We start from the raw sequence: 1058485 nt of genomic DNA, 5'->3' as shown, positions 1-1058485 counted from the left end.
TATCAGATAAAAAATTTTAAACTAAAAAATAATACTATTAATAAATATCAGAATTTACGCTCCAATAAATAGTTTTTATATTTATCGAAATATCAAAAAATTAAATTTAGAAATTCTATTTTATCCAGGAAGTTCTCCACACTTGAAAAAATACGTTCTATTATTTGTCCCAATAAAACCGGGTGATTATTTGAACTAAAAACAAAAATACCCGAGGTTTGTCTCAATATTTTTCGAAGCGTAAACTAAACAGGCTAAAACTAGCGCAATTGAGTGTAAAACTTAATAATAATACATACCTCTAAGTTTAAAGTAAAAATTTAATTTAAATAAAAATAATAATAAACACAGAACCCGAAAGATTGTATATCAATTTCCAAGATTCCTCGTTACGAAACATTGAACACGTTGAATAGGATTTATCATGAATATTATAATATATTGTATAGGTTATGATACGAGAAAATGTACTGTGTAATGCAGAGAGACAGTATGTAATACATAATCTATATGTATATACATATAAAGTGGTGAGAATTCCATTACCACAAGAAAGCGATCGTACATTAAACATCAATGCAATCTGAGCGTTTGTTCTGCTCAGTGCCGTTCCCGTGTAAGTCTTAGAGCTTGCCGTCAATATAAGCTCCTCAGGATGTTTTATTTTTTGTTTTGAGGAAGACAACTGCTGGCTTGTGAGCAGACCGGATCCTCCAGAAAGAAATCCGCGGAAATTGCAAATCACAGCCCTCCAGAGAAGAAAACCAAATTCTGGTGCAGCCAACATCCAATGAATATTTTAAAGATGTCTCTGCTCGTAAATAAAGATGAGGACATCCCCAATAAAGGTCCTCCTAACCGACCGCTTAGATCATGCCCACGACACATAGATCAATAATTAACGATACCTAGTTCCAAGATTTATTTCTCCGGTATATACTTCATATTTGCGCTCAATTGATAATAATAAAGTTAGCCGACGTTTTTAATTTTTTTTCAATAATTTAATTAGAACGAAAAAATATTTTTTAAAAATTGCATTTTTAGTTTTTCAAATTTTTTACAAGTGAAATTTTTTTTTTTTTTTATAATAATTTTTTTAATAAAAAAAAATTCTAAAAATTTTTAGATGTCGGCTAGTGAAAATTAAGTTAGCCGAAATCTGAAAATTTTAAGAATTTTTTTTCATTGAAAAAATTATTACAAAAAAATTTAAAAAAAAAATTCATTTTTATAAAACTTGAAAAACTATAAGTGCAATTTTTAAAAAATATTTTTTCGTTCTAATTTAATTATTGAAAAAAAAATTAAAAATGTCGGCTAACTTTAGTGTCATTGTCGGCTAACTTAATTTTCATCTCAATTGTCTTTTTAGTAAATTTTATAAAAATCTAACTATTGTTTTTGTCCTCATGACGTAAATTTTCAAAAATTTTGCTATTTTTTCGACTAAACTCGACGAACTAAGTCAAAAAATACATATGGTTCAGAAATTTATACATTTATTTATTTATTTAAATTAATTTGATACCAAGGCATTGGCCAAATGGCAAACATATATATATATATATATATATATATATATATATATATATATATACATGGTAGTTTCATTACAAGTACATGTAAGAGATTGAGTATTTAATTTATACCGTAATTTTAAATTTAATAAGAAGAACAAGGAAAAAGTTATACGTTAAATAATAGTAGTAGACACCAACCCTTATTTAATACAAATAGATAATTTGACATTAGTACATAAATATTTTGAAGAAATAGATCAAAATATAAATCAGTATATTAATTATATAAATCGGCTGATGTTAAATTTCTATATATAGCAAAATATCAACAGTAGTTTGTATCTAATAAGTTAATTTGATGGTCTAGGCTCAGATTGTTTATTTGAAATTTGTAGTTAGCCTTCTAGAAGAACTCTTTCCCGATTTACGAAAAATTTATGAGCACTGGTTTTAAAAGTATCATAGCTAAGCGAGTTTATTATCTCATATATGAATGTACATTAACCTGTGCCAAAATTCACTTTCCGTGAGGAACCTTTTAAAATTGGAATTTTGAGTTCCGCTTTTAACAGAAGCTGTGTTTAAGCATTTCCTGAGATATTTTGGGGTGGAACGATTTGTTTGACTTTCATAGAATTTTTAATAGGAGCTTTGCTTAGGCACTTCCGACCAAATACGGAAATTTCAGCGGAAATGCCCAAACAAAGCTCTTGTTAAAAATTCTATAGTGATAAAATAAATCGTGTCACTCAAAAATATCTCAGGAAATACATAAACACAGCTCCTGTTGAAAGCGGAACTCAAAATTCCAATTTTAAAAGGTTCCTCACGGAAATTGAATTTTGGTAAACCCTAATGTACATATAGGCAATTATGCAGAAGTGGGGCTCTATTTTTTTAAATAAAATTTAAATAAAATAAAAAATCAAAAAGTTGATTTTTCTTCACGGCAGATTTATAATAATAATAATGATAAAAAGTATGAAAATTAAATATTTTGGTGATTTTTTTTAATTTGAAGTTCAAAAATTTTCAAATTATGATTTTCTGAATTTTTCTTTTTCAAATTTATTCCATTTTTATCGCTCTTAATATTTGGAGCCTCACTTTTGTATAATTACTACATATTTTATAGACGATTACGAAGGTCAATTTAAAATAATAAGCACAATTGATCAATAAGTTTAGAAATTACAGCATTTTTTTACTTAATTTTGAAAATTTCATACTCTTACTGTCTCTCCTTCAAATAACTTTTGAACGCGTTGAGATATTCAATTCTCGTAAAGTGCGCCTAAAATCTGAGAAATTGAGCTTGAATTTACATGCTTACATGTTTTTCTAAATCGAAAAATACCCATCTTAGGATCATTTTTAAAAAATTTTACTCTTACAGTCGTTTTGTCCATAAAAATAAAATAAAATAAAATCTACTTCCATTTCGGATTATTTTATTGGTAACCAGAGAACCGTTCCTCGTTTCATTCAGCTGTTGTTAAATTTCCTCGGCTAGGTTGCTCTTGTCAAAGAATCATCCTCGTAATTTATCCCAGAGCCAGGAGACGTGCGCGATAAAGTATCGTCCGCACATGACTGAAATTCATGTGGTGCCTAGAAAAAAAAAAACATAATAATAAAATTACACACCTGCGCTACACTATTATGTACAGTTAGTCTTTTATTTCACACGAACCGAGTTTGAGTTTATTATTAACTATCAACGTACCAACTCTTATTAGCCACTAAAAATAAATACCCTTCAAAGTTAGGTTGAGTTTTTTCCTCGGAGGATTATGCCCATCAAATTACTACATACTCCATGCTTCGGTTAGTATAAGTCACATTCTCACGTATCTTCTTCAACTATCGCATAGTCTTCGGTCCGGTGAACCTATAAAAGAAAAAGTATCGTATAGAACCTAAAGTCATACTGCTTTTTCAAACTTTTAAACAACTTACCTAAAGAAAAAATGGCTGCTCTTAGACTTAAGTGTGTTTTAGGATGTGACACTAAAATTACCAGACATTGCTTCATACTTGGATTTTATGTAACAAACTATTTTTTTTTAATTTCATTTATTGGAATTTATTTAGTGTTAAAATTTATTATGAAAATTAAATTAGCTGACATTTAAAAATCTTGATAATTTTTTTTTTTTAGAAAAAAATTAAAATAAAGAATTTTACATGTAGAAAATTTGAAAAATTATACATGCAATTTTTTTAAATTAATTTTTTACTTGTAATTCATAAAAAAAATATAAAATGTCTCTTACTTTCAACATCAATTTCAAATTATGACATTTTTTGATGAATTAAAACAAAAATAATTTATGTTATTAAGAAAATAAGATGTTATATCCAAAAAAAAAAAAAAGAAATAAAAAAAAAATTAAAAGAAAAAATAATATATATGTAGTTAATTTTTGTTTCTTAAGAAAACTTATTTTATTTTTATGACCTTGTACCCTTACGATACAAAGGGGCACTGTAAAAGGAAATGCGTTAAACGTTCTGTTTAGCTCTTGAAGGAGGCCTGGAAATTTTTAAATTTTATGGGCTCTTTTTTTTTATGTATATCTAGACTATAAGTAAACGTAACCTGAACCTAAGTAATCAAGATAAGTTTGGTATTTAACAGAAACGAAAAAAATTCTAAGAATTAATAAAAGAAAAATCCAAACCAAAAAAAGATAAGATGTAACCGTTTCAATTTTAAACGTTTTAACTGACTTTGCTATCTTGTCAACTATTGATATTTTTAAAGATATAAGCTCATCCCGATGTTACTCTCATTAAGACCTTTCATTTGAGTACCCACATCAATTTTTCATATATTTTATATATTTATATATATTATAAATATGTATATATGAAAAATATATCAAAAATACATGTGGGTACTCAAATTAAATCTCTTGATGAGTGTAACATCGGGATAAGCTTATATCTTTAAAAATATCAATAATTAAGAACTGACTTTGCTATCTTGTCAACTACTGATATTTTTAAAGATATAAGCTCATCCCGATGTTACTCTCATTGAGACCTTTCATTTGAGTACCCACATCAATTTTTCATATATTTTATATATTTATATATATTATAAATATGTATATATGAAAAATATATAAAAAATACATGTGGGTACTCAAATTAAATCTCTTGATGAGTGTAACATCGGGATAAGCTTATATCTTTAAAAATATCAATAATTAAGAACTGACTTTGCTATCTTGTCAACTACTGATATTTTTAAAGATATAAGCTCATCCCGATGTTACTCTCATTGAGACCTTTCATTTGAGTACCCACATCAATTTTTCATATATTTTATATATTTATATATATTATAAATATGTATATATGAAAAATATATCAAAAATACATGTGGGTACTCAAATTAAATCTCTTGATGAGTGTAACATAGGGATAAGCTTATATCTTTAAAAATATCAATAATTAAGAACTGACTTTGCTATCTTGTCAACTACTGATATTTTTAAAGATATAAGCTCATCCCGATGTTACTCTCATTGAGACCTTTCATTTGAGTACCCACATCAATTTTTCATATATTTTATATATTTATATATATTATAAATATGTATATATGAAAAATATATCAAAAATGCATGTGGGTACTCAAATGAAAGCTCTTGATGCGTGTAACATCGGGGTGAGCTTATATCTTTAAAATATATATTATATATATGTATATATGAAAAATATATCAAAAATGCATGTGGGTACTCAAATGAAAGCTCTGGATAAGTGTAACATCAGAATGAGCTTATATCTTCAAAAACGTCAATATTCAAGAAAGTACAGTGCAATTTAACAAAATTCATAGGAAAAAATTTTTTATTAATTATTGAATTAAAATTTTTCCCAAAAATTTGAAAAAAATTACCTGCAGAATATATTCTTCTTTCTAAATAAAAATCCTGCCTACACTGATAGAAGGATTTGTTTATAATTAAAAATATTTGTTAATATTTAACAAATCATCTATTAGAGACCGCTTTTTAGTCCTTAAAAAATATTTCTTGGTATTTAAAAAGATTTATTAATATTTAATAAATGAATATCAGATTTATTAAATACAAATAAATCATTTTAAATACTAAGAAATATTTGTTTAATACTAAAAAGTGGTCTCTAATAAATGATTTGTTAACTTTTAACAAATATTTTTTAATACAAATAAATTCTTCTATCAGTGTATGAGTTTGCGCGTTGAGTTTACGGACGTGTCAAACAATCTTTTAACAAAGATGAAGAAAATGTCGAAAAAAGGCCTAAAATTGAAACCCTAGTACGTCGTAAAGATATCTCAAGATGTGATACTGAAGCACGTAAAAGTTAAATGCTAATAAAAGGTTAGTAGATTAATTTTTTTTAAATGTTTACCACAAAATTGAATGATAGGGGAGCGAAAGAAGATACAATAATAATAAAATGATCCTGAGAGGCTAGGCTCTACGACAAATTGCGAGGTATCGGGAAAAATAAATAGTTGGTTAAGTATCTGCTCCCAAAAAAAGAAGATCTTAAAATACCGTTTCTAAGCCGTTTTTACAAAGCTCACTTATAAATTCCAGGAAACTTTATTCGTTAGATACGTCAGAGTGATTGTGTAAAAATAAATGGTGAATTGACCTCGTTTAGTTATTAAATTTCAATAAGCCGGGCTTATTATTGAACTGCCTCGGAGATTGCGATGGAAAATATAACATATTGCAAGATACGTACGAACAACCACTAGAAAATTATTATTGTAGCATTTTGTGGGTATGTATATGTATGAGGTACAGTCGAATGTTAAGATAAAGAGGTTAACATTTAATGTATGACCGTGGATACTTGAATTGCTGAGATATGTCAAAGGTGATATAAATTCGACTTGTCCCGGCTACCGACAATCTCAATTTTTACTTTTTTTATTCGTCAATCCACAATTCCACTAAATGCTCAGCTCAACTTTACTCTCTGAGCAAAACTTTTTCAATTACACCTGCTGAAATTTACTTTTCCTTTTTTTTTTATTAAATTCTTTTTATTTTTTATGTTCCAGACTAGAATCTAATGGAATAACTTTCCCGATGAATGACCGTCTTGCCATCGATACCAGATACCGTTTAATTATCATCAAGTTGCTATTTTCAATTCAGCATACAGCGCGCCTCCCTCAAAATTCTATATTCTGGCAAAACTCCTATCCGAAATTTAACTTTTATACTAACCGGGGGAAAGAAAACTTTTAGGAATTACATTTCGGTAAACTTACAAGTACGCCTATACTAACTAAGCCTTTCTATTTTATTATATTTTAAGTTTATTTTTCAACCGGCCCTTTTAAGAGTTGCGGCCACTTAGTTCCTAGTTCGAGTTAAGGAACTACATACTACATATACTATAACTTAACTTTCCGCAACTCAATAACCAACTAAGGCCGGGATACTGATGAGGATAAGATGAGGGTGTTGTGAAAAATATATTTCGAGGATCTAGGATCAAATGGAGCCACATCCTTTCTCATCATCATCATCACCATATGGAAGCTGAAGAATGAGAGGAGATAACACTTGGAACGATTTTGTCAAATAACTTGAGATAAAGCTTGCAAACTTTTAGTTTTTATTATTATTGTTTTTGGGAATCCAATATTATTTATATTTATTAAATATTTAAGTATGTTTTTTTTTTAATTTTAGTGCAGGTTAAATATTGAAGATATGATAAATTGGTAAGAGTAATTTTTTTTTAGAAAATTAAATTTTCTATAAAAACGGTTCTTATCAATTTTATTGTATCTTGCGTCTATAAGATACACTAGTAATTTTTAATTTATGATAAGTATTTAGGCTGCCTTCGAAAATTCTCTATCTTTAGATACATAATTAAGAAATGACCTTGTATCTTGTAAACTATTGACATTTTTAAAGATATAAACTTATCTTGATATTAGACTCATCGAGACCTTTCATTTGAGTACCCACATCAATTTTTCATATATTTTTATATATATATATATATATATATATATATATATATATATATATATATATATATATTATACATATATTATATATATGAAAAATATATCAAAAATGCATGTGAGTACTCAAATGAAAGCTCTAGATGAGTGTAACATCGAAATGAGCTTATATTTTTAAAAATATCAATAATTAAAAACTGACCTTGCTATCTCGTCAACTAATGATATTTTTAAAGAGATAAACTCATCTCGATACTAGACTCATCGAGACCTTTCATTTGAGTACCCACATCGATTTTTCATATATATATATATATATTAGGGTGTGCCAAAATGCAACTCCCGTGGAGAACCTTTTAAAATTGGAATTTCGAGTTTCGCTTTTAACAGGGGCTGCGTTTGGACATTTTCTGAGATATTTTGGTGTGAGACGATGTATTTGACTTTCATAGAATTTTTTAACCGAAGCTTAGTTTGGGCATTTCCGGTGAAAATTCAAAATTTGGCCGGAAGTGTCCAATTAAATCTCCTGTTAAAAATCCTATAAATAATCAAATAAATCCTCTCACCCCGAAGTATCTCAGGAAATGCCCAAATACAGCTGCTGTTAAAAATGGAACTCAAAATTTCAATTTTAAAAGGTTCTCCACGGAAGTTACATTTTGGCACACTCTAATATATATATATATATATATATATATATATATATATATATATATATATATATATATATATATATATATATCAAAAATACATGTGGGTACTCAAATGAAAGCTCTTGATGAGTGTAACATCGAAATGAGCTTATATTTTTAAAAATATCAATAATTAAGGAATGACCTTGCTATCTTGTTAACTAATGATATTTTTGAAGATATAAGCTCATTCCAATGTTACACTCATTGAGACCTTTCATTTGAGTACCCACATCAATTTTTCATATATTTATATATTTTATATATATTATAAATATGTATTTATGAAAAATATATCAAAAATACATGTTGGTACTCAAATGAAAGCTCTTGATGAATGTAACACCGGGATGAGCCTATATCTTTAAAAACGTCAATAGTTAAAAAAGTGCAGTGCAATTTAACAAAAGTCATTATTCAATCAAGCCAAATTTTATTTATTTATAGTTCGCAAATAACGGCAGTCACATAGTGACTGCAAAGTTGTTAGTATCAATTATTCGAGTTTTGTTGTTTTAAATTTCAATTACGGGTTTTAAACATTGAATTTGTGTTCTTAAGACACAATATTAATTTTTTTCATTAACATGTAGCTTATTCATTAATATCTACACTGCGCATTATTACTATCATTATTATTTTCATTATTATTTTAAAATTGATAAAATAGAACTTGAAGATGAAGCGTTATTGAAGAAATGATATAAAAATATTTAGACACTAGTCAGCTGATGAAAGATCAACTTTATTGATCACCAGAGTAAAAAGTATTCAACTGTTCTCCAGTAATGAGGTTGTAAATCGAAGGGACGGTTGATAAGAAAACTCGACGAGGTGAATAACAACAAGTTGAAAGATAGTACCTCATCTGAAAATATAATTGTGTATTTAAGCTTGCTGTTGAAGACTCTAAAAGAAGTAAACACTAAAGAACAAAATTAAAATTACGAGAAGTTGTTATTTTAAATTTATTATAATTTATAATTTATTATTTCGTTATACTTTATCAGGATGTACGATGAAAATAATTCGGAGGTTGCCAAGGCTACGGCACCAACGATCAAACAAAATTATACTTTATACTCGCTCACCATCATCATCTACAGTCTACAGAGCAGCTGAACTTCTTGTAGTAATATAAAACTTTTTTTTCGGGTAAAAAAAAAAATAAAAAAGATTAAAAGAGTTTTTAAATGGAGCCGGGTAACTACTGCCGATTATATTCTGCAGAAAAAATACCAGTTTCAAAGGCAATTGCGTCTTGCATTGATGCACTGGCTATTTATCAGAACACTCTGGTTAATTTTAATCATCATGTTGTTAATAATAATTACAACAATAATAGCAGGTAGAAAAAAATAAAAATTACTAAAGATAAAAATAATAATTGTTTTTATTTACAGAAAACAATTGGATCAATTGGAAATTTTGGATAAGCTAAAAGAAGACAGGCAAGTAAAAACAAGATATTAAAAAAGTAAACAGAGTAAAAGTAAAGTTTATTTATAATTTTTTTTTTTTAAAGTGTATCTTCTATTAGTTTTTTATTTATTTATTTATCTATCTATTTATTTTTTGTTTCTTCCAGTTTGTACGTGAGAGAATTGCTGGAGGAACTACTCGAAGAAGTAGAAGAGTCGGGGTCTTTTAGTACTCTGATTAAACTGATCGAAAATAATACCTCGAGGGAAAATAATGAAAGGGATATCCTCGTTGATTACGAGAAGGTGCAAGAGGCTGTCAAGAGCTTCCGAAAAACTCTTAGAGAGTTTACGATCGCGCGGAACCGTGAAATGGAAGCCTTGAAAGCCCAACTTATTACTTTGAGGGTATCCACATTTATATAACGTCGAGAATAAAATACTAAATAAAATACACATACAAATATTTACATTCAGAGTAATAAAATACTCAAATTTACAGTAAATTTTTACTGTTTTACACGGAAAAAATTAATTTGAGTCAAGAAATGAATTTTCCAACCAAGAAAATAATTTTGAAAAATTCTTGAATCAAGTAAAATTTACTTAAGCCAAAAAAAATTTCTTACTTTTAGAATTTTTCTAATCAAATCAAGAAAATTAAGTTCTTCAGAATTAGGGACGTAAATTTTTTTCTGATTCAAAGAAATTCAAATTTTTTATGACTTTTTTGGTACTTTTTTACCGGAAAATTAAATTTTTTTTTAAGAAAAAATAAAAGTTTTTTGTAGTATCATTTCTTCCTCAGAAAAAATATAAATCTACCCTGAAAAAAATTAACTTTAATCAACAAAAACTTCTTGAACTAAAAAAATAATTATTAAAAGTTTAATTGTCTTGAATCAAGACAAAAAATTCTTTAGTCGAGTAAAATTTACTTAAACCAAAAAAATTTCTTAGTTTGAAAAGTCTTTTACTCAAATCAAGGAAATTTATGACTTAATTCTTGTAATTTTTTTCTGATTCAAAGAAATTCGAAATTTTTATGGCTCTTTTAGTGTTTTTCTTTTTTTTCCAGAAAATTGAATTTTTTTTTAAGAAGAAATAAAAGTTTTGTAGTATCATTTCTTCCTGAGAAAAAAACTAAATTTAATATCCAAGCAAACATAAAAAATATAAATTTATACTGAAAAAAATTAGTTTTAATCAACAAAAAAATTTTTGAATCAAGAAAATAATTTTTAAAAGTTTCATAGCCTTAAATCAAGACGAAAAATTCGGTAATTTACAAGTCAACTCTATTTTTGGCCATATCTAGGTGAAAAATTAACATTTTGTAATTTTTTTTTTATTCTGCATATTTTTTAAAGATTATTTAAAATTATACAATATATTTTCTGTAGACTGGTTTTTATAATACTATAAATCTGAATTTTTTATTGGCTGTCCAGTTTATTGCACGAATTTTTTTTTTTTACTAATTATTTATCGAATTATTTTTTCAGTCAAATTTACTTTTAATGACAAATGTTTATACGAATTTTAAAATCGTTTATGCCTGTAGGGAATACAGGCGAACGATATTATAAATTATTAGATAAATAATTAGTAAAAAAAAAAATTCGTGCAATAGACTGGACAGCCAATAAAAAAATTCAGATTTATATTATTTAAAATTGTTTGTAAAAATAACAATTTTTTTAACTTTCAAAGTTGATTTTTTAATTTTTCAATATTTTTCGCTATAATCACCATAAATCTGCCGTAAAAACAAAGAATTAAAAAAAAAATATGATTCATCAATTCATCTATTTTTTACGGACAAAAATAGAGTTTACCCCCTTTGTAAATAATCACCTAATTCTTTAATCAAGTAAAATTTACTTAAATCAACAAAAATTCTTAGTTTAAGAATTTTTCTACTCAAATCAATAAAATTTTCTTCAAAATTAGTGACTTGATTCAAGAAAATTTATTTTTCTGTATAAAATGTTTTATTTGCTAGTTTTTTTGCAGAATATTGTTATAAATATTAGAAAAAAAATTTTTAAACTCTTTAATTTATTTTAATGTATTTTACAGAAAATTCGGCTTTGAAACTCGCGATAAATTTATTTCTAATAATTATTTAATTGTTTTTGTATTATCAAAGAAAATTGTTTTATTATTTTATAAAATTTCTTATTATTAAAATATTTTATTAATTTAAATAATCATCAATTTTCTTAAAATCAAATTAAGAAGATTATAATAATTTAAAATTATTTACTTGATTCAATTTTTTGTCTGTAAAGTTTTATAAAATTGTTTTGCACGCCTCATAGCGCGAAGCGCGTGAGGTTGTGCTTTATACTCGACTCGTCAAGATCAAGCAATTTTGTGATCTTTAAATGCCTCTATTACAACCATATTACACTTATACAACGATATAAGTAGATGTACACTGAAAAAACACTTAAATTAAACCATCTTTTACTTTCTAAAATCATTTCATGTTGCTATTTTGAAAAAAAAAAAAAAAACGTTTTGAAAAAAATTTTACGTGGACGTCCGGATGTCACCCCATTTTGGATGTACCAACGATTACTCCCGAACAAATTGATATTTCAAGACCGGACCTTTTTTATTAGTTTAAGAATTCGATGAACTAGTATACATATTTTTTTTTAAATTGAATTTTTATTAAAATTCACTACGATACAACCGTAAAAGCCAAACAAACTTTTCTTATTTTTCACGTGAAAACTATGGTGCCACTTGATCAAGCTAGATATTTTTAGACTAAGTGCGCATATGACAAAAAAAAAGGGCGCTGATATTTAAGGTAGTTGTAGCGTGATAGGCATTTCAACAGAAAATTATGAAATTTTTTTTATTGAAAGATAAATATATTAATAATTCACTACCAAAATTTCAGATCAATTGACCGCACCGTTTTTGAGTAATTAATTTTTGAAATTGCATCTTTTACACGTAGTGGTATAGAGAGATGGTAAAGTTAGTATGAAATCTTTGGCCCACTCGAGTGGTATGGAAGATTTCATACTAACTTTACCATCTCTCTATACCTCTACGTGTAAAAGATACAATTTCGAAAATTAATTACTCAAAAACGGTGCGGTCAATTGATCTGAAATTTTGGTAGTGAATTATTAATAAATTTATCTTTAAAAATATATTTATCTTTATAAAAAAAATTTCATAATTTTCTGTTGAAATGCCTATCACGTAACAACTACCTTAAAAAAAAGAAATTAAGAAATTACTTAATTATATATATTTTTTTTAATCAATTACAAAATTAATTTTTTTCTTAAAAAATGAATGAGAGTTATGAGGCGTGCACTTTTGGATTTTCCAAACTTTCTAAAATTTTTTCATTTAATATAACTTCTAATTATTAAAACATTTTATTAATTTCAATAATAATGAATTTTCTTAAAATCAAATGAAGAAGATAAAATTCTGCAAAATTATTAACTTGATTAAATTTTTTGTTTTATAAATAATTAAAATTACAAATTTTTTTTCTAAATATTTTTCATTGCTATATTTTATGACACAGATGGAAAAGGAGAAACTTGAGTTTAAAAATGAATTGGAGACGCAGTACGCGAGTGGCTGGGAAAAAGCGCAGTGTGAGCAAAGCTCTCTGCGATGTAGTATCATTCTCAAGGGTCTTAACACTTCTCTACAGGATTGGTTAATCCGGGGAAAAAACGAGCGTCGAGTTGCGAGGGAGATCGAGGCTTTTCTCAAACAAAACATTCTTGTAAGCTTTTACAACACTTATTAACACAAAAAACCCGACTAGTGTATAGTAATATAGTATATACACTCACTTTATTATTATTACGCTTTTTAAATTCCCCCGTTTAAATATAAATTGCCCTTAATACACGTTATCGCGGAGTAATTAAATAATTTAATGAAAAAAAATCAAGTTATTATTACATAAATTATTATTATTATCATTAGTTTAATTTTATTGTCCAGGCTAATGAAAATGCAGCGGAGCGCTGGCGTAATAGATACAATCAAGAGATAAAAGCGTACGAAACTAAAAATAACAAACTGAGAAGCGACATAAAAATGAAACTAAATAGATTGGAGATGCTGGAAGATAAGGTATGCATGTTTTTGACGTACAACTACTTCCTGATAGAGATTACTGGTGTAATACCAGAGCGCTGGTTTCTGCAAGGAAGGAAAGGATATGACCTGGCATCCCTTAGCTAGGTGATACCTTCCATTCGTTGTTCGCTGGTTTGGATTTGGATTTGGATTCCTCTTGACGAAGCTGGTTGGCTGGTTCTCTGGCTTTCGAGCAGCTACTGCTAGCTACTTCTGGCTGTTCTACACGTCCGGAAATCACACGTAGAAATCGATTAAATGCCCACTTCGGGGGATAAGCCAGAGCTTCGGTATTCTAATCGCTATCTGGCTCATGCAAAATTCATGATATCAAAATAATAATCAAAAAGGAAGAAATTTAACTCCTGGAAGATTGCATGTCATTAATTCCTTTCACTCATCTACTGCAATTTTTTTTTTTTTTTTTTTTTTTTTTTTCAAAGGATTGTTTTTAAATTACCCGTTTATAAAATTATAAAGTATGAAAATTATCTTAGCCGACAGCTGAAAATTTTTTACTTGTAATTTAGTTAATGAAAAAAATAATAAATTGTTCAATGTCCGCTAATTTTAGTGTCATTAATAAGGTTAACAAAAATTTGACAATTTTTTATTTTTTTTTAATCAATAAAAATTATAAGTAAAAAAACGCTTTTTAAAACTTTTCAAATTTTTTTAAATAATTTATTTTAGCAAAATAATTATAAAAATTTGGTAATTATTTACAAGTGGTAATTATTTATGATTAAAAATGTCGCGAAAGGAAAAAATGAAGATTTTGATAGATTTTTTGCCTTTAAAAGTTGGAAAAAATTATGGCTTTCATGTTTTTGGATAAAATTTCTATTTTATCTTTTTTCGATGTTTTTGATACATTTTTTTTGAAAATTCCAGAAAAAAATGAACAATTTAAAACAAAAAAAGTTTAATAGCACAATTTTCTAAAAAATTTATAAATTTTCTAATAAATTTGTTAAAATTATGATAATCAACTTTTTTTTTTTTTTTTAAATTGTTCATTTTTTTATGTATTTTTCAAAGAAAAAATTTATCAATGAAACCAATTAAAAATTTCATTGAAAAAAATGAAAATGAAAATGGTTGACTCCACTTGTTAATATTTACCATAAAAAAATAAAAATTTCGATAGATTTTTTGCCTTTAAAAATTGAATTTTTGGATAAAATTTCTACTTTAATTTTTTTTTTTTTATTTTTAATATATATTTTTTTTGAAAAGTACATAAAAAAACGAACATTAATCGCGTACATGAAAAAAAAAAAATTAACATAGGTTAGCATGGGTTTACCTCACTTGTAAATAATTACCAAAAATTTTTCAATGTCGGCTAAATTAATTTTCATTTTTTATTTTGTAATTTTATTATTTTTCTTAAACAAATCTAAAGTATAATTATTGAGAAAAAATATTGTTAATTTAATTAAATTGAATTTTTTTCATTAATTTATAATACTAAAATTAGCATTTAAAAATTTTTGAAATTTTTATAAAAAATCAATTATTGCAAAAAAAAATTTTTTTATGCATTTGATAGTTCTTTAAAATTTCTTCATGATTTACTGAATGTGTAAAATTTTTTTCATGATTTAATTATTATTATTATTATTATTATTATTATTATTATAGTCTCAAATAGCTTAAGGGAAGAGCAGTTGGCGCGATACCAAAAGATCCAGGTTCGATTCCTGGTCTGGGCCGTCCGAATTATTTTTTCAGTCAAATTTACCTTTAATGACAAATTTATATACGAATTTTAAAATCGTTTATGCCTATAGGGAATACAGGCGAACGATATTATAAATTATTAGATAAATAATAAGTTAAAAAAATTCGTGCAATAGACTGGACAGCCAATAAAAAAATTCAGATTTATAGTTTAGTTTAGTTTAGTTTATTAACAAAATTTTGTCAAGGCAGTTGCCGAATAACAAAGAGTAAGTATACATATAATTTTACATTATTGTGCAGTTTAACTTATAAATATTTAGAGTGTTTTACACAATAATATTTTTAGATAGGTGATAATATTATATACTACATTAAAAATTAATATAAAAATTTAATTTATAAAGAATTAACTAATAATTTTAAGAATCTTTGATGTTACTAAAGAGACAGGTAGGAAACTTTAAATTAAAAAGAAGCTATATAAAGAAGGTTAACGAAGTTTGAAGATTAATAAAATAATGATAGAAGCATTTACAACAGTTTATGATCAAACATCTAAATTAAATAAATAATCAAAAATTTTATTTTTGAAAACCTCCAAGCTTGATGAATTTATAATGTCCTCTGGTAGTTCTTTCCATAATCGTATAACTGTAATTACGAAAGAAGACTCATAATGAGTGGTACTGAAATTTGGGAATTTAAAGAGAATATTATTTTTCTTGACTGCTAGTCTCTCAGAGCGTCTTACAGTAAGGTCTTCTTGAAATAATTCGCGCAAATAGCTAGGTTTACCAATTTCTAATAATTTATAAAAGTAACAACAAGTAAAATAAATTCGACGACTCTTTATCGAGAGCCATCCCAGTTCACGTCTATAAGGCGAGACATGTTCATCTCGCTTTAAATTGAAGATGAAGCGAATTGCTGAATTTAAAGAACGCTGGAGTTTGCAATCATTTTCATCAGTTGCATTTAATAATACTATAGAGCAATAATCAATTAACGGTAGTTAAAATATATAGTATTATTATTATTATTATAAAAATTAATAAAAATTGTTAAATGTCTATTAAATTAAGAATCATAATTTATTTAAGTAAATATTAAACTTTTTTCAGTTTAAACTTAAGAGACTAATTTATTTAATAATGTTTTTGTCTGGTTTCAGTTTAAAAGTAGACAAGAGTTTATCGATGCATATCTTGCTGAAAAAGAAGCTAAGCGAGTGCAAAAAGAAAAGGAAGATTACAGAAGAAATTGTTCGATTAAGATCCAATCCTGGTGGCGCGGAGTTATGGTACGACGAAAGTTGGGGCCGTATCGGTTGGATGAAAAGAAGAAAAAACGAGCTACTAAAAATAAAAAATAAATACTAAAAGCGTTGTAAGTTTTTGAGAAAGTAATGACAAAGCTGCAAAACAACTTTTAAATATTTAGCAAGTATTTGCATGCGAGCTCGTAAAAAGTGAGCGAATGCGAATGCAGGCGAGGGCTAATTGTTTACGAGAGGATGTTTGAGTTATTAGAAACAGTTGATAGCTGTAAAAATATTCGATTAACGTTTGTTTGAGTTAAATGGTTTTTTATTTGAGTTTTTTATCGATAGTTGAGTAACGAAGAGCCGAGCCCTTCAGCCAGCTCGAGTCTGGCCGGCGATTCTGGGTCAAATGAAGAGGGAAAAACACACACGCCGGTATTATGTAGTACACTAGTGGGTGTAAATCACCACAAGGGTGATTCTGCTTTGAACAAGAGTAGTAGAAATACTAACACCGGGATATAAGGGAGAGGCATTGCAATTTCCTGTATGCAACAAACTACTGCAGACTGAATCGAACTATCTGGATTTCTATATCGATATAGATGTATACTTTTATCTATATATATACTCAACAGATTAAACGGCTTACAATACCTATAAATGAAAATATTTTTTTATTGTATTCAATTTAAATCTTTTTTTATGTTTTCATTCCGACGGTTCTTTTTGTTTTCTTTTTGAGTTTTAAATACTAATCGACTTTTTTGATCACTTATTTTTATAATTTTATAGGGTAGTATTTAAATGATTTAATAAGGAATTATTCAATTTTTTAAAAGTGGATTATTAAAAAATACTATGAAGGATAAAAAATTTGTTTTAATCTATATTATTAAGAGAATGAGTAAAATGTGTATTGCACGCCTCATAGCGCGAAGCGCGTGAGGTTGTGCTTTATACTCGACTCGTCAAGGTCAAGCAATTTTGTGATCTTTAAATGTCTCTATCACAACCATATTACACTTATACAATAATATAAGTAGATGTACACGGAGAAATCATTTAAATCAAACCATCTTTTACTTTCTAAAATCATTTCATGTAGCTATTTTGAAAAAAAAAAACGTTTTGAAAAAAATTTTACGTGGACGTCCGGATGTCACCCCATTTTGGATGTACCAATGATTACTCCCGAACAAATTGATATTTCAAGACCGGACCTTTTTTATTAGTTTACGAATGCGATTAACTGGGTCCGTATTTCATATCAGTAGCCTAGTTTACGTATTTTTTTTTTAAATTGAATTTTTATTAAAATTTATTACGATATAACCGTACAAAGACAAACGAATTTTTCTTATTTGTCACGTGAAAACTATGGCGCCACTTGATAAAGCTAGATTTTTAGACTGCGTACGCATATAACAAGAAAAAGGGCGCTGATATTTAAAAAAAAGTACTCTGTAAGAAATTACTTAATTATAATTTTCTTTTTTTTTATCAGTTACACAATTTATTTTTTCTTAAAAAATGAATGAGCGTTATGAGGCGTGCACTTTTGGATTTTCCAAACTTTTTATATAATAAAATGGGTTTTTATGGTTAAATTTAGTATTATTAGAAAGGTCTTGGAGTTGTGCATTTTCAAGGTTTCATATCATTCTCATCAATAGTAAATTTATTTTTATTTTTATTTATTTATTTAATTGGCCATGAAGTCGAAACTCTTTGCGGCCATCCAAAATTGATACAAAAAATCTTAATATAATATATAAAGTAGTGTGTTAAATAGTATATATAAAGTATATATATATATATATATATATATTAGGGGTGTGCGAATAGTGTTCGAATCGAATCGAATCGAATAGTACTATTCGATTCGAAATTCGAATCGAATATTCGAATAGTTTGAATAATTCGAATAGTTCGAATAATTCGAATAGTTTGAATGATTCGAATAGTTCGAATAATTCGAATAGTTCGAATATTTTAAATAATTGAAACAGTCGTTTTCTGTCGATAAACCAACTAATTTTTATGTAAAAATTAATTCGTTTGATTTTATTTGACTAAAGGAGTCTTCATAATTATTTGATAGTAAAGGCTGCTTATTATATTTGTAATAAATATTTCTTGGTGAATTCGGACCCCCTGTTTCGGGGCACCTCGTCATTTTGACATTTCTCCGGGAAAATTCGATTTTTATTTTTAAATAAGATCTACGACACGATGGTTCAGACATTGAAAGAGTGTAAAGGTAGCAATGAAAAGCGACAACAATGAATACGTCGCATAAGCTTTTAATAAAAGATTTTATAGATATGATATTTACACAGTAAAAATTTTGCGTCATTGCGTCAAAAATTTTGTGTTAAAAATTTTATGTTAAATATTTTACACTTTTGTGTTAATTTAACATTTTCTGTGTTAATTTAACACAATTAATGTTAAATTACACATAAAAGTGTTAAATATTTAACACAAAAATTTTAACACATAATTTTGACGCAATGACGCAAAATTCTTACTGTGTATCATATTGTGAAATATATAAAATATATAAAAATTCGTGTGGGTATTTAAATGATAGATCTCGATAAGTGTAACTCGAGGATGAGCTTGTATCGTTCGTTAAACATATCATCAGTAGACAAAATACAAAGTCATTCTTCAATTCTTGACATTTTTAAGACATAAGCTCATCCTGATGTTACGCTTATCGAGACCTTTCATTTGAGTACGCACACGATTTTTTCATATATTTTATAAACCTATATGATATTTCCCATATTTATTGAATATATAAAATTCATAAAAATTCATGTGGGCTATGTAAATATTACTATAATGTAATATAGCTATAGACGTAATTTATTTCAGTTAAGAGAAAAATAAATTAATTTAAATAATCTGAGCTAGAGATAAAGATATAGAATTTCGATAGTCTATATTTACATTTTTTCAATGTCTGATCTATCGTGCCTGTAGATCTCATTTATTAAAGAAATCGAATTTTTCGGAAAAATGTCAAAATAGCGAGGTGCCCTGAGGCGGGGAGTCCGAATACACCAAGAGATATTTATTACAAATAATAAGCAGACTTTACTATCGAATAATTATGAACACTTTATTTAGTCAAATAAAATAAAACAAATTAATTTTACACAAAATTAATCAGTTTATTAACAGAAAACGACTGTTTGAATTATTTGAGCTATTCGAACGATTCGAATTATTCGAACTATTCGAATATTCGAATTATTCGAATTATTCGAACTATTCGAATTATTCGAACGATTCGAATTATTCGAATATTCGATTCGAAATTCGAATCGAATAATTCGATTCGAATTCGAGGCGAATTATTCGTAAACTTGAATATTCGCACACCCCTAATATATATATATAAATATATATATATATATGCTATATATTGTTATATATATATTGTAGTGTGTTAAACACTCAGTCACTCAATCACTCAATCATCACTAAATTCTAATACAATGAATACATATTATGATCTATCAGATTGTAAAAAATATTCATAACAAGCAGTTCGAAACTCCATAAACGTTGGTAACGTCGTACAATCAGCTGGTAATTGATTCCAGATTTTAACCGCAGATATCAAGAATGATTTTTTATACTTCGCTGAATGATAAACCGGTAACTCAAGATAGTCTTGACGAATATCTCCTCGGCGTAGGCGAGGCTCAAGAATTTCTAAGTCTCGCCTAATAAGAGGCTTTTGATTAAGATACAATGCTTTATAAATAAGACACGATAAGAAAAATTTACGCCTAGAAATAAGTGTCAGCCAACGAAGCTTAGTATAATATAGAGTAACATGTTCATACTTTGATATTTTAAAAATGTATCGTACACAAGCATTTAATTTTCTATGAAGTCTAGTCTGTTGTTGACTATTTATGATTATTAAATACTTACGCTGCATTCGAAAATGCACTGTCTCTAGATACATGATTAAAAAATGACCCTGTATCTTGTGAACTATTGACATTTTTAAAGATATAAGCTCATCCTGATGTTACTCTCATCAAAACCTTTTATTTGAGTACCCACATCAATTTTTCATATATTTATATGTATTATATATATATATATATATATATATATATATATATATATATATATATATATATATATATATATATATATATATATATATGTATATGAAAAATATATCAAAATGCATGTGGGTACTCAAATGAAAGCTCTTAATGAATGTAACATCGGGATGAGCTTATATCTTAAAAAATGCCAATAATTAAGAAATTACCTGTATCTTGTGAACTATTGACATTTTTAAGGATATAAGCTCATCCCGATGTTACTCTCATCAAGACCTTTCATTTGAGTACCTATATCAATTTTTCATATATTTTATTACATATTTTTATATATTATAAATATGTATATATGAAAAGTATATAAAAATGCATGTGGGTACTCAAATGAAAGCTCTTGATGAATCTAACATCGGGATGAGCTTATATCTTAAAAAAACGTCAATAATTAAGAACTGACTTTGCTATCTTGTCAACTAATGATATTTTTGAAGATATAAGCTCATCTCGACATTACGCTCATCAAGACCTTTCATTTGAGTACCCACATCAATTTTTCATATATTTTATATATTTATATATATTATAAATATGTATATATGAAAAATATATCAAAAATGCATGTGGGTACTCAAATGAAAGCTCTTGATGAATCTAACTTCGGGATGAGCTTATATCTTAAAAAATGTCAATAACTAAGAACTGACCTTTTATCTTGTGAAATATTATGACACCGAAGTAAGCAGACGTCTAACAATTTTTGATTTTTTTTATTTATTAAATTACAACTAAAAAGATATTTCTAAAAAATTGCACTCATAGTTTTGGAATTTTTTTACATGTGAAATTTTTTTTTAAATTATTTAATTGAAATTTTTTCAATAAAAAATTTCCAAAAATTTTGAAATGTCGGCTAACTTCATTTTCATGAAATATTGACATTTTTAAAGATATAAGCTCATCCCGATATTAGACTCATCGAGAGCTTTCATTTAAGTACCTACATCACTTTTTTATATATATTATAAATATGTATATATGAAAAATATATCAAAAATACATGTGGGTACTCAAATGAAAGCTCTTGATGAGTGAAACATCAAGATGAGCTTATATTTCTAAAAACGTCAATAGTTAAGAAAGTACAGAGCAATTTAACAAATGCCATTTAATCTTTTCTTTTATCTGTTTAAAAAAGTCAAATAATTTTCTTCTGATCCAAAAAATCTAGTTTTTTTTTTATTTTTACTCTTAAATTAATTATAAAATTTAATTTAATAATTTTTTAAATCAGTTTTTAATCAAAATTTAATGATCTAATTTTAAGAGAAAGAAAAACTTATTTAAAGAAATAAAATAATTTTTTCAAAATATCAAATTTTCAAAATTAACCTTTTACTTTAAAAATAATTATAAAATTCATTTTTTATTAATAATAAAAAACTTAGAATTAAACTTGTAATAAAAATAAAAAATTATTGCTAATATGTGAATATTTTTGTGTGCAAAATAAAATAAATAAAAACAATACAATGTAAGTAAGTTATATTTAAGCGATAAAAAAAAAAAAAAAAAAAACTCGACAAGCTAATTGATAAATTATCAATACTAGATATTTTTATTAACTTCACTAGACCGGTCGTGAAATTTAAAATTGCCACAACTGCAGCAATTAAATTAATTCTCAAGACCGCCAGTAGGTTCGCGGCGGTCGAAAGTTCTACAACACATTCAGCAAATATTGGGGCAATGATGATTAAAAAAAAAGTGATCAAGAATCGAATATTCTTGCAAAATCAACCAATCAATAGTTATAAAAAAAATAATTAATTAAAAAATCAGGTTTGTATAAAAAAAAATTTTCAAATAAATCGGAAACTTGGCGTGTGTTGGCGCGAAGCGCCCGCCATTTTACATCTAACACTTGATCATGAACATAAAATCATTGCAGGTTGTGAACGCCAGCGAATTCAACTAACCAACAACTTTAGCACGCAATCCGCATCAACACCAGTTATTTATTGTAAAATAATGCACTCATGTAAGTACTTGTTTGCAATTACCTTGTTGGTAAATAGTGTGTCGTGTGTTTGACAAAAACGTCCGAGCCTATGGCAAGGGACTTCCGTTTATAATCGAACAGGAACAGGAAGTTCATCTCTCGTCAGTAGTCTCAGAGATGGCTAAATAAAAACATCCTGTGCAATTCACAATTTCGAATTATTATTTATAATAACAGCTGATATTATTGATTTTATAAAATGTCAAATTAATTAAAAAGTGCTGTGAAATATTTTTAATTATTATCATAAGAATTATTCTGTTCACAAGTTGCTTTACCATGACAGCTGATCAACAGTTATCAGAAACAGCTCGGTTCTATTTTTGTTTAACAATGACATTAAATTATTGCTGTTTAAATAAATTGTTCCACAAATTTAAGGACAAAAAATTTAATTTAATTTCTGGTAAATAAATTGGGGATTATTTTATTTATTTTACAGTTTTTTTACCTGGACATTGATGAAAAATCATGCAAGAGGCTATGTGTGATGATATTGAGCCATTCGATGGTGAAACTTTTATTCCGGTGAGTTTTTTTTATTTAATAATATTTATTAATTAAGAAGTTATTTAATTAATTTGTATTTTTTAGGTGGAGTTTCTTTACTGTGAAAATCCGCCGAAAATTGTAACGAGACAAACACAGTCTCAGGATTCATCTTCTATAGTTCAGCTGGGACAGCTACTGTTGACCCAGGCTGCTGATGGCAATACTGAGACAATTAGAAGTCTTATGAGACGTGGTGCGCCTTTTACTACAGATACGGTATAGATAAAATTCTATTTTATTTTTTTTTTTATTATTATTTATTAGTATTGGAACAACTTGATGATAATTGATGCTTTATTTAAATTGTTAAAATTGTTTAATATGGCAGAGAAGAAATTTATTTTTTTTTTTGTTAGTATGCTTATCAAGTAGAAAATAATTTTTATCTTATTAAATTGACAATCTAAAATTGATTTTTTTTTTTTATTATTATTCTAGTTGTAGAAATTATTTTTTATTGTAAAATATATTATTTTTTAAGTAATGTATATTGAAGTGACTAATTAATTTTATTTTTAGTTGGGAACAAGTGCATTACATTTTGCAGCTCAGAATAATCGTTTAGAGACGGCTGAAGTTTTGTTAAAGGCTGGAATTTCTCGAGATGCTAGGACGAAGGTTGACAGGACACCTTTGCACATGGCCGCTTACGAAGGTCATTTTACAATGGTTCAATTACTTATTAATTATGGTGCTGATGTCAACAGCCGTGATATGGTGATTAATTATTGTTTTTTTATAATAATAATTAACAACCTTGCAGTCACTACGTGACTGCCGAGACTTGTGAAGTATAAATAATGAAATTTGTTAAATTGCACTGTACTTTCGTAAATATTGATGTTTTTAAAAATATAAGCTCATCCCGATGATACACTCATCAACAGCTTTCATTTGAGTACCCACATGTATTTTTGATATATTTTTCATATATACATATATATAGTATATATTTAAAAAATATAAGCTCATCTCGATGATATACTCATCAAGAGATTTCATTTGAATACCTACATGCATTTTTGATATATTTTTAATAAATACATATTTATAATATATATATAAATATATAAAATATATGAAAAATTGATGTGGGTACTCAAATGAAAGGTCTTGATGAGTGTAACATCGGGATGAGCTTACATCGTTAAAAATGTCAATATTTCACAAAGTACAAGGTCATTTCTTAATTATTGACATTTTTAAAGATATAAGCTCATTTCGATGTTACACTCATCAAGAGCTTTCATTTCAGTACCCACATGCATTTTTGATATATTTTTCATATATACATATATATAGTATATATTTCAAAAATATAAGCTCATCCCGATGATATACTCATCAAGAGATTTCATTTGAATACCTACATGCATTTTTGATATATTTTTCATATATACATATTTATAATATATATATAAATATATAAAATATATGAAAAATTGATGTGGGTACTCAAATGAAAGGTCTTGATGAGTGTAACATCGGGATGAGCTTACATCGTTAAAAATGTCAATATTTCACAAAGTAAAAGGTCATTTCTTAATTATTGACATTTTTTAAGATATAAGCTCATTTCGATGTTACACTCATCAAGAGCTTTCATTTCAGTACCCACATGCATTTTTGATATATTTTTCATATATACATATATATGTATATAATATATAATATATATAAATATATGAAAAATTGATGTGGGTACTCAAATGAAAGGTCTCGATGAGTGTAACATCAGAATGAACTTATATCTTCAAAAATATCATTAGTTAACAAGATAGCAAAGTCAGTTCTTAATTATTGACATTTTTTAAGATATAAGCTTATCTCGATGTTACACTCATCAAGGGCTTTTATTTGAGTACCCACATGCATTTTTGATATATTTTTCATATATGCATATATATAATATATATAAATATACGAAAAATTGATGTGGGTACTCAAATGAAAGGTCTTGATGAGTATAACATCGGGATGAGCTTATATCTTAAAAAATGTCAATAGCTCATAAAATACAAGGCCATTTTTTAATTATGTGTCTAGAGATAGAGCATTTTCGAATGCAGCCTAAATACTTATCATGATAAATTGACTATTGATGAGAATGATATGAAAACACTAAAAGGCACAACTCCAGATTAAGACTTTTCCAACGATACCAAATTTAACTATAAAAATCCATTTTATTATATACAATACATTGGCTACAAAATTTTGCTTATTCTCTTAATAATATAAATAATATTAATAATTTTATTTAATAAAATGCATAATTATTATTGTTTAAAAAATTTTTATTTTAATTTAAACTTCAATAAATTAATTTATTTATTTTTATAATAGTTAAAAATGACACCACTGCATTGGGCAGTAGAACAAGAGCACCCAGATGTAATCGCATTGCTGCTAGAAAACGGAGCTGATCCGAATGCTCTTAGCAAATTTCAAAAAACCCCAGTGAGCCTTGCCTACGAGCGCGGTAGAACTGACTTCGTAAACTTACTCCAGCAGAACCGTGACTTTGTTAGTGTCCAGCCGCATCCGAGTCCTCATCATGAAGAAATGGAGCAAGGATCTCACAATATTGTCAAAATAGAGCAGACCGACCACGGAGATAATCATGAGCAGGAGATGCAACAACGATATGAAATTCATCAACCGCTTCACTCTCAGTCGCATAAAGTTCCTCCAGGTAAGCTAATTAATAGTATATTACTCACCTAGAGAAGTAAAATAAGAAATATCTTACTTTACTGGCCTAGGTACGTAATATACTATTAATATAGTACAAATTAATAATTGTGAATATGTTACAGTTCAAGCTCCGAAAAAACAGAAGATGGTCTTCCAACAAATCCACGTGACTCCTTCGAGCGAAGACGAAGAAGACAACGCAGCTGAAATAGAACAACGGATAAATAGCATTGAGAATAGTACATTTAAAAAACACCTGGATTTAAATTCATTTGGAAGTATTGAACAGCCTCTGCAGTGGCTTCAGACTCATCATGGTATTACGATGATACCCATGGATAATGAAGCGTCTATCGTTGAAAATGCTATAGAAAGTGGAAGGACTGTTAGACTGACAGGTAAATTTTTATTTAAAAATTTTAAATGAATTTTTTTTTAAATAAAAACTAGCAACCTTGCAGCCACTATGCAAGTGCCATGACTTGTCAACTATAAATAAATAAAATTTTGCTTCATTAAATAATAACTTTTGTTAAATTGCACTGTACTTTTTTAACTATTGACGTTTTTAAAAATATAAGCTCATCTTGATGTTACACTCATGAAGAGCTTTTATTTGAGTACTCACATGCATTTTTGATATATTTTTCATATATACATATATATAATATATATAAATATATGAAAAATTGATGTGGGTACTCAAATGAAAGGTCTTGATGAGTGTAACATCGTGATGAGCTTATATCTTGAAAAATGTCAATAATTCACAAGATACAAGGTCATTTCTTTATTAATAAGATTTTTTAAGATATAAGCTCATCCCGATGTTACACTCATCAAGAGCTTTCATTTGAGCACCCACATGCATTTTTGATATATTTTTCATATATATATATATATAATATAAATATATGAAAAATTGATGTGGGTACTTGAATGAAAGGTCTTGATGAGTGTAACATCGGGATGAGCTTATATCTTCAAAAATATCATTAGTTGACAAGATAACAAATTCAGTTCTTAATTATTGACATTTTTAAAGATATAAGCTCATTTCGATGTTATACTCATCAAGAGCTTTCATTTGAGTACCCACTTGCATTTTCATATATTTTTCATGTATAAATTTGTATAATATATAGCGTATATATATATATATATATATATATATATATATATATATATATATATATATATATAATATATAAATATATGAAAAATTGATGTGGGTACTTGAATGAAAGGTCTTGATGAGTGTAACATCGGGATGAGCTTATATCTTCAAAAATATCATTAGTTGACAAGATAACAAATTCAGTTCTTAATTATTGACATTTTTAAAGATATAAGCTCATTTCGATGTTATACTCATCAAGAGCTTTCATTTGAGTACCCACTTGCATTTTCATATATTTTTCATATATAAATTTGTATAATATATACATATATATATATATATATATATATATATATATATATATATATATATATATATATATATATATATATATATATATATATATATATATATATATATATGAAAAATTGATGTGGGTACTCAAATGAAAGGTCTCGATGAATGTAACATCGAAATGAGCTTATATCTTTAAAAATGTCCATAGTTGACGAGATACAAGGTCATTTTTTAATTATGTATCTAGAAATAGAGCATTTTTTAATGCAGCCTAAATACTTATTATCATAAATTGACTAGTAATAAGAATGATATGAAACCTTGAAAAGGCACAACTCCAAGAACTTTCTAATGATACCAAATTTAACCATAAAAACCCATTTTATCATGTAAATACACTTGCCACAAAATTTTTCTTATCCTCTTAAGGAGGTATAGGCGTTAAGTCGAAATAATGAGATCAATTTAAAATTTTTAGGATCGAAAGAAATGTATTTATTACGTGTTGTTTCAAAATTTCAGAGACCTAGGGTTCATAGTTTATTCATAAAAAAAGATTAAAAATAGGTCATTTAACATAGTAATGACATACCAGATCTCACACCTACTCTTGTTTTAATAAATTTCATAGTGAAAAAATAATGAGAAAGCTTTAAAAAACTTAATGTAAAAAAAAAAAAAATGCGAAAATTATTGAAAAAATAAAATTAAGTTGAGGGTACTTAGTTATAAAAATAATCGAGTTTGAAAAATCTAAATTTAAAAAAAATAGTCAGCCATAGCAAATGTGGGTTATGTTGACGGCAACGTCGCAAATGGTGGGTCACGCGGGAAATTTAAAGCTTCAATGAAATAGGTTAAAAGAAATATCAAATAGGCCAAGAAAAGTATTATAAAATTGTTATTATTTATTATAAAACATAACATAATTAAATAATAAATATTTTAATGCTTTAATATTTCAATATTTTTAGCATCATTACTTGTAAACATAATACACACGTACACATCACAAACACGAATAGAGCAGTCAACGCATGCGCAACCGCGATAAAATTTATTGCGTTGCCAAACTTTTTAAAAAATATTAAAAATTAAAAAACTTATTATTTTATTCAAATTTAAAATAAATCATCAATTATTTGATAATAATATAGTTATTTAATGCATAAAAGATTATTTCGGTAAGCTAAGTGTCATTAAATCACTAGTAAAAACTTGTTAAGTTTTCTGAAAGTACAGTCTCGAACAAAATTAATCCTATGTACGTCTTATACTTCCTTAATAATATAGATTCATAATAAAAATAATTTATTTTAAATTACAGAAGCTGGAAGACAAGCTTTGAAATCAACAAGAACCCAACCTTTAGGTATCGCGAGGATAAATGTTAATTCTAAAAAAAATACTCCTCGAAAAGTAATAGCAATAAGAGCTGATCAACTTACCTCTCCTATACCGACAAGAGGACCCAATATACTGAAAAGAAGCAATGACAATAAATCTGGAAAAATTTATCTCACGCCTGTTTCCAATAATCTCACGATAAAAACAAATAAAGTGGGACTTTCAAAAATTTATCAAAAGGTAATTTATCAGGAGAGTTTAATTTATTTATTTAATTGAAATTTAGTATTATTATTATTATTTTTTTTTTTTTAGAAAAATACAATACAGCTGGGAAAAATAAAAAATGTTGACCATTCGAACCCGGTTGTCTTGCACTTAGATGACGAAATTGAAGAAATAGCGGAAGCTGTTGATCCTAATGATAATAACGGGATCGAATTATTGACAGACGTCGCGTCGCTAAATAAAAGATTAATTGAAACGCAAAGACAAGCCGCTGAGTATCAAAAGCAATTTGAACTGAAAGCCGAAGAGGCGAAAATTTTGCGACAGCAGTTGCAAGATATGATGGCTGCAAATGCTGCCAAGTGATTCTTTTTTTTGTAAAGTGTTATAATTAATAATTAATAATTACGAGTAATAATTAGATATAAATAAATATTTTTAAACTTTTTAAATTTTCTATAAATTGGATTAAAAAAATTGTTGAATTTTTTTGTTCAGATCCAAATTTATATCTATTATATTATAACATGTAAATATTTTAACAAAATTTAAGTGATTGATCGTCATACGGTGCGTGAAATTTAGTTATTATAATTATATATTATTGAATTTGCTGTTGGAGTAATCCAATCGCCGGGTGATTTGTAACCACAGCTTCGCATGTACAGTGCTAATTTTTATTTATAAATTTAAGATCATTATTGCAAGCTCATCTGTCAATTGTAAAAAAATTTTTTTAAATGAAAATTAAATTAGCCGACATTTGAAAATTTTTATAATTTATTTTATTGAAAAATAATTTAAAAAAAATTTTCACATGTAAAAAATTTTGAAAATTATCCGTAGAATTTTTTAAAAATAGTTTTTTAGTTTTAATTTTTAATTAATAAAAAAAATAAAAATTTTTGAGTGTCAGCTAATTTAATTTTCATAATTTCATGAAAATTAAGTTAGCCGACATTTAAAAATTTTTGTAATTTTTTTTATTGAAATAATTATTACAGAAAAATACAAAAAAAATTTCATTTGTAAAAAACTTGAAAAAAAATTTTTTTTGTCTTAATAAATGAAAAAAATTATAAAAGGTCGGCTAACTACAGAATTATAAATTGTACGTAAAATAAAAAAAAATGGGTTTTTGTTCCAATTTTTAATTAATAAAAAATTTGAATTTTTGACTTGGATAATTTAATTTTTATTTTTAAATAAAAATTAAATTAGCTGACATTTGAAAATTTTTATAATTTATTTTATTAAAAAATAAAAAAAAAAATTTCACATGTAAAAAATTTTTAAAATTATTCGTAGAATTTTTAAAAAATAGTTTTTTAATTAATAAAAAAAATCAAAAATTTTTGAGCGTCGGTTAATTATATTTAATTTCTAAATAAAAATTAAATTATCCGAAATTTAAAAATTTTTATATTTTATTTTATTAAAAAATTTAATTAAAAATTTTCACATGTAGAAAATTTTAAAAATTCCACGTGGAATTTTTAAAGAATAATTTTTTATGAATAAAAAAAAAATCAAAAGTTTTTAAATGCCAGCTAACTTAATTTTAATTTCTAAATGAAAATTAAAAATTTTTATACTTTATTTTATTGAAAAATAATTTTTAAAAAATTAAAACAAAAATTTTCACATGTAAAAATTATCCGTGGAATTTAAAAAAAATAGTTGTTTAGTCCTAATTTTTAATTAAAAAAAAAAAATCAATAATTTTCGTGTCAGCAAATTTAATTTTCATAATTTCTAATTACGAATTACAAGACCGCTAAAATTGTTTCTAAGTCCTAATTTTGTATAAACCATTCTCAGTCTTGACCGCTTTGTACAAAAAAAACAAACAATTTAATCTTAATGAATTAATTATAAAACAATAACTAATAAATACTAACGATAAGAATTGTTAAATTAAAAAAAATTGCATTTATAAAATATTTTTTTACATCTAAATAATTTTACAACTTGTAAAAAAATTGCGCAAATAAAAAATAAAAAAAGCTACCTCGGTTCTCATTTCTTCCGTAAATTATAATTAAAATCCCGCGCAAATTACATTCATATTTATCCATTAATTTATTTTCTTAAATTCACTATTCGGAGTGTAAGTTGAGCACCGTGATCGTAGTTTCCTCGCTCGATAACTTACGGAAGCAGTTATATTACGAAAGCACATCAACTAGCTCGGTCTCGATCATTCTCAGTTAAAACACTGGCGCGCACTCTCTCTCTCTCTCTCTCTCTCTCTCTCTCTTTAGACCCACACTATAGCCAAAAAATATTATGTGCAGTGACTAGTGAGCGAGAGGCAGCGTCTCAGTGTACAGTTTCTGTATGGACTAAAATCCCTGGAGGGGAGAGAGATAATCTCTCGGCGTCGCGCCTTCTTTACAGTCTGTCTCTCTCTAATCCACTAGAAAGTGACGTTTGCTCTCGGGAGTGCTGGTTATAGTGTCCGTCACGTAGTACTTGCCAGTATAAGTACAAAAAATATTTAAATCAACAAAATTAAGTGTAATATGTGACATAAAAATATATTAAATAATAATAATAATTTGACAAGTAAAAATAACCTAAAAATTAATTGTTAATTTATTAAAAAATAATAATAGTGTTGTTGATGTTGATAAATATTTAAAGTTGAGAACCCCAAAGTGGCAGCCAGTTGCACCACAGAGACACCGACGACAACATCAGGCAACATAACGACTAAAGGCGAAGTGATCACGATCACTGTGAGCGGCAATGTCCAGTAAGCGGTTTGAGGGGGATCGTGCTCGTCGATTTTGCGCCTCTACATCATTCATATTTAGAATAGAATAGATAATAACCGCGGCGAAATTGAAATAACTTGCTCTTGCGCGTTCTTCACTCAATAATAATAATATTTATTTTAAAAAATAAATATTAATAATTTTTAAAAATAAGTGACAAGTAAATTCATTTAAAAATATAAAACGTGGTGTGCATTAAAAATTTACCCCCTCTTCAAGTGTAAGATTGAACAAAAAAATAATAAAATAAAAATAATAATGCTGGTGTGTATATATATATGAAAATGAAGTTAGCTGACATTTCAAAATTTTTTATCGAAAAAATTTCAATTAAAAAAAAAATTGCACTTGTAAAAAACTATAAGTGCAATTTTTTATAAATATATTTTTAGTTGTAATTTAATTTAATTTAAAAATAAATTTTTAGATGTCTGGTAATTTCAGCGTCATATTTATAAATTTTTTAGTGAAAAAATTAAATTAAAAAAATTTTCACTTGTAAAAAACTGTAAGTGTAATTATTTTTAGTTGTAATGTTAATTAATATAAAATTTTTAGACATTTGCTAACTTCAGTGTCATTATATATGTAATGTATATACAACATAATATATCACGAGTGAGGTTTTACTAGAGAACTGAGAACTAGACGACGCAGAAAGCGCCAAGAAGTGTGATGTGTGATCTTTTGGAGTTGTGTGCCGTGGTGCTCAAGAACCGCGGGAGTTGATTATAATAAAGTTAGCCAGCATTTTTTATTTTTTAATTTATTAAATTATAACTAAAAAATAGCAATTGAATTTTTCTACAATCGAAAAATATTTTTTTTAATAAAAAAAAGTAATTAAAATTTTTAGATGTCGTCTAACTTTATTTTCATCGGAGTTAAAAAGAGTAAACTAAACACATAACAACTGAGAAAGAGAGCTTAGAAGTGAGTGAGAAGGAGAGAGTTTAAAAGTGAGTGGTAGTACTTTTATGTGTGTGTATCAATTTATATATATTATATGTAATATGTGTGTGTATGTGTTTTAGGTGTCAGAGTCAGAGAAAGAGAGCAGAGGTTGATAAGTGACAAGGAGTAGAGGATAGAGGATACGTGCTCGTGGGGGTTGTCGAGTTGCTAAAGGGGTGTGGAGTAACGAGTACCAGATAAATAATCCTCGTGATTATTTATTGTTGTTTATGTACATTTATTATTATTATTATTATAATATATTAGATTATTGTAAAAATATTTTAGGCGGCCACCGTTTGTTCGCCGGTGACGGAACGGCGTCTAGTGTTTAGAGTTAGCGTCTCCTCCCGCGTGTGATGTTTGATTTTACATTTACATTATTCCTACCTCGGCTATTTATCTCGACGTACTGTACATACCAGTTCAGTATAATCAAGAAGTTAAGTGAAAATATCGACATACTGGGAGTATTATATTGTGTGTTATTATTAAAATTAAAATTAAAATTAAAATAATTAGTGGAGTTAATATTAATAATTGAAACAATAATATTAATATTTAATGTTTGATAGTTAATAATTAAACAGTAGTGATAGAGAAAATAGTGGAATGTAAAATTGGAGTGTTATGCAGTGCTGGGTGCTAGTTTAGAGCCACCATGAGTTGTCAGGCCGTCTAGCGTAGTAGCAACACTGAGAGGGAGAGAGACAGCCCGCTGGAGAGTCTCCTGGGTGAGAGAGAGAGACACATAGGCTACAGCAGCCTCGAAGGCGGTATAAAAATGGCGTCCGATAACGAAGCCTCCTGCGTGAGTGACCCAAATTTTGCAGTGATCTGCTCGTTTCTTGAATGTTTTGGCAAATCATGTGGGATAGAGTACCCGGATATTAAAACACTCCAGAAAATGATAGAGGATACTCATGAAGGTAAGTTTTCAAAAATCACTTTTTTATTTATTTACTTTTGGGTTTTCGTTTATTTTTCTACCTACTGCTAAGTCAATCACGTCAGTAGTTGCATCTACCTTTGCTCTGGTGTATATTATCATTGCTGATTCGATCTTCTTTGGTAAATTGTTATTTCGTAGTGTTTTGCCGCCCAAAGTGCAGTATGCAAACGCCGCTGCACTCTGGTGGTCACTCATATTTATTTATTGCTATATTTATTTTTTATTTGTCTTCTTTTTTTTTTTTTTTTGGTCATTTATTTGTTTATTTATTTATTTATTTATTTTGCTCGGTGTTTTCATTGTTGGAGCGCGGCATTACAGTTGAACTTTTTATGACTGATGACTATTTATTTATTTTTTTTTATTTATCTACTCCAAAATATTTAAAAAAATTAATTGCTTACTATTTAAACTTTTACTTGAAATTTTGTAAATTTTTTATGACATTGAATTTAACAAATAGTTTTTTTCCAAAAGATTATTGTTAAAAAATTGCATTTTTTATTTTTTAAAATTTTTTCCCATAATTTATTTGTTTAAAAAATTAATTGCAAACCATTTAAACTTTTACTTAAAGTTTTGTTAACTTTTTATGACATTAAATTTAACAATTTTTTTTAACAAATAGTTTTTTTCCAAAAGATTATTTTTAAAAAATTGCATTTTTTTAAATTTCTTTTTTTTTTTTGCCATAATTTATTTGTTAAAAAAAAATTAACTGCTTACTATTTAAACTTTTATTTTAAATTTTGTAAATTTTTTATGACTTTCAATTTAACAGAACAATTATTTAATTTTTTTTAAATAGATTTTTTCCAAAAAATTATTTAACAAAAATTGCATTTTTTGTTTCAAAAAATTTCTACATTTTTTTTTGCCATTTATTTGATAAAGAAATTAATTGCTTACTATTTAAACTTTTATTTTAAATTTTGTAAATTTTTTATGACTTTCAATTTAACAGAACAATTATTTAATTTTTTTTAAATAGATTTTTTCCAAAAAATTATTTAACAAAAATTGCATTTTTTGTTTCAAAAAATTTCTACATTTTTTTGCCATAATTTATTTGCTAAAAAAATTAACTGCTTACTATTTAAAATTTTGTAAATTTTTTATGACGTTAAATTTAACAATTTTTAAATTTTTTTTAACAAACAGATTTTTTCCAAAAAATTATTTTAAAAATTGTTTTTTTTTATTTTTTAAAATTTCTACATGTCAATTTTTTTTGCCATAATTTATTTATCAAAAATCTGCTAAATTAATTTTATAAATTTTTATTTACTTACCTTAAGCCCCCGCTTATTTTTACTCCAAATTTATTAAACTTATTTTTAAATGTTAATAAAAAAAAATATTTTTTAATTTCAGTGCCCCAAAAATTGATAGATCTTCACGTGAAACTACTCAGAAAAATGAAGAAGACTGTTCATCCAGAAAAGTGGGAACGAGCTTTAGTTAAATTTTGTCATACATACTCGAATCAGGACGGCTGGGAGCTTGAAAGATTTGGATATAAAAAAGCTCGTGTTAGTGTTAAATTACGCTTACTCAAGGTAATTATTTAAAAATTATTAATTATTAATACACTTTATTGAGAAAAATAAAAAAATTTTTAATTATATAGTACAAATATTATTTTAATTCTTCATTCATTTATTTCTATTATCCATTCATTTTATTTATTCAGTTGTAAAAAACATTTGTAACTAATTCTTAAATGTAAATCAGTCTACTTCTTTGTTATTATTATTATTATTATTTTTATTATTACGTTGTTTTATTTGCATAAATTTACAGTTTTATACAAGTTTTTTTTTTTATTTTTAAGATATAAATATTAGAAATTAAAATTTTTTAAAAAGGTAATAATTATTAAATAAATATTAAATATTTCAAAAATTTTTTAGCTAGTATAAACATTTAAAAATATTATTTGTTGATAGTACTTAAGTCAATTGCTTTATTATTTAAATTTTATATTTAAAAATAATTCACTTAAATACTCCAAAATTATTTTTTTACAATAAAATTTTTTATTCATTAAAATTTTAATATTAATAAAACAAAATTAATTTTAATTATAGGTGCTTTTAGAAACTCAATTTGACTCGAATCAAAGATTTAAAAATGACGTAAATAAACAAACAGCAAGTGAACTCCGACTTGAGCCATTAGGACGTGACAAAACGGGTCTAGCGTATTGGTTCCAGTTAGACGACGATTGTAATATAAGAGTATATCGTGAAGATATAGACGAAGAGAGCTGGGAATTGGTAGCGACGTAAGTTCCTAATAAATCACGATTCAAATGCCAAAAGGGCTAATTACAGCTGCTAGATAGGGTTTTATTCCAAAAGGGCGTATAAAAATTTTTTTTTTCGCCATTTAACTTAAAACTGTTCAAATCGTAAAGATTTGTCAAAAAAATTTTTCAATGTATTAATTTTTAATGCCATAAGGGCATATCTTAAAACATACGCCCTTTTAGATTTAGAAAAAGATTAGCTTAAAGCCAAAATGGTGTATAAAAAAACTATCAATTTTGCTCTGAAATATAAAATTTAACTCTAAAATAAAATTTAACGCCCTTTTGGCTTTGGAAACTTATTTTTTTATTTTTAGACTTAGAAAGTGCTAATAAAGCGATTAATAAAAAAAAAAAAAAAAAAAAAATTTATCCGACTTTTTCGGCTGCCCAATTTCAAAACACAGTAACTGACAATTTTAAAATAAAATTTTTTTTATTAAAAAAAAAGTTTGCGTGCCTACACGGAAAGAACAGGATGACACTGAATATCATCCCAGATTATACTCAGTGATATCTGTGGTGAAAAAAAATTTTAGATTGTAATTAAAATAATCCAGATTATACTGCGTGATATCTGGATTATACTCATTGTAATCTAGATTATACCAGCTACTATCTAAATTTTTTTTTCACACAATATAATCTGGGATGATATCCAGTGTCATCTTGTTCTTTCCGTGTAATTGATAAAAAATTTGATTTATGAATAGAAAATACTTGAATATAAATATTTTTAAGAAAAAATACTTGAAATTAAAGTCTAAAAGTTAAAAGAAATGCAGCAATACTAAAAAAAATTAGGCATAAAAATTTTGCAGTTACTGTATTTTAAAATTAGGCAGCCGTTTTGGCACCGCAAAGCCAAAAATAAATTAGCGTATAAATTAATATGCGCCCTTTTGGCATTTCGGTTGCGAAATAATTAAAAAAAAAAAAATGTTTAAAATACTTAAAATAACAAAATAAAATTTTTTTAGCGACCGCGAGGGTGTAGTGAAGCTTATTAACACCTTAACAGCCGGAGAAGCTGGATCTCTACTAACAAATGAAGACAGTAATAGCCTGGAGGTCTCTGAGAAGCCGGTAATTGACACCGGTCAAGCAGCAACGTCTTCACCAAGTGCTGAACAAGAACCACCAGTGGAAAATGGTAACGCGAGTGATTCTAATGCCAAAAGCCAGAGTGTTAAAATTCCCAGCACCCAAGAGGTTAAAATAACTAAACCCGCCGCGGTTGAGGTAAATAAAAAATCCAGCGAAGCGGTTGTCAATAATGGAGTCAATGTTAATGATAGTGAAAATGACAGCGAGGGTGAAGATGAAGAAGATGAGGAGGAGGATGATGATGAAGGTGAGGAAGAAGAAGAAGAAGAAGAAGAAGAAGAAGAAGATGAGGAAGAAGAAGAGGAGGAAGATGAGGAACTTAGTAATGACGCATCAACCCAAAACACTGAAGAGGACGGTTCCCAAGACGTTCCTCCGGTGAATTCAAATTCAAAGCCCGTGTCCAATAAAGTAACTCAGCCTGTAACTGATAATCTAAATGCCAAACGTAAACCTGCGACGGTTAGTGAAAAAGATAAACCCTCGGTTATTAAAAATCCTATCGAGGTAACACCACTTAAGTCAATAGAGACTCCGGTAATTACCTCGCCGTTGAAATTAGTACCTCCGCCGGAGCCTAAGCATTTTACAGCGGATTTAACGAGCTCTGTTACGATATCAGCTGTTAAACCACCTTCGAGTCATACAGATGACTCTAAAGCTCGAGAACTTGGTATTAAAACTCATGAAAAACTTGCGAGTAAAAGTTCTCTGCCTTACAGCAGTCTTGAAGTTACTTTAAATCACGGGAAATTTCCCTTGAAGCCAATCGATAAACTAGCCGCTAATTTGGTAAGAATGCAGTCAGAAAAATTAGAGAAGCCCAGTGCGTCAAAATTGCTGGAAAAAATAGCTGAAAATTTAGCAAGATCCAGCAGTTCTCATCCAACAAATGTAATGTCTAATGATGAGGATAAAAATAAATTTCCTTCTGACTTTACATCAAGATTAAACGTTCAAGAAAAACATCCGATTGTTGGTTCGTCTAGATCTTTAAGAGGTGGGATTGATTTGTCAACTTCTAGAGAGTGGGACAATTCTATAGACCATCAACAACATCAACAGCAACAGCAGAGACCGGTTGATTTTTCGGGAATGGACTTGTCCAGTCGGAAGCAATCCAAGCCTATAGTAGAGCCACTACCTTCGGGTTATCGCGCGCAGGAATTTCATCAGTACCGAGAGATGGATTTAAGCACCCGGAAATCTAAACCGGACTTAGCTGGTCCGGCTTATGATTCTTTACTAAGGAATCATTCTATGATTGCTGATTTAAGTAAAAGGCAGATGCCGTTTGTTGGCTATGACATGCCCGGTGTAGCTTATCACAATCCTCCGGTTGCAAGACTGCCTAGCAAAGAAGAGCACAGATTACCGAGTTATACAATCCTTCCGGACCCCAGTAGGCTGGCTTCAATGCGCAGCGGTGCTGTTAAACGCGCCTTGGAAATTGATGAAACTCAGCAAGATATGCTGAAGAGATTACGCGCTGATTTGTCGATGGGACATATTGGGACACGCGTTCCTATTGACAAAAAAGCTCCTCTGAGCATGGGATTGCGTCGGGAGGATATTGTTGGACCTGCTATTGAAGAACCTTTGATGATGGTCCATGGAGAGGGCTCTGGTAGTGATTGCGATGCTGGGAATCAAGAAGTTGGAGACGCTATTGAAGAACCCGTGGTGTTTTTTTATGGAGAAGGTGCTGGAAGGGATTGCGATACTGGAAATCCGGGGGATGAATCTTCTGATGGTGGGAGTAAGGATTCTAGTGGTAGTCAGTCAAAAAATGGGCAAGGTTGCAGTGAGGTTTCTGCTGGTATTTCACAGTCTAAATTAAATAATGATAATAATGAGAGAGATGTTGGTGTATCGAATTGTCCAGAGACTAGTACTAGTACTGGTACTAGTTGTAAGTCTGTGGAAATAAATAATGATTGTCAATTGGATCCTGTCACTAGTAATTGTCAATCTGAGACTTCTGAGTCGCCTAAAGGAAAATTCAAGCCTACTTTAGGGGTCCAGGTGATCGTTAAATCTCCTGGGTGTTCTGCTAAGAAGACTAGCAGGTGGGATGTTGGGAGACCTGATGATAAATTAGAGTGTGACAGTAGCATATCCAATGAAGATAACATATCAGAGGAGCCAGTTGTTAATGACACTGGTTATCAATCTAATGACGTTAAATCTTGTGGGTTTAAATTAGAAACAGAGACTATTAGCAGCACTACTAATCAAAGTGTTGAAAGTATGACTTGTTTATCTACTGATAATAATTCACCAGCAGTAACTTTACCTGGAAATAATTTACCAGCTTTTAATGAGACTAAGGAAGTTGTTGAAAAAATGGATATGGATGTGGAGAAAAATTGTGGAGAAGATGATCAATCTCCAAGGTTTTTTTTTGGTCCGAATTGTGTATCTTATACTTCGAGTTCTGGAAAACGAGATCAAGCTACGTCTTCCTCGGTTAAAAATGATGATAAATTTGTGGACAATAATAATGTTAAGAATATGGCAGACTCGGTAATTCAACCTGTTAGCAGCAGTGATAGTGATATGATGATACTAGCGCAGGAAAAAGTTTCTAAAAGTTCAGAGTCGGCTGATACTCGTAATGATTTAGCGACGTTTAACGACAATGATATTGAAGATACTTTAAAATCTATTAATGATTATCTTGATGAAGATAGTCAGGATGATAAACCTGGTGGTAATTCTAGCAATCAAGTGCTGCCTGAGTCTTCTAGTGTGGTCAGTTTTCCTGAAGACGAACGAGGTGCCAAAGTTGATGATGTTGAAGGAGAAAGTAGCCAGACAAACAAGCCAGAATCTTCAACTGAGGCTGAAGTTTGTTCTACTTCAGATAAGATTGAGAAGCCTGAAGAAGTTGACTCTAGTGTTGGAGGTACTCCTGGGGAAGGTACTGGTGAATCTATGGACGTGAGTTTGGAGGAAAATTCAAGATCTGAGGATAAAATTGTTGATTCTAATAGTGAGGAAGTGATGAATGTTGATCAAGTTGAGTCCAGTACTGATGAAAAGGTTCTTGATCCTGAGGACAAGGTTGAATCTTCAGTTGAAACAGAAAAAAAGGATCAGAATGATGTAGAGCCTGAAGAATCAAGCTGCACTGAAGTAGATGTAGATAAATTAGAGACCAAAGAAGCAACTGTGGAGTCTACGATTCCTGAATTAGTTGAAAAATCTGTTGAAGAATCTCCATCAGCTGCTGCGGCAGTTGAGTCAAGTGTTCCTGAGTCTTCTGAACCGGAACAATCAGTAGAGACAGTAGAGTCAACAGTTCCGGAAGTGTTGGTTAAAGATGATCAAGTTCCGGTTGAATCTTCTATTACTGAGTCTGAGTCATCTGTTCCGGAGTCTTCGAACGTTTCAATGCAAAGTGAAGAGCCGTCGATGGTTGAGTCGACGGTTTCCAGTGATAAAGACCTGGAGAATATCAGAGACATTGAAAAAACTAATGACTCTAATGATGCATTTAATTACAACGTTTCTGAAGATCAAAGTATGTATGGAGATCAGGATTCTAATGATCCGATGATTATTGATGAAAAGGATGATTTAATAGAGTCTAAAAATTCTGGAACGAGTTCTGAGTCGACGTTGACTTTTAATGAAGAGAATAAAGAGATAGAAGCTGTTGTGGATTCTAGTGAAGTGTTTGAACCTTCTACGTCAGCTTGTCCTGAAATTCAAGATGATGTAGACTTTGTTTCTGAAAAATCAGAAGCTCTAGAACCGGGGATTGAACTTTCGAAGGCTCAGTATGAAGATGTCTTGAAGGACTTGGGAGACGAACAGTCTGAAGGTAAAGATTGTGAAGCTGCTGACTCTACGACTAGTAAAGATGCTAGTGAGTTCAGTGAATCTGCTGAGACTAAGTCGCTTTTGATGAGTCAGACTTCTTTGGTTGCTAATTATGGAAGTGATGACTCCAATGATGCGGGTAGTGATGATGTTTTTGTGGAAAAGGATAAAGAGGCTGAGAAGGGTGAAGAATCAAAAGTTTTTGAAGAATCAAAAGTTACGGTACCTGTTGAAGATAAGAAGGATTTAGTTGAAACTGGGGTGGCCAGCTCTGAAGGTGTTGAGGAACTTGAGACTGAGGGTAAGGTTGAGGAAAGTTTAGTGGAAAGTATGGAATTGGTTGAAGCTGAAGAAGAAAGAGAAGGTGTTGAAGAAAAGTCCGAAGAGAGTCAAGCTGCTGAAGCAAAGTCAGATGAGAGTCAAGCTGCTGAAGTTACTCTTGAAGTTTTGGATGATAAAAAAGAAGTTGAGAGTTTGGAGCCGGAAGATTCTAAAGAAGTTGAAGATCTGGTTGATGAACAAATTGAAGGTGGAAATTCTGGAGTTGAAGAGGTTAAATTGGTTAAATCTGTGGACTTCAGTGTTCGAGAGAAAGATAGTAAAGTTGAAGAAAATTTAGCAGGTGAAGAAAAATCAGAATTGATAAAAGATTTAGGCGCTGAAATTGAAACTGTAGATTTGGAAGTTGAAGAAGTTAAGAGTCAAGCTGCTGAAGTTCAAGAAACTAAGAGTCAACCTGCTGAAGATAAAGAAGGTGGGAGTCAAGCTGCTGAAGTTCAAGAAATTGGGGGTCGAGCGACTGAAGATCAAGAAATTCAGAGTCAAGCTACTGAAGTTCAAGAAATTAAGAGTCAAGCTGCTGAAGAAGCGATTGTTGGAAGTAAATCAAGTGATTCTGGAGAAAATTTAGCGGCTCCAGAGATTAAATCAAGTGATTCAAGTGAATCTATAGAGGATTCGATTGTTCAAGAGACTAAAGTTGTTGAACCAGAAGAATCTGCAGTAGATAATAAAATAATTGAACCTGAAGACGGTTTGGTAAGCGAAAAAATTCAGCCAATTAAACCTGTTGAAGATTTAGCTGAAGAAATTAAACCTATTGAACCTGTTGAAGAATTAGCTAAAGAAATTAAACCAATTGAGCCTGTTGAAAATCTAGTAAGTGAAGAAATTAAACCAACTGAGCTTGTTGAAAATTTAGTAAGTGAAGAAATCAAACCCGTTAAGCCTGTTGAAAATCTAGTAAATGAAGAAATTAAACCAATTAAATCTGCTGAAAATCTAGTAAGTGAAGAAATTAAACCTGTTGAAGATTTAATAGCTGAAGAAATTGAAGCTAAAGATTCAACAGATCCAAAAATTTGTTTAATAGAGCCTGAAAAAGATCTGAAGGTAAAATTAAATGAAACTGTTGAATCTTGTTCATCTGAAGCTATTAAATTAAATGAACTCGTTAAAGAAAATTTGCCGGTTCAAGAGATTACAGTAAATCAAGTTACTAATTTATCAGTGAAAGAATCTAAACTAATTGATACTCAGGAGACTGGATTAACTGAACATAATTTGGAAAAAGAAATAAAGTTAGTGGAGGTTGAAAAAGATTCGACAGATTTAATCTCAGAAGCTAAATCAAGTTTGGAAACTCAGATTGAAGCAGAACCTCTGGAAATTATAGAAAAAGAATCAGTAAAATCAATTGACACAAAAGAGAGCCCGGCGGTTACCGAGTCGATAGTTGAACAAGTTACAAATGATCTCGAAAGCACTCAGGAGAGTTCAAGCAAAGAAATTACTCTTGAGTTGGAAGAAAAAGCGATCAATTCTCCCGCGTGTTTAACCGTTGGGGAAAAATCATTAGAGCCTGAAATAATAATAAATGAGCCTAAAGATCAACCCTTAGATACACTTAGTGTTCCAGAGAATAAAGCTGCTTGCAAGCCAATTGAAGAAATTACTGTAAAAGACACTTGCAATGTTGCTGAGGAGTCAATTAGCAGCGATTTTCCGCGAATCAATTCAAGTAAAGATCCCGAGGGTGAGAACAAAGAAGATGAAGAGCCAATTGTTCAAGTTTGCAAGCGAGCCAGAATAGAACCTGAATTAACCGAAATTGTTTCAACAAAATCACCAACAACTGAAAATGTTATCAATGAAAATAAAGTATCGAGTGATTCTTTATTAATTCAACAAGCCAGCGAGAGTGCTCCGGTTATAACAAACGCCGATAATGATTACAATAAAACTTTGGATGACAAAAAAGCAGCGAATGCTCTTGATAAAGTGTCGCCTGATTTGTATATAAAAGATAAAGCAAGCCCAGAAATAATAGACCTGGATAAAAATTTAAGCGCTGATTTGAAGGATTCTTTTGACGAGTCAGTTTGCAAGTCTAGCTTAGTTGCTCCAGAGGACGAGAAAACAGAAGCCAATAAAAGAGCGCACATTCCGGTAGTGAATGAAAATCCAGCTCCGCTTAAATTGAGACCCAGAGCGGATTTATTAAGAGAAGACTCGACGTTCTACAACGACATGAACGCTTCTCCGAATAGGAAAAAAGACAGAGTCTCAGAAATTCAACCTGTTTGCAATAATATCGAAGAAGATGATGAAATAATTGAAGTTCCGGTTGAAAATGCAGCATCTGTTAAATTGATAGACTTAACTGCGCCTGACGTCAAGCTTGGCTACGAAGATTCGGATGATTCAATGGGAATTGACAATGAGTGCGCGTTTGAGCCGACGGAAGTCGACCCGCTGGCTACTACTGAAGACGACGTTGCCAAGCAGATTGAATTGGATGATCTGGCTGTTAGAGTCGAGCCTGTTAATGAAGTTAACAAGTACGAAGGCTGGAAGCTGGATTCTACTGAGACAATTACTCTGACGCCGCTGAAGGCTTCGAGGAAGCGACGGAACAGCAATCATGAGTCCAATTCTGAAGATAAAGCTGGGAAGAATGTTGAGGAGGAAGAGACGGGGAGTAAGAGGATGAGGTTGAGAGGAAAAAGAACTCCTGATGTTGCGCTGAGGAAATCTGTTGAGAACAGCAGGATTGAAACTGTTAGTTCTGATGATGAAGCGGAGGAGAAGAATAAAGTTGAAGAGGAGAGTAATGAAGTGACTATTGTGGAGGTTGCTAAGCCTAAAACTTTGGCTAAGACTAAAGGCAGGAAGAGACGTGGGTTTAAAAATAAACGCAAGGTTATACCACCCAAGAAGAAGGTTGAGGTTGAAAAAGAAGTTGATCAGGATATTATTGAAGTCCCTGTTGAGAATAAAGTGGAGGAAAAGAAACAGGAGGAGAATAATAGTAAGAAGAAGAGGAAGAAAAAGAGGATGTTATTGGGGCTTGAAATTGGAATTGATATTAAACCTGATGTTCAACCTGCTGATGGAAGCGACGCTCCTGTGAGGCAGTCTAGGAGAATTGCTCAGATTAAGATTAAGGAGGAAGCTGATAGGAGGAGAATTGAGGAGGAAACTTTGGGTCCGATTAAGGTGAAGAAGATTGGGGGAGTTTTTGATAAGAAGAAGAGAAAGAAGAAGGCTGAGAGTGAGGAGGAAGTTGTTGTTGTTAAGGAAATTGAGAAGGAGTCGAAGAAAAAGAAGAAGAGGAAGAAGAAGAAGAAGGAGAGCAAGTTTAATGAAGCTAAACCTTGGCAGAGCTCTTCCGGGTCAAGTACTGAAGATGAGAATGAGAATGAGGAGGAGGATGATATTGAGGAAGATATAGAGAGTGAAGGGTCGCTTTTGTTTAAAAGCGATCATGAATTCTCGCCTGAGAGTGATTTGGAGAAGGATCAGGAGCTTGAACCTATGAGGAGAGCGAGGACTGCAAGGAAACCTGATAGTGATGTTGAGGAGGCTGATGATGAGTACGCTTGTCAGAAGTGTGGCAAGGCTGATCATCCTGAGTGGATTCTTCTTTGTGATACTTGTGATAAGGGGTGGCATTGCTCCTGTTTAAGGCCTGCGTTGATGCTGATTCCTGAAGGAGATTGGTTCTGTCCACCTTGTCAGCACAAGGTGCTTGTTAGTAAATTGAGGGAGAGTTTAAAGAATTATGATCAGTTGGCCAAGAGGCATCAGAATGAGATCTTGAGGAAGAAACGGCTGGCTTTTGTGGGGATTAGTTTGGACAATGTGCTGCAGAAGGACGGGCATAGGAGTCATAGGGTGCGTCAGCCTAGGGGGGAGGATGAGTCTGATGAAGAGGATGATGATAATGATGATAGGGATCATCGCAGAGGGTCTTCCAGTTCTTCGAGTTCTTCTTCTGGGTCTAGCAGCGAGTCGGAGTCTAGTAGTGAGGAGAGCGAGCCTGTTTATCAGCTTAGAGAGAGGAGGTGTGTTAATACAAGTTATAAGTTCAATGAGTATGACGATATGATTAATGCTGCGATTCAGGATGAAGTTGAAGCGGTACAAGGTGCTGGGAATCAAGGCAGGGGGAAAGATATTTCTACTATTGTCAATGCTGAGAAGGAGGAGGGGAAAGAGGCGTTTAATAAGAAGAATGATGATGATGATGATGATGATGAGGATGATAAGCAGTCGGATAAGGACAGTGATAAGGATTATACTGTTGATAAGGAGGAGGAGGAAGAAGATGCGGAGGAAAAGCGTAAAGCTGCTGCGAGGAAAGCTGCTGCTAAGAAGAAACACAGGAAGTTGAATAGTTTGGATATTAGTAGTGAGGATGATCCGGAGAGCGATGAGGATTTTAAGGGGAGTGATAGTGATGAGGAGGAGGACTATGAGGACCAGATGGAGTCTTCGGATGATAGTTCGTTTACTGCTTCTAGGAGGAGAGGTGGGAAGAAAAATCATAGGCCTGTTAGGAGGTCCACTAGGGCTGCTAGGAAGACTAGGTATGATGAGGACTTTATTAATGATGACAGTGATGATAGTGATAGACCGAAAAGGAAGAAGTCTAAGTCTACTTGGGAGGAAGAGTCGGAGAGTGAAGAGAGTGATAATTCTTGGAGGAGTAGGAAGAAGAAGAGTAAGGCTTCTTCTTTTGCTAAATTGAAAGCGCTGTCGAAGAGCAAGGCGAAGAAGAAGAAAAAGAGGAAAAGGATTATTGAACCGGAGAATAAGAGTGAGGAGGAGAATAATGAGAATGAGGAAGGGAATGGAGAGGAGAAAGGTAATGATGATAATGGGGATGGAAATGAAGAAGAAGGGAAAAATGAAGGGGAAGAGATGAAAGAAAGGGATGCAAGGGGAAGGGAGGAGAAGAAGGAAGTTGTAGTTGCTAATCAGGATGTTGGAAATGAACCTGAGAAGGAACAAGGGGAGGAAGAGGAGGAGGAGGAGGAAGAAGAAGAGGAGGAGGAAGAGGAAGAAGAGGATGATAATGGGAATCAGCATGATAATGATAATGAGGAGGAAGAAGAGGAGGAAGAAGGAGAGAAAGAAGGAGAAGAAATGGAACAGCCTGTTGTTCAGCCCCAAGTTGAACAGCCAGTTCCTCCTCATATTGTTGAGCCTCCTGTGGCTCTTCCTTCAGCAGTTTCTGCTGCTGTTGCGGATCCGGTTTATGAGGAGAGCAAGATGGTGATTGATGAAGACAGGGAGGAGGAAAATCATAACCAGACTGAAGTTGTCAAGCCTCAGGTTACTAGTGAGTATCCGGAACAAGAACAGGTTCAGCAGCCAGCGGTTATGGAGAATGAATTGGTGGAGAAAAAGGAGAAGAAGAGGCAGAAGAAAAGCGGGATCAGGAGGAAAATTATCTACGGTGGGCTCCCTGATGATAGGCCCCAGGAGGAGGAGGAACCTCTTGGGAGGCGCACTAGAGGACGGAAGATTAATTATCAAGTTGATATTATTATGTCTGATAGTGAAGAGGTGAGTTTTTTTGGTTTGGGTTTGAGGTTGAGGGTGGTAAGAGGGAGGATTTATTTTGTTTAATGGGGGCTTTTTGGGTTTTAGGAGCTGAAAAAAGCACTGAGGAAAACTGAGGAAAGTGAAGACGAGTTTATGGTTCATGATGGGGAAGATAATCATGATAATGATGATAAAGATTCTGATTCAGGTAATTATAGTTTTATTTTTGACAAGTTTTAATTTTTATGACAAACTTCTTAGAATTTTTTGGATTTTTATACAATAATTTAATAAGAAATTTTATGTGTAGAAATTTAGAAAAATTATAAGTAAAAATTTTTAGAAATAAATTTTCAAAAAAATATAAATTATTTTTAAAAATTTTCGGTAATTATTTACAAGAGGGGTTAAACTTATTTTTGGCTGTAAAAAATAGATGAATTGATGGATCATTATAATTTTTTTTTAACTTCTTTGTTTTTATGGCGAATTTATGGTGGTGATATCACAAATATTAAAAAATTAATATTTAAATTAAAAAATCATCTCTGAAAGTCGGAAAAAATTTTGACTCATGTTTTTGGATAAAACTTCAATTTTATCTTTTTTTGATATATTTTTTTTTTTTTTTTAAAGTACATAAAAAAATGAACAGTTTAAAAAAAAAAAAGTGGAATATCACAATTTGCTAAAAAAATTATAAATTTCTCTAAAAATTTGTTAAAATTGTGATAATAAAATTTTTTTTTTTAAATTGTTCATTTTTTTATATATTTAAAAAAAATATATCAATAAAATCAAATAGAAATTTCGTTCAAAAAAATTAAAATTAAAATTGTTGATCCCACTTGTAAATATTTACCTCATTTTTAAATTCCTACTGATTCATGAAAATTTAATTAGCCGACATTTAAAAACTTTTTTTATTGAAAAAATTATTTTAAAAAAATTCATTTTTAAAAAACTTCAAAAGTGTAATTTTAAAAAAAAATTTTTTTATTTCAATTTATTATTTATTATTATTATTATTATTATTATTTATCAATCAACTATGGGTAATATACATCAATAGAATTTATTTAAAATTAAATAACATTAATTAAAGAATATTAATTAGAATTTAAGAAATAAAAAATAAGAATTAAAATATGTGAGTAAATATTTATAAAAAAAATTGTAAATATTTTTTTCAGGAGACATTTATTCGCCAAAGAAGGACGGACCAAAAGGAAAGAATAAATCTCCGAGGAATCGTAGATCCAAAAAGAGTCCAGCCTCAAGAAAAGGATTGACTGATAATGGTGAGCCTAAACAGAGAAAGAAACCTGGTCCTAAACCAGGTAGCAAAAATAAACCTCGATCATTGACCGGAATGATGTCTTTAGAAGGTATTAATTTTTAATTCTTGGTACCTTAGCTTATTAAATTCACGCTTTTATTTTAACCGTTGGTAGACAAGAAAAGAGCCTCAATTACTCGGTATCGAGCTCACGCAGTCAAAAAAATTCTAAAAACTACAAACTATTTGTAGTCAAATATTAAACTAGAAAAATTTATTTACAAATAACTAGAGTTACAAAATTCCAAGAATCAATTTTATTTCAAAATGACACCTCAAATATAGTTTCAGGTGTGCTCTAATTTTTTTTAGATTTTCTTTCGAGGCTTTCGAGGCTGATAACACAGGAATTTCGGCAGCCTAATTATTGACTGAGACACCACGTGGTCCGATTATTATTTTTTAACAACTTAAACAAATCTCCTTAATTTAACTTTGATATCTCAGTGTTATCAAACAAAAAACACCTCAAGTGTCTTCTACTTAACTTGTTTTTACTCCTCTATAATTCAATTTTACGTTCGAGTGATTTCATTGGTCGGATTAAAGTCCCGTATCTTGGATACTGTTTTGTGTACTAGACGGTTAGTTTCAATTGTTTTTTACATAAAAAAAAAAAAGAAAAGACGCACAAATATATAAAAAGTTCATTTTTTTTGCGCTTTTGACGGAATAATTTAGTGACAATTAAAAAAAAACAAAAAAATTAAATATATTTTTTCAAAGTGTGACTTAATTTTTTTTGCGCTTTTGACGGAATAATTTAGTGACTTAATTAAAAAAAAAAAAAATTTTTAAATATATTTTTTCAGTGACTTAATTTTTTTTGTTAAAAAAATGCACAAATAAAAAGTTCATTTTTTGCGCTTTTGACGGAATAATTAAATGACTTAATTAAAAAAAAATTACTAATTATTTTTTTTTCAAAGTGTGACTTAATTTTTTTTTGTTAAAAAAAAAATAATAAAAATATAAATAATTAAAAATTCTTAAATGTCGGATTTCTTCGTTTGTTTTAACATCATTAAAAAAAATTAAAGTTTTTGATTTAGAGGTACAGGTTATTGCTTAAAACACCCAGGTCGCCTTTTTTTCTATCCACCAAAAAAACTAATTAAATTTTCTCCCTTAGGCGGAGTAATGGGCGACGTACCAGAAGGCTCCTTAACCGGACTAGGCTCGGCAGACCTAGCGGACTTAGACGAAGAGCAGCTTGAGCAGATGATGATGGAAGACGAGGAGTACGGAAGACGCCAGCTTGAGCTAGCAGCCATTGAAATCGCCAAGAACAAGAAGAAAGAAGAGCGTGAGGCAAAGAAGCTTGAAAAAGCTCGCCAAAAAGCTTTAGAGATTCTCGCAGCGGAGCAACAACGCGATCCTAACGCTCCTGAGGGTCCCGACGGAGAAGCTCCCAAGAAAAAGAAGCGCGGCCGGCGGAGTAAAGCTGAGATTCTAGCCGAGCAGATGCGCCGCGACAGTATGGGTGCTGGAACAGTTCCTATGCCCAGTCCAATGGACCCGAATATTCCTCTGACGGTAAATCCGGTCCTAGGAACCACAATGCCTCCTGAAGTGATGATTCAGGAGATGGAGCGACCTTCACCAGTAGAGGGCCATCTCCCATTAATTACTGGACCTGACGGGCAGCTGTTTAACCCGGACGGGTCTTTAGTCAAGCCCAAGCGCCGCGGAAGAGGCAAGGGCAAAAAAACCCTAGCTATGGAGGCTGCAAGAGCCGCAGAGGCGGCTGCTAAAGCCGCTGAAGCCGCGGGAATTGTCCTGGACCCGGAATTGAAGGATGATATTCCAAACGTGCTTCCCACTCCCGGGAGCAGTACATCAGGCTCCGCTCCGTCGACTCCGCCCGCGGGGGCAGTTTCTTCTCAAGGATTACCAGTGACTCAGTCGAACCCTCCCGGGCCTCAGTCGGTTTATTCTCAGCTGCCGCCGAGCCAACAGTCTTCCGTAATCACGCGAATGCTCCAGTCTCAACCGGTCTCCAACGCTCCGCAGTCTTTTACAGCAGCCGCAGCGGCTATGGGCCAGAAGTACTTCGGAGTTCCTAATACCACCGGCCCGATGATGCCCAATCCTCGGTCCAGCTACGATATGTCTCCTAGAGGAAGAATACCCTCGCCGTTTAACACAAGACAACCCGGACAGCCGCCAATGCCGCCGCACTTTGCGGCTGTAAGATCCGGAAATCCGCCGCCGATTATGAGGATGCGAGTTCCGGGGTCAGCTCAGCTCTACCACACGCCCCACCACCCCATGGACCCGTCACCGTCTGGAGGAGGACCAATTTCTATCAGCAGTCGGGACCGCGCTTCTCCTTTAGGCGGTGGGCCTATGATTCCAGCCGCTGGAAGTCCGCTGGCCAAAGGAGGGCCCACGCCTCCGCCTTACGTCAGAGGTCCGCCAATTTCTCGATTTTCCGACGCTCAACTAGCTCCGAGACACCAGTTACCGCCGTTTACAAGTGCCTCTCCCGGGAACCACGCGCTCCAGCAGCCTTCGCCGCCTCCCAATAGACCTCCGGGCAATTTTTCACCCTACCATCCGCAACCACCGCCGAATTACCACTACGGAGCTTATCCTCCACCCGCTCCTATGGTCACTACTGCTGATGACGCGGCCTATCAAGGGTCTCCGTACTCCGCGGAACACTTTTCTACGTCCAGTGAAAATCCTGCGCCGCCCCCGGCTATTCAACCGCCTCTTGCTGCTCAGACTTCACAGCCACCGGCGCCACCTACTTCGGAACCGCCTCATGCGCTGCCGCATCCGGTTCCTGTTGCTCATGGACCTCCTGGACCGCCTGGACATCCTCCGGGGCATCCCGGGCATCCTCCAGGTCACCCTGGACATCCTCCAGGACATCCAGGACATGGGAAGTACGATGAGGAGGGCTCTGGAGAATTCGGCGGCCTAGTTTCTTATTTCAGTAGCCAACGGGAGGATGATCTTGACTCGTAGCATGAGTGAGCTCTTGGCCAGCCGTAAAATCTTAGGTAAAGATTTTTTATTATTTCTTTTTTGGAACTCATTTTATTTATTTGAGTTTTTTTTTTGAAAAATTATTGATTATTATTACTGGGATTTTTTTTTTAAGTTTATATTTAATTAAAAATGAGTTCTAGGTTGGCCAAGTTTAAAAATTAATTATAAAATAATAATATTAAATTTAAATAAAAATTTATGACTTATAAATTTAATTACAATTGTGGGCAATCGCAATAATTTTTAACGAAATTATTTCTGGTTTATTGTGCTATTGGTCTGATAATAATCCTAATATTTATATATTATTATTATTATTATTAATATTATTACTTTATAATAATAATATAAATTTGGTTATACTGCCTTCACAGAAAGAACAAGATGATACTGGATATCATCCCAGATTATACTCAGTGATATCTGGATTATACTCATTATAATCTGGATTATACTCATTGTAATCTGGATTATACTAGCTACTATCTGAAATTTTTTTCACTCAGTATAATGTGGGATGATATCTAGTGTCATCTTGTTCTTCCAATTGGCATTTAAATTAAATAATAATATTAATAATAATAATAACAGTTTAAAAATCCTGACAATGACCTAAGCCGGTGTTTCATGTACATATTGTAAATATAAATATAAAAGAAGAAATAATAACAATTAGATTCTATATAATATAATATGTATTATATATTATATATTACAGTCACGTAAAAAAAAAAAAAAAAAAAAAAAAATAAAAAAAAAATAATTCAAGCTAGTGCAAGGGGCACAAATGTAATATTTAACGAATTAATGAAAAGCATGGAAATTTAAAAAATAATGATAATGATATAATCACGCAGGCATCTATCTTTACTATGTATTAAAAAGAGGGTGAAAAAACAAATAATACCGTTTATTTATAAACAAAAGATTATGAATTTATATATTAGAATTATATATTGTATTTTACAAATTTTACTTGGTAATTATTGATTGATTTATTAATTATTATTATTAAAATATAGTTATGAATATTATATATATTATTATTATTATCATATGGACCGTAATGTGTAAATGAGTCGAGAAATTATTTGAAAGTTCAAAGCATTGATTATATTCTGAAGAAACAAAAATATAATTATAAAGAAGAAATAAAATTTTATTAATAAAAAGTATAAATGATCTCCTAAGTAAGTAAAAAAAAAAAAATATATAAAAATGAGTAAAAATTAAGGAATACAATGGTTTGATCTTTCGGATTAATTGCACGAAGATGTGAAATTACGTGCCCTAAAATGTAATGAGACTCATTTAAATAGCACGAAAAAATATTATCTGTTTAGTTATTAATCGTCTATACTATAAATAAATATATATTAATGAATGAATATATAATTAATGATAAAATAAGAGTTAACTAATAAACGAAAGATATTAATTAATTAATGAAATAAATATTATTAATAATAATAATAAATACTTAGGATTAGCAGCTTGGGATAGTTTACTTTTATTAATTTACATCAAATCACGATTTAATATAATGAAAAATAAATAAATAAATCTATTGTCTAAAACACGATGTAATCATGATTTACGAGGTTATTATTTTATTACTTTTACACCTGTAAGATTGTACTCTTAATAAAGAAATAATAATAAATAAAAATAATATTATTACTAGATATATGTCTGAGGGGTGAGTTAAGCTTCAAAATTTTTTTTATTTTTTTAGAAGTGTTAAATTAATTTTTGTTTTGTATTTTAGTGTGTGATTGGTGAGTTTAATTGCGGTGTAATTGAAGCAGTACAGTGGTGATAATTTTATGAGAAGTGATAGAAGAAATTTTTTCTTCCTAAAAAAAACTGTTGAATTTGTAAGTAATTTATTTTTTTGGGTTTTATTTAATTTTAGTAAATAAAATTAATTAAAAAATTACCGGGTGTATATTTTTGAAGTCAAAATAATTGATATATTTTTTAGGGTAATTAAAAATTTTTTCTAAGAAAAAAAAATATTTTATATTTTTTTTATAAATGCTTAGTTATGATTTTTTTAAATTAAAATAAATTATAAATAAGCATAAAAATTAATAGAAATTTTTAGACTAGTTTTTGAAATAATTTTAATGATTTCTTAGATTTTTTAAATATTTATAATATTAGTTTTATTATTTATTAAATTAACAATTTTTGATTTATTTATAAAATTTATTATTTTAGATTTGTGAGTGTGAGATTGAATATAAATGAAGAATTTTTTGAATGTGAAGAAAGAGCTGAATTTTAATTAATTGTTATTTTATAAATAATGAAGAATTGAAATTTTTAAGAGTAAAATTTTTTAAGAAGATTTATAAAATATTTTGTACTAGTGAGAATATTTCAAGGCGTTTGGGTAAGTCAATTTTTATAATTTATTTATTTATTATTTATTATTTAATTTTAAGTAAAATATTATTTAAAAAAAAGAGCATTAATCATAATTAATTGCTCAAAATTACACCAAAAAGATAATAATCTAACAATTTTTAAACTTTTTTTTTAAATATAATTTTTTTTAATTTTACAAACAAAAAATCCGATAAAAAAAATTAAAAAACTTTTTAATTATGATGATTAATTAAAAAAAACTTCTAAAAACTGATTAATTAAAAAAAAACTTCTAAAAATTATAATTAATTTAAAAGAACTTGTAAAAATTATAATTAATTTAAAAAAACTTCTAAAAATTATAATTAATTTTAAAAAACTTCTAAAAATTATAATTAATTTTAAAAAACTTCTAAAAATTATGATTAGTTTTAAAAAACTAAAAGTCAGCTTAATCTACAAATTTTAATTTTAAATAATCAATAAAAATGCGAATTTCCTTACCAATTATCGATAAAAAAAATTACCGGTAGAAATTTTCTATTTTACCATCAGTCATATTACATATTTTATTTTACCGTCGATAGTATCGCGTCCGACAATTACACCTTATTAAAATTCTCAGAAGACGCTAAACCGCAATTTCAATTAACAATTTCAAAATAAATGTCGAAAAATTAAGAAGCACTCAGAAAAATTTTAAATTGAGTTGAAAATATATATTTCCACCTCTAGAAAAAATGAAGCAGCAATTTGAATTGTAAAAGCTCATAAATAAAAATTATTAAATATAAATATTGAAAATGAAACTTATGGGGCATTAAACTCATATATATTTCATATAAAAAATAGTATTCCTATCAGCTATTTTTTCCGAGTAATCGACAACGAGTTTGGTTTTATCTTAGGAATGTTAAAAGGCCACCTCTTGGTCAACATTAAATTTATTCGAATTAAAACGCTGCAGTGCGGCAAGTTGACTCTCTTAAGATAAGCCCGCGGAGTAGAGACCGAAGTAAACTCTGTTGGTGTTTGTATTGGCAATCATCCGTCTGGATGTGAAGGTAAATTCATATATGAATGTGTTGGGTCAGTATGTATGGGTGTTGTATTACTTCTCGGGTCTCGGGGCAAGGCCCAGCTTTTTCTGCTATTATACACGAGGCCCTTCCTTGCTCCTTACTCTTGTCGTATTATATTATTCTTGGTGCATCGAGCATCCGCCTAAGATGTCGGTTGTTGGTTTATGCAGCCACTTTGTGCCCCCGATTGCAAACGACACCAGAACGCTCTCAGGCTCTTCTCCTTGGATACGGCATACAGCCAACAACCATTTACCTCGCTCCCAATACAATCGTCCCAACAAAGAGAAGAACAACTTTTAAAAATCTTGTTTCATTTAAATTCAGATCACTCGCATATTTTAGCTTTATCCTTTATCAGGCCATAAACCGCCACCGCCGAAAAAAACTTTTCTCCTCTTCATCATTTAGCTACATTTACAATTACAATTGATATTTAAATACGATGATTACTTTTTTGATAACAAGACGGTTTTAAGGTTTTAAGTATTGTGTCAAAGTCTGATTATACTAACAAACTTCGGGATTAATTAACAAGTCTTTTCTTTTTTTTAATGAATTTTTTATTTATCAATTTTTTTTTTTTACAATAAATAATTAAAATCTTTTTTGGTTTTTTTTATTTATAAAAAAAAATTTTTTGTTGATGACTAAAGAATTTTTTATGTGAAAATAGCTTTCAAAAATTTTTATTTAGATTACAAATAAAATATAAGAGAAAAGAAGACATTTATAAGAAAATTTTTTGGAGAAAATTTATTTTTTTACAAAAAATAAATTCTCATAATTTATCCATATCTTCAAAATTTTTATTTCAAGATTTTACAATTTATTTCTTCTTTTTATTAATAAAACAATTTTTATTACAACTTTCTATAGCTTCAAAATTTTGATTTTAAATTTTTTTAATTTATTTCTTCTTTTAGTTAATAAAAAACAATTTTTATGATTTTTTTATAGCTTCAAAATTTTAATTTAAAGCTTTTACAAGTTATAACTTCTTTGAACTACATAAAAAAAAATCATCATGACTTTTTTATCTTAAAAATAGTTATTTAAAATTTTAATACCTAATTTCTTCTTTTAATTATTTGAAAATAAACGATACAATTTTTCCGTATGTTTAAAACTTTTTTTTTCAAATTTTCTTGTTATTTTTTTTTTTTTGTAATCAAACAATTTTCACTACAATTTATTGAAACTTCAAAATTTTGGAATTAATTTTTGCTTTTCGTTTATAAAAAACGATTCTTTTAATTTGTTCAAAACTTCAAAATTTTAATTTAAAGCTTTTACAAGTTATAACTTCTTTGGACTGCATAAAAAAAATTATTGACTTCTATCGTAAAAATAGTTATTTAAAATTTTAATACTTTATTTCTTCTTATAATTATTTGAAAAAAAAAACTAAATAATTTTTCCGTATCTTTAAAACTTTTTTTCAACTTATTTCTTCTTTTTATTAATAAAACATTTTTTATAACAATTTTTTGTATTTTCAAAATCTTGTAATTGATTTCTTCTTTCTGTTTATAAAAAACGATTTTTTAAATTTGTTCAAAACTTCAAAATTTTAATTTAAAGCTTTTAGAAGTTATAACTTCTTCAAACTCTATAAAAAAAATTGTTATAACCTTTTTATTTTAAAAATGTTTATTTAAAATTTTAACAACTTATTTCTTCTTTTAATTATTTGAAAAAAAAAAATGTCTACAATTTTCCCGTATGTTAAAAACTTTTTTTTCAAATTTTTTCCACTTATTTCTTCTTTTCTTAAATAAAATAAAATTCCTATCATTTATCTATCTTTAAAATTTCAGTTAAAAATTTTTACAACTTATTTCTTCTTTTGATAAATAAAAATGTAAATTTTCTGTTTCTAAAAAACTTTTCAATTTTTTCCGACTTATTTCTTCTTTAAATTATTAAAAAAAATTCTCCTAACTTCTGAATTAAATTTTTATTAAATATATAAATAAATAAATAAATTAAGAAACTCAATTATCAATCCAAATTTTAAATTTATACTCCAAAATTTTATTTGCTTTCATTACAAATCTTTTTCTTCACAAAAAAAACTGTCATCAGATTTGAATCCTTCATTATTTTTATACGCGTTACCATTTATTTAAATTATATCCCTGAAATGACTTTAATAGGGGATAAACGTTTGATAGATAATTTTGTAAATGCAGTTAAACGAATAAATTATAGCTTTAGTACAAGAGAAGAGATGTGTAGTTATTATGTCTGTTGTGTAGAAAGGGGTGGAAACAAAACAAAGTTTATTTTTTATTTTTTACGTATTATACTTTGTACTGAAGCCTCAAGTCTCGATTCGAATGCATTCAGCAAACATATATACAACATACACCAGACAGAGGTATATAAATATATAAATGTATCGGTTCTTCGACGTGGTTTAGTGTCTCAGTGAGGAAACAGATACAGAATTGGACAATGTATTTACGGTTTGATTGCAGTGAGTGAGGTCAAGAGTCATCACAAATTATTGTATCGATGCCGATGAGAATACTACTAAGGTGATTGCGGATAATAACTAATAATAGGTTTCTCGATCTTCTACACAGTTTATATATATATAGAGAGACAAACGATCAAACGACCGGTGAAATAAGCGAGGGCGCCGAGTCAATTTTAAGATTCAAATTATTTATCCGTTTTTGTTATTACATATCCCTCAATCTTCAGTAATAAAATCATACCAGTCACCGAGTATCAATACAACAAATAAATACGTCCCTTTTATATCCTACTTTATTTATATGCATTTAAATTTATACTTACCAAATTTTGATAAGTTACTTTCAAAAATTACTAAAATAAATTTAACTAATTTTTGAATTTAAAAAACAGTTTTGAATCTCTAAAATTTTTTTTAAATCTATCAAGTAAATTTTTAACTTCTGCGCATGCGCAAAATCAATTCCTTGAACTTAAAATTAAACTACTCATTAAATATTTTAACAAACATTATTAAAGTTAATTTTGGGATTAAAAATATCTAAACAATTTTTAAATTGTAATTTTGTAGCTGCAAAATTTTTTTTTTACTTGATTAGAGTAAAAAACGCTACTGATTAATGCGCATGCGCAAGATCGGTTCCTTATTGATGCGTTGACAACTTCAAATCATTAAACGATTCATTAAATGTTTTAAAAAAAATTATTAGAGTTAATTTTGGGATTAAAAGTATCTAAACAATTTTTAAATGATAGTTTTGTAGCTGCTAAATTTTTTTTTGACCTAATTAAAATGAAAAAAGCTATTTATTGCTGCGCATGCGCAAAATAAGTTTCTAATGTTCCTCAAAATTTTTTAATAATTTATTAAATGTCTAAAAATAATTTATTAGAACAAATTTTAGCGTTCAGCAGCTTGAAGAATTTTTAAATTTTAATTTCTCAGCAGCAAAATTTTTTTTTTAGTAATTTAGCGCTAAGTTTTTACTGCGCATGCGCGAAATCAGTTCCTGGCTCATGCGCTAACAATCTAAAACCTTCAAACTACTCATTTAATAATATAATTAGAGTTTATTTTAAAATTTGAAAAATAAAAATTAAAAATAAAAATGAACTTAATTAGGGTCAAAAAGTTACTGATAACTGCGCATGCGCTATATAAGTTCCTAATTATGGCGCAGGCGCAAGATAAGTTCCTAATGTTCCTTAAAATTTTTAAATAATTTATTAAATGTCTAAAAATAATTTATTAGAACAAATTTTAGCGTTTAGCAACTTAAACAATTTTTAAATTTAAATTTCTCAGCAGCTAAATTTTTTTTTAATGATGTAGCGCCAAGTTCCTATCTTCTGCGCAGGCGCAAGATCGGTTCCTAATAGATATGCCAGGAACTTCAATACCCAATCACACATTTCAATTTTCTTTTAAATAATCAATTAATTTTGCAATTTTTAGACATAATACCTTTAAATTTATATTATGAAAGTGAAAATAAATGGCAAGCGAATAAAATAATGTGATACAAGCTATAAGCTATAAGAGTTTAAATTTGAATTCTTCAAACGCTGCGTGGATCTATTATACTTAGCTAATGATGTATACGGTCCTTACGTGTGTAAGTGAATGTGTGTAAGGATGCTCATCTTATTTCTGTCTCAATCTTATATTCCAAGATGGCCGGCTGCACGCGGAGGCTGGCTCAAAAAAACGATGAGCGTAATAACGTAGTATCGCTAATGGTTGAGCAATTTTCAGCGGATACTAATGCGCTCTTTCAGCTCTATACGTTTCGTCCCTTTTCGCCTTTACTTCTTTCCCCTTTTGTTTTTGCCCTCCAACTCAGCCCGTCTCTCTCTCTCTCTCTCTCTCTATCTCTCTTTATCCCATAACTGGCAAACGTATATACGCTAACGCGTCTCGTTCTCGTCCGTCAACACCTAACCCGTTCTGTTTTCGGGCCATCAAAACGCAGCTCTATTTATCGTTAAATTAAAAATTTTATCTTTTTCCTAGTAAAGGGTCTCTCCTATCATCATCGACATTAACTTTTAATATCGTTCAGATCTACAAAACCACAATAGTCATTTTTATCAGTGATTAATTTAATGAGGTCCAAATTTGGTAAAAAATGACAAACTGAAACTTAAATTATCAATTTAAAAGAATTAAAACAAAAAAAACGGAACATTTTTTCAGTGAAAAAAATTTTAATGATTAAAATTTTCAAAAATTCGCGCCAGTTTTTCTTCAGGCTCCAGAGAATTAACGCTAGGTGGCGCGCGTCAATTCATGTAATGGCGGACCACCGGTTTTAAGACATTTTTGCTTATAATAATTAAACAAAAAGGATTTAAATCGCGATTTTTTGTAGGGTTATCTAAAAAACGACCATTTATCATATAAAAAAAAATTAAGCTGATTAATAATTTTGTTTAAGAGTTATCACGCTTATAAAGTTTTGCAGAAAATAAACTCCCGAGTTTTGGAACTTAAATAGCTGTTTTTTGATTCTTTTTTCATATAATTAATAAAAAATCAATGTAATATCTCACTATGGTCCAAAATTATAATTAATTTTGAGTATTTGCAAATAAGACAATAAAATTAATAATAATTACAATTTAATAGAATTAAAAGAAAAAAAAAACGGAATATATTTTCAGTGAAAAAAATTATATTTAATTTTCAATGATTCAAATTTTTAAAAATTCGCGCCAGTTTTTCGTCAGGCTTCAGAGAATCAACGCTAGGTGGCACGCGTCAATTCATGTGTTCGCATGTAATGGCGGACCACCGGTTTTAAGACATTTTTGCAAATAATAATTAAACAAAAAGGATTCAAATCGTGATTTTTTGTAGGGCTATTTAAAAAACGTCCTTAAATCTTATAAAAAAAGAATTGTTGATTAATAATGTTGTTTAAAAGTTATCGCGCTTATAAAGTTTCAAAGAAAGTTAACTCACGAGTTTTGGAACTTAAACAGCTGTTTTTAGAATCTTACTTTAATAATTAATAAAAAAATCAATGTAATATCTTAATATGGTCCAAAATTATAATGAATTTTGAGTATTTGGAAACAATGCAATTAAATAAATAAATTTTAAATTAGTCAGTGATTGAGATTGGAAAAAAATTGAATTCAAAAGCTATATTGCGCTCGTTAATTCAGAGTTGCATTAAAATTTATAACCTCAGAATTTGTCCATTAAACATTTTACAATTTGACAGAGTATCATTGAATAAATTCTTAAAATAAAAATGGAACGGATAATGATTGAGGGTAAAATTTATCGCCTGACAAATAAACTAGTAACCTCCGTTATAATTTGTAACAATGAGTAATATTTATAGCGATAAAGTTATCGCTTAATTGAAAATTAGTAAATGCCTTGAAATTAGATTAAAATAATTTTAAAATTAGATATATTTTCGTCGCTCGGTTTTATTGACTCTAAAAAAATAACCTAGAATTTAAAATTGTTAAATAATTTATATTATAATTATAATCTTGAATTTTTGGGGGACTTTTAATGAAAATAGGGCGAATTATCTTTGATTTGCGATTATATTCGGCAACTCACCATCCCCGACGAACAATAAAATAATAATTAGCCGATTATACTCTGGAACGAGTGGATAAAATAATAAAATAATCGTTGCCGGAATGATTATTTAAATTGCGAGGTAGGGAGAGGAAAAGGGTAATTGTTGTAAATCCAAATCAAGTTATATTGCCGGAGAGCTAATGGCCCGGTATATATCATAATTCATAATCACAATATAATAAGAATTATTTTTACTCAAGATCTATGTGGTTAAACTTTAATAGATGCTAAAAATTCAAAACAATTTTCAGCGACTTTGTATTTTATTTATAAAGCGATAAAGATTATTTGAATAAATAAAGTCCCTTAAATTTTCAAAATAACGGGTATCACTTTCCATAAATATATTAAACTCATATATATATATATATATATGGATATAATAAAGGGAAAAAATTCCCGAAATGATATATTGAGATATAGATCTAGATGTAGGAACTTCCGCGTAATTTTAAACTCATTTGTACCGGGTATTCAAGCCGACGATAACCACAATGACCAGGTGCAATAACCAGGTCCTTTGCCTTAGTCTTGAAATGAAACAAGGGGAGTTTAAGTTAATAATCCGGGAGATTAGATTGTAAGCCGTAAGAATGAAGACGTCGATAAGCTGACGGTGGATTTATGATTAATGATAGAACAAAAAGATTATGCGTGTAATGAAAAAAAATAATTCAGAACTATTTTTACATATATTTTTTTTTTCATATGATAAAATCGGTTTTTGGAGTGAAATTTAATGTCATTGCATTAAGTTCTCGATTTGAATTTGTGCATTTTCAAGGTTTTATATCATTCTCGCCGATAGTCAATTTATTATAACAAAAATTTAGGCTGCATTCGAAAATGCTCTGTCTCTAGATACATAATTTATAGAAATGAAGTCTTGTATCTTGAGAAATATTGACATTTTTAAAAGTATAAGCTTATCTTGATGTTACATTCATCAAGACCTTTCATTTGAGTACCCACATCAATTTTTCATATATTTATATATATTACATATATGTATATATGAAAAATATATCAAAATGCATGTGGGTACTCAAATGAAAGCTCTTGATGAGTGTAACATCGGGATGAACTTATATCTTAAAAAATGTCAATAATTAAGAACTGACTGCTATCTTGTCAACTAATGATATTTTTAAAGATATAAGCTCATCTTGATATTACACTCATCGAGACCTTTCATTTGAGTACCCACATCAATTTTTTATATATTTTATATATTTATATACATTATAAATATGTATATATGAAAAATATATCAAAATGCATGTGGGTACTCAAATGAAAGCTCTTGATGAGTGTAACATCGGGATGAACTTATATCTTAAAAAATGTCAATAATTAAGAACTGACTGCTATCTTGTCAACTAATGATATTTTTGAAGATATAAGCTCATCTCGATATTGCACTCATCGAGACCTCTCATTTGAGTACCCACATCAATTTTTTATATATTTTATATATTTATATATATTATAAATATGTATATATGAAAAATATATCAAAAATGCATGTGGGTACTCAAATGAAAACTCTTGATGAGTGTAACATCAGGATGAGCTTATATCTTTAAAAATGTCCATAGTTAAGGACTGACTTTGCTATTTGATCAACTAATGATATTTTTGAAGATATAAGCTCATTTCGATGTTACACTCATCGAGACCTTTCATTTGAGTATCCACATCAATTTTTCATATATTTTATATATTTATATATATTATAAATATGTATATATGAAAAATATATCAAAATGCATGTGAGTACTCAAATGAAAGCTCTTGATGAGTGTAACATCGGGGTGAGCTTTTATTTTTAGAAATGTCAATATTTAAGAAAGTACAGTGCAATTTAACAAAAGTAATTAATTTAATAAAGCAAAATTTTATTTTTTTATAGTTCACAAGTTACGGCAGTCATGGAGTGACTGCAAATTTACTAGTTTAATATTATTTTAATAACTATTAATAAAAATAGTTACCTTCACACATTATATTTAATAAATAATCCAAAAAACTGAGAATTTTAATTATTTATCAGAGAAGAAATTTAAAAATATTAAAAAATAAATTGAATTTTGTCATCTCCAATTTTTTTTTTTTTTAGTTTTTTTGATCAAAAATCCTTTTAAATTATTTTTTGGTTAGAAAAAAAATTAAAAAATATTAACATTATTAATTCTTTATGAGAGAAGCTATTAAAAATATCCAGAAGTTTTGAAAAAAAATAAAAATTTGGTTATTTCCAATTTTTAATAAGCTTTATCGATTATTTTTCAGTTAGTTTAAAAATTGAAGCTAAATAATATTTATTGTATGACATTGGTTTTACATTACGTCATTGCCTATCGGAAAAAATTGGTACTAAATATCTGATCCCTCGATAATTGAAGAATTTTCAAATGAAGGATTAAATCGTGCGAATAATTAAAGCATTAATAAAAATTCGATAGACACTTGTTTATGGAGGCAAATAAACGGGAGAATAAAAATTGGATTCAATTACACGGATGAATAATTGACAATCTTTCATAATTTGTTGGATTAACCTGTGTATTATGGACAAGCGTATGCGCAGATCAAAGAATGGATGTGTGGGTAATATATTATTATTTGCGAGTTGGAAGCATGTGATTGCGATTGCATTTTATGCTGGCTGGGATTAATATGAATAAGGATGCTTATTATGTGAAGTAATAAGCCACAATAAATGAAGCTATGCGCTATAGATGGAGATTAAATTGAAGATAATTGATTTGTTTTTATACGCCATTTTTAATGCGCATTTATTGAAGATCAAATTGTTTCATTATTTCTTCTTGACATATTTAGATTTTTTCCCATTGAGAAGAAATGTGAAATATTTAAACAAATGGATTTTATTTGTTGAAAGTCGTAAAGTAAATTGTAAGATGGCGCAATTAAAGCAATAGAATAATAATTCGCGGATAATAAACGAGTACAGTTTAACTACATAAGAACGGATTCCATTGTAGAGAGGCAGGTTCGTTTACTTATCTTCCCTGATCCGGAATTGCGCACTAACAAAATCACTCCCGAGGTACTCTTTAAGTGGCGCGAGTTCTATCGGGCGCAAGCGCTTCTTTCTTCTTCATTTTACTACTTACTTCGTAATAATAACAATCAACTCTAAGTGCAATTGTTACTCGGCATTTATTTCCGAGTTCGAGAGTACCAGCGCGTGAAGATCATCATTTTGATCAATTTATTTGGTACTGTACTGAAGAATGATCAATTATTTCTTCCAATACTGAAAATTTTATTAGATGATACTAAAGTAGTGTTTGATGTTATTTTAAATAATACATTGATGAAAAATGAATTTAATTCGAGAAAAATAAAATTTAAACTAAGTTTTATTTACTTAAACCAAAAAAAAATTTTTTTTAATATTTTAACGCTTGATTCAAGAAAAAAAATTATTTTGAAAGAATTTTTTGTCCTAAATTAAGAAGAAAAAATTTTGAACCAGGTAAAATTTATTTAAGCCAAACAAAATCATTTATTTAAAATGTTTTTACCTTTGGTTCAAAGAAATAAATTATTTTAAAGGAATTTTGAGTCTTAAATAAAGAAGAAAAAATTTTGAATCAAGTGAAATTTATTTGAACTAAAAAAAATCTTAGTTACAAATTTTTTCTGCTTGATTTAAGAATAAAAATTATTTTAAAGAATTTTTTGTCTTTACTTTAGAAGAAAAAATTTTAAATCAAGTAAACTTTATTAAAACCGAAAAAAATCTTAGTTACAAATTTTTTCTGCTTTATTTAAGAATAAAAATTATTTTGAAAAAATTTTTTGTCCTAAATTAAAAAGAAAAAATTTTAAATCAAGTAAAATTTACTCAAACCAAAAGAAATTTCTTATTTAAAATATTTTAACGTTTGATTCAAGAAAAAAAAATTATTTTTAAGAAATTTTTTGTCCTAAATTAAGAAGAAAAAATTTTGAATTAAGTAAAATTGATTTGAACTAAAAAAAATCTTAGTTAAAAATTTTTTCTGCTTGATTTAAGAACAAAAATAATTTTAAAGGAATTTTTGGCTTTACTTTAGAAGAAATAATTTTGAACCAAGTAAAATTTATTTAAACCAAGCCAAATCTTTTATTTAAAATATTTTTACCCTTGATTCGAGAAAATAAAATTATTTTTGAGAAATTTTTGTCCTAAATTATAAAGAAAAAATGTTGAATCAAGTAAAATTGATTTAAACCAAAAAAAACTTAGTTATAAATTTTTTCTGTTTGAGTTAAAAATAAAAATTATTTTGAAGAAATTTTGATGGTTTAAAATTTTTATTTTTGGAAAAAATCAATTATTTTATCTATATATGCATTAATTAGTATTCAAAAAATTTTATTTTCTATTTAAAATTCAAATTTCAAGGCTTAAAGCCTTCAACAATACAAAATTTCCATCTAATAATAATATAAACATACATTTTATAGAGTTTACAGTCCCGTTTTCCACAAACATTTGCTACCAGCAATCCCCATCTATTCCTCTAGAAAGCGATCAATCAATTGTAGCGTACTAAACTCTAAAAAAGCGATAAAATCAACGTTTCTATCTGAATTGTCCAGCGAAGCGAATCGGGAGTCTGCGAAAAGTGAACGGCTCTTGGGATCAAAGATGTTGGTGCTCAAATTCACGTATTTTGGGCTTAGGCAAAAGAAAGGCAAAGGCAAAGGGTCTGCAGAAACCGCGGTACCGAGATTAAACCATGGAGGTGCAATTTTAATCCAGGAGAACCTGATTGGTCAGCAGGGTCTCGAACGGCAGAGGCGGAGCGAGCGTAATGAGTTTCTAGCTGATGGTACCCCTCGTTCCGTTCAACATCGCTGCTCACTTATACTCATACTTAAGTTAAACTCATACTCACTCCTGCTCTAGCGAGTAAAAGTTCACGGGACTTTTTACCTTTATGTGTTTGTATTTGTATGAATAAAATGCAAATTTAAATACAAATACAATGCACACAAATAAAAATACATACTCTGAGTTTAAACGCAAGTCAAATTAAAGCTAACTCTTTGGCTCGTTCTTTCTCAGGACCGAAATTAATGAGCCATGGAAAATGTATCCTGATGAGATGAAAAGTCCTCCATCATCTTGTGTCATTACTCATTAAATTAGTAATTATCATTGAATTAAATTATTATACATGCCAGTGACTTATAATTGTAACTTGTAACGCTGTTTATTCAATTTGTTTTATAATTTCACCGAGCTGGTTTCGCCACTTGTTCAGGCCTTGAATTATTTAATGACTAGAACGAGAAAGATGCTCGAGAGAGTGTCGTCACTGTTTTGTCTTCGCAGGTTCTAAATACTTAAAAGGCACATGTGTTTCGAGGCACCGGTAATAGCGCCTTTTCACGCTTAACCGCTTACTTATGTGGTCATATTTTAAATATTGTGGTTTTACATGTGGTTTTTCTTTATATGATAGGCACAAAAAAATAGAATGATAGTGTTGCTTCAGTTAAAAGGTCTTTTTGAGGTTGTTTTAAGTAGTTCTTGGTTTTGCCGATAGGTGGCGATTTTACAGGATGCTTTCTCGCTTATAGAAAGTTTTTATGAGCTAAATATCTAGTGTTACTTTAATTAAAAGAGGTTTTTGAGGTTATTTTAAGTAGTTCTTGGTTGTGACGCTAGGTGGAGATTTTAGAGGAAGCTTTCTCGCTTATAGAAAGTTTTTATGAGCTAAATATCTAGTGTTACTTTAGTTAAAAGGGATTTTTGAGGTTATTTTAAGTAATTCTTGGTTTTGACGCTAGGTGGCAATTTTAGAGGAAGGTTTCTCGCTTTTGGAAAGTTTTTTACGGGCTAGATATTTAGTTACTTTAATTAATAGGTGTTTTGGAGGTTCTTTCAAGTAGTTCTTGGTTTTGCCGCTAGATGGCGATTTTACAGGAAGCTTTCTCGCTTTTAGAATTTTTTTGAGCTAAATATATAGTGTTACTTCAGTTAAAAGGTATTTTTAAGGTTATTGTAAGTAGTTCTTGGTTTTGCCGCTAGGTGGTGATTTTAGAAGAAGCTTTCTCGCTTCTAGAAAGTTTTTGTGAGCTAAATATAATGTTATTGATATTTATTGATAAAAATATTAAATTAGATTTTTTTATGGTAATTTTTTTCATGAATAAGCACAAAAAATTAAAATATTAAGTATTTTAAATAGATAAATGAAATAAGGTGTGAATTAATTGGGCCTAAGAAAGAAATTATAAAAAATTACTACATTTAATTAAATTTTGTACAATTTATAAATAATTTACAATTTTTAATTAGAGATAAAATAGTGAAATATGGTCATCTAATTAAATGGATTAGAAAAAAGCAAATTTTTATTAAAAATATTGTGCATAGAAGAGTAAAAAAACTCTGAGGGAAAATGAACTTTTATGAAAATATACGAAAGGTATTATTAATATTGATTGGCAAATAACTTAACATACTGAAATATCGAATGTAAGAGGTTTGTTATATTTTTCAAACAAATTACATATTATTATCAATAATTTCAAAGTGCAGACATACAAAGTTACATAGTTTCTCAAGTTCTTCGTATGCATTAAGAAAATTTGTTCCTTCAATAAAAATGGTTTGTTTGTAATACTTTCTAAGAACACATTGATTTTAGAAAAAAGCTTACTTGAACCGAGACTGTTTTCAAAAAAGATCTGATATGTTTTTTTTTATGTCAAATGAATTAAATTTTTTTTAAGTTCTTCCACAAAAAATTTTTAAATCAAGAACATTTATCTTGAATTGAGCATTTTTTTTAGTAAATTTTTCGATTTTCAATTATTTCTCTATTTTATTATTTTTATTTTAATTTATTTCTCTATTTTTAATTAAATTAATTAAAAAAAAATAATAATAATAATATTATAAGATAAATAGATTGAATGATAATCTCGTTGATCCAAAAAATGAGATTAGACACAAATGTGTATTGAGAAGAAATAATTTGTTAGTCTGCAGAAGTTGAGGCGTGTAACATAATAGGTGAAGAGTAATTTGTAATTGTAGGAATATACATTATCTCTAATCTGAAAGAGAGTGTGAGTACAGTAAATTGTGGAGTATAAGAGACTGAGTCGGAGGTTGGAGGTTGGAGAGGACAAGGGTAAGGGTGAAGTGGGTTTCAAGGGGGTTGACCCTAATCGCGTTAGTTTCCGCGCGTACGACTCTCATTCTCTGATGTTTGGCTGAGTGTGCAGTTTTCTCTGTTTAACTGGCGCCCAACCGAGTGCCGACCGTCTTCGTCCTATCCCGAATCCCTTTTTCGTTGTTTCTATTCTATTCCTCCTCCGGGCCTTCACGGGATCTTGCTCTCTGGTCACGTATCTCCGTAAAACAAAGGAACATAGGAGCAGAGTACCGAGGTATACGTCCCTCAATATTTAATCTCTCATTATTGGCAGGGGTTCTGTGGTCAAGCTTTTCAGACAATTGCCAGTTTTAGTGCCCACTCCAATACTCCCACTTTACAGCAACACAATCTCTCCCTTAAATTCCAGTCTTATTATTCTTCATTCATTTTTCATGGATGATAATTATTTTTTATCATTTTTCATTTTTTACATTTTTTTCTGTTTTAAAATAAACAAAAAGTTTGGAAAATCCAAAAGTGCACGACTCATAATGCTCATTTAATTATGAAATATAAAAAAAAAAAAAAAAACTTAAGTCGTTCAAAATTAATTGCCGAAAAAACAGCTGTAGTAGGAAGGTACTGCACAAGCGCCCCTGGAGGAATAAAATGTACATAATATCTATAGATATAGATATATCACCATCCATGTTAATTTTACATGGATATATATAGATATACAGTCTTGTAGTTTTCGTTTTTTATTAATTGCAATTAAACGACACTGAATTAATTAATCATTCGCATTCAGTGGCCTACAATCGTCGATTAGAATTTTTTTAAAAAAAATTTAACTCAAATAATGGATTTTTTCACAAGTTACAGTGTTTTCGGGTTTCACACATGACGGACAGGAAAATTTTTTGACCTATTTTGGTTTTTTTTTCCAATTCTATTGCAGTAAATCAATTTTTAAAAAGTATGAAATTAATCTCCATTAAATTATCTCGACAATAGTATGCAAAATATCTTGATTCCGTGAACTAACAAGGCTATAATAATAAAAGTAGCCGCCAAAATGAGGCGAAAAAAATTTTTCGATCGTAAAGCACTCTCTGATGCTTCGCATCATGAGTCGTGCAATAATATTAAATTTTATGAAACAAAACTTTTTTTATTAATAATTTTTCTTTTCAATTTTTTTAGTCCGGATTTTTATAAAAATTTCATAAAATAAAAAATTTTGATAATTTTTCTTAATAAATAAATTATCAAAAAAAAATTCTATAAATATAAAAATAAAAAAATGTATGTGCAATTTTTTTAAAATAATTTTTTTACGTACCTAAATTTTTTTTTAAACTAATAAAAATTTGATTTGAGTCAAGAAAAAAAAATTTTGATCTAAAAAATATAATTTTTAAAGAATTAATTTATTTTAAATTTTCTTAAAATAATTTTATTAATTAAAGATTTTTTTTTCTAATTCAAATTAATTTTTTTATCTTTAAAGATTAATATATTATTAAAATAATGTTTTAATAATTTACAATTTATTACTAATAAAAAAATGAATAAATTTCAATTAAACTAAAATTTCCGACAGAGTAAGACTAAAGTTTTGTTTTTTATGCCTTGTCTCGGTTAATTACCCAACAAGAATTCTAATCCGTGGTGATGTTTACCCGTAAATTTACACAACGGATTAATTTAGAGGTTACAAATCTTATTTATGCTTTGGGGGTAACGGCACCATTACCATTATTACCCGAAAGTTCCTCCAAGAGGCAAGAGTTAACAGAAATGAGTAATGAGTAACGAGTAACGAGCCAGCGAGAAGAAATAAAAAGCAATAAAAATTTGGATAGAAAATTATTTTAAAAAATAAAGATTAATTAAAGTTATTCGATGAAAAAAATTTTACCAGTCGGAGCTATGGGACAGAGGGAATAAAAATAAAAATTTCAATAAAGTTGAAACTGTTATACCCGGCAGAAGCAAAAGAGATGAACAACTGCCGGGGATAATGGTTACGAAGTAGTTGGGGTATAACTTAACTCCCTTCTGCCTTCTGCCCTTCATCCTCTATATCTACTTCAGAAACAAGACCTGCTCCCGCCTAAGAGAATTAAATATTCTTTTATCTTCTTCAAGTCGTTTTACGATGTTATATTGTAATATTCCGAGCTGAGAATTTCGCACTGTTAATCAATCAAAAAATCATGAACCGACAAATTAAAAAATATTCACTCTTTAATTTAACTGCTTTTTGTTGAAAGAGAAATTTATTTTTTTTTTAATTAATTGACTGAAAATTATTTTTAATAATAATAAATTGTAGAAATGTTAAATTTTAATTCAAAAATTTTTTTAATTTTTACATTGAAAATTTTCGACATAAAATTAGAAATATTTTTTTTAGCGCTAGATATTTGATTTATTATTTTTTTACAATTATTTTGTTAAAAATTTAATATTGCAAGTGAAAAATTGTCCGTGAAAAATTTTTAATACTTGAAAAAAATTAATTAAATGCAAAAAAACTAAATTTTTTATGTTTTTGTTTTAAAATTTTAATTTAAAAAAAATTTTCTATTAAAAGTTTGAAAAATTATTTTTTTTTTTAATTATTGCTTTTAATTAATTAATTGAAAATTATTTTTAATAATAATAATCTGTAGAAATATTTTTGAGAAATAATAAATTTTATTTTGAAATATTTATAATTTTTATACTTAAAATTTCCAACATAAAATTAGAAATATTTTTTTTTAGCGCTAGATATTTGATTTATTATTTTTTTACAATTATTTTGTTAAAAATTTAATGTTACAAGTGAAAAATTGTCCGTAAAAAATTTTTAATACTTGAAAAAAATTAATTAAATGCAAAAAAACAAAATTTTTTATGTCTTTGTTTTAAAATTTTAATTTAAAAAAAATTTTCTATTAAAAGTTTAAAAAATTATTTTTTTTTTTAATTATTGCTTTTAATTAATTAATTGAAAATTATTTTTAATAATAATAATCTATAGAAATATTTTTTAGAAATATTAAATTTTAATTTTGCAATATTTATAATTTTTATATTTAAAATTTCCGACATAAAATTATAAATATTTTTTTTTAGCGCTAAATATTTGATTAATTATTTTTTTACAGTTATTTTTTTAAAAATTTAATATTGCAAGTGAAAAATTGACCGTAAAAAATTCTTGATACTTGAAAAAAATTAATTAAATGCAAAAAAACGAAATTTTTTTTCGTTTTTTAAAAAAAATTTTTTTTTAGTTATAATTAAAAAAAAAAAATTTTAATTAAAATTTTGAAAAATTATTATAATTTTTTTATTAAATTTACAATTAATTATGAAAAAAAAAATGAAAATAAATGTCATTAATTAAAGACACAATAAAATTTTTTATTATATGTTACTCATAAATAATGCACTGCGCGAATAAAACAACAATGTAATTAGTTAGGAATAAAAATAAAATTTTAATAACACTTTCCGAGAAATAATGATGTAGACTCTACTCGATTTAATTTAATTTATCTACGGATGTAAAGTAATTAAAAAAAAATTTAATTTCAGTAAAATAATTACACATATGGGTAATGTGTACGTAACTATCGGAGTAAACAGTTAGTGCGCACACACTCGGGATCTGGAATATGAATTAAGTTGAATTTAATAATAGTCTGAGCATGTGTCGGCGCACTACTAGCTCAAGCTCGGTAGGGTCCGATATGGAGTCGAGAAAGGCACGAATCTGGTTAATGTCGAACGTAACCACTTAGAGTATTGGTGTTTGATTTATATTTCTCTTGTCAAAGTGTCGTCTGGGGACGTATCAACTACCCAACCCCGACATTATATTTCTATTGTATTTTATATATTTCTTTTATTAACTCGGGTGCTCTCATCTATTCAATTTTGCATTTTGCCCTTTTTGGGAGTGATGTTACAATTATTTGCAGGCATTTTTGTTCAATTGAGACGAAAAATGAAATTTGTAAAAATTATTTGCAACCATTTTTATCAAATTTAAGGTAAAAAAAAATTACGTAATTTGGGAACAATAAATAAAGAAAATTTTGCTTTATTAAATAATGACTTTTGTTAAATTGCACTGTACTTTCCTAAATATTGACGTTTTTAAAGATATAAGCTCATCCCGATGTTACACTTATCAAGAGCTTTCATTTGAGTACCCACATGCATTTTTGATATATTTTTCATACATACATATTTATAATATATATAAAATATATGAAAATTTGATGTGGGTACTCCAATGAAAGGTCCCGATGAGTGTAATGTTGAAATGAGCTTATATCTTCAAAAATATCATTAGTTGACAAAATAGCAAAGTCAATTCTTAATTATTGACATTGTTTAAGATATAAGCTCATTCCGATGTTACACTCATCAAGAGCTTTCATTTGAGTACCGACATGCATTTTTATATATTTTTCATATATACATATTTATAATATATATAAATATATAAAATATATGAAAAATTGATGTGGATATTCAAATGAAAGGTCTCGATGAGTCTAATATCGAAATGAGCTTATATCTTCAAAAATATCATTAGTTGACAAGATAGCAAAGTCAATTCTTAATTATTGACATTTTTTAAGATATAAGCTCATTCCGATGTTACACTCATCAAGAGCTTTCATTTGAGTACCCACATGCATTTTTGATATATTTTTCATATATACATATATATAATATATATAAATATATGAAAAATTGATATGGGTACTCAAATGAGAGGTCTCGATGAGTGTAACATCAGGATGAGCTTACATCTTTAAAAATGTCAATAGTTCACAAGATACAAAATAATTTCTTAATTATATATCTAGAGATTTCCGAATGCAGCCTAAATATTTATCATAATAAATTGAATATCGGTGAGAATGATATGAAACCTTTAAACGGTACAAATTCAAGTTAAGACCTTTGCAATGACACTAAATTTCACTAAAAAGACCGATTTTATCATATGACTAACCTGGAGACAAAATTTTTCTTATTCTCTTAATAATTTAGATTATTTACAAGCTTTTTTATTTAATTTGGATAAAAAATAAAAATTAATTGCAATTATTTTTGTCAAAATTTAGGTAAAAAAAATTTTTAATAATTATTTATAAACATTTTTTGATTAATTTAGATAAAAAGAAAAATTATTTGCAACCATTTTGGTTAAAATTCCGATAAAAAAAATTATTAAAATTATTTACAAGGATATTTATTCAATATAGATAAAAAATAAAAATTAATTACAATTATTTTTGTCAAAATTGAGATAAAAAAAATTATTTACAAGCATTTTTGTCAAATTTAAATAAATATTGATTTAAAACAAAAATAATTACAACGTAAATAATAAAGACGTTTACTTAAAAAAAATTAGACCATAAACCCGAGTTATATTTATCTGGATATAAAAACAATCCTTTATATTTTCTTCTACACTAAGCCGTTCTAAAATCCCAAGATACTAAATAAATGTTTTACCCATGGGTAACACCGCAAGTTGCCCCTATCCCAGTTCGTATGCAGCAAGTGCAGCGACTCCCAATCTTTTTATTTTTTCCCTTTTTTTCCCCAACCACCCTTGCCTCGAGATACAAATGTACTTGCTATACGTGGATCGGTTTTCCAGGACTTAAACTTGGTTGTCTCTGAATTTTGCAAAGCGGGTTGACCGTTCTTGCTTCTTGCTTGGCTTCTTGGGTTCTACCGAACCAAAGAAACTTTAAAGTTTGCTTTCACGAATGGAACGAAGAGATTCAGAGCCCGCGGGAATTAAACTTGTCTTTGTCTCCCTTTGTGACGTCTCTTGGTCAGTAATTGACGAGTTAGCCCTGCTAAAGGGATTAAATATTTACTCCTTTACTTATATTACAAATCTTTAGACTTTAGACTCTTAACTTTTAATCGTAAATAATAAACACTTTTGTTAAATTATTTTTTATTTATTCAAACATTTTTTTTTTAAATCTTACAATTTTAACTTTTTAACTTTAAAACACTATAACTCTTTACATAATTGTCCTAGTAACTTCAAACCAGTTACAAAATTTTCTTTAAACCTTTCTTAACATCTCCTAAAAAATTTCATTAATTAATTTTCAAAATTACTGTTCCAAATTTCTAAATATAAATTTCTTAATTTCCCTACAGTGTTAAAAATTTCAATGAAAATTTTAAATTAAGAAGTTTTAAGTTGGAATTTTGAAATAGTAATTTTAAAAATTAATTAGTGAAATTTCCTGGAGACCTTAAGGAAGGTTTAAAGAAAATTTTGCATCCGGTTTGAAGTAAATAGGAAAATTATGTCAAGAGTTATAGTGTTTTAAAGTCAAAAACTCAAAATTAGGGAATTTATGTTTGTAAATTCGGAGTAATAATTATGAAAAATTAATAGTGAAAATTTCAAGAAAAGTATCAAAACATTTTTTTTTAATTATCGAGGAAGGTTTAAAGAAAATTTTGCACCTAGTTTGAAGTCAATAGGACAATTACATTTATAGTTACAGTTTTTTAAAGTCAAAAACTCAAGAAATTTTTATTTGTGGATTTTAAGCAATAATTATGAAAAATTAATAGTGAAAATTATCTGAAATCTAAAAAAAAATATGAAAAAAAATGTATAAAATTGTCAAGGAAGGTTTAAAGAAAATTTTGTACCAAGTTTGAAGTCGCTAGGACAATTAAATTTATAGTTATGGTGTCTTAAAATTGAAATTAAAAAATTAGGGAATTAATGTTAAAAAATTTGAAGAAATAATATTGAAAATTTTCTAGAATTTTTAAGAAAAGTTTTAAAAAAAATTTTTAAATTATCAAGGAAGGTTTAAAGAAAATTTTACACCTAATTTGAAGTCGCTAGGACAGTTAAATTTATAATTACAGTGTCTTAAAGTCAAAAAGTTAAAATTAAGAAATTTATGTTTGTAAATTGGGAGCAACAATTATGAAAAATTAATAGTGAAAATTTCAAGAAAAGTATCAAAAACAATTTTTGGAACTATTAAGGATAAGTTAAAGAAAATTTTGCACCCATTGTGAAGTCGCTAGGACAGTTAAGTCAAGAGTTATAGTGTCTTAAAGTCAAAAACTCAAAATTGAGAAATTTATGTTTAAAAATTTGGAGCAATATAAAAAATTTCTGAAATTTTCAAGGAAGATTTAAAGAAAATTTTACACCTAGTTTAAAGTTGCTAGGACAATTAAATTTATAGTTTCAGTGATAGAAGGATTTGTTTATGTTTAATAAGCTTTATAAACTATTAATAAATAATTTTTTAACATCATAGGATTTAATAAATATTTATTACCAGTTAATGAATTATTTATTAAATGTTAATAAATATTTGTTAACAGTTAAAAAATATTTATTAACAGTTAATAAGTAATTATTAAGTACAGTTTTATTAACTGTTAATAAATATTTATTAATGGCTAATGAATATTTGTTAACTGTTAACAAATATTTATTTAAAATAAAAAGCAAAAATAGCAATTTTTGACACTTTTTATAACTCTAGAGTTGGAATACATGATAATAATTAAATTCACTAAATAAATTCACGTTTTTAATATTTAAAAGTATAAAAGATAATTATGAGCTGTGATAGAATTTAGTATTTTACAATAAACGTTATTATAATGTAATATAATTAATTCAAATAATTTATAAAGATGGATTTTGTTTATAAGCAGTCTTCATATCATATGATATTGCAAGCGAAACAAATTTTCTCAACAAAATATTTATTAACTGTTAATAAATATTTGTCAACTATTAATAAATACTTATTAACTATTAATAAATGTACTTTCCTCCCAAATAAATATTTCTTGAATGTTAAAAAATATTTAATAAATTAAATAATTGTCTTCAAATAAATTCAATTATTAATAGTTAATAAATCCTTCTACCAGTGTACAATATCTTAAATCTTGAAGTCAAAAATTAAAAATAAGTAGATTTTGTAAAAATATTTGATCCCAAATAAAAAAAATTGATGAAAAAACAAAAGTAAAAGACAGGAAGAAAATGAGGTATTAAATTATAGATTAAAGGGAACATATTAGTCCATCCCATTCGAAGCGAAGAATTTTTTAATTTCCCCAAGTGCCTTTTGAGCTGACGTACCAACATATTAGAGAGAATAACACATTACACATAATACCATACGCTGAGTGAACCAAGGTTAAAATGCATCGCTCGTAATAACCGCTTGGAAGCAAACTCACTATCTACCATGTTTAGACTCGTTATTATTGCTATTGCTCGTGCAGTCAGTTCTCAGTTTTAAATGAAAAAATAATTAATTCGCTTGTAAATCGGTACCGATCTGGACGATCACAACTCGAGGATCGTCACAATTGAGATAATATCGGAGTATATGTACGTGAAAAATTGAATAATGATGTTGATGTCCCTGGAGCAGGAAAGGACGGGGAGTGATAGAGGCAGAACGATATTATATTTAATCGGCAGGACAATCACCTGTAACTGAGACTCGTGGCATCCATCACTTGTTCCCACTCCCCTTGGCGCATGGTGGATGGTGGGTCTTGATCAGCGGGTGAAAAACGCCGGCCAATTGATCTGCGACCCCTCGATTAAATTTCACAACAACCCAATCGCCCGTTGTGTAGTTGTGTGTACAAACAGAAAAATACTGGGCGGTTTGGGAACAACAAAGCTGAAGTAAGTGCAGGGGAGCTTTGATGCACTGCTCACACGGTCTATCAACTCTCTGGGGCACATAATTGCTCTGGGGAATTATCTCGTTACAATATATCTACAATACTGTTCTGCACTTTGCTATATTTATATACATTGAACTTACGTTAAAGCAATGAGGTGTCGTGCAGTCAACTGCTATTCATGACAAATAATTCACGTCTGCTATTTCGAAATTATTAAGCCCAATGACAATATTCACTTTACTACCACGCGTAGATCTACACTTTTTAATTCCGCTTATTCATTTTTAATGAACCGATAGAAGATTTTGTAACGCCTGTCAAAAGGTTAAAAACGTTTTTATTCATGCTGGTTTTGGTTTTTTCTTTTATTTGCCAGCAAAAAGACTCTTGTATTATTAATTATTGGTTTAAAAAAATTTTTTAACCAAGAAAATTAACAAAAAAGATCAAAATTACAAAAAAAAATTTACTTTTTCCAAAAGAAAAATTTTTAAATCAATTTTATTTGATTCAAGAATTTTTTGTCTTGATTAAAAACAGTGAAAATCTTCAAAATTATTTTTTTGATTCAAAAATTTATCTATTACATCTAGTTAATTTTTTTTTCAGCGTAATTCTAAGTAAAACTTCGGCTGCCCCATTTTAAAACACACTAACTGACAATTTTAAGATTTTTAAAAATTTGCGCGTCAAATTGATAAAAAATTTGATTTATAAATAGAAAGTACTTAAATGTAAATATTTTTAAGAAAAAATACTTGATATTAAGGTCTAAAAGTTAGATGAAATGCAGTAATACTAGAAAAAAACAGGTATAAAAATTTTGCAGTTACTGCACTGAAAAAAAATTTTTTTCCATCTAGAATACTAAATTTTTTTACTCGAGTTTTCTTGATTTAAAAAAACTGGTTTTCTTAACCTTAAAATACCACGTTTTATTATAAGGCTAGTTTTTTGACAGTCAAAAAACTTTATTCTTATAGTTAAAAAAACTTTCGTATTCTAATCATAAGAGTATCAATTTTTTATCCATAAGAAAAAATTTCCTAGATAGAAAAAAACTTTTTTTTCAGTGTGTGTTTTAAAATTGTGTAGCCGACTTGTCTTAAAGCAAAAAAAAATTTCTTCGCTCAAGAAAATTTACTTTAGTCTTCATAATTATTTTATTTTAGATTTTTTCTCTTATAAGAATTATTAATTAATTCTTAACAACTCTCAAAAATTAGACAGATAAAAAATTATTGAAAATCTTCCAAACTAATTTTTTGTGCAAAAAAATTGGACAAAATGATTAAAATATTTTTTATTTATTTTAAGTGACGCTATTTGCTTTTTTGCTTCTAATAATAAACCCAAAACTTGATATTTTCTTTTAATAATCAATATTTAAAAAATAGTAAAAATAAAAATTTTCTTTTCTGTATATTACACCGAGTCTGTCTGCATTTCTCGGCTCTCCACCCCCGAGTCCCCTCAAAATCCCTCTTGACAAATATAGGTATTCGGAGAGTATTTGGCGGGTCTCCCCGACATGTGCGAACGTAACTAGAAGCAGAAGGAGAGCGAAGGGCGGATAACTCTTTCCGAGGTCGACTTTGGGATCGGGGTGGCTCGTGAATAATTCCTTGACTGGTGAAAACGCCTAAGTGACGCGGGGATTCCTGACACCTAAATTGATTCTCGATCGGGGTCGTAAACCAAATTCAACCATGCGGGGACAATTTCCTTGCATTATTCCTATCAAAGACTTTGAGAGTAAAGAGTGAAGACCCGAATCGGGTTATTTCTCCTTTAAAATTCTAGTCGACTACCTTCACCGAATTCGGCGTCGCCCGACAGCCTTATTGTTAGTAACAGACTTATAGACTTACAGACTTCCCGCCCCATTCTGCGTCCTTCAATCTCTTTCATAAATTATTCTCCCTCATAAGTCGCAGTCGTAAGTTTAAACTTTGTTTTATTTCCGTACTGTCACTCGATCACGTTCAGCCTACCTGCGGGCTGTTTTCATGCGCGGCGGCCATCTTCTCGTGCACCGCCGCGTCAACAAGATGGCGGTCGGTCGGAATTTTGGTGTTTTGAAGGTGGCAATCTATTCAGTGCCACAAATTCTTTAATTGGAGACACTTTATAGAATAAAAAATAAATAAATTTTCGTTAAAATTCAAGTCAAAGTTTTGGACACGAAAAATAATGTTTTTTTTCGTATAATAATACAATTTAAATATTCTTGGAAAGAATTGAAGGAAATAATACACAAAATGGTAATTATTTAAAAGTGAAAGGTGGATATAAAAATAATTGAGCTGACCAACGAGAAAAGTAAAGGGAATAGGGCGTGAAAAAAAAAATAAGAAGAAACATATAAAGTGAGCATATCACTGCCGGAGTAATTTGGTATGTTTAACACTCGACAAATAAATTTCCACTCACGCTCATGTAATTAAGTAACACAAACTTGTCCATCGGTTTAAGTTACTCTCCGTGATGTACAAGCGACAATAAGACTTAGATAATTCACCGAGAGTGAGTGGAAGACCAAAGCAAGAAGAAATAAGAGAGGAAGTAACAAAAAATCTTACCGAGGCAGCAAGAGGAAAGAAGACAAGCGAGAGGAAACTAGATGAAGATGAAAAATAAACCGAAAAAAGTGAGAAATAACAGAGCCAATAAATAATAAAAGGAAAACAGGCGATCGCCTGCAACATTCTCCTCAAATGTTAAATAGGTATCAATTTGATTTCACCCAATCGGCTACAACTGGGGCGTGTCTTCGTAATCTGCGATTGGTTTGGAAAACCGCGGGGGCGTGACTTTGGTCTCACGGGCCACTCGATTACGAGGAATGGAACCGGGTTAGAAGGGATAACCACCTGGTATCACGAGTTCTTCCGAAGCTGTCAGACTGTCGAGGGTCTTCACTCCACCACGACTTTCCGAGCATACCGGTTCACTAACGATTTCTCCGTGATTTGTTTTTTTATTGTTAGTATTCTTCTTCTTCCTCCTCTTTTCAATCTTCTTCTTGTGATTCTTCTTCTTCTTCCTCTTCTTGCTCGGAGCCGTTTACGCAACAAGTTTGTTCGGGTAGTGAGGTGATTAATTGCTAAACAATAAACATCTGATTATCTAAGTGTATTATCGTATCAAAGTGATTGTAATTAACAGCAATTCTTATCATTGTTAATTGAGCATTAACTTAATGTTAATTACACCAATTTTTTATGGACTGCAGTGACTGGTGTGGATATTTTAGTGGTCATTTACAAAACTTGAAGATTAATCTCAAAAATTGTAAATTTGGACTTTAAATTCAATATTAATTATTGAAGTATTAAAAAGTATCAATTTTTGATTTATTAAAGTGAATTTATGACATTTTTTCCCTAATTAATTTTTTAATTAAAGAATTAAAATTATTAAAAGTGTATTTCTTGTTTGCAAGTAAATTGATCAAAAATATTTTTTACTTTCTTGCTTTGAAAATAAATTAATTAATTAAAAGAAGAAACAAATTTTTGGGTAAAAATTTTATCCAATAAAGAAGAAATGGAAGAACATATACTTCTTAAAAGACGCTTTGTAAAAGTTTACAACCCATAAAATGTTAAGGCGAAAAACTAAAGAAGATAACCAGCGGTGTAAAAAACTAAAAATTGCCAATGATTGTGCTCCGTAATTTGAAAAAATAATTATGCAAGAAATATACTTGCTTTGAGATCTCCCGCAAAAGTAGAATAATAATTGATTTAAACGAACACTTTGGTGTAAATGTGCAATATGTTAACAATCTGTAAGAGTATTATGTAAAAGAGTAATAAAATATTAACTGTAAGTGAAACTAAAGAAAATGTCCGACCACGGGGACACGGACATCGACCCCTCGGAAGAAATAAACGTCGACGAGCTGGACTCTCGGAGTTGCAGCCCGAGGAACTACGAGAACAGCGACGACAGGAATATCAATGACGCCCCGTCGGAATGTTCGACGTCGCCGCCCTCGCCGGGGAACACCAAGACCCTGGTCGGGGAGTCGTCTTCGAGGAACCACCCGTTCAGTATAAGTCGTCTTCTGGGGGAGAGCAACGGAAGGGAGATCAATGGGAAGAGTCCTGGCTCGGACCCGGAGAGCGACAAGGAGAGGCGCTGGGTCTGGGACGACGGCAACAGGAACAACGGGACCCTCGAGGACGTCAAAAGGCTCTGGGGCGGAGACCTCGAGGAGAAGATGTCGGAGAAGGATGATGATGACACTGGAAGCACGCCGGAGATGCATCCGGGATCTTCGATTTATCCTGCTGATCTCTTGACGCCGTTGAGACTCTTTCCCGGGGGCTCGGGGCTTATCTACACTGGGGGAAGTGTGATAAGGGTCCCCGCTCATAGACCTCCTGGACCCTCAGGTCCGCACTCGTCTGTTCTTCCGTCCCAGTCGCTGATTCCGCCCTGGAGTCTTCAGGCTCTTCAGCACAGTCAGCAGCAAGCCGCCGCCGCGGGGTTGCATAGGGCTAATATTCTCGCGAATCTTGCTGCTCATCCTCTTCAAGCTCATTCTCATCTTAAGGACCGGCTTGCAGGTAATACTTCTTTTTTTTTTGGAAATTAGGAGATCTCTTTTTTGGTTTGCGTAAATTAAAAATGTTATTATTATCGTCCATAATTATCAATAATTATTTGTATATCAGGAATGTGGACAAGATAGGATCATAATAACAAATTACACTGAGAAAAAAAAATACTTCTATTAAGAAAATTTTCTTGATACAAGAATTTATGTTCTTGAAAATTTTCAAAAATATATAGGGTAGAAGTACCCTTTGTGGCCACTGTACCCTTTATGACCATTTATTGTTCAAATAAACGATATAAATGAATTTATATTAATAAACCATTACAAACTCAATTTGTTTTAAGATAAATTTTTTAAAACTTAACAAAAATATTGTTAGAATATTATAATTTTTTATAAATTAATGCAAATGTTAACTGGCCAAAAACGGTGCTAAGGTGGCCAAAAACGGTACTTCTACCCTATTCTTAGCTCAAGAAATTGTTAAATTGATTGAAATAATTTTTTCTTAATTTAAATAAAGCTATTCTTTTATTTATCTACTATCCAAAGATAAATATTGATGTTCTTCTCTTCAGAAGTTAATAATTAATAATAATAAAATATTTAATCGTCAGCGAGTTTCTTGAACCAAGAAATTGTTAATTGAGTAAAAGTATTTTTTTTTCTCAGTGTACATTATTATTTTTGCGACGTTTCGGTCATTTATTAGACCTTTCTTAGGCATCTGAAAATTACACATGTTAATAACCAATAAAATAATATAACAATTGCTACAATTACAATATTTACCATAATACGAATTCTAACAATCACTATCTTACATTGCACAGTTGCCTTTGTCATATAAATCATCACAAAATTAACAAAATTGATAGATTTATTAATTATTATTATTGATATTTCAAAAATAAAGTAAAACACGACACGTAAATTAAAAAATTGACGAGTTTTATTTTTTTTGAGAAAGAAACACCTTTGGTTTGAAGTTAATTTGAATTTTATTGAAATAATTGATAATTTAGTAAGTTTTTTTGAACATTTCACTTTCAAATGGATTCATTGTTTAAAAAATACATTATTAGAAATTTTATTTATTTATTTATTGATATTAAATGCCAAGAGAAGGTCGAATGGCAAGATATTAAATACAGAAAGATTTTGTGTACAAACTGTAGATATACACAATAATACAATAAAAAATATTTATAATTATTAAATATAAACCATAATAAAAAGAAGAGTAAAAATAATCAACAAATATTAATTATTTATGCATAATTAATTTTCTCACTTAGATATTTACAATGAATTAGATTCATAATAATAATAAATAATATATAAAGAGATTTAATTTTTTTTTGTAAAAAGTATGATAGATAGATAATTTTTGAAAAGCTTATTTATATCAAATTTGCACAGAAAAAAAAATTGCCTGCACCAAGAAAATTTTAAGGGAGACAAAAATTATTTTGGAGCAAGAAGAAGTTTTCTTGACTGAAGAAACTTTGACTTCATTCAAGAAATTTTCAATCTTTCTTAATATTTTCTTGAGCTAAGAAAATTTACCCTACAGTAAAGAATTTTTTTTTTCAGTATACATTTATTGTTCTAAATTTTATTAAAATTTTTAAAAAATTGAATAGTTTATCATAAGATATTAAATTACGTTTCTTTAATTCATTTTTGATCACTTTCTGTTTCTTTCATATGTCTAGAGTATTAGATTTTTTGTAAAACTTCCATTAATTAGCTTGTTACTATGAATATTGATCAAAAATTTGTTTTTATTAAAAAAGAAACGTTTGATATTTTTAAAAAACCTTTAAAAGGTTCAAATTAAGTATACGATCTAAAATATGATAAATAATACTCAAATATCAACACGAAATTCCAGTGTTTCATTCTAAAAGTCTTTAACTATATAATAATGCTACCTGTTTTTTTTCTTTGTGGTATTGTTGCATTTTTCAACGCTTTAAAGAAATAATCTGATGATTCTTCAAAAATTCTTTTCATCACTATATTTTCTGCCAAATTTTATGAAGAAAATAATTTGTCATCTGTAAAATTTTCCGAATTTTCGACAAGAATTCCTTTTAAATTAAAACTTTCTCAGAAGAAAAACAATTTTCTCAAAATTTCAAGGTGTCGTAACCCCAGAGTGCAATTACTCTTCCAAACGCAACATTGTGCGTTAGTATTTCATAAGAAATATTTAACGAAACAAAAAATAAATATTTCTTCGGCAGGTAATCTAAGATTTGAACATGCATATGTATACAAACAGGTCCGATAACAAATATACGAATAAGACTAAAAAAAAACAAAGCAAAACAAAAATAAAGGTTTAGTTCTGCACATATGTAGATGTATGTATGTGCTAACAAACTTACATATATATATATATATATATATATAATATATCTAGAAAAATATATTTGTGTGGCACGGCAGATGCCTCCGGCCGGGGATAACCGGGTACCGGGAAGCTAAGAAAAAGAAATAATAAAACAAAAAGGCATCGCGTGACCAAAACCTGAAACAGCAGAAAACAGTATAAGCAGAATCATCCGTACTGCAACTGCTCTCTACATAATGCCAATACCAAGATGAAAAGATGAAATGCCTGATGGATGCCGACTAAAAACTAAATGCAAAACCTCATTCTTATTTTTCTCATGAGTATTCTCATTCCCATTCGTAAATATTCCTGTTAAATTTAATTGTATGTGTCTTTTAGTTATTTCCTTTTCCTAGGGCTTCACACGAGACGAGAGTAGGCGAGAGTATCAAAAATCTCGTCTCGGTCTCGTCAATTCCGAAAAAATTAAGTCTCGGTCTCGTCTCGTTACCAGTTGTCTCGTCTCGTCTCGCTTAGTTCTAAATGTTAAGAATTTTCTATTAAGTTTTTCTATTATATATACTCCCACAGATGTCTACAATAATTGTTTATATATTTACTACAAAAAATACAGGAAAAAACAAAAAATTCCTCCATAGAATCTGCAGATGTCCAAATAGAGATTTCATTTTCAAAACATCGAGATTTAATGGCAATAAAAGTTGTCCGTTAAGTACTGAATTAATAATGAGATTAGTTTTTATATTTGTAAATTCTATTTTTTCTTGAAATATAACGTTAATTATCGCAAATTTGTAACAACTATAATAATTAATATTCTTTTGAAATATTATATCATATTATAAAATATCATATAATATTATAAAATAATAATATTACACTGATAGAAGGATTTGTTTATAGTTAAAAAGATTTTTTAATATTTAACAAATCATTTATTAGAAGCCATTTGTTAGTTCTTAACAAATATTTCTTAGTATTTAAAAAGATTTATTAATATTTAATAAATGAATATCAGATTTATTAAATGCAAACAAATCATTTTAAATACTAAGAAATATTTGTTTAATACTAAAAAGTGGTCTCTAATAAATGATTTGTTAAATATTAACAAATATTATTTAATACAAATAAATCCTTCTATCAGTGTATAAAATAATAAAGAGAACGAGTTGCAGTAAAAATATGAAAAAATCATACTCGGCTAAGGATGCCATGATGTTTTGTATTGACAAAGTACGATATAGAATATAAATATTAATACGTATACTTCAAAAATTAGAGTTTCAACTTTGAGTTTTTTTTTTTTTTTAAAGTTACAAAAAACTTTTTCACAGACGGTTTCCAGATTTTATAGTTTATAAAATTTATTGTTCTCTATGTGGATCTTTTCTAATTTTTCTAATAAAAACTTCACAAAAAAAATTTTACGAGACCAAGAACGAGACTCTCGGGTTGCGCTATATGTGGTCTCGGTATCGCCGATAATATTTTCAAAAACGTCTCGTGTGAAGCCCTACCTTTTCCCTTATATTAGTGTTTCTCTTTCTGTTTCTATTTCTGCCTTTGTTCATCCACAAAAATCGAACAACTTCAAATAAGCCCGATCCTAAAACAGAACCAAACACGTAAAAAAAGATAATCACAATAACAGTAGTTTGAATTAACAGCCCCGATTTGAGAAATAGTTTAATGCATACTCACAAGTGTCGATTTCTGCGTGCAATTCAACTTTTATATTGTTATTAGTTACTCCGAAGACCATATGAAGAAAATGAATAATTTAATGTGCGAAGGAAAACTGCGCGTGTGAAATTCACTGCGTAAACGCACTGCATATTTTCCATTTCATGTTATATTAATCATAATATATAAACATAAACGGAATGAGTCTTTAAATAAGACGCCTTTATTGTGCCTGTGCCGACTCTTGATGTTGAAAGTATTATATCCAGTTTGTGAGCTGTGTGCGTGTAGTGTGTTCGGTGTATTACGGTAGTCGCACACCCGAGAACTTTAATTATATAGTTGCTACTACAAACTAATCATTTATCTCATGTATAGTCCGTTGGATTTTATCGATCAAATCTCTCTTGGGTCTCAGTTTTTTTCTCTAATCAGTTTTGCTGTCTTTTTTTAACGTTTAATTAGCCGATACCGATAGAGGAAGAATTTTTAGATGGAAATACTTTTTATTCAAGCCTAATAAACCCATTTGGTTACGGCTCTTGATTAGATACTTTTGTGAGTAATTTATTTAAGTGCTGCATGAAAATTTTGGATGCAAAATTTTTTAAATTATTGGTAAACATTTTCAAGTGGAGTCAACCATTTTTATTTATTAAATTCTAATTAATTTTCTTAAACTAATGTTATTTAATTTTAAATAAATTCTATTGATGTATATTGCCGATAATAAATTGAAGCAAAAAAATATTTTTCAAAAATTGCACTTGAAGTTTTTTACAAGTGAAATTTTTTCGATAAAAAAATTACTAAATTTTGGACGAAATTTCTATTTGATTTTATTGATATATTTTTTATTTTGAAAAATACATAAAAAAAATTGGACAATTTAAAATAAAAAGTTGATTATCACAATTTAAACAAATTTTTTTTTTAATTTATAAATTTTTTAGAAAATTGTGATATTCATTTTTTTTATGTATTTTTCAAAAAAATATATCAAATAAAATTTAAAATAAAAATTTTATCCAAAAACATGAGCCAAAATTTTTTCCAACTTTTGAAAGCAAAAATCTATCAAAATCTTTATTTTTTCCTTTCACGTGAATTTTTTATTATAAATGCGTCGTAAAAACAAGCAGAATAAAAAAAAAATTTTGAAAGTATTAATTTTTCACTTGTAAATAATTACTAAATTATTTTAATTAATTCTTTTTTAAAATTGTACCTTTTTACAGTCAGAAACTGTAATTTTTACAATATTGTGATAAAAGTAAAACATTTGATTTGAAAAATATAAAAAAATTTTTTACACACCCCAAAAGGTTCAATTTTGAATAAAAACAAGTCCAATGTATAACAGAATGAAAATCCTAATAAATAAAGAAAATCATTACGTGATAAATAGTTTATTGAGCGCGTGTGAAACAGTGGCTGTAAATAAACTATTCAGAGGTTAGGTGTGTAATATATTGGCAGAGAGAGCGTAATTGCCGATGGTTAATCGGGTTATTTTGTCATCAGCATCAGCTAAATTCGCGAGTGCGACTGAAACTATATAATACCTATATCCTATATTATTCGGGTGGTTGCTGACGAGCGAAATTTCGATGGGATGAGGTGTAATCAATTTCAGTGTGATTATAATTCTGGGCAGCAATGAGGCGGGTGTTGACTGATGACATTAGCGTTCTCTGTTTTTGATTTCAGTTATATTATATTACGAGAAGTTGGCAACAGTGAAAGTGCGCGCGCATCTATCATCACTTTCGAAGAATTAGCTCTTCTCATATAAATTATATCATGCTTACATTTACGTAAAAGTACAGATCTACATCACATATAACTATCATTATGATTATCGTTATATACAAAGTATATAAAGAGCGAAAATAAACGCGAACTGCAAGAAAGATAGGTACATTATTAATCGAAGTGAGTTTAATTTTGGTGCAGTTCATCAGCCGAGTAAGAGTTCGTTGGCAGAATTATCCATTGCATAAATTCGGAAATATGTTAAAATATTGATACATATCCATAAATCGGTCGGCTCCGACCGAAAATCTAAATAAAATAAAAATAAATAAACTGAGAGGAGTTATTTCGGTTTTATGTTCATACCATCCAATAAAACGGGGAATGTACATGCAGATCGAACTTTTTTACTGTAAATATACGAGAAATCACTTGACGCCGAAAATGTCCCCAGGGAGGTAACCAATGACCCCGTAAAAGTATTGCCACTCGTTTTTTTCCGATTCGCCAGCATTAAATGAAACCAATTCGGTCTATACTTACCCCTACGGGATCTGCTCTGTCTACATATTATTTGCGATTTCCCCAATCCCTCGAGAAATCGCGGGATTTGCACCGGGATCTGCGGGCAAACGTCACTGCTAATTTAGCTCAAGTCTTTTTGCCGAGTTTCTTCTCCTACGGATATAGAACCGCGATCAATAGTCGATAAATGTGGCCTGGAAAATGCTATTGCGCTTCAGTGTCAATTTTCTGGTGTAAAAAGCTTCCGAAGATCACGTAGAATAATTTTGAAAAATTTCAACCGCAAAATGCAGCTAGAAATGCGAAAAAGCTTCTGCGCATGCGCGAAAACTGTTCCAAATGTTCCAGTGGCTGTTCTACGGTTTCTATTAGGAACTTCGACTCGGGGAAAAAAAATAATTACCTTCTAAACCATAAACTCTTTTAAAAATAAAACTCTTTTCCGAAGAAACATCAAACAATTCTAATAAATACTAATTAAGTGCCTTTGTTGTTTGTAATTGCAGTAATTATTAACCCGTCTCTTGACAATATCGTTTTTCCGCAAAAATACGAGTCAAGTGCCCGTAAAACATCGCAATATCCTGTTTGGTGATTAATACACAAGTATAAAGTTTATTTACTAAGTACGCAAAGTTCCCATCGGTTAGCATTTGCAATGTTCTGTTTTTTCAATACCTTCAGAACATGATAATCGCTTACCTGAGGCGTATTGGGTATGAATAACATGTTGATATAACTTGTTGAACGCAATGTTAACTCTATAGTTAACAGTTGAAATATATTGTGTGTATAATCTAGAATATAACATAAAGTAACACCGTGGTCTTGGTATGCAATTCGCATTCACCGAAGCGTGCGCATTGACTCACCTTTTTCTTCGTAACAAACTATGCGCTTAACAAGTAAAACACAAATGCAATTTAACAAAATACACAGTGTGTACTTGCCTCGTGCAAACGTCCATACATCTCCATGCTACAAAGTAAAGTAAATTAGACCTTTTTTATAATTTTTTTCGTAGAATCAATAAAGACAGGAAAATACCCAGTGAGCGTATTATGCATTGCATACAGCAATAGTAATTGTAGCTCATGCATATGTCTTACGATCCAGATAGGATAAAAATTCAATTTGTGCTTTATGGAGCCTTTAGAAATTACCTATTTGTTGGGTTAGTTGAAAAAAAAAAAAAAGGATTTAATAGTAATAATAGAGTACAATATAGAAATTGATAATTAAGCTGCATATCAACCATAAAAAATTAATCTATATTTTTAAGAGAGTAAGCAAAATTTTGTGGCGAATGTATTTATATGATAAAATGGGTTTTTATGGTTAAATTTAGTATCGTTGGAAAAGTCTTGACCTGGAATTGTGCCTTTTCAAGGTTTCATATCATTTTCACCGATAGTCAATTTATAATGATAAATATTTAGGCTGCAGTCGAAAATGCTTTATCTCTATATACATAATTAAGAAATGACCTTGTATCTTGAGAAATATTGACGTTTTTAAAAATATAAGCTCATCCCGATGTTACACTCATCAAGACCTTTCATTTGAGTACCCACATCAATTTTTCATATATTTATATATGTCGTAGTCTTTTCGCAAAATTCGTCATTCCATGAAAAACCTAGGCACTTCCAGAAACGCCGACATTTTGTGAAAAATTATAATTTTCATCAAATGACCACTCGACTCTGGCATATCGTGGTTAAATCAAGTTACACAATCGGGCGCAGTTTATAGTTTGATGTTTCGTGTAATGCCTGTAAAGCGTCAAATGTAATGTAAATAAAAAATACATCAATTAAAAGACAACTTTTGAACTTCCCGCTAAGAAAATGGAAAATTTTCAAAAGTTGGGAAGTTATTAGTTTCACCCCGTTTTTCGGAAATCGAGTTTTCAACGGATGTTGACGTTCTGGGGTCCTAGGAAGCTTCCTATTTTATTTTACTTATTAGCAAATGGTCCACAATATATCATATTTTAAATATGAGCTCAATCGGTTGATTAGTTTAGAAATTACAGCATTTAAAAATTTTTAAATTTCATACTCCCACTACTTCTTCAAATTACTTTCGAACGCGTCGAGATATTCACTTTTTGTATAATGCATCTGAAAGCTGAGAAATTAAACTTCAAATTACATGTTTTTCTAAATGAAAAAATTTTTATTTTAACGATCATTTTTAAGAAATTTTACTTTTGCAGTCATTTCCCCCACAGAAATGAAATAAAATGAAATCTACTTCCATTTCGGATGCCGAATGGCCTTTTTTATTTATTAATTTAACAAATACTTGATTACATTTGAATTATTGCACGAGCTAGTTTTTTCGTGAAAAATACACGTGTATAATCTGTCAGATAACGTATATTATGATTTATCATCAAGCGCCAACGTCGAGTGGTCATTTCACGAAATACCTAGGCGGGAAATGCAATTTAAAAATTTTTCACAAAACGTCGACGTTTCTAGAAGTGCTTAGGCTTTTCATGGAATGACGAATTTTGCGAAAAGACTACGACATATATATTATATATATAAATATATAAAAAATATATAAAAATGCATGTGGGTACTCAAATGGAAGCTCTTGATGAGTGTAACTTCAGGATGAGCTTATATCTTATAAAAGGTCAATAATTAAGAACTGACTTTGCTATCTTGTCAAATAATGATATTTTTGAAGATATAAGCTCATTCTAATGTTACACTCATCAAGACCTTTTATTTGAGTACCCACATCAATTTTTCATATATTTTATATATTTATATATATGAATATATGAAAAATATATAAAAACGCATGTGGGTACTCAAATAAAAGCTCTTGATGAGTGTGACATCAAAATGAGCTTATATCTTTAAAAATGTCAACACGGAAAAAAGTAAACTGTAATAAATAACAGTCGATTTATAATAAGTAATGATCAACTGCTAAAAATTACTATTTCAAACAGTAAAATCGTGATTTTAATAATCACTGTGTAATATTTATCATTTAAACGCTACAATTTATTCTTTAAATGGAAGAAAATACTATTTCAAACAGTAATATTCGCTATGTAAATGTCTAAAATGTTAAAGTAAATTTCTAATACAAGCAACGTCAATATTTACAAAGTAAAATGGTAAATTTTAAACGCAATGCTAAAAATCAAACTGTAATTATTAACTTGTTTGGACTGGTAAAATGTATATTTTAAAAGTATAATTTTTACTGTTTCAAATGCTAAATTCTCCCTGAGTGAGACCCCCTTCTCTTTCATCTGAGTTCCCCTTCTCCTCATAATATCTACTATATATTGAAATGACAATTTTTACTGTTTGAAACTGTAATTTTTTAAGATAAAAGAGTCGTTATTTACTATAGTGACTGCTACTAATCACTTATTTTGGATATTAAATTATAAATTGTGGGTTTTATACTTTCTACATCAAGTTCTGTAATATTTATAGTTTTGCCACCCCGATGTCCGCTTTACTGTTTGAAACTATAAAAATTAACTGGAATCCGAGTGAATATTACAGTTTACTTTTTTCCGTGAATAGTTAAAAAAGTAAAGTGCAATTTAACAAAAATCATATTCAATAAAGCAAAATTTTATTTATTTATAGTTCATATAGTGACTGCAAGGTTACTAGTGTTGTGTCTTAAAGACGCAAGACACAATAAAATTGATAAAAACATTTTTTGTAGAAAATTAAATTTTCCATCAAAAAGTACTCACCTTTTTTTCGTATCTTCAATAGTCAGCCTGAAATTTGAATTTCAAATAAGAAAGTAAAGAATTTATATTAAAATTGAATTTTCAAAAATATAGTAATAAAATAATAATAATAATGAATAGAATGGGACATAGCTGTAGTGATTTGTCAGTCTGGAACAGACCAGTAAAAGTGAATGAGAAATAAAGTGGCAATATTTTATCAAGTTATCATTACGGCTGTTATTGGATATGCGCAACCGAAGTTAATAAAGATAAATAATATAAAGAAATAAAAGTAGTGTGCCAGTGGTACGAAAGGAGAAAAATATAAGTTATGAAGTTTACGATATAATACTGTGCCAATGGATCCTCAAGTTAACTCTTAATATAAAAGAAAAGAAAACAATTTACTTTGAAGGCCACAATCTCCATTACCGTCAGCTGAACGTGAGCCAAGAAATAATGACTTTCGCTTGGGCCCTGTCGCAGCAGCTACTAGTCTACAGATTAACAGGGATTGCGTAATTCGAATCTGCCGACCTGACTCACTTTGTTCAATTGCAGGTAAGGATTCAGCTCACCGCCACCACCGACAAAGGTTATGTCTCAAGCTCACTGGGTCACGAGAATTCCGCGGATCTGGATCGCGGTTTAATCCGCGTTATTATCATACATGTAACATGTGATGCTGTTAAACCATTTTCAACCATAATAATGATCATAATTCATAATGGTTGATGGTTAATAAGTGCAGTACTTCATTTTTCTATTACTGAAAGTCATTTCGTTCAAGGATTCGAAATTTAATGTAATGTAAATGTTGTATGTTGTTATTTTATGAATTATGAATTATAACTGAGGAACAAATCTTGAAGAAAGAGAGAGTATTATGTATTTTGTAATATTATTCACAATCTTAATATAAATCCACTGTATGTATACAAATAATGGCACATACCGTGGGCCAGCCATTTTGCAGCGCCTGGCCATCTTGTTTTTCGACAGAATATTTCTTCATAGTTAAATATTTCTTCCATAGCTAAATTTACAAGATTGTAAATATATGCAGATTGCATTTGTTTAAAATTCAATTCCACCGGCAGAATTGCTCCATTTATCTGTCGGTCTAATCTAATATTATATAGTTTTTGTCGGGGAATATCTGAAGAGGAATATACTTACCTGAGTTTGAGTTTATGACAAGTTTGCCAGGATACGGGTGATGCAACACCAGTCGAGTCGAGTAACATTTACCGATAGAAATGTGATAAGAAGAATGAGAAGAAATTAGTTATTTATGCTATTGGATTAACGTTGGTGACATAGATTTTTCGATTTTCAGACTCCCGCATGAGAACTAGATGATTTCTCATTTCTTATTTAGTCCATCATTATGAAGTAACATTGTTGGAACTAAAATTACTCTGTTTAACCTCAGTTACATTAAGAAGTAATGTTTTGATGCGAAAGTAATGATCAGCATACCTGTATCAACACTTATAAGGCAGAAAAGTATGTTGACGCCATCTAGTGGGTTCTGTGAGAAGTAATTTAGATTCCGGAGGGTAACAGAAATTTCTTCTCTTCAAAATGATGTTTTTGAAAAAAAAAATGACTATTGGAAGACAATTCTTGCAGAAAAGTCACAGAAAAGGAAAGAAAATATGCAGATTTTTAAAGAAGAACTATTTTACTAAATCTAAAGGACTTAAGATTGAATTTAATTAAAACTTTTGAAGTAAGAAAAATATATTAATGCCATCTAGTGAGTTCTGTGAGAAGTAATCAAGACTCCGAGCGGTAACAAAGATTTATTTTCTTCAAAATGGTGTTTTTAACTTAAAAATGACTAATGAAAAACAATTTTTGCAGAAAAATCGCAGAAAATGAAAGAAAATATGCAGATTTTCAAAGAAAAACTATTTCGCTACAACTCAAGGGCTCAAAATTGACTTTAATTAAAATTTTTGAAGTTCGAAAAATCTATTAACGCCATCTAGTAGGTTTTATGAGAAGTAATTTAGACTCTGAGTGGTAACAGGGATTTTTTCTCTTCAAAATGATGTTTTTGACAAAAAAAAAATGACTATTGAAAGACAATTCTTGCTAAAAAGTCACAAAAAACGAAAGAAAATATGCAGATTTTTGAAGAAGAACTATTTTAATAAAACTCAAGGGCTCAAGGTTGAATTTAATTAAAATTTGTGAAGTCAGAAAAGTCTGTTAACGCCATCTAGTGGGTTATGTGAAAAGTTATTTAGACTCCGAGTGATAACAGAGATTTCTATTCTTCAAAATGATGTTTTTGACTCAAGAATATTTCTCTTGGATTATTTTATTTATTAGTGTGATTAAAATTATAAAAATTACCATTAAAAAACAATTCTTGCAGAAAAGTTACAGAAGATATGCAGATTTTTGAAGAAGAACTATTTTGCTGAGACTCAAGAGCTTAAAATTGAATTGAATTAAAAATCTTTGAAGAGTATAATCACAGAAAAATAAAAAATGGAGTATTACAGTGAATTATTATTATTCACTATTAACTTAGACGGACGCAAAAAAACGGTTAGTACTGAATTGTGCAAAGATCAACAATAAAAGATAGTCGGCAAAGTATCGTGTCTCGCATGACGCGGACATACTAATGCACGTAATGGTTCCTGTGTTGTGCGCATAAGGCCATTATATCACGAATTTAGATTGCTTAAATGTCAGTGGTCATGCTATAATCTCATAACAGACTGCGATTAATCAAAATACGTTTTGTTGGTGTATTTTATTGTATTTGTGTACAGTTTGATAAGTTCAAAATAAGCCCTTTAGAATTAACAAAAAGGGTAATTGTTAAAGAAGAAATTGTTTGTACTTTTGAACTGCAACAAAAGATCTTGTTTTTATGAAGTTGCACAATGGAAAAGTAAATGTTATAATGCAATAATGAAAGCAACGGGCAAGTACGCGATTATCGTTCTGTAATAATGAAGGATGATGGAGTGAAAAGTGACGGTTTTTACTCAAAAGAGTTAACCGCGGGTGAAAAAAAAGTTTGTTGGTGATGTTCAGTTATTTAGTTGGGCTTCAACTTCACTCTGCAAAGTAAAGGAACGGTTAAATGTAAAAGGGTTAATATAAGATGATAGTTAGCCTTAGCTTCAGTATATATATTGTATATTGTGTGCTGTATTGTAGGCCTCCACTGCGACTGGGCTTTGCGCGAACATTGATTCACCACCACTAACTCAACACGTTGGAAATTGTGATTTAAGCCGCAAATGAAAATGAGAGAAGAAAGAGCCATTGAAAATAAAGATAGATGAAGACAACTTGGAATAAATCTTCGAGGTTAAATAATAATACGCAAAACTCGTCAAACATCTTGCTGCTGCAATTTACACACTCGTCATTATTATTATCATTATAATATATAATATATATGAAGAATATAAATGTGTTTTCTTTAAAAATAATTATAAATGTGAACACCATCACCGTAAACGTACTTTATCAATAGTGGCTAATTTTCATAACTGCAATTTTTAGATTTTTTAAATAATAACACTGTTATTATTTGTGAGATGCGTTTTTAATACATCGATGCAATCAACTGTTTTATACCTATGTAATTTTATTTACTTCGGTGCAATTATTCTCGAGTCTTCACTCTTTAGTTTGTAAAATTGATTTTTGAGCGCTGAAGAAAATTTATTTATTATCTATATTATTAAGAGAATAAGGAAAATTTTGTAGCCAGTGTATTTATATTATAAAATGGGTTTTTATGGTTAAATTTGGTATCGTTGGAAAAGTCTTGATCTGGAGTTGTGCCTTTTCAAGGTTTCATATCATTCTTACCAATAGTTAATTTATAATGATAAGTAATTAGTTCATTTATAATGATATAATTATAATTTATAATGATAAGTTTGGCTGTATTCGAAAATGCTCTATCTCTAGATACATAATTAAGAAATGACTTTGTATCTTGTGAACTATTGACATTTTTAAAGATATAAGCTCATCCCGATGTTATACTCATCGAGACCTTTCGTTTGAGTACCCACATCAATTTTTCATATATTTATATATATTATATATTTGTATATATGAAAAATATATCAAAATGCATGTGGGTACTCAAATGAAAGCTCTTGATGAGTGTAACATCAGGATGAGCTTGTATCTTAAAAAAAGTCAATAATTAAGAAATGACTTTGATATCTTGTCAACTAATGATATTTTTGAAGATATAAGCTCATCTCGATGTTACACTCATCGAGACCTTTCATTTAAGTACCCACATCAATTTTTCATATATTTTATGTATTTATATATTATATATATATATATATATATATATATATATATATATATATATATATATATATATATATATATATATGTATAGATGAAAAATATATCAAAATGCATGTGGGTACTCGAATGAAAGCTCTTGATGAGTCTAACATCGGGATGAGCTTATATCTTTAAAAACGTCAATAGTTAAGAAAATACAGTGCAATTTAACTAAAGTCATTATTTAATAAAGCAAAAGTTTATTTATTTATAATTCATAAATCATGGCAGTCAAGTGACTGCAAGTTTGCTAGTTTTTATTAAGAAGCTTTTGATATTTTTCAGTCTTTTAATTTTTTTAGCAGTAAAAATTTCGATTATTAATTTTTTCTTGTTCTAATTATTCAAAAACGTATTTAAGATATGTTTTTATACACAAAAAAATGAAATTAAGTTTTTTTTTTTATTTTTTCTTCTATTGAAATTTTATCCAAAGAAGAAAAATTGATGAATTAATTTGATAAAGAATTTTTTATGACTTTTATAATTATTTAGAAAAAAAATTCAATTAATTTTTTATCTTGACACATTTTTCCGTAACTACATGAAATACAAACGAACAAATTAAACAACTCTGTTTATAATTTTGTTGTTTAGTCATAAATGAAAGATTAAATAAAAAAATTATTCTAAAGTAATTATTAGTGTTATCACGAGCGTGTAACTTGTTTCTATATTTACATAAACGGACATATTACATATAACAATGTAACAGTAAACAGTAGATTTTAAATTAACTATTTAAAGTTTAAAGATATTGTTTAAAGTAACGCTGCACATGTTTCTCATGAAAATTAAAATACCTCATCATAATTATCTTACTTTTATACAAATAATTTATTTTAAATTTCAGTGGCGGGAACTTTCCCGAGGCGAATTGGTCATCCTTATCAGAATCGAACGCCGCCGAAAAGAAAGAAACCGAGGACAAGTTTCACGAGGTTACAGATTGCCGAGCTGGAGAAACGTTTTCACAAGCAAAAGTATTTAGCTTCTGCAGAACGCGCGGCCCTCGCAAAGTCACTTAAAATGACGGACGCTCAGGTGAAGACGTGGTTTCAAAATAGAAGGACTAAGTGGAGGTAATAAGCTAATTACTCTTTTTATTTTATGTTTTATATTACAGAGTTGACAATTTGATGACATATTATTATTTTCTTAAAACAATAATAATAATAATAATAATAATACACTGATAGAAGGATTTGTTTATAGTTAAAAATTTTTGTTAATATTTAACAAATCATTTATTAGAGACCACTTTTTAGTCCCTAACAAATATTTCTTAGTATTTAAAAAGATTTATTAATATTTAATAAAAGAATATCAGATTTATTAAATACAAACAAATCATTTTAAATACTAAGAAATATTTGTTTAATACTAAAAAGTGGTCTCTAATAAATGATTTGTTAAATATTAACAAATATTTTTAACTATAAACAAATCCTTCTATCGGTGTAATAATAATAATAATAATAATAATAATAATAATAATAATAATAATTGTGCGAAATTTAGAAATTGATATTTAAGCTACATATCAATGATAAAAAATTAATATTGTATCTTAAAGACGCAAGGTACAATAAAATTAATAAGGATCTTTTTTTAAAGAAAATTTAATTTTCTATAAAAAAATATTCTTATTTTTTCATAACTTCAATATTTAACCCATAATTTAAATTTCAAATAAAAAACTCTTATTGATAATAAATTAAGATTGAATTTTTTAAATAAATTATAGTTCAAAATTAATCTTAAGGACGCAAGATACAATAAAATTGATGACTATTTTTATAGAAAATTAAATTTTCTATAAAAAAGTTTTATCATTTTTTCATATCTTCAATTTTTAACTTGCAATGTAAATTTAAAATAAAAAAAAATTGATAATAAATATAAATATCAATTTTTAGACAACTTAATGACTTATTATTTTTTTTAAACAGCAACAATAATAATGATAATTGTGCGAAATTTATAAACTGATATTTAAGCTACATATCAATGAGAAAAAAATAATATTGTGTCTAAAAGACGCAAAGTACAATAAAATTAATAAGGATCTTTTTTTAAAGAAAATTTAATTTCCTATAAAAAAATATTCTTATTTTTTCATAACTTCAATATTTAACCCATAATTTAAATTTCAAATAAAAAACTCTATTTGATAATAAATTAAGATTGAATTTTTCTAATAAATTATAATTAAAAATTAATATTGTGTCTTAAGGACGCAAGATACAATAAAATTGATGACTATTTATATAGAAAATGAAATTTTTTATAAAAAAGTTTTCATATCTTCAATATTAAACCTTCAATTTGAATTAAAAATAAAGAACCTAATTAAATAATTGATATTAATACAAATAAGATTAAATTTCAAAAAATATTATAAAAATAATAATGAAATTTTTTAAATATAAATTATCATCAATATGATGAAGAAAATAAATCGAATTTTGTCTTTAGGGTATTTATGTGATAAAATGGGTTTTTATTAAGTAAAATTAAGTATTATTGGAAAGGTCTTGACCTGAATTTGTCCCTTTTCAAGGTTTTATATCCTTTTCAGCGACAGTTAATCTATTACGAAAATTTTTCACCCATTTAAAATCATTTTTTTTGATAGTCAATTTTTGGGAATAATTTTCAATAGTTTTTTGGTTCTATTACATTTGTTCATTAAATAATTTTTTATTTATTCTGAAGTAGCAATATTATTTTCAAAATTTATTCCAAAATCTATATTGTCATTAAAAATATAAAAAAATCATTTAACTATACACAGTAAAAAATTTAGCGTCATTGCGTCAAAAAACTTGGTGTTAAATATTTAACATAAAATTTTATGACGCAAAATTTTTACTGTATATTTTTATTTTTATTCATATTATTCCGTAAATCTCAAAAGTCACTAGTTATCATCATTATCAATTGAAATAAATTGTTTTTCCATCAATTTAAGTAGTCACATTTTCAATTTGATCAACGCGACGGACAAGCAAATGTAAATATTATGAAAATTTGTTTGTTAATATATTTCGAAGGTAAAAAAAACCAGTTTTTAGAAGCAAGTGTCTTTAGTGTAGGTCGATTGGTCGTAGTTATTTTAATACACAAGTATAAGTATAAGTAGTTAAGAAAAAAAAAATATCGACGAGCTTCTTTTGAAGATAAGCCGGAGAAAAACACGTAATTTAGATAAAAATTAAAGTCTCTTGTATCATCTGTATACCCGGCGTATCAAGGGCGTGTCCACCTGACGAGACGGCCAAATTTAGCTTCCGATACTCGATATAATACTTCGCCGAAGATATATTAGTGGTACACTCTTAAATACTAAATTTAAAAGCGTTTTCAACAGACCACCAACAATCGCCTCTTTTACGGTACACATACTTAATTTTATCTAATACCAACACTGTCTCATATCTTTTTTATATGGTGGCGTCGACTCCGTGGTAACACATGTCTACTCCTAATAAATACACCTCGATAATTGTTCATTTCGTTTCATATTCACTAATTGCCTTTAAATGCTTTTTCAAATCTTAGATAAATTGCTGGATCAAATTTTAATAGTCTTGTTTTTATTTTATATTATTTTATTAGGAAAGAAAAATGATTCATTTTTACATTAAAAAAATACTATAAAATATGGAAATTCTAATGAATCACTCAGAACATTTTCTACATATACTTTTAAAGTATTTGTGATAAATTTTTTTTTATATCAAAAATAAATTCTTGTTCTTAATTTAATTACACTAAAATTGATGGAAAATTTTATTATGGTTGAATTATAATAAACATACCAATTTTTATTAATAATTGATGGATTAATAAAAAAAAAAATATATATTTTTCAATCTTATTAAATCTCATTTAAAAAATAATTAATCTGTATTATTAAGAGAATGAGAAAAATTTTGTATCCAGGATAATCATATGATAAAATCGGTTTTTTTAGTGAAAATTTTCGGTCTCTAGATACAGAATTAAAAAATGACCTTGTATCTTGTAAACTATTGACATTTTTAAAGATATAAGCTCATCCCGATGTTACACTCATCAAGTCCTTTCATTTAAGTACCCACATCAATTTTTCATATATTTTATATATTTATATATATTATATATATGTATATATGAAAAATATATCAAAAATGCATGTGGGTACTCAAATGAAAGCTCTTGATGAGTGTAACATCGAGATGAGCTTATATATATATATATATATATATATATATATATATATGAAAAATATATCAAAAATGCATGTGGGTACTCAAATGAAAGCTCTTGATGAGTGTAACATCAGGATGAGTTTATATCTTTAGAAACGTAGATAATTAAAAAAGTACAGTGCAATTTAACAAAAATCATTATTTAATAAAGCAAAATTTTATTTATTTATAGCTCAAAAAACACGGCAGTCACATAGTGATTGCAAGGTTGCTAGTCAATTATTAATGGACAAAAAAAATTATTTTAACTAATAAAATTACCAAAGAAGATCAAAATAATTTTTCTTTTCCCTTAAAATTTTTTTATAAAATCTATTGCCAGTAAAATTACAATAACAATCATCCCGACGATTATAAATTTAAAAAAAATTAATAAAAAAAAAATATATATATATTTTTCAATGTTATTAAATCTCATTTAAAAAATAATTAATCTATATTATTAAAAGAATAAGAAAAATTTTGTATCCATGATAATCATATGATAAAATCGGTTTTTTTAGTGAAAATTTTCGGTCTCTAGATATATGATTAAGAAATGACCTTGTATCTTGTAAACTATTGACATTTTTAAAGATATAAGCTCATCCCGATGTTACACTCATCAAGACCTTTCATTTAAGTACCCACATCAATTTTTCATATATTTTATATATTTATATATATTATATATATGTATATATGAAAAATATATCAAAAATTCATGTGGATACTCAAATGAAAGCTCTTGATGAGTGTAACATCGAGATGAGCTTATATCTTTGAAATATATATTATATATATGTATATATCAAAAATATATCAAAAATGCATGTGGGTACTCAAATGAAGGCTCTTGTTGAGTGTAACATCGGGATGAGTTTATATCTTTAAAAACGTCAATAGTTTAAAAAATACAGTACAATTTAACAAAATTAATTATTTAATAAAGCAAAAGTTTATTTATTCATATTTCACAAGTCACGGCAGTCACAAAGTGACTGCAAGGTTGCTAGTCAATTTTTCATAGACAAAAAAAATGATTTTAACTAAGAAAATTAACAAAGAAGATAATAATAATTTTTTTTCCCTCATTAAAATTTTTTATAAAATTAATTTTCAGTAAAATTACAATGAAAATTATTTCGATGATTATAAATTAAAAAAAAAAAATAGAGGACAAAAAAGAATAAAATAGAGTTCGAAGTGATTCAAATGTTGAGAAAGTTTGAACGGTGAATGTTTGACAGTTTAAAAGCTAAGAAGAGCTGGCGTAGGTTATTCGCGATAGACCCGCGGAGCTTGGGCTTACCCGCAAAGTCTCAACAGTGAATATAAGAGCGGGGGAGGCTGAGGGAGATGGAGATGCGAAGGGAGAGCCACGAGGGAGTGGAGCTGCGACAGGGGATCGGGGATATACCAGAGACTACATAATGTACGGGACAGGGCCAAGCTGTTAGGTATCTGAATTATTGAGACCAAGTTATCTCGTCCGTGCCTACGGTCATCTCGTTATTCTCCACTACGCTCCTATGCATACAGCTGCCGTCGCTCCTATCTTGCAACTAAACCCACTGAACGAACTTTCCTTTTTCTACTCTGCTATTATCTTTATCGATTATTATTAATATATACAAACATACCAATATATACAGTAATTTTTTTTTCAATTTTTTGTGAAAAATTTGATAATTAAAAAATTTTCTAGCTTTGAGAAAAATTTTATTTAGCAAGACTATAAATTTACTGGCTAAAAAATTTTAATTAAGTTAAAATTTTTACAGAAAATTTTTAGCGAAAGAAGAAATAAAAAATTTGCTATTTTTTATTTTTTCTTCGCATTTAATTAATTTTTTTTAATCAAATGATTATTAAAAATAATAAGAATTTTTCTTTTAAAATAATAAATTTTTAACAAAATAATTATAAAAAAAAAAATATTTTTATTTCTTCTTAAAATTTAATCTTAATAATTTAAAATAAAAAAAAAAACCCTCAATAATATTTCGAAATTAGTGAAATGACCTCGTCGAATAAATATAATGATGTGTTTAACTAAAAACTTCCTGTACCTACTCTACGAATCAATTGATGAATTACATATAAGTAATCATCAATAAAAGCGAAGCAAAAAATTTTTAACCAGCTAAAATGAAGACACAACAATCTTATATAAAAAAAAATTTAGAAAGTTATACATACAATGTATAATAATAATAATAAATGTATCGTGAGAAAAGCGGAGTTGAAGTGGATTTTTTTAATCTCCGAAACTAAACTCTGAAGTTAAATTTAAGAAGATCGTGCGAGTAAACTTCTACTTCGAATTAGTTTAAATTAATGTCTATAATCAGGGTGTGTTTTAACGTCGTACTTTTCTGGCTCAGGTCATGTTAGTTGCTCAAAGGACAGTTATAAAAACAACTAATCGGTAAATCGCTACGCAAAGAGTTCAGTGTGTGCGCCGGCGCTCGCTATACCTTACACCAACCTTACCAAGAGACATCTTCCTGTAATTTAACTTAGTTCTACACTCTCCGCTTGTTTTTTACGATCATCGCGTGTCCCGGCTGCTTTTTTATTTTCTAATTTCTGCGGTTTACAGAAACATATACATCTGTATTTATATACATCTATATATGTATACGGAGGGACGATTATCGCGTCGAAACAAAATTGAAAGCAATGTACGCGTTAACGCCAATTCCCGTCTTTCTCAGAAAATTTTAACTTCGTATCTCCGCAACTAAACCTTTAATATTATAGACTACATTTATTGCGCAAAAGAAGTATACAACTAAATAATTGTTTATTATTTTTGAGATCCTGCTTATTTTTGTTCCAGATTTTCTACTACCAATTTGTTCTATCTCTTTTATAGAAAATTGCTTATTCTTTACGATTATTATATTGGTGATAAAATTATTTTTATTTATTTATTTCTTTGCACACAATTCAACAGCCTAAGGGCGAATAACACACGCATAAAAATTATTTGTTAAGACAACAAAAACAGGGATAACAAAAAAATATGCTGTGATAACAATAGTATATTACATACCTACACGCAGAAAAAAATTTTGTTAAAATAACCTAAGACATGTTTTAGTAACAAATGCATTTGTTAACATGGGGATAACAAATTATATGTTAAAATAACAACATTTAGGTTATAGCAAGTTATTGATATGTTATAACAACAAAACAATTTGGTTACTATAGCAAAATCTTTAAGTAGATTCGACAAAATAATTTAGTTGGTATAACAAATTTTTTTGTTGAAACAGAAAAATTATTCTATTAAAATAACAAATAAATTTACATTAAATGTTACATCAAATTTTATAAGAATCCATAATTTAAAAATATGCTATAATCAGTGATATTTGATTTGGAAAATATTTTAGCAACAAATTAGTTTTGTTATTGCAATAAAATGATTTTGTTAGGACAACAAATTGATTTGGTGATTTAACAGACTGGTTTGTTAGTACAACTTGAAACATTTTGTTAATACGACTAATGGATTTGTTACTATAACTACACTCATTTGTTACCAGAACATATTTTTCAGTTATCCCGTCTTTTGTTATTTCAACAATATTATATTACATACCTAGACCAGTAAAATAAGAAAAGTCTCAGATCACATGTAATTGTTGGCCGAGGCGAAGCCGAGGTTGACAAACATGTGATCTGAGGCTTTCTTATTTACTGGCCAAGGTGTGTATACTATTTTTCTGCTCGACGTAGCCGGAATGTGGCAACTTTGTTTAGCGCAGCGGCCAGAAAGTTGCCACTTTCCGGCCGGAGGGCAGAAAATGAATTAACTTACAATAACAAATCAACTAGTTTATTTAACAAGATCAACTAAGTTGCAATAACAAATGAGTTTTTACTGCTCTGAAGTTAATTTTGTTGTCTTAACAAAATCGCTTTGTTATTATAATAAATTTTTTTGTTGCAATAACAGAATAGTTTTCTTATCAATGAAATTTGTTACTTGAACAAGCTATTCCGTTGCTTTAACAAATCGATTTGTTACTTCAACAAAACTATTTTTTTTTAAATTGAAAGATTCGGTTACAATAAAAAAATAATTTTGTTGAATGAACATATGAATTACTTAGTATAACCTATGTGTTTGCTAACACAACATATTATTTATTATCCCTATATCAACATAACAATTTGTTGTCACAACTTATTTTTTGTTGCTCTAACAAAAAATTTTTCTGCGTGCAGGGTTTCAAAAAGATACATAAGTTAATCTGAATAGCACATTGTGGGCATCATATTTATCAAAACATTAAATCATCTATATTATTAAGAGAATAAGCAAAATTTTGTGGCCAGTGTATTTATATGACAAAATGGATTTTTATGGTTAAATTTGGTATCGTTGGAAAAATTTTGACCTGGAGTTGTGCCTTTTCATGGTTTCATATCATTCTCACCAATAGTCAATTTATAATGATAAGTATTTAGGCTGCATTCGAAAATGTTCTATCTCTAAGTACATAATTAAAAAATGACCTTGTATCTCGTGAACTATTGACATTTTTGAAGATATAAGCTCATCCCGATGTTACACTCATCAAGACCTTTCATTTGAGTACCCAAATCAATTTTTCATATATTTATATATATATGTATATATAAAAAATATATCAAAAATGCATGCTGCTCTGTCATGAAAAAACGACGTATCTCGAGATACTCTGTTTTGTCGTAACAAAGCTAAAAAGGTTTTTTAGTGTCACTTAATGATAGGGTATCATCAAAATTTTACTAATTTAATGAATTATGCCAATAATATTGATTAAATGTGCGTATAAAAGAAATGAAAAAAAAAAAACGTATCTTTTTGCATTGGAAATTAATATAACATTTAATTCTTCGAGTTACAGCGTTCTGTCAAAACAATTTCATTTATTTATCAAAATGAGCATTAGTTTCTTAAGATAAAAAAACGTATCTCGAGATACGTCGTTTTGTCATGACAGGGCAGCATGTGGATACTCAAATGAAAGCTCTTGCTGAGTGCAACATCAGGATGAGCTTATATCTTAAAAAATGTCAATAATTAAGAACTGATTTTGCTATTTTGTCAACTAATGATATTTTTGAAAATATAAGCTCATCCCGATGTTACACTCATCGAGACCTTTCATTTGAGTACCCACATCAATTTTTCATGTATTTTATATACTTATATATATATAGCAGCAAAACATATAGCTGCTATATATATATATATATATGCTTATATATATATATATTAGGGGTGGCGCAAAAACCGACTATTTTTTTTTTTTAAGTCTCGAGTGAAAAAATGTTAGTTTTTAATTTTTTCAGAGCCCTCACCAAAGGACAGCTTAAAAAAAAAATTTTAAGAGGTCACTCCAAATTTTTTAAAATTTCAAAAATCGTCAAAAGTCGAATTTTTTTTTTTTTTTTAATTTTTTTTTTCATTACGGTATAATTTTATAGACCAAAAAAAAATAAGTTTCTGAAAGTTTCAGTTCAAAATTTAAATTTTGAAAGGTCGCTCATAATTTTTTTTTTTTCTTTAATTAGTCATATCGCCGACTTTAAGTGTTGGGAGTGGTACGTTGGGATCTTTTTGATTTGAAAAAATCTTAACCTACGCGGCAAGGTCAAATCTCAACCAAGCTGGTTTCTAAGACCAGCTTGGGATTCGAACCCACGCCTGGCAGTTGATTAAATAAAATTATTAAATTAAAAAAAAATTATATTTTCTATGTTGTGCTTGATTTTTAGTTCATCTCGTGATGTATTTTTATCGATTATTGTACTAAATAAAAAAAAAAAAAATGCATGGAATTTTGAACTGAAATTTGAACTGAATTTTGAACTGAAATTTTCAGAAACTTATTTTTTTTTAGTCTAAAAAATTATACCGTAACGAGAAAAAAAATTTAAAAAAAAAAAAAATTCGAGTTTTGACGATTTTTGAAATTAAAAAAAATTTGGAGCGACATCTTAAAAAATTTTTTTTTAAGCTGTCCTTTGGAGAGAGCTCTCAAAACATCAAAAACTAACATTTTTTCACTCGAGACTAAAAAAAAAAAAATAGTCGGTTTTTTTGCGCCACCCTAATATATATATATATATAGCTATATATATATATATATATATATATATATATATATATATATATTTATTATAAATATGTATATATATAAAATATATCAAAAATGCATGTGGATACTCAAATGAAAGCTCTTGATGAGTATAACATCGGGATGAGCTTATATCTTCTAAAACGTCAATATTTAAGAAAATACAGTGTAATTTAGCGAAATTCATTATTTAATAAAGCAAAATTTTATTTATCTATAATTCACAGGTCACGGCAGTCACATAGTGACTGCAAGGTTGCTAGTATAATTCAATAGTATAAAAAATAATAATAATTTAAATATTGAAGCCTAACTAAATTTTTAATTTGACATGTTTATTGATAATTTATTAATTAATAATAAATAAAAAATATCAATATTATTATCAAAAATTATTTTCTTGGTTTGAAAATTTTCCTCTTAAATCAATTCAATTTTTTTTTCAGTATAGTTATTATTGTTGTTATTATTATTATTATTATTATTATTATTATTATTATTATTATTACTGGTAAAAAATTGGAGCATTGATTTAACGTCAAAATTATTATTTTACAGCTACTGGAATAAAATTTTTTACAGTGCAACATTCCAACTTTTTGCTCCGGAAAATAAATTACGTTATTGATTCTAATAAATATTTATGACTCATTAGTGAGAATAAGCGTTAAATTATCGATATTATTAAAAGCATACAAAGACCGAGTGGTAACCCAAAAAGGAAAAACGTTACAAAGTATAAATGTAATTATAGCATTCGAGTTTCAAGTTCCGAATAGTATAAAAAAGATCCAATATAGGATAGTAATAAATAATATAACAGACAATATAATAATCCGATGATATTTATATTAATGACACGAAAAATAACCAGTTTTTATGATGATTAGTCTCGGAAAACGAGAAAATTAGTTTAAAGGATCGTAGATCGCCATAGATAGAATCTAATTACTCGAACGCCGGACAAAAAGCCCGAGAAAACTGGATATTTGTTCCTGTTAACTTTAATTTTTTTATCCAGCCCCTACTGTTATTTTCACTGACAACATTGTAGTAACGTATATTTACGTAATTATCTCCATATTAAATAATCCCACAAAAAATCTGTTTTTCCTTTTACAATAATGACACTTAGATACTATCTTGTAATTAACTTCATTGCCACCTGCATTAGACAGTTACATCTACATTATATTTTATTACTTCAATACTATGTTTTTTACACCCGTTTAATTACAACGTGAGAAGTAATCAAATTTTTATTACGTTATTGTTTGATAAAAACAATTATTATTATTATTTTTATTATGATTATAGCATTTTTAGGAATCCAATTTTATTTATAATAATTTTCAATCGTTTAATGAATTTTTTTGTTTTAAATTTAGATTGCAGGTTAAATATTGAAGAGATAAAAAAATTATATGAGTACTTTTTTTACAGAAAATTTAATTTTCTGTAAAAATAATCTTCATCAATTTTATTGTATCTTGCGTCCTTAAGAAAAATCAATTTTTAATTATAACTAACAACCTTGCAGTCACTAAGTAACTGCCGTGACTTATGAACTACAAATAAATAAAATTTTGTTTTATTAAATAATGACTTTTGTTAAATTGCACTGTAGGGGAGAAAGGGGTCAATTGAACCATGGGGCAATTGAACCACTCGACTTAAAAAATCGAAAAAATTGAAAAAACGTTTCATGCTCTCAGAGTTAGATTCAAATATGTTAAACTCGGTTATGATTAAAATTTGAAATCATTGCGATTAAAAAATTTTGAAAAATTGAGATTTTTTTATTTTTAGGCGTGTAAACTTTTTTTTTGGCTGGTGACAAATTGTTTAATAATATATCAATTTTTGAATTAATTGATAAAGTTTGAATTGTAGTAGTTGTATATACTTATACTTTATAATCCTCAACTTTGTTTATAGTGATATAATAGTTTATTTGTTTATTATTTATTATTAATTGTTTTAAAATTATATGGGGTCAATTGAACCAGCAGTCCCGGGGACGATTGAACCATACGGAGAAGCATGTGACATGCGCGCACACCTTGACTGTACGTGAAAAATACTTAGGAAAATAACCTAACAATTTGATGAACTAAATTTATAATGAAACTTATTTTTAAATTGATTTTTCATTTATTTAATACAACATCTGTGCATTAAAAATGTGCAACAGTAATATTAGCAGGTAACAATTAATATGTTATTTATTAAAAGTTCAGGTTTGAATTTTAAATAGTATTGGTTCAATTGACCCCGAGTAGTGGTTCAATTGCCCCCGAGTAGGGGTCAATTGAACCATTCGACGCGTTTGGATAAATTAATAATTTTTTAAAATTCACGTTGCTTATTGACTAATTTACGTATTGATAATGATAGTAGACTTAATAAACTACCATTTCAAGAGAAAAAAATTATTATTTAGTTTTAATTCGAATAGTAAAAAATTACTAAACTTTTTTTGGTTCAATTGACCCCTTTCTCCCCTACTTTTTTAACTTCCCGCTAAGAAAATTGAAAATTTTCAAAAATCGGGAAGTTATTGTTTTTACCCCGTTTTTCGAAAGTCGAGTTTTCATCAGATCTCGACGTTTTGAGGTCCTGTGTGCCTGTATGTCTGTATGCCTGTATGTGTGTGTGTGTGTGTATGTGTGTATGTGTGTGTGTGTGTGTGTGTGTGTGTGTGTGTGTGTGTGTGTGTGTGTGTGTGTGTGTGTGTGTGTGTGTGTGTGTGTGTGTGTGTGTGTGTGTGTGTGTGTATGTAAACCTCTCATAATTTTTGAACGGCTTGACTGATTTGATCGCGGTTGGTGCCATTCGAAAGGGTTCGACTAAACTTAGATTTTGAATACAAGTTGGACCGATTCTGACTGATAGATTTTGAGAAATCTTAAAAAAACTGCGAAAAAACATTTTTTCAAATGTGGTTTTTTTTTAATAACTTTTAAACGGCTCGACCGATCAATTCCAAAAACTAATCAGCTCTAAACATCAAAAAAACACGTCGATCGACACTAAGCCGGTCAAAATCAGTTTATTCATTCGTGAGTTATCGTTGACGAAAGAAATCGAAAAAACGGGTTTTTTTCGAATTACACCGAAATTTCCGTTCTGATCAATTTGTGTTTGAAAATAAATCATAAGATTTGAAAAACTGCGTCGAATGGCGCCAACCGTGTGAAAATCGGTACATTCATTCAAAAGTTATTGTGGTTTGAAAATTTTAAAAATAATGTTTTATTAAACTTCTATCAGACTTTTGAGCTCGGAGAGCTGAAAACTACACGAAAATTACATTTTTGAGCTCGAAGAGCTCAAAAACGTAATAAGTGCAATTTTGAGCGCTTAATTACGAAAGTAGTGGGAAGTTGCAGGGATAGCCCTCAGGGTCAACCGTTTTCCTAATTTTTAACTATTGACGTTTTTAAAGATATTAGCTCGTCCTGATGTAACACTCATCAAGAGCTTTCATTTGAGTACCCACATGCATTTTGATATATTTTACATATATACATATATAAATATATGAAAAATTGATGTGGGTACTCAAATGAAAGGTCTCGATGAGTATAATTTCGGGGTGAGCTTATATCTTTAAAAGTGTCAATAGTTCTCAAGATACAAGGTCGTTTCGTAATTATGTTAAATTGCACTGTAATTTCTTAATTATTGATATTTTGAAAGATGTAAGCTCATCCCGATGTTACACTCATCAAGAGCTTTAATTTGTGTACCCACACTGATAAAAAAATTGACTTGACTCAAGAGCCAAACTCTTGAACCAAGAATTCCATTTTGAAGAAAAATATTTTCTTGAGTCAAGAGAATAAATTCTTGACTCAAGAAAATTTTCTTAGACCAAGAATAATTTCTTAGCTCAAGAATTTATTCTCTTGACTTAAGAATATCATTTTCTTCAAAATGGTATTCTTGGTCCAAGAGTTTGGCTCTTGAGTCAAGTCAATTTTTTTATCAGTGCACATGCATTTTGATATATTTTTCATATATATATATATATATATATATACAGTAAAACCTCTAAAACTCGAACTTCAAGGGAGAGGCAAAAAAATTCGAGTTATAGAGGATTTCGAATTAGGCGGATTTTGATTCGACATAAAGAGGTTGAGATTCATTTTTATAAATTTTGAGGTAGAGAGGTAAAATAAATAAAAATTCAAGTTTTAAAATTTAAATTCTTATTAACGTGAGTCATAAATTTGGGTAATTCTATTCATTATCTACTCCTAAGAAACAATGGTGCAATGATAAAAAAATTAACTTGACTCAAGAGCCTAAATCTTGAACTAAGTTAAGAAATTAATCTTGATATAAGTAAATTTTTCTTATCATAAGAATTTATTCTCTTGACTCAAGAAAATCATTTTCGTCAAAATGGTATTCTTGGTTCAAGATTTTGGCTCTTGAGTCAAATTAATTTTTTTATCAGTGTATATTTACACTGTCGGCAAATTCTTAAAGGTATTAAAAGTCTCAAACAATTAAGTTGTAGATGTTATAAAATAAAACATTGCTATGTTCGAGATACAGAGGTAAAATTTTATTTTTCGAGTTATGGAGGGGAAATATGTACATAAATAACTTGTAGGGACTCACTAATCATTTCGACTTATAGAGGTTAAAAATTTCGAGCAACGGAGGTTTTGGGGCTTGGAGGGAAGGGGATGAAACATTTCTTCGAGTTAAGGAGGTTTTCGACTTATCGAGGTTCTACTGTACATGAAAAAATGATGTTGGTACTCAAATGAAAGGTCTCTATGAGTCTAACATCGGGATGAGCTTCTATCTTTAAAAAGTTCAATAGTTCATAAGATACAAGGTCATTTTTTAATTATGTATTTAGAGATAGAGAATTTTCAAATGCAGCCTAAATACTTATCATAATAAATTTACTATCGGTAAGAATAATATGTAACCTTGAAAAGGCACAAATTCAAATCAAGACCTTTGCAATGACACTAAATTTCACTAAAAAAAAATAATTTTATTATATGACTATCTTGGAAACATAATTTTTCTTATTCTCTTAATAATATAAATTTATTAAAAAATTAAATCTTAATTTATTATTAATTATATTTTTTTATTTGAAATTCAAATTACGGGTCAAATATTGAAGATGTGAAAAAATGATAAGAGTACTTTTTTAAATTTAATTTCCTACAAATAAAAATCCGTATCGATTTTATTGTATCTTGCATCTTTAAGACACAATATTAATTTTTAATCATAATTTATTTAAAAAATTCTATCTTTATTATTAATTATTAGAGTTTTTTATTGTAAATTTAAATCACAGGTTTAAGGACGTTCCCAAGTAGCAGTTGTGCTCAACTTTAAAAACGGTCTCCCCATATAAACCATACTATAAATGCAACAACAAAAAGTTGCGATCCACTGTACATTTTCAGTGGCGCGAACGTGCGCAGAAGTCCAAAAATATACCCATTGCGTCGTTTTTCCGATCTGGCAACATTGTAATCTCTTTCTGTATATTTTTATTTATATTTGAGCCGAGTGTAATAGAGTTTGAATATTTTAAGGTTACTTTTATTTTGAAGAGAAATTAATAAAAAACAATTTATTAATAATGACTTAATAATGATAAAGAAATTAAAATCACCAAAAAAAAATTTAAAAAAAACTTGTCTAAAAAATAATATATTTCTAAAATGTTTCATTTTATGTTAGTAAATGAAACAAGAGTCTTTATACAAATTATATTGTTAATTATATTTTTGAATCTATAATTATTAATAATGTTAACATATGGAGTATTAATGTTGAAAAATAATTCATAATAAATATTCCAGAGATTTACGAAATCACATTTTTTTTACAACATCCTACAGTTAACCTATTTGTGAGCAACTCGCATTTATTTACAACTGCTGCGCCTTTAGGGTATTTAAAACTTCCCGCCCAACGCAGCGTTGCCAAGCCACCATCTCTCTTTGATCGAGTAATGAAAAAAAAGTGAAAAGTAACTCACTTTCAACATTTTTTATAACTAAATGAATACCGCTCCTTTTTGTTATTTTTTGAGAAATATGTTTATTATATGTTCAATTAACAATTTTCAGTTTTTTATAAAAATTCTAAGAAAATTACTGTAGTTATTTAAAAAAAAAGTGCGCTACAATGAGGGTTAGGATAGGGATCACATGTTAAATATGTGATTTTAAACTTTCGATTATTCAAAATTTAGCACCGCAAGAAGGGTTTTAAAAAATTTCTACGTATAAAGGACACTTATAAGTATCTGGATTCAAAATTTGAACGATATTCCAAGAAAAGTGTTTTCCTTGGGAACGTCCTTAATATTAAAAATATGAAAAAATAATAAAAGTACTTTTTATCGAAAATTTAATTTCCCTGAAAAAAAGGTTCTTATAAATTTTATTATATCTTCCGTCATTAAGACACAATATTAATTTTTTATCTTTGATATTTGGCTTAATTATCAATTATTAAAATTTTGTACAATTATTGTTATTATTATTATTTTAAAAAATTAATATTATTAATGTATAAAAATTTGTTACAGAAGGCAAACAGCCGAGGAACGAGAAGCCGAAAGACAAGCTGCAAACAGATTGATGCTTTCCTTGCAAGCCGAAGCTTTGGGGAAAGTCGGGTACCCTACGGGTATGCCCAGCCACTCTTCAGGAGCTCAGGTGACTAACCTAGAGAGTCAAACCGGGACATCCTCCCTCGGACACTCCGTGACTCAGTGGGTGTCGCCTTACGGACCCTCTCAGCCCCTCACTGAGCCAATTTGTTAATTTATTCCTTAAAAAAATCATCTTAATAATTATTATTGAAAATATATATAGATATATAATAATATAAATATAAATATAAATAATTGATAAGGCCGCATATCTTTTTATAACCATAATTAAGAATTATTATTTTAAGTGTACTCTAGAGATATACATGTTATAAATAATTATAAATACTATTATTAATTAATGAAATATGTGATGTCTATTACTCTGTACGTGTATATATATACATACATATATTTAAAAACATAAATACTAAAAGACGCGGTAGCACCTGCGAAAAACAAAATAACAAGTACTACTGTGATTATTATTACTATTTTTTAATTTTATTTTATTATTATTTCTTTTTTTTATAACCAACTCAGAAATTTTACACGTTAAATTTGTGTAAATTTATATGATTAAATATTTTTAACTACCCTTCAATTGAAACCTTTGAATTTTTATTTTTTATTTTAATATTTTCTAAACCATCAGATATAGCAAAATTAATAAGAATTTTTTTATAAGAAAATTTTATTTCCTACAAAAAAAAGCTTTCCCACAAATTTTTTATATCTTCAATATTTAACCTATAAATTTAATTTTAAAGTTGAAAAAAAAATTGATAATCATTTTAATGTTCAAAAAAAAATTCTTTTTTGACTTTAAAATAATTATTTTGGCTAAAATATCAAGGATACGATAAAATTGATGAAGATTAAATTTACTCTAAATATTAATATTTAATATTTATTTTAATATTTTAATATTAAATTCTAATATTTACTTTAAAAAAGCTCTTCTACAAATTTTTGATATTTTCAATATTTAACCCATAAATTCAATTTTTAATTTCCAAAAAAAAATTGATAATCATTTTAATGTTCAAAAAAAATTCTTTTTTGATTTTAAAATAATTATTTTGGCTAAAATATCAAGGATACGATAAAATTGATGAAGATTAAATTTACTCTAAATATTTATTTTAATATTTTAATATTAAATTCTAATATTTACTTTAAAAAAGCTCTTCTACAAATTTTTGATATTTTCAATATTTAACCCATAAATTTAATTTTTAATTTCCAAAAAAAAATTGATAATCATTTTAATGTTCAAAAAAAATTCTTTTTTGATTTTAAAATAATTATTTTGGCTAAAATATCAAGGATACGATCAAATTTATAAAGATCTTTCTGATAAAAGATTAAATTTACTCTAAATTTTAATATTTAATATTTATTTCAATATTTCAATATTAAATTCTAATATTTACTATAAAAAAAACTCTTCTACAAATTTTTGATATTTTCAATATTCAACCCATAAATTAAATTTTAAATTTCCAAAAAAAAAATTGATAATCATTTTAATTTTAAAAAAAAATTATTTTATTAAAAATAATTATTTCAGCTAAAATATCAGATACGATAAAATTGAAAATGATATTCTTGAAAGAAATTTAAATTTCTTACAAAAAAGCTCTCTTACAAACTTTTCATATCTCCAATATATAACCCATAAATTCAATTTTAAATTTCCAAAAAAAAAATATTTTTATTCCAATATTTTTCCTATAAAAAAGATCTACAAATTTTTCATATAATATAATAATACATTTACTTAGCTAGCTATGTTTGTTTTACAATTAGTTCTATACACTGAAAAAAAAAACTAACTTGATTCAAGAGAAAAATTTTTGAACCAAGCATATAATTTTGAAGAGGGTAATTGTCTTGAATCAAGACGAAAAATTCTTGAATTAAATAAAATTTCCTTAAATCAAGAATTTTTTTACTAAAATCAAGAATATTAAATTCTTCAAAATTATATACTTGATTCAAAAACATTTTTTTTCGGTGTAGAATTAATTAAAACATATTTTGATTTTATCATTTGCACCTCACATACTATCTAAAATTTATTTCCACTTTATCATTTAATTTCTCAAAATATTCTACATTTTCTTTGATGAATATTTTCAATAACAATTCAAAAATTTTAGTTCTAGTTTCTTCTCTTATTTCAGCGGGAATTTTATTATACCAAATTAAACCCCTATAAGTTATAGTTTTTTCTGCTATAACTGTTTTTGTATTTTTTATTTTCACTTGAGTATTTCTAGTATTATAATAAAGTGTACTAAAATCGAATTTATCATATAAGTATTTCATATCTTCAATATTTAATCCATAAATTCAATTTTAAAGTCCCAAAAAAACATTTCAATGTTCAAAAAAATTATTTTTTTTTCAAATAATTATTTCAGCTAAAATATCAAAGACGAAAAATTAATACGGTTCTTTTTATAGAGGATTAAATTTCCTATAAAAAACCTTACAATTTTTTTGTATCTCCAATAAGGTAAAAGACCCAATACCGGAACGACGAAGGGTACATGACTGGTTTTTATTACTTAGAAAATATTCAAATGGTTCATTAGTAATAATAATTCATCCAATCATATAGAATAAACATGTAGTTACACGAAAATAATTAAATTTATCAATTTTGTCGAATTTAATATTAAAAAAAAACATGTTTTTTGAAAAAGTCTAAAAGACCCAGTATCGGAACACCTTAAATGCCTAGTCCCAATACCGGAATATGGTTGACCCAATACCGGAACGATAAATAAAACTAATTTTTTTAATCTAAAGAGTCCGCTTTTCGTAAGCTGAATTAATTAAATAATTAATTAACAAATCATAATACTTTATGTGAATTTTTCTGAATTTATAAAACTAATTTATAAAATGTTATCTTCGACTTAACTTTCGGCATCCTACTACTACCTAGAAAAAATTAAGCAGTTAATTCAGAACTCAAATGACATGTATGAACAGTGAGACTAACAATAATTATTTAATATTAAAAAATCAAATAAATTTTTACTAAAAATCCAAAAAAAAAAAAAATAAACGATTCGAGGTTATACTTGACGATACTTATGTAAAAAAGAAAATTTCAAAACAGAAATTTTCTTTTGTTCTTCAAGTTAAAATTTACGAATATTTGAAGCAATTTTTATAATAAAATTACTTTCTGTATTAAATGTTATTTCGCAAAAACTTTTGTTGTTGTGCTTGATGTAAACAATCAACACAGTATATCGTAAATGTCAATAAATAATATCAATATGACTGACTGTTCCGATACTGGGTATTAGCTTATTTCGGGTGTACCAATAGACGAACAGTAAATTTTAAATAACAATAGGGTCTTTTTTGTATTATCAATTAATTGCATCGAATTCTTGGTATTTGTATTAATACATAAAAAAAAATTTTAGTGAAAAGTATTTCCATTAGGTTTCTATGAGCTTAAGATCATCGAGCGATTTCTTAGCAAAACCATTAAGAGACCTTAATAAGTCAGAAATCTAAGACTATTGACATCATTAACATTTTTTTTCAATATTTCCAATATAATTTAAAGTTTCATTCATATTTTATTGTGTAAAAAAAAAGATTGAGGTTTCTAATAAAGAAAAGTTTGTTTAATTTAATTGAGTACGAGATAAAATATAAAATAATAATTGTCAAATCGTTCCGGTATTGGGTCTTTTACCTTATTAACCCCACAATTTTAAAAACTTTCTTTAAGACTCAAACTTTTTAAATAACTTATCACCAAATTAATTATTTAAAATTAATTAAGAATTCTTTTAAAAGCGCATTAAAACGTAAAAAAAAGTCCATTGGATCTAGTTGAAAAATAATCTAGCAAAAATTTTTTATCACTGTTCCTAAACTAAAAAATAATAACATCCGGCTTAGCGACGTTTTGTTTCACTAATAGTTTTTATTTGCTCGTAACAATTATTTTTATTATTATTATATACTTTCTTCCTACTCCCCGATAATCCTAGAACTCGGTCTCTCTTTAAGCGGCTCCACCGGATGTGGCCACCTTTACTGCCTCTAATTGCAGAGGAGCTACATCCTTCTTTGCCCAATTATTTGGAGACAAATGTTTAAAACAGTACTAATACCCTATCGAGTCGCTCGGAAATTAAATACATTACAGAAGATGCATTGCGCTGACAATTAAAGCCTACACGCATAAAAATGATTTTGTTGAAATAACAAAAGACGGGATACCTGAAAAATATGTTCTGGTAACAAATGAGTTTAGTTATAGTAACAAATCCATTAAGGAGGTCCTTTCGCTGCCAATGTAAAATAAAAAATATTAGATTATGAGTAAATTTAATTTTTTTCTAATAGTTAAGGTCCTTATTTATCTTATAGTGAGGTTTAAATTATACTTTACCGGACAAATTTTTGAAAAAATAACATTTTTAAATGTTAGTATTTGTTCAGTCTTACGAAAAAATCAGACGTTTGCAGTATTTCTCGAATTATACTATCAGTCATGGATTAGATGAAGTAAAAAAAAAACTAAAAATCAGATTTTCGAAATATTCAGGTTTCTTTTTTTGCAATAAAATATATCAGTTACCGAGATATTTATTGAGAAATTAATAGTTAAAAATCACAAAAAATTCTCAAGTTACCTACAATAAAATGGAGTCAAAAGATTTGGCAACGTTGCGTAGCGCGCGAGCTTCAGACCATTCAATAAATTCAAACTAAACTTTAACGCGCTTATGTTTTTCATGCATACTTATTAGCTAATTTATTGTTAACAAATTTTCATAATTCATAATTGAAAAATAAAGCAATAATTAAAAAATACTAGCATTCCTGCCATGAGACATTAGAATGTTATGGTTTTGTGTCTAAACATTTTTAATTAATTTATTTATTTACACTGACTGCAAAAAGTTAAACACGGTTAAGGTTATATTGTGCAAATAAAAATGTAAACAACCGAAATAAAGCGTTGCCAAATCACGGACAGGTTACTAACAGCTGATTTACAACAGTCAAATTAATTTTTGTATTTAACTATTTTTTTTTTAATTTTCAAAATTTCAACGATTAATGCCTCATATACTATTTATTTTTTAATTTTAGGAATTTTTATGGGTTTTGTATTTTAATTTATTGAAAATTTACTACTACAGTTGTTATGACTCAACTGGAGCGAAAGGACTTCCTTAATCGCATTAACAAAATGTTTCAAGTTGTACTAACAAACCAGTCTGTTAAATCACCAAATCAATTTGTTGTCCTAACGAAATCATTTTATTGCAATAACAAAACTAATTTGTTGCGAAAATATTTTCCAAATCAGATATCACTGATTATAGTATATTTTTAAATTATGGATTCTTATAAAATTTAATGTAACATTTAAAAGGAAGTTCTTTCGCTCCAGTTGAGTCATAACAACTGTAGTAGTAAATTTTCAATAAATTTAAATACAAAACCCATAAAAATTCCTAAAATTAAAAATTAAATAGTATATGAGGCATTAATCGTTGAAATTTTGAAAATTAAAAAAAAAAATAGTTAAATACAAAAATAAATTTGACTGTTGTAAATCAGCTGTTAGTAACCTGTCCGTGATTTGGTAACGCTTTATTTCGGTTGTTTACATTTTTATTTGCACAATATAACCTTAACCGTGTTTAACTTTTTGCAGTCAGTGTAAATAAATAAATTAATTAAAAATGTTTAGTCACAAAACCATAACATTCTAATGTCTCATGGCAGGAATGCTAGTATTTTTTAATTATTGCTTTATTTTTCAATTATGAATTATGAAAATTTGTTAACAATAAATTAACTAATAAGTATGCATGAAAAACATAAGCGCGTTAAAGTTTAGTTTGAATTTATTGAATGGTCTGAAGCTCGCGCGATACGCAACGTTGCCAAATCTTTTGACTCCATTTTATTGTAGGTAACTTGAGAATTTTTTGTGATTTTTAAATATTAATTTCTCAATAAGTATCTCGGTAACTGATGTATTTTATTGCAAAAAAAGAAACCTGAATATTTCGAAAATCTGATTCTTAGTGTTTTTCTTCTTCATCTCAACCATGACTGATCTTATAATTGTAGAAATACTGCAAACGTCTGATTTTCTCGTAAGACTCTGAACAAATACTAACATTTAAAAATTTTATTTTTTCAAAAATTTGTCCGGTAAAGTATAATTTAAACCTCACTATAAGATAAATAAGGACCTTGACTATTAGAAAAAAATTAAATTGACTCATAATCTAATATTTTTTATTTTACATTGGCGGCGAAAGGACCTCCTTAATGTAAATTTATTTGTTATTTTAATAGAATAATTTTGCTGTTTCAAAAAAAAAATTTGTTATACTAATTAAATTATTTTGTCGAATCTACTTAAAGATTTTGCTATAGTAACCAAATTGTTTTGTTGTTATAACATATCAATAACTTGCTACAACCTTAATTTTGTTATTTTAACATACAATTTGTTATCCCTATGTTAACAAATGCATTTGTTACTAGAACATATCTTAGGTTATTTTAACAAAATTTTTTTCTGTGTGTATAATTACAATCTTCAATATCGATTTTATTTTTTAATCAATTAAATAAATTTCAATAAAATAAATTCTTAATTTATCGCCCGGCGATTTTAATTTAATAGCTAAATATCGATCAGCGGAAATAGACTAATTTTTGTGTCAAGTTAAAATAGATGGTTTTAAAAGTGAAGATGCAGATGGCGGCTTAATTAACTCGTTTCCTCGAGGATTAATCGAAAAAAAAGAGCCTTAGTCGTTGAGAATGAGATTGTACGGTTTATTTTAATGGATAACTAAAACTCTTGGAAATTTCGGAAATAACTACCGTCGGTTTTCATCGGCAGACTGACGCTCAGTCTAACCCTGTAATCTTGCCGGAAATAGCTTCCAAAAAACAGAATCTACGGTACTGTTATACTTTGTGTCTCTTCTGTTATTATTGATGTTATTTACTTTTATTCTTTTCTTCCGACTTTACGCGGCTAGATATTGTGTCATTTGGAGCCTCGGCTAACTAGAGACACTGTGATGGAAGAAAAAAATTTACCCGACCGCAAAGTGTCCTTTACAGTGAAATTAGACAAGTATAGCTGGCTCGAGTCGTTGGATTTAACAGGACAAATATACAAACTGGGTGATACTTTTTTAATGGATAGAGCTATAATCGTTTTTTAGAGATTAAAAACATAAAGAAAAAATTTTTTTTCAGACAATTTTTTGGAATTATTTGGATTGGATATATATAAGTGTAAATTGAATTTTTATATTTTTTTTTATTGCACTGATAGAAGGATTTATTTGTATTAAATAATATTTGTTAATAGTTAACAAATCATTTATTAGAGACCACTTTTTAGTATTAAACAAATATTTCTTAGTATTTAAAATTATTTGTTTGTATTTAATAAATCTGATATTTATTTATTAAATATTAATAAATCTTTTTGAATACTAAAAAATATTTGTTAAGGACTAATAAATGATTTGTTAAATATTAACAAATCTTTTTAACTATAAACACAGCCCTTGGCGCGTAACCGAGAGATCTGGGTTCGATTCCCAGTCTGGGCTGTCTGATTATTTTTTCAATTACGGAAAAATTCCCACTGAGTAGGTCCCCCCTTTCCCCTATCCCTTCTTTCCCAACTCCCTTAAAAATTTGCTTTAATATGGCAAATTTCTTCTATCAGTGTGTAATTAATAATTTAAACGCAGTTATTTTTAAATAATCTTTTTTTTTTTAACTAACTAATTAATAATAATAATTAATAATTAGTAATTAATAATTTAAACGCAGTTATTTTTAAATAATCTTTTTTTTTTAACTAACATACTAACAGTTGACAAATTAATTAATAAACTATTTTTTTTTTAATAAATTAAAAACGGGTGTCTTGAATTATTCCAACATTTTTGGATGGCTCAAAGATTTTTTTAGTTTTTAAAAAATTATAATTTATTTATTCTGATTTTAAAATAAATTTTAACTTTTAAAAAAATTTTTTTAAATTTTTTAAAAAAAATTTTAACTTTAAAAAAATGAATAAAAAATTTTTAAAAATCTCAAAACAAAAAAAGAATTTTGAATAATTTATATTGCTTGATTTAAAAAAAAATTTTGAATTAATTAAATTTTATAATAATTTCTTAATTGAAGAATTTTTCTACTTAATTTAAAATAAAGAAATAATTTTATGAATAATTTTACAAATTTTCATTAAAAATTATAATTTTCAAATTTTACAAAAAAAATATATTTTGATTCTTTTTGATTTAAAATTCAAAATTCAAAATTAAAAATTAAAAATTCAATTTCAAAACATTTTTTGAGGTTCGTTTTAAAAAAAAAATTTTTTTTTCATTTTTTGAATAACTGGAAAGATTTTTTAGTAACTTATAAAGTTTTTTAAATTCAAAATTTAAAATTGTTCATAAAAAATCATAATTTTGAAATTTTACAAAAAAAAAAATTAGTTTTTATTTTTTTTTATTTAAAATCCGAAATTCAAAATTAAAATTTCAATTTCAAGACATTTTTTGAGATTTGTTTTAAGGAAAAAAAATTGTTTTTAATTTTTATTAAGAAATATCAAAAGATTCAAATAAAGTCATCTTATAAGCTCAAAAAATTTTTGATCTTTAAAACTAGAAAAACCTTCTCCAAATCTAAATCTCCAGTATCTAGGTGAAGAGATCAAAGTATCAATTATTAATTCCCGCTAATGTAACAAGCAAAATATATAACACAAACGATTAACTATCCAATTTTCGCGATTATTATTAAAAAACCTATTTAAAAAACTATTCCTAATAATATATAATGCATAATGCAAGTTAAGAGTAGTTGCATGATACAAAGTTGCAGGTGAAGTTACTATACGAGTTTAAACGTCAATCCATCCATATCCATTATCTTTATCTTCACCTATCCCTCCAGCTTTCATGATTCATGATAGTAACATATAATGTGCAATGTACGATGAGGATCTTCAATTTCTATTACAACTGACAATTTATATCCACTAACATTTACATGTATGTCGGTAATCATTATTATAATTATAATTATCATCACCAATTACAGGTCACAGGATATAAAAATAAATAATTTAATTAATTACACATTGATGAAACGGAAGAAAAACTTTTATCATAATAAATAAATGATAATAAAAATATTGCTGAATATAAACATTGATAATCATCGTAAAAAAATAATATTGTCTCTGAAGGACGCAAGATACAATATTATTGATAAAAAAAAAGTATTCTTACACAGAAAGAAAAATTTCTTGACTGGAGAACAAAATTCTTGGCTCAAGAAAATTTGTCGGGTGCCTGAAGGAAGACCGAAGTTGTGTTGGCCAAAGTAAAAATTTTTCTTTAAATTCTATTCTTGGTGGAAGTCATTTTTTCTTAATTCTATCATAAATACTTGATACAAAAAATTTTTATATTTGATCAAGATTTTTAGATACTTTAGGGAAACAGCACCACTTACTTCAGCTGAGAAAAAAATTTTCTCACCTTGAGAAAATGTTTCTCTTGAATATTTGATACCTATTTTATATTATTTTAGCGTGCAATTATACATATTGAATGAAAAAAAAATGATGAAATATTATTTGATCTTCCCATTTGACATGTTAATCAATAAAAATATTAATGAAAATTTACTTCTATCTTTATATTTAATTTTTTGGAGCAAGAGAGAAATTTTCTCAAGACAAGAAAATTAACTTCTATCAAGAACTAAATTTTTTGGAGCTTCGAGGCTGAATTTTCTCAAAACAACAAGATTTTCTTGACTTAAATAAATTTTCTTGGATCAAGATACGTATTTCTTAAAGCAAGAAAATTAATTTTGTTGGAATAAGTGAAATTTCTTGTCAAAAAAAATTTTTTTTTGCTCAAGAAAATAATTAGGAAGAAAAATATTTTCTTGGCTCAAGTGAACCTTTTTTTCTGCGTACCATTTTTTCATATCGTCAATATTTTGCTTTATTAAATAATGACTTTTGTTAAATTGCACTGTACTTTTTTAACTATTGACATTTTTTAAGATATAAGCTCATGCCGATGTTACACTCATCAAGAGCTTTCATTTGAGTACCCACATGCATTTTTATATATTTTCCATATATACATATATATAATATATACAAATATATGAAAAATTGATGTGGGTACTCAAATGAAAGATCTTGATGAGTGTAACATCGGGATGAGCTTATATCTTTAAAAGTGTCAATAGTTTTCAAAATACGTCGTTTCTTAATCATGTTAAATTGCACTGTACTTTCTCAATTATTGATATTTTTAAAAATATAAGCTCATCCCGATTTTATACTCATCAAGAGCTTTCATTTGAGTACCCACATGCATTTTTATATATTTTCCATATATACATATATATAATATATACAAATATATGAAAAATTGATGTGGGTACTCAAATGAAAGGTCTTGATGAGTGTAACATCGGGATGAGCTTATATCTTTAAAAGTGTCAATAGTTTTCAAAATACGTCGTTTCTTAATCATGTTAAATTGCACTGTACTTTCTCAATTATTGATATTTTTAAAAATATAAGCTCATCCCGATTTTATACTCATCAAGAGCTTTCATTTGAGTACCCACATGCATTTTCATATATTTTTCATATATACATATATATAATAAATATAAATATATGAAAAATTGATGTGGGTACTCAAATGAAAGATCTTGATGAGTGTAACATCAGGATGAGCTTATATCTTTAAAAATGTCAATAGTTAACAAGATACAAGGTCATTTATTAATTATGTATCTAGAATTAAACAATTTTCGAATGCAGCTTAAATACTTATCATCATAAATTGATTATTGATAAGAATGATATAAAACCTTGAAAAGGCACAAATTCAAGTCTAGACTTTTCCAAAGTTACCAAATTTAACCATAAAAACCCATTTTATCATATAAATCCACCGGCCAAAAAATTTTGCTTATTCTCTTAATAATATAGATAAGATATAAAATAAAAATACCTACAGTATGATCCTGATTGTTTTGATCCCCTTGTTACTAGTTGAGTTGTATCCTGTAAAGCGCAGTACATAGTACATCAAGTACAAAGTACAAGTATTACCATTATTAACGAACAAACGATCATGACACTCTCGTTAATTCATCACGGAGCTTGTGTTGGGTACTAAGCTTATAAGGGTGGAGGATATGTAGGATATAGATAATGTAAGTACTACAAGTAATATTCAAGCTTGAAGCAAGGGAGGAAAGAGTGTCCTGTTGCGCGGTGGATAAGCGCAGGACAGAGTAGAGCAAAGCGCCGTAGCTCCCTCAGGACCACGGACCGGTATAGCATACGCCCCTCGAATTAATCCTCGATCATACATCAGTGGGATCCCCTCTCTGGCATAATACGCGCAAACGCCCATTGTTATACACCCGCGAATGCGCACTAATATAACACCGCACTATATTCTACATTCTGTATACGGTATCAGTCTTTCCATTATATTACTGTACGCTATATATAATAGTGCTCCGACTCACACATAAGATCTATCTATTATTTCTTCTTTGTATTATTTCTTCCAGCGTCGGTGCTTGTAATTGTGTGGCATTGTAACTACAACTGCTGCAGGATCTTTCTTCTCCTTCTAGTATTGTATGGGGCATAACGAATTAAAAACTAATCCAATATTAGCTCCAGTCTGGTCTAGCAATTGGTCGCCTGACAATTATACTCTTCTCCCTCGCGGCTAACTCCAAACGTCGCTAATATAATTTTACCTAGTTTATACTATTATTTTATACACGTCTGTATTAACTGTTATTTATTTTCATCAGAAGAGATATTTAATGCTGCTTGCGCTTTTTTAATTTACAATTTTTTGGTGAAGTAATAATTATTTGTTATCGGGTCTTTAAGATGATAAAAAAATTTATTTGATACAAAAATAAAAATTTCATACTAAAAAAATTATCTATATTATTGAGAAAGTAAGAAAAATTTTGTGTCCAGGATAATCATATAATGAAATCGGTTTTTTTAGTGAAATTTTGTGTCATTAAAAAGGTCTTGAATTTGAATTTGTATACCTTTTTAAGGTTTCATATCATTCTCACCGATAGGCGATTTATTATGATAAGTATTTAGGCTGCATTCGAAAATGTTCCATCTCTAGATACATAATTAAGAAATGACCTTGTATCTTGTGAAATATTGACATTTTTAAAGATATAAGCTCATCCCGATGTTACACTCATCAAGACCTTTCATTTGAGTACCCACATTAATTTTTCGTATATTTATATATATTATATATATGTATATATGAAAAATATATCAAAATTCATGTAGGTATTCAAATGAAAGGTATCAATGAGTACGACGTCAAAATGAGCTTATATCGTTAAAAATATCATCAATGGACAAAATACGATGTAATTTCTTAGTTATTGACATTTTTAATGATATAAGCTCATTCCGATATTACACTCATCAAGAGCTTTCATTCGAGTACCCACATCCATTTTGATATATTTTTCATATATACATATATATATATATATATATATATATATATATATATATATATATATATATATATATATATAATACATATATATAATACATATATATACATACATATATATACTTTATATATAATACATATATATATATATATATATATATATATATATATATATATATATATAATACATATATATAATACATATATATAATATATACATTTATATATATATATATATATATAATATATATAAATATATGAAAAATTGATGTAGGTACTCAAATGAAAGGTCTTGATGAGTGTAACATCGGAATGAGCTAATATCTTAAAAAAAGTCAACAATTAAGAGCTGACTTTGCTATCTTGTCAACTAATGATATTTTTGAAGATATAAGCTCATCCCGACGTTACACTCATCGAGACCTTTCATTTGAGTACCCACATCAATTTTTCATATATTTTATATATTTGTATATATTATAAATATGTATATATGAAAAATATATCAAAAATGCATGTGGGTACTCAAATGAAAGCTCTTGATGAGTGTAACATCGGGATGAGCTTATATCTTTCAAAACGTCAATATTTAAGAAAGTACAGTGCAATTTAACAAAAGTCATTATTTAATAAAGCAAAATTTTATTCATTTATAGTTCACAAGTAACGGCAGTCACATATTCATTGTTAGTTTTTGAAAATCAAGTTAACTCTTAAATTAATAAAAAAATTAAATCAAGAATTTTTTTTTCATCAAAATAGCAAACAATAATTGTTATTGTAGTTATTATTTTATCTATTATTGATAAAATTTCAAGTTTGATAGATTTTTTCATTAATTATTTATCAAAATATTAAAATAATTCTAAAAATGACCTAATTTTATTTAAATCCAAAAATACGCGCATTAAATCATAATTATTTTTATCTTTTAAAATTATCCAAAAATTTTTTTTGTAAATTAATTTATTAAAAATTTGTCAATAAAAATTCCAAAATAAAAAATCAATCTTTATGTCAATATTATTAAAAATTCCAAAACTTAAGACTTTTTTCAATAACTTGCCAAAAATTTTGTTATTCAAATCTTTTTAATTAATCCAACTTAAACAAATTTTTTCTATTCTCTTTTAAATTATTATTAATAATTAAAAAAAAAAAGAGAAATTAGAAACTTCTTTAAACTATTTTTATTTCAACAGTTTCCTTTACAAAAATAACGATTTAGTCATTACAGTAAATTATCTTCACTAATTTTGAACTGAAGAAATACTCAACCTTTTACGATAAGTATCTTTCCGAAGTCCGTTTTTAACCAAGCCAGAAATTTTCTGCATAATTAATCCCCACGAAGTAACCCGCAAAATTATAAATAATAATCCCAAGTAGCGCATCAATAAATAAATTAATGACAGATAATGAAATCTAAATAATAAATGGGATCAATAATTCGATGGACTTTAACAGTGACAATACACCGGTGAAGATTAATTTTATCGGTGTACAGAGCCATCAGGCATCATTACTTATTAACCAGCTAGCCGTGGAAATAACAATTGACTCATAACCAGATAGTAACCATGATTGTGGAGCGGGTGGTGCCGTCCCCTGGGATTCATTGCTCGATACGTTTCAGTTATGCTCACGAGAGGGTTAATCCAATCTGCGGATCCTCTGCATCTCTCTCTTATATTCAATTCCACAAGCTGCGACTGGATGTTGTCCATTTGACACCCGAGCATCGACAACGATTAGATTGCATTATCGACTGTCGAAGTAATACGTCAGCGCTAAGTCGCCAGTAATTTATTATTCACCGAAACAATCAATCGCCGCAACACAATAACTAATATAAGCAATAAATAATTGTTCTATTTGTTAATTTCAATTATCGGCAATTAAAGTTTGTTAATTAGTCAATTTGCATTGACCTTTTTATACATTTGCTTTTTGTATGTACTCTTATTAGTCGGCATTATTTATTTTATACAAGTTAACTTTAATGTGTAATCACTTCAACAGCAAGATAATAAAAAAAAATTTTACTTAAAAAAACAATAGACATTTTTGAGATAAAAAAAAATTAATTTTTAATTTTTCTTAAAAAATAAACCAGGTCTTGAAAATTATTTATATTATGAAGAGAATAAGAAAAATTTTGTGACCAGGATAGTCATATAACAAAATCGGTTTTTTTAGTAAAATTTAGTGTCATTGCAAAGGTCTTGACTTGAATTTGTGCCTTTTCAAGGTTTCATTTCATTCTCACCGATAATCAATTTATTATGATAAGTATTTAGGCTGCATTTGATAATGCTCTATTTCTAGATACAGAATTAAAAAATGACCTTGTATCTTGTGAACTATTGACATTTTTAAAGATATAAGCTCATCTTGATGTTACACTCATCGAGACCTTTTATTTGAATACCCACATCAATTTTTCATATATTTATATATTATATATGTATATGTATATATGAAAAATATATCAAAATGCATATGGGTACTCAAATGAAAGGTCTCGATAAGTGTAACATCGGGATGAGCTTATATCTTTAAAAAGGTCAATAGTTAAGAAAGTACGGTGCAATTTAACATAATTAAGAAATGACCTTGTATTTTGTGGAATATTGAAATTTTCAAAGATATAAGCTCATTGCGATATTACACTCATCAAGACCTTTCATTTAAGTACCCACATCAATTTTTCATATATTTATATATTATATATGTATATGTATGTATGAAAAATATATCAAAATGCATATGGGTACTCAAATGAAAGGTCTCGATAAGTGTAACATCGGGATGAGCTTATATCTTTAAAAAGGTCAATAGTTAAGAAAGTACGGTGCAATTTAACATAATTAAGAAATGACCTTGTATCTTGTGGAATATTGAAATTTTCAAAGATATAAGCTCATTGCGATATTACACTCATCAAGACCTTTCATTTGAGTACCCACATCAATTTTTCATATATTTATATATATATTATATATATATATATATGAAAAATATATTAAAAATGCATGTGGGTACTTAAATGAAAGCTCTTGATGAGTGTAACATCGAGATGAGCTTATATCTTAAAAAATGTCAATAATTAAGAAATGACCTTGTATCCTGTGGAATATTGACATTTTTAACGATATAAGCTCATCCGGATGTTACACTCATCGAGACCTTTTATTTAAGTACCCACATCAATTTTTCATATATTTATATATATTATATATATGTATATATGAAAAATATATAAAAATGCATGTGGGTACTCAAATGAAAGGTCTCGATGAGTGTAACATCGGGATGAGCTTATATCTTTAAAAACGTTAATATTTAAGAAAGTACAATGCAATTTAGCAAAAGTCATTATTTAATAAAGCAAAATTTTATTTATTTATAGTTCAAAAATTCTTAAAATTATGAAATATTAGATAAATTAATTTTCATCCCAAATCATGAAAAATATGAAAATAACCGATCTTAATAATTGATATTATAATGATCAATAGTATTTAGAGAGTCAATATTCAATACAGTAAGTACCAATTGAAACGTAATGATAATTTAGTTAAAACTTGTCGCTAATCAGAAAGCAATTACCGAAGGTGAGTGGGGACGAGTTTAATTCGATAAAATATTAACAGGCGCCGCTCGTGATGAAACTTGCCTGGGCGTTTGTTCTTTTAGTATTAACTAAAGTTGTCCTCCAGCAGGATAGTCCCTCCTACAGTGTATATGTCTAGATCTTCTCAGACTACACTAGTTGTTAGCACACCCCACGCGTTTTTATACGCAGTCACACTCCTGGGAATACACCACTAGTGGCAATCTATAAGAGCTGAGATGTGAGCGAGCAAGCTGTTTTCCTAAACAAAACTGCTTTAAGCTTACTTTGTTCCTTGTTCCTGCTTGCATATCAGTTTATGAGCAATCGATGTTCATTATTGTGTCGCAGGAGGATTCTTGGGGCCTGCTTTTTTCATTAATTATGGTTATGGTACTTCGCTTCCCCTTCTCGTGCGTTTGTTGGCGTTACAAAATTTTGCTTATTCTTTTAATAATATAGATTCAAATGGTAAAAATTCAAAGATATAATTTTATCGACACGATAATTTATCAAAAATAATGTAAATCGACTCCGGTCTTTTTTTAGTTACACAGAAAAAAAAATTTCTTGACTGGAGAACAAAATTCTTGGCTCAAGAAAATTTGTCGGGTGCCTGAAGGAAGACCGAAGTTGTGTTGGCCAAAGTAAAAATTTTTCTTTAAATTCTGTTCTTGGAGGAAGTCATTTTTTCTTAATTCAAATTATCATAAATACTTGATACAATAAATTTTTATATTTGATCAAGATTTTTCGATACTTTAGGGAAGCAGCGCCACCTATTTCAGCTGAGAAAAAAATTTTCTCACCTTGAGAAAATTTTTCTCTTGAATATTTGATACCCTTTTTATATTATTTTAGCGTGCAATTATATATATTGAATGAAAAAAAAAATGATGAAATATTATTTGATCTTCCCATTTGACATGTTAATCAATAAAAATATTAATGAAAATTTACTTCTATCTTTATATTTAATTTTTTGGAGCAAGAGAGAAATTTTCTCAAGACAAGAAAATTAACTTCTATCAAGAACTAAATTTTTTGGAGCTTCGAGGCTGAATTTTCTCTTCACAACAAGATTTTCTTGACTTAAATAAATTTTCTTGGATCAAGATACGTATTTCTTAAAGCAAGAGAATTAATTTTGTTGGAATAAGTGAAATTTCTTGACAAAAAAAATATTTTTTTTACTCGAGAAAATAATTAGGAATAAAAATTTTTATATTAATTTCTTTCAAAATTGACCGATTGTCCCATTAATATATAAGACAAGAAAATTAACTTCTATCAAGAACTAAATTTTTTGGAGCTTCGAGGCTGAATTTTCTCTTCACAACAAGATTTTCTTGACTTAAATAAATTTTCTTGGATCAAGATACGTATTTCTTAAAGCAAGAAAATTAATTTTGTTAGAATAATTATTAGTTATTTTATCGCTTTTAATTGTATTATATATGTACTACTTCACCTCTTCTTTTTTTTGTATATAGGATTACATCCTTTAAATGCAATAAATAAATGTTATTATTATTATTATTATTATTATTATTAATTTTGTTGGAATAAGTGAAATTTCTTGTCAAAAAAAAATTTTTTTTGCTCAAGAAAATAATTAGGAAGAAAAATATTTTCTTGGCTCAAGTGAACCTTTTCTTCAGAGTAGTAAAAAGTGTAAATTTATTATCCTCTTCATATTCTTTAGCTTCTATTGTCGATTTTTGAGTTATCAAAGTCGTATAGAAATTTTTTTACACTTTTAACACGGTTCAATACTTATATTTTACATAAATTATCAATCATTTATAATTTATAGATATTTAAGTAGTAGAGCGTTAAATAATAATTTAAACAAGAATAATTCAATGTTCATTCTATTGGAAATTTTCTAAGGATAAAAACTTCAATAGGTAAAATTCACATCTGTCAAACTTTGGATAATTAAAACTGAAACGGAAGCTGATATTAATTTAATGTGATTTTTCTTAAAAAAAATCAAGAGTCAAATTTAAAAATTCTCTCGATTTATATTTAAATTACAAGAGTGTCAATTGAGATGAATTTGTCATTGGAGAAATGAGAAGTAAAATTAGAGCAAAAGTTCTGAAAACCCAAAATCAATAATAAAAATATAAATTTTAAGTATTATTATCAAAGCGAATTTATCTCTTGATGTAAGTGAACTTTGCGTCGAATCGATCGATTAAATAATATCAAGTTGATACCTATATAACGCGTTACTAGAACCATAAGGGCGTATAAAAAATTTTTTTTTGCTCCAATCAATGAAAAAATGTTGAAAATATTAACATCTATGGAAAAAACGAAAAAAAAAATTTTTTTTGTGATACGCCCTTATGGTTTTAAGAAAACATTTTTCTAAAACCATAAGGGTGTATCCTTTTTTTTCGGTTTATCATCAATTATGGGTTAGAGTAAGAAAAAAAATTGCAAAGGTAATAGAATATCACTCCACAACTTGTTTATGTTAACAAATATTTATTTAAGTGAGAAAACTAATAAAAAATTAAGGAAAAATAAATTCAGAGTATTACTCCAATGGCATCTCTATCGTCAGGATCATCTGTGTCTAACATTATAAAAGTAAAAAAAAATATTTCTTAATTTTTTTTTAACTAGATAATGACAAAAAAATTTATAAACTATGACCATGGTTATATGGTTATTTATAAACTATGACATGTTAATCTATGTTAATCAATGCTAACTAATAATAATAACTAATGGCAATTACTGACAATTTAAGCTAATCATTTTTGCATTTAGTCTTTTTGTTGTTTGCTTACCATTTTACTTATGTATTATTATTATTATTATTATTATTATTATTATTATTATTATTATTATTATTATTATTAATATTATTATTTTATTAATATTATTATTATTATTATTATTATTATTATTATTATTTTTATTAATATTATTATTATTATATAATGTACTCATTATAAATATATTTGATTGTATGGCCCTTAGGGAGCACTTGCTCTAGGGTCAAAATTATTAAATAAATAAATAAATAAATAAATGGCTGAAAATTAAACTCTGATAATACCGATGATATTTTGTGGGACAGTGCCTGATGTACAAAAATGATTTAGATCATCAAACTTGCTTCAAGATATTGGTATTGAAGAATCATAACAATTCTCAAGAACAAAGTTCTTTTTGAATGATTTTTTTAAAATTACAGTTCTAAATGGCTTACAAAACTCTTTTTTTAATTGTAAATAGATCTGAAGTAAAAAAAAATCAATTTTGAAAAACTTTGAGGCTAATTTTATTAAATTGAAGACATACCGATTGTTCTCAAGTTGTTATGAATTTATTTTTTCTTAATTGTTCATTCGTTTTTTCACTCAAATAAATATTTGTTGATATAAATTAAGTTGTGGAGTGATAATTTCTATCACCTTTGCAATTTTTTTTCTTACTCCGACTTATAATTGATAATAAACCGAAAAAACAGGATACGCCCTTATGGTTTTAGAAAAATGTTTTCTTAAAACCATAAGGGCGTATCACAAAAAAAAATTTTTTTTTCGTTTTTTCCATAAATGTTAATGTTAATATTTTCAATATTTTTACATTGATTGGAGCAAAAAAAATTAGGAAAACGGTTGACCCTGAAGGCCATCCCTGCAACTTCCCGCTAATTCCATACTTAGGCGCTTAAAATTGCACCAATGACGTTTTTGAGCTCTTCGAGCTCAAAGAGATTGCTTTCCTATCCTTTAAAGCTCTTCGAGCTCAAAAGTCTGATAGAGATTTGATAAGACACTATTTTTTGAATTTTTAAACCACAATAACTTTTGAATGAATAAACCGATTCTTCCGCGGTTCGAAGCATTCGACGCAGTTTTTTAAGCCTCACAAAGAATCTTAAATTTTGAATTGATCGCGCTAGGAATTTTGGAGTTATTCCAAAAAAACACTTTTTTCGGTTTTCTTTCGTTCACGATATCTCTCGAATGAATCAACCGATTTTGACCGGACTGGTGGCGATCAACGTGGTTTTTTAAGGTTAAGAGCTAATTAGTTTTTGGAATTGAACCTTTAAGCCGTTTAAAAGTTATTCCAAAAAAACCACATTTGAAAAAAAATTTTTTTTCAGTTTTTTTAAGATTTCTCAAAATCTATTGATCTGAATCGGTCCAAATAGTTTTCAAAATCTAAGTTTGGTCAAGCTCTTTCGAATGGCACCAACCGCGATGAAATCGGTCAAGCCGTTCAAAAGTTATAAGCGGTTCACATACTTTCACACACACACACACACACACACACACACATACATACAGACACCGTGACAACCTCGCGGGGATAGTCAGGGAAGCTTCCTGTGACCTTCAAACGTCGAGATCTGATGAAAACTCGATTTTTGCAAAACGGGGTGAAAACAATAACTTCCCGATTTTTGAAAATCTTCGATTTTCTTAGCGGGAAGTTAAAAATTTATTTATACGCCCTTATGGTTCTGCAGAACCATAAGGGCGTATATTTTGAGATACGCCCTTATGGTTCCAGTAACGCGATATATCTCTATATACACAGTAAAAAAATTTTCGTAAAATTTAACATAAAATTTTGTGTAGATGATTTTTTTACACAAAATTTATGTTAATTCTACACATACTGTTTGTATTGATGAAATCAACATAATTCTGTGTTAAAAGTAACACAAAAATATGTTAAAACTTTCATTGGCTGATTCTCGGATTTCTACACACTTAAATGTTATCCATAACACAAATAAAGTGTTGATTGTAACTTTTTCTTTGTGTTACTCAGATCAGCTGTCAAATATGTGAGTTTTACTAATAATTTAAATATATATATATTTTGTGATTAAAAAAATACATGAGCAATTGAAAATAATAAATTAAAGGAAAAATGCACATGTAGAAAATTAAAAAAACTGTAAGTTTATTTTCTAATAATTTATTAATTTCAATTATTTATTTTTTTGTCTAATTCAAAAAAATAAATGAAAATTAAGTTAGCCGACATCTGAAAATTTTTACAATTTTTTTTAATGAAAAAATTATTACAAAAAAATTAAAAAAAAAAAATTTCACTTGTAGAAAATTTGAAGAAATATTCGTGTAATTTTTTTTAAGTATTTTTTAACTTGTAAATAATTTGTCAAAAAAAATCAACATGTCTGCTAGATTCATAATCATAAAATTTATAATTTTTCTTATTTTATTTATTTCCTCATAATTTAAAATTTATTCTGTCTTCTAGATTCACACTAGAAAGGACATTAACCTTGTAATGAATTTTAAAGTTACAATTCTGTTATCGGATGTTTTAATATAAATTACCCTTTATTTACTTAGTTTTTAATTGCTATACACTACAATTGTATATTTATTAGCTGCATTTAAGTATTTTACGTAATGACACAAATCAAAATCCACCAAATTAAAATGACGTTGAGGCTATCACATTTACATGTCTATCTTGTGTGGCATACGTGACTATATATGAAGAATTCTTTAACATAAATTTTGTGTTGGTTGGCCAGTAACATTAAAAAAGTGTAGTTTTACTTTGAATTAACACTTGAGTGTGTTAAAAAATGGATGGATTGATCAATAAAAACCGTTTGTGTAGAATTAACATAAATTTTATGTAAAAAAAACATCTACACAAAATTTTATGTTAAATTTTACGAAAATTTTTTTACTGTGTATAAAAGGAATAAAAGATAATCGAGTTAGGAAAATATAATATAAATCGCACCTCAATCGCACTTGATAATCCATTGAGTCAGCGTATGTCTCTCTTCGGCAGAATTTCACTCCATCTTGCTGTTGACAGAGAAAATCCTCAGAGCGGTTGGCATCACCAGCACCAGCAGGATATAGGAGCATCGCACCGGCGGCCACCCCGATAGTAGATCTATATATCCCGTTTGGAGCAGAGCTCGCTTGCAGCCCGGCCGACGTCCAATTAGGCCGGCGAAAATTTAATTAACGGCCCGCGAGGAATCGATGAAAACTCCGTGTCAGCTCGAAGACAGATGACTCGTCAACTTGGCATTAGTCTGTCTACAAATTTATATCTCACGTAACTCCATCGTCATCTTTCGTTTTATATAATAATTCTCCGACTATTTCCATCTCTACCAGATAATTATTAATAATTATTGTCTTTGTCTGGGTTTGTTAGATATTTATTTCACAAGCTTACAACTCATTAATAATACTTTCGGTACATTATTAATTTAAAGCAATTTTTATAATAAATAGTTTTAATTATAATTATAATAAATATTCTTCTTGTTGTATAATTATACTTATATTTGCGTTATTATTAATTATTAATATCGTTGGCTTCAAAAATAGGATGTCGATAATGGATGGGTAATTTATCTTCTTTGTTTATTTTTGAGAGAATTTCCAGCAGTCTGCACAAGTAAATCTAAAAAAATAAATAATTATTAATAAGAGATATGTTTAATACAATTACTTATTTAGAAAAAAACAAGTTAAAAATAATACTAAAAAATTTTATGACCTTTTTATATTTAAAGAAAATTCAAAAATAAATTATTTTTTTTGCAAACTAAATTTCTGATTTTTTACACCGAAGAAAATTGACAAAATCACGAATTTTAATCAATAAAGTAAACTATTTTTTTTTTTTTTTTTTTCATCTTTGTGTGAAATTAATTAAAAAATATATTGTAATTTTTTTTCTTAAAAACAATTTAAATTATCAATTACATGACAGAAAAAAATAGTGGGTTTTTGAATTGACTGTCTATAATAATTATCTATTTAATTCGAGGACAAGTTTCTTCAAGAATTGAACCCACGCTTTGTCTTCACTAGTTAAGACCCAAAACATTCACCTTGATTATTTATTAAGCTTAATTATTTTATTTATACCTCCTTCAAGATACCTCTTTTTACTACGAGCTACTTTGAAAAATATTTTTTGGTAACCGTAATAAGACCTTGGGAAGAACTTTCATGTGAAATTGTAAATTTGAGCAGCTTGCAAGTCTTCAAAAAAGTAGTCTTCAATTATTTATTAAGTCTCACCAAATAGAATAACGTCAAATTAAGGGTCAATATTTAATAAAATCTCAAATATTGTATACTAAGTCAGAAATTTGATTCTTTAGTGACTGCAATAAGGACAAACTAAGTGCAATACATAAAAGTTTGGAAAATCCAAAAGTGCACGCCTCATAACGCTCAATCATTTTTTAAGAAAAAAATTAATTGTGTAATTGATTTAAAAAAAAAATTATAATTAAGTCATTTCTTACAGAGTATTTTTTATTTTTTTTTTAAATATCAGCGCTTTTTTTTCTTGTCGTATGCGCACGCAGTCTAAAAAAATCTAGCTTGATCAAGTGGCGCCATAGTTTTCACGTGACAAATAAGAAAAGTTCGTTTGGCTTTGTACGGTTGTATCCGTGAATTTTAACAGGCGAGACCAGTGATTGCAGTTTCAATCGGTTTAGCGAAATGAATGGAAATTTTGAAAAAACGTTTTTAGAGATAATAGATAATTTAATAAACTATTTCACCACAAAGTGTTTTTTTTTTTCAAAAATTTCATTCGTTTCGTGAAACCAATCGAAACTGCAATTGCTCTGCTGTTGGGAGTGCGACAGAGATAGTTTCGTTGAACTCCGTGAGAGCAAAGCGAGACAAAGATGGTCTCGCCTGTTAATAAAAATTCAATTTAAAAAAAAAATATGTATACCAGGCCACTGATATGAAATACGGACCCAGTTTATCGAATTCTTAAACTAATAAAAAAGGTCCGGTCTTGAAATATCAATTTGTTCGGGAGTAATCGTTGGTACATCAAAAATGGAGTGACATCCGGACGTCCACGTAAAATTTTTTTCAAAACGTTTTTTTTTTTTTTTCAAAATAGCAACATGAAATGATTTTAGAAAGTAAAAGATGGTTTAATTTAAGTGTTTTTCGGTGTACATCTACTTATATTATTGAATAAGTGTAATATGGTTGTGATAGAGGCATTTAAAGATCACAAAATTGCTTGATCTTGACGAGTCGAGTATAAAGCACAACCTCACGCGCTATAAGGCGTGCAAAATTACTAGCTGAACTAAGTAAAAGTTGAATTAAGACTTTATACCTTCACAGTAAAAAATTTTATGTTAAAAATTTTTATGTTAAGTATTTAACGCTTTTTTGTGTTGATTTAATAGAATAAGTGTTAAATTTACGCATAAAAATGTTCAATATTTAACACAAAAATTTTTAACACTGTTTTTTTACGCAATCACGCAAAATTTTTTACTGTGTTGAATTCTTGTTTCTTAATAATTATTTACCAAGTGAATATCGATGTAGTTGTAAACCAAATTTTATTTAAATTTATCTGAAATATTCCTACTTTATATAATTGTACTATGTACTCACAAATATATATTTCTTTATGTAATAAATGTGCTTTGATATTAATAAACAAAATACTAAATTCTAAATTCTATTTACACAAAAAATATCGCGCAAAATTTCTGTAAAAAATTTTACTTTACACAGCAAAAAATTTTTTCGTCATTGCGTCAAAAAATTTTGAGTTAAAAATTTTTGTGTTAAATATTTAACACTTTTGTGTGTAAATTTAACATTTATTCTGTTAAATCAACGGAAAAAAGTGTTAAATATTTAACATAAAAATTTTTAACACAAAATTTTTTGACGCATTGTCGCAAAATTTTTTACTGTGTAAATATTGACTGAAAAAAAAAAAAAATAAATTATAATTTACATTTGAAATAAAGTGAATATTAAAAAAAATTCAAAAGAATTAAATTCCAAGCAGCCTTTCTCAAATTAAGTGATAAAATTTCACCTGTTCCCGTCGATCTCCTTGTAAAATGACTTTTATTTTCCTCAAATTGCACTGAACTGTTCCGTCATTATTATGCAAATTATCATTACTAATAATACTGTTAGTCTCAAAATTATCAGGCTTAAAATCCTGAATATTGAAGCCAATCGGAGCGATATCGCGCTTGCCGTTAGTCCAGCCGCGGCTGTACTGAAAAGTCTGACAAGTTGCAGTAATGATTACAACCGATAAAATAACTGGTGTCCAAGATAGATAGAGCATCTGTAATGAGTAATAACATTAATTAGTGCATTAGCCGAGTGTTGTGGACTAAAACAATAATAAAAAGGAGCATAATATAAATTCAAATTAAATTAAACTATCTAAATGACTTTGCATTAATATAACTTACAAGTAAAAAAATTATAAGGACATGAATAAAATTTTATTAAGCATAAAAGTCCAAGCGAATAGTACCGTTTAAATGTAATGCATTGATGACATTGTGTAAATGTTTATGTATGTTGAAAATTTTCAAAGGGTGCCCCGAGACGCTAATTTTGAGAGGCCATTAACGCTACTCGCGTCCCTGGTCATTAAGATAAAAGTAAGTGCTACTAAGTGTCTTGCGGATAAGAGACAGGACCAGTGTTGTCTGCTTAGACAGCTAAACGTTTATGTCTCCTCTATAATACGCTCGTGTTCTTTCTTATTCTTGTATTTCAATATATAGCGGCCGCCTAAGCTCCGTATTTTATTTATACACATTTATACCCAAAGTTTTATATAAAACATTATAATATAATACTTGGTCTTCCGCTTATATTACATTTACATGCGTTCCTCGTGACTCACGTCAATGACTAAGATATTAACCCGGTATTTATTGTTATTTACTCCGCCGCTACATTAATGTTATTTACTGGAGTTTGTAAAAAATCCGATTTAAGTGTTTTTATCTAATAGACCTCAATGCAATTTTTTTAAACACTTTTACATTACATTTTTTTTAATTACGGTGTCAATAAATTTATTTGTCTTATTTTTGTAAAAATTTTAATTAATTAATTTTTTTTTCGATTAAATAAATTAAAAATAATTCAATTTAATTTTTTTTACAAAAAAATAGTTTCCTTTTTACTGTGTTAATTTTAATAATTAGATTCCTTGAGCAAAAAACTGAAAAATTCGATTAAATATAGAATTTTAATTGTAGTTTGTAAAAAATTCGATTTAAGTGTTTTTATCTAATAGACCTCAATGCAATTTTTTTAAACACTTTTACATTACATTTTTTTTAATTACGGTGTCAATAAATTTATTTGTCTTATTTTTGTAAAAATTTTAATTAATTAATTTTTTTTTCGATTAAATAAATTAAAAATAGTTCAATTTAATTTTTTTTACAAAAAAATAGTTTCCTTTTTACTGTGTTAATTTTAATAATTAGATTCCTTGAGCAAAAAACTGAAAAATTCGATTAAATATAGAATTTTAATTGTAGTTTGTAAAAAATCGGATTTAAGTGTTTTTGTCTAATAAATCTCATTTCAATTTTTTTTAACACTTACATTACATTTTTTTTAATTAATGGTGTCAATAAATTTATTTAAGTCTTATTTTTGTAAAAATTTTAATTAATTAATTAATTTTTTTTTCGATTAAATAAATTAAAAATAATTCAATTTAATTTTTTTTACAAAAAAATAGTTTCCTTTTTACTGTGTTAATTTTAATAATTAGATTCCTTGAGCAAAAAACTGAAAAATTCGATTAAATATAGAATTTTAATTGTAGTTTGTAAAAAATTCGATTTAAGTGTTTTTGTCTAATAAATCTCATTGCAATTTTTTTTAACACTTATACATTAAATTTTTTTTTAATTAATGGTGTTAATAATTTTATTTAAGTCTTATTTTTGTAAAAATTATTGAAAATATTTAATTAATTAATTTTTCTTCAATTAAATAAATTAACAGGCGAGACCATCTTTTTCTCGCTTTGCTCTCACGGAGTTCAACGGAACTATCTCTGTCGCACTCCTAACAGCAGAGCAATTGCAGTTTCGATTGGTTTAACGAAGCGAATGAAATTTTTGAAAAAACCGCTTTGTGGTGAAATAGTTTATTAAATTATCTATTATCTCTAAAAACGTTTTTTTCAAAATTTCCATTCGTTTCGCTAAGCCGATTGAAACTGCAATCACTGGTCTCGGCTGTTAAGAATAGTTAAATTTAATTTTTCTTACCAAAAAATAGTTTAATTTTAATGATTAGGTTCCTTGAGCAAAAAACTGGAAAAATTCTATTAAATATAAAATTTTAATTGTATTTTGTAAAAAATCAAATTTAAGTGTTTTTGTCTAATAAATCTCATTGCAATTTTTTTAAACACTTATACAATAAATTTTTTTTAATTAATGGTGTGAACAATTTTATTTAATTATATTAAAGTATCATTTTTGTAATAATTATTGAAAAAATTTAATCAATTAATTTTTCTTCGATTAAATAAATTAAAAATAGTCAAATTTAATTTTTTTGTATTAAATCAAATAATTAGATTTTTTTAGTAAAAAACTGGAGAAGTTCTATTAAATATAGAATTTTAATTCAGTAAAAAATATATTTTTTAAAACAACAATTTTTATGATTTTTAAATTTATTTTTCTTATTTTTGAATAATTATTTTTGGCACTAATTTTTTCAACTGTTGCAATGATTATCATTCAATTTTGTAAATATTTCATTTCCTACAGCTGTTAATATTTTTCCCCTTGATTCTATCAGCAGGTAACAAAAGGACGAAGGATAATTCGCTATTTGGCGGTCGGTAAGAAAGCAGGTGAACTTTTTAACGAAGACTATTCCCCTGATAGCCACGCTTTGATTAAAAGTAGTTGCATTTCAGCAGTTACAGTTAACTTGACATCAAGTTTGCCGTAAATTTTTATAGTACAATAGTTGTAAACAAATTGAATGCAATCTACAGCCCCAATTTGAATACAAGTTAACACCGAACTTTTAGTTAAATTGTACTACAATTTTACTACAACTTGAATAAAATACTTGTACTGCAAGTCTTGACGTCAAATTGCACTGTAACTTGTAGACAACTTAAGTAAAAACGTTTGGTTTGCAACTTTTTTCATCAAGTTGGCTACAAATTTCGGCAGTAGATTGAATAAAAGTTTAAGTTAAGATGGCTATCAGGGTCCCTGATAGCCAAGTTGGTCGCAACTTTCCGTCGATTTACTGCCGCAACTTGTCACCAAGTTGACGGCAAGTCTTGGAAATGAACTCGGTTGTTCACCAAGTTGTCGGCAAAAATTGCTTTCGAAACTCTTTCGCACCAAGTTGACGACAAGTTTCTCAAGAAATCTGGCGACATATTCCCTGATAGCCAAGTTGGCCGCAACTTTCTGTCAATCTACTGCCGCAACTTGTCACCAACTTGGCGGCAACTCTTGAAAAGTAACTCGGTTGGTGTCAACTTGTTCACCAAGTTGTCGGCAAAAGTTGCTCTGAAACTTTTTCACACCAAGTTGACGATAAGTTTCTCAAGAAATTTGGCGACATATTGCGGCAGTAGATTGGTCTCTTTTTTCTCAGAAACTTGTAGCCAACTTGGCGCCAACAGTTACAAATTCGGAAGTTGACCGCAAGTTGTCGCTAAGTTGGTGGCAACTATCTGACACCAACTTGGTTGGTCTGAAACTGTGGCTATCAGGGTTGCGGCAGTAGATTGCCCTGATAGCCACCTTACCTATAACTTACTGTCAATCTACGTCCGCAATTTCAAGCAAACTTGACGGAAAGAGTTGGCAAAGCGAGCGATTACCTATTAGTTACCTATAACTTACTCTGCAAATAGACGTCAAAACTTGCTGTACAAGTATTTCCGTCAAATTGTAGTCAAGTTGAAAGGAAATTCAACTACAAGTTTCATTGTTAACTTGTATTCAAGTTGCGGCCGTAGATTTCCGTCAATTAGCTTACAACTGTTGTTGAGTGAAGAATTACCACCAACTTGATGTATAAATTAACCGTAACTGCTGGAACACTTACTGAGAAAGCGCTGGCTATCAGGGTGGTCTTGTTTTTCTCAGAAACTTGTAGCCAACTTGGCGCCAACAGTTACAAATTCGGAAGTTGACCGCAAGTTGTCGCTAAGTTGGTGGCAACTATCTGACACCAACTTGGTTGGTCTGAAACTGTGGCTATCAGGGAAAGCTTGCAAGCTTCATAAAAGCGAACAGAAAATTAAATTAAATTTTTTGTCTAAAAAAGTGTTTTAAAATTTTTTCATAATGGAAAAAATAAAGTTTTATTAAAATAATTATTTCTAATTTTATTATAAACTCAAATAAAAATTTAATTTAATGTTTTTCTAAAATAAATTAATTAAAACTATTAATTTAAATTAAGTTTAAATTTTTTTTTATTGCACAATTTACTTTCGATGTCAAAATTATGTTTAACGCAATAAATATTAATCACAGAATAATTTATGTTCCTAAAAAAAAATATATGCATTGTATTTCTTAATTAATATCCCCGCATTACAATAATAATAATTATTATTATTACAATAATAATATAATATAACACTTACCTTTGTATAGTAAAATAATTATTTAAAATTAATAAATTATGAAAATACTGATTAATCAGCAATTAGAATAAAGATTAAAATACTTAGTGGTGATGTAACACCTTCAAGATCTGTATGAGCAATGTGCCAGGTGAAGAAGATTCGCGCTTTATAAAACAACCACCCCCACGCACATATCGCGTCGATATATCTACGGAAAACTTAATCTTCATGCTCAAAGAAGCCCACCGCCCGCTCCAAAAAGTAATTATTGTCATCCAACACATATCAAACGCCGATTATTAAGACGCAACAATAATTTTCCCTTGGATCTGTAATTAAAGTCTAATTACTATTAGGCAGCGATTGTCACATTTCAATACCTGACAACCCTTTGGATCTTCCCTTCGTATTTACAAACTTAAAATACGCGGCCCTAAATTTGTCATAATTGTTGTCAAGTTTATAAAAAATACATCAATAATAATTACAGTAATTGTTTCGATAATACTAAAATTTTTTCCATTAAGATTTTTTTATAGAGTAGAAATAAAAGTTAATTGTTTCACTAATTCATTGTTGGAACAAAACTCTCGTTTAATTATTCAGATTGAAGATCCTCGCTGAGTGTAAATATAAATTGTTATTACCTGCGATTGCTTGTGAATATTTAAATGAATCTGTTATTAAAGCACATTTATACTCAAAGTACAAATGCAATTTGTTAAAAGCTTTTTATTAATTGAGAATTATTTTTAATTAAGATTAAGATTAAGATTATTGCTAGAAAATATTTTTAGAAGATTTTTGATAAATAAGTATTGATAAATTCGTATTTATAAGTAGGTAATAATTTTTTGATAGGTATCAATAAATTGTCAAGTAATAAGTTCTAACTTTAGAAGTTACAGATTACTTTTGAGAATATTCCTTGACAAAACGATAACTTAAATGATTTTATTAATTCATTTCAAGCCGACAAAAATTTTTTAAAAATATTTTTTAAGTAGATTAATAAAATTTTGTAAAAGTAATAAAACTATTATTTCCTTTGAAGAAATATTTATCAAAATGTAGATCATCATTATTTTATAGCTAGCTAGAAAATATTTTTAGAAGATTTTTGATAAATAAGTATTGACAAATTCGTATTTATAAATAGGTAATAATTTTTTGATAGGTATCAATAAATTGTCAAGTAATAAGTTCTAACTTTAGAAGTTACAGATTACTTTTGAGAATATTCCTTGACAAAACGATAACTTAAATGATTTTATTAATTCATTTCAAGCCGAAAAAAATTTTTTAATAATATTTTTTAAGTAGATTAATAAAATTTTGTAAAAGTAATAAAACTATTATTTCTTTTGAAGAAATATTTATCAAAATGTAGATCATCATTATTTTATAGCTAGCTAGAAAATATTTTTAGAAGATTTTTGATAAATAAGTATTGACAAATTCGTATTTATAAATAGGTAATAATTTTTTGATAGGTATCAATAAATTGTCAAGTAATAAGTTCTAACTTTAGAAGTTACAGATTACTTTTGAGAATATTCCTTGACAAAACGATAACTTAAATGATTTTATTAATTCATTTCAAGCCGACAAAAATTTTTTTAAAATATTTTTTAAGTAGATTAATAAAATTTTGTAAAAGTAATAAAACTATTATTTCCTTTGAAGAAATATTTATCAAAATGTAGATCATCATTATTTTATAGCTAGCTAGAAAATATTTTTAGAAGATTTTTGATAAATAAGTATTGACAAATTCGTATTTATAAATAGGTAATAATTTTTTGATAGGTATCAATAAATTGTCAAGTAATAAGTTCTAACTTTAGAAGTTACAGATTACTTTTGAGAATATTCCTTGACAAAACGATAACTTAAATGATTTTATTAATTCATTTCAAGCCGACAAAAATTTTTTTAAAATATTTTTTAAGTAGATTAATAAAATTTTGTAAAAGTAATAAAACTATTATTTCCTTTGAAGAAATATTTATCAAAATGTAGATCATCATTATTTTATAGCTAGCTAGAAAATATTTTTAGAAGATTTTTGATAAATAAGTATTGACAAATTCGTATTTATAAATAGGTAATAATTTTTTGATAGGTATCAATAAATTGTCAAGTAATAAGTTCTAACTTTAGAAGTTACAGATTACTTTTGAGAATATTCCTTGACAAAACGATAACTTAAATGATTTTATTAATTCATTTCAAGCCGAAAAAAATTTTTTAATAATATTTTTTAAGTAGATTAATAAAATTTTGTAAAAGTAATAAAACTATTATTTCCTTTGAAGAAATATTTATCAAAATATAGATCATCATTATTTTATAGCTATTAATTTAGAAACATATCTACACACGGAAAAAACGAGATTTAACTGGTTTCCATGTTGGACGGAACCTAGTTTCATCTATAGTGAAAAAAATTTACAAATGGTTACTACTTCTATGTAGATTGTAGTAGGTACAGTTTTCGTTTATTTCAGTTCGATCCGAGATGGGGCTCAGAGCCATCTAAGATTTATTTGTCTCAGATGGTTGTCAGTACCACGCGCATGCTCGTCAGTCCCATCTTACATAGAAGTGGCGTCCATTTGGAATTTAACTAGAATCTATCTGCAGATAGTACCTATTTTTACATTATCATTTTCAAGTGCATTTTGCAATCAAATATATATAAATAATATGAATGAATAATAAGCATTATTCGCCTTCGGCTCGGGTGGCAATTACATACCCGGGACAGAAAGTAGTACTTTCGTCCCATGTTACACAATATACTATTTGAATATATTATATCGTTTTTACTTGTATACCTATTTTGGTTTTTACAAGACTGTAACCGTATTCTCCACATTTTTACTATTACCACAGTAATTCCACTCAAGTGCCTCTATTGTTATCATATAACTCTCTCAATTTGATACTTTTTTGGCTTTCGCCCTTTCAACTAACACTTGGTTTCTTTGCGTTCAACATATTATTTTCCACTTATAATCACACTGTGCTGCGACTGTGGCCGACTTACGCGTTATAATCAGTACCTGCATTTGCATTACGACCTTAAGTAGTATGGAGTACTTTTATAATGACATTTTTACTTCCATAACTACACGGGGAAACCACAGAAAACCCGGTCGGTACAGAGGCTGGCAAAGTAACGCACATATTCTCTTTATTTTATACTACTGAAAATAGTGGTGCGTGCTGGAATCGAACCCTGGCCCAATCTTTCGAAATGCAGGTACCGGGCCAATTAGGCTATTGCCAGCCTTTTTATATTTTGAATATATTAAAAATATATGTCATTTTATATTTTGAATATAAATAAAATATATTTAATATATACGTGAAATATATAAAAATATATTTCACGTATATTTCAAATATATTTTAATTACAGTACTTTTGGCCGTTTTTTGTATATAAAAAATATATTTCTGATATAAGAAAAATATACGCAAAATATATTTTTTTTGTATGATAAATATAAATGTCGAATATATAAAAAATATACTTAGAGTGTATTTTAAATGTAAGCAGCTCTATATAATGAAAATATTTTCCAGACTATTTTTTTTATATATTTTAAATATAATTAAAATATACAATGCCTTTCAATGATTCGTACCGGTCAAGAATTTTACGGAAAATGGAAACATCAAAATTTGGCCAACTCTAAATAAAGAAATCACTAAGTAAAAAATTTATATAAATATTATATTAGAAATAATAAAAAAATTATTTGTCTAAATAAGGATAATTCAAAATTTCGATAACAATAAAGGTAGTAATGTAAAAATTTAGTCACCAAAAAAATTGGAATTATTTTAAAAAAGATAAGCATAAAATTATAAAATTAAAAAATAAGATATCTATGAAATTAGACAAATCATAAAACAAACAAGTGAAATGACAGATATTTAAAAAAATGGAGAAGAATAAATTTAGACAAGTCAATAAAAAGACAATTGAAAATTTAGAAATATAAAAAATTGACAGTTTTAATTATTCGTAAACTTAAAAAATAGCCATCTCTAAATATAGACCGGTAAATTTAGATATCTTTAATTTTGGACATCTCTAAATATTTACAAATATAAATTTTTACAATTCATAACAAAGACGATTAAAAACATAGTAATCATACAAAATAAGTACTAAGAAATTTAACATACAAAAGACAGCTAAAAATTAATTAATATTCCTGTGACCGCTGCTCCAGGAAGTTATAAAGTTATTTGCGATCAATTGTCCTGTTATTTTTAAAACACACCAAGATTTTGCTTTTAATCTTAGTACAAAATATTTTCGAGGACCCGGAACTACCAACAGCTCCTGTGACCGCTGCTCCACGAAGTTGTAAAGTTATTTGCATTCGATTGTCCTGTAATCTAAAAAATACACCAAGATTTTGCTTTTAATCTTGGTAAAAAATATTTATGTAGAGCCGAAACTACCAACAGCTCCTGTGACCGCTGCCCCAGGAAGTTGTAAAGTTATTTGCGATCGATTGTCTTTGAATTTAAAAAACCTACAGAGATTTTGCTTTTAATCTTGGTGAAAAATATTTTCGAGGACCCGGAATTGCCAACAGCTCCTGTGACCGCTGTTCCAGGAAGTTGTAGGTTATTTTTGATCGATTATCTTTCAATTTTAAAAACACACCAAGATTTTGCTTTTAATCTTGGTAAAAAATATTTACGTAGACCCGAAACTGCCAACAGCTCCTATGACCGCTGCTCCAGGGAGTTGTAGGTTATTTTTGATCGACTGTCTTTTAATTTTAAAAACACAGCAAGATTTTGCTTTTAATCTTGGTGAAAAATACATATGTGGATCCGGAACTACCAACAGCTCCTGTGACCGCTGCCCTAGGAGGTTGTAAAGTTATTTGCGTTCGATTGTCCTGTCATTTTGAAAACACACCAAGATTTTGTTTTTAAGCTTGGTAAAAAATAGTTACGTAGACCCGAAACTGCCAACAGCTCCTGTGATCGCTGTTCCAGGAAGTTGTAGGTTATTTTCGGCTCTACGTAATTATTTTTTACCAAGATTAAAAGCAAAATCTTGGTGTGTTTTCAAAATGACAGGACAATCGAACGCAAATAACTTTACAACCTCCTAGGGCAGCGGTCACAGGAATTGTTGGTAGTTCCGGATCCACATATGTATTTTTCAACAAGATTAAAAGCGAAATCTCTGTGGGTTTTTTAAATTAAAAGACAATCGATCGCAAATAACTTTACAACTTCCTGGGGCAGCGGTCACAGGAGCTGTTGGTAGTTTCGGCTCTACATAAATATTTTTTACCAAGATTAAAAGCAAAATCTTGGTGTATTTTTTAGATTACAGGACAATCGAATGCAAATAACTTTACAACTTCGTGGAGCAGCGGTCACAGGAGCTGTTGGTAGTTCCGGGTCCTCGAAAATATTTTTTACTAAGATTAAAAGCATAATCTTAGTGTGCTTCAAAAATAACAGGACAATTGATCGCAAATAACTTTATAACTTCCTGGAGCAGCGGTCACAGGAATATTAATTAATTTTTAGCTGTCTTTTGTATGTTAAATTTCTTAGTACTTATTTTGTATGATTACTATGTTTTTAATCGTCTTTGTTATGAATTGTAAAAATTTATATTTGTAAATATTTAGAGATGTCCAAAATTAAAGATATCTAAATTTACTGGTCTATATTTAGAGATGGCTATTTTTTAAGTTTACGAATAATTAAAACTGTCAATTTTTATATTTCTAAATTTTCAATTGTCTTTTATTGACTTGTCTAAATTTATTCTTCTCCATTTTTTTAAATATCTGTCATTTCACTTGTTTGTTTTATGATTTGTCTAATTTCATAGATATCTTATTTTTTAATTTTATAATTTTATGCTTATCTTTTTTAAAATAATTCCAATTTTTTTGGTGACTAAATTTTTACATTACTACCTTTATTGTTATCGAAATTTTGAATTATCCTTATTTATACAAATAATTTTTTTATTATTTCTAATATAATATTTATATAAATTTTTTTTGCCCTCCGGGCGGAAAGTGGCAACTTTCGTCCCGCTGCGCTAAACTAAGTTGCCGCTTTCCGCCTTCGTCGGACAAAAAAATAGTATACACTCCTCGGGAAGTAAATAAGAAAGCCTCAGATCACATGTTTGTTGACCTCGGCTTCGCCTCGGCCAACAATTACATGTGATCTGAGACATTTCTTACTTTACTTCCCTAGGTGTGTAATATACTATTTACTTAGTGATTTCTTTATTTAGAGTTGGCCAAATTTTGATGTTTCCATTTTCCGTAAAATTCTTGACCGGTACGAATCATTGAAAGGCATTGTATATTTTAATTATATTTAAAATATATAAAAAAAATAGTCTGGAAAATATTTTCATTATATAGAGCTGCTTACATTTAAAATACACTCTAAGTATATTTTTTATATATTCGACATTTATATTTATCATACAAAAAAAATATATTTTGCGTATATTTTTCTTATATCAGAAATATATTTTTTATATACAAAAAACGGCCAAAAGTACTGTAATTAAAATATATTTGAAATATACGTGAAATATATTTTTATATATTTCACGTATATATTAAATATATTTTATTTATATTCAAAATATAAAATGACATATATTTTTAATATATCCAAAATATATATTATTTCCATGGGGGATACTAGTTGAATAAAAATTAAGATAAAAACCTGACAATATTTTAATTTTTTTTCTAAAGAAATTTAAGTCATAAAAATTATAAAAAATTATTTTCATAAATTTTTTTATCATAAATTTTTATAAAACTAAAATTAATAAATATTTCATAATTTTTATGACTTTGTTTACGAGTAGATTGTTATAGAGGATACCGAGGATATAATTTATTATCATCTGGAGTCGGGAAAAAGTTTTAAGTAGTAAAACTGTAAAATGAAAAATTTTAGAAAAACTTAACCATTGTCTAGGTTATAGGGACAATAAACTTAATCCAGAAAGGTTGAAACTACATACGGGTGCATTGTTGACAAGGATGTCAACGTGTCTGTCTTAAGTATATTTATTGCAGGGTTAGGTAAAATTTTGCACTTTTGAAGAGTTCAGCGACAGATGTTTTAAAATAGAAGAGAGATAAGAATTACTAGTAGGGGCGGAAAATAAACAATATTTGACTCAACGAAAACATACCCACAGTAAAGTTCACGTGAAAAAAAAAACCCACAAACAAAATTAACCGTAATTTTAGAAATATTTCAACATTCTTTTTTTTTTTAATGTAAGAAAATTCAAGGAATCCAATGGTGCAATTGCACGCAAATTTAAGTTGCTGATTTTTTTATTTTATTTATAAAAAATGTTGCAGCTGACTTTAATCAATATCTACAGAAATAATTTTTCCGTGGAGTTGTTTAAATGTTAATAATAAAAAATTAACTATTTTTTAACTTAATTAAAAATAGAATAATTTGAAGAAAAATTTTTCAAAAATGTCAATCATTTAATTTAAAAAATGACAAAAAATTTTTATTGCACATGGAATACAAAAAAATCAACTAGAAATCGCTAGAGGCTTGTATGAACAAATTATATTCACGATTTTTAATTGATCCAAAATTTTTGTTAACATGAAAAACTTGTAAAGCTAATTAAAAAATATATTTTTGACTATATTAGTTATTAATATTTATATTTAAATATTAAATTTAATATTTAATATTTATGTCATAAATAAAATAAGTTAAAGATAAAAAATAGTCGAAAATTCTTTTTTTCGATATTTTTATTCCCTAAAATAGGGTAGGTTCTTTTTTCAAACAATTATATTTATTTTTACAATCCGCATCAATTCCAAATAAAATAAAATCAAAAAAAATTCATTGAAGCAACCCGTGACACAAACCAAGACAATTTTAAGACTCTTTTAAGACGCCAAAAAAAAAATTCTGAGAGCAGATTTTTGAAATTTTGGTTCTCGAATTTTTTGTGAAAATTAATTTTTAGACATTTTTTAGACGATTTTATGACTTTCTAACCGCAATATTTTTGAGTAAGATGTTTTTAAATTATTAAAAAATTATCAACCGACAATTTTAAGACTTTTTAAGACGTTCCGTTTTAATGTTCCGGAGCTCTGCCGCTGTTAACTCATCTTAAAATAGTCGCTAAATTTTTTTTTAAAACTAATTCAAGATCATTTTAAGACAATTTAAAGACGCTTCTTAATAATTTTGCATCTTTGAAAAATCTTAAAATAGTCTCAAAAAAATCTTAAAATAGTCTTAAAAAAATCTTAAAATCGTCTTGAAAAAATCTTAAAATAGTTTTAAAACAATTATTAAAAAATTTCCAGGCTTTTTTAAGATGATATCACAATGACAGCTACGGAAAATTATTATGGAGCGTTTTTAAATTGTCTTAAAATGATCTTAAATTAGTCTTAAAATTTTTTAACAATTTTAAATTCAATTTAAAAACATCTTACTCAAAAATATTGCGGTTGAAAAGTCGTAAAATCGTCTAAAAAATGTATAAAAATTAATTTTCACAGCAAATTCGAGAACCAGAATTTCAAAAATTTGTTCTTGGATTTTATTTTTTTTGGCGTCTTAAAAGAGTCTTAAAATAATCTTGGTTTGTATCACGTTTAAGATCTTAAACGAAGGAAAATTTTAAGACGATTTTTTTTACACGGGAATTTGAAGAGAATTAGTCAGCAAAAATAAAATTCGTAATTTATAGTCGACGATAAATTTGTTCGAAATGGATTAACAAACATTTTCCCTAATTAGAAGCTGATATTCTAATACAAAATAAGATTTTCGAAAAATTTTATTTTTTTGCTCATTGTAATATGTTTGCTTATGTACTTTCCTCAGAAAAAAATTTAAAGGTAGACTAATGAATATGTCGAAAATCATTAAAAAAAAATTAGAATAAGTACATGATCGTCTTAAGATAAGAACGAATGAGTCATAGATATTCGGATTCTTTCTATAATATACAATATTTTTCATTCTCTATCGGCTAAACTTTTTCAAGGTTAGGTAGGGGTGGAAAGACTGTCCTACGTAGCAAGTAAAAGTTTGCTGACTATAGCTGTTGCTAACATTGAACGACGCTACTCATATTTACAAAATGTCTTCCTTGTTTATTTCTTGAGATCATGTTTTTTCATAGCCATTTATAATGAAAAATATTCAAATAATAATTTTAAAATTTTGTGTGTTTGCATTACTGATTTTAATTCTTGCATTCAATTTCATCTTTTTCTTGTATTTATGTTGTCATAATCACATTCAAAATTGAAAAAAAAAATTTTTTTTTTAATATCTAAAATTAAAAATTTTATATCTTCATAATTTATACGTGTACTTTATTATACTATTTTTTTCATATACTTTTGCCACGTAGCTATACTGCCTTGGCATTGAAATTAAATAATCTATATAATCTATCTATTAAATAATCTATTATTAAGAGAATAAGCAAAATTTTGTGGCCAGTGTATTTATATGATAAAATGGATTGTTATGATTAAATTTGGTAACTTTGGGAAAGTCTAGACTTGAATTTGTGTCTTTTCAAGGTTTTATATCATTCTCACCAATAGTCAATTTATGATGATGTATTTTTAGGCTGCATTCGAAAAAGCTCTATCTCTAGATACATAATTAAAAAATGACCTTGCATCTCGTGAACTATTGACATTTTTAAAAATATAAGCTCACCCCGATGTTACACTCATCAAAGGCTTTCATTTGAGTACCCACATCAATTTTTCATATATTTATATATATAATATATATGTATATATGAAAAATATATCAAAAATGCTTGTGGGTACTCAAATGAAAGCTCTTGATGAGTGCACGGAAAAAAGAAAACTCGAAAAATTACAGTATATAATACAACGGGGCGATTCGTGATAAAAACTGGAAAAATTACAGTTTCTAATGTAATTATTACAGATTTTATAAGAATTACATTGTAAAATTTAATATTTACATTGAAAGCTCTGAATATTAAATTAAAAAATCGAATTTAGAAAAATGTTATTTCAAACTGTAATTTTTCTAGTTTTGATTACGACGGGACCGATTTTATATTTTATACTGTAATTTTTCGAATTTTCTTTTTTCCGTGTGTAACATCGGAATGAGCTTATATCTTAAAAAATGTCAATAATTAAGAACTGAGCTTGCTATCTTGTCAACTATCGAAATTTTTGAAGATATAAGCTCATCTTGATGTTACACTCATCAAGAGCTTTCATTTGAGTACCAACATCAATTTTTCATATATTTATATATATTATATATATGTATATATGAAAAATATATCAAAAATGCACGTGGGTATTCAAATGAAAGCTCTCAATCAGAGTATCATCGGGATGAGTTTATATCTTTAAAAACATCAATATTTAAGATAATACAGATCAATTTAAGCAATTTAACAAAAATCATGATTTAATAAATCAAAATTTTATTTATTTATAGTTTACAAGTCACATAGTGACTGCAAGGTTCTAGTAAATAAATAATTAAATTATCTTATTATTTTTCTAAATAAAATTTTGATTTTTTAAGCCATGTTATTATTGTATTTTTTAATTAATCAATATTTTAGTTAATTTTAAATATAATTAGTTGTTTCAAGTAAAAAAAAAAATAAAATAAGAGTTACAGTCGACGCTCACTGTATTGGACCTCTCTGTATTTGACCACATTCTTCCTCTGTATTTGACGATTTTACATAGCTTTTATGGACAAGGACGAGTCATGTACAGAGAATGGCCCTGTACGGGCGAGTCAAATACAGAGAGCGTTGACTGTAATACGCTTGGGTTTAAGCTCCGAAATGTCGGTATGTTGTAAAAGGAAAAATAGGGGGTAAAATTAGCGTCGTGGCGGTAGGTACGTAGGTCCGAATTTTGAAGGGGGCGCTTTTGTTGTCACAGTAGACGCTTTGGGGAAGTGAGGAGCCGGGTTCCTGATTGGTCGAAAAATTCGGACAGTTGACCGAAAAGAGGGGTAGTAACTTACAAACATCGAGTGAGGTATAAGAACGAGCCATCAGACTTCAGACGTTGTAAGGGTATCCTGTGGGGTGGATCGGTGTTGGACTTCAACTTCGTCTCAACTTTAACGCGAATTTTATTAGTATTTTCATTTTTTGAGCAGTTTAATATTCCATCTGGTTAAAGCAAAAGTTTTACACCGATAAATTCATTTTATTCATTTATTTTGAGTATCAGAGCTTTTATCTGCCGAGGAGAGACTGTCTATTCATCACAGAATTGCGGCTAATGAAATAGAAAATGTAAGTTTATTTTATTTTTTATTTATTCAAATATTAATTCTATAATTTTGATTAAAACCGGAGACTTTAGTCGAGTGGTCAAGCCACGCGTGGCTTTCAAGCACTCAAACTTACTCACCGACCTAGCGTGGGTTCGAATCCCAAGCTGGTCTTAAAAATACACTGATAGAAGGATTTGTTTATAGTTAAAAAGATTTGTTAATATTTAACAAATCATTTATTTGAAGCCATTTGTTAGTCCTTAACAAATATTTCTTAGTATTTAAAAAGATTTATTAATATTTAATAAATGAATATCAGATTTATTAAATACAAACAAATCATTTTAAATACTAAGAAATATTTATTTAATATTAAAAAATGGTCTCTAATAAATGATTTGTTAGCTATTAACAAATATTATTTAATACAAATAAATCCTTCTATCAGTGTAAGCTTAGCATTTGACGCTTGTTGCGTAGGTTAAGATTCTCACAACCCAAAAAGACCACAACAGTAAAAACCGACTCTAAATAAAAATTAGTTAATTAATTATATTAATTTTGATCAAATTTAAGTAAACCTATGCAAGGAAAAATACAAAAATCGAAATTAAGTTGACAAAGTAAATTTTGTTCAAATGTATATTCTAACTTTGTTGTTGTATATGGGTGTTACACTGTAATTAGTGGCCCAACCGGTCTTACTGTGGTAGAGAATTCTTAGAATTATGGTGCAGGCTTATGGCTTTTCAAAAGTAAATCTTTAGTTGATCTATACTACTTTGAAATATATTGTTGCATTTTGACCTGAAGTAACAGATTTCTCCTTGAGGGTACAGACTAAAATATTATTTTTTTTTACTGTTTTATGAATTTTTATTCTAGAAGTTTTTAACATTATTAACATTATTATTGGAATTACTTTACATGTCATTAGTAACAAGTACAATAAATTTTTTAAAGCTCAAAAATTTTTTTCATATTTTTGGAGCAAAATAAAATTCAACGTGCAATTTAAAGAGAACTATGCGAAAAATAGTTGCTCATGATTTATTTTACGATTAAAAAAATTTTTAGGAAAATTGAAATTAGCATTTCGTTCTTTTTCTATAAGAATTTTTAATTTAAAAAAAATTACCGGTACAAATTACTTTATTGAGAGATGTTTTGAAGTAGGCTTAAATAATAATTTTTTTTTTGGTGATTGTTTATGGACTGCTCTATGTTTAGCCATGAAATCAACATGATTAAAATTATTTTTTTAAATAAGCAGATTTTTTCCTTCAATAAGATTAAAATCACTACAAACTTATTACGAAAAGTTTAATTAACAATTTTTTATTATTATTTGTTTATGTTAAGCGATGATAGTTTCATACATTGATTGAAAATTATTTTGACTAATTTCTTTGACTTGATTCAAGCAGCAAAGTTTTTGATCTATGTAAAATTTATTTAAACTAAGAATAATTTATTGGTCCAAAAACTTTTCTATTTGATTTAAAAAACTCAAATTGATCAAAATGATGTTAGTCCAAGAGTTTTTTTTTTTTTAACAAAGTTATTTTTTAATTAGTGAAGCTTTCTATGTGATTCACTCAATATTAATATAAATATTTACTAGCAACCTTGCAATCACTATGTGACTGCCGTGACTTGTAAACTATAAAAAATTAAAATTTTGCTTTATTAAATAATGCCTTTTGATAAATTGCACTATACTTTCTTAACTGAGTCAAAACACGTCAAGTGGACCCCCCTTTTACCACTTGGTGATAGAAAACTTATTAAAATATAATTATCGAAAGTAGTCATACCTAAAAATCAACCCTCAAAACAGTTTTTGAAAATTTTGAATTAAACAACAATTTTTTTGACAATAAAAATTTTCGGTATTTTTAATTAAAAAATTAATTGTGAAAAAGCTATTGAAGATAACTGAACGAAATTTTCAGCGATTATAGTAAAATATCTATGTTTTCACATAAAATTCTTTTGAAAATTTCATTTGTTTATTATCGTATTTTTATTAACTTTTAAATAAACAAATTGAAATTTTAATGACTTCTCAGTACGATAATCGAACTTTTTTTTTTTAGTAATACGCGTTATACATTTAAGTTCTTTATTTCGAAATAAAATTTCACTGCCCGGTATTAGTTTAAATAATATGAATTTTTATAAGACGCAGCGGCGAGCGGTACAAGTGCTCTGCGCGCTACTGAGCTTAGCCGTTAACGCTGTAGATAGCTACAAATTACACAATTATTTAATAAATGATTTTTACAACTCAATTTTTTTTATTTTTATTTATATTTTTAACAATATTTGCACATAGTAATCAAGATATATTTAAAAAAGTATTATTTAGATTTAACAGTAGAATAAAATAAACATTTTAATAAAATATAATGAAAAAATCAATTAATGCCTCAAATTAGTTCTTAATTTTTTTTTCTGTTGATTCTTAACAAGCACTACATTTGTAATACTTTTCTCATCTTCGGAAAAAACTTTGCATTTTAGGGAGTCTTCATTGACTCTTTCGAAAAAATGCAATTGACGCGTATTTTTTATTGTGATTGCTTGGTCATGTTGCGATTTATAAATATAAAAAAAAATTAAGAACTAATTTAAGGCATTAATTGATTTTTTCGTTATATTTTATTAAAATGTTTATTTTATTCTACTGTTAAATCTAAATAATACTTTTTTAAATATATCTTGATTACGCTGTGCAAATATTGTTAAAAATATAAATAAAAATAAAAAAAATTGAATTGTAAAAATCATTTATTAAATAATTGTGTAATTTGTAGCTATCTACAGCGTTAACGGCTAAGCTCAGTAGCGCGCAGAGCACTTGTACCGCTCGCCGCTGCGTCTTATAAAAATTCATATTATTTAAACTAATACCGGGCAGTGAAATTTTATTTCGAAATAAAGAACTTAAATGTATAACGCGTATTACTAAAAAAAAAATTCGATTATCGTACTGAGAAGTCATTAAAATTTCAATTTGTTTATTTAAAAGTTAATAAAAAATACGATAATAAACAAATGAAATTTTCAAAAGAAATTTATGTGAAAATATAGATATTTTACTATAATCGCTGAAAATTTCGTTATCTTCAATAGCTTTTTCACAATTAATTTTTTAATTAAAAGTACCGAAAATTTTTAATGTCAAAAAAATTGTTGTTTAATTCAAAATTTTCAAAAACTGTTTTGAGGGATGATTTTTAGGTATGACTACTTTCGATAATTATATTTTAATAAGTTTTCTATCACAAAGTGGTAAAAGGGAGGTCTACTTGACGTGTTTTGACTCAACTATTGACATTTTTAAAGATATAAACTCATCCCGATGTTACACTCATCAAGAGCTTTCATTTGAGTACCCACATGCATTTTGATATATTTTTCATATATACATATATATAATATATATAAATATATTAAAAATTGTTGTGGGTACTCAAATAGAAGCTCTTGTTGAATCTAACGTCGGAATGAGCTAATATCTTTAAAAATGTCAATAATTCTCAAGATACGAGGTCATTTCTTAATTATTGATATTTTTAAAGATGTAAGCTCATTCCGATGTTACACTCATTAAGAGCTTTCATTTGAGTACCCACATGCATTATAATATATTTTTCATATATACATAAATATAATATAAATAAATATATGAAAAATTGATGTGTGTACTCAAATGAAAGGTCTCGATGAGTGTAACATCGGGATGAGCTTATATCTTCAAAAATATCATTAGTTGACAAAATAGTAAAGTCAGTTCTTAATTATTGACATTTTTAAAGATGTAAGCTCATTCCGATGTTACACTCATCAAGAGCTTTCATTTGAGTACCCACATGTATTTTTATATATTTTTCATATATTGATATATGTAAATATATAAAATATATGAAAAATTTATGTGGGTACTCAAATGAAAGGTCTTGATGAGAGTAACATCGGGATAAGTTTATATCTTTAAAAATGTCAATATTTCACAAGATACAATGTCATTTCTCAATTATGTATCTAGAGATAGAACATTTTCAAATGCCGCCTAAATACTTATCATAATAAATTAACTATCAGTGAGAATGAAATGAAACCTTGAAAAGGCATAAATTAAAGTCAAGACCTTTGCAATGACACTAAAAAAACCGATTTTATCATATGACTATCTTGGAAACAAAATTTTTTTATTCTCCTAGTAATATAGATGATATTTAATGTTTGGAATTATATATTGACGATTGAATATTTTTATGTTATAGAAAATCGAATTTCTACATCTTTAGCAAAAACTCTTTTCGTTGAGTGGCTACAAAAGCTGTCATCATGAACGGGCAAAATAACCAGGATCCTCCTGAAAATTTCCCTTCAACTTCTAAAGCGGGAAATGATGATCTTGAAATTCAAATTCCAAATGTGGATATATCTCCGTTTGTGGGTGGAAGTTATCAAGTTACTGAACGTGTATGAATTAAATTAAAGCATTATTAACTTGATTTAATAAAAAATATCATTAGGTTTGTTAAATGTTAATATTTAATTTCACAGGGTACTACTTATTTATCACCCAGCTCTCAATCGACACAAAATTCGCCATCGCCTTCAAGTTCATCAGAAATGGCTTTTTTAAACATGGGTTCGTTAAATGTTCATGGCGCAAGAACTGGCCAGAATGCTCGAGCCAATTCATGTGTAGAGCATATAATTGAAGATATGTTTGATGATCGTCGTAGTCGATTATCATCTAGACCTTTACGACCTTCCGCGTATCTACCACCGATGGCATCTTCGTCAAATGCATTTTCCAATGCACCGTCGAATCTACTTTTTCGAAGATCAATAATGAATCGAAATCCATTTTTACTATCAATTTGTAATATACACCCAGATGAGGCCATAGTGTATTGTTATACTTGCCGAGCAACAGTATGTAACATATGTCAGATTAAAAATCATCGTATTCACCACTGGACATTGGAATTAATCCAAGCATCTGAAGCTGCTAAAAAGCAAAGCAAAATAATTTTAGATGAAATTGAAGGTTATACTTCAATTCTAGAATCAATGATACAAGATCTTCTGGTAAGAAATTTTCTTTAATAAAGAAAAAAAAATTTTTTTTTCATTATTTTATGCTGCAATATTAATGTTTAATTTTAAAATTAAATTTTAGAAATTCGTCAATGATAATGATTTCCAGGCATATAATACCGACGACTATACTCTTCCAAATCTTAAGCAAATTCTTAGTACTATGATGGAATACAAAAACAGTTTTAACTCGAACCCTAAGGAAGTGAGAGCTTTGAAGCAACTATTAAGTAGATATCAAGAACAAGTTTTGAGAAAGACTATGAATCAGTTATTGAAGGTATCTCAGGAAGTATTTGAAACTAAGAATAATCTTCACATCAGAGGAAATCCAGAAAATCTTATTGCTGTTAATGGAAACGCTTATGAAGAGGTAAAATTTTTTTGGAAATACTATTTCTTTTTAAATTATTATTTATATTTTTAACTCTTTTCAATATGGCTGAAAATTCTTTTAATCTTTTTCTAGTCTTTTAAAAATATTTCTCATAAAATTTTCAAATTTTTTTAATCATTTAAGAAGATCGACGCAATGATTTGTTTATAGTTAAAAATATTTGTTAATATTTAAGAAATCATTTATAATAAACCACTTTTTAACCCTTAATAAATATTTCTTAGTATTTAAAAAGATTTATTAATATTTAATAAATTAATATAAGATTTATTAAATACAAAAAAATTATTTTAAATACTGAGAAATATTTGTTTAATACTAAAAAGTGGTCTCTAATAAATGATTTGTTAACGATTAACAAATATTTTTTAATACAAATAAATTCTTCTATCAGTGCGCAAATTGGTAAAATTTTTAAAACTTCCTAAAAATTTGTAAATTTAATTTTCTTAGCCTAATAATTAATAAAAAAAATTAAAAAACAGTAGATTTCCGGGATATTTAATGAAATAGATAGATAGATATGATTTAAAGAATAATAAGCTTTCAATTAAAACAATAAAAAAGTAGCTTTCCGAACGTATTACGGAGATATTTTAGATTTTTTAATAATTATAATTATAATAAATTTAATAATTATTTAAGTTAATAATTATTAAATGAGTGAATTTTTCGGAAATTTCTTCAAAAATGTTATTAATTAATTTTAAGATGCATAATAACAGTATTTCTATGCATTATTTTTTATACACTAGCAGGGTACTTGGATCTCCTTAAAAAAACAGTTTTTTTAATTTTTCAATATCCATAACTTTTTCAAAAGTCAATTTATCAAAATATTTTCTTTCTTATTTTCATTATTTATAATGCACCTATTAGAAAAAAATCGATAAAAATTATTAAGAGCTACCTTTAATGCATACGCCATTCTTTAATTTTATTTTTAACTAGAAAGTTTTATTTATAGCGATTGATTTACAACTTTGTATTTTTTTTTGTTTTTAACAGATATCAAGAATCAAAGACGAGTATCTCCTGTATACACAATTTGAAGAAATTTGGTTAACAATTTTTCAAAAGATTGATACGGTTGATGGTTCATGTTATGGACCAATTCATCAAAATGGAGCAATTGGTTCAGAAAGAGCTCTGAGAATTCGTAGTAATTTACCTGATTTAGATCAAGTATCTCAACAGGAAAATAGATATAACTACTATCAACAAGAGCTACAACTATTCTTTCAGCAACAAAATCAACAACAACAACAGCAACAACAACAACAACAACAACAACAACAACAACAACAACAACAACAACAACAACAACAACAACAACAACAACAACAACAACAACAACAACAACAACAACAACAACAACAACAACAACAACAACAACAACAACAACAACAACAACAACAACAACAGCAACAGCAACAGCAACAACAACAACAACAACAACAACAACAACAACAACAACAACAACAACACTACCGCCAGCAACAGCAACAACAACTACAACTACAACTCTACCAGCGACCGCAGCAACATCAAGTACAACTCTACCAGCGACTGCAGCAACAACAAGCACAACTCCACCTGCAGCCGCCTCAGCAACAACTGCAAAATTATCAAGATCAAATTCAGTTACCACGACAAATTCCGCTTAGAATTACACTTCAATATTATACCGGGTCTCTGGCACCTCAAAGAATTGTTTTGTCTAGCAAGATTATAAAAATTAATCAATCACGGTCACCTGCGCCGGTATTAATTATTGGTAATAACGATGATGGAAACAGTTTTTGCCGTCCTTGGGGCGTTGCTTCTGACAAAGATGGAAATATTATTGTTGCTGATAGATCGAACAACGAAATTAAAATCTACGATAAAAACGGCAACTTTGTAAGGAACTTTGGAACACGTGGAAGTGGTCCAGGACAATTTGACCGGCCCGCAGGTATTGTTGTTGATAATCGCAACCGTGTTATTGTTGTAGACAAGGACAATCATCGGATTCAAGTAAGTAACACATTTATTATTGATAAGAAAATTGCGGTAATCGGAAAAAATAGACCCGGAAAAAAGTAGACCCGAAAAAAATTTTAAAATTATGAAAAATTCATATTATTTCATTAAAATTATTATAAAATAAAAATTATAATAATAATAGAAATTTAATAAATCTGAAATATTATGAATTTTTCATGACTTTAAAATTTTTTCCGGGATTCAAAAATTGCATGTACTGATAGAAGGATTTTTTTTATATTTAATAAGCTTCATTAACTATTAATAAATGATTTTTTAACATAGGATTTAATAAATGTTTATTAACAGCTAATAAATTATTTATTAAATACGATTTATTAAGTACAATTTTTTAACTGTTAATAAATATTTATTAATGTTTAATGAATATTTGTTAACTGTTAACAAATATTTATTTAAAATAAAAAGCAAAAATAAATTAACATTTTTAATATTTAAAAATATGAAAGATAATTTTGAGCTGTGATAAAATTTAGTATTTTACAATTAACGTTATTATAATGTAATATAATTAATGCAAATAATTTATAAAGATGATTTTTATTTATAAACAATCTTCATATGACATTGCAAGCGAAACAAATTCACTCAACAAAATATTTATTAACTGTTAATAAATATTTGTTAACTATTAATAAATACTTATTAACTATTAATAAATGTTCTTTCCTCCCAAATAAATATTTATTGAATGTTAAAAAATATTTATTATAATTTAATAAATTGAATAATTGTCTTTCAATAAATTAAATTATTAATAGTTAATAAATCCTACTATCAGTGCATTAAAAACGGATTATAAGTTGCATTTTTTTGGATTTTCTAAACATTTTTATCTTGTCTAATGAATGTAATTTTGATATTTTTTAATTTTTCTTTCTTTCAGATTGTAACAAAATATGGTGACTATTTATTGGCATTCGGTGAAAAAGGAATGATGAATGGTCAATTCAACTATCCATGGGACGTAGCAGTTAATTCACGTTGTGAAATACTTGTGTCCGATACACGGAACCATCGTGTTCAATTATTTAATGCAGAAGGTGAGTTTCTCCGTAAATTCGGTTATGAAACAGCCCAGCATATGTGGAGATTGTTGGATTTACCAAGAAGTGTTAGTTTTGCTCCTAATGGCGAGATTCTTGTATCAGATTTTAATAATCACCATATAATTGTTCTTGATGATAAACTTCGGAACGCTAGAATATTTGGTCCCGCAAGGAGACAGTTTCCATTTTTAAGAATACAAGGTATGAAGGTTGATGATGTTGGTAACGTAATTATTGCTGATTCGCGTAATAATAGAATACAGATGTTAGGTCCAGATGGTGATCTTAAATTTATATTTGGAAATCAGGAAAATAATGTAGGTCAAAATGGTGTAGCTCAAAATGGTGCAGGTCAAAATGGTGTAGGTCAAAATGGTGTAGGTCAAAATGGTATAGGTCAAAATGGTATAGGTCAAAATGGTGTATATCAAATCGGTGTATATCAAAATGGTGTACATCAAAATGATGTATATCAAAATGGTGTATATCAAAATGGTGTACATCAAAATGCTGTAGCTCAAAATGCTGTAGCTCAAAATGCTGTAGCTCAAAATGGTGTATATCAAATCGGTGTATATCAAAATGGTGTACGTCAAAATGGTATACGTCAAAATGGTGTACATCAAAATGGTGTATATCAAATCGGTGTGTATCAAAATGGTGTACATCAAAATGATGTACGTCAAAATGGTGTATATCAAATTGGTGTGTATCAAAATGGTGTACATCAAAATGGTATACATCAAAATGGTGTACATCAAAATGGTGTAGGTCAAAATGGTGTAGGTCAAAATGGTGTAGGTCAAAATGGTGTAGGTCAAAATGGTGTAGGTCAAAATGGTGTAGATCAAAATGGTGTAGGTCAAAATGGTGTAGGTCAAAATGATGTAAATCAAAATGGTGTAAATCAAAATGGTGTAAATCAAATGGATCGCCCGGCTGGTATCGCAATATCTCCCGATGGAAAAATTATAATTGTTGATTTTGGTAACAACCGGATCTTAGTATACTAAAAAGCAATCCTTTTTTAAAAAATTGATATGACGCTTTCATTATTGTGACTTTTCGTTGCTATGGTGATCACTTTAGTAACAGTTAAATATTAATGAGAAAAATTAATAAAAATAGTGATGAATTAAATTGTCGATAATAAACATTATGACAGAAGTGCGCGAAGCGTGTTTTCTACTTAAAAGAATTTTAAGTTTGAAAGAGAAAGAAAAAGCAAAGTTTAGAAAGCAGAACTGATAGGATAATTGAAAAACGCTTTTTTATTCATTTTACATTAGCCGAATTTATGTACGGAATTATAATTAATTTTAATTTGATTTTATAGCTAAATAAATTTTTAATTTCAAAGAGAGAAAAGATAAAAAAAGTTTAGAGAGTAGAAGTGATAGGGTAGAGGAAGTGAAAAGAAAGTTTAGAGAGTAGAATTGAATAATTGTAAATTTTTCTGATTAATTTTACATTAGCTAAATTTATGTAAGGAAAAATAATTAATTTTAATTTGATTTTCTAGTTAAATAAGTTTCAAGTCTCAAAAAGAAAATACAAAAAAGTTTTAAAAGTAGAAGCAATAGAATAATTGGAAAACGCTTTTTTTTTATTGATTTTGCAATAGTCGAATTTATGTGACAAAAAATTATTAATTTTTAAAATAACAGTGATCAAAATTTTCTTTTATTAATCAAACGTCTTGGCGTGAAACGCAAAAAATTGCTCAATATTTTTAAATATTTCGGACAAACATAGTTTTTCATCTCCATGTGAAAAAAGACTTACAAATTCTGATATAATACAGCAAACAGGGAATCAGAATTTATCAGTTAAAAAAATATCTGTAAAATTTTAAAAATTTAATATAGATTTTTATAAAAATCTATCAATTCAAATTGAGACTAATTTTTTATCAAGCATTAATGCTGATTTTTATGTAAGAACAATGAAATATTATTAAGTATATAATATTATATAAAATTTAATATTATTAATAATTATATAAGTATGCAATAATATTAATAAGATTTAGATTGAATAAATCCTAAAATTGTATGAAATATTACCCAGAAAACTAATAAAAGTTCCTATAAGAATATTTGTTTTCATAATTTAAAGCACATTAATTAATGATCCTCTTTTTTTCCTATAGATATATTAAAATTCATAATTTTAATATAGTTAATTCGTTGAATATTTTCTATTGGCGTTTGAACTTTAAATTAATAAATAAGTTAATAATTTATCATAATTTTTCATAAGAATTTTCACATGCTGAAGTATCTGATAAAATAGTGAAGATCAGTTATAATTTTTTATAAGAAATTTCTGAACATTCTTATTTTCAAACTCTATAAGATCAAACAAGGAATTCAGAGGACAAAGGCAGACCATTTTCTGGTAAAAATTTTATCAGATTTGATTAGCAAGTTATTGTTCGAATAAACTTGTCAAAACCACTATAGCTTTTATGAAATTCTTTGAATTTTATCTAATATTTTTGATAATTCAAAAAAAACTTCAAGTAATTGTTTCCCGACTAGTGACAAAATTAAAATTCATATTTGTAAACTTTAAATTGTTTTTGAACAATCATTATCAATAAACTTCTCTCAAATTCTTATTTTTTTCCATTAAATTTTAAAGACACTAAAGTTAACTGACATTATAATTTTTTATAAATTTTACAGCAATTAAATTAATGATACTGAAGTCAGCTAACAGCTGTCAATTTTTAAAATTCTTATAACAAATCACTTACAATACTAAAAATGCTTCTAAAAATTTTCACTGATAATTTTCTCTAATTTTTACATGTGGAATTTTTTTATTAAATTTTTTTCAGAACAATTTAATTGTTATAATATTCTAAAAAAATTTCTAATGTCTGTAAAGTTACGATACTAAAGTTAGCCGACATTTTTAATTTTTTGATTGTTTTTTAATAATTAAATTAAAACAAAAAAATATTTTTAAAAAATTGCACTTACGGGTTTTAAAGTTTTTTACAAGTGAAAATTTTTTCTTTATTTTTTTGTAATCATTTTTTCAACAAAAAAAAATTCTAAAAATTTTTAAATGTCGCCTAATTTAATTTTCATGTAAACTTCAGTGTTATTTAAATTATTATGAAAAAAATTTAATAAGAAAATTTCACTTGTGAAAATTTAATGATATTAAAGTTAACAGTCACTTGACCATTTTTTAATTTTAATTTTTTTTTATCCAGTAATTTATTTATTAGAAAAATTCTTAAAATTATTAAATATCTGCTAAATTAATTTTCATGAAAATTAAAAAAATTATTAATGAAAATTAATTCAGATTTAACAATTTTTAGAATTTTTCTAACAAATAAATTATGGAAAAAAAATTGACATGTAGAAATTTTAAAAAATTAAAAATGAAATTTTTTAAAAATAATTTTTTAGAAATAATTTAATTGTTAAATAAAATTAAAAATTGGTCAAGTGACAGATAACTTAAATGATAATAATAAAGTTAGCCGACGATTTTAACTTTTTTTTTTAATAATTAAATTAGAACAAAAAAATATTTTTTAAAAATTGTACTTACAGTTTTTAAAGTGTTTTACAAGTGAAAATTTTTTTTCAATCATTTTTTCAATAAAAAAAAATTCTAAAAATTTTTTAATGACGGCTAACTTAATTTTCATACTTAAATATTATAAATTATTAGTGAAAAGTTTTTAAAACATTTTTATTATTTTAATTTGTTATAAAAATTTGAAAAATTGACAGCTAACTTCAGTATAAATTTAATTACTAAAAAAATAATTAATGTTTGTAACTAGCACAATTTTTTATTTAAAAAAAAATAAAAATTGAGTTAGCCGACATTTAAAAATTTTTAGAATTTTTTTTATTGAAAAAATGATTACAAAAAAATAAAAAAAAAAATTCACCTGTTAAAAACTTAAAAAACTATAAGTGCAATTTTTAAAAAATATTTTTTTGTTTTAATTTAATTATTAAAAATAAATCCAAAAATTAAAATCGTCGGTTAACTTTATTATAAAAAAAAAAATTGAAAATTAAGTTAGCAGACGTCTAAAAATTTTTGATTTTTTTTTTTAATTAAATTACAATTAAAAAAATATTTCTAAAAAATTGCACTTGTAGTTTTTCAAGTTTTTTACATGTCAAATTTTTTTTTTTAATTGTTTGAAATTTCTTCAATAAAAAATTTATGATACTAAAGTTAGCCGACGTTTTTAATTATTTAATTTTTTTTTAATAATTAAAACAAAAAAATATTTTTAAAAAAATTCACTTACAGTTTTTAAAGTTTTTTACAAGTGACATTTTTTTTTTATTTGTTTTTAATAATTTTTTCAATAAAAAAAAAAATCTAAAAATTTTTAAATGGCTAATTTAATTTTCATAAAAATTTTTAAATGTCAGCTAACTTAATTTTCATAAAAAAAAAATTTCTTCTTTATCAAACATTTGTAAACAAGTAGTTTCTAACTTACCGAGATGATTATTCTTTACCGATTAAAATTGAAGTGAAGATGTCATTGAGCGATGTGAGCATTAAATAAAAACATGTCATAAAATGTAATTACTAATAAACCAAGCAATAATTTATATTGTCATAAAATAATTTTAAGCAAGCCTATAACCATTTTTCTTCATATAAATAAAATATCTAATCCGAACAACAAACAGTTGACAATAAAACATTTTCTTTGTTTGTAAAAATGAACCGCGCATGCGCGGATTCAAAGCGCAGGCGCAGTGGCGTAAATCTCGTAATCTCGGGCAGGAGCTAAACTAAACGGCGTTTAAGCTTAAAAGAACGACGGGCAGATGTGCGACGTCTGTCGGAAGTTTAATAAAGTACACACTAGACTTGCGACTGTAGTAGAACTAGCAGTCCACGGCGTAAAAAAATAAACCGTACACACATCATACGTACATACTAAATACATACTACATACTACAGTGGTTACTATACCTCGCAGGAGCTAAGTTATAACCAGTTGCCAGAGCCACAGACGGATTTTAAAAAACAATGGAGTAAGTACAAGTCACCAGCAGCTAACAATAAGTGCGCTTATTTATTCTAAATAAACAAACATTGTATTTTAGTGGAAATAGTGTTCATCTTTGTATGGATTGGGCGTCGCTATGACGCAAGTACAAGGTGCGCGAAAGTCGTAGTGATCTGCTGGCTCGAGATCTCAACTCTCAACATTATTATTATCATCATTATTATTGTACACATATATTTTATTTTATTTAAATTGTGTACTTGCACCTACGGCAATGGAGTCCATCAGAAAATGGTTCTACAGACCTAAGGTACCTGCTATTTATTATTTTCCTCATTCTTATTATTATTATTGTTAATTTATTTCCTAGATTATCTAGATCTAATTTTTTGTTCCTGAGTTTTTATCAGCGACTGCATCTCCCACTCTATCACTGTTTTTTACACTATTTTTTTTTGAGGTCTGCTTTCCTTTTTTTATTAAAAGATACTTGCTGGGAATATGATAAAAAATTTATTTAAATATCACGTTTCCGCAAAAATAAATAAATTGAATAATTAATTGACAATGTCATGACAGCCATATGTCTTTTAATAATGTCCGAGTTTTTTTATCTTGTAATTAATCGTGTACCTGTGTAATTTTGTTTTATACTCGCTATTACATTCTAAGATAGGAAAGTATGTGTGTTATATATATATTTTTTTTTGTGTGTATATGGATGAGTGAGTGTGTGAGAGAATGGATAATGACAATGACTGTCGTGAAAAAATTTTATTAATTTAGACAACGTAGTTTTGTTAATGACGTACTTTTCTGTAAATATAATAATGTATATAAACATATACATATATGGATGTATATTTATAAAATTTTTTATAAGGTGATATTTATTGTCAAGTGGATTAAGTAATGTGTCAATTTTGTTATCGGATTAAAAAATTTTTTTTTTAATTTAATTGTTAGAAGAATTAATGTTTATGATACTAAAGTTAGCCGACGTTTTTAATTATTTGATTTTTTTTTTTAATAATTAAATTGAAACAAAAAAATTCACTTAGTTTTTAAAGTTTTTTACAAGTGACATTTTTTTTTTTTTATTTGTTTTTAATAATTTTTTCAATAACAAAAAAAATCTAAAAATTTTTAAATGGCTAATTTAATTTTCAGTTAATATTTAGGGAATTTTATGACACTTGTTTATTTATTTAGTTATTTATTTATTTAGAAAAGATTAATCGACAATATATATCCATGAAATTATAATAAAAAGAAAATATATAATTTATAATTTCGAGAGAAACTGAAGAAATAACAAATTCACATTTTGAAGATTTGCAAAAATAATGAAAATCAAATTAGTCGAATCTAAAAATTTTTATAATTTTTTTTTTAATGAAAATAAAGTTAGCCGACATCTAAAAAATTTTATGATTTTTTATATTAAAGAATTATTAGAAAAAACATAAAAAACTATAAGTGCAATTTTTAAAAAATATTTTTTAGTTATAATTTAATAAATTAAGCAAAAGAAAAAAATCAAAAATGTTGGCTAACTTTATTATTTTTTTTTTTTTTTTATTAAATAAATAGTTACAAAAAAATTAAAAAAAATTTTTATTTGTGGAAAAATTGAATATCTATAAATGCAATTTTTTAAAATTATTTTTTAGTTCTAATTTAATAAATTAACCAAAAATGTCGGCTAACTTTATTATTATGCAAAGATAATGAAAATGAAGTTAGCTGACATTTCAAAATTTTTAGAAATTTTTTATGGAAAAAATTTCAACTAAACAATTAAAAAAAATTTCACATGTAAAAAACTTGAAAAATTATCAGTGCAATTTTTTAGTAATATCTTTTTAGTTGTAATTTAATTAAAAAAAAAAATTAAAAATTTTTAAACGTCTGATAACTTTAGTTTCATCAAAAATACTACAGTTTATCCGGTGAGATTTATCAGGGTACTAAAAAAAAAAAATAGAAAAAAGAGAGATAATTAATTTATTTAATTAAATTGACTAGTTTGATTAATGAAACCCCGAGTTGATAGGTATTATATATTTTTTTATAATTTTATAAAAAATTGGCTTATAGTAATGAAATTATTATAAAAAAATTCCATATGTGAAAATTAGGCAGAAAGAAAAATTTCTTAACTGAAGAACAAAATTCTTGGCTCAAGAAAATTTTTGAGTGCCCGAAGGAAGAAATTGTGTTGGCCGAAGTAAAAATTTTTTTTTTAATTCTATTCTTAGTGGAAGTAATTATTTCTTAATTCTATCATAAATACTTGATACAATAATTTTTTATATTTGATCAAAATTTTTAGATACTTTAAGGAAGCAGCGCCACTTCCCATGTGACATGTTAATCAATAAAAATATTAATGAAAATTTACTTCTATCTTTATATTTAATTTTTTGGAGCAAGAGAGAAATTTTCTCAAGACAAGAAAATTAACTTCTATCAAGAACTAAATTTTTTGGAGCTTCGAGGCTGAATTTTCTCAAAACATCAAGATTTTCTTGAGGGCGATTCCGTACTCGCGGGTGCAACATTTAGACTCACTCAAGGCTTCTTACTAAGAAAATAAAAACTCTTTTTAACGAAATGACTGGTCGCAGGATTACATTGTAATCTGTTTTACAAAAATTAATATAAAAAACATTTAATAAAATGTCTAAATAGACACAGGAGAGGTTCAAAGTGCTATCGCGGGTGCAACGAAATCGGCCTACCAATAAAGGTCATGAAGCTAGAATGAAAAAAGTCTGTTAATTATGGAATATTTATTAAATTATTTTTACATTCTTTAAAAGAATACAAAACAAACTAATTATTAATTTAAATAAAATTATTAAAAGAAATAAATATTATAAATTATTCACTTTTTGTCCAGTCGCGGGTGCAACGTAAAACTATCGCGGGTGCAACACGTCTCACTGTAGTGAATATAAACATTTCCATGTAACTTTAAATTAAAGATATTAAATCATAGATGCTGTATCACTAATTAGCACTTTCCTATGTAACTAAAATAAATTATTTGTTTGGAATAGTCGGCGATTTATCAGACTTAAGGTTCATCTTCAGAATCGTTGTAAACATCAGAAACGCGTAACTTTTGCGTAACTTTTTTTGCAACTTTTCTACGTTTTTTTTTAGTAGCAGTTATCAAAACTAATTTGCTTTTCAAATTAGACTTCGACGTTCGTGCAACACAAATGCTCTTACCCTCCTCAAATTGAAAAAATTGGTATAAAAATAAGTAACAAATACTGTGATTTAAAAATTTATGTCAAAAATCGTCTCCCGTGGAATCGCCCTTGGCTTAAATAAATTTTCTTGGATCAAGATACGTATTTCTTAGAGCAAGAGAATTAATTTTGTTGAAATAAGTGAAATTTCTTGTCAAAAAAAAATTTTTTTTGCTCAAGAAAATAATTAAGAAGAAAAATATTTTCTTGGCTCAAAACATTTTTTTCTGTATAAAAAAAATTATCGTAATTGATTTACTATAAAATTAAAAAAATATTTACAGCTAACTTCAGTATCATAAAATAGTTTACATTAATTGATGTTTAATATTTTATATTTTGTAATAAAAATAACAATGAGTGAGAAAAAAATTTAGTAAGTTATATATAAAGATAATAATAGAGAAAAATGTGTTTGTTATATTTTTATTGAAGTGTATTATGTATGGATGATGCATGATGCATGAAGTATTAACAACCATGTGGTGATTTAAGAATTCTCACACTCCAGCAGAGTATATACAATCAATATTATCAATTAAGCTCATCCGTTTTTATCGAGGTCAATAATATAAGTGCAACTAAAAACAAATGCGCTCAATAATGCTTGTTTTTATTTTTTTATAGATCAAAATGTCACGCTTCAATCTGCCGGTTGCTATTTTATTATTATTTATTATAAATCTGGCTCTATAAGATTGACGATGTTTTATAAATAAATCTTATCGAAAAAAAAAAAAATTTATATTTATTTAGGCATTGAAAAAAAAAATATTAAAAAAAAAACATGGAAATTTTATTTAAATTGGTTTACTAAATGCTCGAGTGAATGTCAATGTTGTCAGAGTGTTATTTGTGTGTTAATTACAGAGACAGGTAATTTAACAGAACTGGTACTTGTATGGTTAATAAATGACTCATTGAGCACAGTAATTCCTATCGAGATTAAATTAAACCGTTAACAAAAAATATCATCAGCAAAATAAAGCGAACAAAGAATTTTTCACGGTAGACTTATCACTTTCTAGCACTTAAAATTCTTCAAGTATATTTTCTCAAATTATGTAATAAAAAATTTATTTAAATATTTATTTCAAATCCAAGGTGAGGTAAATTAATCGGCCTTAATTTAAAAAAAAAAAAAAAAAAAAAAATAATGATAATTTTAGGTAATTATTTACAAGTGGGGTCAATCCCATTTTGGGCTATTAACATTTTAAAATTTTATTTTTTTCTGATTGTTTTTACGGCGCATTTATGATAAAAAATGTCGTGAAAGAAAAAAATTGAGATTTCGATAGCTTTTTAGCCTTCAAAAGTTGGAAAAAATTTTGGCTCATGTTTTTGGATAAAATTTCTATTTTATATTTTTTTTTTGAAAAGTACATAAAAAAAAGAATAATTTAAAAATTAAAAAGTTGAATATCACAATTTTCTAAAAAAATTATAAATTTTTTTGAAAATTTGTTAAAATTGTGATAATCAACTTTTTTTTTAATTTTTCATTTTTTAATGTATTTTTCAAAAAAAAAAAATGTCAATAAAATCGAATAGAAATTTCATTTTAAAAAATGAAAATTAAAATGGTTGACCACTTTTAAAATTTATCATAAATGGTAATTATTTACAAAATGTTTTTGATATATTTTTTTTTGAAAAATACATAAAAAAATGAATTTAAAAAAAATTGAATATCACAATTTTCTAAAAAAATTATAAATTTTTTTGAAAATTTGTTAAAATTGTGATAATCAACTTTTTTTTTAGTTGTTCATTTTTTTTATATATTTTCAAAAAAAAAATCAATAAAATCAAATAGAAATTTCATTCAAAAAAATGAAAATTAAAATAGTTTACCCGATTTGTAAATATTTACAAAATTTTATTAAAAAAATATTTACTATAATTGTTCATTTTTTTATATATTTTTAAAAAAAATATCAATAAAATCAAATAGAAATTTCATTCAAAAAAATAAAAATTAAAATAATGATCCAACTTGTAAATATTTAGTAAACTTTAATAATCAATTTTTTTTTTTAATTGTTCATTTTTTTATGTAAGGTAAAAGACCCCAGCGGCACTTTTTCTTTCAATGAAAAAATGTTATACTTGGAATAAAAATTAACAATTTTTTTGATCAAAAGGTCTTAAAAATTATAAATAATATATTTATTATTGAAATTAATGATTTAATTAATTAAATAAGTACCAAAATTGAAGAAAGTGTCAGTAATGGGGTCATTTACCCTATTTTTTTTTTTAAAAAAAAAAACATCAATAAAACCAAATAGAAATTTCATTCAAAAAAATAAAAATTAAAATAGTGACCCGACTTGTAAATATTTACCAAATTTTATAAAAAAAATATTTATTAATATTTTTTATTTTTTGTCAATCTAGAGAGACGATACGAGTTTACTGGCTCAATTTTTCTACGCTAACGAAGCTCTCACAGCAGTAGCTTGCGAGCTGGACTCATTCGACGGTCGACAGGAGCCAGAGCGTTGCACAACCCTGGTAAACCAGTTACGGCATTGTCAGGACAAAGTTTTAACGATCTGCAATCAAATAATGGACGAGCTGATACCGGACAGCCGAGCGAACCGGGATTTTCGCGTTAAATTCCCGGACGACGTGATGCAGGAGAATTTGGCGGGTCAGCTTTGGTTCGGCGCCGAGTGTCTGGCCGCGGGCTCATCAATAATGAACCGCGAGGTTGAAAGTTCAGCGATGAGACCTTTAGCCAAAGCACTCACTAAATCTCTCGAAATAGTGCGCAATCTTTTGCGAGAGCACGCGCTCAAAGGTCACATGAATTTAAAGGTATTTACTATTCATTTGTGCTAATGATCTTCCATGTATGCGTATGTCCTCTTATCTCTTTATTTAAATAATGATAATGATAATAACTATTTGCTCACTCAACAGGAGCTGTTTCAAGTACACAATCCTATGGAGACGGAAAAATTGATCGAGTCGCTGAAAATATTCGACAGATTGTTTGCCGATTTCGAGCTCTGCTACGTCGCGGCAATGGTGCCAGTTAAGTCGACAAAGGAGTACGAGCAGCAGGAATTAGTCTGTGTTTTGTTCTCGGAAACACTCCAGAGAGCTCTAGAGCGCGGGTTGCTAAATCAAGCTGATGTCGACAACTATGACCCTGCTCTAATGTTTACCATTCCGAGGCTTGCTATTGTTTCTGGGCTCTTGGCTCCTCCTGGTGGTCCTCTGTGCCTGAATTCTGCTGATACAATCAGTGAAATGTTTAGACCATTTAGAGTAAGGACTCAATCATCTATTTTAGTTTTTTTTTACCAAGGTTCAATTTTTTTTTATGTCCACTGAAATATATTTTATATTTTGTACTAAATTTTATTTGAATAATTTGATTAGATTTTATTTTAATAGAGATAAGAAAGGTTAGCTTGATTTAAAAGAAAAAAAAATTATAATAAGGAAAACAATAAATTTTTCGAGTTAAAATAAAATTCTTGGTTATCAAGAAATTTTTTTTTTTTTAGTCAAACTAATCTTTTTAACAGTGAAGGTAAACTTTCTTTTAATTTTTCTAATTAATTAATAGAAACTAGTAATCTTGCAGTAACTATGTGACCGCCGTGATTTGTGAACTATAAATAATTAATATTTTGTTGTATTAAATAATGAATTCTGTTAAATTGAACTGTACTTTCGTAAATCTTGACATTTTTAAAGATATAAGCTCATCCTGATGTTACACTTATCAAGAGCTTTCATTTAAGTACCCACATGGCATTTTTTATATATTTCACATATATGGTATTTGTGAAATATATATAATGTATAAAATATACGAAAAATTGATGTGGGTACTCAAATAAAAGGTCTCAATGAGTGTAACATTGAAATAAGCTTATATCTTTAAAAATGTCAATATTTCACAAGATAAAAGATCATTTCTTAATTATTGATATTTTTAAAGATATAAGCTCATCTCGATGTTCTACTCATCAAGAGCTTTCATTTGAGTACCCACATGAATTTTCATATATTTTTTATATATACATATTTATAATATATCGCGTGCCAAAAGGTAAAAGGGCGCATAATTTTTTTTTTTTATCACCAATCGACTGGTTGACATATTCTTCGCCTAAAAATGAAGCATCGATTTCTTAAAGCTAAAAGGGCGTATGTCTCTTATTGTGCGCCCTTTTAGCTTTGGGAATTTTAAAATTTTATGACCTAAAGATAAAAGAGCCTATAAATTTTTTTTCTAAATATTTCATAAAAATGCTTATTTTTAGCCTAAAAATTAAAAAAAAAAACGGTAGAGTCACACGAGAGAGGCATATTCTAACTAAACATACACTCTTTTAAAATTACAATTGAAAATATTTTCAAAAAATTTTTAAATATGCGTGATTGTAGTAATTTATTTTTTATTTCAATCTCATTAGTTTTCGATTAATTTATTTATCTATTGCTTGTATAAAAATAGTTTAAAATTATTATTTTTTCAATATTGTTTAAGTACTTAACAGCCGATCTCCTCTTTTTTTCGCGTCGCACTCACTGTAAGAAACGGTATTATCCTTGTTGCACTCATAATTATAAAACTATTGCAGTTTTATGTTTTTCTTTTAAACAAATGAGAATTTCGAAAAAAACGCTCTGCTATGAAATAGATAACTAAAAAATCTATTACGTAGCAGAGTGTTTTTTTTTCAAAATTCTTCTTTGTCTAAGAGAGAAATATAAAGTTACAATCGTATAGGGACCGGTAGTTAAGAAATTTTTTTTTATTTATTAAATTTTTTGATTTCATGTCTTGTGAAGCTATTTATCAAAATTTTATATAAAAACATAAATTTTTTTTATGCGCCCTTTTAGCTTTAGGCACTACTTTTCTAAAAGCTAAAAGGGCGCATGTCTTGAGTTACGCCCTTTTAGCTTTAGGATGCTCGAATTTTTTTTTTTTACATATCTTTGTGTTTCGAGTGATTTTAAGAAGAATGGCAAAAAAAATTTTTTTTATGCGCCCTTTTAGCATGGATCCCTACTAACCTGTAGCTATGCGACCTTTTTGCATTAGTCACGCGATATATAAATATATGAAAAATCGATGTGGGTACTCAAATAAAAGGTCTCAATGAGTGTAACTTCGGGATGAGCTTATATCTTTAAAAATGTCAATATTTCACAAAATACAAGGTCATTTCTTAAGATAGTTGTTGCGTGATAGGCATTTCAACAGAAAGTCATGACATTTTTTTTTATCGAAAGATAAATAAATTTATAATTCACTACCAAAATTTCAGATCAATTGACCGCACCATTTTTGAGTGATTAATTTTCGAAATTGCATTTTTTATACGTAGAGGTATAGAGAGATGGTAAAGTTAGTATGAAATCTTTGGCCCACTCGAGTGGTACAGAAGATTTCATACTAACTTTACCATCTCTCTATACCTCTACGTGTAAGAGATGTAATTTCGAAAATTAATTACTGAAAAACAGTGCGGTCAATTGATCTGAAATTTTGGTAGTGAATTATTAATATATTTATCTTTCAATAAAAAAAAATTCATAATTTTCCGTTGAAATGCCTTTCACGCAATAACTACCTTAAGTATTGATATTTTGAAAGATGTAAGCTCATCTTGATGTTACACTCATCAAGAGCTTTCATTTGAATACCCACATGCATTTTGATATATTTTTCATATATACATATGTATAAATATATAAAATATATAAAAAATTGATGTGGGTACTCAAATGAAAGGTCTCGATGAGTGTAACATCGGGATGAGCTTATATCTTTAAAAAGGTCAATATTTCACAAGATACAAGGTAATTTCTTAATTAAGTACCTAGAGATTCCTTATACTCTTAATAATATATTAAAAGAATGATTTATTTTTGCAGAATCTTTTGTTAAAAATCCGCGAACTCCTCTGGACCCTGAACAACCGCGAGCTGTACATGCTCGAAAAGCTCCTGTGCTCAAACGAAGAACCATCTGTCCCAATATCCCCCTCAACACGCAACGCCTGCCAGCACGAGCTCGAAAACTTCGTCCACAATTTCTACTCCGACTACCCAAACTGCAAAAACTTCGTCGTAGATTTTTACACCGTGACCAAAAACAATGGCACGAACATGGACGAAGTGGCTAATGATGTGGTCGAAATAATGACCCAGGAGAGCAAGGTGGGAGTTAATGTTAAAGGTGAAAGAAAATTACAGCAAGCTGTATCTGTATCAGGTAACAGCGAGGATGAGGATAATCACCGTAGTATTATCACCACAACAGTGGCCGCGTATCCACACGCCTATTCGTCATTGTTAAATGGAGGAGAATCAAGTTTGCGAGTGGTAATTGATGATGATGATAATGGCAATACTAACACTAACGCTAATACTAATGCCGATTCCGATAGCCGTCGTCGTCAAGATCACCTGTTAATTAATTCAGTAAATCGACGAGAAACAGCCTCAGTACTCCCGATAAACGAGGATCAAAGAGCCGATAGATTCCATCACAATCATAATTCCAATAGTAAACTTACAGCGCAATTAATTTCTACGACTACTAATCCAGCTAATAGTAACAGTACCGAACAGTCTGGTCTTGATTTTAATTCAACAGAGTCTCATTACACTGAAAGTAATGAATCATTACAATACCAAGATGACCAAATAGGAAATAAAAATAATGATAATACCCCAGATAATTTTTATAATAATAATAATGATAATATGTCGAGTCAAAATCAGAGTCTCAGTACAAATGTTAATGTTGACTTGCCACAAAATTATCTTATTACACATGATAATAATAATATTACAGATGATAATTCGCTTGTTGATAATAAAGCTAAGAAACTTATTTCAGAAGCTAATAAAACTCTTTCTAATTTATTATTAGAAGATTGCGGTAATGAAATATCAGAACAAACTGACTCGGGTATTTGCACAGTTATTTCTTCAGAAAATACCAGTTTGTATGATAAGAGCCCGGAAGAAAAAAAAACTTTTGCCAATGAAATACAAGATGATAAAAATTTAAGCTCGACTTCGGAGTCTTGTGTTTGTCCCTTAAGATGTAATAATTGTGTTTCCAATAGTAGTAATAGTAATTGTAATTGTAATAGTGAGTCGTCCAAAATATCCGATAGAATATCATCAAATTTTAACGGAACCAATGAAGAATTTGTGGGTGTGGCTTATGGAAACGGACAGGTGTCTGTCTGTGACTCTAACACTTCAATACAAATAAATTACTCGGACAATTGGGAGAATTTAAATCTAAATATAAACCCATCAACAGCAGCTACGACCAAAGAATTCTGGCAGGATATTAAATGCAAAAATTGTCCGTCTACGTCACACCAGGATATAAATAATAAAATAGGAAGTAATATCGAGCGATACGCCCAGCACAAAATGTCAGTGCGTAAGGCCAAAGAATTTAAATTAAAAAAACGACAGCGAAGATTTGAGCGGAAAATAGTTAAAAAAAATCACAATAGTGTCCAGGAAAAATTGGCATATAATTTGTCATTAAGTACTGAGAGCTCGAGGTCTAATTCTGTGGATCGGTGTGTTAATCCGAGGCTGACGAGCTATGGAGGATCTTTGCATCCCACGCAGAATAATATGAGGCAGATGCCTAATTTTAGCAATCATCATCACAGCCCTCGGAGGAGCAGCTCGCGTTTGAATTGCCAGTTTGAGTCCTCGCGCAATGATATGTCGCAGAAGAATCACAATCTGGGACAGAGAAATAATTCTAGCGGGTTGTCGCCGCCCAATCGCAAGCTGCTGGACCACAGGAGGTCCAGGGCTGAGCAGATAACTAAGATGAGGAAGAATTTTAGTGAGAAAAATAAGGAAGAGATGCCTAATGATGGGCTAGGTCGCAGGACGGATAAAACTGGGATTATTAGTCCTGCTGTTGATGCAATTGATGATGCGATTGATGATGCTAATGTTAGTGGTGGCAGGAGTGAATTGAGGGACAAGTCCCCGAAAAATAGGGGGGTTAAAAATCCTAAAATAAATATCTCCCTGATTCAGAGATCTAATCAGGATGTTGACTCGAGTTCTAGCTATGATTCGAGCTCTGAAACTAGTGAGTTCCAGAGCGACTGCCAGGATGATGAAGAGATAGCCCTGGCGATGCAGGCCGCGGAAATTGCGAATAGAAATCAGATTAGGGCGAAATTCAGGTCCTCTGAGGATCTGGTTCATAGGCTGTTTGTTTGCATTGCCGGGGTAGCTGATCAGCTGCAGACTAACTTCGCTTCTGATTTGAGGAATATTCTTAAGTGTGTCTTCCTTATGAACAGTACTAGTGTGCCTGGGGAGACTGACCAGGAGAATGTTGATGCGAAGAATAATAATAATAATAATAATAATAATAATATTGGTGGGACTGGTGATGTTCAGTCGCCTAATGATGATACTTTACATTCCAATGAGATATTGAGTAGTAGTCTTGAGAGACAAGACTTGAATCAGGAAGACGATGATGATGATGATGATCAGGAGGAGGATTCTATTACCAGCATTGGTAATGATAATGATACGAGTTAGTATTTTTATTTTAGTTTTTTAATTAAAATTGTCATTAATTAAGTTTGATATCTAAAAATTTTTAGTTTTTTTTTATTGAAAAAATTGAAACAAAAATTCAGTTGTAAAAAACTTGAAAAATTTTAAGTGCAATTTTTAAAAAGTATTGAAAAAAAATCAAAAAATTAAAAGCATCGGCTAACTTTAGTATCATTGATTAAGTTAGCCGATATCTAAAAATTTTTAGAATTTTTTTTTAGTGAAAAAATTATTTTAAAAAATAAAAAAAAATTTCAATTGTAAAAAAACTTGAAAAACTCTAAGTGTAATTTTTAAAAAATATTTTTTTGTTCTTATTTAATTATTGAAGAAAAATTAAAAGCGTCAGCTAACTTTAGTATTAAAAATTAAATTAGCCGACATCTGATAATTTTTATAAGTTTTTTTGTTATATAGATTATTAAAAAAATATTCAAAGAAAAAATTTCACATTTAGTAGATTTAAAAAATCATATGTGCAATTTTTTTTAAGTGTTAATTAAATTATAAATTAATTAATAAAAAAATAAAAAATTGTTGAATTAGTATTGTTTTTTCGAAGATGAAATTTAAATTATCAGACATTTTTTATCATTTTTTAAATTTTTATTATTGAAAAAAATTTGTAAAAAAAATTTTAAAAAGTACGAGTAAATTTTTTTTTTTAATTATAATTTTATGAATTAAAAAAATTCAGATGTCTTAGAATTTTTATGACAAATTTATTATTATAAAAAAAAATATTTTTTTTTAATTTCTACATGTGGAATTTTTTTTTTTATTATAATTTAATTATAAAAATTTAATTTAAAAAAATTAAAAATTAAATTATAAGAATTAACAAAAAAATTTTAATTATTACAATTTATTGTACAGACATTAAATATTTTGTCTTCTTTAGTGAAGAGAAAGAAATATATAAATTAGTCAGCAAGAAGTAATTTATAGATAAGAATAAAAATATAGATAAGAATACGATAAAGTTTAAAAATAATACTTCAATAGTCACTTTTTTATAAGTAAATCAATTTTTCTGATTAACGGTCAAGGTTGATTGATTAAGTACTTTAAATAATTTATTAAAAAAAAAAAAATGATTTCAATACACATTTGGAGATGCTAAAGAGCAAACAATTGATTTGACTTAAACTTAAAGTAAGACTTTAAACTTATTTACCAGCAGTGTGAAGCCAACTGTCTGATAGAGCAGATATTTAATTAACGAATAAATATTTAAGTAATTAAATCATTTTTTGTAATAGTATTTTTACTTAAAAAAATTCCACTTTTCAAAAAAAAAATAAAGAATTTTTTTTATTGTAATTAATTTGTTATAAAAATTAAAAAAATCAATAGTTGTCAGCGATCGAGCATATATTCAATTAATGAATGAATATTCAAGTAATTAAATAATTTTGTGTATCAGTATTTTTACTTAAAAAATTTTTAATGGAAAATTTAATTTAATATATTCCAAGTGAACAAAAATTTTTTTAAATAATATTTTTTATTGTGATTAATTGGTTATAAAAATTTTTAAAATTGACAGCTGTCAGTAATAGAGCAGGTATTTAATTAATGAATGAATATTCAAGTAATTAAATAATTTTGTTTAATTAATAGTATTTTTAGTTAGAGAATTTTTAATGAAAAATTTAATTTCAAAAATTCCAAGTCAAAAAAAAATTTTTTTTATTGTAACTAATTTGTTATAAAAATTAAAAAAATAGATAGTTGTCAGTGATACACGGTAAAAACAATATGACACTGGATATCATCCCAGATTATACTGAGTGATATCTGGATTATACTTATTGTAATCTGGATTATACTAGCTACTATCTGAAATTTTTTTTCACTGAAATTTTTTTTTCAAGAAGCTTTAAATGAAAAATTTAATAAAAAAATTATAATTAATTTAATAAAAAATTATAATTAATTTAATAAAAAATTATAATTAATTTAATAAAAAATTATAATTAATTTAATAAAAAATTATAATTAATTTAATAAAAAATTATAATTAATTTAATAAAAAATTATAATTAATTTAATAAAAAATTATAATTAATTTAATAAAAAATTACAATTAATTTAATAAAAAATTACAATTAATTTAATAAAAAATTATAATTAATTTATTATTAAAATTTTAAATGATTTTTTTTATTTGGAACTAATAAAAATGTTTGATAAATTTCAGTGTGTCCTATAACGACAGAACGCGGCGAGGAGTGTGTGGAAAGAGCGCCCGCATGGATTCCAGACAACGATGCTCCGCGATGCATGGCTTGTCAAGCGGGATTCACTGTCGTAAGACGGAGACACCATTGCAGAAACTGCGGCAAAGTATTTTGTGGGCGTTGCAGCAGCAACAATGTCCCATTACCTCGTTACGGACATACTAAACCAGTCAGAGTCTGCAACAGGTGTTTTCTCTATCAAGTCACGCCATTTACTGTTTCTCATGTCGCCTCTACTAGCTGAATAGCTCTTTCATGCGTCACTTTTCATACGCTACTTACATTCTACATGTTACGAAACATGACACAAGTGCTGTGTACTTTTTCGTAGACTTTACATCTAAATCTTAATTATCATTTTATCAACCATACATCTTCACTATCATAATTTACTGTTTCATCATTGTTGAATATTTTACGTTGCACAGATGTACAAAGATTTATTATTATTATGATTATTGACACTCAAATATTTAAAGACAATAACTCTTTATTTTATGATTAATCATTTTTTTTAACGCTATCGTACATGAGAAATAAAAACATTTACTGTTAATATAATTGTTCATTTTAAAAAAAAAAAAAAAAAAAAAAAAAAAATGTAAATAACCTTTTTTCATTAAGAAGACTGTTTAATTATTGTATATATAATATATATACATATATACATATATATATATATATATATATATATATATATATATATATATATATATATATATATATATATATATATATATATGGTTAAATATACCTATAAAAAAAAATCAGACTATTTCGAATATTCCAAATAATTAATTAAAATAAAAATAATTAATTAGAAAGTTGACAATGTCAAGTCTGAATACTTATTTAGTTTTAATCGTCATACGCTCAATTATCGGGTGGTTAATAATTTGTTATTTTAAAAAAATTTAAAAGTGTATTTAACTGCAATTCAGGAAAAAAAAAAATTAGTTGTAAAAAATAATAAAAAAAATTATTTTTGCATTAAACGGCTGAGCACTCTTGTAATGATTATTTTTGTTATAAAGACGTGCGTTATCAAAGTTTAAAAAAAAATAAATGTGATTAGAAAAGTACTAGCTAATTATCAATATAAATGTCAAAATTGATCCTTTGTGCCTGTTAAAGTTGGCCTAAATATTGGTGTGTATTTAAAAAAAATAAAAAAAAATAAAATTAATATTTAAACTTATCAGTAAAAATAAATAAAATAAAAATTAATGTCGGTATTTAAAAGACAATTAAAGTATGCTGAATTTTTTTATAAAAATGTATATGAATAATGGAGTGGGATTATTTAACTGGATGAAATTATTTTTCTATTATTTCTTTATGTTGATAAATTTGTGAAAACTTGCCTATTATAGTACTGTATAAATTAATTATCAATAAAAATCTAATTGATGATTTAAGATGAAATAGTTTGTTTTATTTAACATCAGATTAAAGTTAGCAGTCTTGACCATTTTTTAATTTTTTTTTAACAAAAAAAATTTTTATTAAAATTATTTTTAAAAAATTGCATTTTTAATTTATTAAAATTTCTATAGATCAATTTTTTTCTTAATTTTTTTTTTGCCATAATTTATTTACCAAAAAAAATTTTTCAAACTATTAAATATCTAAATGGTGATTTAAGGAGAAACAAAAGATTGTTCTATTTAACATCACATTAAAGTTAGCAGTCTTGATCATTTTTTAATTTTTTTTTAACAAAAAAATTGCATTTTTAATTTATTAAAATTTCTATAGGTCAATTTTTAAAAAAGTCTAAAAAATTTTTAAACTTAAATATCTAATTGATGGTTTAAAAAGAAACAAAAGTTTGTTTTTTTAAACATCACATTAAAGTTAGTAGTCTTGACCATTTTTTAATTTTTTTTTAACAAAAAAATTAAAAAAAAAAATGTATTTTTAATTCATTAAAATTACTACAGGTAAATTTTTTTCCTAACTTTTTTTTTGCCATAATTTAGTTGTTGAAAATTTCTTAAAATCAATTGATGATTTAAGAAGAAACAAAAGTTTGTTTTATTTAATATCACATTAAAGTTAGCAGTCTTGACCATTTTTTAATTTTTTTTTAACAAAAAAAATTTTTATGAAAAATTATTTTTAAAAAATTGCATTTTTAATTTATTAAAATTTCTATAGATCAATTTTTTTCTTAATTTTTTTTTGCCATAATTTATTTACCAAAAAAAATTTTTCAAACTATTAAATATCTAAATGGTGTTTTAAGAAGAAACAAAAGATTGTTTTATTTAACATCACATTAAAGTTAGCAGTCTTGATCATTTTTTAATTTTTTTTTTAACAAAAAAATTGCATTTTTAATTCATTAAAATTTTTATAGGTCAATTTTTCTTTGTCATAATTTATTTGTCGAAAAAAAATTTTTAAACTATTAAACATCTAATTGATGGTTTAAGAAGAAACAAAAGTTTGTTTTTTTAAACATCACATTAAAGTTAGCAGTCTTGACCATTTTTCAATTTTTTTTTAATAAAAAAATTTTTTATGAAAAATTGCATTTTTAATTTATTAAAATTTCTAAATGTCAATTTTTTTTCCTAATTTTTTTGCCATAATTTATTTGTTAAAAAAATTCTCAAAACTATTAAAAATCTAATTGATGATTTAAGAAGAAACAAAAGTTTGTTTTATCTAACATCACATTAAAGTTAGCAGTCTTGACCATTTTTAATGTTTTTTAACAAAAAAATTTTTTCTAAAAAATTATTAAAAAAAAATTGCATTTTTAAATTACTAAAATTCCTCCGTTATTTTTTTTTTGCCATAATTTATTTGTTAGAAAAATTTTTAAGACTATTAAAAATCTAATTGATGATTTAAGAAGAAACAAAAGTTTGTTTATTTTTAATATCACATTAAAGTTAGCAGTTTTGACTATTTTTTAATTTTCTTTAACAAAAAAATTATTAAAAAAAATTGCATTTTTAATTTATTAAAATTTCTACATGTCATTTTTTTGCCATAATTTGTTTGTTAAAAAAATTCTTAAATTTATTCAACATCTAATTGATGATTTAAGAAGAAACAAATGTTTTTTTTTTAACAAAAAAAATTTTTATAAAAAATAATTAATAAAAATTTCATATTTAATTTATTAAAATTTCTACATGTCAATTTTTTTTCCTAATTTTTTTTGCGATAATTTATTTGTTAAAAAAATTCTTAAAACTATTAAAAATCTAATTGATGATTTAAGAAGAAACAAAAGTTTGTTTATTTTTAATATCACATTAAAATTAGCAGTCTTAACTATTTTTTAATTTTCTTTAACAAAAAAATTTTTTATCAAAAATTATTAAAAAAAATTGCATTTTTAATTTATTAAAATTTCTACAGGTCATTTTTTTGCCATAATTTGTTTGTTAAAAAAATTCTTAAATTTATACAACATCTAATTGATGATTTAAGAAGAAACAAATGTTTTTTTTTGAAAAAAAAAATTTTTATAAAAAATAATTAATAAAAATTTCATATTTAATTTATTAAAATTTCTACATGTCAATTTTTTTTCCTAATTTTTTTTGCGATAATTTATTTGTTAAAAAAATTCTTAAAACTATTAAAAATCTAATTGATGATTTAAGAAGAAACAAAAATTTGTTTTATTTAACATCACATTAAAGTTAGCAGTCTTGATCATTTTTGAATTTTTTTTTAACAAAAAAATTATTAAAAAAAAAAAATTGCATTTTTAATGTATTAAAATTCCTACATGTCAATTTTTTTTTGCCATAATTTATTTGTTAAAAAAATTCTTAAACCTATTAAATATCTCCTAAATTAATTTTCATTTATTTAACATAAATTTTAAGCGCCGTTAGTTTTTATAGAGTAATTAAATGCCAATTGTTATTACTATGATCCAGGGTTCAGAATGAATTACCCGAAGTCCAAACTATATACATGTATATAACATATAATAATATTATTTCCATTACCATGGATACATGAAACAAAGTTTAACTAGCTACCAGTTTACAAAAATAATAAACTCGGTGAATTATCATCTGAATAATTAATTGGCCTTTTTTTAATCGGTATTTTAGTGTTATTATTTTCATTAATTAGCATTTTTATTAACGATACAATTTATATTGAAGTATATTGTGAAAAACTTACCGAGCGGAATCGATCATTCATCGCTGCAACAATGGAGATGGAAATGAACGCTGAAATGGAGAGAGTAAGTTTACTTTTAATTATTCATTGTTTTAATAAAAAAATAATAAATGTTACCCTTGATATGAATTTTTATAATTAATTCGCTGTAGTATAAATTATTTTACCGAATAATTTTTTAGTAGATCCTCGGGCTTTGGATAATTGAATAATGCCATGACGGTAATGTTCGGCTTCCTAAAGTTAATAACCTTTTATGTTTTGGGTATTCCCAAGTCTTTTTCATTGGTCCATTAGCCTCCTCTGATGGATTTGGATGAAAGATTAAATTCCGAGTGAATAGTTTTGCTATAAAGCAAGTTACGGGCCTTTATAACTTTAGTTTATAACTAAACTAGCCAGCTTGCCTGATGCCTTCTGTTTCTGCTGGACTGACAGTTAATATCCTTCAATTATCTGCAATAAAATTTGATTTTATAATTAATTTAGGAGATATTTTATAATCTGTTATCTTATAACAAATTATGGTGAAAACATTAGAATAAAAATTAACGCAGAAATTTTATAAAAATTAAATATGCAATTTGTAACAAATAAAATTAACAAGTAATTGTTAACTTTAATGTCATAAAAAAATAATAAATTTATTGTAAGTATTTAGGCTGCATTTAAAAATACTCTGTCTCTAGATATATAATTAAGAAATGACCTTGTATTTTGTGAAATATTGACATTTTTAAAGATATAAGCTCATTCTGATGGTACACTCATCGAGACCTTTCATTTGAGTACCCACATCAATTTTTCATATATTTATATATTATATATATATATATATATATATATATATATATTTATATATTTATATATATGTATATATGAAAAGTATATCAAAAATGCAAGTGAGTACTCAAATGAAAACTCTTGATGAGTGTAACATCAGGATGAGCTTATATCTTTAAAAATTTCAGTAATTAAGAACTAACGTTGCTATCTTGTCAATTAATGATATTTTTGACGATATATGCTTATTTCAATATTACACTCATCAAGACCTTTCATTTAAGTACCCACATCAATTTTTCATATATTTATATATATTATATATATGTATATATGAAAGGTATATCAAAAATGCAAGTGGGTACTCAAACGAAAGCACTTGATGAGTGTAACATCAAGATGAGCTTATATCTTAAAAATATATATTACATAATTAAAAAATAACCTTGTATTTTTTGAACTATTGATATTTTTAAAGATATAAGCTCATTCCGATGTTAAACTCATCGAGACCTTTCATTTGAGTACCCACATCAATTTTTCATATATTTATATATTTATATATATGTATATATGAAAAATATATCAAAAATGCAAGTGGGTACTCAAATAAAAACTCTTGATGAGTGTAACATCAGGATGAGCTTATATCTTTAAAAATTTCAGTAATTAAGAACTAACGTTGCTATCTTGTCAATTAATGATATTTTTGACGATATATGCTCATTTCAATATTACACTCATCAAGACCTTTCATTTAAGTACCCACATCAATTTTTCATATATTTATATATATTATATATATGTATATATAAAAAATATATCAAAAATGCAAGTGGGTACTCAAACGAAAGCTCTTGATGAGTGTAACATCAGGATGAGCTTATATCTTAAAAATATATATTACAAAATTAAAAAATAACCTTGTATCTTTTGAACTATTGACATTTTTAAAGATATAAGCTCATTCCGATGTTAAACTCATCGAGACCTTTCATTTGAGTACCCACATCAATTTTTCATATATTTATATATATTATATATATATGTATGTATGAAAAATATATCAAAAATACATGTGGGTACTTAAATAAAAGCTCTTGATGAGTATAATATCAAAATGAGCTTATATCTTCAAAAATGTCAATAATTAAGAACTGACTTTGCTATCTTATCAACTATTGACAGTTTTAAAGATATAAGCTCATCCCTATATTATACTAATTGAGACCTTTCATTTGAGTACCCACATCAATTTTTCATATATTTATATATTTATATCTATTATATGTATGTATATATGAAAAATATATGAAAATGCATGTGGGTACTCAAATGAAAGCTCTTGATGAGTGTAACATCGGAATGAGCTTATATCTTTAAAAACATCAATATTTAATAAATTACAGTTCAATTTAACAGAATTCATTATTTAATAAAGCAAATTTTTATTTACCTATAGTTCACAAGTCGTCGCAGTCACATAGTGACTGCAAGGTTGCTAGTTTTTTTTTTAATCCGCTAAATTAATATTAATATTTTTTTCATTAAAAACAAAACATTTATTTTTAACTCTGACATTTTAAAAAAATGTCTAAATAAAAATATCTCAAAAAAAAATCTATGATTAGTAAGCTAAAAAATATTCAAATGAATATAGACTACAACTAAAATTTTCTACTGATTACCAAAATTATATATTCAAATAAATAAAATAAAGGTAAATATATTACCATAAATATTTATTTACAGGAAGACGGAAGCGAAAGTGGTGAACCATCGGCTGCAGGAAGTTCTGCAGGAAGCATTTATTGTACTTTAGAACGCGACTACGCTCGAGTAAGAATAACCATGACAAATATTTCACCCAGAATAAATGATAAACACAAACGACACGAAAAGGAATTAATGTATTAAATATTATAATCTCGCCGATGATAAATGACCGTTCATTAATATAGATATCGCTGGGATAGGAGTTTGTAAAATCTTAAGTAATGTATAATACGTGAGGGGCAAGAAAAATGTTTGCTCCACTTCTCGACTTAAAAAGCTCCGTTTAGTCATTTTTTTTTCTCTATTTTTTTTTTTAATATTTTTATTTTTATTTTTAATAGCTTACCTTTTTCTCAAGTCTATATCCAATTTAATAGGTGTTCGATCAATACTATTCCCTTGAATAATTTCCTCTTTTCGTTCTGTTCCACGTATACATTCAGCTGGTGAACGAAATGAAGAACAATGAAACGCTAGCAGCCTATGAACCAGAGTACACACGGCTTTTTGAAACTCTCTACAAATGCCGTCGGGATGAAGAGGAATTACTGGATAATTTTCGACAACTTCAGGTAAATTACCATAATATAAGTATTTATTTAAAATCGAGTGTTAAAATGATATTTTAATGACCAAAGCTCGAGTGGCTGGATGTTGAGAGATGAATGAAAGCTTTTATACTGAAGGATAAATTTAAAAGGATAAAATAATTGATCTGTTCTGTTGAATAGGAGGATTTTGTGAATAAAACAAACAAAATCGATGAACTTGAGAAAACAGTAGAAGAGAACGAATCGACGATAGCTAAATTAAATGAGAAAATAGTTCAAGTTTCAAAGCTCGCTGATACGGCACATACCCGAGAACAAAACGCTCAAGAGACTATCGAAAATTTACGGATTGCAATCAATAAATTAAATCGGGAAATTGAACAGAAGAATAAAAAGTTTGATATTGACGATGAGTTAGTCATTTTTATTTTATTTACTTATTTTCCTTCTGGTAAACTTTTTATAGAGGTGACACCTGTGTATAAACACCACACGGAAAAAAGTAAACTGTAAAAAATAACAGTCGATTTATAATAAGTAATGATCAACTGCTAAAAATTACCATTTCAAATAGTAAAATCGTGATTTTACTATTCACTTTATAATATTTACCATTTAAACGTTACAATTTACTCTTTACATGGAAGAAAATACTATTTCAAACAGTAATTTTCGCTATGTAAATGTCTAAAATGTTAAAGTATAATAATTAAGAATTCAGACTTTAATATTTATCAATCTGAATTTTTTTATTGGCTGTCCAGTCTATTGCACGAATTTTTTTAACTAATATTAAAGCAAAAATTTTTAAGGGAGTTGGGAAAGTACGGATAGGGGAAAGGGGGGGGGGCTACTCAGTGGGAATTTTTCCGTAATTGAAAAAATAATCAGACAGCCCAGACTGGGAATCGAACCCAGATCTCTCGGTTACGCGCCAAGGGCTCTACCAGTTAAGCTATCCGAGACAAGTACTGACTACTTTATTCAGTCACGTATATAAGACCCACCGAGCAAACAACGCCACCGTTCATCTTACGGTAAAGAGCCATATTAAAAGCAAAAATTTTTAAGGGAGTTGGGAAAGTACGGATAGGGGAAAGGCGATTTATAATATCGTTCGCCTGTATTCCCTACAGGCATAAACGATTTTAAAATTCGTATATAAATTTGTCATTAAAGGTAAATTTGACTGAAAAAATAATTCGGACGGCCCAGACCAGGAATCGAACCTGGATCTTTTGGTATCGCGCCAACTGCTCTTCCCTTAAGCTTTAATCCGCGACACTGTCTAATAATATTTAATATTTAATATCTATCATTTCGTACCTAAAAAATGATCTTATGATATATAAAAAGTATAAAATAAAGTTATGTAAGCAACGCTATTCTTATTGCCGAGGCTGAAGGCTGTCGAGTATCGTGAGGCCCGAGATCTGTGACGTAAGGTCTTACCCCCAGCCCGTGACAAGACTCGCCCCCACTCAACGAGGGTTGAGAGAACCACGAGAGAGATTTTTAGGGGCATTCCGACGCCACCCTTCATGAGGACCTCACGCGATGGGTCCTAGTACAACGTCACCCAGTCATTGTCATCCCTTAATTATATTGGCTTTCATTAGCTGTCTCATTCCGTAGTCATTGTCGGGTTATTACTTGTAGATGTATAAATAAATATGAGTGGTATACAAAATATAAACCTCGAGTCTTACAGTTAGTAAATTTCTAATACAAGCAACGTCAATATTTACACAGTAAAATGGTAAATTTTAAACACAACGCCAAAAATTAAACTGTAATTATTGACTTGCTTGAGCTGGTAAAATTTATATTTTAAAAGTATAATTTTTACTGTTTCAAATGTTAAATTCTCCCAGAGTGAGACCCCCTTCTCTTTCATAATTTATAGCTAAATTTGTCATTAAAGACAAATTTGGGAACTGGGGAAATAAAGGATAAAGGGAAGAGGAGGGACCTTACTCAGTAGGAATTTTTTCGGTAACCGAAAAAATAATTCAGACAGCCCAGACCGGGACTCGAACCCGGATCGTTTGGTTACGCGCCAAAAGCTCTCCCAGTTAAGCTATCCGAGACATTGTCCGTAACTACCATTCAGTCACCTAATAAGACCTACCGAGTAATAAACACCACCGTCCATCTTACGGTCAAGAGCCATAATTTATAGCTAAATTTGTCATTAAAGACAAATTTGGGAACTGGGGAAATAAAGGATAAAGGGAAGAGGAGGGACCTTACTCAGTAGGAATTTTTTCGGTAACCGAAAAAATAATTCAGACAGCCCAGACCGGGACTCGAACCCGGATCGTTTGGTTACGCGCCAAATTTTCCCCTTCTCATAATATCGACTATATATTGAAATGGCAATTTTTACTGTTTGAAACTGTAATTTTTTAAGATGAGTCATTATTTACTATAGTGACAGCTGCTAATCACTTATTTTGGATATTAAATTATAAATTGTGGCTTTTATACTTTCTACATTAAGTTCTGTAATATTTATATTTTTGCCACCCCGATGTCCGCTTTACTGTTTGAAACTATAAAAATTAACCGGAATCCGGGTGTAATATTACAGTTTACTTTTTTCCGTGCAGAAAAATAGTGCAAAAAAAGTTAACTAATAAATAATAGTTGATTTATAATAAGTATAATGATCAACTGGAAAAAATTACCATTCCAAACAGTATAATCGTGATTTTAATAATCAATAATATTAATTATTTAAATGCTACAATTTATTATTTGCATGGAAGAAATAGTTATTTTCGATACGTACACGGAGATAAATTAATTATACTACCTACTATACAAAAATAGTAACTCCTACTATCTAAAATGGTAATAAAATTAATTAGTAACAAAATAATAGGTGGTATCATTGACAATTGTAATAGTTACTATTAATAATGGTAACGATTACTATCAAAAATAATAATTGCAATTATTATAAATTATAACTGTAACAATCGAAGATGGTAACTGTAATCATCTTCGATTGTAAAAATTCTGAAAGAAAAAATAATATAAATTTACTTAATTAAATCCTTTATTTAGATCCATATTTTAGCTAATGTACATTTTTTTCTTTGAAATATTAAAATATTTTAAATTCCCTTCAAAATTTTTTTTTTTGAAAATTTGATTTTTTTTTTTTTTTAATTTGAATTTTATTGAAAATTTTGATTTTTTTGGAAATTTCAAATTTTTTTTTCAAAAATAAATGCATCCACGGTAACACAGATTTTTAATTTTTTTAATATTTTTTACTAGTTTAGATAGTAGTTATTATTATTACTGATTTATTTATTTCTTTTTGAAAGACCCAACAGCCAATGGCCATTAACAGGGTCACATAAGTATACAAATGAAATACAAATACATAAATTTATACATTATTATTACAATAAGGAGAGACAGCGGCCAAGGGCATTATATTAATAATTTAAATAGTCAATCCAAATTGTGATCCATCCAGCATATTAAATAAATAATACCAACTTAGCTTTATGAAATAGATTAGATTAATATTAAATAAGATTAATAATAAGTAATATTAAAAATATAGTAAATGCACAAGTAAAAACGTTAGGTGGTTATTAATTCATAATTTGTTTTCTTAGATACTAAAATGGTTGCTAGTACGTTGACTGTCAAGGGCTGATTGAAGCACATTATGTCTAGTACTATTTTATCATAACTATCATAACGGTAACTACAACCATCAAGTTATATTAGGAATGGCGATTTTGATAATAGTAGTAGCTAATTAAAATAATAACAGTTATTATTACTGGTTACCATCATAATAGTACACAGTAAAAAATTTTGCGTCATTGCGTCAAAAAATTTTGTGTTAAAAATTTTTATGTTAAATATTTTACACTTTTTTGTGTTAATTTAACATTTTTCTGTGTTAATTTAACACAATTAATGTTAAATTTACACATAAAAGTGTTAAATATTTAACACAAAATTTTTTGACGCAGTGACGCAAAATTTTTTACTGTGTAGTAGTTACCATCAAGATGGTAAATACTACAATTCAGATGGTTTACTTAATTATTTAAATAATATTTACTACCATTGAATTCAGTTGATAGTTTTTAACATAACTAGATAATAAACTCTACACGGAAAACAAATCCTATGAAAAATTACTATAGTAACATCGTAATCCAGGACTAGACTTTCAGTATCTCGATTTTTACGATCTGCCGTCTACAGAATAAAAATTGAATTATTGAAAATTACGATGTTATTTAGTAAATTTTTTTCCGTAAAAGCAAGTGAATAAGGACGCATACTATATGTTTTAATAAAAGAGAGACAGAGTCTAGTAGTTTGCGACGCCACCACCGAAAGATGACCAACTACTGTATCGAGGGTCTTATTATGTGACTGAACAAAAATTTTAGATATCCCCTCCGATAGCGTGGGGGATAAACCTTGGACTTGAGGCGGAGAGGGCACCGGGTTCGATTCCTGGATGATACAGAATTATTTTTCGGTGACCTAAACTTCTTTTGCCCTCCGGGCGGAAAGTGGCAACTTTCGTCCCGCTGCGCTAAACTAAGTTGCCGCTTTCCGCCTTCGTCGGACAAAAATAGTATACACTCCTCGGGAAGTAAATAAGAAAGCCTCAGATCACATGTTTGTTGACCTCGGCTTCGCCTCGGCCAACAATTACATGTGATCTGGAGACATTCTTACTTTACTTCCCTAGGTGTGTAATACACTATTTAATTTGAGTGATAGAAATTTACGATGTTGCATCGTATAAATTACGATGTTTGAGTTCTTTTTTTTTTTTTTTTTAAAGAAGTTTATTTTCATTCCAATCTTACATCTAGTTACATTAATAGAAAATTAACTTAAAAAATATTATAAGTATTGGGTGTGGTTGAAGGTTGTCCCGGAGTTGGCCCTCTCTTCATGCTGATTCTTTATGCTCTAGGCATTTTTGTGTTAACGAAAGGAGTGCAGAGTTGGGTATTATGGTATTTATCTACTTTGTTGTATCTTTTAGTAAAAAAATTTTTAAGCCGTGGAAAATTACAGATGTTTGAGTTCTGGTCCGGCACTGCAATGTCCTATACTAAAAATTACGATGTTTTCATTGTAATTTTTCGTACAATTTTCTTTCCGTGTACTATAAAATTTTCTCCGTGTATGCGCAAAGGCAGGGATTTTGACGGCTTGAAGTGACGTCACGAGTTTAAGGCTATGGCGCATTCCTATCAAGACCGAGTTATTTATCCGGACGAGCGTAGCGAGTCCGGATATAGTACGAGGTCTTGATGAGAATGTATCATAGTCTCAAACGCGTGCCTTCACTTCAAGTTTGTCAGAATCCCTACCTTTGAGCATAAAGGATTGAACATAATTTTTTGTCATATCAATTGTGAAAGTTGGATTTGAAAGAACCGTGAAAAATGTCTTATCATTGTTTATTTTCTTTAAAGTAATTGCCATAGTAGTTAAATTAGGTGGAGTTGATGTTTTTGTTAATAGTTCACTCATTTTTATTAATAACTTTATAATTTAAACACAAAGCCTGTCACACGAGATTAAATAGCGACGGATTAAATCTACGTATATGTTGAAGTCGTTTACAAGATTCGACTATAGCGTATTTTAGCAGCCGTGCAGAAATGTAGAGACAGATAGAGAGAGAGAAGTTACTTTTCGATACTAGTACGAGGTAAATTAACTAAACTATAGTGTCAGAAATTGTATTCTTTGCGCCCTCTGTGTGTTGCTTTAAAATCCAACTTTCACCGTTGATATGTCAAAAATATTATTTTAAACAGGATTCGCTCTGTAAATGTCGAAAATGTTAAAGTATGATAATTAAGAGTTTGGACTGATATTTATCATTTCGTACACTGATAGAAGAATTTATTTGTATTGAAAAATATTTTTTAATAGTTAACAAATCATTTATTAGAGACCATTTTTTAATATTAAACAAATATTTCTTAGTATTTAAAATGATTTTTTTGCATTTAATAAATCTGATATTCATTTATTAAGTATTAATAAATCTTTTTAAAAACTAAGAAATATTTGTTAAGGACTAAAAAGTGGTCTCTAATAAATGTTTTGTTAAATATTAACGAATATTTTTAACTATAAACAAATCCTTCTATCAGTGTACTTGAAAAATGATCGCATGATATGTAAAAAATACCAATCGAATCGTTTTAGCATTCCTTACAAGGTTTTCAGTTTAAAAAGTAGATGAGTTTATGATTTTTTTAGAAACTTGAAATTTTCAATTTCACATCTTCGCATTTCCGTGAATTTGCATGAATTACGGCGAATCCGGATGAATTAGGCTCTAAAAGTCTCAATAAATTTATTTCTAATGATTATTATATACCAATCGAATCGTTTTTGCATTCCCTACAAGGTTTTTAGTTAAAAAAGTAGATGAGTATTATTTTTTTAGAAAAATGAAATTTTCAATTTCACATCTTCGCATTTCCGTGAATTTGCATGAATTACGGCGAATCAGGATGAATTAGGCTCTAAAAGTCTCGATAAATTTATTTTTAATCCCTACTAACTGGAACCCAAGTGAATTTTACGGTCTACTTTTTTCCGTGTACATACATCAAGTTAAGCAAACATTAGCTAATGCAATGTATATATATCATCTTAATTTGTAGTTCAATAGATCTAATCCACTTCCCGAAATTCTTGCTTAATAACCTCTTTTTAAAATCAAGAGCTTTTAGATTATTGGAAAATAGATTGAAATATTTTATGGCCACAAAAAACGCACACAGCACAGAACAGAATGATTAACACAGAAAAGTGTTAAACATTTAACATAAAAATTTTTAACACAAAATTTTTTGACACATTGACGCAAAATTTTTTACTGTGTACACATTAAAATGTTAAATTCTACACAAACATTTTTACACTTTACACAATGACGAAAAATTTTTTACTGTGTAGAATTTAACATTTTAGTATGCTGATTCAACACACTGATAGAAGGATTTGTTTATAGTTAAAAAGATTTGTTAATATTTAACAAATTATTTATTTGAAGCCATTTGTTAGTCCTTAACAAATATTTCTTAGTATTTAAAAAGATTTATTAATATTTAATAAATTAATATCAGATTTATTAAATACAAACAAATCATTTTAAATACTAAGAAATATTTATTTAATATTAAAAAATGGTCTCTAATAAATGATTTATTAGCTATTAACAAATATTATTTAATACAAATAAATCCTTCTATCAGTGCACAATAGAGTGCTGATTCAACACAGATTGTGTAAAAAAAATTAGGAAAACGGTTGACCCTAAAGGCCATCCCTGCAACTTCCCGCTGATTCCGTTAATACCTGGCCGCTTTTTTGAGCTCTTCGAGCTCAAAAGTACAATCTGTGTGTTGTTTTAAGCTCTCCGAGCTCAAAAAGATACCTTTTCTATGCTTTTGAGCTCTTTGAGCTCAAAAGTCTGATAGAAGTTTCATAGAACACTATTTTTTGAATGTTTATACCGCAATAACTTTTGAATGAATGAACCGATTTTTACACGGTTGGCGGCATTCTACGCAGTTTTTTAAGCCTCATAAAGAATTTCTAAGTTTCAATTGGTCAAACTAGAAATTTCGGAGTAACTCTGAAAAAACACTTTTTTCGGTTTTCTTTCGTTCACGATATCTCTCGAACGAATCAACCGATTTTGACCGGATTGGCGGCGATCGACGTGGTTTTTCAAGGTTGAGAGCTGATTAGTTTTTGGAATCGATCGGTTGAGCCGTTTAAAAGTTATCCCAAAAAAACCACTTCAGATTCTTGTTGATTCAACACAGATTGTGTAAAAAAAATTAGGAAAACGGTTGACCCTAAAGGCCATCCCTGCAACTTCCCGCTGATTCCGTTAATACCTGGCCGCTTTTTTGAGCTCTTCGAGCTCAAAAGTACAATCTGTGTGTTGTTTTAAGCTCTCCGAGCTCAAAAAGATACCTTTTCTATGCTTTTGAGCTCTTTGAGCTCAAAAGTCTGATAGAAGTTTCATAGAACACTATTTTTTGAATTTTCAAATCGCAATAACTTTTGAATGAATGAACCGATTTTTACACGGTTGGCGGCATTCGACGCAGTTTTTTAAGCTTCATGAAGAATCTTCAAGTTTAAATTGATAGAACGAATAATTTCGGAGTCATTCCGAAAAAACACTTTTTTCGGTTTTCTTTCGTCAACGATAACTCACGAACGAATCAATCGATTTTGAACAGACTGGCGGCGATCGACGTGGTTTTTTGATCTTAAGAGCTGATTAGTTTTTGGAATCGATCGGTTGAGCCGTTTAAAAGTTATCCCAAAAAAACCACTTCAGAAAAAATTTTTTTTCCTACTTTTTTTTAGATTTCTCCAAATTTCTCAAAATCTATCGGTCCAAATCGATTCAAATTAACAGGAAATCTAAGTTTGGCAAAGCCCTTTCGAATGGCACCAACCGCGATGAAATCGGTTCAATCGTTCAAAAGTTATAAGAGGTTTACATACTTACACGCACCCACACACACACACATACATACAGACATAGTGACACCCTCGCGGGAATAGTCAGGAAAGCTTTCTAGGACCTCAAAACGTCGAGATCTGATGAAAACTCGATTTTCGAAAAACGGGGTAAAACCAATAACTTCCCGATTTTTGAAAATTTTCAATTTTCTTAGCGGGAAGTTAAAAAGTCATCAACACAAATTTTTGTGTTAAATTTGACGAAAAATTTTTTACTGTGCATTTTTGGTACTTAAAGTTTTATTAATTTTTGGTAAAATTATCTGTTTATTTCGTGTATTTATAAACCTCTGAGTGCATTAATTTACAATCAGTAAAATAATAAATTAGCGCATTTAAAATATAATATTGGTTGATTTTTAAAGGTACTAATATATCAATTTTCATTTTACTTATCAATTTATTCTGTAAATTTACAATAGGTTTCATCATTCAATAGTTTAAAAATTTATTTAATTTTTTTTAATAAAAATATTCAATTAATTGTTTATTAAGAAGATAAGATACCTTTTTTATTTTGTTTAGATTTGCAAAGTAATAAGAATAAGCAAATGAAAAGTAAATGAAATTATTATTTTTACTATTATTATTATTACAGCGGTGAAGTTGCAAAACAAAATGAAAACTCGGCTATTGAAAAAGAACGACTGACAAACGAAATAGAAACTTTGAAACAAAGTATAAAAAGCAAGTCTATGTACACTGAAGAACTCGAGAAAAAGATGAGTGAGGTAGACAATCAAATAAGCAAGATGCAGGAAAACATGGAAGTTCAGATGAATGAAATATCGAAAGAACGGTTGGTGCGCGAAAGACTTGAGAGAGAAATAATAGAACTCGAGGAAGAGCTCAAGATAAAAGCCAACCTATTGCAGGTAGTACTATTCAGATTATTTTGAATTTTAACCATTGATTTAGCACTTTCTCAGAAAATAATTCTTTTAATTTTAATGAAATGTCTTAAAGCTAATTGAAGCTCGGTAGTAGCTTCCAGAGTGCTTATTAAAATGTAACAAATATTGCCTCTGACTTTACGAATATTGTTTTAACGATCTTCGTCAGAATGATGTAAGTTAAAAGGGATTTTATTTTCGAGGTCATATTTTGAATTTCATGAGATTCTATTTGAATTTTTTAAAAGATTATTTTTTGTATTTAATGTCATTTTTTTTTTGGGGGGAAATTCGAGTTATTTTTAAAGTGCAGATAATTGATTGATTTACATGAATTTATTTTTTTTTTTTTTTTTTTATTTTTATACTATTGGCTAGTTCGAGTATATGAAGATAGATACTTTCAGGCTGCAAACACTCTGGTGAAAAACTCGGCCAGCAATGCCAGTCGCATTGAAAATCTCCTGAGGGAGCAACGAGCGGCTAACGAAAAATTGCGCAAGGAAGTGAGCAAATTGATGACTGGGAGAATAAACCTGCAAACGGAATTGAATAATTCGAATAAGCGGGTCAAAGAAATTGAAAGAGTATTGGTTGAGAAGACAAATGAATACAAACTTTCAGTTCAGGAAATTAAAAGGTATGGTCGCTAAACTATTATTGTAAATTAGCTTTTGTTTTAGGTGGTTTATTTTGTTCGACGGTAAAGTGCAATTTCCGATTAATTCTATATTTTACGCACTGAAAAAATTATTATTATTATTATTTATTTAAATAATAATGCCAAAGCAGTTGCCGGATAATTATGGCAATAGTAGATACGATAATATAAAGATAACAATAAAGATATCTATGATTAATTATAATCTATATTATTAAGAGATTAAGCAAAGTTTTGTGACCTATTTATATGATAAAATGGGTTTTTATGGTTAAATTTGGTATCATTGGAAAAGTCTTGACCTGGAGTTGTGCCTGTTCATGGTTTTATATCATTCTCACTAATAGTCAATTTATAATAAGTACTTACGCTGCATTCGAAAATGTTCAATCTCTAGATACATAATTAAGAATTAACCTTGCATCTCGTAAACTAATGACATTTTTAAAGATATAAGCTCATCCCGATGTTACACTCATCAAGACTTTTTATTTGAGTACCCACATCAATTTTTCATATATTTTATATATTTATATATATTATAAATATGTATATATGAAAAATATATAAAAAATGCATGTGGGTACTCAAATAAAAGCTCTTGATGAGTGTAACATCAGGATAAGCTTATATTTCAAAAATGTCAATAATTAAGAACTGACCTTGCTATCTTCTCAACTACTGACATTTTTGAAGATGTAAGCTCATCTCGGCATTACACTCATCGAAACCTTTCATTTGACTACCCACATCAATTTTTCATATATTTTATATATTTATATATATTATAAATATGTATATATGAAAAATATATAAAAAATGCATGTGGGTACTCAAATAAAAGCTCTTGATGAGTGTAACATCAAGATGAGCTTATATCTTCAAAAATGTCAATAATTAAGAACTGACCTTGCCATCTTGTCAACTAAAGATATTTTTTAAGAAATAAACTCATCCCCATGTTACACGCATCGAGACCTTTTATTCGAATACCCACATCAATTTTTTATATATTTTATATATTTATATATATTATAAATATTTATATATGAAAAATACATCAAAAATGCATGTTGGTACTCAAATGAAAGCTCTTGATGAGTGTAACATCAGAATGAGCTTATATTTTAAAAAATGTCAATAATTAAGAACTGACCTTGCTATCTTGTCAACTACTGACATTTTTGAAGATGTAAGCTCATCTCGGCATTACACTCATCGAAACCTTTCATTTGAATACCCACATCAATTTTTCATATATTTTATATATTTATATATATTATAAATATGTATATATGAAAAATATATAAAAAATGCATGTGGGTACTCAAATAAAAGCTCTTGATGAGTGTAACATCAAGATGAGCTTATATCTTCAAAAATGTCAATAATTAAGAACTGACCTTGCCATCTTGTCAACTAAAGATATTTTTTAAGAAATAAACTCATCCCCATGTTACACGCATCGAGACCTTTTATTCGAATACCCACATCAATTTTTTATATATTTTATATATTTATATATATTATAAATATTTATATATGAAAAATACATCAAAAATGCATGTTGGTACTCAAATGAAAGCTCTTGATGAGTGTAACATCAGAATGAGCTTATATTTTAAAAAATGTCAATAATTAAGAACTGACCTTGCTATCTTGTCAACTACTGACATTTTTGAAGATGTAAGCTCATCTCGGCATTACACTCATCGAAACCTTTCATTTGAATACCCACATCAATTTTTCATATATTTTATATATTTATATATATTATAAATATGTATATATGAAAAATATATAAAAAATGCATGTGGGTACTCAAATAAAAGCTCTTGATGAGTGTAACATCAAGATGAGCTTATATCTTCAAAAATGTCAATAATTAAGAACTGACCTTGCCATCTTTTCAACTAAAGATATTTTTTAAGAAATAAACTCATCCCCATGTTACACTCATCGAGACCTTTTATTCGAATACCTACATCAATTTTTCATATATTTTATATATTTATATATATTATAAATATGTATATATGAAAAATATATAAAAAATTCATGTGGGTACTCAAATAAAAGCTCTTGATGAGTGTAACATCAAGATGAGCTTATATCTTCAAAAATGTCAATAGTTAACAAAGTACAGTGCAATTTAACAAAATTCATAATTTAAAAATGTAAAATTTTATTTATTCATAGTTCACAAGTCACTGCAGTCACATAGTGACTGCAAGGTTGCTAGTATGATTTAATTTTAACATTATTTAACTCGGGGAGATGAATTTAAATAATAACTATAGATATACAAGTCAATGATGATAACAATGTTATTTATATTAACACAGAAGATATTAATATGTAATAAGTAACTTAATTTAAGTCTCTATTAAAGGCTCCATTAAATAATCAAACAATTTGGTTTTAAAGAACTCAATACTGTATCTATAATATCGTAAAAAATAATAATTTGAATCAAGAGAAAAATTCTTGAATCAAAAGTTTTATTGTCTTAAATAAAGATGAAAAATCCTTTAATTAATTAAAATTTACTTAAGTCAAGAAAAATTTCTTAGTTTAAGAATTTTCCTACTTAAATCAGAATAAAATTCTCTGAAATTATTTACCCGATTCAAGGAAGAAAAATTATCACCTGTAAGACAATCTATAAAGTCGAATGATAATGATAATAATATAAATGTGTGTGTAAATAGATTGCAGGAAGAAGTGTCCAAGAGTAAAGCCGAGAATGATTGGAGCGTTAGCAAATACACCAAGATCGATAAGGAACGCGCTAAAATGGAAAAGGATCTCGAGCACGTAAAAGTTGCTTTGAAAAACTCTGAGATCCATTTGAGTTCATGCCAGCGTCAAATAACTGAGGAAAAAAAGTCTGTTGACTTGGCCGTACGGGAAAAGAACGTTGTGATTAAAAATCTTGAAAATCTAAAAGACACACTCGAAAAAACTCACGCTAAGATTAGTGTATTGGAATCGAGTAAACGAAAGCTCGAGGGCGAGCTCCAAGAGGCACTACATGTTAATTGTTCTTTGAATAAAAAAATTGAGGCTCTTGAAAAAGATAGGGACAAGTATTGTCAACAAGTTGCTCAAGTACAGCACCAGGTGATTTAGATTTTTCTTAATACTTTTTTTTTATATTATATTATGTTGTAAAATACTCGCGCTTTTTTCTCCGAGTAATTAATTGCCTGTTTATTTGTTTTTAAAAATCAGCTTGATGAATCGGCGAATCTGGTGAAGGAAAAAGAGACTGAGGTGGTGAATTATTCAAAGGAGCTAGGGGAAATTAAGAAAAAATTTCGACATCAGCAAAATTTATTTGAGAGCACTCGAGCCGAAAAAAATATGTGTAATAAAAATTTGACTGTTAAGAAAGAGGAAATCGACGAGCTGAGAGACAAATTGAAGCTCATGGTTCACCAAATAGAGCAGTTGAACGAGGAGCTCGCAATTAAGGAAAGTAATATAGCCAAGGGAGAGTTTTGTGAGTGATTAATTTTCGTCATACTAGGAATTTCGTGATAACTTTGCTGAGAAAATAGAGACGACTAGAGAATAGAATATTAATATAATTGAGAGGGATAAAAAAAATTCATTTTTATCATTCTAAATCTCAATTTATGTGTTTAAGAATAAAAGTTATATCGTTAGATTCGATAAAGTTTGCTAGCGACCTTGCAGTCACTATGTGACTTGTGAACTATAAATTAATAAAATTTTGCTTTATTAAATAATTAATTTTGTTAAATTGCAATGTACTTTTTTAACTATTGACGTTTTTAAAGATATAAGCTCATCCCGATGTTACACCCATTAAGAGCTTTCATTTGAGTAGCCACACACAGAAAGAAAGGTTCACTTCAGCCAAGAAAATATTTTTCTTCATAATTATTTACTTGGGCGAAGAAAAATTAGTTTTTGACACAAGAAATTTCACTTATTCCAACAAATCAATTCCCTTGCTTCAAGAAATACGTTTCTTGATCCAAGACAATTTATTTAAGTCAAGAAAATTTTCTTGTTTTGAGAAAATTTCTCTCTTGCTCCAAAAAATTTAGTTCTTGACAGAAGTAAATTTTCTTGTCTTGAGAAAATTTTTCTCTTGCTCCAAAAAATTAAATATCTTTATAGTAAATTTTCATTAATATTTCTATTGACTAACATGTCAAATGGGAAGATCAAATAATATTGAATCATTCTTTTTCATTCAATATATATAATTGCGCGCTAAAATAATCTAAAATAGGTATCAAATATTCAAGAGAAAAATTTTCTCAAGATGAGAAAATTTTTTTCTCAGCTGTAGTAGGTAGCGCTGCTTCCCTAAAGTATCTAAAAATCTTGATCAATTATAAAAATTTCTTGTATCAAGTATTTTGATAATTTGAATTAAGAAAAAATTACTTCCACCAAGAATAGAATTTTAAGAAAAATTTTTACTTCGGCCAAGACAACTTCGGTCTTCCTTCGGACGACCGAAAATTTACTTGAGCCGCAAGAATTTTGTTCTCCAGTCAAGAAATCTTTCTTTCTGTGCATGCATTTTTGATATATTTTTCATATATACATATATGTAAAATATATAAATATATGAAAAATTGATGTGGGTACTCAAATGAAAGGTCTCGATGAGTGTAACATCGGGGTGAGCTTATATCTTTAAAAATGCCATTAGTTGACAAGATAGCAGTCAGTTCTTTGACATTTTATATGTCATATATACATATGACATATATACATATGACATATATATATATATATATATATATATATATATATATATATATATATATATATATTAAATATAATACATATAAATATATGAAAAATTGATGTGGGTACTCAAACGAATGGTCTCGATGAGTGTAATGTCGAGATGATCTTATATCTTCAAAAATATCATTAGCTGACAAGTTAGCAAGGTCAGTTCTTAATTATTGACATTTTTTAAGATATAAGCTTATCTTGATGTTACACTCATCAAGAGCTTTCATTTGAGTACCCACATGCATTTTTGATATATTTTTCATGTAATCATATATATACTATATATAAAAATATGGAATATATGAAAAATTGATGTGGGTACTCAAATGAAAGGTCTTAATGAGTTTAACATCAGGATGAGCTTATATCTTCAAAAATATCATAAGTTGACAAGATAGCAGTCAGTTCTTAATTACTGACATTTTTTAAGATATAAGCTCATCCTGATGTTACACTCATTAAGAGCTTTCATTTGAGTAGCCACATGCATTTTTGATATATTTTTCATATATATATACATATATGTAAAATATATAAAAATATGAAAAATTGATGTGGGTACTTAAATGAAAGGTCTTGATGAGTATAACATCATGATGAGCTTATACCTTCAAAAAAATCATTAGTTGACAAGATAGCAAAGTTAGTTCTTAATTATTGACATTTTTTAAGATATAAGTTCATCCTAATATTACACTCATCAAGAGCTTTTATTTAAGTACTCACATCATTTTTTCATATATTTATATATCTATATATATTGTATATACGTATATATAAAAAATATATAAAAAATGCATGTGGGTACTCAAATGAAAGCTCTTGATGAGTGTAACATCGGGATGAGCTTATATCTTTAAAAATGTCAATAGTTCACGAGATACAAGGTCATTTTTTAATTATGTATCTAGAGATAGAGCATTTTCGAATGCAGCCTAAATACTTATCATAATAAATTGACTATTGATGAGAAGAATGATATAAAACCATGAAAAGACACAACCCCAGTTCAAGACCTATCCAACGATACTAAATTCAACCATAAAAACCCATTTTATCATATAAATACACTGACCACAATATTTCGCTTATTCTCTTAATAAAATAGATTATTGATTTTATTTTAGGTCTGAGGAAGGCTGAAAAAGAAAAAGAAGCTGCGAGAATTGAGTTGCAATCGGCGCAAAAAAATATATCGGATTTACGTAAAACACTGGAGGACAATAAAATAAATGAGAAACAGTTACGGGAGGCCGTTAAAACTGCTGATGCGGATGTCAGTCGTTTGAAAAAAGATATTGACAACATTATGAACGAACGAGATGTTTTGGGCACGCAGCTAGTCCGTCGGAATGACGAATTAAATTTACAATCCAGCAAAATAAAACTTTTGCACCAGACACTAAGCAAAGGCGAGGCCGAGTACTCACAAAGGCTCGAGGATATCAGATTACTAAAATTAGAAATAAATAAATTGCGAGGCGAAAAAGTGTTGTTAGTTAAGAGTCTGAACAACACGAGTGATTTGCGTCATGAAATTTTACACTTGAATCGCGATATGACACGAGAACGGCTCAAAGTCGTGGCACTTGAAGAAGAACTACAGAACCCGTTGAATATTCATCGCTGGAGAAAACTTGAAGTAAAAATAATCGTTTCGTGTCTGCTCATTTCATTATTTTATTATTAATTTATTTTTAATGTCTTCGTCTCTTGTTATTATCATCACTGTCAACGTTGACATTATTTTACTACTTTACTATTCATTTATTCCTTTTATCGTTTGTCAATTATATTATTATAATTACTGTTTAATAAGGTTTTAGTCAAACTCAATGCCAAACCGCAATTATTGAATCCTTAATTGATAATTGGTTTTATCATTCTAATTAGCTGTTTGCTTCTATTAGTGCGCTTATCCTGGATTACAGTAAATTCATTAATTTAGATTTTTATTTTTACAATTACAATCATTTACATTAAAAATTAAATTAATTTAATTTACTTTTGAATTTTTATTCAATCATGTAAAAAAAAATAACAGCTCTACAGTAATAAAAAGCTCGATAAATATTGAAAAATAAATAGAAAAATTGGTATTTATTTAAAAGTGGGGTCAATTATTTTCATTTTCATTTTTTTGGAAAATTTTGATATATTTTTTTTGAAAAATACAAAAAAAAAGTTGAATATTACAATTTTAAAAAATTTTAAAAAAAATTTATTATTTTTTTAGAAAATTGTAATATTCCATTTTTTTTTCTTAATTTTTTGTTTTTTTATGTACTTAAAAAAAAAAATATATCAAAAAAATAAAAAAAAATAAATTAGAAATTTTATCCAAAAACATGAGAGCCAAAATTTTTTCCAACTTTTGAAGGCAAAAAACCTATCGAAATCTTTATTTTTTTCTTTCACGATATTTTTTATCACAAATGCGCCAAAAAAACAAGCAGAATCAAAAAAAATTAAAAATTGTTCAACAGCCATAATTTATAGCTAAATTTGTCATTAAAGACAAATTTGGGAACTGGGGAAATAAAGGATAAAGGGGGGAGGAGGGACTTTACTCAGTAGGAATTTTTCGGTAACCGAAAAAATAATTCAGACAGCCCAGACCGGGACTCGAACCCGGATCTCTCGGTTACGCGCCAAGGGCTCAAAAATTTTTCACCTAGATATGGCCAAAAATAGGGTTGACCCCACTTGTAAATAATTACCAATATAGTAAATATTTACAAGTGAGGTCACCATTTTAATTTTCATTTTTTTGAACGAATTTCTATTTGATTTTATTGATATTTTTTTTTTTTGAAAAATACAATAAAAAAAATTAGGAAAACGGTTGACCCTAAAGGCCATCCCTGCAACTTCCCGCTAATTCCGTTAATACCTGGCCGCTTTTTTGAGCTCTTCGAGCTCAAAAGTACAATCTGTGTGTTGTTTTAAGCTCTCAGAGCTCAAAAAGATACCTTTTCTATGCTTTTGAGCTCTTTGAGCTCAAAAGTCTGATAGAAGTTTCATAGAACACTATTTTTTGAATGTTCATACCGCAATAACTTTTGAATGAATGAACCGATTTTTACGCAGTTGGCGGCATTCTACGCAGTTTTTTAAGCCTTATAAAGAATTTCTAAGTTTCAATTGGTCAAACTAGAAATTTCGGAGTAACTCTGAAAAAACACTTTTTTCGGTTTTCTTTCGTTCACGATATCTCTCGAACGAATCAACCGATTTTGACCGGATTGGCGGCGATCGACGTGGTTTTTCAAGGTTGAGAGCTGATTAGTTTTTGGAATCAATCGGTTGAGCCGTTTAAAAGTTATCCCAAAAAAACCACTTTAGAAAAAATTTTTTTTCCTACTTTTTTTTAGATTTCTCCAAATTTCTCAAAATCTATCGGTCCAAATCGGTTCAAATTAACAGGAAATCTAAGTTTGGCGAAGCTCTTTCAAATGGCACCAACCGCGATGAAATCGGTTCAACCGTTCAAAGGTTATAAGAGGTTTACATACTTACACACACACACACACATACATACATACAGACATAGTGACACCCTCGCGGGAATAGTCAGGAAAGCTTCCTAGGACCTCAAAACGTCGAGATCTGATGAAAACTCGATTTTCGAAAAACGGGGTAAAACCAATAACTTCCCGATTTTTGAAAATTTTCAATTTTCTTAGCGGGAAGTTAAAAAGATATTGATTATCACAATTTTAACAAATTTTCAAAAAAATTTATAAATTAAAAATAAAAATTGTGATATTGAATTTTTTTTTTAAATTGTTCGTTTTTTTATTTACTTTTCAACAAAAAATATATCAAAAAAAGATAAAATAGAAATTTTATCCAAAAACATGAGCCAAAATTTTTTCCAACTGTTTAATAATTAAAAAATGTTAATTTTTCACTTAGATATGGCCAAAAATAGGGTGGACCCGACTTGTAAATAATTACCCTAAATTTACTTTTTAATTTTTATTATTTATTATTATTAAATCATTAAAAAAAAAAAAAAAAAAAAAAAAATTCTACAGTAATAAAAAGCTCGATAAATATTGACAAATAAATAGAAAAATAAATATTGTAAAATAATATAAAGCTCTTTATTTATTAATTATTTAACTTATTTTCCAGGGATCGGATCCAACAACGATGGAGCTATTGAAAAAGATCCAAATCCTCCAGAAACGTTTACTTAAAATGAATCAACTCGTGATATCAAAAAGCAATAAGATAAAGGAAATTGAAAAATTGTACATGGAGCTAAGACAAATTCTTGCGAAGCAGCCAGCCCCGCAATCAATATCTAATCTCGTTAAGGCTAGAGAGGCTCTGCGAGAAAGAGGCAAGCAGATGAAGGTACTAACTCGTGTATTGATTTAAAAATATTTAATTTAAAAAAAAAGCTAGGTAGTATAAAAAAAAAATTAATTATCGCTCTAAGAATAAACAAAAGGTAATAAAATGAAAATGATTTTTTATACAGTGCCTAACTGCAGAGTTAAACATGTGGGAGTGCCGAACAAACGAGTATAAATACGAAGTAGAGAGGCTGAATAAAGAACTGCGAGAACTAAAGGCCAAGTACTTAGCATTGAAGCGGAAAAGCTCGTCGAAGTCATTGAAAAGCAGCTGCGGAACTATCATAAGCGATTCGCCGCGATCATCAGCTTCGCCAGCTAATCAAAAAAAATACTACGGTGGCGGATTTACTATGCTTGTCGCGCCCTCACAAAATTATTATAGCTTAGAATAATCAATTGTCGCTAAATAAATTATTTCACGCGATGTTTAAATTAAATTAATTAACAAGCCTCGTAATAGAATCAACGGGTACTCTGTAACATGATCAATAAGCGCATCCATGTATTAATTCAATGAAAGTATACTTGATATATATGTCCGGTTATACTATGTCCAGGTATATATTTATAATTAATAGGAGATAGCGAAAATTGTTTCATCACATACAAAATTGTTTGTGTCATATCGCTGTCATTGTCATTACAGAGTACTCTGTGTTGGCGTACTACTATGTACCAACGGTTGAACAATTATTATCGGGAACTTGGTTATTAATCGTTTAACCGCCAATTGGTCCGTGCATAGTCATGCATTATTGTCCTCATGTCTATCATAAATACTAAATAACGTATTTACTCTTTTGCTCTACTAATAATACACTAACTGATGATTTTCATTATTGTCTTGTTAATAATATGTTTGACGGATTAGGCCATCGTCAATAATTTAATCTTCCCAAATATTAGTTTCAAATTAGCAGATATAAAATACAAAGAACGCGGAAATTTAATTTCTTCTTTTGATAACACACTTTTTATTTATTTATTATATATTTATGGGACAATCGGGCAATTTTGAAAGAAATTAATATAAAAATTTTTCTTCCTAATTATTTTCTTGAGTAAAAATTTAGTATATTACACCCCTTGGGAAGGAAAATAAGAAAAGCCTCAGATCACATGTAATTGTTGGCCGAGGCGAAGCCGAGGTCAACAAACATGTGATCTGAGGTTTTCTTTTTTACTTCCCAAGGGCTGTATAATATTTTTTTGTCCGAGGAAGGAGGAAAGCGGCAACTTTGTTTAGCGCAGTGAGACCAAAGTTGCCACTTTCCGCCCAGAGGGCAAAAATTAGTATATTACACACCTAGGGAAGTAAAGTAAGAAATGTCTCAGATCACATGTAATTGTCGGCCGAGGCGAAGCCGAGGTTGACAAACATGTGATCTGAGGCTTTCTTATTTACTTCCCGTGGAGTGTATACTATTTTTTTGCTTGACGAAGGCAGAAAGCGGCACTTTCGTTTAGCGAAGCGGGCCGAAAGTTGACGCTTTCTGCCCGTCGAGCAAAAATTAGTATATTACATACCTAGGCCAGTAAAATAAGAAAAGTCTCAGATCACATGTAATTGTTGGCCGAGGCGAAGCCGAGGTTGACAAATATGTGATCAGAGGCTTTACTTTTTACTGGCCAAGGTGTGTATACTATTTTTCTGATCGACGTAGCCGGAATGTGGCAACTTTGTTTAGCGCAGCGGCCAGAAAGTTGCCACTTTCCGGCCGGAGGGCAGAAATAGTATATTACACACCTAGGGAAGTAAAGTAAGAAATGTCTCAGATCACATGCAATTGTTGGCCGAGGCGAAGCCGAGGTCAACAAACATGTGATCTGAGGCTTTCTTATTTACTTCCCGAGGAGTGTATACTATTTTTCTCATCTCCGGGCGGAAAGCGTCAATTTTCCTCCCGCTGCGCTAAACGAAAATGCCGCTTTCCGCCTCCGTCGAGGAGAAAAATAGTATACACACCACGGGCAGTAAATAAGAAAGCCTCAGATCACATGTTTATTGACCTCGGCTTCGCCTCGGCCAACAATTACATGTGATCTGAGACATTTCTTACTTTACTTCCCTAGGTGTGTAATATACTATTTGTCCGAGGAAGGAGGAAAGCAGCAACTTTGTTTAGCGCAGTGAGACCAAAGTTGCCACTTTCCGCCCGGAGGGCAAAAAATAGTATATTACACTACAAGGGCCGAAAGTTGAATTTTCGGCCCTGTGCGTCATTATACCCGAGACGAAGCCGAGGGCATAATGACGCGCAGGAACGAGATTTCAACTTTTGGGCCGTGTAGTGTATACGATTTTTCTTTATAGCCGGTCGAAAGTACGTTATTAATTTTATTTTTTTTTAACTTTAAATGTTGATAAGTATGTTTTGATGCCTGCCCCGGCATCTGCTGGTCGTGGGGGCAGGCATCAAATACATTCGAAGAGTCAAGTCTGGTCATATTTTTTAATACACCGAGGAAAAAAAATAGTTTTATTAAGAAAATTTTCTTGATACAAGAATTCATGTTCTTGAAAATTTTCAATAATACAAATTTTAGCTCAAGAACTAGTTAAATTGATTGAAATAATTTTCACTTAATCTAAATAAAGCTATTCTCTTGTTTATCTATTATTCAAAGATAAATATTGATGCTCTTCTCTTCAGAAATTAATAATTAATAATAATAGAATATTTGATCGTCATCGAATTTCTTGTACCAAGAAATTGTTAATTGAGTAAAAGTATTTTTTTTTTTTCAGTGTAATAAATTAATTTCATTTTATCAATGATGTATTATTTATTTTCATTAGTTTAACAAATTATTATTAATACTTCCATAAAAAACACAGTTTTCAAACTTGATATTAGAGCAATTAAAAATCGTATCTCCACTAAATATACAGTTTTGATAATTCATAATTTGATTATTCAAATTTAAATTTGTAGATAAGCATTTTGACGATGGTTTATTGGTAGGAGTATTGAATTGACTTTAATAGTACTTTGATATTAAATTAACAGACGATAAAACAACATTAATAATTATTTTTAAGGTTGAAGGTAGCAACAGAAATTACAGCGGTTAACAATTTGTTATAGCGACAGAATAAATAGTCCCTAGTTGCGAGTGTAATTACGCATGAGAAATTTTTTCCTCCCGCTGTTATAGAGAGCGCGCGTGTACTTCTCACAGGGAGTAAATGTTAAACTTTCATTCCTGCCATTAGGGAGGAAAGTACGTACTTTCGACCGAGGTATGAAGAAAAAATTTTTTTTTGACAAGAAATTTCACTTATTGCAACAAAATTAATTCTCTTGCTTTAAGAAATATATAAGAAAAATTCAGCCTCTTGATAGAAGTTAATTTTCTTGTCTTGAGAAAATTTCTCTCTTGCTCCAAAAAATTAAATGTAAAGTAAAGAGAGTTAGAAGTAAATTTGTAAATTCAATATGTATAATTGCACGCTAAAATAATATAAAATGGGTATCAAATATTCAAGAGAAAAATTTTCTCAAGGTGTGAAAATTTTTTTCTCAGCTGAAGTAGGTAGCGCTGCTTCCCTAAAGTATCTAAAAATCTTGATCTATTATAAAAATTTATTGTATCAAGTATTTATGATAATTTGAATTAAGAAAAAATGACTTCCATCAAGAATAGAATTTAAAGAAAAATTTTTACTTCGGTCTTTCTTCAAGCACTTGAAAATTTTCTTGATCCAAGAACATTTATTTAAGTCAAGAAAATCTTGTTGTTTTTTAAAAAAATTCAGCCTCTTGCTCCAAAAAATTTAGTTCTTGATAGAAGTTAATTTTCTTGTCTTGAGAAAATTTCTCTCTTACTCCAAAAAATTAAATATAAAGATAGAAGTTAATTTTCATTAATATTTTTATTGATTAACATGTCAAATGGGAAGATCAAATAATATTTCATCATTTTTTTTCATTCAATATGTATAATTGCACGCTAAAATAATATAAAATGGGTATTAAATATTCAAGGTGAGAAAATTTTTTTCTCAGCTAAAGTAGGTGGCGCTGCTTCCCTAAAGTATCGAAAAATCTTGATCAAATATAAAAATTTATTGTATCAAGTATTTATGATAGAATTAAGAAAAAATGACTTCCACCAAGAATAAAATTTAAAGAAAAATTTTTACTTCAGCCAACACAACTTCTTCCTTCAGGTACCCGACAAATTTTCTTGAGCCAAGAATTTTGTTCTCCAGTCAAGAAATTTTTCTTTCTGTGCAATATACAAAAGGAAAAGTATTAACGAAACTATGCTACAAGATTGATTTTAATTTAGCTAAGAATTTTTTATAGGAACACTGATAAAAAAATTAACTTGACTCAAGAGCCAAAATATTGAACCAAGAATACCATTTTGAAGAAAATGATTTTTTCGAGTCAAGAAATTATTATTGATTTAAGTAAATTTTTCTTGTCTCAAGAATTTATTCTCTCGACTCAAGAAAATCACTTTCTTCAAAATAGTATTCCAGATTATGAGTCAAGTTAATTTTTTTATCAGTGAACCTTTAAAAAAATTCATGTCTGTGTGATATCTATCACTAAGAGCTGATATTCTGTTTCTTGGGCTAATAATGACATATTTTTTATTAGATTTAGTTGTTTTCAATAATCGATTATGCCTCAGGTTAAGATTCTTTTCGATAAACTCGAAGCTATCTAGTAAATCGAATGCTTCAATTTTTTATTTTTAGTATTCCATGAAATATCAAGACTTAAAAAAATAAACGTGAAAAATTTTTAAAGGAAATTGAATTTTCTGTAAACAATTTTTTTTATTTTTAAGAGAAAATGTTTTAAAAATAAAAATTTAATTCTAATATAATTATAAATAAATCCGTCAAGTAAATTATTGAACGATGTCACAATAAATCAATCGTTAAACCCTTTTATTGTCACTTTTTATTTAGAAGATTTTTATTTTTAACTTTAACCCTTAAAATTTTTACAAGAAAAAATCTATTAAAATTTTTATAAATATCTTGGCGAGTAATTTTTTTTTTTATAAATTTAATATTTATTCTATAAAATTAATTGGTTTTTTTTCCATAGATTTAAATATTTTGTGAAATATTCAAAAAAAATGTTTTTAAAAAAATCTACAAAGCGCCTGTAGGAATTTAATTTTCAACTGCATTGTATGTATGAATTTATTAATTGAATTATTTTAAAATGCAACGCAAGTTACAAGCTCGATGTTGGTTATTATTCCATTCAATCTGAAATTTATGAAATATTAAAACATGAAAGAAGGTAAAGCGGAATAATACTTTTATAATATTCCTGTAAGATATTGTATAATAGGATTAATCTCTGATAAAATAACCGTAAGACGGTTAAAAAGATTAAAATAGTACGTGAACTTAATCTGAATATAAATCTCTGACAAATGGTTGTATATTTTCCAGGTGCAGTGAAACTCTTTGAAGTTTTTTTATCGAAACTTTCGGTAGAAACTCTGCGACACTACAAATTAGTATTAACGACGCTTCACTCGGATGCTGATGCTCCAGAGCCGGTGTTGTCGCAGGCAAAAGGGCGACAAATTGCATAATTCCGCGGTTAAGCTTTAAAATTAAACTTGGAACTTTTCACCTCGATTTTCACCAGCATTTCCGCGGCTTAAACACTAAATATTTCACTTCTTGTCTATCTACTACTTTCTTAACTATTACGACGGTAGACTCAGCTTGGGATACTCCAGGCGGTTCTTCAGCTTCGCTTCTATATTCCTTCGACAACTCGAGGCATGATTATTCTCAGTGATTCAATTCCGGTGATGGGAATAAATTTACTAACTTCAATGCACTACTTAGCAGTGATAACTCAAGACAGTTTAAGTTAATCTACTGTTTTTTTTTAAACTACCATTTAACATTGATAATTAATTAATTGAAAACTAGCAATCTTGCGGTCACCATGTGAACGCTGTGACTTGTGAATTATAAATAAATAAAATTTTGCTTTATTAAATAATGAATTTTGTTTAATTGCACTGTACTTTCTTAAATATTGACGTTTTTAAGGATATAAGCTCATCCTGATGTTATACTCATCAAGAGCTTTCATTTGAGTACCCACATGCATTTTTGATATATTTTTCATATATATATATATATAATATTTTAAAGATATAAGCTCATCTCAATGTTACACTCATCGAGAGCTTTCATTTGAGTACCCACATGCATTTTTGATATATTTTTCATATATACATATATATAAATATATATATATATATATATATATATATATATATATATATATATATATATAAATATATGAAAAATTGATGTGGGTACTCAAATGAAAGGTCTTGCTGAGTGTAACATCAGGATGAGCTTATATTTTCAAAATTATTAATTGACAAGATAACAAAGTCAGTTCTTAATTACTGACATTTTTTAAGATATAAGCTCATCCTGATATTACACTCATCAAGACCTTTCATTTGAGTACCCACATGCATTTTTGATATATTTTTCATATATACATATATATAAATATATAAAATATATGAAAAATTGGTGTGGGTACTCAAATGAAAGGTCTTGATGAGTGTAACATCAGAATGAGCTTATATTTTCAAAATTATTAATTGACAAGATAACAAAGTCAGTTCTTAATTACTGACATTTTTTAAGATATAAGCTCATCTTGATGTTATAATCATCAAAAGCTTTCATTTGAGTACCCACATGTATTTTTGATATATTTTTCATATATACATATATATATAAATATATAAAATATATGAAAAATTGGTGTGGGTACTCAAATAAAAGGTCTTGCTGAGTGTAACATCAGGATGAGCTTATATTTTCAAAATTATTAATTGACAAGATAACAAAGTCAGTTCTTAATTACTGACATTTTTTAAGATATAAGCTCATCCTGATGTTATAATCATCAAGACCTTTCATTTGAGTACCCACATGTATTTTTGATATATTTTTCATATATACATATATATAAATATATAAAATATATGAAAAATTGGTGTGGGTACTCAAATGAAAGGTCTTGATGAGTGTAACATCAGAATGAGCTTATATTTTCAAAATTATTAATTGACAAGATAACAAAGTCAGTTCTTAATTACTGACATTTTTTAAGATATAAGCTCATCTTGATGTTATAATCATCAAAAGCTTTCATTTGAGTACCGACATGCATTTTTATATATTTTTCATATATTTGTATATATAAGTATATGAAATATATGAAAAATTGATGTGGGTACTCAAATGAAAGGTCTCGATGAGTATAACATCGGGATGAGCTTATATCTTTAAAAATGTTAATATTTCACAAGATACAAGGTCATTTCTTAATTATGTATTTAGAAATAGAGCATTTTCGAATGCAGCCCAAATATTTATAATAATAAATTGTCTATCGGTCAGAATGATATGAAACCTTGAAAAGACATAAATTCAAGCCAAGACCTTTGCAATGACACTAAAAAAAACCGATTTTATCATATAATTACCCTGGAAACAAAATTTTTCTTATTCTCTTAATAATATAGATTATCAACACCATTTGACAGGAATTAAAAATTAAAAATTACAGCAATTACAATAACAAAATAGTGAAGACATGTCGAGCGTGTAATTAATCTATTAAACAATAATTTAACGTTGAGTACCTCGCGATAAAGTGAGTAAATAACAGCGAATATTATTAATAGAGTTAAGCACGCTTGTGACTTAATTAAATGCACTTTCATGATAGCCGATAATTTTTTACGCAGTATCGCTCGGTTGTCTTATATAATTTGTAAAAGCTGATCACCGACACGCGATACTCTCGTAAAAATTAAACTTTATAGTAGCGAAGCTGAGAGCCGGGAGTTGGGAGCCGATAGCCGATAGCCGATAGCCGGGTTGTATCCTACATCCTACGTCCTACAGGAGTAGACCAGCAACCTACTCGAGGTTCACGTAGTACAGCAAGTACCAACAGTAGTTCGGTATATCGATCCCAGGGGTAGAGGACGATCAATCGTGCATCAGGAGTCAGAAGTTACCTTACTTGTCTCGGTATAAGATCTATATTCCATTTTACCATACAAATTGTTCCAGCTTGTACCTCGGTACTGTTAACTGTTCTCTATCTATGCAGGTATCTCGAGATCTCCCCAGTTAACTGTTCTCTGTTCAAGAGTCTTACCACCCCAATCAATCATTCCTAAAGGTGAAATTCATTAAGAAAGTTAATTGCGTACATTACTATATCCGTGTGATATAACGCCGACAACAAATTGTTACAAACGATACGTATTACCCTCTGCCCTGGATACGCAGCCCCGGTCTTGTGTAATCATGTGGGCTCAGTCCCTAGGCCCTTTACGGGGAAACTAACTTGAAGAATATCAGGCTTAACGTTTACGCTCAAATTTTGTTATAAGTATCCATCAAAATTATGAAAATTAATTTAGCTGACATCTTAAAATTTTTATAATTTTTTTATTGAAAAAATTTTAGTTTTAATTTAATAAATTAAGCACAATCAAAAATGTCGCCTTTTTTCAGGTAAAAAGAAAATTTCATTTGTAAAAAATTTGAAAAACTATAGATGCAATTTAAAAAAAATATTTTTTAATTTCAATTTATGATACTAAAATTAGCAGTTACTAGATCATTTTTTTTTAACAAAAAAATTTGCTCCAAAAACTTGCATTTTTTATTTATTTGAATTTCTACACGTCAATTTTTTTCTTTCCATAATTTATTTCTAAAAATTATTAAACATCTGCTAAATATATTTCAATTTCGATTTCATAAATAAAGCAAAATTAAAAATGTCGATTTTTTACAAAAAAAAAAAAAAAAAAAAAAAAAATGCATTTGTAAAAAATTTGAAAAATTATAAGTGCAGTTCTAAAAAAAATGTTTTTTAATTTTAATTCATGACATTAAAGTTAGCAGTTACTAGATCATTTTTTTTTAACAAAAAAATTTGCTCCAAAAACTTGCATTTTTTATTTATTTGAATTTCTACACGTCAATTTTTTTCTTTCCATAATTTATTTGTAAAAATTATTAAATATCTGCTAAAAAAACTTCAATTTCGATTTCATAAATAAAGCAAAATCAAAAATGTCGATTTTTTACAAAAAAAAAAAAAAAAATGCATTTGTAAAAAATTTGAAAAACTATAAGTGCAATTAAAAAAAAAGGTTTTTTAATTTTAATTTGACATTAAAGTTAGTCACTTGATCATTTTTTTAACAAAAAAATTTGTTCCAAAAAATTGCATTTTTTATTTTTCAAAATTTTTAAATGTAATTTTTTTTGCCATAATTTATTTATAAAAATTACTAAAAATCCGCTAAATATATTTGAATATTAATTAAATAAATAAAACAAAATCAAAAAATCAAAAACGTCTTCTTACAAAAAAAAAAATTTCATTTGTAAAAAAATTTGAAAAATTATAAGTGCAATTTTAAAAAAATCTGCTAAATAAATTTTACTTTCAATCAAATAAATAAACCCAAATAGAATAAAGTTAGCCGACATTTTTCATTTTCTTATTTTGCTTAATTTATTAAATTATAACTAAAAAATTGCACTTATAGTTTTTTTAATTTAACGAATGAAAAATTTTTTTTGTAATAATTTATTAATAAAAAAAATCATAAAAATTTTCAGATGTCGGCTAAGTTTATTTTCATCAAAATCAAAAACGTCAGCTAACTTTAATAGAATCAAATCCCAATAACCAAAGAACCACCCCCGGTAATTATTTATTCAATCACTCACACAATCTAACAATGTCACGCTCGGAGCAATCTCAAAAGAACAAAGGTAACACCGATTATAACCGATTTTTATCATTAATCTTGAATTATAAATGTAAACAGTACTTACCCTCTGTTATTCTTTCAGCCTTCGCTGGATCCAGTCCTGGATGCCCTCCAGTCAATTATTATAAATATATTTTGAGTGGGTGAATTATTAATTCACTTCAAAAAAATACAGTACCTAAAACAGGAATAATTATTTTTATAATCCGGGTATTAATTTATACAGCACTTGTATATAATAATAAAGTTAATCGGCATTATTGATTTTTTTTTCTTAATTTATTCAATTATAACTAAAAAATATTTTTAAAAAATTGCACTCATAGTTCTTTAAATTTTTAACAAATGAAAAAATTTTTTTTCAATAATTTTTTAATAAAAAAAATCATAAAAATTTCTAGATGTCGGCTAACTTTATTTTCAACAATAATAAAGTTAGCCGACGTTTTTAATTTTTTGATTTTTTTTTTTAATTATTAAATTAGAACAAAAAAATATTTTTTTAAAACTGCACTTACAGTTTTTGAAGTTTTTTACAAATGAAAATTTTTTTTAATTATTTTGTAATAGTTTTTTTAATAAAAAAAAAATTATAAAAATTCTTATATGTCGGCTAACTTAATTTTCATTAAAAATTAAAAAAAATTTTTTTATTAAAAAAATTACCACAAAAAAAAAAGAAAAAAAATTTTATTTGTCAAAAACTTTAAAAACTGTAAGTGCAATTAAAAAAAAATATTTTTGTGTTATAGTTTAATTATTAAAAAAACATCAAAAAATTAAAAATTTCGGCTAACTTTAGTACCGTTAATTTTCATATGAAAATTAAATTAGCCATTTAAAAATTTTTAGAATTTTTTTTTATTGAAAAAATGATTACAAAAAGATAAAAAAAAAATTTTCACTTGTCAAAAACTTTAAAAACTGTGTGCAATTTTTAAAAAATATTTTTTTGTTTTAATTTAATTGTTAAAAAAAAATCAAAAAATTAAAAATGTCGGCTAACTTTAGTATCTTTAATTTATAATAGTAAAGTTAGCTTGTTAATTTTTTGTTATTTTTTTAATTATTAAATTGGAACTAAATAATATTTTAAAAAAATTGCACTTATAGTTTTTAAAGTTTTTCAAAATTGAATTTTTTTAAAAAGTTTTTTATAATAATTTTTTTAATAAAAAAAATTCTAAAGAATTTTAGATGTTGGCTAACTTAATGTTCATGTTAATTTTCATTTATTTTCATCACTTGTCCCGGGTCGAAAAATTTAAACTGATTTTAAGCTAAATGATCTGTATTTGAATTTTAAAAAACATTTTTATCGGTATTTGATCTACTATTCAAATTATTTTTGATCTGTTTTAAGTCTAAATAACCTTTTAGTAAAATAATTGAGCAGCTATCAATATTTTATTCTGTTTCTAGTCTAATAAGACTAAAAAGTTTTAAAAGTTTGATCGGTTTTTAGTCTAATTAATTTGTAGATGGATTTTATGTATTGTTTTCAAATTCAATCTGAAATCTTATACTGTTTTTGATCTACAATTTTCACTCTAAATGTTCGAAGGTCAAAAGTCGACTAAGATGGCGACTTATAATTTTTTTGACTCAAAAGTATCTCATTAAATAGTATATTACACACCTAGGGAAGTAAAGTAAGAAATGTCTCAGATCACATGTAATTGTTGGCCGAGGCGAAGCCGAGGTCAACAAACATGTGATCTGAGGCTTTCTTATTTACTTCCCGTGGAGTGTATACTATTTTTTTGTCCGACGAAGGCGGAAAGCGGCAACTTAGTTTAGCGCAGCGGGACGAAAGTTGCCACTTTCCGCCCGGAGGGCAAAAAAATTATAAGTCGCATTTATTTGAAAATAGTATATTACACACCTAGGGAAGTAAAGTAAGAAATGTCTCAGATCACATGTAATTGTTGGCCGAGGCGAAGCCGAGGTCAACAAACATGTGATCTGAGGCTTTCTTATTTACTTCCCGAGGAGTGTATACTATTTTTTTGTCCGACGAAGGCGGAAAGCGGCAACTTAGTTTAGCGCAGCGGGACGAAAGTTGCCACTTTCCGCCCGGAGGGCAAAAAAAATAAATTAATTTAAAATATATTCATGCGCTCTCTTGTTTTATGAACTGAACGTCGATTATAATAATTCTTCTAACCCGTTATCACCTATTCGGTAGCTTAACTGGTAAAGCATCCTGACATGTAATCGGGGAGATCCAGGTTCGATTCCTGGCTTGGTTAATTTTTCATGGATTTTTTCAAAGTTGCCCTTTATTCTCAGTAGCTTTCCATCGTTAATACTTAACATATAGTCGAACAGATACTAGCATTCACCAGCTAACTAGTGTTCAAGTTCGATGGTTGCCCATCTAATCGACCTAACTATCCGAAGACGAATTGTCTCAAATTGTTAGTGAAGATGGAAATTTCCATCCACTTGAAATTAGACTTAACTAGCATGAAAATGACCGAATAGGTGATAACGGGTTAGAAGAATTATAATAAAATGACGGTTGATAAAATTAATAAAAGTCGATTATAATCTTACATCTGTCATATTTATTTGTCATAGCTTAACATTTCATGGATTATAAAAGTTTTGTAACTGCGAATATTAGTTGCAATGATAACTAATAAATTTGTATTAACATACGTATTTAAGATAGTTCTCCTCGTTTGATTATGGATCTAAATCTAGAGTTTTCTAATTATCGATATTAAACATAATGTGAATACATCGACAAGATTAAAATGTTGGCAAGATGACAAGATTAATATTCAATTTTATACTTTGACGCATCATTTAATTTAATGAGCGGTATTCACTATTTGGTAGTGCAAAGAATACCGTTTGGTATATATTGCACTACGAAATAGTGAATGGTCACTATTTCAGTTTCAGAGAATGAAAAGCCGTGCTCTGTAGAGGATCTTCGAGGACATGAATAAAATAATAATAAATAAATATATTATTATTATTAATATTATTATTATCAAATTCGTAAAAGGTCGGTTTTTGATCTACAGGCGATGAAAAACCGACTAAAAATTATGCAACGTTTTGGTCTGTTTTTGACCTTGATGCGATCAAAACCAGCTAAATGATTGTGACATAAAAAGTCTGATTTCTGTCTTGAAACAATAGAAAACAATTTTATTAAGGTAAAAGACCCAATACCGGAACGATTTGACAATTATTATTTTATATTTTATCTCGTACTCAATCAAATTAAACAAACTTTTCTTTATTAGAAACCTCAATCTTTTTTTTACATAATAAAATATGAATGAAACTTTAAATTATATTGGAAATATTGAAAAAAAATGTTAATGATGTCAATAGTCTTAGATTTCTGACTTATCAAGGTCTCTTAATGGTTTTGCTAAGAAATCGCTCGATGATCTTAAGCTCATAGAAACCTAATGGAAATACTTTTCACTAAAATTTTTTTTTTATGTATTAATACAAATACCAAGAATTCGATGCAATTAATTGATAATACAAAAAAGACCCTATTGTTATTTAAAATTTAATGTTCGTCTATTGGTACACCCGAAATAAGCTAATACCCAGTATCGGAACAGTCAGTCATATTGATATTATTTATTGACATTTACGATATACTGTGTTGATTGTTTACATCAAGCACAACAACAAAAGTTTTTGCGAAATAACATTTAATACAGAAAGTAATTTTATTATAAAAATTGCTTCAAATATTCGTAAATTTTAACTTGAAGAACAAAAGCAAATTTCTGTTTTGAAATTTTCTTTTTTACATAAGTATCGTCAAGTATAACCTCGAATCGTTTATTTTTTTTTTTTTTTGATTTTTAGTAAAAATTTATTTGATTTTTTAATATTAAATAATTATTGTTAGTCTCACTATGCATACATGTCATTTGAGTTCTGAATTAACTGCTTAATTTTTTCTAGGTAGTAGTAGGATGCCGAAAGGTGAGTCGAAGATAACATTTTATAAATTAGTTTTATAAATTCAGAAAAATTCACATAAAGTATTATGATTTGTTAATTAATTATTTAATTAATTCAGCTTACGAAAAGCGGACTCTTTAGATTAAAAAAATTAGTTTTATTTATAGCTCCGGTATTGGGACTAGGCATTTAAGGTGTTCCGATACTGGGTCTTTTAGACTTTTTCAAAAAACATGTTTTTTTTAATATTAAATTCGACAAAATTGATAAATTTAATTATTTTCGTGTAACTACATGTTTATTCTATATGATTGGATGAATTATTATTACTAATGAACCATTTGAATATTTTCTAAGTAATAAAAACCAGTCATGTACCCTTCGTCGTTACGGTATTGGGTCTTTTACCTTATAGCATTAATTAAAAATGATCTGAAATTGGTCTGAATTGGGAATAGTACGGGCAAAAACTGATTAAATTCTTATATAAAATAGATACACATAATAAAATTAAATTGAATGAAAAATATTAAAAATTTTTATTAATCATAAAATAGACTAAATTTTATGACCCGGGGTATAAATAAAAAAATAATACCGAATAATAACTGATAATAAAATAATAGGAAAAAACGTGACATTTAAGTGGAGACCGGTTCCGTTGCATGTTTATCAATTCAAAGTCTCCTGACAATCTGAATTATTTCATGGAAAAGCAAAGAATTGCACACAATGAGAGCCATTAAAGTGGCATTGTATCGCGGAATTAAGCACCTTCACTGGAACCATTAAATAATGTTGTAAAACAAAGATCCCAACAGTTAAACATTAATGTTTTGTAGTTGTAGGGCGTTTGGATATATATATTTATATGAGTCAGTAGATATATATATATATATATATATATATATATATATATATATATATATATATATATACATATATATAATATATATATATATATATATATATATATATATATATATATATATATGCTATATATATATATATATATATATACATATATATATATATATATATGTTATATATATATATATATATATACATATATATATACATATATATATATATGTAGATAAATGTGTATATAAACGTATACAGTAAAATGGTTTTACGGATAGGGCAATAATTTGGCGGTGTGGCGCTTGCGCTGCAAGCCAAGTCCGGGTCAACGACAAGTAACGTCGTCCCAGTCTAGTCGGATGACGGACGTTAGAGGAAGACGTTTAGGCACCCGGGTCACACCTCACTCGATAGTCTAACTAACCACCGAATTTCAAACTTAATTTTAAACAGCTGATTTAATTGATTTTTTTTTATTTAAAAATTTCAGCTGTTAAATTTAAAAAAAATTTTAAACTTACTTTTTTTTTGTTTTTTATCGATGATAGTGAAGCACATGTATATTTAAATTGTCAGTGAGTGTTTGACGTGAGTTTGTATTTTTTAGTTACCAAAAAAAAATTTTATAATAATTGTTTGCTCACTTGAGCGCAATTGTGTTTAATAGACGTTAAATATTAAGCGGGAATTTTTCTTCAGCTTCCTCTTTGGGAGATTGAAAATTAAACGCGGTAATGGAGTGTTTTTTATTTTTTTATAAATAAATGAAGGACTGACGGGTAAAACAAATAGAATGACAGTTTAGTGAATTGTTTCCGGGTTGAAAAAATAAAAATTAAAAAAATAGAAGAGAAAAAAAAATGTTGAAAAAATATTTAATTGAATTGAAGTAAATGTCAAAAGTGTGAAGTAACAATCAGTAACCGCAAACAATCACAAACATTAAATGTATATCAAACGAATAACCGCAACGCAAATTTAATTTTAATTTAAATCAGCTGCGGAAACTTTATCTGAAATTTAGAGAACAAAAGTTGGGTAAGTATTTTATTTTAGATTTTTTATAATTACCTTTTTTACTTGATTTTAATTATAAGTTAATCTTGTTTACTGAGTTATAATTTATGTATAGAAAAATTAGTTTTTATTTATGATATTTAAGTTAGCAGTCTTGACAGTTTTTTAATTTTTTTTTTTTAACAAATTTATTTTAAAAAATTATTTTTAGTTTATTAAAATTTCTACATTAAAATTGAAATTAATAAATTCAATTAATATTAAAATTTATGACAGTAAAGTATGAGAATTAATTTAGCAGGTATTTAATAATTTTTAGAATTTTTTTGACAGATAAATTATGGCAAAGAAAAAAAAGAAGAAAAAATTGACATGGAGAAATTTAAAAAAAATAAAAAATCCAATTTTTAAAAAATAATTTTTTGTCAAAAATTTATCTGTCAAATAAAATTAAAAAATGATCAAATGATTGCTAACTTTAATATTTAGCAGTTACTCTAAAATTTTTTAATTTTATTTAATAAAACAATTTATTCCAAAAAATAATTTTTAAAAAATTATATTTCCAATTTTTTTAATTTCTAAATGTCAAATTTTTAAAAATTTGTTTTTTGCCATGATTTTTTTGTTTTAAAATTTTTTTAATTGTTAAATATACGCTAAATTAATTTTCATTTAAAATTTCTACATGTCAATTTTCTATGAAAATTAATGTAGCACATATTTAATAATTAAAAAAATTTTATAACGAATAAATTATGGCCAAAGAAATAAGAAAAAAAAATTGACATTAAGAAATTAAAGAAAATAAAAAATCCAATTTTTCGGACAAAAATCTTTTTGTTAAATAGAATTAAAAAATTGTCAAGTGATAGCTAACTTAAATGTCATCAATTTTTTTTGGCATAATTTATTTGTTAAAAAAATTCTTAAATATCTGCTAAAGTAATTTCAAATTTTTTATTGTAAAGTTAAAGCGGTTTTGGTGTTTTACTTTATCTTCCATTATTGAATAGCGACTTAAACCACACATTGATATTATATCCCGAAAAAGGAAAAGTGTGTAACCGTTAAATATGATATCAAAAAAGAACTATCAGTTATTTTTTTGGCAAGGATATGAGGAGTAGAATATGACCGTAATAAATTTTGTTTTATAAAGATGGATAGAGAAATACTTGAAAGTTTTTAAAAAAAAAAGGTGAAAAATAAGGAACAGAATACTTTACATCGATAGAGAGCCTCCGCGGCTTAAATTCACTCCAGTCATCTGGAAAGGAATGTTGCAAATGAAATAGAATCAATTCCATATCAAAAAGCAGCGCGAATCATAGTCATATAGACGTATTGATGGAAATGGTTGTATCAATAGTGCACGGCACTAACTTTATATTTGCACATATTGCTCGAGTGAATATTATTTGTGTACATCAAATACTGAAGCAAATGTCGACTGTTTTTTCCGATTGCTACTAAAAATAATTTAATACTTTAATAAAAAAAAATTACAGTATTAATTTCAAACGAGGGAGCTCACCCGAGAGACTTGGAACTTGGGACACTATTCTGGATTTATATAACTGGGTTAAATTACTCTGTTTTAATTAAAATTCGCAGCTAGTGGATCATCATGATTGGCAGTAAATTACCGAGCTGACCACCAAACCAGCAAGCTAGGCTTTTTTTTGGGTTGATTATTGTCAGCGTCAATCTTTAAAATTCTGCCGATTGGTTGGTTGATTGATCACTCATTAGCTAACCGGATTACTGGGAGCTTTAAAAGCTTTAAAATAATGTCAATTATGTTGTCAAAGGAGACTGAAATATTCTGAAAATTGCAGAGCAATGGACAGGGGAAACTAAACGTAAATCTTTTTTTTACGATGCTTTGAATTATTACTTTTTTATTGCCGACGAAAGAAGGGATGAAAGAAATTTTTTTTCATTTTTTTGATATATCGGAAATTTTTTAACTGCTAAATAATTCAAACAATGTTTTAGAGAGAAGGAATATAAATAAATTTTTTAAAAATGTCATTTTTGATTAAATTCGACAAGAGCTCTTTGTCCCCAGAGAACAATAAAAGTTGGTTTAATTCAAATTCAACATGTAAAATTTATCAATATTCTATTTTGAATTGAGAAGAATATAAATACACACGGTGTCATGATGGAAAATTATTTTATGGGTATTAATGCAGTGTATTATATTCGGTAATGAATTATTAGAGCATAATTAGCGGGGAAAATTGTTTAATGTAGTAATAAATAATAGACAGGACTATCATATATCTCGTCAAAGCTTTTATTACTTTCTTCATTAATTAAAATATTTAAGGTTCTTCCAGCGGTATAATTTAACAAACTCTGAAGTAAAACTAGTTGCATAAATACCAGCAGCATTCGTATCAAAATATTCTCATTAAAATCTATTTAGATAGGGGATAATTAAAATTTTCTGAAAGTTAAATATTTGTGAGATTTTAAACTTTTTAATTTATATTAAAAATATTTCTTCGCCGAAAAATAGTTATAAAAAATGTTTATTTAATAAAAAATACTAATAATAATTGTGCAAAATCTAGAAATCTAGTAATTGATAATTAAGCTATATATCAAAGATAAAAAATTAGGAAAACGGTTGACCCTAAAGGCCATCCCTGCAACTTCCCGCTAATTCCGTTAATACCTGGCCGCTTTTTTGAGCTCTTCGAGCTCAAAAGTACAATCTGTGTGTTGTTTTAAGCTCTCCGAGCTCAAAAAGATACCTTTTCTATGCTTTTGAGCTCTTTGAGCTCAAAAGTCTGATAGAAGTTTCATGGAACACTATTTTTTGAATGTTCATACCGCAATAACTTTTGAATGAATGAACCGATTTTTACGCGGTTGGCGGCATTCTACGTAGTTTTTAAGCTTTATAAATAATTTCTAAGTTTCAATTGGTCAAACTATAAATTTCGGAGTAACTCTGAAAAAACACTTTTTTCGGTTTTCTTTCGTTCACGATATCTCTCGAACGAATCAACCGATTTTGACCAGCTTGGTGGCAATCGACGTGGTTTTATGATGTTAAGAGCTGATTAGTTTTTGGAATCGATCGGTAGAGCTGTTTGAAAGTTATTCCAAAAAATGTCGAAGTTATGTTGAAAAAATCCTTATTTCCAAATATTTCGTCGAGGATATCTCTCGAACTAATCAACCGATTTCCACGTTTTTGGCGGCAATCGACGCGGTTTTTTAACTTCTGAAATTATTCTACATCATCAAAAACGATCCGAGAAGAAATGACGAAGTTATGTAAAAAAAACAGTTTTTTCGGTTTTTTTCGGTTTTATTTCGTTCACGCTATCTCTCGAACGAATCAACCGATTTTGACCGGATTAGCGCTGATCGGCGTGGTTTTTTGACGCTAAGAGCTGATTAGTTTTTGAAATTGATCGATTGAGCCGTTTAAAAGATATTCCAAAAAAACCACTTTCAAAAATGATTTTTTTCTAATTTTTTTTTAGATTTTTCAAAATTTCTCAAAATCTATCGGTCCGAATCGGTTCAAATTCTCAGGAAATCTAAGTTTGGCGAAGCCCTTTCGAATGGCACCAACCGCGATGAAATCGGTTCAACCGTTCAAAAGTTATAAGTGATTCACATACTTACACACACACACACACACACACATACAGACATAGTGACAACCTCGCGGGGATAGTCAGGGAAGCTTCCTGTGACCTTCAAACGTCGAGATCTGATGAAAACTCGATTTTTGCAAAACGGGGTGAAAACAATAACTTCCCGATATTTGAAAATCTGAGATTTTTAGCGGGAAGTTAAAAATTAATATTGTATCTAAAAAACGCAAGTACTAGGCCCATAACTTGAAGCAAATATTATTAATTATTTTTTTTTATTGATTAAATTGTTTGTACCTAAGTACATTAGCTTTTAGCTATTCACGTTCATAAGACTATCAAGAAAAAAAAATTTTATTTCTTTACAAAAAGATATAAAATAAAAAATTAAAAAATCCAAGTAACCGATATGGTTGTATATGATTTTCGGAAATTAAAAAAAATTTTGTTGTAAATTTAAAAATTAAAAGAAACAACTTTGGAACGTACTTGGTGTGCGTCATTGTGTATTCAATTTTTTTTAAAAGTCCTAGTAGATAGATTTTAAGAATTTCATAAAAAGTGAAATTTTTCGTAACCACGCACACTAAATACGTTCCAAAATTGTTTCTTTTAATTTTTAAATTTACAACAAAATTTTTTTTAATTTCCGAAAATCATATACAACCATATCGGTTACTTGGATTTTTTAATTTTTTATTTTATATCTTTTTGTAAAGAAAAAAACAAATTTTTTTTTCTTAATAGTCTTATGAACGTGGACTTGGCGTGATTTTTTTACAGTGAAACTGTTTTTGTTCGGATTAATTTTAACTCAAGTACAAACATAATATTATATAGAGAAGTAATGAGTCATTATAAATCCTATTACAATCATTAGTAAATCCAAGGTAGAAATTGTAAAATTATATAAAAAGAATTGGATTGTACTTTGGAATTCAACAAGATACAATAAAATTGATGAGGACCATTTTATAGAAAATTTAATTTTCTACAAAAAAAGTATTCTCATTATTTTTTCATATCTTCAAATATTGAAACTGCAATTTAAATTTCAAATCAGAAACTACATTAAATATTTAATATTAAATTGATAAAATTGAATTTCCAAGAATATGATTTAAAAAAAATAATAATCATAATAAGAAGCTCAAAAGTAAACAATCGATATCTTACTTAAATTTATTAAGGAAGTCTTTTCGCTCCAGTTGAGTCATAACAACTGTAGTAGTAAATTTTCAATAAATTAAAATACAAAACCCATAAAAATTCCTAAAATTAAAAAATAAATAGTATATGAGGCATTAATCGTTGAAATTTTGAAAATTAAAAAAAAAATAGTTAAATACAAACATTAATTTGACTGTTGTAAATCAGCTGTTAGTAACCTGTTCGTGATTTGGCAACGCTTTATTTCGGTTGTTTGCATTTTTATTTGCACAATATAACCTTAACCGTGTTTAACTTTTTGCAGTCAGTGTAAATAAATAAATTAATTAAAAATGTTTAGTCACAAAACCATAACATTCTAATGTCTCATGGCAGGAATGCTAGTATTTTTTAATTATTGTTTTATTTTTCAATTATGAATTATGAAAATTTGCTAACAATAAATTAACTAATAAGTATGCATGAAAAACATAAGCGCGTTAAAGTTTAGTTTGAATTTACTGAATGGTCTGAAGCTCGCGCGATACGCAACGTTGCCAAATCTTTTGACTCCATTTTATTGTAGGTAACTTGAGAATTTTTAGTGATTTTTAAATATTAATTTCTCAATAAATATCTCGGTAACTGATATATTTTATTGCAAAAAAAGAAACCTGAATATTTCGAAAATCTGATTTTTAGTTTTTTTTTACTTCATCTAATCCATGACTGATAGTATAATTCGAGAAATACTGCAAACGTCTGATTTTCTCGTAAGACTCTGAACAAATACACAGTAAAAAATATTGTGTAAAATCAACACAGTTTGTGTGTTAAAAACGGTTGACACGAAATTTGTGTTGAAATTTTGACACAAACTTTGTGTAACCCCTTTTTAACACAAAGATTATGTTAAAATATCGCCACAAGAGGGCGCAAAGAATCTTACACTTTTAAAGTGTCAATCTTAACACAAAATAAATGTTAAATAATTTTATTTATTCTAATCAACTGTTTTATACCTATAAAATAATTTTTTTTTATTTCCTTAACTGTAGTCAATAATATTTATTAAAAAAAAATTTTTTTTTTATTTACATTTTATTAAATCAACAGTTATTGAATGTAAATAATTGTAGGTAAAATTTTAAATAATTAAATCGAAAAACAATTTATAGATTTTAGAAATGAAGCAGCAAATTAAAAAATATAATTGTCTTTGTTATTTAATAATATTAATTATATTTTCATATTAGATTATAAGAATATTAGATTATAAGAAATAATTAGTTATAATGAAGATTAATCTTTTAAAACAAGGTTGTTAAACGTATCAGGCAAATTTAGTTTGGCTCAAACTTTAGTATTTTTCCACTCCAGAATAAACATGACAGTCACTTTTTGACTTTGATTTACATCAAATTTTTGAATGTTAGATGAATTCCCACTTATCTAAAAAAAAATAAAACTTACGTCAAAATAAATTTTAGTATTGTATACTTGGTATAAAAAAAAAAAAAAAATTAATAAAAACAAAATCACTAACTGGCAGTTAAAAATTCAGAAATTTTAATTTATAATAATCATAAATTTTACAGAGAATATTTTTTCAATATCTACTATTAAGAGTACTTAATTTTATAAAAACAAATTTTAAGGTTATCTTTGAAGAAAGAAAGGTTATCTACAGTATTCAGAAATTTCAATAATAAATAAATAATCACTCACCGTTGATTACATCAATTTTTTTGTTCGTATTATAAACTCACTTTATCTTTAATTTTTCGAATAAATAACTCTATTATTAACACTCAAAACACCAACAAAATAGATGCCAATGATGACGCTCACTTTGTGAAAACGGTTGCTGCGTAAAGTAAAGAACCGACGCGCTGTTAACACAAAGTTAATGTTATATTGATGGAGATTTTAACACAAACTTTGCGTTAATTCCACAGTAACATACAAAATGTGTTAATGAAGAGTGTATAACACATTTTTTATGTTACAAAATAAAGTAACACAAACTTTGTGTTATTTTAACACACTACAATTTTTAACACAAACCGTTTTCGACACAAATACACAATATTTTTTACTGTGTACTAACATTTAAAAATGTTATTTTTTCAAAAATTTGTCCGGTAAAGTATAATTTAAACCTCACTATAAGATAAATAAGGACCTTAACTATTAGAAAAAAATTAAATTTACTCATAATCTAATATTTTTTATTTTACATTGGCGGCGAAAGGACCTCCTTAACAAACTTACAAAGTATAATAAATTATTTTTGATGACAGATCTGGCTGCTATAACTTTCTAAGATAAAATTACAATAAATATATGGTATGATGAAGTATACAGTTAAATTTTTGTCGTTACGCTGCACTTTTCCAACCTCTCACGGCTAGTTACAGATATAATTAATTACAGATAAATTTTAACATTAACAACCCAACAAACAATTAATCACCACGATTTAACTGAAATTCAGCTCCGGTAATTTTTATTTTCATCCCTAGAGAAGATATAATTCAACATTACAAAGTATTTTCCAAAATTATTCACTCTATCCTATAAATAATACTCTACAATTAGGTTAATAATTTATAAAACCATATCTTCTCACAAGGGACGCCATTAAGTGTAACAAACTTCAGTCGAGACTTTTCGGCTGTTCAAATTTAAACTCCCGAAAAGTTCCGAAGTTACTTAACTATACCTTGTAATTTTTAGACACATATACTCTAAGGAGTGAAGTCAAGTTTGCTTCACTTTACGTACAAGTTCTGTTAAGAACTTTGTTATTGTTAGCAAACCTGAACACAACCTTTGTTAACTGTTTTGAGTATGAAGAAAAATAATTAAAACCAGAACACTGGGTAGTATAATCCGAACAAAAACAGTTTCACTGTAAAAAAAATCGCGCCAAGTCCACGTTCATAAGACTATTAAGAAAAAAAAATTTCTTATTTCTTTACAAAAAGATATAAAATAAAAAAATTAAAAAATCCAAGTAACCGATATGATTGTATTTGATTTTCGGAAATTAAAAAAAATTTTATTGTAAATTTGAAAATTAAAAAAAAATTTTGGAACGTATTTAGTGTGCGTGGTTGCAAAATATTTTACTTTTAATGAAATTCGTAAAATCTATTTGCTAGGACTTTAAAAAAATTGAAATACACAATGACGCACACCAAGTACGTTCCAAAATTTTTTTTTTAATTTTTAAATTTACAATAAAATTTTTTTTAATTTCCGAAAATCAAATACAATCATATCGGTTACTTGGATTTTTTAATTTTTTTATTTTATATCTTTTTGTAAAGAAATAAGAAATTTATTTTTCTTAATAGTCTTATGAACGTGGACTTGGCGCGATTTTTTTTACAGTGAAACTGTTTTTGTTCGGATTTTAGTATTTTTTGTAATTATAATAAAAATTTACAATTGGTACCAACTTAAGGTAGTACCCTCGCCAAAGTCGTTTTCTTAGGATTTTTTTTTAATTTTGGTAGATTAATTTTCATATAATTCTGCGTCGATTGGCGCAATTTGAGAATTTTTTACCATCTAGTTTCCGAGATATTTAATTTTAAAGTTTGAGTTTTGAACGCTCTTATACATTACAGTATACGGGATATCGAAAATTTACCTACAAACATTTTTATATCTTAGAAACTTTTCTTAGGATCTTTTTAAAAAACTAGAGTAACGTTAACTAACAACTAAACAATTAAAAAAAAAAAAAATTCATTGATAATTACCACACAGTTTCAGAGATATTTATTAATAAGTAATGAAAAATTTACCAGACTTTAACTGAGGAGGGGATACGTTAATAAAGCTGTGGCAACAGCGCAAGTTTTGTTAGCCGCGAAAGAAGTATGAGACGCGCATGCGCTGACAAATTTGAAAAGTTTAATTTACATTAGGTGTAATATTATAGTTATTAATTTTATTTATTTAAAAAAAAAACTATGATTATTTTATGAAAATAAGTATTTTTTTATGATACTAAAGTTAGCCAACATTTTTAATTTTTTGACTTTTTTTTAATAATTAAATTAGAAAAAAAAAAATATTTTTATATTGCATTTACAGTTTTTGAAGTTTTTTTCAAGTGAAATTTTTTTTTTATTTTTTTGTAATCATTTTTTCAATAAAAAAAAATTCTAAAAATTTTTAAATGTCGGCTGAATTAATTTTAATTTTTTTTATATTTATTAAAAATTCAAAAAGTTAACAATTTTAATATAATAATATATATTAATCTTTCAATGTATGTAAATAAATAAATAAACGCATGTATCAAAACAGAGATAAGTCTACAGCCAGTCCAAAACACTACAGTATAACCACTATAAAATATCTTAACGCTCACGCAGTGTTGCCAGACTTTTCAAACGATCAGTATCTCCTTCGTGATTGGCTGAAATAAGTACATAAACGACAAAAAGTTTTAGGCTTGTCAATAATGGCTATCTGGTATGTGTACCATACACTCTGGCATAAACTTTTGACGACGGAAGTCGCGAGGGTAATACCTTAAATCTCGCGTTGGCTGCATTTTTTATAGCAAACTATCCTCTTGAAGCTACAGTTTATGTAAAAACAATTCCAGCGCACCCTGGCGAATGTCGATGCAAGCTTTGAAATGTATTTTTTTAACTGTAGTTTCCCATCTATTGGAAGATTACCATGCATTCTCGAATTATTTAGTCTGTGGCATGTCACTTTTTACATAGAAAAAAAGTCAGGATCGAAATTTTTGAGCTTGCTATAGTTTGTGCTGATAAAATTTAGTAATTTCAAGTAGATTAATTATTATAATTAAATATAATTAATTAATATCAGTAAAATAAAGCATGAATTACTGTTATAATATAAAATTTAGGAACAAGAAGTACCGTAGAATTAAATAAAATTTTGCAACCTCAAAATACCGTTCTGCTTACAGTAAACATAGTCGGTAGTCTGGCGCTCCGTTTACAACGGATTTGAACGGAACTTGGCGCCAGATTCTACCGAGTCTGTGGATAAATTGGTAATATCTGACTTGATTTATTTTGATGAACTCAAAATTAATTCTTACCTCAAGAGAAAGTTTTATTTGTATTCTAAAAATTTTTTGGATAGGATGATAGTAAAGTTAGCTGACAATTTTTTATTTTTTTACAAATCAAGAACAATACAAAAATGCTTTAAAAAATTTTAATTAACAATTTTGATTTAATTTTTACATGTGGAGTTTTTTCATTAAATTTTTTTCATAATAATTTTATTGTTATAAAATTATAAAAAATTTATATGAAAATAAAGTTAGCTGATATTTAAAAAATTGTAAGTGTAACTTAAAAAAAAATTTATAGTTCTAATTTAATAAATTAAACAAAATAAAAAAATGTCATGAAAATTAATTCAGTAGATATTCGATAATTTTAAATGACATTAAAGTCAGTTTTAATTTTATTTAACAATTAAATTAATTCTAAAAAATTATTGTTAAAAAATTGCATTTTTAATTTTTTAAATTTTCTACATGTCAATTTTTATTTCCATAATTTATTTGTTAGAAAAATTCTAAATATTGTTAAATATCTGCTAAATTAATTTTAATAATATTTTTAACAAATAAATTAGGACAAAAAAAATTTACATTTAGAAATTTTAATAAATTAATATTCAATTTTTTGAAAATAATTTTTTTCAACACATTTATTTGTTGAAGAAAATTAAAAAATTATGAAGTAACAGCTAACTTTAATAACAATAAAGTTAGCCGACATTTTTGATTTTTTGATTTTGCCTATTTATTAAATTAGAACTAAAAAATTTTTTTTTTAATTGCACTTACAGTTTTTCAAGTTTTTTACGAGTCAATTTTTTTTTTTTAATTTTTTGTAATAATTTTCTTCAATAAAAAAAATTGTAAAAATTTTTAAATGTCGGCTAACTTAATTTTCATCTAAAAACGTCGGCTAGCTTTATTATTATAAAATTTATATCAGTTAACTTTAGTGTAATAAATTTTGTCCAAATAATTTTAAAAGAGAAGCTTGCAAGAAATTTGAAGAATATAAAAATATTCAATGGATTAAAAAAAAAGGCCATTCGGCAGCCGAAATGGAAGTAGATTTCATAACAATAAAAAAAACTACTAGGATATACAAAAAAAAAAAATCTGTCATTACACAGATTTTCGCATCATATTTTTAAATATGACGAAATTCCTGATTTATTAATTGAAAATTCATATATTTTTTAGTTCTTACATTAAAGGATAATCTGTAACATTCATACAACGAACGAAAAAACGAAACGATTGCAAGAGTAAAATTTCTTAAAAAAGATCCAAAGATGGATTTTTTTTTGCTTTAAAAAAAAATGTGAGCACATAAATTGAAGTTTAATTTCTCAGCTTTTAGATGCAATTTACAGGAATCGAATAACTCGACGCGTTCAAAAGTTATTTGAGGGAGAAGTAGTGAAAGTATCAAATTTTCAAAATTTTAAAATTTTTAAATGCTGTAATTTCTAAACTATCTAACCGATTAAGCTCATATTTGAACTTGACCTTCCTAATAGTCGATAGAATAAGTATGTTGAGTTTCATTGAGATCCCTTAAGAATTGTTGACGCTATCGTCGTGACAAGCAAGCATATCGTATATATATATATATGTATATATATATATATATATATATATATATACATACATATATAAACTTTCGAACCATATGTATTTTCTGACTCAGTTCGTCGAGTTAGGTCGAAATATAACAAAATTTATGGAAATTTACGTCATAAGGACAAATACAATAGTTAGATTTTTATGAAATCTACTAAAAATATTGAAAGAAGAAAATTTGGAATTTGAATGATTAAAAGCAGTAATTTATTTTAAAAATCGAAGGCAACAACCAAGAATAACATACGTTGTGTTCGTTTAACCGACAATTGTATTACGGTTCAGATAACGAATGTATTTGTATGTATAGAGACAAAACGAGAAGGACAACGAGTAAATATTGGATAGAATGCAAGTATTTGAATAGAATGTTTATTGTGTTGTAGATATAACGCAACACATGAAATAATGGAGAAGATATAAAAGAGCTGAGAGAAAAATATAAAGGGTGAGAAATTCAGTAGTTTTCAATCGACGTACAGGTGATACAAATATGGATTTGCTGACGCAGCTAACACTGAATCGATCGGTTGACATCTACAGATAGTATGGACGCTAAAGAGAGCCAGCTTGTTGCACACACGCCACTTGATTGACCGGTTCAATTGTCCTGCGGTCTATTTGTTTTATATTTTTTTATTTTTCATACCGAATACTGCTCATCCTTTAATATAAACCTCCTTCGGCTGGAAGTGCTTCACATTAAACCTGTCTACGGCTCTCCAGCAACGCTAAAATTTATTTGCGGTTATTATCAATAAATACTTGGGCATACATGCGGTAAATACCGAAAAATACTGACCATTAATCACTACGGTCCATAAAATCGGTTGACCGCGATATGATAGCTGGAAAAATGTCAAAATACGCTCTGAATTAAATACATCTCCGATCCGGTGTTTTTTTTTATCGGCACAATGAAAATTAATCTCTAGTGAAAGCGCCGAAGTTTGAATTCCAGTTTACAAAAGAAGTCACCGATTGATTTTATTTATTTTATTTACATACTCAAGTTAATAGTCCTTTTTTTATTTTCTATTGGCTATTGAATTTAAGTTCAGGCTTTTTTTTTAAGTAGAACAATGTAGCAGCTTTTGCTGAAAAAATTGTAGAATGTTGTTAAATTTAAATTTTTATCTGTGAACGCGATTTGAATAATAAAAATTAAGTTAGCCGACATTTAGAAATTTTTTTTTTTAATAAAAAAAAAATTTCATTCGTAAAAAACTTGAAAAACAATAAGTGCAATTTTTAAAAAATATTTTTTAGATTTAATTTAACTAGCAACCTTGCAGTCACTATGTGACTTGTGAACTACAGATAAATAAAATTTTGCCTTATTAAATAATGAATTTTGTTAAATTGCACTGTAATTTCTTAAATATTGACGTTTTTAAAGATATAAGCTCATCCCGATGTAACGCTTATCAAGAGCTTTCATTTGAGTACCCACATGCATTTTTATGTATTTTTCATATATACATATATATTTATTTCGATTTTTACTTGTATACCTGTGTTTTTATACTGTCCTTGTTTATTCAACAGTTTTTTGGACCCCAGCACATCCTCTTTTCACTCCTGTATTTTCACTACATAATCAACCTTATTTTTCACACATTTATATATTCAACTCTTTATTATTATCATCACTGCGGCTGTGGACCAACTTGTGCTTTCTGTACTGTATTTACCCTATTCCTCACCCCTTTCTATCGGTTGTTGGAATAGTGGCGATGGGGAAACCACAAAGAAAACCCATGCCAGTACAGTTCGGCTACCGGAGCGACCCCCGACGGTTGGTGTTGGAACTATTCGAGCAACCGTCGGGGCTCGAACCCTCGCCTCACGGCATGATGTGCGAGCGAACTAACGGGATAATGACTTAACCCGCTCGGCCATCATGCCGCTACTATATATATACATATATATAATATATATAAATATATGAAAAATTGATGTGGGTACTCAAATGAAAGGTCTCGATGAGTGTAATGTCGGAGTGAGCTTATATCTTTAAAAATATCAGTAGTTCACAAGATACAAGGTCATTTCTTAATTATGTTAAATTGCACTGTACTTTTTTAACTATTGACGTTTTTAAAAATACAAGCTCATCCTGATGTTACACTCATCAAGAGCTTTCATTTGAATACCCACATGCATTTTTGATATATTTTTCATATATTCATATATATAATATATATAAATATATGAAATATATGAAAAATTGATGTGGGTACTCAAATGAAAGGTCTCGATGAGTGTAATGTCGGAGTGAGCTTATATCTTTAAAAATGTCAGTAGTTCACGAGATACAAGGTCATTTTTTAATTATGTTAAATTGGACTGTACTTTCTTCACTATTGACGTTTTTAAAGATACAATCTCATCATTATGTTACACTCATTAAAAGCTTTCATTTGAGTACCCACATGCATTTTGATATATTTTTCATATATACATATATATATAAATATATGAAAAATTGATGTAGGTACTTAAATGAAAGGTCTTGATGAGTAAAATATCATGGTGAGCTTATATCTCTAAAAATGTCAGTAGTTCACAAGATACAAGGTCATTTCTTAATTATGTTAAATTGCACTGTACTTTTTTAACTATTGACGTTTTTAAAAATACAAGCTCATCCTGATGTTACACTCATCAAGAGCTTTCATTTGAATACCCACATGCATTTTTGATATATTTTTCATATATTCATATATATAATATATATAAATATATGAAATATATGAAAAATTGATGTGGGTACTCAAATGAAAGGTCTTGATGAGTATAACATCGGAATGAGCTTATATCTTTAAAAATGTCAATAGTTGACAAGATACAAGGTCATTTCCTAATTATGTATCTAGAGATAGAGCATTTTCGAATGCAGCCTAAATACTTATCATAATAAATTGACTATCGGTGAGAATTATATGAGAATTTTTCTTACTCTCTTAATAATATACATAACTGACAAAAATTAAAAACGTCGGCTAACTTTAATATTATTTGAATAATTAATTTAAATATAATTTTATAGATATGAAATTTTTTATAAATATTTTATCAAATAAATTATAAATTAATTTCAGAGTCATAAAAGTTTTACGATCAAGAAATTGATAATAAATTTTTTCAATTTATGATATTAATCACTATAAATATATAACGCTATAATATCACAAATAGGTCATAAAAATTTCATGTGTGTCAATACTAAACACAAAAAAAGTCAAACAAGTAAACTGTACCAAAAGTTATTAGTAAACAAATTAATTTTGACATTCATTCCAGTTATTAGCTCTGACTCATATTTGTATTGATTTTAATCCCCGATAAATTTTCAAGCTTCATTTCTTCCTGGCAATATTTGTCTCTTTTATCAGAACTAAATAGTAAATATTATTTGTTATTTATTTATGGTTTTAGTTTCGGCTGAAAACTCAAAACAAAATTTTTGATCAATTATTAAATCTTAACAAATAAATAAAAGTAAATTTAGATCGAAAAAATTTATTGGAATGTGGTTTTTTTAATGAAAAATAAAAAAAATAGATTATTTAAATGACGCAAAGTACATCGGGGAATCAACAGCAGCAATATAGCGCAATCGAAATTAATAAAAGATAAAAGAGTTTAAATAGAGTTGAGTTTCTTAGATTTGAAATATGAAGATAAAGAAAAAAGCGGAAGATGCACTGGTTTTTATTAAAATTTTATATTCTGAATATAATAAGAGTCGCTGAAACGGTGAAATGATACGTTTTTAGATGGAAAAATAGTGCAGAGAGAAGTAAAGAGAGCTGTAAAAGGATTCGATTAAATGTACAAGTCGCTGATGCATTTGTAAGAGGATTAGTTAAATAATACTGGTGACATTGGCAAAAGAAATTACACGTACCTGTTATTTTAATTAAATTTATCTCAAAAATTCTCCCGTAATATAATAACAATAACGATTAAAATTTAAATTTTCATCTTCATTCTGTCCTTTAAAGTGTTTGTGTCCGGATAAAAATAACAAATGGTACAATGCAGGATTATTTTCTCAAGCGTTTACTTGAGCCTGCTGTTTCTGATGCTACTGAAATATTTGAAACATTAAAATAATTATTATAATTATTATACCAACAATGCAATATAATCGGCATGTGTGCTTTCAGGTGAAAATTACATGACTCTGTTTTCTACAAAGATGTGTGAGCTTAAATAAATCCCTGGAGAGATGCTTTCACCGACGGCTGGAAAACAATCCACTATTTTATAAAATACATGAGCTTTTTTTAACTGAAAGCGAATTCTGGCGATTAACGGAGGTAAATACTGAAAAAAAATAAAAATAACATTGTAATTTAATAATGTATAAATAGAGGATATAAGGAAAAAAGTAAACTGTAAAATTCAATCGGATTCTCGGTAATTTTTATAGTTTTAAACAGTACAGCGGACGTCGGGGTGGCACAAATGTAAATATTACAAAATTTAATTTAGAAAATGTACAAGCCACAATTTAGGATTTGATATCGAAAATGTGGTTAGTAGCTGTCACTATAGTACACAGAAAAAAAGGTTCACTTGAGCTAAGAATATATTTTTCTTCCTAATTATTTTCTTGAGCAAAAAATTTTTTTTTGACAAGAAATTTCACTTATTCCGACAAAATTAACTCTCCTGCTTTAAGAAATACGTATCTTGATCCAAGAAAATTTATTTAAGTCAAGAAAATCTTGTTGTTTTGAGAAAATTCAGCCTCTTGCTCCAAAAAATTTAGTTCTTGATAGAAGTTAATTTTCTTATCTTGAGAAAATTTCTCTCTTGCTCCAAAAAATTAAATATAAAGATAGAAAGTAAATTTGAATTAATATTTTTATTGATTAACATGTCAAATGGGAAGATCAAATAATATTTCATCATTTTTTTTCATTCAATATGTATAATTGCACGCTAAAATAATATAAAATGGGTATCAAATATTCAAGAGAAAAATTTTCTCAAGGTGAGAAAATTTTTTTCTCAGCTAAAGTAGGTGGCGCTGCTTCCCTAAAGTATCTAAAAATCTTGATCAAATACAAAAATTTATTGTATCAAGTATTTATGATAATTTGAATTAAGAAAAAATGATTTCCATCAAGAGTAGAATTTAAAGAAAAATTTTTACTTCGGCCAACACAACTCCGGTCTTCCTTCAGGAACTCGAAAATTTTCTTGAGCCACGAATTTTGTTCTTCAGTCAAGAAATTTTTTTTTCTGTGTAAATAACGACTCTCTCATCTTAAAAAATTACAGTTTCAAACAGTAAAAATTGCCGTTTCAATATATAGTCTATACTATGAGAAGAAGGGGAAGGTCTCACACTCGGAGAATTTACCATTTGAAACAGTAAAAATTCTACTCTTAAAATATATATTGTACCAGTCCAAGCAAATCAATAATTATAGTTTGATTTTTAGCGTTGCGTTTAAAATTTACCATTTTACTTTGTAAATATTGACGTTGCTTGTATAGAAATTTAGTAATTGTAGTTTATATTTTTTACATATCATGCGGTCATTTTTTAGGTACGAAATGATAAATATCAAAGTCAAAATTCTTAATTGTTATACTTAAACATTTTGGACTTTGACATAGCGAATATTACTGTTTGAAATAGTATTTTCTTCCATGTAAATAATAAATTGTAGTATTTAAATGATAAATATTATAAAGTGATTATTAAAATGAAGATTTTATTGTTTGAAATGGTAATTTTTCCAGTTGACCATTAATTATTATAAATTGACTATCATTTATTACAGTTTACTTTTTTCCGTGTAAAATTCACTCAGTTTTCGGTTAATTTTTAGTTTCATACAGTACAGTGGACATCAGGGTGGTACAAATCTAAATGTTACAAAACTTAATGTAAAAGTGTACAAGCCACAATTTATAATTTGATATCGAAAATGTGATTAGTAACTCACACTATAGTAAATAACGACTCTCTCATCTTAAAAAATTACAGTTTCAAACAGTAAAGATTGCCGTTTCAATATTTAGCCTATACTATGAGGAGAAAAAGAAGGTCTCACACTCGAAGAATTCAACATTTGAAACAGTAAAAATTCTACTCTTAAAATATATATTGTACCAGTCCAAGCAAATCAATAATTATAGTTTGATTTTTAGCGTTGTGTTTAAAATTTACCATTTTACTTTGTAAATATTGAAGTTGCTTGTATAGAAATTTGTAACTGTAGTTTATATTTTTTTACATGTCATGCGATCATTTTTTAGGTACGAAATGATAAAATATCAAAGTCAAAATTCTTAATTATCATACTTTAACATAGCAAATATTAGCCCTTGGCTAATATTGAGCCCTTGGCGCGTAACCGGGAGATCTGGGTTCGATTCCCAGTCTGGGCTGTCTGATTATTTTTTCAATTACGGAAAAATTCCCACTGAGTAGGTCCCCCCCTTTCCCCTATCCGTTCTTTCCCAACTCCCTTAAAATTTGCTTTAATATGGCTCTTTACCGTAAGATGGACGGTGGCGTTGTTTGCTCGGTGGGTCTTATATACGTGACTGAATAAAGTAGTCAGAACTTGTCTCGGATAGCTTAACTGGTAGAGCCCTTGGCGCGTAACCGAGAGATCTGGGTTCGATTCCCAGTCTGGGCTGTCTGATTAATTTTTCAATTACGGAAAATTTCCCACTGAGTAGGTCTCCCCCTTTTCCCCTATCCGTTCTTTCCCAACTCCCTTAAAATTTGCTTTAATATGGCTGTTTGAAATAGTATTTTCTTCCTTGTAAATAATAAATTATAGCATTTAAGTGATAAATATTATAAAATGTTTGTTAAAATCACGATTTTACTGTTTGAAATGGTAATCGACTATTATTTTTTACAGTTTACTTTTTTCCGTGTAAAAGAAAAAACATTAAAAAAATAAATTGCTATTGAATTAAAGCAAGTGTTGAGTTGATTGAATTTATTTTTCAGCGAATTTGAAATGTCAGCATGTCGTGCTGTCGATTGCGGGCTGCTGGCAAAGGAAGGTGACGCTATCAAATTTTGTCTCTGTATAAATGGGAGTTTATTTTGAATGGAATTCGTTGATGAATAAAATAAAATACCGGGAATGAACTCGGCTGCTCCTGGATGTCCTAAAAATTGAACCGCTCAAAAAAACTGCCACCAGCAGGAGCTGTGAAAATGGAATAGAATTATTGATGAGATAAATAAAGTAGCCAGAGAGCAAAGGGGCGCTTGGGATGCTTCAATGCTCTGGCTAGCATCGTATGGAGGGCAAGGACTTTAATACGGAAACAACTTGGCTAAGAACGCCGAATTCAACCACAGATCCCGAGTATGTTTTTCAGGGATTCCCCGGACCGAATTCGCCGTACACTACCTATCAGGTAACGATAAAACAAATCAATACCTCCAATTTATCCTAGTATCACCTACATTCACAAAGGTGTACAACCTGGTGCTTTATTGAGTAGATTCTATTTCAGTTGTTCCTTGCTAATAATTACTGCGATCTTGAACGCTGGACCTTAAATCTTTTTCTGTCACCTACAAGTTGGCATTTTAAGCAATTATTGATTTTCATATATTTTAAAACTTACAAATTGGTTATAAATATAGAAAAGTTTTATGATGATAAAATATTTGATGAAATCTTATAAAATTTACGATTGAGTTTTCTGTTCAACTTTTACTACAATAAATCACAATCTTGTTATTTTTATAAGATTGAATCAGAACTCGTTGAATTGAAGGTTTTTTTAGAGAATATGTATTTTTAAAATATTTTTATCAATAGTTTACAATCTTGAAAAAATTATTTCTTCAATCCAATATGTCAACTTGAATGATAGAAAAGTTTAGCAGCGCTTTTTAGAAACAATAATTAACCAAGCAATTAGATAGATAAATAGATAATAAATTTTATTTGATTCTGAAATTTAAGCTCCCTCAGAGCTATCAGTATTTAAGATACATTGGTTTACATTTGTATATAATATAACTCAGTACAAAATTAATTAATTAATTAATTAAAGGCTTACAAATAAATTTAATTTTAAATTTTAATGAAATGCTGATAGATCATTTAATAACAATTAATTTAGTGTCATTGCTAAGGTCTTGATTTGAATTTGTGCCTTTTTAAGATTTCATATCATTCTTGCTATTAGTCACTTTATGATGACAAGCATTTAGGTTGCAATCGAAAATATTCTTTCTCAAGATACATAATTAAGAAATGACCTTATATCTTGTGAAATATTGACATTTTTAAAGATATAAGCTCATCCCGATGTTACACTCATCAAGACCTTTCATTTGAGCACCCACATCAATTTTTCATATATTTCATATATTTATATATATTATATATATGTATATATGAAAAATATATAAAAATGCATGTGGGTACTCAAATGAAAGCTCTTGATGAGTATAACATCGGGATGAGCTTATATCTTAAAAAATGTCAATAATTAAGAACTGACTTTGCTATCTTGTCAACTATTGATATTTTTGAAGATATCACCTCGATATTACACTCATCAAGACCTTTCATTTGAGTACCCACATCAATTTTTCATATATTTATATATATTACATATATGTATATATGAAAAATATATCAAAATGCATGTGGGTACTCAAATGAAAGCTCTTGATGAGTATAACATCGGGATGAGCTTATATCTTAAAAAATGTCAATAATTAAGAACTGACTTTGCTATCTTGTAAACTATTGATATTTTTGAAGATATAAGCTCACCTCGATATTACACTCATCAAGACCTTTCATTTGAGTACCCACATCAATTTTTCATATATTTATATATATTACATATATGTATATATGAAAAATATATCAAAATGCATGTGGGTACTCAAATGAAAGCTCTTGATGAGTATAACATCGGGATGAGCTTATATCTTAAAAAATGTCAATAATTAAGAACTGACTTTGCTATCTTGTAAACTATTGATATTTTTGAAGATATAAGCTCACCTCGATATTACACTCATCAAGACCTTTCATTTGAGTACCCACATCAATTTTTCATATATTTATATATATTACATATATGTATATATGAAAAATATATCAAAATGCATGTGGGTACTCAAATGAAAGCTCTTGATGAGTATAACATCGGGATGAGCTTATATCTTAAAAAATGTCAATAATTAAGAACTGACTTTGCTATCTTGTCATCTAACGATATTTTTGAAGATATAAGCTCACCTCGATATTACACTCATCAAGACCTTTCATTTGAGTACCCACATCAATTTTTCATATATTTATATATATTACATATATGTTTATATGAAAAATATATCAAAATGCATGTGGGTACTCAAATGAAAGCTCTTGATGAAAGTAACATCGGGATGAGCTTATATCCTTAAAAACGTCAATATTTAACCCTAGACTGGTCAACAAACGCGACCTAACGACTTTGGTCGAGTGATGAGGGATTTGCCGCAATGCTTTTAGAGCGTACAGTGTTGCCAGTTCATACACGTTTGACAGGCAGAGACTAGAGGTGTTTTCGGCAATGCCGCGGACAAAAAACTACTTACGACTCTGGTCAAGCGATGAGGAAAACCCCGCAAATTTTTTTTCAGCAATTTAACGTTTTCGAAGATGTTTGAAAAAATTATTAATATATTCTAAAATGTTCAAGGAACAAATTCAAATTTTTTTGAATAATTTTAGTAAATATTGAAGATGTAATAAACAAAATATAATTGAGCGCGGCGTCACGCTCATAGGGTGACCAGTCTAGGAAATACAGTGCAATGAAGTACAGTGCAATTTAACAAAAGCCATTATTTAATAAACCAAAATTTTATTTATAATTCACAAATCACGGCAGTCACATAGTGACTGCAAGGTTGCTAGTTACAATTATTAATTATCATATTAAAAAAAGTGATTGAAGCATTTTTAAATTCAACCAAATTATAAGTATATAGCTATAGACTTTATTCTTCCTCAGCAAAGTCTAATAGATTAAAAATAAAGTTAGCATTAATTAGAATAAAACTCTGGATTAACCTATTTAAAAGTTCTGACTTAATCCCATAAAAAGTCAAAATTTCTCGAGACCTCCATTGAATTTCAGGATTTTACTGTGTTCTGGAGGATTAATTCGAAACCTTGAAACAAAGTAGAATTTATTATCAAAAACAGAACTTACTATATGTAACTTAATATTCTCAACAGTATTAAGTTACTCATGCGTTAATAGTAATGGTTGGATTTTCTTGAATCCGCTAGCAATGTAGCAATGTACTCAGTAGATTTCCCTCAGTCGTTGAAATACCAGGTAATTCAAATCAGACGACTTAATAATATTCTGAAACTGTTCTCTCTCCAGGCAATAGCACTAACCCTGGTTCTGAGCTTGATCGTGATAGGCACGATAATAGGGAACATTTTGGTCTGTGTGGCGGTAATCCTTGTCAAGAAGCTGCGGCGGCCTTGCAACTATCTGCTTGTCAGCCTTGCGGTAAGCGACCTTTGTGTGGCGATTTTAGTAATGCCAATGGCCCTGCTCTACGAGATCTTGGGCAGCTGGTCGCTGGGACCAACAATGTGCAATATTTGGGTCAGCTTCGACGTCCTCAGCTGCACCGCCAGCATCTTGAACCTCTGCGTGATATCTGTCGACAGGTAAATAAAAACTTCACTGATCCTAATTATTCATGCACAGAAAAAAAGGTTCACTTGAGCCAAGAAAATATTTTTCTTCCTACTTATTTTCTTGAGCGAAAAAAAAATTTTTTTGACATAAGAAATTTCACTTATTCCAACAAAATTAGTTCTCTTGCTTTAAAAAATACGTATCTCGATCCAAGAAAATTTATTTAAGTCAAGAAAATCTTGTTGTGAAGAGAAAATTCAGCCTCTTGCTCCAAAAAATTTAGTTCTTGATAAAAGTTAATTTTCTTGTCTTGAGAAAATTTCTCTCTTGCTCCAAAAAATTAAATATAAAGATAGAAGTAAATTTTCATTAATATTTTTATTGATTAACATGTCAAATGGGAAGATCAAATAATATTTCATCATTTTTTTTCATTCAATATGTATAATTGCACGCTAAAATAATATAAAATGGGTATCAAATATTCAAGAGAAAAATTTTCTCAAGGTAAGAAAATTTTTTTCTCAGCTCAAGTAAGTGGCGCTGCTTCCCTAAAGTATCTAAAAATCTTGATCAAATACAAAAATTTATTGTATCAAGTATTTATGATAATTTGAATTAAGAAAAAATGACTTCCATCAAGAATAGAATTTAAAGAAAAATTTTTACTTCGGCCAACACAACTCCGGTCTTCCTTCAGGCACTCGAAAATTTTCTTGAGCCAAGAATTTTGTTCTCCAGTCGAGAAATTTTTCTTTCTGTGTGTCCCATATACATTGCACGGAAAAAAGTAAACTGTAAAATTCACTCAGATTCCGGTTGATTTTTATAGTTTTATAGTATTATAGTTTTAAACAGTACAGCGGACATTGAGGTAGCACAAGTCTAAATATTACAAAACTTAATGTAAAAAGTGTACAAGCCACAATTTATAATTTAATATCGAAAATGTGATTAGTAGCTGTCACTATAGTAAATAACGACTCTCTCATCTTAAAAAATTAAAGTTTCAAACAGTAAAAATTGCCGTTTCAATATTTAGTCTATACTATGAGGAGAAGGGGAAAGTCTCACACTCGGAGAATTTAACATTTGAAACAGTAAAAATTCTACTCTTAAAATATATATTTTACCAGTACAAGCAAATAAATAATTATGGTTTGATTTTTAGCGTTGCGTTTAAAATTTACCATTTTACTTTGTAAATATGAACGTTGCTTGTATAGAAATTTAGTAACTGTAGTTTATATTTTTTACATATCATGCGATCATTTTTTAGGTACGAAATGATAAATATCAAAGTCAAAATTCTTAATTATTATACTTTAACATTTTGGACTTTTACATAGTGAATATTACTGTTTGAAATAGTATTTTCTTCCATGTAAATAATAAATTGTAGTATTTAAATGATAAATATTATAAAGTAATTGTTAAAATCACGACTTTACTGTTTGAAATGGTAATCTTTTAGTTGATCATTACTTATTATAAATCGACCATTATTTATTACAGTTTACTTTTTCCGTGTTACTATAGTAAATAACGACTTTCTAATCTTAAATAATTACAATTTCAAACAGTAAAAATTGCCGTTTCAATACATAGTCTATACTATGAGAAGAAGGGGAAAGTCTCACACTCGGAGAATTTAACATTTGAAACAGTAAAAATTCTACTCTTAAAATATATATTTTACCAGTACAAGCAAATAAATAATTATAGTTTGATTTTTAGCGTTGCGTTTAAAATTTACCATTTTACTTTGTAAATATGAACGTTGCTTGTATAGAAATTTAGTAACTGTAGTTTATATTTTTTACATATCATGCGATCATTTTTTAGGTGCGAAATGATAAATATCAAAGTCAAAATTCTTAATTATTATACTTTAACATTTTGGACTTTCCTATAGCAGATATTACTGTTTGAAATAGTATTTTCTTCCATGTAAATAATAAATTGTAGTATTTAAATGATAAATATTATGAAGTGATTGTTAAAATCACGATTTTAATGTTTGAAATGGTAATTTTTTCCAGTTGATCATTACTTATTATACATCGACTATTATTTGTTACAATTTAATTTTTTCCGTGTTACTATAGTAAATAACGACTTTCTAATCTTAAATAATTACAATTTCAAACAGTAAAAATTGCCGTTTCAATACATAGTCTATACTATGAGAAGAAGGGGAAAGTCTCACACTCGGAGAATTTAACATTTGAAACAGTAAAAATTCTACTCTTAAAATATATATTTTACCAGTACAAGCAAATAAATAATTATAGTTTGATTTTTAGCGTTGCGTTTAAAATTTACCATTTTACTTTGTAAATATTGACGTTGCTTGTATAGAAATTTAGTAACTGTAGTTTATATTTTTTACATATCATGCGATCATTTTTTAGGTACGAAATGATAAATATCAAAGTCAAAATTCTTAATTATTATACTTTAACATTTTGGACTTTTACATAGTGAATATTACTGTTTGAAATAGTATTTTCTTCCATGTAAATAATAAATTGTAGTATTTAAATGATAAATATTATAAAGTAATTGTTAAAATCACGACTTTACTGTTTGAAATGGTAATCTTACCAGTTGATCATTACTTATTATAAATCGACCAGTATTTATTACAGTTTACTTTTTTCCGTGTACAACGAGAGTAGCCTCATCGCTTATTAATGTAAACACAACTATTGTTATTATTAATTAAAACTTACACCGTCGTCACATCCTCATCGAGCTTCCGTTTGATCTAGAACAAACTCAGGAATATACGCGACACATTTACCTAATTTAATCCTGAAAATTAACCTCCGGGTTAATTATTATTATTACTTTAATTATTCATTTGCTCTTCGTTCTATTAGCCATATGGAGCATACTTTAGCAGTCTAGTCTCTTCTGTTCTAGGATATAATAGCGCTGTTTGTATATTCATGTCTATGTCTCGGTATTATACTCACTATTATTTAATGTCTGTATGCAGGTACCGTGCTATATCAGAGCCTCTGGTCTATGTGCAGAAGAGGACAAAAGGACGCATGCTAACCTGGGTGTTCCTGGTCTGGCTGGTCGCCGCATGCATAAGTCTCCCGCCGGTCCTCATCCTAGGCAATGACCATAAATACGTCAACGGCGCTTGGCACTGCGATGTCTGTCAAAACTTCGGATACCAGATCTACGCAACTCTTTTCAGTTTTTACGGCCCTCTCACTGTTATGATCTTAGTACGTTATTTTACATTTCATTTCTTCCAATAATTCTGATTTACAGTGCTGAGATTATTTGCCGATTTTGCTCCAGGCGGGTCGCTGGAATTGAGTTAGATTGTGGAATATTTATGATTAGAAAATCTGAGATATAAATTATCAAATTGGATCATTTGAGATATGCTTTAATTTATTAAAAAATAATTTTTTTTTTTATAAATTACTTATCTAAAAAATTCAAATATTTCTTATTAAATTATGATCATATTTTTTCTTTAATTAATTATTTATTTAAAAAATAACAGATATTCCCTCTTATTAAAAGATGATCATATTTTTCTTTAATTAACAATTTATTTAAAAAATAACAAATATTTCTTCTTATTAATAGATGACAATATTTTTTTAAAATCTATATTATTAAAAAATTAAGAAAAATTTTGTGTCCAGGATAGTTATTTAATAAAATCGGTTTTTTTTTTGTGAAATTTAGTGAGTCTTGATTTGAATTTGTGCCCTCGTGGAATTACTATCAAATTACTATGAATTTATGGTGAAACTGTTGTAAGATAACTATGAAACGACTGTGATAAAATGATAAGACTACGGTGAACTTACTATCGAACCACTCTGAGATCACCATAAAACCACAGTCACCTAATGTCCCTATGTCATAGTGATTTCACCGTAAATTCATCATGATCTCACTGTCTTTTCACTACAATCTCACTAAAATTTTACTGTGATTTAACAGTGATTCCGAAACCGCGAGGGTGCCTTTTCAAGGTTTCATTTCATTCTTACTAGTCAATTTATTATGATAAGTATTCAGGCTGCATTTGAAAATGATCTATCTCTAGATATATAATTAAGAAATGACCTTGTATCTTGTGAAATATTGACATTTCTAAAGATATAAGCTCATCCCGATGTTATACTCATCAAGGCCTTTCATTTGAGTACCCACATCAATTTTTCATATATTTATATATATTAGGTATTTCATGAAATGACCACTTAGTGTCGGCATCTCGTGTTTAAAGCCAAGATACATAATCAGACGCATAGAACAGTTGGGCTTTTCATATAATGCCTATTATAGATCTTGGCACGTTGAATAAAGAAAAAAAAATTAATAACATTAAAAAAAAGGAAGTAATAAAAGTAAATACAGATTAATTTGTAAAAAAATATAACGAATATTATGAAAAACAAGATGACAAACGACCGTATACTTCAATTTAATTAAAAAAAGTAAATATTATGGGTAAAACCAATAACTTCCCGATTTTTAAAAATTTTCAATTTTCTTAGTGGGAAGTTAAAAATTAATAACATTAAAAAATGGAAGGAATAAAAGCGAATAAAGATTTATTTGTTGAAAAATATAACGAATGTTATGAAAAACAACCTAACAAACGACCGTATAATATTTACCTTTTTTTAGTAAACTGAAGTATTCGGTCGTTTGTTAGGTTGTTTTCCAAAATATTCGTTATATTTTTTTACAAATTAATCTGTATTTGCTTTTATTCCTTCCTTTTTTTTAATGTTATTAATTTTTTTTTTTCTTTATTCAACGTGCCAAGATGTATAATAGGTATTACATGAAAAGGCCAACTGTTCTATACGTCTGATTATGTATCTTGACTTTAAACACGAGATGCCGGCACAAAGTGGTCATTTCATGAAATACCTAGGCTGATAATGCAATTTTAATATTTTTCACTAAACGCCGACGCTTCTGGAAGTGCCTAAGTATTTCATGAAATGACGGATTTTGCGAAAAGACTACGACATATATATGAAAAATATATAAAAAATGCATGTGGGTATTCAAATGAAAACTCTTGATGAGTGTAATATCGGGATGAGCTTACATTTTTAAAAATATCAATAATTAAAAAGTGACCTCGTATTTTGTCTACTACTGACATTTTTAAAGATATAAGCTCACCCTGACATTACACTCATCAAAACCTTTTATTTGAGTACCCACATCAATTTTTCACATATTTTATATATTTATATATATGTATGTATGAAAAATATATAAAAATGCATGTGGGTACTCAAATGAAAGCTCTTGATGAGCATTACATCAAGATGAGCTTACATCTTAAAAAATATCAATAATTAAGAAATGACCTTGTATCTTATCTGCTATTGACATTTTTGAAGATATAAGCTCACCCTGACATTACAATCATCAAGACCTTTCATTTGAGTACCCACATCAATTTTTCATATATTTTATATATTTATATATATTACATATATGTATGTATGAAAAATATATGAAAAATTGATGTGGGTACTTAAATGAATGCTCTTGATGAGTATAACATCAAGATGAGCTTACATCTTAAAAAATATCAATAATTAAGAAATGACCTTGTATCTTATCTACTACTGACATTTTTGAAGATATAAGCTCACCCTGACATTACACTCATCAAAATCTTTCATTTGAGTACCCACATCAATTTTTCATATATTTTATATATTTATATATATTACATATATGTATATATGAAAAATTGATGTGGGTACTTAAATGAATGCTCTTGATGAGTATAACATCAAGATGAGCTTACATCTTAAAAAATATCAATAATTAAGAAATGACCTTGTATCTTATCTACTACTGACATTTTTGAAGATATAAGCTCACCCTGACATTACAATCATCAAGACCTTTCATTTGAGTACCCACATCAATTTTTCATATATTTTATATATTTATATATATTACATATATGTATATATGAAAAATTGATGTGGGTACTTAAATGAATGCTCTTGATGAGTATAACATCAAGATGAGCTTACATCTTAAAAAATATCAATAATTAAGAAATGACCTTGTATCTTATCTACTACTGACATTTTTGAAGATATAAGCTCACCCTGACATTACACTCATCAAGACCTTTCATTTGAGTACCCACATCAATTTTTCATATATTTTATATATTTATATATATTACATATATGTATATATGAAAAATATATGAAAAATTGATCTGGGTACTTAAATGAATGCTCTTGATGAGTATAACATCGTCATGAGCTTATATTTTTAAAAAGGTCAATAGTTAAAAAAGTACAGTGCAATTTAACAAAAGTCATTATTTAATAAAGCAAAATTTTATTTATCTATAATTCACAAGTCACGGCAGTCACATAGTGACTGCAAGGTTGCTAGTTAATTATTTACTCAAAAATAAAAATTATATTTCTTATAAAAAAATAGTCAGATGTCTTTCAATTCAAATATTATATATAAAAAATGTTCCCAATATAAAAGAAGAAATATCTCCCAAAGTAACACGTGTACAAAGTTTAAATTTTCTCGTCACGTAGTGACAGTAAGTTACTAGCATTAATGTTTGCAATAATAATAACAACAATTACGTTAGTAACAGTGATGTTTTGACATTTCTGACAGACATTATTCATAGCGACAGCATTACAGTGTGTATAATCCGGTCGCATATCCACGTGCACGTCAGCTTATGTATACGGACATAAATATTAAATAATATTCATGGTGGTGTATTGCAGGTGTACTACAAGATATTCCGAGCAGCACATAAAATCGTGAAGGATGAACAGCGTGCTCAGCGTCACCTCGGGGCGCATTGCACCTTGGAGATAGAACCGCCGGTGGACCACACAAGTATTATTAATCGAGCGTCTAATACAGACAGCCAAACTGCACACAACACTCCTACAATCAAGCAACACCGCAGCTCCAGCGCTTCAACAACGGTCAGTCTGACACCACAACTACTTATATTGTTATCCATTATACCCGAGATCTTATTAGCTATATAATAATAATATTAGACCCGTCCTTGGATTAATGGTATCAAAACTCACCAACAAACTAAATCCCGGGCTCATCTCCGCTGGGTATTTATCTTCAGTTTTAAATTCATATCCTCTAATTAAATATTTTTAAATATTTTAAAGAGGAATATTAAATAAAATAATACTCACTCGTTACTAATTACTCGTTATAAAATCTATTTTATTTTATTTTAATAATACGAGATTGAAATAAAATAAAATAATTATCGGTGCATTTCCGGGCTCGTAATTTAACTGTGCTGATAGCTAAGAAATGGTAATAGTATCAGCAACAGTAGTAATGATCGCAGTATATATAAACTGAATATGTCAATTATTCATTTTCTTCGCTAACAGGCAAGTAATGGAGGCGGGATAAATGCACCATTTCGTATTCAATAAACCCAGTGGTACAACAGTAGAACAGTCTTCATCTTAGTCTCCTATTTCAAGCCCGACATTTTATACTTTTTACTGTCCCTCCATTATTTTATACGGGCACGATTTTTTATGAGGCTCTTAGCATTCATTAATCATCCTCTTCTATTTCAAAGTCTCGGGAAAAATAAAAAAAATACTAATAAAATAGTCATACATCTTCAGAAGGAACAAGTCAGATAAAAAGGAGAAATAAAATTAATAATAAATGCAGAGTTAACTTAATAAAATACAATATTATTTTATAATAATAATAATCTATAATATTGAGAGAACATGAAAAATTTTTTCCGGGATAGTCATGTGATAAAATCGATTTATTGGTGTGATTGTAAAGATCTAGACTTGAATTTGTGCCTTTTCAAGGTTTCATTTCATTTTCACTAGTCAATTTATTATAGGTATTTAGGCTGCATTTGAGAATGATCGATCTCTATATACATAATTGAGAAATAACCTTATATCTTGTGAACTATTGACATTTTTAAAGATATAAACTCATCCCGATGTTACACTTATCGAGACCTTTTATTTTAATACTCACATCAATTTTTCATATATTTTATATAATTATTTATATGAATATATGAAAAATATATGAAAATACATAAGGGTACTCAAATAAAAGCTCTTGATGAGTGTACCCTCGCGGTTTTGAGAATGCCGTAAAAATACCGTAATTTTTCGGCATTTATGCTCATGCCGTACATTTACCGTTATAATTCAGTAATAATGCGGTTAAACTATAGTTGTTTTGGCCAGTATTTATCCTGTAGTTATCCAGTATATATACTGCACTTATGATGTACAGTTACCAAAAATATACTATACAATTACCGCATAAATGCCCAAATTTTACCCAAAAAATTCCAAATAATTTCCGTAATAATACAGTAATTTTGCCGAATATTGTCTGACATAATGGACAATTATTAAAGATTTAGTTTTATTTTTAGTTCATTTCTATGTTAGAAATGAATAAAATGAAAAATTTCAAATTTTGCTTTTTATTCTCCATCGCTACTTTGTAAAAACAAATACTATTTTTGAATACAAAATATGTAGAATATTATTTTTAGTTTGGTATTTAGCAGTAATTAATATAAAATAATACATATGTTAAGTAAATATATTCTAATTTTAATTTCAATTTTTAATTTCTCACTTAGAAAATCGCAAATTTTCTAAAATCGAAAAGTTATATTGTTTCACATATATAATTATATTATTTAATTTTAAATATGCTTATCGTAAGATGGACGGTGTGACTTAATGTATATAGAATAAGCAAAAAAACAGTATGGTATAATCCGGGTAGCTCAAATGGTAGAGTAGCCGACATATCCCCAGGAGGTTCTGGGTTCGAATCCCAGTCCGAGCGTTATTTAATTTGACACCATTTTTTAAATATGGTTTTAATACAATCATTTTACCGCCTTATCACCGTAAATATGCCGCATTTTCAGCGTAAATATTCTAAATTTTTAGCGTAAATGTATCGCATTTTTACGGTAAATGTTCCGTAATTTTTCGATAAAAAAACTGACCAAAACAACCGAAAAAATGCTGAAAAAATACCGCATTAATACTGTATAATTGCGACATTTTTTCGGCATTTTCAAAACCGCTAGGGTAATATCAGAATGAGCTGATAACTCAAAAAATGTCAATAATTAAGAACTAACTTTGCTATCTTGTGAAATATTGAACTTTTTAAAGATATAAGCTCATCCCGATGATATACTCATCAAGACCTTTTATTTAAGTACCCACATCAATTTTTTTTATATATTTATATATATTACATATATGTATACATGAAAAATATATAAAAATACATATGGGTACTCAAATGAAAGCTCTTGATGAATGTAACATCGGGATGAGCTTATATCTTTAAAAATAACAATAATTAAGAAATTACCTTGTATCTTGTGAACTATTGACATTTTTAAAGATATAAGCTCATCCTAATGTTACACTCATCGAGGCCTTTTATTTGCGTACCCACATCAATTTTTCATATATTTTATATATTTATATATATGAATATATGAAAAATATATGAAAATACATAAGGGTACTCAAATAAAAGCTCTTGATGAGTGTAATATCAAAATGAGCTGATATCTCAAAAAATGTCAATAATTAAGAACTAACTTTGCTATCTTGTGAAATATTGAACTTTTTAAAGATATAAGCTCATCCCGATGATATACTCATCAAGACCTTTTATTTAAGTACCCACATCAATTTTTTCATATATTTATATATATTACATATATGTATATATGAAAAATATATAAAAATACATATGGGTACTCAAATGAAAGCTCTTGATGAATGTAACATCGGGATGAGCTTATATCTTTAAAAATAACAATAATTAAGAAATTACCTTGTATCTTGTGAACTATTGACATTTTTAAAGATATAAACTCATCCCGATGTTACACTTATCGAGACCTTTTATTTTAATACTCACATCAATTTTTCATATATTTTATATATTTATATATATGAATATATGAAAAATATATGAAAATACATAAGGGTACTCAAATAAAAGCTCTTGATGAGTGTAATATCAGAATGAGCTGATATCTCAAAAAATGTCAATAATTAAGAACTAACTTTGCTATCTTATGAAATATTGAACTTTTTAAAGATATAAGCTCATCCCGATGATATACTCATCAAGACCTTTTATTTAAGTACCCACATCAATTTTTTTATATATTTATATATATTACATATATGTATATATGAAAAATATATAAAAATACATATGGGTACTCAAATGAAAGCTCTTGATGAGTGTAACATCAGAATAAGCTTATATCTTAAAAAATGTCAATAATTAAGAACTGACTTTGCTATCTTGTCAATTAATGATATTTTTGAAGATATAAGCTCATCCCGATGTTACATTTATCGAGACCTTGGATTTGAGTACCCACATCAATTTTTCATATATTTATATATATTTTATATATGTATATATGAAAAATATATTAAAAATGCATGTGGGTACTTAAATGAAAGCTCTTGTTGAATATAACATCGGGATGAGCTTATATTTTTAAAAAGGTCAATATTTTAAAAAGTACAATGAAATTTAACAAAATTCATTATTTAATAAATCAAAACTTTAATTATAGTTCACAAATCACGGCAGTCACATAGTGACTGCAATGTTACTAATAATAATAATAATCAATAAATAAAATTATAATAATAATGGTAACTTACAGACTAGCCTGAGTTATCGTTTAACCAAGATATTATTTTACCTCAGTGCACAAAACCGGACTTACTGTAGCTCTCTATAGGAACATAACTGAATTTTGAATTAATACCCAGGATCAAGGGATCTAAACATCCAATCTGGAGATACGGAAGTTGATGAGTATTTAATTGGCTGGACGGTTAGCTATTATCGGCGTAATCTATTGTTTTATCATCAACCAATCACAGGATAAAAACTGTAAATATAACAGACAATTAAATGAAATTAAATTAAATGAAGATATAAACGTGATAATTAAGTGGCAAAGGCATTAATAATTTATTAACCTGATGTTGTGTTGATGGTTTATAAATTGCAGTCAAGTCCGTCGGGCTGTCCGGCTGGACTGGACCTGCTTAATGGCCTGGATACGTCGATAGATAGACAAACATATACGATATTGGGTTGTAAGACACCCTATAGTTTGGATTAGGGTCTGTGAACGTTACGAGATTTATTGGAATTACTTGTTCACTTTTCATTTCTTCTTTGGACCCTCAACTCGGCGTATATTTTCCTCTTATTACCGAGTGATGAAAGCCAGCAAAGAAATAGGTCATCCATATAAAATAATAAATTGAAAAAAATAAATAACACGAAATACCTTCACCCTACTATTCTCTTTTATCCCTGCATTATCTCACTAGACATTTTATACCCGATACAATTTTTATAATGTATAATGTATGTAAATAAAATTCATCACACGGAAAAATGTAAACTGTAAAATTTACTCGGATTCCGGTTAATTTTTATAGTTTCAAACAGTACAGCGGACATCGGGGTGGCACTAATCTAAATATTATAAAACTTAATGTAGAAAGTGTAAAAGCCACAATTTATAATTTAATATCGAAAATGTGATTAGTAGCTGTCACTATAATAAATAACGACTCTCTCATCTTAAAAAATTACAGTTTCAAACAGTAAAAATTGCCGTTTCAATACATAGTCTACACTATGAGAAGAAGAGGAAGGTCTCACACTCGGAGAATTTAACATTTGAAACAGTAAAAATTCTACTCTTAAAATATATATTTTACCAGTCCAAGCGAATCAATAATTATAGTTTGATTTTTAGCGTTGCGTTTAAAATTTATCATTTTACTTTGTAAATATTTACGTTGCTTGTATAGAAATTTGGTAACTGTAGTTTAGATTTTTTACATATCATGCGATCATTTTTTAGGTACGAAATGATAAAATATCAAAGTAAAAATTCTTAATTATTATACTTTAACATAGCAAATATTACTGTTTGAAATAGTATTTTCTTCCATGTAAATAATAAATTGTATCATTTAAATGATAAATATTATGAAGTGATTGTTAAAATCACGATTTTAGTGTTTGAAATGGTAATTTTTTCCAGTTGATCATTACTTATTATACATCGACTATTATTTATTACAGTTTAATTTTTTCCTTGTTACTATAGTAAATAACGACTTTGTCATCTTGAAAAATTACAGTTTCAAACAGTAAAAATTGCCGTTTCAATACATAGTCTACACTATGAGAAGAAGAGGAAGGTCTCACACTCGGAGAATTTAACATTTGAAACAGTAAAAATTCTACTCTTAAAATATATATTTTACCAGTCCAAGCGAATCAATAATTATAGTTTGATTTTTAGCGTTGCGTTTAAAATTTACCATTTTACTTTGTAAATATTTACGTTGCTTGTATAGAAATTTGGTAACTGTAGTTTATATTTTTTACATATCATGCGATTATTTTTTAGGTACGAAATGATAAAATATCAAAGTCAAAATTCTTAATTATCATACTTTAATATTTTGAACTTTAACACAGCAAATATTACTGTTTGAAATAGTATTTTCTTCCATGTAAATAATAAATTGTAGTATTTAAATGATAAATATTATAAAGTGATTGTTAAAATCACGACTTTACTGTTTGAAATGGTAATCTTTCCAGTTGATCATTACTTATTATAAATCAACTACCATTTATCATAGAATATTTCTTTCTGTGTAAAATTCATTCGGTCTCTGGTTAATTTTTAGTTTTAAACAGTACAGCAGCCATCGGGGTGGCACAAATTTAAATATTACAAAACTTAATGTAAAAAGTGTACAAGCCACAATTTATAATTTAATATCAAAAATGTGATTAGTAGCTGTCACTGTAGTAAATGACGACTCTCTCATCTTAAAAAATTACAGTTTAGAACATTAAAAATTGCCGTTTCAATACATAGTCTACACTGTGAGAAGAAGAGGAAGGTCTCACACTCGGAGAATCTAACATTTGAAACAGTAAAAATTCTACTCTTAAAATATATATTTTACCAGTCCAAGCGAATCAATAATTATAGTTTGATTTTTGGCGTTGCGTTTAAAATTCACCATTTTACTTTGTAAATATTTACGTTGCTCGTATAGAAATTTGGTAACTGTAGTTTATATTTTTTACATATCATGCGATCATTTTTTAGGTACGAAATGATAAATATCAAAGTCAAAATTCTTAATTATTATACCTTAACATTTTCGACATTCACATAGCGAATATTACTGTTTGAAATAGTATTTTCTCCCATGTAAATAATAAATTGTATCATTTAAATGATAAATATTATAAAGTGATTGTTAAAATCACGATTTTGCTGTTTGAAATGGTAATTTTTTCCAGTTGATCATTAATTACTTATAATAAATCGACTATCATTTATTACAGTTTACTTTTTTCGTGCAGATTTATTTTTTAAAAATCGGAAAGTGTACACAGGAAAAACACTTGTTCCCCCGCTCGGTTCTTTGAGCGTAAAAAAACAGTGTCGAGTCAAATGGAACAGAACAGAATGGGAAATTTGATCAAAGCGGTCTTTGACCGGTGTCAGAATGCAAATAGCGACAGTTAGCAGCATCAGTACAGTCTGTCAGCCTATCCAAGTTTACCAAATTCCGAATAGAATCTCCGAGCATGTTGAGGTATTAGAACACCAGGACCACATATTTGCCTTAAGCTTGAGTGTCTCTGGACTTGTTCGGTTGGATTCATCTAGACATATATTATATATCCACACACATAATGCTACTGTAGCACCGCTCGGATCAATAAAAGAGTGACAGCCCCTTGAAAGACCAGACGATTTGTTTAGTCTCTAGGGCATACCTTATATTGCCCGGATGTTGTTCGGGATAAATCATTTGATTGAATAAAGAAAACAGTAACTCAAATCATCTTCGGCTACAACTTATTCATTTTATTTCTTCTCTTATCGTCTTCTTTTTCGGCCCATGGATTTACACTTTATTCGCCGAGAAATTCAACATTGACATTATCTTTTATGAGGTGAAACAAATCACTGGGTAAAGTTCACTAAAAATTATTCTCTTGCTCAGAGATAAATTACTCTTGTAAAATAAGTCAGTAGTTTTAATCAAACATTTTTTTTATGATAAAATTAGCAATTGACCATTTTTTTATTTTTTTTTTTAACAAACAAATTTGTCAAAAATTGTATTTTTAATTTTCTACTATTTTTACGTCAATTTTTCTTCTATAATTCAATTGTTAAAAAATTTTTTTAATTATCAAATATTTGCTAAATTAATTTTCCTAAATCAATTAACTAAAAATTAGCAATCATTTCATCATTTTTTAATTTTTTTAACAAAAAAATTTGTTAAAAAAAATCATTTTTAATTTTTACATGTCAATTTTTTTTTTTAAATTAAATTGTTAAAATGATCAAATATTTGCTAAATTAATTTTCCTAAATCAATTAACTAAAAATTAGCAATCATTTCATCATTTTTTAATTTTTTTAACAAAAAAATTTGTTAAAAAAAATCATTTTTAATTTTTACATGTCAATTTTTTTTTTTAAATTAAATTGTTAAAATGATCAAATATTTGCTAAATTAATTTTCCTAAATCAATTAACTAAAAATTAGCAATCATTTCATCATTTTTTAATTTTTTTAACAAAAAAATTTGTTAAAAAAAATCATTTTTAATTTTTACATGTCAATTTTTTTTTTTAAATTAAATTGTTAAAATATTATTAAAATGATCAAATATTTGCTAAATTAATTTTCTTAAATCAATGAATTAAAAATTAGTCATAATTTTATCATTTTTTAATTTTTTTCACAAAAAAATTTATTTAAAAAAATCATTCAAAAAAATTGAATTTTTAATTTTTTAAAAATTTTTACATGTTATTTTTTTACAAAATTCAATTCAAAAATTCTTAAAATTATCAAATATTTGCTAAATTAATTTCTATGAATCAATAACATTAAAATTAGCAGTCACTTCTCTTTTTTTTTTATTTTTTTAACAAACAAATTTCTTAAAAAAATTAATTTTAAAAAAATTGCATTTTTAATTTTTAAAATTTCTACATGTCAATTTTTTTCTTATTTTTTTGCCATAATTTACTTGTTAAAAAATCCTTAAATTTATTAAATAATTTGCTAAATTAATTTCTATGAATCAGACATTAAAATTAGCAATCACTTCTCTTTTTTAAAATTTTTTTTAACAAAATTGTATTTTTATTCTTTTTAAATTTCTACATATCAATTTTTTTTTCATAATTTAATAGTTAAAAAATTCTTAAAATTATTAAATACTTGCTAAATTAATTTTTATAAATTAAAATTAGCAGTCATTTCTCTTTTTTTTTTATTTTTTTAACAAACAAATTTATTAAAAAAAATTATTTTAAAAAAATTGCATTTTTAATTTTTTAAAATTTCTGTCAATTTTTTTGCCATAATTTATTTGTTAAAAAAATTATTAAATATCTGCTAAATTAATTTTCATTTTTTTTTTAATTTTAAAATAGTATTTTTAGATCTAAAAAAATTTCATATTAAATTTTTATAGAAAATTTCTATGAATAAAAATATTTTTTATTGATATTCATTTAAACAATTTATGAAAAAATCTATAAAAATAATTTAATAATTGATAATTAGTAAAAAAATATCAATAATTAAAATTCTTTATTAATACCTGACATATTTGACAGTAATTCCTGTAATAATCACGATTAAGCCATAAAACTTGTGTGAAACAATTTTTATTCTCTTATATCCTATGAGGAAATTGCGTGTTGAAACTACATGCACGAAACATTTATATTTAAATTTAATCTATTCGATCGTGCATCGTGCAACGGACTGAAAAAACTAAATAAACCCACTACGAGAAAATCAATCCCTGTTTTACTTGATCTATTCTGCTTATTTTCTTCTTCTGACTTCTTGAAGGTAACAGGAATTTTTTTTCCTTAAAAAAAAAAAAAATAAACCATATTTATTTTCAATTTAAAATCATAACAACTACATTCCTATTTGTTTTTTTATCTGTATTTTTTTTTTAATATTATTTCTTCCTAGTAATCACATTTGCGTTGTAAAAATATATTCAAAAAAATACGGAAAGAGTGAAAAGTTTAAACTTTTGTATTTTATTCATATTTATTAAAGGATGAATCTTATAATAAGAAACATAAATATGGATCACCGGAGTATTTTGATACGCATCGCTTATCAAAGCATCAAAGTCGTATAAACATCATCATCATTGTACCGTTGAGATTAAAAGTATGACTATAAAATTTATGTCAAAGGATGTTATTTTGCAATAAAATAGTGCTCATTAAAAATGACCCGATGACTTTTATTGCCTCTTAAGTATTTTATTATTTTTAATTTTTTGATTTATGAATTTGTATTTTTATTTTTACTCTCATATATTCCTTCATCTTTACGCTTCAGCGTATCCTGAAATAAATTAAAAAAATATAACATATGTAAAAGTGCAATATACAATGTAAATAATGTAAGCAGAGAAAAATAATAATAATAACTGTACAAAATTAAAAATTGATAATTAAGCGACAGTCAAAGATGAAAAATTAATATTGTGTCTTAGACGCATAATACAATAAAATTGATAAGGACTTTTGTAAGAAATTTAATTTTCTATAAAAAAGTATTCTTATTTTTTCTTTAATATTTAACCTGTAATTTAGACCTCAAATAAAAAACTCTATTATATTATTAAGAGAATAAGAAAAAATTTGTGTCCAGGATAGTCATATGATAAAATAGGTTTTTTTAGAGAACTTTAGTGTCATTGCAAAGGTCTTCTTGAATTTGTACCTTTTCAAGGTTTCATTTCATTCTCACCGATAGTCAATTTATGATGATATTTAGGCTGCATTCGAAAATTCTCTGTCTCTAGATACATAATTAAGAAATGACCTTGTATCTTGTAAACTATTGACATTTTTAAAGATATAAGCTCATTCTGATGTTACACTCGTTAAGACCTTTCATTTGAGTACCCACATCAATTTTTCATATATTTATATATATTATACATATGTATATATGAAAAATATATCAAAAATACATGTGGGGAGTCGAATGAAAGCTCTTGATTGGTGTAACATCGGAAGGAGCTTATATCTCTAAAAAGATCAATAGTTAAGAAAGTATGGTGCAATTTAACATAATTAAATTACCTTGTATTTTGTGAACTCTTAACATTTTTAAAGATATAAACTCACTCCGACATTACACTCATCGAGACCTTTCATTTGAGTACCTACATCAATTTTTCATATATTTATATATATTATATATATTTATATATGAAAAATATATCAAAATGCATGTGGGTACTCAAATGAAAGCTCTTGATTGGTGTAACATCGGGATGAGCTTATATCTTTAAAAAGATCAATAGTTAAGAAAGTATGGTGCAATTTAACATAATTAAATTACCTTGTATTTTGTGAACTCTTAACATTTTTAAAGATATAAACTCACTCCGACATTACACTCATCGAGACCTTTCATTTGAGTACCCACATCAATTTTTCATATATTTATATATATTATATATATTTATATATGAAAAATATATCAAAATGCATGTGGGTACTCAAATGAAAGCTCTTGATTGGTGTAACATCAAGATGAGTTTATATCTTCAATAACATCATTGGGTGACAAGATATAACACCGTTTTTTAATTATTGATATTTTTAAAGATATAAACTTATTGCAATGTTACACTCATCGAGACTTTTTGTTTGAGTACCCACATGAAATTTTTCATATATTTTATATATATGATATTTATGAAATATATAAAATATATAAAAAAATCTTGTGGGTACTCAAATGAAAGGTCTCGATGAGTGTAACATCAGGATGAGCTTATATCTTTAAAAACGTCAATAATTAAGAAATGATCTTGTATCTTGTCTACTAGTGACATTTTTAAGGATATCAGCTCTCCCTGACATTACACTCATCGAGACCTTTCATTTGAGTACCCACATCAATTTTTCATATATTTCATATATATTATATATATGTATATATGAAAAATATATGAAAATGCATGTTGGTACTCAAATGAAAGCTCTTGATGAATGTAACATCGAGATGAGCTTATATCTTTAAAAACGTCAATATTTAAGAAAGTACAGTGCAATTTAATAAAAGTCATTTTTTATTCAAGCAAAATTTTATTTATTTATAGTTCACATGGCAGTCACGTAGTGACTGCAAGGTTGCTAGTTGATAATAAATTAAGTTTCAATTTTTTAAATAAATTATAATTAAAAATTAATTATTGTGTCTTTAGGACGCCCGATATAATAAAATTTCAGGATCATTTTTATATAAAATTAAATTTTCTATAAAAAAGTACAATTTTTTTATATCTTCAATATTTAACCTGTAATTAAAATTTTCAATAATTTTATAAAATAATCACAATAACAACCTGACTCTTTAACATTACAGTGCAGCGGACACGCAGTGAAGTGCTTCGCAGGCGGTCCAAGAAAAAGTAACGAGTCGCAGTGTCCGATGTTAATAAAGACTGATAAAAGGGTAGGCTCCTCGACGACAACTTTGCGACCAATGGGTACCGGTAACAAGTTCACAATTGCAAGGAACCACCTAAACAGCACTTGCAGCGTAAGTTCCCCTCACAAGAAAAAACAGAAGATTAATTTGGTGAACGAGCGAAAAGCCACGAGAACCCTGGGAATAATAATGTCTGCCTTCACAATATGCTGGTTACCATTTTTTGTTCTTGCCCTTGTTAGACCCTTTCTATCGGATCCTAAGAGTATTCCAAAGATCCTGTCAAGCTTTTTTCTTTGGCTCGGCTATTGTAATAGTCTGCTCAACCCTATTATCTATGCCACCCTCAACAGAGACTTCCGCAAGCCCTTCCGTGAGATACTCTGTTTTCGGTGCAGCAATCTCAATCACATCATAAGGGAGGAATTTTACCAGAGTCAATACGGCGATCCTGTTAATAATTATGTCGTTAGACCTTGTGATGATAATAATGACGATAATGACGACGACAGCGACCAACGTTGTAACAACCACGTTGCTGAATCTGTCAGTTTTGCTGCTAACCCTGCTAACGAAAGTTTTCTATGATTAACGTCATTTTAGTAATTCACTGACTAGACTAGATGGGTGAAGGGCTAAAAGGACGATTTTAATATTTAATATAGTTTGAAAAAAAAATTTTTTAAATTTACTTTGCGAGTATAAGCTAAAATTAAATATTAATATTAAATAACTCTAACGTACCTCTCTTTACGTCTCTTCGTTACCTGATATATTAAAAAAAAAATTAAAGAAAACGAGTACATATCTCTGTACACATTTTCAATCAACTTTTAGTTTTATCAATCTCACTTTTTAATTTTTAATGGATAAAAGAAAAATATTTGTTTTGCACGGAAAGAACAAGATAACACTGGATATCATCCCAGATTATACTGAGTGAAAAAAAATTTCAGATAGTAACTAGTATAATCCAGATTACAATGAGTATAATCCAGATGAATCCCGGAAAAAATAGACCCGTAAAAAATTTTGAAGTAATGAAAAATTAATATTATTTTGTTAAAATTATTATAAAATAAAAATTATAATAATAATAATTTTTTTTTTGTAACAAAAAATAGTGATTATTCTGGGAGTGCTTGTTTTTCAGGAAAATTGTGGGTGTGATACAATTATTATTATAATTTTTATTTTATAATAATTTTAATGAAATAATATTAATTTTTCATAATTTTAAAATTTTTTCCAGGTCTATTTTTTTTGCGATTACCAACCCAAATATCACGCAGTATAATCTAGATTTTTCTAGCTACTATCTGAAATTTTTTTTCACTACAGATATCACTGAGTATAATCTGGGATGATATCCAGTGTCATCTTGTTTTTTCCGTGCACTTGGATTATATTACTTTTATTTTGATTTTTATTATCAGCATTTTTTTTACTTACTCTTTTTTATTTCGCGTGATAAATACTAAAAGGGCCGATAGAAAAAAAATTGTTTTTTTAATTACTTTGCAAACATATTTTATTTATTTATTTATTTATTCATTTGAACGCCAATCGGCATTATACAAAAATTAGTATATTCCCTAAATTATAAAATGAAATTGTAAATTTTTTTATCGAAAATTGCACAGAGATAAATTTATTTGGCGATGTTTAGGAAAAAATTACAAAATTAACAGTATTATTAATAATATATTGCAAAATATGGTTCTTGAGATTAGAGCAGAAAGCCATTTTGATCTAAAAAATAAAAAACTTAAGTTCAAAAAATTTATGTCTCAAATTACATATTTAAATGGCTTAGAGTGAAGATAAAAAATTCCAAAAATATTAATGATTTTTTTAGAATTAAACTACTAAAATAATTATCCAATATTCTATATATTTATATTGAAGGATATTAAGGCATAAAATTTCAAAAGTTTTAAATATATTTTAATCATTTTTTAAACCAGAGAATTTTTTCTTAATCTGAAAAACACAAAATAGCCTCAAAAACAGTAAAGAGAAAAAATTGGGTAATTTTCAAGAATTTCAAACATAAATAAAATTTTAAAAATTTACAATTTTATAAAATTTCAGAAAAAAAATTTTTTGTTCATTTTGCCTCTTTTTTTGAGATACACCTTTTAGAAGTAATTAAAAAAATTCCAAAAATATTAATAATATTTTAAGAATTAAACTACTAAAATAAATAACCAATTTTCAATAGATTTATATTGAAAGATACTAAGTCATAAAATTTCAAGTTTTAATCATTTTTTAAACCAGAGAATTTTTTCTTAATCTGAATCACACAAAATAGCCTCAAAAACAGTAAAGAAAAAAAATTGGGTAGTTTTCAAGAATTTCAAACATAAATAAAATTAAAAAAAATTTGCAATTTTATAAAATTTCAGAAAAAAAATTTCTTCGTTGCTCATTTTGCCCCTTTATTGGAGACACGCCTTTTAGAAGTAATTAAAAAAAATTATTTTCACTAATTTTGACGTTTTGAACAACTTTGAGCTAATTTCCAAAATAAAAAAATTTGTTTACACGCTTTTTTGGTAATTGCTACACGATTTATGTACCACGTCTCTACTTCTGAAATATTATTATGATTATACGTGTTTTTGGAATGTTTACAACAACATAGTACTCAGTCGTCTCAAAACACTTTAACGCGATAAAAGCATTAAAGAAATTGTTGTTTTGAAACTTAAATGGCTCGTAAACGATTCTTGAATTATTACTTTTATCTCAGAATTTATTTCTTCAATTTTATTAAAAATTTATTTTTAATTTAATTACAAATTTACAATTGTAATTTTTAATTTATTTTTAAAAAATAAGAAAACTATTTATAAAAAAAAAAAAAATTTTAAATTAATATTAATATCAATTTAAATTAATATTTGTACAAATTTTTTATTATTTAAATTATTGAAATATTGATTTATATTTTTTTTAAAACAAATAACCGGAAAAAAAACTATCGCAACATTGTAAACTTCTATAACTGGTTAATCGATACAAAACAATCACTTGACGGTTAATTAAATTTTTAAAGGCAAACAAATTTTTCCGAGTTATTTAAGTAAATAAAATAGATCTTAAATGAGATTATAGAGGCAATATATTTAATAAATAACTGTAAAGTTGATTGTTTTTATTTTTAAGATTGTTTTATTATCCCGGGTGAATTAAAAGTAAGAGAGAAGAAACCGAAGAACAAAAAAGAGATAATCAATCCGGGCTTGAAATAGCTTAAAAGTAATTTAATTAATTAGGAAAAAGTTTGTTACCGCCAAAGTAATTATCTTGAATTATTAACGCAGTGATTTTAAATTGCTTTGATAAAAAATAACTTGCTAAAAACTAATTGGATTAAATCACAGCGTAAACATTTATTAGTTCGGCGATTGTATCGGATTGTAATTGTTAATTATTAAACATACCTTTGGTGCTTGATAACGAGAGAGCACTCAAATAAATTAAATAATTAATTAAATGTTGATGTTCTTTAAGTATAGATCAGTGTCTCGAATTAAATTAAGTGTGTGTACATCTAATAAGAAAAAAAAAAAAAAAAAAAAAAAAAAAAGTCTAATCAAAAAATATCCGAGATTAATAATTATTAAAATATATAAGTCGATGAAACCGAGGTTTTTAATTTCATTTAAAGAGGATTAAGATTACACTACTCCCGAACTGCGGGTAATGTTTTATGAAAAAACCGAGCGTTGATTGCTAACTATTTTTTTTTAAATAAATTAATACTCGTCACTTGATATTGAATTAAGAGTTTAATTATTTTATTGGAACAAAAAATAGATAGATAGATAATAAATTTTATTTGATTCTGGAATTTAAGCTCACTTAAGTTTACATTTGTATATAATATAACTCAGTAAAACATTAAGTAATTAATTAAAAATTTACAAATAAATTTTAATGAAATACAGATAGATCATTTAAAAACAAAAAAATAATTTAAAGTCACAATTCAAGATTGCTAATAGAATACTAGCAACCTTACAATCACTATGTGACTGCCGTGATTTGTGAACTATAAATAAATAAAATTTTGCTTTATTCAATAATGAATTTGTAAAATTGCACTGTATTTTTTTAAATATTGACTTTTTTAAAGATATAAGCTCATCCCGATATTACACTTATCAAGAGCTTTCATTTGAGTACCCACATGCATTTTTGATATATTTTTCATATATACATATATATAATATATATAAATATATAAAATATATGAAAAATTGATGTGGCTACTCAAATGAAAGGTCTTGATGAGTCTAATATCGAGATGAGCTTATATCTTCAAAAATGTCAATTATTCTCAAAATACAAGGTCATTTCTTATGTTAAATCGCAATGTAATTTCTTAATTATTGACATTTTTTAAAATATAAGCTCGTCCCGATGTTACACTTATCAAGAGCTTTCATTTGAGTACCTACATGCATTTTTATATATTTTTCATATATACATATATATAATATATATAAATATATGAAAAATTGATGTGGGTACTCAAATGAAAGGTCTTGATGAATGTAACATCGGAATGAGCTTATTTCTTTAAAAACGTCAGTAGTTCTAAAGATACAAGGTCATTTCTTATGTTAAATTGCAATGTAATTTCTTAATTATTGACATTTCTTAAGATATATGCTCGTCTCGATGTTACACTCATCAAGAGTTTCCATTTGAGTACCCACATGCATTTTGATATATTTTTCATATATAAATATATATAATATATATAAATATATGAAAAATTGATGTGGGTACTCAAATGAAAGGTCTCGATGAGTGTAATGTCGGAGTGAGTTTATATCTTTGAAAATGTTAAGAGTTCACAAAATACAAGGTAATTTAATTATGTTAAATTGCACCATACTTTCTTAACTATTGATCTTTTTAAAGATATAAGCTCATCCCGATGTTACACCAATCAAGAGCTTTCATTTGAGTACCCACATGCATTTTGATATATTTTTCATATATAAATATATATAATATATATAAATATATGAAAAATTGATGTAGGTACTCAAATGAAAGGTCTCGATGAGTGTAATGTCGGAGTGAGTTTATATCTTTAAAAATGTTAAGAGTTCACAAAATACAAGGTAATTTAATTATGTTAAATTGCACCATACTTTCTTAATTATTGATCTTTTTAAAGATATAAGCTCATCCCGATGTTACACCAATCAAGAGCTTTCATTCGACTCCCCACATGTATTTTTTATATATTTTTCATATATACATATGTATAATATATATAAATATATGAAAAATTGATGTGGGTACTCAAATGAAAGGTCTTGATGAGTGTAACATCGGGAAGAGCTTATATCTTTAAAAATGTCAATAGTTCTTAGAATACAAGGTAATTTCTTAATTTTGTTAAATTGCACTGTACTTTCTTAATTATTGACATTTTTTAAGATATAAGCTCATCTTAATGTTACACTCATCAAGAGCTTTCATTTGAGTACCCTCATGCATTTTTATATATTTTTCATGTATACATATATGTAATATATAAAAAATTGATGTGGGTATTCAAATGAAAGGTTTTGATGAGTGTAACATCGGGATGAGCTTATATCTTTAAAAATGTCAATAGTTCACGAGATACAAAGTCATTTTTTAAATATATATCCTAGACCCCAAAATTTTTTTTATTTTTTAATAATATAAATGATAATTGCAATTATTATCATGTTGAAAAAAGTGATTGAAGTATTTTCAAATTCACCCAAATAATAAATAGATTGAAATTTATCGTTAAAAGTTTTACTGAAAATAAATGATTTATTTAGAAGATGATAAGAAGAAAAGTATCGACGCTTCTCAAGTCACTTTAATATTTCATTTTTGATATTTTATTTAAAAAGTTAACTTCAGCACCCGGCTTCCGTACTCACATCGCATCAATCTTTTGATATACGAGTATTAAAAACTCGGTACATCTTCCATGCTCATGTTACACTAGATCTATTGATTATATTCACGTTAGATAAATAATGTACTTAGAAAGTTATTTATAAATTATAAAAAATATAATATAACAATTAAGATTTAAAAAAAACCTTTAAATTTTGTTATTTTAAATTGTGTTGCTTTATTTAAAAATTTTAAAGAAGAATACTTGTTATTATTTATTTAATTAATTATTATTTAAAATAAATATTTATTGTGAAATATTTTAAGAGTTTAAATTTTAATAACGCATAAATAATATCAGTATTTATTTATTATATAAATTTATGTCAAACTAAAACGAAATAATAAATGAAAAATAAATATCACTAATTCTAAACGCTCGATCAATACACATCTAATGTAATAAAAGGTGATACATGCCACTTTGTGTCATATACATATACATACAATATATATATATATATATATAGACCTCTGAAAACCTCAAAGCATTACTTATTATTAAATATATATACCTAGAGTACATTAATCGTAATACATCATGTCTTCCTGTGCCTTTGTAAATATTTTCATGTTAACTAGAGTAACTACTGCGGAAGAAATATTCATGATAATCATAAACTAAAATTATTAAACAAATATATATATATAAATATATATGAAAAATAATTGTCATTAAAAAGGTTAAATAAAAAATTTAATTAAAACTGAGCTGATTAAATGTACCATTAAATTTTTTTAAGTTAACTGACAGAAGTTTTTTACTGCCTGCGCACTCGAGCTGATCCTCAGACAGTAGAACGGAAGCACGAAAAATAATGCATTAGCATTAGCATTGACATAAGTCCTTGTATTTGTAGCATTAATATTGTTATTATTTTAAAGAATTCTTGAAAATGTCATTTTAGAAATTTTATGTTAATTATTTAATGAAGTTTGTAATTTTAAATTTAAATTTCAGGTGAACAAATATTTTTTTATAGAAAATTAAATTTTCTATAAAAATAGTCTTTATCAATTTTATTGTATCTTGTGGATTTATAACATAATATTAATTTATAATTATAATTTATTTAAAAAATTCGATTTTAATTTATCAATAACAACCTTGCAGTTACTATGTGACTGCCGTGACTTGTGAACTATAAATGAATAAAATTTTGCTTTATTAAATAATGGATTTTGTTAAATTGCACTGTACTTTGTTAATTATTGACATTTTTTAAGAAATAAGCTCATTCTGATGTTACACTCATCAAGAGCTTTCATTTGAGTACCCACATGCATTTTTGATATATTTTTCATATATACATATATATAATATACATAAATATATAAAATATATGAAAAATTGATGTCGCTACTCAAATGAAAGGTCTTGATGAGTTTAATATCGAGATGAGCTTATATCTTCAAAAAGGTCATTAGTTGACAAGATAGCAAGGTCAGTTCTTAATTATTGACATTTTTTAAGATATAAGCTCATCTTGATGTTACACTCATCAAGAGCTTTTATTTGAGTACTCACATGCATTTTTGATATATTTATCATATATACATATATATAATATATGAAATATATGAAAAATTGATGTGGGTACTCAAATGAAAGATCTCAATGAGTGTAATGTCGGGATGAGCTTATTATATCTTGAAAAATATTATTAGCTGACAAAATAGCAAGGTCAGTTCTTAATTATTGACCATTTTAAAGATATAAACTCATCCCGATGTTATACTCATCAAGAGCTTTGATTTGAGTACCCACATGTATTTTTATATATTTTTCATATATACATATATGTAATATATATAAATATATGAAAAAATTGATGTGGGTACTTAAATAAAAGGTCTTGATGAGTATATCATCGGGATGAGCTTACATCTTTAAAAATGTCAATATTTCACAAGATACAAGGTAATTTCTTAATTATGTTAAATTGCACCGTACTTTTTAACTATTAATCTTTTTCCAGATTTAAGCTCATCCCGATGTTTTACTCATCAAGACCTTTCATTTGAGTACCCACATGCATTTTGATATATTTTTCATATATACATATATATAATATATAAATATATGAAAAATTGATGTGGGTACTCAAATGAACGGTCTTGATGAGTGTAACATCGCGATGAGCTTATATCTTCAAAAATATCATTAGTTCAATATAGCAAAGTTAGTTATTAATTATTGAAATTTTTAAAGATATAAGCTCATTCTGATGTTACACTAATTAAGAGCTTTCATTTGAGTACACACTTGCATTTTTGATATATTTTCATATATACATATTTATAATATATATAAATATATAAAATATATGAAAAATTGATGTGGGTACTCAAATGAAAGGTCTCGACGAGTATAACATCGAGATGAGCTTATATCTTCAAAAATATAAATATTTCAAAAGATAAACGTTCATTTCTTAATAGTTAATAATATAGATTACTTTTTAATTCAAATTAAAATCACGGGCTAATTATTGAAGATATGAAAAAATGACTATTTTTTCATAAAAAATTTAACTTCCTACAAAGAAAGTCCAATTATTATTATCGTTTACATAATTACCATAATATTTTATACAAGTGCTGTATAAATTAATCCTAATTACAAGTATTGACATAATTAAAACAGCATTATCTCTGCAGAACAAGCTGACACATGTGAACTGTGAAGATAAATGGAGTAATGTAAATAATAATAACAATAATACTCCTTGTAATACGAGTAGAATATAAACATATATATAAATCGATACTTCAGAAGTAATTCAAAGTACGCACGCGTTTCTCACTATCTTAAAAATAATTGCAACTAATTAACAATTTTTTTTTTTTTTTAAATCCTACCTTGTCATTCAAGTAGAAATATCTAATTTATAATAAGTGTTTACAAAATAGTTAAGAAGAAATAGATTAATTTTCTTTGAAGCCAGCCAACATTGCACTTCAACTTGAGCGACTTTCACCCAAGTCCCGATTCAGCAAAAACTTCGAGGATCATTAAATTTCTTCTTCAACAATCTGGATTATATCGTGTGCCTAGTGCCAAAAGGACATATTACAACAGTTAGATAGGGTTTTATGCCAAAAGGGCGTATAAAAAAATTTTTTTTTGCCATTCTTTCTAGAATCGCTCGAAATGTAAAGATCTGCAGAAAAAAAATTTTTGACGTACTAACGCCAAAAGGGCGTATATCTTAAGATGTACGCCCTTTTGGCTTTAGGACATTGTCGGTCTAAAGCCAAAAGGGCGTATAAAAAAAAATCAGGATTTTTCAAAATTTCGAAAAATAGTCTTCAAAATTGTTCGGAGAAAATTTGTATAAAAAAAAATTTTTCAAGTCAAAATTTTCGATGGTAGTAACTTCAAATTTTCATCATCTTGGACAGACCAATGATTAAAAAAGCATATCGCGTGACTAATGCAAAAAGGGCGCTTAGCTACAGGTTAGTAGGGATCCATGCTAAAAGGGCGCATAAAAAATTTTTTTTTTGCCATTCTTCTTAAAATCACTCGAAACACAAAGATATGTAAAAAAAAAAATTCGAGCATCCTAAAGCTAAAAGGGCGTAACTCAAGACATGCGCCCTTTTAGCTTTTAGAAAAGTAGTGTCTAAAGCTAAAAGGGCGCATAAAAAAAATTTATGTTTTTATATAAAATTTTGATAAATAGCTTTACAAGACATGAAATATAAAAATTTAATAAATAAAAAAAAATTTCTTAACTACCGGTCCCTATACGATTGTAACTTTATATTTCTCTCTTACACTAAGAAGAATTTTGAAAAAAAACACTCTGCTACGTAATAGATTTTTTAATTATCTATTTCATAGCAGAGCGTTTTTTTCGAAATTCTCATTTGTTTAAAAGAAAAACATAAAACTGCAATAGTTTTATAATTATGAGTGCAACAAGGATAATACCGTTTCTTACAGTGAGTGCGACGCGAAAAAAAGAGGAGATCGGCTGTTAAGTACTTAAACAATATTGAAAAAATAATAATTTTAAACTATTTTTATACAAGCAATAGATAAATAAATTAATCGAAAACTAATGAGATTGAAATAAAAAATAAATTACTACAATCACGCATATTTAGCAATTTTTTGAAAATATTTTTAATTGTAATTTTAAAAGAGTGTACTTATATTTAGTTAGAATATGCCTCTCTCATGTGACTCTACCGTTTTTTTTTAATTTTTAGGCTAAAAATAAGCATTTTTATGAAATATTTAGAAAAAAAATTTATAGACCCTTTTAGCTTTAGGTCACAAAATTTTCAAATTCCTAAAGCTAAAAGGGCGCATAATAAGAGACATACGCCCTTTTAGCTTTAGGAAATCGATGCTTCATTTTTAGGTGAAGAATATGTCAACCAGTCGATTGGTGATAAAAAAAAAAAATTATGCGCCCTTTTACCTTTTGGCACGTGATATGAATTAAAAATTTTTTCGCGTACTAAAATTTTCATATTTTTTTATAAATTTCTTTTTTTTTTTCAGACGAAAATGTAAAAAATGCACGTATAGAAGGTGCAGGAATTGTACCCCAATAAACTTTCCGTATTTTGATATTAGTTTTTTCTAGTATTTTTTAACTTCGAATTATTATAATAATTTCTTGCCCGCAATAGCTGCAATAAAAGATATATTTTTGTTTAATTGTATACTTTAAGCGCAAGCGTAGGTAAGCTCTACTCGCCTAAAAATTCAAACCACCGATTCCGTTGCGTAAAATTGGTGACATAGAATGAAAATAGAATGAAAAACACCTTAACGGGAAGTTAAAAATTATACGCCCTTTTGGTTTTAGATCACTAAATTTTCAGTGTACTAAAGCCAAAAGGGCGTATAACTTGAGACATACGCCCTTTTGGCTTTGGAAATTTTTTTTTCATTTTTAGGCTTAGAACATGTTTACAAAAGGATTGGCACCAAAAAAAAAAAAAATTATACGCCCTTTTGGTTTTGCAAAGCCAAAAGGGCGTACAACTTTTTATACGCCCTTTTGGCATTAGGCACGCGATATAACATAAGCTGCAAAATTGCAGCTATTATAATTGTAATGCAAGCAGTACAATTAGTTAAATTTTATTGAAAGCTGGTAATTGGATGTTACTTGCTCCCTTAATTATCCTACTTAACATTTAATTTATTCATAAGCTATAAAATTATTGACTCTAATTATTTTTTCACAAAGAAGAAATATAATGAAGGAAAAATAAAAATATAAACAAGTTTAATAATTAGGATTTAAATACGGTAATTACAATTTTTATTAAAAGAATTTAATTTTTATACCTTCAATAATCCTCACTTGTAACAAGCACTTAATTAAATCGCACATTATACAGTGATGTACTTTTTTATTATTATTATTATTATTATTATTATATATGGAGTTATCGAGAATATAATATTTATATATATATATTAAATGCTACTACGCACTTAAAGTTTTAAAATTTAGTCCGAATACTTACAAGTCGCAATACAATGGTCTACCTCTCGGCGGGATTTAAATTCCTATTGTTCTTACTAGAGCACTTTACAATGCATCCATGCAATTTTTTTTTTAACAAGTTATATTGTACAGATTAGTTTAGATTACGTAAAAAAAAAATTCTATTTAGTATCGTAAAATTTATTGTTATAGAGATGTGGCCAACGATTTTGTTTTTTTTTATTTTGTTTCCACTTAAACTGTTATTTTTTTATCATTATTATAATTGTATAACACAAGGTTTAAAGATTTGAATTGTTTGATACAATTACAAATTATCTTCACTTAAGCAATTAATGTTTGTTAACTCAGCCATTTATTTTACCGGTGAGTATCTGCAGATAAATAAATAATTATTAATTATTTTTATTTTTTTTGACAATAAGTAATTTATTAATTTACAAGTTTAAAAATTACCATTTTAAGCATCAGATTTAACTATTGCTTCTTTTTTCTCTTCTACTGGTGTAATGATTTCTTTTTTGTCAGCTGCATTTTTGTCAGTTTCTTCAACTTCTTTCTTTGTAACAACCTTTTTTAAGTAAATAAATTATTTTTATTACAATTAATTAATAAAAATTTAATTTTTTTTTAATATAAATTAACAAAATAAAAAATAAATAAAAATTAACAAAATAAAAAAATAAATAAAAATTAACAAAATAAAAAAATCAATAAAAATTAAAAAAATTAATAAAAATTAACACAATAAAAAAATCAATAAAAATTAACAAAATAAAAAACTAAAAAAAAAATAAGAAAATAAAAAAATCAAAAAAAATTAACAAAATAAAAAAATTAATAAAATAAATAAAAATTAACAAAGTAAATAAATTAATAAATTCAATAAAATTAATAAATGTTTGTTAAAAAATAAACAATAAAAATAAGGTAAGATTAAATTGACACGAGATTTATCATAAATATTTTTCTATAAATTAAAATGTAAACATAAAAGTGATAATTTTGGAGAATTTAATTTTATAAATTTTTTATTTATTAAAAATAAAATTTTTAAACGAAAATTTAACTAGTCATAAGAAAAAAAAAATTTTTTTTACTGAAAATAATAAATTTCTAATGTTTTAACGGGAAGATACCATTTCCAATAAAATTAACAAAATAAATAAAATATTAAAATTTAATTATTTTTTTTAGGCTTAAAAAATTATTTAGAGTAACAAAAAATTTTCTTTGACAATTTTCTAATTTATTAAATAGCAGATGTTTGACTTCTAAAAATAAACATATGCATATGTATATATAGATCTTTTTATTTTTAGAAACTAAAATTTTTCCAAAATAGGAAAATTTGATACTTATTTTAAATAATTTTTTTTTCTTAATCTCAACGGATAAACTATATATTTTTGTTAATCTTTAAAATATGAAATTATCATTTCCTTGAAATTATAAATTTATAAATGATCTATTTTCTTTTTTTATTGTAATACCATGAATGTATATTGCCGATTGGCGTTTTCTAAATAAATAAAAAATATATAAATTATTTAAAAATTTTCTTTCAGTACATTAATTAAAAAAAATTTTTTTAGTACACAAATTATTGAATGAATTTTTTTTAAATATATAATTTAATTAAAAAAATATTTTTCTAAATTAAACAAATGTCAAAAAAATAAAAAATAAATCTATTAATTAACTTGAAAAATGAAATAATAAAAACTAATTAATTAAAATAAAATTACCTCTTCCTTGCTTGCTTCATCAAAGTTTTCAACTAAGTCCGGCACTTCATCATCCTCCTCCATGGTGGCTTTGCCAACAGCACTGCCAGCCACCGTGCTTGCCAATCTTTTGAGCTGGGTCAAGCCCTCTGGGCCCAACTGGCTCAGTATGCCCGGAAGCATTTCTGTGATTTGTTTGTTCTCGCCGTGCCCGGTGATAGCGAAGGTGTTTGCGTTGAGGCTCGCCTGAGCTTTTGGGTTGTTAAAATGAATTACCGTACCGTCATCCTTGATCATGTTGACCTCCTCGATCCCGGGGATCGTGTTCACCGAGAGCTTCTTCAGACAGCTCTGCAGTTTCTTGTCATCTGTCGCGGCGGTCGCGTGGACAACCTGACACAATTATTAATTAATTAATTAATTAATTACATTACCTTAATAATTATTTTAAAACAATTAATAAAAATCAAACATAACAACAACAATAATATTAATAATAATAATAATAAAAATACTTGATATGAATCATCATTAAAATACAATTATTATCATGATAACAATTATAATTTAATTTTTGTCTAATCATTGAGACAAAAATTAAAATCTAACCAATAATTTTTACATTAATTAAATAAATAATTAAATTAACACATTTAAAAATTTTTTATCAAAAAAAATTTTTTAAATTTTAATTTAATTATTAAAAAAAAAATAATAAAATTAGCCGACATTTTTAATTTTTTTAATTTATTAAATAACTAAAAAATTACACTTATAATTTTTGAAGTTTTTAACAAAAAAATTTTTTTCTCAATAAAAAAATTTTTTAACGTCAAGTAATTTTAATTAATTAATTAAAATATAAGTAATTACCTTCTTTTTACGACGAGGTGTACCTTTACCTCCAATCCTAACTTGTGCTTGTAACTTTTTAAGCTTTTCAGGATTCATTATTTATTACAACTTAATTAGTTACAACAAATAAATAATCGGAGTAATTACGGAGCTCGAGGACGTCAACAAGGTTAGTTAATTGTTAACAAAAGTATATTGAAGGTTTAATTAAATGCGATGAGAATAAAGAGCGACCGGCAACAAACACGTGCTCTATGTTGGTCGAAAGCCTCGAGAAAATGGAAGACCGCTACCCGCTTCTAAGCACATATTGTACACTACATAGAAGAGTTGTACGTCATCAGTGACTTCCGCTCTCTTCTATATGCCGTACGCGCCCTTCTTCTAACTACTCTCACGCTGGTTGGTAAACTATTATCGCGCATTGCAAGCTCACCATTATGTTCACAAACCAACTTTTTCAATTACTTGTTTTTTATCCTGCTATTATTTATTATTTATTTATTAAAAGGTAATTATTTTTTTATTAACTCACTTTTTAGTTTTTTTATCACACGGTTTTATTATCAGTCTCCGGCTTGACTCTAGTAGCTTGGAAACATGACAAAGTATATATACTATTATGGATATATAAATATACCGAGTTATAGCGCTCCGAAAATATAAGTAGGATACGGAATAGGAATATCTGAAAAAGAAATAAAAATATGTTAAATAAATTAATAAAAATAGAAGAGCTGGAATACTTTGCTGAGTTTAATAATTTATCATAATTTAATCAGCTGATCATTGAAAAATAATTATAAGTTCAAATTTGACATGTAGAACATTTCTTTAATTTTAAGTGCAATTTTTTAATTATCATTTTTATTGATTAAAAAAACCTGACAATTTTTTTTATGGCATTAAAATTAGCACTTTATTATTTGTTAAAGAAAAATAATTTTTTAAAAATTGCATTTAATTTTTTTTAATTTTTACATCAATTTTTTTTTCTATAATTCAATTGTTAAAAAATTATCAAATATCTTTTAAATTAATTAAACATTAAACTGGTATTTAAATTAAACACTAAACATTAAAATTAGTAATTATTTCATTAATTTTTTTTTAACAAAAAAATTTGTTCCAAAAAATTATTTAAAAAAAAAATGAATTTTTTTAATTTCTATGTCAATTTTTTTTCTAATTTTTTTTTCCATAATTTACTTGTTACAAAAATTCTTAAAATGATCAATTATATTCTAATTTAATTTTTATAAATTAATAATATTAAAATTGGTAATAATTTTATAAATTTTTTATTTTTTTTTAACATAAAAATTTGTTCCAAAAAATTATTTTTTAAAAATTAAATTTTTAAAATTTCTACGTCAATTTTTTTTCTAATTTTTTTTTTTACCATAATTTACTTGTTACAAAAAATCTTAAAATGATCAATTATGTTCTAATTTAATTTTTATAAATTAATAATATTAAAATTAATAATTTTATTATTTTTTTTTTTTTTTAACAAAAAAATCTGTTCTAAAAAATTATTTTTTAAAAATTAAATTTTTAAAATTTCTACGTCAATTTTTTTTATAATTTTTTTTTTAACCATAATTTACTTGTTACAAAAATTCTTAAAATGATCAATTATATTCTAATTTAATTTTTATAAATTAATAACATTGAAATAAGTAGTAATTTTATAAATTTTTAATTTTTTTTTTAAATTTGTTTCAAAAATCATTTTTAAAAAAATTGAATTTTTTAATTTCTACGTCAACTTATTTTTCTAATTTTTTTTTACCATAATTACTTGTTACAAAAAATCTTAAAATGATCAATTATATTCTAATTTAGTTTTTATAAATTAATAACATTGAAATAAGTAGTAATTTTATAAATTTTTAATTTTTTTTTAACAAATAAATTTGTTCCAAAAAATTATTTAAAAAAAAATTACATTTTTTAATTAAAAGAATTTTTTTTGCCATAATTTACTTGTTAAAAACATTCTTATAATTATTAAATATCTGCTAAATTAATTTTCATTAGATTATTGGCTAATTTTAGTATAAATAATATTATAAATTATTTTTTGAACTTTTTACCATGTATAAATGTATTTATTTTATATAATAATAATAATAATAATAATAATAATAACAACAATCATAATAATAATTATAGATATATACATAATTCATTGAATTATTTCGAAATAAATTTAATGTCATGGAAATAAAATAGATTTTATATAAATAAATGACTAAATTCAAAGTACTGCAAGGTTGACTGGTAGTAAATATAATTAAATATATATATTAAATCATTGGTTTTAAATAAGATAATTGTACTTGGTTCATGAGATTATTTTTAATAATAAAAATAAATAATTGTATATATGTCTAGCGGGATTTTCTCAACTCGCGATCAGTCGGATCATTTTTTTTTATGATCAAATTCAAATTTTATCCTCAATTCTCCTATTTTGGATACAGGTAGTAGGTCTGGTATCCACTCGATTACAAACGGCGTCGGTTCTCGTTGATTCGGTGACGTATATCCTAAAAAAAAGAAAAAAATCAATTTTCAATAAAAATTTAAATTTATTTATTTATGCATTAAAAAATAATCAAAGCTCTTAAGTGCCATTAATTATTTATGAGATCAAAAATTAACAAAATAATTTGAATATTTAAATTTAAAAGAATTTTAATAATTAAATTATTATTTAAGAATCCCGGAAAAAATAGACCCGAAAAAAAATTTTTTTTTCTTTTGTAACAAAATATGGAGCAATTATCCTGAAGGGTTTCAATTATTATAATCAATTACCAAGTGAGATCAAAACAGAGAATAGAATAAATATATTCAAAAAGGTTGCTGAAAAATAAGGTAAAGCCCCAATAGATGATCACGTACCAGTATATGATCACTCCATGTATTTGTATATCTATATTCACAAATATAGGTATACAAATACATGAAGTGATCATATACTGGTACATGATCATCATTGGGGCTTTTACCTATATCAAAAATATGTACTAAAGATGTGAATTTGTCGTAAATTTTATAAGGTAAAAGACCCCATTAGTGGCACTTTTTCTTTCAATGAAAAAATGATCTACTTGGAATAAAAATTAAAAATTTTTTTGATCTAGAGGTCTTAAAGATAAGCAATAATATATTCATTATTGAAATTAATCATTTCATTGTATTTCCTTCCAGGAAATATTATAAATATTGTTATTAAATGTGAAAATTTATTTAATTGTTGTACAATAGAATAGTGATGGCTAAATGAATAATTATTATTATTATTATCATTATTATTATTATTATTATTATTATTATTATTATTTTTATTATATTATTATGTTATTAAATGTTATTAAATGCTCAGGGGGGTTGTCCCCGGAGTCCGATTCTCCGAGGGCCCAGCCTGAGCTCCATCCATTACTGCTGGACCACTCCGCACAACAAGGCGGTTAGTGATCACAGCAGGCCAAAGTCATTTTCCTAAGTAGACGGAGGGAACCTAGTATGACAGCCTTCTGCATCCTGACCGCCAAGAATTCAGCTTTTGATGAGCAAGCTGGAACTCTGGCAAGTGAGGATACAAAAGACTGTTTCATCCCTCCGAGGACGCCAACAATCAGGACGACGAGCTTGACACGGTAACCTGGGTAAAGTTTGCCAATTTCAAACAGGAGATCCTGATATATCTGTCTTTTGTGCTCTTCTTTGGCTGAGATGTTGTATTCAGCCGGGGCCGAGAACTCAATGACATAAATGTCACGAGTAGCCTTGTCGAAGAGCACAATATCAGGTTTGTTGTGATCTATCCGCCGAGTTGTTGCAAACGGCATGTTCCAATAAATTTTGCAACTGTCATTCTCAACAACCTGGGGAATATCTCCTGGCAGATAAGGCAGCACCGGTGTCACGTCAATTATTATTATTATTATTATTATTATTATTATTATTATTATTTAAAGAGTTCTATATTTCAAAGCCATTTTCCCCAATCCAAATTGATGTTAGACTAATTTAATTTTTCATTAAATTTTTATTTATTAAATTTATTTTCACCACATTATTGTCGGTATGAGAACTCAATACCATCCTCGGGTGAATATATCTAATAATTAAAAATTTTTTATTTTTAATTAAGATTCAGCAAAGAAGTTAATTTTTACTCAGTGAACTTTTTTTCGGTTACTGAAAAAATAATTCGGAACGCTCAGACCAGGAATTATTATTATTATTATTTTTATTATTATTATTATTATTATTATTATTATTATTATTATTATTATTATTATTATTATTATTATTATTATTATTACCAAATACACGTACCAACTTTTAAAAATGTTTTTAATTCCAAAGGTTTTATCAAAGCATTTCTATCAGTTTTTTTAAAGTGATCAATATCCGTCTCTTGTCGCTTATATAATTCATAAGAACCATCAGAATTTTGAATGAAGCTCCGAGTAATCTCCAGGGGGATAATCGGAGTCTCGAAAATACTCTTGACGTGAAATATATTAGTTATTAACCAGGTGTACTTGGTAAAAGTGCCCAGAGGCACTGCGTCCGTTCTAACAAAAGCGGTGATCGAATTAGGTAGCCGCTTTTTTTTGCCGCCACAGGAGATTCGCTCGCGCAAGCAATCAAAAAATACCTGAGGCACGTGGAAAACCAGCGGCTCGGGTTTGCCATTGAACTGGAAGTGCATCGTCTGATTTATCCTCTCAGTGACCGATGATAGCCATTTTATAAAAGACACATTAAGATTACTCTCATTAACATTCTCATGACAATTTTCATTTTTCTTGTACTGATTATTACGCCTCTTTATCACTAGGTGGTTTGTCCTAGCTCTCTTCACATTTAATTGACTAGCTTTGTTGCTTTGTACGATTTTTTCATCATGACTATCTCTAATTACAGAACTAATAGTACCGAAATCCGAGGATTCATTCACATTATCTAGCTTGCGTTTTATCGATGATATCATTTTACTGTTAGGTAACGTTCTGACATCAACAATATTTATGTTTTTACGTTTAGTTGTACTAAATTTGTTTGCATTAACTTTCGTTCCATCTATATTTTCTAATCCTATATTTTGGTCATCAATATATGTATGTACACTATAGTCGTTATTAAATAAATATCCATTCTCTTCATCATTAATAATGTATTTAGAAACAGTCAGGGATTGATCAACAATATTTGTTGTTTGTAAATCTGCGAAGGTCGACTCTCCTAAACTAGCATCAATCTGAAAATAATAATCTATATTATTAAGAGAATAAGCAAAATTTTGTGGTCGAAATTTTTTGGTCACTAGTTAATTTATGATGAAAAGTATTTATGCTGTATTCAAAAATGCTCTCATTTTAGATGCATAATTAAAAAATTACCTTGTATCTCGTGAACTAGTGATATATTTAAAGATATAAGCTCATCTCGATGTTACACTCATCGAGACCTTTCATTTGAGTACCCACATCAACTTTTCATATATTTATATATATGTATATATGAAAAATATATCGAAAACGCATGTGGGTACTCAAATGAAAGCTCTTGATGAGTGTAACATCAGGATGAGCTTACATCGTTAAAAATATCAATAATTAAGAAAGTACAAAGCAATTTAACATAATTAAGAAACGACCTTCTATCTTGAGAACTATTGACACTTTTAAAGATATAAGCTCATCCCGATATTACACTCATCAAGACCTTTCATTTGAGTACCCACATCAATTTTTCATATATTTATATATATTATATATATGTATATATGAAAAATATATGAAAATGCATGTAGGTATTCAAATAAAAGCTCTTGATGAGTGTAACATCGGGATAAGCTTACATCTTTAAAAATATCAATAATTAAGAAAGTACAGACAATTTAACATAATTAAGAAACGATCTTGTATCTTGAGAACTATTGACACTTTTAAAGATAAAAGCTCATCCCGATGTTAGACTCATCAAGACCTTTCATTTGAGTACCCACATCAATTTTTCATATATTTATATATATATATATATATATATATATATATATATATATATATATATATATATATATATATATATATGTATATATGAAAAATATATCAAAATTGCATGTGGGTACTCAAATGAAAGATCTTGATGAGTGTAATATCAAGATGAGCTTATATCTTTAAAAGTGTCAATATTTAAGAAAGTACAGTGCAATTTAACCCAATTCATTATTTAATAAAGCAAAATTTTATTTATTATTAGTTATAGTTCACAAGTCACGGCAGTCATATAATGACTACAAAGTTGCTAGTTAATATTAATCAAAAATAATTGTAAACTAAAGTTTTAAAATATTCACTTACCACATCATCGATACTGTTTGTCAATTCGTCTTGGTTAATATTCATCTCTCCAATACTACTCTGAAGTATATTTGGATCAATTGGTATACTGTCTATATCCAGTTTTTCATCAAACCCTTGAGACTCATTGAATGCGTCATCCAGAATAAGTAAATGGTGATCATCCAAAGATCCAAAATCTGTTAAAATATTGTTAATAAAATCTGGGAAAATTTTATTAACAACAATATTAAATTTATTTTTCCAAAAAAACAAATTGTCATTTAGTACGTACCTATTTCAATTAATTTATCAGCATCTTGTTGCAGACTTGTTTCATTTAGCTGCTGCTTCTTCTGCAATTCTAATTGCTTCCTCATTTCCTGCTCACGCTGTTTTTGTTCTTTGCGCTCATTCTCGTCCATATTTATGTAGTAGTCAAACTCTTCACATAATTTCGGGTCGCTTTTAAAGGCACAAATACTTGCGTAAAAATGTACGCATTTTTTATCCTTTGTCTTAGACTCTGACTAAAAAAAAACAACAATAATTAATACCATTAATTATTAATTTATAAATAAATAACTTACAGTCGATTTATCCGTATTTTTATCATTTGCTTTTGAGTCATTCTAAAAAAAAAAACAATTACAATTTTAATAATAAATATTTAAAAAAATAATGATATTTAAATTAAAAGACATCTGATAATTTTTAGATTTTTTTAACACATAAATTACAGCAAAAAAAATTTTTTTTAATAAATTTCATACTTAAAAATTCTAGAAAATTATTAATGCAATTTTTAAAAAATAATTCGTAATTTATTTGCAATTTGGGTCAACCCCAGTTTGGGCCATAACATAAAATTTTTTTTATTATGTCGCGAAAAAAAAATAAAGATTTCGATAGCTTTTTTGCCTTCAAAAGTTGGAAAAAATTTTGGCTCTCACATTTTTGGATACAATTTCTGTTTTATCTTTTTTTAATGTTTTTGAAATATTTTTTTTTTTTTTTAAAGTACATAAAAAAACTAACAATTAAAAAAAAAAAGTTGAGTATCACAATTTTTTTCTAAATTTATAAATTTTTTTGAAAATTTGTTAAAATTGTGATAATCAACTTTTTTTTTTCAAATTGTTCATTTTTTTATTTATTTTTTTTTTCTTATTATATATTTAAATTACAATCTGTTATTTTATAACAATAACACTAGTATTATTGAAAACGATTTTTTAAATCAATTGTTTTGAACCGTTTTAGTCTTCTGATTTTTTTTATTTATTTAAAAAAAAATTATATCAATAAAATCGAATAGAAATTTCGTTCAAAAAAATGAAAATTAAAATCGTTGACCCCACTTGTAAATATTTACCAATTTTTAAAATAAATTTCATCTTTAAAAATTCTAAAAAATTATAAATTCAATTTTTTTTAACTAATTTTCTAGACCTTTTTTTAAAAAAAAAAAAAAATAAAAATAAAAAAATTGTCAAATGTCATTTAATTACAGTGTCATAAAAATAAAATTAAAATCGTTGACCCCACTTGCAAATATTACCAATTTTTAAAATAAATTTCATCTTTAAAAATTCTAAAAAATTATAAATTCAATTTTTTTTAACTAATTTTCTAGACCTTTTTTTTCAAAAAAAAAATAAAAAAATAAAAAAATTGTCAAATGTCATTTAATTACAGTGTCATAAAAATAAAATTAATAGAGGATAACTTACAGGATTAGGACACTCGCAAGTATATTTAAACTCCGTTTTATCTTTAACTTTAATAGTAAAAAAAATAATGTGCAAATAACCGAGTGGATGTTTAGGCGAAGCCTTACACTTAACAGCCATTATATTTTTAGATATCCTCTGCACTAGTGGACCAATCGATTCAGTAGCCAGGCACCAAATTTTTTTCTTCATCTCGCAGCTAACATTCAGCGTCGACAATAAAGAATTTTTCAGAGGCAATGGCTGCGCTTCCGCGTAGCACTTGTAGGCAGCCTGGATATGCTGACAAGTTGAAGAAACTTCATCCTTATCAGCATCCTTGTCTTCCTCGTGACACTGGAGCACTCCGGTGTCAAAGCTCTTTTGACAGCTCTCAACGAAGCACAGTGACGAGGTCTTGGTGATGACTGTCGTCATGTCATTTTGTACTGTCGCATTGACAACCGGCAACTGAACGAATCCTCGGTAATGTGGACCCTTACCGCGGATTCTTATTGAAAATATTTGAGCCAGAGAATTTGTAATTAATTTACATGCCTTGGTTGATAATTTACACCTGTCTCCACTTTCTTTGAAGATAACATCACAGTATTTATTTTTACAAGACAATCCTCTTGATCCGGTTAATGTTCCGCATTTTGGGCACTTTTTTACTCCTCTTAGTGTTGCTTTGCCCAAATCTGACAATATAAATCTTATCCGATCTTCATTCGACATATCTAATTTAATATTAACTCATTAATATTTTTATTATAATTATTACACTATTTATTTTCACTTTATTTTAATTGAAAATTAAAAAAAAAAAATATGAAAATTATAAAATAAAAATATAAAATAAATAAATTATAAAATTAAAATATAAAAATTATGAAAATTAATTTAGCAGACATTTTATAATTTTAAGAATTTTTTTAATAAATAAATTATGTCAAAAAAAATGAGAAAAAAATTGACACTTAGAAAATTTAAAAAAAAAATCCAATTTTTTAGAAATAATTTTTTCGGAGCAAATTTATTTATTAAAAAAAATTTTCAAGCGGCTGCTAAATTTAATGTCATATAAACATGAAAATTAATTTAGCAGACATTTTATAATTTTAAGAATTTTTTTAATAAATAAATTGTCAAAAAAAATTGACATTTAGAAAATTAAAAAAAAAAATCCAATTTTTTAAAAATGATTTTTCGGAGCACAAATTTATTTATTAAAAAAAAATCAAAAAATTTTCAAGCGACTGCTAAATTTAATGTCATAAAAAAATAGATTAATTATCAATTAAAATTGTTTTTTATCTAAAAATACACTTTCTTTAAATAATTATTTTAGGTTAAGTTAATTATAAATAAAATAATAAAATAAATGTTACCTCTATGCTAAATAATCCGTGCGGTCTCCAAGCCACTGTTAAGTAATTTAAAACAAAAATTTAAAATTGTATAATATAACGTCCCTATGAACATCTGTGCCCAGTATATTGTTTATTTTTAGATGCCTCCACACATAACTTAGGAAAAAGTTTCATTTTCCATGTGTGTATAGAATGACAAGTCACACATATTTATTTCGAGATGCGCGCGCATCCAATTTTAATTTCTTCACCGTACGGTGCTGCCGCCACCGGAGATTCTGGAGTTTTAAATAATTGAGAGGGAAAGTTGTCGGTACAGCTGATACTTAACGGACAATAATTTAAACATACCACGTGTGGAACTATTTTTATCTCATTTATTAATCATCAATTAAAAATATCGTACAAGTTGAGTTTTTTTTTAAGTGAGAGGTCAAGTTATTTAGACAAATGTCAGCGAGGTGACAGCTGTCATTTTGGGGTTAGTCAGCTGTTGCCAAATTTAGAATGTTCTGGGGTGAGTCAATTTTTATTATTTATTTTTTTTAATGAAGTTTTTTTTTATTAAAAAAAATTGTCAATTATTAATGAATTAATTTATTATTATAATTATATAATTAAATTAATTTAGCAGATATTTAATAATTTTTTTAACAAATAAATTATGGCAAAAAAAATTAGGAAAAAAAATTGACCCTTAGAAATTTTAATAAATTAAAAATGCAATTTTTTTTTTATAATTTTTCATAAAAATTTTTTTTGTTAAAAAAAAATTAATGACATTAAAGTTTAGCAGTCACTAGAAAATTTTAAAAATTTTTTTTAACAAAAAAATTTATTCCACAAAATCATTTTTAAAAAATAGGATTTTTAATTTTCAAATGTCAATTTTTTTTTAATAATTTTTTTTTGCCATAATTTATTTGTTATAGAATTTTAAAAATTATTTAATGCTAAATTAATTTTCATAAAATTGTTCCAAAAAATTATTTTTAAAAAATTGCATTTTTAATTTTTTAAAATTTCTACATGTCATTTTTTTTTTGCCATAATTTATTTGTTAAAAAAAAATTCTAAAAATTATTAAATATCTGCTAAATTTAATGAAAATTAATTCAGCATATATTTAAAAATTTTTATGAATTATGGCAAAAAAAATTGACATTTGAAAATTTTAAAGTCTAAAAAATGTAATTTTTCAAAAATTATTTTTTGGAACAAATTTTTTTGTTAAATAAAATTAAAAAATTGTTAAGTGGCTGCTAACTTTAATGTCATCTAAATTTATCATGATGAAAAAATGAAAATTAATTTAGCAGACATTTTATAATTTAAAAAATTTTTTTAACAAATAAATTATGTCAAAGAAAATCAGAAAAAAAATTGACATTTAGAAAATTAAAAAAATAAAAAATCCAATTTTTTAGAAATAATTTTTCGGAGCAAATTTATTTATTATAAAAAATTAAAAAATGGTCAAGTGGCTGCTAACTTTAATGTCATGATAAAAAATAAAAAAATGGTTAAGACTGCTAACTTTAATGTGATATTAAATTAATAAGACCTTCAATAAATATTTTAGATAAAAAAAAATTAAGCGCATATTTTAAAAAAAAACATGATGAATAATATACTTGTACATTGACCGCGGACTTATTTATTTTCTTTGTGATAAATTGATAAAATGTTTTATTAACGCACCAACGAACACTTATCAAATTTCCTTACGCCCACAAGTTTTAGTTTTCTATATATACTCCATCATTATTACAGTGTTATTAAAATCGAGCGTGACTATTATTTTTAAATATTAAAGTGTTATTAAGAAGTAAAATTAAAAAAAATAGTGGAAAATAATTTAAGTGAAGGTATTTAAATAATTGCCTATCACAACAAAGTCATTTGAACACAAAGAGTTCAAATGTTGAGTTCATCACAAAGCAATGTACAAAGTCCGCAAAGTGAAAAGAGCTTTGCTTCTATTGACCTGTCAAATGAAGATGACGAGACAGTTGCTAAGAAGATTGATGAAATTAGACAGTGGGTTCGTTCTAATAATAAGCTGTACGCTCGTACAGGTAAGTACATTACATGTCAAGATTATGTCACTGAATTGAAATTGTAATTTTAATTTTAATTTTAATAGCGGCTTTTAACTTCCCGCTAAAAATCTCAGATTTTCAAAAATCGGGAAGTTATTGTTTTCACCCCGTTTTGCAAAAATTGAGTTTTCATCAGATCTCGACGTTTGAAGGTCACAGGAAGCTTCCCTGACTATCCCCGCGAGGTTGTCACTATGTCTGTATGTATGTGTGTGTGTGTGTAAGTATGTGAATCACTTATAACTTTTGAACGGTTGAACCGATTTCATCGCGGTTGGTGCCATTCGAAAGGGCTTCGCCAAACTTAGATTTCCTGAGAATTTGAACCGATTCGGACCGATAGATTTTGAGAAATTTTGAAAAATCTCAAAAAAAATTAGAAAAAAATCATTTTTGAAAGTGGTTTTTTTGGAATATCTTTTAAACGGCTCGATCGATCAATTTCAAAAACTAATCAGCTCTTAACGTCAAAAAACCACGCCGATCGGCGCTAATCCGGTCAAAATCGGTTGATTCGTTCGAGAGATAGCGTGAACGAAATAAAACCGAAAAAACTGTTTTTTTCACATAACTTCGTCATTTCTTCTCGGATCGTTTTTGATGATATAGAATAATTTCAGAGGTTAAAAAACTGCGTCGATTGCCGCCGAAAACGTGGAAATCGGTTGATTAGTTCGAGAGATATCCTCGACGAAATATTTGGAAATAAGGATTTTTTCAACATAACTTCGACATTTTTTGGAATAACTTTCAAACAGCTCTACCGATCGATTCCAAAAACTAATCAGCTCTTAACATCATAAAACCACGTCGATTGCCACCAAGCTGGTCAAAATCGGTTGATTCGTTCGAGAGATATCGTGAACGAAAGAAAACCGAAAAAAGTGTTTTTTCAGAGTTACTCCGAAATTTATAGTTTGACCAATTGAAACTTAGAAATTATTTATAAGGCTTAAAAAACTACGTAGAATGCCGCCAACCGCGTAAAAATCGGTTCATTCATTCAAAAGTTATTGCGGTATGAACATTCAAAAAATAGTGTTCCATGAAACTTCTATCAGACTTTTGAGCTCAAAGAGCTCAAAAGCATAGAAAAGGTATCTTTTTGAGCTCGGAGAGCTTAAAACAACACACAGATTGTACTTTTGAGCTCGAAGAGCTCAAAAAAGCGGCCAGGTATTAACGGAATTAGCGGGAAGTTGCAGGGATGGCCTTTAGGGTCAACCGTTTTCCTAATTTTTTTTTCTAGAAAATTATTTATTGCTACTTTTTTTGTTTAGATGAATTCACTTTATTACAATTTCTAAGGTGCTGTAATTATGATGTAACGAAGACGCAAGAAAAAATTTATAATTACTACGCTCAGAGATCCAAGTATCCCGAATGGTTTGATAATAGAGATCCATTTTTACCAGAGCTTGAAGAGTTGCTAGATTTAGGGTAAAATTTTTATGATAATTAATTTAGCGGATATTTTATAATTTTAAAAATTTTTTTTAACAAATAAATTATGGCAAAAAAAATTAGAATAAAATATTATGAAAATTAAGTTAGCCGACATCTAAACATTTTTAGAATTATTTTTTTTATTGAAAAAATCACTACAGAAAAATAAAAAAAAATTTTCATTTGTAAAAAACTTAAAAAACTATAAGTGCAATTTTTTTTAAATATTTTTTTGTTTTAATTTAATTAATAGAAAAAAATATAAAAATTTAAAACGTCGGCTAACTTTAGTGTTATTATTTATTAATTAAGTTAGCCATCTAAAAATTTTTAAAATTTTTTTTATTGAAAAAATTATTACAAAAAAAATAAAAAGTTTTCATTTGTAAAAAACTTGAAAAACTGTACGTGCAATTTTTAAAAAATATTTTTTTGTTCTAAATTAATTAATGAAAAAAAAATTAAAAACGACGGCTAACTTTAGTATTATATTTATTAATTATTTAATTTCGATGCCAAGGCAGTATCCAAATGGCAAAAGTATACAAAAAAAAAAATTATAATTAAGTACACGGATGAATAATGAAGATATAAAATTTAAATAATTTCAAATATTAAGAAAAAATCGTTTTTCTTAAATTTGGAATGTAGTTATGATAAATATAAGAAAAGTATAGATTTAGCAGATATTTAATAATTATAAAAATTTTTTTTAACAAATAAATTATTGCAACAAAAATGAGAACAAAATATTAACATGTAGGAATTAAAAAAAATTATGAATGCAATTTTTTAAAAATAATTTTTCAGAAAAAAATGTTTGTTAAATAAAATTAAAAAATTATCAAATAACTGCTAACTTTAATGTCAAAGTTTTTTTATAATTTAGAGAATTTAAATAAATTTTTATTTTGAGATTATTAATGTAAAAAATATTTTCAGTGTATTTATACCTTTGAAACAGCAAAACGATGGAGAAAAAATGATAATAATTATACGTGTCAGTATTCATGACCCTTACAAGCATAAAATAGCAAATGTTATCAAGGTAGAATAGATTAAACAGAGATTATATAAATTTATTTGATTGTAAATAAAATTATTTTTATTTTTACAATATTGAAGACAGGTAAAATGATATTAGACGTCGCTATAAAAGATAATATGACAGTTTCAACGATCGGAGTGATTGTAATCTTCGATATGAGCAATGTCACTTTAGGCCACGGTCTTCAAATGACACCGAGAGTGATACAACGACTCGTACACTCTTGGCAAGGATGCTATCCAGTTAAAATAAATTCCCTCAATTTCATTAACGCGCCCATTTACGTTAATGGAATTTTAAACATATTTAAAAGCTTTATGAGTCATAAAATGCGTACAAAAGTCAATGTCTACTCTAAGACCAGTGAAGATTTTTTTTCAAGTATTCCTAAGCAGCAACTGCCTGCCGAGTACGGTGGCCTTGCTGAAAATTTACAAAGTTATATAAGTAAGTACTTTTTTTGTTTAATTTTTTATTATTTTATTTATATTATTAAAAGAATAAGCAAAATTTTGTGGCGTGTATTTATATGATGAAATGGGTTTTTATGGTTAAATTTAGTATTGTTGGAAAATTCTTGATCTGGAGTTGTGCCTCTAGATATATAATTAAGAAATGACCTTGTATCTCGTGAACTATTGCCATTTTTGAAGATATAAGCTCATTCCGATGTTGCACTCATCAAGACCTTTCATTTGAGTACCCACATCAATTTTTCATGTATTTATTATATATATGTATATTTATGAATATTATATATATATGTATATATGAAAAATATATCAAAAATGCATGTGGGAACTCAAATGAAAGCTCTTGATGAGTGGACATCGAGATGAGCTTACACCTTTAAAAATATCAATAATTAAGAAATGACCGTGTATCTTGACTACTACTGACATTTTTAATGATATAAGCTCATCCCGACATTACATTCATCGAGACCTTTCATTTGAGTACCCACATCAATTTTTCATATATTTCATATATTTATAAATATTATATATATGTATATATGAAAAACATATTAAAAATGCATGTAGGTACTCAAATGAAAGCTCTTAATTACTGCAACATCGGGATGAGCTTATATCTTTAAAAATGTCAATAATTAAGAAATGACCGTGTATCTTGACTACTACTGACATTTTTAATGATATAAGCTCATCCCGACATTACATTCATCGAGACCTTTCATTTGAGTACCCACATCAATTTTTCATATATTTCATATATTTATAAATATTATATATATGTATATATGAAAAACATATTAAAAATGCATGTAGGTACTCAAATGAAAGCTCTTAATGACTGCAACATCGGGATGAGCTTATATCTTTAAAAATATCAATAATTAAGAACTGACTTTGCTATCTTGTCAACTAATGATATTTTAAAAAATATAAGCTCATCCCGATGTTACACTCATCAAGACCTTTCTTTTGAGTACCCACATCAATTTTTCATATATTTTAGATATTTATATATATTATATATATGTATACATGAAAAATATATCAAAAATGCATGTGGGTACTCAAATGAAAGCTCTTGATAAGTGTAACATCAGGATGAGCTCATATCTTTAAAATATATATTATATATATGAAAAATATATCAAAATGCAGTCACGTAGTGACTGCAAGGTTGCTAGTTTGATTATTATTATTATTATATGTTTGCAGAGTACTGGAAATATACTGTGCAACAAAGTAAGGAATGGTTTACGGAAGAAGAAAATTATCGAGTTGTTTTATAAGTTTTAAAATATGTAAATTTTTATTTGTTTAGTAAATAAATGTATATCAAAATATTTACAACGTTGGATTACAATTTATAATTTTTAATTGTTCACTCGAGTTAAAGGCAAGTATACATATTAAAATTATAATTAATTTTACTATTAACTACTGACAAAAAATATATTTATATAATAAAAATAATAATAATAATTAATGAGCAACACGCAATTGTTCACTATAACAATTAAAATTTTTTTGTAAATTATTATTTATACAAATTTCTGCAGAAAATACATTCATGCTAGCAATAGAATCATACACTGATTAAATAATTATCCACATCTGTATTTACAAATACCATAAATAATTCTTAGCTAAAAAATTTTCAGATGTTAAAATAATTTTCCATAATATCTTATATCTATTAAAATAAACGCTATTATACTAGATAAAAATATATATGGAATAAACAATAATATCAGCGCAAGATGTCGTGGATACTGCTTTGATACAACAATTTTAATTAAAAGATCCTAAACATTTTTAGAAATTTAATTATCTATTATAAAAATTACATTGACATCGTGTCGATGTAAAATTTAATTAATCTACAATATTATTCAAACTAAAAATTATTTTATGAGAAATTTTAAAAGCCTAACCACGTTTAAACTTTAGGACCAGCATACTGATAGTTAAAAATATGGCAATCCATATCACCGTCGAAATAAAGCCTTTGTAAACATCTGGCTCTACTATCGTCCATCCTCTTGTTAACATTGATCTTAGCGAGGTCGTTGCCATGGTCAATGGTAAGCCGTGGGATATATATCGTAATACTGTTGGCATTCCTTCGACTGGCCAAATAACACCTTAAGAAACAGAATGTTTGAATAAGCGATTAAGAAATTGGAAATTATTATTAACTAAACAGTTGATTTAAGTAATTGACCTGATAGTGTCCGATCAAGCATTCAGATACTGAATTCAGACATTTAACATTTTTTTTTTATATTTATTATAAATAAATTGTTAAAAAAAAATATTTTTTTTAATTTTTAGCTGTGGAATTTTGTTTATAAAAATCCAAAAATTTGACAAATGTCTATTAAATTCAGTATTATACATTGAGAGAAAAAAATTCTTTTGAAAAAATTAGATATTGTTTTCAAAGTAAATTAATTTGTTTAAAATTTTAAAAACAATTTTATTTCTTTTGTGAAGAAATATAAATTTTGTCACAGTAATCTATATTTTTAAGAAAATAAGCAAAATTTTTTGGCCAGTCTATTTACATAATTAAAAAATGACCTTGTATCTTGTAAACTATTGACATTTTTAAAGATATAAGCTCATCCCGATGTTACACTCATCAAGACCTTTCATTTGAGTACCCACATCAATTTTTCATATATTTTATATATTTATATATATTATATATATATGTATTTATGAAAAATATATCAAAATGCATGTGGGTAGTCAAATGAAAGCTCTTGATAAGTGTAACATCGGAATGAGCTTATATCTCAAAAAATGTCAATAATTAAAAAATGACCTTATATCTCGTGAACTATTGACATTTCTAAAGATATAAGCTCATTCCGATGTTGCACTCATCAAGACCTTTCTTTTGAATATCCACATCAATTTTTCATATATTTTATATATTTATATATTATATATATGTATTTATGAAAAATATATCAAAATTGCATGTGGGTACTCAAATGAAAGCTCTTGATGAGTGTAACATCAGGATGGGCTTATAGCTTAAAAAATGTCAATAATTAAGAACTGACTTTGCTATTTTATTAACTAATGATATTTTTGAAGATATAAGCTCATCCCGATGTTACACTCATCAAGACCTTTCATTTGAGTACCCACATCAATTTTTCATATATTTTACATATTTATATATATTATATATATGTATATATGAAAAATATATCAAAAATACATGTGAGTACTCAAATGAAAGCTCTTGATGAGCGTAACATCAGAATGAGCTTATATCTTTAAAATATATATTATATATATGTATATATGAAAAATATATGAAAATGCATGTTGGTACTCAAATGAAAGCTCTTGATGAGTGTAACATCAAGATGAGCTTATATCTTTAAAAACGTGAATATTTAAAAAATTACAGTGCAATTTAACAAAAGTCATTATTTAATGAAGCAAAATTTTAATTTTTTATCACGGCAGTCACGTAGTGAATGCAAAGTTGCTAGTTTTCTTTATTTAATTTGGAAAGAAAAAATAATTTTAGACAAACTTGTAAATTTTTTTTTCCAAAGAAGAAAACTTTTTTTCAAGAAGAAAATTACTATGAAAATAATTCTTATCTCTTCACTTAATAAATAAAACTTAAAAAGTTATTCCTGATTACAAAATTGTTAATTTTTTTTTAAATAAATTTTTTTCTCAATATATAATTGATAATGTCAGAGTAATAAAAATAAATAAATTAAAAATGATAATAAATCAACTTACCACTGAGCAAAAGTGTCGGATAAAAGCTACCTAACGCCAGTTGAATGGCATTCCTTTCAAGTTCACAAATAGCCGATATAACGAATCCTAAAAAGTAATTCATCAATCAATCTATTAATATAATAACATCATCATTATCATGGATATTAAAGATAACTTAATAGCAGCAAACAACGAGGATTTAATAAACTTCTAAGAATAGAATAAAAGATTTCTTTGACAGAGTTAATCTTACCGAAACACATGCCACAGAGACCTTGAAGAATAGTTAGTATGATTACCCAACCAATGTCGCCATTACACTCGACTCCGAAGACAAGAATCATAAATATGAGTACGAGCGCTGTCTGGCCACACATTACAACGAATTGTGTAACGACATGAGAAAAGAGAATTTCTCCAGGCGTCACTCCTGCCACCCAGCTTCTATCCAGCAAGCCTTCCAGCCGCTCGATTATCAGCGACGAGGATGTCAAAGCGACCGCCAAGAAAAATACAATTCTAAAAGAAACAGTGAAGATAAATTAAATTAAATAACACCGTCTCATTAATGTCTCTTGCTCAAGATCTCGGAGTAATAAATATTTATCAAAGTCTTACGTGAGAATTACACCAGGAGCGACGAAATCGGTGAAACTCGGGTCGTTACTTCCGTAGATCGGGTCAGAAAATTGTATCGGGACGTCAGCTAGCTTCTCGTTGTACTCACACTCTCTGAGCAGTGATTTGGCGAAGTCTCGGTAGGTGTATTGAAGATTCCGTGCCAGCATCAGCCCAATTTGTTGATCTAAGATTAAATATTAAATATTACATCTTATTTTAAATTATTCTCTAGATACTTAATTAAAAAATGACATAGTATCTTGTGAAATATTGACATTTTTAAAGATATAAGCTCATCCCGATGTTACACTCATCAAGACCTTTCATTTGAGTACCCACATCAATTTTTCATATATTTTATATATTTATATGTATTATATATGTGTATATATGAAAAATATATCAAAAATGCATGTGGGTACTCAAATGAAAGCTCTTGATGAGTGTAACATCAGGATGAGCTTATATCTTAAAAAATATCAATAATTACGAAATTACCTTTTATCTTGTGAAATATTGACATTTTTTAAGATATAAACTCATCTCGATGGTACACTCATCAAGACCTTTCATTCGAGTACCCACATCAATTTTTCATATATTTATATATATTATTTATATTATTATATATGAAAAATATGTCAAAAATGCAAGTGGGTACTCAAATGAAAGGTCTCGATGTGTGTAACATTGGGATGAGCTTATATCTTAAAGAATATCAATAATTAAGAAATGACCTTGTATCTTGTGAAATATTGACATTTTTAAAGATATAAACTCATCCCAATGTTACACTCATCGAGGCCTTTCATTTGAGTACCCACATTAGTTTTTCATATATTTCATATATTTATATATATTACATAAATGTATATATGAAAATATATCAAAATGCATGTGAGTACTCAAATGAAAGCTCTTAATGAGCGTTACATCAGGATGAGCTTATATCTAAAAAAATGTCAATAATTAAGAACTGACATTACTATCTTGTCAAATAATGATAGTTTTTAAGATATAAGCTCACTCTGACATTACACTCATCGAGACCTTTCATTTGAGTACCCACATGCATTTTGATATATTTTTCATATATACATATATATAATATATATATAAATATGTGAAAAATTTATGTGGGTACTTAAATGAAAGCTCTTGATGAGTGTAGCATCAGGATGAGCTTATATCTGCAAAATCGCGAATATTTAAGAAAGTACAGTGCAATTTAACAAAATTCATTATTTAATAAAGCAAAATTTTATTTATTTATAGTTTATAAGTTTATCTTACTTGACATATCAAGCCAAACGCGAATTTCACTTTGATCCAGTGTTTCGTTAAAAAATGTCAATAATTAAGAAATGACTTGCTATCTTGTCAACTAATGATATTTTTGAAGATATAAGCTCATCCCGATGTTACACTCATCAAGACCTTTCATTTGAGTACCCACATCAATTTTTCATATATTTATATATATTATATATATATGTATATATGAAAAATATATCAAAATGCATGTGGGTACTCAAATGAAAGCTCTTGATAAATGTAACATCGGGATGATCTTATATCTGCAAAATCGCGAATATTTAAGAAAGTACAGTGCAATTTAACAAAATTCATTATTTAATAAAGCAAAATTTTATTTATTTATAGTTTATAAGTTTATCTTACTTGACATATCAAGCCAAACACGAATTTCACTTTGATCCAGTGTTTCGTTATCCACTGTTTGCCCGAGACCCATTCGCGCTACAAGCGACTCCGTAAAGTTCTCTGTGAAGTATAAAGCTCCCCATGCGTTTCCTAATTTTACTGCTTCTATAGCATCTTCTGGATACTCGTAATACTCCTTTTGAAAATAATTCTCATTATTAATATTTGACAATAATAATTATTAATATTAACTAATTACAGACTGGAACGTACCTTTATGACGGTCCTATTAGACAGAAATTCTAAATACCGACAACTTAATTTACCCTCCATACATCCAGATTGTATGTCACAGGTTTGGTTCTCCCAATCCATCTCGTGGTTTACTATTGCTAATTTGAGATCAGTTGGATCTCGCCCGATGGCAAGACAAAATAATATTACCTGCATCACCGGCAATGCGAAGATAAACAGCATCACCCTTTAAAGATTCAAAATTAAATGATTAACTGTCAAGATTTCTGAAGGATTTTTTTTAAAACTTACCCGACATTTCTCCACATACGAAGAAAATTTTTTTGGAGCAGCGCTCTCATTTTTCCTCTAGTTGTAAAATTGCAACTTATTGGTCTACATCTTGAACGCTTTTTTGGATTGCTTTTGACTCCTGGCAATGGTTTTCCATTAAGCTAAAAATAATTAATTATTAAAATTTATTGCTTAGTAAAATAATTAGTTTGAACCAAAAATATCATCAGAAAAATTTTTAAATCAAGTCAAAAAAATCTTTAATAACACAAAAAAAAAAAATTCATGCTTAAATTGCTTAAAAATAATTTTTAGCTTTTAAAAAATTTTTTTTTGTGTAAGAATTTTTTTTTTGTAATAAATAAAATAAAAAAATTTTTTTTTTGTAATAAAAAAATTTTTTTTTTAATTTTTAATTTTTTCCTAATTAAATTTTAATTAATTTTATACATTCTTTTTCATGAATAAATTAATAAATTAATTAATTAATAAATAAATTAATTAATTAATTAATTAATTAATCAATTAATTAATTAATCAATGAATTTATTAATTAATTAATCAATTAATTTATTAATTAATTAATCAATTAGTTTATTAATTAATTAATCAATTAACTTATTAATTAATAAATTAATTAATTGATAAATCAATAAATCAATAAATGATTAAAATGATCAAACTTCTTTTTTTGTAATAAAAAAATTAAAAAATTTTTTTTTTAAATAATAAAACTTTTAAAAATGATAATTTTGATGAAAAAATTTTTCTTTTGACTCAAATTAATTTTTAAATAAATAAAAAAAAAATATATTTACATCATAATGACTGCCAACTCCATTAGTAGTATCATGAATAAGAACTTCTTTACTTTGATGAAAATTCAAGCCTACCACTCCAGACTCTTCAGTGACATAAACTGGTTCGTCCTTTTTACCCCAGTTTAAGGAAGCCTGAAATAAATTTCCATGAATTAAAACCTTTTTACAATCTTCTAGCTTAAATTGCTAAATAATTACCATGCTAATATTATTAGAGATGTTTAATTCCGTGGTAGGTTGAGTGCTTTGACCTTGTTTCCTTGATAATTTGAGAAAAACATCTTCCAGAGATGCACAATTATACATTGTCAACAAAGCTCTTGGTGATTCTTCGGCCAGTAGTCTTCCGCTTCGCATGAGACCAATCTGTTGATAAATTTTATTATTTCCAGTCCGACAAAAAGAGACTCGGCAATACGTAACACCTTTTCCATTAAAGTAAGCTAATAAAAAATGAAATTTATTTACCGTGTGGGCTTGCCGTGCTTCCTCAATATAGTGCGTTGTAATGATGACTGTTTTGTTTCCATCTTTAGTGATTTGCACCAAATGATTCCAAATACTGCAGACAATTCAATTTTCTTATAAGTTAAATAAGAAAAAAAAATCAGTAAGTATAAATAAATTGAATATGTTTGGTTTAAAAGTTTATATAAATAAAACGCGAAATCATGTTCCATTCATGAGACTTGTTATTTAAAATAAAACAGTGGCAATATTTTTCTTATAAATTCTTGTTTTTTTTCCAGACGACTCGCGAATAAAGACGATTTCCTTGCACTTTAACTTGTTCACAAGCCTTGTAACTCGGTGCAAAAAAATCCATCGATGTCTCTGCTAAGTATGACGCAAGCCGAGTCAACCTTTTTTCATTTATCGGTTTTTGTTGAGTGGAAACGTAAATAGAAGCGCAAATGTCACAAAAACTGCAAGCGATATTAAAATAATGTATTCTTCTAAGATACATACCTTTGTCTTAATAGTGGATCGACACCGACCGTCGGTTCATCTAGGATCAACAGTTCAGGATCATGCATAAGTGCCACGGCGAAGGAGACTCGTCTCTGCTGCCCGCCGCTATTAGCATAATTAATTCGGTTAAAAAAAGTTAGCAGTATTGATCATTTTTTTTTTAATAATTTTAATTTTTATAAAAATTGCATTTTTTAAATTTCTTCATATCAATTTTATTTTTTTACAATTTATTTTTTAAATTATTCAAATATCTTCTAAATTAATTTTTATAAAAATTGCATTTTTGATTTTTTCAAATTTCTTCATATCAAATTTATTTTTTAATATTTTTTTGCAATAATTTTCTTTTAAAAAAAATTTTTTAGTTAAATATCTGCTAAATTAATTGTTATAAAAATTGAATTTTTAATTTTTTTCAATTTCTTCATATCAATTTTATTTATCTAATATTTTTTTTGCAATAATTAAAAAAAAAAAATAATTTTTTTAATTATTAAATATCTGCTAAATTATTTTTTATAAAAATTGCATTTTTTCTTTCTTCAAATTTCTTTATATTAATTTTATTTTCTAATATTTTTTTTTTGTAATAATTTATATGAGAATTAATTTAGAAGATGTTTAATAATTTTTAGAATTTTTTTTACAAATAAATTATAATAAAAAAAAATTAACATGTAGAAATTTAAAAAAATTATAAATGCAATTTTTTAAAAATAATTTTTCAAAAAAGATTTATTTGTTAAATAAGATTAAAAAATTATCAAGTGACTGCAAACTTTAATGTTGTATAATTTATTAGTTAAAAAAATATTTTTTAATAATTAAAAATCCTCTAAATAATTTTTTATAAAAATTATTGATTTATTTTATTAAAAATACTAATTAAAATATTTTCAAAAAAAAAAAAAAAGAACTTTGAATCTACCTGAGATTTTTGACAAGCCGGTTTTGCGAAGGCAAGTCAAGAAACTGAAGAAGAAACCTCAATCTCTCTACAATTTCATTAGTGTCCATTCCGAAGATCCACCCGAAGTACATCATAGTTTCTCGAATAGAAAATTCCCCGTACAAAGCAATCTCCTGGGGCATGTATCCGACCTGTTTACCAGGAACTCCGGAGCCCCTGGTCCCGGGTTTCCCCCCGAGGACGAATATTTCTCCAGAATTGAGCCGTCTTCTTCCGACGATGCAGGACAGCAAGGTAGTCTTCCCACAGCCACTGGCTCCCAGAAGGCCGTAGCTAAATAATTCAAATTTTTTTGTTTTTTAGCGAGTCAACCTTGGATCTTATGAAACAGTTTTGCATACGGCAAAGTCCAATTCTTTTATCACAGCTATTAATTACTATAATTATCAGCTATAAATATTTTTATAATACACTGATAGGATTTAATAACTATTAATAATTTAATTTATTTGAAGAAAATTATTAAATTTTAATAAATATTTTTGAACATTCAATAAATATTTATTTGGAAGGACATTTATTAATTAACAGTTAATAAATATTTTGTTGAGTGAATTTGTTTCGCTTGCAATGTCATATGATTTGAAGATTGTTTATAAATAAAAATCATCTTTATAAATTATTTACATTAATTATATTGCATTATAATAACGTTTATGGTAAAATACCAAATTCTATCACAGCCCTCACGGTTTTGGAAATGCCGTAAAGATTCGGTATTTATACGATATAAATGCTGTATTTTTACCGTAATACTTCAGTTATTTTAGCCAGTTTTTTTGTCGAATTATTACGAAAAAATTACGAAATAAATTCAAAATATTTACGGCATTACAATAGAAAAATTACGGTATATTAACAGCATTTAAACCGTAAATGTACCGCATATTTACTGTATATCTGCGGCACTATTGCAGCAAAAAACCGGAAAAGAAGATCCCTACTTTCTATTACCGGCAAAATACCAAAAATATGCTGCTTTACTACTATTTTTCAATAGCTTAAAATTTTTTTTTATAATATTATAAATTATCATGAATAATTTTTAAGAGGCTGATAAATTAATTTCTCTGTTATTACTATTATTATCATTTTTTTTAGTCCAGACCGGGATTCGAACCCGGATCGTCTAGTTACGCGCTGAAGGCTCTACCCGTTGAGCTATCAGAGACACTATCCGCATCTATTTACTCAGTCACCTAATAAGACTCACCGAGTAATAAACACAACCGCCCATCTTACGGTAAAAAGCATTATATCTTTAATTATATCAGTATAAACGCGGTAAAATTGCTGTATATCTTTGGTATTTTTACCGTAGAAATACGATTTTCTTATTGTAAAATTATAGTAATATTATAGTTAATAGATAGATTTTTTACGGTAAAAGTTCTAGAGTTTTACGGTAATTTTATCGTATTATTTCTGAACTTTGCAGCAAAAGTACGGTAGAAATGCTGTATAACTACAGTAAAAAAACTGGCCAAAATAACCACAGAAATACCGTATTGTTTCAGAATTATTAAATTAAACGGTTAATTTATGGTAAACGCATTAATACCGAAAATTTACGGTATTTCAAAAACCGCGAGGGAGCTCATAATTATCTTTTATATTTTTAAATATTAAAAACGTTAATTTATCTAGTGAATTTAATTATTATCATGTGTTCCAGCTATAGAGTTATAAAAAGTGTCTTAAGAAAATTTCTATTTTTACTTTTTATTTTAAATAACAATTTGTTAACAGTTAACAAATATTCATTAACCATTAATAAATTGTACTTAATAAATTACTTATTAATTGTTAACATTTAATAAATCTTATTTAATAAATAATTTATTAATTGTTAAAAAATATTTATTAAATTCTATGATATTAAAAAATGATTTATTAACAGTTAATAAAGCTTATTAAATATAAAAAACTCACATTGATCCTTTGGCGACTGTCATGCTCAAGTTCTGAAGAACAGGATTTGGGTTTTTGCTGCTGCCGTAAGTTTTGAAGGCATGTCTTACGCTTACGGCCTGCTGGCGGTTCCAGGCAGGGTTGTTTAATCCTGGAGCTGAGAGCACCACCCCCGGTGCTACCACGTTGCTGTCCATGGTTGATTCAGAGTTTAGAATCGTTTCTATTGACGGGTTGGTGTAACCACCTCCTGGCGTACCCTCTCTATTATTAAAGAACAATATATAAAATTTATTTATTTATTTATAAATAATAAGAAAGAATTTTTTATCTATTATCTCAGCAGATAATTATAAAATAAAAATGAGAAAGCTTATTAATCAAAGGCACGACAATAGAAAGCAAATTGATATTGCTTTCATAAAATAGACTTCATAAATTCCGCAATTTACTCGGTAAATATTAATGGAGGGTTAAAAAAAACATTAAATGGTATTTATCCATGCAGGCTATTGAATAACAGTCTTCGGCAACACTTGGAAACATAAATTACTGGCGACGTAATCATTTCTTCTATCAAAGCTCGAGTAAACTATTATTCTCATTAATAGTACGATATTTTATTTATAATATTCAATATTTACATTTATAATTGATTAGATTAAAAATTTTTTTTTAAATCACTGGATAAGATTGTGTCATTTTTATCTTTGATTTAAATCTATGTCAGAGTATATTAGAGAGATTTTAATTAATTTTTATTAAGAAGAAATTTTTTGTTAAACTTTTTTTTATAATTCTATTTTATTAGAAAGTATTTAAATATTTTTAATTTAATTTTTTAAATATAAATTAATCAAATTTAAACTAATCTCGCTTAAAAAAATTTGTTTTTTTTTTATAAAAAGTATTTAAATATTTTTAAAATAATAAATGTAAAAATTAATTTAACAAATTTAAATTAATCCTTCTTTTAAAAATTTTTTTTTATAATTATATTTTAATAAAAAGTATTTAATTATTTTGAAATTAATTTTTAAAATGATAAATATAAAAATTAATTTTAACTAATTCTGCTTTTAAAAATATTTTTTTATAATCATATTTTAATAAAAAGTATTTAATTATTTTGAAATTAATTTTTAAAATGATAAATATAAAAATTAATTTTAACTAATTCTGCTTTTAAAAATATTTTTTTATAATTATATTTTAATAAAAAGTATTTAATTATTTTGAAATTAATTTTTAAAATGATAAATATAAAAATTAATTTTAACTAATTCTGCTTTTAAAAATATTTTTTTATAATTATATTTTAATAAAAAGTATTTAATTATTTTGAAATTAATTTTTAAAATGATAAATATAAAATTAATTTTAACTAATTCTGCTTTTAAAAATATTTTTTCATAATTATATTTTAATAAAAGTATTTAATTATTTTGAAATTAATTTTTAAAATGATAAATATAAAAATTAATTTTAACTAATTCTGCTTTTAAAAATATTTTTTTATAATTATATTTTAATAAAAAGTATTTAATTATTTTGAAATTAATTTTTAAAATGATAAATATAAAAATTAATTTTAACTAATTCTGCTTTTAAAAATATTTTTTTATAATTATATTTTAATAAAAAGTATTTAATTATTTTGAAATTAATTTTTAAAATGATAAATATAAAAATTAATTAAATTAATTCAAACTAAATCTGCTTTTATAATTATATTTTAATAAAAATATTTTATATTAAATATAAAATAAATAAAAATAAATTAAACAATTTATTTATCCACGGTGCATGACTTTAAGGTAATTTATTTTACAATTAATTTAAAAAAAAAATTAATTATAATTTAAAATTGCTCAAGCAAAATTTTCGGTACACTAAACACTTGGAAGCATATTTTATTTTATTGTAGGGTTTATTATATGTATTATATATGTTTTTTACTATTTGTAATTTTTATATGTGAGCGGTACAGAAATATAGTTGCCCAACGATGAAACTGGCAAGCGTCAGCAAAAAGAAAGTCGTATACTCTTACGTAATTGTGTAGTCGTCGAATAAGTCGCACCGCGTTGACTTTTTTCAATAACCGTGCAATCTAGGCTATGAGTATACGAATGGCTGCGTACTAAACAAATCCTTACGACTTGGAGCTAATAGACGACTACTGGATCGTACGCAGTGCAATAACCGGAAAAGTAATGTAATTACACGCGAAAATGTATTTCTTCTCTCTCCTCATTGTTTTAAGAGCTAATTACTAAGACCCGTAATCTTTTATGTTCTCATATCGCACCATTTCTTCTTACTTTTATTCTAGAGATTAATGCCCGGCAATCAACCGCTGCAATTAGCGGAACTGAATTTTACTTTTTGCAAAATTATATTTTAATTTATTTAAAAGTTTTACAAAGATGTAATTTAATAATTAAATAAAAATGAGAGTTTCTTCTTTACAATAATCAGCAAAACAAATTTCATAACTTTAAATCAATTTCATTTAAATACTTTTTATTAAATTATAATTGAGGAAAAATTTTTAAAAGCGAGATCAGTTTAAATTTATTTAATTAATTTTTATATTTATCATTTTTAAAATTTAATTTTAAACATTTAAATACTTTTTTATATTATTGCCGGTTTTTAATTAACGCCAAGTTTGCATACGCAATTATGATATTTTATCGGATCGCTCACAATTTAAAAAAATTATGATGAACACTGATAGAAATATTTATTAATTATTAATAATTTAATTTATTTAAAGACAATTATCTAATTTATTAAATTTTAATAAATATTTTTTAACATTCAATAAATATTTATTTAGAAGGAAATTACATTTATTAACAGTTAATAAATTGTAATTAATTGACTTCTTAACTTTTAATAAATATTTATTAAATTCTATGATGTTAAAAAATAATTTATTAACAGTTAACAAAGCTTATTAAATATAAACAAATTTAATTTTCTTGTAAACAATTATTTAATTTATTAAATTTTAATAAATATTTTTTAACATTGAATAAATATTTATTTTGAAGAAAAGTACATTTATTAACAGTTAATAAATTGTACTTAATAAATTACTTATTAACTGTTAATAAATATTTATTAAATTTTATGATATTAAAAAATAATTTATTAATAGTTAACAAAACTTATTAAATATAAACATATTTAATTTTAATAAATATTTATTAAATTCTATGATGTTAAAAAATTATTTATTAACAATTAAAAAATTTTATTTAATATAAACAAATCCTTCTAAATTGCTCTACACAGATGTGAGGCGATAAATAAAAAATTAACCAATTCAAGGTCACTCTAAAAAAACTCGAAAGAAAGTTCAAGAGATCGAGGCTGATCTTACGTGGAATTTATATAATTTTATTCGATATTTTATATTTCTTCACTCTATCCCGAGTATCGAGATTAGACATTAGCATGCTCATCACATTCCTGGTGATAAAAACCCATAAATTATAATAATAAACTTAAATTCCATTATCTGCTGTAGACTCATCTCGGCATGACTGCACCGAGGATATTATACTGAAGTACAGCAGGCAGCTCATGCAAATCCATTTAAATTATATGTACAGTTTAGTTGTATTGGATAGAGTGATCTTAATGCAGAAATTTTTTTATTACAACACAATATATCGCATAAAATAATAACGCTTGGCTGGGGATTTGCACAACGATAACATTCAACCAATATGCAGTGTATGTACTGCATACGTGTCAAACCTACCGAATAATACTTTGTATTCTATAATGGAATTCCTATTACTTACTACATATATATTTAAATGTCCACATGAGGATTGCGTAAGCTTTTAAACAAATTTGTCATCCTAAGATGATGATTTTAGAGGGAGAGACTTAGAATTTTCAGTTTTAACTTAAGAATATATTTTTCATGTTATTTAATTACTATTACGGCTAATTACACTCTTTGATAGCTAACTTAATTGTTTATATAAAAAATATAAGCCTTGAAAGTTTTTTTAAATGCGTGCGGGCATTTTTTGTCCGCAAAATTAAATTTTCTGACATGTTTTACCTTGAATTTAGTGACTTGTAGATTACAATTTAATTTAATAAGAAATAATTATTTATTATTGTAAGTGTCGTTAGTATTAATTGTAATTAATGATCATTATTTTAATATCCGTATACATTATCGATTAAATAAGACAAGACGGATAAAAATCTCAGTCTATTCATTTATATTTATCAATCTGGTAAAGTTGAGATAAACAAACGGAAATAGAATTAGAATTCCCGCGTGGGCATTTACATTTTGTGGTTTTAGAAAGTGACTGATTAGTAATTTCGATTAAAACGCAACTTTGTTTTATTCATCATCATTTTATCGATTGTTGGATAATAAATAATGACAACTCTGCAATTATCAAAGAAATAAATAAAAAAATAATATATCATTAATTGTAATTATTATAATGATTAAAATTATTATTTTTCTATTGTTATTCTCAATTTTGTTTTTCTTTTCTCTTGCTCTCTCCAAATTGACCGTGAATTAGCTTTACGTGGTTCAACTTTTTATTTTAAATTGAAGCGATAAGTAGAACACCAGCTTGAGACAATTTAAAAGTTAGCCAAACTTTTATGCGCTTACTTTTGTTTTGTTTGTTATAATTTTTGTATTTTTAACATTATTTCTTTATTAAAGTATTCTTCTTAAAGTACTTTAATAAAAAATTTATTTGTTAAATTTTAAATAAAATTTTTATAAAGTTTAATAATGGTAATAATAAAAAAAGTTAAATTATAAATTAATAATTGATTTAAAAATTTCATTTTTTATGATAGCGCTCCAAATCACAAAATAAACAAATTTTAAATACTTATATCATAATTTTTAATATTTCTTAACTTCAAAAATTATTTTTTACCATCAGAATATTATTTTTTTTCAAATATATCATTTTAAATATCAATTTTTTCAAATTAACATTATACTTCTTCTCTAAAAACCTATTTAAAATCCTAATATCATTATTTTTACTATTTCTTCACCTCAAAAATTCTTTTTTATCATTAGAATATTATTTCTTCTTAAATATATCATTTTAAACATTAATTTCTTCAAATTTCCCTTAAATTTCTTCTTCAAAATCCTATTTAAAATCTTAGTATATATATATATATATATATATATATATGGTGTTTTATTTGCATAACTTTACAAAGTTTTATACAAAGGTTTTTTTTTTTACTATATAAATATTAGATAGATATTAAAGATATTATTTTATTGGGATATTTAAAATATTAAAAGATATTTTAACTCGTACACTGATAGAAGGATTTATTTGTATTAAAAAAATATTTGTTAATAGTTAACAAATCATTTATTAGAGACCATTTTTTAGTATCAAACAAATATTTCTTAGTATTTAAAATGATTTGTTTGTATTTAATAAATCAGATATTCATTTATTAAATATTAATAAATCTTTTTAAATACTAAGAAATATTTGTTAAGGACTAAAAAGTGGTCTCTAATAAATGATTTGTTAAATATTAACAAATATTTTTAACTATAAACAAATCCTTCTATCAGTGTATATATTTAAATATATTATTTGTTTGTAACTAAAATCTTAGTATAATTTTTACTATTTTTTCATTTAAAAAGATACTTTATATTAAAAAATATTATTTCTTCTCAAATATATAATTTTAAATATCAATTTCTTCAAATTTAAATTACATTCCTTCTTTAAAAGCCTATTTAAAATCCTATTATCATAATTTGTACCATTTCTTCACTTTAAAAAATACTTTTTTCTCAAATATATCATTTTAAATATCAATTTCATCAAATTTCCATTAAATTTCTTCTTTAAAAACCTATTTAAAATCTTAATATCATAATTTTAACTATTTCTTCATCTCAAAAAATATTTTTCATTATAAAATATTATTTCTTCTCAAATATATCATTTTAAATATCAAATTCTTCAATTTTAAATTGCATTTCTTCTTTAAAACCCTATTTAAAATCCTAGTATAATAATTTTTACTATTTCTTCGCTTAAAAAATTATTTTTTACTATCAGAATATTATTTCTTCTAAAATATATTATTTTAAATATAAATTTCTTCAAATTTCCATTAAATTTCTTCTTTAAAAACATAATTCCAAATTTTACAATTTCGCAACGCCCTCTACTACTTATTACGAAGCTACAACATTAAAATTATCAGTCACAAGTCAATTTTTGAATTGTTTTTTCCACAATTTATTTGTAATAAAATTCTCAAACTTATTAAATAAATTTAAATTGCAAAATTTCAATAACTAAAATACTTTTCTTTGCAGACTCCAAAGCAAATTAATAAAAACAATTAAATATTTTTAGGAAAAGAAGAATATTCCAAGAACTTTGCTATACTTTTCAAAGACTCGAAAAAAAAAACCAATACCAAAAGTAAGATAATTACCGCTAGAGAAGCTAATAGTTAGCTCAATTTTCTTCCAAAGTATCCAAGCAAGGTATTAAATCTCCATTAACTGCTGACTAATGATTAGATACTCAATAAAAGTGTCTAGTGCGTGCAAGGTAATGTACATATAATTGACATATACATATTTAAACATAAAGTGTCTGCCTAGACATGAAAAAAATCTATATCCCAATTCTTACAATGTAAGATTTGGTATTTGTGATAGATTGATTGAAACACGTGACTGAAGGTCAACAAATCAACTTAATAAAATTTCATAGTTGATTTGTCTTAACTTTCTATAGCCTGTAACTCTTACAGACACAGACAAGATAAATAGACAAGAGGCTAGCTAAAAAATTACTTACTTTCAAAGTCCAACTTGTAATTTCACTTTTTAAAAATATTATCCCGTAATTTAATTAGAATAAACTCCAAATTTTTAAAAATATTCTTCAGTACTTGTAAAAGGCCTTCATTCGTCACCATCAATATCAACCACATAAAAATACTAAAACAACTTAAATTATATCAATACAATTATTAATTATTAATTATCGTTATTTGAGAGTCGGAACTTGGCTCGAGCGCTAATGAGTTTACACACGTGAGGATTCATATGCACTGGCAGGTTTTCGTGCATGAGGACACCCGATTAATTATCAAGTTGTTTTTATTGTAAATTATTTTATCTCAACACGACTTTCGAGTCCTGCCACAAGACTGATCAACCTGTAAATCGTTTACAAGAGTCGACCGCCTGACTGTACTGAGGCCCCTGTTCAAAGTCACCTCCTCCACTTTCCCATTATGATTCTTGTATTCCCCCACCTATTTTTTTACCTGGGATCCCTTATATTATATGCTTATATACGTATTCTTGTTCATTAACGAATATTACTCACGTCGAGTCCTCCAAAATAAATAAATTTCGTAATTTTTTTCTCACATCTTCTGAGCAAACTTTTACAATTCACAAATTCTTATTAATTTTCTTCTTTTCTTACGAGTTTCATTGATTACTTTTATGACCTACTAGTTATCCGTGTCATAAGTAAATCTATCTAGTCCTACAGTGATAGCTAAGTTACTGTCTTAAAGTCATTGTACTCAGCCCTGGTTTTAGTTTTAGTTTTGATTAGAACAATTTTATGAGAAGAAAATTATCAAAAGTTATTTTTAGTTTTTATGAAAATTAAGTTAGCTGACTTCTGAAAATTTTTACAATTTTTTTTTTATTCAAGAAATGATTTTAAAAAATTGGAAAAACTGTAAGTGCAATTTTTTTAATATTTTTTTTTTGTTCTAATTTTATTAATTTAAAAAAATCAAAAATTAAAAATCTCGGATAACTTTAGTATGATGTTTTTATGAAAATTAAGTTAACAGACTTTTTAGAATTTTTTTTTATTGAAAGAATTATTAAAAAAAATTTTTATTTGTAAAAAATTTGAAAAACTGTAAGTACAATTTTTAAAAAATTAATTTTTTTTTTGTTCTAATTTAATTAATTAAAAAATTTTAAATGTCGGCTAACTTTAGTATTGTTTTTATGAAAATTAAGTAAGCTGACATCTGAAAATTAAAAAAATTTTTTTTAATGAAGAAATCATTAAAAAAAAATTTTATTTGTAAAAAAAAATTGAAAAACTGTAAGTGCAATTTTTAAAAATTAATTTTCTTTTTGTTCTAATTTAATTAATTAAAAAATTTTAAATGTCGGCTAACTTTAGTATTGTTTTTATGAAAATTAAGTAAGCTGACATCTGAAAATTAAAAAAATTTTTTTTAATGAAGAAATCATTAAAAAAAAATTTTATTTGTAAAAAAAAATTGAAAAACTGTAAGTGCAATTTTTAAAATATGTTTTTTTGTTCTAATTTTATTAATTAAAAAAAAATTGAAAATGTCGGCTAACTTTAGTATTATTTTAGTTTTTATAATTTTAAATTTGACTCTAAATGTTGTCTCTCTAAATCTCTCATCTAAGCTTTTGCTAATAATATCTTCTATTTCTTAATTAAAATTTTCACAATATTTCTTCACAAAAATTTAGAATTTTTAAATATTGAAATTAACCAAAATATATCAATATTTTGGACTTTTATAACAAATAAATTATTAAAAAAATTTACATCTAGAAATTAAAAAAAATTCCAAGTTAAAATTTTTTTAATAATTTAAAAAAAAAAATCTAATTTCAGTATTATAAAATTTTAGCAATAAATAAAATAAAAATTGTGTATTTTAATAAAATTAAATTTTTATAAATTAAAAATTTAAAAAATTCTTGCAAACTAAAAATTTAATTACTTAAAAAAAAAGTCTGTTTTTTTTTTAAATAATTAAAAAATTACTGTTAAAAAAAAATTGGTCAGTCGAGCGGACATTTAACGAAAAACCACAGCTATAAAATATATATAAAGTATAACGGTGTTTCCTTGGTACCGAGTTTCCCAAATATTTGACCTTTTTAAATAAATCCAACTCAGGCATCCCCATCATCATCAATTGCAAAAAAAATCCTACAAATTATATATATTTTATTTATTATTATTAATTACCATTATTTAGAATTATAAATAATAAATTTTCCACTGGCTATTAGACGAGCTCGAGGTATAATTAAGTGTGTCAACGCAGTACCCTCCAGATCCATGAATAAAAGATAAAAAATTGATCGTACGTATTATATATTTATAGCAAGGTATTGAGGTTGTTATTATATTACTCGGAATAGCAAAGGAGATAATCAGAAGTTGGATTAAGAGTTATTAAGATAAAGTAGTATAGTATTTGAGTTACTATTATTTACTACTGTAACTAGTATGTTGACTTATGGCTGTCAGTAGTAAGTGTCTTCGCTGTAAACTTATAAAAATTACAGCTGAGCTGTCACTTTCACTATATTGTTGTATAATAGGTGTAAGGCTGTACCCGATTGTAAATGATGTAATATGAAGATCGATTAAATAACAGATTGGTTAACGCACCATACCACAGATTGTAAAAGAATCTATTATACATTCTTGCCTCAAAATTAACAGCCTTGAAGATATTCATTACGTCTATTACCATTACTTATTTTATAGTTCATCATATCACTCTATGTAAAAAGTACATACCAGGTATATCGCAATTAACATCGACTTATTGCATTCTCTATTTAATTATAATCAATCATACATTTTCCCAATCGATAGATAGATAGATAGTACCTGCTTGCTGCGGCTAAAGGTTTTTATCACCGACCTTTGAGTCGTTTATTTTATTTATTTATTTTCTTCTCGACGCATTTTATTGTTATTATTTTATTTTATGTTAACATAAACTGATACTTTAATTTAAGTGTTCAGTCAGCTTTAAAAAAAACGTTTTAATAAAATTGATTTTTGTTTGTTACTCTAAAAAAAACAATCTAGGAAGTCATTCGTTTTTTACTCTGATAATATAAAGTCCAGCTATGAAAAATTTAGAGTATTTTTATTGGACAAAAAAAGGCCGTGTTATTGAATTACAATTATTGATACTGTGAAAAAAAAATTATTGAACTAAGATAATAATTTTTTTGTCAAGAATTTAGATGGAAAATTGATTAGTTTTATAACCCGTGTGAAAAAAAATTGTCCCAAAAATGTCCCAAGCGTGGGACATCCAAACGTGACACAATTTGGGACATTTTTGGGACAATTTTGGGACATCTTAAAAAAAATTAAAAATTTTAAAATAGTGCGTTTAAGTAATTTTTCGTCGATTTTAGGTATTTTTTTGAAGATTTTCAGAAGACTTCACAATTTCATGACAATTTTACTACAATTTTAAACGGTTTTTAAATGATTTTGAAGAAGATAATTTATTTTTGCACAGCTGTAGATTTGTCTAGAAATTAATGGATGAAACATTTATTGAACATTTTTGGGACATTTTTGGAACATTTTGGGACAATTTTAGGACATTTTTGGAACATTTTTTTAATATTTTTAGGACAATTTTGAACGTTTTTCAAATAATTAAAAAAAAAAAAAAACAATTTATTTTTGCACGGTTGTAGATTTGTCCTAAAATTAATAGATGAAAAATTTTAGGACATTTTTGGGACAACTTGAGGACATTTTTGGGACAACTTTAGGACATTTTTGGGACAACTTTAGGACATTTTTGGAACAATTTAGGACATTTTTGGGACAATTCTGTAACGTTTCTACAAAAAACTTTGAAAATTTTTAGAACTATTTCACGACACTTTTAAAAAATGTTCCGAAAATTTTAAATTTGTCCTAAAATTGTTCAAAAATGTCCTAAAAGTCCTCCTAAAGTTGTCCCAAAATGTCCTAAAATTTTTCATCTATTAATTTTAGTACAAATCTGTGCAAAATAAATTATCTTTCTTGAAATCGGTCAAAAGTGTCGTGAAATAGTTCTAAAAATGTTCAAAGTTTGTTGTAGAAACATTACAGAATTGTCCCAAATTTGTCCTAAAGTTGTCCCAAAAATGTCCTAAAGTTGTCCCAAAAATGTCCTCAAGTTGTCCCAAAAATGTCCTAAAATTTTTCATCTATTAATTTTAGGACAAATCTACAACCGTGCAAAAATAAATTGTTTTTTTTTTTAATTATTTGAAAAACGTTCAAAATTGTCCTAAAAATGTTCCAAAAATGTCCTAAAATTGTCCCAAAATGTTCCAAAAATGTCCTAAAATTGTCCCAAAAATGTTAAATAAATGTTTCATCCATTAATTTCTAGACAAATCTACAGCTGTGCAAAAATAAATTATCTTCTTCAAAATCATTTAAAAACCATTTAAAATTGTAGTAAAATTGTCATGAAATTGTAAAGTCTTCTGAAAATCTTCAAAGAAATACCTAAAATCGACGAAAAATTACTTAAACGCACTATTTTTAAATTTTAAATTTTTTTTTGAGATGTCCCAAAATTGTCCCAAAAATGTCCCAAATTGTGTCACGTTTGGATGTCCCACGCTTAGGACATTTTTGGGACAATTTTTTTTTACACGGGAAATTTAGCAATTATTTATAGGGTAGAGATACCGTTTTTGGCCAGTTAACATTTGAATTAATTTATAAAAAATTATAATCTTATAACCATATTTTTGTTGAATTTTAAAAAATTTATATTAAAACAAACTGAATTTGTAATGGTTTATTAAAATAAATTCATTTCTATCGTTTACACTGATAAAAAATTTATGTTGACTCAAGAGATATTTTCTTGACCTAAGAATTTATTTTGGAAGACAAATGATTATTTTGCTTTAAGAATTTCTTGTCTTGATTTAGATTTTCTTGGCTTAAGAGCTATATTATCTTCAATCGATACATTTAAGTTTTTCAATCAAAATAACATTATCGTTTAAAAAACTTAAAATAATTCATCAAAGTATATTTCAAAAACTAAATAGTCTTTAATTGTTATACCAAATAAAAATTATTTCTTGGAAATAAGTAAATTAATAATTAATGACAAAAAAAAGCCATTCTTAACATAAGTCGGTAACATCTTGAATCAATGTTATCGCCTATCTTGAACCAAGAGACAAAAATTCTTGAAAGAAATATATATATACATATATCTAGTTTCAAGAGTTCAAGTTTTGAAGAAAAAAAGTTTCTTGAATCAAGATTGTTTTTCTATCAGTGTATTTGAACAATAAATGGCCATAAACGGTACTTCTACCCTAAGTGGGGTCAACATTATTGGCCATATTAGGAGAAAAATTAAAATTTTCAATTTTTTTTATTCTGCTTGTTTTTACGGAGCATTTATGACTTTTTTAATTCTCTTTTTCAAAAAAGTGAAAGAAAAAATAAAGATTTAGATGGGTTTTTTACTTTCAAAAGTTGGAAAAAATTTTGTTTCTCATGTTTTTGGATAATATTTCTATTTTATTTTTTTTTTATATATATATTTTTTTTAAACTACATAATAAAATGAACAATTAAAAAAAAAAGTTGAATATCACAATTTTCTAAAATATTTATAAATTTTTTTAGGTTGGCAATAGCCTAATCGGCTCGGTACCTGCATTTCGAAAGAGTGGGACCAGGGTTCGATTCCGGCGCGCACCAATATTTTTCAATGATTATAAACTAAGAATATGTGCGTTTCATTGCCAGCCTCTGTACCGGTCGGGTTTTCTGTGGTTTTCCCATATAGTTATGGCGGTAAAATGTCATTATAGAAGTACCTCCATACTATTTAAGACCGTAATGCAAATGCAGGTACTGATTATAACGCGTAAGTCGGCCACAGTCGCAGCACATGTGTGTCGGGCATGAAAGAAAAAATCCCGACATGCAGGGGGGTGGGGACGAAAAAGTGGTTGAGAGTTATAATGACGGGGTTGAGAGACTATATTGCGGAGAAAAAAGTGGAGAGACAATAATTCCCCACCTTCCCCTGTAAAACACTCTACAGTGATACAAGTAAAACCATCCTCAATTATAAATTTTTTTTTTAATTTATTGAAATTGTGATAATCAATTTTTTTTTTTCTTTTAAATTGTTCATTTTTTTATGTATTTTTCAAAAAATATGTATCAATGAAATCAAATAGAAATTTCGTTCAAAAAAATGAAAATTAAAATCGTAGACTCCACTTGTAAATATTTATCAATAAAGTAATTATTTACATGTGGGGTAAACTCCACTTTGGGCCATAATTAGGTGAGAAATTAACATTTTCAAATTTTTTTTTTGATTTTTCTTATTTTTACGGCGCATTTACGATAAATAATGTCATAAAAGATAAAAAATGAAGATTTAGATATCTTTTTTGCCTTCAAAAGTTGTAAAAAATTTTGGCTCTCATGTTTTTGGATAAAATTTCTATTTTATCTTTTTGTAAGGTTTTTTATATATATATTTTTTTTTTTTGAAAACTACCTAAAAAAACGAACATTTAAAAAAAATGAATATCACAATTTTCTAAAAAATTTATAAATTTTTTTGAAAATTTATTAAAATTCTGATAATCAATTTTTTTTTTAATTGTTCATTTTTTTCAAAAAAAAACATCAATAAAATCAAATAGAAATTTCGTTAAAAAAATGAAAATTCAAATGATTTACTAGTAAATATTTACCAAAATTATTTTAAAAAATCACATTTAAAAATTTTCAAATATTTCATTTATTTAAAAAATTTTTGCTGTAATTTATGTGTTAAAAATCCTAAAAATAATCAAATGTCTCTCAATTTAAATATAATGAATTCTTCAATATTTATTATTAAAAATTGCATTTATTTTTTTTTTAGAATGACTCAAAAGCAAATGAAAAAAAATACCAATAAATCCCAAATAAAAAATTCAATTCTTCAAAATTATTAACTTGATTCAAAAAATTTTTTTCTTCTGTGTGGAAAAAATAATGCCATTAAAGTTGGCACTCAAAAACAATTTTTGAATTTTATTTATCAAAAAAATTTGTTCCAAATAATTATTTTAAAAAAATTGTATTTTTTATTTTTTTAAATTTCTGCATGTCAATTTTTTTGCCATAATTTTTTTGCTATAAAATTTTTAAAGTTATTCAATGTATGGTAAATTAATTTTTATGGAAAAATAAATAAAATTAAAAAGGATATTAAAATATAACAATACGCAGTTAGCATCTGATCTCCAACAGGAGCAAAGATTAATTTGCTGCGACGTAAACGTGAAAGCGGTCAATCCAGCTGGTTGTGTTACGTAAATATCTGTGGAAAAACCATTACGTCTGATGAACTTTGTTCGACATAATGATATGTTTTCCTTTTTTTTATTTTATATTTTTTTCATTCCTTTTATTTATTCAAATTCAACATACTTATATTTTGAAATTATTCGCTTACAATAATATAAGTATATGCCTACACGGTGATTTGTCCTTAGATCGGTTTCGGCGACAGGTTTTCCTTCGACGGTCTTAATTTACTTCACATTTGATGATTGTATCATGTCATTGCATTGCTTTAGTAAGCATGAAAAAAGAAAACACAAGTGTTAATTGTTTTAAAAAGACGTGTGTTTATTGAAGACGTGCTAATATTTAATACTTTACGTAAATATTGTATTTTAAAAATCATGTTTAAATATTGAGGGTAAATACCAACCATCGAAGAAAAGATTTCGCCATTTTTATATACGGATATATTTATATATTATTATAAACAATTATTATCACGGTGTTTAAGACTGCCACGGCACCGAGTAAGAGTCACGAATTATTCGCATAGTTGTTTTATTATACGGACGCACAAATGTATATTATATGATTATTTTATTGTTGTTATTATAATTATTCTTATCCACTTTAGTATAATAATCTTATATAAATGTTGGACACGCAAAAATGTCACATTCTATATCCACTCGGTTAAACTTGAACTTTTTTCATTGCCAACTTAATTCAAGTTATTAAAACTGGAAGAAGAAATATAATATTTTTTGTAGATTTCTTCTTTTAAGTTATTTTAATAAATTTCTTCTTTTTTTTTTATAATAATTTTTCTAAACTGTTTTATTAATGTCAAAAATTAAAGTAGCAGATATTTGATAATTTTTTTTATTTTTTAAGAAATAAATTAATGAAAAAAATATTGGAAAAAAAATAAATTGACATTTAGAAATTATAGTACTAAAGTTAGCCGACATTTTTAATTTTTTTCATTTATTAAATAATAATTAAAAAATATTTTTTAAAAATTTCACTTAGGGCCAGTTTTTAAATCAGAGATAAAATTTCATATGAAAATTAAGTTAGCCGACATCTAAAAATTTTTATTGAAAAAATCATTACAGAAAAATAAAAAAAAAATTTAATTTGTAAAATACTTAAAAAAACTATAAGTGCAATTTTTAAAAAATACTTTTTCGTTTTAATTTAATAAATGAAAAATAATCAAAAAATTAAAAACGTCGGCTAACTAGTATTATAAATTTTATCCAGGATAAAATTATTATTGCAAGTATATCAATAAATGAATAAATATAGATATATTTTAACAGTGGATAAAATTTATCCTGGTTTGAAAAACTGGCCCTTAGTTTTTTACAAAACATACTGAAGTTAGCCGTCATCTGTCAATTTTAAAAATTTTTTTAATAAATCAATTACAATAAAAAAAAAAGCTTCTAAAAATTTTCATTTGCAATTTTTATTAATTTTCACATGTAGAACTTTTTATGACATTAAAATTATTTAACAAAAAATTTTCTTCCAAAAAATTATTTTTAAAAAATTGGATTTTTTAATTTTTTAAAATTTCTTCGTCAATTTTTTTTTGCACTACCTAATTTATGTTTTAAAAAATTATTAAATATCTGCTAATTTTAATTTTTAAAATTTTAAATTAATTTTTTTTAGTAATAATTTAATTGCTATAAAATTCTAAAAAAATTTTTAATTTCTGTCAACTTCAGTGTCATTTTTACAAATGAAAATTTTTTTTTATTATTTTTTAAGTTTGTCAATAAAAAAAACATTAGACATTTTTAAATGTCGGCTAACTTAATTTTCTTTAAAAGTTTTAATAAATTAAAAATACAATTTTGTAAAACAATTTTTCAGAACAAAGTTTTTTATTAAATAAAATTAAAAAATGGATGAAAATTAATTTAGCAGATATTTAATAATTTTTAAAGCTTTTATAAACAAATAAATAATGGCAAAAAAAAATTGACATGTAGAAATTTAAAAATAAAGTTTGGAAAATCCAAAAATGCACGCCTCATAACGCTCATTCATTTTTTAAGAAATAAATTAATTGTTTAATTGATTAAAGAAAAAAAATTATAATTAAGTCATTTCTTACAAAGTATTTTTTATTTTTTTTTTTAAATATCGGCGCCCTTTTTTCTTGTCATATGCGCACGCAGCCTAAAAAAATCTAGCTTGATCAAGTGGCGCCATAGTTTTCTCGTGACAAATAAGAAAAGTTCATTTGGCTTTGTACGGTTGTATCGTAGCTAATTTTAATAAAAATTCAATTTAAAAAAAAAATACGTAAACTAGGGCACTGATATTAAATACGGACCCAGTTCATCGAATTCTTAAACTAATAAAAAAGGTCCGGTCTTGAAATATCAATTTGTTCGGGAGTAATCGTTGGTACATCCAAAATGGGGTGACATCCGGACGTCCACGTAAAATTTTTTTCAAAACGTTTTTTTTCTTCAAAATAGCAACATGAAATGATTTTAGAAAGTAAAAGATGGTTTAATTTAAGTGTTTTTTTGGTGTACATCTACTTATATCATTGTATAAGTGTAATATGGTTGTGATAGAGGCATTTAAAGATCACAAAATTGCTTGAACTTGACGAGTCGAGTATAAAGCACAACTTCACGCGCTTCGCGCTATGAGGCGTGCAATATTAAAAATGCAATTTTTTAGAATTAATTTAGTTGTTAAATAAAATTAAAAATTTATCAAGTGACAGCTGATTTTAATATCAAATAATTAATGTCAAAGTAATTTTAAAAATTTCTTTCAGAAGTGATGAAGAAATATAAATTTTAATTACAAAATGACTAACACTGAAGAAATAAATATACTTTAATTTAAATATCAGATTTTATTTCATCTGAATCATCAGAAAATCCAAATACGAGATTAAATCAAAAAAAAAAAAAAAATTGCAGACGTCAAAAATATGCAACTTGTAATCGAATCACGTACTTACTTGCAGAATAGCTCTTGGAAAGGCTGGTAGTCATCTAGAATCATATTTCCCGCAAGAATAATACATACATTGCAGTAACTAACAATGCAATGTTTTTATTTATATTAATATTTAAAAATCGACCTTGAAGATTTAATACTCGCATAAAATTCGCCCACTTGACAGTATAATGGCAAGCTTATTAATTTTATAACCATGGTTGCAACCGGAAGCGAAATAAAGGTAACAGACATTTTATTCTAAATGTCATATTTTTTAAACTTTTCAGAAATAACAAGTTTTTGATTATGCTAATTAATGCCTAGATAAACATCGAAGTCTGTTTACTATTTATCAGCTGTGCTGCCATCTACCGCTTCCCTGTCATAAATCCGCGGAATTATTCCACAACCAATACAATGGCCGCAAGGATGTTAGCGAAGAAACAAAGGTGACTTATTGCAGATTAATTCTCACTTTTTTTACATAAATATACTTCCTATTTTTGTTTTTATTTTTGCTGAGCAATTTTACGGGAAAAAACCCTATTTCGTGGGGACATTGGTGACCCGATCATCAAGTCGTCCCGTTTACATTTGAAACTGGTTTCGCATTGGCTTAACGCCTTTCACACTGGTCTTGTGTGTAAATCCCGCACACACGTCAGTGACGCAGCCTCAACAAATAAAATAATCGTATGACTTGGACTTTCACAAATATATATGTGATATCAAAAACCTGCCAGTTAATAATAATACACAAAATTAAAACTATTTCTTCACAAACTCTACTTTGAAGCCGCCATTTTTATTTTACATTTTTGACAGTTAAAATTTTTGTCATTATCCGGCAGAAAGTTCAAAAAATCAACAATTAATATCTTAAATTACTTTAAAAAAATTAATTACTCACCTAAAAAAATTAGTTAGCCATTTTTTAATTTTTTTTAACAAATTTTTTCAAAAAAATTATTTTTTTAAAATTATGACAGACAAAAAATTTTTTTACAATTTTATGGCAATTAAATTATTATAAAAAAAATTTAATTAAAAAATTCCACATGTGAAAATTAATTAAAAATTATAAATAAAAATTTTTAGAAGCATTTTTTTATTGTAATTATGAAAATTGAGTTAGCCGAGATTTAATAATTTTTTCTTTTTTTTAAATTATTACAAAAAAATTAAGTGCAATTTTTTAAAAATATTTTTTTGTTCCAATTTAATTAACGAAAAAAAAATTAGATACTAACTTCAGTATCATTAAAAATTGCATTTTTTAATTTTTAAAATTACTTGTCAATTTTTTTTGCTATAATTTATTTATTACAAACATTCTTAAAATTAATGAGTGCTAAATTAATTTTAATTACTCACCTGGGTAATCCGCTGCTCCAGCTAAACATTTTTCTTATACTTTCCGGTTGTGTGTCATCCTTAACGTTAGCCATTTTAATTCCAGAATTTTTAACAACCAATTTCAAAATTTTCTTCAAATTTATTTACTCAATAAAAAGTAATTAATCCTTTTACTTAATATTGACCAATCGAACATAAAATGATTATCATTTATTAAAAATAACTTTCCCAATTTAAATTCAAAGTCCATTAAATAAAAATAAAAATAAAATTAACATAAATTAATATTCAAAAACTCAACATACTGGTGATCACTTTCCGGTTTTTTTTCCATCAAATGAAAACATCATTGATTACCTTACAAATTTACAGTTATTTATTTTTTTCAGATATCAAATAGTCAGTAGCCAAACAAAGTATTTGTTTTTTTGAGCAGAGCTCAAAAAAATGACTACAAAATAAAAATAAAAACTATGAGCACACACGAACAAAAATGAACATGAAGAAGGGTGTCAATAAAATTGCCCAAGATATACAAACTATATCTTGGTACTTGGTATTGTATATCACGTCGATGCTACCATACTGCAAGCAATTGCTGCTGTACACCCATCCGCGTTCGACTTGCACGCTTACTGTGTCTGATGTCTGTCGCTTTTTCATACGCTCACAATACTCACATAATTACACTTCACTCTCTCCTGTTCCACTCTCCAAAGTCTTGGAGAGGATGTACTTACCACTTATTAATATATTTGTATGTATATATAAAGATATAAGCCCAATACATGCATTTATTTATACATAAGTGCACATGTATTAAACGTTAATGTTAAATATTTCAATAAATTTTTACTCTTACGAGTATTTCTCCGAGATAGTATCTCGTAACTTATAATAAGCTTGGCTTGCCGATTCTCCAGCACCTGTACGCTGTGAAATGACAACTCATGCTTTCTATATTTAAATATTTTCAAAATTTCAAATTTTTATTGGTTTTAATTCATGTTTATATAAAAGGTCAGTCGAGATTGTCCACACGGAAAAAAAATTTTCTTCAATCAAGTATATCATTTTGAAGAACTTAATATTCTTGATTTGAGTATACTAGCAGAAGGATTTCTTAGTATTTAAAAAGATTTCTTTGTATTTAAGAAATTATTTCTTAGTATTTAAAAAATATTTTTTAATATTTAAGAAATATTTCTTAAGTATTAAAAAATATTTTTTTTAATTACTAAGAAATGATTTCTTAAACACAAAGAAATCTTCTTAAATGCTAAGAAATTCTTCTATCAGTGTAAGAAATCATTTCTTAGTATTTAAAAAATATTATTTAGTATTTAAGAAATATTTCTTAAACATTAAGAAATATTTTTTTAAATACTAAGAAATAATGTTTAAGAAATGATTTCTTAAATACAAAGAAATCTTCTTAAATGCTAAGAAATTCTTCTATCAGTGTAAAAAATCATTTCTTAAACATCATTTCTTAGTATTTAAAAAATATTATTTAGTATTTAAGAAATATTTCTTAAATACAAAAAAATATTATAAATACTAAAGAATATTTCTTAAATACTAAGAAATATTTTCTTAATACTAAGAAATGATGTTCAAGAAATGATTTCTTAAATACAAAGAAATCTTCTTAAATGCTAAGAAATCCTTCTATCAGTTTTCTATAGAAAAATTTTTGATTTAAGGAAATTTTATTTGAATCAAGTTAATTTTTTTTCAGTCCAATATTTTTTTTCGCTTAATTATCTTTAAAATTTTCATTTTCAGGATGCCCCCAGAATCTGAACCGCGAGATTCCGCCGTCTGGGCTGATGATTATCCGGATGTGGCTCACTGGCCCTGGCCATGTGATTGAGGTGTAAACGTGCAAGCGGTTGGGGCTCAGCTGAAAGAATATTTTCATTTTTTAAGAAGTTTCTTCGCCAGAGGTGAAATCTTATGTAAGATTTATTAAGAAGGTAAATTATGATAATACTTTTTGGGTTGGTAGAATGGTCTTCCAATTCAGACTCTTGCTGGTAACATCTGGAGCCAATGTTCCCTCGACTTTGACGCTGTCAGGAAAGTTGCCTCTGAAATGCGCCGTGTCAACCTCGATAGTGTCTACAGTTCCGACGTAACCGAGCCTGAATATCGCCCATTCACTTCCAGAAAACTGCAATTTATGTAAGGAATTCCATTTATAGTCGACGGATTTTTATTTCTATTAAGTCGGTTGTTATCTTGATTTTTGGATGGAATTTTTTTTAGATTTTTATCTTTATTTATAAATTATGAATTAATAAATTATAAAAAAAGTAATATTTTAATTTAATTTCTCGAAATTGGTGAAGAATATATATTAAATTTTTTTTTCAAAAAATATCTTCGATAATTCTGATTAAAAAAAAGAATTGAAATAAAAAATTTTGAATTCTTTTCAATACTTCTGAATATTTTTGACATTTAATTTCTTCTTTTGTAAAGAATAAAAATTGTCAATTTTTTTTTCTAACTAGAGAAAAAAAAATTACTTATTACTTGGATGGAAATATTCCATTTGTTAAAATCAAAAAATTGTATAAGAATTCATAAAATAAATAAAGGCAAAAATCTAAAAATTAACATTAAAATTCTTTAAACTGCAAACAAAAAATCAATGGCCTTATTTTAAAATATCGCAACGCACTAAAAATATAATCAAAACATAATAACGAAATTTAAATTACAAATATTTAATAATACCTCAAGATTCTTTCAAATTTTATAAACATTAAATAATTGTTAATTGAGCGTAAAGTTTAAATAAATATCTCGGATTGCGAAATTTAAAAATAAGGCCGTCGGTTTTTCTTTAAAATTAATATTAAAAAAAAAAACTTCTTATTAAACTTATATTTATCTATAAATATATATGTATATTAATAGATAAATTCGTACTTGGAGAATTCCGGAGTCGTCTATCTGAATAATTGGCGGTCTGTCGAGCCGCCTCGCAGTTTCCCATCCATCCTTCATACTCGAGGAATTTCCGGACTTTATCAAATTCCGCGGGTGACCGTAGTGCGCATTGCTGTACTCTTCGCAGACTCCTCCATTCTGTTGAGCCACCAGATCGATTCGTACCGCGAATTCTCTGGGCTTAAATTGCGGGATAATTAAACCGTAGGCGCGAAGTCTCGCGATTCCTCCATCGGGGAAAAGATTCAGACGCAGGTGAGTCCATTGCTCTGTCGAGGTTGAATTGAAATTTTGTCGCCGGGTCGCTTCGTACCCTGGTTGCAGTTCAGTTTGCGGGACTATTGTCGTCCAATTCTAATTAAATTATTTTTTATCAAAAATTAATTATAAATAAATAAATTATGACAAAAAAAATTGATAAGAAATTTAAAAAAAATAAAAAATACAATTTTTTTTTAATAATTTTTTATCAAAAATTAATTATGAATAAATAAATTATGACAAAAAAAATCAATATGAAAAAATTAAAAAAAATGAAAAATACAATTTTTTTTTAATAATTTTTTATCAAAAATTAATTATGAATAAATAAATTATGACAAAAAAAATTGATAAGAAATTTAAAAAAAATAAAAAATACAATTTTTTTTAAATAATTTTTTATCAAAAATTAATTATGAATAAATAAATTATGACCAAAAAAAATTGATATGAAGAAATTAAAAAAAAATACAATTTTTTTTAAATAATTTTTTTGAAAAAATTTATTTGTTAAAAAAATTAAAAAAAAATTGTGACTGCTAATTTTAGTGTCATAAATTATTTTTATTAACAAATATATTTATTTATTAATTTATTTTTCAAAAATTCACCTCAGATTTCAAGCGCGATATTTGCATCCTAGCTTCCATTGAAGCCGCAGTTCCCAGCTGACTGTTTCTTATCGGAAATGAAGAAATTTCTAATTTAAAATGGTAATTTTAATTAAATTAGTAATTTTTATTTTTAAATTAAATTAAATTATTTTGTTTACCATTTTCTGCCAATCGCGCAGCTTGGATAGAAAACCTCGGAGCGTGATTTCCTGTAAAGTATCCAGTGTCGACGTAAAAACCCTTGACAATAGACCGATGTCCTAATGCAATTATCGCCCAATCATGGCCAGCACTTCTTCTTCTTCGGGTTTCCCACCCGTCCATCCATTTTCCGAATTCCGTGTAAGCTTCTTCTTGCCACACTGGTTCTTCGTCCTTTTCGTAGAATTATTATTAGCATATTTTATTTTTAAACTCTCAGGTGTGAAATTACCTTCAAAAGATTTTCTGCTACAGCAAACCAATCGTCTGTTGCGAAAATAATTTTACCACCATTCTAAATATAAATATAAATTATTAAAAATATTATAAAAAAAAACATTTTTAATTTAAATTTGACTATTTTTTAATTTTTTTTAAATAATAAATTATTTTAAAAAAATGCATTTAGAATTTTTTAAACAATAAATTAGTTAAAAAAAATTATTTTAAAAGATTGTATTTATAATTTTTTAAATAAATTTTTCTTGATATAATTTATTAGTTAAAAAATTTCTAAAAATGATTAAATGTCTCTCAATTTTTATATCATATTTAATGCTTAAAAAATTTGAATTCTAAAGAATTTTATTAAATTTTTATAAAAATAATTCATACATGTTATATATTTTTTCAAATTTTTACTTGACAAATATTTAATTATTTAAAAAAAAAGAAACTTGTCATATGTCTGCAAAATTCAGTTCCACAAAAAAAAAAACCCAAATATTATTCCAAAAGTTATTTACTTAATTCGATTTCAATTTGTTTTCTTACCGATTCAGAAATTAGCTCAGTCAGCTCTGAAAATTTGAACTTGTTTGCACTCATCGCAGTGTTAATACTGACAAAAAAAATTATAATTATGATCATATTTATAAATATCCTTAATAATAATCGATGAATTAAAAAATTAAAACATGCAATTTCTATCCAATAAATTAATAAAATTTTACTTTGTTTCAGATTATTGGAATTTTCTTCTTTGAAAAAATAATTTCCAAGCTTAAAAAATTTTATTAAAAATTTCAAAAATCAATATTAATAAATTGTGAGAAAATAACAGATAGAAGCTTGAAGTAATACTAAGTCAATGAAGATAATTACCAGACGTTATAAGTAGCTTATCGCTAGACATATTTATACTTATCAAATCAAGCAAATAATTATAATCAACAATAAAACTATAATAATAATCAATATTGAATATTTACTCAAAACAAAGAGTCTAAAAATTGAGTTTAAACTGGATTCAGGTAATCTATATTATTAAGAGAATAAGAAAAATTTTATGGCCAGTGTATTTATATGATAAAATAGGCTTTTATAGTTAAATTTGGCAAAATGCTCTATCTCTAGATACATAATTTAGAAATGACTTTGTATCTCGTGAACTATTGACATTTTTAAAGATATAAGTTCATCCCGACATTATACTTATCGAGACCTTTCATTTGAGTACCCACATCAATTTTTCATTTATTTTATATATTTATATATATTGTATATATGTATATATGAAAAATATATCAAAAATGCATGTGGGTACTCAAATGAAAGCTCTTGATGAGTGTAACACCAGAATGAGCTTATATCTTTACAAATGTCAGTAATTAAGAAGTGGCCTTGTATCTTGAGAACTGTTGACATTTTTAAAGATATAAGCTCATCCCGATGTTACACTCATCAAGACCTTTCATTTGAGTACCCACATCAATTTTTCATATATTTTATATATTTATATATATTGTATATATGTATATATGAAAAATATATCAAAAATGCATGTGGGTACTCAAATGAAAGCTCTTGATGAGTGTAACACCAGAATGAGCTTATATCTTTACAAATGTCAGTAATTAAGAAGTGGCCTTGTATCTTGAGAACTGTTGACATTTTTAAAGATATGAGCTCATCCCGATGTTACACTCATCAAGACCTTTTATTTGAGTACCCACATCAATTTTTCATATATTTTATATATTTATATATTATATATATGTATATATGAAAAATATATTAAAAATGCATATGGGTACTCAAATGAAAGCTCTTGATGAGCGTAACATCAGAATGAGCTTATATCTTTAAAATATATATTATATAAGGTAAAAGCCCCAATAGATGATCACGTACCAGTATATGATCACTCCATGTATTTGTATATCTATATTCACAAATATATTTTACCTTATATGTATATATGAAAAATATATAAAAATGCATGTGGGTACTCAAATGAAAGCTCTTGATGAGTGTAACATCGGAATAAGCTTATATATTTAAAAACGTCAACAGTTAAAAAAGTACAGTTCAATTTAACAAAAGTAATTATTTAATAAAGCAAAATTTTATTTATTAATCTCAAAAGTCATACAAATTATTTAATAATATTAACCATTTGTTTAACTTTTTCTTCAGAAGTAATCATAATAAATGTAGCCGGTTTTTTTCCATCACGCGTGCTGTTCAATTTATCATCTAAGTCCACGCGAATTTTGGCTGATGCGTGAAACTCTCTAGCACGCGTAGCGTCTTTAATCAGCAGAATTTTATCAGGAGTGATCCCACTTCCTGGCATAACAACAATGCGGTCACCAGCCGCCTTAACAAGCTCAGTAATCATCTCCAAGCCTTCTGGAGCCGTGTTCTTCTGGCCGGAAGTCAGAACCCTGGAGAATTCCAAGCTAATCAACTTCTCCAAAGCTACCAGCGGATTTTTTACTTCATCAAAAGCCCGGTGAAAAGTCACCGGCTTGGACTTGGCAGCTTTGATGACTTCCCTGCAGATATCTTCATCAACTGTGAAGTCAGGATTGAGAGCTCCGAAGACAAACCCATCTGCTCCGACGCTGTCCAGGATTTGCAGGTCGTATAACATAGCTTCTTTTTCTTCCTCAGTGTAGACAAAATTTCCAGCCCTGATTCTTATCATTGCATGCACCGGGACTTTGGAAAAATTTTTTATAAACCTTATCAATCCCGGAGTCGGTGTTAAGCCGTCTTCGGATAACGCAGAGCATGCTTCCAATCTGCTGGCGCCACCTTTTATCGCGTTCTTTGCAGACGCTATTGAGTCGATGCAAATTTCCATTCCTAAAATTTACAATAAAATTATCTATATTATTAAGAGAATAAGAAAAATTTTGTGGCCAGTGTATTTATATGATAAAATGGGTTTTTAATTAAGAAATGACCTTGTATCTTGTGAACTATTGACATTTTTAAAGATATAAGATCATCGCGATGTTACACTCATCAAGACCTTTCATTTGAGTACCCACATCAATTTTTCATATATTTTATATATTTATATATATTATATATATGTATATATGAAAAATATATCAAAAATGCATGTGGGTACTCAAATGAAAGCTCTTGATGAGTGTAACACCAGAATGAGCTTATATCTTTACAAATGTCATTAGTTAACAAATTAAGGAATGATCTTGTACCTTGAGAACGATTGACATTTCTAAAGATATAAGCTTATCCCGATGTTACACTCATCGAGACCTTTTATTTGAGTACCCACATCAATTTTTCATATATTTTATATATTAATATATTATATATATGTATATATGAAAAATATATCAAAATACATGTGGGTACTCAAATGAAAGCTCTTTATGAATGTAAAATCGGGATGAGCTTATATCTCTAAAAATGTCATTAGTTAACAAGATAGCAAGGCCAGTTCTTAATTATTAGCATTTTTTAAGATATAAACTCATCCTGATGTTACATTCATCAAGACCTTTCATTTGAGTACCCACATGCATTTTTGATATATTTTTCATATATACATATATATAATATATATAAATATATGAAAAATTGATGTGGGTACTTAAATGAAAGCTCTTGATGAGTGTAACATCAGGATGAGCTTATATCTTAAAAAATGTCAATAATTAAGAACCGACTTTACTATCTTGTCAACGAATGATATTTTTGAAGATATAAGCTCATCCCGATGTTACACTTATCGAGACCTTTCATTTGAATACAAACATCAATTTTTCATATATTTATATATATATATATATATATATTATATATATGTATATATGAAAAATATATCAAAAATGCATGTGGGTACTCAAATGAAAGCTCTTGATGAGTGTAACATTGGGATGAGCTTATATCTTTAGAAAAGTCAATAGTTTAAAAAGTACAGTGCAATTTAACCAAAGTCATTATTTAATAAAGCAAAATTTGATTTACTTATAGCTCACAAGTCCCGGCAGTCACATAGTGACTGCAAGATTGTTAATTTTTATTATTTTCTCGGTAATTATTATTGATAATTTATAAAATAATATAAAAATAAAATAATTCTCTGAGAAAACACAACTTATCTCTGATTATTCTTGGGCAAATGACTTACCAAGATAATACTATAGTGTTTATCACAAAACATGCGCAGTAACTAAACCAATTGCTCGGCCTTTCACCCGAGTTAATACTTAAACACGGGACCGGGAAATTTCAACAGGTTTTTTTTTTTATAAACATAAATCTTGCTTTTTACATATCATTCTAAATAATTATAATTATACATAACAATGCCGATTCATCATAAAATTTTTATTATCTTACATTAGTCTCGTATTGTATATTATTATTTAAAAATAATTATATGATAAGTTGAATGTTTGATAAACAGCTTAAACAATAAAATTATACGGACATTTAATTGATATATAAGCATACTTTATTATTTATTATCTATAACTTTATAAGTGGCAGTAATTGATATTCATGATCTTATCACCTATAAACCCATAAATTATCATTTTAATATGACAATTATTTTCGAGACATTACTACAAATAGTAACTTACAATATTATTAATATTAATTACACTAAAATTGTATAAATCAGTATTTTAAATTAATTTAAAATTAACACATTGCTTATTCTTATTAGTATTAATTATGATCAATTAATATTAATTTATTATCAATTATGATTATGATTAAATACAATGAGTATTTCAATATTAAAATGATCAATTTTTGGAGCAGTATTAAAAATTTTTTTTTTTAATTAATTAATGATTTGATGAATTGAAGAAAATTAAATGATAAAATTTTTTTAATTTTTATAATTAAGTAATTATAAAAAAAAATATTACAAAAAGTTCGCACTTTTAATTTTTAAAAATTTCTACATGTGGATTTTTAAAAATATTTTTTATTATAAATTAATTTTTATAAAAATTAAAAAAATTTTTAATTCAGTATGAATGTAAACGCTAATGTGTATTATGGTTATGAGTCTATAATAATCGGAGATGATGTTGTGTTTTGAGGAGATATATCTAAGGCCCCGTTGCTAATCCATTTGTTTTTATGCTGATCTATACCGAAGCCTTCTTCGTAATTGCCTCGGACAATGAACAGTTGTTTAAAGTGAGGAATACAGTAGAGCTTGCCGTTATTGAGAGTAAATGAGTCCATTCTAAAATAATAAAATTTTATTATTAAAATTTTCTCTCACATAAAATAAAGGTGAATATTTACGCGTGGGGTCAAACATTTTAATTATCATTTTTTTCAACGAAATTTCTATTTGATTTTATTGATATATTTTTTTTTGAAAAATACATAAAAAATGAAGAATTAAAAAAAAAATTGATTATCACAATTTTAACAAATTTTCAAAAAAATTTATAAATTTTTTAGAAAATTGTAATATTCAATTTTTTTTAAATTGTTCATTTTTTTATTTACTTTTCAATAAAAGATAAAATAGAAATTTTATCAAAAACATGAGCCAAAATTTTTTCCAAGTTTTGAAGGCAAAAAAGCTATCGAAATTTTTATTTTTTTTTTCACATTTTTTATCATAAAAAAATTAAAAAATGTTAATTTTTTACCTAGTTATGGTCCAAAATGGAGTCAACCATTTTAATTTTAATTTTTTTGAACGAAATTTCTATTTGATTTCATTGATATATTTTTTTTTGAAAAATACATAAAAAAAATGAATAATTAAAAAAAAATAAAGTTGACTCACAATTTGAAAATAAATTATAATCATCAATAAAAAAATACCTGAGGATGCAATTGCACTGCAAACACCTGAAGCACTGCTTGTGAAAAATCTTGTTGTTAGTTTCTATTTTTTCCAAAGGGTAGACCTTCTTCTGGCAGCTCTCGCAAATATCTATGTCAACTGTCGTTGGTATTCCCTAATTTATCGTATAAAAAATTGTTAGTAGTTTATTTATAATTAATAAATAAATTAAGTAAATATATTTTTTTTTATTGTGAGCATTTGACCGTTTTATTTTTCGATATTCAGGATTCGCAGAATCAGTAGTTCAAATGTGTATATGATATAAATACATTGTTATAAATACATTGTTGTTGAAAAATACTTGTACAAATAGGTTTTATTAATTCGTTTAATATCGAGTATGTGTGCAGTCAAAAACTTTAATTCATCTGTTTATTTATGTCGTGATAAAAATTGAAAATAACTCTTGAATTTTTATATTAAAAAACAATCCGCTGAAAAAAAAATTTTTTCTGTTTAAAAAAAATTTATACAATTTTTTAGCGACAAATAAAAGCGCGATTATTTTTAATGTACACACACATACTAAAAAATTTTTTTTAGCGATTTTACATGTTATAAATCTATATATATTATAAAAGCATAATAATGAGCCGACGTTTTTAATTTTATTTTTTTTTATTAAAAAAATTAGAACAAAAAAATATTTTTCAAAATTTTTACAAATGAAATTTTTTTTTGATTTTTTTGTAATAATTTTTTCAATAAAAAAAAATTCTAAATATTTTTAGATGGCTAATTTAATTTTCATTATAAAAGCACAAGCAAAAAAAGGATTTTTTTTTTTTATTCAAAATATTAAGGGGAAATTACGAGTTAATCTAAAGACTGCATCACATTAAATGTTATATTGCTTATTTATTTTTTATTTTTTTTCTATTGAAATTTATATTAAGTAAAAAGTTTCTATGGTCGATTAGTATATCGTTGTTGTAACATATACAAAATATACTTGTATAAGTACTTCTACATTTAATAAGTCAATTTTAATCAATCAGTAAAAATTCAGTCATGTCAGTTGATTAAAAATAAGCAATGATTGCAAAGAATAATTAATCATACCAAGTTTATAATGCCGGCTGTATTATAGATAATATTTATTACAGACCGAACAAAGGAAGCGCTTCAAAATATCAGTATCTATGATAAATTAAAATTCACTATAAAATAATTAATATCTAACAAGATCTTTTACATAAAAATTGGTATAACATCAAGAAAGATCTCTCAAAAATACATGCAATATTTTTCCATTAATTTAAAATTTTTAAAAAATATGTCATGTATTTTTAAATATATTTATAAATTGATTAGCTCGTAAATTCGATGGTCAAAAAATGACACTATAAATAAATAATTAAAAACATACAGAGTTCCATTTTTAAACTCAAAAATATAATAATAATATTGCAACTTAACGCTTAAATATATTTAATATATTGAATAAAATCATATTTAAATTGTTTTAAACATCAATTATATAACAATAATAATAATTAATTAATAATGATATAAAATACACTTTTTGATACGACAATAATAACGAAGATAATTAAATGATGAATTCGAATAGAAGCTTTGATAACGTTTCTTGATAATGTTTATCCCAGTCCTGCTTGCTTAGACAGTTTGTTGCTCGACTACAGCGGGGCTGTGTCTTCCTTAGTCTTCAGTCTCTCCCGGTTTCACTGTTTACCCCAAAAATTCATTACATAATTTTATAAATTAACATACATCGTACAATCATAATCATTTAAAAATAATTAAACAAACATGACAAAACAAAACCATGACAATAGTATTAATAACTAAAATTTAATGCAATACATTAATAAAAAATTAATAATGCAAAATTACACACTACTCTTACACTCAAACATAAAAATTAATTTAGCAGATTTTGGACACTTTTTAGAATTTTTTTCACAAATAAATTATGACAAAAAAGAAATAATTGATAAGTAGAAATTTTAAAAATAAAAGAAATTTTTTGGAAAAAATTTATTTGTAAAAAAAAAATTTAAATGACTGCTAACTATGTCATTCATTAAACATGCTAATAAACTATTAAGCTGATACATACATAAATAATAGTATGGATTAATAAATTAATAAATTAAATAATTCGCTGCTTACAATTATATTTTTTATTCACTTCATTCCCATGCTGTGCCAATTTGCGTTACATATATTATGAGAATTTATTATTAAATTAAAAATAAATCACTGAGGTATAAGTATAGGAGTAAATAAAAATAATAATACAGTAAACATGTTAATAAAACGGTCAAATGCATAGTGCAATTTTTTTTTAAATTGAAAAAAAAAAAAAAAAAAAATTATGTTTATAAATTTAAACTTACCACGAATCTGTTGACCTTGACTTTAGGCGCACGTGGAGACTCGGTTACTTGCTGAGTACCCAAAGACTCAAATCTTGCTTTGAGACTTCTTGTTGATTCTATGCTAGTCTGCTCTCCATCGCCGTTAGTCGCTTTTATTAACTCCATTTCATCGACAATTGTGGTGCTATGATTGTTGATTTTTTTGTCATTAACTTCCCACTGCTCGAACTTGGCACGAAGTGTTTTAGCGTTGGCTGCATTTTGTGCATTTTTTAAAAATTCATCCTCCATCTGGAATTAAATATAAATAATTAATAACTAGCAATTTTAAATAAATAAAATTTTGCTTTATTAAATATTGACTTTTGTTAAATTGCACTGTACTTTTTTACTATTGACGTTTTTAAAGATATAAGCTCATCTCGATGTTACACTCATCAAGAGCTTTCATTTGAGTACCCACATGCGTTTTGATATATTTTTCATATATACATATATATAATATATAAAAATATATAAAATATATGAAAAATTGATGTGGGTACTCAAATGGAAGGTCCCGATGAGTGTAACATCAGGATAAGCTTATATCTTAAAAAATTTCATTAGTTGACAAGATAGCAAAGTAAGTTCTTGATTATTGACATTTTTTAAGATATAAGCTCATCTTGATGTTACACTCATCAAAAGCTTTCATTTGAGTACCCACATGCATTTTTGATATATTTTTCATATATACATATATCAATATATATAAATATATGAAAAATTGATGTGGGTACTTGAATGAAAGGTCTTGATGAGTGTAACATCGGGATGAGCTTATATCTTCAAAAATATCATTAGTTGACAAGATAACAAATTCAGTTCTTAATTATTGACATTTTTAAAGATATAAGCTCATCCCGATGTTACACTCATCAAGACCTTTCATTCAAGTACCCACATCATTTTTTCATATATTTATATATATTATATATATAAATATATGAAAAATATATCAAAATGCATGTGGGTACTCAAATGAAAGGTCTCAATGAGTGTAATATCAAGATGAGCTTATAACTTTAAAAATATCATTAGTAGACAAAATACAAGGTCATTTCTTAATTATTGATATTTTTAAAGATATAAACTCAATTCGATGTTACACTGATTGAGAGCTTTCATTTGAGTACCCACATGCAATTTTGATATATTTTTCATATATTCATATATATAATATATATAAATGTATGAAAAATTGATGTGGGTACTTAAATGAAAGGTCTTGATGAGTGTAATATCGGGATGAGCTTATATCTTTAAAAATGTCAACAGTTTACAAGATACAAGGTCACTTTTTTTAATTATGTATCTAGAGATAGAGCATTTTCAAATGCAGCCTAAATATTTATCAATACAAATTTAACTATAAAAACCCATTTTATCATTAAATCCACTAGTCACAACATTTTTCTTACTCTCTTAATAATATTAGATAATCATTACTGTCTTATCTTTATCTGAGGTGATTAATTCTTCGAATAACTATTTGAATATTTTAGATAACTAAGAATAATTGAATCACAACATAAGTCTAGCCAATTATCAGTAGGTGGATAAAATGATTCATTGAAAAAATGTTTATCTACTTATGCGTTGTAAAAATAAGTAATTAATGGCATTAGGATTACCTTATCGGAAGCCCGAACGTAGTTAGGATTTCTTCTTTCCTCCTCAGTGATATCCTCGTTTCCATCTTCCTCCTCCTCCTCGCCGTCCTCTTCCTCGTCGGTGTCAGAAGCAGTCAGCTTAGCATACTTATCCTCCGGCGGCGGTGTGAAACGCTTCAGCGGCTTTGGTCCATCAGGTACATCTTCTTTCGTGGCCTTCTCCTCCATCTGCCTGAATATGGAGAGCATTTTTTTTGTCGTGTCTGTATGAACTAGCTGGTCTACTTTGTCGTCCGCTCGTATTACATCCGGATCCCGATAAATTTCACGTTCCGGTGAATTCACCTAGTTTTATAATAAAATAAAAATAATTATTGAGTATTATCATAATTGTTTCTTTAAACTCATAGCAAAACATTATTATTAGATCCAAGATTTTTGTATTTTTTTTTTTAAATTAAAAATTTAATTTTTTACAAAAAAATTTTCTTGTAATTTTTTTTTTACGACCAATATTTTCACCGTAATTTATTAATTAAAGTTCATAATTAATTATTTAAATTTTTGCTAATTAAAAAAAAAAATAATTAAAAAATTGCGGCTTTTTTTTCTTAGTCTTAAAAAAAATCTAAGATACATTTTTTTTATAAAATTAAATTTTTAACTTTTATAAAAAAAAATATTTATACGACCAATATTTTCACCGTAATTTTTTAATTAAAATTCAAAATTCATGATTCAATTTATACTAATTATAAAAAAAAATTAATTTTAAAATTGCGGCTTTTTTATTGATCTTAAAAAAAAAGTCTAAGATACTTTGTTTTTTATAAAAGTAAATTTTAAAAATTAAAAAAAAAAATTCTTTCTTACGACCAATATTTTCGCCGTAATTTTTTAATTAAAATTCATAATTAGTGATTTAAATTAATGCCAATTAAAAAAAAAAATAATTAAAAAATTGCGGCTTTTTTATTGGTCTTAAAAAAAATTTTAAGATATTTTTTTTTTATAAAATTAAATTTTTAATTTTTATAAAAAAAATTTTTTTATACGTCCAATATTTTCGCCGTAATATCAGAAATTTAATTATTATTGTTATTATTAAATTAAAAATCCTAGCCATAATTATAACAAATAATAATAATGAAAAAAAAATATTAACTTGCAAATAAACTCAATCACACAAAGTCATTATGTAATAATAATATTATAAAGAAGATTGTAATTATGGGAAATAATAATAATCTTGATAGGGTTAATTGTGCTGTTAGATGAAACCGGCAAACGCGTAACACACAGCAATAACAGTAATTATTTGAATGTATATGCAGTATTATTTAATTGCGTAGTCACCATTAAAACGAAATCTTAATCATCCCATCACACATACGCACACAAACCTTAACTTGTCCATCACGTGGTGGCGTTATTCTGAACTGCTTTCTTTCTTTCTCCGGTTCTTTATACGTCTCAAAAAATTTAAATTTATTTGAGATGTCGGATGTCTCGACGTGAATTTCTTCGGTAGTATCTGTACTACGAACCACATCGTCTGCTCGTACCTGACGTCCCATAAATATCTTTTTTTTTATTACAACTCCCCAGTTTATCAATCATTCTTTTTTTAAATAATAATAAAAAAAAAGAAAAAAAAATAACAAATTCCAAGTATTTAAATAAAATAGAAACGAGTAATTTACGCGATGATACTGATAACAGTTATTACAAATATCTACATCTACAGTATATTTTTCATATATACATATATATAATATATATAAATATATGAAAAATTGATGTGGGTACTCAAATGAAAGGTTTCGATGAGTGTAATGTCGGAGTAAGCTTATATCTTTAAAAATGTCAATAGTTGACAAAATAGCAAAGTCAGTTCTTAATTATTGACATTTTTTAAGATATATGCTCATCCTGATGTTACACTCATCAAGAGCTTTCATTTGAGTACCCACATGCATTTTTGATATATTTTTCATATATACATATATATAAATATATAAAATATATGAAAAATTGATGTCAGTATTCAAATGAAAGGTCTCGATGAGTGTAAAATCGGGATGAGCTTATATCTCTAAAAATGTCATTAGTTAACAAGATAGCAAGGCCAGTTCTTAATTATTAGCATTTTTTAAGATATAAACTCATCCCGATGTTACATTCATCAAGAGCTTTCATTTGAGTACCCACATGCATTTTTGATATATTTTTTATATATACATATATATAATATATATAAATATATGAAAAATTGATGTGGGTACTCAAATGAAAGGTTTCGATGAGTATAATGTCGGAGTAAGCTTATATCTTTAGAAATGTCAATAGTTGACAAAATAGCAAAGTCAGTTCTTAATTATTGACATTTTTTAAGATATATGCTCATCCTGATGTTACACTCATCAAGAGCTTTCATTTGAGTACCCACATGCATTTTTGATATATTTTTCATATATACATATATATAAATATATAAAATATATGAAAAATTGATGTCAGTGTTCAAATGAAAGGTCTCGATGAGTGTAATGTCGGGATTAGCTTATATCTTTAAAAATGTCAATAGTTTACAAGATACAAGGTAATTTTTTAATTATTGATATTTTTAAATATATAAGCTCATCCTGATGTTACTCTCATCAAGAGCTTTCATTTGAGTACCCACATGCATTTTTGATATATTTTTTATATATACATATATATAATATATATAAATATATGAAAAATTGATGTGGGTACTCAAATGAAAGGTCTCGATGTATGTAACATCGGGATGAGCTTATATCTTTAAAAATGTCATTAGTTGACAAGATACAAGGTCATTTCTTAATTATGTATCTAGAGATAGAGCATTTTCGAATGCAGCCTAAATACTTATCATCAAAAAAATAATGATAAATTCAAAGTATTTAAATAAAATAGAAACGAGTAATTTACGCGATGATACTGATAACAGTTATTACAAATATCTACATCTACAGTACAGAGTATTTAAATTCCTGGGTTGTTATTATAACTTAGAAGAATTTCTTATAAATAAAACAAAACAGTAAATGAGCAATTAATAGCTGTAGCATTTGTGTCCAAGTAAATGGCCTACTTAATGTAGTATGATAGTACTAGCATAACTTACATCTCTAGCGCGTCTTGGAGCGTCAGTGAGAGACTTTGAATTGGCTGGTGCTGCTGCGGGTGTCATTGGTCTTCCGCTTTTGGCCGCAGATGCATCCAATTCCAAAAATAAACTCCGAGATTTTCTACTTATACCTGAAATTAAGACGTAAAACTTTAATTTAAACGCGCTCCTAATTTTTAGTTGCATACATAAATTACAATCATAAACATCCTCAAGATGTTATGCGAAATCTAAGTCCTATTTATAAACATTATATTATATTATGTGATATATTTTGTTTTTTTTTTTTTTTACCAGCTGCAATAACATCTTCGTCTGGTTTTTCCTGTTTTATTTTATTGCTTGTGCTGTTACTATCAGCTTCATCCTCATTCGAAGAAGTTATCGGCTCGCCACGTTCGAATTTTTCTTTTATTGAACGTGCGTGAGCTGGTGTGCACTGGAACTCTTCAGCAGGATTTATCTTTGTGACACGCTCGCTGGTAGCCACTGCTTGCTGGTAGAGTTCTTTCATTTTACCCTGCTTACCCTAAAAGCACAATAAATAACTTTAGTGTCAGTCTATAGTCGTTTACTAAAATAATGATAATAATGCGCAGTATAGACATTAATGAATAAGCCACATATTAATGACAAGAAATTAATATTGTGTCTTAAGGACGCAAAATTGATGAGGACCTTTTTAATAATAATAATTATAAATTTTGCAGTCACTACGTGACTGCCATGATTGTAAAATATAAATAAAAAAAATTTTGTATTATTAAATAATGACTTATGTTAAATTGCACTTTACTTTCTTAAATATTGACGTTTATAAAGATATAAGCTCATTCCGGTGTTACACTCGTCAAGAGCTTTCATTTGAGTACCCAAATGCATTTTTGATATATTTTTCATATATAAATTTATGTAATATATATAAATATATAAAATATATGAAAAATTAATGAGGGTACTCAAATAAAAGGTCTTGATGAGTGTAACATCGGGATGAGCTTATATCTTTAAAAATGTCAATAGTTTACAAGATACAAGGTCATTTTTTAATTATTGATATTTTTAAAGATATAAGCTCATCCCGATGTTACACTCGTTAAGAGCTTTCATTTGAGTACCCACATGCATTTTTGATATATTTCTTATATATTCATATATGTAATATATATAAATATATAAATATATGAAAAATTGATGTGGGTACTCAAATGAAAGGTTTCGATGAGTGTAATGTCGGAGTGAGCTTATATCTTTAAAAATGTTATTAGTTCACAAGATAGCAAAGTCAGTTCTTAATTATTGACATTTTTTAAGATATAAGCTCATCCTGATGTTACACTCATCAAGAGCTTTCATTTGAGTACCCACATCAATTTTTCATATATTTATGTATATTATATATATGTATATATGAAAAATATATCAAAAATGCATGTGGGTACTCAAATGAAAGGTCTTGATGAATGTAACATCGGGATGAGTTTATATCTTAAAAAATGCTAATAATTAAGAACTGGCCTTGCTATCTTGTTAACTAATGACATTTTTAGAGATATAAGCTCATCCTGATGTTACACTCATCAAGAGCTTTCATTTGAGTACCCACATGCATTTTTATATATTTTTCATATATACATACATATATAATATATATTTTAAAAATATAAGCTCATCCTGGTGTTACACTCATCAAGAGCTTTCATTTGAGTACCCACATGTATTTACATATATTGTTCATATATACATATATATATATAAATATATAAAATATATGAAAAATTGATGTGGGTACTCAAATGAAAGGTCTTGATGAGTGTAACATCGGGATGAGCTTATATCTTTAAAAATGTCAATTGTTCACAAGATACAAGGTCACTTCTTAATTATGTGCCATTTTTAACCATATAAATTTTAACCAATACCAAATTTAACCATAAAAAACAATTTTATCATATAAATACACTGGCCACAAAATTTTTCTTATTCTCTTAATAATATAGATAATTATTAAAAATAATAATAATAATAACAGCATAAAATCCTAATGAGATCTACAACATGGTTACTTAAAGTCGAAAGAAAACAAAAGAGCAATCAATAGAGATTTACGCTCGGAATTATTTAATACAAGATTTAAATGACTGTAAATAAATCTCAGTATAGGTCACAAAAATTAGCACGCTATTGCAAACTGATAATAGAACGGAATAATACAATAAAACTAGCAACAAATCTTTAATAACAAGCTAGAGCTAGATAGTTGAAAGTATTGTTTGAAAGTATAATTTAATACCATAAAGAGCCTTGAACGTATGCCGGCAATTTCTTCTTTGCGTGCTTCACGCTGTGATTCACGTCTGCCTTGTTGACTCGTCACTTCCCATCGATTTTTCATGTCGTCCATTTTAGTAAAACTTATCGGACGTTCGCGTATTGATTTTTTCGATTTAACTATGTCTGCATCACCCTCCTCGTCTTCTTCATTTTCTTCCTCTTCTTCACTTTCACTTGACTCTTCATACGGTATCCCGTTCAATGATTCATCAGCCACTCCAATATCCATTCCTTTAGCTTGAAATCTATTTTTAGACAAAATCGATTTTATATATAAAAAAAAAAATAAAATACTCTGGATTTAATAACTATAAATAATTAATAAACTTACTTAGCAAGTTTACTGAGAATACTCGGTGATCTCTTGACAGATATCTGTGAAGCGGACTTTTCAATGTCATTCATTTGCTCGTTCGTTGATGATTTCTCAAATACTTGAAAGCGTGATTTAACGTTAAGTGATGACAGCTCTTCTAGTCCAAGATCCGGTTTATCAGAAGCTTCATCACAACCACATTTTATACCATTAGTAAGTTATAAACAAACAATTCAAACCGGAGTAATTAATGACAAAAAAAATAGCAGACAAAATATTTTTTTATAATATTATAATAATAAACTAGTAACCTTGCAAAAATAAACAAAATTTTGCTTTCTTAAATTAATGAATTTTGTTGAATTGTACTGTACTTTTTTAACTATTGACGTTTTTAGAGATATAAGCTCATCCCGATTTTACACTCATCAAGAGTTTTCATTTGAGTACCCACATGCATTTTTGATATATTTTTCATATATACATATATATATAATATATATAAATATATAAAATATATGAAAAATTGATGTGGGTACTCAAATGAAAGGTCTCGATGAGTGTAACATCGGGATGAGCTTATATCTTCAAAAATACTATTAGTTCACAAGATAACGAAGTCAGTTCTTAATTATTGACATTTTTAAAGATATAAGCTCATCCCGATGTTACATTCATCAAGAGCTTTTATTTGAGTACCCACATCATTTTTTCATATATTTTATATATTTATGTATTTCACAAATACCATATATATATATATAAAATATATAAAAAATGTCATGTGGGTACTCAAATAAAAGCTCTCGATGAGTGTAACATGGAAATGAGTTTAGATCCTAAAATATGACAATAATTAAGAAATTACCTTGTATCTTGTCAACTACTGACATTTTTTAAAGATATAAGCTCACCCTGACATTACACTCACTGAGACCTTTCATTTGAGTACCCACATGCATTTTTGATATATTTTTTATATATACATATATATAATATATATATAAATATATAAAAAATTGATGTGGGTACTTAAATGAAAGGTCTCGATGAGTGTAACATCGGGATGAGCTTATATCTTTAAAAATCTCAATATTTCACAAGATACAAGGTCATTTGTTAATTATGTATCTAGAAATAGAGCATTTTCAACTGTAGCCTAAATACTTATCATCATAAATTGACTATTGGTGATAATAATACGAAACCATAAAAGGCACAACTCCAGGTCAAGACTATCCAACGATACTAAATTTAATCATAAAAACCGATTTTATCATATAAATACATTAGCCACAAAATTTTTCTTTTTTTCTTAATAATATAGATAAATAAAAAAAATAAATAAAAATATCTGATATTTTTAGAGTCATTTAATATTAGATAATAATTAAAAAAAAACTTACCTCTAACAACGTCAGGTGGTAATTCTTTAGGATGGTTCTCTCGAATAATCATCTCCGGTTTTTGCGGACATACTGCAAAAGAATAATAATATATAATCACTATTAATACTTTCACTGACTTTCAAATTAATCATGTATACCCATCATTACATAAACTAATGAATGAGTTTATTTAATTGTTAATAAACCACAAATAGGATGAATAATAAATATGAATTGTCGAGGATAATAGAGAAGCTTGGTAGTCGGGCAGCCAGTCGATGTCGATAGTCCTACTGTCTGGCGTACATGTATTACAGACAGACACACACCTGGTTTAGTTATATATACATACATCCTATACCCGTACACGCCTAAAGGTATGGGGGATAGGTACAGTGATGGTAGATGGTAGATGGTAGAATGTATAATGCAAAGCAAAGTGTATAACCAAACTTACGAGAGCGATTCGAGTCGTCGACAGGTTTCGGTTGAAATAACTCCTTAAAATGTGGTTTGCAGTAGAGCGTACACTCATGGCTTTCGTAATTGTCGACATTAAGTTGCTTGCTGCACTGAATGCATCGGAAGCAATTTTTATGCCATATTAAACCCTCGGCCTTTGTCTGCTCCATTTGAAACACAACCTTGCCACAGCTGCGGCAATTCGGGTTTGCATCACACCCACCATTTTGTCCCGCCTAAAGACAAATTTTTTTTTAGTCCTTGAGGATCAACTAAGATGTTCAACCATTTGAGAGATTTATTTTATTAATTGTTAACTAGCAACCTGCAGTCACTATGTGACTGCCGTGACTTGTCAACTATAAATAAATAAAATTTTGCTTTATTAAATAATGAATTTTGTTAAATTGCCCTGTACTTTCTTAAATATTGACGTTTTTAAAGATATAAGCTCATCCTGAAGTTACACTCATCAAGAGCTTTCATTTGAGTACCCACTTGCATTTTTGATATATTTTTCATATATACATATATATAATATATATAAATATATGAAAAATTGATGTGAGTACTCAAATGAAAGCTCTTAATGATTGTAACATCGGGAGAAGCTTATATCTTTAAAAATGTCAATAGTTCACAAGATACAAAGTCAGTTCTTAATTATTGACATTTTTAAAGATATAAGCTCATCCTGCATCCTGATGTTACACTCATCAAGAGCTTTCATTTGAGTACCCACATGCATTTTGATATATTTTTCATATATACATATATATAATATATATAAATATATGAAAAATTGATGGCATGCTCAAATGAAAGCTAACTGTAATGTAACATCGGGAGGAGCTTATATCTTTAAAAATGTCAATAGCTCACAAGATACAAAGTCAGTTCTTAATTATTGACATTTTTAAAGATATAAGCTCATCCTGATGTTACACTCATCAAGAGCTTTCATTTGAGTACCCACATGCATTTTGATATATTTTTCATATATACATATATATAATATATATAAATATATGAAAAATTGATGTGAGTACTCAAATGAAAGCTCTTAATGATTGTAACATCGGGAGGAGCTTATATCTTTAAAAATGTCAATAGTTCACAAGATACAAAGTCAGTTCTTAATTATTGACATTTTTAAAGATATAAGCTCATCCTGATGTTACACTCATCAAGAGCTTTCATTTGAGTACCCACTTGCATTTTTTATATATTTTTCATATGGGAGCGTCCATAAACCTCGTAGCCTTGTCGAGAGGGGGGAGGGATAAGTTTAAATATTTTTTTTAAATACTACGCCGAGCTACGTAACGGGGGGGGGGGGGTAAAAGCAAAGCTACGTAGTTTTTTTCAAATGAGAACTATTTTGTGAAATAAATTTATAACTGTTTAATAATTTTATTTGAAATACGGATGCTAATTTTTTCTAAGGAATTATGAATAAAATGTTTGCAAAAAGAATGAACTGTTAATAAATTCATTTTTTTGAGGTAAGTACATTTATTAACAGCTAAATGATCTCTAGAAATAGTTAACAACTATTCATTAAAAGTTAATAAATGATTTATTAAATGTTATTAAATCCTATGATAGTTTAAACAATCATTCATCAAAAAGGCTTAATAAAGTTGTATAAAATATTAATAAAAAAAGGCTATTCGGCAGCCGAAATGGAAGTAGATTTCATGGTGAATAATAAAAATACTACTAGGGTTGCATACGAAAAAAAAAAATAAATTTCTGTTTGATTAAACAACAAAGACGTCAAAACGAATGCAAAAGTAAAATTTCATTAAATCTGTCTGAGAAAGCAGGTGATTTTTGGCCTAGACTGACAATGAAGTACACAAATTAAAGCTTATTAAATAAGCTTTCAGATGCCATTTATAGAATTTTGATAAGATATCGCGTTCAATTGTAATTGCACGAAAATATGGTGAAAGTGAAAATTTTTGCGATTTTTGAAAATTTTTGGATTGCTATTATTCCTAAACTATTTAATTTGGAGAAATAAATAAGTACACAAATTGCAGCTTATTAAATAAGCTTTCAAATGCAATTTACAGAAATCTGATAGGATGTCGCGTTCCATTGTTATTGCACGGAAATAAGGTAAAAGTGAAAATGTTTTGCGATTTCTGAAAATTTTTGAATTGCTCTCATTTCTAAACTAATCGACAGATTTGGCTCATCTTAGAACTTAACCTCGGAAATCGTCCTAAGAATAAGCATGTTACGTTTTATTGAGATCCGTATAGAATTACGGAAGTTAGAGAAGAGACAATGCCGATTATATCGTATATATATATATATATATATATATATATACATACATATATAAACTTTTGAACCATATGCATTTTCTGAATCCGCTTGACGAGCTGAGTCGAAATATAGAAAAATTTTTCAAAAGTTCCGTCATGAGGACCAATGCAATAGTTAGATTTCTATGAAATCTACTAAAAATTATTTTATCAATGCATTTATTTATTTTTAATTTTCGGAAAATTTTATATATTAACGCAATTTTTTTATGATATTGCATTAACTTGGGTAACTTGGACGTGGCTGGATGGCCTAATATATTAAGCAAAAATTATTATTATTCCTTCAAAATAAACTTTTTTTTAATTAATGTGAAGTAAAAAGCACATGGAGAGAAAAATATCGTTAGAATCAGGATACGTATCGTTATTTTGACTATGCACCGTATAGTCATTTTTTTTAGAGATACGCTGTAAAGCCAATTCAGCTATACAGCGGATCATCAAATTGACGATCCGTATCATTATTTTATAGGCCTTACATTAAGTTGATTCAACTATACAGATCCTCACGTTGACAAAACAGTTGCCTGTTTTGACGAAACTACCTATATTTACAAGAGCTATTCTCTGTACGCTTAAGTGAAACAAATGAATCCTTAAATTAGAAAACCGGATCGTTATTTTAAGGATACGTTGGATAGTCATTTTAACAATATTTTTTTTTCCGTGCAGAAAATATTGTGTAAAAAAACCACGTTTCATCGGGGCGGGGTGGGGGGAGGGGGTCACGATAAAAGCTATGTTAGGCTACATGAGGGGTAGGAGGGATCTGAGAAGGGCTAAAATATGACCACGTAGTTTATGGACGCTCCCTATATACATATATATGATATATATAAATATATAAAATATATGAAAAATTGATGTGGGTACATAAAAGAAAGGTCTTGATGAGTCTAACATCGGGATGAGCTTATATCTTAAAAAATATTATTAGTAGACAAGATAGCAAAGTCAGTTCTTAATTATTGACATTTTTAAGATATAAGCTCATCCTGATGTTACACTCATCAAGAGCTTTCATTTGAGTACCCACATGTATTTACATATATTGTTCATATATACATATATATATAATACATAAATATATAAAATATATGAAAAATTGATGTAGGTACTTAAATGAAAAGTCTCGATGAGTGCAATGTCGGGGTGAGCTTATATCTTTAAAAATGTCAATAATTTACAAGATACGAGGTCATTTCTTAATTATTGATATTTTTAAAAATGTAAGCTCATCCTGATATAAGGCTCATCAAGAACTTTCATTTGAGTACCAACTTGCATTTTTGATATATTTTTCATATGTACATATATATAATACATATAAATATATAAAATATATGAAAAATTGATGTGGGTACTTAAATGAAAGGTCTTGATGAGTGTAACATCGAGATGCGTTTATATCTTTAAAAATGTCAGTAGTTGACAATACACAAGGTCATTTCTTAGTTATTGACATTTTTTAAGATATAAGCTCATTCCGATGTTAAACTCGTCAAGAGCTTTCATTTGAGTACCCACATGCATTTTTGATATATTTTTCATAGATACATATGTATAATATATACAAATATACAAAATATATGAAAAATTGATGTGGGTACTCAAATGAAAGGTCTCAAAGAGTGTAACATCGGGATGAGCTTATATCTTAAAAAATGTCAGTAGTAGACAAGATACAAGGTCATTTCTTAATTATTGATATTTTTAAAGATATAAACTCATTTCAATGTTACACTCATCGAGACCTTTTATTTAAGTACCCATATGGTATTTTTTATATATTTTATATATATGGTATTTGTGAAATATGTAAATATATAAAATATATGAAAATTTGATGTGGGTACTTAAATAAAAGGTCTTGATGAGTGTAACATCAGGATGAGTTTATATCTTAAAAAATGTCTATAGTTCACAAGATACCGAGTCATTCCATAATTATGTATCTAGAGATAGAGTATTTTCGAATGCTGCCTAAATATTCATCATCATAAATTGACTATTGGTGAAAATTTTATGAAACTTTGAAAAAGCACAATTCCAGGTCAAGACTTCCAAAAATATCAAATTTAAAATCCATTTTATCATATAAATACACTGGCTTCAAAATTACGCTTATTCTCTTAATAATATAAATTATTTTTTAGATTATTGAGAGATAATTAAATTTTTTACCGTGTCAGTTGAAGACCGGGTGTGCAGTACTGATTTTTTAGTTAGGGCGTCAAACTTGTTGAAACTCGACTTCTGTAACAAAAAATAATATATTTAATAATAAAAATAACAAGGTGACTTAACTATACTGAAGACTTTTTAATCCCAAGGATTTTGCAAGCTGAGTATACTTTTATATGAATGTTTGTGTGAATAAGCGATAAATTATTTAGATAAAAAAAAAAAAAAAAAATAAATAACAGGATGAAAGCGGGTGTAAAATGTGTTAAGTTTATAAATAAGTGTGACTTATTTTAAAAAGCTCAAAAAAATCTCGAGTTCATAATTTTAAGCCACCGCTTGTAAGATTTAAGAGAAGTATTGATAAAGCAATTACACAGGATATAATAAAATGTTAAATATATGATATGATATGACATAAAGGCATTATGCTTTTTGTTCTTGCATTAATCTGAGCACTTGGAAAGGTACAAAGAGTACAAAGATACCTTGTATAGTAATTTATGACCCCTAATGTCACACTCACCAACTGTTTAATGGATACTCCGGTCTCGATTGTTTCCTTATTGAATTTCGTCAGCTCTTTGCACTTAGTACTTTCCAATGTGTAACATTGTGTCTACATGCGATTGAAATAAATCAGTAGCTTTTATTATTATTTTTTAGTCATGCAGATATCGCTAACTCCGACACTTTGATTATCTAATTTTCACGTTTTTTTTTTAGTGCCAAAAATTTCACGTCTGCACAATTAGTACGCTGTTAAAAATCTAATTATTTATTCATTTTTTTTTTTTTAACTTAAAATTATAATTAATTCATAAATTATTTATTTAAAAAATTTCATTTAATTTTTTAGAAAAAGTATAATTATTTATTTTTTGTTACTTAAAATTAAAATTTATTCATAAATTAATTATTTAAAAAATTTCATTTAATTTTCCAGAAAAAATCTAATTATCGTTTTTTTTTAACTTAAAATTAATTTATAAATTATGAATTATTTATTTAAAAATTTCATTTAATTTTTCAGAAAAATAGTCAACTAGTTTTTGGAATTTTTTATAACACATAAATTAATATAAAAAAAATATTTTTAAAAATTTCTAAACAAGAAATTTTTTTATAAATTAATTATTGTAATAATTAAAAAATTTTTGGTAATTATTATTATTTATAAATGTGGTCCGCCCTATTTTTGGCCATATTTAGGTGAAAAATTAACATTTTTTATTGTTTTTTTTTACGGAAGAAAAATATAAAGATTTCGATAGCTTTTTTCGCCTTCAAAAGTTGGAAAAACTTTTGGCTCTCATGTTTTTGGATAAAATTTCTATTTTGTCTTTTTTTGATGTTTTGACATATTTTTTTTTTTTTTAAAGTACATAAAATATCGAACAATTAAAAAAAAAAATTTGAATATCAAAATTTTATAAAAAACAATTTTAGATACAAATTGTCTAAATTTTTTTTTTCACAAAAAAATTCTATTTCTTCAATTAAAAAATAAAATTTTAAACAAATAAATTTCTTTTAAAAAAAATGTCAATTTTCTATTTTCTAAATTTTTTTGAAAATTTTTCAAATTTTCAATCAAGTTTTTTTTAATTGTTCACTTTTTTTTGTATTTTTCAAAAAAAAAAAATATTTCAAAATTTTCAAAGAAAAATTTCATTCAAAAAAATGAAAGTTAAAATTGTTGACCCCACTTATAAATAATTACCAAATTTTTTAGGTATCTAAAATTTTATATAATTTTTTAAGAAATAAAAAATTAAAGATATTTTTTCTCTAGAAAAATTAACAGCGTACATAATAATAAAAATAAAAATAAAAATATTGTGCAAAAACGATTTTAATTTGTAGCAATACTCACTAGAGTTTTGACGTTAACGTTTGAAAAATCATCCTGGTCTAAAATACACTCCTCCGCGGACACGGAATTGCGGTAATTATGGTGGCTATTATTGTTGTGCATGCTTGAGTCTCCAGTATTAATATTCTGCACACAAAATACACTAAACATGCGTCAAACATATTAAAGAACTTGCCCATGCCTAAACGCTCATTAAACCTCTTATACAATTCCTAATTATTAATGCTAATTACTGATTGTATAAAAGTTGGGATGCTCGAAGCAATCATGCAGGCGAATTAAAAAAAAAAATAATTTTTTTTAACAAAAAAAAAATAAATATTTGAATTTTACTAACCACTGAAATGTTTTCCTTTTCGAGGTCGCTCTTTTTTTTGCTCTTTTTAGTTTTTTTAGTGCGCGTCGCGCTGATTGATGACTGAGGTGGAGACTGGGACGTAACGTCGCTATTACCAATGACACCCTCGATCTTTTTCTTTTTTATTTTAGCCGAACTTTTAGTTGTCGTGGAGGTTATTGTGCTGGTTGTTATCACCTCCTCTGAACTCTCGGTCTGCACCAAATAATCGTTAATCAAATAGACATTTATATACATTTTTACACATTGCAATTTGTACTTGGTACAGCCCATATTTACATCATGCACTAAATCTACCAGAGATAAATCATCTACTTGTAAATTACCGCAACAAAGTGTTGCTTCAACGTAATAGTACACAATATTTTATACATTTTATACAGTACAATGTTATTTAAGTTTTAATAGAGACACTGCAAAAAATTTCTGGTTTGCGGTGAGAAGAGTTTCAAGTTGAAGTTGCATTTTTAATGTTTAAATTAAAACCAAAAATTTTCTACACGCTGAGAAAAAATTTATTTTAACAAAATTAATTTAAACAATTTTAATTTTTTGACTGTAGAAATAACAATTTTTTTTACAATCAATTTTTAGTTAAAAAAAAGCGTTTTTTAAAATTGAGGAAAAACAATTTTAGATACAAATTATCTGTCTAAAATTTTTTTTTCAATAAAAAATTATTATAAAAAAAAGGTAATTATTTACAAGTGAGGTTCAACTTTTTTTTGGCCATATCTAGGTGAAATATTAACATTTTATAATTTTTTTTTTATTTTGCTTGTTTGCCTTCAAAGTTGAAAAAAATTTTGGCTCTCATTTTTTGGAATGAAAATTCTATATAGATGATAATAAATTAAATTAGACTAAAAATAGATTTTTTTTAAATTTCACTTAAAGTTCTTTACAAATAGAATTTTTTTTTGTAATAATTTTCTCAATAAAAAAAATTATCAAAATTCTTAAATGTCGGCTAACTTAATTTTCATGAATTGATGGATAATCACAATATTTTTTTTTAATTTTATTGTTTTTACGGCGGTGACATCGAAAATATCAAAAAATTAATATTTCAATTAAAAAATCATCTTTAAAAATTGAAAAAAATTTTGGCTTCATATTTTTGGCTAAAATTTCTATTTTATCTTTTTTTGAAAAGTACATAAAAAAACGAATAGTTAAAAAAAAATTTGAATATCACAATTTTCTAAAAAATTTATAAATTTTTTTTTCAAATTTATTAAAATTGTGATAATCAACTTTTTTATTTTTTTAAATTGTTCATTTTTTAATATATTTTTCAAAAAAAAAATATATAAATAAAATCAACTGAAAATTTAGTTAAAAAAAATTAAATTAAAATCGTTGACCCCACTTGTAAATATTCACCCAATTTTTTTCACAATAATTTTTTGTTCAAAAAAAGTGTTCTAAAATTAAAAAAAAAAAAAAAAAAAAAAAAACAATTTTAGATACAAATTGTCTGAATTTTTTTTTTTTAACAAGAAAATTATAAAAAAAAAATTTTATTTCTTCAATTAAAAAATAAAATTTTAAACAAATTAAATTCTTTTCACAAAAATGTCAATTTTTTTAAAAATAAATTTTTCCTCAGCAAAAAATAAGAAAAAGAAAAGATTATATCAAAACTTACACTGCATGCATTTGTTAAATTGTCATCAAATATATTTCGGCAAACTGGTGGTGGGTCTAATAGAGAAGAAATAGACATGCTCTCACAAACACCTAAATTATTAGTAAGTTCATCAGTATTAATATTGTCATTGTTAATAATAAGATCGTTAGTCTTCTTAGGCGAGTCGCTGACAATGATTAACTCGGAATGGTCAGATTGACAATTATCGCTGTCGGGAAGAACAATATCTTTGGATCCAGTTAAATTTATATCGGACATTATCTTAGAGTCTGGCTCGGTAGTAACCAGCTCCTCATCCTCGTCCTCGCCGGGTTCTGGTGAATCAATGGCATTAAAATGATTTAATTCAGTCAGCAGTAAAGAATTTTTTACTTGTTGCTTCTGTTGGCGGCTGCAGCCGGTCAATGATTCCTCATTACTATTTTCTCGATAAAGACTACTACCAGTCTCTCTGCTGTTGCAACTGCTACCAAACTCTATTAATAAATCTTCATAGCAATTATTTTTTATTATTGTACTCTCAATAGGATCTTGTCTAGATAAACAAGTTTCCGTGAGAATATCATCTTCAATATTTGAACAATTCTTAACTGAAGAATCACCATCGATATTTTTTTCTTCAGTTTTCTTCTTAATAATAATATCTTTGTTATCATTAGTCGCTGATAATTGCTCGTTAAAGATAAACCTGGCTGAATCTTGCCAGCCGCTAGAATAAAGATCTAGTGACGGAAAATCCACTGAAAATCCATTCTCGCTCTCATTAACGAGAAATTCACTGACGTTTTTTTTCATCTTAAAAGAAGAAATAATTTGAGAATAATTATCGTCCTGAAAATGATCATTATACTCTGATAGAAGGATTTAGTTCTATTTAATAAGATTTAGTAACAAACTTTTCATTACCAAATATTTAGTAATAGGTACTAAATCATTTATTAAAGCCCATTTAGTTCCACCAAATAAATATTTAGTAGTATTTAACAAATGATTTATTGGTATTCAATAAATCTTTTATTGATATTAAAGAAATCAATTTTTTAACTAATTTCAGCGTATAACTTAACTTTTTTACTTAAAATAATTAAAATAAATAATAATGAGGTTATAATTGAGGATGGTTTTACTTGTATCACTGTAGAGTGTTTTACAAGGGAGGGTGGGGAATTATTGTCTCTCCACTTTTTTCTCCGCAATATAGTCTCTCAACCCCGTCATTATAACTCTCAACCACTTTTTCGTCCCCACCCCCCTGCATGTCGGGATTTTTTCTTTCATGCCCGACACACATGTGCTGCGACTGTGGCCGACTTACGCGTTATAATCAGTACCTGCATTTGCATTACGGTCTTAAATAGTATGGAGGTACTTCTATAATGACATTTTACCTCCATAACTATATGGGAAAACCACAGAAAACCCGACCGGTACAGAGGCTGGCAATGAAACGCACATATTCTTAGTTTATAATCATTGAAAAATATTGGTGCGCGCCGGAATCGAACCCTGGTCCCACTCTTTCGAAATGCAGGTACCGAGCCGATTAGGCTATTGCCAACCTATAATTAAAATAAATAATTTTAAGTAAAAATATCAAGTATTATAAAGAAAAGAATCTCATTAAATTATATTATTTTAGTTGAAATATTTATAAAATTTAAAAATTTAAACTAAACCCCACTGAAAAATAACATATAAGCCATTTGGGTTTTCAAAGAGAAAATAAATTTCTCAAAATTGAGCTGAATAAAATAATCTGAGTCAATGAATAGATTATGTATCACATTGGAAATAAAGCATAGCTATCTACCGACAATACTTAACAATTAAATATTTAGTACCTACTACTAAATCCCTGATAGCCACACTGAGAAAAAAAATACTTTTACTCAATTAACAATTTCTTGGTTCAAGAAACTCACTGACGATTAAATATTCTATTATTATTAATTAATAATTTCTGAAGAGAATAACATCAATATTTATCTTTGAATCATAGATAAACAAAAGAATAGCTTTATTTAAATTAAGTAAAAATTATTTCAATCAATTTAGCAATTTCTTGAGCTAAGAATTTATATTCTTGAAAATTTTCAAGAACATAAATTCTTGTATCAAAAAAATTTTCTTAATAAAAGTATTTTTTTTCTCAGTGCACCTTAACTAAAACTTTTATTCAATCAACTGTCGAAATTCGTAGCCAACTTGATGGAAAAAGTTTGCAAACCAAGCGGTTTTAGTTAAGTTGTCTATAAGTTTGGAATTTGGCGTCAAGACTTGCAGTAGAAATATTTTAGTCAAGTTGTAGTAAAGTTGAAAGGAAATTTAACCAAAAGTTTGGTGTTAACTTGTATTCAAATTGTGGCCGTAGATTTTCGTCAATTTCTTTACAACTCTTGTACTGTAAAAAATTATAACTACTTTTAAACAAAGCGTAGTTATCAGGGATATTATTTGGTGGAAATAAATATTTATTTCCACGTAATGAAGCTTTGTTCATATAAAGAAATCATTTATTAAATTGTAACAAATAATATTGATGGGTAAGAAATATTTTTGCCCTCCGGGCGGAAAGTGGCAACTTTCGTCCCGCTGCGCTAAACTAAGTTGCCGCTTTCCGCTTTCGTCGGACAAAAAAATAGTATACACTCCTCGGGAAGTAAATAAGAAAGCCTCAGATCACATGTTTGTTGACCTCGGCTTCGCCTCGGCCAACAATTACATGTGATCTGAGACATTTCTTACTTTACTTCCCTAGGTGTGTAATATACTATTTCTCACCTCCGGGCGGAAAGCGTCAATTTTCCTCCCGCTGCGCTAAACGAAAATGCCGCTTTCCGCCTCCGTCGAGGAGAAAAATAGTATACACACCATGGGCAGTAAATAAGAAAGCCTCAGATCACATGTTTATTGACCTCGGCTTCGCCTCGGACAACAATTACATGTGATCTGAGACATTTCTTATTTTATTTATTTATTTATTTATTTATTGAAGAAATTTGGCCCTGGAACTGACGTTCCTTAAAGGCAGTAGAAATTTAATAATATTATATAGAGAGTAAATAGTTTGAATACAAAATTATAAAGTAATTTGAATACAAAATTAAAAAGTAATTTGAATACAAAATTAAATAGTAATTTGAATACAAAATTAGAAACCATTTTGAATAACATTTTAATCATATAAGTAAATGAACACTTATTATTATTATTGACTCTCTAGTTCAAATGTCTTTATCAAAAATTAATTTGTAACACAACGTCTGAAACTCAGCTGAAACTTTACTGCCCTAGATGTGTAATATACTATTTCTCCCAAATAAATGAGTAAAAATTTTGTTACTAAGTTTAGTACTCCGTCTGCCCTGTTATGACAAAACAACGTATCACGAGATACGCTGTTTTGTCGTAACAAAGCTAAAATAGTATATTACACATCTAGGGCAGTAAAATAAGAAATGTCTCAGATCACATGTAATTGTTGTCCGAGGCGAAGCCGAGGTCAATAAACATGTGATCTGAGGCTTTCTTATTTACTGCCCGTGGTGTGTATACTATTTTTCTCCTCGACGGAGGCGGAAAGCGGCATTTTCGTTTAGCGCAGCGGGAGGAAAATTGACGCTTTCCGCCCGGAGGTGAGAAAATGTTTTTTTAGTGTTAATTAATGATAGGGTATCATCAAAATTTTACTAATTTAAATAATTATGCCAATAATTTTGATTAAATGTGCGTATAAAAGAAATGAAAAAAAAAAAACGTATCTGTTTTGCATTGGAAATTAATATAACATTTAATTCTTCGAGTTACAGCGTTTTGTCATAACAATTTCGTTTATTTATCAAAATGAGCATTAGTTTCTTAAGATAAAAAAACGTATCTCGAGTTACAACGTTTTGTCATGACAGAAATGAATTTTTCTGTTAAATTATACTCAAATTCTATGAAAATTTTATGCGCTATTTTCTCGAAACTATAATTTTCGAGATACGTCGTTTTGTCATGACAGGGCAGCCGTACTAAATCCTTTCATCATTATATTTACTCTGAATTTGATTTTGATCTTCAAAAATACTTACGCAACTTTCCTTAAAAACAGAATGCTCTGGTAAAGATTCTTCCGCATTTTTCAAATCCTCTGCCAAAAGTTCACTTTTCTTCCCTCTATCCTCGAGAAAATCAATTAAAGTATTCAGGGCAGTCGGTTCTGGATCTAAATCTGTACCAGCAGCATCACAAGCAGCAGCAGTAGCAGCCGCGACATCATTATTGTTATCTTGATAACTCTGATGATCAACAAGCTTAATATTACTCCCCAGAGCACGCTCGTGGATTTCACCTGAATTATTTAGAAGATTTTGGCTGAAGTTACCGTTGGACTCCTCAATATCTGTTTCTATGATGAGTCGGCTGTTGTTTATGCCCGGCAGATCTTGGCATAGCTGGGAAGAAAGCTCCAATTGATGATGGTGATTCGTCAGTTGCTCCTGCTCCTCATCAATCAACATTTTCTTATTCTCTTGTTCAAGTTCATTTTTCAACCGGATCAATGCGAGTTCATTGTCAATTATACTTCTAAGACTACTCTCCTCTACATTATTTATAATTATACAACCATTTATCCCCTTTTCCTCAATATTATTATCATTGTCACCAAATTCTTCACTACTTGCTGTTATTTTGTCAATATTTATCAAAGCAATGTTAGAATTGGCACCGCACGCAATATCGTTTTGTTTTGTACTTACTAAACTTGTAGTTTTATTCTCCACTAGTTCCGCCATATTTTAACTGGGTTATCTGCAATTACAACAAATATTTTGTTATTTGGGTGAAGAAACAAATTTTTGGGGTATTTATTTCTTCTCTAGACTTGACGGATTAAAGATTTTAAATTTCAAAGCTTAATTTATTATGGTAACTAAAATAGCCGACATCTGACAATTTGTTTGTGTTCATTAATGAATTGGGTTGTAAGCATCTATAATTAGAGAAGAATATTCAAAAATGTCAAATGAATTATTTTAAAATGTTCTTTTCATACATTTTTTGACAGTTTTTAGTCAATTAATATTAAACTAGTTCACAAAATTGTCAGATTTTAATTATTATTAATACCAATTTTGTTTCATTTTAAAAATTCAAATTTTAATACATTTTTATCTAATAAAATTCAATTAATTCTTATTCAATAAAAATTAATTTAGTTTAAAAAATTTCTAAGTTTTAATTATTTTTAATATCAGGTTTGTTTCATTTTAAAAATTAAAATATTATTAAATTTTTATTCATTTTTATTAAATAAAAATGTATTAAAATTTAATTAATTCTTATATAATTAAAATTAAACTAGTTTAAAAATTATCAGATTTAAACTATTTTTAAAACCAATTCCAAAGTTTCAAATAAATTTTAATTTATTTATTTATCAAAAAAAATTTTTTGAAATTTAATTAATTTTTATACAATTAAAATTGACCTAGTTTAAAAAATTGTCAGATTTTAAATATTTTTAATATCAATTTCAAAGTTTCAAATAAATTTTTATTGAATAAAAATTTATTGAAATTTAATTAATTTTTATTCTATTAATATTGAACTAGTTTAAAAAATTGTCAGATTCAAACTATTTTTAATATAAATTATAAAGTATTAAATTTTAATAAATTTTTATTGATTTTTATCTTTTTATTTTAAATCTTAATCTATTAATATTCAACTAGTTTAAAAAATTGTCAAATATCAATTATTTTTAATATAAATTTTGTTTCAATTTAAAAATTCAAATTTTGACAAATTTTTAGTTATTTTTATTAAATAAAAATGTATTAAAATTTAATTAATTCTTATACAATTAAAATTGACCTAGTTTAAAAAATTGTCAGATTTTAAATATTTTTAATATCAATTTCAAAGTTTCAAATAAATTTTTATTGAATAAAAATTTATTGAAATTTAATTAATTTTTATTCTATTAATATTGAACTAGTTTAAAAAATTGTCAGATTCAAACTATTTTTAATATAAATTATAAAGTATTAAATTTTAATAAATTTTTATTGATTTTTATCTTTTTATTTTAAATCTTAATCTATTAATATTCAACTAGTTTAAAAAATTGTCAAATATCAATTATTTTTAATATAAATTTTGTTTCAATTTAAAAATTCAAATTTTGACAAATTTTTAGTTATTTTTATTAAATAAAAATGTATTAAAATTTAATTAATTCTTATACAATTAAAATTGACCTAGTTTAAAAAATTGTCAGATTTTAAATATTTTTAATATCAATTTCAAAGTTTCAAATAAATTTTTATTGAATAAAAATTTATTGAAATTTAATTAATTTTTATTCTATTAATATTGAACTAGTTTAAAAAATTGTCAGATTTAAACTATTTTTAATATAAATTATAAAGATTTAAATTTTAATAAATTTTTATTGATTTTCATTAAATAAAAATTTATTAAAATTAAATCAACAATTAAAAAATGAAAAAAGTAATTGTAATTCTAGCAAGTAAACAAAATTCTTTAGGTCAACCTGTTGAATGAAACTTAATCATTCTCTGAAAAAAAAAAAAAAAAAAAAAAAAAAAAAAAAACCCTGGGAACCCATTAAAATAAATTAAACAAGATTTCATTCATTCCTGTGCTCTAGGTCTTAAAATTTGCATTGTGATTGTCATTATTCACATAATAGTCGGTAAATAATTAGTAATAATTAATTAACGCTGACAAATACGTGGTTAGTACTCGGTGTAAATTAAGCGGGTATCGAGTAACCCGCGCACTATTCAGAAAAAGAAGAAAAGGTTGGGGTCTTGGAATCCCAAGCAGTGAGATTGTAAGAGTAACAACCAACAGAGTAAGAGACTATGTCAGTACAGGTCTATCCGTTAACGTTGGCCAGCTTTAAACAGTAGAGAGTAGAGAGGAGATCTGCTTCCAACGGAGCAACCACCAAACGCATGTATGTACCTATTATTAGCCGTTAATTCTCGTTCTTATTTATCCTATCCTCACCAGTGTAAGTGTAACCAGCTCCAAACAACAAAACCTATTTTGACAACGATGAAATCCGAGATATTGTCGTTATATCACGTATGTGTGTTTGTTGGTTACAGTAACGAGTTACAAGATTACTGTGGTTTATTATACCCACAGGATTTCCGACCGAGATTTTCCGTAATTCCAAGAAAATAAACCGCCGAGCTTCTTTCCCCTGTAATTCAATATATATTATTATAAATTATAAATTATTTTTATAATTTATAAATTAATGCTCTTAGCTGGATTTATAAAAATAAAAACAATAATATTAAAACTAACATTGAGGAAAAAAATTAAATTATTTCCTATGGGTCATTTAATATAATGATATATTATATATTAAATTTACTCATGTCATTCACGCACAAGTGCCTAATGAACCAAGTATTCATGCTTTAACAGCAAGACATTTGTAAAAAAGGGCTGCTGGACTATCTGGGATAAAAAAAGCCAGCAGATGAGCTGAGAGCGTTCTTTCTTCCTCGGTGAACGGTTTTTAAAATAGGATTTCTTCTCTTTAGATCGCCCGAAATAAATAACAAGTTGTTGTTGCTGGGAAAAGAAGAAATATTTGTGTGATTAGTAAAATAATAACAATTCACAGTTTGATGGAAAGATTTATTCGATGTTTATTTAAATTTTCACTAACGTTTCCTCGGTTTCCCGACTTCCTCAGGTGCTAGAACAATTAAATACAAAATACTTTACAATAATATTCTTACAATTACATTACAAAACATTATCATAACTTTGTATAACTTGGACAGTATAAACTCAACTTATGCTTAAGTCTAAGAATACATCAAAACACATACCTCAATTATTAAACATCAATTGTTAAAATCATATTAAATGAATCAAGGCAGGCTAACATCCTGAACTATTCATGTTTTAATTAATAAATATTCAATTAATAAATAATAAAACAAATACCAAATATCAATTAATTAAAACTTTTGTCAACACTACAATAGTGAAAATTTTAATAAATATCGAATAAATATTTACATCAAACTATGAATTGTTATTATTTTATAAATTAATTATGGATATGAACAACAAGACAATGAATTTATGTGATTAGTTCGATATTAGTGCACTGATAAAAAAATTATCTTGACTCAAGAGCCAAAATCTTGAACAGGGTGACGACTGAACACTAATTTCAAAATTCCCTGACGAAAAATAAAATTCCAGAGCCTACAAAAAAATAATTGTTATTCAAATATTCGTTATAATTGCAAATTATTTTAAAAATAATTTTTGTATGCTAGAATTCATATCTAATATCCAGAATTGAGTAAAAATTTGGAACTATAAATTATGTTATATTTTTTTGCAGATTTTCAACTAAGGTACCCGCGGGTAAAAAGGCCTAAGTGATAGAAATGATATTTCAAATAACCGCTTCCGCTAAAGGCTTCTCTAGTAAAAGCGTCTAGCATAGAAATGTCGCGAAAAGCTTATAGAGTTCCGATACAATGTTCCCTGTTTTCTACACGCATAAAATGCTTTTTTGCCCTCCGGGCGGAAAGTGACAACTTTCGTCCCGCTGCGCTAAACTAAGTTGCCGCTTTCCGCCTTCGTCGGACAAAAATAGTATACACTCCACGGGAAGTAAATAAGGAAGCCTCAGATCACATGTTTGTTGACTCGGCTTCGCCTCGGCCAACAATTACATGTGATCTGAGACATTTCTACTTACTTCCCTAGGTGTGTAATATACTATTGTTGAAATAACAAAAGACGGGATAACTGAAAAATATGTTCTGGTAACAAATGAGTGTAGTTATAGTAACAAATCCATTAGTCGCATTAACAAAATGTTTCAAGTTGTACTAACAAACCAGTCTGTTAAATCACCAAATCAATTTGTTGTCCTAACGAAATCATTTTATTGCAATAACAAAACTAATTTGTTGCTAAAATATTTTCCAAATCAGATATCACTGATTATAGCATATTTTTAAATTATGGACTCTTATAAAATTTAATGTAAATTTATTTGTTATTTTAATAGAATAATTTTACTGTTAACAAATGCATTTGTTACTAGAACATGTCTTAGGTTATTTTAACAAAATTTTTTTCTGCGTGTATATTTCATCATCCGTCATATGCTAAAATTGCGCAGAAGAATTCCTAAAAAACGGTTTGAGCAAATAGTAAACATTCTTTATACTTTTATATTTAATAATTTAAAATAATTGTTCTAATTTTTATCAATATCTTAAAAAGTATTGTTGCTAAATTTAACTGATGATTGATCTCTAATACCAATTTTATTGATTTTCATATAACTATTTCCAGTATGTTTAACCCGCAGGCCTTATTACCCTACCGTAGTAAAATAAGGCCTATTCTTAAGGTTTTTGAAAAAATTTAATTTTGTGTTTGTTTAGGGTGAAAATTACCATTACTCCATTATATTTTGTGGCTAATGTATTGATATAAAAATTAATGATACATTTCAATAATTAAATGCAATATTTTGGATTTTTTTCAAAATCTCCCTAAGCTAGGCCTTATTATACCCGCCGGTACCTTATTCAAAAAAGATCAGTTTCTTTTGATTAAATGTTTATAACTTTTGAAAATACAATAATTGATATTATTATTATTATTATCATTAATCATTGAGAAGTTATACTTCTTTTTTATTATTAATTATCCATACATTGTTTTTTTAATATTTTGAAGAAAATGATTTTCTTGAGTCAAGAGAATACATTTTTGAGACAAGAAAAATTTACTTAAATCAAGAATAATTTCTTGACTTAAGAATTTATTCTCTTGACTTTAGAAAATCATTTTCAAAATGGTATTCTTGGTTCAAAATTTTGGCTCTTCAGTCAAGTTAATTTTTTTATCAGTGTGGAGGAATAAAAGGGAAATTGGAAAATTTGTATGTTAATAGAGCAGAATATGTACCAGGTTATTGTGTTATTTGTGGGCCGAGAACAAATTGTTGTCTTCTTTTTCTCCTGTCTGATCGTTGTCGGTAAGGTATGCGTACTTGAACTCACTTTTAAACTGATATCTGATTCCATCCGTATGTTTAGCTAACAAAACTATGTTTTACTTATATACACCGCTCACACAAACGTTCTAGACATACGTGTACAACCGCTTGCTTTGAACCTTAGCCAAAAAACATTCCGGGATTCTTACGAGTCATGCAGCTTAAGAGAAAAACCATCAGCGCACGCGCTATAAAGACACTGACTCTCTGTTTTTACTAAGTGATTTAAATAAATTTTTGAAAATATAATAATAATTTTGCGAAATTTATAAGGACCATTTTTATAGAAAATTTAATTCTCTATAAAAACTTTTATCATTTTTTTGTACCTTCAATTTTTAACCCGCAATTTGAATCTCAAATTAAAAACTCAAAAAATTGATATTGAATAAAAAATGAATTTTTAAATAAATTAGAATTAAAAATTAATATTGTGTCTTAAGGATACAACAAGATACAATAAAATTAATAAGGATCATTTATAGAAAATTAAATTTTCTATAAAAAAGCATTATCATTTTTTTATACACTAATAATTATCCCGTAATTTCAATTTAAAATAAAAAACTCTATTTTATAATAAATTAAGATTAAATTTTTTAAATAAATTATAGTTAAAAATTAATATTGTGTCTTAAAGACGCAAGATACAAAAAAATGATGTGGATAATTCTTAGAAAATTAAATTATCTATAAGGGTGATTCTCTGTAAGGATGTTTTTTGCTGTCCCAGTCCCAAAATTAAAACTTTAAGATTAAATTTTAAGTTATTCGTCAATAATATATAATTTGGTCCATAATGTTTATAAACTTAATTAGTTAACTAACAATCTTCAATAAAAAGTACCGAAAGTTAATTTGTTTCATTAAATTCATTAAACCAAAGTTTGTCCCAGGCATTTTAAGATCAGTCCCCTGCCAGAAGTTCAAAGCCAAAAAAAAAAAATCCAGCGTGTTATTTTACCTTTTGTAAGGTTTATAAGGATCTAACTAGTTAGCACTTTATCGCCATTTTATTTAGTGTCAAAGCACCGTTTGTTCTGGAAATATGTGTCTGGGCCACTTCAAAACTCAGTCCCTTGGCAGCTATTTTTGTTTATAATTTATTTATAAAATTGGATCCATAAGTATTAATATTATTCTAATTAATGTAAACATTCATTGAGAACTTAAAAAGTTGAATGCATTGAAATAAATCTTGCTTGATTTTTCTCAATTTGATAAAAAAAATCAGTCCCCTGTCAAGTTATATGGCAAAAGATATACAAATATCGAAAAAGCAAAAATTAATTCGGCTGTTTATTTATTATAATTAAGCTGATATTTTTGTAGCCCTTGTTAATTTTTTTTCTAATAAAATTAAAAATAATTTGGTCGGACAATTTTGTACAGATTTAAGACGTCTTTACAGAGAATCACCCATCAAAAAGTACTCTTTTTTTTCATATCTTAAATATTTAACCCACAATTTAAATTTCAAATTAAAAACTCAAAAAATTGATATACTAAGATTGAATTTTTTAAATAAATTATAATTAAAAAGTAATATTATGGCTAAAAGACGTAAGATACAAAAAAAAATGATAATCATTTTTATAGAGAATTAAATTTTCTATAAAAAAGTACTCATCATTTTTTTGTATCTTCAATATTTAACTTATAATTTAAATTTCAAATAAAAAACTCCAATTGATAATAAATTAAGATTGAGGTTTTTAAATAAATTATAATTAAAAATTAATATTGTGTCTTAAAGACGCAAAATACAAAAAAAATGATGAGGGTCATTTTTAGAAAATTAAATTTTCTATAAAAAAATTTTTATCATTTTTTCATATCTTAAATATTTAACCCACAATTTAAATTTAAATTTGAATACTCAAAAAATTGACATTGTACTAAAATTGAATTTTTAAAATAAATTATAATTAAAAATTAATATTATGGCTAAAAAACGCAAGATACAAAAAAAATGATGACCATTTTTATAGAGGATTAAATTTTCTATAAAAAAGTACTCTTTTTTTTCATATCTTAAATATTTAACCCACAACTTAAACTTCAAATTAAAAACTCAAAAAATTGACATACTAAAATTGAATTTTTCAAATAAATTATAATTAAAAATTATTATAATGGCTAAAAGACGTAAGATACAAAAAAATGATGACCATTTTTATAGAGAATTAAATTTTTTATAAAAAAGTACTCATTATTTTTTTGTATCTTCAATATTTAACCCACAATTTAAATTTCAAGTTAAAAACTCAAAAAATTTACAAGATTTTACGGCTAAAAGCATCATAATAAAATAACAATAATAATAATAACATTCTAAAATAGTGTAAATGTGAATCTTGAAGTTCTGGTTCCTAAATGAAGATGAAAATGAAGATGAAGATGAAGATGAAGATGAGGAAGAAGATGAAGATATAAATACCCAAAAATGAAAGAATAAAAATCAAAGTTGGGAAGTGCGCAATGAATTAAAATGGCGAGTGAACTTAATTATAAAAGAAGAGATAAAAGATTCATGAGCTGAGCAAATAAATATTTTGCGTATAACTTTCATTATAAGTAATAATAATTGTTATGGTTGGCAGAAAGTTTAATAATTATGTGCGCAATGATTGCGCATGGAATGCATAAGATTAGATTGAGTTAATTAACGGAAGAAGTGTACATGTGATGTGATGATACCTTGGAATTTAAATACTAAATATATTACATATATTATATATAATATAGATGTATTTAAATAAAAAAGAGGATTACAGATCCTTGTTGTGTCCAGATAAGTGACTCAGTGAAACCGTACTTTAATAATATTTAATAGCATTAGTATTGGGCGTCCGAGCTAACTGGTATGCGCTTGTATTAAATAAAACTCAAGTTAGTATAGAGTACAGTGTATTATTAGGTTACGATGCTTAAGGTAAAATAGTGAATAGGATGTATAAATAGAAGTCATTTTTCAAAGAAATGAATGTTTTAAAAATAAAGAAACTCCATCCAGCATCTTCCGGATGTTTCTTCTTACTTCATATATTCATATTCATAATAAAGTTCATTCTTATTTATACTTCCTCCGTACTTTATAAATTAACTGAATTTTCTTCTTTATTCAGATTTATAAGGATTATTTTTGGGATTTATTCTGAATAAATACATTTTTTAAGCCAACTTCTGTTCTGTTAGTCGCTGCTACGCTGCCGGACTTGCAATATTATGTCACGCAGTTATGAGTCACTGTTTCTTTTAAGGGTGACACTATTTTTAACCACAATATTATCACTTTCATTCTTCCTCTAAATGCGGTTTTATGTACGAATATTTAAAACAAAAAGTATAATAGTGTTAAATATATTTTTTGTTTTTTTTTTTTAATATTTATTTATTTTTTTATGAAACTAAAATTAGCATTGACAATTTATTAATTCCTCTAGAATAATAAATTAAGTCTAGAAAATTATTTTGAAAAATTGCATTTGTAATTTTTTTAAATTAAGCTTCTAAAGATGGAATTTTTTGTAATACTAAAGTAAGCCGACGTTTTTAATTTTTTTTCAATATTTATTTATTTTTTTTTTTTTTTTGAAACTAAAATTAGCATTTATAATTTTTTAATTCTTCTAGAATAATAAATTAAGCCTAGAAAATTATTTTCAAAAATTGCAGTTGTAATTTTTTGAAATTAAACTTCTAAAGATGGAATTTTTTATAATACTAATGTTAGCCGACGTTTTTAATTTTTTCAATAATTAAATTAGAACAGAAAAATAATTTTTTTTTAATTGCAATTACAGTTTGTTACAAATGAAATTTTTTTGTAATAATTTTTTTAATAAAAAAAAATTATAAAAATTTTTAGATGTTAGCTAACTTAATTTTCATTAAATAGAAAGAAAAATTTCTTGACTGAAGAACAAAATTCTTGGCTCAAAAAAATTTTCGAATCCTGAAGGAAGACCGAAGTTGTGTTGGCCGAAGTAAAAATTTTTCTTTAAATTCTATTCTTGGTGGAAGTTATTTTTTCTTAATTCTATCATAAATACTTGATACAATAAATTTTTATATTTGATCAAGATTTTTAAATACTTTAGGGAAGCAGCGCCACCTACTTCAGCTGAAAAAAAAATTTTCTCACCTTACGAAAATTTTTCTCTTGAATATTTGATACCCATTTTATATTATTTTAGCGTCCAGTTATACATATTGAATGAAAAAAAATGATGAAATATTATTTGATCTTCCCATTTGACATGTTAATCAATAAAAATATTAATGAAAATTAACTTCTATCTTTATATTTAATTTTTTGGAGCAAGAGAGAAATTTTCTCAAGACAAGAAAATTAACTTTTATGAAGACCTAAATTTTTTGGAGCTTGGAGGCTGAATTTTCTCAAAACAACAAGATTTTTTTTACTTAAATAAATTTTCTTGGATCAAGATACGTATTTCTTAAAGCAAGAGAATTAATTTTGTTGGAATAAGTGAAATTTCTTGTCAAAAAAAAATTTTTTTTCACTCAAGAAAATAATTAGGAAGAAAAATATTTTCTTGGCTGTGTACGAATATCTAAAACAAAAAGTATAATAGTGTTAAATATATATTTAATAGTATAGTTAGCCCCCTTTTTATTTATTGGGAGTAAAAAGTACAACGACCGTAATATTTATGAGCAATTAAAAAATATACGCATTTAAATGAAGAAATATTCTTCATAACGGAAATGTCTGAATTGAAATGATTCAATTTAAAAATTTAAATAATAATAATAATAATGAAATTAAATTAAAAGTTTTTAATGTTTAAATATATTAAATAATAACACCAAGAAGAGTGAATATTTCCCATCGCAAAACAGATGTTGCATGTGTAATTTAAATGTGTGGATAAAATACACACATTCCTTTCTTTTAGTATTATAACTGATTCACTGTATAAAATTCCAAAAATAGAATTTCTTTCATTCGCGACTGTACCACTTAAAATTTAAGCTGTTATATGCATGACTGAGTAGGATATACTTAACATATTTTTCACTCAATATATTTACAATTATTTATACTTCGCTAATAAATTTAACAATAAATTTTTTGCTAAAATTTATCTTTTCCCGGCTTAAATAATAATAAATAAAAATGTATACCAATATATTTATATATATGTATATTTTATTCGGGTACATAACTGTTTTTTTCACGGTAAAGAGCATGTGTGAACAGTTGATACAATTACTTGGCTTTATTATCACAAAGAAAAGAAAGAACCGATAAAAATACGTACATATCAATAGTGTAAATATTTATACATACGTAGACATAAATTATAAACTGTCAAAATTACATACATATATATTATATATAAATTCACTGATATAATATTATATTTGTAATGATTTACAGATTATTATTATTATTATTATTATTATTATTATGAAGTTATAATTTTTAAAAATTAATAATAATAATAATAATAATAATAATAATAAATTTTAAAAAATACTTTAATTATTAATAATAATAAAGTTAGTTGAAATTTTTGATTTTTTTATTTTGCTTAATTTATTAAATTATAACTAAAAAAGATTTTTAAAAAATTGCATAGTTTTTGAAGTTTTTAACAAATGAAAAAAATTTTTTTGTAATAATTCTTTAATAAAAAAAAATCATAAAAATTTTTAAATGTCGGCAAACTTTATTTTCATTAATTATTATAATGTAATTTTATTTTATCAAAATATTATATCTCATAAAATTCAATTTATTCTTAAGGTCAATTAAAAATTTTAAATTAGCTAACTAAAAAAAACAATAATAATAAATGAAAATAAAGTTAGCCGACATCTAAAGATTTTTATAATTTTTTTTTATTAAAAAAATTCTTACAAAAAAATTTTTTTATTTGTAAAAACTGTAAGTGAAATTTTTTAAAAATATTTTTTAGTTCTAATTTAATAAATTAGGCAAAATCAAAAAATCAAAAATTTCAACTAACTTTATTGTTATTAATAATAATTATTAAATTTCATCAAAATATTATTATTATTTAAGGTGTTTAATTATTATTATTATTATTATTATCGTGAAGATGACTCCGAATTACAAAGGCCTACAATTCTCCGTTCTACTTTTCTATATCCATACCACCCAGAGCAGAGATCACACCATTAATAGCTCTTGCCTACTCATCTCGATCACCAATTTTATATCACAGTCCCACTGACGCTTATGAAAATTATCTCGTCACAAAAAATCAAATGTAAACTAGTACATCCGCGTGTATATTTAGTCCAAGAAAATATTTCTTCTCGAAGATAAACGAAGAAATTAAAACCTTTTCTTCAACGATATAATAATATTTGTGACAACGAAACTAGCGAATAATTTAAAAAATACTTAAAAATTTTTCTATAAATAACTAAAAAAATTTCATCAGCAAAAAAAGTTCAAACATATTTTTTTTGTCAGCTATTTTCAGCATCATAAATATTTGCAAAAACGAAAGTTTGATAATTTCTTAATAAAAATTAAATATGAAAATTTATTTTAAAAATTTTTGTAACAAATTATGGCAAAAAAAATTGGATATCCAATTTTTTAAAAATAATTTTTAGATCAAATTTATTTGTTAAAAAAAAAATTAAAAAATAACAGCAAAGAAGAAATAACTTTCCGTAAATTTATAAAATCTCAAACCTCGGTTGTTTTTTTTTAAATATAAAACTCAAACTATCAACACATAAACATTAACATTTAAACTTAAAACAAGTACAAGTATGAGCATGACTCCTTGTCGAGTTAAGTGTAAGTGTAATAATAAGTGAGAATAAAAAAGGGATTTTCGATATGCCAGACGTCTGGTGGTGGCGGCGGATGTTAAAATGTGCAAACGTAGTCCTGCGTTACGACGAACTACTTGTGTATGTTTACTATCGGACTCATAAACACAACACACATCATTTCATTTATATTAAATAAAATAAATCTGAAAATTAATTTAGCAGATATTTTATAATTTTAAGAATTGTTTTAACAAATAAATTATGTCAAAAAAAAAATTGACATTTAGAAAATTAAAAAATCCAACTTTTTAGAAATAATTTTTCGGAGCAAATTATTTATTAAAAAATTGTAAAGCAACTGCTAACTTTAATGTTATAAATTAAGTTAGCCGACATTTATAAATTAAAAAGAATTTTTTATTGAAAAAATGACTACAAAAAAAAAAATTTTTTTCATTTGTTAAAAACTTAAAAAACTGCAAGTGCAATTTTTTAAAAATATTTTTTAGTTATAATTTAATTAATTAAGTAAAATAAAAAAATAAAAAATGTCGTGTAAATTTATTATTATAAAATAAATGAAAATAAAGTTAGCCGACATCTAAAAATTTTTATGATTTTTTTTATTAAAGAATTATTACAAAAAAAAAATTTTCATTTGTTGAAAATTTAAAAAACTGCAAGTGCAATTTTTTAAAAATATTTTTTAGTTATAATTTAATAAATTGAGTAAAATAAAAAAATAAAAAATGTCGGCTAACTTTATTATTATAAAATAAATGCAATGAACACACACTTGCAATAAAAACGAATGAAAATAAAGTTAGCCGACATTTAAAAATTTATATAATTTTTTTTATTAAAAAATTATCACAAAAAAATAAAAAATTTTTTTCATTTGTTAAAAACTTAAAAAACTGCAAGTACAATTTTAAAAAAATATTTTTGAATTGTAATTTAATAAATTAAGTAAAATAAAAAAATAAAAAATGTCGGCTAACTTTATTATTATAAAATAAATGCAATGAACACACACTTGCAATAAAAACGAATGAAAATAAAGTTAGCCGACATTTAAAAATGTATATAATATTTTTTATTAAAAAATTATCACAAAAAAATAAAAAAAAATTTTTTTCATTTGTTAAAAACTTAAAAAACTGCAAGTGCAATTTTTTAAAAATATTTTTTAGTTATAATTTAATAAATTAAGTAAAATAAAAAAATAAAAAATGTCGGGTAAATTTATTATTATAAAATAAATGAAAATAAAGTTAGCCGACATCTAAAAATTTTTATGATTTTTTTTATTAAAGAATTATTACAAAAAAAAAATTTTCATTTGTTGAAAACTTAAAAAACTGCAAGTGCAATTTTTTAAAAATATTTTTTAGTTATAATTTAATAAATTAAGTAAAATAAAAAAATAAAAAATGTCGGCTAACTTTATTATTATAAAATAAATGGAATGAACACACACTTGCAATAAAAACGAATGAAAATAAAGTTAGCCGACATCTAAAAATTTTTATGATTGTTTTTTATTAAAGAATTATTACAAAAAAAAAATTTTCATTTGTTGAAAACTTAAAAAACTGCAAGTGCAATTTTTAAAAAATATTTTTTAGTTATAATTTAATAAATTAAGTAAAATAAAAAAATAAAAAATGTCGGCTAACTTTATTATTATAAAATAAATGGAATGAACACACACTTGCAATAAAAATGAGCAATTAGCTGAGTAAAAATGTGTGGAAAAAGGAACTTACCAATGAGAAACGTTGGTCCGGGTAGAGTTTACAGCTTAGAGCGGCTAGCAGAGTGTAGTAGGCCTTTAGGCGGGGGATCAGCGAAGCAAAGGTATCACAGAAACTCGAAAAAATATTTGTTAAAAAAAACCGTTAAGCTACCCGACGACAATCGCGATGACCACGACTCGACTGAAGAAGTAAGTAAAGAGGATGTGTGGGTGCGAGAGCCGGTAGTGTACAGATAAATAAAGCGTCCTCGAGTTTTGTTGGCTCGAGTGTTGTGTGTTGTACTTTTAGTTAAGTTTAAGTTGGTTTAGTTGTTGAGGTTGAGCGAGTGGAGCGAGCGAGTTGGAGAACGCGCGCGCGACACGCTCAGTAAAACCAACTGAGAGATACTGATGATGCGAGATACTACAAGATACCTTCCCGCACTCACTTACTCACTCTTTCCTCTTTCACGAGCTCACCCGTACCGGTTGCTTTTGCTTACAACTTACAATACCACAACCACGTATATAATATACACGCCAGTCTTCAGCTTTAATTTTATTTTTTTATCCAACTTTTATTCCCACTAAATATTTCTTCTATTTTTTTTTCAGGTTATTAACTCTTAATTTTTCGCACTACAATTAAAATTAAGTCAGCTGACATTTATAAAATCTGGAGATTTTTATTTATTTTAAAAATTAACTTAGGAGATATTTATTCAATTTTTATCATTTTTTTTACAAATAATTACAGCAAAAAAATGAAGAAAAAAATTTTAAAAATTTTAAATGCAATTTTTTTTAAATAATTTTTTTGGAACAAATTTTTATGAAAATTAATTCAGCAGATATTTATTAAATTTTAATAATTTTTTTAACAAATAAATTATGGCAAAAAAAATTGTAAAAATTAAAAATTCAATTTTTTAGAAATAATTTTTTTTGTTAAATAAAATTAAAAAATTTTTAAGCCTGTTAACTTTAATGTTATTTATTTATAAAAAATTAATTTAGCAGATATTTATTTAAATTTAATAATTTTTTTAACAAATCAATTATGGCAAAAAATTGTAAAAATTTTTAAAAATTAAAAATTCAATTTTTTAGAAATAATTTTTTGGAACAAATTTTTTTTTTTAAATAAAATTAAAAAATTGTTAAGTGACTGCTAATTTTAATGTTATTTATTTATTCAAATTAATTTAGCAGATATTTATTAAATTTTAATAAATAAATTATGGCAAAAAAAAATTGTAAAAATTAAAAATTCAATTTTTTAGAAATAATTTTTTGGGACAAATTTTTTTGCTAAATAAAATAAAAAAATTGTTAAGTAACTGCTAACTTTAATGTTATTTATTTATTAAAATTAATTTAGCAGATATTTATAAAATTTTAATAAATAAATTATGGCAAAAAAAAATGAAAAAAAAAAATTGATGTAAAAATTAAAGAAAATTCAAAAATGCAATTTTTTAGGACAAATTTTTTTGTTAAATAAAATTAAAGATTGTTAAGTGACTGCTAACTTTAATATTATTAATTTATTAAAAAAAAAATATTTTTTTGTTCCAATTTAATAATAAAAAAATTAAATAATTAAAATTGTCGGCTAACTTTAATATTATGTCACAACACTGGTTCACTGGATATTTATCATGAAGATGATAGCAAGCCGACTTTTATTTAACTTAACTGATCAATTAATTTTAATTAATAATTTCGCACTTGAGATTTGGATTTAATTTAAATATAAGTTAATATATTTATTTTTTTTTTTTAGCTCAGCGCATGTATTTGAAAACTCGAAAGTCGGATTGAGACTACGGCTTCTTGAGAGTTGCGCTTCAGTTCGCGATGGAGAACGGGCTTGGAAGAACCACTTGGAAGGAACGGCTGGACATTTAGCGTCGCCACCACCGTCCCGTCTTCGCGGTACTACCACCGCTTATTGTATTGTATTATATACGTACCTCTCATATATGTAATATAATATAATACAGACATTCATACACATGACGTGCCAAGTAAAAGTCTCTAAGTAAAACCACTACAGTAAATTTTTTTCGCTTCAGGTTTAGTTTAATTATTTATTTTCATCCAGGTGGTCGCGACAATTACGGGTTCATTTTACCCGACAATAACCGGCCATAAATTATCCTTATTGTGGATTTTATAAATTTATTGTTGGGAGTTAATGGTTAGATTTAAATACAGGAATTTAAAATAACATACTTTGTTGTTTTAAATTGCTGAGGTTTTTTTACGCTAATAATTTTTATTAAAAACGCCTCAAGTTTATTTAATGATTAATTAAACATATAATTACATATATTACTCATCAAATATTTTATTTAATAAAAATTGCGTAAAAGCGAATTTTTATTTTCCATTATTTATTTTTTTTTAACATACATTTTTAAATAAATATTTATTAACAACAGTAACAATAAATAATTTTAGCACACAAAGTATCAGTGGAATTTTTTCAATTTAAATTTTATTTCTTCTAAATTTAATAAATTGCAATTCTTGTGAGAGAATTTTTGAATTTTTTTTAACAAACTTGTTAAAAAAAATTACTTTTAAAAAATTGCAATTTTTAATTTTGTAAATTTCTACGTCAATTTTTTAAAAATTATTTTTGCCATAATTTATTTAAAAAAAAAAATTCTAAAAATTATTAAATATCTGCTAAATATATTTTCATATTTTTATGACATTAAATTTAGCAGTCACTTGAGAATTTTTTAATTTTTTTTAACAAACAATTTTGTTCAAAAAAATTACTTTTAAAAAATTGCATTTTTTAAAATTTCTACATGTCAATTTTGAAAAAATTTTTTTTTGCCATAATTTATTAAAAAAAAAATTATTAAATATCTGCTAAATTTATTTTCATGTTCTTATGACATTAAAGTTAGTAATTTTTTAATTTTTTTTAACAGACTTGTTAAAAAAAATGAGGAAAAAAATAGCATTTTTTATTTTTTAAAATTTCTACATGTCAATTTTAAAAAATTTTTTTTGCCATAATTTATTAAAAAACAAATTCTAAAAATTATTAAATATCTGTTAAATTTATTTTCATATTTTTATGACATTAAATTTAACAGCCAGAGAATTTTTTAATTCTTTTTAACAAACAAATTTGTTAAAAAAAATTACTTTTAAAAAATTGCAATTTTTATTTTTTAAAATTTCTGTCAATTTAAAAAAATTCTAAAAATTTTCACTTCAAATTTTTATAAATTTTTACAAGTGGAATTTTTTAATTAAATTTTTTATAATAATTTAATTGCTCTAAAATTCTAAAAAAATTTCTGTCAACTTTAGTGTCATAATTAATTATAAAAAAAAATGATTAAATATCTGCTGAATTTATTTCCATGCACTTTAAATATTTAACCTAGTATAAAATATCTGCAACTTAATGTGTCGTAATAATAATAAAAAAAAAAAACCAATAAAGATAAAACAAAGAATTAAAAACCCATTAATAACAAATGTTACCAAAAAAATTAGTAACTAAGTAAACAAGCACAATTATAGATAACAATAATTAAAAATAAATACATTAATAAAATAATTTATTTATTTATTCTTTGACACATTTTTCATCTGATTGCAGTTCTTCAACATTGAAACTCTCCGAAGGCATGAGCTTGACGCGTTCATTGGACTTCTGGCGCATCAAAATAAATGGCAATTCCGCGCAGAGTTCTCCCCCGAGAGCCCCCAAGTACAGCTTGACCTTGACAGCATAAGAAACGATGATCCCAAAAGAATCCCTGACATCAGGAGTGGTAATAAGAGTGCTGGAAGCCAGCTCATCTTCTTCTCGCTTGAGTCTCCCATCAAGCGCAATTCCCCTTCTGTGTTTATTATTCTCCAACTCTGGCTTCAAATAGATCACCTTCTGCAGAGTGGACCCAGGACTGATCGGGCAGCCGTCTTGCATCTCAATAGCATCAATCACAGTTCTAAACTGGCCATTTTGGAAGATGACCACATCAATGCCCTGCTGGACCAGAGCTTTGATCTTCTTAACAACCTTATTGCTGTTATTTCTGACGCAAATATTGACAGCGATGCTCTCACCGTGGTGGTAAATCTGCTTATCAAGAGTCACTTCTAGCTCAAGCTCTCCCGGGCTTAGTAAGAAGTCTTTTCTCACTACAGTGCAAGGCTGACGTCCTTGTTTAGTAGGTGCGAATTGAACTTTTCTTATACCCAAACAAATAGTACTTCTCTTATGATTTACATCAGTTTCATTTTCCCCAGCAAATATTTTGACGTAATAACTGACACCACAAGGCTCTCCGGACTCTCCAGCTCCCTGCTGGAGAGTCACGCTTGCTGGAGAACACTGTGGGAATGTAAAATTAAATGCTACTGCGTTAGGTCCCAATTTTTTAATCAACCTTTCTTGCAATTTTGTCAAATTAACATTAGATTTTTTTTCAGCAGCTGGGTAAAGTTCTTCTGAAGCCATGAATAAATTCTTCTGGAAATTCAGGCCCATTACTTCGTCTTCTTCGCGGCCGTACCGAAAACTACACACCAGCTGGCCCCATATCCGGCGACCGCTGTTCACGTAGTCCTGGTCGACCAACAAAACGCCGTCTATCGGCTCAGTTCCTGATAGGTAATCGATAAAGTCACGTTTGCCTAAATACAGCGCGAGTTTGCCGTTGGGTGAGCACTTTTTGAATACTTTAAAGTTAACAACCATTTTTATATTATAAATTCTAGCAACCAAACTTACTAACTGAACCCGGTGGTAGTAATCACGGTCTTTTATATTCTTCACAGCCCCCAGTCATGACCCTGTATTTATATGATAACTTTGCTGTTGTAGGGATTCTTAATCCACTCAACAGCGCGTATAAGATTATTTTTTACGTCGCTGATCTTCCTATTTGAATATAAATATCTATACTTTAAGTTACAGGGTACTTAACAGTGACGTGAAAAATAATCGGGTATATTAAATACACTTAGTATATGCATTTTATATTTTAAAAGGTTTATTATGAGTAAACAATTAGACACTAGAAATACACTGAGGAACTTCTCAGAGGAACGGAATAAAACTGTAGTAAAAGCTCTGATTATATTGCGATCAAGTACTGCAATGAACTACCTTATGACCGTAAAATTTGGATGTTAGCAAAAAGTCAATTAGAAATGGATAATACAGTTTAATATATAACTAGCAACCTTGTAACTATGTGACTTCCGGGACTTGTGAAATATAAATAAATAGAATTTTGATTTATTAAATAATGACTTTTGTTAAATTGCACTGTATTTTGTTAAATATTGACGTTTTTAAGGATATAAGCTCATCTTAATGTTACAAACATCAAGAGCTTTCATTTGAGTACCCACATGCATTTTTATATATTTTTCATATATACATATATGTAAATATATAAATATATGAAAAATTGATGTGGGTATTCAAATGAAAGGTCTCGATGAGTGTAACATCGGGACGAGCTTATATCTTTAAAAATGTCGATAGATCACGAAATACAAGGTCATTTCTTAATTATTGATATTTTTACAGATATAAGCTCATCCCGATGCTACACTCATCAAGAGCTTTCATTTGAATACCCACAAGCATTTTGATATATTTTTCATATATACATATATGGACACTGTTATGCATTAATATTGTTAAGATGCTATGGAAATCCCTATGCAACACACTATTGTGGAGTCCATATATAAGAATCCTATAAAATATATGAAAAATTGATGTGGGTACTCAAATGAAAGGTCTTAATAAGTGTAACATCGGGATGAGTTTATTTCTTTAAAAATGTTAATAGTTCACGAGATACAAGGTCATTTCTTAATTATTGATATTTTTAAAGATATAAGCTCATATTGATGTTACACTCATTAAGAGCTTTCATTTGAGTACCCACATGCATTTTGATATATTTATATATATAATATATATAAATATATGAAAAAATGATGTGGGTACTCAAATGAAAGGTCTTAATAAGTGTCACATCGGGATGAGTTTATTTCTTTAAAAATGTTTAGTTCACGAGATACAAGGTCATTTCTTAATTATTGATATTTTTAAAGATATAAGCTCATATTGGTGTTACACTCATTAAGAGCTTTCATTTGAGTACCCACATGCATTTTGATATATTTTTCATATATTTATATATATATAATATATATAAATATATGAAAAAATGATGTGGGTACTCAAATGAAAAGTCTTGATGAATGTAACATCGGGATGAGCTTATATCTTTAAAAATGTCAATATTTCACAAGATACAAGGTAATTTCTCAATTATGTATCTAGAGACTGAGTATTTTCAAATGCAGCCTAAATACTTATCATACTAAATTAACTATCAGTGAGAGTTATATGAAACCTTGAAAAGGCACAAATTCAAATCAAGACCTTTGCAATAACACTAAATTTCGCTAAAAAAACCAATTTTATCATATGACTATCCTGAACACAAAATTTTTCTTATTTTCTTAATAGTATAGATGTAAAACATCTCTATAGGACAGATATTAATGCGTATATTAATTCTTTTTTGTTATATATTCGGTATATCTATTTCTTTTTCTGGTAAATAAATTATAATGTTATGTTCTTAATTAAATTAAATTTAGTATTATGCTGAAAAAAATAATTTTTAATGACAAAATATACATACGAGTACAACTATGTATTGTCTATTATTTTTTTTTGTTTACTAGGTGGTGAGTCACTTTCAATTATTGGACTATCAATTGCCTGATTGTCTTCTTGCTCGTTCATTGATTTCTTCGAACGCTTGTTTTGGTTCTTTAATCTCTTGGCTGTTGTCTCATTTGAGTTGATCCTTAAAAAGATTATAAATAAATTAATAACAGTATTGAATAATTGAAAGAATGCAAAAGGAATATATAAAAAAAAAAAAAAAAAAAAAAAAAAAAATAGTAACTTACATGGTAGTGGATTTAGTGCCGGGTCCCCAGTAAGACGTGGGATTCAATTGAAACCTCGTCATGTGTTTCTGACGTGACATTGGATTCGCTGAAGGATGTAAATCAAATGAAACGTCAGCTGTTGTTGGTTCTGCGGATAGGATTGCCAAGGCTGCACTATTTTTGTCCAGTCTATCACGTTTTGCCGGATGGATCTGTCCATTTATATATTATAATTTATCAGTCATTATAAATTATGGTTACTTTTATAAAATATATAGTTTTTTATTATTAGATAAATTTAATTTTTGTAATTGTCAATAATAAATTAGACAAACCTTCTCCCAAGCGCGTACTATGTCCCATATCACTTCCATTGGCGCGTCAGTTTTTATCGATAATTTATGTGCATGTGATATCGATACTTTGTAACCAGCATTTAGTATCGCTGATCGAAATTTAATCATCGAGGGTGTGTCGCATCTTACTATAGACATCTGAAATGTCAATTAAGTAATTAATATTTATCATTTCAATTACCCGAGGTTTTTTTTTTTACTTATCAATTCAGTAGTTAATTTTACCAATTAATTATGATACTCAGCAAACATCTGACAATTTTTTTAATAAATTAATTATAAAAAAAATTTTTTTTTTAGTTTCTAGATTCAGAATTTTTTTATTAATATTTCTTTGTAATGTTATTAAAAAATTAAAAAAATTGACGGTGTCATTATTAATTATATTATTTAATTTTAATAACAAATTAATTATAAAAAAATTTTTTTTTTAATTCTAGATTCAAAATTATTTTATAATTTTATTGTTTTAAAAATTAAAAAAATTGAGAGTATTATTATTAATTATATAAATTAATTTTAAACTTACTAATCTATCCAGCACATAATAAAGCGGTGTTTCTAATTCTTCATCAACAACATTCAAAACTCCTTCAAGTCTCTTGACAGTTCCAAGTTCGGCATGATTTTCATCAATGGAATTTAAAAGCCTTGAAACAAAGAGCTTATCATGCAAGGGTCCAATCCAAATGGGACCACCCATCTAAAAATTTACAAAATAATTAGAAAACTAGCAACCTTGCAGTCACTACGTGACTGCCGTGACTTGTGATCTTAATATACTTTTTTAAATATTGGCTTTTTTAAAGATATAAGCTCATTCTGATGTTACACTCATCAAGAGCTTTAATTTGAGTACCCACATCAATTTTTCATATATATATATATATATATATATATATATATATATATATATTTATATTTATAAATATATGAAAAATTGATGTGGATACTCAAATTAAAGGTCTCGATGAGTGTAACATCGGAATGAGCTTATATCTTTAAAAATGTCAATAATTAAGAAATGACGCTGTATCTTGTCACCTAATGGATGTTATTGAAGATGTAAGTTCACCTTGATGTTACACTCATCGAGATCTTTTATTCGAGTACCCACATGATTTTTTTGATATATTTTATATATGATATATATTTTTCATATATGCATATATAAAATATATGAAAAATTGATGTGGGTACTCAAATTAAAGGTCTCGATGAATGTAACATCAGGATGAGCTTATATCTTCAAAAATGTCATTAGTTGGCAAGATAGCAAAGTCAATTCTTAATTATTGACATTTATAAAGATATAAGCTCATCCCGATGTAACACTCATCAAGAGCTTTCATTTGAATACCCACATGCATTTTGATATATTTTTCATATATACATATATATAATATATAAAATATATGAAAAATTGATGTGGGTACTCAAATGAAAGGTCTCGATGAGTGTAACATCAGGATGAGCTTATATCTTCAAAAATATCATTAGTTACCGAAATAACAATGTTAGTTCTTAATTATTGACATTTTTTTAGATATAAGCTCATTTCGATGTTACACTCATCGAGACCTTTCATTTGAGTACCCACAAAAATTTTCCTTATTCTCTTAATAATGTAGATTATAAACTGATAAGATAAAAAAAAAAAAGCGTACATGATGTTTATGATTGCAGTGCTTGCACAATTGACCAACGGGTGGAGACTGAGGTAGTTTATGAGCCTTATGAACTCTGATACCAAGTGGTCCTAGTGTCATAGTCTCACAGCCAGTGCACTGGTAAACCATTCCCAGCTTGGTGGTATTGTCTTTGCACTTTTTCTGGCTAGTAAAAACGCGGACGAATACTCTGATGTAAAAATCAACGCTGACAGAAAGCAGAGGCTCGATGTAACGACCGTAGCGGCCAGCATGAGCGGCGATGTGTTGCAATAATATTCTTAAGGCCTATAAATTCATCAATCATTGATCATTAATCATCAGCGAGTATTTAAATAAATGTAGGGTAAATATTCTTACTAATTCGTGACAAGCTTTGGACTTTAGCGAGGTAGCTCCATATTTAACGTAACAGGTCTCTGGAGAATTACCGGCAAGTACAGCCATATCTGTTGCTGTAATTAGTAACAGGCCACCATTGCTTACAGACTGGACCGCGCTGTCCAAGAATATCGATGGACATCCATAAGGATCTAGATCAATAGCGTCGAACCGTGTTTGTCTTGATTGGTACATCAGCATTCTACAGAACAATTATTTTTAAATTAGTAGAGGTATTTATTATAAAGATTGATTGAAGATGAGATTATTACGTAGCGTCTTGTTGGCTAGCTGTTACTAAATGCTCTACTTTATTGTGTATTATGTTTTTTTTAATACTTTCAGCGGCTTTGGCTGATATATCATTCGCTATTATTTGTTTCAAGTAGGGAACTTCTTTTGCGTAGCGAATGCTTCGTAATCCAGTCGCTGATAATGCTTCCAATACTGATATTCCATTCTACAATAATAATAATTGATATTAATCATTATACAAATTTATTTTTAATAAAAATTTCTAAATATTATTCTTTTAATTTTATACAATTAATTTATTTTAAAAATTTTTATATTTAATTTTTTTTTATAAATCCATTCTGAAATTTAAGAAAATTAATTTAGCAGATATTTAATAATTTTTAGAACTATTTTTAACAAATAAATTATGGCAAAAAAAATCAGAAAAAAAATTGACATGTAGAAATTTTAAAAAATAAAAAATGCAATTTTTTTGAAATAATTTAATTGTTAAATAAAATTAAAAATTTGTCAAGTGACAGCTAACTTTAATGAAAAATAAGTTAGCCGACATTTAAAAATTAAAAAAATTTTTTTATTGAAAAAATGACTACAAAAAAGAAGAAAAAAAAATTGTCATTTGTTAAAAACTTTAAAAACCGTAAGTGCAATTTTTTAAAAATATTTTTTTGTTTTAATTTAATTATTAAAAAAAATCGAAAAATCAAAAATGTCGGCTAACTTTAGTATCATCTAACTTTAATGTCATAAATTTTGTTATTTTTATTAAAAATCAATTGATGAACAAAAATATTTTTTTTTTAAAACTTACACTTGTAATTAAAAAAATTTTTAAATGTCAAATTTTATTATTAAAAATTTATTGACCGACATTAGAAATTTTTTTAGAATTTTATGGCTATTAAATTATTATAAAAAATTCCACATGTAAAAATTAATATGACATTAAAATTAGCTATCACGACAAATTTTTAATTTTATTTAACATTTAAATTAATTATAAAAAATTGAATTTTTAATATTTTTAAATTTCAATTTTTTTTTCTTATTTATTTTTGCAGTAATTTATCTGTTCACAAAAGTTCTAAAAATTATTATAATAAAAATTACAAGTGAAAATTTTTAGAAGCATTTTTTTATTGTAATTGTTTTGTTAAAAAAATTTTTTAAATTGACAGCTGGTGGCTAACTTCAGGATTATAAAAATTTTTCTCAATAATTGAGTTGTAATAAAAATTGACAGATGCTTGTTAATTTCAGTATGACAAATGGCAACTGAATAATTAAAATAACAAATTACCCCAACAATTAATTTTAACAATCTACAATAAAGAAAAATGATTCTTTTTTTTTTAAATTAAATAAATTAATAATTTAAAAAACTGATCAGCTGTTTTATTATTATCTAATAATTAATTATTAAACTTACCTCAGTTTTATCTCCAGGTTTCATGTCAACACTATCACCATCTCTTTTCTCCGCTCCATCTTTATTATCACCAGCTTTCTTGCAATTTTCCTCATACTTATCCTTAGCAAACAAACTCAGCACTGCAATGCTGTCAGAATATTACAAAATTAAAAATAATTTCTTAAAATAAAAAAACAATAATAAAAATCACAACACACCTGAGATCGCGGTTAAACTCCTGCACGGGATTGTAAAAAACATTAGTCTCCTCGACCAGAATCTCGGCTTTTCCTTCGTTGACTTTTCCTCCAGACACTTTAATAGAATTTTCCATTTTTTCTCAATTTTAAAAACTCATCTTCAAAAACTAGATTTAAAACTCACAACGTGGAGAATTTTAGGTTAAGAATACTCAACAGTGAAATCACCAGCTGTCACATGACATGACATGACCCGCCATCTCTCCGCCAATCGTGTCACGTGACAACCGCGCAATCTTATTGGTCAGCTTGTAATTTACGACCAATCATTTTTATTTAACTGTTACCGCTTTTGTGCCCCATATGACGTTTACTTAGCAAAAACTTTTTGCAGCAAATAATTGCATAAAAAATAAACAAATTAATTATTTCTTCTCAATTTAATTTTTTAATTTATGTTTTCTTAGGTAAAAAAAATAATTTTTAACATTTGTATTTTTTTATGTGAGTAATTTATTATTTATTTAAATATTCACTTATATATTATATATGTATCATACTGAAGTTAGCCGTCAGCTGTCAATTTTAAAAATTTTTTTAACGGATCGATTACAATAAAAAAATGCTTGTAATTTTTATTAATTTTCATGAAAATTAATTTAGCAGATATTTGATAATTTAACAAATAAATTATGGCAAAAAAATAAGAAAAAAAATTGACACGTAGAAATTTTAAAAAATTAAAAATGCAATTTTTTTAAAATAATTTTTTGGAACAAATTTATTTTTTAGAAAAAAACTAAAAAATAATCAAGTGACTGCTAACTTTAATATCATTCATTTTCACACTTGGATTTTTTTTAATAAAATTTTTTTATAATAATTAAATTATTATAAAATTCTAAAAAAATTTTTAATGTCTGTCAACTTCAGTGTCATAAATGATACTGAAGTTAGCCGTCAGCTGTCAATTTTAAAAATTGTTTTAACGGATCAATTACAATAAAAAAATGCTTGTAATTTTTATTAATTTTCATGAAAATTAATTTAGCAGATATTTGATAATTTAACAAATAAATTATGGCAAAAAAAATAAGAAAAAAAATTGACACGTAGAAATTTTAAAAAATTAAAAATGCAATTTTTTAAAAATAATTTTTTGGAACAAATTTATTTTTTAGAAAAAAACTAAAAAATAATCAAGTGACTGCTAACTTTAATATCATTCATTTTCACACTTGGATTTTTTTTAATAAAATTTTTTTTATAATAATTAAATTATTATAAAATTCTAAAAAAATTTTTAATGTCTGTCAACTTCAGTGTCATAAATGATACTGAAGTTAGCCGTCAGCTGTCAATTTTAAAAATTTTCTTAAATCAATTACAGTAAAAATATGCTCTTAAAATTTTCACTTATAATTTTTATGAATTTTCACATGTGAAATTTTTTAATAATTAAATTGCTATAGAATTCTAATAAAATTTTTAATCTCTGTCAACTTCAGTGTCATATATATAATATAGGTGTGTACTTTGAAGCATATTGAATTTGGGAGCTCTTCTATTTACCGCCGTTTTCGAAATTCTTCAAGTCTCTACGATATATTTTTAGAGAAGACATTCTGAGTGTAATAAAACAAAAACCCGAGACTGAGACAAGACACAGGAGGGCACGTAAAGAAAATAAAACAAAAAATATAATAACTTTGGTTTGTATGTATGTAATATAATAAGAAAGGGTGGTTGCGAACGCGAGACCCGAACCAGACAACATTCTTGCCAGAAATCAACATAAGCTTGCGCCATTTCAATATTATTCCCATAACTGCTCGCATATTCACCAAGTGTTCTTACTAAACTTCCAATATTATTTTTTATAGTCTTCTTTAATTATAATTAACAATAACAATAACAATTTATTTATTTTTGCCGTGAAGAAAAGTTAACAGAATGGTTTTAACATTTAAAATCTTTGACACCATAAATGTCGTGGTAATATTTATTATCACCACATATTTGCAACTTTTGTGTCACTCGGTGAGTAATTGTTACTTTTGTATTCATAAATTTATTCATAAGTTGTATTGTATATTTTAGATTGTAGATTATGTATGGAGACCATTCCATTGCACCCGTTTGCATTATTCCAAAAATAACTTCTATAAGCGGATACTTTGATTTAATATTTATTATTAAATAAAATATTTCAGGAGCTCAATCACTCGTTAAATTTGCAAGTGCAAAATACATCTGCTGATAATTCAACGGCGATTCATAGCTTCGTCAAACCTGGGGACCTGAAAAAAATCTACAGACATCAAAGGCAGAATGTTAAAGTCAGGAAAAGAATTACTGCCGGTAATTATAGAAATTGGAGTAAATGGTCGCCTTGTACTAAATCATGTACAACCCAGCGTCAGAGGTAATTATCATAAAATTTTCTTATTTTTGTTTTTTTATTTTTCTTTAAAAATAAATATTTATGTTTGTATTTATTATGCTAAACAGATGGTGTAGAGAGCCAGGCACTTGTGAACGTGATGTTATAAGAGAAATCGCTTACTGTTATGTAAAAGGAAGTTTTTGTCAAAAGTGGATTTACCGAAAAGTCCGGAAAGGATTTAAGAAGTATCCAGACGCTGGTATTTTGTTTTTTAAACTATAAAATTATTTATAAGGGGGTCAACTTCAATTGGGCCATAATTAGGTGAAAAATTAAAATTTTCAAATTTTTATTTATTCTGCTTGTTTTTACGGTGAATTTATGATAAAAATGTCGTGAAAAAAAAAAAAATAAAGATTTCGATAACTTTTTGCCTTAAAAAGTGGGAAAAAATTTTGGCTCATGTTTTTGGATAAAATTTATATTTTATCTTTTTTTGATATATTTTTTATGAAAAGTATATAAAAAAAAATGAACAATTTTAAAAAAAAGTTGATTATGACAATTTTTTTTTAAATTTATAAATTTTTTTTAAAATTTGTTAAAATTGAGATAATCAATTTTTTTTTCTAAATTGTTTATTTTTTTATGTATTTTTCAAAAAAAATTTATCAATAAAATCAAATAAAAATTTCGCTCAAAAAAATGAAAATCAAAATGGTTGACTCCATTTTTGACCGTAATTAGGTGAAAAATTAACATTTTCAAATTTTTTTTATTCTGCTTGTTTTTACGAAGCATTTATGATGAAAAATGTCGTGAAAAAAAAAAAAATAAAGATTTCGATAGCTTTTTTCTCGTTAAAAGTTGGAAAAAATTTTGGCGCTCATGTTTTTGGATAAAATTTCTATTTTGATGTTTTAGATATATTTTTTTGAAGTACATAAAAAAACAAAAAATTAAAAAAAAAAGTTGAATATCATAATTTTTTAAAAAAATTATAAATTTTTTAAAAAATTAAAAAATTTGTAGAATTTCATAAAATTGTGATCAATTTTTTTTAAAATTGGTCCTTTTTTTATTTATTTAAAAAAAAATTTATCAATAAAATCAAATAAAAATTTCGTTTAAAAAAATGAAAATTAAAATTGTTGACTCCACTTGTAAATGTTTACCTAAAAAAAAATTTACTCAATCAGTTTGGTGTAAATTAATAATTAAATTTTTTTATGAAATTTAAAGCAGTCACTTGACAATTTTTTAATTCTATTTAACAAATTTTTTCCGGAAAATTATATTAAAAAAATTGTATTTTTAATTTTTTTAAATTTCTAAATGTCAATTTATTTTTTTCATAATTTATTTGTTAAAAAAATTCTAAAATATCGTCTAAATAAATTTTAATAATTATTTAAAGTTTCATAATTTTAAGTATCTTCAATTCAAAAGTTTATAAATCATTTTAACTTTGAAATTTTTATTGAGATTACGTGGTGTAAATTTATAAAATAAATATTTTTTTTATGAGTGTAGAATCTTGCGTAAGAGTTACACCATGAGTATTTAAAATATTACAAATAATTTACACTATACTTAGTGTAATAAATTTTTTATTGCACAGTCTTCCGAGTAATGGATGAAACATAACACAATATAAACAGTTAATTTTCTAAATCCTTGCAGGAACAGTGACTAATGATCTATTAGATGAGTTGCAATCAAACGCTAACAAAATAAATAATTACAATTACAATTATAATAACTACGATGATAATAATTGGAAATGCGGGGTTACTGAACAAGAGAAGCAAAGCAAGTTATCATATTTATTGAGGATAATTGGTGGACATCCGGCAGTAGCTGGGAATTGGCCTTGGCAAGTCGCAATCCTTAATCGATATCGGGTACTAACAGAAACCAGTCATACAATAAAATTATTTATTATTATTGTTATTATTATTACCGTGAAACAAAATTACTTCAGGAGGCCTTCTGCGGTGGGACATTGGTGTCTCCAAAGTGGGTGCTTACCGCAGCGCACTGCATCCGCAAGCACATCTACGTGCGGCTTGGAGAGCACGATTTAACGGTGAAAGAAGGAACGGAGCTGGAGTTTATAATAGACTCGTCTTTATCTGTGAAAATCCATCCCGACTACGACACAGATACGGTTGACAATGATGTAGCGCTTATAAGTTTGCCTTACTCATTAAATCCATCATCTTCGCGCGGGATCGCTTGCCTGCCGTCGCCTAATCAGCCGCTTCCTGTTAATCAGCTCTGCACAATTATCGGCTGGGGAAAATCTAAGACAACAGACAACTTCGGGACCGAGGTTCTCCACGAAGCGCGTGTTAGTATTAAAATTAATTTATAATGTACTAACAACCTTGCAGTCACTATGTGATTGCCATCACGTGAACTATAATTAAATAAAATTTTTCTTTAATAAATAATGACTTTTGTTAAATTGCACTGTACTTCGTTAACTATTGACTTTTTTTAAGATATAAGCTCATCCTGATGTTACACTAATCAAGAGCTTTCGTTTGAGTACCCACATGCATTTTTGATATATTTTTTATATATACATATAAATATATGAAAAATTGATGTGGGTATTCAAATGAAAGGTCTTGATGAGTGGAACATCGGGTTGAGCTTATAGCTTTAAAAATATCAATAGTTTTAAGGTCAGTTTTTAATTGTTGATATTTTTTAAGATATAAGTTCATCCTGATGTTACACTCACCAAGAGCTTTTATTTGAGTACCCACATGCATTTTTAATATATTTTTCATATATACATATATATAATATCTATAAATATATGTAATATATATAAATATATGAAAAATTGATGTGGGTACTCAAATAAAAGGTCTCGATGAGTGTAACATCGGGATGAGCTTATATCTTTAAAATATATATTCTATCTCTAGATACATAATTAATAAATAACCTTGTATCTTGTGAAATATTGACATTTTTGAAGGTGTAAGCTCACCCCGATGTTACACTCATCAAGAGCCTTCATTTGAGTACCCACTTACATTTTTGATATATTTTTCAAATATACATGTATATAATATAATAAATATATAAAATATATGAAAAATTGGTGTGGGTATTCAAATGAAAGGTCTTGATGAATGTAATGTCGGATTGAGCTTATATCTTTAAAAATGTCAATAATTTACAAGATTCAAGGTCAGTATTTAATTATTGATATTTTTTAAGATATAAGCTCAATCCGACATTACACTCATCAAGAGCTTTCATTTGAGTACCCACATGCATTTTTGATAAATTTTTCATATATACTTGTATGAAATATATATAAATATATGAAAAATTGATGTGGGTACTCAAATGAAAGGTCTCAATGAGTGTAATATCAAGATGAGCTTATATCTTCAAAAATATATATTCTATCTCTAGATACACAATTAATAAATGACCTTGTATCTTGTGAAATATTGACATTTTTTAAGATATAAGCTCACCCCGATGTTATAGTCATCAAGAGCTTTCATTTAAGTACCCACATGTACTTTGATATATTTTTCATATATACATATATATATATATATATAATATATATAAATATATAAAATATATGAAAAATTGATGTGGGTATTCAAATAAAAGGTCTTGATGAGTGTAACATCAAGATGAGCTTATATCTGTAAAAATGTCAGTACTATATAAGATCCAAGGTAATTTCTTAATTATTGATATTTTTAAAGACTGGATATAATATGTCTAGATAAGACTATCCTGGATACAAACTTTTTCTTATTCTCTTAATAATATAGATAATTTACAATCTGCAATTTAAAGAAGAGAAAAATTCTCACATTAATTTGTAGGCTGTAATTATTTAACTAGTAGGAAAAAAAAGACATGGTTAAACAGGCAATTATTATTGTAATGTGTGTACTTAGAGCTGATTAAAATTTTAGATACCCATTGTCTCGTCGGAGGCGTGCAGAAACATGTATGAAGACTACAAAATTACCAATAATATGTTTTGCGCGGGGTACCACCGCGGCAGAATGGACTCTTGCGCCGGCGACAGCGGGGGACCGCTTTTGTGCCGAGATCCCAGTAGGCCTAATCATCCTTGGACCATTTTCGGCATCACGAGTTTCGGTGAAGGCTGCGGCAAACGCGGTAAATTTGGTATTTATGCCAAATTGACAAACTACATCAACTGGATTGCTACTGTCATGAAGGATTCTTCTTAACATAGTCAATAACAGAATCCAGTCTTTCTTAATCAATAGCTCCATCGTCCATGGTATTTATTATTCATTTTATTTTATTTTATTTTATTCAAAATTCACAGTGACAGCGTCGTTAAGTGTGACATATGTATTAGGTCAAAATTGTGACATACAAAAAGAATTTAAAGAAAATAAAAAAAAAATTAATAATTAATGACCTAGATGCTTACAATTAGCTGAACGGAATAAAAATATCTGCGACTTAATTCTATATATTATTTAAAAACCAAGATTAAACTTATGATAAATGAATTTTAAATTTGAAGGATAAAAAATTAATCAAAACGAAACGACGCACGGTATATTGAAATTAAAAAAAAAAAAAAAGTATTTAAAATAAATAACGTGCAGCTCAATTGAATTTACATTTTGAAAAGTCCATCTCTGGATGCTGTTGCATAAACCTAAAATAGAAAGTTCAAATTTTATTGGCATTAATAATTGTTTGTGTTGTGTTTGTGCCTCGTTTGTGTTTATGTATATTATTATCTAAGAGTACATACTTTTTAATGACATCTTGCTTCTTCTGTTCGTCAGATGTCGGCAATCCAAGCTCCTTTTGCCGCTGATCGTACATCATCTTCTCAACAAGACCGCGAGTCTCTCCATCAAGATCCGAGAGTTTGCTCGGCTCTGGATTTACCTTCTTGGTACTTATTTCCGGATCTGATGTGACAATATGTGACCACCACTGCATTTTATTGACCTTTAAACCAAAGATCCAAGTCAAATTTATTTTAATATACATATACTAGCAACCTTGCAGTCACTATGTGACTGCCGTGGCTTGTTAACTATAAATAAATAAAATTTTGCTTTATAAAATGACTTTTGTTAAATTGCACTGTACTTTTTTAACAATTGATGTTTTTAAAGATATAAGCTCATCCTGATGTTACACTCATCAAGACCTTTCATTTGAGTACCCACATGCATTTTTATATATTTTTCATATATACATACATATATAATATATAATTTAAAAATATAAGCTCATCCTGGTGTTACACTAATCAAGAGCTTTCATTTGAGTACCCACATGCATTTTTGATATATTTTTCATATATACATATATGGAATATATATAAATATATGTAATATATAAATATATGAAAAATTGATGTGGGTACTTAAATGAAAGGTCTCGATGAGTGTAACATTGGGATGAGCTTATATCTCTAAAATATATATTCTATCTCTAGATACATAATTAAGAAATTACTTTTTATCTTTTGAAATGTTGACATTTTTAAAGATATAAGCTCATTCCGATGTTACACTCATCAAGACCTTTCATTTGAGTACCCACATCAATTTTTCATATATTTGATATATTTATATATATTATATATATATGTATATATGAGAAATATATCAAAAATGCATGTGGGTACTCAAATGAAAGGTCTCGATGAGTGTAACATCGAAATGAGTTTATATCTTTAAAATATATATTATGTATATGTATATATGAAAAATATATCAAAAATGCAAGTGGGTACTCAAATGAAAGCTCTTGATGAGTGTAACATCGGGATGAGCTCATATCTTTAAAAATGTCAATAGTTCACAAGATTCAAGGTCATTTCTTAATTATGGCCACAAAATTTTACTTATTCTCTTAATAATACAATTTATTTAATTATTACACCATAAAAATCAATAATAATAGTAATATTTAATGCTTAACTATAAATTTTACTATCATTATAATAATTATTTTAATTTTAATTTATATAATTATTAATTATTTATACCTTTTCCAAGTTTATGAGCAAAGTTTTGCCATCCTCAATAACCCAAGTGGAATCCTCAAGCTTAACTTCATGCGGAAAATCGCCGTCTATAATTGGTGGATGACCTTTAATACCGCAGGTAAGATGTTTTTTAGTAATTACGACTTTGACATCTTTGGGCCTGGCGACAAAGCTGACCTTAAGTGGCACTCTTACCTAGATTTAAGTAACAACCACAGAAAAAATAAATTACCATTAATAACTGAGTGGTAATAAATTAAAGTATCGCTACAAAAAATACAATAATAAATATTATTAATCATAGTATAAATGACTTACAATATTTCGTTTAAAAATATCATGTCTTGTCAATTTTAATAATAAATAAATAAATATTAACTTTATTTCAGGGAATGGTGAAATGACCCTGAAAGACCGAGTGAAAAAAATCTGTTAAAAAAACATAATGATAATAACAATAATGATAATAGTATTAAATAAATTACATACGATATTATAGAAAATGCTGCACGTGTGAGTTTATGGTTTGATGCATTCTTAGGAGTTAACACACGGTATGTATTGTCTTAGACATTGATTTGTGTCCATGATGACGACATCTGCTGCTTCTGCAGCAGTACTTACGTTAACGCGCTGTCATTGAATCATAAAAAGGGCCAAGGGTAATATAAGAAACATGTGCGTATTAAGGATAACTTGAAAGCATTTAAACATACATTGCTTCTTTTTGCATACATTTATACCCCGTACTCGCAATTTACATACGTATGAATAAATAATTTATATGCATGTATCATAAAAAAATTGAGCGTAAGATAAAAAATAACTCGCTAGTAAAGAGAATAATTCTCTACGTGCTTTTCTTTGTCAGCGAATTATTTAAATACGTCAAAATCACGTCTCGCAACATGTCTCACGTCGACTTGTGAGTAAAGTACATTTAAATAATAAATAATCATGACTAAGTGTACAGTAGATTATTTTACAGTTACATTTTATATTATGTACCATTACTTAACAACCGAGAACACTCGGATCAGCTTTTAGTCTTTAAGTAACAGTCAATATAATGAAATAAAAAATATTCTTGATGATATCTTTATAAGAACTTATTACGACAAAAATATTTTATTTTATTACTGGCAACCTTGCAGTCACTATGTGACTGCTGTGATTTGTAAATTATAAATAAATAAAATTTTACTTTATTAAATAATTACTTTTGTTAAATTGCACTGTATTTGATATTTTTGAAGATATAAGCTCATCTTGATATTACATTCGTAGAGACCTTTCATTTGAGTAGCCACATCAATTTTTCATATATTTCATATATTTATTTATATTATATATATGTATATATGAAAAATATATCAAAAATTCATGTGGGTACTCAAATGAAAGCTCTTGATGAGTGTAACATCAAAATGAACTTATATCTTTAAAACCATCAATATTTAAGAAAATACAGTGCAATTTAACAAAAGTAATTATTTAATAAAGTAAAATTTTATTTATTTATAATTTACAAATCACAGCAGTCACATAGTGACGGCAAGGTTGCCAGTAATAAAATAAAATATTTTTGTCGTAATAAGCTCTTATAAAGATATCATCAAGAATATTTTTTATTTTATTATATTGACTGTTACTTAAAGACTAAAAGCTGATCCGAGTGTTCTCGGTTAAATATTGATGGTTTTAAAGATATAAGCTCATCTTGCTCATGTTATACTCGTCAAGAGCTTTCATTTGAGTACCCACATCAATTTTTGATATATTTTTCATATATACATATATATAATATGTATAAATATATAAAATATATGAAAAGTTGATGTGGGTACTTAAATGAAAGGTCTTGATGAGTGTAACATTGGAATCAGCTTATATCTTTAAAAATGTCAATACTTCTCAAAATACAAGGTCATTTCTTAATTATTGATATTTTTAAAGATATAAGCTCACCTTCATATAAAGCTCATCAACAGCTTTCATTTGAGTACCCACATCAATTTTTGATATATTTTTCATATATACATATATATAATATATATAAATATATAAAATATATGAAAAGTTGATGTGGGTACTTAAATGAAAGGTCTTGATGAGTGTAACATTGGAATCAGCTTATATCTTTAAAAATGTCAATACTTCTCAAAATACAAGGTCATTTCTTAATTATTGATATTTTTAAATATATAAGCTCATCTTCATATAAAGCTCATCAACAGCTTTCATTTGAGTACCCACATGCATTTCTATATATTTTTCATATATTCATATATATAATATATATAAATATATAAAATATATGAAAAATTGATGTGGGTACTTAAATGAAAGGTCTTGATGAGTGTAACATCAGGATGAGCTTATATCTTTAAAAATGTCAGGAGTAGAAAAAATACAAGGTCATTTCTTAATTATTGACATTTTTAAAGACATAAGCTCATCCTGATGTTACACTCATCAAGAGCTTTTATTTGAGTACCCACATGCATTTTCATATATTTTTCATATATACATATATATATAATATATATAAATATATGAAAAATTGATGTGGGTACTCAAATGAAAGGTCTTGATGAGTGTAACATCGGGATGAGCTTATATCTTTAAAAATGTCAATAATTTACAAGATACAAGGTTATTTCTTAATTATGTATCTAGAGACAAAGTATTTTTGAATGCAGCCTAAATACTTATCATAACAAATTAACTATCGGTGAGAATTATATGAAACCTTAAAAAGGCACAAATTTAAATCAAGACCTTTGCAATGACATTTAATTTCACTAAAAAAACCGATTTTATCATGACTATCTCGGATAAAAAATTTTTTTTACTCTCTTAATAATATAGATTATGATATAATTTATGTAATTTTATTTTTAGTGTAATGTAATCTTGAGTGACCAAGGCAGGACAATTATGACGCCGATCGCTACCAGTTACGCTGAAGATGACGCCGGTGATGATTAATTTATTTAAAAATAAAATATTCCTCACGAAGAGTCCGATGGAAATAGAATGTGTTTTTTTTTTATTCTTGTGAAGATAAACAGATCCGAAATTCCATGTGAATTACGTCGGAATTAACGTTCACGTTATATGAGAGATGGACCGGTTCATTATATTATAATGATTATTCTTTTGAAGCAAAGAAGTGGAAGTAAAATCAAAAATCGGCGCCAGTCTGCCATCACTATCACGGCAAAACCGTGTACAGGTCAAAGAACGACCTTGCTTTTCCCCTGTCTCTGGTTATACTGAGTCGCCAGAGAGATACACGACGGCCGCGGACAATTTTTAATGTCCTTGTCATCTGTTTCTTTCACGCACCAACGAGCCCGCATTATCCATCTCATCCTTTCTCATCCCTCAGGTATTTTTATTTTATAAAAATAAAAATCTGTTAAATTATTTAAATAATTTATTCCGAGTAGAGCGCTGGAGTAAAATTAATGCTAATAAAATCTAACAGGTATATATGTATAGTATAGTTGACTAGATTTAACGGTGGACAATCTAGACAATAGTGCCTGGAGTTTTTAAAAAATACCACTGTACGGCTATTATTTATACAAACGTTAAATTACCTCTATGTATATATATGTATTGAGGAATGCTACAAGCCAAGAGTTACACTACGAGTTTTATATGTTTTTTTTATATTTTTTACGCTCCTGCGGTGCGATTAACCTCCTTTTAGCTGTGACGTCAGATTTTGATAGTTATTTGTGAAACACCCACATAGCACTCCTAGTGTACCTTTGCTCTATTGAAATGAATGCACATTTTAAATTTATTGCACAGAAAAAAAAATTTCTTGACTGGAGAACAAAATTCTTGGCTCAAGACAATTTTCGGCTGCCTGAAGGAAGACCGAAGTTATGTTGGCCGAAGTAAAAATTTTTCTTTAAATTCTATTCTTGATAGAAGTAATTTTTTCTTAATCCAAATTATCATAAATACTTGATACAATAAATTTTTATATTTGATCAAGATTTTTAGATACATTAGGGAAGCAGCGCCACCTACTGCTGAGAAAAAAATTTTCTTACCTTGAGAAAATTTTTCTCTTGAATATTTGATACCCATTTTATATTATTTTACCGTGCAATTATGCATATTGAATGAAAAAAATGATGAAATATTATTTGATCTTCCTATTTGATATGTTAATCAATAAAAATATTAATGAAAATTTACTTCTATCTTTATATTTAATTTTTTGGAGCGAGAGAGAAATTTTCTCAAGATAAGAAAATTAATTTCTATCAAGAACTAAATTTTTTGGAGCAAGAGGCTGAATTTTCTCAAAACAACAAGATTTTCTTGACTTAAATAAATTTTCTTAGGTCAAGATATGTATTTTTAAAGCAAGAGAGTTAATTTTGTTGGAATAAGTGAAATTTCTTGTCAAAAAAAAAAATTTTTTTGCTCAAGAAAATAATTAGGAAGAAAAAATATTTTCTTGGCTCAAGAACATTGTCGGGTGCCTGAAAGGAGACCAAAGTTGCGTTGGCTAAAGAAAATTTTTCTTTAAATTCTATTCTTGATAGAAGTAATTTTTTCTTAATCCAAATTATCATAAATACTTGATACAATAAATTTTTATATTTGATCAAGATTTTTAGATACATTAGGGAAGCAGCGCCACCTACTGCTGAGAAAAAAATTTTCTTACCTTGAGAAAATTTTTCTCTTGAATATTTGATACCCATTTTATATTATTTTACCGTGCAATTATGCATATTGAATGAAAAAAATGATGAAATATTATTTGATCTTCCTATTTGATATGTTAATCAATAAAAATATTAATGAAAATTTACTTCTATCTTTATATTTAATTTTTTGGAGCGAGAGAGAAATTTTCTCAAGATAAGAAAATTAATTTCTATCAAGAACTAAATTTTTTGGAGCAAGAGGCTGAATTTTCTCAAAACAACAAGATTTTCTTGACTTAAATAAATTTTCTTAGGTCAAGATATGTATTTTTAAAGCAAGAGAGTTAATTTTGTTGGAATAAGTGAAATTTCTTGTCAAAAAAAAAAATTTTTTTGCTCAAGAAAATAATTAGGAAGAAAAATATTTTCTTGGCTCAAGAACATTGTCGGGTGCCTGAAAGGAGACCAAAGTTGCGTTGGCTAAAGAAAAATTTTCTTTAAATTCTATTCTTGATAGAAGTAATTTTTCTTAATCCAAATTATCATAAATACTTGATACAATAAATTTTTATATTTGATCAATATTTTTAGATACATTAGGGAAGCAGCGCCACCTACTGCTGAGAAAAAAATTTTCTTACCTTGAGAAAATTTTTCTCTTGAATATTTGATACCCATTTTATATTATTTTACCGTACAATTATGCATATTGAATGAAAAAATGATGAAATATTATTTGATCTTCCTATTTGATATGTTAATCAATAAAAATATTAATGAAAATTTACTTCTATCTTTATATTTAATTTTTTGGAGCGAGAGAGAAATTTTCTCAAGATAAGAAAATTAATTTCTATCAAGAACTAAATTTTTTGGAGCAAGAGGCTGAATTTTCTCAAAACAACAAGATTTTCTTGACTTAAATAAATTTTCTTAGGTCAAGATATGTATTTTTAAAGCAAGAGAGTTAATTTTGTTGGAATAAGTGAAATTTCTTGTCAAAAAAAAAAATTTTTTTGCTCAAGAAAATAATTAGGAAGAAAAATATTTTCTTGGCTCAAGAACATTGTCGGGTGCCTGAAAGGAGACCAAAGTTGCGTTGGCTAAAGAAAAATTTTCTTTAAATTCTATTCTGGATAGAAGTAATTTTTTCTTAATTCAAATTATCATAAATACTTGATACAATAAATTTTTATATTTGATCAAGATTTTTAGACACTTTAGGGAAGCAGCGCCACCTACTTCAGCTGAGAAAAAAATTTTCTCACCTTGAGAAAATTTTTCTCTTGAATATTTGATACCCAATTTATATTATTGTAGCGTGCAATTATACATATTGAATGAAAGAAAAATGATTCAATATTATTTAATCTTCCCATTTAAAATTTTAATCAACAAAAATATTAATGAAAATTTACTTCTATCTTTATATTTAATTTTTTGGAGCAAGAGGCTGAATTTTCTCAAAACAACAAGATTTTCTTGGATCAAGATACGTATTTCTTAAAGCAAGAGAATAATTTTGTTGAAATAAGTGAAATATCTTGTCAAAAAAATTTCTTTTTGCTCAAGAAAATAATTATGAAGAAAAATATTTTCTTGGCTCAAAACCTTTTTTTCTACAACAAAAATAACTTATTTAAAAAACAATAAATAATTTAAAAGCTACTTATGCTAATGGCAACTTAATATTCAACAAAACAGAAAATTAGGAACTAGATTGTAAGCAGAGTTAAGGACGCTCAATTAAATAGCCTCTCGCGTCAAGTACACATTTCTTATTGCCTTTTACTTTTAGTCTGTATATATAGTTAGCTTGTAGCTACACGAGATCGTTGTCTCGATTCGTTTGCTCAATGTTTCAATAAATAATTTAAGCTTAAAAAATAATAACAAAACAAAATATATATTTAACACAAGCTATTTAATTTTTTTCTGTTCTATTCTCTGTACGTTAAACTTTTTAGCCTTGAGTGAAAATAAAATAATAAAACATGTAATGTTACAAATTAGAACGTACCCGTATAAAGATAAACGTTTTATAGTCTCATTATCGGTTTAGTAAAAATTTCATCACTTTATAATTTATATTTGTCATATATTAATATGGTTTAACTCATCAGTGGAGTTGATGCGCAAGTTGCGCCATCCCCGCATCCACATCATTAGACATAACACCAAACGGCAGATGCTCAGTTGAGTTAGAGTTAGACAACGGAACAAATAAAAGTTAAGGACTCGGCTAATACTACCCGTTAGATATTATTTCTTATAAAAGTAGATCCTGATGCTTTCGTAATTTTTTCTCGGGCAGCATCAGGTCACCCCACCAGTTTCAGCTGGATAGATTTCTTTTATCGGTTCAGATCCTGGTTGAGTATGCTCTACAAGGTCGCCTCATTCGTCTTTGTATTATTATATATGCCACCTAACGACACAATAAGAGCTCGATCTATCAATACGGTTATTAAATCCGTGGATTAGTTTTAGGTAGATTTTGTTAGAAATCTAACTATTGCATTAGTCCTTATGGTGGAATTTTCACCTGATTTTGCTATCATATGTCATAATTAGTCAAATAAGCTCCAAAAACACCATTGGTTAAAAAATTTATAAATGCATGTATATACAGAGTGTCCCAAAAGTAACGGACGCCATTGTAGCATCTGATAAACAAAATAATTTTGAGACGAAAAGTCTTTAGCCATTTTTTAATCAGACTCATAGGTAATTAATTATTAATTAAAATAACGTCCTTTTATGCGTTAAAGAGAGAGCACTAGTGCGTTCCAACACTGATAGAAGGATTTGTTTATAGTTAAAATATTTGTTAATATTTAACAAATCATTTATTAGAGACCACTTTTTAGTCCTTAACAAATATTTCTTAGTATTTAAAAAGATTTATTAATATTTAATAAATGAATATCTGATTTATTAAATACAAACAAATCATTTTAAATACTAAGAAATATTTGTTTGATACTAAAAATGGTCTCTAATAAATGATTTGTTAACTATTAACAAATATTTTTAATACAAATAAATCCTTCTATCAGTGAACTGAAGACGCTTGCACGTGTGAATGTGTAAGTAAATATGTGTGACTACGTTAGCTATAGAAACTAGTTAGTCATACAGTTAGTTGTGTCTTTGTTTGGCTCATACTTTACTGGATACTGGCGCTCTCTCTCTCTCTCTAACAAATAAAGAGACGTTATTTTTAATTAATAATTAATTATCTATGCGGTTCAAGTAGTTAGGCCCAAAAAGCAAAAATTCAAGAAATCTCCCAAACTCCGTATAGAAGTAGTTAAATATATAATACACACGCTGTTAAAATTTAGAGACAATTTACCACGTCTAACCGAAGATAATTGCAATTGAAAATGACATTTTAACACAGGTGGTATGGGAAAAGAAAGAGAAAACCGCGAGTTTTATTATTTTTGTATTGAAGAAATTTTAAGGATTTCACGAAAAACTAACATTACTTAGATTAATACATGTATAGTTACCCTACAAAATTCTGGAATTCCCTACCACATAGTTTTTGAGAAATCATTGATAAACTAGTAAAGTAAACAAATAAAGTCATGCGTGGAAGTAAGTGAGCAATAGCCCGTAAGAGAGGCAACACTAGCGCGTGACGAAGACAACAGTAGCATAAACTATAGGTTGAGAAAGAACTACCGTAATTGAAAAATGGCTAAGGACTTTTCGTCTCAGAATTATTAACTTCCCGCTAAGAAAATCGACGATTTTCAAAAATTTTCAAAAATTTTCAAAAATTGGGAAGTTATTGTTTTCACCCCGTTTTACGAAAATCGAGTTTTCATCGAATCTCGACGTTTTGAGGTCCTAGGAAGCTTCCCTGACTATTCCCGCGATGGTGTCTGTATGTCTGTATGTATGTATGCGCGCGTGTGTGTGTGTGTGTGTGTGTGTGGATGTAAACCTCTCATAGTTTTTGAACGGCTTGACCGATTTCATCGCGGTTGGTGCCATTCAAAAGGGCTTGACTGAACTTAGATTTTGAATATACTTTGGAACTATTCAGACCGATAGATTTTGAGAAATCGCAAAAAAAGTACAAAAAAAAATTTTTGCAAATGGGGTTTTTTTGGAATAACTTTTAAACGGCTTTACCGATCGATTCCAAAAACTAATCAGCTCTTAAGATCAAAAAACCACGTCGATCGCCGCCAGTCCGTTCAAAATCGGTTGATTCGTTCGTGAGTTATCGTTGACGAAAGAAAATCGAAAAAAGTGTTTTTTCGGAATGATTCCGAAATTATTCGTTCTATCAATTTAAACTTGAAGATTCTTCATGAAGCTTAAAAAACTGCGTCGAATGCCACCAACCGCGTAAAAATCGGTTCATTCATTCAAAAGTTATTGCGATTTGAAAATTCAAAAAATAGTGTTTTATCAAACTTTTGAGCTCGAAAGCATAAAAAAGCTATTTTTTGGAGCTCGGAGAGCTCAAAATAACACAAATTGTATTTATAAGCTTGAAAAGCTCAAAAACGTCATAAGTCCAATTTCAAGCGTTTAGATACAAGATTGGCGGGAAGTTGCAGGGATGGCCTTCAGAGTCAACCGTTTTCCTAATTTTTTTTTTCATCAGATGCTACAATGGCGTCCGTGACTTTTGGGACACCCTGTATATATATATATCTGATATATATATGTAATATAACCAGCCTTGTCATGAGAATATCTCGAAAAGTTTTCAACCGATCTTGACGAAACTTGGTGCACATATTCTTTGGGTAATTACCGAGGTCGAGTTCGAAGATGAGCAAAATCGGTTAATTAGTTTAGAAATGGCGGCCATTTAAAATTTTCAAAATTTTGTAAATTTCAAGTTTTGTAACTTTAACCGTGAATAACATTTGACTGACAGAAAAGAGCTCATTTCTGGAAACTTTATGGTGAATCTGATTATATTACCTTCAATTTGACCTATAACACTTATACTTTATAAAGATTTTTATTAATTTTATAGGCCATTCAAAAATTTTAAAATAATAAAAACTTTTTTTCAAATGTCGTTTTTTTAAAATGACTTTTAAACAGCTTTACCGACCGATTTCAAAAACTAATCAGCTCTTAACATAAAAAAACTACGTCGATCGCCGCCGGACCGGTCAAAATCGCTTGGTTCGTTTGTGAGATATCGTTGACGAAAAAAATCGAAAAAAGCATTTTTTTCAAACAAATTCCGAAATTTTTTATCTGATCAATTCACGGTTTGAAATTCATCATAGAATTCAAAAAAACTGTTTAAAAGTTATTGCGGATTGAAAATTGAAAAATTACATAAACGTTTTTTATTCAACAAATTAAATAACATAAATAAAGAAAATCTCATATCACATGAAATCTACCTTCTATTTCGGGTGAGGCCGAATGACATTTTTATTTTTATTTTTATTTAAACACTTGCTTGACCGCTTAACTTATATTAGCTGGCCAACGTGACGAAATAAAATAAAAAAATCCCGCGTGGAAAATTTTATTTCCGTCTTCTTTTTATTTTCTCATGTTAGAGGTCCTACTCATTTGAACATCCGGTTTCTTTTTTGATCGATGAGTCAAAATATCAATTGGCGGAAATACCCGTTACTTTGACCTTCCCTCAAGCGGTGTTTAAACTTTTACTCTTGTTAATTTGTTTTTCTTTAAATTTTTTTTTAACTTGCCTTTCATAATTCTGAAATGATTTACGGGTAAAATTAACAATAAAAAAATTGGTAATTATTTATTAGAGTCAAACCTATTTTTAGCCAAAAAATAGAATGAAAATTAAGTTAGCTATCTAAAAATTTTTAGAATTTTTTTTATTGAAAAATAAAAATTTTCGGTCATTAAAAACTTGAAAAACTCTAAGTGCATTTTTTTAAAAATATTTTTTAGTTGTAATTTTATTAATAAAAAAAATTATAAATTAAAAACGTCGGGTAATTTATTTTTCATGATGAATTGATGATAATAATAAATTAAATTGGACCAAAAATACTTTTGAAATATGAAATTTTTCTTTTATTTTTTTTTTAATAATTTTTTCAATAAAAAAAATTATAAAAATTTTTAGATGTCGGCTAACTTAATTAATAATCATAATAAACTTAACCGACATTTTTAATTTTTTTTTAATAATTAAATTATAACAAAAAAATATTTTTTTTAAATTGCACTTTAAGTTTTTTACAAATGGAATTTTTTTTTATTTTTTTTTTGTAATAATTTTCTTAATAAAAAAAATTATAAAAATTTTTAAATGTCAGCTAACTTAATTTTCATGAATTGATGGATAATCATAATATTTTTTTTTTAATTTCATTGTTTTTACGGCGGTGATATCGAAAATATCAAAAAATTAATATTTCAATTAAAAAAATCATCTTTAAAAATTGAAAAAAATTTTGGCTTCAGATTTTTTTGATAAAATTTCTATTTTATCTTTGTGATATATTTTTTTTTTTATAGTACATAAAAAAACGAACAATTAAAAAAAATTGAACATCACAATTTTCTAAAAAATTTATAAATTTTTTTGAAAATTTGTTAAAATTGTAATAATAAACTTTTTTTTAAATTAATTTTTTTATGTATTTTTCAAAAAAAATATATCAATAAAATCAAATAGAAATTTCGTTAAAAAAAATGAAAATAATAATCGTTGACCCCGCTTGTACATATTTACCAAAAAAAAAAATACTTAGAAGAATAAAAATTGTTCAAATTGATTTAAAGAATGTGGGAAAAAAAGTAACTTGTTAAAAAAAACACTAATAGGAGTATTTAGCCGGTTTTTTCAAGGTTCTGGTATTTCTTTGTTGCCTCAGATTGCTGGGCACAATTATTGTCACCGCAGTCTAACTATTAAATTCTTAACTCTGAGCATCATTCCGCATAATTAGCTTCCGTAAAAAATATAATCCATGGGAAAGAGCTTAGATAATCATAATCTCAATTATAAATTCACGTTCACGCTGTTTTTCTAAATAAATAAATAAATAAATAAATAAATAAATGAATAAATGAAAATATAAATACAATAGTGCGAAGATAAATCATTGCACTGGTGGTAAGGCCGTTGAATGATATTGATTAAATATTACGCGAGTTATGTTAATAAGAATGCAAAATCTTGGGTAACAATACTCGAGATTAGCATTAACAATAATATAAATGACAGCAATATTCTGGACCGTTGAGTCACTTGACTCAAGGCCCGGCCTTGTCTCTCTTATGACAGTTTAAATTTCTTCCGTGTTATACATTCTTATCCACCTTAAATGTAAATACAAATAAAGGTGTAGAAGTAACTATAAAAATAAATATTAATATCCTTGTAAATCCATTGAAATTATGAAAATTAATTTACCAGATATTTGATAATTTTAAGAATTTTTTTAACAAATAAATTATGGCAAAAAAAATAAGAAAAAAAATTGACATGTAGAAATTTTAAAAAATTAAAAATGCTATTTTTTTTAAATAATTTTTTGAAACAAATTTATTTGTTAGAAAAAAACTAAAAAATAATCAAGTACGATTGCTAACTTTAAGGCGTTTTTTTGTTTTTTTCATATTTTGATAGGTCATACCTTTAAAAATAACATACTAAAATTTTTATATTAAATTTTTATTTAGTTTATTTAATTTATTTTATATTAATCGATATCTCAAATAGCTTTTGAGTTCCAGCCATTTAAAGAGTAGACGCTCGGCAGTTAGAATAGGATAATTTTATTTTTAAACGCGTTTTTCTCAAAACAGCGTTTTTCGAATTTGCTGCAGTGATTACTAGAAGACAAATGATCCAGTCACTACCAAATTTTTTTCTGCATGTGCTGTATATAGTTCTCCATACAATAACCCTACAGTTTTTTTGTCTAATAAAAAATCAAATTTTGGCAAGCCAAAAACGACCAAAATTTTGGGTAAAATTCAACCTTTTTCTTTAAAATTGTCGCCATTTTATCAATTTTTTATATTTTTTTTCGACCTAGGGTCATTGTACGGACAATATTTTCTAGTTGAACGAGAAATTTTTTTTTTTATGTTTCATCCATGGAGAAGGCCGGAATTACTGTAGCAGTGGAGGACCTTTTTTTTTTTAGCGCCGTCGGAGATCGCGTGTAACTCGGAAAATATTCAATTTTTTTCTTCAAAAATTTTACTGTATATTCTTAAAATATGTATTAATATACCCTTAAAATTTTAAAACAACTCACACAGTAGTTTTTTTTTATTTTAATTCCCAAAAATCGCCTTTTTTTAGGCTGTCACACTAAGTGTATCCCTTAAAAATGCAATTTTTAAAAAATAATTTTTTGGAACAAATTTATTTGTTAAAAAAAAAAACTAAAAGATAATCAAGTGACTGCTAACTTTAATGTCATATTGAAATTGCGCAATTTGGATTAAAATATTCCTCAAAAAAATCCTTAAGAGCCATTTGACCCGAATTAATTAAATCAATAAATCCAGTAGCCAGAAGACAGTCTAGTCAACTAGCCCCATGTTAATAACAATTGGTTAGACTAGGTCGGGATGCTTCGGGTCTCTCTGATTGTCTGCGGGCGTCGGCTGACTATACATGCGAGCCTTTCACTTTTCTTATCTCACGCGCAATAATGTTGTTGGAACTTGGAACTGCTGCCGCCTCCACGAGCACATAGACGTGCTGGTGCTCACGTACAATCACCAGCTAGCTATTATATACAACAACTACTTAAGCTCGAGGTATTATCAGAGTCTGGCTTTACTGTGCTTCTTGTCTACTTTAAATATATATATATATATATATATATATATATATATATATATATAGCAGCATATATATATATATATATATATATATATATATATAAGAATCCAGCGAGTGTTTCTTCAGCTTTAGCTTCAGCATCTCACAATAAACCGGCACACCAAAGCGGTTTGCCTTCGGCGCTCTTCATCGACACTCACGTACACACTCATTTAGTGTTCCTTGATATGAAACATTGTAGCGTTGCAAACCCAACGCATTTAATTAAATCCCTTGTATTTGCTTGGTCTATTGCTTGATGTTGATGTTCATGATGGAGATGACGGTCACACGAAAATGCTGTGTGAAACATGGAACATTTAAGAATTAATATTTTTATTTTTAATTTTATTTAATGATACGTAGTACCAGCAATCCTTGCAGAAATAAAATGTAATATTATGGAAATTGTATTCTTGATGCCCAATGCTACGACTGAAAAATAATTATTTAACCAGATGCTCAAGACTCGAGTGACCTAGCTCCGGGACACGGGAGACTGAGGATCCAGGAGCGAGGTATCCTAGCGTGATGCCGAGGACCTTGACCTGGGATCTAGATTAATCTTAAACATAAATAAATCCCGTTTATCATTCTGTTTTAATTAAATGCCTCTTAATGTATTCATTATTGAGCAACTATATTTCGTGTTTTATGCACCTTAAATTAACCATCTTGTTGTTTGTTTCTTTTATTAATTTTATTAATCACTCGGTTTTACCGAGTTGATAAAATGCATTGTCAGCGTACGATTGTATTCTGCCTTTTTTTGTCTAGTTCTTTCTAAATTTTATTTAGGAAAATACCCGGAATAAAAAATTTATTAATTGGAATAAAAAACTTGTTTTTTTTTACTGTTATAAAAAAAAATTTTTTTTTAATGAATTAAAAAATTATACTTTGATAAAATTTTAAAAGAAATAAAATTTTTATGATTATTTACAAGTGAGATTTTTAATTTTCATTTTTTTGGATGAAATTTTTATTTAATTTTATTGATATATTTTTTTTTTTAAATATAAATAAAAAAAATGAATTTAAAAAAAAAATTTTTTTAAACGAATTAAAAAATTAAACTTTTATAAAATTTTAATTTATAAATTTTAAAAGAAATAAAATTTTTATGATTATTTACAAGTGAGGTTTTTAATTTTCATTTTTTTTAAATGAAATTTCTATTTGATTTTATTGATATTTTTTTTTTAAATAGATAAAAAAAATGAATAATTAAAAAAAAAAAAGTTGATTATCACAATTTTAACAAATTTTCAAAAAAAATTTATAAATTTTTTAAAAAATTATATTTAATTTTTTTTTTAATTGTTCGCTTTTTTATGGACTTTTCAAAAAAAAAAAATATATCAATAAAAGATAAAATATAAATTTTATCCAAAAATATGAGCCGAAATTTTTTTCCAACTTTTGAAGGCAAAAAAGCTATCAAAATCTTATTTTTTTTTTTTTTTTTTCACGACATTTTTTATTATAAATGCGCCATAAAAACAAGTAGAATTAAAAAAAAATTTTTAAATGCTAATTTTTCACTTAGATATGGTCAAAAATAGGATGGACCCCACTTATAAATAATTATTTTAATTTTAATCTAAAAAAAAATAATACTTAATGTTTTTTTATTTCATTAAAAATGAAAAAATTTAAAGAAAAAATTTTTTTTTAAATATCTGACAATTTTTTTCTAACAAATTGTAAAAAAAAAAATATTTTTAAAAAATAGCACTTGTAATTTTTTTCAATCTTTAAACGTGGAATTTTTTATAATAATTTAGTAATAAAAAATTAAAAAAATAATTGTTAATTTCAATATCACGATTAATTATCAACAAAATTTTTTAAAAATAAATCTAAATTTCCTATTATAAAAAACAATATTCTATTAAATAATTACCATTTTTTTTTTTTAAATTAAAAAAAACTAACTAATTAAAAAAAAAATTGTAAAGTATCTTCAATATTAAATATCATCGATATTTAATAGAATTTGATGACTAGTAGATACTTCCGCGGTGAATTGAAGGATGTTGTATCACATATAAAAGACACAGGCTCTATATAAGTAACTTGGTTTGCAATATACATATACATTCTTGTTAGGACCGCTCGCAATTCCCATATATACTTGAACTGCCAATTGAGATAGATACATGTAGTTTGTTGTATCAAAGTCGACCTCGCCTGGATCTCCTCTCTCTTTCAAGTCTCGAAATCTTTTCCGGTTAATTAACTTACGCTTCCAGACATTAAACTTATTGCTCATCTACAATAAATAATTAAAAATATTATTGAAAAAACTTACCTTACAGAAACAATAATCAGCAAACTTAGATTACTGGATTATTATTAAATAATATTATTTAATTTAACAGTAATACACTCGGAATAAAAAATAAATTTCTCGTTGATTAGTTTGACATCGAGAGAATAAAAATGAATTTAATTGACTGGGTTATCGTGCCCGTCAGACTGATTGGGAAACCTGGATAAATTATAATAAATATACTCTTATATACTGTAGATAAAAAACGAAATAACAGCGTAGCGTTTTATTTCGTCAAGCAAGAAAGCAAGAGACCCTTGACTGAAAAATAGTAAATATATAATATAATAAGATTGTATTGTGGTATATCCGGTATGGTTCGCTGTAGCAAAACGGACGTTTCAGCAGCCTCGTACATGCCGCTGGTACTCAATAGTAAGGTGAGTTAGCGGTGGGAGATACGAAGGTATATAAAACCGGCTGAAGATCGGTTCGAGTCAGTCCAACGACCAGACGCTCTAGTCGCGTGCCCGTGTGTGCGAGAGAGTGAGGAGAGACTCCAGGATCTTAGATCGAGGATCTTACTTGACAAGCGAAAAACATCCGCGAGAAAAACTTCACACAGTAGTCGCGGGTGATTCTGTGCACGATTTTCCAATAGACGTTTTTGTTTCATAATCATAACTGGCACAAATGCTGATAGTTCATGTCCACATTACGCTTGCTGATTGCGCGAAAGTTTTTATGTAATATTCAAGTTTTAGCAAATTGCCAATTTTACTTTTCGTTTTTTTTTTTTTAACATTGCTTTGAAATAAAAAAAATAAAATTAATTTAAAAATAAATTAAAATTAATAAATTTAAATAAAAAATTTTTATAATAAATATAAATAAAAAATTTTTATAATAAATATAAATACAAAATTTTTATAATAAATATAAATAAAAAATTTTTATAATAAATATAAATAAAAAATTTTTTTGTTAATTAAAAAAAAAAAAAAAAAAATTGGTGGATAGTCAAAGCACAGAGCACGTTTACTGTGTGTGTTTTTAAATTGTCAAGACCGTAAAATAAAACCAAAGTTTAATTCTCGGGAGTGCTGTTATAAAGCCGCGAGATATAATTGGGATTGTTATTTAAATTTTTAAAAATTACTTTCTGTGGCTTAATTTAAATTTTTAAAAAAGGAAATCTAATTATTTGCCAAGTGGAAACAAGCTTTTTAAATAATATTATTATTATTGAAGATTCGAGTAAGTTCATTGTACTTTTCCAACAAAATGTCATAGATACGCTATAACTATAATTTAATATACTTACATTCATGTTCTGGCAAGTTGTTTTATTTATTTTTTTATACTATATTGTAATGTACAATATAAAGCAACAGATATTTCAACACTCGATTCAGATATACGTGTGCTGGTACATAACATGCACATGTAAATCTAATAATTACTATTTTTATTATGTGACAGTAATTAAGAAATTAAAAATAATTGTGCAATGGATTGCAATTTTTTGCTTTCATAGGACACGTAATCCTATTGAGACTCACCAACAATTTTATAAATTAATTGCTAGTTAATTTTTCGCTTATTACGATTTAAAACTCTGTTGATAATTTATAATTATCAAGATTGAGGTGTAAATTAACTGCTGAAGGATAATTAATAATTATTTATGGTTTATGGTTTGTTATTATCAGGATCGATCGGAATGTTGACGACGAGCGAGACGCAGCTGTCGACGCTGGTGGCAACAATGACCGATCCGAACTACAAAAATTGGCACATCCCAAGGCCTTCTTTGGTTATCGGTCGCGTTGGTGATAAAGAAAGTGGCGACGAGTACTCTGTCCATAATTGGGTCCAGCATCATCATTACAACAATCTTAATTCCAATTCTGATAGCAACGCACCTTCGGGTAAAAATTCATCATCTTCACAGAAATCAACAGTCAGTGCACATGTAAGTTTTCTTCGTTCTTCTTTTTTTAAATTTATCTATCTAAAATTAATAATTAGCAACCGTGCAGTCACTATGTGACTGCCGTGACTTGTGAACTAAAAATAAATACAATTTTGCGTTATTAAATAATGAATTTTGTTAAATTGCACTGTACTTTTTTAAATATTGACGTTTTTAAAGATATAAGCTCATCCTGATGTTACACTCATCAAGAGCTTTCATTTGAGTACCCACTTGCATTTTTGATATATTTTTCATATATACATATATGAAATACATATAAATATATGTAATATATATAAATATATGAAAAATTGATGTGGATACTCAAATGAAAGGTCTCGGTGAGTATAACATCAGGATGAGCTTATATCTCTAAAATATATATTCTATCTCTAGATACATAATTAAGAAATTACCTTGTATTTTGTGAAATATTGACATTTTTAAAGATATAAGCTCACCCCGACATGACACTGATCAAAACCTTTCATTTGAGTACCCACATCAATGTTTCACATATTTTATATATTTATACATATTCCATATACGTATATATAAAAAATATATCTAAAATGCATGTGGGTACTCAAATGAAAGCTCTTGACGAGTGTAACATTGGAATGAGCTTATATCTTGAAAATATATATTCTATCTCTAGATACATAATTAAGAAATGACTTTGAATCTTGTGAAATATTAACATTTTTAAAGATATGAACTCACCCCGACATTACACTCATCAAGTCCTTTTATTTAAGTACCCACATCAATTTTTCATATATCTATATATATTCCATATAACTATATATGTATATATATGAAAAATATATAAAAATGCATGTGGGTACTCAAATGAAAGCTCTCGATGAGTGTAACATCAAGATGAGCTTATATCTTGAAAAAATATCATTAGTTGACAAGATAGCAAAGTCAATTCTTAATTATTGACATTTCTAAAGATATAAGCTCATCCCGATGTTATACTCATCAAGAGCTTTCATTTGAGTACCCACATGCATTTTTATATATTTTTCATATATATACATATATAATACATACAAATATATAAAATATATGAAAAATTGATGTGGGTACTCAAATGAAAGCTCTCGATGAGTGTAACATCAGGATGAGTTTATATCTTTAAAAATGTCAATAGTTCACAAAATACAGGGTTATTTTTTAATTATGTACTTAGACATAAAACATTTTCAAATGCAGCCTAAATATTTATTTAAATTCAAATCAAGACCTTTGCAATGACACTAAATATCACTAAAAAAAAATCGATTTTGTCTTCTGACTATCCTGAAAACAAAATTTTTCTTATTCCCTTAAAAATATAGATAATTATTCAATCAATTAATTATAATTAAATTTTTAAAATAGAGCATAGCATCATCAGGAACTCTACTACTCACAGCAGCCAATTTAGCAGCCATACAACCGCCAACACTGGTGCCGCAAAAGCAAAAATCAGCAGACGCAGCATCAGTAGCAAGTAGCACACATTTTACAGTCGTCAATGGATTAGGCAGATCGGTAGTTATGTACAAAAAATCCTGGTGTGCAAGACATCAACTGACGGTTCTTGTTTGTACGATGAGTTTTCTTTTTATGGTTGGTCTATTAGCTGGAGTACTTTACATGGAGAGTAAGCATTTATTCAATTACACTTCCATATATTAACAATAATAATTATTCATTCATCTCACTGCTATTTATACCATCTTAAATCACTGTTTTATCTTCACAATCATCATCATTAAATCAATCAATCAATAAATTGATTGACGAGACTAATTAAACACGTTTATTTTTCAGTGCGAGTTCGCGATAAATACGACTAAATAAATAACTTATTAAAATACCACTGGGAGAGAGAGACAGACGTTGTTTAATTAAAATTAAAATTACGGCGACAGGGTACTCGTGGATATGCCAATAATTATGGGATAATTATTCATTTTCTTTAGTGCAGAAACTTTCTGGATAAATAATGAAGAAAAATTTAATTATCTTAGCAGAGGAGCGAGCTGTATGAAGCCAATAAATCAAGCGGCCATTCAACTTTGTTTGTGTTTAAATATACACGCACAGCTAATTAAAAAGTTAATTATTAAAATAATAATTTAACTTAATTATTTGAAATTATAAATTGTCGCCTACGAAGCTCTTTGTATCTGTGATACTTATTTATCTTGTAATGCGTTAAAATTTATTTTCTACTTCTAATTTCAAGTAAATTGATAAATAAATAATTTATAAATAACAAAATGTATTAATAAAATAACATTGTAGAGATTGTAGTACTTACTTCGACCTCCTGAAGCGTCTGTGTCCATCTGTAATTGGGCATGTCGGCTCCGTTTCCACTGTTGGGCTTCAGCTTGCCTTTCTCAACCTCGTCTTCTTCATCATCGTCTTCCTTTGTCTTCGCTTCCTCTGGTTTCTTCTTTTCAGCCGCTGCTTCGGTCTGGCCGTTTACCGGCGAGGAACTGGTACCAGGAACTGATGCACTGGACTGGATTTAAAATTAAAATTCAAGTGTTTTAATTTTTAAAAAAATTATTTTGTTGATGAAAATTAAGTTAGCCAACATATAAAAATTTTTATAATTTTTTGTATTGAAATAATTATATTAAAAAATCAATTTATAAAAAACTTGAAGAATTTTATGTGCAATTTTTAAAAAATATTTTTTTTTAATAATTTTTTTTATTGAAAAAATTATTTTAAAAAATAAATTTGTAAAAAATTTGGAGAATTTTAAGTGCAATTTTTAAAAAATATTTTTTTGCTTCAATTTAATAAATAAAAAAATTAGAAACGTCGGCCAAGACGTTATATTTAGTATTATATTTTGTTGAGAAATTTAATTTGATGGAATTATAAATACCTCAGACTTGTTAGTCCATTCTTCTTCCAACTTATCCGCCATTTCATCAGTTACCTCTTCAATTTTGCAAGGACTATCATCATCCAACATCATCTTCGCGGCTTCTTGTTCTTCTTTGCGCTTCTTTTCTACGTTTTCCTGGCGTTTTTGCTCCTGTTTAGCACGTTCTGCTTTTTCTTTGTTGTGCTTGGCGATAGCTGTAGCTTGATGCTTTTTGAATTTACTATTTACCAGCTGAAAAATTACAAAAATAAATTTGAATGTTTAATAAAAAAATAATCAAGAGTTTTAATATCATAAATTAATTTTGAGCATGAAATTATTTAAAAATAAATTAAACTAAAATTAGCAAAAACTTGATAATTTTTTTATTTTTCTAAAAAAATGAATTAAACCTAAAAAATTATTTTTAAAAAATTGCATTTGTAATTTTTTTAAACTTCTAAAAATGGAATTTTTTAAATAAATTTTTTTGCTATAAATTATTTGTTAAAAAACTTCTAAAAATATCAATAAAATTCATTCCAGTTCACAAAATAAAGAATTAAAGCTTTGTTTAATTAAAAATAAATAATAATTATTTTAAAAAAATTGCATTTATAATTTTTCAGAGCTTTTAAAAATGAAATTTTTTAAATAAATTTTGTCGCTATAAATTATTTGTTAAAAAATTTCTAAAAATATCAATCAAATTAATTCTAGTTTATAAAATAAAAAATTAAAGCTTTATTTAATTAAGAATAAATTATTATTTTTAAAAAATTGCATCTGTAATTTTTTTAAGCTTCTAAAAATGGAATTTTTTAAATAAATTTTTTTTCTATAAATTATTTGTTAAAAAACTTCTAAAAATATCAATAAAATTCATTCTAGTTCACAAAATAAAGAATTAAAGCTTTTTTTGATTAAAAATAAATAATAATTATTTTAAAAAAATTGCATTTATAATTTTTCAGAGCTTTTAAAAATGAAATTTTTTAAATAAATTTTGTTGCTATAAATTATTTGTTAAAAAATTTCTAAAAATATCAATCAAATTAATTCTAGTTTATAAAATAAAAAATTAAAGCTTTATTTAATTAAAAGTAAATTAATAGTAATTCATTTTGGTAGTCCTGAAAATTACCTTCTCAGCTGCTCCTTCGCCACCACCAGTGTAAAAGTCCGTTTTACGAGCAAGGAAATTGAAGATAGTGTCCAATAGCTAAAAAAAAAATCAAATTAAACATTATCAAAAGACAATTTTAAATGATTCATCGATTAACTTCTAGAATGATCTAACTTTTGAGGTTAATCAAGCGACAAAATATCATTTGTCACCGATGAAAAATTAAAAACTTACATCCTGGACTCCTCCTTCGTGCTGCTGGGCCATGGCCATCAGCATCCCATCGAATTTTTCCTCCCTTGACATTTTAATATCTATTTATTTACTTTGATTATTATTTATCTCCACGAGTATCAATAACACAAGTCACATTGACCGACGTCTTTGAAATAACCTGAAATAACCAGAAATAACAACAGCAAACAATGGTTTAGATTTTGATTCTTTTTTACCATGGCAACCAACTACGCCAGAAGCGCCACCATCTAAATAATTTTCAATAATAAATTATTAATTAACAATTAATTTGTTTTATTAATAAAAATATTATTGACAATTGTTTATTAATTTATCTCTTACTTTGATATGTAGTGTTGTTATTGTTGTTGTAAATATTTGTTATTGTTTTTTTAAGACACTGAAGTTAACTGACACTAGTATACGTTGCGCGCGCAAGCGCGCGTGTGAATTTAGTATGGAATTATCTATATTTTCATACTTATGATATATTTGACCAATCACGTTACGAATAGTTTGTCTAATTGTGTATATTTTCATATTTTTCATCTAACTAGAATTTAAATTTGCGCGCGCAAGCGCGCGCCTGACTATAGAGTTTGCATATATTTTCATGCTTATGATATATTCGACCAATCACGTTACGAATAGTTTGCTTACATGATATATTTTCATATTTTTCATCTAAATTATAAAAGTGGATAAGAAATTTTATTATTTTATAGCAATAAAAAAATGACACTGAAGTTGAAGACAAACATTAGAAATTTTTTTAGAATTTTATAGCAATTAAATTATTATAAAAAAAAAATTAATTAAAAAATTCCACATGTGAAAATTAAATGAAAATTAATTTAGCAGATATTTAATAATTTTTAGAATTTTTGTTAATAAATTAATTAAAAGGCAAAAAAAAATAAGAAAAAAAATTGACATGTAGAAATTAAAAAAAATTAAACATTCAATTATTTTATAATAATTTTTTAGAGTTAATTTAATTGTTAAATAAAATTAAAAATTTTTCAAGTGACAGCTAACTTTAATGTCATGAAAATTAATATAAATTACAAGTGAAAATTTTTAGAAGCATTTTTTTATTGTAATTGATCCGTTAAAAAATTTTTAAAATTGACAGCTGACGGCTAACTTCAGTATTATATAAAAAAAATAAAATTGTTTTGGAAAAAATTTAATTAAAAAATTCCACATGTAAAAATTAAAAGAAGTTTTTTATTGTAATCGATTTTTTATTAATATTTAAAAAAAATTGACAGCTGTCAGCTAACTTCAGTATCATTTTTTAAATTAATTCATTCGAAGATACCTTCAAACGGTATGACAGTTATCATGCGGTATATTTTTTTTTATAACCGAAATTCAGAATTGTAAACGTTGTATATATACATTTTTAGTACGTGTATATTTAGTTATAATTGTAAAAATACATATGTGAAAATTTTTAAATGTGTGCTCAAAATAAAAATACTATCCACAAATAAAATTCACTTTAGTTGTAATTCATAGTAATTAAAAAAACAATTAAAAAAAAAAATAAATGAATGAAAAACATGGAGAAATGGATCAATTAGTTATTCTAGTAGCGGCAGTTCATTTATTATACTGTCCATTTACCAAAGTTGAAGAAAGTTTTAATTTACAAGCTATCCACGATATTCTTTATCATGGGCATAACCTCGACGAGGTCTTAATAAATTTTTTTATTTCATAAATTACCTAAAAAAATTATTTTGTAATTTTATAGCAAGGAATAAAAATGATTTATTAAATTTTCAGTATGACCATCATGAATTTCCTGGAGTGGTACCAAGAACCTTTTTTGGATCCCTGGTGGTATCTGGACTGTCATACCCCATAGTCGCTATTATTAAATACTTTGGGTTGACTAAATTTTGTGCTCAGTATGCAGGTATCCACTTTCTCCAATTCCGGTTTATATTTACATTTAATTGTCACTATAAATAAGCACCTTTCATTTCATTTTTATTTTCAGTGAGAGCAATTTTAGGATTACTTGTAATCTATACGCTAAGATTGTACAGACAAACATTGCAGAAAATATTTGGGATTGAGTTGACTAATTGGTTTGTCGCTATTATGGTCACGCAGTATCATTTTATGTATTACCTCAGCAGACCTTTGCCAAATATTATGGCAATGCCTTTAGGTAAATTTTAAGATACTGAAATTAAAATCTTTCAGTTTTTATGATGACATTAAATTTAGCTGTCACATGACAATTTTTTAATTTTCTTTAACAAAAAAATTATTTTTAAAAAATTGCATTTTTATTTTTATTAAATTTCTACAAGTCCATTTTTTTAATCATTTTTTTTTGCCATAATTTATTTATTAAAAAATTTTGAAGTGACAGCTAAATTTAATGTCATACTTTTATGATAATAAAAATGTTAAAAAATTTTAATAAAAAAATTCCAAATTTATAACAAAAATAAAAAAAATTGCCAGATGTTAATTTCAGGATATGAATTAAAAAAAAAAAAATTAATTGATAGCTAAAATTTCTTACAGTTTTATTAGCATTGCGTGGTTGGCTAAATCAGAACCATATTTTATTTATATGGTCATCAGCTCTGGCAATAGTTGTATTCAGAGCAGAGTTAGCACTACTCTTGGGTTTATTTTTGTTATACGACATAGCTTATAAAAAGTTAACAATACCAAGGTAGGAAATAAATAAATAGAGCTAATAATTTAAATTGTATTGCAGATATTATGACTAGTCTATTTTCAGAGTACTTAAAATAGGTATCCCAGCTGGTGTATGTACTCTAGCACTAACTGTGGTAATAGACTCTTTTTTCTGGAAGCGAGTACTCTGGCCAGAAGGCGAAGTACTCTATTTCAATACAGTACTGAATAAAAGTAGCCAGTGGGGTGTATCCTTTGCAAATATTCATGACATTAAACTCAGTTGTCACAAGACAATTTTTTAATTTTTTTTAAGCAAATAAATTTATTCCAAAAAATTGTATTTTTAATTTTTTAAAATTTCTAAATCTCAATTTTTTTTGTCATAATTTATTTGTTACAAAAATTATCAAATATCTGCTCAATTAATTTTCATAATTATTTTTTAATCTGATAAAAATTTATCTTATTTGTTGGAAGAAAATTTTATTTATCCTTAATTTTAATACAAATATTAATTTTTAAATAGACGTCTCCATTCCTGTGGTACTTTTACTCAGCTCTGCCCCGAGGTATGGGACTGTCATACGTGCTGGTACCTTTAGGAATGCTGTGGGATGCACGAGTAAGAGCACTCACTGTTCCAGCAATTACATTTGTTATATTGTACTCCTTTTTGCCTCATAAAGAATTAAGGTTCATCATTTATGTTTTTCCGCTATTGAACGTCGCGACTGCTTCCGCGTGCCAAAGGATGTAAGTATTTTTAAAAATATTTCTCTACGTAAATTTTTAAATTTTCAGACATTCAAAAGTTTATAAATAAATCAGGTATAAAAAATTATTAAAAAAAAATTGCATTTATCTACATTATTAAGAGAATAAGCAAAATTTTGTGGCTATTGTATTTATATGATACATAATTAAGAAATTACCTTGTATGTTGTGAATTATTGACATTTTTAAAGATATAAGCTCATCTCGATGTTACATTCATCAAGAGCTTTCATTTGAGTACCCACATGCATTTTGATATATTTTTCATATATACATATATATAATATATATTTTAAAGATATAAGCTCATCCCGATGTTACACTCATCGAGACCTTTCATTTAAGTACCCACATCAATTTTTCATATATTTATATATATTACACATATATGTATATATGAAAAATATATGAAAATGCATGTGGGTACTCAAATGAAAGCTATTGATGAGTGTAACATCGGGATGAGCTTATATCTTTAAAAACGTCAATCGTTAAGAAAGTACAGTGCAATTTAACAAAATTCATTATTTAATAAAGCAAAATTTTATTTATTTATAGTTCACAAGTCACGGCAGTCACATAGTGACTGCAAGTTTGCTAGTTTATTTATTAAAAAAATTTTTTAAATAATCAGATGTCTCTCAATTTAATAATCATATTTAAAATTTTTAATTTATTTATTTTCAGCTGGAATAATCGAAAAAAGACGACGTGGAATTATTTATTAGCCCTAGCTGTTCTCAGTCATTTTATATTCAACGCAGCATTTACGATGTTTCTTTTATGTGTATCCAGTTCAAATTATCCTGGAGGCCGAGCTATTACCAGATTACACCAATTAGAAAAAGACAATCCGTATGTTTATGTTCATATAGATACTTTGACCGCGCAAACTGGAGTCTCAAGATTCTTACAAATGAATCCAGACTGGAGGTAATATTAATTTCAAATTTTATTATTATTATTATTATTATTATTATTATTATTATTATTAAACAAAAATCAAGATGGTGTAGACTAAATTGATGTTATGTTTTTTATTTCATTTATTTTAGCATGTTAAAATAAATGAAATAAAAAACATAACATCAATTTGGTTTACATCATCCTGATTTTTATTTAATCATAGAAGAATTTAGACCTGATTAGAGCAATATTATTATTATTATTATTATTATTATTATTATTATTATTATTATTATCATTATTAAATATCTGTAATTTTTATGTAATAATTATGATTTTAAAATTTGATAAAAGTTATAAGTAAGTATTTATTTTTTTTTATCAGGTATTCCAAGCAAGAAAATTTGACGTACGATGATCCCGATGTAGGTCAATTTACGCATTTATTTATAGAAGCTAAAAGTAAAAATTTATTTTTGAGCAAACAACCGAATTATAAAATAATCGACTCGATTGACGGGTTCTCCCGGATTACTTTAAATTATAAAATGATACCGCCCATACGAATCGAGATGAAGCCCATGATTTTCATAATGAAAAAACCCGGTATTGATAACTTGGTCAAACGATCTTCGAACAATCAGAATTTAGAGTCAGGAATTGAGAACGAAGATGATGAGGAAGAAGAAATCGATGATAAAATAAATGACAATTTTAATACAATAAATTTTGACGTCCAAGCAAGCGCTGAGAAAGATTTTAGTAATAATAATAATAATAATAATGATGATAATGACGACTTGGAAATTCCTAAAATAAATGGAGCAGAAATTAATATAGATAAAAGTAGCGAAAAAATAAAAACATATCAGTCTGTAAAAGAAGAAATAAAGCAGATAGTAGAAATTTTTAATGAAAGACGAAATAATGTAGATTTAATTATGGAAAAAAATAATTTTTATTCTCAAGTACCTGAAGAATCAATAGTAGAAGATAATATTGTTATTAATAATAATAATAATGATAATAATAATAATAATAATAGTGATGGAAAAGATAGAGAAGAAAAAAAGCCAATAGTGATAAATAAAAAAATGCCAAAAAGAAATTTTAAAGATGAATTAGAGACTGAAGTAATTAAAAATGATAAAAAAATAGTTATTAAAAATAAATCCAATGGAATTATAACTCCGAAAAAACAGATCTCGGCTATAAAAGCTGAAATGAGCGAACAAGAAAAAAATAAGGTGAAAAAAATAGCCGAGCCTAAAGTTGCTAATGTTAAGGAGAGTATACGTAATATTATCCAACAGTTCAAGGAATTCGAAAAAGACCTATCAGCTTCGGCAGCCGGCAATTTAAATAATAAAATAAATAATTGGTCGCGTAAAAAGAAAATGGGTAAGATTAATGAGGAGAAGGTTGAGAATACTCAGTCATCCTCAGGATTGCCGGATGAGTTTGAGGAGAATTATGATGAGGCAGCAGTCTTAGATAATGCCAAAGGATATCTTCGAGATGTTATTGACCAGTTTTACCAGCTGAAAGATGAGCTGTCTTTCAAAGAGAATTATCAGTTTAAAGATATCGCTGATAAATTTGACGAACGACCAATTACTGACACTCTGATATTGTTCAGCGAAGCACTGAAAGATTTAGTCCAGGAGAAGAAGGGTAATAAACTAAAAGATATTACGTCTGAAGATAACGATAGTATCAATCAAATTGATGATCTACCTAAAATTGATTATAACGTCCCCGAAGTTATCGAGACTGATAATAATTCAAATGAAAAAAAAAGCAAAAAGCCAGACCGCCGGAGTCGTGAAAAAAAATAATTTTTTATTTTATCTTTATTTGGTTGAATTTTTTTAAATAAAATTAAATTATTTATTAAAAAATTTTTAATCGACGTTCTAATTAGCAAATTTTTTAACTCTATTTTAGAGAATCTTTCTTTTGTACGAAAAAATAATTAGTGCAAAATTTATTATCACTTTAAAAAACTATTTAATAGTTTTTGATGATAAGTATTTAGGCTACATTTGAAAATGCTCTATCTCTAGATACATAATTAAGAAATGACCTTGTATCTTGTGAACTATTGACATTTTTAAAGATATAAGCTCAGTACGACATTACACTCATCGAGACCTTTCATTTGAGTACCCACATCAATTTTTCATATATTTATATTTATTATATATATGTATATATAAAAAATATATGAAAATGCATGTGGGTACTCAAATGAGAGCTCTTGATGAGTGTAACATCGGGATGAGCTTATATTTTAAAAAATGTCAATAATTAAGAAATGACCTTGTATCTAGTGAACTATTGACATTTTTTAAGATATAAGCTCATCCCGGTGTTACACTCATCGAGACCTTTCATTTGAGTACCTACATCAATTTTTCATATATTTATATATATTATATATATTTATATATCAAAATGCATGTGGGTACTCAAATGAGAGATCTTGATGAGTGTAACATCAGGATGAGCTTATGTCTTTAAAAATGTCAATAATTAAGAAATGACCTTGTATTTTTTCTACTCCTGACATTTTTAAAGATATAAGTTCATCCTGATGTTACACTCATTAAGACCTTTCATTTAAGTACCTACATCAATTTTTCATATATTTATATATATTATATATATTCCATATATGTATGTATCAAAAATATATCAAAAATGCATGTGGGTACTCAAATGAAAGCTTTTGATGAGTGTAACATCGGGATGAGTTCATATCTCTGAAAATGTCAGTAGTTAAAAAAGTGCAGTGCAATTTTCAAAAGTCATTTAGTAAAGCAAAATTTTATTTATTTATATTTAACTAGTCAGGGCAGTCACATAGTGACTGCAAGGTTGCTAGTTAATATCTAATAGAGGTATAATATTTTGGTTTGGATCATCCAAATAATTTATAATTGCATTATTGCTACATCAAAGTGTTAAAAAATCACCCTCAAAAAATAAGGAGTTAGACGAATTGCTAATTAGACCGTCGAAATTGTTTACACGCAGTTATTTATTAATTACGTATTTTCAATAAAAATATTTTGCTCGCAAGTGCCTTAATTACGACATACGATTGTTTTAAATGAAATTTGTTATTAATATATTATTTCGCCTGAATATATTTATAAAAAAAAAATGTTGAGTAATTTTTTATTGTTCATTATATTTAATAAATAAGTTAATTGAACTTGAATGGATTCTGTTATTTTTTTCAACATTTATCTTGCAAGATCGATTGTTGCACAGTTAAGTTATTATATTCAGATACTCGTTTTTTATAAAAGCAATAGCAATGAGATAAATGTTTAATGTTTAATGTCAGCGACCTGAAAGAAAGGAAAGGTCACTGGGGCTGGCTGAGATAACTACAAGCTATAAAAATTTATGCGAATAGGTAATAACTAATAATTATAATCATAATTTTTCCTATATTCACTCTCTCGCTTCCTAATTCTCTCACTTCCCGCTCCAACCGTTCACGTTTTTGGATAAGATTACATATTGTTATTTTCGTTGGTTTGCTGCCGTATGAATGACGAAACACATAAAAGCCTTTTGCAGTATTTACTTTATTTATGACAGAGGCAGTCCGTTATTTTGCTCGACAAATATAAGCGATAAATTTCATAATATTTACTTGTTTTTTTAACAACAAACTAACAATGAAAATCGGGTTTTTTGGTGGTGGAAAAATGGCCCACGCTTTGGCAAAAGGATTTATCAAAGCCGGTATTTAAAAATTTTTTTTTTATTACACTTTTGTATTTTCATATTCCTATTGATTTTTTTCCACGCCAGGCTTAAAGGGAGACTCTATGGTAGCCAGCTGCTTACCGAGCGATTTAAAAAGCAAACAAGCATTTGAGGTAATAAGATATTTTAAAATAAAAAAAATTATTTTTTATCTTAAGGGATTTTTTTCAGACTATCGGATCTAAAGTTGTTTTTTTAAACAAACTAGTTGCAGATCATGGAGATGTTTTAATTATTTCTGTTAAACCACAAGTTGTTAGTAAAATACTTCCAGAAATAAAAAATTCTGATAAATTAATTCTTTCTATTGCTGCTGGGGCTTCTATTGAAGATTTAGAAAAAGTAAAAAATACTGACGATATATATAATTAATTTCTGATCTTAATAATTAAGTTAGCCGGCATCTAAAAATTTTTATAATTTTTTTTCATTAAAAAAATTCTTACAGAAAAATAAAAAATTTTTTTCATTTGTAAAAAACTTCAAAAACTATAAGTCAATTTCTTTTAAATATTTTTTAGTTCTAATTTAATAAATTAGGCTAAATCAAAAAATCAAAAATGTCGGTTAACTTTATTGTAATTAATGACATTGAAATTTGCAGACGCTCGACAATTTTTTAATTTTGTTTTTTTTAATAATTAAATTATTTATAAAAAATTGCATTTATAATTTTTTAGAGCTTCTAAAGATGGAATTTTTTGGATAAATTTTTCTTTTTATAATTTATTAGTTAAAAAATTTATAAAAAGTATTAAATGTCTCTTAATTGAGTATCATATAATTTATTGAAAATTAAATTATCTGACATTTGAAAATTTTTATAATTTATTTTATTTAAAAAATGATTAAAAATAATTTTAAAAGTTGAAAATTTGAAAAATTATGTATGTAATTTTTTTAAAAGTATTTTTTTACTTGTAATTTAATTGATGAAAAAAAATCAAAAATTGTCGAACGTTAGCTAATTTTAGTATTATATTTTGATAAATTCATTTACTCTAAAAAAAAAATTCAGAATTTACCAAAAGGAACACCAGTAATAAGATTGATGCCCAATATTCCGGTATCAATTGGCTATGGCGCGACAGTATTCAAAAGAGGAACATTTGCTAATCAAGAACATGCAGCTTTAGTTAAAAAATTATTTACCTCCATGGGAATTTGCGAAGAAATTGAAGAAGATGAAAGTCTGCTGGACACAGTGACAGCTCTTGCAGGATCAGGACCGGCTTATGTAAATTTCAAACTTTAATCTAAAATATTTTATCAATCAGTCGATAATCACAAACTTAAATTAATTAATAATTAATTTAGCCGATTTCTGAAAATTTTAATAATTTTTTCAGTATAAAAAATTATTACAAAAAAATTTTTCATGTAGAAGATTTTAAAAATAACACGTGCAATTTTTTTTAATATAATTAAATTATTGAAAAAAATAAAAAATTTTAAGCTGTCACTTGACAATTTTTTAATTTTCTAGAACAAAAAAATTTGTTAAAAAAAATTATTTTTAAAAAATTGCATTTTTAATTTTATTAAATTTCTACAAGTCTATTTTTTAAATATTTTTTTTTGCCATAATTTATTTATTAAAGAAAATTTTAAAAATTGTAAAGTGACAGCTAAATTTAATGTCATAAAATTTTTGAACTTCGACTAATTTTAGTTTTACAATTAATAATTAAATAATTATAACATTAAAGTTAGCAGTCACCTAACAATTTTTTAATTTTATTTAACAAAAAAATTTGTCTGAAAAAATTATTTCTAAAAAATTGCATTTTTAATTTAAAAAAATTTTTACATGTCACTTTTTTAAAAATTTTTTTTGCCATAATTTGTTAGTTAAAAAAATGATTAAAATTTAATAAATATCTGCTAAATTAATTTTCATTTAATAATTAACATAGGTTTACATGATGATCGAATCACTGGCAGACGGTGCTGTCAAAATGGGAATGTCCCGTCAATTAGCTTACAAATTAGCAACTCAGACAGTCCTAGGAGCCGGAGCGATGGTAAATCACCACCAGAGTATCGGAGATGGCTGTCACCCAGCTCAGCTAAAAGACGACGTGGCTTCTCCAGCCGGTTCCACGATAATGGCGATTCATCACTTGGAAAAAAACGGTATGCGGTCAGCTGTCATCGGAGCTATCGAAGTTGCGACTTTAGCCTGCAGGACATTCTCAAAAAAACAATAATAATTATAATTTATTACAATAATTTCGAGCAATAAAAATTTTTCGCGGGATTTCGTCTGTTACGCAACGAAACAATTATTAGTACTGCCGCCTACCGGCCATTTTTGCTAGCTCACTGTTTTACACGTGATATTTTTGTATAAATAATAATTTGATAAATAAAAAACATTATTTATTTGTTTACTGGTGAGATATTATCTCAAAATAATAAAAGATTTTCACAATCATTTATTTCATTTATTTAGTATGTGATAATAATGTATTATTGTTGTTTATAAAAATTTTTTGAAGGTTATTTTTAGTTCTTTTGTAAATTTGTAATCGTAATTAGTAATAATGTCTTTTTTAAGTGCTCTTGCTAAACAATCTAGGTAATAATTAAAACATTTCTTTTTTTTTAATGAAATTATTTAAGTTTGATTTATTGAACTCATTTTTTATTTTCTATTTAGAGTTTTATTGAACCCCGGACTAAGGCAATGTCCTAAAAGGAATATTTTTACTAATATTTCTCCAGTTTATTTTAAAATAACAGACACTTTGTTGTAAGTATTGATTTTTAATTAGTATTATTAATTAATTCTAATGACATTTATAATTATCTCAATAATTCTTCTTTTTAATAAATTTTTTTAATTTAATGTCAGCTGTTTTTACTGTCATTAAAATTATGGATAAAAAAAATTCTTTTTAAATATGTAAATTAATAAATATTTTAAAATTTTACAGTGGTGAACCATTGAAGAGGAAGAAAAGATTAGATCCATCTGTCATAAGACACAGAGAGGAACGTAAACGGCGAAAATTAGAAAAACATATTCGGCGATTAGAAAAGCATTCTAAAAAGCTAAAACCGATTTCTGAATGTCAAGTACCATTTAAATTAATTGATGAACTGAAGTAAGTTTAATAATTATTAATTATGACACTAAATTTATAAGTTAGTTTGAGACAATTTTTTAATTTTATTCACCAACAAAATAAATGAAAATTAAATTAGCCATCTAAAAATTTTTATGATTTTTTTTTTTATTGAAAAAACGATTAAGAAAAAAATTTAATTTGTAAAAAACTTGAAAAACTGTAAGTGTAATTTTTAAAAAATATTTTTTAGTTCTAATTTAATAAATGAAAAAAAAATTAAAAACGTCGGCTAACTTTAGTATTATTGAAAATTAAATTAGCCGACATCTGAAAATTTTTATAATTTATTTTAATATAAATCTTTATTGAAAAAGAATTAAAAGAAAAAATTCTACATGCAGAAAATATTAAAAATTATCCGTACAATTTTTTAAAAATATTTTTTTTAGTTCTAATTTAATTAATAAAAAAAATCAAAAATTCAAAAAAAAAAAAAATTCTTTTTAAAAAATTGCATTTTTTATTTTTTAAAGCTTCTACATGTCATTTTTTTTGCTATAATTTATTTTTTATAAAATTCTAAAATATATACTAAATTAATTTTTATTTATTAATTATAAATTAATAAATTTATGACACTAAAGTCAACGTTAGAAATTTTTTTATTATTTTATAACAATTAAATTATAAAAAAAATTCTACAAGTAAAAATTATTTGTAGAAATTTTTTAAAGCACCTTTTTATTGTAATTAATTTGTTATAAAAATAAAAAAAATTGACACTAAATTATTTCAATTAATTGATATTAAATAAAAAAAAATTAACTACTTACTTTAGGCAAAGAACCCGTCCAAAGCCAGAACTGACACCCGAAGTAATCGAAGAACGAACTCTGTTACTAAAAGACTGGTCAAGATACAAACTCCGTCAACACGTGCAAGACGTGATGACAATAGAGTCCATGATCGCATCCCAGCACAGAGCTCTCGAAGAACTCAAAGCCGAATCAAAAGATCTTTATGATGCAGCAATAGAACTTGACATGTCTTTGTTGTCGTTAGAAGTCACAGGACCTACACGCACTCCACCGATTTCAAACTACGACGTGCCGGATGGAGATTACTTCGATGTATCCAAAAAATGGGAAAACGAATAAAATAATTATTTATAAATTTATGGATTAATAAAAATAATCAATTTGAAGGTCTTTGATGTCAAATTATGTATCATTTAGTGAAATAATGTCAAGGCTAATAAAAAATATGAATGAGTGCTATTTTAAGAATTAAAACTATGTTATTTTATTTTATAATAAATATTGATGAAAATTAATTTAGCAGATTTTTAAAATTTTTTTAACAAATAAATTATGGCAAAAAAAATTGGCATGAAGAAATTAAAAATCTAATTTTTTTGAAAAAATTTGTTTTAAAAAAAAATTGTCATGAAGAAATTAAAAAAAATTAAAAATCCAATTTTTTGGAACAAATTTGTTTGTTAAAAAAAAATTGGCATGAAGAAATTAAAAAAAATTAAAAATCCTATTTTTTTTTTAATAATTTTTTAGAACAAATTTTTTTGTTAAAAAAAAAATTAAAAAATGTTCAAGTGACTGCTAACTTTAATGTCATTAAATATTGTCTTGATCTTCATTATGTCATAAGTAAATATTTTCAAATTCCGAGCTATTGATAGTACTGATAAATTATTTGCTGATAAATCAAAGTGCTTAGCAATTATCAAGTAATTTTTTCACGCATAGTTTGATCTCATTATCGGGGATAATCCCATTATCTTTTCAGACGTTTAATTAAAAAATAATTTACTAAAATAGTGAGTGTGTTAAACAGCAGACTTACGTCTGGGACACTTACTCTCATTACCATAATAATGATTAAAGTAATTCATGTGTAAAAATTACATGAAGCTGTTTGAATTTTCTAACTAGACAGCAGACAAAAAAAAATCTTCTGGCAAGCGTCAAATTTTCTTGGACACTAAATAAATGTTGATGTGAGCTGAAGGTACTAAGAGTATAAAAACCCATGGGAGAAGAAATATTTTCATCACTTGCTAGCTCACCGTCCTCCGGTCCATATTACTTGTTACTTAAATTAAAAATTTTTCGTTCTATTTTTATAAAACGATGTTGAAGCGAACATTATGCTTTATCTCCTTTAAATTATTTATTATTTTATTATCTACGTAAGTATAATTTATTTGCCACCAATTATTTATCTGTACTCATTTAAAATGAAATTATTTATTTTATTACAGATTTCTTCTTTCGTCTGCTTCTATAATTCGTGTGCGCGAATCTGAAAGACGCATCGAGTGTCCACGTGGCTGTGCTGGGGAATGTGATAAGTGCGAGTACGGAGTGGTATTATCTCAGCAATGTGGAGTATTGGAGTGCAGAAAGGTATTTTTGATAATTATTTACAAGTGAGGTTTGACATTTTAATTTTCATTTTTTTGAACAAAAATTTTTTTTTGATTTTGATATATTTTTTTTTATACATAAAAAAATAAAAATTTAAAAAAAAAAAAATGAGTATCACAATTTTTTTAAAAATAAAAAAAATTTTTTTTTTTAATTTTTTAAAAAATGAACTATTAAAAAAAAATTAAATGTCACAATTTTTTAAAAAATGTTCAAAAAAAATTAAAAATTTTTTAAAAAATTGTTATTTTTAAAAATTTTTATTACTTTAAAAAAAAATAAAATAGAAATTTTATCCAAAAAAATGAGAGCCAAAATTTTTTCCAACTTTTGAAGTCAAAAAAACTATCAAAATATTAATTTTTTGAAAAAAAATTAAAAAATGTCAATTTTTCACCTAGATTTAGCAAAAAATACATTTTTTAAAATAATTTTCTGTAAATAAATAAATAAATTAAAATTAATAAAAAATAAATTACAGGGACCGGATGAGCGATGCGGTGGTCATACTAACGGAGTCTGCGGTGATGGAATGATTTGTTTGTGTGAAAGATGTATCGGATGCAGTACAGATACCCTAGATTGTTCAAAAACCCACTTCGACCACCCTTGCCTACCTCCCGGCATCACTGACACCAACAACGACCTGAAGTACCTAGACCTGAACAACAACCGCATGTTTTATGGTTAAATAAATTTATTGGACATCATTACACACCGCTCGCAGTATTTGACTAGCTCAGATCTTTTAATTCTACATAAATAGTTGTCGACATTTATCAATGTACATTGTACGTAAATATACTTGCTCTTTAAATTATTCTCTTTGATTCATTTTTCACCTTTTTAATTATTTCTAAAGTGTTAACTAAGTTTCTAAGTGTAAGAAATATAATTTATTTATTTGGTTAATATTTACAAGTGGAGTCAAACATTTTAATTTTCATTTTTTTTAATGATTTTATTGATATATTTTTTTTGAAAAATAACATTTAAGTTAGCAGTCACTTTATAATTTTTTAAATTTAATTAACAAATAAATCTTTTCTGATATTTATAATTTTTTTTAATTTCGGCATGTCAATTATTATTTCTCATTTATTTTTACCATAATTTATTTGTTAAAAAAATTCTGAAAATTAATAAATATCTGCTAAATTAATTCTCAATTAAAAAATGAACAATTAAAAAAAAAAAAGTTGATAGTCACAATTTTAACAAATTTTCAAAAAAATTTATAAATTTTTTATAAAATTGTGATATTTAATTTTTTCTTCCAAATTGTTTATTTTTTTATGGACTTTTCAAAAAAAATATATTAAAAAAAGATAAAATAGAAATTTTATCCAAAAACATGAGCCAAAATTTTTTCCAACTTTTGAATGCAAAAAAGCTATAAAAATCTTTATTTTCTTCTTTCACGACATTTTTTATCATAAATCCGACGTAAAAACAAGCAGAATCAAAAAAAAATTTTTAAATGTTAATTTTTCACCTAATTATGGCCCAAAATGGGATCAACCATTTTAATTTTCATTTTTTTAAACGAAATTTCTATTTGATTTTATTGATATATTTTTTTTTGAAAAATTCATAAAAAAATAAACAATTAAAAAAAAAAATTCATTATCACAATTTTAAGAAATTTTCAAAAAAATTGATAAATTTTTTATAAAATTGTGATATTTAATTTTTTTTTTTAAATTCTACATTTTTTTATGCACTTTTCAAAAAAAAATATCAAAAAAAGATAATATAGAAATTTTATCCAAAAACATGAGCCAAAATTTTTTCCAACTTTTGAAGGCAAAAAATCTATCAAAATCTTTTTTTTTCTTCCAGAAAAATTTTTTTTTCAAAAAAATTTGAGAATATTAATTTTTTACCTAATTATCACTCAAAACAAGTTTGACCCCACTTGTAAATAATTACCTTAATTTTAAAAAATTAAGACAATTTATTTTTAACTTCATCATCTTCATGGTGGTGATTGCCGTTAGTGTAAAGCAGAGACTCTTTCGTTGGAATATTCTGCATCAGTGTAATAGGAATAGAGTTTCCATTGCCAAAGACAACGTTCAATAAATTGTTTTCTAGAAGTTTGATGCTAATCGGCGAAGCCAAAGGCACGTTGGTAGGAATTGGACCAGGTAGATTGATAATAGATTGATCAAAAATAGATGACAAGTTTCCTAGACCGCATTTCAGAACTTGGTCATCTTTTTTACCATTTAATAACTTCAATGGTTTAATATTCTGATGTTCCTCCGGTTCTTCGCAAATTTTATTAACACCATTGCATTTTATTTCTTCTTTAATAATTTCAACTTGATTATCTTCTTCTGGCTCATTGATTTCTTCAGTAATAATTACTCCCTCATTAGTTAAAGAATCATTATCCAAACTCGTTGGCGATGAAGCAATATTATTATTATTATTATTATTATTATTAATATTAACGCCTAAATCATTGTCAACGTAATTGTAATTGTAAATTCCTGGCATGTGTGACTGAGTGAGTGGGTTTAATCCAAAATCAAAAAGTGGGAAGCCAATTGTTGGTGGAATGATTGGAGTGGTGTTACTTAAAATAATTACACTGCTGCTTGCGGTAAATTTACCAGTATCAGTACTACCATGATTAATATGATTATTAATTTGTTGATCATCATGGCGATCAGTAATTGTCTTGTGCCCATCTTGGGTCCAGTTTTTAAGAACCTGATTGTCGTCGGAAGAGTCGTCATTTTCATCCTGGTCATGATCTTCTTTTGGATCCTCGCTGGTATTCTTCCCAGCGTACCGAGGATGACGGCGGTAAAATGTGCTGCTGTTCATCAGCGAGTCGAAACCATCAGCGGGTAGAACGATACAGTCGTGGAATTCTCCGGTGTGCTGCAACCCATAGTCTTGCTCATTACTAGGAATATCCACGGGCGAAGTTTCTGTAGACATTGTCGTGGTTTTTTGCATTGCGTTTTCTCGGTGGAGTCGCTTTCGAAGATCACGCGACTGGAGAGAATTCTCCTGGGTTTCTTCTTCGATTTTATCCCGGGACTCTGATAGACTTTCTGCTGCGTCGATCTCGACAATTACTAAGGGTTGTCTGACGTCTTCATCATCAGTCTGAAAAATAATAGTAATTATTATTTATAACCATTTAAAAAAATTATTTTTATTAAATTAATAAAACTAGCAAACTTGCAGTCACTATGTGACTTCCGTGATTTGTGAAATATAAATAAATAAAATTTTGTTTTATTAAATAATGACTTTTGTTAAATTGCACTGTACTTTCTTAAATATTGACGTTCTTGAAGATATAAGCTCATTCCGATGTTACACTCATCAAGAGCTTTCATTTGAGTACCCACATGCATTTTTGATTTATTTTTCATATATTTATGTATATAAATATATAAATATATGAAAAATTGATGTGGGTACTCAAATGAAAGGTCTAGATGAGTGTAACATCAGGATGAGCTTATATCTTTAAAAATGTCAGTAGTAGACAAGATACAAGGTCATTTCTTAATTATTGACATTTTTTAAGATATAAGCTCATCCTGATGTTATACTCATTCAAAGCTTTCATTTGAGTACCCACATGCATTTTTGATATATTTTTCATACATACATATATATAATATATATAAATATATAAAATATATAAAAAATTGATGTGGGTACTCAAATGAAAGGTCTCGATGAGTGTAACATCAGGATGAGCTTATATCTTTAAAAATATCATTAGTTGACAAGATAGCAAAGTCAATTCTTAATTATTGACATTTCTAAAGATATAAGCTCATCCCGATGGTATACTCATCAAGAGCTTTCATTTGAGTACCCACATGCATTTTTATATATTTTTCATATATATACATATATAATACATACAAATATATAAAAAATTGATGTGGGCACTCAAATAAAAGGTCTCGATGAGTGTGACATCGAGATGAGCTTATATCTTTAAAAATGTCAATAGTTAACAAGATACGAGGTCATTTCTTAATTATTATATGACTATCCTGGAAACAAAATTTTTCTTCTTCTCTTAATAATATAGATTATAAAATAATAATAATAATAATAATAATAATAATAATAATAATAATAATAATAATAATAATAATAATAATAATAAAATTCTAAAAAATTATTGATTAATATACTTAACATTGTATTATCTTCAGCCAGCAAAATACTACTGATTAAATTATCTTCTTTAATTTTTTCCAACTGACGACGCCGGCGACGTGCAAGAAATCCTCGAATAGCTTAAAAAACATCCTCGATCAATATTCAACTCAACAAAATAAAAAAATTAGAATAATTACCAGCTTGGATAACAATCAGCGCCCTATTAAATCTCGCCATATCATTTTCCCCATCAGGCTCTTGTTTGTCTTCTTTATCAGAATATTCTTCAAGAACCTCATCAACCTTCTCATCATTAAACCCCCCAGACACTTTCTCCACCTCCAAAGAAATTTCCTCTCCATCTTTATCACTCTTATCAGATTCTACCTGCAGACAGCAAACATCTTCAATCTTCTCACTAGAATTATCAACAGTCGCAGTAGTAAACACATCTCCACTCTCAATCAGAGTATTAGAAATTTCATTATCTTCAGGTTGCTCGGACTCGTCATCAGTCGGAGTAAGCTTGAATGAAGACACCGTAATATCTTGAAGAGAATCAAGGTTCAATTCAGGCACAAATGGTCTCACCGGTTCGTCCAGCGACAGGCTTTGAATCAGAGGCTCCGTGGTGCAATTATCTGTAACAGTAGTCTCTTTAGCTTCATTAGAAGACGACTCAGCCAAGTCAGTAATCGATTCACCGACATCTCCTCCATCACCGCTACTCTGCTCGGTCTCTCCTCTCCCGCCCAAACTCTTCGGTGATCCTAGGTCAGTTTCAACACTCGTTTCTTTTACAGAAGAAGTCATTTCTTCTTTCTGATAATCAATAACTTTCAATTCATGATCGCTCTCAATCTCAACTTGATTTTTCTGATCACCAGTTTCAGTTCGACTGCTAGGAGAATCTTCACCTCCTTCCTCTTCATTTATACACTGCAAATCTTGTTTAATAACTCGAACCTTATTCTTCATCATCAAATCATCTGGATCCACCAAATCGTTGATAGAAATCGCAGATTCTATCGGCTGTGCGACAATAACTTCTCCAAAAGAATCTAAGAGTGGATCAGACTGAAGTTCTAGCTCATTATTTGATTTAATCCGGTCCGGAATTATAACTGTAGTTATATTACTTGGAATTGTTGACTTATCATTATCTTCAGTTAAAATATAATAAGTTTCTTCTTTAATTTCTTTTTCTTTAGCTTCAGCTTCATTTTTATCTTTAGATTCATCTTTAACTTCATTTCTAGCTTCAGTTTCATTTTTAGCTTCATCTTTAGCTTCATTTTTAGCTTCATCTTCATCTTTAGCTTCATTTTTAGCTTTAGTTTCATTTTTAGCTTCATCTTTAGCTTCATTTTTAGCTTCAGCTTCATTTTTAGCTTTAGCTTCATTTTTAGTTTGATCTTTAGCTTCAGCTTCATCATTAGCTTCATTTTTAGCTTCAGCTTCATCTTTAGCTTCAGCTTCATCTTTAACTTCATTTTTAGCTTCATTTTGATCTCTAGCTTCATTTTTAGCTTCAGCTTCATCTTTAGTTTGATCTTTAGCTTCAGCTTCATCTTTAGTTTGATCATTAGCTTCAATTTTAGCTTCAGCTTCATCTTTAGCTTGATTTTTAGTTTCATCTTTAGCTTCTTCTTCAATATCACAACTATTATCAACAACAGCAGGTATCAAAACAGGAAGCGTCAAATCTTGTCTAACCTTTTCAACTTTAAAAATCTGATCATCATTAGCAACAGAAGAACTGCTGCTACTAGTAGTAACAACTGGTGGAAGAGCAAAGCTACCAAACAAGCTCTTATTATCACAAACCTTGACAGCATCTTTAACCGCAGTAAATTGAACCGAAGGAAGATGATCTTGCTTGAATTTCCTCAGATTATTTTCTTGCAACAAACTGCTTGAAATACCTTGCAGAAGATTATGAGTCTCATGTAACATCGCCTCCAATTCATCAGTAGCTTCATTATACTTCCGACGACGACTAGCTGCACTAGTTACAAACTCAGCAGAATGCGGCCGATTTTTATTGCTCCTCATTGGAAAACACGATGAAATATCCTTTAGAATATTGTGCGTTTCATTCAACCTAGCCTCTAGAGCATTAGAATTATTCTCAAATTCTTGAGTCTGACTGTGAGTAGACTGTCGAGAAAGTGATTTAGTTTCTCTGAATATTTTTAACTTCTCATTAATAATTGGTTCAGTTGCATTGATAACATCCTGGACTTTGGAGACGTAATTAGGAGGATCATCAAAGCTTGAAGACTGTGAAAATTTATTGACTACATAATCTTTAACTTTGTTCATACTCAAGTTAGTCATTGAAGTAGTCACTGCTTTGTTGCTCCTCATAGATTCGCTTCTTTCGCGGCTGCTAATTCTGTTTTTCTTCAGCTTGGTCTTGATGTCCTTGGCGAGCATCTCGTCGTTGCTGATCACGCTTGGAGACTGGCTCTTTATATCCCGGGATTTTCTTCGCTGGTGGTGGTGGTGGTGGTGATGGTGCTCGGTTATCACTACGGGAAAGTCGCGGGTTCTTTCATACTGGGAATAATAATTAGGATTAGACCGCTTTGAAGTTTTTTGCTGATGATAATAATGGTACTGCTGCCACTCGCAGGGAGATTCACGGGTTACTTGGCAGCTTGATGAGACAGATGAAGACGAAGAGTCGTATAAAACAGGCTGTGAGTGGTGTCTATTGATCTTCGGGTAGTTCTGGTCACGCAGTTGAAGCAAGTTTGAAAAATGCTGGGCAGCAAACACGTAAATATCCGGAGGATGGTGCCGAATCACTTCTCGGGTTAAACTTTCAACAGCTGCGGCTAATCCGTCGGGAATTTTTGGAGTTATCACGTAATTTCCGCGAGTACTTCCACCGATTTTTGCGTTTATAAATATGTTTTCACTCAACGTAGCCATTTTCACTGTAATGAAATTAATAAGTAAGTTTTAGTTTTTTTTTTTAATATATTTTTTTTTTATTATGTAGAAGACAGGAGAGACTCCGATGTTTATAGCACGAAAGGTTTTAATGTTGTGTGACTAGGTGAAATTTATTTTCAACCGGGGGCAAAATCGATAAGAGTGCCACAACATTCGTGGATCGATTTGTTTCGCGTTCACGGACTCCATGGTCACCGTATTTTAAATATATTATTTTATTTTATTTATTTAACGCCAAGTGGCAATATATAAATAAAAATGTAAAATATAGAATATTAAATTTGTTTAATAAATTTAATCAAGTGATATAACATGATGGTAAATGGAACAGATGAAAATGAAAAATTCTAAAATTTTAATTAAGAAATGACCTTGTATCTTGTGAATTATTGACATTTTTAAAGATATAAGCTCATCTTGATGTTACACTCATTGGGACCTTTCATTTGAGTACCCACATCAATTTTTCATATATTTATATAAATTATATATATATGTATCTATGAAAAATATATGAAAATGCATGTGGGTACTCAAATGAAAGCTCTTGATGAGTGTAACATCAGGATGAGCTTATACCTTAAAAAATGTCAATAATTAAGAACTGACTTTGTATCTTGTGAACTATTGACATTTTTAAAGATATAAGCTCCTCCCGATGTTACACTCATCAAGACCTTTCATTTGAGTACCCACATCAATTTTTTATATATTTATATATATTATATATATGTATATATGAAAAATATATGAAAATGCATGTGGGTACTCAAATGAAAGCTCTTGATGAGTGTAACATCAGGATGAGCTTATACCTTAAAAAATGTCAATAATTAAGAACTGACTTTGTATCTTGTGAACTATTGACATTTTTAAAGATATAAGCTCCTCCCGATGTTACAATCATTAAGAGCTTTCATTTGAGTATTCACATCAATTTTTCATATATTTATATATATTATATATATGTATATATGAAAAATATATGAAAATGCATGTGGGTACTCAAATGAAAGCTCTTGATGAGTGTAACATCAGGATGAGCTTATACCTTTAAAAACTTCAATATTTAAGAAAGTACAGTACAATTTAACAAAAATCATTATTTAATGAAGCAAAATTGCTTCTTGGTGTTGTTGATGAAAGCGCTGTATGAACCTCAGTAGAAATCAATTTCACCTTGAAGGGAATTTACCAGAGAATATAATACATTGTAGAGCTATCTACAATTATATTTCGATAAAAATATCCATTGACGTTGCCTGTATTGGATTAAATATTTATATTAGAATCAATTATTCAAACAAATCGATTACCTGTGCTCTACATAATAATTAAAATATTTAAATCTCGTTATCGTTTCATTTTCATTAGAAATTTATTCAAGTATTTTTAGAAATTTTTCAATTTATTTTACTTATGATGTGTGCTGTTCAACTAATTTATCAAATTCATTTTTATTTAGCGCGAATTTTTTTAGACGATTAATTTCATTTGGATGAAGATGTTTCGCAGGGATGACCAGAGAATGAAGAGGCGGACCAAGATCTACAGAAGACATTTCTTTCAAAGAACAAGCAATTATTTTCCGGTCAGCGGATCCAACTCGTGCTAAGCCAACAGCTAAGCTGTCTTCTGTCAAAGCTAAAAATAAAAACAAGATACAAAATTTGAAATCATAAATAAAAAATAAAAATTATTTAAAATTTTAGATGAACATTAATTACCAAGCTCTTGATTAGAATTTCGACGCTTTTCTATGATAGAAATCAGCTGCGTGGCGGCTTCAGCGACGCTCATGAACCTTGGAGGCATATATTCGCGTTTCTTCTTCGTCAAACTTTCAAGAGTAGGCTCTTTTACTTTGATATCAAGAAGACAAAGAGTATGAGCGTCTATTCGTAAATTTTTAACTAATCTGTCGTAGAAACTTTCGGGCTGCCAAGAGTCTGTCCAGTAGGGAATAGACACTATTTTGCCGTAGTCGTACAATTCAAGTCCACAGCATGCAACTGCATTTATAATAGACGTATTATTAATCACTTCCACCTGGACATTTTGCTCTTCAGCTCGCTCAAGCAAGTCCAGGTGGGTAGTAGCTCCAAGAGGGTCTCCGACAACTAAAAAAGCAACATCTTTTGTTGCTGCGCTTGATAATATTTCTGACATACTGTCGTCGCCTTCAACAAGCTCGCGGTCTGCTATTTTTATAGACCGGCCGTAATGTTTTTCCTGAAAATAAAAAGTTTTTTTTTAATAAAATATTGAAATTAGTTTAGCAGATATTTTATAATTTTAAGAATTTTTGGATCAAATAAATTATGGAAAAAAAAATTGACATTTAGAAATTAAAAAAAATTTTAAATGCTATTTTTTAAAAACAATTTTTTTATTAACCTTTCAGCACTCTCGCTATGAGATTTTCTCTCACGCTCATCAATAACTCAAATTTTCTTTCAAATTTCAATTGGAATGACTATGTGATTTTTTTTCTATCTGCCAAAAAATTAATATTATTTCAGATTGCAATATTATTATTTTAATTGTTCTATACTATAAAAAAATAAAATAAATTTTATTAACTCTGTGAGATATTTTCTCATCGCAATAGTAAAGTAGGGGAGTCAGAATTTAAAAAATCGGGTCTGATCGGTACAGTTCGGAGGTTCCCATAAGAGTGCATTTGTGTTCGGATGTATTATTATTAAATATTATTTTTAAATAAATCAATTTTTTTTTGTTTTAAAAAATTTATCTTGTTTGAGATTTTTTAAATAAAAGGGGCTATAAGCATGCGTGCGCTTCCACAAAAGGCGTGAGAGTTTTTCTCATCGCGCGAGTAATGATAGTAAATCGTTTTGCGAGAGTGCTGAAGGGTTAAATGAAATTAAAAAAATAGTCAAGTAACTGCTAACTAATGTCATTAATAAAATTCATATCAATGGTAAAGGATTTTACATATTTACATACCAGAGCATCTTGGCCTGCAGATAAAACAGAAGTATAAGCTTCCAGATAAATATCCTCGCATTTGTTTATTGCATTACGACCTTTCTCGGTGATATCAGTTGGATCTCCAAGTCCTAGACCAATGAGGTACAGCATTTTCGTTTATTTTTGATTTTTGTATGCCAACAACTGCAACTGCAAGCACGTGTGACACGTGACACTTGAGCAACTTAAACATAACCTTTCTTTTAATTGTGACTTGCGGCAAACTTCATTGTTGACCTGTCAGATAATATAAATAGTGAGGTTACTTTTCTATTGTTGATAATTGTCAACCACAATAAATAATTATAATTATTGTGGTGACAAGAGTTATGAAAAAATTTAGACTTGTAACTCTTTTAAATTTCTTTAGAATTTTGCACGACTCATGATGCGAAGCATCAGAGAGTGCTTTATGATCGAAAAATTTTTTTCGCCTCATTTTAGCAACTATTTTTAGTAGATTTTATAAAAATCTGGGTTGCAGTCAACTAGTCAGACTAACAACATTCCGAATTAATAAATTACTAGAATTTAGAAAGTAAATATTAAATGTAATTTAAAATAATTAATTTTACAAATTTTAAAATTCCGAAAAATATAATCTTAAATAAAGAAAAATCTAAAGCTATATTAATAGAATCTTTCAAAGTTACAAAGTCTCAATAAATTAAAAAACATAACAACGAAAATTTATACGCCAAAATGAATGAACAGACGAACACTCATTTAGCCGAAAAATGTAAATAATTTTATAATTAGATTAGAAATTTTTTTTAATTAATTTTAAATTAATTAATTTTTGAAAATTCATTTTATTTTAATTTACAAGCATGTATGGAAAACACTCAAATTTCATGATTGTAAAGGTGGACCATCTAAGAAAAATTTCCAATTTTTTGGATGAGTAATTTTCGGCCGAATCATTATTCGGATAGATGAGTATTCGGATGAATATACGTCGGAACAACCCTTTTTCGAAATCAAATTAATTTTAACTCTTGAGGAATATAAGATTTATATTTACTTTTATTCGATAACCCGGTGTTTTATAATTTACAAAATTGTTTTTCGGCTGTTATTCTATTTAAGCTAATGTATTTTATAAACTTTGAATGTAGCGGAATTTTAAATTTTCTAGAGTTTTAATAATTTGGAATGTTGTCGATCTGACTAGTTGACCGCAACCCGAATTTTGCACGACTCATGATGCGAAGCATCAGAGAGTGCTTTATGATCGAAAAATTTTTTTCGCCTCATTTTAGCAACTATTTTTAGTAGATTTTATAAAAATCTAACTATTGCAGCCGTCCTCGTGGCGCAACTTTTAAAACATTTAGCCATTTTCTGACTTAGTTTGTCGAGCTGAGTCAGAAAATAAATTTATATATACAGTAGAACCTCGTTAAGTCGAACCTCGATAAGTCGAAAACCTCCGCAACTCGAAAAAATGTTTCATCCCCTTCCCTTCAAGCCGTAAAACCTCTGTTACTCGAAATTTTTACCCTCTATAAGTCGAAATAGTTAGTGAGTCCCTGCAAGCAATTTCTGTACATTTATACCCTCCTTAACTCGAATACATACACTTGGACCTCTTTATCTCGAATTTAAAATTATTACCGTATGTAAGTATCTTATTAGGATTACCAGTTCTACGAAATGGTAATAGAATTTATAGTTGACGTCAGGTTTTCTGTTGGCGATTGTAAAATACTTTTACTCAATTAACAATTTCTTGATTCAAGAAATTCGATGACGACTAAATATTCTATTATTATTAATTATTAATTTCTGAAGAGAAGAGTCTCAATATTGATTTTTGAATAATATATAAACAAGAGAATAGCTTTATTGAAATTAAGTAAAAATTATTTCAATCAATTTAACAAATTTACATTAACTCTTGTATCAAGAAAATTTTCTTAATAAAAGTACTGAACAGTAAAGCAGTGAACCAGTGAAGATTAGTAAAAAAAAACAAGGATGTTGCGGAACAGTTTGATGAAACCAGTTACTGCCTAACTCGAAACCCTCTATAACTCGAAAACTCTATAACTCGAATTTTTTCGCCTCTCCCTTGGAGTTCGAGTTATAGAAGTTCTACTGTAGTTCAAAAGTTTATATATATATATATATATATATATATATATATATATATATACTAGCCGTCCCCGCCCGCTTCGCTGGGCGAATTGTACATGATTGTAATTGTAATTAGTTTAATTTATAATTTTTTTTTAATTTTTGATTTTTTTTCTCTAATTTTTTTTACATTTATTTTATTTATTTTATTTATTTCAATTCTACAAAAAAATCAAATTAAATTAATTTAATTTATTATTATTTTTATTGATTTTTTTATTTTTATTAATTTTTTATTTTTCAATAATTCTTTATTTTTTATTGATTTTTTTTATTTTTTATTTATTTTTAATTTTTTATTAATTTTTTTTATTTTTTATTTATTTTTAATTTTTAATTTTTTATTGATTTTTTATTTGCACCTGTGCATAGAACGAGTACATATTAACAAAAATATATTTTATTATCAACAATCTCTTAATATATAAGATAGTAATATAGTAATACTTAATACAGTGCAAGCTAAAAGAAAAGCAACCTAGCAAGCTAGTTATTTATATAAGTTTTATAAGTAATATTGTTGCAACACTTAAATTTTGTTTTATTTTATTTTATTTAATTTAATGCCAAGCGGCAATATACATAAGAATATAAAATATAGAATATTAAATTTATCAAGTAAAAATATCCATTGACGTTTCCTGTATTGAATTAAACATTTATATTATTGTTAATTATTCAAAAAAAATCGATTACCTGGACTCTACATAATAATTAAAATAATTAAATCTCGTTATCGTTTTATTTTCATTAGAAATTTATTCATTTTTAGATTTCTTTTACTTATAATTTTTTTTGTTCAAATAATTTTTTAAATTCAATTTTATTCAACGCGAATTTTTCTAGATAATTTACTTCCATTGGATGGAGATGCTTCTGAGAGATAACCAGGCAATGAAGAGGCGGTCCAAGATCTACAGAAGACATTTCTTTCAAAGTACAGGCAATTATTTGCTGGTCATCGGATCCAATTCGTGCTAAACCAACAGCTAAGCTAACTGTCTCCTGTCAAAACTAAAAATAAAAAAAACGCCATTCGGCCACACCCGAAATGGAAGGTAGATTTTACTGAATGAAATTCTTGATAGAAACCTAGCGGTTTTGTAAATGCCGAAAAAATGTCGCAATTATACAGTATTAATGCGGTATTTTTTCAGCATTTTTTCGGTTGTTTTGGTCAGTTTTTTTATCGAAAAATTACGGAACAAAAATGCGATACATTTACGCTAAAAATTTAGAATATTTACGCTGAAAATGCGGCATATTTACGGTAATAAGGCGGTAAAATGATTGTATTAAAAACATATTTAAAAAATGGTGTCAAATTAAATAACGCTCAGACTGGGATTCGAACCCAGAACCTCCTGGGGACATGTCGGCTACTCTACCATTTGAGCTACCCGGATTATACCATACTGTTTTTGTGCTTATTCTATTTACATTAAGCCACACCGTCCATCTTACGATAAGCATATTTAAAATTAAATAATATAATTATATATGTGAAACAATATAACTTTTCGATTTTAGAAAATTTTCAATTTTCTAAGTGAGAAATTAAAAATTGAAATTAAAATTAGAATATATTTACTTAACATATGTATTATTCTATATTAATTACTGCTAAATACCTAATTAAAAAATAATATTCGACATATTTTTTATTCAAAAACAGTATTTGTTTTTGCAAAGTAGCGATGGAGAATAAAAAGCAAAATTTGAAATTTTTCATTTTATTCATTTCTAACATAGAAGTGAACTAAAATAAAACTAAATCTTTAATAATTGTCCATTATGTCAGAAAATATTCGGCAAAATTACTGTATTATTACGGTAATTATTTGGAATTTTTTGGGTAAAATTTGGGCATTAATGCGGTAATTGTATAGTATATTTTTGGTAACTGTACAGCATAAGTGCAGTATATATACTGGATAACTACAGTATAAAAACTGGCCAAAACAACTATAGTTTAACCGCATTATTGCTGAATTATAACGGTAAATGTACGGCATGAGCATAAATGCCGAAAAATTACGGTATTTTTACGGCATTCTCAAAACCGCGAGGGAATGACGTATATAAGTCGGTTGTACTACACACATTGCCTAAAAATGGTTCAATTGCACTCTTAAATTTGAAAAAATAACTAAAAATGGTCAAAATGTCAATGTTATAAATGTCAAATTGAAGGTGATTTCATGAGCTTTCACATGAATTTATCAAAAATTAACAATCTCTTTTCATACATCAATAAAGTCACCGAAAACATGATTTTTACTATTTTGATAATTTTAAGGAGCTACCATTTCTAAACTTATTGACGAATCTCGCTCATTTTAAGGCTCATGCAAGCTAATTGTCCAAGAAATCTATATACTAAATTTCGTTAGGATCTGTTAAGAATTCTCGATAGAATAACATTGATAAGTCGGTTGTACTACACATTGCCTGAAAATGGTTCAGTTGCACTCTTAACTTTGATAAAATAACTAAAAATGGTCAAAATGTCAATGTTATACACGTCAAATTAAAGGTAATTTCATGAGCTATCTCATGAATTTTTCAAAAATTAGCTATCTCTGTTCAATCAAAAGTTGTACATCAATGAAGTGACCAAAAACGTGATTTTCACTATTTTGAAAATTTTAAATGGCCGCCATTTCTAAACTAATTGATCGATTTTGCTCATCTTCGAACTCGTTCAAGGTCATTACCCAAAGAATATGTGTACCGAGTTTCATCTAAGTCCGTTGAGAATTGTAGACGCTATCGTGTTCACAAGCCGCGTTATATATACATAAATATATAAACTTTTGAACCAATGCTAATTTTGAGCTTTACTCGACTACTTAAGAGATAAAATGACAAAATTCCGTGTGAATTGCGACACAAGGACCAATGCAATAGATAGATTTCTACGAAATCTACCTAAAAAAACACTTGAAACAATGAATAAAAATTATTAAAAATTTTAGATGAACATGAATTACCAAGCTCTTGATTAAAGTTTTGACGCTTTTCTGTGATAGAAATCAGCTGCGTGGCGGCTTCGGCGACGCTCATGAACCTTGGAGGCATATATTCGCGTTTTTTCTTCGTCAAACTCTCCAGAGTAGGCTCTTTTACTTTGATATCAAGGAGACAAAGAGTATAAAGGTTTCTTTGTAAATTGTCAACTACTTGAGTACTTAATTAATCCTTTGTTAATTTTATGATACTAAAATCAGCTGACAACTTTCAATTTTTAAAATTTTTATAACAAATCGATTAATTAAAAATTTAGACTTATAATTCTTTTAAATTTCTAAATGAGAATTTATTTTTTACAACTTAATTGTTGTAAAAATAAAAAAAAATTGACAGCTGCCTGTTAATTACAGTTTCATGTTAATTTTTGCCATTTATTAAGCAAAGAATGAGCTTAAGGTTTATAATAAATGATAATAAAAACAAAACGATTTAAATTTTAATAGAATATCATGAATATTCATATAATTGCATAAAAATACATAAATTGTTACAAAAAAAGTATATTACAATATTTTTTACATAATTGACAAATAGTCTTCGTTAAGTAATTATAAAATTACCTTGGCATTTTTTTTATATTTTTCATTTTTTATACAAATTATCACGTGTAGTACAATTCATATATTGAGGAAAATATTAAAAAATAAATAATAAATAATTTGTTTTTCGTCCACGAATTATACATATTAATTATATTAATAATGATAATAATAATTATAATCGTAGTAATATTATTAATAATAATATAATAAAATATATATTATTGATTAATTCCACACATACAAACTTTCCTATACGAGTATAAAATAGTAACTCATATATTTTGTTGATTAAAAAATAATTGACAATTTGGATGCCTCGCACCCAGCAGGACAGTCGCCAAGTGCGAGACTAGTATAGCCGCTTCCACACAATTATATTGGTAACAACGAATTACACAACTCTCATTATTAAAATCTCTCGTCCATTCACGATTTCGTCCATTCATTTATAAAATAATAATCGCTTTATGTACAAATTTAAAAATAGTTATAAAATCTATGCACAATTATTGAATACATATTATTATTTTTAACTATAATAATAATTATCATAGTATAAATAATTATAATAATAAAATTAATAAAATAGCTTATTAATATGAATCAATTTAAAAGTACAAGCTATATAATACACATTTATCTATTATTTAATAATAAATTCTAGTCAGCCTTGTTTGTATTATCGCCGCCGCTACAACATAATATTAGAGCAATAATTTATCTCACGTTTATTATTTTATTAACATATCGCATTATAACTTGAGCTCAAGTAAAAAATTATTGCTCCATTATCAGCTACTATTTTATTATTAAAAATATTTATCGTTTTTTCTTAGAGTATTTATATATTACTATTATATTAATAATTGCTTGTTACAAGCAAAATTGGTAGTTTTAATTGTTACAATTATTACCAGTAAATACTTTTTCGCTGACATTAGTATTTGTACTATTACTACTACTACTACTACTATTACTACTATTGTTGCAACAGGACTTTTTTTGTGAACTTCCCGATGAGGATGAAGATGAATGACGATACTTGTCACTGCGATCCACCATTCCACCTGAACAATTAAAAATTTCAATTTAATTAAATGCCAATACTTCTTTAGATCATCTATATTATTAAGAGAATAAGAAAAATTTTGTGTCCAGAATAGTCATGTGATAAAATCGGTTTTTTTTAAGTAAATTTAGTGTCATTGCAAAGGTCTTGATACATAATTAAGAAATAACCTTGTATTTTGTGAACTATTGACATTTTTAAAGATATAAACTCATCCCGATGTTACATTCATCAAAACCTTTCATTTGAGTACCCACATCAATTTTTCATATATTTATATATATATTATATATATGTATATATGAAAAATATATCAAAAATGCATGTGGGTATTCAAATGAAAGCTCTTGATGAGTGTAACATCGGGATGAGCTTACATCTTTAGAAATATCGATAATTAAGAAATGACCTTGTATCTTGTGAACTATTGACATTTTTAAAGATATAAGCTCATTCCGATGTTACACTCATCGAGACCTTTCATTTGAATACCCACATCAATTTTTCATATATTTATATATATATTATATATATGTATATATGAAAAATATATCAAAAATGCATGTGGGTATTCAAATGAAAGCTCTTGATGAGAGTAAAATCAGGATGAGCTTACATCTTTAAAAATAACAATAATTAAGAAATGACCTTGTATCTTGAGAACTATTGACATTTTTAAAGATGTAAGCTCACTCCGACATTGTATCCATTGAGACCTTTCATTTGAGTACCCACATCAATTTTTCATATATTTTATATATTTCATAAATATCATATATATATAAAATATACGAAATATATAAAAAAAATCATGTGGGTACTCAAATAAAAGGTCTCGTTGAGTATAACATCAAGATGAGCTTATATCTACAATAACATCATTAGGTGCCAAGATACAACATCATTTCTTAATTATTGACATCTTTAAAGATATAAGCTCACCCCGAAATTACACTCATCAAGACCGTTCATTTGAGTACCCACATAAATTTTTTATATATTTATATATATTATATATATGTATATATGAAAAATATATCAAAATTTATGTGGGTACTCAAATGAAAGCTCTTGATGAGTGTAACATCGGGATGAGCTTATATCTCTTAAATCGTCAATATTTAAGAAAGTACGGTGCAATTTAACAAAAGTCATTATTTAACAATGCAAAATTTTATTTATTTATAGTTCACAAACTAGGCAGTCACATAGTGACTGCAAGGTTGCTAGTTAATAATTATTGTAAAAACTTACCGCTTATTGGAGTGTGAACTTGCACTTTAATATTAGCTGTAGCGGTGACTTTTGTTGTTGTTATAATGTGAGGAGTTGATGTAAGTACAGATGATGTTCCATTATTATCTGAAGCTCCGCCATTACCATTGCAATTCTAAAAAAATTTTATTAAATATTTTTAATAATATTAATTAATTAATAATTTTAAATTTTCACGAAAAAAAATTGATTAAAAAATATTTACCTGATTGCCACAAGTCGACGTTGTTTCAACTTTAACTTCCGGCTGAACAATAATACAAGATTCTTGAGTACTGTGCCAAGAATTGGGCTCCTCAGTAATAGTAGTCAACGAAGGCTCAGAGTGCAGTTGATGTAACTGCCTGGAAGTATTATTATCAATTTTATGAGGCCGCCTGGGAGGTCCTTCAGAATGATGCGAGCTTCTGTGGTGTCTTTTGCGCCGCGTAATTTCCGGCGAAGCCGGCGGCGTAGGCGTCGCAATTCTATCCGGATGAGCTGTTGGCGGAGTAATTTCCGAGTTTGGCCCCACCAAGGACAGCAGAATAGGAAAGAAAAACAACCCATTGAGCAGCCCGATTCCAATAAGACTAGACAGTACAGGGAAGAAATACCGTACAATAAACTCAAAGTCTGAAAACGCTAGCATGATGATCGGCAAAAAGGTGACAATTGCCCCATGAATTACCGGAGCGAACATGTGTTCCAAAGCCAGGCGTATTCTCCGGTCTCGGTTGCTCCCAACACAGGTCACGAAGCTCAAACAGATATCAGCAGTAAAGTGTACAGAGATTCCCACACTTATCACCAATAACACCGCAGAAATTGCGTTTAATTTCATCCCAAACAAGCTCATCAATCCAAACAGCTGGACAACTATTCCTCCCAGTGACAATCCAACGAGCATCGCTGCCCAAGCATTCAGCAACAGCACTCCAACAATTAGCATATTGGCTCCTATCGCAGAGAAAAACGCTATCAACAACCAGCGCTTTAAATTCATGTACTGCTCCCAAAAAATAAACGGAATTCCATATGGAAAATTAGGAAGACCCAGCTCTGCAAATTTCGTGCACAAATTCCGCGCATTTCTTATCAACTCCGTAATTTCAGCAGTTGAATTTAATCTATGAAGATAAAAAGGAATCTGCGCGTAAGCAATCGCCGAACTTTTGGGAATTTTGAGCTCTTCATCATTAACAAAAATCCACTGTCTCGGTACAGGTCTTAAATTAGCCTGGGAAGCTCCGTAAGCTAAAGCGTCATTCCAAACCCAAGCGCTTAAATAATTATAAAACGCCCGGGGATTAATTATCCCATCAGAATCAACCAGCCTTACAGAAGAAATCAATTGCTTCTCAATTGGATTATCAACGTGGCCTGTTTGCACTAGCAATTTATACGCAAGTATTCCTTCATCGCTTGCATTTTTGAACCACCTCTCTTGCGTTATGCATCCGTTTTTATAATCTCTGTCAAAAGCCGCCTGCAGGCCTTTCAGCCAGTCTCTAAAGAGACTCAGCCAGAACTGCGGTAAGGAACTTTCGTCCTTTTTAATGACATTCTTCACCCTCGTAAATGCGTCGTGGTAGTCATAGAGCATCTGTTGGTTATTAGGGTAGTCAAAATCGCGCTCAGTTACCGCAAACATGCTGTAGAACCCGTAGTACTTTGACTGAGCTTCAAGGAACGCGTGCTCTTTTGAATGTTGAGGCACCAAGTCGCCCAATTCTAGCCCCTCTTCTATGTTCATTCCTTTTAAGACGCTGCCTATTAGGATGATCGCGAACATTATCATGCCTATGACTTTTGTCAAAGGCTTTGTTAAGAAGGGGCCGTAGTGCATGTAAGCGAATTTCCGGAGGGAAAATTTCAGCGGGAGACAATCTTTGCTTCTGTCTCCGCAGCAAGTTATTGTGTCTTCATATTGATGGTGGTGACAGTAATGTTGATGTTGCAAATTTTTCTCCTCTTTCATGTCTACTTCGTCGTAATTATCTCCGTGTTTTTCGTAATTTTCTTTGTGATTTCTGTTAATATTGTTGTCTTCATTAGAATCAGTCCATTCGTTTTGGTCAACGCGTTTGCAATCTGCGTAATGTTTTTTGTTGTTTGCTGTCACGTGATTTCTCATGTTATTAGCTTTGTTTTCGGAGATTATGTGGGTTTTTTTATTTATCCGAGCTGCTGTTTTTGAAGATAGGAAACAGCAGCATAAAATATCCCACCGGCCGGTTTTTCGCCGACGAAGGTCCAGGCTTAGTAATGCTGGGAAGGCGATAAGCATTGATATGAGGATGAAGATTGAAAGAACTGCGGCTTTTAAGGAAAATACTCTCAGAGCTGGGATTGGAATTATTGCTGCGATTCCTAGACCTGAAGCAGTGCACAGACCTTTTAGTAAGATTGATAGTCCGACGCGCTTTAGGATTACTGTTGTGCGGTGAGACTCGCTCATTAGGACTGGAGAGTAAGCTGGGGATGAAAGAGGTCTTGTTTCTTCGCTGGATCCTACTGTTACGGCTGAACAAGAATCACTCGCGTCCGCGTGGGTTATTAAGAATGTGTCGTGGCAACCGAGACCTACGAGGAGGTAGGGCAGGATTTGGGTGGTGATTACGTTGAAGGGGAGTCCTAAAACAGCACAGAAGCCAAGGCCGGCTGTTATTGTTGCGCACACGAGGATCACTCCGCCCAGGCCGATGCCGGATTGCGAGAACATTGGGTTTTGCCAGTGGAACAGCACGATGCATGAGTAAAGTATCTGGAAATTAAATAAGTAATTAATTAGTCATTTTTTTACATCAAGTTTTTATTGGAAAAATTGATGAAAATTAAGTTAGACATCTGAAAATTTTAAGAATTTTTTTTTCATTGAAAAAAATACATTTCATTTGGAAAAAAACTTGAAAACTGTGAGTGCAATTTTTAAAAATTATTTTTTTGTTGTAATTTAATTATTGAAAAAAAATTAAAAAATTAAAAAGCTAACTTTAGTATCATTAAAAATTGTGATATTCAAATTAACAGACATCTGTAAATATTTTGGATTTTTATAACTAAGTTAATATAAAAAATTTTAATAAACAAAATTTGACAGCTAAAAATTAAAAAAAAATTGCAAGTACACATTTTTAAAAAATATTTTGATTTCTAATAAATATAAAAAAAATTTTTAGATGTCTTCTGATTTTAGTACCATTAAAAATATGATACTGAAATTAAAAGATATTTTTTAATATTTTGGATTCTACACTAACTAATTAATTTTCAAAAATTTTAGTTAGAAATGAAAAAAAAATTGCTAGTACAAATTATTAAAAAATGTTTTTTTTTTTTTTATATTTGATTTTCTAATAAATATAAAAAAAAAATTTCAGAAGTCTTCTGATTTTAGTATCATTAAAAAATTAGACTGAAATTAATAGACATTTTTCAATATTTTGGATTCTACACCAACTAATTAATTATAAAAAATTTTACAGCTAGAAATTAAAGAAAATTAGTAAAAAAATATTTTTTTTTTATAATTGATTTACAATAGAAAAAATTTAGATGTCTACTGATTTCAGTATTATTAAAAATATGATACTGAAATTAATAGAAATTTTTCAATGTTTTGGATTCTACACTAATTAATTAATTATAAAAAATTTCATTTAGAAATTAAAAAAAATTGCAATTAATAATTTTTAAAAAATTATTTTTTTGTTATGCTTGATTTTTAATAAATATAAAAAGAAAATTCAGATGTTTGCTGATTTCAGTATTATTAAAAATATGATTAGACATTTTTAAATACTTTGGATTCTACACCAACGAATTAATTATAAAAAATTTCATAATTAGAAATTGAAAAAAATTGCAAGTACTAATTTTAAATAAATATTTTTTTTTTTTTATTTGATTTTTAATAAATATAAAAAAAAAATGTTCAGATGTCTTCTGATTTTAGAATTAATAAAAAAATTATACTGAAATGAATATTAATTAATTTTAGATTTTTTTAACAAGTAAATAAAATTTCACAGCTAAAAATTAAAAAAAAAAAATTTTTTTTTTCTTATAATTATTTTATATAATAATAAAAATAAAAAAAATTCAGATGTCTGTTAATTTTAGTATTATTAAAAAAATGATATTAAAATTAATATTCATTAATTAAAAATTTTTTTAACAAGTAAATAATAAAAATAAAAAAATTTTTCAGATGCCTGCAGATTATAATATAGTTAAAAATAAAAAAAAATAAAATAAATACTAACCACAAGCCCACATGCAATGCCGACGTTTTTCAATGACATTTCACTGTGTTTACTGATGATATCATTCATAGTAATAGTACTGAATGCATACGAGTTGTACAAAGAAAGCGAACTGTTTTTGGGGTAATGAGTGTGCTGCTGTAATTTTTTAACAGTGTTAGCAAAAGCGCGCTGCCAGGATTCCAACACCTGGGAAGCTTTCTCCTGGGTCCAGCCGATGTTGTGTGTCTTGTAGTCCTCAGTTAATGAATCATATAGCTCGCGCTCGGACATCAACTGTATGACAGTTTGCAATGCAGCGGCGTGCATCAAGTGTCCAGTCCTGTTGCGTTTAGCACCACCGATCAAGAGCGCCTCGGGCCAGTGCATAAATTTAGTCGCGAACCCGTGACAGCCACCGGTTAGTTCTCCCGCGACGTCCAGTGGTTGCCGGGATTTTTTATTCGGAGCCGTCTCGGGGCAATGTGGATCCGTGGGGTCCAAGCAAGGCTTCGTTTGATACGCATTCGTTATTCCAGCCCTCTTCATGTACTCTTCAAGTATGTAAAACGGAAACCCCGCTATCATTGTCTCGTTGGTGTTTTTCATGTACTCTACTACCTTCAAAGGATCCAAATTTATCCACTTATATCTGTGCGCTGGAAGAAATCTATATATAAAATAAAATAAGTATGCATTTAAATATCCTCCATATTGCTTATCTATATTATTAAGAGAATAAGAAAAATTTTGTTTCCAGGATAGTCATATGATCGGTTTTTTTATTGCAATTCGGTGTCATTGCATAATTAAGAAATAACCTTTTATCTTATAAAATATTGACATTTTTTAAGATATAAGCTCATCCCGATGTTACACCCATCGAGACCTTTCATTTGAGTACCCACATCAATTTTTCATATATTTTATATATATATATATATATATATATATATATATATATATATATATATATATATATATATATATATATATATATATATGTATAAATGAAAAATATATCAAAATGCATGTGGGTACTCAAATGAAAGCTCTTGATGAATGTAACATCGGGATGAGCTTATATCTTAAAAAATATCAATAATTAAGAAATGACCCTGTAACTTGTCAACAAATGATATTTTTGAAGATATAAGCTCATTTTAATGTTACACTCATCGAGACCTTTCATTTGAATACCCACATGGATTTTTCATATATTTTATATATTTATATATATGAATATATGAAAAATATATCAAAATGCATGTGGGTACTCAAATGAAAGCTCTTGATGAATGTAACATCGGGATGAGCTTATATCTTAAAAAATATCAATAATTAAGAAATGACCCTGTATCTTGTCAACAAATGATATTTTTGAAGATATAAGCTCATTTTAATGTTACACTCATCGAGACCTTTCATTTGAATACCCACATGGATTTTTCATATATTTTATATATTTATATATATGAATATATGAAAAATATATCAAAATGCATGTGGGTACTCAAATGAAAGCTCTTGATGAGCGTTACATCAGAATGAGCTTATTTTTTTAAAAATATCAATAATTAAGAAATGACCTTGTATCTTGTCTACTACTGACATTTTTAAAGATATAAGCTCACCCCGACATTACACTCATCGAGACCTTTCATTTGATTACCCACATCAATTTTTCATATATTTATATATATGTATACATGAAAAATATATCAAAAATGCATGTGGGTACTTAAATGAAAGCTCTTGATGAGTCCAACATCATGATGAGCTTATATCTCAAAAAATGTCAATAATTAAGAAATGGCTTTGTTATCTGTCAACTAATGGTATTTTTGAAGATATAAGCTCATCTCGATATTACACTTATCGAGACCTTTCATTTGAGTACCCACATCAATTTTTCATATATTTATATATATTATATATATGTATATATGAAAAATATATCAAAAATGCATGTGGGTACTCAAATGAAAGCTCTTGATGAGCGTTACATCAGGATGAGCTTATATTTGTAAAAAATTCAATATTTAAGAAATTACAGTGCAATTTAACAAAATTCAATATTTAATAAAGAAAAATTTTAATTTTTTATCTCACAAGACTGAAAAATTGCTCGTCTTTATTATTTAATAAATGACTTTTATTACTAATTTATATACTTACGGAATATGAACAGGATATTCTGGTCCCATGAGTTTGCTTCCCTCCCAAAAGCAATCCAGCGGTGACATAATATTACACGGGATCATTTTTTCAAATATCTGCCGATTTAAATTCATTATTAAATAAAATTGATCATTAAATAAAATATTTTAATTACAATAAACGTAAATTTATTTTTATAGAGCATTAAATACCTGTTCAATATGATAATTATCGAAATCTGGTATCGTCATCCTAACACAAATATCTCTGAGACTCCACGTTCTGTAATAAAATGACATAAAAGATAAATAAAATAAATAAAAATGATATTAAAAATGAAAAAATAAAGAATATAAAAACATACACTTCAAACATCTCGACAGTGACTTGCATAGCTTGTGTAATAATATTGAGGTGTTCCTTGAGCGCTTGCGGATTCAAGACATTTGCACCGGAATGTTTTGGCATCTGAATTATCAGTTGGTGAGTCTGTGGGGCCGATTCTCCGAGCCAGTCCTCCGCATAGTTAAGCTCTCGCTCGAGAGTTCCGCCTTCTGTAAAACGCATTAATACCCCAAAATAATTATTTGTTACAGAATAGACATCTACGCAATATATAATATAAATTAAAAGTTGGAGTACCAAGAAATGATTTAACCAATTATCTTTCTATGAGCCTTCTTATAACTTAAAATAATAATAGCTAAACCTAGGGCACTAAAAAAATAGTTTTAGAGCAAGTTCTTGTCAAAAAAAAACTCTGACCGCCGGGGAAGAGAATTGATGAATGGTCTTTGGAATTATTACGTGAGTATCTATTTGACAAGTAATTTATATTATTAAGAGAATAAGAAAAATTTTGTGTCCAGGATAGTCATATGATAAAATCGGTTTTTTTAGTGTCATTGCAAAGGTCTTGATACATCTCTAGATATATAATTAAGAAATGATCTTGTATCTTGTGAACTATTGATATTTTTAAAGATATAAGCACATCCCGATGTTACACTCATCGAGACCTTTCATTTGAGTACCCACATCAATTTTTCATATATTTTATATATTTCATAAATATCATATATATATAAAATATACGAAATATATAAAAAAAATCATGTGGGTACTCAAATGAAAGGTCTCGATGAGAGTAACATTAAGATGAGCTTATATCTTCAATAACATCATTAGGTGACAAGATAATTTATTAATTATTAATATTTTTAAAGATATAAGCTCATACCGATGTTACACTCATCAAGACCTTTCATTTGAGTACCCACATCAATTTTTTATATATTTATATATATTATATATATGTATATGTGAAAAATATATCAAAAATGCATGTGGGTACTCAAATGAAAGCTCTTGATGAGTGTAATATCGGGGTGAGCTTATATTTTTAAAAATATCAATAATTAAGAAATGACGTTATATTCTGAGAATTATTCACATTCTTAAAGATATAAGCTCATCCCGATGTTACACTCATCAAGACCTTTCATTTGAGTACCCACATCAATTTTTCATATATTTTATATATTTATATATATATCGTACATATGTATATATGAAAAATATATCAAAAATGCAAGTGGGTACTCAAATGAAAGCTCTTGATGAGTGTAACATCGGTATGAGCTTATATCTTTAAAATATATGTCATATATATGTATATATGAAAAATATATCAAAAATGCATGTGGGTACTCAAATAAAAGCTCTTGATAAGTGTAACATCGGGATGAGCTTATATCTTTAAAACCGTCAATATTTAAGAAAGTACAGTGCAATTAAACAAAATTACTTAATAAACCAAGATTTTATTTATTTATATTTCACAAGTCACGGAAGCCCCATAATGACTGCAAGATTGCTAGCTTATATGTTTATGGCTACGTTTTAAATGTATCAATCTCTACCCAATTAAAAAAGGTATTTCACTAAAATCAATTAAGGATAATGAGCTTAAAAAAAAAAAAAAAAAAAAAAAAAAAAAAAAAAAATTCACAAATATGAATATGAATATGAAAATAGACTGAATTTTTATTGGCTAAATGAGACGTCAAGTAAGAAAATAATCATCGTAATGATACAACTAATTTTCAAGGATGAGAGACAAATACCGTTTGAGGCAAGTAGACACGCATAATGTCCACGAGAGAAACGAAGCTAAAAAGCATCGGAAGGAGCGAGGGAGAAGCAAATGCGGAGTCTCGACTGTGGTCGTCTTGGTCTTGCTCGTCGCCGGGGTTGAGTTTCAGTTGTATAGGCACTCGTAGCACGCAGTACCTATCGTAGCCCCGGCAGCATCATCAGCAGAGACTCACTCAACTGACTAGGTAACGTACACGCTCATACAGACATACATTTTATACATTTTATACGTTTATACATTTATACGTTTATACAGACTAAAATATATCCTATCCATGTCTGCAGACTCCACGAGGAAACTGAAGGAGCGAGAGGAGAGAAAAAGAGAAAGACTGAGGCGATGCGGGCCACCCATGGCGACCATTCACTGCGTGGAACGGCACACGGACCCCATCCCATCTTGTGGCGGCGGCGACGGTGCTCATCACCATCCCGTCCACACACAGCAAGCATCTCCAGCTCTAGCCTCGTCCAGACTCCATAACGCAGCTCTCATTACGCTGATTTAATCCTCTATTACAATTAACTCAATGTTTATGTCATTTATTGATCGGGTCCAGCGGTTCCAGCGGCTCCAGAGATTCTGGAGCTGGAAGCACGAATCCAAGACGTCCACGAGAGATGAGATCCCCTGTTTAATAAGACCTTCCACCATCACCGGTTTGGTGCAGTAACAACAACAACAACAACAATAACAACAACAGATTCCTGGTGGTAGGTCTCTCGCACTCTCTCTCTCTTTTCTTCTCTATCCATGTGTGTGTGCAGCTGGATGTATATATGTGTCCGTGGCTATATATATATAAGTATATAGATCGTCTTCTCTGCTATGCTCCCTTGATTTAGGCTTCTCTCTTACTCTTTTCCTGCTCGAGCCGGAAGGCATGCTATGAGAGACAGGGACAGGGGGAGGAGACAGGATCTAAATGAAAATGTCTATAAGCAGCAGCCGCCGCGGGTTCTTACAACCCATATACAGTTCTGGTGCCTTCTTGCCTTCTTTTTCTACCGCCTTCTACAAACTTCTTCCCTGGTTCTTCTTCTTCTTCTTCATGATGATCATCATCATCATCATCATCGTCTTCGTCTTCTTCTTCTTCTTCTATCTCCATTTAATGTTTTAACTCATTTAAAGTCAACATTATATATGTACACAGGTTGAGTTTTTTCCGGTTTTTTAAAAAATCTACCTAGGGATTTCCGTGCCGACAAAAGGGAAGCGGTAAAATATACTTAAAAGTACTCGGAGAAGTCGTAACGAGGATTTTGTTTTAAATCCTACAGGACTGCACTGATAGAAGGATTTAGTTATATTTAATAGAAATTGGTAATAGTTACTAAATAAATTATTAATTAAAGCTAATTTATTGACACTAAATAAATATTTAGTAGTATTTAATAAATTATTTATTGCTACTCAATAAATCGTTTATTGGTATTAAAGAAATTAATTTTTTAACTAATTTTAGCGTATAACTTAACTTTTTTACTCAAAATAATTCAAATAAATAATTTTAAGTAAAAATATAAGGTATCATAAAGAAAATAATACAGAAAAAAAAAATTACTTGAATCAAGTAAATAATTTTAAAGAATTTCATCTTTTTGATTTAAATAAAAAAATTCTCAAGCTAAGAAATTTTTCTTGGTTTAAGTAAATTTAGCTTGATATAAGAATTTTTCGTCTTGATTCAAGACAATGAAACTCTTCAAAATTATTTCCTTGGTTCAAGAATTTTTCTCTTGATTCAAGTTAATTTTTTTTTCAGTGTATCATTAAATTATAATTTTTTATTTGAGACATTTATAAAATTTAAAATAAAACAATGATACTAAACTTAGCCGACGTTCAACAATTTTTGACTTTTTTTTAATTAATTGAATTAGAACTAAAAAAATATTTTTAAAAAATTGCACATATAATTTTTAAAATTTTCTATATGTGAAATTTTTTCTTTTAATTGTTTTTTAATAATTTTTCAATAAAATAAATCACAAAAATTTTCAGATGTCGGCTAATTTAATTTTCATAATAAAACAAGTTTTTAGCATATCAATAATAGAAAAATTTTAAAAATTAAACTAAACTCCACTAAATAATGACATATAAGCCATTTGGGAGTATGTGTGTTTTCAAAGGGAAGATAAATCTCCCAAAATCGAGTTTAATAAAATAATCTGAGTCAGTGAATAGATTATGTATTATATTAGAATTAAATGAAAATTAAGTGAGCCGACATCTATAAATTTTGAGAATTTTTTTTTATTATAAAAAAAAAAAAAAAAAAAAAAAAAAAACAAATTTCATTTGTAAAAAACTTGAAAAACTGTAAGTGCAATTTTAAAAAAATATTTTTTTGCTCTAATTTTTCCAATAAAAAAATTAAAAACGTCGGCTCACTTTAGTATTATTAGAATTAAAGCATAGATCTACCTACAATACTTACCAAACATATATTAAATAATTACTACTAAATATTATTTGGTGGAAACAAATATTTATTTTGATATAATAACGCTTTGTTTAAATTAATATAATTTATTTAGAATAAAAAAATAATTTATTAAACTGTAAAAAATAATATTAATTGGTAAAAAATATTTTTTTCTCCCAAATAAATGACTAAAAATTTTTTTTTACCAAATCTTTCTATCAGTGTGAAGAAAAAAAAGGATCAGGTGAGTGATAAGTTTTATTTTAAGTGATATATTTACCTTGAATCCACAATTGTTCGACTTTGTTTCGGGAATGGGCGCATTTGACAGCAATGCTCAAGGTCGCAAGGATCAGGATGGTAACAAAGAGTACCTTGCCAGCGTTTCTCTGGAGAAAGTCCGCTATTCGACTGAGATGATCTTGAAACCTCGCTCGAATCCACAGCTTTGACCTCTGACCGCCTGCCTTGCCCTGTCGAATAATTTCAGAGTTAGCGAAAGTTTACAGTAAGTCATAGATTTTATTTTTACTTTAAATTGTACATACATTTATTTATACATTTTTTTTATTGCAGATAAGGACAGGACATGCATTAGTGTTTAAAAAGCAGAGATGAAATGAAATTATTTCTTCTACTGTGTGAGGAATAATTGAAATAAAAATGAAGAAATAAAAATTTAAGTTTAAATAAAATTTTCTTCAGATAAACGAGCATGAGGGAAGGACCGAGCGCAACATTGCGAGCGGCAACGTTGCACCACTACCTGCCGGCTGGTCACCGCCGGTGGTAGTTCTCTGATTCTGACAATGTGGCTCTTGGACCACCCGCAACAATACGCTTATCTTTTCTGTTTGAAAATAAGAAAAAAGCTTTTAAAGTACCAGAGAGAAGATGTACATAAAGAGAAATTATTCTTCTCCGTCATTCCATTAACTTAATAATCTCTGTAATTGATTAATGTTAATTAATCTAACAATTATTATTGCAATATGTCTCAAGATTAACATATAATACTAAAGACTGCTGACAGCTGATGAAGTAATTATTACTGAGATGTTAAATTAAGAGTATTGATGATCTTCAAAAAGAAAATTTAATGCTGGAGCATCAAATCACAAATTTTAATATTTTTTTTTAAGTAAAAAGGTAGGAAATATTTTTATTTGAATTTAAAGAGATATTTTGATTGAAAAAAAAAAATTATTTGATTTAAAAAATTATTTTTAATTAATAAAATTGTTTTGAAGAAATCAAAAAAATTTAAAAATTATTTTTTTGAATTGTTATTTTTTATAAAAATTTGAATTTTGAAAATTAAACGTGATTTCAAAAATAAAAAAATAAATTTATAACAAAAATAAAATGAAATCATTTTTATTTTTAAAAAATATAAATCTTTATTTTTTTGAAGATAATTTCACTGAACTAGTGAGCTATATTGATCAAAAAAATTTATTTTTAATTAATAAAATTATTATGGAGAAATCCAAAAAATTAAAAATTATTTTTTTGGATTGAAATTTTTTATAAAAACTTGAATTTTAAAAATTAAAAGTGCTTTCAAAAAGATAATTTAACACTGGAGTATTAAATTATGTTTTAAATAAAAAATTTTTATATTTTTTTTAAGTAAAAATGTAGGAAATATTTTTAAAATTGTTATTTTGAAAATAAAAATTAATTTGATTGAAGAAAAATAATTTTTAATTAATAAAATTATTTTGAAGAAATCAAAAAAATTAAAAATTATTTTTTTAGATTGTAATTTTTCATAAAAACTTGAATTTTGAAAATTAAAAGTGATTTCAAAAAGAAAATTTAACACTAGAGCATCAAATTATTTTTTAAATCACAAATTTTTATATTTTTTTTTTTTCAAGTAAAAATGTAGGAAATATTTTTAAAATTGTTATTTTAAAAATAAAAATTTATTTGATTTAAAAAATAATTTTTAATCAAGTAAATTATTTTAAAAAATAAAAAAAAATTTTTAATTGTAATTTTTAATAAAAAATTGAATTTTGAAAATTAAAACTGATTTCAAAGTAAATTTATAAGATAAAAAAAATGAAATCATTTTTATTTATCAAAAAATCAAAAGTTAACTTCTTAGAATATAATTCCACTGATTTTTTTTTTATAGTTTTACAGCAATTTGCTTGGAAGTTATCGTTTACTCATCATTACCTCAATCCACACTGAGACCGGGATTGCAAGATTGTTTTTAATGTCTACGAAAATAAATACAGGATGGAATTACAGATAATAAATAACTTAATAATAAAATGATCGAGGGCATGATGTATAATGCTAATGCAGAGTAATGTCGGGGTAGTGCGCTGGAGTGCTCCAATATTTTTCCAATAGACTTACGTGATTAGCTTATGTGTATAACATACGAGTACGAGTAATTTTATATCCATCAGTGGTGTCAGCCCCCGTAGCCTTCACCGCCCAGGAAACCCCCAGGCAGTTCCACCAGCATGTTGGTACAGAACCCACCGCCGTCCACATGCCTGCGAACCGTGTAATTTTCAAATGCAAATCAGCAAACCGCGGCTAAGAGTCGTTAATGTCAAGTAAAAAAAAATGGATATTTTTCCCGAAATCTTTGAATTTTATTTTATTTTATTTTGTTTAGTCAAGTCATCAACCATCATCAATACAACCATTGCATCTGTTATTGATAATTAATGATGATGTAAATGGTGAATGTCTGGAATTTATTCCCGGCTCCAGTAATAATGGAGGAAATAAATAATACATTGTTGGAGCTGAGTCTGGAGTCTATTCTAGTCTTCTCAGTCTGAGTTTTTGGTTTTAAAAAGTATGTATTTATTAATACATAAAATAAGTCAAAAATATCTTAGAAAATAACTTAAACAGAATTAATATAATATTTTGTTTATGCTTGGTTATAATGCAATATAAATCTCAGCATATTTTTATCTATACACAGAAAGAAAAATTTTTTGACTAGAGAACAAAATTCTTGGCTCAAGAAAATTTGTCGGGCGCCTGAAGGAAGACCGAAGTAAAAATTTTTCGAAAAATTCTATTCTTGGTAGAAGTAATTTTTTCTTAATTCAAATTATCATAAATACTTGATACAATAAATTTTTATATTTGATCAAGATTTTTAGACACTTTAAGGAAGCAGCGTCACCTACTTTAGCTGAGAAAAAAATTTTCTCACCTTGAGAAAATTTTTCTCTTGAATATTTGATGCTCATTTTATATTATTTTAGCTTGCAATTATAGATATTGAATGAAAAAAAACGATGAAATATTATTTGATCTTCCCATTTGACATGTTAATCAATAAAAATTTACTTTTATCTTCATATTTAATTTTTTGGAGCAAGAGAGAAATTTTCTCAAGACAAGAAAATTTACTTCTATCAAGAACTAAATTTTTTGGAGCTTCGAGGCTGAATTTTCTCAAAACAACAAGATTTTCTTGACAAATAAATTTTCTTTGATCAAGATACATATTTCTTGAAGCAAGAGAATTAATTTTGTTGGAATAAGTGAAATTTCTTGTAAAAAATAAATTTTTTTTCAAGAAAATAATTAGGAAGAAAAATATTTTCTTGGCTCAAAACCTTTTTTTCTTTTTTTTCTGTGTAAGTTAACTATTTAAACAAAGTTTTATCTTTTTGGTTGTCTTTTGACATTTTTAAACTTTTTTGGTATGGAAAAAATTAAAACCATAATGACATAAATTTCTCAGTCTGAGTCTGCTGCACTACACTGTTATGTTGAATTCGTTTTATTTGTTGGGAAGAAATAGAGATGTGAAATGAAACTTTAAGTTAAGTGGGCGGGGGTCGGCAGCTTTTCCGTTTCGCCTCCCAAGCGGAAATTTCTGAGAAAAGCCGTAAGTTCTGTTTAGTTCTCTGTATGTGGGTCTAGTCGAAAAGTAAAGGGACCATTGCCCGACCTGGGTAGAGCGACGTCCTTCGGTATGTGACGCGCGCGACTAACCAATCGTTCACACTGCTATACTATATACTGTATAATATATAATATATTATATATTATACAGTATACAGTTGTCTGTATATCTTCATGTATATGTGGGTAATATGGTGAGTAAGGTAGTGTAAGTAAATTTTTGTATTAAATTTTTAAAGAAGAAATATTTTTTTTGTGTTACAGGTCATGTTATTTTATTATGCTGATCGAAATATATAATTCGTCATGGAACATTTGGTTTTTTATATTTTTTGATTTGTTGCCATTTACGATTGCGATTTCGACAGATTTACGTATTATACCGATAGAAAAAGAGAAAGGACCGTGAATAATAAAATATAATAGTAAAAAACGTTACGAGATGTGGGAGAGAATTTTAAGACGATTAACTTTCAGACTATTACTCAAGTATCGGTTTGTATCCTCTAATTCAATACAACAGTCGTATAAATATATTCATTTCTTCTTTTATTCATTTAAACTTCTAGATTTTTATTATTTATTTTTACAGATAAATTTCAAGCTCTTAATCTCCAGACTGTATAATATCTCTACGGCAAATAAAAGTCGTTACAAGTATTGAGATCAAGTACTTTGAGAAGAAGATCAAGAATAAGAAGAAGAAAAGTCACTTGGGCAAAAAAAAAATATTCCGTGCTATGCTCAGTTTCAAATTAGCATTTTAAAAAGAGTATTGGCTTTTATTTTACTTTGGGATTTTATTTAATAGATTTTAGTATTGGTTTAGTGTGAAGAAAGTAATGATACTTCAAATAACAGATAATTATTTATTTATTTTTAAATATTTAAAAAGTTTCTTAACAAATAAAATCATTACAAAAAAAAATTACGCTTTTGATTTTTTTTTTAAATTCTAAAAAAAATTGTCTGTTAATTTGAGTATCATAAATCAGACATCTGATAATTTAAAATAGTAAATATATAAAAGAAGAAATATAAAAATGCATGCAAAACCTTTTTAAAAAAATTTTTTAATAATTCTAAAAAATTATCAGATGTCTTCTATTGTCAGTATTGAAGAAAGCTAAATGACTCGCTTTAAAATATAATATATTTAATGACATTGAAGTTAACAGTCACTAGAGAATTTTTTATTTTTTTTAACAAAAAAATTATTTTAAAAAAAATTGAATTTTTTTAAATTTCTACATGTTAATTTTTTTATTATTTTTTTTTGCCATAATTTATTTGTTAAAAAAAAATATTAAATATCTGCTAAATTTATTATCATTAATGTTTATTAAAATTAAGTTAGCCGACATCTAGAAATTATTAGAATTTTTTTGTTATTGAAAAAATGATTAAAAAAAAATTTTAATTTTTAAAAAACTTGAAAAACTATAAATTCAATTTAAAAAAAACATTTTTTAGTCTAAAATTAGTTAGAATTTTTTTTATTAATAAAATTATTAAAAAAAAATTTTAAAAACTATAAGTGCAATTTTTTAAAATAATATTTAATTCTAATTTAATAATTCAAAAATAACTCCAAAAATTAAAAATGTCGGCTAACTTATGAAAATTAAATTAGCCGACATTTAAAAATTTTTAAAATATTTTTTTATTGAAAAAATTATTGTAAAAAAATAAAAAAAAAATTTAATTTGTAAAAAACTTGAAAAACTGTAAGTGCAATTTTTAAAAAATATTTTTTTGTTCTAATTTAATTATTGAAAAAAAAAAAATCAAAAAATTAAAAACGTCGGTTAACTTTAGCATTATTTAATATTTAATAATATTGCAAAGTCAGAGTCCCAGAGTAGTATAATAATAATTGACACACACCTTTTCGACTTGATCCAGGGCAATGGCAGCATCTGTCCAGCTCGGCCTGACCAATAGATTGGACATATGCCTCTCGTCGACATCGTAAGTCTCAATGTTTTTATTGGCATTATTATCTTTAGTGTGATGTTGCGCCGGTTGTGAATTTCCCGGCGAATTATTAATACTACTATTATTATTATTAATATTATTATTACTGTGATTATTATTATTAATATTATTGCTATTATTACAGGTACTAGCACTAGAACTAGCACCAATAGGGCGTCCCGCTAGGATCCCTGTAGGCTCGGACTCAGAGACCATGATCTGTCATGCATCTGCTGCTTGCTCCCACGTATCACTTTAAAATTATTATCCACCAGATTTGCACCCTCTATATCACGTACCTTCGATAATAATACACCACGTGTCCGCACACACTCGTGTTCCTGATAATATCCAATTTTAATCGTGGTGATAGCTGGTGCTCAAACATTCAATCCAAGTTCTGGAGCTTGATAATAAATTTTACGTCACTTTTCACAACTTTGTTTACACTGAGCACACACTAGCACATTTAAAAATAAGTATTTGAATTTTCCCGCGGTTTGTTTTTAAATTAAATTAAAAACTTTATTTTACTTAAACAACCACAGGTCGGTTGATGGTGATGCTGGTGATACTGTTGATACTGTTGATGCTGCTGCTGCTGCTGCTGCTGCTGCAGCATTCACAAAAAGAATAAGAGGAAGCGGCGAGAAAAAGAGAAAAATCCAGATGAAGCTTGTGTGGTATTTTGTGAGTGTGTGTGTCTGTGTACGTGACGCACTGTGTTAATATTAAGTGTAAGGCTGTAGTCAGCCTTTCTCACTTTCTGTATTTAATCCACACTTAACTCCTATTTACTATCAGTTAAAATATTTTTAAATCAATATTTAATAAATGACAAATCCGAGGATTTAAATATCGAGTAATTAAAAACTCCGGTAAGTAAAAACACGTAACTTTAGCAGTAAATAATTTAAAAAATAGCGATCAGATGTGTTGAGCGCGTGGATAACCTCACACGACTCGCGCGCTTAGCCGTCAAAGTTGGTACTGAAGGAAGCTCTCGGGCACTCTCTGGAGCTGTTGCTCGCTGCTACATTTCTTTCGTAGTCGTGTAGGCTCACTCCAACAACTCCAACTCCAACACGGCTTTCAGCGCCAGCCATAGTTGATATTTCTTCCCCACTACTTACTTTCCTCTCCTTCATCTCGCTCAAGCACACGCTCCAGGAATCCAAGCTCTCCCTTGGATAAAACATGTCGTCAGTTGTGCGTCACAGCAGGATCGTATCCTTCAGGTTAGTCTCCTTCTCATTAACTCGCTCCAATTTACATTTTTTCCCAATGTTATTCTTGGTAAATTTCTTCAACAGGTACCCGAAACTCCAAATTTTCTCTTCAGAGGAATTTTTAACTTTAGGATCTGTAAAAAAATATATTTTCACGAGATAAAAGTAACAAGAGGCTCGGGTAAAAGCAGTGCTCTGCACTGTCTCTCCACACAACTTAAACTAAGATCGTGATGATAAGACAGGAGTACTAACACCAGCTTACAGGAGAGCTGATGAAGGAGAGAGAAAGTAATCGCACGCGAGGATTATCCAGATGACGATGCGGTTTATATATTATACATCCAAGTTGGAACTAATAACAATTTGAATCTATATAAACTATGTAGGGATATATAATTATTATTGTAAGTATGTGTAATATTAATATGAAGGTATCAAGTAGGTTTAGTTCTTCGGTATCTTTCTTCAGCTGCTACGGAAAGAACAAGATGACACTGGGTATCATCCCAAATTATACTCAGTTATATCTGTGATGAAAAAAAAATTTTAGATAGTAGCTAGAAAAATCATGACACTGAAGTTAGATGAAAATAAATTTAGCAGATAATTTATAATTTTTTTTAACAAATAAATTATGGTAAAAAAAAATTGACATGTAGAAATTTAAAAAAATTAAAAATGCAATTTTTTAGAAATTATTTTTTGGAATATATTTATTTGTTAAAAAAAATTGAAAAATTCTCTAATGACTGCTAATTTTAATGTCATTGAAGTTAGCAGACGTGTAAAAATTTTTGATTTTTTTTATTAATTAAATTACAACTAAAAAGATATTTCTAAAAAATTGCACTTATAGTTTTTCAAGTTTTTTACATGTGACAAATTTTTTTTAATTGTTTAATTGAAATTTTTTCAATAAAAAATTTCTGAAAATTTTGAAATGTCGGTTTTCATTTTCATGAAAAATCTAGATTATACTGCGTGATATCTAGATTATACTCATTGTAATCTGGATTATACTAGCTACTATCTGAAATTTTTTTCACTCATAATAATCGGCTGCCCAATTTCAAAACACAATAATTGATAATTTAAAAATTTTTCTTACTAAAAAAATTTTGAGCGCCAAATTGATAAAAAATTTGATTCATGAATAAAAAATACTTGAATATAAATATTTTCAAGAAAAAATGCTTGAAATTAAGGTATAATAAATGTAGCAATACTAAAAAAAATCAGTTATAAAAATTTTGCAGTTACTATGTTTTAAAATTGGGCTGTAATCTGGGATGATATCCAGTATCATCTTATTCTTTCAGTGTACTTACATCATGATGACCAGGAAGAAGGTAAAATATTGCGGTAATCAATTATGAATAGGTATAATAAATAATAATTGTTATTATTCATTTTTTTAGACTCTAGACTCTAGACAGTCTTTGTTCGGCATTAGACACGTCACTTGAATATAAATTTCCACCGGAAATTCTTCTTCTGATGAAGCTACGAAGAATGATAGTGATTAATTATGCATCGGAGTTGTCTGGATAAAAACCGAACAAATAAAATTAAAAATAATAAATAATTTAGTTAGCTCTGACACAATAATTTTGGAATGGAGCTTTGCAGAGCAGTGTAAAACTGAAACTCGGTATCAACACTATTTACCACGGATGTTAAATAAAAAAAGCGTGATGCCTACTCTCCGATTAATATCACACACAAAATGGTGTTAGTGAATATCTGAGACCGCCCACGGCGATGTTTAAGGACCACCCAAAGCGTCTAACTAACTATATACACCCATATATCTACATACATATGTATACACAGATATATGCGTTATACAAAGTACTAGATGGTATTTCAATACACCAGCATGTAAGTGTGATTTACTTTTCAATCACAATTCGTAATGTTACATTAGCTACAGAGAATAACATCGCAACGTCTGACGTTTTTATTTCATTCATTCATTCATTCATCCATTCATTCATTCAACAAACAACTTTTAACTTGCGTAATATATTAATTTATCCTGTTTGTTTATCCCATAAAAATATTATTTTGTCTATTTCTTCCCGCGATAACATCTTGCGTCCCCGTATTTGTAATTATTAAATACTAGCAACCTTGCAGTCACTATGTGACTGCCGTGACTTGTGAATTATAAATAAATAAAATTATGCTTTGATGTTTTTAAAGATATAAGCTCATCCCGATGTTACACTCATAAAGAGCTTTCATTTGAGTACCCACATGCGTTTTCATATATTTTTCATATAAACATATATATATATATATATATATATATATATATATATATATATATATATATATATATATAAATATATGAAAAATTGATGTGGGTACTCAAATAAAAGGTCTTGATGAGTGTAATGTAGGGATGTACTCAAATAAAATTACCTTGTATCTTGTGAAATATTGACATTTTTAAAGATATAAGCTCATCTCAACATTACACTCATCAAGACCTTTCATTTAAGTACCCACATCAATTTTTCATATATTATATATATTGTATATATGTATATATGAAAAATATATCAAAAATGCATGTGGGTACTCAAATGAAAGCTTTTGACGAGTGTAACATCGGAATGAGCTTATATCTTTAAAATATATATTATATATATTACATAATTAAGAAATGACCTTGTATCTTGTGAAATATTGACATTTTTAAAGGTATAAGCTCACCCCGATATTACACTCATTAAGACCTTTCATTTGAGTACCCACATCGATTTTTCATATATTTTATATATTTATATATATTATATATATGTATACATGAAAAATATATCAAAAATGCATGTGGGTACTCAAATGAAAGCTCTTGACGAGTGTAACATCGGAATGAGCTTATATCTTTAAAATATATATCATATACATGTATATATATATATATAAAAAATTGATGTGGGTACTCAAATGAAAGGTCTCGATGAGTGTAACATCGAGATGAGCTTATATCTTTAAAAATGTCAATAGCTCACAAGATACAAGGTCATTTCTTAATTACGTATCTAGAGATACATAATATAGATGATCCAATACCCATCAATTCTTAATAAAAAAAAATTCTTTACTTAATTAAGGTCAAACTGAGTACTGAAATAATAAACAAAGTTACTTGTCTATCTGGCATAAATAGCACGTCGTTTATCAGTAATTAAATTATCAATCGAAATTTCAAATACATTTGTCTTAGCTCAGTAAAATTATTTATTGCGTAATTAAATAGCAGATTAACAAGCTCACATAACTATCGACGTTGTTATTTTATTATCATGAATTTTAAATATTTAATAATATATTAACTGCTCCGATCAGAGTGCCTGCACATAAAGGTATCTATATATATATATATATATATATATATATATATATATATATATATATATATATATATATATATATATTTATATGTATATAGATATCTCAGGTAAACATTTTAGTGTGCGCCAAAATGAATGTCTGCGAAGCGCGTGGATATAGAGAGGGAATGGTTTAACTTCCGTGTGTGCAATCTTGGTGGCTTGGGTGGTCCAGGGCGCGAGCCTGGTGCTATAGACAATGTTTAAACCAACGACGGTTTTGACGTGTATACTAACCGGTATTCGCCGCCACTCTATTCCCCCACTGTTATACTTACAAATATCTGGATAAGCACAAGTGTGTGTAAGTATATAATACTTATACTCACATGTACACACAAAGATATAATATGTAATACATTAAATTGTAATCCTTATTGTTTTGGTTCTTAATGGATTCCGCTGGGAGTACATTAAACTCCAATTTAACCGGTACTTATTAAAAAGGATAGTCGATTAGATGAAGAGGATGATTTAACTGAAAAATAACGAAAAAAGGAAAGGATCGAGTGAATTTAATGATACATAAGAATCATTATCTCCAGTGCGTACATCAGGTAAATACACACCGTCTTTACTTCGAGATTCGGGGATGAAGCCTCAAGCTTAAAGAGTCTCTTCTCAACTCAGACCAGAGCATAAAGAAGAAAAAGAAGAAGAAGAAGAAGAAGAAGCTATCTTCCTTACTTATTATACTTATACTTATTCTGTTATGTGTATGTATATGTACTGGGCTTGCTCTTGCTCTTGGACTTGATTTTGGCCTTGTTCTTCTTTTGGAAACCAGCGGAATAATATAAGCGCACCGCGTTAGTGGGCGCAGTACAGTACTTGTGCTGATATATTTGAGTTACAGAGCCGAGTCCAAGTCCAAGCTAAGGATGAAGTTGAAGCTGAAGCTAAAGCTAAAGCTAAAGCTGAAGAGAAGTATAGAATAGAGAGTAGACCCAAGATAGCAAGCCGGGCTGGATCGGAATCGAGAGAGCAAGAACCACTGATCACTTAAACGACGACGGAGTACGACGAATACAAGGTGGGTGGTCCGCTGACGGAGATTTGCCTTTCGCTAAATATTGCCTCTGCGCCTTGTCCTCATCGTGGGTGGTCTTTTCACAATGTGGCGCACAAAAATCATGCCGTCCTTGCTGTATTTGTTCTTTCCGAGCAACTCTCGACAATAATATACATATACTTGCTGTACATACAATCATTGTTATGTTATTTGGGTATTGTGTATATATTATCGACTCTTGCTCCAGGTTTTGGTACCCAGAACTGTCCAGGACTCTTGAGATACTAAAGTAAGACCTCGGTGCAGATAACACAAGGCTTTTTTATTTCTTCTCAGCAGACCAGTACACAGAAAAAAAGGTTTTGAGCCAAGAAAATATTTTTCTTCCTAATTATTTTCTTGAGCAAAAAAAAATTTTTTCCAACAAAATTAATTCTCTTGCTTTAAGAAATACGTATCTTGATCCAAGAAAATTTATTTGTCAAAAAAACCTTGTTGTTTTGAAAAAATTCAGCCTCTTGCTCCAAAAAATTTAGTTCTTGATAAAAGTTAATTTTCTTGTCTTGAGAAAATTTCTCTCTTGCTCCAAAAAATTAAATATAAAGATAGAAGTAAATTTTCATTAATATTTTTATTGATTAACAAGTCAAATGGGAAGAACAAATAATATTTCATCATTTTTTTTCATTCAATATGTATAATTACACGTTAAAATAATATTAAATGGGTATCAAATATTCAAGAGAAAAATTTTCTCAAGGTAAGAAAATTTTTTTCTCAGCTAAAGTAGGTGGCGCTGCTTCCTTAAAGTATATAAAAATCTTGATCAAATATAAAAATTGATTTTATCACGTATTTATGATAATTTGAATTAAGAAAAAATTACTTCCACCAAGAATAGAATTTCAAGAAAAATTTTTACTTCGGTCTTCTTTCAGGTACTTGAAAATTTTCTTGATCCAAGAACATTTATTTAAGTCAAGAAAATCTTGTTGTTTTGAGAAAATTCAGCCTCTTGCTCCAAAAAATTAAGAATAAAGATAGAAGTAAATTTTCATTAATATTTTTATTGATTAAAATTTTAAATGGGAAGATTAAATAATATTGAATCATTTTTCTTTCATTCAATATGTATTATTGCACGCTACAATAATATAAACTGAGTATCAAATATTCAAGAGAAAAATTTTCTCAAGGTGAGAAAATTTTTATCCCAGCTGAAGTAAGTGGCGCTGCTTCCCTAAAGTATCTAAAAATCTTGATCAAATATAAAAATTTATTGTATCAAGTATTTATGATAATTTGAATGAAGAAAAAATTACTTCCACCAAGAATAGAATTTAAAGAAAAATTTTTACTTCGGCCAACATGACTTCGGTCTTTCTTCAGGCACTCGAAAATTTTCTTGAGCCAAGAATTTTGTTTTCCCAAGAAATATTTCTTTCTGTGTAGTTTTGTTATTTTTTATTGTTATTTCTACTAAAAATATTTTAATTCCAGGTGATATTACCGAGAATTGTGCTGCTCAACGTGTTCGCACGTATTACTAAGAGAAAATATATATAAGAAGTTAATAAAAAAAGGCTGAAAAAATATAAAAACACTACTGGCTTGATGCGCGCACTGATCGCCGTCCACGTGTGTGGTCCTCGTCGCAACTCTCCTGTATACCACACATTATAATAATAATTATAATAATATAAACAAGAGTATAAAGATGAAGGTAAAGGACAACTAGAATTTGAAAATTGCAGACGTCAAAAGAAGAACCTTCATAACTAGAATTAGATCGAGTAGAAAAATTGCACTGACAAGACATATGTTTTATTCAACATTTAAGCTTTATCAATTAATAAGTTATAATACACCACTAATTAATTATTTCTTCTTTGATTTTTAGACAGTGTGACATTTTAAAGCCTACGCTCATATTATCAAGACTATTGTTTTTTAAAAAAGTTTATTAAATTATACATCTGCATGAGCTCAATTATATGTAGATTATAGTTGATACCATCTAGCTAGCTGGAGGTTCATAGAAGAAAAAAAAAAACAGGTAATAAAAGTTATTTAATCGGACTTTTAATCTAAGGATTATAAACTAACATTAAATACTGAAATTTATATTATAAATTTTATTATATATTTTTCAGAATAATTGATAGGACTTGGGCTAACTTACGCAACATAAATGCGAATAGTTAATTATTACTTAGAATATAATTTGGTATGATACTAAAGTTAGCCGACGCTTTTAATTTTTTTTTAATAATTAAATTATCACAAAAAAATATTTTTTAAAAATTGCACATATAGTTTTTCAAGTTTTTATTTTTTGTAATAATTTTTTCAATAAAAATAAATTCTAAAAATTTTTAGATGTCGGCAAACTTAATTAATCAATAATAATACTAAAGTTAGCCGAAGTTTTTAATTTTTTGATTATTTTTAATTTATTAAATTAGAATTAAAAAATTGCACTTATAGTTTTTCAAGTTTTTTTTAAAAATGAAATTTTTTTTTATTTTTTTGTAATAATTTTTTCAATAAAAAAAAATGATAAAAATTTTGAGATGTCAGCTAACTTAATTAATGAATGAAAATAAAATTAGCCGACATTTAAAAATTTTTATGAACTATTTCATTGAAAAATAATTTTTAAAAATTAAAAAATCAATTTTCACATGTAGAAAGTTTTAAAACTTATACGTGCAATTTTTTGAAGATATTTTTTTAGTTCTAATTTAATTAATAAATAAAATAAAAAATTGTTGAGTGTCGTATTAAATTAGAATTAAAAAATTGCACTTATAGTTTTTCAAATTTTTTACAAATGAATTTTTTTTTTATTTTCTTGTAATAATTTTTTTAATAAAAAAAAATTTTTAATTTTTTAGATCCCGGCAAAGTTAATTTTCATTAATGAATATTCGGTCGACTATAATGCTCAATAAAAAAATTTTATTGACTGAAACCCGGGTAATTGGGACAGAGTCATTAATTAAGAGGCATTTGCTTTAGAATTAAAAATTTATTTACTCTACCAAGCGGAGGCTTTTACTCTGACTGTCAGGATAGGAGGATTGTATGTAAAATAGCTCGAACAGAATCCAAGTATGTAATAGCTAAAATAATTATTCTGGATGAAAGCTAAGTACGGGCGAATCCGCGCAAAGACAACATAACACGTTGATACGGGTAAGTCATTAACAACCAGTGAATTGAATGTATATTAGAGTGAGCGTGTAAGTATATATATATATATATATAATATATATTTTATATGTGTATGTTGTTCAGTTATAGCCGAGTTATATAGCAAGCCTCGGAGAGAGAAGTTATACCTGTATAGGCTGGGCGCGCGTAGACCACACACAGAGCGTCGCTCAAAGAACGAGCGCGGGCTCGGGTAATACATGGTACGAGTGGAGCTTGGGCTAGCGCAGATGCAGTGGCCCATAAACAGCGAGCGGCAGACCACCCAACGCGCGTTAAGAAGAGACTTTCTGAGTTGGTTCGTTCCTCGTCCCCGAATTCGTTCGCTGCGCTTGCCTGCCTGCTTTACTTTACTCTTTCCATTATATTGCTACACACTATACACTAACACAAAGACCTCTCAGGGGGACTGTGAAATTGTACTATTCTATTTGCGCGTCAAGAAAGATGGGGGCGAAGAATAAAAGTTGACATCCATTTTTAACGTCCCTTTTTTCCGACAACCTTTAGCTTTTTTTTTATTCTTCTCCTCACTTTTTTCTTCTTTTAATACTTCTAAGTAAAATCATTTATAAATACTTGCACAGCATAAGCACATACCTACAATAAGCACCAAACTCATAATGCCGAGACATGTCTGCTTGAATTTTGCCGGCGGGCTTTACTTCGAGAGATAAAATTTTTTAATGCTGGTAAATATTTTATTTTCATTTTTTAAATTACGCACTGATAGAAGGATTTTTTTTTAATATTTAATAAGCTTTATTAACTGTTAATAAATGAAAAGAAGGTTCACTTGAGCCAAGAAAATATTTTTCTTCCTAATTGTATTTTTGAGGAAAAAACTTTTTTTTGACAAGAAATTTTACTTATTCCAACAAAATTAATTTTCTTGCTTTAAGAAATACCTATCTTTATCCAAGAAAATTTATTTAAGTCAAAAGAATCTTGTTTTGAGAAAATTCAGCCTCGAAGCTCCAAAAAATTTAGTTCTTGATAGAAGTTAATTTTCTTGTTTTGAGAAAATTTCTCTCTTGCTCCAAAAAATTAAATATAAAGATAGAAGTAAATTGTCATTAATATTTTTATTGATTAACATGTCAAATGAGAAGATCAAATAATATTGAATCTTTTTTATCATTCAATATGTATAATTTCAAGCTAAAATAATAAAAAATGGGTATCAAATATTCAAGAGAAAAATTTTCTCAAGGTGAGAAAATTTTTTTCTCACCTATAGTAGGTGACGCTGCTTCCTTAAAGTGTCTAAAAATCTTGATCAAATATAAAAATTTATTGTATCAAGTATTTATGATAATTTGAATTAAGAAAAAATTACTTCTACCAAAAATAGAATTTCAAGAAAAATTTTTACTTCGGTCTTCCTTCAGGCACTTGAAAATTTTCTTGATCCAAGAAAATTTATTTAAGTCAAGAAAATATTGTTGTTTTGAAAAAATTCAGCCTCTTGCTCCAAAAAATTTAGTTCTTGATAGAAGTTAATTTTCTTGTCTTGAGAAAATTTCTCTCTTGCTCCAAAAAATTAAATATAAAGATAGAAGTAAATTTTCATTAATATTTTTATTGATTAACATGTCAAATGAGAAGATCAAATAATATTGAATCTTTTTTTTTCATTCAATATGTATAATTGCACGCTAAAATAATATAAAATGGGTATCAAATATTCAGAGAAAAATTTTCTCAAGGTGAGAAAATTTTTTTCTCAGCTTAAGTAGGTAGGCGCTGCTTTTTAAAGTATTTAAAAATCTTGATCAAAAATAAAAATTTATTGTATCAAGTATTTATGATAATTTGAATGAAGAAAAAATTACTTCCACCAAGAATAGAATTTAAAGAAAAATTTTTACTTCGGCCAACACAACTTCGCTTCCTTCAGGCACCAGAAAATTTTCTTGAGCCAAGAATTTTGTTCTCAGTCAAGAAATTTTTCTTTCTGTGTAAGATTTGATAAATATTTATTAACAGTTAATGAATTATTTATTAAATACGATTTATTAACAATTAATAAGTAATTTATTAAGTACAATTTATTAATTGTTAATAAATATTTATAAACTATTAATAAATGTACTTTCCTCCCAAACAAATATTTATTAAAATTTAATAAATTAAATAATTGTCTTTAAACAAATTAATTTATTAATTGTTAATAAATCCTTTTATCAGTGCGCTACATCCCACGTCTGGATATTTAAGCTTATATGCACGGATATATAAATATATTTATAAAGTTTACATCACCGGATTTACCCTTGCTTGAAACTCTAGAAAATAAGAAAAAAATAACATATTTTTTATTATTCTTTGTACTTGTAGAATCATCTCGCAACCAGTACAACACACAAAGAATACTATATGCTACATGGAATTCCGGGAAGACTGGCTGGGGAAGATATCTTGGGCCCACCCACGTTCCGTTACACGTTACGTTATGTACATACAGTACTTAGGTGAACCATCATTTTCGCATGTTACTTGTCACTAAATCGTCCTTCTTAGGAGCCTTTTTTAATTTTCGTATGGATTAAACGTACCAAGAACAAACAGGCACACTTTAAGAATACTAAATTACCTCCTATAGTTATGACGCATATTAATCATTGAATTATTTATTATTTATTGTCCATTCACCCGAAATATTATTTACAGACGGTCAAGTTAAATTTTCATTGTCGTTGACTGGGTTTCTTCATTATCATCATCATCATCATCATTATCTTCATCCTTGTCCAGGCTGAGATAACGTCTTCTGTAGCTGCCCGATGGATCGTACTTGACTTCCAGTTTGGACCATAAATCCGGTCGATTATCAATCAGATGATGGTACATTACTTCAGCGATATTTTTTTGCGCTGGACTACAACTTGCGCATTCTGTCGCCAAAGCATCTGGAATATTTTCTGCAATAAGGTAATTTTATTATATAAAAATATTTATTTTAATAAAATAAAATATACTAGCAACCTTGCAGTCACTATGTGACTTGTCAACTATAAATAAATAACATTTTTGATTTGTTAAATAATTACTTTCGTTAAATTACACTGTATACAGTATACTTTTTTAAATATTGACGTTTTTAAAGATATAAACTCATCCCGTTGTTACATTTATCGAGAGCTTTGATTTGAGTACCCACACGCATTTTTGATGTATATTTCATATATACATATAGATAGATAGATAGATAATAATTTTATTTGGCTCTGGAACCTATATATATATATATATAATATATGTGAAAAATTGATGTGGGTACTCAAATGAAAGGTCTCGGTGAGTGTAATGTCGGGGTGAGCTTATATCTTTAAAAATCTCAGTAGTAGACAAGATACAAGGTCATTTCTTAATTGTTGGTAATTTTTAAAATATAAGCTCATCCCGATGTTATATTTATCAAGAGCTTTCATTTGAGTACCCACATGCATTTTTGATATATTTTTCATACATACATATTTATAATATATATATATATATATATATATATATATATATATATATATATAGATATATAATATATGTGAAAAATTGATGTGGGTACTCAAATGAAAGGTCTCGGTGAGTGTAATGTCGGGGTGAGCTTATATCTTTAAAAATCTCAGTAGTAGACAAGATACAAGGTCATTTCTTAATTGTTGGTAATTTTTAAAATATAAGCTCATCCCGATGTTATATTTATCAAGAGCTTTCATTTGAGTACCCACATGCATTTTTGATATATTTTTCATACATACATATTTATAATATATATAGATATATAAAATATATGAAAAATTGATGTGGGTACTCAAATGAAAGGTCTCGATGAGTGTAACATCAAGATGAGCTTATATCTTTAAGAATGTCAGTAGTAGACAAGATACAAGGAAATTTCTTTATTGACATTTTTTAAGATATAAGCTCATTCCGATGTTACACTCATCAAGAGCTTTCATTTGAGTACCCACATCAATTTTTCATATATTTATATAAATTATATGTATGTATTTATGAAAAATATATCAAAATGCATGTGGGTACTCAAATAAAAGGTCTCGATGAGTGTAATATTAAGATGAGCTTATTTCTTTAAAAATGTCAATAGTTCACAAGATACAAGGTCATTTCTTAATTATGTATCTGAAGATAGAGTATTTTCGAATGCAGCGTAAATACTTATAATAAATTGACTATCCTCAATGCAAAATTTTTCTTATTCTCATAATAAAATATCTAAAACTTACTTTTTAGTTCTTCACCATCTGGAGTACAAGGTTTTTCATCCAGCATACAAGCGACGTAATTATTAACCAGCCGGTCGTTTTTGATAACCGCATTAATGTCAATATTATCATACTTTGTCGAGTACATGCTGGACTTATTAAGAGCCTCAGCTGAGACAAAACTACAGAGAGATGCAATTGTCGCAGAGACGATGAAAATGATAAAGATCTTCATTGTAATTCTGTTTAGCATGATGATAACTCGAAGCAGTAATGCAAGGTACGTAACTATGGACACAATGATGATGCACGATTCACCAGTCCTTTTATTTATTTTTTTCCATCCGCTCTACGCAAATAAATCACTGAGCTTATTAACTGCACGTGAATTTGCATGCTTCTAATTTATTAAATTAATTTTTATACAATTTATTCATGACCTCTACTTTGGAGCTATCAAGTCTTAGGTAACGGTAATCATAATTATTAACAAATCACGCAATGGTGCCAGAAGTAGGATTCTTCGGATCTAGCATTTATCCTCGCGTTTTCTTCATTGGAATCCAGGACGTCGGACTCGTCTTGACTGTCAAAGTTATCTGGTGTGCAAGCGTAGCAAATTTCTTCTATATCTTTCCAGCAATCTTTGCAATAGTAAAAAGGACAGCTTGGAGTTTCGCATTTGTGGAAATTAGATTTTTTTCGTGGCTCCGTTTCGTTGCAAAGAAGACATCTAGGTCTTGCAAACGCGAAAAAACGGAGCCAACCAAACCACCGTGGGTAGTCGTTTCTTAAGACGAACCAAACATCGACACTACGCTCTAACAATTGTTCTCGGACCAATACTCTTATCCGGCTACGTTTGAAACGATTGAAATGTGATCTGCGCCTCAGGGCATCGTTGTACAAGTAGACGATACGTTGCTCCTCACGTTTGGGATAAAAAAATGAACACATTTTAGATCTTAATCTTTTAATATAACCGTCGATAAATACTAAAATCCATATAAATATATAGGTAAGGTAGATTTTGTAGAAAATATAATTTGGAAGTTTATGAGGATGTGGAAGACATTCGATATTAGATACAGATACTTTTATATGTCTTTTTATATTGAATCGGTTGAAGATATTGCGCATTAATATGGCCATCAATCCTACACCACGTACGGTTATATGCAAATTATGCTCGCCAGACTGCAAATAAAAAATATTTATAATAATAATCGTCAAGATTAAGATAATAATGATAATTATGGCCAGGATTTTTGCAGTAATTGTAATAATTAATGGTGTTGAATTTTTTATATTGCGGGAAAAACATTGGTCATATTAAACAATTTTTAAATAAAAGTTGCTTAAAATTTAATTTTATAAAAAAAAATTTTTATTATGATTTTTTCTTAAAACGAATAAAAAAGCTAGAATTTTAAAATTAGGATTTTTATAATTAGCGAAAATTTGAATCCATTATCTATATTATTAAGAAAATAAGCAAAATTTTGTAGCCAGTGTATTTATATGATAAAATATTTAGGCTGCATTCGAAAATACTCTAGATACATAGTTAACAAATGACACTGTATCTTGTAAACTATTGACATTTTAAAAGATATAAGCTCATCCCGATGTTACGCTCATCGAGACCTTTCATTTGAGTACCAACATCAATTTTTCATATATTTTATATATTCTTATATATTAAATATATGTATATATGAAAAAAAATATCATAATGCATGTGGGTACTCCAATGAAAGCTCTTGATGAGCTTTAAATCAGGATGAGCTTATATCTTTAAAAATATCAATAATTAAGAAATGACCTTGTATCTTGTGAAATATTGACATTTTTAAAGATATAAGCTCATCTCGACATTACACTCATCAAGACCTTTTATTTGAGTACCCACATCAATTTTTCATATATTTATATATATTATATATTTGTATATATGAGAAATATATGAAAATGCATGTGGGTACTCAAATAAAAGGTCTCAATGAGTGTAACATCAGGATGAGCTTATATCTTTAAAAACGTCAATATTGAAGAAAATAGAGTGCAATTTAACAAAAATAATTATTTAATAAAGCAAAATTTTATTAATATATAGTTCACAATAGTGACTGCAAGGTTGCTAGTGAAACTTAATTTTGAAATTGGGGCTTTTTTTATTAATCTTAATAAAAAAAATATTTTCGGCAAAAATCTTGGATAAAATACTAAATAAAATTACCTGAGTAATTTCAATTTTACCGTGCTTATTAACAAGAAACAAAGTGTAATACAAAAGATAATCAAGCATAATAAAAATAGTGGTTGTAAAAACTTCAAAAACTAATCTTAGCGATCTAGCAATTAAATTCCGGCGTTCTCTCGTGGTTAATTTAATAGAGTAAGGATCAATGTATCTCGGTCGTTCAATTTTTTTCAATGGCAGAAGAGTAGAACTCCCTCTTAGCGCACGTCTTGCATCTATTTTCTTGAAGAACTTAGTAATGTAACGATTGTCGTGGTCAATAACATCAAGATACCGATCGTGATACTTCTGTGCGCTCCGAATAATATTGAAGACGATGAACGCCAAGAGACGCTTTATTATCACCATTACAGATACAAAAAAATCACTACGAACTGTAAACTCATGTAAGATCGCCTTAGCAGAATCCTTGACGTCGCGTACGCCCACGAGAGCTGAAGAATTAACCAGATTAACTTTGTACTGCAGCTGGCCGTCTTTGGCGTTATCTTCAAGGAATTTTTGAGCCTCTATAACAGCAAAACAAATATATAAATAATAGGGTTGCGCAAAAAAAACCAACTATTTTTTTTTTTTTTAAGTCGAGTGAAAAAATGTTGGTTTTTGATGTTTTAAGAGCTCTCTAAAGGACAGCTTAAAAAAAAAATTTTTAAGACGTCGCTCCAAATTTTTTTAAATTTCAAAAATCGTCGAAAATCGATTTTTTTTTTTTTATTTTTTTTCTCGTTACGACATAATCTTATAGAAAAAAAAAAGGTTTTCCTGAAAGTTTCAGTTCAAAATGTGAATTTTAAAAGGTTGCTCATAATTTTTTTTTAATTTATCAGTGACTATTTAATTGGATTAACATTTTTTGATTCTGAAATTTAAAAAACATTATGAGCGACCTTTCAAAATTTTAATTTTGAATTGAAACTTTCAGGAACTTATTTTTTTTTGGTCTATTAAATTATGACGTAACGAGAAAAAAAATTAAAAAAAAAAAAATTTCGATTTTTGAAATTTAAAAAAATTTGGAGTGACCTTTTAATAATTTTTTTTGAGCTGTCCTTTGGAGAGGGCTCTTAAAACATAAAAAACTGACATTTTTTCACTCGAGATTAAAAAAAAAAAAAAAAACAGTCGGTTTTTTTGCGCCACCCTCTAATAAATAAGAAATAAGACGTAAAGATAATTAATGCTGCCGATTAATACCTTTTAGCCCGGCATATCCTTGCCCGATGCCTGTTTCAACTTTGCCATCAGGATTACATATGTTAGCACCCCCCAGAGAAGTAACAGCGTCACAAATAAAGTCAAGTTTCATTGGCCAGCACAGAAGCCAAGCAGCTGCCCATGTAACGGCATCATAACACTGGTCATAAGACTTTGCGAACATATATCTTCAATAAAAACGAAAAGAGAGAGCCATTTATTCAAAAATTATCATCATTATTAATCTACATAATTTAAATACTGAGTATTTATTAATATCTAGCATTACCGGCATCTTTCAGAGCCCGCAGCGAGCTGATCTTCACATTTGCCTTTTATTTTTTCTCGATACTTTGTTTCGTAATCCGCCGCCGACAAAACAGTCTCCTCTGTTTCATTAGTCTCTTCCTTTTGATTTCTTTTAAAAATACGATTTGTATCAAGCACCAATTTATACCGTTTTTTTCTGTGCTTGGGCTTTAATTTTTCTTTTTTATTCGCTTCTGTTTCTTCGTCAATGTAATCATTTTCTTCGCTGAATTTTTTCATCGCTTCTTTACCCTCTACTTCTTCAACTATGGGCAGCATTAATTTTCTCACTGAATCAGCTACTACTTTCATGTCCGCTTTACTTTCTTCCATTCCTAGCATCACCTTTTTTAATACAACTATTGATTAATTTATTATCAATTAAATTTAATTAAATATAAAAATTAATTGGTACCTGCTTGAAGGGCTCAAACGTTAAATCAAATCGCTTTTTAGTTAAATTAGCGTGCATTTCTGCGGTACATGCAAATGAACGGACAACTTCTTTTGCATTGTAACTCAAATTAAGTATCGGTCCAGAAATAATGTAAGCGACTGTAAGAGTTTTTAGTACATTGCGGCCTGTACGGCCTAAAAATGACGGAAGTGTCAGAAAACAAACGCATCTTATCTGAAAATAATAATTAAATTACACTATTTATCTATATTTTTAATAGTCAATTTATTATAGTATTTAGGCTGCATTCAAAAATGCTCTATCTGTAGATACATAATTGAAGAATGACCTTCTCAAAGGTGACTTGTATGACCCTTGTATCTTGTGAACTTTTAACAAAAGTTTAAATTTTTACAAACGTTTGAATTTTTAAAAAAAGAAGCTCATCCTGATGATACACTCATCGAGACCTTTCATTTGAGTACCCACATCAATTTTTCATATATTTATATATATTATATATATGTATGTATGAAAAATATATAAAAATTCATGTAGGTACTCAAATGAAAGGTCTCAATGAGTATAATGTCAGAGTGAGCTTATATCTTTAAAAATATCAATATTTAAGGAAGTATAGTGCAATTTAACAAAAGTCATTATTTAATATTCAAAATTTCACATAATTAAGAAATGACCTTGTATCGTGTGAACTATTGACATTTTTAGAGATATAAGCATATCCCGATGTTACACTCATCGAGACCTTTCATTTGAGTACCCACATCAATTTTTCATATATTTTATATATTTATATATATAAATATATGAAAAATATATCAAAATGCATGTGGGTACTCAAACGAAAGCTCTTGATGAGTGTAACATCGGGATGAGCTTATATCTTTAAAAATATCAATATTTAAGGAAGTATAGTGCAATTTAACAAAAGTCATTATTTAATAAAGCAAAATTTTACATAATTAAGAAATGACCTTATATCTTGTGAACTATTGACATTTTTAAAGATATAAGCTCACTCTGACATTACACTTATCGAGACCTTTCATTTGAGTACCTACATCAATTTTTCATATATTTTATATATTATATATATATATATATATATGTATATATGAAAAATATATCAAAGTACATGTGGGTATTCAAATGAAAGTTCTTGATGAATGTAACATCAGGATGAGCTTATATCTTTAAATCCGTCAATATTTAAAAAAGTACAGTACAATTTAACAAGAGTCATTATTTAATAAACCAAAATTTTATTTATTTATAGTTCAAAAATCACGGCAGTCACACAGTGACTGCAAGGTTGCTAGTTTTAATTATTTTTTTTACATACTTGTATGGATACTGCACAGCCAATAGACATCAGCAACACGATAATTACACCCAGCGTGAAAGTAGTGTACGGTGCAAATCCCAAATCAATTACAACAGTGACATAATAAAAAATAGCTATTGCAAACCCGAAAAAAAATCCGACAATTGCTCGGGTGATTTTGTGAGTTTCAGGAGGATCATTGATCAAGTCATGAATAAATTTAAAATTCATATTATTTTATAAATAATATATATATATATATAGATATATGTATATATTTATGTATATTTTTGTTTATTTAACTTAACCATCCTACAAAGCCACTGCAGAAGTAACCTATTCTTCTCATTAATTAATTAATTAATTTATATCACTTGTGTGCGTGTGACTCATTAAACTTAAAAATATTAATTACATATCTAATAATTACAATATTTATAATTAATCTAATACTGCGCGATTAGGACGTCAATTTATTGAACGTATACATTCAATAAAATCAATACATTGTTCTTTGTTTGTTTTTTACACAACCAGATATGTTTTTATTTTTCGTCCTTAGATTTTATTTTATTTTTTAGCCACCGCGTATATTTAAAAATAAATAATTATACGAGTAGGCATGTAAATAAAATAAAAACAAGCGCAATAATGTCTGTCTAGTAGCAATGGTAGTACTAACTGCATCATAATTGATGACGGTACCCGATACCGTTTAAGCGGAAAAAATTACAAGACAGAAAAAATGAACAAAACTCATAAATGACTTGTAAAGTTGTAAACTTATACGACATTTCAACAATAAAACATTTTATTATTTAAACCATCCATACCCACACGCACACTTAGACTACATACACACAGCTCGGGTGATGATGATAATAATGATGATGATGATGAATATTAAGATTTTATCTATTCGCCATACGGTATGGCCAATAATTATATTTTTTTTACTACTACACTCGAATAAAACTTTAAATATTTTATAATGTGGAGCAATAAAATTATAACAAGCAAGGAAGAGATTTATTTTAACTATTATTATTATCGTTGGTGGTTTTCTTCTTTTTTTTTAAGTTCTTTAGTGAATGATGTAGTAATACGCCAGCCGGGATAGACTATTAAGTGGCCGCTGCAATCCACCCATTTGATACGAGATAATGGAGAATTTTATTTTCTGGTTCTGAGTGAGCCATAAAGTTTGATCGCCGACCGCTGCCACCGCTTAAGTATTCCTGAAGCAATGATTAAATTAAATTAAAATAATAATTATTTTATAAAATTATTAATTGAGGTAAGACCCAGTTATTGACACTGGCCTAGTTATTGACACTTGCAATTTTATTTTTATTAAAAAAACAAATTAACTCTACACTGAAAGAACAAGATGACACTGGATATCATCCCAGATTATACTAAGTGATATCTGTGCTAAAAAAAAATTTTAGATAGTAACTGTAAAAATCCAGATTATAATGTGTGATATCTGGATTATACTCATTGTAATCTGGGATGATATCCAGTGTCATCTGGGATGATATCCAGTGTCATCTTATTTTAATAAATTAATAAATACAATTAATAATAAATTAATAAATACAATTAATAATAAATTAATAAATACAATTTTTGAATTATAAATTTTAAGAAAATTTATTTTTTGAGAACATTCAATTTTTTTACTTAAAATAAAATTGCAAGTGCCCATAATTAGGTCTTTTACTTTATAAAAATTAAATAAAAAAAAAATTTCAGCTCACCTGAAGCAATAAAGTTTTCTGTGTCAAGTATTGCGTCGGTTTTAAACCCAATTGAAGGCAAAGTATTTTTTCTTGTTGCGTTAAAAGGTGAGCTGCTGCTTCCAAGTCTAAGCTGTTTGTTTGTAAATCTAAATTCTTAATTGACTTTGTACAGGTGGTTTGCTGATTTACACCGCCATTGTGAACGGAAGATTTTTGCTTAGCCAGTAAACTACTTCCGGACTGATGGTGGTGACCAGCTGGAGAAACTCCATCAAGTTCCCCCGCTCCCGCCCCCGACTGATTGACTGGAGTCGTCGTCCGATTTTGGTTGCTGTTGCTGTTGCTGTTGCTGTTGTTGCTGCTGTTGCTGTTGCTGTTGTTTGCAATCAAAAAACCGCTTGCGCCGCTGCTGTTGTTGTTTTGCCCGGATTCTCCGATGCTGTTGCTGGTACTGCTGGCTTTTGTAGTGAATTTTCGGGCGATGAAAGAGCAACTTTTTTCTTCGTCTCTAATTATCCAGAATTTTAAGGTCAGTATTTGCTCAAAAAATATTAATATCTTCAAAGTTGTTGAAAAAGAGGAAACATACCTTTTTTTTGAGGTGTGCCGGTGTATTGGCGTGGACGACGTGGGCCCACTGCTGCCCTAAGTGAAATGCAAACTGATACAATCTGTTCACAAACGCCTGTGGCAAACACACACGTATCACAAAAATATTAAAATTTAATTAATGTGATTCGTCAAATTATTTACGAAAAACAAACTATGACACATTTTTTACTAATATATAATCAAATATTAAAAATTTTTAATGCTACGAGATCAACTTAAATTTTATTAATGTGTATTATGTGTTTGCAAAATTTATCTTCATATTTTAATCGCTTATTAAATTTCTAACAATTTGCTTTTGCAAATTTAATCAAAGTCAAGAAAATAACTTACAGATTTTTTGTCCATCCAGTGATCGCTGTTGACAATTTCATTTGAATTTTGTACTGCCATTACTTGTTCAAAATGCGCGCATTCTTCGTGCCGGGTGATACCGTTTTCCCTATAGCGATATAATTCAGATAACCGGAGCCTTAAATCTCGTTCCTTTTCTAAATTTGTTAGGAATTGTTCATGTTCTTGCGCTGTGTAAAACTGCGCAAATATCCTCATCCTTTCTCTAAAGTCTCTGTTGATAAAATAAATAACAAAAATTAATTTCAATGACAAAAAAAAAGGTAAATATTTACAAGTGGGGTCAACAATTTTAATTTTCATTCTTTTTAACGAAATTTCTATTTGATCTTATTAATATATATATATTTTTTTTTAATTACACAAAAAATGAACAATTTAAAAAAAAAAGTTGATTATCACAATTTTAACAAATTTTCTAAAAAATTTATAAATTTTTTAGAAAATTGTGATATTCAATTTTTTTTTCAATTGCTCATTTTTTTATGTACTTTTCAAAAAAAACAAAATACATCAAAAACATCAAAAAAAGATAAAATAGAAATTTTATCCAAAAATATGAGTCAAAATTTTTTCAAACTTTTGAAAGAAAAAAAAAAGTTTTAAGATTAATAATTTTTAATTTTTAATAATTAATAAAGAATTTTTATTAATAATAACTATTAATCAAATTAATTAATAATAATTGTTAATTTTTCACCTAATTATCGCCCAAAATAAGTTTGACTCCACTTGTAAATAATAACCAAAAAAAATAGTTAAATAAAAATACAAGCTTACTTTTCTTCTTTAGTTTGTCGCTTTTTAATTCCTTTATTGCCACCAGAGACACTACTATTGACATTTGAATTCTCACCTTTCCGCGAAGATAAGAAAAAATTAGATACAAGCTGATAATCACGGACGACTCTTTTTCTCCTAGCCCGTTCTCTTAAATTATTAGTGTACATATCTACATGGGCTAACTTTAACGCTATATCTAAGTCATCGTCCTCCGCGGGATTGAGGAAGAGCGAGGAAACGAGCGACTCTGCCTCGTGGTTGTAGTCACGCTCAAAGTCGTCTCGCTGGGGCATGTATCCAAGCTGCTGGGCTTCTTCAGGAGTGATATCCAGCGGCGGCAGCTTGGACGTTAGATCAGGTGACAGCGGCCCGTGGTCCGGGCTCGTTGTTTGATCGGTTAAATTTGGAGTGTAACATTCTGAGGTAGATGATGAGGAAGATGAACGTCTCTGTCGTGGAGGCCAGGTATATTTTCCTATGTTTCCTTCGAGGTACCTGGCAATGTATTGTTCCTTTGCCTCTGTTCAGAACATTTTTAAGAATTATTAGCACAAAAATTAACAATTTAATAATTAAATTAAAAATGATAGAATTAATTGTTAAGAATAATAATAACCTTCAGGTGTTCGGGTCTCAATGTGTTTACTTATGTCTTCCCAATTACCAAAACCGAATTGTTCAATTGCGTCAAGTAATCTCAAGTGTTCTCGTGCTGTCCAATTACCTCTGCTACCATTAAAAATGCTAATTGTTCCCGAGTCCTATTTTTAAAATAAAATTGTTATTTTTATTTAAAATAAATAATTGCAAGGTGAATTTTTAATTTATAAATGATATTGAAATTAATTTAAGACATTTGATTATTTTCAAAAATTTTTTAACTAATAAATTAGAGCATAAAAAATTTCATTTTTAAAAACTCTAAAAAATTATTAATGCAATTTTTTATGACATTAAAGTTAGCAGTCAGTTAAAAATTTTTTAATTTTATTTAACAAACTAATTTGTTCTAGAAAATTGTTATTAAAAAATTGCATTTTTTATTTTTTTAAATTTTTACATGTCAATTTTTTTTTAAAGTAATTTATTTCTTTAAAATATTCTAAAAATTAATAACCCTTCAGCACTCTCGCAAAACGATTTACTATCATTACTCGCGCGATAAGAAAAACTCTCACGCCTTTTGTGGAAGCGCACGCATGCTTATAGCCCCTTTAATTTAAAAAATTTCAAACAAGATAAATTTTTCAAAACAAAAAAAATTGACTTATTTAAAAATAATATTTAATAATAATACATCCGAACACAAATGCACTCTTACGGGAACCTCCGAACTGTACCGATCAGACCCGATTTTTTAAATTCTGACCTCTCTACTTTACTATTGCGATGAGAAAATATCTCACAGAGTTAATAAAATTTATTTTATTTTTTTATAGTATAGAACAATTAAAATAATAATATTGCAATCTGAAATAATATTAATTTTTTGGCAGATAGAAAAAAAATTACATAGTCATTCCATTTGAAATTTGAAAGAAAATTTGAGTTATTGATGAGCGTGAGAGAAAATCTCATAGCGATAGTGCTGAAGGGTTAAATATCTGCTACTTTAATTTTCATCAATTTTTTTCTAAATAATTCTTTAGACCTAGTTTTTTGTTGAAAAAAAAAAAAAAAAATTGTCAAGTATCAATCATAGTACATTAAATAAATTTACCATAAATTGATAAGAGTGATCATTTTTATGCTGTCCTATTTCTGCTCCAGCAGAAAAACACTGAAATAAAAAAAAAAAGCAATTAAGTTTTTTGAATAAATTGGTTATAAAAAATAAAAAAAAAAAAATATTTACCTGCAAACACAAATCAAAATATTGACATTCAACACATTTCACCCGAAGCCCGGTAATGTCTTCTTGGCAGTAAGTACATGTGTACTTGGCATATAAGTCTGCAAAAACAATAAAATAAAAAAAATATATATTAATAATTTAAAACTTAAATTGCCTCATTAAAGAGTATTTAGCTAAATTAGTTGTAATTAAATATTTATCTTCTGATAAAGATTAGCTTATCGATTGGAAAGCAATTAGATAATGATAAACAAACAATAAATCATACATACCCGCCATAATAATTACGCGAAGGCCGTATTGGTGTTTATTAACCTCGACTACAGGGTACTCCCCACGGTGATGACAGTATGACGTCACAGATTACTGCAAAATACATTTACAAATAAAATAAGTATTACACATATACACACCCATACGGATTTGTAATACAGAAAATTAAATGGGATTTTGACAATTTTAACATGATTAAAAATTTTTAAATCGGTTAATTACCTCGTAATCATTGCAGGTGCGGGTTTTTGGGTACCAAATAATGTTTTGGAGCAACGCCTAACAAATTTCCCCCTTTTAGGTGGCGTCTCTTTTCTAAAACCCAGCCGAGAAATGCAAAATGTCTGTTCTGTTTTACACACTCGGTATATCTATATTTATGCGTGACTGACAAGTGCTCATGCGCAAGAAATGAAGAAGAAAGACTTTAATTTGTTAAAAGCGCCTCTTGCGGCAGATGTTTAAACTACTGAAACTTTTGACTTCAGCGCTCAGCGGACATTTTGTTTATTTTTAAATTATTACAATACTTGTCATCAATTTCTGATAAAAATATTAAATTAAAATGTTTTTTTTAGCAAAACAATTTTAATAATTTATTTATTATTAATTTTATATTTTATAACAGCTGTTGTGTTTAAAAAAATAAATTAAATAATGAAAATTTCTGACATTTGATAATAAATTAGTTTTTCAACTAAATGACATATTATTAATAAAATAGAATTTTATTTACTGAGTAAGTATTTGTAATTTATCAAAATAATTTAATAATTTATTTAATTACACTGATTAAATTTTTTTAAAGTTGACTTTTGAACACTTTTTATACTAATAAAGTTAGCCGACATTTTTGATTTTTTTATTTTGCTTAATTTATTAAATTATAACTAAAAAATATTTTTTAAAAATTGCACTTATAGTTTTTGAAGTTTTTAACAAATGAAAAAAATTTTTTTTTGTAATAAAAAAAATCATAAAAATTTTTAGATGTCGGCTAACTTTATTTTTATATTTTTTTTGACATTAAAAATTTTTTTAGAATTTTATAGCAATTAAATTAATATTAAAAAAAATTAATAAAAAAGTTCGACGTATGAAAATTAATAAAAATTACAAGTGAAAATTTTTAGAAGTTTTTTTTTATTGTTTATAATTGATTTGTTAAAAAAATTTTTAAAATTGACAGCTGACGGCTAACTTCAGAATGATTTAAAAAAATATAGTTTTATTTATAGAGTAAGTACTTTTAATTTATCAAAATAATTAAATAATTCATTTATTTACACTTGTTAAATCTTTTTAAAAATTAACTTTTGAATATTTTCTGACATTAGTTGCCGACACTGAAAAATCTACTGCTACATACCCCGTCAGATGGTGCAGCCTGTGCTGCATGGAAGGTAGTGGTAGTGCCCGTAATGTTATTCTCCAAAAAATAATAAAGTAAAAAAATAAAATTTTTCCGTACATATATTACATGTACATTTAATTTTATAGCAGATATGGCTGCTATAAATCGAGTTGCATTGAAAACAATATATTTATCACGTAAGACATGTCCACTATAATCTAAAACCTCTCAAATAAATTACAATTGCAAAAAGTGTGATATAATCTTTGTTATCCTTGACGTTGGGTATTTAATTAATCATAATTTCATTACAGCCACCGCGGTATGCTCAGCTGGACCAGTTCGGGTTCAACACCAGCCGTCATGTCAATATTCGGATGCTTCTGAGCTAAGGATTATTAAAAATCCAACCACTGTTTCACTTAAACGTGGTACAGGTGGACGTAGCTCCTTCAATGGAATCGTGTGTACTGTTTTTGGGAGCACAGGGTTCCTGGGAAGATATGTTTGCAATCGGTTGGGAAAAATCGGTACCCAGGTAGATACAAAAATTAATGATACTGAAGAGATATCTGACAATTTTTTTTAATTTTTTAATTAAGAAATTATAGCAAGAAAACTTTATTTAAAAAATTTCAGTGTTAGGAGCTGTAAAATATTATGAGTGCAATTTTTTTAAAATAATTTTTTGAGACTAATTTATTATTCAAGAAAAATTTCAAAAATTGTCAAGTGTCTGCCAATTTCAATGTCATAAAAATAATCTATATTATTAAGAGAATAAGCAAAAATACTCTATCTTTAGATACATAATTAAGAAATGATCCTGTATCTTGCGAGCTATTGACATTTTTTAAGATATAAGATATAAGCTCATCCCGATGTTACACTCATCAAGACCTTTCATTTGAGTACCCACATCAATTTTTCATATATTTATATATATATGTATATATGAAAAATATATAAAAATGCATGTGGGTACACAAACGAAAGCTCTTGATGAGTGTAACTTCGGGATGAGCTTATATCTTTAAAAATGTCAACAATTAAGAAATTACTTTGCTATCTTGTCAACTAATGACATTTTTAAAGATATAAGCTCATCCCGATGTTACACTCATCAAGACCTTTCATTTGAGTACCCACATCAATTTTTCATATATTTATGTATATTATATATATGTATATATGAAAAATATATCAAAAATGCATGTGGGTACTCAAATGAAAGCTCTTGATGAGTGTAACATCGGGATGAGCTTATATTTTTAAAAATATCAATAATTAAGAAATGACCTTGTATCTTGTGAACTATTGACATTTTTTAAGATATAAGCTCATTCCGATGTTACACTCATCAAGACCTTTCATTTGAGTACCCACATCAATTTTTCATATATTTATATATTTTATATATATGTATATATGAAAAATATATGAAAATGCATGTGGGTACTCAAATGAAAGCTGTTGATGAGTGTAACATCAGGATGAGCTTATATCTTTAAAACGTCAATAGTTAAAAAAGTACAGTGCAATTTAACAAAAGTCATTATTTAATAAAGCAAAATTTTATTTATTTATAGTTCACAAGTCACATAGTGACTGCAAGTTTGCTAGTTAAATTCTTAAATATTTACTTCAGTATTTAATTATATTTATTAAATATTTTAGATGATCCTGCCATACCGTGGGGATTGCTACGATGTGTTGCCTCTAAAATTAACCGGTGATCTTGGCCAAGTATTATTCCACCCTTTTCACTTACGCGATGAAGACTCAATAAGAAAATGCATGAAATACTCCAATGTCGTAGTTAATTTGATCGGTCGAGATTGGGAGACTAAAAACTTTACTTACGATGACGTTCATGTCGAAGGAGCGCAAAGAATAGCCAGAATAGCTCGTGAATGCGGTGTCGAGCGATTAATTCATGTTTCTGCTTTAGGCTGCTGTGAAAATCCAACGGTAAATCTTTTAAAAAATTTTCTTAAAGTTTATAAAAAATGTTTATTGATTAAAACCGTGTAATTGAAGCCAATACTGCTAGAAGAAGGATCAAGTATCTTGAAAACCAAGTGGAAAGGCGAGCAAGCAGTGAGACAGGAATTTCCATCGGCAACTATCGTAAGACCTGGTACTGTTTACGGACAGGAGGATCGATTTTTCAATGTTTTGGCCAGTAAATGGAGAAAATTTTTCCGGTAATAAAAATTTTGTATATAATATTTATTTATTTATTTATTATTGAACTATTTTATTTATTTTCATTGCAGAGGAACTCCAATTGTCGGAAAAGGTGAGACGATAATAAAACAACCACTGTGGGCTGGTGATTTCGGAGGCGGTATAGCTGCCATAGTTAAAGATCCATCAACTGCTGGCAAAATTTATCAATTTGTTGGGTAGGTTTAACTTTTACCGTATTTGTCTATAATATTAAGAAAATAAGAAAATTTTGTATTCAGGATAGTCATATTATAAAATCAGTTTTTTTAGTGAAATTTGCTATCAATGCAAAGGTCTTGATTTGAATTTGTGCCTTTTTAAGGTTTCATATTATTCTTATCGATAATCAATTTATTATGATAAGTATTTAGACTGCATTCAAAAATGCTTCATCTCTAAATACATAATTAAGAAATGACCTTGTATCTCGTGAACTATTGAAATTTTTAAAGATATAAGCTCATCCCGATGTTACACTCGTAAAGACCTTTCATTTGAATACCCACATCAATTTTTCATATATTTTATATATTTTTGTATATGAATATATGAAAAATATATAAAAATGCATGTGGGTACTCAAATGAAAGCTCTTTACGAGTGTAACATCGGGATGAGCTTATATCTTAAAAAATGTCAATAATTAAGAACTGACTTTGCTATCTTGTCAACTATTGATATTTTTAAAGATATAAGCTCACCCCGACATTACACTCATCGAGACCTTTCATTTGAGTACCCACATCAATTTTTCATATATTTTATATATATTATATATATGTATATATGAAAAATATATAAAAATGCATGTGGGTACTCAAATGAAAGCTTTTGATGAGTGTAACATTGGAATGAGCTTATATCTTAAAAAATGTCAATAATTAAGAACTGAATCTGCTATCTTGTAAACTAATGGCATTTTTAAAGATATAAGCTCATCCCGATGTTACACTCATCGAGACCTTTCATTTGAGTACCCAAATTAATTTTTCATATATTTATATACATATGAATATATGAAAAATATATCAAAATACATCGGGATGAGCTTATATCTTTAAGAACGTTAATATTTAAGAAAGTACAATGCAATTTAACAAAAGTCATTATTTAAAGAGAAAATTTTTATTTATTTATGGTTCACAATTACACGGCAGTCACATAGTGACTGCAAGATAGCTAGTTTATATTAATAAAATTAATTATTAAAATTAATTTTCAGACCAGAGCGCTTTAAATTGGGCGACATTGTTGACTGGATGCAAGCTTACATTCGTATTGATCCAGTTGAATACGGACACCAGAGATTTGATTTACAAAAATCTCATTTGTTTAAATTGAAAGTTTCTCTGGCTGAGATCTCTGTCAATCATCCTCTGGGTTACTTGCACTGGGAAGGTTTAGAAAAGGTTCATTTTTTTAAATTATTACTTTAGAGTTTATTTCAAAAATAATTGTTCAGTCTTCTTTTATTATTATTTTTTTTTTATGAAAATTAATTTAGGTATTTAATAATTTAAATAATTTTTGTAACAAAAAAAATTAGAAAAGAAAATTAACAAATAGAAATTTTAAAAAATGACAAATACAATTTTTTAAAAATAAATTTTGACAAAATAATTTTTATATTTCAATTTTTTATAATAATTCACAATTTTTAATCTCAAACAAAAATTGTAGGTGTAAAAAATAACAGTAAGGATAATTTCGAGCCAAAAATGGTGAAGTTTAATTTAAAAAAAAATTATCAAATTCCAAAAATTCCTGAAAAAAATTCTAGAAACTTTTTAGTTAAATAAAATTAAAGAATAATCAAGTGAAATTTTTTTTTTTTAACAGGAAAGTCATTCAGATGTTGTCGAAGCTCATCTTCCAACACTAGCGGACCTAGGAGTCCAGCCGATGAAAATGTCATCGCGTATGCACTGGGAGATGAAATTGTTCAGTGCATACGAGTATTACATGCAGCAAGTTAACGAGTTCGATAAACCAAAGCCTCCGACGCCCGTTGAGATGGTTGTTTAGAATTATTTATAGAAGAAAAAAATTATTTAAATAAAAAAAAATCCAAACAATATCGGATATAAATAATTTGTATCTAGTTGTAAAAATAAAGTTACATAAAATCATATATATCTAGTTGCGACAAAGCCGATAAAGTAGTTTGCAATTATATTTTAATTCTTTTTGAAGGAATATTACAAACTTGTAAATAGAAAGTCAGCGGGTAATTAATTTATTATTCGGACTTGGACCATTAATTTAATTTCCTCAGTTAATTAATTAATTTTGTAAATATTTAGCTGGAAAAATCAATAGAGTTACCAGGTGAGCGCATGCGCAGTTCATTTTGGAGCGATCAACGTGCATTGCTTTGCTTAGCTCTGGGTTTTTGTTTGAGTTTTCAGCATCCACTCGAGTGAGCTAATTGTTTATTACAACGTGGTTGCTTATTTGAAGATCAGAAGTTAGTTTTTTTGTTAAGAGTAACAATTATTGTGATCAAATGGCTTATAAATACAAATCAAGAGTACAATTGGGTTATGAAGATGAATATATAACTGAAAAACATCGATCGCTTATTAATTTTGCCACTAATAAGATTGGTGGTAAACCGGTGAGTTAATTTAATAAATTAATTTTTTTTTATCTAATAATAATTATTATTATTGTGACAATGAAGTTGATAGATATAAAAAAATTATTTTTTAATTAAATTATTATGAAAAAAAAATTAGTGGAAATTTTTTAAAATATTTTTATTAACAATATTGAAGTCAGCTGACTGCTGTCAATTTTAGAATTCTAAAAAATAAATTGCAATAATAAAAATTGTTTTTTATTTTCATGTTTGGAATTTTTTTTACGATAATTTAATTGCAATGAAACTTTAAATGTCTGACAACTTCAGTGTCTTATATTATTATTGTAATTTATTTATTATAAAATAAAAAATTAAAAAATTTGACAGTAAAAGTTATTAGTCACTTGAAAATTTTTTAATTTTATTCAATCAATAAATTTGATGATAATTCATTTAGAAGATATTTGATAATTTTATAAATTTTTGCAATCAATAAATTATGACAAAAAAAAAATTGACAGAAATTTTAAAAAATTAAAAATGCAATTTTTTTAAATAATTTTTTAGAACAAATTTATTTGTTAAAAAAAATTTAAAAAATTATGACATTAAAGTTAGCAGTCACTTGACCATTAAAATTTTTTTTTAACAAATAAATTTGTTCAGAAAAATTATTTTTAAAAAATTACATTTTTTGAAAATTTATTTATTTATTCATTGCAAAGGAACGCCCATCGACAGAATACATTAATAGTAACAATAAAATATTTTAAGTGAAATTTGAATTTATATAAATATAAATGGTGAGAATGAAGCCAAAAATAAAAATAAAATAAAATTGGTGATATTGTGAATGTATTAGTAATTTAGTATTGTATTTTTGATCTTAGGTATGAAAGCAGACATTGAATTTTAAATTATTTTTAAAAAATTGCATTTATTATTTTTAAAAATTCTTACATATCAATTTTTCTTCCTAATTTTTTTCAATAATCTATTATTCACTAAAATTATTAAAATTATTAAATATCTGCTAAATGAATTTTCATAAAAAATTGTCAAGTGACAGCTAAATTTAAAGTCATCCAAATTTGTTCCAAAAAATTATTTTTAAAAAATAGAATCATTTATTTTTTTGAGTTTCTACCGGTCAATTTTTTTTCTCATTTTTTCTTGCCATAATTTATGTCATAAAAATTATTAAATATCTTCTAAATTAATTTTTATACTTCAGTATCATTAATAATATAATAACTAATTTTTTTGTTATTTAAATAGGACACACATAAAACGGAAAGTACCTTACCGTCGCCAGTTTGTAAACTATGTGGACTAAATCAATTATTAGTAGTACAAATTTATGCACCATTAGAAAATTCAAAGTACCATAGGACATTGTATATATTTACATGTATAAATCCAAACTGCTTCAATCAAAATGAGAGCTGGACGTGTCTGAGAGTGGAGTCCTTGGAGGAGAAGACCATAAACGAGACATTGAAGCAGCCATCAGTGGTCCCGCCGACGACCAGTTGGCTCTCTCAAGCGGACGACTGGGGCGAAGACGGGAATGACAATGTGTCTGAGAAGAACGGCAACAACATGCTGAGCAATGACACCGACAAGTTGCATCTCTTTATGTCCACGTCAATCGGCGAGCTGAATGACGATCTGTCAAACCTGCGAGTTGACGACCCGAATGCCAACAGTCCAGCCAGTGTCGAGTCTCCCGTAGGTGGTGCAGTCGGCAGACTCGATTCTCCGCAAGCCTCTGCTGAAATCGAGGGAGAGGAGGGCGAAGTTGTCTCTATTGACACTCCAACTCGACCCCAGTCCAACCTGATGGAGCTGTTCAATGGCAGCACTCCTCATCCGTTCCAGCACTCTGATATTGATGCTCCTTTTGATCTTACCTTCGCTGAGATGTTTATCGGGGTTGAGGAAGAGGATTTGACGCTGGAAGTTAATCAGCATGTCAGGGATTTATATCTTCAGTATAAGAAAAATAATCCTAATGATTTGAATGAGGAGACTAATCAAGATGCCCAGACTAATGATAACACAGGAATGGAAGAAAAGTATGAAAAAAGTATTCCTAAACATGGCGATGAAATGTTTCATAATTTTGACTGTCGGGTTAAGAGGAATCCTGGACAATTATTACGGTTTGTTATTATTATTATTATTAATTAATTAATTGCGTCTTAAATATTGAAGATATGAAAAAATGAAAAGAGTATTTTTTGATTTTTTTTTGTATCTTGTGTTCTTAAAACACAATATTAGTTTTTAATTATAATTTATTTAAAAAATTCAATTTTAGTTTAATTTTATTATTTGAGTTTTTTTGTTTAAAATTCAATTTACGGTTTAAAAATTGAAGATACGAAAAAATAAGTAATAAATAATTAACATAATAAATAAATAAATAATAAAAAATAAAATTTAATTTTCTATAAAATAGTTGTCATTTTTTTGTATCTTGCGTCCTTAGAACACAATATTAATTTTTAATGGTAATTTATTTTAAAAATTCAATCTTTATTTAATATCAATTATTCAAGTTTTTTTATTTGAAATTTAAATTACGGATTAAATATTGAAGATATGAATAAATGATGAGTACTTTTTTTTATAGAAAATTTAATTATCTACAAAAATGGTCCTTATCATTTTTTTTATATCTTGTGTACTTAAGACACAATATTAATTTTTAATTTATAATTTATTTAAAAAATTGAATCCTAGTTTAATTTAAACTATTTAAGTTTTTTATTTGAAATTTAAATTAGGTCTTAAATATTGAAGATATGACAAAATGATAGGAGTACTTTTTTTATAAAAAATTAAATTTTCGATAAAAATAATCCTTATCAATTATTGTATCTTATGTCTCTTAGGAATAATAATAATTTATTTTAAAAATTCAATCTTAATTTAATATCAATTTATAAATTTCGCACATTTATTAACATTATCAATTTAATTATTAAAATTTTAGATATTGCCGTGATAACTCAGCAGCATTATTATTATCCCCGATAAGATGGAATATAGAACCATGCAAGAACTGCGGAGCCGAAAGAATTTTTGAGTTACAAATTTTGTCAACAATAATACCTAAATTAAAACTTGTGCCATGCAGAGATCGTGACTATGAGATAGAATTTGGCACAGTGTTAATTTTTACGTGTTCAGCCAGCTGCTGGTCTGCTAACGATACGTACAAAGAAGAATATGTGATCGTTCAAGCCGAACCTTAAGAGTGATTAAGCCAAAATATATATATTTAAATATTAAATATATACGATATAATATATATTTAATAATTAATTAATAATTAACAATTGATTAGTCAATATTCCAACTCGATAATTCCATAATAATAAATTAGCATTTATTTTTCGTCAACTGTCGCAGACTTCCGTCCGCTCAATTAGATATACAGCTCTCATCTTTATTTATTTTTATCAAATTTATTTCCACTAGATATATATATATTAAATAACATAATATTTAATATACCGAAAGTTCAAATTTATGCTAAAATTTATTTGATAAATCGCAACTGCTCTGTTAGCTTTGACGATTGATTTATCAATAATTTAAGATTTTAAATGTAAATAGCTAAATCAAGTCATCCATATTTGTATTTTAGAAATGCAATTTTAACTAGTGATGCTTTTTTGAGAACTCTATACAAATAAAATATAAAAATAATAATAATAAATTTAAATATTAAGTAGATTATTCGCATTTAAAAAGACGGTAATTATTTACAAGTGGGGTTAATCTCATTTTGGGCCATAACTCGGTGAAAAATTAACAATTATTATTAATTAATTTTATTAATAAAAATTCTTTATTAATTATTAATTTAAAAATTTTTTTTTTGCCTTCAAAAGTTGGAAAAAATTTTGGCTCATGTTTTTGGATAAAATTTCTATTTTTTTTTTAAAAATACATAAAAAAAACGAACAATTAAAAAAAATTATTATAATTTTCTAAAAAATTGATAAATTTTTTTGAAAATTTGTAAAATTGTAATCACTTTTTTTTTTTCTTTAAATTATTCATTTTTTTATGTATTAAAAAAAAAATAATAAAATCAAATAGAAATTTCGTTCAAAAACTAGAAAATTAAAATAATTGATCACAATTGTAAATATTTACCCAAATACTAATTTATCTTGGGCGAATATCAGATATTAATAGTCTTCTAGTCGGCTCTAGTGATACTCTATTGTTGTTGGCCGGCTACGAAAGACTATAAATTAATTAATCACTTAATTAATTAAAATAAATCTATATTATTATTATCAAATAAAATATAACCATTACTACCAATATACTTATTGTTACATTTATTCTTCCGTAATCTATTTACATATTATACTACAGAATGTACGAATCAAAAAAATGCATTATAATTTTAATTACATAAATTAATTAATTAATTAAAAAGCTCTAGCAAGAGGATGTTCAACAAAGAACTTGTTCTTCTCAAAAGCAGTATCAGCAATTTCCTTGATCAAGTAATCCCCATTAACCCAGTCCCCATGCTCCAGTTCATCAACCAACACCTGAGCTTTCTGGTACAGAATATACGCATGAATTTGCGCCATCTTGAGCTCCAGCTCGCTGTCTCTCAGCCCTAAACAATAAGACCTGGACGAGCGAGCAAGAATAGCAGCAATAACATACAAATAAGAAGCAACATCAGCAATCCTACAAAGATCCATCTGCTTGTCCATGACTTCAAAGCCATGGCGGATTAAAATAGTCGAGATGACCTTCTCAAACTTAAGAATCGTCTGCTCGAGCAGCGCCGCCGAGTGCATGAGCGTGGGATGCATATTATCAGCAATGTACAATCTCTTGTCCCTCTTGAACTTGAGCATCATCTCCAGAACCTTCTTAGGGAACATCGGAGGGTTCCTCTTGACTCTCACCGTCTCATGAGTCTGCCTGCCGTTGAACTGCAGCCCCTGAAGCGCAATCACAGCTTTAGTATTAAGCACGGACCCATCAAAGCTAGTGAGACACATCGCGTCCCTCAGCAGCCGCTCGATTCCCGAGCCTCTAATAAAAGACGAAGTCCCCAGCAGCGGTACGCCAGTTAGAAGACTCTGGATGCAAGTTTCATTGCAGAAATATTCTACAATGCACTTCTCCAGGTTGCAATCTTGATTCGCAAAAGTATCAACCATTCCTGTGGTCATATAAACGACACTCTCCATCGCGAAGATACTGCAGGATATTTTTCCAACGACTTCCTGGACAATTTCATTCTTAAACGTGGTCGCGTTGAAGTCCGGGTCGGACTTTAAGCTTTTTATCAGCAGCTGGAGGAAGTTTTTCGTTAAGCCAATCGCTTGGCTCCCGATAAATTCTTTACCCTCGCTAAAAATATTTGTAAAGAGCTCGGAAGCTGAGCCTAGTTCTCCAACAACGTTGTTAATAGGCACTGGAGTGTCTTTGAAGGTCACCTGGCTTAATGTGTAGCCTCTGAGGCCCATTGTGTCGACAGGATCATGCACGGTGATTCCTCCGAAGTCTTTTTCTACTAAAAAGGCAGTAACTCGATCCTCGGGTTTAAAATTTCTGCCCTGCTCGTAATAATCAGCAAAGACTAAAAATAAATTAGAATTTTCTGCATTTGCAACGAAGGTTTTAGACCCGTTTAAGATCCAAAATTTATCATCAGCTGATCGCTCAGCGTAGCACTGGATAGCAGCTGCATTGGACCCCTGGGTGTTCTCACATATGCAAACTGTGGGAGTTATTTCTCCGGTTGCTATTCTGGTCAGATAAATTTCTTTTTGGATCTCCGAGGCGTGGTTGGCTATCAGAGAAATAGCGTGAGCTTGCTTGGCTAGGTAAGCTCCTAATGGTGGAACATGAGAAAGTGTCTCAATTAATTTAGATATTTCGCTGAAATTTAAGCCCAGGCCTTTGTACTCGTCTGGAACAGCGGCTCGTAGGACGTCCAGGTCTTTTAGCTGGTCAATTACATCCTGGGGAATTTTTGCACTCTTGTCGATTGTATCAGGGTTGATGTTACTTGTTACTAAGTTCTCGATTGGTTTTAGCCACTCGAAGAACTCCTTTTGCCGGTCGTAGTTCTGCGGTTCCGGGAACGCTGCGAATTCTGTGTCGTATTTTCCTAAGAAGAGGTTCTTAGCGAAAGGTGGGCGGCGTTTTGCTAGAGGCTTGTGTGGGGATAACCTCACTTCTAGCGGTCCTATGTACTCTGTTTGCACTTCTCCGGAGGAATTGTGGCGAGTGAATTGTGTCACTCGGGCGATTCGAGGCACCTTTTGCCGGAGAATTAGTCGACGTGTCAGCATCATTGTTCTGGGGGTTAATTTAATTATTGGTACACTTTTTTTGGCACTACTTGCTTAGACATGCTGGATTGAAATTATAACACTTACCCAGTTATTCAATCATTGTTGAGAATTGATTTTATTAGAGAATTTCCGGAGCTGGAACTGGAAATTTTAGTGATTTAATTAATGTTATTTTTTTTAATTAATAATTGTTTTATAAATAAATTTTTTTAGATATGATTTATAAACAGCGGGTGCTAGATGTTGGTTATTTTATAACGTCGCTCCTGAAGTGAGCAAAATAAAAAATTACACTGAAATTTAAAAACGTCTGATTTTTTTAGTTTTTTAACATGAAACTTAATTTAGCGGATATTTAATCATTTTTAGAACTTTTGTTAACAAATAAGTTATGGCAAAAAAAATAAGAAAAAAAATTGACATGTAGACATTTAAAAGAAAATTAAAAATGCTGTTTTTTTTAAATAATTTTTTAGAGTTAATTTAATTGTTAAATAAAATTGAAAATTTGTCAAGTGACAGCTTACTTTAATCTCATTTTTTTAACAAATAAATTATAACAAGAAATTTATTTAAGAATTTTATTTTTAGATCTAAAAAATTGTGAAATTTTTTAAAAATTATTATGAAAATTAAGTTAGCCGACATTTAAAAACTTTTAGAATTTTTTTTTATTGAAAAAATGATTACAAAAGAATAAAAAAAAAATTTCACTTGTAAAAAACTTTAAAAACTGTAAGTGCAATTTTTAAAAAGTGTTTTTTTGTTCTAATTTAATTATTAAAAAAAAATTAAAAACGTCGGCTAACTTTAGTATTATAAAATTATTTTGTAAGTCTAGTTTATTTTTAAAGAAAAATAAAAAAATTGTCAAATGTTTGGTAATTTTAGTGGCATAATAATTTACAAGATTAAAAATTATCAAATTTTTGCAAAAATAAAATTATTTAAAATAAAAAAAAAAAAAAGGAAAATATTTGAGTAAAAAATTAATATTTAAGCTTTATTAAAAATTTGCAAAATTTAATTACCTGTACTTAAATAATAATAAAGTTAGCCGACATTTTTAATTGTTTAATTATTTTTAATTATTAAATTATAACTAAAAAACATTTTTTAAAAATTGCACTGAGAGTTTTTCAAGCTTTTTACAAATGAAAATTTTTTTTAATTATTTTGCAATAATTTTTTCAATGAAAAAAAGTTCTAAAAATTTTTAAATGTCGGCTAACTTAATTTTCATTGTACTTAAACTAATTTATTTTTTTTTATTGATAATACTAGCTGTTAATTGCAAAATATTTTTTATTAATTAAAAAATACCTGTCTTTAAATTAAAGTAAATTTTTTTTTTTACTCAAAAGAATTTTCCACGAAAGAAAATTTTCGATTTTTCAAAATGGACACCGACTAACTTCACACTACAGTTAAAAAAAAATTTTAGGTTGGCAGCAGTTGCACGTAACATCAGTCTGAAGACGCGATCCAACGCGCTCGTTGCGTATGTATTTTGCGATAGTGAAAATTATGTGAATAAATACCGGATATTGTAAAATTATTATTTATAAAATGTTTATTTATTGTGAAACTCGATTGCCTGAGTAAAAATAAACATTTAAACGGTTGATTTACGATGATAATACGTTTTTATTGGTATGTATTACTTGTAACCGCCAAAACTTGAGTATCGACGCCATCTTAAAAGTTTTTGTTGACAAATTTAGTCCAAATCAACCAACACCATATTGATATTTTTAAATATTCAATTGTTTTTCTCGTGATTACGTATAAGGCTTTCAAATGGGTTAGAACTTTTTCCCCACCGGTCTCCGTTTATCTGCTCTCTTTATTTTTTATTTTTCATTTAATACTGCGTAACTTTGTGAACATAAACATTGAAACACTAACCCCGACAGCGCCTTAAATAGTATGTTGATGTTAATTCCAAGTTATTGGTAATATATTTATACATCAGTACTTATTTTACTAATCTATTTTTTTTTTTTTTTTTTTTTTTTTTTTTTTTTCAGGAACTAGTTGGAATAAGATAAGCAATCATGTTTTATGCACATTTTGTATTGGCCAAAAAGGGCCCGTTGGCCAGGATTTGGTTGGCGGCTCATTGGGACAAAAAATTAACTAAAGCACATGTTTTTGAAACAAATATTGAAAAATCCGTCGATGGAATTTTGCAGCCAAAAGTAATAAAATTTTTTATTTTACTTTTTTTAATTAATTTAATAATTTTTATTAATTAATTGATAATTTAAAAAATTATTTTTTAGGTTAAAATGGCTTTGAGAACATCAGGACATCTTCTGCTGGGAGTAGTAAGAATCTACTCCCGCAAAGCCAAGTACTTGTTGGCAGATTGTAATGAGGCATTTGTTAAAATAAAAATGGCCTTTAGACCAGGTAATATATAAATTAACTTGGCAGATATTTAATAATTTTGATAAATATTTACAAGTGGAGTCAGCCATTTTAATTTTCATTCAAAAATACATTAAAAAATGAATAATTAAAGAAAAAAAGTTGATTATCACAATTTTATAAATTTTGAAAAAAATTTATACATTATTTTGAAAAAAGTGATATTCAATTTTATTAATTCGTTTTTTTTATGTACTTTTAAAAAAAAATATATATCAAAAAAGATAAAATAGAAATTTTATTCAAAAACAGGAGCCAGAATTTTTTTCCAACTTTTTCAAGGCAAAAAAGCTGTCGAAATCTTTATTTTTTTCTTTCATGACATTTTTTATCTTAAATGCGCCGTAAAAACAAGCATAATAAAAAAAATTTGAAAATGTTAATTTTTCGCTTAGTTATGGCCAAAAATGGGGTTGACTCCACTAGTAAATAATTACCAAACTATTTTGAGAATTATAAAAAAAAACTAGAAGGATTTAGATAACAATTTTTAATAAGAATCTTCTATTAGATAAGCTTTACTCAATATAAAAAAATTAGATTAATAAATAATGTTATTTTGAAGTTATCGTGTTTACAAATTTGAAAATTGACACACTAGCTTTTAAAATTAGCTTAATTTTGATTTTTTTTTTTTTTTTTTTTATCAATATATAATTATTTAATGTATTCAATTTAATTAATTTATTTATATAATTTTATGAATTATTTTTGATAAATTATCTAAAGAAGAATATATTGTAAATTTAAAAATAATAATAATAATAATAATATGATAACAGTAGCAAGAATGTAAGTTTGAGGCCAGTGTCACGGTTAAAAAAAATAACTTGTATCGCCCGGCTTCACACTTTGTGTTTTTGTGAAAAATAAATTATGGCAAAAAAAAATGAGAAAAAAAAATTAACATTTCAAAATTAAAAAATTAAAAAAATGCAATTTTTTTGAAATAATTTTTTTGTTAAACAAAATTAAAAAATAGTCAAGTTATTATTAATAACTTTTATGTCATACTAGGTATGGTCGATTTACCCGAGGAACATCGGGAGGCTGCAGTGACAGCAATTACATTGCCAGAAGTGTTCCACGACTTTGATACGGCGATGCCGGAGCTGAAGGACGTTGACATTGAGGCGCAGTTCAGCTTGAACCAGTCCCGCGTTGAAGAAATCACGATGCGAGAAGACTACGGGAACTTGTCCCTGGTAACGCATGATCAGGGCTTTGGAGACATGAGTTTCGACGCAGACCCCCCAGAACTGCTGAGACATGGCTCGACGATGGAAGCTCAGTTGGACCAGAGCCATATGTTGTTCAGCGACGGACCCAGTATCGAGGCAGCGCTCGAACCCAAAGAAAAAGAACCCATTGCCGGTACTTCCACGGCTCAGCCGATGGATATTGACACTCCTATTCGGGATGATGGGTTCGGAGGCCACTTGGGCCAGGATATCATTTCAGGAGGACTGTTTGAAGGCGGCTTGTTTGATGAAGCGCCCATGGGGGAAGTGCCAGTTCCTGAAGTTAGTAATATGACTGATCAGCAAGACTCCGTGGCTGCTGTACCGGGTGCTCCTTCGGTACACGATGACTCTGATGACATGGGTGATCATTTTGGTGGAGCTCCCTCGCCTATGGGTGGAATGAGTTCCGATGGATCGCGTCCTACGACTCCTGTTACTCAGGTAATTATTAATTTTTATTTAATTTTTTCAATGATATTATTTTTTAGTAATTTTTATTGAATAAAAAATCAAGGAATTTTATTAATAAATCAAAACGGATATTAAAAAGAAAAAAAAATAATAAAATTTTATTAAATTAAAACAAAATTTTGAAAAATTAAATAAAAAATCAAGGAATTTTATTATTAAATTGAAATGAAAATTGGAAAATTTTAATAAATTAAAACGCAATTTTATATAAAAAAATCAAAAATCAAAAAATTTTACTTATAAATTGAAAAAAAAATTTTTAAAAATAAAATCAAAGAAATGAAGAAATTTTATTAAATTAAAAGAAAATTTTTAAAAATAATATAAAAAATCAAGGAATTGTATTACTAGATTAAAACAAAAAATTAAGAAATTGAAAAATTTTAATAAATTAAAACACAATTTTAAATAATAAAATAAAAAATCAAGAAATTTTATTTTTAAATTAAATAAAAAAGATTTTTTTTAAATAAAATGAAAGAAATGAAGAAATTTTATTAGATTAAAACAAAATTTTTAAAAATAAAATAAAAAATCAAAGAATTTTAACATTAAATTATGACAGAACATCAAAAAAAATAAAGAAATTTTATTATCAATTTAAAAATATTAAAATTAAATAAGTGAAGAAATTTTATTCAATTAAAAGAAAATTTTTAAAAATAAAATAAAATATTAAGAAATTTGACGATCAAATTAAAAAAGAAAATTTCAAAAAACAAAATGAAAAAATTTAATTAAATTAAAACAATTTTTAGAAATAAAAAATCAAAAAATTCTACTATGAAATTAAAAAAGAAAATTTAAAAAAATAAAAAAATAAAAAAATGAAGAAATTTTATTAAATTAGAATAAAATTAAAACAAAAAAAAAATAAAATTTCAGGTTGATGGAATCGCAGGCAGGGCAAGTGTTGCTAGTCGACGATTTACACCTGTACCTCCAACGATTCCCGAAGAAGCAGCAGTTGATGCTATCGAACAAGCACCAAGACATCTCGAACAAACGACGTTGCTTCACGACGAAGAAGAAAGTTTTGCTTTAGCACCAGTTGACGCATCAGCTCTAAAAGGTTTCACCAAAGCTAAACGCAAGCGTAAACTTATTGTCGATGAAGTCAAAAATATATCCGGAGAAGAAATGAAAGCACAATTGTCAGATACCAGTGATATCGTGACAACTTTAGATCTCGCGCCGCCTACGAAAAGACTTATGCATTGGAAGGAAACTGGAGGCGTTGAAAAATTATTTGCTCTTCCTGCAAGACCGATCCCAGCCCGAGTCCTGTTCAAAAATTACCAGCGACACTTGACGAGCAAGTCGTACGACCACGAGGACTTTGGAAGAATGGCTGGCGATGACGACAGCCTTTCGCTGGAGCAAATGCGAGACGGTGATGTTGACCCAGCTTCTTTTGACCAGAGTTCCATTGGAAAGCGGATGAGCCGCAAGCGTAAAGCTCCCGCGGATGAGGAACCCCTTGTGCAGCCGATGAGGACGCCGGGACCACCTCCTCCAGTGCCGATGGAAGAAACGCCAATGGAGACCGTCGAGCCGACACGATTGTCCGCTCCACCACCGGTCATTCCACCTCCCGCTCAATCTCCAGCGCAGTCCGAGGTGTCTTTACCTGCAGAGCCTTCTATTCCTCTCATAGAACCCTCTATGGAGGCTACGGAGATGCCCCAGATTCCTCCCGCGGATGTTAGTTCGCTGCTAGGAGAAGAACCGCTTCAGCCCGCTGACTCCATGATGGAGAACATGGGCTATGACCAAGCGCAACCTCAGGTGTCTTACATGGGCTTTGATGAAAATCAACCCCCTGTAAATACACCTGGTGGTATTTCTGAAAGAGGTCCCGCTTCACCTTGGAACCATGAAGATTATGAATTTCCTCCCTCTGTTGGTCCAGTAAGTATTTGGAAATTTTTATTTTTATTAAAATATTTAAAAATGATCTATAATATTAAAAGTATAAATAAATTTTGTGCCCAGGATACTTATATGATAAAATCAGTTTTTTTAGTGAAATTTAGAGTCATTGTAAAGGTCTTGATTTTAATTTGTGCCTTTTTAAGGTTTCATATCAGTCTGACTGATAGTCAATTTATTATTATAAATATTTAGGCTGCATTCGAAAATTCTGTCTCTAGAAACATAATTAAAAAATGACTTTGTATCTTTTGAACTATTGACGTTTTTCAAGATATGAGCTCACCCCGATATTACACTCATCAAGACCTTTTATTTGAGTACCCACATCATTTTTTCATATATTTATGTGTATTATATATATATATATATATATATATATATATATATATATATATATATATATATATATATATATATATATATATATATATATATATATATATATATATATATATATATGAAAAATAAATCAAAATGCATGTGGGTACTCAAATGAAAAGTCTTGATGAGTGTAACATCAGGATGAGCTTATATCTTTAAAAATGTCAATAATTACGAACTGACTTTGCTATCTTGTCAACTAATGATATTTTTGAATATATAAGCTCATCCCGACATTACACTCATTGAGACCTTTCATTTGAGTACACACATAAATTTTTCATATATTTATATATATTATATATATGTATATATGAAAAATATATTATAATGCATGTGGGTACTCAAATGAAAGCTGTTGATGAGTGTAACATCGGGATGAGCTTATATTTTTAAAAATGTGAATAATTAAGAACCGACTGCTATCTTGTCAATTAATGATATTTTTGAAGATATAAACTTATCCCGACATTACACTCATCGAGACCTTTCATTTGAGTACCGACATCAATTTTTCATATATTTATATATATTATATATTTGTATATATAAAAAATATATCAAAATGCATGTGGGTACTCAAATAAAAGCTCTCAATGAGTGTAACATCAGGATGTGCTTACATCTTTAAAAATATCAATAATTAAGAAATGACCTCGTATCTTGTGAAATATTGATATTTTTTAAAATATAAACTCATCCCGATGTTACATTCATCAAGACCTTTCATTTGAGTACCCACATCAATTTTTCATATAATTTATATATTTATACATATATGAATACATGAAAAATACATGAAAATGCATGTGGGTACTCAAATGAAAGCTTTTGACGAGTGTAACACCGGGATGAGCTTATATCTTTAAAATCGTCATTATTTAAGAAAGTACAGTGCAATTTAACAAAATTCATTATTCACAAAATTACTTTTTCTAAAAAATTATGTTGATTAAATTATTAAATATTTATTTAAATTTACAGCAAGAAGAACAACAAGTTGATGAAACATATGAGCAATTTGAAGAACGTGTCCTTAATAAAAGAGCTGCTCATATGTACCAAGTTATTAAAAATAAATTAGATGGTAAAGATAGATTAACCTTAGGAGAGATGTCATATAAAAATTCACGTAAACAGGTATGTTTTATATTAATTGAATATTTTTTTTTTTTTTGTAATTTAATTTATAGATTTTGAAGATTGATAATATTAATATCAATTTTTTGTTGCAGGCTGCACAGAAATTTTATACTTTGTTAGTTTTGAAAAAATTCCAAGTATTAGAACTGAATCAAGAGTACTCTTACGCAGAAATCTTGGTTACCAAAGGCCCGAAATGGGAAAACCCATCGTTATAAGAGTAACCGGGACTTATTTAAAATAAAATAACTGCACCAATTCTATATTAAAGAGAGTAATAAATAATTGGATGCAATAATGTTGCCTTATTAACAGGCAATTGATGCTTGGATTTTTTTTTCTACTAAAAATCTTTAAAAATTCCACTGATACATTAAGAATGAAGAATATAGTACATCATCAGTTAATTAGGTTTATATTTCACATTAACTACATTGAGCACACCGTATAAATATAAATATATTTATTTCATTTAATCTTTTATTTTTATTATATATGATTTGAACTAAATAGTGTAATTAGTATTTAAGAAAGAGTATATTTTAATGAGTCGAAACTTTGAATCTAATAATCAGATCGAGTTTAGACTTATTGACTAAAACAAATTAATAAGTTTATTATGATTATAAATATGGGTATATTAAACATTTTATCATAGTTAATTAATCATTACTTCTTTAAAGATTAATTAAGTTATAACAAAATAATTAAGTTAAAAATATTAAAATTAAAAAATTGACAATTTCTATTTTCTATTTTAATAAAAAAAAAAAAAAATATTTAACGGTGGGAAATTTTTTTGGGTAAATATTTACAAGTGGGGTCAAACATTTTCATTTTCATTTTTTTAATGAAATTATTATTTGATTTTATTGATATATTTTTTTTTTAATACATAAAAAATGAACAGTTTAAAAAAAATTGATAATCACAATTTTAACAAATTTTCAAAAAAATTTATAAATTTTTCAAAAAATTGTGATATTCAATTTTTTTTTATTGTTCGTCATTTTCAAAAAAAAATATATTAAAAGAAGATAGAATATAAATTTTATCCAAAAACATGAACGCAAAATTTTTTTTCCAACTTGAAACGCAAAAAAAAAATTGAAAATATTAATTTTTTACCTAATTCTGGCCAAAAATGAGTTTCACCCCACTTGTAAATAATTACCATTTATGGTAAATATTTACAAGTGGGAAAAACCATTTTAATTTTCATTTTTTTGAACGAAATTTCCATTTGATTTTTTTGATATTTTTTTTTTTCAAATACATAAAAAAATGAACAATAAAAATAAAAATAATTATCAAAATTTTAACAAATTTTCAAAAAAATTTATAAATTTTTTTGAAAATTGTGATATTCAATTTTTTTTTTTAAATTGTTCGTTTTTTTATGTACTTTTCAAAAAAATGTATCAAAAAAAGATGAAATAGAAATTTTATCCAAGACATAGCCGAAATTTCTTCCAACTTTTGAAGGCAAAAAGAAAATTTTTAAATATTAATTTTTCACCTAATTATGGCCAAAAATGAGTTTGACCCCACTTGTAAATAATTACCATTTATGGTAAATATTTACAAGTGGGAAACCATTTTAATTTTCATTTTTTTGAACGAATATTCTATTTGATTTTTTTGATATATTTTTTTTTTAGAAAAATACATAAAAAATAAACAATTAAAAAAAAAAAAAAATTGATTTTCAAAATTTTAACAAATTTTCAAAAAAATTTATAAATTTTTTAGAAAATTCATATTCAATTTTTTTTCAATTGTTCGTTTTTTTTATGTATTTTTCGAAAAAAAAAATATATCAAAAAAAGATAAAATATAAATTTTATCCAAAAACATGAAAGCCAAAATTTTTTCCAATTTTTGAAAGCAAAAAAAAAATTTTTTTTTTATGTATTTTTCAAAAAAAAATTTATAAATAAAATCAAATGAAATTTCGTTCAAAAAAATGAAAATTAAAATGCTTGACCCCACTTGTTAATGATTGTCGATTTTTGTTGAAGAAGCCCCAGAAAAATTAAAAAAAAATGAATGAAAATGATAATAATGATATTAATGACTATTATTTAATTAATTGGGTGTTATTCAACAAAATACTGTTATGATTGTGATTGTAAAGTATAATGGCCTTGAGCATTTCATCATCATATGTAAAAAAGCAAATCCTATTGTGTTGTTTTCTGTATGCTGTAAGAAAGCAGTGTGATAATGTTGTATGGATGATAAAATGTCATGTACGCTAAAAATCTCATCATTATTAATTACCGAGTGTCAATCTCAATAGAAATAAACAAAAAAAAAATTTTAATTTTTTCATCTTAAAAATCATAATTTTTACTTTAAAATTGAAAAGTGACATATGTTTTGGTAATATGAGATAAAAAATTATTATGTTTTACAAATCATTTCATGTAACTACAGTCATTAAATTTGGATTAAACGGTTTATAAGGAGCAACTGATTAATGAATGGAAAAGTGTAAACTATTAAATAAATAGGACAGTTATCCTGTAGTATATACAGTTTAAAAAATATATATGTAATATATTATGGATAAAAAGATCAAAAAAATAACAAACTTATTGTTTTTCTTTTTCTATGATGGACAAAATGTGGAAGAGGTATATTAAAATAAAATATTAAAATAAAAAATCAAAATGGAATTAAGTTTCGTGAAAAAGCTTTATTAGTGAAATCTTGTTCCTATAAAATATTTTTAATAAACAATTATTTCATATTATTCATACTTCATAAAAAGTTTACGTATAAATTGATAAACTTAATTTGTTTGATTAAAAAAAATACGAATAAAATTTCTTAGAAGAAATTTTATGTGAAAAATGGAATTGCAAAAAAAAATGAATTGAGACTTATTTATTAAAACTCAAGATTTTATTATTAATATAAATAAATAGTATAAAATACATTTATTTATATCAATTTTTATAAATTATTGTGAGTAGGATATTTTATTTAAAATAATGAAATCTTGAAAATTAAGTGCTTAACCCTCCAACTCTCCAGCAGCCATAGCGTCACCGTATGACTTTCCTTGCTTCTGCTCTGGGTCCAATTTAATCATGTCGTCGATTCGGAGGATTGTGATAGCAGCTTCGGTGGCGAATTTCAAGGATTTTATTTTTGAAATAGCGGGCTCGAGTACTCCGGCTTTTTTGTTGTCTTTCACGGTTCCCTCAATTAAATCAAGACCCACCCTGTAAAAAATTTCATTATTAATTGATGATTACATACCAAATTTTTTTTTTTTTTTTATCAATTAAGAATACTAAATTTGTTTAATTACCATTTAAGATTAGCATGGTCAACAGTTGTCTGGCTGGAGTTGTGGTAAGCTCTCAATTTAGCAACAAGATCTGTCGAATCTTGAGCAGCGTTAACAGCAAGTGTTTTTGGAATCACCAATAATGACCGAGCGAATTCAGCAATGGCAAGTTGTTCCCGTGAGCTCTGTAAATTTAAAAATTTTATTTAATCTTTAAGTAAGTTAATACTAGCAAACTTGCAGTCACTATGTGACTGCCGTAGTGAACTATAAATAAATAGTATTTTGCTTTATTACATAATGAATTCTGTTAAATTGTACTGTACTTTCTTAAATATTGACGTTTTTAAAGATATAAGCTCATCCTGAGGTTACTCTCATCAAGAGCTTTCATTTGAGTACCCACATGCATTTTTGATATATTTTTCATATATACATATATATATAAATATATGAAAAATTGATGTGGGTACTCAAATGAAAGGTCTCGATAAGTGTAACATCGGGATGAGCTTATATCTTTAAAAATGTCAATAGTTCACAAGAAACAAGGTCATTTCTTAATTATGTTAAATTGCATTTTTTTAAATATTGACATTTTTAAAGTTATAAGATCATCCTGATGTTACACTCATCAAGAGCTTTCATTTGAGTACCCACATGCATTTTTGATATATTTTTCATATATACATATATATAATGTATATAAATATATGAAAAATTGATGTGGGTACTCAAATGAAAGGTCTTGATAAATGTAACATCGGGATGAGCTTATATCTTTGAAAATGTCAATATTTCACAAGACACAAGGTCATTTCTCAATTAAGTATCTAGAAATAGAGCAAAAAAAAAATTACCAATGAAGTTGCGAAATTTTCCAAATAAATAGAAAGAGCGGCTTCAACACATCCGCCACCAGCAACAACAGTCTTGCTCTCCAGAACTCTCTTGACAACACACAGAGCGTCATGAATTGAACGCTCCATTTCATCGCAGTAAAAGTCATTTGGCCCGCGAAGAATAATTGACGCTGCAGTTCTGGCTTTAGGTCTGCAAAAAAATGAATTTAGTCATCAAACCTTAAAAAAATAATAATAAAAAAGGCCATTTGGCAGCCGAAATGGAAATAGATTTCTCAAATAAAGAAAATTTATTTTTTATAAAATAATATTAATGATAATATATAGCTTAATTAATTAATTAAAAAAAAAATTCAATAATTAATTTCAAACTATCAAGAATTAATTTTGTTTAAAAAAAGCCGATAATTCAAAAATTGCTGCAACAGTAAAACTGTTTCTTTGAACGAACTCTAAAATGAGTAATATTGAGGCTATTACCACTTCTAAGGAGTGAAAATTGAAGATTAATAAAAGAACTTTAAGATGCAATTTACCGAATATCAATATCTTGTCTAGTTCAATAATTACACCAAGTTGAAGTGGTAAAAACATCAATTTTTACGATTTTTAAAATTTCAAAATCCTATCATTTTCAAACTACTAGCCCGGTGGCTGAATTTTTTTAAGATATAAGCTCATCCTGATGTTACACTCATCGAGACCTTTCATTTGAGTACCCACATCAATTTTTCATATATTTTATATATTTATATATTTCACAAATACCATAAATATGAAATATATAAAAATTGTCATGTGGGTACTTAAATGAAAGGTCACGATGAGTGTAACATCAGGATGAGCTTATATCTTTAAAAATGTCAATAATTCACCAGACACAAGGTAATTTCTTAACTATTGATATTTTTAAAGATGTAAGCTCATTCCGATGTTACACTCATCAAGAGCTTTCATTTGAGTACCCACATGCATTTTGATATATTTTTCATATATTCATATATATAAATATATAAAATATATGAAAAATTGATGTGGGTACTCAAATGAAAGCTATTGGTGAGTGTAACATCAGGATGAGCTTATATCTTAAAAAAATTCAGCCACCGGGCTGGTAGTTTGTAAATCACAGAAATTGCATCTTAACGCTCTTTTATTAATCTGCGCGATGAGGACGACTGCAGTAGTTAGATTTTTATGAAGTCTTCTAAAAATCAATAAAATTACCCTTTAATAAGAAGAAGTTCGTCATCGCAGATGACATCTTGAACAACCTCAGCAGCTTCTCCAAGGAAACTGGCCTCGAAAGTTTCATCTCCCTCCATGTTGGTCAAAGAAGTCAAGAAGTGAGCACCAGTAGCTTTAGCGACACGCTTCAGGTCAGTCTTCTTGCACCTCCTGACAGCCATAGCTCCAGCTTCAACAAAGTACTTCAGGCACAAGTCGTCAATGCCTCCCGAGAGCAAGATGACGTTGGCTCCAGCATTGAGGATCTTCTGGATGCGCTCTTTAGTAATGTCCATCTCGCGCTGTCTCACAGACTCGAGCTTCTCTGGGTCAGTGATCAGAACCTCAACACCCAGCTTCATCTTAGCTTTCTGGAGGGAGAAGTCCAAGCAAGCGATCTTGGCGTTGACAATTTTCTTGGGCATGGCTTGGGAAGCTACTGTGCAGTTGAGAGCGTATCCTTGGACCAGGATCGACTCCCGGGCGCTCTTTCCGTGAGCTTTCAGGACATTCACTGCCTTGATCGGGTACATGTGTCCTCCCTTGCCGTCGTTTATCTTCACAGCGTTCGCTGCGTCGACCACCATGTTGCCGAAGAAGTTTGCGTCGGCTCCGATGATCTTACTCGACATGGAAGTCTTCGCGACGTGTACTAGACAATCTCTGCCCAGCTCCTCGACGTTCACTGTCAGGTGCTCCTGGATGTACTTGCAAGCTTCTTTGCATGCTAATCTGTACCCGCTGATCACAGTAGTCGGGTGGATCTTTTGCTTCACAAGCTCGTCCGCGTTCTTCAGTAATTCTGCTGCGATTATCACCACTGAGGTGGTACCGTCGCCTACTTCTGTGTCTTGCAATTGGGCTAATTCGACCAGGATACGCGAAGCTGGGTGCTCTACTTCTAAAAGCCGGAGGATTGTCGCTCCGTCGTTGGTTACAGTCACGTCCTAATTATAAATTATTGTTTTTAAAAAAAATTTTAATTTATGGTATTGAAATTGAAGACACTTGACAATTTTTTTATTTTTCTTGAATAATAAGTTAATCGGCTGCCCAATTTCAAAACACAGTAACCAACATTTAGAAATTTAAAAAAATTTTTCTTATTAAGGTAGTTGTAGCGTGATAGGCATTTCAACAGAAAATTATGAAATTTTTTTTACACGCTTTATATTAGCTTCACTTGTATGTCAGTTTGTCAGTATGTCAGTATGTCAGTATGTAACTCTCCGTGGGTAATTTGCGCGCCTGAATATTTTTGATAATCAACAAATAATAGTTTAAAAAAACTAAAAAATCACGCTTTTATAAATAAACCAAACTAAAAAGTAAAAAATAAATAATAGTTTAAAAACTAAAAACACGCTTTTATAGAAAACCAAACTAAAAATAGAAAATAAATTTTAATAAATTTAAATTAAGAATAGTGTTAAAAATTTCAATAAATATAAATTAATAATAGTGTAAATAAAAAATGTATTTTATTTTAAAAAGCGTGGGGTGCATGGTGTCAATAGTTATAAATATTTTATTGACAGATATGAGTAGAGTGATTATCATTTTGATAATATCTTAAAAAGCACCCCACGCTTTTTAAAATAAAATACATTTTTTTATTTACACTATTATTAATTTATACTTATTGAAATTTTTAACACTATTCTTAATTTAAATTTATTAAAATTTATTTTCTATTTTTAGTTTGGTTTTCTATAAAAGCGTGTTTTTAGTTTTTAAACTATTATTTATTATTGAATAATTCACTACCAAAATTTCAGATCAATTGACCGCACCGTTTTTGAGTAATTAATTTTTGAAATTGCATCTTTTACACGTAGCGGTATAGAGAGATGATAAAGTTAATATGAAATCTTTGGCCCACTCGAGTGGTACGGAAGATTTCATACTAACTTTACCATCTCTCTATACCTCTACGTGTAAAAGATACAATTTCGAAAATTAATTACTCAAAAACGGTGCGGTCAATTGATCTGAAATTTTGGTAGTGAATTATTAATATATTTATCTTTCAATAAAAAATATTTCATAATTTTCTGTTGAAATGCCTATCACGCTACAATTACCTTAAAAAAAAGTTTCCCTGCCAAATTGATGAAAAATTTGATTTATGAATCGAAAATACTTAAATTCAAATATTAAAAAAAAAAAAATACGTAAAATTAAGGTCTAAAAGTTATAAAAAATGCAGCAATATTAAAAAAAATTAGGTACAAAAATTTTGCAGTTACTGTGTTTTAAAATTGGGCAGCTGTAATAATAAGGTTTAATTGAAACTAAGGTAAAAAACCCAGTTATTGACACTGGCCTATTTATTGACACTTGCAATTTTATTTTAATTAAAAAAAAAAAAAACAAATCAACTGTAATAAATTAATAAATAAATATTTTTTTTGAATTATAAATTTTAAGATAATTGATTTTTTAAGAACATTTTATTGTTTAATTAGAATAAAATTGCAAGTGTCAAACAACTAGGACAGTGTCAATAACTGGGTCCTTTACTATAGATAAAAAGAATTATTTTTAAAAAATTGCATTTATAATTTTTTAGAGCTTCTAAAGGTAGAATTTTTTATGAAACTGAAATTGATGATGCTAAAATAAGCCGACGTTTAATAATTTTTTTAAGAATTAAATTACAAGTAAAAAAATACTTAATTAAAATTTCATGCATAATTTTTTCAATAAAAAAAGTTATAAAAATATTTAGATATCAGTTAATTTAATTTTCAATTAAAATTGAGAGACATTTGATAATTTAAAAAAATTTTTTTAATTTATAAATTTTAGCAAGAAAAATTTATTTAAAAAATTCAATTTTTAGAAGCTATAAAAAATTATAATTACAATTTTCCAAACTTAGTTTATTATTCAAGAAAAATTACAAATTATTAAATCTCTGACAATTTCAAAAATGAAAATTAAGTTAGTTGACATTTAAAAATTTTTTATTGAAAAAATTATTAGAAAAAAAATTTAATTGCAATTTCCAAAAATTTCTTTTTGTTTCAATTTAATAAATGAAAAAAATTAAAAACCTCACCTAATTTTAGTATTATTTTTTAATGTTATAATTAAAAAAAAAAAATTTTTCTTGTTATAATTTATTAATTAAAAAATTTATAAAAATTATCACGTCTTTGAATTCCAGTATCATTATATTAATTATTTTGGGTGAAAACTTACTCCAATGTCATCAACGAGCATTTTGTCCAGACCAACTGGACCCAGGGAGCTTTTAACAATGTTAGCGATAGCACACACGGCCATAACTGAAATAAAAAAATTTGGATGAGTGAAAAAATGTACATAATAATTTTGGAGAAGATAATTAATAAAATAAAGGATTAATAATTTTTTGTAAATGAAAACGTGCCGGGTTTTAAGTTTTAGGTTATACGCTAATATAAATAAAATAATTACCATTCTGAGAACGAACTGGAGCTCCAGATTGTCTTTGACCAGCGACGGCCAACGCACTTGTTACTCCAGACATTTTTTAATGAGTTTTTTATATTATTTTGCGAAATAATAAAATATTTATTTTAGTTTCTATATAAGGTATCAAATAGCGTGAGATTGCTACTACTCTAATTTGTCTGACACACACAGGAATCAACTTTTGGATCTGACTGCGTATTGGTTGGTTGTTTGACTCTCAATTTTTATTGGCGGATTCTTTTGGAACTCTTACGCATGCGCACGAGGACTTATAAGTACATACAGCTGGGCGCAGCCGGACAAGCCTAGTTTTTTTAGTACCAGCGGTAATATTTAAATATCTAAGGTAATTAAATTTCTATTTTCTTTTTATTTGTAAATAATAATTTGTGACATTAAAGTTAGCTGTCGCTTGACAATTTTTAAATTTAATTTATAAAAATTAATTTTGATAATTTTAATCATTTTTGTATCAAATAAACTATTGAAAAAAAAATCTGACATGTAAAAATTTTAAATGCAATTTTTTAAAAATAATTTCTTGGAAAATTTTTTTGTTAAATAAAATAAAAAAATGGTCAAGTATCTGCTAACTTTAATGTTATATTTTATTTAATAAACAAATTTGTTCTTAAATTATTATTTTAAAAAAATTGCTTCTTTAGTTTTTTAAAATTTCTGTCAATTTTTTTTTTAATTTATTTATTAAAAAAATTATTAAATATTTTCTTAATTAATTTTAATAAATAAATGAAATTAAAGTTAACAGACCTGACAATTTATAAAATAATTTACAAGATACTAAAATTATCAGACTTCTGACAATTTTTTTACTTTATTTTTAAAGTAAATTAAATAATTTTTAAAATTACTTTTTTTATAATTTTTTTGTTGAAAAAAATTCTGACAATTATAAGATAAATTTATTTCTTTAAAAAATCTTAAAAATTTTCAAAAATTTCTCTTAACTTTCGTACTATAAAAACGCACCATCTACTGATAAACATTTTATCAATCTATTATTACTATTAATAAATATTTACAGTCATTTTAATAATTTTAATATCAAAGAAAACATTTTAAATAATCTAATGTTGGACTTGAATATTCATTGAATTATTTTTCTTCTATAAGTGGTTTTGCATCTCCTCTTGGTACGAACATCTTACTATCTTTCGGCTGGACTACTTGGAATACTCTGTAGTACTTAATAATATTCTCTATAACACAAAAATTCATGAAAATATCATTTCAATTTGGGTGTAAGTATAAAAATAAATAAATTTTATAATTATTTTTTAATTAAAAATGAAAAAATTAAATACTTACTGACATCAACCGGGTCTAGTTTGTATTTCATCGCTATACTTTCAATAGAATTTTTTTTCGAGTCTGCTTGATAGTCAGCCATAAATTGCAACGCTGTCTTCAATTGACACCTACCCTTTGGTATTTTTTCAGGTTCCCAAAAGCCGTATTCAAAATCTTGAGACCATTTTTTATTCTTCGGCTTTTTTGCTTCAGACTCTTGATCACTAATTTTCTAAAAAAATGCCAAAAATTTTATTAATAAATAAATAAATAAATAAAATTCTTACAAACCAACCCAGTGGTGATCTGTCATTAATAAGTAAATAAAAAAAAAAAATAATTAATTACATGTTCAACGTGTGAAGAAACAAACACTTGTTTCAATCTGCCATACAATTCTTCATCTTTTTTATAATGATTCTCCAAAAAATTAGGATCAACTGCAAACAAACAACAATTACTCATTAATTGTCATCATAATAATATGACAAGTGAATAAACAACCAGTAATTATAATACTAAAGTTAGCTGACGCTTTTAATTTTTTTTCAATAATTAAATTAGAACAAAAAATTACTTTTTAAAAATTACACTTACAGTTTTTCAACACATGAAATTGTTTTATTATTTTTTTGTAATAATTTTTTGAATAAAAAAAAATTCTAAAAATTTATGAAAATTAATTATAATTTTAAGAATTTTTTTAACAAATAAATTAAGTCAAAGAAAGTGAGAAAAAAAATTGACATTTATAAAATTAAAAAAATAAAATTTTTTGGAGGAAATTTATTTATTAAAAAAAATTAAAAAGAGGTCAAGTGACTGCTAACTTTAATGTCATTAAAAATTTTTACATGTCAGCTAACTTAATTTACGACTAGTAATTTAATTTACCTTCTCGAGAAATCTTTAATTGCTGAGCAGTAGATGGATGAGGTGGAGCAGGTATTGGTTTTTCTTTTTCCAAAATTTTCGCAGCTCTATTTTCAATATTAAAAGCTCTAGCTGGCTTTGATAGCCTCGACATAATAACACCCATTATTTTACTCATTTAATCTCCTTGTTATAAATTTAAAAAAAATCCCAAAGTCAGCTGATCAAGTCACTAATAATTCTAATAATATAAATTACCTTTATTACAAACAATAAATTAATTTAATAATTTTCTAATTAAAAAATACAACACTAAATATTAATTTTCATTACCACATATTATGTACATAAGTATCCACATGGTCCTAACTCTATTATCGGCCTGAAGATGTCTCTCAGTCGTCCGGCATATTTACTTCGTGAAACATCGACTAAGTTCGCTTTATAAAATTTATTTGCTACGTCCCCAATTTATATTTCAATTGACGTGTACCTAACCTATTGTTTAAGTAATTATTAAGCAGATTATCACAAATTATAATGGTCGAAATGGCTTCAAAAAAAGATCAGAAGGATGAGCCGGTAAGAATAATTAATAAATTTTTTATTTTTTTAAAAATATTTATAGAAAGAAGAAATAAATCAGCTGTTAAAAAAAATTACCACTGTCAATTTTAATTAAATTTTTAGATAAAAATAAACAAATGGGACGGAGCAGCTGTGAAAAACGCACTGGATGATGCTGTTAAAGAAGTTCTAACTAAAAAATACAATTACATTGAAAATTTCACCCTGCTTGACATCCGTCTAGCTATTTGTGGTATTGCTGTTGGAGTTGCTGGAGTTGCGCTCTTCTGGGACTGGTTCCATCCTTTCCCGGCGTCGAGACATGTCTTGGTGATGGGAGTTTCTGCTTACTTCGTTCTGATGACTATTCTTCATATTTACACAACTTACAAAGAAAAAGGAATATTTGTCGTTGCTGTTCAAAGGTAGTTTTATTTTTTTTTAATTATTTAAAATTAAATTGGCCAACATTTTATAGTTTTTTTTATTAAAAAAAAATTATAATACTGAAATTGAGACATCTGATAATTTTTTAGAATTTTTTTGACAAACAAATTATAGCAAGAAAATTATGATACTAAAGTTAGCCGACATTTTTGATTTTTCGATTTTTTTTTAATAATTAAATTAAAACAAAAAAATATTTTTTAAAAATTGCACTTACAGTTTTTCAAGTTTTTAACAAATGAAAATTTTTTTTTCTTCTTTTTTGTAGTCATTTTTTTAATAAAAAAATTTTTTTAATTTTTAAATGTCGGCTAACTTAATTTTCATAAGAAAATTTTATTTAAAAATTTCATCTTTAGAAGCTCTGAAAAATTAAAAATGAGATTTTTATAAATAATTTTCTATGCTTAGTTTATTTTTCAAAAAAAATAAAAAAATTGTCAAGTATCTGCTAACTTCAGTCTCATTAAAAAATTTTAAAAACTATACGTGCAATTTTTTTTACTAGTAATTTAATTGTTGAAAAAAAAAGTTGTTTAATGTCGGCTAATTTTAGTATTATTATTGTTATTATAAAAATTAATAACAATAAAGTTGGCCGACATTTTTGATTTTGCCTATTTATTAAATTAGAACTAAAAAATATTTTTTTTTTTAATTTCACTTACAGTTTTTCAAATTTTCTACAGGTCAATTTTTTTTTTAATTTTTTGTAATAATTTTCTTCAATAAAAAAAATTGTAAAAATTTTTTTTATTAAAAAAATGATTACAAAAAAATAAAAAAAAAATTTATATTTAAAAAACTTTAAAAATTATAAGTGCAAATTTTTTAAAAATATTATTGTTCTAATTTAATAATTAAAAAAAAAAATTAACAATGTCGGCTAACTTTAGTATTATATTATTATTATTAATTATATTTAATTATAAAAAAATACTTTTACTTACCAATTAATTATATTTTAAGAGATCCAGCTGGTTTTGACCCAGACTACGTCTGGGAAGCGAGCTCGTACCTGAAGAAGTACGATGACAAGTACAACTTAACCTTTTCTGTGAAAAATGAGGCTACTGGTGCAGTAAATGAGGCTACAGTGATCAAGTCCGTCGCAAATTTCATCGACGTCAACGGGGTGGTGTGTCTCGACCTCGTGGACAACTTCATAGCTAGTTTACACGACAGCCTGGTGGCTCAGCGCAAAGACAAGTAGCCACTCACTGATAATTGATTATTCATACGCATTTAATTTTAATTCTTAAAATAAAAAATTTATTATACATAATTCAATAATAATCAGTAATTTGTATAAAGATTTATTTTTTTTTGTTTACATTTATATCTGAAACCTACTACTATTTAAAAATACTTATAATTATAATAAAAATATCTAGCGGAAATGATACAAATCTTTTTAATAAGTAGTTTTTTTTGTATTTGTAAGAAGTTTGTTTTTAAATGTTAGTTATAGTAATAAATATAAGATTTATCCGTGGGTTGTGTCGTCTTCCACAAAGTCAGCTGCTTCTTCGCGGGTGACACATTCAACGTGCGAAACTTTGTTGCGGAATTTAACACCATAGAATTTGTTAGCATGTTGAAGTAATTCAGGTCTGAAAATTAAAATAAAAATTTATTTATTAAAATAATGATACTGAAGCTGCGAGACATCTGATAATTTTTACAATCTTTAGATACATAATTAAGAAATAATGGCTTGTATCTTGTGAACTATTGATATTTTTAAAGATATAAGCTCATCCCGATGTTACACTCATCAAGACCTTTCATTTGAATACCCACATCAATTTTTCATATATATATATATATATATATATATATATATATATATATATATATATATATATATATATATATATATATATATATATATATATATATATATGAAAAATATATCAAAAATGCATGTGGGTACTCAAATGCAAGCTCTTGATAAGTGTATCATCGGGATGAGCTTATATCTTAAAAAATATCAATAATTAAGAAACGACCTTTTATCTTATGAACTATTGACATTTTTGAAGATATAAGTTCATCCCGATGTTACACTCATTAAGACCTTTCATTTGAATACCCACATCAATTTCTCATATATTTATATATATTATATATATGTACATATGAAAAATATATCAAAAATGCGTGTGGGTACTCAAATGAAAGCTCTTGATGAGCGTTACATCAGGATGAGCTTACATCTTAGAAAATGTCAATAATTAAAAACTGATTCTGCTATCTTGTCAACTATTGATATTTTTGAAGATGTAAGCTTATCTTGATGTTACACTCATCAAGACCTTTCATTTGAGTACCCACATCAATTTTTCATATATTTTATATATTTACATATATTATATATATGTATATATGAAAAATATATAAAAAATGCATGTGGGTACTCAAATGAAAGCTCTTGATGAGTGTAACACCAAGATGAGCTTATATCTTTAAAATCGTCAATATTTAATCAAGTACATTTCAATTTAACAAAAGTCATTATTTAATAAAGCAAAATTATTTATTTATAGTTAAAAAAAAAACTCACCTGAAAGTAGTAGTAATAAACTGTGCATCAGAGCTCAATTCATGAATCATATCAGCGACAGCCTTTCTATGCTGCGCATCAAGAGCCTGATCAATTTCATCAAACAGATAAAACGGCGCCGGATCGCACTTCTGAATGGCAAAAATCAGCGCCAAGGCTACCAAAGACTTCTGCCCCCCAGACAGCTGATTCATCTCCCTCATCTCCGCCCTGAGCCCCGTAAAAGACACCCTAATCCCCACGCCAATAAACCTATCAGAATCCGCAGCAGCCGAGGCAACATCTTCACCTCCCTCCTCCCCATCAGCAGTCCTCATGACCAGCTGAGCATGACCAGAAGGCACTAATTTTTTGAAAACTTCACTGAAGTACTTGCTCACTTGCTTGAAAGTAAACTGAATAGCTTCACACTTGCGCTGCTCAAGTACATTCATCAGCTCCTTGATCTTCTCATCTCCCCTATCCAGCTCCTCTTTCCTCTTCACCAGTTTCTCTTTCTGATCACTAAAAGACATAAACTGATCCAAAGCCTTCTTATTAACATGGCTGTACTTCTTCAGCTGATTATTAGCCTTCTCCATCTCCTTAAACAACTGTTTCGTAGACATATTCTGCAACTTCTCATAAGCATCATGACTAGGCAGCGCGCCTAACTCAGTAATCTTTTGCGTACAGTCAGTAATCTTCTGCTCAAACATATTCTTCTTAATCGTCAGCTTCTCCAAGTCCTTAGAATCAGACTCTATTTTCTCCTGGATTTCCTTTTCTTTCGACTTCCACTCCTCTACTTTACTCGCCTCCGCTTTCTGTCTCTTCGAAGCAGCGCCCACTTTGTCATTCTGGGTCTTAAAATCACTGTTAACTTTAACGAGCCGCTTCTCAATCTCAGCCAACTGAGCCTTAGAAGACTCCAGCTGTCTCTGCCTATCCTCAACAGAAATCTCCTGAAGCGCCTGAACTAACTCATCTTTACGCCTGTGCAAATTATTCGTCAACAAATTCTCCAGTTTATTCTTCTCCGCTTCCAACCTCATCCTCTTAGCAAAAGTTTCTTTATTCTCCTTCGTCAGCGTTCTAATTTCATCATTCAAAGTATCAACCTGATGCTGATCCGCGACGGACAACTGAGCCATTAAATCTTGATGAAGCTCACTTTCAAGTCCCTCCTTAGTAGCTCTCATCGCTTCCAAATTAGAAGTGCACTGATTCAAGCTCCTCTCTTTAGGAGTCCTGTATCTCTCAATAGCACTGAGCTCCTCCTTCATCAGCCGAATCTCGGCCTTCATTTTATCATAAATATCCTTAGCTTTGCTATTCTTCGTCTCTGTCCTCTGCATTTCAGTCACATAAGTGCTGATATTAGTGTCAGCCTTCCTAATATCTTCCCTCAGAGTCGCCAAATCCGACTCCATAGTATTTATCTGCGCCATCAGCTCCGATCTATTCTTCTGAATCTCCAGCCTAGACCTCAATGTATTAAAGTACCCTCCAGTCAACGACCCCTTAGAAGAAACCTGATCTCCCTCCAAAGTAACACAATCCAGCCCAGACTCTCTCGCTAAATTGGTAGCGACTTCCAAATTACGGCAGATTAAAGTCTTCCCGAAAATATACCTCATCGCCAAGTCATACTTAGGATCATACCTCAATTTAGATATCATAGCAATTGCATCACTAGTCTGAGGGTAATTCTGAGTCCTGACATGCAAACGGTTCAACGGCATGAATGTAACTTCTCCAGGTAGGCGCTGGTTGTTCATTTCTTTGAGAATCTTCGTTCCGAATTTATCAGACTTGACAATGTGGTGAAAAAGCCGATTACCAGCAGTGACCTCTACAGCCATGTAGACTTCCTTATCACAATCAAAGTTCTCAATGACAGGACCATAATAGCTACTAACTTCATCAGCCATGTCAGGTCTTTCCCTGAAAGTCTCCAAGACTTTACGAACACTGTCTCTGCCATTCAAGATCGGTTTCCCGGCCATAGATCTCAAGCTCTGATCAGCCTTAGCCAAGTCTTCCTTCAGCCCAGACAAGTTCAACTGAAGAACACTCTCCTTGCGATACATTTCCTTGCGCATAGCCTGGCACTGATCCTTTAATTTAGTCAGTTCATAGAACTGTTTGTTATGATCATCAATAGAAACCCTCTGCTTCTCCATTTCTTTAGTATACTCCTCAATTTTCTTCTCCAAGTCCTTCTGCTTCTCAGCGTCTTTCTTCAAATCGTCACTAATTTTTCTCTGGTGTTCCTCCTTGTCCTTGATCTGCTTAGTAAGCTGCTTTAACTCATTCTGGATCCACTTGTCTCTGTCATCCTTGCTGGTAAACTGACTCCCTCGTCCTTGCTTAGCATACAGCTCTTTCCTCTTCTGCTCCTTCAGCGCCAGCATCCTTGTATACTCTTCCTCACGCCTCTTCATTTCTTCATACTCTGGTTTTATCTTCTCAAGATCCTGCTCTCTTAACGCAATCGTAGCTTTAAGCTTCTCCAGCTCCTGCTGAGCGCGCTTTTTACTGTCATTATCTCCCTTGACTTCCTCCAAAAGATCATTAATCGTCAAAGTCAGTTTAGTTTTTTCCTTGAGCAGCTGCTGCTGCTCAGCACTAAGCGTGTCTCTTTCTTCCTTGGCAGACTGAAGCTCCTTCTTGGCCTCCTTGAGCTGCTTGGTAGAAGACCGGACTTTCTCCTGAGAGTTCTTCAGCTCAGAAACAAGCCTAGCTTGCTCAGCGCCGCTGTTCGCTCTGGAAGCCTCCAAGTCTTCCAGCTTGCGCTTGTTCTCTTTGAGCTCTCGCTCGTGGATCGTGTACTCGAGACACCTGCGCTGCTTGTCCCACCTCTGGTACTCTTTAAGTTCCTCCTTTTCTTCCTTCAGCGTCTGCAGTCTCTCCTCGATCGTCCGAAGAAAGTCTTCGATCTTCTCCAGCTTGCCTTCGGTCTCCTTCAAGATTGCTTTGGACTCCTCACGTCTGTCGTCGTACACCCGAGTACCTGCGACTTCTCTCAGGAGCTTCAAGCGCTGGGAATCAGGTGCTGTGGCCATCTGGTTTATTTTTCCCTGCTTTACTATATAGTAGGGGTTTGATCGAGAAAATCCTGCAGACTCTAGCAAGTTCATTACGTCGCTCCGGGTCACATTTTTTTTGTTTAAAAAATATTGGTCCTTTTTAGCACCAATTACGCGGCGAAGGTACACTTCTTCTTTGTCTATTGGCAATCTTCCGTCTGTATTGTCGAAGATTATCTCCACGTGGGCGGAGATTACTCTGGGACCCGTTCCTTCGTGGAGTAAGCCTTGACGTTGGTCTGGACGCAAGTGAGAAAACTCATCGCTGAGCACAAACTGGATCGCGTAGAAAAAATTACTTTTTCCGGAGCCATTTCTTCCGACTAAAAATTATTTTATAATTAGTTTACATTTTTTTTTTAATCTTTAGTTTTTTTTAACACTTTTTAAAAATTACGTAGTGGTCATACTGGGTCTAGTTGACCCCATGCACGGAAAAATTTTTGCTAAAGTAAAAGACCCAGTTATTGACACTTGCAGTTTTATTTTAATTCAATAAAACAAATCGACTCTAACAAATTAATAAATCGCGTGCCTAAAGGTAAAAGGACATAACAATTTATGCGCCCTTTTACCTTTGCAAAGGTAAAAGGGCGCTGTTATTTTTATTGCCAATCGAGTAGTAGACACATTCTGCGCTTAAAATTGAAAAAAAAAAAATTACAAAGGTAAAAGGACGTATGGCTTTAATTATACGCCCTTTTACTTTTAAGAATTTGAAATTTTGGTGATCTAAAGGTGAAAGGGCGTATAATTTTTTTTCGGCCAATTTACAAAAGAACATATTCGTAGTTTAAAAATGTGAAAAAAAAAAAAACTTTCTATGGTAAGGTAAAAGCCCCAATATATGATCATGTACCAGTATATGATCACTCCATGTATTTGTATACCTATATTTGTGAATATAGATATACAAATACATGGAGTGATCATATACTGGTACGTGATCATCTATTGGGGCTTTTACCTTAGTAGCGGCGTAAAACCTCAACTATACTATTTTTTAAAGTTAAAAAAGAAAATATATAAAAAAAAAACAATAAATTACGCGTGATTATTTTCTTGCTTTTTATTTTAAGAAATAGTTATTATAAAATTTGGATCCTGGATTATTGATCATGATGAAACAACTGTTGTGTGAACGGCACCAGTAGTTGCCCAAGGGTCACAAAAAAAAATGTTGACTTTTTCATAGATTTCACTCAACCAGAAGTTGAAAAATTAATAATCGTCAACTTAAATTCCGAGAATCTCAAAAAAATCTTCAAACAATAATAGATGGTACCACAGATACCACTTTCAATGATATCTTCGAAGCAAAAGCAACTCAAAAATTGCCCCGGGTCTTCTAGACCCATAATGACCACTACGGGTTAATTGGAAATTATTTTTAAAATTACTTACCAACTACATTGTGACGAGGATCGAATGGTTCAACGACCGTTTGCTCACGATAGGATTTAAAACCTTGGATAATAACCTGTAAACATAACCAAAAAAATTAATAAATTAATTATTAAATTAATTGTTGTTAAATTGATTTTAGTAAAGATTAATTAATAAAACAAAAAATAGTATTGTTTGTTGATTTTAGTAACAAAATGGGTGTGAAATAAATTAATAAATATATAAAGCGTCATTTGTTGATCAACAGTTATGTTTGTTGATAAATAATAAGTAAAAAATAAACATACTTGCTTGATGTACATGATTAATGTCTAACGTAACATTATTTTTAAGTTAACTTATTATTTAAATAATTTTTCTAGTCAATTTGTAATAAAATAATTATCTATTTATTTAATAACAAATCTGTTGTCAGATATTAGCGGACATATTGAACGTTTAGCAGCGCAACCGGCGCCAAACCTGGAATTAAACTAAGAAATTCCCTAGATTAGGCGGGAGAAAAAAATTACAGAGGACCAACAGTCTGGTGAAAGTTACTAGATTTGTTCTTTCATACAAAAACAATTTTTTATTATATTTTTTAATTTTCCAGCAAAAAGATTATTTTGTTTTATTATATTAATGATGAATGCTGAGCGCGTCGTTTTGGACTTCGTGACTTAATTGAGTTTGCAAATTAGATAATTTATTCTTCAGAGCTGCTATTCCCATCATGACGATGTTTTCAGGCTTCAGGGCTCCGCTGCTTTCGACGTTGAAGAAATATTTATTCGGCTTGGCTTCCCAGTTGAATGGAGCTTCGACTGTAATTAATTTTATTAATTAAAAATAGTTTATTATTTAGATAAAAATTAAAAAATATAATGCTGAAATTAACAGACTATTTTTTGGTTTTATTTAAAAAATAAATTTAATAAAAAAATATTTTTTAAAAATTGCATTCATTAATTTATTAAGTTTATGCGTGTAAAATTTTTTTTCTAAGAAATTATTTGTTAAAAAAATAAACAAATTAATTACAATTAGAGAAATACTTTTAAAAATTTCCTCTAATTATTTTTTTTGTTATTTTTATGTATGGAATTTTTTAATTGAATTTTTTTCATAATAATGTAATTTCCATAATAAAAAATTATGGAAATTAATTTAGCAGATACTTAATAATTTTTTTAACAACTAAATTATGGCAAAAAAAATTTAGTAAAGAAAACTGACATGTAGAAAATCTAAAAAATAAAAAATGCAATTTTTTTAAAATAATTTTTGGAACAAATTTGTTTGTTAAATAACATTAAATAATTGTCAAGTAACAGCTAAATTTAATGACATTATTACACAATTTTTTTATTTTTTTTTAATAAATAAATTATGGCAAAAAAAATTATTAAAAAAATGCACTTGTAGAAATTCTAAAAAATTAAAAATGCAATTTTTTAGAACAAATTTTTTTTTTAAAGAAAATTAAAAAATTGTCGAGTGACAGCTAAATTTAATGTCATTAAAAAATTATAAACAAATTTCTAATGTCTGTTAACTTCAGTCTCAAAAAAAAAAAAAAAAAAAAAAAAATTACATTGATCTTCCTCGAGTTCACTGTACTCAGATTTAGGCCATTCGCTAGGAATCGGATACAAAGTATGACGCATTGAATTATCTGGATCGTATTCAAAACAAACTCCAGCAGTAGGGTTCCATTTAGCGTGTTCCTTACCAAATCCTTTTTTAGCGTAAGCTCTTAATTTCAACTCTTGTCCTTTTCTTAATTTTACTATCAAGATTTCTGTAGCAAAAATTTATAAATTAAAATCAATGTTAAGGTAGTATGGTAGTCTGGTAACTTATGCCTATTTTCATGACTTCTTTGGAGGGTGGTTTTTTTATAGGAAAATAAAAATGAATTATCTTGAATATTTAGAGTGTTTTTATTTACATATTGAAAATATAAAAAAAAATTTATTTGAAAAAATTTAATAGTTTATTACTATTATTATTGTCACTCGAAGTTGGAACCTCAAAAAAAAAAATGCACGTGTGTGGCCCGGGTCCTAACTTTTTTTCTACTGAACCGATTGCTTTCAAATTTTAACAGGCTGTTCTACACACTTATAGTTCTCGTCGGTACTAACGAGAATTTTTTTCACCCCTAACTTTTTATTTTACAACCCTTTCTTTGCTAAAATAAAAGGACTTTTTTTTTCAAAGTCCGCCATTTTGTTATTTACCCTTGAAATTTAACTTGAGTAGTTCCGACGAGAATGACATGTCTACAGATTAAGAATAATCAAGAATATTTGATTTCAGATAACATTAAGAGCCAAAATCACCCGGGCCACCCACGTGCATTTTTTTTGAGGTTCCAACTTCGAGTGACAATAATAATAGTAATAAACTATTAAATTTTTTCAAATAAATTTTTTTTTATATTTTCAATATGTAAATAAAAACACTCTAAATATTCAAGATAATTCATTTTTATTTTCCTATAAAAAACCACCCTCCAAAGAAGTCATGAATATAGGCATAAGTTACCAGACTACTACCTTAAGGTTAAATAAGTTTATATATATCAATTATAATTACCGTCTGTTTCTCCATACTCATTAGCGTCATCCTCACGGTGCTTAGAAGTAACCGGCATAACTCTGGGATCACTGGACTTCAAATCTGCTGTCGATACATGCCGGGTGGAATCCTCAGTACACTTGACGTCTAGAGTAAATTCCACGCTGCACTCTGGGCAGAAATCCTGACAGGAGCAATCTCGGGTGTACTGGAGTTTGTCGACTACCTCGTCGCTGATCAAAGGGATCATACCGATACGGTGGGCGAGGAACTCGTCACTCAGGACAGTTGAGTTTGCCTCCAGTTGGATCCAGTCAATGGCCAATGTTGGTGTTTCCGCGATAAATACTCGGCGCATGCTATTCGCAACACTGAAAAGTAATAATTACAATTAATAAAAATATTTGTTTATAAATAATTATAAATTATAATTAATAATAATATGGCGATAAAATTAGCAAACCTAGACGATTTTTTAATTTTTCTTTACAAATCAAATAATTTTTAGGAAATTATTTTAAAAAATCTATTTTTATACAATCAATTTGTTAAAAAAATTATAAAAATTGTCAGTTGTCTTAATTTTAGTATCAAAAAATAATTAAAATAAATTCTAACCTGAGTTCTGTATCCTCCACTTGAAATTTGACATTTTCTTCAGTCAAGTCCGAAATATGCACTGAAGGTTGATTAGCGTACGGCATTATAACTTTATTTTTATTACTTCAATTATTAAAGAAAATTTAACTATTATATTTATTTATTATCTTGACAATTGTCTACTTGTTTTGACTCCAAAATCCATCAATGTTTTTATCCAGATTCTGGTACCTCTGGCGGATTGAACTAGTACTAAAGTCTCGCGGTTTTATTTAAAATAAATTCAGTAATATTTACAAAATGGCTGTGAATGACACTTAAAAATTTTCTAGTGAATCAATCATATTTGTGAGTAGGTTTTTTTAATTTTTATAAAAATCTAGTGACTAATTTATGACGTTTGTAATTTTTCACCACTTTGTAAAAGATATTTTTCATTTTTCTTTAGATAAACTTATTAGTAAGATTTATTTTTATAAAAATCCAGCCGCTTAGATGAATGACATTTCTATGACGGACGGATTACACCATTTGTAAATATTAATTTATATTTATTTTTGACTTCTATGAAATCATACTTTGAAAGAATGAATCACTTCTATTGTTACGAAGCCATAGAACGAAAAAAAAATAGATGAAAAGAATTTAGTTCTTTTACACACACCTTGTAAGTATTTTAAAAAATATTCTAAATAATGACATTAAATTTAGCAGTCACTTAAAAATATTTTAATTTTTTTTAACTAAAAAATTTGATGAAAATTAAATTAGCCGAAATTAAAAAAATTTTTTTTAATGAAAAAATGAAAAAATTTTTTTAATTTTTTTTAGTGAAAAAATTATTTAAAAAAAATTGCAATTTTAATTTTTAAAAATTTCTACGTGTCAATTTTTTCTGCCATAATTTATTTGTTAAAAAAATTATTAAGATTATTAAATGTCTGCTAAATTAATTTCTATTCTAAGTAAGCTGAACTATAATTAAAAAATCGTTGCATTTAATTAAAATTAATAACTAGACTATAATAGAATCTAATTATAAATAAAAAATAAATTATTATTTAATTAAAAAGAACTAATAAAATACAGTTAGTAATTAATTATTAAAAATTTTATTCTACACAACTTAATTATTTTTGATTAGACAAACATCAGACAGTAACATATAAATCTAAATAAAATTACTCTGCTGATAATTAACAATAAACCAGAAAAGCTAATTAGAAGCAATTGAGGTATAATTATAAATAAATATTAGTCATATCATATATAATATATGGATACTTTATAAAAGTAAAGAAAAGAATAGTAATGTAATTAATAGTACGTGGTAGGTGAGGTGCATAATCTCAGTGGAAGACAACAATGTGCGTTGTTTCACATAAATAATAATTTTCTCTATAAAGTCACAAATGCACACTCCTTTTCTAGGGAAAATTTATGGCACAATAAATTACAAATAATTATTATTATGATACTGAAATTAACAGACATTTGTCAATTTTTTATGAATGAACATAAAGTTAGCCGACATCTAAAAATTTTTATGATTTTTTTTTATTAAAGAATTATTTCAAAAATTTTTTTAAAAATTTTTTCATTTGTTAAAAACTATAAGTGCAATTTTTTAAAAATATTTTTTAGTTATAATTCAATAAATTAAACAAAATAAAAAAATCAAAAATGTCGGCTAACTTTATTATTATTTTTTATGATACTAAAATTAGCTGACGCTTAACTTTTTTTTTATTTATTAATTAAATTACAAATAAAAAAATACTTTAAATAAATTGCACTTATAATTTTTTAAATTTTTTCTTTTAATTTTTTTTGTCATAATTATTTTAATAAAAATTTTTAGATGGCTAATTTAATTTTCATAATTTTTTGAATTTTTATTACAAAATTATTATGAAAATTAAATTAGCCATTTGAAAATTTTCATAATTTATTTTATTAAAAAATTAAAACAAAAATTTTATGAAAATTAAGTTAACCGACATTTAAAAATTAAAAAATTTTTTTTTATTGAAAAAATGACAAAAAAAAAAGAAAAAAAAATTGTCATTCGTTAAAAATTTGAAAAACTGTGTGCAATTTAAAAAAAAATATATTTTTGTTACAATTTAATTATTAAAAAAAAAAACAAAAAATTAAAAACGTCGGCTAACTTTAGTATCATAAAATTTTTACATGTAGAAAATTTAAAAAATTATACGTGGAATTTTTAAAAAATAGTTTTTTAGTTCTAATTTTTAATTAATAAAAAAATTAAAAAATTTTTAAGTGTCGGCTAACTTAATTTTCATAAATAATTATGAAAAAATTTTGATAAAAAAATTCTGAATCAAGAAATTAAAAAAAATTATAAGTGCAAATTTAAAAAAAAATATTTTTTTAAATAATTTATTTGTAATAAAAATAAAAAAAAAAGTTAAATATCTGCTAATTTAATTATCGTAAATAATTATGTAATTACTGGCAAATATACAAGAAAAGGATTAAATTGTATATTAATGATAAAAGACACCCGTCGAAAAATATAATAAATGCTTTGAGACATTTACGTTTTTGACCAATTTTTCGTCGAAATAATTTTTTTCTAACCCAATTAACGACTAAGTTTCAGAGCTCGTCGGTGAAACGTTCAATGTCATGGAGATAGTCACCGTAGTCAGTAGCCTCGCTGCCTACGAATACGTCATGGTGCTCGAGGATTTCTTCAAAAGACAATCTATTGTCATGATCATCGTCAGACGCTGCGAATAAATGGTCTACTTCATCAGTCGCCAGGTCTCTAAAAATTAATTAATTAATTAATTTATATCAATTACTGGAAGCAGTAATTAATTATTAATTAATATTAATACTCACTCATTACTAGGAACAAGCCAGGCCAATATCTCAGTAGAATCTAATTTACCATCGCCGTTTTTATCATGCTCATGATCAAACTTATCTTTTTCTACGAGCAACCACTCTTTATTCTCATTCTTGGCTTTGACTCCAATGAACTCTTGGAAACTAATAAATCCGTCTTTATCTGTATCTTTTTCATCGAGAGCTTGCTCCAGCAGGAAAGGAAACATTCTTGGAGTCTCCTCAGGATGCGTGTAAGCTTTAAATTCTTCAGTATTTAAAAATCCGTCTTTATCTTGATCAGCCACGTCAAAAGTCGCCTTGTCATCGCTCACTAGTTTTTCATCTATAGCCAAATCTTCGGGATCGGAGCCGTAGGTGTCGTGTAAAATTTCCTCCCAGGTTATTCGGCCGTCTTCGTTTGAGTCTGCATCCTCTAATCTATCTTTAGACTCTTCTTCAGTCAGCATGCTGATTGAAATTAAATTATGCTTTTTAGATAGACATTTTTTTTTTATTGAAAAAAATTATTAAAAGAAAAAATTCTAAGTGCAATTTTTAAATATTTTTTTCTTACTTACAATTTTTATTGATTAAAAAAATTAAAAATTGTCAAATGTCTGCTAATTTTAGTATCATATTTTTTTTTAATTAAAAATAATCTATATTATTAAGAGAATAAGAACAATTTTTAAAGATATAAGCTCATCCCGATGTTATACTCATTAAGACCTTTCATTTGAGTACCCACATCAATTTTTCATATATTTTATATATTTATATATATTATATATATATATGTATGTATATATGAAAAATATATCAAAAATACATGTGGGTACTCAAGTTAAAGCTCTTGATGAGTGTAACTTCGAAATGAGCTTATATCTTTAAAAATATCAATAATTAAGAAATGACCTTGTATCTTGTGAACTACTGACATTTTTAAAGATATAAGCTCATCCCGATGTTACACTCATCAAAACCTTTCATTTGAGTACCCACATCAATTTTTTATATACTTAATATATATATATATATATATATGTATGTATATATATATATGTATATATGAAAAATATATCAAAAATACATGTGGGTACTCAAATAAAAGCTCTTGATGAGTGTAACTTCAGGATGATCTTACATCTTGAAGAATATCAATATATTTAAGAAATGACCTTGTATCTTGTGAACTATTGACATTTTTAAAGATATAAGCTAATTTTTGTGTTACACTTATCAAGACCTTTCATTTGAGTACCCACATCAATTTTTCATATATTTATATATATATTATATTATATATATATGTATATATGAAAAATATATGAAAATGCATGTGGGTACTCAAATGAAAGCTCTTGATGGGTGTAACATCGGGATGAGCTTATATCTTTAAAAATGTCAATAGTTAAAAAATTACAGTGTAATTTAACAAAAGTTATTATTTAATAAAGCAAAATTTTATTTATTTTTTCACAAGTCACATGATTACTGCAAGGTTGCTAGTAATAATTAATAATTAAAAAAAAATGTCACCTGAATGATCTTAAAATCCAAGCTTTAAGCTCATGCCTTTCAATAAATTGATCTCCATTCAAATCCATTTTATCTAATAAAATCCTCAGCCGTTTTTTAGACTCAGCTGCTGGTAATTTGTCAAACTCCTCTGCTTCTTTGACACTTCCTAAAAAATGAATTTCATTTGTTAATTAATCAATAAGTAAAAAATTATAAAAATGAAATTAATTAAATTACCCAAAATAGCTTCATGATCAAATTCATTGTGATGCTCTCCATCAACATAGTGATCACTGTCCCGGGGACTAAATGCTCCGTCTTCCAATCTTTCATTTTCATTGGTCTTGTGTTGATGACTCCTGATATGTGCCGAGGCAGCCTCGCAACTCGGTAATAATTGAACAACACAAACAACGACAAGTACCGTAAATATCCTTAGCACCATTTCAATGATTTTAATTACTTTATTTCTATGTCGATAAATAACTCCGTTTGAAAATAAATATATAGAAGTTATTGACTTGACAGTTGTGAGTTTGCTTAACCTCCAAACGTTAAAATGACAGCTGGACCAACAATCGTAAGAGGGTGCTCGGGGTACTGCTTATTTTCATCAACCCTATATATATGACATGCGCATCTGAAAAATATAGTTTTTTTTTATTGTTTTAAGTTTATAATTAGTTTATTTTTTTATAAAAATAAAAAATTCGAAAATCTAAAATTAGTACACAGCTGTCATTTTTTTTTTTTAAATAAATCTTTAAATTTTAACAAAAAAAGAAAAGTTATAATTGAATAAAAAAAATGACAGCTGTGTGCTAACTTCACAATAATAATAAAAGTTAGCCGACAGTTTTTAAAATTGCACTTACAGTTTTTCAAATTTTCTACATGTCAATTTTTTTTTTTAATTGTTTATAATAATTTTTTTCAACGACATTAAAGTTAGCAGTCATTTAACAATTTTTTAATTTTATTTAAAAAAAAAATTTCTTCCAAAAAATTAATTTTAAAAAATTGCATTTTTAGTTTTTTAAAATTTCTACAGGTGAATTTTTTTTATAATTTTTTTTTGCATTAATTTATTTCATAAAAAAATTTTAAAATTTATTAAATATCTGCTTCTTTAATTTTCATTTTTTTTCAATAAAAAAAATTATAAAAATTTTTAGATGTCAGCTAATTTAATTTTCATAACTTGACTTGTAAAAATTTTGTAAGAAAATTAATTTAGCAGATATTTAATAATTTTTAAAACTTTTGTTAACAAATAAATTTATGGCAAAAAAAAAATTGTCATCTACAACTTTTAAAAAATTAAAAATGGAATTTTTTAAAAATAATTTCTTAGAATTAATTTAATTGTTAAATAAAAATTATAAATTGGTCAAGTGACAGCTAAGTTTTGTCATAAATTTTGTTCAAGCAAAATTTTCAACGTACTGAAGTTGACAGATATTATATAAAATTTTTTATCATAAAAATTAAAAAAATTGACATCTGTCAGCTGACTCCAGTATGATAAATTTTTAAATTACAATTTATTTGTTTATTTGTTTAAAGAAAAAGCAAAAAGTGATCATATGTGTAATTTGAAAATTATAAAAAAGAAGATGATCATTTATACACAGGATACTGGTAAGTATTGCATTAAAAGTAAGTAACAATAATAAGAAAATATTAATTATAATTATATATTATCGTATATAAAAAATGAAACTAAAAAAATTTTTTAGAGGAAACTATCTTGATGTAGTTGGCGGAATTAATTTTCACGTCTTATTAAACAATACGCACAAACCTGGAGCTGGAAGTTGCGGCATTAAGAACATAAACGCACTCAATGATAGTTATTAATGATAATGAGTAATTAGTAATTAAAAATCCAGGCTGAGCGGGTAGACTTGTTATAAATAAAGTGAGATTGCGTGATGAAGAACAACGAGGAATAGAAAATACACTCATGTAGACATGATGAGCATGAGCTTTATCGGGAGTTACTGGCGAGTTATTCCTCGGTACTCAGTACTCGGTTACTCACATGTTCCAAGGTCTGGATCTGTTACCTTAACTACACAGCGAAACTTTTATTTAACGAGCAGAGTCGCTTATCCTTAGAGAGTATGTAAGCCCACGAATTCTCAAGGCACCGGGTTCAAGAATAGAATTAATGCGACGTCTAACAGCATTTCGGATATATTTGGACTCATTCTAACTTGGGACATCTTGGTTTATTTTTACTGCAAATTCTTTCCATACTGCAATTTTTTAAATAATTTATTTAATTATTAAAAAATATTCTGGTAAATTTTTAAGTGTTAATATTAAAATTTATATTTTATATTTTAGATTAAAGAGAATATTTTGTAGCTTTGAAAGTTTAATTTAATAAATTTAATAACTTTTTAGATTGAATGACAAAATGAAATATTGGAAAATATTTTTAATTTATTATTAAAGTAAAATTGATTAAATGACGTACAAACGGCGATTATTTGTTGAGAAGAAATAAACTTTTTGACTGGTAGCGATAGAAAATAGAAAACTGTTGAAAGTGATCGATATTTTCCATCTCATTCAATTACTCGGGTCATTTTTATAATATTTTTCAAATACTCAGACAAATTCTAGGCACTGATTTTTCACCCGACGCCCAGAAAACCTCTGCATACCTACACGGAAAAAAGTAAACTGTAATAAATAACAGTCGATTTATAATAAGTAATGATCAACTGCTAAAAATTACCATTTCAAACAGTAAAATCGTAATTTTACTATTCACTTTATAATATTTACCGTTTAAACGTTACAATTTACTCTTTACATGGAAGAAATTACTATTTCAAACAGTAATATTTGCTATGTAAATGTCTAAAATGTTAAAGTATAATAATTAAGAATTCAGACTTTGATATTTATCATTTCGTACCTAAAAAATGATCGCAATGATATGTAAAAAGTATAAACTACAGTTAGTAAATTTCTAATATAAGCAACGTCAATATTTACAAAGTAAAATGGTAAATTTTAAACGCAACGCTAAAAATCAAACTGTAATTATTGACTTGCTTGGACTGGTAAAATGTATATTTTAAAAGTATAATTTTTACTGTTTCAAATGTTAAATTCTCCCAGAGTGAGACCCCCTTCTCTTTCATCTGAGTTCCCCTTCTCCTCATAATATGGACTATACATTAAAATGGCAATTTTTACTGTTTGAAACTGTAATTTTTCAAGTTGAAAGAGTCGTTATTTACTATAGTGACAGCTACTAATGGACTTATTTTGGATATTAAATTATAAATTGTGGCTTTTATACTTTCTACATTAAGTTCTGTAATATTTATATTTTTGGCACCCCGATGTCCGCTTTACTGTTCGAAACCATAAAAATTAACCGGAATCCGAGTGAATTTTACAGTTTATTTTTTTCCGTGTACAATTTACTCTTTACATGGAAGAAATTACTATTTCAAACAGTAATATTCGCTATGTAAATGACTAAAATGTTAAAGTATAATAATTAAGAATTCAGACTTTGATATTTATCATTTCGTACCTAAAAAATGATCGCAATGATATGTAAAAAGTATAAAATAAAGTTAGTAAATTTCTAATATAAGCAACGTCAATATTTACAAAGTAAAATGGTAAATTTTAAACGCAACGCTAAAAATCAAACTGTAATTATTGACTTGCTTGGACTGGTAAAATGTATATTTTAAAAGTATAATTTTTACTGTTTCAAATGTTAAATTCTCCCAGAGTGAGACCCCCTTCTCTTTCATCTGAGTTCCCCTTCTCCTCATAATATGGACTATACATTGAAATGGCAATTTTTACTGTTTGAAACTGTAATTTTTCAAGTTGAAAGAGTCGTTATTTACTATAGTGACAGCTACTAATCACTTATTTTGGATATTAAATTATAAATTGTGGCTTTTATACTTTCTACATTAAGTTCTGTAATATTTATATTTTTGGCACCCCGATGTCCGCTTTACTGTTTGAAACTATAAAAATTAACCGTAATCCGAGTGAATATTACAGTTTACTTTTTTCCGTGTAAAGCACTGAGAAAAAAAAATATTTTTAAGAAAATTTTCTTGATACAAGAATTTATGTTCTTTAAAATTTTCAAGAATATATATTCTTAGCTCAAGAAATTGTTAAATTGATTGAATAGTATATTACACCCTTTGGGAAGGAAAATAAGAAAAGCCTCAGATCACATATAATTGTTGGCCGGGGCGAAGCCGAGGTCAACATACATGTGATCTGAGGTTTTCTTTACTTCCTAAGGGCTGTACTATTTTCTGCCCTCAGGGCGGAAAGTGGCAGCTTTCGGCCTGCTGCGCTAAACGAAATTGCCGCTTTCCGCCTCTGTCGGACAGAAAAATAGTATACAAACCTATGGCAGGAAAATAATAAATATCTCAGATCACATATATGTCGACCTCGGCTTCGCCTCGGGCAACATATATGTGTTCTGAGACATTTCTCATTTTCTTGCCACAGGTGTGTAATATACTATTTTTGTCCGACGGCGGGAAGGCGGAAAGCGGCAACTTTGTTTAGCGCAACGGGACGAAAGTTGCCACTTTCCGCCCGGAGGGCAAAAAATAATTTTTACTTAATTTAAATAAAGCTATTCTTTTGTTTATCTACTATCCAAAGATAAATATTGCTGTTCTTCTCTTCAGAAATTAATAATTAATAATAATAGAATATTTGATCGTCAGCGAGTTTCTTGAGCCAAGAAATTGTTAATTGAGCAAAAGTATTTTTTTGCCCTCCGGGCGGAAAGTGGGAACTTTCGTCCCGCTGCGCTAAACTTAGTTGCCGCTTTCCGCCTTCGTCGGACAAAATAGTATACACTCCTCGGGAAGTAAATAAAGAAGCCTCAGATCACATGTTTGTTGACCTCGGCTTCGCCTCGGCCAACAATTACATGTGATCTGAGACATTTCTTACTTTACTTCCCTAGGTGTGTAATATACTATTTTCTCAGTGAAAATTGCTTCTCAATTTTATTGTACCTAGCATTTGCCTACGTGGACTAAAACTGTTGGAATTACCATTAATAAGGTCGCAATTTTCTACGCAATTTTCATTAACAAATATGCTATTGATATTAACATTTTTGGAGGACCAGCAGATAAAATAAAAAGTGAAGCAAAAAGATTCTAAAATAATAAAATTCTAGGTGTACAAATAGTGATTATAAACTATCAATTAGTGATTATCAATTATCAATTACTAAAATTTTTTTTTTTCAATTTCTTATATCTATTTTCTCTTTATAGATGCTATTTATTGTATATAAACATTACTAAACATTCCACACATGAAAATATAACATATTGTTGTAAATTGTTGAGGACATTTCTTTACAAATAAATAAATAAAAAAAGCTGGCGCTTTTTACCCGATTTAAATAACTAATTTAATTATTATTCTTCTAGTCTTGTACTGTAATTGTGTATTTTAATTATTTTAAATTCATTGTACTCTATGCTATTTAAAATAAGGATTGTATCCTTATTTAATAGTTTTATAAAAAATAATTATTTACATACTGAAGAATATAAAAAAAAAATAAAATTGTCTCGCCGCAATTTTTTGAAAGAACAAATAAAAAATTTGTGATAAAGAAGATCTCAAGTTATCCTCTGTAACTCTAAACCATGTAGCGGTGTATCAGATACTCGATATTTATAATAGAAATATTAAGAGTTCATCAGAGAAGACTATTTTTTAAAATGTAAATTATTATTTATAATTTTTTAAATTTATTACAGAATAAATAAAGAAGAAATTAACACTTAATTTTGATAAAAATTTCTTGAAAATAAAAACAAAATTAAAAAATAATTTTTGTAAGCAAAATATAATTAAAAAATTAATTTTATGAATGAAAATATAAGAGAAATATTATAAGTTCGTTAGAAAAGGCTACTTTTTAAAATATAAATTATTTAATATTTATAAAATTATGTTTAATTAATGCTAATAATTTTTAAAATTTCTTACAGGATAAATAAAGAAGAAATTAACACTCAATTTTGATAAAAATTTCTTGAAGATAAGAATAATATTAAATGAAAACAAATAATTAAAAAATTAATTTTATGAATGAAAATAATAAAAGAAGAGTATGCAATTAATTCAATCAGATTGAATTGTTAAGAAACTTTCCGAGACTGATAATTGGTATTATTATTTTGATGGAACAAATTACAACAATATTAAATAATTTATAACGATCTCCATTACATCCAGCTCAACAAATATATAATAATATTATTATTTAAAACCACAAATGAATTTATCTTGAGCACTAATCGGAGCGTTTTTAAACGAGCCAACGCCGTGGAAAGAAAGGAAGCTTCTGAAAGCATCGTACGGTGTTAAATCACCGGTGCGTGAACCAAGGGGGTTCATTCCTTCATATAAATAAATTTATAAAAAATATATAAATACATATAGGTATAGAAGCGACACAGGATGTTCCTGTCTTCCGTGTTTGTCGCACTCCTGAAGCGAGAAGCCACCTCCTCTAGATAATACCTCATCAAAAATGCCGCACCGCCGAACAATGACGAGATTTTGTGTCAACCATAAACCATTCATAACGCACAACGCCGTAATTTTTATTTCAAAACAAACATCTTTAATTCCAGCTCATCAGTAAATAATTCCCCATTTTATTTCGCTATTTCTTCTTGTCGTAAAACTTCCACGTATGCCACTAAATAATTAGCGCTAATTTTTTTCTTAATTAATTAGTGAATACAGATGCGTGTGACCAGCCTCCTCAACGTCCAGCTTTATATACACGTGGTTTTATTGAAAAAAAAAAAAAATAAATGTATTATATGTACGCATAATGGAAGCAATCTAAAATTTATGGTTCAACTAATTTAATTATTTCGACGTGGAATTAAAAGTGTGAAGCCGAGCGATACAAGTTATCTTTTTTTAACCGTGACACTGGCCTCACACTCATACCTGCTATTGTTATTATTATTATTATTATTTTTAAATTTACAATATATTCTTCTTTAGATAATTCATCAAAAATAATTCATAGAATAATTATATAATTATATATTGATAAAAAAATCAAAATAAAGCTATTAAAAGCCGGTGAGTCAATTCTCAAATTTGTAAACACGATTACTTCAAAATTACATTTTTAATTGATCTAATTTTTTTTTTTTATTGAGTGAAGTTTATCTAATAGAAGATTTTTATTAAAAATTGTTATCTAAATTATTCTAGTTTTTTTATAATCCTCAAAAAGTAAAATAATTTAGTAATTATTACATTTTTGGCCATATCTAGGTGAAAAATTAACATTTTCAAATTTTTATTTATTCTGCTTGTTTTTACGGCGCATTTATGATAAAAAAAAGTCGTGAAAGAAACAAATTAAGATTTTGATAACTTTTTTTTCCTTTAAAAATTGGAAAAAATTTTGGCCCTCATGTTTTTGGATAAAATTTCTATTTTATCTTTTTTTGATGTTTTTAATTCATTTTTTTTAAAGTACATAAAAAAATGAACAATTAAAAAAAATAAAGTTTAATATCAGAATTTTCTAAAAAATTGATAAATTTTTTTGAAAATTTGTTAAAATTGTGATAATCAACTTTTTTTTAAATTGTTCATTTTTTGATGTATTTTTCAAAAAATAATATATAAATAAAATCAAATAGAGATTTCGTTAAAAAAAAATGAAAATTAAAATGATTGTCACCATTTTTGGCCATAACTAGGTGAAAAATTAACATTTTCTAATTTTTTTTATTCTGCTTGTTTTTACGGCGCATTCATAGTTTTTTTGCCTTCAAAAGTTGGAAAAAATTTTGGCTCTTATGTTTTTAGATCAAATTTCTATTTTATCTTTTTTGATAAATTTTTTTTTTAAAATTACATAAAAAATGAACAATTAAAAAAAAATTAAATATCACAATTTTCTAAAAAATTTATAAATTTATTTTTTTAATTTTTTATAAGTGTGATAATCAACTTTTTTTTTAATTATTCATTTTTTGATGTATTTTTCAAAAAAACTTCAATAAAATCAAATAGAAATTTCGTTCAATAAAATGAAAATTAAAATTGTAAATATTTACCAACAATTTAAGCTTAAATTGTAAGAAATTGCAAAGATTAAAAACTTATTTTCTTTTTCTTATAGCTTGTTGAGTAATGTACGCGCTGGGTAACCCATTTAAAAACGCTGGACATACAATGTAGAGAAAAAATGTATTATCTAGAGAAAGGCTAAGACGCAGATGGAGTAGAGGTAAAAAATGAGTTTGGTGCGCTACAATACTAAAATAAATTCCAAGAAAGAGGTATTCACAACAATGAGTACGTCTCGGTAGCGGTTATTAGTCATAGTGCAATGGTTTAGCGGCACTCTGCAAGACTGCTTCTGCCCTTATTATTTTTATTTTATTTTTAATCATAATCACGTTCGCTTATTACCGAAGGGCTTGCTTTGGAGATCGAAACTATGCTAATTATCAATTATTTGCTTTATTCCAGGCTGTGTGTTTTAAAAACATTTTCTCCTGGAGATCCAACGCCAGGGCGAAGGGTAAGTGCACCCTACTTTGAATTACAATAATAATAATAATGATTTATTTAGTAGAAGCGGCAGAGCGAAGCGTGAAGCGGCGAGCCGTGTCTCCGGCCGACTTTACTCGGTCTTTTCCGATGTAGAGGCATTTTCACTTTATGGCTAACTTGTGTGCATATGTCTTGCTCGAGGAGGATGGACAGTGGACGTTACCCCTGAATGGGAGTCCAGACTCGTGCCTCGTAAGGACTCAGAGCACGAGCACCTGCAGTGGATTATCAAGAGGCTTTTCCTCGGCACCTGCGAACTCAAGAGCCCGTTCGGCACCTGTTACTTTACTCGCCATCCCCGGCTACTATTCCAGCAACGTCTGTCTTGCGTATCGCCGAGTTACTTTAATCGAGGTAACACCTAGACCAAGAGACAAGTCTTTTACTTGGTAATTATTTTTTGTACCACCGCTTGAAGCTTACTGTACATTCTCACGAATATTTTTATTGTCTACCTTTTAAAGGACTCTCAGACTTTTATTTTAATTCGAGTCATAGTCAAGTTACTTGTTCAAGAGATCAAAGAAAAGATATTAACTCGTTATTTTTTTGTGTGGAAGGTTAATTGCTTATTTTATATTTTTTAGAAATTTTATTAAAATATCCGGTTTAATTTTTTTATAATTCAGGACATTATTTATCTTCTTGTCAATCAAACATTAGCTGAAAATAGTTTTTAAGAATTATTTATTTTACTAATTTAAAACTAGTAATCTTGCAGTCACTATGTGAACTGTAAATAAATAAAATTTTGCTTTATTAAATTACTTTTGTAAAATTGCACTTTACTTTCTTAAATATTGACGATTTTAAAGATATAAGCTCATTTTGATGTTACACTTATCAAGAGCTTTCATTTGAGTACCCACATCAATTTTTCATATATTTTTTATATGTACATACATATATATATATATATATAAATATATTAAAAATTGATGTGGGTACTCATATGAAAGGTATTGATGAGTATAATAACGGGATGAGATTATATCTTTAAAAATGGCAATAGTTCACAAGATACAAGGTTATTTCTTAATTATTGATATTATTAAAGATATAAGCTCATCCTGATGTAACGCTCACCAAGAGCTTTCATTTGAGTACCCACATGTATTTTGATATACTTTTCATATATACATATATATATATATATATATATATATATATATATATATATATATATATATATATATATATATATAAATATATTAAAAATTGATGTGGGTACTCATATGAAAGGTATTGATGAGTATAATAACGGGATGAGCTTATATCTTTGAAAATGTCAATAGTTCACAAGATACAAGGTTATTTCTTAATTATTGATATTATTAAAGATATAAGCTCATCCTGATGTAACGCTCACCAAGAGCTTTCATTTGAGTACCCACATGTATTTTGATATATTTTTCATATATACATATATATATATATATATAATATATATATATAAATATATTAAAAATTGATGTGGGTACTCATATGAAAGGTATTGATGAGTGTAATAACGGGATGAGCTTATATCTTTGAAAATGTCAATAGTTCACAAGATACAAGGTAATTTCTTAATTTTTGATATTTTTATAGATATAAGCTCATCCCGATGTTACACTTATCAAGAAATGTTACACTTATGAAAAATTGATTTCAGTACTCAAATGAAAGGTCTCGATGAGTGTAGCATCGGGATGAGCTTATTTCTTAAAAAATGTCAATAGTTTACAAGATACAAGGTCATTTCTTAATCATGTATTGTTTTCCAACGATACCAAATTTAATCATAAAAACCCATTTTATCATATAATTTATATGATAAAATGGGTTTTTATGATTAATACACTCGCCACAAAATTTTACTTATTCTCATAATAAAGTGGATTAAAATTCATTTTTTTATAAAAAAAATGAAATATTAAAAAATACTTACAGATTTATATAAATTTTCATATTAATTTTTTTACTTAATAATTGTGATTATAAAAATCTGAAAAAAAAATTTTATTTCATTATAATAAACATAAATAACATTAAAAAATAAAAATAAAGTACACTCTTTATAAGAAAATTCAAAGTAAAACTGTAATGTATATCCCTGTAAAATTTTTTAGATCTTATAAAGAGTGACCCGATGACCTGGGAGTGAATATATGCGTGGATCCACGTCCGTGCGTCCTGGTGAGCCAAATGGATGATAACGGAAACCAGTTGCAGAGTAAAAAAGTCATTACAACAACAAACTACAGCGGAGAGACTCATCTTAACCAGTATAGCCATAAGCCATAATAATAAACCTCCGGTGAAGAAGCGAGAGTTAAATAAAATCCATGCTTGTAAACATTATCGAAGTTCGAGTAGTCTGTCTGTGACCAGAAAACTAGCGTCTATTCCAAAGCTCTCGATACTTTACACCAGAATATTGAATTGGCTGCGCTCCAATATTTCTTCCCAGACCTAGAGTTAATATCTTCTTAATTACATAAAAAGTATATTTAAATAAATATTTATACTTACAATAACAACACAGTTGCTGATGGCAAATAAACTTTTATTCGTGTAATTCAGGAGGAGTTTTATGAGGAGATTGTCGGAGTCGTGACTGGGAATTATTGGGGAGCCATGGCAACAGAAGCCATCTGGTATCCATCAAGGTGAGGAAGAAAAGCGTGTTGTCGTTGTCGTGTTCTCGGTGGCAGCCAGTGCTCTTGCTCTTGGACTTAACTTGATAACTAAACCCAACTGCAAGCAAGCAAGCAAGCAAGCAAGCAAGCAACAGTCATGCTGCTATACACAGCTATCTCTTCTCTACGAGTTAAGTGTAAGTACAAGCTTAAAGACGTTACGGTAAGAGGCTAGAGCCCGGTTAATGCACCTGCATACTCAGATGCCGTGAACACCGGTCGCTTTTCATCCACATCAGATCGTAATACGGATTCGGAAGAGCTTAAATACTAACTTTTATTTAATTCGTTCCATCTAAAGGGCAAATAGATTCCAATTCAGTGGGAAAATTTTGAATTATACGGGTCACTGAACAACTTTACGGAACCAAATCAAAAGCAATGAAGAATAAGATGCTAAATCGTAAAGTTGAGTGACTGGTATAAAAATAAAACCAGAGACCACCAGTGCTGGCGTAAACTCCTTCGTTTTCTTCAGTCTTTTTTAAAAACCTTTTTGTTGTTAATATTTTTTAAATTTAACGGAAGTAGTGCCATAGTCATCATCTTGGCTATTAGAGTGTACAGACTGATTCTTGGTGTTGCCGGTAGGCTGACTCCCAAGTCCACTGACCTCCAGGAATAGAACTTGAATCAACGACGTGCAACAGCACATTTATTCTTCCGACGGCATTATGTGTCATCAAAAAGTTAACAATCAAGGTCTGTTTATCTGCTGGTGATTATTGGAGCTCTTCTCTCCCTCGTTTCTGGAACACTGATCACTTGAGCCAAGAAAATAATTTTCTTGAGCAAAAAAAATTTTTTTTGACAAGAAATTTCACTTATTCCAACAAAATTAATTCTCTTGCTTTAAGAAATACGTATCTTGATCCAAGAAAATTTATTTGTCAGGAAAATCTTGTTTTGAGAAAATTCAGCCTCGAAGCTCCAAAAAATTTAGTTTTTGATAGAAGTTAATTTTCTTGTCTTGAGAAAATTTCTCACTTGCTCCAAAAAATTAAATATAAAGATAGAAGTAAATTTTCATCAATATTTTTATTGATTAACATGTCAAATGGGAAGATCAAATAATATTTCATCTTTTTTTTTATTCAATATGTATAATTGCACGGTAAAATAATATAAAATGGGTATCAAATATTCAAGAGAAAAATTTTCTCAAGGTGAGAAAATTTTTTTCTCAGCTGAAGTAGGTGGCGCTGCTTCCCTAAAATATCTAAAAATTTTGATCAAATATAAAAATTTATTGTTTCAAGTATTTATGATAATTTGAATTAAGAAAAAATGACTTCCACCAAGAATAGAATTTAAAGAAAAATTTTTACTTTGGTCTTCCTTCAGGCACTTGAAAATTTTCTTGAGCCAAGAATTTTGTTCTCTAGGAAAAAAGTTATTCTTTCTGCCCACAGAAAAAAAAAGTTCATTTGAGCCAAGAAAATATTTTTCTTCCTAATTATTTTCTTGAGCTAAAAAAATTTTTTTTTGACAATAAATTTCACTTATTCCAACAAAATTAATTCTCTTGCTTTAAGAAATACGTATCTTGATCCAAGAAAATTTATTTAAGTCAAGAAAATCTTGTTTTGAGAAAATTCAGCCTGTTGCTCCAAAAAATTTAGTTCTTGATAAAAGTTAATTTTCTTGTCTTGAGAAAATTTCTCTCTTGTTCCAAAAAATTAAATATAAAGATAGAAATAAATTTTAATTAAGATTTTTATTGATTAACATGTCAAATGGGAAGATCAAATAATATTTCATCATTTTTTTTCATTCAATATGTATAATTGCACGGTAAAATAATATAAAATGGGTATCAAATATTCAAGAGAAAAATTTTCTCAAGGTGAGAAAATTTTTTTCTCAACTAAAGTAGGTGGCGTTGCTTCCCTAAAGTATCTAAAAATCTTGATCAAGTATAAAAATTTATTGTATCAAGTATTTATGACAATTTGAATTAAGAAAAAATTACTTCCGCCAAGAATAGAATTTCAAAAAAAATTTTTACTTCGGCCAATACAACTTTGGTCTTCCTTCAGGAACTCGAAAATTTTCTTGAATCAAGAATTTTGTTCTCCAGTCAAGAAATTTTTCTTTCTGTGTAGTAATAACCAAGTTAGCTCTTGGAAAAGACACCGCGTCTATTCCGGCGTTCGTTCATTCGTTAATATGGCCCACAGGCTCACACAAAGCGGAGGTGAATGAACGCGAGTTGTACAGCGTAGCGAAACTGGAAAAATGCTAGTTTGTACAAGTAATATTGTGGTATACACGTAATGGATGGGAACCTGCAATGACGATCGTACTTTACAACGACTGATCCTTTTTATTTATTTATTTATTATTTATTTTTTTCTCCACTCTGATTCTTGTCATTTTTTTATCGATAGGTCCGACGTAAAAAAGCGGTCTTAAAAATAACCGTAGAACGGTACCCACCAAATTGATTACGAAATGACGGTAGCGTCAAATCTTCCAGCATGGATAATTGATTAGGAGTTCCATGACGCGATTAGAAAAGTTTCCACCAAGTCATCAACGTCGCCGACTGCCAGCAGTTCACTATTTTGTTTTACTCGAGGTGTAATAATCTTTGCTGGGCATAAAAAATTTATTTCTATACTCGAAATCGGCTTTTTCTTTTTTTCAGCCCTCTTATCTCTTTCTTCGGGCTACTTTTTTCCTAATAGTCTATGCGATAGTTTTGTGGATCGTCACAGTTGATTTACGATCTCGAAAAAACAATACACCTTTTTTTAGCTAATAGAAACGGTGAAATTACCGGAAAGGGACCTTTCTCGAACTCGGTAATCATGTCCTACGGGTTTTCGAGGTTCAAGGATATTATAACGTAAGTTTTTATATTACAAGATCTTCCGTAGACCAAACCAGCCGCTGGAGGTCATATTACTGGAATTTATTAGTCTCAGAGTAGGTTTTATTGGCAAGAAAGTCCTCGAGGATTTTTGGTTTTATGTAATCGTTATTTTAAAGACATTCTTGCTATATTATCATCAACGTAATTATTCTTCAAAGATTCTTTTTTATCCGAAAAAAATATAATTAAAATTAAAATTAGTTTATACTTATTAAAATAATTAATTTTAAAATTTACGGTAACAATATTCTCGCTACAAAAAATTATCAGCAACAATTTCTTGTTCAATATTTTCTTAAAGGCTTTACTTTTTACTGTAAAAATTTTTTCGGTATTATTTTCTTACACAAAAATTTATCTTATTACAATTCAGAGGATCATTATTGGAGCGGGTAAATAATGATCCTCTGAATTGTAATAAGATTTATAATTAAGGAGCTGATACACCAACATCATGTACAAAAATTTATTTAAATATCACTCTGTGTCTTTATTAATCCGTAATAATTTATCGCGACAAAAATTTCTTCTGCAAAAAATTAAAAAGGGCACAACACGGTAACAAGCTTAATGAAAATAAAGTTAGCTGACATCTAAAAATTTTTTAATTAAAATTTTTTCAATAAAAATTTTGAAATGTCGGCTCTTAATTTTTAATAATACTAAAATTAGCTGACATTTTTGATTTTTTTTTATTTTGCTTAATTTATTAAATTATAACGAAAAAATATTAAAAAAAAATTGCATTTATAGTTTTTAACAAATGAAAAAAATTTTTTTTTATTTTTTAGTTATAATTTTTTAATTAAAAAAAATCTTAAAAATTTTTAGATGTCGGCTAACTTTATTTTCATTTATTTTTATTATTATTCAAACATTTTAATTTATATTCAAAAGAAACTTATGAATTAATTTATAAAATTTTTAATTTTAAAAATTCTTGATTTAATCTTGTAAAATTTTAAATTTTAAATGATATATTGAAGCTATTATTTCCATGAAAATAAAGTTAGCCGACATTTAAAAATTTTTATGATTTTTTTTATTGAAAAATTATTACAAAAAAATTTTTTCACTTGTTAAAAACTCCAAAAAATATAAGTGCAATTTTTTAAAAATATTTTTTAGTTATAATTTAATAAATTAAGCAAAATAATAAAATCAAAAATCTCGGCTAACTTTATTATTATACAAGTTTATGTGTTGGTCTAATATCGAATAAATACATACCAAAAATTAATATTTATTTAATTTTTATTGTCGTTTGTGATAATAAAATCTTTGAATGATAATTTTTTGTTCTGTGAGAATTTTTTAAATCAAGAAATTTTTGACATGAAATAAATTTTTGTCTCAAAAAATTGTTACGGATTAATAAAAATACAGAGCCTTAATTTACCTTTTATTTTCTAATCTAAAAATTTTTCCAATATCGAAATTCTATAATTATAAAACTTAAATTTTCATTGAACCTTTTTAAAATTGATACGCTCAGGAATTTATTGCTTTCTTCCTGCCTAAACAACTACTAATTAAGATAATTATTCGAAAAAAGCCTCTATCCTGTTAAAAAACGAACAATCTAATCTCCCTAAGCATTTTTAAAAGTCAGACTTAGTAGCTACTTCCTTTAAACTAATCCCCCAAAAAATGTGTAGTACAAAATTGTAATTAAAAAATAGTGAATACTTTTTATCAGCAGTTACTAGACCCAGCAACAAAACACCAAGCCCGATCGACAATCACGTATTTTCTTTCTCTGAAAAACAACTTTTCTTTCATAGCGTTCCCACCGCGCCTCCTCTGATTCCACGTGAAAAGTCACGCTCCGTTGGCTATTACATACAAATATGTCGAGAATAAGTACAAGTACAAGTAAAGACACATTACATACACAGACCCAGGATCTTATAATGCTACGGGTGTTCACGTCATCTTCTCCTACCCAACAAACTACAATACATCGACACAAAGTACTCACACATAAAAATTCTCCACGTAATACAACAACATTAATATTCTCAGGTAAAATATAAATGTAATAAACGATTAATCTTAGTCCTGTCGTAATTTAAGAATAAATAAAATAATAAAAAGCTCCTCATCCAGAAATAATATCTTTTGATATATTTCGGCAGTAATTTAATTTTCTATCCGTACATAGATGTCCATAATACTTCTTTTGGTCAACAGATTAATATTAAGAGTCTCAGAAAGTATAAAGCATCTCGATATACCTTAACTTCTCCAGAGATAAAGCGTTTATCTCTAGAGTTAACTGTATTTCTTGTTACAAAGAGAAGCATACTCACGAATCACCATGTGGCCGGCTTACAGCAACTTGGCATTTGGCATCTATGCTATACTACGCTGTAGTATACAGACCCGTTGCTCTATTCGCCGAGGTGACTCACAACATCCAACATCCAACACACAAACTCAGCATCTTTCTCAGGTATCCTCTCCTTCTCTCCTTAAATCCTACACAGAAAGAAAAATTTCTTGACTGGAGAACAAAATTCTTGGCCCAAGAAAATTTTCGGGTGCCTGGAGGAAGACCGAAGTTGTGTTGGCCGAAGTAAAAATTTTTTTTTTAAATTCTATTCTTGGTGGAAGTCATTTTTCTTCATTCAAATTATCATAAATACTTGATACAATTAATTTTTATATTTGATAAAGATTTTTAGATACTTTAGGGAAGCAGCGTCACCTTGAGAAAATTTTTCTCTTGAATATTTGATACCCATTTTATATTATTTTAGCGTGCAATTATACATATTGAATGAAAAAAAATGATGAAATATTATTTGATCTTCCCATTTGACATGTTAATCAATGAAAATATTAATTAAAATTTATTTCTATCTTTACATTTAATTTTTTGGAGCAAGAGAGAAATTTTCTCAAAGCAACAAGATTTTCTTGACTTAAATAAATTTTCTTGAATCAAGATACGTATTTCTTAAAGCAAGAGAATTAATTTTGTTGGAATAAGTGAAATTTCTTGTCAAAAAAAAATTTTTTTAGCTCAAGAAAATAATTAGGAAGAAAAATATTTTCTTGACTCAAGTGAACCTTTTTTTCTGTGGACAGAAAGAAAAATTTCTTGCCTAGAGAACAAAATTCTTGGCTCAAGAAAATTTTCGGGTGCCTGAAGAAAGACCCAAATTGTGTTGGCTAAAGTTAAAATTTTTTTTTTAACTCTATGCTTGGTGGTAATTGTTTCTTAATTGAAATTATCACAAATATTTGATACAATAAATTTTTATATTTGATCAAGATTTTTAGATACTTTAGGGAAGCAGCGCCACCTACTTCACCTTGAGAAAATTTTTCTCTTGAATATTTGATACCCATTTTATATTATTTTAGCGTGCAATTATACATATTGAATAAAAAAAATTCAATATTATTTGATCTTCCCCTTTAACATGTTAATCAATAAAACTATTAATTAAAATTTACTTCTATCTTTATATTTAATTTTTTGGAGCAAGAGAGAAATTTTCTCAAGACAAGAAAATTAACTTATATCAAGAACTAAATTTTTTGGAGCTTCGAGGCTGAATTTTCTCAAAACAAGATTTTCTTGACAAATAAATTTTCTTAGATCAAGATACGTATTTCTTAAAGCAAGAGAAACTTGTTGGAATAAGTGAAATTTCTTGTCAAAAAAAATTTTTTGCTCAAGAAGAAAAATACTTTCTTGGCTCAAGCGAATCTTTTTTTGTGTATCCTGAAACTCAAACAGTACAAGTAAACCAGCAACTATTCTCGATTGGGTCCAAGTCCCTATCCTGAAGCCTACTATCCCTTCCCTAGAAGCCTTCAACCATCAACCATCATAATGATAGCAATAGCCAAGTCATAGAAATGGGTCTCAGTCTCTCCCTCAATTCTCCACTATCTCCATCCTGTTCCTTGATCCACGGATGGACGAGCAGCCGCTGGTTGGGTCTTGCTCTCTACTCCTCAACTCACCACGTTATTCGTTATACGGCATCGGCACAGTATCTCTCCACACTACACGGCCCGGTGGGCACCTTCTTCCTCGACTACTCCCCTCCTGCTTCAGCCGGCCGGCACGCAGGTTGCGAGCGTATAGTAGTTTACCTGGCATTACCTGCCAGCCCACGGCTTTAGTTTGCTCACGTCACTCCGAGCAACCGGTTGTTCGACTCGACCAAAGACGACAGTACTTGCTTGCTCTGACGAGAGACTCTAACAGTCTCTTTATACGAGTTTCAGAGAAGATCCTCTAGACTGCTCGTTCATCAGTCCGGTTCTTTCTCTCTCGTGGTCAAGGAGGCTAGTGACGTTCCTCCAGTCGTTACCTTGCATTACAATTACAATTAAAATTATTCTGTAATATAATTTAATGTACAATTTACAATCTACATTGTACATTATTTTATAAACGATAAAATATCTTATCTAAAAATATTTTATTTTTAAACAGTGAGATTACGCGTTACTCGAGAGTTTTGTTTATTATTACTATAATAATTCGCGTGGGCACCACGTTTTGGCCTCCTATCTATATATCCTCTCAGACTCATTGGGTCATCGTACTCGTGACGTAACCAGGCCCGATTAAATCCAACAAACTCCAAGCTGAGAGAGTTCCGGAGCCAGCGGACAGAGGGAAAGGCAACTTAACTTAAGATTCTAACTGAGAACGCGACAACTCTCCAGCTCCATTAAACACAAGGTATGTTTAAATACAACCAAAAATCATATTATTATTTTTAATCATTAATTACTCACTTGGTTAATTATTAACATCATGGTGACTCTCAAAGGCATTCTTCAAGGTGCCGAACAGGAAAGGAACCTCCATTATATTGTATAATATGGGGTATTCCATGCCAAATCGACCACTTTTGAACTCGACCCCTTAAGGAATTTAGATTTAGCTGAAACTCTATCATTCTATGCTTTGAAAAACATTTTTGAGAATTTTTTCAAATTTTTTTGTCCAAACCAAAAAAAGTTAAGAATTTTTTTTTAAAATGCCTTTTTTTTATATTGACCATTTGGGTACCTTTTTTTTTTTTAATTTTTATTTTTGAATGAACTTTTCAAAAAAATACACAAAAAAAATTAAATATGATCAATTCTATAAATTAATCGGTTTTTTTGAGCAAAATCGTTATTTTTTCGAAGTTGGTCACTTTTTTATTTTTTATTTTCAAAAAAAACTTCAATCAATTTGACAACTATTCCCGCTCATTTTTGAGAATTTTTTCAAATTTTTTTGTCCAACCCAAAAAAAGTTAAGAATTTAAAAAAAAAATGCCTTTTTTATTTTCAAATAGCCATAACTTTTTTTGGATACCTTTTTTTTTTTAATTTTTGTTTTTGAATGAACTTTTCGAAAAAAAATTAAATATGATCAATTCTATAAAATAATCGTTTTTTTTTTTTTTTTTTTTTTTGTGCAAAATCGTTATTTTTTCAAAGTTGGTCACTTTTGTTATTTTTTTTTCTCAAAAAAAACTTCAATCTGACAACTTTTGCCGTTCATCCCAGGCAGAGCTGATTATTTTTTATTTAATTGAAAAAAAAAAATAGTCAAATTTTCAAAATATTTTTTTTATACAAAAGAATGATAAAGTTTCAGCTAAATTTAAAGGGGTCGAGTTTGAACCGAACAAAAGTGGTCAATTTGGCATGGAATACCCCATATATTTCTGGTTTATTGCTCCGGGGCCTCAACTCATTGTAGTCCTTGCATCACCGAGTTAAATCACCGCTCTCTCCTTGGAGTGTACTCCCTCGCTAAAAGTATATTACAATATTACGGATAAGAGTTTAGCTATTATATTATATGGATTATATTATTTGGTATTGTAACACTTAACTTACATTGTAATGCCTGTGAGTGTAATTACATGGTGTATTGGAGCACTCAAAACGGAAGTGGAATAATATAACGTATTCCCACAATATATATTCACGGTTCAAGGGCGAGCTGTGATGTAAAAAGTGCTCAAGTAAGAACAGGCATAAAGAAGCTAAAGCTAAAGCTAAAGAATAATAAAACACAGTGAAGCTCTTCGAGGTGGATGATGAAAACGGAAAGAATAAGAAAAGAAGGAAGAGAAGTCGCGAGGTCGTCAGAAACCTGTTTCAGCAGTTAAAAACTCAGTATTTTTTTTCAATTACTCTTTCTCTATCGCAGTTGAGACTTACAAGCTAAAATAACCATCCAAGTGCGTACTACTAAATTCAGCTGCTGAAGAACCCGATTTTAATCGTTAAGCTCTACTCCCGGAGCGAGTTATTTCCAGAGGCTGATCAATTGATGGCAATGTTCAAGTCACGGCCCAAAGGACAAGTGAGAAATGTTATCCAGGAGCATTTCCGCCATCCCGGCCACACAAATTCACTCAATCTCTGTGAGAACTTTTGAAATTTTTAATCTGTCTTCTTTTTTTAATTATTTCAGCCTGTACGTCAGAGTGTAATTATCAGCCTTAGACACTGTCAATGGCACTGGAAGAATTCACGGGGTATTTTAACAACGAACCCGTGGAGCTCCCGTGTCATACACAGCGTCTGGCCATTCGACAATAACCACACTTGTAATCAGTAGCTGGTCACGATTTCCGTGACATTAATTGCTCATAAAAATGCTCCTGCGTTATCGATAACTTTTCATTTCACTGTAGCAACTAGCTAGCTGGCACCAGGTAACTACCCGCCAGGCATGTTCGCTGTTGTTCGTGAGAGGCATAAGACTCTGGGCTGGTTTAAAAGGTAATGTAATCAAAGGTCTACCTCATTTTTTTACACCTTTAGTTCTATTCCTAAGAATTATTCATTAAGTTACATTGAGAACACAGAAAAGAAAAATTAACGTAAACTAAAATATTTTTCTTGGTTTAAGAAAATTTCACTTGATTAAAGAATTTTTTGTCTTGATTGGTTTAAGAATTTGGTAATTATTTACAAGTGGGGTCAAGCCCATTTTTGGCAATAACTAAGTGAAAAAATTTTTTTTGATTTTGCTTATTTATGATTAAAAATGTTGTGAAAGAAAAAAATAAAGATTTTGATAGTTTTTTTGCCTTCAAAAGTTGGAAAAAATTTTGACTCATGTTTTTGGATAAAATTTCTATTTTATCTTTTTTTAAAAATACATAAAAATGAACAATTTAAAAAGGAAAAAGTTGAATATCACAATTTTATAAAAAATTTAGAAATTTTTTATAATTGTGATAATATATTTTTTTTAATTGTTCATCTTTTATGTATTAAAAAAAAAAAAAAATATATCAATAAAATTAAATAGAAATTTCGTTCAAAAAAATAAAAATTAAAATGTTTGACCTCATTTTGGGCCATAACTAAGTCAAAAATTAAAATTTTCAAATTTTTTTTTATTTTGCTTGTTTTTACAGCGCATTTATGATAAAAAAAATTAAGATTTTAATAGCTTTTTTGCCTCCAAAAATTGGATAAAATTTTGGCTCATATTTTTGGATAAAATTTCTATTTTATCTATTTTTGATATTGTTTTTTTGGAAAGTACAAAAAAAAATGAACAATAAAAAAAAAAATAAAATATCAAAATTTTCTGAAAAATTTATAAATATTTTTGAAAATTTGTTAAAATTGTGATAATTCTTTTTTTTTAATTGTTCATTTTTTTATATATTTTTCAAAAAAAAAAATATATAAATAAAATCAAATAGAAATTTCGTTAAAAAAAATGAGAATTAAAATGGTTGTAAATATTTACCAAGAATTTTTCTCTTGATTGAATTTAATTTATTTTTCTGGACAGATGGAAAATTTTCGACTCACCATTCCAGCCAAGTTCCAGTGGGACTGTAATGCATTAAAATGTCTGGCATTTTCTTCACAAGGAGCCACGGAATCAAGACAAGTTCAAGAGGTTACACCGTCACGAATGGGTTGGTATTATACATACTTTGTACGGATAACATGTATTTGTATTTGTAGTTTGTAGTTGTATTATATACCTGCTGTATAATAGAGAGAAAGGAACTTTGGCGTTTCATGAATCATGACGCATTTATTTGCGCCAAATCAAACTAAACTCACCTCGAGTCTCTTCGAACTGAACTAAACAACAGCAAAGTTCAACGTTCTGCTACTATACTAAACCCGCCGTACTTGTTTAGTTTTTATTCTCAGCATAGTTAACCATCTAACTTGTATATCATCATTATTATCATTATTATTATTCTGATTCCGATTCTGAATAAGAAGCCACCGGTAACTTTTAGCTCTTACACGCGATTACGTGAGAAAGAGGGCTACAAAGCAACGCCGGGAACGAATCATGTTTTATGATAAATTATATCATTATTATTATCATTGTATTTTTATATTATTTTATTAAGTTTCATTGTAGAGTTTATTACGCGTTAAAATATTAGTACCCAAGAAGAAAAGAAGAAAGAAATAAATTATTAGCGTTGGAATTTTTTTGTTTTGTTTTATATTAAAGAATAAATTGAAAGTAAACCTTTATGTGTGAGCAATGAGTTCGGCATTGCATTGAGGCAAATTGATGTTGCGAAATGACAGTCTTTTGATGAATTCGTCGCGGTTTTGTCAAGCATCTGTCGGGACAAACTGCAGGTGTAAGACTGCTGTAATCGCGTTCTTCCTTCAATATATCACCGTCTTACAAGGGCTATAAATAATAATAAAATTAGTATAAATAATAATAACTCGCGAGCGTGCAGTCACTATGTGACTGCTGTTACTTGTGAACTATAAAGAAATAAAATTTTGCTTTATTAAATAGTAACTTGCGTTAAATTGCATTGTACTTTCTTAAATATCGACGTTTTTAAAGATATAAGCTCATCCGGATGTTACACTCATCAAGAGCTTTCATTTGAATACCCACATGCATTTTTGATATATTATTCATATATACATATATATAATATATATAAATATATGAAAAATTGATGTGGGTACTCAAATGAAAGGTCTTGATGAGCATAATATCGAGATGAGCTTATATCTTCAAAAATATCATTAGTTAACAAGATAGCAAAGTCAGTTCTTAATTATTGACATTTTTTAAGATATAAGCTCATCCTGATGTTACACTCATCAAGAGCTTTCATTTGAGTACCCACATGCATTTTTGATATATTTTTCATATATACATATATATAAATATATGAAAAATTGATGTGGGTACTCAAATGAAAGGTCTTGATAAATATAACATCAGAATGAGCTTAGATCTTTAAAAATGTCAGTCGTAGACAAGATACAAGGTCATTTTTTAAGATATATTATACTTAAATATATTATACTTATCGAGACCTTTCATTTGAGTACTCACATGCATTTTTGATATATTTTTCATATATACATATATATAATATACATAAATATATGAAAAATTGATGTGGGTACTCAAATGAAAGGTCTCGACAAGTGTAACATCGGAATGAGCTTATATCTTTAAAAATGTCAATCGTTCACAAGATACAAGGTCATTTCTTAATTATGTATCTAGAGATAGAGCATTTTTTAATACAGCCTAAATATTTATCAACATAAATTGATTATCGGTGAGAATGACATGAAACCTTGAAAAGGCACAAATTCAAGTCAAGACCTTGGCAATGATACAAAATTTTTCTTATTCTCTTAATAATATATTGATGAGCAGTCATAATTGTCATCGTGAGTAATAAAAGTAATAATAACACAAGATCAATCGAATAAAGACAATAAACTTATTCGAGGAAGTATTTTTGAATTATTATTCATTTCTGTCATACACGCGGATTACCTGTTGCCATGCACCTGTTGCTGGTATTTTTGTCCGACCGGATATTTATGCATAATAATTATATAAATAAATAAATAAGTTAACGAGTAAAAACAAAACTCTTGCGTAAGAGGTTTAGAAAAATTCTTTTTGTTGAAAACGTAAGCGTTTTTTTTCTTCTTTTCTTTTTAACTTTGTCTTTTAAATATTCCGCGATAATGATACCGAGTAATTACTGAAAAAAATTATGCTGGCTGTAAAATTGGTTAATAAAATATAATATTTACGTTTTCCGCTTTCTCTTTTTTTATACACTGAAAAAAAAATTAACTTGAATCAAAAGAAAAATTTTTGATTAAAATTAATTTTGAAGATATTTTATAATTTTAAGAATTTTTCAACTTCCCGCTATGAAAATTCAAAATTTTTTTAGCAAATATATTATAGTAAAAAAAAATTGACAATTATAAATTTTAAATAGTAAAAAATGCAACTTTTTAAAAATAATTCTTTGGAACAAATTTGTTTGTTAAATAATATTAAAAAATTGTCAAGTGATTGCTATTTTTAATGTCGTAAATTCTTGAATCAAGTAAAATTTTCTTAACTTAAGAAAAATTTTTTAAGAATTTTTTTGCTTAAATCAAGATAAAATTCTTTGAAATTTATTTGATTCAAGTAATTTTTTTTATATGTATATATTTATACATAAGCGGAGTTATTTTATTGTCCAAGAAAATCATGAGCCAGCGGAATACATTATGGATTGATGTATTCGCGCAAAAGAGATAGAACGAGTACTTGTAGCTGGTGCCGTGAACTTGACGGTCTTATTGTTCGCGGGCAGCGATGCAGAAAGCCGGGCTTCCGGTTTCTAAGCCTCGCTCCCATGCTCCGATGTGAATCGTCATACCAACTCAGTAGTCACCTGCAATACAATTTTAAAATCCCCTATTAACTGTCATTACTTAATTATTTTATTTATTTTTATATATTATTATTCAAATATTTTAATTTATATTCAAAGGAGACTTACCAATTAATTTATTACAATTTAAAATTTTAAAAATTCTTGCAGATAAATTTTTAAAAAAATTTAATCTTGTAAAATTTTAAATTTAAAATGATATATTGAAGCTATTTTTTCCAGGTATTAATTGGAGCTTGCGGATTAAAATATGTAACAAGACCTGTAATAAAAATATTTATAATTTGGAGATGTCATATAAAACTATTTAGTAGAATTGAATGTCAGCGTAATTAATCACTTGACGCGTCCTGTGATTGAAATAAATTTACGGTTTTTAGCGTGTCGAGCAAAAAGACAGATTTCTCTTCTGTTGCGCTTAAAAAGTTTTGATTTCACCGCCTGGAGGAAGAGCGATAAAATAAAAAAAAGTAAACGGAGAGAGACCCCGATAGACTGGTCGTGGTCACGTATTGCAACAATCGGAAATCAGAGAGAAAGACGGCGGAAGTGGCTGTATAGGGGCCCTTGGGGTCCCTTTTACCGATACGCACGAACGCGGCGCCTCCATAGATACAGATACAGATATAGATATACAATATAATAAATATACATAAATAAAATATATATTTATTTATTTATTTACGTGTAGGAACGATGCTGTAGACACTCTCAGGAATATATTTGCCCTGGCAGATGGCTCAAAAAAAGCCGATCGGCGGAAACGCTCGGCCAGTTGGAACGGCGACCCGTGGGAGAAATAGGATTCAGCTCGGTTAGTTGGTGGATGAAACCAACGCCTGCCCAGGAATCACGACGACGGCCACGACGCCTGGGAACTGGAATTTCTTAACTTCTTCCGACAATACTCCTATCCTCTTGCTTTATACATACAACATACAACATATTCATATATATGCATCTACATCTACATCTACCCACCCAGACACCGTGTAAGAATGTGTTGTAAGAAAGACCTCAGAAGGGCTACAGCCCCGTTACAAGCTAGTTATACGCCAAAGAGTAAAGGTTTATGTTGCTTTATTTTTTACGACGCCATGCCACAATGTAGTCACTCCGACATAACTAAAGTTATGGCTTTTTATCTTCATTTTAGTTTGTCTAAGCGCTCAACGCAAACATCAAAATTCTTCTTGCTTTTCTTTGATTTTTTTATATAAATTTATCCTTAATTAAAATTTTTTTCAATCAAGAATGAATTTTCTCTTTGAAAAATTTTTTGCTCCAAAATAATAGGTCGTTTGATAAAAAATTTTGGTAAATATTTATAATTGGGGTCATTTTTTTGAATGAAATTTTTGTTTGATTTTATTGATATTTTTTTTTTTGAAAAATAAAAAAAAATGAACAATTTAAAAAAAAAAAGTTGATTATCACAATTTTAACAAATTTCATAAATTTTTTTAAAAAATTTATAAATTAAAAAAAAATTGTGATATTCAACGTTTTTTTATGTATTTTTCAAAAAAAAATATCAAAAAAAGATAAAATAGAAATTTTATCCAAAAACATGAGAACCAAAATTTTTTCCAACTTTTAAAGGCAAAAAAGCTATCGGAATCTTTATTTTTTTTTTTCACAACATTTTTTATCATAAATGCGCCGTTAAAATAAGCATAATCAAAAATAAAATTGAAAATGTTAATTTTTCATCTAGTTATGGCCCAAATGGGGTCAATTTTCATTTTCATTTTTTTTTAACGAAATTTATATTTAATTTTATTGATATATTTTTTTTTAATACATAAAAAAATTAACAATTAAAAAAAAAAAGTTGAGTATCACAATTTTTACAAATTTTCAAAAAAATTTATAAATTGTTTAGAAAATTGTGATATTCAACTTTTTCTTCTAAATTGCTCATTTTTATGTACTTTTAAAAAAAAAATACATTAAGAAAAGATAAAATATAAATTGTATCCAAAAACATGAGAGCCAAAATTTTTTCCAACTTTTGAAGGCAAACAAGCTATCGAAATTATTTTTTTCTTTCATTTCTTTTATCATAAATACTTCGTAAAAACAAGCAGAATAAAAAATTAAAAAATGTTAATTTTTCACCTAGATATGGGCAAAAATATGGTGGGACCCCACTAGTAAATAATTACCAAATTTTTTAACTACAATTTTTAAATTTAAATTTTTTCCATCCAGAAAAAAAAATTTGTTGCTCCAAAATAACAAGCCTTTTTGATAAAAAATTTCTTGGATAAATTCAATCTTTATTCTATATAAAAAAAATAAATTTAATAAAATAAATTAATTAATTTAATAGAGCATACAATTTCCGACAAAAAATGTATAATTTTTTTCTCCAGTACTTTACTTAGAATAAAAGTTCCAAAGTATACAAATAATAATCCCGCAACAAAATGAAAAACAATTATGTATGACGTTAAAATTTATTTATCTATATAATTTGTAAATAAACCACCGTGCAGAAATTTTTTACCGCCTGGCCTTATCATCACTAACGACAAAGTGTTTTATTTATAGATTTTATTGCGTGTCGCGGACTTGGGACCCGCATGCTATGCACTTAACCGGTGCGGGTGTCAACTTGGTGTCGTTCTAATCACCAGCCAATAGAAGTTTCTTGTTATGTCGGAAAGCACTACACCCAGAGGAATAATACTTCTATTTTTTACTCTTGCTCTAAAGAGCCCAGAGGTAATTACTTTAGCTAGGAGCTTAGAGCGCCGACGATCGTTAAGTTTATTCAAATAGGATCCTAGTTCGTAGAACTGCCAGCAAGGACTGCATAGCAATAAATAAGTATGCATTGTATAATTAAAATAAATAAAAAAAAAAATAGTGTTAATGAATACAGTGAATAGGACTATTTTTAAGCTGCTCGACATACGAGTTAATAAAAGTTGGGAACAAAAGAAAGAGAAAATCGGCATCAGCTGAAGGTTATTGTGCAACACAATCGCAAATCGCAATAGACTTCCCAGAACAGTGGACAATTAAAATTATTATAACTGAGCAAGACCGTGAGCAAATAAAATGCAAACGGTGCTATACATACAACATTGATATGAGCAGCTCTTGCTATTATTCACCACTCTACTCACTCGCAATGTTAATACATTATATCGTGCAGTGTCGTTATCCATTATTGCCAGCTATTGCTAGTCCAATGGTACTGCATTGGGACTGACTCTGACTAGGCTAGCTGCGCTCGAAGAAGGCCGTCGTTGATCGTTTCGTTGTAAGGTTTGCTTACAAGTCGCAATCACTCGGCCTGACCTCGCTTGAGATAGCCAGATAAAATAATTGATTATTAATGTAATATCTAATGTAATGTAATGTAATGTGTCTAGTTGCATGCATGAGAAACTGTTTTTATGGATATGTTTAATAATAATACTTATCCCGTGCATGATCCTGTCACCAAGTACAAGATACAATAAATCTAATATATTATAAATTTAAATGAATATTAAAGTAGCCGTATTTTTTTAGTGAAAAAAAATTTAAAAAAAATTTGACATGCAGAAAGTTTGAAAAATTCGAAGTGCAGTTTTTTTAAACTTATCAAATGTTTGCTAATTTAAGACAGCAACCTTGCAGTCACTATGTGAATGCCGTGATTTGAGGACTATAAATAAATAAAATTTCGCTTCATTAAATAATGACGTTTTTAAAGATATAAGCTCATCTTGATGTTACACTCATCAAGAGCTTTCATTTGAGTACCCACATGCATTTTTATATATTTTTCATATATACATATATATAAAATATATGAAAAATTGATGTGGGTACTCAAATGAAAGATCTTGATGAGCGTAATGTCGGGGTGAGCTTATATCTTTAAAAATGTCAATAGTTCACAAGATACAAGGTCATTTCTTAATAATTGACATTTTTTAAGATATAAGCTCATCCTGATGTTACATTCATTAAGAGCTTTCATTTGACTACCCACATGCATTTTGATATATTTCTCTTATAAACATATATACATAATAAATATAAATATGTGAAAAATTGATGTGGGTACTCAAATGAATGGTCTCGATGAGTGTAACATCGGGATGAGCTTATATCTTTAAAAATGTCAATAGTTTACAAGATACAAAGTCAGTTCTTAATTATTGACATTTTTTAAGATATAAGCTCATCCTGAAGTTACACTCATCAAGAGCTTTCATTTTAATACCCACATGCATTTTTGATATATTTTTCATATATTTATATATATAAATATATGAAATATATGAAAAATTGATATGGGTACTCAAATGAAAGATCTTGATGAGCGTAATGTCGGGGTGAGCTTATATCTTTAAAAATGTCAATAGTTCACAAGATACAAGGTCATTTCTTAATAATTGACATTTTTTAAGATATAAGCTCATCCTGATGTTACATTCATTAAGAGCTTTCATTTGACTACCCACATGCATTTTGATATATTTCTCTTATAAACATATATATATATATATATATATATATATATATATATATAAACATATATACATAATAAATATAAATATGTGAAAAATTGATGTGGGTACTCAAATGAATGGTCTCGATGAGTGTAACATCGGGATGAGCTTATATCTTTAAAAATGTCAATAGTTTACAAGATACAAAGTCAGTTCTTAATTATTGACATTTTTTAAGATATAAGCTCATCCTGAAGTTACACTCATCAAGAGCTTTCATTTTAATACCCACATGCATTTTTGATATATTTTTCATATATTTATATATATAAATATATGAAATATATGAAAAATTGATGTGGGTACTCAAATGAAAGCTCTTGATGAGTGTAATGTCGGGGTGAGCTTATATATTTAAAAATGTCAATAGTTCACAAGATACAAGGTCATTTCTTAAATATTGACATTTTTTAAGATATAAGCTCATCCTGATGTTACACTCATCAAGAGCTTTCATTTGAGTACCCACATGCATTTTTATATATTTTTCATATATTCATATACATAATATATATAAATATATGAAAAATTGATGTGGGTACTCAAATGAAAGGTTTCGATGAGTATAACATCGAGATGAGCTTATATCTTTAAAAATGTCAAGAGTTCACAAGATACAAGGTCATTTCTTAATTATGTATCTAGAGATACATTAGCCGACGTTTTTAATTTTTGTAATTTATTAAATTAGAATTAAAAAATCTTTTTTAAAAATTGCTCTTATAGTTTTTTTTTCAATAAAAAAAAATCTTAAAATTTTTTAAATGTCGGCTAACTTAATTTCATAATTTAAATATCATCTCGTTGTCGCTCTCTTGTGTTAGCAGCATTTAAAATTTATTTTATTGTCCTGCTTCATTTTAAAATTACCTTTTTTTATTCATAACTCGAGACCGTAAGTTGTGGGCGGCTATGACAGTCGTATTGCAATTTACCGCAACAGTCACCTCTGTTATTATTTACCTTTAAATCAACTCCTCTATATTTTTTTTGCACATTCATCATTACAGTGTTTTAGAGTTTTATTTTTTTTTCTTTATTCCAGTCTGAAATGCAAAACATTCAGAAGTAAATATATATATAAACACATATTTTAGTTAGATATTAAATGATACTCCAACCTGCTCGCTGTAATTACTCAAGTCTTGCGCATGTTTAATGCCGAGGTTTAATTCTTAACCAATTTTAAAAACTCGTTATTATTTTAACGACAATCTCACGCAACCACGTCATTATTTCCTGCCTTTCAATAACGTTTTTACTCGTTCTTTCCAAGAAATCGCTGCAAATTCCGCATTTTTTTTAAATACATAATTGCATAACACATTACCCGGCTCTTGATTTCTTCTGAAAAAAAAATTTATGGTTAGTTTTTTTTTTGTTTACAGTTTATACAGTTTTTAGTTTTAAAAAATTATCGATCGAGCAAATTAAATATGAGCGCTGCTTTATTATTTTACCAACAGGTGGCAAACAATCGATCCTTTCAAAGTAAGTCTCCTTGAATTTTATAAATCAGCTGTGAAAAAAATAAAAATAAAACAGATTTTTGTTACAACTAACAATTAATTAATTATCTATTATTAATAAAAAAAATAATTATAATAAAATTAATGACATTAAATTTAGCTGTCACTTCACAATTTTTTTTTTGATTTTCTTTAACAAATAAATTATGGCAAAAAAAAATTATTAAAAAAATGGACTTGTAGAAATTTAATAAAATTAAAAATGCAATTTTTTAAAAATATTTTTTTAGAACAAATTTTTTTGTTAAAGAAAATTAAAAAATTTTCAAGTGACAGCTAAATTAAATGTCATTAAAATTAGGTGACGTTCAAAAATTTTTGTTTTTTTTTTTTTTTTTTTTTTTTTTCAGTAATTAAAAATTTAAGTACAAGTAAAAAAATAATTGAAAAAAATTGCAAGTAAAATTTTTCAAACCTACCACTCAAATTTTTTCTTTTAATTTTTTTTAAATAAAAAAAAATTCCAAAAATTTAAAGATGGTTAATTTAATTTTTATAAAAAAAAGTATGAAGAAATTTTTTTAAAAAAATATAAAATTGTTAGCTGTCACTTGAGCATTTTTTAATTTTATTTAACAAAAAAATTTGTTCTAAAAAAATATTTTTAAAGAATTGCATTTTTAATTTATTAAAATTTTTAAATGTCCATTTTTTTTTCTCATTTTTTTATGATGAAAATTAATTTAGCAGAAATTTGATAATTTTTAGAATTTTTGTTAACAAATAAATTATGGCAAGAAAAATAAAAAAAAAAAAAGTTGACATCTAGGGATTTAAAAAAATAAATAATTCAATTTTTTAAAAATAATTTTTTATAATAATTTTAATTGTTAAATAAAATTAAAAATTGGTCAGGTGACAGCTAACTTTAATGTCATTTTTCTATGGAGTAATTTATTTATTATAAAAATTATTCAATATCTGCTAAATTAATTTTCATTAAAAAAATTACATCTATAATTTTATAAAAATTTTGATAGCTGGAATTATTTTTATTTTTCTTTTTTATTTGTTAAAAAAATCCAAAAAATACCGGGTATTTTTTTTTAATTGCTACTTTCACTTACATAAAAATAATAAAATAAAAAACGTGACAGTTAACAATATAATTATTTTTTACTGAATGAATTGAATGAATCTGGTGATTTTTTAAATTTGGAGTTTTTCCAGATAGCGTGGGCGATTGTGAATTGCCAGATATTATTGCCAACTTTTTCTTTTAATAACAACAACATTAATGTTGATTTATTAATATTATCATCATCATCTTCATGCGTGGACTAGTAAAATATAAATAAAAATAATGCACAAAATAGAAGTTGTATGATCTCAAAATTCATCAGATTATAATTAAAAATTACATTGACATTTTTTTCTCAACTAGTGATTGATATTCCAGGCGAAGTCAATCGTCACACCCAGTAGAGTGAATAAAAGCAGCCTCAGTGACGTCTCAGTTAGCTGGTAAAGTAAAAGCTCGTTAAACAATGGCCTGCAAGAGATAAAAGACATAATAAATAAGATCGAGACCAGTGCAGTAGATTATATCTGCAAGAAGCTCGCCGATAAATCTCAACCTGCCAGCCTGAGCAGCAGAGACGGTAAGTCGGGCATTACATGCGATTCCTGTGAGATAATAGAGCACCAGTGGCGTCGGTGGCGAGTACTGACTCTTACTCTTTACTTATATTACTCGGTTATGTATCTGGACATGGGCCAATACAAAAATAAGCCGACAAACGTCAGGGAAAATAAGGAGACCAGCTACGTCACTGGATAAGTTTTTATTTTTCTCCGAGGTTGCGTCACATCTAGCTGGAGCTGCTGATATACAAGAGAGCTCTTGTTCTACTCTCAAAAAAGTTCCCACGTGTCTTTGTTGGTCATCTTAATACATTATACTTACCAAGTTTTAGAAGTTTTGATGAAAAGTCTTGATTTAAAATTAAAAAATTTCATTATAAAAAAATTTTTTGATGAATTTTTTGTATCTTCAATAATTAATCTTGAATTTTTATTTCAGATTTTTTATATGATACTGAAGTTAGCTGTCAAAAAAAATCCTTTTAAAAATTTTCACTGGTAATTTTTAGTAATTTTTACACGTAAAATTTTTTAATTAAATTTTTTTTACAATTATTGAATTGCCATAAAATTCTAAAAAAATTTTTAATGTCTGTCAAGTTGAGTGTTATTTTTTTATACTGAGTTAATTTGGAAAATAAAAAAATTTTCGACGTAAATTTAATGAAGTTATGAAAATAAAGTTAGCCGATATTTAAAAATTTTTAGAATTTTTTTTATTAAAAAAATTAAAAAATAAAATTTAATTTGTTAAAAATTTAAGTGCAATTTAAAAATAAAATTTTTTTTAGTTTTAATTTAATATAAATTAAGTGAAAATTTCGGCTAACTTTATTGTTATGAAGTTGACGAACTTAAAAAATTATATTAAAGTTAGGTCATTTTTTAATTTTATTTAACAAACAAATTATTTTTAAAAAATTGCATTTTTAATTTATTAAAATTTCTAAAAGTTCATTTTTTTTAAATTTTTTTATGCAGTAATTTATTTATTAATATTATTAAATATCTGCTAAATTAATTTTCATACTTAAAAAAATTTTTAAATTATTTTATAGCTATTAAATTATTATGAAAAAAAATTTTAAAAATTCCTTGTGAAAATTTGATAAAATTATTAATGAAAATTTTTTATATAAAAAATTTAAATAGAAATTCCTAGCTTGCAGGGTAGGTCTGTATTTTGTATTATTGTCGATAATAATATACATAATATAATAGTTACAGATGAAAAAATCGTGGACCGGAGCGTGTAGCAGAGCAAGCTGGTACAAGATTGTTGGAGCAAGAGACAGAGAATAGAAGAAAGGGAAAAATAATGGTAAGTGAGATGAAAACTAAGAAGCAGCTGTGCCTGGATCTGATGGAGAAAGAGAGAAAGATCTCGGATTGGGGAAGAGCGAGTGGGGACCAGAGAGACAACAGATGATGGTTTAGGCAGTCGCCAGTAACAGTTGTACGATGCTGATGCTCGGCTGAGCTGAACTAAAACTAAACGCAGTTAAATATTTTTATTTAAACCGGCTAGAAAAAATAAATAGTAATTGTATTAACCAGTAAGTAGTACGCATACGGTACAAGCATGTCTTCCCGATAGTAATAGTACTAATAGAAATAATTCCGGTAATCCGGTGGAGAATAATAGCCGAGCAGGTAATTCCAAGGCTCGGTTTAGTTCTTTTCTGTTATGTTATGTCGTTGAGTTTGGCATTAAAAGTCACGTAGATAAAAGTTACAAGTATAGAAGTAACGAGCAAGCGAAAGGATAAGGTGGAGGACAAGTGGTGGAGTTCCTGGCAGAGAGGGGCATTAATGCAAATTGAGGATTGAGGGCACGGAAAAAACTTTCTCCGTTAGAACCACCAGCACGAGCTTGAATTATTCCACGTCTCAACTGGGCAAAGGCAGACGATCGATTTTATTTATGCCTTTTTTTGCTAAAGACTAATGGCTGATAAGTGACACGGTAAAGTCCCCAGGCTACCAACCTGAACGGCGATTCTTGATTATATTTTATATCACTTACTCATTTTTTATTATTAATACATCCAGACTGTCCAATACTACAGCAGGTTGCTTATACCTTTACTTGCTGCGGAGGTGGATTGGATGAATCGTTACTGCATCTATAACCCGTTGCTCTCTCGATCGAGCTGGTCAGTCGTTAACTGTCGCTAGATCCTACTTCGGCTGCTCGATTTTCTGAAAATTAATACAAGTGACTATTATTATTTTTGTGGATATTGTTCAGTGGGTTATTTCGCACCATGATCACTGGATTATTTTTTATGGTACAGTTTTTTTGTTTAAAACTTTGGAAATATTAATGTTTTTGGGGAAAATTATTTGAGATTTTAATTATAGCCAAAGTACTGGAGATATCAACAAATCACAGACCTTTTTTGGAGGAAATTTAATAAGATAATTTAATTAAAAAGATCCTTATTAATTTTATCATATCCCTAGTCTTTTTCGATATAATTAAAGTTGAAAGTTTTTTTTTAATATACATATTGATATATCTCTAGGCTTTTTTGATAAAATTAAATTTTAAAGTAATAAAAAAATTGTTTTTTAAATTCATATTGATGAAAAAAAATTTTCTAAAGTTTAAAATTAAATTTCGAGAATAAGGAGCAAAGATATAAAAAAAAATCCTTTTTTAATGAAATTTAATAAGCTATACAAAAGGTTATTAATTTTATATCTCTAGTATTTTTTAATAAAATTAGAGTTAAAAGTTTTAAGAAAATTTTTTTTGAAATAAATATTGATATAAAAGAATTTTCTAAAGTTTAAAATTAAATTTTGGAGTTAAAGATCAAAAATACGAAAAAAAGGACGTCTTTTTTGAAGAAAATTAAACTAAAAAATGTCCTTATCAATTTTATCATATCTCTAGTCTTTTTCGATAAAATTAGAGTTAAAAGTTTTAAGAAAATTCTTTTTGAAATATATATTGATGCAAAAGAATTTTCTAAAGTTTAAAATTGAATTTTGGAATTAAGGATCAAAGATTGGAAAAAGGACAAGACACCTTTTTTAAAGGAAATTAAATCTTCTATAAAAAAGATCCTTATCAATTTTATCATATGTCTAGTCTTTTTCGATAAAATTAAAGTTAAAAGTTTTTTTTTTTTAATATACATATTGATATAAAAGAATTTTCTAAAGTTTAAAATTAAATTTTGGAGTTAAGGATCAAAGATACAAAAAAAATAAGGTATATCTAGTCTTTTTCGATAAAATTAGAGTCAAATATTTTAAGAAAATTCTTTTTTAAATAAATATTGATATAAAAGAATTTTCTAAAGTTTAAAATTGAATTTTTAAGTTAAAGAGCAAAGATATAAAAAAAAAACTATAAGAAGCCTTTTTTAAAGGAAATTTAATAAGTTATAAAAAAGATCTTGGCTGATTTTATCATATCTGTAGGCTTTTTTGATAAAATTAGAGTTAAAAATAATAAAATAATTCTTTTTGAAATAAATATTGATATAAAAAAATTTTCTAGTTTAAAATTAAATTTTTAAGGATTAAAGATACAAAAAAAATTGATAAGAGACCTTTTTTAAAGAAAATAAAATTTTCTATAAAAAAGTTCCTTTTCAATTTTTCCGTATCTCCAAGCATTGCCTAAAAATAAGACTAATACCCTCCAGATTTTTGGAATAAAAATCCGGGAAACCATTTTGACACCTAAATTTTGTTACAGAGGGAACTAAATCTACGGACACACCGACGAATAAAGAGCCTGTAGCTGTGTGACGAGTGACTACACGGAAGTCGGTCATTTCGAGAGCCGCAGTCGGAATTGAGGGTGAAGAGAGTTGTTAGACTACGGCAGTGCGTTGAGTTCGCTTTTAAACACTTTGCTCACAAATATAATTTAGTATCGCACGTACTTTGGATATGTTTGATTTTAATCTACGTCTGAATCCTGAAAGTGTGCCCAATATAAATATAAATAAAGTATAAATCACATCGGATTTACTTTTAACCACGTGTGCATTTACAGTACATTGTATTGCGAATTAGAAGGAGTACTACGCTTCTATCGGCACTGCTCGATAGATAATTCAACAAAAGTGTACTGAGTTATAATTAAATTATACGGAGATATAAAACAATATCTTTATCTTTATCTTGGTGCTTTAAACTTAGCCACGTGTTTAGCCGCACCAGAGATTTGTTTGTTATTTTTTTATTGCTTTTAATTCCTCGATAAATCATCAGTGCATCAGTGCAGTGACACGTGTTCGTCATGTCAGGTGAAGGAACTTCCGATGAAGAAGGCTCCCAGGAGGATTCCGCGAGATACGACATCGACGACATGGAAATTATCAAGACTATTGGTAAGCTTTGCTTGTCTTGATGATGATGTCTTGATAATGATGATTTTTAAATAAATTAAAGATTCTTTTAGCTGTCTGTTTGTATGTTTGCTTTTTATTGTTAAATATTGAGCAGTAATTCGAGAGCCAGCGATCGAGTTACTCCGGCGAGGAAGAAAGTTCAGAGGATTGTAGATTGTATATAGGAACGTTGCCGAGCAAGTGGGCCACCACTGGAGAGTGAGAGGCTGAAGTATATTTAACTTTACACCTCACTCCCTACTACTACACACTAGCTCACGGCTAGTTGAATTGTCACCGATTTCTTAACTTAAGCTACCGATATTTCATAATTTTTTATTTTTATTAATTATTCGTATTTTTAGAGGCTTTTTTATTTTTAGTTTATAAATTTATTAATAAATAGGAAGGAAGATTATAGATTATAGATCATTGCCACTAACAAGGAAAATTTTTTTGACGTTTGAAAAATGTAACAAGGTTTAGAAAATTATTTTTAAAAAATTGCATTTTTTTTTAAGTTTTTAAATCATTTTTTTTTGTTATTTATCAATTAAAAAATTTCTAAAAATACTTGACAATTTTTTGATTTTTGAAAAATAAACTAGGTTTAAAAAATTATTTTTTTTAAATTGTATTTAGAATTTTTTAGTTTTTAAAAATGAAATTTTTTAAATCATTTTTGTTTGTTGTAATTTATTTGTTAAAAAAGTTCTAAAAATTATTAGATGTCTTTCAAATTCAGTGTCATTTTTTAATGACATTTAAATTAGCATACTTGACAATTTTTTGATTTTTTAAAAATAAACTAGGTCTAGAAAATTATTTTTAAAAAATTGTACTTAGAATTTTTTTAAGTTTTTAAAAATAAAAATTTAAAATAATTTTTTTTGTTAAAAAATTTCTAAAAATTATTAGATGTCTTTCAAATTCAGTGTCATTTTTTAATGACATTTAAGTTAGCATACTTGACAATTTTTTGATTTTTTTAAAATAAACTAGGTCTAAAAAATTATTTTTTAAAAAATGAAATTTTTTAATTAAATTATTTTTGTTATAATTTATAAGTTAAAAAATTATCAGGTGTCTTTTAATTTCAGTATCATTTTTTAATGACATTAAAATTAGCATACTTGACAATTTTTGGATTTTTTAAAAATAAACTAAGTCTAGAAAATTAGTTTTTAAAAATGAAATTTTTTTTTGTTATACTTTATAAGTTTAAAAATTTCTAAAAATCATCAGATGTCTTTCAAATTCGGCATCATTTTTTAATGAAATTGAAATTAGCATTCCTGACAATTTTTTGACTTTTTAATATAAATTAAGCCTCGAAAATTATTTAAAAAAAAATAGCATTTATTTTTTAGAGCTTTTAAAAATGGGAATTTTTAATTAAATTTTTCTTTTTATAATTTATTTGTTGAAAAAATCATAAAAATGATCACGTTTCTTAATTTCAGTATCATTTTTTAATGACATTGAAATTAGTATACTTAATTAGACAATTTTTCGACTTTTTAATAATAAATTAAGCATAGAAAATTATTAAAAAAAAATTGCATTTATTTTTTAGAGCTTTTAAAAATTGAATTTATCAAATAAATTTTTTTGTTATAATTTATTTGTTAGAAAACTTATAAAAATTATGACATGTCTCTAAATGTTTTTTTAAAGATAGATTTAATTGATGGTTGGAAAAATTTTTAAAATAAAGAAAATAATTGGGTGATTAAAATAAAAATGATAAAAAATGATAATTTAATTAAAAGATAATTGAGAATATACCGAGCAAGCTAATAAATGTAAAAAAGTAATGGGATACCATTAACTGAAAGTACCTGTAGTAAAATTGTGCGGTTAAGGAAAATAGTTAAAATATACAAACACTATAAAAATGTTTATGCCGTTAAATAAAATCTGGCATCTTTCTGTCACATTAAACAGCTGGGCTGATGATCTACCGTTTTAAAACGATTTTTGTTTGCTTTTTTATCTGTATAATAGATTTTTTGTTTATTAAATAGCCAGCAAATGCGATAAATTAGTCATGGGCAATCAACTAAACGGGAGAGTTGAGTCGAACAGCGAACTCTTGATGGCAGACCGGAAGTTCTTTTTCAGTTTTCAGTGACACCTGTCGCTGTCGTTAACGAGCAACTAGGATTGTGGATGCTAGCTGTCATAACCGAGACTACTAAACTTGCCAATTTGACTAGTATAATGCGATATTTATTACATCTGTGTCTAGGTCTTGAGACATTGGTGGTTAGCTGGAGGACATAATTCTGTTTTAAATAAATATTTAATGCTTGAGTGATGATTTAGAACGGCCATTATTTACATCAGATGCTTTTGTTTACAGGAACTGGCACATTTGGACGCGTGGTTTTATGCAGACATCAAGGAATACCCTTGGCGCTTAAAGTCCTCTCTATGGTTGACGTCATTAGACTTAAACAGGTGGAACATGTTAGAAATGAAATATCTGTCCTCAAGGAGGTCAAACATCCCTTCATTGTTAATATGTATGTTTTTTTATTTTTATTATTTATGAGTCTTAAATCAACAGACAGCTGGTAATTTTCAGGATTTTTTCTAAGCAAATTATTGTAAAAAAAATATTTAGGCTGCATTCAATAATACTCTATCTCTAGATACAAAATTAAGAAATTACCTTGTATCTCGTGAACTATTGACATTTTTAAAGATATAAGCTCATTCCGATGTTACACTCATCGAGACCTTTCATTTAAGTATCCACTTGCATTTTTGATATATTTTTCATATATACATATATATATATAATATATGAAAATATATGAAAAATTGATGTGGGTACTCAAATGAAAGCTCTTGATGAGTGTAACTTTAAGATGAGCTCATATCTTAAAAAATATAAATAATTAAGAAATGACCTTGTATTTTGTGAAACATTGAGATTTTTAAACATATAAGCTCATCCCGATGTTACACTCATCGAGACCTTTCATTTGAGTATCCATATCAATTTTTCATATATTTATATATATTATAAATATGTATATATGAAAAATATATGAAAATGCATGTGGGTACTCAAATGAAAGCTTTTGATGAGTGTAACTTCAGGATGAGCTTATATCTTTAAAAATGTCAATAATTAAGAAATGTGCTTGTATCTTGTCTACTACTGATATTTTTAAAGATATAAGCTCATCCCGATGTTACATTTATCAAGACCTTTCATTTGAGTACCCACATCAATTTTTCATATATTTATATAAATTATATATATGTATATATGAAAAATATATCAAAAATGCATGTGGGTACTCAAATGAAAGCTCTTGATGAGTGTAACACCGGGATGAGTTTATATTTTAAAAAACGTCAATATTTAAGAAAGTGCAAAGCAATTTAACAAAATTCATTATTTAATAAAGCAAAATATTATTTATTTATTGTTCACAAGTTACATAGTGACTGCGCTAGTTAATATTAATTTATTATATTTTTTATTTGGCAATTTTTCAAATTCTATTTGTAGAAATTTAAAGAAAAAATTAATTGAATATTTTCTTAATATTAATTTGTTTAAAAAAAAAAAAAAAAATTATCAGATGTCTGCTGATTTGTCTCAAAATAATTTTTTTTCTAAATAAAAACAAAAAAATTGTCTTTTGTTTCTAATTAAAAATTAAATCCCCAGGTTATGGAGCGGCCGTGACGAAGCGCGAGTATACATGCTCCTGGAGTTCGTAGCAGGTGGTGAGCTCTTTTCTTACCTTCGTGCAGCGGGAAGATTTTCTGGACCCACCAGTTGCTTTTACGCGGCAGAAATAGTCTGCGCGTTGGATTACCTCCACTTGAAGCACATAGTCTACCGGGACTTGAAGCCCGAAAACCTTTTGTTGGACAGCCAGGGCCACCTAAAAATCACAGACTTTGGGTTCTCAAAGAAACTCACTGACAGGTATTAATAATAATGTACTCACAGTACAATATACCTACTTTATTAAATGTTTATAATCGACGTAGCCAAAACAACGCCCGTTGATACGGCAATTAATTGGCGTAAAAAATTTCGGATGCAATTCTGGCAGATGTGCTCGATAAACAACTGCTTGGCCTTTATTGCATTTTATTTTCGGCTGGTGCAGGGAAGTCAAGTGACGAGACAGCGGGTCGTTTTAACAAGTTCCTGGAAAAAAATAAATTTACATTTTTAGAATGTTATTTATAAATTTACAAAGAAAACTGAGTGGTTTATTTACATCATCACTCTGTTATAAATATTTTTTCATTTAACATAATCATTGTCATTTTTGAATAACTATTTTAAGTTTCTATTTATCATTTTAAAGTCAACAGACATTTGATCATTTTAAAAATTTTTTTTTTACAAATAAAAGTTTTGACTTGAATTTGTGTTTCTTTAAGGTTTCATATAATTCTCACTGGTAGTCAATTTATTATGATAAATATTTAGGTTGCATTTAAAAATGCTCTATATCTAGATACATAATTAAGAAATTACCTTTTATCTTGTGAAATATTGACATTTTTAAAGATATAAGCTCATTCCGATATTACACTCATTGAGACCTTTCATTTGAGTACCCACATCAATTTTTCATATATTTTATATATTATATATATGTACACATGAAAAATATATCAAAAAATGCATGTGGGTACTCAAATGAAAGCTCTTGATGAGTGTAACATCAAGATGAGCTTATATCTTTAAAATATATATTATATATGTATGAATATAAGAAAAATATATCAAAATGCATGTATAAAAATCAATAATTAAGAAATGACCTTGTATCTTGTGAAATATTGACAATTTCAAAGATATAAGCTCATCCTGATGTTACATTTATTAAGACCTTTCATTTGAGTACCGACATCAATTTTTCATATATTTCATATATTTATATATATTATATATATGTAATATATGAAAAATATATCAAATTGCATGTGGGTACTCAAATGAAAGCTCTTGACGAGTGTAACATCAGGGTGAGCTTATATCATTAAAAACGTCAATACTTAAGAAAGTACAGTGCAATTTAACATAATTCATTATTTAATAAAGCAAAATTTTATTTATTTATAATTCACAAGTGCCGGCAGTCACATAGTGACTGCAAGGTTGCTAGTTATTATTAAAAAAAATAAATTGTCAAATTGAATATTTAATATATTGGAATTTTACATGTAAATAATCTAATAGAATTTTTTTTTTTCTAGAACATGGACCTTGTGTGGAACTCCAGAGTACCTAGCACCCGAAATAATTCAGAGCAAAGGCCACAATAAAGCGGTGGACTGGTGGGCATTGGGAGTCCTAATCTACGAAATGTTGGCGGGGTACCCTCCGTTCTTCGACGACAACCCCTTCGGAATCTACGAGAAGATCCTCAGCGGCAGAATAGAGTGGCCCAAGCACGTAGACCCGATCGCGAAGGACCTGATCAAGAAGCTGCTGATCGCCGACCGAACAAAGAGGCTGGGAAACATGCGTCAGGGAGCCGAGGACGTTAAGAGGCACCGGTGGTTCAAGCTCATCGACTGGCAGCTCGTAAGGACTATAATAATAAATATATTTGCGGCTGATTGTGCCCGAGGGTGAGGTCTTCCCTCTACTCACTGAATTATTTATCATTCCAGGTACCCCAGAGAGCCCTCACACCGCCAATAAGACCGAGAGTAAAGGCTCCAGAGGATGCAAGCTGCTTCGACGACTACCCGGAAACCGACTGGAGGTCCCAGCCTCCTTTGCCGCCCGACCAGTTGGCTCTTTTTCAAGACTTTTGACCACTCGCTTATGATATTATTTTTCGTCGATTAGAACACTCGATTAACCATCTGCTTGCTCTCTACGGTGCAAGTTATCATTTTCATTAATGTTACAATTGCTTCGAGTGATTTTTATTACTTTCGTTTCTTTTTTTAAGTATTTTTTTTGTAAATAGATCTGTTGCGTGGTGTTGAGAGATTATAACGATTGTTAAGCAGCCCTGGTTCTCCAGGTAACCTTCAGCCTTTGTAAATACAAACAAATAAATCATGCCGTTAATATATTTAAGTGTTGATTATTTTTTTTATTAACTGACTTTTAGAATAATTCAAAAATAAGCAAACTTTTAATTATTTTAGATATATTAATTAAAAACTAGTCTTGTGAACTATAAATAAATAAAATTTTGTTTTATAAAATAATGACTTTTGTAAAATTGCGCTGTACTTTTTTAAATATTGACATTTTTAATGTTATAAGCTCATCCTGATGTTACACTCATCAAGAGCTTTCATTTGAGTACCCACATGCATTTTTATATATTTTTCATGTATACATATATATAATATATATCAATATATGAAAAATTGATGTGGGTACTCAAATGAAAGGTCTTGATGAGTACAATGTCGGAGTGAGCTTATATCTTTAAAAATGTCAATGGTTCACGAGATACAAGGTCATTTCTTAATTATTGAGATTTTTAAAGATATAAGCTCATCTAGATGTTACACTCATCAAGAGCTTTCATTTGAGTACCCACATGCATTTTTGATATATATAATACATAAACATATGAAATATATGAAAAATTAATGTGGGTACTCAAATGAAAGGTCTCGATGAATGTAACATCAGGATGAGCTTATATCTTTAAAAATGTCAATGGTTCACGAAATACAAGGTCATTTCTTAATTATTTATCTAGAGATAGAGCATTTTCGAATACAGCCTAAATATTTATCATAATAGTTAAAAAATGATAAATTATTAATTTTAGTATCATGATAAATTGAATATCAAAATAAATGTAAATTTTCTATAATATAAAAAACAGTAAATAAAAATTACTTTGCAATTAAATTAAAAATAAAAAAAACTAAATACTTAAAAGACTTTAAGCATTAGTGTTTAAATAAACCCAAAAGCTTAAGTAAAATAAACTACATCCATAATAAAACACTTGATTCCATCTCCGTAAGCGTTCTACCAAAAACAGCAGCAGGTAATTCACCTAACTATTTAAAAAAACTCTCAATCTCCTAAACAGAATCATCGTGAAGTTAATCTAAAAAGTTTTTTAATTAAAAAATTGTTCAACTCGAGTTATCAGATGCGGAAAGCAAATAAGACGTCCAGGTATCCAACAAGAGATGGCGACGCCGTCCTGACTCGCCGCTCACTTACACAAATAAAAGGACCAACCCCAAGAATAAAAGTTGAAAGAAATCGATTATTGACTGAAGATATTTTTTAAATAAACAACGATGAGGAAATGCTATTATTTCATTCCGGGTCTTAATCAGCGTTACTTAATAATCGTTATCTTGTCTACCAAGGCCGTAAGATAACCCTGTTTGACCTTCCGGCTGTCCTCGGATCGCTTTATTAAATAACAATCTGTAAAATTTCCCAGCTTCTGATTTAAATAACCAGAAAAACAAAGAGCGAGGTCGCTAAAGATTCTATAAAAGCTCGGAAATGATCACCGTGGCCCATTTGCCCGGCGTTTTCCGAGTAAGTATCTTAACAAACTATAAAACAACACCCATTAATTTTTAACTTCCATTTCAGGCATAAAAAATATCTTTATATCCATCAATAATTAAGAAATTACCTTTTGTCTTGTTTAATATTGACATTTTCAAAGATATAAGCTCATCCCGATGTTACACACATCAAGACCTTTCATTTGAGTACCCACATCAATTTTTCATATATTTTATGTATTATATATATATATATGAAAAATATATCAAAATGCATGTAGGTACTCAAATGAAAACTCTTGATGAGTGTAATATCGGGATGAGATTATATCTTTAAAAATGTCAATAATTAAGAACTGACGATGCTATCTCGTGAACTATTGACATTTTTAAAGATATAAGCTCATCTCGATGTTGCACTCATCAAGACCTTTCATTTGAGTACCCACATCAATTTTCCATATATTTTATGTATTATATATATATGAAAAAATATCAAAATGCATGTAGGTACTCAAATGAAAACTCTTGATGAGTGTAATATTGGGATGAGATTATATCTTTAAAAATATCAATAATTAAGAAATTACCTTTTGTCTTGTTTAATATTGATATTTTCAAAGATATAAGCTCATCCCGATGTTACACATCAAGACCTTTCATTTGAGTACCCACATCAATTTTCCATATATATATATATATATATATATATATATATATATATATATATATATATATATATATATATATATATATATACATATCATATATATGTATATATGAAAAATATATTACAATGCATGTGGGTACTCAAATGAAAGCTCTTGACTAGTTTAATATCGGAATGAGCTTATATCTGTAAGAACGTCATTAGTTAAGAAAGTACAGGGCAATTTAACAAAAGTCATTATCTACCCACACTGAAAAAATATATATGCGCATATATGCTGATAAAAATACATATACGTCGCACATATAAAATATATACGCCACATACTTTTTTTTTTGCCCCCGTATATGCGGCGTATATTTTTTTTCAGTACTTACTATATACTACGGGTAATAAAGCAAAAATTTATTTATTTATAGTTCACTCGGGCGCGTTCCGAGTAAGTATTATAACAAACTATAAAACAAGACCCATTAACTTTAATCTCCATTCCAGGCATTAAAAATGGCTTCAAATCCATCAACCCTGGCAATTTTTCTCATCTACCACTTAACTGTCTCATCCAGCGGCTTCAGCAACAGCAGAGTATCATTTCCCCTGACCTACGTCGACTACTCAATCCCGATCCCAGAGTCCGGAAAAATTCTTCTGCCTACAGGAAAATGCGAAGACATAAAAGACCGCGATCTCTCCCTCTACTTACCAGGCTGCGCTCCCGTAACTCTTTACCCAGGATTCATCGACAGCTGCAGAGTGTCTTGCCTGTGCCTGTCTGACAGCTCGATCTCCAAAATATCCGTGGGGTCCTTCGACAAGCTGCCTAATCTGGAGTACCTCGACTTATCCCGGAACAGGATCCAGCTCTGCGACTTCTTAAGCTTCGGCGGTCACCAAAAATTAGTAACTTTAATCATCGACGAGAACGACTCAGGTCTAAGAGAGCAAGTGCTCTCCGAATCCGACTGCTTTCCCAAATTAGAGCACCTTTATCTCCGGAAGAACAACATCGCAGATATAACAATTCCTCTCCAACGAACCTTTCCTTCTCTGACTCACCTTTACTTATCGGACAATAAATTAAAAGGCAGGACGTTTGAGTACTTGGACTTGCCACTGACCTTGACCCACCTCCACCTTGAGCGGAACCAGATCAACCGTTTAGACACCCGAGGGTTGATAAATCTCTCCTCGCTGTTCCTTGATGGGAATCGCATTCAGTCTCTTTCTCACTTGCCTTGCTTAGACGAGTCTAATTTGAGCCTGAGGCACGCAACAAGGTTGAGATTTTTGTCGCTGTCTCAAAATATGATAACAAGTGTCCAAAGGGACAGCTTCGACGACTGCCGAGCTCTCAAAAGCTTGAACCTCGCTCACAACAGAATTTCTTCAATTCCTTTTGGGACTTTTGATGGATTATCAGAGCTCAGAGATTTATCATTAAGTTACAACCAGCTGACGAGTCTTCCAGACTTTAGGAACGTCAGAGTGCTAACTAGCTTGTCGCTGGATCACAATTTGATTGAATATATCCCTTCGGGAGCTTTCTGCGACTTGGGGGAACTAAAGTGGCTCTCGCTGGGCAACAATCGCATTAAAAATGTCTTTGTTGAGGCGTTTGTTAATCTTGATTCTTTGGAAGAAATAGACCTGTCGTATAATGAATTGACTTACTTACCCTACGGGTGGATAAGAGGTAGTACTAGGTTGAAGCATCTGGATGTCAGGGGCAACAGGTTCACCAGGATTGAAGATCTAGCTCTAGATTGCACTGTCAGCTTGAAGTATCTCTATCTTCAGGGAAATCCTCTGGACCGCTACACGCCCGGTTACTGGAAGATTAAGAATGAAGTTAGTGTTTACTTGGAGTACGAGTCCTCCGTGAGGAGAGAGCCTTGCAATGTCCGGTGTGGGGTCAAGTACAGAGAGTATGTTATTCCGAGGGTAAGTTATAGTGATGAGTGGACTTGGTAGAGCTGGTTTGGGTGGAGTAACTAAACTAACGCGCTACACTTGGTTAAGATTAGTTTTGTGCAAAGGGTGAAGTAATGGGGAAAGGGTGAGTTAGACAAATTGGTGGCGAATTGTGGGATGATGGAAACTAGACATCAACGGATCTGTTTAATGCTGGTGGAGCTGCATAGTTTAGTAGTTTTGAGGGTTTAACTGTTACTATTTTAATTTAAGCTTATTTAGTTAACATGTTCTTGTAATTTTATTTACTTTGTCTTTATATTGGCCTTTTAATAGTTTGTTAGTTTTGTTTTTAGATTAAAGAAGAAGTAATATTTTGTTTTAAACTTTTGATTTTTTTTTAAATTGACAATTGTTTAGAGAAGATTCGTCGGGGTTTTTATATAAAAATTCAAAAATTTAATAATCAATTTTTTTTTTTTCGATTTTATTCTTTATTATGGATTTTCGGAACATTTTTTAAAAATTTACGTAATTTTGTATTTATATTTTTTTTATATTTATATTTTATTTTATTATTTATATTTATATTTTTTTCTTTACAGTTTGAAAATCTAAAAAATTCATACTTATTTATTCTTGTTAATAACATTTTTCAAAAATCAATTTAAAGAGTATCATAAAATTTTTTGATAATTGGAAAAAATAGACCCGGAAAAAATAGACCCAAAAAATAATTTTTAAATTATAAAAAATTCATATTATTTCATTAAAATTATTATAAAATAAAAATTATAATAATAATAATACTAATTTAATAATTCTGAAATAATACGAATTTTTCATAACTTAAAAATTTTTTCCAGGTTTATTTTTTCTGGGATAAACTTTGATATTGATCTTTTTAAAAATTGTTCAGAGAGGATTTATCAAGTTTTTAATATAAAAATTTAAAAATTGAGTTATCAATTATCTTTTTCTATTTTATTTTTTATTATAATAAATCGTAATAAATAAACGATTTTTTAAAAAATTGTAAAATTTTGAATATATATTTTTTTTCACAGTTTGAAAATACAAAAAATTCATACTTGTTTATTTTTTTTACTAATATTTTTCAAAAATCAATTAAAACAATATCATAATTTTTTTTTTCTTAAAGAAAAAAATTTCTTTTAAGATTAAAAAATCTTTTATAAATTAAAAAAAAATTCCAAATTTTTAAATCTGAAAATTTTATATTTTTTTCACATTTTGCATAAAAAAATATATTAATTTAAAGAAATAATTTATCTAAACAATTACAATAAATTGAATGTATTTTAATAAATATAATTTATAAAATAAAAATTTTTTTTTATCTCAAACATTTTATTAACCATTTTTCTATATTTTATTATTTATTATAAAAAGTAAATAGCAATTTTCTTTATATCCTAATAAATGACGAACTTAGCCGGATTTTTTGTGAGATTACTCATAAAACTTCCCCACAATTTATCACAAGTATACAAATTAAAGATTAATCTGCCCTATCACCCAGATATGAAAAAAAAAATACCAGATCTCCGTCCTCGACATAATTTTGATAATTTCTATATTTTATAACTAGACATTTTAGTATAAGTACTCCTAGAACTATTTTAAATATTCAGTTTATCCCGCCGTATCTCTCAAAGCGAATCAAAAAATGTTTTTACAAACCAAAAGCCCATTTTTCTTTTTTATTATTATAATTTGGTTCAGTTCCGCACAAAGCAAAAGTATAATTTACGCAAACGACGGAAACAATCAACTAAAGTACCTCAGAGAAGAAAATGTGTTATCTCTTTCGAACCAAGGTGTTTTGAAGTTGGAAAAATCTTTTGCAAACAGTTCTTCAATCACGCATCTGTATTTAACAGACAACGATTTGTGTGTGATAAACGCCGGCGCTTTCGATGGATTGCCAAATTTGGTTTACTTGAACCTCACAAGAAACAACCACATTACCCTGCAATTACACGGCAACAATTTTCCGCGCATCGAAACACTTGTTTTGGACGATACTGCTGCAGTTAATAAGTATCATTGCATCATTAATCGCGGAGAATTTGGCGAGTTATCAAGAGGACCTTGCTACGGAACGCCTATCATGTTCAACTTCAAGAAATTGCCGAATTTGCGGCATTTGTACCTGCGCAACAATGGAATTAATTACCCGCGCAACGATGGACAGCCAATTGTCGGTCAAGTCGGCTCGCAAATTTACCGATCGAGTATCACGCATTTGTACCTGGATAGCAATGAGATTTCTTCGATGAACTTCGTGGATTCTTTGCCGGATTCCATCACTCATTTGTATCTCAGGAATAATTCGCTTACAGATTTGGAATATAGTTTCGTAAAATTGGCGATTCCTACAAACGATCCGCTCCCTCTTGATCGGTTGAAGAATCTTGTGTACCTGGATCTCTCTAAGAACCAAATTTATGCTCTCAGTGATGACTCCTTCAACAATTTGGGGAAATTAACCATCTTGGAACTCGATGAAAATTATTTGAGCCGCGTTCCGAGGATTTGTGAGCTGAAAAGTCTGGAAATTCTCTCGATTTCACAGAACAAGCTCACTGAAATCGCGCAGTTTGATTTCTGCGGTCTTTCGAGTCTTAAGCTGTTGAACTTGAGTTATAATGAGATCTCCAAGGTTTCAAGAGACGAAATTAGGAATTTGGGCGGCTTGGAAAATTTGGATCTTTCGGGGAACAAAATAGCCTATTTACCCGAGAATTGGATCGCTGAGATGAATCTCAAGGCTCTATTTTTGAACGATAACCGATTCAAGCATTTCTCACATTTATCTTTAAACGCTTTCGGAAGTCTTAAGTATGTAAATATCAGAGGCAATGATATTCAAGTAAACGGTTCGATGGGATTACCCAGAGATACGGTTATTGCTTTCTAAATAAACTCTAAGATTATTATACATGAGTTTACAAGATTTATTATATCGCGTTACAGATGCCATAAGGGCGTATAAAAATTATACGCTCTTATGGTTCCCGGGTGCCATAAGGGCGCATAAAATTTTTTTTGCATTTCTGCACATTTCGGACGAAAATACATCGATTCCCGAAAAAAATTTTTTTTATACGCCCTTATGGCTCCCGGGACCCACCTCGGATGCCATAAGGGCGTATAATAAAAATTCTGTTCTTTTTTTCTAAGTCCAAGAAGATTTTTAGTTAGGAGAAAAATTTTTTTTTTGCATTTCTGTACGTTTCATACAAAAATACGTCGATTCCCAAAAAAAATTTTTTTTGATACGCCCTTATGGCATCCGAGGTGCGTTCCGGGAGCCATAAGGGCGTATGAAATTTTTTTTTTGCATTTCTGCACATTTCAGATGAAACTACGTTGATTCCCGAAAAAAAATTTTTTATACGCCCTTATGGCTTTTCACCGGGACCTTTTGCCGGTATACGCCCTTATGGCATCTGGAACGCGATATTTGAGTTTATAATTCGGATTATTTGTGTTGATCAATAAAACAAAATTACTGTTTATATATTTTAATTAATTTTAAATTAAAATTCTTACTTACTATTTCATTTAAAAAAATTTATTTTATTACTATTAATAAATATCATAATATTTTTAATGTATTTTCTAATTAGATATTGTTATGTCGGACTCAACGTTCGACATTTTTATTTTATAACAAATAGAATTTAATTATTCATCCATAATTTTATGTTTTTACAACTAATTACATACATTTACTTTTATTATTAAATTTTTTTTTTCTGTAGAATTCTAGATACTATTTTTTTTTTTAAAGAAATTATTTTAAAAATATTTATCGGTTAATCTGGGTCGAACAGTAAATAATTATTTTATGACCCGAGCAAATAGAAAAATAGTTTCTTATCTAACTACAACTCGGAAAATTCCCACATTTAGTTGGGCTTGACTACATTAAGGGATTTGAGTCTGAGCAAATACCCTAATGGACTTTTGAGTATTTTTTATCTGGACCCGAAATAGAAATATATTTTTTTTGATAATAAAATAAAATGTATAGAAAAAAAAAATTAAATAACAATAAAATTAAGTAATAATTATTTTAGATGAAAATAAAATTAAGCAACAAAAATTTAAATAATGAAACAAATAAACAAATAGAACTTGATAATTGAACAATTTAAAATAAACAAATATTAAACCATAGAACTCTAAAATAATACAATAAAATAATTAATTTATAAAACAACAAAAACAGAAATTTCTTTAAAATTAAATATTTAAAAGTTAACTTCAAATACATAAGATGTACAAAATTGAAATACATATTAATTCGTACGTTTTAAAATAAATAATTTAATGTTAAACAGTACGCATGTATGTCTTTGTCTATGCGTAAATGCGCTTACGTATACACAAACACATAGATGAATATAAGAATATACGCGGAGAGAATGGAATAGAACGCATTCCTATGTTAGAATGGTAACCATTACCATGTTACATAGTAACGGAAATTTTGGTGAGAACTCTGTGTAAATTCGCTAATAAAAATCTTAGAAATTGCGATAAAAATATCAACAAATCACTCATTCGATGCGGAATTAAATTCTGAAAATAATGTTGTTGCTTTTTTATTTTTTTGATGAAAATTTTAATTTTTTATTAACAAAAAACATGACCAAAATAAAAAATCTTAGTTTTTCGTAAATAACTCAATAACTGTTGATGATATCAAAGATCGGAAAAAAGATCCTTAAAGAGGAGGAAATTTCTGAAAAAAAGTCTTGACTCCCGGAATTCTAGCTTGAAAAACAATAATTTTTATTTAATGTTAAAAATAGAGTTTCGCGCGACATTTGTCACACGGCCGCGCCGATGCTAAAATACGACGGCAATTGCGCGGAACCCTATTTTCAACATTAAATAAAAATTATTGTTTTTCAAGCTAGAGTTCCGGGAGTCGAGACTTTTTTTCAGAAATTTTCTCCTCTTAAGGATCTTTTTTCCGTTTTTTGATATCATCAATAGTTATTGAGTTATTTACGAAAAACTGAGATTTTTTATTTTGGTCATGTTTTTTGTTAATAAAAAATTAAAATTTTCATCAAAAAAATAAAAAAACAACATTATTTTCAGAATTTAATTCCGCATCGAATGAGTGATTTGTTGATATTTTTATCACAATTTCTAAGATTTTTATTAACAAATTTACACAGGGTTCTCACAAAAATTTCCGTTACTATGTAACATGGTAATGGTTACCATTTTACATAGGAATAAGTTCTATTCTTTTCTCTCCGTGTACCATAGTAAGAGGTAACACTCAAGGTAGTCGATGCACAGCTAGTTTTCCGGAATATTTGGAGAGAGGGTGGAAGTCTCAAAACGAGAGAGCTAATTGGGCACATTTTTCCTCTACTGTTTCAACTATCGGACCCACCAAAACTCTCAGACCCGGAAAACTGTCGTCGTATCGCTCTCGTTGTCCTGACGTCCTAGTGTTAACGTCGAAAAAGTTTTTGTAAGTTTCAATGAAACCACGCGTCAAATTCAAAAAGAAATTGTTAGTGAAGTAAATTTAAATTATGTAAAGAAACGGTAACAATGATATTTAAGTAAGTCTTTAATTAAGATTTTCATGTTTGTTTTAATAATTCAAATCTTTGTATTAAAATTTTATAATATATTTATTAAATTGAATTCATTTTTCTTATCCTATAACTTCATCCTCTTCCCATAAAGCTTCAGATCCTTATCTATTAGTCTAACGGCTAGGATAAAAATAATTAAATATTAGTTGCGTTTTCGACGTAATAATATTAAGTAATTATAATATTTGTAAATCGTTTTATTTTTTTTTTACTCTTAGCTTTAAGCTTTACATGTAGAGGAGGGGGGGGGGGGCAAAATGGGGTACTTAAGAAACCGTTATGATTTTAAGGACTTAAATATACTGATATTTCTCGTTTTCAGTCGTAATTGAAGGAAAATAATAAAATTTCAAGTTACCGTAGAAAAAATTTTTTTTTTTACCGGCAAAATGGGGTACCCCCTGAAAAAGTGAAAAAAAAAATTTCATTATCCGAAAATGAAATGTCGTTAAAAAAATAAAATTTTCTTATCGATAAGTCTACGAAAGAACCCAGAGAGATGAACAAATCACCCAAAAAAGAAACATTGTTATAGTTGACGCAATATACTCCTAACAAAAATTGAGGTAGCAAAAAAATTTTTAATTTTATAGTAATTTTGACGGGTTTCGCTTGAGTAAAATAATATCAAGATAAAAAATAATAGTTTAAAAAACTAAAAAACACGCTTTTATAGAAAACTAAACTAAAAAATGGAAAATAAATTTTAATAAATTTGAATTAAGACCAGTGTAAAAAATTTCAATAAATATAAATTAATAATAGTGTAAATAAAAAATGTATTTTATTTTAAAAAGCGTGGGGTGCTTTTAAGATATCAAAATGATAATCACTCTACTCATATCTGTCAATAAAATATTTATAACTATTGACACCATGCACCCCACGCTTTTTTAAAATAAAATACATTTTTATTTACACTATTATTAATTTATATTTATTGAAATTTTTAACACTATTCTTAATTTAAATTTATTAAAATTTATTTTCTATTTTTAGTTTGGTTTTCTATAAAAAGCGTGTTTTTAGTTTTTAAACTATTATTTATTTTTACTTTTAGTTTGGTTTATTTATAAAAGCGTGATTTTTAGTTTTTAAACTATTATTTGTTGATTATCAAAAATATTCAGGCGCGCAAATTACCCACGGAGAGTTACATACTGACAAACTGACATACAAGTGAAGCTAATATAAAGCGTGTAAAAAACCTACGGAGGAAAACACCTGGTTTCGAAATATAACTTCGGGATGGTCATCAGAGGATTCCGGGTTGATGTACGGGTTTATCTGTGCCATTCCCGATGAAAACCTACGGAGGAAAACACCTGGTTTCGAGATATAACTTCGGGATGGTCATCAGAGGATGACTAGGAAGGTCATCACCTGGGTTCTAGGTTGATAATAATCAAAATTTAAATAATATCATTATGGTAGTCTCTTTATGCGAAGGAGAGTTACATACTGACAAACTGACAAACTGACATACAAGTGAAGCTAATAAAAAGCGTGTAAAAAAGAGTTCCCTTGAGAAGATTCTAATTTTTGGATCTCCCGGTGAAAAATTTTTTAGACAGTTCTCACGCAATTCCAAGCAATAGCACGAAAAAAAACATTCGTAATTTTTTTGCACTCTCTTTCTTGGTTTAGGGATTCAGGAAAATTTTTTCAAGTTGAATGATCTTGTAGGCCTGAAGATCTTACTTTTTAAATTAAATATCTCACAAGCCCACCAAATGATTTTGAAGAAATTGGCGGCCTCTGACATAGTTTTCTGAGCATTGATAGTTAAATTATGACATCAAAAATTATCCGAGAATAAATTTCGAAGTTATTTGAAAAAGACATTCTTTTAGAATGGTTAGTTTACACAGAAAAAAAGGTTCACTTGAGCCAAGAAAATATTTTTCTTCCTAATTATTTCCTTGAGCGAAAAAAAAATTTTCTTTTTGACACAAGAAATTTCACTTATTCCAACAAAATTAACTCTCTTGTTTTAAGAAATATGTATCTTGATCCAAGAAAATTTATTTAAGTCAAGAAAATCTTCTTGTTTTGAGAAAATTCAGCCTCTTGCTCCAAAAAATTAAATATAAAGATAGAAGTAAATTTTCATTAATATTTTTATTGATTAACATATCAAATGGGAAGATCAAATAATGTTGAATCATTTTTTTTCATTCAATATGTATAATTTCACGCTAAAATAATATAAAATGGGTATCAAATATTCAAGAGAAAAATTTTCTCAAGGTGAGAAAATTTTTTTCTCAGCTAAAGTAGGTGGCACTGCTTCCCTAAAGTATCTAAAAATCTTGATCAAATGTAAAAATTTATTGCATCAAGTATTTATGATAATTTGAATTAAGAAAAAATTACTTCCACCAAGAATAGAATTTCAAGTAAAATTTTTATTTCGGGCAACACAACTTCAGTCTTCCTTCAGACACCTGAAAATTTCCTTGAGCCAAGAATTTTGTTTTCTAGTCAAGAAATTTTTTTTTCTGTGTAAGATTTTCCTTCGACACATTAGAGGTTTACACTTACACACCGACAGATATCCTCATAGGAATATTAAGAACTAGTTCCTAGGACCTTAAAAATGAGAAGATCAGATTAGAACTTGATTTTCGAAAACTGGCATGGAATCAATGACTCCCCGATTTTTTTTTTTTTTTTAATCATTCATTTGTAAAACGAGAACTTAAAAATTTAGAAAAAGTAATCGTAGATGTGAAAAAAAATTTATTACGATGCATAATGACGATAAAAATTACTGTAAGAAAAGTTAGAAAAAAAATTTTTTTTTGTTTTTTTAATTAAAAAATTTTTTTTTCTTTTAAATTGTAGGAAATGACATTAAAATATATTTTAGGAAGCTGAAAGAGCTTTTTGAAAAAAAAAAAAAATTTTCTTACGAAATTTTGGGGGTACCCCATTTTGCCCCCCCTACCCCATTTTGCCCCCCCCCCCCGTCCTCCCCTACACAGAAAAAAAAATGTTCTTGAATCAAGTATATATTTTTGAAGAGCTTAATATTCTTGGTTTGAGTAGAAAAATTTTTTATTTAAGAAAATTTTTCTTGATTTGAAGAAATTTTACTTAATGCAAGAATTTTTCGTCTTGATTCAAGACAATTACCCTCTTCAAAATTATATTCTTAGTTCAAGAATTTTTCTCTTGAATCAAGTTAATTTTTTTTTCTGTGTATTCTTCATTAAATAAAAAAATTCAACTTCTAATATCGTCATATTTTATTTATATCTTCTTTTTTCTTTTTTTTTGTATAAATAAAGATTAACAAGTAATTTTTCATTTCTTCTAAACTCAATAAAAAAAAATAATAATTTAAAAAAATATTGAGCAAAATCTTCTTGTAAAAACTCAAATCAATAAATAAAAATATTTTATGAGACTCTTGGTATTAAATCGGATGAAAGATCAACATCTGTTCTCTTTATCACCACCTTGAACTTGCTCTTCTCTAAACCGTTATTTTTTTTATTATGCGTTATTAATTCTTCCATACGTCTTTTAATATTTGTAGACTGTTAAGATTATAAGATGTTTAATAAATCATGTTTGATTTCAAAATTTAATTAATTTAATTTAGCTATTAAATCTTAAAAAAGTCTAATAAAAAAGTACAATCAAAATTTTCAAGATTTATTTCTTCTCAGTCACTAAATAATTATTTTAAATTTAAACAGCTGGCTAATTAACAGCTATTTATCCAATTAGTATTATGTAAATACATTTTTGATAACTTAGATCAATAAAAATCTCGAAATCCAGGAAGTTTACGGTTACACAAGGCCATATGATAACGTATTAGTTCACCAGATGTCTTTTAGTTGTAAACAAGTTAAATCACTACAATTTTTTATATTTATTCGTGTTCTGTTTCAAGGCCAAAGATTTGGAGTTTATCAAAGATTAAGACTATCAAATAATAAACTTATTTAGTGGAAAATATAAAAGATATTGGATTATTTTTTTGGTAGCCATTAAGTTTTCTTCAGCCGCCATACACACTTCTTTATTAATAAAAATCATAAAGTTTATTTTATAAACTAAAAATGATTTTAAAATAAGCGTTTCTTCTTTTAATTTTGTCGAGTACACAGTAAAAAATTTTTCGTCAAATTTAACATAAAAATTTGTGTTGATGACTTTTTTTACACAATTTGAGTTGAATCAACACTATTGTGTTGAATCAACATACAAAAATGTTAAATTCTATACACTAAAATGTTAAATTCTACACAAACATTTTTACACTTTACACAATGACGAAAAATTTTTTTACTGTGTATTTCGGGAATAGTATATTCACAAACGCTGCCTGAAGAATTCGAAATTATATTTAACGTTTCAAATACGAACTCAGTTTCGTTGGATAAAATTCTTTCCCCGAATAAGACAAAAACATTGTTGGATGTGTCGTACAACAACATTTCAAACGTTAACAGCAGCGCATTTATTGACACACCAAATTTAATTTATTTGGATTTATCTGGGAATTCCATTCATTCGTTAAATTTGAACTTGTCCAATCTTGAGACACTTGTCTTAGACAATGCGCTGCGTAATTTTAGTGGCTCTCCTGGAAAAACGTATCTATCTATCAGGACCAAACCAAGTCTCGGCGTACCAGCAGGATTGTATCTGCCAAAATTAAAAAAATTGTATCTTCGTAATAATACAATCATTGAGATCGTCGGATTGACTGAAGAGACTATGCCAAACCTCACTCATCTTTATCTGAGTGACAATTATATTGAATACCTGGATTTCATCGACAAGTTGCCGAAGTCAATCACTCATTTGTATCTTGATAACAACAAAATATCCAAATTTATGGACGAGAGAACACGGGTTGAATCATTAGGGCGGCCCGTACGTGTAAAAGGGGTCAGAAAAATATGATTTCAATCACTTGGAAAATCTTAAGTATCTGAATAAGTCCTATAATAAAATTGAAATAATTGAAGATGATACTTTTAAAAATTCATCAAAGTTGATATCTCTTTATTTGAACAACAATTCTTTATCCAGCGTGCCTGACTTTTCTGGTCTAACACAAATTGAGGAGTTGGATCTCTCGTACAACAATATTAGTGGTATTTCCCCTCCAGCGTTCAATTACTCATCTTCGTTGAAGAATTTGATGATTGTTGGAAATCCTGAATTTATGGATCTTAATGAATCAGATGAGGAATATTTAAGTTAAGACTATTAATATTAAAATTTGATCCATTTTTAACTTGTATTAAAAATTATATAAAATTTTTTAAATGATTTAATTTTATCAGATTCATAACTAAAAATTGTACTTTACTAGAATTATTTTATAAAATATAAAAAAATTATTTTTCTCTTCTTTTTTTTTTTTTTTTAAGAATTTGTAATATAAAATAATTGTCAATTTTCTTTTTGCATAAGGTAAGTGCAAAAATTATAATCAATTTTTTTAATACAAATAAAATTTATCTGCAATGATTTATCTGAATTGTTTATGAAATAAAATAAAATTTATTTTGTATCGTATATTATTTTATAAATCGGAAATCATACTCTTTATCACTGTAAATCACTTTATTGTTATCATTTGGTTACCCACAACGCTATTTATATATTTTTTTAGTAGTTAAAGAAATAAATAAGTCTTATCATACTCATAAAAATATCAATTCTCGACTTATTACAAAGTCTTATTCATTTTTTACTCAGTTTCTGAATAAACTAATAAATAATTATTTTTAAACTACCAATTAAATAATTATTTTTTATAAATTAAAAAAAATATTTTTTAACTAAACGAGAATGTTTTGCTACAGTGTGTTATTTTCAATATTTTTTTGCGCTACAGCATTTTGTGAAATAAAAAATTCAGAAGACGCAAAAATTGTCATGGATTTTTCAAACCTAGGAATATTCCGTGTAAATAATTTTTTTGTCAACAGTTCAATTGTAACTCATATTTATCTCTCTAAAAATAATATTTTGGAAATCGAAAAGAAAGCATTTGACGGCTTGCCGAATTTGGTTTATTTAAACTTGACCGGAAATTTATTTTCTTTTTCTTTATGGCAAGTGAAGCATAAAAATCTTGAAACACTTGTTTTAGACAAAACATTGCGGATTCTTGGTCCGCGCGATTTTTATTTCACTGACGACTGCCGGATGGCTAAATACTACAGGAAGTTTCCGCCTAATCATCAAAATTCTGTGCAGCTTTTGTTACTGATGCCCAGACTCAAAGAATTGTATCTTCGTGGGAATAATATAGTCAAAATATTCGGATTGGCCAAAGAAAGATTGCCGAGTCTCACTCATCTTTATCTCAGTGATAATAATATTTCAGAAGCGGATTTCATCCACTTGCTTCCGATGTCTTTGACTCACTTATATCTTAATAAAAATAATTTTTCTGAAATTTCTTACTCATCACAGCCTTTCAACATTTCAAAAGACGGCTCACATTTTTATACAGTTGAATTGAGTTTGTTTTTCAATTTGGTGAATTTGCAAGTTCTGGATTTGTCTTATAATAACATCAATCGAATTTTGGATCATACATTTGAAAATTTGACGAATTTAATCACACTTCATTTGGATTACAACAATTTATCAAATGTGTTTAATAGCAGTGGTTTGGAAAGTTTGGAATATTTGTCTATGAGTCATAATCAAATTCGTGATATTAATCAATCTTTTTTTGGACTGCCAAAACTTGAAAAATTAGTCCTGAACAATAATTTTATTAGTTCAATTTCTTCTGAAACGTTTGATGGGTTGATTTCTTTGCAAGAATTAAACCTTTCTGGAAATTCTTTCAAAGTTTTGCCCGAGAACTGGATTTCAAAAATAAATTTGAGAGTTTTGTACTTGCGTGATAATCTGTTTGAAAATTTTGATAATTTGTCAGTCATCGGTGTTACAAGTTTAGAATATTTGAATGTTGGAGGGAATTTATTGAAATTGCGAAATTTAAAAAGCTTGTCAACTTTTGCAGAAAATATTACTATTGATTTTGGAAAAGCAATAAATGAAGTCTAATTAATATTTTGATAAATTAATTAATTCATTCAAATTTAATAGAAATAAAAAGTAAATTTTAATTTGATAAGAAATTATTTGATTTTTATAAAATGATAATGTTAATAGATTTAAAAAATATTTCCAATTTCATCATTATAATTTCAAGAATAAAATAACTCGACTGTTTGACGTCAAGAAGTGCGGGTGTTTTCAATCAACTAAAACCTCTGATAGAAGAATTTGTTTATAGTTAAAAATATTTGTTAATATTTAACAAATTATTTATTAGAGACCACTTTGTAGTCCTTAACAAATATTTCTTAGCATTTAAGAAGATTTATTAATATCAGATTTATTAAATACAAAAAAATCATTTTAAATACTAAGAAATATTTGTTTAATACTAAAAAATGGTCTCTAATAAATGATTTGTTAACTATTAACAAATATTTTTTAATACAAATAAATTCTTCTATCAGTGAAGGCCATCGATTTGGAGTTTCTCAAAGATATACTTAAAGACTATCAAATAATAATCTTATTTCCGTGGGGAAAAATCCAGGATTTTGTTGGTAGTACATATAAAAGATGTTGAAATATTTCTTCGGCAGTCATTAAGTTTTTCTCAGCCGTCATACACACTTGTTGTTATTAAATTAAAGATTAAAAAATTTATTTTATAAATTAAAAATGATCTTACAAAGTGCATTTCTTCTTTTGATTTTGTCGAGTATTTCAACTGCGTTGGACATTCCCACAGGTATATTTTACTTATCAAATAGAAACATAACTTCGTTGGATGGTAAATTTTTCAAGACTTGGGCATTAACAGCAGTACACGCGTCAAATAACAAAATTTAACAGGTTGACAGCAGTGCATTTGCTGAAATACCAAATTTAAATTATTTAGATTTAACTGGGAATTCCATTCATTCGTTAAATTTGAATTTGTCCAATCTTGAGACACTTATCTTAGACAATGCGCTGCGTAATTTTAGTGGACCTCCTGGAAGAACGTATCTATCTATCGGGACCAAAATAGGTCTCGGCGTACGAGCAGGATTGTATCTGCCAAAATTAAAAAAATTGTATCTTCGTAATAATACAATCATTGAGATCGTCGGATTGACTGAAGAGACTGTGCCAAACCTCACTCATCTTTATCTGAGTGACAATTATATTGAATACCTGGATTTCATCGACAAGTTGCCGAAGTCAATCACTCATTTGTATCTTGATAACAACAAAATATCCAAATTTGTGCACGAGAGAACACGGGTTGAATCATTAGGGCGGCCCGTACGTGTAAAAGGGGTCACAGAAAAATATGATTTCAATCACTTGGAAAATCTTAAGCATCTGGATATGTCTTATAATAAAATTGAAATAATTGAAGATGATACCTTTCAAAATTCATCAAAGTTGATATCACTTCGTTTGAACAACAATTCTTTATCCAGCGTGCCTCACTTTTCTGGTCTAACACAAATTGAGGAGTTGGATCTCTCGTACAACAATATTAGAGGTATTTTCCCTCCAGCGTTCAATTATTTATCTTCGTTGAAGGAATTGAAGATTTTTGGAAATCCTGAATCTATGGATCTCGAGGAATCAGATATGGAATGTACAAGTTAAGGAAGATCAAGCGTAACTAATGAGTCAAAATAGTGTTAAAATTTTTTTTTAATTTTAGTTTTCCCATAATCTGTCAAAATTCTTTATTTTAAGAAGGGTTTACATTTTTCCTCTTTCTCGCCCTCTATTGGACAAACGAAAGTATCTCTGTCATACTTGTACAACAAATGGAATCTTAAAACGCATTTTATGCATAAATGAATGAAAATTTTCCAAAAAAGCGCTTCGCTCTTCGATAGATAATTTAATTATCTATCGAAGAGCCAAGCGTTTTTTTTTCGAAATTTTATCACATACATGAGAAAAACACGTTTGAAAATCAACTATAAACCGCTCTTAATTTAAAATAATTTAAACAATTTAATAATTGATAATTTTTACTTATTTAATAAAGTAAAGTAATAAAATGACTTTGGTATTTATTACTTACCGGAATAAATAAACAGATTTGGCAATAGTGCGCTTGATTATACCCATAACTGAGACGTGGATGAGTGTGTGAGTTAAACATTTCTCTCTCTGTAACTATATTTCTATCCTTTTCTTTTTTCTCAGCTGTTGACGCGATGTTGCCAAATCTTTATTCGAATAAATGGCTGACGATAAACCAGTTACAAACATAAAATTTGACTTTAAATATTTCAAAAATTATATCGGTAATGTATTATTATTAAATTGTTTTTATATTTTGCAATAATCCAAGTTTTTTGTGTATTGTTTTTTATCCGTTAAAGTTGGGAGGTTAATATTGAAAAAAATAATTAAAGTCTCGAGAAAACGTTTGTCCGCCATAAGAGCCCGTGTATAAGGAGATAAAATATGTGATTTTTAAAATTTAATATCTAAGTAACTAAACGGTGAATCTTTTTTAAATTTTGGGATTAGATAAATTACGTATTTATTTATACGTATATTTATAATTTCAAAGCTCAAAGTTGGAAATTATTTTTTACATTAGATTCGCTCGAACTTCCTTAAAACTATTAATATTTAAATTTGATCCATTTTTAACGTGTGCTAAAAATTGTATACAATTTTTTAAATGTTTTAATTTTTTCAGATTCGTAATTAAAAATTGTATTTCACTAGAATTATTTCATAAAATATTATAAAAAAATTATTTTTCTCTTCTTTTTATTTAATTTTAAGAATCTCGCTTATAATATAAAATGATTTTCAATTTTTACAGTTATTTTTTTTGCATGAAGAGGTAAGTGCAAAAATTATTATCAACTTTTTCTTCTATTTGCATGATAATCTCTTTGAAAATTTTGGTAACATGTCAGTAATCGGTGTTACAAGTTTAGAATATTTAAATATTCGAGGAAATTCATTGAAATTGAGAAATTTGAAAAGTTTGTCAACTTTTGCAGAAAACATTGTTATTGTTTATGGAACACCAATAAATAAAGTCTAATTTTTATTATGACAAATAAATTTCAATTTAATAGCAATAAAAAGTAAATTTTGATTTGATAAGAATTTGTTTGATTTTTATACAATGATAAAGTTAATAAATTTAAAAAATATTTCCAATCTTATCATTTTAGTTGCAAGAATAAAATAACACGACTGTTTGATATCAAGAAGTGTGAGTGTTTTAGATCAATAAAAAAAATTCGAGAAGTTTAGGGTCACACAAGGTCATATGATATCATAGTAGTTCACTAGATGTCTTCTATTTGTAAACAAGTTAAATCACTAAAATTATTTATATTTATTCGTGCTCTGTTTGAAGACCATCGATTTGGAGTTTCCTAAATATATATTTGAAGACTATCAACTAATAATCTTATTTATGTGGGAAAAAATCTAGGCTTCTGTTGGCGGTACATATAAAAGATGTTGAATAATTTTTCCGATAGTCACTAAGTTTTCTTCAGCCGTCATACACACTTCTTTATTATTAAAAATCATAAAGTTTATTTTATAAATTAAAAATGATTTTAAAAAGTGCATTTCTTCTTTTGATTCTGTCGAGTATTTCAACTGCGTCGGACGGTCACGCAATTGCATTTGACCTTTCAAATAAGAACATAACTTCGTTGGATGGTAGATTTTACGAGACTTCGGAATTAACATTTATACACGCGCCATATAACAAAATTTCAAAGGTTGACAGCAGCTTATTTGCTGGACTACCAAATTTATATTCTTTGGATTTAACAGCAAATTCTATTGATTCGTTAAATTTGAATTTGACCAATCTTGGGAGGCTTGTCTTAGACGGTGCGCTGCATAATTTTAGTGGACCTTCTGGAGAAATGCAGCTATCTATCGGAGCCAATCCAGGTGTCGGCGTATCAGCAGTATTGTATCTGCCAACATTACGAGAATTGTATCTTCGTTATAATCGAATCACTCGGATCGACGGATTGACCGAAGAGACTGTGCCGAATCTCGTTCATCTTTATCTGAGTTACAATGATATTGAATACCTGGATTTTCTTGACAAGTTGCCGAAGTCAATCACTCATTTGTATCTTAATAACAACGAAATATTGAAACTTGTGCACGAAAGAATGCCGGTTAAATCATTAGGGTTGTATGCAGTTACAGAAACGGTCATAGAAAAATATGATTTCAATCACTTGGAAAATCTTGAATATCTGGATATATCTCATAATAAAATTGAAAAAATTGAAGATGGTACTTTTAAAAATTTATCAAAGTTGATAACTCTTTATTTGAACAACAATTATTTATCCAGCCTGCCCGACTTTTCTGGTCTAACACAAATTAAGAATTTGGATCTCTCGCACAACTATTTTAGTCCTATTTCTGCCACAGCGTTCAATTATTTACCTTCGTTGGAGGAATTGAATACTTTTGGAAATTCTGATGAATACTAAAAATTATATCTAATTCCTAAATATTTTAATTTTTTCATATTCATAATTAAAAACTGTACTTTACTAGAATTATTTTATAAAATATTGTAAAAAACTTATTTTTCTCTTCTTTTTTTCTATTTTTAAGAATGTCATTTATAAAATAAAAAATATTTCTCAATTTTTTTGTATAAAAAGGTAAGTGCAAAAATTATAATCAACTTTTTGACTATAAATTAAATTTATCTGCAGTAATTTTATGAGAATCATTTACGATATGAAATAAAATTTATTCTGTATCGTATATTATTCTGTAATCGGTGTTACAAGTTTAGAAGATTTTAATATTGGAAGGAATTCATGGAAAATTGAAAAATTTGAAAAGGTTTCCTATTTTCGCAGAAATTATAACTATTGATAAATTAATTTAAATTTAATAGCAATAAAAAGTAAATTTTAATTTGATAAGAATTTGTTTCATTTTTATAAAATGATAAAGTTAATAATTATAAAAAATATTTCCAATCTTATCATTTTAACTGTAAGAATAAAATAAATCGTATGTTTGATTTCAAGAAGTGCAGGTATTTAAATGAAGCGAAATCATAAATTAAAAGTTATCGTTGCTCATGCGATAGTATACAATTAATTATAAAATTTCTTCCAGTAAGAAGGGTGACGATATTAGATGAAATTGATCTATATTTAAAGCTTATTAAACATCAGTCTGCTGGAAGTTTTTGCGGGATCCAGTCATAAGTTAAGAGCAATAATCTTGCGTTACATAACATAAAAATGGTTGGACATAATGTCTTATTTTTACTCATTTCATGGAGTGTTTCAATTCACTGCGGAATATTAAAACTCGATCAATCCTCTGTTAACAATAACTTGACAATTAAAGACGAATCGGTTTTAGATTTGTCAAATTCCGGGCTAATGCGTTTAAACAAGTCTTTTTTAAACAGTTCTGTAATAACCCACCTTTTTTTGACCGACAATGACATTTGGGAAATCGCTGAAGGTGCTTTTGATAGCTTGCCAAATTTGGTTTATCTTAATTTAACTGGTAATTTTTTAACTTTAAATAAACTGAATTTCGCAAACGAGTCAAATATCGAAGTGTTGGTTTTGGACAACGCGATTAAGGACCCTACTCTCCAGTCTAATATTCGTTCAGTACACCAATGCAGCAGAGTGATGGAATACCCAACAAAAAGTTCAGACCAGGGTAATACAATTATTTTTGAAAGTCAAATGAAGCTGCCGAATTTGAAAAAGTTATATTTAAGGAATAACAATATCAAATCGATTAATGAGTATAGTATTGCATTGTGGAAGGAATTAATGCCAAATATTTCTCATCTTTACCTGCAGCACAATCGAATTTCTTCATTAAGTTTCATCCGATTTCTGCCGTCAACTGTGACTGATTTGCTGCTGAACGACAATAAAATATTCGCATCCGGGAGTATGTCGTTGAACCATCTGAAGACTTTAGAAATTAGTGACAATAAGATCAAAAATTTGTGTGGTACTTATGCAAATTGCGACGGTATGACTCTGGAAAGTGCTACAAATTTGGAAGTGTTGTTGATGTCAAATGTTTACCTTCGACGCATCGAATCTAATTCGTTTAAAGACCTGGGAAATTTGCTATTGTTAGATTTATCACGAAATCAGATTGGAGACATTGTTAAACATACTTTTGACAATTTGACGAATCTAAAGACACTGCGGTTGGACCACAATAAATTGTACGAAATACCTGACGTTTGCGGTCTGAAAAATTTGGAATCTTTTTCTTTGGCTCACAACGAGATCGAAACAATAGACGAATCGATGTCTTGCTTGTCGAGAGTAAAAGAACTAAATTTCAGCAATAATCTCTTAGATAAGATAAAATTCGAGGCGTTTCGTAGTTTTGTTGAGTTAGAGAAATTAGATCTTTCGGGTAATAAACTTGTTATATTGCCTGACAACTGGATACCTTTGACGTCGACTTTGCAGTACTTGGATCTGCAAAATAATTTGTTTACAAGTCTCGAAAGTATGTCGTTGATCAAGGCTGAGAATTTGAAGTATCTTAGTATCGGAAAAAACCCTCTGAAAACGATTAATATTAAAATATTGAAGACTTTGCCGGAGAGTACGACGGTGGATGTTGAGAAGATTGGATGTGACCAATGTCAGATATGTGAGAAATGCCAGATATGTGAGAAATGCCAGGAGTGTGTTAAGCGAGAAGATCGCGGATCTTCGGATCACTGCCGATCTTGTGGATCATATTGTAGTAATTGCCAACAATTTTTCGACGATAATCCTACAGAGGGTTATGAACCAATGTATTAATCATAATGAACTACTCTATAATCAATTTTGTAATTTTTTCGCAAATAAAAATTCCTCAATACTTATCCTTCAATAAATCATTTTATATATCTTTATAACTTTTATTTGTGTTAAATTTTTTTCAAATTCTTAATTGTATTTAATTATGTTATTATTTCATATATTTATAATTAGCAATAATTTAAATTTATAGCCTGAAGATAAAATAATCATTTTAAGGAGAAGGTATGTATAAATATAACTAATTTGTGCTATACTCATTTAAATTTTCAAAAAAAAAAATTCTGTCACACATCTAATTAATAATAAAATAATTCTTTTTTTTATTGAAGAAATTTAATTTATTCATTATAAATAACTTCATTAACTTTTTTCCTCGACAGATGAATAAAAATTCCGTAGAAATGCGATAATGAAGATATTTAATCACATTCGAATACACACTACACAGTGGCGTCATAAGCCGGTCAGTATACACACTAATATACACTACACACTAGAGAATACAGACCTTATCTAGCCTTCGCATTTCGGATTAGTTATTACTCGACAAATAAATTAGTTTATAAAATAGTATACAAAAATTATTTTTCTCTTCTTTTTTTTTTATTTTTAATAATGTCGTTTATAATATTATAAAATTATTGTCAATTTTTACAGTTAATTTTTTTGCATAAAAAGGTAAGTGCAAAAATTATCATCAATTTTTTGACTATAAATTAAATTTATCTGCAGCAATTTTTTGCAAATCATTTACGATATGACATAAAATTTATTTTGTATTGTATATTATTCTGTAATCGGTGTTACAAGTTTAGAAGATTTTAATATTGAAAGGAATTCATGGAAAATTGAAAAATTTGAAAAGGTTTCCTATTTTCGCAGAAATTATAACTATTGATAAATTAATTTAAATTTAATAGCAATAAAAAGTAAATTTTAATTTGATAAGAATTTGTTTCATTTTTATAAAATGATAAAGTTAATAAATATAAAAAATATTTCCAATCTTATCATTTTAACTGTAAGAATAAAATAACTCGACTGTTTGATATCAAGAAGGGTGGGTGTTTATATGAAGAGAAGCCGTAAACAAAAAGTTATCACTGCTCATGCGATAGTATACAATTTATTATCAAATTTTTTTAAATATAAAAGAAGGATGACAATATTGCATGAAAATGATGACTCGATCCAACCAACCATATTTAAAGTTTTTTAAACGACAGTCTGCTGGAAGTCTTTGAGGGATCCAGTCATAAGTTAAGAGCAATAATCTTGCATTACAAAAAATAAAAATGTTTGGACATAGTGTCTCATTTTTACTCATTTCATTGTGTGTTTCAATTCACTGCAAACTTTACAGACTCAAAGATTGGCACCAAGTTTCGTTCGATCTTTCGTCGACATTAAGTCCCACTGAATTGTCTGTTAATGATAACTTGATAATTAACGACAGATCGACTTTAGATTTTTCAAATTCCGGACTAATTCGTTTAAAGAAGTCTTTTTTGAATAGTTCCGTAATAACCCATCTGTTTTTGACCGACAATGACATTTTGGAAATCGAAGAAGGTGCTTTTGATAGCTTACCGAATTTGGTTTATCTTAATTTAACTGGAAATTTGATACCGTTTGATGAACTGAATTTTGGAAACGAGTCAAAAATTGAAGTGTTGGTTTTGGACAATGCGATTATGAACCCTGTTCACAATCCTAATATTACTTTATCAAACCAGTGCAACAGAGTGCATTTTTTCCGAACAATAAGTTCAAACCAGGGCAATACAATTATTCTTAAAAGCCAAATGAAGCTGTCGAATTTGAAAAAATTGTATTTGAGGAACAACAATATTGAATCGATTGATGGAGTTAGTATTGTAATGTTAAAGGAATTAATGCCAAATATTTCTCATCTTATCCTGGAGCACAATCGCATTTCTTCAGTAAGTTTCATTAAATTTCTGCCGTCAACTGTGACCGATTTGTTGCTGAGTGACAATAAAATATCCAAATTCGAGAGTGTGTCGTTGAATCATCTGAAGACTTTAGAAATTAGTGACAATAAGATCAAAAATTTGTGTGGTACTTATGGAAATTGCGACGGTATGACTCTGAAAAGTGCTGCAAATTTGGAAGTATTGTTGATGTCAAATGTTCAGCTTCAAAATATCGAATCTAATTCTTTTGAAGACCTGGGAAATTTGCTATTGTTAGATTTATCACGAAACCAGATTGGAGACATTGCTAAACATACTTTTGACGATTTGACGAATCTAATGACACTGCGGTTGGACCACAATAAATTGGACAGTATACCTGACGTTTGCGGTCTGAAAAATTTGGAATCTTTTTCGTTGGCTCACAACAAGATCAAAATAATCGACGATTCGATGTCGTGTTTGTCGAAAGTAAAAGAACTAAATTTGAGCAATAATATCTTAGATGAGATTAATTCCGAAGCGTTTAGTAGTTTTGCTGAGTTAGAGAAATTAGATCTTTCGAGTAATAAACTTGTTATCTTGCCTGACAATTGGATACCTTTAACGTCGAATTTGCAGCACTTGGATCTGCATAGCAATTTGTTTACAAGTCTCGCTAGTATGTCGTTAACCAAGGCTGAGAATTTGAAGTATCTTAGTATCGGAAGCAATCCTCTGAAGGCGATTAATATTAAAATATTGAAGACTTTGCCGGAGAGTACGACGGTGGATGTTGAGAAGATTGGATGTGACCAATGTCAGATATGTGAGAAATGCCAGAAGTGTGTTGAGCCAGAAGATCTCGGATCTTCGGATCACTGCCGATCTTGTGGATCATATTGCAGTAATTGCAATTATTATCAAGAAGTTTCAAATGATTATGAATAATGTAGAAATCATAAGAACTACTTTTATTTTTACTATTTTATCAATTTTGTAATTGTTTTCTGCAATATTTTCGCAAATAAAAATTCCTTACATATTTTTCCTTCAATAAATCAATTTATATATTATTATAACTTTTATTTGTGTTGAATTTTTTTCAAAATTTTAATTGTATTTAATTATGTCATTATTTTATATTTTTTTTTGTAATAAGCAATAATTTAAATTTATAGCCTGAAGATAAAATAACTATTTTAAGAAGAAGGTATGTATAAATATATCTTATTTGTGCTATACTCATTGAAATTTTCAAAAAAAAAAAAATAATAATTCTGCCACACATCTTATTAATAATAAAATAATTCTTCTTTTCATTGAAGAAATTTAATTTATTCATTTTAAATAACTTCATTAACTTTTTTCGTCGACAAATGAATAAAAATTTCGTCGAAATGCGATAATGAAGATAATAATTCGCAATAGTTTAAATTTATTATATAGCCTGAAGATAAAATAACCATTTTAAGATCAAGATATGTATAAATATATCTTATTTGTGCTATACTCGTTAAAATAAAAAAAAAAATAATTCTGCCACACATCTTATTAATAACAAAATAATTCTTCTTTTCATTGAAGAAATTTACTTTATTCACTATAAATAATTTTACTAACTTTTTTCGTCGACAAATGAATAAAAGTTCCATACAAATGCGATAATGAAGATATCTATTTACATTCGAACCTACACTACACAGTGGCGTCATAAGCCGGTCAGTATACGCACTAACATACACACTACACACCAGAGCTCAGACCTTGAGTAACCTTCGCATGTCGGCTTAGTTATTACGTGACAAATAAATTAGTATTATGAAATAATCAAGTTCAAGTGTATTTATAATCTTTCAGTATTATTAATAATTATAATAATAAACAATAAGTTTCTTCTTATCGCTCAAAATAGCGTTAGAGTTTGTTCTATATTTATAATAAAATGAAAATAACAATAATGTTGCGACATAACCTATTGTGCGCGATTCTTGCCTTATCAATGTGCCGTCTAGGTTATCAAACAAACGTAACATCACCCAGTGTTACGACCGACGAAGATACAGAATTAAAATACACTTTAGATTTTTCTAAAATGGGAGTGACGCATTTAAAAAAATCTCCGACCAATTATTTGGTAACGCACATCTATTTGACGAACAATAACATTTGGAAAATCGACGATGGCGCTTTTGAAAGTTTTCCTAATTTGATTTACTTGAACTTGACCGGCAATTTGATTCCTTTAGAAGAATTAAATTTTTTTGAAGAATGCAAAATCGAGGTTTTGGTGCTAGATAAAGCGATAATGAGAGGAAATATTGAGGGATACACTTGTTGTGAAGAATCTCGGGAGAAAGAAGACATAAAACACTACTGGCGAAAAAGTTATGCGAAAGATGTTGTTTTCAAGCCAGCTGTTTCGATGAAGTTGAAGAAAATTCGGAGTTTGTACTTACGCAATAACAACATCAAAGATGTAGAGTTGGATCATCTTACGCTTCTAAAAGAAATCATGCCGAGTTTAGCGTATCTCTATCTGGATAACAATCGTATTTCATCAGCAAACTTCGTAGAATTTCTCCCTTCAACGCTCACGCATTTGTATTTGACGAACAACAACATATCGAAGTTCAAAAGCAGATTTTTGAAAAATTTGAAACTTTTGATGCTTGACAGAAACCCGATCAAACATTTGTGCGGTAGCAAGATAGCCATCTGCGATGGCTTGACCTTGAACAGTGCCGTAAATTTGCAAGTTCTTTCCCTGTCTCGAATAGAGCTTCAAGATATCCAGGTGGATTCTTTTAGAGATTTGGAAAATTTGCTCTTCTTAGACCTGTCGCACAATGAAATTTACCAAATTCAGGATCATACTTTTGACAATCTTCCAAATTTGAGGATTCTTCATCTAGATCACAACGAACTGGACACTGTTCCGGATACCTGCGGCTTGAAGAACCTCGAGTACTTATCAATAACCTTCAACAGAATAAAAGCTATCGATTCGTCGATGTTCTGCGGACTGCCAAAATTGGCGTATTTGAATATGAGCAGCAATATTTTGGACGAAATAAACCCAGAGGTATTTGGCGAGACTACAACCAAGATAATAAAACTTGTAGATCCTCAAAATGACTGGGAGCTTCCGGAAATGGATTATAGCTTTGCTGACAGCGGAAAAAATTCTATTGAATCTTTTAGTTGGCTTTTGCTATTTTTGGTTTTTATCAATGTTTAAATATTGGAGATAGTCGACGAATTGGCTGTGAATTTTTTATCGACAGTAAAATAAATAAATACTTTTTGCATTATCAGTTTTAGACTTCCAGAACATATTAAATTTATCAGTATTGTATTGGCGATTATGGTGTTTATTCTTATTCCTACGAATATATGATTATTTTTTTTTTATGACGCGATAGCAGTCTTTCATTCTTTGCACAAAATTGTTTTTATTTAAAGAAGATATCTTCACCAGACTAATATAAAAGGCTAGGAGGGTTCAGTTTCAGACTATAACGCATTTGCAGTGTGAGTACTTCATTACTAAATATTATTTAACGTAAGAAAATGTTATTTCAAAAAATGTTAAAGTTTTTAGTATTTTTCGTTGCATTGTGTGTTTCAATAAGCTGTGAAGAAGATTACTTTTCAACAGACCTTAATTTGAACACTAATATCAGCAGTGAAAATGTATTAAATCTTTCAAATGCGGGTATAAAGTACTTAAAAAAGTCTTTCGCCGAGAGTTCAGTTATTACTCATGTTTTTCTGAAAAATAATGACATTTTTAAAATCGAAAAAGGTGCGTTTGATGATTTACCGAATTTGGTGTATTTAGATCTGTCTGGAAATATTTTTCAGTTTGAAGAATTGGGAGAAAATTTGAGTATTGAAACATTGGTTCTTGACGCAGCTATTTACAAAACTCATGATGATTCTTATGGCTATTACAATGATTATGATAAAGTAAGGATATACAGAGAAAGAAAATCGAGTCAATTATATGTTCTATCTTTGAATCGAACTAATTATTTGCCAAATCTCAAAAAATTGTACCTTCGACGGAATAATATAATGTCTTTATATACAGAAAATTCATTAACATTAAAAGATATAATGCCAAATTTGACTCACTTGTACCTCAACGAAAACCGGCTCTCATCCGTAAGTTTCATGAAAACTCTTCCGGCGTCGTTGAGTTATTTGTATTTAAACAGCAACGGCATCTCACAATTCGAAAGCGGCTTTCTGGAAAATTTAATTGTGTTAACTCTCGATGGGAACCCAATAAAAAATCTTTGCGGAAATTTTGGTTACTGTCAAGGAATGACCTTGAAAAGTGCAGTGAATTTGATAATTCTGTCAATTTCTTCAATGATGCTAACGAAAATCGAAGCAGATTCATTTGCAGATCTGGGTAAACTTTTGTACTTAGACATGTCTCATAATAAAATTGAAACATTTTTTAACGAGACTTTTGACAACTTGTCAAGCTTGATGATCTTAAAACTAGACTTCAACCAACTTAAATCCGTTCCTAATATTAGCGCGATAAAAAATTTAGAGAATTTTTCAATTTCACATAATAACATCTCTTTATTAGAAGACTGGCCTTTTTTTGGATTGTCCAATCTTAGAAAATTGAATTTGAGCTACAATGAGATCACCGAAATTAAATCGGAATTCTTCGATAATTTATCTTCGTTGGAATCATTGGATCTCTCTGGAAACAAACTCACAATTTTACCCGAATATTGGATACTACCGCTATTTAGCTTGCAGTTTTTGTACTTGCAAAATAATTCCTTTTCGAATATTTCGAATTTGGAACTGACAGAGACTGGAAATTTGATGTTCTTGAATATTGGGAACAATCCATTTAAGTTGGTGAGTTTGAGCGGTTTGAGAGCTCTGTCGGAAGATGCTATCATAGACATGGAAGGAATGGGTCATCAGCAACTTGAAATGGGATCTTCTTCGCATTGCAACACTTGTCAACAGCATTGTTCAAACCGCTATCATTAAAATTTTCAATATTTTTTTAAAACTACAATTTTTAATTATTATAAACTCATACTGATCAGTTTTTTATAATCTCTCAAATAAATAAAACGTTATTCTGTAAATTCAGTGAAAAAAAATTTTTATTATCATTTATGTACTTTATGGTCTAATTCCTTTGATCATATTTTTCCATTATAATTTTTTAAAAATCTAAAAAGCTTTGCTAATAATTTTATGAGCATCAAGGAAAAATTTTAATGTAAAATTATTAAAATAAAAATGTTGGTTTTTGTAAAAAATGTTAATTTAATTAAGACCTTAATTTGAGAATAATTAAGTGATGAAATTATTTTTTTTGTTATCAATAGCTTATTTTTAATCTTAATAAACATTCAATAAATTGATATAAAATCTAAATTAAATGATTTATGATAATTTTTGCATACACCTGTCAGCACAACCTGTCATTTTTTATGAGATTGAGAAATCGAATCCATTGTTTTATTGAAGTACGTATTGAATTTCAGATTAATCAGGTGAAAACAATGGTACTTAAAGAGAAGTAATTTTTAAAAAATATCCGAAAGATCAATTTTGTAAAAATGTTCGGTTTAATTATTCTTTGTTGCGTACTTAGCGGAGCGTTTTCTCAAGAATTAATATCAAATTCTTGTCCTGACGCCACTGCAGTAGTTCCTGACTTAAGTAAGGTAAGACACGACTTATTATTTTAATTTGTGGTCCTAAAATTAAGGGGAAATTATTCTTAGATAACTGAAGAATAGATAAATGATATGAGTATATGCACAGTTCGAACATCGAACGGGGTAACGATAGATGCTTCGAAGCCTTGTGGGGTAAAAATGGCGAAGAGAGAATGTCAATTAAGAGTAAAACTTTTGTTCCAAGGTAATTTGATTTTAAAGATTTTTCCGACCGAAAGCGTTCACTTTGTATATTTTTGACTATTTAGGTTGGGATTAAGCTCAAAAATGCTCACCAGCTTCAATTACACCAATGGACTTGTACAATTCATTCAACATGAACCGGCTTTAGAGAAAATCATTCTAGATTCTTCGATACTTGTAATTGACTATCAAAATTATGCGATACACAGAAAGAATGGTTCACTTGAACCAAGAAAATATTTTTCTTGTTAATTATTTTCTTGGGCGAAAAAAAAATTTTTTTTTGACACAAGAAATTTCACTTATCCCAACAAAATTAATTCTCTTGATTCAAGAAATACGTATCTTGATCCAAGACAATTTATTTAAATCAAGAAAATTTTCTTGTTTTGAGAAAATTTTTCTCTTGCTCCAAAAAATTAAGTTCTTGACAGAAGGAAAATTTTCTTGTCTTGAGAAAATTTTTCTCTTACTCCAAAAAATTAAATATCGCGATCTCGATAATAAATTTTCATTAATATTTTTATTGACGAACATGTCAAATGGGAAGATCAAATAATATTGAACCATTTTCTTTCATTCAATATGTATAATTGCGTGCTAAAATAATCTAAAATGGGTTTCAAATATTCAAGAGAAAAATTTTCTCAAGGTGAGAAAATTTTTTTCTCAGCTGAAGTAGGTGGCGCTGCTTCCCTAAAATATCTAAAAATCTTGATCCAATATAAAAATTTATTTTGTCCGCTTATTCTAATTTTATTGCTTAAAATCTAATTTATAAATATAAATAATGCTGTGAAGCGGGAAAGAATAGGAGTTACGGTAATTATTACGTGAAGCGTTCCACATTCACGTAACAGGATATTGGTAGGAAAGGATTGAGAAAGGAATGTGGAGAGGATCATCTTAAAGTGAGTTTATAGAATATGCGAGAAAAAATTATTAGATAGCTCGGACTATACATAAGACAAGTATTTATGATAATTTGAATTAAGAAAAATTACTTCGACCAAGAATAGAATTTCAAGAAAAATTTTTACTTCGGCCAAGACAACTTCGGTCTTCCTTCGGGCACCCGAAAATTTTCTTGAGCCAAGAATTTTATTCTTCAGTCAAGAAATCTTTTTTTCTGTGTAGTGTAGTCCTGTCAAAGAAATAATCCAAATAAGTAAGTTTAATTTTAATTATTATTAAATTGTGAATAATGATCACCAATTAATTGATTAATGAAATTTCTCAGGATTCCTGTGTTCTTTGTTTACACTCGAGAACCTAATCCGCCGTACGACTTTAACATTGACAAGAAAATTCGATCTGTGTTCAAGAAAAACGGTCTTAAAACGCCAAATATGGTTAAATCTGATAATGAAAAGTGCTGCAGACATTTGTTTGATTATGATGTTTGTGAAGTAACGTCCAATTTTTGACTATAATTTAATTTGAATTAATCACATTTTTTTGTATTTCAAATGAAAAATAAATTAACCTCGACTAAAGTCAAATTTTATTGAGTTAATAACATTTTTTCTTGCTTTAAAACCAATTAGGATTTCCAAAAAATTTTTTTGGTTCAAGTAAACCTTTTTTCCTCTCTGCAATTCGTAAGTATTGAGTTTCATAAGATATAAATTTTATTTTTTCAATAATTCAACGACTGATTTTTTAAAAATAAAGCGACTTACGATTTCATAATCATATTTTTTTATGTTATCATGTAATTTATAAAGGAAAATTTCAAATATTGCTAATGTTGACGCTTAAATATTAACATTAATGTTTTATTAAAAATCGAAGTAGATCAATAAACCAAATATTGAAAATATTTAAACAGGTGTAGAACAGACGTCCAGTTAAAAATTACTGATATCATCATCATACAAAGTTCAGTTTTTCGATGAGTCTCACTGAATAATCTGAAGAAAAATGTTGTGTGTTTTCATACTGTTCTGTTTACTTGCTGGTGTTTTAGCTCAGGATAAAAAAACTGGACAGTTTCCTGTAGTAAAATCTACCAAATTTGACTTACACAATGTTAGTACACAGAAAAAAAAATTAACTTTATTAAAAAAAAAAAAATTCTTGAACCAAGAAAATAATCTTGAATAAAGATAAAAAATTCTTGAATCAAGAAAAAATTTATTTTGACCAAGAAGAATTTCTTAGTTTAAGAATTTTTCTATTCAAATCAAGAAGAAGAAGTTCTTCAAAATTATTCACTTGATTCAAATAAATTTTTTTTTCTGTGTATTTATCTTTAATTTAAAATCACTGGATAGAACTTAATAATTTTAATTATTGGCGTAAAATCTTTATAGTTTGTCGGAGATTGGTACGAGTACAAACGCAGCCGAAATATCGTCTAGAAGATTTGAAATGTGTTAGAATATCATTGACTGAGTCTCAATCAAATAAATTTGAGCTGAAATTTAAATTCCTCATAACAAGGTTACTTTTGGAACTTTTAAAATTCATTTTTCATTATCAAAATATGTTTTTTCTGACCAAAATTCAATTTTTCAATCCAGTACCGGTCAAGATTCTACACTGACAGCCGATGTCAATGTAAGTGATAAAAAAACGGGTTTCACAGTTGATCTTCCGATAGTCGGACAGACATACAAACCCGTTACTATTCTTACAGTAGACAGTAATTTTGTTGTAGTATACGCTTGTGAACATCGCGGCTCTAGCCGGTGAGCATTTTACTAAAGTTTACTATTTTTGCATTGCAAGAAACTGATTTTTTAACTTTCTTATAGCATTGAAAAGGCTATGTTAATAGTCCTCCCTTTCCAAACCTTCGCGAAGCCTCGATCAGAGGATTCAGCAAGCGTTTACCGATCATGGGCTTGAAATGTCGCAAATGAACACCACCGATCTTAAAGATTGCAGCAAGATTTATTCAAACGACGACGTCCAACTTCCAAAAACGTCCAACGTCCAACATCCAAACGACGTCGAACCACAAAAAGGTGTATACAAAATGGTCAATAAATTTTATGCGGATAGGTAAGTTTTTGCTTTTCTTTTTAGAGTTATTATTGATTATTTGCTAAATTTTTATTGTGTTTGGAATAATTAATTTTTGATGTAGCATGAACTCAACTTTGACGACGTTTGCCGACTTGTACGTAAATGATGACAACATATATTTTACTAACACCATTCCGCTTATCGGACGAATCAACACCCATTTTCGAGTTCGTTCTTTAGACAAGGAACATGCCGTAGTGTGGTCTTGCGAAGATCGCGGATCTCAACAGTAAGTGTTTCATTTATTAATTAAACACGTTTGGAAAATTTGAAAAATTAAGTGATTATTTGATACGCTTTTCAGTATCGAATCCGGTTGGGTGTTCACGGCGACTCCAAGAACTCCTTCAGCGGACTTTGAAGAAAAAATACGGAGATCTTTTACTAAATTTGGACTTCAAGTCCCGGAAATGCACACACACAATTTAGAGGAGTGTCGTAAGATTTTTGCAACCTACTAATTTCAAATTTTTATTTTATAAAGTTGTATAAACTGTAATAAAATATTTATTAAAGATTGTTAAAACACAGCTTTATGTTTTATTCAAAAATGAGAATTTGAAAAATTTTAAATAATGCAAATAGTCCTGTTTTAGTTTGTAAGTCATGTTTTAGTTTTGGAACAGAAATTTCCGTGTATTCAATTTCAGAAAAAAAAATAAATTTGCCAAATTCAAACAGAAAAAAATAATATAAATCTTTATAAACATTGGTTTAGTTAATCAAGAATATCTGCAATGAATCAGCAAATACTGATGTCATTCACTGCCATTAATTAATGATTCAATCAATTTATAAATACTTCAATAGATGATTTAAGAATATAAGTTATCCAAATTTAAGTAGGTGGTATTAAAGCATAAAGTTTAGTCTTTTGATAAATTTAAACAAAATGTTGTATTTCTACATTGGTTGAATGATTGAATGTGTGATAAAAGCGACGCGTAAAAATAAAAATTTTGTCATTGGCAACGAACTTGGTATAAAAGTATGTTATCAAGCGAATTTTAATGTTCCGCGAAATATTAACATTGACGTCTCGTCAGAATCCGTTAAATCAATAAAGCAATCAGTCCAAAGAAACTCAATCAGGTGTAGAAAATGAGGTATATATTTGTTAAGTCAATGCAACGAGATCAGTCTTGTGATAAGTTTTGAGAAAGGAACGCTATAAATATGTTCAGTGTTTCCATATTGTTTTGTTTAATCGCTAGTGTTTTAGCTCAGAGTGCAGATCAAGGATCTTTTGGATCTTCTCAATCTCATAAGCCTCATAAAACTCCTTCCAACCACCAGCCTCCTAAACTTTCTTCCTCCAGCCTTCAAACTTCTGAAATTCCTTCTTCTTCGAGCGTTAAACCTAAAACTTCTTCCTCCAACATTAAGTCTTCTAAACCTTTGTCATCCAATATTGAACCTTCTTTCTTCAATATTAAACCTCCTGATCCTTCTTCCTCCAACATTAAGCCTACTAAACCTTTATCATCCAACGTTAAGCCTTCTAAATCTATTTCCGCCAACATTAAGCCTTCTGAACCTTTATCATCTAACATTAAACCTTCTGTACCTACTTCTTCCAACATTAAGCCTTCTGAACCTTTATCATCTCACATTAAACCTCCTGATCCTTCTTCCTCCAGTATTAAACCTTCTGAACCTTCTTCCTCCAATATCAAACCTCCAAATCCTTCTTCCTCCAACATTAAACCTTCTCAACCTATTTCCTCCAACATTAAATCTTCTGAACCTTTATCATCCAACATTGAACCTTCTTCCTTTAATATTAAACCTCCTGATCTTTCTTCCTCCAACATTAAGCATACTAAACCTTTATCATCCAAAGTTAAACCTTCTGAACCTTCTTCCTCCAATATTAAACCTCCTGACCCTTTTTTCTCCAACGTTAAATCCTCTGTATCTAATTCCTCCAACATTAAGCCTTCTGAACCTTTATCATCTAACATTAAACCTTCTGTACCTACTTCTTCCAACATTAAGCCTTCTGAACCTTTATCATCTCACATTAAACCTCCTGATCCTTCTTCCTCCAGTATTAAACCTTCTGAACCTTCTCCCTTCAATATCAAACCTCCAAATCCTTCTTCCTCCAACATTAAACCTTCTCAACCTATTTCCTCCAACATTAAATCTTCTGAACCTTTATCATCCAACATTGAACCTTCTTCCTTTAATATTAAACCTCCTGATCTTTCTTCCTCCAACATTAAGCATACTAAACCTTTATCATCCAAAGTTAAACCTTTTAAACCTTCTTCCTCCAATATTAAACCTCCTGATCCTTTTTTCTCCAACGTTAAATCCTCTGTATCTAATTCCTCCAACATTAAGCCTTCTGAACCTTTATCATCCAACATTAAATCTCCTGATCCTTCTTCGTCCAGAATTAAACCTTCTGATCTTTCTTTTCCCAGCAGCAAACCTTCCCCACCTACTTTCTCCAGCATCCAACCTCCCAAAAATACTTCCTCCAGCCAGCACCATTCTAAATCTCCTTCCTCTGGCCATCAACCTTCTAAAACTTCTAAATGTCCTTTCGTACGTTCTTCACCGTACAATTTATCAGCGGTAAGTGATATTAAACATTTTTTTTCATCAAATTAAGCTTTTTGTGTTCAATTAATCCATTTAATCACTTAAATAGATGTGTGGAGAATGGTATCTGTACGAAAGTAGTCTCAATGTGCGAAGCAAAGACGAAAGATGCATAAAAGTAAAGTTAGAAGAATATCCCGTTGGTAAATTCAAACTCATCAGTAAATCTTATATATCTAGGTAATTTTGAGCTTTATTTTCATTATTTACTTCCAACTAATTCTCATTGTTAATCTAGCATCAGCACAACTTCTACAGTTGTCACTGACGTAATTGTTAAAAACAAGGATAATGGAGTTCTTGCAAGTCATGTTCCGCTTTTTGGTTCTATATACAAGCCTGTAACTTTACTCACAGTAGAAAGAGACCATGTTATATTATATTCTTGCCAAATACGCGGAAATAAACGGTTAGTATGTTTCTCAGTGATGCGACAAGTGTCGAGTTTGTTGAAAGAAAATGATCTCATTTTTGAACATGTTTTGCAGTGTCGAATCTGCGTGGGTGTTTATCAAGTACGCTTCAAGCCCTCCAATTTGGCTCGACGACAAAGTAGAAAACGCCTTTTTAGATCATAATCTTAAAATGCCTAATATGAATTCGAGCGATTACGAAGAATGTCTTGATGTGTTTTCAAGTTACCAATTTGATCCTGCTCCGACGCCGGAAACCATGACAATATCTTGTTTCTTAAATATTACATGTCTCGCCAAAAAGTGGAGGGAATTTGTGAATTTATTAATGCCTTATAGTTAGAATTTCAAAAATACAATCTTTGTCGAATTATTTATGTATAGTTGATAGAAATTAGCTAAAATAAATTAATGTAATGCTTTAATGTTCGTCAATAATAATTTTTTATATTTTAAATCCAACTTTTAAGTTTTGTTATTTTAAATTGATAATAATTTAATAATAGAATTTTTTGATAACGCTATTGCGATGTTAATCATTTCATATTGCATCATGTCACGCATTAAGTCGTCACTTGTTAAGTCAAGCAATTTTGAAATACTTGAACAGGTGAGAAGAAAGCGTTATCATGTGTATTACTGAAATCATCTGTCAGAGATAGATGATTCATTTAAAAAAACATTTTCAAGAAAGATGTTAGGTGGCTCAGTATTCTTCTGTTTAGTCGATCTCAATTCTTTGCAGTAAAATTTTGGTTCAACTATTTTGCAGATTATTGGAGAATGGTTTGAATAAAAATTCAGATATGGTGTCAGAAATATCAACAAAGTATGTCTTATACTACAGAGGAATGAAGATGTTGATAAAGTTCTCCAACTCCCCAGTTATAAAAAATGACGCAAAGTTTACGGCAACAGCTATACATAACTAGTTTACGTAAAATTAACGTCATCTTTTCATAAACTTCAAGTGAACCTTTCGATCAATTCCAGCAGTAGATTTGCGTCAACTTGATGAGTAAGTTAAAGTCAAGTTCTCTAAAACTGTTGCAAATGCAAAAGTTGACGCGAAGTTTACGTCAACCATTGAAAATTAACTAGTTGATTGTCTACTCGTGCTAACTGGATCATTATTAAAATTTATTGAGAGAAATATTTTTTAAGTACATTAATCATTTTCTTTATCGACACACTAAAAAATGTTGCGTTATTTTATCTACAAATTGTGTGAATTTTTTTTTAAAATCCATAAAATTTTTTTTGTCGTTCACTTTATAAGATATAAGATAGTATAATTGAAGTCTATCAAGCTAGCATGGACTCGTACATCATACATTGACTTATTATTCAAGTAACAAAATTTATTTGTGGTGCTAAATTTGTTGCTCCATTTAGAATATTGTTGCTTGTTTCTATTCCGAAAAATGAATAATTGTGGAATATTTAGTTATCAAAATTTATCTTTTTAAAGCAGCCTCATTATATTCACAATAATCCAAGTCACAGTATTTTCGATTCATGCTGTAATGCGACTCGCGATAAGTTTATGTTTATTAAAAGAAAAAATAAATGCTGAGCTGTTTAGTCATAATATATCGAGTTGAGTAGAGAGAAGTTGAAGGCTCGTCATAAAATTTCTTTACTTTATATATGAGCATTGCTTAGCGAAGTTGTATGGACATACAGTACTTTTGTAGTGTTTATGTGATTGCACACAAACTAACTACCACCATGAATCCTTAGTCATGTGTGATACATCAGCGAATCAGCATCAGTATATTAATCAGTTGACGAGAGTAAGTCGCTTGAATACACTCGAAATTTGTTATTTAAATTCTATTTTTTGTGTTACAAAAATCAAAAATAAAAATGTTACAGTTTAGTTTGTTTTTGAGAATTTTGTGTCTCAGTTTGGTGCAAGGTGAAATGTACCGGCTAGATCCGGAAATAGAAACGAGTTCTGTTTCAAATTGTCAAGAAATTGTTGCAAGCGATCACGATAACACAGCTCTGGATTTATCTCAAGCGGGAATAGTGCGTTTAAAAAAAAATTTTATTACCAGTTCTACTATAACTCACATCTATTTGAATGACAATAATATTTGGAAGGTAGAAGGCGGTGCTTTCGATGGATTACCAAATTTAGTGCACGTAGATTTGACTGGTAATTTAATTAATTTCAGTGAGTTGATTTTCGGCGATAAAATTGAAACGCTGATTTTGGACCAAGCAATCAGGAATGACGAGCATAGTTTTGCTATTTTCGATTCAAATCACGAAAGCTGTCAAGCTAGCACTTTCAGAGAACGAAATTCGAGCAGTTCTAATGTTATTGAGCTTACAAGTGACTCGAAATTTGAAAATTTGGAAGAGTTGCACCTGAGAAAAAACAACATCGAATCGATAGTGCTAAAAAATGCCGATTATTTGGGTAAAATAATGCCGAAAATAATCCGTCTCTATTTGAATGACAACAAACTTACGTCGCTAGATTTTGCAAAATCTTTTCCGCCATCTTTGACACAATTATACTTGAACAAGAACAAAATATCGGAGTTCAAAAGCAGTTCTTTGTTCAACTTACAATTTTTGACCGTAGATGGGAATAACATTAAAAATTTGTGCGGTGGTTATCAATACTGTGTAGGAATGTCATTGCAAGGTGCAGAGAATTTGCAAATTTTTTCGGTTTCAAACAACGGGCTTGAAGAAATTGAAGCGGATGCGTTCAAGGATTTGAATAGTTTACAGTTTTTGAATATATCTCACAACAACATTATCAAAATTATGAAGCACACTTTTGATGATTTGGAGGCTTTGATTCAACTAAATCTCAATCACAACAAACTGATGAATTTTCCCGATATCTGTGGGCTCAAAAATTTGAAAATTCTGTCTCTACAGTCCAACAAAATCAAGGCAATAGGAAAAATGAGCTTTTGCGGGGTTTCAAATATTATCAAACTCAATCTGAGTAATAATTTGATCAGTGAATTAGATGCGGAAGCATTCAACAGTTTAATTGCTCTCAAGGAATTGGATCTTTCAGGAAACAAGCTTGAAGCTCTACCCGATGATTGGATTTCTTCGAAATTAAATTTACAATACTTGTATTTGAACGATAATTTTTTCAAAAGTGTCGCGAGTTTGTCGATATCTCAAAACACAGTTCTTGAGTTTTTATTCATCGGCGGGAATCCCTTCAAGTCGATAAATCTCAAAGATTTTCCGGGAAATACTACAGTGGATATCGGACGTATAGGGGCGGGAAAATCGTCTTCATCTATTCCGAGGTCATTATTTCGTTTATCATTTTGCTTTTCATTTTCATTTATATATTTTAATTTTTATATTTATGCTGCTATTTCATTATAATGCCCTCTGTAACAATTACTATTATTTTGATAGCTTTTTATCTTCTTATTAATTATTGTACTTGCATTTATTTTTTTTTATATTCATTTTATTATTATAACTATTATTATATTATAGTCGTTTTTTGTAAACTTTGTATAATTAAGTGTTGAAATAAAAATTTATAATTTTTATGATAAAATAAATAAAGAAAATGATTCATTAATTAATTAATTTGGAAGATATTACATTGATAAAAAAATTGACTTATCTTAAAAAAATTTTTTAAATTAGATATTTTTCTTAATTTAATTTGAGTAAATTGTTTTATGATTTGAAAATCTTCTGTTTTATTCAAGACAATATAAGTTAATTTTTTTATCAATGAATTATTTAAAAATATATTTTATTATTTTTTTTGTCGCTATTTTTCTTTAAATTGTAATTTATATTTCTAGAAAATTATTTACCAACCAAATTATAATCAATAACTATTACTCAATTATTTTTTGACAAATGTGTAAAATAAATTAATTATTTTTTAATTTATTATTAAAATCACTACAATAAAGAATGGAATTACTTCACGAAAAAATAATGAAGCTTAAAAAACGGTAAGTATTATTCAACAATCTCAAAATCTTATAATCTTGATTAAAAGTGTTCTAAAAAAATATTTATTATATAAATTTTAATCAGCAAAAACTTCTCACAAATTTAGACTTCGATACGTTTAATATTACATAAGATCCAATATCGCTTGCTACATCGACAATCTAATTAACACAAAACAACACTATACTCTTCTCAAGATACTCTAAAATCTTATCGGTGCTATCTATCCAAGTTATATTGAAGAAAACAAATCGCATGTATTATATAAACCCAATCGTTCTTCACTAGCTTAATTTGTACAATAACTTCTCTACGATCAGTCGCAAATTATTCAAACCAAATATTGTAAATCTTTAAAAATGGCAACGCGTTGGGTAGTTTTGTTTCTGTGCTGTGTCATAGTTCGCAGCGAAGTACAATCGCAAAACCGTTTGGCCGATTGGACAATATTAGACCTATCACAATCCGGTCTGAAGCACTTGAAAAACTATTTCGTGAACAGTTCTTTTCTTGAGCATGTTAATTTAATGGGTAATGATCTCGTTGAAATTGAGAGTAAAGCATTCAAGGGACTGCCACATTTGGTCCATTTGAATTTGTCGCATAATAAAATTCCGTTTGGAAAATTCGATTTTGCTTATCAATCAGCTCTAGAAATTTTAGTCTTGGACCATGGATTCGCGTATTCCAACTGGGAGAACGACAACAAAATCCAGCTTAGCAGGTCGATAATATTCCCGAAATTGAAGAATTTATATTTGCGCGGAAATCATATTATTAACTTTATACTATTGAGTGACGTGGTGGCATTAAGTGAAGTTATGCCGAACATTGCGCATCTTTATCTCAGCGAAAATTCACTCAGCTCACTGAATTTCTTGGATAAAATTCCGCAGACTTTGACACATTTGTATTTAGACAATAACAGAATTTCACACTTTGGAAGTTCCAACAAAAACAACATTAAAGTTCTGTCGATTGACAAAAATGGTTTCACACTATTATCCGATACAAAGGCGATTAACGGAGGACTGTGTTTGAAAAATTTCGTTAAATTGGAAGAATTGTCTGTTTCCAATTCGGAAATTTCCAGGATTTCACTTCACGCTTTTGATGATTCGCAAAATCTGCGGTACCTTAATTTGAGTTACAATCAAATCTCAGATTTTTTGAACAATACGTTTATTAGTTTGAAGAACTTGACGACTTTGGACCTGGACCATAACCTGTTGAGAGTTGTACCTAACATTTGCGCTCTCAAAAAATTGCAAGTTCTGTCTCTTTCTTCTAACAAAATATCTTTCTTGAGCTCGAGTAGCTTCTGCGGATTACCTAATTTGAAGAAACTTATCCTCAGTAACAACGGCTTGAGAACAATTGGCTCTGACTCATTCAACAGTATGTTCGCTTTGGAGAAATTGGACCTTTCGAAGAACATGCTTACGGCTTTGCCTCAAAACTGGATCCCGGCTAAAATGAATTTACAGTATTTGTACGTCAATGATAACAAGTTTGTTGAGTTTTCGAATTTATCGTTAGATTCAGCGAAGAATTTGAAGTATGTTAATATTGAACATAATCAAATAAAATTAATTTACATTAAATCTTTAAAATCTTTGCCAGAAAATGCAACTTTAGAAATGGCTTAGTATTTTTTTTACAATTGTAATTATAATTATATTCATGTAAATTTATAACTGTAAATTTCGAAGATATAAAAATATTAAAGTGATATTATTATTTATTTATTTATTTATTATTTATTATTTAATTTCAATGCCAAGACAGTATAGCCAGATGGCAAAAGTATACAAAAAGAGTTACAATAAAAGTACACGTATGACTAATGAAAATATAAAATTTCAAAAATATTAGATATATTTAATAAATTTGATAAATTTTTTTTCCTAAAATTCTTATTCCTGAAAAAAATATGTATGAATAATTTTTTAGGCATACTTTCTATTTTTGGACACTAAGTAGAAATAAAAATTGATATATTTTTTCTTGTTTTTAAATACGTTAAACATATAAATTTTATATTTTTTGTGGGGGTGTAAAAAAATAAATAATCTAATTTGTGAGAGTAGAAATGATAAAGAATCAAATATAATAATTTAACTCTTTTACTATCAATTTAAATTCTGAGAAAAATGATATGATACGACATTATTATACGAAGGGCTAGACGATATCTTTATCGACACCGACGTGGGTTGATACCAACTCGATAAATATTTTTCTTCATTTATAAAAGGACTGCTGTCAAGATATCAATATCAAAATATATATATCTATTATCATAATTTTTTTATATTTTTCCCCATAACCGGGACGTTAATGTTATTCTAAGCGAAAAAATCTCCGACAGATTGCGGTATCTGGTTATAAAAAGCTTTCAAATCGCCGTTTTTTATTCAGTTTGCGAAAAAACTCGCGATCCGTGCACACACAGTACAGTACTTTACTTTCACACTATAAAATTCAAAAATGCTCTTGACATTTTTACTTCTTTGTATTTCGTGTTGTGTAACAGCGGAACTGCAATGGCCGGAAAACGAAAGCAGCAACGAATCGAAAACAGTATTGGACCTGTCGAACACCGGAGTAATGCGATTAAGAAAATCTTTTGTCAACAGCTCGCTAATAACACACCTCTATTTGACGGACAACAACATTTGGAAAATAGACGAGGGAGCCTTTGATTACCTGCCGAACTTGGTTTACCTCAATTTAACCGGGAATTTAATTCCTCTGGAAGAATTGAATTTCGGCGGGGAATCCTCTATCGAAACGTTGATTTTGGACCGCGCTATAAATCAGCACAATAATTTGGAGTACTACGGTTCGAATGATGATTGCAGCAGAGTCAGAAATTACAGAGACCAGAGTCCTAATGTCCAGAACCTTTTCACGCTGTCAATTTCAGTGAAGCTGCCCAAATTAAAAAAACTCTACCTCCGTCAAAATAATATCCAGTCGATCGATTTACAAATGGTCCCGCCGCTTACTGAAATCATGCCGAACGTTACTCACATGTACCTCTCCGAAAACAGCATTGATTCGATCCGTTTCGTCAACTATCTTCCGGCAACGCTTACCCATTTATTCTTGGACTACAATTCAGTAACAAATTTCGAGGTGGAATCTCTGAAAAATTTGAAAACTTTGACGCTAGATGGGAATCAAATCGAAAGATTGTGCAACAGCTACGAATACTGTCTAGGATTGACACTCAAAACTGCCGTGAATTTGGAAAATCTCTCAGTTTCAAGAAGTGGTCTTCAAGAAATCGAATCAGACGCTTTTGACAACTTGCAAAATTTGAAAAAACTTGATGTTTCTGGAAACCAGCTTCACAAAATAGTAAAACATACATTTGATAACTTGACAAATTTAACAACATTGAAGCTGGATGATAATGAGCTTGTAACTCTGCCAGACATTTGCAGCCTGAAAAATTTGGAACATCTCTCGGTGGCGAATAATAAAATCCGGGCAATAAGTAAATCGACTTTTTGTGGCCTGTCAAAGTTGAAGGTGCTAAATTTTAGTGGGAATGCTTTGCAGGAGATTTCGGTTGGAGCGTTTGATGAGTTGGTGGCTTTGGAAGAACTGGATCTTTCCAAAAATGCGTTTGTTTCTTTGCCAGATGAGTGGCTGTCCCCGGAGCTGAGTCTAAGGAGATTACATTTGAATAACAATATGTTTAAGAGTCTAGCAAGCTTGTCTTTGAGCAAAAGCAAGAATTTGCAGTACATCAACATTGGTGATAACCCGCTGACTTTGATAGATATCAAAATTTTGACGACTTTGCCGGAAAATTCGACCATAGATATTGGGAAAATTGCTAGTGTTCCGATTGGATCTCCTTCTTATTGTAAAACTTGTCAGATTAATTGTCCTAGTTTTTATGGCTAATATTTGGCTTAATAAGAATTTAAATCAGAAAACTCTTTATTGTTTATGAAACTTTTGTAATTTTATCAACGGATGTAATAATGTAACTCATTAATAAAATTTTACTGTCTTATAATATCTTTTTTTAATGCTGATGTTTTTGCCTGAAATTTTTATTTTTAATGAAATTTTTTAGGTCAATATGGTAACGGTGAAAGAAGCATAGATAATAAACGAGTATTTTTAATTTAGTAGCATATCATGTTTTTATTTTATTTTATTTTTGATGATTGAAGTAAAAAAATATGATTTATCATACTAGTTTTGATATGTTTATCTTCAACTCCTACGCAGAATTGTTTAAAGAATAATTCCACTAATTTTTTTTTTAAAAACATCGTTGAAAGTATCTGTGTTTTTTTTAATTTTTTGATTTAATACAATATTTATTTCTAGGAAAAGAATTATTCAGCTTGATAACATCATTTTCTGTGTATAAAACAGCTATGATGGTTCGAGAGCATTCAGTTGATTAAAAGAACTGACAAAAAAATAATTACTTAACAGAATTTTTGCAAAAATGTCTCGTAAAGTATCACTTTTAATTGTGTTGTATTGTGTATTATGTATAATTGTGTCAGTACATTGCAAATTAGAGTACTTGTCAAATGAAAATGAACCTTCGAGTGAGAATGGATGCGTAAAAAGGGTTGATTTATCAAACATGGGAATAACACGGTTGAAAAATAATTTTTTGAAGAGTTCTACAGTAACACGGCTTGATTTATCAAGAAATTATATTTTAAAAATCGAAGACGGCGCATTCGATAGTTTACCAAATTTGAATTTCGTTAATTTAACCAGAAATTTATTTCCATTTGGAAATTTGAATTTCACTGATTTTTCGGCTGTTGAAACATTAGTGTTAGATAGTTCAATTTCTTATATCGAGATTAAATCCGTTTATACTTCTTTTAATGACTTCCATGACGATTACGAAGTAATTTCAACAAGGACATATCATGACTATGAAAAAACAATTGTTCTCTTGGGTTCAATGAAATTTTTTAAACTAAAGAAACTATACCTACGCAAAAATAGAATTGCAGGAATTAACTTACAAGATATTGAAGCATTAAGCGATGTTATGTCAAGCATTACTCATCTCTATCTCAACGAAAATTCTCTTCGATCTGTGGATTTCTTAACGAAATTTCCTCCCACCTTGACTCATTTGCACTTGGAAAACAATCAAATTGGCTCCATTAAAACGGATAGATCAGTTAATAGTTTGAAAGTTTTGACTGTCGACCGAAATCAAATCGAATCATTGTGCGGAGCCTATCAAGACTGCTATGGAATATCAATGGACATGTTTGAACAACTGGAATATTTTTCGATTACATACGCGGGCCTAAAAAACATTTCACCAAGCTCTTTTAAATATTCTTTAGCTCTGAACTATTTAAATATGTCTTCTAATGCAATTGAAATAATTAAAGATAATACATTTCGTAATTTAATCAATTTGGAGACACTCGATCTTAACTTCAATAAACTGCAAACTATTCCTTATATTTCTGATGTTAAAAATTTAGAATATTTCTCAATTGTTGAAAATGGAATAAGTGCTTTGGACAAATTAAATTTTGACGGTCTAACTAATCTAAAAATATTAATTCTCAGTCATAATAGACTGACTGAAATCATCTCAGGAACATTCGATGAGCTTGTTTCGTTAGAAAAACTAGATCTTTCTGCAAATAAGCTCGAAATTCTGTCACCTGACTGGATTTCTCCTAAAGTAAGTCTGAAACACTTATTCTTGAACGATAACTCGTTTAGAAGTTGGTCAAGTTTGTCATTAATGGGAATCCAAAGTCTTCAATACGTCAATGTCACTGGAAATCCAGTCAAGTTAATAAATATAAGAGCATTAATGACTTTACCCGAAAACACAACTGTGGATATCGGGAACTTGAATACTATGAACTATTCGTGAATGACTTCTTAACTTTTGTGACCATTTTTATTAAAAAAAATGCTTATGGTTTCATATTTTTCTATCATTTTTCTACTTGATGTATCTTTACTAAAATTTTATTGAAATTTTTATCAACAAATATAATAATGTAACTCATTAATAAAATTTTATTGTCTTAAAATGTTTTTTTTTTAATGTTAATATTGGTACCGAAAATTTTTATTTCCAATAGTATTTTTTATTAGCTCAAAATTGTGAAAGCAAAGTGAATAAATGATGAATAAATGTATCATTTTTACCAACAATCTATAACTTTTGATTCTATAAATTTCAATTTTTTTTCTTATTCATTCAGAATATCTACGAATAATTCTATACGATTCTTTTGATTATACTTTCATAAAATAGTATGTATAATGATGTCATTCTTTAAAAGAAACTTTCGGTTGCTGATATAATTTAATATCTTTAAACAGTTCACACGCTTCGAATCCATTCAGTCTTCTAAATAATTCGTAAAAGATCAAACAAATCAGCCTTTGATAGCTTCCAAGAGTATCACATTCAGAAATAATACTTTTGCTTTGAATAAATTTATCAGTTATCATTTTTACAATGCTGCGGAACTTGGTTTCAGTACTTCTGTGGTGTGTGTTTGTGTATTGTGAAATAGATAACCTATCAGACGATATTATTTTAATCAGGGAAGACAAGTGCGGAGAAGCATTTGATTTTTCGAATATGGGAATAATGGTTTTGAAAACTAAATTTTTAAACAGCTTAACTGTAACAGAACTTGATTTATCAAAAAAACAATATTTGGAAAATAGAAAAGGGCGCATTCGACGGCTTGCCAAATTTAAAACACTTGAATTTTACGGATAACGTATTTTTGTTTCAACATTTACGTGATAATGATTTTCCGAGCGTTGAAACATTGATTTTGGACAAAGCAGTAGTTAATAACGTTTATGATAACGGTTTGGCGAACCAGTTCTACAACGGAGAGGATCACACTAATTATAACTATCAAGAATTCATGCATCAGTGCCATAAAATTGGAGATTACAAAAAAAGAAACCGAACAAGTCATATTTATTTATTTTGACGCTTCGATGAAGTTTCCCAAATTTAAAAGATTGTATCTGCGCCAAAATAGAATTGAGCTGCTAATATTCCATCATTTAGATTCTCTGAGTCAAATAATGCCGAAATTGACGCATCTTTATCTCGGCGAAAATAATCTTACCAGAATAAACTTGGACAGTTTATCTCCAACTTTGACTCATTTGTATCTGGACGATAATAAAATATCTCAGCTTACAATTGAGAGTTCTAACAACAGTTTTAAAGTTTTGAATATCAATGGAAATCAATTCAATAAATTGTGTGGACATTATCCCGGTGGCGGATGTGATGGAATTTTATTGGAAAAGTTTCCGCAATTGGAATATTTTTCAATTGAAAACGTAGGTCTAAGAGACGTTTCAGTAAACGCATTTTTGTATTCATCTGCTTTGGTTCATTTGATTATGTCTCAGAACAACCTTAGTCAAATTGACAACGGAACATTTCATGACTTAGTCAATTTGAAGAAACTAATTCTAGATGACAATCGACTAAGTGCTCTTCCTGACCTTTCCAAGTTGAAAAATTTGGAACTTTTCTCGATTGCCAGAAACGAGATAAGTTCTTTGAGGAAATTTGATTTTGACAAGCTGGAAAATTTGAAATCATTGAATCTCAGCTATAATAATTTGGGCGAAATCATTCCGGGAACATTCAATGGATTGGAGTCGTTGGAGATATTGGATCTATCTGGAAACAAGCTTCAGACACTGTCAACTTTTTGGATTTCTCCGAAAACAAAGTTGAAATGTTTATTTTTGCGTAATAATTTATTTTTAAGTTTTTCTAACTTGCCATTGACCGCAATTAAAAATCTTCGAAAAAGCATTGCAGAGAATTCACTACCGTCAATCATAAATGCGAAGTCATTGATGTCTTTGTCCGATAATGTGACTTTGGATATTAATGGTGATCAAGTTTTTGTGTCAAGAAAATTTTTTTCGTAGAAGTATTATTTTTTTTTTAGCATATAATGATATAATTCGAATAAAAAAACGATTTTGTAATTAATGTTATTATTTATCTCCAAACAGTCAATACAAGCTTCATATCTATTTAGTTTTTTTCCAAGTTTTGAAACGATAAGCAAATAAACCTAATTTGAAGCTATTTTGAAGAAATTAAATCTCATTTATCTAAGGAAGTTGAATAGGTCTTCAGTGATTAAAGTATCAACAATTTTTTTAAAAGGCAATTTCGTAATATCACTTTAAGATAATAATAATCTAGTTGATTGTGATACTACTTAAATTCTGTGAAAAATTCATATAATTTAAATCCATTCAGTGAGTAAAGATATTTGTAGGAAGATCAGTGACACATGAATTCGTGTAAGAGTATTCAAAATAATATATCGTTGTTTTAAAAAAATTCGTTCTCTTCAAAAATGCTACGTAAGGTGTTTCTTATAAATGTACTGTGGTGTGTATTTGTGATTTGTGAAATAGATCCTTTATCAAATGACAATGACTTCATCAGTGAAAAGGAAAGTGGAGAAACATTGAATTTATCAAATATGGGAATAATGCATCTAAAAAATACGTTTCTCAACAGTTCTACCATAACACATCTTGATTTATCAAAAAACAATATTTGGAAAATTGAAAAGGGTGTATTTGACAGTCTGCCAAATTTGAAGTATTTAAATTTAATGGAAAATGTATTTACGTTCACAGCTTTGCTTGCAAATAATTTGTCAAATGTTGAAACTTTAATTTTAGATAAAGCATTAATTTTAGATCAATCTACTCATCCGAGGTCTTTTAGTGAAAACTCTGCTTATTATTATGATAATGATTACTTACAATTTCGTGAATGATGTCGCGTAATTGAAGATTACAACCGTAGAAATGAAAAAATGAGCATTTCTTTTGAGTCGTCTATGGAATTTTCAAAATTAAAGAAATTGAGTTTATGTGAAAACAAAATTGAGGAAATAATTTTTGAAAATATCAGATCGTTAGGTGATATTATGCCAAGCATAACGCATCTCTATTTAGGCAAAAATGATCTCAAATCGGTGGATTTCTTGAAAAATTTTCCTCTAAGTTTAACTTATTTGGATCTGCACGCCAATGAAATAAAAAATTTTGATATTGGCAAGTCTGTTAATCGTTTAAAAGTTTTAAATTTAAATGAAAATCAAATTGAAAGTTTGTGTGGATTTCATGATTCCATTTATGACTATCGCCGTTGCTGGGGAATGACATTAGGAGTGCTTAGGCAATTACAATGTTTGTCGATTGTCAACGTAGGCCTGCAGTACATCGCACCAGATTCGTTTGAAAATTTGTCAGAGTTAATATATTTAGACATGTCTGAGAATAAAATTAGTGAAATTAACAACGCATTAAATAATTTAGTCCAACTGAAGACACTTATTTTGAAAAATAATCAATTGATTGATATTCCTAATATATCGAATCTTAAAAATTTAGAATATTTCTCAGTTTCAAATAATAATCTTACTTCTTTAAAGAGATACACTTTTGATCATTTATTGAATTTGAAAATATTAAAGCTCAGTCATAATGGGTTGACTGAAATCATCCCAGGAACATTCAATAAATTAGTTTCATTAGAAGTATTAGATCTTTCTTCAAACAAGCTTCAAATTCTACCGAATGATTGGATCGGTCCGAAAATAAAATTAAAATACTTGTTCTTGAATGATAATTCATTAACAAGTCTTCAGAGTTCGTCAATTATCAAAATTAAAACTCTTCAACACTTGAACATTGGTAATAATCCACTGAGATTTATGATAAATTTACAAACACTTTGGTCGCTATCCGAAAATCTGACGATGGATGTTGAAGTTGAACAATATTTTGAATTACCATCAATGCCATACATGATAAATGAAATTCGGAACGACGAAATACGAACCATCACCATGCGAGACTTCGATTAGTGTGATAAATTTTCAACTGTATATGGATATTTTAATGGTTGCTGAGAATTATTAATTTTTTTTAATACATGATTTTTGTTAATGATTTCATAAGAAATAATTGCTATGGATTTATATTCTTTTTTATATATTACTACTTATTGTAATTGTACTCAAATTTTAAATAAAAATTTCATCGCTTGTTCTTGAATCTCTAATAATTAAATTATTTTAAAATAAATATTCACATAATTTATTGTTCCATTTCCAATTCGAAGAAAAAAACAATTTTGTAGTTACTGATGTCATTTTTTATCTTCAAACAGTTAATACAAGCTTCAGAAACATCCAGTTTTCTTCCAAGTTTTGAAACAGTAAGTAACTAAACCTAATTTCGCATCAAATAAATTCTGCTACCACGAACAAATCATTATAAAAATGTAATTTCAATAGCAAGTAGCAGTGCAAAAAGAGTTCCGCTGACTTGCGAAATAACTTGTCTTTGAAGCATATTTTTCCACGACAAAATATTATTCTCCGTCTAACGTTGACATTATATTTATCTCAACCTCTTGCATAACAAGTCACCCGAGATTTTTATTCCGCAGATCGATAAACAGATAGTTTACATTATTATACTGCTCATAATCAGCATTCAGTATCTCAAAGCATCCGCTAAGAATAAGTTCTAATAATGCGCTCTTTGCTTATTTTCTCTTTATGGTGTCTCTTTGTGCAAGATATCATTGGAGGGAATTCATTAGACTTTTCCGGAATGGGAATAACAACTCTGAGGAAGCCCTTCATAAGCGACAAACATCTGACGGATTTGAATCTATCATACAACCACATTTGGAATGTCTCGAGTGATGTCTTCGAAGATTTGCCAAATTTGGTTTATTTAAATCTAAGCCACAATTTCTTTCCGTTTTCGCAGTTGAAGTTCAAAAACACTTCTGTGCTTGAAACGTTAGTTTTGGACAAAGCTGTAATTGAAGACTTGGATTTCGATGTTACATACTTCGAAGAAGAAACATTGAAAGAAGAGTATAAACGGTTGGGCGAAACCGAAGCTAAGCACAATTATGAGTTTGACATCACATTCACGCAAGATTGGACTCTGCCGAAATTAAAGCACTTGTACCTCCGAGGGCACAATATTGAACACATTGTATTCGACGGTGTGGATGCTCTGGATCTGCTGATGCCCGAAATCACTCATCTTTACTTGTCGAACAACAAGTTGATTACATTTGGTTTGGAAAAAACTCTGCCGATGAGTCTGCAGGAGTTGTACCTGGAAGATAACAAGCTGACCAATTTCGATGCTGATAACTTGAACAACGTTAAAGTTTTGGCTCTCGATGGGAACAAAATCGACAGTTTTTGTGACATCAATGAACCGTGTGAAGGAATTACTTTGAAGCATTCTTACTCGTTAGAAGTTTTGAGCGTGTCTAGAATGGGTCTTGAAAATATCGCGCCTGATGCGTTCAAATTTTTGGTAAATTTGACAAAGCTAAACCTGTCAGATAACTTAATCAGTTCTTTCCCTAATAACGCTTTGACTGGTTTGTTGAGTTTAAAAACATTGTTCATCGACAACAACTTACTCGATGCTGTTCCAGAAACCAAAGGTCTCAATCATTTGGAGAATCTTTCGTTGTCGAGCAACATTATCCCAAATTTGACCGAAAATTCCTTTTCTGATGACTTAAAAAAACTCAAAAGACTGAATTTGAGCAACAATATCATCACATCAATAAGTAGCGGAGCTTTTGATAAATTAGGGTCTTTGGAAGAGCTTGATCTATCTACAAACATGCTTTACACTTTGCCAAACGATTGGATTCCTAATAACGTCAATTTGCAATATTTGCACCTTAGGCAAAATTTATTCCAGAATTTTTCGAGTTTGGCTTTGGGACGGGCCGAAAACCTTAAGTATATTTTTATTGGAGGGAATAGATTTTTAGCGATGGATGTTGGCTCATTAGCTGAGTTACCGAAAACTGCGGTTATTGATTTTGAAGATACCTCAAGGTCTTAATCTTTCTTTGATTATTGCAAGCTTTTGAGTGGATAACTAATTTATTGACACGATTATAAGCGGTAACAATTTTTTATTTAAGGACTTGAAATTATTTTTTTTTAAATTGATTTTGATTTAATAATAAAAAAAATATGTGTCGAAATAAATAAAAAATATATTTTAAATATATTAAAAATCTATAATTATATATAAATTATGTATAGTAAATATATTTTTAATAACTAACTTTTGGCCGATTTTCATATATATTTTATATATTTCAAATATATTTTAGATATATTCAAAATATATTTATTTTATATTTTTAATGTATTTTAAGATATCTAAAATATATTTAAAATATATATGAAAATCGGCCAAAAGTTAGTTAAAAATATATTTACTATACATATTTTTTATAGATTTTTAATATATTTAAATATATATTTTTTTTTTATATTTCGACACATTTTTTTTAATATTTTTTTCATAGGGGTAAGCGTTTATATATTTAAAAAAAAATAGTTTAAAGTAGGTATAAAATAAATTGTTATTATGGTAAAACATATTTTCAAATTTTCCGAAAAAAATGTGTCATAAAACATAATAAATCATGTAAAATTTTTTTTATGATAAATAAATGATCTAAAAAAATTCTGTCTCATTTTTATTCTCCCCACCTAACTAAGAAAATCAAAATATACACTTTCTACAAAAATTCCCCGAAAAAATTCCTCAGCTCATCAATCATCAACGATCAACCTCGACGGACTTATAGGAAATTTTGTCTCCAATATACTCGTATTAATTCCAAAATAATATAGTTTGCGTCTAAAAATAAAATAATCCCAAAAGAACTTTAGCAATTTAAGACCAACATTCCTCAGAAAGTAATCCTATTAAACTTATACGATAATAAAATAAAAAAAGTATGTATAATCTGAAAATAATCTGATAATCTTTATGATGATTTTCTGACAAAAGTCTGGCTCTTATTTATAATCATATCCATATAAATAACCGAAGCTTACTTTAACATACAATACAATACTCAGCTCTTCTCTAGATTCGAAACTCTATAAGAAATCGACTCCGCTTTTCTTTTCGTCCCTCATATTATTATTATTATCATTATCCAGAACCCCACACACTCCCGGTACATCAGTTTACTCTTATACTCTTGTCCTTGCCGGCTGTAGACCATCCTGGCTAGGGTGTGGAGAACTTGAGCAGAAGGACGCAGGCGCAGCTTGATGATAAGCTCTAGGCGAGGGAAAAAGAACCGCCTGAGGGGTGCAAGCTTTTCCTGGTGTGTGTCTATGCTGAGACACACATTCACAGAATGGGTAGCTGTGGCGGTGCTTGACGATTAAGTGGTGGAAGTTGAGGGAGAAAGAGGGACTCTTCCGCGGGTGGTCTCGCCCGATGCACTTCTCTATCTTCATATCAGTGCTCAGTGTTCCCTCGACCGCGACTGAGCGTTCCAAACTCGGTTTGATTGTGAGTGCGTGTGTGCTCGAGGTCCGCGTGATGGGACCTCGTTATCTCGTTCGTCCAAAGTTTCAAGAGTTTCCTCGGTAGCTGTCGATTTGGTATTACGTATATGACATTATGAGTAGATTGGAATATTGGTTTTAGAAATGCAGGATTTATCACCCGGGGGGCCAGTATTTCAAGTGTGTTTTATTGTTTTGGAGTAAAAGTGTTTTGTTCAATCAACCTTTTTTTTTTTTTAAGATTTCGCTAAGAGGGAATTCGGATTGAGAGTTACAGTGAGTTGTGAACCCGATAGGGTTGCTTTGGAATTTTTTTTTTGATTCGTTGATTTTATGGAAGAATTATGGATGATTTTTTTTTCAAACTAAATTATTGGATTGAAAGAAAATTTTTTATTTAAAAAAATTTATTATTGATGATTTAATTTAATTATTAAGATAAAAATGAATAATTAAGGGTAGAGAGGAAAATAGAAAATTTTTTTTATTATTTAAATAAAATTTTTTTAGATTAGAAAAATATTGAAAATTACTTTAGATGGAAAAAAATTTGTAAATTTAAAATTTTCCGAAATAATTAATATTTAAATTTGCCTTTTTTTCCCCTCACTAAAAATTAAATTAAATTTCATCCTAATTTTTCCACCAAATTTCTAACAGCTAAAATTTTGAACAATCTAAAACAACTCGAAAAAAAAACCTAGTGAGTGAACGGAATAAGTAAATATCGAGAACACATTACTTCAAAAGATAATTATCTCCTTGTGAGATGTAACCATTCTAAATACCCAGACAAAGTCTTTCAAGCAAACTAGTTTAAGTGTCAATAAAAAACAATAAGAATTAAAAATGTCTCTGTACTCCCTAAACTGTACGGAGGGTCTGGTGATCCCGATGTGGTACCCTCAAGAGGACATAGGACTGAGCGACATAATAATCCGGGGAACGGTCTACTTCTTTCTGCTCCTCTACTTGTTCATCGGAGTCTCAATAATAAGCGACCGTTTTATGGCGGCGATTGAAGTGATAACTTCCCAGGAAAAGGAGCTGGTGGTCCGGAGGCCAGACCAGGAGCCGCAGATAGTCGTAGTGAGGGTGTGGAACGAAACGGTGGCGAATCTGACCTTAATGGCGCTCGGAAGCAGCGCTCCAGAGATTCTCCTCTCGATAATCGAAATCTGGGCGAAAGACTTCCAGGCCGGGGACTTGGGCCCGGGCACGATAGTCGGTTCCGCGGCCTACAATCTCTTTGTGATAATAGCGCTCTGCGTGTTTGTGATACCGAAAGGCGAGCACCGGAAGATCAAGCACTTGAGGGTCTTCTTCGTGACAGCGACCTGGAGTATTTTTGCTTACGTCTGGCTGTATTTGATCCTGGCAGTCTCCAGTCCGGGAGTGCTCGAGGTTTGGGAGGGTCTGCTGACTTTCCTGTTTTTCCCAGCCACGGTGCTGACGGCCTACGTCGCTGATCAGCGATTGCTCATCTACAAGTACTTGCACAAGGGATTCAGGATGAACCAGCGCGGAGTTATCGTCCAGGGAGAGGCCAGCGACTCTGAAGCCGGAGTCGAGCTGGAAATCAAGGACCATGATGGTCCTCATCTATTCGTAGACAGAGTTGGGGACAGCTGCGGCCAGGAGGCCAGAGAATTTGAGAGCACCCGGAAGGACTACATCAACACTTTGAGGGAACTGAGGAAGAAACACCCCGCTCTGCCCTTGGAGCAGCTCGAGGTGATGGCTCATGAAGAGGTCCTGGGAAAAGGCCCCAAAAGCAGAGCGTTTTATCGCGTTCTGGCCACCAGGAAGATGGTCGGTGCCGGAAATTTAAGCAGGAAGATCAGCGAACGGGCCCAGAGTGATCTTAGTGAAGTCAAGGCTGAACTTCAGAGGGCCGAAGCCGAGTGTGTTAATATTGATGATATTAATAAGATGAGGATCTTCTTTGAGCCTGCTCATTATACTGTGATGGAAAATGTTGGCACTTTTGATATCACTGTCACTAGGGTTGGTGGAGATCTTGATCAAGCTTGTACTGTTGATTATTTTACGGAAGATGGGTCCGCTGAGGCTGGTGCTGATTATGTTGAAGTTAAGGGGACTCTTAGGTTTGAGCCTGGAGAAATCAGGAAGACTATCCAGCTGTCGGTAATTGATGATGATGTCTTTGAAGAGGATGAGTGCTTCTATGTCAAGTAAGTTTTGGTTTTTTTTTTTTTGGAAAATTTTTTTCACGTTGAGAATTTTTTTGGGAATTATTTATGAAAAATATATTTTTTAATGATACTAAAATCACTAAACGTGAAGATTTTTTTCATAAATTAAATATAAATTTTTAAAACTTTGAAAATTGCATTTTGGGAATTTTTTTGTAATAAAATTTTCAATAAGTTAAAATATAATATATAGTTGAAATAATTAAAAAATATATACATTTTTTCCGTAGAACAAATTTGATAGTAAATTATTGGATTATTTTTATAGCCCAATAATTTTTATTCACAAGATTGAATTCGAGTTTTTAACTAGAACACTTTTATTGTATTAATACTATTCGAATGATTTAAAAAAGCAACAAAATCAATAAATTTTAAAAATATTGCACTCCTAGATTATATATCAAAATAATTCGTTTTTCAACCTATGATTCTCTTCGTAAATATAACAAGAATTAATAAATAAAAATCTCGACAGTTAATTTTCCTCCCTGTATTAACAGATAAAGTATTTGTACACATTTATCCTAATTATAATGGAAAACTAAACGAAGAAAAATATTTATTATCCAAATAAATAATTTATAGGGATTAGGGCTAATGCTGATGACGCTCCTCTATTGAACGAGGTTTCATTAATCTATTTGAACACAAGGGTCTATAAATGGTGTTAGGCATATGTCGAAACTATTAATTATAGTCTGTAGATTTTTCGCTGGGTATCTGATTACAACAGATCAATAGTGTAAATAAATCTGAACAGCAAAATCCGTTCTTAATGATGACAAGTGTAACTAAATCTATGTTTAAAAATTTTAGGCATGCATGACATCATTTTGCTGATAAAATTCCAGTCTTCATATGGACTCTGTTATGCAATAGTGTGTTAAGTACATAGGATTTCCATAGCACTTAACACATTAATGCATAACAGTGTCCATATATAATTAATTCGCTCAATTTTGACAAAGATAATTCCAACTTTCATCAAGGCTATTCTTGATTCTCTTCATTGAGGAATTTAGCAATTAATTTTGAAGTAATCTTTAATATCTTCAGCGGTTTCATCAATGATTTTATTGAGTTACATTGATAGAAGGATTTTTTTATATTTAATAAGCTTCATTAACTGTTAATAAATAATTTGTTAACGTCATAGAATTTAATAAATATTTATTGACACAGTTAATAAATATTTATTAATGGTTGATGAATATTTGTTAACTGTTAACAAATATTTATTTAAAATAAAAAGCAAAAATAGCAATTTTCTTTTGACACTTTTTATAATTCTATAGCTGAAATAATAATTAATGCAAATAATTTATACAGATGATTTTTATTTATAAGTAATCGTCATATCACATGATATTGCAAGCGAAACAAATTCCCTAAACAAAATATTTATTAACTGTTAATAAATATTTGTTAACTATTAATAAATACTTATTAACTAATAATAAATATACTTTCCTCCCAAATAAATATTTATTAAATGTTAAAAAATATTTATTAAAATTTATTAAATTAAATAATTGTCTTCAAATAAATTAAATTATTAATAGTTAATAAATCCTTCTATCAATGTAGTTTATTAACAATGATAATAACCAACTACATTGTATCTTCCGAGTATCTGACATCTGGTATCAGCCATCAAGCTTCTGCCCATCAGATTGCTGTCATTAGATGTAATGATTTGTCGGCTTAATGTGTGGGCCGTTGAATAAGTGGTCAGTTGAGAGCATGATAAGTATTTCGAAAGCCTGTTGATTGTCGAAGCTTAATTTCTAAACTATCTACCGATTATATATAGATGGATGTATATATCTGCTCGTCACATCGAGGAAACACGATTATCGCGTGACGCGTAACAATCTGTCGGGCATGCAGTTTTGATGGAGAGTTCCTGAAGAGTTTTATTAATTTTGTGCTGGTGCATTTAAGCTCACCTCACCGTTTATATCCCACGGAACAATACAACGTTGAGCCGAACAATGCAGCTCGTTAGTTTATAAACAGGAAAGGACAACGACAGTGTTATAGACATAAGATAGCCTTGATTCATAAATTGATCTCAATAGATATATCCAATGAACCCTTTTATGCGGTCTTACTTATTAAAATTCGTTTTGAGTTATGAGTTATACCTCGAGCGATATAATATACGTAAAGCGGGATATTGATTCTGCTCGGCTTTGTCTTTTTATATATTCAGACGTTCATGTTATACGTTCTTGGAGTAATCGCATGATACTGAGTTGAATCAGTGGAATTAACTATTTGGAATTATATTACTGTATTTTTCGACGTTAAGTGGAGTTTGTTTCAAACTTTTGAATTTTAATGATCACATCAAATAAACTTTAATCTCTATAAATTTTACAACTTGAAAAGATAAACAAGGATAATCCTTATTACCACGAAAATATTTTAAGCTTATGAAAATTATTTTTGTGTCTATTGTCGTAGAAATTAAACTTTAAAATTTCTACTGAAAGTTATTTATATTATATGCTTCAGAATTAAATTTATATTATTAAGAAAATAAGAAAAATTTTGTGTTCAGGATAGTCATATGATAAAGTCGTTTTTTTTTTTTTTAGTGAAATTTAGTGTCATTGCAAAGGTCTTGATTTAAATTTGTGCCTTTTCAAGGTTTCATATTATTCTCACCGATAGTCAATTTATTATAGTAAATATTTAAACTGCATTCGAAAATACTCTCTTGAAATACGTATCTTTTGATACATAATTAACCCTTCAGCACTCTCGCAAAATGATTTACTATCATTACTCGCGCGATAAGAAAAACTCTCACGCCTTTTGTGGGAGCGCACGCATGCTTATAGCCCCTTTAATTTAAAAAATCTCAAACAAGATAAATTTTTTAAAACAAAAAAAATTGAGTTATTTAAAAATAATATTTAATAATAATACATCCAAACATAAATGCACTCTTACGGGAACCTCCGAACTGTACCTATCAGACCCGATTTTTTAAATTCTGACCCCTCTACTTTACTATTGCAATGAGAAAATATCTCACAGAGTTAATAAAATTAATTTTATTTTTTTATAGCATAGAACAATTAAAATAATAATATTGCAGTCTGAAATAATATTAATTTTTTGGCAGATGAAAAAAATCACATAGTCATTCCATTTGAAATTTGAAAGAAAATTTGAGTTATTGATGAGCGTGAGAAAAAATCTCTTAGCGAGAGTGCTGAAGGGTTAAGAAATGACCTTGTATCTTGTGAAATATTGACATTTTTAAAGATATAAGCTCACCCCGACATTACACTCATTGAGACCTTTCATTTGAGTACCCACATCAATTTTTCATATATTTATATATATTATATATATGTATATATGAAAATGCATGTGGGTACTCAAATGAAAGCTCTCGATGAGCGTTACATCATAATGAGTTTATGTCTTTAAAAACGTCAATAGTTAAGAACTTAAGTGCAATCTAACAAAAGTCATTATTTAATAAAGCAAAATTTTATTTATTTATCGTTCACAAGTCACGGCAGTCACATAGTGACTGCAAGATTGCTAGTATGCATTAAAGTCGCTAAAAATCTTTTCAAAAATATAATCTATTCCTAAATTCCAAGTTGTAGCCCCAAATATCTAGCTATTACTTATTTCACTTCAATTATTACGATTCAAAATTTTTATGCATGTATAATTGCTTAAAATATTCATTTTATTATTTTCTCTGTGTTCTTGAAATATTATTTATAACTATCCAATATTGTTTGTAATCTTGAAATCGCTCATGACCAGACTATTTATGCAACTATTAAATAAACTAAAAATAAAAAAAAAAATAATAAATAATTAAAGTATTTTTTTTGATTCATATAAATAATTTTAGACTGTTTTTAGAGAGCAAATTAATTGAAATTTAAAATTGTAACTTCAAAAGAATTAAATAGTCATATCCAACGAGATAATAAATTCATGAAGTTACATTAAATTCATAAAAATTATAAAAGTTTTAATAATAAAATTAATTTCCCTTGAAATTGTTGTAGAAAATTCAGAAAGTAATTCCAAATGAAGTTTACTTTGCCGAGTAATTTTTTTGTACACAAAGCACGGGAAATTCATTCATGTACTTAAAACAAAAAGAATTTACGAACCAGCGAGTTGACAAAAAATCTCATTAACGTAAGAAAATTAAAATTTCTCGGGCTTTTATAAACTTCACATCAGAGATAATTTATTGAATCAAAGGATTTGAATCACGATGGCTTTACAATTAAACCTGGCAAAAATGAGATGGATCGAAAAAGTTGGACAAAAAAGAAACATGTAATTTAGAATAAACTTGCTGACTAGACTTCAAAGGATAAAACTCCAAGGGATCACAATCCAAAAAAATCTGTTCAGAATCTAATGCGATACAAGCTCTTAAAGTTTTAAAGTTTCGAGTTTTGGAATTGTGCAAAAACATCTGGAGCTTTTACTCTTTTTTCACTCAACTCTAGTTTCAAGCTCGCCATTAAGTCGGAGTAACTTCTAACCAGTACTAGCATAGAGTCCATTAAGTCTTTACAGAGATGTAAATCCATTATTTCACTCTGAGAAGCACATGCATCGTAAATTAAAGTGTCCTAATCCCAATACGAATATTCGGAATTACGTATTAGGTGCAGGCTGTAATTTTGCCATCGACTTTAACCGCAAATTCGGCAATAAATTCCCTCTGGTAACAGAGATCGGGTGGGTGTTAAACTTGATGGTTTTCTTTGTCGAACCCGAACATTCTCAGCGTTTTGTGGGCTGCTATCTACACAGTGAACAGAACAGTATAAGTTGAGTATCGCTGTTCGCAGTAATAAACTTGACTAGTTCTAGTGTAGGCTTCCGATAATCATTTGAGATCTCTCAAACGAAAATTCATTCTCGAGGACATGCTGCCGATTAGTCAACGAGGTTCACTGTTAAGTATTCGCAGTGTGTGTCGAGTAGTTTCTCCATTTCTCGGCATTATAATGCTCTGATTGTAGTTGTAGTTTGCTCCTCTTGCTGTCTATCGTTTCGTGACATGCCCCAGTGGCTTCCACACAAATCCCTGATGGGAGTCCTGTTATCACTAATTAATGGATGAAATCTCAACTACTTCTGCTCTGATACCCGCAAAGAGGACATGAGTTATTCATTTATTTTATTATTTATTGCTAATTACTAATTTACCAAAAATTCCAATAAAGTTATTATAATTATCAGTTATTAATTGGTTATTAAAAATACGGTAATTATTTACAAGTGGGGTCAACCTTTTTTTTGGCCATATCTAGGTGAAAAATTAACATTTTTTAATTTTAATTTTTATTCTACTTGTTTTTACGGCGCATTTATGATAAAAAATGTCGTAAAAGAAAAAAATAAAGATTTCGATAGCTTTTTTGCCTTCAAAAGTTGGAGAAAATTTTGGTCTTCTTATTTTTGGATAAAATTTCTATTTTATCTTCTTTTGATATTTTTAATATATTTTTTTTAAAAAAGTACAGAAAAAAAAAAGTTTAATATCATAAACTTAAAATTGTGGTAATAAACTTTTTTTTTTAATTGTTCATTTTTTTATGACACTGAAGTTGGCAGACATAAAAAATATTCTTAGAATTTTATGGCAATTAAATTATTATAAAAAAAAATTTAATTTAAAAATTTCACATGTGAAAATTAATAAAAATAACAAGTGAAAATTTTTAGAAGAATTTTTTTATTGTAACTAATTTGTTATAAGAGTTTTTAAAATTGACAGCTGACTGCGAACTTCAGTATTAAATTTGTTCATGTATTTTTCAAAAAAAAAATATATTAATAAAATCAAATAGAAATTCCGTTAAAAAAATGAAAATGAAAATTGGCCCCACTTGTAAATAATTACCAAAAATATTTACATGAAGCAGAAAATATACTTGGCTCTCAATAATTCCTCATAGTCACTCTTAAAATAACAACGGTGTATTTATAGATCACTTTCATGTGTTTCTAAATTTTAATAAATTATTCTGTAGTCTCTCGTGACGATGACTATGATAATAAACGCTCGTTACAGATAAAACATCCACCCAGAGGAGATATATAACGAAGCACGTGCCAGAGTGAATTAACTCGTTAAACACGAAACTCAGCCGTCGAGGGACGAGAGTAGAGCTTCGAGAGAGCGGTCTGCGTTCATCATTGATGATGCTTGTCCTTGCTCGTCATTGTCATTGTCATTGTTCTTGATCGCAAAGTGACACTTCCGCAATTTCCAGATTCAATATTTTATTTATTTAACTTTTCATTAAACTATCAATCTTGAGCTTTTTACGCAGACGTAGACATGATGATCCACTTAGATTAGATCTTTCACACTGTGATGGAGGATCCAATTGCATCAATCATCTATCTGAAAAATGTACCTGCTACTTGTTACTTACATCTATCAACTGTCGAGCTTTGAAGAATAAAACCAAACTAAGACACTTGAACCGGTTCTTGGTTGTCGTTCCATGTTTGCCTTCATACTCGACTTGTCAGCGTGTTTCAATTTTGGAACTTATATTGGTATAGTTCACTACTCGCTGCACGTTAAATTTACTGTACCTTCTTTCCAACGTGACGAGTTAAATTACAGTGAATTTTTTTAGTGATCATAAATAAATATTTTTAAAGATATTGGTTGTAAAAATACCAGCAGAGAGACGAAATAAGGATGAAAATTAAAGTAGCAGATCCTTAATTATTTTTAGAGTTTTTTTAAGAAATAAATTAGTGCAAAAAAAATTAACATGTAGAAATTTAAAAAAATTAAAAATGCAATTTTTTTAAAATTGCAAATTTTTTAAAAAATTAAAAATGCAATCTTTTTAAAAATTAGTGCAAAAAAATTAGAAAAAAAAATTGATACGTAGAAATTTAAAAATTAAAAATGCAATCTTTTTAAAATTGTAAATTTTTTAAAAAATTAAAAATGCAATTTTATAAAAATTAGTGCAAAAAAAATTAGAAAAAAAATTGATATGTAGAAATTTAAAAAAATTAAAAATGCAATTTTTTTAAAATAATTTTTTAAAACAAATTTGTTTATTAAATAAAATTAAAAAATGGTCAAGTGACTGCTAACTTCAATGTCATGAAATAAGGTCAGAATTGAATTTCGAGAGATTAAATTTTTTTTTTTTAAATAATTAAAAAAAGTTGGAGTTCATCCAAAAATTATTTGATGAAATAAAATTATTTTTGTACAATTTAAATACAAAATATTATTTTCCAATTTGTAAAGAATTAAATGGAAAAAAAATTCGATACTTTGTATTGTATGTAAATAAAAAGTTATAATTGTTAATTGATACTGGGTTAGCATACGAATTTCATTGAAATTTAAATTTATATAAAAATAATAAAAAACTTACAGATCTGCTGTTTTCACCTTAAATATGGATTATTTTACTCACTTAATTGGGCCAAACAATAGTCAATAAAACACTGGATTAATAAATAACAGTTTGTGATTTCATTTAAACTCGATGATCCTCTGAAAAAATTAACATATTATAAAATTCAACAATTAATTTAAGTTCACTAACTGGGTTAAAAAATAAAAATAAATTTGACATACAATTAATTTCAGGAGCTTATGGCTTCGTATTACTACATGTCACAAAATTTTATGAACACTTGATAATCTTCGTTCTATCACACAAAAAAACTCACACTCTACCAACATTTTATCCTTTTTTATCTAGTAATAAATTGACACCGCTTGTTTAAATTTCACCACTGAAAATATCAGACACTTGACAGTTCTCATTTTTATTTTTTTTTATACAAAATATTACTACAAAAATTATTATTATTTATAATTATTATTATTATTTATTTATTTATTTAATTGGCTCCAAAAATTTACTCCATTTTTTTTTTATTTAAATTTATTTGCATAATTATTGATATAAAAAACATTATTGGCTACAAATAAAAACAAAAATAAAGTCAACTGCCTGATATTTATTTTAACGCGAAACTTTTATATAATTATTAATTGATTTTTTTATTTTGGAGATAAAAAACAACACTGAATGTTTACTAACAAAAGTGTTTACATGACCTGTCAATAAATAAGCGCGGCCATTTGCATTCTAATTACGCGGAACTCGCTCTGTTGACTATTCGGAGCTTAGACAAAAAAAAAGCGCGTAAAAAAATGTTAATACATTTTTAAATCACAAATTAATTTTTTTTATAATTAACTGATATATTAAAAATATTTATTTTATTAGATTATAAATTTTAACAGCACATTTCACCGTTGAAAATTTTTAAAATAATAACGGTCTTCCCCCCACTCCACTGAGATTTAAAATAGCCGCGCAGTTTGGCCGCCAGGCGGCGTCATTTTTTTAAAACTGCGCAATAAAAAAATATAGTGCGTGAAATTGCTAACAATGACGTTGCGTTTTGTTTTTTTTCAAACCGTAAAGTATTATTATTATTAAAAGTATTACAATTAATAATAATAATAATAATAATAATATATTATTATTAATTTTGAATAACAATGAAGTTAAATATAAAAATTAAATTTCTTCCCCGGTGTTTCTTCACATAACAAGGCAGAGGGTATACAAACACTCACTGATAACCTCGTAACCTCTATATCGCACTGTCATTATGTAATGTGTAATTAGATTCACTTACGCTTGAGGAAGTAAATAAATATTAAAATACTTTAGATAAAAAATTAGAAAATAAAATCGGCTGACATTAAAAATTTTTTGTTTATAAAATTAAAAATTTATTTATTTTAAAAAATTGACTTTTGCTTTTATTAGTTTCATATAAAATAAACAATTATTTTGGAGTAAAATAATTGAAAAATCGATAGATGACTGTAAATGTACAATAGTAATTATTTTAATTAATCAAAGCTGTCAGAGCTTGTGAATATAATCAAATTTTGTGTGAATAACAATTATAGTTACAAATAATAATAGATAATAACGTACTGAAACATCAAACGAGTGACAACTGTTTTGATTTTTCAATTACAAACTGAGTTTCACGTTACAATTATCAAATTTGTTTGTTGAAGTTTAGAAATTTTTTATTTTTACATTTGTAATTTTCAATAATACTGAAGTCAGCTATAACACTAAAGTTAGCCGATGTTTTTAATTTTTTTTAACCCTTCAGTACCCACGTTCTTTTTAGTGTCTCACTTGCACTGCAGCGACATCCTATAAGTTGAATGTTGTTGCGTCAGAAAAATTCTCATAGCGAGGGTACTGAAGGGTTAATTATTAAATTAGAACTAAAAAATATTTGTTAAAAATTGCACTTACAGTTTTTCAGATTTTTTACAAATGAAAATTTTTTTTATTATTTTGCAATAATTTTTTTAATAAAAAAAAGTTCTAAAGATTCTTAAATTTCGGCTTAATTTTCATAAGTCAGCTGACATCTGATGATTTTTAGGACTTTTTTCGATAAATAAATTATTATAATAATAGTTTTCTAAAAAATTCCACTTGTAGATGTCAAAAAAATTTATTGATGTTTTTTTTAATTTTTTTTTTTTTAATAGTAATTTATTTGTTGTGAAAGTCCAAAAAATTGACAATTATCAGCTAACTTCAGCTATGAAAATTAAGTTAGCCGACATTTCAAAATTTTTAGAACTTTTTTTTATTAAAAAAATTGCAAAATAATAAAAAAAAAAATTTTAATTTGTAAAACTCCTGTGCAATTTTTAGAAAATATTTTTTAATTCCAATTTAATAATTTAAAAAAATCAAAAAATTAAAAACGTCGGCTAACTTTAGTGTTATACTCCGGCTTCATAATTCTCAACGTGAAAAAATGGTAAAAAAAATAATAATACTAAAGTTAGCTGACGTTTTTAATTTTTTTTCTTTTATTAAACTATAACTAAAAAATATTTTTTAAAAATTGCACTTATAATTTGTCAAGTTTTTTAAAAATGAAAATTTTGCTTTATTTTTTATAATAATTTTTCAATTAAAAAAAATTCTAAAATTTTTTAGATATCGGCTAACTTAATTTTCATAAAAAAATAAACAATAAATTTCTTATTTTATAAATTTATTATTGTTTAGGCTAGCCAACGTCTCAGCTCCAGCAGACCTGGCGTCACCGAGTCTCGCGACAGTGATGATCCTGGACGACGACCACAGTGGAATTTTCGGGTTCCCGGAGGGAGGTGTCATCGAGCTGGTGGAAAGTGTCGGGCAGTATCCTCTGAAAGTAGTGCGCTACAGTGGAGCCAGAGGACGAGTAGCAGTTCCTTACAAAACTACTGAAGGCACAGCCAAGCCCGGGAAGCAGTACGTCCACTGCGAGGGCTCTGTAATCTTCGAGGACAATCAAACCGAGTAAGTTTATTTATTTATTTATTAATCAACATACGCCTATCGGCAATATATATCAATAGAAAGTATTTAAAATTGAATAACATTAATTAAAAAAAAAATTAATTAGAATTTAATTAATGAAAAAATGAGAAAAAAAAATCTTTTTTTTTTCGCTCAAGAAAATAATTAGGAAAAAAAATATTTTCTTGGCTTAAGTGAACTCTTTTTTCTATGTAAAAAGTTGTAAAATTAATTTTTCTTAATCAATAATAATTAAAATTGAATAAATATTTACAAACCATCGCGAGGTAGATAGAGTTCGGGTAGTTTTTACGTAACCCGTGTCAGTTTCAACTCAACTGAGAATACTCGACAATTTATTCGTATTGTTATTATTCGATTCACGTGAACGATTTCAGGCTGTCGATACGTCAGACATATCAAGTGACAGCGCCTAGATAGACAGCCTGGTCTCGAATGGAATAGAAACGAAAGCTAAAAAATAGTCTGTTCACTAAAATCCAACATCAACATGAACAGAAGACTCGCTCGTGGGCGAAAAATGGTTTTACAGAATAAAACGAACGATCATGTAGAGAAATAACAAAACAGTTACTACTTTAGTATCGTTACTACCACTCTGATATAGCCGCGCTTTACGTATTACACACAGTAGTACACATCAGAGAAAACAAACTCACTGTAAGTGGGCCAATGGAGGGAGAAAGAGCACCGGGAAGCCCCAAGGGTGCATCTGAGTTACGTTTTATTTTTTATTTTTTTTATCATTCCTCCACCTCGTGCAAACTTAAGCTTTAAATGCTTCCCGTTCACTGACTGGCTCGAGAGCCCTCCGTTCTCTCTCAATGTTATGCTAGCTTTACTAAAAAAGTATTAATTCCTCTGTACTTTCTTTATTAGCTTTTCCCTTCATATCATAATACAGAAATTAATATTGAGCGTTTGGGTAAATATTTACAAGTGGGGTCAAACATTTTAATTTTTGTTTTTTTTTTACGGAATTTTTATTTGATTTTATTAATATACTTTGTTTTTGAAAAATACATAAAAAAATGAACAATTAAAAAAAAAAGAAGTTAATTATCATAATTTTAACAAATTTTGTGATATTGAACTTTTTTTTTTTTAATTGTTCGTTTTTTTGTGTATTTAAAAAAAAAAAAATATATCAAAAAAGGATAAAATATAAATTTTATCTAAAAATATGAGAGTAAAAATTTTTTCCAACTTTTAAAGGCAAAAAAGCTATCAAAATCTTTATTTTTTTTTCACGATATTTTTTATCAAAAATGCGTCGTAAAAACAAGCAGAATAAAAAATAAAATTAAAAAATATTAATTTTTCACTTAATTATGGCCCAAAATAGGGTCAACCATTTTAATTTTCATTTTTTTTAACGAAATTTCTATTTGATTTTGATTGATATATATATTTTTTTTTAAATACATAAAAAATGAACAATTTTAAAAAAAAAAAGTTGATTACCACAATTTTAACAAATTTTCAAAAAAATGTATAAATTTTTTAGAAAATTGTAATATACATCGTTTTTTTTTAAATTGTTCGTTTTTTATCTACTTTTAAAAAAAAAAAATATATCAAAAACATCAAAAAAGATAAAAAAGAAATTTGATCCAAAAACATAAGAGCCAAAATTTTTTCCAATTTTTGAAGGCAAAAAACCTATCGAAATCTTTATTTTTTCCTTTCACGACATTTTTTTATCATAAATGCGCCGTAAAAACAAGCAAAATCGAAAAAAAAATTTGAAAATGTTAATTTTTAAATTATTACCAGCGTTTGTTTTAAAAAGCTCCTAAGTCAAGATTTTCGTTAAATATTTTTAATCCTTTCTGTTGAGTTGTATAATTTTCTATCTTGTCATCAGATTTAATGTGATGTTATGACATTCAGTTATTTTTTTTTCTTTTTCTTGACAAAGTAACAATCTTTTAAAAGCAATAAAAATTCATTTGAAATTCTTATTTTTAATTTTCTTGAGTAGTTTCAGTATACAGAGCAGTTAATCCGTGCAATAAAAAGCAATATAAATAAGAATTGATGTCAGAGTAATAACTTTTCCATGAGTTCTTTTCATCTAGTTGAAAACTTACCACAGTCTATCGACTTTCGCTAAATAATTCACGATTACAAATGAAAAAGTTTTTCTTTATAAGAATCTATAAATACCCGTCGAATCGATATTTTTATAAATAGTTTTACAATATCTAATAATAGTTTCAACAGTGATTTTTAGTCTCTAAATTTCTAGATTTAGGAGCTCTCTAATAAAAGAATAATCTTTGGATTATAAATCAATATCCGCGACAATAAATATCAAATTTTATTGTATTATATTTGAAAAGTGGTGAAATTTTATCAGCTACAACGAAACACGTTAAATCCGCGGACTAAAATTTAATCTCCATTGAATTTGGCACGAGGGAAACGTTCGATCGCGAATGTAATCGGTTAAATCGGGGAAGATCGATTGGCTAGTAGCCGGGGGGTGGAAAAAAGGGGGTCGTGTATGCAAAGCAGACGGGCAATCGATGAGGCGCGTGGCCGCGGGCACCGTTAACAAACATAATCATTTCCACGTCTATACACCCACGTTTAGTTGTGTAGGCAGTACAAGCATGTATAGCTCTTGAAATTGTCGAAATTCTGGCCATGTCTGGTAGTCATAAACTGAAAGTGCAGTTGAGAATTCGGCAAAGATAATAAGCCAACTTTTCTCCACGTGCTTGTCATTTTCCGACGCTTTGTTCCCTTTTACTATGCACCGCTGCCATATCTTATCTTCTGAGATTTCCGACACGGATCCGCTGAATATTAAAACTCTCCTCAGTTCTTTTCTGTTCTGTTATGCTGCACTTATTTTCATTCTAAGAAATACGGAGAAATAAAGATGGAAAATTATCCAAGTGGTTGCTCGTGATTTATTTCTTTACCAAGCTGTTTGATCAACGGCTTGAATATTTTTGTAATAACTTATCAGTTATTTATTTGTTTAATAAATTCTCTAAATGCCTTGCTTTGCGAAAAATTGCAATACTGTATAACTATTCAAATAATAAATTACTGTAAATTATTGCTATAGTTCAGAAAAAAATTGGGTCACTTTTTTATCGTTTTTTGGCTATGAAAAATAGAAGAATTCTATTATTCAAACTTTTTATAATTTTATTGTAAAAATTCAAACTTTTAAAAATTCATACTGCATTTTTTTTATTCTAAGCTGTCTAAAAAAATATAAATATAGAATTTTGTAAATTTTAAATGAATAAATCATAAATCCACCGTAAAGAAAAATAAAATAAAAATGAAAGTTTTTTATCTCTTAATTTTTTAATTTTTAATGTTCAAAAAATGATAAAAATTACTTAAAAAAAAATTTAGAATTCAAAAAAATAATTGTCCATACTCTAGATAAATTATTGCTATAGTTAACAAAAAATTAGGTTATTTTTTAAATGGAAGATTTTATTGTTTTTTGGCTATGAAAAATAAAAATATTCAATTATTCAAACTTAAAATTTTTTTAAAAATTCATACTGCATTTTTTTTTATTCTAAGCCGTCTAAAAAAATATAAATACAGAATTTTGTAAATTTTAAATGAATAAATCATAAATCCACCCTAAAGAAGAATAAAATAAAAATAAATTTCAATTTTTAATGTTAAAAAAAAAAAAAATAAAAATTACATAAAAAAATTTAGAATTCAAAAAAATAATTTTGCATATCCTAGATCCATCTTTTGACTTAAAATTTTCTAAATCATCCACTAACCCAGCACTATCACTCTTTAAAATCTTTATCTCCATAACAGATAACTCGTTATCTCTCGACTGTATAAAATTACCGTTTAATTACCCGGAGGATCAAAGTAATATTATTTTTTTCTGGCTTGATCTCAGTTAGATTGGAAACGGTCTGCTGGGGGGAGTTTTATTCCAATACCACTACCAATAGAGAATAAATGTTATCTCACTTTAACCAATCGGCTCGTCACCACTCTGCTCGTCTCTCCAGTGATTACTCGAGAGACCACGTTCGGTCATGCTCGAGCTGGTCGGGTCTAGGAGGTGGGTGGTTCATTTGAAAGGCGAATTTGGTAGCTTTCAGCGGTTAAATTCAATAGCGGTTACTCAATGCAACTCTTAAAGTCTCCACATACATAAACCCCGACAGACAAAGTTATTCTCGTGTATAAGTATGATAATACTCGCCCGTAGAAATAGAAGTGCTCCATGCGCCAGAGGAAGACATAAAATATAAATTTGAATTTAAATTTAAGGTCACGAACCAATTCACTCGGTATATAATTAACATTTATATGTCCGCGTAATGATACTTGTTTAAGCTCGATAGTTTACACCCCGATTTAATGTCTGCCAAACATTTATTAAACCTCTCTCCTCACAGAATTATAAATTGCAAACTTTAACAATAACAATATTAATAATAATTATTATTATTATAATCTGACGGGATAACTTATCTATTGTTATCACGCACCGGTATTTCATATTTATAATCTATATTATTAAGAGAATAAGCAAAATTTTGTGGCCAATGTATTCATATAATAAAATGGGTTTTTATGGTTAAATTTGGTATAATTGGAAAAGTCTTAACTTGAATGTGTGCCTTTTCAAGGTTTCATATCATTCTCACCAATAGTCAATTTATGATGATAAGTATTTAGGATGCATTCGAAAATGCTCTCTAGAAACATAGTTAAGAAATGACCCTGTATCTTGTGAACAATTAACATTTTTAAAGATATAAGCTCATCCCGATGTTACACTCATCAAGACCTTTCATTTGAGTACCCACATCAATTTTTCATATATTTATATATATTATATATATGTTTATATCAAAAATATATCAAAATGCATGTGGGTACTCAAATGAAAGCTCTTGATGAGTGTAACATCAGGATGAGCTTATATCTTAAAAAATGTCAACATATAATTAAGAACTGACTTTGCTATCTTGTCAATTAATGATATTTTTGAGGATATAAGCTCATCCTGATGTTACACTCATCAAGAGCTTTCATTTGAGTACCCACATACATTTTGATATATTTTTCATCTATTGATATATATATATATATATATATATATATATATATATATATATATATATATATATATATATATATATATATAAATATATATATATATATATAAATATATGAATATATGAAAAATTGATATGGGTACTCAAATGAAAGCTCTTGATAAGTGTAACATCGGGATGAGCTTATATCTTAAAAAATGTCAATAATTAAGAACTGACTTTGTTATCTTGTCAACTAATGATATTTTTGAAGATATAAGCTCATCCCGATATTACACTCATCGAGACCTTTCATTTGAGTACCCACATGCATTTTGATATATTTTTCATATATATACATATATATAATATATATAAATATATCAAAAATGCATGTGGGTACTCAAATGGAAGCTCTTGATGAGTGTAACATCAGGATGAGCTTATATAATCTTTAAAAACGGCAATAGTTAAAAAAGTACAGTGCAATTTGACAAAATTCATTATTTAATAAAGCAACATTTTATTTATTTATAGTTTACAAATCACAGCAGTTACATAGTGACTGCAAGGTTGCTAGTAATTATTATTATTATCTGACGGTATAACTTATCTATTGTTATCACACACCGGTATTTCATATTTATAATACAATATTATCCAGCTTTTGAAAATTTATAATTTGCTCCGCGCGGAGCCCGACTATTTTATTATTCTGAATTTTTGGCGTATCCAATAGAGCTAAAAGTAAAAAATGATAAGGGATTAAATAACTTAATTCAAAGAAAGTTTGTCTGAAGTCTCGAGTCTGATCGGATTTTTGTCATCAGGATTATGCCGGGGTTCTTTCGTGGAAAATTCTTTTGGAGATGAGCCGAGTCTGAGCGGCGACTCGGCTTTATGCATTCTATATCTTGAGATTATACATATATAATACATATAATATAACATATAACACAGTGTTCATGATAGGAACTTCCGTTTACGGCACTCGAGCCAAACTTTGGAGCCCTGTCGTGCATCTCTTCTCCATCCATTGCCTCCTTGAGGTTAGTCACTGCAAAGGTGAACAATAGCTCCCACCAATTCCCCTTCCAGAGAGTTCTCCAAAATTAAACTTGTATCTTGGGATTATATTACGACTTTAACAGTTACTTGGGATCTGTTCTGACTTGTGACAAACGGGGTTACTTTCCTCCAACAGAAATAGCTCCAGTCTGGTCTAGTTTGCATCCTGGGGAATTGAGGCGTCTTGTTGATTGCCTGACAAATTGCAGGCAGGAATATGATAAAGAGAAATGCAAAGAGCTGGTATTGAAATCCAAACGCCGACAGTTTGCGGCACGTTTAAAACACTCTTGGCTGTTTCCAGTCACGTTCGTTTTGTTTCTAGTCACGCGCTTGAGCTATAATATCTCGAAGAAAGAAATTATAACTTTGCTCTGCTCCAGATCCAAGTTTTCCGCGATTCGGGGTGCCTTTTTTGCATACCAAGCTCCAGAGACCAGAAACTGTTAATATTTGAATATTTCACGGTTTTGGTTCGCTCGGGGTTTCATTTTATCAAATGAATAGGATGAGATACCGCGGCATCGGCTGGTCAATAATTCATCCTACGATACCGTATATCTCGCGTGTCACGTACTTCTGCATACGAGAATTTAAACTCGTAACTTTTCAGTTCGAGACGGCTCTGCTCATAATCCGATTACGTAGTCGTATTCCGGGATTTAAATACGGAATTTTGGAGCTCTATTGAAATTACAACTTGTTATTATGTTAACTTGGAAAATTTAGGCGTGAAGTGATTACATATTGTGGAATGAAGTAAAAAAATAGAAAAAAAAAGTTTGGAAAATTCAAAAGTGTACGCCTCATAACGCTCATTCATTTTTTAAGAAAAAAATAAATTGTGTAATTGATTAAAAAAGAAAAAAAAAATATAATTAAGTAATTTCTTACAAAGTATTTTTTATTTTTTTTTTTAAATATCGGCGCCCTTTTTTCTTGTCATATGCGCACGTAGTCTAAAAAAATCTAGCTTGATCAAGTGGCGCCATAGTTTTCACGTGACAAATAAGAAAAGTTCGTTTGTCTTTGTACGGTTGTATCGTAGTGAATTTTAATAAAAATTCAATTAAAAAAAAAATACGTAAACTAGGCCACTGATATGAAATACGGACCCAGTTCATCGAATTCTTAAACTAATAAAAAAAGTCCGGTCTTGAAATATCAATTTGTTCGGGAGTAATCGTTGGTACATCCAAAATGGGGTGAAATCCGGACGTCCACGTAAAATTTTTTTCAAAATAGCAACATGAAATGATTTTAGAAAGTAAAAGATGGTTTAATTTTAGTGTTCTTTCGGTGTATATCTACTTATATCATTGTATAAGTGTAATATGGTTGTGATAAAGGCATTTAAAGATCATAAAATTGCTTGACCTTGACTAGTCGAGTATAAAGCACAACCTCACGCGCTTCGCGCTATGAGGCGTGCAAAAAGATGTCTTGATTCAAATTAAATGTTTTTTTGATATTGAAAAATTTTATTTAATTATAAAATATTTCGGATTAAAAAATTGAATCTGTTCTGAATAAGAAAAATTCTAAATTAAATTTAACCTTTTTTTCTGTGCGGTTAACTTTATACCATAAAATCGATACTATCAAAAAAAAATTTCAAATTGAAATTCCTTCCAAAATAAATTAACAGTCACGTAAAATTCGTCCCCGACGAGTAAAAACCTAAAAGAGGTGAATTTTTTATCGTCTCCCCGACTCGTATCTAATAATTTCCATTGTAATTGCCAGAATAGAAGTTGAGCGATAAATTTAAAAGTCGATAAGTCCGTTTTTATTATTCTTCTCTATAAATCACGGCTCTTTATTCATATTTTAAATCCGTCCCTTTGTTTCTACTCAGCTCGGGTCCAACTAGAGTCATTACTAAAAAATATAGCATTAAAAAGAAAAATCGTTTTATATAAAGTTATCTTTATCCGGCAGGCTGAAACTCAGCTTTAATCGGCTTGATTAGATTGCTCACGGACGTGATATTAACATTGACGTGATTTAATCGTTGCGTGACAGCAAACGCACGCAACCAAAAGCCAGCTCGTTCTAATCCACTCCTCAGATAAATCCAAAAATGATAATCATTTCCTACTTTTACTTTCTTCCCTCTTTTCTTTAATTCGTTAATTACCGCTTGACATTCGACCAGAGGCGAAATTTTTTATTAATTTAAACTAAAAATTTTTAAACAAACCCAGCAAGTAGTTGCTTCGAATTTTTTTCGCTCTTCATCTTGTTAATTCAGAGCTCTTGTCGGCAGTTCAAGTTGAAAGTGCACAATAGGGTCGAGTAGAAATAAAACGATACTCAGTACTGAGAACTATGTACACTGTACGTCATGCCAATATCGACATTATGTTATATTGCCGTTTTATTTCTTCTTTCTTTTTGCTCTTACTCCCATCGCCGTTTCACCTTTTTTGTTGTACGTTAGCTTTTCATATCTCTTCATCGCTACCCTATTCTCACTCCTGTCCTCTTTCTCGCGATCGACGTACAATATACAATACACAATACTACTGACTATAGATAACAATTCACTTGGAGATATTGCATTTCAAGCTTTTCTATTGTCATCGCGATTATTAGCTAACTATTTTATAAACCCACTTCCTCTTCCTCTTCCTCTTCACTTTTCTTCCTTTTTCCGCTTTTTTTTTTCGTCTGATGGCTCGGTTAAAATAACATTGACCGTCAGACAAAAAGATCTGACATTTAGCCTTGACTTAACCGAGAGATTGCTTTTAATTCCCTTTAAATTATCACTTACTCAAGTAATTTCATTCACGAAAAATTTTTTTTTAACTCTTGAATTTCCAATTAACTTAACATTAGAATTTTTTAGTTTCAATTTTTGTCTCAAGCTATTAAATAAATTTTTTTTCATTACACTCTGATAGAAGGATTTGTTTATAGTTAAAAATATTTGTTAATATTTAACAAATCATTTATTAGAGACCGCTTTTTAGTCCTTAAAAAATATTTCTTAGTATTTAAAAAGATTTATTAATATTTAATAAATGAATATCAGATTTATTAAGTACAAAAAAAAATCATTTTAAATATTAAGAAATATTTCTTTAATACTAAAAAGTGGTCTCTAATAAATGATTTGTTATTAACAAATATTTTTTAATTCAAATAAATTCTTCTATCAGTGCACAGTTTTATAAATATTTAAAATTTTTTTAAAAATATTGCCTTTACTTAAAATAAACATTTTCTAAAAAATTACAAACTCAAAAACTATTACATAAAATAAAACATATAACTCAAGCAAACTTTCTTCTTCAAATTCCCATTTATCCCCAGAAATCACTCCCATCTATTCTACTCTCGAAACATCAATACTAAAAAAACTAACGAGCTCATTGCTCTGCTGTCCAGCATCAAGTGGATACATCTGGAATGCTTACATAGGAAATGTATTTGAATTAGACATGAACCTGAGCAACTTGACCGTCTCGAATTGATCCCTAGGAGCCGTACGTGCTCAAATATTAGCATCCATACTTTTTGGCATGATATCAGAGCATAAAATTGAAAACGATTTACTGCTGGTTTGACCTCAATAGTTTTTACCCAACAAAACTTTACATACACATAGACAAAATATTTGCGTAACGCCCGCGAAAATAAATATTGATTCAAAGTACATGCATCAGCTTTAAAGAAATATTGTCCCAGTATTGACATTTACAAACTCCATAAAAACTCACTTTAATAACTCGATTGTATATTTATTGAGTATTGTTTCGGAAATTTTACAGCACTAGTCAATAGTATATTTGCTTTTTCCATCGCAGTACTGTCTGAAATCCATTACCGAACCAATTAATCCAATATTTTATCATCTAATAACTTACTTCTGTTTTTCAATTAACAGCTATGTTCATCTCAGTCTGTCTTTATTCAAACATCGTACTTATTTGCTTAACAAATTCAAATCCAACTAATTAATACAATTCCCCACACACGCGCGCATTTTGCATTCTATTCAGATTATCGCTAATTGCTAGTAAAAATTTGACTCGCAAACTAAAACCCAAAGCTTCGAATGCATAATTAATAAGTTTATGTTTTACTTTAATTCCTCTGTATATATTTTGTTTTTATAGTCGAGTAATTAGTGCTTCGTTTTATCTGTTTATAGAATAATTATACAAAGATACCTTCCGTAAATTATAATATTTTAAAAGCATTGATTATGCAACCGCCGTAAAAAGTTTTATTAATTTTACCTCACAGAAATTACATTTTTTTTTTTTTTTATTCAAAAAAGTTTGTAAAAGTCAAACGAGATTCCGATTTTCTAATATTAGCTTTGAGAACTCAGAAAGTAGACTTCGTTACAAATCGAGTCTCATCAGCTACTGTCAAGAAAGATAAACCCTATTTTTAACACATAAGTAACTTGTATTTGAAAATACCATTACAATTTGATTTATAGAGATCAATAAGTTAAAGTTTCTTTTATTCTTATAAAAAATTCCAAATTTTTAAAAAATTCCAAATTTTTAAAAAATTTTTGCAAGAAATATAATCAATAAAAAATATCGACGGTCTAATTTTATTTTATTTTTTTTATTTTTATTTTATTTCAATAAACAAACCCAACAGCCTAGGCCATTAACAGGGTTAATAATACAATTGTTAGTACATAAGAAAATTAGCAATTTGTCTAACTCTTTATTTTTCAGAGGGTGATTTTTTAACATTTTGATGCAACAATAATCCAATTATAAATTATTTGAATTATTTAAGCCTAAATATTATATCTCTATTAGATATTAACAGTATTAAATGGTTTTTTAAAGTGATAATAAATTTTGAACTAGTTGTTTTTTTTCGTACAAATAGAAAATTCTCTAAAATGGAGTTCGACAATTTGCTAATTAGAACGTCGATATATAAAAATGAACATCAATTTTAGATATTTATAAAATGATAAATACGTTTTCTATTTCTCGCTGATTTTTTTGGTGAATAATTAAAATTTGACGAAAAAAAAAAAAAAATATTTTCTTTTTAATAAATCATTATGAACTATCTTTTGATCAGAAAGGAATAAAAATTTGATTTAAATTACTAGTTTTGAAGAATAAAATATGAAAATTTATAGAAGTGCTTCATCTAGGCTACATCAGGTGTTATAGTTCATAGTAAAAATTTAATACCTGAATTTTTAGCTTTGTATGTTGAGTCTAAATAAATTTGAAACAGCGTAATATCTCTTGAAAGTTTGTTCAGTTTCTCTTTAAAAGAACCTATTGAATCAGCCTTTTTCAATGGTCACTTACGGTTTATTTTTTTCCCTTTTCTCAACTTGGAGTTGTATAAAACAGAACTACCTGTAAATAATCCTTAATCCCCGGGTAAACAGTAAAATCGACCTTATAGAGTTGAAATCTTTCCAAATGGTTTTTAAATCCTGCATAAACAGTAAAATCGACATAAAGTTAAGCTTCCGTGAATAGAATACTAAAATTTCCATAAAAGTTATCCCTATCATAAATAAATCCATAAAAATATAATTATTTTTACCATAAATAAAAATCTCTCTGTATGTAGAACCAATTGATCAAATTCGGGAGCAATAATTCACCATTTTCTAAGGTGAACCTTTTTTTGTGAACAACGTTTTATTTTCCCCTATTTCCAATAGGTTTATAGGGTCTATTCTGCACGAATATAAACACACATTGCAAACAGATAGATCTGCATATGCATAAGTGCGATAAATGTATTTGCAGATAAATTCAGTTCTGTATTTTCTCTCTATGTACTCTGTTACTAATGTCCCATACAGAGTTAACGGCCCTTGTCCTCTTTCGTGTTATCGGCAGATAACGACCTCTCAGACGATCACCGTGACGTGGTTAGTTAAAGATAAAATACCGTAAATCACGTTTAAAATTTTAATAAGTAATGAGATTATACCTCGTTTGGCTTCAAAGGCTATTTAAACTTGTGTACATTCCATTTAAACGACGGAATAGAAAAAAACTCTACTCGTACTTGCGACACAAATTTATAAAATATTCATTCGAGTCTCACTTTTTAGATTTTTTATTTAAAGCAAAAGCACCAATTTTCACACTGAATATTTCACTCTAGGTATTTAATTTATTCAATATAATTGATTAAGAAAACCTCGAATTTCGGTATCAATTTTTTTAATTATTCAAAATGAGGTTTGTTTTGAAAAGAATCTTCCATTTTGCTTCAAGCTTTTTTTAAAACTCGTAGTCTTAATTTAAAAACTTTTAATTCTTCGATTAAGGGTAAGGTAAAAAACCCAGTTACTGACACTGGCCTAGTTATTTGACACTCGCAATTTTATTTTAATTAAAAAAAGAAAATTTTTTCAAAAAACCAATTATCTAAAAACCTATAATTCACAAATTGTACTTATTGATTTATTTTTTTTCAATTAAAATAAAATTGCAAGTGTCAACAACTAGGCCAGCGTCAATAACTGGGTTTTTTATTTCATATTACTTTCATAAAACAAAAAAAACTTCATATTTTCTCGACAGAAACAATTTTCTTTATCAGAATTCAAAAGAAAATTTTATAAATTAAATTTATTTTAAAAAGTATTCGATTTTTGATAATATATAAAACATCATAAGTTCGAAAATTGTTTGTAATCTTGAAACAAGTTGTTATTATCTTCAATGAATGTTACAAAAGAAATAGTTGAATAAAACATATTTGAAAATATCAAAGTGCTTCGCAGAATTCTTACAATTCTCAACTGAAGAACTTTTTCTCTTCAAGTTTTATTTTCTAGCTTCAATTGGTGAATTTTTTGAATAGACTCAAAAGAAGAGCGCAATTTTTAAGAGAATACTTTTTTCGAATTAATTATTTTTTTTCTTTTTTCCGTTTAACCAGCCGCTAGTGCTTTAGTATTAGTTACTATCTCACGTTCGTCGAAGCTTATTTTATTTGATTTCTGCAGTCTTCGTTGGCTGTACCTTTGCTTACTTTGTGTGCTCCAGAACTCATAGTATTAACTGAAGACCGAGTAGAGAACTGGCGCTGTATATCAACTCTATACGAGCATAGTTGTATAAAACGAGTTGCCTCTACTACCGTGAAGATCGATGACTGAGACAACCAGGATTTACAAGAGAAGACATACAAAATAAGACATGAGCAAATAAATTTAAATTATTCGTTATTTATTCTCCTTTCTCGTTTAGAATTATTATTATTCAGCTCTCGTAGCAGTTTCTAGATCTTTCTCTACCTGGTTCGGCTTATTTATTCCTCTTCTTGTTCATATTCGTCGTCTTCTGGATACTTGTACCTTGACGACACACCGAAATATATTATTTGGATTTGCGAAAGAGGACGTTTAAGGGTGCCGGTCTTATTTCCGATGATCGAGAAGCCCTCCATCACCCGGCTATCGGCGTGAAAGTAAATTCAATTTGTCTCCGCAGGTCTCCAAGGCGACGATACCACGGAATACTTTTCCACTGGTGATACTCACAAGGGAGAGAAAGAGATGGAGAAATAGATCACTGGTGCGATAGGGTGAAATGAATAAGGGGCCCGATGAGGGAAATCCCAATGAAACGGCACCCCAGCACACCAGTCAGAGACTTATCCACCACCGCAGAGGCTTTCCATTTCCGTTACACACTGCTAGGGGAGGCTTTTTCCGAGCTTCGTATCATGCACGAACGCTAAATCGCATCAATAGACATAACATCCACATCTGATACTCGATACTCCGCAGACTGCCGATGTTATGTTTTTAGATATCTTAATATTATTCCGAGGTTTTTGCGGAAATGAATAATGTTCTTTTAGTGAATAATTTATTCTTTTTTAACATAATTTTTACTATTTTAAGCAGCAATATCTAATTTTCAGCATTGAAAACTTCTTTTTAAATCAAATTTTCAGTGAAAAAAAAAATGTTTTACATGATTTTTGATGAAAAAACTTTTTTTTTTTTTTTTTTTTTTTTTTAACCCCGCTTTTCAGACTTCTGTCTCGATGGGGGTCCGGCCGAGACCAGAAGGGTCTCTCTTCGAAAAATCGAAATTTGAAGCTTCTAAAATCAAACGAGCTTTCAAAATCAAACTTCTATTAAATTTGAAAATTAAGCTCGAAGAGTTCGAAAGCATAGAAAAGCTATCTCTTTGAGCTCTGAGAGCTCAAAATAACACATAAATAATATTTTTGAGCTCGAAGAGCTCTAAAACGTCATAAGTGCAATTTTAAGCGCCTAGGTATGGAATTAGTGGAAAAATGCAGGGATGGCCTTCAGGGTCAACCGTTTTTCTAATTTTTTTCTTATTATTATATACCAATCAAATGTCTTTTGCATCCTCTAAAAGGTTCTAAGGTAAAACCATTGATAAGTTGATTATTTTTTTTTGTAATTTAGATTTTTCATAATTTCATCTCCGCGATTCCATATCGGAAAGCGGAATGTTTGGCCTAGAATCTTTGTAGAGGATGTGAATACGATTCGATTGGTACATAACAATCATTAGAAATAAATTTATCGAAAGATTTAAAGCCTAAACTAATTTATCATCGTTAAAAATGACTTACAATAGTTACGCGGAAATGTCAAAATTTGAAATTTTTTAATTTCTAAAAAATTAATCAACTAATCAACTGTTTGGCCTTTGATCCTTGTAGAAGATGTGAATACGATTCGATTGGTACATAACAATCATTAGAAATAAATTTATCGAAAGATTTAAAGCCTAAACTAATTTACCATCGTTAAAAATGACTTACAATAGTTACGCGGAAATGTCAAAATTTGAAATTTTTAAATTTCTAAAATATTAATAAACTAATCAACTGTTTGGCCTTTGTACCTTTTAGAGGATGTGAATACGATTCGATTGGTACATAACATCCATCATATCGAATTTCTTTTGCATGCTCTAAAAGGTTCTGAAGCCAAACCGTTGATTTTTTTCTTTTTTAACAGGCGAGACCATTTTTTTCTCTCTTTGCTCTCACAAAGTTCAACGGAACTATCTCTGTCGCACTCTCAACAGCAGAGCAATTGCAGTTTCGATTGGTTTCCTGAAACGAATGGAATTTTTGAAAAAACCGCTTTATGGTGAAATAGTTTATTAAATTATCTATTATCTCTAAAAACGTTTTTTCAAAATTTCCATTCGTTTCGCTAAGCCGATTGAAACTGCAATCACTGGTCTCGGCTGTTAATGTAGATTTTTCATAATTTCATCTCCGCGATCCCGTATCAGTTTCATCAACAAATAAGAGTTTTTCCCTTCTAAAAATTGTTATCTTTTAAATTAATTGAACTTTTATTCAATTATAATAAAAACGAACAAATTTTCTCCATGATTTTCACAATTGACAGTAAACTATTTGTTGTACAACCCTTGCAACCACAACAAATTACACCAGAAACTCTCGAACTTATCAATCGCCAATCAGTGTTTACTGACCAAGCGGAGCATTACAAAACCTCAAAATTAACGTAGCGCAGATCGGAAACTAGCCAAGTAAATGAGAAGTGTGTGATTGGAAGCTCTTTCCTCTTAAAACGTAGTTAATTAGCCTATTTAATTATCGATTTGCATTGGGTTTCGGTTTACAGTCAGTTACTCGCGAACTAATGCCGCGTGGTTAAATAGATCCGAGGTAATTACCGAAATAAACTTGAATGATAATGCGTCGACAGGATCATTATCGAGGATCGGCTTTTAGCATCCAGTGTGATAATTTCAGCTCCGACTAATGCAAAGTTTATCGAATAACCCGTGTAATATTGATGAAACAAATTAGCTAGAGTTCTGATGCATGTTTCAGGAAGACGATAATGCTCACGATAATCGAAGAGGACTCTTACGAGAAGGACGCCCTCTTCTACGTCGAACTAGGCGAGCCCCAACTTCAAGGAGGTGAGTATCGACCTTTTGTTCTAATAGACTTAACTATCTTATGGTACAAAAATAACATTTTCATTTTGTGAGGATCGAATAATCACCAGAGGTTATTTATTGGCGTTTATTGTTTTCGCAATAAACCAACCGACAATGGAATAAATAAATCATGCTTAGTTATTACCGGGTGAGAGAGAGCTTTCTTAACTCTCCTTCCAAACGGCAATTTAAGTTTTTAAGTGAAAAACGTGAATAGCCTCCTCCTATTCCGAGAGCTATTAAGAATTTTATCCACTGCCGAGTACGAGGCAATAGGGATGAATACTTTATAAAGACGGCCGGTTTTTACACTGAGAGACAATTTTATTTAATAGTAATAAAAAAAGTTTATTTGGATTTGAAAAGAAAACTTAGTTAATAGTAATAAAATTATATTCCATATGAATAAAATTGTATTCCATATGAATAAAATTTTATTAGTATTTAATAAAATTTTTTTAAATACTAATATGTATTTTTAATACACTGATAGAAGGATTTATTTGTATTAAATAATATTTGTTAATAGCTAACAAATCATTTATTAGAGACCATTTTTTAATATTAAATAAATATTTCTTAGTATTTAAAATGATTTGTTTGTATTTAATAAATCTGATATTCATTTATTAAATATTAATAAATCTTTTAAATACTAAGAAATATTTGTTAAGGACTAAAAGCGGTCTCTAATAAATGATTTGTTAAATATTAACAAATCTTTTAACTATAAACAAATCCTTCTATCAGTGTACGAATATTAAGTCATTAAAACAAATAATTTCAAAAAAAAAAATTAATATTCATCAGTTAATTATAATATATTCAAATATATTTTCACAGTAAAATCTTTTAATAAATAAATAGTACAAGGATGTTTCAACGAGACATTCTAACCTAACCTACTTGTTTATTTCTCCTTCCCCTTTATTAACCAAATAAACGTTTTATTAAATAGTAATAAATTTTTATTACTATTAAATAAAATTGTCTCTCAGTGTATTTATTTATTTAGTAACAATAGACCCAACAGCTGGAAGGCCAATCACAGGATCTCAATACAATTTATACATAGTTTAATGTATTTATACATAGTTTAGTGTATTGTATTTTTCATACGCAATTCCGGATGAAATAGACTAATACTGTCGAGAGACTATTCGATCCTCCAAATGACTTTATTTTTTTTTATTTATTCATTTTTTTATGTAGTAAGTAAGTTTAAATCTAAGAGAAAGAGCGACAAAACTAATCTCACAGTGTCAAAAATTATTAACACGCCTGCGACATCTTAACTGCTGGATTACTTTGGCGACTGGCCGTAAGTTTAAAGAGAACTATGAGGATAAACATAATTAATAAATAATAAAGTTTTGTTGCTGCTGCTTTTATTTAAAAGTTCGCCAACATGCCTAACGCACGCCTCACAGTACTGTTGATAAAATCAGTAATGTTTTATATATTTATATTGATATTAATTGATATTATATATAGAGATAGACTCATTTTGTACACAAATGGTTAGATTATTTGTACATCCGATACACTTGCTACATGATTGATCGCGTCTGTTAGAGACAATTCCTAATCGCTAGAATAGAATTTTGTTATTATAAATTATTATATCAAATTGCCATCAATTTAATTAATTATTATGGTAAAAGACCCAGTTATTGACACTGGCCTAGTTGTTTGACACTTGCAATTTTATTTTAGTTAAAAAAATAAAATGTTCTCAAAAAATTAATTGTCTTAAAACTTATTTTTCAAAAATTATGTTTATAAATTTATTATACACGGAGAAAAATTAATTGTACTATTTACTAAACAAAAATATTAACTCCTACTATCTGAAATGGTAATAAAATTAATTAGTCACAAATTAATAGGTGGTATAATTGACAATTGCAATAGTTACAATTAATAATGGTAACGATTACTATCAAAAATGATAATTGTAACTATTAAAAATTATAACTGCTACAATCGAAGATGGTAACTGTAACCATCTCAGATTGTAAAAATTCTGAAAGAAAAAATAATATAAATTTATTTAATTAAATTCTTTATTTGCATCTATATTTTAGTTAATGGCGTTATTGATTACTTTGAATGACATAATTTTTGAAAATTATGTTTTTTAAAAATTTTTTGTAAGATTAAAAATTTCTTTTTTTTTTTTTGAAATTTCAAATTTTTTTTGAAAAATTTGGCGTTGAAATTTATTTTAGACAAATATAAATTCAACCCAAATTTAATCCCGATTTTTTGTGCACTACACTGCGCTACAACTGCTTTTAGTTAATTCAGAAATGCATCCACGCTAACACAGATTTTTAATTTTTTAACCCTTTAATCTTTGGAAGCGCAATGAATCTCAGTGTGAGCTGTTAGGGGAGAGAGCCAATCATAGTCCGTTATGCGGTTGTGTGAGAGACGGTTTAGTTGTAATAGTGTGTCCATGCGACCCTTTCTACTACTTTTCTGGCCCCCTCTCTAGGAAAAAGACTATAGCTTTCTCACTTAAAGAAGAAGACATATGACTCGAATTAAGAGTGGGGATTCAAGGCCGAACAGTAAAGGGTTAAATATTTTTTACTAGCTTAGATAGTAACTATTATTATTACTGATGGAATCAGCAACCATCAGGTTATATTAGGAATTACGATTTTGATAATAGTAGTAACTAGTTGAAATAATAAAAGCTATTATTACTGATTACCATCATAATAGTAGTAGTTACTATCAGGATGGTAACTACTACAATTCAGATGGTTTACATAATTATTTAAATAATATTTACTACTATCGAATTCAGTTAATAGATTTTACCATAACTAGATAATAAACTCTACTATAAAATTTTCTCCACGTAGTTGATTTGTTTTTTTTAATTGAAATAAAATTGCAAGTGTCAATAACTAGGTCAGTGTCAATAATAGGATCTTTTTACCTTATTAGAATTATTTTGGTAATTTTAGTTCTTTTATTTAAATTTTTTAGGCAACAGGCTGTTTTTTAAATTGATTTTTTATGTAGAAATTTACTATAAATTTCAAATTAATTACTAACTATTCAATAAAATTATAAATATTTTTTTTTTTGTACACAGAAAAAAAAACTTCTTGCACCAAGAAAATTTTAAGGAAGATAAAAGTTATTTTAGAGCAAGAAGAAATTTTTTTGGCTCAAGAAATTGACTTCAAAAAAATTTCTAATCTTCCTTAATATTTTCTTGAGCCAAAAAAATTTACCCTCCAGTCTAGAATTTTTTTTCAGTGTAGAAAAGAGGTCAAAAAAATTATTTTTAATTTTTCTGCAATATTAAAACATTTTATAACGAACAAAAATTACGACGTAATTTTCAGTATCAGAACTTTAATTAAACCATAATTTAAAAATAAACTTTCCCTCAAGGACCCTCTGCTAAAATTTCCGGAAACAAAACACATAATGGAAAATACACACCCACTTGTAACGAGTGTATCAACTACCCTGTACAAAAAGAGCTCGAGCATAAATAAGTACATCCACACCACTTGCGCACTTTATCATACTAGTTTGATAATAATCTCCGAGCTAAAAATGTCCGTTCTCTAGCGCAATAATCGCAGAACGCAATAACGAAAGTCTCGGACAATACATAATAGAGTTATTATGTAGCAAAAAGACAACCTCCTCTTCGTTAGCTTCTTCTGCGGTCCTATTTGCATATTACTAGATTTCGGGGAGGTGTGACACGTGCGCACTGACACTGCAAGCGAATAACATCATTTCGTATCTTTTCTCCTACATCCGCTCTTCTCGACCTTCTCTATTTAGCCGTACATACATTTCATATATTTTATACGAATGTTCATGTATACGGCATCCGTTGCATCCATATGCAAAAATATTTAACCGCATACACCGGAGCATTTCTACACTTGCAGCTTAACGCTCTGAAATAATAATAATAGTGCCCCCTGCGACGTATTTATCATTTTTTAATGCGACTTCGTTGCGTATACTGTTGTCTGCTTTCACTTTTTTTTTGTTTTATTATTTTCCATGGGTTTATATTTTTAAACCGGACACATAAACGTTAGTTACTTTTTCATTTTCGTATCTCGTATTTTATATCTCTTGTCGCTCGCAAGAGATCAAAAATTTTATGCAAAATAATATTGAAGCTCTGGTATTTGATAAAAAGGTGGAATTTCGGTTGTCTAAGCTGTTTTTAAATCGCTATAAAATTGAAAAAAAAATAAAAGAATTTTAGAAGTCTTATCAAATAAATGTCTATTTTTTAGAAAAAATTACATTTAAACTTTGAAATTTGATAAAAAATTCAAATTTTCATCGACCAAGTCGTCATTATTTGTATAAAAAAATCTAAAGGATTATTTATTTGCACTTTTTTTACAAGAAAAATAATATTAAAGCTTAGAAATTTAATAAAAATAAAAATTTTGCAGTTTTTATTAAATTAATATTTTATTTCAAAAGAAAAATAATATTAAAATTCCCAAGAAAAATTGTTGCTTTGATTAAGACGAATGTTACTATCATTACATATTAATATTAAAACGCAAGGATAAATAGCCGATTGTTATAGCTGATAAGCCCGATATTCATGAGGCGAATGGTTAGTTAATGGCCAGAAATTACGGCGAGGGAAATGGGGTTAAGGGTCTCTGTTAATCTCAAGTAATCTACGAGAAATATTTATTGGCAAAACCGAACAAAGAGCCGGGCACTTTCCTCAAGGAGGGTTTCGGTTACGATATCCCCCGCAAATCTTGGATTTCCCTCCTACTACTTCCGAGACTCACTCAATAATATTTCAACCTCTAAAAATCGGACTAAGTTTATAAAATAGTCACACAAAATTAATGCAATTTTTTTCAATTCATAAAATTTTCCTTCAAATATTTGTTCCTGAAAAATTCAAAGCTTTGAGAGATAGTGAACTATTTTTATAAATTCTTCCTTTGAAAAGTGTTTGCTCAACAGTTTTTCCCTGGAAATAATTTCTAACCTTTTTCACGTCCAAGTAAAATTTAATGTAATGGTAAAATTGTTGTCCATTTGCTTTACGTAAGACCTTTTATCTACACTGAGAAAACAGTTTGTTTGGCTCAAATGCGCAGATTTATTTGAAATAAATTAAAAATATATATTTAATGTTAACAAATTTCTTTTATTCAAATATATATATATTACTTTGAATCAAATACTACCTCGTTTTGGTTTATTTAACTGAATCGACTCATTTATTTCATTTAAATAAAGATTTGTTAACTATTAACAAATCTCACTTTAAGTAAATTACGCTTGGTGTCGCTACGGTCGCCACTGTTATTTCTCGACGTGATTTGTAAAAAATAAATAATGAAAATTAACTCAGTTTACAAATGTATTTTCTTTAATTTTTGTAGAAATAAATAAAATAAAAAAAAATATATATATATATGCTTAGACAAATATGTATTGAAATAGTTAACTATAATAGACATTAATAATTATGATGCTGAAGTTAGCAGACAGCTGTTAATTTTTTTAATTTTTATTACAGATCAACGATAAAAAACATATTTTAATGCACTTGTAATTTTTGTTTCATTTTTAGACGCGGAACTTTTTAATTAAAATTTTTTCGTGATAATTTTATTATTATAAAAGTCCTAAAAATTGACAGATGTCTGTTAATTTATGAAAATTAAGTTAGCCGTCATCTAAAAATTTTTAGAATTTTTTTTATTGAAAAAATTGTTACAAAAGAAATTTTTTTAAAAAACTTCATTCGTAAAAAACTTGAAAAATTATAAGTGCAATTTTAAAAAAATATTTTCTAGATCTAATTTAATAAATAAAAAAAAAAAAATTAAAAATTAAAAACGTTGACTAACTTTATAGTATTATTGTTAATTTCAGTATAATTAATAATTCCAAAAGAATTGCCCATTTAACCCCAAACGTTCGATATGTCTACTTTTACTACTTTCCTCACCTAAAACTAAAAATCATTGCTTTGAGTATATTCAAACATACCATTTATTTATAGTTAACAAATTTGATTTGGTTGAGATATATTATTGTTAGCGCCAAAGTAATATTTGTTAACTATAAACAAATCTGGATTTCATTCAAATATACTGTAACTTTGTCTCAAATAAATCAATTTATTTGTATCAAATAAATATTTCTTGTGATATTTAAATAAGAGATTTATTTATAGTTAACGAGTCTCATTTCATTTAAATAAACTGTTTTCTCAGTGTAACGAAAATAAATTTCCGCGACAGTGCTCTGTAATTGGACAAAAATAACACACCTGTAAGATTTTAGCCAGAAGCTCTGAGCCTACGGGCAGTCAACTGCTTTATTTTCCTTATCATTAAAGGGGATGTTCTCTTCGACCCGTTAGGAGCTTTCAATTGATATTCGGGTCAGTTGTCCGCCTACTAAAAATGTCGGAATCAATTTTCTCGATATAAATTCGGGGGATTATTCAAAATAAACATTAACTTAGAAAATAGAAAAAATAAATTGCAATTTTTATTAAAAATTTCACAAAAAAAAAATTATTAAATTTTTTTTAATGACAATTGTTAAATTGCAGTGTACTTTTTAACTATTCACGTTTTTTAAGATATAAGCTCATCCCGATGTTATTCTCATCAAAAACTTTCATTTGAGTACCCACATGCATTTTTGACATATTTTTCATGTATACATATATGAAATATATATAATATTCATAAATATATGAAAAATTGATGTGGGTACTCAAATGAAAGGTCTCGATGAGTCTAACATCGGGATAAGCTTATATCTTTAAAAATATCAATAGTTCACGAGATACAAGGTAATTTCTTAATTATCTATCTAGAAATAGAGTATTTTCAAATGCAGCCTAAATGATTATCACCATAAATTGGAGGAGGAGGATGGTTTTACTTGTATCACTGTAGAGTGTTTTTACAAGGGAGGGTGGGGAATTATTGTCTCTCCACTTTTTTTTCTCCGCAATATAATCTCTCAACCCCGTCATTATAACTCTCAACCACTTTTTCGTCCCCACCCCCCTGCATGTCGGGATTTTTTTCTTTCATGCCCGACACACATGTGCTGCGACTGTGGCCAACTTACGCGTTATAATCAGTACCTGCATTTGCATTACGGTCTTAAATAGTATAGAGGTACTTCTATAATGACATTTTAACTCCATAACTATATGGGAAAACCACAGAAAACCCGACCGGTACAGAGGCTGGCAATGAAACGCACATATTCTTAGTTTATAATCATTGAAAAATATTGGTGCGCGCCGGAATCGAACCCTGGTCCCACTCTTTCGAAATGCAGGTACCGAGCCGATTAGGCTATTGCCAACCTCATAAATTGGCTATTAGTGAGAATGATATGAAACTATGAAAAGGCACAACTCCGGATCAAGATTTTTTTAACGATACCAAATTTATTCTTCTGATAATATAAATTAGTCATAACAATTTATCAAAGTCTAAAAAAATCAATATTGCTTTTAAAATTATAATTTTTTTTTAATTAAATAAAATTTATTCGATAATTAACTTTTAATCAATAAAAAAAAAAATTAATAAACTCAATAATAAACTTCTAAAATTACTTTTTAAAAAATTGGGAAATAATTAACAAAAATTTTTTTTGCCTTCCAAGTTTTCAAAATGAAATAAAAAAAATTTTATTTCAATAAAACTTGAAAAAAAAAAAAAAAACAAAATTTTACACTGAAACGTCTGGGTGAAAATAAATAAAATAAAAAGTCGAGTTTATACCCAAGATAAAAATAATTTAGACTGGATTGAAATAAAAGATTGCGGACTCAGCAGACTAAAAGAAAAATCTATGAATTATGACTCGCGATTTGCATCCCCCGTAATGAAAATGAAGATGAAAATGATACACCGTTTAATGTGAGACTCATGTCGTGAATGAAGTTGCAACGTGGCATCCGGAGCTCGGAAAAGTGGAGCGGAAGGAAGCGAAACGTCGGGACTAGGCGGAATCTAACCCAGTAGGATTTAATCACGCAGTATATCATGCCAGCACAAAGCAGACGGCGAATATCATGGAAATCTCGCTTAATTAATATTAATTTCACGCTAATCGTCCTCGGTGTATCTCCTCCCAGCATATTTACATTTATCTGGCTCTATGTATTCAGATAACTAAAATTTCGCGCATCCTCCACTCGGCCCACCCTCAACCTTTTTCATCTCGAATGTGCTGCCTGAAATTTAATTATCATTTGTTTTCATCAGAACGCGGCCCAGAACCAGAATGCTAAATCTCCAGAATAATTAATGAAAAATAATACCGAAACTCTGCTCTGCTGAGCTCACCGAGTTCTATCACGCAATAGATTAAACTTGTTAATCTCCGTATTGTCTTTTTAATGATTTTTAAAGAAAAATATAGAGCTCTGTTTATTCAAATCAATTTGTATGCACAAGTTGTGCGAAATAACTTGTTACATCAAGATAAAATCCAACAATTTGATCACCCACTTGTTTTCAATGAAAGTTACTCAAGTAAACTCTCCAGCAAAATCAATAGACTTCAATACAAGAACCATTGTCCCAGCACGCCCATTGAACCTAGTGTCATACAAACACCACTATACAGTAATTATAAAAGGTAATGCCGCTCTTAACCGTGTTTCCTTTATACTTGTCCCGCTATTATTTCCTCGGGAAATTATTTCCTACGTTAAGAAATATTAAACCTGCAATTTTTAGAACAAGAGATTTTATTTTAATTTAAATTTCTCATCAATTTTATCTTGTTAAAGTTAATTATTTATTTAAATTCAGATGAGAAATTTTTTTTGCACCAGTTACTTGAGCCATTTTTCATTGGGGAATAAATTTGGATTAATTTAATTATACTTTGATTTCTTAAGACTTGTTTTTTAACTCTAATTTTACCGGGAGAACTTTGCCGAAAAGTTTTGTGTAATTGATAGTCTTCAGCGAGTTGAAGAAAAGAATAAGGGTAAATAAAAATTAAGTTGATAGATGGATCCGTGATTTTATTCGGCTTTGATAGAGATTTTTTAAATATTTAATAAGCGTTGTTAGCTTTTAGTAAATTAATTAATCTATATTAAGAAAATATGAAAAATTTTGTGTCCAGGATAGTCATATGATAAAATCTGTACCGATAGTCAGTTTATTATGATAAGTATTTAGGCTACATTCTAAAATTCTCTATCTCTAGATACATAATTAAGAAATGACCTTGTATCTTGTGAACTACTGACATTTTTAAAAATATAAGCTCATCCGGATGATACATTCACCAAGACCTTTCATTTGAGTACCCACATCATATTTTCATATATTTATATATATTATATATATCTATATATGAAAAATATATCAAAATGCATGTGGGTACTCAAATGAAAGCTCTTGATGATTGTACCATCAGAATGAGCTTATATCTTAAGAAATGTCAATAATTAAGAACTGACTTTGCTATCTTGTCAACTGAGGATATTTTTGAAGATATAAGCTCATCTCGATATTAGACTCGTAGATACCTTTCATTTGCCTACCCACATCAATTTTTCATATATTTATATATATTTGGCACATATATTACATATATGTATATATGAAAAATATATCAAAATGCATGTGGGTACTCAAATGAAAGCTCTTGATAAGTGTAACATCAGGATGAGTTTATATCTTTATAAATGTCAATAGTTAAGAAAGTACAGTGCAACAAAAGTCATTATTTAAAATTCTACTTAACACTTTTAATTCCCCTATAACTTGAATAGATAAAAAAATTCCATTAGATCACGAAAATTAATACTTTTTTTTATAAAAATAATTGACAGATAAAAATAATTGACAATTGTAATGATGAATGTAATTTTCTTCCTAGAAAATATTCATTAAAAATAAAAAAATACTTTATAGTTAATCAATATTTTAATTTATTGGGACTTGAAAAATTCTTTATAGTTTTCCAAGTTAAGGAACATTATAAAAAACTCATCACTGTAATTATTTTTATAAAAAAAATTCTTTTTAAGAAAGAGCTTTTGCATTAAGAAATATTGGAGGTGTAGGTGAAAAATAGTTTACCTAAACTTTTAAAATATTTCTCTGAGACGGGCAAGGTGTTCGAGCAATGTCGGCTTAGCGAGACCGACACTTCCTGAATAGCCGGAGTATTTCATATAATCTCCATACATTCGCCTCTCGTATAGAGCGAGCCGAGCCAAGTAAAGTAGAGGGTTTTTATTTAATTTAACAAAAAAAAAATCCACGAGTTATTGTCATAACTCATCAAATTTTTTGTCCCCGATCTTTTGTTCCACGGTTTATTTTTCCCTCTTTATTTTTTAAGCTCCAAGAAAAATAAAATACAAGGCAAGATAGAGAGAAAAACCGAGTTCGAGGATTCTTACTCTGTCAACTCCCGGGGGTGTAATTCAAGATCGCTCGGTACTCTTCCTGCCGAGGAGTGAAGAGATATATCTATAGAGTAGCTGAGTTTTTCTTATTTCCGTCAGACTCCTGGGTGTTCACTCCCATTCACGAGTCTTCCATACAGGAATCCGTCTTCAGAATTCGTCTCTGATGCCATTGTAACACCCCCGACCGTGTAATCCCGGGAAGACAACTTGATAACTTTTACTTTACGAAAGAATGCATTTTTATCACTTTATAACGCGATAATAAATTCGTAACTATCAATAAAAAATTTTATCGTGAGAAACTTTTTAAAAAGTCCTTCCGAAGCAGAATTATTTTTTCCGACGACCGAAATAACTAGGACGGAGTGTTAATGACATTCATTTGTTTTAATTCTCCGCGGAAATTGTTGCGGCTCCTATTTAATAGTGTAATGAGTGGTAAGAACGACCGTTAAGTCAGTCCATTCAATTCACAACAGACTAAACTTAGTCTCTTAACTCGCTCGTTCATTTTCATAAAACTTAAGGCATTATATCCTCTAACGAAATTTATCTTGTCAAACTGCATCTTAATGTATATATTTAAACTTATTTTTAATTCATACTTTATACTTTATAAGCCGGAAAATCATTCTTTTTTAACAAGATATTTTCTTGACAATATTAAAATAAATTAACAACATTAAAATAAATTTTATATAAAATGGAAAATATGAATTTCAATGAACATATCGACGTTCTAATTAGCAAATTGTCTAATTCTATTTTAGAAAATCTTCCATTTGTACGAAAAAACAATTAGTTAAAAATTTTTTATCATTTTAAAAAAAAATTTAATATCTATTAGAGGTATAATATTTTCCAAATAATTTATATTTGGACTGTTGCTACATCGAAATGTTAAAAAATCACCTTCTACAAAATAAGAAGCTAGACCAATTGCACAGTAAAAAATTTTGCGTCAAAAAATTCTGTGTTAAATATTTAACACTTTTTTGTGTTAATTTAATGAAATAAGTGTTAAATTTACACGTAAAAGTCTTAAATATTTAATACAAAAATTTTTAACCTGTTTTTTGACGCAATGACGCAAAATTTTTTACTGTGTGCTTATTAGATCGTCGACATAGGTTGTCCCATTTTAAATATCCCTTATATTTTTTAAAATTGTCAATAAAAATTGGATTTTTAAAAAAAAAATTTTAATTACAACATTTCAAAAATTAAATTTATTTACAAACTCTTTAAGAAATACAATTCAAAACTTTAAAATGAACTTGGGATTGTATTTTATAAAAAAAAAAAATTACTTAAAACTTTAATTTATCCAGTTTTTGTTCGGAGCTCCTCTTATTACCTCAGAACCTGTAATTTTCCTCAGAAAAATTATAGAACCAAAGTTTCTTTCGAATAACAGCAAAAAATTTTTTCTTCATACAAAAAAGAAATAATTAGATCCACTTTGAGACAAAAAACTAATCTTTTCTCCAAATTAAAAGAAAAAAGAGCAATCACCTCAGATTTGGCAAAAAAACTAACACCAGAACCAGCTCAGCGATTTAATAAATTAGAGCAAAATGTCCCAGGATTTGAGAAAACGATATCAATCATACTAATGTGGTCGGACTGAGCAAAAAGCTTCGTACATGTATACCTTGAAGGGTAATACCAGCTCTTTGTTATCTTAGCACAAAATGACCAAGGGAATGTCTCCAGCTCGTAGTAGCGCAAGAAACTCCTTTCTCAGCGTGAACAAAGCGGCTTTTTTGGTGCACCGTGCTGCGAAAGTATCTTTTTCCCTTTCTTATTTCAACAATTGTTCCACTAATTATTGTTGCTCCATTTTTGTTTAATTCCTCTTTAAAATTCTCCATTTGAAACAATATCACCATTGTATAAAATAAATATAAAGGTAGTTTTCATCAAGAATAAAATGCTAAACTAATATATAAAGATCTGAATTTCATGGGCTTTATGAGTGCAAGCTCTACGCGGATAGTTGAATAATTAAAACGTCAAAATGGAAATATCCCTCGGCAATACTGTATAAAATGAAATTAGTTTTAATGAAATATGCATACATACACCTCCACATATATATAAATTGAATTGCAATTCTTGGAGCAACCCGCTCAGAACAATATTGGAATTTAAAGTGCAAGACTTTCCCTCTCGCGATTCAATTTCGCGTATTTTAGTTAAATATCGAATTTAATTCACGCAATCTGTTGCTCAAGAGCTTATAAAAAATTAACGTAAGCCCGTTAATTTTTCGCACCAAGCTTTAGCTAAAAACAATTCTTTTTTTTCCTCATTCCCACCAATCATTTTTTCCACTTTTTTTTTTTTTTTTTTCCCCTATTTTATTCATTGAAACGCAAACTGTGCAGCATATATTTAATAAAATGGAATATTAATGGTAATAAATAGCTTAGTTTATAAAATATGATAGATTGCATTCAAATAACCAGACACAATTAATATTAAATGAACCGTGGTTTTATTTAAATATTTCTTTATCATTATGTGACAGGATGATAAATCTCATTTAGTTTTTCCTGACATCGGAAAAAGGAGAGGGATTGATGAGTAAAAAATTAATGGAACGCCGTTTCAATTTTTTTTTTTTTTTTTTTTTTTTTTTTTATCTATTTATGAGTGAATGTTTGTGAATAAATAGGACAGGGACAACCTGGAGAGATGAAAAATAAATTTAAACAGATAAATACTCGGTAAAATAATCTCGCGTACTTGTAAGCTGATTTCTCGACAAATAACCAAAGTTGAGGAGAAATAAAAAAAAATTTCGCGAAGCCGAGGAAAATAAGCAAGCGCCTTACTTGAGCGAGTGGAAATGGAAATAAAGAAAAAAGGTAAATAATATTTCGAAATAGCTGGTATACACTCGGAGGAATTTCGATCGAAAGTAGAAAGTAAAAAGTGCAAAGTGCTACGGATAGAGATGTGGATAAATATATAAGAATAAGATCCCGATATATCTAGGACGTTGCAAATCCTAGTATAAGCATTAAAGATGTAGACGCATCAGATATAAATGTTAAATATATAAATATAAAGTCAGTGCATCTCCATTTTGGTTCTTTGGATTCTTCCAGGTCGTTTGAAATTAAATATTTATTCAGTCTTCGGTCTCATTTATCCGTCTTAACGGCACCCAACGTGATTCAAAGCGAAAAATATGGAGAGCATTTATTTACCGGGTCCTCATGATTATGTATCTGACCTCGTACTACAACTAGAGTTCCTTTTTGTTTGAAGAAGTACATTCAAGAAAATATCCCCTTTACGTGAGCTAAATATAGGACACTCGATCGACTAAAAAGACGTGACAAACAACCTACCGAGGAAAATTACACACTATTATCAGACTATCTCATATTTCATCTCGAAATATCTTCTCTTTTATGTTTATTCGATAATATTTTTTTTTACCTACACGGTGAGAAAGTTCCATTATTTTTTATTCTGCATGGATTTTAGATATTACAATGGTGCATATTACTAGTGAACCTTATTGACTCAGAATAAAATTTTACAATGGCCCATAGTAATTTCCGAAACAAATGAAATCAGACATAGTAAATGGTAGAAATTGAAATGTACCATAGTAAAATGAAATATGCAATAATTTAAATTTCCGAATGTACTATAGCAAAAAAAATAAGAAAACGTTTGTAAAAATAAAAATTTTAGAGTAAAATGTTTTTAGCAATCAAAAAATATCAAACCAAACAAGATTTTTTTTGTTTGCAATAATTTTTAAAAATATTTTTTTAAAATATAATTTTTTTTCATTTTTAACAATGAACGTAGGATTTATTTTGGCAGTTAATTTTATTATGAATAATTATAAACACAATATATAACTTTTAAATTATTTTTTATTATTATTAGAAGTGTCGGTTGCAGGTTAACCATCAAATGTTTGTTTTCATTTTAATTTTTCACGGTAAATTATTAGATATTTTATTATTTATGAATCTTACAAATATTCATTAACTATTCATGTGTTGATGGATTTATAAACTAATATTTATTTAAAACTTAATGTTTATTGCAATTTTCATAACACCGTTAACCACTACTGATAGCGTCTGTACACTTATGTTGACAAAACAAAGCAGCACGAAAAAATGAAAGAGACATTTGAAAATTTCATAGTCACAATTTTAAATTTAAACCGAGTACACGTGACTAAATGTGAAACTTTTTTATAAATTTTTATTGTCGACTGAGCAACAGAAATTTTACTATGGAACTATAATGAAAAGTTTTAAGCACACTAACAGTTTTTGTTCTGTCAGTTTACATGGTCAAATTTACTATGGTCCCTAGTAAATATTGATTGGTACAATATGATATTCTTAAATTTTAATGGTAATATTTTGAATTGAGTCATTAAGGTTCAGTCTTATTATGTATGCATAGTAAATTTCTACAGAAATTTCTCACCGTGTATTTTTCATCGCGGGTTAGGCAATCAATGATGAAATCTCGGAAAATTGACGATTTTTAATCTAATTATACAAAGCTAATTTAGTTTTCGAGTTTTTTTTTATAATAAAATAATCTTTAGTGATTTATTAAGAGAGAACTTAGTTTTTTTAGGTCCAAGTGCCATCAATATGGAGATTTACATAGATTTATGTAAATCTTCAATTTTTTTTCACAAAGTGCTTTGGAATTCTTATAAAAATGATTTATAATGGTCTATTTTCACACAAACAAAATAATTTTACACTGAAATATTTTTTTTAATAATAAAAATCACTTTAAAGCGATAAAATTTTTCAAATATTTAATTTTAAAATATTTTTTTAAAGAATTTAATCTTCAATTAAATTTTTATTTTTTTTTTTAATAAAAAATTGCCTATATTTTTGTGGTTCTAAAAAATCATTTTGGCTGCTAAATAATTTTTTTTTCTTTTTTTTAAATGAAATTGACTAAAATATAATAAAAAAATTTACTCTATACAATATGATGAAAATTTTCCAATACAATATTAATACCCACCTAAAAAATGAAAAATCAGAACCATAAATTAGACATTCTCTCCCACTGGAACTCGATATCCGTTTCTAAAAATAATTTATTAAATAAAAAATAAATGATAATAATAACAGTATCAATATTAATATAAATAATAAATAATGAAGGCAGGATCGATAAACATTGACATTAGAGCAGGTACAAGCTACAAGCTACAAGCTAGTAGCTGCCTCGATGCGACCGCAGATAGATTAATAGCTCGGTACAATGCTTTACTGTGGCCCATCATTATCGTTATGAGGGAAACTAAAGCGGGATATAGTTACATGATGTAAGGTCGCAATATCCCCGATTTCAAGGACTAATCGTGAGTGTCAGTAATTACTCAATATTATCTGCAAATCGATTCTCCCAATCATCGGTACCCACTGCATAATAGTAATAACAATTATACCCATTACAGTAGGTCAAAAAAATTAACGTTCATAACTCGTCAAAAAGCTCTACAAAATAAGTCTCATAAATTTTTTTCATAAATCTAACCGTATTTAGAAGATATTGAAGGCCAAAGCTTGAAAAATTAAAAAAAAAAAGAATTTTTTTTTTTTCTTTATATATTTTTAATTTGCTAATTAATGAGAGTTATGAAGTAAAAATTAATAATTTTTGTAGGAAATTAATTTATCTTCTAAAAAGGTCTCTTATGTTTAGTCGATTAATACAAGCGTTTAAATTAAAAGATATTCTTTAAATACAGTTTAATAATTTTCGAAGAAATTAATTTCAGAAATTTTCGAAATAATTCTAAATTTTTATCACAAAAACATAAGTTTTTACTGATATTACACGTACTATTGTTCCGAAACTCTGGATAATCTTCACCACAACATTAATTCATCCCAGATGTAACATTCGCCCCCATTGTCACCGAATAGTTTCTCCAAGATTGATGCGGTTAGTGTTTGCCGTACGTCGAGCCCCCTACTGTTCGCAATTTAGAGTTTAAAGTTCACAGTATTCTAATATAGGTCGCTTTACTTCGGAATTAGCAGCATGTTACATTCGGGGGCGAAATAATGTCAACAAAAGCGCGGTGAAAAAACAAAAAACAAACTAGCACAATGCTTTTTTATGATTATGCCCCCAAACTTTTAAATGTCAACTATCGATCTTCTTTTTACCATCACCTGTATTGTATTGGAGAGAAGTATATATTAGCGTACACAGCAAATAGAAAACCGGAGAATGTAATCAATGTTGCGGTCATATCGGCTCGTGCTGAGGTGAACCAATACGCGGATTGATGAGCAAATAAAACAACATTGTAAGCTCGGAGCCTGTCATCTTCATATATGAGCTAGAATTTATGAGGATCTGATCAGCAAAAAATGTATTTCTGTTGTGCTCTCAGGTCATCTTAACTGGATTATTTTTTCGGTTATCTGTGCTCTGTACTAAAAGATCCCTTTTCCGAGAAATTCCCTTCAATGAATAATGTATAGCTCCCCTTCTGTCTCCCTTCCTTTCAATTTTTCTTTAGTGGGTGGACATTAGGTGTTGATATAAAATTCTGATAAAAAATGAGCTGCTAACTAAAATGTTATTGTTTTTTTCAACTGATAAAATTTCCAAGTTTTGATAAATTGAAAATATTCATTTTTCATTTATATTTTTAAGTCCGCATTGAAAAAAAAAATTATCAAATCAAGAGAAAAATTCTTGAGCTAAGAAAATAATTTTGAAGTTTCATTGTTTTGAATGAAGACGAAAAATTTTTGAATTAAGTAAAATTTACTGAAACCAAGAAAAATTTTTTAGTCTAAAAAATTTTCTATTCGAATCAAGAAGATTAATAAATTCTTCAAAATTATTTACCTGATTCAAGTAAATTTTTTCTGGGCATGGAAAAATAAAACTACTTTGTTCAAGAACAATTTTATTTTTTTTTTTGAGTTACTTTCAGTTTTATAAATCCAGGAAATTTATTCTTAAACTAAGTACATGAAACTTATAGGTGAAAAAAAGTAGCTCTATCAATTTAAAATTTGTTTACTTTAAGAGTCGCTTTATTGTTTTCGAACAAAATAAACTATTTTATCGAAGAATGTTTTTCTATTAAATTAAGATGCGTGGTAACGTTGAATCAAAATATTACCGACTTGTCATTTTCTATATTGATTTATCGGCTACCCAATTTCAAAACACAGTAACTAACATTTAAAAATTTTTTTCAATTTTTTTGATGAAAAATTTGACTTGTCAATAGAAAATACTTGAATACAAACATTTTTAAGAAAAAATAGTTAAAATTAAGGCCTAAAAGTTATAAAAAATGCAGCAATACTAGAAAAAATCAGGTATAAAAATTTTGCAGTTACTGCATTTTAAAATTGGGCAGCCATTATTTATTTATTCATTTATCGCCTTTTTTTAAACTCAACTGCCCAAAGGGTCAATAACACGGTAACCCAATTTCTACAAAAATTTATAAATCATAAAAAAAAGTCTTAAAGACATTTCAAAATGAATTTTAGAAAAACACTTCTCTTTCTTTTTATTAGAACAATTTTCTCGATTCAAAAATTTTAGACAGTTGTTTTTTAATAAAGAATTTAATTGTATCATCCGATATGAAAATAAATATACCTTTGATCAAAAGTTTAGAATTTTTCAAGTCAAGATAATATTTTCAAACAAGAAATTCAAAAATATTTCAAGAAGTGTTTCTTGAAAAAAATTGAAAACTTCAATAACATGCATGTACAAAAATAGGCTATGCCTATGTAAACTTTATCAAATTGTAATCTAAACTTTCTTCTCATAGAACCTTATCTAAAATCCTACGACGTTCTTCAAACTACAAAAACTTTGCGTGTATACATTAGTAGTATACATTATTTATTAAAATGCAAAAAAATCAAGTTATCGAACAATTCTTCCTCCGCAAAAACGCTCCAAGACTGCAAGCCCGTAATAAAATATTTTTTTTCACCCTTCTGCATCGTAAGCATATAATGACGCAAATTGCACATCAACTTATGCTATTATTACGTTAGAAAATAGTAGAACAATTTAAACGGAAGCTTGAGTCATCTTTAATACCGTAATTCAAGTAATGCAAGTATTAGACTATCGATCTCCAACATAATTACGGTGAAAGTTAACAGTTGGTGTAGACAACAACGCGTAATCAGAAATAGAAAGCACGCTGGTCATAACACCACGTACTCGTATAAATTTTTAGCCCATTGGCTGAAGTGGGTTGAACAAACTTGTGAAGCAGTTCACAGCCTCGGGTATAAACTTTTCCGACGACATGAATATTATTGTTTTAAAATAAATAATAAAAAACAAGGTTGAGTAAAGTTTTGAATTGCTGAAGACATGAAACATGATTTTGAACTGGCGTAGGCTTATATCGGCAATCATAAGCGATGTAGTACTTGTAGGCATAATTCATACCATTTTGAAAATCGATAACTGCCTTCTGTTCTTATTGTGCAGTAGGAAGATATTGCGAAGTAAAGCTAGAACAATAGTGAACATAAATAGCTTTTGAGAATTTAACGGGGTTCTATTATTGTTTTTCGTTTTGTTCTGTATTCTGTATTGTGCTTTTTATTGACAATCGGGGATTCGAATTCGAGATCAAAATCCAAGTCAAGGGTGTTTTGTTATCTGGAACCCATTCGAGGAAGTTAATAAAATTTAAATTGTTTTCATTCCAGCCGAGGCAGGACTGGCTGTTGCTGCAGAACTCAAGCCCCCGGAGGAGAGGACCAAACAGGAGAGGATGGCGATAATGGGCAAGCCGAAATTGGGCGAAAACAAAGTTGCCCAAGTAAGGATCAAGGAGTCCAAGGAGTTCAAGAACACCGTTGACAAACTGGTACAGCGAGCCAATGCGTCTATTATTCTGGGTATGTGAACTTTTAAGATTATACGTAGAAAAAAAAATTAACTTGAATGAAGAAAAAAGTTATTTAATCAAGAAAATCTATATTGTTGAGAGAATAAGAAAAATTTTGTCTCCAGGATAGTTTTTTTAGGTATTTAGGATGCCTTCGAAAATGCTCTATAATTAAGAAATTACCCAGTATCTTGTGAACTATTGACATTTTTAAAGATATAAGCTCATCCCGATGATACACTCATCAAGACCTTTCATCTGAGTACCCACATCAATTTTTCATATATTTATATACATTATATATATGTATATATGAAAAATATATAATAATAATTTTTATTTCATTGCATGTCCTTACAGGATATTTTCTATTTGCAACAATACATAGAGTTACATTTTGTCTTATTCCCTAAGATCACAACAGAGCATACATTAAATATCAACGCACATCTTACATTTTTGACGTGACACTCATTTACAGTCTTTTAACTTATTTTCAATCACTCTTACAAACGTACAGAATTCCTCAATTATTTCTACAAGCAAACTACGCATCTCACTTTCTAGCCGATTACCTTTCCATATTTCCATAAAGCTTTTGGTTTCATCTGCTTGTAATCTCCAAGCTTCACTACAGATGCAGATGTGTGCTAAAGTTTTCTCCCCTCCCCCACTATATATGAAAAATATATGAAAATACATGTGGGTACTCAAATGAAAGCTCTTGATGAGTATAACATCAGGATGAGCTTATATTTTAAAAAATGTCAATAATTAAGAAATGACCTTGTATCTTGTGAACTATTGAGATTTTTAAATATATAAGCTCATCCCGATGTTACACTCATTAAGACCTTTCATTTGAGTACCCACATCAATTTTTCATATATTTATATATATTATATATATTTATATATGAAAAATATATAAAAATGTATGTGGGTACTCAAATTAAAGCCCTTGATGAGTGTAATATCGGGATGAGCTTATATCTTAAAAAATGTCAATAATTAAGAACTGACTTAGCTATCTTGTGAACTATTAACATTTTTAAAGATATAAGCTCATCCCGATGTTACACTCATCAAGACCTTTCATTTGAGTACCCACATCAATTTTTCATATGTTTATATATATTATATATATTTATATATGAAAAATATATGAAAATGCATGTGGGTACTCAAATGAAAGCTCTTGATGAGCATAACATCGGGATGAGCTTATATCTTAAAAAATGTCAATTGTTAAGAAAGTACAGTGCAATTTAACAAAAGTCATTATTTAATAAAACAAAATTTTATTTATTTATAGTTCACAATTCACGGCAGTCACATAGCGACTAGTAATTTCTTAAAAGTTTTAAATCAAGTAAAATTTACTTAAACCAAAAAAAAATTCTTAATTTAAGAATTTTTTTATTTAAATCAATAAAATGAAGTTCTTCAAAATTCTTCACGTTAATTTAAGTTAATTTTTTTTCTGTATATAAAGATATTGTTTTTATCTTAATATTTAGTTTTTAGTCTCCGCCTTTGTTAGATTGTCTGTCAGCTGGAAAGATACTTGGAAAAACTAAAAAAAACACCCCTTAATTTTTAGTACAATGGACTTTGCTATTGTTTCTTTATTGTTCCTGACGGCCCTTTGTTTGCAGTTTCTAGATACGCGGACATGCTGTGTCTAAGAACCGGGTTTAATGTTTTTATCTTTAATGGCATCGGTTTGTTCGTACTGCAATTTTGCTCGACCAATTTCGTCAGATCGTTGATTTTATGTCAAGTTTTAACCTTCACCTTCACAAGAGTCTGAAATAATATTGATATTGTTATTAAAGTCCTTGCGGATGTCGCTGAAAAGGTATTGGCAGGTACCGTTCGTGTTTGTCGACGTTTTTATAGAAATGCATCGTTTTACTCGAGATATTTATAGAATGACAATAAAACTCTTCATATTCACGGATCATAATCCTGCTATTGAGTCACTTTTTATTACTGTTTTAAAAAGTTATCTTTCCTACGTGTTCTTTGGAAATTGAAATTTTTAAATTTATTTTAAAAATTATCGGTTCTGCAGCTTCAAGGATTTTAACTTTATTTAAATTCAATAAACGGAATACCCAATTTTTCATACTGCGATATTTTTAGACTAGCAGAAAATGTTAGACTAAGGTAAAAGCCCCAATAGATGATCACGTACCAGTATATGATCACTCCATGTATTTGTATATCTATATTCACAAATATAGGTATACAAATACATGGAGTGATCATATACTGGTACATGATCATATATTGGGGCTTTTACCTTATATTAAATTTATCATTCAAGAAAGTACTGTCAGTCGTTAAATTACTGTTCCAAATTCAATAAAATTTAGTTTTAAAAAAAATTACCATAAGCACATATAGTATTATACAACCCAAGGCCAGAAAGTTGGATTTCCTGGCGTATGGGATATGACGGCCGAGGCGTAGCCGAGGCCATCATATCACATACGTCAGGGTATCCAACATTCTGGTCATGGGTATTATACTATTTTTCTTGCTCTCCAGCCGAAAGTACGCAACCCCGGGGAAGGTGTTTTGCAAAACCGAGGCGAAACCGAGGTTTTGCCGGGCATGAAGGGGGCGCCGCCCGACTTTTGCAAAGCCGAGGCTTTGCTGGTCGGGGCGGGTATAAAAAAAAAAATAAAAGTTAATAAATTGAAAAAAAATGTTATTTTAAACTTTACTAACAAATGCTCTGATTAAGAGTGATATCATGCACAGAATTTGTCACAAATATTTAAACTCATTCTAATTACAGAATTTATTTTTTTAAGTTGATTAAAAATTAGTTTCTAATTAGTAATCGACGGCTAAGAAAGATTGAAATTAAATTATTACAAGTTTGTAGAGTACATGGATCGTTTTATAAACATTGCTTTACTAACTATCAAAATATAAAAAAAAGCAAATAAAATTCACAAAACTATTATGTTTTATTTTTTAAACTTTTTATATAAATTATTTGTGCAGTATTATTATTAAATAGTTCATTAACAATGATCTAGTTAAAAATTATTTTTATTTTTTTGACATTTTTTGGTTAGTTTATGCGCTGACATGTTACATACAGACGATGTTGTGACTGTTATATATATACAGTTGAAACTCGCTGTATAGGCCGGTCGCGCCACGAAAATACGAAAGAAAGCGAGGTTCTGTGCTGCCGAGCCAGAAAATATGCGTAGCGCGCATGCGTTAGAGCAGGCCATAAAAGTTGCTCTTCCTGGAGTAAATTGCTGCCAGGAAGAGCGTACTTTCGGCTAGGAGAGCAAGAAAAAATTTTTTAAGAACATTAAGAAGAAATTATATCTTTAGAATTTTTACGTTTCACAAAACAGCTGCTTAATTTTAAAATACAGCAATTGCAAAATTTTTTTATCTGATTTTTTTTGTACTGTTATTTTTTTTATGACTTTAAATCAACAATTTCATAAAAAAAAAATAATTAAGAATCTAAAAAATTTTAAAATTGGCTAGTTGAATAAATCTAAAGAATAATCACAGTTTTTGTTTTATTTTATTTATTTATTTATTGGACTTATATGCCAAGACTTAGCCAAATGGCAAATTGTACAATGTCTAAGTATAATTAATGAGTAATAACTAAAAATGTAATTGAGTAATAAAGCAGAAACAGTATAATAAGATGCGATACAATAACTTATATGAGTAACTTATCAGTAACTTAAAACAAGCCAACTTGGAAAATTTAATAAAATTATAATTTAATTTATTACAATAAAATTACATTTTACAAAAAATATTAGATTAGATTATTTGTTTATTTATGCTAAAGCCTGCTGGCAAAATGGCAAGTAAAAATGAAAAATACAATTAATTACAAATTTAAAAATATTAATAACAACAATTTTACAGCTACACAGAAAGAAAGATTTCTTGACTGGAGAACAAAATTCTTGGCTCAAGTAAATTTTCGGTCGCCCGAAGGAAGACCAAAGTTGTCTTGGCCGAAGTAAAAATTTTTCTTGAAATTCTATTCTTGGTGGAAGTAATTTTTTCTTAATTCAAATTATCATTAATACTTGATACAAGAAATTTTTATATTTGATCAAGATTTTTAGATACTTTAGGGAAGCAGCGCCACCTACTTCAGCTGAGAAAAAAATTTTCTCATCTTGAGAAAATTTTTCTCTTGAATATTTGATACCCATTTTAGATTATTTTAGCGCGCAATTATGCATATTAAATGAAAAAAAATGATTCAATATTATTTGATCTTCCCATTTGACATGTTAGTCAATAGAAATATTAATGAAAATTTACTATCAAGATATTTAATTTTTTGGAGCAAGAGAAAAATTTTCTCAAGACAAGAAAATTTACTTCTGTCAAGAACTTAATTTTTTGGAGCAAGAGAGAAATTTTCTCAAAACAAGAAAATTTTCTTGACTTAAATAAATTTTCTTGGATCAAGAAACGTATTTCTTGAAGCAAGAGAATTGATTTGTTGGAATAAGTGAAATTTCTTGTGTCAAAAAAAATTTTTTTTTCGCCCAAGTAAATAATTATGAAGAAAAATATTTTCTTGGCTCAAGTGAACCTTTCTTTCTGTGTACTATAAGCACTCTAATTACAATTATATAAAATACTTGTGATTTTGATTTCTCTTTACAATCTTATAAAAATTTATAAACTCTATATATACATCTAGATCGAACAAATAGTCAAAAATTTTATTAAAAAATACAGTTTCTGATTTAAATAAAAATTCAAAAAATGAAGAAAACTAACATGCATTTAATATTTTGCATAATTAAAAAAATAAATTTAAAACATGTGATGGTAAAAAGAGTTAAAAATAGGAAAATCTTCAAAAATTAGTTTTTGCTTATTTTTGATAGTAACAATTCAATTTTTTTTTATGTGTTTACACTGATAAAAAAATTAACTTAACTCAAGAGTCAAAATCTTGAACCAAGAATACCATTTTGAAGAAAATGATTTTCTTGAGCCAAAAGAATAAATTCTTGAGACAAGAAAAATTTACTTAAACTAGGAATTTAAATTGCGCGCTTTAATTTTTTAATCAATAAGAATCGGGGACCATATTTTTGCGATAATTCGATACTCAGTTTACTTTACACTTATTTTCAATTCATCTGTTTTATTATAAAGGATCAAGAATAATTTCTTGACTCAAAAAAATCATTTTCTTCAAAATGGTATTCTTGGTTCAAGATTTTGGCCCTTAAGTCAAGTTAATTTTTTTATCAGTGTAGATATATCAAAAATATATGAAAAAAATAAAGATAAAAATGTAAAAAATAGTTCATATAAATTTTTCGGCAGAAATAGATATACACGGAAAAAATTAAACTGTAATATTCACTCGGATTCCGGTTAATTTTTATAGTTTCAAACAGTAAAGCGGACATCGGGGTGGCAAAAATATAAATATTACAGAACTTAATGTAGAAAGTATAAAAGCCAAAATTATATAATTCAATATCCAAAATAAGTGATTAGTAGCTGTCACTATAGTAAATAACGACTCTTTCATCTTAAAAAATTACAGTTTCAAACAGTAAAAATTGCCATTTCAATATATAGTCGATATTATGAGGAGAAGGGGAACTCAGATGAAAGAGAAGGGGGTCTCACTCTGGGAGAATTTAACATTTGAAACAGTAAAAATTATACTTTTAAAATATACATTTTACCAGTCCAAGCAAGTCAATAATTACAGTTTGATTTTTAGCGTTGCGTTTAAAATTTACCATTTTACTTTGTAATTATTGACGTTGTTTGTATTAGAAATTTACTAACTTTATTTTATACTTTTTACATATCATAAGATCATTTTTTAGGTACAAAATGATAAATATCAAAGTCAAAATTCTTAATTATTATACTTTAACATTTTAAACATTTACATAGCGAATATTACTGTTTGAAATAGTAATTTCTTCCATGTAAAGAATAAATTGTACACGGAAAAAAGTAAACTGTAAAATTCACTCGGATTTCGGTTAATTTTTATGGTTTCAAACAGTAAAGCGGGCATCGGGGTGGCAAAAATATAAATATTACAGAACTTAATGTAGAAAGTGTAAAAGCCACAATTTATAATTCAATATCCAAAATAAGTGATTAGTAGCTGTCACTATAGTAAATAACGACTCTTTCAACTTGAAAAATTACAGTTTCAAACAGTAAAAATTGCCATTTCAATGTATAGTCCATATTATGAGGAGAAGGGGAACTCAGATGAAAGAGAAGGGCGTCTCACTCTGGGAGAATTTAACATTTGAAACAGTAAAAATTATACTTTTAAAATATACATTTTACCAGTCCAAGCAAATCAATAATTACAGTTTGATTTTTAGCGTTGCGTTTAAAATTTACCATTTTACTTTGTAAATATTGACGTTGTTTGTATTAGAAATTTACTAATTTATTTTATACTTTTTACATATCATAAGATCATTTTTAGGTACAAAATGATAAATATCAAAGTCAAAATTCTTAATTATTACACTTTAACATTTTAAACATTTACATAATGAATATTACTGTTTGAAATAGTATTTTCTTCCATGTAAAGAGTAAATTGTAACGTTTAAATAGTAAATATTATAAAGTGAATAGTAAAATCACGATTTTACTGTTTGAAATGGTAATTTTTAGCAGTTGATCATTACTTATTATAAATCGACTATTATTTATTACAGTTTACTTTTTTCCGTGTAGATATTTTTCCGTGAATTACGTATTTAATATGCAGATACCATTATTGATAAACATTAACAAAACATAATCATAAAGCAGCAACGATCTGGTGCAGCTGCACCTCTAACTCTATTCGAGTTCTGAGCATTTCGCAAACTCGTAAAAACGTTTGACAGGATGGCCAATTCTTGCGTGACTAAAACACACACGTTGTTTATACACACCGATCGATACCATCACATTTCAAAGTTGGCTTTATAGACGTGGTGTTCTTAGGTTAACTTTTATGTCTTTTTTTTCTCTCTCTCTATTAGCGAAAGAAATAAAAAAGCCAAGCCACAGCGTAAATGTGCGATAAAAAATAAAAAAAAAAAAATAAATTAAAGGGACTGTACTTTTTTCTGCTTTCCATTCGTTATCGATTTTCCCTTTTTACTGAATTCTCTATCACGTGTTAGAAGTAATCAAGACCGGCGAAGCTCTAAGGGTTGGAGAAAAAAATTAAAAAAAATAAAACTCATTCGAATTCGAATCGGAGTGCATTCAAACTGAAATATACTTAAGGGAGTGTTTTATATCGATAAACTACAGCAATATATAAGGGAAATGTATATGTCGTGAATACTCTCTAATAAATGATTTTCCTTTTGTTAAAAAAAACAGGTACGAGCTCGTGGAAGGAACAATTTACGGAAGCACTTACAGTCAGCGGGGGAGACGACGACGACGACGCCGAAGCCGACGCCGAGGGTAGAGTTTCAACCCCATCTACTGCGGACTATCTCATGCACTCACTCACTATCTTCTGGAAGGTCTTGTTCGCGTTCGTTCCTCCCACCAGTGAGTACAACTTTCTATTTCACTTGTTCAATTATTGTTTTATTTTTTCTGCTTCAATTAAAAAAAAAAAATTTATCGAAGTAACAAGAATTTAAAATAAAATAAAAAATAAAAGGTTACCTTAAAATGATAGAGACACGAACCCCAAGTGTTATCGACGGGTGTTTATATTTCGCCCACTGTCACGCGACATTTTTCCCCATCAGATTGTTCAGCCTGAAAGTCACTGATTGTGAGATTAATTTCAGGTTAGCTGACTTTTCTCTGCTCTAAAACTACTAGGGGGTTAATAATCGATTTTATTCGAGTAATAACATCCACAACTTGAAGACTTTCTACTTCGGACTCATTTTGAGGAATTATTATGAAATTTATACATTTATTAGAAATTTAAATTGCGCGCTGTACACGCGCGCTCTAATACTCAACGTATAAAAATCAGGATCTATTTTTTTTATTGGTATCGAGAATTTCTTAAGAATTTTTTTCACAATCCCTATAAGGTTTACAGGAGTAAAAAAGTTGATTAGTTTATTTCTTCTTTAGAAATTTAGAATTTTCAAATTTGAATCCCCGCATTTAAAAAATAAGAGACAGTACAAGAGCTTTAAAACTCTCAATAAATTAGTTTCTTACTAGCAACCTTTCAGTCACTATGTGACTGCCGTAGTGAACTATAAATAAATAAAATTTTGCTTTATTAAATAATGACTTTTGTTAAATTGCACTGTACTTTTTTAACTATTGACGTTTTTTAAGATATAAGCTCTTCCTGATGTTACACTCATCAAGAGCTTTCATTTGAGTACCCACATCAATTTTTCATATATTTATATATATTATATATATGTATTTATGAAAAATATATAAAAATGCATGTGGGTACTTGAATGAAAGCTCTTGATGAGTGTAACATCGGAATGAGCTTATATCTTCAAAAATATCATTAGTTGACAAAATAGCGAAGTCAGTTCTTAATTATTGACATTTTTTAAGATATAAGCTCATTCTGATGTTACACTCATCAAGAGCTTTCATTTGAGTACCCACATCAATTTTTCATATATATATATATATATATATATATATATATATATATATATATATATATATATATATATATATGTATGTATTTATGAAAAATATATAAAAATGCATATGGGTACTCAAATAAAAGCTCTTGATGAGTGTAACATCGGGATGAGCTTATAAGATAACAAGTCAGGTCTTAATTATTGACATTTTTTAAGATATAAGCTCATCCCGATGTTATACTTATCAAATGCTTTCATTTGAGTACCCACATGCACTTTATATATATACATATATATATAATATATATAAATATATTAAAAATTGATGTGGGTACTCAAATGAAAGGTCTCGATGAGAGTAATGTCAAGATGAGCTTATATCTTTAAAAATGTCAATATTTCACAAGATACAAGGTAATTTCTTAATTCTGTATCTAGAGATAGAGCATTTTCAAATGCAGCTTAAATACTTATCATAATAAATTGACTATTAGTCAGAATGATATTGAACCTTGAAAAGACACTTTTACAGATCAAGACTTTTTCAATGATATCAAATTTAACCATAAAAACCCATTTTATCATATGAATACACTGGTCACAAAATTTTTCTTATTCTCTTAATAATATCGATGATGATTATACACTAATTCAATTTTTTCCATATCTCTTATAAGGCTTTTACGACAAGAAATTGATAAATTTATTATTTTAGAAGATACTTCTTTGATAAAAAATATAGTTAGCAGAAAAAACTGTTCATTAACATAGGAACAATTTAAAAAAATGTTTGCATGTTTTTCTACAAGTCTAATTAAATAAATGATTCACATTCTATAAAGTACTCACGCTTGAATATGGTGAGTAAGCTATAAGCTCACCAAAGTGTACTCAAGATTCAGCTTGGAGATCCATCGGGATATCCCTCTCGCAATCTAACAACCCGATGATTTACCAAGTCCTCTTGGAAGTTTATTTCCGATTAACTCCTGTTCCGGCAATTTGTCCTTCTCCGGGACGTGAATAGATTGCTTAAGGATTTACGTGAGTGTTTATGCCCGGAATGCTCCAAACAACCGTTTTCAGCGCTTCGATATTAATTTGGGTTGTTCCCAAAAAGATTTCATTACAGAGAAGCGAAAATTGGCGCCCAGTTATTGACTTCCAATCATAAAAATGTCCCGGATTAGTAAGTGTGATTTTTAACGCTCTAATTTATAATCGGGGAATAAATTGCAGAGTTTATCTTATGCGGCGAGCTGAACTCAGTCAATCCGAAAGATGCTAATGGCTGCGACATAAATCCAGTGGGAGAGAAAGAGGGTGGAATGTTGGGTGCTGTCACAGATGGTGACAGCCTTGTAGTGGTGGTATTATTATGTGTGGTAGTAGGTGAGCTGGAAGCTTTGAAATCTCCTGGGAATCGTGGTAGCTATTGTTTGCTGAATGATCCCCTCAGAGCCCCGCTCGCCACGGTTGTCTGGTTCAACATTCAGTCGGACTACCAGCCACGGAATCGCATGCACACTGAGGAGAGACTTTAGACTTCCTCTTCGCGAAAGCACCACCGATCCTTCCGTTATCATCCGTGAAGAAGTTTCACTCAGAACATCATTTTTGCGCTCTAATGATGCAAAACATCAGCTTGAGTGAAGATAGGTGCTTTATTGTTGTTTTTGTATTGTCATTTTAACGTCAGGAATTTACGCTCTACACGGAAAGAATTTATACGTGAAATTTATAAAAATAGATGTGTAAAAATTGCATTTCTTTAACAATGTTATTTTTAGAAATAAAAATTGTTAAATTTACAGAAATTGATCTGTATAAATAACATACCTGAGTGAAAGTTTAAATAAAATTGAACATGGGCACGAAAAAAAGAAAATCGAAATTTTACATTACAAATAGTACACGGAAAAAAGAAAAATTACATTATATAATGTAACGCGGCATTCCATGATGAAAACTCGAAAAATTACAATTTCAGATTGTAATCATTACAGATTTTATAAGAATTACATCGTAGAATGTAATATTTACATTGAAAGATGTGAAAATTAACATTCAAAGTTTAAATTTAGAAAAATTTTTCTAGTTTTGAATACGACGGGACACATTATTATTTATAATGCAACTTTTCGAATTTTATTTTTTCCATGTAATAAGCGTCACTTCGTATAAAAAATTAGAAAAATTACAGTTCAAAATAACATTTTTCTAAATTAAAACTTTGAATGTTAATTTTCAGAGCTTTTAATGTAATATTTACATTTTAGAATGTAATTCTTACAAAATTAAAACTTTGAATGTTAATTTTCAGAGCTTTCAATGTAATATTTACATTTTACAATATAATTCTTACAAAATCTGTAATAATTACAATCTAAAACTGTAATTTTTCCAGTTTTTTATACGGAGCGCTACGTTACATTACATAATGTAATTTTTTTATTCTTCTTTTTTCCGTGTACTGAGAGAAAAAATTTATTTTGAAAAAAATGGACGTTGTTGTGACAAGTAATCAAGATTATGAAAATTTACAACAATTTTATTTCTTATTGCAACATTTTTCATTTTTTTTAAAAGAAACTTTTTCTCTCAGTTTATATAACATATTTTTTCAATATAAAATTTACATTTTTTCTGCACAATTAATAATTTTTGTAAATTTAATACTATTAAAAAATTTTCGTAATATTACTACAAATTTGCACAATTTTAGTAGATAAAATAAAAATTTTAATTTAAACCAGATTTTGTAGTTTTGCATGACTAAATTTGTAAAAAAAATGACTTCCATTTATCATTTTTACCAATTATAGTTTTAAAAAAAGTGAAGAAATTTTTTTATTTAATTTATTAATGAACACGGTATTAAAAAGTAAAATATTTTAGCAAGTAACTTTTTTTTTCTAAAAGCGTAGTACAAAAATTACATTTCTAAAAATGATGTGTCGACAGGAGAAAAACAAAATTGAACGGATTTCTCTGTAATTTTGACAGGACTTTCTTTCCAAGATATATTTATATTTATATTCACGTTTTGTTTCTCTCGTACTACTGAAGAACATATTTTATTGATTGAAAGGCAAGGTATTACAGCTTGAAGCATCCTATAACTAGACGTAGGATGTAGGATGTATAATATAGGGGATGAGATATAAGATAGGACAGCCCGAAGGATCAAGATGGAACGTTATGTTAGAGGAAATCAGTATCTCGGGAATAAAATGAGATGGATCTTTCATCTGATAATAAATTAAACATAAAGAGATAATAACAATGTAACTATATTTCCATATAACTGTATGTAATAGGGGATTATGTTGCTCGATTCGGGATTTAATATTCATGGAAGCTTTTCAGAGAATTTTCTTTATAAATCTCGTGACGCTTTGCAGAATTTATTGGCTATTATAGTATGCTTCGTCAAATTTGCATTTCTGCATATTTTTGCAAAATTCATAAACAAGCTGTAATAGTCTAGTTTATAGAAGCGGAATTAGAAATACGCAATCAACTTGTAAAATAACATTTGAATAGGAAATTGTTCGCGTTATTGAAAATGAGGTTTTTCATCAGTTTACTTCAATTTTTAATACTTGACAAGCTTCATTAAATTTTAATAATTGTAATTTGAGAAAAATAAATAATCTATATTATTAAAAGAATAAGAAAAATTTTGTTTCCAGGATAGTCATACGGTAAAATCGTCATTTTATTGTGATAAGTATTTAGGCTGCATTCGAAAACGCTCTATCTCTTGATACATAATTAAGAAATGATCTTGTATCTTGTGAACTATTGAGATTTTTAAATATATAAGCTCATCCCGATGTTACACTCATTAAGACCTTTCATTTGAGTACCCACATCAATTTTTCATATATTTATATATATTATATATATGTGTATATGAAAAATATATAAAAATGTATGTGGGTACTCAAACGGAAGCCCTTGATGAGTGTAATATCGGGATGAGCTTATATCTTAAAAAATGTTAATAATTAAGAACTGACTTAGCTATCTTGTGAACTATTAACATTTTTAAAGATATAAGCTCATCCCGATGTTACACTCATCAAGACCTTTCATTTGAGTACCCACATCAATTTTTCATACATTTATATATAGTATATATATGTATATAAGAAAAATATATGAAAATGCATGTAGGTGCTCAAATGAAAGCTCTTGATGAATGTAACACCGGGAAGAGCTTATATCTTTAAAAATGTCAATAATTAAGAAAGTACAGTGCAATTTAACAAAAATCATTATTTAATAAAGCAAAATTTTATTTATTTATAGTTTACAAGTCACGGCAGTCACATACTGACTGCAAAGTTGCAAATATTTTTTATAAAGCTAAAAATTAATTTTAAATTTCTAAATTAAAAAATTATTTTATTAATGCAGAATTTAAAATATAATTAACTTTATAATAATATAAAGTACTCGAAAAAAATAATAAAATTTAGCAGCGTATCGTTGAGTTTGACCAGCTCCAGCAAAGTTTCGAAATTAACATCCTAGTTAAGAATTCAAGTCTATAAAACTGTCATGCATTAAATATTAACATCTCCCGTAACTAATGTACTAATTACAATCATCAATCATAATACGTTATCTAGAAAACTTAAACTTTTAATTAAAGTTTCCTCAAGAGTGACAAAAGCAAACTGTCCTTTAAACTTTTACACGCCTAAAACAGTGTACTTTATCTACTGCAAAGAAGACAGCGTCTTTTGATCCCTCAAAGTTAACAATTTCCTACTTTCATCGCTATTTTCAAAAAACTTCTTCAAAAAAAGAAAAAGTTTATCCAACTTTTATTCCCAATGTTTCCATTAGACAAAAATACTTCTTCTTTGCAGAAAATATTTTTATTGAAGTACATTCTCTTTTAAAAGCTCTTTATTGAAGTACATTCTCTTCAAAAAGCTCAAAAAAATGTTCTAATTAACAATCAAAAGTCAATACTCGAAAGTTAAAATTATTCCATCAAGAGTTTTTAGCAATCTCTTCTGTAAAGTTTCCATCGATTTCTTCTCAAGAAGAAAGTTAACTCTTATCGTTACCTACTAAAGACAGAATAAAAAGTACATGAACAGTCTTCCGTAGCATGGACGTGCTGAACTCTTCTCCGTGGCTCTTAGTGTATACTGTAATGAAATAAAAAATTCTTAACCACGATCCACGTCCCATTAAGCACGTTTTATTGATCAATTCCAATTTTTGCTTCTATTTTAAATCATTTATTTACCCAGCACTCAGAATCCCAGAAGATTTACACTTTTCGCTGGAATGAAATCCAGCTGACAGATTTGCATCTTGAGATTTACGAGTCAGGTGTCTTGTGTGCGAATGACAGTCTTACTGGGATCCGCTCGAGTTGATCGTAAACATCTCAAAGTAGAAACAGAACGAAACATAACATAACCTAATACAGCTAGAAAATACTACGTGCGCTATAACGTAGGCTTAGAGCCAAGTAATACACACCCAGACTCAGAGACAGCCAGCTCCATCTGCTGTGTGTGTACAGCTTCTGAAGACGAATGTACTCTGAATTCTGGAACACATACTTGGTACACATTTCCACAACCTCTATTGCTTCTCACCCTCTTAGTTTTATTCCGGCTTTTATCTGTTTCAAGGCTAGAACTTTACGGCGCTAACCAAGGAAGAGAATGTGTGCAAATATATTTACGTACACATATGTAGTTATGTCAGTCGTATGATTGTGAATTTTATCCTTGGTGTTTTTTATACGAATCCTTGAACGTTGAGAGTTGAGTAAAAGTTGGTTAGAGAATTTTTTTCATTGTTTCATTGTCCCGAGCTTTAAAATCCACATGAGACATGTCTCATCCCCATTCGGAATAAAAATTTAGATAAACGGAAAAAAACATTCGTGGAATAGTTCAAATGTTCATTTGACTCGTAAATAAAAGATTGCTTTCAGTTCTTCTTTCTTCTTTTGGCATGGCCACAGCTCGGGTAGAAATTCACAATAGGCGAATAAGAGCCCAGGGACAGGGTCGCACAATGGACCGACAGCTTTCCGAGATACGGGATAGGATGGAAATGCTTTTATCGTTAAACACTCATCATATGCTTGGAGGGAAGTTCGTGTCCTGGGAGAAATCGAATTTTAATAAGAGAATTGCTGGAAATTGGAGTTTTAGGCGTATTGTCGAATTTGCACGCCTCGTAATGCCAAGCGTTATGATAGTGCCATGCTTTCTTCTATAAGTTTTAAATAGATTGCTTTATCGAAATTTAAATGGCAGGTTGTTCGAAAAAAATTGATTTTTTTTCTGAGATATATTAAAAACTAGTAACCTTGCAGTCACTTTGTGACTGCCATGACATGTGAAATATAAATAAATAACATTTTGCTTTTTTAAAATAATGACTTTTGTTAAATTGCACTGTACTTTCGTAACTATTGATTTTTTTAAAGATATAAGCTCATCCTGATGTTATTCTCATCAAGAGCTTTCATTTGAGTACCCACATGCATTTTCATATTTACATATATATAATATTTATAAATATATGAAAAATTGATGTAGGTACTCAAATGAAAGGTCTCGATAAGTGTAACATCAGGATGAGCTTATATCTTTAAAAATGTCAATAGTTCACAAAATATTTGTTAAATTGCCATGTATTTCTCTCCACGGTTGACGTTTTCAAAGATATAAACTCACTCTGATGTTACACTCATCAAGAGCTTTCATTTGAGTACCCACACGCTTCTTTGATATATTTTTCATATATATATGTAAAAAATTGATGTGGGTACTCAAATGAAAGGTCTCGATGAGTCTAACATCGGGATGAGCTTTTATCTTTAAAAATGTTAATAGTTCTCGAGATACAGGGTCATTTCTTAATTATGTATCTAGAGATAGAGTATTTTGGAATGCAGTGTAAATACTTATCATAATAAATTATCGGTGAGAATGATATAAAACTTTGAAAAGGCACAAATTCAAGTTAGAACCTTTGTAATGACACTAAAATTCACTAAAAAAATTAGAGATTTCTGACAAAACTACTGTTAAAATATTATAAAAATAATCTCAGAATCTTTAATAGGATTTAAAAAGTATATTTAGCACAAAATTTTGAGTCTAATAAATTTACCAAAAAAATTTCAAAATTTCCAATAAATTAGACTTTAACCTTAAATAACTTTTGAAGAAATTAATTTTTCAAAAAAAATACTAAGAATACTTTTTATAAAACGTTCAATTCTCTACAGAAATATGTTTTGATTTTAGTAGTGTGATAATAAGTTAATGAGCAAAATTCCAAAGTAGAAAAAAAAAAGAAAATTTGAATTTTTATTATCCAGCATTTAATATTGAAATAAGGAGGTCTAATTTTTATTTCGATATTTTTTTTCGATATTTTTGATGAATAAGAATGAAAAATCTTCAAAATTTGGTTTAGAAATTACATTAAACACCAAACGATGCATGAAAAATTTCTAAGGACGTTTCTTATCTCCTATATTTTTTTTTCTCTTTTTTATTTGTTATTATTACCTTATTCTATTCCAAATAATGTGGTCTTATAGAACAAGCTCCGACATTCTGCGATTATCTTGCGCGTATGTCACGCGGTGAATAAAATTATCGTGAGCTGGGTAGGAGATTAGATGCGATACAAAGTGATATGGAAATCGAGTGGCTGCTGGTGGCTTTTCCTCCAATAACTTAAGGCCTTGTGATCAGTGCGTTGTGCATTTAAACCGGCATAAGTAATGACTAAATCGCCGGGAGATAAATCTGTAATAGGATTTACCCGACTTTTTATCCGAATACGAAGCCACTTATGATCCTGGTTCGGGGTATGAGTATATATAGAGTTCTTACTGAGTATACAGAGGGACTTGGATCTACTCCTCAACTGTGAAGAGATAAGCCCAAATCAATACGTTATCAGGAATCACAAAAACTGGGATTTAATCAGGCGCCGGAACGCGACAGGACTTGGAATAAAATTAAACGGAGTTTTAAAACAAATCGAACAAAATTTATTTTCGGTTCGTCGAGTCTTCCAGTATAAAAAATAAAAAATGGGGCGCATTGATTCGAAGGGAACTAAATTCTGGTGTAGGAAGAGGGGGAAAGAACAATAAATTAAGCGATGGGCATTCGAGCATTTAGACTGTTTATGTCACTGGAATTTAGTGTCTGCATAATTTATGGGGCCTCAAATCCCCACGGAGTGAATTATCCTTCTGTCGTGTATGAACGAGCTCGTTATAAGACCGTCAAAATACGTGAATAATCAACGCGTATTAATTTCAGTAACAGGGTGTGGATTTTCCGAGAAACATTTAAGGAAGAGAACGAACGGGTTACACAATCCAATTTAACCACCCGTCGAGCAATATCTACTTCCATTGTTTACAGCTGTTTACCTCCGAAGATTATCCACCCGTACCGCAGGATTAATCCTCGACAATTATACACGCAAACATTCGCTTTAGAAACTCGGGTGAACAAAAATAATAATAGGTTTTGTTCTTTTCTTGGATTTAATAGTCTTGAGTTAAAAATTTATATCCAAAATATCCTAAAAGCTTGTTTTTTTCAATAAATTCACTTTTAACTCACATTTTTTCTATAAAATGTCAATTATTATATCATATTAGACAAAAATTGATCTAGTACTTAATTATAAACTCTTTAAAAGAGTAAAAAAAATTTTTTTCAATTTTTAAAGTACTTTATTGATATCAAATTAAATAAAATATTTTTTTTTTCTATTATTTTATAACATTATTTCATTTTATCGAGCTCAAATTATATTCTCTTTTTATTAAATAATTTTATTTAATAAAATATTTAATATTTCTTATAAAAAATAACAATTGCAATTTTTTTAGTAAAATTAGATTTAAGTGCCGATCCCATCTTTTTCTCGCGTCGCACTCACGGCGAGAAACGGTACTATCCTTGTTGCACTCGTGATGATAAAGCTAATTGCAGTTTTATGTTTTTCTCTTAAACAAATGAGAATTTCGAAAAAAACGCTCAGCTATAAAATAGATAATTAAAAAATCTATTACGTAGCTGAGCGTTTTTTTCGAAAATCTTCTTTGTTTAGACGAGAAATGAAAAGCTGCAATCATAGGGACCGGCTCTTAAATAGTTAAAAAAAAAAAAGTTTAGTTATATTCTCAAATTTAAGTCTCTTATATTGAGAAGTTTGAGCGACAATGCGCCACCTGTCGGAGATTTCCAATACTAAATTTAGTAAAAAAATTACGTAGAGGCATATGTCAACGATACTTTTATGAATTTTTTATAATTTATTAATATTTAATAAATGAATATCAGATTTCTTAAATACAAACAAATCATTTTAAATACTAAGAAATATTTTTTTAATACTAAAAAGTGATCTCTAATAAATGATTTTTTAACTATTAAGAAATATTTTTTAATACAAATAAATCCTTCTATCAGTGTATTATTTTGTAAAAATATAGAGCTTAATTACCATTATTACCGTTTCATAAAGCTCAAATGATATTCTATTTTAATTAAATAATTTTATTTGATGTAACATTGAATATTTCTTATAAAAAATAACAATTGCAATTTTTTTAGTAAAATTTAGATTTAAATAGATGAAAAAAAAGTTTAGTTATATTCTCAAACTTAACTCTGCTATATTGAGAAGTTTGAGCGACAATGCGCCACTTGTCGGAGATTTTTAATACTAAATTTAGTCAAGAAACTTACATAAAGGCATATCGACGGTATTTTTATGAATTTTCAATAAAAGATACGATCTTTTAGCAAATAATCCTTAATATGAAGCTAAATATGTTGTAATTTTACTTATTGATCTTATATTCGACCTAACATAGTTATTTTCATATCAAAAAATTTTTACGGACTAATCTCAAAACAAAGAGACCAAAAATAATTCCACCAGGGGCATTTAACAAACAAACTCCCCGGAGAAGATCGAGCTTGGAAAAAGTTTTAATGATATACAGGGTTACACTTTTGTTGAATTTATTTCGCAGTTGGGGGCATATTAAACAAGTATTAGCGGTACAAAACCCCATAAAATTTAATACTTTTTTGGATATAAACCCCGCCCGTTATCTAGCAGTGTCTCCCTTCTAGTAAATCCATCTAGGCGGAGGTTTTAGGTTTTAGCGCCTAGAGCTGATCCTTGAGTAAAGTATGAGGGTAGTCGCCCTTTTCCGGAGCAATAAACCAAGAGACCATAGAGCAGAGCTGAGCAGAGTGAGCCCTGAAATGAAATGACAGGAAACTGGATGGTATATGTGGAGCTGCGGGTTTCGGCATCAGGATGTGTGTCACGTGTGCCGCCATAATTCCTCGAGGAAACTGGGTCATGTTACCCCAGAACAAACCATCCAGCGAACCTGTTAAACATACCTAATCATTCGGACAGAATCGGTTGAGCTTCCTCAGATAATCTCGGCGCAGAATTATCACAAGACACTGGTCAGTGCATCAGAGCTCACCATCATCACTTACATTACCACTTTTCATCCTTTATGGGAAAATAAATGAAAATAAACTCTAGTATTCTCATTCCTGTCCTTTTATTCGGACTGCGCTTGGACCAAGCCGGGGCTAATGATATATGGATCGCACTTGCGAGAGTCTAATGGCCTTTTGAGATCGTGCCACAGATGCGCTCCGAACGATACACCATCGGATATTACCTCATTCCTGTCGAATCCCATTCGAGATTTATATCCCGGAGTATAATGCCTTGTTTCGCCAGATTCTGCACAGGTAGCTTGTGTTTGTGTAAATAATTGTCTACTTAGATTTGGTATGCATGACATCGAACCAGACATTTACTCTCATGTTCTCCGTATTGGTTTGTTGTCGAATTAGTGAGTTTTATTCCGAAGTAATCAATTCTATTGACAGGGACATTCGTTTTTGGAAATTTTTGAGCTTTTGGGGATATAAAGCAATGTAGCTTTTGATTTTTAACTTCCCGCTAAGAAAATCGAAGATTTTCAAAAATCGAGAAGTTATTGTTTTCACCCCGTTTTGCAAAAATCGAGTTTTCATCAGATCTCGACGTTCGAAGGTCACAGGAAGCTTCTCTGACTATCCCCGTGAGGTTGTCACGGTGTCTGTATGTGTATGTGTGTGTGTGTGTGTGAAAGTATGTGAACCGCTTATAACTTTAGAACGGCTTGACCGATTTCATCGTGGTTGGTGCCATTTGAAAGGGCTTGACCAAACTTAGATTGTAAAACCTATTTGGACCGATTGAGATCAATAGATTTCGAGAAATCTTCAAAAAACTAAAAAAAATTTTTTTCAAATGTTGTTTTTTTGGAATAACTTTTAAACGGCTAGATGGTTCAACTCCAAAAATAATCAGCTCTTAACCTCAAAAAACCACGTCGATCGCCACCAGTCCGGTCAAAATCGGTTGATTCGTTCGAGAGATATCGTGAACGAAAGAAAACCGAAAAAAGTGTTTTTTCAGAATACCTCCGATATTCCTAGCGCGATCAATTCAAAATTTAAGATTTTTTATAAGGCTTGCAAAACTGCGTCAAATGCTGCTAACCGCGTGAAAATCGGTTTATTCATTCAAAAGTTATTGCGGTTTAAAAATTCAAAAAATAGTGTCTTATCAAATCTCTAGCAGACTTTTGAGCTCGAAGAGCTCAAAAGCATAGGAAAGCAATCTCTTTAAGCTCGGAGAGCTCAAAATAACTCTTAAATTGTATTTTTGAGCTCGAAGAGCTCGAAAACGTCATTGGCGCAATTTTAAGTATGGAATTAGCGGGAAATTACAGGGATGACCTTCAGGGTCAACTGTTTTCCTAATTTTTTTATTTAAGGAACTTATTGTAAAAATAAAATTGCGGGGAATTTTATTTTTTTTTCAATAATACCACACTGATACAAAAATTAACTAGACTCAAGAGCGAAAATCTTGAATCAAGAATACCATTTTGAAGAAAATGATTTTTTTGAGCCAAGAGAATAAATTCTTGAGACAAGAAAAATTTACTTAAATCAAGAATAATTTCTTGACTCAAGAAAATCATTTTCTTCAAAATGGTATTCTTGGTTCAAGATTTTCGCTCTTGAGTCTAGTTAATTTTTGTATCAGTGCTAACTTTAAGTAGGTAGAAGTACCCTTTGTAGCCACTGTACTGTTTATGGCCATTTATTGTTCAAAGAAACGATAAAAATGAATTTATATTAATAAACCATTACAAACTCAATTTGTTTTAATATAAATTTTTTAAAACTCAACAAAAATATGATTATAATTTTTTATAAATTAATTCAAATGTTAACTGGCCAAAAACGGTACTTCTACCCTAATTTTCATTGAAATTATCCTAGAAACATAAAAATTACAAGTTTAATGATAAAAAATTCAATACCTTCATTATTCTTTTCATCTTTAAACAGCTGTAACTCCTAATAATACTGAATTTGAAAAAAAAATTCATAGAATACAAAATTTATAGCTGATGAAATTCTCCTAATTATACCAAATTGCAATCAATTATCCTAGAAATTAAAAGAAAAAAAAAGAAACAAGTATAATGATCAAAAATTCAGTACCTTCATTATTATTTTGCTTCATCTTTAACCCTATACTGGCAACTTATGAGCGTGATGCCGCGCTCAATTATATTTTTTTATTACATCTTCAATATTAACTAAAATTATTCAAAAAAATTTGACTTTGTTCCTTTATCATTTTAGAATATGTTAATAATTTTTTCACACATCTTCAAAAACGTTAAATTTCTGAAAAAAAATTTGTGGCAATTCGCGGAGCTTTCCTCTAATCTCATGCCTCAAGTCTCTGCCTGTCAAGCGTATATGAATTGGCAACCCTGTACGCTCTAAAAACATTGCGGCAAATCTCTCATCACTTAACCAAAGTCGTTAAGTCGCGTTTGTTGACCAGTCTAGGGTTAAATAGCTGTAACTCCTAAAATACTAAATTTCTAAGATATAAAATTTATAGCTTACAAAATTTCCTTTCTATTGACACCAAATTTGAAACAATTCTCTGTTTTTCTGCAGCAAAATTTTCTAACTTACAAAAAATTTTGGAAAATGCTATTTTATTATTAAATTTATCTTCAAATTTTTTTAATCTCAAAGTCAATTTCCCACAAATATTTACAACGCAATCACAATAAAAGCAGCATTTAATATTTTCCGAGGATATATGCTTGTGAAAAACGTTCGAGTACTTTCTTTGGGCAGCTTACGTGACTTAACTCATTCACTATTTCCTTTTCTTCGTAAAAGTAATTTAAGCGAGATTATTATTGCTCCTTGAAAGTCAGCAAATAGAACAAGAATTCTCGAAAGTTTCCGAGTAACTAAACTACAAAACCGCGGATATTTTTTGACTCAATAAAAAAAAAAAAACTAACCTTGTACTAAATATTTGCTGGGTTAAATCTGACCTTTTATTCATCAAGCCGGTAGTTAATTAAAAACTACCGAATTAAAATTGAACCAACTTGGAACAGGGGAAGATTCGAAGCGATGAATATAAAATAAAAAAGTCGTCATCGTACATCCGTTAAAAACGTCAAACAGCACCAGCTCTAGTTTCATTTTCAGCTGGTTGTATTTGCAGTAGGAACATAAAAACGGTGTGAATTTTCCGGTCGGAAATATTTCACATGCTGTATTCATTTCGTTTTGCGAGCATTTTAATCTGATGAAATATATTCTGGTGTTGGTGAGCGACAATCAAAATTGCTGCTTTTTGAAAGACCCGTTATCTGCGCTACACACACACACACACACACACACACACACACATACATATATTTATTTACATCCATCTACGTCCAGACATTGTGCCATCATTTTATTTTATTGAAAAGAAAATTCAAACTTTTATTCTTTTCGGGCTGCTGCAATTTTCTATTCATCGCTAAAAAATCCTAAAATAAAATTAAAACAATATTAACACTGCAGGCTAAATAGTTTCTGTGAAAGGATCAAGCAAACTAGCAGTTAAGTTCTAATTAAAGAAAAGGAGAGCGTGAAAAATTAATGAAAAGGTATAAAATGGCTCTTGGGTAATTCTCACGTCTAATTAGTCTTTTTGAAGCCTACCCGGGCTCACCTCTTGACTTTAGACTTTAACAAGTGACTTTTTATTCATTTGACACTTTTGTTATTATTTCAAGACCATTGATTAAAAACCAATAATTATTATTATTTTTTTATAAAAATTTGCCTTCAGGTAATCACAAATCTCTTAAATTCAAACTGTTTTATCTTTTTTCCGATATTTTTAATGGTCGCTTCATTTCTTCGCTAATGACCAGAATAAAACTAATTTTAAGTTTATGAGCTTAATTATTTTTCATTTATTTTTTTTTTTTCCAAAAAATCACTTTAAAAAACATTAAAAATTCATAAAAGTTCGTCAATATGCTTTTGTAATTTTTTTGACTAAACTTAGTACTAAAAATCTCCGAAAGGTGGCGCATTGTCGCTTAAATTTCTCGCTACCAGAGATTTAATTTTGAAACTATAAGTAAATTATTTTTTTTTAACTATTTAAACTTCATTAAGAATTTTTTTACTAAAACAATTGCAATTGTTATATTTTATGAAAAATATTAAATATTATTTATTTATTTATTTTATTATTATAAAAAAAAAACATTTTCTTTTCTTCATAGATAAATTTTGATGCTGTAAAAATGGATATGAATTTTTTGTAACAAGATAATTGGCTTGAATAATTTATTTATTTACTTAAAATTGTGTTACAGACATCGCCGGTGGATATTTGTGCTTCGTAGTCAGCATAGCAGGTATCGGAGTGGTCACTGCTGTCATCGGAGATGTGGCCTCATACTTTGGATGCACTTTGGGCATCAAAGATTCAGTAACTGCTGTCGTTTTTGTGGCTCTCGGCACTAGCATACCCGGTAAGTTTTTTTTTTCAACTAAAATAAAATAAGATTGTTGATATAAACTCCTTTTGGAAAGCAATATTTTATAAAAATAAAATATAAAATGAGCTTCTTTTGCTACTTTTAGAAAATGTAATAAAATTGAAGCTTTTTTTAAAATAGTCGAACTATTTTTTCAATAAAACGAGACCGGTGGGAAATGAAAAAAGTTTTAATATCGACATTTTTTTGATTTATGAGTAAACTTTAGAGATAAATATTTTTTTATTTTCGTTAGATGTTCAAATATATATTTATAAAAAAGTTTTGGTGGACAAAAACATTAATGAGAAACATTTAAGTATAGTTTTTTTTTTAAAAACTTTTTTCGCGCAAAATAAGATAATTATTTTAAAAAAATAAATTTTATTTAAACAATTTTTAAATTCTATTAAAATAAATTTTATTTTATTTAAATAACTTAATTATTAAAAAAAAATATTAATTAAATTAAAATGAGTAAATTATTAATTAAAATTTATTTTTTAAGCAAATTAATATTAAAAAAAAATAAATTTTATTTTATTAAAATAACTTAATTATTAAAAAAAAATATTAATTAAATTAAAATGAGTAAATTATTAATTAAAATTTATTTTTTAAGCAAATTAATATTAAAAAAAAATAAATTTTATTTTATTAAAATAATTTAATTATTAAAAAAAAATATTAATTAAATTAAAATAAGAGAATTATTAATTAAAATTTATTTTTTAAGCAAATTAATATTAAAAAAAAATAAATTTTATTTTATTCAAATAATTTAATTATTAAAAAAAAATATTAATTAAATCAAAATGAGAGAATTATTAATTAAAATTTATTTTTTAAACAATTTAATTCAAAAAAATTTCAATTTTATTTTTTAAATAATTTAATTATTAAAAAAATATAAATTTTATTTTTTAAACAATTTAATTATTAAAAAATATGAAATTTATTTTTCAAGCGATTTTAATTATTAAAAAAAAAATAAATTTTATTTAAAATAATTTTTAAATTTTATTAAAATAAATCTTATTTTATTTCAAAAATTTAACTATTAAAAAAAAATATTAATTAAATTAAAATGAGTGAATTATTAATTAAAATTTATTTTTTAAACAATTTAATTATTAAAAAAATTTTTATTTTATTTTTTAAACAATTTAATTATTAAAAAAATATTAATTTCATTTATTAAACAATTTAATTATCAAAAAACTAAAAATTTTATTATTTAAATAATTTAAATGTTTTAAAACAAGTAAAAAAAATTTTTTTTAATTATCTTAATAAGAAAATTAATCTCTTTAATAAAAGAAATTTATTTTATCAGTCTCCAACAATCTTCGTCGCTTTAAAATTTACCCGACAGTTTTAAAAGTTAGTGATGCCGATAACTACTAACAAATAAGCTTAGCGCATAAAACCCCGTAGCATCAGAATTATATTAAACATTGATAGGATTAAATCTCGGATCCTGACAACAGTATATTAAATACCGATAATGGATCAAGATTAATTAATCAGAAACCGCGAGGAGGTCTTATTAACAAGCTTTCACGTCTTGTCATCCAAAGCAAGAGCAAGAGCACAAGCTGAGTTGCTTTATTCTGTAATAAGCGAATCCAAGTCGTAGCCATAATTGCTCCGCTAATCAATTTTCCCTTAAAAAACAAAAAAAAAATATTTATTTATAATTAATAATTATAACAAGTTTTATAAATGTCACTAGCAACATGCAATATAAGTCTCGGCACTTCTTTTGCTCCCCGCTCAGTACAGAGCTTAACCGCATGCATAAGTGAGTAAAGGAAAAGCCTGTCATGCTCGAAATTGCTTGTCGAGGTCTTGAATCACCACCAAACATTTCTAAAAATTCTTTTATTTTTCTTCCTTGAGTTTTTACTTTGCTGGAGAATTTTTGTTGCCCAGAATACAAAATCTCTATTTTCAGGGCTGAATTTTCAGACGAACTCAATTTCCTACTACTTACCCCAGTTCATATATTTATATAAATATATATGTAAAGGGTAAATTGTGCATGGCTTCCCTCAACTCAATTCTCTCAGCTACATCCACTTTAAAAAACTCTTCACATAAACTCTTATATAAAAAGTAAATCTGGCGAACATTTCATTATGAATTATTTTATTTTAAAATAACTTACTTATTTACATAATCATAAATACGGGCGTCAAGTACAATAACAACACATAACACGCCACACACAGAGGCTATCTGTGTGTATTATATTAGTATAATCCCATCGATAGTGAAGGTCTTGCTCTCTTTTATTGGGCTATCAGCTCGATACTTCTTAGTGTTATTTTTTTCCTCAAGGCCACCACTTTCAGAAAAAGCTCTTCTACTGATAAAAAACTCAATCGAATGTTAACGGTCGGTGTCTAGATAAAATCAATATCCTTAGGTGACACTACGATGAGCAGCTTAGACATTTTATAAGGAACAAATTTTAGTTACAATTTTAAATTTAATAAAATAATCTATATTATTAAGAAAATAAGGAAAATTTTATGCCTTTCCAAGGTTTCATATCATTCGCACCGATAGTTAATTTATTATGATAAGTATTTAGGCTGCATTGAAAAATGCTCTATCTCTAGATTCATAGTTAAGAAATTAGCTTGGATCTTGTGAACTATTGACATTTTCAAAGATATAAGCTCATTCCGATGTTACACTCATCAAGACCTTTCATTTGAGTACCCACATCAATGTTTCATCTATTTTATATATATTATATATATGTATATATGAAAAATATATTAAAATGCATGTGGGTACTCAAATGAAAGCTCTTGATGAGTGTAACATCGGGATGAGCTTATATCTTAAAAAATGTCAATAATTAAGAAATTACCTTATCTTGTCAATTAATTACATTTTTAAAGATATAAGCTCATTCCGATGTTACACTCATCAAGACCTTTCATTTGAGTACCCACATCAATTTTTCATATATTTCATATATTTATATATATTATATATATGTATATATGAAAAATATATTAAAATGCATGTGGGTACTCAAATGAAAGCTCTTGATGAGTGTAACATCGGGATGAGCTTATATCTTAAAAAATGTCAATAATTAAAAAATGACCTCATATCTTGTCTACTACTGACATTATCAAAAATATAAGCTCATACCGATGTTACACTCATCGAAACCTTTCATTTGAGTACCCACATCAATTTTTCATATATTTCATATATTTATATATATAACATACATGTATATATGAAAAATATATAAAAATGCATGTGGGTACTCAAATGAAAGCTCTTGATGAGTGTAACATCGGGATGAGCTTATATCTTAAAAAATTTCAATAGTTAAGCACTAACTTTGCTATCTTGTCAACTAATGATATTTTTGAAGATATAAGCTCATCTCGATGTTACACTCATCGAGACCTTTCATTTGAGTACCCACATCAATTTTTCATATATTTTAAATATATGAATATATGTTTATATTAAAAATATATCAAAATGCATGTGGGTATTCAAATGAAAACTCTTGATGAGTGTAACATCAAGATGAGCTTATATCTTAAAAAATGTCAATAATTAAGAAATGACCTTGTATCTTGTCAACTATTGGCATTTTTAAAGATATAAGCTCATCCCGATGTTACATTCAACGAGACTTTTCATTTGAATACCCACATAAATTTTTCATATATTTATATATATTACATATATATAAATATGAAAAATATATCAAAATGCATGTGGGTACTCAAATGAAAACTCTTGATGAGTATAACATTAGGATGAGGTTATATCTTTAAAAAAGTCAATATTTAAGAAAGTACAGTGCAATTCAACAAAAGTCATTATTTAATAAAGCAAACTTTATTTATTTATAGTTCACAAGTCATGGCAGTCACATAGTGACTGCAAGGTTGCTAGTTATTTATTAATTTTGAAAAAAAAAAAAACAATTATTAAATGAGATCATTTTAATTAATGTATGTTATTAAATTTTTACTTTTTTTTATTTATTAAAAATTTTAAAATTGTATTTTAAATTAATTATTTTTTAATAAAAAAGAAACGACTTATTTTTTAAATCTTATTAAAATTAAAATAATCAATTTTAATAAATATTTATTAAAAGAATTAATTCAAAAATTCCAATCTGAGAAAAAAAACTAAATAAATAAAATCATAAAACTAAAAAGAACTTCCAACTTACTTCATTAGTAAACTTTAATGTTCCGAACAATAAAGCAATAAATTCGATGTTATCGCCCATCAATGGAGTAAGCATAAGTAACTCGTTATCAAGTTGATAGTTGCAGTTATAGTTGCATTTAAACAGTAATTAAAGAAGAGGATAATTACATTGTCCCAGTTAAAATGAATACATCAATACTTTAAATTGTTCCACAGTTCTGTCCTCCGTTTACGGAAAACTTTATTGAGAGTTTTCATTCGACTGGAGTGCGTCGAGTCAATATTCACCAGTTAACTGTATAATTACCTCGCCCTCTGGACAGTATTTTTTCACCTCGTTAATAGGAGTTCGCTAAAACTTTTGGCTTTTGCTTTTGTGAGAAACAATATTATTATTTCTTCTTTTAGATAAAAGAAGAAATAATTTCTCTTGTTTTTAGCAATAATAAAACACAAAGTTTGATACTAAAGGCATTTCCAAAATAACTCTTGACAAATAATCCAGGAAATTTCCAGGATTCCGATCGCTATCTCAGCTTAGAAACTTTTATTTTTTAAACTTTGTCTCTCCCTGCTTCTGTCGAGGAATCAACTGGCCAAGTTGATTCAAAGTTACACTATCAACAAAATAGTTGTGATGTTACGTAACAATACAAGTCTAGACTGGAGAAAAAATTTAGCTCGTGAATTTATGGCGTCCGAGCAGGAACGCGATGGCTTGGATGCTCGGATGCCGATGGGCGATAAAAACAGGAGATGGTTCTTGTAGCAAGAGTAGAGACTAAACTTGAAATTTTGTCGTTAAATTTCAGACACGTTTGCCAGCAAGGTGGCTGCATGTCAGGACAAGTATGCAGACGCTAGTGTCGGAAACGTGACCGGCAGCAACGCAGTGAACGTCTTCCTGGGCATCGGTATCGCGTGGAGTATCGCTGCCATATATCATGCCTACCACGGCAATCAGTTTAGGGTGGAGCCTGGCAAGTAAGTACATACTTCACTCTTACTCTACATCTCCAGAATAAAGATAAAATAAATAATAGTTTAAAAAAACTAAAAACACGCTTTTTATAGAAAACCAAACTAAAAAATAGAAAATAAATTTAAATTAAGAATAGTGTTAAAAATTTCAATAAATATAAATTAATAATAGTGTAAATAAAAAAAATGTATTTTATTTTAAAAAAAGCGTGAGGTGCATGGTGTCAATAGTTATAAATATTTTATTGACAGATATGAGTAGAGTGATTATCATTTTGATAATATCTTAAAAGCACCCCACGCTTTTTAAAATAAAATACATTTTTTTTTATTTACACTATTATTAATTTATATTTATTGAAATTTTTAACACTATTCTTAATTTAAATTTATTTTCTATTTTTAGTTTGGTTTTCTATAAAAGCGTGTTTTTACTTTTTAAACTATTATTTATTTTTTACTTTTTAGTTTGGTTTATTTATAAAAGCGTGATTTTTTAGTTTTTTTAAACTATTATTTGTTGATTATCAAAAATATTCAGGCGCGCAAATTACCCACGGAGAGTTACATACTGACATACTGACATACTGACATACAAGTGAAGCTAATAAAAAATAATTATTTATAAATATTATAAATACGGGGAATCAGAGTTCGATTTCGGAGAGGGAGCCTGAGAAACGGCTACCAGAACCAAGGAAGGCCGCAGGCGCGCAGATTACCCACGGAGAGTTACTGACATACTGACAAACTGACAAACAAACTGACATACAAGTGAAGCTAATATAAAGCGTGTAAAAATGTTTACTTGCTTACTAATAGACAAATTTTTATAAAACATTTTTTAATTTACAATCATCATTTTTTTTTTTAATTATTTTATACTTTTTAGTTTGATTTTTTTAAAGAACATTTTTAAAATTTTTAATATTTTAAAATATTAACATTAAAATTAAAATAATAATAAAAATTGAAATTTTTAATATGCATTGAAAAAAAAAATAATTAACTTGATTTAAAAGAAGAAATTTTTTTAAAAATTTCATTGTTTTGATTCAAGACTAAAAAAAATTTTATCAAGTTAATTTTTTCTTAAATTAAGAAAATTTTATTAATTCAAACATTTTTTTCCTTAATTTAAGACAATAAAACTCTTTAAAATAATTTTTTCCTTCAATTAAGTTAATTATTTTTTTTTGAGTAGTTAAAAATTAAAAGTATTAAATTGTAAGATTTTTTTTAATTAAAATGATAATATTTACTGCCTTTTTACAGATAATTAATTTTTTAACTATAAAATTGGTAATTTTATTTATTTTGGTGATTATAATCAAAATTTTAAATCAAAGTTAGTAAATAATTGTCATATCATCAATGTTTTATGCTTGTACAAATTTAAAAATAAATTAGACGCTTTAAATTTGGTAAAAATAAAATTTCTCATAAAAATACAAATAATTATCAAAAAAATTAACTTTCTTTTGGAAAATAAAACTATTTTAAAAAGTATGATAGTTTTTAATCAAGTAGAAAAATTTTTAAAATAAGAAATTGTTAAAATTTAAGAATTTTTCTCTTAAATCAAGTTAATTTTTTCTTCTTAGAGTAGTTAAAAATTAAAATTATTAAATTGTAATATTTTATTCAATTAAAAATACAATATTTACTGCCTTTTTATAGATAATTAATTTTTTGACTATAAAATTAGTTATTTTTTTATTCTGATCAAAATTTTAAAACAAAGTTTCTAAATAATTGCAATACCATTAATTTTTCATACTTTTCCAAATTCAAAAATTAATCAGACGTCTCAAAGTTGATAAAAATGACGTTTAAAGATTTAATTGCAAAAATACTGATAAAAAAATTAATTTGCTTAAAAAAAAAAAATCATTTTAAAGAGTATGATAGTTTTTAATTACAGAAAAATTCTTAAAATAAGAAATTGTTAAAACTTAAGAATTTTTCTCTTGAATGAAGTTAATTTTTTATTTTCAGAGTAGTTAAAATTTAAAAATATTTTGTTTAATTAAAAAGACAATATTTACTCCTATTTTATAAATAATTAATTTTTAATTCAATTAAAAATGACGTTTAAACATTTAATTGCAAAAATAATAAAAATATTAACTTGCTTTAAAAAAAAAAATATTTTAAAAAGTATGATAATTTTTAATCAAGCAGAAAAATTCTTAAAATAAAAAATTGTTCTTGTTCCAGAAAAGCTTGAGTAAAGTTATTATCAGTATAAATTCATACCAAACACTTTAATTAAACCTTTAGTTAATAAATTAAAAATCAATGTGTGCAACTATATAAAGACAACAAAGTGACCTCTTGCGAAGGTACACAGTAAAAAAAAAAAGCGCTTAGTATGTCCAGTGCAAGCAAAACTTACTAATGTAATTATAAATTTAATTAAACTTGATGTGTTTAACTAAACGACGAACTAGAGGCAATGTCAACTATCCCGACGTAATCTTGCTTGTCTCCCTTCCGTTACGCAACCTTTTGATGCGTCAGAGTAAACGAGTACTCTTCATGCCCTTCACACACTGCTGCACCGAGAACATGCGATAAAGCACAAAAAATTATCAATTTTCTGATAAAAAAAATGTTTTCTTTTTACAGCCTGGCCTTCTCCGTAACTCTCTTCTGTTCGGAAGCCTGCATCGTGATAATCGTGCTGATGATCCGAAGATCGAAGGCCATCGGCGGAGAACTGGGAGGCCCAGTCGGGATTAAAATCATCACATCCGGGCTGCTGTTCTCGCTGTGGGTCTTCTACCTGATCATGTCAACCCTGGAGGCCTACGGAGTGATCAAGGGCTTCTAAACAGACTTCTCGGCCTACAAATATTTTACCCAGCTAAGTCTGAATTTCTGAACGACCGAACGTTATTACCGTCTTGTAATTATTATTCACAAGACACTTTTCAGTCTTTAACTTCTAAGCTCTAATATTTTCCCAGTATATTTCTCATTCTTACATGCATGCTCACTATTTCTTCTCTAAGAGCGTAGATCTCACATGGTCAAGCTATGCGTTACTCCTATAGGTATTAAATATTAAATGGAGATTATATTTGTGGTACTTACTAAGTACTCTTTGTCTTATTTGACGACACTGAAGCTGACAGAAATTTTTTTTTATTTTATAACTATTAAATTATTTTTAAAAATTCTACTTATGGAATTAAAATTAATTAAGCAGATTTTTATCATTTTTTAAACAAATAAATAATAAAAAAAAATTGAAATTTATAAATTTGAAAAAATTAAACATTCAATTTTTTTAATTAAATTTTTTGAAACAAATTTGGTTATTCAATATCATTAAAAAATTATTAACCGACTCTTAATTTTGATGTCATATATTTATTAAATTAATTTAACAGATATTTAATCAATTTTTTAACAAATAAATTACAAAAAAAAATTAAGAAAAAAATTGACATATAAAAATTAAATTTTTTTGTTAAATTAAATTCAATAAAATTATCAAGTGACTGCTAATTTTAATTTCATATATGTATGAAATTAATTTAACAGATATTTAATCAATTTTTTAATAAATAAAATATAACAAAAAAATAAATAAAAAAAAATGAAAAAAAGAAATTGACTTGTAAAAATTCAATTTTTTTTAAATAATTTTTTGAAAGAAATTTTTCTGTTAAATTAAATTAAAAAAATTATCAAGTGACTAGAAATTTTAATTTCATATATATATATATATATATATATATATATATATATATATATATATATATATATATATGAAATTAATTTAACAGATATTTAATCAATTTTTTAATAAATGAATTATAACAAAAAAAATGAAGAAAAAAAATGAAGGTAAAAATTAAAAATTCAATTTTTTAAGTATAATTTTTTGGAATAAATTTTTTTGTTAAATTAAATTAAAAAAATTATCAAGTGACAGCTTATTTATAATTCCTTAAATATATGAAATTAACTTTAGCGGATATTTAATAAATTTTTTAACAAATTAATTATGGAAAAAAATAAAAAATAAAATAAAATAAAAAATAAAAAATAAAAGTAAAAATTAAAAAGAATTAAAATTTCAATTTCTAGGACCAACTTTGTTTTTTTTTTTTTAAATTAAAATAATTGTGACAGCTAAATTTAATTTCCTAAAAATGAAAAGAAATTTTTAATGTAATTTATTTATTATGAAAATTAAAAAAAATTTTGTCAGCTTACTTCAGTATCATCTTGTTCTTAAATATTCTTCACTCTGCCGGGACCCTTTATGGTGCAATGCAATAACCGCTATTCCGTTTTCTGGTACAGCGCATCTGAAGAAATAAAACCCAAAACAAGCGTTTTAATTCAGCGGACGGTTTAAGATTTTGCCTTAATAAATTAAAAATAAAAAAAGTTATTAAAACATTGTAAAAAGAGTATTTAAGTGTATAAATAATGGAATGAGAAGGGAAACATATTAGCCGAGTGGTTAAAATCAAACGCTAAGAAGTTATACTATATTATACATATATGTAAATTGACATTATTATTATTGACATGTATACATAGTGTATTTTATTTCGGTACGTTTCTTATGAAAATATTTACTGTTCAAGTAGACTAGGAGGATGTTTATTTATAGGACTATGATAAAAATAAGTAATAGTTATAAGTTACGAGTAATTTAATCCGTGGGAAGTAATAATTATAATTAATATTGCTAATTTTATATTTGTAAGTGTACTAGAAGCGTAAGATTAAATTAAATTAGTTTTTATTTTTCAAAGTTCTAGTCCGCCACCGAGATTCAAAGACGTAATAACTAATCAGTTAATGCTAATGTAAATTAATTGCTGTTTATTGTTAACGCTTTTATTTATTTTATTAATTAATTATGTAAGAGTGAGGATTTGTGACAGTATTAAGACGACCTTAGTTATTATTTTTTCACTGCCGTTAGTGGCTGTCTGTCTAATTATAAATTCAGGCAATCGATCACTCGGATACTATTATGGTGAAAGAGAATATGGATGCGTTAATGCGTATTGATCGGTCACTTTGTGCAGTCATCGGTTATTTATTACAACTGCATTACGGAAATTTCAAAATTAATTATACGGTTTTTAGGATTTCCTCTATTAACTATCCTAGCAATTTTGAAGAATAGTTTGAAGTGTTTTGAGGAATTGACCGAACGGCGGTATTTTTATTTATGGTGGAGGGTAATTTTATATGTGTGAAAATATTGATAAAAATTGTAATAAATATGTTTGTTCCTTTTGAAAAACAAGAATTTTAAGTGGAAAAATAAATAATCATTTTTTTTTTATTTTTTTTATTTTATTTATTATCTCTAAAAATTCTTGGGGGTTTTTATTTGCAATGATATTGAAGTTAAATGACATTAGAAATTTTTTTTCAATGTTTATAACAAATTAATATGTGAAAATTAAATAAAAATTACTAGCAATCTTGCAGTCACTATGTGACTAGTGAACTATAAATAAATAAAATTTTGCTTTATTAAAAAATGAGTTTTGTTAAATTGCACTGTACTTTCTTAAATATTGATGTTTTTAAAGATATAAGCTCATCCTGATGTTATACACATCAAGAGCTTTCATTTAAGTACCCACATGCATTTTGATATATTTTTCATATATACATATATGTAATATATATAAATATATGAAAAATTGATGTGGGTACTCAAATGAAAGGTCTCGATGAGTGTAACATTGGGATGAGCTTATATCTTTGAAAATGTCAGTAGTGGACAAAATACAAGGTCATTTCTTAATTATTGATATTTTTAAAAATGTAAACTCATCCTGATGTTACACTCATCAAGAGCTTTCATTTGAATACCCACATGCCTTTTGATATATTTTTCATATATACATATATATAAATATATGAAATGTATGAAAAATTGATGTGGGTACTCAAATGAAAGGTCTAGTTGAGTGTAATGTCGGTATGAGCTTATATCTTCAAAAATATCATTAGTTGACAAGATAGCAAAGTCAGTTCTTAATTATTGATATTTTTTAAGATAGAAGCTCATCCTGATGTTACACTTATCAAGAGCTTTCATTTAAGTACCCACATGCATTTTGATATATTTTTCATATATATGTATATATATATATATATATGTATATATATATATATATATATATATATATATATATATATATATATGAAAAATTGATGTGGGTACTCAAATGAAAGGTCTCGATGATTGTAACATCAGGATGAGCTTATATCTTTAAAAATGTCAATAGTTCTTAAGATACAAGATCATTTCTTAATTATGTATCTAGAGATAGATCATTTTCGAATGCAGCCCAAATACTTATCATAATAAATTGACTATCGGTGAGAATAATATGAAACCTTGAAAAGGTACAAATTCAAGTCAAGACCTTTGCAATGACACTAAATAAACCGATTGTATCATATGACTATCCTAGATACAAAATTTTTCTTATTCTCTTAATAATATAGAATGAAAAAAATTTTTTCAATTGCAATTAATTTGTTATAAAAACTAAAAAATTAACTTCAGTATCAAAATTAATAATGAAATTTTTTCCCCAATATTAAAATTTTAATTAATTTTATTAAAAATGAATAATTAAAATAATTCCCACCAGAAATATTTTCCGCCGTAGTCTCTGAAAGTAAAAAAAAGTAAGATTGATTTTTTAGCTAGTGGTAACAATTATGATCCGCTTCTGTTTAAACTGAAGCTGAGTAAAATTAATGAATGCGGGTCACGGTGAATAAAGATAAAAAAGTTTGTCTGTATTGAGAGTTAAGGTGTGAGTGTATTTCTTTGATTGTGAAAGAAAATATTTTATTTCTTCTCTTAGAGAAGAAATCTGCCAAAGAAATTCTCACGAAATTTCAGTCTCTGTCCTTTGAAACTAGTCAAAACTACTCTTGATACTTTTAATAAAAACGTTAACAATTGATTTAATAAAAAAAGTTAAATAAATAATTACAAACTCAACTAGCAAAGCGTCAAGTGATAAAACGTAAGTGAGAATCTTGTCGTCGCCCCTAACATTTTCGTTCTCGATAGCAATAGACGAAGCTCGAGCTGAAGCCCAGAGTCAAATTTAATAAAACGGGAATTCAATGGATGGAGGTTCGCTTGTATATATGCCACTGAAACCTGCAAGAAATAAAATCAAATGAAAATGAAAATGAAAAGAGATAAAAAAAAAAAAGTATATTATAATGATAAGGATAAGAATAAGAATAAAAATGTTTGTCGTAGAATCGAAAATTTACGGAACGAAAGATTCTTCGTTACATTTAGTATCCTGTGTTGAGTCTGCCCTAGAAATATTTGAATAAATTGTTTAAAAAATTTATTTCTCAGCTCTGTGTCACTAAATATTTTAATTAAATTTAAATTAACAGATTTTTAAAAATTTTTTAGAATTTTTTCTACTAAAAAAAATTAAATTATACATTTTAAAAAATTGAAAAATTATAAGCGCAATTTTTTGTTTGAAAAAAAAAAATTTTTTTATTAAAAAAATTATTATAAAAAAATTAAATTTTACATTTAAAAAATTTTAAAAACTTAAGCGCAATTTTTTGTTTGAAAAAAAATTTTTTATATTAAAAAAATTAAATTTTACATTTAAAAAATTATAAGCGCAATTTTTTGTTTAAAAAAAAATTTTTTTATTAAAAAAATTAAATTATAGATTTTAAAAAATTGAAAAATTATAAGCGCAATTTTTTGTTTAAAAAAAAATTTTTCATTAAAAAAATTATGACAAAAAAATGAAAACAAATATTCTACATGTAGAAAATTTTAAAAACTACAAGCGCAATTTTGAATAAAAAATTTTTTAGTTTTAATTTAATTACTAACAAAAAACAAAACAATTTTTTGATTACTTTTATGGTTTTTTTTATTATAAAAAATTTAAAGAAAATTTTTTTTTAGTTCTAATTTAATTAATAAAAAATTTTTAAACGTCTGTTAATTAAAATTTTAAAATATTCAATAACTTGCTTGCAAATTGATAAAAATAATTCGAGCTGATTTAGTTTTATTGATAAATACGCTTCGAAAGTTATTTAATTAGCGATAATCTCTAGCGTAATTAGACGATTTATTCGGTTGGGCAGCTCGTGGATACATTTTAATTACAAGTTTCATAAACTTTATCGTGTATTTATTATACTAATAATTTAGGAAGCAATCGGATGTAGATAGATAGATATTATTGATAATTGATAATAATTACAATCATAAATTACAAAGAATAAATAAAAATCATTGAGCCAAATGAAGAAATTTTAAAATGATAGTATAGGTCAGGGTGACCTTCTAAATTTTTGTTTTAAAAATTTTTATTGTCTTCTTTTCTATTTCTTCAATCTCAATCTAAAATTATTAATCAATTTTTTGTATTGAAAAAATTTGAAAATTAAATTAGCGACATTAAAAAACTTTTATAATATTTTTATTGAAAAAAATAATTTTTCAAATTCGACATGCCGAAATTTTAAGTGTAATTTTTTAAAAATATTTTTTGTTGATTAAAAAATTAGAAATTGTCAAATGTTTGTTAATTTAATTATAATTAATTTATAAAAATTAAATTAGAGACATTGGAAAATTTTTATAATTTTTTTATTGAAAAAATTTATTTTAAAAATTTAACATGTAGAAAATTTGAAAAATTTGAAGTGCAATTTTTTAAAAATATTTTTTACTTATAATTTTGAATGATTAAAAAAATAAAAAATTCTCTAAAATGTCTGCTAATTTAAATATCATCAAAAATTGGCCTTAACTGGTTAATAGAGGAGTTAAACACCTTGCAAAACTGTAGCGCTTAGCTATAAATAAGTGAAAATCGAAACTTTATATGTTAAATTTATTGTTTGTAACACTATTAGTTTCTACGAAGTTTCTATATCCGGGACTGTCGGTTTACATTACTAATTAAATTAATATTAACTATTAACTACTACCTAGATTTTTATTCCCTTTTCGCGTCTATGAACGCACTAGTCATATTGATAAAACATATACTATTATACCTATTTCTACTTGTACTGTTTACATGTAAAAAGAGCCAGCCCCAAGATCTGGAGTCCTAAATCGTAGGTTATAGTTATAGTTACTTTCTTAAAGGATTTACTCATTTTTAAAGGATTTTTTAAAAGTTATAATGGACCAAGAGACTTAAGTCATGACTGGCCAAGAAACATATTCGAAACTTCAGGAGTTATTCTATTCTATTAGTCTTTACATTAGTTATTAGTTGTATCAATTGGTAGATTAATGATTAATCATGCTGAGCGGAAACAATTTTTTTTTAATTAATATAATTTATATTTCTTCACTGATAGAAAAATTTATAAATTAATTTATTTTAAAACAATTTATTTAATTAAAAAAATTTCTTCATTTTGAAGTTATAAAATGTTTCAAATATAATTTTGACAATTTTTATTTCCAGGATCTAATTAAATCATTATAAACAATCAGAGAAGCTTATTAAAATATTAAATTTTAAAAATTAATATAAAGAAGAAATCAATTAAAATTATTTTTATTAAAAATTTTAATTGGAATTTTAATTTAAAATATCTTCACTGATAAAAAATTTTTAAATTTTTAATGAGTTAATTTATCTGGAAATAATTTATTTTATTTATTAATAAATATATTATTGTTATTATTTATAAAGTTTTTATAAAAAAAAAATTAATTTCTCTTCTTTAATAGAATTCTATTTATTTAAATTTTGAAGTTATAAAATGTGTCAAAAATAATTTTGACACTTTTTATTTCCTGGATCTAAATAAATTATTATTAACAATTAAAGAAGCTTATTAAGATTTTCTATTAGTAAATTTAAAAAAATTAATATAAAGAAGGAATCAATTAAAATTTTTGTTTTTTTAATTATTTTAATTAAAATATCTTCACTGATAAAAAATTTTTCAAATTTTTACTGAGTTAATTTATTTTATTTATTAATAAATATTTTAACAAAATATTTTGTAATTTATTATTATTATTTACAAAATTTCTATAAAAAAAATTAATTTATCTTCTTTAATAAAGTTCTGTTATTTAAATTTTGAGTTTATAAAGTGTGTCAAAAATAATTTTGATATTTTTTATGTCCAGAATTTGAATAAATTATTATTAACAATGAATGAAGCTTATTAAAACTTTCTATTATTTAATTTTAAAAATTAATATAAAGAAGAAATCAATTAAAATTACTTTTTTAATTATTATTTATTTCTTCCCACAGAAACAAAGTAAACTTGGCTTTTTCCAAAGAATTAAAAGTATGTTCAGGCTATCTTTATCATTAACCGAGTATCATGAGACTTGAGACTCTAAATAAACCGCCTGCTTACATAAATAAAAAAATAAATGGCTCCTAGTGGAGCTATTTTCAAATAAAAAAATAGTATATTACACACCTAGGGAAGTAAAGTAAGAAATGTCTCAGATCACATGTAATTGTTGGCCGAGGCGAAGCCGAGGTCAACAAACATGTGATCTGAGGCTTTCTTATTTACTTCCCGAGGAGTGTATACTATTTTTTTGTCCGACGAAGGCGGAAAGCGGCAACTTAGTTTAGCGCAGCGGGACGAAAGTTGCCACTTTCCGCCCGGAGGGCAAAAAAAACTAAATACTAAGAGCGAGTTTTTCAATCCGGGATAAAATTTTATCCAAGATATACAGTGTAACCTCAATATAACGAACCTCAATATTCGCTCTGAGTGAAGCCATGGTAGGGGAAATGAAATCGACTGAAGCGTTCGCAGTGGTTACTTTCGGAGTTACGGGAGGCTATTATTCCTAAAATTGTAAGTAAGTACACGTGGAAGTATTTATTTTGTTTTAATTTTAATAAATTAAAAAAAAATGAGACACCAGAGTTGTTGTGTCTTAAAAAATACCAGCAGAAATATTTACTGCAATCTTTTTTATTTTTTATCATTATACGTACGTTTTGTTGATTCGTTTAACTAAAAAACAAAACTACAATTATTACACTGATAAAAGGATTTATTAACTATTAATAATTTAATTTATTTGAAGACAATTATTTAATTTATTAAACTTTAATAAATATTTTTTAACATTCAATAAATATTTATTTGGTAGGAAAGTACATTTATTAATAGTTAATAACTATTTATTAATAGTTAACGAATATTTATTAACAGTTAATAAATATTTTGTTGAGTGAATTTGTTTTGCTTGTAATATCATATGATATGAAGATTTCTTATAAACAAAAATCATTTTTATAAATTATTTGTATTAATTATATTACATTATAATAACGTTTATTGTAAAATACCGAATTCTATCATAGCTCATAATTATCTTTTGTATTTATAAATATTAAAAAGGGTTAATTTATTGAGTGAATTGAATTATTATCATGTATTCCAGCTATAAGATTATAAAAAGTGTCAAAAGAAAATGCTATTTTTGCTTTTGATTTTAAATAAATATTTGCTAACAGTTAAAAAATATTCATTAACAAACAAATCCTTCTATCGGTGTATAAAATTGTCACATATTTTTTATAACTTTTTTTTTTACAATTATTTATAAAATTTATTTATTTTTATGTTTCTTGCTATTGACATACGTATAAAAACATACTCTGACAGCCTCCCGTAGTTCATATTTTGACTGGCGCTGCAGTCACACTCATAGCGAATAGCGAATTCCTCGATTTAACAAATTTTTCAAAATCCCCTAGAACTGCCCATAAGAGTCTATGTAAAATATACCTTTATATTACGAATATATTTTTCTAACAACCTCACTAAAGAATTTTCCAGCCTATAATCTCTACATAACGTATTCTACAAATTATCCCCACTTAATTCCACAATAATTAATGTCTTAACGAGTGCTGACACGTTTAATTCTTCATAAATCAGTCATTGCTGTTTGATCACTGTCGAAGAGGAAGAAGAGAATTAAAAAAAAGTTTGGAAAATCCAAAAGTGCACGCCTCATAACGCTCATTCATTTTTTAAGAAAAAATAAATTGTGTAACTGATAAAAAAAAAGAAAATTATAATTAAGTAATTTCTTACAGAGTATTTTTTTTTTTTTTTTTAAATATCAGCGCCTTTTTTTCTTGTTATATGCGCACGCAGTCTAAAAAAATCTAGCTTTATAAAGTGGCGCCATAGTTTTCACGTGACAAATAAGAAAAATTCGTTTGGCTTTGTACGGTTATATCGTAATTATCGTAATAAATTTTAATAAAAATTCAATTTAAAAAAAAAAAATACGTAAACTAGGCTACTGATATGAAATACGGACCCAGTTCATCGCATTCGTAAACTAATAAAAAAAGTCCGGTCTTGAAATATCAATTTGTTCGGGAGTAATCATTGGTACATCCAAAATACGGTGACATCCGGACGTCCACGTAAAATTTTTTTCAAAATAGCTACATGAAATGATTTTAGAAAGTAAAAGATGGTTTAATTTAAGTGTTTTCTCCGTGTAAATCTACTTATATTATTGTATAAGTGTAATATGGTTGTGATAGAGACATTTAAAGATCACAAAATTGCTTGACCTTGACGAGTCGAGTATAAAGCACAACCTCACGCGCTTCGCGCTATGAGGCGTGCAATAAATCAAAATGATTTTACGATAAAAGATGCACGCAACGCTCTAGATGTAATTAAATATGTATTTTTCAAAAAAGGTGGTTTATCTGACGGTGTAGTTAAATCCATTAGGGAGTTCGATTGTGCTTTGGATATAATTACGAACACTTTTTTTCGAGTAAAGAAACGAAAAATGAAGATTAAGCTAATGCTATTATTCTTCAATCATGTTATGTTTTCTTTAATACATTCTATGTTTATTTTGTCTATTTTGATCTTAAACTGATTTAAATGTTTTCAAATAAATAATTCTGTGTTTTGATTTGAATGAGTTGTTATTCATTGCACTGATAGAAGGATTTATTTGTATTAAATAATATTTGTTAATAGCTAACAAATCATTTATTAGAGACCATTTTTTAATATTAAATAAATATTTCTTAGTATTTAAAATGAGTTGTTTGTATTTAATAAATCTGATATTCATTTATTAAATATTAATAAATCTTTTTAAATACTAAGAAATATTTGTTAAGGACTAACAAATGGCTTCAAATAAATGATTTGTTAAATATTAACAAATCTTTTTAACTATAAACAAATCCTTCTATCAGTGTGGTGGAAATTTTCTTACCTCGTTATAACGAATCGAGTTTAATCTAACCTCTATATAACAAACCTCATTATTACACGGGAAAAAATTTCTGGGAAAATTTACGATATAACTATTGTAAAGCTGGACTATACTTTTATTACTATTAATTGTCAAATATTTTAGAAGAAAAAATACTATTTATTCATGAAAAAATACGATATTACTATTGTAAAAAGTAAGAGATGAAAATTTCCAGTGCTGCCTCTGTATCTTTCCAATAGAACTATAGCAAATTTTACAATAGTTGAATTGGAATGTTTCTCAATTAGTGTGAGTGATGGCCGTGCACAGCGCTAGACTCCGAGTTTATGTAAATGTTAAAGGGTATGTGTCTTAGTTTACCTCAGATAGCGTAGAGGGAGAGTCTCTGGCTGCCAACACAGAGTTCTGGGTTCGATTCCCAGATAGCACGAAAATGTCGGTTTCTTTTTTCGATTACTGTACAGGTACCAATTAGTCCAACCTTCTATCTCTCTCCCTCCGTAATATTTGTTTTTTGCCCTCCGGGCGGAAAGTGGCAACTTTCGTCCCGCTGCGCTAAACTAAGTTGCCGCTTTCCGCCTTCGTCGGACAAAAAAATAGTATACACTCCTCGGGAAGTAAATAAGAAAGCCTCAGATCACATGTTTGTTGACCTCGGCTTCGCCTCGGCCAACAATTACATGTGATCTGAGACATTTCTTACTTTACTTCCCTAGGTGTGTAATATACTATTTAAAAAAACCAACTGTGAATTTTTACAATAGTTGAATTGTAAAGTTCACAAACACATATTGTATAATTTGCTCTATAGTATTCGACTTTTTAAGACTCTTGCTAGTCTTATTTGGTGGATAAAATTTACAATAGTAGATCGTAAAAATTACTAAATGAGAAGTATGGCCCACCGTTACTATTTTATTTAGTAAAAATTACAATAGTTAAACAGTAAAAACTCCTTCAATTTTCTTTCCGTGTACGAATTACTCGATATAACGAATAATTTCTATTTCCTTTGAGTTTCGTTATATCAAGGTTGTACTGTAATTATTATTGTCAGTATATCTATGTACATAAAACATATAGATATATTTTAGCATTGAATAAAATTTGATCCCGGATTGAAAAACTGGCCCTAAAACCACTGAAATTAATCAATGGACGAAAATTATTAAAATACACATTATATAATTTATTTTCGCTCAGTCTAGTTTATTGAAGCATTGAAATTAATGAACCTTAAAATTGACCAATTATAGCGATTTATATTTGGACCAACTAGATTTTTATTCACTTAACTCTAAATAAATATATATCATAATATTATTTCTCTCGTTCCATTTACCAATTTCATGAATAAAATAAATTTCCAATAATAAAATAATACATGATATTATTTGAGCCATCATATTTAATCTTTATCACGCACAACTTGACATTAGTAGTGCGTGCGACTGACATTTTGTTATATATACTTCAATTGCACACTTTACTTCCAAATTATTTTCTATTAAATCATTAAACTTATAATTACTTTGTTCGCTACAAATGGGGCTGGCTGAAGAAAATTCTTTTCTTCTTTTTTTTTATAAAAAAATAAACAAAATCACTTATCAATAAATTACAATTAAATTACTATCTTATAAAGAACATATTTATTAACTTACAATTACAATCAATAAAAAATCCTTTGATTCATCTTCTTTATGTCTATAATATATCTCTGCTAATTTATATATATATTTATATACAATCGTGGACATTAATTTAAGTATGTTTTTAAGTTTATAAACTATAAATTTAAAAATTAGTTGATAATATCATTTAGACAGTCTAATTAGCAATTGGTCTAACTCCTTATTTTTTAGAGGGTGATTTTTTAACATTTTGGTGTTGCAAAATTCTAATTATAAATTATTTAAATGATCCAAACCAAAATATTATACCTCTATTAGATAATAAATTGTTTTTTAAAGTGATAATTTTTAACTGATTTTTTTTTTCATACTAATGAAAAATTTTCTAAAATCGAGTTAAACAATTTGCTAATTAGAACGTTGATTTGCAAAATTAGTCGCAAATAAAAAATGATATTAATGAAATTAGCGTAATGGAAATTTCACTGAATATAAATTTAGTCATTTATAAATAAGCGAAAAATAAAAATTTGTGGCTATGTAAATTTAACCAATTTTTACTGCAGAAACTTATAAAATTAGCCGTTTCTAAATCACTCATAATTTTTGAACCGATTGACGGATCAAAAAACGATTTGAGGCATCTAAAAGGACTCTCATAAATTTAGTTTTTATGAAAATTAGAGCAGATTTGACCGACTCATTAAAAAGTTATAAAAAGTTTAAAAACGGCTAATCCACAGATTCGGTAGAATCTGGCGCCAAGTTCCGTTCAAATCCGTTGTAAACGGAGCGCCAGACTACCGAGTGTGTTTACCGTAAGCAGAACGATATTTTCAGGTTGCAAAATTTTATTCATTCTACAGACCTTTTTTTTCTTCAATGATACTCTATAATAATACGTTATATATTATATTATCAATATTAATTAATAATGGTCTTTGAAAATAATAAATTCTATTTAAAATTAATTAAATTCACTGGTACAAACTATAGCGACCCAGATTTTTAGATCCTGACTTTTTTCTTATGGAGAAAGTGACATGCCACAGACTAAATAATTCGAGAATCCATGGTAATCCTTCTATAGATAAGAAACTACAGTTAGAAAAAGATATTTCACAGCTTGCACCTACACTCGCCAGGGTACGCTGGAATTATTTCTACATAAACTGTAGCTTCAAGAGGATAGTTTGTTATGAAAAATGCAGCCAACGCGAGATTTAAGTTGGTACGAATTGTCAATTTGTATTATAATTACAAAAATACTAAAATCCGAACAAAAACAGTTTCACTGTAAAAATCGCGCCAAGTCCACGTTCATAAGACTTTGAAGAAAAAAATTTTTTTCTTTACAAAAGATATAAAATCAAAATATTAAAAATCCAAGTAACCGATATGATTGTATATAATTTTCGGAAATTAAAAACATTTTGTTGTAAATTTAAAAATTAAAGAAATAATTTTGGAACGTACTTGGTGTGCGTCATTGTGTATGTCAAATTTTTTTTCAGTCTTAGTAGATAGATTTTACGAATTTCATAAAAAGTAAAATATTTTACAACCACGCACACTAAATACGTTCCAAAATTATTTCTTTAATTTTTAAATTTACAACAAAATGTTTTTTAATTTCCGAAAATTATATACAATCATATCGGTTACTTGGATTTTTTAATATTTTGATTTTATATCTTTTTGTAAAGAAAAAAAAATTTTTTTTCTTCAAAGTCTTATGAACGTGGACTTGGCGCGATTTTTTACAGTGAAACTGTTTTTGTTCGGTTTTACAATTCGCACACATCAAGTATATAATTTTGAAGAACTTAATATTCTTGATTTCAGTATAAAAATTCTTGATTTAAGGAAATTTTACTTGATTCAAGAACTTTTCGTCTTGATTCAAGAAAAATACCCTCTTCAAAATTATATTCTTGGTTCAAGAATTTTTCTCTTGAATCAAATTAATTTTTTCTTTCAGTGCAAAAGTTACAATCGGTTAATTTTATTAGTTTCACTTTTTTAGATTATCATCTGTTGTACTTTCTACCCCTAAGTTTAACTCTTTAATTTTAATACTCAAATTTATACTATTCATATTTATCATAACTACGTTCTAAATTTAAGAAAAACGATTATTTCTTAATATCTAAAATTTTGAAATTTTATATCTTCATTATTCATACGCGTACTTAATTGTAATTTTTTTTTGTATACTTAAGATGAAAATTAATTTAGCAGATAAAAAATTTTTTAAATAAATTATGGCAAAAAAAAATTAGAATGTAAAAATTTTAAAAAATTGAAAATCCAATTTTTTAAAAATAATTTCTTTGATGAAATTTATTTATTAAAAAAAAATTAAAAAATAATCAAGTGACTGCCAAATTTAATGTCATATAATTTTGCCATTTGACTCTACTGTCTTAGCATTAAAATAAAATAAATAAATAGTTTCTGCAGTAAGAATTGGCTAAATTAACATAGCCATAGATTTTTGATTTTCGCTATTTTATAAATGTCTAAATTTATATTTAGCTAAATTTCTATTTCAGTAATTTAATTAATATCATTTTTTATTAGCGGCTAATTTTAAAAATTACATCATCAACTAATTTCCAAATTTACTTAATAATTAATAAACGTTCTAGTTAACAAACGGCTATTTTCCAAAAATATTAAAAACATACTTAAATTAATCACGATTGTATATAAATATATATACCAAAGCAGCAAGCCATTACTCAAGCTATACAATTTACTGCTGAACACTTGAACACTGTCGAAAAAAAAAAAAAATTAAACAATATATATATATATAAATTATTGTATACTCAGTGATCGAACATCTGTCAGCTGAATTTGACACAAACCTGCTGATAAATTCTCTCAATAATATTTCGATTACTGTAAATTAGCTCGACGAAGAAAAAAAATAAAAATAATAAATAAATAAAATAAAAAATATGCGAAATAAAATGTGTGTAGAATTAGGCGTTTTAATTAAAATTGTACTGTAAAATAAAAATAATATATACTGCGAGTAACTAGAAGAATAAATGTGAGTTTAATGACTTATTATTATAATTATTAATTATAAATAAATAAAATGAGTTAAATTTAAAACAATAAATACGCGTTATGTATATATTGTTGTGTTATTGCTTAGAATAATATATAACAGAAAAAAAAAGCGAGAAAATATATACTGACTTTAATTTTCTTACGCTCATCTTTTCTCCCGTCCGAGAGTCCAGATTGTTGCTACATACACACATATATATATTATAAATAAATAAATATAAATATATATTTAATAAATTAAAAATTGTTAAATTGTAAATTAGCGGTTGCATTAATTAATTTTTTAATTAAATATTTATTGAAGATAATTTTTTTTGTTAACGCCAGCTAATTGTGCTTCTGTATTAATTTTATTGATAATTAGTTTAAGTATTTATTCCTTGTACAAATTATAATTGTTTTGAGTGCCCGAGTTGTCCGATACAACGAATTATTGTTATGTAAGTCGGTTTATTTATTTAAAAGTATGTGATGAGATTTTAAATAAGAAATGAGAGTGAAAAAGTAAAACGCTTGAGAATAAATAAATTAAAAAAAAAAAGTTTTAAAATAAAAGTATGTTAAATTGTTTAAGTCGGTAATTTAATAATTGATACGATTAAAAACTAAAACATTAAGAACTATTATTAGAATTCCTTTGCTTGTTCTTTGCAAACCCGATATACTATTTGTCAAACGCTTTGACCTTTATCAAAAGTACTCTACATATTTATATGTATATTAAATGACGCGAGAAAAGCTACGGTAATTGTTTAATTATATGCAAAGAGTGAGAAAAGGAATAAATGTGTTATTGATAATTGTTGATGTAGAATGACGCAGAGAATCCGTCGATCCAGAATAGGGAACCGGGTTCGAAGCCAACGTTTATAAATTAATAAAATTATTCTGGCTCGGTGTCGCTCGGACGAGGAACGACTGTCAACATCAATATTCATATCAATATTGATGTTTGTGAATTTCCAAGCTTAAGTTTTGGACTTTACACTTTATGATAATTAATTTAGCAGGTATTTATTAATTTTAATTATTTTTTTAACAAGTAAATTATAGGAAAAAAAAATTGGCATGCAGAAAATTTAAAAATGCAATTTTTTTTAAATAATTTTGTTAAAGAAATTTATTTGTTAAATAAAATTAAAAAATTATTAAATTGCTGCTAATTTTAATGTCATATGTAAATTAATTTAGCAGATGTTTAATAATTTTTTTAACAAATAAATTATGGAAAAAAAAAAAAATTGACAAGAAATTTTAAAAAATTAAAAATGCAATTTTTTAAAAATAATTTTTTGAAAAAAATTTGTTCGTTAAATAAAATAAAAAAATTATTAAATTACTGCTAATTTTAATGTCATACCTAATAAAAATTAAATTAGCAGACGTTTAATTCATTTTTTTAACAAATAAATTATTAGTAAAAAAATTATAAATAAAAATTGACATGAAGAAATATTCAAAAATGCAATTTTTTTTTAATAATCTTTAGGAAGAAATTTTTTTGTTAAATAAAATTAAAAAATTATTAAATTACTGCTAATTTTAATGTCATACATGATAAAAATTAATTTAGCAAATGTTTAATAATTTTTTTAACAAATAAATTATTAGTAAAAAAATTATAAATAAAAATTGACATGAAGAAATATTCAAAAATGCAATTTTTTTTTAATAATTTTTAGGAAGAAATTTTTTTGTTAAATAAAATTAAAAAATTATTAAATTGCTGCTAATTTTAATTTCATATATAAATTAATTTAGCAGATGTTTAATAATTTTTTTAACAAATAAATTATGGAAAAAAAAAAAAATTGACAAGAAATTTTAAAAAATTAAAAATGCAATTTTTTAAAAATAATTTTTTGAAAAAAATTTGTTCGTTAAATAAAATAAAAAAATTATTAAATTACTGCTAATTTTAATGTCATACCTAATAAAAATTAAATTAGCAGACATTTAATTCATTTTTTTAACAAATAAATTATTAGTAAAAAAATTATAAATAAAAATTGACATGAAGAAATATTCAAAAATGCAATTTTTTTTTAATAATTTTTAGGAAGAAATTTTTTTGTTAAATAAAATTAAAAAATTATTAAATTACTGCAAATTTTAATGTCATACATGATAAAAATTAATTTAGCAAATGTTTAATAATTTTTTTAACAAATAAATTATGGAAAAAAAAATTGACAAGAAATTTAAAAAACTTAAAAATGCAATTTTTTTTAAAATAATTTTTAGGAAGAAATTTTTTTGTTAAATAAAATTAAAAAATTGTCTTGACTGCTAATATTAATCTCATACATATATAAATTAATTTAATAGATATTTAATAATATTTTTTTTTTAACAAATAAATTATGGAAAAAAAATTGAGAAGAAATTTTAAAAAATTATTAAAAATGCAGTTTTTTGGAACAAATTTATTTGTTAAATAAAATTAAAAAATTGTAAAATAATTGCTTATATTAATGTCATTAACTGTCCATATCTAATTTTGGAAATTGGAATCTAAAAAAAAAATTAATATAACACCGAGCGGCATTTTAGTCAGATAAATTTAACTAAATAACAAAAATGTAATTACTTGGATAGTGCAAAAAATGAAATATACATTAATTAAATGTTGTTTACAATATCTTTATTTTTATTCACTTACCTTTCGCTGATTAATTATGAGATATAAGATAAGCAAATACTGCTGCCCCGCGGCGTTTTATAGGTTAGGTAAATGTTTACAAGTGTTTTAATGAGACCGTAACTAAACATTAAAATTTTCATTTCCTTGTTTTTCATCATTACTTTATGTTTCACTTTAATGAAGATATTTTATTTGTTTTCAAATGAAGTTAATTAATGGTAATTGTCAATTAACAGCTGATTGAATGTCAGGATTCAGTTCTGACATTTATAACCAAAAAATTTTTTTAGTAGTTATTGATTTTAAAATAATTATAGAGTTAATATTAAAAAGAAGAATATTATTGCAATTTTTCAATTTAAACCTGAACGCAGCCAATAATAGTGATCAATTATAAAAATACTTACAGTTGTTGTTAATAAACAATTGAGTTAAGTGAAACAAATAAATTTATTAGTGAAGATAGTTATTCAAAATGGCGGAGTATAATTCTGTAAAAAAAAAAATTCATTTTTGTCAAGTCTGAATTATAAAGAAAAAAATTTTATTAGTAATTAAAAAACAAACAATATTGTTATAATTTTACAAAAATATTGATTAATAATAAAAATAAAAAATGAAAATAGTTATTCAAAATGGCGGAGTACAATTCTGTTAAATTAAAATTAAGAAGATGTTTGATAATTTTCGGAATTTTCGTGACAAATAAATTATGGAAAAAAGAAATTTCTTTTTAAATTGACATGAAGAAATTAAAAAAAAATTAGGAAAACGGTTGACCCTGAAGGCCATCCCTGCAACTTCCCGCTAATTCCATACTTAGGCGCTTAAAATTGCACCAATGACGTTTTTGAGCTCTTCGAGCTCAAAAATACAATTTATGGGTTATTTTGAGCTCTCCGAGCTCAAAGAGATTGCTTTTCTATGCTTTAAAGCTCTTCGAGCTCAAAAGTCTGATAGAGATTTGATAACACTATTTCTTGAATTTTTAAACCGCAATAACTTTTGAATGAATAAACCGATTTTTACGCGGTTAGAAGCATTCGACGCAGTTTTTCAAGCCTCATAAAGAATTTTAAATTTTGAATTGATCGCGCTAGGAATTTTGGAGTTATTCCGAAAAAACACTTTTTTCGGTTTTCTTTCGTTCACGATATCTCTCGAACGAATCAAGCGATTTTGACCGGACTGGTGTCGATCGACGTAGTTTTTTGAGGTTAAAAGCTGATTAGTTTTTGGAATTGAACCTTTAAGCCGTTTAAAAGTTATTCCAAAAAAACCACATTTGAAAAAAATTTTTTTTTCAGTTTTTTTAAGATTTCTCAAAATCTATTGATCTGAATCGGTCCAAATAGTTTTCAAAATCTAAGTTTAGTCAAGCCCTTTCGAATGGCACCAACCGCGATGAAATCGGTCAAGCCGTTCAAAAGTTATAAGCGGTTCACATACTTTCACACACACACACACACACACACACACACACACACACACACACACACACACACACACACACACACACACACACACACACACACATACATACATACAGACACCGTGACAACCTCGCGGGGATGGTCAGGGAAGCTTCCTGTGACCTTCAAACGTCGAGATCTGATAAAAACTCGATTTTTGCAAAACGAGGTTAAAACAATAACTTCCCAATTTTTGAAAATCTTCGATTTTCTTAGCGGGAAGTTGAAAATTAAAAATTCAATTTTTTAAAACAAATTTGTTTGTTAAAAAAAAATTAAAAAATTATGGAGTGACAGCTAAATTTAATGTCATTTTCGTCAACTCTGAAATATAACCAATTAATTTTATTAGTAATTAAAAAATAAACAATATTGTTATGCTCTTACAAAAACATTGATTAATAATAATAGTATATTGTGTGACTAGGGATGAAACAAAACGATTTCAGACCAGAGTGAAGTTGCCTGCTCGAGCGAAGCGAGGGCTGGCATCACTCGGTCTGAAATCGTGTTTCATCCCGCGTCACACATTATATTTTTCATATAAGTTGCATTAAAAATTCTAGTTTCAATGTCTGGAGCCAACCAGAACTAGATAGTTTCAGACGAACAGCGAAAATACCATTTTATTATGAAAATTATAATAAAATAGAAAGTAATAGTTTATTTTTTACCAAACATTATTCGTAAATTGACAAGTTTTCTTTTATCATTCTTATTTATGCTTAATAACAGAATTATAATATGTCAGTACAGTTAACGGTTAGAATGACAATTATAAAGGTATAAAATAAACAAACAATTGATAGGATTGAAAATAAAGCTGCAACTTGACCTCGCGGACAGAAAATCGTCATTTTCTGTCCGCCGGGAAGAAATAATTGATACCTGCCCTTACTGTCGCATTGGTCTGAAATTGTCTAGTTTCGGTTGGCTCAACAGGCATTGAAACTCACATTTTCAATGCAGGTTATATGAAATAGTATTTTGCCCTCCGGGCGAGAAAGTGGCAACTTTCGTCCCGCTGCGCTAAACAAAGTTGCCGCTTTCCGCCTTCGTCGAGCAAAAAATAGTATACACTCCACGGGAAGTAAATAAGAAAGCCTCAGATCACATGTTTGTCAACCTCGGCTTCGCCTCGGCCGACAATTACATGTGATCTGAGACATTTCTTACTTTACTTCCCTAGGTGTGTAATATACTAATCTCTTACCTAGGGCAGGAAAATATGTAATTGTTGACCGAGGCGAAGCCGAGGTCGACAAACATGTGATCTGAGACATTTCTTACTTTACTTCCCTAGGTGTGTAATATACTATTTCTCTTCGACGGAGGCGGAAAGCGGCATTTTCATTTAGCACAGCGGGCAGAAAATTGACACTTTCCGCCCGGAGGGGAGAAAAAATAATTACAGTTGTTGTCAATAAACAATTAAGTGAAGTGAGACAAATAAATTAAAAAATGAAACTAGTTATTCAAAATGGCAAATTTCTAGGTCGTGTATTTCCAGTGTTGCTTAAAACGTCATAAAAAGAGTTTATCGTTTAATAACAGATATAATTTTTATTATCCTTTGTGGAGTTTCGGTAGAAGGTCACCCAACAAATAAATCATCACCAGATTTTATTTTCATACACCGATAAATTTGTCATCCGTAATAATTTATTGAGACTATCACAGAGATAACTTGCGATAATGTGTAATTTATCGAGTGTGAATATAAGATTATCAAACAGGATATTTATTTTAATTTTCATACTATACCGTCGGAATTTCGCGGTGAAAAAGTTTGAAGATATAATTATTAATATAAAGAATCACTTACCTCCCAACAGAAACATTGATATTAAATATTAAATGTATTATTATAAATTATAATTCACATCATACAGCCGAGAGACAGCATAGCAGCCGGGTAGCCGGGATCTTTTAGGATTGGTGCCAGAACCCGAAGACATCCGAGAGACTGGTCTGTTTGGTTTCAGTTGGCACTGGCATTTCTAGTAATACTCATACTCACATTAATTCTCACCCTATTGTCATTTACACTTCTTCTTTAAAATTATTTCATTTCACCTTGTTACATTTTTAATAATAGACAAGTTGTTTCTTTCCTGTCGCCCGGATCACCACTTGAAAAATTACCGTGAAGTGAAAGTAAAATTATTAAATTATAAAAAATCAGAATAAATGTTGTTTAAAAAAAAAATAATAAAAAATTGAAGCTTGAGTGATGTCTGCAAAAATAATACTGCTGAGCAGTTTAATCTTCTTAATAGGTCTCTGCGACTGCAATGTCAACTCCGAAGAGCCTGAGTGGTGGGAATCCACCCAGATCTATCAGATATGGACTAGAGGATTCAAAGACAGCGACGGAGATGGCGAAGGCGATTTGCAAGGTGCGCTACTCACTTTTTTTATGATTAATTGTTATATTGTCAGTGTCATAAATCAGCCATCACCATTATTGCTATAGCACGGGTGATTCTAATTGTAGAGTTGGCAGTTAACCTCACTTTGAGTGACCTTGAGAAGAAATTTATTTTTAATGATAGTGAAGTTAGCATTTAAATTAATTTAGCAGATATTTTTTATACAAATAAATTATGGAAAAAAATTGATATTTAGAAATTAAAAAAATTTTTTTTAAATAATTTTTTGGAACAAATTTGTTTGTAAAAAAAAAATGGTGAAGAGACCGCTAATTTTAATGACATGAAGTTAGCTAACAGCTGTCAATTTTTTTAATTTGTATAACAAATTAATTATGAGAATCAATTTAGCAAATATGTAATAATTTTTAATGAAAATTAATTTAGATAATAAAGTTAACCATTTTTAATTTTTTGATTTTACTTTATATATTAAATTAGAACTAAAAAATGTTTTTTTTAAATTACACTTACAGTTTTTCAAATTTTCTACATGTCAAATTTTTTTTTAATTGTTTGTAATAATTTTTTTCAATAAAAAAAATTATAAGAATTTTTAGATGTCAGCTAACTTAATTTTCATTTAATTTAGCAGATATTTATTAATTTTTAGAAATTTTTTAACAAATTATGGCGAAAAAAAAATTGAAATGAAGAAATTTTAAAAAATTAAAAATGCACATTTTTGAAAATAATTTTTCGGAAGAAATTTGTTTGTTAAATTTAATTTAAAAATTGTCTTGACTGCTAATTTTAATGACATTAATTTTTATTATTTTTTTAACTAATAAATTATGGCAAAAAAATGAGAACAAAAAATTGACATGTAGAAATTTTAAAAAATTATAAACGTAATTTTCTAAAAATAATTTTTTGTAGCAAATTTATTTATTAAAAAAATTATCAAGTGACAGCTGACTTTAATGTCATAATTAATTATAATAATAAAAATGCCTCCAAATTTATTTTTTTTAATTTTCACATGTGGAATTTTTTAATTTAGTTTTTTTCGTAATAATTTCACTGCTAAAAATTTATAATGTATGTCAGCTTCAGTGTCATTTATTTTTAAGATTAATTGTTATTATTATTATTCAAAGTGAAATGCTTTCAGGTATTTTGAGCGAGCTTGATTACCTCAAAGATATTGGAGTAGAAACTATTTGCTTGAATCCGATATTTTCATCTCCGTTAATTGATTTTGGTTATGATATTTCCAATTATACTGACATAGATCCAATTTACGGAGACTTGGAAGACTTTGATCAGCTAATTGAAGAAGCTCACGAACAAGGTATTTTTTTTTTATTATTATTAATTGATTTTATTTTGACAGCTGACTGATTTTTTAAATATTTTCTAAAAGTAAAAAATTATTTTTAAAGTAAAGTAAAATAAAATTAATGGATTTTTTTTACAGATATAAAAATAATCTTAAACATAGTGCCGAGTCACTCGAGCATAGAACACGAGTGGTTTGAAGCCTCGGTAAATCGTATCGATCCTTACAGCGATTATTACATCTGGGCGAACGGAAGCGTCGATGAAAATGGAACTAGAGTTCCGCCAAACAACTGGGTACATCCTTGTTAGGAAGTTATACGATAACATTCAGGGGTGTGGACTGGGTTGGGAGTCCCGATTAAAATAAAATTCATTGATTGGTTTTGTTTTTTGTATTTTAAGGCCAGTGTGTGGAATTATACCAAGGGGTCAGCTTGGACCTGGAATGAGGACAGAGATCAGTGGTACTATCATAAATTCAAAGACACTGAACCGGATCTTAATTTACGCAACAAAGATGTTGTTGAAGAAATACTGGTAATATTATAAATATTTTCATTAGCCAGATCTACAACAATAATAATAAGAAAAAAAATAAATGCTCTTTAATAAATAATAATAATAATAATAATAATAATAATAATAATAATAATAATAATAATAATATTTATTGATTAGCATTAAGCTATTTTTTTATACATTAGATCAATATTGATATATATTTTTCAATTATAATTACTTATGAATAATAATAATAATAATAATAATAATAATAATTCTTCTAACCCGTTATCACCTATTCGGTCATTTTCGTGCTAGTATAAATCTAATTTCAAGTGGATGGAAATTTCCATCTTCACTAACAATTTGAGACAATTCGTCTTCGGATAGTTAGGTCGATTAGATGGGCAACCATCGAACTTGAACACTAGTTAGCTGGTGAATGCTAGTATCTGTTCGACTATATGTTAAGTATTAACGATGGAAAGCTACTGAGAATAAAGGGCAACTTTGAAAAATCCATGAAAAATTAACCAAGCCAGGAATCGACATGTAATCGGGGAGATCCAGGTTCGATTCCTGGCTTGGTTAATTTTTCATGGATTTTTCAAAGTTGCCCTTTATTCTCAGTAGCTTTCCATCGTTAATACTTAATATATAGTCGAACAGATACTAGCATTCACCAGCTAACTAGTGTTCAAGTTCGATGGTTGCCCATCGACCTAACTATCCGAAGACGAATTGTCTCAAATTGTTAGTGAAGATGGAAATTTCCATCCACTTGAAATTAGATTTATACTAGCATGAAAATGACCGAATAGGTGATAACGGGTTAGAAGAATTATAATAAAATCACGGTTGATAAAATTAATAAAAGTTTAAAATAATAATAATAATAATAATAATATTTCCACGCTAAATTCCTCGGATAATAAAAGTACCGAGTGATATTAAATAAATATTAAATTTTTGAGATTTCTTCTTCAGCATCAGAAGAAGAAACATACTTTCTCCGATTTACTATTTTGTAATCTTAAATTCCAGGATATTTTGGACTTTTGGCTAGATCGAGGTGTGGATGGTTTCCAAATCTCAAAAGGCGGGTTCTTTTACGAAGACCTGGATCTAGAGGACGAGTCGGACGAGTCAGACGAGTCAGATGAATCAGATGAATCAGATGAGTCGGTGGATGAATTTGGGGATGATGAGTATGCTAATTTTCTATATGAAATTCGGGAGTTCACAGACAACTGGACAGAAGAGAACAATTCAACGTCAAAATTACTGCTCGTCGAGTCTGAGGAGTCAGATGCTACTTTGATATCTTACTATGGTGATAATAATCGCTCGGGAGTTGTTCCATTCAATTTTCATCTCATCACAAATGTCACCATTGATGACGGGGCTGATGATATCAAAATTTTAATTGAAAACTGGCTCAATGGTATTCCTGAGAATTCTACAACTAACTGGCCGGTAATTTATTATTATTATTATCATTATTAAGTTGAAATTTTTAGAAATTAATAACAATCTTAAACTAAATTAAACTAGCAACCTTGCAGTCACTATGTGGACTATAAATAAATAACATTTTGCCTTATTAAATGATGACTTTTATTAAATTGAACTGTACTTTCTTAAATGTTGATTTTTTCAAAGATATAAGCTCATCCCGATGTTACACTCATCAAGAGCTTTAATTTGAGTACCCACATGAGTTTTCATATATTTTTCATATATATATATATATATATATATATATATATATATATATATAAATATATGAAAAATTGATGTGGGTACACAAATGAAAGGTCTCGATTAGTGTAACATCGGGATGAGTTTATATCTTTAAAAAGGTCTATAGTTGACAAGATATAAGGTCATTTCTTAATTATTGATATTTTTTAAGATATAAGCTCATCCCGATGTTACACTCATCAAGAGCTTTCATTTGAGCACCCACATGCATTTTTGATATATTTTTCAAATATACATATATATAATATATATAAATGTATGAAAAATTGATGTGGGTAATCAAATGAAAGGTCTCGATGAATGTAATATCGGAGTGAGCTTATATCTTTAAAAATATCAATATTTCACAAAACACAAGGTCAGTTCTTAATTATTGACATTTTTTAAGATATAAGCTCATCTTGGTGTTACACTCATGAAGAGTTTTCATTTGAGTACCCACATGCATTTTGATATATTTTTCATATATTTATATACAAAATATATGAAAAATTGATGTGGGTATTGAAATTAAAGGTCTCGATGTGTGTAACATCAGGATAAGCTTATATCTTCAAAAATTTCATTAGTTGACAAGATAGCAAAGTCAGTTCTTAATTATTGACATTTTTTAAGATATAAGCTCATCCCGATGTTACACTCATCAAGAGCTTTCATTTGAGCACCCACATGCATTTTTGATATATTTTTCATATATACATATATATAATATATATATAAATATATGAAATATATAAAAAATTGATGAGGGTACTCAAATGAAAGGTCTCGATGAGTGTAATGTCGGAATGAGCTTATATCTTTAAAAATGTCAATAGTTTACGAGATACAAGGTCATTTTTTAATTATGTATCTAGCGATAGAGCATTTTCAAGTTCAGCCTAAATACTAATAATAATAACAATATTAAATTCAATTATTAAATTCATTATTATTATTATTTTTTAAGTAAATAAAATAATAAAAATTTCAGATAAGTCATCCAGACGGTTCAAGAATAGCGACAAGACAAGGCCAAGATCGCTTAGAAGCTTGGATGGTTTTGACGATGCTTTTGCCCGGACAAGCGTACTCTTACTACGGCGACGAGATTGGAATGACAGATGCAGCAGAGGTGCCTGGATACCTTAAGACAATAAATCCAACTCTAAACAATCTTGCTGACTTGTCTAAATACGCTGCCAAGTCTCCAATGCAATGGGACAACAGCACTTCTGCCGGATTCTCGGTTAACGAAACCCTCTACTTTCCCATTAACGAAGATTATGTCACCCGAAACGTCGAGAGTCAACTCGAGGACCCTCTCAGCACTCTAAATACTTACAAAAGTTTAGCGCATCTCCGCAAAGACCCGGTTTTCCGTCATGGTAATTTCAGCATCGAGACTATCAACAACGATAAAGTTATCTTCCTCAAGCGGTACCTTTCAATCTTTTATTTATTCTGATGTTTATTAATATTACTTGCTAATTAATAAATACTTACTCTCTACTTAGGCACTTGGAAAACCATCCGGAATATTTGGTGCTAATTAACTTCGGCGCGGAGGAAGAAATAGTTAACATTACTTCCCTGGTATCTGACGATGAAGACGATGATGATGATGATGATGATGATGATGATGATGATAATTTTGTAGTCGTCTTCTCGACTAATGAAGAAAATTTATACGAAGTTAATTCAACAGTAGAGACTGTTGTTATTGAACCCTCTGATGCTGTTGTATTGAGAAGCTATATTAATGAAACTGATGCTAGTTCACCTGAAGATGATAGTAAGTTTTTTTAATTAATTTTCATATTTTAAAAATTGAAAATATCTAATAAAATAAACTTAAAAAAAGTTTTAATTAATTTAATAAAAATACTGAGATGTTTTTTGACTTATCTTCATTAATAATATAACTAGCAACTTTGCAGTCACTGCGTGACTGCCGTGACTTATGAACTATAAAAAATTGAAATTTTGCTCTATTGAATAATGAATTTTGTTAAATTGCACTGTACTTTCTTAAATTTTGACGTTTTTAAGGATATAAGCTCATCTTGATGTTAAACTCATCAAAAGCTTTCATTTGAGTACCCACATGCATTTTTGATATATTTTTCATATATACATATATATAATATATATAAATATATGAAATATATGAAAAATTGATGTGGGTACTCAAATAAAAGGTTTTGATAAGTGTAACATCGCGATGAGTTTATATCTTTAAAAATGTCAGTAGTAGACAAAATACAAAGTTATTTCTTAATTATTGACATTTTTAAAGATATAAACTCACCCTGACATTACTCTCATCAAGACCTTTCATTTGAGTACCCACATCAATTTTTCACATATTTTATATATTTATATATATATATATATATATATATATATATATATATATATATATATATATGTATATATGAAAAATATATTAGAAATGCATGTGGTACTTGAATGAAAGCTCTTGATGAGTATAAGGTCGGGGTGAACTTATATCTTTAAAAATGTCAATAGTTTACAAGATACAAGGTCATTTCTTAATTATTGGCATTTTTCAAGATATAAGCTCATCTCGGTGTTACACTCATCAAGAACTTTCATTTGAGCACCCACATGGATTTTGATATATATTTCATATATATGGTATTTGTGAAATATATAAATATATAAAATATATGAAAAATTGATGTGGGTACTCAAATGAAAGGTCTTGATGAGTGTAACATCGGGATGAGCTTATATCTTCAAAAATGTCAATAGTTCATGAGATACAACGTCATTTCTTAATTATGTGTCTAGAGATAATTTAACCATAGAAACCCATTTTATCATATAAATACACTAACTACAAAACTTTGCTTATTCTCTTAATAATATAGATTAGTCATAACAATTCGCAAAGTCTAAAAAAATCAGTATCGCTTTTAAAATAAAAAATTTTTTTTAATTAAATTCAATATGTTCAATAATTAACTTTTAAATTAAAAAAAAAAAATCAATAAATCCGATAAAAAAAGTACTCTAATAAAGCGCGAGGTTGATTTTAAAATGAATAATTTTTCAGGTAGCGAAGAGAATTCTGATCTGGAACCCACTCCATATTCATTAGGCGTAGGTGTAATTGATAGCACTCCAGCAAATTTAGCCGTAACTACCGAGGAGTTAGATGACGACGAGGGAGAGACATTAGATATTTCGAGTGAGTTAATTGCAGAATCAACTGCAGTGCCTGCCGGAGGAACGGTTCTGATAATTAATCCAATTATCACGTTGTTGAGTATCTGTTGTATCTTCTTACTATTTAAATAAATCTAATAATTAATTAGTCAATTAAATTCTAACATACATATATAATATATTTATTATTTTTCTAGAATATACTTTTTACAATAAATACATTCCTCTCTTAGTCCATAATACAAATATTTTTCTAATTTAATTTTTTATTAATTTACTAACATACATTTTCGCGTATCGTCCGGGAAACTCGCTGAGAATCTTATTAATTTTATTAATTTTTTTACTCACTAATTACTTTTAAAAATTGAATATTTATTTATTTTATTTCAAAATAATTAAATTATTTTTTTTTTTCAACTTTTTAATTTTATTATATAGAAAAACACAACCAAACATTATTTATGAATGCAGTAAAAAATGTACAAAAATATAACAAAAGATTAAAAGAGTTAAGTTGAATTTAAAACTCTCTGGCACTAGCGAACATTTTATAAATTTTTTTAAAAGTAAAAAAAAAATTACTCTATTTTTTACTTCCTCTTTTAAGTCTAACTTTTCTTCTATCTTAATCATAGTCATAATATTAATAATAATAATAAAAATAAAAGGAAGAAATAAAAAAAAATATAAATAAATCTTTGATTGGTCTTTGATCAAACGAAATTATTTTTAACAATATTTAAAAATTATTGAAGTATTAAATAATGCCAAAAGATTTAATTATAAAATAAGAATTGACGTTTAATAATTGATATCCTATTTTTTATTCTTGTTTAGATAAAAGGCCATCGGTTCGTTAGTTGCTTTTAATATTTATGTTTAAGAAATAAAAATTGAATATTGACAATCGGACATTAAAGTTTGACGTGAATGATGATTCAATTTCCTGGGGACTTTAAAGCTAAAGTTTATTCCCAAAAGAAAACTTCCCTACGGGAGTTGGGGGAGAGAATTTACTGAGGCGAACTAAAAACTGTCGGGCTTTTCAACAACTTTAAAGATATTGGAAAGTTCATCGACGAGAGTCTCGTACCGATACGCCACCCGGATATCGGGGACATTTGTCCTCGTGATGTCGTTCCCAGCTACTCCTTCCTTCGTGTAGTTTGGTCCTAGCCAGTACTGCTTGCTCTGAAAATGTAAAGGTTTTTTTTTAAGTGGCAATTTTGTTTCTTCTTGGAAGTGATCTTAGGAATTAGCTCATCGGCGTTAAAATGTCAGTAGTATAAATTTATTGATTGAAAAAAACAATTTTTTAATTTTAAATCAATAAAAGAAAATTGTGTAATTAAAATTTTTGGAAATTTGAATTTAAATTAATTGTTGAATAAAATTCAATAAATTTTGATTTAAAAATGCTCTATCTCCAGATACATAATTAAGAAATGAACATGTATCTCGTGAACTATTGACATTTTTAAAGATATAAGCTCATCCTGATGTTACACTCATCAAGACCTTTCATTTGACTACCCACATCAATTTTTCATATATTTATATATATTATATATATCTATATATGATAAATATATCAAAAATGCATGTGGGTATTCGAATGAAAGCTCTTGATGAGTGTAACATCAGGATGAGCTTAAATCTTTAAAAATGTCAATAATTAAGAACTGACTGCTATATTGTCAACTATTAACATTTTTAAAGATATAAACTCATTCCAATGTTACACTCATCGAGACCTTTCATTTGAGTACCCACATCAATTTTTCATATATTTCATATATTTATATATATTATATATATATATATATATCTATAAATGATAAATATATCAAAAATGCATGTGGGTACTCAAATGAAAGCTCTTGATGAGTGTAACATCAGGATGAGCTTATATCTTCAAAAATGTCAATAATTAAAAACTGACTTTGTTATCTTGTCAACTATTGACATTTTTGAAGATATAAGCTCATTTTGATATTATACTCATCGATACCTTTCATTTGAGTACCCACATCAATTTTTCATATATTTATATATATTATATATATATGTAAATATGTATATATGAAAAATATATCAAAAATGCATGTAGGTACTCAAATGAAAGCTCTTGATGAGTGTAACATCGGGATGAATTTATATCTTTAAAATCGTCTATAATTAAGAAAGTACAGTGAAATTTAATAATAGTCATTGCAAAGTTGCTAGTTTTAATTAATAATGTAATGAAAAATTTAGTGAAGAAAATTTTTACTATTTTTATTTATCAAAATTTAAAGCTTTTAATTTTATTAAAAAATTGTCAAAAAACTTTAATTAAAAAATAAATGATGTAATACTATTTGTGTATGAATTAAGAGTACAGTCAGAGTAGAGTCTTATTAATTTAAAGCATAAATAATTATCTAAATTGACAATTTAAATTTACAATATAATGACAATAACATACCTTGTGAGGAAAACCGCTCATTATAACAGAGTTCCTTGCAAGCTCACACATGTCGCAAGAACTGAGTTTCCAGACCTGTGCAGCAATACTGTACTCCTCCATGAGAGGTTCCTGAAAGACAAAAAGAGCAAGTAAAGGCCTTTGTAGAATCAGAGTAAATAAAATAGCCCGCAGTAATTTATATTCCTTAGAGGAAAGTAAAGCTATTCCTAGTATTAACAAGCTAGGAAGTTCAAAAGCCACTGTCCTCCATAAATACCTTTGTGAAGTGAAATTGCAGAGGATCGTCTGTGGAGAGGCTGACGCAGAGGCCCCGTGCGAGGTATTCCGGCAAAGGGTTACGGTGGTAGTTTAAGAATAGAGAATTATTGCTCAGAGGTGACATTGCGATCCCAATCTGAGCCAGGTAATACAGATATTGGAGCACTGGGACTTTGCGGAGCAAGAGACCGTGTGATATATTCTCTGCCATCATGAATCCGCAGACCAGATGTTGGATTGGACCGGCTTCACCGCAGTGAGGTCGCAGGACAAAAGTGTTCAGGCCTCGGTCACTGGAAAATTAATTTTATTTATAAATTATAATTATGTTTATAAATATTCATAATTTTATACTGATAGAATAATTTTTTTTTTAATTGAATAAACTTTAATAATTGTTTATATTTGTTTTTTTAATATGAATTAATTTAACAAATATTTATTATTTATAAATAATATATAAATTTTTTATTATATAAAATTAATTAACAGTTAAGAATTTTTTATTAACTGCTAATAAATAATTATTTATTTTTAATAAATTTATATTATTAAGAGAATCTCTAGATACGTAATTAAAAATGACCTTGTATGAATTTTTCATATATTTTATATATAATATATATGTATATATGAAAAATATATCAAAAATGCATGTGGGTACTCAAATGAAAGCTCTTGATGAGTGTAACATCGGAATGAGCTTATATCTTTAAAAATATCAATAATTAAGAACTGATCTAGTATCTCGTGAACCATTGACATTTTTAAAGATATAAGCTCATCCCGATGTTACATTCATCAAGACCTTTCGTTTGAGTACCCACATCAATTTTTCATATATTTTATATATTTATATATATATATATGTATATATATATATATATATATTTTATATATTTATATATATATATATGTATATATGAAAAATATATCAAAAGTGCATGTGGGTACTCAAATGAAAGCTCTTGATGAGCGTTACATCAGGATGAGCTTACATCTTTAGAAATATCAATAATTAAGAACTGACCCAGTATCTCGTGAACTAGTGACATTTTTAAAGATATAAGCTCACCCCGACATTACACTCATTGAGATCTTTTATTTAAGTACACACATCAATTTTTCATATATTTATGTATTTATATATATTATATATATGTATATATGAAAAATATATCAAAAATGCATGTGGGTACTCAAATAAAAGCTCTTGATGAGTATAACATCAGGATGAGCTTATATCCTTAAAAATATCAATAATTAAGAACTGACCTAATATCTCGTGAACCATTGACATTTTTAAAGATATAATCTCATCCTGTATTTATACTCATCAAGACCTTTCATTTGAGTACCCACATCAATTTTTCATATATTTTATATATTTATATATACATGAATATATGAAAAATATATCAAAATGTATGTGGGTACTCAAATGAAAGCTCTTGATAAGTGTAACATCAGGATGAGCTTATATCTTTAAAAATGTCAATTGTTAAAAAAATATAGTGCAATCTAACAAAATTCATTACTTAATAAAGTAAAATTATTATAAAAAATAATAAAAATTGATGATAATAAATAACAAAATAATGCAATAAAAATTTTAAATAAATAAAAAGAATCAATTAATAATCAATAAACTTTTTTTATAAATATATATCAAGTATAACTTACGCTCGAAAATGATTAAGGACCGTCATGTTAGCAAAAGTATAGTACTGATAGTACCCATAGGGAGGATTCTCAATGTCATTCCATTCCTCAGGAGGCGATACGTCTTTATCAAAAAGCGGATTCTCAGGTTTGCTCTCATCGTCAACAGAGTCGAATCCAATTACATACTGCAGGAACTTGTGAAGGTCAGGATGAGACGAAGGGTCGTTAGTGACTTCGAACAGCGGCAAGAAGATGTTGTTGATAATTTCTTGGAAATTACTCATCAACTTGTTTAGCTTGAATATATCGCTAGAAAATTAATCAAGGACAAACAATAAATATAAAAATTTTAAAATTAAGATTAATTATCAATTCCTTTTTTTAACATTTAGAGGCAGACTTACTAGAGCCGCGGAATCTGAATAAGCCAGCGAACGTTGTCTGAATAGACGTCACCTTTGATCGCCCAATTAGCAAGCTTGTCCCATTCATCAGCGCTTTTACCGTAAATAGACAGCCTCAGTTCAGCATTCTGATACTTTGACTCCTCAAGGTCGCTGGCGACTTCTTTGATGATCCGCGCAAAGTATTTACCGTCGAGGTAATTGTCGGTTTTAAGAAACACTTCGCGCAGACGACTTTCACCGATCGGGTTGTACTTGGCGTTGAATTTGTCGAAACGGTGGAAGGTATTTCTGTCCTGCAGGAAAAAAATTTTTTTTTAGTTTGACTTTTGTCTAGACTGTTAATTAAATTTATTGTAAGTGAATTATTACTTACTGCGTGAACGTCGAGCATATCTACGCTAAGATCGTAAGTTGTGAGATTCATTGACTCAAATACTTGGGCAAGAGTCATCATTTCCCCGCTCTTCGAGCATGTTACTACTTCATCAGCATGATTTTTAAGTGTCTTTTTTATGAATCGTAATAAATGTTTTTGATTCATACATGACGCTGCGTGGATATGTGTATCCACCTGAAATTATTTATTAGTAATTATAATTACATTTATTAATAATTATAATTATATCTTAGTTTATTTTATAAAATTAAAAAAATTATTTTAATGTTTCATTGAAAAAATTACTAAAGATCTAAAAATTTTAAATAACTCAAATAATACAAATAAATTTTTATTTAAATAAAATAAAAAATTAAAAGTAGTAATTTGCTTTTTAATTTACTATTGATTTTTTCAAGTTCAATAGAAAGTTAATTGAAATTATTAAGATGTCAATATAAAAAATTAAAAACTTTTTATTTTTTAAAATCAATTTATAAGCAAATAAAAAAATTTTCAAGTTTGTAAAAGTTCCTAAGAAGATAAGTAAGAACAAATACGGACGTTAAGTAGAAAAATTATTATTATTATACTAAAAAAAAAGAAACAAATTCTAACTAATAATTTTTTTTTTTTTGTAAACTTGAATAAAAAAAAAATCATTTTAAATTATGAAGAAAAATTAACTTGAAATAAAATAAAAAAATTAAAGAAAAATTTTTTAACTAAAGAATTTCTGTTTGACTTAATTTGATATAATTAAAAAAAAAAATTCTTTAGTTCGGAATTTTATTCCTTGAATCAGTTTAATTTCAATGAAAATCATCAATAGTCCAAGAAATAGAATATCAGCTCTTATTAATAGATATCAATTTTTTTTAAAGTTCCTATCAAACATTCTTAGCTAAATTAAAAGCAATCTTGTAACATAATTTTGCAATATTTTTTCTTTTGTATATTATAATTTTTTTATATTAATTTCTCTCAAAATTTTGTATTACCAATATGTATAAAGCCGATTGGCGTATATATAAATAAACAATAAACAAAATTAATTTAGCCGACATTTATAAATTGTTATAATTTTTTTCATTGAAAAAAATTTGGCTGGTCAAAAACTTGACAAATTTGAAATGCAATTTAAAAAAATTTTTTTGTTCCAATTTAATAAGTAAAAAAAAATTAAAAAATCAAAAATGTCGGCTAACTCTAATATTATTTAATTTAAATATCAACATGAGGTAAAAGACCCAATTATTGACACCTATAATTTTATTTTAATTAAAAAAAATAGATCAATTTTAATAAATTAATAATTATAAATTTTAAGATTCCTTTTTTTTAAGAACATTATATTTTTTTGATTAGAAAAAAATTGCAAGAGTCAATAACTGAGTCTTTTATTTAATTAAATAAATAAAATAAAAAACGAACCTTTCTGATATTATAAAAATCTCTATGAGGAACAGCTTTCTGACTAGCAAGTTCCCGTAACTCATTAAGCAGAACATGTAATTGAAATTTCGAAGACAAATAACTCAATCGCCTGTAGCAAAATGATTTAAGCGGGCCATCGGCAATCATAGAGCAGAGTAAATTCATGTCACGTACAAAGGTCCCGAGATCCGGGTAAGCGTAAGGCAGAGGCTTCCCATTAGCAAGATCCTCCTCGTTAGCGTAGACGTTGAACACTCCGTTGACGGGGTTGATCTTGTAATTCTTGGCAGGCGGAAACTCGCAGTCCCAGGGGTCGCCTCTTGAGGCAGGTGCATGCACAGGGTGGTCTAAAATAGCCACAATAGTTAAGAACAATGCAACCTCGAGAGGGACTGCCCTCAGAGTTAAAATAAAACAAAAGATAAATAATACATAACAAGGGACCTTGAGTGACACGTGCTCAGAAAAGTCGACAGACCTCAGCGAGATTAAACCTGACTCAGCTCCGGGATAGGGATCAGGACTCTGGAGAAGTTGTTTGTAATAAATTTTGATTAATTACTCAAAAAAATTTACCTGCTATCGCCATTCGGTCCTCGTGCTGGAACAACTCCGCGCTGTTTAAAGGCTTCTTGTCGACGTTCCTCAGGAACCGGGAGGTGATGGACGGAAATGTCTGGTTTGAATTTATCATGTACTTCTCTCGGATGTACAATGCTTGCACTAGCATCTGCGAAGCTCTTTGCAGGTCCTCCAACGGCACCTGCAAAAAAGTTTTTGTTATTGCATAGTACTTTTTTAACTACTGACGTTTTTAAAGATATAAGCTCATCCCGATGTTATTCTCATTAAGAGCTTTCATTTAAGTACCCACATGCATTTTTGATATATTTTTCATATATACACATTTATAATATATATAAATATATAAAATATGTGAAAAATTGATGTAGGTACTTAAATTAAAGGTCTTGATGAGTGTAACATCAGGATGAGCTTATATCTTTAAAAATATCAATAGTTCACAAGATACAAGGTCATTTCTTAACTATTGACATTTTTTAAGATATAAGCTCATACTAAAGTTACACTCATCAAGAGCTTTCATTTGAGTACCCACATGCATTTTTATATATTTTTCATATATAAATATTTATAATATATATATAAATATATAAAATATATGAAAAATTGATGTGGGTACTCAAATAAAAGGTCTCGATGAGTGTAACATCAGGATGAGCTTATATCTTTAAAAATATCAATAGTTCACAAGATACAAGGTCATTTCTTAACTATTGACATTTTTTAAGATATAAGCTCATACTAAAGTTACACTCATCAAGAGCTTTCATTTGAGTACCCATATGCATTTTTATATATTTTTCATATATAAATATTTATAATATATATAAATACATAAAATATATGAAAAATTGATGTGGATACTCAAATAAAAGGTCTCGATGAGTGTAACATCAGGATGAGCTTATATCTTTAAAAATGTCCATAGTTCACAAGATACAAGGTCATTTTTTAAGATATAAGCTCATTCTGAAGTTACACTCATCAAGAGCTTTCATTTAAGTACCCACATGCATTTTTGATATATTTTTCATATATACACATTTATAATATATATAAATATATAAAATATATGAAAAATTGATGTAGGTACTTAAATTAAAGGTCTTGATGAGTGTAACATCAGGAGGAGCTTATATCTTTAAAAATATCAATAGTTCACAAGATACAAGGTCATTTCTTAACTATTGACATTTTTTAAGATATAAGCTCATACTAAAGTTACACTCATCAAGAGCTTTCATTTGAGTACCCACATGCATTTTGATATATTTTTCATATATATATATATATATATATATATATATATATATATATATATATATATATATATATATATATATAAATATATGAAAAATTGATGTGGGTACTCAAATGAAAGGTCTCGATGAATGTAACGTCGGGGTGAGCTTACATCTTTAAAAATGTCAATATTTCACAAGATACAAGGTAATTTCTTAATTATGTAAATAACCGATTTTATCATATGACTATCCTGGACACAAAATTTTTCTAATTCTCTTAATAATATAAATTATTATGAAAGTGAGAATTTTACAGGAGAGATGTAACGTTTTATTGATTGAACTTGACCTTGACTGGGTCAGTGTGATGTGAAATTAAATATGAGTTTACTTAATCTGACACGTGCGAGCTAGGTCACCAGGGAAAGTTCTGGCTAAAGAGCAATATCAGGATATGTATACCTTCTATATCAATATCCATATCAATAGTTATAATCATGGTAATTATATTTCCGTGACTGTTTGAATAAGTCTACTAACTAACCAATTACTTAGTTGATTAACTCGGATAATATTTAATCAGATTTAATTTAATGTAAAGTTTGCGCTGGCAGATTTTATTATGTTTGTTTTATAAGTTTTTATTTTTAGGTAATTTAAAAAATTTATTACTTTTAATTTTAATAAAAAAATTAATATTTCAATTTTTATAATAAAACAATGAATATTTTAATTTTTTAAATAAATTTGCTGTAAAATTTGTACTACTAGATTTTATACCGTTTGCTTTTTAATTTAAATTAAAAAAATTAATTTTTTTTAATTAAAAATTAAATAAAAAAGTAACTAAAAAAATTAACATAAGTTTTTGAATAAAAAACTTAATATTACTATTTTTGCAATAAAAAATTGATAATTTAGTTTTAATAAATAAATCAATATTTAATTTTACAATAAAAAATATTAATGTTTCAATTTTAATAAAAATAATTAACATTTTAATTTTTAAAATAAATTTACTGTAAAATTTGCTCGACTAGATTTTATAATGTTTGTTATTAATTTTTTTATTTAATTAAAAAAAAATTCATTTTTTTTATTAAATAAAAAAATTAACAAGCTTTTAAGTAAAAACTTTAATATTACTATTTTTGCAATAAAAAATATTGATGTTTCAATTTTAATAAAAATAATTAATATTTTAATTTTAATAAATAAATTAATATTAAAATTTCCAATAAAAAAATTTATAATTTTAAATTAAATAGAAAAAAACATTAATGTATTAATTTTTAAAATAAATTAAAATAAAACTTCGTCAAGTAACTTAAAATATAAAAAATAAAACCTGTCTATTGTATAAAAACTTTTTGACATTAATTTAGTCTCAACACTTGAGACATTTATTAGAATTGTTAAATAATTAGCATAATCGTGAGTAAATTTCTATCGTGTAAAAAATCTTTATAATTATAATGCAGAGAATTTAAAACAGATGTTATTTTTTTTCTCATGAATTAAAATAAAGTGTACATAAAAAAATTAGGAAAACGGTTGACCCTGAAGGCCATCCCTGCAACTTCCCGCTAATTTCATACTTAGGCGCTTAAAATTGCACCAATGACGTTTTTGAGCTCTTCGAGCTCAAAAATACAATTTATGGGTTATTTTGAGCTCTCCGAGCTCAAAGAGATTGCTTTCCTATCCTTTAAAGCTCTTCGAGCTCAAAAGTCTGATAGAGATTTGATAAGACACTATTTTTTGAATTTTTAAACCGCAATAACTTTTGAATGAATAAACCGATTTTTACGCGGTTAGAAGCATTCGACGCAGTTTTTCAAGCCTCACAAAGAATCTCAAATTTTGAATTGATCGCGCTAGGAATTTTGGAGTTATTCCGAAAAAACACTTTTTTCGGTTTTCTTTCGTTCACAATATCTCTCGAACGAATCAACCGATTTTGACCGGACTGGTGGCGATCGACGTAGTTTTTTGAGGTTAAGAGCTGATTAGTTTTTGGAATTGAACCTTTAAGCCGTTTAAAAGTTATTCCAAAAAAACCACATTTGAAAAAAAATTTTTTTTCAGTTTTTTTAAGATTTCTCAAAATCTATTGATCTGAATCGGTCCAAATAGTTTTCAAAATCTAAGTTTGGTCAAGCCCTTTCGAATGGCACCAACCGCGATGAAATCGGTCAAGCCGTTCAAAAGTTATAAGCGGTTCACATACTTTCACACACACACACACACACACATACATACAGACGCCGTGATAACCTCGCGGGGATAGTCAGGGAAGCTTCCTGTGACCTTCAAACGTCGAGATCTGATGAAAACTCGATTTTTGCAAAACGGGGTGAAAACAATAACTTCCCGATTTTTGAAAATCTTCGATTTTCGTAGCGGGAAGTTAAAAAAAGTAAATAAAGTATTTTTTTGCTCGACGGGCAGGAAGCGTCAACTTTCGGCCCGCTGCGCTAAACGAAAGTGTCACTTTCTGCCTTCGTCGAGCAAAAAAATAGTATACACTCCACGGGAAGTAAATAAGAAAGCCTCAAATCACATGTTTGTCAACCTCGGCTTCGCCTCGGCCAACAATTACATGTGATCTGAGACATTTCTTACTTTACTTCCCTAGGTGTGTAATATACTATTTTGCCCTCTGGGCAGAAAGTGGCAACTTTGGTCTCACTGCGCTAAACAAAGTTGCCGCTTTCCTCCTTCCTCGGACAAAAAATATTATACAGCCCTTGGGAATTAAAAAAGAAAACCTCAGATCACATATTTATTGACCTCGGCTTCGCCTCGGTCAACAATTACATGTGATCTGAGGCTTTTCTTATTTTCCTTCCCAATGAGTGTAATACACTATTAATCACGCGAAGAATTTAATGCAGATATGAATCATAATTCTAAGAAGTGTCATTCACAAGAACCCGGCATTTAATCAGAATCCCAAGAACTTCATAATCAAGGTCTTGGAAAAATGTAACGCAAACTTTCCGATAACGTAACGAGCTTGCAGGGGTGCATGATATTTTTAATGACGTGCTATAAAGGTGAACTTCACGTAACACCGCACTCATGCGGTTTCCCGGCATCGTCCACCTTCCACCTTCCACCTTTTCCCCGACAGCGAGCAGAAAACGTCAATGCGAGTAACAAAGTTCATAAAAAGTAAAAATATTATTTAATTAAAACTTACTCCAGATGTGTCTTCCCCGGAAATGGAGACGCGCTGGAAGTGAGGAACGAAGTCATTTTCTTCGAGGGTAAAGGGGTAGTCATTGTCGTCAGCTGCAGGTCCCAGTGAAGGTTCATAGTGGCTACGACGCTCCTCGAGGTCTTTTGCCGCTCTGAAATAAAGAATTATCATAATTAAAAAATTATCAATTATTTATGTCTAATAAATTAAGTGTTTTCAACTTATCGAACTCGTATTGAATAATATCTTTATAAATAAATAAATAAATAAAATAATAATTAAGTAAACAAGTACACGTTTTAAATGATTAATCGAATGTTTATCTTCCGAGATTTAAAAATAGTTAAATGCGTCACTCAATTACTTAGTCATTAAATTGTTTATTTACATTCAATTAAGTTAATTATTTTTTAGTTAAATTTTTCCTTTAAGTAAATTAAAAAAATTTAGAAGCGCTAGGTTTAAAATTTTTTTTAAAAACATAAATTAAATTAAATTATTGTTATTATCTTGTGAAATATTGACATTTTTAAAGATATAAGCTCATCTCGATGTTACACTCATCGAGACCTTTCATTTGAATACCCACATCAATTTTTCATATATTTATATATATTATATATATGAATATATGAAAAATATATCAAAAATGCATGTGGGTACTCAAATGAAAGCTCTTGATCAGCGTAAGATCGAGATCAGCTTATATCTTAAAAAATGTCAATAATTAAGAACTAACTGCTATCTTGTCAACTAATACTATTTTTGAAGATATAAGCTCATCCCGACATTACACTCATCAAGACCTTTCATTTGAGTACCCACATCAATTTTTCATATATTTATATATATTATATATATGAATATATGAAAAATATATCAAAAATGCATGTGGGTACTCAAATGAAAGCTCTTGATCAGCGTAAGATCGAGATCAGCTTATATCTTAAAAAATGTCAATAATTAAGAACTAACTGCTATCTTGTCAACTAATACTATTTTTGAAGATATAAGCTCATCCCGACATTACACTCATCAAGACCTTTCATTTGAGTACCCACATCAATTTTTCATATATTTTATATATTTATGTATATTATATATATGTACATATGAAAAATATATCAAAAATGCATGTGGGTACTCAAATGAAAGCTCTTGATGAGCGTTACATAGGGATGAGCTTATATCTTTAAAAATGTTAATAATTAAGAACTGACTTGTCAATTAATGATATTTTTGAAGATATAAGCTAATCTCGATGTTACACTCATCGAGACCTTTCATTTGAGTACCCACATCAATTTTTCATATATTTTATATATTTATGTATATTATATATATGTATATATGAAAAATATATCAAAAATGCATGTGGGTACTCAAATGAAAGCTCTTGATGAGCGTTACATCGAGATGAGCTTATATCTTAAAAAACGTCAATATTTAAGAAAGTACAGTGCAATTTACCAAAAGTCATTATTTACTAACGCAAAATTTAATTTTTTTAATTTATAAGTCACGGCAGTCACATAGTGATTGCAAGGTTGCTAGTTATCATTATTATTATTAATAAATTTTCAAAAACACCTTAGTTATTTCAATGCAATCTTACTTTATCAAAATATTTTTGTCTCTCAACCACCGCTTAGAATCAATAGCGCAAGCGAACATTATAAATAAAATATCAACTATGTCTCTAAAATAATTATAAGATTGAAGGCACTGAGTATCACAAACAAATAATTACGTAAATATAAATACTGTTACGATAATTCTACTACATCTCGCCTTGATATAAAAAAATTACTCAAAAATAAAATAAAATAATTTATTCTTTCGGAAAACCGATCACATTCCTCGAATTCATGGCTGGCTATGATAGATGAAAATAAAACTTGCTATTTAATATATTTCAAGTAAAAAAATAATAATATCTTATTGCGAGATAAGAGGAAACGTTTTATTGAAGATTCGAATCCTATCGCGCTCGCAGTCGCACTAGTACTGCCGGAGAGACCGCCGATATCCCTTCCATGTGTTTATAAGCCGCTGCAAGAGTACGCGTGCGAGAATATTTTTCGCCCGCATCCCACACTCCTTATTCTGGAAAATAATTTTATAAAAATAAAAATGAACTGCTTTTTTTTTTTTAAATCAATTAATTAATTATCAAAAATGTATATTTACCCGCGCGAAGCGATTTTAATTTAATTATAATTATAATTGTTCATAATTTATAAATTACGCGTGTTAGCCAGCCGTTGAGGGGCGCGAGGGGATAATATCGAATTAATATCGTATAATGTCGGACATAAATGTCGCAGAAAGATATTATGTCAAATATCCGAATGAACGGGACACCAGGGACACTGAGAATATGAAAGAGAAAGAGGATCACTCCATTAAGCTCTATTCACCGTCATTGGATTATTGATCGGTAGTTTACTTGTTACCATTTTCATTTTATAAATGTGATATGTGAACATATAGATAGTAGTGCGTCATGCTTCCAACGACATAATTTTGGGTCGATTGATAAAATCCACTTACGTGTACGTGAGTTTGTCATTAAATAACGTTTAATTAACTCTGCTATTATCCGGTCTGATGACTAGACCGATTAAGGACAATATTGGATACCAAGATCAATTTATTTCAATGATTCTGAAATTTAGTGACATTTTATTATTTTTTAAAAATTTTATAATAAATAAATTAGCAATAATAAAATTGGAGAACATTTTTACTTGTAGAAATTTTGAAAAATTATAAGTTATATTTTTAAAAAATTATCTATATTATTGAGAGAATAAGAAAAATTTTGTGTCCAGAATAGCCATATGATAAAATTGGTTTTTTTAAAATGAAATTTAGTCTCATTGCAAAGGTCTTGACTTGAATTTATCATTTATTATGATAAGTATTTAGGCTGCATTCAAAAATTCTCTATCTCTAGATACATAATTAAGAAATGACCTTGTATCTTGTGAACTATTGACATTTCTAAAGATGTAAGCTCATCCCGATGTTACACTCATCGAGACCTTTCATTTGAGTACCCATATCAATTTTTCATATATTTATATATATTACAAATATGTATATATGAAAAATATATCAAAATGCATGTGAGTACTCAAATGAAAGCTCTTGATGAGTGTAGCATCAAGATGAGCTTATATCTTAAAAAATATCAATAATTAAGAAATGACCTTGTATCTTGTGAAATATTGACATTTTTAAAGATATAAGCTCACTCCAATGTTACACTCATCGAGTCCTTTCATTTGAGTACCCACATCAATTTTTCATATATTTATATATATTACAAATATGTATATATGAAAAATATATCAAAATGCATATGAGTACTCAAATGAAAGCTCTTGATGAGTGTAGCATCAAGATGAGCTTATATCTTAAAAAATATCAATAATTAAGAAATGACCTTGTATCTTGTGAAATATTGACATTTTTAAAGATATAAGCTCACTCCAATGTTACACTCATCGAGTCCTTTCATTTGAGTACCCACATCAATTTTTCATATATTTTACATATTTATATATATGAATATATGAAAAATATATGAAAATGTATGTGGGTACTCAAATGAAAGCTCGTGATCAGTGTAATATCAAAATAAGCTTATATCTTAAAAATTATCAATAATTAAGAAATGACCTTGTATCTTGTTAATTATTGACATTTTTAAAAATATAAGCTCATCCTGATGTTACACTTATCGAGACCTTTCATTTGAGTACCCATATCAATTTTTCATATATTTATATATATTATATATATGTGAATATATGAAAAATATATGAAAATGCATGTGGATACTCAAATGAAAGCTCTTGATCAGTGTAATATCAAAATGAGGTTATATCTTAAAAATTATCAATAATTAAGAAATGACCTTGTATCTTGTTAATTATTGACATTTTTAAAAATATAAGCTTATCTTGATGTTACACTTATCGAGACCTTTCATTTGAGTACCCATATCAATTTTTCATATATTTATATATATTATATATATGTGAATATATGAAAAATATATGAAAATGCATGTGGATACTCAAATGAAAGCTCTTGATGAGTGTAACATCAAAATGAGCTTATATCTTTCAAAACGTCAATAGTTAAGAAAATTCAGTGCAATTTAATTAAATTCATTATTTAAGAGAGCAAAATTTTATTTATTTATAGTTCACAAGTCACGGCAGTAACATAGTGACTGCAATGTTGTTAGTTTTTTATTATTTGTTTATTTGATAAATAAAATTTAATCATCGTAAAATATCTGCTTATTTCAGTTTCATATTTACTTTAATGATTCTAAAATTAAAAGCTATTTAATTATTTATTTAAAAATAAATTTTAGCAATAATAAAATTTAAAAAAATTGAAACCTTTAATAATTTTTAAAAAATTCTAAAACAAATGGTAAAAATAAAAAAATTGATTAAAAAAATTCTACAAGTAAAAATTGTAAAAAATTTCAAGTGAAAATGTTTCTAATTAATTTATTTGTTAAATAAAATTTAATTTTATCAAAACGTCTGTAAATTTCAGTTCCATATTTATTTCAATAAAATTTTCTAAAGCTGAAGAAATAATGAACATACTTGACAGTAAGTTGTCTCTGGATCAATAGTTTCTTCTCGATCTGCTCGATCGGAAACTGCGGAACTTCATACGGCGCTGATATTTCATTGGGAAGCTCCGAAGGCATCCTCAAATTTCCTCCACCACCCGCTGCGTCAAAAACTGGACTCTCGCTTTCTGAAATAAATTAATCATTCATTAGTTTCAAAGTTTTTTTTTTTTTATTGAAAGGTAATTTGTGATACTGAAAATAGCAGATCAATTTTTATATATAAAAAAAAAAATAGAGTACCATTATCAATTTTTATTTGAGGAATATTTTTTACCGGTTTTTTAGTAAATGACAGAGAGTAATTATTAAAAAGATCTTTTTCACTAGACGTCATTTCATAAGTGAGTAAATAAAACCCGATTTTATAAAATAAAGTTATTTTTAAAGTGACTAACAGCTATCACAAAGCAAGCTGATAACACCAGCCAGTAATCACTCCACTAAAAAAATATATAATATATATCTGAACCGTTTAAGAGCTTCAATGCTTTAAATGCAAATTTTTTAGTTTTAAAATATTAACTTAAAAAAAAATTCAGAATAACTATTTATTAATATTGCTATTGTTAATCCACTTGATGTTCATTCACCTCAGTATTATTTATCAATTTATTTTTTAGTCAACAAACAAAAGTCTCTTTGTGATTTTTATTTTTAGACAACCGCAGCGTTTATTGGTTAAAACACAAAATACATTTATCCGATGAATTATTTTCAGTCAATAAAGCGATTAAATATAGAGGAGCAATTAAATTTAACTGAATTTAATTTCTACGCATGTTTTGATACGCAGTTACCCTCTCTCTTCTCTTTTCTTCTACATTACACTGCGTATCACGCTATTTTTTATACGCTTTTCCTTCTAGTTCGATAATCGGTACACAACAAAATAAAAATAAACTTTAATAATAATTAATAATAAAATACGATGTAGTAAAATTTGATTTTAATTCAGTTCATTAGCATGTTGTATTGAAATTTAATTAAATTTTATTTTTAATTTTTGATGAAATCAAAAAAAAATAATTAATAAATAATTTTTTTCAATATAATGAATATTGTAAAAATTAAATAAATAAATATTAATATGTTAATTAATTAATTTATCTATTAATTATTAATTTCTAAAAATTGTAACTCAATAATTATAATTTTATTTATTTTATTGCAGATACTTATTTCAGTTTTTATAAAAAAATAAGTGAAATGAAAGTTGGAACGTGAGTATTGATTTTTATGATAAAACTTGAGCCAAGTTTTAGTATTGTTGGTAGCAAGCCAGAAACCGATTTGCAGACGAAACTGAAACGAGTTTGAGAACTAGAAAACAAGATAAACTGAGCGACAGAGCTTTTTGCTTAAACTTTCCTCATTGTTAAACAAAAATTCTCAGTTTACCTCTTTCATCAAAAATCTCTCAAGACTTTATCATCTCTTCTGGCGAGCAAATGCGCCGGAATTTTAGTGATTTACGACGCTTATAAATCCATTGAAATTTAAATCGCGAGGATAGGAGACCGCATTGTAAATTTAAATTTAAATAGTATGTACTTTTATATATAGGTGTTTACGTTTGTATTACAATTTCAATTGCTGAGGTGATAATATTAAACAAAATAATTCTTTGTTTACTCAGTCTACTCGAGTGTCAATAGTTTCAATATAATAGCTGTCTGACATTCTTTTCATTCTATTATATTTATTTATTTAGAAATAGTCAAGGACAATAACAAATATTGTTTAATAATTATAAGTTACTTAGATCTATAAAATATCAGGTGTATTTTTGTTAGCTTAATTAAGTATATTAAATTACAAAAATAATAATTTAAAAAGTCGCGAATTATTTATAAACATTTATATTAATTAATATATTAATGAAAGTATTAATATTTTTTATTTTATATAATTAAACTATTATTAATATTATTAATTTTTTTTTTAAATAAAATACCCTAAATATTTCCAAAAATGAAAAGTATTTAGGCTGCATTCGAAAATGCTCTATCTCTAGATACATAATTAAGGAATTATCTTGTATCTTGTGAAATATTGATATTTTTAAAGATATAGGCTCATCCCGATGTTACACTCATCGAGACCTTTCATTTGAGTACCCACATCAATTTTTCATATATTTTATATATATTATATATATGAATATATGAAAAATATATCAAAAATGCATGTGGGTACTCAAATGAAAGCTCTTGACGAGTGTAACATCGGGATGAGCTTATATCTTAAAAAATGTCAATAATTAAGAACTGACCTTGCTATCTTGTTAATTAATGACATTTTTAGAGATATAAGCTCATCCCGATGTTACACTCATCGAGACCTTTCATTTGAGTACCCACATCAATTTTTCATATATTTTATATATATTATATATATGAATATATGAAAAATATATCAAAAATGCATGTGGGTACTCAAATGAAAGCTCTTGACGAGTGTAACATCGGGATGAGCTTATATCTTAAAAAATGTCAATAATTAAGAACTGACCTTGCTATCTTGTCAATTAATGACATTTTTAAAGATATAAGCTCATCCTGATGTTACACTCATCGAGACCTTTTATTTGAGTACCCACATCAATTTTCATATATTTTATATATATTATATATATGAATATATGAAAAATATATCAAAAATGCATGTTGGTACTCAAATGAAAGCTCTTGACGAGTGTAACATCGGGATGAGCTTATATCTTAAAAAATGTCAATAATTAAAAACTGACCTTGCTATCTTGTTAATTAATGACATTTTTAGAGATATAAGCTCATCCCGATGTTACACTCATCGAGACCTTTCATTTGAGTACCCACATCAATTTTTCATATATTTTATATATATTATATATATATGAATATATGAAAAATATATCAAAAATGCATGTTGGTACTCAAATGAAAGCTCTTGACGAATGTAACATCGGGATGAGCTTATATCTTAAAAAATGTCAATAATTAAAAACTGACCTTGCTATCTTGTTAATTAATGACATTTTTAGAGATATAAGCTCATCCCGATGTTACACTCATCGAGACCTTTTATTTGAGTACCCACATCAATTTTTCATATATTTTATATATATTATATATATGAATATATGAAAAATATATCAAAATGCATGTGGGTACTCAAATGAAAGCTCTTGACGAGTGTAACATCGGGATGAGCTTATATCTTAAAAAATGTCAATAATTAAAAACTGACCTTGCTATCTTGTTAATTAATGACATTTTTAGAGATATAAGCTCATCCCGATGTTACACTCATCGAGACCTTTTATTTGAGTACCCACATCAATTTTTCATATATTTTATATATATTATATATATGAATATATGAAAAATATATCAAAAATGCATGTTGGTACTCAAATGAAAGCTCTTGACGAATGTAACATCGGGATGAGCTTATATCTTAAAAAATGTCAATAATTAAAAACTGACCTTGCTATCTTGTTAATTAATGACATTTTTAGAGATATAAGCTCATCCCGATGTTACACTCATCGAGACCTTTTATTTGAGTACCCACATCAATTTTTCATATATTTTATATATATTATATATATGAATATATGAAAAATATATCAAAAATGCATATGGGTACTCAAATGGAAGCTCTTGATGAGTGTAACATCGGGATGAGCTTATATCCTTAAAAACGTCTATAGTTAAAAAAGTACAGTGCAATTTAACAAAATTATTATTGAATAAATCAAAATTTTATTTATTTATAATTCAACAAGTCTCGGTAGTCACATAGTAACTAGCAAAATTGCTAGTTAAACTATTATTATTATTATTATTAATTTTTTTTCTTAAAATAAAATATCCTAGACATTTATTAAAAATGATTATAATAGTAACTAATCATCCAACAAAAATCTACAAATCTTATAACTGAACGTGGGACGTCAATAAAAATAGTACCGGTATTAAAAATATAAATTCCACAGTATATAATTCACCTATCAGTCTCCTTACATACAACCGGCACTCATCTCCGATAGCATGACGGTAATTGGTACAAATACTCATAATAATCTCAAGCTGACTGATAAAACAGTGCCGTCTAATGTCTGCATATCTTGACATCAACGGTACTAATAACTGACAAATAAAACGACTGATAATAATGATGCAGCAAAAGTAGATCAGTTATATAACTGATCAGCTCTCGGTATTCTGTATTCTCTAGATCATAGAGCAAAAAAATTTGTTTTTTAATAATTAAAACAAGTAAAATATCCTCACCTTCCTCGCTGATAAAAAAAGTCGGCTGATGTAACCAGCACTGAAGAGACTTGGCCTCATTATTATTAGTAACTCCGCGGCTCGACATTTTCTCGCTTGCTCAATATGGAATTTAATTCACGTAAAATAAATGGGCTTAAAAGACTTAAAAGGTGCAGGAGCCACTAAATAATTTGCATAATAATGCAACTTTAAAACAACTTGGTGGTTGCAGCAACAACTGAGTTTAGAGTTTAGAGTTATGACGGAGCACACGCGAGTTGTCGCGAGTGACTGAACTCGATGCAGTGTTATATTATATTATGTTACACATGCCAACAAATTGTTAGCATGCTTCTGCTAATATTCTTGATGATTGATTCGCTAATTAAAAACACAATCGTTTTCAGAGTAATTTAGTGCGCAGATAAAAAGAGCGATTAAATTTTGCGTCGCTCTTAATTAAGTCAGAAAATTAAACCAGATTAACTGTTTAAGAAGACTCGTTGACGACTGACTTGCTTTGTATCTTGTTCCTGGTTCTATTCGTGTACCAGAAAAGCTCTAACGCAGATCAATGAGTGTTTATGCTAGCAAACCTTGAGCTCCGAGCCAAGTACGTCAACCTGTGTTCAAGAGTGTCTTACTTTGTAACAAAATATTGGATTTACAGAAATAGTTCATATGATTTCAGTTTTTATTGGACTTTTTCTTTGTGCTGGTTCGCTTTCGAGTCACGAACATCTGTTTTTGTCTTTTAGCTTCTATTTGTCATACCTTGCAAGCGAGGAAATAATAACCTGGCGCGCTGCACGATTCCAGTCGTGAAAAGTTGCACTTGGAAAATCAATACTCGCTGGTTAATTCTTGTATTTTCCATCCGCTATTCATTCACTCATCAGTTCAATGGCATTCACACTAATTACTCTGTCACATACTCGACATACTTTTAATATTAGAAAGTTAATTAAAAATTTTGTTTATAAAATTCTATTTAAAATTTAAATTATGTTAATAAATTAAAATTTTAAAATTAATGGATATTTTTAATGTAAATTTTTTAGTGTAAATTATTTTTACAAGCATAAAAATTTATATTATTTGATTTAAATTATATTAATAAATTAAAATTAAAAAATTCATGGATTTTTTTCAATGTAAATTTTTTTTAATTATTTTTTAAATATATAAATTATTCTTACAAGAATAAAAATTTACATTATTTAATTTAAATTATATAAATAAATTAAAATTAAAAAATTCATGGATTTTTTTTAATGTAAATTTAAAAAAATTATTTTTTAAATATACAAATTATTTTTGCAAGCATAAAAAATTATATAATTTAAATTATTTAATTAAAATTATATTAATAAATTAAAATTAAAAAATTTATGGATTTTTTTCAATGTAAATTTTTTTAAATTATTTTTTAAATATATAAATTATTTTTACAAGCATAAAAATTTATATAATTTAAATTATTTAATTAAAGTTATATTAATAAATTAAAATTAAAAAATTTATGGATTTTTTTCAATGTAAATTTTTTTAAATTATTTTTTAAATATATAAATTATTTTTACAAGCATAAAAATTTACTTAATTTAAATTATATTAATAAATTAAAATTAAAAAATTGATGGATTTTTTTTTTTAAATAAATTATTTAAAAATGTAAATTATTTTTACAAGCATAAAAATTTTAATTATTTAATAAAATTATTAAAAAAAATTTTTAAATATTCTTATGTATTTTTAAAAATATATTCAATTTTTATATTTGCTACTTTTAATATCAAAAATTATAAATAAAAAAAATAAACTTACTTTCTCGCTGATCGCCGTTGTTGCCAATATGAGTGCTGTCAGTGTCAACTTCATTCTCTAACTCATACACCACATCTCCATTGGTCTTGCTAGCTCCATTTAACACCAGGCTCTCCATTATTCTAAAAATACAAAAAATAATTAGTACTTTATATTAATTCAGTCAATAAATATTATAATTGTTCATCAGTGTATTAATGTGTATAATGAAATAAAAATGAGCAAAGTTTGAAATGGGAATAATTTTACTGACTCATTAAGTACTAAAATAACTAAATATTCCAATGAAATCCTTGAATTTAAAACAAGCTTAATAATCACTCTTAAATCTACAACAGTATTTACGTCTTCACATAAATAGAATTTAATCGAGCGATTATAATTTATAATGTATTTATAACAAATGTAAAGCATCAATAGAATAAGCGTATCTACTTTGACTTTTTAGACTTTTGTAGTACGTATTGTTGTGTTTGTTTAGCGGTAATAAGTTAGAACTAATGATAGTGACATATGACAAAGTGTACTTAATGTTAGAACTTATAACAATACAAAAAATAATACACAATTAATTATTTAATTGAATTGTTTTGTTATAAAAATAATAAATTATGTAAAATATAAAAAAAAAAATGGAGTTTTTTAAGTATATTTTTTTTTATTACTGAAATCAGCTGACATTTGACATTTTTATTATAATTATAAAAAATATAAAAAAATTTTTTTTATAACAATTGTGTTAAAAAAAATTTTAATATAATTTATTTAGTTCTAATTAATTTTGCAAATCTAACAAAAAAAAACTGTCAGCTGTCAGCTATTTTCATAATATTATTGTATGAAAATAAAGTTAGCTATTTAAAAATGTTTGACATTAAAGTCAGCAGTCATTTGATTACTTTTTAGTTTTTTTTAACAAATAAATTTGTTCTAAAAAATTATTTTTGAAAAATTGCATTTTTAATTTTTTAAAATTTCTACGTCAATTTTTTTTTATAATTTTTTTCGATGACATTAAAGTTAGCTTGACAATTTTTTTTAATAAATAAATTGCTCCGAAAAATTATTTCTAAAAAATTAGATTTTTTATTGTTTTAATTTTCTAAAAGTCAATTTTTTTCTCATTTTCCTTTACATAATTTTTTTGTTAAAAAAATTTTTTAAATTATAAAATATCTGCTAAATTAATTTTCATTTTTTTTGCCATAATTTATTAGTTAAAAAAATTATCAAATATCTGCTAAATTAATTTTCATAAAATTTTTCTACTTTTTTTTATTGAAAAAATTTAATTTGTAAAAAATTTGATAAGCTATATGCAATTTTTTGGTTTTAATTTAATAACTGAAGAAAAATTAAAAACGTCGGCCAATTTTAGTATTATTATTATTATTATTACGTTCTATAATTGCGTATAAACTCACCAAACTTATCAGCTGATAACTATAAGCAGTGTTGTCTAGTCAATTGCTTGAAAACTTTTAAATAAAGTACTTAATAATTTATAAAACACTCTTGAGAACCACTGTTAATGCAAGTGAGCATGCACTCTCGACACAATCAATCGCACGTTGTCTTGACACAAATCTCTCCCAGGAAAAAAAAATCCAAACACAAAAAATGCACAATTAAAATAAAAAGAGTCTCAAAAAACTGACCACTTATAATTTGAAATATAAATAAAAAAAATCAATAACAGTAGTGATAATAATAGCGACTGATAATCAATGAAAGTAGCATATGTTGTTAACAAACAGCTGTAGTGATCGAAGTAGTGTCTCAATTGAGAATCTAGTCTTGAAAGGTGCTCCAGAGCATCCGTGTCGCACAGTTTGATAGAAGATACTGCGGCTATTGACGGAGACGCGCACACTCGCTGGAACTAAACTCTGCGTTTGCTGAACTGGTGATGGTGATGCTTGTGTGTTGTGTGTGAGTTTGCCGGAGTCAATGAATCAGCCGCAAGAATGAGAGGGGTGGAAAAAAACGCATTTATACATTTATTGTATCAACATTACTACCGTGGGAGTTTACTTTACTGGTCAAGTATTATTACACGCTTTATTTTATTATATTAGCTTCACTTGTATGTTAGTTTGTCAGTAACTCTCCGTGGGTAATCTGCGCGCCTGCGGCCTTCCTTGGTTCTGGTAGCCGTTTCTCAGGCTCGCTCTCCGAAATCGAACTCTGATTCCCCGTATTTATAATATTTATAAATAATTATTTTTTATTAGCTTCACTTGTATGTCAGTATGTCAGTATGTCAGTATGTAACTCTCCGTGGGTAATTTGCGCGCCTGAATATTTTTGATAATCAACAAATAATAGTTTAAAAAAACTAAAAAATCACGCTTTTATAAATAAACCAAACTAAAAAGTAAAAAATAAATAATAGTTTAAAAAAACTAAAAAACACGCTTTTTATAGAAAACCAAACTAAAAAATAGAAAATAAATTTAAATTAAGAATAGTGTTAAAAATTTCAATAAATATAAATTAATAATAGTGTAAATAAAAAAAATGTATTTTATTTTAAAAAAAGCGTGGGGTGCTTTTTAAGATATTATCAAAATGATAATCACTCTACTCATATCTGTCAATAAAATATTTATAACTATTGACACCATGCACCTCACGCTTTTTTTAAAATAAAATACATTTTTTTTATTTACACTATTATTAATTTATATTTATTGAAATTTTTAACACTATTCTTAATTTAAATTTATTTTCTATTTTTTAGTTTGGTTTTCTATAAAAAGCGTGTTTTTAGTTTTTTTAAACTATTATTTATTATATATAATAACTTGCTAGCGGTCTGACCGGCTTCTATTCGCTGAGACCATACACTAACCAAGTAAATTAATAAATAACTAAAAATTAAATACAAAAATACATATAAAGCATATATTAAATTTTACTGGTCGATTCTCGGCTTTGCTTTTATATTAAAAAAGTACTTTACATACACCGATAGTGCATAAGTGGGACGGCTGATTGGCGCAGACTCGTGTTTCAACCCCGCGAAAATCCATACCTACGGACGTCACTTTACTTCCTACGTATAATTACAATTATTAATTGCTCTAATTTAATTTACATTCTAAAATTCACACAAAAAAAATGACATTAAAGTTAACAGTCGCTTGACAATTTTTTAATAAATAAATTTGCTCCAAAAAATTATTTCTAATAAATTGGATTTTTTATTTTTTTAATTTTCTAAATGTCAATTTTCTTTGACAATTTTTATTTGCTAAAAAAATTCTTATAACTATAAAATATCTAAATTAATTGTGATACTAAAGTTAGCCGATGTTTTTAATTTTTTTTTAATAATTAAATTACAACAAAAAAATATTTTTAAAAAATTGCACTTACAGTTTTTTACAAATGACATTTTTTTTGTAGTCATTTTTTCAATAAAAAAAATTTTTTTAATTTTCAAATGTCGGCTAACTTAATTTTCATAAATAAATTTTCATCAAAAAAAATGACACTGAAGTTGACAGACATTAAAAATTTTTTTAGAATTTTATGACAATTAAATTATTATAAAAAAAATTAATTAAAAATTTCCACATGTGAAAATTAATAAAAATTATGATGATATTAAATTTAGCTGTCACTTAAAAATTTTTTAATTTTCTTTAACAAAAAAATTTGTCCTAAAAAATTGTATTTTTAATTTTATTAAATTTCTACAAGTCTATTTTTTTAATAATTTTTTTTTGCCATAATTTATTTATCAAAGAAAATTAAAAAAATTGTGAAGTGACAGCTAAGTTTAATGCCATAAAATTATGACTTTAAAGTTAGCAGTCACTTAACAATTTTTTAATTTTCTTTAACAAAAAAATTTGTTCTAAAAAATTATTTTAAAAAAATTGCACTTTTTATTCTTTAAAATTTCTACCAATTTTTTTTTGCCATATTTTATTTGTTAAAAAAATTTTTTAAATTATCAAACATCAATTAATTTTCATATAAAAATTATGTGAAAATTTTAAGAAGCTTTTTTTTATTGTAATTTATTAAAAAAATTTTTTAAACTAACCGCTGACGGATAACTTCAGTATCATAAAAACTTAATAAAATACTAACAAAAAACATATTAATTTTTTTCTATTTAAAATCAAAGTCACTCTCCGTATTAGAAGTATTTTTCTCCATCGTGCTTTCAGTGTCAGATTCAAGAATCGCTCTGATAGTGTCTTTAGTTTTTTTCGCGCGGCCATTAACTTCGTCTTTGTCTTTCTTGCTAGAATCTATCGGAGATTCTTCATTAGAGGCTTTACTTATCAAATCTTCTTGATAATTATTATCTTCTTCTGCTCCAACAAGATCAACAACATCAACAGGACCTTCAGGATCAATAGTATCAGCTTGAATTAAATCCTCTTGATTCAGTTGTTGCTGTTCCTGATCATAGCCTTCATACTGCTCAGCCGGATACTCATAATTAGTATCATAATTTTGCTCAGTATAACCTTCAGGATACTGATACTCCTGATTCGGATCTTCAGCATACTGCTCCTGGTCCTGATACTCCTGATTCGTTTCTTCAGGGTACTGCTGGTCCTGGTACTCCGCATTTGGGTCGTAAGGGTACTGATACTCTCCAGTATTCGGATCATACTGATACTCCTGATTTTCATACTCATAAACTTGCTCCGTATACTCTTTATTCTCCTCATAATTTTCTTCTGGGTAATTCTGCTCACCAGCTGTGTAATTTTGGTCGTAAACATTCTCAGCTGCGACAACACTGTCATTACTCACTTCACCATCTGGATTTACAACTGGAATTTCATTAACCAAAGCGGTCTGCAATATTTCATTGTCATTATTCACCAACTCGGTCTGTAATTCCAAATTATCATTTAAATCCAAATCATCAATCACTTTGACTTGTTTCTCCGAATTCTCCAAATTCCAGGGCTCTAATTCACCAGTCTCTTGTAAATTATCAACCTCTTGCTCCTGAGCAACAACAATTTCCGTATTTAGTTCCTCTTTTTTATCAAAATCAACTATCTCAACTTTAGTTTCTTCATTTTGATCCTTGTCGCTCAATTCAGTGTTGAAATTACCATTAATTCCGTCAGAAATTAACCCGGAAGCTTCTTCCGTCACAGCTGAGTGCACTTTAGGCTCAATAAGTGTCTCGTTCATTAATTCTGATTGATTAGTACAAAGTATTTTAATTTCTTGGACGGCATTGAGTCCAGTTGGTGCATTTGCATTTAAATCAGCAGTCTTAGCCGCAAGATCATCAACAAGTGCCAAAATCTGGCCAACTTCCTTGTGCAGATGCCCTTTAGCTTTTTCCTCAGCTGGCAAGTGGTCAAACCCGTCGTCCGACAGCGTAACATTCAATAAATCACCGCTGGTGTTCTGTTCGTGGTCAACTTCCTCCAGACTGTGCTGATCGTTATTATTATCATGGAGACTGCGGATCTTATTAATATAACTCTCCAATTCTTTTTCGACTATGCTGCCAGCAGTTTCGCGAAATTGCGGAATTGTGGAGCTCTCTTGGGCTTTAGAGCCCAATAAATTAGACAACCTGGAGCTTCCCAGCGTCGTCAATCTCTCTGGGGCCGGGTACTTAAACGCCCCGGAATCCTTGCGCAAATCTCGACGCAATTTAGTTAAGTCAGTTGCGTAATCTTCTTCGTTCCATGTCTTCATTTCTGGGTTCCGTGCCAGAGATTTTGGTGCGTAGCTTCTTTGATAGTTTACGGAGGGAATTGTTCGCAAAAAAGGCTCGCTGGAGTCCAAGTGAGTTTTGGAGGAGAATTGAAGCGGTGGAAGACCGCTGTAAACTTTTTTGGGCGTACTTGAAGAGCTGTAGAAGTTTCCTGGGACGCTGCTAGTCGCTCGAGGTCCATTGTATGCTTTTAGATTGTCTAAATGAGAGCTTGAGGCTACCTGGGTACTCGAGGCTCCTCTTAACATTAATCTGTCATCGTTTTGGCTTATGATTCCGCTGTCACCTGTTACACTCCCCGCCTGACGCCGGCTTGCTTGGGCGCGGAGGATTGACGCTTCGTACTCTTTCTAAATAACATTAAAGGAATTTTAATTGAAATGGTAAATATTAACTATTGTCAAAATTTTAGAAATTACAATAATTATTTTAATTATACAATTTAATATTTAATAAATTATTTTTTTTTTTTAATTATTTTTTATTAAATAAATTATCTAGGATAATATTTAATATTAATTTTTTTATCAAATTTATAATGAATAATTTATTTTTTTTTAATATTTAATCAAGTTAAAGGAATTTCAATTGAAAAGATAAATATTAAATCACAATAATTATTTTAATTAAATTATACAATTTAAAATTTAATAAATTATTTTTTTTTTTTTAGATTTCTTTTTATCAAATTAATTATCTAGGATAATTTATAATATTAATTTTTATTTATTATTTTTTTACAAAATTTTGGTGACTTTTCAAGCTTCATTAGATATTGATAAAGACAAATTATAAAATTGATTTAATTATATAACTTTCAATAGTGAAACTTAATTAATGAAATTAATTTAATTTACCAATTAAATTTTACTGGCAAAGATTATATAATATTAATTTTTTTATTAAATTTATAATGTATAATTTATTTTTTTTAATATTTAATGAAGTTAAAGGAATTTTAATTGAAAAGATAAATATTAACTAAAGTAAAAATTTCAGAAATCATAATAATAACTTTAATTAAATTATAAACATTTAAAATTTAATAAATTATTTTCTTTTTTAAAATTATTTTTTATTAAATAAATTATCTAGGATAATATTTAATATCGATTTTTATTTATTATTTTTTTACAAAGTTTTGCTTCATTAAATATTGATAAGGAAATATTATAAAATTGATTTAATTATATAACTTTCAATAGTGAAACAATTAATGAAATTAATTTAATTTACCAATTAAAATTTACTGTCAAAGGTTATATAATATTAATTTTTTTTATTAAATTCATAATGAAAAATTTATTTTTTTTTAGTATTTAATGAAGTTGGAAAATAATAAAAATTAATATTGTATATTATTATACAAGCAATAGAAATATATTTAATTAAAAAAATTAATGGATATAATAATAATTATTATTATTATAAATAATTTCTAAAAAATTCAATAATAATAATAAAATTTTAAAAACATTTTAATGATTATAATGTTATCTTAATTTAGCAAAATATTATTGTTTCATAAATTTAAATTTCTTCTTTAGGTAAATTATAAATTTTAGAAATTCTACTTTTGAAAACTTTAAAAAAAAAAACAATAAATAAAAATAATGCTCTTAAATTTCATCAAATCATTATTATTATTTATAATTAAAAAAAATTCTGACATAAATTTATTAAAATAATTAAAAAAATAAATACTAACTCTAAGCGTATAAAGTCTGTCTGTTTTAGCGGTCATTAACGCCAAGCTGGTATCAACTTTATCCAGCGTGCCCAGTAATTTATGATTCCTCAGATCTCTAACTCTCTGCTCCTCCAAAAATTCAATATACCGCATCCGCAACTTATTTATACAGGCTTCATGTCTGAAACAATATACAAACAACAATAATATAGATATAGCACATGATCGCTGCTGTCAGGACCGTGTACACATTTATACCCTAACTATAAAACAAAGCTTAGTAGTTTAATGAAATCGATCAGAGTTAGGCATGCTAGAAATGACATTGAATCTTGGAGTAGGCCTGGTACCAACCAGGCTTATGAATACCGGCATCGATTCAACCAAGGACCGTCTGCTCGGATTTATCACTAGCTGCTCAATGTGAAGATGATTTATTGTGTTTACATTATTATTATTACCATGCGACCCGAAATATTATTGCTCTAGACTATTGATCATGACATTCACTAAACCAGGTCATTTTTCGATCAATACAAGCTCGCTGAAATAAACTCATGATCCACGCAATGATAAATAAATAAATGACAGCCGGATCTGTGATTGATAATTAACCTTACAATAAATAAAAAATTAGAAATTACAAATAAATAAATTTTAGATTATTTAATTTAAATAAAAAAAAAAAATATTTCTTTACCTAACACGCGATTCCTGTTCCATCAAATTAAATCTTTCTTCAAGTCGTATCCTTTCTTCTTCACTGTAAAATAAATAAATTTGTCAGAAGAAAATATTTGAAATATTTTATGGCCTTAAAACAATAAATAATAATAATAATAATAATAATAACAACAAATAACTAGCAACTTGTGAATTATAAATATATAAAATTTTGCTTTATTAAATAATCTTTACTTTCTTAACTTTTGACGATTTTAAAGATATAAGCTCATCCCGATATTACACTCATCAAGAGCTTTCATTTGAGTACCCACATGCATTTTTGATATATTTTTCATATATTCATATATATAATATATATTTTAAAGATATAAGCTCATCCTGATGATACACTCATCAAGAGCTTTCATTTGAGTACCCACATGTATTTTTGATATATTTCTCATATATACATATATAATATATATAAAATATATGAAAAATTGATGTGGGTACTCAAATGAAAGGTCTCGATAAGTGTAACATCGGAATGAGCTTATAACTTTAAAAATGTCAATAGTTGACAAGATACAAGGTAATTTCTTAATTTTGTTAAATTGCACTGTACTTTCTTAACTATTGACATTTTTAAAGATATAAGCTCATCCCGATGTTACACTCGTCAAGAGCTTTCATTTTAGTACCCACATTAATTTTTCATATATTTATATATATTATATATATGTATATATGAAAAATATATCAAAATGCATGTGGGTACTCAAATGAAAGGTCTTGATGAGTGTAACATCGGGATGAGCTCATATCTTTAAAAATGTCAATATTTCACAAGATAAAAGGTTATTTCTTAATTATGTGTTTAGAGATAGAGCATTTTTGAATGCAACCTAAATACTTATAATAATACATTGACTATCGGTGAGAATGAAATAAAACCTTGAAAAGGCACAAATTCAAGTCAAGACCTTTGCAATGACACTAAATTTCACTAAAAAAACCGATTTTATCAAATGACTATCTTGGAAAAAAATTTTTTCTTATTCTCTTAATAATATAGATAATAATAAATAAATTTAAAATTTACCTTTTGCGTAATTTTTCTTGAAGTTCCAGCATCTTTTTATAGTAATCATGAAGAAAAAATGCGGGAGTCATGCTGCAGAAGGCACAATTGAGAACATGATCGATAGTAATAAAATATTTATTTAAAAAAAAAAAAAAAAAAAAAAAAAGAAGAAAACTTAAATAAAAGTCGACTGAATAAAATCTAACAAGTTAAGGGTTCCCGCTACCGCAAGCAACTGTCGCATTAGGGAATCGTGGGGTCTACTGTAGGGGTGGTTCTGCTCGCTGTACAGGTGTTCCAGCCCCTACCTTGCTCAGTGCCCTCCCAGGTTAAACTTGAATACAACAGTTGCTATCTTGTACGACCGGCGCTGATAACAAATAATTATTTTTTTAATTGCACCACGCAAAATAGCTCCCAGCTGGAACTTTGTAAAGTTCATAAAAGTCTGAGATTATTTCAAGACCGGGGTCTTCTATCGCAATGCCGACTGCGTAGGCCGTTGCATGCAGCCCGGAAATTAAGTTTTACAACTTTAAGTTACACTTTTACCTTTTATTAACTTTACAAATAGTTATTTGAAAATTGTTCAGACATCCTTTGCTCAAGATTGATTATTCATTTATTTTATCACCAATTAACCTAGAATTTAAATTAGAGCTTTAATTTCTTGGCTTGATAATCGTTTAGAAAATTATCGCTAATTTTCTAATTTAATATTCACTCACTCTTTAATCTATTTTTATGTAAGTTGCACGCAAGTGTTCTGTTAATTCTTGAGTGTTTGATGTTGTCATGTAGATTACTTGCTCCAAGCTATTTTCTTTTCTAATAAATTCTCTTTTTATCTGAAAAAATTCATTAAAAAATTTTTAATTACAATAAAAATTATTCTGATAATTTTAATAATTTTTTTAACAAATAAATTATTGCGAAAAAAAAAATGAGAAAAAAAATTGACTTGAAGAAATTTTTAATAAATTAAAAATTCAATTTTTTAAAAATGATTTTTGGAAGAAATTTATTTGTTAATAAAAAATGAAAATTAAGTTAGCGAACATCTAAAAATTTTTAGAATTTTTTTTTATTCAAAAAATTAGTACAAAAAAATTAAAAAAAATTTTATTTGTAGAAAAATTTGAAAAAAATGTAAGTGCAATTTTTAAAAAATATTTTTTTGTTCTAATTTAATTACTATTTAATAAATTAAAAATTCAATTTTTTAAAAATAATTTTTGGAAGAAATTTATTTGTTAATTAAAAATGAAAATTAAGTTAGTCGACATCTAAAAATTTTTAGAATTTTTTTTATTGAAACAATTATCACAAAAAAATTAAAAAAAAATGTTATTTGTAGAAAAATTTGAAAAACTGTAAGTGCAATTTTTTTTAAATATTTTTTTTTTTCTAATTTAATTATTGAAAAAAAATCAAAAAATTAAAAACGTCGGCTTTTAGTATTATTAATTAAAATTAAAAAATAAATTTAATCTCATTAAAAATTAAACCACATAAATTTAATCTTATTTTAATTTTTAATATTAATAATTAATTTAGCCGAAAATTTTTATTTTTTTATTGAAAAAAATTAAAAGAAATAATTTGATATGTAAAAAATTTAAAGAATTCTAAGTGTAATTTTTTACTTATAAATTTTATTGATTTAAAAAATAAAAAATCCGCTAAGTTTAATATCATAATTGTAATAAATAAATTAATGAATTAGTGTCTAAAAAAAATTTTTTCAAGTCGATAATTAAAATATTTAAATTAAATTATAAAAATATTTAAATAAATTAAACTTACTCGAGTGACAGCTGGATCTTTAGTACCCTCAGTAACTCTACAGACCGAAGTACTGTCTAATTTAATATTCAGCCTATCAACAACGCCTTCCTCGATAGTAGCCAGCCCAAAATTATGCGACAAGATCAATTTAACTTTATTGGTCCCCGGAATAATTTTCAAGAAGCCAACTTCTCTGTGCATTGGATTTTTCTTTTCCGGATGCCAGCTCTGGGCCTCGTAATTCAGCATCGGCTGTCCTATCGACGTGAACTTTATTTCTTCAAGGTACCCGAAGGGTTTTATAGTAGGAAATTTACCTTCTCCGGGTACCTCGGTCCTCCAGGTACCTTCCAGCCAAGACAACGACTTCAACGCGTTGTGCACCGGCAATCTGTTCATATCTAAATCTAAAATAAATAAAAATTCCATGAAAATTAAATTAGGCAAAATCTGAAAATTTATTAAAAAAATTTATTCTATTTAGCCGACGTTTTTATTTTTTTTTTTTCATTAATTAAATTAGAAAAAAAAAAATATGAAAATTAATTTAGCAGATATTTGATAATTTTAAAAATTGTTGGAACAAATAAATTTAATTTTAATAAAATTTTAAATATAAAAAATTTTTAAAAATATACGTACAATTTTTTTTTAATTGTTGAAAAAAAATCAAAAATCACTTGATGATTTATTAATTTAATTTAACAAATCAATTTTTTCTGAAAAATTATTTTTAAAAAACATGAAAATTAAGTTAGCCTACTTTTTTGCTATAATTTATTTGTTAAAAAATTAGGAAAACGGTTGACCTTGAAGGCCATCCCGGCAACTTCCCGCTAATTCCATACCTAGGCGCTTAAAATTGCACTTATGACGTTTTTGAGCTCTTCGAGCTCAAAAATACAATTTATGAGTCATTTTGAGCTCTCCGAGCCCAAAGAGATAGCTTTCTTATGCTTTTGAGCTCTTCGAGCTCATTATATTCCCTGTCAAAGTTTAAGGTAGTTGTAGCGTGATAGGTATTTCAACAGAAAATTATGAAATTTTTTTATTGAAAGATAAATATATTAATAATTCACTACCAAAATTTCAGATCAATTGACCGCACCGTTTTTGAGTAATTAATTTTCGAAATTGTTTTTTTTACACGTAGAGGTATAGAGATGGTACCACTCGAGATGGTACCACTCGAGTGGGCCAAAGATTTCATACTAACTTTACCATCTCTCTATACCTCTACGTGTAAAGATACAATTTCGAAAATTAATTACTCAAAAACGGTGCGGTCAATTGATCTGAAATAGTGAATTATCTTTCAATAAAAAATTTCATCTGTTATGATGGATTTTACAAATGAAATCTCCAGGTGTTAATATTTTGAGAATTTATTTTTATCATTACAATAGACTTATTTTAAGAAATAAGTATTGGAATTTTAATCCTGAACCTTGTGGTAGCTTAGGAGTACTTGAAAAAGATGATGTAGTTTAATACCTAGGCTCTGAAAAATAAGTTTCTATAATTACGGCCTCAGAAAGGGGGCGTCCATTAATTACGTGAGGTGTTCTAGGGGGGGAGTGGATCATGCTAAATCTTACCAAATCTCACTTAGGGGGAAGGGGGGGATCTTAACAAATATCACGTAATTTTTTCTCTAGCAGAAAACAGTGTAAAATTGCGTGAAAAAGTATTTCTATAATAAAATATGGCCAAATTTGACACAATAGTGTTTGTCGTATTCGTCTGAACCCTGCAGAGCAGCAAAGTAGCGCTCGATTGTTTAATTTGATTATTGATCGATAGGATTCACTAATTTTTTAGGTATAGATTTCTTTAGAAATCTATCGGTGGTAGCCGGTCTCATGTCGTAATTTTAATACAATTTTGTCATAATATGTTTAATTATCTTCAATTTAAACTATTGTTCGTCGACTTTAATACTTTTTCAATTTATTTCGTAGTTGAGAAAATTCAAAAAAAATCAATAATAAATTAAATTTTAGCTTTTATCATCAAATGACTTTTATATGTAAAAAAATCCTATTTTTTAGGTAGATGTCTTTAAATATCTATTTACTGTAGTCAGTCTCATATCGTTATTTGCAAAAATATAATAAAAAATAAATTTTAGGACATTACGGCCTTTTAATAACGTGTTTTTTTCAATATTCAAACAAGAAATCTACCTATCCATGTCGGGTGTAGCCGAATGGCACTTTTTTTCTCAATAATCCAACCCGTTTACAGCCAAAACATAAATTTTGAATAATCTCGCGTGAGATTAGGGGAGGGGGGAGGGAGTTGAGGAAAATCTTACGAAATCTTGTCAAGGGGGGAGGGGGGGGTTAAAAAATTCTCAAAAATGCCTCACGTAATTTATGGACGCCCCCAAAGCTCATTCCCTCGTAAAATTTCGTACTGTTAACCTGTTAAAATATTAAAGTGTACCAAGTATCGAATCGGATTCAGCAAGCATGTCCAAATCGACATTTTCTGTAAGTTTTACAAACTATTTTGCTAAAATCAATTGATTTATTAACATTTTTATTAATTTTGACAGTTTTTCTCTAAATTTTCAAATTTGCCATCGTTGTATTTTATTCACATTTAAATTTTTCAATCTAATAATTTTAATTTAACTAATTATAACCAAGGTCTTACTTTTTGTATTTAAGTATTTTGGTTTATTTTTATTAATTATTTAAAAATTAATAAAAATAATTATTATTATGATTATTGCGGCGATTACCATTTAATTTTTCATTATTGTATTTATTTAACTAATAATATTATATTATTGTTAGCGAAGGTTTGATTGAATTAAGAAATTAAGAGTGTGATAAATTATTTTAAGTCCCAACCAAGATTTAGTACGGGAAAGCGACGAATGGATAGAAAATGAAAGAAATTACGATTAAAATAATAAAGAATTGTGAATTTGACGAAACGAATGGATCGATAATGAAAGAAATGACGATTATTATTTTAAAGAATTGTGTTTGGGAAATAAAAACTTAGAAAATTTTCGACAATTGATGAGCTTGCGCGAGCCTCGATAGAGGGCGAAGATTTCTCGTTTGTAGTGATGATTCAAAAATATGTTAAGTTCCGTTTTGAAAATAATTTTGCCGAGCAATTCTTTCTCGGGAGAATTATTCGGATGAATACTCTTACCACCAAGTAATTCGAGAGGATGAAACATGGACGTTACATAATCATCAAACGCACAGATAGAGAGATTTATTAATTTCTAAATATATTTATTTACGTAAAAGCAATTTAATAATTTATTGAGCAACAATAGCATAATAATAATTTAATTTATTTAAATTAATTTTTTTTTTTTTGTAATTTGCAATAAAAAAAATATTAAAATAAAATAGAAACAAATATTTTATTTTGCCAAATCAAAATAAATAATTAAAAAAATATTTTATTTTTTATTAAAAATAAGATTAAATTAATTTTAATAATTTCAGCTCTTGGGAACTTTCCACTTGACCATCATTTTTGCGGCTGCTACGTTAATTGAGCCAATCTCAGAAGAAAATTTTAGTAAAGAAGTGTTCAATCAATTGAAGACGTTGTACAGATAAATTTTTGTTATTATTTAAATTAAAATAATTGGTAGTTTTTTTAGATTAATAATTTTTTTTATAAGAATTTAATATTTTTATGTTAATTTAATAAATTTTTTATATTTTAGTTGAAGGAAAAGACAAGTGGTTATTTACAAAAAGCTCTTCTGTGATTATTAAATGATTGATAAAATTTAGTGTTAAAAAATATACAGCAAAAGTTTGTAGTTAATATAAATTCTTATGTAATATTTATAAAAATTATACTAACATCACGATTAGATGTTATATACATAATTCAATAAAATTATAAGTTAGACAGCAATGTAAAAATAAAATTATATTATATTCTATATAATTTAATAAACAAATTTACTATTAATTAAATTAAACCAAATAATATAATATTTATTTATTCGGCTAACTTAATTTTCATAAAATTGCATTTATAGTTTTTTAATATTTCTACATGTCATTTTTTTGTATTACTCATGCGGGAAAAGTAGTACCTTGGCGCTCGCTGTTGCGGTTGAAAAAGAGCTGTTTGCCCATTTTGAAATTACGCATGAGTTTTTTCATAAATAAAACCGTTATTTGAGTGCGACAAGTTTACTTGTCGCACTCAAACTATCCTTGTCGCATACAATTGACTGTGAAAACTGCTAAAATTAAAATAAATAACAAAAAAAACACAATCTAACTGTCAATATTAAAGAAGTGAAGTTGACATTACAAAGTTCATACTTTTTTTGCTCGACGGGCAGAAAGCGTCAACTTTCGGCCTGCTGCGCTAAGCGAAGTTGCCCCTTTCTGCCTTCGTCGAGCAAAAAAATAGTATACACTCCGCGGGAAGTAAATAAGAAAGCCTCAGATCACATGTTTGTTGACCTCGGCTTCGCCTCGGCCAACAATTGCATGTGATCTGAGACATTTCTTACTTTACTTCCCTAGGTGTGTAATATACTATTAACGAAAGTAAAAATAATTAATTAATATTGAGCTAATTGTGGTAAAAATTAATTGAGTAGAAATTTGATAATTTTAATAACTTTTGTAAAAAATAAATTATGACAAAAAAAAATTTTTTCTCCCCTCCGGGCGGAAAGCGTCAATTTTCTGCCCGCTGCGCTAAATGAAAATGCCGCTTTCCGCCTCCGTCGAGGAGAAAAATAGTATTCTCACCACGGGCAGGAAATAAGAAAGCCTCAGATCACATGTTTGTCGACCTCGGCTTCGCCTCGGTCAACAATTACATGTGATCTGAGACATTTCTTATTTTCCTGCCCTAGGTAAGAAATATACTATTTTTTTTTAAATTGACATGTAGGAATTTTACAAAATAAAAAATGCAATTTTTTATGAAAGAAGATTAAAAAATTGTAGTGACAGCTAAATTTAATGTCATTTAATTTTAGGTGTTGATTGTTTCAATGTGTAAATTTATTTTTTATTAATTAATATTAGTTACTTTGCATTTATTATGTGATATATAAGGTAAAAGCCCCAATAGATGATCATATACTGGTACGTGATCATCTATTGGGGCTTTTACCTTATTTGTTTCTTTTTTTTTTTTAACTTTTTATTTGTTTTTATGGATTGGGAGGCTCCGCCGGGGCTTTGCCCCTGGACCCCGATTTTGTGCCTACATCTATCGCCGCATTTGTAATACAAAATAGTATATGTGCAACTTGTGCGACGTTGTCGCACTCGTTGCACAATATACTATTTTCTCATTTTTTTTGCTGTTAAATTTATTATCTGTTAAATTAATTTTCATCTAATTGTAGCATTACAAAAATGACAACAAGTGATAAATGAATGAAAATAAATTTAGCAGATATTAAATAATTTTAAAAATTTTTTTTTAACAAATAAATTATGGCAAAAAAAAATAAGAAAAAAAAATTAGCATGTAGAAATTAAAAAAAATAAAAAGTGCAATTTTTTAAAAATTATTTTTTGGAACAAATTCGTTTGTTAAAAAAAATTAAAAAATTCTATAATGACTGCTAACTTTACTGTCATGATAAATGACATTTTATTGAAGCAAAATATCAAATGTAAATATTGACATTAAAGTTAGCTGTCACTTTACAATTTTTAAAATTTATTTTAAAAAATTACATTTATAATTTCCTTATCTAATTTTTTTAAATAATTTATTTGTTATAAAAATGATCAAATACCTGCTAAATTAATTTCTAAGTAAATATTTACTCACCTCTAAATTAATCTCTGTTGATAGGATTGGTTCAGCTAGGCCTGTGATTAGATAAAGTGACAGCTGATTAAAACTCTCCAGTTATAAAGCAAGTAAGTAGTTTTTTAATTGAAAAAAATTAATCCTTAATTGAAATTAATTAATTTTTATTAAAAATCTAAAAAAAAAAATAAAATAAGCACTAGAAAAATCAACAAACTGCAACATAACAAACCAGAATCAGTCCAGAGGTTATTTTGTTATTTATTAGACTGTAAATGAACTTGCTGCCATCTTCTGGCAGAGTTTCATTTAACCAGTGACAAGACTCAGGACAAGACCTAGGATACTTACTTGTGAATTTTTTTAGCTGCCCTTCAAAAAACACGTTTCTGCTTCTATTTCCGGAGTCTTCTCTTCATTTGCCCGAGTGATGTTCAACTATGACGACACTACCTCCGCGGAAATGTCAAACGGCCACGAAAGCGCCCTGCAAACAGCTGACACCACTGGAAATTTTATTGAAACTTGGATTCTCCAAGCTCAGAGCGTAAGTACAGTAAATTTATTTTACTTTATAAATACTTACTCCTTATCCTGTTTTTACTACAATTGATTTTCCGTGCTCTTGACATTAGCATGTGAGAATGACGTTTCGATGCTGCGTGTAAACAAACAGCTGTTAAACTTGACCTAAATACTAAACTTAAATCCTATTATAAAGTTTATTTAATTAATTACTAAAAATTTAATTTTAGAAATAAATTATTTGATTTCTTCTTTTATTCAGGGAAAAAGCGTTGACAGCTACTGGACATCAAGGAGCTGAATTGGCGACAAACTGGTTATTGAAACATGTCCAGGACCTTTATCTTGACGCGGACAACCCGAGGGAGTTTATTTTGTATGCTTGTCCCACGGGGCAGCTTGCTGATAATCTTAATAAATTTTGGGAAGACAGCAAACTATTGGAATGGAATAAAGCTCATGATTATATGCCTCATATCACTTTACTCCGTTTTTTTAAGGTATTTATTAATTATAATATTAAAATTAGCTGACAACTGACAATTCTTGAAATTTTTATAATCTATATTATTAAGAGAATAAACAGAATTTTAGTGTATTTATATGATAAAATGGGTTTTTATGATTGGAAAACTCTTGACCTGGAGTTGTACCTTTTTATGGCTTCATATCATTCTCACCAATAGTTAATTTATTATGATATATTTAGGCTGCATTCGAAAATGCTCTATAGATACATAATTAAGAACTGACCTCGTATCTTGTCAACTATGGACATTTTTAAAGATATAAGTTCATCCCGATGTTACACCCATCAAGAGCTTTCATTTAAGTACCCACATCATTTTTTCATATATTTATATATATTATATATGTATATATATATAATATGTATATATATATATATATATATATATATATATATATATATATATATATATATATCTATATATATATCTATATATGAAAAATCTATCAAAATGCATGTGGGTACTCAAATGAAGCTCTTGGTAAGTGTAACATCGAGATGAGCTTATATCTTAAAAAATTTGAATAATTAAGAACTGACCTCATATCTTGTGAACTATTGACATTTTTAAAGATATAAGCTCATCCTGATATTACTCTCATCGAGACCTTTTATTTGAGTACCCACATCAATTTTTTATATATTTTATATATTTATATATATGTATATATGAAAAATATATAAAAAATGCATGTGGGTACTCTAATGAAAGGTCCTGATGAGTGTAACATCAAGATGAGCTTATATCTTTAAAAATATCAATAATTAAGAAATGATCTTATATCTTGTGAATTATTGACGTTTTTAAAGATATAAGCTCATCTCGATGTTACACTCATCAAGACCTTTCATTTAAGTACCCACATCATTTTTTCATATATTTATATATATTATATATGTATATATATATAATATGTATATGTATATATATATATATATATATATATATATATATATATATATATATATATATATATATATATATGAAAAATATATCAAAAATGCATATGGGTATTCAAATGAAAGCTCTTGATGAGTGTAACATCAGGATGAGCTTATATCTTTCAAAACGTTAACATTCAAGAAAATACAGTGCAATTTAGCAAGATTCATTATTTAATAAAGCAAAATTTTATTACTAGTTAATAAATTATTATAAAAAAAATATTTAAAAAAAATTTGCACTTATAATTTTCTAAAATTTTTAATTAAATTTTTTTCATTATAATTTTGATGTTACAAAAATATTAAAAAATTGTTAGATGTCTGTTAAATTTAGTATCATTTATTAATGTCAGTTTAATTAGCAGATACTTTAGAATTTTTTTTTAACAAATAAATTATGCTAAAAAAAATCATCAATAATAAAATTAATAAAATTAAAAAAAAATATCTTCTAATAAACGTCATAAAAATTTCAGGTACCTGACAAAAATTCAGAACAAGTATCAAAAGCTCTAGAAACACTACTAGAACCAAGCGACTGCATGGACCGAGTAGAACTGGAGCCCTATGTGTCCCCAAACTTCATCGGCTTGTTCATAAATGAAAAGCAAGCCAGCTTCTTCGAATCAGCTGTCAGCAAGTTCATCAAGAAGTTATCAAACATAGGAATCACTGCAGAAGCTGACACAAAGTCTATGCACGTATCTCTGGCCTACGAGTTCTCGAGCCAACACTTCCAAGCCTTGCGCTCCATGATAGAGAAACTAATCCCGTCATCCAGTAACTGGGAGCTTAAACTCTACTCTCGCGACCCGCGGTTCCGGGCCTGGAGAGTCCACAAAGTTGTTCAGCCCTTCACTCCTCAGGCAAATGACGAGCTTGAATTGGGACCAGGTGATTTTATTTATTTACAAGAAGACAGCTCAGCTGATGGCTGGGCCCAAGGTGTTTCTCACTCAACTGGTGCCTCAGGACAGTTTCCAGTTGATTTTACCAAGCGTACGGCTGTGACCAGCACCTGGACGCTGCATAAGACAGTTGTTGTGCCTGTTTACTCTGCTACAGCAGAAGTAGTAAGTCCTAGATGTAGAAAGCCTATTTTTTTAACTGATTCTGTGGATATTGTTGATGGTCTTCCTTCTGATACTGAACCAGTAAGTATTTTTATATTTTTAATTAAATATATTTAATTATACTTAATATAGAAATGTTATTCTTCATAATAAAGAAATGACCTCGTATCTTGTGAACTATTAACATTTTTAAAGATATAAGCTCATTTCAAAATTACACTCATCAAAAGCTTTCATTTGAGTACCCACATCAATTTTTCATATATTTATATATATTATATATATGTATATATGAAAAATATATCAAAATGCATGTTGGTACTTAAATGAAAGCTCTTGATGCGTGTAACATCAGGATGAGCTAATATCTGAAAAAATGTCAATAATTAAGAACTGACTTTGCTATTTTGTAAACTAATGACATTTTTAAAGATATAAGCTCATCCCGATGTTACACTCATCGAGACCTTTTATTTGAGTACCCACATCAATTTTTCATATATTTTATATATTTATATATATTATGTATATGAATATATGAAAAATATATCAAAAATGCAAGTGGGCACTCAAATGAAAGCGCTTGATGAGTGTAACATCAGGATGAGCTTATATCTTAAAAAATGTCAGTAATTAAGAAGCGACCTCGTATCTTGTAAACTATTGACATTTTTAAAGATATAAGCTCATCCCGATGTTTATACTCATTGAGATCTTTCATTTGAGTACCCACATCAATTTTTCATATCTTTTAAATATTGATATATGTTATATATATGTATATATCAAAGTGCATGTGGGTATTCAAATGAAAGATTTTAATGATTGTAACATCAGGATGAGCTTATATCTTTGAAAAAGTCAATATTGAAGGAAGTACAGTTCAATTTAACAAAAGTCATTATTTCATAAAGCAAAATTTAATTAATTAATTAAAAATAAAATTAAATAAAATAAATACCTCTTCATGGTATAATTATTTTAAAAAATTTGAAAGGCTGCATTTGAAAATGCTCTCTCTCTCTGTCTACATACTTAATTAAGAAATTAATGTGTCTCGTGAACTATTGACATTTTTAAAGATATAAGCTCACTCCGACATTACTATCATTGAGACCTTTAATTTAAGCACCCACATCAATTTTTCATATATTTATATATATTATATATATGTATATAAGAAAAATATATAAAAATGCATGTGGGTACTCAAATGAAAGCTCTTGATGAGTGTAACATCAGAATGAACTTATATCTTAAAAAATGTCAATAATTAAGAACTGACTTTTCTATCTTGTCAACTAATGATATTTTTGAAGATATAAGCTCATCCTGATGTTACACTCATCGAGACCTTTCATTTGAGTACCCACATCAATTTTTCATATATTTTAGATATTTATGTATATAATATATATGTATATATGAAAAGTATATCAAAAATGTATGTGGGTACTCAAATGAAAGCTCTTGACAAGTGTAACATCAAAATGAGCTTATATCTTTAAAAACATCAATAGTTAAGAAAGTACAGTGCAATTCAACAAGAATCATTATTTAATAAAGCAAAATTTTAAATTATAAGTTATCTAAAAATTATGAAAAAAATTTTTATTAATTTCTTCAAAGAATTTATCGAGTAAAAAAATAAAATAATAATTAACTCATAGGTCGAAGGCTCTCCAGCAACTTCTCTTCGACAAATTTACATCTGTCGTCACGGCGAACGCGTAGACTTCACATTCGGAGCATGGATTCCTTACTGCTTCGAAGCAGACGGCTGTTACATCCGCCGCGACCTGAACATGCCGGAAAAAATTCCTGTGAGAAATATCCAGGACTATCAAAATGACAGTCCACTGACCACTATAGGAGAGCTGCAAGCTTACTTGACTGGCGAGGCGATGAAGTCCTCAAATGTAAAAATAGACGTGGCCTTTGCTTCACCATCTCTAAGATGCGTTCAAACTCTATCTCACATTTTGAAGGGACTCGGTTCAAGTATTGAAATGAAAGTAGAGCCGGGCTTGATTGAATGGCTGGCCTGGTACCCCAACGGGTTGCCAGCCTGGATGACCAGTGAGGAGCTGACCCGGGCCGGGTTCAATGTAGACAAAAATTACCACCCGATTGTTAGCGTTGGACAGCTTCCTGACAAGGAAAACGCCGCGCAGTACTACGAGAGAAGCTACGGGCTGGTTAAGAAAATTATTGAGGGAACTGTCGGGAATGTTCTGATCGTAGCGCATGCAGCTTCGCTCGCAGCTTGTACCAGACAGCTCACTGGAGGAAGAGTTCCATCCGCTGCCGAAGTTACGAGGTTGGTCCAGCGAGTTCCTTATTTAGCTTGTCTCACTGCTTGCGAGGAGATTGATGGCTGGCAATTACATCCTCCTCCCTTCCCACCCATCACCCACACCAGCAATAATAGGTTTGATTGGAAGATACTCGTCTAGATTATCTATCAATTTTGAATTTTAATATACAATTAATTATTAAATTAAATACCAAGTGCTAATTATTATTACAGTTAAATTTAATCGTAAAGACTGTCGTGATACAATGAATTTTAATATTATCGTGATTTTTAAATTTTAAATTATATTGAGAGAAAAAATTTATTTTTAAAAAATTAGCAATTTTTTAATAAAAGATTAATTTTTTTTTTAATTTTAAACAATTTTATTTTTTAGTTGAAAAATAAAATTGTTTTAAATTTTGGTGATTATTTACAAGTAGGGTCAATCCCATTTTGGGCCATAACTAGTCGAAAAATTAATTTTCAAATTTTTTTAAAATTCTGCTTGCTTTTACGGCGCTTTTATTATAAACTTTTATGATTTACTGTAAAATTTTCATGACTGCAATTTATAATGTTTGTTTTTAAAATTTTTATTTTAATTTAAAGTAAAAAAATGAATTTTTTTAATTTAAATTAAAAAATTAATATATAAGTTTTTGAATCAAAAATTTAATATTGTAATTTTTGCAATTCAAAAATTGGGTAATTTGCTAGTTTTTAACGCGTATTTATGATAAAAAATATCGTGAAAGAAAAAAATAAAGATTTCAATAGCTTTTTTGTCTTCAAAAGTTGGAAAAAATTTTGGCTTTCATATTTTTGGATAAAATTTCTATTTTATCTTTTTTTGATGTTTTTGATAGATTTTTTTTTTAAAAGTACATAAAAAAAATGAACAATTTAAAAAAAAGTGAATAGGTAAAAAGACACCATTAGTGGCGGGGACCCCATTACTGACACTTTCTTTAATTTCAGTACTTATTCAATTAATGAAATCATTAATTTTAATAATGAATATATTATTTCTGATCTTTAAGACCTTTAGATCAAAAAAATTTTTAATTTTTATTCCAAGTAGAGCATTTTTTCATTGAAAGAAAAAGTGCCACTAATGGGATCTTTTACCTTATCACAATTTTCTAAAAAATTTATAAAATTTTTTGAAAATTTGTTAAAATTGTGATAATCAACTTTTTTTTTTTGATTGTTCATTCTTTTATGTATTTTTAAAAAGAAAAGTATATTAATAAAATCAAATAGTAATTTCGTTTAAAAAAATGAAAATTAAAATGATTGACCCCACTTGTAAATATTTACCATAAATGGTAATTATTTACAAGTGGGGTCAACCCCATTTTGGGTCATAACTAAGTAAAAAATTAACATTTTCAATTTCTTTTAAATTCTGCTTGTTTTTACGACGCATTTATGATAAAAAATACCGTGAAAGAAAAAAAAACGATTTCGATAGCTTTTTTGCCTTTAAAAGTTGGAAAAAATTTTGGCTCTTATATTTTTGGTTAAAATTTCTATTTTATCTTTTTTTGATATATTTTTTTTGAAAAGTGCATAAAAAAAAAACAATTTAAAAAAAAAAGTTGAATATCACAATTTTTTAAGAAATTTATAAATTTTTTTTAAATTAGTTAAAATTTGATAATCAACTTTTTTTTCTAATTGTTCATTTTTTCTTTCTTTCTTTAAAAAAATTTCTTTTAAAAAAAATGAAAAATAAAATGGTTGATCTCACTTGTAAATAATTACCGAAGAAATTAATCATTTCCTTATTTTAAATAATTTTATTTTTCTAGCTGAAAAAAATAAAATTATTTAAAATTCCCAACAAATTAATTTTTTATTATAAAAAAGACCAATTTTAAAAAAAATAAATTTTTTATCTCACTATATAGTTATTTAAATTTAAAACGTGCAATTACACTCCAATTTTTGTCTCTCAATGTCAATTAATTATAATATATATATATTAATATTTAAATATTGAGATAACGAGTATTTTTAATTTTATTAATACAATCTAAATAGATTTAATTAAACCTTAGCAAGACTAAAAACAGTACAAATATTAAAATCGGATTTATTTTGTCCGCCGGCAAAATTTATAAATTATTTTAGAAACCAGTTGTCAATTACCGCAATAGTTTATTAAATAAATAAATATATATTCAATTAACTAATTAATTAAAAAAAACGGCAATTATTAATTATTATTATTGATACTAACAGAAATATGTGATGACAAATGATTCCAGCCTGAGCTGTTTCGTTTAACCAAAGACTAGCGATAGATTCTTTTATATTACATATATATATATATATAAAAATATTTTATTATAAAGTTATTATCATATATATGTATATTGTGCATGAATATTAATTAATATAGGATAATTTTATCAAAAATCACATTATAAATTTATTAAATTTTAATTAATGTACAAAATTTGTTGTACCATCCAATAAAAAAAATAAAATTTAAAAATCTACTAACTGTTTATACTCAACAATTAATTAAGACACTTAAAATTTGAGTACTTAATTTAAACATGACCAGCTTCCTTAAGCTTTCCGACGAGAGCGTCAACGTCGGGTAGAATGGAGCCAGCTTGTCTCACCGGTGGATCTTCAACAGAAACTACTTCGATCCTGGCTGCTGTGTCTACTTGCAAATCTTTTGGAGTTACTTTTTTAATCGGCTTCTTCTTGGCCTTCATGATATTCGGCAAAGTTGCGTAGCGAGGCTCGTTCAGGCGCAAATCTGCGCTCAGGACTGCTGGGGTTTTTACTTTTACTACTTCTAGACCTCCGTCGACTTCTCGGGTGATTGTTAGTTCACCTTGTCCATGCTCGATCTGAATTTAAAGTTAATTTGTCAGTATTTATATAGATTGACTACTTTGAATATTATATATAATTTTTAATTTTATTCAAGAAAAATATTTTATGAAAATTATGATATTGAAGTTTAGAGACATTTAATTATTTAAAAAAATTTCTAATTAATAAATTATTACAAGAAAAATTTAATTTTTAGAAGCTCTAAAGAATTATAAATAATAATTTTTACAAATATTTTTTTTTTTTTTTTTTTTTTTTTTTTTTTTTTTTTTATTTATTTAATAAACAAACCCAACAGCCTAGGCCATTAACAGGGTTAATAGTACAGTAGTTAGTATACAAAGATAGTTTTTGATGTATGACAAGATGACTTATAACTAGCATAGTGATTTCACATATAAACTTTGAAATACTAAAATACTAAGTGAATGCTCTAGCGATAAGTTAGCTATTGCAATTCATTCACAATAATAATCAAAAAGAAAGAAAGAAAAAACAAAACAAAAAAAAAAAAAAAACAAAGTATAAAACAGAATAGCAATACTCCTTATAAAATAACAATACTCCTTATTACCAATACACAATTGCACATCATCAACTCCACTTAATTACTAATTTGCCAAGTAATGCTGTTATATATCCATGAGGACAATCAAACGGATCGAGTGAAGCTTCTAATTGACAAAAACGATTCACTGCACCAGAGATGCGATAGATCGGCGCTGCCTGAGATAAGTTAGATTTAGCAATAGGTATATACATTGGTACTTGACTTCTTATACCTAAGACTGGTATCCTAAATTTAAACAATGATAGTAGTTGAGGACAGTCTACCAAGTTATTGAACAGTTTAGTTGCAAAGGAGAATTCTGTACATACTCGTCTTTCTTCAAGAGTAAGATATTCGCACTCATTACAGAGCGTTAGATTTGCGATTCCCCGAGCTGGATAATGTCCAGTTTTTCCAAATTAAAAATTTTAAAAATCTTCTTTGAACTCTCTCAATTTTAGTGGACTGTCCTGACTGAGTGGGAGACCATACCAATGAAGCATACTCGAGTTTCGGTCTAACAAAGGTATTATACAATATTCTAATGGCATAAAGATTATTAAAATTTTTTGAAATTCGAGTAATGAACCCTAGGGTTTTCCATGCTTCTGATATAATGTTGTTGATGTGCATAGCAAAAGTAAGTTTACTGTCAAACGTTACTCCAAGTATTTTGACTGATGTACTTTTATTTAAAATTTTACCAGACATGTTATAGTTAAAAGTAATAGGATTTTGATTTCAGTGATTGTTAAAATGATGCATTTATCAGCATTGAGTTTCAGCTTATTGTCTCCACACCACTGAACCAAGTATTCAATGTTACGCTGTAGAAATGCGCAATCATATACATTGCGTATTCTCATATAAAGCTTTGAATCATCCGCAAATAAATCAAAGAAACAAGAAGTATGTTGTGCTAGATCATTGATAAAGACAAGAAACAAGAGAGGACCAAGGTTTGATCCTTGAGGTACTCCTGAGGTAGAAATATAGGGCTTAGATCGATGTCCCATATAGTATACAATATTTTTCCTGCTGACTAGGTATGAAGTTAATAAGCACATAAGGTGAGTAGTTAGTCCTAGCGCACGCAGTCTATCAAGTAATATTCCTTTGTCTACTTTATCAAATGCTTTAGCAAAATCTGCACAAAATACATCAAGTTGTTCTCTAGCAGCAAGAGTCTCATTAGCAAGCTGAGTGAAATATATTAAATTAGTTACTGTTGAGCGTTTGGGCATAAAACCATGCTGAAGAAAACCACAGAAGATTCAATGAAGACCTGATTGAGCTTCGTATTGAGACCACGCACATTTTGATAGTACACCGAATAGTTCGTTAGCAGGATACTTTCATAAAGAGTTATTGATCTTTGTTCATCTTGTTCAGAACCGAAGTTCGAGCATGCTGAACTATAAGTTGACGCGTTCCCCTGGTCACTATCTTCAAGTTCTTCTCCCCCGCTGAAGTACGCCGCTCCATCTCCTCTTTCAAGGCCAAGTACTCCCGTCTCTGCGCCGGTGTTTGATCTCGAGCAATTATCAACTGCTGGAGCGATACTGGTAGTCTCTTCTGGGTCTTGGATTTGACATATGCCTGCAGGATGATATCAGCTGATTCAGAATTATTGAAAATAATTTTTACCGGACGTGGAGATGTACTATTCAATAATAATTTACCAACACGCATGCATTTAAATTTTATTTTTAGAGTAGCTATTGTTTTGTTCAATAATTTACAGAAACAGTCTGTGATTCTCGCATGGAGATTACCATTTTCTGATTCCGAAGAATCATCCTCCGGGAGTTCATAAACCATGAGATTCGACCGCCTGCGTAGTCTATCCTCAAATTCCTTGAATACATCATGAGACGCCCCTGCTACTGACTGGGCCCCAGAAGCCGATGATACAATACTGTTAACCTTCTCTTTAAGCTTGACAATTTCACGGTGCTCACTAATTCCTCTGGTGGAGAAATCTTTCAAATATGTATCCAAATTATCCAGTCTGATTTCTACATTATCTAGCCGTCTTGCTAGTGGAGTTGATTCATCTCTAAATGCCTGCTGGATATCTTCAAGCGTGAACTGATGCGTTCCACCGGTATTCGTTGATTTACCGCGTCCCGGGCCACAGCATCGGGTGAATCCGCCATTTTTGGTTAGTGCTTCAGTGTTGACACACGCCGTGTGAAAACAACTCAGGCATTTAGGGCAGTTGACAGATTTGTGTAATATGGGTACATTACAAGCCCTGCACGACACATCCACTTGACAGTCAGTAAATGATGCATTACACTCATCCATTGTAATATATATTTATGCCGCTAGGGGTCAGCACATACCACTAAAAATTTGTCCAGTAGTATCTTGTTACTGATAATAATAATAATATTACTCCTCAATATTGAGGGTTATCTCCAAGAGTCATACAAAAAAGAAAATTTAGTATGAAAAGAAAATATTTATAACACCATTTTATATCACACTACGTTCTAAATATTTTTATACTCAATTACAAACATCTTATTTAATTAATGATTCACTAGTTAAATAATAGAGCGGTAAAGACTGGGGACACACTTTTACGCACATTCACTCAGTTGCGGCCATCTTGCCATATCTAAAGTTAGATCTTTTTTATCTTTTTTAGATCTTTTTGATCTTTTTTAGATCTAAAGTTATTTTTAAAGAAAAGTCTAAAAATTATCAAGTGTCTGCTTATTTCATTATCATTAAAAATGATACTGAAATTTAGAGACACCTTATAATTGTTAGAAAATTTGTTAATTAATAAATTATAAGCTCATCCCGACATTACACTCATCGAGACCTTTCATTTGAGTACCCACATCAATTTTTCATATATTTATATATATTATATATATATCTATATATGAAAAATTGATGTGGGTACTCAAATGAAAGCTCTTGATGAGTGTAACTTCAGGATGAGCTTATATCTTTAAAAGCGACAATAGTTAAGAAAGTACAGTACAATTTAACAAAAATAAGAAATGACCTTGTATCTTGTCAACTATTGACATTTTTAAAGATATAAGCTCATCCCGATGTTACACTCATCGAGACCTTTCATTTGAGTACCCACATCAATTTTTCATATACTTTATATATTTATATATATGTATATATGAAAAATATATGAAAATGCATGTGAGTACTCAAATGGAAGGTCTTGATGAGTATAACTTCAGGATGAGCTTATATCTTCAAAAACGACAATAGTTAAGAAAGTACAGTGCTATTTAAGAAATGTCCTTGTATCTTGTCAACTATTGACATTTTTAAAGATATAAGCTCATCCCGATGTTACACTCATCGAGACCTTTCATTTGAGTACCCACATAAATTTTTCATATATTTATATGTATTATATATATATATATATATATATATATATATATATATATATATATATATATATATATATATATATATATATATATATATATATATATATATATATACATGAAAATGCATGTGGGTACTCAAATGAAAGGTCTTGATGAGTGTAACTTCAGGATGAGCTTATATTTTCAAAAACGACAATAGTTAAGAAAGTACAGTGCTATTTAAGAAATGTCCTTGTATCTTGTCAACTATTGACATTTTTAAAGATATAAGCTCATCCCGATGTTACACTCATCGAGACCTTTCATTTGAGTACCCACATAAATTTTTCATATATTTATATGTATTATATATATATATATATATATACATGAAAATGCATGTGGGTACTCAAATGAAAGGTCTTGATGAGTGTAACTTCAGGATGAGCTTATATCTTCAAAAACGACAATAGTTAAGAAAGTACAGTGCTATTTAAGAAATGTCCTTGTATCTTGTCAACTATTGACATTTTTAAAGATATAAGCTCATCCCGATGTTACACTCGTCGAGACCTTTCATTTGAGTACCCACATCAATTTTTCATATATTTATATGTATTCATGAAAAATATATGAAAAATTAATGTGGGTACTCAAATGAAAGGTCTTGATGAGTATAACATCAGGATGAGCTTATATCTTCAAAAACGACAATATTTGAGAAAGTACAGTGCAATTTAACAAAAATCATTATTTAATAGAGCAATTTAATTAATAAATTATAACAAAAAAAATTTATTTCAAAAATCCAAATGTTGGAGGCTCTAAAAAATTATAAGTGCAATTTTTAAAAAATAATATTCTATACCTATTTTATAATTCAAAAAAATACTCAAGTATCTGCTAATTTTAATTCAATAAAAATTGCATTGATATTTTTATAAAATTTAAATAATTTGAATATTATATAAATTATAAATATTTTTACTTTGCTGCAAAAAGTCCCAGCAGGCCAGTCCAAAATACTAGCAGTCATTTGAGCAGTCTGGTTGCAATCGTCATCAATAGCCTGCTTCCCAACGAAAACAATGTCTGCCTTCTCTTCTTGAGCCAACTTGGCCAAAATCTTGGAGACATGGAGAGGTTGAAGAGTCTCGTACTCAGCTCCAGAAACCTCGACGTGGATTCCCCGGTCAGCGCCCATGGCCAGCGCTGTCCTCAGAGTCTCTTGGGCTTGAGCAGGCCCACAGCTGACGGCAATAACTTCGTCCGCTAATTTTTTCTCCTTCATTCTCACAGCCTCCTCGATCGCTATCTCATCGAACGGGTTCATGGAGTGCTTAACCCCTTCGGTTACCACGCCAGTCTTATCTGGCTTCACGCGAATCTAGTGCAGAGAATATTATGTTGTTAGTTCACATTTTGACTTATTATAATTATAATATAATATTACAAATTAATTTTATTTTTTTTATATATTGCAGCTTACCTTTACAGCATAATCAATTACTCGCTTAACTCCAACAAGAACTCGAGACATTTTTTTAGTATTTAAATGTAGAACACTGAAATTATTAACAATCTGGTAGCTGATTGTCCCAGTTAAACTAATCTTGATTCAGTATTCAGTCACTTTGGTCTTCATTTAGGGAATCATTACTGACCAATACCAACGCAGAGTTCATAAGTCCAATATTTTTCTCTAATTATTGGAAGTGGGGAGAAATTACGACATATAGCGTTGACAACAGAGGGTATTTCTTCTTTAAGATAGACTTCTGGTTGAGTGACGAATGTTCAGTGAAAGTTTTTACAATGCTACAGTAGCTAAAAAGAATTTCTACTATACCGATAATTTTTTACCAGACTACCCTGATAGCCAAGTTGGCCGCAACTTTCTGTCAATCTACTGCCGCAACTTGTCACCAACTTGGCGGCAACTCTTGGAAAGTAACTCGGTTGGTGTCAACTTGTTCACCAAGTTGTCACCAAGTTGTCGGCAAAAGTTGCTCTGAAACTTTTTCACACCAAGTTGAAGATAAGTTTCTCAAGAAATTTGGCGACATATTGCGGCAGTAGATTGGTCTCTTTTTTCTCAGAAACTTGTAGCCAACTTGGCGCCAACAGTTACAAATTCGGAAGTTGACCGCAAGTTGTCGCTAAGTTGGTGGCAATTATCTGACACCAACTTGGTTGGTCTGAAACTGTGGCTATCAGGGTATACCCTGATAGCCAAGTCGGTCGCAACTTTCCGTCGATTTACTGCCGCAACTTGTCACCAACTTGGCGGCAAGTCGTGGAAATGAACTCGGTTGTTCACCAAGTTGTCGGCAAAAATTGCTTTCGAAACTCTTTCGCACCAAGTTGACGACAAGTTTCTTAAGAAATTTGGCGACATATTGCGGCAGTATATTGGTCTTGTTTTTCTCAGAAACTTGTAGCCAACTTGACACCAACAGTTACAAATTCGGAAGTTGACCGCAAGTTGTCGCTAAGTTGGTGGCAACTATCTGACACCAACTTGGTTGGTCTGAAACTGTGGCTATCAGGGTAAATATAAGAATGTATTTGTGATACTGAAGTTAGCTGCATTAGAAATGAAAACTCATACAACTCATAAAATTGAGGTTAGAAAGATTAGTCAAATATTCAATAATATTTTTTTTAACTTCCCGCTAAGAAAATTGAAAATTTTCAAAAATCGGGAAGTTATTGGTTTTACCCCGTTTTTCGAAAATCGAGTTTTCATTAGATCTCGACGTTTTGAGGTCCTAGGAAGCTTTCTTGACTATTCCCGCGAGGGTGTCACTATGTCTGTATGTATGTGTGTGTGTGTGTGTGTGTGTGTGTGTGTGTGTGTGTGTGTGTGTGTGTGTGTGTGTTTGTGTGTGTGTAAGTATGTAAACCTCTTATAACTTTTGAACGGTTGAACCGATTTCATCGCGGTTGGTGCCATTCGAAAGGGCTTCGCCAAACTTAGATTTCCTGTTAATTTGAACCGATCCGGACCGATAGATTTTGAGATATTTGGAAAAATCTCAAAAAAATAGAAAAAAAAATTTTCAAAAGTGGTTTTTCGGGATAACTCTTAACGGCTCTACCGATAGATTCCAAAAACTAATAAACTCTCAACCTTAAAAAACCACGTCGATAACCGCCAATCTGGTCTAAATCAGTTGATTCGTCCGAGAGATATCTTGAACGAAAGGAAACCGAAAAAAGTGTTTTTTCGGAGTTACTCCGAAATTTATAGTTTGACCAATTGAAACTTAGAAATTCTTTATGAGGCTTAAAAAACTACGTAGAATGCCGCCAACCGCGTAAAAATCGGTTAATTCATTCAAAAGTTATTGCGGTATGAATATTCAAAAATAGTGTTCTATGAAACTTCTATCAGACTTTTGAGCTCAAAGAGCTCAAAAGCATAGAAAAGGTATCTTTTTGAGCTCGGAGAGCTTAAAACAACACACAGATTGTACTTTTGAGCTCTAAAAGCTCAAAAAAGCGGCCAGGTATTAACGGAATTAGCGGGAAGTTGCAGGGATGGCCTTTAGGGTCAACCGTTTTCCTAATTTTTTATTATTAAATAATCTCATAAAAAAATCTATTTTTTGTTTTTCTAGATAAAAACCCGAAAGAAAGATTACTCTTGATGACATTACTGATTTTAATATTCCACTGACAGAGTTTGCAAAAGTTGCTTCTCAGATATGGGATTGAAAAGAATTTGATGGTTTAGAAAACCTGTGAAGTAAATATCAAATTTCCGAATTGAGTAGTTCAGTATCTTTCAATAGATGCATTAAATTGACATTAAAAGCTAGAGACGGCAGATTTTTATTTTTCATCATGTCTCACAGCAACATAAGACTGTCTTTTGGACGCCGGTGTTGCGATTTTGTTGTTACTAGAAGATAGGGATGGACGATGTTAGCAAAAAAAATCGAGATCGGACTATCGATTTTCGAAATTTTTCACCATCGAACCATCGATGTTTTGACAAAAATATCGAAACATCGATTGTAGACATCGATGTTGAAAATGCGTGCGAAAATTCTAAAAAATTATACTTACAACCAAATTTGACGTAAAAAGAAATAATTTTTAATTACTTTAATTATTATTGCCCGTACACCCTCAAAATTTTGACTAAAATCCAAAAAAACCCTAAATAAGGCAAAAAATTGCGAAAAACTGCAGCTACAGCGATGAATAAAATTTTGTGGACCTAGATCAAGCATGATTTTTATATATTTCAATTCACTGAATCTGAATTTGAACGTTAATTAGCCCGTTGAGCCGTCAAAATTTGAAAAAATAGCAAAAAACTAAAAAAAATGACAATAAATCATGAAAAATCGAAATTGTCAGAATAAAAAAATTTTTTGGATTCAGATTGAGGATGATTAAAATTCAAAAAAATCTCAAAAACCAAAAAAATCGGGAAAATTAAAGTTATAAATAAGAGAAAAAAATCTATTAAACACTGTGTAGGTCATTTAAAGATTAACAAATTTCGATACAATCGAACGACAGTCTGAAATTCGAAAATATGGTTATTTCGTTATTTTTGAATTCTAAGATCATGTTCCAGCTATAAAAATGCACTTGCAAGTCATTAACAATTGTGTTTAATAGATTTTTTTCCCATATTTATAAATGTAATTTTTACGATTTTTTTTTTAATTTTTAGCGCGCGCTAAAAAATTTCTAGTAGAAATTTATTTCGATGTCGATGGTTTATTATTCTACATCGACCATCGATGTTTCGATTCCAAAAAAAATCGATGTTTCCCGGAAAAAACATCGATGTATATCGCCCATCCCTACTAGAAGATAGAGCAGAAATAAAACAAGTTAATTGTCTAGGAAGGACTAAACTTCATGTTGCATTCAAACAGAAAAAAGTTGTTGCACTGAATGTCTTGTTGTCTCATGGAGCAGACTTATTTGTTCAACAGAAAGAAAAATTTATACTTGCGACTTCTTGGAAGTACCTTCAAATATTAGAACAAACGAACTTGATAAAAAAGAAAAATTGAAGGCAATGGAACGGGATTCTAGAGACTCTGTCTCACAAGACGATGAACAAACAAGAATTTCTGTGATTAAGGTGTACTTGATAGAGTATTTTGTTAAACTGTTAACAGCTACAATGACTGAAAATTAATATCAAACTTATTTTTCAGAAAAAGAGGCATCATTATGGGGTAAAAGAAAATGTGTCTTCCGCCAGTAAGTGAAGTTGTTTCAGATGAATTGAATTTGATGAACCAAACATATATTTATGGCCAACTAAAATACTCAGTATTTATGCAAGCTCGTAGAGACGAACAAGTTGAATATCTCGACGTAGCTAGAATTGAATAAATAATAGTTTAAAAAAACTAAAAACACGCTTTTTATAGAAAACCAAACTAAAAAATAGAAAATAAATTTAAATTAAGAATAGTGTTAAAAATTTCAATAAATATAAATTAATAATAGTGTAAATAAAAAAAATGTATTTTATTTTAAAAAAAGCGTGAGGTGCATGGTGTCAATAGTTATAAATATTTTATTGACAGATATGAGTAGAGTGATTATCATTTTGATAATATCTTAAAAAGCACCCCACGCTTTTTTTAAAATAAAATAAATTTTTTTTATTTTATTTTATTTTATTTTATTTCAATAAACAAACCCAACAGCCTAGGCCATTAACAGGATTAATAATACAATCGTTAGTACATAAGAAAAATAAATTTTTGATGTATAACAAGATGACTTATAGCTAGCATAGTGATTTCATTCATTTATACTCATAAAAATTGCTGAGTAATTATTGCTTATTACTTATTAATTATTACCTATTAAAAATTACTTATTAACTATTAATTCATAATTGCACATCTTTAACGCCACTTAGTTGCTAGTTTGCCAAGTAACGCAGTCCCTAGCGGTTTTGTAAATGCCGAAAAAATGTCGCAATTATACAGTATTAATGCGGTATTTTTTCAGCATTTTTGCGGTTGTTTTGGTCAGTTTTTTTATCGAAAAATTACGGAACATTTACCGTAAAAATGCGATACATTTACGCTGGAAATGCGGCATATTTACGGTAATAAGGCGGTAAAATGACTGTATTAAAACCATATTTAAAAAATGGTGTCAAATTAAATAACGCTTGGACTGGGATTCGAACCCAGAACCTCCCGGGGACATGTCGGCTACTCTACCATTTGAGTTACCCGGTCTATACCATATTATTTTTTTGCTTATTCTATATACATTAAGCCACACCGTCCATCTTACGATAAGCATATTTAAAATTAAATAATATAATTATATATGTGAAACAATATAACTTTTCGATTTTAGAAAATTTGCAACTTTCTAAGTGAGAAATTAAAAATTGAAATTAAAATTAGAATATATTTACTTAACATATGTATTATTTTATATTAATTATCGCTAAATACCTAATTAAAAAATAATATTCTACATATTTTTTATTCAAAAACAGTATTTGTTTTTGCAAAGTAGCGATGGAGAATAAAAAGCAAAATTTGAAATTTTTCATTTTATTCATTTCTAACATAGAAGTGAACTAAAAATAAAACTAAATCTTTAATAATTGTCCATTATGTCAGAAAATATTCGGCAAAATTACTGTATTATTACAGTAATTATTTGGAATTTTTTGGGTAAAATTTGGGCATTAATGCGGTAATTGTATAGTATATTTTTGGTAACTGTACAGCATAACTGCAGTATATATACTGTATAACTACAGTATAAAAACTGGCCAAAACAACTATAGTTTAACCGCATTATTACCGAATTATAACGGTAAATATACGGCATGAGCATAAATGCCGAAAAATTACGATATTTTTACGGTATTATCAAAACCGCGAGGGGTTACATAGCCATTTACACTATTATTAATTTATATTTATTGAAATTTTTAACACTATTCTTAATTTAAATTTATTTTCTATTTTTTAGTTTGGTTTTCTATAAAAAGCGTGTTTTTAGTTTTTTTAAACTATTATTTATTTTTTACTTTTTAGTTTGGTTTATTTACAAAAGCGTGATTTTTTAGTTTTTTTAAACTATTATTTGTTGATTATCAAAAATATTCAGGCGCGCAAATTACCCACGGAGAGTTACATACTGACATACTGACATACTGACATACAAGTGAAGCTAATAAAAAATAATTATTTATAAATATTATAAATACGGGGAATCAGAGTTCGATTTCGGAGAGCGAGCCTGAGAAACGGCTACCAGAACCAAGGAAGGCCGCAGGCGCGCAGATTACCCACGGAGAGTTACTGACATACTGACAAACTGACAAACAAACTGACATACAAGTGAAGCTAATATAAAGCGTGTAAAAAGCAAGCATTGAGATGTCGCAGAAATTATAGAACTGTTTCCGTGTCTAACATCAGCTATTGCGCCGTTATTAGAAGCGCATTAAAGAAAAAAAAAGAAGAGAAGAAAAGACTAATTTAAATCCAATCGTCTGAATGATTGATAAAATTTTTTCTACAAAAATTTAACACTTTTTTATCAATAAAATTCACAGATTGACATTTATCAGTCCAAATGATTAACTCTTTTATAAAATTTGCATGAACAGATATTTTTAAAAATTTCGCAACGAAAATTATGAAAGTGTCCACTGAAGATGCCAATAAGTCCTTTATATTTATTTTAAAATCAAGCCCGTCGTTGATTAATTTTTTTTTTTATTAAATATTTAATTTTTGCTGGCATTCAGTATTATAATTAAAAAATTTTTTTAATACTTATGATTCTTAATTAAATTTTACATTCAAATCTCTCGATAAATTTAAAATCTCTTCAAAAATTGGCTAATGCTCATCGGTAATCATTTTTCTCCGTTATTTAAATATAAAAATTGATTTTTCATTCAAATCTTCAAACAAACTGTCAAAAAAAGTGTTATTGCCAAAAATTCAATGTCAAAAGTCACCCCTAGCGGTTTTGTAAATGCTGAAAAAATGTCGCAATTACATAGTATTAATGCGGTATTTTTTCAGCATTTTTTCGGTTGTTTTGGTCAGTTTTTTTATCGAAAAATTACGGAACATTTACCGTAAAAATGCCATACATTTACGCTAAAAATTTAGAATATTTACGCTGAAAATGCGGCATATTTACGGTAATAAGGCGGTAAAATGATTGTATTAAAACCATATTTAAAAAATTGTGTAAAATTAAATAACGCTCGGACTGGGATTCGAACCCAGAACCTCCTGAGGACATGTCGGCTACTCTACCATTTGAGCTACCCAGTCTATACCATATTGTTTTTTTGCTTATTCTATAAACATTAAGCCACACCGTCCATCTTACAATAAGCATATTTAAAATTAAATAATATAATTATATATGTGAAATAATATAACTTTTCGATTTTAGAAAATTTGCAATTTTCTAAGTGAGAAATTAAAAATTGAAATTAAAATTAGAATATATTTACTTAACATATGTATTATTTTATATTAATTACTGCTAAATACCTAATTAAAAAATAATATTCTACATATTTTTTATTCAAAAACAGTATTTATTTTTGCAAAGTAGCGATGGAGAATAAAAAGCAAAATTTAAAATTTTTCATTTTATTCATTTCTAACATAGAAGTGAACTAAAATAAAACTAAATCTTTAACAATTGTCCATTATGTCAGAAAATATTCGGCAAAATTACTGTATTATTACGGTAATTATTTGGAATTTTTTGGGTAAAATTTGGGCATTAATGCGGTAATTGTATAGTATATTTTTGGTAACTATACAGCATAAGTGCAGTATATATACTGGATAACTACAGTATAAAAACTGGCCAAAACAACTATAGTTTAACCGCATTATTACCGAATTATAACGGTAAATATACGGCATGAGCATAAATGCCGAAAAATTGCGGTATTTTTACGGCATTCTCAAAACCGCGAGGGACGTCAGAAAAAAATTGTTATTCCAATAAATTCACAATCACCAAAAACTGAATTTTAAATAATTAAAATAAATATTTATCACTGTATAACAATAACAAAGTTCACAGTATTATTGTTTCATAATCAATTATTGTTTATAAAAATCCAAACACAAGCAATCCACTAAAATGCATTACAAAACAAATTTGTAGGTTAAAAAAATTTTACTTATTAATTATTCGTATTTTATCTTAATTAGTTGATTTAAAAAGACGTAACAATATTATGCGAAATATTTTAAATGTATGTACAATTGTTGAGAATAATTAATTGAAAAAAAAAGAAAAAAAAAAAAATCATATAATCATATCACATATTTATTTATTTAAGCATTTAAATTTGACAGAATGGAAGTGACCATGGCGCATGCGTGGTTATTCTCATCCGCGGAAAAGGTGATCTGTTGTTCCCATTACTGTAAGTTATCAAAACGTTCACGCAGTGACGTGGCCGATGACGGCTCTGTGAAATATCAACCATTAATTATTAAACGTGAAATAAAATGTTAATTCACAAAATAGCTGTGCGCGGATAATTAGTTCTTCAACAAAAAGTCACAAATACTCTTTTAAATAATAATACAGTAAATTTAAAAATACTTGCACACTATCGAGGTAAGTTTAACACGTTTAACCTAACCAGTCTGTTGGCATAATCTTAATTATTTATCATAAGATAAATAATACGCGTATTCATGTCAAATAAATTAACCTTGGATCCATTTTTGGACAACTGATAGTGATATTTCCTTTTTTCAGCAAGATGACCACCTACGAAGACTTTATTCAGCAGAATGAAGACCGGGATGGAGTACGGTTTACCTGGAACGTCTTTCCTTCCTCGAAGGTCGAGGCCACCAGGATGGTCGTACCCCTCGGGACTCTCTATCAGCTGATCAAGGAGCGCCCCGACTTGCCTCCAATTATGTACGATCCTGTTTTGTGTACCAGGTCCACGTGCAGGGCTATTCTTAATCCCCTCTGTCAAGTGGACTACCGTGCCAAGCTTTGGGGGTGCAACTTTTGCTTCCAAAGGAATCCAGTAAGTTATTCGTCAATTTTTATTTTTTTTTATTATTATAAGACTGAATTTTATTTTATTAAAACATGTGGTGATTTTTTTTTAATAGTTTCCTCCACAATATGCTGCTATTTCGGAGCAACATCAACCAGCAGAACTCATTCCAATGTTTTCTACAATAGAATATACGATAACGGTAATTATTTTTCTACAGTGTTAATTATTGACTTTGACTCTGAATTCAGCAGACATTCATTAATTTTTTAAGTAAATAAAATATAAATAAGTTAAAAATCAAAAATGCATATTTAGGGTCGGTTTTTTTTTTTTTTTAATAAAATCAAAATTTTTTCCTTAACTAAAATAAAAAAATTTATTCGTGGATTTTTCTGAATTTATAACTTTTTATTCAAAAATCAATTAAAAAATTTTAAATTAAAATAAATACCATTTGATCATTTCAATAATTTTTTTAACAAATAAATTATTGAAAAATAAAATGAGAAAAAAATTGATATGTAGAAATTTTTAATAAATTAAAAATTCAATTTTTTTAAAATAATTTTTGGAAAAAATTTATTTGTTAATTAAAAATGAAAATTAAATTAGCCGACATCTAAAAATTTTTAGAATTTTTTTTATTGAAAAAATCATTACAAAAAAATTAAAAAAAATTTCATTTGTAAAAAACTTGAAAAACTGCAAGTGCAATTTTTAAAAAATATTTTTTTGTTCTAATTTAATTATTAAAAAAAAAATCAAAAAATTCAAAACATCGGCTAACTTTAGTATAATAATTATTTATGAAACTGTTTATAATTTTTTTTTTTTATTAAAAAAATTATTACAAAAAAATTCCACTTATAGAAGATTTGAAAAATTATACCTGCAATTTTTTAAAAATATTTTTTTTTACTTGTAATTTAATTGTTGAAAAAAAAAAAAAAATTATATTGAACGTCGGCTAATTCTAGTACTATAATTATTTCTAACAATTATCAATTCTTAAGAATTAAAAATTTTTAATTTATTTACTTTCAAATAAATTTAATTTTTAAATAATCACACTTTCAAAATAATTATTAATAAATAATATAAAATCAACAGTAACAATAAATAATACAAAAATAATTCAACAGAGAGCACAATGCTTACCTCCAATATTCCTCCTGGTGGTGGACACATGCATGGACGAAGAAGAACTCGGAGCATTAAAAGACTCCCTCCAAATGTCCTTATCATTACTCCCCCCGAGTGCGCTGATCGGCTTAATCACATTCGGAAAAATGGTCCAAGTCCACGAACTAGGCTGCGAAGGCTGCAGCAAGAGCTACGTATTTCGCGGAACTAAGGACCTGCAGCCCAAGCAGGTCCAAGACATGCTAGGCATCGGAAGACAAGCTCCCGGGCAAGGTCAGCAGCGAGCCCCGACAGGGCAGCCACTTCCCCCAGCGAACAGATTCTTACAACCGGTTCACAAGTGTGACATGAGTTTGACCGACCTCCTGGGAGAGCTTCAACGCGACCCTTGGCCCGTGGGAGTCGGTAAGAGACCCCTGCGTTCAACCGGAGTCGCTCTGGCCGTCGCAACTGGTCTTTTAGAGGCAAGTTACGCAAACACCGGAGCCAGGATAATGATGTTCGTCGGTGGACCTTGTTCTCAAGGTCCCGGACAAGTTGTGACTGACGAGCTCCGGCTGCCGATTCGGTCCCATCATGACATCCACAAGGACAACGCGAAGCATATGAAGAAGGCTACCAAGCATTATGACGCTCTAGCAGCTCGTGCTGCAGCTAATGGTCATATTATTGACATCTACGCCTGCGCTTTGGACCAAACTGGACTTTTAGAGATGCGACAGTGCTGCAACTCCACCGGGGGACACATGATCATGGGTGATTCCTTCAATTCTTCGCTTTTCAAGCAAACTTTCCAGCGAGTTTTTGCAAAAGACGCGAAAAAAGACCTCAAGATGGCGTTTAATGCCACTCTGGAGGTCAAGACCTCCCGAGAGCTCAAAGTTTCAGGAGTAATTGGACCCTGCGTGTCCTTAAACATGAAAGGCCCTTGCGTTGGCGAGCAGGAAGTCGGACTAGGTGGTACTTGTCAGTGGAAGTTCTGCGCCTTGATGCCCTCGACCACCGCCGCAGTATTCTTCGAGGTTGTTAATCAAAATTCAGCCCCCATTCCGCAAGGAGGTCGCGGGTGCATCCAGTTCATCACGCAGTATCAGCACAGCAGCGGTCAGCGGAGAATTAGAGTCACTACTGTTGCGCGTAATTGGGCTGATGCCTCCACGTCGCTCCATCATATTAGTGCTGGCTTTGACCAAGAAGCTGCTGCTGTTCTCATGTCTAGATTGGCGGTGAATCGCGCAGAGAGTGATGATGGTCATGATGTTCTGCGCTGGGTTGATAGGATGCTCATCAGACTGTGCCAGAAGTTCGGGCAGTATGATAAGGATGATCCGAATAGTTTTAGATTGGCGGAGAATTTTTCGCTGTACCCGCAGTTTATGTATCACTTGCGTAGGTCCCAGTTCCTGCAGGTGTTTAATAATTCTCCTGATGAGACAAGCTTTTACAGACACATGCTCATGCGTGAGGATCTTACTAATTCTTTGATCATGGTGCAGCCGATTTTGTACAGCTACGGGTTCAATGGGCCCCCCGAACCTGTCTTGCTTGACACTTCTTCGATCCAACCGGATAGGATTTTACTTATGGACACTTTCTTCCAGATTCTTATTTTCCACGGAGAGGTATTTATGAAATTTTGATTTATTAAATAATCACTTTTGTTAAATTGTACTGTACTTTCTTAAATATTGATGTTTTTGAAAATATAAGATCATTCCGATGTTACACTCATCAAGAGCTTTCATTTGAGTACCTACATGCATTTTTGATATATTTTTCATTTATACATATATATAAATATATAAAATATATGAAAAATTGATGTGGCTACTCAAATGAAAGGTCTCGATGAGTATAACATCAGGATGAGCTTATATCTTTAAAAATGTCAATAGTTCACAAGGTCATTTCTTAATTATTGACTTTTTTAAAGATATAAGCTCATTTTTATGTTACACTTATCAAGAGCTTTCATTTGAATACCTACATGCATTTTTGATATATTTTTCATATATACATATATATAAATATATAAAATATATGAAAAATTGATGTGGGTACTCAAATGGAAGGTCTCGATGAGTATAACATCGGGATGAGCTTATATCTTTAAAAATGTCAATAGTTCACAAGATACAAGGTCATTTCTTAATTTTGTTAAATTGCACTGTATATATTTTTTTAACTTTTGACGTTTTTAAAGATATAAGCTCATCCTAATGTTACCCTCATCAAGAGCTTTCATTTGAGTACCTACATGCATTTTTGATATATTTTTCATATATACATATATATAAATATATAAAATATATGAAAAATTGATGTGGGTACTCAAATGAAAGGTCTCGATAAATGTAATATCGGGATGAGCTTATATCTTTAAAAATGTCAATAGTTCACAAGGTCATTTCTTAATTATTGACTTTTTTAAAGATATAAGCTCATTTTTATGTTACACTTATCAAGAGCTTTCATTTGAATACCTACATGCATTTTTGATATATTTTTCATATATACATATATATAAATATATAAAATATATGAAAAATTGATGTGGGTACTCAAATGGAAGGTCTCGATGAGTATAACATCGGGATGAGCTTATATCTTTAAAAATGTCAATAGTTCACAAGATACAAGGTCATTCCTTAATTTTGTTAAATTGCACTGTATATATTTTTTTAACTTTTGACGTTTTTAAAGATATAAGCTCATCCTAATGTTATCCTCATCAAGAGCTTTCATTTGAGTACCTACATGCATTTTTGATATATTTTTCATATATACATATATATAAATATATAAAATATATTAAAAATTTATGTGGGTACTCAAATGAAAGGTCTCGATAAATGTAATATCGGGATGAGCTTATATCTTCAAAAATATCAATAGTTCATAAGATACAAGGTCATTTCTTAATTATTGATATTTTTTAAGATATAAGCTCATTCCGATGTTACACTCACCAAGTGCTTTCATTTGAGTACCCACATGCATTTTTGATATATTTTTCATATATACATATATATATTAATATATAAATATATGAAAAATTGATGTAGGTACTCAAATGAAAGGTCTCGATGAGTATAACATAAAGATGAGCTTATATCTTTAAAAATATCAATAGTTCACAAGATACAAGGTCATTTCTTAATTATGTATCTAGAGATAGAGCAGTTTCAAATTTTAAAAAATACTAATATTTTATAGACAATAGCACAATGGAGGCAATTAAAGTATCAAGACCAACCAGAATACGAAAACTTCCGTCAATTACTAGCAGCGCCTGTGGACGACGCTGCTGAAATTCTTGCTGGAAGATTCCCAGCTCCGCGTTACATTGACACGGAACAAGGTGGTTCCCAGGCTAGGTTCTTGCTCAGCAAGGTCAACCCTAGTCAGACACATAACAATATGTACGCCTATGGAGCGGTAAGTTGAAGAGCGATAATTTTAATAATTAAAAAAAAATCAATTAGTCTAGTTATCATCACATCAGTCACAGTTCATCTGTGCATGTGAAAGTTTGAAAGTTCTTTTTTTTTAATCATTATTTATTTTTTTCACCATGATCCTGTGAACCAGGGGATGCCGTTGCCAAGCGGGGTGTGTTTTATTTTAAAAATTTTTTTTTTATTTCGTTTAATGTCAGTTAACTGGTATGGGGAAATAAAATAATCGCTTTTACCCACTAACTAATCAATCACCATTTACCTGCAGATATCATTTATGTACTTACTTATATTGACGTAATCGCTATTAAGTGATTAGTAAATATTTTAATCAGTTGATTATATTTAATTAAAATTAATTAAACTTGGATGTTTAATTATAAATCTATTTGTTCTCATTCAGGAAAGCGGAGCACCTGTGCTAACTGATGACGTCAGTCTCCAAGTATTCATGGAACATCTTAAAAAATTGGCCGTTTCGTCACAAGCTTAAGAGAGCCATAGGATCCAATTTTAAAAATAAATATTTCTTTTATATATAAATCAATAATATTCAAAACTAATTAATTAGTTAATTAAGTTATAATTATAAATAAATTGCAATTATATCTGATTCCAAGCAATGAAAATCAATTCAATGCGACTTATTTTTTTTTTACTTACTCTGGGTACATCAAATTTATTATTTGTAATTATAATTAATTAATAATATTACTATTCAGATTTATATGTTGTATATTTACAATTCATTTTATTATTTTTTAAATATTCATATTTATTTGTAATAGAAAATTATCAATTTTTATTATATGTACTAAAAAAAAATGAGGACTTTTTATGAATTAAAATTAAGTTAGCCGACATTTAAAAATAAAAATTTTTTTTTTTTTTTTTTGAAAAATGACTAAAAAAAATTGTCATTTGTTAAAAACTTGAATTTTAAAAAAATATTTTTTTGTTATAATTTAATTATTAAAAAAAAAAAAAAAAAATTAAAAACTTCGGCTAACTTTAGTATCATAAATTATGAAAATAAAGTTAGCAGACACCTAAAAATTTTTAGAATTCTTATTGAAAAATTTATAACAAAAAAAATTTTTTAAAAATTACACATGTAGAAAATTTTAAAAACAATGCTTAGAATTTTTTACAATATTTTTTAAGTTCTAATTTAATTAATGAAAAAAATATAAAAAATTGTTAAATGTCTGCTAACTTTGCTATCATTCATAAATTAAATTAGTTGATAATTTTTAGAATTTTTTTTATTAATAAAATTTTTACAAAAAAATTAAAAGAAAAAATTGCACATGTAAAAAATTTGAAAAATTACACGTGCAATTTTTTACAAATATTTTTTTATTGCTCATTTAATTAATAAAAAAAAATGAAAATTTTTGTAATTTATTTTATTGAAAAATTATTATTAAAAGAAAAGATTTTACATACAGAAAATTTCAAAAATTATACGTGTAATTTTCTAAAAATATTTTTTTAGTTCTAATTTAATTAATGAAAAAAAATTAAAAACGTCGGCTAATTTAATTTAGAAAATTATTTTTAATAAATATCAGTTGTGGGTTTAATAATTTGTAGAGAAAAAAAAATTTTTTTTTTAAATTGACATTTAATTTAGCACTCAAAAAAATAAGTACAAAGTTCATTTATATTATCTTTTTAACCAAGAGTAATTGTCATAAAAAGTATTGGCCGATAATTATTCGTATGTGATTGAATGTTTGGTAAAATGAGCTTTAAAAAAAATAATGGTTCAAAATATAAATAATAATCACAATAATTAGCTAAAATTTGATCAATTAATCTCAATTGTTTAAAGACATTTACTACTATGGCATCAGCAGTTCACCCGTCAAATAAATATTTATATATTATAATTATAATATGTCAAGTACTATTTACACTTGGTTAAGCTACGTAGAATTATTTTAATCAATTAAATATAAATATGTATAATAAATTCTTTCTAACTAAGAAAACGTATCGACATCTTTTGCTCGACGTCTGTCCTTTCGAGTACTTTGCAAAACTCCTCAAACGAGATCATGTTGTCACCATTTTCATCTGCTTCTACTATTGTTCTTTCCACAATACTGTTGAGTTGTTCTTCACTGTAATTTTATTATTAATTATTATTTTATTCTTGACCATTAATTAATACGTAAATAATAGTTAATAATAAATTATTTATTTTACCTTATATTAGCACCGACCATCATGTGTAAAATGGCCAAGAGTTCATCTTTGGAGATCATTTCATCGTTATCTAAGTCATACATTTTAAAAGCGACTGAAAATATAAATAATTATCAATTTTCATAATTAATAAATGACATTAAAGTTAGCTGTTACTTGAAAATTTTTTAATTTTATTAAAAAAAAAGATTTTTTCCAAAGAATTATTTTTAAAAAATTGCATTTTTCATTTTTTTAAATTTCTACATGCCAATTTTTTTTGCCATAATTTATTAGTTAAAAAAAATTCTAAAAATTATTTAATATCTGCTAAATTTATTTTCATAATTAATAATTGATAAAAACGTTAGCAGACAGCTGATGGTTTTTAGAATTTTTCTCTTTAAAAAATTTATTTAAAAAAATTGCACATGTAGAAAATTTAAATAACAATTTGTGCAATTTATTAAAAATATTTTTTTAGTTCTTATTTAATTAATAGAAAAATTTTTTTAAGGTCTGCTTTTTTTCATTAATTTAATTAGAAATAAAAATGACATTAAAGTCAGCAGTCACTTAACAATTTTTAAATTTTATTTACAAGAAAAAATTTGTTCCAAAAAATTATTAAAAAAAAATGGCATTTTTTATTTTTTTAAATTTCTAAAAGTCAATTTTTTTTGCCATAATTTATTTGTTGTAAAATTTTTTAAATTATTTTAATACATGCTAAATAAATTTTAATAAATAAAATATTTTTTTAAAATTGCACATAGTTTTTTACAAATGAAATTTTTTTAATAAAGAAAAATTTGTTTCAAAAATTTATTTTTAAAAAATTGCATTTTTTATCTTTTAAAATTTCTAAAAGTCAATTTTTTGCCATCATTTGTCTGCTATATAATTTTTAAAATTATTAAATATATGCTAAATAAATTAAAAAAAAATATTTTTTAAAAATTGCACTTATAGTTTTTTACAAATGAAATTTTTTTAATAAAGAAAAATTAAAAAATTTTTAGAAATCAGCTGACTTAATTTTCATAAAAATCTTACTAAAAGTGTCAAAATAAATTTATTTTAAAATAAAAAAATTCTTACATCTCAATTTTTCCTGTCTAGAGTTCAACCTATTGGGGCTGTGTTTTTTGATAGGCCTAAACAGAGCAAGGACTTGCATAAATTGCAAAAAATTAACCCTGTCATTACCGCTCTCCTCAAAAAAAGCATTGACAATCCTTTCACCGAGAGGATTGATCGCCAGTTCAGGAATCCTAAGAAAATCCTCCCGACTCAAAGTTCCACAGTCGCCCCGGTCTAGGCTCGTAAATCTGCTGTACAGCCGTTCGATTTGGTTCGGAGTGACTGAAAGTAAAAATAAAAAATGATGAAAACTAATTTAGCACATATTTAATAATTTTAAGAATTTCATGACAAAAAAAATTAGAAAAAAAAATTGACATTTAGAAACTTTAAAAAATAAAAAATGCAATTTTTTTGTTAAATAAAATTTAAAAATTTTCCAGTGACTGCTAACTTTAATGTCATTAAAAAATGTTATTTATTTATTTATTTATTTAATAATGCCAAGGCTGATGCCAAATGGCAAGGTATACAAAATATTTTTGCAATAGTGGATACAATTTTATAAAAATTTGAATATAATAATAAAAATGCTTATGATAAACTATAATATGATTTAAATTTAATTTTTTATATGATTTATATGATTTAACTAGGGTAGATGGGTTTATGTAATATCTGTAGTTATACAGTCAAAGATAATAACAATATGAATTATAATAACATCGAGAGTGACAATAGGTAACTTAGTTTAAGTCTCCTGCTCCATTAAATAATTAAACAGTTTGGTTTTAAAGACCTCAACACTGGAAGCACCAATAATATCAGGGGGCAATGTTTGCCAAAGACGAATAACAGTGATAACAAATGAATTTTCATAATAATTCGATGTAAAATGCGGGATTTCAAAGTTAACATTATTTGATTTGAGAGCTAATCTTTGTGATCGTCGAGAATCAATATCAATAAATTGTCACTGGTAATAAATAACAATAAAATGTCACTGGTAATAAATAACATGATGATAAATTTAGCAGGTTTTTAATAATTTTTTTTAACAAATAAACTATGGCAAAAAAAACAATATAAAAAAAATTGACATGTAGAAATTTTAAAAAATTAAAAATGCAATTTTTTTTAAATAATTTTTTCGAGCAGATTTCTTTGTTGAAAAAAATTAAAAAATTCTCTAGTGACTGCTAACTTTAATGTCATATAAATAACAAAATTATCGACAAAACTTACATCCAGTAGCTTCTTGGATCTGAGCAATCTCCTCTTCACGCAAAAGCAAACTCGATTTGTTCCCCATTATTATACGTCGTATTTCCTCTAAATAAATTAAATGATTGCAGACTAACGATGGTGAAACTGCCGTTAAATCACGATATTCACCAACACTTTTTATTAAATTAATATTCACTCCTTAGCGTATACATTATCATTTAATGATGAGGGCAAAGTACGCTTAAATAATTTTACTAGCTGCTTACTACACAAATTAATTTTCGTGTGACAGCTGATAGGTTAGACTCCCATTACAATCCATGCACATATACAAACACACTCTTTAAGTTTGAAGTCGCGGCCATTTTGGTTCAGTGCCGAATTAACCAGTAGCGTCCCCTGAGCTGTCATTTTTAAATTTATTTCCAACGGACCAGCATTAATAACAACTTTCCAGTTCCCGGGTCTTGAAAAATTTTAAAAACTAAAAAAAACTTAAAAATAAATTATTTTATAATTATTTACAAGAAATAATTACCCAGGAGTGAAATTCCCTGGTGACGTGATTGATTAACTTCAAGGTCATGGTTTGTTATTTAAATTTTTTTGCTCGAGTAAAAATTAGCTAGGAGCGGGGGCTCCCGATTGTGTCTTCGGTCATTCATAACAATGGCGGCATTGAAAGCAAGTGTTTGCTGGTGATGTCTTGTCTCTTGTCTTGTGTGTGACTTGTTACTGGTTCTAATAATATTTTATTGAAAGCTGCGCTACATCTGTACGGATACTGAATCTATGGATATTAATAGCTGTTATTAAATAACCGGGAGTTTAGTCTGGTAATATTTAATATTTAATACTCAGCACACATTACATCTGCGAGTGTGCTAATACACATACAGATTTAATGCTGAATTATTCCTAAGCTAGTTTGTTTGGATATATACCTATAATAACAAGTGCCTTAATTCGTTTACATCTTCACGTCATGGAGGAGAGGTAAGACCTGTTTTGTTTGTTATTATTCAATGATACTCTAGGCACTAGACACCTGATTGTTTTTTGGTTTTATTTTGAATAAAGAATTTAATTTATTCTTTGCTAACACTGAAAAATTTCACTCTAATTTTTTTGGGAATTATTTATTTTTAATGACTGAACTTTAGGAACATCTGATAATCTATATTGTTAAGAGAATAAAAAAAATTTTGTATCCAGGATAGGAATATGATAAAATTGGTTTTTTTTAGTGAAATTTGGTATTATTGCAAAGGTTTAGACTTGAATTTCTGCCTTTTCAAGGTTTCATATCATTCTCACCGATAGTTAATTTATTATAAGTATTTAGGCAGCATTCAAAAATACTCTATCTCTAGATACAAAATTGAGAAATGACCTTGTATCTTGAGAACTATTGACATTTTTAAGGATATAAGCTCATCTTGACAATACACTCATTGAGACCTTTCATTTGAATACCCACATCAATTTTTCATATATTTTATATATTTATATATATATATGAAAAATATATGAAAATGCATGTGGGTACTCAAATGAAAGCTCTTTATGAGTGTAACATCGGGATGAGCTTATTTCTTAAAAAATGTCAATAGTTCAGTGCAATTTAACAAAATTAAGAAATGACCTTGTATCTTGAGAACTATTAATATTTTTAAGGATATAAGCTCATCCCGATATTACACTCATCGAGACCTTTCATTTGAGTACCCACATGCATTTTCATATATTTTTCATAAATACATATATATAAATATATAAAATATATGAAAAATTGATGTGGGTACTCAAATGAAAACTCTTAATGAGTGTAACATTAGGATGAGCTTGTATCTTTAAAAATGTCAATAGTTAAGAAAGTTCAGTGCAATTTAACAAAATTAAGAAATGACATTGTATCTTGAGAACTATTGAAATTTTTAAAGATATAAGCTCATTCCAATTTTATACTCATCGAGACCTTTCATTTGAGTATCCACATGCATTTTCATATATTTTTCATATATACATATATATAAATATATAAAATATATGAAAAATTGATGTGGATACTCAAATGAAAACTCTTAATGAGTGTAACATCAGGATGAGTTTGTATCTTTAAAAATGTCAATAGTTAAGAAAGTTCAGTGCAATTTAACAAAATTAAGAAATGACATTGTATCTTGAGAACTATTGAAATTTTTAAAGATATAAGCTCATTCCAATTTTATACTCATCGAGACCTTTCATTTGAGTACCCACATGCATTTTCATATATTTTTCATATATACATATATATAAATATATAAAATATATGAAAAATTGATGTGGGTACTCAAATGAAAGCTCTTAATGAGTGTAACATCAGGATGAGCTTATATCTTTAAAAATGTCAATAGTTAAGAAAGTACAGTGCAATTTAAGTTTATTATTTAATAAAGCAAAATTTTAGTTATTTATCTTTCATAAATCACGGCAGTCACATAGTGACTGCATGGTTACTAGTTTTTACTAATAAATTATCGCAAGAAAAATTTATTTTATAAATTCCATATTTATAAGCTCTAAAAAATTATAAATTATTCTTTTGACATTATTTATTACTCAAGAAAAATAAGAAAATTGTCAATTTCAATGTCATTATTTTATAAAAATTAAGTTATTCGACTTATACATTTTTTTTTTTTTTTTTTTTTTTTCATTGAAAACATTATTACAGAAAAATTAAAATAAAATTTCACTTGTAAAAAACTTTAACTGCAATTTAAAAAAAATATTTTTCTAAATTTAATTTAATAAATAAATAAAAAAAACTCGGCTAAATTTAGTCATATTATTTTTAGAATAAAATAAAAAAACAATTAGTCAGATATAAGCTGATTTTATTTTCATAATTTCTCTCAATTTTTAATAAGTAAATTTTAATTCTTCAACAGCAGAATGGAAAGCATGTCATCTGGACGTCCAGACAAATCATCAAGCTCGTCTAGAAGACACCGCAAGCGAGCGAACAAGAAAAGCCATGTCACCAAGGTCGACAATTGGTGCAGCGAGACCCCAACGGAGATTAGCGAGCCGATGATCAACCCGGGAGTTGATTACGCGCCGATGTTTTGGCAGCAACCAGCAGCAACGGTTGCTCCACATGTGGCACCAATGCGCAACGGCCAGAGACTCTTCACGACGATGTCTGACCCCAGTGTTTGTGGCTACTCGACGCTGCCCGTCGCTTACGCGATGGAGCCGGTCTCGATGCCGCCAATCTACCCGCTGTACAGGCCAGTTCCACAGACAAACTACCGACCACCCAGAGGAAGGCCCAGGAGAAACATTCCCCAGCATCAAGGTCATTCACAGTCTCACCAGGGTATCAGTAACATCAGCAGCGTGAATAACGTCGCCAATGGGTACTCGAGTCTCCAGGAAAACAGGACCGGCTACTCGACTTTATATCAGAATGGAGATTACACTTCACTGCCTCCATCTGCGAACAATCACATTGTTGCTGAGAGTGATGACTTGAACTCTGAGCACAGGAGGTACTCAGACCCTGGGCTAGGTCCTACTGATCTGCCGGCGTATACTGACAGTGAAGACTCTGATTCTGGTGGTAGTTCCAGTTCTGTTACGACTGTGGAGAAAAATAAACTTGTTTTGTCTTTGGTTGAGCAGGTAATTTTTTTTTTTTTTAAGATCATACAATAAGTATAGATATTTGTTTTGAATCTTTAGAAAAAAATAATAATAAGGAATTTGAAAATACTCTAGATATATAATTAAGAAATGACCTTGTATCTTGTGAACTATTGACATTTTTAAAGATATAAACTCACCCCGATATTACGCTCATCGAGACCTTTCATTTGAGTACCCACATCAATTTTTCATATATTTATATATATTATGTATATGTATATATGAAAAATATATCAAAAATGCATGTGGGTACTTGAATGAAAGCTCTTGATAAGTGTAACATAAAAATGAGCTTATATCTTTAAAAAAGTCGATAATTAAAAAATGACCTGGTATCTTGTGAACCATTGACATTTTTAAAGATATAAGCTCATCCTGATGTTACACTCATCGAGACCTTTCATTTGAGTACCCACATCAATTTTTCATATATTTTATATATTTATATATTATATATATACATGTATATATGAAAAATATATCAAAAATGCATGTGGGTACTCAAATGAAAGCTCTTGATGAGTGTATCATCAGAATGAGCTTATATCTTTAAAAAAATCAATAATTAAGAAATGACCTGGTATCTTGTGAACTATTGGTATTTTTGAAGATATAAGCTCATCTCGATATTACACTCATCAAGACCTTTCATTTGAGTACTCACATCAATTTCTCATATATTTCATATATTTATATATATATGTATACATGAAAAATATATCAAAAATGCATGTAGGTACTCAAATGAAAGCTCTTGACGAGTGTAACATCGAGATGAGCTTATATCTTCAAAAACGTCAATACTTAAGAAAGTTCAGTGCAATTTAACAAAATTAATTATTTAATATTATATATATATATATGTATACATGAAAAATATACCAAAAATGCATGTGGGTACTCAAATGAAAGCTCTTGATGAGTGTATCATCAGAATGAGCTTATATCTTTAAAAAAGTTTAATAAAATTTATAGCAAAATTTTATTTATTTATGTTCACAAGTCACGGCAGTCACATAGTGACTACAAGGTTGCTAGTAACAATAATCTTTCATGTTTTATGAATATTATAATTGTAATTTCAGTCATTTTTCTCTAATTCTCTATTTCAATGCTCATTATTATTTTTTTCTTTATAATTCCATATTTTATGTCACACTTTTTTCATTGTAAACATATAATACATGACAATAGAACTAAGTTCAATAATTAAACTCATTTCATGGTAAATTATCTTCACAGGTCAAGCATAATACCTTAATACAGTACTTAAGTATTATAATAAAACCTCAGTACTAATTACAAATAAATATTTTAATATTTATTTCCATTGAATTGTAGAAATTTACAAATATTCAGCAGCTTAATATTCTATTTTTAACTGCAAAATTATTAAAAAAAAATATTTAAATAATTGTTGATATTTACAGATGACTACACTACGAGAAGCAAATAGCCAGATGTTTGAACAACTTAACGAAACAAAACTGGCATTAGAAAACGTGACTACGGAATTAGCCGAAATAAAACAAAACTCTTCTTCAGATTATCAGCCAGGAATGTTATCAGGTACTTATAATAATTACTCATTACATATTCAACTAAATAATAAATATTTATTTTATTATTTGTCTATTCAAAAGCTTAAGGTAAATTATAAATATTTATTTTGTAGAAATTATTAGCGAGATTCGACAAGCAAATAAGGCGCTAGATGAAACAATTGATGCGAGAATAAAGTTGATAGTTGAAGAGAAAACCCGACAAAAACTACTAGAGCTTGACGACCTCAAGGTAAGATCAAATTATACTCATTAAAACCGTCACGACTCGGCTCGGGCTCCAACTATTCATTCTTCACATAATACCAAGTCTGCTGTCTATTTTTTTTTTTACTTTCCTGATTATTATTACCTTTCACGAATAATACTATCCACCGCAGCAGAGAAATCCGATCCTCACATCTTCCTGCTTCATACCTGGAGACCAATACCCAGCGGAGGCTTTAAAAAATGTAAATAAACCTCGATCGGGAAATGTGATGTGGGAAAAGACGGAAAAGGATCAAGAGGCTAATATTAATGTTTTTTTTTAAAGTTTCCACGCGAGTCCATTAACCATAAAATCTAAGACAAGAGTTGTAAAGCTCACTATCTCGCAGCTTGCCTCTTCAGGCTTGGTCATCCATCTGATGTTTGCTCTTGGTTCGTGTGCTCTGTTTGATCAGGACCACGCCAGGTGATATATTTCTCTGGCGAGTTCTTTGTTGATTATCGTAGACATGCAAATTTTACGTAACAGCTATTATATTTTTTTTTATTTTAAAATTCATTACAAAATTATTTATATTATTAAGAGAAATTTAGTGGCCAGTTTATTTATATGATAAAATAGGTTTTTATGGTTAAATTTGATTATTCTCACCAATAGTCAATTTATTATGATATATATTTGGGCTGCATTCGAAAATGCTCTATCTCTAGATACATAATTAAGAAATGACCTTGTATCTCGTGAAATATTGACATTTTTAAAAATATAAACTCATCCTGATGTTACACTCATCGAGACCTTTCATTTGAGTACCCACATCAATTTTTCATATATTTTATATATTTATATATGTGAATATATGAAAAATATATGAAAATGCATGTGGATACTCAAATAAAAGATCTTAATTAATCAGTGTAACATCAGGATGAGTACCCACATCAATTTTTCATATATATATATATATATATATATATATATATATATATATATATATATATATATATATATATATATGTATATATGAAAAATATAACAAAGTGCTTGTGGGTACTCGAATGAAAGATCTTAATCAGTGTGACATCGGGATGAGCTTATATCTTTAAAAATGTCAATAATTAAGAAAGAACTGTGCCATTTAACAAAATTAAGAAATTACCTTGTATCTTGTGAACTATTGACATTTTTAAAGATATAAGCTCATCCCGATGTTATACTCATCGAGACCTTTCATTTGAGTACCCACATAAATTTTTCATATATTTTATATATTTATATATATTATAAATATATATTTATAAAAAATATATCAAAAATGCATGTGGGTACTCAAATGAAAGCTCTTAATGAGTGTAACATTGGAATGAGCTTATATTTTTAAAAATGTCAGTAGTTAAGAAAGTACAGTGCAATTTAACAAAATTAAGAAATGACCTTGTATCTCGTCAACTATTGACATTTTTGAAGATATAAGCTCATTCCGATGTTATACTCATCAAGACCTTTCATTTGAGTACCCACATCAATATTTCATATATTTATATATATTATATATATGTATATTTGAAAAATATATCAAAAATGCATGTGGGTATTTAAATGAAAGCTCTTGACGAGTGTAACATCGGGATAAGCTTATATCTTTATAAACGTCAATAGTTAAGAAATTACAGTGCAATTTAACAAAAGTCATTGTTTAATAAAGCAAAATTTTGTTTATTTATACTTCACATAGTGACTGCAAGGTTGCTAGTTTATATGAGTACTATAATTATTTTCTATTTTAAATTAAATATTTTTTCAAGCGAATACAAATAAAATTCATTTAAAGTTTTAAATTAAAATTTTAGGCTTAATTTTATTCATTTGTTTTTGTACTTGTACGTATAAAACATTAATTACACACAACAAAGTATATAAAATAATAATTAGGAATAATGAAGGTAAAAATATTATTATTTGCCGACTAGCAAAGAGTTTGCATAGAAATTAGTTAGCTCGCTGTAAATTATCGTGCGCTTCATCCTTGATGAATTTCACAAGAGTTATATCTGTCTTCAGAAATACTAGATATATATATATATATATATATATATATATATATATATATTCTTATCTTCCGTACAAAGCATCTTCTGCATATAAATGTTCCGACGTTTAAAAACTTAGATACCACTCTACTCAAGAGATTCCTCGTCTTACGGAGGCGTAAATGTGCGTGTGCTTGATAATTAATTCCTCGAGTTTAGAGTTCTAGGTAGGATTCACAAGGTATGCTATGAACTTCCGAGGATTCATCTTTTAGTACGTCCTATGTTAGCACAATATATTATTATTTATAATATTAATATATTAAATATACGACTTGTTTTTCATAATATAATACAACGTCGCAGTTTATTGCGACATCGGTATATCAACTCTTTCATCATCGATCAAACATCAAACAATAAATACGTCTTAGAAATGAAATGACAATGACTGATGACAAAATATTGTATTTATTTATAACAATTGCATTATATATTTTTTTTACTCTGAGAAAAAATTTATTTTAAAAAAAATTATTAATTTTGCAATAAGAATTTCATTTATTTAAAATTTTTAATAATTTTATTTTTTTTTAGCTAAAAAATAAAATTACTTAATAAGTTTTCTATATAAAATTATTTTTTTCCAAATAAAAAAAATTTAGGTAAATATTTACAAGTGAGGTCAACAATTTTAAGTTTCATTTTTTTGAACGAAATTTCTATTTGATTTTATTGATGTATTTTTTTTTTAAATAAATAAAAAAAATGAACAGTTTAAAAAAAAATTGATTATCACAATTTTAACAAATTTATAAATTTTTTAGAAAATTTTGATATTCAATTCTTTTTTTAAATTGTTAATTTTTTTTTTGTAGTTTTAAAAAAAAATTTATCAAAAAAGGATAAAATAGAAATTTTATCCAAAAACATGAAAGCCAAAATTTTTTCCAACTTTTGAACGCAAAAAAACTATCGAAATCTTTATTGTTTTCTTTCACGACATTTTTTTTATCAAAAACGCGTCATAAAAACAAGCAGAACAAAAAAAATTTGAAAATGTTAATTTTTCACCTAGATATGGCCAAAAATAGGTTTGATCTCACTTGTAAAAAATTACCCAATTTTTTTTATTGAAAAAATTACAATATTCAAGTTTTTATTCAAAAACTTATATATTGATTTTTTTTGTTTAAATTAACAAAATTGATTTTTTTAATTTAATTTAAAATAAAAAATTTAAAAACAAACATAAGATCCAGTCGTGCAAATTTTACAGTAAATTTATTTAAAAAATTAAAATACTAATTTATTTCATTAAAATTAAAAGTAATAAATTTTTTAAATTAAACTAATAACTAAATAAAAATTAAAAACTTTAAATAAAAACAAACATAAATGCTCCGTAAAAAGAAGCAGGATAAAAAAAAATTTTTAAATGTTAATTTTTCACCTAGTTATGGCCCAAAATAGGTTTGACCCTATATGTAAATAATTACCAGAAATTTTTCTAAATTTTGGATGAAAATTTTTAAATTTTCTATAAAAAATTATTTTTTTTCAGTAAAAAAGTTGCAAAAAAATTTTTTTTATTCCTCCATCTCAAAAATAAAATTATTAAAAATTTCCAAATAAATTTTTATTGTCATAAAAATGGGAATTATTTAAAAAAATAAATTTTTTTTCAAAAATTGGCTTCTTAACGAAGCCTGTAATATAAAATTTCGTAAGTCAAATAGCAACTGGCGTTCAATTGACTGGAGATGACTGTATTATTGATGGATTAAAAAGCCGTGCATAAGTGATCTGATTACGTCTTAGGGGCGTCGGCCAACCCTAATGTAATATAATGGGATACATACCACTGAGGTAGACTAGATTGTAATGTACGTGTACACATAGGAAGTAACGGTGGCTTTAAAAGTTATTGGGTTTCACGTGGGGTGATGCGTGCACGCGATTACTGATACCGATGAAAAAAGACGGAGATCCAGGCGAAGTCAAAGGTTTCTTTTCGCGCAAACGAGATAGAGGATAGAGAATAGAGCAGAGGCACTTAGCGACTGTCAGAGCCTCTCCCTCGACCTCTTTCCACTCGGTCTTCTCGGGTTTCAACCTTCCATTAGCCTCATCAACCGTACCGTAGCAATGGCCGACCAGTATCCGCCATAAGCGCATAGACGTAATTTCCTAATTGAACCGCTGGATGATGTTCCATGCTATGCCGACTAAAATGTCCGTAAGAGTTATTTTTTTGCTCATTTATCTAGATAATTTTTTTTTCTGCCGCCTCCTCCTGCTCCTCAGTCCTCCTCGACATATTCACAGACATGGGTGGATTTAATTGTTTTGTTTAATTACTTTTTTTAACGGGCAATTGATCTTAGGGACAACTGGCCCAAATGACTGAGCAAAAGGCCAAAGGAGATAGACGAATTGCCATCTTGGAGGAGGAGGTTGCTAGTCTTAAAATTAATGCTTCCAAGTAAGTATTTTTATTGTGTAATCATTTTTTTTTATTTTTATCCAGAGTATGCTCGCTGTAATTGTACAATGACTAATTTATGATTATTTTATTTTATTTAATAAGGGGTGATGGGTAGTGACTTGAAGATCTTTGGAGATTTAGACTTTTCATTATTTGTTTAAATTTTTTTTTATAAAATAAAAAAAAATCAGGATTTTTTTGACCAAATTATATATTTTTTTTATTTCTTTCAATTGAGATGGTTTGTCAATTTTATTTTGACATTCTCAAGCAACCTATGTGTATATAAAAAAAAATTTGTTTTAACTATGTCATTTTTTCTTTTTTTGGGTAATGTAAAAGACCCAGTTATTGACAATGGCTTAGTTGTTTGACACTTGCAATTTTATTATAATTAAAAAAATAAAATGTTCTCAAAAAACAAATTATCTTAAAAATTATCTATATTATTAAGAGAAAATAGAAATGACCTCATATCTTGTGAACTATTGATATTTATAAAGATATTCCCGGTGTTACACTCATCGAGACCTTTCATTTGAGTACCTACATCAATTTTTCATATATTTTATATATTTATATATATCATGAATATATATTTATGAAAAATATATCAAAAATGCAAGTGAATACTCAAATGAAAGCTTTTGATGAGTGTAATATCAGGATGAGCTTATATTTTTAAAACAGTCAATAATTAAGAAATGACCTGGTATCTTATGAAATATTGATATTTTTGAAGATATAAGCTCATCCCGATGTTATATTCATCGAGACCTTTCATTTGAGTACCAACTTGCATTTTTGATATATTTTTCATACATACATATTTATAATATATATAAATATATAAAATATATGAAAAATTGATGTGGGTACTCAAATGAAAGCTCTTAATGAGTGTAACATTGGGGTGAGCTTATATCTTTAAAAATTTCAATAATTAAGAAAGTATAGTGTAATTTGACAACATTTAGAAATGATCTTGTATCTTGTAAACTATTAACATTTTTAAAGATATAAGCTCATCCCAATGTTACACTTATCGAGACCTTTCATTTGAGTAGCCACATCAATTTTTCATATATTTTATATATTTATATATATTATAAATATATATTTATAAAAAATATATCAAAAATGCATGTGGGTACTCAAATGAAAGCTCTTGATGAGTGTAACATCGGGATGAGCTTATATCTTTAAAAATGTCAATAATTAAGAAAGTACAGTGCAATTTAACAAAAGTCATTATTTGAAAAAGCAAAAATTAAAATAAAATTTCAAGTATCAATAACTAGGTCTCCTACCTTAATATTATTAATTTAAACCTAATCTATGAATATAAATAATGAAAAATAGAAATTTCCAAGATAAAATAATTAATAAAGGTGGTTGGTGTATTTAATAAGCTAATAAATGTATAATGCTTGATAACATTGCTTTGGTAGCGTCGTGGGTCATGAGATCGCAGCCTTTGAGGAAGAAGCCCTGGCTCTTCGACGGGAGCTTCAGGAAGCGAGGGCAAAAAACGCCGAGCATCAAGAGGCTAAGTGCGTAGAAGCATCATCGATAGCGAGAGCTATCAAGCCTTTATCTTTCGAAACACCCTGTATAACCAGCACCCCCGTGCGTACCAACTTCCACGAGCTGAATAAGAGCTCAAGCTCCATTCCAGCCTCAGCCTCATCTTCTTCCTCGACTTCGACCGTCTCGTCCCCCTCACCTCTGTCCCCCTCCGACTCGTCGAGGAATCTGGACCAGGTCGACCAAGACTGGCAGTGGAAGAAGTTCACTGGTCCTGATACCGAGCCGCTCGCGGATCCAGTGCCGTTGACCGACGGAAGAACCAAAGAAAAAGAGTCCAATGGAAATAATTACTGGAAGAACAGAGGCTCTGACGCTTCCATGCGGCCTGATGAAAGAGAAGCTTTTGAGAGACTGCTCCACTTCCACTTTGAAAGAGACTCGGTTCCTGCGAACAATTTCCAGCGCTCAGCAGTCGTCAGACGCAAGAGCGACGTCACGAATAACTCCAGAAAAGCGTCCCAGTTTTCCTGCTTCAGAGCCGCTTCTACCAATTCGCTTCCTCTGGAGGACAAAGAAGAATCTGAAAGATCAGATAAAAATCAAGAAAATGGTGTTGAGGTTCCGGACGTCGTGGTGGTTCCTGGAAAATCAGTGGTACCTAAAAATTTGTGCTCGACGAGAATCCCGAATTCCAGTGTCCTCAAAGCACCCTCACGCGCCACTTTTACCACCGCCTATATTTAGGTTACGTACGGGGCCACTCAATATTCAATTCAATATTTATTGTGCCATCACAAACTGGGGCTTCATTGTTTGGGGTTTACTTCTGTACAAACTTCACGTAGGTCCATCATCTGCTCATTTTTCATTTCGCTTGTCTAACTAGTTACACGCTCGACAGCTTTTATAATTATTGGTTTTATTTTATTTACTAATTATGTATTTAATTAACAATTTTAGATTAACATACACGGAAAAATTATAATTTAATTTTTATTTTGGTCTAGGTAAAATTTTATTTAATTTTTTTAAAAGTCTGATAGAAGAATTTATTTTTTTATTAAGTTTTAATAAATATATATTGGAATTTTTAATAAAATGTAAGAGTAAAAATTATAATTAAAAAAAATTTTAATTTTGTTCTATTAGATAATGACTTTTGTTAAATTACATTGAACTTTCTTAACTATTGACATTTTTAAAGATATAAGCTCATCCCGATGTTACACTCATCAAGAGCTTTCATTTGAGTACCCACATGCATTTTCATATATTTTTCATATTTATATATATATATATATATATATATATATATATATATATATATATATATATATATATATATAAATATGTAAAATATATGAAAAATTGATGTGGGTACTCAAATGAAAGGTCTCGATGAGTGTAACTTTGGGATGAGCTTATATCTTCAAAAATATCATTAGTTGACATGATAGCAAAGTCAATTCTTAATTATTGACTTTTTTGAAAATATAAGCTCATTTTGATGTTACACTCATCAAGAGCTTTCATTTGAGTAACCACATGCATTTTTCATATATACATATATATAATATATGTATATATCTTTAATATATACATATATATATATATTAAGTCCATAAAATTGAATAAAATATATAAATATATGAAAAATTGATGTGGGTACTCAAATGAAAGGTCTCGATGAGTATAACATCGGAATGCGCTTATATCTTTAAAAATGTCAATAATTAAGGAATTATATTGTATTTTGTCAAGAAATTATATTTTTAAAAATATAAGCTCATCCTGATGTTACACTCATCAAGAGCTTTCATTTGAGTACCCACATGCATTTTTGATATATTTTTCACATATACATATATATAAATATATAAAATATATGAAAAATTGATGTGGGTACTCTAATGAAAGGTCTTGATGAGTATAACATCGGGATGAGCTTATATCTTTAAAAATGTCAATAGTTCTCAAGATACAAGGTTATTTCTTAATCATGTATCATATGACTACCTTGGAAACAAAATTTTTCTTATTCTCTAAAATAATTTAGAGAATATTTTATTGTAAATTATTTATGCAATATTACAAAAATTAATTCCAATAAATATTTATTAAATATTAATAGAAATTTGTTATTTATAAATAAATGCTTTCTTATTTATTAAAAGTTAAAAAATAATTTCTTAAATTGAAACAAAATATTTTCAAATTAAAAAAATTAAATACAATAATCTTTCCGTGTATCTTCACTATCATCACTAATTTCATCAACCCTGTCAATAATCAATACTCACCTCCTCACTAACATCTAAAACAAATTTAGAACCACGTACTCTCTTTTTTGTATTTTCTAGCCAGCAGCATGGCTTTGCTCTTAACTATTCGCTTAGCTTGCTTCTAAAGAAAATCTTACAAACGTTTCTTTCGACCGATTATTAGACGAGGATTAAGGGAAGAAAGAGAGGAAAAGAAGGTAACCGGAAACGTGATTTATCAGACTGGAGAAGCTGGTGGCGGCAATGCGTAAAAAGGTGATCATTTCAACATCAGAGCATCATCAACATCTTGATCAGTCAGCAGACGTAAGCTCAGCTCAGAACAACGCTGCTAATAAAGATAACGATGACAACATAGACAATGATGATAGCGAGTCCCGGCATTCTATTTACAGCAACAACGACTCGACAATCAGCAGCAGCGTCAGCATCGGCGGCCCAGTTACAGATCTTTAGAATTAATAAAATATTTTCATACCGAATCGTTATTTTTTAAGAAAATCATCGACTAAATATTTTTTATTTATTTATAAATAATATTAATTAATAATAAGGAGCGCATTTATTTTTAAATTTATTTTTTAGACCAATGATTGCCTCAATCGCACGAAGGTAGTAGTTTTAATAACAATAGAGCCAAATAATTAATTAAATAATGTAAATAAATTATCACTTTTTTTAAATGATGTATGATCTGAATCAACTAAGCTAATTTCAATGATTATTTATTTTTATTTAAATAATTATTAATAATATTAAGTAGTAATTGTAGAAATAATAATGTTAAAAATATTACCTCGTTATTTATCGTCACGAGTATTTGTTTTTATCACTCACTGATGAATACGCATCCGATAAGAGTTATATAAAAAATCTTTATTATTTGATAAGCTGGATGCGTATATGATTCACTGTAAAATATTTTTTTAATAATTATTTTTCGATATAATTATTTTTAAATGGTAAATATTTACAAGTGGGTTAACTATTTCCATTCTCATTTTTTTTTGAAAAAATAAATAAGAAAAAAATTGATTATCACGATTTTGACAAATTTTCAAAGAAAATTTATAAATTTTTTAGAAAATTGTAATATTCAACTTTTTTGTATAAATTGTTCGTTTTTTATGTACTTTTAAAAAAAAAAAAAAATATCAAAAAAAGATAAAATAGAAATTTTATCCAAAAACATGAGAGCCAAAATTTTTTCCAACTTCTGAAGGCAAAAAAGCTATCAAAATTTTTATTTTTTTCCTTCGCGACATTTTTTATCATAAATTCGTCATAAAAATAAACAGAATAAAAAAAATTTGGAAATGTTAATTTTTCACCTAATTATGGCCAAAAATGGGGTCAACAATTTTAATTTTCATTTTTTTGAACAAAATTTCTATTTGATTTTATTAATATTTTTTTTTTGAAAAATACATAAAAAAATGAACAATTAAAAAAAAAAAATTGATCACAATTTTAACAAATTTCCAAAAAAATTTATAAATTTTTTAAAAATTGTGATATTAAACTTTTTTTTATTAAATTGTTCGTTTTTTTATTTACTTTTTAAAAAAAAAAAATAAATCAAAAACTTCAAAAAAAAAAATAAAATAGAAATTTTATCCAAAAACATGAGAGTTAAAATTTTTTCCAACTTTTGAAGGCAAAAAAAGCTATCAAAATTTTTATTTTTTTCCTTTGCGACATTTTTTATCAAATTCGTCATAAAATAAACAGGATAAAAAAAAATTTGGAAATGTTAATTTTTCACCTTATTATGGCCAAAAATGGGGTCAACTTATTTTAATTTTCATTTTTTTGAACAAAATTTCTCTTTGAATTTAATAATATATTTTTTTTTTGAAAAATACATAAAAAAATGAACAATTTAGAAAAAAAAATTTTAATATCACAATTTTAACAAATTTTATAAATTTTTCAAAAAATTGTAAGATTCAACTTTTTTTTTTATTAAATTGTTCGTTTTTTATATACTTTAAAAAAAAACATCAAAAAAAAATAAAATAAAAATTTTATCAACCATTTTAATTTTCATTTTTTTGAACAAAATTTTTATTCGATTTTCGTAATATATTTTTTTTTGAAAAATACATGAAAAAATGAACAATTAAAAAAAAAAGTTGATTATGACAATTTTAACAAGTTCATAAATTTTTTAGAAAACTGTAATATTCAACTTTTTTCTAAATTGTTCGTTTTTTCATGTACTTTTCAAAAAAAATATATTAAAAAAAGATAGAATATAAATTTTATCCAAAAACATAAGCCAAAATTTTTTCCAACTTTTGAAGGCTAAAAAATTTATCGAAATCTTTATTTTTTTCTTTCACGACATTTTTAATCATAAATTCGTCGTAAAAACAAGCAGAATAAAAAATTTGAAATATTAATTCTTCACTCAGTTATGACCCAAAATAAATTTGACCCGACTTGTAAATAATTACCTTTTAAATTAAAGCTACGTTTTTTTATAAATTGTTAATCTAGAACTCGGAAAAAAAAGTATAAATATAAATATTCGACCTCAATAAACGTGTTAATTGCAGTAAGAATAAATAATACCAAGTGAGCTTATTTAAATGATAGCAATAATTTACACAATTTAAATAGACTTAAATGTGCTCAGCACACGACATTATTCAATATACGTAATACGATTATTGTAACACATTTAAAATTTTTATTAATCATTCGAGCTTTATTTAAATCGCGGCCTTTTTTAATAATTAAAAAATATTTGTAACAAAAAATTCAGCGTAATTTATTGTTATAAATATAAAATATTTAATTGGTCAATTTGCTCACTAGCAGATAGATTGAACGATAAAATAATTTGTTTGATAATAAATAAAAAAGTGCCATTATATAAATAAAAAAATATTCATTGATATATATAATATAATAGTACACATTTGTATAACTTTTAAAACATTTATCGAGTAAATATGATTAAACTCAACACACGGCTTTAAAATAATAATTACCGAGTGAATTAAATTTTTAAAAATATTATTTTATTTACTAGCGAGTACTTAAGCTGTTGTCTTTTCTCTTTAATTTAGATTTGTAAATATTTAGCTCTTCTATTAATACTATATCAATAAATAAACAGAATTTTAATAAATATACACAAATTAAAATAGTTATGTTAATATTTATTAAAATCTGAAAATGTATACTTAATTATTTATATAGACAGAAATTTTTCGGTGAGTGTGTAAATATAAAACACATAAATATTTTTTTAGTCGTTATCAATAAAGTGGATATCGCTATTACTTGAGTAGACAAAGTAAAGTGTTGTTCTTAAATATGGATCTTTGTTATTTTCTACTCTGTCTCCAATCTTTGTTCTTCTGAAAACTGAAACAAAAATCCAGGGCATAATTTATCAATAATTAATATTTGTAATTTGTAATTATTTATGACACTGAAATTTAAAGACATTTAATAATTTTTATAAAAAAAAATTTTATAATAATTTTTTTTTAAATAAAAAAAAAATAATTTTTTTTAATTAAAAAAAAAATTTTTTTTTAAACAAAAAATGAATATCTAATTTTTTTTAATTAAAAAAAAAATTTTTTTTTAAACAAAAAAGAAATACCTAATTTTTTTTTAATAAAAAAAAATATAATATTTTTTTTTAATAAAAAAAAAATTATGATTTTTTTTTAAATAAAAAAAAATAATAATTTTAAAAATAAAAAAAAAATAATTTTTAACAAATTAATTTATTACAAAAAAAAATTATTTTAAAAATATATAATTTTTAAGTGCTTTTAAAAATTATAAATGAAATTTTTTTAAATAACTTTTTATACCTTGTTAATTAAAAAAAAAAATAAAAAAATCGTCGTCTGATAATTCCAGTGTCATAATTATTACTATATTTTTGTTTAGTATTTAATATTTAAAATTATTAATTGTATTAGAACACTTTATATTATTTATTAAAAATGTCAATGCAATGTACCAGGGTTGACAGGCTGAGTAATAAATTTTTTATATAATCTTAGCAGAATCTCAGACAATATATCCATAGGTTAAACATTTTATTTTATTTGGTTTTATTTTATGATACTCGTAAGCTCGCGGAGAACCACTGAACTCCATGTTGACATAATCGACCCCACGTCGAGACTCTAGTGGTGCGTCGGACTCGATTCTAAGCTGTAGCTGGTATTACCGGCTACAAGACTCGTCGACGTTTTGCACGTCCTATCTTATAGACATTATCTAGAATATTTTTACACCGTTTATTTGAGCTTGTTGGAAATATATTTACGAGCGCTCGCTCAATAAACAAAATTATCATCAAATAACATTTTTTTCATATTTTTAATTCTCTGCCATATCTTTCATTTTTCAATTTAATTTTTTTAATGCTAAAAAATTACCTTTTAAATAAATACTAATTTTTAAAATTAAAAAAAAAATTTATCTACAATTTCAAAAATTAATTTATTTTAAATAATTTTAAATGATAAAATTTTTTTTTCAACATATTAAACAAAAATTTTATTTAATTATTATTATTTTCATTTAAAAAAAAAATTATCTAAAATTTTTAAAATTAATTTATTTTAAATAATTAAAAAAAAATTTTTTTTTTCAACTTATTAAACAAAAATTTTATTATTATTATTATTATTATTATTTTATATTTATCTTCTTCATAATATTGCAAACAAAATAATAAAGAAATTGTTATTATTTAACTAAGATTTAAATAACAATGTACTATTCTTTCCTGAAGAAACTGACCCGACAAAAGTATTAATGCGAGAAAAGTATTAAAATTGAAGACAACCTTGAACCAACAGGCCCATTCAAGTAAACCATTAAGGAAAAAGGGTTAAACTAAAATAAAACTATTAAATCCTATTACTTTTAACTCGCTTACAATAGAATACTTCTCAGGTGTACTTAAAATCCTTTTATTTATTTTTTATTCCAAAATTACGCTATCAGGGATGAAAAATACTTAAAATTTCGTCTAGAATTCTGGGCTCAGGTTTTCCCCAGTAACAAGTTTTTAAAACCTAAATTTTATGATCTTCTTGAAAGCTGGATCCCATAGATGCTACATCACTTAAAACCGCAACCACGTACCTAATAGTTAAATAAAAAGACATATAATTATTATTTATTATAAAGGAAAAAACGTGATACTTTTAGCAGACAGCTTCCAGCGGCTCTCTTCACTCAAGAAAATTTTATCCGGCATCATAAATCGATTATGAGTTTATGACGGCGGCATGCATTTTATTTCTTCTCATAAAAATATCTAAATTTCTTCTTTTTTTTCAACTTGTTCATTACCACTAAGGTAATTTAACACCTTGTAAATATTTTTCCCTTTTCACACTGAAATATTAAATATTAGACGAAAAAAAAGGTTCACTTGAGCCAAGAAAATATTTTTCTTCCCACAAGAAACTTAACTTATTCCAACAAAATTAATTCTCTTATTTTAAGAAATACGTATCTTGATCCAAAAATATTTATTTGTCAAGAAAATCTTGGTGTTTTGAGAAAATTCAGCCTCTTGCTCCAAAAAATTAAATATAAAGATAGAAGTTAATTTTCATTAATATTTTTATTGATTATCATGTCAAATGGGAAGATCAAATAATATTTCATCATTTTTTTTCATTCAATATAGATAATTACATGCTAAAATAATATAAAAAGGGTATCAAATATTCAAGAGAAAAATTTTCTCAAGGTAAGAAAATTTTTTTCTCAACTGAAGTAGGCGGCGTTGCTTCCCTAAAGTATCTAAAAATCTTGATCAAATATAAAAATTTATTGTACCAAGTATTTATGATAATTTGAATAAAAAAAAATTACTTCCATCAAGAATAGAATTTCAAAAAAAATTTTTACTTCGGCCAACATAACTTCGGTCTTTTTTCAGGTACTTGAAAATTTTCTTGAGTCAAAAATTTTTTTCTCCAGTCAAGAAATTTTTCTTTCTGTATATTTAATGAAAATTAAGTTAGCCGATATCTAAAAATTTTTATAATTTTTTTTTATTGAATAAATTATTACAAAAAACTTGAAAAACTGCAAGTGCAATTTTAAAAAAATATTTTTCTGTTCTAATTTAATTATTGAAAAAAAATTAAAAACGTCGGCTTACTTTAGTATTATAAAAAATTCCATCTTTAGACGCTTAATTTAAAAAAATTACAAATGGAATTATTTAAAATAATTTTCTAGGCTTAATTTATTATTCTAGAAGCATTAAAAAATTATCAAATGTTTGCGAATTTTAGTTTCATAAAAAAAAACAAATAAATAAATAAATATTGAAAAAAAAAAAACCAAAAAATTAAAAACATCGGCTAACTTTAGTACTAAATTAATACTTATTAAATATAATTAACACCATTATACTTTTTGTTTTAAATATTTAGAAAATAATAGCAATGATAAGGGTTTATTCAATTGAATTTAAAAATTCTTGATCAAATAAATTGAATATTATTGACAAAAAATTTTTTTTTTTAAATTGATAATAATAAAATTGATATTTAAATTAAAAATCGAGATAATTAAATTTTGATAATAATGTTTGAAGAAGCAATAAGTTAAAAATAATCAGATTTTAATTGAACGGTAATTTGCTCGGGAGTTGATTGCCAGTTTTACCAATTACATATATTAAAGGCAATACGTGTGCATATGTGTAATGTAAAACATGGATGAATAATTAAAGTTTAATTTATACCCGTACGTCTCATGCATCAGTGCGTTGCCAGTCACATTTTCGACAGAATTATTATTTCACTCGTTTCCGGTTAAATTTTCATTGTGTCGCCGGGAGCACACTCCCAATCATTTATATACACATATATACAAGTACGATCAATATAAATATGAAGAATATATATATAGCAGCTACTAGACCGTGGGAGCACGCCCGGGGATATATTAATTGAAACGTGCCTTCGGGAATCCGGCGAGTCATCGCGAGCGAGGTGAAAATTATTAAAATTGACTCGGACGAGTACTCGAGTACTTTTTATATGATGCACTTCACGTGGGGTCTCGCTTATAACTTATTCCAACACGAGTAAGCTCTAAATCGCGGCTAATTTTTCACCCGATCCGCGGACTCATCCACCACCTGCTTTACACCTTTTTACTTTTTGTTTTAATAATTGTTCTATCGCATCCCTTGTAACTGTCAACCGATTAGATGATGATGTTGATGTCTTTTTTATAATTTATAATGACATTAAAGTTTATTTGCCTTTTTTAATTTTTTTAACAGGCAAATTTCTTCCAAAAAATTATTTTTTTATATTTCCACACTTGAATTTTTTTTTAACTATAATTTTTTGCTAAAAAAATGATCAAATTTCTATGAATTAATTTTAATTGAAGAATGCTATTATAGTTAGCAGTTATTTAGTTATTTTTTAATTTTTTTTAATAAAATTTCCTTATTAAAATTTCTACATTTCAATTTTTATTTCTAATTTTTTTAAACATAATTTATTTCTCAAAAAAATTCTTAAAATTATTAAATATCTGCTGAATTAATTTTCATTCCAAGAAAATTATTTTGAAAAAATTGCATTTTTAACTTTTTCAAATTTCTACATGTCAATTTTTGTTTATAATTTATTTGTTAAAAAAATTATTAAAATTATCAAATATTTGCTAAATTAATTTTCATTGACAAATTACATTAAAGTTAGAAGTTATTTAACTATTTTTTAATTTTTTTTAACACACAAATCTCTTCTAAAAATTATTTTGAAAAAATCCCTTATTAAAATTTTTACATGTCAATATTTATTTCTATTTTCTTAAGTCATAATTTATTTGTTTAAAAAAATTATCAAATATCTGCTAAATTATTTTTCATCCCAAGAAATTATTTTTAAAAAATTGCATTTTAAAATTTTTAAAATTTCTACATGTTAATTTTTATTTCTAATTTTTTTAGCCATAATTTATTCGTTAAAAAAATTATTAAACTCATCAAATATCTGCTAAATTAATTTATAATGACATAAACAAGTAAAAATTTCATGAATTTACATAAGTTTAAAAAAAAAACAAACTATAATTTATAAAATATGCAGCTGGGAATTACTAAACACTTTTCGGGCGTTCCAAAATATTTTTATAAATTATTAGTATAAATAAAGATTTCCGAAGGTAGATGAAGTTTTATTTAATTTATTTAATTGATAAAATATCATTTTCGCATGATTTAATATTTTTATTAATTTAATTGCCCATAAATTGTGTAATATTTACATTGTGTCATATGATTTTTGTATTTGTATTTAATATTCATTTTATTCTGTGTAATTATTTAATTTATTTGAATTAAAAATGAACATTTTTAATATTCACTTAAAAAATAATGAAAAACTTTAAATTTAAAACTTTAGAATTTTAAAATTCCGCGCGGCACAATTTAAATTAGAAATTTAAAATTCCGCGCTGCGCGCGCCATTTTTTTGGCCAATAAAATCGCGGGCCCCATTTTGGATTTTTTAGTACTTGACTACCTTCACAGAATCTGACTCAGCGGTTTTGAGTAAGAGAATGGCAGTTAGAAAATTTGCAATTACAGTTAGAAATTTTTCAATTTAATTAAATAAATTTTATTTTTGTAATTATTTCAAAAAGAATCATCGGTTTTAGAGATCTAAACAAGAACTTTGACTTGAAATAAGGTAAAAACGAGACAATGACTTATCAAATATTGATGTCAAACAAAAGAAAGTCAACAAGAATATGACCAGTACTGACAAGCAGAGTTCTAATCTCAAAAAATATCAGAGAAATGTAAAAGTGAGTCGAAAGTGACTAATTTTTATGTTTAAGTAAAAAGATAAAAATTAGTTTACTAGATATTTAATAATTTTTTTTTTCCAAATAAATACCTTATGGCAAAAAAATGAGAAAAAAAAATTGACGTCTAGAAATTTTAAACAATTACAAATGCGATTTTTTAAAAAAAATTTTTTGTCAAAAAAATTAATTTAGCCGATATTTGATAATTTTTTAACTAATGAAATTATGTCTAAAAAAAATTTTTTTTTTTAAATTGACAATTAGAAATTTAAAAAATTTTAAAATGATTAAATGACAACTAACTTTAATGTCATGAAAAATTATTTTGAAAATCAATTTAGCAGATATTTAATCATGTTTAGAACTTTTGTTATCAAATAAATTACGGCAAAAAAAAAAAAATGAAATTTAGAAATTTTTAAAAATTAAAAATGCAATTTTTTAAAATCAATTTAATTGTTAAAAAAAATTAAAAATTCATCAAGTGACAGCTAACTTTAATGATGAAAATAAAGTTAGCCGACATTTAAAAATTTGTATTATTTTTTTATTAAAAAAATTATTTCAAAAAAATTAAAAAAAAATTTTTTTCATTTGTAAAAAACTATCAGTGCAATTTTGTAAAAATATTTTTTAGTTCTAATTAAACAAATTAAGCAAAATCAAAAAATCAAAATGTCGGCTAACTTTAGTAATAATGATAATTAATTTAGCCGACATTTAAAAATTTTTAAGATTTTTTTTTCATTAAAAAAATTATTACAAGAAAATAAAAAAAAATTTTCATCTGAAAAAAACTTTAAAAACTGTAAGTGCAATTTTTTAAAAATATTTATTTTGTTCTCATTTAATTATTAAAAAAAAGTCAAAAAATTAAAAACGTCGGCTAACTTTAGTATTATTTATTAATATACTTTAATGTCTTAAATTATTAAATGATTATTAACTTTAATATCTTAGTAAAAAGTATTACTAATAATGATAATAATAACAACAATAGGTCATGCTTTTACAGATTCAAAATAATCTCTCGTCAATTTACTTCTGTCGAATAGTATCACCAGTGATTGTATTGTGCCCGCGTACACAAACAAAAGTTAGCGGGAAGCCTATACTACCTATGATCTATTGAGTTTTACAAGTTTACAATGTTCGTTTGGTCGCTCGCCAGCCGACGTACATTAGTAATATACTGAATACGCCAGAGTGAGAGGTGAGTCACTGGAATTTATAACCCCGTCTTATCTTAATGCCCCGAAAAATGCATGGGAAATAAAGGACCTAAATTAAAGCATAAAAATATAGTAAGCAGTCATGTCATCATTGTAAAAATATTTGTTTATACTTTGCTCCGTGAACTGGGAAAGATAGTGCTGCATTCTCGACTTTGTACCCAGTGAATAGAGAAGAATCATCGGGAAAGTCGGGGGAGGTCTTGCTCTATTATTTTAACGTTTGGTCGTCGCTTCTAAGCGATCTAGGGGACAGCTCATGAACGTGAGTAACAGTATCTGTGTCGAGGAAAGCGAGATAGCCGACCCCGGGGTTGCAAATCTGGGAAACGCTCTCCGAGGCACGCGTTCCAGGCTCTCATCCGTCTGCAGCCCGTCGAGCTTGATAAAGCACACTCCAATAATTGTTTTTTTTTTTTCTGTATCCTCTCAAGTGTATCGATTTTTTGTCAAAGCTCATATCGCAGGAAAAATTTATTTCGCTGATAAATTGTTTGTTTATAAATTGGCGGAAGATATTTTATCATTTTTAATTTTTTTTTAACGAATAAATCTGAAAAATTATAAAAAAAAAAATTCTTTACAATTTTTTTTGTGGAATTTTTTTTACTCATCATTTTGTTACTAAAAAAAAAAAAATTGGTAATTATTTACAAGTGGGGTCAATTATTTTAATTTTCATTTTTTTGAACAGAATTTCTATTTGATTTTATTGATATATTTTTTTTTTTGAAAAATACATTAAAAAAATTATGAAAATTAAGTTAGCCGACATCTAGAAATTTTTCGAATTTTTTTTTATTGAAAAAATTGTTACGGAAAAATAAAAAAAAATTTTCATTTGTAAGAAACTTGAAAAACTATAAGTGCAATTTTTTAAAAATATGTTCGTTTTTTTATGTACTTTTCAAAAAAAAATATATCAAAAAAAGATAAAATATAAATTTTATCCAAAAACATGAGAGCCAAAATTTTTTCCGACTTTTGAAGGCAAAAAAGCTATCGAAATCTTTATTTTTTTCTTTCACGACATTTTTTATCATAAATGCGCCGTAAAAAATTATTTGTAAATAATTAACTTTTGAATTTTTTTTTTATAATTTACCTATCAAAGAAAAAAATATAAAATGTCTTCTAATTTCAGGATCTTGTAAATTTTTAATTTATTTTTGACACTTGTCTCTGCTGATATACTTTACCTATTTATTTGTCTAGCCACTGTTTAATTTTTTTCATAGCCAGCATAACTATAGGGATTTAAATACTTCAAACTAATACTCTAAAGATTTGAAATCTATCGATCCCTTAAAGTAAGCCTGCCTACTAATATGGATTTCATTTAATGACCTTTTTGTCTGGATCTAGAAACATTTTTTTCTAAGACTTAGACAGATTGTAAAAGCCTATCTCTTGAGATCGCAATTATCCTAGAATTGCTACCTGTTCGGTTCTAACATCAGGGCGCGTGTCAAGACCAGGCTTTGGGTTTTTTTTTCCGTCTGTCGGCCTACTTTTTGCACGTCAATAATAAACTGGACATTAGTAGCACAAGGTAATATAACTTGCTTCTGCTTAAATAAGTTAGATGTTATGTACGCACATAATGAAATTTGTATTTTTTATTCGTCCTGAGGAAACTCAAATACTTCACGAGGATCAAAGTGTTGCTTGTTCACAAGTTTTTTTTTTTTTTTTTTTTTTTTTTTTAAAAAGTACTAAAGAATTGTCCTTTTTTCACAGGTGATAAGCCGGTATATATATCAACAGTCTATAGGATTTTAGAATATGTAAATTTGAACATGTGTTTCAGTTTAAAGTTTTGTTAAAATAATCGTTTAGATCTTAAGCAGCTCGACTTAAAGTTTTAATCCGGTTTTTAAATTTAAATCCCTTTAAAATTTAACAAAATACTTCCATCGGGAGTTTCCCAATTTTTTTCAATAATTTTTATTGAATGCTGAATTTTAATTACTTTTTGGCATTGCTAATTCTAAAAGGGCGGACGGGTAATTTTTGTACGTCCTTTTTGAGAGTGTACTAGAATTGAATTTTGCGCCTGACTATAGAGTTTGCATATATTTTCATGCTTATGATATATTCGACCAATTACGTTACGAATAGTTTGATGCCACATACATTTCATCTCAATTTTATATTAAGAAAACTAAAAGGGAGGCGGAAAAATATTTTTTTTCTAAAAAGATTTTAGTAATTTTAAGAATAGAAAATTTTTAATAAAATTGTTCAACTTTTTGCTCTAAAAATTTGCAATTTTAAATTAACTTTTATTAACTTAATTTTTTTAAGTATTAAAAATTTTTTTTTCCAAAAATATAAAATCAATTTTTATTAAAAAAATTATTGTTCAAATTTTAACTCAATCAATAAGTTCAAAATTTAAAATAATTTTGGAATTAGATTGAACATTTTTATTTATTATTTTAAAAAATTCTAAAATAATAATTTCCCAAATTTTGACCTTTAAAATAAAACAAACTTGTAAATAAAAATCTCAAAGAAAAATTAGAAACAATCTTGTCATACATCTGGTACTTTTAGTATATCACCAGTACACCTCATATGTTAAATAAACTTCCATCCAATCGGATTAATTTTATCAGATGCAATTTGAGGATAAATAAAAGAATATTTAAGTGGTAAACATTAAGGAAAGACACGTGTCTTGTCAGTAAATCGTCAATCTGTTAATATTTTTGTTTGTTTATTTATTATGTATTATGTATTATGTACATGTACAATAATAATACATAATACACACGCGGTGGAAGTGGAGGATTGTGTCAATCTTAACGATTAACTAGCAATTTATTATTTACAGTAGATTACAGAGTTATATCAATTTATACATCTTTTTTTAGCTACAGGTCTTCGGCAATTGTTTGCTGATTGTCTGATTATTTTAGATACATATTTGATAATAAAATAAGGTGTCGAGACTAAGAGCAAGGTGTATGACAGCGACACGATTATGTTATGACTGCCCAAGTAAAGACTACTCCAAACATTTCTTCTTTTATTTTATTCATAATAAAAACATACATGGATACATAAAAATATAATAAAGACTCGGATGGAGTAGAGAGGAGCCAAGCTACTAAATAATCCTCCGGGTTTTAAATATTATTTTATATAAAGTAAATGTGTATGTAGAAAAAATAATATACCTGGTGCCCACATGGGTGGCCCGAGGTTCGCCACTTCGTATATATTAACACCGATGATAACTCGGCATACATAAAAGACTAGGGTTTATTTTTATATTGAATTGTTAGTTGTAGTTGGGAAAAGAAAAAAAAAAGTTAAATAAAAAATAATAGAGGAGAATAAAAGTACTATACAGTTTATAAGTATCTAAGAGTGGTATAGAGGGAAAAACAAAGAGAAGAAATAGTTTAGTTGTAGTATATATATTTGAGTCAAGCACCGCCGAGCGGAAAAGTATTTAATTAGTGGGTTTTGTTTTATTTTTTATTGTCTTTTATTATGTTTTTATCTGTTTTATTTTTCAATTGGTGATATCAAACAATAAACGGCCCCATAAAATTTTAAATAAGAAAAAAAAACTCTCTGACACGCTTGACACCAAAAACAAGAGAAATATTTAAATAAAAATAAGAGAATATTTAAATAAAATAAGTAATTGTGGGAAAAAAAATGTTTTAATATTTATGAAAAATAAATATGAATTTTTTGTATTGAAAAAGAATAAACGTGACCTACTGAGAGTAAATTCACCTGATTTGTTAAAATTAAAAATCTAGACTTTTGGCGTTAAATACACATTTTTTTAGTTGAGAGTGTGACTTAGGCTAAATAAAGAAACACGAGGTTTAAAACAACAAAATCACCATATATTTATTTTTAGACCAGCGAAAACTCGACGGGTTATATATATATAAGCACTCTATCACGACAGGTACCTCGTATCTGTATTTTCACTGGTATGCTTTTTGACAACAGCCTTTCTGACAAGTGAGGTGTCGAGATGTTTTTATAGGGCACGTCAGCTTTAAATTATTTAGCAATTCTCGTACATATCGTACATGTGACATATTCTCAAGGATGAATCTCTATTATTCATTTTCCTTTAAATATTTTCTTTCCTTAATCCTCGGTTATTTTTTCATAAAATATTTTACATTACAATCGATTGCTTTCTATAAATTCTAGTCATAAAAGAAGTCTCAATTTTTTTTTTGGGATTTTAAATTTGAACAGCATTTTATATATAAATTTTTGTAATAAAAAATTAAATTCAAAATTTTTCTATTATTTAAAAATTAAATTAAAAATTTCTTATTTTTAAAAAATTAATTATAAATTTTATTATCAAATATTTAATTACTAAATTTTTTTATTAAAAAATTGATTTATAAATTTTTCTATTAAGTAACAATTAAATTGCAAATTTTTGTATTCGAAAAAAATTAATTTAAAATGATATTAGTGAAAAATTAAATTGAAAATTTTTTTATCAAATATTTAATTACTACATTTTAATATTATTAAAAAATTGATTTATAAATTTTTTTATTAGTTTAAATTAAATTACAAATTTTTGTATTCTAAAAAAATTAATTAAAAAAAATGATAATGAAAAATTAAACTGAAAATTTTTTTATCAAATATTCAATTACTAAATTTTTATATTAAAAAATTGATTTAAAAATTTTTTTATTAATTAACAATTAAATTACAAATTTTGGTATTCTAAAAAAATTAATTTAAAAAAAGTTCTAAATAAAAAATTGAATTAAAAATTTTTTTATCATTAAATATTTAATTACTAAATTTTTATATTGGTTAAAAATTAAATTACAAATTTTTCTATTCTAAAAAAATTAATTTAACAAAAATGATATTAGTTTTTTCATTATTAAATATTTAATTACCAAATGTTTATATTAAAAAAATTAGACATAAATTCTTAAAATTAAATTTTAAGCTTACTTTATTTAAAAAAAAAAAAAATATAAAATTAAATTAAAATGAATTGTTTTTTAATGAATGAATTCTAAACATCTAAAATATCTCATAACTAATTTATCAAACTGAAATTCGGATCTTTTTGGCAGAGTTAATACCAGAGCTTCGGGTGATAATTTTGTAGATGGTAGATTCATTTCCGGGCTTCTCGGTTTTATGGCATGTCCGGTTTCACCGTTTGCTCGGTTCAATTACCTCGCGTTATATATATCGGCTCTCTAGGTTTAAATAAAAAAAGATAAAAAGGTATGCGTCATATAGGTGGTATTTGCAGAAGCTTTTTCATTGTACTCCCCACCATACCAGCGAACCAGCGTACACCTATCCACACATTTTTTAAATTGCCTCAACTCTTTTTTCTCTATTCTCTGTTATTTTGTTTGTTCTCTCTATAAAATACTCGAGCCTTGTTTTATAAATATTTGTAACACCGCTCAAAAATAAAGTAATGCAAAAAGAAATATTTACAATAGAGTAACCGTGAGATTACAATCTAACGTAAAATGTTAATAACCGCATTTACCTACATTAATACTTATATATGTATGTATGTAGTGTATAAGCCGAAGAGCTAAGAATTTATCGAGTATGACAAATAAGCTGGTAAATATTTTAAGAAAGCATTGACGAATTATAAATATATACGTTTAATGGTATTATAATTTGTGTGTCTATAGTATTTGTACGGATATGTGTACATGTATATGTACATTCTACAATAATCTGTAATGTGTATTAGAATTGGCATCAGCACGGTGGCAAACTACGGATAACTTGTATGAGTGTTTGTTCAAGTATATACTATTTGAGAGCATCTAGAGTGTCGGTAAACAATTGATTATTTACAGATAAAGATCTAGTCGATTTAAACATTTGTTCTAATATTAACAATCCTCATTAAATATATATTTATATCATTTAATTTATCCTGTTTTACCTTTAATTAATCAGTGTTTATTATTTTTTTTTCTAAAATTTACCAAAGTTTCTTTAAATATTATCAAACAATTACACTTTTAATTTTTAGTTGACATTTAAATTTTTTTAAAATTTTATTTTAATTATTTTTATTATTTACAATTACATAGAAATTTTTTTTTTTATTTTTATAAAGAAAAAAATAAATTCTTGTTACTTTTAGTAATTTTTAATAATTCTGACATTGAAATTTTTCAAAATATTATTTTTAGTAATTATTATTATTATTTAGAAACATAAAAAATTTTTTTTAAAGAAATCAGAAAATTATTATTAAAAAAAAAAATTATTTTTCTATTGCTTTTAATAATTCTTAGTAATTTTCAATAATTCTAACATTGAAATTTTTCAAAATATTTTTAGTAATTATTATTATTATTATTATTATTATTATTTAGAAACATAAAAAAATTTTTTTAAAGAAAACAAAATTATTAAAAAAAAAAAATTAAATTTCTATTGCTTTTAATAATTCTTAGTAATTATTGTTATTATGAAGAAACATTAAAAAATTTTTTTAAAGAAAACAGAAAATTATTAAAAAAAAACAATAATTAAATTTATATTGCTTTTATTATAAACAGAAAACAATTAATAATTAATAATACTGATATTAAAATTTTTTCGTGAATAATTAAAGAAAATTTTTAAAAATTCAAAATAATGGAAATAAAATATTTATTCCATTCAGTATAAATTAAAAAAAAATTATTTTAAATTCTCAAAACTTTTCTATTAGCATAATTACCCAAGACCTTTACACAATAACTTTCTTATCAATGAACAAAATAACAAAGACTTAAACTAGAACCTTCAATAAAATATGAAAATTAATTTAGCATATTTAATAATTTCATAACAAATGAATTATGGCAAAAAAAATTGACATGTAGAAATTTTAAATGCAATTTTTTAAAAATAATTTTTTTGTTAAATAACATTAAAAAATTGTCAAGCGCTAACTTTAAAATCAATAAAATTCCAACAGCACCATAAACTTAGCTTAAAATAATTATATTATTATTTTATCCATAAATATATTAAATATTAGCTCATATGACTGCAAGTAATATAAATAAATAATCAAGGGCACTGACCTTTTTATTTTTATTTATTATCAGGTATCTTAATGAGTGTAATCTCCTCGACGGCCGGCGAGTGCGAGTGTCGATGCACGATACTTCTGTGAAATAATAATCCGTGTGTACAATCATCTCCAAGGAATGCAATTTAAAATAAAAACTTGCCTGTGACTCTGCTTGCTGTCAATTTCTGGTGAGTAAAATTCATAAATTATTAATAATACTAAAGTTAGCCGACATTTTCAATTTTTTAATTATTAAATAAAAACTAAAAAATTCCACTGATAATTTTGTCAATTTTTTTACAAGTGAAATTTTTATTTTCTTCTATTTGTAATAATTTTTCAATAAAAAAATTTTTAGATGTCGGTTAACTTAATTTTCATAAATTATTATTTTAATAATAGAAAAAATTACACTTGCAAACTAAACTCGCGACAGGAAAATTAAAACCATTGAATAGAATAATAAAAACCAAAACATAATTTTTACTGATAGTTGAGTTGATAGTTGACATTTGAAATAGCAGCACAGAGTTGAGGTCGGTTGTCACCAGTCACCAGTATAGTACAGCGACGAGAGACGGCGTCCCGCGAAAATTACGCAAGCAAGCGCGTTAGTCGGCAGTCCATTCGCGAGGGTCTTCCGCGGATTCGCGTGTTGCGCGCGCATTTTCCCGGTTGCGAGGCGTGACATCTCCAAGCCTAGCGCTTCCTCGGCATCGACTGGCGTTCTTTAGCTCATACGGGAGACTCTTTCCTCTCATTGGCTCCCGGAGCAGTCTGGGGTGTGTTTCCGAGTCAGCCGGAGCGTCTAGCTGGAGGGGAGTATTTGAACAAGACCCGGCAGCTCTTGAGCGCCAGAGTACACTCGCTTACCGGCATCCATCCACACTACACAGTGAGAGAGTGAGACGACCGCGAGCTCGACAAACACCACGGTGTTACACAGTGTATTAGACATATATATATATACATACATATAGTCACACATACTTACGTAGTTTGGTTTAGTTGTTGTTAGAACAACAATTACCCCTATCGCAGCGTCATCGAGTGCTGTGCAGACAACATTGTTCGGTTCGGGGTTACCCAGACAGTTTATCGTTTGTTTTTCCCAGTTACTTGCCGTGAGTGCTTTTTATTTTATTAGTTGTGACTAATAATTGTTTTTTTTTTCATTACATAAAATTCATGACGAGTTTATGAAGAAAAAAATATTTTTTTTTCATGTCCAAGTGCGGTAATTTTATTCAGACTTGCATTACAGTCAAAATAAAATGACTACTCTAGTGAAAAACATTACGAGAAAATAAAAAAAAAAATTAAAATTTATATCAATAAAAAAAAAAATAAATATTAGACATTTAATTATTGTGAATATTTATAAACTATTTTTAGTTTAAAAAAAATTATTCAGACTTAAATTACAATGAAAATGAATACTTTAATGAAAAACATCACTAAAAAATTAAAATAAAAATTTATATTAATAAAAAAATTATTTTATTAATTAATTAAAAAAATAATATAAAACAAGAATTAAAAAAAAAAAAAGTAAATATTTGTTAAAGACATTTAATTATTGACAATATTTAAAAACTTTATTTTTTATTTTTCATGTCCAAGTGCGATAATTTTATTCAGACTTAAATTACAGTGAAAATGATTACTCTAGTGAAAAATCTCACTAAAAAATAAAAAAAAGTTAAAGTATTTATTAATTAATAATAAAAATAAAAAAGGTAAATATTTATTGAAGACATTTAATTATTTTTAGTGTAAAAAATAGACTAAAAAAAACTAACCTAAAATTAAAGGACCAGTGGAGTGTAAAAAGTGACCGATGGTGTAACTAAAAGAATTACCCCGTTAGCAGTAACCAAAAAAGTTATCTCTATGACAATGCTTCAGTCGCAAAAACTGTACAGCGAGGCCGGGGGCCTCGGAAACGCCATGACAAGCGCTACCATGTCAAGCATGGGCAGCATGGCGCCCACGTACAGTTCTATAAACTCAATGGGTTGCGTGTCGATGGGCATGACCATGGGAGTGGGTCCTAGCTGCAGTCCCCAGGGCGCCAGCGGGTTTAACATGAGCACGATGAGTCCCATGGGAATGGCCTCGATGGGCGGCGGCGGAATGGGAGGCTACGGAACCGCGGCGATGGGCGGCGGAGGCGCCTGTATGACTCCCGTCGGCTACGTCGGCGGAACTCCGTCTTCCCGAGACCCGCTCTCGCTCGCCGAGCCAGACTCTCCCAACTCCGCTCTCCAAAGGGCGAGAAATGACAAGTCCTACCGTAGGAATTACACCCACGCGAAGCCGCCGTACTCCTACATCAGCCTGATCACCATGGCGATACAAAATGCGCCTTCCAAGATGCTTACTCTAGCAGAAATCTATCAGTTTATCATGGACCTCTTTCCGTTCTACAGAACGAATCAGCAGCGCTGGCAAAATTCTATTAGGCATTCGCTGAGCTTCAATGATTGCTTTGTAAAGGTTGCTAGGACTCCGGACAAGCCTGGTAAAGGTTCCTTCTGGACCCTGCACCCAGAGAGCGGAAATATGTTTGAAAATGGCTGCTACTTGCGTCGGCAGAAGCGGTTCAAGGATGAGAAGAAGGAGCAAGCTCGCCAGACCACTAAACATCCAGGACATCCTCATCATTCTTCTGGAGGACATACCAGTCCCTCTTCTCATGAACTTGGTGGACATCCAGGTAAAAAATCATCATCACTGCATCACACAGTGACTCACCAACCTGATGATAAAGATCTCCACTCTTTGGTGTCCTCGCACCATCACCACGCGACGGGACTCCACCAACACCACGGCGGAGGAATAAAAAGCGACGCTAATGATATTGGTGGCTTGCTAGGTCCAGACTTAGGCGCTACTCATGATGAATTAGCAGCCATGGTTGGTCGTAGCCTTCATCCTCATCTTCTGAGCGATCCTTCGGCTCTCCACCACGGAATGGCCAGTAGTTTAAAGCAAGAGCCGCCTTACACTGCTGCGAACCACCCGTTCAGCATCACCAGGCTGCTTCCTCCTTCGGAACCCGCGACGACCTCTCCTGGGGCGCAGGATAGAAAGCACCCGGACTTGAAGATGTACGAGCAGCTTCACCAGAGCTACGCGAATTACGGCTCGCCGCATCATCATCCGCATTCTGGTCCGCCGACTCATCATCACCACAATGGCATGCATGGTGGCAATTCTGTTGCTACCATGCACAATATGTCCAATCATCATCAGGACTATTATCAGCCTCCGTTGTATCATCATGCGAGCAGTGTTTCTAGCAGCAGTGTACCTCCTAGTGTCTCTTCTTCAGCCGCCGGTGGGTTGTGACATCACGCCACCCATCCGTATGCCCTCGCCTGAGTCGCCGTCGCTGCGGCTCACCACGCAAACGAGATCTCCAGGTCCCGAGGACCTGAAAGGATTCACAATCAGGCTCTTCAGCAGCAACATAGCTGGCATGTTATTGCGGGCGTAGAGGACGATGACGAGGACGAGATGGAGCACGGAGGGTCTTACTCTGAAGACGTTTCGACTTAATTTTTTAAATTTAAGGATATTGTATACTAATAAGGTTACTAGGTAATTTAAAATGTTTTTCACTTGGTAATTTAAACGCGACTGAGCAACTTATCTAAGGTTGGTTTTTATGCTTGTGATTTATATTGTAATACTGGTATCGAGGACGGTTTTAGTACTGGTCGTTGTATTGTATTATTATTGGTGGAAGAATGTTTTATTTAATTATTTTTTTGAAAAATTTCAAGTAAAATTTGGAACTATTGTAAAAAAAAATAAATCTTGAAATTTGGTTTTTCAAATGAAAAATAATTAATCAAATTTGGACACAGAAAAAAAAATTCATTTGAATCAAGAGAAAAATTATTAAACTAAGAAAATAATTTTGAACAGTTTAATTGTCTTGAATCAAGTAAAATTTACTTATTAATTATTAATTATTTTACTATCCTACAACGCAAAAAAGAATTAATAATTATTAATTATTTTTTTTTCGAAAAATTTTAAAACTTAGAATTATTGTAAAAAAAATTTATGATTGATTATTATGGACAATCTGCTTGAAATTTGGTTTTTCAAATAAAAAATAATTAATTTAATTTATACACAGAAAAAAAAATTTACTTGAATCAAGAGAAAAATTCTTGAATCAAGTAAAATAATTTAGAAGAATTTTATTGACTTGATTCATGTAAAATTAACTTAAACCAAGAAAAATTTTTTAGTTTAAGAATTTTTATTTTAAACCAAGAAAATTAAACTTTTCAAAATTATTTTGAAAATAATTATTGAAGAAATAATTTTGAAAATTAAATTTTTCAAAAGTATTTGCTTGATTCAAGTTAATTATTTTTTTTTTGAAAAATTTCAAGTAAAATTTGGAATTATTGTAAAGAAAATTTATTATTAATTATTATGGACAATCTGCTTGAAATTTTGGAAAGTTTTATTGTCCTGAATCTTAATGAAAAATTCATTCTTGAATCAAATAAAATTTACTTAAGCCAAGAAAAATTTCTTAGTTTAAGAATTTTTAAATTCAAATCAAGAAAATTAAATTTTTAAAAATTATTTGCTTAATTCAAGTTAATTTTTTTTCTGTGTAATTGTGTAAAACTGGGAAAATTAATTCAATTTTAGATAATATTTGTATTCACAGTATACATTCATTTGAGTACTATAAAACTTGTCGTCGCTTATGATACCGATATCTAATTTCGAGATTGCCCGAGATATCGCGAGAGGCTAGCGTTTTATGATATCTCGGTTTTATAAACTTACATAAAATTAAAATTACAATTAAAATTGTTTTTAATTGTAAACACTATATAAAACCGATTTAAGCTTGATAAAATTATTTTGGCCTCAACAGCTTACGAATTTACTTTCCGTCCGGATATTTGATTGCCTCTGAGTAAATAAAAAATTAAATAAATATTTATAAAAATTATAAATATGCTATTGGTGCTCGAAACTAAACGGCCAGTAAGGAAAAACGATTAGCGAAAATTGTGATATGCTCGCGAGAAAAATGAATAACAATTATAAAATATATTATATAAATATAAATGAAAATATTAAACGTAATAATTAAAAATACCAACGATTTATTTAAAAATAAAATTCATCTCTCGAAAACACATGTCCAGTGTTTTTTTTGTATGATAATGTAGATAGTCGCACAACGTAATGTGTATCATGTACATTATTATTGTATGTTATAAAGAGTTCTATATAAATATAAATATAAAATATAAATATATAAATAGAACTATATAAATAAATATATTAATATTAAATAAATTTAAATATAAATTAAATTACAAGTATATTAGACGCAAATACCTAAGCATACGCATCTCGTGTCCTTGTGTACTACCGCGGTGTCGCGACTCTCGATCTCAATGTAAAAATAATTAATAAATTAATTAGTAAACTAAGTAAATAATGTTATTGATAATCGAGTGAAGGAGTCGTAACGCTGCGTACTTTTATGTTGGTAAGAAAATAATAATTGTAAATATAATTAATAGTTGCATACCGACTAAGAGGCCATCGTCATTATCATTGTCACTTATTTTTACTTTTATTATTATTATTATAATTATTGATTATTATTATTATTATTTAGTATAATTTTTATTTTAAGTATTAATGTTTTGATTCTCCAATAGAATTTTTTGATAGTCTCCTTTAAAACCTTCCATTGCTAATAATTGTGTAATTAATTTAAATTTACGACGATTAACAATGCCACTAAGGAGATGTACATGTTTCAATAAATTTACGTATTTCTACGAACCAAGGTTATTTTATTATTGTTTATTTAATTAATACTCAACCTTCTTTTAGTTTGTAGTTATTTATTTTAATTAAGTATTAAATCCTTTAAATTATTTTAAAAATACTTATAGGCGTTTATTAAATTTTTTAATTATATCAAAAATACTTATAAGGTAAAAGCCCCAATTATTGACACTATTAGAGACAAAGTTATGATTTCTTTTTTTTTTAAGCAATCAAATATCAATATCGTTGAATTTTGTTTGTGGTAATGTCTCAAGTAATGTTTTTACTAATCAATTTCGTTTATTAAAATGATAATCACTGATGTTTACTAATTAACTTTAAATAATTTAATTTTCATATATTGTTAATTAAAAAAAAAAAATCATATTATTAGATGAAGAAATTAATTAAAAAAAAATGTTTTTCTAATTAAAGTTGTTAACAAAATAAACGTTCGTAAGCTGATTTTAACTGGTGCTAACTTTATTTTTTAATAATTAATATTTAATATTAACGGATAGTAATTTTTTTCAATTTTTGAATTAATTAGAATTTAATAAAAATTTATGTGATAGTTATTCTTATTACCGATGATTAAATATATTTAAAAATAATTTAGGGTGTCAATATTTAGACCCCTGTCAATAATTGGGGCTTTTACTTTAGGTGTTTATTAGATTTTTTTTGGTTGTGTGGAAAAAGTTTGAGTAGAAGGAGAGCAGAGGAATAAAAGTTAACAAGTGAATGATCCTGGTACTATTTCCGTGAATTATTGGATATGATACACAGGTACACTGCTGAGAGCCACTACAAAGCTGTGTATTTCGCCAATATTTGACTAAATCATGAACAATGTTTGATTGTACACACTACAACTACACACTCGTCGATCGTGGACGTCATACGTGCAAGCGGGAGTTGCGCCGCGACGGAGCACCGTAGACGCTCATCCACCGCTTGCTATGAGAGCAAGCGTGCCAGCACCCTCACCCACGGACTTTCTGTTCTGCTATCGGGTCCTCTTCTGCTGTCACTATTGGACTTTACTTTTGGCTTCTGCGTTACTTTAGATATTTTTTTTTTGATAAAAAATTTTTTTTTATTGTTACTTTAGGTCTTTTTTTAGTGGCTTTTATTTTAAAAATTGATTTTTAATTTTCTTAAAAGGATTTTGGGAATTTAATTACTTGAATTTAAAAAAAATAGATTTATTAATTTATTATAATGTTTTTAATAAAAAATTCAATTTTTATAAATTAACATTCAATTAATTTTAATTCTTAAAAGTTATTAATTTTTTGAAGAAAAGTTATAAGGCAGGAAATTAAAAATCAATTTTTTTTATTATAAATAAAAAAAAAATTTTTAATTAATATTTTTAAAAAATTCTAAAAATTTATAAGATAATTTTGAAATTTTACATAAAAATAATTTTTCTTTAAATTTTAAAAATAAATTCAAAATAAAAAAAATTAAAAATCAATTTTTTTTATTAAAAATAATAAAATTTTAATTAATATTTTAAAAAAATAAAAAATTTATCAGATAATTTTGACATTTTACATAAAAATAATTTTTCTTTAAATTTTAAAAATAAATTAAAAATCAATTTATTTAAATTAAAAAAATTTTTTTATATATTAAAGGTCTTTTCTCTAAATAATTATTAATTTTTAAATAAAAATTTCCAAACATAAAATTAATTTTAAACTAAAAATTCACCAGATAATTTAAAAATTTGCAAAACAATTTTTCTATAAATTTAAATAATTAATTAAAAACCAAAACTAAGCTCTAAAAAATTTCCAGCACTTAATTGAAAGACCATTTAAAGTTAGCATATTTTGTACTAACGATAAAGTCCAAATTTGCATAAGAATATTATAATTTATTCAAATAAGTAATTTATTCCATCTTCTAATTCATACATCAGGTACTATAATTGCACATAATCTCCATTGGTATGTTCTGTTCTTCTCAAAAGTATTGAGATATATATATTTGTTCTGATTCGCCGTCTCGTACGAAATACGTAATACATTCTATACTATTACACGTCTAGCAATACTAATATAATGTGTACCTTGTAAATTCAGAGGGACGACAAACTTGACGGACTTTAGTTAGCATTACTCAATGTTATATATATAAATATATCCGAGATACAGACTACGTATTATATGAGGCTCCGTACTCCGTACTAGGATATAGGATATATATGATATAGGGAGCTCGTTTACATTGAATCGTGCTAGGCGTGGACCTTGGGTTTACTTAGGTGCGGCGAGAAATTGAAATTTTCGTTAAGGGATTACGTGGCGAGCGAGAGACAAAATATAAGGTCTCGTCTGTTAATCGCGCTGTAATCCTCTCCTTAATGGGACTGTACTGTGTATGGTCCTAGTCTGCTCCTTCTCATCTCCCAGATCCGAAGATGTACACGTTCATTCAACAGACAAGTAATTTTGTGATGCTCCATACATATTTAGTCCGACTAATTTTTTTATTCCGTCTTATAAATAATGTAATATGAATGAAGAAATAATACAAGTCTCTCAGCATCCTAGACCGGGACCAAACTCTTCCTCGAAGAGCGACTAGACTCTATATCTACTGAGAGCTCAGAGCTGATGTTTCAACATTTACAACAGAATGTCTCGCGGGCGTCTTAATAATTCACAGCTCTTCGCTAGTATATAGTGTCAGTTAAAGAACAAGAAATCCCGTTGAAATGTTGAGTTTACCTAAACTAAAAAGGTTGAGTGCTCCTTCTCTATCTTCTCTCTTCAGACGACTCATTTCGACTTGCTGTACATTTAATTATTAAATTTTTAATATTTTTACATATCATTATAACTTTTACAGCACTATTCTTCCTCAGTCTTTTTGTACAATTTACTAAGTACTAAATAGGACATTGTTTTTAAAAGATTTTTGGGTTTAAGCGGAATTATTTTATTTTGGTGGTTCGCAAGTGTAATTTTAAATTAAGAAAAGTAGAGGGAATTATTTAAAAAAATTTTATTGCTTTAGAAAAAATCAAAAAAATTATTGATTAATTAAATTTAATGTTAAGAATTTTGTTACAATTTATAAACATATTATAGAGCTCTTTTCAGTTACACAACACGAATTTTTCCATACTTTTTAATTAAATTTATTTCACTCAAAAATTTATTTTTTTAATTAAAAAAAAAAAAACAAATTTTACAAATTTCTCTTGAAATAATTTTTAGACAAAGACTTAAAGTTCTGAAATTTACTTCCTGAATTTTTACAAACTTATAAAAAATCATCTAAAATATTATTGAAATCATCAAACATCTGAAAGTTTTAATTTTTACAACTAAATCTCTATCTCTAGATACATAATTAAGAAATGACCCTGTATCTCGTGAATTATTGACATTTTTAAAGATATAAGCTCATCCCGATGTTATTATACTCATCAAGACCTTTCATTTAAGTACCCACATCAATTTTTCATATATTTATATGTATTATATATATGTATAAATGAAAAATATATCAAAAATGCATGTGGGTACTCAAATGAAAGCTCTTGATGAGAGTAACATCAGGATGAGCTTATATCATTAAAAATGTCAATAGTTAAGAAAATACAGTGCAATTTAACAAAATTAAGAAATTACCTTGTATCTTGTTAACTATTGACATTTTTGAAGATATAAGCTCATCCCGACATAACACTCGTCGAGACCTTTCATTTAAGTACCCACATAAATTTTTCATATATTTATATATATATTACATATATGTATATATGAAAAATATATTAAAAATGCATGTGGGTACTCAAATGAAAGCTCTTGATGAGTGTAACATCGGGATGAGCTTATATCTTTAAAATATATATTATATATATGTACCTATGAAAAATATATAAAAAATGCATGTGGGTACTCAAATGAAAGCTCTTAACGAGTGTAAGATCAGGATGAGCTTATATCTTTAAAATCGTGAATAGTTTAAAAGTTACAGTGCAATTTAACATAAGTCATTATTTAATAAAGCAAAATTTTATTCATTTATAGTTTACAAGTCACAGCAGTCACATAGTGACTGCAAGGTCGCTAGTTATTATTAAAACAAATTCCTCATCCAAAAACTAAAAAAAATTACAAGTTCAAATTTAAAAAAAAATTTTATTATAGATTCCGAAATTCCCAAAAATTAGACTGCTTATTTCAACATCGTACTTCCTCTATAAAAATATTTTTACTCTGACAATGAGACTCAATAAGAATCATCTCCACATTTACTTATCTTGCCTTCCCTCTTACATCCATCCATCCATCCATACATATATACATTATCTGTCTTGTTCCTTAAATTCCCGAGTTCCTCAACTAAACACCAGTACAGCCGAGTAAGTTCTCTCTTTAGGTCTTTATCTCCCTCTGTTTCTGTTTTGGTCTTTATCTCGCTCGTGATTATTGTATGGGACGGTGGTGGTGCTGGTGATGGAAGAAGTTGCCGCGCATAGCAGCGACTATGCGTTGCCATCGCTACGCGGCGGGTGGCGGGTATCAGCTCGTCCGCTGGTTGGCCGGGTAGCTGGTATCGCTCCTATCCCCGTCGCCCGCCACGTCCGCGATCAACAGCGAAGAGAGAAGAGAGAAGAGAGAAGAGAGAAGAGAGAAGAGGTGTACGGCGTACCGTGTCTCGTCGAGATATTGACGCGGTACGGCAACTAAACCTGAAGCGGTACGCGTGGAACACCACTACAGCCTTGCATTATACTCCACTCACTCCAATACACACTCCGCCGAGTATAAACGCGAGCAAGAGGAGGAGGAGGATGGAGAATGTGCTTTACCGTCTGTCTAGCACGCAGAATCGTTCAACATGGCCGATACTCCTATCCTCTCTCGACTCAACTGACTGGTATTATATGTATGTCTATGTTGGGTATGGTAACGGCACATAGACACCGACAGCCTCTACTCTACGTGCACTCATACGTGTGTACTCCTCAGTACTCCGGAGGTTACGATTTGCGTGTGTATTTGGTTACCAGTTTGAGTTTTAGTATTATAACGAGTAACGAGGAGTTGAGTATCAGATGCTAGATCCTCTCGCATGTATTGGTACTGGTACTGTTGCATGTGCATGCTATGGTCTAGTACCGAGGCTTGCGCACAGCACACGCTCATCATATATAACATTACTTCAGTACGCTAAGAAATTAACAACTTCTCTTCCCTTCTGTGTCTACTTTTTGTGAAAAGACACTTTGTATAATTAGTTTATCGTTATAATTTGAATCTTGTTAGATTTTTTACTGAAATAAACAGATAAAGTCTGGAGAATTATTTTTGTAATGAAAAAAAAGCGTACTTTTGAATTAAGAAAAATTTTTTTTTAAAAGAGAAAATTAATTCTATTAAAGATTTTTTTGGGAATTTTTTAGTTAAAAATTATCAATTTTTATTTTATTAAAAATCAATATGTATGAATAATTCGTTTTTATTAATTACAATTTGAATCTTGTTAGATTTTTTACTGAAATAAACAGATAAAGTCTGGAGAATTATTTTTGTAATGAAAAAAAAGCGTACTTTTGAATTAAGAAAAATTTTTTTTTAAAAGAGAAAATTAATTCTATTAAAGATTTTTTTGGGAATTTTTTAGTTAAAAATTATCAATTTTTATTTTATTAAAAATCAATATGTATGAATAATTCGTTTTTATTAATTACAATTTGAATCTTGTTAGATTTTTTATTGAAATAAACAGCTAAAGTCTTAAGAATTATTTTTATGGTGAAAATAAAGCTTACTTTTGAATTAATAAAATTTTTTGCTTCAATAAAACTTCTGAAATATTTTTTTAATTAGAGAAAAATAATTCTATTAGGGATTTTTTTAGTTAAAAAATATAAATTTTTATTTTATTAAAAATGAATCTGTATGATTGATTCGTTTTTAATTATTATAATTTAAATCTTGTTAAATTTTTTATTGAAATAAAAAGCTAAGGTCTGAAGAAAAACTTTGATGTTAAATTTTGAATTAAGAAAATTTTTTGCTTCAAAGGAATTTCACTTTTACCATCAAAAAATTTTTTTTAAACAAAAGAATTGATTTTATTAATTTAAGAAGACTTTTTTATTTTTTTGGGAATTTTTTAGTTAAAAAATATCAATTTTTATTTTATTTAAAATAAATATCTACGATTGGTTTGTTTTTATTTATTATAATTAAATCTTGTTAAATTTTTTACTGAAATAAACAACTAAAGTCTAAAGAAAAATTTTGAATTAAGAAAATTTTTTACTCCGACAAAATTTCACTTTTACTATCAAAAAAATTTTTTTTTAATCAAGAGAATTAATTTTCTCCATTTATAAGAAGAATTTGTTATTTTTATGGGAATTTTTTAGTTAATAAAAATCTTATTTTATTAAAAATTAATTTATATGATTATAGTTTCTTAATATTTGTTTTAATTTTAATACTGAATTTTTAGTAGCTCCTTTTTTATTAAAATAAAAATAAAAAGTCTAAAAACTTCTTACTGAAAATTGTATATTTAAATATTGGTAGAAAGCAATGACTGAAAATAAACATATTTAGCTGGTTATTTTTCTATCAACTTGTCACTCTGGATTTACCCAGCAACAAATAGGGAGGCTGTGTGTTTGATCCTATTAGAATAATAATAAAGCATAATTGGGCACGGAGCTTAGAGACGCACATATAAGACTATCAAATCAGATATGTTTCTCTAATAGACAGTAGCGACCAGAGAAGCAACATGTGCGGAGTTCTGATCCGTCACACCTGATCGGCGACCCTTGAGCTCATTTCTACGCTTTGCAAATTAAATCCGCTTGTCATCTATGCACATGCTCCCGTTTAGTTTTTTAATTTATCCGGACAGTTAATCCGGAAGACACTTAAGAACAAAAAAATGCCAAAATTCTTTATTTTTGCAGTTGAATACATTTTTTTTTAATTTTTCTTACAATTTTAAAAAGCCAAAAATTTTTAGTCAAAAGTAAATTTATAAATTTTTTTTTTATTAATAATAATTGAAGAGTGCAGTAATTCAAAGCCAACTTTCCCGATCCAAATTGACGGTAGACTAAATTTTAATTTTCATTAAATTTTAATTTTTACTTATTATCTATTTTCACCACATTATTGTCGGTATGAGCGCTCATACCATCCTCGGGTGAATGTATCTAACAATTAAAAATCTTTATTTAATTAAGATTAAGCAAATAAAGATTTTTAATTGTTAGATATATTTACCCGAGGATGGTATGAGTGCTCATACCGACAATAATGTGGTGAAAATAGATAATAAGTAAAAATTAAAATTTAATGAAAATTAAAATTTAGTCTACCGTCAATTTGGATCGGGAAAGTTGGCTTTGAATCACTGAACTCTTCAATTAGTGAAATCACCAATCTTCGGAATAAAAATGAAAATAAATAATAAGTAAAAATTAAAATTTAATGAAAATTAAAATTTAGTCTACCGTCAATTTGGATCGGGAAAGTTGGCTTTGAATTACTGAACTCTTCAATTAGTGAAATCACCGATCTTCGGAATAAAAATGGAAATTATTATTATTAATAATAAAATTAAAGATTTAATTTTCTGGCTTTAATTGTTTAATTAAAAAAAAATATTTAATTAACAAAAAAATAAAAATCACTGTTAATAATAGTTTAGATTTTCTAAAGCTGTAAAATCCAGCTTCTAGATCCCCTATATATCCTCAGTACAGAGTACAGAGTACAGAGTGGGTGATGCATCATGAAACTGGACGTTGGTCACAAATCCACCCGGCGAGGACTGCGGCACGTCGCTCGAATTGAGGGTAAAGAGCGTTATGCCTTCGACAAACACATGACAGACTTATATATCTTTATTGTTATTTATTTATTTATTTACAATCACAGCTCCAATTACCGAGTCGATAATGACTATTAGCGATATATATATATATATATATATATATATATATATATATATATATATATATATATATATATATATATATATATATAAGAACCTTTCAAATAAACTCCCCCTGGCTCACGCTGTGAATTAATAAAACAATTTTCAGTAAAAAATCCACGAGTTTTTTATTTATCTGAGCAAACATCTGATGTGGGCATGAAACAATGAAAAAAATAAAAAAATAAAATAAAAAAATAAAAATTGCGCAGGCGTTTCAGCAGGAGCTTTGTGCGTGTGGCGGATGGACTCGCCATCTTCGTCCGCCCACTCAATCAAATGAATATATCAATCCACCCGGGTCGTATCGGGGAATATAGAGTATCTAGGGTGTGTTACGCGAACACCAGGGGTAAGAGTAAGAGAGAGAGGAGCTAAAGTCGCCGTAAAGGTGGAGCACACACGTATCGAAGAGCTTAAATATGCGGTTACACCGAAGACAGGATGAGGACAGTATAATTAATCACCGTCATCTATCACCGCTTTGACACACGGTCAACCCGCTAGAATAATGGATCCGCCGGTTAGCAAACTTCCAACGCACAGCGCTAAGTTTATCAATAAAGAACACTCGGACACTTAACTTTCAACAGCATACAACCTACGGTGACATGTTTTCCTTTTTCGTTTTTTTTTTTTTTTTTTTTTTTTTTTTTCATGTCCTTGAGTTTGCAAAAAGTCTCTAACTTGGTGCATGTTTGCATAAAGTTTGTTGGTCGAAATTTTTTTAATTAATTAGTTTGGGTTCAATTTATAAATAATTGTTGCTTTAGAAAATGATGGATCATTTTAAGGAGGTCCTTTCGCCGCCAATGTAAAATAAAAAATATTAGATTATGAGTAAATTTAATTTTTTTCTAATAGTTAAGGTCCTTATTTATCTAATAGTGAGGTTTAAATTATACTTTACCGGACAAATTTTTGAGAAAATAAAATTTTTAAATGTTAGTATTTGTTCAGAGTCTTACGAGAAAGTCACACGTTTGCAGTATTTCTCAAATTATACTATCAGTCATGGATTGGGTGAAGTAAAAAAAAACTAAAAATTAGATTTTCGAAATATTCAAGTTTCTTTTTTTGCAATAAAATATATCAGTTACCGAGATAATTATTGAGAAATTGATATTTAAAAATCACAAAAAATTCTCAAGTAACCTACGATAAAATGGAGTCAAAACATTTGGCAACGTTGCGTAGCGCGCGAGCTTCAGACCATTCAATAAATTCAAACTAATTTATTTATTTACACTGACTGCAAAAACTTAAACGTGGTTAAGGTTATATTGTGCAAATGAAAATGTAAACAACCGAAGTACAGCGTTGCCAAATCACGGACAGGTTACTAGCAGCTGATTTGAAAGAGTCAAATTAATTTTTGTATTTAACTATTTTTTTTTTTTTATTTTCAAAATTTCAACGATTAATGCCTCATATACTATTTATTATTTAATTTTAGGAATTTTTATGGGTTTTTTATTTTAATTTATCTTATATTGACTACTACAATTGTTTTGACTCAACTGGAGCGAAAGGACTTCCTTAAATCAGAAGATTTTTTACACTGATAGAAGGATTTGTTTATAGTTAAAAATATTTGTTAATATTTAACAAATCATTTATTAGAGACCACTTGTTAGTCCTTAATAAATATTTCTTAGTATTTAAAAAGATTTATTAATATTTAATAAATGATTATCAGATTTATTAAATACAAACAAATTATTTTGAATACTAAGAAATATTTGTTTAATACTAAAAAGTGGTCTCTAATAAATGATTTGTTGAATATTAACAAATATTTTTAACTATAAACAAATCCTTCTATCAGTGTATATTCCCACCGATAGTCAATTTATTATAATAAGTATTTAGACTGCATTCGAAAATACGCTATTTCTGGAGACATAATTAAGAAATGACCTATAGTATCTCGTAAACTATTGACATTTTTAAAGATATAAGCTCATCCCGAAGTTATACTCATCAAGACCTTTCATTTGAGTACCCACATCAATTTTTCATATATTTTATATATATATATATATATATATATATATATATATATATATATATATATATATATATATATATATATATATATATGTATATATGAAAAATATATCAAAAAGGCATGTGGGTACTCAAATGAAAGCTCTTGATGAGAGTAACATCGGGATGAGCTTATATTTTTAAAAATATCAATATCTAAAAAGTCATTATTTAACAGAGCAAAATTTTATTTATTTATTTATTTTTATTTTCATTTTAATTTTATTTCACAGAAAAAAAGAAATATTTGATCGAAATAAGATTTATTTGAGCCAAATATATAAGATAGTTCGATATGGCCAAATAAATATTTATTTCTGGTAAATATATAATATATTTGAGCGATTTAGTTGCGTCAAATAAATAGTTTATTCATGGTAAAGATATGGTTTATTTGTGGTAAATAAATCATAGTTGACGACAATAATGAACTCTTAAAATTTATTGTAACATTAAAGTTAGCTGTCACTTGACCAATTTTTTTTTTTTAATTTTATTTAACAAATAAATTAATTCTAAAAAATTATTTTTAAAAAATTGCATTTTTAATTTTTTAAAATTTCTACATGTCAATTTTTTTCTCTTATTTTTTTTGCCATAATTTATTTGTTAACAAAAGTTCTACAAATTATCAAATATCTGCTAAATTATTTTTATCAATTTTCAGAAATTATAGTGGCTTTAAAATGAAAAAAAATTATTTTTTATTTTTTTAGTTGAATAATGAAATATTTAATTGTATTTAATAATGAAAGTGTTAATTGTAAGTTAAGGATAATTTAGATTTGTTTTCGTAAAATATAATATTTTAAGCACCTTACCATATAGGTTAGGTATGACTTTTTTTAATCCCCAGTTAATGAATAGTTATTAATTAATATTATTTATGCAAACACTAGGGGAGAAGGGGGTCAAATGAACCACGGGGCAATTGAACCACTCGACTTAAAAAATCGAAAAAATTGAAAAAACGCTTCATGCTCTTAGAATTAGATTCTAATATGTTAAACTCGGATATGATCAAAATTTGAAATCATTGCGATCGATAAATTTTGAAAAATTGAGATTTTCTTATTTTTAGGCATGCAAACTTTCTTTTCGGCTGGTGACAAATTGTTTAATAATATTTAAATTTTTGAATTAATTGATAAAATTTGAATTATAGTAGTTGTATATACTTATATTTTATAATCCTCAACTTTGTTTATAGTGATAGAATGGTTTATTTATTTATTATTTACTATTAATTGTTTTAAAATTATACGGGGTCAATTGGACCAGCAGTCCCGGGGACGATTGAACCATACGGAGAAGCATGGGACATGCGCGCGCATCTTGACTCGACGTGAAAAATAACCTAACAATTTGATAAACTCAATTTGTAATTAAAATTATTTTTAAATCGATTTTTAATTTATTAAATATAATATATGTGTATTAAAAATGTGCAACAGTAATATTAGAAAGTAACAATTAATATGTTATTTATTAAAAGTTCGGGTTTGAGTTATAAATGTCATTGGTTCAATTGACCCCGAGCAGTGGTTCAATTGCCCCCCGAGCGGGGGTCAATTGAACCATTCGACGCGTTTGGATAAATTAATAATTTTTAAAAATTCACGTTGTTTATTAACTAATTTATGTAATGATAATGATAGTAGACTTAATAAACTATCATTCCAAGAAAAAAAAATTTATTATTTAGTTTTAATTCGAATAGTAAAAAATTACTAAACTTTTTTTGGTTCAATTGACCCCCTTCTCCCCTATTATGTATGCAAATAAACTATTTTTTGAAACGTCGATGTAGCTTAAGTTGCAATCAAAACATTCAAGTTTTGTTTTCAACGTTCAAGTGACGTCATGAGAGTAGTAGTTGAGAGTTTTAATGCCAAAGATGTCGTTGTTTCGGACAAACTTAGCATCTTTACCACAAATAAATGATATATTTCTGACAAATAATAAAATAATTCTAGCCAACTGTTATATTTACTTGTACCAAATATATATGGTTGTCATGAAGAAATATTTAAAAAAACGACTCAAATAAATTGATTTATTTGAGACAAATAATTCTTTTTTTCTGTGTAGTTGACAAGTCACATAGTTTTTATATTAAACAGAAAAATTTATTAAAAGTAAATTAAACTTGAATTCAAAAGAACGAAATATCTAAAATTTCAATTTTTTTTAACAATTTATTTGAAAAACTTTATCATTTTTTATTAAAAAAAAAAAATTAATTCTCAGACGTACTAATTACCCGAAGACCCGAAAAGTTTCATTAAATTTTTGCATATGTGTACATTAATATACAATTGTCTTTTCTTTCTGCAGATCAGCAAGTACCGGAAAATTTTAAAAACAGCGTGTATGTTTGCCAAACAATCGTAGCATTGAATGCGGATTTGGATTTGATGATAATACCAGTGTGCCGAATTCACCCACGCATACAATTTCTACCTAAAAATCCCAGTCCCAAGCCGGAGCTCGGACTCGCCGGAGAGGAAAACGAAAACAGGGTGAGTGCAGTCTATGAACATTAAACTTATTTCAGTTGATCATGTGTGGGTAGTCGAGCTGGGGAGCTGCATCCGCAATAACACGTATAGTTTTCGTTTCATAGGTCTTTATTTGAGGGTGTTACAATTTGGTCTGGATCAGCTTGGGGGTCAGATCACCCCTCACAGACTGAGCAGTGCTTAGTCTCTAGTCTGTGCTAAACGTTTAGGTCTTAAGCCGGATTTCAAAGTGATCGTGACCCCTTGGCATCATAATCGCACATACGACTCATTCCGGGGGGTCATTACTGAGCTCCTTTGCCCTTTGCTGTCGATTTGTCAGCACGAATTCCCAAGGACTATCAATGTTTATTTCAATAATAATTCTATTCAATAAATTAAATCGTTATATTACACGGGTACTGTCTAATCCAACACGCTCATAAATGTCCTATTGTTGGGTTTTGGTTCATGAATATTTTTATGGAGTCTCGGGTCTTCAGTTGAGGTGAAAAAATATTTATGCTAGTCTTCGGGGGTTTTAGAGGCTGGGTGCCAGGTACAGTTGATTTATCGCTGTTCAAATACTCCGTATCGTCACGCGAAGTGTCTTCGTATTGAGACAAGCTCCGAGATTATTCTATAAGAAATCCGATAGTATGATTAAAAATATTTTTTTTTGTGAAAATATACTGACCGTAGGCAAACATATTAATCTTTTTTTACCTGTTCTGACAAAACACTGGACCTTTGAGGTAGTACTGGTTGCCGGTTTCGACGCTTTAGTTTTATAATGCTCAGAATGTTTTCTTAATTTTTACTCGCAATTATTTCTATTTTATTTGATCAATTATATTGTTAAAATTTGTCCAAAAATTTTTTATCATTGATTTAGCGTGTAAATTTTTTCGTTATAAAAAAATTTAAAACATGTTTTAATTGCTGTATTTTGAAATTAGGCAGAAATTCAAGTTTTAAATGAAAAATTTTGAATTCCAATTTTTGTCTACTAAATTCTTTTTTAAAAATTTTGATTTTAAACTTTGCATAATATTTTTTTAAAAAATTTTCATTTTTTAATTTTATGTCAAAATTTATTAGTTTGAAATTTTATTTAATACTTTATATAAAAAACATTTCACCCCAACAAGTTTAAGGATTTTTATAAATTTCTAACTATAAATAAATAAAACTTCGCTTCATTAAATAATGGCTATTGTTAAATTGCACTGTACTTTTTAAACTATTCACGATTTTAAAGATATAATCTCATCCCGATGTTATACTCATCGAGAGCTTTCATTTGAGTACCCAGATGCATTTTTGATATATTTGATATATTTTTCATATATACATATATATTTTAAAGATATAAGCTCATCCTGATGTTACACTCATTAAGAGCTTTCACTTGAGTACCCACATGCATTTTTGATATATTTTTCATATATATAATATATATAGGGGAGGGGGGGGGGTGGCAAAATGGGGTACCCCAAAAATTTCGTAAGAAAATTTTTTTTTTCCAAAAAGCTCTTTCAGCTTCCTAAAATATATTTTAACGTCATTTCCTACAATTTAAAAGAAAAAAAAATTTTTTAATCAAAAAAACAAAAAAAATTTTTTTCTTCTAACTTTTCTTACAGTAATTTTTATCGTCATTATGCACCGTAATAAATTTTTTTTCACATCTACGATTACTTTTTCTAAATTTTTAAGTTCTCGCTTTACAAATGACTGATTAATAAAAAAAAAAAAAAATCGGGGAGTTATTGGTTCGATGCCAATTTTCGAAAATCAAGTTCTAATCTGATCTTCACATTTTTAAGGTCCTAGGAACTAGTTCTTAATATTCCTACGAGGATATCTGTCGGCGTGTGTGTATGTGAGTGTAAACCTCTAATGTGTCGAAGAAAAATCTTACACAGAAAGAAAAATTTCTTGACTGGAGAACAAAATTCTTGGCTCAAGAAAATTTTCAGGCGCCTGAATAAGGAAGACTGAAGTTGTGTTACCCGAAATAAAAATTTTTCTTGAAATTCTATTTTTGGTGGAAGTAATTTTTTCTTAATTCAAATTATCATAAATACTTGATGCAATAAATTTTTACATTTGATCAAGATTTTTAGATACTTTAGGGAAGCAGTGCCACCTACTTCAGCTGAGAAAAAAATTTTCTCACCTTGAGAAAATTTTTCTCTTGAATATTTAATACCCATTTTATATTATTTTAGCGTGCAATTATACATATTGAATGAAAAAAAATGATTTAACATTATTTGATCTTCCCATTTGATATGTTAATCAATAAAAAATATTAATGAAAATTTATTTCTATCTTTATATTTAATTTTTTGGAGCAAGAGGCTGAATTTTCTCAAAACAAGAGGATTTTCTTGACTTAAATAAATTTTCTTGGATCAAGATACATATTTCTTAAAACAAGAGAGTTAATTTTGTTGGAATAAGTGAAATTTCTTGCGTCAAAAAGAAAATTTTTTTTTCGCTCAAGGAAATAATTAGGAAGAAAAATATTTTCTTGGCTCAAGTGAACCTTTTTTTCTGTGTAAACTAACCATTCTAAAAGAATGTCTTTTTCAAATAACTTCGAAATTTATTCTCGGATAATTTTTGATGTCATAATTTAACTATCAATGCTCAGAAAACTATGTCAGAGGCCGCCAATTTCTTCAAAATCATTTGGTGGGCTTGTGAGATATTTAATTTAAACAGTAAGATCTTTAGGCCTACAAGATCATTCAACTTGAAAAAATTTTCCTGAATCCCTAAACCAAGAAAGAGAGTGCAAAAAAATTACGAACGTTTTTTTTCGTGCTATTGCTTGGAATTGTGTGCAAACTATGTCTAAAAAATTTTTCACCGGGAGATCCAAAAATTAGAATCTTCTCAAGGGAACTCTTTTTTTATCTTGATATTATTTTTACTCAAGCGAAACCCGTCAAAAATTACTACAAAATTAAAAAATTTTTTTTGCTACCTCAATTTTTGTTAGAAGTATATTGCGTCAACTATAACAATGTTTCTTTTTTGGGTGATTTGTTCATCTCTCTGGGTTCTTCGCAGACTTATCGATAAGAAAATGTTATTTTTTTAACGACATTTCATTTTCAGATAATGAAATTTTTTTTCACTTTTTCAGGGGGTACCCCATTTTGCCCGCAATAAAAAAAAAATTTTTTTCTACGGCAACTTGAAATTTGATTATTTTCCTTCAATTACGACTGAAAACGAGAAAAATCAGCATATTTAAGTCCTTAAAATCATAACGGTTTCTTAAGTACCCCATTTTGCCCCCCCCCCTCCCCTAAATATATAAAATATATGAAAAATTGATGTGGGTACTCAAATGAAAAGTCTTGTTGAGTGTAACATCGGGATGAGCTTATATCTTAAAAATTGTCAATAGTTGACAAGATACAATTTCATTTCTTAATTATATTAAATTGCATAGTACTTTCTTAACTATTGATGTATTTAAAGATATAATCCCATCCCGATGTTACACTCATTAAAAGCTTTCATTTAAGTACCCACATGCATTTTTGATATATTTTTCATATATACATATATATATAAATATATAAAATATATGAAAAATTGATGTGGGTACTCAAATGAAAGGTCTTGATGAGTGTAATATCGGGATGAGCTTATATCTTTAAAAATGTCAATAGTTGACAAGATACAAGGTCATTTCTTAATTATGTATCTAGAGATGGAGTATTTTTTAATACGGCCTAAATGCTTATCATCATAAATTGACTATTGGTGAGAATGATATGAAACCATGAAAAGGAACAACTCCAGATCAAGACTTTTCCAACGGTACCAAATTTTATCATATAAATACACTGGCCACAAAATTCTGCTTATTCTCTTAATAATATAGATCATTTTATTTTTAAAAAGTTTCTTACGAAAAATTGTATCTGTCAATTATCCCAGAAGTTTAATTATCAAAAAACAATAAGGATGAAAGGAAGTAGGACATGTATAATAATAAAATAAATTTATAGGATAAAAGAATATAATAGTCGGGCTTTGGGTAATTTTACGCGTGCGTAATACGTCGAGTTAAGAGATTGGTATTGATTGGTCTGTTTGCGAAGAACACACAAGCAATGTACGAGAGACGGGGTGGCGGAGGTGGATCACGGGAGGACTTGAAGCGTAGAACGAACTCCTATATATATAAAGACTGAGTAGTGAGTAGTATAGACCGAACTGAACTCTACGGCCAATATTGGCAAGGAAATTATACGTAAAACAAAGGAAGTGTATCGTCAATCATCTCCGTAAACCATTTAATCAGTCGCTTAATTTAAACTTTTTAGACGTCGGCTCAACCAAACACACACATCACTAAAAAAATATCTCTTTCCTCCGAAACCATATTATATGTACACATAAATATTTTAAAATACTGAGGTTGTAAAATCTCGAATGTCGGATGACGATGCAACCTTTTACAGTCGAAAGCCTCAAGCCGCCACTCGAGACTCCTTTTTACTTTTTTACTTTATTTATTTATTTTATTTCATCCCGAATTTTCGAGTCAAGACCCGGTCGTGTGCATACAAAGGAGCACGTACGGTCTGCGCTCCATAAAGCTCATCAAGACAGCTGAGGAAAGGAGTGTATTATGGAGTATTTAGTGTATTGGGAAGTGGGCTCTTTCCTAAATTCAGAAAGTACCGCTATTTAACTATATACCCGCGAGCAAATATTCGACCGTGTCCATTTCGAGATTGCTCTTTGCGGGAAAGCTTATTATGGAAAATTTAGGCGGTAATACTAAAGCTTGTCTTTATTTATTTAATTTTCTGGCCAAAGGAAAATTTTTAAAGTTATACTGCACACTTATGATGAAACTAGAAGAAAATTATGTTAAAAATTATTAAAGAAATTTATTATATAAAAATTTTCAAAATTTTCGACCAAGAATAGACATTTTATTTTCGATAAAAAATTTTTTTATCAATTTTTACGTATCTTGTATTCTTTTTTCAAATTTTGAGCCAATTTTTAACGTAGAAAATTGCTTAATTATAAATTTGGATCTTTTTAATGTAAGTTTGTTATTTAAATTTCAAATTTTCTATCTTAAAATGATATTTTGATAAAATTTGCTTTTTAAATCGTTTAAGTATGATAAAATTACATTGCAGAAATTAATTTAATTTATTTTATTGAAAATTTGAAGCGATAAAAGTTTAAAATTAAAATTTCAGATAAAAAATTGAAGCTTTATCTTTAAAAAAAAAAATTTTATCAATTTTTGTTCAAAATTTTGATCCAGATAAAAAACACCAAAAATAACTTTTTAAAAATTTATTTTCACATTTAAACTTATAGTTTTTTACGTAATTTCAAAGAAAAATTTTATCAAAGAAATTAATTTAATTTATTTTATTAAATATTTACAAAAAATTAAAGCGATTAAACTTAGAAATTAAAATTTCAGATAAAAAATTGAAATTATATCTTTAACAAAAAAAATTTACCAATTTTTGTTCAAAATTTTGATCCAGATAAAAAACACCAAAAATAAATTTTTTAATAAATTATTTTCAAACTGAAACTTCTAGTTTTTTTTACGTAATGTAAAGAAAAATTATATCAAAGAAATTAATTTAATTTCTTGATTAAATATTTACAAAAAATTAAAGCTATAAAAGTTTAAAATTAAAATTTCGGATAAAAAATTAAAACTTTATCTTTAAAAAAAATATTTTTGTTTACAATTTTGATCCAGATAAAAAACACCAAAAATACTTTTTTTAAAAAATTATTTTCACACTTAAACTTCTAGTTTTTCTTACGTCAAAGTAATTTTGAAAGTGTTTTAATCATACATTTATAACAATTTCCCGAGGTTTCGAAATTTCTAACATTACATCTCTAACTGTACAAATATCTCAGAAGATGTCAAAGACAGTAGACAGTAGTGAAAAGCATAATAGGTGAAAACGTCAAAAGAGAAGCTGAGGGTGCAAAGGAGCCACCCACGTCGGCGGCGACTCTGAACTCTGACAAAAGCCTAGCTCAACTTAACTCCTCTGCTCGGCACTTGTCCGATCTCGGATTCTACGCAAATAGACACCCCCATCTCCATCCCCGGTCACTGTCTTGCTTACATATACACATACATCTAAAAAAAAAAAACTTTTACATCTTGCGTCTTTATTTTTCATGTATATAATACAGCAATAAATTTTCATTTGGGTTTTCCCCACTTCCATTTCACACCGGTAGATAAACATCTATCTGATCTATGAGTCCGTCGGCCACGACTTTGTTCTCGAAAAAGGTTTCACACCTTTCATAATTACATCTTCTTTTTATTATATTTATTGTTTCGTTAATTGAATATTTAATTTTAGTGTACATTAATATTTTCTTATGTTGGATCCTATCGATTATTATGTATCGCATCAACACTACATATGAATAATACAGAAAAAAAAAATACTAATAAATTTTTATATATTTTAATATTTACTAAGACCGATGATGTGATATTATGTTGATAAACACGTGTATAATAAAGTGTAGACACTGCTTTCACAGTCACGGGCGCTAACGAGCTGTGCTAACTGATGATTTACATTCACCAAATTTATCGTTTCCCACTATAGATATAATGGATGCTATGGACAGGACGATGGGAAAAAACCTGCAGTTTCGAAAGTTCCATAATAAATAATTTATTTAATAATAAATAATATTTATATAGAAGATTGATGTGAAGCTGTGTATGTTGACTGTAAAACTACTCGAAAGCGGTTTATCTAATATTTTTTCCTACAATTCATACACCCATGAAATCTAGGTTGTGACGATTCTTTGGCATGGATCCGAGCGCAATGAACTGACGTGCAAATGGATCTCCGGGCTTACTTTCTGCTATTCACATAAGTTTATACTCGTTTTTGCTACCCAAAAAAACAATTATTTTCTCGGTAAGCCGTCGCTTCAGATTTTTCAATTTTTCAAAGCAAGAAAATTTAATTTTTCTCGAGATAATTTCCGTGAAAAAATAAAAAAAATTTTTATTTTCTGTATTTTTCCAAAAAACTTCCAGATAATCCTTTAAATTAAAATACATGAAAGTCTTGAAGTTAGTCAAAGGTCGAAACTCGCAAAAAACAGGCCACGATTCATTATTGGTTAAAATTTAGGCGCGCGCGTAGCGCGCTATTCAAATTGCTAGTCTATATTATTAAGAGAATGAGAAAGATTTTGTTTTTAGGATAGTCATATGATAAAATCGGTTTTTTTAGTGAAATTTAGTGTCATTGCAAAGGTCTTGACTTGAATTTGTGCCTTTTCAAGGTTTCATATCATTCTTACCGATAGTCAATTTATGATGATAAGTATTTAGGCTGCATTTGAAAACGCTCTATCTCTAGATACATAATTAAGACATTACCCTGTATCTCGTGAACTATTTACAATTTTAAAGATATAAGCTCATCCCGATGTTACACTCATCGAGACCTTTCATTTGAGTACCCACATCAATTTTTCATATATATATATATATATATATATATATATATATATATATATATATATATATATATATATATATATATATGTATATGTATATATAAAAAATATATCCAAAATGCATGTGGGTACTCAAATGAAAGCTCTTGATGAGAGTAACATCAGGACGAGCTTAAATCTTTAAAAATGTCAATATTTAAGAAAGTACAGTGCAATTTAATAAAAGTCATTGTTCAATAGAGCATAGTGACTGCAAGGTTGCTAGTTGGCAATCTGTGTTTAGAGTATAAAAAAAAATTTTTTTAATAATTTAAACCAAAAATTTTTTATCAATATTATTACTTGTATTATCTGGCAAATATTTTCTAGTATATTTTTCTTTATTTCAAAAGAAAAATGTGACGAGCTCGGTAGTACTTGAATAAGATGCATCACAATTGACAATAATGTTTACACTCGACACACGATCAAGTAAGTAGTGTATTGCCGCGGGGGCGCCGAACGACCACGATATTATCTCAAAGTAATGTAGGTCGGGTGCAAACAAACCGATCAGATATTTATCGTTTAATTATCATCGATAAAATTATCCGCGAGCTATCTCGACAGCTCTCAGTGGTCTTTTCCAATACGAGTCTTAGTCTTAAGTGTAAATTCAATAACAAATCCCCCCGTAGCCGCTTATATTACGCTCGTAAAATAATAATGCATCGGTAGTATAGTGCCAGCACATATAAATAGATACACACACACATTATTTTATGAAAGCAAAGCGTCATGTATGCGTTTTTTCTTATTCTCATTATCTCCGTCCTCTCGTGAGGTCGAGGACCCTTTATCTGCTCTTCCCTCGAAACAATTACATTTTTTTACGAAACAGTGACATCCACATTACAAACTAAAAATTATTTTTTTTTTTATCAAACAAATTCCAGATACTCTTCCAACAATTTTAATTTCTCAGATTATCCAGCTTTTATCCGAGCAAACTTTAACAATCATACAAATCTATTACCGAGCTCCACTTTCTACCGGGTTCTTTAGGTACAACCCAGAATCCACAATCGGAAGTTCTTTCCTATTCTATATTTATTCTCATTCGAGTTCTGCTCACCGCTCAACCCCAACATTTTTATTCTCTGTTACTTTTCCACCCCTTGCCCGAGCTATTATTTGGCCGAACAAATCTTTACTTTACCTCTGATTCAGGAGTGGGAAGTAGTCGCACTCGGATCGTTGTTTGAGTTGGTAATATTTGGAGTAACGCTCCAGTCACTGGTTTACTGGATTTTGTTGCCAATATTGTTACACCAAAGTCCTCGTTTGCTCATTCACGACCTTGCCCAATAAAAGAGACACTTTTATGACCAGACTCAATATTACAATATTTATTGACATGATCCTTTAATTTAATTGACCTATTGAACGGTACACAGAAAAAAAAATTTACTTGAATTAAGTAAATAATTTTGAAAAATTTTATCTTCTTGATTTGAGTAGAAAAATTTTTAAACTAAGAAATTTTTCTTGGTTTAAGTAAATTTTACTCAATTTAAAAATTTTTCGTCTTGCTTCAAGACAGTGAAACTCTTAAAAATTATTTTCTTGGTTCAAGAATTTTTCTCTTGATTCAAGTTAATTTTTTTTTTTAGTGTAGTAGATTTTTTAAAATAAAATTTGAATCAAGCAGAAAAATGATTTAATTAAGAAATTTAAGACGATTTTTTCACGAAAGGATATTAATATCTATCTTATTAATTATAAAATATTTTCTTTTATTATAATAAATTAATTAAAAATTAATGTTAACAATTATTTAAAAAAAAAAAAAATATTTTCCCAATAATTATTAAGAATTTTTTTCTTGTCTCAGAAAAAAGACAATAATAAGAGAAAATTTTTTTAATAAATGTATATTTTTTTTTCAAAGACAAATTTTGAATCAAAATCATTAATTTAAAGATTTTAATTGTCTTAAATTAAAATAAAACATTTTTGAATCAAGTAAAATTTATTTAAACTAAGAAAATTTTCTTTTAAAAAATTTTTCTATTTAAATTAAGATGATAAAACTTGAAAATTAATTTCTTAATTTAAAAATTTGTCTCTGGAATTAAGTTAATTATTTATAAATATTAAGTTAGCATCTAAAAATTTTTAGAATTTTTTTTTATTGAAAAAATCATTACAAAAAAAAAATTCATTTGTAAAAAACTTGAAAAACTGCAAGTGCAATTTTTGAAAAATATTTTTTTGTTGTAATTTAATTATTGAAAAAAAATTAAAAACGTCGGCTAACTTTAGTATTATTAATTATTTTAGTGAATAAATTTTTAGCAGAAGAATAAAATATTTTTTTAGTAGAACAAAAAGATATTCTCAGAAGTAAAAATAATTTTTTTCTGAACAGCAAAACTGTAAGATTGTTTAAAAATTGCGAAAAAAATTCTGCAATTGTAAAATCGTAAAAATGAATTATATTACACAGCAAGGTAACAATAATAAAAATCTAATCCGGGATTACGAAGCCAACTGTAATTTTCTGTGCATGCAAATAAACATTTTTCCATCCGATAAAAAAAAGGGAGGTGAAGATAATGCAAACTAAGCCGTAGCCAAAGGAACTTGTACGATAAAAGGTCAATAACACTTGCTTATTATTATTTGTTAATTAATCGTTGATCGGTAATCGGGTTATTGTCCGGTGATGGCGCAAATACCTTCAATTTAAATCCTACGTTTAATATCGCGGGCTGTGTCTATAGAGAGTTCTCATAACCTCGGATAGGAGTCAGAATCAGCGAAACATAAATGTAGATAATCGGGTAAATAAATAAATATTTGGCCACAGGAGCCTCCGAGCGAGAGAGCTGATGAGAGTACGTCAAATATATTCAAGTAATGTCAGTAACGCTTGCTCTCAAAATCTCTTTCTTTTTTTTTATTATTTTTTAGTCAATCTCGCCTCTTTTTACTTATAACCCCGGGTTTGCTTTTTTTCGCTCAACTCATTCTCGGTCTCTATTTTCCAGCCCCTTGGTTCGCTGTGTGTGTAAATGTATGTATATTTATCCACATCAGACATCACACTAATGTTTGAGTCTATACTACTTCTACTTATACAAAATACAAAGCATATATATTGAGTCGGTACAATATGTACCTAGTTCTACCCCGCGGTTGACTCGAGCTATTTGATTCCTCAATCACTGTATGTATAATGAATTAACTTAATCGTCGGTCAAATATTTTTAACAGATTTTTTGATAATAGAAAAACATACTTTGTTTTCGATCATTTGCTGATTTTTTTATCATAATTTAATCTATTTCAAATTTTTTTTAGTTTGAAACTTTAAAAACTCAAGATTTTTATCAAAAATATTATTTAAGTAATTTTAGGACAAGTTTTCATTTAAAAACTTATTTTTTTATCAAAATTTTAAATTTATTAATTGTAAACATAAGTAATACATTTTAAATTTTATAAAATAAGTGATAAAATATCATTATGGTTTAAATTTTGAACAACGAACTCAAACTTCACTTTAAAATAATCTATATTATTAAGAGAATAAGAAAAATTTTGTCTTCAAGATATTCATATGATAAAATCGATTTTTTTTAGTAGAATTTAATGTCTCTAATGGAATCTCTAGAATCATAATTAAGAAATTACCTTTTATCTTGGGAAATATTGACGCGTTTAAAGATATAAGCTCATCCCGATGTTACACTGATCAAAAGCTTTCATTTGAGTACCCACATCATTTTTTTATATATTTATATATATTACATATATGGATATATGAAAAATATATCAAAAATGCATGTGGGTACTCAAATGAAAGCTTTTGATCAGTGTAACATCAGGATGAGTTTATATCTTTAAAAACGTCAATAATGAAGAAAGTACAGTGCAATTTAACAAAATTAAGAAATTACCTTGTATCTTGTCAACTATTGACATTTTTAAAGATATAAGCTCATCTCGATATTACACTCATCAAGACATTTCATTTGAGTACCCACATCAATTTTTCATATATATATATATATATATATATATATTACATATATGTATATATGAAAAATATATTAAAAATGCATGTGCACTAATAGAAGGATTTAGTACAGAGTACTAAACTGATTTAGTAACAAAATTTTTATTCATTTATTTGGGAGAAACAAATATTTTGTACCCATCAATTTTATTTGTTACAGTTTAATAAATAATTTCTTTATATGAACAAAGCCTTATTACATGGAAATAAATATTTAGTTCCACCAAATAATATTTAGTAACAGGTACTAAATATTTCTTTGGCAAGTATTGTCGGTAGATGGCTATGCTTTAATTCCAATGTTTATGTGATACATAGCCTATTCACTAACTTAGCTCAATTTTGGGAGATTTATTAAACCTTTAAAAACACACATACTCCCAATAAATATCTTCTATTTATGTCTTTTCGCCGTGGAGTTTAGTTTACATTTTTTAATTTGTCTATTATTGATGTGTTAAAAACTTGTTTAATTTTAAATTTTATAAATGTCTCAAACGAAAAAATATAATTTAATGAGATTCTTCTCTTTTAAATACCTTATATTTTTACTTAAAATTATTTATTTTAATTATTTTTATTTATTTTAAGTTAAAAAGTTTGGTTACACGCTAAAATTAGTTAAAAAATTAATTTCTTTGATACCAATAAACGATTTATTGAGTACCAATAAATCATTTGTTAAATACTACTAAATATTTATTTGGTGGTACTAAATGGGCTTTAATAGATGATTTAGTGCCTATTACTAAATATTTGGTAATGAAAGGTTTGTTACTAAATCTTATTAAATAGAACTAAATCCTTCTATCAGTGTGGGTATTCAAATGAAAGCTCTTGATGAGTGTAACATCGAGATGAGCTTATATCTTAAAAAACGTCAATATTTAAGAAAGTAAAGTGCAATTTAACAAAATTAAGAAATTACCTTGTATTTTGTCAACTATTGATATTTTTAAAGATATAAGCTCATCTCGATATTACACTCATCAAGACCTTTCATTTGAGTATCCACATCAATTTTTCATATATTTATATATATTACATAAATGAATATATCAAAAATGCATGTGGGTACTCAAATGAAAGCTCTTGATGTGTGTAACATCGGGGCGAGCTTATATCTTTAAAAACGTCAATCCTCTAAATTAAAATACATGAAAGTCTTGAACTTAGTCAAAGGTCGAAACTCGCAAAAAACGGGCCTCGATTCATTATTGGTTAAAATTTAGGCACACGCGTAGCGCGCTATTCAAATTTCTACACGGAGAAAATAAAACAGCAATGATTACTGTTTCGTACAAATATTAGAAAAATGTTCATAGTCAGTAGTGAGTGTTGTACGAAGCACGACTGGTTAGTGCCAGAACACGACTCAGTAATGTGCAGACAATAGTCAGTAGTTTTTATGTAGCGCTCTCTACTGTCTCAAACATTCTAACCTCATTTTATTCCAAAGCAGTACTGAGTACTGCACAAAGTAGTTATCAGTGTTGTTTTTTTTTTTCCGTGTAGTATTTAAGAAAGTAAAGTACATTGCAATTTAACAAAAGTCATTATTTAATAAAGCAAAATTTTATTTATTTATAGTTCACAAGTCATGGCAGTCACATAGTGACTGCAAGGTTGCTAGTAAAAAATCAAGATTTAATTTTTATCAAAATTTTAAATTAAATATTAAATTATCTCTTATAAAAAAAATTTTTGACCTTTAATGTTTCCGTTTTCAAAAAATACTTCATTTTAAGCAAAATTTTCAAATACTACTTTTTAAAAAGCTCTAGAACAAGTAAATAATTAAATTAAATTGTTTAAAAAGGTTTTTTTTTTTAATTTTAATGAAAAAGTATTTTTACTTCAGACTTTGAAAAAAGCTCAAATGCAAAAAAAATTAACTCTCAGTAGCTCCAGGGTCAACTACTCTCCAAATTTCATATTTTATGTTATGCAATCAGACCGAATAAATTATCAGTAATGATTTACGAAAAATGAGGACCAATTAGATGAGTATGGAGTAATTAACCAACCGATATACACTTGTGTAAACATTGAACGAGAGAGCAGCTAACCGTTCGCATTCAGAGTTCGGAATACCTGTTATACGTGACCCTAAGGCGAACCTGGTTACTATGGCAGCTATTGCAACCCAAAGATCGCTTTCACAGGCGCCAAGACGCTCACAGTTTCCCGCCCTTTTATTAAACTCACACCTAAAATTTTCATTAATAAATTTCATTAATATAAAATGTACGTAAATAGAAAAATGAAAGTTTCGGTGAGAAAATAAAAAATAAATAAAATTTATAAAATTATAAAAACCGGCGGGTTACGCAACGATTGCGCGAGGTTATTTTTTGCATTGATATAATAATTTATGTAATTCATTATTCATTAATATTAGCAGGCAGGCCCGGCTCGTCTCTTGTCTCCTTTACGTCTTTTATACTTTTCATTATGATAAGATTATTTATATATCTGGATTTGTGATAAATATCTGACAAATATAACTAAAAATTCGGATTGTAAATGTTTTAATTTTTGCCAACTTTTACTTAATACTTAATACGTGTAATTTAATTTATTATTATAATTATTGTAATTGCCGAGTGAAGAGTGAATTAAACGCAAAACTTTTATCGGGTCTATCTCTTTGTCCTCGTGTCTGAGTTCATATATCCCACCCCATAAATACATTTGGCTGATAACAGTGCATGTGTCGACGCCGAGTCCCACCGATGATAAGATATCCTTAGAAATTTCCGTGAGACTCTATCTCGAATCACCTACTATTTTTTTACAGCCTTTTTTCAAACCAAATATATAACAAGGTCTCGGAGTTTTTATTACTCAAGAATAAATAACTATTCTGACTTGAAAATTACTTTTTTCGAATTTTTTTATCAATTTATTTTATATTTCTCACCTTTTTTTTATTTTTAGTGTTTTTCTAGTCTGTCGGTAGAGTTTCGAAATTTTTAGATTATATTTTTAATTTTTTTAATAATTATTACAATTTTTCAAAGAATTAATATTATTTAATTAAATTTTTTATTAAAAAATTTTAATTTATTTTTTTTTATAAATATTGAAAAAAATTAAAGAGTTTTATATTTAATTAATATTTTTTTTGCAGCCACTTTATAAATTTTTTTTTTTAATTAACTAAAAAATAAGTTCATATTTTTATTTAAAATTAAAAATTTAAAAAATTTTGAAAAATTTTAATCAAGTCTTTTTATCCGTGTATTAGAAATTTTTATTAACCATCAAATTAATTTTTTTTATAAAACAAAAAATAACATTAAATTAATCAATTTATTTTTTTCATTAAAAAATCTACCAATTTAAGATCAATTTTTTGTAATAAAGATTTAATTAAATTTTTAATCCGATTTTTTGTGATAAAAAACCAAAATCTAAAGTCAAAGAAGAGAAATAGTAATTTAACCTCCTGGAAAAAAAATTCGGATCTCTTAAAACAGTGTTTTAAAACTGTGCAAATAACAGTAACTGCGGATCCATTAGCCTTCTTCAATTATTCCAAGTGCTGTTCCCCAGGAACTTAACAGTAGACCAATAAACCATATATATGTATAATATGCCATATACCTCCCTTATATATTACATAAGATAATATGAACCCCTTAGCCAGAGAAGAAAGAAAAATAAAGCAATAACTTGCTCAAATTTTACAAATATTCACTATTACACAGAAAGAAAAATTTCTTGACTCAAGAAAATTTTCGGGTGCCTGAAGGAAGACCGAAGTTCTGTTGGCCGAAGTAAAAATTTTTCGAGAAATTCTATTCTTGGTGGGTTATTTTTTCTTAATTCAGATCATAAATACTTGATACAATAAATTTTTATATTTGATCAAGATTTTTAGATACTTTAGGGAAGCAGCGCTACCTACTTCAGCTTTATTTTATATTATTTTAGCGTGCAATTATACATATTGAATGAAAAAAAATTGATGAAATATTATTTGATCTTTCCATTTGACATGTTAATCAATAAAAATATTAATGAAAATTAACTTCTATCTTTATATTTAATTTTTTGGAGTAAGAGAGAAATTTTCTCAAGACAAGAAAATTAACTTCTATCAAGAACTAAATTTTTTGGAGCAAGAGGCTGAATTTTTTCAAAAAACAACAAGATTTTCTTGACTTAAATAAATGTTCTTGGATCAAGAAAATTTTCAAGTGCTTGAAGGAAGACCGAAGTAAAAATTTTTCTTTAAATTCTGTTCTTGGTGGAAGTAATTTTTCTTAATTCAAATTATCATAAATACTTGATACAATAAATTTTTATAATAGATCAAGATTTTTAGATACTTTAGGGAAGCAGCGCTACCTACTTCAGCTGAGAAAAAAATTTTCACACCTTGAGAAAATTTTTCTCTTGAATATTTGATACCCATTTTATATTATTTTAACGTGCAATTATACGTATTGAATATACAAATTTACTTCTAACTCTCTTTACTTTATATTTAATTTTTTGGAGCAAGAGAGAAATTTTCTCAAGACAAGAAAATTAACTTCTATCAAGAGGCTGAATTTTTTAAAAACAACAAGATTTTCTTGACTTAAATAAATTTTCTTGGATCAAGATACGTATTTCTTAAAGCAAGAGAATTAATTTTGTTGGAATAAGTGAAATTTCTTGTGTCAAAAAAAAAATTTTTTTTGCTCAAGAAAATAATTAGAAAGAAAAATATTTTCTTAGCTCAAGTGAACCTTTTTTTCTGTGTACATTTAATTTCTTGTCTCGTCTTTCCGGGTGATTTATCAGCACCGATTTATATATTGAGTACTACTAATGAAGGTATAACTGAGCCTGTAGGTGCAAAAATAAGCTCGACTTAATCGGGAGAAAAAAGAGCGCAAAAGATATATAGCTAGCTCTCGTTAATTTAAGAATTTGGTTCGTTAGATGAATCATGTACAGCTGGTTGGCTCCGTCATCCTCCATACTGCTCGTCCTTCGTCGTCGAGACGGTACGTTGGTATAATTAATTACCGGGAACTCTTGGAGTTTTCGTACTGACGACTGCCGAGATTCTAGAGTCTATCGAATTAACCAAATCGCGAACGAAAGAACAAGACGAAGGTTTGGGGTTCTTGTCTCGATCCTCTAATCAGGATCCACTTTTTTCCGGACAATCATCGCTAATTAAATCCCCGAAATGAAATTACAATTATTCTTATTCGTGTTAATTAATTAAAAATTAAACTGCGTAGCAGATAAAAATCAAATTTATTAAGGTCTCCTAAATTATTATCATAAAAATCATAATTATAATTATAATCATAATCATAAAAATGAGTAATTTGTAAGATGATATATATTTTTAAAGTGTAACACACATTAAACGTTTAATGGCCTTAAAAAATTACTGACAATTTAATACCGTTTAAAAGAACTAATCGGTGTGGAGCACGTACATAACTACACAGAGATATTTCATCACCTTACTAGAGTGTGGTAGAAAAGCAAATATCGTTATCGGGTGACGTTTTATACCTCTTCGAAATAACAGACTTGAGTTTCCTTTCTTCACAATTTCTCCTCCTACTCATAAACTTATATGCTTGTGTACTTGTGTTACAATATGTTACATGTATTGTACATTATACTCTGTAAGTTTTTAAGAAAAAACTCACGCTACCTAAATCCACACCGCTTATATTCTTCTATTTCTTTGCGCAATTTTAAATATTATTAACAACGCTTTTTTGTATCTGCTCACTCACACGTGAGTCACGTAGACATCCTCTATATATAGTATATAAACATAAAATATATATATGATATTTAAAAATACTGAAACCGGATGATGAATTATTACTAGCCTCTAAGTTTTGTCGGTGATACTTCTTGGAAACCTTTGAGAAACGTTTAATTCAAAAATACCCACCTCTGGCAGATAAGAATAATCTCGATGTTCAAGCAAGTCATATATTTTATGTTTAAGAATTTTTAGCTCGATAATTATGGGTTTAAATTTTATTTTTTACGTGAAAATTATCATATTTAATAAAAAAATAACAATAATAATCTGTAAAAAAATTTTTAATCTGTAAATCTACCACAATTAATTTTTTTAACAAAGTTAGTTTTCAAAAAATCCAACAGGTGGCGCATGGTCGCTAAATTTTCTCGTAACAAGAGATTTTAAGTTTGAGGTACTTAGTTATAGAATAAAAATTTTTTTTTTACTCTAGCTTCTAAAGAACATATTTAATATTGATTTTTGGCTCAATTAATTACTAAATAAATTTCATTTAATTATAAATTTCAATTGGCTTATAAAATTTTAGAAAAATGAACAAAATATTTTTTTTTATTATTATACATGACCATATGTAGCCTTATTAAAAAATTTTTTATAGTAAAAATAATAAAAGTTTTGAGCTGAATATTATATTATTAAGGGGGTATTCTGGTCTATAAGCCTAAATTTTAGGCTTTTTTCAAACTAATAAATGATCATATTTGATAAAAAATAACAATAATAACCGGTAAAAAATTTTGAGTATCGAAATTGATCATATTTCATTTTTTTATTAAAGTTAGTTTTAAAAAAATCCAATAGGTGGCGCATGGTCGCTAAACCTTCGCGCTATAAGATATTTGAGTTTGAGGTATTTAGTTCTAGCATAAAAATTTTTTTTTTCACTGTAGCTTCTCTAGAACTTCTTTAACATTGATTTTTGGTTCAATTAACTTCTAAATAAATTTTATTTAATTAAAAATTTTAATTAGCATACAAAATTTTAGAAAAATAAACAAAATATTTTTTTTATTATTATACATGACCATATGTGGCCTTATTAAAAAATTTTTTATAGTAAAAATAATAAGAAAAGTTTTGAGCTGAATATTATATTATTAAGGGGGTATTCTGGTATAGAAGCCTAAATTTTAGGCATTTTTCAAACTAATAAAAAAAAATGAAAAACATATTTAATATCCATTTTTTGGTATGATATTTATTGACATTTTAAGAATATAAAAAAAAAATCAGAATTTCACTTCCAAACAATATAACATTATTAATATCTTGATAATTAACAAAATTACAATCTCTTATGAAACTTAGCATTACAAACAGCCCTTTAAACTTGGTACAAACTTCAATTTTCTCACAGTACACATTAATATCTAATATATACGTATAATAATAATAATCTCAAAAAGTTCAAAATAAATTAAAATTTTAATACTGTTGAAACGTTTCGGTGAAAATTCAAGCGATTATAAAGAGCTTTAACGAAGAGGGGCTTTAAAAAATGTACGGCAATAAGAGTGGTAGTTGCAATAACGATTGCGTAGCAACACTCAATTCAATACTCGATACTCAATGCACATTTAACAAGCCGATTTGATCCGAAACGTTGAGAGAATTCGCCCGATCCTCTCATCATCATCACCATCACCATCACCATCATCCGCGATGCGAGCAGACAGAACTTTGCCGCTGGAGCTAGAGAATAAACCGCGGGACAGAGCTGGAAAGAGGGGTTACGTAATTACACGGATTGTCGATCGATTCCTCGGGCGAGTAATGAATTTTTTACGATCACTGCTCTCCAGCTCTCCGGCTCTCTGGTCTGCCCGTGTCCGATTGGCTCCACCGAGCCATCAATTCACCAACTGACCCTCGATATATGAGGTCATTGCTTTTATCTCTTTAATAATACCCATTCATCCGTTCATTAATTAATTATAATTAATTAATTAACGAAACTATTTTTTTACTTTTAATTAACAAGTCTCCGATGGCGTAAAGCTCGATCGTTTACTGGATAAGCAAACACTAATGAGCCCAGATTGACGTGACAGAAAGGTACAAACATATGGCCGAGTTTGCACTCCATGGACGCTCATGTGCAAAGAGTGGTTGCGTGGCGCTCACCAGACACCAGACTCTATTACACCCGGTAAGTTTAAGTTTGTCAGCTACCTATCCATGTCACTTCGGATTGTTGAGCTTCCAAGGTGGACATATGTCCTCCGGGTACTCGTGCCTTAAATAACAAACAAAGTCCCGCGTTATCGAGTTGACCCTTGCTTCTTAAATCACGCGTTGCATGTGTTACGTGTTTTACACATGATTAAAACAATAAATGTGTCACAGTTTACTGTTGACTCTCTAGTTATATGTCAGCAGAAGTTAAACGCTGAAAAACTTCTTTTTTAGCTTCTTAAAAATCTTTATGATAGGTACAGAATACAGCTGGCTCATTAAAAAAAAAAAGTTACTGTAAAATTTTTAGATCTAATGATTTTTTTCTCAAAAAAATTTCTTTTATGACTTTATCTCTTGAACTGTTGACATTATTAAAGATATAAGCTCATCCCGATGTTACACTCATCGAGACCTTTCATTTGAGTACCCACATCAATTTTTTATATATTTTATATATTTACATATATTATATATATATATATATATATATATATATATATATATATATATATATATATATATATATATATATATATATATATATATATGTATATATCAAAAATGCATATAGGTACTCAAATGAAAGCTCTTGATGAGTGTTACTTCAAGATGAGCTTATATCTTTAAAAACGTCAATAGTTAAGAAGGTACAGTGCAATTTAACAAAATTAAGAAATGACCCTGTATCTTGTCAACTATTGAGATTTTCAAAGATATAAGCTCATCCTGATGTTATATTCATCGAGACCTTTCATTTGAGTACCCACATCAATTTTTCATATATTTTATATATTTATATATATGAATATATGAAAAATATATCAAAAATGCATATGGGTACTCAAATGAAAGCTCTTGATGAGTGTAACTTTAAGATGGGCTTATATTTTTAAAAACGTCAATAGTTGAGAAAGTACAGTGCAATTTGACACAATTAAAAAATTACCTTGTATCTTGTCAACTATTGATATTTTTAAAGATATAAGCTCATCCTGATGTTATACTCATCGAGACCTTTCATTTGAGTACCCACATCAAATTTTCATATATTTTATATATTTATATATATTACATATATGTATATATGAAAAATATATCAAAATGCATGTGGGTACTCAAATGAAAGCTCTTGATGAGTGTAACATCAGGATGAGCTTATATCTTGAAAAATGTCAATATTCAAGAAAGTACAGTGCAATTTAACAAAAGTCATTATTTAATAAAGCAAAATTTTATTTATTTATAGTTCATAAGTCACGACAGTCACATAGTGCTAGTTTACTATAATTCAAATTGAGCCAGCAGAAAATTCTGGAGTCAAAAGTATTTTTTTAATAATATATATTTTTTCTGATGAAATTTTATTGCAATTATTGAAGCGAATTTAGAAAAAAATGACACTAATTTTTATTTTTAAAAAAATTTATAAAAATATTGACCATAAAAATTAGCTCAGTAATTCTTGTCCCCTTGACAGAAAACTAGAAAATTCCTCTCGAGAGTTTGACTTATAAATTTTTGGTGACAGAGCCATGAATAAATTTTCTCGTAAAACTTTCGGGTGAATCAGGCGAGTAGCAACTCCCAACTCTAGTTTGAGGATTAAGTTTAAACAGAAGATAACTTTCGGGAGAGTATTATGAACGTGAGATGTTAGATTTGAGAAAATCAGGACCACAATCTGGGATCTGGGCTCAAACAAGTACAGAATCTTTAACCGGTGCGGCGAGCCACTGCTGACCCTTCTCGATTTAATTAGGAACTGCTGATACAGTAACAGTCTCAAGGGTCGCTCCATACATGTTACGTGGAAAGGGGCGCACATGTGTGTTTAGTTACATATATACACAAATTAACTTTTTCTACATCAGATTATTTTATATAAAACTGGTTTCATTCTTATCACTTCACACTGTAATCATTTTCTCCCGAGCTGAGAGTTAAGAGTTAAGAGTTTTCCAGGTAAAGTCGATGTACACCGCTCGCAATTCCTTGTTTGCCTATTTACCCGGCGTAAACAGTCGTGAGTTACATTACTACTTTCGTTGAGCAAACAATGGCGGACATTGTACCCGTCACGATCCGCTCGTTTTTCTCGCGTGGATCACTCCTCTGATGCATCATCAGTCTAAAGCTCTTCTCGTCTCTTCTATCTCCCTTTTGCGCTCTTCTTATCTGGACTACAACCAACTACACAAATAAAATTCTTATTTTTTATTTTCTCATTCGGAAAACATCCATTGAACCCTTTCGGGCGATTATATCCAATCGCGTGACGGGGAGAGACCTGGATAAAATTTTTTATTTTATAGTTAACTTTATAGTTGACGTTACATGTACCTGTGACCCCTCGACACACCTGTGCCCTTGTCAGCTCGCTGTTTGTTTACATAAAAGCTACTAAATAATAAAAAACCGTATCACGCTTCAGCTGGCATTGTTTGTTCGAAAGAGAATTTTTTTTTTTATTTTATATCTCATCTGATATTTCGACTCATTAAATATTACTTGGTAATGAAAATGAATAATGACTTTATTATTTCATCGGGTTTCTCGTTGCGTGAGCTGGGATGCTTGATCTTTTAGTATCTCTTTTTGTTTTTTTTAATGTAAAGAAATAAAAGGCTGATAAATATTTTTTAATGGTAAATTTATTCGCCACAAATATAACAGTTGGTCGGTTAATATTTTTATTTGATTGAATTTTAATTTAATATTTGTCAGAAACAAACGGTTTGTGTTTAGAGGTTTAAATTGTATTAAGACAAATATTTAAAATTTTTTATTTTTTAAGTCTATACTTGTTTCTTTTTATTTTAAAGTATAAAATAATTAATATTTGGTATTTAAAAAATGATAGAAATGTAAATTTATTGAATTTTGATGTTTTATTAATGAATTAAATAATTTTTATTTTATTTACAAAACTTTGAAAATTTTTTATCATTGTAAATATTTTTGTTTTATTTATTTTATAAATAATTTATTTATTAATTTATTAAAAATAAAGGTTGATATTAAAAAATTCTATAAATTAAAAAATTATTCAATATTTGTCTTATTTATTAAGTTTTGATTATTTAAAAATTGACAGATTAATAAAAACTTCAATAATATCAATAGAAAAATAAAATTCGCTCAAAAAAAGACAGATTTTTAAGTTTAAAAATTTTATTGCTTGTTTTGAGACAAAAAAATAACTTCAAAATTTTTTTTTTGGCTCAAAATTTTTTCTCCAAGTGCAATTTAATTTTTTTTACAAAACTTTGAGAAAATTATTTTTTTATTCTAAATTTAATTCATAATTTACTAAAAATAAAGTTTGATATTAAAAAATTCTATAAATTAAAAATTAATTTAATTTTTGTCTTATTTTTTAAGTTTTGATAATTTAAAAATTTATAGATTAATAAAAAAATTCATTTAAATCATGAGAAAAAATTCTTAAAATAAAATTCGCTCAAAAAAAAGACTAATTTTTCAGTTTAAAAATTTTATTGCTTGTTTTGAGGCAAAAAATAACTTCAAAATGATTTCTTTGGCTCAAAATTTTTTCTCCAAGTGCAATTTAATTTTTTTTACAAAACTTTGAGAAAATTATTTTTTTATTCTAAATTTAAGTAATAATTTACTAAAAATAAAGTTTGACATCAAAAAAATCTATAAATTAAAAAATAATTTAATATTTGTTTTATTTTTTAAGTTTTGATATTTTAAAAGTTGATAGTTCAATAAAAAAATTCATTTAAATCAAGAGAAAAAATTATTAAAAAATAAAATTCGCTCAAAAAAAGACAGATTTTAAGTTTAAGAATTTTATTGTTTGTTTTTATACAAAAAATAACTTTAAAATAATTTTTTTGGCTCAAAATTTTCTTTTCCAAGTGCAATTTAATTTTTTTTATCAATACATTATTATTACCAGTAAATAATAAATAATTAGTTTAGCATTTTCCAAATTAATTTTTTTATCTCCACAAATTTAAAAACTTTTTACCAAAATAAAATTCCAAATACAAACAAATCAATATTCGATTATTCAGCTCTAATTAAATCACAAAATATTACAAAATAATGACTATTGTTTCCATTTATATCGCCGATTAAAAACTGACACTACTGGATATGCAAATGTATAATATTATTGTTATTATATTTAATTGCATATTGTGGAGTAACGAGTGATGTTTAAAGAGTCCGAAGCAATTGATGTAGCATGTTTATAAAATAATTGACGAGTAGCGAGTATGAGTGCGATTGAGAATTAATTTAAATCGGATATTGTGGCCCTACGCGTGTTATTATACATATCTGAGCGACAGAGATGAAAACAAATCACTTCTATACATATATTCATGTATATTAAACAGCAAAGCGTTGATCGAGCCTCGTATAAAGCAAAGTAGAGCTATCGGTTGGCCCTTGAGCCCTAACAATGCCAACCGATTGGCACCGGCACGCGTTTTGCTCTCCACGGTTTTCTTTGCGGGTCTTTTCTCTTTCATCTGTGTCTTGTGTTATTTTTATCTCGCTCCAGAGCTGCACTGCCTCTGTAGTTCTATATACTCGCATTATATTAGATGCAGTAGCAGTGGTACCACACACTCATAACTTGAGAGCCCGGTTAATATCGCCGTGACAAAGACCCGTGGATGTTTTACAAACAGCTAAGCGGCACGTGGACCCGCCGCCCTGTCAAAACATTCCCGGTACCACCGACTCAATGATCGCTATGAGCATCCTATCGAGGGTGCCAGCCGCGTGTCGACCTCACACCCCTCGGGGGAGCTCGATATTGCGCCGACCAACTCCTTATTCGCTAATAAAATCTATGAGTACAGATAGGCCTTGTATTGTCTATATTCTTGTCTCGATGTAAACGTATGGGAAATTTTAGCAAGGCCGACTCTTGTTGCTAGATCACCCATGGGAGACGCCGCAGGGTATTCTGTTTAATTAATTGCTGTTAATAAACATCTAATTCATTATATTGGATCTTATATTTGCTTTAGGTGAATTTGTTTTTTTTTAAATATTGTTTTTTTTGGAGATATTATGGGGAAAAGTGCTGCAATATATTTTATTCTACAATTTTTATTGATTTTTAAATTTTTTATTAAATAATTTTATTGCATATCTACAAAATTAATTATCAAATTTTTATAAAACTAGCAACCTTGCAGTCACTATGTGACTTGTGAACTATAAATAAATAAAATTTTGATTTATTAAATAATGAATTTTGTTAAATTGCACTGTACTTTTTTAACTATTGACGTTTTTAAAAATATAAGCTCATCCTGATGTTACACTTGTCAAGAGCTTTCATTTGAGTACCCACATGAATTTTCATATATTTTTCATATATAAATATATATAATATGTATAAATATATGAAAAATTAATGTGGGTACTCAAATGAAAGGTCTCAATGAGTGTAATGTCGGGATGAGCTTATGTCTTCAAAAATATCATTAGTTGACAAGATAGCAAAGTCAGTTCTTAATTATTGACATTTTTTAAGATAAAAGCTCACTCCGATGATATACTCATCAAGAGCTTTCATTTGAGTACCCACATTCATTTTTGATATATTTTTCATATATACATATATATTATATATAAATATATAAAAAATATGAAAAATTGATGTAGGTACTTAAATGAAAGGTCTTGATGAGTGTAACATCGGGATGAGTTTTTATCTTTAAAAATGTCAATAGTTGACAAGATACAAGGTCATTTCTTAATTTTGTTAAATTGCACTGTATTTTCTTAACTATTGACATTTTCAAAGATATAAGTTCATCCCGATGTAACACTCATCAAGAGCTTTCATTTGAGTACCCACATGCATTTTGATATATTTTTCATATATACATATATATAATATATATAAATATATGAAAAATTGATGTAGGTACTCAAATCAAAGGTCTTGATGAGTGTAATGTTAGAGTGAGCTTATATCTTTAAAAATGTCAATAGTTCACAAGATACAAGGTCATTTCTTAATTATGTATCTAGAAATAGAGCATTTTTAAATGCAGCCTAAATACTTATCATCATAAATTGACTATCGGTGAGAATAATATGAAACCTTGAAAAGGCACAAATTTAAGTCAAGACCTTTGCAATGACACTAAATTTCACTAAAAAAACCTATTTTTTTATTTAAATACACTGGCCATAAAATTTCTTTAAAAATAATTTCTTAAGCTAAGAAAATTTATTCAAAAAATTCTCCTTTTTGTTCAACATACATGGAGAAAAAAAAACAACACTGATTACTATTTTGTACGGTACTCAGTACTGCTTTGGAAGAAAATGAGGTTAGAATGTTTGGGACAGTAGAGTCGGGGAGTGCTACATAAAAACTACTGACTATTGTCTGCACACTACTGAGTCGTGTTCTGGCACTAACCAGTCGTGTTTCGTACAGCACTCACTACTGACTATGAACATTTTTCTAATATTTGTGCGAAACAGTAATCATTGCTGTTTTATTTTCTCCGTGTATATGCTTATATATATCTACAATTTGATGATATATCTATCCTAATTCACTTGAGACCTAGCGGTGCATATATGTGCACACATGTATGAACGAACGTCAGACAGAGCTTTAATTAATGAGACAATTATAAAATAGAGAGCACAGTAAATGGAAATCATCTGACATAAGTAGATTGCAAACAGAGTTTCCGCGACTCGAACCTCGAATAGGTCCGAGATCGATACACTACACTCCTCGAGTGTAATGTGTATGTGAATATATGTGAGTATGTAGAAGAGATTCTTTATTGCATCTCGATTCTAGAATATATCTAGGAGCAGAGAGAAGTAGATAGATATATACATAGATCGTCGTGATATGCGCTTAGTTCGAGTGGGCAGTCCCACGGTTACCAGTTACTCTTACCCGATAGTAGTCGGCTTCAAGCTTACTTGAAGCTCCATTTAAAAGGCAATCGCTTATACTCGCCGACTATACCTATGTATATATTTTATGTATATAGATTGTATTATACAAAGAAGGGTGAAAGTAATCACAGCAACCCACTTGCTGGATGTAAACCACCTTTCGATGGTCCTCAGACCGACGATGGAGACCCGAGACTGGAGACTGGAGACTGGAGGCTGGAGACCGATTCCCTGAGGCGATTTGCTCCCAACAGAATCTATATCCCACGTTCTTTACTTCTATTTTCGGCTTTTTGTCGTACTTTGAATAAAATCTGATTGAGTCAAAAATCATTTGGGGAGTTGGTTATATTTTAAAAAAAGAAATTATTGAATTCACGGGAAAGTTGCAAGATATTTATGAAAAATTTGGTATTTGTGGAAAGCTTTTAAGTGGAATATAAATTGCAATTTTTAGAAAGCTGTTGAAAATTTTTATTGAAGAAAAATTTATTGAGATTTAATAAATTTTTTAGTTTTGTTTTTTGATGAAATATGATAAGTGTTTAGGTTGCATTTGAAAATGCTCTGTCTCTAGATACATAATTAAGAAATGACCTTGTATCTCGTGAACTATTGACATCTTTAAAGATATAAGCTCATCCCGATGTTATACTCATCAAGAGCTTTCATTAGAGTACCCACATCAATTTTTCATATATTTATATATATTATATATATGTATATATGAAAAATATATCAAAATGCATGTGGGTACTCAAATGAAAGCTCTTGATGAGTGTAACATCTGGATGAGCTTATATCTTAAAAAATGTTAATAATTAAGAACTGACTTTACTATCTTGTCAACTAATGATATTTTTGAAGATATAAGCTCATCTTGACATTACACTCATCGAGACCTTTCATTTGAGTACCCACATCAATTTTTCATATATTTATATATATGTATATATGAAAAATATATTAAAATGCATGTGGGTACTCAAATGAAAGCTCTTGGTGAGTGTAACATCGGGATGAGCTTATATCTTAAAAAATGTTAATAATTAAGAACTGACTCAACTATCTTGTCAACTAATGATATTTTTGAAGATATAAGCTCATCTTGACATTACACTCATCGAGACCTTTCATTTGAGTACCCACATCAACTTTTCATATATTTATATATATGTATATATGAAAAATATATTAAAATGCATGTGGGTACTCAAATGAAAGCTCTTGGTGAGTGTAACATCGGGATGAGCTTATATCTTAAAAAATGACAATAATTAAGAACTGACTTTACTATCTTGTCGACCAATAATATTTTTGAAGATATAAGCTCATCTCGATATTACACTCATCGAGACCTTTTATTTGAGTACCCACATCAATTTTTCATATATTTATATATATTATATATATGTATATATGAAAAATATATTAAAATGCATGTGGGTACTCAAATGAAAGCTCTTGATGAGTGTAACATCGGGATGAGCTTATATCTTAAAAAATGACAATAATTAAGAACTGACTTTACTATCTTGTCAACTAATGATATTGTTGAAGATATAAGCTCATCTCGATATTACACTCATCGAGACCTTTCATTTGAGTACCCACATCAATTTTTCATATATTTATATATATTATATATATGTATATATGAAAAATATATTAAAATGTATGTGGGTACTCAAATGAAAGCTCTTGATGAGTGTAACATCGGGATGAGCTTATATCTTAAAAAATATCAATAATTAAGAACTGACTTTATTATCTTGTCAACTAATGATATTGTTGAAGATATAAGCTCATCTCGATATTACACTCATCGAGACCTTTCATTTGAGTACCCACATTAATTTTTCATATATTTATATATATTATATATATATGTATATATGAAAAATATATGAAAATGCACGTAGGTACTCAAATGAAAGCTCTTGATGAGTGTAACATCAGGATCATTTTATATCTTTAAAAATGTCAATATTTAAGAAAGTACAGTGCAATTTAACGAAATTCACTATTTAATAAAGCAAAATTTTATTTATTTATAATTCACAAATCACGGCAGTCACATAGTGCTTGCCAGGTCGCTAGTTAAAATAATTTTTTTAATTCAATTAATTTTTTTTTTTCAATAAGGATTTTATAAGCTAATTGAACGATTTAAGAAAACACCGTTGATATAAACAGGTGGCTAACAACAAAAATTAGAATGAGGGTTTTAAGCACGCGTCAAACCGCCGTCCACCCCCGTCCACTTTTGTTGAACACGGGGACCTCTTCATCGTATTCAATTCGCAGCTGGGCGTCCGGGCCCCCTTATAATAATGAACGTCAGTACTTTAGCTTGCACATATTACACATACATGCATGTATTAATTATTGCGGTAAAAAAACATCAGTATTTATTTATAAGCTCTACTTATTTTTTGGTGCATTAATTGGACGGTAATGAGCCAAACGTCGTTTGTTAAAAATAAAAATAAAGATTTTATTAAGTAAAATTAATTAATGCTTAAAATATCTCGAGCAAATTGAAATCTAAATGATTATTCACAGCCCAACGGGCTGGGAATTAAAGCATAAGTGTACAAAGTACGTGAAAAAGCTTGTAATGCATGCACACCTAACCGGTACGGTCCCCGCTCTCAACTTTATTTCTATTCGGTGGAATTTTTCGACACGCCAACACTTCGATCAATATTTGCGCAGCCGGGACTCGGGTATACCTACTACGTCACTCGACCTTCCGCGGCCATATGCGAATCAAGCGCGCGCATACTCGAGCTCGTCGGGATAAAAGACGTCCTCTTTAATATGCATTCTGGAACACCTTACCTTTTTTCTAAGATCACTATTTTTAATACTAAATCATTGAAAGTTTAAAATTTTATCTACTTTTTACAAAAAAAAAAAAAAAAAAAAAAAAAAAAAAAAAAAAAAAAAAATTTCAAATAAATATACAATAATATTCTTCAGATATTTTACACAGTAAATTAATTATTTTTTTTAAATATTATTTATTCAAATTTTTTTAGTAAATTCATTTTTTTACAAATAACTCCAAATTATTTTTTTTATAATTATTTATACAATTTTTTAGTATGAAAATTAAACAAAAATTTTTTACATTACACATAATAATAATTATTATTATTTTCAAACTATATTACGGACCAAAAAAAAAGAAATTTATTTTAAAATGATTTAAATAAAAATTAGATACTTTAAAAATAATTTTCATCCTCTAAAATATTTTGGTACCAAAATAAAATCTCCAAAAATTTTTACATAATCTATATAACAACATAATAATTATTATTATTTTCAAACTGTATGTTACGGACCAAAAAAAAAGAAATTTATTTAAAAACAATTTAAATAAAAATGATATATTTTTAAAAATTATTTTCACCCTCTAAAATTTGGTACCAAAAAAAAATCTCCAAAAATTTTTACATAATCTATATAACAACACAATAATTATTATAATTTTCACACTCGACCTCAGCGCAATTATTTTCTCGAGTATTTGCAGTAAAAATAAAGCACCGCCAATCCCAACCGATTACTTGCTTTTCTCGTAGTTTATTGCGCTAAATGCTCGTAATTACCGATTATCCTGGTTAGTCTAGTTAACACATGCTCCAAGGCAAAAGGTGACGTTTCTATCTCCAGCATACCCACACCCAAAAAAAAAAAAAAAAAAAAAAAAAAAAAATAACAGCGCCTTGTTCATTTCGGCTGCCCAATTTTAAAAACAGTAACTGCAAAATTTTTATACCTTATTTTTTTAAATATTGCTGCATTTTTTATAACTTTTAGACTTTAATTTCAAGTATTTTTTTCTTAAAAATATTTCTATTCATAAATCAAATTTTTCATAAATTTGGCAGGCAAACTTTTTTTTAATAAAAAAACTTTTTAAATATTAGTTACTGTGTTTTGAAATTGGGCAGCCGATTTCATCTCAGCACTCTTTAATCGATACGTGTCTGACCTGCTGCAATTACCGGAATAATTACTGTTATCACCTGAATTACATAACAAATACATAATAAATTGTCCAAGAAATTGACATAAACATCAACATGAATCCACCGGAGCAAATAATTCATATTTATTTTTAAACTCCTGTAAATAATAATATTATTATTATAAACAACACAGACATGAAATTAATAAGTGCCTTGAGCACACACTCACACATGAGCGTAAACATAAAATTGGTGCTTGCTCGACATTAACTCGGCTTTCATTTGTTTATTTAATTTATTTGTCGAGTATAGACTTTAGAGTGAATGGGAGATGACACTCGTATAGATATACACGTATGAATATATATACTCACGTCTATTAATTTTGAGCGAAAGCGATTCCGTTAGAACTAAACGTGTTTGTGTGTAGATAGATGATATATCAGTAGGATGTGAGTAGGTGAGCGTGAGGAATGAACGAGTGTGAGTTATTCATAAGCGCAAGGGACTAGCTCATGCTCAGGATCTGTTTGAGCAACAAATATTTTGTCGTCAAACTTCTGCCGGGTCGGAATTAACGTGTCTATATGAGTACGGCTAATACAAAGCGTTTCGCGGGACGTTTGCTGAAATCAAATTTAATTATTAGCGCGTGCACGCGTTAAAATGTCAACGGGGCTCTCTAGCATACGAGATAATAATATTAGCTGTCTATTATAGAGTGAACTGTACTATTGGCGTCAAAGATTACCGTCACATCCATTATTATTTGATCTGTCATATGTAATGTCTATTTTCTCAATGTTATCTCTTTCACACTTGGAGCACAGACTGATGCTGGATGATGTGGGATACAAATTTGTTGTCACTACTCGTTTGCATTATCGATTTGCCAGGATGCACTGTGCACAGATAGGAGATAGCAGAATTATTTTAGTGTGCGAATAGAACGGTAAAGTTTGACAGAGTATAGAATAGTGTGTGATGTACTCTCTATCAGCTACTACTCAGATCCTCGCCACATAGACATACATACACAACCGTATAAATTACCACAAATATTTACCGGGCGTCAATCGTCGAGATGATGCTTTGGTGTTTCGAGTGTGTTTGAGTTATATTAGAAACAGTAACAACTTTACTTTTTATATCTACTCGCGTATTATACTATAAATATGTAGTCTGTATAAGTACAGAGTATTGACTAAAATAAATTTGTTTATTGTACCACACTTTTTATTTTAAGTCAATGTGTACGGACTATATATTAATATCAAATATTATACTTGGCGTTATCGAATTAAATATAATTTAAAGCAGTTATTACTTATTGAACTTGACTAAATATCAACAAATATTTTTTATTTTTTGTTTTTATTATTATATTAATTCAATATTTATTATTCGGAGGTGTCTTTTAGGAATTTAGAATTACGTTATGCTTGTTATTGTTTACTCCGTGGTTTATTCATTCATGTAATTAACAATGATCTCACGGTTTTATTGCGGCGTTTAAAGGTCACCGTTTTTATTTTACTGGCTATTACATCAGTTGGAAAAGTGCTTTTTCGTGGAATTTTTTTTAATGCTTTGGTTTATTGCATTTTTAATTTATTAATTTTTTTTGAGAATTATTAATAGATTAGAAATTTATAAAGCGATTTAAACTTGAAAAAAAATTTTGATTAGTCATAGGGTTGTCAAATTTTTATGGAAAAATAATGAATTTTATCTAACTTTCTAATCAAAATTAAATTAGAAAAATTAAATTTAATATTTAATGTAAATATTAAATTTATTGATCAATAAAAATATTTTTTTTTCCATTAAAAATTAAATTTAATGACTAATAAAAATTATTTCCATTAAAAAATTAAATTTAATATCTAAAAAAAAAAAACTAATACATTAGAAAATTTAATTTATTATTTACAACTTTGATTAGAGTATTAAAATTTTTCAATGAAAAAAATATTTATTCTGCTTCTATTAAAAAATTTCATTATTTAGTTCATAAAAAAAAATAGCATAAATCATTGCAAATTTTAATAAAAAATATTGTCTAAAAAATATTTACTAAAGTTAGCCGACGTTTTTAATTTTTGTTAACTTCCCGCTAAAATCTCAGATTTTCAAAAATCGGGAAGTTATTGTTTTACCCCGTTTGGCAAAAATCGAGTTTTCATCAGATCTCGACGTTTGAAGGTCACAGGAAGCTTCCCTGACTACCCCGCGATGTTGTCACTATGTCTGTATGTATGTATGTATGTGTGTGTGTGTGTGTGTGTGTGTGTGTGTGTGTGTGTGTGTGTGTGTGTGTGTGTGTGTGTGTGTGTGTGTGTGTGTGTGTGTGTGTGTGTGTGTGTGTGTGTGTGTGTGTGTGTGTGTGTGTGTGTGTGTGTGTGTGTGTGTGTGTGTGTGTGTGTGTGTGTGTGTGTGTGTGTGTGTGTGTGACTATGTGACTCGCTTATAACTTTTGAACGGTTGAACCGATTTCATCGCGGTTGGTGCCATTCGAAAGGGCTACGCTGAACTTAGATTTCCTGAGAATTTGAACCGATTCGGACCGATAGATTTTAAGAAATCTTGAAAAATCTTAAAAAATAAGAAAAAATCATTTTTGAAAGTAGTTTTTGGAATATCTTTTAAACGGCTCTATCGATAAACTTCAAAAACTAATCCGCCCTTAAGCTTGAAAACCACGCCGATCGGCGTCAACCCGATCAAAATCGGTTGATTCGTTCGAGAGATAGCGTGAACGAAAGAAAACCGAAAACCGAAAAGTGTTTTTCACATAACTTCGTCATTTCTTCTCGGATCACTTTTGATGACATAGCATAATTTATAGAGCTTAAAAAACCGCGTCGATTGCCGCCAAAAACGTAGAAATCGGTTAATTAGTTCAAAAGATATCGTCAATAAAAGATTTGAAAACAAGTGTTTTTTTAAAATCACTGCGACATTTTTAACTTCCCACTAACAAAATCGAAGATTTTCAAAAATTAGGAAGTTATTGTTTTCACCCTGTTTTTTTTTTCTTTACTCACGTCTTAACGATAATAATTTTTTGAATGAGCTTGGATAGCTCAAAATGACACGAAAATTATATTTATGAGCTCGAAAAGCGCAAAAAGTAATAAGTGCAATTTTAAGCGCTTAAGTATGGAATTAGCGGGAAGTTGCCGGGATGGCCGTTAGGGTCAATCGTTTTCCAAATTTTTAATAATTAAATTAAAACAAAAAAAACATTTTTTTAAACTTGCGCTTATGGTTTTTAAACTTTTTTACAAGTGAAAATTTTTTTTTTTTTTTTCTGTATTCATTTTTTCAATAAAAAAAATTCTAAATGTTGGCTAACTTAATTTTGATACTAAAATTTATGACACTAAAGTTAGCCGACGTTTTTAATTTTTTAATTTTTTTTTAATAATTAAATTAAAACAAAAAAACATTTTTAAAAAATTGTACTTACAGTTTTTAAAGTTTTTTACAAATGAAATTTTAAAAAAAATTTCTAAAAATTTTATGTCAGTTAACTTGATTTTCATCTGAAATTCGCAAGTTTTTCTCAGAAAATGAATAAAATTTTCTTCAGTGATGTTTAAATAGACGTCAGCATCCTGCGTCAGATCACCAACAAAATCCATGCACATATTACCGTGTAACCTCAGCATTAATGAAGTGTCAACAAGCCTCGGAAAACATATTCATAATAGATCCGAGCTCTATGCTGATCCTTTCACAATTGCCGGTGAAATAATTCACTGGAGTGATTATATCCGTGAATAGAATAGAATCCATGCGCCGAAATAAGGCATAAGACCTGTGACCCAAAGACAATCGGTCAATTGACATAAATACCGAGCGGAAACAATCGTCCAGATTGGCCTTAACCCTCGAGACTTAGATCTATCGAGTATTCCAGGATTAACAGTTGATCATTGAGATTCGGTACATATTCGGGATTCGAGCAGCGCCAGAGAACAAGGGCCAGCGCCTCAGGTTCCGATACCAAGTTGCATTATAGTCCGGCTTATATTATCCTACACTAGCATACAGGACGCAAGAATAATGTGAGCAAATGGTTATCGTGGGTAAGCTTGAGCGACAGGGTACAGGGCTTGGGCTTAGCACCCCCGGGCGTCGAGAATCGGGGGCTCATTGCTTGGTAGCGTTAAATAGCCGCTCGAATCACGGGGGATGTATTTGGACGTATTTGTATACATGCTCGCGATCCGGCAATTGTTAGTTGTCCCCTCGTGCTACTGCTACACGCCACTGAAACCACCCCCGTTTAACTTGCCCTTCTTATATAGTTATAAGTGAATACTGCTTACCCTTCATTCTATATACATACATACGTATATGTGTTTATATCGATAGTCTGATAGTAAATCTCAATGTTAATCCAGACGAACATCTCCACTGAATAATATATACATAATATGAGGCTAAACGCTACATATTGTTAATTCTTTACGCTAAATTTCGTTCTAACTTATTATTATTATCATTATTATCCATAAAAACAATTTCTAGTGAAGCTTGAGAGCTGATATTTTCATATATAATTTTTTTACAAAAAAATAGTGCTAAGAAATTCCGACAGATGGCGCATGGTCGCTTAATCTTCTCTGTAGAAGAGAGTTAATTTCTAAAATATAGAGAATCTTTGTGATTTTTTTGAAAAAATGATCTGGTATTAGTTTTTCTGTTTAATGAACTTCTGAATTAACTTATTTCTAGTAAAACATTTTTATTGATCTATAGATTTCTATAAAAAAATTAAAAAAATATTTTTATGTTAATATACAGCCTGATATGGCCATTAATAGCTAGATCAGAAAAGTTTTTTTAAGGTATTATTATTATCCATAAAAAAATTTCTAATGTAGTTTGACGGATTGATAAGGCCATAAATAATTTTTTTACGAAAATAGTATTAAGAAATCCGAACAGATGGCGCATGGTCGTTAAATCTTCTCGCTAGAAGAGAGTTAATTTCTACAATATAAAGAATCTTTGTGATTTTTTTAAAAACATGATCTGATATTAGTTTTTTTTGTTTAATGAACTTCTATATTTATATATTTTTAGTAAAACATTGTTATTGATCTATAGATTTCTAGAAAAAAGTTAAAAAAATATTTTTATGTGAATATACTGCCTGATATGGCCATAAATAGCTAGATCAGAAAAGTTTTTTGAGGTATTATTGTTATTATCCATAAAAAAAATTTTTAATGTAGTTTGATGGATGCGTAAGCCCATAAATAATTTTTTCACAAAAATAGTGTTAATAAATTCCAACAGATGGCGCATGATCGTTTAATCTTCTCCCTAGAAAAAAGTTAATTTCTAAAATATAAAGAATATTTGTGATTTTTTTGAAAAAATTATCTGGTATTTATTTTTCGGTTTGATGAACTTCTATATTAATTTATTTTCAGTAAAACATTTTTATTGATCTATAGATTTATAGAAAAAAATTAAAAAAATATTTTTATGTGAATATACAGCCTGATATGGCCATTACTATTATTATTTTTTCATTATTATAATAATCCAGGATTTGATTATATAAAGGGTTGATATACAGTGTGTTATTGACAATCTAATGCACGGTCGATAGCCCAAAGGTTTAGGATTCAATTCCACAATTGTGGAAAAACTAACCGAAGAATAAAGTACGAGCGTGGGTATGAAAATAATGTATTATTTATCTTGCTATTATTATTGCCGATGCCGCTGACAATTTGGGGGACGAGAGATGGACTGAAGGACTCTCGAGGAGTTCATTGTCACCGATCTCTGGGGTTTGACACCAGACCACGGTTTCCCGACGCAAGACACAACATTGCAATTATGTCACTGTCTCACGCGATTCGATAACGCATTGTCTGGACAACTCCCACATGACCGGTTAAGAGTCCTTCACGTCACTTTTTTGCCTCTCTACACATATTATTCACTCCACGATCCATTGTTCGTACATATATGTATATAAGATTCCATTTATTTAGAAAATAATAGTGATTTCTTTTGCACTACAAATTCCCCCAAAAGCAGCTTCGAAACACGTAAATTAAAAATGTTTTCTCATTAGACTTCAGTACCCCGAAAGTTTGTTAAATTTTCTCATCATCCTACATCTACCCGCGAAAGTTTCATTAATTTAAAAAGTTTAAGCCAGAATATAGTATCAGAGCAAGACCAAGATCTGGAATCTGGAACTTGGAGCAAGAATCGCGCAGAATATTTACGAAAATTAAATTAATTAGTTAACTTTAAAGAGGTCAATGGCACTTTATTAGTAATTAATGTATCTAGGACTAGGATAGGTTTACCGGGTCCAATAGATACACGAATTTACGTCGAGCACACTCTCTACTCCATTGCTAGACAAATATACCCGCAGTCAACATCCACAATGGTGACTATCGCACTTGATTGTCCAACTTTGAGTCCACACATTGAGCATTCATACACACATGCATATCTCTCGCCCAATTTGCCCTTTTATTTTCCATCATTTTTTTCGTTTTTGCTCTGAAAAAATTTCTTGATGCAAAAAATACAAAATTTTATTTGGCTTAAAAATTTTTCTACTGCAGATCATCAATTTTTTCAAAATAATTTTTTTGGTTCAAGCTTTTTTTCTCTTTTTCAATGCTTTTTATCAGTTTCTCTCCACAATTTTATTTTGGATTTCTGTTATTTTCTGTATCTTTAAAAATCAGTCTCAAATATTTTTTAGAATGTGTTCAAATAATTTTTTTTAGTACTTTGAATATAAATTCTTTATCTTAAACCAAGGAAAAAAAGTTCTTAAAGAACGAAGAAATTATCTATATTATTAAGAGAATAAGCGAAATTTTGTGGCCAGTGTATTTATATGATGAAATGGGTTACTATGGTTAAATTTGGTATCATTGGAAAAGTCTTGACTTGAATTTGTGCCTTTTCAAAGTTTCATATCATTCTCACCAATAGTCAATTTATGAAGATAAGTATTTAGGCTGCATTCGAAAACACTCTATCTCTAGATACACAATTAAGACCTTGTATCTCGTGAACTATTGCCATTTTTAAAGATATAAGCTCATCTCGATGTTACACTCATCAAGACCTTTCATTTGAGTACCCACATCAATTTTTCATATATTTATATATATCACATATATGAATATATGAAAAAAATATAAAAATATATGTGGGTACTCAAATGAAAGCTCTTGATGAGTGGAACATTGAGATGAGCTTATATCTTAAAAAATTTCAATAATTAAGAAATGACCTCGTATTTTGTCTACTGATGACATTTTCTACGATATAAGCTCACCCTGGAGTTACACTCATCAAGACCTTTCATTTAAGTACCCACATCAATTTTTCATATATTTATATATATTACATATATGTATATATGAAAAATATATGAAAATGCATGTGGGTACTCAAATGAAAGCTTTTGATGAGTGTAATATCGGGATGAGCTTATATCTTTAAAAACGTCAATTGTTAAAAAAGTACAGTGCAATTTAACAAAATCCATTATTTAATTAAGCAAAATTTTATCTATTTATAGTTCACAAGTTACGGCAGTCACATAGTGACTGCAAGTTTGCTAGTTCTTAATTATTATCAGGAATTTGTGTTTTTTGATGCAGAATTTGAGTATCAATAGAGGATAACATTTTTTTGGTGGTCTTTTAGAATTTTTTATGATAAGAAAATCAGTTACAAGGCAAAAAACTTTCGGATGATGTTTTTTTTGGATCAAGAATATTTATCTTAAATCATTTAGTTTTTTTGTTTTTCTCTCTATCTTTATTTTGATCCTCGACCACAAACCACAAGAAATAAAAGCATGTCTCACAACTAAGCTCCAACATTATGCATGAGCGTTGACGCTCAGTGTTGATGTTCGGATTCCGATGTTGGATTCCTGGCATACATGCGTTGATTCAAACCTCGAGTCACGTGTAAGCGAATTATCTTTCTCTATCTTCATACCAGCAAAGGGAATGCAGGAATGAAGGAGTATGTGAAGTGGAGCAGCTCAACTGTGCACGTACCTCGAATTACACGCTCATTTGCGCTCCAGGTATCTCGGGGGTGAAATTCATGGCGTTGGGAGTTTAGGAATGAACCAGTGTTCAGCATATAGCATATAGCATAGGACCGTCATACATGTTCCACACCGTACTGCGACTGGATGATGTCGGGATAAAGGGAAAGGGGAAAAGAGCCGCGTAAGTTCTCTCTCTCTCTCTCTCTCTCTCTCTCTCTCTCTCTCTCTCTCTCTATATATATATATATATATGACCAACTCATCCACCAGATACAGATACACAGGGAAGGTGAAGCTAGGTTACGGTGTATCCGCGGCATCAGTTTAGAGGCGGAGTCCAAACCGACCAACCAGCCAACCAGCATCCCGGATTTTCCCATCGCTGTATTATGTATCTCTATATATCTGTATCTCGCGCTCCTTCCTATCCGTCTCTTTGTGTCATCACCCTTCGCAAAACCCCCAAGGCATAAGTATACTCCTCTCCTGTTGAAAACTTTTTACTTTTGCTCTCTGCTCAAACTTTTACCTCAAAAATCATAAATTTACTCCTTCGACAAGTTTTTTTGTGATTTACAAAAAACACTTGTTCTTTTCATAAAATTTTACTGTTTAATTCCTTTTTAACATCATGAACTATCTCTTGGTTTCATTACAAGTCATTAAAATATGAATGATCAGTATTTTGTTCTCCAAAAAGTCTAAAAAATTCCTATTAATATATACCACGTATTTCTTTTCATAAAATTTGACTATTTAATGCCTTTTTCAGATTAAGAACAATCCTTTTGTTCAATTAAAAATGATCCAAGTGTAATTAGTAAGCATTTTGCACTCAAATTTTATCTAAACAGTCTTGAAAACGCCTTTCAAAGTAGAGCAAGTGTTTTTTGTTCAAATTTGATCATGCTATTCCTTATAAATATCAAGAACAATTCTTTTGTTCAATTAAAAATAATCAAAGTGTAATTAGTAAGCATTTTGCACTCAAATTTTATCTAAAAAGTCTTAAAAACGCCTTCTAAAGTATAACACGTGTTTTTTGTTAAAATTTGATCATTTTATTCCTTATAAATATCAAGAATAATCCTTTTTTTCGATTAAAAATGATCAAAATGTAATTAGTAAGCATTTTGCTCTCAAATTTTATCTAAACAGTCTTAAAAACGCCTTCCAAAGTATAACAGGTGTTTTTTGTTAAAATTTGATCATATTATTCCCTATAAATATCAAAAAGAATCCTTGTGTTGAATTTCAAATCATCAAAATATGATTGACAAGCATTTACAATCAAATTTTATCATAAAAGTCCAAGGAACAAGTTCAATATAATAAGTTATGTCACCAATTATAATTGAATTAAAATTTCGATTTTTTTAGATACAATACCTTAAAAAACTCTATTCAATATTTTTTTAAATAAATTTTTAGTAATAAAATTCAAGCTCCCATAAAAAATCACCATCATTGTTGGTCTAGTTTAATAATAACCACAAAAAATGAGTCTAAATACGGTAACCGACCCAACGGCCATATTAAAAACCGAACTGAACGATATTTCCAAATGCACGGTCGTCGAAAAGTTAAAAAAAATTCTCCAATATAGAATTTTTTTGATAATTTCAATTGTTTCTCTTACAATCGTTGGTTTGTTGATTTTTGGGTTTTCCAAAAAAAAGTTCAGAGCTCTCGGGGGTACAATAAATAAATCCAAACAATTTAAAAGCAATGTAATGTTGAGGCATATAACCACAAGGATGACGATGATAATCAGGAGAGTTGTACCTTCTCTGAAAAATACCCGACGAAACGGAATAACGCAAAAACGGGGCATGCAGCCCGACAGCTGAGTGTACACAGGAACCTCTCCTTTTTCCCCATCTAAATCTACAATTCTCTCTTTTTTCTCTTATCCCGATAGAACGGGTGCCTCTATGGCTTGTAGTTGTACTACGTACAGACAGTATCTGTAGAACGGAGCGGACTCGCGCGTTTCAGCCCCATCTCTATCGTCCTCTTTGTAAGGCGTTCTATCTTTATCGGGTGTTTCTCCCTTTAAGTGAGTCTATTGCACCTCGGGGACCTATGCAAACACACCGAGCATTCATTGCCGACACACATATACATCCACATATGTGTTATACCCTCAAAACTCTTCACTCTTCACATATGCAGACATGAAACATAAATTCATATGGCTGTACTATACGGCGAAGAGAAAAAATAAAATTCATGACGTGATTTAATGGACGCCAAACGGCTCGAGGACTTTCAATTAATCGCATCGGTCCACAGATTTTCTCTTAAGGAAGTACGAGCACCAAGACAACTTTTGATAAAAGGCTTGATTTTTTTTAAATATGAAGTTTAAATATGTCTTAACAAATTCTGAAAATTTGAAGGAGATTGCCCGATTATTTAAATAAATAATTAACTTTAAAGTTGAGCAATTTAACATTGGTCTTATGGGGTAACCTCCAAACATTGATACATTTCTGTATTTTTCTCGTAAAACTGTCGGTGAATATTTTTAAAAAACTTATGGATGAAAGTAAATATATTAGTGATAAATTAAATTCAAAAAAATTAACACTTGCCCGACTAATTAAAGTGTATTAATTAAAAGAAAAATAAATCCCGCCATTAGCCAATGTTAAATGTATATCTATATATTGAGAAAAATCATATGGTTACTGCTTTCCCCTTACCGCGCTAGAGTGGATACCTATCCCCACCCCGCCTAGCGCTCGTACTTCCTTAAAAATAAAATATATAAATATAGTGTGAACGCCGGCAAATATTTTCGATTATTTATTTGAGAAAAATCTCCGATGATGTGGAATAAATTTATTTACCAAAAAGACAATTAATATTTTGGACTGATATATTTATATGGGTGATTCTCTGTAAGGATGTTTTTTGCTGTCCCAGGCATTTTTTTATTAGAAAAATTGTTATTTTGTTACTAAAAAAAATTTGTTACAAAAGTAAAAAAACATTTTTATTCGGAGCATTGAAAACTAAAATGAAATAAATTTTGGTTTTTTTGCTATAAATTCGTAAACCACCGAAATAATAGTCCCCTGGGCTGTCCTATTCCCAAAATTAAAACTTTAAGATTAAATTTTAAGTTATTTGTCTATAATATATAATTTGGACCATAATGTTTATAAACTTAATTAGTTAACTAACAATCTTCTTCAATAAAAAATACCGAAAATTAATTTGTTTCATTAAATTCATTAAACCAAAGTTTGTCTCAGGCATTTAAAGAACAGTCCCCTGCCAGAAGTTCAAAGCCAAAAAAAAAATTAGGACGACGGTTGACCCTAAAGGCCATCCCTGGAACTTCCCACTCATTTTGATCTTAAGCGCTCAAAATTACACATTACGTTTTTGAGCTCTTTGAGCTCAAAATTCTAATAGCAGTTTAATAAAACACAATTTTTTTAATTTTCAAACGGCAATAACTTTTGAATGAATGAACCGATTTTTACGCGGTTGGCGGCATTCGACGCAGTTTTTAAAGCCCTTTAAAGAATCTTCAAGTTTAAATCGATCGAGCCAAGAATTTCGAAGTAATTCCTGGAAAAACACTTTTTTCGGTTTTCTTTCGACAACGATAACTCACGAACGAATCAACCGATTTTGACCGAGCTTGCAGTGATTGACGTGGTTTTTTTTATCTTAAGAGCTGATTAGATTTTGGAATTGATCGATGAAGCCATTTAAAAGTAATTCCAAAAAAACCATATTTGAAAAAAAATTTTTTTGTAGTTTTTTTGAGATTTCTCAAAATCTACCGGTTCGAATCGGTCCAAATTGTATTCAAAATCGAAGTTTGGTCAAGCTCTTTTGAATGGCACCAACCGCGATGAAATCGGTCGAGCCGTTCAAAAGTTATGAGAGGTTTACATACGGCTACACACACACACACACACACACACACACACATACAGACATACGGACATCACCGCGGAAACATTCGGGGAGGCTTCCTAGGACCTCAAAACGTCAACATCCGTTGAAAACTCGATTTTCGAAAAACGGGGTAAAACCAATAACTTCCCGATTTTTGAAAATCTTCGATTTTCTTAGCAGGAAGTTAAAAATCCAGCGTGTTATTTTACCTTTTGTAAGGTTTATAAGGATCTAACTAGCCTTGAGTTAATAATTATAGGGCTGTTAGCGTTTTATCGCCATTTTATTTAGTGTTAAAGCACCGTTTGTGCTGGAAATATGTGTCTGGGCCACTTGAAAACTCAGTCCCCTGGCAACTATTTTTATTTATAATTTATTTATAAAATTGGATCCATAAGTCGTAATATTATTCTAATTAATGTAAATATTCATTGAGAACTTGAAAAGTTGAATGCATTGAAATAGTTTGTTTGATTTTCCTCAATTTGATAAAAAAAAACAGTCCCCTGTCATGTTATATGGCAAAAGATACACAAATATCGAAAAAGCAAAAATTAAATCGGCTGTTTATTTATTATGATTAAGCTGATAGTTTTGTAGCCCTTGTTAATTTTTTTTCTAATAAAATCAAAAATAATTTGGTCGGACAATTTTGTACCAGATTTAAGACGTCCTTACAGAGAATCATCCATATAGATTATGCCCGGGGCCTGAAGAGAGAACTTATGAAGAAAAGTAGATGATTCTTTACTTGGTGAGTGAATTTTATTGCGCGATTATATTGGATCTCTGGCGGATGGGAGGGAAACTGTGACACAGGGAAGAAGGAAGAAAAAGAAGGAGTCTGTCGAGCAAAGGAGGACTTTGCAGAACCCCACCGGGACATGGCGTACTCAAACATTTCAGCTCGCGCTCTAAATTCGCCGTCGCTCAACTTCTCTTCTTTCAGCTCTCAGTTTTCAATGCTTGGAGCCCTAAATCTGGCACTCGTCCTTCTTCTGGGTTATCTTCGGCAGCGTTCTCGAGCCCCGTTGCCTCTCCCTTACTTGTCCTATTTACAATCCAGATACTAAATTGAGTAAGAGAAGTAACGTTTGTGTTGTCAAAAGATTATCTGCTCGGTCTTTACCAAAATGTATATATACCTTTCGACCGCTAAAGGAGCACTTATTTGACGTCATTTTTATTTTAACTGACACTTAATTCTTAACCGTATTCACTTTATTTTCTTTTTTTGGTTGTCCCACCTAAGTACGCTGTTGTTGAAAATTAATCAAATTGTCAAAAATACTTTAGCTGCTTGTCAATTTTTTTAATTTAATTTTAGAAATTTTTATTACAAATTAATGATCAATATTTTGAATTAAATATTTTTTGATATTTATAAAATCAATAAAAAAATTTATGCCAATTTGTATTGATTTTTATACTTTTTCACATTGATAGAAATTTTTGATGCAACTTTAACGCGCTCTATTCTTCAAACTAGGTACATTCATCCTACTGAATATTTTCAATCAATAGAAGTAATCAAAGGTCATTTTTGTTGATATTTTTATTAAAAATATTAATTGAAAATAATGAGAATTAAATCAGCCGAAGTCTAAAAATTTTAATAATTTTTTTTATTGAAAAAAATTAAAAAAAAAAAATTTTACTTGTAGAAAATTTGAAGAATTATAGGCAATTTTTTTTAAGTGTTATTTTATTTGTAATTTAATTGTTTAAAAAAATTCGAAGATTGTTGAACGTCGGCTAATTTTAGTATTATTCTATGATAGAAGTCAGCTGACTAATTTTTTTTTTATAACAAATTAATTACATTAAAAAAAAAGCTAAAAATTTCTTTTAATTTTTACATGTGGAAATTTTTAATTAAAAAATTAATAACAGACGAATAAAAAAAATGTTTCAGATAAAATTGTATGCTCTTTAATTTTTTAATTAATGAAATTTTTTGTATTGAAAAATTTTATTTTAAAAAGAATGAAAAAACTTCCAAATTTTTCTAACATATTTTTCAGCTGATATTTAATGAGGGAATTTTTAAAAAGACATTTTATTTTTAGTGATGTTTGCAAAATAATGTTTTATTATAATTCTTCAGAAGGGTGTCACTTTTTTCATTGATAAATTTACCCGCGGCGTTTTTTCGAGGACCAATAAACCCGATATTAAATCGCACCCTCGTCTTAATTCCTGCCTAAATAAAACCCGGCTATTTTTAATAACAATCTTGAAGAAAGATTTTCTACTGAATATCAAATATGAAATGAAAAATATAAAAACTAATGCGTATATAAGACACAGAAGCTCTACTCGCCGCTGGCTATCGATCAAAGCTCAGACAGAACCTGTCCGAGCACAGATGAAGACCAAAATAAAATAAAACAAGTCTTCTATCATGGCAAAAGCCTGCTACTTAATAATCGGTAACGTGAAGGATGTTATGAGTTTAGTTGATAAAAATATATTGAATTTTGAACAAAGCGACTTTGTAAATCAAGAGTGGCTCGCTGAAGGATTTCTGTTCAAGCTATTCGGTATTATTTGATGTGCGATGTCTATTATATGATTTTCCATAAACAGTAGTATGCAGTCAGACAGCCAGATGTAGCTCGCGCACTTGACTGTCGCTCGAAGCCACTCTTTCGGCTTATACACGTCCACTTGTGCAGTAAACTGCTGTACCACTGACGGGCAGCCTCCTCTTATTATTCCCTGTAAATATATCAAACATATTACACTCCTTCTTGATCCTTCATCCTTCATCCTACTGACTAGTCACTAGTTTATATGAATAACAAAAGTGTGCCATTGTTTTGCCCCCATCGATAATCCACTCGCTCTTCCGAGGGCTTCATTTCATTCAGGAAACTCCCGACTACTTGACAAACAAAAAATATCACCATAATTTATTCAGCTTTCAAATTAAAAGTTTATTAATTTTTTATGCTGCTTCTACTTCGAGCCAAATCAGTTTTTGAATAAAGCCACCTGATTTATTCCCAAAAAATCAATCAATTTTTTTTAAATTAAAAATGAAATAGACAAATATTTTTTATTATTATTTTGGACTTATTTATTTTTGAAGACCAATAAATGTCAAATTTTAACTTTACTCACTGAAAAAAAATTAACTTGAATCGAGAGAAAAATTTTTAAGCTGAGAAAATAATTTTGAAGAGTTTCATTGTCTTGAATCAAGACGAAAAATTATTGAATTAAGTAAAATTTACTTAAACCAAGAAAAATTTCTACTCTAATCAAGAAAAGGTAATTCTTCAAAATTATTTGCTTGATTTAAATATTGATCAGAGATGTGACAAATTTTTGTTAAAACAAAATTTATTTTTCCATAAAATAAAATAAAATCAAACATTTAAAAAATAAAAAATTTGAATTTGTTTTTAAAAGAAATTAAATACAGCGATTAGTTAAACAGTATTTTAAAATATTTGAACATTATAAAAATTTTTCTCAGTTCCAATTTTTCCATAAAATAAAATCAAACATTTATAGTTTCAAAATTGAAAATTTTTAAGTAAGAACACAAATTTTTTACGCTATTTAAATTTTTTTTTTTAATAATTTAAAAAAAATTTATAAAATACAGTACAAACCAACAATTTGAATTTGTTTTTATAAGAAATTAAATACAGCGATTAGTTAAAAAGTATTTTAAAATATTTGAACACCAAAAAAATTTTTCTCAGCTCTAAAACTAAAATTAAAAAAATAAAAATAACCACCCACACAGTAAAAAATTTTTCGTCATTGTGTAGAGTGTTAAAAATTTGTGTGTTGAATATTACACTCTAGTGTGTAGAATTTAACATTCTAGTGTGTTGAATTATTAAATCAACACATGAGAGTGTTAAATGCTACACACTAGAGTGTAATATTCAACACACAAATTTTAAAACTCTACACAATGACGAAAAATTTTTTACTGTGCACCTGATTTTTTCTAAGCAGAAACGAGAATACAACCTTGCCATCGGCTGTAAACAAACTCGAAACAAAATCAGGCAATTAATTCCCGTGCATATATTTTGGCAACTCATCAGAGTTCAGAGTCCGAAGTTTGGTGATCGATCATGCACCAGAGACTAGACTAGATACCAGACCAGAGAGCAGAGACCAGAGTATGTAGCATCGGTAGTTTTGAAAGGTTTTGAATCAAAGCGCTGGCAATCAAATGATTAAAGGCTGCTCTGAAGTTGCTCGTGCGAAACTCCCGACGGAATTCACCACGGAAATCATGACGAGTCGCCTTCTACTTTGTCGTTCTACCCTCGGCCCACATATATATTTCCTCCCTCTTCTGGTTGTACGTGCTCACTATTATGTGTGTACTCGCGGATGTATTCGGCAACACTCTCGATTCTACTATATCTACATCTACTCCAAGCTCCAAGAGAAGAGTACATCAGGGAGAGATAGGAGGAGTGTAGACGAGCTTCAAAGCACCAGAACCGGTGAAGGAGGAAAAGCTACCACTGTGCCAAGCTCCCTTGCTCCCTTGCTCTGCCTCTGCTCTCTCAGTCCATTGCATCCCAGTTGAGCTTTTCTCTCCGGTTTGGCGTCCTATTCCCTGCTCAGCACTCGTCGTCCCGGCTCCCAACGTCCCAACGGGTGGACCATCTCTGAAGCTTCGAGCTTCAAGCTTCTAAACCCTCCAACTTTCGCATCCCTCTTGGCAAACAAACCCGGCTTCAGCTATGCTCTCTACTCTCTCTGCTCTCTACGCCTAGCTCACGGCAACAAGATCCCCTGGACAGCTTTCTCGATTTTTTCAATAATATAACTGTTTATTGTTATTTTTTTATTATTATTTTTAATCAGCTAATCCAATCTAATTACTTAACAAATACAATCATAATTATTGACTTTGTATAGAAAAAATATCGATGATATTTTCGATTTTTGTCGACTTTTTAAGTACAAGCTCAAATATTTAATTAATGACAATAAAATACAATAAAAATTTTTAAACTATTAAAATTTCTAAAGAAAATTATTAAAACTAGCAATCTTGCAGTCACTATGTGACTGCCGTGACTTGTGAACTATAAATGAATAAAATTTTGATTTATTAAATAATGAATTTTGTTAAATTGCACTGTACTTTCTTAACAATTGACATTTTTAAAGATACAAGCTCATCCCGATGTTACACTCATCAAGAGCTTTCATTTGAGTACCCACATGCACTTTTATATATTTTTCATATATACATATATATAATATATATAAATATATGAAAAATTGATGTTGGTACTCAAATGAAAGGTCTTGATGAGTGTAACTCCAGGGTGAGCTTATATCTTAAAAAATGTCAATAGTTGACAAGATACAAGGTCATTTCTTAACTATTGACATTTTTAAAGATATAAGCTCTTCCCGATGTTACACTCATCAAGAGCTTTCATTTGAGTACCTACATGCATTTTGATATATTTTTCATATATATAATATATATAAATATATGAAAAATTGATGTGGGTACTCAAATGAAAGGTCTTGATGAGTGTAACATCGGGATGAGCTTATATATTTAAAAATGTCAATAGTTCACGAGATACAGGATCATTCCTTAATTATGTATCTAGAGATAGAGCATTTTCGAATGCAGCCTAAATACTTATCATCATAAATTGACTATTGGTGAGAATGATATAAAACCATGAAAAGGCACAACTCCAGGTCAAGACTTTTCTAACGATACTAAATTTAACTATAAAAATCCATTGTATCATCTAAATACACTGGCCACAAAATTTTGCTTATTTTCTTAATAATATAGATTACAATAAAGAAATTATTAAAAAATATATTTATTAAAAAATAGAAATTACTTTTCCAAAAAAAATTTAAATTAAAGAAAGTTTAAAAATTAATCACCTAAAAAAATTAATAATACCTTTTTAAAATTGAAAATTTTAATTATTTTTTATCATCAAAGAATTGCAGATTTAAATTTTACTAATATTGAACTTCAAAAGAAACAAAAGTCTGTCGAATTAAATTAATAAACAAATTTAAAAGTCAACTTCACATTGGATTGTTTATTTACGTCAAAAAGCCAAGTTGTTTTTTTTTATAAACATTTATCATTCGGAGTAGTATTTATTTTTTTTTTACAACTTATAAAAATCAAACGATGGTGAGAAAATCAACGCTAGTTTATGATTTACTAAGAAATGACCGCCGGAATGGCGGGTTTTCCCCAAACGAAATTGTCGAGCGCGTAAGTCAGGACCACAATATTCTCCCCGGCAAGGCTTTGAAGAAACAAATTTCCGTGGCGCTTAGAAGGGGGATCGATTTTGGTATTTTAAAGAGGGAAAACAACAGATACAGGTACTGAATTTCTCCAAAGTAATAAAAAAAAAAATAAATCTACACAGTAAAAAAATTTTCGTAAAATTTAACATAAAATTTTGTGTAGATGATTTTTTTACACAAAATTTATGTTAATTCTACACATACTGTTTGTATTGATGAAATCAACATAATTCTGTGTTAAAAGTAACACAAAAATATGTTAAAACTTTCATTGGCTGAAGCTCGGATTTCTACACACTTAAATGTTATCCATAACACAAATAAAGTGTTGATTGTAACTTTTTCTTTGTGTTACTCAGATCAGCTGTCAAATATGTGAGTTTTACTAACAATTTAAATATATATATTTATTTTGTGATTAAAAAAAATACATGAGCAATTGAAAATAATAAATTAAAGGAAAAATGCACATGTAGAAAATTAAAAAAACTGTAAGTTTATTTTCTAATAATTTATTAATTTCAATTATTTATTTTTTTTTCTAATTCAAAAAAATAAATGAAAATTAAGTTAGCCGACATCTGAAAATTTTTACAATTTTTTTTAATGAAAAAATTATTACAAAAATTAAAAAAAAATTTTCACTTGTAGAAAATTTGAAGAATTATTCGTGTAATTTTTTTTAAGTATTTTTTAACTTGTAAATAATTTGTCAAAAAAAATCAACATGTCTGCTAGATTCATAATCATAAAATTTATAATTTTTCTTATATTATTTATTTCCTCATAATTTAAAATTTATTCTGTCTTCTAGATTCACACTAGAAAGGACATTAACCTTGTAATGAATTTTAAGGTTACAATTCTGTTATCGGATGTTTTAATATAAATTACCCTTTATTTACTTAGTTTTTAATTGCTATACACTACAATTGTATATTTATTAGCTGCATTTAAGTATTTTACGTAATGACACAAATCAAAATCCACCAAATTAAAATGACGTTGAGGCTATCACATTTACATGTCTATCTTGTGTGGCATACGTGACTATATATGAAGAATTCTTTAACATAAATTTTGTGTTGGTTGGCCAGTAACATTAAAAAAGTGTAGTTTTACTTTGAATTAACACTTGAGTGTGTTAAAAAATGGATGGATTGATCAATACAAACCGTTTGTGTAGAATTAACATAAATTTTATGTAAAAAAAACATCTACACAAAATTTTATGTTAAATTTTACGAAAATTTTTTTACTGTGTACTTTATTTTGTATTATAAATTTTGGTTAGATTTGATTTGGGAATCTCCAGCAAATCCCAAGGCGGTCAAACTTCAATCGCAGCTTCCACAAGAAGAAGACCTCGCGTTGTCAAAAAACCGCGACCTGCAAGCGCGAAGCCTCGCCGAAAAAGGAACCCACCTGCGAAGAAACACCCCCAAGAAGACAGAGTGATCCCCCGACCGAGAATCCCTCACCCGCCGCCCACTTGGGCCCAAAAGAAGAGAAATTTGCGCGAAGAACCGATACCCAAGTACATCAGACATCCTTCGACCTCCTCTCGTCTATAATTCACCTTTTGTGTTCTTCTAGACTGATCTGGAAGTCTAGAAATGCTATTATTTAATAAAGCCAAAACTATTTCATGGAAAAGAAAGTAAAATAAAGAGAAAAAACGTATGAACGGTAGCAGGTTTTTTCCCATAAAATTCTCTTCCGTTTTGGAGTTTAGATCTTGTTAACCGAAACTAACCATCGCGATTACCTGCTCCTAATCCTCCTCGAACGGGAGCGTTTTTTATTTAATACGAGTTGGCTCATTGATTGTCAAGTTACGAGCTTCGAGATGCGGATCCTTTTTATTGTCCCGAGCTAGATAAATGGAGTATCTATCCGTAGGAAGAACTATTTCGGTATTGCTTTCGTTTCCTTTTATCCAAAGAAACAAAATTTCACGGTGAGAATTTAAAAGCATAAAACGTCCTTAATAGCCAGCGGAAAAATGACCGTAGCACCCATTTTTAGCCTCGGGGTCTAGTCCTACCCGTGAAAGAGATGAATAATTGGTGTGGTCAATCGCGCATTGTTGGACCTACAGACATCCTGGCACCTGTTTTATTTTCTTAATCTCTATTTTTGGTTCTTTTGGAAAACAAAGTGTATTTATTTTACGGCCTTTGTTCTTCTTATCTTATGATTGTTTATGAATTTAAACTATTTTTGTAGAATAGGTACTTAAGCAAAGAACAATTAGGTGATTTAACTAATTAGAATATTTTTACAACAATGGATTCTTATCAGATAATAATTTCAAGTGTAAAGATGAGTTATTTCTTTACAAAACATTAAATTTTTTATTTTACAAAAATTAATTTCTTGAAAAAAAATGATTTATTCATTTTTTAATATAGATTATTTTGATTCAAATATTAAAATTACTTTAACAAAGTCATATTTTTTATTTTTTAATTTAAATATCAAAGAAATTTTAAAAGAAAAATTTTTTTTGTCAATGAAATTTAAACTTCTTGAATTAAAAAAAACATTTTTTAAGCTACTAACTTTTTTTCTTGCACTGAAAAAAATAATTCTTGACTGGAGGGTAAATTTTCTTAGCTCAGAAAAATATTAAGAAAGATTAAAAATTTTTTGAATGAAGTCAAAGTTTCTTAAGTCAACAAAATTTCTTCTTGATCCAAAATAATTTTTGTTTTCCTTAAAATTTTTTTGGCGCAAGAAGTTTGTTTTTTTTTGTGTGCTGATTTTCTCATAACTGCCATAAAAGATTTACTCAAAAAAAAAAAAAAAAATAAATAAATAAACAAATTTTTACATTTTTTAAATGAAAAAAATTTTATTCTAAATTCTTAATCTTTAAGCTGAATTGGGAAAAAAAAATTTTTTTCAATGTATTTCAATTAAATTAATAATTTTTTTTTCTCCCCTCCGGGCGGAAAGCGTCAATTTTCCGCCCGCTGCGTTAAATGAAAATGCCGCTTTCTGCCTCCGTCGAGGAGAAAAATAGTATTCTCACCACGGGCAGAAAATAAGAAAGCCTCAGATCCCTAGTAGAAATGAAATCAAGTTTTTAGCCAGTAACTGGCCAGTTTTACTAGACTTAAACCAGTAACTGGCCAGTGTAATATCCAGTTTCTGTCTAGTAACTGGCCAGTTTTACTAGAGATCTAACAAAACATTATGGCGGCTTTAGTGAAACTGTCAGTTTCGAATTCTGAGGTTATTAGGCGTTATTAAAGTTGTCAAATAAATTCAAAATAATGTTTAATAAACGATATGATATAAAAAAGTTTCATTTATGTGTACATTATAAAATAGATAACATCATTAGTCTGATAGACTAATAATAAATCTAACAATAGAATAAGAAAATAATTATTTTGAATTGGAGATTTGTTTTTAATGCCCACAGTCGCAATTTATATATTGTGTCATTTTTTTTCACTGTATCCATTTTGAAATATATACTGGAAATTATTTGGACGTTAATAAACACTAATTTTGATTGATTTATACTGTTTTTTAATAATAATAATTACAATAATGATGCGTACAGGTTAACAATAAAAATAAACAAACATACACACACTAGTAAAGATACACTGTCGGTGTAACTAATGTTTATGACTTAGTTGTAGGTGGCGCGATTTCAAGTTTTTACTCGATATCACTGGCCAGTTACTGGTTTATATCCAGTGAAAACTCGATTATTTCTACTAGGGATCACATGTTTGTCGACCTCGGCTTCGCCTCGGTTAACAATTACATGTAATCTGAGACATTTCTTATTTTCCTGCCCTAGGTAAGAAATATACTATTTTTAAACTCAAAACAAAATCAATAACCCAATTAATGAAAGCCAGCTTAGTTTACGGCGCCGCTAATAAATATTCACTTAAAAGTACCTCGTAAAAGACTGGACATATGTATTGTGTTTCCTTAATAACAGTAATACCCAGAAGACAATCCAATTGGACTAAGTCCGGGTCTTTCTACTTGCTATTTCTGTGTATTTGTAAATATATATAGGTGTCCCAAATGAAAAGGTATTGTGCAACAAATTGCACGCTGCACACCTCCTTACCCCATTACTAATAGCTTTTTGACGCAGGTATACCTTTCGGGTTTTCCCCAGCCCGCTTAATGGCCTCTTCCTTCCTTCTAATACACTCTAAACCCGGCACCCTTTTGGAAAAAAGATTAAGCCCTAAGTAGTGCTCGTAAAATCACGGGTGACCACCATATGTTCTTTAAATTTTGGACAAAACCCAAACCGGACAAAATTACAACCCGGATAATTATAATTATACCGCTAAAGTGCCGAAATTAATCTCGCTCCCTATTATTTTGTTTTGTAATATGTTGTGGTATACTATTATTTTGTATACGAAAAACAAGCACGCGCAAACAATCGTTAAGGTAATGACAATAATTATCGTGTCACTCAGCAAATAAAGTCACTATTTTATCTGAAGAATGTTGCGTGAGTATCTTTATCTTTATACGAGTAATTTGTTATTCCTCTTATGGTTCAATTTAAATTAATATTAATTATAGTGATGGAACTAAGTCAGGTAATTTTTAAATAATTTACAAACATTGATTTTTATTTAGTCGATATAGAATAAATCAAAGTAAAAAAAAATTTTATTTCAATAATAAATAATGAAAAGAAAATTTTAAAGTTTCAAGAATTTACAAGATAAAATTTTTAATTTAACAAATTAAAATAAAAAAATTTTAATTTTATTTAAGATAAAAAATTTGATTTTAATAATAAATAATGAAGAAAAAATTATTAAACTTCAAAAATTTAAAAGATAAAATTTTTTTTTAACAAATTACAATAAAAATTTTAAACAAATTTTAACAAAATACAAAATAAATTTTAACAAATTACATTAAAAATTTTAATTTGATTCAAGATAAAAAATTTGATTTTAATAATAAATAATGAAGAGAAAATTTTTAGATTTCAAAAATTTAAAAGATAAAATTTTTTATTTAACAAATTATAGTAAAAAAATTTTAATTTGATTTAAGATAAAAAATTTAACCTATAAGAATGAATTTTTAAATATTTAGATCATTTTTATTGAAGAAAAAAAATTCTTTAGTTAAAAAATTATTTTTGGATTAAATAAATTTTATTACTTGATTTAAAATGATATTATCAGTAGAAAAAAAAAAATAATATCAAAAACATATAGTAAAAATTACTTATCACTTATATTTAAAAATTGTTTATTTTTTGAATGAATAAAATTTAATGATAAAAAATATTGAAAGATATGAACAGAAAAAAATTAGAGTTTCCAAATTTTGAACTTCAAAAGTTTTATTATACCTCCATCAAAACTAGTTCTTATTAGCATTATCAAAGGCCTATAAATATACAATATTCATTATAATGTAATACGTAAAATGATAAATATGACATAAATATAAAATATTTAGGAGTATCAAAAGCAAGGCGAAGATGGAATAAAAAATTCGTAGAAATAGAAAAGAATTGAAAAACATGAGAACCACATGTGGCAGGTGTTTTCCACGTACGTCATCTATGTCCTCATTCTATTATTTTTTTCCATGGCCGCCCCTGACCCCTCGCTCCTCCGGGTATCACATACGCGTGTCAAGTCACGAATGAGCATCACACTTCCGGCACAACACTATTTATTTATCTTATCATTATCATTGCCCAAAAGTATTATTGTCATTATTAATAAAATTTACTATCGCATCGCAAGTTTTCACACGCCTCAGATGTTTATATGTCAAGTGTTATATTTCGTACAACTTTTCAAATTTAATATATGTAATATGTGATTATTATTACGACTTTGATCATTGATCAGAATCGACATAATTGCCCATGATAAATTGATACGTGTCTCCACGGGTCAATTCTAGCTTACGAGGCATAAAAGAAAAACGAACCCGAGGGTCAAGGATATAAAAGCAAGGACAATAGCCGGCCCAATTAGGAGCTTTATTGTTGTCCGGGGCGATCTGATGTGTCGACGCCGACTTGATACATTATATTGCCTGGACCGAGTAAACTCCCACGCGGAACTAATATAATGTAATAAACTTTCAAATTTATGGGGATTTTTTTTCAACTTACTATTACTATTATTATTCTAATTTTTATTATAATGTCAGCAGCAAGATTTCAGACAATTAACAGTCTATTATGTTTGATTCATCAGCAGCCTTAGGAATATCTGTAGCACAATGGAGGAATTGTGGGATTCGGTTCGTAGGTGCCTGCTGGATAATATGGAAGTGCAAACATTGTCTGCGTTATCTTAGACGTTATCGCTTGCTTGGAGATTAAAGTCCCCGGGAGTAACTGAAGATGTGTATTTGGGTTGTAGGTCCCAGTTTGTTTGGTTATTTTTAAGAAATATCTCTTTAAGATATATTATTTTATTTTTTAATGCCTCGGTTTCTTCAGTTAGTATTCTAGAGCTGAGGAAAATTTTTTAAGAGAGCAAACATTTTAAAACTAATCGCTTTATTTATTTTTTTTTTAGTTGGAACAATTTTACTTGAAATATTTTTTATGATCTGGAGTTTTAATATTTTTAATTTATTTTAGAAACTGATAAAAATTTTTTTTCACCTTGTTACTTTTCTGAGTTTGGTTTGTTTATGGTCTGACTTTTTTTAAAATAATTTTTACTAGAAACCTTGCAGTCACTATGTGACTGCCGTGACTTGTGAACTAGAAATATATAAAATTTTGCTTTATTAAATAATAAATTTGGTAAAATTGCACTGTATTTTTTTAACTATTAACGTTTTTAAAGATATAAGCTCATCCCGATGTTATACTTATCAAGAGCTTTCATTTGAGTACTCACATCAATTTTTGATATATTTTTCATATATACATATATATAAATATATGAAAAATTGATGTGGGTAGTTAAATGAAAGGTCTCGATGAATGTAATGTTGGGATGAGCTTATATCTTTAAAAATGTCAATAGTTCACAAGATACAAGGTCGTTTCTTAATTATGTTAAATTGCACTGTACTTTCTTAACTATTGATGTTTTTAAAGATATAAGCTCATCCCGATGTTACACTCATCAAGAGCTTTCATTTGAGTACCTACATGCATTTTGATATATTTTTCATATATACATATATATAATATATATAAATATATGAAAAATTGATGTGGGTACTTAAATGAAAGGTCTCGATGAATGTAACATCGGGATGAGCTTATATCTTTAAAAATGTCAATAGTTCACGAGATAAAAGGTCATTTCTTAATTATGTATCTAGAAATAGAGTTTTTTCGAACGCAGCCTAAATACTAATCATAATAAATTGACTATCGGTGAGAATGATATGAAACCTTGAAAAGACACAAATTCAAGTCAAGACCTTTGCAATGACACTAAATTTCTCTAAAGAAACTAATTTTATCATATGACTATCCTGCAGACAAAATTTTTCTTATTCTCTTAATAATTTAGATAAGTTAAAAAATTACAAAAAAAAATTTGAGTCATTTTTTTGAACTTAATATTAATTTAAATAGTTAAATTATTGAGTATAAAAAAATGTGGTCTGATATATTCATATATTATAATTTTTAATACAAAAATTGGTCAAAAAAAAAAAGCTTTTCCAAAAATGAACAATTGTAAAAAATATTTTCAAATTTATCCGAACATATTTGTCTGTTTTGTTTAAAGATAGCCAATAAATGATTCCATAAGATGTTTTTTGGCACATAAGAACCTAAAGAATAAAAGCGATAACATTTGGCTGGTGGTTTCGGAAAAGCTCTTGGCTGTTGGGTATAAAGTGGCACACCCGCGGGGTCTTATGCATTCTGACGCAATCTACCGTGAAACCGGCACTCGATACAAAAAAGAAGAAGGGTCTATGTATACATATATATGTATGCGCTCTTCAGTACCAGGTCACTCGACTCTCCACAACTGACTGCGTGGCATTTTTTGAGGCATGGACGAGTATAATGGTTGGCCCTCGACATTGCCACCTTGGTGGTTAGCTCTCAGCCCTATTTTACTGTTTTATTTGTGTTTTTAAAAACTATGATAATGCCCGTAAATGTGCGCCCACTATCTACAATAAAAATAGAATAAAATATTGTGTACAATAGAAAAGACTGAAGGAATAGAAGAATTATGAGATATCTCAAGTGTGCCAGAGGCAGGTTACTCGGTATTTTCACAGTTAGGTGTGCAACACACACCACACTTTTATTTGTCGTTGGTATCAGTGCGTCCTCGAGTACCAAGGTAGAATACATATGTGCAGACACACATATCCACTTACCAATAAGTCCAAGTGTATTCAGATCTCTTACCGTAGCAATACTTTGGCATTTCAATCAAAAACTCCAATTATTTATTTACTTTATCTATTAATCCATTCATTCAAATTATGAAACAATATAAATTTATAATTACTTAATTTCAAAAGAAGAAAAAGAAATTTATTAAATTTTATTCAAAATATGAAGCAAATCACATAAAAATTTATTTACTATCGTCTAATATGTCCATATATAATATAATATATCTATATTAGGTATAAAATGCTCATATATAATTTTTTGATGAAAGTTAGTATAAAAAAAATCCGACAGATGGCGCATGATCGTTCAATCTTCTCGTTATTAGAGAGTTGAATTCTAAAATATAAATTGTTTTTTTTTTTTTTTTTTTTTTTTTTTTTTCCTCCTAAAGCTTATTTGTCATTGATTTTTAGGTTCATTAACTACTTAAACAAGTTTTTTTTTAATTTTATACACTTAGAAAAACAAATTATATAATTAAAAAATTTTTTTTGATATAAAAACAGATATTTTTGATAGTTATTGATAAAAATTGGCCAAATTGTTCAAAGTAATTCTATTATTATTTAAAATAGTCTTTCAATGATTGATTATCATTCAAAATTGAAGCACTGACCTGAAAAAATATTGGATATAAGTATAGTGTCGAATAAACACAACTTTAAAATAGTTGGTTATCACAAAATCGGTTTCCAACTCAGCGAAAAGTAAAAAAAGAGTGAAAAGCAAGCTCGTACATTCCAAATAAACAATCCCATTCTCAGAAAAGTGGAAAGTGGTCTACTTCTATTGGGTTGTAGGAGGCGCGATGTCACGCGATCCGAATGACAAAGAAAAACCAGATAAACTCTGTTCTTAAGCTCAGTGCTCTCTGCTCTGTTCCGCCGGGGAGCTGGAGTGTGAGGAGAGCCAGAGGAGATCGAGGGAGACATCGCGATGTATAAAAGGCGAGAAAGATAAAGATAAAGAGATAAATACAGAGAAAGAGATGAAGAGAGGAAGACAGACGCGGATCAGGATAGTCTTTGCCAAACACCAATATTTGCGAGCGCCCTGTTGGTATCTCTGCTCTATCCGAGTCCCAGAGTCGACTCGACCGATCTCACCGCAAGCACCCCGCAATAACCCTTCGCCTCCTCAATTTCATGCCATGGATTTCCGCAGATCAAAATGCAGATTGTCAATTAGTCGCTCTCGAAATCCCGTCAAGAAATCTTTCATCAAAGCAAACCTTTTCTTCTCTTTTCTTCTTCTTCCTCCCATTTTTCGATTCACCTGCAATAAATAATAAATAATGAGGCAGTAATTAGCGGCGGCCATGTTGTCCGTTCGAGATTTAATCACGTCACACACGGGCTCTACTCGTTGGATCTATTGAACCGGTAGACCCAAGGGGTGGACGTTCACCTCATACATACCACACCAATCCCAGCTCTCTGTCCATACTCACACTCTTACACCCACGCATTCTCATACTGTCATCACCCGCATGTATGTCTCCATGTGTGAGAATTATCTGTGTAGATGTGTGTCGGTGCTCAGTAACTCTTTGAACATGTTGACGATGTCCAGGCTAGCCAATGCAGAATGTTCAACGTTAAATGTTGAATACTCTGATGTAGTTGCCTGCATGGACCGATTATAATGCGTGTAGCGTCAGCTCCAGGCACATATATTGACTGCCACGGATTTACGGCAATATACACCAGCAGCAATTGGTATACACGTACATTTTCTACCACCAGCTTGTCCTTGTTACCAATATGCTTCTCCAACTCTAACTGCGACTGCGAACTAGAATTATTGCTGCAATATGTGTCGCCATTTCGTGACTAACGCGATTAGAGGGGCCAATGTCTGTAATACGACGTGTGCATAAATATATATATTTGCCGAGTGTGCAAAATCAATTCGCGGTAACAATAATTCATGGTTAACATGTGTTAACGGTACTTGGCGGTTCGCAAGTCCAAAGATATGTCGCCACATCATGGCGGAGCAAAGATTTAAAATGTTGGATGTTGGTATGAGGTATGAGGACATATGCCTCTCTATCTACACTCTGGCAGATAAGAGTGTAGTGTGTATAGAGACTCGAGAGCGTTTGGGCAAATATTGAGATGTCAATGCAAGTTTTCTTGGAAAGCTGGGCTACGTCATGGCCTCCTTCGAGGATTTGCTTTTTCAGAGCCTGAAATTATTCATTACACGGAAAAAAGTAAACTGTAAAATTCACTCGGATTCTGGTTAATTTTTATGGTTTCAAACAATACAGCGGACATCGGGTTGGCAAAAATATAAATGTTACAGAACTTAATGTAGAAAGTGTAAAAGCCACAATTTATAATTTAATATCCAAAATAAGTGATTAGTAGCTGTCACTATAGTAAATAACGACTCTGTCATCTTAAAAAATTACAGTTTCAAACAGTAAAAATTGCCGTTTCAATATATAGTCCATTTTACGAGGAGAAGGGGAACTCAGATGAGGAGAAGGGGGTCTCAATCTAGGAGAATTTAACATTTGAAACAGTAAAAATTCTACTCTTAAAATATATATTTTACCAATCCAAGCAAGTTAATAATTATAGTTTCATTTATAGCGTTGCGTTTAAAATTGACCATTTTACTTTGTAAATATTGACGTTGCTTGTATTAGAAATTTAGTAATTTTATTTTATCATTTTTACATAATATACGATCATTTTTTAGGTACAAAATGATAAATATCAAAGTCAAAATTCTTAATAATTATACTTTAACATATTTTCGACATTTAAATAGCGAATATTACTGTTTGGAATAGTATTTTCTTCCATGTAAAGTATAAATTGTAGCATTTAAATGATAAATATTATAAAGTGATTAGTAAAATCACGATTTTACTGTTTGAAATGGTAATTTTTAGCAGTTGATCATTACTTATTATAAATCGACTATTATTTATTACAGTTTACTTTTTTCCGTGTATAGTTGGAAAAAAAAGAGAGAAAAATGGATTAATATGTGTATAATGGAAAATGCATACAACACCCACGGTAATTGATATTAAAAAGTACACAATCGGTGCACACGCCGTCGGATAATAAAGTGCTGGAAGCTGGAATACATAAACTGGGCAGGATTTAAATGAGTGTAGAAGTTGAAATTGAACAAATAAAATAATCGGGAATGAGGGAGAGTTTTAAGCGGCAAATGATGACAGTGATGTTTTGGGATGTTTTCGCTATTTGAATGGGCTGCATTACCATTTAGATTAGTTGGATTTGTATATGGCGTAACCGCGAAATATAAACAGAGGTAGAGAAAGGAGGAATGAGGAGCGGAGTTGTTAAACGTTTTAATTTTATTCTGTTAATTACTTTGAAACGGATGGCTTTTTAAGTAGATTAAAATATTCGGTAGCGTTAAACTCACGCTGCTGTTTCGTGTCTGCACTCCCGTAAATTTGTGTCGTTCTGATCGCTCGATCCACGTTCTGCAGATAATTAATGTGTTTTTGGTGCGGAAACGTCCAGCGAGGCATTATCCAAATTTTGTACACGGCAATCCAAAAGTTTACGTGCATCAAGCATGGCTGCCCATCCAATTTCGCAATGGAACCGACACATCATGTTCAATTTTAACTAGATTTCTGGCCTCCGGCCCCTCTTTGCAGCCCGCTTATCAAGCAAATCGTTTGCTGAAATTCATTTCGCTTTACGCGAATTTGTTCATCTGCACCGGTGCCATTTTCCTCTCACAAATATTCCCTCTATTATTTATTTAGTTTTATTCCAATCGAGTATAATACATTAATGATTATTATCAATCTAAATAATTACTCCCAAAATTTTGGAGAGTAAAACATCAACATCAAATATTAAACTTTTATTTATTTATTAATTGATAAAATAAAATGACCGGTCGGAACGTATTATATTGTTTGTTTGTCTTCCACTAAATTTTGTTGGAAATGTTGATATAATTTTTTTTCACTTCTCCCCTGATTTATAAATTTATACAGTTTATACAGCGGTCGAAAGTAATATAGATAATTACTATACATGTGAAATGGATAGTTTGTGTTAGATTGATTGATTGATCAATTTTTATTTTATAAATCTGATATAAGCGCATTATACAAAGAATGATTTTTTATTTAAATATGGTGCTATTTATTGAGATTTATAATTTTAATTTTTTCCAAAATATGTTCATTTTATTTTAATAGAAAAAAAACATATTGAAAAGTTTCATCATTTTTGAATAAGCAGAAAAATTTTTGTTTCAAATTTTAGTTAAATGTAAATAAAAAGAAACTAGCAACCTTGCAGTCACTATGTGACTGCCGTGACTTGTAAACTATAAATAAATAAAATTTTGCTCTATTAAATAATGAATTCTGCTGAATTGCACTGTAATCTCTTAAATATTGAAGTTTTTAAATATATAAACTCATCCCGATGTTACACTCATCAAGAGCTTTCATTTGAGTACCCACATGCATTTTCATATATACATATATGGAATATATATAAATATATGAAAAATTGATGTGGGTACTCAAATGAAAGGTCTCGATTAGTATAATGTCGTGATCAGCTTATGTCTTCAAAAATATCATTAGTTGACAAAATAACAAAGTCAGTTCTTAATTATTGACATTTTTTAAGATATAAGCTCATCCCGTTGTTAGACTTATTATGAGCTTTCATTCAAGTACCCACATGCATTTTCATATATTTTTCATATATACATATATGTAATATATATAAATATATGAAAAATTGATGTGGGTACTCTAATGAAAGGTCTCAATGAGTGTAATGCCGGGATGAGTTTATATCTTTAAAAATGTTAATAGTTCACAAGATACAAGGTCATTTCTTAATTATGTATCTAGAAATAAAGCATTTTCAAATGTAGCCTAAATACTTATCATAATAAATTTACTATCGGTGAGAATGATATGAAACCTTTAAAAGGCACAAATTCAAATCAAGACCTTTGCAATGACACTAAATTTCACTAAAAAACCGATTTTATTAAAGGACTATCCTGGACACAAAATTTATCTTATTCTCTTAATAATATAGATTATAATTTAAGTCAAAGTATTCGTTATTCACACTAAAAAATTTCGTCTCAATTGAAAGTGTAGCTCAGTTATAATTCATACCAAAACAAAAATAACTTCAACAATGTTCAGCAATTCATTTTTATTAAATGAAAACTTTGTTCTTAGCCACTTCAATCTTCAATACTTTTCCCTCCACTAAAATAAGTGAAGTAAAAGAAAGTAAAGGGAAGGAAAGAGCTTTTTCGTGACAGACGGCTCACAAGCGAGGACAAACAATCATTTTCGTGCGGGCATCACGCATGTGGGTGGTTCAGTATATGTTTTATATATGTGCATACACATAACAGGAATACATTACATGGATATGTGTAGACACGTATGTTAGTTTACACATGTGTAGATGTATATATGTATGTATATATGTGTACAGACGTAGTTCCAGCTTGAGCATGAGCGAGGTGCTTATTGGGTCCGTTGGGGGATGCTGGATGCTGGCTGAAGTTGGAAACAACCCTCTGGTCAAACATTGCAACATCAATCAGCACCAGTCACTCAACCGTGGGCCATTGGCGCCAACATTGCGATATTGCTTCCATTTACATTCTGCTCGCTGAACTATTTAAAATTTTTAGGTGTTTTTCCCATCAAACAGAAATGATAAATACACATCGCTGAAAACTACTGTACTGCAGTGTACTGGGCGAAATAACTGGCATTAGAGGTAGGAATATTCGGTAACTTTTATTGATGAATAAGAATAACATCGAGCAGCATAAGCACCAGTTAACAGAACGAAAACAGTTCGGCTAAGTGAGATGTAACCCTAGAAACTGTTTTGCATGGCATTAGGCTAGTATTATTGTAAGCCGGTATTTATAATTCTCGGCCCCCACGGCGACTTCGTCACCCTCTGGTTTGTTTAAACATCTTGTATCTTTGTGTTGCGTGTGTTGGAAACTCAAAACAATGTTAATTTTTTGTAGCATAACTGGCCTCTGGGAATTTATAAAATTTATACTACTCCTTAAAAAATTCAAAATATGGCTAATTTTCTTATTATGCCTAAAATAGGTTGATCTGATCTCGGGTATTTGACAAAAATTGGCTTTTTAGTTAATTAAATTAATAAAATGTGAGATAAGTCCTTTAAAAAAATGAAAATAAATTATTTTTGCTTTGAAACTTATCTTGTAAAACTTAACTCTCTAGAAATGAGAAGATTCTGCGACAATGCGCCATCTGTCGGAAATTTTTTAACACTACTCTTGATCAAAAAATTCTTTATTGGATTATTAGGGACATATGTAGTCAAATTAACGTTCTAATTGGCGAATTGTCAAATTTATTTTTAAAAAATCATCTTTAAATATGATAAATAGTACATCATACATTTTTTTAACCTCTAACAATCCTTTTAATAACTTAGAAAATGTAAAATAAGACAATTTGCTCATAAAAACGTTGTGATATTTTCTATTTATTTTATTATTATGCTTTACTTGTACACCTCTCGGTTTTTACAAGGCTGATTCCTCTTTTTCTCTTAGCTCTACGCTTTTTTTCTATTTCTCATATTGGACCTCAGCAAGTCCCACCCGACACTTCATTTCTACTTTAATTTTTGCAGCTGTGGACCGACTTGTGCTTTCTGTACCGTATTCACCCTGAACCTCACCTTCTCAGGCTGTTGGAACAGAATCATGGGGAAACCACAGAGAAAACCCATGATAGTACAGTCGGAGCTGGGCTAAGTCTACAGTGATTGATAAGAAACTCTTCTTTATCGACCACTGGAGCATTAGGCCCCTCTCCTAGTGTGCAGAGATCCCTCGCGCTAGCCAACGCTGACTAAAGTGGTCACCCATTCAAGTTGTTGCTTAAATGTGTGATCGCCCAAGTCAGACGTGTGCCGCCCGGCTATCTCTGCCACTTCCAGAGGCTGGCAACGTAACGTAACGCACATATTTTTAATTATAATCACTGAAAAATATTGGTGCGTGCTGGGATCGAACCCGGGTCCCACTCTTTCGAAAAGCGAGCACCGAGCCGACCAGGCTATTGCCAGCCTTTGTGATATTTTCTAATATAGCCAATTTTTATATTTTGTTGTATAACAACTTATATTTGAGCATATCAAAAATCATTTAATCAATACAAAAATTTGATTTGTCGCGTGAAATTTATTTACTACTCTCATTTTCGCTGCGAGTTGTCGTCGAGGATTTGAGGGTGTAGCAACAATACAGTGTTGTCGATCAAAGCGCCTTGGGGTCTACAGAGCACAACAAGGCAAAGAGAAGAGAAGAGAGGAGAGAAGCGACTACAACTACTCCTCTGCTAGAATAAGGAAGAGGAAGAGAAAGAGGACGATGCATCATTGCAAGGCAGAATGGCCCAACATGATAACAGAGCCAGCGCCGTAACCGGGCGGTTTGTAGTGTGTTGGCTGTTGAGTTGGCAAACATGTCTGCAACGTTGTCAGCCAGGCAGGAAATTACGTCTGCCTTCAGCCGCTCTATATTACACAAGCCCCTTCTACTTTCGGCTAGCACGATGCACCGAGGCTTCGCCTCTAGGTAAAAGTGCATGTGCTCTGTCTATATATGGCCGAACATTGATGTCCAGGTCCATTATACATCACCATTCAGAGCTTGATGATTAAACCCAAATTGATAAGGCTGCCGTGAGATTGAGGATGCTTGATGCTTGATGCTCGGAGTAGGTTAAGGTTGCTCCGAGAATGTCACCGGGAATCTAGAATCTGAAATCTAGAATATAGAATATATAATATAGATGTTATGTATTCAGCGATTGCCTTGGGGGCTGTGGATAAATACTCTATGAGTCACTTTGGGTAAACATCAGCATATTCTATCACCGTATAATCACGTAGGCGTTCAAACTTGAGTTTGATCTTCCAAATAATTTTATTGGCTGTATTCGTCTCTAGAGATATAAATTAAATAAATATCCTTTTGAAAAATTTTTTTTGTTTATTTGTTTTTGTGTTTTATTTCTTTCCGCTGATTTCTCTTTAATATCAATTTTCAATTTTCAATATTTAATATTTAATATTTAATATTTAATATTTAATAAACTTTTGATATTAGTTATTGTGTTGTTCAAAGAACTTTTTGATGCAAACTAAAAGAATCAATTTTAATATCAAACTGTATCAAAAATCCTTCCTCTTAGTTTTTATATTCAAAAAAAGTTTAGAAAATCCAAAAGTGCACGACTCATAATTCTCATTTAATTATGAAATATTAAAAAAAAAAAAAAATTAGTTGCCGAAAAAACAGCTGTACTAGGAAGAAAATGCACAGGCGCCCCTGGTGGAATAAATATACATAATATGTATAAATATATACACGGAAAAAATTAAACTGTAATAAGTAACAGTCGATTTATAATAAGTAATGATCAACTGCTAAAAATTACCATTTCAAACAGTAAAATTGTAATTTTACTATTCACTTTATAATATTTACCATTTAAACGTTACAATTTACTCTTTAATAAATTCAATAAATGTCTAAAATATTTAAGTATGATAATTAAGAATTCAGACTTTGATATTTATCATTTCGTACCTAAAAAATGATCTTATGATATCTAAAAAGTATAAAATAAAGTTAGTAAATTTCTAATACAAGCAACGTCAATATTTACAAAGTAAAATGGTAAATTTTAAACGCAACGCTAAAAATCAAACTGTAATTATTGACTTGCTTGAACTGGTAAAATGTATATTTTAAAAGTATAATTTTTACTGTTTCAAATGTTAAATTCTCCCAGAGTGAGACCCTCTTCTCTTTCATCTGAGTTCCCCTTCTCCTCATAATATCGACTATATATTGAAATGGCAATTTTTACTGTTTGAAACTGTAATTTTTTAAGATGAAAGAGTCGTTATTTACTATAGTGACAGCTACTAATCACTTATTTTGGATATTAAATTATAAATTGTGGCTTTTATACTTTCTACATTAAGTTCTGTAATATTTATATTTTTGCTACCCCCGATGTCCGCTTTACTGTTTGAAACTATAAAAATTAACCGGAATCCGAGTGAATATTACAATTTACTTTTTTCCGTGTACCCATCCATGTAAATTTTACATGGATATATAGATACACTGTCTTCTGGCTTTTTTATTTTGTTAATTGTAAATGAATGACACTGCATTACCTAACCATTCGCATTCGGTGACCTACAATTTTCCTAAAGAATTTTTAAAACAAAAATTTAACTTAATTGATGCATTTTTTCGCAAGTTATAGTGTTTTCAGAGTTTCATACATGACAGTCAGGAAAATTTTTTTACCTATTTTGATGTTTTTTTCCGTTTCTGGTGCACTAAATCAATTTTTGAAAAGTGTCAAATTAATCTTCATTAAATTATCTTGACAATAGTATGCAAAAAATCTTGATTCCGTGAACTAACAAGACTATAATAATGAAAGTAGTTGCCGAGATAAGGCGAAAAAAATTTTTCGATCGTAAAGCACTCTCTGATGCTTCGCATCATGAGTTGTGTAATATAACATTAAAAAGGTCCAAACTGTGAAGCTTTTAATACAGATAAATACACTTAGAACTCATCAGCAAGGTGTCGTCATAATCCAAAAAGCATATAATCAAAAAATCTAATATCTATCTTCTAAATAAAATATTCCCTCCAAAAATAAACATACAGACATTTATTGTCAAGTTTAGAACTCAAATGTTGTATGTAGTCCCGATGAAAGAAAGGTGCGAGCGTACACAGAGAAATCGAGCGCCGCTTTACGAGGAATAACACTCGTCCAAATAAAACACAATATCACCGCCTAAGGAAACACATTTCCCTGCAAACATCCTCAAAATAAAAAATTCACCAAAATCAGTGTCAGTGTTTACAAAGTCTCGGATTCCTAGAAGCAAGAGCGAAGTGATGGACAAGCTGGACAGAGTCTGGATGCTGATGATTTCATCAATCCCGTGTAATTCCAGTGAAGATAAACTGATCCAGGTATGATTCTTTGTGGCACACGCTGCAGACGTTAGTTATATCATCATATATCAAGGGATAGTTGTGCTCTATTCTGTGCTCTGTATTATGCTTCTTTAACATATACACAGCCGAAAAGCAGGTATGTGCTCGCTGGTTCATGAGGCCCGCGATCCGAAGAACAAACAACCCCATTGAAATTTTCACCACCGGGATTTCTGTAAAGCGGATGCTGGCTGGGAGCTGAGAGTTTTGTCAAGAGAAAGACGCGGGGGTACGCCAAACTCAACATAGACATAGACACTGAAGCATATAAGCGTGGAGTAGTAGCAGTAGTCACAGAGCACAGTACTATACCCAGAATTGATGCCTCCGGGTTATGAGATTTTATGAGAGTCAAAGCGGTTTAAATGCTGACTACCCTCGAGTATCAAAACTAAAACGTCCCCTTTGATTTGTACCAGAGAAAGTACTGACAAAACCCTCCACAATTACAATTCAAAAACTCGCTCAATCTCAAAAACTCATATTCATCATAACTATCACTCAAAATTCATCGTTGGTCATTAATCATTCATGATTCTTCATTCCTGATGGATTAATTTAAATTTTAAACTTGTCTTTCACAAATTAACTTTATCTTTCTTATATACTCTTTGAGTTCTCGGAATTCCTCGAGCTTGAGCAAGAGAACAAAGGTTACCGCGACATGACATTTCTCAGTTGTATGGATTTTTCGTCATATCCGGCAACTCCGTCCCAGTCTGCTCAGTTCATGTCTGTCTAACTGTCCTCGTCTCCATTTAGCCGAGGAGCTCTCTCTGTGTATATAGTACCTTACATTATATAGTTTCTTGAGGTTCGTTACCTCAAAAGGAGAAAAAGGATAAACCGAGCGAGGATAGAGGATCGAGGATGACGTTATGTGGGTCGCTCACCATCTCCATCTTCTTTGTATGTACAGATAGAATATCTCCTAGTACTAGTGTAGTAGTTCTATCCGTTTTGTGGTCCCTCACAGCTCGTCTTGCGTCAATATTTGAGTCAAACACGTTAAAACAATACCAAACGATCCCGCGGAGAGAAACAAGAGGACGAGCGCCAGCTTCCGGGAATTTTATCTCGCGTTTTGTCGGGAATAACCTGGTCTTTAATGACTTGCTGATTTCCTGTCCTGGAGGACGCAGACCACTTACGTTTGGGCATGACCAAATTTTTAATTTTCGAGGAATAGTACACTGATAGAAGGATTTAGTACGTAGTACTAAACTGATTTAGTAACAAGATTTTTATTCATTTATTTGGGAGAAACAAATATTTTGTACCCATCAATATTATTTGTTACAGTTTAATAAATGATTTCTTTATATAGACAAAGCCTTATTACGTGGAAATAAATATTTAGTTCCACCAAATAATATTTAGTAACAGGTACTAAATATTTCTTTGGCAAGTATTGTCGGTAGATGGCGGTGCTTTAATTCCAATGTTTATGTGATACATAACCTATTCACTAACTTAGATTATTTTATTCAGCTCCATTTTGGAAAATTTATTAAACCTTTAAAAACACACATACTCCCAATAAATGTCTTCTATTTATGTCTTTTTTCAGTGGAGTTTAGTTTACACTTTTCAATTTGTCTATTATTGATATGTTAAAAACTTGTTTAATTTTAAATTTTATAAATGTCTCAAATAAAAAAATATAATTTGATGAGATTATTTTCTCTATAGTACCTTATACTTTTACTTAAAATTATTTATTTTAATTATTTTTATTTATGTTAAGTTTGAAAGTTAAGCTACACGCTAAAATTAGTTAAAAAATTAATTTCTTTGATACCAATAAACGATTTATTGAGTACCAATAAATCATTTGTTAAATACTACTAAATATTTATTTGGTGAAACTAAATAGGCTTTAATAAATTATTTAGTACCTATTACTAAATATTTGGTAATGAAAGGTTTGTTACTAAATCATTTAGTATCTGTTACTAAATCTTATTAAACAGAACTAAATTCTTCTATTAGTGTATGATGTAAAAAGACACACTCAACATTAAAAATAACCTGACTTACCCAAAATTCGAACCCAGATCCTTTAAATAAAAAATCTAATACTTGGTATTGGGCCCTATAACCTGTAGAAGTTTTTTTTTTTTTTTTTTTTTTTTTTTGGCGAAAATACAATAGCAATAATAAATTTCTTACCACAACACATGGAAGTTATTACTTTATGGTAATTTTGTGTCATAAATACCAAATTCAATGGATAAATTGATTACTTTTCTATATTATTCTGTAATATAATGAATTTTGGCAAATTCTATTTTGTGCAAACATCAGCAATGTCATTTAAACCTCATGAAATTTGTTACTGGGAAGTTATCCCAACAAACCCCAATTGGGACAGTTGGTCCAATTGAGCAGGACATATTCTTAGGTATTTAAAGGACATTTGCCATTGATAGTTCGGACTAGGATCCTCTGGAGTTGCAGCATCGCATCATTGTCCAAATTACCGTGTAAACATTTCACCCATTATAGTTATATTTGTAGTATATAATAGCCGAAAAGAGTGACAGATAATATATATGGAATAAAATAGAATGAAAGTGAACAAGGATGATCGATCTTGGCGTAAGTTGAGAGAGACAGAAGTTCGAGACTGGGTGAATGGACACTATTCTCTGGACCAGCAGGATCATTGTGTCTGATGTTTGGACATGTGTTCCGCCCCAGTCACGCCCTATTGTTACCATTTTCTATGCATGTTTGTCCGTTTAAAATGTTGGAACAACGACTCTGCTGGGCTAAGTGACACGCGCGTCTTTTTATTATTTTACATTTACACCGATATCTTTCATTCATGAATCACGAGTTACAACTTACGACTTACTACTTTTTATACTAGCATAAATGTTCTTACAAACTTTGGATCCTGCCGGAGGTTATGCTGTATAGTAAGTCTCACTAAGAATGTCAAACAATAAAATATTTAATGGGAAAATACCTACACAAAATATCAACACATAATATTGTATGTACATTGTACAAAGTCCAAATATATAATAAATGAAAAAAAATATTTGATATTACAATAATCAAATCGATCTATAACAACATAAAATTGTTTTCTTTAGTTTGTCGTCTTATAGGTAGTTTTTTCTTTTCACAATATACAATATTTATTTTTTCTTAAACTATTATTAGAAATACAAATTTTATACCAAAAATCAATTTAAAAATATTTTTTTGGACAATTTTTAAATTAAAATTTTCTAATGTTTGATATTAAATTAAAGGCTTTAAAAAAATAATTAAAACATCACTTACGAATTTATTAAGTATAAAAAGATCCGACGGCAGGATATAAACGCAGGAAAAAGGGAATATTTATGTCAAATAAAGCCATTTAGTTCTGGCTTCTTAAATATTTATTTTTGACAAACACAAAAATATTTGCTGAAACTAAATATAACAGTTGATACAAATAATATTAAGCAACTAAATTAAATTGTAATGTTTGTCAAAATACACAATTTATAGAGCAAAAAATTAAAAAAAAAAAAGATGTAAATTAGAGAACTAGAACTTATACCCAAAAAATGAATTATATTGTCGTCTGAAAAATCATCAATCAAAAATCAGGATCATTAAGTATCTAACCAAGTTAATGACAGTCGATGGGAATTTTTTTCTCGAACTTTAGGTAAAAGCATCAAAACCAGTAGCCCGTGAAAATTTAAAAAGTCACGATGTCCGGATGTGAAGACTCATTGTTGTGATGGTGGATTCAATTGCCGTAAAATCAGTGTTGTGGGTCTCTTTAAAAGTCCCTTTGAGGGACCTGTTATCCCGTCTTATGCCCAGTCACCGATATTTTTCTCTATTTGGTCCATATTCAGAACCGAAAATTGTTTCTTAACAAGGATCAAAAGGAGAATAGGATGATGGGGCGTTTATGGGCGCGGAATATCGATGATCGATTGTGAGAAAGTTATCTCGTAGGCGGAATCCATAACTCGCCGTAAAAAGACCTGCTATATTATATTACATTATATTATGTTCGGAACTATGAATAAAGAACTCGTGAAAAAGTTGTAGACTCGTTGACTTCCTCGAGGAAGTTCACACGGGTGCCCAATCCAGGTCTTTTATCATCGGACACGCCTCATATCTTCGACTTTTCACCTACGCAATCTATTATTGACCGTTTCCTTTGATGACCCGTGAAATCACAAAAAGGAAAATTTAATAGATCGATTTTCTTGAAAAATATTTTCCATCCGCTTTTGCTCTGCGCGAAATAATATCTTGTGAAAAAAGTATATTTTTCCTGGCAATTTGTCTATCAATAAATCTGTAATGTTATTGTTGTTGATGTTGTGACCCTCAAGAATGAAATTATTATTACAAACGAATCCGCCTATAAGCGCCCTAACATAAAATACCCGACAAAGATTGTAACGCCTAAACCAACCCCTCTGATCAACTAAATAGGCTCGTTTGACCTTTCTCTTCATTCATCATTCAATTCACTGATGTCCAATAAATTTTTTCTCCCATAATTGAATTGAATGTTGCTCAGATTTGACAAATTTTCGTTAAAATCAAATGTTATTTTTCCATCAAATTAAATTAAACATTTATACTATATAGCTTTCAAATCAAAAATCCCAAAGTAAAAGCACACATTAACGAAATTATTTTAATTTTATAATTACTAGCAATATCGCAGTCACTATGTGAACTATAAATAAATAAAATTTTGCTTATTAAATAATGAATTTGTTAAAATTACACATTATTTTCTTAACTATTGACATTTGTAAAGATATAAGCTCATCTTGATATTACACTCATCAAGAGCTTTCATTTGAGTACCCACATGCATTTTTGATATATTTTTCATATATTCATATACATAAATGTATAAAATATATGAAAAATTGATGTGGGTATTCAAATGAAAGGTCTCGATGAGTGTAACATCAGAATGAGCTTATATCTTTAAAAATGTCAATAGTTTAAAAGATCCAAGGTAATTTCTTAATTATTGATATTTTTAAAGATATAAGCTCATCTTGATATTACACTCATCAAGAGCTTTCATTTGAGTACCCCCATGCATTTTGATATATTTTTCATACATCCATATATATATATATATATATATATATATATATATATAATATATAAAATATATGAAAAATTGATGTGGGTACTTAAATAAAAGGTTTTCATGAGTACAACATCGGGATGAGCTTATATTTTTAAAAATGTCAATAGTTCACGAGATATAGGGTCATTTTTTAATTATGTATCTAGAGATAGAGCACTTTTGAATGCAGCCTAAATACTTATCATCATAAATTGACTATTGGTAAGAATTAATTCTTAATAATTAATTCATTAATGATATGAAATCATGAAAAGGCACAACTCCAGGTCAAGACTTTTCCAACGATACCAAATTTAACCATAAAAACGCATTTTATCATCTAAATACACTAGTCACAAAATTTTGCTTATTATCTTAATAATATAGATGATGAAGTTTTTTTTCAACATTGTATTAATTTGTTTTCTCTCAAAAAAAAATTCATGCTTTTCATCCAAAGCTTTCACTTGATCTGTCAATTATAAATGCAACTTCAATTTTACATATCAATTATCAACTTCCATTAAATTTTTGATTATTTTATATTTCTTTGATTTACAAAAAAAAAATTCAATGTGAACAGACGAAAAATAAAATTTACAGCGCGCTTAATAAATATATAATATTTTTCACACCAATTAAAGTTTTCAAATTCTCTCAATTATAAAGATTACATAAAAGGTATAAGATTGTGATTAACCCCAGATAATTAACCAAATTTTAAAAACAAAACAATTAGCGCTCGTATACTTTCCATACAAATAATTCAACCTTTTATCAACACTAAAAATTTCCACTTGAACACCCCGACTCAAACAGTGAGCTCCAAAGCTGATAATCCACTTTAGAAGACATACAAGATCACACTAGAAACACCGGCCTAAGATCTTGCGGTTAACCGATTAGATCGCGCCCGACCCAGCGGGAGCCAAACAGTAACCTACCGTTCAGAAGTTCAGCTATAGCCCAAAATAGCGGGGGGTTGTAATCCAGCTTCCAGACACCTGGAGTCTAGTCAAAGTCTACCAAGACAAATTTCGGCTTAGCCGAATCCTCCACATCTCTTGTGTCTTAGAATTAGTAACAACAACCATAGATCCTAATTATCGCAATCTATTTTCCGTTTAAGACCGATAGGATGTCGGCTTGGTCGATTAATCGTCGGACAATGCCTCGATTTGGAGATCCCCGTAACGCATTGCATCTAAACTGAGACTATTCACGGGTTCCGTAAGTAATGTATCAGTGGAGCTCGCTTCCTGGATATCGTGATCGATCGAAAACCGTGTCGTGGATCATTAATAGTTTACTCCGTCTGGATTCACTGTTCATGTGTGTGTTTGTTATTGTAAACGGCAGAAAGGGGCCGCCGTGCCTGAGGCCACCAATTGGATTGGATCGGCTTAGCGTTGATTTAAGCCAATCAGTAAATATCCAGTCACCGGTGGCTCTACTCTTATATTATATACAGTGTAGCTTTCTACTGCTATATTCATCCCACACATCGACATCCGCAGCGTACTGCTGATCTCGTTAGTTCCATACAAGTTCAATGTTGCGTTCCACGCGTACATACAGAACAACGTACGCCCGCGCTCATTCATTCCAAACTCGGATCTATCATCTATTCTTCTATTCTCTGGTTTTTCTTCTTTGGCCATCCGCCACCTTCTACCTTCTACCTTTTTACCTTTCCAACTCCGAGTCCAATATTAACATTAATAATGCTGGCCTGATTGCGTCCGTCGCTTTGCGTTACCAATTGGTAAATCATCAATTATTTATAAACTCTTAATGGAAATTTACTCTTGGCTTCGCTAATGTTTGTACACACTATTAGTGTGTTTTAAATATTGTTATGCATACAGAAATAATTACTGCCTGATAAATAATCTACGCAACAAGTTTAATTGGTTTTTAATATATACTTGTTACATAATGACATTTTTTTTGCAAGCACGAGGTTTTAATGAGTAGCTGATTATTATTTTGCAGAATTTCCTGATTTTTTAAATGTAAGTTTTTAATTTTTTTTACTTATTCAAATTCTAAATTTTGGTTGCTATTTACTTTATTTATTTTATATCAATGCTATAGAAAATTTCTAGGCCAAAATAGTTTGTTTTTTTTTTTTTTTTATAAATTTGGATAGAAAAAGTAATAATACTCAAAAATCAAAAGTTACTTTGGTGGGTTTAGAATTAGGTCAAGCTAATTGATGTAATTTAAGGAAAATAAAGTAATGGTATTAGAAAATTAAATGATTAGTGGAATTAAAATTGGATAAAAAGGATCTAAAATTCATGAAATGTTTCAATTTGAAATCATAATTAATTTTGAGTCAATTTTAAGGAAACTTTTTGGTCAAATTAATTGATTTAAAAGTAAAAAATAATAATTTGGATATTAAGAAGGGTGAAATTGTCGAAAAATAAAAAATTTAAGGATTTAGTGGTTTTTAAATTTGATAAAAAGGACCTAAAATTGATGAAATGTGTTAATTTGAGACCATGATTAATTTTGAATCAATTTTAAAGAAACTTCTGGGTCCAAATTAATGAATTTAATAAGTAAAAAATGAGAATTTGGATAAAAACAAGGGTGAAATAATCAAAAAATCAAAAAGTTAAGGATTTAGTGGTTTTAAAATTTGATAAAAAGGATCTAAAGTCATGAAATGTGTAAATTTGGATTATAATTAATTTTGAATCAATTCTAAATAAGCTTCTAGGTCCAAATTAATTAATTTAATAAGTAAAAAATGATAATTTGGATATTAAGAAGGGTAAAATTGTAAAAAAATCAAAAGCTTAAGGATTTAGTGGTTTTAAAATTGGATAAAAAGGACTTAAAATTAATGAAATGTGTTAATTTGAGATCATAATTAATTTTGAATCAATCTTCAAGAAGCTTCTAGGTGAAATTAATTAATTAAATAAGTAAAAAATGATAATTTGGATAAAAAAGAAGGGTGAAATAGTCAAAAAATCAAAAAGTTAAGGATTTAGTGGTTTTAAAATTAGGTAGTTGTGTACCTTCTGAGAATGTGTGCTGATAAAATAATAAGGGGTACTCGATGAAGATAATAATGAATGGTTAGGTATGTTTAGTTGTAAATAGTTATAAATGTGATTATCAACACACTTCTATAAAGTCTGAGTGTACACACGATTGAGTACGGTGGTAAACGAGGTGGATATGTTAGTATTTTAAGCCTATTTAAGTGTGTTTGTCGTATAATATTGACATCGCGTACACCGCCGCAGTTGAGATCGAGTAACGCGCCACATCCACACATCTACACATGTGTACATTGTACATGCATGTACCACGCGCACGGGTGTATTATATTAATAACAACCAAGTACAAAATGAACAACACGATTAAATAATAAATTTGTAAGTACATACCAGTGTAAATATCCGATAATTTAAAAGTTAATTTATCGTTTTCTTTGTAAACACTTTGTATAGTAGCTCCAGCCGTTTTTTTTTTTTAAATGTGTTGGTAAAAAATCCCCGTGGGTGGAGCGGGAGGCTGAGGATATCACCTCGAATAACTGTCAGCGGCGCTGGTAATCTTCGGCTAATCATGACAAATAGTGGCGTATGTTACATGTTTTATTATGGCTTGCTACCCGAAGGAGCAAAAGAGACAGAAAGAGTGTAAGAGATGGATCGCCACTAGTTTTTGGGCTCGTTCGATATAATAGGATGGACCTGAATGCTGTGCGCTGCCAGGTGGGGTGCAACCGAATAGGACAAACTGGGGTCCAAGTTATTTTGTAGAAACTTGTCTCAGCGGGAAACCGACACTGCCGGAACAATGGACACAAAAGTCAACTCTATTGGGCACAAGTAATATTATAAAAATCAAATTTCTCTTACATTTTTTATAGTTGCGGTGAATTTGGAGGTTTATGGATTAGATGTTAACCATTAATATCAAAATTTGTGTGGACAGCTTAAATTTGAAACTAAAAGAGTTCAATTTGTTCCTTTTAAGCTTTAAATCATCATTATATTCATAGTTTTTCAAAAAAATGACTTAAACTTCAGGTAATCAAAAAAATCAGGCAAATTTTTTGACTCCGGCATATTCTTATTTTAAAATAGGTTTCTTTTAGTCAAATTTAGAACAATAAGACAGATATTGACCTAAATTTGTCTCTTTTCACGATTTTGATCTTTTTTTTATGGTAGTTAATTTTCTATCAAGTTTTTGGAGTAGTTTTAAACGGTTTTTTAGTTCCAAAATCACATTCCATGACATTTATCCATTAAAAAATTGAATAAAAGAGTTCAATCTGTTCCTTTCAAGCTTCAAATCATAATCATAGTCACAGTTTTTCAAAAAAATGACTTTAACTTCAGATAACCAAAAAAATCAGATAAATTTTTTGGCTCCGGATTATTTTTATTTTTAAATAGGTTTCTTTTAATCAAATTGAGAACAATAAGAAAGATATTGAGCTAAATTTGTCTCTTTTCACGATTTTGATCATTTTTTAATGGTAGTTAATTTTCTATCAAGTTTTTGGAGTAGTTTTAAACGTTTTTGTGGTTCCAAAATCACATTTCATGACATTTATCCATTAAAAAATTGATAATTGTTCATAAAATAGCAATAACATTTCTTCAATTTATTCCAAAAGTACCTAAACTAACTAAAAAGTCTTCAAAAATATCCAAAACCATTAATCCAAAATTCTTTTGATCATAATCCGTAATTTTCGGCGTCAAATACTAACTGCAGAATTCCTAGCATGTTCTCCCTCCAGTGTACATAATTTCCAAAACCCTAACATGTTAATTAGGCAGCACGACACTCGTCCCTGGTGACTGGTCCTAATTGACGGCGGTTAATTGAGAAATATGATTATTTGAGTTGATCCATACAACGTATGCTGTAGGGAAATTCAGATAACTTGACTCGTTGACGGATGACGGAGACTGCGTGACACTTTGCTGTTTATGTAAGATATTTGGCCTCGCAAATATTTGGAGATTGTCTACATCGCCCCGGCCTGGTGGCTTCCTATATCTACACCCTCCCTCGCTCCACCACCGGCATATATCTGCCCGAAATTCAAGGCTCCATATTCCATATCTCGCCATTACAAATTCCGACATAACACTCTGCCGAGTCTCCTCATCTCCCATTAATTAGTGACAGTGATCTAATGATCATACTCATAATGACAATACGCTTCAAGATCACCAATGCCATAAACATACACCCATTTAAGTTAATAAAACAAACATCTTGCATCAATAAGTAATGTCCAATTTATTCAAATTACGCTAATTTTTGTAGCATGTCCAAAAATACAAACCATGCCTCGCTCCAAAACTAAAAAAATACTAGTTCGTCGACAAATTGGCACGATATCGTATATTCGCATGTTACCTGTGCACGGAAAAAAGTAAACTGTAATAAATAATAGTTGAATTATAATAAGCAATGATCAACTGCTAAAAATTACCATTTCAAACAGTTAAATCGTGATTTTACTAATCACTTTATAATTTTTATCATTTAAATGCTACAATTTATACTTTACATGGAAGAAAATACTATTTCAAACAGTAATATTCGCTATGTGAATGTCGAAAATGTTAAAGTATAATAATTAAGAATTTTGACTTTGATATTTATCATTTTGTACCTAAAAAATGATCGTATAATATGTAAAAATGATTAAATAAAGTTACTAAATTTCTAATACAAGCAACGTTAACATTTAAAAAGTAAAATGTTGAATTTTAAACGGAACGCTATAAATGAAACTATAATTATTAACTTGCTTGGACGGATAAAATATATATTTTAAGAGTAGAATTTTTACTGTTTCAAATGTTAAATTCTCTTAGATTGAGACCCCCTTCTCCTCATAAAATGGACTATATATTGAATCGGCAATTTTTACTATTTTTGAAACTGTAATTTTTTAAGATGACAGAGTTGTTATTTACTATAGTAACAGCTACTAATCACTTATTTTCGATATTAAATTATAAATTGTAGTTTTTACACTTTCTGCATTAAGTTCTGTAATAATTATATTTTTGCCACCCCGATGTCCGCTGTACTGTTTGAAACTATAAAAATTAACCGGAATCCGAGTGAATTTTACAGTGTACTTTTTTCCGTGTAGTGAACCAAAAGTAAATCGAAATGGAACACTTTGATCGCGAATTCAAGAGGTCAGAAAAGTTGAATCCTTTTGGAATGAATTGAATTATGGAATCATAAAGAGAGTATCGGCATTCGTGGACGGATGAGCTTGGAACATTGGAGGCCAAACATGGAGCATGGAACATAGAACACCCGGTATATGGCCATAGCCAGCCATAATGTATGTCCTGTGCTTGTACTCGTATGGCACGCTCTAGTACAGGGAATTCGAGTTGACAAATCATTAACTATGCATCGAGCCGACCGGCAAATACTCGTTACTAGTGCCTCGTCGGGTCTCCCTTCACCCTCGCCCTTCATCCCTTTCCTCATATACATATCCACATACACACACATGGAGCAGTTCCTCCTACGTCACCCCTAAATACGTCGGTAAGCATCGCACATTACAATGTCATGCCTCTCTTGCCCGCAATTGATCGACGTGCTTGTAAGACATGAATAGTAATGAACCTCATCGTTGTCCTCCGTCGATGGACTAAATTTATTACCATAAATATTAATGCCTGTAATTATTATTTTCATTGCTATTGATGGCAGTAAATGTTATTATTATTTTTATTTAGACTTGTGTTTGTGTTTGTGTTTGTATTTGCATTCCGTTTGGATTTGCATTGAGATTGTGTTTGATGTTAATGAAACTAAAATGGGAATTTGATTATTTACACGTGGATTTTTTGGTCTTTTCGATCATGATCTGATCCGCTGCAGTTCGATCCAATTTGTTAAAATAGATTAAATCCGTTTGTGAGTAGCTACGCACAATTTTACGTAAACCGCGACAAGGGAGATTCAGTTTACTCAAAGTTCAATCGTGAATCGTCAGCCCCGATCAGTTCCACTAATTATTGGCTGCAATTTAACGACCAAAAACATCACACAGAGCTCAAAGTGGATGTGTGCTCAAAAAAACACGCTAAAAATGACTCCTGATGTCGACAGCGTTGAGTTACACACTGACACTAAAAGAGGGGCTGCGTATAGTTTATTCAAGCTAGGGAATTTCGCAGCAGGGGCTTGCTACCGTAGATTTACATTCACAAAGGGATGAGTTCTGGTATGCTGACGCCGTTGATACATACCCACCAGCTACAACCCGGTTTTGAATTTATACCAGTAATACTGCGGTTCTTCTCACCCTCCAGCTTATTTGCTAATAGAATGATTAATTAATTGCCGTTATTTTTTGCTATTAACTTCAATAATTAATTGATACACTTCATATTTGTGTTGATTTATTACAAATATTAATATATTAGGTAATTATGGGTCTAATTATTGGCTTGGCAATTTATCAATTCAGAAAAATGACCATACATAATTATCGAAACAAATTTATTGAAAATTTATCCAAAACTTTTTTAATAATTTGTCGAAAATAATAAATTGACATCAAACTAAAGTCTAAATTATGACATTGAATTTAGCAGACACTTTGAAATTTTTGGATTTTTTTTTAATAATTAACTAAGTTTAAAAAATTATTTATAAAAAATTGCATTTATAATTTTTAAAAGTTTTTAAAGATGAATTTTTTAAAATAAATTTTTTTCCCTATAATTTATTTGTTAAAAAAAATTATAAGATGTCTCTCAATTTCAGCATCATTAATAATAAGCACTAATAATTTTTTAAAATTTTTTACTTACGGGATTTGTTTATTAAATTGCTATAAAATTCTAAAAAAAATTTCTAATGTCTGTCAATAACAATTTCATTCCAAATTTACATAGTTCAAATTAATATGAGGTATAAAAATTTTATGCACTGATAAAAGGATTTGTTTATATTTAATAAGCTTTATTAACTGTTAATAAATGACTTTTTAACATCATAGGATTTAATAAATATTTATTAACAGTTAATAAATAATTTATTAAATACGATTGATTAAATGTTAATAAATATTTGTTAACAGTTAACAAATATTTATTAACATTTAATAAGTAATTTATTAAGTACAATTTATTAACTGTTAACAAATATTTATTTAAAATAAAAAGCAAAAATAGCAATTTTCTTTTGTCACTTTTTATAACTCTATAGCTAGAGTACATGATAATAATTAAATTCACTAAATAAATTAATCTTTTTAATATTTAAAAATATAAAAGATAATTATGAGCTGTGATAGAATTTAGTATTTTACAATAAATGTCATTATAATGTAATATAATTAATGCAAATAATTTATAAAGATGATTTTTGCTTATAAGCAATCTTCATATCATATGACATTGCAAGCAAAATTGTTAATAAATATTTGTTAACTATTAATAAATGTACTTTCCTCCCAAATAAATATTTATTGAATGTTAAAAAATATTCATTAAAATTTAATAAATCAAATAATTGTCTTCAAATAAATTAAATTATTAATAGTTAATAAATCCTTCTATCAGTGTGATATTCCAAAAAGAATTTTTCTTACCAAAACTTGAAGACTTGGAGGTCAACGACCACAAAATAAAAATTAGGAATCAATCTTTGAATAAATAACAAAACAGTTAAAAAATGTATGGATTAACATTAGAATATTATAATATGTAAGGCAGTAAATTATGTATAATAGTATAAAAATGAATAAAAAAGAAGTAAAATATCAGAAATTAGGATAACAATGCTCGGAGCACTCGAATTAATACAGTGGGTTTATTGTAATGGGAGAAGTGCATGCTCAGAATAACACAAAAGGGGCTGTATATAATGATGACCGATAATTTGACTAAACGACGAATGAATAAGAAAAAAGACCCTTCGGTCACGGTTCGTTGAGCATGCCACACTATTTTTATTGCCTGATTAAATGCCATGAGAATATAAAAATAAATAGACCTTTTTGATATATTTTCACATATTATCCATTATTTGTACTCTAACATGATACATACTTTCGAGTCTGTAGTTGTTGTATTTTTCTTGTAAAAAATTCATTACCCACGTAAGGTTCTCAGACATGAGCAGCATTGCAGACGATAGACGAATAAGCGCCTTGGTTGGTCGGGCGGGCGCGGAAGTAAAAGCCTTTTGGGGTTGTTTGACTTTACTTGAAGCTATGTAATTGAATATTATACCAGCTCTGCAGGAGCAGAAGAAAGAAGAGGAAGGGTTGAAAACTCACGAGAGGAAATTCCTCCATCTCGAGTCTACAGTCTACAGCCGCCAAAGAGTTGAGATTTCCATGGTAAAATCCACCGGAAGTGTGTTTACCCATTATTGTAGGTTGTAGGAGGTTTCCTGGCGCGAGCTTACAGAGTTGGATCCTATCCGCTGCTATCCCGGAAAATAGCTGGCAGTCCAACGCGAAAACCCTCCGGCAACTCCATCATTTCCGACCCAACCAGATACATGTACTTTTTTTCGTTTGCCCTACTCATAAGATACCCTGTTAAGTCTATTTGACTTCCCCGGCATCTCTCTATCAACCCTTCTGCCATGTCAATAATTAATTCTCTTTTATTCATCTGGCTGATAATAATAACTCAATAAAGGTTACAATTTTGAGGTAAGAGATCGAAAAACCTCAAGAGTCTGGTTTTTGGACAAAGAGTCATTATCATTCTGTTTCTCTTCTTCTGAAGCCAAATGAGCTGTCTTTACAGAAATTCTCAAATGGGTGATCATTAGATTAAAATTAACATGATGATTACAACTCTCAAAGACTTTTGTTGCAAAATTGTCCAAAAACTGTGATAGTAGTTGATGACCTATGGATTAGTTTCCAATAAATTATCTATATTATTAAGAGAATAAGCAAAATTTTGTGGCCAGTATTTTTATATGATAAAATAGGTTTTTATGGTTAAATTTGGTATCGTTCAAAAATTCTTGACTTGAATTTGTGCCTTTTCATAGTTTCATAACATTCTCACCAATAGTCAATTTACGATGATAAGTAATTAGGCTGCATTCGAAAATGCTCTATCTCTAGATACATATTTAAGAAATGACCTTGAATCTCGTTTAGTTACAACCTAAACAGTAAAAAGTTTCCATTTTTTAACTACACTGATAGAAGGATTTAGTACGGAGTACTAAACTGATTTAGTAACAAGATTTTTATTCATTTATTTGGAAGAAACAAATATTTTGTACTCATCAATATTATTTGTTACAGTTTAATAAATGATTTCTTTATATAGACAAAGCCTTATTACGTGGAAATAAATATTTAGTTCCACCAAATAATATTTAGTAACAGGTACTAAATATTTCTTTGGTAAGTATTGTCGGTAGATGGCTATGCTTTAATTCCAATGTTTATGTGATACATAACCTATTCACTAACTCAGATTATTTTATTCAGCTCGATTTTGGAAGATTTATTAAACCTTTAAAAACACACATACTCCCAATAAATGTCTTTTTTCAGTGGAGTTTAGTTTATATTTTTTAATTTGTCCATTATTGATATGTTAAAAACTTGTTTAATTTTAAATTTCATAAATGTCTCAAACAAAAAAATATAATTTGATGAGATTATTTTCTTTATAATACCTTATATTTTGACTTAAAATTATTTATTTTAATTATTTTTATTTATTTTAAGTTAAAAAGTTAGGTTACGCGTTAAAATTAGTTGAAAAATTAATTTCTTTGGTACCAATAAATGATTTATCGAATACCAATAAATAATTTGTTAAATACTACTAAATATTTATTTGGTAGAACTAAATGGGCTTGAATAAATGATTTAGTGCCTATTACTAAATATTTGGTAATGAAAGGTTTGTTACTAAATCATTTAGTATCTGTTACTAAACCGTATTAAATAGAACTAAATCCTTCTATCAGTGCAGGAAATTTTTTGTGAATTTATTTAAAACAAAATTTCAATATTATTTATTTAAAATAAAGAAAAGTTTCAACAACTTACATCACAAATTGCCAAACATTCATAAAATATTTACTAAAGATCTCAAAAAAAAACCCACATCGTAAAAGTGTGATATATCTTACCCTCACTAACTCTCTAACGAGTAAGAGTACTTATTTATTAATAATTGAAGCATAAAGCATGTCTCAGCGATATTGACTGTCAGTAGAATAGATGGTCATCCAGCAAACAACAATTACTGGACTTCAGCACGCGCCTTGGTCTTGATAAACGACCTGTAATTAAGGTTCACGCGCTTAACCCGAACCGCGAGTCCTCTCCAGGTAACGAAGGCGTCCACGCGACCGGAAGCACGTCCGGTTGGACGAGCCAATGTGTCATTGTGTGTTCTTGCATGTGAACTGTTCTTGGGTCGAGTGTGTTGTGTACTTTTGTGTATTAGAGAGGCATTATCTTGTGCACAACATCCAAGAGCAAACACAAGACCGAAAATTAAATTAATAAATAATGATGATGATCATAAACATAAACAAGTTATTATTATCTGGCATGATAATGATAATAAATGTTTACGACGGTGAGACGGAGGATGTAGGCGGCTTTTGTCAAATCAAATAACTTGCTATCTGTTATCTGGCACCATAACTCTCGGGTTATTGCTGTACCCGGTAATTTAGAGCACACGGCACCTTTGAGTCCTAGGACTAACTTTGCGTCGGATAGGAAGTAAACATTTTGGACGACCAAAGTGATTTACTCCCCGGATTTTCAGCGCCGACCGAAAAATTAAACGGAGTTTTATAAACAAACAAATAAATTAGTATGTCGATGTCGCTGGAGCTGGAAAGGTAAACGAGAAGTAATTGTGGGAAGGAAATAAGTGTCTTTGAGTTACTTTTGGTTCTGGGGCGAATACGACGGATGAGAGAGGCTGAGAACGCTAAAAATCCCCAGTGTCCCTTTACTTCTTTTAAGCGGGCGGATAAACTCCGCTCTAGACTCAAGAAAAAGAGATGCTATCTGTTTACAGATCCCCGACTAGATGGCTAAAGTTTATTAATTAGCTGGGAATTAAAGGACGCTTTCAGTACTTAAGTCACTGACGACTCCAGAAGAAAGGGGAAATAATTCTCAAAGTAATGAATATTTGGAGTTGAGGAAAGTTTGAGAAAAAAATTGGGTTAAAATTGATTAATTGAAGGTATGATTTGAAGATGATATGTTTCTTTATTGATGATGATGGAATTTTAGGATAAAGGTCCAAAATAATTTTTCATCAATATTCTTCTAATATTAATGACTTTTGTTAAATTGCACTGTACTTTTTTAACTGTTGATGTTTTTAAAGATATAAGCTCATCCCAACGTTGAACCCATTAAGAGCTTTCATTTAAGTACCCACATCATTTTTTCATATATTTATATATATTATATATATATATATATATATATATATATATATATATATATATATATATATATATATGTATAGATGAAAAATATATCAAAAATGCATCTGGGTACTCAAATGAAAGCTCTTGATGAGTGTAACATCAGAAGGAGCTTATATCTTGAAAAATGTCAAAAATTAAGAAATGAACCTTTATCTTGTCTACTACTGACATTTTTAAAGATATAAGCTCACCCCGACATTATACTCATAAAGACCTTTCATTTAAGTACCCACATGCATTTTTGATATATTTTTCATATCTACATATATATAAATATATAAAATATATGAAAAATTGATGTGGGTACTCAAATGAAAGCTCCTGATGAGTGTAACATCAGGATGAGCTTATATCTTTAAAAACGTCGATATTTAAGAAAGTACAGTGCAATTTTACCAAATTCATTATTTAATAAAGCAAAATTTTATTTATTTATATTCCACAAGTCACGGCAGTCACACAGTGACTGCAAGGTTGCTAGTAATTTTTATTTGATAAAATTTCATACTTTTGATCAAATTACTGTAATGAACAACAATAACCGTTATCGTTCCATATATTTCCCTTGCTAATCGTTTCAACAATTATTAAATGTTTATTCTTAGAGACTTGGCTGTGTAAACAGTTGTATCAATTCAGAGTGATAAAATTCACATTGTACAATGACAATATTGATAATAGTAAACACTAAAATATTGATATAGCAGTAAGCACCAGAGTATAAAGAATAAAGAATAAAGATTGACGGGGGAGAAAGAGAGAAAGAGCTCTTAGAGTAGCTGGATCGAGAAAAGGAAATAAGTTAAAACGACACGACACATTAAACGGTGGTTGAGTTACATAAGCGTTATAAATATTTGCCAGAATAGTTTGCCGTGATTATTTGTCATAAATTAACCGCGAAAAATCTCCTTTACCAAATAAATATATACATTATAAATAAATAAACAAAGCATCTAAATATTGTTCCAATAACAAAAAATATTTTGATAAACATGTTTGATGAGCGATGTGTGATGTGTGAAGTATGATAAGTTAGGCGCTCACCTGATCAGATGTAATGGCTCATCCACTAACACAGACCGGGTGAATTTGGCCTTGGTGCTCTTGTCCTCTCACTTATTCGATTGAGAATCCTCTATCTTCTGTCCTCTGTGTGCTTTTAATTTAGCAGGCGGCAGGCAAATGTTTGCACCACTCCCTTTCGATCGTACAATCGTCCCTCATTCTCGACTATCCTGGTGGTTATACTCTGGCTCTCCATTGACCTCCAGCTCCGGCTCTGGCTCCGGCTTCAGCGTATTCAACCCTTGTCTCCTCTTCTGGCTCTTTCCCTCTGGTTCACATGCTGGTAGCTGGTAGTTTAAGTCCTGTAGCCTGTACCAACCAGACTAGATCGCAACGGGTGAATATATTGGCCAACTTTGACCACAGTACCGAGTCGTCCGAGTAATCTATGTAAATACTACCAAAGTCGTCCATTGGAAATCAATTTGCAGGCTTATAATAATTCACTTTTATTCCCACGAAGCACCACTTGTACTTTTGTTTGATTGTCTTGCACACATTAACCAGGATGACCTGAAAAAATAAAATTACTGTTTGTACAACCGAAGATTAAATTCGAAATGGCGATGGAAATTTTACAACGACATGTGCCTATCCTGTCTGGACAAAAAAGGACTATTTGACAGATTAAATGGCAGTAGATCTCTGAAAAGCTACTCAAAATTTGCAGAATCGACAGATAGTTCATTTTTGGTCTTGAAAAACAAAGAAAAATCAAAATTTAAGCTTATTTGATTAATTTTCAGATGAAATTTACAAAAATTTGATCATTTATCTCATTCAAAAGTTACTTCAAAAAGAAGTGTATTTAATATGATGCACTTTAGAAAAAATTTGGAACTGCTGTAATTTATAAACTATCCGTCCAATTTTGAACTTGATCTCAAGAATTGTTCAAAGAATAAGTATGCTGAATTTCATCAAGATTAGTTGAGAATTTTTGATACAGCTTAGTAAAATATTCAAAAAGTTTCATTATAAGGATAAGTGCAATAGATTTCCATGGAAGAAATCGATTTCAAAATAAATGGCCGAAAATTATTGATGATAAACAGAATCATGAATAAGAAGTAGAGCAAACTGAAGAAGGATTAACAAGACACCAGAGGACTTTACAAAAATTCGATAGTTCATCCCATTTAAAAGTTATTTCAAAAAGAAGTATCAAAAGTGTATATAATATAATGAATTTTAGAAAAAATTTGGAACTGCTGTAATTTATAAACTATCCGTTCAATTTTGAACTTGACCTCAAGAATTGTCCAAAGAATAAGTATGCTGAATTTCATCAAGATTAGTTGAGAATTTTTGACACAGCTTAGTAAAATGTTCAAAAAGTTTCATTATAAGGATAAGTGCAATAGATTTCCATGGAAGAAATTGCTTCCAAAACAAATGGCCGAAAATTATTGATGATAAACAGAATCATGATGAAGAAGTAGAGCAAACTGAAGAAGGATTAACAAGACACCAGAAGACTTAAGCAGAGTCGAAGATGAACAAGTGTTTGCATTACCTATAGCTTATACTTATGCTTGTACTTCTGTATCGAATAATATTGTCGTTAGCAATAAAACACGTATGTTTGATAAACGGGTTGGTGGGTAGCAGAAGTTTCCCGAGAGAGTCGAGAGTGAGTGGTTTGCTCTGGATACATACAAGTGTTTATACTTGAGTAGACTAAAAATAAAGGGTGGGGTTTTTAAAATGCAGTAATGGCAACGGTACTTACGGAAATTAGACCTGAGGTGCACAGATATGAGAGGAACTAATGTAAGACCATCGTGGATCCAGATCGGGGATGAGGGAGTATTTTCCAGCGGTGGTAGTGTATGCCGCAGCAAATATTTGCGTGTCAACACAGAAGCTTGCGTTTAGTTCCCCTGCTTATGCTGCGGCGCCGTCGCTCAGAGCAACAGCAACAGCAAGAGCAACAGAGTTATTTTTCAACCCTATTTATGCTTTGCTGTTTATTGCTTTAATCAGATGTCGCTGGTTTTTGAGGTTTCATTTCTGCATTTTGGATAATCAAGAAAGAATACTTCCATAAGTTCATCAAGCGTTGTAAAAATAAACCATTAATATCTTGTCGGAACACTAACAACACGGGAATCGTCATCGACGACCTCGAATTCAATTATCACCTTAATAACTCCCAAGTGAGGGGAACAGAAGAAGATAACTATTTAACATTACATTGGTGATGATCCGTGACCTCAATCTACTCAAGTATTTTTTTTATCGGAATAAGTAAATCGAAATTGTAGCAACAAGCAACTGGAAGTTTGATCAAGTGTCATTGATGACGACAGAGAACAAAAACAGAAGTCAAAAGACTATTTGGTAGCCGAATTGGAAGTGGATTTTTCAGAGCTACTAAAAAAACATGCAGGATTGTTAGAATGAATAAAACTTTTTTAAATAAGTCGTTTTTGGTCTAGAAAAATGCAGAAATATGAAAATTATAGCTTATTTAATAAGCTTTCCGATGAATTTTACATCAATTTGATAAATTGTCGCATTTAAAAGTTATTTCAAGAAGAAATATCAAAAATCTTATGGCTTGCAATAAATAAATTATTCGAAAATTTTATTTGAGAAAAATTCCAAGCTTAGAAATTTTTGAAAACTATGAATACAATTTTTATAAGATCTTTTTCGATACTAATTTATTTTCTTAATTAAAACCAAAAATTATTAAATCTGCATGCATAAAAACGATTTTGTTGAAATAACAAAAGACGGGATAACTGAAAAATATGTTCTGATAACAAATGAGTCTAGTTATAGCAACAAATCCATCAGTTGCATTAACAAAATTCATGTTATACATTCAAACCAGTTTGCTAATTCACAAAATCAATTTTTTGCCCTAACGAAATCATTTTGTTGCAATCACAAAATGACTTTGTTGCTGTTACAAAATGATTTTGTTGCAATAAAAAAACTAATTTGTTGCTAAAATATTTTCCAAATCAGCTATAGCTGATTATAGCATATTTTTAAATCATGTATTCTTATAAAATTTACTGTAACAAATGTATTTGTTATTCCAACAATTTCTAATTATTATTATTACAAATTCTCCTTATTACTTCAACAAATAGTCTTTGTTTCAATAAAAAAATTTGTTATACCAACTAAAGTATTTTCTCGAATCAACTTAAAGATTTTGCTATAGTAACGAAACTGTTTTGTTGTTTTAACAAATCAATAAATTGTTATATCCTAAATTTTGTTATTTTAACATATAATTTGTTATCCCTATGTTAACAAATTCATTAGTTACCACAACATATCTTAGATTATCTTAACAAAATTTTTTTCTGCGTGTGTAATGATTTTAATATAATATTTTTGTTTCAACGATTTTTTTTTAAATCAAGTTAATTTCGTATCCATATGCTTCAAAAATGTATAAATGTGAACCAACTCGACGATCTGACTCAAAGAATAGCATAAAGAAAAATGCAATGAATTAGTAAAATTTCTCCAAAATTTCCCCAAAATGCAATTACAAACTAAATGAACAAAATTAGACACATACTAGATTGGCACACATGAAAACGAAACGTAATCCGTGTCTTTGTTGCGCTTTTGACCCCGGGACCCGGGACCTGTACACTATTCACTACACACTAGGTCGATGTCTGTCTGGTCTGTGTGCACGGCTGTGTTTGTCCCGTGCAAACTTTGTTTTTGCAAATAGAACCACGTGTTCCTGGCACCCTGACCATCGCTCTTATTCTCTTTTTCTGCTGTCCTTATCCGGAGTAAGAGTATCCGGACTTTTTGCCCCTGCACCCCGGACACGCGACAGGTGCCCAGACCGCGGATTAAAGTTAAGGCGCTTCTATCTTTCTGCTGATGAGTGAGGTCATCAATTCTCGGATCTGTTTTGGTCCCGATTTAGGAAGAAACAATCTCAAGTTCAAAAACAGGTTCTGGGATCTCAAGATGAAGAGCCAAGACCGATCTTGAAAGTTTAAACTGGTCAGCGTTGATGCTAGATGTCATGAGTTTCATTTTTATTTTTCTCGTAAACAACGGTACCCGAAACAATGAAGCTCTGAGCGTAGACGCGTGCTCTACAGATTTATTTATGAATTTGAACAGTCAAGGATAATATTCGAAAGTGATGAAAGAATGGTCTACGGTACAGAGCAAGAGCATATGGACAGCGAAGTTACTTGACGACACGAGTGTGTAGTAAGAGGCTTCTGAGGAGTCAAAAGGTGAAACGTGGGCAGATGTATATACTAATTGAAGGGACCCGAGGAGGTGTACGGTAGCCGGGGCTCATGATTAACACCTCAAGACCTGGACCACACGCAGCGTTTGATCATTTTTACTCTTGTATTTTTATTCTGCGTTTAGTTGCGTCTCATGCCTTCACTTACTATTACTTCACACTTTGATACTGGTCTATCTACTTTGAGTGTTTGTCGTAGAGATATTTTTTCAAATTCAATCATATTACTTTTAATTTTTTTACTTCATGCAAAGAACAGTTTAAAGTACTCTTTATAATGTAGTTGCTTCAAGAAAAAACTAGATAAATTACAGCTAATAATTAATAAGAGTGATAAATACTTTTTTTAAATCCAATGATTATACAGAAAAAAAAATTTCTTAACTGGAGAACAAAATTCTTGGCTCAAGAAAATTTTCGGGTGCCTGAAGGAAGACCGAAGTTAAAATTTTTCTTGAAATTCTATTCTTGGTGGAAGTAACTTTTTTTTAATTCAAATTATCATAAGTACTTGATACAATAAATTTTTATATTTGATCAAGATTTTTAGATACTTTAGGGAAGCAGCGCCACCTACTTCAGCTGAGAAAAAAATTTTCTCACCTTGCGAAAATTTTCCTCTTGAATATTTCATACCCACTTTATATTATTTTAACGTGCAATTGTACATATTGAATGAAAAAAAAAATGATGAAATATCATTTGATCTTCCCATTTGATATGTTAATCAATAAAAATATTAATGAAAATTTACTTCTATCAAGAACTAAATTTTTTTGAGTAAGAAGCTGAATTTTCTCAAAATAACAAGATTTTCTTGACTTAAATAAATTTTCTTGAATCAAGATACGTATTTCTTAAAGCAAGAGAATTAATTTTGTTGGAAAAAATGAAATTTCTTGTCAAAAAAAAATTTTTTTTTCGCTCAAGAAAATAACTAGGAAGAAAAATATTTTTTTGGCTCAAGTGAACCTTTTTTTTTTTCTGTAAATAAATTTTTTTCAAAGTTAATGAACTGTTATTAACAACTAATCAATATTTTTTAATTGATAAAAAATATAATTTTCTCTCCAGAAATTTTTATTAAAAATTGAAAAATATAATCTTATATTTAGAAAAAAATAGTTTATAAAAAACTAAATTTATCAACAGTAAATAAACTCTTCTGATCATCCTCAGTAATTTAAAAATCTTTTTCTTTAAAGAAAAAAAAAAAAAGGTAAAATTTGTTATTGTATTTCTACCAGTTGTTGTTGAATTGTGTCCAAATATCGAGAGCTTTTTCCAGGAACTGAAAGAAGAAAAGGGCGCGAGTCTCGAGGGCAAAAGCCTGCCAAAGGATTCTATTAGTAGAGAATTGCCGAGTTGGAAGAAAGTTTACACAACTCTTTTGTGTTTTATTTAGTATTTTACAGTTGGTATTGACGGTGGGTGCCATTACGCACTCAAAAACTCGAGACCGGCTGGCCTGGAATCTGGATTGGGCTTTCTGGCTCAACAAGACTTGGACACTTAAAAAGCAAATTCATAAATTCAAAAACAAGCAAATTGTTCCTCGAAGATTCTCAATGACCTCATCGCTTTAAAGCCGATCTTGCAAGTTTTAAACTAAAACTCTTCCTCGAGAATATATGTGTATGAATATATGTATATTTCTCGCATGATAGAGTGGATGGTTCGCGCCCAACCCTCTCGAGTCCTCTCGAGCACCGAGCTGTGAGTCAAGAGGACCTTCTTCTCATCTGCATGGGTGGTCCTTTCTTCTTACGCATGCATTATATAAGTTCTCTGTGACGGAGAAAAGAATAACCGAACCCAAGAGTGACTACTCCGATCTCACCAGCGGTGTCTGACCTCCAGCCTTCCGTTTGCTCACTCACCTTCTCATTTTTCACTTAATTTTTATTATTGAAAATTACCGGCCATCAACGAGACGAGAATTCTGCATAGAAAAAAAAATTTTACTTGAATCAAGAATTTTTTGTTTTAATTCAAAACAAGTTAACTTTTCAAAATTATTTTCTGGGTCCAAGAATTTTTCTTTAAATTCAAATTTTTTTTTTTCTGTACGACATTAAAGTTAGCAGTAACTTGACAATTTTTTAATTCAATTTAACAAACTATTTTGAAAAAATGCATTTTTAATTTTTAAAAATTTTTCCATGTTAATTTTTTTCCCATAATCTGTATTATTAAGAAAAATTAAGAAATTACTTTGTATCTTGTAAACTATTGACATTTTTAAAGATATAAGCTCATCCCGATGTTACACTCATCAAGACCTTTCATTTGAGTACCCACATCAATTTTTCATATATTTATATATATTATATATATGTATATATGAAAAATATATCAAAATGCATGTGGGTACTCAAATAAAAGCTCTTGATGAGTGTAACATCGGGATGAGCTTATATCTTTAAAAACATCAATAATTAAGAAAGTACAGTGCAATTGAACAAAATTAAAAAATTATCTTGTGTCTTGTAAACTATTGACATTTTTAAAGATATAAGCTCATCTCGATGTTACATTCATCAAGACCTTTCATTTGAGTACCCACATCAATTTTTCATATATTGCACGACTCATGATGCGAAGCATCAGAGAGTGCTTTACGATCGAAAAATTTTTTTCGCCTCATTTCGGCGGCTATTTTTTTATATATATATTATATATATATGTATATATGAAAAATATATCAAAATGCATGTGGGTACTCAAATAAAAGCTCTTGATAAGTGTAACATCGGGATGAGCTTATATCTTTAAAAATATCAATAATTAAGAAAGTACAGTGCAATTTAACATAATTAAGAAACTACCTTGTGTCTTGTAAACTATTGACATTTTTAAAGATATAAGCTCATCTCGATGTTACACTCATCAAGAGCTTTCATTTGAGTACCCACATCAATTTTTCATATATTTATATATATTATATATATGTATATATGAAAAATATATAAAAATGCATGTGGGTACTCAAATGAAAGCTCTTGATGAGTGTAACATCGGGATGAGTTTATATCTTTAAAAACATCAACAGTTAATAAAGTACAATGCAATTTAACAAAAATCATTATTTAATAAAGCAAAATTTTATTGATTTATATTATACAAGTCACGGCAGTCACGCAGTGACTGCAAAGCTGCTAGTTAAAATATTATTGAAATCGTCAAATATCTGCTAAATTAATTAAAATTTTTTCTGTGTATCTCCTGTCACTGAATTAACATCTCATCCGTTTTCGGTTTACACTCTTGCATGATGTAGAATGTAAATGTCTTGTTGGACGACATAGATAACGACAAGTCCTCATAATTCTCGATGATGTGCTATTACTATGCATAATAGTGAATACGGAGGGCAGTAAGTAGAGGCAATATGGCCGATGCATCATGGCGTGTCGTGGTAGTAGTTGTAGTAGTCGACATTTAGTTCGCGGAAACGAACGTTGGGCGCAGGACTTGGCTTATATTGTGCTCGAGGGGTGGAAACACGTTGCCTGCTTTCTACAGATAACGACGGACTCTATATCCTTCTACTCCATAGGAATAGTTCTATCCTTGCTTCCAACTTCAAACTTGTCTTCTTCCCCTTAAACATATTACAAGCTCGGATCTCTCCTTTCCTAAATTTACCATCCTGATCGGCGTTAAGCCAGATCGATCATCCCTCGACCGCTGTCCGATAAATTCATGAAGCTTATGATTGACAGTCATTTTTATATCATTCTTCATTGTCATTTATTTTAATTTAACTATCAAAAAAATATTATTTATTTATTTAATGTAATAGCACCAATTAAACTATTTAAATAAATAAATATAATATTTAATTTTATTAATTTAATCACTCGGAATGACCGATCAATCAGCGATGACGAGTCGAGTTAAAAAACAAAAATAGGAGATAATAAAAATGATAAATAAATGAAAAAAAATATTTATGTACAAAACGGCATATCGGTTAATTATGTATGTGAGCTATATTTGAACGGAATTTCGCACATTATTACCTCGTCTGTATAATATGTATGTATGTATGGATGGATGTATTGTATGTATGAGAGATCGATTTGCATACGGGGCAAGGCTCGCTCATCTCTCTTTCTCTCGTCCTCTGTCCCTCATTGGGAGAAACAAACACCGAGAATTTAAAACGCGACTTCAGTTTTATAAATAATGTTTGCACAATTTATCCCCGTTTTTACCACGTGGTAAATTTACACATACCGCCGCGATAATTTCGACAAAATATTCAGTCATGTTTTTAACCATTGCTCTTTCAATGTATTAATTGTTTTTTAAATTAATTTGTCATCATTTCCGAGAGTAAATATTATATTTTTTAAATATTGGGTGAAAAAACAGTATCTGGCTATGAACATTATTATTATTCTATTTATTCTCCTTTATTGTTTAATTTTGTTTATTTATTTATTTATTCCATCACCATCAATGATATTTTTTATTTTACCCAACTGGGTACCGCCATCTACTGGGCACGAGCTAGCACTCCCGTTTCTGAAAAATATTAATTAATCGTTATATTTATTCTTCAAATAATATTTGTTTGCTGAAAATTTACGGGTAATTTCCCAACAATTAGCATATTTATCCGCTAATTATCTCGTCATTCAATTACTGTAAACTGTGGACTTATCTTATTTTTTTTTCAATTTTTAATTAAAATTTTCAGGATTTAATAATTAATTAGATCATTTTTCTTTGCGATATTTTTGGTGTTTATTTATCAATAATGTACAGGGTAAAAATTTTTAAATTCCCCTGATAGCCAGCGCGCTTCCTCAGTAAATGTTGACTTCCAGCAGTTACGGTTAATTTATACATCAAGTTGGCGGTAATTCTTCACTCAACAGCAGTTGTAAGCAAATTGACGGAAATCTACGGCCGCAACTTGAATACAAGTTAACAATCAAATTTGTAGTTAAATTTCCTTTCAACTTTACTACAATTTGACGGAAATACTTGTACAGCAAGTTTTGACGTCTATTTGCAGAGTAAGTTATAGGTAACTAATAGGTAATCGCTCGCTTTGCCAACTTTTTCCGTCAAGTTTGCTTCAAATTGCGGACGTAGATTGACAGTAAGTTATAGGTAAGGTGGCTATCAGGGTCAATTTAGATAACTTGCCGCCATCTATTGGAGTACTACTGAAATAGGAAGTTACCTACAATAGTTTAACAATAGGAAGAAATTTCAAATCGTAATGTGAGCTTAAAAAATTTATATAAATAAATAGAAATTAATTATGGTTTAAAAATATGAAATATTAATTTACAAATATTATTCTATAGAAAATTAGGTATCAAATTATGTAAATAATAGCTTGAGTCATTAAAAAAGTAATTTGAAGAGATTATTTTAAAAGTAAAATAAGAAAAAAAAGTTTGGAAAATCCAAAAGTGCACGCCTCATAACGCTCATTCATTTTTTAAGAAAAAATAAATTGTGTAACTGATAAAAAAAAAGAAAATTATAATTAAGTAATTTCTTACAGAGTATTTTTTTTTTTTTAAATATCAGCGCCCTTTTTTCTTGTTATATGCGCACGCAGTCTAAAAAAATCTAGCTTTATCAAGTGGCGCCATAGTTTTCACGTGACAAATAAGAAAAATTCGTTTGTCTTTGTACGGTTATATCGTAATAAATTTTAATAAAAATTCAATTAAAAAAAAAAAAATACGTAAACTAGGCTACTGATATGAAATACGGACCCAGTTCATCGCATTCGTAAACTAATAAAAAAAGTCCGGTCTTGAAATATCAATTTGTTCGGGAGTAATCATTGGTACATCCAAAATGCAGTGACATCCGGACGTCCACGTAAAATTTTTTTCAAAACGTTTTTTTTTCAAAATAGCTACATGAAATGATTTTAGAAAGTAAAAGATGGTTTAATTTAAGTGTTTTCTCCGTGTACATCTACTTATATTATTGTATAAGTGTAATATGGTTGTGATAGAGACATTTAAAGATCAAAAAATTGCTTGACCTTGACGAGTCGAGTATAAAGCACAACCTCACGCGCTTCGCGCTATGAGGCGTGCAACAACTTTAGCTTGCGTGAAGTCTCTCCTTCCTCCTCTTCTCTGCCAATCCACTTTGAAACGCATACGTAATAACCTCAGTAAAATCCAGAATAAATCTTTTGTAATTGCATTTATCACTGAGAATCCGATAAATAATTGGATCCTCCAAGTACTCGGCTCTCTGACTAACATCCGCCTTAACAAAATCATGATACATGACACCACGTTTGATATTCCTTTCTTTCATCAAATTTATCTCTTTATAATCATTCACTTCTCGGTGTCTCGGATGAGTCTTCTCATAATCATCAATAAGCCTAAAAAATTCTTCATTACGAATATGAGCATCTGAAGCAAACAGCCTATAGGCATGAGGCACGACAGCATCGAGTAACACATGAAGGTCATCTCTTCTGCGCTTCTTTTCTTTTTCCTTGATTTCGTCGATTTCTTCATCAGTTTCATAGCGACGTTCGACAAGTTTACTCTCAAGAACGTAAGCGATAGGACCGAATCCTTTTTAACATTCAGCAAATATATCAGCTCCGTGTTCAATTAGTCTCTTGCAGTATCTTATTAATGAAACATGATTTCTTTGAGTTGAAGACACCACACTCGGTTAGAAGTTCCTCTAGAAGCTCCAGATAATTCGATTCCAGTAAATTTCAAAGCAATTTCATTAAAACATTTGGAACTATCGAATCTGCGGAGACGAATCTAACTAGCGTTTTAACTAATTGATTAGAATTCTTCATGAACGCTAAATCGAAAGGAGTCCAACCAAATGAATTCTTGCAGTTTATGAGATAAGGTTCTTCTCTCTACAGCGCCTCAAGTCGTAGGATATCGTTATTTATTACTGCTAAGTGGACTGGTCTGTTTTTGTTAAAATTGGCCATCGTTTTCTAAAATTAAAAATTATTATTCAATTTATAATCGTGAATTACACAATTTTTATGAATCAGAATTTCCTTTTTACAAAAGATAACCTTATTTTCTTCTAACCTCAACTCAATAATTTTAAAGAAATTCATAAAAAATTTATATAGTATATTTCTTACCTAATAGGGCAGGAAAATAAGAAATGTCTCAGATTATATGTAATTGTTGACCGAGGCGAAGCCGAGTCCCGTGGTGAGAATACTATTTTTTTTGCTCGACGGGCAGAAAGCGTCAACTTTCGGCCCGCTGCGCTAAGCGAAGTTGCCGCTTCCTGCCTTCGTCGAGCAAAAAAATAGTATACACTCCACGGGAAGTAAATAAGAAAGCCTCAGATCACATGTTTGTTGACCTCGGCTTCGCCTCGGCCAACAATTACATGTGATCTGAGACATTTCTTATTTTACTTCCCTAGGTGTGTAATATACTATTCTCCTCGACGGAGGCGGAAAGCGGCATTTTCATTTAGCGCAGCGGGCGGAAAATTGACGCTTTTCGCCCGGAGGGGAGAAAAAGTAGTTTTTATGTAAACTAAAAACAAACATTTTTTTTAATTATGAGCTTTTTTAAAAAAGTTTTTAATAAATTATCATTGCAATAAGTTAATTTCAAAACCATGCAACGATTTTAGGTTATAAGTTATAAGATATGTTCCACGTGGCAGACATCAATTTCTAAACTTCTATTAAGAGAAACAGACTATTTTATTGATATAAAAGCTTTATAAGTTTAATTAATATAAAATATTAAGTTTAATTACTATAAAAGCTTAAAAATGAAATACAATTTTTTTAGGTGCAAATTGTAATTTTTGGCTGAGATTTATACTAGCACAGTATTTTCGATTTGAGCTTTGATAAAAATAGAAGCTAATAGAAGCTTATCTATAGTTTGGAATGACACTGAAGTTAACTGACAAATTTTTTTAAGCATTTTTTCTATTGTGATTGGTTTATTGTAAAATTTTGGAAATTCTCAGCTGTCAGCTAACTTGATCAGTATCATTTTTATTGGGCCCATAGTTGCAATTTAACCTTCGCTGATAAAGAAGTTAGGAGGGAAGTATACTATATATAGACAATCAAATTTTTCAAAATTAATACTTTAACAACTATAAATTATTTGCTTTAAAATGCTTTTTACTTAATTAAAATGTCCAAATATACTTATTTTAATAACTTACTATCCACAGATTCGGTAGAATCTGGCGCCAAGTTCCGTTCAAATCCGTTGTAAACGGAGCGCCAGACTACCGACTGAGTTTACTGTAATCAGAACGGTATTTCGAGGTTGCAAAATTTTATTTAATTATATGGTTCTCCTTTTCCCAAAATGATATATTATAAAAGTAATTTATACTTTATTTTACTGATATTTATTAATTATAATCAATTATAACACTCAATTCACTTAAAATTATTAAATTTTATCAGCACAAACTATAGTAAGCCCAGAAATTTCGATCCTGACTTTTTTTCGATGGGGAATATCAGCACCACAGACTAGATAAAATAAAAATGTGTAGTAATCCTTCCTATAGACACGCAACTACAGTAAAAAAAAGTGATTCATAGCTTGCATCTATGGCCGCCAGGGTGCACTGGAATTACATCTACGTAAACTGTAGCTTCAAGGGGATAGTTTACAGTAAAAAATGCAGTCAACACGAGATTTAAGTTGTTATCAATTGTAAATTTTCATTATAATTACAAAAAATACTAAAATCCGAACAAAAACAGTTTCACTGTAAAAAAGTCGCGCCAAGTCCACGTTCATAAGACTATTAGGAAAAAAATTTTTTTTTTCCTTACAAAAAGATACAAAATAAAAAAATTAAAAAATCCGAGTAACCGATATGATTGTTTATGATTTTCGGAAATTAAAAAAAATTTTATTGTACATTTAAAAATTAAAAAAAAAATTTTAGAACGTATTTAGTGTGCGCGGTTGCAAAATATTTTACTTTTAATGAAATTCGTAAAATCTATTTACTAGGACTTTAAAAAAATTGAAATACACAATGACGCACACCAAGTACGTTCTAAAATTTTTTTTTTAATTTTTAAATTTACAATAAAATTTTTTTTAATTTCCGAAAATCATATACAATCATATCGGTTACTCGGATTTTTTAATTTTTTTATTTTGTATCTTTTTGTAAGGAAAAAAAAAATTTTTTTCCTAATAGTCTTATGAACGTGGACTTGGCGCGACTTTTTTACAGTGAAACTGTTTTTGTTCGGATATCTTTTTACTGTCGACGTTCGACATATTGTTGCGACAGATTGAATTTCGGTAACCTAACTTTAATTGTTAATAAAATGTATAGAGTTAATTTTATTTAACAAAAATTTATTCCAAAAAATTGCATTTTTAATTTTTTAAAAATTTCTTTATGCCAATTTTTTTAAACCATAATTTATTTGTCACAAAAAATCTTAAAATTATCAAATATCTTCTAAATTAATTTTCATTTTTATCAAACACATTTTCCTCAAGAATTTTACTTTTTTTTTCATTGAAAATTCATCAAATGAATTTTTATTTTTATATCTAAGAACTGCTCATGAATATAATTCATAATACTTCAACAAGAATTTAGTAGCTAGTGACATCTGTCTGTTGACTGTCGGCAACAAAGCAAACTACCTTTTCGCTCAACAAAATTTCTTCATTTACTGCAGTGCAATGAGTAACTCTCACTTAACAATCGTCGCTCAATGAAAATTCTAACTTTCCAGAAAGAAAAAGAAAAAAAAACACCGATAAACAAAACGTAAATAACGCGTGATAATTTATTTGTACAATAATGTTAATGTAAAAAGAAATCAGTGATGACAGTACTCTCACTATTATTAAAACAAGTAAAAACAGTATCAAGTTGTGTTCAGTGCCGAGTAAGTATTCAAATTAATAATATTTAACCTCTTTATATAAAAATACAATATTGACAGTAAGCATCTATTTTTTTTTTAATTTCTTGAGTACTATAAAAAAATATAAGAGTTAACATATAAAAAATTTATTTTTTTTTAATTTTTATAATTTATTAACTTGCTGTCAAAAATTAAAACAATATCAATTATCTAGGTTAGGTTATTTTTTTTTTTTAATTTATATGATTATGATACTAAAATCAGCAGACACTTGTAATTTTTTTTATAATAAACTATAACAAAATTAAATCAGCTATCTTAGAATTTTGATCTTAAGATGTTGACATCTTAAAAAAAAAAAAATTACACATGTAGAAAATTTTTAAAATTATCCGCGCAAATTTTTAAAAACATTTCTTAGGTTTCAATTTAATTAATATAAAAAAAAATCAAAAATTATTAAATGTCGGCTAAGTTTAGTTTCATATAATTAATTTACTTGTCATAAAATCCAAAAAATTGACAAATAATGTCATCCAATGTATATTAACACCACTAATAATTTCAGAACCTATCAAAAGCTGTATCAGACTCTGTAAAGTGGAAACGAGTAAAACAGTATACAGACGCAGCAATGCCAGCCTCTAGAGCCGACCCGGTGATAACCAAGCTAGACTCTCCCGAGTTCCGTTCAATATTTTCCCCAGAACTAGAAACCCTAGTCTCCCTATTCAAAAAACACAACCACGAGATCAGAATCGCGGGCGGAGCAGTCCGGGACATTCTAATGGGAATAACTCCCAAGGACCTGGACTTCGCAAGCACCGCAACTCCAGACGAGATGAAGCAGCTGTTCACCTTCGAAGGGATCAGAATGCTGAACACCAAAGGTGAGAAGCACGGGACCATAACAGCTCGAATAAACGATACCGCAAACTTTGAAATCACCACCTTAAGAATCGACGTGGTTACCGACGGCCGGCATGCGGACATCGAGTTCACCACTGACTGGAAGCTGGACGCGAGTCGCCGCGACCTGACCATAAACTCGATGTACCTAGACTTGGACGGGCGAGTGTTCGACTTCTTCTTCGGCTACGAGGACCTCAAGAACAGAAGGATCGCTTTTGTTGGAGATCCAGCTACCAGGATCCAAGAAGACTTCCTCAGGATCCTCAGGTACTTCAGGTTCTACGGCAGGATCGCTGAGAATCCCAGCAACCACGACGAAGCTACTATCAAAGCAATCGTGGAAAATGTCGAAGGCTTGGAGAGGATTTCCGGCGAGAGGATCTGGATGGAGTGGAGCAAGATCTTGGAAGGAAATTTCGCGGTTGAGCTCACGCTCAAGATGCTAGAGTGCAATATGGCCGAGTATATCGGCTTGCCGAAGCACCATAACCTGGAGAACTTTAGAAAAATCTGCGAGAGAGCTCACGCTGCAGGACACAAGCTCCATCCTATCACCATGATCTCCGCTATGTTGAAGAATCCGGACGACGCGATGAACCTCCACGAAAGATTGAAGCTCTCTGCTTACCAGAGAGACCTGGCTGTCTTTGTGACCACGCACCGTGATGATGAGCTCTTGCCCTATCCTCTCTATCCCTTTCAGTGCCAGCTGCTCAAATCCAACAAGCCCATGGTCACCAAGGAGTACATCAAGGAAGTCATCAAGTACCTGGGAAAGTTCGAGCTTCTCAAACCCTTTGAAGAGTGGAACCCGCCCAAGTTCCCGGTAAACGGTCATGATCTCAAGCCTCATGTCACTTATCCACTCCTGATTGCTCATACCATCAACGCTCTCAAAGACTCCTGGCTCCTGGATGGCTGCAAGACCTCCAAGGAAGAATTGATGAAACGCGCTCCTGATATTGTCGTCGCTTTGCAAGAAAAGTACAAGCCGCTTATTGAAAAAATTAAAAATAAAGAAAAATCTAGCAAGAAAAAAGGAAAATTTTAATTATAATTATTATAAATAGGTTATTTTTTAATAAACAATTTATTTTGAAATGGTAAATTTAATTCCTACCTTACCGAAAGAGGCTCACGGAGATTTTACTTGGGTTCTTTGAAACTTTTTTTTTTTTTAATATTTAATAAATATCAACATTAAAATTTAAGTTAGCTTTTGGGAAATTTAAATAATTCCTTTACTGTTGTATGACCTCAAGAAAGAAATAATCGAAGCTCTTGGTTATTCAGTTAGGTGAGCTTAACATCGATTTGAGTGTTGCTTTTTTGTACGATAAATTCTGACAAAAGATATTAAATTGTAAAAAATATAATAAATTTTTTTATTGCAGTTGAATAGAAAAGAGTCCTCGTTTTATGAACTTGAATACTTTCCGATAATGTTTAGTTCCTTTTTTGTGTTCGCCTCGTTGATTCTATAATAACTGAATTGCCTGGGATTCACAGTCGCCTCTTCATCTTTCATCCGCTGCTTCGGGGTTAAAACCGAAGCAAGTCTTTGGTGAAATACTGAATAATCCGTATTAAGAGTCACTTTTTAGAGATATAATGCACTTTTCAAAGCAAGAGGCTTATTCTTAACTTTCAAGGCAAGATTTATTCATCATTTAATTACTCTCGACCTACATTCAATTGATGGATGGATATTACTATTATGATATGTGCTGATAGGTGCTTAATTAGGGCAAATGTTATATTGTGTTAGTTGGAAATTCTGGAGAAGTGGTTTGTCTATTTTTGGCGATGAAGAATTGAATTTAATCAGATATTTCTTCTTTTTTTTTTATTTTTTCTTTGTAAATTTTCTGATTAAAAACGATTAATTAAACTTGCCAAAAAATTTATTTTTAAATTCTAAAAATTTACAAATTTTTACTGCACTTATTTAATATTTTGGTGAATTAAAAAGTAAATTTTAACTTTTGATTAACAATTTTAAGGTAATTTATTGATTTTTTATCATTAATAAATTTTTTTTTAATTGTAGATTAAAAGTAGAACAATTTAAAACAAAAAAAAAAAATTATAATGTATTGATGAAAATATTTTTTAGAAATTTGAAAATTTCAATTTCATTAATAATTTAGAAATGATAAAAAAAATTTTGATGAATAAATAAAGAAAAAAATTATTTAATTGAAATATAAATATAGAATTTTCTAAATTTTTAATGAATAATTCTAAAATCAGGTTTAAGAAGAAGAAAATAACTAAAAAATTAGTTAATAATTAAATAATTCAATTTTTGAATGATGTTTATTGCTTTCTTAAAAATTATAATTAAGTGCAATGGAGTTCGCTAAGATAAATACAAGTAAAATTTTTAAATAAATTGTTAATTTATGTGTTATTAATAGTTAAATTCGATTCTCTTAGTTTGCAAAATAAGCCTATTATATGTAGGTGTAATAAGGTGCGTCAAAATTTAATCTTCGAAAGCAATCTTTTAAATTTGGAATTTTGAGTTTCGCTTTTAACAGGAGCTGTATTTGGGCATTTCCTAATATATTTTGGTGTGTCACGATTTATTTGACATTCACAGAACTTTTTAACAGGAGCTTCGTTTGGCCAAATTTTGAAATTTTTTAATTCCAGAAAAAATGCTTAAACAGAACTACTGTTAAAAAATAATGTGAATATCAAATAAATCCTGACACATCAAAATATCTCAGAAAATGCCCAAACCTAACTCCTGCTAAAAGCGGAACTCAAAATTCCAATTTTAAAAGGTTGCTTTTAGAGATTAAATTTCACTGAGAGAAAAATATGATCAACTGAACTAGGAAAATCTAGTTAAATATCATCACCACTATTCAATTGCAGTTCTTGTACCTAACATTATTTATTATATTGAACCCCAATAGATAGTTACTTAAACTATTTTCAGTTAAATATCAGCTTAATAGCCATCTTGATTAACTTTAACTCAGAAAACAGAAAAAATAATTCGGATAGCTCGGACCGGGAATCGAACCCGGATCTTTTAGTTACGCACTAAGGGCTCTTCCAGTTTAGCTATCTGAGACATTGTCCGTAAAAACCTTTCAGTCACCTAATAACTTTTTGTTTAACACGATAACAAAAACATATTTATTAAAATATAGTCGATATAACTATTTATCAATAGTTACTTAAACTAATGCATAGTTTGAGTAACTACAAAAAAAAATTCAGAAAACTATATTTTCATAATTGTGATGTTATGATTCAGTTAACTATGCACTTTTCTCTCAGTGTTTGACGCACCCTAAGGTGTAAGCTGTCTTTAGGTCTCTCGGTTTGTGTAGTTGCAGGATGGTTTCCAGGTTTGCGTTGTTATTCAATTTTTTAAAAATAAAAAACCAAAAAACTCGACTTTAATACAATTACCAAAACTTTTCACCCATAAATTCATATAAGTAACTAAAAAAAAAGTTACATTAAATTTTTTCCACCTACAAATAAAACTAAAACTTTTCCACAAGCCGCGATTTTTCCAACAGATATTAACCCGACAAGTTTTATTAAAAGGCAATAGAACTGTGGTTAACTGCAGCTGACCATCATTACCGCATTAACTTGTGAATTTAAAAGGGTATAAATCAGCTGTCGAAGAGAAGCGATGAGTTTGAAGGGTTGTCATGTGGATAATTGAAAGTGCATTGGACGGCCGGGCTCTACTAACACCGATCAATACATATATTTATTTATATATGAATTTTCACCATATTCCATTGGATATAGAGTACGGAACATGCTATGTACTTCATACTACATACTACATACGATGAGTATAGATACGAGTAGATATATTTATCGGATCGATGTTGTGTGTTATGTGTCTATACCACGTGCTCTTTGTTTCCTGTCCTCGTAGTCGCGCCAGGTGACAAAACAAAACTCATATCAAAACTTTCCGATAAAAAGCGAATCAGCCCGAAAGTGAAAAAAAATTAAAAGCTGCCCAAACACGATAGCACAGACGGAATTTAAGTAGCCGGTAACAATCAACAGCGGGGGTGTGAACACGAACATGAACATGAACACAGGAGCTATTAGAGACAGGAACTAGCCTCTATATGTATGTATATAGACTGGATAGAAAATAGAAGCAGAAGCATGTGATAGAGGCGAGTCCAACAAAAGAGAGTTTCAATTGTCCGGGAGGGTTCTCGTTAGACTGTAATAACAATTTAATGAAGCTCCATTAACTCGGGGTGGATGAAAATTTGTACTTGTGTATACCAGACGCTTGTCAATTGTAAAGCTAAGCGGGACACACTAATTACGGGTAACTACTAACTGCTGAGAAAATTGGATTCCGGCGCTACACGTGATGTGCAGAGAGAGAGAGAGAGAGAGATCAAAGTCCTGGACGGGGAATGTTTCTGCTGGTGCCGGACGGGGTTGATTCTCTCCGAGAGAAAACAACACCTATTTCAAGCTATTCCTTCTCCGTCTTTCGTTGTTCATTGGTTTTTTACGGCGACTTCTCGTCTTTGAACAATGACTCAACGTTCCAGGATTTCGTGACCCGGAGTTGAATTAACTGCTCGCTGCCAGTCTCACTGCCGCTTTTTTCTTAGCCGTTTTATTTCATTTCTATTTCCAACTATTTTTTTTTCTTCCTTCCTCTTTTCGCCCCAAATTTCTTTCTATTCATATACACGCCAATGAAAATTTTTTAATTCTTTAATTTGTAAGCAAAAATTATAAATTTTATTTTTTTTATCCATTGTTGATGCGGCAGTAAGGATTTAAAATTTTTTAATACTTTTTACGGGATTAGAAATATTAAAATGATTTTTTATATTTAAAAAATAAATTTTAATTCAATTATTTTTTTTAATACAATGCTAGCAACTTTGCAGCAACTATGTGACTTCCGGGACTTGTGAAATATAAATAAATAAATTTTTGCTTTATTAAATAATGACGTTAAATTGCACTGTACTTTTTTAAGTATTGACGTTTTTAAAAATATAAGCTCATCCCGATGTTATACTCGTCAAGAGCTTTCATTTGAGTACCCACATGCATTTTTATATATTTTTCATATATACATATATATATAATATATATAAATATATGAAAAATTGATGTGGGTACTCAAATGAAAGGTCTCGATGAGTGTAACATCGGGATGAGCTTATATTTTTAAAAATGTCAACATTTTACACGATAAAAGATCATTTTTTAATTATGTATTTAGAGATAGAGCAATTTTCGAATGCAGCCTAAATACTTATTATGATAAGTTGACTATCGTTAAAAATGAAATGAAACTTTGAAAAGGCACAAATTCAAGTCAAGACCTTTGAAATGACACTAAATTTCACTAAAAAAAAAACCGATTTTATCCTATGACTTCCCTGGATACCAAAATTTAATTAAAAAAATGACAAAAATTTTTAAAGGGCATAGTTATATTTATAAAGAAAATTTTGTATTATTAGAAATTTTTTATCAAGTTTTAAGTATTTTTTTAGTTCTATAAATTTTTTGATTAAATTATTGATAATTTATTTTAAAGACCTTTCTAATAATACCAAATTTAACCATAAAAACCCATTTTATCATATAAATACACTGGCCACAAAATTTTTCTTATTCTCTCAATAATATAGATTCAAAATATTTTTGATAAATATTTTAAATAATCCATAAACTTTCTAAATTATTAAAAATTTTTTCTTATCAATTAAAAAATTTCAAACTAAAGATTGAATTTTTACAAAGTAAAAAGCTTTGAAATTTCTTTTTTAACCAAAAAATAAAAAGAAAAAAACAGCTCAATTATTTCTTCAATCTATTATCCGCAATCCTTATAAAACCCACCTACACTCAAACAAATATAGTAAAGAGAGTTTGGGTATTCTTTATGAAAACTCAAGCCACGTCTTCCTCAATTGTTGGTTCCAATTCTGTAGCTGGACTGTAAAGAAAACTTGGATGGCTGTACAGATTTAAAAAGACTTTCGGAATACATTATAGGATCGACGTCTAACATCCTCGGTTTCGCTGGACAGCTCTAAGATCTGGAGTTTCCAAAGTCCAAAGTGAATCGCAAAGTCTCCTTACAATACTGTCACGCTTAGCAAGAAAAGTTTAAGAAATGAAAAAGCAAACTGCCAGCCGGGATTTGTTGGTCAGAAAGCAGAGAGAGCTTTTGGTGAATCCTCTTCTGGGTAGCTTCAGCTTGAGCTCTGCCTCTACCTTTATATCCAGCGGCTTGTGGTCTCTAGTCCACAACTGGTCCAGAATTAACAAGATCCTCCCTTTGTTGTGCTCGATCAGCTCTGCCCACGATCCTGCTGTCACCGTTGTTCGGCATCAGGACAATGGCGTTCCCTTTGAGCGCCACTATATTGGATCAGACGGCTTGCTCCGAAGCTTCCCTTGGAAATTCACGTACACAGGAGGCCGAGGTTGTGAGGTGTCAGCGATACTATCCCCGGAGAAGGCCCATAATGTCACCGATAATGGAAACAGTGGTGACAGCGTTGGGGATCCTGGATAATGCTCATCGAGGACGGCTCGACGATAAATTCTCCAAATACAGACTACCATTCGCGTGTTATTTCTCATCCCTTATTCGCAGACCGCCAACTGCATATATTCGATATATCCTATATATAGCTTCCGTTACCACTGTCAGACACACGCTCCAAGCTCATTACTCTTGTCACAAGAGTACAATAACGATCGGTATAATTATTGTACAATAATCCTGACGTTAAATAATCATAAACAGTCGCAGTCGCTTCTGCGCTGCCGATTTATTATTTAAATACAATAACAATTGCGTTTAACTCTCTCGGATTTCGTAACAGGCTTCATTAGTAACTCGCTATAGAATACTCTTTATTTTAGTGACATCGAACTTTTAACTTATTACGCTCAATATTTCAAAGCAATTTAGCTAAAAAAAAAAATCCATAACAATTAAAAAAATTTTTATATTAGAAAAGTAATTTATGAAAAAATTGTGTAAATTTTGGACTAAATTCAAATCTAAAATTGGAAATTAATTTCAAAGGTTTATTATTATTTGCAATGTTTTATATTATTATAAATATTTACTAGCAACTTTGCAGTCACTATGTGATTGCCGTGACTTGTTAAATTACACTGTACTTTCATAACTATTGACATTTTTAAAGATATAAGCTCATCCTGATGTTACACTCATCAGAAGCTTTCACTTAAGTACCCACATGCATTTTGATATATTTTCCATAAATACATGTATATATATATATATATATATATATATATATATATATATATATATATATATATATATATATATAATATATAAAATATATGAAAAATTTATGTGGTTACTCAAATGAAAGGTCTTGATGAGTATAACATCGGGATGAGCTTATATCTTTAAAAATGTCAATAGTTGACCAGATACAAGATAATTTCTTAATTTTGTTAAATTGCACTGTACTCTTTTAACTATTGATATTTTTAAAGATATAAGCTCATCCTGATGTTACACTCATCAAGAGCTTTCATTTGAGTACCCACATGCATTTTCATATATTTTTCATATATACATATATATAATATATAAATATATGAAAAATCGATGTGGGTACTCAAATGAAAGGTCTCGATGAGTGTAATGTCGAAATGAGCTTATATCTTTAAAAATGTCATTATAGTTGACAAGATAACAAGGTCATTTCTTAATTATTGACATTTTTTAAGATATAAGCTTATCCCAATGTTACACTCATCAAGAGCTTTCATTTGAGTACCCACATGCATTTTGATATATTTTTCATATATACATATGTATAAATATATGAAAAATTGATGTGGGTACTCAAATGAAAGGTCTTGATGAGTGTAACATCGGGATGAGCTTACATCTTTAAAAATGTCAATAGTTCACAAGATACAAGGTCCGTTTCTTAATAATGTATCTTAACAATATAGATTAAGTTAAAATTCTTGTTATATTTTAGTGTTAAAATTGAAGCAATTTATTAAAATTTAATCGCTCAGATAATTTTTGAGTTTAATTATTTTTATGATAAAATTCAGAATGTCGTTTAATTTTTTATTAAATATTATTTGTTTGATATCATCAATCATGAGGTATCTATGTAACAAGTCACAAGCATCAATTACTTTAATTAATCGAAATACTCCAATTAGCATCCTTTTTGTATTGAAGCACAAGCTTGCAGTAATGACAGATACATTGGTGCTGTTTGATTTATACCCAAAGTATTTTTTGTATATTAACTTTTAATTTGTCATGATTTGATAAATGGGTTTATTTATTTATTAATTTATTAATGTAAAATCAATCCAAAATATCAAACATAGTAAACTAAAAAATAAATTTTTAAAACAAAAAATATTATTTTACTAAAAAATAAAACATTAGAATTTTTAAAGACTAATAAGCCCACGTGAAACATAATAATTACTCTCAGCTGGATCTCATATCAAGCCCATTAATAATTAAATATTAGGTTCACCATGTTCATCAACCTCAGCAGTAGCTAGTACCTAACAACGCTTACGCGAGGAGAGCATAACATAACAATATTAATGGACATGAGCTTCAAAACAAAGTAATAACAATAACAATCCAGGATTGGGAATATAACAGTAACAGTATACGGCATGGGAAATACTCAGACTCGTGGAGGTAGTCTTGTTCATAAGCCCGCGTAGGTGGTGGGAAGCTCAAGCGGGGGTGAGAAACTCGAGGTATGCCTGCGCGGTTACACGCGTTCACGTCGTGTTTCTGTCAGTAACCGTTGGACTACCACCTTGGTGCGATCCGCGACGGATTTTACCGCCTCACCACGTTGTAGTTCGGACACACGCTCGGTGATACGTAAACAAAGTTTATTTTCGAGTTTTTTACCACCAAAGGGACAAAAAGAGTCGTTACCAATGAAGTAATTCCCCTTAAAAGTGGTCACGGTCCATCCAAGGGCTTCCGCAGATTTACCAGAAAAATGAATTTGCGTGTCAGCTTGTTAATCTGGATGATCGTTGGTTTTATTGGGTTGAGTTTAACAGCCGAGTCGAGTCTTGCTGACGGTAAGTCCAATTATCTCCACATCTGCTATCAACACTGTCAACAAATTATTATTCCAGAAACTCTCAAGGTTTATTCAAATCAAATCTCCCGGAGATATCTTCATCCTTATCTTCCCTCTATTTTCCACACTAGCCGGATTATTTATTCAGCTTTAAGCGTTCGAGCTAAAGTTTATACTCAGTGTGATTCCTCGCGTGACTTTCTCCTCAGATTAATCCCCATGAAGATTATTTTTGCATGCTAGCAGAAGCTAGTGACACCTGATAAGTGAGATGTGAAGAGCAAAGAGGAGTTAAATAATGAAGAATTGTTGAATTGCAAGCCCGTGATATATTTTGTCGGGTGTGATCACACGCAACGCTGAACTTTGCCAGATCACAGCTTTTTATTCGGATTTTTTTGCTCTTCATTAATGCCCACTGTGATAGAGATAAATTAATGCCGTGTTCTCATTACACAAATTGCTCTTTTTTTTTTTTTTTAACTTCCCGCTAAGAAAATTGAAAATTTTTTAAAATCGGAAAGTTATTGGTTTCACCCCGTTTTTCGAAAATCGAGTTTTCAACGGATGTTGACGTATTGAGGTCCTAGGAAGCTTCCCCGAATGTTTCCGCAATGATGTCCGTACGTCTGTATGTATGTGTGTGTGTGTGTGTGTACGGCCGTATGTAAACCTCATAACTTTTGAATGGCTTAACCGATTTCATTGCGGTTGAAACCATTCGAAAGGGCTTAACTAACCTTAGATTTTGACCATAATTTGGACCGATTCGAACCAGTAGATTTTGAGAAATCTCAAAAAAACTGCAAAAAAAAATTTTTTGAAATGTGGTTTTTTTGGAATAACTTTCAAATGACTTTACCGATCGATTCCAAAAACCAATCAGCTCTTAACATAAAAAAACACGTCGATTGCTGCCAGCCCGGTCGAAATCGGTTAATTCGTTCGTGAGTTATCGTTAACGAAAAAAATCGAAAAAATCGTTTTTTGGGAATTATTTTGAAATTCCTTGTTCGATCAATTTAAACTTAAAGTTCTTTATGAGGCTTTAAAAACTGCGTTGAATGCCACCAATCACGTAAAAATCGGTTCATTCATTCAAAAGTTATTGCGGTTTAAAAATTAGAAAAATAGTGTTTTATTCAACTTCTAGCAGATTTTTGAGCTCGGAGAGCTCCAAATGATATGAAAATTATATTTTTGAGGTCGAAAAGCTCAAAAAAGTAATAAATGCAAGTATGAAATGAGCGGGAAGTTGCAGGGATGGCCTTTAGGGTCAACCGTTTTCCTAGTTTTTTAGGTAAATTTCATAGAAATCAATCTTTTTCATTGGTCCTCATGTCGGAATTTTGTCGTAATATCTCTGAACTAGTTAAGTAAAGCTCAAAAATAACGTTAGTTAAAAAATTTATATATTTATGTAATATAAAACACTGATAGAAGGATTTATTAACAATTAATAATTTAATTTATTTGAAGACAATTATTTAATTTATTAAATTTTAATAAATATTTTTTAATATTCAATAAATATTTATTTGGGAGGAAAGTACATTTATTGATAGTTAAGAAGTATTTATTAATAGTTAACAAACATTTATTAACAGTCAATAAATATTTTGTTGAGTGAATTTGTTTCGCTTGCAATGTCATATGATATGAAGATTGCTTATAAACAAAAATCATCGTTATAAATTATTTGGATTAATTATATTACATTATAAGAACATTTATTGTAAAATACTAAATTCTATCACAGCTCATAATTATCTTTTATATTTTTAAATATTAAAAAGGTTAATTTATTTAGTGAATTTAATTATTATCATGTATTCCAGCTATTCAAAAGAAAATTGCTATTTTTGCTTTTAATTTTAAATAAATATTCGTTAACAGTTAACAACTATTCATTAACCATTAATAAATATTTATTAACAGTTAATAAATTGTACTTAATAAATTACTTATTAATTGTTAATGAATATTTGTTAACAGTTAACAAATATTTATTAACATTTAATAAATCGTATTTAATAAATAATTTGTTAACTGTTAATAAACATTTATTAAATCCTATGATGTTAAAAATCATTTGTTAACAGTTAATAAATCTTATTAAATATAAACAAATCCTTCCATCAGTGCACGTTGCACGAGATGTTAACACGATTGTGTCTACAGTTCTTGACGGATCGAGATGAAATTTGTTGCACATATTCTTTAGATAATAACCTTGAATGAGTTTGAAGATGAGCGAAATCCATCAATAAGTTTAGAAATGCCAGCTCTTCAAAATTATCAAAATAGTGAAAATCACATTTTCGGTGACTTCATTGATGTATAACTTTTGATTGAAATGAGATAGCTAATTTTTGATAAATTAATGTATAAGCTCATCAAATTACCTTTAATTTTCCGTATACAGCATTGACGTTTTGGCTATTTTTAGTTATTTTATCAAAGTTAAGAGTTCTATTGAACCATTTTCAGGCAATATGTAGTACAACCGACTTATGAATGTTATTTTATCGAGAATTCTCAACAGATCTTAATGAAATTTAGTATACAAATTCATTAGACAATTAGCTTGCATAAGCCTTAAAATGAGCGAAATCCTTCGATTAGTTCAAAAATAGTAGCTCTTCAAAATGATCAAAATAGTAAAAATTACGTTTTCAGTGCAAAAAATTTCATTTTTTACTCTTCATTAATGCCCACTGTGATAGAGATAAATTAATGCCGTATTCTCATTACATAAATAGCTCTTTTTTTTATTTCATTTATTACATTTACTCCCACATTTTTAATTAAACAACATGGTAATACTCATCAGCAAATATTTAACATTTACTGAAGATAAATAATTAACTTTTGGTATCAATTATGTAATATGATATTGAAATTCTGCCCGAAAACGAATCACGGGAATTAAATTGCAAACTTATGCAAATAATTATATACAAATATATAAAGATGTTTGGTATTATAATATTACATTCAGAAATTTGTTTGGTATTTATGAATTTAATATGAAATTTATTAATTATTATGATTATAACGTAATAATCCAGACGGGAGATTGATTGAATTCAATTGAATTTTGATTAAAATTTATGCAATAATGATTGACGTTACGGGCGGACAAATTAAAGTTATTCATGTTTTATGGTTATTCTATTACCGTATTTACGCGATAGAATATTTCTACGCTTGGAAAATTACTAAAAAAGGATGAAATTCTCTCGCTTATTACTATTTCAGAGACCAATAACATAACCGGGTTTAATTAATTTCTCTCAGGGATGTCATACCACACGGCGGCTCTATTTGACGTCATATCAAACAAAAATGACGGGCAAAGTGGACGTTGATCGTTGGACCGCTCTATAAACTTCTGTAAATAATAAAAAAATAAAAATTTCATTCTATCTGTACACATTAGCGAACATAGGCAAAATTCCTTTGAAAGGGGGCTTTTATTTTATAAAAATAATTTTTATAAAAATTCAAACCCGAGTTAACATGTATTATCCACGCAAAAGAAAACACAGTGAATATATTTTATATTTACAAGACAGACGTTGGGATAGTCGTCAACTTCCCCGGGCGATATTCCCACGAAATGTCATACTCTCTTTTATTAACTGAGGTACAGAGGTAGAATATAAGCCCGGATATTTCTCGGAAATGACATAACTTTCTGAGGATCTACATACTCATGATCTGAAAAAAAATTATACATGTTGAACCGGCAAATTAGCTAAAAAAATTATTTTTTTCACAAGAAACTGAATTATGTTTTTTTGTTAGTCATTATTGTATTATATTTTTTTTTATATTATTGTTCGCTGAGCAGATTCTTGCGGAGATAGATAACATAAAAGAAAGTTCTTTGCTAAACAACGTCAGTCGGCAAAAGTATTCGGTTTCTTCCCGCAGATGCTTTTCGCTGGCCAGTTTTGTTGGAAAAATATGTGCTCACTCCATCAATCTAAAAGTTGGAAGATAAAGAACACATTTTTTGTTTACTTTCTTTTATAATATAACAATAATAATAATAATTATGATAACAACTAGTAATCTGCAGTCGCTATATGGCTGCAGAGAATTTCTAATTGTAATTATAAAAAATTTGCAAAATTATTCTTCCATATTTTCAATCACAATATAGATAGTTTGGATTTTTTAAATTAGTAATTTTATTTCAGAATAAATTAATAATTTAATTAAAAAATTTATAGAGCTAAAAAAATTCTTAAAACTTGACAAAAAATTTCTAATAATACAAAATTTTCTTTATAAATATAAATATACCCTTTAAAAAATTTTATTCTCAGTTTTTTAATTAAATTTTTGTATCCAGGAAAGTCATAGTGAAATTTAGTGTCATTGCGAAGGTCTTGACTTGAATTTTTGCCTTTTCAAAGTTTCATTTCATTTTCACCGATAGTCAATTTATTATGATAAGTATTTAGGCTGCATTCGAAAATGCTCTATCTTTAGATAAATAATTAAAAAATGGCCTTGTATCTTGTGAAATATTGACATTTTTAATGATATAAGCTCATCCCGATGTTACACTTATCCAGATCTTTCATTTAAGTACCCACATCAAATTTTCATATATTTATATGTTACATATATGTATATATATAAAATATATGAAAATGCATGTGGGTACTCAAATGAAAGCTCTTGATGAGTGTAACATCAGGGTGAGCTTATATCTTAAAAAATATCAATAATTAAGAACTGACTTAGCTATCGTGTCAACTAATAATATTTTTGAAGATATAAGCTCATCTTGATGTTACACTTATCCAGATCTTTCATTTGAGTACCCACATCAATTTTTCATATATTTCATATATTTATATATATGAATATATGAAAAATATATAAAATGCATGTGGGTACTCAAATAAAAGCTCTTGATGAGTGTAACATCGGGATGAGTTTATATCTTTAAAAACGTCAATATTCAAGAAAGTACAGTGAAATTTAAAAAAAGTCATAGTGACTGCAAGATTGCTAGTAATAAATTAACTATCTAAAAAACTACCTAAAACAAAAATGAAACCTTGAAAATGCACAAATTGAGGTCAAGACCTTAGCAACTATAAAAAATCCCATTTTACCATCCAAATACCCCGGAGACAAAATTTACCTTCCCTCTTTACACAAAATAAATAACAACAAACCCAAAAAATTAAAAATCCACATAAGTTTTCTAATCCCGAGTACTTATATAACTTATTACTCAGAATCTTTCATATCGGATCCCGGCTGATTAAATAATCTAACAAAGTCGCGAGTGTACTTACCTTCCACGATCACATATACATCTACCAATGAAGCGTAACAATAACCAATGGGAGGTTTCTTGAGCATATTCTAAGCCCTCATTTGCATGCCATCCTTTGTAGCTCCCATCTATATATTAACAATACCCGTCCTTTTAATTCCTCACAATAAATTTCCTCTGTACCGACTTAGTTAATTACCCCGCGAATGGGATTTAATAATTACATTAAAGCTTACGGAGGCTCTGCACCAATTATTGCAACCTTCAATAAGCTCAGTGAGAATTATTTCATTTTTTCGCTGTCTCGTTCGTTTCATCTCTTATTTAATTCATTAAATATTCCTTTGACGTCGGATGTCGGGAGCAACAAGACAGTCGGAGGGTTAATTTAACTCTTGTGTCTTCGTCCTTCGAGTCTTTAGCGGCGACAATGAAGCTCGAGCTTAAGCTTAAGATATGATAAGCAGACGCTTTCCGACTTAAACTGCCGGACTGGTGATATTAATATAAATCAAGACATTGGATATATTTATATTTATAATAAAGTAAAAGAGACAACCATCAGCAGAGGCACGAGTATCGTCCATTAGCTTTTAGCGCTGACGTTGCCGCTGGCATTGCACCCTCGTAATCCTCCTTGGTACTCGTTTCCCATGTGTCCTCTATATCCTCCTATTGCCCGAGGGAATTCCTCTGCCAGAGAATCCTCTTCTCTCTCTCCCTCTCTCTCTGCAAAAGCCTCCACCCACCTCTGTCTTCGTCTGGACCCACCAGTATAATTTCCAGCAGGCATCTACGCTTTGACCCGAGCCTAATCATTCGACAATTAGATTTGCATTGTTTGACAGCTGAACGTTAATTATCCGAGGCACTGGCGTGTTATTTGTCTCCTTCAGAGAGTCACTCACTCACTCGCTTGCTCGGTACTTGCTCATCCCGTCCTCTTTTTCTTTCTTGCTATCTTTTTACGCTCCTTTATCTCGGTATCAAGCTTTGTCTTCATAAATTCACGGTGTTATTTTACCTCCCGCTTCTGGCAGGTTAATTTTTTCGTCTTTCCGAGCGTGGTATGTGCTGTCTATGAAAAATATTTAAAAGTAGGCGACTGCTTATATGAAAAAAAAGAAATAAAAATAAAAAATTCAACGGAGCCTTTGCTCTCAAAGTCTGAGAGCTTGCTGCGCTTCTTTGTTGAAATATTTTTGGATTATTCGCGACTACCCGAGTCTTTTAAGGAGAGCGAAATTCCACCCGGCGATATTTTTATTGTAGAGAATATTAAAGCGATGAAGGCAACTACGGAGTTGATGCTCATCTTTTAACACGCTTTTATTAGAATTGTCTATTTATGGAGATAAATTTTTCATCGACATTTTTATAAACTTCTGATTTATTTTAGCATTTCTAAACTTATCGAGGATCAATGACAATACAGTTATTTATTTATTTTGTTTTAATATTCTGACCAGGATTATTTATAATAAAAATATTTAATAAATAATAAAAACTAGCAACCTTGCCGTCACTATGTGAACTATAAATAAATAAAATTTTACTTTATTAAATAATGACTTTTGTTAAATTGCACTGTACTTTTTTAAATATTGACGTTTTTAAAGATATAAGCTCATCTCAATGTTACACTCATCAAAAGCTTTCATTTGAGTACCCACATGCATTTTTGACATATTTTTCATATAAACATATATATATATATATATATATATATATATATATATATATATATATATATATATATATATATAATGTATATTTTAAAGATATAAGATCATCCTGATGTTACACTCATCAAAAGCTTTCATATGAGTACCCACATGCATTTTTGACATATTTTTCATATATATATATACATATATATATATATATATATATATATATATATATATATATATATATATATATATATATATATATATATATAATGTATATTTTAAAGATATAAGCTCATCCTGATGTTACACTCATCAAAAGCTTTCATTTGAGTACCCACATGCATTTTTGACATATTTTTCATATATACATATATATAATATATATAGATATATAAAATATATAAAAAACTAATATGGGTACTCAAATGAAAGGTCTCGATGAGCGTAATGTCAGGGTGAGCTTATATCTTTGAAAATGACAGTAGGAGACAAGATAGCAAGGTCATTTCTTAATTATTGACATTTTTTAAGATATAAACTCATTTCGATGTTATACTAATCAAGAGCTTTCATTTGAGTACCTACATGTATTTTGATATATTTTTCATGTATAAATATATATAATATATATAAATATATGAAAAAATGATGTGGGTACTCAAATGAAAGGTCTCAATGAGTGTTACATCGGGATGAGCTTATTTCTTTAAAAATGTCAATAGTTCACACGATACAAGGTCATTTCTTAATTATGCATCTAAAGATAGAGCATTTTCGAATGCAGCCTAAATACTTATCATCATAAATTGACTATTGGTGAGAATGATATGAAACCTTGAAAAGGCACAACTCCAGGTCAAGACCTTTCTAATGATACCAAATTTAACCATAAAAACCCATTTTTTTCTTATTCTCTTAGTAATATGGATTATTAACAAAAAAATGATTTTATTGCAAAATAAAAAGTTGAAAATTTTTTTAATAATTTTACTTTTAAAAATATCTGTGAATAAAATATTTACAGCCAATAAAATAATTTTTTTTTTTAATCACTTTTATTATTTCAAATGTACTAAAAATTATTTTCTGCTTTTAAATTTTAATTTTTATTAAAAATTAAAACATGTCTTTAAATTTTTAAAACTATTATTTTATTACTTATTTTTAAATAAAAATTTGATCCTCGACAAGTAGCGAATAATGAAAACTGAAGTAAATGAAATTTTTCATACATAGTACGCTCGACGGTAGCTAGCTTATTAACGTCAACGAGTTACTTTTTTACACATTATTAAAGCTGGAAAGTACTTTTTTCGTCGGATAATACAATGACACTTGGGAGTCGGAGTCGAAGTCGGGAAGGGCGAAAAAGATAAGCAAGAAAATGTGGTGAAACTATGGCGCAGTCTTACGGTTAATTGCACTCGGCGTACATACTGATACTATATTTATATATATTACATACTATATACATTATATATGTCTATGTATATAAGTGTGTATGCATAAATGCGCTGGCAGCGGTACACTCTTTTGTTTTTCTTCCACTTTCTGGCTGTAGATTCGAGACGGTGCTTGAGTCATATTTCAGAGACCCGCTGGAGCGATGAAACTGGATGGTGGATGCTGGATAGAGCCGTAGTTATTATACTCTGGGAGTAAAATAGTAAAATCCGCAGGTCTCTGTTTCTACTTAAACATTTTAGGTGGTGGCACAGTTACGAGTTACGATACTGAAGCCCATTTTACAAATGTTTTAAATGCCAAGTCACATTATTCACTATTTAAATTTAAATAAATTATAATTATAAATTTAGATTATTTAAATGGAGTGCTAATGTAGGGAAATATCTCCAAAGTGGACGATGTCGAGGATTAATTAGTACACCGGTGAATTCCATTAGTTTTTAAAAGGATAATATTTGCTAAAATAACTTTACATTAGAATATTATACTTTTTTACTTTTATTATTCTATTTTACAGTTTTAAAATATAATTCGAGAATGAAGTTTTTTTAAATTTCTTTTGTCGGAATTATTAACTTGAGTGGTTCTTATTTTAATGTTTTAATGGACATCCTTTTCAATGCAGTTTATTTTTATATTATATTCTTTTATTCACTAACTATAAAAATAAATTGTATTTAAAATTTATCAATTAAAGTAAAAACTTTTTTTTTATAGAGAAAGTAGATTGCATAGAAATTATTTTATGAAAAATTTTATCAAAGATTAATATAATTATTAAAGTCAATTTCAAATATTCAAAAATAAATATAAAATTTCAGTTAATAAAATTAATAAAATAAAAAGTATTTTAATTCTACGCTCAATAAAAATTTAAACATTGTTTTAAATATTTAAATATAAAAAAATAAAAAATTAAAACAGTAAAATTAGTAATCAAAACTTGAATTAATTTTTTAGATTACAAAATCAATTATTCAAAAAAAAAGTATTCCAATTTCATGCTAAATAAAAAATTGAATATTTCCTCTCTAGTAACTTAATAACCGCTGATTGCTCGAAACTTTTCCCGTGAATTAAAATGTAATTTTAATTTAAATTTAAATTTCAAGTTAAAAGAAAACACCAACTACAACAGTAATTAAAGCACTAAACCGAAGTATCATCGTCAATGTCCATTGCATAACAGCGAGCCGTCAGTTACGCAAATCATAGCCCTTAACATTACGCAAAATTCTTGACGTAATTACCAGAGTGTGTCTGTGTGTATAAACGGAAAGAGGAAAACGTATCGAGTTAGCAATTACGTGGAAGTGTATCGCGGCCATTACATTACGTGGGTAGTGTTTGAATTCCCAAGGGATAAATTTGTACGATCGGTATCGTAGAAGCGCCGCGAAATTATGCAATTCGAGTGATAGCTTGCGATAGCGCAGCCTCTGAAAGAGCTGGATTCGTCATTTACGATACAAGGATAAATCATCTCCATCTCATGCATAGAAGCCCTAATAATTCTTGAATTACATCGTTATCTGAAACTTACAGCGCCGCAGTGATATGGAGGCGGCATAGCAGTAAAACTCCGAGTTCGTATAATTGCGATGTAGTATCGTCGGAAATTACTTCGACTTGAGCTCGACACTAAAAAATACACAATAAAGTTTGTTATTGCAAATTGAATGAAATAACGCAACTAAGACCCCCGAGATGACATTTATGTTTTTATTCCGTTATTTATTTGGAGCTAAGGCTTGTTTAATGTTTAATTTCCGGCTATCTTCTGTCTGACCACTTTCCAGTTTCCAGTTTCCTCTTCACGCTGTCTATGTCATGTACTTCTACAATACACACTCCAGAGCAGAGGCACCGGTTGTCGGGAATTGTCGGGAATATCGCCAGTGCGAGAATAACATTCAACCAGTGGCCGGCAAGGGAGTGCTAGAAACAACTCAATACCCATATCTATATCTATACATTATCTGTACATCCTACATACCTATACTGATGTACAGTACTTCTGTAAATACACTTTAACACAATCTACAATATGCTACAGAGGTTTCCATTTTGTCCTCGCTTTTTCTTTGTTCTTTCATTTCTTCAGTGTTTTTCTCTACTTCTGTCTACCTACCGTTTCAAATTATAAGATCATTTTATATTTACACTTAATAACCTGCTTTTTCTTTTATTTATATTACATTATAAAACTAAATAATTAAATACCCCTATGAAAAAAAAATATAAAAAAAATATATTTCAAGATACATAAAAAATATATTTTAAATATATTAAAAATATATAAAAAATATAGAAATATATATAAATTATGTATAGTAAATATATTTTTAATAACTAACTTTTGGCTGATTTTCATATATATTTTATATATTTCAAATATATTGAAAATATATTTTTTTTATATTTTTAGCTATGTATTTTAAGATATATCTTGAATATATCTAAAATATATTTAAAATATATAAAATATATATGAAAATCGGCCAAAAGTTAGTTATTAAAAATATATTTACTATACATATTTTTTATATATTTATATATGTTTTATAGATTTTTAATATATTTAAAATCTATTTTTTATATATTTCGACATATATTTTTTAAAATTTTTTTTTCAAGGGGGTAATAAAAAAAGTAGTATTAAGAATTACAAACTTGTCTTTTGAGACTAATTTAAAAGAAATTTTTTAATGATATAAAAATTAGCCACATATATCTTAAAATATGTTTTAATAATACTATATATGACCTGACAGTCATCTATGTCCATACATAATTTTTTTATCAAAAGTAGTTCCAAAAATCTCCAACAGGTGGCGCATGATCGCTTAATTGTCTCCTAGCAAGAGAGTTAATTTTAAAAAGATAAGTTTTAAAGCAAAAAAATTTTTTTTCACTTATTAATAATGATATAAAGCTTCTAATTGTAATTACAAATCTTACATTAATTTTTTTACATCTTACATTAATTCTTTTTTACCCTCTAGCATTTTATTATGCTTAGAAAAAAAAACTCCAAGGTTAAAAAATTAGTTATAAAAAAAAAATAAATAACCAAGTGTGACAATGCATATTTTTTCTCGATTAGAGCTCGTTAGTCATCAAATTTTCTCTTATAAAGTATGTCACTAATTTCCTACCCTCTGTTGTCTATCAAAACACGATAAAGTTTTTATTACAAAAATAAAATATTTATAAAATAATTCGTGGCTTTTAGAGTCTTTTTGACTAGGCATATTTGCCCTAATAACATTCAAATGTCGAAACAAATAAAGTCATTAATTATTACCTACTCTACAAAAATATACCCTTTGAGGTAAATAAAAATAAGGTGACATTTGACCTCAATTTCGAAATAAATTCTTCAAATAAAATGATATGTAAATAAATTAAACAAAATAATAATTTCCAAAAAAATTAATTCAGTCGCAAATAATTAAATAAATTTTTATATGTTTTTTAATTGAAAAAAAATATTTATCCTTTAGATTAAAATTTTTTAATCAAAAATCTATTTTAAAAATTGAATTAAAAGTAAACACAGTAATTTATTTGAGCGCTGACCTTAAAACAATTAAAATACCAAATGAAAGTTCGAATTACGATAAAGTAAATGGATATTGCATTATATTATGAGCAACACTCTATCACTTTAAGGAAAGATCAAAGTGCCAATCCCAAAGTATGCGAACTATGGTGAGGTATATTGAAGCTGTTTCGAAACTGGCACGCTCTAGGAGCCTCACCAAGCAAAGCATACTATACACCCAAAGCGAAGAGAGAAAGCCAGGCCGCAGGAATCTCTCAGTGATTTTACTCTCTTCTGAAAAGCCATCTCTTTAGTTTTCTTTAGCTTTTTCGGCTCTTTAGCTTCAACTTCACGTTTCACTTTTCGCCCGGCTCATCTCAGCCCGAATTCCCGGTTTCCCGCAGATACTTTAACCCTCCGCTTTTCAAACTCATTCTGCAAACAGTGCACCGGCCACTTTGCCATGAAATGCTATATGCGCCGAATAGAACAATCGATAGAGAACGCTCTGGGATGAATAGAGTAACTCAATGCAGACTCAAGAGAAAGAACATTTTAAATAAATTAAATAAATAAATAAATTAGCAAAACGTAAGCGGAAAATAATATAATTGGCGATTATTCAGCGCTTAATCCATTACTACTTCTCATTATATTTGTATTGGGCTCGATCCATGAATTTAAATCCCGCCTGGAAAATTTGAACTTTATAAATATGGATAAAATATAAATATAAATTATTATTCACGTTATTGTTATTTTTGGATGTTATCCGCCGCTACATGCCACAGTATAGTTTACATTACCTACGTAATTATTGTTATTATTTTATGGAACGAAAATGATTCGTAAATGCTCGGAATGCATTATTCATGTCAGAAGAAATATTTCCACCCTGAAATATCATACAGAATAACAAAATTCTAGTGTATGCAGTTTAAATTAAAGTTTTAATGACTTTCGGGGGATTATAGCTTGGATTTTAAGTTGGTTATGACTGTGGTCGAGGCTTTTTTTAAGCCGCTTGGATATTACTAGTCGACGCGGAGTTCAATGTTTTCTTTTTACTGGTGTAGACAAATATGCAAGAATTATTTGCTTGAGAGTAAATATTTTTAAACTAAGAAAATTTTTAGGAAAATTTTCTTGATTTAAACTTTTTTTTTTTTTTTTTTTAATTTAACGTAGTTCCAGCGTGGTATAGTATAGTCAGAGCATTTACTATGGACAAAAATTTAAAAGCTCCGGCACACAGACGTTTACACATACAATTACATATTGTTAGTCTAGTGATCTGGCAACGTTGCTCTTAAAAACCGTGAAAGATTTGAATTTCCCGCTTTTTATGCTACACTATTTCAGGGAGCGTTGCGTACGGCGTTGCCGTATTATTGAACGTTTTGAATTGAATTTTTTTGATTGATAATTGAAAATTTGTTTTGTTATTCATAAAAAATGTAATTAAAAAAGTAAATACAAATATTTCTCATTTTTAAATGAACATATTAAATATTCACAGTATTATTTTCAATATTACTCAATAATATGTTATATTTCTTTTGATATTTCAATAAAACGTTGAAAATTTTTGCTGTGCCTATTGCCATGTATTTTAATAGTTCAACTACTACTTCTTTCATAGTCTATTTTAAAAATATAGTCAAAATATAAATAATTAATTATTTATTTCATGAAAATCACTAATTTGAACTAATAAATATATCTTTATATATTAAAAGTAGGGTCAAATAAGCTTTATTTTGAAGCCTGTTCAACTACTGGGTACTTTACCTTTGTTATTAATTAAAAATTTTTCAATTAAATTAAAAAAATTTAATTCTTAAATATTCAGAAAAATTGTAGGTACTATTTATACGAAAATATTTTTTGCCCTCCGGGCGGAAAGTGGCAACTTTCGTCCCGCTGCGCTAAACTAAGTTGCCGCTTTCCGCCTTCGTCGGACAAAAAATAGTATACACTCCTCGGGAAGTAAATAAGAAAGCCTCAGATCACATGTTTGTTGACCTCGGCTTCGCCTCGGCCAACAATTACATGTGATCTGAGACATTTCTTACTTTACTTCCCTAGGTGTGTAATATACTATCTTCGTTTATAAAAATTCAAATTTTTTTTTTACCCTCCGGCCGGAAAGTGGCAACTTTCTGGCCGCTGCGCTAAACAAAGTTGCCACATTCCGGCTACGTCGAGCAGAAAAATAGTATACACACCTTGGCCAGTAAAATAAGAAAAGCCTCAGATCACATGTTTGTCAACCTCGGCTTCGCCTCGGCCAACAATTACATGTGATCTGAGACTTTTCTTATTTTACTGGCCTAGGTATGTAATATACTATTTCCCGATCTAAATTTTTATCTCAGTTCATAGTATATTACAACCCAAGGCCAGAAAGTTGGATTTCCTGGCTACGCCTCGGCCATCATATCACATACGTCGGGGTATCCAACATTCTGGTCATGGGTTGTATACAATTTTTTTGCTCTCCAGCCGAAAGTACGCAACCCCGGGGAAGGGGTTTTGCAAAACCGAGGCGAAGCCAAGGTTTTGCCGGGCATGAGGGGGGTGCCGCCCGACTTTTGCAAAGCCGAGGCTTTGCTGGTCGGGGCGAGTATAAAAAAAAAAAAATAAAAGTTAATAAATTGAAAAAAAATGTTATTTTAAACTTTACTAACAAATGCTCTGATTAAGAGTGATATCATGCACAGAATTTGTCACAAATATTTAAACTCATTCTCATTACAGAATTTATTTTTTTAAGTTGATTAAAAATTAGTTTTTAATTAGAATTCGACGGCTAAGAAAGATTGAAATTAAATTATTACAAGTTTGTAGAGTACATGGATCGTTTTATAAACATTGCTTTACTAACTATCAAAATATAAAAAAAAAGCAAATAAAATTCACAAAACTATTATGTTTTATTTTTTAAACTTTTTATATAAATTATTTGTGCAGTATTATTATTAAATAGTTCATTAACAATGATCTAGTTAAAAATTATTTTTATTTTTTTGACATTTTTTGGTTAGTTTATGCGCTGACATGTTACATACAGACGATGTTGTGACTGTTATATATACAGTTGAAACTCGCTGTATAGGCCGGTCGCGCCACGAAAATGCGAAAGAAAGCGAGATTCTGTGCTGCCGAGCCAGAAAATATGCGTAGCGCGCATGCGTTAGAGCAGGCCATAAAAGTTGCTCTTCCTGGAGTAAATTGCTGCCAGGAAGAGCGTACTTTCGGCTAGGAGAGCAAGAAAAATAAATTTTTTTATATAAATTCATAAAAACGGACTTGAACCACGATAATTTATAGAAAAATTTTTCAATTAAGTTTAATAAATGTAATTTTTAAATATTTATGAAAAAAAAGTTTCTTTTATAAAGTTTTAAAGTGTTTTAAACAAAAACCGTTTCTTCATCGAGAATTTATATTATCGAGGCAAGTTAACTTTTTAATACGTGCAATTTATTTCTATTAAAATTAAATAAATTATACATATTTAGTATTGCGGATGAGTAAAGACTAAGAAGGAGGGCATACAAGAAACGATGGCGAACGGCAGCTCTGCCGTACATAGTAAATAGTAAATAGAAAATAGTACATAGAATTATATGGTGTACATATATAAATATATATAGTTGATGCAGTAGGTGCAACTATTGTTGTAGACGTGGAACGGGGATGTTCGAACGAACAGAACGGCAGTAACTTTAAACGGATGAGGTGCTCGTACGATAGTTCGGGTGATTACACACCGACGGATCAAATCGTGGGGAAGCGGCTGTATAGTTGCACAGTTGTATAGTTGTACGCAAGCTATGTAATTGCAATTAAAGATCGATCATGCTTCCGAGTTCCAACTCGGCTAACGAACCGTTTTCTTATACTTATTAAAACCGATTCTAGAATCTCGAGACTATTTTTTGCTCTAAGAAATTACGGAGGATTTTAATGAAGATAATCTATATTAATAAGAGAATAAGAAAAATTTGGTGGACAGGATAATTATTTGATAAAATCGGTTTTTTTAGTGAAATTTAGTGTCATTGCAAAGGTCTTAACTTGAATTTGTGTCTTTTCAAGGTATCATTCTCACTGATAGTTAATTTATTATGATCAGTATTTAGGCTGCATTCGAAAATACTCTATCTCTAGATACATAATTAGGAAATCACCTTGTATTTTGTGAACTATTGATATTTTTGAAGATATAAGCTCATTCTGATGTTACACTCATCGAGACCTTTCATTTGAGTACCCACATCAATTTTTCATATATTTATATATATTATATATATATGTATATATGAAAAATATATCAAAATGCATGTGGGTACTCAAATGAAAACTCTTGATGAGTGTAACATCGGCATGAGCTTATAAATTTAAAAACGTCAATAGTTAAGTAAGTACAGTGCAATTTAACATAATTAAGAAACTACCTTGTATCTTGTTAACTATTGATATTTTTAAAGATATAAGCTCACCTCGACATTACACTCATCGAGACCTTTCATTTGAGTACCCACATCAATTTTTCATATATTATATTATATATATGTATATATGAAAAATATATCAAAAATGCATGTGGGTACTCAAATGGAAGCTTTTGATGAGTATAACATCAAAATGAGCTTATATCTTAAAAATATATAATATATATATGTTTATATGAAAAATATATCAAATATGCATGTGGGTACTCAAATAAAAGCTCTTGATGAGTGTAACATCAGGATGAGCTTATATCTTCAAGAACGTCAGTAGTTTAGAAAGTACAGAGCAATTTAACAAAAGTCATTATTTAACCCTAGACTGGTCAACAAACGCGAGCTAACGACTTTGGTCGAGTGATGAGGGATTTGCCGCAATGCTTTTAGAGCGTACAGTGTTGCCAGTTCATAGACGTTTGACAGGCAGAGACTAGAGGTGTTTTCGGCAACGCCGCGGACAAAAAACTACTTACGACTCTGGTCAAGCGATGAGGAAAGCCCCGCAAATTTTTTTAAGAAATTTTTTTTCAGCAATTTAACGTTTTCGAAGATGTTTGAAAAAATTATTAATAGATTCTAAAATGTTTAAGGAACAAATTCAAATTTTTTTGAATAATTTTAGTAAATATTGAAGATGTAATAAACAAAATATAATTGAGCGCGGCGTCACGCTCATAGGGTGACCAGTCTAGGGTTAATAAAGCAAAATTTTATTTATTCATATTTCACAAATCACGGCAGTCACATAGTGACTGCAAGATTGTTAGTTTCAGATATTAGCTTAATTCGGGATTAATGTCCGAGGAAATTAGATAAAATATTGATTTTGAACTTCGGTAAACAATTATCAAGTGAATTTGTGATTCCAGTGGTTGCTGGTATCTTAAAGTTGTGTTGTAATTATGATGTAATTTCTGGCAGCAGCAACAGAGTCTGGGTAGGAGTAGTGAGTAAACTTTTGGTCTGTCACGCGATGCAAGTTATTCGTATTATGCTGTTGCTATCATTATTATTATTATTGTTGTTGTTGTTATTGACAGAGGTAAAGTTAACGCTGGAACTGAAAATCGGAGCTGGATTCCCAGCAGTGTGAGGAAGGTGTAGAATTTCAGCCTTAAGCCTTCTATTCTTGTTATTGAAAATGTTATACAAATAGTTGGATATTTTGCGGAAAATACCGAAGCCGTAAACATTATTTTATTTCTTATTTCGGTAAATAAGTGGAGAAATTTATCTTGCCTTGCGCTGACTGATAGAAATCTGGTGGATTGACAATCCGGGTAGCAGTTTCGAGAAAAAAAGTGTTGGATGTTGGATCAAAGACGGGAGTTGAAAAATCGTTGCTGAAGCAACACCACCCCTTCTACTTTACTATACCTCCTATCGCTTCTCTCCTGTATACACGGCTAAATAAAACGAAATGAAAATTAAAAAAGCGTAATAAAACTAAAAACTCGGGAGATATATCCGGGTACAAGCGTTATTAATCGTTCCGAGTGCAGTGTATCGTTACAGAACAAAAAATATATACTTTCTGTGGTTTTCTCGCGTTAACGTTTTTATACTGCATGCGTTTCGCACCTCGTTATTGCCAAATGTTATTTTTATCATTGTTTTTTGCTTTTTTTTTTTCTGTCCATTAAATACGAGCGAGTAAAATATTTGCAGTAATTTGTCAGCTACATTTTTTTGTGTCAGTTGTTCGAAAGTTAAATACAGAAGCGCTAGAATTTTGTGATTTTTATAAATTAGTCTGTTCACTTTTTTTAATCATTAATCAAATTTATTATTATTATTATTATTATTATTATTATTAATAGATTTTAGCAAATTAAGCCATGAATCCCGATCCGAAATTCTTGAAGAATTACTAAATTTTCATTATTACTCCTTCACCATAACAATTTTATCGCCATGAGGTCTCATACCATCAGAGAAAATTCAGGTGAAATTTAACAGTTAAAATTCAGAGAAAGATTTGTTTTTTTATCAAAGTCGTAATAAAGAATTACTCAGTGTAGCTTAATAGGTAACTGAATGATAGTTACGGACAGTGTCTCGGATAGCTTACTTGGTAGAGCATTTGGAGCGTAACCAAAAGATCCGGGTTCGAGTCCTGGTCTGAGCTGTCCGAATTATTTTTTCAGTTACTGAAAAAAGTTACACTGAAAAAAAAAAAAAAAAAAAAAAAAAAATCTTTCTCTGAATTTTAATTGTTAAATTTCACCTGAATTTTCTCTGATGGTATGAGACCTCATACCGATAAAATTGTTATGGTGAAGAAATAATAATAAAAATTTAGTAATTCTTCAAGAATTTCGGATCGGGATTCATGGCTTAATTTGCTAAAATCTATTAATTTAAAAACCACCGATCTTCACATCATTCATTAATTGAACTTATTATTATTATTATTTTTTTTTTCTGGTTATTATTATTATTATCGATATTGAGATAGCATGATGCTAAATAAAATTTATAATAAATGAGGCTTTTCAATTGATCGAGTAATTTTTCACCGACATGCAAACAAAATCGATTGTCTTAGCCAGCACACACCAGTAATAAACTATACGAGCTGAGCCAAGTGAGCGTTTATATGAAAACCGTTCGATGTCTAGTCAGTGAGGCTTCCGGTCTAGTAGACGTCAATATCCACGGTGATTCATGAACGGTCCAGAGAAAATAATTTTCTTCTCCGATAAGTAACACAACTATTGTTATTTAACACTGTCGTTCGTAATTAATGTCTCAGAGCGATATTTTGTTGTAGCAGACGCTCTCAATGTCTGACTGTAACAAAAGCCCGCTACTTGAGTGCTTTCCATTAAATCGTACAATAGATGTTTTCGGGACTATATTATGGTTTCCTCAAAGTTTAATATTCCGTTTCTGGTTGACGTACACCGATATCTTTCTTCTATCATCATTTATGATTTATGATTAATATGCTGTCTTATAAATGGTCACATCATTTCTCATTTGACAATATCAATACTCCGAAAGTGACATTTACTCTTCCTGGCTCTTTAGTCAATTCATGAATTCATTTTCCATTGATAATGCCACGTCGAAATTGATATATTTTTATATATTATGAAACGACAATAAATAGAATATTAATGTACAAAAATAATCGCCCTATTTATAAAAATATCTTATAATATTAATCTATTTAAAAAGTGAATTATAAAAATACAATTTTACACTAAAAAAAAAATTATTTTGATTAAAAAAAAATATTTTTAGACTAAAAAAATTATTTTGAAGTTTTATCTTTTAAATTAATAAATTTTTTATCGGATTGTTAGTCAAAAATTCAAGAAAAAAAATCTTTAATTATAAAATTGTTGTTGATTTAATTTAATTTAATTTAATTCAAGAATTTTTAGCGTAATTTAAAAAAGAGGAATTTTTAAAAATGATTTTTTTTTATTTAAGAATTTTTTCCTTAAATTAATTTATTTCTTTTAGTGTAATAATTTTTAAAATAAAATGTTACGGGAATTAAAATAAACTTGTCAGCGAGTCTGACAACATAAAGGCAATGTAACACTAACTACAAGGTATACTACATCACAAGGTCTCAGCGAATGAATCGTGTTCCAGTGCAATCGATTCACCAATTCTTGTTATACCCACCAAAGTAGTAATGTAACAAAAGTATCCATCACTACCTTCGATTCAATTAATAGTTACTGTAGAGCTTTTTTGACGAAAGTCGATAGTCACGCGATTTGAATAATTCCTCGGAAAAGATCAATGGCTCGGGCTTTCAATTAATTATCAGAATTTTTAGTTGAAAAATCTTAAATCTCCGGTACAATTCCTTCTCGCTTGTTAAGCCATCAATAGACTCAATGAAATCCCGATCCAAGGGAATTAAGAATCGTGTTGTAATCCGTGATCGTAATTCGCGACCGGGATTATCGGATCACCGGGTTCGTTTCATCCAATCTGCTCCATCTTCCTTCTATTCTTTTTCTTATCCTCTTCATACAAGATCTTTCCTTCAAATGACACCTCTTTTATTTTCAGACTTTAGTTCTGGCGTCACTCCGTTCTCATTTGTCAGATCATCGATTGTTAGTCACTCTGAAAAAAATAAAATCTTTTATTGTGTCAATTTTATTTGGTTCAGGAATTTTTCTTCTTTGCTTAAAAAAAAATTTTTTTTTATTAATTTAAAATAATAAAATTTTTCAAAATAATTTTTTCTCCTGAATTAGCAATCAAAATTTTTCAATTAAAAATTTTTTTTTGGTTTAAATAAATTATACTTAATTCTAAAATTTTTCTTCTTGATTAAAAAAAATAAATTTTGAACCAAAAAAATTATTTTGAATCAAACAGAAAAATTTTTGAATTCAAAAAAAATTTATTAATTTAAAAAATCTTTTACTTGATTCAAAATAATCTTTTTGGTTCAAAATTTTTCTCAAAAATTAAGTCAATTATTTTTTAACGCAATTTTTATAAAATATCAAATTTTTCTTTACCAAATTTTAAATTTATAATATCAATTGTTCCAAAAAAATTATTTTGAATCAAATAGAATAATTTTTGAATCAAAAAAAATTTATTAATTTAAACAATTTTTTTACTTGATTCAAAATAATCATTTTGGTTCAAAATTTTTCTTATAAATTAAATCAATTATTCTTTAATGTAATTTTAATAAAATATCAAATTTTTCTTTACCAAATTTTAAATTTAAAATATCAATTGTTCTAAAAAGATCATTTTGCTCATTTAAAAAATCTTATAATCTTCAATTCGAATTTAAAAGTACTTTTTAAGGTCGATTTTTAGACTCAACCCTTAGATCTTTTATCAGCATGCACATGAATGAATCAAATGGATTTGACGTGGGAGTATTTGTACAAGTATATTGTATGAACCCGACAGAAGAACCGCAGAAAATTCAAATGCTTTAAACTGGCTCTCTCTTGCTGTACCATTCCGATCTAAAATTGTTAACAACTTCTAAGGGAGCATTCTTTTTATACTATTGGATCATTCTTGATACTTTGTAGCTCTCATAAAGTTTCACTCAATGAGAGCCTGGAGCTTCTGTATATTATTATTTTTTTCCACAATTTATTTTATTTTTAAAATTTATTTCTGCACTTTGACGATGCGGTTGGTATGCACATAAAGGGCGACGGAATATAATGAGAGTCGCGTTACTCGATCATGTTCAAAGTGAATCTAAAGGGGCTCACTCACGTTGCGTGTCGGGAGAACTGAGCGAGCCGACTCTTTGTGCATACAATCTCCATATAAAATTAGACGGTCACGTAATACAATCTAACTCGCCGTGTTCTCACTTCTTATGTTTATTGATTCATTATAAATAGCCAAGATACACTCATGCTCGAGTTAATGACACCTAATTTCACTCTAAATTTTACTGTTATTGTTATTACCTGTTAAATTTACATTAATGGCGTTTCGGCTCTCTTGAATTGATAATTAAATAAATCATACAAGTTATTTGCATAGAAAAATTACAAACAAAGAATTAAAAATGAAGAACTTTTGAGACGGCTGTAATTTTTAAACTATTGAGATTATAAAAAATTTATAAGAGACTAAAGTTGTTAGAAATTAAATTTTCTTTTTAAATAAATAGAATTCATAATTTTTTCATGGTTCTAAACATAAAAAAATTAAGTTCGAAAAATAATCTTTAAATAAAAACTGTTCAAAAAAAATTTTATGTAATTATTTTGAAAATTACTCTAGTTTATGCCAAAATAATATTCATAATGATCAAAAAATTATTTTGATCATTATAGTTGAAAAAAAGACTGTAATTTTTAAACAATTGAGCTTACAAAAAATTTATAAGAGCCTAAGTTGTTAAAAATTAAATTTTATTTCTAAATAAATAGAATTTATAATTTTTTCATGGTTCTAAGCATAAAAAAATAAAGTTCCAAAAATAATCTTTAAATAAAAACTGTTCAAAAATAATTTAATGTAATTACTTTGAAAATTACTCTAGTTTATGCTAAAATAATATTCCTAATTGTAGTTAATATTATCGTCCATAATTATCAATAATAAATTTGCCATGCAATAACAATTTTATATGTATCGTGTTTACTTTATTTCTGGAATATTAATAGTAATAATTAATAAATTTAGCAATTTTGTTAATTTTGTGATTATTTATATGACTAAGGCAACTGTGCAATGTAATATAGTGATTGTTAGAATTCGTATTATTAATTCGTATTATTAAATATTGTAATTGTAGCAATTGTTATGTTATTTTGTTGGTTACTAACATGTGAAATTTTCAGATGCCTGAAGAAGGTCGAATAAATGACCGAAACGTCGTAGAAATAACAATGTCATTTGTTATTATGATCCTATCTTGTCTACATTCTTGATATAAAAATTTATTAATATTCCTAATGATCAAAAAATTATTTTGATCATTATAGTTGAAAAAAAGACTAATTTTTAAACAGTTGAGCTTACAAAAAATTTATAAGAGACTAAAGTTGTAGAAAATCAAATTTCCATTCTAAATATGTATAATTTAATTCAATTTTTTGGAAATTACTCTTATTATTGCAAAAATAACAAAAGTAATGATCAATAATATTCAAAAGAAAATTTTTAAGGCGCGCAGTAGTCTATCGGATCCGGCCCTTGCTTACCAAAGCATTGGACCGGGTTCGAGTCCGGCGTACACCAATGAATATTTTCAATATTTAAGTGTATTATTCTGCTCAGCCCAAGAAATAAAACGAGTTCCAATCTCAAAAGTTTACCCCCTACCGTAGTCGCTCATGACCTTAGTAGTTTATGCGACTTTAAACAAATTTAAGAAAAAAAAAAATTTTTTTTAATAAAATTTAGCAATAAAAGTCTAAATAAAAAATAAATTTTGACTTTTATTTAATTTAAAGGTTTTTCTTATTTTTAAAAAAGTAACGATACTTATTTATTACCACCGACTAAAAAGGGACCATGTTCCGATAATATAATACAATAATATTGTAAAATGAGATAATCACCGGGACAATCGCGGTCGCGTGCAAAATAGAATAATGAAATTTGTGGTGTGCTTTCGGCTAGGCCGCACATATCATCCGATTATGACACGATTTGCGGAAGGACTGGCCCCCAAACCACCAGGTGTATAATCGGATAAATCGCCGGACGTCGTACGTCGGATTGCCGGACCGAGAGAACCAACAATTTATCACGGTTTCGTGTATACATCCATCCAGAGATCCATACCCCGTTGGATGCTCGATGTCGGCTGCTCCAAACACATACATCTCTCCGTCCAAGCTCCACCAGTAACTACATTCACGAGCAGAGCATGCAGAAGGGTGTTAAATAAAATAAAGAGCTCGCGCAATATTGCCACGAACAAGTCTTTCGGGCTTGGCGCTAGTCGCCCCGGCTTTATTTAAATCCAATTGGCTCGGAACCCGGAGCCAAAATCCGTTGACGAGGCCCGATGGGTTTCCGGTCAATCGACACCAAATGTACACCGATATACATATATATTGGACAGGACGAGAACGAGGTCTGGCCCTACTATCCAGAACGCGCTTATCCCGCCGCCCTGGTATTAGCCGGATCAAAGCAATTATACACTGATTGGTTTGGGTCTCGTTTTGTATACTGATCGCCTGGCCACGGTACATACTCACTCTGGGAATCAAACACCACACCTCGCGTATTATATACATCGCTTTACTAAAATTTTACTCACCGCCCTCTTGCTGTTCTATAAATAAACACCAGCCCGGGTTTTATTGACGCTAAAAAATATTCTGTAACCTAAAAACCGTCTGTGTTCTAAATTTTAAGAGCAAAATTTATTATTCATGACTTAATTTATAAAAATTTGTAATTTTGATTTTGAGTTACATTAAAATTGTTTTGAAAAAAAATTCAAAAATTTTCTCGTCAATTTTGAAAGATTTTGTTGAAAATTAAAAAAAATTCAAAATTAACATTTTTTAACCTTGATTTTCTACATTGATAAAAAATTTGAATAAAAAAAAACGCCATTCAGCCATACCCGACATGGATAGGTAGATTTCTTGTTTGAATATTGAAAAAAACACGTTATTAAAAGGCAATAATGTCTTAAAATTTATTTCTTATTATATTTTTACAAATAATTAAATGAGACCGACTACAACAAAAAGATATTCAAAGACATCTACCTCAAAAATAGGATTTGTAATAGATGAAAGTCATTTAATGATAAAAGTTAAAAATTAATTTATTTTTGATTTTTTTTTTAATTTTCCAAACTCCAAAATAAATTGAAAAAAGTATCAAAAGGTGACGAATAATAGCTCAAATTTAAGATAATTATGTGAATTTTAACATAAATTTGATAAATTCACGCTATCTTTTATGACTTAAAAATTATTTAAAGAAAAAGGGCTGAAATACATTCAGTGAAAAATTTTTAAAAATTTTTAAATTCACGGAATTAATTAAAAAAATTATCAAAACTGGCAAATCATAGTTTAAATTGAAGATAATTAAATAAAGTTTAAGATACATTTGATAAATTTTATCTATCTTTTACATCTGGAAGATTATTTTCATAAAAAAATACAAAAATCAAAATTTTTTTAAAATGAAAAAAATTTTCAAACACCCACAACTCGTAAACTAACCGGCCGATTTGGCTCATCTTCGAACTTGATCTTAGTATTGATCCACAGAATAAGCCCAGAAAATTTCGTAAAGATCGGTTGAGAACTGTGGGCACAATCCTGTTGACATGGCGCGTTATATCACATATACACATAATTTTTTGCGCTAATGCTTTTTTTCCACATTACTCGATGAATTAAAACATATTATGATAAAATTTTCCTAAAATTACAACATGAGACCGGCTAAAATAGTTAGATTTCTCTAGAAATCTACTTAAAAATTTGTAATTTTGATTTTGAGTTACATTAAAATTGTTTTAAAAAAAAATTCAAAAATTTTCTCGTCAATTTTAAAAGATTTTGTTGAAGATTAAAAAAAAATTCAAACTTAAAATTTTTTAACCTTAATTTTCCGAAAATTTGAATCGAAAAAAGAATTTTGAAGAGTTTGTTGATTTTATAATCGATTAAAAAAAAATCTTAAACTGAAAATTGGTTTTTTTTTTTAATTTCATTCGATTAAAAAATTTTTTAAAATAGATTTTTATTAATTTTATCATACCTTGATCCTTTGTATTTAAATATAATTCAAAATCTAAATTTTTCATACTTTAGAATTGAGAAAATAAAATTTTTTATAAAAAATATTCTTACAAATTTTATAAAACTTTTATTCTTTGTAAACAAATGAAATTAAATTTTTCACTGTTAAAATTTTGTCCGTAAAAGTTTGGATTTAAAATTCCAGTAAACTATAAAAGAAACAAATAAAATTGTACAGAATTGTTTTCAAGAAAATTGAATTTTTCATAAGAAAAGATTTTATCTACTTTATTTTATGATATCTCTTTTCCTTTGAACATAAATCTAGTTAAAAAAAAAAAAATAAAACAATGGAGAAGAAGATAAAATGTGTCTCAATAAAATAAATAATGATTAAATTATATGAAAGTATAGTTGATAAGTAAATAACTAGATAAACATTTATAAAAAGGTAAATAAAATAATAGCCAAAGAGAAAACAAATAACGGGACTAATCAACTAATTAAGTGATGAATTCTCCAAGTCAAAGGACGCTACTTTATTTATTAGCGCTGAGTTAAATTTACGGGAGGGCACTCACGGTCTCGCCGTACAGAAGCAAAGGACAAGGAAGTGAGACGTCGCTTGAGAAAGAGAGCTAGTAAACTCTGTTGAATTTTAAAGGGACCACCAGTGACACCCACCCGAATCTGAGACACGTCCTCGAAATTACGTGACTCGAAGCTTCAGGCTCGAGGACTAACGAGCCAGCAGCACCTGATTAGGTTACTAGCCGAGTGAGACACCGCTATGCAACATGCAACTATTCCTCGATACAGAGATACATCCAGGACTATTATATGCTTCTCTCCTCAGGAAGCTCTACACAACTAAACACTTCACAGTATAGCTGTACAGCAGTATATAACACGGTACACCCACCCCGAAGCACCTCGACGTCCGCTTAAATTACAAACTACGATAAACACCCCTTCTCTGCTCGGTCATAAGCGCTATACTACCCAATAACGTGATCGAGTGGTTTTTAGTTGGATACCAGAGTTTTTATAAAATTATCCATTATCGCTCCGATAGTAATTTATTGTATTATAAATAAAATTTTTAGTGCAGCACTATAATAAATTTTGGGTTGAATTAACGAAATTTATAGGTGAATTTTCGAACGTAATTTTTTTGTCTACTTTTCTATGACTTTGATGGATTGTTAGAATAATGAAAAAATTATATTTGATTCAAGAGAATAAATTTTCACAAATAAGAGAAATATCATATATCATCAGTGAACAAAATACAACTTCATTTCTTAATTATTGACATTTTTTAAAATATAAGCTCATCCTGATGTTACACTCATCAAGAGCTTTCATTTGAGTACCCACATCAATTTTGATATATTTTTCATATATACATATATTTAATATACTTAAATATATAAAATATATGGAAAAATTCGTGTGTGTACTCATACGAAAGGTCTCGATAATCGTAACATCAGGATGAGTTTATATCTTAAAAAATGTCAATAACTAAGAAATGGCGTTGTATTTTGTTCACTGATGATATTTTTAACGATATAAGCTCATCCTAGAGTTACACTTATCGAGACCTTTCATTTGAATACCCACATCAATTTTTTATATATTTTATATATTCCACAAATATGAGAAATATCATATATATAAAATATATGAAAAAAATCGTGTGCATACTCAAATGAAAGATCTCGATGAGCGTAACATCAGAAAGAGCTTATATCTTAAGAAATGTCAATAGTTAAGAAATTACGTTATATTTCGTTTACTGACGATATTTTTAACGATGTAAGCTCATCCTGGAGTTACACGTATCGAGACCTTTCATTTAAATACCCACACGAATTTTTCCATATATTTTATATATTTATGTATATTATATGTATGTATATATGAAAAATATATCAAAATACATGTGGGTACTCAAATAAAAGCTCTTGATGAGTGTAACGTCAGGATGAGCTTATATCTTTAAAAATTACAATAATTAAGAAATTACGTTGTATTTCGTCTACGGATGATATTTTTAACAATATAAGCTCATCCTGGTGTTACACTTATCGAGACCTTTCATTTGAATACCCACATCAATTTTTTATATATTTTATATATTCCACAAATATGAGAAATATCATATATATAAAATATATGAAAAAAATCGTGTGTGTACTGGAATGAAAGATCTCGATGAGCGTAACATCAGAATGAGCTTATATCCTAAAAAATGTCAATAATTAAGAAATTACGTTGTACTTTGTCCAATGATGATCTCACACAAATCCCCATACATTATATATATTTTACAAATATGAGAAGTTCCATACAATTAAAATCTTTTATTTAATAGTTTATGCAACATTTTCATTGTTGTAAACTATTATGATTGAAAATTGATGTAAAATTTGCCCTATCATTTGGATGAAATTCTTCTCAATTAGAACTATATAACTTAACTAGTTACAACTTATCACAAAACAAGATAAGCAACTCCTGAAATTTATCAGACTCACATCACAATCACAGAAACACACTCGTTAACATGAACCCAGTGAAATTAACAGTCTTAGATCTCGCACGTACAATGTCCGACCTTATCTTGCTTCTCTACTCGGACTCGTATCGCCTCGCCCGATTTACAGCGCGTGATAAATGTTAATGTACATTGTACGGAGCTATATAACTATATAAATGTATAGGCAAAGGGGCGCGACACTGTGACAGTGATATATTTAAAAAGTTTAAATAATTCTTATATATGACTGGTTGAGAGTTCAAGTACGGTTCGCTCTATCAAACCCAATACATATATATATATATATATATTTTTTATACTATACCTGGTAGTCCACTCCAGGCAATCTCTCACCCTTTTTCTCTGTCCTCGTTTGTCCGCTTTCCAGCGCGTCTATATTTTTATAGAATATAATATATAATACGTCAAACTGTTCTCCACTGGTCAAACTTTATAGTGCATTCAATATAGATTTATATATTTCGTAAAATAAAACTAAAATATAATCCCCAATAATACGTTATTTTAAATATAAATGAAAAAGATTATTCATGGGGAAATGAACTTTCACTGGCATGCCTCACTTTTTAAATTCAAAAACTCTGTCCATGGATAATCAAAACAAAAACGCTCGTTTGATCAATTTGAATCAGCGATTACCGCAATTCGCGATATTGATGGTAAAAAAAAAAAAAAAGTTATGATGCCTATTGTTAATTCATCGATCGTTGTTAATGGCTTGTGCAGTGGGTGGATGTGTGCTGGGATTAGGGCGAGGCTTTAGTCTATTGATGATGGCTTGTGTGGAATCACATCTTCAAGTTCCATTATGCTGAAGTGACTCTAGAATTGTTTTAGTAGATTGATTTGTGAGTCAACTATTGAGATTTTTTTCAATTGTAACTCAATGATGTTTGTTGTAATTGATAATAGCTTTGTTACTTTAATTATTATGACAAAAGATTAAGTTTCAAATTTTTTATCAATCACACTCTAAGTCATATTCATTAGGAATACTTAAATTAATTAAAAACTAGCAATCATGCAGTTAGTATGTGACTGCCGTGACTTGTGAACTATAAATAAAAAAAATTTTACTTTATAAAGTAATGACTTTTGTTAAAGTGCACTGTACTTTCTTAACTATTGACGTTGTTAAAGATATAAGCTCATTCCGATTTTATACTCATCAAGAGCTTTCATTTGAGTACCCACATGCATTTTTTATATATTTTTCATATATACACACTGATAGAAGGATTTGTTTATGGTTAAAAATATTTTTTAATATTTAACAAATCATTTATTAGAAGCCATTTTTTAGTCCTTAACAAATATTTCTTAGTATTTAAAAAGATTTATTAATATTTAATAAATGAATATCAAATTTATTAAATACAAGCAAATCATTTTAAATACTAAGAAATATTTGTTTAATACCAAAAAGTGGTCTCTAATAAATGATTTGTTAACTATTAACAAGTATTATTTAATACAAATAAATCCTTCTATCAGTGCATATTAGGGTGGCGCAAAAAAACCGACTTTTTTTTTTTTTTGAGTCTTGAGTGAAAAAATGTTAGTTTTTGATGTTTTAAGAGCTCTCTCCAAAGGACAGCTTAAAAAAAAAATTTTAAGATGTCGCTCCAAATTTTTTTAAATTTCAAAAATCGAATTTTTTTTTTTTTTTTAATTTTTTTTCTCGTTACGGTATAATTTTATAGACTAAAAAAAAAATAAGTTTCTGAAAATTTCAGTTCAAAATTTGAATTTTGAAAGATCGCTCATAATTTTTTTCAATTTATTAGTGCATTAGTTTAGATTTTTTCGAGCGACCTTTTACTATTCAAATTAAAATTCCATGCATTTTTTTTTTCTATTTAGTACAATAATCGATAAAAATACATCATGAGATGAACTAAAAATCAAGCACACCATAGAAAATATAATTTTTTTTTAATTTAATAATTTTATTTAATCAACTGCCAGGCGTGGGTTCGAATCCCAAGCTGGTCTTAGAAACCAGCTTGGTTGAGATTTGACCTTGCCGCGTAGGTTAAAATTTTTTCAAACCAAAAAGACCCCAACGTACCACTCCCAACACTTTGTTCAATTCATACGACAATGACTCCGACATTTAAGCAAATTCTAGGGTTCTTTATAAATAGATCTATAAAGGATAAAAAATACTTACTGTAAATTGGCTTAGATTAGGTGTCAAAAGTAAAATATAGTTAATTAATAATTAATAATCATAAAAATTTCAAGCATCACTAATTAGATTACCAAAGTTGGTTCCCACTATCGGAAGATAATACAATAATTCGCTCTTTAAAGTATGAATGAATATTATCCTCAGTGGGATGAACTTTCGGTGATTGAATTAAAAGAATCCGATACACCAGCTGAAGTGAAAAGTTTTAATTAGTTTGAAATTGGGGATTATTAAACCCGAATATTAATATTAATATAAATATAAATATATAATAGAACAAGCGTATCCGTAATTATTAATACTCTGAACACTGTAAATGACTTTCGGGGTATCCTTGAGTAACTTGGAAATATCTATATATATATATACACATATAACTATAGTATATAACTGTAGTAAAGTTTCAAGTTGATTGAGTTTATATACTACTTAGTATGTACATTTAACATCATAGAATATAATGTGATATAAAATAAGTAGTACATGGTATTAAATGAAAACCGACGTATAGAAATAGCTGGTGCAAGTGCTAATTAATAATTATCGATTGGCTGTAATTGCAAGTTGGTCTCGACGGCGAATGGTGACTGATTAATTTTGTGGCGAATGAACAATCGATTGATTACAATTATTAAACCGAGGAGCTTAACACACATGACTGTCTTTGGTTGATTCGGAAATGGGTCGAGGTAGTAACAGAGGTACAAGTGGTTAGTTGTTACTCCGACTTCAACTTTAACTCCAACTCTACTCGCATTACATCGAATGGGAATTAAATGAATAGAAGGTAGTTTATAATGACACGGATCGATCTTCGACCACGGGAGACCGTCTTACCATTCGTTGAGGACATTCACGAGTCACCCCTCAAACGACCAACAACCGGAATATATACAAGGCACCCTATTCATCGGCAAGACCTCCAAGCTCCTCCAAACCACATGCAATTATTTGGTTTTCATCTTAATCGCTAATTTGCTCAACTCTGGGGCTAACTTTTGATTCCTGATTTGTTTGTTTGGAAATTTTAAATTTGGATGAAAATTGTTGTTCAATCGCTCTTAGTCTAATTGAGTTTAATAGTGTACATCGTCTTAATGGGATTTGTTTTATTTAGCTCGGTATAAGGTTTTAATTGAAAGTCAATTTTATTCCGCTCTATTTTTGTAGCTTCAGAATTGAAGGTTATACATGCGTAATTAATGGATTTCCAATCCAAATCAATCTGATTAGTTGATGGAGTATTGAAAGTGTAACTAGAGAAATCGTGGTAATTATTTAGAAAGTTTGTTTTGATCTGATGAAAAATAATAATTCATTTTTTTAATATTTTGCGTGCAGAAAAAAATATTTGGTAGCTTCTAAAAAATTTTTTTGTTAAAATTGGTGATTAAAAACTATTTTTTTTACAACAAAAGACACTTATTTTGTCAAAATAAATTATTTTAATACAAAAAAAAATTAATTTAATTAAAAAATAAAAATTCTTAGATCACAAAAATAATTAAGACACTTATTTTGTCAAAATAAATCATTTTAATACAGAAAAAAAATTAATTTAATTAAAAAATAAAGATTTTTAGATCAAAAAAATAATCAAAAAATTTTTTTTTACAACAAAGACACTTATTTTGTCAAAATAAATTATTTTTACAAAGAAAAAAAATTAATTTAATTAAAAAATAAAGATTTTTAGATCAAAAAAATAATTAAAGAATTTTTTTCACAACAAAAACACTTATTTTGTCAAAATAATTTATTTTTGCACAGAATAAAAATTAATTAAACTAAAAAATAAAGATTTTTAGATCACAAAAATAATTAAAAAAATTTTTTTACAATAAATACACTTATTTTGACAAAATAAATTATTTTAACACAGTAAAAAAATTAATTTATTTAAAAAATAAAGATTCTTAGACCACAAAAATAACTAAAAAATTTTTTTTACAACAAAGACATTTATTTTGTCAAAATAAATTATTTTTACACAAAAAAAAAATCATTTAATTAAAAAATAAAGATTCTTAGATCACAAAAATAATTAAAAAATTTTTTTTACAATAAAGACACTTATTTTGTCAAAATAAATTATTTTTACAAAGAAAAAAAATTAATTTAATTAAAAAATAAAGATTTTTAGATCAAAAAAATAATCAAAAAATTTTTTTTTACAACAAAGACACTTATTTTGTCAAAATAAACTAATTTATTACAGAAAAAAAATTAATTTAATTAAAAAATAAAGATTCTTAGATCACAAAAATAATTAAAAAATTTTTAACCAAATAAAATGATCTCAAACTGGGAAAATTTTTGTCTAAAAATTTAGAAAATTATTTCTTAATAAAATTAAATTGAATCTTGATAAATATTTTATTAAAGACAATCAATAACAAATTATAAACAGTTTGAAGCATCACCGAGATTTATTATTTCATAACCGCCGAATTGTGAATCGTGTACCACAGATAACACTATAAGTACAGATAAACACGTAGGTACATATTGTGAACGTGGAAGCAGCCACAAGCCCCGATACGAATAATAAAACTCGCGACACATATGACCGATCAGATCGATCGATCCGCAGTGTTGCGTGCCCGAACGATCCCTGACATGCATAATTCATACTACGACAATTTCCGTTCTCGTTGCAGTTCCCGCTTCCAAGATCACATAATGTCCATGTATTTTTATTTATTTTATGGTGACTAAATTTCCAGGTCAATCTGTTGGTCGCTAAAAAAGCCAGACTCATTTGCTCATCCCCTTTCCCTTCTTGTATTGCTTTTTGCCCTTCGCTGAAAAGACAGTTATATAAATAAATGCCCGCGGAGCTTTTTTCCGATTCCAGAATGTAAAACTGCCTACTGTAAGTTTTATATTACAAGTATTCTTTGTTTTTTCTTTGGCTATTTGGCTTTTTTGGTCCCGGAGCCGTTTGCCCGGTCATCATCTCGGCTCGGTGGTTTTTCGCAGAGTCAGGGGTTCTGTGCTCCATGTCGCTCGCTTACCCTCTTTGTCCTGTATAATATTCCGAGACTGAGTGTGTGTTGGTGTGTGCGGATCTGGATCTGGAGCAGTGCGATAGAAGTGTATGGTGGTAGTGCCGAGGCAAGATATTGGCAGACAGCCATGTTGTTAACGCAGAGCGAACGATGGACGATGCTTTAGTCTCTCTAGTTGGTGGATGGTTGAGATAATCGTTCAATTGCTTTCTCGTATCTTTCGGAGGGGATCAGACAATACGGAAAAATGGATTAATACTCGGGAAATATTTTATTTTATCTGCATTGATATGAGGTTTATTGTAAGTATGTACTCCGAGGAAATTGACTTGATTTGGCATCAAAATTCTTGAACTGACAAGATTATTTTCAATTTATTGTTCTGGAATAATTTTTGACCAGAAAATTTTCTTAGTTTAAAGTAAATTTTATTTTATTCAAGAATTTTTGTCTTGATTTAAACCATAAAACTTAAAAATAATTTTTTAGATGCAAAAGTACAGTTTTATCATACTTAGTACACAAATTTAATTTAAAATCCAAATTTTTTATGGAAAAAAATTATCTATATTATTAAGAGAATAAGCAAAAATTTATGGCCAGTGTATTTATATGATAAAGTGTGTTTTTATGGTTAATTTGGTCTCGTTGGAAAAGTCTTGATGTGAATTTGTGCCTTTTCATAGTTTCATATCATTCTGACCAATAGTCAATATATGATGATAAGTATTTATGATGCATTCGAAAATATATCTCTAGATACATAATTAAGAAATGATCTTGTATCTTGTAAACTATTGACATTTTTAAAGATATAAGCTCATCTCGACATTAGACTCATCAAGACCTTTCATTTGAGTACCCACATCAATTTTTTATATATTTATATATATTATATATATGTATATATGAAAAATATATCAAAATGTATGTGGGTACTCAAATGAAAGCTCTTGATGAGTGTAACATCGGGATGAGCTTATATCTTAAAAAATGTCAATAATTAAGAACTGACGTTGCTATCTTGTCAACTAATGATATTTCTGAAGATATAAGCTCTTCCCGATGTTACACTCATCAAGATCTTTCATTTGAGTACCCACATGCAATTTTTCATATATTTCAGATATTTATGTATACGAATATATGAAAAATATATAAAATTACATGTGGGTACTCAAATGAAAGCTCTTGATGAGTGTAACATCGGGATGAGCTTATATCTTAAAAAATGTCAATAATTAAGAACTGACTTTGCTATCTTGTCGACTAATGATATTTTTGAAGATTTAAGCTCATATCAATATTACACTCATCAAGACCTTTCATTTGAGTATCCACATCAATTTTTCATATATTTGATATATTTATGTATATTATATATATATGTATATATGAAAAATATATCAAAATGTATGTGGGTACTCAAATGAAAGCTCTTGATGAGTGTGATATCGGGATGAGCTTATATCTTTAAAAACGTCAATATATAAGAACTGACGTTGCTATCTTGTCAACTAATGATATTTTTGAAGATATAAGCTCTTCCCGATGTTACACTCATCAAGATCTTTCATTTGAGTACCCACATGCAATTTTTCATATATTTCAGATATTTATGTATATGAATATATGAAAAATATATAAAATTACATGTGGGTACTCAAATGAAAGCTCTTGATGAGTGTAACATCGGGATGAGCTTATATATCTTTAAAAACATCAATAGTTGAAAAAGTACAGTGCAATTTAACAAAAATGATTATTTAATAAAGCAAAATTTTATTTATAGTTAAGTCACGGCAGTCACATAGTGCAAAGTTGCTAGTGTAAGTTTAAATTCTTAATAAAACATTGAAAATATCAAGAAAATAATTTCAAACGAAATTGAATTTTCTGTAATGATAAAAACTTGATTAAAAAATAATTTAAATTTGATTAACTGTCAGTAATTATTAAAATTAAAATTTTTAGCATTTAAAAAAAAGTTGTTTTTTAAATTTAAATAATTTTCTTTAGGTCAAAAAACTTTCTTATATCTTTAAAAGTCTCCTAATTATTAAAAATTTTTAAAAATGTAAATTTTACATTAAATGTCATTAATAATGTACATTTAACCTCACCCGCAAATATTATCCTCTCAAAAACTGCTGAGGAATTTAATATTAAAGTGTATAAATTACGGCATAATTGCAATTAAATTTCCGGATGAATATTAAATTAAATTCTCTTTGAATTTTCACAGTCAGATTATTGAGTTGATTGAACATAAAATTAAAAATTAAATATCTTTCACCCCTAAATTTTTCAATAGCAGAAAATTCTATTTGAAAGAAAACCTATCGAATGTATCGTTTGAAGCTTTGTACCGCGTAGTATATAGCCAATAGTATTTTATTCATCAGCTCGTGTGACAAAGGACCGAATTTGACTCGCGACCAAAAGGTCTACGGCCCGACATTTAAAAAAAGAAACACAGGAATAGAGGATTGACATAGAAGTGTGGAAAATAGCTGACGAGGTGAAACAGAAAGTACGGAAAAGGCGAAAGAATGGAGCGATGGGAAGCAACTAATAAAAAATCGATGCAACAAAAATCGATAAACTGGCTGCAGCATAGACGATTATTAAATTAAATCATATTGTTGCCAAATAATTCAATAGAACATACCCAGAGGCAAATAAACTTTTTAAAAGTTTCTTTATAGCCGTATAACGGGAACTTTTAAAAGCCATTCATAACCTCCGAGAGCGGAGACGGCGACGCTAAATGTATAATGTAATAATTTATTTTTGATGATGACCCTGCATTACAATTGTCCTGGATGACAATAGAACTCCTCAGTTCCAAGCTCCAAGCTCAAGTGAAGGCACTACTGGCTTCTACCGATCACAACTTTGATCATTGCACAAAGCTTCTAAAGAATAGACACATAACAAGTGAAATTGAGATTCTGATTCTGATTCAAATTCAGAATCAGACTCTAACTTTACTAAAACATTTCTGCTACAATTTCTCGGTTCGTTTACCGTGCAATGCATAATTATTAATTAATTTAATTATAGAGTACATCTGCTGCCGTGAATTAACTATTATTGCCGGCGTAGTCTCCTGAAATGAACTTTTCAATTTACATGTGATTTTAGACGAAATCAAATTAATGAGGTTAAGAATATAAAAGGATAAATAAATTTTTAAAAATTATTTGTCAAAATTTTTTTATGTTTAAAACAATAAAAAAATTATGAATTAAATTTTTTTAAAAAGCAAATTTGATTTTCTACAGCTTTAGACTCTTTCAAATTTTTCATGAGTTCAATAGTTTTAAAGTTAAAGCCCTTTTTTTCAATTATAATGTCCACAATAATTTTTTTATCATTATCTATGTTTTTAAGAGAATAAGAAAAATTTTGTGACCATTGTATTTATATGATAAAATGGGTTTTTATGGTTAAATTTGGTATCATTAGAAAGATCTCGACCAGGAGATGTGCCTTTTCAAGGTTTCATATCATTCTCACCAATAGTCAATTTATGATGATAAGTATTTAGGCTGCATTCGAAAATACTCTATCTCTAGATACATAATTAAGAAATGACCTTGTATCTTGTGAACTATTGGCATTTTTAAAGATATAAGCTCATCCTGATGTTACACTAGTCAAGACCTTTCATTTGAGTACCCACATCAATTTTTCATATATTTATATATAGTATATATACAGTAGAACCTCGTTAAGTCGAACCTCGATAAGTCGAAAACCTCCGTAATTCGAAGAAATGTTTCATCCCCTTCCCTTCAAGCCGTAAAACCTCCGTTACTCGAAATTTTTACCCTCTATAAGTCGAAATAATAAGTAAGTCCCTACAAGCAGTTTCTGTACATTTTTACCCTCCATAACTCGAATACATACACTTGGACCTCTTTATCTCGAATTTAAAATTATTACCGTATGTAAGTATCTTATTAGAATTGCCAGTTCTACAAAATGGTAATAGAATTTATAGTTAACGTCAGGTTTTCTGTTGGCGTTTGTAAAATACTTTTACTCAATTAACAATTTCTTGGTTCAAGAAATTCGATGACGACCAAATATTCTATTATTATTAATTATCAATTTCTGAAGAGAAGAGTCTCAATATTGATCTTTGATATTTAAATTAAGTAAAAATTATTTCAATCAATTTAACAAATTTTCAAGAACATTAATTCTTGTATCAAGAAAATTTTCTTAATAAAAGTACACAGTAATAGTATATTACACACCTAGGGAAGTAAAGTAAGAAATGTCTTAGATCACATGTAATTGTTGGCCGAGGCGAAGCCGAGGTCAACAAACATGTGATCTGAGGCTTTCTTATTTACTTCCCGTGGAGTGTAATATACTATTTTTGCTCGACGAAGGCAGAAAGGGGCAACTTCGTTTAGCGCAGCGGGCCGAAAGTTGACGCTTTCTGCCCGTCGAGCAAATAATTTTTCGTCAAATTTAACACAAAAATTTGTGTTGATGACTTTTTTTACACAATCTGTATTGAATCAACACTCTATTGTGTTGAATCAACATACTAAAATGTTAAATTCTACACAAATATTTTTACACTTTACACAATGACGAAAAATTTTTTACTGTGTACTGAACAGTGTACAGTGAAGCAGTGAAGATTAGTCGAAAAAAACAAGGATGTTGCGGAACAGTTCGATGAAACTAGTTACTTCCTAACTCGAAAACTCTATAACTCAAATTTTTTCGCCGCTCCCTTGGAGTTCGAGGTTCTACATAGAGGTTCTACTGTATATAAATATATGAAAAATACATGAAAATGCATGTGGGTACTCAAATGAAAGCTCTTGATGAGTGTAACATCGGGATGAGCTTATATCTTTAAAAACTTCAATAGTTGAAGAATTACAGTACAATTTAACAAAAGTCATTATTTAATAATGCAAAATTTTATTTATTTGTAGTTCACAAGTTACGACAGTCACATAGTGACTGCAAAATTGCTAGTATTTATTATTTTTACAATAATTGAAGTAATTTTTGAAATAATTTCTTAAAATATACTTATTTAGAAATAAAATTTAATTTGTCTCTTATAAATTTCTCGTAAATTTAATATTTACTTCAATAATTTCTTTTTAAAAATTATCTGACGAATTTACAACTCAAAGTTTAAATTTCCAACAAAAAAAGTCGTAAATTTTTTGTTTCAATATTTCAAGCGAATTTCAATATCAAACTTCTACAAATCATTTTTTTTAGTAGTTCGCAAGTTTTTTTACGCTTTTAGCAGACTTTATCTACCGAGTGAGTACGAAAAATCAGATAAGAGCCTTTTTTTATAGAATTAAATTTATTTTTACATTGAAAATTTTTCCGAAACTTAAGTAAATAATTTTTTGGACTTATTGCGGTAATTATTGTCAAATTATGCCGAAACAATAATTGGAGGTCGTGCAAAAGTCAACTGACGCTAATGACAGTAGAGGAAAAAAGGGAAATAAAAGTTAAGCAGAGGTAAAAATAAGTAAACCCTCGTAGCGCAGTGGATCCACAGGGGTTTGTTACCGCTGAGCGTCATTTCCATTAGCGTCGCGCGTCGCCGGCGGACGCTCTTGGGCTTCCGTGTAATTAAACCGCGCGTCGGGAAACCGCATCCGGTGCACGTTTTCCTAAACCCACAGATTCCCAATTAACCCCCGTTACGAATGTATAATCGCCGTTGTTATTACGTCATTTGTCTTTGACAAAAACACCGAAAAGCAAAAAATAAAATAAAAACTTTTTCTACTCTGAACTTATTTCATTTTTTTCCGAGCGATTCAAATTTACGACAACATCCTGCACAATGCGAACCGGTAAAAATACTGCTGCGAGGTTCTATTCCGCTCCGACATTCAATTCTCCTATTATATATCCACAGCTAAACACAATTCAACAGCACAACAGCGCACTGCGTCTATGCGTGTGCGTTCGAAATCTATACTAACAATTAAAGGAAATAGTATTATATCTTCTATCGAGCTTTCCATCCCCTTCCTTTACTATCTCATCCAGACATAACACACTTGTGATTGTTTACGAGACAAATCTGATTTATGTGGGACCAACTTTAAGAGCAAGTTTAATGCATACTACCAGTATTATATTTTGTTCTACCAAGCGTAATAAAGCACTTTAATGATCGAAAGATTTAAATGGTTTGTGGATGTTTTTTTAATTTGATTTTGTGGTAATAAATTTTAAATATTTATTTTTAAAATTAATTTATTAATAGTTGAATTTTTTTTTAATTATCTACATTATTAAAGGAATAAGCAAAATTTTGTGGCCAGTGTATTTAGATGATACATAATTAAGAAATGACCTTGTATCTTGTGAACTATTGACATTTTTAAAGATATAAACTCATACCAATGTTACACTCATCGAAACCTTTCATTTGAGTACCCACATGCATTTTAATACATTTTTCATATATACATATATATAAATATATGAAAAATTGATGTGGGTACTCAAAGGAAAGGTCTTGATGAGTGTAACATCTGGAGGAGCTTATATCTTAAAAAATGTCAATAATTAAGAACTGACTTTGCTATCTTGTCAACTATTGACATTTTTAAAGATATAAGCTCATCCCGATGTTACACTCATCGAGACCTTTCATTTGAGTACCCACATCAATTTTTCATATATTTTATATATATTATATATATGTATATATGAAAAATATATCAAAATGCATGTGGGTACTCAAATGAAAGCTCTTAATGAGGGTAACATCGGGATGAGCTTATATCTTAAAAAATGTCAATAATTAAGAACTGACTTTGCTATCTTGTCAACTATTGACATTTTTAAAGATATAAGCTCATCCCGATGTTACACTCATCGAGACCTTTCATTTGAGTACCCACATCAATTTTTCATATATTTTATATATATCATATATATGTATATATGAAAAATATATCAAAATGCATGTGGGTACTCAAATGAAAGCTCTTAATGAGGGTAACATCGGGATGAGCTTATATCTTAAAAAATGTCAATAATTAAGAATTGACTTTGCTATCTTTTCAACTAACGATATTTTTGAAGATATAAGCTCATCTCGATATTACACTCATCGAGACCTTTCATTTGAGTACCCACATCAATTTTTCATATATTTTATATATATTATATATATGTATATATGAAAAATATATCAAAATGCATGTGGGTACTCAAATGAAAGCTCTTAATGAGGGTAACATCGGGATGAGCTTATATCTTAAAAAATGTCAATAATTAAGAATTGACTGTGCTATCTTTTCAACTAACGATATTTTTGAAGATATAAGCTCATCCCGATATTACACTCATCGAGGCCTTTCATTTGAGTACCCACATCAATTTTTCGTATATTTATATATATTATATATATGTATATATGAAAAATATATCAAAATGCATGTGGGTACTCAAATGAAAGTTCTTGATGAGTATAACATTGAGATGAGCTTATATCTTTAAAAACGTTAATAGTTAAAAAAGTACAGTGCAATTTAACAAAAGTCATTATTTAATGAAGCAGAATTTTATTTATTTATAGTTCACACAAGTCACGGCAGTCACATAGTAACTGCAAGGTTGCTAGTTATCATCATATTTTTAAGTGCTTTATATTGAATTATCCGTCAAAGTTGTATTTATAATTTTTTTTATACCCTGATTTTTTTTGCAATACTTTCTAGAAAAAAAAATAGACAAAATTTTTCAAAAGTAAGACTACTTATTTTGAGACGTAAAAAATTGAAAAATTTACATTAATTATTTTTACATAATTTTTTAAAAATTTTATTATGTAAAAAATGGATTTTTATTAAAATTCCATTCAAAATTAACTGTAAAGTGTTAAATATTTATTTTTTTTTCTGGAAAAATAATAAAATAATTATTTTTGTAAAAAAATAAATTAACAAATTTTTAACCCTTATGTTAGTAACCGGATACCCGGGTACCCACCACAGTGCATTTATATGAATAACTTGAAGAAAATTCAATATTTTATCTTAAGCCCTCGAATCGTCGTTTTTTAATTCAAAAGAAAGTTAGTTGTGAGTGCATTTAATTTATTTATTTTTTATTTTTTTTCTAAATAATCTTAAACTGTAAAGTTGGTTATTAACATAAGGGTTAATAATTTTCGACAAAAATTTACAATTTTTACGGACTATTCAATAAATAATTTTTTAAAAATAAAAATATTTAAAAAATAATCAATCGTAACCAGGCATTTCCAATCGATTATCTCCAATTGCAAGTCAAATGCTTATAAATAAAATGAATCCACTCAGAAAACGAGTATGCCAAAGCAAAGTAAAGCAAAGCAAAGAAATAAGCCGATAAGAATAATAAATTCGCAGTGTTGTGTACAATAATTTATAAGTTGAGCGATGATCGATGATCATGTGAATACGAGCCAGGGAGAAAATTTAGAGCTAGAGAAAATTTACGATAATTGAATAGTAAATAATGTTTTAATGTTATTCACTCCGATCGGAAGTTGATGTACCTTCCATTTTTATTTATACTTTTCTTTCTCCTTATTCTTAATAAAACGAATGAAGGTCTGTTTGCCGAGCACATTGCACTGTGAATAGCTTCAGTCAATTAATAACTACAGCCTGAAGGTTATTCCATTATTCAGAGCAAGTTCAATAGAGATTTCTTTTCAATAATTGACTGAAAATTTTATATTTTTTATATTTCTTGGGTTTTTTTTTAGTACTTGCGGAAAAATTTTGATTGTAATTATTAATTGTTATATTGAGGATTATAATGAAGCTGTAGTGGAATTCTTGATTGTCTGGGTCTAGGTTATATAAATGCTCTGGATATGGGGTTAACGAGTTCATTTCGCGAGTAAGCCATTGGATTCCCCACACATAAAAGATCCTTTTCTTCTCACAAATTAGATTTTCCAGGAGAAAATTACGTCACGAGTGAATTGAACGCTCTGTCGATAGAAAATGGCTTTCAACTAAAATAAAATCTTATCAGTGTAGTACACCTGTTCAGCAAATTTTCCTCACTTTTTCTTCATTTTTGTTGTTATTATTTCATTTTTTTGTCATTACAGATTCTCGGAGGTTATTGTACTGCTATAAAATATAAAATAAAAAAAAATAAAATAAAATAGTTTTTTATGGCGACGTATTTCAAATGACTAGTGGAAATAGTAGTAAAAGAAAAGTAAGTTTTGACTAATGAATTAAGTTGCGATAAAAATTTACGATCTATGTTCTTTTGATAGTTTGTAAGTTATGTGGATCCATAATTTAAGGATCCATTGGACATTTAAACTTAAATCTTCACTATTTTAATTCCTGTGACTTTTTTAGTGAATTTTTTTTTGTTCGTTTTTAAAAATTTAATTTGGTTTGAACTATTAAATATAATTTTAAAGAAAAAATCTTTTGTAAAAATTATAAAAATAAAAAATTTTTATGAATTTTAAATCAATAAATTTTTAATCGCAGAAATTTTTATTCGATTTAAAAAAATTATTTTGAAAAGTTCAATCATTTTAAATCGAGCCGAAAAAATTAGAAATAAGAAATTTTTACTTTAAAAGTAAATTAATTTGTTTATCAACACTAGCAACCTTGCAGTCACTACGTGACCGCCATGGCTTGTGAACTATAAATAAATAAAATTTTGCTTTATTAAATAATAACTTTTGTTAAATTGCACTGTACTTTTTTAACTATTGACGTTTTTTTAGATATAAGCTCATCCCGATGTTACCTTCATCAAGAGCTTTCATTTGAGTACCCACATGCATTTTTGATATTTTTTTCATATATACATATATAAAATATATAAAATATATGAAAAATTGATGGGGGTACTTAAATGAAAGGTCTCGATGAGTGTAATATAAAGATGAGCTTATATCTTCAAAAATATCATTAGTTGACAAGATAGCAAAGTCAATTCTTAATTATTGACATTTTTCAAGATATAAGCTCATCCCGATGTTACACTCATCAAGAGCTTTCATTTAATTACCTACATGCATTTTTATATATTTTTTTATATATTCATATATATATAAATATATAAAATATATGAAAAATTGATGTGGGTACTCAAATGAAAGGTCTCGATGAGTGTAATATCAAGATGAGCTTATATCTTCAAAAATATCATTAGTTGACAAGATAGCAATGTCAATTTTTAATTATTGACATTTTTTAAGATATAAACTCATCCCGATATTAGACTCATCAAGAGCTTTCATTTGAGTACCCACATGCATTTTGACATATTTTTCATATATACATATATATAATATATAAAATATATGAAAAATTGATGTGGGTACTTAAATGAAAGGTCTTTATGAGTATAACATCGGGATGAGCTTATATCTTTGAAAATGTCAATAGTTCATAAGATACAGGGTCATTTCTCAATTATATTAAATTGCACTGTACTTTCTTAGCTATTGACATTTTTAAAGATATAAGCTCATCCCGATGTTACACTCATCAAGAGCTTTCATTTGAGTACTCACATGCACTTTTATATATTTTTCATGTATACATATATATAATATATATAAATATATGAAAAATTGATGTGGGTACTTAAATGAAAGGTCTTGATGAGTGTAATGTCAGGATGAGCTTATATCTTTAAAAATGTCAATAGTTCACAAGATACAAGGCCATTTTTTAATTATGTATCTAGTGATAGAGAATTTTCGAATGCTGCCTAAATACTTATCATCATAAATTGACTATTGATGAGAATGATATGAAACTCTAATGATACCAAATTTAACCATAAAGACCCATAAATACACTGGCCACAAAATTTTTCTTATTTTCTTAATAATATAGATAACACATTTATACAATCCATTAAAAATGCGCTTAAAACTTATAAACTTGCTGGTAAAAACAAGCATAAAATAAATTGATACCTCTTACCAGAACAACCACCGCAATCCATCAGAGATCTTTAGTAGTCACCGGTGGTAGAACACGTGGAAATTTCGACGCCGGTGTCGGATTAAACCTCCCGGGACAGTTGTGAAAAATGAAGAGGAAGAATAACTGTTAGATTATTTTAATCTATTCTTTTGGCGATGCGAACTCCATTCGGGAAGCAGACCCAGATCCGGAAGACGGAATTTAATCTACGGTCGTCTCGAGTCACACGTTTGCACGTCAGACAACTAAACCGAGCAGAATATAAGTTTTAACTTTCTCTTCCCGAGGGAGAGGGTGAAAACTCCGCTCCTGTTATTCTTGTTCTTCTTATTCTTCTGGTGTCGGATGAATTATGCCGCGAGATACTCGGTTGTCTTCAAGAATGATCACTTGTTCTCGTCCGAGGTATAAAATAGCGTGGATGCTTGCCAGGGATGAGTGTATGAATTAATTAAAAAATAAATCGACTATTTCAAAGAGATTTTTACGATTTTTAGTGGACGAGCGTAAAACAAACGCTCTCGGTTTATAGTTACAAATTCGTCGTGTAAGAGTTTTCAGTCCATTAATTTCGAGATAAATCTACGGGAGTTTGTGTACCTAGTACACAGTACACTGAGAGCCACCCCCAAGTCGGAGGATAAGAGGGATAAGAGGGAGAGCAAAGTTATTCGAGTGTAAAAGCCAGGCCGCGCTCTGCTGGGCATCTTATCGCTGTTAGTGAGCAAATTGAGAAATGAACAACTTGTGAGGAATAAAAAGTAAAAGTTATCCTTCTTCTGGTTATACACATATTTATAAGCTTAAACTTTGAACTGTGCTTTAAATTATGTGTTGCCAGATAAATATTTTATGTGGATTAAGTTTTACGACTGACACGCAAAAGAAAACAAATGTCGGGTGGGGATTTTATAAATATTGTAAGTTATAGGAATCTTTGAACTTACGTTGTTAGGTTCACTTATCGCCTATCGGCTTTATTCTTCTACTCTTGCTTTCTGTAAGCCTGTTATTTTATGTCTAGAGGAGATATAATATAATTATATGTGATATCAAGCTATCGATTAATCGACTATTTTTATTTAGTAATTTTATTGATAACTTGGAATTTTATTTTAATAATTATTTAGTAAAAATTGATTTTTATTTAATCGATTCGTGAATTTTTAAGTCGTTTGTAATTAAGGATTATGAATATTGTTGAAAAATCTAATTAGTGATTTAAAGAAAATATTGAACTGAATTTATTATTTAAATTGTAAATTAATTTGATTTGTGGAGAAAAATTTGAAATTAAGAAAATTATTTTGAAGATTTTTAATCAAACTTAAAAATAATTTTATGGAATAACATTGATAGAAAATTTAATTTATTTAAAAGATAAAATGTTAATTAGAAAAATTATTTTTTAGAAGTTGATTATTTTAAATCAAGTAAGAAATTTTTTAATTAAAAAATTGTTCTCAATTTAAGTAAATTTTACGTAATTTAATAATCGATATCATTAAGAGGATAAGCAAAATTTTGTGGCCAGTGTATTTATATTCTAAAATGGGTTTTTATGGTTAAATTTGATATCGTTGGAAAAGTCTAGATCTAAAGTTGTGCCTTTTTATGGTTTCATATCATTCTGACCAATAGTCAATTTATGATGATAAGTATTTAAGCTGGATTCGAAAATGCTCTATCTCTAGGTACATAATTAAGAAACTACCTTGTATCTTGTTAACTACTGACATTTTTAATGATATAAGCTCATCCCGATGTTACACAAATCGAGACCTTTCATTTGAGTACCCACATCAATTTTTCATATATTTTATATATTTATATATATGAATATATTAAAAGTATATAAAAATGCATGTGGGTACTCAAATGAAAGCTCTTGATGAGCGTAACATCAGGATAAGCTTATATCTTTAAAAATGTCAATAATTAAGAACTGATTTAGCTATCTTGTCAACTAATGATATTTTTGATGATATAAGCTCATTTCAATATTACACTTATCGAGACCTTTCATTTGAGTACCCACATCAATTTTTCATATATTTTATATATTTATATATATGAATATATGAAAAGTATATAAAAATGCATGTGGGTACTCAAATGAAAGCTCTTGATGAGCGTAACATCAGGATGAGCTTATATCTTTAAAAATGTCAATAATTAAGAACTGATTTAGCTATCTTGTCAATTAATGATATTTTTGATGATATAAGCTCATTTCAATATTACACTTATCGAGACCTTTCATTTGAGTACCCACATCAATTTTTTATATATTTTTTTTATTTATATATATGAATATATGAAAAGTATATAAAAATGCATGTGGGTACTCAAATGAAAGCTCTTGATGAGCGTAACATCAGGATGAGCTTATACCTTTAAAAATGTCAATAATTAAGAACTGATTTAGCTATCTTGTCAACTAATGATATTTTTGATGATATAAGCTCATTTCGATATTACACTTATCGAGACCTTTCATTTGAGTACCCACATCAATTTTTTATATATTTATATATATTATATATATATGAATATATGAAAAATATATAAAAATGCATGTGGGTACTCAAATGAAAGCTCTTGATGAGTGTAACATCGGGATGAGCTTATATCTTTTAAAACGTCAATAGTTAAAAAAGTACAGTGCAATTTAACAAAAGTGATTATTTAAGAAATCAAAATTTATTTACAGTTCACAAGTCACGGCAGTCACATAGTGACTGCAAAATTGCTAATTATTTTTATTTTATTACTACTTTAACCGGAAAAGTAAAGCGAAAAAAATTATCTTTCTAATTTTTGAAACTTTCTCACCAGTTTCAAATTTTAACAACTCTAAAGTAGTGAAAAAAATGTTCTACAAAGTTCTTCCTAAAATTCAAATAACTATCTTCACTGTAAACCAATATCCCAAGCCAAAAAAAATTCCACAGTGTTAAAAACAAGTGCCCAATAAACAAACCACCCCAACAATAATCATCCTCAATAAACTAAGAGCCCCACAAAGGAAATAGCTAATAAAAAATAATACATCCGGTTCTTTACAAACGAGATCCACAGAACAGGATCAGAGTGTTGTATGGATTCTTTATCGAGGACTGTATAGTTGGCAATTTGGAGATCTCCAATAAAGTCTCGAGGTAGTTTCCGGTTTCGAATTGGCATTCACCGGGCGCCAACCGCTAATGTATAAGTACTTTATTATTTCTATATATAAATATCAATACAAACAAGATTGGAATAGAAGTAAGGCGAAATTGACGGTGTAGAGTAAAGGGACGAAAAGGAAGAGTTGGAGGTGAAGTTTATCGGTCGAGAGTTTACTGATGTGAAGGGACTATTGGCCGGTGGATATGTCCAGAGAACAACTGGAGCTTCTCTGGTAGTTCTCTGTTCTCTGTTCCGGGTTCCGGGTTCGGTAGAGCCACAACAGAACAGCAGAATTCGCGCTTATCGTTCTGCAAACTGTAGCCCATTATATTCAGAGGGTAGCGAAACACCCGATGCATTTCCGGTTATTCCCCAGTGGGAGTATACAATTCTATACAATTCGTGCTGCTGCTAGTTATGCTATATAACATAATATGGTTCTACATAATGCTGCACCGTGGGTGAACATTGCCTGTACTATGCTGTTGGACCTGGAACTGTAAATGTGTGTCACTGTTCGCTCTGAACCAACACTGGGCATTGTCGAGCAATTTGACAGGCTCTTGTTTCGTCTGGGCTGCTATAGTCTGTCGGTATTGTGTGCACCGTGTGTGGGAGTCGACCGAATTACATTTCCGATGGATATTACTACCTTTTCACTGGGATCCACCCCGACATTTAATTGAGAGTACAAATAAAGAAGCCTCTTTGGTGTATTGTTATCACAACATCCACGACCTCATTCCCGGTCCGTTTTATAAACACTCACTGTTAAATTAATTAATGCTCTTAATGTGCATTATCAATTTGGACTTCCATTAATTAATATTCCAGGAAATATTTTATTTATTAACTGGTTACTGTTTGCTGGTTGTGAATTGACTGGCTGACCCGGAATTAATTTTTTACTCGGGTTGTTTGATGGCTATTATTTTTTTATCAAGGATTCTGTTTGTCTGGAGATGATTTATTCATTTAGTTGCTAGAGAGTTTTTTAATTTTCTAGGTGGAAGTCTTGGGGAATTAATTAAGAAAATATGAAGGAAAATTTTTTTTTGGGTGTAAAAAATTTATTTAGTTTATTTTTGTAAAATAGTGAATTTTTTAAATATAATAAATAACTAGCAACCTTGCAGTCACTATGTAACTTGAAAACTATAAACAAATAAAATTTTGCTTTATTAAATAATGAATTTTGTTAAATTGCACTGTACTTTCTTGAATATTGATGTTTTTTAAGATATAAGCTCATCCCGATGTTACACTCATCAAGAGCTTTCATTTGAGTACCCACATGCACTTTTATATATTTTTCATGTATACATATATATAATATATATAAATATATGAAAAATTGATGTGGGTACTCAAATGAAAGGTTTCGATGAGTGTAATGTCAGGATGAGCTTATATCTTTAATAATGTCAATAGTTCTCAAGATACAAGGTCGTTTCTTAATTGTTGACATTTTTTAAGATATAAGCTCATCCTGATGTTATACTCATCAAGAGCTTTCATTTGAGTACCTACATGCATTTTGATATATTTCTCATATATACATATATACATATACACATATATATAATATATATAAATATATAAAATATATGAAAAATTGATGTGGGTACTCAAATGAAAGGTTTCGATGAGTGTAATATCACGATGAGCTTATATCTTTAATAATGTCAATAGTTCTCAAGATACAAGGTCGTTTCTTAATTGTTGACATTTTTTAAGATATAAGCTCATCCTGATGTTATACTCATCAAGAGCTTTCATTTGAGTACCTACATGCATTTTGATATATTTCTCATATATACATATATACATATATACATATATATAATATATATAAATATATAAAATATATGAAAAATTGATGTGGGTACTCAAATGAAAGGTTTCAATGAGTGTAACATCGAGATCAGCTTATATCTTCAAAAATATTATTAGTTGACAAGATATTAAAGTCAGTTCTTAATTATTGACATTTTTGAAGATATAAGCTCATCCCGATATTACACTCATCAAGAGCTTTCATTTGAGTACCCACATGCATTTTTGATATATTTTTCATATATTTATATATATAAAAAATGAAAGCTCTTGATGAGTGTAATATCGGGATGAGCTTATATCTTCAAAAATGTCAATAGTTCACAAGATACACAATCATTTCTTAATTATACATCCAGAGAGAGCATTTTCAAATTCAGCCTAAATACTGATCATCATAAATTAACTATGGGTGATAATGATATGAAACATTAAAAAGGCACAAATTCAAGTCAAAACCTTTGCAATGACACAAATTTTTTTTTATTCTTTCAATAATATAAATAATAAAAAATTATTCTAAAAATAAATTAAATAAAATTCCAAAAAGAAAATTAAAACCATTTCCAACATCATACTTTAATCCATTTGAACCGGAGCTTCAGGTTCAGATCCCTTCGCCCTTTACCCTCTACCTCCTACCTTCTACCCTCGGACCAGCACGAACGCAAAAACGGTACAAAGTAAAACGTACGCTTTTGAAATCCATAATAAACTCAGGGTGTCTAGACGCGAGTTGATTGTGAGCCAGAGGAACAAATTTTAAAATTGCAATTTTTTTATTCAATCTTAAGCTCTTTATTGAGGGTTTGATAAAGTTTCAGTAAAACCGATCTCTACGTGCCCGATTTAAAAAAAAAAAAATATATTGCAAGAGGCAATAAATGGACTTTACACCCGATACGTTTTTTTATGGCAATACAAGTCCTTTTGCTTTGATCGGCGATCCCTGCAAGCTCTTTAGCTCATGACGTCTAATTCCAAGGCCGCCGGCGAAAAGACGTAAAATAAGTTTGGTATAAAATAAAGTAAAAATAAAATAAAAAGAGTCTGATACCTCCGGCGACAATGATAATAAAAATAATAAGAGCGAAAAGTAAAAAAGTAGAACTAGACGTGGGATGAAGATTTTGCAACGGTACGTGCTCTCTTTTGATTTTCTCGCCCGTCCTTTGTCACTGTTTTCTGCTTTATTTTTTCCACCTTCCACCCCCTCTGTGCCCCGTTTATTTGCTACACTTTTATTGTGTCTCCACTTTCCCTTTAAAACAAAAACCCAGAAATTAAATCTAAGGCAAACAAAACCAATATTGTTCCTCGAATCTATCCAAAAACACGGCGACGTGTTCAATGACATTTCAAAAGTTTATTTACCCACAGTATATATGTAATTCGTCACATATTTGCTAAATATTTTATTTTCTTTCCAATTTCCATTTTTAAAGTTTTATCGATAAAATATGCGAGACTTTTTCGTCTTTTGTGATAAGGCTCATGCTCTCACTCATAACCCTTACCGGTTCATCTACCAAAGAAGACTTTTATCTTCGTATAAAGTTAAGCAACCGATAAGTGAAAATACAAAAGCTTCCAATCTTCCCACCCCCCAGGATTGTTATCCCCAGCTGCTAGCTATAAATTTATTTTTTACTAAATGTCACACAGCTCTTTCACTAAAATAAAATTCTGTCGTTAATCAATAAACTTATTCGCGATTATTTATTGCTAGCTTACTAAAAATTACGTGGAGAAAATGATAATAGCAACCTACAGTCACTATATATAGTATTAAAATTACAAATTTTGAATAGAAAAATTTGACTTCATAATTTTTTGGTATTTTTAATCACAAAATAGATAATTTAAATTTTTGAAATAAATTTTAAAAATAATTTTGTTATTTTAGGATTAATTATTAAAAATTTTTAGTTAGAAAATTATTAAAAATTTTAAATAAAACAGTGATTATCATCAAAAAAATATTACAAATTTATTTGAAGATTTTTACTAAAATCAAAATTTCTTATTCTTTTAATTAAATGACATTCAAATTAAACAAAAAAATATAAATAAATAAATTTTATTAAGCTCAACATTAAAATCTATTTATAATTTTTCTAAAAAAATAAAAAAAAATTTTTATTATTCCCTAAACTATATAAAAAATAATGATTAGCAACTCTGCAGTCACTATGTGACTCCCGTGACTTGTGAACTGAAAATAAACAAAATTTTGCTTCATTAAATAATGACTTGTGATAAATTGCACTGTACTTTTTTAACTATTGACGTTTTTAAAAATATATGCTCATCCGAAAGATACACTCATCAAGAGCTTTTATTTGAGTACCCACATGCATTTTAATATATTTTTCATGTATATATATATATATAAATATATGAAGTATATAAAAATTAATGTGGATACTCAAATGAAAGGTCTCGATGAGTGTAACATCAGGATGAGTTTATATCTTTGAAAATATCATTAGTTGACTAGATAACAAAGTCAGTTCTTAAGGTAGTACCCTCGCCAGAGTCGTTTTCTTAGGATTTTTTTTTAACTTCGGCAGATTAATATTCATATAATTCTGCGTCGATTGGCGCAATTTGAAAATTTTTGACCATTTAGTTTCAGAGATATTTAATTTCAAAGTTTGAGTTTTGAACGCTCTTTTACATTGCGGTATACGGGATATCGAAAAGTTTACCTACAAACATTTTTATATCTCAGAAACTTTTCTTAGGATTCTTTTAAAAAACTAGAGTAACGTTAACTAACAACTAAACAATTTTTTAAAAATAATTTCATTGATAATTACCACACAGTTTCAGAGATATTTATTAATAAGTAATGAAAAATTTACCAGACTTTAGCCGAGGAGGGGATACGTTAATAAAACTGTGGCAACAACGCAAGTTTTGTGAGCCGCGAAAAAAATATGAGACGCGCATTCGCTGAAAAATTTGAAAAGTTTAATTTACTTTAAGTGTAACATTATAGTTATTAATTTTATTTATTTAAAAAGTAACAATGATTATTTTATGAAAATAAGTATTTTTCTATATTTATAAAAATTCAAAAAGTTAATAAGTTGAATATAATAATATATATTAATCTTTCATAAGTTATAAAAATAATAGTCAGATGAAATAATAAAAAAATTACTAAAATTTAAAATCCGTAAATACATCAACATAAAAAATTCAATTACTGATTTTTCTGAAAAAACAACACAATATTGTTAATTATTTTTTCCATTTGTTATTTGCATATTTGCTAGTGATTTCTGTCGTTTTTCAAGGACTTATTTTTATGAATCGTCCTTTATAAGTCAATTTTTCAGACATTGTAATTATATTTCCGAATAAATGTATGTAAATAAATAAATAAACGCATGTGTCAAAACAGAGGTTAATCTACAGTTAGTCCAAAACACTACAGTATAACCACTATAAAATATCTTAACGCTCACGCAGTGTTGCCAGACTTTTCAAACAATCAGTTTCTCGTTTGTGATTGGCTAAAATAAGTACATAAACAGCAAAAAGTTTTAGGCTTGTCAATAATGACTCTAAAGTATATGTACCATACACTCTAGCACAAACTTTTGACGACGGAAGTCGCGAGGGTACTACCTTAATTATTGACATTTTTTAAGACATAAGCTCATCCCGGGGTAACACTCATCAAGAGCTTTCATTTGAGTACCCACATGCATTTTGATATATTTTTCATATATACATATATATATAAATATATGAAAAAATTGATGTGGGTACTCAAATGAAAGGTCTTGATGAGTGTAACATCGGGATGAGCTTATATTTTTAAAAATGTCAGTAGTTCACAAGATACAAGGTCATTTCTTAATTCTGTATCTAGAATAGAGAATTTTCAAATGCAGCCTAAATACTTATCATAATAAATTGATTATCAGTGAGAAGTATATGGAACCTTGAAAAGACACAAATTCAAGTCAAAACCTTTGCAGTGACACTAAATTTCACTAAAAAAAACCGATTTTATCATATGACTATCCTGGACACAGAATTTTTCTTATTATCTTAATAATATAAATAATTTTTATTAAAAAAACGCACAACTTTAATTAAACATAACAAAAAACTCAACAAATAATTATTTAAACAAAACCGAAATAATTTTCCATTATTCTTCTTCACCTGCTCTAAAAGTTTATTCAAAATAATCCAATAATAAAATACCACCGACGTTGTACCTACTCACTTCATGAACAGACAAATTTTTTTTATTGTTTCCATTTTCCGACCGCCAATAGCCACTTTCACATTTAAACCATTCGCAGCTTTATATTTACAGTTCCCGGGCTATTTTCACGTACTTTAGTTCTTTCCCGCATAAATGTCGGCGCACATTCACATAACACAAACAGAAAACAAGAGGACAGTAAAACCTTGACGTAGAATTTACACACCCACAACCGAAGCCCGCATGGTTTTAAAGCCCACGTATTTAACGCCAGAGGCGGGAAACAAAATAGATATATAGACTGCCAGAATTCAAACAAAATCACGCTCAAATGACCGACTGCTATTTAAATATTTCATCCTGTTTTGCTAATACCGATTTGTCGGATTTATTGCTGTTTATTAATTAATAAACAGAATTCATTAAATTTATTAAATTCATTTTAATAGTAATGACGTTAAATCCAGCGACAGAATTGAATAATTCATTTTTGTTATTTCACATTTTCTTTAAATAAAAAGCTCGCCTAATATTCTTGCGAAATTTATTTTTTATTAACGAACGCTAAAGGCGCTTGGGTATAAATTTTTAAGTTTATAATTTTTAATAGTAATTTATTATTTAAATTTCCAAAGGATTAAGTGGAAAGTTACAGTCATTAATATTTTATGTTTCAATATTAAGTATAAAATCATTGAAATATTATTTAAAAAGCGGCTATAACTTATAACATGACCCCGATAACTTTCGACCGATAAAACTGTCAATTAATTTCTAACTTACTTGTAATTAATTAAAACATCTTCGTGTATTCACAATCGATCTTTAAATTTTTATTTTTATACGTATTAATCCCAAGTTTTTCATGTAAATTAAATAGAGTTACATTGTAAATTTCTTTTAGAATAAATCGATATTTTCAATTATTCCCCGGAGCAATTTTTTTAATTAAAAATTTTTTCAAGTAGAAAACAAACAGTAAATACAAACTTTTACGAATCAGCGAAAAATCCAATAACTGTTTCAAGTTAAGTTTACTTTTTTAGAATATAAAATTTTTAAGTAATTTTTTTTAATGTAATAAAATTGTTAATTAAGTTTTTTATAGCACATAATATGAAAAAATTTTCTTAATTACAATTTTTATTAGCACACACTGATAGAAGAATTTATTAACTATTAATAATTTAATTTATTTGAAGACAATTATTTAATTTATTAAATTTTAATAAATATTTTTTAACATTCAATAAATATTTATTTGGGAGGAAAGTACATTTATTAATAGTTAATAAGTATTTATTAATAGTTAACAAATATTTATTAACAGTTAATAAATATTTTGTTGAGTGAATTTGTTTCGCTTGCAATGTCATATGATATCAAAATTGCTTGTAAAAAAAAATCATCTTTATATATTATTTGCATTAATTTTATTACATTATAAAAACGTTTATTGTAAAATACTAAATTCTATCACAGCTCATAATTATCTTTAATATTTTTAAATATTAAAAAGGTTAATTTATTTAGTGAATTTAATTATTATCATATATTCCAGCTATAGAGTTATAAAAAGTGTCAAAAGAAAATTGCTATTTTTGCTTTTTATTTTAAATAAATATTTATTAACTGTTAACAAATATTCATTAACCATTAATGAATATTTATTAATAATTAATAAATTGTTTTTAATAAATTACTTATTAATTGTTAATAAATATTTGTTAACTGTTAAAAAATATTTATTATCATTTAATAAATCGTATTTAATAAATAATTTATTAACTGTTAATAAAGCTTATTAAATATAAACAAATCCTTCTATTAGTGCATTATTGAAATTTTTTGTAAACGTTCAAACATATAAGTTTTTTAAAAAATTATTATTATTATTTTTAAAAAATCCATTAATTTATTTTTTGCAACGATCCGTAATTTGATAGCTTATAATTTGATTAATGGGGTCTTTAGCGTTATATATAGCAATTGAAATGAACCGTGGGATATCAGCACATCGACTGTACGTCTATCAATCTATAAGCCCTCTACATACACACAATCTATTTTTACAAATAATACATCGTGTAAGGTATCGATTATTATGGCGAATCGATTCGCCTTGCAATTGCTAAGTCCTCAATAAATCTAGTTTTCTGTCTCATAGACTCTTCCTAACTTGGATTCCAATGTTGCAGACTCTATAGATACCCTCTTAGAGCACGGAAGAATTTTTAGATTCCATTTGGGGCAATTGACTCCCACGCTCACACGTCACCCGCAAATAATCCAAAATTCATGCTCTCTATTTCGGTTTCTGTGTCACACAAACACTATTATTTATACTTTCTACTTTTATATCGATCTTTAGAGTTGAAAAAATTTTCATTTCAATCTTTCTTCTTCTTTTAGTAAGTCGATTAACTTAATGGTTCAGTACAACAGTTTCTCAAAGTTTAAGCGGTACTTTATAAAACCATTTATTTTAAATCCCTTTTTATTTAATGGTTACATTCAATCGAACCTTAAATTTTATGGAAGAACAGATGAATTTAATTATTGAATAAAAATTAATGAACATTCTTCATTCTTCTGAATCAAAATAATAAAATTTAATAAGTAAATTAAACAATAATATTTTGCCAAATAAAAAATTTTAAATTAAATAATTTTTTCTGTAGTCTTAACAGAACTTTTTATTTCGTCCACCATCAAATTTTTTTAATACTTTCTTTTAATTTGCCAATTGACTTTATAAATTGAAAATTTATAAAAAAGCAAAATTTTATTCCATACTCTCAAAGTATCATCTATATTATTAAGAAAATAAGTAAAATTTTGTCTTCAGGATAGACATAAAATAAAATTGGTTTTTTTAGTGAAATTTAGTGTCAATGTAAAGGTCTTGACTTTAATTTGTGCCTTTTCAAGATTTCATATCATTCTCACCGATAGTCAATTTATTATGATAAGTGTTTAGGCTGCATTCGAAAATTCTTTATCTCTAGATACATAATTAATAAATTACTTTGTATCTTGTAAACTATTGACATTTTTAAAGATATAAGCTCATCCCGATGTTACACTCATCAAGACCTTTTATTTGAGTACCCACATCAATTTTTCATATATTTATATATATTATATGTATATATATGTATATATGACAAATATATGAAAATGCATGTGGGTACTCAAATGAAAGCTCTTGATGAGTGAAACATCGAGATGAGCTTATATCTTAAAAAATGTCAATAATTAAGAAATGACCTTGCTATCGTCTCCTACTGTCATTTTTAAAGATATAAGCTCGTCCTGGCATTACACTCATCGAGTCCTTTAATTTGAGTACCCACACCAATTTTTCATACATTTTATATATTTATATATATTATATATATGTATATATTAAAAATATATGAAAATGCATGTGGGTACTTAAATGAAAGCTCTTGATGAGTGTAACATCGAGATGAGCTTATATCTTTAAAAACTTCAATAGTTAAAAAAGTACAGTGCCATTTAACAAAAATCATTATTTAATAAAGCAAAATTTTATTTATTTATAGTTCACAAGTCCCGGCAGTCACATAATGACTGCAAGTTTGCTAGTTTCACTTAAAATAAAAATTCCAATAAAAACATTTTTTTCTCCCCAACAATGTTTTTTTCATTCCAATAAAAGATTCATCATAAAATTCTCTCAGAAACTTGAAACCATTTCAAACAACATCCGAGTTGATTGCAATTGTTGATCATTGGAACTCCAAACATCCAAATCACGAAGCGTAGAACTTCTCTGGAATTTAATCCCCAATTAAAAAATATTATTTACAAATCGCGTATTTCCATTATCAAATCAAGCCGATCAATTATTTGGATTCTCATCCACACTCTAGCTGAGTATCTACTATCTAGGCTCTCTAGTTTCAGTTTCAGTTGCAGTTATCCACCATAGCGGTATAAAAATAATACGATCCGGAAATATAGAGGTTTTCAGTGAGGCTGCAGCAAATACGTGGCTGTGAAATATTAAAAAAAAACCCCGATGGAATTTATTTAAACTGGCAGCTCACGTAATATTTCCGCGGATGACGAGAATGCTTAAAGCCGCTTTCCGGTTTATTAGCCGATGCCTACACTACTTTACACTGCTCGCGTACACCAGAATAGTCGCTGGAAAGTTAAACTTGCGGCTTCTAACAATGCGTAGATTCAATTTCTTTTTTTAAAATAAAATTACCAGTAAATACTTATAAATTGTATATATATATGGGACGAATTCGTCGGACCGTCCGCTGTCCGCTGAAATACCGGAAAACTGCTTCGTCGACGCATTACTTTATCCCATATTCGGCTCTATAAGTCCTCTGCTGTACATATATATTTACTGTACATATATATGGGCTATAAGTACAGTTATAACGAGTGTACGCTGTCTACATTCCACTTCTGCGGCATTACACACCCTCCAGTTTACCTCGCGGGTATATTCGATATATACGTACGTGTGTTAATATATAGTGTGTATTTTATATCTTATTTTTTTTTTATATATATACACAGTGATCACGTACAGTGTAAACGTACTTTGCCAGCCGTTCGGTCATTTCGCTTGGGCGAAAGAAAAAATATAGGACAATGCATACTCCGCAAAAAAACTAACGCCCTTACTGTCTTTTTTAAGCTTTTTTTCACTTTTTTGCTTACGGCATTTATTCTACCGAGTGTAAATTTTATCTCGCGTGTCCTGTGACTGGCTGGCTGCCTGCCTAGGTGTATTGTGTAGGTGTTTTATATTTTGTATATGTAATATTTTCTCACTAGTTTTTAGCAGGCGTGACGCTGAAAATCGTAATTTAAGCTCGCTATTTTTTTTACGCTTAAAATAATAATGTTGGAAAAATTTGAATTTAAGGTTTGAATTTGAGGGGAAAGTGACAAGATGGTTAAATAAATAAAGTTGTAATAGTTTTTATACTGATAAAAAAATCAATTCCATTTAGAAAAAAATTTTTAATGTACAAAAATTTCACAGTACACTGAGAAAAAAAAATACTTTCACTCAATTAACAATTTCTTGGTTCAAAAAATTTAATGACGATCAAATATTCTATTATTATTAATTATTCATTTCTGAAGAGAAGAGCATCAATATTTATCTTTAGATAATAGATAAACAAGCGAATAATAGCTTTATTTAAATTAAGTAAAAATTATTTCAATTAATTTAACAAGTTCTTGAGCTAAGAATATATATTCTTGAAAATTTTCAAGAACATGAATTCTTATATCAAGAAAATTTTCTTAATAAAAGTTTTTTTTTTCTCAGAGTAATAAACGGCTGCCCAATTTTAAAACACAGTACACAAAAAAAAATGTTCTTGAATCAAATGTATAATTTTGAAGAACTTAATCTTCTTGATTTGAGTAGAAAAATTTTTGAACTAATAAATTTTGCGTAATTTAAGAAAATTTTACTTGATTCAAGAATTTTTTATCTTGATTCAAAAAAATTATTTTCTTAGTTCAAGAATTTTTCTCTCGAATTAAATTAATATTTTTTTCAGTGTAACTGCAAAATTTTTATACCTGATTTTTTTTAGTATTGCTGCATTTTTCACAAATTTTAGACCTTAATTTCAAGTTTTTTTTTTTTGTTCTTAAGAATATATTTATATTCAAGTATTTTCTATTCATAAATCAAATTTTCTATCAATTTGGCGCGCAAACTTTTTTTTGATAAGAAAAATTTTAAAATTGTTAGTTACTATGTTTTGAAATTGGGCAGCCGTAAAATTATTTACTTTTTTAAAAAATATAATACAAAAAATTTTTATAATTACAATTTGAGAATTTTAATAATACATAAATTAAATTGTGAAAATGCAAATCTATCAAAATAATTGTTAAGTAATATTAATTATAATAAATCGTGTATTTTTAATAGTCTATAATTAAAATTCTCTCATACAATTCTTCTCAGTCTCCTTAATCAATTTTTTCGAAGAAATAATTGAGATTCTTATTAGAAAAAAATTTGTTCAACATTGAGGATTAAAAATAAATCATCCCTTTAAAGTCTTCAGATCAATAAATAATTAAACGATTCAATAAAAAATAAATTGAAATCCGTGTAGGTACAATCAAAAATCAATAATTAACTTTCAATTTAATTGCTGTCAATATTAAATTAAAATATGTTCTTTCTACAAATAGTAATCCGTCCAATTATTTAAAATAAATTCTCAATCAATTAAAAAGTAATAAAATGATACCTCAAATTCTAATTTTGTATAAAATAAATTTAAATTTAAATATCTAAAATAAAAAATAATTTTCTTATTTTATTTAAAAGTTTCTTAATTAATTAACTGAGAAAAGAATTAGCAATAAATAGAAATCCAATTGAATAAAGAATTGTTTTCAATTTCCTCATTAATCCTGAAGAGTTTCTATTTAATATGTAAATAAAATTATGCGTGAAATAAAAATCCTCGAATAGAAGCTCTAAGCTCAATTAAAAGTCCTATTGTTCCTTGGGTGTTTCTTTGTCTCGGTCCCAGGTTCTAGGTCGTCGTATCTTTATTGCCGGAGAAATTACGGCGGTCAATTAAAAGACTCGGGTAAAGCTTGTAGGTATATCCTCTCATCTACTCGAGTAAGAATATTAATCGGGTGCATCTGTTGCCAGAACTCGCGAATAATAAAAAGAAAACAGACTCCAAGTTAGCTGCGTATATTATTCAGAAAGTTTAAAAAATAAACTAGTAAATAAAAAATAAAATAATTATAAAAAATTACCATAAAAAAATAACTTATGTTTATCTGATTATTCGCGTTTGTTGAATGCAGACGTTTTCTAACCATTTTATTTTTTAATCAGTTGCAGATGAGAAGAAAGATAAACACGGGGAACTGCAGCCAGTTGTAAGGGTGAGTGGATATTTTATTTTATTTTATTTTATTTTATTTTATTTTATTAAATCCATTCACCGGTTAATGAAAATACCGAGTGAAGTTGTAAAAAAAATAAAAATAAATAATTCTAGACTCTGTCGACAACGGAGAAAAATTCCCGAGAATCTGAACCAGATTACGAGGACGAGGATGAAGAAGAAGAAGAAGACGGAGAACCGGAAGGAAGAGAGCACGTGGACGAGTACGAGGAAGAATTACGAAGCATGGCCGAGTCCCACGAAGCCATGTCCAGAGACGAGAGGCGCAACTCCTCGGACAGCCTAGCCAACCCCCCCGAGGCCGGTTTTAGTCCCGGGATGGTCTCGTCCAGGAACTTCGACTCCCAGGAAAAGAACTTGGAGGAGAACTCCGACGAGAGCATGACCTCCAACGAGGCAATCAGCGGCGAGGTCACCGGCCCCGCGCAGGCAACTATCCCTTTTAATTTATTCCCTAAGTTACTTATGGTTATTATATTAACTTTTATTTATTATTCATACGGATCTTTTTACTTTTTATGTCTCGCCCGTCTCGGCTGGTGATACAGGAGCTTTTGAAGTTCAAGCGGCAGGCGAGCGGAAAAATTAAACGCGTACCTACTGTGAAAAAGGAACTCAGCTCGCAGGTACGCCTCCAGGGGAACGACACTAATGAGGACGCGGTCAAAGGCGAACTTTTAGGGAAAAAAATTCCCGCAACCAGACAAGTTATTGACAACCATTTGGTAAGTTGTTTTTTTAATTGCGGTGATAGTTTTTTTTACTTTTTGATTTTATTGGAAAATCAGTTGAATTTTTTGAGGAAATTTTTATAAATAATTCTTTATCGGATTTTTTTTTAGTATTAAACTCAAAAATCTGATGGATTTTTTTATTAATATTCCTTCTGTGTTTAAATTACATTTTTTATAAATTTAAAATGTAAATCCTCTTTTATAGGACAAAAAAATTAACTTGATTCGAAAGAAAAATTCGCAGAAAGTAAATTTGGTTCAAAATTTTTTTCTTCAATCAATTTATTTTTTTTTTTTTTTTTTTTTGGAGAAATTCAACTAAAAAAAATTCTATAACTCAACTCACATTCAATAGGATGATAATTTCTCTTAAAAGAATTACACAGAAAGAAAAATTTCTTGACTGGAGAACAAAATTCTTGGCTCAAAAAATTTTTCGGATAAATTCTATTCTTGGTATAAGTAATTTTTTCTTAATTCTAATTATTATAAATACTTGATTCAATAAATTTTTATATTTAATCAAAATTTTTAGATACTTTAGGGAAGCAGCGCCACATACTTCAGCTGAGAAAAAAATTTTCTCACCTTGAGAAAGTTTTTTTCTTGAATATTTGATACCCATTTTATATTATTTTAGCGTGCAATTATCGATATTGAATGAAAAAAAATGATGAAATATTATTTGATCTTCCCATTTGATAGATTTATCAATAAAAATAATAATGAAAATTTACTTCTATCTTTATATTTAATTTCTTGGAGCAAGAGGCTGAATTTTCTCAAAACAACAAGATTTTCTTGATTAAAATAAATTTTCTTGGATCAAGAATACGTATTTTTTAAAGCAAGAGAATTAATTTCGGAATAAGTGAAATTTCTTGTCAAAAAAAATTTTTTTTTTCACTTAAGAAAATAATTAGGAAGAAAAATATTTTCTTGGCTCAAGTGAATCTTTTTTTCTGTGTAATAATTGCAAAATTTTTTTCTCCGATTTTTTTAAATACTTTCAACAATCTGATGGATTTTTTTATTAAGGAGGTCCTTTCGCCGCCAATGTAAAATAAAAAATATTAGATTATGAGTAAATTTAATTTTTTTCTAATAGTTAAGGTCCTTATTTATCTTATAGTGAGGTTTAAATTATACTTTACCGGACAAATTTTTGAAAAAATAAAATTTTTAAATGTTAGTATTTGTTCAGAGTCTTACGAGAAAATCAGACGTTTGCAGTATTTCTCGAATTATACTCAGTCATGGATTAGATGAAGTAAAAAAAAACTAAAAATCAGATTTTCGAAATATTCAGGTTTCTTTTTTTTGCAATAAAATATATCTGTTACCGAGATATTTATTGAGAAATTAATATTTAAAAATCACAAAAAATTCTCAAGTTACCTACAATAAAATGCGTAGCGCGCGAGCTTCAGACCATTCAATAAATTCAAACTAAACTTTAACGCACTTATGTTTTTCATGCATACTTATGAGTTAATTTATTGTTAACAAATTTTCATAATTCATAATTGAAAAATAAAACAATAATTAAAAAATACTAGCATTCCTGCCATGAGACATTAGAATGTTATGGTTTTGTGACTAAAAATTTTTAATTAATTTATTTATTTACACTGACTGCAAAAAGTTAAACACGGTTAAGGTTACATTGTGCAAATAAAAATGTAAACAACCGAAATAAAGCGTTGCCAAATCACGGACAGGTTACTAACAGCTGATTTACAACAGTCAAATTAATTTTTGTATTTAACTATTTTTTTTTTTTAATTTTCAAAATTTCAACGATTAATGCCTCATATACTATTTATTTTTTAATTTTAGGAATTTTTATGGGTTTTGTATTTTAATTTATTGAAAATTTATTACTACAGTTGTTATGACTCAACTGGAGCGAAAGGACTTCCTTAATAATCCTCCTGGATTTAAATTAAAATTTTTATCAATTTAAAATATAAATCCTTCTTTATATATTCATTACGGTTCAAGGCTGTGCGATTTTTTAACGTACTTATTAATTGCAAAATTGTTTTCTCCGATTTTTTTAAGTACTTTAATTCAACAATCTAATTGATTTTTTTATTAAGATTCCTCCTGGATTTAAATTAAAATTTTTATCAATTTAAAATATAAATCATTTTTTATATATTCAACTTATATATTCAGTGTGATGATAATTTATCTTGTAAGGACTAATAAGGACAATCTGATCATGATTATGAGTGGTTAGGTTGTTTAGATTATCTCCCTAAAATTATAATATAGTTTACCAATTAACTCGTCAGTTCAGAGATTCAAGGCGAGTGACAACGACGTATTGCTTCAAAGCTTGGTACTCACCAGTGGATAGTTTCAAACCACAAGCATCTCTGTTACCGCTCAAGTGTCGGAACGTTTTTATTGAAACTAAACTTTGATATTATTGTCAACTCCAATAACTAAAGTTTGGATTAATCTTCTGAACTACGCCGTCCATTCTTTGAATTAATTGGAAAATTTATTTGTTAGATAACTATAAATTCAAACTACGCTTCAATATTATAAAAAAAATTATTAATTATTGTTGATTAAGTACAATTTATTAAAAAAAAAAATTTTTCTACAAAATAATTTTTACTCTTGAATTTATTTTTTATTTTTAATAAAAAATTTATCAGAATTTAATCACAAAATTCCACAACAGTTTTGTAGAGTATGAAAATATTTGATAAAATTTAATATTTGTCTAAATCAATAGCGTTGGATTCTTGGGTAAAATAAAAAAAAATAAAAGATTAAATTTAACAGAAAATAAAAAAAGTAACTCTATTGTTGTACAGAGATTTGTATTTATCGAATAAAAGGCAACAGGAGCTTATTTGGCGCGTATCGAGTCGGATTTCTCCGGTACACCCTTTGCTAGCCGGCAGGTGTAGGGCCGTAGCGTAATAATACTTGAGAGTGCTTTCAGCTGGATGACGATGGGATTAACCCCGTGCCCGGAGAGTCCTACCTCGAGAGAAGATCTTTGGATGTCGATGTTGGCGGCGAAAAAGAAAGGGCGCCCGAAGACTCCGAGGAATATATGGATTTGGATGCGCCGACGGAAATCCTCGGAAAACTCGACAAGAGACAGCAATCCGATCTCAAGGGTCTCGAGACTTATCTCGAACCGGCTACGCACGCCTACGAGCTCGAGAAGCTCGCTAAACTTGAGGAACTTCGAGTAAGGATTTGCCACTACACAAAGAACTTTACTTAAGAGATTGCGAGAGTCAAGGGCTCACTGCATTTTATTTTTAAACACCTTGCCGATAAGACCTAGCGGTGAAACTGAAAAACTTTTTCAACTCACCCTCTACTCTTATCCTGTATCGGGGATATTCTCTTTTATTTTTATCTTATTTCGTTTCTAGTTGTGACAACCCTATAAATTTATTTTCTATTTTATATCATGGATCACTGACGTTTTATGATTTTCAAGGATCAAAAATTTTTAAATTATCTCTGACTGACAGTTAATTATTTTTTCTTGCTGGAAAAGATTTATTTCAGAAATATAGTAATAATTTATATTATTGAGAGAATAAGAAAAATTTTGTGTCCAGGATTGACATATGATAAAATCGGTTTTTTTAGTGAAATTTAGTGTCATTGAAAAGGTTTTGACTTGAATTTGTGTCTTTTCAAGGATAGTTAATTTACTATGATAAGTATTTAGGCTGCATTCGAAAATTCTCTATCTCTAGATACATAATTAAGAAATGACCTTGTACCTTGTGAACTATTGACATTTTTAAAGATATAAACTCACTCCGATGTTGCACTCATCGAGACCTTTGATTTGAATACCCACATCAATTTTTCATATATTTCATATATTTATATACATAAATAAATGAAAAATATATCAAAAATGCATGTGGGTACTCAAATGAAAGCTCTAGATGAGTGTAACATCGGGATGAGCTTATATCTTAAAAAATGTCAATAATTAAGAACTTACTGCTATCTTGTTAACTAACGATATTTTTGAAAATATAAACTCATCCCAATGTTACACTCATCGACACCTTTAATTTAAGTACCCACATCAATTTTTCATATATTTCATATATTTATATATATATATGAAAAATATAAAAATGCATGTGGGTACTCTGATGAAAGCTCTTGATGATTATATCATCGGGATGAGCTTATATCTTAAAAAATGTCAATAATTAAGAACTGACTTTGCTATCTTGTCAACTATGAACATTTTTAAAGATATAAACGATATTTTTGAAAATATAAACTCATCCCAATGTTACACTCATCGACACCTTTCATTTAAATACCCACATCAATTTTTCATATATTTCATATATTTATATATATGTGCATATGAAAAATATATAAAAATGCATGTGGGTACTCAAATGAAAGCTCTTGATGAGTGTAACATCGGAATGAGCTTATATCTTAAAAAATGTCAATAATTAAGAACTTACTGCTATCTTGTCAACTAATGATATTTTTTAAAATATAAGCTCATCTCTATATTGCACTCATCGAGACCTATCATTTGAGTACTAACATCATTTTTTCATATATTTTATATATTCATATAAATTATATATATATATATATATATATATATATATATATATATATATATATATATATATATATATGTATATATGAAAAATATATCAAAAATGCATGTGGGTACTCAAATGAAAGCTCTTGATGAGTGTAACATCGGGATGAGCTTATATCTTTAAAAATATCAATAGTTGAGCAATTACAATCCAATTTAACAAAATTCATTATTTAATAAAGCGCAATTTTATTTATTTACAGTCCACAAATTACGGCAGTCACACAGTGACTGCAAGGTTTTCAATTATAATCAAAACAAAGAAAAAAACCTAAAAATTGATATTAAAAATAAATTATTGATATTTTATTTATATAAAATTTTTTTCAAAAATATTATTGGCTGATAAATTTTCTATAAAATTTAAATTTAGTACCTAAAGATCTAAATATAAAATTGTAATTTCTGAATTTCATCTAAATTAGAACAGAAATTGAATAATTTCTCGATATAATTATTGATTTATAAAATTAACATACAAGTTAATTTTATATAAATTCTTAAACTATCTATTCAGTGACATTGGTCTTTTTATATAAAATAAAATAAAACTTTACAATTATAAATAAACCAAAAGGTCCAACTAAGAATTTAAAATAGCACACTTTATAATAAATGCTTATTCAAAAAACTTTAAACAAAGAATTGGTGGATCAATAGCGAAAAGTATAACCAGTAGAGCGAATGTTACCTTTAGCATAGTGCAAATTTTTCTCTCAATTTTATCCTCTGCGGGCTGTAATCTCGCTGCTGAGTGTGTGAAAAAGAGGAACGAATTTTGTCTGGAGGCAGATTCCGCGGAGGATGGATAGAAATGCGAATGCGAAAACGGAAATAATGGAAAAAGAGACTGGGGAGAGAGGAACAATGCCCTCGGTCATATGACAAAGTGCTACATTCTGGATTTCTTGTTCCTGGGATTCTCAAGTCAATTTCCTGGCGAAAGGGTGCAAGCATCTGTTTCTCTCTCTTTATCCTGAAAATTTCCAGTCCTCTTGATGTGTACACAACTGGTGAAACGGTTGGCGGTTTCAATCACACCGGGCAACATTCAAGCGCAATTTAAACGTGTGGGATTAAGTCACACCGGTTGGGATCCCCGCGGGAAATCAGGGAAAGAGTCTTGGGTTATCAATCCCTCACGCGTCGAAGGAATGTCACTGGGGATAAATTCTCAAGGAAATCTCATCTATCAATTCCGTCGATTCTTCCCTAAAATAGATCAGTGATTAATTTTCAGTTAAACTTCGGCTATTAAAACTTTTAAAAGCTCCCCTTCGTAAATTATCTATATTACTGAGAGAATAAAAATTTTGTTTACAGAATAGTCATATGATAAAATCGGTTTTTTTTTAGTGAAATTAAGTATCATTGCAAATGTCTTGATTTGAATGTCTCTATCTCTAGATACATAATTAAGAAATGGCCTTTTATCTTGTGAAATATTGATATTTTTAAAGATATAAGCTCATCCCGATGTTACACTCATCGAGACCTTTCATTTGAGTACCCACATCAATTTTTCATATATTTTATATATTTATATATATTATATATAGGTATATATGAAAAATATATCAAAAATGCATGTGGGTACTCAAATGAAAGCTGTTGATGAGTGTAACATCGGGAAGAGCTTATATCTTTAAAAACATCAATAATTAAAAAATGACCTTGTATCTTGTTTACTACTGACATTTTTAAAGATATAAGCTCACCCCGACATTATACTCTTTGAGACCTTTCATTTGAGTACCCACATCAATTTTTCATATATTTTATATATTTATATATATTATATATATAAATATATGAAAAATATATCAAAAATGCATGTAGGTACTTAAATGAAAGCTCTTCATGAGTGTAACATCGGGATGAGCTTATATCTTTAAAAATATCAATAATTAAAAAATGACCCTGTATTTTGTATACTACTGACATTTTTAAAGATATAATCTCATCTCGACATTACACTCATCGAGACCTTTCATTTGAGTACCCACATCAATTTTTCATATATCTTATATATTTATATATATATTATATATATGTATATATAAAAAATATATCAAAATGCATGTGGGTACTCAAATGAAAGCTCTTGATGAGTGTAACATCAGGATGAGCTTATATCTTAAAATATATGTTATGTATATTACATAATTAAATAAAATGACCTTGTATCTTGTGAAATATTGAAATTTTTAAAGACATAAGCTCATCCTGATGTTACACTCATCGAGACCTTTCATTTAAGTACCTACATCGATTTTTCATATATTCATATATTTATATATATATTATAAATATGTAATAATGAAAAATATATAAAAAATGCATGTGGGTACTTAAATGAAAGCTTTTGATGAGTGCAACATCGGGATGAGCTTATATCTTGAAAAACGTCAATATTTAAGAAAGTACAGTGCAATTTAATAAAATTCATTATTTAATAAAGCAAAATTTCATTTATTTTTGGTGCAATTTAATTTTTCGACCGACAAATAAGCACTAAAGAATCCCTTGACCTCGCAAAGCTCACATGAAATTATAAATTTATACAGAAACACATTATATTGTGCTTTTGTAGTTGGTAAGTGCACTAGTTTTGGCTCTTATTAGTGTATTTGTATTTTTGAAACTGTTGATTTAAACTCTGAGAACTTAGAGAGCGGTTTCTTGCTTTGTTGACCAGGCAGAGGAGTACGTACTGGCTGAAAACTTAATGGAGTTATTGGTGAAGCTTGCCGAGAATCCTAAGCGATGGGAACGGACTCACAAATTGCTGAGTAAGTATATAACGTAACCTACATACTACATACTACATATACTACTAATATAATATTGAAGCTAACATTATCGAGCGAATCAAACAATGGTATAATTGAATTTTATTGCCTTGTTTATTTTATATTCAATCTATTTTATTTTATTTATTTATTTATTGTAACAATATCAATATTTATATTGAAAATTTTTTTTTTTAAATCAATTTTTATAAATACTCCACAAAAATTTTAATTAATTAATTATAATACACAAAGAACAGATTTTAAGCTCTATAAAAATATACTTCTATTTCTCTATTTTTTCGTAGGATTTAAAATAATTTTTTTTTTTTCATATTTTTTATAGGATTGAAATATATTTTTATTTTTATCATTTAATTTAAAATATTTTTCTTGTAGATTTTAATTATAATTAAAAGATATAAAATTTATACACAGACAAAAAAAATAAATTTAATTAAAAATAAATATTCTTTAATCAAGAATATAATTTTTAAAACAACAATAATAATAATAATTTTAGATTTTCAGGTAATTATTTCTCTAGTTTGATAAAAACAATTTTTCAAAATTGAAAAAAAAAATTTTTAAATAATAATAATAATAATAATAATAAACAAGTAACGATTATTGAAGGACAATTGAAATGCTGAACACCACCTGATTATTATTCCAACAATAACTCAACAAATTTCACAGCCGCAGAGTAGGTCTATATAAAGAGTGAGAGAGTCCGCTGGGAACAAGAGCCTGTTTCGCCTCTTAATTACCTCTCGCAGCGGCAACCCGTCGTCATTACACATTATAACCACCAAGAGCTGCCCTACTTTCCTTATTTTCCCTCTATCCAAATTACAGGCATACATTATAATTATTTAATTAAATAAGGCTTTGCTTGCGCCATATTCACAAAAAGCCCCCGAAATAAACAACTAATTAAAACAACAAACCCTTTTTAGGGGACATGGAGAACGACCTGGATCTATGGAGAGCCTCCGACTCTAATAAGCGCGGGTACGACTTTCGAGCTTTGAGCCAGCCGGACTTCCCTATTCCTGTAGCAGAAAAACTGAAAGCCCCAACGGAGAAGCCCAAAAAGAAGAAGAAAAAAAAGAAGAAGCCGCGGTCCGAATTTTCTACGACAACACCATCAACAACCACTTCACCAATAACTTCTTCTACAACTCCCGCCCCAACAGAAGCAACCCACTGGCGGATCTTCCCAGAGTTATTCGGTTCTCCAGTCCGGAATTCCCTCCACAAAGAGCCCTCTAATTTAGCAAAGATCCATTACGCGGTCGGAAAATACCAGAAACCTTCTATAGGGTCTAGTAATCGCAATACCGATACTGACGACATTTCAACGGGCTACCTGAATGACCAAGTCCCGGGAAAATTGGATCCGCTGTCAAGGAAATTCCACTTCGGGAAGATAAACACTCACGAGAAGGACTCGTTGAATCAACACGAACAGCCCTCGATTTACGACCCGGAGAGGGACAGAGCGATAGTTGATTACCCTTTGGCTGGACGAGCGTATCAAGAACCACCTCGAACTCGTGTGGGCGACAGGTTCGATCGATACCGGCCTTCGTACGTCGGCGAACGTGTCAGGAATCAGATCTTCAAGGATTATCAGGAGCCCGCGGGCTATCCTGGGGAGTTTCCCCGTCAGGCTCCCTACGCCAAGGCCTGGAAGTACTCAAAGTACGATTTGAGCCCGGCTGTCGATCCCTACTACGAAGACGAACGCAGCAACTGGGCCACCAGGTACCGAGCTTGGCAAACTTTCTGGAGACCCATTTTCGAGATTGAAGACGCGGACGAGGCCAAGAGGAGGATGCTCTTTGGAAAGTTTTCTCCTCCTTCTTCTTCTTCTTCTTCTTCTTCTTCTTCAATGGGAGCTCTTTCTGGTGGGAAGAGTGATAAGGCTATGCAAATTCCTTGGCGGTCGATAGACGACTCGAGATCTAAGTCCTACAGCAGGGAACAACTACCAGTTGTAGATAAAACCAGAAATCACTCGGAGTTTAATGAAGCGCTAAAGTCTTCTAAGCAAATCAAGGATGAGAATGTCGCCCTTCCTAAGATAACCATGAAAACTTGGAATAGTTTGACGTCCGATCCAGCGACGTGGCCGTTTAAGCTCTCTGATGCGAAGCCCTGGCCCAAAGATAAGAACGGAAAGTCTTACAACCCCAACGCGGATCTTGTGAGGAAGCTCGGGCTTGACAAGCAAGAGAGACTTTTGGAGAAAGAGGATAAGAAGTTGAATAAAGGAGTTAAGGACAATGACAATTTGAATTTGAATTTGAATTTGAATGGGAAGATAAAGAATCCCTGGACTAGCGACACCAGGAAGATGTGGCCGATTAAAATGTCCCCGAAGATTCAGTCAGTTGGAGCCTGGGTTATGCCCGCGGATGATAATGGCTGGAGTTCTTTCAACCAGCAGCACTTTGAGGATCCTCAATGGCACAAGGGAAAATCAAGTGGAATGACCAAGTGGAATGTTGAGTTTGCGAAGCCAGTTCAGGATATTCAGCCTAAGTGGAAGCAGTTTTCGTATCATAAGATTAATACCCAGCCTGGTGGTAAATCTGGAGCTGCTGAGGAGTCGGTGAGGAGAAATGCGTTCATTGCTGTCTCGGCGGTATCGCCTTCTAAGTATCCGGGTAATGAGTGGAGGAAAAATGATGTCGAGGAGAACTTCGGGGATAATCCGATCAGGACTAATGGGGATATTGATCGCGATGACCCCAGTACACAGTTGCTACACAATCGCTGGCAGACTCAGGTGGCCAGACCTACTGATAGGAGGAATCTCACCGACCCGTTGGAGTATCAGTTAGAGGAACTCAGGCTTAATAATATTGAGGTGAGTAATTTCTAGTTGATATTCATATTGAAGGGTGAATTTATTGGGGGATTTGGAAAATTTAATTGGGAGGTTAAGCTTATTTGAAACTTACTTATGGGTCAAAGGTTATTAATATTATTATTATTTGTTTATTATTTCCTTTTGAAGATTTTCGAAAATTAATAAGTACTAGGAATTTAAATTGCGCGCCTTAATTTTTCAACCAATAAGGAATCGGGGACCACATTTTTGCGATAATTCGATACTAAGTTAAGTTAACTTCACACTTATTTTTATTTCATCTATTTTAATTTAGAGGATTAAAATTTTTGAGAAAATTTTTTTTCATTTTATGAAAAATTGAATTAAAAATAACATTTGATAAAAATTCAATTGGGGATATTTTGAGGGAGTTAAGCTTAATTTATTTAAATTGATTTATGGGTTAATGGTTATTAATATTAATATTATTTGTTTGTTTTTTGAAATAGAATTTTATTTTTAAGATTTTTAACAAAAATTGCAATCGATTAAAAAATTTTTTTTTACATTAAATTAAAAATAACATTTGATAAAAATTTAATTGGAGATATTTTAGGGAGGTTAAGCTTAATGGAAATTTATTTATGAGTCAAAGGTTATTATTATTATTATTTATTTTTTAAAATAAGATTTTTGAAAAACATCTAAATCAATTAAAAAATTTTTTTTAATTAAATTAAATATAACATTTAATAAAAATTTAATTGGAGATATTTTGGGGAGTTAAGCTTAATTGAAATTTATTTATGGGTCAAAGGTTATCAATATTAATATTATTTGTTTTTTTTTTTAAAAAGGATTTTATTTTTAAAATTTTTTTATTTAAAAATTTTTAAAGAAACTTTTTTTTTTGGGAAATTAAATTAAAAATAATATTTTATTTCTAAAAAAACAAATAAATAAATTATTCGGAAATAGCTGAGTAAAAAGGAATGAGAAAAAGAAATAAGAGTTTAAGTAGTACAAACTATATAGAGCGCGACTACCCTAAAAACGTCCGATCACAATCGCTGGTTGATATATTTAATACAAATTTTATATTAAATGGAACATTGATGTTTTTTTTATATTAAAAAGTTTTATCATTTATTTTAAATTATTCCATGTTTTTAATAATAATTATGCAAGTATTCAGTTATTAAAACTTTATATTCAATATTATTCATTTCAACATTTTACAATAATATTTAATTTCATCGCAATTTTTATTTAGAATTATTACAAAAAAAATATTCTCTTTTTATAATAACATACTTTAAATATGATAAAATCGTCTTTTAGTATCCAAAAACTTCAAAATTACAGTTTGAGATAAAAAAAAAATTAAAGATACTGCCAAGAAATTCCAAGAAGTATAATTTGACTAAATATCTGATAAAAAATATAATTTTCTTTTCATATTATAAAAAATAATAAAGTTAAGATAAAAAGTAGCAAGTAAATTAAAAAAACTTACTTTATCCACCAATAAAGCTCTAACAATAGTCCGACCTCGAAAAATTGATAACCATTAAAACAACAAACCCTCTTGATACAGCCAAAGAATAACTGGGACTGTGACGAAAGCTCTCTGACAAAGAGAGAATAAAATTACGAGGGAGTTCCCCGGAGTGCTTCCGGCGAAGAGACACTCGGGGCAAATTTAACGAAAACTCAAACTCTGAGAGTCGAAGAAACTGAGCGGGGTTCTTGCCAAAGTGGACGGGCAAGTTAACGGCGAATAGCTCCGGTTTAGCTTCTTACTCTTTTACTTTTACTAAAACTTACTCTTCTACTTTCTATTTCCTATTTTCCGTTTTCTCATTCACTCCCAGGGCAAAATATATCGGCACACTGTACTCTCCAGTCTTTTTTATTATCCGGAGTGGAAGAACAAATGCCCGGGCCCGAGTTACAGTGTGCGGAACTCGGGTTGCTTATTGTAAATAAAACTTTTACAGAGGAAGAATATACTCCCCCGGTAAAGTATATCTGCGTTGTAGTTAACTTGAGAGTTTGCGATTTTAAACAAAGATTATTTTTTTGGTATCAAGATTTTTGATCCACCGACAAAATATCCCGGACAAAATATCACTGCGACAGAATATTTAAATATATAAATAATCTTTTTCAGATCAATAATATCGAATAAACACACACAAAATCCATGATAAAAGAGCATAACACGATAACAAATTTGTATTTTTTTTAGATAAAATCACGTTCAAATAACAGTTGCAATATTCAAAAATATTAATTATATTATTAAGAGAATAAGCAAAATTTTGTGGTCAGTTTATTTATAAGATAAAATGGGTTTTGATGGTTAAATTTGGTATCATTGGAAAAGTCTTGACTTGAATTTGTGCCTTTTCAAGGTTTCATATCATTCTCACTAATAGTCAATTTATGATAATAAGTATTTACACTGCACTCGAAAATACTCTATCTCTAGACACATAATTAAGAAATGCCCTTGTATCTTGTGAACTATTGACATTTTTAAAGATATAAGCTCACCCCGACTTTACACTCATTAAGACCTTTCATTTGAGTACCCACATCAATTTTTCATATATTTTATATATTTATATATTTATTAAATAATGACGTTTGTTAAATTTTACTGTACTTTTTTAACTATTGACATTTTTAAGGATATAAGCTCATCCCGATGTTACACTCATCAAGAGCTTTCATTTGAGTACCCACATTCATTTTCATATATATATATATATATATATATATATATATATGAAAAATTGATGTGGGTACTCAAATGAAAGGTCTTGATGAGTGTAATGTCGGGATGAGCTTATATCTTCAAAAATATCATTAGTTGACAAGATAGCAAAGTCAATTCTTAATTATTGATATTTTTAAGATATAAGCTCATCCCGATGTTACACTCATCAAGAGCTTTCATTTGAGTACCCACATGCATTTTGATATATTTTTCATATATACATATATATAATATATATAAATATATAAAATATATGAAAAATTGATGTGGGTACTTAAATGAAAGGTCTTGACGAGTGTAACATCGAGATGAGCTTATATCTTTGAAAATGTCAATAGTTCACAAGATACAAGGTCATTTCTTAATTATGTATCTAGAGATAGAGAATTTTCGAATAGAGCCTAAATGAAACGGCACAAATTCAAGTCAAAATCTTTGCAATGACACTAAATTTCACTAAAAAAAATCGATTTTATCATATGACTATCTTGGAAACAAAATTTTTTTATTCTCTTAATAATATCGATTAATATTTCAATTGAACATTAATTAAATTTGAATTTTTCAAATGAAAAAATAATAGATTAACTGATTAAATTAAATTTTTCAATTAAAAATTAATATGTTAATTTATTAAATTTAAAATTTTAATTAAATTTAATTTATCCTCATCACGACTAAAAATACATATTAAAAATAATTAAAAAAGTTTATTAAAAATTAAAAAATCCTCGCACCAGTATACAATATCAAACAAAAGTTTCAAAGCCCAAAGTTATATAAATTTTTTCCATTAAATCACTAAAGCAATAGAAAATTTCCGAGCCTGTACAGCGAATAGAAACTGATCCCCAAACTTCCAGTTATCGATCAGTGATAAAATTTCTCAGTACAGGTAAGTACCAAGTGAAAAGTGGCAAACTCTGGAAGACTCATTGAAGCAGTAACTTGGACAAGTGCGAGGAAAGGCCGCCTGGACGGAACTTTGCCAATCCGAGCGTAACTCGACAACTTTCTTTAATAAATTTTCTTGTTCTCTATTTTATTTATCTGCTTCTTTTTTATTTTTTTTTTTTTTTTCATCAACATTCCAGCGCGTATCTTACATCAGAGCTTTTTCACCCCGAAACTGGAGGTATTTTCACGCTCGAGGTTAACCGAGCTGCAGAAGTTATCCTGATTCTTCACATGCTCATCGTTTATTTTTTTGGCAATTACGCCGGACTGGAAGCACCAAAACGAGGATTAAAAAAATAATAATAAAAGAGGATGATCGACCACCCGTTGCTTCGGAATTGCGGGTCTACCTAATTGCGTTGGTAGTTTCAAACTCACCAAGTTTTTCGTTATTTGGACAAGCGAGCGCCGTCCCTTAAATTACAATAATATTTTTTTCTTTTTTCTTTGAGTTTTTTGTTTTGTTACAAACTTTTATGCTTTTTTGTTGTTCCTCCGAAGTTCCGATCTGCCTCGGACATCTCAGTTATTCAGCGAACCATCAAAGTATCGTTTATACGCGAAAACTTGAGCTCTTATCTTCTTCTTTACCGTCAAGATAATTTATTCCGGTGTATTTTATTTAATTAACGATCTGATATTAAATTAACTAGAAAAATGGTTGGATGATTCTCGATCCTCCAACAAAATATCCCGGACAAAATATCTTAAATAATTAAATTTTTTAATAAAACAATTCAAAAAAATAAATTTAAAAAAAGCGCCATTCGGCCACACCCGAAATGGATAAGTAGATTTCTTGTTTGAATATTGACAAAAATACTATTTAGAAAAAAGGAATTGTAATATATAAATGTTATTTGACGATAAAGCTAAAAATGATTTTTTTTTTTTAATTTTCCCAACTACGAAATAAATTGAAAAAAGTATCAAAAGGCGACGAATAATATATCAAATTGAAGATAATTATGTAAATTTTTAAATAAATTTGATAGATTTAAGCTCTCTTTTACGGCTTAAAAATTATTCGAAGAAAAAGAGCCGAAATACGTTTATTTAAAAATTTTTGAAAATTTTAAAAATCACGGAATTATTTGAAAAAATCATCAAAACTAGCAAATGATAGTTTAAATTGAAGGTAATTAAATGAAGTTTAAGGAAGTTTGAGCGTAACTAATGAGTCAAAATAGTGTTAAAATTTTTTTTTAATTTTAGTTTTTCCAATATCCGTCAAAATTCTTTATTTTAATTTAAAATAATTTAAACAATTTAATAATTAATAATTTTTACTTATTTAATAAAGTAAAGTAATAAAATGACTTTGGTATTTATTACTTGCCTATATTTCTATCTTTAACTATATATCTATCCTTTTCTTTTTTCTCAGCTGTTGACGCGATGTTGTCAAATCTTTATTCGAATAAATGGCTGACGATAAACCAGTTACAAACATAAAATTTGACTTTAAATATTTCAAAAATTATATCGGTAATGTATTATTATTAAATTGTTTTTATATTTTGCAATAATCCAAGTTTCTTGTGTATAGTTTTTTATCCGTTAAAGTTGGGAGGTTAATATTGAAAAAAATAATTAAAGTCTCGACAAAAGTTTGTCCGCGATAAGAGCCCTTGTATAAGGAGATAAAATATGTGATTTTTAAAATTTAATATTTAAGTAACTAAACGGTGAATCTTTTTTAAATTTTGGGATTAGATAAATGACGTATTTATTTATACGTATATTTAATTTCAAAGCTCAAAGTTGGAAATTATTTTTTACATTAAATTCGCTCGAACTTCCTTGAGATAAATTTGATAGATTTTATCTATCTTTTACATCTGAAAAATTATTTTCACAAAATATCCGAAATTCAAAATTTTTTGATAAGGAATAGTATATTACACACCTAGGGAAGTAAAGTAAGAAATGTCTCAGATCACATGTAATTGTCGGCCGAGGCGAAGCCGAGGTTGACAAACATGTGATCTGAGGCTTTCTTATTTACTTCCCGTGGAGTGTATACTATTTTTTTGCTCGACGAAGGCAGAAAGTGACACTTTCGTTTAGCGCAGCGGGCCGAAAGTTGACGCTTTCTGCCCGTCGAGCAAAAAAAAAAATTTTCAAACACCCACAACTCGTAAACTAACTGGCCGATTTTGATCATCTTCGAACTTGATCTTGGTATTGATCCACAGAATGAGCTCACAAAATTTCATAAAGATCGGTTGAAAACTGTGGGCGCAATCCTGCTGACATGGCGCGTTATATCACACATATATATATACATTCATAAACTTTTGAGCCAATGCCATTTTTCGACATTACTCGATAAAATAAAACATATTATGACAAAATTTTCTTAAAATTACGACATGAGACCGGCTACAATAGATAGATTTCTAAAGAAATATACCTAAAAAAAAGTATCAATCCACAGATTCGGTAGAATCTGGCGCCAAGTTCCGTTCAAATCCGTTGTAAACGGAGCGCCAGACTACCGACTGTGTTTACTGTAAGCAGAACGGTATTTTGAGGTTGCAAAATTTTATTTAATTCTACGGTACTTTTTTTTCCTAAATTGTATATATTATAACAGTAATTCATTCTTTATTTTACTGTCATTAATTAATTATATTCACTTATAACAATTAATCTACTTGAAATTACTAAATTTAATCAGCACAAACTATAGCAACGCAAAAATTTCGATCCTGACTTTTTTTCGATGGGCAAAGTGATCTGCCACACTGATAGAAGGATTTATTTGTATTAAAAAAATATTTGTTAATAGTTAATAAATCATTTATTAGAGACCATTTTTTAGTATCAAACAAATATTTCTTAGTATTTAAAATGATTTGTTTGTATTTAATAAATCTGATATTCATTTATTAAATATTAATAAATCTTTTTAAATACTAAGAAATATTTGTTAAGGACTAAAAAGTGGTCTCTAATAAATGATTTGTTAAATATTAACAAATATTTTTAACTATAAACAAATCCTTTTATCAGTGCACAGCCTAAATAATTCGAGAATGCACGGAGGCTAGATATATCTAGCCTCCGTGCGAGAATGCATAGTAATCCTTCATTAGATGGGAAACTACAGTTAAAAAAGATATTTCACAGCTTGCATCTACACCCGCCAGGGTGCGCTGGAATTATATTTACATAAACTGTAGCTTCAAGAGGATAGTTTGTTATAAAAAATGCAGCCAACGCGAGATTTAAGTTGGTACCAATTGTAAATTTTTATTATAATTACAAAAAATACTAAAATCTGAACAAAAACAGTTTCACTGTAAAAAAATCGCGCCAAATCCACGTTCATAAGACTATTAAGAAAAAAAATTTGTTTTTTTCTTTACAAAAAGATATAAAATAAAAAAATTAAAAAATCCAAGTAACCAATATAATTGTTTATGATTTTCGGAAATTAAAAAAAATTTTGTTGTAAATTTAAAAATTAAAAAAAAATGGTGTGCGTCATTGTGTATTTCAATTTTTTGAAAGTCCTAGTAAATAGATTTTACGAATTTCATTAAAAGTAAAATATTTTGCAACCGCGCACACTAAATACGTTACAAAATTTTTTTTTAATTTTTAAATTTACAACAAAATTTTTTTTAATTTCCGAAAATCATAAACAATCATATTGGTTACTTGGATTTTTTAATTTTTTAATTTTATATCTTTTTGTAAAGAAAAAAACAAATTTTTTTTTCTTAATAGTCTTATGAACGTGGATTTGGCGCGATTTTTTTACAGTGAAACTGTTTTTGTTCAGATTTTATTTTAACACTTACTAGCAACCTTACAGTCACTATGTGACTGCCGTGACTTGTGAACTATAAATAAATAAAAGACTAAAAATAATGACGTTTAATAAGTAGAATTTTATTCATTTATAGTTCACAAGTCACGGAAGTCACACAGTGACTGCAAAGTTTCTAGTAATTTTTTATTCAAAATTTAATTTAATAAATTAACATATTAATTTTTAATTGAAAAATTTAATTCAATCAGTTAATGTATTATTTTTCCAATAAAAAATTAAATTTAATGCTTCATTGATATATTAATACATCAATAAATTAAACTTACTACTTACATTTCTACATTGCGCTTTAAATAATAATTTTATTAATTTTTAATAAATTCAGTATTTCTTCTCATAAAATATTTATTAAAAATTTCAATAAATTTATTTATATTAAAAAATCATTGTTATTGCATAATAAATTAACAGTTAATAAATTCTTGTATTAAATTAGAATACTGCCTTACTAATTAAATAAATAAAAAATTCCAAAAATTTGTACTTTTTGTTTAAATAAACTTTGTTTATTTCCTTACTTAGAAACGTAGCGCTCCTACTCAGGCCACTTACATGTCAAACACTCTTAACTCGACGGCGACGGCTACGGCTTCAACTACTAAGGCCGACCTGGAAAAGTCAACAAAAGTCGCCCCCAAGATCGAAAAGTTTCCGTCGAAGCCCATCAAGAAGTAGAAGAGTTTATTTTATTTGATATTTGTGTAACCAATCGTTGACGTGATATGAGAAGAATATTCACACCAGCTCCCCTCCTGATCTCTCATCAACTCCCGGCTTCTGGAGTCCAAATATGTTTAAGGAGGAGAAAGAATTTAAAATTTGCTAGTCGTCGATTGAATATGAGTGACATTACCATTCACCTCATGGATCTTCGGAGTTTTTTTTGTAACATAGAATCTGATATTATTATATTATTAATACGTTCTGTAAATAAATTATTGTATTAAACGGGACGAGTCTAGTCGCGGTATAATAATAATAATAATAATAATAATAATAATAATGATGATATATTATAATTATTAATTATAATTACAGTTAATTGAAAAAGAAACATATTATACAAGAGTGTACACCCATCAACAAACTAAACGTATTATCACGCACTCGATAAAACAAAACGTAACAAATCATTATTTATAAGTATTAAGTTTTAAATTAAGCAAAGCTGTTTATGTCCTTCCCCTTCACTTATGGAAATAAATAATTGTATACGTCCAAAAATTTATTTATTTATCAACTGCACCTTTATCAATTTTTATAATAATTTATTCATTATATTTTCTTTAATAAATTTATTTTTAATTTTTAATGCTCAATTTTTATTTAATTTATATCTATACTAAGAAAATAAGAAAAATTTTTTTTTCTAGAATAGTCATATGATAAAATTGGTTTTTTTAGGAAAATTTAGTGTCATTGTAAAGGTCTTGATTTGGATTTGATTTGATTGTCTCTATCTCTAGATACATAATTAAGAAATGACCTTGTATCTTGTGAAATATTGACATTTTTAAAGATATAAGCTCACCCTGTCATTACACTAATCGAGACCTTTCATTTGAGTACCCACATCAATTTTTCATATATTTATATATATTATATATATATGTATATATGAAAAATGCATATGGGTACTCAAATGAAAGCTCTTAATGAGTGTAACATCGGGATGAGCTTATATCTTAAAAAATGTCAATAATTAAGAACTGACCTTGTATCTTGTGAACTATTGACATTTTTAAAGATATAAGCTCACCCTTTCATTATACTCATCGAGACCTTTCATTTGAGTACCCACATCAATTTTTCATATATTTTATATATATATATATTGTAACAGGGAAAATCGAACTTCCCGGGGTCATTATCGACCCCGATAATTGACGCACGGTAGGTAAGGGTTTTCCCTTACTTTTCGATTTTTGACAAGAGTTTCGACTTGTCACCGGGCGTGCTAATCAAGATTCCCCACTACTGTTCCCGGAAAATGAAGCGGGGCGTAACAATAGGAAAGTTCGAGAGCCTGAGCTGAGGGTTATAAAAGAGCGAGCACGAAAAACATCGAGGCTTTTTCCCTTCTGGAAGCCAGTGGCCTTTTGCCTTTTGTGAATCAGTGACCTTGTTGAGATTAGATAAGTCAAGAGAGTGCAGTTTTGAACGCCGACGATAGAAAGCAACTACTGAGGAGTTTATTACGGTATTTGGAATTAGACAAGCCCTGACCGGAAGCTAACATAGTGGTTTGAGACGACAAGACGCCAAGCGGCGGAGCCAGCCAAGTTGGACCGGAGTATCAGTCGTCGTTGGATAAAACAATAATTGAGTCTCCAGGTATTTTCGATTAATTTAGGCCAAAATTGATTATTAATTTAATTAAGAGGCTGAAATAATTAAAATTAATTTCTCGAGCGGTCATTTTTATATTAGCAAGTTTTGTACTTTAGAAATTCATGCGCCAAGGTCATTTAGCTAGTTTTTGTTATTGGATATTTATTTTAAAAGAATGAGATTAATAGTTTATTTGTGAATTTACTGTAGAGAATTTATAAGTAATTTATTATAGGCCTGTTGGCTATGATAAATTAATTTTAGTTAAGAATTTTCGAGATATAAAGAAAAGTAAATTTGAATAAGAAATGAAAATGCGTAATTAAGTCAGTGAAGGTCATTCTAGAATGTATGTAGTTAAGAGTTGTATTGAGACGCTTAGGATTCGAATAGTTGATGTTTAGAATTTTGTTTAGGAAGATTAAAATTAGTAAATCCTGTAATGAGTTCAGTAGAATTTATTAATTGAAAATATTAGTAGAAAATTTAGTAAGTGAACTAGTACAGAAATTTAGCGATTATGTAATGTAGTAAAATTTATTTGCAGTAAACAAGTGTTGGCGTAAAATTTAGTAGATTATGATAGTATTGTAAAGTTTTGGAAAATTAAATTTAGGCCGGTGGATAAATGTAATTGAATTGTTTAAGTTAGAAAAGTGCTAAATCAATTATTAAATAATTGATTGAATTTAAGGATAATTTATTAGATAAATTCGATAAGAAAATTTGGTGAATTTGGTAAATTTAGTTAATCTGGAGATTAAATCTATTTAAGGAAAATTGGTTAAAATTTTATTTAAGAAAATTTGAGAAATGAAGTTAACGTCCGGTGGATGATTTTATATGGAATTTAGTAAGATTATATGGTATTCCGTCAGGTAGACGAGGTTGTTTATGTGAAATTAGTTCAGATAATTGAATAATTAAGAAGTTTTTATTGGGTAAAATATGTTGTTTGTTATTCCGTCAGTTGGACGAGGGTTTAAGAAATTAAGAATCTAGATGCGTAATGGTCTATGATTAAATTTAGAAATTAGGAATCTAGATGCGTAATGGTCTATGATTAAATTTAGAATTTAGGAATCTAGATGCGTAATGATCTATAGTTGAAAGAATTTAAGGATATTTAGTTGTAAGTTTTGGCAAGTGCCTGCGTAGGTGAGAGGTCCTCACAATTAAGTAATTGATAAGTTAATTTTAAGGGTAATATTATTAAGGAATTTTGTTAAAATTAAATTGTTTATATTAAATAAATAATTGAATTGTTAATTGTTAATAATTGTTTCTCAGTATTAATTTTTCAGCCTTTCTCAACTTCTCACGACCCGATCTTTCCCTCTCATGCTCCCCGGTTTCTGGGACACCGAGTATAAAATCCCAGTGGCGCCCTTTTCAAAGAGGAAAGGGGTGACCAATTGGACAGGGCTAACCACCCCGTTACAATATGTATATATGAAAAATATATCAAAAATGCATGTGGGTACTCAAATGAAAGCTCTTGATGACTATACCATCGAGATGAGCTTATATCTTTAAAATATATATTTATATGTATATATGAAAAATATATATCATATATATATGAATAATATATGAAAAATATATCAAAATTGCATGTGGGTACTCAAATGAAAGCTCTTGATGAGTATATCATCGGGATGAGCTTATATTTTTAAAATATATATTATATATATGTATATATAAAAAATATATCAAAAATGGATGTGGGTACTCAAATGAAAGCTCTTGATGAGTGTATCATTAGAATGAGCTTATATCTTTAAGAACTTCAATATTTAAGAAAGTACAGTGCAATTTAACAAAATTCATTATTCAATAAAACAAAATTATGTTTTTTTATTAAAGAAAAATTCTTTATAATTTTTATAATAAATATTTTAAATCCAAACTTTTATTTTTTTTTTATAAGAAGAAAATTTTAATTTATTATAATAATAAATATATAATTTTTATATAAAAAAATAAAAACTAAAATGAGAAACAAATAAAAGTCGAGAATCAGAGAGACAAGTGAGTAGATGACAGCTGGATTAAAAATAAAGAAGTCTGGTGAAGAGATGATGACAGACACGAGATGTGGGACCAGCTGCCGGAGCTGATACTGACGTTAATTTTTGATCATTTGGAGTGCCGCGATCGGTTCAGCGTCGACCGGACTTGTCGATCATGGCGCCGAGCCCTCGCTGCCCCAGTTCTTTGGCGATCAATCACTATCTTCATCGACAGAGACTTGAGAAGCGACTCATCGCCCACCAAGCAGCTGGCAGTAATTATAAATTATCCATTTTCAAGGTGACTATTTTCTAAGTCATTTTATTTGTGGGTAATTTTGACAGGGCCAGTATGGACAGTATATCAGAAAATTGGAGCTCGCTTGGTCCCGGCCGTACATTTTACCCTCTGAAACTCGGGCTACTTGGAATATTCGCGCTAAAGAAGGGGTTGAATTTATTGCTGTTATTAAAAACAAAGCCGTTCAATTGAAGCAATTTGTACTTACTGATTGGTTCTTTGGTAGCAACTGGAACCACCGGAGCAAACTTTTGTATGCTGTTGCCCATTTTTTGAGGTATTTTTTTCCTATTTAATCTTTAAATAATTTATAAAAAATTTTTTTTCATTTTTTAATTAAGGATTTAATTCAATAAAAAATCTCTTTAATTTATAAAAAAATTCAAAAAATACAATTTTTATTCTTAATTAATAAAGTAAAAATAAATTTTTTAATTTTTGATACTATATTTAAAATTATAAAAATGATTTTTAAATTTTTTATTTCAAAACTTTGTTTAATTTTAAGTTAAACATTTTTTTGATTAAAAAATTTTGGAGTTTTTTTAAAAAGCGCTTAAAAAATTTCAAAATTGTTTCAAGTCTTAGAATTGATAAAAATAATTTCTTAAGAATTTAAAAAAAAAATTACAAAAAAAATTTTAACAATAATTTTTAATAAGATTGAAAATGAAAATCCCTTTTTTTTAATTTTTCAATTGAAAAAAATTGATCAAAAATTAATTTCAAACTTTCTAATTCCATAAAATGAATTTTTGAGTCTCTAAAAAGCGCTTAAAAAATTTAAAAATAGTTTTAAGTTTTAGAATTGATAATAATTTTTTAAGAATTTTTAAATTTTACAATTAAAAAAAAATTAATCAAAAATAAATTTCAAACTTTCTAATTCCATAAAATTAATTTTTGAGTCTTTAAAAAGCGCTTAAAAAATTTTTAAATATTTTCAAGTTTCGGAATTGATAAAAATAATTTTTTAAGAATTTAAAAAAAAATTACAAACAAAAAAATTTTTTAAATAATTTTTAACAAGAATTAGAATTAAAATCCCTTTTTTTTTAATTTTACAATTGAAGAAAATTAATCAAAAATAAATTTCAAATTTTCTAATTCCATAAAATGAATTTTTGAGTCTTTAAAAAGCGGTTAAAAAATTTTAATATCGTTTCAAGTCTCGGAATTGATAAAAATAATTTAAGAATTAAAAAAAAAATTTTTAATAAAAATTAGAATTAAAATCCTTTTTTTTAAATTTTATAATTCAAAAAAATTAATCAAAAATAAATTTCAAGCTTTCTAATTCCATAAAATAAATACAAAAATAAAATCATCAATTTTGAATGAAAACTGAAAAAAAAATTTTATTATTGAAAAAATTCAATAAAATTTGTAGATGTCAGCGAAATTTGACCTCCTTGAGTCTGTTAAACGCCAACCTTGGAGTCAGCGATGTTCTCCGTCTGTTCCGAGCAGTCTCGTGGTCCTGCGGAAATTCTCTGGAGTACCTAGACATAAGGGGAGCCTTCAAAGATTGGCAAGCACCGCACAGTAACTCTAGGTCAATAGTAATCAAGCTCATTTAATCAACGACAATTTAATTATTTTAATCAGCACGGCCCCTTTCAGGGCGAGGGCGGGGAAGGCTAAATTTTAATTACAATTACAGATATCTCCAGTACCTAGAGAGACTCCACACACTGACGACATTCAAATTGGACTATCCGGCGTTGTCTGATCTGGCTCTGAATTCGCTCGCCCTCGCTGCTCCCAAAGTTCTCAGAGAGCTGCATATCTCTGTTCGCGATTCTGATGCGCGTCAGCATACTATTCAAGACGCCGCCTGGCACAATCTTGTTGCTGTTTGTCCTCAACTAACTGTTTCTTACACAATAGGTGAGTAAATACCGTACCAGCCGTCTTATCTGATGGTGATGGATTATTGTTCGAGAAAAAGTTTATTGCTTTGTCGCGGGTACAATTGTTTGCTTGATTAAATTTAACTTTTTTTAAAATATCTTATCAATTACAATTTTTTTCAAGTATTTTTTATTTAATAATAATTTTTAAAGTTTTCAAAGAAATTATATCCAAAATAATTGCAAAATAATCCCTTTATAATCGCCAAGTTAAATTTAATAAAAAAATTCATTTTTTAAACAATTTTTAAAGCAAAAAATTCAAAAAATTTATCTAGAATTTATAATAAAAAAAAAAAAATAAATTTTTTAAACAATTTCAAAAAATTTATCTAAAATTTTTTAATAGAAAAAAAATTAATTTTTTAAACAATTTTTAAAGCAAAAATTTCAAAAAAAATTATCTAAAATTTTTTTATACAAAAAAAATTAATTTTTTAAACAATTTTTAAAGCAAAAAATTCAAGAAATTTTTGTAAAACTTTTTAATACAAAAAAAATTAATTTTTTTTTTAATTTTTAAAGCAAAAAATTTATCTAAAATTTTTTGATAAAATTATTATTTTTATTTTTTTTATTATTATTGCTATAATTTACTTTATAAATTTATTTTAAAACAACGCCGCAATTTCTTCAATAATACTTTTCAATTTCCAATTTTTCGTCAATCAAATAGTAATTGAAAATTTCTAATTATTGCTATCAAATTATAACTAACTATAAAAAATAATTAAAATAATTTTCTAATGAATCAAATTTGCAGTATCAATTTTTTTTGCACAAAAAAGGACTTTAAAATTAAAAATAAAACAAAAAATTGTTATATTTTACTAATTGGTTACATGTTAGTTGATTTTTAACTAAATTTCAACAAAAAGTTAATTATTCAATTATTCTTTTGCTTTACATACTGTTAAATAAAAAAAAAAAAAAATCCTTTCAATTCAATAAAACAATTTGGCAAATTCTTGCGTCTATTAAAAAAATATTATTTTATTTAAAAATATGATCAATTTAAAAAAAAAAAATTTCCATTATTATTTTATCTAGTCTTCAAATTTTTCCAACTGATAAAATGTAAGCTCTAAAAATAAACTAAAAATCTATCAAGTCAATAAAATCTAAAAGATTTTTCCGTAAAATTCGCTGTAAAAATAAATTGAAAATACAAAAGCGAAAAAGTAAATTTGAATAAAACAATTGCAGTAAACATATCGCATTATGAAGACATATCTTATCTGCTGGTTCCAAGCGTGCCTCTATCGCGTTTCCACATGTACGGAGGTCATGTCTGGGATCAAAGCCGCTCGAGGAACTTTCGAACCACTATCGGACTTCTCATAAGTTATTACTCCAAGAGCCTAAGTACTGACTAAAATAAAACAATAATAATAATAATAATAATAACTTTATAATAACAAGTAGACGAACTTTACACGGAAAAAGGAAAACTCAAAAAATTACAGTATAAAATGTAAAATCGGTCCCATCGTAATCAAAACTAGAAAAATTAAATAGTAAAAAATTTTTCGTCATTGTGTAGAGTGTTAAAATTTGTGTGTTGAATATTACACTCTAGTGTGTAGCATTTAACATACTAGAATGTTGAATTCTACACACTAGAGTGTAATATTCAACACAAAAATCTTTAACACTTTACACAATGACGAAAAATTTTTTACTGTGTACAGTTTGAAATAGTATATTACAACCCAAGGCCAGAAAGTTGGATTTCCTGGCGTTCACATACGTCAGGGTATCCAACATTCTGGTCATGGGTTGTATACTATTTTTCTTGCACTTCAGCCGAAAGTACGCAACCCCGCGGAAGGGGTTTTGCCGGGCGTGAGGGGGGCGCCGCCCGACTTTTGCAAAACCGAGGCGAAGCCGAGGCTTTGCTGGTCGGGGCGGGTATAAAAAAAAAAAAATAAAAGTTAATAAATTGAAAAAAAATGTTATTTTAAACTTTACTAACAAATGCTCTGATTAAGAGTGATATCATGCACAGAATTTGTCACAAATATTTAAACTCATTCTCATTACAGAATTTATTTTTTTAAGTTGATTAAAAATTAGTTTTTAATTAGAATTCGACGGCTAAGAAAGATTGAAATTAAATTATTACAAGTTTGTAGAGTACATGGATCGTTTTATAAACATTGCTTTACTAACTATCAAAATATAAAAAAAAAAAGCAAATAAAATTCACAAAACTATTATGTTTTATTTTTTAAACTTTTTATATAAATTATTTGTGCAGTATTATTATTAAATAGTTCATTAACAATGATCTAGTTAAAAATTATTTTTATTTTTTTGACATTTTTTGGTTAGTTTATGCGCTGACATGTTACATACAGACGATGTTGTGACTGTTATATATATACAGTTGAAACTTGCTGTATAGGCCGGTCGCGCCACGAAAATGCGAAAGAAAGCGAGATTCTGTGCTGCCGAGCCAGAAAATATGCGTAGCGCGCATGCGTTAGAGCAGGCCATAAAAGTTGCTCTTCCTGGAGTAAATTGCTGCCAGGAAGAGCGTACTTTCGGCTAGGAGAGCAAGAATTAACATTTTTCTGCCCTCCGGCCGGAAAGTGGCAACTTTCCGGCCGCTGCTCTAAACAAAGTTGCCACATTCCGGCTACGTCGAGCAGAAAAATAGTATACACACCTTGGCCAGTAAATAAGAAAGCCTCAGATCACATGTTTGTCAACCTCGGCTTCGCCTCGGCCAACAATTACATGTGATCTGAGACATTTCTTATTTACTTCCCGAGGAGTGTATACTAATTTTTTGTCCGACGAAGGCGGAAAGCGGCAACTTAGTTTAGCGCAGCGGGACGAAAGTTGCCACTTTCCGCCCGGAGGGCAAAAATATACTATTTCTAAATTCAATTTTTTAATTTAATATTCAAAGCTGTCAATGTAAATATTACATTCTACAATGTTATTCTTATAAAATCTGTAATAATTACAATCTGAAACTGTAATTTTTCTAGTTTTCATCACGCAGCGGTATAAGCGCCACGTTGCATTATATACTGTAATTTTTCGAGTTTTCTTTTTTCCGTGTATGTTTAAATTTAAACTTAAATAATAATTGGGAAAATTAAACAGAGGTTGCATTTGACAGGTGAGGTAATGCTGCAACTAAGAAACAACCGCGAGCAGCTCGACGACCTCCTAGTTTCTTTGGTGGAGCGATGCAAACGGCTGACAAATTTCCAGTACAACGGAATCATCCGGAGCGTGGGAACCCTCCAGGAGATTCTAAACCTCCAGATAGACAACAAAACTTCCTTCCGAACGATCCACGTCAAGCCGAGCACCGTCAATCTCCGGAACCGCGGCGCTTTGGATGAGATAAACTACAATTACAACCACCGGATGCTAGACAGAGGCATTGACTTCCGAATTGATGGTCCCGCCTTAAGTTTCTGCTGATTATTTTATTTTTTGTAGAGCGATAAATAAAAAATTTGTCCCAGACTGATAGAAGGATTTATTAATTATTAATAATTTAATTTATTTGAAGACAATTATTTAATTTATTAAATTTTAATAAATATTTTTTAACGTTCAATAAATATTCATTTGGGAGGAAAGTGCATTTATTAATAGTTAATAAGTATTTATTAATAGTTAATAAATATTTATTAACAGTTAATAAATTGTACTTAATAAATTACTTATTAACTGTTAATAAATATTTGTTACCTGTCAACAAATATTTATTAACATTCAATAGATCATATTTAATAAATAATTTATTAACTGTTAATAAATATTTATTAAATCCCATGATATTAAAAAATCATTTATTAACAAGTTTATGAAGCTTATTAAATATAAACAAATCTTTCTATTAGTTTGCAGAGATTTTTTTTAAGACAAAGATTTTGCGGAGGATTTTTCTAACGAGCTTGCGGCG

The 1058485-nt window shown here is 28.2% G+C and overlaps 69 protein-coding genes and 21 long non-coding RNA genes across 146 annotated transcripts; 54 read left to right on the top strand and 36 right to left on the bottom strand.

The window, feature by feature from the left end:
• Positions 1-8943: 8943 nt before the first annotated feature.
• On the bottom strand, positions 8944-9413 carry LOC123270935. The gene is made up of 2 exons (XR_006510729.1): positions 9311-9413; positions 8944-9087 (listed from the first exon to the last, which is right to left on the bottom strand). It is a non-coding gene; the product is annotated as an uncharacterized LOC123270935 (long non-coding RNA).
• On the top strand, positions 9020-17441 carry LOC123270924 (dynein regulatory complex protein 9). Of its 2 annotated transcripts, XM_044737112.1 has the most exons (8): positions 9020-9137; positions 9230-9567; positions 9623-9670; positions 9808-10048; positions 13206-13412; positions 13637-13768; positions 16635-16849; positions 17073-17441. In XM_044737112.1, exons 2-7 carry the CDS (start codon positions 9413-9415, stop codon positions 16833-16835), a joined length of 984 nt encoding a protein of 327 aa, XP_044593047.1. In that variant the 5' UTR covers positions 9020-9137; positions 9230-9412; the 3' UTR covers positions 16836-16849; positions 17073-17441. The 2 variants fall into 2 exon arrangements, with proteins under 2 accessions (XP_044593047.1, XP_044593039.1); XM_044737104.1 differs by having other exon boundaries at positions 16635-17441.
• Positions 17442-22518: 5077 nt separating this feature from the next.
• On the top strand, positions 22519-29876 carry LOC123266810 (ankyrin-3-like). Its single transcript, XM_044731232.1, has 9 exons — positions 22519-22663; positions 22773-22862; positions 23326-23411; positions 23478-23651; positions 23955-24152; positions 25782-26130; positions 26255-26530; positions 28877-29136; positions 29212-29876. The coding sequence occupies exons 3-9, from the start codon at positions 23355-23357 to the stop codon at positions 29488-29490; spliced, it is 1593 nt and encodes a 530-aa protein (XP_044587167.1). The 5' UTR covers positions 22519-22663; positions 22773-22862; positions 23326-23354; the 3' UTR covers positions 29491-29876.
• Positions 29877-32458: 2582 nt separating this feature from the next.
• LOC123274541 lies at positions 32459-51318 on the top strand. 6 transcript variants are annotated; one of them, XM_044742223.1, is made up of 10 exons: positions 32460-32643; positions 32761-32863; positions 32939-33081; positions 33126-33787; positions 35185-35369; positions 35901-36097; positions 37102-46909; positions 46994-47096; positions 48082-48276; positions 49360-51318. In XM_044742223.1, the coding sequence occupies exons 4-10, from the start codon at positions 33643-33645 to the stop codon at positions 51201-51203; spliced, it is 12477 nt and encodes a 4158-aa protein (XP_044598158.1). In that variant the 5' UTR covers positions 32460-32643; positions 32761-32863; positions 32939-33081; positions 33126-33642; the 3' UTR covers positions 51204-51318. The 6 variants fall into 6 exon arrangements, with proteins under 6 accessions (XP_044598166.1, XP_044598158.1, XP_044598183.1 ...); XM_044742248.1 differs by having other exon boundaries at positions 32939-33787; positions 37102-39782; positions 40050-46909; XM_044742239.1 differs by having other exon boundaries at positions 32939-33787; positions 37102-41420; positions 41679-46909.
• Positions 51319-80092: 28774 nt separating this feature from the next.
• On the top strand, positions 80093-112946 carry LOC123267519 (hematopoietically-expressed homeobox protein HHEX). 2 transcript variants are annotated; one of them, XM_044732192.1, is made up of 3 exons: positions 80093-81231; positions 96489-96717; positions 112606-112946. In XM_044732192.1, the coding sequence occupies exons 1-3, from the start codon at positions 80505-80507 to the stop codon at positions 112838-112840; spliced, it is 1191 nt and encodes a 396-aa protein (XP_044588127.1). In that variant the 5' UTR covers positions 80093-80504; the 3' UTR covers positions 112841-112946. The 2 variants fall into 2 exon arrangements, with proteins under 2 accessions (XP_044588127.1, XP_044588119.1); XM_044732184.1 differs by having other exon boundaries at positions 80109-81231; positions 112603-112946.
• An 18776-nt stretch (positions 112947-131722) lies between these two features.
• LOC123272354 (pro-corazonin-like) lies at positions 131723-142796 on the bottom strand. Its single transcript, XM_044739064.1, has 5 exons — positions 142375-142796; positions 137782-138042; positions 135253-135357; positions 134079-134112; positions 131723-131784 (listed from the first exon to the last, which is right to left on the bottom strand). The coding sequence occupies exons 2-5, from the start codon at positions 138040-138042 to the stop codon at positions 131723-131725; spliced, it is 462 nt and encodes a 153-aa protein (XP_044594999.1). The 5' UTR covers positions 142375-142796.
• A 10459-nt stretch (positions 142797-153255) lies between these two features.
• On the top strand, positions 153256-158068 carry LOC123258431. Its single transcript, XR_006508062.1, has 2 exons — positions 153256-153723; positions 157997-158068. It is a non-coding gene; the product is annotated as an uncharacterized LOC123258431 (long non-coding RNA).
• Positions 158069-160689: 2621 nt separating this feature from the next.
• Positions 160690-163348, top strand: LOC123258416 (E3 ubiquitin-protein ligase TRIM71-like). The gene is made up of 5 exons (XM_044718414.1): positions 160690-160750; positions 160817-161241; positions 162158-162641; positions 162672-162821; positions 163182-163348. Exons 3-5 carry the CDS (start codon positions 162206-162208, stop codon positions 163331-163333), a joined length of 738 nt encoding a protein of 245 aa, XP_044574349.1. The 5' UTR covers positions 160690-160750; positions 160817-161241; positions 162158-162205; the 3' UTR covers positions 163334-163348.
• A 3785-nt stretch (positions 163349-167133) lies between these two features.
• On the top strand, positions 167134-181936 carry LOC123258411 (lateral signaling target protein 2 homolog). Its single transcript, XM_044718400.1, has 6 exons — positions 167134-167362; positions 167435-167647; positions 173004-173426; positions 173532-173882; positions 176514-179181; positions 181408-181936. The coding sequence occupies exons 2-6, from the start codon at positions 167612-167614 to the stop codon at positions 181689-181691; spliced, it is 3762 nt and encodes a 1253-aa protein (XP_044574335.1). The 5' UTR covers positions 167134-167362; positions 167435-167611; the 3' UTR covers positions 181692-181936.
• Positions 181937-185564: 3628 nt separating this feature from the next.
• Positions 185565-208968, top strand: LOC123258422 (cilia- and flagella-associated protein 58-like). Its single transcript, XM_044718424.1, has 11 exons — positions 185565-185672; positions 188144-188230; positions 188611-188739; positions 188899-189131; positions 197891-198167; positions 198593-198825; positions 201558-201969; positions 202081-202351; positions 204762-205276; positions 207775-207999; positions 208127-208968. The coding sequence occupies exons 1-11, from the start codon at positions 185640-185642 to the stop codon at positions 208394-208396; spliced, it is 2685 nt and encodes an 894-aa protein (XP_044574359.1). The 5' UTR covers positions 185565-185639; the 3' UTR covers positions 208397-208968.
• Positions 185565-218010, bottom strand: LOC123258442. Its single transcript, XR_006508072.1, has 3 exons — positions 217903-218010; positions 185776-186064; positions 185565-185658 (listed from the first exon to the last, which is right to left on the bottom strand). It is a non-coding gene; the product is annotated as an uncharacterized LOC123258442 (long non-coding RNA).
• On the top strand, positions 210031-212521 carry LOC123258438. Its single transcript, XR_006508064.1, has 3 exons — positions 210031-210177; positions 211100-211107; positions 212510-212521. It is a non-coding gene; the product is annotated as an uncharacterized LOC123258438 (long non-coding RNA).
• A 4981-nt stretch (positions 218011-222991) lies between the features above and the next one.
• Positions 222992-265421, top strand: LOC123264087 (5-hydroxytryptamine receptor 1). Its single transcript, XM_044727156.1, has 7 exons — positions 222992-223688; positions 239315-239467; positions 242134-242552; positions 245547-245842; positions 248818-249058; positions 252608-252814; positions 264431-265421. Exons 3-7 carry the CDS (start codon positions 242433-242435, stop codon positions 265082-265084), a joined length of 1518 nt encoding a protein of 505 aa, XP_044583091.1. The 5' UTR covers positions 222992-223688; positions 239315-239467; positions 242134-242432; the 3' UTR covers positions 265085-265421.
• Positions 265422-275731: 10310 nt separating this feature from the next.
• LOC123275109 (transcription factor BTF3 homolog 4) lies at positions 275732-278827 on the bottom strand. The gene is made up of 4 exons (XM_044743034.1): positions 278547-278827; positions 277695-278066; positions 276403-276517; positions 275732-276320 (listed from the first exon to the last, which is right to left on the bottom strand). The coding sequence occupies exons 1-3, from the start codon at positions 278622-278624 to the stop codon at positions 276407-276409; spliced, it is 561 nt and encodes a 186-aa protein (XP_044598969.1). The 5' UTR covers positions 278625-278827; the 3' UTR covers positions 275732-276320; positions 276403-276406.
• Positions 278828-280938: 2111 nt separating this feature from the next.
• Positions 280939-288154, bottom strand: LOC123275090 (uncharacterized protein C2orf42). 3 transcript variants are annotated; one of them, XM_044743010.1, is made up of 7 exons: positions 288000-288154; positions 286630-287348; positions 285487-285528; positions 285192-285426; positions 284918-285120; positions 283210-283812; positions 280939-281083 (listed from the first exon to the last, which is right to left on the bottom strand). In XM_044743010.1, exons 2-7 carry the CDS (start codon positions 287344-287346, stop codon positions 281042-281044), a joined length of 1842 nt encoding a protein of 613 aa, XP_044598945.1. In that variant the 5' UTR covers positions 287347-287348; positions 288000-288154; the 3' UTR covers positions 280939-281041. The 3 variants fall into 3 exon arrangements, with proteins under 3 accessions (XP_044598945.1, XP_044598942.1, XP_044598944.1); XM_044743007.1 differs by having other exon boundaries at positions 282885-283812; positions 288000-288153; XM_044743009.1 differs by having other exon boundaries at positions 282885-283812; positions 284918-285096; positions 288000-288153.
• A 41-nt stretch (positions 288155-288195) lies between these two features.
• On the top strand, positions 288196-288499 carry LOC123275120. The gene is made up of 2 exons (XR_006511635.1): positions 288196-288335; positions 288414-288499. It is a non-coding gene; the product is annotated as an uncharacterized LOC123275120 (long non-coding RNA).
• Positions 288500-289667: 1168 nt separating this feature from the next.
• On the top strand, positions 289668-294393 carry LOC123275104 (retinol-binding protein pinta-like). Its single transcript, XM_044743027.1, has 5 exons — positions 289668-290059; positions 291364-291523; positions 292472-292577; positions 292655-293024; positions 294266-294393. The coding sequence occupies exons 1-5, from the start codon at positions 289903-289905 to the stop codon at positions 294337-294339; spliced, it is 867 nt and encodes a 288-aa protein (XP_044598962.1). The 5' UTR covers positions 289668-289902; the 3' UTR covers positions 294340-294393.
• On the bottom strand, positions 294337-323059 carry LOC123275087 (ABC transporter G family member 20). The gene is made up of 14 exons (XM_044743003.1): positions 322840-323059; positions 304319-304561; positions 302345-302659; positions 301411-301518; positions 300910-301003; positions 300640-300807; positions 300439-300573; positions 299639-299781; positions 299366-299573; positions 299111-299288; positions 297428-297614; positions 297063-297328; positions 296828-296914; positions 294337-295194 (listed from the first exon to the last, which is right to left on the bottom strand). The coding sequence occupies exons 1-14, from the start codon at positions 322911-322913 to the stop codon at positions 294980-294982; spliced, it is 2421 nt and encodes an 806-aa protein (XP_044598938.1). The 5' UTR covers positions 322914-323059; the 3' UTR covers positions 294337-294979.
• On the top strand, positions 310722-324727 carry LOC123275115. Of its 2 annotated transcripts, XR_006511628.1 has the most exons (5): positions 310722-310917; positions 321491-321706; positions 321790-321914; positions 323211-323841; positions 324610-324727. It is a non-coding gene; the product is annotated as an uncharacterized LOC123275115 (long non-coding RNA). The 2 variants fall into 2 exon arrangements; XR_006511627.1 differs by lacking the exon at positions 310722-310917 and having other exon boundaries at positions 321302-321706.
• LOC123275101 (probable allantoicase) lies at positions 323729-329335 on the bottom strand. Its single transcript, XM_044743024.1, has 9 exons — positions 329254-329335; positions 327633-327699; positions 327091-327153; positions 326816-327032; positions 326655-326743; positions 325762-326136; positions 324818-324997; positions 324562-324727; positions 323729-323854 (listed from the first exon to the last, which is right to left on the bottom strand). The coding sequence occupies exons 2-8, from the start codon at positions 327684-327686 to the stop codon at positions 324581-324583; spliced, it is 1125 nt and encodes a 374-aa protein (XP_044598959.1). The 5' UTR covers positions 327687-327699; positions 329254-329335; the 3' UTR covers positions 323729-323854; positions 324562-324580.
• LOC123275119 lies at positions 324905-329392 on the top strand. The gene is made up of 3 exons (XR_006511634.1): positions 324905-325008; positions 327822-328111; positions 329277-329392. It is a non-coding gene; the product is annotated as an uncharacterized LOC123275119 (long non-coding RNA).
• A 78-nt stretch (positions 329393-329470) lies between these two features.
• LOC123272256 (copper homeostasis protein cutC homolog) lies at positions 329471-329949 on the bottom strand. Its single transcript, XM_044738957.1, has 2 exons — positions 329581-329949; positions 329471-329527 (listed from the first exon to the last, which is right to left on the bottom strand). The coding sequence occupies exons 1-2, from the start codon at positions 329947-329949 to the stop codon at positions 329471-329473; spliced, it is 426 nt and encodes a 141-aa protein (XP_044594892.1).
• Positions 329950-332028: 2079 nt separating this feature from the next.
• LOC123275084 lies at positions 332029-357801 on the bottom strand. 5 transcript variants are annotated; one of them, XM_044742996.1, is made up of 17 exons: positions 357097-357801; positions 353018-353815; positions 351346-351561; positions 351009-351134; positions 349659-349751; positions 349133-349204; positions 344602-344842; positions 344163-344234; positions 342772-342940; positions 342400-342685; positions 340401-340635; positions 340104-340237; positions 338353-338532; positions 336971-337294; positions 335313-335585; positions 332925-333061; positions 332029-332328 (listed from the first exon to the last, which is right to left on the bottom strand). In XM_044742996.1, the coding sequence occupies exons 1-17, from the start codon at positions 357799-357801 to the stop codon at positions 332139-332141; spliced, it is 4251 nt and encodes a 1416-aa protein (XP_044598931.1). In that variant the 3' UTR covers positions 332029-332138. The 5 variants fall into 5 exon arrangements, with proteins under 5 accessions (XP_044598931.1, XP_044598932.1, XP_044598933.1 ...); XM_044742997.1 differs by having other exon boundaries at positions 338353-338514; XM_044742998.1 differs by lacking the exon at positions 338353-338532.
• Positions 357782-383116, bottom strand: LOC123275095 (probable tRNA (guanine(26)-N(2))-dimethyltransferase). Its single transcript, XM_044743016.1, has 10 exons — positions 382886-383116; positions 382686-382815; positions 381271-381458; positions 380978-381200; positions 380615-380905; positions 379477-379650; positions 378927-379085; positions 378610-378803; positions 378336-378503; positions 357782-357817 (listed from the first exon to the last, which is right to left on the bottom strand). The coding sequence occupies exons 1-9, from the start codon at positions 382999-383001 to the stop codon at positions 378344-378346; spliced, it is 1635 nt and encodes a 544-aa protein (XP_044598951.1). The 5' UTR covers positions 383002-383116; the 3' UTR covers positions 357782-357817; positions 378336-378343.
• On the bottom strand, positions 375199-376447 carry LOC123275100 (phosrestin-2). Its single transcript, XM_044743023.1, has one exon. The coding sequence runs from the start codon at positions 376358-376360 to the stop codon at positions 375224-375226; it is 1137 nt and encodes a 378-aa protein (XP_044598958.1). The 5' UTR covers positions 376361-376447; the 3' UTR covers positions 375199-375223.
• LOC123275097 (trypsin-3-like) lies at positions 381144-389853 on the top strand. Of its 3 annotated transcripts, none has more exons than XM_044743018.1 (7): positions 381144-381231; positions 384820-384907; positions 385081-385292; positions 385379-385512; positions 386937-387157; positions 387238-387606; positions 389219-389853. In XM_044743018.1, exons 2-7 carry the CDS (start codon positions 384821-384823, stop codon positions 389501-389503), a joined length of 1308 nt encoding a protein of 435 aa, XP_044598953.1. In that variant the 5' UTR covers positions 381144-381231; position 384820; the 3' UTR covers positions 389504-389853. The 3 variants fall into 3 exon arrangements, with proteins under 3 accessions (XP_044598953.1, XP_044598954.1, XP_044598952.1); XM_044743019.1 differs by lacking the exon at positions 381144-381231 and adding an exon at positions 384385-384579; XM_044743017.1 differs by lacking the exon at positions 381144-381231 and having other exon boundaries at positions 384597-384907.
• LOC123275102 (nuclear migration protein nudC) lies at positions 389528-413459 on the bottom strand. Its single transcript, XM_044743025.1, has 7 exons — positions 413300-413459; positions 413084-413161; positions 411958-412191; positions 411376-411582; positions 391300-391494; positions 390046-390248; positions 389528-389946 (listed from the first exon to the last, which is right to left on the bottom strand). The coding sequence occupies exons 1-7, from the start codon at positions 413369-413371 to the stop codon at positions 389895-389897; spliced, it is 1041 nt and encodes a 346-aa protein (XP_044598960.1). The 5' UTR covers positions 413372-413459; the 3' UTR covers positions 389528-389894.
• On the top strand, positions 391576-411065 carry LOC123275107. Of its 3 annotated transcripts, XM_044743030.1 has the most exons (5): positions 391576-391594; positions 408312-408337; positions 408793-409055; positions 410448-410712; positions 410883-411065. In XM_044743030.1, the coding sequence occupies exons 3-5, from the start codon at positions 408804-408806 to the stop codon at positions 410906-410908; spliced, it is 543 nt and encodes a 180-aa protein (XP_044598965.1). In that variant the 5' UTR covers positions 391576-391594; positions 408312-408337; positions 408793-408803; the 3' UTR covers positions 410909-411065. The 3 variants fall into 3 exon arrangements, with proteins under 3 accessions (XP_044598965.1, XP_044598964.1, XP_044598966.1); XM_044743029.1 differs by lacking the exons at positions 391576-391594; positions 408312-408337 and adding an exon at positions 394349-394693; XM_044743031.1 differs by lacking the exons at positions 391576-391594; positions 408312-408337 and adding an exon at positions 407556-407826.
• A 1304-nt stretch (positions 413460-414763) lies between the features above and the next one.
• On the top strand, positions 414764-419518 carry LOC123275086 (dol-P-Man:Man(7)GlcNAc(2)-PP-Dol alpha-1,6-mannosyltransferase). Its single transcript, XM_044743002.1, has 8 exons — positions 414764-415004; positions 415097-415229; positions 415314-415487; positions 415853-416006; positions 416076-416220; positions 416502-416728; positions 417437-417682; positions 418041-419518. Exons 1-8 carry the CDS (start codon positions 414858-414860, stop codon positions 419491-419493), a joined length of 2679 nt encoding a protein of 892 aa, XP_044598937.1. The 5' UTR covers positions 414764-414857; the 3' UTR covers positions 419494-419518.
• Positions 419519-420951: 1433 nt separating this feature from the next.
• LOC123275106 (pyrroline-5-carboxylate reductase 1, mitochondrial) lies at positions 420952-423878 on the top strand. Its single transcript, XM_044743028.1, has 5 exons — positions 420952-421417; positions 421487-421554; positions 421613-421783; positions 422460-422678; positions 423358-423878. Exons 1-5 carry the CDS (start codon positions 421351-421353, stop codon positions 423649-423651), a joined length of 819 nt encoding a protein of 272 aa, XP_044598963.1. The 5' UTR covers positions 420952-421350; the 3' UTR covers positions 423652-423878.
• On the top strand, positions 423866-425792 carry LOC123275108 (39S ribosomal protein L40, mitochondrial). The gene is made up of 4 exons (XM_044743033.1): positions 423866-424022; positions 424104-424196; positions 424381-424551; positions 425354-425792. The coding sequence occupies exons 1-4, from the start codon at positions 423988-423990 to the stop codon at positions 425670-425672; spliced, it is 618 nt and encodes a 205-aa protein (XP_044598968.1). The 5' UTR covers positions 423866-423987; the 3' UTR covers positions 425673-425792.
• A 774-nt stretch (positions 425793-426566) lies between these two features.
• On the top strand, positions 426567-427779 carry LOC123275111 (neuroparsin-A-like). The gene is made up of 3 exons (XM_044743036.1): positions 426567-426721; positions 426794-426938; positions 427441-427779. Exons 1-3 carry the CDS (start codon positions 426663-426665, stop codon positions 427648-427650), a joined length of 414 nt encoding a protein of 137 aa, XP_044598971.1. The 5' UTR covers positions 426567-426662; the 3' UTR covers positions 427651-427779.
• A 1123-nt stretch (positions 427780-428902) lies between these two features.
• Positions 428903-434316, bottom strand: LOC123275085 (myosin-10-like). The gene is made up of 3 exons (XM_044743001.1): positions 431306-434316; positions 431145-431245; positions 428903-430085 (listed from the first exon to the last, which is right to left on the bottom strand). The coding sequence occupies exons 1-3, from the start codon at positions 434046-434048 to the stop codon at positions 428907-428909; spliced, it is 4023 nt and encodes a 1340-aa protein (XP_044598936.1). The 5' UTR covers positions 434049-434316; the 3' UTR covers positions 428903-428906.
• Positions 434317-435489: 1173 nt separating this feature from the next.
• LOC123275103 (diphthine methyl ester synthase) lies at positions 435490-437280 on the bottom strand. Its single transcript, XM_044743026.1, has 3 exons — positions 437043-437280; positions 435800-436304; positions 435490-435716 (listed from the first exon to the last, which is right to left on the bottom strand). Exons 1-3 carry the CDS (start codon positions 437175-437177, stop codon positions 435490-435492), a joined length of 867 nt encoding a protein of 288 aa, XP_044598961.1. The 5' UTR covers positions 437178-437280.
• LOC123275116 lies at positions 437082-451835 on the top strand. 2 transcript variants are annotated; one of them, XR_006511630.1, is made up of 3 exons: positions 437082-437168; positions 440052-440263; positions 451711-451835. It is a non-coding gene; the product is annotated as an uncharacterized LOC123275116 (long non-coding RNA). The 2 variants fall into 2 exon arrangements; XR_006511629.1 differs by lacking the exon at positions 437082-437168 and adding an exon at positions 438486-438688.
• Positions 442671-462195, bottom strand: LOC123275083 (protein patched). Its single transcript, XM_044742994.1, has 9 exons — positions 461890-462195; positions 456383-456575; positions 451875-452064; positions 451723-451792; positions 451529-451626; positions 449372-450020; positions 445330-447870; positions 445104-445239; positions 442671-443847 (listed from the first exon to the last, which is right to left on the bottom strand). The coding sequence occupies exons 1-9, from the start codon at positions 462193-462195 to the stop codon at positions 443675-443677; spliced, it is 4356 nt and encodes a 1451-aa protein (XP_044598929.1). The 3' UTR covers positions 442671-443674.
• Positions 452112-454988, top strand: LOC123275117. 2 transcript variants are annotated; one of them, XR_006511631.1, is made up of 5 exons: positions 452112-452317; positions 453356-453445; positions 453621-453852; positions 453953-454381; positions 454825-454988. It is a non-coding gene; the product is annotated as an uncharacterized LOC123275117 (long non-coding RNA). The 2 variants fall into 2 exon arrangements; XR_006511632.1 differs by lacking the exon at positions 454825-454988 and having other exon boundaries at positions 453953-454717.
• Positions 456496-473314, top strand: LOC123275113. 7 transcript variants are annotated; one of them, XR_006511621.1, is made up of 9 exons: positions 456496-456610; positions 456679-456743; positions 456808-457251; positions 458249-458684; positions 458747-458932; positions 469125-469680; positions 470522-470822; positions 470925-471532; positions 473181-473268. It is a non-coding gene; the product is annotated as an uncharacterized LOC123275113 (long non-coding RNA). The 7 variants fall into 7 exon arrangements; XR_006511624.1 differs by having other exon boundaries at positions 458249-458932; positions 470925-471138; positions 473181-473314; XR_006511620.1 differs by having other exon boundaries at positions 458249-458932.
• LOC123275118 lies at positions 459736-460719 on the top strand. The gene is made up of 3 exons (XR_006511633.1): positions 459736-460196; positions 460267-460497; positions 460595-460719. It is a non-coding gene; the product is annotated as an uncharacterized LOC123275118 (long non-coding RNA).
• On the bottom strand, positions 473145-475319 carry LOC123275110 (ejaculatory bulb-specific protein 3-like). Its single transcript, XM_044743035.1, has 2 exons — positions 475088-475319; positions 473145-473764 (listed from the first exon to the last, which is right to left on the bottom strand). Exons 1-2 carry the CDS (start codon positions 475317-475319, stop codon positions 473523-473525), a joined length of 474 nt encoding a protein of 157 aa, XP_044598970.1. The 3' UTR covers positions 473145-473522.
• LOC123275112 lies at positions 473636-481741 on the top strand. The gene is made up of 3 exons (XR_006511619.1): positions 473636-473774; positions 475095-475346; positions 481655-481741. It is a non-coding gene; the product is annotated as an uncharacterized LOC123275112 (long non-coding RNA).
• Positions 475088-480820, bottom strand: LOC123275091 (protein sneaky-like). Its single transcript, XM_044743011.1, has 6 exons — positions 480593-480820; positions 479248-479463; positions 478813-479177; positions 478524-478711; positions 477306-477838; positions 475088-476263 (listed from the first exon to the last, which is right to left on the bottom strand). The coding sequence occupies exons 1-6, from the start codon at positions 480803-480805 to the stop codon at positions 475553-475555; spliced, it is 2226 nt and encodes a 741-aa protein (XP_044598946.1). The 5' UTR covers positions 480806-480820; the 3' UTR covers positions 475088-475552.
• Positions 481653-486593, bottom strand: LOC123275093 (transcriptional adapter 2-beta). Of its 2 annotated transcripts, XM_044743013.1 has the most exons (10): positions 486419-486593; positions 486196-486289; positions 485924-486021; positions 485789-485848; positions 484685-484829; positions 484066-484588; positions 483265-483499; positions 482909-482964; positions 482338-482827; positions 481653-481812 (listed from the first exon to the last, which is right to left on the bottom strand). In XM_044743013.1, exons 2-10 carry the CDS (start codon positions 486200-486202, stop codon positions 481699-481701), a joined length of 1728 nt encoding a protein of 575 aa, XP_044598948.1. In that variant the 5' UTR covers positions 486203-486289; positions 486419-486593; the 3' UTR covers positions 481653-481698. The 2 variants fall into 2 exon arrangements, with proteins under 2 accessions (XP_044598948.1, XP_044598949.1); XM_044743014.1 differs by lacking the exon at positions 481653-481812 and having other exon boundaries at positions 482418-482827; positions 482909-483004.
• Positions 486594-487575: 982 nt separating this feature from the next.
• LOC123275099 (NADH dehydrogenase [ubiquinone] 1 alpha subcomplex subunit 9, mitochondrial) lies at positions 487576-492001 on the top strand. Its single transcript, XM_044743022.1, has 7 exons — positions 487576-487747; positions 487865-488088; positions 489228-489521; positions 489591-489757; positions 489830-489958; positions 491005-491191; positions 491622-492001. Exons 1-7 carry the CDS (start codon positions 487702-487704, stop codon positions 491805-491807), a joined length of 1233 nt encoding a protein of 410 aa, XP_044598957.1. The 5' UTR covers positions 487576-487701; the 3' UTR covers positions 491808-492001.
• A 105-nt stretch (positions 492002-492106) lies between these two features.
• On the top strand, positions 492107-496182 carry LOC123275098 (programmed cell death protein 2-like). Its single transcript, XM_044743021.1, has 3 exons — positions 492107-492399; positions 493645-494531; positions 495368-496182. Exons 1-3 carry the CDS (start codon positions 492289-492291, stop codon positions 495627-495629), a joined length of 1260 nt encoding a protein of 419 aa, XP_044598956.1. The 5' UTR covers positions 492107-492288; the 3' UTR covers positions 495630-496182.
• A 525-nt stretch (positions 496183-496707) lies between these two features.
• On the bottom strand, positions 496708-499003 carry LOC123275092 (complex I assembly factor ACAD9, mitochondrial-like). Its single transcript, XM_044743012.1, has 2 exons — positions 498804-499003; positions 496708-498723 (listed from the first exon to the last, which is right to left on the bottom strand). Exon 2 carries the CDS (start codon positions 498717-498719, stop codon positions 496824-496826), a length of 1896 nt encoding a protein of 631 aa, XP_044598947.1. The 5' UTR covers positions 498720-498723; positions 498804-499003; the 3' UTR covers positions 496708-496823.
• A 1174-nt stretch (positions 499004-500177) lies between these two features.
• Positions 500178-506802, top strand: LOC123275089 (double-strand-break repair protein rad21-like protein 1). Of its 3 annotated transcripts, none has more exons than XM_044743005.1 (7): positions 500178-500372; positions 500750-500920; positions 501005-501134; positions 502170-502837; positions 503753-504778; positions 506168-506323; positions 506419-506802. In XM_044743005.1, the coding sequence occupies exons 2-7, from the start codon at positions 500777-500779 to the stop codon at positions 506542-506544; spliced, it is 2250 nt and encodes a 749-aa protein (XP_044598940.1). In that variant the 5' UTR covers positions 500178-500372; positions 500750-500776; the 3' UTR covers positions 506545-506802. The 3 variants fall into 3 exon arrangements, with proteins under 3 accessions (XP_044598940.1, XP_044598939.1, XP_044598941.1); XM_044743004.1 differs by having other exon boundaries at positions 500178-500646; XM_044743006.1 differs by having other exon boundaries at positions 500178-500674.
• A 2205-nt stretch (positions 506803-509007) lies between these two features.
• LOC123275094 (T-complex protein 1 subunit alpha) lies at positions 509008-515347 on the bottom strand. The gene is made up of 6 exons (XM_044743015.1): positions 515162-515347; positions 514925-515010; positions 511718-512664; positions 510488-510680; positions 509649-509812; positions 509008-509559 (listed from the first exon to the last, which is right to left on the bottom strand). The coding sequence occupies exons 1-6, from the start codon at positions 515232-515234 to the stop codon at positions 509349-509351; spliced, it is 1674 nt and encodes a 557-aa protein (XP_044598950.1). The 5' UTR covers positions 515235-515347; the 3' UTR covers positions 509008-509348.
• A 752-nt stretch (positions 515348-516099) lies between these two features.
• Positions 516100-517790, bottom strand: LOC123265233 (protein NDUFAF4 homolog). 4 transcript variants are annotated; one of them, XM_044728902.1, is made up of 5 exons: positions 517697-517790; positions 517385-517604; positions 516839-516930; positions 516509-516722; positions 516100-516399 (listed from the first exon to the last, which is right to left on the bottom strand). In XM_044728902.1, the coding sequence occupies exons 2-5, from the start codon at positions 517539-517541 to the stop codon at positions 516296-516298; spliced, it is 567 nt and encodes a 188-aa protein (XP_044584837.1). In that variant the 5' UTR covers positions 517542-517604; positions 517697-517790; the 3' UTR covers positions 516100-516295. The 4 variants fall into 4 exon arrangements, with proteins under 4 accessions (XP_044584837.1, XP_044584846.1, XP_044584829.1 ...); XM_044728911.1 differs by having other exon boundaries at positions 517385-517549; positions 517697-517788; XM_044728894.1 differs by having other exon boundaries at positions 517385-517621; positions 517697-517765.
• Positions 517791-517794: 4 nt separating this feature from the next.
• LOC123265224 (probable signal peptidase complex subunit 2) lies at positions 517795-519782 on the top strand. The gene is made up of 3 exons (XM_044728881.1): positions 517795-517945; positions 518054-518355; positions 519347-519782. The coding sequence occupies exons 1-3, from the start codon at positions 517904-517906 to the stop codon at positions 519588-519590; spliced, it is 588 nt and encodes a 195-aa protein (XP_044584816.1). The 5' UTR covers positions 517795-517903; the 3' UTR covers positions 519591-519782.
• LOC123265117 (structural maintenance of chromosomes protein 3) lies at positions 519697-525851 on the bottom strand. Its single transcript, XM_044728765.1, has 4 exons — positions 525709-525851; positions 525419-525494; positions 520944-524337; positions 519697-519990 (listed from the first exon to the last, which is right to left on the bottom strand). Exons 1-4 carry the CDS (start codon positions 525721-525723, stop codon positions 519864-519866), a joined length of 3612 nt encoding a protein of 1203 aa, XP_044584700.1. The 5' UTR covers positions 525724-525851; the 3' UTR covers positions 519697-519863.
• A 97-nt stretch (positions 525852-525948) lies between these two features.
• On the bottom strand, positions 525949-528825 carry LOC123265213 (DNA-directed RNA polymerase II subunit RPB3). The gene is made up of 4 exons (XM_044728873.1): positions 528605-528825; positions 528005-528357; positions 526998-527204; positions 525949-526227 (listed from the first exon to the last, which is right to left on the bottom strand). Exons 1-4 carry the CDS (start codon positions 528688-528690, stop codon positions 526043-526045), a joined length of 831 nt encoding a protein of 276 aa, XP_044584808.1. The 5' UTR covers positions 528691-528825; the 3' UTR covers positions 525949-526042.
• Positions 528826-531014: 2189 nt separating this feature from the next.
• Positions 531015-535022, bottom strand: LOC123265204 (reticulocalbin-2). The gene is made up of 5 exons (XM_044728862.1): positions 534774-535022; positions 533207-533609; positions 532988-533135; positions 531461-531916; positions 531015-531383 (listed from the first exon to the last, which is right to left on the bottom strand). The coding sequence occupies exons 2-5, from the start codon at positions 533412-533414 to the stop codon at positions 531212-531214; spliced, it is 984 nt and encodes a 327-aa protein (XP_044584797.1). The 5' UTR covers positions 533415-533609; positions 534774-535022; the 3' UTR covers positions 531015-531211.
• Positions 535023-546400: 11378 nt separating this feature from the next.
• On the bottom strand, positions 546401-552169 carry LOC123265281. Of its 2 annotated transcripts, XR_006509548.1 has the most exons (5): positions 551942-552169; positions 549483-549655; positions 548574-548583; positions 546736-547335; positions 546401-546584 (listed from the first exon to the last, which is right to left on the bottom strand). It is a non-coding gene; the product is annotated as an uncharacterized LOC123265281 (long non-coding RNA). The 2 variants fall into 2 exon arrangements; XR_006509549.1 differs by having other exon boundaries at positions 546401-547335.
• LOC123265266 lies at positions 551527-561373 on the top strand. 4 transcript variants are annotated; one of them, XR_006509545.1, is made up of 5 exons: positions 551527-551885; positions 554967-555096; positions 558100-558945; positions 560434-560712; positions 560775-561373. It is a non-coding gene; the product is annotated as an uncharacterized LOC123265266 (long non-coding RNA). The 4 variants fall into 4 exon arrangements; XR_006509544.1 differs by lacking the exon at positions 551527-551885 and adding an exon at positions 553698-553936 and having other exon boundaries at positions 558569-558945; XR_006509543.1 differs by lacking the exon at positions 551527-551885 and adding an exon at positions 553698-553936 and having other exon boundaries at positions 560788-561373.
• Positions 552647-558697, bottom strand: LOC123265291. The gene is made up of 5 exons (XR_006509551.1): positions 558563-558697; positions 557751-557877; positions 555675-555845; positions 553043-553148; positions 552647-552955 (listed from the first exon to the last, which is right to left on the bottom strand). It is a non-coding gene; the product is annotated as an uncharacterized LOC123265291 (long non-coding RNA).
• LOC123265260 lies at positions 561158-567621 on the bottom strand. Its single transcript, XR_006509541.1, has 4 exons — positions 567534-567621; positions 563516-563741; positions 563265-563440; positions 561158-561193 (listed from the first exon to the last, which is right to left on the bottom strand). It is a non-coding gene; the product is annotated as an uncharacterized LOC123265260 (long non-coding RNA).
• LOC123265193 (cAMP-dependent protein kinase catalytic subunit PRKX) lies at positions 566959-575939 on the top strand. 2 transcript variants are annotated; one of them, XM_044728854.1, is made up of 6 exons: positions 566959-567063; positions 569223-569862; positions 572228-572390; positions 573554-573817; positions 575107-575437; positions 575527-575939. In XM_044728854.1, exons 2-6 carry the CDS (start codon positions 569772-569774, stop codon positions 575671-575673), a joined length of 996 nt encoding a protein of 331 aa, XP_044584789.1. In that variant the 5' UTR covers positions 566959-567063; positions 569223-569771; the 3' UTR covers positions 575674-575939. The 2 variants fall into 2 exon arrangements, with proteins under 2 accessions (XP_044584789.1, XP_044584781.1); XM_044728846.1 differs by lacking the exon at positions 566959-567063 and adding an exon at positions 567645-567798.
• Positions 575940-578501: 2562 nt separating this feature from the next.
• Positions 578502-580403, top strand: LOC123265143 (leucine-rich repeat-containing G-protein coupled receptor 5-like). Its single transcript, XM_044728798.1, has one exon. The coding sequence runs from the start codon at positions 578540-578542 to the stop codon at positions 580004-580006; it is 1467 nt and encodes a 488-aa protein (XP_044584733.1). The 5' UTR covers positions 578502-578539; the 3' UTR covers positions 580007-580403.
• Positions 580404-581394: 991 nt separating this feature from the next.
• On the top strand, positions 581395-604995 carry LOC123272247. The gene is made up of 6 exons (XM_044738946.1): positions 581395-582881; positions 593509-593943; positions 596205-597127; positions 598079-599455; positions 600829-602311; positions 603303-604995. The coding sequence occupies exons 1-6, from the start codon at positions 581637-581639 to the stop codon at positions 604620-604622; spliced, it is 6783 nt and encodes a 2260-aa protein (XP_044594881.1). The 5' UTR covers positions 581395-581636; the 3' UTR covers positions 604623-604995.
• Positions 591403-592677, top strand: LOC123265172 (leucine-rich repeat-containing protein 70-like). The gene has a single exon (XM_044728825.1). It carries the CDS (start codon positions 591427-591429, stop codon positions 592660-592662), a length of 1236 nt encoding a protein of 411 aa, XP_044584760.1. The 5' UTR covers positions 591403-591426; the 3' UTR covers positions 592663-592677.
• Positions 597829-602463, top strand: LOC123265136 (slit homolog 3 protein-like). The gene is made up of 2 exons (XM_044728789.1): positions 597829-598029; positions 600933-602463. Exons 1-2 carry the CDS (start codon positions 597906-597908, stop codon positions 602330-602332), a joined length of 1524 nt encoding a protein of 507 aa, XP_044584724.1. The 5' UTR covers positions 597829-597905; the 3' UTR covers positions 602333-602463.
• Positions 598036-599477, top strand: LOC123265151 (toll-like receptor 6). The gene has a single exon (XM_044728810.1). The coding sequence runs from the start codon at positions 598050-598052 to the stop codon at positions 599460-599462; it is 1413 nt and encodes a 470-aa protein (XP_044584745.1). The 5' UTR covers positions 598036-598049; the 3' UTR covers positions 599463-599477.
• LOC123272239 lies at positions 604852-621313 on the top strand. The gene is made up of 13 exons (XM_044738939.1): positions 604852-606411; positions 607202-607300; positions 608540-608708; positions 610082-610308; positions 610394-610561; positions 610637-610770; positions 611555-612918; positions 612995-613125; positions 613184-613354; positions 613434-613674; positions 615198-616731; positions 617706-618885; positions 619811-621313. The coding sequence occupies exons 1-13, from the start codon at positions 604955-604957 to the stop codon at positions 621246-621248; spliced, it is 8313 nt and encodes a 2770-aa protein (XP_044594874.1). The 5' UTR covers positions 604852-604954; the 3' UTR covers positions 621249-621313.
• Positions 609097-610859, top strand: LOC123265251. The gene is made up of 6 exons (XM_044728935.1): positions 609097-609330; positions 609615-609744; positions 609825-609992; positions 610059-610308; positions 610394-610561; positions 610637-610859. The coding sequence occupies exons 4-6, from the start codon at positions 610154-610156 to the stop codon at positions 610791-610793; spliced, it is 480 nt and encodes a 159-aa protein (XP_044584870.1). The 5' UTR covers positions 609097-609330; positions 609615-609744; positions 609825-609992; positions 610059-610153; the 3' UTR covers positions 610794-610859.
• LOC123265126 (adhesive plaque matrix protein-like) lies at positions 611255-613716 on the top strand. The gene is made up of 5 exons (XM_044728777.1): positions 611255-611669; positions 611958-612918; positions 612995-613125; positions 613184-613354; positions 613434-613716. Exons 1-5 carry the CDS (start codon positions 611509-611511, stop codon positions 613699-613701), a joined length of 1692 nt encoding a protein of 563 aa, XP_044584712.1. The 5' UTR covers positions 611255-611508; the 3' UTR covers positions 613702-613716.
• LOC123265159 (leucine-rich repeat-containing protein let-4-like) lies at positions 617400-618991 on the top strand. Its single transcript, XM_044728822.1, has one exon. The coding sequence runs from the start codon at positions 617687-617689 to the stop codon at positions 618974-618976; it is 1290 nt and encodes a 429-aa protein (XP_044584757.1). The 5' UTR covers positions 617400-617686; the 3' UTR covers positions 618977-618991.
• A 424-nt stretch (positions 621314-621737) lies between the features above and the next one.
• LOC123272176 (protein artichoke-like) lies at positions 621738-625286 on the top strand. Its single transcript, XM_044738877.1, has 3 exons — positions 621738-623225; positions 623916-623997; positions 624171-625286. The coding sequence occupies exons 1-3, from the start codon at positions 621808-621810 to the stop codon at positions 625284-625286; spliced, it is 2616 nt and encodes an 871-aa protein (XP_044594812.1). The 5' UTR covers positions 621738-621807.
• A 335-nt stretch (positions 625287-625621) lies between these two features.
• LOC123272170 (toll-like receptor 6) lies at positions 625622-629420 on the top strand. Its single transcript, XM_044738872.1, has 2 exons — positions 625622-626156; positions 627919-629420. Exons 1-2 carry the CDS (start codon positions 625727-625729, stop codon positions 629280-629282), a joined length of 1794 nt encoding a protein of 597 aa, XP_044594807.1. The 5' UTR covers positions 625622-625726; the 3' UTR covers positions 629283-629420.
• LOC123265187 (leucine-rich repeat-containing protein 15-like) lies at positions 626166-627411 on the top strand. Its single transcript, XM_044728832.1, has one exon. It carries the CDS (start codon positions 626198-626200, stop codon positions 627251-627253), a length of 1056 nt encoding a protein of 351 aa, XP_044584767.1. The 5' UTR covers positions 626166-626197; the 3' UTR covers positions 627254-627411.
• A 955-nt stretch (positions 629421-630375) lies between the features above and the next one.
• LOC123268327 (sodium/calcium exchanger 3) lies at positions 630376-710669 on the top strand. The gene is made up of 9 exons (XM_044733308.1): positions 630376-631036; positions 631421-632955; positions 643107-643382; positions 659360-659451; positions 678676-678867; positions 686261-686437; positions 702299-702457; positions 707485-707656; positions 710285-710669. Exons 2-9 carry the CDS (start codon positions 631610-631612, stop codon positions 710487-710489), a joined length of 2619 nt encoding a protein of 872 aa, XP_044589243.1. The 5' UTR covers positions 630376-631036; positions 631421-631609; the 3' UTR covers positions 710490-710669.
• LOC123268439 lies at positions 640441-641132 on the bottom strand. 2 transcript variants are annotated; one of them, XR_006510237.1, is made up of 3 exons: positions 641082-641132; positions 640610-640732; positions 640441-640525 (listed from the first exon to the last, which is right to left on the bottom strand). It is a non-coding gene; the product is annotated as an uncharacterized LOC123268439 (long non-coding RNA). The 2 variants fall into 2 exon arrangements; XR_006510235.1 differs by lacking the exon at positions 641082-641132 and having other exon boundaries at positions 640610-640842.
• Positions 707109-710351, bottom strand: LOC123268433. The gene is made up of 2 exons (XR_006510233.1): positions 710052-710351; positions 707109-707686 (listed from the first exon to the last, which is right to left on the bottom strand). It is a non-coding gene; the product is annotated as an uncharacterized LOC123268433 (long non-coding RNA).
• A 3516-nt stretch (positions 710670-714185) lies between the features above and the next one.
• On the bottom strand, positions 714186-731544 carry LOC123268426. Of its 2 annotated transcripts, XR_006510231.1 has the most exons (5): positions 731185-731544; positions 728708-728791; positions 728319-728560; positions 728142-728170; positions 714186-714830 (listed from the first exon to the last, which is right to left on the bottom strand). It is a non-coding gene; the product is annotated as an uncharacterized LOC123268426 (long non-coding RNA). The 2 variants fall into 2 exon arrangements; XR_006510232.1 differs by lacking the exon at positions 728708-728791.
• LOC123268378 (maltase A2-like) lies at positions 727742-739085 on the top strand. The gene is made up of 9 exons (XM_044733393.1): positions 727742-727759; positions 731960-732171; positions 733319-733498; positions 733625-733782; positions 733891-734025; positions 735034-735465; positions 736727-737172; positions 737250-737527; positions 738815-739085. Exons 2-9 carry the CDS (start codon positions 732006-732008, stop codon positions 739057-739059), a joined length of 2040 nt encoding a protein of 679 aa, XP_044589328.1. The 5' UTR covers positions 727742-727759; positions 731960-732005; the 3' UTR covers positions 739060-739085.
• Positions 739086-739747: 662 nt separating this feature from the next.
• LOC123268335 (AMP deaminase 2) lies at positions 739748-763440 on the bottom strand. Of its 4 annotated transcripts, XM_044733321.1 has the most exons (12): positions 762757-763440; positions 761333-761454; positions 755215-755371; positions 750578-750728; positions 746120-746306; positions 745541-745890; positions 744104-744301; positions 743728-744023; positions 743342-743632; positions 741657-741951; positions 741398-741508; positions 739748-740121 (listed from the first exon to the last, which is right to left on the bottom strand). In XM_044733321.1, exons 2-12 carry the CDS (start codon positions 761448-761450, stop codon positions 739957-739959), a joined length of 2319 nt encoding a protein of 772 aa, XP_044589256.1. In that variant the 5' UTR covers positions 761451-761454; positions 762757-763440; the 3' UTR covers positions 739748-739956. The 4 variants fall into 4 exon arrangements, with proteins under 4 accessions (XP_044589256.1, XP_044589273.1, XP_044589264.1 ...); XM_044733338.1 differs by lacking the exons at positions 761333-761454; positions 762757-763440 and adding an exon at positions 759524-759993; XM_044733329.1 differs by lacking the exons at positions 761333-761454; positions 762757-763440 and adding an exon at positions 755487-755669.
• A 1956-nt stretch (positions 763441-765396) lies between these two features.
• Positions 765397-771127, bottom strand: LOC123268360 (interaptin-like). Of its 4 annotated transcripts, none has more exons than XM_044733352.1 (5): positions 771038-771127; positions 770504-770575; positions 769436-769498; positions 768754-768916; positions 765397-767395 (listed from the first exon to the last, which is right to left on the bottom strand). In XM_044733352.1, the coding sequence occupies exons 2-5, from the start codon at positions 770572-770574 to the stop codon at positions 765458-765460; spliced, it is 2235 nt and encodes a 744-aa protein (XP_044589287.1). In that variant the 5' UTR covers position 770575; positions 771038-771127; the 3' UTR covers positions 765397-765457. The 4 variants fall into 4 exon arrangements, with proteins under 4 accessions (XP_044589287.1, XP_044589296.1, XP_044589306.1 ...); XM_044733361.1 differs by lacking the exon at positions 771038-771127 and having other exon boundaries at positions 765397-765841; positions 765884-767395; positions 770504-770733; XM_044733371.1 differs by lacking the exon at positions 771038-771127 and having other exon boundaries at positions 765397-765849; positions 765892-767395; positions 770504-770733.
• On the bottom strand, positions 771026-778552 carry LOC123268400 (peroxynitrite isomerase THAP4-like). Of its 6 annotated transcripts, none has more exons than XM_044733431.1 (5): positions 778409-778552; positions 778076-778116; positions 772292-772680; positions 771214-771333; positions 771026-771127 (listed from the first exon to the last, which is right to left on the bottom strand). In XM_044733431.1, the coding sequence occupies exons 3-4, from the start codon at positions 772670-772672 to the stop codon at positions 771217-771219; spliced, it is 498 nt and encodes a 165-aa protein (XP_044589366.1). In that variant the 5' UTR covers positions 772673-772680; positions 778076-778116; positions 778409-778552; the 3' UTR covers positions 771026-771127; positions 771214-771216. The 6 variants fall into 6 exon arrangements, with proteins under 6 accessions (XP_044589366.1, XP_044589383.1, XP_044589375.1 ...); XM_044733448.1 differs by having other exon boundaries at positions 772292-772674; XM_044733440.1 differs by lacking the exon at positions 778409-778552 and adding an exon at positions 778290-778335.
• Positions 778459-783752, top strand: LOC123268389 (protein UBASH3A homolog). Its single transcript, XM_044733402.1, has 4 exons — positions 778459-778604; positions 778845-779082; positions 780533-781210; positions 782800-783752. Exons 1-4 carry the CDS (start codon positions 778498-778500, stop codon positions 783583-783585), a joined length of 1809 nt encoding a protein of 602 aa, XP_044589337.1. The 5' UTR covers positions 778459-778497; the 3' UTR covers positions 783586-783752.
• Positions 783753-785435: 1683 nt separating this feature from the next.
• Positions 785436-791907, bottom strand: LOC123265863 (electron transfer flavoprotein subunit beta). The gene is made up of 3 exons (XM_044729812.1): positions 791683-791907; positions 791182-791580; positions 785436-786301 (listed from the first exon to the last, which is right to left on the bottom strand). The coding sequence occupies exons 1-3, from the start codon at positions 791731-791733 to the stop codon at positions 785990-785992; spliced, it is 762 nt and encodes a 253-aa protein (XP_044585747.1). The 5' UTR covers positions 791734-791907; the 3' UTR covers positions 785436-785989.
• Positions 791908-799613: 7706 nt separating this feature from the next.
• Positions 799614-805473, top strand: LOC123275021 (protein transport protein Sec23A). Of its 3 annotated transcripts, none has more exons than XM_044742894.1 (7): positions 799614-799826; positions 799975-800253; positions 800342-800428; positions 801372-802994; positions 804589-804810; positions 804964-804984; positions 805234-805354. In XM_044742894.1, the coding sequence occupies exons 2-7, from the start codon at positions 799975-799977 to the stop codon at positions 805321-805323; spliced, it is 2322 nt and encodes a 773-aa protein (XP_044598829.1). In that variant the 5' UTR covers positions 799614-799826; the 3' UTR covers positions 805324-805354. The 3 variants fall into 3 exon arrangements, with proteins under 3 accessions (XP_044598829.1, XP_044598828.1, XP_044598830.1); XM_044742893.1 differs by having other exon boundaries at positions 799971-800253; XM_044742895.1 differs by lacking the exon at positions 804964-804984 and having other exon boundaries at positions 799971-800253; positions 805234-805473.
• Positions 805474-806653: 1180 nt separating this feature from the next.
• Positions 806654-809701, bottom strand: LOC123275020 (calcineurin B homologous protein 1). The gene is made up of 4 exons (XM_044742892.1): positions 809352-809701; positions 808125-808388; positions 807045-807138; positions 806654-806959 (listed from the first exon to the last, which is right to left on the bottom strand). Exons 1-4 carry the CDS (start codon positions 809416-809418, stop codon positions 806815-806817), a joined length of 570 nt encoding a protein of 189 aa, XP_044598827.1. The 5' UTR covers positions 809419-809701; the 3' UTR covers positions 806654-806814.
• Positions 809702-809861: 160 nt separating this feature from the next.
• LOC123275019 lies at positions 809862-823522 on the top strand. Of its 3 annotated transcripts, none has more exons than XM_044742890.1 (7): positions 809862-810329; positions 812273-813005; positions 814460-814598; positions 814705-814823; positions 819220-819317; positions 820772-821504; positions 823296-823522. In XM_044742890.1, exons 1-7 carry the CDS (start codon positions 810319-810321, stop codon positions 823389-823391), a joined length of 1929 nt encoding a protein of 642 aa, XP_044598825.1. In that variant the 5' UTR covers positions 809862-810318; the 3' UTR covers positions 823392-823522. The 3 variants fall into 3 exon arrangements, 2 of the variants coding, with proteins under 2 accessions (XP_044598825.1, XP_044598824.1); XM_044742889.1 differs by having other exon boundaries at positions 809865-810329; positions 812270-813005; XR_006511608.1 differs by having other exon boundaries at positions 809865-810329; positions 812270-813005; positions 820772-821691; positions 823296-823413.
• Positions 823523-826297: 2775 nt separating this feature from the next.
• LOC123275017 lies at positions 826298-841096 on the bottom strand. The gene is made up of 3 exons (XR_006511606.1): positions 840693-841096; positions 840291-840465; positions 826298-826510 (listed from the first exon to the last, which is right to left on the bottom strand). It is a non-coding gene; the product is annotated as an uncharacterized LOC123275017 (long non-coding RNA).
• Positions 831757-858677, top strand: LOC123275018. The gene is made up of 4 exons (XR_006511607.1): positions 831757-831973; positions 832992-833189; positions 840315-840468; positions 858494-858677. It is a non-coding gene; the product is annotated as an uncharacterized LOC123275018 (long non-coding RNA).
• On the top strand, positions 841997-844068 carry LOC123275015 (silk gland factor 1). Its single transcript, XM_044742888.1, has one exon. It carries the CDS (start codon positions 842174-842176, stop codon positions 843632-843634), a length of 1461 nt encoding a protein of 486 aa, XP_044598823.1. The 5' UTR covers positions 841997-842173; the 3' UTR covers positions 843635-844068.
• A 48554-nt stretch (positions 858678-907231) lies between the features above and the next one.
• Positions 907232-909052, top strand: LOC123268297. Its single transcript, XM_044733255.1, has 2 exons — positions 907232-907499; positions 908719-909052. The coding sequence occupies exons 1-2, from the start codon at positions 907300-907302 to the stop codon at positions 908996-908998; spliced, it is 480 nt and encodes a 159-aa protein (XP_044589190.1). The 5' UTR covers positions 907232-907299; the 3' UTR covers positions 908999-909052.
• Positions 909053-958567: 49515 nt separating this feature from the next.
• On the top strand, positions 958568-960692 carry LOC123275407 (CCA tRNA nucleotidyltransferase 1, mitochondrial). Its single transcript, XM_044743509.1, has 2 exons — positions 958568-958729; positions 959277-960692. Exons 1-2 carry the CDS (start codon positions 958667-958669, stop codon positions 960669-960671), a joined length of 1458 nt encoding a protein of 485 aa, XP_044599444.1. The 5' UTR covers positions 958568-958666; the 3' UTR covers positions 960672-960692.
• A 7731-nt stretch (positions 960693-968423) lies between these two features.
• Positions 968424-1049221, top strand: LOC123275406. Of its 2 annotated transcripts, XM_044743507.1 has the most exons (8): positions 968424-968740; positions 1029335-1029384; positions 1029501-1029836; positions 1029956-1030132; positions 1033107-1033361; positions 1037476-1037569; positions 1038529-1040447; positions 1048520-1049221. In XM_044743507.1, exons 1-8 carry the CDS (start codon positions 968656-968658, stop codon positions 1048670-1048672), a joined length of 3069 nt encoding a protein of 1022 aa, XP_044599442.1. In that variant the 5' UTR covers positions 968424-968655; the 3' UTR covers positions 1048673-1049221. The 2 variants fall into 2 exon arrangements, with proteins under 2 accessions (XP_044599442.1, XP_044599443.1); XM_044743508.1 differs by lacking the exon at positions 1033107-1033361.
• A 3070-nt stretch (positions 1049222-1052291) lies between these two features.
• On the top strand, positions 1052292-1058047 carry LOC123275408 (F-box only protein 39-like). 2 transcript variants are annotated; one of them, XM_044743510.1, is made up of 6 exons: positions 1052292-1052615; positions 1052686-1052918; positions 1054032-1054196; positions 1054305-1054531; positions 1055761-1055919; positions 1057688-1058047. In XM_044743510.1, the coding sequence occupies exons 1-6, from the start codon at positions 1052424-1052426 to the stop codon at positions 1057996-1057998; spliced, it is 1287 nt and encodes a 428-aa protein (XP_044599445.1). In that variant the 5' UTR covers positions 1052292-1052423; the 3' UTR covers positions 1057999-1058047. The 2 variants fall into 2 exon arrangements, with proteins under 2 accessions (XP_044599445.1, XP_044599446.1); XM_044743511.1 differs by lacking the exon at positions 1055761-1055919.
• Positions 1058048-1058485: the final 438 nt, after the last annotated feature.

This window comes from Cotesia glomerata, linkage group LG1 (assembly GCF_020080835.1).
Source record: "Cotesia glomerata isolate CgM1 linkage group LG1, MPM_Cglom_v2.3, whole genome shotgun sequence".
NCBI classification, from domain to species: domain Eukaryota; kingdom Metazoa; phylum Arthropoda; class Insecta; order Hymenoptera; family Braconidae; genus Cotesia; species Cotesia glomerata.
The sequence above is the reverse complement of the archived record's forward strand: the minus strand, read 5'-3'. Positions and strand labels throughout refer to the sequence as shown.

Bases quoted from the DNA above. Each gene is read 5' to 3' on its own strand.
- LOC123275087 (XM_044743003.1), bottom strand. From the start codon at position 322,913: ATGGCTAACGTTAAGGATGACACACAACCGGAAAGTATAAGAAAAATG. The intron at 301,519-302,344 runs GTAGATTCAAAG...TTATGCTAATAG, and splicing joins CGGCTTGTCAAAAATCTCAG to CGGCGGGCAGCAGAGACGAG. The intron at 300,574-300,639 runs GTAATTATTTAG...AATTTATTTCAG, and splicing joins TCTCTAATAATATTAGCATG to GCTTCCTTAAACTGGGGTAA.
- LOC123275090 (XM_044743007.1), bottom strand. From the start codon at position 287,346: ATGTCGAATGAAGATCGGATAAGATTTATATTGTCAGATTTGGGCAAA. The intron at 285,121-285,191 runs GTACGTACTAAA...AAATTTTCCCAG, and splicing joins TGATAAATTAATTGAAATAG to ATTTTATTAACAATATTTTA. The intron at 281,084-282,884 runs GTACGTGTATTT...TCTTTTTTTTAG, and splicing joins AAAAACATTTTTAAAAGTTG to GATATACGTCACCGAATCAA.
- LOC123275092 (XM_044743012.1), bottom strand. From the start codon at position 498,719: ATGATGCTGACACGTCGACTAATTCTCCGGCAAAAGGTGCCTCGAATC.
- LOC123275015 (XM_044742888.1), top strand. From the start codon at position 842,174: ATGACAATGCTTCAGTCGCAAAAACTGTACAGCGAGGCCGGGGGCCTC.
- LOC123275085 (XM_044743001.1), bottom strand. From the start codon at position 434,048: ATGGCTACGTTGAGTGAAAACATATTTATAAACGCAAAAATCGGTGGA. The intron at 431,246-431,305 runs GTAATTATTCTA...ATGTTTTTTAAG, and splicing joins GCTGATTGTTATCCAAGCTG to CTATTCGAGGATTTCTTGCA. The intron at 430,086-431,144 runs TTAAGTATATTA...ATTATTTTTCAG, and splicing joins TGGCTGAAGATAATACAATG to ACTGATGATGAAGACGTCAG.
- LOC123268327 (XM_044733308.1), top strand. From the start codon at position 631,610: ATGTCTCTGTACTCCCTAAACTGTACGGAGGGTCTGGTGATCCCGATG. The intron at 659,452-678,675 runs GTGAGTATCGAC...TTTTCATTCCAG, and splicing joins CGAGCCCCAACTTCAAGGAG to CCGAGGCAGGACTGGCTGTT. The intron at 686,438-702,298 runs GTGAGTACAACT...ATTGTGTTACAG, and splicing joins CGCGTTCGTTCCTCCCACCA to ACATCGCCGGTGGATATTTG.
- LOC123275086 (XM_044743002.1), top strand. From the start codon at position 414,858: ATGAATGAAAAACATGGAGAAATGGATCAATTAGTTATTCTAGTAGCG. The intron at 415,005-415,096 runs GTCTTAATAAAT...TTAAATTTTCAG, and splicing joins ATGGGCATAACCTCGACGAG to TATGACCATCATGAATTTCC. The intron at 415,230-415,313 runs GTATCCACTTTC...TTTTATTTTCAG, and splicing joins ATTTTGTGCTCAGTATGCAG to TGAGAGCAATTTTAGGATTA.
- LOC123267519 (XM_044732184.1), top strand. From the start codon at position 80,505: ATGTCCGACCACGGGGACACGGACATCGACCCCTCGGAAGAAATAAAC. The intron at 81,232-96,488 runs GTAATACTTCTT...TTTAAATTTCAG, and splicing joins TCTTAAGGACCGGCTTGCAG to TGGCGGGAACTTTCCCGAGG. The intron at 96,718-112,602 runs GTAATAAGCTAA...AATTTGTTACAG, and splicing joins AATAGAAGGACTAAGTGGAG to AAGGCAAACAGCCGAGGAAC.
- LOC123265224 (XM_044728881.1), top strand. From the start codon at position 517,904: ATGGTCGAAATGGCTTCAAAAAAAGATCAGAAGGATGAGCCG. The intron at 517,946-518,053 runs GTAAGAATAATT...TTAAATTTTTAG, and splicing joins AAGATCAGAAGGATGAGCCG to ATAAAAATAAACAAATGGGA. The intron at 518,356-519,346 runs GTAGTTTTATTT...TTATATTTTAAG, and splicing joins TTTGTCGTTGCTGTTCAAAG to AGATCCAGCTGGTTTTGACC.
- LOC123268378 (XM_044733393.1), top strand. From the start codon at position 732,006: ATGTCTGCAAAAATAATACTGCTGAGCAGTTTAATCTTCTTAATAGGT. The intron at 733,783-733,890 runs GTACATCCTTGT...TTGTATTTTAAG, and splicing joins GAGTTCCGCCAAACAACTGG to GCCAGTGTGTGGAATTATAC. The intron at 735,466-736,726 runs GTAATTTATTAT...TAAAAATTTCAG, and splicing joins ATTCTACAACTAACTGGCCG to ATAAGTCATCCAGACGGTTC.
- LOC123272239 (XM_044738939.1), top strand. From the start codon at position 604,955: ATGTTATTTCAAAAAATGTTAAAGTTTTTAGTATTTTTCGTTGCATTG. The intron at 613,355-613,433 runs GTTAGTATGTTT...CATGTTTTGCAG, and splicing joins CAAATACGCGGAAATAAACG to TGTCGAATCTGCGTGGGTGT. The intron at 616,732-617,705 runs AATGCCCTCTGT...CGCGTTGGGTAG, and splicing joins TTATGCTGCTATTTCATTAT to TTTTGTTTCTGTGCTGTGTC.
- LOC123266810 (XM_044731232.1), top strand. From the start codon at position 23,355: ATGCAAGAGGCTATGTGTGATGATATTGAGCCATTCGATGGTGAAACT. The intron at 23,412-23,477 runs GTGAGTTTTTTT...TGTATTTTTTAG, and splicing joins ATGGTGAAACTTTTATTCCG to GTGGAGTTTCTTTACTGTGA. The intron at 26,131-26,254 runs GTAAGCTAATTA...AATATGTTACAG, and splicing joins GTCGCATAAAGTTCCTCCAG to TTCAAGCTCCGAAAAAACAG.
- LOC123275098 (XM_044743021.1), top strand. From the start codon at position 492,289: ATGGCTTATAAATACAAATCAAGAGTACAATTGGGTTATGAAGATGAA. The intron at 492,400-493,644 runs GTGAGTTAATTT...TTATTTAAATAG, and splicing joins ATAAGATTGGTGGTAAACCG to GACACACATAAAACGGAAAG. The intron at 494,532-495,367 runs GTTTGTTATTAT...TTAAAATTTTAG, and splicing joins AATCCTGGACAATTATTACG to ATATTGCCGTGATAACTCAG.
- LOC123275102 (XM_044743025.1), bottom strand. From the start codon at position 413,371: ATGTCAAGGGAGGAAAAATTCGATGGGATGCTGATGGCCATGGCCCAG. The intron at 413,162-413,299 runs GTAAGTTTTTAA...TTTTTTTTTTAG, and splicing joins ACGAAGGAGGAGTCCAGGAT to CTATTGGACACTATCTTCAA. The intron at 411,583-411,957 runs GTATTTATAATT...TTTTAAATCCAG, and splicing joins AATGGACTAACAAGTCTGAG to TCCAGTGCATCAGTTCCTGG.
- LOC123275084 (XM_044742996.1), bottom strand. From the start codon at position 357,801: ATGGCGGAACTAGTGGAGAATAAAACTACAAGTTTAGTAAGTACAAAA. The intron at 342,941-344,162 runs GTAAGTTTTTTT...GTTGTGATGAAG, and splicing joins ACCACCTGACGTTGTTAGAG to CTTCTGATAAACCGGATCTT. The intron at 332,329-332,924 runs GTATTTTTTTAT...TTATTATTTTAG, and splicing joins CAGTGCAATTGCATCCTCAG to AATGGACTCATTTACTCTCA.
- LOC123275099 (XM_044743022.1), top strand. From the start codon at position 487,702: ATGGCTGCTATAAATCGAGTTGCATTGAAAACAATATATTTATCAC. The intron at 488,089-489,227 runs GTAGATACAAAA...TAAATATTTTAG, and splicing joins TGGGAAAAATCGGTACCCAG to ATGATCCTGCCATACCGTGG. The intron at 489,758-489,829 runs GTAATAAAAATT...TTTTCATTGCAG, and splicing joins AAATGGAGAAAATTTTTCCG to AGGAACTCCAATTGTCGGAA.
- LOC123275091 (XM_044743011.1), bottom strand. From the start codon at position 480,805: ATGAATTTTAAATTTATTCATGACTTGATCAATGATCCTCCTGAAACT. The intron at 479,464-480,592 runs GTATGTAAAAAA...TATTATTTTCAG, and splicing joins GCTGTGCAGTATCCATACAA to ATAAGATGCGTTTGTTTTCT. The intron at 478,712-478,812 runs GTAATGCTAGAT...TTTTTATTGAAG, and splicing joins GCGGGCTCTGAAAGATGCCG to ATATATGTTCGCAAAGTCTT.
- LOC123272170 (XM_044738872.1), top strand. From the start codon at position 625,727: ATGCTACGTAAGGTGTTTCTTATAAATGTACTGTGGTGTGTATTTGTG. The intron at 626,157-627,918 runs GATGTCGCGTAA...GCTAAGAATAAG, and splicing joins TTACTTACAATTTCGTGAAT to TTCTAATAATGCGCTCTTTG.
- LOC123265187 (XM_044728832.1), top strand. From the start codon at position 626,198: ATGAGCATTTCTTTTGAGTCGTCTATGGAATTTTCAAAATTAAAGAAA.
- LOC123272354 (XM_044739064.1), bottom strand. From the start codon at position 138,042: ATGCTCTATCTATCTTGGACACCAGTTATTTTATCGGTTGTAATCATT. The intron at 134,113-135,252 runs TAATAATAACGC...AATTATAAATTT, and splicing joins AAGCCAACGATATTAATAAT to TATGATTATGAATCTAGCAG. The intron at 131,785-134,078 runs TTTGACAAATTA...ATAATAATATTA, and splicing joins TAGCAGACATGTTGATTTTT to ATAATAATAATAATAATAAT.
- LOC123275095 (XM_044743016.1), bottom strand. From the start codon at position 383,001: ATGGAAAATTCTATTAAAGTGTCTGGAGGAAAAGTCAACGAAGGAAAA. The intron at 382,816-382,885 runs GTGTGTTGTGAT...ATATTCTGACAG, and splicing joins GAGTTTAACCGCGATCTCAG to CATTGCAGTGCTGAGTTTGT. The intron at 381,201-381,270 runs GTAATAATCTCA...ATTGTTCTGTAG, and splicing joins GCTAGCCAACAAGACGCTAC to AATGCTGATGTACCAATCAA.
- LOC123275020 (XM_044742892.1), bottom strand. From the start codon at position 809,418: ATGGGGAACAAATCGAGTTTGCTTTTGCGTGAAGAGGAGATTGCTCAG. The intron at 808,389-809,351 runs GTAAGTTTTGTC...TTTTACTTTCAG, and splicing joins GATCCAAGAAGCTACTGGAT to TCACTCCGAACCAAATCGAA. The intron at 807,139-808,124 runs GTAAGAATTTTT...TTATATTTTCAG, and splicing joins TAGACAGGAAAAATTGAGAT to TCGCTTTTAAAATGTATGAC.
- LOC123275101 (XM_044743024.1), bottom strand. From the start codon at position 327,686: ATGAGTGCAAACAAGTTCAAATTTTCAGAGCTGACTGAGCTAATTTCT. The intron at 327,033-327,090 runs GTAATTTCACAC...TTCTACGAAAAG, and splicing joins TAGCAGAAAATCTTTTGAAG to GACGAAGAACCAGTGTGGCA. The intron at 324,998-325,761 runs GTACGAATTTAT...CATAAATTGCAG, and splicing joins ACGACTCCGGAATTCTCCAA to TTTTCTGGAAGTGAATGGGC.
- LOC123268360 (XM_044733352.1), bottom strand. From the start codon at position 770,574: ATGACTCCCGCATTTTTTCTTCATGATTACTATAAAAAGATGCTGGAA. The intron at 769,499-770,503 runs GTAAATTTTAAA...TTTATTTTACAG, and splicing joins CAAGAAAAATTACGCAAAAG to TGAAGAAGAAAGGATACGAC. The intron at 767,396-768,753 runs GTTAGTATTTAT...AATGTTATTTAG, and splicing joins ACAGACTTTATACGCTTAGA to AAAGAGTACGAAGCGTCAAT.
- LOC123275407 (XM_044743509.1), top strand. From the start codon at position 958,667: ATGACAGTACTCTCACTATTATTAAAACAAGTAAAAACAGTATCAAGT. The intron at 958,730-959,276 runs GTAAGTATTCAA...TAATAATTTCAG, and splicing joins CAAGTTGTGTTCAGTGCCGA to AACCTATCAAAAGCTGTATC.
- LOC123265193 (XM_044728854.1), top strand. From the start codon at position 569,772: ATGTCAGGTGAAGGAACTTCCGATGAAGAAGGCTCCCAGGAGGATTCC. The intron at 569,863-572,227 runs GTAAGCTTTGCT...TTTTGTTTACAG, and splicing joins GGAAATTATCAAGACTATTG to GAACTGGCACATTTGGACGC. The intron at 572,391-573,553 runs GTATGTTTTTTT...TTAAATCCCCAG, and splicing joins CATCCCTTCATTGTTAATAT to GTTATGGAGCGGCCGTGACG.
- LOC123275108 (XM_044743033.1), top strand. From the start codon at position 423,988: ATGTCTTTTTTAAGTGCTCTTGCTAAACAATCTAG. The intron at 424,197-424,380 runs GTAAGTATTGAT...AAAATTTTACAG, and splicing joins AAAATAACAGACACTTTGTT to TGGTGAACCATTGAAGAGGA. The intron at 424,552-425,353 runs GTAAGTTTAATA...TACTTACTTTAG, and splicing joins AAATTAATTGATGAACTGAA to GCAAAGAACCCGTCCAAAGC.
- LOC123275106 (XM_044743028.1), top strand. From the start codon at position 421,351: ATGAAAATCGGGTTTTTTGGTGGTGGAAAAATGGCCCACGCTTTGGCA. The intron at 421,555-421,612 runs GTAATAAGATAT...GATTTTTTTCAG, and splicing joins AAAGCAAACAAGCATTTGAG to ACTATCGGATCTAAAGTTGT. The intron at 421,784-422,459 runs GTAAAAAATACT...AAAAAAATTCAG, and splicing joins CTATTGAAGATTTAGAAAAA to AATTTACCAAAAGGAACACC.
- LOC123275019 (XM_044742889.1), top strand. The intron at 814,599-814,704 runs GTACTTATAATA...TTTATTTTGTAG, and splicing joins TCAGCCAGGAATGTTATCAG to AAATTATTAGCGAGATTCGA. The intron at 821,505-823,295 runs GTACCTAAAAAT...ACCGATTATTAG, and splicing joins TGGTTCCTGGAAAATCAGTG to ACGAGGATTAAGGGAAGAAA.
- LOC123265117 (XM_044728765.1), bottom strand. The intron at 524,338-525,418 runs GTAAGTAATTTT...AATAATTTTTAG, and splicing joins TCCTCGTCACAATGTAGTTG to TCGGAAGAAATGGCTCCGGA. The intron at 519,991-520,943 runs GTGAGTTTTTTT...TTTAATTTTCAG, and splicing joins TTTATTACTACTACTTTCAG to ACCTGAATTACTTCAACATG.
- LOC123265204 (XM_044728862.1), bottom strand. From the start codon at position 533,414: ATGGTGCTAAGGATATTTACGGTACTTGTCGTTGTTTGTGTTGTTCAA. The intron at 533,136-533,206 runs GTAATTTAATTA...TTCATTTTTTAG, and splicing joins TGATCATGAAGCTATTTTGG to GAAGTGTCAAAGAAGCAGAG. The intron at 531,917-532,987 runs GTGACATTTTTT...AATTTCAATCAG, and splicing joins TGGATTTTAAGATCATTCAG to CATGCTGACTGAAGAAGAGT.
- LOC123275093 (XM_044743013.1), bottom strand. The intron at 485,849-485,923 runs GTAAATATTTTT...TTTTTATTTCAG, and splicing joins ATTTTGATTTGTGTTTGCAG to TGTTTTTCTGCTGGAGCAGA. The intron at 483,500-484,065 runs GTAAGCTTGTAT...TTTTATCAACAG, and splicing joins CGACAAACTAAAGAAGAAAA to AGACTTTAGAGAAAGGATGA.
- LOC123270924 (XM_044737112.1), top strand. From the start codon at position 9,413: ATGGAGCCGGGTAACTACTGCCGATTATATTCTGCAGAAAAAATACCA. The intron at 9,568-9,622 runs GTAGAAAAAAAT...TTTTATTTACAG, and splicing joins AATTACAACAATAATAGCAG to AAAACAATTGGATCAATTGG. The intron at 10,049-13,205 runs GTATCCACATTT...TTTATGACACAG, and splicing joins CCCAACTTATTACTTTGAGG to ATGGAAAAGGAGAAACTTGA.
- LOC123258416 (XM_044718414.1), top strand. From the start codon at position 162,206: ATGATGAATGGTCAATTCAACTATCCATGGGACGTAGCAGTTAATTCA. The intron at 162,642-162,671 runs GTCAAAATGGTG...AAAATGGTGCAG, and splicing joins AAATCAGGAAAATAATGTAG to GTCAAAATGGTGTAGGTCAA. The intron at 162,822-163,181 runs ATCAAAATGCTG...AAAATGGTGTAG, and splicing joins TGTATATCAAAATGGTGTAC to GTCAAAATGGTGTAGGTCAA.
- LOC123265143 (XM_044728798.1), top strand. From the start codon at position 578,540: ATGGCTTCAAATCCATCAACCCTGGCAATTTTTCTCATCTACCACTTA.
- LOC123275406 (XM_044743507.1), top strand. From the start codon at position 968,656: ATGAATTTGCGTGTCAGCTTGTTAATCTGGATGATCGTTGGTTTTATT. The intron at 1,030,133-1,033,106 runs GTAAGTTGTTTT...GAGTGCTTTCAG, and splicing joins AAGTTATTGACAACCATTTG to CTGGATGACGATGGGATTAA. The intron at 1,037,570-1,038,528 runs GTAAGTATATAA...AACCCTTTTTAG, and splicing joins ACGGACTCACAAATTGCTGA to GGGACATGGAGAACGACCTG.
- LOC123268335 (XM_044733321.1), bottom strand. From the start codon at position 761,450: ATGGAGAGCCTGGTGTTAAATGGAGCTAGCAAGACCAATGGAGATGTG. The intron at 744,302-745,540 runs GTTCGTTTTTTA...AAATAATTTCAG, and splicing joins ATTTTTATAATATCAGAAAG to GTGGATACACATATCCACGC. The intron at 743,633-743,727 runs GTAAGTCTGCCT...TTAATTTTCTAG, and splicing joins ATTCAGATTCCGCGGCTCTA to CGATATATTCAAGCTAAACA.
- LOC123265863 (XM_044729812.1), bottom strand. From the start codon at position 791,733: ATGTCTCGAGTTCTTGTTGGAGTTAAGCGAGTAATTGATTATGCTGTA. The intron at 791,581-791,682 runs GTAAGCTGCAAT...TCTCTGCACTAG, and splicing joins TAATTGATTATGCTGTAAAG to ATTCGCGTGAAGCCAGATAA. The intron at 786,302-791,181 runs GTAAAAATATTT...CTTTAAATTCAG, and splicing joins CTGGGACTTTTTGCAGCAAA to ATCGAGCATGGACAAGGTGA.
- LOC123268400 (XM_044733431.1), bottom strand. From the start codon at position 772,672: ATGAACAGATTGCCGGTGCACAACGCGTTGAAGTCGTTGTCTTGGCTG. The intron at 771,334-772,291 runs GTAAGTTTAATT...GAATTTTTTCAG, and splicing joins AAGATCCAGCTGTCACTCGA to ATAAAAAGAGAATTTATTAG.
- LOC123265233 (XM_044728902.1), bottom strand. From the start codon at position 517,541: ATGAGTAAAATAATGGGTGTTATTATGTCGAGGCTATCAAAGCCAGCT. The intron at 516,931-517,384 runs GTAAATTAAATT...GTTTGTTTGCAG, and splicing joins ATTAAAGATTTCTCGAGAAG to TTGATCCTAATTTTTTGGAG. The intron at 516,723-516,838 runs GTAATTAATTAT...GCATTTTTTTAG, and splicing joins TTTCTTCACACGTTGAACAT to AAAATTAGTGATCAAGAGTC.
- LOC123268297 (XM_044733255.1), top strand. From the start codon at position 907,300: ATGGTGAGAAAATCAACGCTAGTTTATGATTTACTAAGAAATGACCGC. The intron at 907,500-908,718 runs GTACTGAATTTC...AATTTTGGTTAG, and splicing joins AGGGAAAACAACAGATACAG to ATTTGATTTGGGAATCTCCA.
- LOC123275109 (XM_044743034.1), bottom strand. From the start codon at position 278,624: ATGAATCCTGAAAAGCTTAAAAAGTTACAAGCACAAGTTAGGATTGGA. The intron at 278,067-278,546 runs GTAATTACTTAT...TAATTGTGTCAG, and splicing joins CACCTCGTCGTAAAAAGAAG to GTTGTCCACGCGACCGCCGC. The intron at 276,518-277,694 runs GTAATTTTATTT...TACTTAAAAAAG, and splicing joins ATGAAGCAAGCAAGGAAGAG to GTTGTTACAAAGAAAGAAGT.
- LOC123275097 (XM_044743018.1), top strand. From the start codon at position 384,821: ATGGTTTTAACATTTAAAATCTTTGACACCATAAATGTCGTGGTAATA. The intron at 385,293-385,378 runs GTAATTATCATA...TATGCTAAACAG, and splicing joins TGTACAACCCAGCGTCAGAG to ATGGTGTAGAGAGCCAGGCA. The intron at 387,158-387,237 runs GTACTAACAGAA...AAATTACTTCAG, and splicing joins CAATCCTTAATCGATATCGG to GAGGCCTTCTGCGGTGGGAC.
- LOC123264087 (XM_044727156.1), top strand. From the start codon at position 242,433: ATGGAGGGCAAGGACTTTAATACGGAAACAACTTGGCTAAGAACGCCG. The intron at 242,553-245,546 runs GTAACGATAAAA...TTCTCTCTCCAG, and splicing joins CGCCGTACACTACCTATCAG to GCAATAGCACTAACCCTGGT. The intron at 252,815-264,430 runs GTCAGTCTGACA...TTAACATTACAG, and splicing joins GCTCCAGCGCTTCAACAACG to TGCAGCGGACACGCAGTGAA.
- LOC123268389 (XM_044733402.1), top strand. From the start codon at position 778,498: ATGACGACACTACCTCCGCGGAAATGTCAAACGGCCACGAAAGCGCCC. The intron at 778,605-778,844 runs GTAAGTACAGTA...TCTTTTATTCAG, and splicing joins GGATTCTCCAAGCTCAGAGC to GGAAAAAGCGTTGACAGCTA. The intron at 779,083-780,532 runs GTATTTATTAAT...TAAAAATTTCAG, and splicing joins CTTTACTCCGTTTTTTTAAG to GTACCTGACAAAAATTCAGA.
- LOC123275103 (XM_044743026.1), bottom strand. From the start codon at position 437,177: ATGCTGTACCTCATTGGTCTAGGACTTGGAGATCCAACTGATATCACC. The intron at 436,305-437,042 runs GTATGTAAATAT...TTTTATTTTCAG, and splicing joins CTGCAGGCCAAGATGCTCTG to GAAAAACATTACGGCCGGTC. The intron at 435,717-435,799 runs GTAATTAATGTT...TTTTATTTTTAG, and splicing joins AAATTCTAATCAAGAGCTTG to CTTTGACAGAAGACAGCTTA.
- LOC123265159 (XM_044728822.1), top strand. From the start codon at position 617,687: ATGGCAACGCGTTGGGTAGTTTTGTTTCTGTGCTGTGTCATAGTTCGC.
- LOC123265213 (XM_044728873.1), bottom strand. From the start codon at position 528,690: ATGCCGTACGCTAATCAACCTTCAGTGCATATTTCGGACTTGACTGAA. The intron at 528,358-528,604 runs GTTAGAATTTAT...ATTACTTTTCAG, and splicing joins GTGGAGGATACAGAACTCAG to TGTTGCGAATAGCATGCGCC. The intron at 527,205-528,004 runs GTAATTATAATT...TTTTTGCTACAG, and splicing joins TGAGTATGGAGAAACAGACG to AAATCTTGATAGTAAAATTA.
- LOC123275100 (XM_044743023.1), bottom strand. From the start codon at position 376,360: ATGGTTGTTAACTTTAAAGTATTCAAAAAGTGCTCACCCAACGGCAAA.
- LOC123265136 (XM_044728789.1), top strand. From the start codon at position 597,906: ATGGTTGGACATAATGTCTTATTTTTACTCATTTCATGGAGTGTTTCA. The intron at 598,030-600,932 runs ATTTGTCAAATT...GATCGACTTTAG, and splicing joins TAAAGACGAATCGGTTTTAG to ATTTTTCAAATTCCGGACTA.
- LOC123275021 (XM_044742894.1), top strand. From the start codon at position 799,975: ATGACCACCTACGAAGACTTTATTCAGCAGAATGAAGACCGGGATGGA. The intron at 800,429-801,371 runs GTAATTATTTTT...ATAATTCAACAG, and splicing joins CAATAGAATATACGATAACG to AGAGCACAATGCTTACCTCC. The intron at 804,985-805,233 runs GTGTGTTTTATT...GTTCTCATTCAG, and splicing joins GGATGCCGTTGCCAAGCGGG to GAAAGCGGAGCACCTGTGCT.
- LOC123275083 (XM_044742994.1), bottom strand. From the start codon at position 462,195: ATGGTCTCTGAGTCCGAGCCTACAGGGATCCTAGCGGGACGCCCTATT. The intron at 450,021-451,528 runs GTAAGTATATAA...TTTTATATATAG, and splicing joins GAATATCCTGTTCATATTCC to ATTTCTTCCAGCGCACAGAT. The intron at 443,848-445,103 runs GTAAGTTTTTAC...TTAATTGTTCAG, and splicing joins AGTTCACACTCCAATAAGCG to GTGGAATGGTGGATCGCAGT.
- LOC123272256 (XM_044738957.1), bottom strand. From the start codon at position 329,949: ATGGAAATTTGCATCGACTCAATAGCGTCTGCAAAGAACGCGATAAAA. The intron at 329,528-329,580 runs GTAAAAAATCCG...GGAATTCTCCAG, and splicing joins TTCACCGGGCTTTTGATGAA to GGTTCTGACTTCCGGCCAGA.
- LOC123265251 (XM_044728935.1), top strand. From the start codon at position 610,154: ATGTCGCAAATGAACACCACCGATCTTAAAGATTGCAGCAAGATTTAT. The intron at 610,309-610,393 runs GTAAGTTTTTGC...TTTTTGATGTAG, and splicing joins AATAAATTTTATGCGGATAG to CATGAACTCAACTTTGACGA. The intron at 610,562-610,636 runs GTAAGTGTTTCA...TACGCTTTTCAG, and splicing joins GAAGATCGCGGATCTCAACA to TATCGAATCCGGTTGGGTGT.
- LOC123275107 (XM_044743029.1), top strand. From the start codon at position 394,621: ATGTCCTTGTCATCTGTTTCTTTCACGCACCAACGAGCCCGCATTATC. The intron at 394,694-408,792 runs GTATTTTTATTT...TGTTATTATCAG, and splicing joins CATCCTTTCTCATCCCTCAG to GATCGATCGGAATGTTGACG. The intron at 410,713-410,882 runs GTAAGCATTTAT...TTTATTTTTCAG, and splicing joins TGGAGTACTTTACATGGAGA to TGCGAGTTCGCGATAAATAC.
- LOC123275094 (XM_044743015.1), bottom strand. From the start codon at position 515,234: ATGTCTGGAGTAACAAGTGCGTTGGCCGTCGCTGGTCAAAGACAATCT. The intron at 510,681-511,717 runs GTAATTTTATTG...ATTTTTTTGCAG, and splicing joins GAACTTCTTCTTATTAAAGG to ACCTAAAGCCAGAACTGCAG. The intron at 509,813-510,487 runs GTAATTTTTTTT...TTAAATTTACAG, and splicing joins AAAATTTCGCAACTTCATTG to AGCTCACGGGAACAACTTGC.
- LOC123265126 (XM_044728777.1), top strand. From the start codon at position 611,509: ATGTTCAGTGTTTCCATATTGTTTTGTTTAATCGCTAGTGTTTTAGCT. The intron at 611,670-611,957 runs TCCTTCTTCTTC...TAAACCTCCTGA, and splicing joins AGCCTTCAAACTTCTGAAAT to TCCTTCTTCCTCCAGTATTA. The intron at 612,919-612,994 runs GTAAGTGATATT...TCACTTAAATAG, and splicing joins CACCGTACAATTTATCAGCG to ATGTGTGGAGAATGGTATCT.
- LOC123272247 (XM_044738946.1), top strand. From the start codon at position 581,637: ATGTTTTTACAAACCAAAAGCCCATTTTTCTTTTTTATTATTATAATT. The intron at 582,882-593,508 runs GCTTTCTAAATA...AAAATTTAACAG, and splicing joins TACCCAGAGATACGGTTATT to GTTGACAGCAGTGCATTTGC. The intron at 599,456-600,828 runs GTATTAATCATA...CAAACTTTACAG, and splicing joins ACAGAGGGTTATGAACCAAT to ACTCAAAGATTGGCACCAAG.
- LOC123275104 (XM_044743027.1), top strand. From the start codon at position 289,903: ATGTTGAGTTCATCACAAAGCAATGTACAAAGTCCGCAAAGTGAAAAG. The intron at 290,060-291,363 runs GTAAGTACATTA...TTTTTTGTTTAG, and splicing joins TAAGCTGTACGCTCGTACAG to ATGAATTCACTTTATTACAA. The intron at 293,025-294,265 runs GTAAGTACTTTT...ATATGTTTGCAG, and splicing joins AAATTTACAAAGTTATATAA to AGTACTGGAAATATACTGTG.
- LOC123275089 (XM_044743005.1), top strand. From the start codon at position 500,777: ATGTTTTATGCACATTTTGTATTGGCCAAAAAGGGCCCGTTGGCCAGG. The intron at 502,838-503,752 runs GTAATTATTAAT...ATAAAATTTCAG, and splicing joins CTACGACTCCTGTTACTCAG to GTTGATGGAATCGCAGGCAG. The intron at 506,324-506,418 runs GTATGTTTTATA...TTTTTGTTGCAG, and splicing joins ATAAAAATTCACGTAAACAG to GCTGCACAGAAATTTTATAC.
- LOC123272176 (XM_044738877.1), top strand. From the start codon at position 621,808: ATGTCTCGTAAAGTATCACTTTTAATTGTGTTGTATTGTGTATTATGT. The intron at 623,226-623,915 runs GTGAATGACTTC...TATTTTAATCAG, and splicing joins TTGAATACTATGAACTATTC to GGAAGACAAGTGCGGAGAAG. The intron at 623,998-624,170 runs GTAACAGAACTT...ACAAAGCAGTAG, and splicing joins AATTTTTAAACAGCTTAACT to TTAATAACGTTTATGATAAC.
- LOC123275408 (XM_044743510.1), top strand. From the start codon at position 1,052,424: ATGTGGGACCAGCTGCCGGAGCTGATACTGACGTTAATTTTTGATCAT. The intron at 1,052,616-1,052,685 runs GTAATTATAAAT...TAATTTTGACAG, and splicing joins CGCCCACCAAGCAGCTGGCA to GGCCAGTATGGACAGTATAT. The intron at 1,054,197-1,054,304 runs GTCAATAGTAAT...TTACAATTACAG, and splicing joins GCACCGCACAGTAACTCTAG to ATATCTCCAGTACCTAGAGA.
- LOC123275110 (XM_044743035.1), bottom strand. From the start codon at position 475,319: ATGCTAAACAGAATTACAATGAAGATCTTTATCATTTTCATCGTCTCT. The intron at 473,765-475,087 runs GTAAGTTTTAGA...ACCTTATTGCAG, and splicing joins AGATGGTGAAGAACTAAAAA to AAAATATTCCAGATGCTTTG.
- LOC123275111 (XM_044743036.1), top strand. From the start codon at position 426,663: ATGTTGAAGCGAACATTATGCTTTATCTCCTTTAAATTATTTATTATT. The intron at 426,722-426,793 runs GTAAGTATAATT...ATTTTATTACAG, and splicing joins TTTATTATTTTATTATCTAC to ATTTCTTCTTTCGTCTGCTT. The intron at 426,939-427,440 runs GTATTTTTGATA...AATAAATTACAG, and splicing joins GAGTATTGGAGTGCAGAAAG to GGACCGGATGAGCGATGCGG.
- LOC123265172 (XM_044728825.1), top strand. From the start codon at position 591,427: ATGTTTTGCTACAGTGTGTTATTTTCAATATTTTTTTGCGCTACAGCA.
- LOC123258422 (XM_044718424.1), top strand. From the start codon at position 185,640: ATGGAGATGGAAATGAACGCTGAAATGGAGAGA. The intron at 202,352-204,761 runs GTGAGTGATTAA...ATTTTATTTTAG, and splicing joins TATAGCCAAGGGAGAGTTTT to GTCTGAGGAAGGCTGAAAAA. The intron at 208,000-208,126 runs GTACTAACTCGT...TTTTTTATACAG, and splicing joins AAAGAGGCAAGCAGATGAAG to TGCCTAACTGCAGAGTTAAA.
- LOC123274541 (XM_044742223.1), top strand. From the start codon at position 33,643: ATGGCGTCCGATAACGAAGCCTCCTGCGTGAGTGACCCAAATTTTGCA. The intron at 35,370-35,900 runs GTAATTATTTAA...TTTTAATTATAG, and splicing joins TTAAATTACGCTTACTCAAG to GTGCTTTTAGAAACTCAATT. The intron at 47,097-48,081 runs GTAATTATAGTT...TATTTTTTTCAG, and splicing joins TGATAAAGATTCTGATTCAG to GAGACATTTATTCGCCAAAG.
- LOC123265151 (XM_044728810.1), top strand. From the start codon at position 598,050: ATGCGTTTAAACAAGTCTTTTTTAAACAGTTCTGTAATAACCCACCTT.
- LOC123258411 (XM_044718400.1), top strand. From the start codon at position 167,612: ATGGAGTCCATCAGAAAATGGTTCTACAGACCTAAG. The intron at 167,648-173,003 runs GTACCTGCTATT...TTGTCAATCTAG, and splicing joins AATGGTTCTACAGACCTAAG to AGAGACGATACGAGTTTACT. The intron at 179,182-181,407 runs GTTAGTATTTTT...GATAAATTTCAG, and splicing joins TGGTAATGATAATGATACGA to TGTGTCCTATAACGACAGAA.